We start from the raw sequence: 963,796 nt of genomic DNA, 5'->3' as shown, positions 1-963,796 counted from the left end.
AAATGTAAGGATTTAAAAATTATCTTTCATGTAAGTTTTTCAAAGTTATTTTCTTCTAAACTATTCAAAACTGTTAAAATTAAAAAGCAAAATACAAATTATAATTAGTATCAACCATTTAAATCAAAACTATTTAAATTTGAAAGCTTTAATTTTCTGACAATTTAAATCTTATTGAATATTGTTATTAAGATAGAATTATTCTCAACTCTAGCGATGTTCAGATTTTAGTTATCTTTTGCTGCATGACAAAGTACCTCAAAACTTAGTGGTTAAAAATAATGATCTATTAATTTCTTATTCTATGTGTTGGCTGCCAGTTCCACTGGTCTCCCTTGGGCTCATTCATGAGACTGTAGTCATGGGGTGGCTCAGTGGGAGCTAGGAGGTCTAAGATGACCTCATTCACATGTCTGGGGCCTCTGAGGGAATAGCTAGGAGGTCAGGATCTCTCTCTCTCTCTCTCTCTCTCTACATGGTTTTCTCATCATTCAGTAGTCTGAATGAATGTGGCTTCCTTGCATTATGGCTGGATCCTAGCAGGAAAGCAGAAAGCTGCTAGGCCTAAGGCTCAGCCCCTGAAATGACTCAGCTACTTCTGTCCCAATCTACTGGTCAAGGCAAGTTATAAAGTCATCCCAGATTCAAATGGAGAGAAACGGACCCTACTTTTTTTTTTTTTTAACTAGGCTCCATGCCCAACATGGGGCTTGAACTCATAACCCTGAGACCAAGAGTCATATGCTCCACTGACTGAGCCAGCCTGGCACCCCAGTCTCTAGTTCTTGATGGGAGAAATGGCATGAGTGGACAGGGATGGGAAGAATTATTGACAGCTCTCTTTGCAAACAATTTACCACAAGCCATCTGGTTGGTTATTTCCATAGCTTCACTTATGTGTGCCTAGACCTTACCATACACACAAATTTAAAATAATCCTATTAACTAGTTTGTATGATTAACAATAATATTGTTTAATATAGTACAATGTTCCTCCATCATTCTGTGCAACTATTGTGAATACCAAGAGAATTACAATTTAGAATGTGAAAAGAAGCAAGAAAATGATGTTCAGCACTACTGGGAAACACTTTGTTATGCAATTATCTATTACACAGTCTAAGAAGGAGTTGACAAGTTAATTGTCTAAATACTTACTCTGCTCAAATCCTCTCTGAACTCAGAAGCAGTATCCATCTCCAATGTCAGAAACATAAATTTGGAGGCAGTTGCTTTTTTGGGGGGGAACACAGGGCAAGAGATGAGGAGAAGTATTTCCCCAGGGACCTGAACAACACTAGTTGGTATAGGGGATGTTTCAAGATATGGGTCACATTGTACCTGTACTGGATCCTGAATGACAGTGGTGCCTAGGTAGTCCTCAGTCAACTTACACTGTGTATGTTTGCATGTGCAGGGACCTCAAAAGTACACAATCTAGGGTGGCACCCTCTTATCTAATGGAGGTACTGGGGAGATCTCATTGGATAGGGGGTAACATGAGAGTGAAGGAGAGATAATCCAGGGAGAGGGGGTAGGAGTGAGAAGAGTAGTGGGCTAAAACGGTGAAACTCTGGGGAATAAACACACTGTTTACAGAATAGATGGGCTGAAATATCCACCAAGAGAGGAAGTAATTAAAGAAATTCTGGCATGTTCATTCTATGAATACTAAGAACTCCTTTCTCTCATTGTCTCGGTCTCTCTGTCTTTGTCTCTGTCTCTCTCTATATATATAGTGTCCATATATGCATGGATTGATAACTAAAGTAAAACATAAAATAAAAATAACCAGCAAGGTGTAGAACAATAAGTATAACATGATTTATATTACATTTATATCACACACACACACACACACACACGACTACATAAAAAAGGACTGAGAAGCAAATACTGCTTCTAGTTTGCTAGAGCTTGGAGGTGCGAAGGCAAATTTTCACATTTTATTCAGCAACTTAGAATAATTTGTTGCCTCTGAAACTGAGTTTTCTTTTATGTAAAACAGAGATAATAGTCACCTTACAGAGTTATTTTTTTAAACAATTGAGGAAATAAATAATTGAGATATAATTCACTCACCACAAAATTCACCCTTTTAAAGTGTATAATTCAGTTTTTTGGTGCATTCACAAAGTTGTGCAACCATCACCACTTCTAACCCAGAATGTTTCATCACCCCATACAGAAGCCCTATACGCATTAGCAGTCATTCCCCTCTACCCCTTCCTTCCAATCCCCAGGGACCACTAATCTGCTCTCTGCCTCTACGAATTTGGCTATTCCAGCTGCACATTTCATACAAGTGGAATCATATAATATTTTCAAGGCTCATCCATGTTATAACATGTAACAGTACTTTATTCCTTCTTATGGCTAAATAATAGTCCATGGGATGAGTGTATCACAATTTGTTTATCCATTCATCAGTTGGCAGACTTTTGGGTTGTTCCCATCTTTTTGCTACTATTAATATTGTTGCTCTGAACATTCCTGTACAAGTTTTTGTTGTGGACATGTGTTCTCATTTCTCTGGGTTATACATCTAAAAATCAAATTGCTGAGTCATGGGGAGCTTGGGTGGTTCAGGTGGTTAAGTGTCATGACTTTGGCTCGTGTCATGATCTTGTGGTTCATGCGCGCGAGCCCCACATCAGATTCTGTGATGACAGCTCAGAGCCTGGAGCGTGCTTCCGATTCTGTGTCTCCCTCTCTCTCCACCCCCACCCTTTGCTTCATCTGTCTTTCAAAAATGAATAAACATTAAAATTTTTTTTTAATTTGAAAAAGATTGCTGAGTCATATGTTAACTCTATGTTTAACTTTTTGAGGAATTGTCATTCTTTTCTACAGCAACAGCACTATTTTACATTCCCATCAACAATGTATGAAGGCTCCAATTGTTCCATATCTCTGTCAACATTTGGTGTAGCCATCCTAGTGGGTATGATGATGTGGTATCTCATTGTGGTTTTAATTTGCATGTCCTTGACAACTAATAATGTTGAGCATCTTTTCACATGCTTATTTTCCACTTGCATATCTTCTTTGAAGAAATGTGTGTTTCCTTTGCCCATTTTAAAATCAGAGTATTTGTGGGGTGGCTGGGTGGCTCAGTCAGTTAGGTGTCTTTGACTCAGGTCATGATCTCACAGTTGGTGGGTTTGAGCTCCACATAGGGCTCTGTGCTGACAGCTCAGAGCCTGGAGCCTGCTTCAGATTCTGTGTCTCCCTCTCTCTGCCCCTCCCCTGCTCGTGCTCTCTCTCTCTCTCTCTCTCTCTCAAAATAATAAATTAACATTAAAAAAAATTAAAATAGGAGTATTTGTCTTTTTATTGTTGCAGGGTAAGGGTTCTTTATATATACTGGATATTAATCCTTTATCAGATATGTGACTTGCAAATATCTTCCATTCAGTGGATTGTCTTTTTACTTTCTTGATAGTGCTATTTGAAGCGCAAAAGCTTTTAATTTTGATGAAATCCAAATTATCTATTTTTTTGAATTGCTTGTGCTTTTGGTGTGATAGTTTTAAAAACATTGCCTAATATAAGGTCACAAGAATTTACACCTATGTTTTTTTCGAAGAGTTTTAGCTATAAAACTATATGTTTTAGCTCTTACATTTGGGTTGTTGATCCATTTTGAGTTAATTTTTATATATGGTGATAGACCACAGAGTTCTTCTGTGGTCACATCTTCTTTTTGAGAAAAAACATAATCACCCAGGTTGATTACTCACCTTATCCACCATCTTTGGTAACTGCTAGTTGTTTCCAAAAGATGAAGACTTGGCATAAGTAGAGATTTCAAAGCAGAGGCGGTTCTCAAAGGCAGCCTCAGCACCAACCTAGATAGTGGGGCACTTCTGGCCCAAGCATAAACCTTCCCAGGATGACTGCATAGGAAGGAAACCATGCATTTTGACATAAATATTTGTCATGAAACTTCACAGTTTCATCTTTGTGTTCCTATGTTCATCTCCATATGTATTTCATCATATGAGCTTTAGGTAGAATTAATTACCTTTTGAGGATTTACTACTGCCCAAATTCTTCACTTAAGTCTAAGCCCCAGCTACCAAAACATGCCAGATATCTTCTCTGAATCTTCAACATTCCCAGGGGCTCCACACAGGACTCTCTTTGGGACAGTCTCACTGAAATCTCAGTGTTTTCGAGGGGGAGTTGGGACGGGGTAGGGGAAACTTTGCCGCCAGGGTACATTTGGCCATGTCTGGAGATATTTTTGGCTGTTACAACTGAGGGGGTACTACTGGCAGCTAGTGGGTAGAGACCAGGGATACTGCTAAACATCCTACAATGCACAGAACAGCCCTCCAAAACAAAAACGCATCCAGATGTCAGTTGTGCCAAGGCTGAGAAGTCCTAACTAGACATATGAGAGTTGATTGTGCTGACGTCTTGGACTAGGGCAGGAAGATGTGATGGTTCTGGAATTAGATGTACCTGGGTTCAAACTTCAGCTCTTGAGCTCCTCTTAGCACCTCTATGGACTTGAGCAAGTTTCTTAACCTCTTTGAGCCTTAGTTTTTTCATCTAATAACCCTCTAACCATATATATATATATATATATATATATACAGATATATATGTATATATACACACATATATACAAAATGTATAGCATAGTGGCTGGCACATATTAAATATTCAAATATTAGCTCACATGAACATAAGTGATAATAATATCTTAATAAAAATACCTTAGGGCTTTTTTAAAGTCAGGTTTAGTGAGTTAATTTAGATAGAGTGAAATCATCCTTTTTAAATGTACAGTTCAGTGAGTTTTGACAAATCTGCACAACTGTGTAACCACACACAATCAGGGTATCGGTTTCATCATGCCCCAGATTCCCCCATACCCTATGGTAGAAAAATCCCCACCACATTGATCTACTTTCTGTCCCTGTCATTGTTTTGGCCTTTTCAAAGTGTCATGTAAATGGAATCGCAGAGCATGTAGCCTTTGAGTCTGGCTTCTTTACTTTCATAATGCTTTTGCAATTTCACTATGATTTGCACGCATCAGTAGCTTTGCTCCTTTTTATTGCTGAGTAGTATTCCGTGGTTGATATGTACGACAGTCTGTTCATTTACCAGTTCACAGAATTTGGTTGTTTCCAGTTGTCGGACTATTATGAATAAAGCCGTTATAAAAATTAGCATAAAGGGCTTTGCGCGGACACATGTTTTGTTTCTCTTGGAATAAACAAGTTTAACACCAGGAGCGCGATTTCTGGGTACTATGGTGAATGCATGTTTAACTTTGTAAGAAACTGCCAAACTGCTTTCCAAAGTGACTGTACCATGTAGTATCGTTGACCTACACCCTCTACAACCTAGCTAGCGCCTGGTGTTGTCAGATTTTTGTTTTGTTTTGTAATTTAATCTCTGTCATCCTAGAAAGTAGGTGGTGGGTGGTATCGTGGTTTTAATTTGCATTTTTCCTAATAACTAGTGATGTTGAGTTCCTTTGTTTTGATTTCATTTTACCACATACAGACCATTTTGGATCCTTTAAACCTCACAACAACTATATTAGGTAGGTAGAAACAAAACAGCATGTTCATACTGACAAGAATACTGCCTTCTCTCCACCCCACCATCTCCAAAGTGACTGCTTCCTCATTTCCCATAAGAAAAGAAACGTCTGGTTTTGGATACTCTCTGGCAACCTCGAGCTGTGGCCAATCTGCGTCATTCTTACTGTGTAATTAGAGGCTAGGTGCCCACGTGTCTCATTTTTAGGATCCTGTGGGCTACATTTGGCCCAGATTAGGTTATACTTTAGGCATTTTGCTGCATATCTCTTCTTTCTCCCTCAATGTTCCTTTCCTCAGAAGGCGCTTCAAAGAACAAACAGATCTGGGTAGGAGTGAATGAGGAGTCTTGCTCTCTGAGGATGGTGGGGTGATAGAGACCTCCATCGGGCGCTCTCTCTAAGCAGGAAAGCAAAGAAAACCCAAACCCACCAGCCCACGATGGCGCAGAGTCCTGCCTTCAAACCCAGCAACAGCGAGAGCTGCTCCACATACTAAAATCATCGGTCCACAGGGATCCTGCCTATGTCACCAAGTGGACATCGGCCTGCCCACAGTGTCTGTATTTTCCTCTGCCTCCTTCGCACATAGACCCCGTCACCCCCTCCAGTTTTCCTTGCCCTCCTAGTTATGGTTTACCAGAGAAAATGTAAGATCCGTTGTTAAATTTGAATTTCAAGTAAACAATAAATAATTTTTGGCACAAGTATATCCCATGTGATATTTGAAGCCTTCCTTCACCGCCAGTGTTGGAGAAGTTAGCTTATTTTTATTAAGGAAATCAAGCTCTTACTTGGGGAGAAAGAAAAGAACCTATTTGATTTTTAAACCTATGTTTGTTTCTGTTTTGTATTTTCCCCAGGCACAGGGTATATAAACAACTACTTATTTTCCCCAGCCCTGCATCAGTCATGACACTTCAGAAGCATAAAGCACCAGAGCTAGGTGGCAGTGACCTACCTTTCAGTAACAATTCCTGTAAGAAACAGAAAAACAAAGCTGCTTCTGGGCTGGCTTTGGGTATAGTCAGATGAAAAACTGACTACCCCTCCTGTTAGCCTCAGCATGGCTAGGAAGGAGGCGAGCCAACCTCTCTTAAAAGGTCACTTAAATTCATTTCAGGAATCAGCTTGATGTAAATTTAACATTAAACTTTTTGAGTTATTGCACTGTTCCCACACTCACCAATAGCAAGCCTCCCCTGTAGAGAGGGCACAAGCCAATTCAAGTGCTCCATTATCTCACACAGGTGAACAGGAAAATAAATGCAAAATATAAATAAAAGTGAATGCAGTAAGGATTGCTTGTAAAATACGAGAGAAAAAAATGTATTGACTCCTTCCTATGCCCAAGTTCCCTATGAGCATCGCCCAAACGCATCTAGTTTTACTTAAGATATTTATGAGTTGTGTGTTCTACAACTCTGAATAGGTTAGGAATTTCTCCAACTCTAGTGGAGTAGCTTGGATTTGAATTAGGATCAGTGTGATTCTCGAAATGGGTCTCCCTACTAATCTACACAAGTCTGGTGCCATAATTACTCAGGGGGAAAGAAAGAGAAACTTCCTAGTAAAAATGCTCAGTAGTGTTATAGGAATTATAGTCAATCAGCCCCAGAGCACAAGGCCTGTGATTCCACCAAGTAAGCAGGGCCCATCTAGGCAGCTTTGACAGTGATGAGAAGGATGGGTTCCAGGTGCCCCAGCCGTGGACTGTTTCAGAGGCAGTACTGGGGGGCTCCAGTGGAGTGTCAGGACTGGGTGTGGGTGTCCAAAAATCATTGACACAGAGGGGAATAAAACTATCTTATAATTGCCAGAGACCAGAGCGGGAGGAAATGAGAGCCCAGCAGGCAGGAAAATCCAATCACGTTTCTAGCCACCATGGGGTACTGTGACTCTGAGGTAATGTCTGGGCCAGCCATGGCTTGCTTCGGGACTGAGACCTCTGTCCTCAGGTGTGAATGCCAACAATAACAAGAGTTAACACTCACAGAGCTCTTTCCAGGTGCTAGGCTCTCTGCACTGAACATCTATAAACCACTTAATCCTCACCACAACCCTTTGAGAGAAATCATCTTATTGTCTTCCTTTCATCTGTGAGGAAACTGAGGCAGAGAGAGGTTAAGTAACTTTTCCAAGATCCCACAGTATAAAGTGGCAGAGCTGGGATTCAAAGAGGACAGTCTGGCTCCAGAGTCTGTGCTCTTAACCATCCCACCATACTGCTATGTGCTCAGTATCTGCACCTGTCCAGGAGGCAGACCCAGGCAGTGCTAGTAAGGTCTGAAGAAAGGGTTGAAATTATGAGCTGGAATCAGCTTACTAAAGGAGGGAAAATCAATGGAGAAGGGCCACAGTTAAAGGACAGAGAGAGAGTGGGAAGCTGCTGAGATACACAAAGAAAGAACAATCAGAGGGGTGGGGAGGGAATCAGGCTTGTGCAATAGCAGGGGAGCAGAAGGAGGAGAAAGCTTCAGAAAGAAAGGGCATCTACAGTGCCCAGTGCTGCAGAGAAATCTAGAAGAGTAGGGGCTGAGAAATGGACATTGGAATTGGCAATTTGAAGCAGCTTGCATTGATAAGATGTGGTTATTCTGTAAGAAAACAGATTTGGCTTCAATAATAAGGCCAAAACAATAGTGTGAAGTGTATTTCCTCTCACACAACCGTCCAGCATAAACACTTCAGGACTAATATGGCCATGCCATCTTATTGGGGACCCATGCTCCTTCTGTCTTGTCTGGTTCTGCCATCTTGAGCCTAAGGTTTCTATCTCAGATCTAAAATTACTAGTTCCTGTCATCCCTCCACAGGATGAAGATAAAAAGGAAAAGTGGATGGCATGCCCCATCCTTTCAAGGGAATACCCAGAAGTCACATACATGGCAACACCTACCTGCACGGGAAACTGGAAAATGCCACTGTTGGCTGGGCAGTCTGGTACTCAGCTAAAACTGATGGGTTCCATTTCTAAAGGAATAAAAAGATCAACAGACATTGGGACACAACTCTCTGTCATAGAGGTCATTGGTCACTTTTGCAGTTAGTTTCATCCAGGGGGCTGTAAGGAGTTTGCAGGGAGAGGATGGAGTGCACAGAGAGGAGGAAGTACCATGTGAGAAGGTTGGTGCTCACTGGAAATAGAGGAAATGATGGTATTTGGAGGAAGAGCAGAAGAGGGAGATGGTCTGTACAAGAGGGGGAGAACTAGGTATGTTAAATGGAATACAGAAAAAATCAAGAGGGGAGAAAGAAAGACCAGATGCTGGAGAGGGTGAGGACAGCTGGAGAGGTCAGCCTTGGACGCTGCTTTCTCTGAAACCAGAGGGAAGGAGAAGACAATGTCTAAAGATACAGAGACATTTTAATGTGGAGAGCAGGGAAGTGGAACAAGCTTGGGTTCAGGTGGCCCCAATACCCAGTCATGTGGGTGAGATCATCTGCCTCCATAACTGTGTTTCCAAATGTGAAGGCTGCTGGGAGCCCACAAGCAGCTAAGAGTGATGCTCCATTTGCCAGACCAGCATCTGATCAGCTGGGGCCACCCTGCATCTCAGGAGGAGGTTAGTGAATATGCACTCTCTCTCCTACAAAGTTAGAATCTGATGGCAGAGCTCTTTCTAACCTGGGAAGCCAAATACACACTGTGGACACAGTTGGCTCTCAATAAATACTTGTTAAGTAAATGAATAAATGAATATATGAATGAGTGAACGAACAAGCACCTTTCGCATTCCGTCACTTCGGATACTTGCACAGGCTCAGGACATTTAAATTCCTCTTCAGGCAGTATAATTCCTTGCAGGCTGACATTCGTTTCAACAGATGCCATTTCCAAACCAGCTTCCATCTCCTCTAAAACATGAGAATGTTATATCCCTGGAATTTTGGAGATGCTGTGGGTTTTATTGGGCAGTATCTAGGTCCTTTGTTAGAGTAATTAGAGGAGATTAACCACTCAGGTTAAATATTAACTGCCTCTAGTTTAAAGAAATAGCATCAATAATAGGTGGGGTTTTTTTCCCCTAAAAGGAAAATATCCATTGAGGGAAGTTCTTTGTGTGTATTTGTTTCCAAATGCCATCTGTCACAAGGTTTCAGATGTCGGGCAAGCCATGACAGAGCTCAGGAATCCAGATATTTCAGACAGAGAAACAACCTCCCCTCAATCCCCCATCCTCAGTTTATGTATTAATTATTTCTTGTCTCTACTTTGCATTTCAGAAGATTATATCCAGGAAGATGATGAAGTAAGAGGGAGAAAATCATATCACATGTCACCTTATCAGCCAGCAAACCCCACAAAATCAGAAAGCCTTTTATTATAAAGTCACTGTATGTGGTGATGTATTCAGAACTAAACAAACAGAATGACTAAGAGCTAGTGGCTGCTCCCTGGGCCAGTGTCAACATAGGCCTGGTGGCCCCCTCCTGTAGGAAGGTCCCAGCCCCGTGACCGCTTGAGACCTTGGCCCTCCCCTGAGTCTCCTTCTGAAACAAGCCCATTCTGTGGTGAGACACAGAACATCTTCACTGCAGAGGGAGACTCTCCGGGTTCAAACTATTACAACTGCAGGAATTACAAGCCAGCAGAATGATTACCTCATTTCTAATTACAATTCCTCTTTCTGGCTCTAACACGAGGAAACAGTGTGCCTGCTTTTATCCTCACCTCCAGACTGCCAGCTTTCCAACCAGCCTTCACCTTCTGAAGGACAAAGCTGCCTCTGGTCTTCTACCCCTTGGAAATCTCTCTGAACTTGCCTCCTTCTAAGACAAGACATTCTTTAAAGTATCTGTGAAAGCCCCGACTCCCTGGCACGAGACAAAAACAGGTGTGTAAGGGAGCTAAGACAACTGTCTTCTTCCTTCCTCAAGAGGAGTGGCTTTTGATGAACATATTTGGGGCATTACCTCAGCCTCCACTATGCTCTCCTAGAACACCGAGCCTGCTGATGTTCTCTTCAGGGGAGCAAGGCACTCATACCAACATCAGCTATTGGTCTCAATCCCTTCCTGCCTTCTAGATTATTCTAGCAGCTTTTGGCTGGGGACCACCCAGTTATCCAATATCACTTTTGTTTGACACCAGCCAGCATTGCAGAGGGACCAACGGGGATTCTTTCCGCCCATCACAAAGGGAGCACTTTCTTACTTCCCTTTTCATTGTTTTCCATCTATGAAGCCCCTCTTTTCCATACGACAAAGACAACACACAGAGCAGACCACACGTTTTCAAGATGTTTACTAACAAAAATTAAAGGAGTAATTGTGGGGCGCCTGGGTGGCTCAGTCGGTTAAGCGTCTGACTTCGGCTCAGGTCATGATCTCATGGTCCGTGAGTTCGAGCCCCGCGTCAGGCTCTGTGCTGACAGCTCAGAGCCTGGAGCCTGCTTCAGATTCTGTGTCTCCCTCTCTCTCTGACCCTCCCCCGTTCATGCTCTGTCTCTCTCTGTCTCAAAAATAAATAAACATTAAAAAAAAATTAAAAAAAAAAAAAAATTAAAGGAGTAATTGTACTAAAACTACAAAGTGGTGTTTATGTCTAATCTTTTGTTACAAATTGGTGCTAAATCTTGTCTGTCCTCCTCTGACCACACAGTTATGATCACTTCAGATCTACAGCTCTCTCAGGCCTAGCTCAGACCATTCCAGAGTCCCCACTCTGGCATGCTCCAGCCTGGGCCTGGCCTCCCCTTCTCATTATGGAGAAACTAGACTGTAGTGGTTTTGTGTGTGAATCTTGCCACAACGCTCCTTGATGCATCTGAGATTTCATACCCAGCGTTTGGTTCTGGATGTCATAGTGACAGATCTGAGAGAACCACCACGTGGCAAGGGGTCTAGAAATCATCTTATGCCTAGAAAGGTCAGAGAAAGTGAGGACACAGGCTAGAGAAGAGAGGACATGGGGAGTGGACATGGCCGCCATAAGTAGTCCAGCCCTGGAAGAGGGGCAGAACGGGGACTGATGAGGCACACTTGTACTTTTCAGCCCAACCCAAAGATGTACATTTCTTACACAAACCCAGCTATACTAAAGCAGTACAGACTGTTCTAGGACACAATAAGTGCCTCTTTATCTAAATTGTACTAGCAGGATTAGCTGGCCCTCCAGCAGAGATGTTCCAGACAGGATTCTTTTGTTGGGTAAGGGCTGGCCTTCCAAACCCATCATTGTTTATTTCTACGAAGAAGATGGAGAGAGAGCCCGGAGGTTTGGGGGAACTGTAAGACTGTTAAACCTTGCTGCCTGCTTGGCTCTAGACATCAGTCAGCTTTTACCTATTATTATTATCCTTTGAAATTCTGACATGCTCTCCAGGAATTTAAAATATTCCTTTCTGCGGGATGACACAGCTTGCCAGCTTTAAATTTTAAACTTCAAATCTGCTTTGGAACTAAAAGTTTGCTAAACTTTTAAAGGTTTCTAGCCACAGGAAAAGTGACTTGAACTTTGGAAATTTGCTTTTGAAATTTAGACCTATTGACCGACTTACTGGTGAGCTTGAAAGTCCCTCCGGCATGTACAAGCAGCCTGTTTAACTTACCTTTGCTCTCTGATAGATTAGGCCTGCTTGCCATGTAGAACACTCTAGAGGAGTGGTTCCCAAATCTGGCTGCATATCAGCATCACTGGGAGCTTTAAAAAAAAGAGAAAAAAAGTGAAGTAAATGCCCAGGCCCCCTACTCAGAGCCACTGATTTAACTTGGCTGCATTGGAGTCTAGTATGGGTAAGTTTTAAAGTTCTCTGGCTCACTCTAATGCACAGCCAGAGGTGAGAAGCTGTTCTTGAAGGTTCGAGAGCTGCCATTTGACCCCACGTTCCTCCCAGACACCATTTCAGATCAAACCAGTTTACCTGGGTTCTAGAGGCTTAACAATGCTGTCATTTTCTAAAACACCATTCAGGAATGAATCAGTTCCTTAAATCTGTTGTTTTGATTCTCCATAGACCTCGTGTCTCAAGTCCAATAGACCCAACAATGATGGTGGAGTGAGGGTGGGGTGGAGGTTGAGAGATGTTTTTACATCTCAAATGACAAAATTGGTGGGGTTATAGTCAAGCTAAACTCAGCTGCAGGTGTTCTGAGCGTTTCTCTTGGGTGCCCTTGTCAACCCAGAGCTTCCTGATGTCTGGATGAAAATGTCTTTCTCTGAAGCCTCAAAGTCTCAGACAAGAGAAAGCATTCCTTTAAAGAAGCTTTTTGACACGCCGATGCACAGCTGTTTATATTCAAGAATAGCTATCCACTCGGAAAATCACATCTGTGCTGACATTGGAATAGAACTGCCCATGGGAGTTGATGAGCCAGCAGGACCCATCCTTCTGGATGGTGCTAAATCCATATCATCTCCACACAAAAGTAAACTCCACAGACATACAGACCTCATGGCTCTTCCCCACTCTTGTAGAATAGCATCTGCCACAAAGGGGGTGCTCAAGAAATTTATTCAGTGGGTGAATATGTGAATAAATGAATCAGGTGATAGCCAGGGCCCAGACAGAACTCCAGAAACTACCCAGATGACTTGAAAATAAATAAAGTTTTGATTTCCAAATTCTGGTTTCCCTAGAGCTTCATATACATGCTCGGACACCAGCAGAGGAAGACCTCAACAACTTCACATGTTAACCTGGAGAGCGACTGGGCAGCAGGACAAAGACAGGTTGATATATACGAAGCCTTGGATCTAGCACTAACCACTCAGCCTAAACTCTCCCATTGTCAGAGTTCCCTAGCCTCCATCCCCCTACACAGAGCTGCCTCCACCAACCCAGGGGCACCCTGCTATTAGTTATACTAATTAATCCACTCCTATCCAGGGGTAGCCCCTCTCAAATCCACTTCCTGTGCCCCAGGCCTCAAGCCCATCCCCCACACCCTTGCATAATCCTAGTTTTAGCAATTACAGAACACTCCGCCCTGCCCAGCTGGGTGATGCATCACCAAACCCTCCTCAGAGAAAGCAGATGAGAAAATCTTTTTTTTTTGTACCTCGAAAAATTAGAACTAGGCTTGTCCAGCCCCGGCAGTGTTAGCAATCATCTGCTAGAGAAGCATACAAATTTGAGTAGAAAAAAAGCCAAGCAGCTGCATTCTCCCAAACCCCAGGGCCCTAGAACACACCCCACAGAGAGTAGAGAGATTCTTTCTTGGAATATGGAATGTGAGACTCAGTCAAAAGATTCCAAACTAACCATCTTTTTCCTGAGCTTTCCCATTATCCACCTAGAAGAGACCTGGGTATAAAGGGAAATGTTCACATCCGACGCTTTTTAGTTTCCCTGTCAGCTTGGTCGCAGACCACATGACTTGGCAGAACTGAGCAGTTCTCCCTGAGCGTCTGACTGGTACAATAAGGAATTTTTACTTTGAGGCTCGGTCAGCTTTCTGATGAAAGGAATTCACTATGTCTCAATGTAGGTATTGCCTGTGTCGATGTGCATGTGGAAAAATCAGATGTTTGGACCTAAGAGTTAACGTATTGAATCTCTTGTATTTGTCACATTCTCTGGCTGAGATTCAAAATGAGGGATTAAATGCTGGTGACCTGGGCACTAGCATCATGGGCTCTAGAAATGTCCCCTCTGTGATGCATCATTTATACCGTGGAGATTGTTCCCTAGGGACCACACCTCTAGGGATGTACATCTTAACTGAAGAGGGAGATATTCAAGCAACTCGATCTGTAACAATAACCTGTGAGTGTTAACTACAGGTTATGGTCTAAGAAGAGCAGCATTCAGATTTCTAATCAAGGGGCCATTGTCATTGATAATAATCATTCCCTCTCTGCTTACGTCTATCTCTGAAATATGCATCTTACACTAGGTGGAAAGTGATCACTTGTTTAGGAAACCCCACTCCGTCCACATCATCACAACCTCTGACAGGTTCACTTAATGGGGATGACAGGATTAGAGAGGAATAGGCAAGACTGAGAGAGACACTACATTTAAAGTAGCATCTAGTTAGCAGCCGCCTGATGTAGCTTTCCCCAACTCTCCCCTAAAATACACACAGACACAGAAAAAGATTAAAACTCCAAGTCATCCAGTCATTTAAAAAATATTCATCTGGCAAGCGCTGAGTAAACAGTCACTGCTTTCAAGGAATTTCTGGTCTAGTCACCAACCCAAATTCTGTCTTGCTAACTATTGCTGTGTAACAAACTACCCCAAAACATAGGGGCTTAAAACAACATTTTTTCCCCATAGTTCCTGCGGGTCAGAGTCCAGGAATGGCTTAGCTGGGTCCCCTGGCTATAGGTTTCTCGCAAAGCCATCCATAGTCATCTTGAGGCTCAAAAAGGAAGGACCTACGTCCTTCCTCACTCATGGGGTTGTTGGAGGGATTTGTTGGAAGGATGAGGATCCCTTCATTCCTTGGGATATAAGCTTCTCCATAGAGCATATCACAACATGGCAGCTTTGGAGTTTTGCGGGTTTTTTTTAAGTTTGTTTATTTATTTTGAGAGGGGGGAGCAGAGAGGGAGAGGGAGAGAGAGAGAGAGAGAGAGAGAGAGAGAGAATCTCAAGCAGGCTCCATACTGTCAGCGCAGAGCCCCACGCAGGACTTGAAAGCACAAACCATGAAATTATGACCTCAGCCAAAATTAAGAGTTGGGAGGCTTAACCCACTGAGCCATTCAGGTGCCCCTGGAGGAGTTTGTATACTAAAATGAGATGGAGTAAACCTGGTGACAAGCAGAAGCACCTCCAAATTCCCCACCCACCCCCCACTTGTTACTGGGATTTGAAAGGTATCTTAAATGTCTCATGCCTACCCGTCTACATCTAGATTTTCTTCTTGTCCCTTCCTTCACTGATTTATCCATTCAAGTAATACTGTGGGTCTCTCTCCATGTACCAAGAACTATTGTAGGTAGTGGGAATACAACAGTGAACAAAATACATTTCCAGTTCTTAGATTGTTTACGTTCCCATAGAGAAGACGGGTAATAAATAAGAAATATGTAGTGTACCAGAGGATAAGTGTTATAGAAAAAATAAAGTTGAATAAGTGGGGGAAGTAGTGCTAAGAAGCACACGTGCGTGCGTGTGTGTGTGTGTGTGTGTTATGGGAGGTTATAATGTGAGAACTGAGCAAAGAACCAAGGAAGATAGAGCTCTTGGGGTGGCGGGGCACTGGGCATGTTCAAGGAACAGCAGTGAAGTCAATGGAGCTGGGGCAAAGTCAATGAAACTGATAATAGACACAAGATCAGAGGGCTGGTTGGGTAGAGGAAAATAGTGGAGTTCACTGCACAATATTTTGAAAGCTTTTGTTTTTAAAATTTTTTTTTTTTAACGTTTATTTATTTTTGAGACAGAGAGAGACAGAGCATGAACGGGGGAGGGGCAGAGAGAGAGAGGGAGACACAGAATCGGAAGCAGGCTCCAGGCTCTGAGCCATCAGCCCAGAGCCTGACGCGGGGCTCGAACTCACGGACCGCGAGATCGTGACCTGAGCCGAAGTCGGACGCTTAACCGACTGAGCCACCCAGGCGCCCCTTTTTTTTTTTTTTTTTTTTTTAAATTTTTTTTTTTTTAACGTTTATTTATTTTTGAGACAGAGAGAGACAGAGCATGAACGGGGGAGGGGCAGAGAGAGAGAGGGAGACACAGAATCGGAAGCAGGCTCCAGGCTCTGAGCCATCAGCCCAGAGCCTGACGCGGGGCTCGAACTCACGGACCGCGTGAAAGCTTTTGTAACCCACTTCAAGACTTCGGATTTTCCTCTGAGATGGAACACAAGGGTCAGATTTGGAGAAGAGCAGTAACATGATCTATGTAAGACCACTAGGTTGCTAGGTTTGAGAAGAAACAGCGGGGCAAGAGTGGAAGCCAGGAGACCAGTTGCAAAACCATGGGAATAAACCAGGCAAGAGTGGTGAGAAGTGATTGGATTCTGGATTTATTTTAAAGAAGAACAAATAGGATTTAATGAAAGATTGAATATAGGAATTGAAGAAAAGAGGGCATTAAGGACAACTCTATCTTTGGGCCTGAGCAACTGGTGCCATTTATAGGGAAGAGGAGCACTGGAGAGGGAGCAAGATGGGAAGGATTTAGAAATCAAGAATTCTATTTCAAATATGTTAATTTGAGATGCTTACTAGACATCCAGATGGACATGTCAAGCAGGCAATTGGATAAATTAATCTGGCATTCAGGGGAATGATTCTGGGCTAGAGATAGAAATATGGGAGTCATCAGTTTGTAGACATTATTTAAAGCAATAAGACTTGATGAATTCACTAGGAAGTTAGAGTAGATAGAAAAGAGATCCAAAAACTGGTCCCTAGGGCACCCCAACATTTAGAGGGGGATGACAGGAAAGCCACAAAAAAACTAGCTAGGTAGGAGGTAAAGCAAGAAAGAGCAGTATTCGGGAAAACAAGTGAAGAAAGTATGCCAGGTTTTTGGATCTTCCTTTTGTTCATCTGTTTTTCTTTCTCTTTTTTTAAAATTTCTAAATGTTTATTATTTATTTTTGAGAGAGTGAGAGTAAGAGTAAGAGAAAGAGAGAGAGAGAGAGAGAGAGAGAACCCAAAGAACGCTCCAGGCTCTGAGCTGTCAGCACAGAGCCCAACGTGGGGTTCCAACTCACTAGCTGTGAGATCATGACCTGAGCCAAAGTTGAATGCTTAACTGACTGAACCACCCCGGGCACCCCTGTTGATCTGTTTTTCAAATGCTGATGTACATAAGAATCACTCTACAAGGCTTACGAAGAACAATACCTTATTTAATTACTTCATCGGAAATTTAAAGGATTTTCAAGGTAATTTTGACTTGTCTTGATGTTAGCAGTAGATGCTGAGTGAAGAATGTAACTGGGGCAGGATGGGACCCATTGCAGGTCCTTCGGTGAAAGAGGTTATTTCACTGACTGTTTTGGGATTATTGCAATTTTTAAAACTTTTTATTATAGACAATGTCAGATGTGGAAAATCAACAGAATGGTACAATGAGTAACAGCCTCTAAGGTGTTCCTATCACACAGTTCAACAATTATCAACTCATGGCCAATCTTGTTTCTTTTATATTCCATTCACTCCCCACTTGAAACAGACTCTCAATATCATATCATTTCATCCGTAAATATTTTACATGTATTTTTAAAAATAAATAATTTTTTCACATTAATACAGTATCACTATTACCCCAGCAGTTCATATAATTTCTTAATATTGTAAGAAATCCTTGGGGCGCCTGGGTGGCTCAGTCGGTTGAGTGGCCGACTTCAGCTCAGGTCATGATCTCACGGCCTGTGAGTTCGAGCCCCGCGTCAGGCTCTGTGCTGACCGCTCAGAGCCTGGAGCCTGTTTCAGATTCTGTGTCTCCCTCTCTCTGACCCTCCCCCGTTCATGCTCTGTCTCTCTCTGTCTCAAAAATAAGTAAACGTTAAAAAAAAATTAAAAAAAAATATTGTAAGAAATCCAGTCAGTGCTCAAGTTTTCAATTGTTTGATAAATATCATGACTTTTTAAGACAGTTTGTTTGACTCAGGATCCAAATAAGGTCCGTACATTGGGGATACATCTTTTTAGATTCTATACATTCTCCCTCTACCATTATATATCCCCTAGGAAATTGTTTGTTGAGGGAAGCAGGTGGAGTTTCCTGCAATCTGGCTTTCGATGATTGCATCCTCATGTTGTTGGTGGCAAAATGTTTAGCATGTTCCTCTATCCTCTGAATTTCCTGTAAAAGGGAATTGAACCTAGAGGCTTGGTCAGGTTAGATATTTTTGGTAAGTCTACTTTATAGGTGTTGCTGTGTTCTTCCACCAGGAGTCCCTTAATGTCTGGTTGCAACTCTTTCTTTGTGATGTTAGTAGCTGTTGATGATTCAAGCCTAGAGCCATTATTACCTTACGGGTTGCCAATGATTGTAATTCTATCTTTCCTTCATTTATCAACTGTGATACTTCTATAAAAAGTAACTCCCCTACAATCTGTATTTGGTTTCTCAGTGATACAATTCATACAGGAAAGGCTACATTAATGCTTGATTTCCTACCTTTATTTAAAATAATGGGCTGGTCTCTAGCACCCTTCCACAGAGACCAATCAGGGCTTGAGGGGGCGGCGGTATTGTCAATGCATGGATTTAATTATGTGATGTGTTTTGATCCATTGCAATTATCCTCACTGATATTCAAATTATTCATCATTGGCATTGAAAGCCCCTTCAAATTGGTCTCTGAATCCTTTTGATGCATAATCTTCACTATCTGGTATGATGAGATGTTCAAGTTTATTTTGCGTATTTCCAACCTAGACCTGGAATCCTCCATTTCCCCTAGAAGCTGGATTCCTTTTAATGGAAAAGGAATTGAAATTGTCATGTACCATATGGGGTCATAGAATCAAAGAGCCAGGCAGTAGGTGTTGAAGAAGACGTCACCTCAGTGAGCAAAGCTGTACTAGAGTCCGCTAGAACTCAGAATTTCACTGGGAACCATTCACACCAACCTCCTCTCAAGCTGTTGATCTAAGAAAAGGATGCTATTATCTCCCAAGCAGGAGATAATTGTTTCATTCAATCTAAGTAAGTAAAAAGAGAAAAAAATGGAGCCCATGAAAAAATGCTACTGAATAAGAGGAAGGACAAATCCCTTCCTCCCTAGATAACAAGAGGAAGGGACTAAATCCCTGAAAATGCAGGCTACTGCAGGATACAGGAAGAAAATACCGGGAAATTGTTTAGTGTCCTTGATAGAATGGAAGAAGAGATGTCTTTCATAAAACATGAGCCGACAGTCACAGGAAGAAAACAAGCTGAGAAGAAAAATTACAAAATAAATAGAAAGGTAAATGCATGTAATAAAGAATTCTAAGGGAAAATTAAAAACACAAGAGCAAAAACACGACCAGGCTATACATATGTAACACTGTCATTTTCACCTAACAATGTATGAGAAACGTCTTTCCATATGTCACTGAATATTTTTTTACCATGACAGTCCTAATGACTGCACTGCATAGGAAGTTCATTGAACTTATCCCCTCAGATTAGAAAATGCTATATTTTCTAGGTTTTTCTGCCATTTTGTGCAATGTGGAGAGGACACATCCTTGTATGTCTTCCTATGCATTCAATAACTATTTACTGAGAATCTAATGATTACTGGGCACAGTGGTATATGCTAGGGTGCATGGTGGTGAAAAACTTAGACACAGTTTTTGTCTTCATGCAGGAACTTGCAGTCCTGCAGGGAAACAGGACAATTATGAAATTTCAACACTTTTGCGGTAAACGGTAAAGAAATTGTATGGTGATTTATTTAACAAAGCACATGGCCAGGAACCCTAAACTACTTTAGATTTTCCCGAAAAAGTGACATTGAATCTGAGATGTAAAGAATAGGAGGAGGTAAGCTAAGAAGAGAATTGCAAGTCATGTTTTAGAGAAAGAAAACAGCTGTGCAAAGGCCTGAGTGTGAGAAGAGCAAGGCACACTCCAGACAAAAGAAATTCAGTGGCCAGTCCCAAAGGGACTGTCTCTGAAGGATAAGCATGGAAGTGTCATGGTCAATGTTTTTGTGAGAGAAGCAGCATTCTGGAGCACAGTGGACACTAGGTTGTAGGGTGGCACGGCCAAAGGTAGGGAGGCCATTGGGGGAGCTATTCAGTTAGCCAGGCAAGAGAGCATGGTGGGTCAGAAGAGGGTGTTGGTGGTGAGCTTGCCAGGAAGCAAGTGGACTTTGAAAAGTATTTAGGAAAGTCTGGTCTATTTGAGGTGGGCGGTTAAGGGAGAGGGATTCAAAGCTGGATCCCAGGCTTCTGATTTTAGCAACCAGGTGGTGCCATTTACTAGTAACAGGAGAAAGAGATGGGAGAAATGACAAGTTCAGTTGGGCAGTGTGGAATTTTGAGGTTCCTAAAAAATTCCTAAATAGAAATATCCAATATGCAATTGGATATACAGATCTGGAGCTCAGGATCTCTCGTGAGACCTGGACTGGAATTCTAGATTTGGGATCCATCAGCATGTGAGCTGTAACTAAAGCTCTGGGAGTGCTTACAGAAAGAAGGAGAAAAAAAGCACCCAGGGCAGCCCCCTGAGGAACAGTACCAACATTTAAGGGATGGGCACAGGAAAAAGACACTTAGAAGTAGTAGTCAGAGAGACAGGAAAAATGCAGCTTTATAGAAGCCTATGTCAGGAGTACAGGTTTGGCTAATAGCGCCAAATATTTCCAAGAGGTTAAGAAAGACAAGGTCTGAAGAGACTCCATTGGATTGAGTGGCCATCTACATTTCATGACAAGAACAGAGACAGTGGTGAGTTGGATATGATGGCCAGATTTCACCATAAAGAGTAAGCTTCAGGTGAGAAGCAGTCAGTCTCTCATTTGATAGTTGACCCAATTTGAGAATCACTGTCGTTTACTCAAGGCAAGCTTCACTCATCTACATTCATTTTCGTAATGGTTTTATTTGGGCTTGCTTCTTTCATTTTGTTTTATGCTTTCTAGTTTTTATGTTCCCTTGCTATTTCTTTTTAATTCTGCTTTTTGGCTGAGTACACCATTGTGTTTACTATTATTTCTCAAAGTAAACTTTTAATTCTACTCAGTAGTGAAATGAGAATTTGAAGCCAGGCAGAAGCCAGTGGAACCAGAATTTAAACTCTGGAGTCCAGTCTCAACCACTGTGCTATACTTCCTCTCATGTGACCCAAAACATCCTAATAGACACAGCAAATTGACTTGCTCTTGAAAATCATTACACCATAAGGACAATAATTTCATTTCTAGAAATATACCTTAAAGAACTAATCAGAGAATTATACACATAAAAGTATTCATTGCAGCATTGTTTATAATAGCAAAACAATGTGAATGTACATAGATTTTCCTTTTTAAAAAATAATATCCAGGAGCTGTTCCTTTCTAGGGCTTGACTTGTCTTTTAGTCCGTATTAGCAGTTTTTTGGTCTTAGATCTGAATTTTAGTTGTAAATTGATCACATCCTTTAAAACCTGATTGAAGAAATGTTTTCAGTATAATTTGTGCCCTGCTCTCTACCTGAGTGGGTGTTTACCACACCAAATAAGACTTGACGTATAGGAAAGAAACAGCTCAGAGTCCATCTGAAGGTGGCAGAAGGAGCAGGCATTTTCTGGCATCAGAGTTGACGTATTATAAGATCTCAGAAATTTGGTTTTAAGGTATCTGGCAATGAAGCAAAAAGAAACACAATCACTTACATAATTTTCATTGTCCAATAAGGCAAAGAATTCTAACTAATTCTTCTGTGGAGGCAGCTTTTTCTGGGATCTAAAATCAAGCAGGAACAGGGACACCTGCATGGCTTAGTTGGTCAAGTGTCCGATTTTGGCTCAGGTCATGATCTCACGGTTCATGAGTTCTAGCCCCGCATCGGGCTCTGTGCTGACAGCTTAGAGCCTAGAGCCTGCTTCAGATTCTGTGTCTCTCTCTCTCTCTGCCCCTCCCCTGCTCACTCTCTCTCTCTCCCCCCCTCTCTCTCACAAAAATAAATAAACATTAAAAATTGTTTTAAATCAAGCAGGAATTGATTATGTGAGTCCTCATATAAAGGGCATCAAGGAACATTGAAGACTGTCTGTGATATTGTGATTCATAATAGGAAGTACATGTTTGGTCTTCATCCCCATTTCTGGCACAGAACTGTCCAAACCTTTGGAATTTCCTGAACTATAAGAGAAATAAGAGCATCTTTTGTTGTAATATTTGGTCTTGTCCTCAGTTTCTGAAATTACTCAGGGCTGTGAAGTGAAATGAGTGTTTTGTTATTTGTAACAAATCCATTTCAACCACAACTGACTTTATGTTAATGCGGTGACTTTTGGAAAGTCCCTAAAGATGGGGGGCTGGTTACCAAAAGAACCAACCATGTGATTAGAGCTTTTAGTATGTCCTGAACTGGAAGAGAGGAGAAGGGATGGAGGGCAAATCAGTTGTCAATGGGTAATGATTTAATCAACCATGTCTATGTAATGAACCCTCCATAAAAACCCAAAAGGACAGGGTTCAGAGAGCTTCTGGGTTAGTGAACACATGGAGAGGAGGGGAGAGTGGTGCACCCAGAGAGCATGGAGGCTCCTTGCCCCTTCCCATACCTTGTCTTATGCATCTCTTTCACCTGTTCCTGAGTTATAGCCTTCCATAATAAACCAGCAACCTAGCAAATAAAAGCTTTCCCTGAGTTCTATGGGCCATTCTGGCAAATTAATTGAATGCAAGGAAGGGTTGCTGGAACCTCCAATTTACAGCTTGTCAGTCAGAAGCACAGGTGATAGCCTGGGCTTAACCTGGGCTAGTGACTTGCCTCTGAAGTGGTGGGATTGGGAACAGTCTTGTGGGACTGAGCCCTTAACCTAGGGGGGTATGACACTATCTCCAAGTAGATAGTGCCAGAACTGAGTTGAATCATAGCACATTCAGCTGGTGTTGGAGAATGGCTTATTGGTATGGGAAACATATCCTCTACTCCCCACACGTTGGAACTGGATGCTCAGATCCCTTATTTTCTCTAAACAGTTTATAAAGAAATTTTGTCAAACCCATTCGCCTAAGCAGCTCTCTGTGAACCTGCCATAAACGCACGGGGCGAGTTAGCTGTTCCTAACCTAGGGAAGGTACTTATGCAAACAGCTGAAAGGCAGGGTCTGGGTACTTTGTCTTCTGGTCATGTTGCTGTCTTCCTCTCAAATGTGGAGCTCTACCACCAGCAAGGCACTTTCAGATCCCGTGCTTCCTCGGCTTTGCCATGAAAGCACCCTCACGTGAATACGAGCTGGGGGCGGGTGAGAAGAGGTTGTAGCCCAAAAAGGCCAGCTGTAAGCTAAAATTTCTTTGAAGATTTGCAATTTATATTTAAAATCCATGTGAATTTTACAGTCTGTTTCATAATGTGTTATACATAAAAATGTGTTTCCCCCTTAAAAGTTCTAACAAAATTGGTGCTCCAGGAAGATGGGCTATATTTATCCTAGTATGAGTAGCCCTTACCATGCTCCCCACCCCCCACAGACACACCTTTATTTTAATTTGATGTGGGGCCAGTTCTTCCAGAGTCTACATTAGTAAACTGCTTCTTTCCAATATTAGATGTCTTAGAACAGAACATCACATATTTTTCTAACTTACAGAGAAGAGGGTCTGTGTAAGTTCTGCTCAACAGGTTTTTTTTTTTCCCTTTCTTAAGTTTATCTATTTATTTTGGGAGGGAATGGTACAGAGAAACAGGGAAAGAGAGAATCCCAAGCTGGCTCCCTGCTGTCAGCACTAAGGCTGACACGGGGCCTGAACTCACGAACTTGTGAATTCATGATCTGAGCTAAGATCAAGAGTCAGACACTTGACCGAGTGAGCCACCCAGGCACCCCAACAGGTATTTTTTTTAAGTTAACATTGAAAAAACAAACAAACAAACAAGGAGCTCTAAAGACAGGTCTAAGCTGGGATTCCTGGGTGGCTCAGTCATTTGAGCAGCCAACTCTCGATTTCAGCTCAGATCATGATCCAGCATTGTGGAATTGAGCCCTGCATCAGGCTCCACACTGAGCATGGAGCCTGGTTGAGATTCTCCCCCTCTCCCTCCCTCCCTTCCTCCCTTTCTCTTTCTCTCTCTCTCTCTCTCTCTCTCTCTCCCCCTCCCTCCCTCTAAAAGAAAAAAAAAAAAAAGACAGGTCTAAGCCTATGCAGTACTTGTAAATTTTGTCTACTCGTAAGGGTTGAATGTGTCTACCAAAAAGATATGTTGAGGGGCTCCTGGGTGGCTCAGTCGGTTAGGCGGCCAACTTCGGCTCATGTCATGATCTCGTGGTCTGTGAGTTTGAGCCCCGTGTCGGGCTCTGGGCTGACAGCTCAGAGCCTGGAGCCTCTTTCAGATTCTGTGTCTCCCTCTCTCTGACCCTCCCCCGTTCATGCTCTGTCTCCCTCTGTGTCAAAAATAAATACACGTTAAAAAAATTAAAAAAAAAAAGATATGTTGAAATACCAACCCTCTCAGAATGTGATTTTATTTGGAAATAGGGTTGTTGCAGATGTTCTGCATGAGGTAGTTATGATGAGGTCATACTGGAGTAGGCTGGGCTCTAATCCAGTATGACTGGTGTCCTCATAAGAAGACAGACACACACACACACACACAAACACACACACACACGGAGGGAAAACAACCATGTGAAGATGGAGGCAGAGATTGCATTGATGCTGTTACAAGCCAAGGAACACCTGAGGCTCCCAGAAGCTAGAAAAGGGAAGGAAGGATCCTCTTCTAGAGACTTCAGAGGGAGAACAGCCCTGCCAAGATCTGGATTTTGGACTTCCAGCCATCAGAAGTGTGAGAAAATAAATTTCTGTTGTTTTAAGCCATCCAGTTTATAGTACTTTGTTACAGCAGCTCTAGGAAACTAATCCATCAGCTGTCCTCAAATTCTCAATACAGTTTCATTGAAAGTTCCCAAAAGAGAATTGATGTTACCTCACAACTATTATGACTTGGACTTCCTATACAACCATCAGAGAAAGCTACTGCTCCACATAGGTACAAACATCAAGAATGACCACATTAGGCAGGAGCCAATAATTATTTCTCAAGAAATAAGGATTTTATCTTCAGCATTCATGATTGATCATGACCTACCTGAAGTTCCAAGGAAGGGATGCCTCGATGGTGGACACTTGGTAGGGCTGACCTCACTAGAATAACAAGGCTCTAATGAGAGGTTTGAGAACTCCAACCTGGCATAGGTTCTCTGTGAGAGCAAGCAAATCCCAAGAACTTTGCAGTTGACTTATTTATCCTATAAACTCAGTCCCGTTCAGTTGGCCTTTTCTCTGGCAAAGACTCCTGACTCTTCAAAGCCTAGAATTAGCTAACACAGCTCTGGAGGGAGGGAGGTTGCTGTGCAAATCCTCTAACTGGATTTAGGACTGGGCCAGGCCATCATATGTATTTATGGAAGGATGAAAGGCCTTTTGGGAAAAGATGTACTGTTCTGAAATTGGAGGCCACTATCTCCATGAGCAAGACTTTTAAAGTGCAGGCGAAGAGGAGGCCAATAGGCATCTTGACATTCCATCTCACAAGGAAGAAAATAATTCTTTGTGAAAAAGTATCTAAAGCAGATACTGTCCACTCCTTCCATGGAAGAACTTCAGAATAGCCTCAGTGGTGCAACTATTCTAAGAAAAATTTCCTTTCAATGAACCATCAAAATGAATAAGCTACAAATTGCATCCCTAAAAAGCTAAAAGACTGAACCGTTGTTTGGTACCATTTTTAAAGAGTCATATAAATAGTGGCAACACCAAGACCTAAGACTACACAGGTTGGGCAGTGGGAGGCACCAGCAGGAGGTAAGGGAGGCGGTGCGTTCTGCCTCCAGGGCCCTCCCTACAGGGTTCTTAGCTGACAGCAGCTGCATTTCTTTACCAAGGTTACAGTCCTGTTAAGTAGCCCTCTCCTACAGCTACACCTCTCACCTGATTCTGGCCACTACTCTCTCTCCCGTCACTTCAGATTTGGGGTGTTAACACTGGCCTGAGATGTTTTACCATCCCCTGTTGCTTTCTGCTAAGTGTGAGCAGGATGTCAGGCTTGTGGATGGTTCTGTCTTTAAACATTCCTCAACGTCTCTTCTGCCATGTCATCTTTGCCTTGCTGGGCCCCTGACCCAGACACAGTCCTCACTCCAGGGTCAGGCTAATGACACAGCCACCAGCTGCAAACTGACTAGAACAAGAACACAGAGGATTATACCTTGTCCTTAAGGCTTCTCCCTGGAAATAATACTTCTGTCCATCGTCACAGGCCAAAGCAAGTCATAAGGTATCAGTTATGTGTTGCTGTATGACAGATAACCCCAAAACTTAATGGAAAACAATAAATATTTATGATCTCACACAGTTTCTGGATTCAGGAATCTGGGAGCAGCTTAGCTGGGTGTTTCTGGCCTAGGGTCTCTCACGAGGCTGCAGTCAAGATGCCAGGGCCGCAGGTGTTTGAAGGGTTAACAGGAGCTGGGGGACCTAAGGTGACTCACTAACATGTCTGGCAATTTAACACTAGTTGTTGGCAGCAGGCCACCATTCCTTGCCACGTGGGCCTCTCTAAAGTGCTGCTTGAGTGTTCTCATGACATGGCAGCTGGCTTCCCCTGGAATGAGCAAGTCAAGACAGAACCCAAGAAGGAAGCCTGAAAACCTTTTATGACCTCGTCTCAGGAGTCATATAACATCACTTCCAGAATCTTCTACTTATTCTAAGTGAGTCATTAACTCCAGCACATACCGTATAGGCAAACCTAAGCCCCACCTCCTGAAGGGAAGAGTATCAAAGAACATATGGATATTTTTAAACCATCACACATGCCTGCACCTAACTTCAAAGCATACGATATGGCCAGGAGATGAAGTACAAACATTTGGTGAATGGTACCAATGACTGGAGGCATCCTAGGAGATTTTATTGGCTACTCAAGAGTTAAACAAAATCTAGATCCATGCTTTACTGTTGTGTTTATAGAAATCTCTACTATATGGATCTTGGGGTTATGGTATTGAAACATAATGTGAACCCAACCCAGAAATCCTTGGAGTGGAAGAGGGGCAGCGCAATACACACTTCCTTGAGGTGAGGTCATTCCCAGGGCTAATCCCCTCTTCTGGAGTGAAAAGTTCTTCACTCAGGAAAATGAATTATTAAATGAGGCCCTAGGCAGGCAGGAGTGAGGAATCCACTTTTTTCCACAAGCCTCATTGTCCTGACCTCGGGGTGGCTAAGGTGGTATCTACCCTATGGAGCTGGAGGCCTCGGGGCAGAGACAAACCTCTGGAGAGAGTCACAAAGTAAGCCCTGCCTTGTGAGCCAGATTGCTGCCTCCATATTCCTCTTTGTGTTCATTTCTCATTTGTATGTCCTAAGCTTTTGGTAAAACTTATTTAAAAAGGTGAGTCATATCTCAGCTGTCCAGATCATGAGAGAAAGGTGATGTATCCACACTTGACACAGGGCGTCAAGGGGGAGCAGTGAGTGGGAGGCAGGGGTAGCTGAGGAGAGACTGGGGAGAGGTTGGGCTCCAGCTCCAAGCTGCTCTCTCGCCAACAAGAGAGTCTGCTCTCATGACTGGACATAGCAGTTCAGGGTCATATCTTACCAATGTATGTGGCATTTCCTTACTACCAGCTACTCCCAGTCTGTTTGACTCCACAACTAGAGCCTTCCACAGAGCAGCCCAGGCATCTAGGCACTATTAAGATCTTTAGGTGCAGATACCCAATGACCTATCTGTGAGAGATGAGTGCAGTGATTTCTAGACCCAAGACTCAAGGCAGAAAGAGACAGAGGACACCTCCAGGACAGGGGAAAAGGTCCACAGTGTTGGGGATAGTTTCTCTATCTGCTGGATCTGAGGCCTTGCAGAGAAATGAAAATCCTTTCCACCTTGGGGAAGGCTTCCAAGGATGTGAGTGAACTTTCTAGTGAGCCTCTCTCCCCCTAAGCAAAGCAAGGTCAATAAGACAAACAACCTGCACAACACTTAGCTCTCTGCCCTGCTCCACACCATGGCCTTCGGACTGTGGGACCATGGCCCCATTCCAGCTGTGGAGTGGCAGACCCAGTGCTGGGATCTGCTGGGGCACTGTTCATTGACTGCACCTTTATGATGAACAGGCATTGTTCGTGACTAGATAAACCTTTTTTTTTTTTTTTTTTTTTTTTTTTTTGGTTTCCCACTACCTTTTAAACTTTATTCAGTGGGGAAAGCTTTTCTTCTGCTACAGGATGAAAACTCAGCAGGCCTCATGATTTTTCTGTGCCCAGTTATCGTCACTTTAGTTGTGAGAGGCAACATCATTCAGTGGTTATATATTAGTCACTCTTCAGTCTTCATTTAAAATAGAGTCTTCTCAGGGCACCTGGGTGGCTCAGTTGGTTAAGCGCCTCACTCTGGATTTCGGCTCAGGTCATGATCTCATGGCTCCTGGGATCGAGCCCCATGTAGGGCTCTGCTGCCCTGACAGCAGAGCCTGCTTGGGATTCTCTCTCTCCCTCTCTCTCTCTGCCCCTCCCCCACTGGTGCACACACACTCTCTCTCTCAAAATAAATAAATAAACATTAAAAAAAATAACAACAGAGTCTCTCCCCTCTCACAGAAGTTGGTGCGTCTCTGGGAAAGGCTTCTTCCTTCAACCAGTACCCCTCATGTCCCCACCTCACAGTGGCTGTTCCCATCATCACCAGATGAGGGGAAAGGGCAGGAAAGGAGGTAAGGGGCCTAGTCACATGCTACATGGCAGCTTTGTACTCTCAGGGCAGACAGGGTTAGAGCAGAATTTCTGTTATGTATTTTTTTATGGATTGCTCAAGACTCCCACACTTAGGACCTTCCTCCCATAGTTCCCTCGATACACATGATGCATCTGTTTTCTGGGTGGCCACTCATGATATCTTACTTTGAGCTTCTTGCTCAGGCCCCATGGGCTCACTCCTCTGCTTAGTCCACTTCTGATCCTTGGGAAACACTCACACTTCCCTTGGCTCCAGTGAAGTCCAGAATGATCCTAAGATACCAGCAAGCTCCTGGCTCTGCCCCCAAAGCCCTGAATCAGTGCAAGTCCATCCTACTCCAGAAAAGGGCAATAGCTACCAGGTTCCACACACCCCCTCAACTCCAGAGGTCTTGTGGTTTGGTTGCCCTCTCCGAAAATGGCCACCATCCATTCCTGCCCTTCCTTTATATGCACGCCCACCCAGCTATCAAGAAGAGGAATCTATTACTCTACCCCTTGAATCTAAGCTAGCTTGTGACTGCTTACCCAACTGTGTGTGCTGGAAGGGACTCTGCTGGTCCCGGGCCCATCCTTTAAGAGGACTGGCACCTTCCTCTTCCTCTCTGTTGGCACCTAGCCTCCATGCTATGAGGAAGCCCAGGAAGCCACATAGAGAAGAACCATACCCCTTGGCCAACAATCCCAGTTGAACTCCCAGTCATCAGTCAGTGCCAGCTTGCCAGCCAGATGAGTGAGTCACTTTGGAGCTGACACCATTCAGAGCAGACAAACTGTCCACATTCAGCCTGGCCCACATACTAAAATTTTGAACCAATCAATGATTATAGTTGTTTGAAGGCACTGGTTTTTGTGGTGGTCTCTCTCACAGCAATAGGTAACTGAAACACTTGGTAAGCCCCACAGAAGACTTTCCGACTAGGTTGGAGGTGAAGTAGATGGCACCCCTTTCCTTCCCACGTGGTCAAGGTGGGGGATTCAGCGTGACAGCAGAGCTCTCTGAGGAAATCTCTTTGCAAACCATCCTCTCTCCCCACACACTAAACAATTTTCATATCTCTGATCTGTCTGAGGAGTCCAAGAGAGGTGGAACTAGTTCTTCAAATTTCTTTGTAAATTCAAGACATATGGGAATTCTGTCTCACATTCACTTAGATGTCTAGTATCTTTCACATTAACTCCCCCAGTTTAAGCCGAGGCCTGAAGAACGTCATGTTCAGATCATGTGGCACTGAGTCTGGGATTGCCTGGGGCATATACTGACACCTGAAAGTCTGCAGGAAGACGACGGATGGTGCAGGGCAGTGATCTTTTCAACATGTTTGTCAGCCAGGAAATCCTGGAAGAATCTTATTTCAGGGCCCAAACCAGTTAAAGGCTATGCGACAGCTGAAGAGAGAGTGGGGGTCCAAGCTGGGGCTGGGTCCCTTCCTTGCCCCTATAATGGCCCCCAAAGTGACATAAATGGCCTGGGTTCCACAGAGCACAGTTTGAACATCACCACATGAGGCAAAAAACTTGAGGTCTGGAACAGCTTTAACTTCTCTGCATCTCAGTTTCTTCATCTGTAAATGTGGAAGATAATACTACCTACCTCTCCGGTTCTTGGGACAATTTCATTAGACAGACTATAAGCGCAGCTGCACTTAGTTGGTCTTCCACAACTGTCTGTCCCCTTTCTCCTTTCATTTTGACTCCTGTTTACTTTAAGTAAACAGTCACACTGCCTTTCCTCCCTGGGCTCAGGGGAGAGCCTGCTGCCGCAGAATGTCACTGTATGGGACAACCCGAAGCTCCTCTTCCAGAGGGTGTCCAGACCATCCTGTGTCCTATCGCCAGAGTCTGTAACCAGACTCCTGGCAAGGATGGGGTTAACACAGGCACCACAACCCCCTCCCCCTCAGGGAGGAGGAGGTCCTCCAGTCAGGATGGATGAGCTCCAGTCAGAAGAGAGATAGGGCACACAATTGCTGGGGTGAACCCTCCCACCCTCCCACCGGCACCCCAAGGAACTCCTCCCTCACCACCATTGTTGGGTGCTTACTGAATGCTAGGCTGACACGAAGTGCTCTTTACATGCATTATCTTGTTTATTCCCCACAACAACCCTGTGGGAAGGATACTCTTACCCTGTTTGACCAGAAAATTGATGTTCAGAGAAGTGAAGCCAGTAATCTCCAAGTCCAGCTGATGATCAGACTAACTCAACTCCATAAATGACACACATGCATATTCCCAGGCTCCATCCCAGACCAAAAGAACCAGAACTGAGTTCTGTAAGGTTCAAATTTGCATACCTACCAGGCTGGGACTAGGGTGAGGCCATCAAGGGGACTGGTGCCAGGGTGCACCTCTTTCTCAGGTGCTGAACTGCTTGCAAGGTCCAGAGAAGCAGGGCCTTCTTACAATCTATGCCTTACAAGAGGTGTCCAGTGGCCTCACCCTAGTCCCATCCACCCAAAGCCAGAACTGGAGCGCAGGCCTGTCTATGGAACATCCACACGCTCAGCCACAAAGCTAGTACGGTCCCAGGAAGTCTTAGGGCCAGCTCCTTACCTCAAACACACCTCAGACTCACCTGGAGGGTACCAGTCCAGGGGCCACACTGGGACCCACTGCCTTAATGTGGAAGGAGGGGCAACAGCTGTCTTCCCCAGATTTCTTCTCACAGGTCTGTGATGAAGTGCTCCGAGCAGCTGGGATGCCTCACGCTTTGACCCCAAGAAGCTCCAAACTGGAGTCAATGTCCCTACGGGCTGCCCACCTGTACCCAAGCACCTTGATGCCAAGCTGCTCCCGGCTTCAATAAAGAAGAGTGTCGTGAAGAGGGGATCTAGGGTCTGCAGTGTAGGGAGGTCAGGCCTTACCAGATCGGGACAGGGTGGTCTCTGGTTTCTGATGGTGAAGTGTTGACCCCACCCGACAGCCTGCGGGCTTCTGGGGTGGTGTTGGTGCCTTTTCTGTCTCTGTGCTTTTTGCAACTCCACATTTATAAAGCTGCCTGGGAAAAGAAGGGCCTGATTTTTCAAAGGTTCTAGGTTCTCACTGCTCCCTCATTGAGTAATTGTCCTGAGAGCAGTTGTAGACATTTGCACTAATTAGTTAATTTAATTTTATGTGCGCCTTGTTAGGGCCCCAAATTCAATCTACAAGTTAATGGCAGCTCATATGCAAATGAGTGGAATTCACAGTCCCCAGACTTCATGGTTTTGGTTTTGGTTTTTAAACAGCCCTATAGCTCATAAACCAGTGCCGGGTATTTCCTTCTAATCCTCAAAAAAGTGTTTCTGATTCATTAGGCACCTAATTGCACAACTCTTGAGGAACTCTTGAGGGAAGTTCCTACTAAAAATGAAAACCAGCATCCAGCAGGCCCCTCGTCACTTCCACCCCACCAACTGCAAACTCAACTGCCCGCACAACACTCTGCAGTACTGACTTAACTAAACTCCTGACCCCTGACCCCTGACCCTTCTCTCTCCCTCCCAATTTCACCATTCTAACCTAGGCCCATTATGGTTTGGGGAAAGGGTTCTAAGCTGGGCGTCAGGACACGTGGGCTGAGCCCACTGACCAGCTGCGTGTCCTGGGCCACTCCCCTCTCTCAGGCTTCAATTTCCTCATCAAAACACAGGGGCAGCAGGATGCTAGTTTCTCCTGAAGGAAATGGGCAGGAATGATGGTGGCCCTAGGGACTGGGAGAGAAAGGACTTCCTCTGGAGTTTTAGGGATCCGACTTGGGTTTTGGGAGGACAGGGAGAAGCTCTGATGATGAGGGCAAGTTGATCCTGGCTAGGAGCGGGAGGAAGGTTCATAGCATCACTGGGCTGCCTTTTTTTTTTTTTTTTTTTTGCTAGCAAGTGCAGTGAGCCCCAGCCTCCAGCTTCAAGGTGAGCTGCTTTTCATGAGCTATGGGGGAAACTAGCACCGGCTGAAGAGAGCCTGTACACGGATAAGTTCAAAGAGCTCAGTCTCTAAAACACCATCTCCATGGGAGCCCAGGCTGGCCGGAGGCTGACCATAACCCTGCGGAGAGAGGAGTCTTCAACCCAGTCTTGAGCCCTGAGACACACCTGCAGCATGGGAGGCAGGCCTCAGAGGCCCAGGAGCTTCCTGAGTGGACATGGCCTTGCACTGCTAGGTACCTGCTTTCTCAGCAGCAGCCACATGAAGAAGGGCCCTTTTGACCTATTTGTATCTTCTCAGAGGTGAAGTGACCATGACTAGGAAGCACCCAGGGGTCTCTAGATTGATTATCGGTTGGATGCTTTTTAAAAATTTTTAACTTAAAAATTTATTTTTTAAAAGCTTTATTGAAGGGGGTACCTGGGGGTAGCTCAGTTGGTTAAGCATCCAACTCTTGGTTTCAGCCCAGGCCACTCACAGTTCGTGAGTTTGAGCCCCACGTCAGGCTCTGTGCTCAGTGTGGAGCCTGCTTGGGATTCTCTCTCTCCCTCTCTCTCTGCCCCTCCCCTTCTTGTGCTCTCTCTTTAAAAAATAATAAGTTTTAAAAGTCAAAAACTAAATTTAAACAATTTTTAAAAAGCTTTATTGAAGTATATTTGACTGGGTATATTTGACAGGGGCGCCTGGGTGGCTCAGTCAGTTAAGCATCGACTTCGGCTCAGGTCATGGATCTTGTGGTTCATGGGTTCAAGCCCCACGTTGGGCTCTGTGCTGACAGCTTGAAGCCTGCTTCATATTCTGAGTCTCCCTCTCTCTCTGACCCTCCCCTGCTCATGATCTGTCTCTCTCTCTCTCCCAAAAACGAATAAACATTAAAAAAAATTTGAAGTATATTTGACAAATAATAGGAAAACATCATTAGTTAGTAGTATGGTGGCTGCTTGGAATCACTTACTCAGACCTTAAAAAATAGCTCCTTATTTTCATTCAAGCTGATAAAGCAAGACACTTAGTTATTTAAGAAAATTAGACTCTCCTACTCCTTTCAAGCTGTTATAACAAATACCACAGACTAGGTGGCTTATAAACAACAGAAATTTATTTCTTACAGCTCTGGGGGCCAGAATGGTTGGATTCTGGTGAAGACCCTCTTCCTTCAGGGTAGCAGACTACCAGCTTCTCACTGTGTACTTGCCTGGCAGAGCAGGGGAGGAAGCTCTGTGGGGTCTTTTATAGGAGCACTAATCCCATTCATGAGGGCTCCACCCTCGGGACCAAAGGCCTCACCTCCTGATACCATCCCACTGGGCATTAGTACTTCAACATATAAATTCGGGGGGACACAAACATTCAGACCATAGCACAAACTATGATGGTGTCTGTGGGCCCATGAGCAGTAGTGGTCCATGATTTCATGAGCTGTCTCTGATTCTTTACTTAAACCAAACAATAGCCAACATTACTGAGCACTTAGGACAGCACGAGCTGGGCACTGTGCTAAGCACTTGATGTGCATTACTTTATCTAATACAACATTTCGGCACAGTAGGTGCTATATGTACTCACACTTTGCACTGAGAAACTGAGGTTCAGCAAACTTAGATAACTTACCAGAAATCACAGAACTTGTTAAAGGTGGAGCCAGGAGTCAAACCAGGCCTGAAACTCCACTTCAGAACCCTTGGATTGCAGCCTAGGGCCCCCAAACCGCCCTCCCTCCCCCCACCCCAGCTTCTCCTAGTTCACCCACCCCCCAGCTTTCCACCCCTTCCCGGAGGTCCCTAACTCCAGTACAGCCTGGGATGATGCAGAGAGACCCTCCCCAAGCCCTAGGAGGTCGTCAGCTCACAGCCAAGGACTCCACTGGGAGCGGCTTTGAGCTCAACCCGGGACCATCCAGGCAGAACCAGTGTGTAGTGGAATGTTAACAACATCCTATTTATGTTCTATTTCTGTTGAAATATAGTACAGTTCGACAAAATGAGCATGTGTTTGTGTTCAAATATGCTGTTGATCAAGAGGGGGAAATCAGAGAGCAAAAACCCTCATGCTTGTTCAAGAACTGTAAAAAGAAAAAATAATATTTATTTAATTACTTTTTTAAGGAGGCAGAACATCTCAGACTGTGACTGGAGGATGGAAGAAATGCGAGGGGTTTGTGGACTCTTAGATCAGAAAGAGGCACGCCCTTCTGAGTCGGGGATTTTCCCCCAAACCGGGACTATCTGAACCCCCTTGGAGGGCTCGGATGAGAACGCCCCCTCTCTAAACCAGATTCTGATAGGCTCTCCCAATGGAGGACTGCCCTGTAGCCGCGATTACTGCGGGGCTGCATTAGTGCGGGGTGGGGGGTGGGGGTGGGGGTGGGGTAAAGGCAGCATGGAGTGGGCAGCAAATCAGAATCATCCAAGTGCAGATGAGTTAGGAACAGACCTTTTCCCCCAAGGAATTATATTGATGAAATCTAGGCTAGAAAGGTCCAAGTTCAAAGGTCTGTTTATTTTATTATCTTTTTACCCCGAGGAATGTGCCTGCTGGGTTAATGTTTATTTTATTGAATAATCTAGTTTTAGGCATGTCAATAAGAGTCAGTGCTGCTTTTATGGGGAAAAAATGCAGTTTTGTGGCTAATTTCAGCTCTCAAGTGAAGTTCCTGAGCTCGTTGGCTATACTGCCACCTGGTGGTAGATTCCTCTAGAGGAGGGCTGTGGCGGTTTGGTCGCAGGCCAGAACCCGAGTTCAGGGTGGGTATCCTGGCTCCACTAGCTTAGAGCAGGGTGACCAGTTAGAGTTCTTCTCTCTGAATTTCAGTGTCCACATATTAAAATGGTGACCATAATACCTACTATGTGGTGGTGGGGGCGGGGGGTGGTGGTTGTGATGATCCAATGAGTTAACACATGTGTAGTGCCTAGTGCCTAGTAAATCTTTAATAAACTGTAACTATTAGTCTTATTGGAAAAGAACTCGATATCCTTATAGGGTTCTGTTTTCATCACTTCCATCCGGACTTGAGTGAAGCTACAGAAGACATGGACCCCACGTCGGTGGCAGTCAGTGCCAAATCAGAGGCTAAGAGATACTGGCAAGTTGGAGGGGATGGGCCAAATCTAACAGGCGATGTTTAGCAGAGATATTTTAAGTTCTCAATTACATATATTGTCTGCCAAGTGCACAAATATAGGGGATGCCTGATTGACAAAAAAGACGAAGCCAAAAACACTGAGGGATTTTAGGAAAAGATAGTTCAACGAGAGCCAACTGGGTGACTCTGCATTGAAAATTCTAATTTGGCCAACAGCTATGAAGAAACAACATACATGACAAGCCATTAAAATGTTCATATGCCATGACTTTGTAATTCCACTACTAGGAATAGAGGAATAGAGGAAATAATCTGAAATAATTGTATATGAAGATGCTAACTACAGTGTGATTTATAAAAGTGAAAAATTGGAAACAGTAAATACCTAATAATAGAGGACAAGTTCATTAAATTATAGTTTATCCATATGTAGCATCTATAGGTGTCCTTCAGTTTCCAAAGGAAAAATGCTCGTTACATAAGTGGGGGGGGGGGGGCGGGGACAAGTCAGGATATAATTAAAAACAGAGCATCATAACATATTGATAAAGGTTTCAATTAAGATATAAAAATTGGGTCCCCTGGGGGGCTCAGTCAGTTGAGCGTCTGACTCTTGATTTTGGCTCAGGTCATGATCCCAAGGTTGTGGGATCAAGCCCTGTGTTGGGCTCTGTGCTGAGTGTGGAGCCTGCTGCAGATTCTCTCTCTCTCCCTCTGCCCCCGTCCCCTACTCATGCTTTCTCTCTCTAAAATATTTTTAAATCTTTAAGAGATATAAAAATTAAAAGACTGCATACATCTAATAAAAGATTTCAACTTGTATCATACATAAACTGACAAAATTATAAGGATAAATTGCTAAGTCCTACATGGAAGTAGGAGATTTTAATACACCTTTCTCCATAATTGACAGATCAAGCAGACAAAAACAAAATTAAGGAAAAAAAGGCTTGAACCCCACAATTTAGAAGCTTAATATAATGGCCCTGCATGGCACACTGCACACTATAGCTAAACAAGATGTATTCTTTTCAAACACACGTGGGTCATTTATAGAACTTGGCCACACACATATTGAAACCAGTAATTTCAGTACCTGATGCTAAATTCTAAGACAGGGGAGGAATGGGGAATTTTAGGAGCCAGAGGCTTTTTGGTTAGAAGCTCAGAGAGAAGATCTCCCAGAGGAGATTATGGCTAAGAGGAGTGAGTCTGTGAGGATGGTTCTCCAGATAAAGGAGATGGGGCTGGGAGCTGAGCCCACCTCAGGCAGGAGAAGCAGCAGGTCCAAGGGCTCTGAGGCACACAAACACAATTGACTTTAGAGAACTGCAAGAAGCATCCCTTGCTCTCCATAATACCATGTTCTCTTAGCCTGCTTCCAAGCAGTGACCCTGTCATGAATATCCAGGGGCCCCACCAAAAGCTATGGTTCAGTTTCCATCTCTAATAGGAGAAAGGGGTCTTCAGTTACCTCCAAGCTGGGGCATGTCCCCCAGATAGGAACATGAGCTGGGCCCGAAAAGAAGCCACCGGGAGCTCAAGTGTCAGACAGGCTTGGTGACTCACAGCAGGTGGGAAGGTCACAGGACTCCTGAGGCTCTGCCAACAACTAAAGAAACCCTCTGCCCATCCTCTATGGGTACCCCTCAAAAGCCTTTAAGGACCTCTCTGGAGGTTGGGCCAAGCAAAGTGGGATCCAGGACTCCCAGGCCTGGTCTAGGCCATGCTGTGTGATCCAGCTCGCATATAGTTCCCTGGGGCTCAGGTCACCTGTTAAACACGGGTATCATTGGCTTCCTGCACCAAGGTGTCACATACACAGGCTCATGTTTAGGAGGGAACTCTAGAGTGTTTGCAACAGTAACTGTCCAAAGTCCCTGGATGGCTGAAATGCAGTCTATCCCAAACCTTCGTTTCAGCCAAATGCTTTCCTGTGCTCCCCACCAAAACCACTGGTGTAAAGGCTCATTTTCTCCCTTTTTCAGTCCCCCACCCACCCTCTGGCCATTGACCATGTGGTGAAATGTGATAGGCAGAGAGGCTTGGGCAAGCCACACAGCCCCGTTAGATTAGGAGACAAATATGGAAAGAAAATACTCAAAGGAAGGACCCTGTCCAGAAGTCAGCAATCTGCACTCACTTGCTGTGTTACTGTGAGCAAGTCACTTCCCCTCTCTGGTCCTGTTTCCTCATTTTTAAAATAGAAGAAATCATCTCTAAGCTCATTTCTAACTGAAGATTCTGGGATCCAATCACAGAAAGAGCTGAGTCTATGTTAAGGGTCAAGCAAGCAAGTTTTGTGGGGTTTTGTTGTTGTTGTTGTTGTTTTAAAGTTTATTTATTTTTGAGACAGGGAGAGACAGAGCATGAACAGGGGAGGGTCAGAGAGAGGGAGACACAGAATCTGAAGCGGGCTCCAGGCTCTGGGCTGTCAGCACAGAGCCCGATGCGGGGCTCAGACTCACGGACTGTGAGATCATGACCTGAGCTGAAGTCAGCTGCTTAACCGACTGAGCCACCCAGGCGCCCCAAGCAAGCAAGTTCTTAATCAGGGGATATAGTCCCTTCCATTGATTTTCCAGGGCTGCTCTGAGGTGGAAGGAAACAGAGGTGGGAGGCCCTGAGCCTGCTGGGTTATGCAACAGGAATGAGATGTCACAAGAGGCTGCCACAGGGACAGGAAGAAATAGGGGAGTTCTTCAGTCACCTCCTTAATCAACACAAGAGTGTTTGTTTCCCTCAGGTTGGGTCAACATTTTGATATGCTAATAAGCCCCAGTGAGAAGCCAATCCTCCGTGTGTGTGTGTGTGTGTGTGTGTGTGTGTGTCTATATCTATAAATCTACCTACAGATACAGATCTAGAGAACACTGATTTCTCTCTTCGTGTGTGTGTGTGTGTGTGTGTGTGCATGTGTGTGTGTGCGCGCGCGCGTGTGTGTGTAGCAAAGGCAAATTATTTGGCTCTGGAGAATTTTGAGGTATAAGGGAAGCAGTGAAGATCCCCGATTCACACAGTGGTCTTTAGCTTTCTGACAGGAATGAGTGATGCCTAATCACCAGCCCTGAGCAGTCTTCCTGTGCCCTGCTCACGTTGGGCTGACCTCTGGAGGGTCATACTTACTTCTGGGTGCTAACCATTTAGAAGGATCCTTCAAACCATACATTATGGTCTCTATGGATACCTTGTGGCCAAAAAAGAGGTGGAGGCATATGTATTGACATGGAACAGTCGTCAAGATGTTAAATACGTACAGTAGGCTCTCGTTTCCACAGCAGTGGTTACCCCTGTGGAGAAAAACAGGGAGACAGAGGGATGGGAAATGAGAGAGGAAGGACACAACTTTTCATGCCTACAGCACTATTTGGAATTTTTTTAAATTAAAAATTTTAAATGTTTATTCATTTTTGAGAGAGAGAGACAGAGCACCAGCAGGGTAGGGGCAGAGAGAGAGACAGAATCTGAAGCAGGCTCCAGGCTCTGAGCTGTCAGCACAGAACCCAATGCAGGGCTTGAACCCACGACCACAAAGTCATGACCTGAGCCAAAGTTGGAGGCTCAACCAACTGAGCCACCCAGGGGCCTCCCTGACCAGCCCTCTACTACAGTTGTTATCGTGTGTTTGGATGAGGTGATTGTTATGTTTCCATTATTATAGTTATGCAATATTTTTAACTGCAGAGCCATGTAGTAAATTCTGATTATAATTCTTTTTGTGTAAAACAGTTCCTTTTCTCTTGAATATTATAATAGCCTTGTGTTTTTTATTGCTTACTTTTTTTAAAAAATTTTTCTTTTTTTAAATTTATTTTTGAGACAGAGAGAGACACAGCATGGGCAGGGGAGGGGCAGAGAGAGTGGGAGACACAGAATCTGAAGCAGGCTCCAGGCTCCGAGCTGTCAGCACAGAGCCCGATGCAGGGCTCGAACTCACAGAATGTGAGATCGTGACCTGAGCCAAAGTCGGACGCTCAACCGACTAAGCCACCCAGGAGCCCCTATTGCTTACTTTTCTATCTATGGCTACATCGTCCCACTCAAACAGCCTCCAAATACAATATTCTACATTTGTCAACTCTTTACCTAAGCCTACAATTCTGACTTTTTTCCAGGTGATCTTCCCCCGGGATCCCCCGACTTTGACTCCACTCTGGACAGTGCCTTCCCAGGATTCCTTTTCATCATACACTGGGCATACCTTTCATCTCTCTTTTATGTTGGATCTCCTGTTTTCTGTATCTCATGGCTTCCTGATTTTTGGTCTATGCTCCTGTTTTGGAGAAGCACATCTTCTAATAGCTTCTTGAGAAAGGGTGCATAGGAAGGGAATTTTTTTTATTATTTTTAATGTTTATTCATTTTTGAGAGACAGAAAGAGACAGAGCACGAGTGGGGGGAGGGGCAGAGAGGGAGACACAGAATCCAAAGCAGGCTGCAGGCTTTGAACTGTTAGCACCAGCCCGACTCAGGGCTCAAACTTACAGACCGTGAGATCATGACCTTAGCCGAAGTCAGACACTCAGCCAACTGAGCCACCCAGGCGTCCCAGGAAAGTAATTTTTTGAGACTGCATATTCAAAAATGTCTTTGTTCTGCCTCACACATGATTGACAGTTTGGCCATCCAATTGGCTATTTTTTCTTCAGAATTCTGAATGCATCACTCTATTTTTTTCTGGCATCTAACAAATTTTGCTTTACAGAGAAGCCTGATGCTATTGTGAGGGCAATTCTTTGTATATTAACTGTTTTCCTGTTACTATTTATGACTTATTTTTTCCATAACTGGAAGCCTGTATCTCCCACTCGCCTTCACCCATCTTGCCCATCACCCCACTTGTCTCCCCTCTGACAACCATCAATCAGTTCACTGTATATATGGGTCTGTTTCTATTTTTTGTTTGCTTTGTTTTTTAGATTCCACATATAATCTAATTCTTCCTGGTACAGACTTTCAACCAATCCTTTCCCCACCCTTTTTAACCTCACACCTATTCCTTCTTACCAGTATGCCTGTTTCGTCTAATTCCTGAGTCTTTCTGGGATTCAACTGTGTCAGTTAGCTTGCTTCTTATTAGTAGTCCCAGCCACTGGCATGTAAGTTTCAGCAGCCACCATTTTTTTAAAGTCAATTAGCACCTCCTCCATCTTTTTATCTTCCAAAATTTTGTGAACACTTATTGTACACAGTTGTTATTTTCTTCCGTTCTCTTTGTCCTGAATGGTACTTTACAGACAAAAACAAAAACAAAAACACCTCCTTATTGTCATTTTAGAGGAATTTTTTAAAGGCACAAAGATAGACCCATGTCTAAATGACTGTATTTAACAAGAAGTCTCTCACCCTCATTAATACTATTGTTATTACCATATTATTGTTTCAGTCTTTATTTTTGATCATTACCCATCTACTCATCTTTATTAAGGCTTCACATGTTTTAAATTTAGCTTCTGATATCAACTTGTAAACTTGGAACTGAACTAAGAAACTGGTACTGCCTAATTTTTTGTACAACTTTTGTATAAATTTTTGTATTTGCTAAATAACTGTAAATAAATGGCTCTTGGTTTGGCCAGGCCATTAGCTTAAAAGCTAGTTATGATTCATATTTTATACTTATGTATATATTCTTTAACACTCACTACTCAGTTTGACCTGTAGCGCTGACATTATCTGGGAGCTTGTTAGAAATGCAGTGAGGCTCCACTCCAAACTACTGAAACAGAGCCTGTGCTTTAACTAGATTCCCAAGTGATTCACAAACACATTCAAGTTGGAGAACTGGTCTAGTATTTCCCCCACAGCCCACCTCATTCTGTTCTCTCTTCCTCTCCCATTCCCCTTAGTACCCAAGACATTTTCTTGTCAAGTATCTCGCAGTTTGAGCATCATGAAAGTTACCTTTTCCACCCCTCCCCCACCCTCATGGGTCTGTCCCAGAGGTTCTCTTCCAGGTATGTTGACATCTAAAGTCCCCTACTCCTCCAAAAGGGAAAAGCCTCAACAAGTACCAGGCTCTGGATGCATGCTACGTGAGGTCAAACTGCCTCTACCAGTTACTAGCTGTGGGATCTTGGGCAAGCCACATCACTGCACTGTGCCTGTTTCAGCTCTGATAGCTCTGATTTGATGCAATTGAAGCTATATCCTCTAAAATGAAGGCTTTAGCACTGAATATTTAGGAATTTCTCCTTGTCTTCTGCTGAATGGTGTTTCTATCACATAAGTACATGAAGGGAATATTTTATTCATTTGGGCTCTTTGCTGCTGAATCAACTAGTTTCACCTTCATCTGGGGATGGATTTTATAATTATCTGCTGAATCAATAGATTCCCCAAACCTTCTGACCTTGGGACTGCTTACCTGGCGAACATACTGAGCTTCACAGATGGGGCATTCATCTGCTTCACAGTTCAAATACTGAGAAAGACCTCGGCAATGAGCACAGGAACCAACAGGGGATGGCGATAGTTGCAGAAAGGTTGGGGTAAAAACTGGAGGAACCTCAGCAAAGGCAGAAGAGGGAGAAATGGGAACATATATTGTCTGACAGGCAGTTGTCCAGTGATGGGCTTAACTTTTCCAACGTTAGGTATGTTAGCTGTAGGTTTCCACAGATGCCCTTTATCAAATTAAGTTTCCTTCTTTTCCTAGTTTGCTGAGAGTTTTAGTATACGTGCTGCCGAAGAGAGCACTTAATTTGCTGAGAGTTTTAAATAATAAGTCAGTGTTGAATCTTGCCGAATGCTTTTTCTACATGTATGAAAATGGTCTTTATTTATTCTGTTAATATGATGGATTACAGTAATTAACTTTTAATGTTAAACCAACCTTGCATTCTGAGATAAACTCTACTTGATCATGACATATTATGCTCTTTACATACTGCTGTGTCAAATTAGCTAATAGTTTAGCAATTTCTGCATCTATGTTTATGACATATATTGATATATCACTTTTTCTCCAGGTATCTTTGGCCGGTTTTGGTACTGTGGTAATAATGCTTTTCTCATTAAAATTTTTTTTTAATGTTTATTTATTTTCGAGAAAGAGAGCGAGCACGAGCTGGGGAGGGGCAAAGAGAGAGAAAAGGAGACAGAGAATCTGAAGCAGGCTCCAGGCTCTGAGCTGTCAGCCCAGAGCTCAATGCAGGGCTTGAACTCACAAGCTGTGAGATCATGACCTGAGCTGAAGTTAACCGACTAAGCCACCTAGGTGCCCCTCATTTAAAAAAAATGGGAAGCAAGTATTCCCTTTTCCCTATTTTCTGAAAGTTTATGTAGAATGAAAGTTTTTTCTTCTTTAAGTGTTTGAGAAAACTCATCAATAAAGCCACAAGGACCTGGAGTTTTCTTCTGTAGGAATATTTTTTATAATAAATTTATTTGGTATAAGGCTACTCAAATTTTCTATTTCATCTTGTATCAGTTTTAGCAAGCTGTATTTTTTAAGGAATTTGTTGACTTCATCTAATTTATTGGTTTAAAGTTGCCCATAATTAAAAAAAAAAAAAAGTTGCCCATTATATTCCTTATTATCCTTTTAATTTCTGTAAGATCTATAATAACATCCCCCATCTCATTCCTGATAAGAATTTGTGCTTTTTCTTTTCTCATCTAGGTTTCCTAGAGCTTTAATTTTGTTAATCTTTTCAAAGAACCAACTTTTGGCTTTGTAACTTTATTTTTAATACCATTAATTTTGTGCTTCCTTTCTTCTACTTATTTTGGATTTAATGTGCTCATCTTTTTCAACAGCTTATTCCTTCCTTTAAATATAAGTATTAAAAGCTATATAATTTAGGAAGCAAATATAATTCTACTGATTTGACCTCTCTGGGTTACTCACCCTTGAAAGAAATTCTTTTTTTTTTTTTTTTTTTTAATTTTTTTTTTGACATTTATTTATTTTTGAGACAGAGACAGAGCATGAACGGGGGAGGGTCAGAGAGAGGGAGACACAGAATCTGAAACAGGCTCCAGGCTCTGAGCTGTCAGCACAGAGCCCGACGCGGGGCTCGAACTCACGGACCATGAGATCATGACCTGAGCTGAAGTCAGCCGCTTAGCTGACTGAGCCACCCAGGCGCCCCTGAAAGAAATTCTTAAATCTTTTTTTTAGGTAAAACTTTTTATGAGAATCAGTAAATTCTACCCAGGGGGAGACTATGAATATAAATCTAAAGAATGATTATAAAGATATAAAAAGCCTAGCATTCCTGTTATATAACTCTTGGTTTTTCATTCCATTCCAAGCTGGGTGTGTTTATTCTAAAGATGCTTGAATTTTAAGAACCCGCAGTTCCTGTTTTGGATGCTATGTTGTAATTACCAGTGACTCATTCAGACATACTTAAGTTTGGGATGTAAATGAAGGTTAAGTATGACTTCAGTTGATTTTAATGCTTTGACTATATCAACTGCATCACTAGTACACTGTCAAGATGAAATCTTCCTCTATTAGTATTTACATTAATGTAATGAGTCATTTTTCTTCAGTCATTGCTTATATTTTTATATTTAGCTTTGAAAATTTAAACTTCATCTCTCCTTAATAATTCATCTTAGAGTTCTGATTTTTAAATGGTGAAAAGGGTTATTGCACAGATTACTTTCTTTATACTTATTGTAGATCGTACAAAAAATAATTTCCATTCACAAAATTCCTTTAAAGAGTTTTATTTTGGGGGGGGTGGGGTGGGGTGCCTGGCTGGCTTAGTTGGTAGAGCATGTAACTCAGGATTGTGAGTTCAAGCCCCGTGTTGGGCATGCAGTCTACTTAAAAAAAAAAAAAAAAAAGTTTAAGAGGTTTTTTTTTTTTTTTAAAGGGATGATTTGTGCTATCAAATTAAACTTTTTAAAAAGTCAACCCAAATCAAGATATTCCTAAACATACAAACAACCAAGTGAATATCTGCATATTTTAGAAAAATATTTTTCCTAAACTCATCTCTTAAAACATAGATAACAGGGAACCTGGGTGGCTCAGTTGGTTAAGTGTCTGACTCTTGATTTCAGTTCAGGTCATGGTCTCACAGTTCATGAGACTGAGCTCCATGTGGGACTCTGTGCTCTCAGCACAGAGCCAGCTTGAGATTCTCTCTCTGCCTCTTCCTGGTTTGCACTCTCTCAAAATAAATAAACCTTAAAAAATAAATATTAAAAAAAAAAGGTAATAATGACCTTCTCAAACTAAGTCAGCTAGTAGGGAAAAATCGAATACATTTTACATTTAATTTAAGGTTAGTTTTGGAGAGAAGACTTTTGATTTTTAAGTGCCAAATGAAAAGCTGTTTTATTTCATGAGTCAAGAGATGATACAATTCAATGGAATGAGGTGAGTATACAAACGATTTTTGTTTCCGACAATTTTATCTTTAAAAAAAAAAGTAAAAATTTGAAAGTTATATCTCATTTCAGCATCTTATTTTTTTTAAATCCAAATTCTGGCCTAATATAAATTTACACAGTTAAATACTTCAAAACATAATATGGCATGTATTATTATTATTTTCTCACAGGGCATCAGATACTAATATGTATAAATCACCTTGTTAAAATAACAAAAATATGAAAATCAGCACAATACTTCATTTATTTATTGTAAGTCTGGCAAACAGCACAAAAATCCAGCAACATTTTAAACATGTAAAAAAGTCAAATGCTGAACAGTACTGGGGATTTTTTTTTTTACATTAATTAGTAATAATGAGAACACATTTAAAATACTGCAAAGCTAGCAAAATGAGGGTACTTGGCTTCTGAACATATACCACACACACAAACGCACACACACACACACACACACACACCATACAAACAATATAATTTATCTTTACAAAAATTACAGCCAAGCAATAGAGAAGGATGTTAATAATGAAGATACTAACACATATATTCACTACATGTATCTTATACAATGAAATGCTACATCTTGTACCCTGAAATGCCATGTGTAGAGAGCCAAGCATAGTAAATTTAGGCTCATCACTGAGGTTAAGAATTATTTGAGAAGAATTTAGTGCTTACAGGTAACATATTCAATTAAAACTTTCTATACAGCAATTCCTGGATCATAACAATGCGTTCCACTATATATCTGAGAAGTTGAGTCTTCTTTGTTGGCAGTATAAAATTTCTGACCAGTATCAAAATTCTGGTAAAACACAAATTGAAGGCATTTTCTAGTGTATGCAAATGTTATAGGGGGCATCAATGAATGTGAGAGAAAACCTTAGAGTTCACACTAAGTTTCTGCTGAGCTTTGTCAAACCAAACAGCTCAACTATAAGGCAAGAAAAAATAACCCCCTATAACAGATTAGTGGGTCTTACTAAGTAAAGACAGGAATGCAATCTTGGGGAAAAATTCCCTACAGAAACAGATCTGAAACAACTGGCATTGAAATAAACATATTATCTAACATCTTTCATTCAGTCACTGGTTCAGAAGCCTGACAAACAATATACTGGTATATATTATCAAATTAACATTTTGGAATCAGCACCAGTCCCCAAAACCTCAAATTATAATATTTAATATTCATTAAAATACATCCTTTTTGTGCTATTTTAACACAACTACAATCAAATTAAAGAAAGTTGAATTTACTCAACTTATATATATTTTTGTGTATACTGGATAGCAACTTTATTTTTTTTTTATTTACTTGTGCTTCTGTTCTGGGGCACTTTGATTGAAGAGAAATTCATTTCACAGGATTACATCTTGCTAAAGCATTCCTTAGCATTGGTCCAAACTTGAATTCCCTATTAAAAACAAAAACAAGAAAGAAAAAAACTTTAAAATGTAATCTTGGAAGGATTCTGAAAATCCAACTGTTTGGCTTACTGGTATGTTACTTTCACCTTTTGGAATAACTGTCAAGTCCAGCAAATATGACACTATTTCCAGCAATGACTAATGCTTCTGAAAAAAGAGAATTGCTTGTATAGCCTATCTTCAAGATGGGGAAAGAGCTACTACAACTTTTTGGAAAACTGAGTTTTCAAGGCTCATAACAAACATATTTATTCATATCACGTTTGCATTATTTCTATTTGTAAACCAAACAAGTTTTCAGGAAATTGTTCTACGTAATATTTAAAACAAAGGAAAAATACCTTACTAGTTTAACAATTAAATAAAAATTAATTATTTAAAAATTAATGGATTATTAAATTATTAGTCTAACAACACATGTTTTGATAAAAACCAATAATAGGCTGAATTATCAAATCCTTCTTAGTGTTCTGGCAGGCTATTTAGCACAAAGGTAATATAATATACCTAATATGCTTAAACAAAAATGCATGTATATAAAAATATAGCAGTAAAATCTAAGGAAGTGGTAGAAACAAAGGTATTTTTTCAACAAACAAGACACACATATTTTATGAAGAAGCAGTATTTTCTTTAATATTTAAGTATGCCAATATCTATCAATATTCGAAGCTTTGATAAATATCTTCAAATCTTAAATATCTTTGGCTGGATAAAGCAGTATCTAATAGAGTACTGGTTGTTAGAAAGGATAAGATATGGACTATCACAGTAAGAGATCTATAAGACATCAAATGAGCAAACAAAAACTACAAACTAGCACATACAATGCAATCCCATTTGTGCAGGGAAAAGGAAAGTGTATATTTTCTTAATGATTGTAAATGTGTAAGAATGTCTGGAAGGATACACATGAAGTCTGTAACAGTGGTAAGTTTCTAAAAAGGGATTTGGGGGAGGAGGGAGAGAATTTTTACTTAATATGCTTCTGGATTTTTAAAATTTTTGCAATGAGAGTATGTTACTTTTATGATAGTTTTTCTGCTCTGACCTTTATCATTTCCTTCCTTCTACTAACCTTGGCTTTGTTCTTTCCGTAAACCCTTTAGGTGTAGGTTACATTGTTTGAGACTTTTCTTCTTCTTTTTTCTGTATGTTTATTTATTTATTTGGTGTGGGGCGCAGGGGGTGGACAGAAAGAGGGAGAGATGGAGAATCCCAAGGCAGACTCCGCACTGTCAGCACAGAGCCCAATGCAGAGCTCAAACTCATGAACTGCGAGATCATGACTTGAGCCAAAATCAAGAGTCAGATACTCAACTGACTAAGCCACCCAGGTGCCCTGAGATTTTTCTTGTTTCTTGTATTGCTATAAATTCCTTCTTTGAACGGCTTTTGCTGCATCCCAAAGATTTTGAATCATTGTGTTTTCATTTTCATTTGTATTTTTTCATTGCCTCTTTGATTTCTCCATTAACTCATTGAAGGTTTGGTTAGCATACTGGTTAGCCTCCACAAGTTTGTGTTTTTCCAGTTTTTTTCTTGTGACTGATTCCTGGTTTCATGCAATTGTGGTCAGAAAAGATGATGATATTATTTCAGTTTTCTTCAATTTACTGAGACTTGTTTCGTGGCCTAACATGTGATCTATCCTGGAGAATATTCCATGTGCACTTGAAAAGAACGTGTATTCTGTTGTTTTTGGATGGAATGTTCTATATATATCTGTTAAGACCATGTGGGCTAAAGCATCACTCAAAGATACTATTTCCTTATTGATTTTCTGCCTTGATGATCTATTCATTGATATGAGTGGGGTGTTAAAACCCCCTACAATTAGGGGGCGCCTGGGTGGCGCAGTCGGTTAAGCGTCCGACTTCAGCCAGGTCACGATCTCGCGGTCCATGAGTTCGAGCCCCGCGTCAGGCTCTGGGCTGACGGCTCGGAGCCTGGAGCCTGTTTCCGATTCTGTGTCTCCCTCTCTCTCTGCCCCTCCCCCGTTCATGCTCTGTCTCTCTCTGTCCCAAAATAAATAAAAAATGTTGAAAAAAAAAAAAAAAAAAAAACCCTACAATTATTGTATTACCATCAATTTCTCCCTTTATGTCTGTTAATATTTACTTTATGTATTTAGGTGTTCCAGTGTTGGGTAAATATTTACAACTGTTATATCCTCTTACTGGATTGGCCCCTTTATCAGTATGTAATGCCCTTTGTCTACTGTTACAGTCTTTGTTTTAAAGTCTATTTTGTCTAAGTACTGCACCTTAGCTTTTTTTCCCACTTCTATTTGCATGGAGTATCTTTTTCCATATGATCATTTTTTTAATTTGAAAAGATAAAGTAGCTTAAAAATCAATCAAGTATTGGGGTGCCTGCATGGCTCAGTTGGTTGCGCACCTGATTTAGGCTCAGGTCATGATCTCACGGTTCATGGGTTTAAGCCCCATGTCAGGCTCTGTGCTAAAAGCTCAGAGCCTGGAGCCTACTCAGAATTCTGTGTCTCCCTCTCCCTCTCTGCCCCTTCCCCACTTGCACTCTATCTCAAAAATAAATGTTACAAAAAACAAATCAAGTATTTCGTAAAAGCTCAGTCCTTGATTCAACAAATTAGAAAATTCACTATAAAAAAGGTTAACCAAAATAATACTTAGAATAGTTGATTTTTAAATGCTAATATTGGGCGCCTGGGTGGCGCAGTCGGTTGAGCGTCCGACTTCAGCCAGGTCACGATCTCGCGGTCCGTGAGTTCGAGCCCCGCGTCAGGCTCTGGGCTGATGGCTCGGAGCCTGGAGCCTGTTTCCGATTCTGTGTCTCCCTCTCTCTCTGCCCCTCCCCCGTTCATGCTCTGTCTCTCTGTCCCAAAAAAAAAAAAAAAAAGTTGAAAAAAAAAAATTTAAAATAAATAAATAAATAAATAAATAAATGCTAATATTAATGCTTTTTATATAAAACTATTTTGGTTTGGTTTACCACTACTTCAATTCAGTCATTTGATTATATTCAATTACCACTTTGGATATCTGACACTATAACACGGTATGGTATATTTTAAAAGTTAATATACAACTAAAATAAAATATAGATAATCATATTTATCTAAAAAAAACTAGTATTAATCTTGACTTCTCGTACTTAATTTTAAGTTTCTAAAAAAAAAATACTGTAGATTTTCAAATACAAAAATCTATTATTCTACTTAAGGAAGAAAATAAAACATGATGAAACTTTATAGTACTGTTCCTGGGAAATAAGGTGAACACACATCTTTCAAACCTCATGTGAGTAAACTCTTGTTTACTGTAATGGTTTTCTTAGGAAACATGAGTAGACATACAAGCTATCCAACAGTATGTCCAAATACACCTACAGCGATATCCTTTTTATTCAGAGACTAATTTCTAGCACCCTCAACCACCCCGCCCTAGGTAAAATGGGGAGAAAAGTCCTTTGAGCCATTATATAGTCTGCATTTTCCTTTGGAAAAGCAGCAAACAGAAGATCACAAGGAGCTTACTGATGAGTCTTTTATGAAAACACAATAAAACCAACTCTAAAAAACGTGTGTTACCTGATCTTTCAGACCTCCTGAGATTAAAAAAGGTAGGCTAGAAAGATGACTAAATGTGAGGCACCCTGTAAAGCAGTAGGATGTGGCACAATGACAACAATAGATAAAACACCACCAAGCTGTAATCATACTCCACTGTCAGCATCTGCAGATGGTTTGGTCATGATTTTAACTTCTCTTAAGTGACCCCAAAGATCTATAACATGGAGTAACTTACACTTTAACTGGGGCATAAATATGAATTTGCCCAATACAAAAAAAAGCCCACTTGACTAATGCTAGAGTCTGGTGTTTACATCTTAAAATATCTTTGTTTACTATGCTTACTGCTAGTGATACAAGTGAAAAGGGCTAGGGAAGTGATGATGACTAGCCAGAAAATACACATTTCAGATGAATTAAAGCATAAGTTGTTTATATGAGCATGGTTTTTCCAAGAAGGTCTTCATAACTGAGAATTCACCTTGCTATTTACATGATTTACTGAGACAATGCATGTTAAGTTGCTTGGTAGACTGCAAAGTGCTGGTAAACTGTAAAGCACTGATAGTAGCTGATAGACACATAGGCAGGTCTTGGGTTATAAAAAAGAAGGAATGTTTCATAGTTTGTTCTTACAACAGCATTTTAGAAAGATTTTGGTATTGTCAAAACACTCCCCTGGGGCCCCTGGGTGGCTCATTCGGTTGAGCATCTGACTTTGGCTCAGGTCACATGATCTCATGGTTTGTGAGTTCGAGCCCCCCGCGCTGGGCTCTGTGCTGACAGCTCAGAGCCTGGAGCCTGCTTCAGATTCTGTGTCTCCCTCTCTCTCTGCCTCTCCCCCACTTGTGCTCTGTCTCTCTCTCTCTTAAAAATAATAAATAATAAAAAAATAATAATAAATAATAAAATAATAAATAATAAAAAAACCTCCCCAAAATGAAGCTTCCATGTTCATATCTTCTACTATGGACATCAGCTACATGGAAGACTCACTATGACAACAAACCATGTCATGACCACATTTTCCCCAATGTTTAAGCTATTTTCCAATCAAGGCACTATCTATCACTATTAGGAACAGTATTTTACCACCACATCCAAGAACACCATATAATCCAATTAAAGTTGTTGGTATATATTTGCAAATACTGGATATAAATAGAGAACAGAAATTTGGTACCTTAGGTGACTGAAGACTCAGTAATCGACATTTTGGTTATTAAAAAATACTTCTTTCAAAATTAAGTAAAGAAATTGGAAAACATTCTGGAAGGGGAGAAGGGGAGAAGAATGGGCTTTAAAATGAAAATGATAGGGGCGCCTGGGTGGCTCAGTCAGTTAAAGCACCCAGCATTGGCTCAGGTCATGATCTCATGGTTTGTGAGTTCAAGCCCTGCGTCGACCTCTGTGCTGGTAGCTCAGAGCCTGCTTCAGATTCTGTGTCTTTCTCTCTGCCCCTTCCCTGCTTGCACTCTGTCTCTCTCTCTCTCTCAAAATAAATAAATAAACATTAAAAAAATTAAATTAAATTAAAATGATAAGCTTTCTAGTCCAAGGAAGAGAAATTAGTTTTAAAGAAATTCATAAGCACTTTTGAATATACCGTATCTTCCCTGACACCAAAACCTACCTTTTTGCACATACTGATCTGCATAACTGCATAGCTTATGAGAGCTTCCTTTAAATCATGGTTCTTTTGTTCTTTGAAGCGTTCAATATCAGCCCAAGCATTTTTCACAAATTCTCTGAAATAAAATGTGTAGTCAACATTATTACTTACTCAAATTATGTAAACTATATTATAAATTCTAATAACCAGTTCTCATTCGCATTGGTTTTTGTCTATATAGATGAAAAAACTATTGTATATATGACAGGTTTTTTTTCTTCCTAAAAATTATACTAGAAAAAAAAAGCAGAGACAGTCATACATTCTTCTTCATTTTAATAATCAATATTTTTGCCCCAAGAATTCCAGCTTCAAATTATTCCTATAAATCAGCTATAAATGGCTCTTTCCACATGAAGTTGCCCTCCTGGAGTCACTGGAAAACATACACTCTTTTGACAAGATATACCATATCACAATCATCATGTACTTGCTTTAAATGACAACTAGAGTTTTCAAAATTCTGAGAGGCATTTACCTTTTTAACTCTACTCATAAAAGTTTACTTTTACTTATTTGGTGCCAGTTCTAAAAATTAACAAAAACACCTCAAAACCAATGATACACTCTTGGTCTGCCTTGATCTACGTACTATTGGACAAAAACAGCAATAAGGAAAATAAGTCAGTGACGGAAGACCTTTGAGTTGAATTTCTAGAAATACTTATGGAATAATCACATGCCAAGTCAATGTAAGGTGTTGGAACATAAAGACGAAACATACACAGTCACTGACTTAGAAGGGCTCCTGAACACCCAAAACAAAACTGCCATGCTATTGTGGCATGAGCTAAGTGCTATGACAGCCTGCAAGGCTAGGAGTAAGCTTCACAAAGAAAGTGCAAGAGCTGGGCACTGAAGAATCATCAGGCTTTTGTGAAGTGATGGAGAAGAAAGGGCAAAGGGAATATGCAAAGGCCAGAAATCAGGAAAAGTGCAGGAAAGTAATTTTATAAAGTTGAAATTCTTCTTTCTCTTTCCCCCATACTAAAACTGTTTCTGTAACATGATTTTTGATCATTCAAATTTCTTAGGAAGTCAATCACTACATGTTAGAAGAAAAGGTTATAGGGGTGTCTGGTTGGCCCAGTCATTGGAGCCTGTGACTTTGATCTCAGGGTTGGAAGTCTGAGCCTGATGTTGGGTGTAGGGATTACTGTTTTGTTTTTTTTTTGAGAGAGAGAGAGAGAGAGAATGCAATATGGGGAGAGGGAGAGTAAAAGAGAGAGAGAGAGAGAGAGAGAGAGAAAATTTAAGCAGGCTCCAGGCTCAGCATGGAGTCCGATGCAGGACTCAATCCCATGACCTTGGGATCACGACCTGAGCCAAAATAAGAGTCAGACACTCAATTGACTGAGCCACCCAGGTGCCCCAGAGATTACTTAAAAATAAAATCTTTAAAAAAATTTTTTTTTGAACGTTTATTTATTTTTAATCTTTATTTATTTTTGAAACAGAGAGACAGAGTGTCAGCAGGGAAGGAGCAGAGAGAGAGAGACACAGAATCCGAAGCAGGCTCCAGGCCCTGAGCTGTCAGCACAGAGCCCGACATGGGGTTCAAACTCATGAACTGTGAGATCATGACCTGAGCTGAAGTTGGACACGCAACCAACTGAGCCACCCAGGCTCCCCGAACGTTTATTTATTTTTAAGACAGAACACAAGGTGGGGGGGGGGGGTGGCGTGCGAGAGGAGGGGTAGAACACAGAGTGAGACACAGATTCCGAAGCAGGCTCCAGGCTGAGCTGTCAGCATGGAGTCCAATGCAGGGCTCGAACCCATGGAGTGATCATGACCTGAGCTGAAGCCAGATGCTCAACCACTGAGCCACCCAGGCACCCCTAAAAATAAAACCTTAAAAAAAAATTGCCCTTGAAGAACAGACTGTATTTCAGGGATGTTAATGAAGATGGGAAATGTTATATAAAAAAAAAACAAACCAACAATCCGCCATGTAGTACACATGTCTAGCTTTGTTAAACATCTCAGCATTTTTACCTGCCTTCCAGATTTTTAGACTTTAGCTGTTGCTCTCCTTCATTTATTTGTTCTTCTAGCACCTTTATTCTGGCTTCTCTTTGCTCTGGAGTTTCTTGGCCAAAGAGCTTGGTAGTCATTCCCTTCAAGGAAAATGTTCTCACAGTCTAAAATGAAATAGAAACAGGTGAATGGATGAACAAAATGTGGCATATACATATAAAGAAATATTATTATTCAGCCTGAGAAAGGAAAGAAATTCCAACACATGCTATAACATGGATGAACCTGAGAACATTATGCTAAGTGGAAATAAGCAAGTCATGAAAGGACAAATACTACATGATTCTACTTAATGTAAGGTATCTAGAGTAGTCAAAGTCATAGAGACAGAAAGTAGAATGGTGACTCTCAGGGGCTGAGGAGAGAGGGAAATTGATAGTTGATGTTCAATGGTATAGAGTTTCAATTTTGCAAGATGAAGAGAGTTCTAGAGGTTGGTTACACAACAATGTGAATGTACTTACTACTACTGAACTGTATACCACTTAAAAATGGTTAAGATTATCCCTAGTATAATCTTTCAATAACCTATGCTTCCATAAAATTGCTTTTAATTTATATCAATGTAAATTCAATAGCTGTACTAATTTCTTCCACTGTTTTCTGAGTTTGAAATAAGAGTAAAAATTAAAATATTTTTTAAAAAGAAAAATAAACAAGGGGCGCCTGGGTGGCTCAGTCGGTTAAGCGTCCAACTTTGGCTCAGGTCATGATCTTGCAGTTTGTGAGTTCGAGCCCCGCGTCGGGCTCTGTGCTGACAGCTTGGAGCCTGGAGCCTGCTTCGAATTCTGTGTCTCTGTCTCTCTCTGCCCCTCCCCCACTTGTGCTCTGTCTCTATCAAAAATAAATAAATGTAAAAAAAATTGTTTTTTAAAGAAAAATAAGCCACAGGTAAAAAAACAATGGTTAAGATGATAAATTTTGTTATGTATATTTAATCACAATTAAACATTTTTTTTAAAAAGGGAAACACAGGGGCACCTGCGTGGCTCAGTCGGTTAAGTGTCCAACTTTGGTTCAGATCATGATCTCACGGTTCGTGGGTTCGAGTCCCGCACTGGGCTCTGTGCTGACAGCCTAGAGCCTGGAGCTTGCTTCAGATTCTGTGTCTCCTTCTCTCTGCCCCTTCCCTGCTTGCTCGCTCTGTCTCTCTCTCTTAAAAATAAACATTTTTAAAAAATTTTTTTAAAAATTAAAAAAAAAGGGAAACAAAACTTTTGCCATTTCCTCCTAGCTCAGTACAGAAGCACCAATAAGTCTTACAACCAGGGGGCTCCTAATGTGATTCCTAACACTGGAATAATATGGAATAGTCAAAAAGAAAAAAATTCTAACTGAACTTCTTAATCAAATGGAAAACTTCTATGTGAAGCATTAGGCAAGTTATTTCTTTAGATTAGAGGTCATTTTGTAAACATTTCTCTATGACATAAAAAATAGATAAAAAAATCCAACAGGTGACAAAGGAAATAGGCCAAACTAAAACAAAAAACATTTAAAATCTGCGTAATACACACTGAAACTTGGTTATCAATTAAATAGGATGCCTTCCCTTGGAGGGTAGCCTCAAGCATCAGTGCTTTAACATTTCCTTACTCTCTGGAGATTACTAAGGGAAACACTTTTCCCTTCACATGTAAGAGTAGAGAATCATGCTCCCTGAAAATGGCCTGGGAGTTTCCCCTCAGTTCTAAAAATAAATCAAGCCTAGGGGTGCCTGGGTGGCTCAGTGGGTTGAGCTTACGACTTTGGCTCAGGTCAGGATCTCGCAGTTCAGGATCTCGCAGTCCAGGAGTTCGAGCCCTACATTGGGCTCTGTGCTGACAGCTCAGAGCCTGGAGCCTCTTCGGATTCTGTGTCTCCCTCTCTCTCTCTCTGCCCCTCCCCTGCTCATGCTCTGTCTCTCTCTCTCTCAAAAATAAACATTAAAAATAAATAAATAAATAAATAAATAAATAAATAGAAAGAAAGAAAGAAAGAAAGAAAGAAAGAAATCAAGCCTAGTATATACATGTTTCATAGTCAAATGGTCTTTTACTACAACATATATCTGTGACTTTTCAGAGATAACAAAGTACTTGTTAAGTATGAAGTGACTGGTAAATGGTAGCACTGTCACTTTTATTATTTCCAGATTGTGTACTCTCACTACGACAGCTAATTTATTCCAATAAAATGGCTAGACAGTAGAAAGCCGATTATAAAAATGATCTAAGGTTCATAAAATAAGATACAGAATTTTCTTCACAACTATTCCCTATACCAGAAGCTCCTTCTTATGAGAGATGAACTGATTCAAACTAGGCAAACCTTTTCAAAATAAGCTAAAATTTCTATGATTTACTTTGTAAAAGTCATTATTTCAATCACAAAGAATAATGCTTTTTCACTTGGACTGAATATAAATGAGAAGACACTATACAGAGCAATGTTGGCAGAATTTCTTACACTGCTATATAATATGATGTTTTAATGGCTTATATCTTTTTATATCAAGATCACAAACCAAGGAGTTACAAAGTTGCCCATAAATTATTCCCCTATAAAAGCTACAGGCATCTTGGGTATTACAACTGCAGCTTATTCCTTGTAAGGCCTGCTGCACTAATACCAGAGACTGAAATGGAAACACACTCACCCCAGTTGCCAGTTCCTCACATTGCTGCTTTTTGGATGCTAAGTCCTGAGCAGCCATCTCCAAGTCATACTGCATAAGTTCATGTTTCCTGCATACAGCCCTAGGGATGAAAAAAAGTGCTGCCACTTAATTTTTATGGCTTCTCTTTTAACATATTAAAATTTTTCAGGGGCACCTGGGTGCTTCAGTCGGTTAAGCATCCAACTATTCATTTCAGCTCAGGTCATGACTTCACAGTTGTGGGATCGAGCACCCATGTAGGGCTCTGTGCTGGGTGTGGAACATGCTTAGGATTCTCTTTCTCTTTCTCTGTCCCTGTCCCCCGGTTGCGCATACACATTGTTTTCTTTTTCAAGAAAAAAAATTTTTTTCTCCCCAGGGGTAGAGAGGAAATATTTACAATATGTACCTAGAATTTTCAAGTTTAAAATGCAATAGCCCAATATAAAATGAAATCTACCAGGGGTGCCTGAGTGGCTCAGTCAGTTAAGTCTAATCTTGATTTCAACTCAGGTCATGATCTCAAGGTTTGTGAGATTAGGATTCTCTCTCTCTCCCTCCCTCTGCCTCTCCCCTGTTGATGCTCTCTCTCTCAAAATAAATATTAAAAAAAATTAAATTTAGAACCTAAGCATAAAAAGTATACATAATAAAAGATGTTTTTTTTTAAGATGCTTGCAACATTTTTCTCAACAAACATACCATTATCACATACATTAATGAAATCTTTTGTGTAACATAGAAACTAATACTGGAATCTCACAAAGCAGCTGAGTATTCCTTAAATTCAAAATTTTCATCTTTATATAGAAATGTCTTAGTTTTTACTATCATATAAGTGACCCATGCTTAGTGTAAAAAAAAAAAAAAAACAAAACTAAGATTCTGGCACAGAAATGTACAAAATAAAAAAATTTTCAAGAACTCCTTCTCTTCCCAACTCCACTATCCAGACACAACCCATGTTAATATTAATAGATGGTGCATATTCTGCCAGACCTTAGGTAGGCACTTACAAATACACATATACACACGCCCCAAGTGATTCTACATATTATCTTACCTAACTATATACCATGGACATATCAATATACATTCATCTTTTCTATAGTTTTTAAGAACTGTACAGAATTCCACTCTGTTCAGCAACTTTCTTTTGCTTGGTAACATGAAAATACCTGGTGAAACTCCTGAGTACTCAAAGCTCTAGAAGGAGCAAGGTTAAAAATGTACAGATGTTTTGTATCAGCCACTAAACAGCTAAAGAAACACTGGTCCTCTATACTAACAGAATTCTTATATTGCTTTTAAAAATGACAGGAAAATAACCCAAAGTGGCTATAGCCAAAAGCCACCTATTTCAGGTAAATGGATTCATTTTTCTAAATTGGACAGAAAAAATATACTAATTTCTTCTTTTTTTAATATTTATTTTTGACAAGAGAGCATGTGAACTGGGGAGGGGCAGAGAGAGACGGAGACAGGTTCTGAAACGGGCTCTGTGCTGAGAGCAGAGGGCCCGATGTGGGGCTTGAACTCATGAACTGTGAGATCATGACCTGACTCAAAGTCAGATGTTTAACCACTTGAGCCACCCAGGCACCCCTATGCTAATTTCTGCTAAAATAGAACTATATACCAGAGAATTCTGTTTGCCTCTGCAAGAGATACCATAAAAACAGAAGACAAAGTCCTGATATTAAGAAGTTACACAACCTTACTAAGAAGATAAGCAGATGTGGGAAAAATTACAAAATTAAAAAGGCAACATATTGCCTAGTGACAGGGCTACCTACCTACACACACTCAATTTGTATTTTGCATCCAATCTTCAAACTGAACAAATAGAAAGAACAACATATAAACAGTTCTGTGGCTGGAGACTGACTAGTTTCATCAATACCACGTTTCAAGAACAGGGCTGGTCTTAAATACCTCTACCCAGCACTCTGCAATACAGAGGAATACAAGGAGACCTCATTCAATACCTGGGGGATGAATTCATTTAAAAATCACCTTACTATCTTTGGGGTCCCTGGGTGGCTCAGTCAGTTAAGCGTCCGACTTTGGCTCAGGTCATGATCTTGCAGCTTGTGAGTTCAAGCCGTGCACCAGGCTCTGTGCTGACAAATCGGAGCCTAGAGCCTGCTTTGGATTGTGTCTCCCTCTCTCTCTGCCCCTCCCCCACTCACACTCTGTGTGTGTCTCTCTCTCAAAAATAAAATAACATTTAAAAAAATGTTTTTAAATAAATAAATAAAAATCACCTTACTATCTTTACTTTCTGGCAACATATGAAGTGAAGAGAGTGGGGACTAGCCACAGGGCTGCATCTGGAACATTTATTATTATACTTACCGCAGTGCTTCTGCATAAAACAGATACTCCTTTAGCTGATCTGCATAATGTTCTTCATCTTCTAAAATATCATCAATAGAAGATGCATACCTGTTTAAAAAACATTGCATACAAACTTTTATCATGATACAAAGTATTAATGATAGAAAGAAGTGTTGTTCAAAGTATGTATGGTCCAACAGACCATTTGCTACCTTCAGTAACAAAATAAGTACACAGAGTGAGAATAAGTATTGAGAAACGTTTGTAGCAATTAAAAAAAAATTTTTTTAATGTTTATTTATTTTGGAGAGAAAGAGAGACAGAATGTGAGCAGGGGAGGGGCAGAGTGAGAGGGAGACACAGAATCTGAAACAGGCTCCAGGCTCTGAGCTGTTAGCACAGAGCCCGATGTGGGCTTGAACTCATGGACTATGAGATCATGACCTGAGCTGAAGTCAGAAGCTTAACTGAATTTTACCAAAATGTTTTGATCAGCAATGGCTTGGAAATAAAAAACAAAACAAACAAAAAGGTCCTTCTTACAGGTAGCTTAAGAAGCACCATAAGACAGCTCCTGGGTGGCTCAGTCGGTTGAGCGCCTGTCTTGGTTTCAGCTCAGGTCATGATTTAACAATTCATGAGTTCAAGCCCCATGTCAGGCTCTGTGCTCTCAGCAGAGAGCCTACTTTAGATCCTGTCTCCCTTTCTCTGCCCCTCCCCCACCCACGAGCACATGCATTTGCTCTCTCAAAAATAAATAAATGTTAAAAATAAAAAATACACAAGAAGCACCATAAGACTATAATATCTTTTGTTCAAAGATATTTTATGAAAGGGCTACAAAATCTGCAGAAAAAATAAGAGTTTAGTATAATTGGTGAACAAATATTCCTGGCACCAACTACATACAGTAATGCCAAAAAGCTGCAAAAGGAAAACTAGAGTAAATAAAGATTACAAAAAATTTTAGAAGGTTTATTTTATACTAATTGTCAATAGCAATCTCTTTTTTTTAACATGTTTTATTTTATTTTTTTTAATGTTTATTTATTTTTTGAGAGAGAGAGAGACAGAGAGAATGAGTGGGGGAGAGGCAGAGAGAGAGGGAGACACAGAATCTGAAGCAGGTTCCGGGCTCTGAGCTGTCAGCACACAGCCTGACGTGGGGCTCGAACTCAAAAGTGAGATCGTGACCTGAGCCAAAGTCAGATGCTTGACCGAATGAGCCACCCAGGTGCCCCAGCAACCTCTGCTTTGACCCATACAAGCCCCTTATTGCCATACCATTCTCATTCCTGGACAGGAGTCTTTCCTTGTACAGAAATGTGACCTGACTGACCGCTCTTGACACTGCTTCTCCAAATACTACAAGCACAGATCTCAGCACCTCTAGGAGATCTTCCCAGACTACTTTAGTCTCCAGTCACCACTTCTGGTCTTTTATCAACAATTCAGAAATTAAATTTTATCAAAGTAATGTCTTGTGTGTTATTTTATTTCTCCAATCACATTATGAATTCCATAAGGATGTGGGTTATGTCATGTACTACTTCTGTATGGTATATAACTTTTCAAATTAACTCTGATTACATAGCATGAGAATAGAAGAATAATATAATTTATGTCTCCAGGCCTGCTTCATGTAGGCAAGCAAACAAAATTTACTGAAGTTGTAAAAAATAAACCTTCTGAAAAACGATGTGCTTAGAGGGTTTCTAAAAGAGGCCAAGTACATATTCTGTAATTACAAATTTACATTTGTTAGACTATGGATGGAATTTCTTCTACATGACTGAAAAAAGTCTCAAGAATCATTATTAAGAACAAGAAAAACTGCCTTTAATTCATAAATCTATGATTCAGAAAGAATGTTAAGGAAACAAAAAACAGGGCTGGTGGCTTGAAGACAGGAAACATAGTATAAGGATAAATAGCACATCCTTGGGTACAAAAATTTAAATGGTAATGATTTTTAGATATCAGTACTGAAATTGTTTACTTGACACTTTAAATCACCTGAAGGGATAATCATAAATTCCTGAAAATACTGAAAATGCTAAATCAACACAATGCTGGAAGACTTTCTAAGGCTGAAAAGTAGCCAGTCAGCTTGAATATGGCCTGAAGAAATATTTAGAAAAAAATAAGTATTTTTTGTCTTTTTGTTACTGACTTGTAAGAGTTCTTTACATATTCTGGTTGGAAATGTTTACTCCCAGTCAGTAGCTAGCCTTTTCATTATTTTAATGGTGTGTGTGTAGTAAATAAACATAACATGAAATTTACCTTTTAATCATTTTAAGTGTCCAGTGGAGTGGCATTAAGTGCATTCACCTTTTTGTGCAGCTATCTCCACATCTCCAGACCATCTGTCTCCAAACCATCTGTCTCCAGAACTTTTTGATCTTCTCTAACACTAATTCCCCCATTTCTCCCTTCCCTAACATTATCTTTTTCTTAAGTTTATTTATCTTGAGAGAAAGGGAGAGAGAAGGAAAGAAAGAATCCCAAGCAGGCTCTGCACGGTCAGTGTGGAGACTGATGTGGGCCTTGAACCCATGAACCATGAGATCATGACTTGAGCCGAAACCTAGAGTTGGACGCTTAACTGACTGAGCCACCCAGGTGCCCCACAGTATCTTTTAATAAGCAAAATGTTTAATTTCGATAAAGAACAATTTACCATTTAAAAATGTCTTTGAAATTCCTTGTCCTTCTAAGTAAAAAAAAAAAAAAAGAAAGAAAAGAAAACAGAAAAAACTAAAAATTTGGTTTTTTTTCATGATTTTTTTTAAAGAAATTTTTGCTAACAGGGCGCCTGGGTGCCTCAGTCGGTTGAGCGTCCAACTTCGGCTCAGGTCATGATCTCGCAGTTCGTGAGTTTGAGCTCCGCATCGGGCCCTGTGCTGACAGCTCAGAGCCTGGAGCCTGCTTCAGATTCTGTGTCTCCCTTTCTCTCTGCCCCTTCCCTGCTCATGCTGTCTCTAAAAAATGAATAAACGTTAAATAAAAATAAAAAGAAATTTTTGCTAACTTGATTAATTTTTTTCCATGTACATATCCAGTTATTCCAGAACCATTTCTTGAAATGGACTATTTAAATCCCAGTCTATTTCTGGACTCTTCTCTGTTCCATTGATCTGTTTACCTTTATGCCAATACCTATCTTGTATTTACAGGATATAGCTTTACAGAAGTCTTGAAATCAGTTAATATATTCCAGGTTTGTTCTTTTTTCAAGACTGTTTTGGTTACTCTAGGTCCTTTAAATTTCTATATAAATTTTGGAATTAAGTAATACCAATTACTATTAAAAATTTATATCAGAATTTTGATTGGGACTGCAATCTGGGAAGAATGGAGATATTAACACTACTGACGCTTCCAATCCATGAACACAGTTTATCTCTCCATTTATTTAGGTCTTTAAATTTTTCTCTCAGCAGGGGCACCTGGGTGGCTCAGTCAGTTGAGCATCCAACTGAGCTCAGGTCATGATCTCAGGTCATGACCTCAACATGAGCTCAGGTCATGATCTCGCAATTCGTGAGTTTGAGCCCCACATCGGGCTCTGTGCTGACAGCTCAGAGCCTGGAGCCTGCTTCAGATTCTGTGTCTCCCTCTCTCTATGCTCCTCTCCTGCTCAGACCCTGTCTCTCTCTCAAGAATAAATAAAGAAAAAAAATTTTTTAATTTTTTTCTCAGCAGTGTTTATATATAAAGTTTTCAGTGTAGAGGTATTTCATTTAGTATTTTGTTTTGATGCAATTATAAAAAGCATTGTTTCTCCATTTTTATCTTCTAATTGTTGTTGCTAGTACATAAAAACATTTGTTTTTTATATATTGAGCTTGTATTCTGCATCCTTGTTAAATTTGGTTGTTAGTTCTATAATACTTTTAGTTGATTACGATTATCTATGTAAAAGATCCTGTTAACTACAAAAAGAGATCGTTTTACTTTTTCCTAAGATTTAAGCCTCGCATTTGATTTTCTTGTCTCTTCCTTGCTGGACTAGAGCCTCTAGTACAATGTTTACCAGGAGTGGTGAGAGCAGACAATCTTGCCTTATTCCTTGATGTTAGGAAAAAGCATCAATATTTCACTATTAAGTACAATACTAGCTGTAAGTTTTTAATACTTCACTATTAAGTACATTAGCTGTAAGTTTTAAAACTGAAGAAACTCCTCTTATTCCCAGTTTGATGAGAATTTTTATTGTGAGTGGATTTTAAAATGCCTTTTCTACATGTATTGAAATAAACATACAAGTTTTCTTTATTCTACTAACATATGAATTGGACTGATTGATTTTTGAATGTTTTAAATTAATCTTGCATTTCTGAAATAAGCTTGTGTAAGTCAGATCTGTATACACAGCATATAACATAAAAGCCAGCAAACTTGACAAAAGCAGAACAGAAGAATCACTATCATTTCATCACTGAACTTCACTTTGGATTTTACCTTAAATGCTCTAGGTACTTACACATCCATATGGTGACCAGCACTCTGCAGTCCATCCCCCATTTCTTTTTCTATGGCACTCCACTCACTAGGGAGAAAAAGATAAAATCAAACACATCATGAATTAGATATGGAATATTATTAAATGGAATATTGTGTAAGGTTTTTTTTCTAGCTAGCTTTTAAACAATATAGTACTGTATTTGGATTTATTTTCTAATTCAAATACGCTGCCTTCCTCTTAAGTTTAACAACTAAATGCAAGTGAATACTTTAAAATGTTAGTTCAGAAATTGCTATCTGCTGCTGCAAAGTATCATACCAGCTTCTGCTTATAGACAACTTTCTCAGCTAGGGTGCCTTTTCACATTAATTGTGGAGCTTTATTTTTTTTTTTTTTTAAATTTTTTTTTTCAACGTTTTTTATTTTTATTTTTGGGACAGAGAGAGACAGAGCATGAACGGGGAAGGGGCAGAGAGAGAGGGAGACACACAGAATTGGAAACAGGCTCCAGGCTCCGAGCCATCAGCCCAGAGCCTGACGCGGGGCTCGAACTCACAGACCGCGAGATCGTGACCTGGCTGAAGTCGGACGCTTAACCGACTGCGCCACCCAGGCGCCCCTAATTGTGGAGCTTTAAAAAACTACAGATGCTAGGGGCGCCTGGGTGGCTCAGTCGGTTAAGCATCCGACTTCGGCTCAGGTCATGATCTCACGGTCTGTGGGTTCGAGCCCCGCATCAGGCTCTGTGCTGACAGCTCACAGCCTGGAGCCTGTTTCTGATTCTGTGTCTCCCTCTCTCTCTGCCCTCCCCCATTCATGCTCTGTCTCTCTCTGTCTCAAAAATAAATAAACATTTAAAAAAAAAAATTAAAAAAAAAAAAAACAAACTACAGATGCTAGCCCTGCTCTTGATCTACTTAATCAGAATCTCTGGGGTAGAGGTGAGATATACATATACCTTTTAATTTTAATTTTTTTGAGAGACAGTGCATGTACAAGTGGAGGAGGGCGGAGATGGAGAGAGAATCTCAAGCTGGGCTTGGAGCCTGATATGGGGCTCAAGCTCACAACTGTGATCATGACCTGAACTGAAATCAGGACTCAGACCTGGGGCGCCTGGGTGGCTCAGTTGGTTAAACGTCCAACTTCAGCTCAGGTCATAACCTCATGTTTCGTGGGTTCAAGCCCCATGTCAGGCTCTGTGCTGATGCTGCAGAGCCTGGAGCCTGATTCACATTCTATGTCTCCCTCCCTCTCTCTGTCCCTCCCCGGCTCACACTCTGTTTATCTTTCAAAAAATAAATAAGCATTAAAAAAAAAAAAAAAAAAAAAGACTCAACCAACTGAGCCACCCGGGTGTCCCGAGACAGGTATACTCTTTAAAGTTCCACGGAAGAGTCTGATGAACACATCTAAGCTAACAAAAAAGGACGATTGTACCGAAATATTAAGTACACATTAAAACTTTAATAATATGCACTAAAGTTGCATGAGAAAGTCTACTAGAACCAAAGATCATTTTGTTGCCATTTTTTTAAGATTTTTATTTTTAAGTAATCTCTATACCCAACATGGGGCTCGACCCCGAAATCAAGAGTTGCGTGCTTTACTAACTGAGCCAGCCAGGTAGTTATATATATATATATTTATATTACAGTAAACTGAAAAAATAAGTCTGTAATCCCAAATACCAAGAGATGACCTAATTTGATATATTTCCTTCTAGTCTTTTTATTTACTCATTTTAATGTGGCTGAGATCATACGGTATATGCAATTTTGTATCATGCTTTTTTTCCTTCAGCATTTTCCCATATTATTAAAGCAATTTGTTTTAAGCACTGTCTCATTAGGCAACTCAATTTTTTACTTTTATTTTTTATTTTACTTATTTTTTTTTTGCAACTCAATTTTTTAAACCATTGTCCTGGCCATTCAGGTTGTTTGCAATTTTCCTCCTAGGTAAAGAATGTATAAGCCTCTCCACTTTCACCATATCATAAAAGAAAAAAAAAAATTTTAATTTTTTTTTTTTTCAACGTTTTTTTATTTATTTTTGGGACAGAGAGAGACAGAGCATGAACGGGGGAGGGGCAGAGAGAGAGGGAGACACAGAATCGGAAACAGGCTCCAGGCTCCGAGCCATCGGCCCAGAGCCCGACGCGGGGCTCGAACTCACGGGCCGCGAGATCGTGACCTGGCTGAAGTCGGACGCTCAACCGACTGCGCCACCCAGGCGCCCCAAGAAAAAAAAAATTTTTAACACTATTCTTTTGTTTTATACAGAATAAACCTGGCATTCTGTTGAAATACCAGACTATATGCTTATAGTATTAGAAGGAAGAAGACCTCACATGATTTTTAATATTGTCAAAGCAAAACAAACCTATAAATCACCTATGCAACACTATGGTTATGATTAAATACCAAAACAGCTATGGCTCCCTCTAATAATCTTCTCTCCTTAGATGTTTGTAACTACTCTCAAAGTAGTAATAGCAAGTTAACCCTTTTTAGTGTTTTGCTGTTTACCAAAAAAACAATTTTTAATATCTCTATATTATCTAAACTCTAAAGCCACATTTCTAATACCTCCAGGACAATTCTACTCTTATATACCTCTGTCACTTCAATTTCAATATATCCAAAGCCCTGTTCTTCACATGAAAAAGGAAATCTAGGGGTTTGGGCAGAACTAGCCAAATGTATAACATAGCAATCACAGTTAATGTAACTGTAGGTCATGCTAACAGAGTTAATGGATAGTCCAGATCAACTGTCTATTGGATAGCCCAAAACACTTCATCTGCCTAATTTTTGAGCACCTTACTATGTGCTACCAATTCAAGGCTAACATAACCAAATTTAATTCCTTTGTTTAGCAAACAACACTAAAAACTAGTTCAAGGAAGGTAGAGCTTATCCTTAATCAACTATATACGTATTCCTATTAAGTACTTTAGAATCTGATAAATACCTGGCTTTTTTTTTTTTTTTAATGTTTATTTATTTTGAGAGAGAGAGAGAGAGAGAGAGAGAGAGCAAGTGAGCACGTGAGGTGGGGAGGGGGCAGAAAGAGATGGAGAAAGAATCTTAACCTGCATCAGTGCAGAGCCTGATGTGGGGCTCAATCCCACAACACTGAGATCATGACTTGAGCTGAAATCAAGAGTCGGACACTTAACCAACTGAGCCACCCAGGTACCCCAAAATGTGGCATTTATTGTTTGTACGTAAAATGAAAAAATAAATAAGTGAATTAATAAATATGAAGAGACAAACATGTACTGGATTCTGTGTATCAACCACTGCTACACACAAGACCTACACACAAGAACTCATTTTAATAGTTCTCCAGGTGATTTGTATGCACATTAAAATTTAAGAAGCACTATCTAAACAAAAGGTTCTAACCTGGGGCCCAAGGATATGCCTAGGATTGGAAATAGAAAATGTTAACCAGTTTGCTGGGGAGAAGAGGAAACTATTAACATACAAGTAACTTTATAAAAGGGTAGTCGACTTAACATCAGCATTGTAAGAGAAAACTGAATCTTAAAGTACTTAATGGGTAGGTAATTGTCACATATGAACCAGATCAAAAAGGGTCTTGGATCTTTTGTAGCATCTGATAGAAGGAAAAGAAAGGAAAAGAAAATCACAAACATAAAGGTTTTGCATGTAATTTCAGAAGCTTCAGGCAACCTGAAGTCCATCTTCACCTCTTGGATTAAGAACGATGAAATACAGGAGGACCTAGCTGGCTCAGTCAGTACAGCATATGACTCTTGATGTCAGGGTTGTAAATTTGAGCCCCACAATTGGTGTAGAGATCACTTAAAAATAAAATCTTAAAAAAAAAAAAAAACAGAACTATGAACTTTAAAACCACTAAGGCCCTTCCTACTTCAGTATTTTACAATTTCAGTAAATGAAAGGAAGTAAAAGATTCCAAGAATGCCCAAGCATCAAAATTTAGGACAGGTATTAAATATATTATAACAAAATAAAGGTTTACAGATAAATCTCATCACCCAATCTGATGTTCATCAGGGACAGAGAGAAAGTCACTAGCGCAAGCAGGTCTGTGGTTATAGGTTTTATGTTTATAGTTCTATGTAAGATTTCATTTAAATATAAAATTCCATGTCAAGAAAGGGTTTGGAAATCACTCTCTCCATTTAACCCTAATATTGAATAGATACTTAAAATCAGGTTCAGAGATCTAACATTGCTTACTCCAAGTCAGGTAGCTGTTCAGAGACAGAGCTGCGACTAGAATCAACTGCCCTTAGTGTGCTCTATTAATCCCAAACTATGGTACTTCTAATGAGGGAGTGTGGGGCACACTTAAGGCAAAGTGCAGGGTAACAGCAACCCCTACCCCCAGGTGGGACATGTAGGATATTCCTTGGACACTCCCAGCTACCCAAAAACAGGAAAGGACAAAACCCAAATGGTTAAACTGTAAGAGTCCGTCAGTTTACCAGAAAAAGGCAATCCCATCAAGCCTAAAGTCCAGGAACTCCCTACAGTCTTAAGGTTAATGCTTTGCTAGAGGGAAAAACCACCTTAGCTTGACAATAGCTAGGCCTCCAGTAAGGCTTTAGCATGTGAAAGTCTCTTTGGAAACTCCCTCTTGACTTTATCTCCCTGGACTCCATAAAAAACGGTCCCCCCTACAACCCCAGTGCAGGTCTTGCTGCCCATGGGTCCCGTTCCCATGGTTTAATAAAATCATCTTTTTTGCACCAAAGACGTCTTCAAGAATTCTTCCTTGGCCATCAGCTCTGGACCCCACAAACTCCACCATCACCCCAAAACTTCATCACTTCCTTTTTTGTTCTCTTAATCAAAAGAACTCTTTACTCCCACTATGCACATAACCAAAAAATAAAAATTACAGAATCATTAAACAAACGTAGATCTGTGTCTGTGAGCTCTGAGTACATGACAAGTTTTGTGTATCCATGACATAAATTTGAAAGAAATGTTGCTCCTGTATTTTCCTGGAATTCCTCATAAGGAATCACATCAATTGAATCTGAAAGACATGTTTTTTTCTTGGTCGATTCTATATGGATTCACAATCTATAAATGAAGATGAATATTTAAAAATTAACAGAATAAACCATTTCAGGCTATGAGCTCCTGAAAGCTTTCATTAGCTTCAAATGCACAGTTACTAGTACTGACAACTCTTTCCTTTTTTTTTCTAGGTCTTTTGCAGAGTGAATCCCACCTATATATTCAGTCCAATTCTGGACAAGTGGATCTAAAGTTCCTAGCTCAGTCTGAAACTAGTGAAAATATAAGCTAGTTCTATAAGCACCCATGGGAATGGCCCTTTGGCCTACCCTACATTGGATCAAGTGCTGTAATGCAGGCGGAAACTGCAAAAAGCCCAGGAACTCAAGAAGAGCACAAAATAAACTCCTGACCTCCAAAAAAACTAAAAAAAAAAAAAAAAAAAAAAAAGAAATGAACAGCAACATGTGACATGAACATATTACTAAATTTATCCTATTTCCTCTCTGTGCACTTCATTCCTGCTTATTTCTTCCTTATATTTACATATATATGTATGTAAGTCATGTAAGTGTATGTCTCGCCAGTTGCCTTCTTAACATGTACAGTCTTGGGGTGCCTGGGTGACTCAGTCAGTTAAGTGTCCAACTTTGGCTCAGGTCATTATCTCATGGTTCACGAATTCCAGTCTCACGGTGAGCTCTGTGCGGACAGCTGAGAGCCTGTTTCGGATTCTGTGTCTGTCCCTCTTTCTCTGCCTCCCCACTTGCACTCTCTCTCTCTCTCTCTCTCTCTCAAAAATAACACCTGTGTATCAATTAAGAAACCAATCAGCCCAAAAGAAAAAAAAAGGACAAAAGATAAGAATAGATTATGAAATAGGAAAAAAAAAAAGGGCTGTTAATCATAAGAAAAAATAATTTGACATCAGTTATAATTTTTAAAATGTAAATTATAACTGCAGTAAAGAAACCATTCCTCATCATCAGTGTGATACAGACAAAAGTTTGCTAACATACTGCTGAGTAATGGTGTAAGAAAACAGATATTAATACTTTGTTGGTGAGAAGTTAACAGCTTCTATACAGGGCAATTTGGCAGTATCTACCGCAACTACAAATGCAATTATCCTTAGAGCCAGTAACAACACTTGTAGAATTTTATCCTACAAACATATTCATACACATGTGAAATGACATGAACAAGAACATTTATTGTAGCAATGAGTAAAATAAGACTAGAAATCATTAAGAAGAAATTAAATAAATTGTGATCCTCCTCTTTAATAAAACTCAAAGCAGTTATTTACTGATAACAATCTATCTCCAAGAGCAGTTCTTAAGTGAAAAAAGGTTAAACAAGTGAACATAGTGATGTATACAACATGCTCCCTTTTCATGTTTAAAAAGAGGGAACATGCATGTGTTTGTATGTTAATGTATTATACTTATAGTATTACATTTTACTAGGGGGATACATAAGAAACCAATAAACTGGTATTAGCTATCTCAGAGGAGACCTGAATGGTTAGCAGACAAGGGAGACTTTTCACTGTATAAGCTTTTATCCCTGTTGAATTTTGTGCCATATGGAATGTATTACCTATTCAAAAATGTAAAATGAATGTTTGTTTTTTTTTTTTTCCTTTAGAGAAAGAGAGAGAAAGACAGTGCCAGGGAGAGGGGCAGAGAGAGAGAGACAGAGAGACAGGGCTCGGATCCCATAACCCTGGGATCATGACTAAGCTGAAATCAAGAGTCAGATGCTCAACCGAATGAGCCACCCAGGCACCCCAAATGAATTATTTTTAAATTAATTCAATCAAAAGCACTTATAATGGAACACTAGCAAAGACATTTTCTTATAAAGAGCTTCGGATAATAATTTCTAAAATGTCAGAACCAAAATAATACACAGGAAAAAAAAAATCACAAAAGGTTCAAAAATAACCAAAATATGTAATATACGGTATATAAGTAGATATTCTAATTTACACTAAAATTACCCAAGACTGAAAAATTCATCTTGCAACATCCTTCAGAAACTATAAAGTGACACCAAGAAAGAAAAAAAAGAGAAAGTCACTAATTATTTAAAATAGAATCTTCTTGGGCATTCTGCCAACAAGGTAAAGGGCAGTGGACTTCCTATTTTTTATCGAAAGATACTTTAAAACAAAAACTTCGGGGCGCCTGGGTGGCGCAGTCGGTTAAACGTCCGACTTCAGCCAGGTCACGATCTCACGGTCCGTGAGTTTGAGCCCCGCGTCAGGCTCTGGGCTGATGGCTCAGAGCCTGGAGCCTGTTTCCGATTCTGTGTCTCCCTCTCTCTCTGCCCCTCCCCCATTCATGCTCTGTCTCTCTCTGTCCCAAAAATAAATAAACGTTGAAAAAAAAAAAATTTAAAAAATAAAAAAATAAAATAAAACAAAAACTTCAAAAACTACTATAGGACATCTATTAAAAACAAAACTTCGATATTTGAAGGAGCTGAGAGGATAAACAAAACTCACAAGGCTTTAACCATACTAATCAATAAAAAAAAAGATCAAATAACATCAGAAATGAAGGAAGAGAAATAAAAACCAATACCACAGACATAAAAAGAATTATATGAGATATTATGAAAAATTTTATGCCAACAAACTGAACGACCTAGAAGAAATGGGTAAAATTAAATGGAATCAGGAAGAAATAGAAAATTTGAACAGACTGATTGCTCACAATGAAAATGAATCAGTAAAAAAACACTCCCAAGGAACAAAAGTCCAGGATCAGATGGCTGCACAGGTGAATTTTACCAAATATTTAAGCCTGGGTGGCTCAGTAGGTTAAGTGTCCGACTCTTGATTTCAGCTAAGGTCATGATCTCAAGGTTGTGAGATCGAGTTCCATGTCAGGCTCTGTACTGACAGTGGGCACCTACTTTTTCTCCCTCTCTCTCTCTACCCCTGCCCTGGCTCGCACACATGCACATACTCTCTCTCCAAATAAACATTTTTTTAAAAAGAGAGTTAATACTTATTCTTCTCAAACTGTTCCAAAATAAAAAAGGAGGGATACAAAACCAGATACCAAAACCAGACAGGTACTACCAAAATAAAACAAAACAAAACAAAAATCCTGCAAAACTATAGGCCAATACATACCTCTGATGAATATAAGTGCAAAAACCTCCAACAAAATATTAGCAAACCAAATCCAACAATACATTAAAAGGATCTTTCATCACAGTCAAGTGGAGTTTATTCTAGGGATGCAAGGGTGGTTCAATATTCACAAATCCATCAACATGATAAATCACATTAACAACGGAAAGAATAAAAACCGTATGATCATCTCCATAAATGCAGAAGAAGCATTTGACAAAGTACAACATCCATTCATGATAAAAACTCTCAAGAAAGTGGGTGTAGAGGGAACATACCTCAACATAATAAAGGCCACATATGAAAAAATGCACAGCTAACATCATACTCTATGGTGAAAAACAGAGCTTTTCTTCTAAGATCAGTAACAGAAGAGAGAGGTCAACTCTCAGCACTGTTAGAGTACTGGAAGTCCTAGCCACCACAAGCAGACAAGAAAAAGAAATAAAAGCCATCCAAATTGGTAAGGAAGAAGTAAACTTTCACTATTTACAAATGATACTATATATATAGTAAACCCTAAAGACTCCACCATAAAACGACTAGAACTAATAAATGAATTCAGTAAAGTCACAGGACACAAAATTAATATACAGAAAACTATTGCATTTCTATAAGGTAATAACGTAGCAGAAAGAAAAATTAAGAAAACAATTCCATTTGCAACTGCACCAAAAATAATAAAATATCTAGGAATAAACTTAATCAATGAGGTGAAAGAGCTGTCATCTCTGAAAACTAAAACATGAATGAAAGAAATTGAAGATGACACAAATAAAAAGATGTTCCATGTTCATGAATTGAAAGAATCAATATTAAAATGTTCCACAATACCCAAAGCAATCTAGATTTAACACAATCCCTATAAAAATACCAAAGAGCAGTTTTCACAGAACTAGAACAAAAAATCCTAAAATCTGTATGGAACCATAGAAGACCCTGAATAGTCAAAGCAATCTTGAGAAACAAGAACAAAGCTGGAGGTATCACAATCCCAGATTTCAAGATACACTACAAACCTGTAGTAATCAAAACAGTATGGTACTGGCACAAAAACACAGAGATCAATGGAACAGAATACAGAGACCAAAAATAAACATACACTTATACGGTCAATTACTCTACAACAAAGGAAACAAGAATACACAATGGAAAAAAAGAGTCTCTTCAACAAATAGTGTTGGGACAGCTACATGCAAAAGAATGAAATTGGACTACTTTTATTCACCATCTACAAAAATAAACTCAAAATGGACTAAAGACGTAAATATGAGACCTAAAATCATAAAACTCCTAGAAGAAAACATAGGTAGTAACCTCTTTGACATCAGCCAAAGAAACATTTTTCTAGATCTGTCTCCTCAGGTAAGAGCAACAAAAGCTAAAATAAACTATTGGGACTACACCAAAATAAAAAGCTTTTGCACAGTGAAGGACTAGTGAAGGACTCAATCAACAAAATGAAAACACAACCTACTGAATAAGAGAAGATATCTGCAAATGATATATCCAATAAGGGGTTAATATTCATACTATATAAAGAACTTATACAATCCAACAGCAAAAAAACACAAATAATCCAATTAAAAGTAGGAAGAGGACCTGAATAGACATTTTTTCCAAGGAAGACATACCGATAGACAACAGACAAATGAAAAGATGCTCTAATATCACTCTAATCATCGGGGACATGCAAATCAAAACCACAATGAGGTATCCCCTCATGTCTGTCAGAATGGCAAGAAGTAACAAGGGTTGGTGAAGATGTGGAGAAAAAGGAATCCTCCTGCACTGTTGGCTTGCAAATTGGTACAACCACTATGGAGGTTCCTAAAAAAATTAAAAATAGTATTACCATGGGGCACCTGCGTGGCTCAGTAGGTTAAGCATCTGACTCTTGCTTTCAGCTCAGGTCATGATCACACAGTTCGTGAATTTGAGCCCCACGATGGGCTCTGCAATGAGACCACAGAGCCTGCTTGGGATTCTCTGTCTTGCTCTCACTCTGCCCCTGCCCCTGCCCTGCTCGCATGCTCTTCCTCAAAATAAATTAATTAACTTAAAAAAATAGTATTACCGTATGACCCAGTAATTCCACTACTAGGTATTTACTCAAAGACAACAAAAACACTAATTAAAAAAGATATATGCACCCCTATGTATATTGCAGCATTATTAATAGCCAAGATATGAAAGCAACCCAGTGCCTATCCATAGAGAAATGGATAAAGATGTGAAATAGATACATATATAAATATACATAAATGTTTATAAATAAGTATATAAATATCTATCTCATATCATCTCTATCCATTGTGTGTGTGTGTGTGTGTGTGTGTGTGTGTGAGTATATGTGTATATATAGAGAGAATATAATGCCAAGTGAAGTCAGACTGAGGAAAATAAATACCCTATGACTTCACTTGTATGTGGAATTTAAGAAATAAAACAAAGAGAAAAAAAGACAAACAAAAAACCCCCAAACTGTTAAATACAGAGAACAAACTGGTAGTTGCCAAAGGCAGGGGGGTGGGGAGAATATGGGTGAAATAGGTGAAGAGGGTTAAGAGGTACACTTATCTTGATGAGCACTGAGAAATGTATAGGATTGTTGAATCACTATATTGTACACCTGAAACTAATATAACACTGTATATTAATTATACTTGAATAAAAAATTAAGTAATTATGCCATAACATACAAAATAAATAAAAACTTAACATCTACATTTCAGACCCATAAATTTTCAAGAATTATAGTTGTCAGGAAAAAGCTAAACAGAGCTAATCATTTATTTTAAAAGGTCACATAATGCTTACCTGAAAACTCGCCCATAATTCCCATGCACTTTATATACACCATAGAGTCGATCTGCCACTCTCTGGAATAAATTTTTAAAAGAGATTACTATTAGGTCAAAGTTATATACAGATTATTCTTTAAAAAGATGTCATCTTCATTTAAAAAAAAAAAAAAGCTTAGTACAATAAACTTGAAAAATGTGAAAAATAAAAAAATTTCCCAAAGGCTCATCATGAGGTTGGGGAGGAACTAGTGCTATCATCATATTTATGTAACTGCTTTCATATATATATATATGTATCTGTGTATAATACATCTGTGTATAAATACACAGATATATATATATATACACACACAGATATATATATATATATATATATATATCTGTGTGTGTATATATATAAAGAACGTATAAAGATATATGTCTTAATTATTGCTTTAAAATTTCTTATGTTAAAAGTGGTAAGGGGCGTCTGGGTGGCTCAGTTGGTTAAGGGTCAGACTCTTATTTTTGGCTCAGGTCATGATCTCACAATTCGTGAATTCAAGCCACACCTTGGGCTCTGCACTGCTTGGGATTCTCTCACCCTCTCTCTCTGCCCTTCTCATGCACTCATGCTCTGTCTCAAAATAAATAAACTTTAAAAAAAAAAAAGGGACAATATTTTTATCCAGCAGGTCAATATTACATTTAATAAATATGACTTTAAATAGCTGCATAAAATTCCACCTAGCAGTGTATACAATATATAACCACTCCTTGTTGGATATTTAGTTATCCCTGATTTTTTCAGTATTATACATAATTTTGTAATAAGCACCTCTGAGAGTAAAGCTTTTCCCAAATTTCAGATTGTTTCCTTATGAAAAAGTCCTCAAAGTGGAATTTACCAGGGTAAAAATATAAACATTTTCAATTTTATTGATAGTTTTATACATAAGTGCCGAACACATACAATATACTTCTATGCTACTTTATCACTATAATGCTTTCTAACCAACACATTAGATGTTTTAATAATAGAATTATAATTTAGATCTAATTATAATTAGATAAATTTTACAAAAGACAAAACATCACATATGATACTTAATGCTTTACTCCCCTGCAAACTATTGTGGACATGAACTAAAGACCAAAAGTAATCCCACAAAAAACCCTAAACCCTAAAAAAAAAAAAATTCTTAGTATACAAAAAAATATTCTTGGTTACACAGTTTCTAAATGTAAACACTGAGGATAAATTACCTAATTTGTTACTCAAACATCTGAGGAATTAGGCATTAACCATACAACAAATCCTAACTCTTTCAATACCTCAGCTTAAAGTGAATGAACCAGTATTATAAATACACGGAGCAGATGTAAGAAGAACATAAACTGTTTTCCATCTCTTCTTGGCTTGCTCTAAAGGAACATGTACACACCAGACTAGAGAGCAATACACTACAGGACTGCAGCTTGTTTCTGTAGTCGTATTAGAACATTCAGGTTACCATTGTATATGGCTGCTTTCATAGCAGAACTGAATAGATTTGACATGGATCGTATGGCCCAAAAAGCTGAAAATATTTACTGTCTAGCCTTCTAGTCTGCCCACCTCTGCACCTGACTCAAGACAAAGCTTGTAGTCTTCATTCTGCTTGAAACATTCTAGAGTCATCCCCAGACCTCTCAACTACTTTCTCTAGGATGCTATTTCCCAATTATTTCTGAGCCCTATAGAGTGTCAAAGGTCATCTACTTAAAAAAATTTTTTTAAAATATTTATTCATTTTTGAGAAACAGACAGAGACAGAGCATGAGTGGGGAGGGGCAGAGAGAGAGGGAGATTCAGAATCCAAAGCAGGCTCCAGGCTCTGAGCTGCCAGCAGAGAGCCTGACTGGAGCTCAAACTAGTGACCTGAGCCAAAGTCAGACACTTAACCGACTGAGCCACCTGGGCGCCCCACTTGTTTACTTTTTTAAAGTGATTCCATCATCAAGTAAATTTGGGAAACACTGAGGTAATAAAATTTAACCAGTAACAGTTTTCCTTCCTATAGAACTTTTTAGCCCTTTAATGCCATATATTAATCATAACTATTCAAGAAAAAGATGGTTTGCACTAGAAAAAATACAGGACTGGCATTTCAGAGAATATAAAACGGAAAATGCCATTCTAGGACACTAACTTTTCTAGATCCTTGTACTTAAAAAAATTCTTTTTTCAATATATGAAATTTATTGTCAAATTGGTTTCCATACAACACCCAGTGCTCATCCCAAAAGGTGCCCTCCTCAATACCCATCACCCACCCTCCCCTCCCTCCTACCCCCCATCAACCCTCAGTTTGTTCTCAGTTTTTAAGAGTCTCTTATGCTTTGGCTCTCTCCCACTCTATCAAAAAAAATTTTAATGTTTGTTTATTTTTGAGACAGAGTACGAGTGGGGGAGGGGCAGAGAGCGAGGGAAACACAGAATCCGAAGCAGCCTCAAAGCTCTGAGCTGTCAGCACAGAGCCCGACGTGGGGCTCCAAACGCATGAACTGCGAGATTGTGACCTGAGCCAAAGTCGGACTTCAACCAACTGAGCCACCCAGGGCGGGGGGGGCGGGGGGGGGGGGTTCTTTAAAGATCAAACCTCTTCTTGAAAGCTGAGTGTTTTATCGTAAGATATTAAGTATGGAAGAGAGGGAGAGAGCTTATTAAGCAACCATGTAAAAACAAAAACTGCAAGAAACTTAAGTACAAATGCAGATCCAAAATAAATGTTCAAAGATAAAGTCTGTGAATCCCAATTACTTAAAAGTTTATTTCTTTAAAGTATATCACTCTTGGCAGCTGGTATAAAAGGAGCTTCTACCAGAGTAATTAGAACTCTGGAAAATATTTTGGTCCACAGAGTATGCCCAAAAGCGGCAAGAGTCTTCCTATATTAAAAAAGATGAGCAACCACATGAGGAATTACCTACCCATGAACTAGGCAATACACTTAGCAGTTGTTATGGGACCAACACTGTTTCTGATATCAACTATTCATGGAAACAAATGGATCTAGCTAACTAAAACATGAAATGACTTATCTAGATCATTAGGCAGTGGGAAAGAAAAACCAAAGAAAAACTATTAATCAAAAATTATCATTTCTAGAGAAAAGGAAAAAACAAAAATGACACAGAAATAAAACAGGAATAATTAAAACCTAAAACCATATTAATTCATTGGTCATTGGTAATCAAGAATTTTGGTGCCGGGAAAAGGGGCTGAACCCAATGACTTAGTCCAGACTGCTATTCGATTTCATTTCTATTGACAAGTCTTTCTTTCTGAAAACTGACCATCTGACAACTGACATGAAAAGAGTGACAACTAGCATATTCAGTGACAACAGAAGAAATGTAACAAACTCATCCAATCATTCTACCCAGCTCGGAATCATTTGGAACTGTAAGAATGCCCTACTCTATCCTCACTCAAGTAGTAGCTGATTAAATGTGAAAAAGGACACTTTTGGGACATTCTATTAGATGATCTTATTTTGAAAATCTAGACATGCCTAGCTGTTCTTTTCTTTCCTTCTTTTGAACTATCTCCTAAGGATTCAAGATTATGAGATTTAAGACTCTGGATACTTACTGCCACAACAGTTCCCAAAGAGCTGCATGTAATATTTTATACTGCCACCATCACTAAATAGTTCACAAATACTAGATATTACCATCTTTATGACTACAAATCAAATGTTGAGTAGTATCTTAATAACTATAATTTGCATTTTTACAATATTAGCAAACTTAAACATTCTTCCCTCCCTTTTAAATTTGAATTTTCCCTAAAGAGGCAGCAGATATTGTAATAGGAAATATGAGATTTGCAGTCAAACAAATGGGAGTTCAAATTCCAGCACCTTCTCACTTTAGGGTTTAACTTTGGAGATTTATTAAACCATGCAAGCCTTGGTATCATATCTTTCTTTTGCAAATGTGGAAATGACTTTCATCACATGACTTTGTGAGGATCAAATGACATTTGTTAGGGTCCTGGCTATAAGCAGGATGACTCAATGAAAATCTGTTCTCTTCTCAATCTTGAATTCATGTCCTCTGTCAATAAACTGTTTGTAGGCAGTTAAGAGCATGAGCTCTAGAGTCAGACAGACAAAATAGGAAATTCTGGCTCCACACATCTATTATAGTGTGGTACCACTTTAATTTCTTTTGCCTCTGTTTCCTAATCTACAAAATGGGAACAACAATAATATCTATCTTTAAGGACTATTGTGGGAACTGGGCAAGAATATTATATGTGTGAGCACTGGCTGATACACAGTGGTAAATATATGTTAGAAATCAGTATTATCTTTTTGTTGTTGTTTACAAAACACTTTATTTCATCTGAATCTCATAATTCTATGAATAAGGCACCTTCATATAACAAATATTTATTCAGTACCTACTATGTGCCAGGCATATATTCCCATTTTCTAGCAAAGAAACTAACCCTGAAAGGTTACTGAATTTGTCGGGAGGACCCAGTAAATGGCAGAGACAGGTCCAAAGCCAGCTCTTCTTGGTTCAAGGCCACCCACCCTTTCCTGTTGTTCTGTTTTGATGTCTTAAATATTTAAGTTTTTAACCGATCTATAACTTATTTTTTGTCTTTTCTATTTTGAAAAGAATTCTCCTTGACAGAAAAGACAATCAAATAATTCTATTTTTTTTTTTTAACGTTTATTTATTTTTGAGACAGAGAGAAACAGAGCATGAATGGGGGAGGGTCAGAGAGAGGGAGACACAGAATCTGAAACAGGCTCCGGGCTCTGAGCTGTCAGCACAGAACCGACACGGGGCTCGAACTCACGGACCGCGAGAGCATGACCTGAGCCGAAGTCAGCCGCTTAACCGACTGAGCCACCCAGGCACCCCTCAAATAATGCTATTTTCATCTGTTAAGAATTCATCATCTGTCTCAAAAAAATAAATAAAAAATAAATTTAAAAAACCCAATTCATCATCTGTCTCAAGAAGCATCTAAGCCTTCTTGACACTCTGTTACAAAAGGCCCTCCCTGTGGTGCTTTTTGTGTTGTTTGTAGGCTTCTCTCTGCGTTAGGACTTTAACCTTTCATTTTTACTTTTCTGTTACTGTCCATGACTAAATAGCCTTTCTCCCCATTTTAGAACAATGGAAATTTTAGCCAATCAGGGGCACCTGGATGGCTCAATTGGTTAAGCATCCAACTTTGGCTCAGGTCATGATCTCACAATTCATGGGTTTGAGCCCCATGTCGGGGTCTGTACAGAGCACCGAGCCTGCTTTGGATTCTGTGTCTCCCTCTCTCTCTCTCCGCCCCTCCCATGCTTGCTCTCTCTCTCTCTCTCAAAATTAAATAAACATTCAAAAAAGTTTTTTAAAAAAGGAAGAAATTTTAGCCAATCAGAAAGCATCCTGTATCGTTCACTGGCATTTCTCTCAATTACTCAGTCAGAATTTCAATTTGACTTATAGATCAAGTGCTGCTTTTCTTTCAATAGCTCAAGCTACCTTTAATGTCAATAAAGTTTCTAAAGTTTTCATCAAGTTTAGAATAGGGGCACCTGGCTGGTTCAATTGGTAGAGCATGTGACTCTTGATCTCAGGGTTTTGAGTTCAAGCCCCATGTTGGATGTAGAGATTACTTAAAAATAAAATCTCAAACAAACAAATAAAAAAAGTTTAGGATAAATACCTATACCCAGAATTCTCTTACTTATGTATTACAAACTCTTTGATGACAAAGCTGTTTTCTTTAAAGATTCTTTTCACATATAAATTATTAACCAGTTCTCCCAGGCTGGTTATAATTAAATTCAAGAATCAATTTATCTTAACTATAGAGAACAAACTGATGGTTACCAGAAGGGAGGTGAATGGGGGGGATGGGTAAAATAGGTGATGGGATTAAGGAGTGTACTTGTCGTGATGAGCACTGGGTGACATACAGAATTGCTGAATCACTATACTGTACACCTGAAACTAATATAACACTACAAGTTAACTACACTGGAATTTAAAATAAAATAAAAGTGGCTCCGGTCATGATCTCACAGTTTGGGAGTTCGAGCCCCGTGTCGGGCTCTGTGCTGACAGTTCAGAGCCTGGAGCCTGCTTCAGATTTTGTGTTTGCCTCTCCCCTGCTGGCATTCTGTCTGTCTCTCTCTCAAAAAAAAAAAAAATAAATAAATAAACAAACAAACAAACCTTAAATTTTTAAAAATAAAATAAGCAATTTATCTTTTTTCAGATATTTTTAAACATAAAAATGTCAGCATATACATTCGTTTGTTCATTCATTCAATGACTAGATAATGAATGTCTACTATGAGTTGGGCATTGTTCCAGGGATTTAGCAGTGAGAAAACAAAGCTGCTCTTGTGGAGCTCACATACACTAGTAGGGGAGATAATTAACAGATTAATCCAGAATACAATGTCAGATAGTGTTGTTATAAATAGCAATGACAGAATATGACAGAGAAATGACAGAATATGAAAAATGACAGAAAATGATAGAAAACTGCATCTTATTTCATGCAAGATTCCCAAGATAGATTTCTCTGAGGAGGCATCTAAGGCAAGAAATGAATGGCAAAAGAGAACAAGCCAAGAGAGGTTCTTGAAGGTGGGGCATGTGGGAAAAGTGATACAAGCATGGGGAAGAGCAAATAAAAGTCCTAGGGCAGAAACAAGTTTGGTATGGTTAAATTTTCCCATAATCTTTAAAGGTTATTAAATATTAACCACTTTTAAAAATATACTTTCAGCAGAAAGTCAGACATCATCACTATTGTATCATGCCTTATGACAATTTTCTCGTTTTATGAAAGCAATCACATAAACCTCTCTTCAGGACACAATCTGACAATGACAGTCCTGCCTCCCTCCTTAAGGTCTCACTTAAATGCACTCCCTATGCTTCATTGATTTTCTGAGTGTTTACCTGTTACACTCTGTTCAGTTCACCACTCATCTCTGAGATTTCTGATAAATCTGATTCTAGTTGGTTTTTCTGCTTTGTCCTTTAGTTTCTTCTGGGTCTGAACACTGTTTGAGAGCTTCTCAATACTTGGGGTTAGCCATGTGACTGTGTAATAGTGTACCTCTGCCTACTCCAACTCTCAGAACTGCTGACCCTGCTGTTAAACAAAGCTTTCTGCAGTGCCCTCTGCCCTTCCTTTTGGTTGAAGGCCTTTAAAAAGATACAGCGTTAACAATCCCTATCAAAGTTAACACCACCATTCTTCACAGAGCTGGAACAAACAATCCTAAAATTTGTATGAAACCAGAAAAGACCCCAAATAGCCAAAGCAATCCTGAAAAAGAAAACCAAAGCTGGAGGCATCACAATCCCAGACTTCAAGCTATATTACAAAGCTGTAATCATCAAGACAGTATGGTACTGGCACAAGAACAGACACTCAGATCAATGGAACAGAACAGAGAACCCAGAAATGGACCCACAAACATATGGCCAACTAATCTTTGACAAAGCAGGAAAAAATATCCAATGGAATGACAGTCTCTTCAGCAAACGGTAACTGGGAAAACTGGACAGTGACATGCAGAAAAATGAACCTTCATCACTTTCTTACCCCATACACAAAAACAAACTCAAAATGGATGAAAGACCTAAATGTAAGACAGGAAGCCATCAAAATCCTCAAGAAGAAAGCAGGCAGAAACCTCTATGACCTCGGCAGCAACAACTTCTTACTTGACATGTCTCCGGAGGCAAGGGAAACAAAAGCAAAAATGAACTACTGGGACCTCATCAAAATAAAAAGCTTCTGCACAGCAAAGGAAACAATCAAACTAAAAGGCAACCAATGGAATGAGAGGAGATTTTTGCAAATGATATAGCAGATAAAGGGTTAGTATCCAAAATCTATAAAGAACATATCAAACTCAACACCCAAAAAAGCAAATAATCCAGTGAAGAAATGGGCAAAAGACATGAATAGACACTTCTCCAAAGAAGACATCCAGGTGGCAAACTGACACATGAAAGATGCTCAACATCACTCATCATCAGGGAAAATACATATCAAAACCACAATGAGATATCACCTCACACCTGTCAGAATGGCTGGCATTAACAACTCAGGCAACAACAGATGTTGGCGAGGATGTGGAGAAAGAGGATCTCTTTTGCACTGCTGGTGGGAATGTAAACTGGTGCAGCCACTCTGGAACACAGTATGGAGGTTCCTCAAAAAATTAAAAATAAAACTACCTTATGACCCAGCAATTGCACTACTAGGTATTTATCCAAAGGATACAGGTGTGCTATTTCGAAGAGGCAAAGCACTCTAATGTTTATAGCTGCACTAATGACAATAGCCAAAGTATGGAAAGAGCCCAAATGTCCACCGACGGTTGAATAAAGATGATGTGGTGTATATATATATACACAATGCAATATCACTCAGCAATCAAAAGGAATGAAATCTTGCCTTTTGCAACAACGTGGATGGAACTAGGGTGTATTATGCTAAACGAAATTAGTCAGAGAAAGACAAATATCATTTTGACTTCATTCATATGTGGAATCTAATACACAAAACAGAGAACATAAGGGAAGGGAAGTAAAAATAATATAAAAACAGGGAAGGGGATAAACCATAAGAGACTCTTAAATACAGAGAACAAACTGAGGGTTGCTGGAGGCATTTTGGGTGGGGGGGATGCGCTAACTGGGCAAGGGGCATTAAAGAGGACACTTGGGATGAGCACTGGGTTTTATATGTAGGTGATGAATCACTGGATTCTACTCCTGAAATCATCACTGCACTGTATGTTAACTAACCTGATGTAAATTTTTAAAAATTTAATAAATTTTAAATAAACAAATAAATAAAATTTTAAAGATATAAAGAAATAAAAAGATACAGCTTCCATAATCAGCCAGACCTCTAATTTAAATAGATTCTCAGGGTGCCTGGGTGGTTTAGTTGGTTAAGCGTCCAACTTTGGCTCAGGTCATGATCTCATGGTTCGTGAGTTCGAGCCCCACATCAGACTCTGTGTTGACAGCTTGGAGCCTGCAGCCTGGTTTGGATGCTGTGTCTCCCTCTCTGTCAACCCTTCCCCTGCTCATGCTGTCTTGAAAATAAACAAACACTAAAAAAATTTTTTTTCTCATTTTTTCTAAAAAATAAATAGATTCTCGAAGGTTTCTAACATAAAAGTCAAAGCTGTATGAATTATTCTTCCAGTCTTCTGGGGTGTCTAGACACATGTCCTCTTCCCCAACCTTTCAACAAGAAGCAGTGTCTAGTTACCTTATAAACCCAGTTTCCCAGTACCCAGTTCTTGACGCTAGCCTACTAATTCTCACATGGACCTTTTATTAGAAAGTATGTTATAATTTATTTAAGAGGTCTAATGGTACTCTGAATGGTTAAACAGGAAATTGGGCCAATATAAAGACTTCAGGAAGAATTTTCTTCCCCTTATTTTAATACTTTTTACTATGGTAATCTTCAGAGAACAGTAGAATATATTTCCATTTCTCAACACCTACCTTCAACAATTATTATATGGCTGATCTAGTTTCATTTAAACTGCCCCCACTTTCCACTCTTCACCACTCATTAAAACAAATCCCAGATAATATATTCCACGAGGATTCCAATCAGCATAAATGTGATCCTAGACCTGGTAACCCAGGGTCTTTCAAAGTTTTTAGCAAGTTCTAAGGGTTCCATGTCTACCACAGCCAAACCATAGGGCTAAGTACAGTGATTATGCCTCAATTTTTAGTTTGTCATGGCAAACCATTACCCAAATAAGTTTATTTAGGACAATTTAAGAGTACAGACACAAGATGGCCTAACATATATAAACTTTTTCACAGACCTTTAAAACAACCTTGAAAGTATAAAGATATTATTACATGTGGATCTAAACTCCCACACTTATTTAATTATATTCCAACACTGAAATGGTAGGCCTTTTCACAAGCAGTCAAAACAACCATATATAAACTACAGAGAAACAACAGTTAAAATGCTTCAAGATGTCTGTACCAGAGAACATTTCATGTATCTTTTTAAATGCAGTTTGGATGATGAACACGCCAAATTTAAATGCAAGAATCAGCTATTTATCATAAATACCATCCATTACTTAAAAACGTGATTAGGTGAGAAGCACATCCTTATAAATGTGCATCAAAAAGCTCCTGGGGACCACTTACAGCTCTGACTCGAAGAAGATGTGAGATGACAGACTGTAGTTCATCACTGTAGTGTTTTAGTTCAGTAAATCTCCTGAAACAGGAAACAAGGGAAACATCATTTTTTTTCTCATGGAAACAAGTCAAAAACTGAAAGACAAAAACAGCAGTTCTTGAGAATAATGAAACTGATTCTATTTAACCATATGCTGGCCTTATGCACACACCAATACAAATTCAAAAAATTCTAAAATAAAGCAACCATATTTTCTTTTGGTATTACTAAAGACAAGAAAAATACTTCATAATTTATACTGTGGAACTGAGATAAAGATAAAAGTTATATGAAAAGTTACTTGAAAACAAAAAACAGGACAAAAACTTGTGCTAAAAAATGTTCTGATGCAACCATAAACTCATGGTCTCTAACCTCAATCTTCATGCTGATCAATAATCTTTGTTTCCCTAATCTAGTAACTACAGTTCTGCAAAAAGACCTGAAATTTCTGATACCACCACCTATCACTCTCCAACCAGGCTTCACAAATTAAACACAAGCCATTAGTAGGAACCACCTCCACCTCTATCTCCTGCCAGTAAACATATCTACATCTATTATTTCTTCCTTCCCTCTAAGATCCTTCTTCCCATCAATACTCTAGACTCTATCCCAGCTACACCCCATATTCCTATTTTCTAAATTCCTCTCTCTGCAAGCTCCTTCTCATTAGCATATCAATTAACTCTCCTATATTAAAACACATACATATATTCCCTTGACAACACATCCAACTGTTAACACTCTCATCCCCAGCCATTTCACAGGCACACTTTAACAAGGTACTCTCTCTAGCAACAGTCACTTTCCATGCACCGTGCGGCCCACTGCAACCTAGTTTTGCCTCCAACACCAGCAGAGAAATACTCCTGACAAACTCACTAACTATTCTCATGTTGCTTAAAACCCAACAACAGACTTTAGTCCTCATCTTTCTTGATCCTTTCAGCAAGTTAACAGCTAACCTCACCCTCCTCCCAACTTTAGCATGCAAAGAGGCCCTAAAGTGTCAGAAACACTAAGGAGGGCCTCTCAGTAGGACAAGTGTGTGAACAAGCAAAACTGTACACAAAGGCCCTAGAGGGACTCAAGAATCTGAAGGTATAACCCAAATAATCCAAATGGTGCTAATCTTCAGATGATACTTTGGAAAACACCCTCAAGGTGTTGGCACTCCTTAGGATCCAATCCTGGGTCCTCAGCCATCTTAATCAATCTTTCAATCTATACATTTCATGTGACTTACCATTCACAAAGCTTCACAGTTATGGCGTACGTGTTACTGAATTCCAAATGTCTACCTCCTGCCCGAATCTCTCTCCTAAACACCAGACCTTTGTACTTTTACATATCTAGAGCTTAACTTATCTTCCCCTGTCCCTCCCAAAACCCTCTTCCCTATGTTCCCTAGCATTCTAAAGAAGAAAACCTGGGTGCCATCTATATTTCCTGCCCCTCTTTTGCCCCATTCATTCTACTAATCACTTGGTCTACCTCCAAATATTGCCCAAATATTGTCTAAATATTGCCACATAAAAGTAGAAGACTCATCTCCAAAAGTAGAAAGTTCATCTCCAAACTGCTCTTAGCAGTCTAGTTTGAAGAAATTTATTTTATTTCAAAATTATTTATTTATTTATTTATTTATTTTATTATTATTTTTTTTTTTTTTAGTAATCTCTACACCCAACATATGAGTAAACTTACAACCTCAATCAAGAGCCACATGTTCTTCCGACTGAGCCAGCCAGGCACCCCAGTTTGAAAAAATATAAACATGCATGAAGCTAGTATCATTTTGGTAATCCCAACAATCTTTCCGGTTTTCTACATTTTAAGAAAGGGCAGAATAAAAGTATTTTAGTGCTGTAAACTATTTTAGTAACGGTATGAATAATAATTATATATTGGGCCAGCTAGACCCACTATATAAAATACATGTAATATATAATATAGCTAGAACAGAGATTCTGTATGTGAAGAATCTGGCTTAACAACAAATGGCATGAAGCACCTGGCTGGCTCAGTAGAAGGAGTATGTGATTCTTTGGGGTTTTTTTCTTTAATTTTATTTATTTATTCTGACAGAGTGAGAAAGGGAGGGCGAGAGAGAGAGAGAGAGAGAGAGAGAGAGAGAGAGAAGATCTTAAACAGGATCTGTGTTACCAGCCCAGAGTGCAACACAAGGCTCGAACTAATGAACCATGAGATAATGACCTGAGCCGAAACCAAGAGTCGGCTGCTCAACAGACTGAGCCATTCAAGCACCCCAGGAGTATGGGACTCTTGATCTCACGTCATTAGTTTGAGTCCCATATTGAGTATAGAGATTACTTAAAAATAAATAAAACTTTAAAAAAAAAAAAAAGAACGATATAGATAATTCTTTTATCTAGAACTTAAGGCAAACAAATTCTATTACTAATTATACATTAACTACACACTTTAATAAGAACAGGGGCAAAACTGCTTTGGTTATGTTACTGTTCATATCAAATTTAAAATTCCATATATAATATGGTTATTAAATAAAATTTTATAATCCAGAAACCTAGTTAGGTCAGAAAAGGGAAGATAAACATTCAATTGATAAAATATTTTTCATTAAATTGAAAAACATTCAAGACAAAATATTAATATTATAATATTAATTAATAATAGTCTCATCTACATGCTCCTCCAGTGCATGCACATTCACCAAAGTCATAAAGCTAGCTTACTAGGTTTTTCAAAGAGGTTGACTTAAAATTTTAGTTCTTTATCTAAAGAGCGTCTCTTGTATACCATACCCGTCATTATAACCCTTACAGTGGAACCTTAAATGCATATTACTAAGTGAAAAAAGCCTATCTGAAAAGGCTACATACTGTATATGACATTCTATAAAAGGCAAAACTATGGAGATTGCTGGTTGCCAGGGGCTGGGATGGAGGGATAAACAGGCAGAGCACAGAGGATTTTTAGGACACTGAAAATACTTTGGAGTTTTTTTTTTTTTTTTGGTGGGGGTGGGAGGGTCTTGGTGTTGTTTTTTGTTTAAATTTCAAGTGGGTTCCATGCCCAACACGGGGCTTGAATTCATGACCCTGAGATTAACAGTCACGTGCTCTACCAAGTGAGCCAACCAGGCACCCCAGCCCCAGGACAGTTAAAATACCTTATATGATACTATTAATGATAGACATATGCCATTATACATTTGTCATAATATACAACACCAAGAGTGAACCCTAATGTAACGTCTTCAGGTGATAACAGTGTCTTAATATAGGTTCATCGATTATAACAAATGTACCATTCTGGTGGGGGATATTAACAGTGGGGGTAATTGTGCATGTGTGGGGGCAGAGGATATATATGGGAGCTCGATGCTGTCCATTCAATTTTTCTGTAAAACTAAATAGAACTCCTCTAAAAAAGTCTATTAAAAAAAAAAAAACTTCAGTGGTTACCATCACAATTTCCTGTTTACCAAAACTTTAAATATTTATATTTTATATTCAAAATTTATATTAAAAACCAAATACATGATTTCTAAAGTCAGGCATAATATATTATCAGACTATGCAAACCCAGCCCTTGGTAAGAATTTACACCACATAGAAATTAATGTTGAAGGCTTAACTAGAGAAATTCTAACACAACTCATGAACTTGGCAGCCAAAAATGCAAAAGCCTAATCTGCTCAAACACCTTTCTAATTGAAAAGTTCAGCTGAATCAAAGGCCAGGTAAAGGTCCATAAAATGAAAAGTCTGAATTACCCACCTAATTCAGAGAATGAGTAAAATTAAAATCTTAAGAAATGCCTAGGAACCACCCTAAGGACATTTTATTGTGAATGCATGGGTTTCCTTAAATATAGAAATGGTCTCATCACAAACACCTAACATTAATGAAGTCAAGTAATCGTCATACAGATACATCTCCATGAAATTATTCCACTAGTATGCATTTATCTATCAAGTTTTCTTGGTGTACAAAGTAGTTTATTATTAAATATACATAATACATATAATCTGCTTGAACTTTGTACATATTTGATAAGCAAAGCCATATAGGGAAAACTATTTCATATGAAATTAAAAATTACTTCTCTCATTTTTCTGATATCTTCAACAACATTTTAAATAAATCCTTCTAGGAAAAAACAGCGGTTTAATTTTCTGATACTTCAGTTACTTGCAACCTTAAACCTAATTAAGTTACCAAATCTCAAAATCAGTTTTAGACTGTAAAAGGATTTCAGTAATGTGAATTATTATTTAAATTAGTAAATAAAGTGCATACATTCAGAAATGAAAAATTAAATAAATTGATAGACATCATTCAAAACAACATTGTAACTGTTATTAAAACAAAACCTTACTTGTCTGGGTTTTTCACTCTGAATGTTGCATTAAGCGCTTTTAACCTGGAGTCTGCCTGGAAAAAATAATTTGTTCACTTAATACAATTACATTTCAGGGTATAAATCCAAACAGTTTTACTTTCCCTTTAGAATTAAGATGCTCAAATACAGTTTTCTTCATATCATTTGTCAAACACATTAAACGTATCTAAAAAAAAACAGCAAAGTAGTTATTTCTGAAAACACTACAAAAATTGTTAAAAATTAAACTGAATAACATGGCATTCAATGATACCAAAGTAAAACAATTATAAACATCACTATATTAACAGGTATACACACACACTCACACACACACACACACACACAGCTCTGCATTATTGTAACTCAGAATAAATCACATGGAAGAAGTAGTTTACCTTTCTCTAAATCAAGAAAAGGAACGATAAACTAAATAAAACGACTGCTCTGAAGCATATACATTACTGCAGGTAGTTCCCAGGAATCCACACCAAATGTACATTGGTTTTTTTCATTTTCACGATCACTATTTTAAAAAAGGAAGAACTGAGGCACCTGGATGGTTCAGTAGGTTAAGTGCCTGACTTCGGCTCAGGTCATGATCTCGCAGTTTGTGAATTCAAGCCCTGCACTGGGTTCCTGCTGACAGCTTGGGGCCTGGAGCCTGCTTCGGATTCTGTGTCTCCCTCTCTCTCTGCCCCTCCCCTGCTCATGCTCTCTCAAAAATAAATAAACATCAAAAAAAATGTTTTTAAACAAAAGAACTATGGAAATGCCTATACTAAATACTACATACTAAATTAAGTAAAACATGTGAGATGAAATCAAATTACTTTCTAGCTGACAGAAAATGTTACAACACAACCTTTTTTAAAAATTTTTTTAAATGTTTATTTTTGAGAGGGACAGAACATGAGTGGGAGAGGGGCAGAAAGAGCCACAGATACAGAATCCATAGCAGGCTCCAGGCTCTGAGCTGTCAGTGCAGAGCCTGATGCAGGGCTCGAACCCACGAACTGTGAGACCATGACTTGAGCCCAAGTCGGACACTTAACTGACTGAGCCACCCAGGCACCCCAAGAAAACACAACTTTTTAACTACTTTTTAAAACTTTTTAACTATCTTTACTTACTCTAGATAACTGCTCTCAAAGGAGGAACAGAGGGATCAGCACTAAATAATAATTGCATTCTATAAAATTTATACTTAATATATCCAAGTCATAGCCAAACTTCACACACATACACGCACACACACACACAGAAAGAAAAGAAAAGAAAAGAAAAGAAAAGAAAAGAAAAGAAAAGAAAAGAAAAGAAAAGGAGAAAAAACACTAAATTATGTTTCTGACCAGGCACAGAAACTACATAAAAGGTGGTTCAATCAGGAATCAATTTTTTTAATGTTTTATTTATTTTTAAGAAAGAGAGAGAGACAGAGTGTGAGTGGGGGAGGGGCAGAGAGAGAGGGTGACACAGAATCTGAACCAGGTTCCAAGCTCTGAGCTGTCAGCACAGAGCCCGACGCGAGGCACGAACCCATGAGCCATGAGATCATGAACTGAGCCAAAGTCAGATGCTTAACTGACTGAGCCACCCAGGTGCCCCCATTTTTTTTTTTTTTTTAAGAGAGAACGTGAGCAAGGGAGAGGGGCAAAGGGAGAGGGAGCGAATCCCAAGTAGGCTCTGCATTCAGTGCAGAGTCCAACATGGGGCTCAATCCTACAACCCTGGGATCATGACCTAGGCTGAAATCAAGAGTCAGACACTCAACTGACTGAACCACCTAGGTGCCTCAGTTTCACTCCACCTTACTGTATCTCCTTTAAAACAGTACTACTTGAAATCATCTTAGTTGTTTACTTGTTTCTTAGCTGCCCACTAGAAGAGTCGTAAGAAAGCACAACGTGAATGGTGCTCCTGGAGTTATACAATGGCTGCCATGGCAATACGTTATTTAATCTGCTTTGTTCATTGCTATATCCCAGTGCCTCACAAAGCGTGGCACAAGACCAACATGCAGGAGGTATCGACTGAATAAAAAGTAACCCCAACTATTCTACAGCCCCGACTATCTTCCTTCCCATGTTCTCTGTTAGTCCCACTTCTTCTCCTTTTCCAGTTCCTATTAAATATTTTACTTTCCTTATGCTGGATTTTGTCTTCCCTTTGTTATTTCATTTTCTGATTCTTCTCTTCCCCCACACCTTGCCTAGTAAGCCACTACCCAGCTTGGGCCTCTCTAATGTTCCTCTTCCCTGGCCCCCAAGTTGACTCCACCGCAAGGTTCTTTATTCCTGTCTCAGCTCAAATGTTATCTCTTCAACCATGTGACCCGGTTTACCCAGGACAGTCCTGGTTTATGCTTGTTGTCCTAAACTCAGTATTATTTTTTTTTTTTTAACATTTATTTATTTTTGAGACAGAGACAGAGCATGAACAGGGGAGGGTCAGAGAGAGAGAGAGACACAGAATCTGAAACAGGCTCCAGGCTCTGAGCAGTCAGCACAGAGCCCGACGCGGGGCTCGAACTCACACACCGCAAGATAGTGACCTGAGCCGAAGTCGGACGCTTAACCGACTGAGCCACCCAGGCGCCCCTGTCCTAAACTCATTATTAATAGGACCCCTTTTTACTCTCAAGAGAGTCCCATTAGAATAATAAATCTTATGGTCACCTATCTCAAAAAAATCCTTGAAAACAAAAATTCTGTACCATCATACCCTTTAACAATACCCTTTAAAGTATCTTATTGACTTAAACATTAATTTAATGTCTCTACTACAATATAAGCTCGATAAGAATAAGGGAGTTTATGTTTTCAGCTCATTCACTACTGTTTCCACAGCACCTAGAAGAGCACCTGACACTCTGTAGGCACCCAGCCACAGTGGCTCTCTGAGAATTTCTGTGTAATATACAGATTAGCAGAAATTTTAAAGTTTATTTATTTTGAGAGAGAGAGAGTGAGCGAGCAAGCAGGGGAGAGGGGCAAAGGGGGAGGGAGGGTGAGAGAGAGAGAAACAGATAGAAAAGAGAATCTCAAGCCAGCTCCACACTCAGCAGGGAGCCCAATGCAGGGGCTCAGTCCCACAACTGTGAGATCAGAACCTGGGCCTCAACCAACTGAACCACCCAGGTGCCTCTAGCAGAAATTTTCGAAGTCTGGACTATGGGCATTGGCAGTCTCTACTCCAAGCAACAGACAGGGTCCTGGATTCTTCTGAGTTAACCTAAATTCATTTAAGATCTGGGCATATGGATGACACTTTCATGACAGTAACTTACTGAGTTATTGGAGTTAAAACAATATCACCTTACTCTAAATCAACTAGTTTATATGTTCGTTACTCTAAACTCTTTGCTCTTTTACTGAATTGGTTAACATGAATATTTATATAAATACACAAGACAAAGAACACCAACACAGAGCAGTGATGAAGAGTTAGTGCTCATGTTTGTATTAAATACAGCACTGATAAAAAGGCAGTAGATTTTTATAATTACCTTGCTGGGTAAAATAATTAAATATTTTTAAGAAAATATTAATCTAGGGGCGCCTGGGTGGCGCAGTCGGTTAAGCGTCCGACTTCAGCCAGGTCACGATCTCACGGTCTGTGAGTTCGAGCCCCGCGTCAGGCTCTGGGCTGATGGCTCAGAGCCTGGAGCCTGTTTCCGATTCTGTGTCTCCCTCTCTCTCTGTCCCTCCCCCGTTCATGCTCTGTCTCTCTCTGTCCCAAAAAATAAAATAAACGTTGAAAAAAAAAAAAAATTTAAAAAAAAAAAGAAAATATTAATCTAGTAGGCCAAAACTATATATTAAATTAAACGTGCGTGAGAAAAGGAAAACTAAAGTAAGGTTACATTTCAATCTGAGAATGACAATCCAAAGGCCAAGGTTAAAATATAAATATTTGGTCTGATTCAGAACAATCTTTTTTTCACAGAAATAGTTTCCAATACTTCCTTTACCAACCAATTTTACATAATTACAAAATTTATAACCAAACACAGAGGTAACATGGGATAATAACACACACACACACACACACACACACACACACACACACACGTATATATACAAACCTCACATACATGTTTGTGTATATGCATGTACACACGGACATGTATGTGTGAGGTGGTCTAAAAACATTCTATCTTACAACAAAACTTAAAATAAGAAACAGTCACAATAAAATAAGGAATACAGCAGGATGTAAGGATTTCTAAACTCTCCTCATAACATCTTATTTTCTGCTCCATTTCATTAAAAGCCTGATTTCAAATTATTAATACTGCACATTAAGTATTACTTTCAAAGACTTTCTAAAAGTGAAACTGAGGTTATACCATAAGGCAACCCAAACATGAAACATTTTAACTAAACTCTTAAATAGCACCTATACACAAGATTCAATGCACTCAGTAAACAGCATAGTCTATATAGATGGAAGAAACTCAAGAGCTTTTTCAAGGTCACCAAAGTCATGGCCAAAACCTAGGTGCAAGGACAAATGATTGCTGATTTCTAAACTAGTGACTAAATCTTGACTATTACATAAAGAGAAGTCACTAAAACAACTATGTTTTACTTTTCTCTTTTCCTTAATATCAGATGCTAACATCTTGGACTAGTTCTCAGAAAACCCTATCAAAATATAAACATTTTTCAAAGTTTTGAGTTATTTCAAATCCAACTCTAAATTAAAATTCAAGTATTCTGAGTGCCATAAAGTAATGAATTATAGCCAAGAAGATTCTAATGTTTTCATGCAACCTGCCAACAAAATGTTTATAAATTAGAATCAGCTTATGACAGAATTAGATACTTGATTATATTTTCCATGCAGAAACAAATTTTTCTCTTTCTAGTTTTTCATGCTAAATTTCAAATACCTATGTGCCAATACATAAATCTCCAGGGGTGTTTTCACAACTACTATAAAGACATTTTGTTCTTGTTGCCAAGACCTATTGAACTTTTGTTACTGTACTATCATATGAATTGTTTTATAAATGTATAGATTATATAAATTTACATTACATTTTTCTACTTACCTATTCAGTTTACAGAAGAGATGAAAACTTTAAAAATTTGCCAATATTACATTACTTTGGGGGACGATAGGGAGAGTAGACAGGAATTAGGGTGGCCATCTCACCATACCTTATTTTTCAATTTTTAGATAACAATTTCATTCCCAAACACTAATTATAATTACTAAATTTGAAAAGCTGTGTCACTAATGGATACCAATTCAAAATGACTCCTATGCCCAAAGATGACCACCACATCCCAGCAGACAGAAGCAGCACAACGCATGGCTCATCTTCTAGTCTGCTCTGACTGGGAAACCCAAGCTCAATTCTTCAGAACTGTCTTTCATATCTGATAAAGAACGAGCAAGTGTGTGCACAAGAATTTGAGTGGCAGTGGTAAAGACAGCGGAGTAAAAAAAAAAAAAAGATGCAAAGTGTATGAATATACTGCAGGAAAAATCTACAGTTTGTGTCTCAATTACTGCTTCAAAATACTCCTTCCCAATAGAATGAAATTCATAAATATGCCCTCTATAATCTCACTAGTAACTAAAATTACACAAATCCAAAGTGAATTCGCAGTATTTCTTTGAAAACCTTACCAATGATATTAGATGCAAAGCCAATTTCCAACATTCGTTCATTCAATAAATACCAAGTACGCACGAAGTGCAAGGCACCGTGCTAGGAATTATAAAGGAACTTGTCAAATTATTTCATACAAATTTTCTTACCTTCAGTTGAAACCCAGTTTCATTCACGGTCTCCTTCCAGTTACCTTCCTAAAAATTAATTTTAGAAATCATTGCAAAAAAACAAAAACAAAAACAAAAACGTAAGGAATACTCCAAATAAAATAGATTAAGCATCTACTGTTCTGTTATTCTTTCAGGGGAGACCAGAGAAGGGTTAAAAAAAAGAATTCATTTCTAAGTTAAATATACAATCCAGATTTCAAAAGATTACCAAAAGATGGACCCAAGATTTTATAGATCTGGGCCTCAAAAAACTAAACACTAACTTTGATATCATTTAAGTGATGCCAGAAAGTACCATCTTTAGTATCCTTAAGTATAAAAATGTTAGCCAAAAGAGTGATATAACCCAATAATTTTGAAATCAAAACAAATTTAAAAACACAATTAAATGAATGTATATTAATAAAGCTGCTCCAAAAAGATTCTTAAGCACAAGCATTCTATAGTTTAAAAGAAAAAAATAAAATGAATTTTTTTTTTGAAGACTTAAAGAAAAATACCTGTGTTAAAAACAAATAGAAGATTTTGTCTCTACAAAGGATGGGATGTGAGGCAACTCTCAAAAGAAAGTTTTCTAAACCAATCCGTCGTCTTTCCACAAAATCCGGGTCCATGTTGTCAGCAGAGAGTTTATGCCAAACAAATTCTGCCTAGGTAAACAAAACAATCATGAAGCAGAATCTCAATGCTAAATACTTTTGAACTGTACTGCTGTTTCATTTCTTACCCTTTTCTCTGGTAGAGGTGGCACAACAATATGTGGATAGTAAACTAAAAGGTAGTTTCTCAACAATTCAAATTCACTATACCGCCTCCATAGTGAATCTGTTAGGACACTTTGACCATCAGTATGTTCAACTGACCTGAAAAGGAACAGAATAAGATCTCTATTATTTATTAAAAATATAAATACAGCCCAAATTTCCATCAATGGATGAATGGATAAAGAAAATGTGGTGTATATATATACAATGGAGTGTTACTCGGCAACCAAAAAGAATGAAATCTTGTCATTTACAACTACGTGGATGGAACTGGAGGGTATTATGCTAAGCGAAATTAGTCAGAGAAAGACAAATATCATACGACTTCACTCAAATGAGGACATTAAGATACAAAACAGATGAACATAAGGGAAGGGAAGCAAAAATAATATAAAAACAGGGGAACAAAACATAAGAGACTCTTAAATATGGAGAACAAACAGAGAACTACTGGAGGGGTTGTGGGAAGGGGGATGAGCTAAATGGGTAAAGGGCACTAAGGAATCTAGCCCCGAAATCACTGTTGCACTATATGCTAACTAACTTGGATATAAATTTAAAAAATAAATTCAAAAATATATCTATCTGGGGCACCTGGGTGGCTCAGTCAGTTAAGCGTCCGACTTCAGCTCAGGTCATGATCTCGCGGTTCGTGAGTTCAGGCCCCGCATCGGGCTCTGTGCTGACAGCTCAGAGCCTGGAGCCTGTTTCCGATTCTGTGTCTCCCTCTCTCTCTCTGACCCTCCCCCATTCATGCTCTGTCTCTCTCTGTCTCTAAAATAAATAAACGTTTAATAAATAAATAAATAAATAAATAAATAAACAAACAAACAAACATAAAAAAAATCTTAAATAAAAAAAAGAATAGTATCTAAAATATACATATATATATACATATGTATATACATATGTATATGTATATATATATATATCTGGATTAGCAATCCCTATCATAATAACACCAGCATTCTTCACAAAGCTAGAACAAACAATCCTAAAATTTGTACAAAACCAGAAAATACCCCGAATAGCCAAAGCAATCCTGAAAAAGAAAACCAAAGCTGGAAGCATCACAATCCCGGACTTCAAGCTGTATTACAAAGCTGTAATCAAGACAGTATGGTACATGGAACAGAATAGAGAACCAGAAATGGACCCACAAACATATGGCCACCTAATCTTTGACAAACCAATGGAATAAAGACAGTCTCTTCAGCAAATGGTTATAGGGAAAACTGGACAGTGACATGCAGAAAAATGAACCTGGACCACTTTCTTACACCATACACAAACTCAAAATGGATGAAAGACCTAAACATAAGACAGGAAGCCATCAAAATCCTAGAGGAGAAAGCAGGCAAAAACCTCTTTGACCTTGGCCGCAGCAACTTCTTACTTGACATGTCTCCAGAGGCAAGGGAAGCAAAAGCAAAAGTAAACTACTGGGACCTCATCAAAATAAAAAGCTGCTGCACAGCAAAGGAAACAATCAGCAAAATTAAAAGGCAAACAATGGAATGGGAAAAGATACCTGCAAACAACACATCAGATAAATGGTTAGTATCTAAAATTTATAAAGAACTATCAAACTCAACACCCAAAAAACAAATAACCCAGTGAAGAAATGGGCAAAAGACATGAATAGACACTTCTCCAAAGAAGACATCCAGATGGCAAACCGACACATGAAAAGATGCTCAACATCACTCATCATCAGGAAATACAAATCAAGACCACAATGAGATACTACCTCACACCCTTCAGAATAGCTAAAATTAACAACTGAGTCAACAACTCAGTCAACAACAGAAGTTGACGAGGATGCAGAGAAAGAGGAACCCTTTTGCACTGCTGGTGGGAATGCAAACTGGTGTAGCCACTCTGGAAAACAGTATGGAGGTTCCTCAAAAAATTAAAAATAAAACTACCCTATGACCCAGCAATTGCACTACTAGGTATTTACCCAAAGGATACAGGTGTGCTGTTTCGAAGAAGCACAGCACTCCAATGTTTATAGCAGCACTATCGACAAAAGCCTAAGTATGAAAGAACCCAAATGTCCATCAATGGATGAATGCATAAAAAAGATTATATATATTATATAATACACACACACACACACACACACATATATACACAATATACACAATGGAATATTATTTGGCAATCAAAAGGAATGAAATCTTGCCACTTGCAACAACATGGATGGAACTAGAGGGTATTATGCTAAGCGATATTAGTCAGTCAGAGAAAGACAAATATCATACAACTTCACTCATATGAGGACTTGAAGATACGAAATGAACATAAGGGAAGGGAAGCAAAAATAATACAAAAACAGAGGGGGACAAAACATAACAGACTCAAATATAGAGAACAAACAGGGTTGCTAGAGGGATTGAGGGAGGGGGGATGGGCTAAATGGGTAAGGGGCATTAAGGAATCTACTCCTGAAATCATTGTTGCACTATATGCTAACTAACTTGGATATAAATTAAAAAATAATTAAAAAAACAAAAACAACAAAAAAAACCTGAAGCTTTGCTTAAAAAAATGTAAATTCCTGGACCTCACCCAAAACCCTGTAGCAAGTGATTCCTATGTACTTTAAAGTTTAAAAACCATGCGGTTTTCTTTTGTATGTGGTTATTTTTTTTTTATGATTTTATTTTTAAGTAATCTTTACACCCAATGTGGGATTGAATTTACAACCTCGAGATCAACAGTCACATGCTCCACCAATTGAACCAGCCAGGAACCCCTAAGAACCACTGTTTTGTTTTGTTTTTAATTGTAAAATCCATTTTATTTATTTTTTTAACTTTTTTATTTTTTAAAATTTACATCCAAATTAGTTAGCATATAGTGAAGCAATGATTTCAGGAGTAGATTCCTTAATGCCCCTTACCCATTTAGCCCATCCCCTCTCCCACAACCCCTCCAGCAACCCTCAGTTCATTCTCCATATGTACAAGTCTCTTCTGTTTTGTTCCCCTCCCTGTTTTTATATTATTTTTGTTTCCCTTCCCTTATGTTCATCTGTTTTGTGTCTTAAAGTCCTCATATGAGTGAAGTCATATGATTTTTGTCTTTCTCTGACTAATTTCACTTAGCATAATACCCTCCAGTTCCATCCACGTAGTTGCAAATGGCAAGATTTCATTCTTTTTGATTGCCGAGTAATACTCCATTGTATATATATGCACCATGTTTTCTTTATCCATTCATCCATTGATGGGACATTTGGGCTCTTTCCATGCTTTGGCTATTGTTGATAGTGCTGCTATAAACATGGGGGTGCATGTGTCCTTTTGAAACAGCACACCTGTATCCCTCGATAAATGCCTAATAGTGCAATTGCTGGGTCGTAGGGTGGTTCTATTTTTAGTTTTTTGAGGAACCTCCATACTGTTTTCCAGAGTGGCTGCACCAGCCTGCATTCCCACCTAACAAACACTGTTTTAAATTAAACTTACAGGTCCATGAAAAATACTAGGGTAGATAAATAAATACAAATTTATATTAAAATACAATTGTGAAAGTCAACTCAATAATCCTTTTGTGTACCACACATTTGATGATGATCCACTTAAATATTTATTCAGAGTATAGCTACCTTACTCAAGTATGGTCAATTTTAACTCCTAGTTTCATATTATGATACTGTATTCAGTTCAAAGTCAAAAGTAAACAACTATGGGGCACCTGTGTGGCTCAGTCGGTTAAGTGTCCAACTCTTGATGTCAGCTCAGGTCATGATCTCACAGTTTGTGGGATCAAGCCATGCATCAGGCTCTGCGCTGACAGCGCAGATCCTGCTTAGGATTCTCTCTCCCTCTCTCTCTGTCCCTTCCCCACTCGCACTCTCTCTTTCAAATTAAATAAACACTAAAATAAAATAATTTTTAAAAATTATTTTAAAAATTTAGAGAAAAAAGAAAAATAAAAAACTATAAATTATTCCAGATTATTCAAATCAAGATTCTCTCCTAGCAGTAAAAGTAATCAACAGTTAATTTCATTGCTCAACTGAGTGATAAAATACTCACATACTAAAAATAAAAATATACTTTTTAGTTTTCAATTTAAGAATTTACAACAGGGGCGCCTGGGTGGCTTGTTGGTTAAGCGTCCGACTTCAGCTCAGGTCATGATCTCATGGTCCGTGAGTTCGAGCCCCGCGTCAGGCTCTGTGCTGACAGCTCAGAGCCTGGAGCCTGTTTCAGATTCTGTGTCTCCCTCTCTCTCTGCTCCTCCCCTGTTCATGCTCTGTCTCTCTCTGTCTCAAAAATAAATAAACGTTAAAAAAAAAAAAAAAATTAAAAAAAAAAAAAAAGAATTTACAACAGTGACTACAGTTAATACTGTACTGCATATTTGAAAGTTGTTGAGAGTAAATCTTAAAAGTTCTCATTAAAAGAAAAAAAATTTTGTTAACTGTATAGTGACAGATGTTAATCAGACTTGTAATCACTTCACAATACATACAAATATTGCAACACAACATTACAGTATCTGAAGTTAATATGATGTTATAGGTCATTATACCTCAAAAACAAGAACAGAGGAAAAGATAATTTAAGTAAAGGTAAGCTACAGTTAACACTAATTTCTATTTTTTTTATACTAATTTCTAAAGTATGATTTTTTTAAGTCACTAATCTAACTTAAAAAAAAAAAAAAACAGAAATAAAACCCGTTGATGGGACCATATTTTTTTTAATGACTTTAAAAATCTCTGTGAGGGGTGCGTGGCTGGCTCAGTTGGTATTCAACTCTTGATCCCAGGGTTCTGAGTTCAAGCCCCACATTGAGCGTAGAACCTAATGAACCTAATTTTTAAAAATCTCTGTGATACACATATGTAGATATGTAGGTCACAAAATTACCTAATTTTGGTGGGGAGATGGGTTAAATAGGTGATTAAGGAGTGCACTTATCATGATGAGCACAGGGTGATATATAGGAGTGTTGAATTACTACATGGTACCTCTGAAACTAATACAACACTGTTACTAATTGGAATTAAAATAAAAACTTAAACACACATACACAGAAAACAAAAACAAAAACAAAATGACCTTATTTTAAAAAGACCAACCTTACCTCCTTCTGTTCCTAAAGTTCCTACTGTAATGTAAATTTTCTCTGGTTTGGGGAAGATTCTTTTTTTTTCTTTTTTTCTCTTTTTGGTGGAAGAAAGAAAACTATACTTACAAAGAAGGTTTCAGAATTGCCTATAGATTAAACAACATTTACCAAGATTTTAACTTTTATTTTGGGTAGAACCACAGACCTGGAGAAGTCTTGAAAAGTCACAGGGTTCAGCCTTAAGGCAAGCTCAGTGACTTTCGGTAAACCTATGAAAATGCAAGGGTTAAAATGTTTTTTCCTTAAAAATGTATTCACATTAAAATATGGTTATAACCCTTTATCAACTAGGTCTGGTAGTTCTATTATTTTATTTTACTTACTATCAAAAAATCTCACACATCTTTATTTAAAAAAATTTTTCTTTAACGTTTATTTATTTTTGAGAGACAGAGCACCAGTAGGGGAGGGGCAGAGAGAGAAAGGCAGACACAGAATCCAAAGCAGGCTCCAGGCTCTGAGCTGTCAGCACAGAGCCCGAGGCGGGGACCAAACCCATAAATCCGCAAGATCATGACCCGGGCTGAAGTTGGATGCTTAACTGACTGAGCCACCCAGGTGCCCCTCGCACCATCTTTATTTTAACTGAAAGCACTTCTGCTCAGTCTCTGCAGAGAGAAAAGAACTGGTCAGTATTTTGTCTTTATATAAATTGTTTGTAATTGGCAAAATAGAGTCTTGCCTTGTCTTTCTCTAGACAAAATAGTCTAATCCCTTTAACTTTTTCCTTATGAGGTAGAAGAACATTTTTCTGGTGAGTTTTGATTTCTTACTCCATGATTTACTCTTATCTGTTCAATTTACCCCAAAGTCTAAAGCTCTAGTCTCAATCAATTCTGTTAACTTTTTACTGACTCAAACCATATTCTCTCTTCCTATACCTCTCGTTTACCTAAGTCTACTTCATACACCCCTGGAAACCTGGTCTCCTTTCTCAAAAGTGCGTGGGAATTATTATGAGTAACACCAAAAACCCCACCAAAGCATATGTCAAGTAACATTCCAGATCCCACAAGTATTCCATAACCTGCTCTTTACCTCCAACATTAAGTACATTAAAATATAGCTACCGGGGCGCCTGCGTGGCTCAGTTGGTTAAGCATCTGACTTTGGCTCAGGTCATGCTCTCACTTTGAGCCCTGCAGGCTCTCTGCTGTCAGTACAGAGTTCACTTCAGATCCTCTGTCTCCCGCTCTCTCTCCCAAAATAATAAACTTTAAAAAATATATATATATATATGCATATATATATATGTATATAGCTGCCAAGTGGACTATAGTAAAAGACATACCTATTTACTTTATCTGTTAAAAAACAAAAAACCAAATACCTAAAAAGACAATGATCTGTAAACAATTCCATTATACAACATAATTTGCATCAACAGCTACCAAACAAAGCTTTTTCTAACTAAATCTAGGCCTAATTCTCATCACTCACCTTGTTTCAATGAGGTAAGCAGTATATGTTTCTTGCATGTTCATGGCATTTCTTCCAGTTCGCTTTTCTGCTTCTGAAACACTAATTTCTATCTTCTTCAACCCAAAATTATTTTCTGTCATCTGGACAAAAATGAATGGAAGAACAACAACAAAACCTTTAAGACAGTATTAAGAAAAAAAAAACTAACAGCTGTTACAAGCAAATCCATTACTGGTATATATTTCAAGCAAATTTCTTATTTTTTTTTTTTAAGTTTATTTATTTTGAGAGAGTGTGTGTGAATAGGGAAGGGGTAGAGAAAGAGGGAGAGAGAGAATCCCAAGCAGGCTCTGTGCTGTCACACAAATGTAAGATCATGACCTGAGCTGAAATCAAGAGTTGGGACTGAGCCACCCAGGCACCCCAAGTTTCTTACATTCCTTGAGTTGCTAGGGGTTGCTAAATGATAGCAGCAAATAATATACGTCTCATTAGCAGCATTTTGTAGCACATCAAACTTTTCCAAAGCTATTGTAACAAGTATCGCACATTTAATTATTAAAACATAGACATTTTGTGTAAGTGACCAAGAATAAATCAATATAGAAATGCCTACGAAGGTGCTCCTGGGTGTCTCAGTCAGTTAGGCATCCCATTCTCGATTCTGGCTCCAGTCATGATCTCACAGTCCTGAGATCAAGCCCTGTGTGGGGCTCCACAATAAATGTGGAGCCTGCTTGGGATTCTCTCTCTCCCCTATCCTGATTATACATGTGCGCTCTCTCTCTCTCTCTCTCTCTCTCTCAAAATAAACAAACATCTTTAAAAATGTCTAAGAAAAAAATCTAAAAACATTTTATATAAAGATAAATAATCCTCAATATTAATATCTAATTTTGGTTTTACCAAAGTCAAATCACTCTCTCAAAAAGAAAATACTATACATATGCCAAAAGGCATGATTTTCAATAGGCAGGTTAAATTTAAAAATTAAAAAACAAAACAAAACCAGAAGTTGTCTTATATTCAACTTTAAATTTGCCTAAACATTTTGGCAGTGGTTAAAAGGCTCCACTTGTGAGATAGCAGCAAGGTTTAAGAAGAGCAGACTCCTTTCACTTCCTGCTAAAACATGCCCAAGTCTATGCTAAAGAACCAAAAAGAATAAACACACCACTATTGCTTCAAAGGCTGTATGTGTGGAAAGTGTGCCACTGAAGAAAGTTCTTGAAAATACCAAAGTAACTCCAAGTCTAAACAAGGAAGATAAAGTGAGACCATGTGATAGTTGCTATGCTTTGGGGGTTTTCCACTTGCTCTCTCTCAAAGTTCAGAGGTGGGTTTTAATTAAAACTACTGCACTACATTATAACTGAGAGCAGTTTGTGAAGAAGAATGTGAAAAATTGACATGAATGGAGCCATTTTAAAAGGGAGCCAAGCAACCACTGCAGAGAAATTGCCTTATCCGTGTCTGTTTGAACTCAACCAAAACCTTTGGACTAGGCAAAACAGCAAATGTTTTAAGCAACTACTTGAGAAGCCAGCAGAACAGATACCCTGATCACAAGTTCAGAAGGTTATGGACTTTCCAAAGATAGAATCTGTAGTAAATCAATGTATAGCCAAGAGTTTAGCCTTTTTTTCCCCTTTTAACTCATGTAACTGCCCCCTGCCTTCTTTTTCCTTATAAGCCTCTTAATTTCACCCTAGAAGCAGGATACTATTTGGGTTTTCTACCTGAATCTGTATTCCTCAAATTACAATTCTCTGATTCCAAATAAACATTAGTTTGCCTTTTACTGTGGCTCTTTATTTTCAGGTTAACAAGAGACAGAAGTAGCCAGATGGATGCAACAAAACATAAAAGAAAAAACTACAGTAAAACCTGCAATGATAATTTATACAGAAAATTAAACCCATGTGCTATAAGGACAGAAAAAGCTATGTGATATTGCAAAAAATTAAATGATGAATAAATTTAGGAAATGCCCCCAAAATGCTGAATAAAAAATGCAGAAGGTAAAATGCTAAAAGAAGATAAAAAGGACAGAGAACTAAAAGCCAACCCAATGGAACCAATGGAATAGAATTATTAGTAAAAAAAAAACCAAAAAACAATAAAAAAAAAACAGAAGTCACTCAGTTGTCAAATAAGACTTTTTTAATATAATTTATTGTCAAGTTAACTAACATACAGTGTATATAGTGTGCTCTTGGTTTTGGGGGTAGATTGCCATGATACATCTCTGACATCCCAGTGCTCATCCCAACAAATGCCCTCTTCAATACCCATCACCCATCCCTGCCCCCATCAACCCTGTTTGTTCTCTGTATTTAAGAGTCTCTTATGGTTTGCCTCTCTCTGTTTGAAACTATTTTTCTCCTTCCCATGCCCCATGGTATTCTGTTAAGTTTCTCAAGTTCCACATGAGTGAAAAAACATAGGATATCTGCCTTTCTGTGACTGACTTATTTCACTTAGCGTAATACTCCCCAGTTCCATCCACATTGTTACAAATGGCAGGAAGACATTTTTAGTAAGTATAAGTTGTATGTTTAGCTACTAAAAGAAAAAATAAGAGATAGAAGGAAATACTTCAACCAAAAATTCAAAAAGTTACATAAGTACAAACCACTCAACATCAAGATTATGAAGCCATTGTTAGTTTAGATACATATTTATAAAAATCATAATTTGGGCCCATAGGTAAACACTATGATTTACCACCATCTACTCCAGTGAAAAATTCCCTCAATGCTGGAAGGACAGGACTAATAAAGCAAATTATCTCCCCAGCCAAAAAGATAATGCCTGTGAGTCATGAATTTACCCTCATGCCATCTGATTACATAGAAGGAAAAAAAATAAAAGAATAAAATCAGCTACCATAAAAACTAAAGAATGAAAACAGGAACACAACAATAACACCAGCAGGATTTGGTAGCTGATATAAAATTGCTAATCCTCTCAATAAAGCATAGAAGAGTGTCAAGATTAACAAAACCAGAAGCACAACTGTTAAAAGAATACATTCAAAAGATTCAGAGATGGACTTCTTGACTGGAAAATGAGCCCAGGGACATGTTTCAAACAAAGATTGAATAGTTTAGGTGTATTCAAAGCACACTGCTCATCAGGGTAAAGAATATAATTAAAGAGGGGTGCCTGGCTGGCTCAGTCGGAAGAGCATCCAACTCTTGATATCTGGGTTGTGACTTCAAGCCCCACATTGGATGTAGAGATTATTTAAATAAACTTAAAAAAAAAAAATTCAGGGGTGCCTGGTGGCTCAGTCACTTAAACATCCGACTCTTGATTTCAGCTGAGGTCATGATGTCACTGTTCAGGGGTTAAAGCCTCACATGAGGCTGAGACTGCTTGGAATTCTCTCTCTCTGCCCCGCCCCTGCTCAAGCTCATGCATGACTTTCTCTCTCTCCCTCAAAATAAATAAACTTAAAAAATTTTAAAAAGACTAAATAACTATCCAAATAATAATGTCACTATTAAATGTAGAAGACTAAATGTAGAAGATGGACATAGTTAAAAGGCTAATGAAATTCTTTATTTTCAACTTAAAGAATGAAAATGAATATAATCTATTTCAAGTTATTAAGATGTTGCAAACCACTGGGGTACCTGGGTGGTTCTGTCAGTTAAGCCTCTGACTTCAGCTCAGGTCATGATCTTACGATTTGTGAACTCAAGCCCCACATTGGGTTCTCTGCTGTCTGCACAGAGCCACTTTGGATCCTCTGTCCTCCCCTCTCTCTGCCCCTCCTTTGCTTGTGCGCTCGCTTGCACTCTCTCTCTCTCTCAAAAATAAACATTTTTTAAAAAACTTAAAATGTTGCAAACCATTAAGAAATAGTAAAAGCATAAAAGCAGATAAAAATGACAAAAAGAACAATAAGAAACTATTAATTCAAGAAATATTTCTTGAGTATTTACAATGCCAGTCATTAGGGATAGAAAGATAGCTGAAATAAGGTGCCTGACACTTGAGGAGTTCACTGACTCCATGGGAATTCTCAACCCAACCGGCACAGTGATGCTCTTTAAGATTAAAGACAAGATGAAAGCTAACCTTAATATAACTTTTAGGGTTATAGGTGAAAAGAGTTAGTGTTTAAAGCATTTGACTTGTTTAATCTTATTTAAATCACACACAAAAGAAAATATATTACGTTTACTATCATATTGAAAATTACAGGAGAAAGATAAAACAGGCAACAACAACAAAACAGGCAGATTGAGACAAACATGAAAGTAATCAGAAAAGAAACAATGCACAGAAAGAAAAATAAAATATATTTGGCCAAATAGAAGAAAAATAATAATCATCAATATAATTTACAAGAAAAAAGAGAGGCACCTGGGTGGCTCAGTTGGTTAAGCATCCAACTTTGGCTCAGGTCATGATCTCCTGGTTCATGGGTTTGAGCCCTGCATCAGGCTCTGTGCTGACAGCTCGGAGTCTGGAGCCTACTTTGGATTCTGTGTCTCCCTCTCTCTGCCCCTTGCCTGCTCTGTCTCTCTCTCTCTTTCAAAAGTAAATAAACATTAAAAAGAAAAACTAAAAAAAAGAAAAGAAAAGAAAAAGAAACAGCAAACAAAATCTTTCCCAGATCCACACTGAAAGGTATGTGGTCCATGTGTAACGAACATCCCAACAAGACTAAAGCAGAAAAACAAGAAACAAGACTCCTACAAAAGAATAAGTATCAAATTTGCCTTAGATTTCACAATAAATTCCAAATGACACAGGAACATCATGCATAGAACATGCTTGAAATATTTAAACATACTAGATACTGTTCCTTCAAAAATACTTAACCCCAGCAAGATTTTTTGTAGAAACTGATAAACCATTCCTAAAATTTATATGGAAATACAAAAGACTTAGAATAGCCAAAACAATTTTGAACAAGTTGCAGGACCCAGTTTCAAAACTTACTAAAAAGTGAAAGTAATCAAGACAGTGTGGTACTGGCAGAAAAAGAGATCAAAGGAATGGAACTGAGAATCCAGAAATAAACCCTTACATTTAAGGTCCACTGATTTTTTTTTTTTTTTTTTTAAGACACACCCAGGCAAATCAATAGGGAATGGAGAGGTCTTTTCAACATGTAGTGCTGGGACTACGAAATGTCCACATGCCAAAAAAAGATTTACACCCTTTACTCACACACACCATGCACAGAAATGAACTGAAATGGCCCAGATAAAAGAGCTAAAACTGAAATTTCTGGAAGAAAACACAGGAGAAAAATCTTTGTGATTTGGGGATACACAAAAAGTCCTTAGGTATAATACCAAAATCATAATCCATAAAAGAAAAAAGTGATATACTAGATCTCATCAAAACTAAAAACTTTTACTCTTCAAAAGACACCATAGTGCTTGCTTCGGCAGCACTTATACTGAAAGACACCATAAAAAAGGGTGCCTCGCTGGCTCAGTAGGTAGAACATGTGGCTCTTGATCTTGGGGGTTGTAAGTTCAAGCCCCACATTGCAGGTGGAGATTACTTAAAACGAAAATGGTTAGAGTGGCAAAGGTTATATGTACTTTACCCCAATTAAAAAAAAAAAAAAAAGACCATAAAGAAAAAAAAGATAGGGGCGCCTGGGTGGCGCAGTCGGTTAAGCGTCCGACTTCAGCCAGGTCACGATCTCGCGGTCCGTGAGTTCGAGCCCCGCGTCAGGCTCTGGGCTGATGGCTCGGAGCCTGGAGCCTGTTTCCGATTCTGTGTCTCCCTCTCTCTCTGACCCTCCCCCGTTCATGCTCTGTCTCTCTCTGTCCCAAAAATAAATAAAAAAAAAAAAAAAAAAAAAAAAGTTGAAAAAAAAAAAAAGTTGAAAAAAAAAAAAAAAAAAGAAAGAAAAAAAAGATAAAATACAAATGGGGGAAGAACCTGTAAATCATATAATCAGATAAAAGACTTGTATCGAGATCATCTAGAAGCATGTTGCTGGCTCAGTCAGTAGGGCAAGCAATTCTTGCTCTCAGGGTTGTGAGTTTGAGCTCCATGTTGTATGCAGAGATTACTGAAAAAAATGAACTTAAAAAAAAAAAAAAAACCATAAACTGATCACATAACCAAATAATCACACCCCCTACAAATCTAACTCAGAGAAATGTAAACATATGTCCACACAAAGACTTACATACAAGTGTTCACAGCAATATCTATAATAGCTAAAATAAACTACAATGTCCATAAAATGGTGAATAGATTTAAAAAAAATGTGATATATCCATACAATCAAATATTATTCAGTAATAAAAAAGGAACTACTAATATATGCTATATAACATGGTTGAACCTCAAAAACACTCTAAGCCAGGCTCAAAAGACAATAGATTGTACAATTCCATTTGTATGAAATATCCCAAAAAACAAATTTATATAGAAAGTAGACAGCTACTTTCCTACTAACACCTACAGCTAAGGTTGTGAAGGGAGATTAACTACAAAGGAAAGAGAGAATTTGGGGGAATGACTGAAATGTTCTAAAACTGGATTATAGTGATGGTTGCACAACTCTCTAAATTCCCTAAAAATAACTGAATTATATATTCATATATTCATAATCATAACTGAATTATATATTCATAATCATAATCATGTAAACAGTTTGAGGATCAGCCAGGCACCCCTCACACTGAAAGTTTTGGGAATGAGATGAGGGACTATAATGGCAGTTCAGTGGCTCAGTCAGTTAAGCATCTGACTCTTGGTCTCAGCTCAGGTCAAGATCTCACGGTTCATGAGACAGAACTCAGAGTCGGGCTCTGACAGCACAGAGTCTGTTTGGGATTCTCCCTCTCTCTGACCCTCTCCCGTATGCATGTGTTCACACATGCATGCTCTCTCTGCCTCTCAAAATAAATAAATAAATCTTAAAATACTTCATGGGAAAAAAGGATCTTCATACTGTACTTGCTTATAAATTTGATACCATTTTTATAAATGAGACTATTTCAAAAGATTTTTACATAGTCTTTACATTTACAAAAGTAATTTTAGTTTGTTATGTTTGAGAGAAGGAAAAAAACAAAGATACATGCCTTCCAAATCATTACTGAGGATAAAACCAAAGAATTATTGCCCACAAAGGAAAACCAAAAATAGAAACCAAAATAAGAAAGCATAAAACCTCACAGAAGAAAATCAACTAAAAATAAAGCCAGTTAGGACAATGCAAATGTTTTAAATTCCCTACGGTAAACAAGAGAAAGTTTAACACATAACACAAGGCATAAAAATTATAACATGGACAAACACAAATACAAATAAACTGAAATCAAAAGAAATCAGTGTAGCATCAGCCAAAGCAGATAATCAAGAAAACATAAAACAGGAAATCAGGGGGGGGGGGGGGGAAAGTTTGTAATTAGAAGAGCCAAGGATCAATTCACCCTCAGATTAGTAGCCAGTTTGCCAGAATCTGAGTTTTTAAATCTCTCTGCCTCAGTTTCCTCATCTGTAAAATGAGGATGAGAGTACTGACCTCATAACATTATTGGGAACATTTAATGAGTGAATGCAGGTAGAGTGTTCTAAAAGTTGCCTGGTGTAGCAAGAGCTCAAGTATTACCTACCACTTATTATTTGTAGGTTTAAGTTTTCTCTTACTATGAAACTAATACAGGTTTAATGTATAAACATTGAAAAGTATAGAAAAAGTTAAATAGAAATCACACACATCCCACAACCCAGCACTAACCATGCTGACGTACCATTCCTGGGCTACTTTCTTACAATCTTTTTTTCCAAGTGTGATGCTACTGTGTTACTGAAACAGGTCAAAGATCTGAAATTTAAGAACTACCCATTGAACTGACTTTCCTCAGGGGATATGTCTACAATAGTCAAAAGTAGCAGGTATTACGTTAAAAATAATGTATTTAACTTAGGCCTAAGAGCAAAGCTTACTTCAGTTGTAGATAAGAAAAACTTAGTTATAATACATTATGCTTTTTAAATAGCATAGAAAATATGCTTATCTATAAAAATATGCTTTTTATCTATAAAAATATATATTTTTTAAATTAACAGTGATTCAGAACACATTAATTCTTACTTAAAATATGTAAGTCTGAACAGTTTTCCAAACTGAGTCAGAACATATTCACAGTTCATGAAATCAATTTGGTGGTTTGTGACCAACATTTCTTTTTAAAAATAAATAACTGGGGCACCAGGATACCTCAGTCAGTTGAGCATCAGACTCTTGATTTCGGCTCAGGTCATGATCCCCACATCGGGCTCCACATTAGCAATGTAGAGCCTGCTTGGGATTCTCTCGCACACACTCTCTCAACTGCTCTCCCCCACTTGTGCTCACATTCTTTCTCTCACTCTTGCACTCTCCTTCTAGCGGTGCCCGCATGGCACAGTCGGTTAGGTATCCGACTTTGGCTCAGGTCATGATCTCACAGTCTGTGATTCAAGCACTGAATCAGGCTCTGTGCTGACAGCTCAGTCTGGAGCCTGCTTCAGACTGTCTCCCTCTCTCCCTCTCCCTCCCTCTCAAAAATAAATAAACATTAAAATAAATAAACAAACAAACCTAAAAAAAAAAAAAAAAAAGAATAGGGGCACCTGGGTGGCTGAAGTTGGTTAAAGGTATGACTTCAGCTCAGGTCATAATCTCACAGCTTGTGAATTCAAGCTCTGCATCAGGCTCTCTGCTGTCAGCACAGATCCTCCCTCTCTCTCTCTGCCCCTCCTCCATTCTCTCTAAAAAATAAATAGGGGCGCCGCTCAGTCGGTTGAGCATCGGACTTTGGCTCAGGTCACGACCTCAACAGCTCGCAAGTTCGATCCCCCTCCCGTTGGGCTCTGTGTTGACAGCTCAGAGCCTGGAGTCTGCTTCAGATTCTGGGTCCCTCTCTCTCTCTGTCCTTCCCCTGCTCCCACTCTCTCTCAAAAATAAACATTAAAATAATAAATAAGCATTAAAAAAAATAGAAGAATGTCAGAGAGTACTATATGAAGTAATGATTAAGTATTGTTTCCTGAACAATTATGTATTAAAGGATATGTATGCTGATTAGGATGTAGAAAATGTATTTTGTACTGTGAGTCACCCTTGAAAAACTAACTCTGAGAGCTGCTGAGGTAGAAAATGAGGAAAGATTCTGCAGTGTGATTTAATCATCTGCTGCTAAACTGATACATTCTGTAACTACCCCTGTACATTTTCTTTTCCTTTTTCATGTTATTCTCACCCACACATGCCTCAAACCTTGCTCACAGTACCAGCCTATTGCACTCAGTTCTTTGCTGCCAATCAGCGAAGGTGTCACGGGATACAGCGATTGCTAAGCAAGAAGCACAAGTTGCACAAGAACTCTTTGCACTCACCAGCACTCCCAGGCCTAAAGCATGCTCCTTAAAAAAAAAAAAAAAAAAAATCACTCATGACTCCCTCAGGCAATGATTTTTCTCTGGACAAACACTGTTAACTATCAACTCAATGGAATCTTCCAGACTAAAAAGAAGTTCTCCTACTTCCCATTCCCTTGCTATTTCATCTCTCTTCTGCCAGGACTAATTGCTACTTTCTTGGAGATTGGATTCCTCTCTCATTTTTCCATCTTCTAAATTATTTTAAATAGAACTGGCAGTACTTTAAAAAAAAAAAAAAAAAGCCCTCTTCCTTACAGGGAACAAAAGTATGAAAGGAAAAAAAAAGAAAACTTCTAAATAAACAATGGAAAGGAGGAGGATTGAAGACTCACAGAAAGAAAAAGAAGAGACTACAGAAGAGTTGATAGCAGAATTTAAAGAATCCTGGTTAGTGATGTTTGAAACCAAAGGAGATTTGAGACTCAAGCAGTGCTTGTTTCTATTACCCACAGGTGTAGGGCAACTGGTACAATTACTCTCAGCCCAAACCTGCAGTCAAAAATAAGGCTGATGGGGCACCTGGGTGGCTCAGTCAGTTAAGCATCTGACTTTGGCTCAGGTCATGATCTCATGGTTCATGAGTTTGAGCCCTGTGCTGGGGCTTGGGATTCTCTCCCTCTTTCTCCCTCTCTCTCTACCCTTCCCCCCCACCCCAATAAAAATTAAAAATCTTAAAAAAGGCTAAGATAAGGCAAGCTTTCTGCATCTCCACACACCATCTGCATACATATTTTTGTGGTGAAAAATTGCTTGATAAATCAACACATCTTTTGCACCTTTTTTCTTAATATTGTAACTAAAAGATTTAAAGTACAGTATTGGAGAAATTAACAAGTCTATTTTTAACTTTTTTTTTTTTTTCTTTTTTGGAATGAAGCAGCATGGCTTGCTGGAAAGAGCACTGATTTCCTAGCCAGGAGGACCTGGGCTCAGATTCCAGCCATACCAGTGACTAGCTTGTGACCTTGGTGAAATTACTTCTCTCTGAAGCTATGCTTCCCCATCTTTATCTGTCTTTCGGGGGTAACTTACAGAATTAAATAAAAAGTAGAGCTTACTGTGCATAGCACCCACAAACAACAAATCTTTCTGCTCAGACCACATTCCTATTAATAACAGTAACAACGTGGCTATGGTTATTGCAATACTTCTCAACTGGAAGTGGACGGGAGAAGAGAGGATAGAAAGAGGGAAAAGTGAGTAGATGACCCTCTAAGGAAGGACTTGGGAGTTCTGTCAGGGAGGGGACAACGTACAGAGTATATGTGAATGTTTATGTTTAAACTCCTGATTCTGAAATGTTTGATTCTGAAAATATCTGTCCAAATGACCTGTGTCTCTAGAATTACTAAATTAGGGAGCTGCTTGAAGAAACCCCATAAGTTCAGTCACTAATGAATGGTATATTTACAAACATTTTCCTAAAATGTCAGGTAATACAACTTTTACTATACGATATCATCTTTGGGTTTTCAAATATCTCAAACTTAATATACATAAGTTTTTTTTTTTTTATATATATTTTTTTAAACGTTTTTTATTTATTTTTGGGACAGAGAGAGACAGAGCATGAACGGGGGAGGGGCAGAGAGAGAGGGAGACACAGAATCGGAAACAGGCTCCAGGCCCCGAGCCATCAGCCCAGAGCCTGACGCGGGGCTCGAACTCACGGACCGCGAGATCGTGACCTGGCTGAAGTCGGACGCTCAACCGACTGCGCCACCCAGGCGCCCCTAAATTTTTTTTTTTTAACACTTACTTATTTTTGAGACAGAGAGAGACAGAGAGAGACAGAGCATGAACGGGGGAGGGGCAGAGAGAGAGGGAGACACAGAATCGGAAGCAGGCTCCAGGCTCTGAGCCATAGTCCCAGAGCCCGACGCGGGGCTTGAACTCACGGAGTGTGAGATCATGACCTGAGCTGAAGTCGGACGCTTAACCGACTGAGCCACCCAGGCGCCCCAATATACATAAGTTTTAATGAGGTGTTTATAATCACTTCTAAATTAAGATAAATGGATTTTATACTATAGTTGTGACTTCACATTAATCATCTAAAGGCTTTCACAAAAAAATTATCCAAAAAAATTTTTTTCAAGATTTTTTTAAACTAATTTCTACACCCAACCTGAGACTCAAACTTACAATCCTGAGATCAAGAGTCGCATGCTCTACCAACTGTGCCAACCAGGTGCCCCACCAAAATTTTATCATTATAATTAAAATTAAACTCATGATGTTTTGTTGTTGCCAACAAAAGGTAGGATTCTTGCCTTTTGAAATAATCTAAAATTGCTTTAACACATATCCATGAGATTGGCAACTACTTGAAGATCTAAAAATATTAAGTGTTGATAAAGACAGAAAGCAATTTGGCATCACCTACTAGGGTTGAATATGCTAATACCCTACAATCCAGCAACCCCACACCTAAATTTATATTAGACATTTGCACCAAGAGATATGTAAGAAAAAATTAACGATAGTAATTTTTTAGAAATAGCAAGAACCTTGTAGCCATCCCAAAATCTGTAAACACAAGAAGAAATAACTGTAGAGGGGCACCTGGGTGGCTCAGTCAGTTGAGCGTCCAGCTTCAGCTCAGGTCATGATCTCACCGGTCGTGAGTTCAAGCCCCGCATCAGGCTCTGTACTGACAGCTCTGAGCCTGGAGCCTGCTTCAGATTCTGTGTCCCCCTCTCTCTCCGCCCCACCCCTGTTTGTGCTCTGTCTCTCGCTGTCTTCAAAAATGAATAAACAAAAAAAATTAATAACTGTAGAATATCTATGAAATGGCATACTATATGGGGAACCTGGTTGGCTCAGTAATTGAGCATCTGACTCTTGATTTACGCTCAGATCATGACCCCAGGGTTGTGGGTCTGAGCCCCTCGTCAGACTCTGAGCTGAGCATGGAGCCTGCTTAAGAATATTTCTCCCTCATCTATATTTATATTTATATAAATGAAATGGCAGACTATAAAGACACCAATATAAATGAACTAAGCCACATTTTGGAATCCCAAAAACATATTGAGCAAAGAGAGGAAGTAACAGTAAAATTATGTCACTTATGTAAATTTCAAAGTCAGGTAAAACTAAACATTATACTGTTTAGGAATGTATGTGGTGAGATTATAAGCAAAAGAACTATTAATACAAAATGCAGAATACAGGCTACCTCTGTGGTGGAGGGAGTGAGCTGTAACAAGAGAACATATGAGGGCTTCAATTATTTTGTGATATAATTATTTTGTGAAATCGTCTCTGTACTAATGATATACTTCACAATAAAAGTTGTTTTGTTTTGATTTGTTTATAAGAGGAAACACAAAAACTAAGTCACAAGTGGGGACCTGCATAACGAGCAAATCAGGTGTTCCTGGATGGTTCAGATGGTTGAGCCTCCGACTCAATTTCAGCTCAGGTCAAGATTCTCTCTCTCTCCCCCTCTGGCCATCCCCTGCTCACGTGCACACTCCCTCTCCCTCTCTTTCAAAAACAAAACAAAACAAAAAAAAAACCCAAAAAACTCTTTTTAATGTTTATTTTTGAGAGACAGAGAGACACAGAGCATGAGTAGGAGAGGGGGAGAGAGAGAGAGAGGGAGGGAGACACAGAATCCGAAGCTGTCAGCACAGAGCTGGACATGGGGCTTGAACTCATGAACCGTGAGATCATGACCTGAGCCGAAGTTGGATGCTTAACTGACTGAGCCACCCAGGTGCCCTAAAAAAAAAAAAAAAAAAAAAAAAAATTAAAGCAAATAATGTAAGAGCCAAGGTTTCAAACTACAGAATACACACACTTCTCTCACATTTAATATGAGATCCTGACTTTTCCACAAATAATTCTACATTTTGGAAAAAAAATAAATGAAAAACTTAAAACTCGCCCAAAAAAGTCCTCATGCTACCTTATATTTCTCAACATTTCCCTAAGAAGGAGAAACCGTCCTGTGAAGTTCTGGGTATCAGGTCTCTAAAGAGGCTAGAGACTTTCTAGTTACATTCAGCAAACAGCTTTAACTTTTCGTTATCCATACGCCAGAAGGATGGGCAGTTCTATATTAGCACTGACACCTGTTCCAGAAAAAAAAGCAAACTGATGATTAATGCACACTCTTGGATAGAATGGTCTCACGTGGAGCGCTAGTTTCTGGAATGCTTCAGTTTAACCGGTCTACCTATCTTGCATTATGCGTGGAAACACTTCGGAATGAAAGCAATTACAACTACAAGATGTTGCATTTTCTCCTCTCCTCAGGTGATGAAAATCACTCATTACCAGGGGCTTCACAAAGCAAATACATGGGATATAAATGATAAAACGTCAACTGGAAAATATGGCACTGCCTCCAAACGAAGAAACTGCAGACGAATAAGGAGTTAAAATTTTTTTTTTATTTGTACCTTTTCTTGAATCCGACACCTTCTTCAATTTCCTGATGGTGGCACCAAGCCGACAACCCTTTATAACCTCCAACTATTTGGTCAAGCCCCCCATTCCTTTCTTTCAACGCCACTGCCCACTCACCACGACGCCTCCGTTCGCACAACCCCTCACCAGAATGTCAAGAACAACAGCGTTCGTCTTCAGGTCCCAACCTCCAGGTCCCCCGACCTCTGAACACCGCACCCGTTCCAGCCTGGCAGGTTCCGGGCTCCGACCTCCATGCCCCCGGGACCGCACCCACACATCTCCTCCGCTCCCCTCACCGCAGCCGCCTTCTCCGCCCTTCCCTCAGTCCCGCTGCCCCAGGCGGTCGCCCCTCCCCAGAACCCCCTTTTCCACTGAGCCTCTCCCTCAATGCACCTGTGGCTCGGCCCTTCCACCCTGCTGTCCCCTCACCGCGACGCCCCCCCCCCCCCCGGACAAGTCCCCCGGCCCTCGCCAGCCCAGCCCAGCCCGGCCCGCTAGGCCCGGACACCAGGCCCTGCGGCCTCGGCTGCCCCTTCTCCTCACCGTGCCGTCCCCGGGGACCTCGTCTCGGGAACCCTCTGCTTCCTCACCGACCGCGGCCTGCAGCCCCGCGTCGGTGTGGCCCAGTGGCTCTAGGGGAGCCGGCTGCCACTGCCGCTCGAGATCCGGAGGTGCCTGCTCCATGACTGCAGTTTGGCGCGGCAGACCCAGTGCGCTTGCGCCGCCGCGCAGCGCGCCCCGCCCCCTTTTCCCGCCCGGGCGGCAGCGCCCGGCCCTCCTTCCCTAGCCTGGGCCGCCGCTCCCAGAGCCCCTTTCCTTGCTTACGCTGCCGCGCGTGGAGCCCGTTCCCCTGGCTGGGTCAGCGGCGGCTGAGACCCACAGAGCTCCCTTGCCTGTGGCTGAGGCGGAAAGGCGCGCCTGCCTAGGTACTGGCCACCGCTGCTAAGCTGGGATACGCAGAAACCCGGGAGAACTGATGGAGGGAGAGAAGGGGAAAAAAGGGGAAGGTGAAGACCAAAGTAGACATGGGAACCATTCCGATTGGTGATCACCTAGAGAAAAATTGAAACACAAAAGAAATCGGAGGCCGCAGTCTGACCTCGCTCTCGGCCTCTGACTTGCCTGCCCTGTAGGTTCCATTTTTTTACCCGGAAAGATCAGAGAGGCGCAAATTAAAAACTTTTAGCGGGTCCAGTAACACATTTAGCAAAAGGTAGCACATGCAAGTTTTTGAGAGAAGTGAAGAAGTGAAGCATTTGGCTGAAGCGGTGTTTGAAATCCGTTGCGTTTCTGATCCGGAGAAACCCAGAGATTTCTGATCATTTTCTACAAACAGACTTTAATGAATTTTCGGAACCCGCTTCCTTGATAAGCATTCACTATGGTAACCTGATGGGAAATGCTCACTGGGTGTATCAGGATGTGGTAGTTGGCCGTTCCTTATATGCAGTCTGGTCATCAGTTTTTCCATGACACAAACCTCATTCTGCCCAAATACCTAGCTGTTCCAAGTTGTGACACACAATGTGCTCTTCCTGGATTGCATTCTCTGCCCACCCCACCCCCACCACAACTGGTGAATTTCCCATTCATCCCTAAAACCTCAATCAAGATATAATGTCCAAATGCTAACATCACTGTGTTAATAAGTCAGTTAGAGGGCCTAGGTGGCTCAGTGGTTAAGTGTCCGACTTTGGCTCAGGTCATGATCTCACCGTTGGGAGTTCAAACCCTGCATTGGGCTCTGTGCTGACAGCTCAGATCCTGGAGCCTGCTTCAGATTCTGTGTCTCCCATTCACTCTGCCGCTTCCCTGATTATGCTGTGTCTCTCTCTCAAAAATAAATAACCGTTAAAAAAAAATAAGATAAAAATGTTGCTTGTTTTATTTTACAATTATTTATTTATGTCTGTCTGCCCCAACTAGACTTTGGACTTTTTTTTAAAGCAGGGACCCTATCTTACTTTTTTTTCCCTTCTGAACAAACAGTAGTGTGGTAGGGTCCCCTCCCTAAGAAAAGAAAAAAAAGAAAAAGAAAAAACCTCAAGGTAACCTGGTTATACAGCTATGTGAAAACATCCTCACAACCTTGTAACATGAGACCACTTAATCAGACTACATGTTTGTATGTTACCATATATGGGAGACAAAGAAGGAGAAAATAAATAAAAAACCACGCCACTTGGCGTTGAGGTCTCAGTTCTTTGGGTAAGAACCCAACTGAGCCATGCTGGCACAAGTAAAGTTGCTTCCTGGAAAGAAAAGCCTCGATTCTCTGTGCAAGAATCCTGCTACAGTAGGATATTTACTCAAATTTTTGAAGACATTTCATCAGGGATTACTCATGCTAGGCAAATTCTCGGGAAACATATTTTTAAATCGCAAGACTATTAATTTATCACAAGAGAAATCTATATCTTCCCTGGGACAGATTTGTAACCATTATTCTATGACTTTCTCCCCATTTGAGATCCTTAACAAGTTTGGAGAGCCATTAGGATAATTCCTCTGGCCTGGTGATTTGAGTATTTCATCCTGTAGTAAGAACAAGGAAAGGGGCTCAGGGCTTTACAAAGCATTCATGGAGAGGGGGCCATAGTGCTATGTACTATTGAAAGAAAGAAAGAAAGAAAGAAAGAAAGAAAGAAAGAAAGAAAGAAAGAAAGAAAGAAAGAAAGAAAGAAAGGAAGGAAGGAAGGAAGGAAGGAAGGAAGGAAGGAAGGAAGGAAGGAAGGAAAGAAGAAAGAAAAGAAGAAAGAAAAGAAAGAGGAAAGAGAGAAAGGAAGAAAGAAAAAAGAGAAAGAAAGAAAAACAGAGTAGGAACATCTGTTTCCCCTTCATTATCACCCCAAAATATGCCACTTTGTCATGTGTATTATTTTGAGCTGAAGGCAATCAAGACCCAGATGAGTCAAGAAAATTACTTTTACCCCTCCCTTAAATACCTAAAAGAATTTATGTAGGCCTGGCCCAGAAAGACAATGATTACCAGAGATAACTTTTTATCTGAGTGACCCATCTGTACAACAAGGCAAACCTCTAATTACCAAACATCTGCTCTTATTATCGTCCTGTGAATTACCCTCCTCTCCTTTGAATCCCAGGCCCCTATCCCATTCCTTAGTCCGGGATGGCATCTAAGCCTCAATTATTTCCTGACATGTTCATGGGTCTCATGTTCTTCCGGGGCTCCCATACCTACATAATTAAACTTATTTTTGTACTGTTAATCTGTCTATGTCAATTTAATTAATAGACTAGCCAAAAGAATCTAGAAGGATAAAGGGAAAGTTCCCCACCCCTTACAATTCACACCTCTTTTTTTGTGAGAGAGAAAAAATCAAGACTGCCTTTGAGGCAGCTCTTTTCTGGCCATCGGTCCTGTCTCTGTGCTTTAATAAAATAACTTTTTTACACCAAAAAAAAAAAAGAAAGAAAAAAAAAAGATACCGCCTTTGATATCAATTTTAAGTTAGCTAGATATAACTTCCTCCGCATATTTTCTTGAGAGATAGCCTTGAAGAAACAAAATTTGGGAAAAGGGTCATTGAAAAGTCTAAAATCAGGGCAAAAAGGATTGGATAATAATTTCCTCATCTTTTCTTTGTTCATTGTGGGAAAATTAGAAAATAGTTATGAATAAAAGTAATATAAAAGCTCCATACTCTCACACCCAAAGATAAGTACTAACATTTAACATATATCCCTTCAAATATTATACATATAAGTAATAAAAATGGAATCATACTATAATGTTATTTTATAATTTATTCACTTAATACAGCAAGAACACCTTTCCACGTGATTAAATATATTTGTACAAAATCTTCTCAAAGACTAATTAGAGTTTTATCGTAAAAAATTACTATAATTTGGGGCACTTGGCTGGCTCAATCGGAAGAGCATTGTAACTCCTGTTTGGGGCTATAAATTCCAGCCCCGCATCGGGTGTAGAAATTACTAAAAAAAATAAACTTAGAAAAATTACTACAATTTATTTAATCTTATAATCCTCTATATTTTTTTAATGTTTTATTTTTAAGTAATCTCTACACCCACCATGGGGCTCAAACTTACAACACGAGATCAAGAGTTGCATGCTCTAGTGACTGAGCCAGCCAAGTGCCCCTCTGTAGTGACAGTTTAAGTTGATTTCAAGCTTTACTTTTATAAACAACACAGCAGTGACCATCCGTCTATATAACATCTTTGTGTAACCAACCTTAAGCTCAGTAGGAGCTGGGAGATTTTTAAGAGAAATTTTATTTAAGCTTTGATGGTGCCTGAGGAATTATTTCTGCTCTGTTATAAAATACTATATTTCTCAAAAATTATTATTTATATCCACTAGATAATATATCTGTCTTACCCTTGGGGCTGCCTACAAGCTGACACTCTTTTCAATAAAGAGGCAATAACTAGTGGTTAAAAAGCCTCAATTGGGAGAAGAGGTGGTATCTGGAATTTCTTGTCCATCTTTTGGGGTTGTTTTTGTTTTCTTTGTTTTTGTTTTTTTAATAAGTAGTCTGTTATTTGTTTGTTTTAATTAGAGAGAGAGTGTGTGTGTGAGCATGGGAGAGGGGCAAAGGGAGAGACAGAGAGAGAAAGGGAGAAAGAATCCCAAGCAGGCTCCCTGCTGAGTGTGCAGCCCAACGTGAGGCTCAATTTCACATCCCTGGGATCACAACCCGAGCCGAAATCAAGAGTCAGATGATCAGTTGACTGAGCCACCAGGTGCCCTTTGTCCATCTTTTGGACAACTTGCCTTGCAGTTGTTGTTTTGTTTTTAATTCAAGCATTTAACATTTTTATTTTATTTAAGTAAGGTCTATGTTATTTAATTTTATTTAAGTAAGGTCTATGCCCAATGTGGGGCTTGAACTCATGACCCTGAGATCAAGAGTTGCATATTCTACTGCTTGAGCCAGCCAGGTATCCCTGCCCTGCAGTTTTTTATGTATATGGCACTTTGGCATACATATTCATGATGCCCCTGGCAAGACAGGCACTATTTTCCCCATTTCACAGAGGAAGAAGCACGCTTGACAAGGTCACACAGCTATCAAATAAGGAGAAGACCCGAGAATCACACTCAAATTTATAGGACTTCAGAATCCATTTGGGCCATGCTGCTTTGCTTGGAGGAAAGGAAGAAGAGAGACTTTTCTGGAAAAGGAAGAAAATAACTGGCAGAAATCAAGGGTTGATACCTCACCTGAAAACCTAGAGGTAGAAGTATATTTCCTTGGGGGACACCTAGGTGGCTCAATCAGCTAAGCATCTGACTCTTGATTTCGGATCAGGTCACCCTCTCAGGGTTTGTGAGATCGGGCTCTGCACTATCACAGAGTCTGCTTGGAATTTTCTCTTTCCCTCTCTCTCTCTCTGCCCCACCCCAAATAAATAAGTAAACATAAAAAAATATATAACAAAAAATTAAAAAGTATATTTTCTTGAAAGATAAAGGCAAAGTCACTCTAGTCTGGCTAAAGTCTGGGAAAGCCCAGCGCCATGACTCCATAGACGTTTTGGATACAGATGCTCCCTGTTCTTCAGATTCAGACAAGGAAAGAATATACCACCACCATCACCACTACCCCACCCTGCCCCCACGTACACGCGCGCACGCGCACACACACACACAAACACACACACACACACACACACACACACACACACAATCTCTTACTGGGGAAGGGCTTGCAGTTACTTGCTCCAGAATGAATGGGAAAGGTCTTAAGAGGAGGGATGACCAGCCAGGCTGGCTCTAAGGATGAGTCGCCTTCTGTGGGGACACACTCCCCACTTCATCCAGCCAGGAGAACTATAGTCACTAATAATCTGAATTAGCATGATTTAGATTTTTTAATGAATTTAACAAATATTTATTCAGGTCCTCTGTTAGCCTAGGAACGCCACAAAACACCTATTCTCTGCTCCTCTCCATCCAGTTTCTTTTATCTGCTCCCTGGGATTCTGCTATCTTGATGGCCACCTAGGGTCTCTAAAGGTCATGCTCTTCTCCTTCCTCCAGAACTACACCCTTCTTCTCCTTTAGCCTTGACCAGCAACCAGCCCCAGCTCCACCTCATGTCAGTGTGGATGACATCTGTCCTTGTTCACAGCATAATATCTAATTTGGCCCCTCCCCAGTAATATTACCATCTTCCTTTCTGACCTCGTTTGGAAACCAAGTCTTGGTATGCAGTCCTTCATTGCAGTTGAAGAGTTCAGACCCTTCTTTTACTACCCATGGGCAAATTATTTCAACTCAGCCATTCAGACCCTGAAAGTCCGAGAACTTTGAATCATGGGTCAGAGAGGATGTTGGAGATTAGAGCCATCATCCAGCCTGTAGTGGTGCAAGGGCCAAATTATTCCCAAGGCATGAATTTCCTGTGGGTTTTGTGCTGAGTCACCAGAGCTACCTTGATTCTGCAACTTTCTACCCCCCAGATTACCTGCCTTCATTCTGTGAGTGCCTGATATCCTCCCAGGATTTTCTCTACTTGCTTGATGTGACTAGTGTTGGTTTCTGGTCTATACAGCACAGAGCTATGACTGACATAGTGAAGCTCCTATCTATTCAACTAAACATGCAATAAATATTTATTAGACACCTGCCCTGTCCCAGCCAATCTCGTCTGCCAAGGTGATCATATAAACTGCTTCATGGCTGTATGCCTGTAGAGAAGACTGGAATATGCATGCAATACCTGCAGAACCATCCCCTAAACCCCTATGGCTTGAGAAACTCCCGGAAAGTTCTACAGCAAGCCAGGTACTAGAATCTTCAGTAGTTAAAAATCATGAAAGCCGCCACAGGAGAAAAATATTTCTCCCTTGGGCACCTGGCTGGCTCAGTGAGTAGAGCATGTGATTCTTGATTTCAGAGTCCCACGTTGGGTCTAGAGATTACTTAAAAATAAAATCTTAAAAAAAAGTACTACTTCCTCTTAGATAACTTAAATACACTTTGATAAAGGTCTTCTAAAGAATATAGTTGTTTACAACTAGGACGCTGAAACCAGATAGGTTGGAAGGGCCAAGGCATTTTGGGATAAGTGGGTCTTATGGCACCCATCAGCTAATATTGTACAGATGAATAACAGCTTATCTACAGGGTAAAATGGATACTTTGCAAGCTCATAGGAGCCTGGCAACTGACTAGAATGGAGAGTTTTCTTTGATATTTATATTAGACCACCTGATCCTTGTTTGAAAACTAGGGCTGCCTAAAAGTTTCTCAGGATATATTACCTGATTCTGACTTTATGTGTGTGTTTATGTGTTTGGGGTTTTGTTGTATTTTCTCCTCCAAAATTATATTAAATCCATTTGGGTGTTTTTGTTTTTGGAGATTTTTTATGACTTCTTGAACAGAGGTCATAATTATTCCTCTTGCCACCACACCAAGTAAATATATAGAGACTCTGCTCCGAGAAGAATAAAATAGAACCCATTTGGGGGAAACCAGCTTATAGGTTGTAGGATTGCTACCAGAACAAAATCTTGTCCAATTCTGTCTATTCTGAACAAATTTAGTAGTAGGAGAGATCTAGATACATGCATATGGAGTCACTGTTGACCCCTTGGGAATTTCTTTTTAAATGAATCCTCTCTTTTATTTTATTTATTTATTTTTTTGTTATTGTTACTTTTTTTTTTTGAGAGAGAGAGAGAGAGAGAGACAGAGAGTGAGCGTGAGCTTAAGTAGGGGAAGAGTAAAGAGGGGGGAGAGAAAGAATCCCAAGCAGGCTCCAAGTTGTCAGCATGGAGCCCAATGTGTGGCTCGAACTCGCAAACCACAAGATCATGACCTGAGCAGAAGTTGGATGCTTAACCAACTGAGCCACCCAGGTGCCCAGCATTGGGAATTGTTTTAACTTGGTATAGTGAGACATGCAGACACAGAAATGAGTGCCATGAAAAAAGAGGTTTTTTTTTTTTTTTAATGTTTATTTATTTTGAGAGAGAGAGAGTGTGTGTGAGCAGGGGAGGGGCAGAGAGAGAGAGAGAGACTCTCTCAAGCAGGCCCCAAGAACACAGAGCCAACGTGGCTCTCAGTCCCATGACAGTGAGATCACAACCCGAACTGATATCAAGAGTTAAACACTCAACTGACTGAGCCACCCAGGCACCCCAAATGAGCCACCCAGGTGCTCCAAGAAGAAGTTTTATCATGCCCACAGATTCCTAGAAACAGAAGGCACAGCATGCCATTCATAGTGACGACACAGAGAAGCAGAGTGAGAGGGGAAAATACCACAGGAGCCTTTATTGTGGTATCTGTGGGAAGAAATGGGGCAAGGCAGGATAAATAGGTTTAGGATTGGCTAGTTTGAATAATTTCAGAGGGCTCTGGGGCTAAGAGTTGTCCCTAGTTGTCTGGTAGCTGGCCCTGGGATAGTTAGGGAAGGGGAATTATGTAAGAGCCCATAAAGGAGGTATTTGGAAGTATGGGCTCTGGATTGGTTGGTTTGCACAAAAAAGTATGCTAGAAATTGGCTATCCCTGGGAGGCGCAATCTCTCAAGGGTCAGCAAGGCCCCAAGAGGTCAAAGTACCAAAAACACAGAATAAAAAGACATAATCCATTCACAGACACACAGACTTGCACTAACACTTAGAGTCATATCTGTAATGACATATATGTCTACTAAAACATTAAATCACAATTAGATTATAAGGGATTTCCAAAGAAATCAAGTCCAACTTGCTACCTGATGCTTAAACTTGGTGCCAACATACCCACCAAAGAGTTATTCAGACTAGGGTTTGTAAACAATACCATGGATAAGAATCACATTATTTCTTTTAATGATCTTTAATTTTTTCTTGCTACAGAAATGACATAAAGCATCAATTTTTAAAGTTTATTTATTTTGAGAGAGAGACCATGTGTATGCATACATGGGTGGGGGAGGGGCAGAGACAGAGGGAGGGAGAAAATCTCAAGCAGGCTTTGCACTGTCAGCACAGAGCCCAATGTGGGGCTCAAACCTACGAACCGTGAGATCACAACCTGAGCCAAGATCAAGAGTCAGACATTTAACCAACTGAGCCACCCAGGAACCATAATCATCATTTTTAAAATTTAGGAAATAGGGGCACCCTGGTGGCTCAGTCACTTTTGTCTACCTCTTGGTTTCAGCTCAGGTCATGATCTCCTGGTTCGAGCCCTGCATTGAGTTCTGTGCTGACAGTGCAGAACCTGCTTGGGGTTTTCTCTCTCTGCCCCTCTTCTGCTCATGTTCTCATTCTCTTTCTTTCTCAAAATAAATAACTAACCTTTAATAAATACATAAATAAATAAATAAATAAATAAATAAATAAATAAAATTTAAGAAATAGCAACAAACAAAAAGAAGAAAGTAAAACTCATCCATAATACCAAGATCCAGGAACAACCACTATATTTTTGAACAGTCTCTCCCCCACCATGGACATGTACACAAATATAATCCATAAAGATAGGATCAAGTCTTACATGATGTTTTGTATGAAACCTGGTTATTTTATACTCAATACTGTGAACATCTTCACTCGGTCTTGCCTTTCTCCTATGACAGGAAGCTGGAACTAAGAACAGCAGGTGCATGGACTGAAACTCCCCTTTTATTTATTTTTTTATTGTGATATTTGGTTTTTTGCATCGGTGTGGAACAGAACCTGCAATATCTCTAAGGTATGCTTGTATTTATATCTGTCATATTTGCCTACCAAATGTTAATAAACATTAAAAAATACTAAAAAAAATGGGGCGCCTGGGTGGCACAGTCGGTTGAGCGTCCGACTTCAGCCAGGTCACGATCTCGCGGTCCGTGAGTTCGAGCCCCGCGTCAGGCTCTGGGCTGATGGCTCGGAGCCTGGAGCCTGTTTCCGATTCTGTGTCTCCCTCTCTCTCTGCCCCTCCCCCGTTCATGCTATGTCTCTCTCTGTCCCAAAAATAAATTAAAAAAACATTGAAAAAAAAAATTAAAAAAAAAAAAATACTAAAAAAAAAAAAAGAACTACCTTTTTCTTGATATTCAGGTACTACTGGCTACATAAAATAAGTTCAGAGTGTTATCTTCTCTATTCAAAGAAATTGTTGATTAGTATTACTTCCTCTTCAAATTTTTGTAGATCATCACTGAAACAATATGTGCCTGAAGCTTTCTTTGTGGGGAAAGTTTTGATAATCAATTAAAATTCTTTACTTATTATTAAATGTTTAAAGTATTATTTATTGTATTTTTAAGAATGTTTTTAGTTTATTTTTGAGAGACAGAGAGACAGAGCACGAATGGGGGAGGGAGGGGCAGAGAGAGAGGGAGACACAGAATCTGAAGCAGGCTGCAGGCTCTGAGCTGTCAGCACAGAGCCCAATGTGGGGCTTAAACTCACAAACTCATTAATATTTCGATAATTTAAATTTAGGATTTTGAAAAAGTTCTGCACATGTGGGCAGGTTCTGTCAACTGGCAAACTTTGCTAAGGCTGAGTACAATGGGCATTGGGTATTACATGGGAGCAGCCCCTAAGGCCACCGTAGTGAATGTTTATTTGCTGCATCCCCAACTTTCACTCCTACTTCCCCTTCCCTTCCTACAGGCTCCCAAATTTGTTCCTTGACTTTCCACAAACTTCCTCCATGCAGCCCATTTGCTTCAAGGGAGACTCACTCCGCCCCCAGATCCGGTATGGACCTATAGATACTTCCACAAGAAACACAAATATGACTCTCTAAAGCCTTAAAAACTAACAGCGACCCTTACTAAAAGCCTCTTGAAATAGTACGTGAGGAATTATATTAAATTGTTAAAACTTGCTAAAAATTCTCTTTACATATCTACATCTCCTCAGTGTCCTCCCCCTCAAAGCAACTGCTCCTCATTTCTCCCCTTGCCCTCTTACCTCAAAACTCCCTGCTCACACGGGTTTCCTCCTTCCTCACCACCCTCCAGATCTTTTCTTTCCTTCTCAGGATGGCTCCAAAATCTTTCTTATGCAGAGAAATCTTTTGCTTCACTCATCTTCAGTGGATATCTCTGCCCGTAACCTCGCTCTGAAAAACAAAGAATCCCCCCAAAGCAGGACACAGAGGAAGAGGAGGGGAGGATCTGGTAATGACAGCACCTCGAGCTTTGGTGTTATAGTATCTGCCACGCAAACGAGGGCTGGAGGGATACAGAGCACAATGTTAATGGTTTGGGGATGGAAAGTGAAGGCGAACTCCAAGGGCAGTGTTCACTTGTTGCTTTATAAACTCCTGTGATTTTAATATTTTACAAAGAGAAATAAACTCAAGTTCTGCTCAAGCAACTTTTTCTTAAGTATGGAAAGTCACCCTCTGGTATCCTTCCAAGTGGGAATGGAGGTCGAAGGGAGGAAAGTTGTTTTTATACATACACATCTCCATCATTTGAAATGTTACAATGAGCATCCGTTACTTTTATATTAAAAAACAAGCTATTTAAAAGAAAAAAGCAATACCATGTAATAATTATGTAGTACTATTATGTAATAAGCTCAGGAACACAGAGGAGGAGCCCTCATCCAAACAGGAATGGCAATGAGAGAAGGAAGAGGGAAGAATTAACCCAGGCCAAGAGGTGGAGTGGGTGGGGCACAGAAACCCTGCAAGAGAGGCACTAAGGCATGAAACAGATGTATTTTGGGCAGATATGACATTATCACGTCCTGGAGCACGAAGGTGAGTAATCCTGGGAAATGATGGAGAGGTGGGAGGGGGAGGAAAAGGGATGGCAGAAAATGATCCATTTAAGCTCAGCCATCTGGTCCATGCTTGCTGGTTATCAAATGTTTACCACATAATATTAACTGATTTATGTAGGACAAGAAGTCTCTCCTGTAGGCCTCAGAATTCATATTCAGCTGTACACTTCAATTCACCTCTGCTTCTTAATTTTATTTAAGATTTTTGAAAAATTAGGGGTGCCTGGGTGGCTCAGTCAGTTAGGCATCTGACTCTTGGTTTCGGTCAGGTCATGATCTCATGATTCCTGAATTTGAGCCCCCCCTCCCCCCACGACTGCGCTGACAGTGTGGAGCCTGCTTGCGATTATCTCTCTCCCTCTCTCTGCCCTTCCCCACTCACACTGTCTCTGTCTCTCTCAAAATGGATAAACTTAAAAAAAAGAGTAAATAAAAAAATTTTTAAAAGAATTTTGAAACATTAATACATGTACTTAGTTCAGATATTAAGTGACACAAACAGATATACATACAGTAAAACATAAGTCCGACTTCAACTTCTCATCTCCACTCCCTTGCTCTCCTGCCTTGAGTCAGCCACAATAGGATTTTTTCAGAATTGGAATTACTAGTTTTTAAAAATATTGCAGCCTGGTATCTGGGCTGCACAATGTCATCCCAATTTGGAAGAAGCCACATACAATGCAGGCTATCTAAATGTCTTGAGCCCAGCAGAACAGGTCTAAAGAGAGTAAGTATAGTTTTCCCTAAAGCTCACCTCAACAGAAAATTCAAAGTTTCAAATGTTTATGAGAAATATGCCTATTTTTAACAGTGACCTTGATTAAAATGATAAAAAATTAAAAATTCTTATGGGCCAGAACTTACAGCTAAGAGTTTGCCTGAGGTAATGGAGTAAAGACTGAAAGGCAAGCTTCCTGACTACCTGCTCAAGTATTCAGTCTTTTACTGCACTTCTGGGTGGTTCTGAAAACCAGGAAAATTGGAAAATAACTGTGTAACAACTGTGAATGGAAATATAAATCTCAAGTTACCTCTGCTTTTAAATAGGCAAGGGAACATGGATACCCTAGCTCTGAGCCCTGTTTAACTAGAATCTTAGTTAATATTAAAAAAAAATTAAAAGTTTTTCAAAGAGTACATTCTGTATGATTCAGTTGTATGAAGTCCAAAACGAGCAAAATATTCTGTAATAGAAATGAGAATGGTTGCCTCTGGGAGGCCGGGAGATTTGACTACAGAGGGGCCTGAAGGAACACTCTCAGTTAAGTTAACGGTTCCTATCTTGATTTGATGTGGGCATGGGTATATACAATTATCAGAACTCACTAAACTGAATGGCTACTTAAGGTACATACATTTTATTGTTGATAAATTAAACCTTGATTAAAGAGAATTCGAATGAAATGAAATTCATTTGAAAACCAAGTGAAAGTTGTTCACTCTGTGATGTAATTTTTGGTCTTATACAGAGCAAACCAATTGTCTGCTTTAGTCCTTTGAATATATTTGTGAGTGACCGTGTGATTCACCAGTGATTCATTATGCACCAAGGGAAGGAAAGGGCTCAATATACTTGGAGACTTGGAACATTTTTGTGTCCTTTCTTTAGTGTGACTGGGTTTTGCAGGAATTCATCAAGCTTTCAGCAGCGATATGCTCTCAGAGTTGGCATGCTAATACTTTATATAGTTGAGAGATGTTTGCAGTTAAAGTGTTTGCCCATCCATCATTATGTTGAGTTTCAAAACACCTGATAAAACAGGAATTATTATTTGTTTTGCAATTTGTGAAGGTAAAGTTCAGAAAAGTAAAAAATCTGCCCAATATCCCACAGCTATTAAAAGACAGAGCTGAAATGTCAATTCAGATTCAAGGAATTTGGAATTATACATGTAGGATTTTGCCCACTATGTCATATTTCAGGAAAATCCAGCTCTCTGAGAGTGAGAACTAGGTTCAGAGTGACACTCCTGGAGAATACTGTCACTTCCAAGAACATAGTGAATTGAATGTCATAAGGTAGGGCCAAAACTAGGATGAGGCAATTAGGTACTTAGGGTGCAAAATTTAAGAAGGTGCTTTCTCTGGTTCAGGCAACTGTCAATGGTTGTTGACCATTGTAACCATGTTGACCATTGTAACCATGACCACGTGACATGGTTGTCAACATTACCTTGTTATTACTGATTTAAAGATAAGGAAACTGAATCTCAGAGCTAGGTTAGATTTACTTGACTAACGTTTCACTAATAGTAAATAGCAGAACCAAAAATTAAGAAGGGGTCTTTAAGCTTCAAATTCTACTAAGCCCACTCTTCAATAATGCTTTGTGATTTAGCCATAAGGAGTATTAAGACCATGAGGTTTTTAATTTATTATATGTTTAATAAACAATTGACCAAATGGCTTCCAAATTCAAGTGCAAACTTAGGCAAGAATAACCATCCAACAATTCCTGATCAAAAACTCTCAGCAAAGTAGGAATTGAAATGAACTTCCTCAAACTGATAAAAGAGTTTCTATGAAAAGCCTATAGCTAACATCATATTTAACAAAGACTGCTTTGCCCTAAGATCAGGAACTAGGCAAGATGTCTGCTCTCTCCACTTCTATTTCATTTTGTACTGGAGGTTCTAACCAATGCAATAAACCAAGAAAAAGAAATAAGGCATTCAGATTGGAAAAGAAGAATAAAACTGTCTTTATTCAAAGATGACAAGAACATCTTTGTAGAAAATTATAAGGAATCTACAGAAGAGCTACCAGGTGAAATAAATGAGTTAAGAAAGGCTGTAGGATACAAGCTCAATATACAAAAATAAATTGTACTTCTTGTGTATATTAGCAACAAACAATTAAAAACTGAAAATGTTTTAAAATGTCATTTACAAAATAAAAAATATGAAACACTTAGAAATAATTGATATAAGATATATAAACCTGTATACTAAAAAAAAAAAAAAAAAAACAAACCCAAAATATTGCTGAGAGAAATTAAAGAAGACTGAAATAAGTGGAAAAACACTGCGTTCATGGTTCAAGAGACTCGAGACTGGTAAGAAGTCATTCTCCCCAAATTGCCTGATGGATTCAACTAAATTGCAACAAAATTCCAGAAGGCTTTGTAGAAACTGACAACCTTATCCTAAGATTTATATGGAAATGCCAACTAGAATAACCAAACAACTTTGAAAAAGAACAAAGTTGGAAGACTTATACTTTCTGACTTTAAGATTTATTATGAAGATATAGTAATCAAGACAGTGCAGTGTTGGTATAAAGATAGACAAACCAATTTGATGTAACAAAACAGGGTCCTTACTATACACATACATTTATGATCAGCTGATTTTAGAGAAAGGTGCAAAGGCTATTCAATAGACAAAGGATAGTCTTTTATTCTTATTTTTTGTTGAAGTATAATTGACATACAACATCGTTTTAGCTTCAGGTGTACATCATAGTAATTCAATATTTTTATACATTACAAAATTATCCCCATAAGTCTAGTAACCATCTGTCTCCACACAAAGTTATTACAATATTATTGACTATATTCCCTATGCTGTACATTTCATCCCATGACTTATTTATTTGATAATTGGAAGTTTTTTATCTCTTAATCCCTTTCACCTATTTTGATCACCCCCAATTCTTACTTGTTCTGGCAACCATCAGTTTGTTTCCTATACAAGTCTATTTATGTTTTGTTTTTTCATTTGTTTTGTTTTTTAGATTCCACACATAAGTGAAATCATATGGTATTTGTCTTTCTCTGTGATTTATTTCACTTAGTATAATACCCTCTAGATTCATCCATATTGTCACAAATGGCAAGATTTCATTCTTTTTTTTTATGGCTGATTAATATTCCATTGTGTATGTGTGTGTATATGTATGTACATATATCACATCTTCTTTATACATTCATCTAGAGATGGACATATGGACATTTAGGTTTCTTCTATGTCTTGGCTATTGTAATTAATGCTGCAGTGAACACAGGGGTACATAGAGCTTTTTAGTGTAAAGGATAGTCTTTGAAATAAATGGCACTGGAAAGAATTGAGTATCCACTGCAAAAAACAAAACAAAACAATTTCTGGTACATATTTTGCACCATATTCAATAAAAAATTAACTCAAAATGGATTATATGCCTAAATGTAGGAGCTTAAACTATAAAACTTCTGAGAAAATATAGGAGAAAATATTTGCAACCTCGGGTTAGGGAAGATCTTGGATATGATACCAAAAGCATGATCCATAAAAGAAAAAGTTGATAAACTGGACTTTATCAAAGTTAAGAACATCTGCTATTTGAAAGTTATTGTTAAAAGAATGAAAAGAGAAGCCACAGACTGGAAGAAATTATTTATAAACCAAATGTAAAAGGCTTATATCCAGAATATATAAAGAAATCTCAAACTTCAATAAGAAAACAAATAACCTAATGAAAATATGGGCAAAAGATTTGAACAAACATTTCACCAAAGAAGGTACACAGGGGGCATATAAGCACATGAGAAGATGTTCTGCATTACTACATTACATCATTATAGTTATGCAAATTAACATCAAAATAAGCTGCCATGACGCACCTATTAGAATAGCAAAAATTAGAAAGACTGTCCATATCAAGTGTTGCCAATGATGTGAAGTACCTGGAACTCTCCTGTACTGCTTCTGGGGGTGAAAAACAGTACAACCATTTTGGAAAACCCTCTTGCAATTTCCCAAAAAGTTAAAAACATATGCCTACCATTCCACTTCTAGGTATTTACCCAAGATAAATGAAAGCATATGTCCATACAAAGACTTGTACGAGAATATCATAGCAGCTTTGTATGTACTAGACCAAAACTGAAAACCCTAATGTTTATCAACTGGTGAATGAATAAACAAATTGTGGTATAATCCAAACAATGAATTACTATTCAGCAATAGAAAAGAATTAACTTCTAATGCATGAAACAACATGAATAAGAAGCAAAATAGTTATGGTAAGTGAAATAAACCAGACCTCCCTCCCAAAATAGACCATACTGTTTGATTCCATTTACAGAAAATTCTAGAGAATGCAAACTAATCTATGACATAAAGCAGGTTAGTGGTGGGGTGGATTGAATGGTGGCCTCCAAAAGATATGTCCACATCTCAATTCCCAGAATTATTAATTTACTTGGAAAAAGGGTCTTGGCAGATATAATTAAGAATCTTGAGATAAGGGGGCACCTGGGTGGCTCAGTCGGGTAAGTGTCCAACTTCGGTTCAGGTCATGATCTTTTTGGTTCATGAGTTCGAGCCCTGTGGCGATCTCAGTGCTGACTGCTGGGAGCCTGGAGTCTGCTTCGGATTCTGTTTCTCCCTCTCTCTCTGTCCCTCGCACTTAGTCTCTCTCTCTCTCTCTCTCAAAAATAAATAAACATTTAAAAAATAATCTTGAGATAAGGAGATCATTGTGGATTATCCAGGTGGGATTTTTTTAAAGTTTATTTATTTATCAAAAAAAATTTTTTAATGTTTATATTTGAGAGAGAGACAAAGCATTAGGGGTTGGGGCAGAGACTGAGGGAAACACAGAATCTGAAGCAGGCTCCAGGCTCTGAACTGTCAGCACAGAGCCTGCTGCAGGGCTTGAACTCCCAAACTGCGAGTTCATGACCTGAGCCAAAGTCGGACACTTAACCGACTGAACCACCCAGGCACCCCTATTTATTTTGAGAGAGAGAGAGAGAGAGAGAGAGAGAGAGAGCACAGTATGGGAGGGGCAGAGAAAGAGGGGGAGAGAGAAAATCCCAAACAGGCTCTGCTCTGTCAGTGCAGAGTCCGACACGGGGCTTGATATCAGGAACCACGAGATCATGATCTAAGCTAAAATCCAGAGTCAGGCGCTTAACTGACTGAGCCGCCCAGGCACTTCTCTAGGTGGGATTTTAATTTAATGTCAAGTGTCCTCATAAGAGGAAGACAGAGGAAAATTTGAGACAGAAGAAAGGAAGACCCCGAGAAGAGGTCAAAATGTGACCACAGAGGCAGAGATTATAATAACTGGGCACAAATCAAAGAAAAGTCAAAGATACCAGAAGCTGAAAGAAACAAAAAATGGCTTATCCCCTAGAGCCTCTAGAGAGCGTGGCCCTGCTGCCACCTTGATCTCAGACTTCTGGCCCCCAGAACTATGAGGGAATAAACTTCTATTTTAAGTCACTCATTGTGTGTAATTGTTATGGTAACCTCAGGACACCAATACAAGAGGTTCCCTGGATATGGGACAGCAGTGGAGAGAGGGAAAGTGGGAAAGAGAGATTAGCAACAGACCAGAGTAAACACCTGAGAATGATAAATATTCTCATTATTATGATAGAGGTGATGTTTCATGGGAATACACAAATCAAAACTTATAAAATTATATGCTTAAAAATGTATATTTTAAGTCCATTGCACATTAACAAGCTGTTAAAAAGAGGGGTGCCTGGGTGGCTCAGTCTGTTGAGCACCCAACTTCGGCTCAGGTCATGATCTCTCAGTTTGTGAGTTCGAGCCCCGCGTCGGCTCTGTGCTGACAGCTCAGAGCCTGGAGCCTGCTTCGGATTCTGTGTCTCCCCGTCTATCGGTCCCTCCTATGCTCATGTGTTGTCTCTCTCTGTCAATAATAAATAAATGTTAAAAACAACAACAAAGCTGTTAAAAAGAAAAAAGACATCATGGGTCTAAAACAAGACTCCACTTGCAATATTCTGACTTCTTCTGAGTAGTCCACATAACATTGAGACATGGTGCGTTCTCAGGAAACTGATCATAAGATGAAACCCCACCATGTGAAGCCCAGCTGAATAACCTCAGAATATTAGCATTGGGAGAACTGACATTCAAAGATACCAAGTATTGCTACGTGCAAGAAAAAATATTCTCATCTTATATGAACTCCATTAGAACTGAGACAGATCCTGGTACAAAGAACTTTGGTATAAAGTGTTGTCCACAGATAAAATAGCTGTTGGAGGAGCTAGATCCTGGGAGACCACCTAGGTATTGTAGAGTGGATGCCTCTCTTTGACTCTTTCCTCTGTTGGGTCCTGTTTTTCTTGATTTCTTATCTTTCCAATTCCTGCTTTTTCCCCCTCCTCTGATGTGTTGCTGGAGCATGTGCTTTTTCATAGCTTCCAGAAAAAGAACAGCTAGGACAAAACTGTTTTAAATTTTGCATGTCAGATTCGTCTTTTGGCTGGGGATAAAATTCTAGGCGAAACTAGAAGTACTTCTCTTTAGCCTTTTAGCTTTCAGTGATGTTGAAAACCCTGATGCTATTGTTTTTAGAATCTTCTCTTTGCCCTTAGTGTTATGAAATTTCACAATGATGTGGTTTGTTTGGGGCTTTTATTTTTCCCTTATTGTGCAGGATATTCATGGCATTTTCATTTGGATTCATGTCATCCAATTCTGGGAACTGTCTTGTACATATATATGTATATATATAATGTATGTATTTTTAATATTTTTCCTTCTGGTTTTTAATTCCTTGAATCTTCACTAGCTATATGTTAGACTTCCTGGATTGCTCTTCTAATTTTTGTATTTCTCTCCTATTGTCCATCTTTTGTCCTTTTGTTCTATTTGCCAAGAGTTTACCCTTACTTACCTTCTATAACTTCTTTTGAGTGATTAATTTGAACTATCATATTTTTAATTTCCAAGACATGTTCTTGTTCCCTCAACAGTCCATTTAAAATATAGCATTTGTGTTTCATACAAGCAAGATGATCTCATCTGAGGATTTAATTTTTTTCGAAGTTATTTCCCACCATTTCCTGAATTATGGATTTCCTCAAAATTTTTTCCTGTTTGGTCTTTTTTATTCGCTAGAATCTTTCTTCAAATATCTGCCGATCCTCAGCTGCTAAAATGAGATGTAATGTGTTGTCTCTATATACAATGTGTTGGTGGGAGGATGGATGTGTGTAGATTCCTGGTGAAAGGTTATGTTAGTGACTTGGCTTTACTGTAATTAACAGGATTGTCAACTGAGAATTATTTTGTTGGTGGACCCTCCAAATATATCTGTAGTAATTTTTTTCTGGAGTTGTTCCCCCAAAAAGGATTTTTTTCTTCAGATCTTTCATTCATTTATTTTTAAAAATATTGTCAAATTAATTTTTAAAATTTTTAAAATATTAATTGTCAAATTAGCTAACATACAGTGTATACAGTGTGCTCTTGGTTTCAGGGGTGGTTCATCACTTACATACAACACCCAGTGCTCACCCCAACAAGTTCCTTCCTCAATGCCCATCACCCATTTTCTCCTCTCACCTGCCTCCCCCTAACCCCGCATCAACCCTCAGTATATTCTCTGTATTTAAGAGTCTCTTATGGGTTTGCCTCCCTCTCTGTTTGAAACTATTTTTTCCCCTTCCCTTCCCCCATGATCTTCTGTTAAGTTTTTCAAGTTTCACATGAGTGAAAACATATGATGTCTGCTTTTCTCTGGCTTATTTCACTTAGCATAATACCCTCCAGTTCCATCCACATTGTTACAAATGGCAGTATTTCACTCTTTTTCATTGCCAACTAATATTCCTTTGTATATATAAACCACATCTTCTTTATCCATTCATCAGTCGATGGACATTTGGGCTATTCCCATGATTTGGCTACTGTTGAAAGTGCTGCTATAAACATTGGGGTACATGTGCCCCCTATGAATCAGCACTCCTGTATCCTCCGGATAAATTCCTAGTAGTACTATTGCTGGGTCATAGGGTAGTTCTATTTTTAACTTTTTGAGGAAACTCCATACTGTTTTCCAGAGTGACTATGCCAGTTTGCATTCCCACCAACAGTGCAAGAGGGTTCCCCTTTCTCCACATCCTCGTCAACATCTGTTGTTTCCTGAGTTGTTAATCTTAGCCACTCTGATCAGTGTGAGGTGGTATCTCAATGTGATTTCGATTTGTATTTCCCTGATGATGAGTGACGTTGAGCATCTTTTCATGTGTCTGTTGGCCATCTGGATGTCTTTGGAAAAGGGTCTATTCATGTCTTCTGCCCATTTATTTACTGGATTATTTGTTTTTTGGGTGTTGAGTTTGGTAAATTCTTTATAGATTTTGGCTACTAACCCTTTATCTGGTATGTCATCATTCACAAATATCTTCTCCCATTCTGTCAGTTGCTTTTTAATTTTGTTGTTTCCTTTGCAGTGCAGAAACCCCAAAAAGGATCTTTTAATCTCTTGCCTAAAGAGATAAGCCTGACTGCCAATATTTGGGGAATGGGATAGGGAAAGATGCTGTGAGATCTCGTACTTAAGTATGTAGACTTTAACTTGTTCCTCATTTTCAATTTATCAACTTGTGTTCCTGAATTGGAAACCTCTCTCATTCAATCTCTCCAGTCTTGTAGGGTGGAAAAAGGGTTAGTCACCTAGTTGCATTGTTTGGGGCTTCTTATGTAGACTTTGAGCCAAACTCCTTGCTTTAACATTTTTTTTAATTATCATTTTTAAGTAAGCTCTACGCCCAATGTGGGGCTTGAACTCATGACCCCAAGATCAAGAGTTGTATACTTTACTGACTGAGCCAGACAGGCACCCCCCAAATCCCTCATTTTCAACTCATTGATCAACTGCCTTCCAAAGAACCTAGGTACCATGAAGCCTTTCTAGGGGTTGGAAAGACCAGTTAGCCTTGCCCTTGTCAACGACTCATTTTCAGGAATTTAGGTTTTGGTTTCTTCCTTCATGTAAGCCTGTAAAGATAGGGATAGTATTTGTCACATCGAGTCTGGCCCCAAAGGAATACTTAACAGATGTTTGTGGAAGGTCTAGCTATATGAAGTTAAGCACTAAACTTTGAGCAGTAAGTTATTCATCTACAAAGTTGGAATGGCCATCCCTGACTTTGCAATTTCACAGTGTTACTGTGAACATCAAGTAGTGAAAACATGTGCAAAAGCTTTGTAATATGTAACAATTTCCTGTGTAGCTTGGTTTTCGGGCAAGGAGGGATTTTATGCCACTAGAATACATATTTTACTGGAATTTTCATTTTCATGTATATGAACTTGTCTTTTATATTCCCATCTGGTAGACTCATCTTCTCTTTCTTCTCCCACTATCTTTGCTAAATCACCATTCGGCTTCCAGTCACTGTACTAACTCTAAGGAACTGGAATCCCTCCCAAGTGTAGACTGTGGAGTGATCACACAAAATTGCCTTTCTTTGGAGGAGCACATTGAATAGAAGTTAGCCTTCATCTTAAGGCAATATTTTAAACAAAATTTCATACTTATATAATTAATTAATAAATCCTTTAAGAATTAATCTATAGAAAAAAATTTTTAAAAGAATTAATCTGTAGGGGCGCCTGGGTGGCGCAGTCGGTTAAGCGTCCGACTTCAGCCAGGTCACGATCTCGCGGTCCATGAGTTCGAGCCCCGCGTCAGGCTCTGGGCTGATGGCTCGGAGCCTGGAGCCTGTTTCCGATTCTGTGTCTCCCTCTCTCTCTCTGCCCCTCCCCCGTTCATGCTCTGTCTCTCTCTGTCCCAAAAATAAATAAAAAAACTTTGAAAAAAAAAAAATTAAAAAAAAAAAAAAAAAGAATTAATCTGTAGAAGTTGGTTCATCAAGTACCAGATATTTATAGTTATGAGTAAAGTACTAGAATTACGGAATGAGAAATTCAATACTTTTCTTATTATTTTTGGTGACAAGCAGGCATTAGAGGTGATGTTGGTTACAACTGAAGAGTTCAGGGAATCAATATGTAGATGCCATATCTCACCCAATACACAACCTAAAAATTACTTTCAGGGCTTCAAAACTATCTATTCAAAATGTAATTAATTAGAATATAAATTATGGAGCTTAAATACAAACATTTGACAGAAGGGATAGGGTGGTAAGTGTTATCATCATGGTAAAAAGAAAACAAATCCAAATAAATGGCCAGAACATTGTATTTTTGTCACTACTGCTCTTGGACTTCTTAACACACAATCCTGAAAAGCCAGAAAGAAAGTGCTCATTTAAAACTTTGATCCTTGGGGCGCCTGGGTGGCGCAGTCGGTTAAGCGTCCGACTTCAGCCAGGTCACGATCTCGCGGTCCGTGAGTTCGAGCCCCGCGTCGGGCTCTGGGCTGATGGCTCGGAGCCTGGAGCCTGTTTCCGATTCTGTGTCTCCCTCTCTCTCTGCCCCTCCCCCATTCATGCTCTGTCTCTCTCTGTCCCAAAAATAAATAAAAAACGTTGAAAAAAAAAAAAATAAAATAAAATAAAACTTTGATCCAGGGGCACTTGGGTGGCTCAGTTGGGTTAAGCATCTGACTCTTGGTTTCGGCTCAGGTCATACCTCGAACTTGAGTTCGAGCCCTGCATCAGGCTCTGTGCTGACACTGCAGAGCCTGCTTGGGATTCTCTCTCTCCCTCTCTCTCTCTGCCCCTCCTCTGCTCGCTTGTTCTTTTTCTCTCAAAATAAGTAAACTTAAAAAAAATTTTTTTTTTTAATTTTTTTTTTTTTTTTTTAAACGTTTATTTATTTTTGAGACAGAGAGAGACAGAGCATGAATGGGGGAGGGTCAGAGAGAGGGAGACACAGAATCTGAAACAGGCTCCAGGCTCTGAGCCATCAGCCCAGAGCCCGACGCGGGGCTCGAACTCACATACCGTGAGATCGTGACCTGAGCCGAAGTCGGACGCCCAACCGACTGAGCCACCCAGGCGCCCCTAAAAAAAATTTTTTTAAATAAGTAAGTAAGTAAGTAAATAAATAAATAAATAAATAAAACTTTGACCCCAAAGAAAAAGATACAAATCAGTGGCAACTGCTGCAAAGATTCATTTCTCTGGCTAATTATCAACAACATGTAGGTAAAAAATAAAACAGAAAAGACCTCTAACTCTTGTCTGGTAGATAAGCTGCAGTGAAGTCAAGATGGAGACAAGGTAAAATAATTACCCAAAATTGGTATTATTATTTCACTCTTGTCAAAGAATCAACCCAATATCATGAGATTTCAATTACTTATAAATATATTTTTTTCTTAAGAATTTTTTTTTTTTTTTTTTTTTTAAATTTTAAGTAATTTTTTTTTTTTTTTTAATTTATTTTTGGGACAGAGAGAGACAGAGCATGAACGGGGGAGGGGCAGAGAGAGAGGGAGACACAGAATCGGAAACAGGCTCCAGGCTCTGAGCTGTCAGCCCAGAGCCTGACGCGGGGCTCGAACTCACGGACCGCGAGATCGTGACCTGGCTGAAGTCGGACGCTTAACCGACTGCGCCACCCAGGCGCCCCAAGAATTTTTAAAATCATATTTCAATAATTCTTAAAATGGCTCAACTGAAGGAAATAAATAAGTATTCAAATGGTTCAAAGAATAAAACAAAATCTTGAGTTTAATTTTACATTCTTGCTCTATTTCCAGGCTATCTAAACATTTTAATTTTTAAAACCTTTTATCGAATATACTTCCTTATCTCCCTAAGAGATTCCTGAGGATAAGAATTTAAAGAAAAAAACCCATGTCCCTCTCAAATGAATAGGGGGCTAACTCCTCTAAACACAAACCTTCTATTTCTTTCCTTTCATAAAACAGACAAAGACATTATTGTTCTCTAGTTTTATTATTTTTCAATCTTCCCAACACATGAACTATAACTCATTTTGAGATTTTTCAGTGCATTTCACAGCAAAAATGAACAAGGGAATCATTAAAATGGTTGTACATAAACCAGTTATTCTCTTATAATTTACAATTTGTTGAAAAAATTATTGTTTTGCTGTTTTCATCCTATTAAACCCTTCAATAAAACACAATTTATCAGAGCACAAAGCTTAAACTTCTTATGATGATGCAAGAGACACAGCCACCTACAATGGCTGATGACTAACAGGTATATGTTACACACACTGATTGGAAGACCACATCAGAAGAAACAGAGTAAGGCACCACTCTTGGAAAATTAAGGTAGCTTGCAGTAACAAGTGTTGAGCACCATAAGTAGGTACTCAATAAATACTTGAATGAATGATGAAAGCCATAATTAGCACTATTCTTTTAGTTGCCAGCAATCCTTCAACCTTAATAAAATACTTATTAAAAAAGAAAAGAGATTTGTACCTGAATACAACTTCCTGATAGCTTTTTTCCTAATATCTTTTCACTTCATATTCTTTCTTCGGCATCTGAGTTTCCTTGAGAAGAAAAGAAAACCATACCATACATGCACTCAGCCACATATATAACTTCTGAATTACTGACAAATATGAATAGTTGTTTTAAATTTGAATGGACAGAGGTAAGATGAAGCATACTTATTCAGAGGGATAGCACATAATACTGGATATTAATCTACAAGTGAAAAAAAGGTAAGGAAAAAAAAAGTAACAGTTTTATTTTTTAAATGTTTGCTTTGTTCTTTAATGCCTCGGTTCTTGAGAAAGGCCAAGATCTCATCATATGGACATGAACACATTTAAAAAATTGTCTCTCAAGTGTAACATTTAATAAAACTAGGTATTGAAAAATGTTCTGAAATTTTTCAAGTCAATGTTGTTTTCAAGTATAATAAAATGCTCAGAAGAAAAAATTCTCCATGGTTATAATTCTAATCAATTTATAAATATACTTTTTAAAAGAGAGTTCCAACAGAGGTGGATAATGGATAAGTTCCTCAGACACAGGCACACAGTCTCTTTGAAGGAACAGAATGCCTTGTTACTACAACCTGGTTGATTTTTTTAACACTGATTTCAGGCACAATGGCTGAATCCACTTCTGGGTCATCGTCCTCCTCTTGGGTTTGTTTGTAAGAGCAGTGAATACTTCAGTTACTGACAGAAAGCAAAGCACAAACTCTGAAAGAGACTTCACTCTTTACTATAAAGAAATCAAAATCACTGAGTTCTCACGCTTGTGTGTATCTGCTGCCCCCATGCAAAAATAGGGGATTTAAACCTAACTTTAGGAGCAGGAGCTGGATAAAAGATGAATCATCTAATAATTCACGTGAAAGGTTTTCGGATGATATTGCTCGTATCACATGAACAGGTTGGTGAGAGGCCCGTCGCGCATCTTCAACACTTTGGTCTTGCTGCAGTTCTGTGGTGCCCTAACAGGGACATTCGGGTTTAGCCAGATTCAGTCTGTGCAATCAGGAAGCAGGTTACTCAGTGCAATGACTCCATTCTGGGAGGGTTTAGGGTAAACAGAGAAGAAGTTCATTTGGTCGACTCAGATAGTGTATGTTACTCCACAGGCTGTGTTGCTGGAATTGTTTTCCAAAGGGGCTTATGATAAACCCAGCCATCTCCCTGAAACAAGTAGAAAAATAAATTAAAAGATGATTCCTCTAATATTTTCACAATCAGTAACCAAAACTAGAAGCAACATCTTCACTAAGGTGGAATTCTACTGTCACATACATACATACATACATACATACATACATTTATTTATTTATTTACTTATTTATTTAATTTTTTTCACGTTTACTTATTTTTGAGAGACAGAGACAGAGTGCAAGTGGCGGAGGGGCAGAGAGAGAGGGAGACACAGAATCCGAAGCAGGCTCCAGGCTCTGAGCTGTCAGCACAGGGCCCGACACGGGGCTCAAACTCACGAACCGCGAGATCATAACCTGAGCCGAAGTCAGTGCTTAACCGACTGAGCCATCCAGGCGCCCCATCTACTGTCACATTTAAAAACAAGAGTTTTTGTGATGGAAAAAATCTCTGTGCTTAAGACATCAAATAATGTCTGTGGTTTAGCTAGGATCAGGGGAGAAATTCTGGTCCGGGGGCACCTAGTTGATGCTCCATCACCACTTTATTTGCAGAAGTCATTTGTAGCAATTCTGCCAATTTTGCCAAGACACTGCAGACTTAGCCTCACCCACAGAGTGACAGGCAGCAGGTGGAGCACAAATGGTCATCAAGCTACTAGCTGTTCTCTACTCAACTCTAGTAGTTGAGTATTATTTTCTAGTTCTTTCCCAACTCTACTCCCATTAGTTTTCCCTGGCTCCTGTGAGTAGGATACTGCGAGGAGCAAAGTTAGAGTCAGAGAATGAACTACAACCAGAGAAGACCAAGTGAGGAAAAGAAACGCATGAAGCCACATACTGGAGTACAGGACTTGACACAGTTGAGGTCAGGGTAGCTAAGAGTAGAGTTCAGTGTTTATGGGACTAGGCAAAATAAGTCAGATCTGAGGGGACCCTGGGTGGCCCAGTGGGTTAAGCGTCTGGCTTTGGCTCAGGTCATGATCTCACAGTTTGTGGGTTCAAGCCCCATGTCGGGCTCTGTGCTGACAGCTCAGAGCCTGGAGCCTCCTTCATGTTCTGTGTCTCCCTCTTTCTCTGTCCCTTCCCTGCTTGTGTGCTTTCTCAACAATAAATAAACATTAAAAAAATAAATAAAATATAAGTCAGATCTGAAACTGTCTTTAACCCATAGATCCTTCAATTTATTTACACTATATATCTCTATCTATCTATCTATCTCTTCTTACTCCAAAAATGACTTAAGACAAGCAATTACTTGGCTCCTAATGACAAGGACTCACTCTCTCTTTGATTGAATTTCATTAAATGATGAATTCTTTTTTTTTTCAATTTTTTGATTTTTTTGTTTTTAAAGTTTAGAGACAGAGAAAGAGTGAGTGGGGGAGGGGCAGAGAGAGAGGGAGAGAGAGAATGTCAAGCAGGATCCACACCGTCAGCATGGAGCCCGATGTAGGGCTTGAACTCATAAACCATGAGATTGATCATGACCTGAGTTGAAACCAAGAGTCGGACGCTTAACCGAGCCACCCAGTGCCCCTCTTTTTTTTTTTTTTTTAAGTTCACTTATTTATTTTAAGAGAGACAGCAGGCATGAGCAAATGGGGGAGAGGTAGAGAGAGAGAGAGAGAATCCCAAGTCGGTTTTGCACTGTCAGTGATGCAGAGCTCAATCCCATGAACCATGAGATCATGACCTGAGCCAAAACCAAGAGTTGGACACATAACCAACTGAGCCACCCAGGCACCCCAGCTCCTTGACTGAATTTTAGTCAGACTCCTTTGAGTTCTCTTCTTGACTAGGCCTCATCCATGGCCTATTGAACCCAGTTTTAGCAAAGAATTTTGATAAGCCAGTTCACTAAGAATCCCCCCTACTCCAAACCCTGATTTCTAAACTCCTCTTCTTCCACCCTTGATATCTAATCAAGTTCCTCCACTTCACCCCCATCCTTGATATTCGACCAAGATTCTCTTTTCCACCCACTCCTTCGCATTTCCACTTGTCCTTGCACTCAGAGTTAAGTATAATACCTCTTCTTTACTACAATAGTTCTGAATGAAGTTTTCCTTGACATTTTTAGTAAGTGTCAGAATAATTTTTCTTTAATAACGGCAACCATTAGGTTGTTTATATTAAGTCACCTGGTTGATAATTCTCAACTCCTATAGTACTGTTTTTGAAAAAGATGTAACCATCACAGAACACTAGATTGACAGTGGCTCTTAATAATATCTGTCCAAGGATACATGAGAAGTAGCAACTTTACATGTCATGTTAGTAGCAAGAATTAGGGTGCCTACCTTTTAAAATCTCATTAATTGTACCTTTTTTAAAAAAGATTTTAAGTAATATCTATACCAAACATGGGGTTCAAAACAACCCTGAGGTCAAGAGTTGCATGCTCTATCAACTGAGCCAGTCAGGCGCCCCTATATCTTGCAGCCATTATAGTTGCTCTCAGACACCAGAGTTCACTTTTAATGAATTAGAGAGGTCTTCCCTTAGGAATTCTCTTCCTAGAATCTGTTCCTGATACCTCAGCTTTCTTAATGTGTTTGAAATGAAAAAAACCACAGTTATCAGACTATAGCTTTGAATAATAATTACAAAGTTTTATTTTTTCATCTAAAAAAGCAGATATGTACTTTCTATTATTCCTATCTATGAAAATGACCAATATTTATAATAGATACCCAATGATTAGAAAAATGAAAGTAATGAAGCAACTATAATAAACTTAAACTTATAATAAATAAAAAATAAATGGAGTTTTAAAGTTAATAACTATGCAAAAATCAAAATTAAATTACTTTTTCCAAATTCCTTCCTGATGGACCAATATTAAAATTCAGTGGGCTTCTTTAGACTTGGCTATGGTAAGAAAACTTTTTTTTTTTCCTTTTAAGTAGACTCTCTACCCAACATGGGGCTTGAACTAACAACCCCGAGATCAAAAGCTGCATGCTCTTCCCACTGAGCCATCAGGCACCGCTGACAAGAAAAAAAATTTTTTTAATTGAAAAAAAAAATGTTTGTTTAATTTTTGAGAGAAAGAGAGAGAGAGAGAGAGAGAGCAAGTCGGGGAAGGGCAGAGAGAAAGGGAGAACAGAATCCAAAGCAGGCTCCAGGGTCTAAGCTGTCAGCACAGAGCCCAATGCGGGGCTCAAACTCAGGAAGAGTGAGATCATGACTTGAGCCAAAATCACACACCAACTGACTAAGCCACCCAGGCGCCCCGAGAAAATTTTTCTTGATAACAGCTCTGGTCTGCAATCATTCACCTTACTCTTGAGTTCTACCAGAAACTAATAAACCAAACCAAACAAAAATCTTTAAATTTAGATAAGAATCTGGCAATTATTTGGTCTAGCTGCAAAATCAGTGCATGAAGTCTTCTACCTAAGCCATGGTCTCATATAGAACTAGTGTTGCATTACTATAAAATGTACTCCCCATTATTACTGGATTTTTTTTATTGTTATACAATTCCTTTTTATGTTAAGCTCAAAATTCCTGGTAGTTTGAACCTACCATGGGACTGCTATACAAACTGATAAAAAATTTCTATGTGATAAAGCATATACATATCTGAAGGTTATAATGCATGGTCCCAAGTTTTGGTTTTCTAAGCTGACCACCCCACTTTATTCTTTTTTCTTAAATGTTCCAAAGATTCTAGCCACTGCACTAGCTTTTGTGTAGCCAATTAAGTTTCTCATGTCTCCCTTTAAAATGTAGTCTCTGGAAATGAACAGCAAGTTTCAGTGTAGTTTGAAAGGCAATAAATTGTCAATTGTCTATTCTATTATTGTGACTGGAGATTATGTTAGCATTTTTGTTTGTGGCCAACTTAATCCCAAAATCCATTTCATCTGAACTGCTGGTAAACTATTTCGTTTTGTCAAATTGTGAAAAGTTCCATGAAAAAGCTCACGGTTATGCTGGACTATTTTTAGAAATAAAGATGTCTAAGTGATAACAACTCAAGAAAGCCTAGTAAACTACAGTAGATAACAAGTTTTAGTCTGAAGACATGTAGGACAAACCTCTTTAATAAAATATTTGGTTTTCCAGGGTGTGCCTGTTTCAGTACGATGCCTTTCTTCAGTCCTCTGGCGTTCTTCCAGAGTACGTTTATGCTCTGTGGCTTTCTCGATTTCAGATTCCCTCAGAGAATCTGTCACATTTTTCCACAATCGCCTATAATTTGAAAAAACACACATTTTACATTCTTTAGAAAAATATAATTAAGTAGAACTTATACCTTGAAATTAATAGTAATTTTTAAAAATTGTTTCCTAAATCAGATCTATAATTTCATGCTTATGAGTTATAAGAATACTGACAACTATGTTTCTGATACTAATGTCAAAGATGCTGCTGCTTCTGTTTTCTTTTTAAATTAAGAATAATTTGTATCTTCACAAGTTATAAACATATTGTTTTTTTAAGAAGCTTAGGAAATAATAAGCAAAAAGGTAAATACAGTTTTTAAAAGCTGAAAGGTAAGAGAGACCACTTTCTGCTTCTGGACATGATGAAATAATAGGGACCAGAATTACCTTCATGCCTTTAATCAAGTAGGAAACCAGACAAAATATATTGAAACAACGGTTTGTAGATATTGAGCAAAAGCCAGTACAGAACACTGATTCCTGTTAATCGGGAAATAAATGAGGGGAGTCCTATGGGTGCTCCAACTCACTGACTAGAGTTTATAGGCACAGCAGAGACAGGAAAGCTCAACAAACTCCAAGCAAAAGAAAACTGCAAGATAATTCTTTGGGGGAAAAAACAGTCTGTTCAACAAATGGTGCTGGGACAACTAGATATCTACAAGCAAAAAGAGGACCTTAGACCCTTACCTCATAATACAACTTTTACAAAAGATAGGAGAAAAATCTTTTTTTTTTTTTTTTAAGTTTGTTTGTTTGTTTAGAGAGATAGCGTGCAAACAGGGGAAGGGGAAGACACAGAAGGAGAGAGAGAATCCCAAGCAGGCTACGCACTGTCATCACAGAGCCTGATGCGGGGCTCGAACTCACAAACCATGAGATCATGACCTGAGCTGCAATCAAGAGTCGGGATACTTAACTGAGCCACCCAGGTGCCCGGACAGAAGAAAATCTTTAAGTCTTTGGGTTGGGCAAAGATTTCTTAGATATAATACCAAAACCACAATCCACAAAACACTGATAATCTCATCTCAGAAAAATAAAACCCTTTATACTGAAAGGAAAAAAAAACCACTAAGAAAATTAAAAAATGAGCAACAAAGAGAAAATATTTGAAAAACACATATCCAATAAAAAATCTGAATCCAGAATTCACAAAGAACTCCTACAATCCAATAGGAAGACAATCATACATTTCACCAAAGAAGATACACAAATGGCTAATTAATTAGCATATGAAAATATGTTCAACATCATTAGTCATTTGGAACATGTGAATTAAAATCACATTTTAGGGGCGCCTGGGTGGCGCAGTCGGTTAAGCGTCCGACTTCAGCCAGGTCACGATCTCGCGGTCCGTGAGTTTGAGCCCCGCGTCAGGCTCTGGGCTGATGGCTCGGAGCCTGGAGCCTGTTTCCGATTCTGTGTCTCCCTCTCTCTGCACCTCCCCTGTTCATGCTCTGTCTCTCTCTGTCCCAAAAATAAATAAAAAACGTTGAAAAAAAAATTTAAAAAAAAAAAAAAAAAAAATAAAATCACATTTTAAGACACTATTTCACACCAACTAGAATGGGTATAAGGCAGGCAATAACAAATGTTGATGAGGATGTGAACTGGAACACTTATACATTGCCGGCAGGAATGTAAAAGGATGCAGCCATCTTGGAAATTAGTTTGGCAGTTTCCTGAAAAGTCAAATGTAAAACTTGTAGACAACCCAGCAATTCCACTTTCAGATATTTACCTAGAGAAATGAAAACATAGCCACCCAAAATTTATATGAGAATGTTCATAGTAGTATTAATCATCAAAGTCCAAAACTGGCAATGTCCATCAATTAGTGAATAGATAGGCAAAATGTGGTTCCATATAATGGAATACTATTCAGCAATATAAAAAAATGAACTACCGATACATGCTGTATCATGGATGAACCTTGAAAACATTATGCTAAATGAAAGAAGCCAAGCACAAGGTATCACATATTGTATGATTCCATTCATCTGAAGTGTCCAGAAAAGGCAAATTTATAGAGACAGAAAGTAGGTTCCCTGAGACTAGGGATATGAATGGACATTAACTGTAAGTGGGCATGAGTGATCTCATGGGAGGATGAAGATTGTGAAACTGATTTATGGCAATGACTGCACCATTCAGGAAAGATGCTAAAAATAACTGAATTTATACACTTGAAATAGGTGGATTTTATAATATGTAAAATACATCTTGATAAAGTTGTTTTAAAATTTATTTATTTTGAGAGAGAGAGAGAGAGAGAGAGAGTGAGCATGTGCAGGGGAGGGGCAGGGAGAGAGGCAGAGAGAGTATCCCAAGCAGGCTCTGCACTGTCAGTGCAGAGCCAGATGCAGGGCTCGAACTCACAAACCGTGAGATCATGACCTAAGCTGAAATCAAGAGTCGGAAGCTTCAGAGATTGAGCCACCCAGGTGCCCCTTGATAAAGTTTATTTAAAGTGGCACTTTTAGTATTAAAGTAGAATTCAAAGCAAGAACTATGACCACAGATAAAGATGATTATTTCATAATGATCAAGGGTTAGTACATCAAGAGACATACAATCCCAAATGTGTATGCCCCTAATACAAAGCTTCAAATAACATGAAGTAAAGACTTACAGAACTACAAAAAGAAATATTCAATTATAATTGGTAGTTTCAATAACTGATCTCAGTTACTAATCTCAACTGAACAAGTACACAGAAAATTAGTAATCACACAGAATGCTAGAAAAATACTATCAACCTACTTGAGCTAATTGATATTTACAGATTACTGTCACCTAACATCAAAAGAATATACATTCTTGCTAAGTGCACATGAAATATTTACCAAGACAGAATGTATTCAGGGTCATAAATCTCAAAAAACTTGAAGGACTGAAACCATACAAAGTACACCCTTTGGCCAAAATTAAGCTAAATTAAAAATGAATAATGGGAAGATAGCTGGAAATTTTATAAATATTTGGAAATTAAATAATGTTTTACTAAATAACTTCATGAGGGGCACCTGGGTAGCTCGGTTAAGTGTCCTACCTCAGCTCAGATCATGATCTCATGGTTTGTGGGTTCAAGCCCCTCATCGGGCTCTGTGCTGACAGCTCAGAGCCTGGAGCCTGCTTTGGATTCTTTCTGTGTCTCCCTCTCTGCTCCTCCCCTGCTCACACTTTGTGTTCCTCTCTCTCTCTCAAAAACCAACATTAAAAAAAAAAAATTAAATAACTTCATGAGTCACAAGGGAAATTAGAAAATATATATCAAGAATTCAAAAGTTGTGAGATATAGACAAAGCAGACTTAGAAATATATTAAATATATATATTAGGGGAAAAGGAAAAACAATGGCCTAATCAGGGGTCAGACAACTATGGCTGGTTGCCCATTTTTGTGAATAGATTTTTATTGTAACATAGGGATATCTATCTATCCTTTCACTGTTTGTGGCTGCTTTCATGCTACAGTGGTAGAGTTGAGTAGTTGTGGTAGAGACTATCTGGCCCATTAGGCCTAAAATATTTATTCTCTGGCCTTTTATAGAAGTGTGCTGATCCCTGACCCAAGCTTCCCTTTTAAGAAACGAGAAAAAGGAAGAGCAAATGATGCACCAAGTAAGCAGAAAAGAGGAAATAAAAAAGAGCAGAAATCAATGAAGAAAATAGAAATACAGACAAAAACCAATGAAACCAAACACTAGTTCTCTGAGTAAAATTAATAAATCATTAATCACATTGATTAGGAAAAGAAAATATTACCAACATGAAGAATTAAAGTAGGGACATCACTACAGATCCTACACACATTAAAAGAAAACTAAGGGAATATAACTTATATGCCAATAAATTCGACAAATTAGATTAAATGAATCAATTTCTTGAAAGATACACAAACTGCCAAAGTTCACTCAAGACAACCTCAATATCAATATAAAGGTATTGAATTTGTAGTTAAAAACCTTTCCCTAAAGAAAACAACAGACCAACCAATATCCCCCATGAATGTAGATATAAAAAAATCCTTAATAAAATTTTAGCAAAGAGAATCCAGGAGTATCTCTTAAACATCTGCTTTAGGGGTGCTGGGTGGCTCAGTAGGTTAGGCGTCCAACTCTTGCTTTTAGCTCAGGTCATGATCTCACATTTCATGAGACTGGGCCCCCCGTGTCAGGCTCAGTGTTGAGAAGAGTGGAGCCTACTTGGGATTCTCTGTCCCTCTCTTTGCCCCTCCCCCCTCAAAATAAATAAATAAACATTTAAAAAAATCTGCTTTAATATAGCTGGATTCTTATAGCTGTTTCTACATTCAGTCTGTTGTGATATGTTGTTTTAGTTAAAGTATATAAAGAAAACCTGGCCTCACACTGATACATAGTTGAAAAGAAAGTATTTTATTTTTTGAAGTTTATTTATTTATTTTGAGAGACAGAGAGAGTGAGCAGGGAGGGGCAAAAAGAGAGGAAGAGAGAGAGAATTCCAAACAGGCTCCCCACTGACAGTGCAGAGCCTGATGTGGGGCTTGAACCCATGAACTGTGAGATCATGACCTGACCTGAAACCAAGAGCCAGATGCTTAATCAACTGAGCCACCCAGGCGCCCCTAGATTGCACATATAAGTGAGATCATACAGTATCTGTCTTTTTGACTTATTTCACTTAGGATGATACCTTCAAGGTCCATCCATGTTGTCACAAATGGCAGGATTTCCTTCTTTTTTATGGTTGAATAAAATTCCACTGTATATATATACTGTAACTTCTTTTTTAAGTTTTTTAAAAATATTTTTTTAGTAATCTCTACACTCAACATGGGGCTCAAACTTACAACCCTGACATCAAGAGTTGCATTTTCTTACAACTCAGCCAGCCAGGTGCCCGTATATACTACAACTTCTTTATCCATTCATCTGTTGATGGACACTTAGGTTGCTTCTTCCTATCTACCTACCTTCTTGTCTATCTATCTACCTATCTTCCACTGTCTCCCACCTATACCTTTTTATTATTTTATTTTTTCATTTTATTTATTTTTTCATAATGATAAGTGTACTTTTTAATCCCCATCTTCTATTTTTCCAACCCTGTCCCCTTCCTCCCTTCTGGTAACCATCAGTTTGTGCTCTATAGCTAAGAGTCCGTTTCTTGGTTTGTCTTGTTTTCCCTTTGCTCATTTGTTTCTTAAATTCCACACACGAGTGAAATCATATGGTATTTGTCTTTCTCTGACTAACTTACTTTGCTTAGCATTCTACTCTGCAGCTCCATCCATGTCATTGCAAATGGTAAGATTTCATTCTTTTTTATGGCTGAATAATATTCCATTGCATACACATAACCAAATCTTCTTTATCCATTCATCTATTGATGGACACTTGGGCTGCTTCCATAGTTTGGCTATTGTAAATAATACTGCTATAAACATAGGGAAGCATGTACCCCTTTGAATTAGTGTTTCTGTATTTTGGGGGTAAATACCCCATAGTGCGATTACTGGATCATAGGGTAGTTCTATTTTTAATTTTCTGAGAAAACTCCATACTGTTTTCCATAGTGGCTGCACCAGTTTGCATTCCCACCAACCGTGTACAACGGTTCCTTTTTTTCCACATCCTCGCCAACACTTGTTGTATCGGTCCTTTATATATTTTAGATACTAACTCTTTATTGGATATGTCATTTGCAAATTTCTTCTACCATTCAGTAGGCTGCCTTTCATTTTTGTTGATTGTTTCCTTTGCTGTGCAGAAACTTTTCACTTGGATGTAGTCCCAATAGTTTATTTTTGCTTTTATTTCCCTTGCCTCAGGAGACATATCTATGAAAATGTTGCTATGGATGATGTCAGAGAGATTACTGCCTGTGCTCTCTTCTAGGACTTTTATGGTTTCAGGTCTCATATTTAGGTCTTTAATCCATACGTCGTTTCCATTTAAATTTTATTATTAGCCAAAAATACTGCCAATTGTTTTCCTTGAAGTGTCATGTTCAGATCATCTATTTATAAGAAAAATGTCTGCCCAATACTGAAATTAGAATAGTCATGGTTTGCCATTCATTTAAGTAGAAATGGTGTTTTATGAAAACAGAAATTAATTCAGCTTATAACTCAAACAACTGCACACGTGCTTTTCCTCCGGATAACTACCGTACTTCAATATCTACCAGCAGTGCTTTATGCATACTCCCAATCTGTCATGTAGAATAGTAAAAAGATGGGTCCTCAATGATACAGATTTAATGAAACCAACAATCTATACTGCTTTTTCAAGGACTTTTTTTTTTTAAAAACCCTGGCATCTTAAAAAAAATGCAAGTACATGGGCAGTGAAGAACACAATGACTGTGTACAGTTTTGTGTCACTGCCTTGATTACTCTAAGGCCCAGCAGTGCTACCCACAACTTCTGATGCACCATCAGTGCAAGTGCCAACAGAATGAAAGGGCAAATAGCATCGTGGCATTATTATGAAAATAAAATTGAACTTATAAACCTTGTTAAAAAATCTCAAGGACCGTAGGGGGTCCATAGACCAAACCTTAAGAACCTCTCCTTTTGAATCACTATATTGTACACCTAAAACTAATTTCACAATGTATGTTAACTATACTGGAATTAAAATAAAATAGAAACAACTTCTCCTTTAGGGTAAACTCCAAAAGAAAAATTTTCCCCAATCATTACTTTTTTACTTCTAAATGCAATCTGAGTCTTTGGTTAATGGGTATTTAATTCCTTTATGTATATAGTAATAAATAGTTTAGTTCTACTTACATGATCTGAACTTAAGATGTTTAATGCTTCCTTGTATTTCACTTTTTCTTTTTTAAATTGATACAACAATACTTCCACAGGATATAAAATTTAAATAGTTCAAAAGGGGATTCTATGAAAGATTAAGTCTCTTTCCTATCCTACATCCCAGTACTCCTCTCCAGAAGCAACCACTATTTTTCATTTTCTTAGTGAGCATTTTTTTTTCTCCTTTTGTGAACTGCCTCTTTATGTCCTTTGTCCATTTTTCTAATGGGGTACTTATTTTCTTGTTAATAATTTGTAAACGTTTTTATGATAAGGATAGTAATCTTTTGACTATTAAATATTGTAATATTTTTTCCCAGCTTACAAATGCAAACTGGTGAAGTGACCTGCCTAAGGTTGCAAATTAGTGAAAAGGCTTCGATTAAGATCCAGAGCTTCTGACTCTTTCTTGTATGGATGTAAGGATAACATACCTGGATTCAAATGGATCTTGCTTCTCCAGAGGTCTTACTCTTTTCCTTGTTACTGCCAACTTAGTTAAATCCACATACTTTGTCTCTCCATTGCTATAAGTGAACTCAAGAACACTATTCCATTCGCCTTGCACTCTGCATACCACAGTATTGGTGATGTTGTGCTTTACTTCACCTGTAACCCTAGAAGCAGGTAAAAAATAAAGATATGCTCTAATAAGTGAAACTGGGCTTATTCTTAGAACTCTGAAACCTATAAACGTACCTTCTGAATTGTTTAAATTGGGTATACAGTTCACTTCAGTTTGTCAGTGCCAAAGTCAGACTCTGTAAATCCCATGAGAGCTTACTAGGTAATTTTTTCAAATAATATCAACTTTAATCTTTTTTTCTAAGTTTATTTACTTTGAGAGAGACAGTGTGAGTGGGGGAAGGGCAGAGAGAGAGGGAGGGAGAGAATCGCAAGCAGGCTCCCAGGCTGTCAGCAAGAAATGTAAGATCATGACCTGAGCCCATACCAAGAGTCTGATGCTTAACCAACTGAGCCACCCAGGTGCCTCTCAACTTTAATGTTCAGAAAGAATACTGGGAATCAAACCAGAGACTAAGTTACCATGAATGATCACAAGGTGTGATCTTTAAATGTTTGCTACAAACAAAACTATTATAATATTAAAACTAAACAGAAATATAAAAAATATTAACATTTTTATTATGGTTTTAAGATGTCACAACATTACAATTGAAATGTTTTTTAAAAACTAGTCTTGTTTACTTAAATTTTAGTCCTATTTACTAGTCTTATTTACTTAAAAGTTTAGGGGCGCCTGGGTGGCTCAGTTGGTTAAGCGTCCAACTTTGGCTCAGGTCATGATCTCATGGCTCGTGAGTTCGAGCCCCATGTCGGCCTCTGTGCTGACAGCTCAGAGCCTGGAGCCTGCTTCAGATTCTGTGTGTGTGTGTCTCTCTCTCTCACTGCCCACTCACACTCTGTCTCTCTCAAAAACATGAGAGAGGGATTCTGTGTCTCCCTCGCTCTCTCAAAAAAATAAATACACATTAAAAAAAAAAGTTTGAGGTCCCTATATTTGAATTTCTGGGTATGTTGATTTTGTATAAAATCACATAAGCCTAACTTTAAATTAAATATAGAAACCAGCTAAACCAATAAGAGGTTGAAAAATAGAAAAAATAAATTAAAAATTTTAATATTCTCTTGCCAAAATAGAAAAATTAAAAGAGTACCAGTATATAAAAATTATCATCATTGACACAGAACTCAGAGAGAACTCAAACACTACTGTTGAAAGTTTAATGAAGAGTTATCTGGCCAGTGTATCAACAGACAGGATGCAGTTCAAATGAAGATCGGAATAAACAGGTCTAATTATTTTTAATGAAGTGTTTTGTGTTCACTGTAGGACACAAGAAACAACAGGGTCAGATAAGATAGAGGTTCAGAACTTAGAGAACAGTGGGCAAGTGTTAGGGTCTAATCAGTGCATCAGTGATTGCGGTTTATCTGGATTCAAAAGCAATCCACAGGACCAAAGCCCAGAGGTTCAGGCTACAGGAACCCTAAGTAGCAGTTGTCAGGTATAAGCCAAGAACCTAAGAACCAGAAAGACACAGCAGAATTTAGGGCGCCCATAGCTTTCAAACAGGCTAAGTTAATTAAAGGTCTGCAAACTCAGAACTCAAGGCAGAGATATAGGGGCCAAAAAGCAAATGATCAATGAACCAGATTTTGGAGATTAAGGTAAGAGAGGTTTGGAAACCAACAGCAAACCAAATATCCAAAATCAAAAGTTAGGCATAACTCTAGCTCACTAGATACAAAGAACACCATGACTACAAGTGTGCCTGATTACAATAGAGGTGGGAACTCAGTTATATTTCAAAGTATAGTAAAACCTTGGCTTGCGAGCATAATTCGTTCTGGAAACATGCTTATAATCCAAAGCACTTGTATATCAAAGCGAATTTCCCCGTAAGAAATAATGGAAACTCAGATGATTTGTTCCACAACCCAAAAATATTCATACAAAAGTGATTACAATACTGTAATAGAACACAAAATAATTAAGAAAATACAAAATATAAAGAAAAATAAACACATTAACCTGTACTTATCTTTAAAAACCTTCATGGCTTGTGTGAGGGAGATAAGAGAGAGGAGGGTTATTGTGCAGGACTTTCACTATCACTAATGGAATCACTGTTATGTATTGGCTCAATGGAATCTTTTTCTGCATCAGGGCCATTGTATATGCTTGCATGGATGTTGACTACAGTATAGTATTAATAAACTCTTGCCACATATTGTATTTAATCCAACTGGCAATAAGGCAGCAGAGGAAAGGGTCTATATCTGCAGGCAGCCTGACCTAGAATGAAGCAAAGCATTCCTAAGCTTACTCTTGTATGGAAAAGCAAAGGACTGTCCATAGGTGGTTTGAAGTGACAAAAAATACACTAATGCCAGTTGTGGGCACCTTCCAACATTCTGAAAATCACTGATTTCTGCCAAACACTACAGCCTGAGACCAAGCACCTGAACATGGGAGACGATCACCACAATTCCACAGCAAGCAAGAAAGAACCATTGGCTCAGTTGTGATCATGTGACATTCGGCATCACGTACCACTCGTATTGCAAGACATCACTCATTTATCAAGTTAAAATTTATTAGAAATGTTTGCTCGCTTGCAGAACACTCACAGAACAAGTTACTCGCAATCCAAGGTTTAACCGTATATAAATTTAAATAATTCTACTGCTAAGGGCTTCTTGCCTGACTGAATATTTCTTGTGATGTCCATGTTTCCTCTCTGATCCCACTTGCCAACATTGTTCCCTTCTTTGGAAATTTGTTTCCAACCAAACAGGATTTGAGGAGATGACACAGAACACTTATCTCTTCTCTTTTCCATCCATACATACCCAGAATGAGATAGATAGATAGATAGATTTTTTTTTAATTTGTTTATTTTGAAGGGGGCGGGAGAGCAAGTGAGGGAGGGGCAGAGAGGAAGGAGAGAGGCTGTCACTCCCAACACTGTCACTGTCAGTGCAGAACCCAACACGGGGCCTGAACTCACAAACCACAAGATCATTAACAGACTAAACCACCCAAACACCCTCAGAACTATGTTCTGAGAATTAAGGGACCATAATCTGGTCCTCACTTGATCTTTAACTACCATAGCACAATCTCTCAAGTTATCATGATCTCCCTCACATGCCTTTCCATTCAACAAATAGCAAACCCTAGGTCCCTGTTCATGCTGGGGTGTTGTCAGTTAGTGCAGCTACATGGTAAGAGCGGCACGAAGAGAACTGGGGCAGGGAACAAGAATTACACATACGAGAGGTGAGCCATTTCCATTCCTTTGCATGAGAAATATGCAAAAGCAACACAAGGAGGAAGAAGGGCCTTGCCTCATTCTGCTTATAATTCTTCATAACGGCCTAATGCAGGGTTGGCAAACTTCTTCTGTAAAGGACTGGGAAATAAATTATCAGGATTTGCAGGTCAGACTGTCTCTGTCACAACTGCTTAACTCTGTCACTGTTGCATGAAAGCAATTACAGACAATAAGTAAATGACTATCTAAATATATAAAGCATGTAGATCTAGATCTTGTATCAACCAGTAACATTGAATATGGTCCTTAAGATACTAAGCAAAAAGCTACATCTTAAGTTATTATCCTATTCATCTCTAAAGTGAGGATGATTGATAACTGATAAGGCATTTGTTCTCTCACTTTCTAAAAACGTGATATCAAGTTAGCCTTTTATGTGGTCTAGACTCTAGCTCTACAGCTACTTGGAATACCAGAAAATCATTGAATATATTAACTTGGCTTCATATACAAAGTTTTTATTGACTGGGGGTGCCAGGCTAGCTCAGTTGGTGGAGCATGCAACTCTTGATCTCAGGATTGTGAATTTGAGCCCCATATTGGGTATAAAGATTACTTAAAAACAAACAAACAAAAAATCTTAAAAAAAAAAAAAGTTTTTTTTTTTGTTTTTTTTTTTTTAATTTATTTTTGGGACAGAGAGAGAGACAGAGCATGAACGGGGGAGGGGCAGAGAGAGAGGGAGACACAGAATCGGAAACAGGCTCCAGGCTCCGAGCCATCAGCCCAGAGCCTGACGCGGGGCTCGAACTCACGGACCGCGAGATCGTGACCTGGCTGAAGTCGGACGCTTAACCGACTGCGCCACCCAGGCGCCCCAAAAAAAAAAAAAGTTTTTATTGATTGAAAGTTAAGACTTTAGCTTTGGGTTTTATTGATATATATCTGAAATGCTTACCTGAAGGATAATTACATTTTATGCAGAACTACTGAAGAAGACACTATTATGTTTCTAAATGCCACTATATAAGGATACCTGCAACACATCCCTTTAAAATTTAATACCAGGAAAATAGTTTGTCTTTTCTCGAAAAAGTGATAGGCTTCCTTTATCAGACAATGAGATATATGTTGAACATCATGTTTCTTTTTTTTACTTCAACATATGAGTCAGAATCAAATTTTATTTTCAGGGGTGCCTGGGTGGCTCAGTCAGTTAAGCATCTGACTCTTGATTTCGCCTCTGGTCGTGATCTCATGGTTCATGGGATTGAGCCCCACATCCCTGCTGTCAGCACAGGGCCTACCTGGGATTCTCTCTCTCCCTCAAAATAAATAAGTAAACTATAAAAAATTTTTTATTTTCAGGTATAGTAATTATCTAATCTCCTTTCCAATGCTATGATTATTATAATAATAGACTGTTTTTAACTGTCTATTATATATGACATTTTCCCTAAAAGCTTTACAAATGGTTTCCAAAGATAGGGTGCTGGATTCTAATACTACACTGAAAGCTTCTTGAAGGCAGAGATGGTCTTTCTTTCTATTCTGTATCTCCTGCATGCAGAAAAGTATGTCACTTAGCAGACAGTTCATGTCATCTTAATATCATACCACTAGATAGATAGATAGATAGATAGATAGATAGAATGCTATGTCTATTTATCTATATTGATAATTCTGACTTAGCTTTAGGATGATTTATATGATCATCATCATCTTAAAGTGAGTGTGGAAAATCTGATTAGGAGAGGACATGGGCATGCAGAATAGTTAAGTAGGCTCACTTGGCTGCATTGGAGAGAGTTGTGGAAAATGAGGGAGTAAGGGAAGACAAGTGGAAGATAATATATTTATATCAAATGCAGACAGCAGATAATGTGTCTGCTCTGATAGCAGATAGCAGTAAAAAACTAGGCTGTCTAAGGAGGAAGGCATGAAAGAAAGCCTTCATTATAATATTGTATCAACAGTAGAGAGATATGTTTCTAATAGGAATCTTTTAAATGAGAAATTAGGTGAAACCACCAGTCTTGAGAGAGATCAGAATGGAAAAAATTAGGAAACTTCAGAGTCAGCTAAAAGTATCCCTCAAGAATTATGGACAGAATGTATATATGCATGCAAAGGAGAGAAAGAGACTGTTAGAGAAAAGGGTAGTACTTCCAAGTGACAGAAAAATCAAATGAATGTGGCATTGTAGATAGGTACAGAATATGAAGGGGGAAAAGAAGCCAATTTAAGTAAGAGATTGAAACAAGCAAAAGAGTAAATATGATGACTGACCATTAACAAAAGTGAGGATATCTATTTGAAATTTTTAGGGGTCTTCAAGAAGTCAAAATATGAAAACCAGGTATCAAAAGCCAGTAAGTCTTTTAAAATGCAATTAGATGCTTCCTCTAGGAATCCAGCTGCCAAGGTGGAAGAAGCCCCAGTCACACAGAAAGGCCACATGAGGGTCCTCTGAATGACAGCCTCAGCTGTGATCCTGGTCAACAGCCAGATCTGCTGCCTCCCACTTGAGTGAGCTACCTTGGATATCTAGCTAGGTCAAGCCCTTAGATGGCTGAAGCCTCAACCAATATCCAACTGTAACAACATGAAAAACACAATGAGAGAATCACCCAGCTGAACCTAGTCAGTCCACAGAACTGTGAAAGATAATAAATTGCTGTTTTAAGCACTTACGTTTTAGAGAAGTTCATTAACTGGTAGTAAATAACTAGGATGTCATCCAAAGCTATCTTAGATGCCCCTGATCCTCTACATCCTGTTAGTTACTCCTTGAAGGGTCACCTCTGCATGTCTGTCTGGCTTCCTTTCTTCTACTCTCTCTTCATTCCCTTTACCCTCCAGTTCATTCTTCATCTGCCACCAGACAGGTGTTTTAAAAAATAAATACTTAAAATATATCACTTCCAGAAACAAAATTACTTATAATGTATTCTCGTCAAAAATATGTAACCTGAACCTAAAACAAACAAAACAAAAACGAATCATCAGGCATTCTATAAAATTGCCCTGTAGTCTACAAAAAAATGTCGTAAGAGACAAAGAAAAGCTAAGGAAATATTCCAGAAGACTAAAGGGATGTAACATTGACATGAATGCAAGATTTTTCAGGAGAAAAAATATTGCTGATTATTTGGAAAATTAACAAAATTTAATACGGACTATATATCAGATAACAGTATTGTATTTCTTGAATTTGACAACTGTTCTGTGAGTGTAGGAGAGAATTTCCTTGTTCTTAGGAAATTCAGACTAACATACCTTTAACACAGATGTTTAACTCTCAAATGTTTCAGGAATAATAAGAAGAAGATGTTTAACTCTCAAATGTTTCAGGAATAATAAGAAGAAGAGAAAAAGACTTTGATAAAGCTAATGAGGCAAAATGCTAGCAACTAGGTCAAGGATACATGAGAGTTTGTACAACTCTTCTGTAGGTTTGAAATGATTTCAAAATAAAAGATAAAAATAATTAAATAACATGCTTATTTACTACTTCCATGCTTAAAATTTTAATTGACTCCCCCACTGCCTTCAAAATAAGGATCAGATTTGCCAGCAAAATAATATACTGTATTCTTATATCAAAGTTAAAAGATATATTCAAAAGGCAAGGATTGAACAGGAATATAAATAAACATACTTAATTGAAAGTAAAAAAAATTATGACCCGGGTTCAATTTTATAGTTTAGATCCAAATTCCAATACAACTTTCTGTGTATGTTGGTGTTTATAAGCCTCAGTATCTCCTGACAGACTGATCCCCACTGCCCTAGCATCTGGTACTAATGTTAAAATATCTACTGATTTACTCCTACCTGGGTCTCTAGTATTTTCATTTCAGTTACTATCAACTATCTGGCATTGAGTAGACTATACTAACACCAAAACTACTTTCTTAGTTTTTCATGTCTTTGAAAATGATTGTTAAATAAAGATGTTAAACTCAAAGAAGAGAAAAATGAAGACAGCCTGCAAGAGCTATTTTCAAACCTCTGCTGGGCTGTCCTAGAGGAGGAAAGGGGATATCAACTGAGTGAAGCTCTAAAAAACTCAGACCTAAGAGTTCCTATCTAAAAAGTTAACCAGTAATGTATTAAAGGATCATTGGGAATAGGTATGATTTGACAGAGTGAACTAGATTCTATCTCCAAGAAGAGAGAAACTCCTGCTCAATCATATTTCCAAATAAAATTGCACGAATATTTACAGATCACTTACTATGTACACAGCACTGTACAGATGCAATGGAAGACCCAAAACAGTATAGTTCTGTCAAAAAGCTTACAGCCATGTTGGGGAAATTAGACCAACCAATCAAGAAAATAAATTTGTGTATAAATAACTTTTTTTTTTTTTTTTTTTTTAATGTTTTTAGGGGCACCTGGGTGGCTCAGTTGGTTAAGCATCTGACTTCGGCTCAGGTCATGATCTTTCAGTCCGTGAGTTCGAGCCCCACATTGGGCTCTGTGCTGACAGCTCAGAGCCTGGAGCCTGCTTCAGATTCTGTGTGTGTCTCTCTCTCTTTGCCCCTCCTCTGCTTGTGCTCTGTCTCTCTCTCTCTCTCTCTCAAAAATAAACATTAAAAAAATTTTTTTTAATGTTTTTACAGGTAATATGAGTCCTGTAGGATTTCAAATAACACACATACAGGTATACATGCACATATATGCACATGCACACACATATGCACATACACATAAACTCTCAGAATGAAGTTTCAGAGACCAAAAATAGTTTGCAAAAAAGACAATTAAAATTGCTCCATGTCTCCTTATCCAGAAAATAATACTTATGAAAAAAATGACATGCCACTAAGAAATGTATCAGTGTCACTGACAATAAACAGTGCTGGCTTTGGAAGATTTATCACTGCAGTTGTTTTCCCCTAAGCATTCTACTCAAGCATATACACTGAGGAATACTTTCACCAAGGCAAGAATGTTATAGGGATATCCATTTCGGCTCTAACTTCATAGAAATAAGAGGAGTCCGAAGGGACTGCTTGCCTCATGCACTGTGAGTTCTGTACTAACGATGTTTCAACACAGACTGAACAAATCAGTTATCAGGCGTGTTGCAAAGGGATATATGCACGTAATAAATGTTGGTCTAGTGACTTCTAAAGCCCTTGCTGGTTGTAAGGTTCGAATCCTGTGATTACTATGATGAGAGAAGTTAAGTAGAAGTGCATAGACCAAAGTATTAACCATATTATTACCTTCTCTAAGGATAAGAGGTGACCATTCTGACAATGTCTAGTGGTTATGTTTGGGTAATGTGTGTGTGTATGTGTGTGTTTTAATTCTCTGCTTTAGTGTTTTGAAATATTTAGTGTTTGAAACATTTATAAAGGGCCATTCAATGTCTGGGGACCGATCAATCTTTCTTTCCACTTCTAAAATTGTTAAGTACCAGTTGTCTAAGAATGAAAAAGTAAAATTGCTATATGCAATTGAAAGTCTCAAACATGGCTGCAGGGAGTGTGCTTTGGTAATAAATCACTTAAGAAAACTGTTTGGCAGCACCTACTCAAGTTCAACTTCCATCCCCTATGACTCAGCAATTCTTCTTTGGGTATCTATCCAACAGAAATTCATACATATATTCACTACACAATGTTCTAGTAGCACCATTTATAATGGCCCCAAATTGCAAACTACTCAAATGCCCATCAACATTAGAATGAATAAGTGAATTATGACAGTCATGCAATGTAATACAATCCTCAGTGAGGAGAATGAACTATGCTACATATGGATGAATCTCAAAAGCATAATGTTCAGCAAAAAGAGAAATATGAAAGAACACATAGTGTATGATTTCATTATTATATAGATTTCAAAAACAGGCCAGACTAATCAATGGTATTAGAAGTCAGGAAAGTGGCTACCCTAGGAAGAAGGGGTATAAGTGGTGTGTGTGTGTGTGTGTGTGTGTGTGTGTGTGTGTGTGTGTGTGTATAACTGTAAGAGGGCATGAGGAGGATCTCTAGGATGCTGGTAATGTTCCATGTCTAGATCAAAATGCTCAAATTTTCACTTTGTGAAAATCATCAACAAGGTATGTATTTTTCGATAAAGAGTTTATAGACAGAGAAAACTAACCCTACTTTAGGGACAGTTAGAATAGATACCAAGGGGGGTGCCTGGGTGGCTCAGTCGGTTAAGCATCCAATCTCAAGGCTTGTGAGTTTGAGTTTCTTGTCAGGCTCTGTGCTGACAGCTCAGAGCCTGGAACTCGCTTCGGATTCTGTATCTCCCTCTCTCTCTCTGCTCTTACCTCACTCATGCTCTGTCTTTCCTTCAAAAATAAATAAACATTAAAAAAAATAAATGAATATCAAGGGCTTAAGGAAAAGAGACAGTATCCTTTTGTTTTTTTTTCTTTTTTTTTTTTCAATATATGAAATTTATTGCAAATTGGTTTCCATACAACACCCAGTGTTCATCCCAAAAGGTGCCCTCCTCAATACTCATCACCCACATGGGAGACAGTATCCCTTTTGAAGATTCTATTAGATAACTTGTCTTCGTGTGATTTGGATGATCTGGACCAGTGCTGAAGAGACTGAGAGAAGGCCAGAAGGGAATATAAGAACTGGCCATTTCCTGGATGGAAGCAGAACAAAGCCACCATTCACAGTATTAGTACCTAAAAACACTGGCTTCCATCATTGTGCTTCTTGAACTATTTTGTATGATTAGATACATTTTCATGCTAATTTGTACCAATAACTGCCTTCACTGAGGCCTGGGTCCAGTCTGAACCTCCTTAAAGGCAGAAATTGGGCCACAGACTGCAAGTTCATTTGTTAGTAATTCTATTCTACTTCTCCTTAGCTACTTAACCAGGAAATTTTTATAAGAGTGGATAGATCTGCTCACAGTTCATGAGTTCGAGCCCCGTGTCAGGCTCTGTCTCCCTCTCCCTCTCTCTCTCTGCCCCTTCCCTGCTCACGCTCTGTCCCTCTCTCTCTCCAAAAGAAACAAACTTTTAAAAAAAAATTTTAAAAAGTAGATAGATCTGTCACTGTTTTTTTTGTTTTTTTTTTTTTTTCTTCAACGTTTTTTATTTATTTTTGGGACAGAGAGAGACAGAGCATGAACGGGGGAGGGGCAGAGAGAGAGGGAGACACAGAATCGGAAACAGGCTCCAGGCTCCGAGCCATCAGCCCAGAGCCTGACGCGGGGCTCGAACTCACGGACCGCGAGATCGTGACCTGGCTGAAGTCGGACGCTTAACCGACTGCGCCAGCCAGGCGCCCCGATCTGTCACTATTTTTAAAACTAGATCAGGATGTCCAGAATGCCTTGAAAAAATAAACACAAATAAAACTCTAACTCCATTAACATAAAACAAAACAGAAAAAGAATAAGGAGTTATAATACAAGTTCAAACTCATACAGTAAGAGCCAGGTAACATTAAAATGTTCTTACCGGTGCAGTTTGCCACCATAAAACGGCTTAGTATGAAAAGTGATGCTGGCTGAATACCCAGTTTTTGCACAGTTGACACTGACTTTGCCACCAAGTTCTACCCAAGGAACAGTTAAAATTGATCGGGCATATGCACAAGGTAGAGAAAATGTATACTCTTCTCCATGCTCCAATAGACTGAGAATACCTGAAGGTGAAAACATGAAGGTGGTTAACATCTTTAAAAAAAAAAAAAAAAAACACCAGTTATAAAATACCCATATTATTTTTTTCTCAAACCTAGTAAATGAACATTATTTTGGTTAATTTTCATTCAACTTTGGATTAAACTAACTTCACTTAAAATTGTATTTGGTAACATTCCTGGTCATAGTGAATCAAGGTTACTTTTATTATAACTTTGCTATCTCTTTGGTGTTCACAGAACCAGAAAATGTTACAGTGGAAATAGATCAAGATTTCCCTCTAATAGACTCTTAGGTCAGATTTTCAGAACATGTTAATACGGCATCATGTTATGGTCTGATCATTAGCATTAATAACTTTTTCAGTAATACATAAATGTCTAATGCTGTAGTTATAGAACTTAAGTCTCAGACAGTTTAATGGGAAAAAAAAGCATTCTTCATCCTATGTATATTAGGAAGAAAAAAACTAATTCTATCATAAAAATATGGTCATAATAATAACTCTGTCTGCCAAATTCTGAAGTATTAGGCTATAAGATATAGAAGTGACAGTTTTCAAGCAAATACTATTCTAATGGGGTTAGTTTTATATTAAGTAATGCCATACTAAGGATGATTTTTTAACAAAAAATATAAGAGAGGGGAGCCTGGGTGGCTCAGTCGGTTAAGTGTCCAACTTTGACTCAGGTCATGATCTCGCAGTTTGTGGGTTTGACCCCCATATTGGGCTTTCTGCTGACAGCTCAGAGCCTGGAGCCTGCTTCAGATTCTTTGTCTCCCTCTCTCTCTCTGCCCCTCTCCTGCTTGCACTTTGTCTCTCTCTCTCAAAAATAAACATTAAAAAAAAATTAAAAACATATATATAATAAGAAGAGAAATTACATTAATTAATAATCAATTTATACTAGATAATTAAGGGACACTAAGGATATCTGAGCTACATTACTAACCCAAGCTCCTTACCTGGGTCACCACTAGAATAAATACTTAACTGAACATGTACTACTAGTCTGAACTCTAATGGTATCTCTCTTTCTAAGTTTATTTATTTACTTTGAGAGAAGAAGAGAAGGAGAGAGTTCAGAATCCCAAGGGCTTCTGATGTAGGGCTCGAACTCACGAACCATGAGCTGAAATCAAGAGTCAGGTGCTTAGCCAACTGAGACACCCAGGCACCCCTAATGGCATCTCTCTCTTAATGAAAGCTCATTAAGTACTCTGTTTTTAATGTTCACAAATAAGGGCAAGAGTTATAAATATTCTAATATAGTTAATTTTTAGGATAAGCAAAGAGACAAATTGAGATTCTAAAGCAGTTTACTTTACATAAAGTAATATGCACTATTTTCTTGTATTACCTTTATAGTCTTCATAAAGGGCAACAATAAATTAAGAATTATCAAGCCATTTATGGCTTGGTTCTGGCTGTGGCATGGTTCTGGATGTAATACATTATATATATAATGGGAACTGTCAGAAGACATATAGACAATATCTTTGAATATACTATACGTAAGTGTTTAATAATAACTGCTGATTCATTTTAAGATGGAAAAGATGTTATTACTTTTCTAAAAATATGTCATCATATAACCTGGGTTTATGATCTGATTCCCAAGGATATATTTAGCATTAGTATCACACACTGTAGAATTTAAAATCTGAAGCAATATACAGTTTTGAATGTATATGATAATAAACTAGTTAATAGAATACTAAAACCTCACTTACTTAATCATTAAATGGAATTTCCCCCAACAAATAAATATAAACCATGGTCCATAATAGGAGCAAAATAAATTGTTGTGTCCCATTCCCTGATTTCACTTACTTTCTATTGAGGTTACTGATAGAAATTTAATTTCTAAAAGGTAATCCATAAATATATAATCAGCACTTAAATAACAAAAATTACCTGTTTTGTACTACCTTCATGATTAGTGCAAGGTCAAGATATTAATGCTTTTCCTAATTTCCTGAAGTATTTCCTTTCTTGGAGAGGCCACCATTACCAGATTCTTTCTGCCAAATGAACTGGTAAGAACTAACTGTCCTTTCAGAGAGAATGTTAAAGGATGACGTTCTAAACCTGGCTAGGCCTTAACTTTTATGACCTTGAATATGTATCATCACCTCTAGACTTTTTTCATCTATAAAATAAATAAATTGATTCATGAAGATCTGAGAACAAATGTGACGAAGTTTATAACTGAAGGTGGCAAACATTTTAATTAATAAAACATGAGTATTTTCTAATGTTATAAAAGTTTTGATTAACTTAAAACATTTGGAAATTGGTAAGACTCATATCACAAAAGATTTTAAAAATGGGGAAAACTGAAAAGGGGGATAAAGTATTTTCTTCACAGCTGCAGTGACAAAGTCTCAAAATGTTAGCATCACAGGCTTAATTATACCATGCTTACATTGCAAGTTTACATTCTGAACAAATTATTCAGGAAACAAGAGTTTTCCTTTAACGTTAAAATGGTAGGGTTTTTTCTGCCATTATAGTTTCATGAACTCTGCAATGATTTCTGTGGAGACTTTGTGATGTTGTTGGTTTTGGGGTATTACCTTAAATTATTTTTTCATAACCTTTGCTGAAGTGGAATTAAAGTCTGGCAATGTATTTTAAAATATCTTATGCATACCTCCTTAGGAAATATAAAAGATGTAGATAAAGATTTATCTATAATATATTTCTTTAGTGCTTTTTATAATAATGGAAATACAGAAATACCTTCAATGCCCAAATAAAGGAAATGGTTAAATATAAGATGGTAAATATCTCATTTCATAGGATATTATAGTCATTAAACATGTTTTAAAGATTATCAATGACATGGGAAAATGATTATTTAGTACAAAAAAGCAGGACAGAAAACTACAGACAGAACAAATCCCAATTTTACAAGAGAGAAATAAAAGTATGAACATATACACAATTAAAAAAATACAAAATGCTAGCTAAATTTATCCCTCTCTGGATGGAGGGTTTAGAGAAACTTTATTTTCTCCTTGATATTTTTCTCAGTTTCCCATATATTCTACAATAAGAATATTTTATATTTAAAACCAGGGAAAATTTTTAAAAAGATAATTTATATTTGTCCATAAATATGAGCCTCCCCTCCCCCACCATTCTGGAACAACTAAAAATTAGAAGTAGTACACATGACATTTCAGAATTGTAGTATTTATCTAAGCTCCCCCAAATTTAAGATTATAGTTAGATATTAAAAATTGGAGGATAGTTTTCCTACTTACCTTCTCCAACCATTGTTACGCCTATCGACATGCCTAAGAATTTGCTCTTAGTCCAGACATGTGCATTTACACACATCTTCCTCTCTGCACATTCTGCATAAAATCCTGAGACTGGAGGATGATGGGAAACCTGCTCAGCAACAAATCTGACTGTATAACAGTCTGGTCCCGCCTGGCTCAAAGCCTCCTCTGATAGAGGAGCATGATTTGTGACTGCCTGGGTAGAAGAGCTGCTGATAACAGTGGATGCAACCTCGCTTTTTGGCATCCTCCAGGAACAGTGAAATGTTTCTCCAATGATAGGATTGTACGGTTTCTTAGCAATGGCTCCTTTCCGGCCTTCATGAAATGAGGTAAGGTAGTACTCAACAAAACGAATCATTCTATCCTCAGCTGTGGCTCCATTAGTAATGGCTATGAATAGGTCTGGATGAGACATAAAGTCTGCATACATTTCCAGCAAGGAACGCTTCTCTAGGATAAATGTAGGAAGCACCACCTAAAATAACAACAACAAAATTATCAACAAAAGTGGGAAATTTTAATCCATGTGCATATCTGTAGATAACTATTCTTACCTTTCTGAAAACACTTTATTCTAGATGAGCATTAAAAACAAAGTCACAAAAATATTTGCTCTCATTAAAAAATAAGGATGCTTGGGGCACCTGGCTGGCTCAGTCTGAAGAGCGTGAGACTCTTGATCTTGGGGCTGTGAGTTCGAACCCCATGTTGGGTGAAGAGATTAGTTAAAAAAATAAAATCTTAAAAAAATTTATAAAAAATAAGCACACTTAAAAGGAAATGAAAGTCAAGTTAAGATTAAACACCAAGAAGGTCAGGTAGAAGAAATTTTTTTAAAAATCCTCAAACTCCTGGGGCGCCTGGGTGGCGCAGTCGGTTAAGCGTCCGACTTCAGCCAGGTCACGATCTCGCGGTCCGTGAGTTCGAGCCCCGCGTCAGGCTCTGGGCTGATGGCTCGGAGCCTGGAGCCTGTTTCCAATTCTGTGTCTCCCTCTCTCTCTGCCCCTCCCCCGTTCATGCTCTGTCTCTCTCTGTCCCAAAAATAAATAAAAAACGTTGAAAAAAAAAAAAAAAATTAAAAAAAAAAAAAAAAAATCCTCAAACTCCTAGACTGGATAAAAGTATCATCAGGGAAATGGTGGTAAAACTCAAAGTAAATGCTACCCATGCTTTTTTTTTTCCTTTTCTGCTTTCAAAATAAACTGCGGCTGACTGAACAAGATATGAGATATGAGAAGAGGCAATAAATGCCATTCCCTGAAAATAAACAGACTCAAGATCACTGACCCAAGCAAAAATTCTAACTTACACTTAATTTTAAGAAGGGAACTTGTTTTGTTGTTGTTGTTTGTTTTGTTTCATTTTGTTTTTAAGTAGGCTTCACACCCAATATGGGGCTTGAACTCACAACCTGGAGATCAAGAGTCCCATAGCTCTACCAACTGAGCCAGCCAGGCATCCCCCAAGAAGGGAACTTTTGCCTTTTACAAAGATGGTGTCAAAGGTAAAGAAGGAAGGCTTTGTACCTCCCAAAGGTAAAGAAGGAAGGCTCTGTACCTCCCAAAGCAGGGGCCAAAGCAAAGGCTCTGAAGGCCAAGAAAGCAGTGCTGAAAGGTATTCACAGTCACAAACAAAAAAGATCCGCATGTCACTTACCTTCCAATGGACCAAGACACTATATCTCTGAAGGCAGCACAAATATCTTCAAAAGAGTGCCCCCAGGAGAAACAAGCTTGACCACTATGCCATCATCAAGTTCCCCCTAACTACCCAGTCAGCCACGAATAAAACAGAAGACAACGACACACTTGTTCACTGTGGATGTCAAGGCCAACAAGCACCCGATCAAAAGGCTATGAGGAAGCTCTATGACACTGAGGAGGTCAAGGTCAATGTTTTGATCAGGTCCTAGGGAGATAAGAAGGCATATGTTCAACTGGCTCCTGACTATGGATGTTGCCAACAAAATTGGGATCACCTAAACTGAATCCAGGTGGCTAAATCTAAATCTAAATTTTTTCACCAAAAACCCCACAAAACCCCACAAAAACAAAAACAAAAAAAAAAGGAGGGAACTAGTGACACCTAAAGCCAGGTAACTGTAAGAAAGATAAGTTTTCTTTAGAGCAGAATTGGAGAGGCACGACAAACTGGTTCAACAAACTGAAAAAGCAATGCTGCAATATTTTTCAAGAGCCCAAAGATGTTTGTATCCATTTAGCCTAGTAAGTATTCTTCTAGAAATTTAGCCTTAGGAAACAATATGAATCAAGAAAAAGAAATGCAAAAACAAAATTAAAAGCTATGCTTTTAACAGTGGTTTAGAGAACTTAAATACAGAACTTTCACCTGATGAACTACTGTATCATTTAAAAAGATGGTTATGAAGACGATACAGGAATACAAAAGATACCAATGTTTCAGGTTCATTTCATGGTGGATTGAATATATACATCTTAACTACACTTTCTACTGAAATCCATTAAAATTATATTAAATATTTTCATATAAAGACAAACCCACACACCAGGAAAGCAGAAAAGAGCAACAACATTTTGGGAGTTGTTAACTAGAAAGCTAGGGGTTTATAGATTCCGGAGAGGGTTCAAGAACTGGAACTGACAGCATCAGGTACCTCTGGATCCGAGGGTTAACAGGAATGCTAAAATAATGATGACTGAGTGAAATCTATGTGCAAAACAACTGGATCCTTAAAAACCCTCCCCAATTCTACAGTGTTGTTAACTGTTCTTCCCGCACCTCAGCCAAGGTCTGGAAGTTTAGTCTCTCCAGAATGAAACAAGGTGGCTTATTCTCTAGTTTGGGGAACACCAGGGGCTTCCAAGAGAACGGATACCATACTGATAAAAGGGGTAGGAAGGAACCCTATATGAATTAAATGTTAGATGCTGAGATCCTCTCCCACCTAGTCCTCTTCTCCTCCATACTCCTAGTTGCTCTGCCCACCAACCAGGAGATCAGAAGAATGCTTTCACTAACCCTAGAGGGAAAAATCTAATGATGCTAACACTAGGTTCCCAGCAAATCCAGATTACTTGACGCTGAAAAGCATAGGCTCCACCTATACATTCGAAACTTAAAATCAGGTTTTTAACTTCCCTACACTTAATCATGAACAGAAATCCAAGAAATTCTAGATCTCTGAGAAAGTCTCTAACTAAGAATACAAAGACCAAGATAAAGAAACAGACTTGGAAGAAACAGAAACCTCTCTGAAGGGAGAGGGGGAAACCTTAAAAATAATGATTAATATCGTCAGAGACTTGAAAAGATATCAGATACATGAAACAAGGATGCTTTTTGAAAAACAAAATTCAAAAATTTTAAAACATGGTAACAAAAATTAAAAATCAAGAGAAGTTTCAAGGGCGCCTGAGTGGCTCAGTCTTAAGGTTAAGCATCTGACTTCGGCTCAGGTCATGATCTCACGGCTCACGAATTCAAGCCCTGCATCGGGCTCTGTGGTAACAGTTCAGAGCCTGGAGCCTGCTTTGGATTCTGTGTCTTCCTCTCTCTCTGATCCTCCCCCACTCACGCTCTGTCTGTCTCTAAGATGAATAAACATTAAAAAAAAAAAAAAAAAGATTTCAGAGAGAACAGGAATGGAGAAGACAAAGTCATCACTGAAAAAATTCAAGAAAATTTTAGAGAACTGAAATATATGAGTTGTCATACTGCAAAGGCTCACCAAATGCCCAGAGATGATGCATAAAAAGACTCCTATATCAAGACATGTCACTGTGAAATTTCAGACTTCTGGGGACAAGGGAAAGATTCTAAATTTCAGATAGAAAAACAAACAAAACAAGTTACATAAGATGACAAACTGGAATGACTTTAGTTTTTTTACCAGAATCCTGTAGCAAGGAGGCAATATTCTAAAGGAAAATTAGTTGCAAGTTAGAAATTCTATACAAACTCGCAATCAAATATGAGGGCAAAATAAAGACATTTCAAACATACATTTTCACACTTTGCCTCCCACAGACCTTTTTCTGAGGTTAAAGGAAGATGTGCTTCACTAAAATGAGAGGCAACCAAACAAGAAGGAATACGGGAAATAGACCTAGCACAGGAGGACAATGAAAGGACATCCCAGGAAGAAAGCTGTACAGCAGACACAGGCAAACTGGTCCACATCAGAGTGGTGTGATTCAAGAGACAGACATATGGAAGACTGTTATCCACGTGCTCCATGCTGCCACTGTCACCAACTTTTGAAACCTGAGGACAGAATGAATGCTCTAGGGAAACTGGTCCCATCTGCATCTGTATTTGGCTTGCGGTGGGCATCTGCTGAAGTACCAACTCTCCTTTCCATGCCCTCCTGTCTGGATTGGCTGAAGATATTCATTTCACCCAAAGACATGTTCTGGCTACAATCTACCTCTGAGAGTTGGAGGTGGGTCACAGTGGATGACCCTTGCTTAGCAGTGGAAAACACTGAGCAGATTCTTCCCTCTGCCCACATTTCTGCTGAATGTCCAGTATCTGGCTCACACCAAATGCTTTAACTCTGTGAGCCATATATTTCACAGGACTTATTCAGAACTTTGCCTTCTCATTTCTTCATAAAGGGCTCTTCTAAAATTTCTCAATAATTTATAAGAAGCTGAAGCCGGGGACTCTGTTTACCTTATCCTCTCCTGGGAGCCCTCTCCTATGAATGGGAAAGAGCCCTCATATAGCTAAGCTTGTGCTGGCTATTCATTTTTTCCTAAATTATATAACATTGTTATGGGATACTTTTACAGGTGGTAAAACTATAAAAAAAAAATAGGGAGATGATTAATATGAAAGTCAAGTAAGCAGCTACATCTAGGAAACAGTAGGGGACTACAATTAGGAAGGGCCCTCCGAGAGCTTCCAAGTTTTGGCCATTCCACAACCTGTTATCTGAGACGTAAGTCCATACGTATTCATTTCACTATTGTCCTTTGAACTGTCCTTTATACCCACAAAAGACTATTTGTATATTTCACAAAGAGAGTATTAACTGAAAAAAGGAAATGTAACAAAATTGGAAATAAACTACATATATGAAGAAAGATTGGAAGGGATTCTAAAAACTTAGTGTTGTGTTGTTAGAGTGATAAAATCATAGGAGATTTTTTTTCCCTTTATTTTCCAAAATTTTCTGTAAACTGTATAATTATACCGAATTCATAATATTATTTAAAAAGGAACAAAATGAACAGTTATTACTTATTCACAACATGCAGACTTGGACCCACATGTTGCTATAGTCCCAGCACCTACTACAGTGTCTGAATATAAAGGGGGCTCAAAAAATATTTGTTCTATCAATGTTATTGTTAGAAAGAAGGTGGTAGATGTGACTATAGTTTAGACACCACATTTTTAAACATTGCTCAAAAATACCATTCTTTTCAATGTTATGTGAATGTTTGTAATTCATAGTTGGTTAATGTTAACGATTTTATATATAAATGCTATGTATGTGTATTTATATCTTTAATTAACAAGGAACAAGTGTGGGGAAACAATATTATATATAGTTATCATGTATAGTTATCATGCTTAGAGAGAGCTTTAGCATCTGGATTATTACCACAGCACATTCTTTTCAAATGTTCTTATCCTCATAAACCCCTATACTGTTCTTACACCTTATAAACCTAAATCTACTAAGGGACAGCAAACACCAAGAATAACCAAACAAACCTTTCATATCATTATGCATTAAAAAATATTTTTTTAAGTTTATTTATTTTGAGAGAGAGAGCACAAGCAGAGGAGGGACAGAGACAGAGAGGGGAGAGAGAGAATCCCAAGCAGGCTCTGCACTGTCAGCACAGAGCCCAATGTGGGGCTCAAACTCATGAACCGTGAGATCGTGATCTGAGCTGAAGGTAGACACTTAACTGTCTGAGCCACCCAGGTGCCCCTCATTATGCATTCTAACTGATTTTACAACTAATAGTCTTTTTTAAAGCACTAAAATGAAAATATTTCCAGAATAGAAAAGATACCCAGATGAAATATTAAGGTTAGATGAAAGAAGAAAGGTTAATGAGTTTCTTTAATAATTCCTAAAATGTTTGCTTCTTGGGTTTTTAATTCAATCCACTTCTTTTAAAAAAAATTTTTTTTAATGTTTTTTATTTATTTTTGAGACAGAGAGAGACAGAGCATGAACGGGGAAGGGGCAGAGAGAGAGGGAGACACAGAATCGGAAGCAGGCTCCAGGCTCTGAGCCATCAGCCCAGAGCCCGACGCGGGGCTCAAACTCACGGACCGCGAGATCGTGACCTGAGCCGAAGTCGGACGCTTAACCGACTGAGCCACCCAGGCGCCCCCCAATCCACTTCTTTTTAAACTTTCCTGTAATCACTACAAGTCTAAGTAAAGAAAAAAATGTTTTGATTTTGAGATGCTTCAAAGTAAATGCTAAAGGCAAAATGCTTTCTATTTAAGTTAGATTTTAAGTTACTTTTTTTGTTGTTTTTTGTTTTTAAATTTTTTTAAGTTTTTTTTTTTTTTTTTTTTTGAGAGAGCACACGGGAGGGACAGAGAGAGAAGACAGAGGGGAAGAGAGAGAGAGAGAGAGAGAGAGAGAGAGAGAGAATCCTAAGCAGCACTGTGATAGCGCAGAGCTCAATGCAGGGCTTGAACCCACAAACCGTGAGATCTGGACCTAAGCCAAAATCAAGAGTCAGTGGCTGAACCGAATGAGCCACCCGGGCACCCATTTGTTTTTAGAGAGAGAAAGTGGTGCAAGCAGGGGAGAGGGGCAGAGGAAGAGAGAAAGAGAGAAAACCTTAAGCAGGCTCCATGCCCAGTGTGGAGCCTGATGCAGGTCTCAATCCCAGGACCCTGAGATCATGACCTGAGCCAAAATCAAGAGTTGGACACTCCAACTGACTGAGCCACCCAGGTGCCCCTTATTTAGGTTATTTTTTATTTTTTATTTTTTTTTAAGATTTGTTTTTAGGGGCCCCTGGGTGGCTCAGTTAGTTAGGTGTCTGACTTTGGCTCAGGTCGTTGTGATCTCACGGTTCAGGAGTTCAAGCCCCGCGTCAGGCTCTGTGCTGGCAGCTCAGAGCCTGGAGCCTACTTCAGATTCTGTGACTCCCTCTCTCTCTGCCTCTCCCTTGCTCACATTCTGTCTCTGTCTCTCAAAAAATAATTAAAAATAAAATATTTGTTTTTAATGTTTATTATTTTTGAGAGAGAGGGAGGGAGAGGGAGAGAGAGGGAGGGAGAGCAGAGAGAGAAGGGGACGGAGGATCTGAAGCACGCTCTGTGGTGGCAGCAGTGAGCCAGATGTGGGGCTTGAGCCCTTGAACCACAAGATCATAACCTGAGCTGAAGTTGGATGCTCAACCTACTGAGCCACCCAGGTGCCCCTGGGTTACTTTTAATCTATACTTTCATTACCTTCAATGGCATCAAAATCCTTAATTTGAAATATAGCTCCTAAAGTCAATTCTGAAATCCCATACTAATGCAAAGTAGTGTCAGTAATAATTCAAAGTACATAATCCCGTAGTAGTAATATTTGACATATATAGGTTTTGAGTCTAATTTGCTTTTTATTTTATTTTTTATTATTTTTAGACAGAGAGGGTGCGCATGCATGTGAGAGCATAAGGGAGGGGCGGAGGGAGAGGGAGAGAGAGAATCTTAAGCAATCTCCATGCTCAGCATGGAGCCCAAGGTGGGGTTCAATCCCACAACCCTTGGATCATGACTTGAGCTGAAATCAAGAGTCAGATGCTCAGCCGACTGAGCCACCTAGGTGCCACTCTAATTTGCTTTTTATAATTTTTAAAAATGTTTTATTTATTTTTTGAGAGAGAGAGAGAGAGAGAGAGAGGAGAGAGAAAGTGGGGGAGGGGCAGAGCGATGGGGACAGAGAATCCGAAGTAGGCTCTGCGCTGACAGGCTGATAGAATGAGCCCGATGTAGGGTTCAAACCCATGAACTGTGAGACCATGACCCGAGCCAAAATTGGATGCTCAACCAACTGAGCCACCCAGATGCCCTAATTTGCTTTTTAAATTAACTTCATAGATTGCTAAAACAAATGAAGACACACTAATTAGATAAACTAGAAATGGAAAAGACTGGACCAAAACTAAAAACCATAGTGTTTCTCAAACTTTAATGTATATATGAACCACATGGGGGATCTTATTAAAATGTAGATCTGGTCCTCTAAGTTTGGGGTTGGGGGCTGAGATTCTGTACTTCTAACAAGTTCTCAGGCAATGGAGATGTTACTGGTCTTCAGACAACAATGTTTTTTTCTAGTTTTACTAAGGTATAATTGACAAATAAAATTGTTAAGATATTTAAAGTGTACATTGTGATGATTTGATATATGAGTACATTGTCAAAGAATTTCCACATCAGTTAATTCAGACCACACTTTTAAAGTAAGCAAGGCTATGGGGTGTCTGAATGGCTCAGTTGGCTAAGTGTCTGAATTCGGATCAGGTCATGATTTCATGGTTCATGGATTCAAGCCCCGCATCGGTCTCTGTGCTGACAGCTCAGAGCCAGGAGCCTGCTTCGGATTCTGTGTCACCCTCTGTCTCTGCCCCTCCCCTGATCACACTCTGTGTCTCTCTCTCTCTCCCAAAAATAAATAAACATAAAAAAAATTTTTTTAAGTAAGCAAGGCTACAGACCAGAGGACTGCAAAGTATGGCCTTTGGGGAAAATCTGGCCTGTGTCTTTATAAATAAAGTTTTGTTGGAACACAGCCATGCCCAGTCCAACATATTATCTATGGCTGCTTTCATACTATAAAGGCAGAGCTCAGTAGTTCCAACAGAGACCAGTGTCCACATAGCTGAAAATTTTTATTATCGACCCCTTTACAAAGATGTTTGTTGACCCTTGTTATAGATAACACCCAAAATGTACGATCCAAAAAGGAAAGTAAGAGTAAAGAAGAAGTGGTCAAAGCCTTTCATGGTTTTCTGGGATTACATCCTTTTCTTTCAATTTTCCAGTTCTGTATACCAATGGACCTCTGTCATTTGTACAGAAATAAGATTAGAGGTGTTTACTTGCTATATGACTTCCTGCTGTACAAGATAAGGCACATTTTTTATGAAATAAGAAATTTTGATCAAAAGACTAAGAAACCCAGTCCATAGATCTTGGGGCTATAAGTTTGAGCCCCCCATCAAGTAGAAAAACTACTTAAAAAATAAAATCTTAAAAAAAAAAAAAGAGAGAGAGAGACTAAAAAACCAATTCATAAAAAATAAAAAGCCCTGACAACATTAACACTTACAGGTATAGTCCTGACCTACTGATCTCCACAGCCAGTTTACCCCATTACTTACTCTTGTTAAGTCCATGCCCAGCTTAAGCTGTGACAACAGATGTAGGATAACACTACGTTGCTCTTCCACAGCTCCCAGGTCATCCTCCTTGTTGTCACATGTATCCTCTACCTCATCATCTGCATTTATTTCTTCAGGTTCCTTGATGTAAAACAAAGCAAAAGTCTAACGTTATAAGTGCTTATTAATATCCATGAAGAATAAAAGTCTCTTTCTGTCACTGTTTTTTTGTGCAAGAAGACTCTTGTGTTTTCTTTCTTTTCAAAAGAGAAATTGGATTAAGCAGCAAGCTTTGCACACAACAGATAGAAATGCTAATTAAAGGACAGAATTCACAGCCACACTAAAAAAAAATAAATAAAAGTGTATGTCAAACTTGAAAACATTTATATTCGGCCTAAATGAATCTGAGAACAAGCAAAAATCTTTCTAAAAATATAACTTCATCACTTAGCCATGGAATAGATTTCATTCAATAAGCCCATTATCATTTACATTAAACATAATGTGGTTTTGCCACAAAAATAATATATGAGATACATATATTTTATAAACACTCTTTTTCAAAAAGAGTGAAGAATGTCTCATCTGAATCTCAGGCTTTGCAAGCTTGGACCACCTGTTTGGGGGCACTACCACTACCTATAATTTAAGTTGAAGATGCTTTGAGAATAAAATATTTGCCCTTTTTTAAAGCTAAAATTATACAAGTAAAATTGAAAAGTCACTGTACATGTCAAGTCTGACTACTATAATGTATCTTTCCATATTCATTCATTCTTGGAATTGTCAGGAAGACATTTGGGGGCTGAAGAGAATCCTAGGTGCAGGTATAGAAACCTTACAGTTATTCATGCAGTCTTAATGCCACAAAAAGGTTCTCTGCACAGCTCTTCAATCACTCAATCAACCTCTTGAAAAACTGAAAATGTTTACTTTCATTTCAATAGGGTCTTAGTTTCAGATAATCATTTAAGAGAAACTAAATTTCTTATTCCTATTTAAACAATAAGTAATAGTTTCAAATTCCAAGATTCTACAGAATCTTATCATGTTCATTTCTCATGTTTATGTGGGGAGGGGAAGTTCCCATCTCTCTCAGTGGTACTCTTTTTAGTACCTTTGTGCAAGACAGCTTTGATATTATAGATTTTAAGTTACGAAGATTTTTAAAAGAATATGATTTTTAAAGAATTTTTTTTTTTAATTTTTTTTTTCAACGTTTTTTATTTATTTTTGGGACAGAGAGAGACAGAGCATGAACGGGGGAGGGGCAGAGAGAGAGAGAGACACAGAATCGGAAACAGGCTCCAGGCTCCGAGCCGTCAGCCCAGAGCCTGACGCGGGGCTCGAACTCACGGACCGCGAGATCGTGACCTGGCTGAAGTCGGACGCTTAACCGACTGCGCCACCCAGGCGCCCCAAGAATTTTTTTAAATGTTTTATTTATTTTTGGCAGAGAAACAGAGCATGAGCGGGGGAGGGGCAGAGAAAGAGGGAGACACAGAATCCGAAGCAGGCTTAAACTCACAGACCGTGAGATCATGACCTGAGCCGAAGTCAGATACTCAACCGACTGAGCCACCCAGGCGCCCCGAAAAAGAATATGATTTTGATAATGTCTCAAGCCTTTAATTTTCTCTTCATATAATCAAATCCTATTAAATAAGAAGCCCATCTGTCCTCTGTAGCTAGGCAAAAACCAATCTTAATCAGGCATAAAATCAAGAACTTAATGTTCTCAGATGTTAAAAATTATTAAAAACAAAATACAAAACATAGCAACAGAATTAAAGAATAATGGGTTTCTGGCCATTCTTTTGCCTTTGTTTTTCTCCTTTTTCCTCATCCTTTTTACCAAGGAAATCTATCAGCTCAAATTCTGATAATTTAATTAAAAGTCTAGTTCATTCATGTTAAGACCACACAGACAACTACTGTTTGTATATTTCAGAATTACTTCTACTTTTACAACCTTAAGGAGAGATCCCAAAGGCTTTCTAAATTCCCCTTTACAATGGCAAGTCTGTCAGGAAGTACTTCCTATTGTCTATCCTAAAATCAGTTGCAAAATATAGTCTAATGAAGTTTAAGTACACTTAGGAAAGTTTATTCAGTATACAACGGGGAAAAGTTGATCATCCACGTCTCTACATATGGACACCAAATATAATTACTAATTTGAGAAATGTTGAGAAAAACTCTATTAGGTCTTGATTAAATAATGTTCTCCAACCCTCTGAAGAGGTACCATTATGTTTAGGGTCAGAACCTAGGACACAGAATAATAATGCAAACATAATCTTAACATTACTATATATTACAAAGTTGACATTGTGTTTTGGAACCTCCTCCAGTGAAAATAATATTAAAGAAATAAAACATAATCTGGTAGAAAATCTACTTAAAATAGTACAGTTTTTATTGTTTTTATAAAAATAGTCATATTCATTGGAATAGAAAAAAAGAGGAATTCTATTAATTAATTGTTGATTCTAAATCTTGGTGTGAATGGCAGAATTTGGAAGCTCTCCTTTCTTCTTGAAATGTCTCTTCTTAGAGATCATCATGCCTTTCTTAAAGAAAAGCTTAGGGGCACCTGGGTGGCTCAGTCAGTTGAGTGCCTGACTCTTGATTTCCGCTCAGGCCATATCTCACAGTTCATGAGATGGAACCCCATGCTGGGCTCTGCTGACAGTGCAGAGTCTGCTTAAGATTCTCTCTCTCCCTCCCTCTCTGCCCCTCCCCCATTCTCTCTCTCCCTTTCTCTCTCTCCCCCCTTTCTCTCAAAATAAATAAATAAACATAAAAAAAGAAAAGAAACGCTTAAGAGAAAAGCTTTACCAAATTCAAATGAATGTGCTCAAATGTGTAAAATCCCTACAAACGCAGAACGGTTTGCAGACAGTGGCAAGAGCTACTAAGTTTCTAGGAATTCATAATATTTGGAGACTGCATAGCAAAGGGAAACCCCAATATTCCACAAAAGTCATATTAACCCCATCTTTGTCCTTCTTTTTCTGACTTGGGCACAAAGGAACTGTGGGCTTCATTCTGGCCTCACCAGGGTTTATTTTTTCCATCACACGACAGCAAAATTTCCACTACCATATGTCTGCCTCCAGCTTGCATTAACACTCATATTTCAAAGAAGGCATGTATGAAATTTTTAGAAAATGCAGGTCTATTCTGGTATGCTTGAGTCTAGTGTCTTGTGTAATTAAAAATAATATCTATGCACTTATTTTTTTTTCTACTTACACTAGGTGATATATCTGGTCTACTCACTATTTCAAAAGATTTGGAAATATAGCAATGCTCTCCTGCCCACCTTTGAGTCCCATCTTTAACTTATGCCTCTATCCTGATCCCCAACATGCTTTGTATTCTCATTGAGAAGAATGAATATGTTGGACTAAAGGACTTATAGTTTCTAATTTTCACTTACAAATTATATCTCTAGTCCTGATTTCTCTCCAAAGCTTTGGTTTCATTATTTTTAACTGCTTTTTATATATGTTTAAATCATATATCCTTCTCTTACATAAAATTCAACATGTTCAGGGGCACGTGGCTCACTCAGTCAATAGAGCCTGCAACTCTTGATCTTGGGGTTTTGAGTTCATGCCCCACACTGGGGGGCATAGGGATTACTTAAAAATAACATCTTTACAAATTCAACATGTTCATAAACCATACCAAAACTTTTCTCTCAAAAGACTCTTCCTAGTTTTCCTAACTTTGTGAATGGCACCACAATTCTATCTAGTCATATAGGCTCACAAACTTGGGAGTCATTCTTCATCCAACCCTACATCCAGTCAATCCCAACTCCAGCTGATTTTCATTTGAAATGCACATTACCTATTCATTTGTCTTCATTTCTACTTCCATAGCCTTCTATCCACACTTCAATTCTAGATCATTACCATATACCAATCTTCTTAAACATATCCCATGCTCATGATTTTTATCATCTATTACATTAAGACTAGATTCTCCTGCATGATTTTTATGTTCCTTGGAGGTACAGTTTACACTGTATTCTATGGAATAGTGGCTCTAGGGATTATCACTCCCCAGAGAATGCAACATGAATGGCCACCTGGATTTGTAAAATCCAACCACCCTGTGATCATTTTCCATAAACCAGGTGCTCTGCTAAATTCATTTTATGTTCATAACAATCTTATATTAACATTCCTGACTTACAGATGAGAAAATTGAAGCTAAGTGGTTAATTATTAGCCCACGTGTCAACGATAAGACGTGATTTTAAAACCATCAGGCAAGTTTTTACCACAATAAGCATATATGCTTTAGTATCCCTGCTCCTGTTATTCCTCCATCTCAAGATCCCCTACTACTCCTCTTCTCTTCAAATCCTTTCTTCTTTGAAAGCCTGATTCCAATTCTACTTTCTCTCCAAAGCATTCCCCTCCACTCTATTCAATATACTTCTCTTCTTTCTCTGAATGCCCACATCCCAACAGCTTAAACCATATCAAGTCAGATGGGGAAAAAAATGCTGCTTCATGTTCTCCTCTCCTTGTTTCATGTCTATACGTTATTGTGACTCCAAGTAGATTATAAATCTCTTCAGTGAAAGAACTATGTTTTCAATTTTTTGTGTCTCCTCTTAATTCCTAACTAGACTTGTCATACACTAGATAGCTTAATAAAGGCTAAAACTGCTTTGACTCTAGAAATGGTCAAAAAGCACTCCATACTTTTTTTCTTCTCTCTTGCCCACACTGTTGCCATTGCCCACTTCGTTAAGCCAAGGCTGTGGCCAGTTTTGGAAGTTTCTGTGTCATGTTCTTCTTTTAAGAAGAATTTGCTTGTATATAAATAAACAAAAGCTGTGCATTACTCTTAACTCAGTAATTCTACTTGGGAATATAACCTAAAGAAATAACCTAAATAAAGAGGGGAAAAAAAAGTAGACAAGATGATTTAGTGCTATTTACAGTAACAAAAAATAACAAGAGACTAGATATTTAATAGCCTACTTCAACCTTTAAAAATTTAATTATATAGGCCAGAAAAAAACGCTTATGGGAAGTATCAAGTAAAAAGAGCTTAAAATAAAACTATCTATGTAATTATCATGACCATAAAAATACCAGATGTGAACACAAAAGGCAAAAAGACCAATATGATTTGTTACAGTGGTGGAATTATGACTAGAATAAGATATTCTTTAGCTTCTGAGAAATGTGGAATGAGAAATACTTTATAAAAATATTATAAAACCCTGGGACTGTGCTATTTTGAGTAACACTTGAAAAAAACTGGTCTGGCAACATGCTTACAACAAAAAGACTTAATAGTAAACTTTTATACTTGTAAACTTAATAGTAAGCATCCAGTAAATAATGTTAAATTAAGATAACGAGGTAAGAAATGTAACAGAAATATTGTACAAATAATAAAAGCTATTACCTAGAAAAATAAAAACATGCAAATTGCAATTTTAAAATACATTTTTATCAAGCAAGTGAGCCCCAACTAAAAAAAGCACATAATTTAACCTGCAAAACACAACATGTACAAGTATTATACAACAGACCTCTTTAAAGCCAATGCAGTTTACAGTAGAAGAACAATATGTAGAGTCTGCAAGAATGCTGCTCTGGTGTTAGGGTGACTTGTACGCCCTGACAAAGAAAAGAGACCTAAATCTTTTCAGTGATTCCTAGTTTTTACATCAAAACCGTATTTTCACATTACCTTACCCTTGCTAATGGTCCAGATTCTTCAACACACTGTTCTTCTGGGACTGCCACTGGTTTACTTTGCTCAGTTGCAAAAGGCTGGTCAGCTCCATTTTTATAGTGGTTTGATAAAGGTATCTTTGGTTCTAACCACTCGATTGTCGTTCCTGATGAAGTAAGAGAAAACTTTCGCTGAAACTTGCTCATAATCTGGAAAGTTCAGCAGATGTGGATTTTATTAAATGATTTTGTTTTGAGCCCACAAGACTAAAAGCAATTCAAGCTGTTAAGACACTCTGCAAAACGGCCACTTGTATCTCATTAGCATGAGCACCATGATTGGGTATTTTACCACAGAGCAGCTTGCAACTTGAAATCAGATACCTTTTAAAAGAATCAACCCTGAATACGACTGAACAACTTCTTGGGCAAATCCGGAAACCATAATGTATTCCCACCTTTCATAGTTGATTTGTTACCCTTTCTGTAAAAATACGTAACTGCACTAGGATTTAAGGAGTCACAATTACAGGAGGAGCCTGGAAGCATGCAACAGTAAAATTTTCTTCATTTTGGGACTGAATCTTATTCTCAGTAGCAATTTTCTAACCATTCAAGATAACCACCTTGAGCTAATATAACTGCAAATATATGTCCATTCCTCTTTTTTTCAATCATAATAAAAAAGGTCCATATACTTTTAAACTGAAAGGCTCTTCTACTGAATAAATAATAGGTGACCTAGTGAAAGACAGTGGTCACATTTAGAGACCTGTCATCTTCTCAATTAATGACTCAAATGTCTCTTATTACCCTCAACTAGTATAACAAAGTGGATTCTATGCCTAATCAATAATGGAAAATGTTCCATTTGATTTCAGAGGCTGATCTAGGTTTCACAGAAGCTTGATTATTAGAGTCCTACGGTAAGGGATGCTCAGACTACCACAGCAGAAATTACAAAAGTGAGGGAATTTACTTGAAATGCCAGACTTCAGTACAGGGATAAATTATGAAGTACCCACTAGGCTACTAGAGCATCCTGCCTTGCCACTCAGTTGTCTCATTTGGCACTGGGGGTGGGTATTCATGATTGGGGGAATGCCCTGGGTAAGTTCAAGGGGCCAGTTTAAAAATCCCAAAGAAATGAAAACGTTTTGCCCCTATGTTAAAATGTTTATTCTTTTTAAAAAATGTTTATTTATTTATTTTAAGAGAGAGAGACAGACAGAGAGGGAGTGCGAGCAGGGGAGGAGCAGAGAGAGGGAGAGAATCCTAAGCAGGCTCCACTCAGTGCAGAACCTGATGCGGGGCTTGAACCCACGAACCGAGAGATCATGACCTGAGCTGAAATCAAGAGTTTGACACTTAACGGACTGAGCCACCCAGGCACCCCTGAAAGGTTTATTCTAAATATCAATATCTAGATGTCATTACTTATAAAGATAAAATGCACACAAACACTAAATATAAGAGATCTGTTTTAAGAGACTGCTCAACCAGAGGTGCCTGGGTGGCTGAGTCAGTTAAGTGTCTGACATTGGCTCAGGTCATGATCCCATGGTTCATGAGTTTGAGCCCTGATACATTGGGCTCCGTGCTGAGAGTGCACAGCCTGCTTGGGATTCTCTGTCTCCCCCTCTCTCTGCCCCTCCCCCATGCTCTCTCTCTCTCTGTCCCTCTCTCTCAAAATAAAAAAAAATTAAAACAATATATATTAAAGGGGCGCCTGGGTGGCTGAGTCAGTTAAGTGTCTGACTTCAGCTCAGGTCATGATCTCATGGTTCATGGGTTTGAGCCCGGCATCAGGATCTGTGCTGAGCTTAGAGCCTGAAGCCTGCTAAAGATTCTGTGTCTCCCTCTCTCTCTTCCCCTACCCCACTCATGCTCTGTCTCTGTCTCAAAAACAAATAAACATAAAAAAAATTTTTTAATAAAAAATATATATATTAAAGATTAAAAAAAAATAACAGATTGCTCAACTGATTGGAAACCACAATACTCTTTATCAAACCAATCATCCGGTCTCAGGACCCCCCCCCAAATCAATGATCCTTATGGGACTAAACACTAATTTAAACTTAGATTTGATTTCTTGTGTTATCTCAAAATTTGAGTGAAAAGGTAATTCAGTTTTTCTTTCCACGGTTATATTTTTATTCTCAAGTGACTAAAGAATACATTTCTGGGGCGCCTGGGTGGCGCAGTCGGTTAAGCGTCCGACTTCAGCCAGGTCACGATCTCGCGGTCCGTGAGTTCGAGCCCCGCGTCAGGCTCTGGGCTGATGGCTGGGAACCTGGAGCCTGTTTCCGATTCTGTGTCTCCCTCTCTCTCTGCCCCTCCCCCATTCATGCTCTGTCTCTCTCTGTCCCAAAAATAAATAAAAAACGTTGAAAAAAAAATTAAAAAAAAAAAAAGAATAAATTTCTACAGACCTAATTTGAAAAACATGACCATTTACGGTAAGAAATACCAATACTCGTTAATCAATTCCACCACATATCCACAAATCCATGCTCCAAAACATAGTAATGAGAACAACTTTTAAATATTTCTGTAAAGTTTAGTCTGTTTCATTTGTTAATTAAAAATGCAAATTTAGGGGCGCCTGGGAGGCTCAGTCAGTTGAGCATCCCAACTCTCGATTTCAGCTCAGGTCATGTTCTTACGGTTCATGGGTTCAAGCCCTGCAGCTGGCTCTGTGCTGTGTCAGCATACAGCCTGCTTGGAATTCTCTCACCCTCTCTCTCTGCCCGTTCCCCACTCACTCTCTCTGTCTCTCAAAATAAATAAACTTAAAAAAAATGCAAATTTATATTGTACATGTTTCACTAATCATGAAGCAATCATTTAAAAATATAATTATGTATTAAACTACACAAATGAAATTTCTAAGAATTAAAAAAATTATATAGTACTTAATTAATCAAGGATTAAGCATCTAGTATCTAGCAGTGTGTTACTTGATGTGCTTTGCAAAAATTACATACCATCAATTGGAAATAAACTTTCATTTCCCTAACAAATTATTATTACCAACACTAGAATTAAACCAAATTTCATAGCTCAAGGTAACTCATCCCATGTTCAACACAGAACAGTTAAGTAAACCAAAGATCTATCCCTTCAAAAGAACATAATGCAGCCAATAAAAATTATATTTACCAAAAGCATAACATAAATTGGAAAATATACTTGATAGTAAGTGAAAAGTATAAGATAAAAATATATTTTTTCTAATAAAAATGGGGTAAAACAAAAACTAAGAAGGAAAGAAAACTTGGTGGGGTATGCACTAATATTAACAGTGGCAGTTTCTGGTTGGTGGGATAATGCAGGATTTGTTTCTTTTTTCAATTGTATAATAGTTCCTAAAATTTTTTACAGTGAGTGTGTGTTGCTCTACTATAGGAGAAAATTTTCACTGGACTTCTTACAATTCTTCCAAGGCCCCAGTGCATGTTCACAACTCACAACTTAGGTATCTTATCTCTTTGGAACACCCTCCAGTCTCTCCCCACCTCCCCTAAGCTAATTGTTTTTTTAGCTTTTCTAGGCATTTCCCAGACCTTTTTCTGTCAGAAGTATTGGTCCATTTATATATTCTCCCCAAGCATCTTGTTTCTATTATAAGCAACACTTTCCATATTACAGTTAAGTATTTACATGTTCATCCCCAAGTGAACTATGAGTTCCTTAAGGGAAACAAACATAGCTTACTGGCCTATATAATACTGCCCTGACCTATACCTACAATTGACATTAAACATAGTTTGTTAGCTTGAAATATTGATTTAGGTGGGCATACATTTGAGAACGGAAGCTGTATTATACCCACATCAAGATCTGACTATGGTAAACTTTTTCCTGGGCAGAGACTCATTATCTTTCTAAAATATCTTTCTTTCACAAAGGGGTTAATTGGGTAAGAGAACAATAAATTGTGAACCACTAAGTTACTACTATTTATTAAAACAGTGTGATGCAGATGGAGGAGTTGGGGAGATGTTATTAAAAGGGTACAAACTTGCAACTAGAAGATGAATAAATTCTGGAGATATAATACACACCATAGTGATTATAGTCAAAATACAGTATTACATACTTCAAAGTTGCTAAGTGACAAGATCCTAAATGTTCTCACCACAAAAAAGTATTAATTATGTGATATGATTGAGGTGTAGGCTTCAGTGGTAATCATGCTGCAATATGTATATGTATAAAATCAACATGCTGTGTACTTTAAACCTACACAATGTTATATGCCAATTATATCTCAATAAAGAAAAATGTGATTTTATTCATCTCATTTAATAGAAAACCTCATTTTTTGTCCTCCCACACAGTAACATTATTTTCCCCTGTAGATTAATTTCAACAAATAAGTGCTCTCAAATGCTAGATGTACACCTTCTTTTCAAACTAAAAAGTAACTGATAGACTTTAATATCTACATCTCAATATGGATATAATGAACTGTGGACTAAACAAAAAGTTAAGAAATGGTCCCAATATTTCTACTAAGGTCAACTGGATGAATAATGATGCCACCAATATTAACAGAAATATAGGAGATGTGGGTTTTGAGTTCAATTTTCAACATGTGGAGCTGAGGTCTCCAAAGGGATATTCAACTATACTAAACATTAGGCCTAAAATCAATTTAGATATGAAAAAGGATACAATAAGAAGACTTTCTTTAACATTAAGGTGATAAGTAAAAACCAAGAGGCTCCTTGGGCACCTGGGTGGCTCAGTTACACGCCTGGTTACACGTCTGACTCAGTCTCAGCTCAGGTCATGATCTCACATTTCATGAGGTCACAGCGCGGAGCCTGCTTGGGATTCTCTCTCTCCCTCTCTTGCTGCTCTTCCCCACTTGCTCTCAAAATAAATAAATAAACTTAAAAAAATAAATAAATAAAAATAAAAATAAAAACCAAGAGGCTCCCTGGTTTCCTTTCTTTCTTTTTTTAGTTAAGACTTTTTAGGAATTAGAACAAATGCAATCTTTCCATGTGTAAGCCCTTAATGTGAAGCCCTACTTTTGATCTACAGCTTACCTGAAGACAGTGAGCCCTTCTGATGTGATGCGTGCTGTAACTGCAGAATATGAAAGCAGTCGTTTAAGCAGTTCATAGTCGCCATGGAAGTAGCTTTGAGCATTAAGAGATCCTGGTCCAAGGAACTAAGATGGCCAGAAGCAGGAAGGCATTCAATTCGCCTAATTAAGTCCCTTTGTTGTCCTTCAGCATGAGACATCATCTAAGGGAAACAATAGTTCTGTGTGTCCCACTCATGATTTCTGTGTATCACATATACATACAGTTTCCATTTTAATTACCATATTCAGTTTCTGAGCCACTTTTGGCATATATTAGGCTTAGAAATCTATTTCAAATTTGGCTATTCTCAATTAGTGAGCACTTAATAGTGCAACTGTGCAAAAGATGAGGACCTTTGGCAGCCACACTTTTTCTTTGGAAGCAACAAAGCTCAAAAGCCTTGACAAACCTTTTATTAACAGTATACATTTGTACAAGCCATCAAAAAAATATTCTGGATCATCTTCAATAGCATCATTAAATACATCATTACAAAGTAAAATTAGTTCCCAGTCTGGGCTCTTAAGCTCTTTCTTCTCAGCACCTCTAGTTAGGCTCAATCTGAACATACTTTGAAAACATGATGGTTTCCCTGCTTCCTTTTCTCTTAATCTAACTTTCTGGTCCCGTTAGCCTGACTGTGGAGCAAGTGCTGTATATACATATACTTTTCAGGTTAAAAGAGTTTAATACACTCTGCTTTGATCAAGAGCTCTGTACACTTTTCCTAACAGACCTAATAGAATAACAATTCTTGATAAACAACCCAATATTTTTAAATGAAAACTGAATTTATTATGCTTAATTACTTTATTGAATGTACTATGCTTAATTACTTGTGAGCAGAAGTCTCTCAGATTGCCTATCTTTTGGACACTATCTTAATTCACATTGAAATGTGGAGAGACTCAGCTTTCAGAGGCTCTGTTTCAGATGATTTTTTTTTATTTATTCATTTTGGTGGGGTGGGGGGAGAGGAAGGGAGGGAATGAGTAGGGGAGGGGCAGAGAGAAGAGGAGAGACAGAATCCCAAGCAAGCTCTGCGCCATCAGTGTAAAGCCCGATATGGGGCTTGAACTCACAAACCATGAGATCATGACTTGAGTTGAGATCAAGAGTCAGATGCTTAACCAACTGAGCCACCCAAGCGCCCCCCAGATGACTTTTAATACAGTTCATCAGAGGGCTAGTTAAAGAGAGATGCAAATATCCTACCAAAGAAATCCAGTGTGCCATACATGAAATAGCCCCTGAAAACATATGTCACAGTAATGGCTCAAACATTCATTCTTATCGGAAAAAAAGGGTTTTAAGTGAAAACTGTGGATATGAAGATATCCAAATGTACACATTTATACATGCATATATATGTGTGCTTTGTGTATGTTTTGTATATAAATTTTAGGACTAACTTCCAGTAATCCAAACTTATGAATAAGTGCAACCACTATGGCCAATGTTTGGCAATATTTACAAGAGTTAAATATACAGAGTTAGGGGTACCTGGGTGGCTCAGCTGGTTAAGTGTCTGACTCTTGATTTCGGCTCAGGTCATAATCTCATGGTTTGTGAGATCGAGCCCCACATGGGCTCTGTACTGACAGCGTGGAGAATGCTTGGGATTCTCTCTTGCCTTCTCTCTCTCAGAACAAATAAACTTAAAAAAATAGAGAGTTAAATAATTATAACTTATGATCAAACAATTATACTCATATATGTAACCAACCAATATACAGATATGTATATATATGTTCAGCCCCACCACCCAACCTTGAGGGAGGGGAGGGGCTGGAGGATGAATTAATCACCAACAGCCAATGATTCAGTTGATCATGCCTACCTAATGAAGCCTCCATAAAAAACCCAAATGGAGGAAGCTCAGAGAGCTTCTGGTTGGTGAACACTTGGAGGTACTAGGAGGGTGGAGCTTCCATGCCATTTCCCCCATATCTGGCCCTACACATCTCTTATATCTGTCTGTTCCGGAGTTATTTATAGTGTTGAAATTGAATTAAATTCCAGAACACACAGCTGGTGTCCACAAAGATTAGAGAATTGCTTGGTGGGGCAGTGGGGGGCAGGGAACTCCATACATTCGGTGACCAGAGTACGTAAGTGTAGAGTGTTATTGTATAGCATGGGAGAAACACGGGAATGTTTTTTCTTTACAGAATGACTATTAGAAACTATAGATATTCACACATGGAGATATGTGGTAGACATTTCCTAAAAATTAAATAAAATAAACCTGTTACTTCAAGAAAAGCCAACAGTATTTACTGCCAATTTTAAAATCTGAGATTTAAAATGAAAAGAATTTTGGAAAACCTTTATCTGTTACCAGAAGCTTGGCAACTTCCCAATATTGAAAGCCTTTTCTAATGAGATCAGTGAGGATGCTAATGAATAGGAATTTTTGATACTGTATGATAAGACAGATTAACATTTGCAAGACCTGCATAACTCTGTAAGACAGTATTTTCCAAATGACTAATGCATGATGTACAAAATCATACAGAGATTAAAGATACATTCAAAGTGCAAGACAATCCGATAGATTTTCATGTAACAGAATATGAAAAGTTCAAGGATATATATTTGATTCCACACTGCATCGAACATATAAGGAACTGCTACTGTCAAGTTTTCATGCAGAACCAAAGAATAGCCATAATTACCTTAAAAGGCTATTAAAATATTCCTCTACTTTCCAAATCGCTTGTGTGAGGCTATTCACTACACAGATATCTAAAAGCTCTACTAAATTTAAGTCAGGAATATTTAGAACCTAACAACTATATCTTTTACTAACTAGAATTATTTGGTACTCAATTTGAAAGGGGGAAATAGTGAGGCAAGGCAACATCAAGGATTTAACTATTCTATTATCGTGTATGTTTGGAATTGTCTACATATATCTTTTTTTTTTTTAAGTCACTTGTTTGGCCATATAGTCTTCACAATAGACTTAAAAACCATTTTGATCATGTTACATCAAAGGAGTCTATACTTCTACTTGAGAAATGAAAGATAGACTGCAAAATAAGAGTGTACCCAGGAAATGGTAAAGAAACACAGGACATCACCTATATAACCAGGGAATCTTTATGACTAAAAATTGTCTCACCATAGTAGACAGAAAACATTTGAGTGCCCCAGAAAACACAAACAGGATTCAATTTCTTTCGTGATAAAACCAAGCAAGTTAGATTATTGTGTGCATTTTTACTTGGACTTCAATTCATACTTACTTCTCTGACTTCCACAAGGTGGTCTGGAGGTAAGTGAGCTCTTTTGTTCACTGATTGTAGTTTGGAATGTCCAACATTAAAAAAAGAAATGGCATTTTGACTTGGTCTCCTCTGGGATATAGGAGAATTACCACTAGATGCAAGTGAGAAGCTCCGTGATTTCAGAGGAGGATTATTCTATTAAACAAAACAAAACCATTCATTTTCAAAAACTTTAGGCTAACCCTCACCTATTATATATCTATATCTATATCTATATCTATATCTATATCTATATCTATATCTATATCTATATCTACACTTTAGGCTTACACATGAATAGTTTTAAAAGTTAAATTAACCAGAATTGACTATAAGAACATTTCTGAAAACGATAAAATTTAAGACACCCAAAGTTTAAACATCTGACACATCCAAAAGTAAACTTATAATTTACTTAGAAAATTAATTCCAGGTTTGTACTGTCAAGAATATTTTTTCATATTTTACAAATATAGAGCAAGAAACTTCTAATTTCAGATTTGTAAACACACTGATTGAAGCAAAATGTACTCAGCAATATTCAATATAATACATTTTCTAATATAGCATGCAACTGTCTTTGGAATAAGCTAGTACTTTCTGATCACTGCCAATGATTGGAATCTTGTAGTAGGAGTAAAGCTCTTGTGATGAATTTCCTGAAGACTGGGCAGTAGGCCTAAATCAGAAACAACTTTTTAAAATTTGTTTATGGGAAAAAAAAAAAAACCTGGGGAAAAAAATCTTTTTTAAGTCAAGCTATTACCCAGGTATGGAATCCTTTAACTATGCTGCCTAGATGTTACTTTTTAGAGATCTCTAACCTCGGATTTCAAGTACTGAGACCATCCTATCCATCTTAAAAAATAAAAAATATTCCAAAGAAGATATACAAATGATCAATAAACACATGGAAAGATGTTCAACATTACTAGTCATTAGGGAAATGAAATCAAAACCATAGTGAGATTCTACTTCACATATACCAAGATGCCTATTACAAACAAAAAAAGAAGGGGGGTGGCAATAACAAGTATTGGTGAGGATGTGGAAAAACTGAAACCTTCATACATTGCTGGTGAGAATGTGAAATGGTTCAGTCACTCTGAAAAAGTTTGGTGGCTCCTCAAAAAGTTAAACAGAGTACCACCACATGACCCAGTAATTCCACTGCTAAATATACATCTCACTGAAATCACGAGTTCTCACAAAAACCTATACACAAATGTTATTCATAATGACCACAAAATGGAAACAACCCAAATGCCCACCAGCTGATGAATGGATAAACATCCTGTGGTGTATTCATAAATGGAATATTTGGCCATAAAAATGAATAAAATATGATACATGCAATAACATGAATGAACCTTGAAAACATTACATGTACATAAAAGACCAAAGAACAAATAGAACTGGGGATGCCTGGGTGTCTCAGTTGGTTGAGCATCCAACTCTTGATTTGGACTCAGGTCATGATCTTATGGTTGTGAGAGATCAAGCCCCACATCGAGCTCTGTGCTAAGCATGGAGCCTGCTTGGGAGTCTCTCTCCCTCTCTTTCTGCCTCTACCCCACTTGTGCTCTTTTTCTAAGTAAATAAACATTAAAAAAAAAAAAAAAAGTAAAACTGAACATACAATAAAATTTGCTTTCTTTTTTTAAAATTTTTTTTTTTAAATATTTTTTTTTCAACGTTTTTTATTTATTTTTGGGACAGAGAGAGACAGAGCATGAACGGGGGAGGGGCAGAGAGAGAGGGAGACACAGAATCGGAAACAGGCTCCAGGCTCCGAGCCATCAGCCCAGAGCCTGACGCGGGGCTCGAACTCATGGACCGCGAGATCGTGACCTGGCTGAAGTCGGACGCTTAACCGACTGCGCCACCCAGGCGCCCCTCTTTTTTTAAAATTTTTAAAAACTTTTAAAATGTATTTATTTTTGAGAGACAGAGAAAACAATTGGGGGAGGGGCAGAGGGAGAGAGAGAATCCCAAGCAGATACCCCACTGTCAGCCTGGAGCTCAACATGGGACTCAAACTCACGAACCATGAGATCATGAGCTGAGCTGAAACCAAGAGGTGGCTGCTTAACCACCTGAGCCACCTGAGTGCCCAATAAAATTTGCTTTCTAACTCTAAAAAAAACTAAGCAAAATATAAGAAGCCAGACACAAAAAACCACATATTGTATGATTCTGTTTGTATAAAAGGCCCAGAATGGACAAATCCATAGAAACAGAAAATAGTGTTTGCCAGGGGCTTGGAAAGGGGAGAATAGGGAGTGACTGCTCATGGATATGAGTTTTTGGAGGGTGATGGGAACTAGATAGTTGCGATGGTTGTATAATCTTGTGAATATATTAAGACCAATGGAACTGCACACATTAAAGGGCAAACTATAGGGGTGCCTGGGTGGCTCAGTCAGTTAAGCATCTGACTTTGGCTCAGGTCATGATCTCATGGTTCCTGAGTTCGAGCCCCACATTGGGCTCTATGCTGTCAGCACAGAGCCTGCCTCAGATTCTGTGTCTCCTTCTCTCTCCGCTTCTCCCCCACTCACACGTGCATGCTGTCTCTCTCTCTCAACATAAATAAACATTAAAAAAAATTCAAAGGGTAAATTTTATGGTATGTGAATAGTCCCACAATTTAAAGACATAAAAAAATACAATAGAATATTCTTTTCCCCATTTTTATGCATTAATATCGTATATGAAATCCACATACCTTTCCAATAGCTTCAGTGTGATGTTGTGTACATATCTGAAGTCTGCTAACCCAATGTTGTCGCTCTTTAGCATCTGTGGCTGATAAAAAGAAACTAAAAGTTATTCACTTTTGTATTTATTTTTGGAATAATTGTCTACAGCATGAAGAACAGATCATTTAAAATCAGGGATTGGTCTTACTCTCCCTAGAGCAAACATAGCAGTGAGGGAAGAAAAAGGCCCAAGCATCAACTTTGGTAGGTAACACAGTAGCTGGATGTGATGTGGATATTTCAGAAGGAGAATAAATTACATGCAACTAGACATGGATATGAGATTTGGCATGTCTTAAGTTTCTCATAAAAATATGCTCTGATTTAAAAAAAAATAACTTTTATTAAGCATCTGATATGTACTAGATATTTTTGTATCTTTTGCAGCATGCTCAGTTAGGATTACCATTGTATTTTATGTGTATTAATTAAATAAAAAACACAAATTAAATTTATGTAAACAAAAGTTATATTTTTAAAATAAATATGAACATTTTAATAAATCCCAACTTTTGTGTATTAGTTGCTAAAAACCTAAAGAGGGTATGCAAACTAAATCAAGAAAGGGGTTAAATATAAATCCATGGAAGACATAAAAAAATATCATTTAGAGGGGTGCCTGGGTGGCTCAGTCGGTTATGCATCTGACTTCAGCTCAGGTCATGATCTCATGGTTTGTGAGTGAGTTCGAGCCCCATATTGGGCTCTGCAGTGACAGTGCAGAGCCTGTTTGGAATCCTCTCTCTCCCTCTCTCTCTCTGCCCCTGTTGTGCTCATGCTCTCTCTCTGTCAAAATAAATAAATAAACTTAAAAAAATACACCATTTAGAGAAGCCTATGTTTTTAGATTTTTCAGTAATCAGGGTTTTACGTACACAAATATTTTACAGGAGCCAATCGTAAACACACTTGTTCATTGTGCCACTTGAAAAAAGTTATTTATTGAGGGAGGGGAGGGTGGGGGATGGGTATTGAGGAGGGCACCTTTTGGGATGAGCACTGGGTGTTGTATAGAAACCAATTTGACAATAAATTTCATATATTGGGGGAAAAAAAAAGAAAAAAGTTATTTATTAAAAAAGATTTCACAAATTCTTGTAGCAATTCTAAGATTTCGGATATTATACCTACATCATTGATGAGAGTGGTTTCTGTTTCCAAAACCCAAATGAAAGCAGGGAAGTACATCAACTTCTCAAGGGAAGAAGAAAATCACGCTATTAACTCTCATATCTCGATCATACCTCTGAGTTTATACTGTTCCCCGCTGGCAGCATTTACAGTGAAAGTGTGAGAGTCCTCATCACTAGGTGATATTACAGCTCCTGCAAGCTGCAAAGTACCTCTGGGTTTTTGATTTCTAGACTGTTCATTCACAAAGTACTCCAATAACCCAGCTTCATTGTTTAAAACAAAAAACCTGTAATGAAAAAAAAAAAGTCATAATTTTTAAAAATTCTCCTTGTCAAACTAAAGCAAAATAAGTTTCAATCACTACGCTTTGGAGTTTTTGCTATTAAAAAAATAAAATTCAAAAGCAGTTCAAGAAGCACTTGGAAGCACTTGGTTGAATTTCCTAGCAATAAGCTTACTGAAAAATTGAATGAGTTTAATAAATGATATAAAATTGGGGCACCTGGGTGGCTCAATAGGGTTAAACATCCGACTTTGGCTCTGGTCATGATCTCAGGATTCATGGGTTCAAGCCCCACATTGGGCTCTGTGCTGACAGTTAGGTGCCTGGAGCCTGTTTCAGATTCCATGTCTCCCTCTCTTTCTGCCCTCCCCCTTGCACTCTCCCTCTCTCTAAAATAAACATTAAAAAAATTTTAATAATAAAATGAATGAATGAATGAATGAATGAATGGTATAAAACCTTCAACGGAGGGAGAGGCATTTAATAGGGAAGAGGCATACCAGATTATGCAAAAGGAAACAAAAGATAGAGTACCCTTTCAGAGGAAGATTTCACTCCAGAATTCATTAATGGGGAAGGTACACTGCCCAAAGACAAATGGTAGTGAGAAGTTTTATTTAAAATTCACTGGAGAGGCACTTGGGTGGCTCAGCTGGTTAAGCATCTGACTTTGGCTCAGATCATGATCTCACAGTTTGTGAGTTCAAGTCCCGAATTCGGCTCTCTGCTGTCAACGCGGAGCCTGCTTCGAATCCTCTGTCTCCCTCTCCCTCTGCCTCTTTCTCTCAAAAATAAAGAAACATTTAAAAAAAAGAATTCACTGCAAACAAATCAAAATATGAACTCTGAGGATAACTAAAGGCTGGGTAAGAAAATGAATCTGATTTAAGATTTAATCAGTGAAATACACAATGAGAATAATGTCAGGGTAGAAAGATTTTGTGAGTGTATCATGAAATAGGTCACTACTTAAGACTACTTATCCTGTTTAAAAATGTAAAAGCTGCAACTGGAGATGCAGAAGCATAAGGAACTTGAAACTAAATGATGAAATACTGATACACTTTGGAAAAGAATTTGATGTTCTGATTTGGTTCCAGATTAACTACTTTAGGAAATATATTAATTCAGATTCCAATTTAAGTAATACAATAGTTTTTTTTTTAATCTAAAAAGTTTTAATTAAAAAAATTAATGTTTGTGTTCAGAGCAGTTTGACATTCTACCGGTTACTGTATTCCATTAACACTAGACAATTTGATCTAGTTCAAGGTCCTAGAAGATACTGTCTTAAGCAACAGGCAACCATATCAACCATATCAAACTGGGAGAAAATGAATCAGCCTTCTATTCAAGGAAAGAAAAACTGCTCAGAAGCAAGCAAAAGTTGAAAGTGGTTGCCTGAGATGGGAGATGGAAAAGCAAAGAGCTATTGTTTCTCTTGTTCATCTTTTAGCATGCTTCTAATTTTTAAAATTATGTTCATGGGGCACCTGGGTGACTCAGTTGGTTAAGTGTCCGACTTCGGTTCAGGTCATGATCTCATGGTTAGTGAGTTTGAACCCTGCGTTGGGCTCTGCACTGACAGTTTAGAGCCTGAAGCCTGCTTCAGATTCTGTGTCTCCCTCTCTTTCTCTGCCCCTCCCCTGCCTGTGTGCTCACTCACTGGCACTCTCTCTCTCTCTAAAATAAACAAACCTTAAAACTAAACTAAAATAATGTTCACGTATTTTGATTTTAAAAATTAGTTTTTTTGAGAGCTTTTACGTTTCCATTTCTTTAATTACTAGAAGAATTAAACACTTTTTCATGTGTTTATGGACCATCCAGTTCTATTTAGTGAACTGCTCATCACACTTTGCCCATTTTTAATAGGGTTATCTTTATTTTCCAAAATATTTGAAGAAATTATTTGAATTAACACAAGATAGTCACTGACATTATCTTCAATTTCTAAAACATAAGCATAAAACATAAAATGCACATATGAATCTGCTATTTTCTGAATGTGTCCCCTCAAACTTCTATGTTGAAATCTTAACCCCTAAGGTAACAGTATTAAGAAACAGAGCCTTAAGAAGCCTCATGAATGAGATTAGTGCCCTTATAAGAGACCCAAGAGCTCTTCCTTGACTCTTTTTCAGCCATCTGAGAATACAGGAAGTCTATGATAGGAAAAGGGTCCTCACCCAACAATGCTGGCACTCTGATCTTGAACTTCCAACCTCCAGAACTATGAGAAATGTTTATAACTCACCCTGTATATAAGTCATTCTGTAGTATTTTGTTATAGCAACACTAATGCACTAAGAAATGAATCTACCTCAAAAAATTTCATCAAATAAACAGGAGTGGGGTAGTATGTAAGCAATCTCTTCAAATTGTATGGAATTTGCATTATATTTCAATAAAGCTGTTAAAAAGAACAAACAAAAATGAAAGGAAGGAAGGAAGGAAAAAGAAATCTCTTCACTGTTCTAAACAGTTAAGTACAATTCATTTCAAATAACCAAGGAAAATACTGGTCTCTTCTCTCAAAAGCAGTCAAAGCAAATTCAGAGTAGAATGTTTGGAAATCTCAAGTTTGCTGTGAACAATTTATCTCAAAAGCACTACCACAAATTTACAATATGGGAGGCACCCACCTAGATACACAGAAAATAATGGTGAGGAGGGACTGGTGAAATGATAGAAATAGCCAATAACTGAACAGCATGGTAATTATAGTCAATAATACTATATTGCATACTTGAAAGTTGCTGAGAGTAGATCTTAAAAGTTCTCATCACACACAAAAAAGTTTTGTAACAATGCATGGTGACAAGGTTAGCTAGACTTATTGTGGTGATCATTTCACAATATATACAGATATATCAAATCATTGTTGTACACCTGAAACTAATATAATGTTACATGTCAATTATAACTCAATAAAAAAAATGAGGGACACCTGGGTGGCTCAGTCGGTTAAATGCACAACTCTTGACTTTGAGGTCACAATGTCACGGTTCATGAAATCAAGCCCCACATCAGACTCTACACTGACAGCATGGAGCCTACTCGGGATTCTCTCTCTCCTTCTCTACCCCTTCCCTGCTTGTTCTCTCTCAAAATAAGTAAATAAGCTTAAAAAAAGATAGTTAAATAAGCCAATAACTGACCATTTTTTATTTTACTTTATTTTTTTTTTTGAGAGATTAAGGGAGAAAATGCAAGTGGGGGAGGGGCAGAGAGAGAGGGAAAAAGAGAATCTTAAGCAGCCTCCACACCCAATGAGGGACTTGATCTCACAACCATGAGATCATGACCTGAGCCAAAATCAAAAGTTGGATGCTTAAATGACTGACCTACCCACTACCCCTGATCTTTTTCATACCAAGATGATGCTATTGGCCCACTGGCATAATAGAGCAATTTGGGCTATCTTTCATCATACATAGTTTAATCTAAATGCTCCTCCTTTATCCCTTCTATGGGGAGAAATTTTACAAGATGTTTAGTTTGGAGATAGAGAGGCAATCTACATAGTGAGAAAATTTAACAAACCTATATTTCCCAGAAGGTAATTGACTCTCGATGGAGGCATTCTGAGCAAGTTGGCCTAACCAATAAACTAAACCAATAAGAAAAATGTAGAAACAAAGTTTAAATGTAACAAGGAAACAAGATTTAGCATGAACCCTGACATGCAGAAAAATTCAACTAAGTTGTTAAAAGAAAATACTGTTAAAATTGGCAAATAATTGTTTACTTTTTTGCAGTAAAAATTGTCAATTTGGGGAAATGACTTATCTTTGAAATAACCAACAACGTAAAATGAAGTATCATCAAAATACAACTTTAATCTAAAAATATTCTGACTTGGAAGTCTATCTTATAACGACAAAAATAAACTTTAGAGAAATTTTTGTAAGGAAAGGCAGCCATGTGCAACAAGCGGCCAATGGATCTTTTTGGTGGGCCTTTATGCAATGATAAACACCTGTCACTTCTTCCCATGGTCTCAAGTTGCCACTGACCTGAAATGCCATCTTGAAAATATACTAACTTTGATATATTTGTGTATGTTTTGGAGCTTTCTTACTCTGTTCCACTTCTGAGAGTTTCTCAGTATTATTCAATATTACAAGAATGAGTTGTTGATGGGGTGCATGGGTGGCTCAGTTAGTTAAGTGTCCAATTTCAGCTCAGGTCATGATCCTGCAGTCCGTGAGTTTAAGCCCCACATCGGGCTCTGAGATAACAGCTCAGAGCCTGGAGCCTGCTTCAGATTCTATGTCTCCCTCTCTCTCTGCCCCGCCCCTGCTTGCGCTGTCTCCCTCTCTCTCTTTCTCTCTCTCAAAAATAAATAAACATTAAAAAAAAAAAATAAACAAGAATGACAGTTGTTGGATGTTTGGGGAGAAAGTTAACCTATCTTGCTTTTAAGAAAGAGAACAAAGAATAGTGCTAAAAGCAAAGTCACATAACAATTTTAAAAATTAATAATCCATGTCGTTTGAATGTATAAGCCTTCAAACAATTTTTAAAAACCTGAAATGAAAAATATAACATGAAAAAATTACCTTGACTTTGCTTTTTTTTTCTTAATAAAAGATGGAAACCTTGGAGAAGTGCCCTTCTCACTTCAGTAGGGATGATTCCCTTCTAAGTTTTCGTACTCAGCTTTGGCCTGTTTTATGATCTCCAACTTCCTACATGTCACTCTTATTTGGATTACCTAATGTCACTTCCAAATAAACATAGCCCAAACTGCCATCTCTGTTAAACAATCACATTTTCACTCAGTGCTTCCATTCTTTAAAATGTCTGAAAATCATTCTTTCATAAATTATATACCATTTTCAAGTTGTTTAAGATAGGAAAGTTAAGTTCAGCTCCTGTTAGGGGCACCTGGGTGGTTCAATTGGTTGAGCGTCAGACTTTGACTCAAGCCATGATCTTGCGGTTTGTGAGTTCAAGTCCCACATTGAGCTCTGTGCTGACAGTTCAGAGCCTAGAGCCTGTTTCAGGTCTGTGTCTCCCTCTCTCTCTGCCCCTTGCACTCGTGCTCCATCTCTCTCTCAAAAATAAATAAACATTAAAAAATTAAAAAAAAAAAAATCAAGTCCTGTTATTCTATCACAGCCAAAAGTAGAAGCCTCAAAATGGCATGTGAATTAGAAGCAACATGATAATAATGTAAAAACATAGACTTTGGAGTCAGAAGTATTTGGGTTCAAATTCCAGTATTACAATTTTTAAAAAGTTAAAAACCACAGTGAGATACCACTTCACACCTATTATGGTGGCCATTACTAAGAAAAAAGAAAAAGAAAATAACAAGTGTTGGTGAGGATGTGGAGAAATGAGAACATTTGTGCACAACCAGTAGGAATGTAAAACGGTGCAGCAGCTATGGAAAATGGCACGGAAATTCCCCAAAAATTTAAATATAAAATTACCATATGATCCAGTAATTCCACTTCTGGGTATATATACAATAGACATGAAAGATGAGACTTGAACAAATATTTGTACAGCAATACTCATAACAGCATTACTCACAATAGCTAAAAGGTACAAGCAACCCACATGTCCATTGACAGATGAATAGATAAAGTATGGTACATATATTCAGTAGAATATTATTCAGCCTTAGAAAGGAAGGAAATTCTAATACATGTTACAACATGGATAAACCTTGAAGACATTATACTCAGTGAAATAAGCCAGGCACAATATTTGTTCCTCTGTATGATTTCACTTTTATGAGGTAGGTATGTAGTCAAAGCACAGAGAAAGAAATTAGAATGGTGGTTGCCAAGGGCTTGGGGGAGAGAGAAATGGGGAATTATTGTTTAGTGGGTACAGTTTCACTTTCAGAAGATGCAAAAAGTTCTACAGATAGATAATGGTTATGAATGCACAACAATGCATGCATTTAGTGCCACTGAACTGAACATTTATACAAAGTTAAAATGATAAATTTTATTTTGTGTATATTTTCCCACAATAAAAAAAATAATAATAAAAGTTTAATGCCCTGCTTCGCAACTACCAATTCTACAAAGTATGTAAGATAGCTGGTTTTCCTTCTCACAGACTACCTGTATGACCTTGGGCTGGCTATTTAAACTCTCCAAGGTCCCAGAGAAGTTTGAGGATCCTGCACAAAACAGACAACTAAACACAAATTTGTTTGCTGCCTCCAAACCATCCTAAAAGCCTAATCACCACAGGTATTTTAAAAAGCCCAAGGCAGGGGAACAAGTAATTATAACCCTAATATAATAGTAACTTTTGTCTCTTCAATGAGGTGTTGGCGAAACTGGACAACTACACGCAAACGAATGAAACTAGACCACTTTCTTACACCATATAAAATATAAATTCAGGGCACCTGGGTGGCTCAGTTGGTTGAGCCGCTCACTCTTGATTTCAGCTCAGGTCGTGATCTCACTGTTTGTGGGTTCAAGCCCCACATCAGGCTCCTGCTGACAGCACGAAGCCTGCTTCGGTTTCTCTCTCTCCCTCTCTCTCTCACAAAATAAATAAATAAACTTAAAAAAAAAAAAACAACTCAAAATGGATTAAAGACTTAACTATAAGAACTGCAATCATAACACTTCCAGAAAAAAACAGGCAGTAGGCTCTTTGACACTGGTCTTAGCAATATTATTTTGGATCTGTCTCTTCAGACAAGGACAACAAAAGCAAAAATAAACAACTGGGACTACATCAAACTAAAAATCTTTTATTTTTATTTACTTGTTAAGTTTTTTAAATGTACATCCAAATTAGTTAGCATATAGTACAACAATGATTTCAGAAGTAGATTCCTTAATGCCCCTTACCCATTTAGCCCATCCCTCCTCCCACACCCCCTCCAGTAATCCTCTGTTTGTTCTCCATATTTATGAGTCTCTTATGCTTTGTCCCCTTCGTTGTTTTTATATTATTTTTGTTTCCCTTCCCTTATGTTCATCTGTTTTGTCTCTTCCTCTTCTTTTTTTTTTCTAAATTTTTTTTTAATTTTTAATTTTTAATTTTTTTTTTAAAGATTTTTTTAATGTTTATTTATTTCTGAGACAGAGAGAGACAGAGCATGGGTGGGGGAGGGGCAGAGAGAGAGGGAGACACAGAATCCCAAGTGGGCTCCAGGCTCCGAGCTGCCAGCACATAGCCCAATATGGGGCTCGAACTCACAAACCGTGAGATCATGACCTGAGCCAAAGTCAGTCGCTCAACCGACTGAGCCACCCAGGTGCCCCTTAAATTTTTTTTTTTTAACGTTTATTTATTTTTGAGACAGAGCATGAACAGGGGAGGGGCAGAGAGAGAGGGAGACACAGAATCCGAAACAGGCTCCAGGCTCTGAGCTGTCAGCACAGAGCCCGACACGGGGCTCGAACCCACGGACTGCGAGATCATGACCTGAGCCGAAGTCGGACGCTTAACCGACCAAGCCACCCAGGCGCCCCTGTTTTGTCTCTTAAAGTCCTCATATGAGTGAAGTCATATGATATTTGTCTTTCTCTGACTGACTGATTTCACTTAGCATAATACCTTCCAGTTCCATCCACGTCATTGCAAATGGCAAGATTTCATTCTTTTTCATTGCCAAGTAATACTCCATTGTATATACATACCACATCTTCTTTATCCATTCATCCATCGATGAACATTTGGGCTCTTTCCATACTTTGGCTATTGTTGATAATGCTGCTATAAACATTGGGGTGCATGTGTCCCTTCAAAACAGCATGCCTATATCCCTTGGATAAATACCTAGTAGTGCAATTGCTGGGTCATAGGGTAGTTCTATTCTTAGTTTTTTGAGGAACCTCCATACTGTTTTCCAGAGTGGCTGCACCAGCTTGCATTCCCATTTTTTTTTTTTAATTTTTAACATTTATTTATTTTTGAGAGAGAGATAGAGAGACAGAAAGCAACTGGGAGAGGGGCACAGAGAGGTGGAGACAGATCTAAGGCAGGCTCCAGGCTCTGAGCTGTTAGCACAGAGCCTGACGTGGGGCTCGAACTCACAAGCAGTGAGATCATGACCGAGCCAAAGTTGGACACCCAACCAACTGAGCCACCCAGGCACCCCTAAACTAAAATCTTTTGCATAATGAAGAAACCCATCAACAAAGTGAAAAGGCAACCTACTGAATGGGAGAAGATATTTGCAAATGATATATCCAATAAGGGTAACATCCAAATATATAAAGAACTCATAAAATTCAATATCAAAAAAACAAACAATCCAGTTAAAATATGGGCAGAGGACTTGAATAGAAATTTCTCCAAAAAAGACATACAGATGGTCAACAGGCATATGAAAAGATGCTCAATATCACTCAGGGAAATGCAAATCAAAACTACAATGAGATATCATCTCTACCTGTTAGAATGCCTACAATCAAAAACACAAGAAATAACAAGTGCTGGCAAATATACAGAGAAAAAGGAACCCTCACTCATGCACTGTTGGTGGGAATGCAAACTGGTGCAACCACTGTGGAAAATAGTACGGAGGTTCCTCAAAAAATTAAAAATAGAACTGCCCTATGATCCAGCAACTGCACTACTGGGTATTTACCCAAAGAATAAAAAAACACTAATTCCAAGGGATACGTGCCCCACTATGTTTACAGCAGCATTATTTACTGTAGCCAAGATATAGAAGCAGCCCAAGTATCCATCGACTAATGAATGGATAAAGAAGATGCGACATACATACATACATACATACATACATACATACGTGTGTGTGTGTGTACTATCTGTGTATTATTTGGCCACACAAAAAGAATGAAATCTTTCCATTAGCAACAATATGGGTGAAGCTAGAGAGTATTATGGTAAGTGAAAAAAGTGAGTCAGATAAGGACAAATACCATATTATGATTTCACTCATGTGGAATTTAAGAAACAAAACAAAGGAACAAAGAGGAAAAAAGAGACAAACCAAGAAAAAGACTCTTAACTATAGAGAACAAACTAATGATTGGGGGGGGTGGGGAGGGCATGGGTGGAGGGATGGGTAAAATAGGAAAAAAATAAAAATAAATAAAAATAAAAACAGAACTACCATATGATACAACAATTCCACTTCTAGGAATTTATCTGAAAAAAATGAAAACACTAATTTGAAAAAACACATGTACCCTATGTGCATTACAGCATTATTTACAATAGCCAAGATATGGAAGGAACCTAAATGTGTATTGATAAGATGAATGGGTGAAAAAAATATGGTACAGGTATAGATACACACAAACACACATACACAATGATATATTACTCAGCCATAAAAGAGAATGAAACGTTGCCACTGTTGACAACATGGATGAGCTTAGAGGACATTACACTAAGTGATATAAGTCAGACAGAAAGACAAAAATACCGTATGATTTCACTTATATCTGGAATCTAAAAAACAAAACCAACACACAAAACAGAAACAGATTCACTGATATAGAAACGAACTGATGGTTGTTAGATGAGGTGGGGTAAATAATATAGGTAAACAGGATTAAGAGGTACAATCTTCCAGTTATACAGTAAGACAAAAGGATGTAATGTACATCATAAGAAATGCAGTCTAATACTTTAACAACTTGGTATGGTGACAGATGGCAACCAGGCTTACTAATGTGACCATTTTGTAATACATATAAATATCAACTCACTATGTTTTAGTACACCTGAAACTAATAAAATACCCTATATTGTATTTCTATGTCTATAATTCTTCAATAAAAAAAATAATATTAACTTTTGAGATATTTGGAGCCTGCCATCTGGACAGATGTCAATTCCTCTCACCCTCTAAAAAGCAGAATTCATTGGACTTTTACATAACTATAAATCCTTCTCTAGAAGGTTTCCCATCCATGTTTGTACTGAAGTAATTTCAGAATATAAAATTATGAGCCCCACCTCTGGTCTCTTGGGAGAGGGATATAACACAGAAAAATCACTTACCTGTACTGCCACCCAGTGACAAGGTTGGTGTACTTCATTAAGTAGCCATATACATTTTCCATGTGATCACTGTTGCAAAAAAATCAGAATGGACCAGAGTCAGTGAAAATTAGAAGAAATATCAGGAAGTTAACTGAACAATTTAAAAAATGGCTGTAGACACATATGTGTTCTACAAATGCTTCAAACTTTCTTCAGAAGTCAAATTTATAGGGCTGCCTGGTTGGCTCAGTCAGTACAGCATGCAACTATTGATCACAGGGTTGTGAGTTCAAGCCTCACATTGGGCATGGAGTCTACTTAAAAAAAATAAGAAGTAAAATTTATAGGTTAACAAATAGAGGTATTTAATCTCCCAAATTTGATATCCATAGGCCTTTATTTTACCAGATTTCTTCAGAACAAGTATAATCCCTCATAAGTTATTATAGATCATAATATTTCAAATATAAAATCATTATATAAATATAAAATTATATAAATATAAAACAAATATACCATAAATATAAATATTTTATATATAACAATTAAATACTAAAGAAATAAAATAGTTTTATGATTCTAGAATAAACCAAAAAGGGTCTCTAAATTAAACAATGCCTCTTCACTCTGGTGGGACACACAAGAGACCAATCTGTTCTGTCTCTGATTCCTTGGGCTTCCAAAACATAGGTCCTGTTTTTGGTGAGAGTGACCCCTCACTCCTGCTCCACCTCAGGTATGAGGCAAAACACTATCAGTTTTGCCACTGGAAAGATTTTATTTGGGACTTGTGTCATTAGCCTTATTACAACTGAGTTTCTTCACTTCCTGCCCCCTTTTTTTCCACTTTATTACATGTATGTTCTGGTATAGTGATACATAGAAAATCCAAGACCTCATTGATACTTCTTTTCCAATATATTAAGGTTCCTCATACATATGAAAACATATTAAAGTTAGGCCTACACAGACTATTTGTTGGTAATGGGCTTGATTTGTTTTGTAGTTTATATCAGAATTCCTTTTAAACTCACCTACTGTAAAGTTTTAAATTTACGCTATAAAATGCAATGGATATTCATCATTTATTTTCTTTACTATCCCTAAATCACAGAGCATATTTGGTAAAATTTCAGCTAACCGGCATAAAGGAAACTGACAATGTGAGGCAAATGGCAACCTTTCAAACATGGATGTTAAAGGCAAAAGCAAGGGAGAAATCAAAACAGATTTAGATTGATCTCAATGACAAATAAAAAGGGCTAAGATAAAGACTCTCTCAGGAAAACAAAATAACCAAATTGATTATAAGATTTAGCAGCTATTACTGGGCAGTGAGTAGGAGATGCCTCACGAATAAACTCAATGTTGAGTGTCTTTCCAGTCTCATTTCCTCAAAGTGCTTGAAAATAAAGATCAAATCTGAAAATAAAGATGTGATCCCATGACTGAGTATATGTTTTTTGTTCTAAGGCTTTTTCATTCTAAGGCTAGCAAACAACATTGTTGATTAATATTAAGTCAAACTACTCGAGTCCTTTGGATTTTATAAGGTCACACTAATCTCAAGAAGACAAAGGTTGTCAACTTCTCAAATGCTAACCCAAAGTTCTGTTACATATTATGTCATGTTAAAATTGACAGTCCCAGTTGAATTCCCATTTAAACACTTTCTAAAGCCTACATCTAGAAGAAAGGATTCTTCTCTGGAAACCCAGCCCTTTGGGTTTTTGCTGGAGTTCCTCTAGTTGCAGCCCAGGTCACATCAAAGCTATCTCTTTCAGCTCCACTGGTACTTAGAAAAGCAGGAAGATATTTTTCTTGTATGGCTCCCACATCTTTCCCAAGCTTCAGGCTTAAATAGTTCTTTGGGGTCACTGGAATCCCAGTGCCCCTGGACTCTGCCCAAAAATAACTTCCCAAAGAGTTCCTCCTCTGTTTTATGTATTTAACACACAGCTCAGCTTCCCTCAACTGTTCTTGCCCTCAAAATTTATTCCTTCACTTATATATGGACTCTAAAAATCAGGGTGCCTGGATGGCTTAGCTGGCTAAGCGTCCAACTTCAGCTCAGGTCATGATCTCACATCTTGTGCGTTCAAGCCCCACCTCGGGCTCTGCCCCTCCCCGACTCATGCTCTGTCTCTCTCAAAAATAAATAAACATTAAAAAAAAAAATTAAAAAATAGGGATGCCTGGGTGGCTCAGGTTAAGCGTCCGACTTCAGCTCAGGTCATGATTATCTCGGTTTGGGGGCTCAAGCCCTGCATCGGGCTCTGTGCTAACAGCTGAGAGCCTGGAGCCTGCTTCAGATTCTGTGTCTCCCTCCCTCTGCCCCTTACCCGCTCACACTCTCTCAAAAGTAGATAAACGTTACAAAAAATTTTTAAATAAAAAATAAATAAAATTTACAAAATTAAAAAATTAAATTAAAAATAAACAAAAATAAAAAATTCAGAAGAATTTTTTATTTTTAAGTAATCTCCACACACAACATGAGGCTTAAACTCACAAACCTGAGATCAAGAGTTGCATGCTCTGCCGACTGAGCCAACCAGGAGTCCCAGAAAATAATCTTTAGAAAAGAGCTCACAGATACACAGAACAAACTGATGGGGTGGGGTTGAGTAAAATGGATAAAAGTGGTTAAAAGACACAAATTTCCAATCACAAAATAAATACGTCCTGGGGATGTTATGTCCAGCACAGAGCATATAGTTAAAAATAATGTACTGCATATTTGAAAGTTGTTAAGAAAGTAGATCTTAAAAGTTCTCATCACAAGAAAAAAAAAAAAAGTATATGTGTGATGATAGAGGCACTTGAGTGGCTTAGTAGGCTAAGTGCCTGACTTGATTTCAGCTCAGGTCATGATCCCAGGGTTGCGGGATTGAGCCCTGCATCGGGAACCACACTGAGTGTGGAGCCTGCTTAAGATTCTCTCTCTCCCTCTGCCTCTCTCCCCACTTGTGCTCTTTCTCTAAAAAATAAAAAATATGTGTAGTGATAGATTTTTACTAGACTTCTTACGGTCATCATTTCACAATATATACAAATACCAAATTATGTTGTCCACCTGGAAACTAATATGGCAATTATACCTTAATTAAAAAAAAACAAAAAACCTTATTCTTTGTTCATTCTACCCTGTAGCTTCATAACCTGAATTTATGTATTTATATATGTACGTATGTATGTGTATATTTATACTTTTTGCACCACAAAAAGCCTATGGTGCCACATAACCTAAATTAAATTATTTCTTCAAAGAACCAAAATATCCCATAATTCACCATTTTTGGTTTTCCCCCTTAATCTAGGTTCTCTACACCAAGCCTTCATCACTATACTAGGACTACTGGCATATAATAAATACATTACAATTCAATAAAATTCAATTCCTCTGGTGCTAGGACCATTAATTATATCCTCCAAATGCATATGTGAACTGTGGAAAGAATCCTTCTTAAAAACTCAGTATATACCCACAACTGAGAAAAACAAACAAAAATGTTTATTTCTAAGCAATTGAAAATAATGCCTCATCTCTTTTACTTTTGTCCAGTCTCTCATGTAACTAAAGGTATCCCTCATTTTGGTCACATCTAAGTTGTTTCTATCAGTCATTTAATAGTTATCAATGAATTCTTAAGGGTACAATTCCAGTAGCAACATTCACGAAATAAAATCAAAGTAATGTTGTATAGTATAGTAATGTTCTTTGTTCAATTTTTAAATGTTAACATTTTGTTGATGCTTTCATCTAAAGAGTTAAACTTTCTCACAAAAATTACAAGGGTGATATCACCATGGCTTATTTGACAATAGCATCAAGCCAGCCTCCAAAGAACTAGAAATTCAAATACGCAATTAATTACAAACTGCTGGCCTACTTTTATTACATGATACAGACATCTGAGGCTACAAAGAACCAACTTAAGAACATCCTATTCTCCGGAACAGCTGGTCGGCACTGTCATGTTCCCGTACTTTCCCTCCCTGGTCAGGTCAGTGCAACCGGCAGATGTAGAACAACTGTGCCATCTGGTGGCCACTATATAAAGAGCTCTATGAGCGACCACCTTTTTGTTCACTCTTCCCTTTCTCCTCTCTACCTCCTTTATAACTGATTCTTTATGTAGTACCTCTAACCTTTATGCTTTGCTCCCACTTAAAATGTGTGAATTTCTATAGATTCTTAATGTACCTGTTAACATTAATAAAATCTAGTTGTTCAAATGGGAACACACCACATATGTGATCATATCATACTACTATTTTGTGTTCTATGAAGTAGAGATGATGGTCCAAAGACAAATACACGGAAAAATAAGCTGTGAAAAAGTTAATTTCTTTTTCAGTCCTTCAGCAACTCCACCGATCAACAAATTGGGTATATTTTGATCTTCTAAACTTATTAACATTCAATTGGGATTAGTACTAGAGGCTGATAGTCTATAAAAATAACTGATTAACTGAACTATGCCAAGTGGCATTATTACATTTAATGTGAGGCTCATCTATCTTAATAATGATTATTTCAATTCCTAAGTCTCCATTACTATAACACACGTATTTCTTAACCTTTCTTGATCAGACTTAAGGAAGATATGTAGAAGCTTTTAAAATTAAGCTACTTTCTGAACAGCTTCAAATCCTTTCATTTCAGTACCGCACAATTACTCATGACCTCCTAAATGCAAAGCACTCTGAAAACCCACTGAAAAGGGTGGGAAAATAAAAAGGTGATTTCTCTCCATCCCCAAACCACCATCTAACATAAGAGAAATATATCTCCTTGAAGAAAAAGACAATGACAAGGGCTCCTACTAGAGGAGAGACACACTGGGCCTGTGTTTTTAGCTGTCATACTAATGAAAAGGGTATTTCATTAAAGACACGGGATTCAGTGGTGACTGAGGCTGAAATGACTGGACCTGACTGATTAGATGTGAAGTGAGAAAGAGATGGAGAGTGACAGTAGGGTGAGAGAGAAGGGACAACACCCGGAGTTCAGCTGGAACAACTGTGCAGATACTAATACTTTCACTAAAATGGGGACTACAGAGGAAGTTTTGGGTTTGTCTCAACTTAACATATTGAATTTCAGGGATCTGCAGACCATACACAGGGAGATAGCCAGTAAGGTAGCATGATTTGGATTGGACATATAGATTTGGTAGTAATCAGCATATAAGCATGTAACTGGTATTTGAAGCCAGAAGAGTAAATAAAATCACCCAGGAAGGATTATAAAATGACCAGCGATGGAACAGAGCCTAAGGGAGAACCCTCAGGAAAAGTTTTAAATGCAAGAGGAGTGCAGACAGAAGATAAGTAGTAGCTGAGTAGTAGAAAGAAAACCGGGAGTACTTTAAGTGAATTTGTGGTCAAGCATGTTCAGTGCTACTGGGGGGTGAACTAAGATGCAGACTGAGAAGTTTCTATTAGATTTACCAACCAAGAGATAACAGATCAATGAAATGATGAAGGCTGAGCCAGCTGGCAGTAACCAAGAGACACTGGGAGAAACAGAACTGGTTAAAAGGATGTGGGCTTAGGACAGGGTAATTCTAAGTACCCAAAGAGAAGGAGATAGAAAGAAAGGTTCAAGACTCAGAAGAAAGAGAGAAATGGGAGAGGCAGATTCCATAGCCCAGATACAGTAGAGGAATTAGTCTTGGACACCTTAACACATTTAACTGCAGGCAGAAATTTATGCAAGCTGTAGTCAGTGTAAAGCAGGTGCCAGTCAAGCCACAGATCAAAATTCCTACTTTCTACTAAGCAAAAACTGTCCTCCAAAATTAGCTTAGTTTTGGTTCATTCCCTTGATAATATAAATACCATGATGAAGGGAGAGAGCAGCCTGCTTAGCTAAGGAAAAAGCAGCTGACAACAGATGGGAACGACTGCAACACATGTAAGTCCTTCTGCTGTAAAAAGATATTCTGCAGAGCAGTGACTGCTTCTTACTCATCCTGGTATTCCTTGTAGCACCTAGCTTATAGCCTGGGATATAGCAGGTGCTCAAGAAATCTCTGCAGAATGATTTAAGCAATGGGAAGATAGAAGCAGAATGTTTCTATAAAACCACAAGGCAATTCTGAGTAACTGTCAAAAAAAAAAAATCAACACAGCCTGTACACTCCAATCAATTTCAGATAAAACAAAATCTAATTCCAACCATATCTTAGTCTATACCCAAAAGTATGAAGTAAAAGACATTCCCTTCCTGCAAAAAGCCTTAAAAATGTTAATGCTCTTTGCACTGAGTAATGTACAAAATTGTTGAATCACTGTATTGCACACCTGAAACTAATATAACACTGTATGTTTTACTGGAATTAATTTTTTTTAAATGTTAATGCTCTTTGGCCCAAGAATTTTACTTCCAGGTATCTAGTCTAAGATAAATAATTAGAAATGTAGACAAAGATAATATGCAACCTTGTCCACTATAGCACTACTTACAATAATTAAAATAAAGAAAAGAAAAGAAAAGAAAGAAGTGAATGGAGAGAAAAGGAAGAAAATAAGCTCAATGAACAACATCAGGAGAATTATTAAGAAGTATCATGGATTACACTGTATGTTAACTACCTGGAATTTTTTTTTTTTAACTACCTGGAATTTAAATAAAAACTTAAATATATATATATATATATATATATATATATATATATATATATATATCACCAAGGTGAATAGGATTCACCAGGTAAAATGTTTATGAGTTTCTTTTTTTTATTTTTTATTTTTTATTTTTTTTAATATATGAAATTTACTGTCAAATTGGTTTCCATACAACACCCAGTGCTCATCCCAAAAGGCTCCCTCCTCAATACCCATCACCCACCCTGCCCTCCCTCCCACCCCCCATCAACCCTCAGTTTGTTCTCAGTTTTTAACAGTCTCTTATGCTTTGGCTCTCTCCCACTCTAACCTCTTTTTTTTTTTTTTTTTTTTTTTCCTTCCCCTCCCCCATGGGTTTCTGTTACGTTTCTCAGGATCCACATAAGAGTGAAACCATATGGTATCTGTCTTTCTCCGTATGGCTTATTTCACTTAGCATCACACTCTCCAGTTCCATCCACGTTGCTACAAAAGGCCATATTTCATTTTTTCTCATTGCCACGTAGTATTCCATTGTGTATATAAACCACAATTTCTTTATCCATTCATCAGTTGATGGAGATTTAGGCTCTTTCCATAATTTGGCTATTGTTGAGAGTGCTGCTATAAACATTGGGGTACAAGTGCCCCTATGCATCAGTACTCCTGTATCCCTTGGATAAATTCCTAGCAGTGCTATTGCTGGGTCATAGGGTAGGTCTATTTTTAATTTTCTGAGGAACCTCCACACTGCTTTCCAGAGCGGCTGCACCAATTTGCATTCCCACCAACAGTGCAAGAGGGTTCCCGTTTCTCCACATCCTCTCCAGCATCTATAGTCTCCTGATTTCTTCATTTTGGCCACTCTGACTGGCGTGAGGTGGTATCTGAGTGTGGTTTTGATTTGTATTTCCCTGATGAGGAGCGACGTTGAACATCTTTTCATGTGCCTGTTGGCCATCCGGATGTCTTCTTTAGAGAAGTGTCTATTCATGTTTTCTCCCCATTTCTTCACTGGGTTATTTGTTTTTTGGGTGTGGAGTTTGATGAGCTCTTTATAGATTTTGGATACTAGCCCTTTGTCCGATGTGTCATTTGCAAATATCTTTTCCCATTCCGTTGGTTGCCTTTTAGTTTTGTTGGTTGTTTCCTTTGCTGTGCAGAAGCTTTTTATCTTCATAAGGTCCCAGTAATTCACTTTTGCTTTTAATTTCCTTGCCTTTGGGGATGTGCCGAGTAAGAGATTGCTACGGCTGAGGTCAGAGAGGTCTTTTCCTGCTTTCTCCTCTAAGGTTTTGATGGTTTCCTGTCTCACATTCAGGTCCTTTATCCATTTTGAGTTTATTTTTGTGAATGGTGTGAGAAAGTGGTCTAGTTTCAACCTTCTGCATGTTGCTGTCCAGTTCTCCCAGCACCATTTGTTAAAGAGACTGTCTTTTTTCCATTGGATGTTCTTTCCTGCTTTGTCAAAGATGAGTTGGCCATACGTTTGTGGGTCTAGTTCTGGGGTTTCTATTCTATTCCATTGGTCTATGTGTCTGTTTTTATGCCAATACCATGCTGTCTTGATGATTACAGCTTTGTAGTAGAGGCTAAAGTCTGGGATTGTGATGCCTCCTGCTTTGGTCTTCTTCAAAATGACTTTGGCTATTCGGGGCCTTTTGTGGTTCCATATGAATTTTAGGATTGCTTGTTCTAGTTTCGAGAAGAATGCTGGTGCAATTTTGATTGGGATTGCATTGAATGTGCAGATAGCTTTGGATAGTATTGACATTTTGACAATATTTATTCTTCCAATCCATGAGCAGGGAATGTCTTTCCATTTCTTTATATCTTCTTCAATTACCTGCATAAGCTTTCTGTAGTTTTCAGCATACAGATCTTTTACATCTTTGGTTAGATTTATTCTTAGGTATTTTATGCTTCTTGGTGCAACTGTGAATGGGATCAGTTTCTTTATTTGTCTTTCTGTTGCTTCATTGTTAGTGTATAAGAATGCAACTGATTTCTGTACATTGATTTTGTATCCTGCAACTTTGCTGAATTCATGTATCAGTTCTAGCAGACTTTTGGTGGAGTCTATCGGATTTTCCATGTATAATATCATGTCATCTGCAAAAAGCGAAAGCTTGACTTCATCTTTGCCAATTTTGATGCCTTTGATTTCCTTTTGTTGTCTGATTGCTGATGCTAGAACTTCCAGCACTATATTAAACAACAGCGGTGACAGTGGGCATCCCTGTCGTGTTCCTGATCTCAGGGAAAAAGCTCTCAGTTTTTCCCCGTTGAGGATGATGTTAGCTGTGGGCTTTTCATAAATGGCTTTTATGTTTATGAGTTTCTAACAACATGGGGAAGTGCTTTAAGATAATTAAGTTTTTTTATTTATAAAATACCAAATTTAATATAGCCTATAAAAAAATGTGCACAGGACAAAACTACACAAAATAGTAACTCCATCACTGGATGGAGGAGTTATGGATGGTTTTACTTTGCTGTCTTTACTATTTCACATTTTCCAATTTTAATATCCTATTATTTTTATAATTAAAACACTTTTTTAAATGTCCAATTATCTTGAACAGGCAGGATAGTTCAGGGCAGAGAGCTACTTCTATCTGTTATTATGTATGGATTAATTTTTTTAAAAGTCTCCGAAGGGACTATATGATCATTGCTCTTTTGAGATGTAGAACTGTGTTTCCTATAAGCTCTTACTTCCCAAATTAACCTACACATACTCAAAACTGGGCTGGGTGGGTGGGTGGCAGAACAGGGTAAAATTAGATTGTGTTTCTAGAGCAAATTTACTTGACTATAATAAGTTAAAGCATTTTTAATATCAAAACTCTCATAAATATTAAGAAAAAACTTGCTCCCTCCTCACACATCCATCTCCATGTGGAGAACTTCTCTAGAGAGCTCCCATCCTCTTTTCCCCATTCTTCCCCTCACACATCCCACAGCTGGGCATGAAGGGCTCGGCTCCTCTGGGCTCCTTCCCTTGGATCCGCCTCCTACCCAAAGAAGACATTCTTACCTGCTCTGACAGAGAGAAGACCTGAGTATTCCAAACTGCCTCTGTGCCTGTGACTAGGTAGATAAGTATGCCTAATTCCAGGGTGGAAATAGCAAATTTACTTTACTATGGTAACTGCTGCTGCTTTCTTCAATGAGTTTTTTGCAGTAATAAAACTATTTCTTCATATCCACTAGTATGTCTATTATCAAAACCAAAACCAAACCAAACCAAAAGACAGAAAATAACAAGGGTTGGCAAGGGTATGGAGAAATTGGAACCCTTCTGCGTTCTTGGTGGGAATGTAAAATGGTACAGCTGCTGTGGTAAACAATAATGGTGGCTCCTCAAAAAGTTAAATGCTGAATTACTATATGATTCAGCAATTCTACCTCTGGGTATACACACAAAAGAATGAAAGCAAGTACTCAAACAGGTATTTGTATACCAATGTTCACAGCGGTATTATTCACAATAGCCAGAAGATGGAAACAAATCAAATGTACATCAACAAATGAATGGATAAATAGAATGTGGTAAATACACGCAACTGAATATTATTCAGCCTTAAAAGGGCAGGAAATTCTGACACATGCTGCAACATGGATAAACCCTGAGGACATTATGCCAAGTGAAATAAGCCAGACACAAAACGACAAAAGTTGTATGATTTCACTGTGAGACACCTAGAGTTGTCAAAATCATAGAGACAGAAGGTAGAATAGTGGTTGCGAGGGGTTGAGGATTGGGTGGGGATAGGGAGTTATTATTTAATGGGTAAAGAGTTTTAGTTTGTGATGACAAAAAATTCTTTTAAGTTTACCTTTTCATTTTGAGAGAAAGAGAACAGGTGTGTATGCATGACTGGGGGAGGGGCAGAAAGAGAGAAAGAGAATCCCAAGCAGGCTCTGCACTGTCAGCAAAGGGCCAGACTAACCTGAGCCGAAGTTGGATGCTTAACCAACTGAACCACCCAGGCACCCCTGGGATGATGAAAAACTCTAAAGATGAATAGTAGTGATAGTTGCATAACATGTCAATGTACTTAATGTCACAGAACTAGACACCTGAAAAATACTTTAGATGGTATATTTTATATGCATATTTTACTACAATTAAAAAAATAAATAAACCTGGGGTGCCTGGGTGGCTCAGTTGGTTAAGTGTCAAGACTCTTGGTTTCAGCTCAGGTAATGATCTCATGGTTCATGGGTTCGAGCCCCCTGTCGGGCTCTATGCTGACAGAACGAGACCTGCTTGGGATTCTCTCTCCCTCTATCTCTGCCTCTGTGCCACTTGAGCGCATGTGCTCTTTCTCTCTCTCTAAATAAACAAATAAACACTAAAACAACAACAACAACAACAACAACAACCTGACAATTTGATTGTATTCTGATTCCTGTGTCCTCCCTCTCAGCTGGCCCTGACTCTATACTGACCTCTGTAAGCAACTGATACATAGAGAGTAGAATATAAAATTCTCATGAATTCTGAAATACAGAAAACTCCCAAGAAAGTTATACGAGCCAGGGGCTGTTTTAAATCACAAACTAGATCCACTTAAGGTACCTACTGTATCTTCTGCAGCTAAAAGATAGTTCAAGAAGAAAGTTTGAGAAGCACAGCTGTAAAATGTTTTCCTACACCGACCAAAAAAAAAAAATCCTATACATAATCTGATTGTTACAGACAACTGGGAAATCCCTCATGCAGCTAACTGGCCATTTGACAACAGACCTTCAATGAAGATGGGACAGAAGAAACTCCCACATGTTAAAGTAGAAAGTCACCTCTAACACCTCAAGAAAGAAAGCTGTTTCTTATAATGGAAAGGGCATGGCTTAGTGTCAGACAGTTATAGGTATGAACTCCACTGTGACCTTGGGCAAGTAACATATCTGGTACTGAGTTTCTTCATCTGTAAATGGGGATAAGAATATCTATCCTGCAGATTTATAATGAGAAAAGAAAATATATTCACCCCAAATATATTTGAAGTATAAGTCAATATGGTTAAACCTCAACAAATACTGATTCTCTCACACTCCAGGAAGTCAATTCCTCCATAGGCAAATTCCTTTGACGTAGGCTCATTTTTCTAGATCAGTTTTCTAGATTTGTCCTATCTTTTTTTTGAATGTTTTTAAATTTATTTTGAAAGAGAGAGAGAGAGTGGAGGAAGGACAGAGAGAGAGGGAGAGAGAGAATCCCAAGTTGTCAGTGCAGAGTCCGACACAGGGCTCCATCCCATGAACCCTAAGATCATGACCTGAGCGGAAATCAAGAGATGGACACTTAACCCACTGGTCCATCCAGGCGTCCCTGTCTTATCTTCTTAGCCTGACATTTTCAAGTCAGAATGATGGGACCTAAAAAGCCCCAAGACTTCCACTTCTTTCATTTTAAGAAATAGTTATTACATTTTTTTTCCAGTAGGTATTTTGTCAAGAATGATGGAAGGCCTGAGATGTTACCCTACTTGAAAGCTAGCAAGTTAGCCCAGTTTCATGGATGCTGGCAAAAGACATGAGACTCCTCAGTCAGAGACAAAAGACTTCAGTAGCCATAGCAATAGCCCCATCACACAGGGCAACACAGAGGACCGGAGATGCCTGCACATGCAGGACATTGTGGGACAGGTTGAGGAACCTGTGTGCAGAGAACCCACATCTTTCAACGAACACTAAGTTGGCCTAACCTCTGCAGCAAGGAGACCTTATCTTTATTATACTGCATGATAAATAAACCTGCCTTCTGCTTAGGAGGGAGATACTATATCTTCCAAGACTGTTTGCTATACAAATTTTTTGGAAAAAAACAGTAAGTAACAAAGGGAGAACTGTCTCCCAATAAGCGTTACTATGTATTACATTATCCAACCCTATCTTCCAGGCGCCAGTTCCCCTTCTCAGAGGCAAAGACCTCTCAATTTCTTGTGTACTTCTTCAGAAATATTCCATGCACCTACAAGTGTGCACATATACACACCATTTTATTTTTTAAACAAATGGTTGCAATTATACACATAATTCTGTACCTTGCTTTTTCTGTTTTCTTAGGGATAGTTTCACACTGACACATATGGATCTAACTCATTTCTTAACATCTGCACAGTAATCCATTTTATGGCAGTATCATATAGTTAACCAGTTCCAATCCTCCTACTAACAGAGTTTTTCGTTTAGGCTTTTATTATTACAAATAATGGTGCAACAGAGTTGTACATATCTTTGTACATATTTGCTAAAAGTGAAATTGCTAGGTATATGCGTTTTTAGTTTTTATAAATATCACCAACCTGCTCTCCAAACAGGCTACCCCAATTTAACTCTCATCCTTTAATGTAAAAAGAGGACCTATTTCCTCACACCAGCCTAAAGCAGTATTGTTTGCCAACAAAAATAGGAGCTATAGCTCTTACTATAAACAGGACTTTCAGACATTACGAGTAAGCTTTTCAATACCCCTTAGGTTCAAAATTAAGTTGCTAAACCCTAAGTGTAAGGTAGTGTTATGCTGTGGAACGAGCACATAAAAGGGATACAGGATCTAGTACCAATTTTCCCACGACTAATGCCATGACTGACCCTGGCCATATCAATCTCTCTGGGCCTTGGTTTTTCTCATGTGTCCGATGACCCTTTCAACCTAAAATGTGTGTACATCACTCATCATTTGAAATTCTAAAGGTTTTCCTCAACAGAAAATTATTATTTCAAAAGTAAAGTTTGCAAATAAGAGAAACATTATACCTGTAATTAAAACTTTTTAGAATAAAGTAGAAAACTTTTTCTGGTACAGTATCTTTTCAGATAGTAGTATTTATTATCTCTCATATACTTCCAAAAGGCTTCACAGAAGCAGGCCTCAGTAAAACCAAGACACCACAGACCAAGAGAGTATCAAGATACTATACGTCTCACTGCCACACAAGAAGCCATTTTTAGGTGGGAGGAGACCTGAACCAGTCGAGGATGGGAAAGATTTTTCATTGGACCCCTCCCTTCTAATATTTTTTAATAATATTACCTATTCTAAAAAATCACATTAAAAATATTCTTTTCAATTATGTTATAAAAATATGTGAAACAGCTACAAAATTGATAAAGAAGTTCTCTTTGCAGATTTGAGGTTACAGATTCAGGCAGTACTTTAAAAAGGCCTCTATCAAGGATAAGAAGGCTGTTCCAGAAGCAACTATTGGTGGCATTTCATCTCACCTTTTGTATCATTCTCATTCCCTCCTTTTCTTCCTCTCTTTCTCTCCCTGTCTCTATCTCTTTGCTATATCCTTTTTCTCTCTCTATTTTTCCTCTTCTTTTCTTTTTCTCTCCCAACCATCTTTTTAACTAGGGCTTCCAGCTGCAGCCAGTAGCAACAGCCTCTCCCCTCTAGGGACCTTCCAACCAACCTCAAGAACAGCAATGGAAGTAAACTGCAAAGGCAGCCAAAACTCAAGAACAAGGAAACACTGAGTGAGAAATCATGTTTTGTTACAATACCTTATAAATCCAAAAGAAAATCCTTTCTTTCACCACCAAATAAACTGTTCTAAAACCCAGATGGTAATACCAAAACAATAATGTAACCATTTAAACAGGCAATTTAGTTTTAAGTTAAACCTGAATAAGTCTGGATACAAATCATTTTATTTAGCAAAATCGGTATAGGGGAAGATTCTTAGCTAGGGAAGATGTTTTCTCAAAGGGAACAAAGATGTTCCCTCTAGGCAAGGTAGTACAATTTACATCAAGAATATTCTCCACTATGTTCAAAAGCAAAAACAGAAGAGTTTAAAAAGATATAATTTCCCACAAATCTATTTGTTGGGCAATTTCTTCTGGAATCTAAATCATGCAATTTATTTGCAAAAGACCAATTTGCATGTTCTAACATTAACCTGCTTGCATAGTTTTGATACGGTAGGATTTCTATGCAAAATATGAACTCAAATGGACTGTGTTTAGACCTATAGCAAAAATATAAAACACTAAGAAATCAGAGTATACCATAAGAAACCAAGTATTTTTCCTCAAGGCTTGGTGTAGTTCTCACTAGATTTCTGGAACAATATTTTATAGTTTTCAGCTACATGCCTATAAGTTGCCTTTCTCTTATTTTCACTAGCATCGATAGCAACTTTCAGATAAGGATAACAAAAACTACAGTACAGAAGTACACATTCAAGTTTCCTTCAACCCCTACAGAGAGAAAAAGTAAACATTCACAATTTTTTCTTCAAATCAAACTCAAAAAGTGGTCAAACCCTGAAGATAGTAAATGTTAGATTATGTTTACGCAGATCTCCTTTCCCCATTTGAAAATAGGTACAGGTACTTTTCCTATTAACAGAGTATTTACAGTGGTAGACACCAGGTCTGACCATAAAAATTATTTCTATACTATACATTTTTAGAATTCTACCCATTTACTGAAACCCATAACTATTTGCTAATAAGGAAAAGAGATCTGTTTGTTAATAGGGCTTGGCCAGCATGGAGCCCAAAATAAGACAAGCAGGCCTGTTATACACTCCAGTTTGCTTTTCAGTTCCTCCTCTGGGTAGTTCTCTTCTGTCCATTTCAATAAGTGGCATATTTGTAGATGTGTAATTTTTCTGAAAGCTGACACGAAGAATATGAAAATAATGGAAACATGCACATTTTATACACTTTGAACACTTACTTTGAAAAAGGAAGGAAGGATCCAGAATTAAGAAATCTGCTTTCCTTTTAAATGGTGAACAAAGACCACAACATATGCATATGAATATAAATTACTTTGGAAGAAGAAAATTTGGGGCTAATCTAATAAATTTACTGATCAGCTTTGATTTGAAAAAGGGTCATCGTGATATATTTTGCAAATGCAGCTGAGGCTCTTCTCTTTCTTTCTTTTTTTGTTTTTGAAAGATTTTATTTTTACATAATCTCTACATCCAATGTGGGGCTCAAACTCAATCCCAAGATCAAGAGTCTCATGCTCTACTGACTGAGCTTGCCAGGCGCCTCTCTTCTCTTTTCTGACTCTTTTCCAGAATCTTCCCAAAATAAGCCTTGGGAGTCCTTACTTTTCACTGTTATGAATGTATATATTAATTTGGAAATAACAGGGCTCTACATGATAGAGGCTCAAAAATATTTGCTGCATGAGTAAGAACACCAGTGAAGGATGAAACCACCATGTCCTAAACTATTTATCAATAACTATCCATTCCTTTAGAGAGTGTATCAACTTTAAATTCCTCTACACAAATAACTACTTAGAAATAAAAGTTCTTCCACTTACTAGCCGTGGCTCTGGTCAATTCATTTTGACTTCTGTTTTATTCAACTATAAAATGGTGATAACAGTGTCCTTCCTACCTTTCTCTAAGAGCTGTAGTGAGGATTAAATGTGACAACAGAAGTGAATACATTCTGGATACTACAAAGGCAATTATCTACTTTGCTGGATATGCTCCACATCTCTAAAATCTAGCTAGATATGCAACTTAAACATTCTAGCAACTTAAGTTCAACATACGGAAAACCAAATGCATCATTTGACTCCCCAAATCTGTTTCTCGTGTAGACTTCTCAAAGTTTCAAATCTGGATGACAGAGGTCAAATTTTACTTCCTTCCCTCAGTACATCACCAAGGTCTGTCAACCTTCCTCCAATGGTTTCCTTCTTTTCCAGCCTACTAACACTTTCCCTGTATTATCTCATGTCTAGGTCATTACAACTGATCTCCTAGTAGCTCCTCTTATTCCCCAACAGTTTCAGTCCCAAACTCTCAGCTTTAATTTTTTTTTTTTTCCAACGTTTTTTATTTATTTTTGGGACAGAGAGAGACAGAGCATGAATGGGGGAGGGGCAGAGAGAGAGGGAGACACAGAATCGGAAACAGGCTCCAGGCTCTGAGCCATCGGCCCAGAACCTGATGCGGGGCTCGAACTCACGGACCGCGAGATCGTGACCTGGCTGAAGTCGGACGCTTAACCGACTGCGCCACCCAGGCGCCCCCCAAACTCTCAGCTTTAGAAACAAATTTCCAACTGCCTACTTGTCAAATCTGTCTCAACAATAGATGATGATCTAGAGTCTATTTATACTATCATCTGTAATAGGCACCTTCTAATGTGGCTCTCATGATCCTCACCTGCTGGTATTCACACCCTTGTGTGGGCTGAACCTCATCATTTACTCATTCCATGCCCAAGTGGGAGAGAGGCAGAGACAGAGGGAGAGAGAGAGAATCCTAAGGAGGCTCCATGATGCCAGCACAAAGCCCAATACAGGGCTTGATCTCACTAACCATGAGCTCATGACCTGAGCTGAAATCAAGAGTCAGATGCTTAACTGACTGCGCCACCCAGGCACAACTCATCACTCACTTCTAATATAGTGAAAAGTGATGGGGACTTTACTTCCATGTTTAAGTTACAAAAGACTGTCACTTCCATCTTGCTAGCATTCTCGTTTTCTTACTTCCTCACTCTGAAATAACAAGCCGTCAAGTAGTAAGATGCTCTGTGGAGATGCCCATGAAGCCAGGAACCAAAGGAAACCACCAGCGGTCAGTTTATAAGGAACTGAGGTCTTTGTCCAACAGGCCAAAAGAAATGAATTGTGCCAAGAGCCACGAATGAGCCAGGAAGTGAATTCTTCCCAGCTGAGCCTCAAGATAACTGTAGCCTTGTGAAATACCCAAAACCAGTGGACCCACCTAAGCTTCAGAACACTCTGGGATAAAAAATGTTACTGTTTCAACACACTACATTTTGGGGTAATTTGTAACACAACAGTAGATAATACACTATGTCACATATTTCAAATAAATTCAAAATAAATAATAAGCATATAAAGAAATTTATAAACATTAAAAAAAAATTGGGGGCACTTGGGTGGCTCAGGCAATTAAATGTCAGACTCCTGATTTTGGCTCAGGTCATGGTCTCACAGTTCTGAGACTGAGCCCCCTGTCAGGCTCCACACTGACTGGGATTCCCACTCTCTCCCTCTCTCTTTGCCCACCCCCCCAGCTTGCGCGCACAGGTGCTCTCTCTTTCTCTCTCTCAAAATAAACATTTAAAATAAAAAAGACAGGGGCGCTTGGGTGGCTTAGATGGTTGAACGGTTGAGCGTACGACTTCGGCTCAGGTCATGATCTCACGGTTTGTGGGTTTGAGCCTGGCGTCGGGCTCTATGCTGACAGCTCAGAGCCTGGAGCCTGCTTCGGATTCTGTGTCTCATTCTCTCTCTGCCCCTCCCCGACTTGTGCTCTGTCTCTGTCTCTCAAAAAAAAAAAAAAAATACAAATGTAAAAAAAAAAAACAAATGTAAAAAACAAATTTTTTTTAATCAAAAAGACAATAAAGTGCTGGTAAGAATATGAAGAAGTTAAAACTCAATAAACTGCTGGCAAGAATGTAAAATGGTATAGCTACTTTATAAAATAGTCTGGGGGCACCTGGGTGGCTCAGTGGGTTGAGTGTCTGATTTTTGATTTTGGTTCAGGTCACAATCTCACAGTTGTGGAATCAAGCCCTGCAATGGGCTCTGCACTGAGTGTGGAGCCTGGTTGAGATTCTCTTTCCCTCTGCCCCTCTGCCCCACTTGTGCTCTTTCTCTAAAAATTAAATTAAATTAAAAAAAAATAGTCTGACAGTTCCTCAAAAAGTTAAGCGTAAAGTTACCATACGACCCAGCAATTCCACTCCTAGATATACACCCAAGAGAAATGAAAACACGTATCCACACAAAACTTGAACACAAACGTTCAAAGTAGCATTATTCATAATAGCCACAAAACAGAAACAACCCAAATGTCTGTCAAATGATGAGTAACAAAATATGGTATATTCGTATAATGGAATATTATTCAGTCATAAAAAAGAATGAAGGAATGATATGTGACAGCATCTATAAACCTCAAAAACATAATGCTTATTAATTTTCTAAGTTTGTAAAGCTAAAGTCCAGGTCTGAATCACAGGGTCTTTACTGAATTTCAACTACTCAGTAAGACATAACCAAAAATCTCCACTTTTAAAATGGAACAGTAGCAAATTACAGGTAGGCAGTTGAATGTATTGCCTCTGAAATTACAGAAATAGCTGAAGCCATGGAAGAGAATGAGATAACAAACAGAAAACATGCAGCTTAAGGAAAGAAAATGATGGAATATCGTACCAGCCTTTTAAGGAAAAGAGCCAACCAAAGAAACGGAGAAAAAAAACATTCAGAGGGTAAAGGAGAAACCAAGAGAAAGTAATATCAAAAACTCAATAAAAGAGAGGCACTTGGCTGGCCCAGTCAGTAGAGCATGCAACTCTTGATCTCAGGGTTGTAAGTTCAAGCCCCATGGTGGGTGTAGGGATTACTTAAAAGTAAAATCTTTAAAAAAAAAAGAAAAGAAAGAAAGAAAAGAAAAGGCAAGAAAAGAATTGTAACTAATACAGTTATAGAGAAATCAATGGGAATAAGAATCTAAAAAAAATTCATTATTTTTTCACTCCTATCCTTGGTGTGGATAGAGCCAAATATCATGGGTTGAGCAATAAACAAGGATTAAAGAAATGGAAGCAGTTGCGTGTAAATGAGTTTTAAGAGGAAAGAATTAGGCTGAGTTTTACTATACTTGTTTTTTTAAGTCTAGAAACTTTTGAGTCTCAGAGGAAGAAGCCAGGAAGAGAGAGCAACCCAGGGCAATGGAGAAAACTGCTTCATCAATGTCCTAGAGGACAAAGGGACAAATAAAATTGAGAGCTAGGTTGAAGGATTAGTCTTGGACAAACTTCATTAAAATAAAAATATGTCAGTATGTAAATGCAGTAACACATTATATATCTGCACCCTTGGGGAAGAGTTTCACATAACTTCACTCTCCAAAATTTTAAGCATCTTTTCTTTCAGCTATTTTCTTTGAAATTGTTCAACACTGTATCACGTGGTTCTGTCTTCTTACACACTGTGCTTTCCTAGATGACTTAAGGCCATTATGACTGATTATTGTACTAGGAAGCAATATAGCTGAGTCTGCATGTTAATTTTTCAAATCTTCTTGGGCTGTCCTACACTTATCAGTTGCCATTTTCTCTGGTACATTTACCGTGATAACCTTTTTCATATGTGCTTCCAATAGATTCTAGTTTGAAAATCATGTAACCATTAAATAATACACTAAACAAAGGATAATACAGTTCTGAATTGAAGTACAGGAGTAAAGTGCGTGGCTTTATGACAACTCTCTCCAGGGCTAAAAATTGTTTCACTTTTTAGTTCAACTGAGAGTGGGTTTCAAAAAGTTGAGGATATCTATCAGAAGGCAGACTTCTGACTTGGAATATTACTTTATTTTGCTTCCTTAAGTCATATCAAAATATCCTTGCCAAGTAATTGATAATCTTACACGGTTAGTCTTCAGCCACCAAAAAAAAAGGATCATGTTGATTCCAAAAGTGACCCTAAATATCTCACAGTAACTAAATATACTTTCCTGTCCTAAAATCACTTACCAATAAAGTTATAATTTTCTACACTTCATTTCTGTATGCTAATAGTCATGCATATTTCACACATATGGATATTATGTGTATACTGTGTATAGCTAAGTATATATCGTTCACAAAAATCTTAGCTTTATTTTTTAAAATTTATTTTGAAAGAGAGAGAGAGACAGTGAGAGTGGGAAGGGGCAGACAGAGAGAGAGAGAGAGAAAGAGAATCCCAAGCAGCACAGAGCCTGACTCAGGGCTTAAACTCAAAAAACGTGAGATTGTGACCCAAGCTAAAATCCAGAGTTGGATACTGAACCAAATGAGCCATTCAGGTGTCCCACAAAATCTTGGCTTTAATCCCTTTCAAGTTTCACACAAATTTCACAACTACAAATAGCACAGGGCTAAAAATGACTAGAGTTAAGTACACAGGGAGTCAGTTAACCAAAATTTAACAATGCATTTTTTTAGCTGCAATACAATGGTATAGCCTGAATTCATTTCTTAGATTCTGGTGATCTAGCAATTCTACTTCTGGGTATTTATCTGGAAAAAAAAAAAAAAGGGGGGGTGCACTTGGGGGGCTCAGTCAGTTAAGCATCCGACTTGGGCTCAGGTCATGACCTCACGGTTTGTGAGTTCGAGTCCTGCATCGGACCCTGTGCTGATAGGCTCAGCCTGGAGCCTGCTTCAGAGTCTGTGTGTCTCCCTCTCTCTCTGCCCTTCCCCCCGCTCACGCTCTGTGTGTGTGTGGTGTGTGTATCTCTCAAAAATAAATAAACATTAAAAGAAGAAAACATTAACTTGAAAAGATAATCTGCACCCCTATGTTCAATGCAGCATTATTTACAATAGCCAAGACGTGGAAGCACCCTAAGTGTCCATCAACGGATGAACAAATAAAGACAATGTAGTATATAAAATGGAATGTTATTTAGCCACCAAAAAAAAGGAAATCTTGCCATTTGCAAAAACACGGATGGACCCTGAAGGCATTAAGTGAAGTTAGACAAACAAATACTGTGTGATCTCACTTATACATGAAATCTAAAAAAACAAAACAAAATAAAATAAAAATGAACTCCTAGATAGGGACAGACCAGTGGTTTGCCAGAGGTGGGGGAATGGGGTGGAGGCATGGACTGTGAATTGGGTGAAGGTGGCCAAAAGGTACAAGCTTCCAGTTACAACATAAGTCCTGGGGATGTAATGTACAGCATGGTGACTATAATTAACGATAACATTTTGTGTATTTGAGAGTTGCTAAGAGAGAAATATTAAAAGTTCTCATCACAATAAAAAAAATATTGTAACTATGTATGGTGATGGATGTTCACTAGATTTACTGTGGTGATCAACACATACAAATAGAGAATTATGTTGTACACCTGAATCTAATATGTTACATGTAAAATATATCTCAATTAAAAAGATTCTGGTTATATCCTCCTATACTTTACTCATCAAAAGCAAAAACAAAACTACCATTGCTTCTCCAGCACTCTCTTCCTGCTCCTTAAATTTATCCTCCATATTAATGAAAATTAACAAATGTAGAATTTCTCATCATGACAGAGTTAAATGGCCTGACCAACTCAAACTGAAATGTCTCCAGTCTCCCTGGTTTAGAGTATTAGACGCACCAGTATCTGTATCTGTGCCCCTGTGTTCAAATTATTTACGTATATCTCCCCTTCTAAGTCACAAACACCATGAGGGCAAAAATCTTTTTTTTTTTTAATGCTTATTTTTGAGAGAAAGAGTGCAAATGGGGGGGGGGTGGAGAGGGAGAGTGAGAGAGAGAGAGAGAAAGCAGGCTCCAGGCTCTGAGCTATCAGCACAGAGCCCCATGCCAGGATCATGACCTGAGCGGAAGTCAGAGGCTTAACAGACTGAACCACCCAGGGGCCGCAAGAATCTTTTCTTATTCAATGATTCCGTTCAATCACTTGACAAATATGTTTGAGCACCTAGCATTTCCTAGCCTCAGGAGAGAGCTGAGTTAAGCAGTTCCTGCCTTCACAGTCAAGCAGGAACTGTAAACACAGGCCTGTAAACAAATTACAACACAGGCAAAAGCAGAAGTGAGCACAGAATTAAATCAGAAGAGGAATGAACTCTAGGGATGTAGAGGAAGTTCAGGAATACACTTATGTATTCTCCGAAAGGCCTTCCATAAATACCTGTTGAATGGACGAATGAATGAATGAAATCTTGCTTATGAAAGATGAGATCCCAGGTCCAAATGAGATGTATTAGTTGCTTCTGGAAGTCACTAGGTAACTTTACCTTTCAAAACAACCGCCGAAAGGCAGACTCCAGCATAGTCACCCCCACCTGAGGAAATCACCTTGAGGAAAGGACCTACCTGTACTGCCAGCCTTTTGCACTGCCACCGCGACTACTGCTGCTGCTGCTGCTGCTGATTCCACCCCCACAGCTGCTGTTGCTGCTGTTCTTGTTTGGGGTCACCGCTGTGGCCAGGCCCTCCAGCTTTCCTTCACTCTCTGAGACTTTCATTGTTGACACTGGTTCACTCCCCTGCATCTTAACTCCAAAGTCCATTTGCCCTTCTTGGGCGGGAGGGAACAACTCTGCAGAGTAGTTTTGTAGGTGCGAATTTTTAAGATTTGATCTGAAGGTGATTCCAGTTGCTCAATCAGGCCGCGGCTGGATGGGAACCATCAAATGGTCCAGGGAAGGAATACAAGCATTCCTACCAAAGGAAAACTTTTAAGAGGGCAAGGGTAGCAATGAGGACAGAAACCCTTTAAATATATATCTCTTTCCCGGCAAATGCAAGGAGGAAAAAAATCACCCTGCCAGAGGGTTTGGTGGTTTACTCAAAGGAGAAGCAGAAGCAGTGCGGGGAGGTCGGGGACTCTTAGCCAAGAGGGCTCGCCGAAGGACGGAGGACCACGGACCGCGACCCGAGGCCTGACCTCTGAGCTGACGGACTGGCCCGCCGCGCTCCCTCTGCTCCTCCAGCGGGTCCTCTGGCGGAGGGTTCCGTCCAGCCCGCTCGACGGTTCCCGCCGCAGCCCCCGTGACAGAACAGGGACCGCCCGCGCGCAACCCGGGAGGAGGGCTGGGGAAGGAGGCCGCCGGGGGCGGGACGCCGGCTCCCAGGGCCGCCTCTCCTCCGGCCAGTGGCGAGCCGCTCGGGGCGACTTCCTCCAACGCCCCCGGCCCTGGGCCCTCGACTGGGCTCCCAAGACCGGCGAGTCCGTCGCCCTCTCCCCAGCCCCAAGCGTGAATACCACAGCTGCGGTCGCCGCCCCACCCACAGCCCCACAGCGGGTCACCCACCCGCCTGCTCTTTCCCCGCCTTCCCTTCCGGAGTAGTGTGAGCTCACTTCCGAAGCAGAAGCGCCTGGCGCCATCTTGGCGCAGGGCACGCGGCCCTGAAGGGGGCGGAGCCTCGGGCGTATTGGTGTTGGGGGGGTTGACCCGGAAGAAGGGAAAGGGAGCGAGGTGGGACAGCCAAGGAGGGAGAAACAAAGAAGTTGGACTTAGTGCCGTTGTGAAGTGTGACTTCTGGCCTTCCTAACCAGGTCCTGTCCATCCATTGGAGGGCCCATTCTAGGCATCTTAGAATGAAGGCTTAGAAAAATAATGTCATTTCTGTAACAAATTGCTAAAAACCCTCCTATTTGGAGTGCCTGGGTGGCTCAGTTGGTTAATGGTCGGACTCTTGCTTGCAGTTCAGGTCATGACCTCCAGGTTGGTGAGTTCAAGCCCCACCTTAGACCATGCTGACAGCATGGAGCCTGCTTGGAACTCTCTCTCTCTCTCTCTCTCTCTCTCTCAAAATAAATAAACATTAAAACAACAACAAGAAGAAAACTCCTCTTCATTTTAGTGATTTTTGCAAAAATTGCATGACACTGGAATAGGGCAAATCAGTGTTGCAAATGAAAATGAAACTGTTGGGGCGCCTGGGTGGCACAGTCGGTTAAGCGTCCGACTTCAGCCAGGTCACGATCTCGCGGTCCGTGAGTTCGAGCCCCGCGTCGGGCTCTGGGCTGATGGCTTGGAACCTGGAGCCTGTTTCCGATTCTGTGTCTCCCTCTCTCTCTGCCCCTCCCCCGTTCATGCTATGTCTCTCTCTGTCCCAAAAAAAAAAAAAAAAAAAAAAAAAAAACGTTGAAAAAAAAAAAAAGAAAAAGAAAATGAAACTGGTGTGGAAATTATAGCTCTCAGAATCAAAGCTAGGTACTGTTTCTCTGACCCCAGACAACTCACACTCTTTAGACTTTGTTTTTTTCACCTGTAAAGAAGGAGTAGTTGAAGGTAATTTTTAACGTCCCATCTAATTGTAAATTCTAGTTTCTAACAACATGATTTGTGAATTGAATGTATGTCATATGCAAAACACGAAGGCAAATGCAAAGAAGTATTACTCAAAGTAAAAAGTAATGCAGGGGACACCCGGGTGGCTCAGTCGGTTAAGCCTCTGACTTCAGCTCAGGTCATGATCTCACAGTGGGTGAGTTTGAGACACACGTCTCTTCGTCGTCGTCAGCCTCTGTGCTGACAGCTCAGAGCCTGCAGCCTGCTTCAGATTCTGTGTCTCCCTCCCTCTCTGCCCCTCCCCTTCTCGTGCTCTGTCCCTCTCTGTCTCAAAAATAAATAAAAACATTAAAAAAAAAACGCAGTAAAACAAATGCAGATACATAGATAATTAAAGCTATGAAGAAAATTAAAGGAGATGATATAAAAAAAGTGGGATGGGACAGAGAATCTGTTTTAGAAGAAAGGTTGAGAAAAGTCATCTACGAGAAAATATTTAAGGTGAGAAATGAAGAAACATGAGGAAGCTAAGGGAAAAGAAAGCTTTATTTATTCTGGGGAATGAAAGACCTGGCAGCATGGTGAGCAAGAGAGAGAGTAGCATAAAATGAGAGTGAAGAGGTAGGCAGAGAAATTTGGATTTTATTGTTAAGTGCAATGGAAAGTTATTGAAAGTTTAAACAGAGAAGGTTTGTAATCTGATCTATATTTTTAAAAGATCTCTCTGGTCTCTTCAACAAATAGTGTTGGGTCAAGTGGATATCTATATAAGGAATGAAATTGGATCCCTACCTCACATCATACACAAAAACTAATTCAAAATGGATCAAAGACAAATATGAGAGCGGAAACCATAAAACTCCTAAAAATATATATATAGGGGTAAATCTCCATGACCTGGAGTTAGGCAAACCTTCTTAGAAATCACATCAAAGCCTAAGCAACAAAAGAAAAAAGTAGCTAGATTCAGAGTCATGAAAATTAAAAACTTTGGTGCTACAAACAATACCATCAAAAAAGTAGGAAACAGAGAGGTGCCTGGGTAGCTCAGTTGGTTAAATGTCCAACTCTCGATTTCAGCTCAGATCATAATATCACAGTTTGTGAGTTCAAGTCCCACATAGTGCTCTGCACTGACAGTGTAGAGCCTGCTTGAGAGTTTGCCTCCCTCTCTCTCTGCCCCTCCTCCACTTGCTCTCTCTCAAAAAAAAAATAAAAAAATAAAAATAAGTGTTAAAAGAAAAAGTGAAAAAATAACCCGGAAAATGGGAGAAAAATATTTACAAACCATGTATCTGATAAGGAACTAATATTTACTTTATGCAAAGCACTCTTACAGCTCATTAATTAAAAAAATAAATAACCCTATTTAAAATGGGCAAAGGAGCTAGATAAAAATTTCTTCAAAGAAGATATACCAAAAGTCAATAAGTACATTAAGAGAGTCTCAACATTATTTACCAAGGAAACACAGATCAAAACCACAATGAGATGGTGATTCCCAGCCACTAGGATGGCTTTAATAAAAAAGACAATAACCAATTGTTGATCTTGATGAGGGACATGGAGAAGAAACTGGACTCCTCACACACTTCTGGTAGAAGCATTACACTAAGTCTAAGAAGCAAGACACAAAAAACCACATATTTTATGATTCCATTTATATGAATGTCCAGAATCGGCAAATCTATAGAAGCAGGAAGTAGATTAGTGGGAGGAAAGAGGAATGGGAAATTACTGCTAATAGATATGGGGTTTTTTGAAGGGTAATTAAAATGTTTTAAAATTAGATGCTTGCAAATGGTTGTACAATCTTTTGAATATTATTAATATCTGTTTAGTTGTATACTTTAAATGGGTGAATTTAGGATGCATGAATGATAACAAAATAAAATTATTTTTTTAAAAAAATTCTCTAGTTACCATGTAGAGAATTGATTTTAGTGGGAGAAAAAGAGGAAGCAGGGAGACTCATTAGGAAGCTTTATAAGAAATGAAGTGAGAAGTGATAATGGATCAGACTAGGGTGATGGCAATGAGGATAGGGCAGTAATTGGATCCAAACCGTATGGGTGTGGAGGTGGCTACAGCACTGAAAGTGGGTTGAATTTCCAACAGTGCAGGAAATATTCTTACAGACCTCTCCAATGCCAGTCTGTTCTACACATCACAGATGACAACCTTCTGATGAAACTCAGAACCCTCCAAAGACCTTTCATTATTTCTGAAAAAAATTCCAAACTCCTCTGTCCAAGAAAAAATGGTGTTGTAATAGCTATAGGATTGAGAGTTATTCTTTTATAGTCCCATACTGATCAAGATAAAGATTTCTATATAATCAATGAGGTCGGCCAACTGTAAAAGTAAGCCATGCTAACCCACTCCAATCAAGGAAAAGAAGTATTGAGTGTATGCCTTCATTGGATCAATGAGAGGTGCAAAGGAGGAACATGCCAATCCAAGGACAGGAGACAACATGGAGTCTGGAAAAGCTTTAGCTTTAGAGACCCAGGGACTATTTTGGCATTCCTCCCAATGGTGATAAGACTTGGGGACTAGCTTATGCTGACCAGGTGCACAACAGATGATGTATAGCAAATGGAAAGACAAGTGTTAATAATAAAAAAAAATTCAGTCCAGAGTGTTCAAGTTTGAGTACACTTTTTGTGCAAGACACTCAGCAGGATGCACTTTTTACCAGAAGGTTAAAAGATGTTCATAGACTCATGAGCCAGAGCTAGGAGAGTTGATTGACAGATATTTTGTTTTCTTAAAGCAAAAACTTCTTTTATTGTAAACTGAGTCTGTTTCTTTTTTTTTTTTTTTTTTTTTTTAATTTTCTTTTTCAACGTTTTTTTTTTTTTTTTTTTTATTTTTGGGACAGAGAGAGACAGAGCATGAACGAGGGAGGGGCAGAGAGAGAGGGAGACACAGAATCGGAAACAGGCTCCAGGCCCCGAGCCATCAGCCCAGAGCCTGACGCGGGGCTCGAACTCACGGACCGCGAGATCGTGACCTGGCTGAAGTCGGACGCTTAACCGACTGCGCCACCCAGGCGCCCCAACTGAGTCTGTTTCATCCAATGTCTAAAGAGAAAGAAGAGCATATGACTTGAACAAAGAAGATAAAGAAATGCACTTTTTTGAAAGACTTCAAAGAAGGATATGTTCATCTCTGTGAAGACATTATTGTGTATTCGTCAGCATTCTACTTGGATGATGGATCAGAGCATCTTTCCACATGGAAAGAAGCTGAAAAGCATAGTGGTCAAGAACATTTTGGGACACCTGGGTGGCTCAATCAGTTGAGTGTCAGACTCTTCATTTCCACTCAGGTCCTGATGCCAGGGTCGTGGGATTAAGCCCCGTGTCAGGCTCTCAGAATCTTGGGATTCTCCCTCTCCCTTTCTCCCAACTTAAAAAAAAAAAAAAAAAAAAAAGTCAAGGGAGTAAGTACAAGGATAACCACTGCATAATTAAAAAAAAAGAAAAAAGGACATTTGATTAACATTCAGTTTTAGAAGCTTTATACCCATGATAGGCCAGCATATAGGACTTTTTAAAGAAGTTTCCCTTTAGGGTTTGTTCCTTGGATTAGAAATTGTAGGCCTTTGGTATTTTTTTGTCAAGCACTTTCAGAATTCATGATTTTGGTTCAGGGCTGGTAATATTGTGCCATTTTCTTCTTCCTCACAAAAATATTTTTGGATATGTGCCAGAATGACAATCATTGGATACTAATTCCACTGCATGTGACTTTGGGCAAATTACCTGAGTTCTTTGTACTTGTTTTCTTACTTGTAAAATGATAGTAATAATGACTCTGCTAGAGTGCACTTCGTGGCTCAGTCAGTTAAGCATCTGACTCTTGTTTCGGCTCAGGTCGTGATCTCACGGTTCATGGGTTCCAGCCCCGTGTCAGACTCCGTGCTTGCAGCACAGAGCCTGCTTGGAATTCTCTCCCTCCCTCCCTCTCTCTCTCTCTCTCTCTGCCCCTCCCCTTCTCACTTTCTTTCTCTCTCAAAATAAATAAAGTTAAAATTTTTTTCAAAAAAGAATGACATCTCTGCTATAGATTAAAATGTGTTCCCCAAAAGTTTGTGTATTTAATTCCTAATCCCCAATGTGATGGTATTCGGAGATGGGGCCTTTGGGAGATAATTAGATTTAGATAGGCTCTATAATAACATTAGTGCCCTTATAAAAAGAGAAATCATAAAGCTCACATTCTTCCTCTCCCTTACCCTATCTTTCTTTCTGCTGTGTAAGGACACAGGGAGAAGAAGGCCATCCACAAGCCAGGAAGACAATTCTCAAGAGAAATCAATCATGTTAGCACCTTGATCTTAGACTTCTACCCTCCAGAACTGTGAGAAAATTAATTTCTGTTGTTTAAGTCAGCCTGGTCTGTGGTATTTTGTTATGGTGGCCAAAGCTAAGACAATCTCCCTTTGGAGTGATTGTCAGCATTAAATGACGTGACACATGTAAAATATGTGCACATGTCTGACACATGACATGGTAAGTGCTTGGCAACTGTCACCCATTATTATTAGAAAAATAAAGTTTACCTGCCAAGTAAAATGAATGTTTGTGTTTGGTGAGAGCACCTTTCTCCTGGACAACTCTGAACAAACACTAACCAGCATATTTCTGAAGACATATTCCAACATATTTCTGTGGAAGAATGTCAGCTTTGTGTCCCAAATGAAATGGTGTTTTCCAAATCTCTCTGTTCACGAGAGATCTGTCAGGGTATGTAAATATAGAGTCCTAAGAACATTAGCTAGAATCACCGGCATGTGAGTGTCAGTGAGAAAATGCAGGAGCACAGGGCGATCCCTGTTTCAGTGGCTTCTCACAGAGCCTTCCCTGACCATTCACTCTGTACAGAGGAGTCGCCTCCCCCCACTACTCTTGATCCTGTTACCCTGCTTTAGTTTTCCTCATAGCACCCAACATCACAAGCTTTGCTGTACGTTTTCTGTCTCCTCACTGGAGAGGAAGTGGCATAAGGAAAGACCTAATTCTTTGTTCCCACTGTTGTATCCCCCACTACTTGAACACTCCCCAATACATGTGTTGAATGAGTGAGTGAATTTACCACAGTGGCTAAGAACATGAACTTAGGCATCAGCCTTCAAACCTTGGCTCTGCCCCTTAGTGTGCTTGACTATGGGCAAGTTACTCACCTTGGTGAGCCTTGGTTTTCTCATCTGTAAAATAGAAAAAGAATGAAATAAGAAAATAATTAGGAAGTGTTTAGCACAGTGCCGGCATCTAGTCAGCAGTGAACTAGCTATGATCGTTTTCTCATTCTCCCCCTGACCTGCAGGAGAGGCAGTAGTGCCTTATTTCCCTGAAGCAAGAACTGCTTTCTCTGTGAGACTGCTGCCATGAGAGCAGAATGAAGAGGAAGACAGGACACAAACAAACTGGGGCCCAGGGAGCAGGAGAGTGGGCAGCAGTGCCGACCCCAGGAGAGGCACTGTAAAAATAAGGCTGCGGACCCACAATTAAAAACAAAACATCGGGGCGCCTGGGCGGCTCAGTCGGTTAAGCCTCCGACTTCAGCTCAGGTCACAATCCCACGGACTGTGGGTTCCAGCCCCGCGTCGGGCTCTGGGCTGACGGCTCAGAGCCTGGAGCCTGCTTCCGGATTCTGTGTCTCCCTCTCTCTCTGCCCCTCCCCCGTTCATGCTCTGTCTCTCTCTGTCTCAAAAATAAATAAACGTTAAAAAAAAATTAAAAAAAAAAAAAAAAACCCAAAACAAAAAGGTGGGGGAAAGGAAGGAAGGAAAAGGAAGCAAAATTCTGGGAGGACAAAATATTCACATGCACAATAGATGTTACTGCTACTGGGGTGAAAATTTCTGTTAAGCAGGAACCCCACTCCCTGCCTATTACAGCTCAGGCAGAAATCCTTTAGCAATTTCCCACTCCAATGGGGGTGATTCTGCTAAGGGCTCCCAGAGAGCAAGCATTTCACCTGACACACTCCCCTGCCCAGTTCAAAGCTTGTAGTGGGAGTAAAAGAAATAGACATACTCAGTGCTTTTGTTTGAGAGGAAGAGGGAAGGAGGGAGAGAAGAGAATGGGGTAGCTGCCATGCTCACATTTTTTATAAAATGACATTTTTTTCTTCCATTCTCTGCATCTCTCCCCTAAATCTCTATTGAACCTCTAAGTATTTCACTTAAATACCCAGTAGACAATACAATGAGCTCTTAAAACTGTATTATAAAATGAGAACACATGTTCCTTCAATGTGACATGCTCACCTTGCCCATTTTTAGACTCCTTTAGCTGGTGCAGGTGGTCTTTTGCTGACAGGAGCCCATAACAATGCACTGACCACTGGAGTCACATGCCCGTCCCTTCACCAAGTGGTGAATATGCCACAGGAAAGGAAAGAAAAGCCAACGGATGCTCTAGCATGCAATCACCTGGGTATGAAATCTGGGGAGCACTCATGTGGGTCAGCCTGCAAATTTATTTTTCTCATCAAATGAATCAGTTGACAGGAAAACAGTACTTTTTTAAAAATTTATTTTGAGAGAGAGAGAGAGAGAGCAAGAAAGCACATACAAGCAGGGGAAGGGCAGACAGAAGGAGAGACAGAATCCCAGGCGGGCTCCACACCATCAGCACAGAGCCAGATGTGGGGCTCAAACCCACAAACTATGAGATCATGACCTGAGCTGAGATCAAGAGTCAGATGCTTAACTGACTGTGTCACACAGGCGTCCCGGAAAACAGTGATTTACTTGACAGGACATACACCAATGTCTCTTGAAAACACCATACCACCCGGGTGCCTGGGTGGCTCAATAAGTTAAGTGCCAACTCTTGGTTTCAACCCAGGTCATGATCTCACAGTTTCAGAAGTTCAAGCCCCACCCAACAGCGCAGAGCCTGCTTGGGATTCTCTCTCTCTCCCTTTCTCTCTGTCCCTCCCCCACTCACACAGTCTCTGTCTCTCTCAAAATAAATAAATAAACTTAAAAAAATAAGTAAAAAAGGAAAACACCATCCCACCACCACCATAAAAAAGCAAATATAAGGGTAGCACTTTTCAATTTGTGCACCACACAATATTGCAGGATATTAATCAGTGTTACTTGATTTAAAATGTTTCTTGCTATGATTAGATATGTTTGAAAAACACTGATTTTTTTTTAAGTTACACTAGTTCCTTTATTGAACAACTTCTTGGAAGATTTAATATGCTAATGTACATCATGAATCTTCATGATGGAGATTGAAGGTGCAATATTTCCCAACATTATTTGACCACAGAACACCTTTTACATAAAACATCTCCCAGGAATAGTGTCCACAAAGTTTATAGATCAGGATATCACTAGAAAGCAAGTAGAATCCTATGAAGAAATCCATCCATATTAAATTCACCTTATTGTGCATGTTTTAGTGTCCTATCTCTCCCCAGTGTCCCTGCTTCTGCATGGCATGGGACTCTTCCCATGAGAATAATTCCCCTGGGTGGTGATTTAGGACAGAGGCCTCAGATGTGCCCATAAACTCCCTCTGGGAAGGAGTTGCGCCTTTAAGGTCCTAAGCATTAAAAATATGTTGATGTTTCTCATATAATTCCAAATTTAAAAATACCACCCTGTGAAACAAATGAAAAGGATCCCCAGAAAGTTTGAATTTTCCCCATGAAAGACGGTTTTGAAATGTCCTATATCAAACTCAAAATATTTGGTAGTGGCAGTGTTTTACTGTTGTGCTAAACAGCCATCCAGTTTGCTCATTAGATAACCCAGCACTAGCCCCAGGGGGAAATGCCTTGCTGCCTGGGGGAAGGGGATCCTAGGACACCACACCGCCCTACCCAAGTCCAAAAGGACTTAGTTCAATCTCTTTTCCACCTGTGAGAGGAGACTTAGGATGGTGAAGTAGGAGAAAATTTGTAACCAGAAGTCAGGGGAGACAGGGGTACCAGCCATTGAGGACAGACCCACAGCAATAGGGAATTGGGAGCAGTCTATTTTCATGGTGGGTTGCCTATTGGTTTTGCCTCAGGCCCTCTTTATAGTTTTCTTTTTGTCCAGGATGCCGAATATCTGCTCCTATGGGTTCTATGCTTAGTGCCTCTAAGTGTGGGGCTATGTTTGCCTTTATGAAACATTTTTCTTTTTTAAATGTTTATTTATTCATTGAGAGAGAGAGAGAGAGAGAGGGAGAGAGAGAGAGAGGCAGAGAGAAAGAGAGAGAGAAAGAATCCCAAGGAGGCTCCTCGATGTGGGGCTCGATCTCACAAACCACAAGACCATGACTAGAGTCAAAATCAAGAGTCAGACGCCCAAACAACTGAGCCACCCAGGTGCCCCTACATAACATCTTTCATGTGAATTGTTGATAACACAGGAACAGGAATTATTTCTCTTACATAAGAACTCCTGGGGCATCTGGGTGGCTCAGTCAGTTAAGCGTCTGACTTCAGCTCAGGTCATGATCTCATGGCTTGGGGGTTCAAGCCCCGCATCATCCTCTGTGCTGACAGCTCAGAGCTAGGAGCCTGCTTTGGATTCTGTGTCTCCTTCTCTTTGCTCCTACCCTGCTTGAGCTTGGTTTCTCTCTCTCTCTCTGTCTCTCTCTTTCAAAAATAAATAAACATTAAAAAAAATTTAAGGGGTGCCTGGGTGGCTCAGTCAGTTAAGAGTCAGACTTTGTCAGGGGTCATGATCTCCTCCCACCCCACCCTGGACTATGAGCACCTTGAGGACTTGATAACTAGATGACAGGCAGTCACCTAACACCTAGCCTGGCACCGAGCAGACCTCCATAAATGCCTGTGGCATGAAGGAATGACAGCGCCCTTTCAGAGGGCAAAATACCTTTGCCTTCCTTGGCTTGGCATCTCCCCACAGCATTTAGGCCAGGACTCCGCATTCAATGGGTCCCCAGCTGGATGTTATTTTCTGGGCTGGTGGCTCTCTCTTGCCACTCTTTTGTCCTCAGCCTCCGCAGCTCAAGTGCTAACTGTGATAATGGCATTTGTGATACTGTCACTAACACAGGATCAGATGATCAAACCCTCTCCTCTTCCCTCACATTGGCTACCAGGGCTCCATGGAGGGTAATTGGCTACCAGTGCTCACATTGGCTACCCTCACATTGGCTACCAGTGCTCCATGGAGGGTAATTTATTTTTCTAAATACCAAACTAGTAGAGTGTCTATGTGAAAACAAGATGCTTGTAATCCAGGTGGAAGTTGGAAGATGGCTAGGGCAGAGAACAAAGAGGCCAGGTCAAGTGATTAACAATGTAAAAAGTAACTTTCTATGGTAAGTTTATTGGCAAAGAACTAGAGGTTTGGTAACATGCGTGGTAAATAAGAAAGAAGTATAATTATGCAATAGAATGGAATTAAGTCAGATTTATCCAAAGGTTATCTATATAAAACCCAAAGATTAACTATCAAGAAAGTTACAGTTTCTCCTTTCCTAGAGGGGTTTAAGATGAAGAAAGATCCCCATCTTCCTGAGCTGAAATGAGGTCTGCCCGGAGGAAAGGAGATTGAGATGGTCTCAGATGTTCAAAGCCTATGAGTGTTCTTACTTCTGTGAAAACCTTTACTGTAGTCATTGAACAAATACTTATTACACATGATTCTACGCCAGGTGCTGTTAATTGCAAAATATACAACCATAGCCAAGATACAGTCCCTCTCCTCTCAAAGCCACACATAGAACCAAGAAGCTGGATAGTAACAAGAAATTTAAAATAAGTGTGAGAAGTGTCAAGTTGCATGTAATATAGAACCCACGAAGAAATAAGTGGGTGGGCAGCCGTTTACCTAATGTAGCAGTAAGAGAAGGCCCGCTTGAGAAAAAGTGATATTTACGCTGAGCTGAAGGCGGTGAGGTAGTGTTCTTGGTAGAGGGAAGAACATGCCCAAAAAAGAGACACAAAAGATATAAGAGGAACTTAAAGAAAGCCAGGGTGGTCAGAGCTCGAAAGGTGTATAATAGAAGATGAGTCTAGGGAAGTAGTCAAGGATCGGGGGCCAGACGTAGAAATTTGGACTTTTTCCTAACCACATGGGGAGCCACTGAGTGATTTTAAGCAAAGGAATTAATTACATGATGAGATTTAGGTTGTTTAATGTTAAATGACATTACTTCTACCAGACCTAAGTACAGCTTTGCTCTGAATTAGGTTCTTAGGAAGCCTTTTTTCCCCCTCACATTGCTAGATTTCAAGTGGAAAGTTGACATCTGGCTCAACTGCCTGGTTTTGCAAGCCATAAGATAAAGACAGAAACTTCCGGCAAGAAAATCTTCCCTTTATCACTGTAAGAGAAGTAAGTGATGTATCTTTGTGGGACCTATTTGTATTTCTCCATTTCCTGACACTCCCCCCCCCCTTTCTTTTATCAGAAACAGGAATGGTGAACTCTCTCTGAGCTCTTCCTTTCTTCCTCCTATCATGGCTACCATCCTTACAGTGCTATGGCACAACCATGCAGCCTTGTGAAAAGTTGCTCAATACAGTGGACATGGCATAAAGGGACATTCTGCTCCTTCCTTCCATTTTTTGAGGAAATGTTGGCTTTGTCATAAGCTCTTCTTTTTATGGCTATTATAGTTGTTCATAGCTCTTTCACTTGTAACAAAACCTGTTTTAGCTCTTCAGAACCATTCAAAATGTTTTTACAATGTAATCAGATCTTAAACCAATTTCTCTTATGTCCTAGGAGGAGAACAGGTGAATAAGACATTTCATGCAGACTTTTGCTCAATGGCATCAATTCATCTCAAAGAAGCACAAGAGAGACCGTGTCCTCCACCATGCAGGTGTGATTCTACATGCTTTCCATCCCAGAGACCTTGAAGCAAGAACAATTGCCTTGCTGTTCTTGGCAATTTAAATTATCCTTTGTGAATGCAATACTGTTGGCAGTCCAGGGTGCTAATTACTTGGAGCATCTGGTCAGGCTGCCAGAGGCCAAGGACAGCTAGTCCTCTCATTTCCTGTTTTCAGTCTTTCCTATGCCTGAGCTTTCCCTGCTTCTACAACCCTTTCCTACAGCAGCATGCTCTCAATTTCATGCTCCACTTTTAATCAGGATCCAAAGAGACGAACGTGATACAAGCTTTGCTAGTTGAACAAAAGGCAAAGGAAGTATCACACTTAACATATCTATTGCTATCGAGGGGAAAATCTGTGGTGACTCTCTGCAAGGTGAAGAGTAACAGATTTTTGCCCTTTTTAGTTGACAAGACTCACAGACAGAAATGCTGAACGGGGACAGGTAAATGAATTCAGTAGTCTGGGTGGGGACTATGGGAAGTGGAGAATACACGCCCCATCTAAAGAGAGGACTACTTCACTCCCACAGACTGTTGCCAGGGAGGCCCAGTGAAGCTGACTCTTCTGATTTTCCAAGAGAACCCAGAAATATGGGCTTTAATGTGAAAATCCCTCAAATTTTAAGCATTTGACACTATTTCAAAAAAGATGTTTAATATGTGGGGACCAACACAGAGCATGTCTGTGACCAGATTCAACCCATTTGGATCACCAGTTTGGGATCTGTGGTATAGAGTCTGTTCTAGTTGCAAAACTCTGCAACCAGAGAAAAAGCTTCACGTTTCTGCAAAGGATGGATGAGATCTAAGTATAAATCCTAGCAGTGTCCTTACAGCTTGGCACTTTTGGAAAGAGGTTTTCATAAACAAAACCTTCCATTCCTATTCTCCCTGCAGTATGTGAGAACAAAGGAGATGTGAAAATAGCAGGCATACAGGGTAACAAGGGCTGCTGTAACAAAGTACCGTGGACTAGGTGGCTTGAACAACAGAAATTGATTTTCTCACAATTCTGGAGGCTGGAAGTTGGGGATCAAAGTGTTGGCAGGATTGATTTCTTCTGAGGCCTTTCCTCTTGGACTAAGGATGGCCATCCTCTCTGTGTGTCTTCACAGGACTGTGTCCTAATTTCCCCTTCTTATAAGGACACCGTTCATATTGGATTAGGTCCACTCATATGACCTATTCTAACTTACATCTTTTAAGACCCTATCTCCAAATACAGTCCCATTCTGAGGTACTGGGTGGGGGGTGGGTTAGGACTTCAACCTATGAATTTTGGAGGGATACAATTCGACCATAACAGCAGGTTCTCTCTCCTCACATAGCCTTTCCTGGAGCAGCACATGCTGTCATTTAATGGAACTAGGTAGCCATGAACAAGAATGTATTAACTCCCATCTGTACCCAGCCTTGTGGGAAATTTCAAAGAAAAAGAGATACAAAAACACAGTCTAATCAGAGCAAGAAAAGTTTGGACAGCAAAGCTCTGCTTGGAGATCATTTTATACATGAGGATATAAGACACATAGGAGTCCTGTGACATGCCAGAGGGACAAGGCTGAAGCCTCTCTGAACTGGAAGGGCCTTGGGCATCATCTATTCTATCATTCTCTAAGGGATGCCTTCCTTCCAAAATGTTCCTGTCAAATGGCCCAACTTCATTTCACATATGTATGTCAGAGCTTCAGATATTTCAAGACAGAAATCATGTCACCATCAGTATTTTTTCTTTAAGATAAAAATTTTTGATTCTAGGTAAAATTCTGAATTCCTTTGACCATTCCTCTTAAGATGTGATTTCAAGTGCTTTTACTGTCCTGTACATACCCTAATGTTTGTTTTCTTACAAATATTTCCTACAGGGTGTGCCAAAAACCTGAGAGGTAAATTTGTAGATGTGGCCATGACAGTATAAAGTAGATCAGGTCAATCACCTCCCTTACTGTTGACATTATGCTTCTATAATTATAGCCTTTAATCATCGTAGCACATCTCTCTGTTCTTGTACATTAACCTCGTCTTAAGTCCTTTACGTGGGCGCTACAAAAACCCCATCTTCTCCCCTAATGCCTGTGTACTTGACTTTTTTTCCTGTTCACTTTCATCTTGCCAGATTCTCTCTGTTGTTCCAGCCTGTTGAGCACTCTTTGGATTCTGATTCCGATATCTCCTCTTTTCACTGTCTTCTCTGGTTTCATGTTGGCTGCAGATTCATCAGTTGTCACTGTTGTACTCAGTCAAGTCATGGGCAAAATTTTGAACCAGGATGGAGCCTAAGTAGAGTTTTCCTTCTGGATTCACATGGATCCCATCAGTCAGAATTCGGGTGTGGTGGATTATCTCCATTTTCACCCTGTTTGTATTTCTCCACTTCTTTCAAAAGGATGTTATAAAAGATGTAGCTGAAATCCTGTGTCTACAGCTTTTCCCTATGAGTCTTAATTTTTTAAAAAGTTTTTTATGTTTATTTATTTTTGAGAGGGGGAGAGAGACAGAGACAGAGAGAGACAGAGAGAGACAGAATCCAAAGCAGGCTCCAGGCTCTGAGCTGTCAGCCCAGAGGCCAATGTGGGGCTTGAATCCACAAACCACAAGATCATGTTCTGAGGCAAAGTCAGATGCTTAACCGACTGAGCCACCCAGGTGCCCCTTACCAGCCTAAAATTTTAAAGACTCATCCAACAAATCAGCTGCTGAGCTGAAACAGTGTGGTCTCTGCTGTCCCAAATCTCCGTGCCAATTTGGAGGTAAGAGAAACAGAAACAGACAACTGGAACACAGTCAAGAGGACTGGGCTCTTCTCCGTCAGTTGAGAGAAGGGATATGAGAAGGGAGGGCATTAGAGTGACCTGTTGCAGGTAGATTAAAATCTCTTTGGCTGAATCTGCTTTGAGCATGCTATTCTTTCCCACGATCTTTTCTCTTCTGCAAATTGGAGGAAATGATATCTTCTTTAAGTAATGGCTGGCAGTTGTTTGAAACAAACATGGATCTCCCACTATGGTTTTATGATACTTCTTAGGAATCTTTTTTCTCAGGTAAGAGACGTTTTTAATTATGTGACTAGTCAGGAGAACTAGCCATTACTAAATCTGCACATACTAACCTGCTACATATGAAGCTCTACAGACAGTTCTAGTCTAGTCCAACATTCAAAAGTTTCTATGCTGGTCTTGAGTCCCATAGTCCATGATGTCATAACTCTAATATCATGGCTGACTCCTGTCCTTATCCTTGTCTTTAAGAGTTGAACCAAGAGGGGCACCTAGGTGGCTCAGTTGATTGGACATCTGACTCTTGATTTCAGCTCAGGACATGACCTCGTGGTTTGTGGGTTTGAGGCCCATGTCAGACTCTACGCTGACATTGCAGAGAATGCTTAGGATTCTCATTCTCTCTCTCTCTCTCTCTCTCTCTCTCTCTCTGCCCCTTCTCATTTGTGCATGTGCTCTCTCTTCTCTCTCTCAAATAAATAAACATTTTAAAAATTTTTTTAAAAAAAGAGTTGAACCAAGAAAATCAAGCTCAGCTTTAGATGGGAGATATTGGGGTATATCCCTGACTATGAAAGTATGGGGGACCCTAAGATGAATCTATAAGGGAGATACTGGGGATCCTTCATCCCTCTAGGGCTTTAGGCAGAGAATTAACACCAATCTATGAGAGATGGGGTTGGTACAAAACCTAAGGGAGACGTGACCCCAAACAAATCTGACCTCAGACCTTGTAAGGGTTTCAGGTTTTTTGATGATTAAATGACCACAGTAAGAGAGCTGCCACAGAGAGAGGAAAGTGGAGGGCCTTGTTTTAAGTCAATGACCTTCCAGGACCAACACTTATAGCCAACCAACCACCACAATGGTGGTCATTTGGTGGGACATGGCCTCCTGGATGCTGCCTGGAGCTTCCATGGAGCAGCTTCTATGAATGCTGCACATCAGCTTCATGTGCTGCATTGCTCTGAGAGGTGTTTCCACTTAGCCCGATTTCTCCCCTTGGTCACCAGATTCCTCTTTAGGTGAAAGCCTTCTTAGGAAAAATATATCACATTTCCATCACATGTGCCTCGTCTTCCCAAGTGTATCCATGAGAACTACCTTAACCCATTTGGGCTGCTCTAATAAAATAATAGACTGGGTGGCTTTTTATTTTCACTTCAAAATAGTCATAATTAAAGTATTTTTATTTTATGTACAATGATTGGCATTAAGGTAGGTTATCTTGAGTATCTGCAATTAAAGTATGTATCTTGGATGATCCATTCAAGCAAGGTCATTTAATCCAACTTAATGAAGCCTATATCCTTTTAGTACTGATGGAAACACTGGCAGCACCTGTTCAGGCTGTATTTCCAGATCAGACCGTGCTGGTTTGAGTGGACAAGGCAAGAACGAGAATCCTAGCCAAATTTCCTCGGATGGCTCCAGTAGAGCTGCTGGTGACCCATCTTGCTCTCCCAGATGCAATGAAGAAATGGCAGAATGGGTGGCTTAAACAACATATATTTCTCACAGTTCTGAAGCCTAGAAGTCCAAGATCAAGGCACTAGCAGATTCAGTGTCCAGTGAGAACCTGCTTCCTGGTTCATAAACGCAGCCATCTTCTCACCGTGTCCTCACTTGGCAGAAGGGCCAAGAGAGATCTCTGGAGTCTCTTTTATAAGAACATGAATCCCATTCATGAGAGCTGTACCCTCATGACCTAATCACCTCCCAAAGACCCTACCTCCTGATACCATCACATTGGGAGTCAGGCTTTCAACATATGAATTTTAGAGGGACAAAAACATTCAGTCCAGAACAAGAGTTGTGAAGAGTCCTACTTTACCTCAGATTGGATTCTGATGGACTAGTATTTTTCTCTGTAGTCCTGGGCTCAGTCATGTTTTGGCTGATATTAATTGGATGTAAAGTAATATTAGAGTTATCTTACTATCTTATCCATCCCTTAATGCTCCAAAAATCTATTTAGCTGTGCCAACAAGATGGGCATATCTAGTTTTGTTGTTGTTGTTGTTGTTGTTTTAGTTTTATTTATTTAAAAAAATCTCTATACTCAATGAGGGGCTTGAACTCATGACCCCAATATCCAGAGTCTCATGCTCTTCTGACTGAGCCAGCCAGGCACCCCTGGCATCTAGGTTTTTAAAAGACCATTTTTAGAAGTAATCTTTTTCATAAGCAATTTACTGAACCCCTGTACAAGCATATTCATAGTTAATAATAAAAAAAATAGAAACCACTGAAGTATCCATTAGTAGGATAATGTATTGGTTCCTGGAGTAGCTTCTGTATTATTTAAATTTTTGATAATGAAAATGCTTTCATATTGTGTCAAGTTATCGCTATGGGTTTCCAAGTAGTCCCTTTCCTTTGCTCTTGCCTTTTATAATTGTCCTCACTGCTTTCTCAGTGATCTATTAAAAATGCAAATATGATTGTGGCACTTTGGGAATTAAAGCTTTCTTGTGGTTTGTTTCTCATTATCTATTCATTAAGTGTCAAGCTCCTTGGCATGTGTAACAGTCCTTATGATCTGTCCCTGCTCTCCTCTGCAGCCTTAGCTCCCATGCCTGTATTCTGTTTTCCAACCACACGTGACTTATGTCAATACTCTGAGCCTGTCAGTTTCTTTCACAGCTGCATGGCTTTGCACTGACTCTGCTCTCTGCTTTCAGTACCTCCTCCTTCTTCTCACAATCAAATTTGAGCTTTGCCATCCCTCTCTCTGCTCAGAAAATGTAAGCCTGCTTGTTCCAACAGCCTCTATAGGCTCTCAGGACATTCTGCACAAAGCTATGTTCACACATTGTTTACCCAAATAGAATGCATGTTCTTGAGAGCTGAGAGGTGTATTCATCTCATATTCCCCACTGAAGCCCAGGCTCTATTGGATGCTAAATATTGAATGAATGAATGAATGAATGAACAAACAAGTGTACAATTCTTCTAATATTTATATCTATTAGTTCCTGGTGTTTAAGCTGTACTTGATCTTTTAAACCATATTCACTCATTTGTCCAAATTCATAGTAAAACTTTGAACTTTAAAACATAAGAATAAAAATAAACCATATTCACATATATAAAAATGTTGGGCTGGGGGAAGAGAGATCTCATGTCTAGGCTCAGCCTCAAACCCTCCTTAGGATGGCCCTGTTCACAATAATGAAGCCCATCTTTAGTCTTCAGTTCTGCTAGATCTTCTGTGACATTTGGAACACATTTGGGTACCTCAGCTGGAATATCCTCTGTCTTTGGGAGATCAGAATCATCTCAGGATATGAGCCCAAACTCAATCACCTGACTCTTATTTGGTTTTTGCCCCAGGCTGGCACATGTATGGGGATCTCTATTGTATAAGACTGTTGCCAAGACTATTTTGAAATATGAAAATATTCCAAGCATGATGAAGTTCCCCTAGGATGCCTTATCTGCATATGTGTGTGAATTTATCTTAGGAAGAATAGCTGATGTTATATTTAGGGGATGAATCACTGGAATCTACTTCTGAAATCAGTATTGCACTAGAAGCTAACTTGGATATAAATTTAAATTCATTAATTATGAAAAACAATCAATCAATTAATTAATTTAAAAAGAATAGCTGAGGGGTGCCTGGTTGGCTCAGTCGGTTGAGCATCCGACTTTGGCTTACGTCATGATCTCGCAGTTTGTGAGTTTGAGTCCCACATTGGGCTCTGTGCTGACAGCTGAGAGCGTGGAGCCTGCTTCGGATTCTGTGTCTCCCCCTCTCTCTGTCCCTCCCATGCTCATACTCTGTCCCTCTCTGTCTCTCAATAATAAATAAACGTTAATAATAAATTTTAAAAAATAAATAAAAAGAATAGCTGATGTTGACAAAAGCACTGATCTGTCAATGCCCTCCATGCTTCTAGTATGGCACCCATAGTGCACTTACAATTGGTCCCCTACAGCCCCACTGGAAACTAAGCTGCACAGGGCAGGTAGGTTTCTTTGATATATAGAAAATAATACATAGGGACACCTGGGTGGCTCAGTTGGCTAAGCTTCTGACTTCAGCTCAGGTCATGATCTCGTGGTTTGTGAGTTTGAGCCCTGCATCAGGCTCTGTGCTGACAGCTCAGAGCCTGAAGCCTGCTTCCGATTCTGTGTCTCCCTCTCTCTGTCCCTCTCTCACTTGTGCTCTCCCTGTCTCTCAAAAACAAATAAACATTAAAAATTAAAAATAAATAAATAATATAAAAGTTGTATTTGCAAAAGGTCCCCATCAGCTTGTAGGTTTCTGCTTCCCTCTCAAACTCATGGGCCATACGAAAACTTTCTCCTTTATTACCTTTTTTTTTTTTTTTTACATTTATGTCCATAATCCATTTTGAGTTAATTTTTAGATAATGTTTGAGTTATGTTGAAATTTTTAAAAAATGAATGTCCAATTGCTTCAGCACTCTTTTTGTTTTTGTTTTGTTTTTAGTTTAGAGAGAGAAAGCACGAATCAGGGAGAGAGAGAGAATCTTAAGCAGTCTCCACACTCAGCATGGAGCCCAAAACAAGGCTTGATCCCACAACTGGGATCATGACCTGAGCCAAAATCAGAAGTCATACACTGAACTGAGCCCCAAATCACCCTGCCTTTTATATTTTTGTTTTTTATTCCTAAGCAATCTCTTTACCCAATATGGGACTTGAACTTGCAACCCTAAGATCAACAGTTGCATGCTCTACTGACTAAGCCAGCCAGGTGCCCCACTCCTTATTACCTTACTACTAGCTAAAAGACACTTTCCTTGGTGCCTTTATATTGCATTTTACCCCTTGTGGCAACTAATTCCTACACACAGCATCCATGAAATCTTATCTTTCACATATTCTTGATGAGTCACTTTGGTTTTCTCCCAGGATTGAATCCTAGAGACAAATCAATAGGTAACTATGGCTCTCTCCCAAACAGTAAACGAAAATGATAAAAAAGAAAAAGAAAAGGGACTTCCCAATGGGGTGATATCTCACAGTTTATAAAAATGCCATGTCTTTATTTCTTTTTAAGTTTATTTATTTTGAGAGACAGTGTGTGCACGTGTGTGCACCTGGGGGAGGGGCAGAGAAAGAGAGAGAGAGAGAGAATCCCATGCAGGCTCTGTGCCGTCAGCACAGAGTCTGACATGGGGCTCGAACCCACAAACCATAAGATCATCACCTGAGCTGAAACCAAGAGTTGGACACTTAACCAACTGAGCCACCCAGGGTGCCCCAGTTATGATGTGTCTTTACACTCTTTTCGGAAGTACACACCACAGTTCAAGCAGTTCAATTTGGTTCTGAACAAGTAGTCCTCCCTTTTAGAATAGGCTATATATTCCAAAGTGTTTTTATAAAGTCAGTTGTGTAAAACTCACAATTCCGGTGCCCAAAGAAATGAGGTTATCTTGGGTCATCAGGTTCTCAGGGCAGTCCCTAAAAGTCTATCTAATCCTGAATGTGGCCGACCTGGCACACCAAATGCACTTCTCCCGTAGTCCCAAGAACTCTGCACAGCTTTGATTGTGCAAGAGAGGAAGAGAGGGCACCCTGTGTTCCAATTCCGGGACGCAGCCCTCCTCTACTCCCTACTTGGCTGAACCCACAGCTAGGGGTAGGGCTGGGCCAGGGAGGGTGCTGGGGAGGAGAGCAGACAATCCTGGGCACCAGCACCAGAAATCTTATTCTCTGCCAGAGGATATCTCTCTAGTTCTTTCACTCACAGGAATTCTGAATAAGGACTAAATAGGAATAGAAATGATGTTTGTATAGTGTTTTATAGTTTATAAATGACATATTTTCACCCCTAATATCTCACTGTCTGATTCTTAAAACAACCCTCTCGAGTTACTTTATTGTTGTAATTTTTATTCAACAGGCAAGAAAAATGAGGTTCAGAAATGAAGTGATTTGGGGAGCCTGGGTGGCTCAGTCGGTTGAGCATCCAACTCTTGATTTCTGCTCAGGTCATGATCTCATGGTTTGTGACTTCAAGTCCCATGTTGGGCCGGGCTCTGTGCTGACAGTGTGGAACCTACTTGGGATTATCTCTTCCCTTTCTCTCTCTCTCTCTCTCTATGCTCCTCCCCACTTCTCTCTCAAAAATAAATAAACTTAAAGACAGGGGGTGGGGGGCACCTGGGTGGCTCAGTCGGTTAAGCATCAGACTCTTGATTTTGGCTCAGGTCATGATCTCACAGTTTGTGAGATCTGGGCTCTGTGCTGAGAGCATGGAGCCCGCTTGAGATTCTCTTTCTCCCCTTGTCTTCCCCTCTCCAATCTCTTTCTCTCTCTCTCTCTCAAAATAAAAAAATTAACTTAACAGAAAAACAGAAAAAAAGAAATGAAGTGATTTCTCTAAGGCCAGTGTGGGGAAGGATGTGAAAAGAAGCTCAACTTGCTCCTCGGCATGGCTGCTTCTCTCTGGGTCTCCCCATAAACCCACCTGGCTATATTTTATTTATTTTCAAACCACTTAAACTGTGTTCCCTAGGTGCCAGGCATTATCCTAAGAGTTCTACAAACATTAGCCCACTTAAAACATCTCAGGCTTAAGATTTACCTTCTTCTGAACTTTTAACCTGTGCCTCAATCACTGCGTAACCATCTTGGCAATGGAGGTTGACTTGAGCAATATTCCTATGGTGCATATTTTAGTCAGAAGGGTTTGGACTGCTTAGTCAAGTCATCTCTGACTCTCATATTTCATGATCAGATGAGTCGCTTTCAAGAGTCAGACTCTTGACCAAACAGTTTGGATACGACATGAGCTTTGATATGTGTGACTCCTGCAGGTCTTTTCACCACAGCTTTTCTTATTTTAAGACCAAATAAACTGTCTCTAGCCAGAGCTAAAGTTTCAGCCAGTAGAATATGTCTCTTAATGAGTGAACCCTCTGTTAAATATGTCATCTGAGTCTGGCAGTTTCGTGCTTGTTAACTCCTACAGAGCATTTGACCAGCCTAAGACCAGCCAAACCTTAGCAGTTACCAGAATGGGCTCTAAAAATAGACTTTTGGCTTTGAATTCTGGCTCTCCCTCTTTCTATTTTGTGATCTTGGGAAAGCTGCTTACCCTCTCTGTGCCTCAGTTTTTCTCATCTTTAAAACGGGACAGTAATAGTACCAACTTTGTAGTGTTGTGAAGACCGTCCCATGCTACAGATGAGGAAACTGAAGCTCAAAAGGTGGGAAGGGATTTTTCCAAGACAACAAAGTACAAACTGACGCTGGAGTTAGAATTTAGAGCTGCCTCTTTCTGAAGCCCGTACACTACCAACTGTGGGGATAAGTTCTTGGCCAGGTGATCAGCTAGATATGCTGTGTTGAAAACAATTCTGAGGCAGCATTGGGCTGAATGGGAGAGAGTGTGGGCCCTTAGGCAGCATCTCCTATGGGCACAGAAGGGGATATGTCATCCCCACTTGGCACATCCAGTGATAGACCTGGACATTAGTTAGGAAGGGAGTCCCAGCCTAGGAGCTCCTTTAGGACAGGTAGCATGTCTTAGTGATACCTGTCTCCCCAGCTCTTAGCACACCACCTGGCCCAAAGCATTTGGGAAATACGTGTTGAACTACACTGAATCGAACTGTCCAGAGACTTGCCCCCAAGGATGGGTCCTCTATGCTCTCAGGGTGGGCAGCTTCCTTTGGTTTCCCTTAAAAGGCAAATTTCTAGTCCTAAATAAGACTTGGGGAGGCTCATATGCCCAGTTGTTAAGACCTTCTATGGCTTCCATTCTTAATTCAACAGCAAATTTAGTGTAAGAAAGATACTAATACATGTTGATTATATTTTACTTGAGTCATTCCAGTGAAACAACAGCCAGTTTACCCAACCTACCCCCTTTCTCTCTGCTATGCTTACTCACTCTTTCTTTATTGCCAGTTACAAAGGCAAATGGCTATCATCTTAAGGGTGAGGAGTAAAAAGGAACAATGGGTAGAGTTTAGAAATAACATCCTATCTTTGAAACATAATCAGTCTGGGACCATTGATTCTGTTTCATTTTTCACTCCTGACTTAGAGAGTGTTGCAAGCCTGGGTGTTTGTCATATGAGAGTCTAGGTAAAAAGAGCATGTGACTTGCATATGCAAACTCTTCTCACCTACTTAGGTGTGGCCCAGGCAGAGTATACTCTAGAGACCTTGCCCTTAAGAGGGTTGTTTCTTTGGAATGAAACCCCATCTAGTGTACATCCCCAGAAAGAGGCACAGTTACCATCTTCTTCCTTAAATCTAAAATAGGACAAGAACCACATGATCCTCTCAATAGATGCAGAGAAAGCATTTAACAAAAGACTGCATCATTTCTTGATAAAAACCCTCAAGAAAGTGGGGATAGAAGGATCATACCTCAAGATCATAAAAGCCATATATGAAAGACCCACCGCTAATATCATCCTCAATGGGGAAAAACTGAGAACTTTCCCCCAAAGTCAGGAACACAACAGGGATGTCCACTCTCGTCACTGTTATTCAACATAGTATTGGAGGTCAGCCTCAGCAATCAGACAATACAAAGGAGTAAAAGACATCAAAATTGGCCAGCAGAAAGTCAAACTTTCCTGCTTTGCAGATGACATGATACTCTCTATGGAAAACCCAAAAGATTCCACAAAAAAACTGATAGAACTGATCCAGGAATCAGCAAATTCACAGGATATAAAATCAATGAAATCAGTTTCATTCCTATACACCAATAATGAAGCAACAGAAAGAGAAATCAAGGAATTGATCCCATTTACAATTGGACCAGAAACTATAAAATACCTAGGAATAAACCTAACCAAAGAGGTGAAAAATCTATTGAAAACTATAGAAAGCTTATGAAAGAAATTGAAGAAGACACACACAAAAAGGAAAAATATTCCATGCTCCTGGATTGGAAGAATAATATTGTTATAATGTTGATACTACCAAAAGCAATCTACATATTCAGTGCAATCCCTATGAAAATAACATCAGCATTCTTCACAGAGCTAGAACAAACAATCCTAAAATTTGTATGGAACCAGAAAAGATGCCAAATAGTCAAAGCAATCCTGAAAAAGAAAACCAAAGCAGGAGGCATCACAATCCTGGACTTCAAGTTATATTACAAAGCTGTAATCAGTAAGACAGTATGGTACTGGTACAAAAACAGACACTCAGATGAGTAGAACAGAATAGAGAACCCAGAAATGGACCCACAAACGTATGGCCAACTAATCTTTGACAAAGCAGGAAAGAATATCCAATGGAATAAAGACAGTCTCTTCAGCAAACGCTTATTGGGAAAACTGGACAGCAACATGCAGAAAAATGAACCTGGACCACTTTCTTACACCATACACAAAAAGAAACTCAAAATGGATAAAAGACCTACATGTAAGATAGGAAGCCATCAAAATCCTCGAGGAGAAAGCAGGCAGAAACCTCTTTGATCTTGGCTGCAGCAACTTCTTACTCGAAATGTCTCTGGAGGCAAGGGAAACAAAACCAAAAATGAACTACTGGGACCTCATCAAAATAAAAAGCTTCTGCACAGCGAAGGAAACAATCAGCAAAACTAAAAGGCAAGCAACGGAATGGGAGAAGATATTGCAAATGACAGATCAAATAAAGGGTTAGTATCCAAAATCTATAAGGAACTTATCAAACTCAGCACCCAAAAAACAAACAATCCAGTGAAGAAGTGAGCAAAAGACATGAGTAGACACTTCTCCAAAGAAGACATCCAGATGGCTAACTGACATATGAAAAAACGCTCAACATCACTCATCATCAGGGAAATATATATCAAAACCACAATGAGATACCACCTCACACCTGTCAGAATGGCTAACATTAACAACTCAGGCAACAACAGATATCGGCAAGGATGTGGAGAAAGAGGATCTCTTTTGCACTGCTGGTGGGAGTGCAAACTGGTGCAGCCGCTCTGGAAAACAGTGTGGAGGTTCCTCAAAAAATTAAAAATAAAACTACCCTATGACCCAACAATTGTACTAATAGGTATTTATCCACGGGGTACAGGTATGCTGTTTTGAAGGGGCACATGCACCCCAATGTTTATAGCAGTGCTATTGACAATAGCCAAAGTATGGAAAGAGCCCAAATGTCCATTGATGGATGAATGGATAAGAAAATGTGGTATATATATACAGTGGAATATTACTCGGCAATCAAAAAGAATGAAATCTTGCCATTTGCACCAACGTGGATGGAACTAGAGGGTATTATGCTAATCAAAATTAGTCAGAGAAAGACAAATATCATATGACTTCACTCATATGTGGAATTTAAGATACAAAACAGATGGACATAAGGGAAGGGAAGCAAAAATAATATATAAACAGGGAGGGGGACAAAATATAAGAGACTCTTAAAAATTTTTTTTTCAACGTTTTTTATTTATTTTTGGGACAGAGAGAGACAGAGCATGAACGGGGGAGGGGCAGAGACAGAGGGAGACACAGAATCGGAAACAGGCTCCAGGCTCCGAGCCATCAGCCCATAGCCTGACGCGGGGCTCGAACTCACGGACCGCGAGATCGTGACCTGGCTGAAGTCGGACGCTTAACCGACTGCGCCACCCAGGCGCCCCCCAAGAGACTCTTAAATATAGTGAACAAACAGAGGGCTGCTAGAGGAGTTAAGGGAGGGAGGATGGACTAAATGGGTAAGGGGCATTAAGGAATCTAGTCTTGAAATCATTGTTGCACTATATGCTAACTAACTTGGATGTAAATTAAAAACTAAATAAATAAATAAATAAGAAAAAATAAAAATAAATAAATAAAATGGTATTTAGATCCTGTAGCATGAGAAGGCTGGCTTAATGGGTTTTGATGATGAAAGCAGGAGGCTTGGACAGATAACTTCTTAAACTCTTTTTTTAGCTCTTAAAAAATTATTGATCATCTTCTATCAGTCAGGTGCTGTATATTTACATACATTGTCTCATTTAATTCTCATAACAGTCTTAGGGAAAAGTATCATTGCCTTATTGTGCAGATAAAAGAAATCTTAAGAAGGTTAAGTGATTTGCTCACATTGCATAGCACCCACATGGTTAAACCTCATTTATTCAATAAATGTTTATCGAGCCCCTCCTATATGCTGGACACTGGAATAAACTCTACAAATACTGAAACAAATAAGAAGCAACCCTGCACACAAAAGCTCATGGTCCAAAGACAAAGCTGGATCGCTAAACAGATTATGTAATTGGGTGTGGTAAAGTGTTGATAACTGGAAAGGGCATCATGGGAGCACAGATAGCAGAACTTGACCAGGTTGGCATTCAGGAGGTATCCTGGATCTTAGATGATGAGCAAACAGTAAACTGGTGAAGGAGAGTTGAAAAGGGATAGATTTCATCCCAGGCACTGGGAAGGGGCAGTGCAAGCAAAGGCACGGAGAAGAGAAGGAGTATTGTGAGCATGAAAACCACAGGATGGTATTGTTGGAATAGTGTAGGTATGGAGGTGGGGCTGGTGTGGTAGGGAGGGGCTAAATCAAAGCAATCCTTATAGTTGTGTTTTCCCAGTGACCTGCACTCTTCCCCCTTGGAGCCTATGCCATATGAAGAAGACTGTGCCCAGCTGAGAATCCAAAAATGGCCCCAAACAATTACTCTCAGGTGAAAGTTGAAATCAGGTAGTCTACTCAGAAGAAGGAAGACCTGTTGCTGCAAACCAGAGAATCATTTTACCTCTAACAGTCTCCTGGCCATCTCTTAATGAACTAAGTATCTAACTAGATAAGCAATTGAGAACTAGGACCAGGGATTATAGTCAGTGTGTAATAGTGGGTGATTCTTCTGAAGCCCAAACCCCATTGAATGGCTGTGATGCAGCAGTTAACTTCAATTGCCTGAGTCCCCCTCTCTTCTTCCATTTTGGCTTCCTTTATGTCTCCAGCCTTCTACAAACTATCTATCCATCTCTGCCCTTTTCCTATGTTTGTCTTTGCTGTTCCTTCTTTGAGTTTGTGTGGGGTGCTTTCAGTACTGAGATGAACCAAATGTATGGGATTGACCTCCAGAATTGTACTATAGTGCCATTGAATCAGCTGTATAAATCCACTGCCCGAGATCTGAGGTTAAGAAAGGATGAGATGAAAGCTTCTAAGTGGGAGACACTGTAGCTAGATCAGAGTTTCTCAAAGTGTGGTCTGTGCACTGGAAGTGTTTATGACAAGTAGAAATTAAAGGACCTTGACCCAGCCCTATTGATTCCAAGTGTGTTGGGATGTAGCCAAGTGTGTTTGTATTTTTAACAAGCCCCCCGGGAGATCTTTGAGCAATATAATAAGAACTGTTGCCTACTATAGGAATCACAGAATGGCAGCAGTAAGTCAGATACAGTCACAGATACATTTTGTTTGGGCCTTACAGTACTTTAAAAATCAGAATGTTTTGGGACATCTGTGTGGCTCAGTGGGTTAAGCATTTGACTCTTGATTTTGACTCAGGTCATGATCTCATGGTCGTGGGATCAAGCCCTGTGTTGGGCTCTGCACTGAGTGTGAAGCCTGCTTGGGAATTGTCTCCCTCCCTCCCTCTCTCTGCCCTTCTCCTCTCGTGCTCTCTCTCTCTCAAAATAAATAAATAAACATTTTTTTAAAGTCAGAATATTTACTTTAAAATCTAGAGTTCTGGTCTCTTGAAAAAATTCTTAGGAAGGCAACTCTGAGCCAATATATTCAGACAACAATCATCTAAAGCTATGGTAAGGACCATCCTGTTTCACTCAACATGCTCTCAGTCCTCGGAGCCACCAGAGCCTTCTGTGGTGTCATGTCCCTACCTTTTGACTTGGGCTCCTCTAGAACAGATATCAGGTTTTTGTCATCCATGAATCTTCAGTTCCTAAAAACAAATTTACAGAAGAGAGTGAATAAATGTGTGATGAATGAATGAATGGGCACAAGCTTGATGATAAGCTTCTCTTGGCTTGGATAACTTAATTCCAAGTTTTAAAAAAGCCTGGTCCTGGGTATAGGAAACATGGGGTCTTATCCTGGTTCTGTGACTGATATGTTTGGCTATATCACCTCACTTCTCAGAGTCAAAGTTATCTTAACTACAAAATGTGTTATGAGGATGGATTTGTGTCTAAATTCTTCCATCTTGGACAGTGTGGTGGCTTTAGGCTACAGGTGGGCATTTGGGTTTCGTTCTTTTTTTTTTTAATGTTTATTTATTTTGAGAGATAGAGAAAGAGACAGAGCACAAGCAGGGGAGGGGTAGAGAGAGCCAGAGACACAGAATCTGAAGCAGGCTCTAGGCTCGGAGCTGTCAGCACAGAGCCCAACGTCCAAGGTGGTGCTCCAACTCTTGAACTGCAAGATCATGACCTAAGCTGAAGTTGGATGCTTAACCGACTGAGCCCCCAGGTACCCCTCGGTTCCATTCTTAAATTATATGTGGAGAAGAGGCTAATGTGAAATTCAGTCCCAACGAGCCTCTCTCTAAGCCCCACACCTCAGAATGCCATCTGTTATCATGGCAATTTGGAATCTTAGCCTGAGCTGAGGAGGTGGCTGACTCTCACAGTCTCAGAGTGGCAAGTGTTTATGGAGGCAGACTTGGCCAACTCCTTTAGTTAGACCTCACAGAGGATGTTCAAACACCTTAGACTAGTGCAGAAGGCTATTTAGCCTAAGATCCCTGCCAGTTAACCCTGTGACTCTCCCCTTCCCACCAATAATACTCAATTTCCCACGCTGCCCACGAGCACCATGTTGTTTTTCCCCTCTCTGCCTTAGTATGTGCTGTTCTCTCTCCTTTATCTCACTCTGCCATTGTCAATTCCTACTGTGCCTTTAACACCCAATGGAAGGGATCCCTCTGGAAAGTTATCCTAGCCACTGTCCCTGTCCCCTTCTCCAGGCCTGATGCTTCACTCTCTCCTTGCTCTTCCCTTTAACTTTGTCTTGTACAAGTGCTCACTCCTTTATGTGTTTGTTCCCCTATTGAACTGAGGTCTCCTTGAGGGCAAGAATCTAGAACATGTCACAGAAGCACAATGTATGTTGAATGAAGGCTGACCAGCCCTAAACCCCAGATATGCTGAGATGATTCTGCTTGTCAGAGAAGAGCTGACCATTCAACCCTTACCCTACCCACGTTCCCCCGCCCCCATCACACACAGTTCTGCATTTTGAAATGCAGAGCTCATTGCGGATATTTAGAATGACAAATGATGTTTGCCAGTGGCTGAGTATCCTGTGTCTCAACATCAGTGCTTCATAACACTGTGGATTGTAGGGATTATGTGTAAGTGATTTTTTGTGTATAGCACTTAACAATAACAGCATGGTGTAGGACAGTATTTCCTAAACTGTTCTGAAAAATCCTTTAATCCTCTTATGGAGAATGTAAATAGACACTGTATTAAAAATGTAATCTGGGGGCACCTGGGTGGCTCACTTGATTAAGCATCTGACTTGTTAGGGTCGTGATTCACATGGTTCCTGAGCTGGAGCCCCGCTTCAGATGAGCCCCACTTCTCTCTCTCTGACCCTCGCTCACTACGCCCTCTCTCTTTCTCTCTGTCTTTCAAAAAAGAAAAAAAAAAAAAGTAATCTGGTCTGGGGCAGCTGGGTGGCTCAGTTGGTTGAGTGTCCAATTCTTGATTTTGGCTCAGGTCATGACTTCACGGTTTATGAGTTCGAGCCCTAAGTTAGGCTCTGTGACTGCAGTACAGATCCTGCTTGGGGGTTCTCTCTCTTCTTCTTTCTCTGCTCCTCCTCCGTGCTCTCTCTCTCTCTCTTTAAAAGTAAATAAATAAACTTTAAAAAAAAGTACTCTGGTCAAAAAAGTTTGGAAATGTCTGGAAACTATATTCCTCTCTTAGAAGGAAACATTTATTAGCATATTAAAGACTCAGAATTCTAGTGATAAACATCATGGTTTAATTTTGTTTCACCCAGTGCTTCCAAAGTAGTGTTGAGGAAGAACACTGAATTAGAAGTGAGAAGACCTGAGTTTTCACTTCCCCTCTTTCACTAATGCAAATGTGTGATCTTGAACGAGACACTTCCCCTTTTGCAGCCTCAAATTCCTCATTTGTACATTGAAAGAATTGAAAAGGAAAATCTAAATGACAAGGCTGGATTAGATTATTTTCTAACAATCCTCCTAATCCACTTTCTATCCTGCTCCAAGGGATGAACAACTCCAGCTCTGAAGCCTTTGCCGGGGCTAAAAAGCTCACACAATGGGTATTTAGCAACGTGGTCTCAGCTCTGCCTTGCCCCACCCCAGGATCAACTGAGCAGGAGTTTGGATGTTCTCTTAACACAGCTGTTCTCTCAGTTGACTAGATCTGAAGGGGAATTATCTGGCAGTTCTGAGCTGATTGTGCCAACTCCAGGATGGCCTTCAACACTGTAACAAGCCAAAATCAGCCATCCACTCATCCTCTCCTCCTTTGCAAGGCATTCACCATTGCAAAATCATTGCTCAGAATGTCCAAAAAACAATAGATTTGACATAAAGTGAAACCCTGGGTTCAGGAAGAGCTTTAAGGTAGGAGAGATTTGATAACAACCATCAATCAGGACTGTGAAAACACCAAGCACCTGCAGGGAAACCAGATACCCAAGAATGTAGTAAGGGGAGTAAGATCCCAAGTTCCCTTGGTCTTGAGAGAAAACGTAGCCAGTTGGTTCCCTTTAAAGTGTGTCTGTGGAAAGGAAAGCAAGTCTGGCTCAATTCAGATTTTGGTGTCATGGAGTTCATGTGGACAGGGGTCAGCCCATTCCCACTGATGGGGGCCCTATTAGCATGATGCCACACTCAGAGCAGAAAGCCTATACTTCCCGCTCCAGAGGATAGCCCCCAAATGGCCACTGTTTAAGGCCCATATTACACATAAGCAGAGTGGTGTTTCTCTCTGAATACCATCTCAGCAAAGTCAGAAACACCATTACTCAGCATAATCTGTAGCCAAGATTTTCCTCGTGTGTATGGTTCACCCAGTCCAGGATCCTTCCTTCTTTCCTTTTTTCTGTCCTGCAACATTACAGAACATTTGTTAAATGACAAAACTAAAACAAGTTAGTAATAACTTTGATGTCCTTTATTCAAGGGAAGACAATCCATGGATTGCGGGTGCACAGGACCTAACAAGCAGTGAAGCTCTCTTCCCCAGGGATTTTGGGCAAGGGTGAGTCGTACAGAGCATTAGAAGAGGCACTGAGGAAACAGGCTAGGAGGTGGGGGATTTCCTTATCCTTATAGGCTAGCAGGTCTTATTTTCTAGGGTAAGGTAAGCTAGTGAAAGCTGAGTTGGAGGATTGTGATTGGCGTTAGTTTTTTTAGACAGTGAGGGGTCTCCCTCATTGCAGGTTGACTCTGATTTAGATTTTTATGCTGAGCCATGGGGGCAGCTTCCATATTGTGGATCCTGGTATGTAAATTAACTTTATCACTGTATTTCAGGACTTGCACTGGGCATGATGATTAGTCATGGAGCCAGAGCGGATGTATACAGCATGACTCCTAATAGGGATTGAGTTTAAAAGTTAATGTTTAGAGCAAAAAATCAAGTATTATCAGAATTACCTTTGAAAATATTTTAAATCATCCACATGGGTATTGAAATGGTCACACTCTGTGAAGCCCAGGACACTTGAGGGACTTGGGTTTTAACTGAGGGATAATGAATGTCATTCACCCTACATTTCTCCAGGCCATTGATCAGCTCAATGTGTGGAATGGTACTACTTAAATCGCTATTTCTTGCTCAGAGCCTTGTTTTGTTTTGTTGTTTTGGCTGAAATTGACTTTGTATAAGCTAAATATGTATATGACACCATTCAGTGAAATACATAGAAAAAATATTTACAATCATTTTACTAATAGAGGTTACCCCTTGGGTGTGGACTGAGATCTGAGGTACTAGAACAAAAAGAGGGTCAAAAAGGACTTCAGTCTTCTCTGTAGTGTTTTTATCATCATTTTAAAAAAACATTTATGTCTTTATTTTGAGAGACAGAGAAGAGAGCAAGGGCTCACACAAGCAGGGGAGGAGCAGAGAAAGAGAGGGAGAGAGAGAGACTCTCAAGCAGCTCCACACCCAGTGCAGAGCCTTGTGTGGGGCTCAATCTCATGAACCATGAGATCATGACCTGAGCCAAAATCAAGAGTCAGACACTTAACCAATTGAGCCACCCAGGTTCCCCAGCGTGAAAATAAACAGCGATAAGATAGTAATAGCAGTGTGCCGGAAGCAGGCCTCAGGGTGGGGGAACAATGAAATTTTCCCTTCTACTTAATCTCATTCCTGTGTTTTTGTTCTGTGCTCAAGGGAAACAAGGTTGATGTTTTGCTTATTCCGCTTCAGGATGACCTAGATAAAGCTTGGGCTGTTTGGCTTGTCTTGTCAGTTCCCTCCCTGCCCCAGGGAAGGGCAGTTCTTTTAGTATATAGATAAGTGAGGAGCATTGACACTGGGCAGGGGACATCTGCATGAGTTTTTTAACCTGCTATTTCTTTCTAATCTGGTGTTACTTCTGCCATCACAGGGATGTTGCTAAGGGTGAGAGGTGCCCTTGGATCATCGCAGTTGTGTTGGCTCACCCACGTACTCACCTTGGCAGCGTATTCACTTCCTCTTTATCCTTTGTGAGGTGGAATGGACAGGAATTATTATTCCCATGTTATGAACTTGGGAACAAAGGCAAAGCATAAAAGTCAGAAGCAGAGGTGTATACCCAACACTGGGTTGGTTGCCTGCCAGTCTAAGGCCTTATCCATCTGACTACTCCTCATGTTCTTACTGACCACCTCAGAAGGTGGTTATGGATCAAATGAGTGCAGAACTCTGAATCCATAGTAACAGAACCACAGAAAGCCCACTGTGTGAATATTCAGATCATTTTCCTGACACAGGCTGTAGTGTGAATTCTGTCTCAGGCCTAGTGGGAAAACTCTACAACTTTTTTCCTGAGAATGAGGAACTTCTCAGTTGAAGGTTGTGCTTGGTATAGTAAAGATTGCAGGCTCAAGCTTCGCTGGAACCCATCACATTTTACCTGTAAGATACTGGACAGTTCCCTTCACCTCTCTGAATTCCAGCTCTTTATCTGTCAAAGGGGAAAAATACTACCTACTTCATTGGATGACTATGAGGAATGAATAGAAGCTAGTTGCCTGACCCAAAACAGGCACTCATCATACATATTAGTCCCATTCATTCTCTGGGTCTTTCCTAATGGAGCACTGGCCATGAAAATATCTGGTAGGACCAACCTGGTTTGATGAGTTAGCCTAGTGGGGACAATAAAACCCACAAGTCATTTGGAACATTACTATCTGCATCCATTGAGGGAATATTCACTCAAAAGTGCCTCTTTTCAGGCTCAGCTTGGCCTGTGAGAACACAAGGAGGAAGAGGTGGAGGTGGAGAAAGAAACCCCCCTAAGGGCATTGTTTTTACAGACTTTTTTTTTTTTTTTTTTTTTTGGTACATGAAGAGAAATTAAGATCAGTTGGCCAGGGCTGTGGACATCCTGTACTCATCTTTTCTTTGGATACATGTCAAGAAAGGTTATGATGCTTCTTTCAGTGTTTGATGTTGGCTATGACCATGGGGTGTAGTTTTTCACTGACTTTCTCCTGGATGAAGGTATTTGAAGACAGAGGACTTTAGTCATCAAGATTTTCAGGCCTCTGGCTCAGCAATAAAATGAAATGAGGGCTATGGTAGCATTCACATTAAATGGTTTTCCTCTAGTGTTAATACTGGAGCTTGCTATTCCTGAATATCTTTATTTTTAAATTGGCTGAAGCCCTTTGGTTGCCATAACAAAATTCAATTAAATTTGGCTGAAGGGAAAATTGAGAATTTTATGTATATGTAGGTTAAAAATGATTAAAGAAGATGATTTAAGTGATACAAACAAAGTTTATTTTAACCACTTCATGAAGCAAGTAGTCTCCACTCCCAAGGGTCTAGAGAACTGAAAAATGGGGAGGAAGGCAGGAAGTTTTCACACTTTATCACAGGATAAAGAATAAAGAAAATGCAGGAGAGGCACCTGGGTGGCTCAGTTGGTTAAGCATCCAACTTCAGCTCAGGTTATGAGCTCATGGTTTGTGAGTTCAAGCCCCACGTCAGGCTCTGTGCTGACAGCTCAGAGCCTGGAGCCTGCTTTGGATTCTGTGTCTCCCTCTGTCTCTGTGCCACCCCTGCTCACACTCTGTCTTTGTGTCTTTCAAAGATAAACAAGCATTAAAAAAATGCAGGAAAAAATAGAAAATATATGATTGGCTGGGGCCACAGTCAACCTTGTTTGGGGTGAGAAGGAACAAGGAAATATGCATAGACCCAAGAGTTGGCTTGGTGTTTGAAAATTGTTTGACTGGATATACTGTGTTTCTGTTCAAGTGGAGCATTTACAGAGACATGAAAGTTATTTAGATTCTGTTTGCTGACAGCTCTATCTTGGGCCTAGAAATTTATTTTAACATATACATGTATATTGTATATACATATTCATGTATATGCATATCGATATATGCATATGTGTATTCTATGTATGCAAATTATGTATAAAGATATGTACAGGGATATGTCATAAAACTGGAATATAAGAATATAGTAAAGCTGAAGGAAAGGCCTAGAATAAGGAATTGCAAAGCCATTGGGATATCTCCCTGGAAGTTCCTTGGGTTCTACTCTTCTCCCTGCCTCCCCTCTTCCTCCCCTCCCCTCCCTGCTGCCAGTGGAATATGGTTGTTAATCAGCCTTCTAAGAAAGTGATTGATGCTTATGGTTCTAACCATTTCTGAATCAGAGCTGTCTAGATCACAAATCCCAGTTCCTGAGGTGGGTAATTGTCCATCCTGGGCCAATGAGCTATTACAGCCAGGAGAAATGAGATAGACAGTGGGGACACAGCTGCTGGAACCCATCCATTGTGAGCAAGGAAGCCACAGTCATTACAATTTATGACCAAGAACTGGACACCCATTCTAGTCTGGCTATCAATGCTGCAAATGGAAAGCAAAAAATTACTAAATATGAGCAAATATAACCAAAATGACCAGAGTCATGACTGAGAAGAATAAATAAATCGTAGGATGCTTAAAGGACTAAGCCACCCAGGTACCCCCAAGCAAAGGTCTTTAAGGCAAACAATACAACAAGTACAGAAAATTTTAATATGTAATCATAGAAGAGAGTTCAAAGCCACATAGCCAGAGACATATTTGCTAATGTTAGTGTTTAAATAAAGTTGCTAGGGGCACCTAGGTGGCTCAGTTGGTTAAGCATCTGACTTCATCTTAGATCAAGATCTCACAGTTTGGGGGTTCAAGACCCACACTGGGCTCTGTGCTGACAGCTCAGAGCCTGGAGCCTGCTTCAGATTCTGTGTCTCCCTCTCTCTCTGCCCCTTTCCTGCTGCACTCTGTCTCTCTTTCTTGCTCTTAAAAATAAACATTAAAAAAAACTTTTAAAATAATAAATAAACACTTAAAAAATTAAATAAAGTTGCTAATATTTAAAAATCTAAATATTTCATACCAAATTTTGTTTTATAGCTCCTCTTAAAAAATCAGAAGGCCTGGCAAAACTGGGTTCACAGTCTTGTCTGGAAATCATCACTGGAGCTGAGAGGTGGATGTCCCCTTGGAAGGGCTAGGTGGTCTCTAGTTTGTTCCCTGCCCTGCCCAGCAAAGCAGGCTTCAATCACTCCATGGGTGTTGGAATATCACGATACTACCAGGGCCAGTCCCTCCTGAAACATCTGGCTCTTTAAAATGGAAACTGTTGAAAGAAAGAAAGACAGAAAGAAAGAAAGAAAGAAAGAAAGAAAGAAAGAAAGAAAGAAAGAAAGAAAGAAAGAAAGAAAGAAAGAAAGAAAGAGATGGAGAGAGAGAGAGATAAAGAAAGAAGTTAAGAGGGGCGCCTGGGTGGCTCAGTCGGTTAAGCGTCCGACTTCGAAGTGGCTCAGGTCACGATCTCGCGGTCCGTGAGTTCGAGCCCCGCGTCGGGCTCTGGGCTGATGGCTCAGAGCCTGGAGCCTGCTTCCGATTCTGTGTCTCCCTCTCTCTCTGCCCCTCCCCCGTTCATGCTCTGTCTCTCTCTGTCTCAAAAATAAATAAAATGTTAAAAAAAATTTTTTTGAAAGAAAGAAGGAAAGAAAGAAAGAGAAAAAGAAAGAAAGAAAGAAAGAAAGAAAGAAAGAAAGAAAGAAAGAAAGAAAGAAAGAAAGAAAGAAAAGTATTTGATTGTCGAATACATTTTCTCTGACCTTGTTTAAGGAAAAACGTGTTTAATTAGTTGAAATTTTGGTACTGAAAGAGGGTTTCAACTGCCTCCATTTTCACCTCAAACTTTCTAATTAAGTTCTTTACAGTTTATCTCTCAATTTAGGCAAAAGAATGAAGGCAAAGCATCCCCTGATGAGAACAGAAACTACCCCCTCTAGTAATAAGGACTGCCCTGAGCCAGCAAGACCCTGCCCATGATGATGATCCATTTGACCTTCATTGCCCACGTGCACTACCAACAAACTTTGTCTCACATTTTCCTTATATAAACCTGGAAGTATTTCCTGCACTTTGCAGATAGTCTTTGAGCCGCCAGTCTACTGTCTTTACAGTGTTGACTTCTCTGAAATAAATTCTTTTCTTGGGGTGCCTGGGTGGCTCAGTTGGTTAACCAACTGACTCTTGATTTCAACTCAGGTCATGATCTCACAGTTTGTGAGTTTGAGCCCCACATTGAGCCCCACAATGGGCAGTGCAGACCCTGTTTGGGATCCTCTCTCTCTCTCTCTCTCAAAAAACAAACATATAAATAAATAAACAAACTTAAAAAAGATAAATTTCTTTCTTGTTTCAACTCCACTCATCTCTCTGTCTTTGGATGCTGTCAGCGGCAAGTGGCCCAACTTGGTCTATGTGGGACCCTGGGAGCCAGGTGCTCTTGCATCCTGGGCACCCTGGCTACAGTACACTATTTTTGTAGAAAATTAAGGCAAAATGAAGGCAGGACTGTAAGCTTTGAGAGGGTTGGGACTGTGTCTGCTTATTTACAGCTGAGTCTCCCGTGCCTAGAACATCACTGATGCCCATAAATATAGGAGGAGGGAATGAAGACATAATGTGGCATGCACTAACCAAACATTTTATGGAAAAACAGGGCAATCCTGCCTGTACATGAAGAAAAACAGCACAAAACTTTCTGACATGTGTCACTGATTGCAGGCATGAGGCCACAAAGATAAGAGAGAATCATGATAGAAAACTGATCTGGACTTAGAACTCTGCTTACTAAAGCACTGTGGCAAATAATAGCATTTCCAGGAAGAGTTTTTAGTTATGTGGGAAAAAAGAAATATAAATAAGTAAAATGATTCCATAAACTTGTACACTATATAAAATGTCCTTAGAAGTAAAATAAAAATTACTCTGGGGATCTCTAGTAATGGAGGTGTCTAAATGCTTCTCTTGGATTTGTAGGGGCCAAGGGCAGGCCACACCAAGATGGGCTGCTTTAGTATAAAGATTATTTTGAGTTAAAAGCAGTCAAATGGAGCACCCATCTGGCTTAATTGGTAGAGCATGCAACTCTTGATCTCAGAGTTTGAACCTTATGTTGCGCGTTGTAAGAAGTGAGATGATTCATTTTCAGAAATACCAAATAAAAGCTGTGTTGTCTAGTAACAATAGGCTTACAACCTATTGGAAATATGTACAAACTGGCCCTCCATCCAACAATGGAGTCCCAAACCCTTAAACATTTCACTTCCTGGTTCTTCCCCTCTCCATTTTGTGGGCTTTTCACGGGCTTTGCAAGGAGCATGAGCCAAAGAACTGAAGTCTCTGAGTCACCTTAAGAAATGTACATTTGTTCCAATCAGACTACTTTTTGGCCTTACATGGGCATAGGCGACTTCTGGGTAAGGCTGTAACCTTTGTAGTACTCAGCCAATGAGGACTCAGGGGAGGGTCTTGCGTGCTAGGAGATAAATTGCCTGCTGCAGCCTCCCCAAATGTGCCTGTCCATCAGACACCTGCTCTCCCAAGAATGATGATTAAAGCCTCACTTCACTGTGCTTCGAGTCCCTTCTTTGATTGGGTCACTGGGTTTATTTCTCACAGGTGTGGAGCCTACTTAAAAAAAAATCAAGACCCAGTAGATCCAGGTAAAGTTCTTTATCTCCCCCACAACTAAATGAAGAGAACTTAGAAGACCTGCTCCAGGAAGAGTACTACCTCCATAGATAACTACATTATGATATGAACTAGATGTAGAAGACAGGGAGGAACCTAGCAAGGCCTGTTTGAGCAAAGTTCCCTCTGATGTGGAGAACAAAGGGAAAAGAAAAAAAAAATTAAACTTCCTTACAACTTACAGCCCTTTGACAAGTAAATACTTGAGACAAGCAAAGTGACCTTCTTCAAGGAGCTTAGCTGCCTCAATGTTAATACTTTGCTAAAGGCAAAAGGCAACCTTAGCCTGACATTAGGCCGACCTCCAGGATCCTGAAAAAACCCCTTTAGAAACTTGCTTTACTTCTACCATCCGTGCCCCGCCCCCTGCCCAAGATATGTTTTAGCAATCATTCTCTAAACATAAGGCCCACTGATATACATGTGAAGGGTCTCATGATTAAGAGTTTACTAGACAGTAGTAAATGACCTTTTCTTAACAGCAGCTAGCCCCTCAAGGTCATTTCCAGCAAGCTGGAAAGCTTGCTTTCAGGGTTCAAATTCCTTAGAGAGTTATGCCATCCCTAACCCCTCCCAGTTTGAAACTATACACTCAGTCACTCCTCACAACCTCAGTTCAGCTCTTTCTGCCCATGGGTCCCAACCTTGCACTTTAATAAAAACCACCCCCCCACATTATTATTTTTTTTTGCAAGAAATTCTTTCTTGACCCTTCACTCCCCAACATTTCACATCACTCTCTGTCCCATTGTTTCAGAATGGCCCAGAAAACATTTGTTTACCAAATATTTACACTTTTTCATCTTCCTAAGGATTGTATTCTTCCCCCTTTGAAGAACCCAATCCCTACCCATTTCTCCTTAGTTCAGAATGACATATATACCTCATTTTGGAGGTCTTTGGAATTTAAATGTCTGTATGGATTCCCTGTAAGTACACTATTAAATTTTATTTTCTCCTGTTAATCTGTTTCGTGTCAATTTGACTCTTAGTCCCGTTAGAAGGACCTTTGAGGGGACAGGAATTCTTGCTCCTCAACAGATCATTTAGCAATGAGCTGCCAGGAGGTTAAGAGGCTGGATGGAATGAGCTTTGAATGAACTTTGTGACGTTCTCATATAGAGAAACTAAGGCACCAAGGCAGGGACTAAGTCAATTGGACACAGTATATCTGTGACCCTGGCAAGTCAGGAGCTAGAGGTCCCAATCCCTAGTCTACTTTCAAGATACCAAAGAACTATTTCCAGTCAGATTTCATTTTGGGGGGTGAGGTGGCAAAAAGGAGAATGGTGATGGCCTTTTCTGATTCTAGGAAGCAGGTCCAGAGACCTGTAAGGCCATAGCCAAAGGTGATAATCCTATTTGTCATCACTCTGAATTATATCTGGGCTGTATGCATGGAGCTGACTGATGACTCATATAAAGCTTGGAGACTTTGGCATCTCCTTTACCTAGGTACAGTCAAGATTTTCTCTTGTTTTTTTTTCTTTAATTTTTTTAATGTATTTTGAGAGAGAGAGAGAGAGAGAGAGAGCAGGGTAGGGGCAGAGAGAGAGTGAGAGAGAGAATCCCAAGCAGGGATTCTAGACAACGGGGCTCAATCTCGTGACTAAAATCACGTGAGCTGAAATCAAGAGTTGGACACTTAACTGACTGAGCCACCAAAGTGCCCCAAGATTTTCTCGTTTTGCTATACTGAGTGATAATTGTGATTCCATCTTACTTGAATGGAGTGTGTTCTGGGGACAAGGGAGAGAGTGCTGCTTTGCACATTGTAAGTCAAGGCTGACCCTTCTATGACTATTGTTGCGTATTGGGTAAGTGCCTGTCTTCTGAGTTTCTTAGAGGGTGCATAGGAGGGAAATTCCAATGATAAAACAAAAGCAATGACTCTCAATGAGATAAAGATGTTCTCAGGCAGCCTGAGTGAAACTCTTCATGTCCTGCTGCTGGTACCTTGCCCCCAATCCCAGCCAGTTTGTCAAGTTCTGAGCTACTGCTGCAGGCCTCAAAATCCAGCCTCCAAGGCTAGAAGACTAAGGAGATGCCCTGAGGATTAAGGCCTTTGGCATGTGTCTTCGTCAAAAATATGATCTTGGGTTTACATGGAGTGTTTTTGATGCCACAAGACCAGACTAAAGGAACAGATCAATTCTAGAAGGTCTTGGCCTTTGAGAACAGGTGTCATAAAGCAAGGATGTCCTGCTCATTTTTCTTCAAACATTTAAGAAATATTTATTAGGCACCTACTAATTGTGGCAGGAAATGTTCTCTGTCCTGGGACACACCAGTGAACTAAATTTACAGACAGAAATCTCTGCTCCATAGGCTTACATTCTTGTGGGGATGGATGAGCCCCATGAAAATTTTCACAACTTCTTTGTCACTTCCTGTCCTACTCCTGTCATCTCCTCCAGAGATAATCTGGGAAAACCAGATGAGACTCATCACACACTTATTTTGAGCTACCTTGGGAGAAGTCATATGATGGAGGAGGGCTGCTGTGGGTCTGAGATTATGCACAGGTTTGAATTGTCTAGTGAGACAGAGAAACTAAAGGAACCCCATGAAAAACTGCTTTCTTCACTCCTTTCCCTGCTTCTGTTCTTGCTAGAATCTGTACCCTACCCCCTTACATATGCCTCACAGAACAGGTAATGTATGTCCTCCTTGTAAAGGTCAAGGAGTTAATGACCTCTTTGGAGTCTTCCAGCACAATAGATAACATCTAAGGAGTGACCAGGTGGGGTCATCATGAACCTGTTTTCCAAGACCACTGACTCATCAAGACCTGACTCCAGGGCATAAGTGACCTATGAAGAACATTTAAACACTCCTCTTTGTTCCTGGATGACTGAGAAGATATGTGCACCAGACCACAATCCTAAATAAAAACCCCAGACCCCAAGCAAGGATGAAACTCACCTTTCCAGAGAGTCTCCAGGACACTCTATCTTCACTCTCACCATGTCTTCAATAAACTCTATTCTCATTTCCTCTTGCCTCACCTTTGATTTCTATCCTGTGCAAAGCCAAGGACCCTCTTGGCTGGTCCTGTGGTACCTTCTCTGGGTCCTTGAACCCGGCCAGCCTATATCATCTAGCTTTTTTTTTTTTTTTTTTTTTTTTTTTTTTTACTGCTTATTGCTCACACTTTTGAATAGCATTGTCTTGCCAAGAATGACACAAGCTCCATTTTAACTGATGAGCTTGGGGTTTGAGGCCTAATTATAGGCAACATTTTATAAGTCTATGGAGCAACCAACACCCCCAGATTTTTCTGGTCACCCTCCTTGCATTTGCAAAGCTGAACCAAGAAATTAGCTTTGACTGGGGTCTTGCACACCCACAGGCCTCACCCTTGTAATGTAAATAGTTGCCAGAGACCCTGCCCAAGAGTCTGGCTGCACAGTCCAGAGTGAAGACACAGACTCTGGGGGGCAGAGTTTGGTTAATTACTAAGTTATTTTTTTTTTAGAAAGAGAGAATGTGTGAGTGGGGGAAAGGAGCAGAAGGAGAAAGGGAGAGAGACACAGAGAGAGAGACAGAGACAGAGAAAGAGAGAGAATCTTAAGCAGGCTCCATGCTCAGGTCAAAGCCTGACTTGGGCATGATCTCATGACTATGGGATCATGACCAGAGCTGAAATCAAGAGTCAACAAACTGAGTCACTCAAGTGCCCCCTAAATTATTTCTTGCGTAATTATTTATTAAGCACCCTTGGTTTAGGTACTAGGGATGTAAGAGTGAACTTTAATGGATAAAGAGTCCTGGTCTTCATGGAAGTGACAGGTCATTGAGGGTGTGGGAAGGGTGTGGGGAGAAAAGATAAACAATGATGCTCATCAATGTCTTCTACAAATAGCACTTTTCAAATTCCAGTGTGCAATCCAATTACTTGGAGAGCTTATTAAAGCAGATTGCTGGGCTCCATGCCCAGAAACTGATTCAGTAGGTTTATGGTGGAGTCAAAGAATTTGCGTTTCTAGCAAATTCTCAGGTGATACTACTTAAAATGTACTTTGCACAAATCATAGAAATCCAAGGTCACTACCTATAAGATGAAGGATTTAGTACCTTATGTGTTCCTCTAAGTATGGTTCCCCAGACTCCCTGGTGATCTTTATGAAAAGTACAGAAAGAAGTGGATTCTTGGTCCCTCCCCTAAAGGGAAGTTGTTTAGCTAATGAAAAAGAAGGGATTACTTACATATAGAGAAATGACCATGTGTTGCTATGTTAAAACCTTTAAGGAATTAAATATTGATGAGAAATAATATATTGATTGAAGTAAAGGTGTTTACAATAATAATATTCAATGAGGTGGAGTTCATACACTATTGGTATGAGCATAAACAGCAATGTGTAACAAAAGCTATATTATCTTTTTAATGTTTATTTATTTGGGGGGGGGGGAGGGGCAGAGAGAGAAGGAGAGAAGGAGAATCCCAAGCAGGCTCTGAGCTGCCAGCACAGAGCCCGATGTAGGGCTCGAACACATGAGCTGTGAGATCATGACCTGAACCAAAACCAAGATTCAGTGACACAACCGACTGAGCCGCCCGGGCACTCCATACCAAAATTCTTTACAATAATGCTTTTAATTCAGTAATTCCTCATTTGAAAATTTGTATTAACTAACTAACAGGCAGTAAGAAACAATAGATCTCTGGGGCACCTGGGTGGTTCAGTTGGTTAAGCATCCAACTTCTGCTCAGGTCATGATCTCATGAGACCATGATCTCATGGTCTGTGAGTTCCAGCCCTGGTGAGCTGACAGCTCAGAGCCTGAAGTCTGCTTAGCATTATCTGTCTCCCTCTCTCTGCCCCTCCCCAACTCATCCTCTCCCTCTCTCTCTCAAAAATAAAAAAAAGGAAAAAAGAAATAATAGAGCTCATATACCATCTACCCAATTTCCTCCAATGTTAACATCTCACAAACTATAGTACAATATCACCCAGGATACTGACATCAACATAATCCATAGATCTTGTTCAGATATCCCATTTTACTTGTACTTATTTATGCATGTGTATATGCATATGTGTGTATTTAGAGATAAACAGTTTTATTACATTGTATAGGTTTGTGTGTCCATCACCAGTCAAGATACAGAACAATTCCATCATCACAAAGTTAAGTTATTTTGCTGTTTTATAACCACACTCACCTTGCAATGTCATAAATATTTAGCTATAATTATGTTTCTTGTAGTAATCTTTTTAATAGGTAAAAAAAAGAAAAACAAAATAGCTTCAATATTCATTAATAGGATATTGATTACATTAATTAATGCATATCCATAAAATAAAATTACAGGGACACCTGTGTGGCTCAGTCAGTTAGGCATCCAATTCTTGATCTCAGCTCAGGTCATGATCTCACAGTTCGTTGGTTTGAGCCCCACGTTGGGCTCTGTGCTGACAGCACAGTGTCTGCTTGGGATTCTGTCTCTCTCCTTCTCTCACCCCCTCCCCTACTCTTTCGCTCAAAACAAATAAACTTTAAAAAAACAAACAAACCATGCAAACCTTAAGTTTGATAGCACATTATCCAGCAACTTACAAAGAGGTTTATAATATATTCAGTAAAAATAATCTTGCAAGTGTATTTTTATTTTCTCCTTTTTCACTTGTTCATATTTTCTGATAGTTTTATAATTACCACATATTACTCAAAAATTGTTTTATTGTGGTAAAATATACATAACATTTTGAATGTACAGTTCAATGGTATTAAATACATTCACATTGTTGTGAAACCATCACCACTATCCATCTCCAGGACTTTTTCATCATCCCATACAAGAACTCTGTACCCATTAAACAGTAACTCTCCATTCCCCTCTCCCTCCAGACCCCGGCAAGCACTGTTCTGGTTTCTGTCTCTGGGTATTTTACTACTCCAGGCACCTCATGTAAGTGAAATCATATGATATTGTCCTTTTGTGACTGGCTTATTTCACTTAACATAACATCTTCAAGTTTCATCCATGTTGGAGCATGTACGTGATGCCACACTGATTAGTAATCCATAGGCTACCATTAGATACAAAGTCACTTATAGTAAGCCTCATATTTGTGAGATTTTTGCATATTTTTAACCGTGAATTGCAATGCCAAAGGTAAGTCAAGTCTGAAGTACCAAGGCTAAACCATCTTTTGTACTGAATTCGGTGGGGGTGACCTGGTAGAAGGAAGGTTAGTTTAGGCCGGGGAAATGACATTCATGAGGACTGAAAAGTGGAGACCCACACAACACAAGTGGTGACAAGAAGCCAGTCCACCTGCCTATGCTCAGGAGCCTGAGCAGGGCAATACTGAGAAAAACACAGAAGATGCTACAGTTTGAATGTTTGTGTTACCCCCAAATTAATATGTTGAAAATCCTAATGCCAGGGGCGCCTAAGTGGCTCAGTTGGTTAAGCAACCGACTTCAGCTCAGGTCATGATCTCGCAGTCCATGAGTTCAAGCCCTGCGTCGGGCTCTGTGCTGATAGCTCAGAGCCTGGAGCCTGCTTCAGATTCTGTGTCTCCCTCTTTGCCCCTCCCCCACTCACACTCTGTCTCTCTCTCTCTCAAAGAATAAATAAACATTAAAAAAAAATTTAGAAAATCCTAATGCCCGATGTAATGGTATTAGGAGGTGTCCTTTAGCAGGTGCTTAGGTCATGGGGGTGGAGCACTCATGATTGGGATTTGTGCTCTTATAAGATAATGTTCCCCTTATAAGAGATATCTCAGAGAGATCCCTCATCCTTTCTGCCATCTGGGGATACAAATAGAAGTCTGTGACCTGGAAGAGGGCCCTCACCCTACCAGGCCAGCACCCTGAGCTCAGATATCCAGTCTCCAGAACCATGAGAAATAAATCTATGTTGTCTGTAAGCCACCCAACCTATGGCACTTTTGTCAAAGCAGCCTGAATGGACACATGATAAAGGCAAAGGTTGAGGGGCAAAATGTACACATAAACAGTTTCAGCGTAAATAAGAGATGCCATTTCAAGCCAGAGGGAATTGAAGCTGATGAGATAAAACATATTCAAATTGTTGTTTAGAGAAAGAAGTACTGCTGACTTGTACAGTTTGGATGGCAGGAGGCCGAGACAGGCATGCAGGGGAGGCACAACCTTTCCAGTTGGGTACAGATGGGTTCAAACTTGCCCTGTGAGGCTCACTGAGGCACCCACTCTACTGTACCAGTCAGGATTTGTTATGTAGACTGCATGCCTAGTTGAGAGAAGGAAACTGAATGTAACAAAAGGAAACTGTCAGAAAATGGAGCAGTCAGGGAAGGTCAGGATGAAGTGGAGCCTGGAGAACTTAGGAGAACCTTGCTTTTATGACCGTTGCTTGGGATTGAAGTAAAGGCAAAACCCAGGACAGATGCTGCAGCCTAGCTGGTGAGTCATGCCCTGAACACCGACTAGAGTCAAGAAGCTAGGGTGGGAGTTTACCTGCCTAGTCTTGTTCTGGTTCCTTGATATCTTCTTCACCATATAGTAAGAGAGTCAAAGGAGCTGAGAGATGTGAAGAAGGGCTGGTGTTTTAGAAGAGATCCATGGGGACAATGGGAAGCTCCCCTTTTGTTTCACCCCAACCAGCCCAAGGTTATAATCCTGGCCTGGGGAATAGCTATCAGAATGGACAGGAAAAGGCAGACTCAGATGAGGAAAAACCACAAGATTAACAAAACATCTCACAGGGTGAAGGACTTTGGAAGCTACCTAAGGTCAACTTCTCACCTAAAGAAAACGATTACTAACATTCTTGAGGACCTCCTTCACATTAGGCTGTTCTAACTGCTTTAAATGTGTAAGTCTTTTGATTCCCTCCAGAGTCTTGGGGACATTATGACCCCTGTTTAGAGATTAGGCAGCAGAGGTTAGGCAGCCTGCCTGAGGCAGCAGATGGTGAGTGGTAGACTCTGGATCAGAACCTAGGTAGGTGCTCCATCAACACCTGTAGGTTGGCCATCAAGCAATTCTACTTTCTTTTAGGTATGAATATTTCTAGAGTCCAACTGCCCACTGAACTTCTATTCCCACATTCCTCCACTTATGCACAAAGGACAGAGCAAAATATTTCTTTCTGTTCCTATGCAGTATCCTTTTGGGTGACTAGGAACCTCTTTCTTGTACTCTGTCATTTTTCTACACTTCTGCCCATGCCCAACCTCAGGAGCCCACCCAGCTTCATCCCATCATATCATCTGTATTCAGGCCAGCAAGGGCCCGTTTGCCCCTCATGTCTGAGACTGCCAAGTCCCCTTGTCCTGGTCCTCATATTATTTCTTTTTTTAATGTTTTTTTTTTTAACTATTTTATTATTTATTTTTGAGAGACAGAGCACAAGTCGGGGAGGAGCAGAGAGAGAGGGAGACACAGAATCCAAAGCAGACTCCAGGCTCTGAGTTGTTAGCACAGAGCCTGATGCGGGGCTCAAACTCACAAACTACAAGATCATGACCTGAGCCAAAGTCAGATGCTTAACCAACTGAGCCACCCTGGTGCCCCATCTTTTTCTTTTTAATGTTTATTTATTTATTTTGAGAGAGCGAATGGGGAAGAGGCAGAGAAAGAGGGAGAGAGAAAATCCCAAGCAGGCTCCATGCTGCCAGTGCAGAGACCAACACGGGGCTCGAACCCAGAAAACACAAAGTATGAGATCATGACCTGAGCCGAAACCAAGGGTTGGATGCTTAACTGACTGAGCCACCCAGCCACCCCATGGTCCTGATTCTTAACAGCAGAAGGGCCATTTAAAAGATAAACCTCTGTCTTGCTAATATTGCTTACCCTGGTTAGAAGAAAAGGAATGACCCAAACAGTCTGAAACTGGGGCCCTCTAGGCTGAAAATGAAAGTGCTAGGTACACTAAAGAAGTATATTATTATTTAAGGCAATATTATGAGTTCAGGTCTCTGGTTGGCCCATAGGGAAATTAATAAACTCTTCTTTGCCATCAGCAGCCCTCAGATTTCATGTTACAGGTGCTGGGAAACCAGGTTTCAAATACATTCAAAGTGGATAGCACATGATTCCAGTGGGTCTAGGGTCATTCAACAGAGGTGCTGGTATGTACACATTTGAGGCTTAGCAAGCTGTTTCCCTAAGATTCTTAGAGCAATTGAGAATGTCTTTTTGTTGAAATCCTCCTCCTCCTGGCAGGAATGAGAATGGGAAGAGCAAGTAGATGAGACAGGGACAGGGAACTCCAAATGACTGCACCTACCCAATGGTACAAACTCTAATCCTCAAAATTTCCTTATGTTCAGCAGAAATGCATTTTGCATTGAGTCTGCACTTTGAAGCCCACAGAGAAAGGACCTTCTCTTCCCAATGACAACACTTTCTGAAGGAGAAAAAAATCCCCATTTCCTTTACATATATGTGTGTGTTCATTCTACAATGCCACTTTCCAGGCCTCCATCATCCTGATCATCCTGCTCTGATTTATTCAAGTTTGCCAAAATACTTTTTAAAATATGGCACCAAGAGTTGAAAGATTATTTCCTCAGAGTAGTTAATGCTGCATACATAATGTCTGAACAAGGCAGGAGGAGACAAGAAATAGAAGTGATTTTAAGGAAGTGAGCTTGAGGACTAGAAAGATGTTATTGAAAAACTGCACATAGTGGTTCAGATGTAAGATAATTTGGGGGTGGCGATGTTTCCTGGTGGAAACAGGAAATATAGTCCTGAAGGGAGAAGAGATTAGGACTGGAGGTATAAAGAGTCTTCAGCCTAGATGTAAGCAGTGGGAGCTAATCCAATGAAGAAGGGGAAAACTCCCATTTGTGGAGGACAAGGATAATGAGGCTGTGCCAGACATTTTCCCAGGGTTAATGCCATCTAGACTGCACAATTTGTAAGGAATCAGCCATCATGAGGGAGAGTGAGGCTGATAAAACCTAAGTAACTTTCCCAGGGCCATTCAACCACTAAGTGAAATGGCTGGGACTCCGACTTGGATGAGTTGTCAGGGAGTGTGATGAGAGCCTCAAGAACTTGTTCCCAAACCAAAGGAGTCAAGTATGAATTGCTGACGAGCACAAGTGCATGAAGGTTTCCTAGGTGGTCTGTGGACCAAGTACAGATTTAGTGCTTATGAAATAATAAAGTCTACAGTTTGCTGGGAGGCTGGGTAGCACAGAGCTTAATGGTTAGGAATACAGGCTGTAAAGAGACCTGGCTTCGAATCATAGCTTTGCCCTTTGTGTATGGTGCATTCATGGGAAAATTTCTCTACTTTTCTACCTTTAGTTTCTTTGTCTACAAAAGGCTATGAATAATACCAACTTTGTAGCATTGTTACAAGGACTAAATGAGATCTAGTTTGTAATGGATATTTTCATATATCTCTGTAAGTAAAATATATATAAAGAGTATATATGAGAAATGCTTACGTCATAGGCATTCAACAAAAGATAGTTATTTCTATGTAAATTATTCATTTGTCCTTGGCACTCAACATTGAGCCCCTTTTTATTTTAATTTTTCTTAATGTTTACTTTTTTAAACAATTTTTTAACATTTATTCAGTTTTGAGAGGGGGCAGGGGCAGAGAGAGGGAGACACAGAATTCAAAACAGGCTCCAGGCTCAGACCTGCCAGCACAGAGCCTGACGCAGGGCTTAAACTCACAAACCGTGAGATCATGACCTAAGCCGAAGTTGGTAGCTTAACTGACTGAGGCACCCAGGCATCCTGAGCCCCTTTATAAAATGGAGAATGAGGGGTGCCGGGGTGGCTCAGTCAGTTAAGCATCCAACTCTTGATTTCTGCTCGGGTCATGATCTTATGGTTTGTAGGGTGAGCCCTGCGTTGGGCTCTGCACTAACAGTCTGGAGCCTGCTTGGGATTCTCTCTGCGCCTCCTCTCTGCCCCTCCCACATGCTCTCTCTCTCTAAATAAATAAATAAACTTAAGAAAAATTAAAATGGATGGTAGCCTGGGTGGCTCAGTCCATTATGCGTCTGACTTCAGCTCAAGTCATGATCTCGTGGTTTGTGAGTTCAAGCCCCAAGTCAGGCTCCGTGCTGACAGCTTGGAGCCCGGAGCCAGCTTCTGATTCTGTGTCTCCTTCTCTCTCTCTCTGCCCCTCCACAGGTCATGCTCTGTCTCTGTCTCAAAAATAAATAAACATTAAAAAAAAAAGAAAGAAAGAAAAATTAAAATGGAGAATGAGGGGTGCCTGGGTGGCTTAGTCAGTTGAGTATCTGACTCGATTTTGGCTCAGGTCATGATTCCATGTAGCAGTAACCTCTGTGTTGGGCTCCATGCTGAATGTAGAGCTTGCTTGAGATCTCTCTCTTTCTACCCCTCTCCCCTGCTCATACTCTCTCTCTAAAATATAAATTAATTAATTAATTAATTAAAATTAATTTAAAAATAATAAATAAATAAATAAATAAAATAAAATGGAGAATGAGTGTGGTAGATTATAATGTGTCACCTTGGCTTAGCTTGAGCTACTTTTCCCAAAATTCCCTTCTGTGGTGTTAGAAGATCCATGAGAGATTCTTGTGGCAGAGATCCTAGAGACTGAGGGCAGAAGTGAAGTAACAACCATTTCTGTAGCTTACACACATTGTCATCTATTGGCTGGCTCACCTTGCTGCTGTGAAGATGCAGTCAGGCCTACGACTGCTCCAGCTTCCCCTGAGTCCTCCTCCAGCATCTCCGGCTCCTGGGCCAGGTGTGTGTGTTTAGCTCTCTGATAAGGGTCCCAGCTTCTGCAGGATAATAACACCGTCAAGGTTGGAGGCAACAAAGACTGTCACGGTTTTATTTCATTTTTAGGGTCCAGCTTGTGCTTGCTCTCTTCTACCTTAGATTGGGCTTCTCTTCCCCACTGCCTGCCTGCTGACTATATTTATCTCCTAGTTAGGGTTGCCAGATTTAGCAAATAAAAATATAGGATGCTCATTCAAATTAATTTCAGATAAGCAACAAACAATTTTTTAGTGTATATTTATCTGTAATTCACATCTGACTGGGCATTCTGTTTTTGTTTGTTTGTTTGCTAATTCTGGCAACCCTAAGAGCAGAAGAGTAAGTGATTAGAGAAAGAGGATTGCTGGGCAGAATCCCACTGAGGATAGTGACTGAGTTTACAATTACACCAATTAATACCCAGCTGAGTGCTTTTCTCCAGCAGGGCTCAGCTGCCCAGGTGCAGGTAAGGCGTAGATAATTAAGCTCATTCAGAGTTAGGACTTTTATCAGGTGGATGTTGGTAAAAAGCACAAGACAGTTTAGGGCAGAAGTTTGCAAACTTGAGTTTGCCACAGCATCACTCAGAAGACTTTGTCAGAACACAGATTGCAGGGTTCCACCCCTGAAGTTTCTGATTCAGTTGGTCTGAGGTAGGACCCAAGAATGTGCACTTCTAATGAGTGCTGCTGGTCTAGGGACCATACCTTAAGACCCACTGGAGTAGAATGAAATGGGGGACATGAGACCTAAAGGTAGATAAAGGGAGGGAAGGACAATGGAGGGGCTGATGGGCGGAGTGTATTCCTGGTCTTCACTGTGGGCAGAAGACTGGCGACTTTGGAGGGGTTGTTTGTTCCACCTCCTTCAGTCTATTCTTTGCTGTCGTCTAAACTTGACTATATATGTACTATGTCTGTCCTTCCTCTGACACTGGCATCTGCCTCCTTTTTAACCAGGGAATTTTTGAGAACTCTGGTGTCATGACCCTGGTGTCCACTGTGATCTATGAGAAGCTGGGCATTAAAACAAATGCACTGATGGAGGCAACATCATCACAGGGATGCAGAAGTGAAGAGCACAAGGTAACAAGATCCCACACAGAGACCTGCAGGAAGAGAGGATGAGAGAGGAAAGAAAATGGAGGGGGGAGGGGTGAAGGAGGACATGGAAAAGAGAGAGCACGATGCATAAGAAACAGAATGCACGAAGAGAAAAGCAAAACCCAAACAAAGAAAACTGCACAGAGGAAAGAGAAGTACAAATATACAAAGGTTTGGAAAGCAAAGGGGCTAACTGCCTCAGAGAGTTATCTCAGAGGGACTGAGTGATGAAGGAGAACAATGAGGCATAAAGAGCCACAGGAAAGATGAATATAATCTTGTCATCTAAACTGTATGAATATAATCTTGTCATCTAAACTGTGTGTTCTGGGACTGTTTGATCATGTTTCATGTACTCATCCTATATCCTACTTAAAAGTACACTATAGAGAACAAAATCCCCAAGTTGAGGGGATATGAGTGTATGGGTGCAGGTGTGTCATTTTTTTATTCTGTGCTTTATTACTCATGCTGTTTTCCTTTTGCATGTCTCATTTACAATGGTCTGGCAAGATAGTGAGGACCATCACCAACATCAACATCATCATCGGAATAATACAATACTGACAATAATAGCTATTATATGCCAGACACTATACTGTTTTACATATATTATCTCAATCAGTCCTTTCCTTTCACAAACCCATGAGATTGGAAAATCAGCCTCCTCTTTCAGATGAGGGTATTTGCCAATAATGGGATGTGAAGCCAAGTCTCCTCCCTACATCCTCCCACCTACCCAACACTAACAGTCCTGGCCTCTTTTATGATTACATTTCTAAAATCAGGAAGGAACACTTCCACTTGGAGGTATAAGGGAAGGCTGGTCTGGAATGCCAGGAAATGTGAGGTTGAGGAAAGGGGAGGAGAAGGAGAAGTGCAAATTGTTAATCTTACCTCAAATTTACTCTGATTTTCCACATTCTTCTCTAGGGTGTAGAAATGAGAAGCAAGGGAAGACCTTTAAAGAACTGTTCAAACCCCCTACTTTGAAATCACTGTGATAGAAAATGTGGCACAGTGGATAGAGCTCTGTGGGGTACAGAAGGTATAGCAAGGGGATACTGGAGTGATTGGGGCCAGGGCTGAGTCGCTCCCAAAAAAGGGAATCTCTAAAAGCAAATGTCAATGATAGGCTAAGGGTTTCCATTTCTAACACACATAATGCGCTTACTTTCATCAGTAAGAAAAAAGGCAAATACCTCTTGTGGAAAAATGGCCAAAATTGTGCATGTCAAAAGAAGAAATACAGGTGACTAATCAACATGTGGGGAAAAAAAAGGTCAACTTTATAAGCAACCAAAAAATGCCAATCAATACAGCAAATCCCCTATTGTTCCAAAAAAATTTTTAGATAACATTCACTTTTGGTGATTGTGTGGAGAAATGAGTAATTTACTCCACTAGAGGGCAATTCACCTGTATGTATTCACGTTTACTTTTACTTTTTATTTTTTATTGATGTAAAATATACATAACATAAAATTTACCATTCAACTATTTTAAGTATATAGTTTAGTGGCATTAAGCACATTCACATTGTTGTGCAACCATCACCATCATCCATCTCGAGAACCTCTTTTACCATCTCAAACTGAAACTTTGTACCCATTAAATAATAACTCTCCATTCCCCCTGTATTCACATTTTAATATGATTTATGATTACCATACCATACCAGGGAGCAGAGAAGGAGAAGCCTGAATCCTACACTAAGGTGTGGAAGTCTAAAGGCCAGGGAAAGGCTTTCTGCAACAGGTGATGCCTGGGCTGAGACTTGAGATAGAATTTAATTTGCCAAGTGTGGGTGGATGGGGGGCAGTAAGGGCATGCTCCCTGCCCCGGTTCTAATAATGCTTCTAAGGGGCATCTGGGTGGCTCAGTTGGTTAAGCGTCCAACTTCAGCTCAGGTCATCATCTTGTGGTTCATGAGTTCCAGCCCCACATCAGGCTCTGAGCTGACAGCTCAGAGCCTTGAGCCTATTTCAGATTCTGTGTCTCCCTCTCTCTCTGCCCTGCCCCACTCATGCTCTCTTTCTGAAAAATAAACGTTAAAAAAATAAAATTCTTCTAAGTATTTAACAATTAATCACTATGCCCTTATTTACATATGTGCATATAGACAATTTTTGCATACAAATTTCTGAATGCACAAAACTCCCACAATTTGAATTAGGCTACAGGATGGAAAGTTCTTTTCTGTTTTTTAAATTTTTTTTAGTTTCTTTAATGTATTTATTTGAGAGAAATAGAGACAGACAGACAGACAAAGCTTGAGCGGGGGAAGGGCAGAGAGAAAGGGAGAGAGAATCCCTAGCAGGCTCTGCACTGTCAGCACAGAGCCCAACGTAGGGCTCTAACTCACAAACTGTGAGATCATGACCTGATCCACAGTCAAGAGTCAGACACTTAACTGACTGAGTCACCCAGGCTCCTCTCTTCTTTGTAGTTTTGACCTGAGTTCCTTTGTGATGGACATCCTTACAGTGAAGTTTTGCATATGAATTAGGCTCCATCATCTAGATTCACTCTTGTAGGGTTGGGAAGGCAGAGGTCATCTTTCAATGCCTGGCTATTTTCTGCAAGAAGTTTATAATGGAGATGCGGGGTGTTCTTCAGCAGCATTCTAGGACCTGGTCACTAGCACTGTGCATGACAGTCAGGAGAAAGTCACTGCAGCTGCAGTCAGAAAATCAGTTTCCTGATTTACCTTCCCTTCTTTGTGGAAGAGACAGCAGTTCTGATAGAGCCAAGTTCTACAGGGTTGTTCTGGAAGACATTCTTTTTTTTTTTTTTTTTAATTTTTTTTTAATGCTTTTATTTATTTTTGAGAGAGAGAGAGCAAGTGGGAGAGGGGCAGAGAGAGAGAGAGGGAGATGCAGAATCTGAAGCAGGCTCCAGGCTCTGAGCTGTCAGCACAGAGCCCGATGCAGGGCTCGAACTCATGAACCGTGAGATCATGACCTGAGCCGAAGTCGGACACTCAACTGACTGAGCCACCAAGGCACCCCATTCTGGAGACATTCTTTCAGGGCCAGCACAAAGCCCTCTTCTCCAGCTTTTCCAAGTGTATTGTAAACACTCATCCTGTATGAAATCACTCTCAGCTTAAAAATGGATTCTGCTTCCTGTAACTGAACCCTAATAAATCTTTAACGAACATTTTCCCTACTTTAGAATGGTGGCTATTAACTCCATTGAAAGAAAGATAAAATTTTTTTCAAGCTACAGTTTATAGAGAAGGACTCCTAGCCATAAATAACTTACCAAAGTCTTAAAGTCAGTAGTATTGGGACCCAGATCTCTCTGTTGCCAAAGCCTTTGCTCTTACTTACCACCTGTTAAAAAACAAAATTCAAATGAGTAAAATTGAGGATCTAATTGGCTTTATTAAGCAATTCATGAATCTGGCAGCATCCCATCTAACAAGTAGAGGAGAGTTCATAGGAAGGAAAATTATTAGCAGAAGAAAAGAAAGGACTGTATTAGGCAAACTGGCCTTCTGAAGGAAAAGGGCAGGTCTTATTATGCAGATTACCTCATCTTCCTTTCGGGGATAGAGAAGGCCTAGACAGCAGATTACCTAGTAGTGCTTTTTGGAAAATTCTTGACTGACCAGTTAAAACTTAACATTTCTGGGGGAGGTTGGAACTGCAATTAGGTTAGATATTAAGCTCTGGTTTAGTGACTTGGCCTAGCTCAAGAGGCACCATTTTCGGCCTGTGGTTTTCTTTTTAACACACCTTATGTTGACTCCCCAAAATTCACAAACATACTGATTCACACACAAAATCTTCTCTCATTGGTGGATAGTGTATTCAAATTGTCTTTCTTGTTCGTGTTTTCTTTGTCTCTGTCTTCCAGATATGCTGTCAGGGGAAGCCAGCTAGGCATTCAGAGGATGAGTAAAGAATCACCCAGTACAGGGGCAGCTGGGTGGCTCAGTGGGTTGAGTGTCCAACTTCGGCTCAGTGGGTTGAGTGTCCAACTTCGGCTCAGGTCATGATCTCACAGTTTGTGCGTTCGAGCCCCATGTCAGGCTCTGAGCTGTCAGCATAGAGCCCAGAGCCTGCTTCAGATTCTGCATCTCCCCCCCTCTCTCCCTTCCCCGTTCATGCTCTGTCTCTCTCTCAAAAATAAATAAACATTAAAAAAATTAAAAAAAAAAAAAAAAAAAGAATCACCCAGTACATAGCAGTGGATAATTCACAGAGTCGGTCCTTTAATCCAGTTTAACCACTAACACAGGGAGCCAAGGCAGAGCTGAAGCATACAGCCCCATAGGATTAGGCCAAGTTTTTTTTTTTTTTTTTTAATGTTTATTTATTTATTTTTGAGAGAGAGAGAGAGAGAAGTAGTGAGTGGGGGAGGGTCAGAGAGAGACAGGGAGACAGAACCCCAACCAGACTCCACACTATTAGCACAGAGCCTGATGTGGGGCTTGAACCCACAAACCAAGAGATCATGACCTGAGCTGAAATCAGGAGTCAGACACTTAATTGACTGAGTCACCCAGGTGCTCTAGGATTAGGACAACCTTAAAACCATACTGCTTTTCTGATGATGAGAAAGCATATGTGAACCTGGGAAAGAAGGGGGATAATTTCTGGGAAGAATTGAATTTGGGGTTTTTATATTTGAACTCTTTTTTGGCATTGGGCCATCTTGCTTGCTTTTCTAGGAAAATGTCTTCTATGACCCTTCAAAAATCTGTTTCTGGGGCACCTGTGTGACTCAGCTGGTTAAGCATCTGACTCTTGATTTTGGCTCGGTCATGATCTCACAGTTTGTAGGTTTCAACACCATTTTGGGCTCTGCGCGGACAATGTGGAGCCTGGTTGGGATTCTCTCCCTCTCTCTCTACCCCTCCTTTGCTCATTCATTCTCTCTCTCTCTCTCTCTCTCTGTCTCTTTCTCTCTCTCCCCCCTCCCTCCCTCCCTTAAGCTCTCTCTCCAAATAAACTTAAAAAAAAAAATCTGTTCCTATTGGTTTAATAAACGACACTAGAATTGAACTACTTGGAAAAAACTAAGTTAGAATACTTCCTCAAGCTAAGTGTCAAAATTAATTCCTGCTATATTAAAGGATAAAATGTAAAAATTAAAAGAACCAGAAAAAGATATAGTTGAACTGTTGAACTGGAAATAACATAAATGCCCATCAGTAGGGGAATAAATGATGCCATATTCATAATGAAGTACCATAGAATCATTACAAACTATGAGGTAAATCTAAGTTTACAGACCTGGAAAGATGATTATGTTGAACCTGCAAGCAGTAAATATAAGATACTAAACAATATGAGTAGAGGAATACCATTTTTATTTTTAATAATTGTGTACTTAATCCTGTATTTATGTATATATATAATAGTAAAGTTTGAAAAGTGTTAGAAAAGAAACAAGCACCCCCAAATGGAGTATTTTGTACTAAACCCCATGTCAGCAAATCAGGCTTAAATCAACCTAATCTAATTGCAGTTTCAACCTCTCCCAGGACTGTAACCTTCAGCTAGTCAATCTGGAATTACCTGGTCAGCACTAGTGAGGTAATCTACCTGACAGACTCCCATCTTTCCCCAAAGCATAGTGACCTTGCCTGAAACTCTGTGCTAGACACTTCCTTTTCCACCCTGTTCTGCCTATAGAAGCCTTCCCTTTTATACAGCTTCTTGGAGCTCCTTTTTATTTGCTAGAGGGGATGTTGCCTGATTCATGAATCTTTGAATAAAGCCAATTAGATCTTCAAATTTACTCGGTTGGATTTTGTTTTTTAACAACAGATATGTACCAAACTGAGGCCCTCTAAATTACCCCTGGGGACGGGGCGGGGGGGGGGGGTATAGAAACGGAAGGGCCAGAGGAAGCAGGACCATTTTTACTTCTCTCTATAATATTTTTAAGAATGGTAGAACTATGAATTATTTCTACTAATTGTGTTCAGTAATTTAAAAAAAAACTGAGTCTTTAAAAAAAAATTTTTTTTAATGTTTATTTTTGAGGAGAGAGAGACAGAGCATGAGCAGGGGAGGAGAAAGAGGGAGACACAGAATCTGAAACAGACTCCAGGCTCCGAGCTGTCAGCACAGAGCCTGAAACGGGGCTCAAACTTACGAACCATGAGACCATGACCTGAGCTGAAGTCGGATGCTTAACTGACTGAGCCACCAAGGTGCCCCTTCTCATATATAGTTTTAGCTACGTATATAAAATATTTATAACTTTAAAAATCTAAATATTGCTATTAAAATTCGCCACAAACAGCTCAGCAATTAAGTCACAAAAGCTACGTTTGATCAATTTCACAAAATGCTTGGTTCCACACCCCAGAACAGAATGGCTCCAAGTGCACAAGGTGAAGGCATGTCTGGGATATCCTCTCTTGAACTACATTCAAGTTATGAAGAATCCCACTCCATAACTACAGCTATAATCTACTTGGTGATACTGCACAGAGTGTGGTACTTGAATGTGCCAGGGTGGTCATGCAATGAGACTTCTGGCCCACAGCATAAAACAAAAGGGACTAGAATAATCTGCAGCCAGAAGAGCCTGCCCTGAATTGTTTTAGACTGCTCTTTCCTTCATAACTATCTGAGGAGAGCTCCTCCCTATAGCTTTACATAAGACCTTTCCCCATTCTTTAAGTAGGAAAATTCTACTCCAGTTAAAGTAGAAACTGAATTACTTCATAACAAACATCTCATCTTCCCCAAATAGAGTGCATGCCTTGTTTGTGTTCTTCATCCAGGTTTTAAAAACTTGATAAGACAAGATGCAGATTAGTTTCCATTTTTATTAAAGTGTGTTTTTTTTTTTACTAAGGAATACATTACACTTAAAGTTCAATAACACAAATAAAGATTAGTTCTTAAATCTTCTATTTCATTTAGCAAAAATGTAAACATAAAATAATTTACCACTTCTTCCCCAATCTTGACTGAACATAAAAAAAAAAAAAGGAGTCATTTTCAGGTAAATTCTTTCTTCAGAATGAATAGCAGAGACTTTATTAAACTATATTCATCTTCCTGGGCTGCAAGGACATGGCATGGATGACTAGGTGCTCACTATGCACTGGGTTTGCGGGTCTGTGACTGAAGTCCACCTCCTCCACCAGGACTGCTCAAGTGCCCTCAGAGATGGCCCTTCTCTCTCCGTTTGGTGTCCAAGGACATGGACAGCGCTAAGGCCTTGAGCACAAGACACTGTGATGAACATGATGTGCAAACTGGCATACTCCAGGAGGCAGATCAGAGCCAGCAGTGACCTACCGAGTCTGGATGAGTGTTAGTCATAGAATATTAGAGCTAGAAAGATTCTGAGAAAGCAGCTAGTCATTTTACAGTTGGTCTCAATCAGTAAGTCTTCTAATATTGAGGAGAATATTGATAAATTTTTATGGAATACTCAGACATACTTATGTATCTTCCTAAGCCATTTAAACTTCATTAATTTGTTTCTCATCTTCAAATATTGATAAATTCTTAAGCCAACATACTAGGCTGAAACTAATTTCAAGCATAACATTTCATAACATTTGAAGAATGCCTATTTGGTTTTAACAAACAAATATTCTTAAGAAATAAGTAAGGAAAAAGGATGCTCTTCAGGAGAATATTAGAGGGGTCTATATTAAGACAACCCTAACTGCTTGCCAGTTTCTTTAAAGCTGTCAGCTCAAGTCTGCTGACATGGCTTTTGCTGCCTTCCCGTAAATTCTGTTCTTAAAAACCTGAGAGACAAATTCACTTGATATTTTTGACATTTAGGATCTTAATACTATCAAAATGAACCTAAATCTGAACTGAAAACTGAGGTAGTCTAGTCAGTTTTTATATGCACTCCACACGTTTTGAGTCAGAAAGGACTCCAGTCTACTATCCCCAAATCAGCTACTCTTCATTCTCCTTCCGTGCCCCAGCTGGCTTCCACAATAGTTGCAGTCTGCTAGTCTCCTCCTCAGTGAACTGCTTCTGTTAACATAAAGGGCATCCTGCCAAAGGATACTAACATTTAAACCATTTCAAATTCTTCAGTTCAAAGTAGAAGTCTAGCCCACTAATTCTGCACTGAAATCTCAGATTCTAAGTTTGTTTTTAGAATACTGACATATTCTAAATGACTCAAATGAGCCTCTTAATGCTTCTTACAGGTTCAGTGGCCTTCTAAATCTTCATGGAGTACACTATGAAGAATCAGTGATTAGCAACTATTCTCGAGACTTACTGAAGAGGAAGGAAGACACCAGAGCAGTTAGTTACCCTCAGAAACTCAAGATTTTTTAGCCTCACACTTAGCAATTTCCTTATTTGTGCAGAGAAAACACTAGGGGATCAGATTCCAAGCTTAATAAATATATATAGAAAAAATGTCATCTATAATATTTTCTCCAGAAAGTTATTAGTGCAAATATAATTATATCAATAAAAAATAAAGCAAAAATATATTTCAAGTATAAAAAGCACCATGCTTGGAAAGAATACTACCTAAATGGCATTACTGCACAACAGTCAAAATATAATCGAACCTACCACTGTGAATTCTCAAATCTATTCGTCATCGTATTTTTGGTGAAATTCTTTATACACCTTTGCAGATGATTCATAATCACAACAGACATATAAGTTTAGAGTTTTATAATTTTCTTTAAAAATATACTCTATGCTTTTTTCTGACCTTTAAAATATGTGTGACAAAGGCAGAAAACTGAGCACTGGCCTGACACCATTACTATTAGTTTCTTTTTAGCTGAAGTCAGCTGTGCTAGAGACCCCCAGCACTTTACAATGACAAATACCTTCAATTTAAAACTCTATGCAAATACATATTCAAAATTAATGCGTTGAAAAACAAAAGTTGACTTTCTTTATGCTGGGGCTGCACTTTGGCTCCAATACCAAATGGTCAGTTGGAATTATTTTTTAGTAATTATACTGCTTGCTCACTTAGCACAATTTCTTAAATGCAGTGCTCAATAACTATATGCTAAATTAAGGGTGAATGAATGAATGAATGGATGGATGGATAGATGGATGGATGGATGAATGAATGAATGAATGAATGAATTTGTCCAGGAGTTATGTTTATAATGCCGCAGGACTTCAGTAGCTTTGGAGACAAACTGTGCATTACTCATCATTAAAAAATTTCAAACTGGAATTACTAAGAAGGGTTGATAAGCTCTAGTACCAGAGCAGAATTACTTCTGAGGATGAGAATATAAAGCAGGAGGTAAAGAACATCACCTCATTTCAAAGCACAGGCAATTTTCTGACTTCTGCGGACTGAGCTTTATGTTGTGGGTAAAGTGAGCCCTACTGAATAGGCCCTATAGCAAACCTACACTTTGCTATTAGTAAACAATTCAAACCATCTGTTTTGACTTACATTTTTCTTCTTACATATAAAATACTTTTCAGATAGTAAGAATTCTTCTGTTAACAATTTCTAAGCCCACCTGAAAGGAATAGTTCTATTTTTGTTGGATTACAGCTGTCATAACTATTTTCTGAAAAACATACAATTATGTTTTCTTCTGTTTGTTTGCATGTCTTCAATGTTTTTACAGGGCAGAGTATTTTTCTCTCTCTGCTCCCACAGTTTTTCAAGTCATTATTAAATTACTGGAGAATACACTGGAAGGGCTACCAACATGTAATAGTTCAGTAGTAAACTGCCACACAGCTGGTTTGAAAAGGCAAGCATGGTTAAATCATAAGATTTAGCAAATTATAATTTAAAAAAACTTTTGAGAACTATGAGAACAATGATTTAAGTGTACCAAGCACAGCTATTAAACTCAATATAGGTATAATAGTGATGTAGAAACCCAATTCAATTACTGTCTATAACTCAAAGGACAATTTATACTTGTGAGGACAGGATCCACAATTTATAATTTTGTAATAATCAGCTTTTTAAAAAAAGTTACTGCAGTATTGATGAACTTTCCCATCATTTTAGGTTAATGAAAATGCTGAGGTATGTAATCACTCTGAAAATTTCACCAATTATCCCATTTTCAAAGGAAAACTTCAGGCAGGTTATATATGCTGAAAAATAGAGACATGGTGACTTGGAATTCCTTCTCCTCCTCCAAACTCTGAGGCTGTTGGGTTGCTGATGAAGAGTGACTGCTGTGAAGCTCTGCTTCAAGGTCTTATTGTAGTCAACGCTTCCAAGCCAAAGTCAGGAATGCCACTTCTGCCATCTGCATAGGTTGGCACTCACCCAGATTTTGTGCTTTGTTCAGAAGAACATGACACAAAGGAATGTCTTGAGAATTCACTTTTCCTAGTGCCATACACATAGAAGAAATCCAGCCAGCAGAGGAAATAGATTGCCCAGCAGAAGCCAGAGGGTGACCACCAGGCTAGAGGAACGGGAACAGAGATCTAGGGTTGAAAACAAGAAATTGACTTTCTGGAGACATTTTTGGAATTAATCATACCACATAAAAATTAACAGATGAATATAGGTGATTATTGAAAGGTGAATAAGGACCACCTTTGGGAGGAGAATCAAGAATGACTTCCTGAAACCTAGATATGCAAAGTCATTTTCTTACATTTATGGAAAAAGGATGAAATATTTTATGCAGGAAGAAAAAATGATATAACCACCATATCAAGGTTACTTTTTTGTTAATTTTTTAAAATGTTTATTTGAGAGAGAGAGAGAGAGAGAGAGAGTAGGGGATGGGCAGAGAGACAGGGAGACACAGAATCTGAAGCAGGCTCCAGCCTCTGAGCTGTCAGCACAGAGCTCAACGTGGGGTTCAAACTCATCAACCATGAGATCATGACCTGAGCCAAGATTGGATACTTAACTGACTGAGCCATCCAGGCACCTGCACCATATTAAGGTTAAAAGCAGCACCCGAAAAAAGAAAGAAGTGTCTTCAGAAAGTATCCCAACAAAGCTAAAGATGCTGCACAGAAAGTAAATTAACATCTTGGCTATTCTGACATGGGGTGCAGGACTTTCTTCCCCTTTTCTTCCTTGTCCTTTCTAAGTATGGTGACTCTATAATTTATCTCCTCAAATCAGGACATTTTGAGACAAGTGTTGAAATAAATATCTAGTCCCAAGATGGAACCACTCCTGTGCAGGGTGCCATGTCAGCAAACTGAAACTTAAGTTAATTTTTGAGTTCCTCTGCTTGACCAGAAACACAGTATAACTAGTAAGCTAATCTCCAACTGCCAAGCCAACTGAGACCTACACTTGTTTCCTTTTTCTTTGCTCTTTCCAAATATGGTCAGATATGCAATCAACTCAAGCCAAGTACTTCTTCCTTGTTTCCTGCTTGCTGTCCTTTTCCTTATTTTGCAGTTTTCTACTCTTGAGTGTGGAGACTGCCTACTTTATGAAGTGTGAAATAAAATTTGCTTAGACCAACTAAATAGTTCTTTCTGATTAATACAAGGGAATGCTATTAATAATTATACCAGGACCACTGGCACATTGACTGTCCCAGGAAAACCAGGACATATGGTCCCTGATCTCTAAATACCTACCCATCTATCCATATTACCCCAGGCTGATATGGAAAGGCAGAAGATTGTATGGGCTTTGGGCACTAGGAATACATTAAAAAAAAATTTTTTTTAATGTTTATCTTTATTTTTAAGACAGAGAGAGAGAGCATGAGTGGGGGAGAGGCAGAGAGAGAGGGGGAGACAGAATCTGAAGCAGGCTCCAGGCTCTGAGCTGTCAGAACAGAGCCTGACGCAGGGCTCGAACTCGTCAACTGCGAGATCATGACCTGAGCTGAAGGCGGACGCTCAACCAACTGAGCCACGTAGGCACCCCAGGAATACATTTTAATTTAGCTATGAGTCATTCTCAGGGCTAAAATTACTTCCCCAAACAATTCTCAGAATGGAAAACATTTTTGGGGCCTCCTGGGTGGCTCAGTCAGTTGAGCATCTGACTCTTGGTTTCAGCCCAGGTCATGATCTCATGGCTTTGTGGGTTTGAGCCCCACAGTGGGCTCTGCACTGGTAGTGTGGAGCCTGCTTGGGATCCTCTCTCTCGCCCTCTCTCTGTCCCTCCCTCATTTGCACTCTATCTCTCTCAAAATAAAAAAACTTTTAAAAAATTTTAAAAAAAAGTTATACACACACACACACACACACACACACACACACAGTATGGAAAAAATTTTTATTGTATCCAGGAGACCAGGTCAACCTGACTTTATTTTAGAAATAAGTTGTCCTTTCTAATATTTCTTTTTTTTTTTTTAATTTTTTTTTCAACCTTTTTTATTTATTTTTGGGACAGAGAGAGACAGAGCATGAACGGGGGAGGGGCAGAGAGAGAGGGAGACACAGAATCGGAAACAGGCTCCAGGCTCGAGCCATCAGCCCAGAGCCTGACGCGGGGCTCGAACTCACGGACCGCGAGATCGTGACCTGGCTGAAGTCGGACGCTTAACCGACTGCGCCACCCAGGCGCCCCTCTAATATTTCAATTAATAAATAGCCAACCAAGCTTCAAGTCTGACTTGCTTAAAAGATAAGAAAAATAAGATTTGTCTTCAGCTACACAATGAAAAGAATGATAATAGTTAAGGCACTGAAGCTTGCTCTTCTGAGCACTATGCAGTGTGGAACAAGTATTTTAAAAAAAATATTTCACTGCCTGTAAGCCAGGTAAACAATGGAGAATTTCTATTCTTCCTCAATGGAATCATGCTGGTATTTGTAAAATCTTAAAAAAAAATCCCACTTAGCTAACAACAGTCCTCCAAGTTTAGTCCTTATGTCAACAATATCAGCATCACCTGGGAACTTGTTAAAAATGCAAATTCTGGGGGCACCTGGGTGGCTCAGTTGGTTAAGCGTCTGACTTTGGCTCAGGTCATGATCTTGTGGTTTGTAAGTTCAAGCCCCAAGTCGGGCTCTGTGCTGACAGCTCAGAGCCTGGAGTCTGCTTCGGGTTCTGTGTCTCCCTCTCTCTCTGCCCCTTCCCCTGCTCATGCTCTCTCTCTATATATCTCAAAAATAAATAAAAACATTAAAAAAATTTTAATGCAAATTCTCAAGCTTTAACACAGACCTTCTGAATCCGAAATTCTGGGAGTTAAGGCCTAGCAATTTAACATGATTCTGATTAAATTTTGAGAACTTCTGACGTAGGACTGCACTATTCAATATGGCAACCATAGCTATATGTGATATTTAAATCTCAGTTAATTACAATAAAATAGTTTCACACTAACATTAACCACATCTTACATGTTCAAAAGTCATATGTGGCTAATGAGTACTGTACTGGACAATGCAGACTATGGAACATTTCCACCAACCCAGAATAAATTGGATAAATTGTAGCCTAGAGCATCAGGTAAAGTGGTCTTGGCTGGGTTAACAAATGGACCCTGGAGTCATTAATAACACAGGCATATCCCTTTACTTCCTGACTTTCAATTTAGCCCAAAGGAAATAGGAGAAGTAGGTACTGTTTATCTACTGTTGGTACTAAAATTTAACAAGCTATTAAAACATTAACAGGAGTTCTGGAACATTTGTTCTTCAAAAACACTACACTTTCTATGCTAATACTAATTAAGATGAAAAGATTCAAAAAGAGGGTTTCAAAATCAATTAGAGACAATAAGATCTGGTTTTTTTTTTTTCTGAACTTCATTATTTATTAGCTATGACCATGGATAATACATTACTTAATCTCTTTATACCTTAGTTTTCTCATGTGTAAAACGATAATTCCTACCTCATTAGGTTTTGTGATGGTTAAATGCAATGATGTAGACATAAAGAATTTGGCAAAGTGTCTAACATTCAATAAATGGAAACAAAAACAACCCTTACAATCTGAAGAGACTAGAAAGAATTCAGAAATAAATCTTTCATATTCACTAATGGAAACTATCTTAGGCAATACAGAACAATCATTTAATCATATTCTAGCATTTAGAAAGTGATGACTAAAGGAGAGAGAAAAGAAGGTCAGCGTTTCACATTCTAAAAGAAATTACAAATGTAAGAAAAGTCTATGCGAACTAACACCTGAGAACAACAATAATCAGAAAAATTTAGGGAGAAGAATATCTTTTACACTTCCTCCAGAATATTGGGAGTTTTAATGTTTTAAAGGCATGCTTAAAGACCTAAAAAAATACTTTCATAAAACCGAAGGATTAGAGATGGTCATTTTTATACTTGTTTACTAAGCTTCATCATAGGTTAATTCTAATAGTATTTCTCATACAAGTACATTTTATTTTATTTATTTATTTATTTATTTTTTTTTAAAATTTTTTGTTCAACGTTTATTCATTTTTGGGACAGAGAGAGACAGAGCATGAATGGGGGAGGGGCAGAGAGAGAGGGAGACACAGAATCGGAAACAGGATCGAGGCTCCGAGCCATCGGCCCAGAGCCTGACGCGGGGCTCGAACTCACGGACCGCGAGATCGTGACCTGGCTGAAGTCGGACGCTTAACCGACTGCGCCACCCAGGCGCCCCCAAGTACATTTTAAAAAAAGTATTAAACTGAAGCAAGCTATTTACCTGAAAAAAACATTTCTTGTAAAGTTTGCCATAGTTTCTGGCACATAGTTTAATATTCTGTAAAGGCTCAGTATGCTCAGTGATCAGCAAATATGGTAACTCAAGATATTTTACAATTTCAACAGTGATGTATATGTTTTAAAAGCAATGCCTAAAATGTATCCTTGTAATATTTATACATTTTTCAAAATTTGGTGGTTGTGATGCTCTTTTGAGCATGCTTCCTCATGGAAATGGGCAAGTTAACAGGGAAATCAACCACATCATACCGACACTATATCAGAAGGATAACTGATAAAGAAGGAGCAGGATAAGCAGTCTCAGGTGCAGACTGTGCAGGCATAAGGGGCTGGTGGTTTGCAATCTCGACTCTCTACCTCCTTTCAATAGATTCACTTGTCTTTGCCATGTTCCAAGAACAAGAAATAATTATCATAGCCCCTTGACCTGGTTTGGATTTCCTCTTAATCCTAGACATTCTTCTACTGTACTCCCAAAATTCTTACCCCTGAACCAGCACAAATAACTCTCTATTTCAATTCTAACTGCTAATAGCTCAATCCTTGCTCATCTCTTGGATGATGAGATAGAGACAGATTGTTACAGTTAACTGACATTAGCCCTAAGGATGGGAACTCCATCAGAACCACCTACTTGTGGACTATCAACCCTTCTATTCTAGCCATAGTAATTTAACAGTAACGACAAAATTAGGTCATCCTACCAGTTTCATATTAAAAGTAAGTTACCTAAGAGTATTTAGCACTACATGTACTATTTACCACATTAAAAGGACCCATGATCTTCTGTCATTTCAAACAATTCATTATGTCAGTACTATTATAACTGCACTGCAGAACACAGCAGACTCCCTGAAGTTCTGTTCAGAAAAGAGATAACATAGCAGGCTTGAGGTTGCCATCCTTCGAAAGTCCAGCTCGTAAGCTGGTGTCTGTCTGGGAACTGGTTTCCTCCAGACATCACCCCATTGCCCCTTTCCCCTTTGCTGATTCTGCTTTAACAAGTCTTTGCCATAAGTACAAATACAGGCTGAGTCCTGTGAGTCCTAGCGAACCACCAAACCTGGAGGTGGTCTCAGGCACTCCCAACACAAGTACAATCTCCTAAAACTCACTCTCTACCTAACAGCTCATATCTGCAGAAAGCCCCCAGGATTTGGGAAAGAAACTAAATCTTAGAGGTGGAGAAACTTTGAAGTGTAAATGAATGTAGCCCTCCATTTTCAATCAGACCAAGGAACAGGCAAAGGGCTACACGGTTCCATTTAAAAAATACCTCCAAGGGCACCTGGGTGGCTCAGTCAGTTAAGCATCCGACTTCAGCTCAGGTCATGATCTCATGGTTCATGAGTTCCAGCCCCACATCAGGCTCTGTGCTGACAGCTCAGAGCCTAGAGCCTGCTTCGGATTCTGTGTATCCCTCTCTCTCTGCCCCTCCCCTCTCTCAAAAATAAACATTTAAATAAATAAATAAAATAAAATAAAATAAAATAAAATAAAATAAAATAAAATAAAGCACCTGGTAGCTCAGTTGGTTAAGTGTCCAACTCTTGATTTCGGCTCAGGTCTCACAGTCATGGGATCAAGCCCCGCATGCGGCTCCCCAGTGAGTGTGAAGCCTGCTTGGGATTCTCTCTCTTCCCCTCTGTCCCTTTCCCACTCACATTCTCTTGCCCCCTCAAAATAAATAAAGTTAAAAAAACAAAAAATACCTCCAATTGAGAAAATGAAACAGTGCATGAGATCTTTATTATTCATATTCTAAAATGTCAAACTGATATAAAAACATAGGCCATTTAATTAAAATCTCATAAATCATAGGTCAAAGCCTAACTCAAGAACTTTGCTTTTATAACTCTTAGTAATAGGTCATCAGCCTCAGTTTACACACTTCAATAGTAGGAAATGCCTTTTTCTCAAGGTAGTTCTTTCCATTCCTCTCTTGAATCTAAAGGATTTAACTGGAATCTGTCTCCCTGCAACTTTATTCTGTTGGTCTCAATTCTACTCTCTGGAGTCTCACAGAATGAGCAAAATATACCTCAATGAAAACCACTTTGTCTCTACTAGCCAGTCTTTCTATCTTTGTGCATATTTATGTCTCCTTGCACTTTTCTCTTCTTTGTGGGTATGTCAGTCCCTTCTTTAAGCATCTTTTTGAGTGTCTTTCCCTTTCTTTTACCTAACCTAGTTACACCACAGGCATATTGCATGTTCATAGATATTGCATGTTCAGTCCCAGACCACTACAATTAGTCAAACCATGCAATAAAGCAAGTCAAATGAATGTTTTTGTTTCCTGGTGCATATAAAAGTTATATTTATACTGCACTATAGTCTGTCAAGTGTGCAATAATATTATGTCTAAAAAAATGTACATACCTTAATTTAAAGGTACTTTGTTGTTCAAAAATGCTAACCATCATCCGAACTTTCTGCAAGTTGTAATCTTTTTTGCTGATGGAGGGTCTTGCCTAGATATTGATGGTTGCTGACTGGTTAGTGGTGGGTGGTGGCTGCTGAAGGTTGGGGTGGCTGTAGCAATTTCTTAAAATATGACAACAATGACATTTGCCACATCAATTGACTCTTCCTTTCACAAATGATTTCTCTGTAGCATGTGATGTTGTTTGATAGCATTTTGCCCACAGAACTTCTTTCAAAGTTGGAGTCAACTCTCTCAAACCCCACTGCTCTTCCTCAACTAAGTTTAGGTAATATTCTAAATCCTTTGCTGTCATTTCAACAATCTTCACAGCATCTTCACCAGGAGTACTTTCCATCTCAGGGAACCACTCTCTTTGCTCATGCATAAGAAGCAACTTCTTTCTCATCCATTCAAGTTTTATCAAGAGGTTGCAGCAATCAGTCCCATATTCAGGCTCCACTCCTGATTCTGGTTCTCTTGCTATTTCTACCACATCTGCAGTTCCTTCCTGCACTGGAATCTTGAGCCCTCAAAGTCATCCATGAGGATTGGAATCAACTTCTTCCAAACTCCTGTTGATGTTGCTATTTTGACCTCTTCCCATGACTCACAAATTTTCTTAATGGCGTCTAGAATGGTGAACCCTTCCCAGAAGGTTTTCACTTACTTTGCTCAGATCCATCAGAGGAATCACTATCTATGGCAGCCATAGCCTTATTAGGTATATTCCTTATATAATAAGACTCGAAAGTCAAAATTACTCCTTGCTCTGTGGGCTGTGGACTGGATGCTGTGTTAGCAGGTATGAAAACAACATGAATCTCATCCATTTCCCTCAGAGCTCTTGCGTGACCAGGTGCATTGACAATGAGCAGTAATATTTTATCTTTTTTTTTTTTTTTTATACTTTTTTTTTTAATTTTTTTTTTATTTTTTAATATATGAAATTTACTGTCAAATTGGTTTCCATACAACACCCAGTGCTCATCCCAAAAGGTGCCCTCCTCAATACCCATCGCCCACCCTGCCCTCCCTCCCACCCCCCATCAACCCTCAGTTTGTTCTCAGTTTTTAACAGTCTCTTATGCTTTGGCTCTCTCCCACTCTAACCTCTTTTTTTTTTTTTCCATTCCCCTCCCCCATGGGTTTCTGTTACGTTTCTCAGGATCCACATAAGAGTGAAACCATATGGTATCTGTCTTTCTCTGTATGGCTTATTTCACTTAGCATCACACTCTCCAGTTCCATCCACGTTGCTACAAAAGGCCATATTTCATTTTTTCTCATTGCCACGTAGTATTCCATTGTGTATATAAACCACAATTTCTTTATCCATTCATCAGTTGATGGACATTTAGGCTCTTTCCATAATTTGGCTATTGTTGAGAGTGCTGCTATAAACATTGGGGTACAAGTGCCCCTATGCATCAGTACTCCTGTATCCCTTGGATAAATTCCTAGCAGTGCTATTGCTGGGTCATAGGGTAGGTCTATTTTTAATTTTCTGAGGAACCTCCACACGAGCAGTAATATTTTAAAAGGAATCTTTTTTTTCTGGACAGTAATCTCAACAGTGGGCTTAAAATATTCAGTACACCATGTTGCAAACAGATGTGCTGTCATCTAGGCTTTGTTGTTCCGCTTACAGAGCATGGACAGAGGAGGTTTGGTGTGATTCTTAAGAGCCCAAGGATTTTCAGAATGGCAAATGAGCACTTCGTTCACCATTCAACTTCAGGTCACCAGCTTCATCAGCCGCTAATAAGAGAGTCAGCCTGTCCTCGGAACCTTTGAAGCCAGGCATTGACTTCTCTTCTCCAGCTATGAAAGTCCTAGGTGGCATCTTCTTCCAGTAGAAGGCTGTCTAGTCTACATTGAAAATCTGTTGTTTAGTGTAGCCGCTTCCATTAATTACCTGAACTAGATCTTCTGGATAACTTGATACAGCTTCTGTATCAGCACCTGCTGCTTCACCTAATGCTTTTATGTTATGGAGATGGCTTCTTTCCTTAAGCCTCATGAACCCACTTCTGCTAAGTTCCAGCTTTTCTTCTGCAGCTTCCTCACCTCTCTCAGCCTTCACAGAATTGAAGAGTTAGGGCCTTGCTCTGGATTAGGTTTTGGCTTAAGGCAATGTTGTGGCTGGTTTGATCTTCTGTGAAGACTACTCAGACCTTCTCCATTTTCAGCAATAAGGCTATTTCACTTTCTTTATCATTTGTGTATTCATTGGAATATCACTTTTCATTTCCTCCAAGAACTTTTCCTTTGCATTCACATCTTGGATAACTGACACAACTAGCTTTTGGTCTATCTCAGCTTTGACATGCCTTCTTCATTAAGTTGAATCATTTCTAGTTTTTGATTTAAAGTGACAGACATGTGACTCTTCCTTTTACTTGAACACTTAGAAGACACTGTACAGTTATTAACTGGCCTAATTTCAATACTGTTGTGTCTCAGAGAATAGGGAGGCCCAAGGAAATGGAGAGAAATGGGAATCATTGGCCAGTGAAGCAGTGAGAACACACACATTTATCAATTCAGCTCACTGTCTTATGAGTGTGGTTCCTGGTGCCCCAAAATAACAAATTATAATAGTAATATCAAAGGTCACTGATCATATATCACCATAACAAATATAATAGTTAAAAATTTCAAATTTTGTGAGAATTACCAAAGTGTAACAGAGAGACCTGAATTGAGCCAATGCTGTTGGAAAAGTGGTGCTGGCAGAGTTGCTGATACAGCTGCCACAAACCTTCCATGTGTAAAAAATGCAATATATCTGTGAAGTGCAATAAAGTAAAGCAGAATAAAATGAGGTGTGCCTGTATAACTGAAAATATATTTAATTGCTTTATGTGTTTAATGAACAGAATTTTGTTTACTCTTAATTTCAAAATGAATGGTTGAAACATTCAGTTTTTGTAATTTTTTTTAAAGGACATTTTCCTTTTTTTAATGTTTATTTATTTTTGAGAGAGAGAGAGAGCGGGGAGGAGCACAGAGAGGGATACAGAAGATCCAAAGCTGGCTCTGTGCTGACAGCAGAGAGCCTGATGCGGGGTTTCAACTCGTGAACCACGAGGTCATGACCTGAACCAGTCAGACGCTTAACAGACTGAGTCACCCAGGCACCCCTACATTTTCTTTTCTTTTTTAAAGTTTATTTATTTTGAGAGAGAGAGAGAGAGAGAGGGAGAGAGAATGAACAAGCGGGGTAGGGGCAGACAAAGAGAGAGAAAATCCCAAGTAGGCTCCATGCTGTCAGTACAGAGCCTGATGCTGGGCTCAAACCCATGAATCGTGAGATTATGATCTGAGCTGAAATCAAGATTCGGTAGCTTAACCGACCGAGCCACCTAGGTACCCTCAGGTTTTGTAATCTTGAATGAATTTTTTTTTTTTTTTTTTTTTGCAAGTCATAAGGTCTTTAGACCAAAAGGTTCCTTACTCTTGCTACTGAACAGAAGTGTCACATTTACCCACTTTCAATTTCTAGCAATGGTGGGAAGGGGCTTTCCCATAAAACTGCAATTAGAAGAGAAGATGCTCAACTTGTTTTAGAGTTTCCTTGAAGGTAATTTTCAACATTATATAAGAGAAGTCCCTCTCTTTACTCCACCCATACAGACTACTCACCCAGTGGTAGAGCTCGGGTCAGGTTAGCAGCTGGAGGATCTGTTTCTGGAGGACAGAGCTCACAGAAGTCCCAGCATGATGGGCAGAGCAGGTTACCATCGTGAATCCAGCCATTCATCTGAATACTGACGGGGAGGACCTGCCCAGCCCGACTACACAAATATGAAGTGTTCTGAACCCAAACTGTCAGACCTTGGGGAGAACAAGAAACCTTCAAATAGGAAAAAAAAAAAAAAATCAGATCAGTTAGATTCCATATATATGAGCCTTCCTTCACCTACAGGAAAATACATTACTAAAAATACTGACTATAAAACAATTTGGGGTATAGGGATGTCTTTAATCTCATATAAAGAACGCTAAGTTATTCAGGTTCTAAAATACACTCTGTGGTAGTTGTTCTTAAATTTTTAGTTTAGCTTTTTTTTTTTATTTTTTTAATGTTTTTTATTTATTTTTGGGACAGAGAGAGACAGAGCATGAACGGGGGAGGGGCAGAGAGAGAGGGAGACACAGAATCGGAAACAGGCTCCAGGCTCCGAGCCATCAGCCCAGAGCCTGACGCGGGGCTCGAACTCACGGACCGCGAGATCGTGACCTGGCTGAAGTCGGACGCTTAACCGACTGCGCCACCCAGGCGCCCCTAGTTTAGCATTTTCAAAAAAATCTGAGGAAATCTATGGACACTTTTCAGTACATATACAAGATAACACACAACTTTACATACAATTTGGATTCACAGACCCCTGAAACCAAGTTATCAAGAATGACATTTCTGTAGGGGTGCTGGCTGGCTCAGTTGGTGGAGTGTGTGACTCTTGATCTTGGGGTTGTGAGTTTGAGTCCCACCATTGGGATTGGGTGTAGAGATTACTTAAAATAAATAAAATCTTAGGGGTGCCTGGGTGCCTCAATCGGTTAAGCATCCAACTCTTGATTTCAGCTCCTGTCATGATCTCTCAGTCAGTGGGATTGAGCCCTGTGCTGGATTCTTTGCTGTCGGAGTAGAGTTTATTTGGCATTTTCTTTCTCCCTTTCTGCCCCTCCCCTGCACTTGCTCTCTCTCTCTCTCTCAAAATAAAAAATTTTTAAAAATAAAATCCTAAAAAAAAGAATAACATTTCTATAGATCCTAGTATTCTCATTATACTTCACCTTAAATCTCTGTCAAAGAGCCATTACTCAAGTCATTTTCTCCACAAGTCACAAATTTTGTAAATCAAATTTTTATAATATATTTTAAATTATAAATATATATGCTCATTGTAAAAAGAAAAAAGCATACAGCACAGAAATGTACGTAGTAAAAAAGTTCTTTATTCTTTTCCTTATCCTAGATCCTTCGCTCAGGTATAAAAATGGTCATAGTGATTTTATATGGACTGGTAACATCTTCAAAGGCAGGACTTGGGGCACCTCAGTGGCTCAGTCGGTTGCATAAGTGTCTGAATCTTGGTTTGGGCTCAGGTCATGATCTCACAGTTTGTGAGTTTGAGCCCCACATTGAGCTCTGTGCTGACAGTATGTGCCTACTTGGGATTCTCTCTCTCTCTACCTCTCTCTCTGCCCCTCCCATGTGCATGTTCTCTCTCTCTCTCAAAATGAACGAATAAACTTTAAAAAAAAAAAGTGCTTAAAGGTAGGACTGCGGGGGTAACTAATAAAATCAGATTTTTTTCTCTTTTTATTTTAGAGAGAGAGAGAGCATGAGTGGGGGAAAGGGAGAGAGAAAGAGAATCTTAAGCAGGCTCCATGCTCACCTGGGATCATGACCTAAGCAGAAATCAAGAGTCGACTGCTCAACTGACTTAGCTACCCAGACACCCAAGTCAATTTTAAAAAGCAAACACATTAAAACTAACTTAAAAAAATGTTAAATGGGTCTTCTTCACACTTGTTTTATAAAAAGACACATTAATGCCAATTATGCTACTTCACTTTAAATATTTCTGGAACTTCTCTCCTGGGCCTATCCTCAAACCAAGTGTATGATTTTGAGTATGTTTGATGGTGGTAAATTTTTACTTTGCAAGTTGATATAGTTTTTAGAAATACCAAAAGTTACCCAGAACCAAGTCTGGTAAAGTTGACTAAATCAGTTAACATTAAATTAATATAGGTGTGATGCAAAATACTAAAACTGATTTTCCTAGGAGGCTACTAAACTCTTTCTAAAGGCAATTTCAAAAGAGGAGTTCCATAAGTACATTTCAACAATGGAGTCATCTTTGAAATTACTCAATCATCAACTAAGTGTAATACTCATTTGGAAATTTAAGTTATAATAAGTTCAAGAAAACAAATGACAGCAAAGTATAACCTCTTCCATAAGTCTGTCATTCAATGACCCACATCTAGGAAGCACCACCATAACTACAGTGCAATGTAATCATTCTTTTAAGTGAGAACTGACTGAATATTGTGCTTTGTGGCTGAAAAGGATACCAAAGAAGTCCGTGACCCAGTACCTGGTCCTCTAGCACCTTTAACTGAAGAGAAAAGGGTGGCATATAAATTCCACCCACCCACCCCCCCAGCAAATTTAACAGTGTTAAGCTGTTTATGATTAAGAGTCAATGTTGGAAAATGGAGGGACTGTAAAGTATCTTTCAAAGACAGAAGACACTTTGAGACTGAAAAATGAAGGAGGCAACTCCATACACTTTATATAGTTTAATTCAGGGTAACTTACTGACAGCATGATCAGGTGGATGGTGATTTGGACAGTTGTGCAGCTATTCTCTGCAAAGTCCAGTCCTTAGTCTACATATTTTATAGAGGAAGGGGACGAGCAGAAGGGTATGTAGTAAGATCAAAAGGCTTACATGCACTTCAAAGAGTTCACATGCATCTAATAGACAGCTAATCTTTAACAGACCTTGTGGTACCATCTGTGCGTCAGGAGGAGGAAAGACTATGTTATCTCTAACAGATTCACAGGAGGCCAAAGCAAGCCTCCTGCATTCCAGCTTTGGCAGGCATTTCTAAGGTATACATATTAATCTCCAAGAGGCCTGGAACACATAGCCCCAAGAGAGGTCATCAATCATACATGAAGAAGATGGAGGGCTAAAGATGGAGTCAGTACTGTCAGCATTCCTACAGTCAATAAGTGGTAGAAACAAGCAATAAAGCTTAGAAAGTTTCATGGAAGAAAGAGCATTAATATCCTAAAGATGTGCACAGAATTTGGATCACGGTGAGGAAGAGATGTGACCTGGTGGACTGTGTCAGAATCTGGGTGGGTAAGGAGGGTAATTATGTAGGGGTGGGAGAAGGTGAAAGGGATGTGGTCAGATCAAATAAGCATACTGAGGACAATGAGAGTCAGATTTCTCTCTGTGAAAGGAATTACAAACATGGAAACAGAGAAAACTAAACTGAACCCTTTAGGGTTGGACTGGAACCAAAGATACTGGTACAAACTCAGATATATATAGATATATATATATATATATATATATATATATACACACACACACACACACACACACACACACACACACACACACATATGAATATACAAGCAAATTACATACACACATCTATTTCCCAGATCTGTTCACCAAGAGGGCTTGGGGAGTAGCTATATCCTAGTGACAATGCACAGTACATCTAACAACAGATCTTAGTCTCTTAAATACCACACTTCACTAAAGAAACTAGAGCTTTTTGGGGTGCGTAGGTGGCTCAGTTGGTTATGTATCTGACTCTTGATTTCAGTTCAGGTCATGATCTCATGATTCAGGAGTTCTAGCCCCACGTCGAGCTCTGTGTTGACAGTGCAGAGATTCTGGGTGTTTGGGATTCTTTCTCTCTCTCCGCCCTTCCCTGCTTGCTCTCTCTCTCAAAATAAATAAACTTAAAAAAACAAAAACAAAAACAAAAAACTAGAGCTTCTTGAAGAATTTGTTGACTCAAGAGCTGCATGTGCTAGAATATCTTGCACCAGAAAGCAAGGAAACATTCAAAGAAAGATGGGGAAAGACCAGAAGGACATAGAAACCTGAAGGGGCTTCCTCTGGCCAAATCTGGGGGAAATTGAGTATCAAAATAAATAACGATAGTAATGGTAATATCTTTAATAAAATGGATTCCATGACTCAATGCTGATATAAATGTATAAATCAGTAAAATGAAAGTATGGTAAGAAAAATTTATTGACACAGTACTTCCCTGCAAAATATTTATTGATTACAAAGGGAATTAATAAGAAAAGAGTAATTGATAGCGAAGAAGCCTGGGAGATACCAGCAAGTTTACATCACCAGTAAAAGGACAAATCATGAGTGTACCACCATAAGAACATGAGCATCACTTCTGTGATATTACTGCCCAAAATACATGACCTGAATTTCATCATGAGGAAACATATGACAAACCCAAAGTGAGATACATCTTAGAAAAAAATGACTTATAGTTTTTTTAAATGTCAGGGTTATAAAAATCAAAAAAAGACTCAGGAAGTGTTCCAGACTGAAGGAGACCAGAGACAGGACAACTATGCAACATGTGATATTAATCCAGATCCTATACTACAAGGACATTATTGGGACAATTAGCAGAACTTGAATAGGGCCCCAAAATTAGATGTATCAGTGTTAATTTCCTAATTTTAAAAATAGTATTATGGTTATATAGGGGGATGTCTTGTTTAAAAGTAAATGCACAAAGTACAAAGTAAAGCACATCAGCAATTTGCACTTAAATGACTCAGAAAAAACATTTTGTACCATTCTTGCAACTTCTCTGTCAAAATAAGTAAAACAAACAACAAAAGGCAAAACAGTAATCCATGTTAACTGTTTGGAACTCATACATATCTTCCTATATAAATGGTGGTTAGCATTAAATTAGTAAAATTAAATTAGCAAAATTAACTGACAACTCTAAGTACAGGGAAGCCAAGTACATTCGATTTTTGTAGATGGTATTGCAAATTTGCATAATCCCTTTGTGGTACTGGTGGTGTTGACTAACCATTAAAATTGCCTGAAGAGGGGGTGCCTGGCTGGCTCAGTTGGTAGAGCACGTGACTCTTGATCTCAAGGTCATGAGTTCAAGCCCCACGTTGGGTATAGAGCTTACTTAATAAAGAAATAAAATATAAGATAAAATAGCCTGAATGGGTCATCCTCCTATTATAGTTGCCAATGTTCTAGCTTTATCCCATTAAAAAAATTTTTTTAATGTTTTTATTTATTTTTGAGACAGAGAGAGACAGAGCACGAGCGGGGGGGGGGGGGGGAGCAGAGAGAAAGGGAGACACAGAATCTGAAGCAGGCTCCAGGCTCTGAGCTGTCAGTACAGAGCCCGACGCAGGGCTCAAACTCATGGACTGTGAGATCATGACCAGAGCTGAAGTCAGACGCTTAACCGACTGAGCTACCCAGGAGCCCCTAGCTTTATCCCATTTAATTTAATATTTTAACTTATGGGAATTTAGAAAAATAATTTTTTTAAAAGGTAAGATAAAAGCATAGTATCATGAAAAGTGAAAATTAACTCAATATACAACAAGGAAATGACTTCCCTAATTATGATATTTTAAAAAGATGCAATGAAATTAGTCAAAGACAAATATCATATGACTTCACTCATATGTGTAATTTAAGACACAAAACAGATGAACAGAAGGGAAGAGAAGCAAAAATAATATATAAACAGGGAGGGGGACAAAACATAAGAAACTCTTAAATATAGGAACAAACTGAGGGTTGCTGGAGGGGTTGTGGGGAGGGATGGGCTAAATGGACAAGGAGCATTGAGGAGGACACCTGCTGGGATGAGCACTGGGTGTTATATGTAGGGAATGAATCACAGATTCTACTCCTGACATCATTATTGCACTATATGCTAACTTGGATGTAAATTTTAAAAAAAATTAAAAGTAAACAAACAATTGAAAAAAAAAAGATGCAATGTCTTGGGGGGGCGGGCCTGGGTAGCTCAGTCAGTTCAAAGTCTGATTTCAGCTCAGGTCATGATCTCCCAGTTTGTGAATTTGAGCCCTGCCTTGGGCTTGCTGCTATCAGCTCAGAGCATGCTTTAGATCCTCTGTTCCCCTCTCTCTCTCTGCCCCTCCCCCTACTTATGCTTGCTCTCTTTCTCTCAAAAATGAATAAACATTTATTAAAAAAAAAAAAAAGATGCAGTGTCTTATGGCCATTGGGGCATCTGGCTGACTCAGTTGGTAGAGCATGTGACTCTTGTCATGAGTTCAAGCCCCATGTTGGGGGTAGAGTTTACGAAGGAAGGAAGGAAGGAAGGAAGGAAGGAAGGAAGGAAGGAAGGAAGGAAGGAAGGAAGGAGGGAAGGAAGAAAGGAAAGAAGAAAGGAAGGAAGAAAGGAAGGAATGAATGAAGGAAGGAAGGAAGGAAGGAAGGAAGGGAGAAAGGAAGGAAGGCAGGAAGGAAGGAAGGCAGGAAGGAAGGAAGGCAGGAAGGAAGGAAGGCAGGAAGGAAGGAAGGCAGGAAGAATAGTAATTTTTATTATTGGGAAAACTTGGAAAAGGTGTTTTGTTCTACATAAGTACTAAGTAAAGGCAGTAAAACAAAATTTTGTATTATGATTATAACCAGGTCAAAACTATGAATTAAATAAACAAATAGATCTTTAAGGAATTTATCAGAAAATGGTTGCTGGATTACAGTTATCAGACTATAACTGAAAAGTATTTATTTTGAATTTTCATCTATGAGGTTTCAAAGATAATTTTATATGAATTGTATGATGTCTAGATTATATCTCAATAAAGCTGTTACAAAAAACTAATTTTATAAGTAACTTTAAAAGCAATAATTAAATTCCCAGCTACATAAGTCCATTTATATCTTGCAGCTGAAATGGTACAAAAAATTCTTACTTTTCAGTTCTCAGGATCACACTTTCCTCCCTGACATCCATTAGTAAAGTATGGAATATTCTTTAAGTTGGATGTTCATAAGTTATAGAATGTCTATATCTTAGTAAGTTTTTAATAAGGTGATGCAGTCATTTAAGGTAGTTTGCTACTTTTGGATTTCTAATTGCAAAGGAGAAAAACAATTATTAATCTGTAGCTGATTTATTAATTCTTAAATCCATGCTTTCCTCAGATCTTATGAAATAAAATCAAAAATTTTTTCCATTACAAAGTAATATCTGTTTAAGAACAAAATTATATATATTCCATTATTTCCTTGGGGTATATGCCCCAAGTAAGATTAATATAAAACTTGCTGATATATAACAATTATATATGTATTTTTAAACAAGTGGAAAAAGGTAATTTCTCAAATAAATGACAATATTTTCACACATAAGCAAAGTAATATTTATATAAACAAGATAAGTTAAAGAATTAATCAGTAAATTACATAAAAATATAAAATGTATTTTAAAATATAAAAACCATATAATGAGATAAATTATATAATATTTGATAATAATTATTAACAATCATATAGTTTACCTGGTAACATCCACTCCCCCAGTCTGGATAACTCAGCTTCCTCTCACACTTTTCCATGACAAATGCGGATTTCTGAATTAGACAAACTGAATGAGGTCCATACTTTTCAGCACCATAATTTTTAAAAAGGTCTGAAGCAAACCAGAGAACTTTTCTTAAAAATTGAGTTTTGGTTCAAAGAACAAACTGAAGCATTCCATTTTTATGGTTAAAAGTTGCTTTAAAAATCAAGCATGTTTGGGCTGCCTGGGTGGCTCAGTCAGTTAAGCTTCTGACTATTGATTTCAGCTCTGGTCATGATCTCATTGTTGTGAGACAGAGCCCCCATTGGGCTCTGCACTGACAGTGCAGAATCTGCTTGGGATTCTCTCCCACCCTCTCTATCTCTCTCTCTCCCCTTCCCCTGCTCATGTGCACGTGCATGCATATGCGTTCTCTCTCTCAAAATAAATAAATAAATAAACTTAAAAGAAAAAAAGATTCTTTCTCCAGCTCCTCTGCCCCTCCCTTACTTGTGTGTGGCTTGCTCTCTCTCTAAAAAAATAAAATAAAAAATTAAAATAAAAATCAAACATGTTTAATGGAAATTTTCAATTAAAAAAATTAAGAGAAACAGGGCTCCAAAATCAAACTAGGTTCTCAATAAAGGACTTGGTGGGAAGAAATTATTCTATCAAAAATGGGAGATAAAACTGGGCTTAAAGTATTTAAGTTAGGTATGCCTGGGTGGCTCAGTCAGTTGAGCATCTGACTACAGCTTAGGTCATGATCTCACAGTTCATGGGTTTGAGCCCCACATTGGGTTCTGTGCTAGCAGTGTGGAGCCTGCTTGGGATATTCTCTCTCTCTCTCTCTCTCTCTTTCTCTCTCTCTCTCTGCCCCTCCCCTACTTGTGCTCTCTCTCAAAATAATAAACTTTAAAAAAATAGAGTATGGGGCGCCTGGGTGGCGCAGTCGGTTAAGCGTCCGACTTCAGCCGGGTCACGATCTCGCGGTCCGTGAGTTCGAGCCCCGCGTCAGGCTCTGGGCTGATGGCTCGGAGCCTGAAGCCTGTTTCTGATTCTGTGTCTCCCTCTCTCTCTGCCCCTCCCCCGTTCATGCTCTGTCTCTCTCTGTCCCAAAAATAAATAAAAAAACGTTGAAAAAAAAAAATAATAAAGTATCTAAGTTAGATATACAGAAGAAATGGCACAAAGAATCGTCTTTACTGGTAGTCTAATAGGAGTCACCTCCCAGATGACCCATGATAGATGAAGCCAACTGACTTATATAATGGAAGGCTTTTTTGGGGATGTTGCAAAAACTTTTTGCAAAGTTTTCTTGCATTTTTATCTCCTGCTATCTGCTGGAAGTCCATACATAAGATGCTGACCTAGTCTCAGACTAAACACAAACATGCAGGGGCGCTTGGATGGCTCAGTCGGTTGGGCGTCTGACTTTGGCTTGGGTCATGATCTCACATTTCATGAGTTCAAGCCCTGTGTCGGGCTCTGTGCTGCAGCTCAGGGCCTGGAGCCTACTTTGGATTCTGTGTCTCCCTCTCTCTCTCTTCCCCTCCCCAGCCCATGCTCTGTCTTTCTCTCTGAAAAATATATATTTTTTTTTAATTAAAAACACAAACACATAGAGGGATAGGGTGGATTAAATGACCTCTAACTAGCTAATGGACAAATGAATGAGGCTCCTTAAGCCCTAGCAAAAATTTGCTCTTTACACTTAGTACAAGTAAGTTTCATGTTTTGAAAACAGAGAGTTCTTACAGATAAGTATTTTATGTCAGTTTTGAAAAATCTTAATTAAGCTAAGAAGGAAAATGTAAAACAGAATTAAAGAGAACTATTGTTTTGTGTATTTGTGAGTATTTCAAAGTCCTTGAAAAACAAAGTGGTCAGTGTCAAAAAAAAAAAAAAAGAAAAGAAAAGAAAAGGGAGTGCTCAGCAAACTACAACCCTCAGGCCAAATCCTGAGGGCTACCTGCTTTTATAAATAATAAAATTGTATTGGAGCACAGCCAGTAATTTACACATTAATTTATATGTTGTCTAAACTACTTTCACACTGTAACAGCAGAGTTCATAATTCCAACAGAGACCATATGACCCACAAAGTTTAAAATATTTACTATCTTTCTCTTTACAATAAACATTTGCCAATTCCAGCTCTAAAATAGTAAGATGTGACACCATCTTTGGCAAACCCAAAATTGACAGATCTCTGCATTGCTCAGTTTTAACACTGAACTGCTGAATAGTTACAAGTTTTTAAGACATTTATTAAATGGGTGAGTGATGAAAAAAATGACTGTACAAATCCAGTTAAATCTACCAGGTTTAGAAATAAAAGGAAAACCCATTATAGAAATTTAAAATGTAGAAAAGAGAGTCTGTAATAAAGTATGGAATGGCAGGGCGGGGTGGGGGCGGGGGGTGGATAAAAAGGACCAGGTTACAGATTTTGATGACCACAGAGTGAGAAACTACCTATTGCTCTTTATTAACATAAGATGTGGTAACATTTTGTTTACAAAGGTGAATACCCAATTGTTATACTCTTTATGTGTATTAAAAGGGAATAAATAATATGGTAATACATCTTACAAGCCATGGGACAACAGTATTATCCTAATATCTGGAGAACAACCTGTTACTTCTAAATTACATAAAATGCACACTCCTGAAAAGAGAAAAAAATGGGATACCTACTAAGATTTAACAAAAAGAGTGCTGCTTTGGAGGATCTTACACAGGCACCAATTAATTATATTATTTAGTGTCTCTTCATTTACCTGTGAAATTGAATAATATCTTCTCTATCAGGTTTTTAAAAAAATTTTTAATCTTTATTTATTTTTGAAAGAGAGAGAGACAGAATGTGAGCTGAAGAGGAATAGAGACAGAGACATAGAATCGGAAGCAAGCTCCAGGCTCTGAACTGTCAGCACAGAGCCTGATGTGGGGCTTGAATTTACGAACCACAAGATCATGACCTGAGCCAAAGTCGGATGCTTAACCGACTGAGCCACCCAGGCACCCCTCATCAGGTTTTTAGAAGAATAAAATGATAAAAATGAAAGTGCTCTGCAAATGAAATATCATGCAGATATAAGGTGTAACAAAAAAGTAGCGCATGCACACATGTGCAAGTCTATCTAACAACCCTTGTTATATGTCATAGTTCGAAGCACTTACTATGTGAATTCATTTATTAGTTCTCACAGCAACTCTGTAAGACAGGTACTACTATCCCCTTTGTACAGGGAAGAAACTGAGGCACAGAAAAGTTAAGTTACTTCACAAATGGATACCAGTGGAACCACAATACAAATTCAGACAGTCTGGCTCCTGGGTCTATGTCCTTAATCCCTATTTTATATTGCTGATATGTTATTTTAATATGTATATAACATTTCATTTCACTATACTACTAACCTGGTTGATTTTCCAATATCCTACAATCTGAGCTGCGCTGATATTCACCACTTAAATGCCAACTGAATTCCTGACTGAAAGGGCAGTAGTCAGCAATTTCTACTGAACCACCATAATAAGGCAAGTCTTCTGCAGGTATTCCACTTAGTTTGTCGAAGTACTACAAAAAAAAATTATTAGGAAGACAGGAAAGTAAGAAACATTCTATATAATCAAACAGGCAATTTGTAGCAACCCTCTAATGCTGTATAATACAAAAAAAGATATTACTGTACTTTTCTTCATATGTCATAGAACATAAAGAACATATTCTACCTGAGGGATATTTCAAGGTTGTTGTAGTTTTAGAAAAAGCAAGGTAAGTAAATTAGTCTATGTTTTTTATTAGATGACAAATTTGACTAATGTTTTTAAAAGGATGAATAGGAAGAGTTTTATGAGGTGACAAAACACATACTAATCCAGAGAATTAAGATATTTTAAATATAATGCACTTAAAGTATTATCAGAAGACTTAATTTACGTGTTGTTTTGAGAAACTTGAAAAAATAAAACTGTGAGAATATGAATGAGATCATACCTATAAAACACTTGGAACACCAAAGGAACAAGGCTCCAGATAAATTTTAAAGATTTCACATGTACACTAACTCACTGAATTATATTCCTATGCCTAGAAATAGAGTTGCCATCTTATGATGATGTCTGAAGCATTCAGTGGCATCATGAACATATGCAGGAAAGCTCAACATTTAGCAGCAATCATTTTAAATCATCTTCTGAGATACTCCTTCTGACTGCAGGGTCCTTTGTAAATGGCAGGCAGAACTAAAGAGTTTTAGAGATGGCTATTGCAACAAAAAATTTACAGGTCAAATCAGAGATTCAGACTGAATATGTAGGACCATTTCCTTCACCTTTTAGATCCCATGAGTCAAACCTTTACTAAAGTAGAACTTCTAAGACTTGTAATGAATTGGAATAGAGTACCTCAGTTATTCTCTTTAAAGAACTTTGTTTTCTGTGTACGTTAGAGGAAATTAAAGATGAAGACTTAGGAAACAATTAGAAAAAAATACAAAACATTTAAAAATAGATCCAATAAATATTCTAAATGCCTCTATTACTACAAGGCATTGTTAGATATTAATTATTGTTAATTAGCACATTGGTTTTAAAGAATTGTAAGAATTCTCAATTTTTTTTCTAACTTATAGAAAACCAATGGGGGTAAGTTGAAAAACTTAATTCATTCTTCTAATTCAAGATAGAGACTTCTCTTTAAAAAGTTGAGCTGAGGGGCGCCTGGGTGGCGCAGTCGGTTAAGCGTCCGACTTCAGCCAGGTCACGATCTCGCGGTCCGTGGGTTCGAGCCCCGCGTCAGGCTCTGTCTGGGCTGATGGCTCAGAGCCTGGAGCCTGTTTCCGATTCTGTGTCTCCCTCTCTCTCTGCCCCTCCCCTGTTCATGCTCTGTCTCTCTCTGTCCCAAAAATAAATAAAAAACGTTGAAAAAAAAAAAATTTAAAAAGTTGAGCTGATTCCTAAAACTGTGCCCCAACAAGTGTTACCTGGTACTCTTCGGGCAAAGGTTTTGAAAACTTCTGCAAATTACACACAGCAACTGCTCTCTGGTCCTGTCGGCAAGTTAACTGCAATGGGTTACTTCTAAGCGTGTCACAGAAAGGGCTCAGCATCTGCCTCCTGCACACAAAGAAACACCAAGGTACCAAACTCTAAAGAAAACATAACAAATCCATTTTCTATTATAATTTCAATATGTTTTGATAGCTTAATACTAAATGCTGAATCAGGTTATAAAGTTATTTTTCAAAGAGTAAAAAGAAATGCTTAATGTAGTTATAAAAGATTAATGCCAAATGCCTTATAACGTTACTTCACCATTATTAAACAAAATATTTATCTCTTTCTCCACTTTTTCCAGTAAAATGGAGTTCTGCAGACCTAATCTGTGTGTTTAATGACAAATAATGAAATTCCTGATCCTGCTTAGAAATACAAATCTTCATAATTAATATAATGGAGTCTTAGAAAGAGACAGAGATGATGGATGCCTTTTCTGCCCTGCAGCTACAAAGAGTGAATTGTTTTCTATGGCATGATCTAGTTCAAAGACTCTTGTTTCAGTTATACTGAAAACATTCACAAGACATCTTGTTTTCATGTGCAAAATGAAGACTGTGTGAATATTCCTAATTATGACAAGTTGCTCTGTTCTGTTGAATCTAATCTTGGAAGTACAATTTGGAAAATGAGGTCTTATAATTTTCCAGATATCAGAATCTATTACACTGTTCTGTAAAAATAATCTTCAAACCCCAACCTATAATTCTAATTGGTCAATTTATTGATAATTATAATACAAACCATATTAATGTCATAATAGTAATGTTATAAATGAAATTCCAGTATTCTTAAACAATATAAATCCTATTATGACTGATTGCCAAATTGTGATAGTATTACTGCCATTTTTCCTCTTCTTCCACATGCTTGTTAAGGGGAAAAAGCCTAGGTTAGATATACTTTAAGGAAAATTGATATTTGCTTCATTTAAGTTAACAAAGTATAGCAATAAAACATCTCAGGGAATTATAGCTTCTTGAGATAGAATGTGTAAAAGACCTACCAGTGTCTCTGGTAGAGTTGAAGAAGCACACTGTAATAGGAAAGCAAAGGTCTAGAAGTCTTCACACAGGCTTGGTTTCAAATACCAGCTTATTTGATGTTGACCTCATTTTCCTGAGCTTCAACTATAAAGCACTAAGTGCCTAGCACACACAAGTTACTCAATAAGTGTAATTTCTGTGTCCCCACCACTTTTATAAAATCTTTACAGGGGTGCCTGGGTGGCTCAGGTGGTTAAGCGTCCGACTTTGGCTCAGGTAATGATTTTGTGGTCCATAGTATGAGCCCCGCGTCGGGCTCTGTGGTGACAGCTCAGAACCTGGAGCCTGCTTCGGATTCTGTGTCTCCCTCTCTCTCTTCCCCTCCCCAGCTTGTACTCTGTCTCTCTCTCAAAAATAAATAAACATTAAAAAAAAAAGTTAAAAAGAATAAAATTGACAAACCCTAGCAAAACTGAAAAAGAAACCTAGAAAATGCAAATTACCAATATCAGGAATGAAATGGGATCTCACTAAAGACCTTACAGACATTAAAACGATAGTAAGGAACTACTACAAACTACTCTGTACACATAAATCTAATAACTTAGGTAAAATGGACCAATACTTCAATAAATACAAATTACCACAATTCATCCAATATGAAATAGGTAAATATGAATATCCCTGTAAATATTAAGGAAGTTGAATTAATACTTAGTACAAAAAAGAAACAAAGATAATATCATATTCTTCATGAATATATACAGAAAAATCCATTATAAATATTAATACATGGAATTCAGCAATATACAGAAATAACTATATACCATGACTAAGTGGGGCTTTTTCCAGCAATAGAAAGCTGTTTTAATATTTGAAAATCAATCAATATAATCCATCATATTAATAACAGACTAAAAAAAAAAAATCACATAATTATATCAACCAAAGCAGGAAAAAACACCTGACAGAAGTCAACATCCATTTGTGATAAAAATTCTCAGAAACACAGAAATAGAGAGGAACTTCAACTTGAAAAGGAGCATCTACAGAACACCTACAACTAACATTATACTTAATGGCGAAAGGTTGAATGTTTCCCCTTCTCATTGCGTTCATGGATTTAAAAAGTCAATAAAGATGTCAATTCTCCTGAAACTGATCATGTAAGTTTAACACAATTCACAGAAAAATCCTACCAAGATTTTTTTGTAGACAAGGTTATTCTGAAATTTATATGAAAGGCAGGAACTAGAACAGCTAAAATGATTTTGAAAAAGAATAAAGTGGGAAGAATACATTTACCCAATTTAAGATATAGAATGGCCACACTAATAAAGGACTGTGAAGTATTAATGGAGTGACAGACACATAGATCAATGGAACAGAATAGAGAACACAGAAATAGACCCATATAAATACACTCAACTGATTCCTTCACAAATGGAAGAAAGCAATTCAATGAAAGAAAGTTAACCTTTTCAACAAATGGTGCTGGAACAACTGGACATCCACACACACAAAAAATGAACTTTGACCTAAGTCTCCCATTTTATACAAAAATTAACTAAAAATGGATCCCAGACTAAAAATATAGAACATAAAGCTTTAACATTTAAAAAACAAAAATACAAGAACGTCTTTGGAATCTAGGGCTTCACTGAGTTCTTAGACTTGACATTCAAACTATGACTCATAAAAGGACCTATTAATAATTTTGACTTCACCAAAGTTAAAAACTTATGCTCTACAAAAGACCCTATTAAAAGAATAAAAAGAAAAGCAACAGATTAGGAGAAAATGTGTGCAAGCCACATCTCCAACAAAGGACTAGTATCTAGAATATATAAAGAACTCTCAAAAACTCTCAACAGTAAGACAAAAGCAAACAATCCAATTAGAAAATCACCATAAGACATGATGAGACACCTCATCCAAGAGGATATACAGATATCAAATAAGCACATGAAAAGATATTCAGCATCACTAGCCATTAGGGAAATGCATATTAAAACCACAATAAGATAATCACTACTATCTTTTGGAATAACTAAAATAAAAAAACAGTCACAACACCAAATGCTGATGAGGATGTAGAGAAACTATTATCACTTATACATTGCTGGTAGAATATAAATTGACGTAGCCATTCTGGAAAAGAGTTCAGCAGTTTCTACTACAAAACTAAACTTGCCACTACCATATGACCCAGCAATTGCACTCTTGGGCATTTATCCTGGAGAAATGAAGATTTATGTTCACATAAAAACCTGTACACAAATGTTTGCAGCAGCTTTATTCAGAATAGCCCAAAACTGGAAACAACCTTGTTATCCTTCAACATGCAAATGTTTAAACACACTGTGGTACATCTGTATCATGGAATTTTATTCAGCCATTAACTTGAGCAAACTACTGATATACACCATAACCTGGATGAATCCAGAAAATTATGTGGGGTGAAAAAAGGCAACACCAAAAGGTTACATACAGCATGAATTGATTTATACATCATTCATGAAATGACAAAATTATAGAAATGAAGAACAGCTTAGTGGTTTCCAGGGGGCTTAGGAGGAGCTAGAGTGGGAGGGAAGTGTGTACATCTATAAAATGGCAATAGGAATATCCTTGTGGTAATTGAAATGTTCTATATCTGACTGCATCAATGTCAATATCCTGGTTGTGTTGTTATAGTATAGTTTTTTCAAGATATTACCCATCAAGAAAACTGGATAAAGTGTACATGGAATCTCTGTACATATTTTTTACAACTACATGTGATTCTATAATGATCTCAAAATAAAAAGTTAAAAAAATATATTTATAGGGGCACCTGGCTGGCTCAGTCTGTGAAGTCTGAGGCTCTTGGGGTTCTAAGTTTGAGCCCTACATTGGGCACAGAACTTACATTAAAAACAAAAACAAAAAAGACACACACAAAGACACACACACACACACACACACACGTGTGTGTGTGTGTGTGTGTGTGTGTATCCCCCAAACTTGAAGAATGTATTTTTTAAAAGTTTGCTAGGTAATTGTGATATTCATTCAGATTTGAGAACCATTACTCAAAAGTACCTTCCATGTTTTTGTATATTGAATCAACAGTTACATTTATGTTTATGATTGCATTCTCCAAAGAGTAAGAATGATAGAATATGCAAAAATTTTGCAATATACATATTTGTTAATTATAAACTAAACAGAAATGCTTATGATTCTGGATCCCACACCATAGATTCTTTAATACATGATTTAAAACAACAATGTAGTTATTTATTTTGATATTAACATGAAGCACCAGAAATGGCTTTCTATACATTTTTTAAAATTAATTAATTAATTTTTCAATAGAGAGAAAGCACGAACTGGGGGAGGGCAAGAGAGAGAAGGAGAGAGAGAATCCGAAGCAGGCTCTAAGCTGTCAACACAGAGCCTGATGTGGGACTCAAACCCACAAACAGTGAGATAATGACCTGTGCTAAAATCAAGAGTTGGATGACCACCTGACTAAGCCACCCAGGCACCCCAGTTTTCTATACATTTTTTTTAAGTTTACTTATTTTGAGAGAGAGAGAGAGAGAGTGACTACACAATCAGAGGAGAGGTCAGACAGAGAGGGAGAAAGAGAATCCTAAGCAGGCTCTGTGATGTCAGAGCAGCGTTGGGTGTAGGGCTCAATCTCATGAACCTGTGAAATAATGACCTCAGCCAAAATCAAAAGTTGGATGCTCAATCAACTGGGCCACCTAGGTGTCCCTTCCATACATTTTGAAATTGAACTGTTTAGGCCACATTTTCAAAATAGTGACATTTTAGGCTCAGGATAAAGAACAAATCCAAAATAAACTGTGTTATCAAAGATATCATGAGGAAATGCATTCTTACTTTTGTTTCTGCTGGTCAATCCAGAACTTACAGCTCTTTCTTACAAAGTCACAGCCCATTCCTCGGCCCCAGTCTAACTTTTCGGCCATGCTGTAATTAGCCTTATACCAACTGTGGAAATAATTCAAATAAAGCATTTTTTATTATTGTCATTTTAAAAACAATTCCAACAAAACAATTACAAATCTCAGCAATGAACAAACCAAGACCTCAAGACAAAGAACATTTACAAACAAAGCCCTTGGTGCACAGGAACTGCTGCACAGACTCACCATACCATAGGACTGGGAAACTTGTCTTCTGGTGAGGGTACTTTCACATTTGAAAAAAAAACAAAAAACAAAATCAAAACCAAAATGTGCTGTCACTGTAATTTTCAAAGATGACAGAAGTCACCAAGTAGAAAGTGGTTAAGGTGTGAGACAGAGAGATCAAGGGCCAAAGAAACAAAAAGAGAATGAGAGAAAATACAAGAGAATAAACTTAGGAAGAAATAGGAGAATTATTAGTTGGACAGCCTTTACCTAATCTGATTCAGTTGGTCCTAGTTTCTTGCTTCTCTGGCCTTGATTTGTGATATTCTATCAATACAGGGTCTGCCTGTGACTAAAAATTACACTATTATGAGACATATGAATACTATGTCTAATACCTTAAAAATGTCCTAATTTCAGAAAAAACAACCCACATCAATTTGATTTCCTGGCAAATTTAATCAAAGGCAAGGAGCCTACTTAACAGTTTTTCTTCTTCCTTCTTTTTTTTTTTTTTAAAGTTTATTTATTTTGAGAGAGAGAGAGAGAGCAAGAGAGAGTGCTCAGGAGCACGAGCAGGAGAGGTGCAGAGAGAAAGGGGGAGAGAGAGAATCCCAAGCAGGCACCATGTCATCAGCACAGAGCTTGGTGTGGGGCCCAAACTCATGAACCGTGAGATCATGACCTGAGCCCAGACCAAGAGTCAGATGCTTAAACGACTGAGCCACCCAGGTACCCTTCTTCTTTATTCTTAATAACAAGATTAGTTTACAAAAATTATAAAATTATACAGAATAGTTTCTTACATTTGGTATTACATCTCGTCCCTTTAGCATTACTGAAACATTAAATAAAAACATAGGCGCAAAGGCTGAGGGAATGACAAGAATTATTCCCTCCATCCCAGCCACTTTTCCACAAAATCAAACAGAAATAGGAATACATGATACGGATCTTCAAATCCTTCTCGTTTTTTCAAAGAACAGAACTGTCTGAGAGAGAAACTAAAGACATGAATACCAAAATGCTGCAACCTCTGCAGCTATAATGTGACTTACATTAACTAGCTAACTTGGTATCATAGCAGGTCAAGTTGTCCAGATAGTAACAGATGACCCCAGTACTGCACACTAGGAATTATTTTAGCAGTGCCTAGGTTAGGCAGTCCTTCTCCCTCTGGATAAAATATAAAATAATAAGATTCCCTTGGGAATTACCATATCTAGTATACGTTGAGTACAGAGCATAACATTGGCCCTCTGTTACTCTAACATCAGCTGGGCACTGCAGCTACATTTCTTGAAACCTTCATGATACCTTCTTTGCAGCTCTTTTTAAGCTATGACTGAACAGTTATTAAGCACTTCTTATATGGTAAGCACTTTGTTTAATGATAAGGCTACACCACTGAATAAAAAGACAGTTTTTGTTTTCATGAAGATTATAATCTAGGGGGAAGACAGATATTTTATTTTATTTTTATTTTATTTTATTGAGGGGGAGTGGCAGGGGGAGACAGAGAATCTCAAGCAGGCTCCATGCCCAGTGCAGAGCCTGACATAGGGCTCAATCGCACAACTGCGAGATCATGACCTGAGCTGAAATTAAGAGTTAGATGCTTAATTTTTTTTTAACTTTTATTTATTTTTGAGACAGGGAGAGACAGCATGAATGGGGGAGGGTCAGAGAGAGAGGGAGACACAGAATTTGAAACAGGCTCCAGGCTCTGAGCTGTCAGCACAGAGCCTGACGTGGGGCTCGAACTCACAGACTGCGAGATCATGACCTGAGCCGAAGTCGGATGCTTAACCGACTGAGCCACCCAGGTGCCCCAAGAGTTAGATGCTTAACCAACTGAGCCACCCAGGTGCCCTGGAAGACAGATATTTTTAACAACTTACAACTGGGATGAGTGCCACAGAAGTTAAATATAGGGTGCTAATAAATAGCAGTACATTAACAGGGAAATCTAAATTAGTCTGGGAAATCAGGAAAGATTTGCTTCAGGAAGCAACTTTAAGCTAAACCCAAAGGAGGAGCACATGTCAGCTGAGGGAGCAGGGGAAGCACTAGAAACAGTTTCTTAGTGGCAACAGAGGGTTGTGAAATCAATTTACTGTACCTTAACATTTATTTCTCTTTCTTTTAAAATTAACAGAATAGAGGGGCGCTGGATGGCTCAGTCGGTTAAGTGCCCGACTTCAGCTCAGGTCCTGATCTTGTGGTCCATGAGTTCAAGCCCCGCTTTGGGCTCTGTGCTGACAGGCCTGGTGCCTGCTTCAGATTCTGTGTCTCCCTCTCTCTGCTCCTCCCCTGCTCACACTCTCTCTCTCAAAACTAAATAAACATTAAAAAAAAAATTAAAATTACCAGGATAGAAAAAAAAAGGATGGTGGTAGTTGGTAGTAGGGTAAATATTGTTCTATCAACTTTGGTTCAGTTTTGTATATAATAGCTAATACCTCAGTTGGCACTTACAGTATGCCAAACATTAAGTATACTAAGGACTTGACATATATCAACTCATGAAAGCCTCACAAAACTCTGTGAGGTAGGTATTGCTTTTCATCCTCATTTTACAGACAAAAGAACTGAGGGAAAGATACAGCAAGTGAGTGGCAAAAAATGGGATTTGAATCTAGGGTTCTGGCTTCAATGTCAGTATGCTTTATAAAAGAAACTGAGACACAGTTTATATCCTATAAAATTCACCGTTATAATTTTTGTCATTCAATCTTTTTAGTATATTTGCAGGGTTGTACATCAATTACCACTACAGGCATACATCATTTTATTACATTCCACTTTATTACACTATGCGGATACTGTCATTTTTTTCTTACAAATTAAAGGTTTGTGGCAACTTTGTATTAAGCAAGTCTATGGACACCATGTTTCCAACAGGATTTGCTAACTTCATGTCTTTGTGTCACACTGTTAATTCTCACAATACTTCAAACTTTTCCATTATTATATTTGTAATAGTGATCTGTGATCAGTGTTTGATGTTACTATTGTAATTGTGCCAGGCACCACACCCCTATGACAACAATAAATATTGTGTATATTGTGACTGCTCCACCGACTGTTCCCTCTTCCCCTTTTCTCAGGCCTCCCTATTCCCTGAGACACAACATGTGTTAGACAGTTAGTTAGCCAAGTTGTGAATGCAAAGGAAAAGTTCTTGAAGGAAATGAAAAGTGATATTCCAATGAATACACAAATGATAAAGAAAGTGAAATAGCCTTATTGCTGAAAATGGACAAGGTCTGAGTAGTCTTCACAGAAGATCTTAGCAGAAGTTGGTTCATGAGGCTTAAGGAAAGAAGCCATCTCCATAACATAAAAGCATTAGGTGAAGCAGCAGGTGCTGATACAGAAGCTGTATCAAGTTATCCAGAAGATCTAGTTCAGGTAATTAATGGAAGCGGCTACACTAAACAACAGATTTTCAATGTAGACTAGACAGCCTTCTACTGGAAGAAGATGCCACCTAGGACTTTCATAGCTGGAGAAGAGAAGTCAATGCCTGGCTTCAAAGGTTCCGAGGACAGGCTGACTCTCTTATTAGCGGCTGATGAAGCTGGTGACCTGAAGTTGAATGGTGAACGAAGTGCTCATTTGCCATTCTGAAAATCCTTGGGCTCTTAAGAATCACACCAAACCTCCTCTGTCCATGCTCTGTAAGCGGAACAACAAAGCCTAGATGACAGCACATCTGTTTGCAACATGGTGTACTGAATATTTTAAGCCCACTGTTGAGATTACTGTCCAGAAAAAAAAGATTCCTTTTAAAATATTACTGCTCATTGTCAATGCACCTGGTCACGCAAGAGCTCTGAGGGAAATGGATGAGATTCATGTTGTTTTCATACCTGCTAACACAGCATCCAGTCCACAGCCCACAGAGCAAGGAGTAATTTTGACTTTCGAGTCTTATTATATAAGGAATATACCTAATAAGGCTATGGCTGCCATAGATAGTGATTCCTCTGATGGATCTGAGCAAAGTAAGTGAAAACCTTCTGGGAAGGGTTCACCATTCTAGACGCCATTAAGAAAATTTGTGAGTCATGGGAAGAGGTCAAAATAGCAACATCAACAGGAGTTTGGAAGAAGTTGATTCCAATCCTCATGGATGACTTTGAGGGCTCAAGATTCCAATGCAGGAAGGAACTGCAGATGTGGTAGAAATAGCAAGAGAACCAGAATCAGGAGTGGAGCCTGAATATGGGACTGATTGCTGCAACCTCTTGATAAAACTTGAATGGATGAGAAAGAAGTTGTTTCTTATGCATGAGCAAAGAGAGTGGTTCCCTGAGATGGAAAGTACTCCCGGTGAAGATGCTGTGAAGATTGTTGAAATGACAGCAAAGGATTTAGAATATCACCTAAACTTAGTTGAGGAAGAGCAGATTGACTTCAATTCTGAAAGAAGTTCTACTTTGAGTAAAATGTTATCAAACAGTACTGCATTGCATGATGCTGAGAAATCATTCATTAAAGGAAGAGTTGAACAGTGTAACAAACTTCAATGTTTTCTTTTAAGAAATTGCTACAGCCACCCCAACCTTTAGCACCCACCACCCTTGTCAGCCAGCAGTCATCAACATCAATGCAAGACCTTCCATGAGCAAAAATGACTAGGACTTGCAGAAAGTTCAGTTCATGATTAGCATATTGGGCAATAAAGCTTTTTGTGTGTATTTGTTTTTTAGCAATAATATATTTTTTTAACTTTATTCATTTATTTTTGAGTCAAAAAGAGAGAGGGGGAGAGCATGAGTGGGGGAGAGAGAGAGAGAGAGAGAGAGAGAGAGAGAGAGAGAGGGAGAGAGAGAGAGAGAGAGAGAATCCTAAACCAGCTCTGCCAGTGCAGAGCTGGACATGGGGCTTGAACCCACGAACTGTTAAGATCATGACCTGAGCCAAAACTCAGAGTCAGACACTTAACCAACTAAGCCATCCAGGTGCCCCAGCAATAAAGTATTCTTATTTTTATTTATTTATTTTTTTAAGTTTACTTATTAATCTTGAGAAAGAGAGAGAGCGAGAGAGAAAGAGAGAAAGTGTGAGCGGGGCAGGGGCAGAGAGAAAGGGAGAATCCCAAGCAGACTCCGCACCCCTGTGCAGAGCCCAGTGGGGGGGGCTTGAACCCATGAACTGTAAGATCATGACCTGAAGCTGAAGTCAGACGCTTAACCAACTGAGCCACCCAGGCATCCCAATAAACTGTTTTCAAATTACGGTATGTACATCGTGGGGTACCTGGTTGGCTCAGTGAGTAGAATAGAGTAGAGCATGCACTCTTGATCCTGGGGTGGCAAATTCAAGCTCCATGTTGGGTGTAGAGATAACTTTTCAAAAAACAAAAATGGTATGTACATTGTTTTTATTAGACATAATGCTACTGCACACTTAACAGAGTGTGCTATAGTATAAACATAACTTTTATATGTACTAGGAAACAAAAAAATTCATTTGACTTGCTTTATTGCGGTGGTCTGGAGCCAAACCTGATATTTCTCTAAGGCATACCTATATCTAATTTTAGAACATTTACATCAGCCCTCAAAAACTATGTCCCTGAGGCATCTGGATGGCTCAGTTGGTTAAGTGTCCGACTCTTGACTTTGGCTCAGGTCAGGATGGATGTGAGAGGTGGGGAGAGGAAGTTTTTAAGGATGATTCCCAGGTTTCTGGATGGATAAATAAAAAAGTTTTCTACTGAAACAACTTAGCTAATCTACAATGAAGTCTTATGGATAAAAATTAATTTCCATGTCTTTAACTTTAAATCTTGCCAGATATTTAGAAACATCTAGCCCATTTTGTTATTGTGTTGCCCCAGAAAAAGGAAAAGTGCTATAAAATTTGCCAGTGCCACGATTTCATTAGTGACTCTCACACTCCACAGTGTTTGTGTAACCTATGAGTATCTTTTTTAATATATGAAATTTATTGTCAAATTGGTTTCCATACAACACCCAGTGCTCATCCCAAAAGATGCCCTCTTCAATACCCATTCACCTACCCTCCTCTCCCTCCCATTCCCCGTCACCCCTCAGTTTGTTCTCAGTTTTTAAGAGTCTCTTATGCTTTGGCTCTCTCCCACTCTAACCTCTTTCTTTTTCCTTCCCCTCCCCCATGGGTTTCTGTTAAGTTTCTCAGGATCCACATAAGAGTGAAAACATATGGTATCTGTCTTTTTCTGTATGGCTTATTTCACTTAGCATCACACTCTCCAGTTCCATCCATGTTGCTACAAAGGGCCATATTTCATTCTTTCTCATTGCCACGTAGTACTCCATTGTGTATATAAATCACAACTTCTTTTTCCATTCATCAGTTGATGGACATTTAGGCTCTTTCCATAATTTGGCTATTGTTGAGAGTGCTGCTATAAACATTGGGGTACAAGTGCCCCCATGCACCAGTACTCCTGTATCCCTTGGGTAAATTCCTAGCAGTGTTACTGCTGGGTCATAGGGTAGGTCTATTTTTAATTTTTAGAGGAACCTCCACACTGTTTCCCAGAGTGGCTGCACCAGTTTGCATTCCCACCAACAGTGCAAGAGGGTTCCCGTTTCTCCACATCCTCTCCAGCATCTATAGTCTCCTGATTTCTTCATTTTGGCAACTCTGACTGGCGTGAGGTGATATCTGAGTGTGGTTTTGATTTGTATTTCCCTGATAAGGACCGACGTTGAGCATCTTTTCATGTGCCTGTTGGCCATCCGGATGTCTTCTTTAGAGAAGTGTCTATTCATGTTTTCTGCCCATTTCTTCACTGGGTTATTTGTTTTTCGGGTGTGGAGTTTGGTGAGCTCTTTATAGATTTGATACTAGCCCTTTGTCCGATATGTCATTTGCAAATATCTTTTCCCATTCCGTTGCTTGCCTTTTAGTTTTGTTGACTGTTTCCTTTGCTGTGCAGAAGCTTTTTATCATCATGAGGTCCCAGTAGTTCATTTTTGCTTTTAATTCCTTGCCTTTGGGGATGTGTCAAGTAAGAAATTGCTACGGCTGAGGTCAGAGAGGTCTTTTCCTGCTTTCTCCTCTAGGGTTTTGATGGTTTCCTGTCTCACATTCAGGTCCTTTATCCATTTTGAGTTTATTTTTGTGAATGGTGTGAGAAAGTGGTCTAGTTTCAACCTTCTGCATGTTGCTGTCCAGTTCTCCCAGCACCATTTGTTAAAGAGACTGTCTTTTTTCCATTGGATATTCTTTCCCGCTTTGTCAAAGATGAGTTGGCCATACTTTTGTGGGTCTAGTTCTGGGGTTTCTATTCTATTCCACTGGTCTATGTGTCTGTTTTTGTGCCAATACCATGCTGTCTTGATGATTACAGCTTTGTAGTAGAGGCTAAAGTCTGGGATTGTGATGCCTCCTGCTTTGGTCTTCTTCTTCAAAATTACTTTGGCCATTCGGGGCCTTTTGTGGTTCCATATGAATTTTAGGATTGCTTGTTCTAGCTTCGAGAAGAATGCTGGTGCAATTTTGATTGGGATTGCATTGAATGTGTAGATAGCTTTGGGTAGTATTGACATTTTGACAATATTTATTCTTCCAACCCATGAGCACGGAATGTTTTTCCATTTCCTTATATCTTCTTCAATTTCCTTCATAAGCTTTCTATAGTTTTCAGCATACAGATCTTTTACATCTTTGGTTAGATTTATTCCTAGGTATTTTATGCTTCTTGGTGCAATTGTGAATGGGATCAGTTTATTTGTCTTTCTGTTGCTTCATTATTAGTGTATAAGAATGCAACTGATTTCTGTACATTGATTTTGCATCCTGCGACTTTGCTGAATTCATGTATCAGTTCTAGCAGACTTTTGCTGGAGTCTATCGGATTTTCCATGTATAATATCATGTCATCTGCAAAAAGTGAAAGCTTGACTTCATCTTTGCCAATTTTGATGCCTTTGATTTCCTTTTGTTGTCTGATTGCTGATGCTAGCACTTCCAACACTGTGTTAAACAACAGCGGTGAGAGTGGACATCCCTGCCATGTTCCTGATCTCAGGGGGAAAGCTCTCAGTTCTTCCCCACTGAGGATGATATTAGCTGAGAGCTTTTCATAAATGGCTTCTATGATGTTTAAGTATGTTCCTTCTATCCCGACTTTCTCCAGGGTTTTTATTAAGAAAGGATGCTGAATTTTGTCAAATGCTTTTTCTGCATCGATTGACAGCATCATATGGTTCTTATCTTTTCTTTCATTAATGTGATGTATCATGTTGATTGATTTGCGAATGTTGAACCACCCCTGCATCCCAGGAATGAATCCCACTTGATCACGGTGAATAATTTTTATAAGCTGTTGAATTTGATTTGCTAGTATCTTATTGAGAATTTTTGCATCCATATTCATCAGGGATATTGGCCTGTAGTTCTCTTTTTTTACTGGGTCTCTGTCTGGTTTAGGAATCAAAGTTAATACTGGCTTCATAGAATGAGTCTGGAAGTTTTCCTTCCCTTTCTATTTTTTGGAATAGCTTAAGAAGGATAGGTACTATCTCTGCTTTAAACGTCTGGTAGAACTCCCCTGGGAAGCCATCTGGTCCTGGACTTTTATTTGTTGGGAGATTTTTGATAACTGATTCAATTTCTTCGCTGGTTATGGGTCTGTTCAAGCTTTCTATTTCCTCCTGATTGAGTTTTGGAAGTGTGTGGGTGTTTAGGAATTTGTCCATTTCTTCCAGGTTGTCCAGTTTGTTGGCATATAGTTTTTCATAGTATTCCCTGATAATTGCTTGTATTTCTGAGGGATTGGTTGTAACAATTCTATTTTCATTCATGATTTTATCTATTTGGGTCATCTCCCTTTTCTTTTTGAGAAGCCTGGCTAGAGGTTTATCAATTTTGTTTATTTTTTCAAAAAACCAACTCTTGGTTTCATTGATCTGCTCTGCAGTTTTTTTAGATTCTATATTGTTTATTTCTGCTCTGATCTTTATTATTTCTCTTCTTCTGCTGGGTTTGGGGTGTCTTTGCTGCTCTGCTTCTATTTCCTTTAGGTGTGCTGTTAGATTTTGTAGTTGGGATTTTTCTTGTTTCTTGAGATAGGCCTGGATTGCAGTGTATTTTCCTCTCAGGACTGCCTTCGCTGCATCCCAAAGCGTTTGGATTGTTGTATTTCCATTTTCGTTTGTTTCCATATATTTTTTAATTTCTTCTCTAATTGCCTGGTTGACCCATTCATTCTTTAGTAGGGTGTTCTTTAACCTCCATGCTTTTGGAGGTTTTCCAGACTTTTTCCTGTGGTTGATTTCAAGCTTCATAGCATTGTGGTCTGAAAGTATGCATGGTATGATCTCAATTCTTGTATACTTATGAAGGGCTGTTTTGTGACCCAGTATGTGATCTATCTTGGAGAATGTTCCATGTGCACTCGAGAAGAAAGTATATTCTGTTGCTTTGGGAGGCAGAGTTCTAAATATATCTGTCAAGTCCATCTGATCCAATGTATCATTCAGGGCCCTTGTTTCTTTACTGACCATGTGTCTAGATGATCTATCCATTGTTGTAAGTGGGGTGTTAAAGTCCCCTGCAATTACCACATTCTTATCAATAAGGTTGCTTACGTTTGTGAGTCATTGTTTTATATATTTGGGGGCTCCTGTATTTGGAGCATAGACATTTATAATTGTTAGCTCTTCCTGATGGATAGACCCTGTAATTATTATATAATGCCCTTCTTCATCTCTTGTTACAGCCTTTAATTTAAAGTTTAGTTTGTCTGATATAAGTATGGCTACTCCAGCTCTCTTTTGACTTCCAGTAGCATGAAAGATAGTTCTCCATCCCCTCCCTTTCAATCTGAAGGTGTCCTCAGGTCTGAAGTGAGTCTCTTGTAGACAGCAAATAGATGGGTCTTGTTTTTTTATCCATTCTGATACCCTAGGTCTTTTGGTTGGCGCATTTAGTCCATTTACATTCAGTGTGATGTCTGTAGGTTTCATGCTTGTAGCAATGTCTCTGGTACTTTGTCTCACAGGATCCCCCTTAGGATCTCTTGTAGGGCTGGTTTAGTGGTGATGAATTCCTTCAGTTTATGTTTGCTTGGGAAGACCTTTATCTCTCCTTCTATTCTAAATGACAGATTTGCTGGATAGAGGATTCTTGGCTGTATATTTTTTCTGTTCATCACATTGAAGATTTCCTGCCATTCCTTTCTGGCCTGCCAAGTTTCAGTAGAGAGATCAGTCACGAGTCTTATCGGTCTCCCTTTATATGTTAGAGCACATTTATCCCTAGCTGCTTTCAGAATTTTCCTTGTATTTTGCCAGTTTCATTATGATATGTCGGGCAGAAGATGGATTCAAGTTATGTCTGAAGGGAGTTCTCTGTGCCTCTTGGATTTCAATGCCTTTTTCCTTCCCCAGATCAGGGAAGTTCTCAGCTATTATTTCTTCAAGTACACCTTCAGCACCTTTCCCTCTCTCTTCCTCCTCTGGAATACCAATTATGCGTAGATTATTTCTCTTTAGTGCATCGCTTAGTTCTCTAATTTACCCCTCATACTCCTGGATTTTTTAAATCTTTTTCTCAGCTTCTTCTTTTTCCATAATTTTATCTTCTAGTTCACCTATTCTCTCCTCTGCCTCTTCAATCCAAGCTTGGTCATCTCCATTTTATTTTGCAGCTCATTAATAGGATTTTTTAGCTCCTCCTGGCTGTTCCTTAGTCCCTTGATCTCTGTAGCAATAGATTCTCTGCTGTCCTTTATACTGTTTTCAAGCCCAGTGATTAATTTTATGACTATTATTCTAAATTCACTTTCTGTTATATTGTTTAAATCATTTTTGATCAGTTCGTTAGCTGTCGTTATTTCCTGGAGGTTTTTTTGAGGGGAATTCTTCAGTTTCGTCCTTTTGGATAGTCCCTGGAGTGGTGCGGAACTGTGGGGAACTTCCCCTGTGCTGTCTTGAATAACTTGCGTTGGTGGGCTTGGCCGCAGTCAGACCTGATGTCTGCCACCAGCCCACCGCTGGGGCCACAGTCAGACTGGTGTGTACCTCTCTTCCCTTCTCCTAGGGGTGGGATTCACTGTGGGGTGGCGTGGCCCCTCTGGGCTACTTGCACACTACCAGGCTTGTGGTGCTGGGGACCTGGCATATTAGCTGGGGTGGATCGGCAAGGTACACAGGGGTGGGAGGGGCAGGCTCAGCTCGTTTTTCCTTGGGTGATCCGCTTCGGGAGGGGCCCTGCAGCACCAGGAGGGAGTCAGACCTGCCACCGGAGGGATGGATCCTCAGAAGCACAACATTGGGTGTTTGCATGGTGCAAGCAAGTTCCCTGACAGGAACTGGTTCCCTTTGGGATTTTGGATGGGGGATGGGCGAGGGAGATGGCGCTGGCGAGCGCCTTTGTTCCCCGCCATGCTGCGCTCTGTCATCCAGGGCTCAACAACTCTCCCTCCCGTTGTCCTCCAGCCTTCCGGCTCTCCAAGCAGAGCTGTTAACTTATAATCTTCCAGATGTTAAGCCCCACTTGCTGTCAGAACACACTCCCTCTGGCCCCTCTGCTTTTGCCAGCCAGACTTGGGGGCTCTGCTTTGCTGGCAGGCTGCCCCTCCACCCCGGCTCCCTCCCGCCAGTCCGTGTAGCGTGCACAACCTCTCTGCCCTTCCTACCCTCTTCCGTGGGCCTCTCGTCTAATCTTGGCTCTGGAGAATCCGTTCTGCTAATCTTCTGGTGGTTTTCTGGGTTATTTAGGCAGGTGTGGGTGGAATCTAAGTGATCCACAGGACGTGGTGAGCCCAACGTCCTCCTACTCCGCCATCTTCCCCTCACTGCAACCTATGAGTATCTTAATGAAATTAGCATGTTTTATAAAAGGGCTATAAATAAATTGTTAAACAGAGCAACAGGACCACTTTTGCTGGCTGTTGCTTGCTCAAAGATAAATGGGAAAGAGTTATAATGGTACTAAAAGAAATCCAGTCTTTTCTTTTTTTTTTTTCAAAAATATGAATTTCCCAACTTGGCCCACTAAAAGCTAAGAGAAGCACCAATAACCTAGCAGCAATGAACACAGTGCCTAGGTTGTGGTTTCTAAAAGTTATTCCTCATTAAATGGAACTAGTGCTCCTTGGAAGATTAGCTGATGCCCAAATCTAGGATAGGGTGTATGCTTATTAGCCTGGCACATCCTGCTATACAGAAAAAAGGAAGTAAGGAAGGAAGCTATCAAAAAGCAATGAGACTTGGGGCACCTGGGTGGCTCGGTTAAGTGTTCAACTCTTGATTTCAGCTCAGGTCATAATGTCATGGGTCATGCAGGAATTGAGCCCTATGTCAGGCTCTGTGCTATTAGCATGTAGCCTGCTTGGGATTCTCTCTCTCTGCCCCTCCCTCATTTTGCTCTTTCTCACAATAAATAAAAATAAAACATAAAAAACAAAAAACAAAAAACCAACTAATGAATCTTGCCAAAAGGACTCAGGAACCCACAGAGACAAAGACTCCAACTGGAGTCATTTAAAAACAGTATTCCAAGGCACTTGGGTGGCTGAGTGGGTTGAGTGTCTGACTGCTGATTTCAGCTCTAATCATGATCTCATACAGTTCAAGAGTTTGAGCTACAGTGGGGCTCTGCACTGACAGCATGAAGCCTGCTTGTGATTCTTTCTCTCCCCCTCTCTCTCTCTCTCTCTCTCTGCCCCTCCTGTAACCTTGTGCATGTGCTCTCTATCTCAAAATAAATAAACTTAAAAAAAAATGATTTTCTCTCTCCCCCTCTGCCCCTCCCCTGCTTGTGTGCACACATGCACACATGTGCTCTCTAATTAAAATTTTAAAATAGGAGCACCTGGGTGGCTCAGTTGGTTAAGGATCCGACTTTGGCTCAGGTTATGATCTCTCGGTTTGTGAGTTAGAGCCCCACATCAGGCTCTGTGCTGACAGCTCAGAGTCTGGAGCCTGCTTCAGACTCTGTCTCCCTCTCTCTCTGCCCCTCTCCTACTCATGCTGTCTCTCTCTCTCTCTCTCTCTCTCTCTCAAGAATAAACAAAAAATAATAAAAATAAAATAAAAAATAAAATAAAATACAGTATTATACAGCTTTACCAGAAAGTTCTACTGCTTTTTTTTTTTTTTTTTAAGTTTATTTATCTATTTTGAGAGAGAGAGAGAGAGAGAGAGAGAGAGAGAGAGGGAGGGAGGGAGAGTGTGTTTTTGGGCATGTCCCTGTGTGAGTTGTGTCCATGAACAGGGGAGGGGCAGAGAGAAAGGATCCCAAGCAAGCTCCACACTCAGCAGGGAGCCCAACGAGGAACTCCCTGAGAAGGACTGGATCCCACCACCCTGGGATCATGACCTGAGCTGAAATCAAGGGTTGGATGCTCAACTGACTGAGCTACCCAGGTGCCCTAGAAAGTACTACTGCTTTAAATAAAAAACCAGGATTCTCGGGGTGCCTGGATGGCTCAGTCGATTAGGTGTCTGACTCTTGATTTCAGCTCAGGTCATGATCTCATGGTTTGTCGGATTGAGCCCCACGTCGGGCTCTGCTCTGACAACACCGAAGCTGCCTGAGATTCTTTCTCACCCTCTCTCTTTGCCCCTTCCCAACTCTCGCACATGCACTTGTGTGCTCTCTCTCAAAATAAAGTTTAAAAACTAGGAATCTATACTTTATCAATTTCATTTATAATTTTAAAAACTTGTTCAGATTAGTCTTTCCTTTATATTAGCATGGACTCTAAGTATTAGAAATAAATCTCATAATGCCTGGAATTCTGTTCTATTCGTTACTATACCTCAGGGCCCCATTTATTGAATGAATGAATGGAATTGCTATAGGTAATGAGAGCTAAATAAAATTCAAAGACTATTTTATTTTACTTCAATGTAAAATGTATTTTCTTAAGCTAATATTAATGTCATATAACATTCTTACAGCTGTCTTACCCAGTGTCCTCCATTAATGCCAGAGTGATTCGAGAGAAGACTCGGTTCTGGGTGTGAGAACCAGTCATTGCTTCATTCTGAAAATCAAAAGATTTTAAATTAGAAGGCCAGATGTCTTGAAACTCCCAATAATTTCCATGATTACTTTGACGTATATGTAAAATGTCTCAAGTGTGAGAGGCTCACTTATTCACTTCAAGTAGTGAAATAAATAAGCCTTCCTTAATTAATTAATTAATTTATGTATCTATGTATCTATCTACCTATCTATCTATCATGACAAGACTGAAGCTTAAAGCAAAATCTGCTTTCTGCCTTAAATGACTATATTATGTCCAATTTCCCAGAAATGGCAGACAACCAGCATTTAGAACTCTGATGAATATGAAAATAACTACACATAAGCAGAAATGCTGTAAAAATATTATAATATCTAGACAAAGTAAAGTGAGTGGTTGAGACAGATGCCCACAGAATATTAGAGGGGGTGAATATTGACCTGAATTTAATTAAAAAAAAACAAAACAAAACGCTTTTATAACCTTCAACCTATGATCACAGAAATACACATCAATATATAAAACAAGTATCACAGAATCATAGGATCAAAGAAGTTGCATGAGGGACCTAAAATGCCATCAAAGTCTACTATCTACCCAGTGCTTTAATTCATATCATGTAATTCCTACAGCAGCTCTGATTATTCTTCAAATCCTTATGTTGAATACTGGATGGTCACCTCAAGTACTTTAATATCACTAAAAAAAATAGTTCAAGGATACAAAGTTGATTTCAGAGAAAGGCAACCATTAATGAAATTAATACTCTCACGTTTCTACTGCAAAAATAAATAAATTTTCATGTCTGGTCAATCTACAGTTTTCTTAAGAGAATCACTTAGGAAAATTGCTTAAGGAAAATAAAAGAACTAAAAGTCCCATGGGAGAAACAAGTGTAATGTGTCTTCCATAAGTTTCCATCACTATTATTTTGTGGTCACCTGGATAAGAATGGTCAGCAGAAGCATTAATTTCACTCCTTTGTAATTTTGCTAACTTGTATATAAGCTTAAAAAAATACACACACACACACACACTCTCTCTCTCTCTCTCTCTCTGAGCTAGAAATTCCATTTCCAGGGATTTATCTTTCTCTTTTTTAAAAATTATTTTACTGTTTATTTTTGGGACAGAGAGAGACAGAGCACGAGCAGGCAAGGGGCAGACAGGGAGGGAGACACAGAATCTGAAGCAGGCTCCAGCCTCTGAACTGTCAGCACAGAGCCTGACATGGGGCTCAAACTCACGAACCACAGGATCATGACCTGAGCCAAGGTTGGACGCTTAACAAATTGAGTCACCCAGGCAACCCTATCTTTTCTATTTCTATGTAAATACATTTGACCTTGAGTGAACTTCCTAGTTCTGCTCTCCTGGAAACCTAAAAAAGGTGGAATGTCAACTGTGTCACCAGGCAACAGTGGTGTGATGCCTCAGGACATCACAGTAAATGATGGACTTGGTAAATGAACATGAATACCTGTTGGTAAGCCATAGCTTGGAACATCCCCATGTGCACAGATTCTTATGGGGATGTCACTTACAGAGATCTAGAAGTTATGTCTATGGAACTGTTAAAAATAAATATATTAGTCTTTATTTGAGACATAGTACTTCTAAGCCAGGCTGGTTCTTGCATTCCCCCTTGTATGGCCTTCTGCTCCTATATTTGAGCTGGAGTGCAGAGAGAGAGAGAGAGGCATGAATGACAGCCCCTAGACTGTTGTGTGGAGCACGAAAAAAATGCCTGACTTCTACCATGCTGGCATGCTGTGTCTTGTATCTTTCCAAGTAAATGTTTTTTCAATGACGCTTGTTAGGTCTTGTGAGTCTGAAGGCATGTTTAGTTGAACCTAAGAATACCCACTGAAATGCCACTCCTGAAAGATATCACAGATATAAATAAAGTGCTCATCACAACATTTTTAAAATAATAAATTTTAAAGTGGCTGGCTGGCTCATGGTAGAATGTGTGACTCTTGATCTGGGCATTATAAGTTCAAGCCCCACATTGGATGCAGAGATTACTTAAAAATAAAATCTTAAGACATAAATAAAATAAAAAATTTAAAACACAGTTGTTCATTAACACAGGACTGTTGTTACATTCATATAATGAATCATGTTGGTTTATAATGACTTATCCCTGGGTTTTAATATTTTGTGCAATGGAGCAACAGCAGCTAAATATAAAGTACACTATGACAGCTGAAGATAGCAACAGAGGAATGCTGTGCATGATACCCATTTACTCCATGTTCTTCTACTTGGTTCAATATGGCCAGAGGCTCTTAGAAGTGCTTATTGCATGATTCTAATTTTGTACATTTTGCTCTTGTCCCCATTACTCAATTTAGTCTCTGTTCCAACTACCATTGCTTTTTGTTGTTGTTTAAGGTAAAGAAATATTAGAGTAAATAAAGGAGTTTATTTACTGGAAATATGTTTAAAATTGAGCTAGCACTTTATTGTGACTTACTGCTTTTGTTAGTGGCATGGTATTTGTTTTTCCCATGAGTCTTATTTTTAGTGTTCAATTTTAAAGAGCCTTTTTAGGAAAGCATACACTGCCATTACATCAGGAGCACCTGTACTCCTTGGAAAAATGTCTAAGATATATTATGAAGTGGAAAATTGTTCATTAACATATGAATTCATTTAATGAAAAACCTGTGTGTTAGTGTGTGCATCTCTACATATACATAACATTTCTTGAAGCATATTCAAAAAAACTTAAATAGTGATTACATCTAGGGGCACCTGGGTGGCTCAACTGGTTGAGCATCAGACTTCAGCTCAGGTCATGATCTTGTGGTTCATGAGTTCAAGCCCTACATCGGGCTCGCTGCTGTCAGTGCAGAGCCTGCTTTGGATCCTCTATCTCCCTCTCTCTGCCCCTCTCTCACCTGTACGATCTCAAAAATAAATAAACATTAAAAAAAAAAAGTAGTGATTACATCTAAAAAGCGGGTCTGGAGAGCTGAAGGGGAAAAGAAACTTTAAGTTACCAAATGTTTTTAGGTTTACATAGACCTAATGGAAAAGAAAGGGAAATTGAAAAGAGGGGGAGGATTTATTTTAGTGGCTGCCTATCAAACACTGGAGTTTTAAAAAGAGGCAAGGAGTTAACCAAACAAAACAAAAACAACCCAAGGAGGTCAGTTAACATTCATTCTAGCTCACTACTGATTGGAACTTATTAATGAGAAACTGCTTGTTAAGAGAAAAAAGGGGCAACTGGGGGGCTCAGTCAGTTAAGGGACCGACACCTGATTTTGGCTCAGTTCATGATCTCACAGTTTGTGATATCTGGCCCCAAGATGGGCTCTGCACTGACAGTGCAGAGCCTGCTTGGAATTCTCTCTCTCCCTCTCTCTTTGCACCACCCCAGGTTGCATGTGCACGCTCTCTTTCTCAAAAATAAAACATAAACTTAAAAAAATTACTTTTATTAAAAAAGAATTTCTTTCATTAAAGAAAAAATGCCTAGTAAAATTTTAAAATAAACTGACCTCTAATAACCGCTTTTCCCAATGGTTGAGCTCAGTGCCCATGCCACCTTGATTTTCGAGTTCCATTCCCTCCAGAATTGGACAGTTAAAATGTTTTCGCGCTTCATCCTAAGAATCAGAAAAAAAAATAATAAACCCTACAAAAGTACAATATAATAACGGCAGAGTCTATAACATAGATATGGTAAAGTAGCCATTAAAGAATTACTTTGGTGAGAAGTGAAAACATCTTTTAAAAATATGGTTTTTAATGTAATTAAATATATTTTGATACTATTACATTCCTCTGCTAGTAAATTCTCTTAACATTTTTTCCTCTATTTGAAGATTTTGTCACATATATTTCAAAAAAACTATAGACTAACACGATTGCCATTTATAACTATTATGTCAACAATGTTTTCAATGAAGGGATCAACTGCTCTTATTATAGATATAGTCTTGGAAGAAAAATAAGTTCTTCATTAAAATACAATTTTGCTCATTTGGTTTTTCCTGTCCTTTAGTTAGAAATTTCCAGTGACAGGAGGGGTGCCCTGAGTGGCTCAGTCGGTTGGGTGTCCGACTTTGGTTCAGGTCATCATCTCTCCATTCGTGAGTTTGAGCCCCACATCAGGCTCTGTGCTGACAGCTGAGAGCCTGGAACCTGCTTTGGAGTGTCTCCCTCTCTCTCTGCCCCTGCCCCACTCACACTCTGTCTCTGTCTCTCAAAAATGAATAAACGCTCAAAAAAAAAATTTTTTTTTTAAAGAAATTTTCAATGATAGGAAATATCCCAAGAACAGTGCAAAAATCCACAAGGCAGGGGCACCTGGCTGGCTCAGTCAGTACAGCATGCAACTTTTGATCCTAGGATTGTGAATTTACGTTGGGGGTAGTTTATTTAAAAAATAAGAGGGTGGAATGGTTAATTTTATTAATTAAATGGTTAATTTAATAATAATTAAATGGTAAATTAGTTAGTGGTTAATTTTATTAACCATTGGCTTGGCTAGGCCACAGTGCCCAGATATTTGATCAAACATTATTCTGAATGTTTCAGTAAGGGTGTTTTGGGGTAAGATTAATAATTAAATTAGTAGACTTGAAGTAAAGCAGATTACCCTCCATAATACAGACAGGCCTCATCCAATCAGTTGAAGGCCTTAATAGAACAAAGACTGACTTTTCCTGAGCAGGAAGGAATTCTGCCAGCTTATTGCCCTTGGACTCAAAATGCAACTCTTCCCTGAGTGTCCAGCCTGCTAGCCTACTCCATCAGAGTTTGGAATCTCCAAACCTCCACAATTGCACGAGCCATTTCTTTCAAATAAATTTTCTTCTCTCTCTCTCATTTCTAGCCCTATTTCTTGGGCAACACGTTTTGTTGGCTCTATTTCTTTGGACAACCTTGACTATTATGGACTAGTATTGAAATGATCAGCAATTATACAAATAGTACCAGTCATCCTAAGAGGTATCATAGTAGAGGGACATTGGCTTAAAGCAGTAAGTAGAATGGAGCCATGAGAGTTATTGACAAATTTCCATTTCTTCAGATTTCTCTTGGCTTGTAGCTTTACTGTACTGCCTTTATATTAGTTTCCTTATTATAGGCTCTGAAATTTACTTTTAAGTTCTTCAGCAATAATGATTAGTAGAGAAAAGACCATAAGAAATGAAAAGAGTAGATGGTTCGTGAAACATGAAGTTGGGTAATACATACGACAACACGAGGTGTTACTAGAAGATACACAGTGTGAGGAACTATCTTATTATCTCGAACATTCCATAATCTCTCCACCTTTCGAACTACTTTATCACTCCACTGATATAATCCAAGACTGCAATTAAAGAATAAAAGACAGTCATTTTGCAAATTCATCACAGCTTTAAATAGTGAAAGTATTTATGAACATCAATATGCAATTAAGATATTTGAGTTTACTATATACCAAATACTGCAACATACATGACAACATTTTCTAATCTTTTCAACAACCTGATGAGATTATCATCAATATTGTGCAGATAGAGATGGAAGGGTAGAGAGAGGAAATAACTTCTCAAGTTCACAAAGCTAATACTATGCTCAGATGATGATGAATTACTCCCTTTTAACACAAATTTTGGATAAAACAAAAGCAAGTCCAGAGACATATCCAAGCACATAAGGAAACTTAATAACAACAAAAAACGGCATTTAAAAAAAATGGCATTTTAATTTAGTGGGAAAGTACAATTTATTTATTAACTGTGATGTAACACTGGTTATCCATCTAGAAAAAAGTTAAATCCCTATTTCATCCCATATACAGAAATAAATTCCGAGAAGATGTCAGCAAAGATGGCAGACCTCTGAAAATTCTCTGTTCTTGAAAGCAGTGAGAAAAGTGGCAAAATGCCTAATCAACTTTTCAGAACTTTGGAAATTAACAAAGGCTTTCAGCAATCCAGGAAGCATTAAAAGAAAAAAAAGGATAGGAGTGCCTGGGAGGCTCAGTCAGTCAAGCGTCCGACTCTTGATTTCAGCTCAAGTCATGATCATGAGATCGAGCCCCTCACTGCTAGTGTGGAGCCTGCTTGGGATTCTCTCTCTCCCTCTCTCTCTCTGCCCCTCCCCTGCTCTTGCATACACACTTTCTCTCAAAATAAACAACAAAAAAATTGTTTAAAAAACAGATAAATCTCAGTAAGAACTGCAAGCTTTGTGGCATTTTCCCATGCCTTGGCAGCCCTGAAAACTAACAGCCCGCAATCACAGTAAAAACCAGCAAACCTGGCAGCCACTATAGAGGTGGTAGAATGGGGGTGACTGGAAGAACACATTAAAAACAGCCCCCATAATCCAACTCTATCTACAAGAAACACAGTTCAGACTCAAGGACACACATAGGTTGAATGTAAAAGAATTAAACAGATAATACCATGCAAACAGTACTCAAATGAGAGCTGGAACGACTACACCAGTATCAGACAAAATAGACCTTAAAACAAAAGTTGTTAGTAGAAATAAAGAGGGACGTTCTATAATGATGAAAAGGTCAATCCACCCAGAAGATATAATAGTTATAAACATATATATACCTCACAAAAGAACCCCAAAATACATGAAGCAAAAATAAATTCCAAATGAATAAAAGCTATGAATGTAAAAAATTGAAATAATTTACTAGAAGACAGGAGAATATTTTTATAATCATTGGAGGGAAGGAATTTCTCAAGCAACAGAAGAAAAAAATAGATGACTTTAATGATATAAAAATTTTAAATTTTTCTATGAAAAAAATATTATAACGAAATAAGATAACTAAGTGGGACAAATATTTGCAATGAACATGAAAAAGGATTACTATCCCCCAATTATAAAGTACTCTTACAAAATCACTAGAAAAGGAAAAATAACCCAGGACTGGACAAAAGATATAAATAGGCTGTATACAAGTACAGAGGAAATTCAAATGGCTGAAACCTCAGTAGTAGTCCTAGAAGTATAAGATACCATCTTTTACTCTCAGATTGGCCTTAAAAAAAAAAAAAATCTATAATATCCACTACTGGTAAGCATTTATATATCATTGGTGGGATATAATGACATCATTTATAATGGACATTAATTTTGATTTTTCCCCATAATCCATATCATTTTTTTCTGGCTTTTTTTCCCCCTAGATTACCTCAATCATCAACCCTATGAATCTCTCATTTTCACCAATAAAACAGAATAGAAAGAGGCTATATTTTCCCACTATTATTTTACGGAAATTTTAAACATACAAAATGTTGACAAAACTGCAAAGAGCACAGCTGCAGATCTAATAATCTTCACTTCGATTCTGCAATTAACATTTTGTTTTATTTGTGTGTGTGTATGTGTGTGTGTGTGTGTATGTTGCCATATATCTGTTCATCTATCTATGCCTTGAAGATGCTATTTTTAATTCTTTTGATCTTTCTCCATAGCAAAGTAATGTTTAAACATCCATAGTGATCAAAGCCAGCAAGAAAACAGCTTTTACCTTATTAATAACTCCAAATATTCTCTTCATCATCTACATTTCAAGACAAATAGTTTCTCCAAATAAATAGGTTAGGGACAAATCCAACTCTTCATGTGTCTATCAACTGAATTTCCTATCATTCTATTATCTCCATTCATACTGTAAGATTTGCTGCTTTTGAGGAATATCCTGAATACCAGAAAGTACTGCAAATTATGAGCTTAAGAATAGTTCTTTTTTAATATTTATTTATTTACTGAGGGGGAAGAGGGGAAGAGAGAGGGAGAGGGAGGGAGGGGGAGAGAGCAGGACCATGAGTGGGGAAGGAAGAGAGAGGGAGAGAGAGAATCCCAAGCAGGTCCCACACTCAGCACAGAGCCCAACATGGGGCTCAATCTCACAACTGTGAGATCATGACCTCAGCCGAAATCAAGAGTTGGACGCTTAACCCACTGAGCTACCCAGGCGTCCCTTAACAAAAGTTCTTATGTGTGGGTATCTCTTTCTTCCTTAACTAAATCACTATGTAGGTGATGCCTATCTCATCATTTATGTTTCTCATAAAGACCAAAATTCTTAGGAAAGACCAGACTCCTCCTACACCACCAAATGAACACAAACTATTTAAAGAAGGAAAATATCTATGTCCAATTAGAATTTGTTTCTTCACATGTACTCTAAAAAATATGATGAATAAAGTATTATCTGCTTCAATATTTAATTCTAGCTATTTTAATAGAAATCTCTGTAATTAAAGTAAAATATATACAAAGTAAACAAATTTGAAGTATAAGAATTAATGTTTTTTTTTTTTGAGGTGAGGGTGGAGCAGAGAGAGAGGGAGAATCCCAACCAGGCTCCACACTGTCAGCACAGATCAAGCGGAGCTTGATCTCACAAACCTCAAAATCATGTCCTAAGCCAAAACCAAGAGTCAGCTACTTAACCGACTGAGCCACCCAGGCACTCCAGGATTAATTAATTTTTAATTCCACATCCATATACCACTAATCTGATAAACATATGGAACAGTATAAGCACCCCCAGAAGGTTTTCCTGTGCTTCTTTCCAATCTATACTCAACTTCTCAACTTGTAGGTCATTTAACAGCTTGGCCCCTCTAGTAAAACCACTCATCTTTATCATTGCTCTTTTTTAAAAACTACACAAATGGACTGACTTCTTTTGCTCAACATTAGATCTGTGATATTCATATATGTTATTGCATGTAACAATAGTATATTCTTTTTTAGTGCCTTGTAGTTTTCAATTATATGAATATATCATAATTTATTTATCCATTCTACAACAACAAAACTGCCATGAACATTCTTGTGCTTATCTTTTTGTGGACATATGCTCTTAGAGATTTATATTTTATATAAATGAATGCAAATGGTTACAGATCTGTGACTGATACACTATAAAAAATTCTTGACACTTTTTTTTTAGTGTTTCTTAGTATTATTCATTTTAGGCCCTAACCCTCTAGATCACTGCTAATATGTTGTACTAAATACAGTATCAGTTTACATGTAAATATTGCCATGATAGGTGATAATTATTTAAAAAAACAAAATATAGAGGCACCTGGATGGCTCAGTCAGTTAAGCTTCCGACTTTCGCTCATCATTTCACGGTTCATGAGTGTGAGCCCCACTTCCGGCTCTATGCTGACAGCTTAGAACCTGGAGGCTGCTTCAGATTCTGTGTCTCCCTCCCTCTCTCTCTCTGCCCTTCTCCACTCATACTCTATCTCAAAAATAAACAATAAACAAACAAACCAAAATATAACCAACTCATATTCTCCCATGGCCTGACTATACTGTACAGCAACACAAGTTACAATGTGGTGGAAAAGAGCTCTGCTGGCAAGAAGATTCCTGGCTCTTTGGGCAAGTCACTTAAGTTTTCTGCATCTTAACTGCTTCATCTCTAAAATGAAAGGGTAAAGCTAAATGGCCTCTTTTATCCTGTTTTAATAGCTATAGTTTTTTTAGGCTAGCCATGAAGCCACTATTATTTATGGCAACTATCATGCCATGAGTCTCAGATTCTAGTCTTAGCACCCTCCTAAAAGAGAAGAACAAGAACAAAAAATAACAAATACCTATAATTAAAAGGTGGGAGACCATCTGCAAATCTTGAAGTTAGAGGATTTCCATCTTTATCATGGTAGAATGCAAATAGGCCAGCAGAGAAACCCTATAAAAAAAATTCAAAATGTCTCAGAGTGAAAAATATCAAGTCTGACTATATACATCATAACATGGTGCTATCAAAAGAGAACACTCATATAACCTTGTAAAAGCACCCAGCCAATACTTCTACTGAAATATGTCATATATTGGAATTGGAAAAAAATTAAGTATTCCATCTAATGAATTTTAAATTTCAATTACTTGAAGGAATTGTAAGTTAAGAAATCCAAAGTAATAGTGACAACATTCTTTGGTACTGGCATAAATAAGAAATTTGTTTAAGAATATATTTACCACAGTCGATCCTCTTCACATGAACTCATTACATAAACTCTATAATTGCACCCAGGGTATATTACCATTGAGAACAACTGACAATACAGTTTAGAAGTAGGAGGTGGACAATCAAGTGTGCTCCCTAAGAGCACTCAAAAAATTCAGTCTTTGATCCAAAAGTACACACACTTAATACATATTTGTACTTAAAAAGACTGGAAGTGTGTGTGCATGTGTGTATGTACACTTAGGAAAAAAATAATGGAAACATATATCATAATGTTAACTGTGGTTCTTCTGATGGTAGGGTAATGTATAAAATAACTCATAATACCCTAATTTTTTTACAATATGAATTTGTTACGTTTATAGTCACAATTTAAATACTATTTTTTTCAGAACCACTAATTAAACATTCCTTCAATGTTCAAGAAACTTAAAAAGGAGTTTATAATTTTGTTAATAAATGATGCTAAAGCACCGTTATGCCTTGGAATTATCTAAATTATATGTGGGTAACATTTCATTAATAAAAATGAATACATTTTATGTATACATGGAAAGACTGGAAATTTCCCTCAATTATTTTATTCTTTACAATATATACAAATAAGTAAAACAATTTAACTTATAAAGCATTACCACATTCAAGAAGAAGGTATTGCTATCAATCATTCTAAATTACTGAATTAAATACTATTTTTAAGTCTTTAATTTAACTTTAATGAGATAATGGATACTTCACATAAAGGTATTAAAATTCCTGTTCTCTATCCTTCACCTCCCAAAATAGATGAGAAAATAGGCAAAAAAAAAAAAAAAAATTATTGCCATTTGATATCTATTTCATTAGTGAGATTTCTTTTCTTGCTCTTTCCTAATCTAATACCTAAAACAAAACACTTATGTGACTACTTCTTTATGTATGTTTCATACATTGAGAATATGCTATAGCTCATATCCAAATAACTAACAATCAGAAACGATCACTTAATTAATCAATTTCTTTGGCAAATTTCTTTGCTTACACAACTGTGGCCTCTGTGTCATTCAAAGCTTGCCAAAATGATTAATGGAATCCAGGTTATTCTTTTATTCCTGAATTTCTTCTTCTTTTTTAATCTCTGAAGATGCAAAGGACACTTAATTGAGTCCGCTAAGAAAATCGAAATAGCTTTCAATATACAATTCACTGAAGTTATACAAAGCTTAAAATAGTGTAATTTGCCTCATCCTTTATAATATTCTAAATATACATTTTTTCCCACTGTATCAGCTTGAACATTTTTCTAAGCACTCACATTTCAGAAGGTTTATTCGGTATTCAAAGCACCACAGGTAAGTGTAACTGATAGTTATGAACATACAAAACTTTATGGGGAATCTGTGTTAAACATTTAATTCTTACCATCTTCCAGGATAGGCTTTGAGACTTAAGTTAATATTTAAAATTTCTTAGGTTTTTACAGTTTTTAAAATAATTCAAATATATAAAAAGTAAAAAAAATTATCCATAACAGAAATTTATGTATCCTCTTTAAGGCTATTTAAGATGTTAGTTTACCATATTTTCGGCCAACTTTTAAGAAATAAAACACTGCAGAGTAAATATTACTGAAGCTCCATTACCTAATCCTTTCTCCTCCTTCTTTTCCCAGAGGTAACCACTACACCTTGAAGTCACGTGTATAACTTTCTTTTTTTTAAATGTTTATTTGAGGTGGCGGGGAGGGAGAGAGACGGAGGGGCAGAGAGAAAGAGTGAGAGAGAGAGAATCCCACTGTCAGTGCAGAGCCCAATCCAGGGCTCGATCCTATGAACCGAAATGTGAGATCATGACTAGAGCTGAAATCAAGAGTCAGATACTTAACTGACTGAGCCACTCAGGTGTCCCAATGTACATAACTTTCATGCATTCTTTTATAGTCAATGGTATCTAGCTTTGAGACCCTCTGACTGCTAAAGTAAGTCTGAATACCTTCTTATACATGACTCAGCCAACTGTTTTTTTTTCTTTTCTGAATTGCCTGTTCATAACCTAATTTATCTCATGCCTGGGATCTCTGCATTCATGTTCATTTATATACCACATTTAAAATCTGCTGTTTCTCTCTGGTTCTCTCAACATCAAGTATCTATAGTTTTTAGCTCTTAGGAAGAATGAGTCTTGTTTCACCTCAATTAGCAGGTTCAGCTTACTTTTTTAAAAAATAAAAGAAAAACAGAGAATTCATTTTAGAATATTCTTACTTGAAGGATATAAATGTCTGGTTACATAGGTGTTTCAGTGAGTTATGTAATGTATTTGCTGATTTAAAGACTGAGGCTTGCATATTAAAGTCATACATGATAGCTCACTAAGACTAATAAATAAGGGTGCTTGGGTGGCTCAATTAAGCACCTGCCTCTTGATTTTGGCTCAGGTCATTATCTCATGGTTTGTGAGTTCAGGCCCCATGTCTGGCTCCACACAGACAGAGTGGAGCCTGCTTGGGATTCTCTCTCTCTGTCCCCTTCTTCCCTGCACACACACACTCTCTCTCTCTTTCTCTCTCTCAAAAATAAATAAATTTAAAAAAAGACTAATAGATAACTGCCACTAATTTTATTATACCTTACTATATACAGCATGGTGCTATAGGATTTCTGTTTTGTCTTAATCTCCAAGAAAAAACTCCACTGTACTATGTACTACTGTTCTCTTCATTTTAACAGATGAAACTGAGGCTTATGAAGCTAAATAATTTGCATAAGATCCCAAATATTTTTAGTGGTAGAGCTAAGAAGACTCACACCCCTAAATCTGTGTGATCTATTGTCTCTCAATCACTGCATTTTACTGCCATCTATTTTCTAAATACATAAATGGCATCAAGAAACCATTTCCTAGGGTTTTAGATAACTTTTTAATTTCCCAGATATATTATAAAAGTTCACTATTTTGGACAAATTGGGGAAAAGGAAGGAGGGGTTCTGAATCAGTGTATGTAAATTTTAGAATGCCTAAGCAGACCGAGAGGACTTTTGAAATCAGACCTCTGCAGTAAGATCTAGAATTAGCATATCAGTTATCACTTTACAGGAAAGTGAATTTTTCTAAATTACTAAGTTGTTTTTTTTTTTAATTTTTTTTAACGTTTATTCATTTTTTGATACAGAGACAGAGCGTGAGTGGGGGAGGGGCAGAGAGCGAGGGAGACACAGAATCCGAAGCAAGCTCCAGGCTCGGAACTGACAGCACAGAGCCCGATGCGGGTCTCGAATTCACGGACCGTGAGATCATGACCTGAGCTGAAGTCGGACGCTTAACCTACTGAGCCACCCAGGCGCCCCACTAAGTTTTTTTTCTTAAGAACAGTAATCATTTTCTCAAAAATCCTATTACTAGAGACCTAGTCATCTAGGTTTTACTGACATAAATCTTAAGAGTCCAAAATTTAACGTATATATCAAAATAACAGCATAATAAACAGAAAATTAACGCATGAAGGAAAGAACAGTAATTAACAGCAAAATTTACCAGGGCATGAATAATCTCATGTTTTACTGTGGACAGCATCCCAATAAACTCCTGAGGCTGGGTAGAGATCATATTTGGACACAGGTTAGCATATCCTGCTATTGGCCTGTTAAAATAGACATTGAATTTTTTATTATATTCCAGAAAAATCGGTATTATGATATTTACTAACTTATACTTTTCTAAAAAAAAAAAAAACAAAAACAAAAAAAAAAAACAAAACAAAAAACTGACCAGGTCAGAAAAATCTTTGCTAAATATCAAATGTCATTTTATACCATAATATCTAACTCACTATCTTATACTTTCAAGACATATACCTTTGTTTTCCTATGGTGTGGCCAATTAGCACCTGTCCTCACAAAAGTAAAGTTAATGTACACTTAAGTGTGAACTTGTAAAATATGTCAACATATACCAAAAGATAAGAATGGACTGAAAAACTTAAATTCTAACATGTTTTACTTGCAAAATCCATATCTGATTTCAGCATTTCACTACATTTATAGGCACATGGGATGAGCAGGTAGGTGGAGAGGGACGCTAGGTATACAATAGGATAATAAGCACATCATTCAGGTTGTTCAACCTTCTTATGCCCATCTTGCTATTCCCTTTCTCTGCCTGAACACTACCTTCATTCACATACAGATTTTTTATCTTCCCATCATCTTCTTTCATATTCTATACTTTCTAGAATCTATACAGTTCTATCACTTTCTGAGCCTAGAACCTGAGAGTCCAAGACCTGACTAGTACCCAATATAATTCAGTTAGTTACACCATGTACCTACCTGTCTTTCAAAAGCTGTGGCAAACAGACAACAGTAAGGACTCCAATGTCCTTTCTCCCACCACTACCTCAACATTTTATCACAGAAATACCAAAAACTCACCAAAATGTAATCACCTTATACAAAGTAACATTTGCCTTAAGTAAAAAACATATGGTATATTTTGTTCATACTTGAAAACAACAGACTTACACTCAGAAAATAATTCACTTACCAAAACATTGCCACAGTGACCTCTAAAATATAAAATGGATATCACTGCCAGGCTTAAAATCCATCAGGGACTTCCTACAGCATTTAGAATAAAACATCCCTGTCTGCCTCTCCAATGCATTTCCTTTAGTTCTCATCTTCAAAAACAGCGTCCACTGAAGTGGCTTCTACCAAACAACAGGCACACATGGATTTTTCCTAACCTAAGTCTTCCTCAAACTCTTTATCTGGCTGAAGCCCATCAATGTTCAGGTTACACCTAAAGTTTCACTCTTTCCAAGAGGCCGTCTGTGCTTAATTAATCTAAATTATGTTTCCCCCTTTGTTCTCTTTTATGCTATAGCACCCTTTTTTTCCCTATAAAGTATTGATCCTATTTTGAAATCACATTTATTTCTAAGTATATTTAATATCTGCCTGCCTCTGTAATTCCTATGTTCCATGAATGAGGCAGGTACATGGGTCTATTTTGTTCACTTAGTCTGCAAACACCATATTAGGCATTCAAGTATTCTTTGAATGAATTAATATGGCAGTTTTGAAGGAACGTTTCTCTTTCATCAAAAAGATTAAGAAAGAACAACTGCAGGGGCGCCTGGGTGGCGCAGTCGGTTAAGCGTCCGACTTCAGCCAGGTCACGATCTTGCGGTCCGTGAGTTCGAACCCCGCGTCAGGCTCTGGGCCGATGGCTCGGAGCCTGGAGCCTGTTTCCGATTCTGTGTCTCCCTCTCTCTCTGCCCCTCCCCCGTTCATGCTCTGTCTCTCTCTGTCCCAAAAATAAATAAAAAACGTTGAAAAAAAAATTTAAAAAAAAAAAAAAAAAAAAAAAAAGAAAGAACAACTGCAGATACTGCTCTTTCTTCCAACATCAACATGCTCCTCAGAAAAAAACAATTCTTTTCCCAGATATATGAGTAGCTTCAATTTCACTGATACAAAGAACATTTACTCTTTTAGTTACTCATTTATATCAAATGTGAACCAAAAGCTAAAGTGCTTTAAGAAAACATAACAGCAGTGCAAAAAAACCTGAAATATGAAATTAGGTTATGGGATTCTCATCTGTGTGAAGATTCCTGTGCTGGATTCTCTCACCAAAAGACAACTAGATACTTTAGGTGTTTTCAGCATTGTCAGATGCTGAAAGGAGATGAACTACTCCAGACACATCTCAACCTGGGATTTTATATTCCTGTCCCCATTTTCCAAAGGAAGCCATTCCCTTCCTAATACATAAGGTTCACTTTAATGTGTCTTTTAAGAAAAGTAGTAAAAGCTCATTGTAAAAAGTTATATATCCAAATAACATAGATATGTATAAAGAAAAACATGAAAATTCCAGTTTACAACCTACCCCCCTACAGAGGTAACTGCTACTAACAATTTGCCCAGAACTGAAGGGTTTCCCAGGATTTTCAGACAGGGAAGTCTTGGCCAAACTGGGATGGTTGGCAATTGTAATTATTTCTTTTTCCTTAGCACATTCAAGTATGTGTAATATACACACACACACACACACACACTCACTTAAACATGTAATCATATTATGTACATTGTTTTACAATATTGTTTGAAACTCAACAGTATTTTGAAAATGAGATTGTGTGTGTGTGTGTGTGTTCACAATCCATACAGTTTAGTTCAAATTAAGATAACCACTATTTTGCAGCACCACCATTATGAAGGATTATTTCACAAAGACATCTACGTTAAGAAAGTATCTCATTTTATGAAGTAACTTAATTTATCATTCATTTAGCACTTCAAAATACCACATTTCCTGAGACATACTGAGACACTGTTAATTATAAAATATCATAAGTTTAATTATACCTTCTCAGAAAAAAGGAACTCTATTAAACACATGTATTTTTATAAACACTGGTATGTGTGTGTGTGTGTATGTATATATATATATATATATGTATATATATATATATATGTATACATATATATATATGCAAAAACATAGCACTTTATTCAATCATTTGACTCTAAGCTTTCCCAACACTTAGAAGCTAATGAGTTTTTAGATTTCAGATCATCAGTTACACAGCATCATGGTAATAGACTGTTCCTCATAATCCATGATGCTCATTTTGACCTCTTTACCACCTTTGGGACTGACAGTATAATTCTGTAGCATATACCAGTGTTTCCTTTGTATTGCCTACTTGGTTCAACTAATAATTTCATTTTTTTCCTTAAATGAATACACATCAATAGAAGTCAAACAGTTCTTTAAAGTCAGCTAGTCTTGATAGACAGAGGAACCTTCAAGACCTCAGCAATGGTCCTATGTACATATGAAATGGTCACGTTAATTCTCCTAAATTTGAGAATGTTACAATCTATTCTGACATACGACAATTTCTACTGCCTTTGATTTGTCTGGAGTGTGACAGGCAACCTTCTACATATATAATAACATTTCATTTCAAGCCTGCTTCACTTGGAAAATTTTTAAAAATCTTTTGTAAATAAATAAGAGGCCTCTAAATTTTTTAAGTGATAATTTATCTAAGTGAAGGACATGGCAAATTATATGACAATTAGAGAAATACTTATTTTAGCACAGAAGTGCTAAAATTAAAATTCAAATTGTTTCCTTAGAGAGCTATTTACTTCCAAAGAAAATTCTCTGGACAATACTTTTTCTTTAGAGTTGGTACTGACATTACTATATGAATAATAGTTCTATCACCTGACATTTTCTCCCCACTCCCCCATCCAAGCGCTGTACAGTTTCTTATTATTGGAGGCAATCTGGAAAATGCAAACTTCTTGTACTCTTAACACTTAGAACCTGTGTTAAGAGTTTCCATAATTAGGTCTTAGAGAATAAGTCTCTGGGGAAAGTTTACCTGTCCATTTTTGCTTCCTGCTGACAATAGGCTGCATAAGAGATGATGTTTTCACGGCTGCACCTCTCGGTGGCCAGAGCACCAACATATAGAACAAAGTCTGCATCCCGGACGCCTTCTTGGTCTTGCACACCTACTGCTAAACAGGACCACTTACCCCCACGGCAGACCCTGCATCTCTGTGCCATGGCAAGCAAAAGAAAATCAGACCAGAGACAAGATTAGCTGTAGGGACTTTTAATGTATAGTGAATCCAGACTCTAAATTCATATGATTTAACTTTTATTTATTATCCCTCAACTTTTGCCAAATCCATTCCTCCCTCTACTCAGTTCCTATCTCTAATTTTGAATTTGCTTCACTAAAATTTCTACTTTATGTAAAATGATTATAATCTACATATAATAAACATAATCTAATCCATAATGTTAATTAAAACAACTGTTATTTATAAAGGACAGCCAACCTGGACACAAAAAAAGACAGAAAAAGTTTTAAACTTTGAAACTAACTGACAATTACAATGGACTTCCTTGTACTTCTCTTTTTCAACTTCCTGTAAATGTATAGTTATTTCAAAATTAACTAATAAAAACATTTTATCTATGGAAATATATTTTCTATTATAAAGTAATTCATGTAGTTAGTTAAAAATTCATATAATACAAACAAAAAGTTAGTCATCTTTACCTTTTAAAGATGAGTTTAAAGGTAAAGTCACCTCAACATTACCCTTAATTTCTAGTTTTCTAATCAATTCTGTGCCCTTGTAACATCTGCTTTTTAGAAAACTTCTCTCAAAGTTCTAAACAATTATAATTTCCAAATTTATAAATAAAAAAAATCAGTGAATTGTGGGGGTTTTCTTAGGTGTAAGTGATGCTTATAAAGAGAAGAAAAAAAAATCCCCATTTTATTACATTGTTTACTCTTATGTCTCTAACACATCTATTTATAATTACTTTAACCTATTAAAGTTGATGTTACATAAAGTTATGATCTTTAGCGGTGCCTGTATGACTCAGTCAGTTAAGCATCTGACTTTAGCTCAGGTCGTGATCTTAGGGTTCATGAGTTTGAGCCCAGCACTGGGCTCTCTGCTGTTAGCACAGAGCCTGCTTCAGATCCTGTCTCCCTCTCTCTCTGTCCCTGCCCTGCTTACTGTCCCTCTCAAAATAAATAAATAAACTTGAAAAAATTCTCTAAAAACAAAAAATTGTGATTTTTAAGCATTCTTTTCCATGATCACTCATGCATTAAAAAAAAAAAAAAAAAATCACAGGCTCTGTGCTGATGGCTCAGAGCCTGGAGCCTGCTTCTGATTCTGTTTTCCTCTCTGCCCCTCCTCCGCTCATGTTCTGTCTCTCTCTCTCAAAAATAAACTAAATTTAAAAAAAAAAATTTTTTTTTTAATCAGGCTCTCCCCCCGCCACCCCCAAGAAGATAAGTAGCAAAATTTGGAAAAGCCAAGAGAATTAAAAACAAACAAAAATACCTTAGAAAAAAAGCAAAGAAATGTGTCTTAAAATGTCTCTAAATTTCTTGGGAAAAAAGCTGGATATGTAATTAAGAAGTTGTTTTAATTTTCAAACATGTCCCTAAAACATTTTATACTGAAGAAATTTGAGAAAAGAAATGAAAGCTGAATAAGTTAGTTGTATTAGTGCCAAAATATAGGGGTCCAAAAAGCCTTACTGAGCTTCAAAAAACTTAATAAAAAATTACGAAGTAAACTTGAGTTAAACATATGCTTAATTTTGGTTACTAGGTAAATGTTCAGTAACACATTCATTTCTGGAAGTAGCTAGAGAACACAGTTCAACAGAGAAAAACAGCTATAGCAATAATCATATTTTCATACTAACTTCAAAAAAAATTTTCTTTCAATATTTACTTTTTGAGAGAAAGAGAGACAGAGCATGAGTGGGGGAGGGGCACAGACAGAGGGAGACACAGAATCCGAAGCAGGCTCCAAGCTCTGAGCTGTCAGCACAGAGCCCCATGCGGGGCTCGAACTCATAGACTGTGAGATCATGACCTGAGTCAAAGTTGGACACCCAACCGACTGAGCCATTCAGGCACCCCAAATGTTTATTTATTGAGAGAGAAAGAGAGAGCGTTGAGTGGAGAGGGGCAGGGAGAGAGGGAGACACAGAATCTGAAGCAGGCTCCAGGCTCTGAGCTGTCAGCACAGAGCCTGACAAGGGGCTCGAACTCACAAACCATGAGATCGTGACCTGAGCCAAAGTCAGATACTTAACTGACTGAGCACCCAGGCACCCAATAATCATATTTTCAAATGCACATGTATAATAAATTGGCTTTCTTGTATACACATTTAAATTTTTTATCTTCATCCTGATAAGTAATATGTTTAATGTGAAAAATCAGATTATAAAAATATATAATTCTTCAAAGAAAAGCCCCAAACAATCCAATTCATAAAGAAAACCATTAATATTTTAGTATGTTTCCAGATTCTTTAGTTCTTTAATTTTTTATTATATATGTACATACACTTTGTTTTTAATGTTTTTCTTTCAGTTTTACTGTGTTAAATTGACTATAATTCTTAAATAAAATAGGTTAACTACACATACTGACTTACAACATTTTTTTCCATTTAAGAGCGTAAATATCTTTCCAAGTCTACAGAGATCTACTTCATTCTTTAACAGTTGCATAGTACTCCATTACAGAATTATACCATAATTTAATACCAATATAGGCATATTTATAATTTTGTAAGGAATATCTTTGAATATACATTGCACAGTTATAAGTATTTTTATGGAATATGTTTCCGAATTGGGTTGAAGCATATCATACATATTTTTTATTTTAAGAGCTAATGTCAAATTGCCCTGCAAAAATACTAAGGTATATACCTCCTAGATGATATTTTGGAAGACATGGGCACCTGGGTGGCTCAGTCAGTTAAGCATCTGACTCTTGGTTTCAGCTCAGGTCATGATCTCATGGTTCATGGGCTGGAGCCCCTCATGGGGCTCTGTGCTGACAGTGTGGAGCCTGCTTGGCATTCTTTCTCTCTCCCTCTCTTTCTGCCCCTCCCCTGCTTGCACTCTGTCTCTCAAAATAAATAAACTTAAAAAAAAAAAAAGATATTTTGGAAGACAAAGTTCTAAGCTGAAATGATTCAGCAGTCCCAGAGATAAGATAAATGGAAAAAAGAAAAAAAAATTAAAGAAGATATTATCAAATTAATACGAAAACCAATGAAAGAATAAAATCAGCTAACTAAAATACTTTTGGTAATGAAGAATAAAGCTTTCAAACTTAAGTCTATAAAAATTTCTTGGTGACACAGATTGAAAATCTCCATTTCTCAGTTCATCCTAAAGAGTAAAAACATTGCTAGGAGTAGGTTTGATTACCTGGAGGTGTTCCTCAGGCACTATAACTGGGCCGCATTTTGTATGCTCTGCAAATTCCCCAGTACAGTATCTATGGGGATCATTTTCCTTCTGGTGTTGGTTTGTTGCACGTTGTCTTTAGTTCATTTGTACATCAAAATTTAATTACAAAAAAAAAAAAGAAGAAGAAGAAGAAGTTCACAGCAGTTAAAAACATTGTAAAAAGCCTAGCTGCAAGATTAGTTTATTAATAAGGATTACTATTTTAGTTAGAAAAATGGACTAAGAAAGAATTTGGGTTCCATGGGAAATCCTCCTAGCCTGGGTTTTCAGACCCCCAAATACTTCATAAGCTAATACTATAGACACATGAGGGAAGAAAGAGATATGGCAAACAGGGGACAACTACACCTTAGGATAAGATCCAGCAGATCATAAAAGAAAATCAAGAAAAGAGGGGTGCCTGGCTGGCTTAGTCGGTGGAGCATGCAACTCGATCTCAAGGTTTTGAGTTCAAGCCCTATGTTGCAAGATTTCTTAAAAATAAAAAAATCTTGGGGCCCCTAGGTGGCTCAGTTGGTTATGTGTCTGACCCTGGATTTCAGCTTAGGTCATGATCTCATGGTTTGTGGGTCTGAGCCCTTCATCTGGCTCCACACTGACAGCACGGAGTCTGCTTGGGATTCTCCCTCTCCCTATCTCTCTGGCCTTCCCTTGCTCATTCTCTCTCTCTCTCTCAAAATAAAAAAAAATCAGGGAAAGAATGATTACCTAACAGGTGCTTTATTATTCCTTTTAAATACCTTGCAGTTTGGTCTCTAAGGACAAACATAATAAAATATTCTAGTATGAGTTTCATAATTTGCCATACTGGTAGAATGGGGAGGTCAGAGTACTAAGCAACTGAAGAAAATGACATGTACTTAATGTGACATACCTGCTAAGTAAGATAGTGCCCGCAGGTCTACGAACCTGAAAAGTCTTCTCCAAATAAGAAATAGCTTGCGGAAAAAGTTTGTTCTAAATAAAAGTTGGGAAAAAAAGTCAGAGTTATAGTTAAAGGACAAATTATATTTAAAACAAGTATAGGATAGGATATTAACGACTGAGGGGAAAAAAGAGAAAAACCTTACAATTCTGGAATACTGATTTAGTCAAAGGTTGCGTAGTAAGGGGCAGGGGAGAGAATGAGTCTAGGAGCAAAGGAATTTCCTTATTTTCTAGTTGAGTTTGGGGAGAGAACACTAAGTGAAAAATTCCTTCCCTATCTCTACTTAAGTAGAATTAGAAAATATAAATCTCAATTATTAATCTAAATTACTTCAAATCTGAGACTGATTAGGTGATTCTAACAGTAAGGAATTTATGTTAGGAAAATCTTATGTTTAGAAGATCAATTTCAATCTCACCAATTTCTGTGGCCCATAAGGAATCGGCTTAATGTGTATGTGTGACTCTGTAACAGTTAAGAAACTGTGGAGGTTAGCACCTCTAAAGACAACTTTAGCATATCATATAATCAGATAAACCCATCTTCAGGAGAATGAGTATTTCTACCAAGAAAATGGTGTTCTCAATGTATTTCAAAAAAATTTTTTTTCAACCTAGGTTCAGCATGTTCTCCTCCCAAAACATAAGAGAACAAGTAAGAAAACAAGAAGACTGATTTATTATCAAATTATAAAATAAGAAGACTAGTTCAGCATCAAATAAGGACAAAACTTTGATGAGGGGTGCCTGGGTGGCTTAGTTGGTTAAGCATCTGACTTCCGCTCAGGTCATGAGCTCACAGTTTGTGAGTTCAAGCCCCACGCTGGGCTCTGTGCTGACAGCTCAGAGCCTGGAGTCTGCTTCAGTTTCTATGCCTCCCTCTCTCTCTCCCCATCCCCTGCTCATGATTTGTCTTTTTCTCTCAAAAATAAATAAAACATTAAAAAAATGAAAAAAGTTTTGATGAGTGCATCATAAAGATGCCTTTGAAGAAATGATAAATACATTCATTACCAACACTTTTTATTCATTCACAAAACAGAAATGTATAAATTTATTTTTTTAAGTACAATTTATATACAATAAAATGCACCCATTTTAAGTATCAAATTCAAGTCATGAGTATTTATTACATACCTTTACAAGGTATCTTTTCTCAGGGAGCAACCTGAAAATGAAGACATGAAACATTAAGAATTGCCATGCTGGAGCACAGCACTGTCTCATTTGTTTAGAATATACCTGGCAGGGGCCCCAAGGAATGCTTTGTGGAAGGATCTAGTATCAGTCCCCCAAAATCTCAATTTACCTCAATAAGCATTTGAATTAACTCTGTACCAAAGCAAAACACTAGGCATGATCATGTTATCTCATTCATTTGGAAAATTAAGGATAAGGAAAGACATCAAATACTCCTCATAGATCTTCATACACCATTACAGATTCATAACTTATGTGTTTTCTGGACCTCTCTTATGCTAAATGAAAAATTACACCATCATTCCTGTGGCTAATAATTTTGTAAATGTTCTTATGGCATGTATCAGTTCTTCCTTTTATTTTTCCTCCAAGTACTCCTGAGGAGTTGCCTTCTTTTATTTATTTATTTTTTTTTTTTTTACTTTATTAATTTTTTAATTTACATCCAAGTTAGTTAGCATATAGTGCAACAATGATTTCAGGACTAGACTCCTTAATGTCCCTTACCCATTTAGCCCATCCCCCCTCCCACAACCCCTCCAGCAACCCTCTGTTTGCTCTCTATATTTAAGAGTCCCCTGTTTTTGGGGCGCCTGGGTGGCGCAGTCGGTTAAGCGTCCGACTTCAGCCAGGTCACGATCTCGCGGTCCGTGAGTTCGAGCCCCGCGTCAGGCTCTGGGCTGATGGCTCAGAGCCTGGAGCCTGTTTCCGATTCTGTGTCTCCCTCTCTCTCTGCCCCTCCCCCGTTCATGCTCTGTCTCTCTCTGTCCCAAAAATAAATAAAAAACGTTGGAAAAAAAACAAAAAAAAAGAGTCCCCTGTTTTTATATTATTTTTGCTTCCCTTCCCTTATGTTCATCTGTTTTGCATCTTACAGTCCTCATATGAATGAAGTCACATGATACTTGTCTTTCTCTGACTAATTTCGCTTAGCATAATACCCTCTAGTTCCAACCATGTAGTTGTAAATGGCAAGATTTCATTCTGCTTGATTGCTGAGTTATACTCCATTGTATATATATACCACATCTTCTTTATCTGTTCATCTGTTGATGGACACTTGGGCTCTTCTCATACTTTGGCTATTGTTGATAGTGCTGCTATAAACATTGGGGTGCATGTGCCCCTTTGAAACAGCACACCTGTATCCCTTGGATAAATACCTAGTGCAATTGCTGGGTCATAGCATAGTTCAGTTTTTAATTTTTTGAGGAAGAGGAGTCTTCTAGGTGTGTACTGACCACATCCGAGTAGATCCACATCTGTTCTGTTTAAATTATTCATAACATACAGATTTTAATCATATCCCATGGCCTTTATCTTTTCAGACTAAAAAGTATTTTTAGCTTAATTCCATCTTGAAGGTGCATTAGCACATAGCTCCATCTATGGATCTTCTGGATGAAAATATCTTTAATAGTTTGATTCTTAGTTTTAAAAAGACAAAATAATGGCGTACTTACTCATCAATACTTTTATCATAGACAGTCTTGATTCTTAAATGTTCATCAACATCTCTTTTTACAACATGATTTGCCTTAAGATGAACCTTATTTATGACCTGAAAAAAGAACATATGTGAAAAATTTTTAAAAAGGTATTGTATAGATTAGCCAATTCTCACTTAAAATTAATGAACTAAATTTCAAGTGTAATACCCAGAAAAATAAAAGAATAAACAAAGAGATATTTCATGTTCATGGATAGGAAGAATCAATAATGTCAGGATGTCAGTTCTTCCCAATTTGATCTATATAGATTCAATGCAATCCAAATCAGAATCTAAGCAAGTTATATTGTGGAAATCAACAATCTGATTCTAAAGTTTATAAGGAGAAGCATAAGACTCAAAATAACACAATGTTGAAGGAAAAGAACAAAGTTGGAAGACTAATATAATCTGACTTGAAGATTTACTATAAAGCTACAGTAATCAGACTTGTGGTACTGACAATAGAGAAGACAAATATTTACTGTAGCATTATTTAATACAGCCAAGATATGGTGCAGTGGCACAGGAGCAGGCCAAGATCGGTTGGCGGGCCACAGAGGGAGCATAGTGTTCTTGGCACTGTGCTTGGTGTTATTGTTCCTGGCCAGGGACTTAGCAGTCTCTCTGGACTCTTCTGAATTCTGAGTCTGGCCAACCTTCAGAATTCAGAACACCAAACTGCAACCAGTATAAATTACCAGGATGTCCCAGAGACTTTAGCCCTATGTATGGAAGCAATATGCCCACTCATCCCAAAGAATGTAGTCTGTGCATGAAAATCAGGGAAGATGGTCATGATACTAAAATAATCCAGAGTGAGCTATGTTGATGGAGCAGTTTATAGAAGAGAACTTGGAGAAACCATCTTCAACAGTATGCTAGATGAATTCCATCTCCCCTTTTTCTCTTTCCTATGTTCCTTTGTATGGGATTTATTAGCCTGCATTTTCTGAGAGGAGGTGTGGAAGATAGCTATGTGCAGTGACAGATAATTAAAGCAAACACAAAAAATCCTTGTTTCTTGCCTTTGCCCCCTGAATTAAACTTACTGCCCAGGTGAGTTGTGCATTGCTTTATTTAGTTGGGATAAAATCAGCATTGTATTCAAGTAAAAAAAAAAAAAAAATACCCAAGATATGGAAGCGGCCCAAGTGTCCACCAACAGATGAACAGATAAATAAGATGTGGTATTACACAATGGAATATTACTCAGTCATAAAAAAAGAATTACATCTTGCCATTCATGACAACATGGAGAGACCTAGAGGGTATGATGCTAAGTGAAATAAGTCAGACAGAGAAAGACAACATGATTTTACTTATATGTGGAATCTAAAAAAAAATAAAAAAAAACATACTCATAAATACAGAGAACTGGTAGTTGCCAGAGGAGAGGGAGATGGGCAAAATAGGTGAAGGGGATAAAGAGATACTTCCAGTCATAAAATATACAAGTCACAGGGATGAAAAGCACAGCACAGGGAATATAGTCAATAATACTGTAATAACATTGTATAGTGACAGAGGGTAACTACATTTATTTTGGTGAGCATTTTGTAATGTATGTAATTGTCAAGTCACTATGTTGTACACCGAAAACTAGTATTATACATCAACTGTCTTTTAATTAAAATTTTTTTAAAAGGAAAAAAAAATAGGGTGCCTGGGTGACTCAGTTGGTTAAGCATCTGACTTCGGCTCAGGTCATGATCTCACAGTTTGTGAGTTCAGTGCTGACAGCTCAGAGCCTGGAGCCTGTTTCATATTCTGTGTTTCCCTCTCTCTCTGCCCCTCCCCTACTCACACTCTGTCTGTCTGTCTCTCTCTCTCAAAAATAAACATTAAAAAAAAATTTGTTTTTAAAAGGAAGAAAATAGACCAATAGATCGATGGAACAGAAAAGAGAGCCCACAAATAGGCCCACATAAATAGAGTCAATTGATATTTGACAAAGGAGCAAAGGTAATATAATGGAGCAAGTCAGTCTTTTCAACAAATGGTGCTAAACAACTAGACATCCACATTAAAAAAAAAAAAAAAAAAAAGAATAAGAATCTGTGGGACCTGGATGGCTCAGTTGTTAAGTGTCCAACTCTTGATTTTGGTTAGGGTCATGATCTCCTGTTTGGTGAGATCTAGCCCCGCATCAGGCTACATGCTGACAGCACAGGGTATGCTTGGGATTCTCACTCTCCCTCTGTCTCTGCTCCTCCCCTGCACATGCAATGCGCTTGCTCTTTCTCAAAAATAAAAATTTTTTTGAAACTAAAAAAAGACTTTATATTCTTCACAAAAAATTAATTCAAGATGAATTAGACACCTAAATGTAAAATGCAAAACTATAGGGGTGCCTGGCTTGCTCACTTGGTGGAGCATATGACTCTTGATCTCAGGGTTTTAAGTTCAAGTCCCATGTTGGGTACAGAAATTACTTAAAAATAAAATCTTTAAGGGGCACCTGGGTGGCTCAGTTGGTTGAGCGTCCAACTTCGGCTCAGGTCATGATCTCATGGTTCATGGGTTCTAGCCCCACATCAGGCTCTCTGTGCTGTCAGCTGGAGCCTGGAGCCTGCTTCAGATTCTGTGTCTCCCTCTCTCTTTGTCCCTCTCCTGCTCGTGTTCTCTCTCCCTCTCAAAAATAAACATTAACAACAATTAAAATAATAAAAAAATAAAATCTTTATTAAAAAATAAAATGCAAAACTATAAAACTCTTAGAAGATACCATAAGAGAAAACATAGACAAAACATAGTTTGGCAATGGCTTTTTAGATACATCACTAAAGGAATGATCCAAGAAAGAAATAATTGATGTATTCAACTTTATTAAAACTAAAAACTTACGCTCTATGAAAGATAACATAAAGAGAAGAAGACAAGCCACAGAAAATATTTGCAAAAGACACATTTGATAAACGACTATTACACAAAATATACAAAGAACTCAACATTAAGAACACGAACAGCTCGATTAAAAAATGGGCAAATGAGGGGTGTCTGGCCGGCTCAGTCAGTAGAGCAGAGCACGTGACTCTTGCCCTCAGGGTCATGAGTGTGAGCCCCACATTGGGCATAGAGATTACTTAAGAAAAATACACAAAAGATCTGGACACTTCAGAAAAGATATACAGATGGCAAACATTCATATGAAAAGATGCTCCATATTATGTCATCAGGGGAATGCAAATTAAAACAATAATGAAATACTACTACACATCTACTAGAATGACCACAGAACAACCTCAAATGCTGACAAGGATGTGGAGCAACAGGAACTCTCTCATTCATTGTTGGTGGGAATGCAAAATGGTACAGCCAATTTGGAAGACAGTTTGGCAGTTTCTTATAAAATGAAACACACTCTCACCATTACAACTGAACAACTGAGCTCTTTGGTATTTACTCAAATGAGTTAAAAACTGTGTACAAAATGTCTGTACACAGAAAACCTGTACACAGATTTTTTAAAATATTTATTTTTGGGAGAGCACAAGTGGGAAAGGGGCAGAGAGAGGGGAACAGAGGATCTGAAGCAGGCTCTGTGCTGACAGGCTGACAGCAGCAAGCCTGATGTGGGGCTTGAGCTCACAAACCACGAGATCATGATATGAGCCGAAGTCAGACGCTCAGCTGAGCCACTCAGGTGCCCCTGTACACAGATTTTTATAGCAGCTTTATTCATAACTGCTACAACTTAAAAGTAGCCAAAATGTCCCCCAGTATGCTAACAGATAAACTGTGGTACATCCAAATGATGGAATATTATTTAGAGCTAAAAAGATGAAATATTAAGCTATGAAAAGACATAGAAAAACCTTGAGTACATAATACTAAGTGAAAGAAGCCAATCTGAAAAAGTGACATACTGTATGATTCCAACTATATGACATTCTGGAAAAGGGAAAACTATGGACACAGTAAAAAGATCAGCATTTGCCAGGAGGTAAGGGTGGGAAAAGATATGAATAAAGCACAGAGGATTTTTAGTGCAGTATAAATACCCTGTATGATACTATAACAATGAGTACATTTCATTATACATTTATCCAAACCCATGGAATGTAACCCATCAAGAGTGAATCATAATGTGAACTATGAATTCTGAGTGATTATAATGTGCCAATACAGGTTCATCAATTATAACAAAAGTACCACTCTGGTTAGGGATGTCGATAATGGGGGAGACTATGCATGTGAGGGGGAACAGGGTATTTGGGAAATCTCTGTACCTTCTTATCAGTTCTGCAAAACTAAATCTGCTCTAAAAAGTAGTATTTAATTAAAAAAAAAAAAGGAGACCAGAGACAATGGAATAAAGAGTTAAGTGCTAAAGAAAGTCAATATCTAATGAGACTACCCTTCTAAAATGAAGAGGATATAAATATATTTCAGATTAATAAAAATTAAGAGAATTTACCATCAGCACTACATTCATTTCCTGCATCTAAAGGAAGTTCTTCATGGTCATGGAAATGACACTAGATGGTACCCTGGATCTTGTATTAGTTCAGGCTGCTATAATAGAATACCATAAACTGGATGGTATTATAAACATCAGAAATACATTTCTCAGTTTTGGAGACTAGTAAGTCCAAGATCAAAGTGTATAAAGATTGGGTATCTGGTGAGGGCCCCCTTGTTTCATAAGGCCATATTCTTTCTGTGTCCTTTGGCACAAGTGGCAAAGGAGCTCTCTGGGGTCTCTTTCATAAGAGTATTAATTCCATTCATTATGGCTCTGCTCCCATGACCTAATCACCTACCAAAGATCCCACCTCTGAATCATCACTTTGGGAGTTAGGATTTCAACATATAAATTTTGGAGGGGGCACAAACATTCTCTTTTGCTTGTCTGGGAACCTGAATGGTAATCAGTTACCTACAATGATATAAAATTTCCCTAAGTGATAAGGTAGGCTCATTATGCCTGAAGTATTAATAGAAATAATATAGTTTATGCTGAACAGCTGTTTATTCCTCAGAATCTGGAATTTTAGTGACTAAAATTGTGCCTACATAACCAATCTCATATAAAAACCCTGGACACCCAGGGTCAGATGAGCTTCACATTTTGTGCTTGTTACAAGTTACAGCTAAAGGAATTAAGTATGTCCTATATGACTCCTCTAGGAGAGAACTCTTATAAGCTTGTGCCTGGTTTCCTCCAGTCTTTGCTTCATGAGCCTTTTTGCTGATTATGCTTTGTATCCTTCCACTGTAATAAATCTTAGCTGTGAGTACAACTATATACTGAGTCCTGTGAGTCCTCTGGCAAATCACTAAACCTTGAGGTGGTCTTAGAGACTCTCAACACAATTGTACACACATTTCTTTTCATTTCTTTCAAGACATTAACTCCTTAAAGCTAAAATTATAAAACTGTAATTGTGATATTTATAATATATGCAGAGGTAATATATATTACAACAATAGCAAAACAGTGGAATCTAACACAGAAAACAAATGAATAAACCATGAGCGGAATCAGACATAGAAATATAGAAAACAAACTGACGGTTGCCACAGGGAAAGTGGGTGAAGGGATTGGTAAAATGGGTGAAAGAAGATACAGGTTTCCAGTTATAGAATCTATAAGTCACAGGAATAAAAGGTACAACATAGGAAATATAGTCAGTGGTATTCTAGTAACGCTGTATGGGGACAGATGGTAGCTATGCTTGTGGTGAGCTCAGTATAAGGTATAAGCTTGTTGAATCACACCTGAAACTAATATAACATTGTGTCAACTATCTATATTTAAATTAAAAGGGGCCACTTGGCTGACTCAGTAGAGCATGCGATTCTTTTTTTGTTTTGTTTTTAATTTATTTTTTAATTTAAATCCAAGTTAGTTAACATACAGTGTAATAATGATTTCAGGGAGCATGTGATTCTTTAAAAAAATTTTTTTTTACTGTTTATTTTTGACAGAGAAAGAGAGAGCGCAAGCGAACGCGCACATGAGTTGGGGAGGGGCAGGGAGAGAGGGAGACCCAGAATCCAAAGCAGGCTCCAGGCTCTGAGCTGTCAGCACAGAGCCCGAAGAGGGGCCCGAACTCACTAACTGTGAGATCATGACCTGAGCTGAAGTTGGATGCTCAACCGACTGAGCCACCCAGGCACCCCAAGGAGGATGTGATTCTTGATCACAGGGTTGTGAGTTCAAGCCCCATGGTGGGTATAGGGATTACTTAAAAATAAAAATCTTAAAAAAAAAAAAAATAGCAAAATGACCAGGGTGTAAAGGAAACTATAGTGTTAAAAAGTTCCTATATTTAACATGAATATTATCATAAATACAAGATACCTATTGTAATCATTTAGCACAAATACTCAAAAATATATCACATTTTATTGTAGGTTAATTACACCTCAATTTAAAAAGTAAAGCAAAGTGGAGCACCGGGGTGGCTCAGTTGGTTGAGCATCTGACTCCTGAATTTGTCTCAGGTTATGATCTCATGGGTTCATGGGATTGAGCCCTGTCTCAGCTCTGCACTGATAGCATGGATCCTGCTTAGGATTCTCTCACTCTTGCATGCACTCTCTTTCTCTCTCCTCTCCCACTCACATGCACTCTGTCTCTCTCTCTCAAAATAAATAAACATTAAAAAAGAAAAAGAAAAACAAAGAGATATAGCTAAAAAGTCAACAGATCAAAATAGAAAACTAATGGAAAAACAGAGGAAACAAAAAAGTGAAACAAAAAGAAAACAAACAGCTAAACTGCAGACCCAAATCCAACCATGTCAATAATCACATTAAATGTAAATAGACTGAACATTCCTATTAAAAAGCAGAGATTGTCAGACTAAGTAAAAGAGCAAGATCCAACTATTTGCTATTTGTAAGAAACCCATATTAACTATAAAAACATAAAAGAGTTGAAAGTATAAGAATGGGAAAAAGGCATATTATGTAAACATTAACAAAAACAAAGCCAGAGTGACTATATTAGTATTAGACAAAGTATATTTCAAAACAAGGAATATTAGCAGGGATGAAGAAAAGGATAATACTTAGTGCTAAATGGGTCAATTCAACAAGAAAATATAACAATCTAAAATGTGTAAACACCTGGAGCATCAGATGGCTCAGTTGGTTAAGCGTCTGACTCTTGGTTTTGGCTCTGGTCATGATCTCATGTCTTCATGGGTTTGAGGCCCACACTGGGCTCTGTGTTGGCAGTGCAGAGCCTTCTTGGGATTCTCTCTCTCTCTCTGCCCCTGCCCCTGCCCCACTTGTACTCTCCCTGTCTCTCTCAGGATAAATAAACTTTAAAAAATAAAATAAAATGAAAAGTGTAAACACCTAACATCACAGCTTCATACTACATGAAGCAAAAACTGAAAGATGAAAGACCGACAAATCCACAATTATAGCTGGAGACTTAAACACTCTTATCTCAGTAATCAATACAGACCAGAAGATAAAATCAGTAAGGATACAGAAGATCTGCATAGCACAAAAACTAACTTGACTGAACTGACATTTATGGAACCCTTGTCCCCACAATAGTGGAATGTGCATTCTTCTCAAGTGTATATGCAACATTCTCCTAAACAGATCACATTTTTGGCTATAAAAAAAACCTTAAGAAATATAAAAAACCTGAGGCATCTGGGTGGCTCAGTTGGTTAAGCATCCAACTTGGCTCAGGTCATGATCTCACAGTTTATGAGTTCGAGACCCACATGGGGCTCTCTGCTGGAGCCTGCTTCGGATCCTCTGTCTCCCTCTCTCTGCCCCTCCCCTGCTCTCACTTGAGCTCTCAAAAATAAACAAACACCTCTTAAAAATATATTTAAAAACCCGAATCATACAAAGTATGTTCTCTACCCATAACAAAATTAAACTAGAATGCAATGACAGAAAGAAAACTGGGAAACCCCCTAATGTTTGAAGATAAAACAACAAACTAAACCCTTGAGTTGAAGAGGAAGTCACAAAAGAGTTAGGAAATATTTTTATAAAGACTTTACTTTTAAGTAATCTCTACACTGATCAGGGGGGCTTGAACTCAACAACCACAAGATCAAGAGTCGCATGTTCTATGGGCTAGGCCAGCCAAGTGCCCCTAGAAAATATTTTTAGATGAACGAAAAGAAAATTATAGCAAATTAATATTTGTGGGATACAGCTAAAGCAGTGTTTAGAGGAAAATTTGTACCTTTAAACACTTACATTAGGGAAAAAACCCCTCAAATTAATGGTCTAAGCTTCCTAAAAAACTAGAAAAAGAACAAATTACTCTCAAAGAGAGCAGAATAAAGAGCAGAAATCAATTAAATGGAAAACAGAAAAAGAAATCAATAAAACCAAGAGCTGTCTTTGAGAAGTCTTCTGAGAAGACTATTACAAGTGATAAACCTCTAAACCGATCAAAAGAAAGAGAACACCAATTACCTATATCAAGAATGAAACAGGAGACATTGCTACAGACTTTACAGACTGTGTTACTGTGACTTACAATAAGAAGTATGTATTTGGTTTGTGTCCCACTTCTGGCACAGAACTCCTAAACTTGGAATTTCCTAAGTGATGAGAGTGATAAAGCTGTCTTGTTATGTTAATGAGATTGCTTTGGGAAAGCACCTAAGGATAGGGACCAGTTGCCAGTAGGGCCAACCATGGGATTAGAGGTCTCCATCTCCTCCTCGAGCTACAGATTGAGTTGAATCACTAATGGTTAATGATTTATTAATTTTTAAAAATATTTATTTGTTGAGAGAGAGCAAGCGAGCACAAGAGTGGGAGTGGGAGAGGGGTAGGGAGAGGGGGAGAGAAAGAATCACAAGCAGCCTCCCCATTGTCAGTACAAAGCCCAACGTGAGGCTCTATCTTACCTGAGCTGAAATCAAGAGTAGAGTGCTTACCAATTGAGACACCCAGCCCCACCCCCCCCCCAATGGCTGACCATTTAATCTACCAATGTCTCTGTAATCAAGCCTCTATAATACCCAAAAGGATGGGGTTTGTAGAGTTTCCTGTTGGTGAACATTGTTAACCTTAAAAATAAAATTGCTGGTTATTTTACCAGCAAAAACTGGTTTATTTGGGAATAGCAGAGAATTGCAATCAGGGACAAGCAAGCTACAACAAAACCATAGGCAAGTCTGAAGAACAAAGGAGAGGAATACTCTTTTATAGAGAAAAAAGGGAAACTGGGGGGCTGTTATAAGCAAAATGTCCACTGGAATAAACTGGGATTTTGAAGTATACATTGGTTGAGTTGTGACAGTCTCTCATTGGCTGGGCTATTGCCAGGGAAAGAAGAAAACATTTTTCCTCTCGCTGAGATAGTGAAGCAATATCCATATGCAAGGTCCACCACTTCCTGTTGGGTCTGCAATTGACAATGAGTGGTAGGACATGATGGCTCCCTCTAAATGAGGTTTACTTTTATTAATTTTTACACCATGTAGAGATTCCTGGAGACTGGAATGCTCTGATAGTGTAGAAACTTTCTCCATACCTTACCCTAAGCATCTCTTCCATCTAGTTGTTCTTGAGTTACACTTTTTATAATAAACTAGTAATCTAGTAGTAAATTTTTTCTCTGAGTTTTGTGAGCTGCTCTAGCAAATTAATCAACCCCAAGGAGAGGGTTGTTGGAAGCTCCAAACTATAGTCATTTGGTCAGAAGCTCAGGTGACAACCTGGACTTACGACTGGTGTCTGAAATGGTGGTTTGGGGGGCCAGTCTTGCTTCGTAGTGCGTGGAAAAACCCCCACACACTGGAATTCATACCCAAATCTTTTACAGACATTTAAAATATCAAAAGAAAATATTTTTAAAAACCTTACATCCATAAATTTGACAATTTCAATGGAATGAAATTCTTTGAAAGATGTAACTTAATCAAAACACAATCAAGGAGAAATAACCTGAATAAACCATCATCTATTACAGAAAATAAGTTCATAATTTCCAACTCTCCAATAAAGAAAATTCCAGGGGTGCCTGGGCGGCTCAGTTAGGTGTCTGACTTGATTTTGGCTCAGGTCATGATCTCATGGTTCATGAGACCGAACCCCATGTCGGGCTCTGCGCTGACAGTGCAGAAGAACCTGCTTGGGATTCTCTCTCTTCCTCTCTGCCCTCCCCCACTCTCTCTCTCTCAAAATAAATAAATAAACAAGAAAGAAAGAAAGAAAGAAAGAAAGAAAGAAAGAAAGAAAGAAAGAAAGAAAGAAAGAAAGAAAGAAAGAAAGAAAGAAAGAAGGAAAGAAATTAATTAAGAAAGAGAAAGAAAGAAAGAAAGAAAGAAAGAAAGAAAGAAAGAAAGAAAGAAAGAAAGAAAAGAAAAGAAAAGAAAAGAAAAGAAAGAAAGAAAGAAAGAATTCCAGGCTGAGATGGCTTCATTAATGAATTCTATACATTTAAGGAAGAAAAAATACTGATTATATGCAAACTCTTCCTTAAAATAGAAGGGGAAGGAATATTTCCACTCATTCTATGAGACCAGCATTACCCTAATAGCAAACCCAACAAAGTTATTGCAGAAAAAACGACAAAAACTACAGAACAATATCCTTCATGAATATATATGCAAAATCATCAACAAATATTAACAAGGCAAATCCAGCAAAATGTAAAAAGGGAAATACATCATAACCAACTGGTGTTTTAATCTCAGGAGTGCAATTTTTTTTATCATCAAAAAAAATCAATGTAATTCACAATATCAATACAGTAAAGAAGAAAAGCTACATGATTATATTAATTGATACAAAAAAGACGTTTAATAAAATTTAACATCCATCCATGATAAAAACTAAGCATAGAAGATAATGTTCTCAACCTGCTAAAGCACATCTACAAAAAATCTATAATTTTTTTTTTTTTTTAAGTAAGGGCTCTTTTTTTTTTTTAAGGTTTAATTTTTTTAGTTACCTCTGCATCCAACATGGGACTCAAATTGACGATCAGGAGTTGCATGCTCTACCAACTGAGGCAGCCAGACACCCCAAGGATTAACTACAAATGGGGATAATGGCTTTTAAGGTGATTGAAAAGTTCTAAAACTGGATTTTGCTGATAGCTGCACAATTCTGTAAATGTATTAAAAATCATTGAATTGGTCATTTAAGTGGGTGAATTTTATGGTATATGAATTATATCTCAATAAAAACATCGTAAAAACTCTCTACAAAGAAAATGGCAGGCCCACCCAGGTGATCTCCATAATGAATTATACTGAACATTTAAGCAAGAAATTATTTCAATTTTATATAAACTCTTTTATTTATTATTATTATTGTTATTATTATTATTACTATTTTAAATAGGCTCCATGTCCAACGTGGGGCTCAAACTCACAGTCCTGAGACCAAGAGTTGCATGCTCCACTGACTCAGCCAGCGAGTGCCTCTATACAAACTCTTTTAGAAAATACAAGAAGATGGAACATTTCCCAACTCATTATGCAAGGCCAGTATAGTTCTGATATCAAAAACAAAAAAAAACTTCACTAAAAAAAAGAAATCATAAACCAACATTACTCATAAACATAGATGCAAAAATCTTTAACAATCTATTAGCAAACTGAATTCAGAGGTATATAAAAAGGATAATATATCATGACCAAGCAGGATCAATCACAAAAATGCAAATGCTATTATATACAATTTGCTATCGGAAATACATTGTATATAACTCCATTTGAGTATATTAAGTTCCAGAAGGGGCAAAACTAGTCTAATGTGAAAAAATAATGAAAAAATAAATAGTTGCCTGGGATGGATGGGAGAGACTGACTGGCACCAGATGGGAGGGAACTTTCTGGAGACATGGAAATGTTCTATATTGTGGGGCTGTAAGTTTTATGTGGATGTACATGATTGCATTTATTGCATTTCCAATATATGTAAATTTTATCAGAACTCTTTTTGGGGCACCTGGCTGGCACAGTAGGTAGAGCATGGGACTCTTGATTTGGGGTTGTGAGTTTGAGCCCCACATTGGGCATAGAGATTACTTAAAAATGAACAAACAAAAAAACAGGGGCAGCTGGGTGGCTCAGTTAGTTGAGTGTCCAACATGTCATGATCCTGGGGTCGTGGGAACGAGCCCTATGTGGGTCTCTGCGCTGAGTGTGGAAGTTGCTTAGGATTCTCTGTCTCCCTCTCCCTCTGCCCCTCTTCCCCACTCACACTCCTGCTCTAAAATAAAAAATAAAACAATAACAAACTTAAAAAAATTTTGGTTTTTATTTAGTTTTGAGAGAGAGAGAGAGAAGAGAGTAGAGGAAGCGCAGAAGGAAAGGGAGACACAGAATCTGAAGCAGGCTGCAGGCTCTGACCTGTCAGCAAAGAGCCCAACATGGGGTTCGAACCCATGAACCCCAAGATCATGACTTGAGCCAAAATCAGCAGCTCAACTGACTGAGCCACCCAGGCACTCCAACAACTTTTAAAAGTAACAATAACAAGCGAGAGGATGAGGAATGGGTGGAAGTATAGGAAATAAGAATGAGAGAATGATGGTAAGTGTTAAAGCTGGGTGATGGGTCAATGGGAGTTCATTACACTATTCCATTTTTTTGTTTTAATTTACATAATAATAATAATTTAAAAACTTAGAGGTTTTAGTTGAAAACAAGTTAAATGTGGGGTGCCTGGGTGGCTCAGTAGGTTAAGCATCTGACTTTAGCTCAGGTCATGATCTCATCGTCTATGGGTTTGAACCCAGCGTCAGGCTATATGCTGACAGCTCAGAGCCTGGAGCCTGCTTTGGATTCTGTGTCTCCTTCTCTCTCTGCCCCTCCTCTGCTCATGCTCTGTCTCTCTCTCTCTCAAAAGTAAACATTAAAACAAAAATTTAAAAAAAAAAGAAAAAGAAAAAGAAAAGTTAAATGTGTCAAAAAAAAAAATTTTTTTAATAGGCTCTACACCCAACATGGGGCTTGAACTCACAACCCAGAGAGCAATACTCACACGCTCTACTGACTGAGCCAGCCAGGTGCCCACCCCCCGCCTTTCTTTCCCCAAAATGTTTTGTACTTCCCACCACCATCAAAAAATGTTACATATGGGGCGCCTGGGTGGCGCAGTCGGTTAAGCGTCCGACTTCAGCCAGGTCACGGTCTCGCGGTCCGTGGGTTCGAGCCCCGCGTCAGGCTCTGGGCTGATGGCTCGGAGCCTGGAGCCTGTTTCCGATTCTGTGTCTCCCTCTCTCTCTGCCCCTCCCCCGTTCATGCTCTGTCTCTCTCTGTCCCAAAAAAAAAAAAAGTTACATAATTTCCCACAGCATTTAACAGAGGCATAGTCACTAGAATGAGTACAATGAATATACTTTATGTCTAAGTTAAAGCTAAGACAATGGGCAGGAGGACTTGCTATTACATACTCTAAGAACTAGGAAAATGTATTAAGGATGAGAAGTCTCAAAAAGAACTTAACAGCTTATTTTTAATATCTGAAGCACTATCACTATTGAGTTAGTTTAGTGAAGAGGCATAAATAGGAATAGTGGGTGGAAGTTTCAGGAAGAGTTTTCAGCTCTATAAAAAGAACTTTAATACTGGTGATCTCCAAAAGGCAAGGGACTCTCTCTGGAGATAACCTCCCTATCCACGGAAATGTTCAAATATAAACTGTAGTTTTGTACATTAGCAACAACCACTAGAAGAAACTATCTAGGTTCCCTCTAGTGGAGAGATTCTGCAGTTCTTTGAACGGCTTTCTCTTATTGTAATCTAAATTCAAAGAAAGAAGCACAGGACACTGTAGGATTTTTTTTTTTTTCAAGAATTCATCAGAAGTGGGGGAATTGGGGATATTTTTTTAAGGGTACAAACTGGCAACCAGTTAAATATATAAGTCCTGGAGATCTAATATAGTGATTATAGTCAACAATACTGTATTTATAAAGTTGCTAAGAATACTAAAAAGTAAGCAAAATTCAGCCAAAATGCAGTGTCATGATAAAAGCTGGACTACAGCTACAAGCCCCAAACTTAATATTTTGGCACATATGGTTATGAACAGTATGCACAAAACTTTTTGGTAATTACCACAAAAATGAGTAGTCTTAGATTTCTGGGCTGAACTGAAAATTTCTAGGTCAATCTTTCTTGAAGACAAATTATAAAATCAATCACAACATGCCGCTCAGACCCAAGTACTGTGTCTCCTTTCCTCAAAGAATGCTGATTACTGTGGTCTCAGTACTACGGAGAAATCAAGGACACAAACCTTATCCAAAGGAACCTTACAATTTAACTACAAAGACAAGATTACAAAGAAATGCCTGAGAAATAAACCTTCCCCACAATGCAGTACTTGGTTAAGAGCCAGAAGAGAGTACAGATACGATATACTATGAAATGGAAAGTGAATTCCGCTGAGTGGTTTCAGCTGACTGCCTTCAAGTTAGGGAAGTTAAACTAGGACTAAAAGAATGTAGAGAGGGAGAAAAATGGAGTGTGAAGGAGGCAGGCCCTTCCAGGGTAGGAGAACAGGATAAAGAAAGCAATGTGGTGAAGGAATTTGAAAATAAACCTGAATTTTGTCTTCAGAGAACTCCCCAAATGTCCCCAAATGCCTTTAACTCTATCAACTTCTTCCCAAACCTTTAGACCAGTAGTTCCCAAAGTGTGGTCTTTGGACAAGTATCATCATCAACCATCTGGGAACTTGAACTGCAAATTCTGGGTACCATCCCAGACCTAATGAGTCAGAAAGTGGGGGTGGGGCAGCAATCTGTGTTTTAACAAATCCTTCAGGTGATTCTGATGCATGCTCAAGCTGAAAACCATTGCTCTAGAACTACCTATATACAACTCTCCACACAGGAAAGCGATCACGTCCCTGGCGCCCAACTCAGCCACTTGGTGCAGGAAGGGAGTTAATAGTGTTAGAATAGGCAATTAGGCTCTAACAGGATGCCTGGAGGCCAGCAAAGACGAAGTTATGCCCAACTATGAGGAAGTAAGAGGCCTGTCCTGGCAGTACTCTAAAACAAAACCACAAGTGACCGCCATTTTGACAGTTTGAGTGACCTAAGCTCATTATACAGTTGTTATATCATTAGCATTGCGGTTTTGAAGGAATTGGGTCTCGGAAATCCCCGCCAGAGTTCCTTAGGCAAATAAGGCAAGAAAAAGGGCAGAACCCACATTCCTGAAGGAGACCTCCCTGATTACAAGAAACCTTCACTTCAAATAATGAATATTTCATCCCTTTGTTAAAAACTGTCAATAAAAGATAGAAATACAAAACCAGCGGGCTCAGCTATTCCTTGAGCGCACCCACTCTCCCATCTCGAGAGTGTAGTTTCACTTTAATAAACTTTCCTGTTTGTACTGCTCATCTACTATGTTGTGTCAGTCCTAGACTTTTTTCTCCTGGCCGACCAAGAGCCTCCAGCGACATCTTTTGGAGGGGCTAAGTCAAGGCCTCAGGGCCCAAGGTCCACCTGGCAACAATAGTAGGTCCAGCCCTCTAACAGTTCAGTCTCTGGCACAATTTATTTCGCTTTCTCCTCCAATACATCTTGTTTCAACAACTACCCGCTACATCTTCGCCTCCCGTGTTACTTTTCCCTCACAGCGCCCGCTCCCGCCCCTCCGTCGCCCTACCTCAGTCTCAGAGGGGACGTGGTGCCGGCAGGGAGGGGAACTGTCCAAGGAGACAGGAATAGATGTGGCGCTTGCCCAGAGGCCGCCCAACAAGAGCAGAACGCTTCGGACCCATAAAGAACTGCTCCAGCGCCACTGGCTAGGGCATGGGCCTGAACCAGAACCTGCTCCTCCACCCCACTCGGCCGCCATCTTCGGGCCGAGCGTCGTTACCATGGAGTACGTGACGTCTCGGCCCCAGCGCCAGTCCCGCACCCTGGGGCAAATGGTATAGTCGGCGGAAAAACGCTTTTTGATTGGCTAGCATCACCCAGCCAGTTCACCGCGGATGAGGAATTGCATCACGCCCGTCGAGTCTCAACGCGCGAAGCCGGCCAATTAAGTGCCGTTTAGAGGCCCACGTGAGATGGGCTGTGGAAGACCAGTGGGTGCTGATAGTAAGGGAGTGTTGGTATGAGGCCCTTTCTTTGTTATTCACCGAGAAGGCAGGCATCCACTAGGTGCCAGGTAACATAATCTGCTGCAGAATCTTTAATGGTTACCCTCTATATAAAAAAAATGGATGGAATGTAATTTTCATTTTTATCTTATCCTCCGGCACCGATCTTACGCCCATTTAAGTCATTTCTTGTAAAATCAATGAGATCCTTACTATTCAACCTCATCCCTTAACTTCTATGAAAACCAAGAATTAGGGGCACCTGGCTGGCTCAGTGGGTAGAGCATGAATCTACCTGATCTCAGGGTCATAGGTTCAAGCCCCACATTGGGTGTGGAGCCTACTTAAAAACAAAACAAAAATTGCAACTGCATTTAACCAAGAGACCATGTGAATCCATGCCATTAAGGAAACTACCTTTAAACTAGGCTATAAGTAACTATAAAAAAATTGAAAATTGGGAGATTTTCCTGTGGCCCATTAAACAATTAAAACTAGTAACTGGCAGCACTGAACTGGGACAGTCATTTAACAGGAACTGAATATTGTAAATTACTATGCTAGGAACTGTAGGGGTAGGAAAGAAAAGCCATAAGAATGTACAATTCATTGGTAAAGATCATTTACTCATTCATGGGTGGGGCATTCTACCAGTAATGGCTCTTTACCGAACATCTATCATGCCAAAACTAGTGGAACTGGGATTCCAAACCAAATTTATTACGTTCAGGACATGTGCTTTCCACTACAAGATCACAAAAAATTTCCAAGTTCCTAGTTTTAACAGTAGTGTTACGTTGGGGGGAGGCTGTTTCAATGATCCAGTCAACAAAATGCTAGCCATTCAAGCTCGTTTCTCTGAAACATGTAATTTCTCCAATGGGAACTTTTGACTTGAGAACTCTGCACCTACCAAACCTCAATATGGGAACAGAAAAACAAAGCACCCTCATTTACAAGTGCTGTATTATTAAAGAGGATGAATTTGCATGCAAGACTGTTTTGTCATTACATTTACTCAGGTGATCCTAAGGATTCTCAGACTTCTTTCTTCTTTGCTCAATTGCCCACCACTTGTTTATCCACTTCCATTACTCTATCACCTATCCCACCAGAATACCATATTCACTTAACTTAGGTGATAGCCATCAGGAGGTTTCCTCTCTTCTGGATGCCTAATCCAGACCCAAGTATCCATCTGCCTTCCTGGACATGTTTCATAGCAGAGTATCCTACAGCTTCCTCAAACTCATCATTTCCCTTCACAAAACCAATCTGGTTCCCCAACTTTACAAATGCACTATTACCCACCCAGCAACCAAAGCTAGTACACCTTACCCATTGAGACTCAACTCATCTTTAAATTCTCCTAAATCCTTAGTACAGTACACAAGACCTTGCATAATCTGGCATTTCTTAGGTTTCTACACACTTTCCCAATTATTGCCCATAGTTTTCCGTTCCACTACATAACCCAGTTGAAGGTTTCCTCAAATGCCTCCTGCCTTCACAAAAAATCATGCCAATTTTTCCCAAAATACCTCCCCAAGCATTTCTTCCTCTACCCAACCACCCCAAGAGTAACAAGTACATGACACAACAAAATCAGTAGTTTTAGATTATGTTGCTGTTTAGACCTCACTGGAGGTCTGAGATAGGTACTTCCTGCCATTGACCTGAGTTTCTAATGTCAATTTCCTTAGGATTCTAATAACCAAATTGTGACCATGAAATGCACTGCTTAGATTGTGAGGAAAACATGATTAACATTGGACCCAGACTGCATCTGACCCATCCACCTCTTGCCTTGAAGCCATACTTCCCATATAAGGCCAAATGATACTGGCAGTACAAACACAAGGCCATTTCTGTGAAACCTGGGATCTTCTTTCTCAACAGCAACTTTGGCATCTCCTTCAATGTTTTTTTCTGATCCCACCACCACCCATTTTTTGGCACACTAATTGTTTTTTGGCAGGTTTCTTAGGGAACCCAAATACAATTAAAAACTGTAAAAGGGACTGAGTTTGACCAACTCCAAATTTCTTGTTGATATTTTCAGTGGAATGTCAAGACAATGGTTAAAAGGACTAGCTAGCTGCTACTCCAACAAATTTCTACAGCCACCATACTGCAAACTGATGCTTTGGTTCAAACTTTTATTTCAACAATTCAGAGATTTAAAATATCCTGCAGCCCTAGGTTAGTTTCCTTTTGTCTTATGCTCAAATATCTCAATCCTCCACTTTACTACATTGAAACATGGAACCAAGGAAAGCTACACCACCGAGGCAATAACCACCACCCCCCAAAAACCTTCCTAAGGCATGTGTTGCTATTTTGATATTGTTAACTTACACCTTACCAGTCAAGCGTTATATACTGGAATGTTTTATCTAGTCACAGATCCAAAGGATATCTCATCCCTGCCGTGCTGCCAAATACCATCAATATAATCTTCAGGTTCTCCCAACTACCATTAAGTCACAAGTTTCCCAACCAATCTATCTTGAACAACTACATACATCATAAGGTAATTTAGAAGGCCATCAAAAATAATTTTAAGTTTCTTTCATGGACTCTCAATCTAACGAGGAAGGCAGTTAGTTGTATGTAATAAATGTAGTACCAAAGTTGAAATAAACTGTTATGGGCAAGAGTTATAGGCCCATTTTAATGTGGAAGCCTGGAAAAGTGTCACGGTATTTATCTGTACTGGCTAATATTTGTGTCTTCTGTCCTTCCTGGAATACCCTATGCTCCAGCACTTTACACCTTCAAGATACTCCTTCCCAATGCCTCTGATCAAAGCTTACTCTGCCCCCCTCCCTGACCATGTAAGGCCTTGTACGAAGATACTCATATCCTATCCTCATTAAAACCCTATTGTCTAAATCTCTGTAATTGCCATCACATAGAACTCCCTAGCTTCCTTGTACTCTGAAAATGCTGGATAACTGCCACCATTTAAATAGCAACCGAATTTAGGAAAAAGAAAATTTTAAGCTATTTAACAAAAATACAAGAGAACAATCTACACCTTTATTTATTTACTTTTCAGTTAGTTTAAATCCTTGAGGGGTACAGCATCTAGGAAAAAAAAAAGAAAACACGGTGTCATTAGATGCATGTAATATATAAATTCATAAAAGTTATGAGTACAACAATATGGATAATCTCCCATTGTCCCATTACTCATCTCTAAAACAGATCCAATGACATATTCTAGTGAGAACAGAACTAAGTTTTTTTTTTTTAAGAAGTTTTTTTTTTTTTAAATTTATTTTTGGGACAGAGAGAGACAGAGCATGAACGGGGGAGGGGCAGAGAGAGAGGGAGACACAGAATCGGAAACAGGCTCCAGGCTCGGAGCCATCAGCCCAGAGCCTGACGCGGGGCTCGAACTCACGGACCGCGAGATCGTGACCTGGCTGAAGTCGGACGCTTAACCGACTGCGCCACCCAGGCGCCCCAAGAACTAAGTTTTTATAGTGATCTAGATGAACACTTTGTACTGGGAGCACTGAAAAGCCTTCAATTTTGCTTCTTTTTTTATTTATTTTGAGAAAGTGCAAATGGGGGAGGGACAGAGAGAAAAAGAGAGGGAACAAAAATCCGAAGGAGGCTCTGTACTGTTAAATCTGATCCAATGCAGGGATCAATGTGGGGCTTGAACTCATGAACCACGAGATCATGACCAAAGCCAAAGTCGGACACTTAACAGACCAGCTGAGTCACCCGGGTGCCCCCAATTTTGCTGCTTCTAGTTAAGATTAAAAAACTTCCTGAAGAGAAATCTCAAGGTTCAGCAGGGTTCAAAAGTAACTTTCTGACCCCAAGAATATTCCCATGTCTACTCAAAATGAACACTAAGGAAAAGAGGAACTACTTTAGAAAATCACAGCATCCAAGGGTGGCTGGATGGCTCAGTTGGTTAAGCGTCAAACTCTTAACCCCCATGTTGGGCTCTGCATGGATAGCATGGAGCCTGCTTGGGATTCTCTCTCCCCCACCCACATTCTCAAATAAAAAAAGGTCTCTCAAAATAAAAAAAGGGAGGGAGGGATGTCCAGGCCAGGTGACTCAGTCATTAAGCATCTGACTCTTGATCTTGGCTCAGGTCATGATATCCCAGTTCATGAGTTTGAGCCTGTGGGGCTTCAGCGGGGAGTCTGCTTGGGATTCTGTCTTTCCCTCTCTCTGCCTCTCCCCTGCTTGTGCTCTCTCAAAATAACTTATAAGAATTTCCTTAATGGGAAAGAAAGGAAAGAAAGGAAAGAAAGGAAAGAAAGGAAAGAAAGGAAAGAAAGAAAGGAAAGAAAGGAAAGAAAGGAAAGAAAGGAAAGAAAGGAAAGAAAGGAAAGAAAGGAAAGGAAAGGAAAGGAAAGGAAAGGAAAGGAAAGGAAAGGAAAGGAAAGGAAAGGAAAGGAAAGGAAAGGAAAGGAAGAAAGAAAGAAAAACAAACCACAGCATCTGGACTCCAAGACTTGAACTGAAGGCCTGGGACCTAGAAACGTAAGCATTGGTTTTCTTCTCTAAGTATTAACACCTATTTTATACAATTTTTTATGTTTATTTTTGAGAGAGAGAGAGAGACAGAGCAAAAGCAGGAGAGGGGGAGAGAGAGGGAGACAGGGAATCCAAAGTACGCCCCAGGCTCTGCTCTGAGCTGTCAGTACAGAGCCCGACAGAGGGCTCAAACAGCAAGGTCATGACCTGAGCTAAAGTCAGACACTTAATTGAGCCACCCAGGCACCCCAGTAACACCTATTCTACCAAGACTGTCATATGAGCGTCTACTTTCTACTATAAAATAAGAATAGTAACACCTATTCTAACAAGACTGTCCTGATAAAGAGATGGGAATATTATGAATTATGCCAGGAAAAGGTAGTCTTCTAACAACTACTTGTATCCAATAAATCTTTGCTAGAAAATTGTTTATTTAAATACTATCCCCACCCCCTACAGCTTTGGCAAAAATCTGAAACCTAGATGTAATCCATTTGAACACTCTGCTTTCACTTTCCTTCTGATGCCAAGAAATCTGATGTTTCTTAATACATCTACACAGTAGCTACTGATTTTGCAGCACAATCCACTGGTAACACTTTAAAATCACATTAGTCTTTAGAGGTCAGAGCCCAACCCTAAGCTTAGCTGGACTCGTGTGTCATATTGCTAATAATTGTACTTACCACACGGATTCTGTGGCCAATGGCTTTAGCAGGAAGGTTGCTTCGGAATTTGGCACGAACCATGCCACTGTTTCCATGAGCACGAGTTACTTTTCCCCAGATTACTCTAGTTTTATTCGGTTTGCCACCAGGAGTCACTGTGTTGCTAATTTTAAAAGGGGAGAAGAGACATGAGAAATGAGGCAACCAGTCAAATGTAATACAAATTCAAGATGACCTCTACACCAGTGGCTCACAAAAGTAGTTAACCACTAAGTCACCTGAGAAATTAAAAAAGTCTGGGGCATCATTCATGCAACAAGTAATTGAGTACTTACTATATGCCAGACGCTTTTATAAAATCCCTTTCAAATAATGAATAACATGTAAAATGTCAGCCTGTTAATAATTGCAATATTTACAAAAAAAAAAAAGCAAAAGGGGACTAGTGTGAATATATTTGTGTGTCTGAAGAGGGGGAAATTTCTTTGCTAATTTTAAACAGCCAGGAAAGGCCTTACTGAGAAAATAACACTGAACAAAAACTGTAAGAACAGCCTGTGTTAAAACCTGAGAAAGCTGTGTTCCCTGGTTTGTGGAAAAGTGAAGGAATGGAATGAATCCTAGCTAGGTTAAGAGTAGAACTAGGGAGTCCTGAATGCCTCCTTCATGACCTTTGCTTTTACTAAATGACACGGAAAGTTGGAATGTGAGCAATGTACAGATGATCTGAATTATAATTTTAAAGGATCAATCTCGTTGCAGGAAGAAAGGGAGGGCAAAAATGAAAGCCATGTCCCCAGACTTCAACTGGTGTGAAACAAGTTTAAGAACCAATGCTCTAGACACATTGTAAGCATGTACATAACATAAATTCAAGAATCAACAAAAGTAATTAAGGTACACGGAAAACTGTTCTCTAACACCTTAAAAAGAGCTTAATATAAGAGGCTGGTTTAAAAATTAATTTTTCTAAATGTAGAAGATACCTAAATCCAATACTACCTGGACAATAACATCCTTCTGTAACCTCCAGTGAAGATACTTAAAGATCCAAAGTAGAAAAAACAGTACCAACTACTTTACCAACATTTTTTTATTACTCTTCTTTGAACAGGAAAACAAGACAAACTTTAACTAAAAACTTAAAAGGTATTAATACTATAAACTTACTTCTTTGCTTTGTACACATAAGCACATCTCTTGCCTAGATAGAATTCAGTTTCATCTCGAGCATAAACACCTTCAATTTTAAGAAGAGCTGTGTGCTCCCTCTGGTTCCGGAGACCCCGCTTATAGCCAGCAAAAATGGCTTTGGACCACAGCCTAAGACAAAATAGAGAGTAATAAGTGATTAAAAGGTCTCACATTTCACTTCACCTGTAAGATCTGACTTGTAAGGAGCCCTACTTAAAATCTATTAGCAATCATCTAGTTTTTTTCCCATTAGTTTTAAGCTCATGTTTATGTTTATGCCTAATAGACAAAACACTACAAATACAAAGCAATTAAATTTAAAACTTGTACCTTCCAGACATATTTGTCGTTTCAGGAGTCCTGTTCCCAGCAGGCCTTAAACAAAAAAACAGTTTAAAATCTTGCAACGCACGTTTTCCAAAACCCAGTCCCCTCTCCTTTCTTAAACCGGTCAAATTCCTTTTTGCACAGCTTATCACGTGAAGAGTATGGGGTAACGTAATGATACCATGAACTCTACTAGAAGCACAGTCGGGCAAAACTTACCAGCCTGAGAATGCCTGATAACGGAGCAAACTCCAAAATGAGGACTAAAACGAAAATGCCAAGACTGTACAGTGAAAGAAATAGATCCCGGAAACTCCAAAAGGAAGCCCTAAAAAAATTCATGCCACGATCAGTAGGAAAAAAAATAATGAAGCTCGAGAAAGCAGAGAAGCACACAGAAAATAAGATTAAAGCCTCGCATGGGACAGAAAAGCTGAGGAAGAAAGGGAGACTGTAGACAACACCAGGTTTGGAGTGGGAACACAGAAAAAGAACGCATACTAAAGGAGCCACTGCCTCAAACGGAGGACCGCATATGGACAAAATGCATCTATTACTCCGTAAAGCCCAGGAAGCAACACAGATTACGGCAAGGCGCGTTCTCCGGGCGCCCGGGGACCAACACCATCAGCCCCGCATCTCCTCAATCCTGTCCTCTCTGTTGCTGGAATCCACAGAAATCACTGGCTGGCAGAGTCTCCGAGCGGCACCAGTGCCTTGCCGAGGCATACGGTTGAGCTCACTCCCGCTTATTTGCCCCCAAAGTTCGGCAGCAGAACTCCCTCACCTCCACGGGTCCCAAGATGGCGGAAAGAGAGAGGCGAGGTCCCACCGCGTGGCCTTATGGGATAAATACCTCTCCGCCCCGCCCTCAGTTAGGCATCTTCCGCGACCGCCGAAAAAAAAAAAAAAAAAAAGGCTTCAGTTGCCTTCGGACTGAAACAAACCACATTCAGGAGCACTCTTACAGTTCCCTCCGTCTTTTCATCTTTGTAAGCTGCAACATTTATTATTTTGAAACAGAGTAAGGCAAGATGGTAGCCAGCTGGAGGAGGAGAAGAAAAGGTCCTCCAAAGCTGAGCGTTGCCAGAGAAACACTATAGCTTGGTTCCTTAGGTGGAAAAAGTGAAGCCGGTCTGGAGAATATCTCCTCTCCTCGGGTACCCCAGATTGTTATGCCAACATGGGGGTATCTTTCCCGCTTACCGCAGAGGAGTAGGGAAACAGCCTCTCGGATCCTAGCGTGGAAGAGAAAGGCCAGGAACACGAAGGCAGGAACTCTTCTGTGTTTTCCCCCCTTACTCCTTTCCTCCTACTCCTTTATCTCTTTGAAGAAATGACCTAAGTTTTTAACCTGCATCCTTCGTTTTGACTACAGAGTGAGTAGGACTGCCCTGAAAAGGCCTTATTGCATTTTAGGGAGAACTCATTCAGCTGCCAAACTCGTGGGGCGCGCAGCACCGTGCCCACACGAATTGGGTCTTCAGTAAATACCTGCAGACGAGAATGAGATAGATTAGTGGATATCACAGATTTACACTGCCTAATTATTGCACATTTACTTGGATTTCCCTATGGATGCATTCGTTTATTCAGTAGTTTATTGAATGGCTACTTTTCACCAAGCTTTGTTCTTGCCTCGGAGGACACTGCAGTAAACAAAACTACAGAAGTCTCTGCCCTCATAGACCTTACATCCTAGTAGAGAGAGCAAGACAATAAGCAAGTAAAATATATGGACATTAGAAGGCAATGTGAGAAAAATTTTCTCTATGGAGAAAAAAATTAAGCAGGGAGGCCACTGTAAAGAAGGCTTTTACTCTGAGAAGAGAAACCATTGAGGGCTCTATAATGAGTGACTCAATTTGACTTACATTTCTTTTTTAATTTTTTTTTAACGTTTATTTATGTTTGAGACAGAGAGAGACGGAGCATGAACAGGGGAGGGGCAGAGAGAGAGGGAGACACAGAATCTGAAACTGGCTCCAGGCTCTGAGCTGTCAGCACAGAGCCCGACGCGGGGCTCGAACTCGCGGACCTTGAGATCATGAGCTGAGCCGAAGTCGGCCGATTAACCGACTGAGCCACCCAGGCGCCCCTGACTTACATTTTAACAGGGTCACTCTGTTGAGACTGAAGGGAGCAAGGGCACCAGCAGGGAGAACAACTAGGATTGTAATGATTCTGATATAGTATGGCATGTAGACAGGGGTCATAAGTACTGGAATTCTGAATATGTTTTAAATGTAATACTGACAGGATTTGCTGTTGGGTAAGAAATGAGAGAGAACAGTAAAGGATGACTCCAAAGTTTTATAAAATAGATATCTGTAAATCATGTTTAAAATCAGATTCTCTCTTAAATACATCAAGATAGGGTGTAGGTACCTTATAATTCACTTCCTCCATCCAGTTTTCTCTGTCCCAGAAATCTACTAAAATCCCGCTATTAAGTACTAGAAATCTAAAGGAAAATAGTCCTGGGAGGAATAACACATTAAATGTGAGTTTCATTTCTTTGTTCATTCATTCACTCTGCAAATGCTTATTAGGCTAATAGTGAGTGTCCTTGCTCTGGTTCCTGCTTTCAGGACACTTAACAGTCCAGTGGGGGGAAATGACAACATTACAAAATGTGAAGAGAGCTCTGCAGGAAAATAAGAGTGCAGTGAGCACTTAAACAAGGGAATCCTGATCCAGGCTGATGAGTCAGGGAAAGTGTCACGTGCAGAAGGTATTTTTCAAACTGCATATGATGGCCGAGTAGTAGATTGTGATTATGATACTTTTTAGGCAGGGGTGCCTGGTTGGCTCAGTCAGTAAAACACGTGACTTTTAAAATGTTTATTTTGTTTTTGAGAGAGAGAGGGAGCGCGCGCAGGCACACTTGCATGAGCGGGGAAGGAGCAGAGAGAGAGACCCAAAATCCAAAACAGGCTCCAGGCTCTGAGCTGTCAGCACAGAGCTTGATGCAGGGCTTGAACTCATGAACTTGTGAGATCATGACCTCAGCCAAAGTCAGACGCTTAACTGACTGAACCACCCAGGCATCCCTAGACATTGTAACTCTTTTTTGTTTTATTTTTTATTTTTTTTTTTGAATTTACATCCAAATTAGTTAGCATATAGTGCAACAGTGATTTCAGGAGTAGATTCCTTAGTGCCCCGTACCTATTTAGCTCATCCCCCCTCCCACACCTCCTCCTGTAACCCTCTGTTTGTTCTCTGTATTTATGAGTCTCTTCTGTTTTGTCCCCCTTCCTGTTTTAATATTATTTTTGTTTCCCTTCCCTTATGTTCATCTGTTTTGTATCTTAAAGTCCTCATATGAGTGAAGTCATATGACTTTTGTCTTTCTCTGACTAATTTCACTTAGCATAATACCCTCCAGTTCCACCCACGTAGTTGCAAATGGCAAGATTTCATTCTTTTTGATGGCTGAGTAATACTCCATTGTATATATATACCACATCTTCTTTATCCATTCATCCATCAATGGACATTTGGGCTCTTTCCATACTTTGGCTATTGTTGATAATGCTGCTATAAACATGGGGGTACATGTGTCCCTTCTAAACAGCACACCTGTATCCCGTAGATAAATGCCTAGTAGTGCAATTACTGGGTGGTAGGGTAGTTCTATTTTTAGTTTTTTGAGGAACCTCCATACTGTTTTCCAGAGTGGCTGCACCAACTTGCATTCCCACCAACAATGAAAAAGAGATCCTCTTTTTACACGTCCTTGCCAACATCTGTTGTTGCCTGAGTTGTTAATGTTAGCCATTCTGACAGGTGTGAGGTGGTATCTCATTGTGGTTTTGATTTGTGTTTCCCTGATGATGAGTGATGTTGAGCATTTTTTCATGTGTCAGTTGGCCATCTGGATGTCTTCTTTGGAGAAGTGTCTCTTCATGTCTTATGCCCATCTCAAGGTTGTGAGTTCAAGCCTCATCTTAGGTATATAGATTACTTAAAAATAAGTAAATAAATAAAATACTTTTTAGGCAAAATATGACAGAATCAAAAGTATCAGAATGTATAACACATGTTAAGGGTTTGTTTTTATGAAATTGTTTTATGAAACTTGTTTCATATTTGCACACACATATATATTTTATATATTTATGTGTGTATATATGTAATATATTAAAAAATCTGTGGGGGCGCCTGGGTGGCGCCGTCGGTTAAGCGTCCGACTTCAGCCAGGTCACGATCTCGCGGTCCGTGAGTTCGAGCCCTGCGTCGGGCTCTGGGCTGATGGCTCGGAGCCTGGAGCCTGTTTCTGATTCTGTGTTTCCCTCTCTCTCTGCCCCTCCCCCGTTCATGCTCTGTCTCTCTCTGTCCCAAAAATAAATAAAAAACGTTGAAAAAAAAATTAAAAAAAAAATCTGTGTACATAGGTCATAGCATCAGTCAGTATTGCCCTGGATGGAAACAGTGATAGAGTTCAGAATTTAATAAAAGATCTGCTTGCAAAAATGTTGGCAGAAGTGAAACTATAAGGGATGATGCAGTCCCCAGGGACATGGGGCAGAAATAGTTACCTAAGCCCCCAAGAGAGGGCAGGGAGATGATTGCTTGACAGGTGCCATGGTCTCTGATAGAGAAACAGCCAGCCAATGGCGATCCATCAGGGAGGACGCTAGGAAGATAAAAACACTTGATCTCACCTAAAAATTGTGTACTGCAGATTCAGGCATGGATTCCATGAAGGAACAACACCTAAACCCAAGAGGGCAGCTGTTGCAGCATCCAGTTCATCTCAAGAATTTCAGCGATTAGTCACAACATAAATGTTCTGGTTAGAAAAAAAAAAAAGGGGTGGGTGGGCAGTGCCAAGTAAATATCTGAACAGGAACAGAGCAGGGCCAGATCATGCAGGCCTTATGGGCCAAGTTTAGCATTCTAGCTTTTATCCTAAGGCAATGGGAAACCGTGGAAGGGTTCTAAGGAGAAACGTGATCAGATTTTCAATTTTAAAAAATTGACTTTAATTTTTTAGATTTTCAGTTTTTCATTTAAAAAATATTGCTTCCAGTTTGGGGGCTGTTGGAGTTGTTCAGGCAAGAAACAACAGCCATGTCCAGCATAGTGTTGGGGGATACAGAAAAAAAAGAAAGAATCCACAGGACTTTGTGATGGCTTGGATTGGGAAATGCTGGTGTCAAGATGAACGAGGAAGCAGGAATGACTCCCAGATTTCTAGCATTGAGGAATGAAAAGCCAGAACAGCATGAACACACTGACTACTGCATTAGCATAGTCCTATCTTACTTGCATGAAGCACATTTACCTATGGCCCAAACCTAAAAAAGGAAAAATAAAGAAACAACAACAACACAAAAGAAGAGCCAAATCTCCTTAACACCATGATACTTTCTCCTAAGAATGCCCTTGTACCAGAAAATTTGGCTAGTTTGGAGTATCCTGTTTTCAGTTTACATAAAGATTCTATTTTATGTTTTCATTTTTGCATATGAGACTTCTGTTGTGTGAGACATACTTGTATCATCCTTGTAAAAAATCATATTGGAAACTTACCATTCACTATTCATTCAGCATAGAGCAAAATTCTCCATGGGATGTTCTTATTGTAAAGCTCATTTAAGCGGAAAGGATTTTGGCTTATGGAATGGTAACATCTTGATAGTAATAGTAAACTACTTTCAGGATTTTCAGGATTAATGCAGCTTTTCTAAATACAATCTCAAGTATTCTAAGTCCAGGTGCAATAAATTTTGTTGTCTGACAGATCGGAAATTAAATGATCTAATTAAACATTTCAGTAAGCAGAATAACATAAATCTATTATACAAACATTGCCAATTAAAATCAGAATATAATAAAATATGAAAACCATGTTGTATATTAATTTACCATAAGAACAAACTCAAAGATTTCATTTATCAGTAATTTCATTTGTCAATAATTAAACTGACTACTTAGTAGTCCTGCATCCCATGATGTCAGCGGTTTTTCCATTGCTAGGACTGCTCTGATAAGCAAAAAGAGGGGATATGTCACAGCTCTCATAATTCTTTAATTTTCTCTTAATGAAAGGATGGAAATAATTTAAATGTCATTCAACACTCCCTTAAACTAATCTCAATGTTTTCTTCCCATTTTAGGTGACTGCATTTCTTGTGAGATTGTAAATGTACCATGGAAGTTAAAAGTAGCTTAAGAAGAATGGAAAAGTACGTTCAAAATTCCAGTTTGTGTGTGTGTGTGTGTGTGTGTGTATGAATTATGCCTTATGCTAAATTTATCTATTGCTGTGTAACAAATTACCCCAGAGCTTAGTAACTTAAAATATAAACTTTTATTATTTCACATAGTTTCTGTGGGTCAGGAATTTGAGAGCAGCTTAGCTGAATGGTGCTGGCTTGGGTCTGTTTTAAGGTTGAAATTGCCCAGGGCTGTAGTCATCTGAAAATTTCACTGGGGCTGCAAGATCCACTCCCACACAGCTGGGGAGTTGATGCTGGCTGTTGGTAAGAGGCCTTAGTTCCTCACCCTCACAAACTTCTCCAAAGGGCTGCTCAAATGTCCTCATGACAAGGCAGCTGGGTTCTCACAGAGTGAAAGATATGAGACAGTAAGGGAGAAGCTGCAGTGTCTTTTATCACCTAACCTTGGAACCCACAACATCCTCCTGGTTACATAGCTTAGTTAGTCCTATTAATATGAGAGACAAAGGGCATGAATACGAGAAGGTAAGACTCATATGGACCCACTTTGGAGACTGGTTACTACATGTTGGTTTTGTTTTTGTTTTTAATGTTATTTTTTTAATGTGTTTTTTTTTTAAGTAAGCTGTGTACCAATCTGGGGCGCAAACTCACACCCCAAGATCAAGAGTCACATGCTCCACAGACTGAGCCGGACAGGTGCTCCTGCCACATTCCGTTTTTCATTAATCATGAGACACTTTTGGTTAGCATCTAAAGATATTGCTAGAAAAAAAAGTTAATTTGGATTCAAATTAGTTGGTTAAGCACAGTCAAATAGTATGGGTTACACAGTTATTAAACAGTAAGTGGTGTGCCTTTGGTTGGTCAGAATGTCACAGAGAGATATTTATTTAGCAGAACCACGTGTAAACTACTTTTGTTCTTTATTTTGGTTATATTATATGACAATATGGACTTCACAGGAGCCAATCTACATGCTGCCTGTGCTTTTGAGTTTGTGCAATTTTTAAACATTTGGTTTCTGACTTATTTTTTTTCTTTAGAGGCCAATTAGAAGCCTCAAATCTTCCATCAGAAGTCTGGCATTCTGAGGTGACAGTGTCAGTGACAGGCGAGCCACCTGGTGCTGTAGAAGAAGAAGAAGAAACAGCTGAAGAAACAAACATAGAAATCATCCCGGAAATCATAGAACCACTCTCCATTCTAGATGTGCTGAGGATCTCTGCAGTTCTGGAGGATACCACAGATCAGCTCTCTATTCTAAACTATATCATGCCAGTTCAGTATGAAAGAAGACAAAGTGTCAACATGGTATATACACTCACCACTATTTAATTTTTGTTTTCTTTCCTTTTTATTTTTCTATCATGTACCGTACTTATGCCATTAAATTTAACACGGGAGATAGCACCTTTATCTGAGATAAAAAGGGTTATAATAATTACCTGGGATACATACCCTGAATTGATGGGGTGAAATAACAATAGTTCAACAGACATTGCCAGTCAGAATATCCTTTTCTTCCAATATGTTGGCATTATTCAAAAAAGCCTACAGTTAAATCAGTAGACAGTGTATGTACTGAGAGTAGCCAAATTACTGAATTGCCTCACCTGTCTTGTATTTCTTGGCTGCTGAAAGCTAACTGAACGGTAGTGGGAAGAAATTCAGCTGGACCTTCTTAATGTTTCTTTTTTCTAAAATGACTTTGTTGTTTTGTTGAATCTGTTGCAACCTGCCTTTGTGGATATCCAGCTACATCATTATGTCACCCATTATATTTTCAGTGGTGATATGGACTCCTCCTCAAAGGGCTATTGAATTATCAAAAAACTCAACTTGGTAGTGAGAAAATTTTCATAAATTCTTAAGCTCTTATAAATTTTAATAACTTAGGTTGTAGTATAAAATGGAAAGAATTTATAAATACACATTTATTAAGTTCAGCAAAATTACTTTATATAATTTGTACAGAATATACAATTCTGATTCTATTATAGATGAAAATTGCTACATAAACAACAGAGTAAATTGCTTTCCATGTCTAATGGAAGAGAAGTCCATATTTATTGTGACTAGATACTAATTTCACCTTAAATTTTTTAAATAATAATAATTATTATCATTATATGTATAGTCTGGGTTTATTCAACTTTTATTGAAGTTTGAAAGTTATACAAAATTTTAATAGAATACTGGATTTGGAGGGGCATCTAGGTGGCTCAGTTGGTTAAGTGTCTGACTCTTGGTTTTGGCTCAGATCATGGTCTCACGGTTCGTGAGTTCAAGCCCCACATCAGGCTTTGCACTGACGGTGTGGAGACTGCTTGGGATTCTCTCTCTCCCTCCCTCCCTCCCTCTCTGCCCCTCCCCTGCTCATTCTCTCTCTCATTCTCTCTCTCAAAAAACTTGGTAAAAATTACTGTAAAGAATACTGGATTTGGAGTCAGGAGCTCTTTGCAGTTTAGTTGTGTACTATCAGTTCATTTCACTTTCTTGGTCTTCATATTCCCATTTGTAAAATGTGATGGAGTTTTTGTGTGTGTATTTTTTTTCATTTTTATTTTTAAGTAATCTCCACACCCAATGTGGGACTTGAACTCATAGCCACGAGATCAAGAGTTGCATGCTCTGCTGACTGAGCTAGCCAGGTGTCCCTAAAGTGTAATAGAGTTTTAACTAAATGATCCACATAGTCCCTTCTAATGCTAACATTCTATGAATTTCAGGGTGGTTTTTTTTTTTAATTTTTTTTTTTAATGTTTATTTATTTTTGAGACAGAGAGAGACAGAGCATGAATGGGGGAGGGGCAGAGAGAGAGGGAGACACAGAATCGGAAGCAGGCTCCAGGCTCTGAGCCGTCAGCCCAGAGCCTGACGCGGGGCTCGAACTCACGAACCGTGAGATCGTGACCTGAGCCGAAGTCGAACGCTCAACCGACTGAGCCACCCAGGCGCCCCTCAGGGTGGTTTTTAAACAACACTAACAGGTTTAGCTATGGAGAACACTGAGGGTTGATGGAGGGAGGTGGGCGGGGATGGGCTAAATGGGTAATGGGTATTAAGGAGGGCACTTTTTGTGATGAGCACTGTGTGTTATATGTAAGTGATGAATCACTGAATTATACACCTGAAACCAATTTTACCATATGTTAACTGACTAGAATTTAAGTAAAAACTTGGGGAAAAAATTACATTAATGGGTATATCAGGGAATTTTGTAACAAATTAATTTTTCTTATCAATTTATGAAGGCAAAGAGACTGAAAACCCAAAAACTAAGCCTTTCAATGCATTTAAAATAAGAGTCTAATTCATACATTAAGCTAGGTAATAAATAGTAGAGAGTCTGGGGTTTCCTCCCTATTTATTGTCTCCTTCAGTAAGAATCAAAAATAAAAAGATATTTAGTTAGTTAGCAAGATAAAGTTTTATGAGACTTATCAATGATACTGTCAGGCTAAAAAAAGGTAATTTGCCTTCATAGAAACTCAAGAGAGAATGAAAAACCCAAATTTATAAACAATTCAGCAGCGGTCACTACTTCACTAAATTAAAGAACAAAATTTTTGCACTATTTTATTCTGGTTTATGATAGGGATCTTCACCCACAAAATTTTCTGACTTAACAGAGACCCTGCTTGTAATTTTATAGTAGTGTATATAATAAAGCCTTATACTCTTATCTTGATTAATAGAAGCTTAACAGCTCTTTTCTCAATATTAAGTTAGTTCCACAACTTTACAAAACTATGAATCTTTTAAAATAATATTTTGCTTCATAATACTACTTCTAGCTCATTAATTTTACAATGTCATTGCCCTGTAAGGGCATAGGATTATATTTTAAATCCTTTGTCTTATTGTTTAGCCTTTAGAACAACTTGGGATGAAAGGTTAATTAGCATTATCCCTCTTTTATAGCCATTTTTATAGCTAAGGACATCTCCAAATAGATTTTCATTTGTAAAATCATGGAGTGGCATGATGAAAAATATACTAATGTATCAGATTCTACCAGAAGTGGGAGTAAGTGGACCAAAATTTGGGAAGAGCTTCCTTGCAGGGATACTGTTTCTCTTACCTTTTGTCTCAAGAGTCTAATACCCTCTCTTGTACATAGTGTGTGTGTGATATAAATATTTTTTAGTAAATGAACTAAAACATTTAGCTAGTCTACTTAAATTCTCTCTTTTAAAAATTCATATTTATTTGTAGTAATCAGTAAATCAGGCTGCTTGACACAGTTGCTTCCATTTCCAGATGCCCAAGCATAAAGGTAGAGGAAAAACAGGGAAATGGAAAAACAGAGCCTCCTAGGCCTTACACTTTCCCCTTCCCTACATAGATAAAATCTAAAATAAAAACCACCCTTAAGGTTTTCCTTACATCTAGGTAAGTTTCAGTTCAGTTGTTGAAATGCTACACTTCTATTCTCGTTGTAGCCAAATTAATTTTAATTTAAAAGAAAAAATTTAAATTTAGTTCTTATTTAAGGCAGCATTTTGTTTTGTACTTCCCTATAGATGTGTTCTTTAGATCTGGATCTTTGCTTATTGTTGATGTAAAGAAAAATACAGTTGACTCTGTGTTTATTAACCATTCATGGATAGTTTTTAACATTTCTGGGCTAGTTGAAGTTTAGCTAAGGAAGACTTAGTCTTTGTGTATCAGTGTGCAGATAAACTTTTCTTCTGTGCATAAGACAGCACAAGAATTTAAGTAATCATAACAAGTGTAGAACTCACAAAGTTCTGTGTACTGTTCTAAATGCTTTATGTATATTAATTTATTTAATCCTTTTAATAACCCTATGAGGGGAGGTACTATTATCCCTATTTTACCAATGGGAAAATGGAGGCATAGAGATATTAAATAGTTTTCTTAAGTCAATATGGTTTAGTGAGAAATAAAGCCAGGATTCAAATAAGGAAGTTTGGTTTCAGAGTCTTTAGGTATAATGACTATGTTGTATGGCCTCTCAAAAGCTAAAGCTTTTAGCCACAGATTAAATGGGAATCATCAGTTAAAAGACATATGCTGTTCCTATGTTTGATGCCTACCCCTTAGTGTTCAATTTGGGTCTGAAAAATAAATTATTTTGGCTTTTCCCCACATGACCTTCAAAATCTATACCACACTACTAATTATACCAATTTGCTCTTTGATATGACTTTCCTTTCATTCTTTATATTTAAAATTCATGTGTCAATGAGCATTTTGAGTCTCCTATACCCTAGGCATTGTTCTAGACAATGAAACTATAAAGATGGCCACATTTATTATCCAGTCTAATTCCCAAAAGAATTTATTTTATTTTATTTTTTAATTATTTACTTTTGAGACAGAGAGCGCCTGCATGAGTGGTGGAGGAGCAGCAAGAGAGGGAGAGAGATAATCTCAGATTGGCTCCTTGCTGTTAGTACAGAGCCTGACGTGGGGCTCAATCTCACAAACAGTGAGATCATGACCTGAATCAAAATCAACAGTCGGATGCTTAACGGACTGAGCCACTCAGGTTCCCCTGTTTCAAAAAGAATTTGAAGGGAACCAAGATCTCTAAGAACTGTCCCTTCCTTCATAGAATTTACAATCTGATGGAGACAATTATACAATTGTATGCAATTTATACAAGAATTACAATATGGTAAATGTCTGCTAATAAAGATGTTTCATAAATAACTTTTCCTTTGATCAAAATCTTAAAGTTTACCTGGTGGTACACTGAGGAAAGACAGAAAAGGAATGTTGTCTAGGGGCAGGAAGGAACAAAATAGCAGGACATGGTTTATGTGGCTGAAGAAAAGGGTAATTTTCTTGTGTGTCGAGTACAAGTGGCAGAAGATGAGGTTGAAAAATGTAGGCAGAGGCCCTTGTATAGCATTGTTTCTTTACTCTTAAAATCTGTATTACATAAAACATTATTTCTTGTTTTTAGAAGAAAAATAAAGAAATCAATTTTGAAGGAAAGACCTTAGAAAAATTTTCAGATGACCCAAAAACCTCAAAAATAACCAGTCCATTCTTACCTAAAGAAGAAACCAAGTTGCCAGAAATCAGACAAGGAAGCCAATTGGCCAACGGATTTAACAAAACGCAAGATCTTGTCTTCAAAAAACCTATAAGACAGACCATAATGTCTACGGAAACACTGAAGAAAATTCAGGTAGATAGGTAAGGAAGGAGAGCATATTTGGAATGTAGTAGTATATTTATTATGGATGAAAAATGGGTGCAACGGTGGTCAACTGCTGTCTTCTCTTATGGATTGGTCATTATATGGAAAGCTACTGCTTTCCATAGGATTAGCTAAAGACTGCCTAGAGGAAGTGTGGTACAATTGGAAGTATGTGGCTATATAATCATGGGCAAGTTGTTGAGCCTTTGTTTCCAGTTATTTATTCATTTATTCATTTATTATTTTTTATTTGTAGAGAAAGAGAGCGGGAGTGGGGGAGAGGGACAGAGGGAGAGAGAGAATCTTAAGCAGTCTCCCCACTCTGAGCGGAGCCCAACTCAGGGCTCAGTCTCATAACTGTGATATCATAACCTGAGCTGAAATCAAGAGTGGGACACTTAGCCAAGCAGGGCACCCAGGTGCCCCGAGAATTTCTGAAAGGCAGTCTCAGTTTCCATTGTCTCAGTATTCAGTTTTTTGTTGTCAGCTGGCTTGCTGACAAAGAAACCTGTTAAGTTTAATAGAGGATGTAATATGGGGTGCTTGGGTGGCTTAGTCTGTTGAGCGTCCGACTTTGGCTCAGGTCATGATCTCATGGTTCATGAGTTCAAGCCTCGTGTTGGGCTCTGTGCTGACAGCTCAGAGCCTGGAGCCTGCTTTGGATTCTGGGTTTCCCTGTCTCTGCCCCTCCCCTGCTTGTGCTCTGTCTCTCTCTCTCTCAAAAATAAACATTTTAAAAATTTTAAAAATAAAATAAAAGAGGATGTAATATGATGGTAAGGACTGTTGGTAAATGAATGCTTAGAACAATTACCCAGGGCCACCAGCCAAATGCAGCCTGTGGTCTGTTTTTGAAAATAAATTTTATTGGAATACAGCATTGCTCATTCGGTTACATATTGTCTCTTGCTGCTTTCATGCTACAACAACAGAGCTGAGGAGTTGCAACAGAGAATTTATGGCCTGCAAAGCCAAAACATTTACCATTTGTCCCTTTATAGGAAAAATTTTCCAATCCCTGCATCAGAGGGGTAATGTTTCTTGTTAAAATCAATCTGGCTCAGATTTGCATGCATGACAGAAAGGTATCCAGCTTATAAACACCCAATCTAGCTAATGTCCTTTTCTGTCTCCATGTGATGGCTAATATCTTTTCAATTGGTTTTTTTTACTTTGGTATACTTAACTTTTCTCTTAATATAGGTTTTGAATCTTTTTCTTTGAACTGTTGTTAATAGATTATTATGTAAAATAGTGTAATTCTTGCCGACTCTATGTCAAAACATTAAAAAGCAGTTTTTAAAATTCTCTACCCACCAGAATATTATAGAAACCAATGGACTAGGAGCCAGGAAGTATGAATTATATGGTTATACCTCTTTCTCAAATTAGTTATGTGATTAGGCAGGTCATTTAACCTTCCTGGTTAACCCTTCCTGGTTTACTCATCTCTAAAATGTGAGGGTTTTATTAGCTCTTTAAAAAAAATTTTTTTTAATGTTTTATTTATTTTTGAGAAAGAGCAAGAGAGACAGAGCATGAGTGGGGGAAGGGCAGAGAGAGAGGGAGCCACAGAATCTGAAGCAGGCTCTAGGCTCTGAGATGTCAGCACAAAGCCCGAGGCAGGGCTTGAACCCACAAACTGTGAGATCATGACCTGAGCTTTTAACTGAGCCACCCAGGCGCCCCTCTTTTTAAAAATTTTTAAAAGGTTTAACTTTTGCAAAATTATGAAATATTTTTTATTAAAAAAATTTTTTTAATGTTTATTTATTTTTGAGAGAGAGACAGAGCACAAGCAGGGGAGAGGCAGAAAGAAAGGGGACACAGAATCCGAAGCAGGCACCAAGCTCTGAGCTGTCAGCACAGAGCTCAATGCAGGGCTGGAACTCATAAACCATGAGATCATGACCTGAGCCAAAGTCAGACACTCAACCCACTGAGCCGCCCAGGTGCCCCTCAAATATTTTTTAAATGCAGAAAAATATAATTTTTCGGGGGAGAGAGAGAGGGAAAGAGCAAGCAGGGAAGGGGCAGAGAGACGGGGACAAAGGATCCAAAGTGAGCTCTGTGCTGACAGACTGACAGCAGTGAGCTGGACTTGGAGCTGGAATTCACAAACTGAGATCATGACCTTAGCCAAAGTTGGATGTTCAACCCACTGAGCCACCCAAGCACCCCAAAATGCAGAAAAATATAAATAATGAAATAATGAATACTTAAATGTGTGTAAGCACCGAATCTTAACATTTTACCATAATTACTTTAGAGGTTTTTTTTTTTTTTTTATGAATTCATTTTATTTTATTTTAAAGGTTTATTTTTGAGAGGGAGTGAGAGAGAGAGAGAGAGAGAGAGAGAGAGAGCAAGGATGCACAAGAGGGGTAGAGAGAGAGGGGGACAGAAGATTGAAAGCAGGCTCTGGGCAGACAGCAAGTCCAATGTGAGGGTTGAATTCACGTACTGCAGGATCTTGACCTTAGCTGAAGATGAGTGTTCAATGGACCAAGCCACCCAGGCACCCCTGTTTTGTTTTGTTTTTAAATGAAATACTACAGATATAATTGAAGCCTCAGATGCTAGTCCCCCTCACTCTTCCCCCAAAGATGAACTCTATTCTGAATATGGTATTTATTATTCTCTTACATGTTGTGATACTTTTATTAGGTATGTATGTGTTTTATTTAAACAGTACATACAGTTTTACATGTTTTTTTAAATTTTTTTTTGGGGGGGGTGGGTAGGAGCAGAGAGAGGAGGACAGAGGATCCTAAGTGGGCTCCATGTTGTCAGCTCAGGCCTCACATGAACTTGTGAACAGAGATCATGACCCGAGCTGAAGTTGAATGCTTAACAGACTGAACCACCCAGGCGCCCCTAGTTTTACATGTTTTTAAATATTGTGTACATAATATTATACTGTACATTCAGTGTTTGTTAGTACTTGGTATGTAAACTTTGTCAGGTTAAGGAAGTTCTCTTTTATTTCTAGTTTGAGAAGAGTTTTTGTTGTTTATTTTTAAAACAATGGGTATTGAGTTTTGCCAAATGCCTTTTCTGCCATCTGTTGTGATGGTCTTATGGTGTTTCCTCCTTTTGCCTTTGTTAATGTGATGAATTCTATTAATAGACTTTTTTTTTTTTATTTTTGAGAGAAAGCGTGGGTGGGTGAGGGGCAGAGGGAGAGGGAGAGAGAGAGAGTCTTAAGCAGGCTCCACATTGTTAGCCTGGAGCCCGACACAGAGCTCAACGTGGGCTTTAAACCCACGAACTATGAGATCATACCTTAGCCGAAGTTGGATGCTTGACTGACTAAGCCACCCAGTCGCCCCTCTATTAATAGACTTCCTAATGTTAAATTATTCTTGCATTCCAGGAGTAATTCCAACTTAGTTCTGATTTTCATTCCAGGTCTTAACTTGTGTGACTTCTGTAGCCCTTTGTAAATGTAAGGAAATTTATTAACTCATCTTTCTTGTTTCTCCTTACAGGCGGTTTTTCAGTGACATAATTACAAAGACCATGCAGGAGCTGCAGGAGTCAGGCACTTTCACCAGTCTCTTGGAAGCTTTGGGCAAAGAGAGGGAAAACAAAAAGCATTTCTATGATATCATTGCCAGGTCCAAGTAATATTAAGTTTATTTGCTGTACTGTATTTTATTTTATTTAAAAAAAATTTTTTTTTAACGTTTATTTATTTTTGAGACAGAGAGAGACACAGCATGAACGGGGGAGGATCAGAGAGAGAGGGAGACACAGAATCTGAAACAGGCTCCAGGCTCTGAGCCATCAGCACAGAGCCTGACGCGGGGCTTGAACTCACCAACCGCGAGATCATGACCTGAGCCGAAGTGAGACGCTTAACTGACTGAGCCACCCAGGCGCCCCTGCTGTACTGTATTTTAAAGTGCTATAAAATTTTTACTAGAAGTCCTTGATTTTTAAAGCAAATCAAGTCTGTGCCTTCCAGGGAAGATAAATAGAACTCAGAAATTAAGGTTCTAATCTTGGGACAATAATTGAGATTTCTGGGCTTTGGTTATGTGTATCTACAATATGTCAAGAATATTCTTCCTATTATACAGTAATCTTTTTTTAATTTTAATTCAAGTTAGTTTCACCCATCCCCCCCACCTCCCCTCTGGTAACCATAAGTTTGTTCTCTATAGTTAAGAATCTGCTTCTTGGTTTGTCTCTTTCTCCCTCTTTTTTTTCCTTTGCTTGTTTGTTTTGTTTCTTAAATGCCATGAGTGAAATCATATAATATTTGTCTTTCTCTGACTTATTTTGTTTAGCATTATACTCTCTAGCTCCAATGGCAAGGTTTTATTATTTTTATGGCAGAATAATATTCCCTTGTATATATATACCACATATTTATCCATTTATATATCGATGGACACATGGGCTACTTTCATATCTTGGCTATTGTAAATAATGCTGCTATAAACATAGGGGCGCATGTATCCCTTCTGAAGGAGAGTTTTTGTGTTCTTTGGGTAAATACCCAGTAGTGCCATTACTGGATCATAATATAGTTCTATTTTTAACTTTTTGAGAAACCTCCATAGGGTTTTCCACAGTGGCTGCATCAGTTCACATTCCCACCAACAGGGCAAGAGGTTAATTTTCTCCACATCCTTGGCCAACACCTGTAGTTTCTTGTGTTGTTGATTTCAGCCATTCTTACAGGTATGAAGTGATACCTCATTGTAGTTTTGATTTGCATTTCCCTGATGTTAAATGTTAATGAACATCTTTTCATGTGTCTATTGGCCATCTGGAAGTCTTCTTTGGAAAATGTTTGTTCATGTCTTCTGCCCGTTTTTTCACTGGATTATTTGTTTTTTGGGTGATGAGTTTTATAAACTTTTTGTATATTTTGGGTACCAACCCTTTATTGGATATGTCATTTGGAAATATCTTTTCCCATTCTGTAGGTTGCCTTTTGGTTTTGTTGATTAATTGATTTGCTTTTGTTTCCTTTGCCTTGGACTTATCTATAAAAAGTTGCTATAGCCAATGTCAGAGAAGTTATTGCCTGTGCTTTCTGTGCTCTCTTCTAGGATTTTTCTTGTTTCCAGTCTCACGTTTTGGTTTTTAATCCATTTTGAATTTGTTTTTGTAGATAGTGTAAGAAAGTGAGCCAGTTTCTTTCTCTTGCATGTTTTTGTCCAGTTTTCCCAAGGCCATTTGTTGAAGAGACTGTCTTTTTTCCATTGGGTATTCTTTTCCACTTTGTCAAAGATTGACTGACCATATAATTGTGGGTTTATTTCTGTGTTTTTTATTCTGTATCTAGTTTTGGTCCATTACCATACTGTTTTGATTACTACAGCTTTGTAATATAACTTCAAGTCCAGAATTGTGATGCCTGCAGCTTTGCTTTTCTTTTTCAAGATTGCTTTGGCTATTTGGAGTCTTTTGATTCCATAAAAATGTTAGGATTGTTTGTTCTAGTTCTGTGAAAAATGCTGTTGGAATTCTGACAAGGATTGCATTAAATATGTAGATTGCTTTGGGTAATATAGACATTTTCACAATATTTGTTCTTCCAATCCATGAGTATGGAATGTCTTCATTTCTTGGTGTTGTCTTCAATTTCTTTCATCAGTGTTTTATAGTTTTCAGAGTACAGATCTTTCACCTCTTTGGTTAGGTTTATTCCTAGGCATCTCATATTTTAGGTTCAATTGTAAATGGGATTGTTTTATTAATTTCTGTTTCTGTTGTTTCATTACTGGCATATAGAAATGCAGCAGATTTCTGTACATTGAGTTTGTATCCTGCCACTTTACTAAATTCCTTTATCAGTTTTAGCAGTTTTTTGGTGTAGTCTTTTGGTTTTTCTGTATAGTATTATGTCATCTGCAAAGAGTGAAAGTTTTACTTCTTCCTTACTGATTTGGATGTCTTTACAGTAATTTTTCTTAAGACTGAATTCACTGCAAATTCCTGAACAATAGCAGGTGATCATGAAAAGCATGCCAAGGGAAGTTTTCCTTTCCAGGGCCTTTGAACTAATTCCAAAGAGTTTCATACCTTAAGAAATTGAACACAATCAGATGATTTTGGGACCAAGATAAAATTCTTATATGAAGACTGAGTACTCAGAATGAGAGTGTTTATCTTGTTTGCATAGGTGGAATTGTTTTCCTTGAGTTATTTTCTCTACCTTTGTACCTTAGTATTGGTAATAAATTCTGTACTAGGGATTTTTTTTTTTGAGAGAGAGAGAGAGAGAGTGCATATACATGCAAACAGGGGAGAGGGAGAGAGAGGGAGAGAGAGGGAGAGAGAATCCCAACCAGGCTCCACAGGGCTTCATCTCATGATCTGAGCTGAAATCAAGAGTGGGACACTTAACCTACTGAGCCATCCAGACGTCCCTGTACTAGGGATATTTTGACAGTTAGATTAATTAACACATGTACAGACTTAGGATAGTTCCTGGCACATAGTAAGTGCCTAATAATAATAATAACAGCTACTATTATGGACTTAACATTGTAAGTACATTGCTGGTGGGAGAATTAATTGGTATAATTTGTAAAAATGATTTATTTATGAAAAATACATATACCTAATTTCAATTTTATAATATTCACTATTATTTATATACTATTCCATAATTTATTTAACCATTCCTTGAATTTAACATTTAGGTTGTTTCCAAATTTTTGTTTTACCAAATGGTGTGTTAGTGTGTTTCTTTGTCTGATCTATTATTATTCCATGAAGTTCAGTCACTACATGTGGAATTACAGAATCAAAGATATAGTCTATAGTTTAATGGATGATATTATAAATTTATTTAAAGTACTGTTTACAGAGTTATAACATGGGGGAAATGTTTATATCACATTTTTTTTTTTTTTTTGAGAAAGAGAGAGAGAATGCAAGTGGGGGAGGAGCAGAGGGAGAGGGAGAGAGAATCCCAAACAGGCTCCACACCAGCGTGGAGCCCAGCACGGGGCTCAATCTCACAACCATGAGATTATGACCTGAGCTGAAATCAAGAGTTGGACACTTAACCGACTGAGCCACCCAGGTACCTCTGTGTCACAATTTTAAATAGAAAACGAAAGACTGGAAATAATATAGTATTATCACATCTCTATAATAAAACTGAAAAAAAAATGCATAGAAAATGATAACTGGAGGGGTACCTGGGTGGCTCAGTCTGTTAAGTGTTTGACTTTGGTTTGTGAGTTCCAGCCTGGCAATTGGGCTCTCTTCTGTCAGCACAAAGCCTGCTTTGGATCTTCTGCCCCTGTCTCACTCCCTCTCCCTGCCTATTCTCTCTCTCTCTCAAAATAAAATAAACTTAAAAAAAAAAAAAAGAAAGAAAATGAGAACTTGAGGCTCCTGGTTCAGTCAGTATATGTACATACATTCAAATTATTTGTTGTAGCATAATGGTAAAAATCTAGAAATAGCATGAGTGTCCTTTGTAAAGGAGTTCTTGAATGATTGTTAATGTTAGGAAATAAGAAACATGCAGCTATTAAAAAGAATAAATTAGAGCTCTATGATTGATCTAGAGGAAAGTTCTTCATATATAGATAAGTGAAAAAATTATAGTATTATGTGTGTAACATGACTCATTAAAAAAAAACTCCTCCATATATGTAAGAGCACAAGGAAAGATGCGGAAGGATATATATCAAAAGACTTAACATTGATTACTTCATAAGAGTGAATCGGAAGGGAGAAGGGAGATGGCAGATTATCCATCTTTTCCTGTAAGTGCCTATTCAGTTTTGAAATATTACAGTGTTGCACTTATTACTTAATAATTTTTTAAAAAGCTAATCAAGTAAGAAAAATAAAGGGGTGCCTGGGTGGCTCACTTGGTCAAGCGTCCGACTTCTGCTTGGGTCATGATCTCATGGTTCTGAGTTGGAGCCCCGCATCAGGCTCTGTGCTGACAGCTCAGAGCCTGAAGCCTGCTTTGGATTCTGTGTCTCCCTCTCTGTTTCTCCCCTGCTCCCACTCTGTCTCTGTCTCTCTCTCAAAGATTAAAAAAATTTTTTTTAATTAAAAAAAAAACAGTAAGAAAAAAAAACACAAAAAACAAAACAAAACAAAAAACCAGTAAGAAAAATAAAAAAGAAATATGGACCACTATTTGGGAAGGAGTAAATTATCTCAATGTAGACAGTTTACCAGTGATTGATTTTACATATGTGATTATATATAATAATTTCTTCTTTTAATTTTTCTTCCAATTAGGCATCATTTTGGATTTACTTAAATTGGAAAATTATATATAGATTTGGGCAAATCAGTTACATATTGTTTAGTATTTTAACTACTGTGTGATTGGCACTTTTATCATCACATTTAGTGATGGATATAAGACAGACAAGATTTTCTATTTAGTTCCTTGAATAAGAGCTTTATTGAGATAAAATTTATATGCTGTTAAAGAAATTATTCAGACACATGTCAAAATGGTAATGAAGACTTTATTCAGGATTATTGTAATAGGGAGAGAGATTAGGCTCAACTCTGAAGAGGGGGTCAGTGGATAAAAAATTACTAAGAGACATAAAGGGTAGAGGATTCTTGCTAAACTAATTTAACAGGATTCTTACTGAAAGCAGGCTAAAGGTTTAGATATCAAGGGTGGGGGATGAGGAATTTGATCAAAATCCAGGGAGATCAGATCAGGGTGGGGATTCTCTCTAAACTGATTTAGAAGTCTTGCTCAATTAGGCTATGCAGGCTGAAGTTAAGGACAGTGGCCAAGGACAAGCTCTGGTAGAGAAGGCTCAGAGGAACCTGCTTAGTTTGGTCAAGGAGAGAGTCTTTGTCAATACCAAACATTTATCTTTTCAACATGTACAATTTGGTGGTGGTTTTTGGTATATTCACAGTTGTGCAACCATCACCATTATCTAATTCCAGAACATTCTCATCATTCCAAAAAAGAAAGACTGTACTCATTAGTACTCACTCTCCATCCCTTTCTGCTCAGCTCCTCTGTTTAGTTTTAAATGAAGCTTCTCTTGTTGGTAATTATCTTCACTATACAATAAAATATTATAAAATAATAAGAAAGATACCAGAATATAAGTGGAAAATGGGTAAAAGATAAGTGTAATGAATGAGCCTTGGCGAAAGCCCCACATAGGGCCTGGCATGAAATAATTTTTCCTTCTTCTAGGAGCAGGTGTGAAAGACATGCTTAAAGTATGCATTCTACCTGTGAGATGTGTGCATATCTGCCCCTGAGTAAGAATGAATAATATGTAAAAATCCTCTGCTTAAGCTCCCTTTGGTTAGAAATCATTCTCATTTAAAAAATTTTTTTTTGTTATCTCTATACCCAACATGGGGCTTGAACTCACAACCTCAAGATCAGAGTTACATGCTTTTCTGACTGAGCCAGCCCAACATACCATTATGTATTTTTTAATATGTATCCTACTTCATTATTCAGGGGAGACAGACCACTTTGTTTTTCAAAGCAAAAGAAAGGAGAGAATTTGCCAGGTTTTAGGGTCTTTTAAGATTTTGGTCAGAAGGTCCAAGATTTATGAGTTATCAATTTCATCATGGTCACTCAGCCTCTACTCTAGAAAGGCAAACAAAAGGAGCCAAAATAGCCCCTCTGCTTGCTGAAGTGGTAACCTGGGTGCTCTTTATTGGAACTCAGCTGTAGAATGTAGATCACTAATAATGTGCAAGCCACACCAGCACTATTCCCATTTGTGACAGAAAGGTATACATAACTTGGATCCTATGTGAGTATTGTTTGGGCATTGCTTTTTTTTTTTTTTTTCAGTAGACTTCAGTTTTAAGTTCATAGAAAAACTAAGTAGAAAGTAGAGTTCCTAGGGTACCTGGCTGGCTCAGTAGGTGGGGCATGCAACTCTTGATCATGGGGTTGTGGGTTTGAGCCCCATGTTGGGTATAGAGATTGCTTAAAAATAAAATCTTAAAAAAAAAAAAGAGTTCCTATATACCTCTTATTATTAACAGCTTATATTAATGCAGTACATTTGTTATCATCAATGAGCCAGTATTGATACATTATTATTAACTGAAGTCCATAGTTTACATTAAGGTTCACTCTTCAAAAAATACCATTTTATTTTATTATTGTTTTTTCAGTTTTTTATTTATTTTGAGAGACATAGAACAAGCAAGCAGGGGAGGGACTCTGCCCCTAGAGAGGGCCTGCCTCTAGAGAGGGAGAGAGAGAATCCCAAGCAGGCTCTGTGGGGCTCAAACTCACAAACCGTGAGATCATGACCTGAGCCAAAACCAAGCCTAACCGACTGAGCCATCCAGGCACCCCTAGGGTTCACTTTTTTGTTATATATTCTGTGGGTTTTGACAAATGTGTGCTGACATACATCCAGTGTTACAGTTTTATATAGAATAGTTTCACTGCCCCAAAAATCCTTTGTGTTCTACCTATTAATCCTTCCCACCCTCTCCCTGAGCCCCTGGCAACCACTGATTTTTCTACTGTCTTCATAGTTTTGCCTTCTTCAGAATGTCATGTAGTTGAAATCATACAGCACATAGCCTTTTCAGATTGGCTTCTTCCACTTAGTTTATGCATTTAGGATTCTTCCATGTCTTGTCATGCTTGACAGGTCATTTTCCTTTGTTAGCATGAAATAATATATATACTTTTAAATTTTATTATATTTTTATTTTTTTAACTTGAACAACTTTCTTTTTTAATTTTATTTATTTAATTTATTTATTTTTAATATATGAAATTTATTGTCAAATTGGTTTCCATACAACACCCAGTGCTCATCCCAAAAGATGCCCTCTTCAGTACCCATCACCCACCCTCCCCTCCCTCCCACCCCCCCCATCAGTCCTCAGTTTATTCTCAGTTTTTAAAAGTCTCTTATGCTTTGGCTCTCTCCCACTCTAACCTCTCCTTTTTTTTTTTTCCTTCCCCTCCCCCATGGGTTCCTGTTAAGTTTCTCAGGATCCACATAAGAGTGAAAACATATGGTATCGGTCTTTCTCTATATGGCTTATTTCACTTAGCATCACACTCTCCAGTTCCATCCACGTTGCTACAAAGGGCCATATTTCATTCTTTCTCATTGCCACGTAGTACTCCATTGTGTATATAAACCACAATTTTTTTATCCATTCATCAGTTGATGGACATTTAGGCTCTTTCCATAATTTGGCTATTGTTGAGAGTGCTGCTATAAACATTGGGGTACAGGTGCCCCTATGCATCAGTACTCCTGTATCCCTTGGGTAAATTCCTAGCAGTGCTACTGCTGGGTCATAGGGTAGGCCTATTTTTAATTTTTTGAGGAACCTCCACACTGTTTTCCAGAGCGGCTGCACCAGTTTGCATTCCCACCAACAGTGCAAGAGGGTTCCCGTTTCTCCACATCCTCTCCAGCATCTATAGTCTCCTGATTTGTTCATTTTGGCCACTCTGACTGGTGTGAGGTGATACCTGAGTGTGGTTTTGATTTGTATTTCCCTGATGAGGAGCAATGTTGAGCATCTTTTCATGTGCCTGTTGGCCATCCGGATGTCTTCTTTAGAGAAGTGTCTATTCATGTTTTCTCCCCATTTCTTCACTGGATTATTTGTTTTTTGGGTGTGGAGTTTGATGAGCTCTTAATAGATTTTGGATACTAGCCCTTTGTCTGATATGTCATTTGCAAATATCTTTTCCCATTCCATCAGTTGCCTTTTAGTTTTGTTGATTGTTTCCTTTGCTGTGCAGAAGCTTTTTATCATCATGAGGTCCCAGTAGTTCATTTTTGCTTTTAATTTCCTTGCCTTTGGGGATGTGTCAAGTAAGAAATTGCTGAGGCTGAGGTCAGAGAGGTCTTTTCCTGCTTTCTCCTCTAGGGTTTTGATGGTTTCCTGTCTCACATTCAGGTCCTTTATCCATTTTGAGTTTATTTTTGTGAATGGTGTGAGAAAGTGGTCTAGTTTCAACCTTCTGCATGTTGCTGTCCAGTTCTCCCAGCACCATTTGTTAAAGAGACTGTCTTTTTTCCATTGGATATTCTTTCTTGCTTTGTCAAAGATTAGTTGGCCATACGTTTGTGGGTCTAGTTCTGGGGTTTCTATTCTATTCCATTGGTCTATGTGTCTGTTTTTGTGCCAATACCATGCTGTCTTGATGATTACAGCTTTGTAGTAGAGGCTAAAGTCTGGGATTGTGATGCCTCCTGCTTTGGTCTTCTTCTTCAAAATTACTTTGGCCATTCGGGGCCTTTTGTGGTTCCATATGAATTTTAGGATTGCTTGTTCTAGCTTCGAGAAGAATGCTGGTGCAATTTTGATTGGGATTGCATTGAATGTGTAGATAGCTTTGGGTAGTATTGACATTTTGACAGTATTTATTCTTCCAACCCATGAGCACGGAATGTTTTTCCATTTCTTTATATCTTCTTCAATTTCCTTCATAAGCTTTCTATAGTTTTCAGCATACAGATCTTTTACATCTTTGGTTAGATTTATTCCTAGGTATTTTATGCTTCTTGGTGCAATTGTGAATGGGATCAGTTTATTTGTCTTTCTGTTGCTTCATTATTAGTGTATAAGAATGCAACTGATTTCTGTACATTGATTTTATACCCTGCAACTTTGCTGAATTCATGTATCAGTTCTAGCAGACTTTTGCTGGAGTCTATCGGATTTTCCATGTATAATATCATGTCATCTGCAAAAAGTGAAAGCTTGACTTCATCTTTGCCACTTTTGATGCCTTTAATTTCCTTTTGTTGTCTGATTGCTGATGCTAGCACTTCCAACACTGTGTTAAACAACAGCGGTGAGAGTGGACATCCCTGTCGTGTTCCTGATCTCAGGGGGAAAGCTCTCAGTTCTTCCCCACTGAGGATGATATTAGCTGTGGGCTTTTCATAAATGGCTTCTATGATGTTTAAGTATGTCCTTCTATCCCGACTTTCTCCAGGGCTTTTATTAAGAAAGGATGCTGAATTTTGTCAAATGCTTTTTCTGCATCGATTGACAGCATCATATGGTTCTTATCTTTTATTAATGTGATGTATCACGTTGATTGATTTGCAAATGTTGAACCAGCCCTGCATCCCAGGAATGAATCCCACTTGATCACGGTGAATAATTTTTATAAGCTGTTGAATTTGATTTGCTAGTATCTTATTGAGAATTTTTGCATCCATATTCATCAGGGATATTGGCCTGTAGTTCTCTTTTTTTACTGGGTCTCTGTCTGGTTTAGGAATCAAAGTAATACTGGCTTCATAGAATGAGTCTGGAAGTTTTCCTTCCCTTTATATTTTTTGGAATAGCTTGAGAAGGATAGGTACTATCTCTGCTTTAAACGTCTGGTAAAACTCCCCTGGGAAGCCATCTGGTCCTGGACTTTTATTTGTTGGGAGATTTTTGATAACTGATTCAATTTCTTCGCTGGTTATGGGTCTGTTCAAGCTTTCTATTTCCTCCTGATTGAGTTTTGGAAGTGTGTGGGTGTTTAGGAATTTGTCCATTTCTTCCAGGTTGTCCAGTTTGTTGGCATATAGGTTTTCATAGTATTCCCTGATAATTGCTTGTATTTCTGAGGGATTGGTTGTAACAATTCTATTTTCATTCATGATTTTATCTATTTGGGTCATCTCCCTTTTCTTTTTGAGAAGCCTGGCTAGAGGTTTATCAATTTTGTTTATTTTTTCAAAAAACCAACTCTTGGTTTCATTGATCTGCTCTGCAGTTTTTTTAGATTCTATATTGTTTATTTCTGCTCTAATATTTATTATTTCTCTTCTTCTGCTGGGTTTAGGGTGTCTTTGCTGTTCTGCTTCTATTTCCTTTAGGTGTTCTGTTAGATTTTGTAGTTGGGATTTTTCTTGTTTCTTGAGATAGGCCTGGATTGCAGTGTATTTTCCTCTCAGGACTGCCTTCGCTGCATCCCAAAGCGTTTGGATTGTTGTATTTTCATTTTCATTTGTTTCCATATATTTTTTAATTTCTTCTCTAATTGCCTGGTTGACCCATTCATTCTTTAGTAGGATGTTCTTTAACCTCCATGCTTTTGGAGGTTTTCCAGACTTTTCCCTGTGGTTGATTTCAAGCTTCATAGCATTGTGGTCTGAAAGTATGCATGGTATGATCTCAATTCTTGTATACTTATGAAGGGCTGTTTTGTGACCCAGTATGTGATCTATCTTGGAGAATGTTCCATGTGCACTCGAGAAGAAAGTATATTCTGTTGCTTTGGGAGGCAGAGTTCTAAATATATCTGTCAAGTCCATCTGATCCAATGTATCATTCAGGGCCCTTGTTTCTTTATTGACCATGTGTCTAGATGATCTATCCATTGTTGTAAGTGGGGTGTTAAAGTCCCCTGCAATTACCACATTCTTATCAATAAGGTTGCTTACGTTTGTGAGTCATTGTTTTATATATTTGGGGGCTCCTGTATTTGGTGCATAGACATTTATAATTGTTAGCTCTTCCTGATGGATAGACCCTGTAATTATTATATAATGCCCTTCTTCATCTCTTGTTACAGCCTTTAATTTAAAGTCTAGTTTGTCTGATATAAGTATGGCTACTCCAGCTCTCTTTTGACTTCCAGTAGCATGAAAGATAGTTCTCCATCCCCTCCCTTTCAATCTGAAGGTGTCCTCAGGTCTGAAGTGAGTCTCTTGTAGACAGCAAATAGATGGGTCTTGTTTTTTTATCCATTCTGATACCCTAGGTCTTTTGGTTGGCGCATTTAGTCCATTTACATTCAGTGTGATGTCTGTAGGTTTCATGCTTGTAGCAATGTCTCTGGTACTTTGTCTCACAGGATCCCCCTTAGGATCTCTTGTAGGGCTGGTTTAGTGGTGATGAATTCCTTCAGTTTATGTTTGTTTGGGAAGACCTTTATCTCTCTTCTATTCTAAATGACAGATTTGCTGGATAGAGGATTCTTGGCTGCATATTTTTTTCTGTTCATCACATTGAAGATTTCCTGCCATTCCTTTCTGGCCTGCCAAGTTTCAGTAGAGAGATCCGTCACGAGTCTTATCGGTTTCCCTTTATATGTTAGAGCACGTTTATCCCTAGCTGCTTTCAGAATTTTCTCTTTATCCTTGTATTTTGCCAGTTTCACTATGATATGTCGTGCAGATCGATTTGGGTTACGTCTGAAGGGAGTTCTCTGTGCCTCTTGGATTTCCATGCCTTTTTCCTTCCCCAGATCAGGGAAGTTCTCAGCTATTATTTCTTCAAGTACACCTTCAGCACCTTTCCCTCTCTCTTCCTCCTCTGGAATACCAATTATACGTAGATTATTTCTCTTTAGTGCATCACTTAGTTCTCTAATTTTCCCCTCATACTCCTGGATTTTTTATCTCTTTCTCAGCTTCTTCTTTTTCCATAATTTTATCTTCTAGTTAACCTATTCTCTCCTCTGCCTCTTCCATCCAAGCTGTGGTCGTCTCCGTTTTATTTTGCAGCTCATTCATAGCATTTTTTAGCTCCTCCTGGCTGTTCCTTAGTCCCTTGATCTCTGTAGCAATAGATTCTCTGCTGTCCTTTATACTGTTTTCAAGCCCAGCGATTAATTTTATGACTATTATTCTAAATTTACTTTCTGTCATATTGTTTAAATTGTTTTTGATCAGTTCATTAGCTGTCATTATTTCCTGGAGGTTTTTTTGAGGGGCATTCTTCCGTTTTATCATTTTGGATAGTCCCTGGAGTGGTGCGGAACTGCGGGGCACTTCCCCTGTGCTGTCTTGAATAACTTGCGTTGGTGGGTGGGGCCACAGTCAGACCTGATGTCTGCCAACAGCCCACCGCTGGGGCCACAGTCAGACAGGTGTGTACCTCTTCCCTTCTCCTAGGGGTGGGATTCACTGTGGGGTGGTGTGGCCCCTCTGGGCTACTTGCACACTGCCAGGCTTGTGGTGCTGGGGATCTGGCGTATTAGCTGGGGTGGATCAGCAAGGTGCACAGGGGCGGGAGGGGCAGGCTCAGCTTGCTTTTCCTTCGTTGATCCGCTTCGGGAGGGGCCCTGTGGCACCGGGAGGGAGTCAGACCTGCAGCCGGAGGGATGGATCCTCAGAAGCACAGCGTTTGGTGTTTGAGAGGTGCAAGCAAGTTCCCTGACAGGAACTGGTTCCCTTTGGGATTTTGGCTGGGGGATGGGTGAGGGAGATGGCGCTGGCGAGCGCCTTTGTTCCCTGCCAGGCTGCGCTCTTTCGTCCGGGGCTCAGCAACTCTCCCTCCCGTTGTCCTCCAGCCAAAATTATAAGCTGTTAGCTTATAATCTTCCAGATGTTAAGTCCCACTTGCTGTATGAACACACTCCATCTGGCCCCTCCACTTTTGCAAGCCAGACTCAAGGTCTCGGCTTTGCCCGCGGGCTGCCCCTCCACTCCAGCTCCCTCCGCCAGTCTGCGTAGTGTGTACCACCTCTCTGCCCTTCCTACCCTCTTCCGTGGGCCTCTCATCTACGCTTGGCTCTGGAGAATCCGTTCTGCTAGTCTTCTGGTGGTTTCCTGGGCTATTTAGGCAGGTGTGGGTGGAATCTAAATGATCAGCAGGACGCGGTGAGCCCAACGTCCTCCTATGCCGCCATCTTCCCAGCCTGTCTATATATTTTTTAATTTTAGAGAGAGAGTGGGAGACAGACAAAGGGAGAGAGAGAGAATCCCAAGAAGCCTCCACACTCAGCACAGAGCCAGATGTGGGGCTTAATCCCACGACCCTGGGATCATGACCTGAGCTGAAATCAATAGTCAGAAGCTCAGCAGATTGAGCCACGCAGGTGTCCCCAGAATAATATTTTATTGTCTGAATATACCACAGTTTATCTGTTCACATACTGAAGGACAACTTGTCTGCTTCCAAGTTTGGGCAATTATTGAATAAAACTGCTGTTAACATCTATGTACAGGTTTTTGTGTGGACATAAATGTTTAACTCATTTGAGGAAATATCAAGGAGCATAACTGCTGGGTTGTTATGATACGAGTATGGTTAGTTTTGTTAAGAAGCTGCCAAACTGACTCTTGCATGCTCACCAACAATGAATGAAGAGTTCGTATTGCTCCACGTCCTTGGCATTATTTGTTGTTGTAAATCTTGGATTTCTGACATTCTATTCAGTGAGTGGTATCATTGCTGTTTTAATTGGGCATTGCTTTTGATAGAGTAAAGAAAGTGGGCTAACTGGTCTCTTAGTGTGCTGAAATTTCTTTTCATCATGATGATGAATCAAAGTGTAGTCTGATCCAGAGAGGTGAGACATCCTTTGCCATGGCATATCTAAAATGATAGGAAAAGACAGTTCACTGAAGGGGACACATGGGAGGCCAATAAATGTAAATATAAGAAATATTTACATTCAAATTAGTAGTATACCATTTTTTATTTCTCACACTGGCCCATTTTCTTCTTTATGGTAAACAACACTAGTGGAAATAGAATTTTTATTTTACTTTTTAAAGTGTATTTATTTTTAGAGAGAGAGCACACGTGCGTGTGCACGTGAGCAGGGGAGGGTCAGAGAGAGAGAGGAAGGGAGAATCTCAAGCAGACTCTGCTCAGCACAGAGCCCAGCATGGGGCTTGATGTCACATCTGCAAGACCTGAGCCGATATCAAGATATCAAGAGTTGGATGCCGGGAATATAATTTTAGATGTAATCTATTGAGTTTTTTCTATGCCCATAGAATAGTTAGAGCCCAATTTTTGGTTGAATTAATACTTAATGTTTTGATGATGATGATGATGATGATGATGTGTAAATAGTTCATAGGTGGGACACACAGTATATATAATGATTAAATTTTCTTTCTTAAATAGCTTTTTTTCTCCTGGAGTTAAATTTTGCCATTTTTTTGTTTGCCTGTTTTGACATTTCTGTTCCGAATCCAGCACCCAACTCTTCAATAGAAAGCTCTCTAAGTGTAGTCATACACATTAAGTCTTCCCTTTTTTCCCCCACTTTGAGACTTTCTTCTGTTCTTTCTCTCTTATTTGTTGCCATTGCTCCCAGGGCCTGCAGCATTGCTATGGTACTGGGCCTTGCCTTCATATCCTGAGATTTCCTTTTGATCCTGTTTTCTAGACTTCCATTCTTCCTCTTTTTTTGTGTTAATCCCTCATTTTGTTGGAGCATGTCTTTTTTTTTTTTTAATCTCTTATTTATTTTTGAGAGAGAGACAGAATGCAAGCAGGGGGGAACAGAGAGAGGGAGACACCGAATTTGAAGAGGCTCCAGGCTCTGAGCTGTCAGCACAGAGCCTGACGTGGGGCTTGAACCCACAAACTGTGAGATTATGACCTGAGCCAAAGTCAAACACTTAACTAACTGAACCACCAGGCGCCCTTGAAGCATATGTTTCTGTAACTTCTTGAACAAAGGGTGCATGGAAGTTAAATATATTAAGATCTTAAATGTGTGAAATATGTTTTTTTCCTCATACTTTGTTAGTAATTTGACTGGGTACATATTTTTAGACTGAAAATCATTTCTTTCATAATTTTGAAGGCTCTACTCCACTAATTTCTAGTTTCCATCATAAATGACATTTGTTTTTTTGTTTAACTGAATCTGCCCTTGGGGTTCTGAATTTATTAGTAGGGATAAACATTTTGTATCTTTCTTACCTGTTTCTCGTAATCTATAAATGGGAAGTACATAATCTATAGTTTGTTTTGGCAAATGACAATCCCAGTCTCAAAATTCTAGTTAAGTACATGCTTTATAAACATTCCTGAGTAGGAATGCTTATGTAGATGCTATTTAGTGGTAAGGTTGTTTTTAGTTGTGTCCACAGATTGAATGTTTGCGTACTGCACCCTTGCTTCTCAATGTAATGATATTAGGTCAGACTTTTGGGAGGTGATTAGGTACCATGAGATTAATGTCTATATAAAAGAGACCCCAAAGAATTTCCTCTCCCCTTCGATCATATAAAGATGCAAGTGAAAATGACCATCTGTGAATCAGGAAACAGGTTCTCACCAGATACCGAATATGATGGTGCCTTGATCTTGGACTTCACAGCCTCCAGAACTGTGAGAAATGAAGTCTGTTATTTATAAGCTATCCGGCCTGATATTTTTGTATTGGCAGCCTGAGCTAAGACAGTTTTTGTTTTGTTTTGTTTATTCTTATATTGTTTTATTCTTTTTAAAAATTAAAAAAAATTTTTTGTTAGAGAGCATGAGAGTGGGGGAGAGGGGCCGAGGGAGAGAGAAAGAATCTTAAGCAGGCTCCACATTCAGCACAGAGCCCCATGAAGGGGCTCGATCCCACAACCCTGGGATCGACCTGAGTGGAAATCAAGAGTTAGATGCTCAACTGACTGAGCCACTCAGGTGCCCCTGTTTTGTTTATTCTTATATTGTTTTGTTATTTTGTTTTTCTCTAAACCTAAATAGTGGGAATACTGGAGATAAGCAGAATTCTGTTTCAGAGCACAAATAGTAACAAAAAGTAGTTAAGTTCTCATTTGGATAGGTACTGAATTTGAATCCTCCTTTGCCATCTACCATTAGTGTGACCTTGGCAAGTGTGTCAGTCATGTCTTCTTAGAGATGCCAAGATGATATTATTCATGTGAAAATTTTACCAGGGGAAACACCTGTGGGAGAGAAAATGTGGAGGGAATCTTTAGACTCAATGCTGAACTGACCCCAAGTGAAGGAGAGGGAAGGTTAGGTGGAAGAAAATGCCTTGCATTCTAAGGATGGTTTGGCAAGGTCATTGTGGATCCTTGAAATAAAGTCAACAACCATCAGAGAAGTCTCAGGTCTCCCAGGAAGGGCCTGACTTAGTATCCCTGCCAACTCAAACACTGGCAGGGAGCAGTCAGTGGGCAGTGTGGCCTTAGAGCACACGTAATGAAGGATTTCAGGACCTAGAACTGGGACCCTTTTCACTTATACTCCCTGTAGTTGGAGATCTGTAAGGCACATTCTAATGTTCACCACAGCCAGTTACCTCAGCCCTGTAAGCCACACTTTCCTCCTCTGTAAAATAGGGAAAATGATAGAGACTACCTTCTAAGGTTATTGTGAGGCAAGGATATGTGAAGTGTTCAGAATAGAAAGGATTCTTCTTTTTCCTCTTCCTGTTCCTCCTCCACTTAGCTTTTTCTCAGCAGTAGCTATTTTAGATCCAACACATAAACCAGAAACATCCTCCTCTGGTTTACTAAAACAAATCACAGTCTTTTGTAAAGTGTTACTAAACGTGTGTTCCATGGACCGGTACCATTAGCAACATCTGAGAGCTTGTTAGAAATGCAAATCCCAGGACCCCATCCTGGGGTAGAGCCCAGAAATCTGTTTTTTAAGATTAGTGTTGATCCTTGTGCACACTAGAGTTTGAGTAACACCTCTCTAAACAAATCATTCTTAATTCTTCTAGGGAGGAAAAAGGAAGAAAACAGATAAGATCTCTTCAAAAACAGCTACTTAACCTCAAAAGAGAACGGCAAGCTGAGGTACAGGTAAGAATTACCTGGCCAACACCAAAAGTCACTGAGCTGAAACAGCTATGTAAAAGCCATCTTCCTTCCTTCCTTCCTTCCTTCCTTCCTTCCTTCCTTCCTTCCTTCCTTTCTTTCCTTTTTCTTTCTCCCTTTCTTTTCTTTTTTTCTCTTTTCCTTCCTTCCTTCCTTCCTTCCTTCCTTCCTTCCTTCCTTCCTTCCTTCCTTCCTTCCTTCCTAATAAGCCAAGACCTTTATTGATACAGCAGGTACTTTTCAATGAACCCAAGAGAAGCCATCTTCTCTGGAAAGATGGGATGTCTGCACAAACCCTTGAGGCTTTACTACTTCAAAAAAAATAAGCTCTCCCTTTTACCACAGCCCTTAGATCTGTACCTGCCCACATCGTCCTTCCCCCATTTTAAATAGGCAGAGCCCACAGGTACACGTGACCAATGCTAGCCAGCCACTCCAGTAGACAGTTACATCAGTTCTGTGTTACTCGTGGACAAAGGCATAGACTATCAGATCTTGCAAAGGATTTAGGAAACAGATGATTTCTCCCTCCACCTTGAAAATAAAATACACTTCAGACGATGCATGTCCTGAAATAGTTTAGCTGGGAGTCCCTAGGAAGGTGGCCCACTGTCAGTCCCTTCTTCATCAGCCTGTGCATCCAAAATTCTCCTCAAGGTCACATGAGTCATTTTTTGGTTGTTTTTTTGTTTTTTGTTTTTTTAAACAGTCTTTCTTGCTGTAAGAACTCTTATAATGGAGCCTCATCCTCCTACTGCTAATACCTTTTCATGCCACTGGAATAACAGTGTACTGCTATTTTCTGTGGGCCTTTATAAATGTACTTCATTAGCAAGTCAGTGTCATTTCTGTCCAGTGACTGCACAGCCTGCTCGATTTCACTGCTGTTAAAATTTGTAAGCACTTTCAGCACCACGCCCTGGGCTCATTCCTTCACGGCTTGGCTTATTTTGGATTACTTGGTTTTTTTTTTTTAGATTTTGATTTTAATTTACCTAATGGCCTTTTACCTATACCTCTTTGTATTTTTTAGATATATAGTTGCTCTAGGGATTCCTTTTCATAATCTGTTTAGCATCAATACTGCGCCACTTCACATAAAATGTAAAAACCTTGCACTCATATAGTTCCACTGTTCCCCTCTTCCCCACCACTCACCTTTATTCTGTCATACATGTAACACATATATACATTATATATATTACACAAGACACAAGACCACAAGACAAAAAAATGTTTTTTCCCTTAATTATTGTGCTTTTAAAAATTAAGAAGAAAATAATTGTCTTACTTACCCTGATATTTATCAGTAAGTTTCCACCTGGTGTCATTTCCTTTCAGCTTAAAGAAATGTCTTTACTATTTCTTGCAATCCATGTTTGCTGTAGACGAGTCCTCTTTTTTTTTTTTTTTTAATTTTTTTAAAAATTTATTTATTATTTGAGAGTGAGAGAGAGAGCATGTGGGAGGGATCATGTGGGATCTCATGACTATGAGATCATGACCTGAGCCAAAACCAAGAGTTAGAAGCTTAAACCGACTGGGCCACCTATGTGCCCCAATAAGTCCTCTTACTTTTGTTTTTCCCAGGTCTAAGGCCATACCACTCTGAAAGCACCTGATCTTGTCTTTTACCTAGAAATGTGTCTATTTTGCTTTTGTTCTTGAAAGACATTTTCAGTGGGTATAGAATTTTGGGTTGACAGATTTTTCTTTCAGTACTTTAAGGATATTCACTATATTTTGACCTCCATTATTTGTTTTGAGAAGATAGCAGTCATTCAAGTCATTGTTTTCCTGTATATAATGGGTTCCCTTTTGGATTTCCATTTTTATCTTTGATTTTCAGCAATTTGATTATACTGTGTTTAGATGTGATTTTCTTCCTATTTATTCTGTTTGGATTTCGCTGTAGATGTGATTTCTTCATATTTATCCTGTTTGGGTTTTGCTGAGATGTCTGAAAATGTAAATTTGTGTCTTTCACAAAATTTATGAGATTTTCAGCCCTTATCTTCCCCCCCAAAGTTCTATACCCATTGAATATATCTTTCAAGAACAAAGACAAAATAGAGCCCTAACAATCATGACCATGCAATATTGTAAAAATCATTTGAAGTGCTTCCTCTTTGTTTTGATTACTGCAATTTGTGGTACCAAAGAGTATTTATAAAACAGGGGAAAAATACTCGCTGTCCTCTGTTGTAGTTATACATTTATAATATCATGTATAGTTAGGCATTACATTTGAAGGGTTTTACTCAAAAGAGATCTGTCAAGACAATGAGGTGTATGGAAACCTCATTACAAAAGGAAAGAAAAGAGGAAATTGATACAATTGAAATGGGAATAGTTGAAATGGAAATGAAAGTAATGGGTGGAATTGGAGCCTGAAACTTTTGAAGTTTGGACCTGATTATATTTCGTCTGTATCTTAGAATGGGTGACTCTGTATAGCTCAGAGCTTAGAGTTATTCAGAGACTGTTACAGAATCAGCCACTGTTCTTGGTCACAGACAGACAAACAAATATATATGTTAACTTAATACAGAATTGTATTTTTTCCAGTGGCTTCTGTCACTTTAATAGACCACATTGCAATTTTCCATCCAACCAAAGCAGCAGCCCAAGGGGTAACACAAGTTCCAACTTCTCCAGACAGTAGCTTCCAAAAATTCCAGGAACCATACTCTCATCTCTGCTTTGTGTTCAATTATGAAAACGGACACTACCATTAAAATTCTTTGGCTTACAATATTGTGGCAGCCATCAGAGCCTTATTAACTATAATTGGTTGACTGCTTCTTTCCATTTCTAAATCATGTTCCTCTGAATTCAGATTAAAAGTACAGATCTGAAGGCAGTTTTGGGATTTCTGACTAAAGTTTGGTCTGCTACAAAAACCCACAAATATGGTGCATCAGTCCACAGACCTTGATCATGGGGAAGGCTGCAGACGCCATGGACAACCAGGGTTATGCTGGTGGGTTGTGGTGAGGGCAGATCTTTTCTTAGTGAGAATCTTAAAAGGCATTCATATAACTCATGACAATTGGCCTGTAACCCACTGCTTCTAGGCTGCCTCCTTTTTGCATACTAAGAAGATGCAGAAATGGAATTGTATTTCAGTTCATTTGTTAGTGTGCCTTGATCATGATTTTACCATGACTAGACTGTCAAGATTTTATATCTTCCTCTGTTTCCATACTTTCACCATAGGAGGCCACAAGTTGTGCAGAACAGTAATACAGGAGGGAATAATCAGAGGCCCACAGCAACAGCATTAAAACCAGATGCCTTTTACTTGGCACGGTATAATTGTAGACCAATGTTGTATGACCTTATTAAGTTACATAATGTAATACCTTTTGCTTGCCATAGGCAGAAACTCCTAGAATTTTAACTCTGCATTTCTGATCTTCATATTATTACCCTAAAAGACTTAATATTCAATTTGATAAAGAAAACTGATGAGAACATTTTCTTGAGTTTTTGAAAGTATATTTTTGTACGGATGCTATTTAATGAATACTTAAGTGTTCAACACTGTTAGATTCTGTGAGAAACAAACGCACAATTATTTATGTGGCTGAGGTTTTCTGGAAAAGGTTTTATGGATTTAAGTGGTGTATAAGCAGGGTCTCAAAGAAAGTCTAAGTGGTTAAATAGGTATAAAGATAACAGCCGATGAAGAAGTGACACCATCACATTTCACTTTAACTCAAGTCTTCCTAGAAATCCAAACTTTATTGTTGACTTCCATACAGTTTGAACTAGAAGGGAAGAAAAAAGTGAAATGGGAAAGAGGAGAAGGGAGGAGAGTGTAGAAAGAAGGGAAGGGAAAAAGTGAGCCAAAAAGAACTCTCTTAAAATTAATTTAATGAACATTTATTGAGTAGCTAAGTGGCATGAGGCACTGGCAGGGTTTTACAGTTGAGGAAAGTCTTAGGTTAATTGCCCACAACTTTTAAGAGACTAAAAAGCACTGAGATGTGTTATCAGCTAAGCCTTGTAACATATTCTCTGCCAGAGATACTCATCTCTTTGGAGTGGCTTTGATACAGGTGGAATAACTGCTCTATAATTGGAATGATTCCATAGAGTTACACCAAGAAGTCAGACAAAATGACCTGAAGAATTCCTTTTTGACTAATTTTAGGGGCCTATGAGCCTTTATTTTACTTTTAAAAAAAGGGTTTTTTTTAAATTACAGCTTATTTTCTTTTTTTCTAAGTGTTGATTTTTGAGAGAGAGAGAAGTGTGAGCAGGGGAGGGGCAGAGAGAGAGAGAGACACAGAATCTGAAGCAGACTCCAGGCTCTGAGCTGTCAGCACAGAGCCCGATGTGGGGCTCAACCCCACAGACCTGCCGAGGCACCCGGAGGGGCCTATGATCCTTTAAACTATATTTGTTTTTTATTGTGGATGATCTTGACCGATTTCTGCTTTGTTTCTTTTAATACTTAGAATTTACTCAGCCCAGCTTACGTGGTAAGACTAAAATTGGTTGGTATTTAGAGAAACTGAGATCTCTGATAAAGCAGTGCATTTTTATTACTAGTTGTGTTTGTTTGCTGTGCTGTCAGCTAACTGATCATCTCTCTGTGAAATGACTCATGATGTGTCTGATTCTTTTCAAACAATGAAATGTTATGCCCTGACTAAAACCTTCCCAAAACTTCCCATGGCACTTGGAATACAATTCAAACTTAATAGAGCCTGAGGTCCCGCATGGTTCCTTCTTACCTACCTCTCCAATCTCATCCTGTCCCACTCTCAACTGTTGCTGGGATAGTCTCTAGAGTTTTCTTTCAGTCCCTGGAATGTATCTAGGTTTTTTGTGCCTCAAGACTTGGGCATTTATTTTTCCTTTTTCTAAGAATCTTCCTTGACCCCACTTTTCATGTGACATACATACTTACCCTTCATGTGTCAGATTTAACATTCTTTTCTCAAAGAATTCTTCTTATTTATTTTTTATATACATGTATTAAAATGTACATATTTTACATTTTAATGGGACAGAGAGAGACAGGGAGAGAGAGAATACCAAGCAGGCTCCACCCTGTCAGTGCAGAGCCCAGTGTGAGGCTAGAACTCATGAACCATGAGATTATGACCTGAGCTGAAATCAAGAGTCAAGTGGTTAACTGACTGAGCCACCCAGGTGCCCCAGAGAATCCTTTTTAGACCATCCAATCTAATGTAGGTCTCCTTTATTATTTTCTCTCATGAGAAAATGTTGCTCTATTCTTTAACAGTGTTTTGCACCTTAAGAAAAGTTTACATACCTTGCACCTTTAAAAATGTTTTTGCTTTTGTTTTTAAAATATTTTATCTTTAAGTAATTCTGTACCCAATGTGGGGCTCGAGCTCACAACCCCAAGATCAAGAGTCACATGCTCCACCAACTGAGCCTGCCACACGCTCAAAAAGTTTTTTTTTAAATATTTATTTTTGAGAGAGAAAGGGAGAAAACACAAGCTGAGAGGGGCAGAGAGTGAGGGGGACAGAGGATCCAAAGCAGGCTCAGCACTGTCAGTGCAGAGCCTGATGCAGGGCTCAAACTCATGAACCATGAGATCATGACCTGAGCCAAAGTCAGATGCTTAACTGACTGAGCCACCCAGGCACACCCAAAAAGTTTGTTTTTAATCACATCTCTATCACTAGATGGTAAAGTCTATGAGGGCAAGGACCATGTCTATTAGATCTCCACTGTTTAACTTAGTATGATACTGAATGAATTTTTTTAAAAAATTTATTTTAAAGAGAGAGAGAGCACATGAGTCAGGGAAAGGGGCAGAGAGAGAGAGAATTTTAAGCAGGCTCCATGCCCAGTGCAGAGCCTGACATGGGGCTTGATCCTACAATTCTGAGATCATGATTTGAGCTGTAATCAAGAGTTGGACCCTTGGGGCACCCAGGTGGCTCAGTTGGTTAAGTGTCCAACTTTGGTTCAGGTCATGATCTCACGGTTTGTAGGTTTGAGCCCTGTGTTAGGCTCTGTGCTAACAGCTCAGAGCCTGGAGCCTGCTCCAGAATCTGTGTCTCCCTCTTTCTCTGCTCCTCCCCTGCTTGTGTGTGTCACTCGCTCTCTCTCAAAAATAAACACGAAAAGAATTTTAAAAAAGAGTTGGACTCTCAACTGACTGAGCCACCCAAGTGCCCCTGAATATTTTTTTAATGAATATTGAAACCTTAAAATTGCCAAGCACTTTGTGACCTGCAAAGAATTTTCATATATCCTCCATTCAGTTTCTTATAATCACTTGCTAAGATATACCAGGCAAGGCAGATGTTAATGCTTTTATGTTATAGAAGGTAAGACTTAGAGAGTTTAACTGACTTGGCCAGGTTACCATAGCTGTTGAGGGCTTGCATGGGAAGACAGTTCTCTTGATCATGTAGACCAGTTGCTCTTTCTCCCACAATGAGATAGTAATGGGAAATCTTTGTAGATACAAAGATATATACCAAATAGTGTACTTAGGAAAGAATCTCACAGTCCTGGTGCTAACTTATCTTTCATTTTCATTTATACTATCCCTGATTATTGGCTAACTTTCCTGTAGTGAGATGGCAGAAAAATGGATCCAGTTCCTTGTTGATTTATAAATACAGAAGGTAGGCTTTAGCCACTGGCTAAACTGAATGGAAGTAGAATATATTTTAATTTAGAAGCCTGGTCTTACCTCTACAGAGTCGGAATGAATATATTGCTCACCTCAAGGACCAGTTGCAAGAGATGAAGGCAAAAACCAACCTGGAGAATCGCTATATGAAGAGAAACACTGAGCTGCAGATCTCCCAGACCCAGAAGAAATGTAACAGAACAGAGGAGCTCTTGCTGGAAGAGATAGAGGTAATCACTGCTACATTAAGAATGAACACAGTAGGTGGCATTTGGGCTGTCACTCCTCATACTGCTTCACCTAACAGAGGAGGAAGGGCTCCTCTGTTGATCTTTGCTCTATCTTTCCTGCAGCTCTCACATTTGAGATTAAAAATAAAAACAGAATGAAGCGCCCCAAAACAAGATACTTATTGTGAGTTTTTGCTGCTGCCTTCTTTACCCAACAAGTACCTTTTATCCCCCATTAAGAAATATAAAATCGGGGCTCCTGAATGGCTCAATTGGTTAAGCATCTGACTTCCTCTCAGGTCACGATCTCAGTTTGTGAGTTCAAGCCCAACATGGGGCTGTACACTGTCAACTTCAGATCCTCTGTCTCCCTCTCTCTCTCTCTGACCCTCCCCTGCTCCCACACACTCTCTCTCACTCTCTCTCAAAAATAAATAAACAGGGGCGCCTGGGTGGCGCAGTCGGTTAAGCGTCCGACTTCAGCCAGGTCACGATCTCGCGGTCCGTGAGTTCGAGCCCCGCGTCAGGCTCTGGGCTGATGGCTCAGAGCCTGGAGCCTGTTTCCGCTTCTGTGCCTCCCTCTCTCTCTGCCCCTCCCCCGTTCATGCTCTGTCTCTCTCTGTCCCAAAAATAAATAAAAAACGTTGAAAAAAAAATTTTTTTTAAAAAAATTAATAAATAAATAAACATTAAAACATATATATAAAATCAAGGGGTGGCTCAGTTGGTTAAGCTTTCATGACCTTTGATTTCGGCTCTTGTGAGATTAAGCCTGACACAGAGGATGGAGCCTGCTTGGGATTCTCTCTCTGCCCCTCCCCAACTTCTGCACACACACACACACACACGCATGCTCTCTCTCTCAAAATAAATAAATAAACTTAAAAAAAAGGAGAAAGAAATATAAAATCAAGCGTGCTGAGATTCATTCAAACCTAAATTTTAGAGATGGGAAATCCCACTGGAAAAATACCAGGAGAAACAAACAAGGGGTAGACCCTCATTAGAAAAGGAAGACTAAATGACTAAAAGAACAATAGGTAGGTGAGAAGGAGCAAACATTAGTAGTGTCATCCATGTTCAGGAGGACTGCTTTCTCTGGTCCCTCACTTATTTGAAAACTTCCTCGATGGGTGTGGTATATGACTCTGACTGCAAACTTCTTGCACTCTGGAATTTCCTTTTTTAGGCCGAAGAACAGTGTGCCCTTGAAACATTTTTCTCTCCTTAAATGACATCACTTTCCAGGCAACTGGATTATGGTTCTTATGTCCTGGACACTGGCATGTGTTCAGCATAATGCCTAACACATGGCTCAGCACCATCCATGAACACAAATTGGGTTAAAGGGAACTGATTTGCTGCCCCAGAGTGATGTGGTAGGATTCTTGGGACTCCAGTTGGTAAAGAAAACCTGAAATACTGTCACAGCTACAAGTCTAATCTTGAGAACTTCTCATTCCAAATGCTACTGGCAAGAATTCCTGATATTGGTTTATTTTCACAGAAACTAAGGTTGAAAACTGAAGAAGAGAATCGGATTCATATGGAAATTGAAATGTTCCTTAGAAAGGAGCAGCAGGTAGGTCACCAAAAGTTTTCTGTCCTCTGATTTATTTGTGTTCCACTTACAAAAAAATCAAGGGTGGCAAAAAAAATCTTTTTAAGGAAAGAAAAAAAATTTAAATGTTTATTTATTTTTGAGAAAGAGAGAGAGACAGAGAGAGACAGAGTGTGAGAAGGGGAGGGGCAGAGAGACAGGGAGACACAGAATCCGAAGCAGGCTCCAGGCTTTGAACTGTCAGCACAGAGCCTGATGCGGGGCTCGAATTCATGAAACGCGAGACCATGACCTGAGCCTGAGGCTTACTTAACCGACTGAGCCACCCAGGCACCCCGGAAAGAAATTTTTTAAGGAGTAAAAAATCAACCATAATTCTACCAGCCTAGTGAATGAATTGTAGCCCATGTCTTGTCTCACAGTTATCCATATAAATGAATATTTTATAAAGCTGTAATTTGAGTACAGGTTAAATATTTTATCTTCTGCCTTTATCATTTAGCATTATAAAATTTGCTCCTAGATTCCTCATAGTCATAATTTTAAAATAAAATTTACTGACTTTTAAAATTATAAAAATAACATACTCTTAGTTGAGGGAAGATTTTTTTCTTTAATATGAAATTTATTGTCAAATTGGTTTCCATACAATACCCAGTGCTCATCCCAGCACTTTCAACAATTGCCAAATCATGGAAAGAGCCTAAATGTCCATCAACTGATGAATGGATAAAGAAACTGTGGTTTATATACACAATGGAATACTACATGGCAATGGGAAGATTTTTTTAATCGTCAATCGCTTTTTCACTCATTTTTTCATGTTATTACATTATCTTCATAAAATAATTTAAAATAGTTTTATAATGTTCTACTGAATGGTCATGCCATAGTTTACTTATTACCCTTCATTTGGGATATTTATATTATTTCCAAGGTTTCATTATTATCTATAATGCAGTAATGAAAGCTTTGCCCAAATAACTGTTTTCTTTCATTGCAATTATTTACTAAAGGTGAATCTCAAGTATGAGAGTATTATGTCAGAGAGACTAGTATTTTGTTTTGTTTTTTTGTTTTTTGCCTCTTGTTTTATTTTATTCTTTTAAAGTTTTTATTTAAATTCTAGTTAGTTAACATGTGGTGTAATATTGGTTTCAGGAATAGAATTTAGTAGTAATCCTTCACTTGTATACAACACCTAGTGCTCACCACAAAAAGTGCCCTCCTTAATGCCCATCACCCATTTAGCCTATCCCCTGCCCACCTCTCCTCCAGCAACCCTAAGTCTGGGTCTTTTATGTTTTCTTCCCTCTCTCTTTTTTCCCCTTCCCCTATGTTCATATGTTTTGTTTCTTAAATTCCATAGAAGTGAAATCATATGGTATTTGCCTTTCTCTGAATGACTTATTTCACTTAGCATAACACACTCTAGCTCCATCCACATCATTCCAAATGGCAAGATTTCATTCTTTTTGATATCTGAATATTATTCCAATGTATACATACCACATCTTCTTTATCCATTTATCACTTTCCATAATTTGGCTGTTGTTGATAATGCTACTAAAAACATTGGGGGTGCATGTGCCCCTTCAAATAAGTATTTTTGTATCCTTTGGGTAAATACCTAGTAGTGCAATTGCTGGGTCATAGGGTAGTTCTATTTTTAACATTTTGAGAAACATCCATACTGTTTTCCAGAGTAGAAAACACCAGTTTGCCTTTCCACCAATTGTATAAGAGGGTTCCCCTTTCTCCACATCCTCTCCAACAAATGTTGTTTCCTGTGTTGTTAATTTTAACCATTCTGACAGGTGTGAGGTAGTATCTCATTGTGGTTTTGATTTGTATTTCCTTGATGTTGGGTGATTTGGAGCATCTTTTAATGTGTTAGCCATCTGGATATCTTCTTTGGGAAAATGTCTATTCATATCTTCTGCCCATTTCTTAACTAGATTATTTGTTTTTTGGGTGTTAAGTTTGATAAGTTCTTTATAGATTTTGGATACTACTCCTTTATCAGATATGTCATTTGCAAGTATCTTCTCCCATTGTTGCCTTTTAGTTTTGCTGATTGTTTCCTTCTCTGTGCAGAACCTTTTTATCTTGATGAGGTCCCAGTAGTTCATTTTTGCTTTCGTGCTTTTGTTTCCCTAGCTTCCAGAGATGTGTCTAATAAGAATATGCTACAGGTGAGGTCAAAGAGATTGCTGCCTGTGTTCTCCTCTAGGATTTTGATGGCTTCCTGTCTCACATTTAGGTCTTTCATCCATTTTGAACTTATTTTTGTATATGGTGTAAGAAAGTCCAGTTTTCCCAACACCAATTGTTGAAGAGACTGTCTTTTTGCCATTTGGTATTCTTTCCTGCTTTGTTGAAGATTAGTTGACCATATAGCTATGGGTCCAATTCTGGGTTTTCTATTATGTTCCACTGATCTATGTGCAGGGACTGGTATTTTGTGACTCTTGATAAATATTGCTAATACATTCTAATTTACACTACCATCACTAATGTGAATTGCTGACACTAATTTCAAGGTATCCTCAACCACACTAGACATTTTACATATTTTTAAAGTGCTAATTTAATGAGTTGTCTTATTTTACTTTCTTTTGCTAATAGAATTGACCATTTTTTCATATATTTACTTATTCATCTTATTTCTTCTTGTGTGAACTATATGTGACCGAAATGGTTTTAATTAATAATTATAATACTAATAATCAACTAAGATGAGTGGAGTTTTTCAAAATATCTCTGTTGGATGAATAAGGAAAAAAGATTCAGTCTGCCTTTGAGAAAGCTAATGGATTTTCAGTAAACAGTGCCAAATTTGTGGTGAAAGAATAGAATTTATAGATTCTATCTCACAGGACTTTACTGAAAAAAAAAAATTGGTAGGCTCTTAGGAACAGGGTTTTATACCCCAGCAATTTAAGATTATGTACCATGGTGGCACTTGGGTGGCTCAGTCAGTCGAGTGTCTGATTCTTGATTTCGGCTCAGGTCATGGTCTCCCAGTTTGTGGGTTCGAGCCCCACTTTGGGCTGTGTGCTGACAGTGTGGAGCCTGCTTTGGATCTTCTCTCTTTTCCCCTTTCTCTGTCTCTCTCTCTCTCTCAAAAAAAAAAAAAAAAAAAAAAAAAAAGAATATGGATCTCTCTCTCCCCCCTTTTTCTCTTTCTCTCTCAAAAAACAAAACAAAACAAAAAAGATTATGTGTCATGTTACCTGTTCAACTCTTAGATGCATAGCTAGCACGTGTTTAATAATCAGATGAGTTGGTGGATAGATGGATAATGGATGGATGAAGTCAGTGTTTCCTAGATATTCAGCCCAATAACACAAGTAATATATAAATACTTTTCAATTAAAATTTGAAACAGCACAGGGTCACCTGGGTGGCTCAGTTGGTTGTGTCCAACTCTTGATTTCGGTTCAGGTCATGATGCTACAGGTTGTGGGTTCAAGCCCTGTGTCAGGCTCTGAGCTGATAGCACAGAGACTGCTTGGGATCCTCACTGCCCCTCCCCTGCTCACGCTCTCTAAATAAATAAATATTTAAAAAAGTAAATAAAATTTGAAACATAGATTTTAAAAAGTGAAAGCTCTCTTAATCACTCCTCATTCCAAGATTTCTTCCACATCTTTTTCCTTCATATACATACTTGTGTATGTACCTAAATACTTACATGTTTTTAGTATTTATCCTTCTATTTATTTATATTTGTGACATAAATGATATCATAGTATATATATTACTCAAGATTCTGTTTGTTTTTTGTTTTTTTTTTTAAATTTACTTTGTCTTGGGGCGCCTGGGTGGCTCGGTCGGTTGGGCATCCGACTTCAGCTCAGGTCATGATCTCGCGGTCCGTGGGTTCGAGCCCCGCGTTGGGCTCTGTGCTGACAGCTCAGAGCCTGGAGCCTGTTTCAGATTCTGTGTCTCCCTCTCTCTCTGCCCCTCCCCTGTTCATGCTCTGTCTCTCTCTGTCTCAAAAATAAATAAACGTTAAAAAAAAAAATTAAAAAAAATTTACTTTGTCTTAATGTTTCCTATAGAAGTACAACTGTTATATAATATCCCATAGAGGGACATATCAAAATTTAGTTAACCATTCTTCTGACTGCGGACATCCAGGTTGTTTCCAAGTTTTGCTTTATAACAATGGTAAACATTCTTATATATCTCTAAATGCATGGTGTATGGAAGGGCTATTCATTTTTGCATATTGCTGTAGATTCATTATGTCCTCTCATATTAGTTTTAATGGTTTTTCAGTTGATTTGTTTAGATTTTCTAGGTAGAAATCTTTTTGACTGCAGTCAAATATATGTCTGTTTCCATTTTGTGGCTTATTGTATAGCTAGAGTGTCAAGTGTAATGTTGATTAGTAGTAGTGATAATGGGCACTGTTTTTCTATTCTTGGTTTTAATGGTATTTCAGTCAGTATTGCACATGAGTTCATGGGCATGCCACATTTCTCATGTGCAAGTTAGGGCATTCGTTGGGAAATAATGGGGCCCCAAAACTTGGAATGGGAATATCTGGATGAATTCAGATGTAATTGATAATCTTGAACCCCCAAATAACTCAGCCTGCCTTACCAGTGGAAGTAGTATGCCCTCCAGGGTCTGAGGAGATTAGTTTTACTTTCCCTGAAAATGCTGTGGTAATAACTTCATCTGAGGCAGATGCTCACTCTCAAGACCCAGCACAAATCACTCCTATTGTCCCAGGATCCATAACTAGAGTCAAATCTCAGCAAGTTCCAGGGATACAGGTAACTCGGATAACTATAATTCAGAAGGAAATGGCTTATACACCTAACAAATTACGAGACTTTGCTAATATATATTGGCAGAAACCTGGGAGACATGTTTGGGAATAGATTCTAAGGGTGTTAGACCAAGGAGGGTAGAATATAATGCTAGATTGAGTCATGTTCCTTGATATGGATATACCTACTAGAGATTGTGGATTCAGTGTGATAGCTTGTGAAGCTGGAGGTGACTTTTAACAGTTGCTTTAAACTTGGATTCAACAATGGCCCACATTTAATGAGGTGGAGATGCTGGAGCTTCCCTGCTATGATTTGGAGGAGAAATAGGAATAGCAGAGTGAATTTGTGTGATCTACAAATCTGTCACTGAACACCTATCTATACCTGTAACGAGTTTCTGTGAGACATTTCTTCCTAGAAGACACTCCTATACGAAGGCATTGAGAAATACATTAGTGAGGGGAGCACCTATGTCCTCAGAAAGGTCTTTGGTTGCTTTCCTGTGTAGGCCAGGTAAGATCACGGGTGATGTCATCATTGAAGTGGCTTCTCTGGTTTCAGTGGGGATGATGGGGCCCTGGAGTGCCAGAGGACATCTGACAGCACTTCCCTGCTAAAGACATGTGAACACATTTACCATGAAGGGTAGCAAGGATATACTGGAAATCAGAATGCCTTTGCCCATAGGGATATTTAGCAATGGCTAATTAATCATGGTATCCCTAAGAGCAAAATTGGTGAGTAGCCTGATAAAGAATTACTTGATGTATATAACAGAAGAAAGTCCAAGTCTAGTAGCCAAAACCCTGATTTGAACCACCACAATGAAGAGTCATGGTTTTTCCTCTGATTTCCAGATATAAGTCAATTCAAAGACCAAAGCCCCTTAATTGAAGGGGACAGGTCCCCCTGAGGATGAACTCTGCAGCATTACTGCAGGCATAGACTGCGAATCTTCCTCTAAGCCTACTTACTCAAAGGGAACTGTGGCTATTTGTTAGAGTTACTATGCACTGGAAAAAAGAAAATATCCATATTTTTTCAGAGTACTGAGCATTGGCTTTGAACTGATATTAACTCCTGAGAACCCAAAACAGCACTCAAATGGTCCCTACTCAAAATGAGGGATTATAGTGCTCAGGTGATAGATGGAGTCTTAAGTCTGATGGACTCTGGGCCCACTTGTTCTGTGGATCCACTCTGTGGTTATTTCCCCAGTTACTGAACGTATAATTGGAGTAGACATACTTGGCAACAGACAGAATTTCCACATTGGCTCTCTGACCTATGGAGTAAGGGCCATTATGGTAGTAAGGGCCAAGTAGAAGTCTCTGGAACTTCCCCTCTCTGCCAGCATAGTAAATCATAAGCAAATGCTGTGCCCCTGCCGCAACTGCAGAAATCAGTGCCAACAAAAAAAGACTTGAAAGAAGCAGAGGTAGTGATGCTTATCACATTCCTATTTAACTCAGCTGTGTAGCCGGTAGAGCTGCATGATCTTGGATAATGACTGTGAACTGCTTTAAGTGTAATCAGGTGATGACTCCAATTGCAGCTACACTTGCAGATGTAGTATCTTGACTGAAGAACTTCTTCGAAGGCCACTGGCATTTGGTAGGCACCTATTAACCTTAACTTGAACAAAGCCTTTGCCTCTAAACCAGTGTGAAAAAACCTCCGGAAGTAATTTGCTTTTACCTGGCAGGGCCAACAGTACACCCTCACAGGCTCACATCAGGGCCATGTCAGTTCTCCTGTTCTCTGCTATAATGTGGTCTGCAGAGATACTGCTTGCTTTGACTTTCTATAAAGCATTGTAGTTGTCCACTGTGTTATGTTGATTGTATCTGATGAACAGGAATTGGCAAGGACTTTGGATGCCTTAGTAAGACGTATGAATGAGAAGGTGGGAGAGAAACTATTTTTGGTACCAATTTTGTAACATGGTTCAGTTAGGTGACAGAAACCACAGCAGTAATTTCAGCAGGGAACACTTAACAAAAGAATCATTAACTGGTAATAAGGGACTGGCTACAAAGAAAGGATAAAAGAGAACTCTAAAGAACATCTTAGGGCTGAAGGACAGTATCCAAGGAAGAAATAAACAGAGATGTTTGCTTTGTTGCCTGGGGTCAGAGCAGGATCATAGCTAGTGGGATAAAGCTGGCAAGCAGGAACTGTGGACTGATTGGTAAGCAAGAATCCTCCTGTTGTACCAACAAAACTTGTTGGTGAACAAGTGGCATAAGTGTCCCACACACATGCTACTGCCAGCCCTGCCCCAGGAACAAACGATGAAGCACAGTGGAATCAAGGAGCAGCTCCCTCCCTCATGTCCCTCCAGCGACCTCTACTGACAAAATTTAGCATTATGCCAGCTGGCAAAAAAGAACTGTTTACAGCAAGCATCCAGGTTGACAAAACTGGCTGGTGAAGGATGCATTTTAGAGTTGAGAGGCAATAAATTGATAACTGGCATGAATGGGGATTGTATGAAGTGTATCCTGTAGGCTTATGGTAGATAAATGTTTATCAAGTTAAGGAAGTTTCCTTTTGGTCTTGCTGAGTTTGTTTTTTTTTTAAATCTAGAATGAGTATTCAAGTTTTATGAGATGGATTTTTTTCATCCATTGAGATGATACGGGCTTTTAATTTTTTAATAAAGTAAAATATATTAATAGATTTATTGATGTTGAGTCATTTTTAAATTCTTGGGATAGGGGCACCTGGGTGGCTCAGTCAGTTAAACATCCAACTTTTTGCTCAGGTCACGATCTTGCAGTTCATGAGTTTGAGCCCCGTTGGGCTCTGTGCTGACAGCTTGGAGCCTGGAGCCTGCTTCAGATTGTGTCTCCCTCTCTCTCTGCCTCTTCCTCTGTTCACACACAGACACACAGACACACAGACACACAGACACACACACACACACACACACTCTCTCTCTCTCTCTCTCTCTCTCAAAAATAACAAAAAATTTCTTTTAAAAAATAAATAAGTTCTTGGGTTAAACCCTACTTGTTCTTAATATATTATTCTTTTACCAGACTGCTAGATTGATTTGTAGATTTTTATTTTGTATTTATATATTCCATAAACAAGGTTGACCTTTGGATTTATTTTTTGGTGTTCTTTATGTTGCTATCAGTTATGCTAGTTTAGCAGCTTGAGTTGGGAAGCTTTCTATCTTTTTATGCTCTGAAACCTAAAAATATAAATAAAGCAAATAGATTATTATCTGTTCCTTCAAACTTTGGTAAACTTTAGTCGTAGACAGTCTTGTCTGGGTATCATCTTCAAGGGGAGAAGTTTGGCTACTTTTTAAATTTTTTAAATGATTATTGATGTTTTCACGTAAAGAGTCTCTTTTTGAGTCATTTTTGGTAACTTATGCCTTCCTAGAAATGATTTGTTTTATCTAAACATTCATTTCAAATTTATTAGTATAAAAATATGCTCCAAAGTCTCTTACAATTTAAAATTTTCCTTTATTTCTATAGTTATTTTCATCTTTATTTTTAAAAATTGTATCTTTTCTCCCTTTTTCTTGCTGAGATTTGTCAAACTTTTGACCATTTTATTGGTCTTCACAAAAACTATCTTTTGGCTTTATTGAACAAATCTTTTCCCTTTCACATTGGTTTTTGCTTTAATTTTCAGTAATTATTTTCTTATACTTCTTTCAAGCTTATGTTGCTAATCTTTGTCTAGTTTCTTAAAAGCTCAATTCACCTATTTTCAAATTTTATTATTTTCTACTATACGCATGTAACCCAACATATTTTCTGACTACTGTTTGGCTGAAGTATACAGGTTTTGATACATAATGCTTACGTTGTCATTTTTTTCCAAATAATTTTTTTAAGTGTTTATTTATTTTGAGAGAGAGAGAAATAGAACGTGCATGAGCACGAGTGGGGCAGGAGCAGGGATAAAGGTATAGAGAGAGTCCCAAGTAGGCTCCATGCTGTCAGCACAAAGGCCAATGCAGGGCTCGATCTCACAGATCCCAAGAGATCATGACCTGAGCCGAAATCAAGAGTTGGATACTCACCTAATTGAGCCACCCAGGTGCCCCTTCCCTTCTAAATAATTTCTAATTTATTTATTTCTCCCCAACATTTTATTATTAGTATTTCCAAACATACAGAGTTAAAAGAATTCTACAGTGACCACCCAGTAGTGGTAGATTCTACCATTAACATTTTTTCTTGCTTCATCACAGATCTATACATCCTTCCTCCATTAATCCACCTTACCTTTTTCACGCCTTTAAATAAATTATAGGCATTATAATTTGTTATTTCCTTAACCCATGAGTTATTTAAAAGTGTATTTCTTTTTTTTTTTTCTAAAGTTCACTTTGAGAGAGAGCGTGCATGAGTGGCAGAGGGGCTGGGCAGGGGGAGAATCCCAAGCAGGCAGAACATAGCAGTTTGATGCAGTCATGTCTTTAACATCTTTCTAACCCTTGTTAACACATTTTTTAAAGTTTATTTTGAGAGAGAGAGAGTGGGGGAGGGGCAGAGAAAGGGCGAGAGAGAGAATCCTAAGCAGGCTCTGCACTGTCAGCGGAGAGCCCTATGGGGGGCTTGATCTCATGACCCTGAGATCATGACCTGAGCCAAAAGCAAGAGTAGAAATCAAGTTGGTTGCTTAACTGACTGAGCCACCCAGGTGCCCCTAGGCTGTCTTTCTATTGCTTATGGCAACACTTTGAGGTCTACACTCCTACTGTCTTCCGTTGTGGTCTCAGAATGTAAAACGTAAGATTCGTGCCTGCTGGAATCTGTTGAGCCCTTATTTAGGCTTAATATATGCTCAAGTTACACGAATATTCCATGGGTATTTGAAAAGAATGTGTATTCTCTGTTAGGTACAAGTTTTGTATAAATGTCTAACAGTCTGTCAAATTCTTCATATTATTACTTATTTTGATTTACTTGGGCTATTAATTTCAGAGAAGTGTGACAGTCTCCCAAGATCATTGTGGACCTGTCAATTTCTTATATTTCTAATAATGTTTGCTTTATATATTCCAGGCATGAGTATAAAACTTCATAACAGTAATATAATAATAGAGCATGTTTTTCTCAGTATAAAATGTTTTTCTCTTATTTAATATTTTTGGCTTGAGTTCTGTTTTGCCAGATATTAACTGCCAAACCTGCATTCTTTTTGCTTTGATTATATAGTTTTAGCTGTGGTTTTTATAAATAATTCATAGATTGATTTTTAAAAATCTATTTTGATAGGGAAATTTACCTCAATTTGTTTTTATTGTAGTTTTTCATTTGTTTCTACTTACTGTTTCCATCCTCTGTTCCCTGTTTTTCAAGCTTTCGTTGTTTCTTTCCTTTTGTTGGAATCATGGCATTTTTATTGTTCAATTTCTTGCTCTCTAGTGCAAACTTGTTATTTGCACACCATTTTCACAGTTTTATAATATCTGCATACCACCTGAATTGTACTGTTTTGTACATAATTACTCACCTAAACAACTATATCAATTTATTTTCAATTAAGATTTTTATATTATTACTATGAAAGAAAAACCAGTACCATTTGTTGTAAGTAGAAATCAAAATAAATAGAAGTACAATAAATACCAAATGATGTGACTACATTTTAGCCAGTTTTTCTTGCCTGCCTGGAGACTCTTCTCTTTTTGTTAAAAAAAGAAAAAGGGGCATCTGGGTGGCTCAGTCAGTTAAGCGTCAAACTCTTGGTATCAGCACAGGTCATGATCTCACGGTTCATAAGATCAAGCCCTGGGTCAGGCTGTGGCTGGCAGCGTTGAGCCTGCTTGGGATTTCCTTTCTGCCCTCCACACTCACTCTCTCTCAAAAAACAAAACAAAACAAAACAAAAAACTTAGAAAAAAAATGGGGCACCTGGGTGGCTCAGTCAGTTAGGCTCCAACTCTTAATTTTGGCTCAGGTCACAATCTCATGGTTCGAGTTAGAGCCCCAGTCAGGCTCTGTGCTGACAGTGCGGAGCCTGCTTGGGATTCTCTCTCTCCCTCTCTCTGCCCCTCCCTGTCTCTCTCCCTCTCTCTCTCTCTCTCTCAAAATAAACTTAAAAAAATGTGTTAACAAGAGTTAGAAAGATGTTAAAGACATGACTGCATCAAACTGGTATGTTCTCTTTAACTTAATCAGAATGATTAGTTGAATCATATTTTTTAAAAGTCCCATGTAAGTGTACCACCTAAAGTCTCCTTCTTGAGGTACTTCAAGTATGTGACCTAGGGGTTTGGAAGTTACACATTCTGTGCTTGGAGTGGTAACCCTTAGCATTTGAACATACATATTTATACTTTACTCTTCTTCTTAAGTCTAGTTAATAGCTGTATCTTCTTGTCTTTATTAAAGCAAAGCTTTCACTTACCTCTTCTTTTCCTCTTCTATGTCCCATGGTGAAATCATTCCTTATATGTTTCCTTTCTACAAATGAGAGAAGTGAAGCTTTAGAGAATTTAACTTATTTGAGTGCCAGAGTTGGGAGCTGAACCTAGGCAGTCTGCCTTCAGAACCTGTCTGTGCTCCTTCCATGAGACTACACTGCCTAATTTGGGATTTTAGTTACAGATTATGATTTAATTTTAAAAAGCATATTATGTAGCTTAAATATACATTTTATTGTTCCTCCCACATACTATCTCTTTCATTTTACTTGGCTAAAATATACTCTTGAGCAACTCTTTTAGAAAGACCAGTTATGTTCTTTCTGTCACATTTGAATGCAAGGTTGGCTAGGTTATAGAATCTTAGATTCACATTGATTAGTTTTTAGGAATCTGAAGACATTGTACCCTTCCCAACTGGTATTTACTGTTATTAATCAAAGAGATGTCTGATGCCATCCCTTATCCTTCAGAATTTTCTACCTTTTATTCCTTTCCAATTTTCCTCATCCAGACACCTGGAAGGGCCTCTTCCCCCTGTTTTTAAATTGAGTAATCATATTAAATATACAAATATTAAGCATATAGTTTGATGAACATTTACATATATAAACTCCTGGAACCACCACCACCCAGATAGCACATTTACAACATTCCAGAAATTTCCCTCGTGCCCCCTTCCCAATCAAATAAAGCAAGCCACCCCTAGAAGGAGCCACGATTCTGACTTTTATCACGAGAGAAAAGTTTTGCCTGTTCTTGAACCTTATATAAATGATTTCATACAGTATATAAGATTTTGTGCCTGGTGGGAGCCATGTTTTAATGTTCTTTCCAAACAGAAACTTGAGGAGAAGCTAGAGTTCTGGATGGAGAAATTTGATAAGGACACAGAAATGAAAGAGAATGAACTAAATGCTCTCAAATCTGCTAAGGCCAGTGACTTAGCACACCTTCAAGACCTTGCAAAAATGGTAAGGAAACAGTCTCGATAGTGTAAGACTGAGCACCAAGGAGTGGGTGGTGGCTGAGCTATAGTAGGTGGGTACTGCTGTTTCTGGTGACAAAGTGGAGGTGTGCCTGTAATTCACTGAGAGGCTATCCTGTGATGATGATGGTAACAACATCGATGATGGGGACAGTGATGGCAGCAGCTAACACTTACATGGTGCTTGCTCTGTCCCAGGCACTTTACTAGTATTTCACATTTATAACCTATTTAATGCTCACAACAACCTCTTGAGATAGATACTAATTTATCATTTCTATTTTATGGTCTCTGAAGATAATCTGTAAATTATGATTTTTAAAAAAGCTCTGATTATGGTTTCATCATTGAATAAATGTAAAATTTCCCAAATTTCTCTTTTAAAAGGTGGCTGCTGCTATTTGTATGCGTACATTCTAGGAGCTAAAAAAACTACATTATTTTGAGGTCACTAATCACACATCAAGTTAGTATTTCATTTTTATGCAAGACTATGCAAATTTGAATTATTCAAACTGAAAAAATGGGGGGGGGACAATTATAAAGTTAATATACGAGTATTTACCATTTAGGAATCCAGTAAACTTTTTTTTCTTTGGTTTATCTTTAGATTTGGCAAGCTTTATGTTCAAATTTTATATTAAAAGTGCAGGGCTGGCTGGGCCACACCTTGCCAAGACAGTCTTATAACCTACGATTAATGTCTACTTTTATAGATAAGGGAGTTTGAACAGGTCATCATTGAAGATCGGATAGAAAAGGAGAAGACCAGGAAGAAGATAGAACAGGATCACTTGGAACTCAAGAGCGTCTTACAGGTAGAAAGCCAGAACTGACAGATTCCTTTTCTTTATTTTTAGTCCTTGAGAACTTTAGATTCTGTGGCTTAAGCTCTGGGTCCTGCACCGCAGGGAAGCATTGCTGTAGGTACAGCAGGCATGGCCACTTCCATGTTTCAGACAGACACCGTTCTTCAGACAGAAGTAACTTTAGGAAAAAACAACTCCCTTCTGCAGAAAGGATGCAGCTTATCAGGCAAGCTATAATTTGTACTCACTCCCCCTTTCTCTTCTAGCTCCAGGCCTGGTGGCGAGGCACTATGGTACGGAGGGAACTTGGTGGTTTCAAAATGCCTAAGAAGGACAAAGATGATATCAAGGATTCCAAAGGCAAAGGCAAAGACAAGAACAAGCGGAGAGGCAAGAAAAAGTGACATTCTCTTGCCTTTTCCTCTGGTATTCTGGAGCTGGGAAGGTGGACTTGAAAACATTTTACCAGCGCAGAGAACTCATCTACAGGTTGTTTCTTATTTGGACATTTCCAGGTGCTGCCTGGTGTTTTCACTTTGCCTTTGTATTAGTTTGCAAACCCTGAATTAGGACTATATTGTTGACTTAGGGCTTCTTTTGAGAAACTTTTGGTGGGAAGTATTTCTAGGAGGCTTATGAAGATTCTTTTTGCTCTTTCTTACTAGAAAAAAGTCAAGGGCTTAGTTATTGTGATGCATTAAAACTTCAGTAATTTCTGTAATGTTCCTGATTCTATCATTTGTCTACAGTGAAAAAACTCTTTATGAGCAGAAGTGTTCAGTCAGAATTCCAAGACGATGCTTATAAAGTGTCTAGCATAATATAGACACAGTGAAGTTCCACAGGTTGGTTCCTTTCTGCCTTTTAGATTTGTTATCACTTTAGTGTTTTTGTTGGGGTGGCGGCGGCATAGAATATGTATCTTACTATAAGCTGCTTCAGCTCCTTTTCTGGGAAATAGGTAGGGATATAAATTATAAATTAAAAAGATAAATAATGAATTAGAATAAACAGATACGAGATGTTAGGGTGTACAACCCACACAGAGTAAAGGTGGGGGACACAGGCCTGCTGGAAGACTAGCTTGGAGAGATTTTCGATCATGAGACACCAGGGTCTATGCCTGCTTTGCTTCCTCAACAATTTTCACCTTGCAGGATATTAAGACTAAAACAGTAAGGATAATCCAAACAGAATGTCTTGGGGTGCTAAAGCTTTCCCTACAGCATAGTTGGTAATTTATGAGAGAAAAGTGTCCAAATATCACATGTATTTCATGAATTAAGCCTTATATGTGATTCCAAATATAGGGAAATACTGATATCTGTACTTCCTTAGAGTAAAACAAACAAACAAACAAACAAATCTCAAGGGCCTGTTATGAGGACCCAGTTTCTACTGATGTTCCTTCGGGGAATTAAATACCCTTTCATTTTAGCCAAGGAAATCATGCTTTAGGTATGAACATTTTCAAATCAGCCTTTATTTCACGCTATTGAAGTGTTGGCTTTTATTTTAATGTCAACGTGTAAGGTGGCATACAGGCAATTTAAAATAACATACATGATATTGACATATTTATACTTAGAACTTATGCATTATATTTACAGACACACAAATATAGGACAATGTTTTACAAAATCTTTCACTAATTACATGTTTACAACATTTTCAGAAATAAAATGAAATCTGCTGTAAACCATTTCACTGCAATACTTATATAAAAAGGGTTCTAAATATCCATGTTTTCCTTCATTTATATAACCATTTTAAGCGCTTAGTTGTTAAAAATTCATCATACTCGTCAGCACAGTCACACATCATTAGTCACTGCTGAGCTGTAGCAAGTAAGAGAAATCAGACTCCTTGATTAGCTGTTAAGGCTGTATTTTAAAAAGCTATTAAAGAAAGTGACCTGCTAAGAAGCCCCCTACTCTGTTCTAGCTAAATACAAAGGCCCCTCCGCCCATAAGTTATTTATTTCCAGAGACCTGGCTGACTTACGATGTCCGTAGCTGGCAGGGGCCCTGCTGGGTGGGCACTTTAGCCTTTTCTCTGTTCACACTTCAAGCACTGGGCTGGTCACCGCTTCAGCAGGAAGCTCACAAATGGTCAGGTGGAACTGTTACAACATCGTCTTCATCTTACACTGCAGTCTAGCAAGGCTAAATGTGAAATTTTCTTTCCAGTTTTTTTTAAGTACATGCAAAACACTGAATACAAAAATTTTTCAACAAAACCATCATGAAATGTTTCTGCATCTTGACAAAGGAGAGAAATTCAATATGCTTGATATTTTTCTTTCATTATCAACCAAAACTGTACACAATTTTTTTCTAGCAATTCAAATATAAATTTGAATTAGTTTGATAAGAATACATTAATAAGGTTTCACGTTATGTGTGAAATGTGAAATAAGTGGAAATTTCCATTTATTCATATGGGATAATTAGTTGCAAATGTCCCAAATGTTGTATTATGTATGTCTTCTGGGGTTATTCTTGCATAGTAGGTGACAAAACAGTCCTGTTCTTTGCTGAGTTTCAAATGACTTCTATTATTCAGAGATTGTACTGAGGTTTAATGTTGACTAGAAGGAGAAATACCTATAGTTTAAAAATGCACACAAATTCTAAACAAGTCCCAATTGGTGGGTATGTTTGGAACTGTAAATATAATGGGGTCTGGCTCTAAACACTTAAAAGACATTTTACTTTTGTTCTGTAAGAACAGTGAAGGACTGGGTTTTGAGCTCAGATGCTTTATGTTCTTTAATATTAAACTTGGACAAAGTGGTAATGTTCTGCTGAATTTGTTTCCCTGTGAGAACAGGGAGAAAACATTATTTTGACCAGATACTCCATGATTTTACTTTTAGATGCTGCATCACGTGATAGAGAACATTTTGCTCAAATGCATGCATTGGTAAAGTAAATCCAGAACAATTCACAACCCTGGATAACTAGTATCTTCACTAAGTCTATTTACCTGGTTTATAAAGGCAGTGAATACCAAAAGATATGCTGACAACTAAAAGGGGTTCAAAATACAGGGTAAGAAAGACCCTAGTGGCTTAAACCTGAACAAAGGCTCCCAGCTTTGTTACATGAGATCTTGGGCCCTTTCACTTGGCCCATGATTGAGTAAAGAAGGCACGAGCGGTAGAGTTAGATGAACTAGATACACAGCACGCTGCTTTAAGATGCCACAAGTGGCTTGATTCAGCCACGGAAACTGGCTTGATTCAGCCACGAAACCAGCTGTTACCTGAAAGAAATTAAGAAACTTGGTTTTTCCTTTATTTCCTTTGCTTTGTTTTCATAATCTTCCATCAGTCAGGGAGCCGGAAGTGTATTCTGCTGTGGGTGGAAGGTGTGTGCAGGTCCAGGTATCCCGGGAGCAGCATGGGGGGAAGAGGATGGGAGGGCTCAATGCAAATGGTGAGTAGTGCCTGTTACCAGCCTAAGGATTTGGAATCTGTGTGGAGAGTGCTGTTTATAAAGTGTGGAGAATAGCAGGATGTCACACAGAACCAAGCTTTAAGTGGTGGTGGCCAGCCTGCGTAGGGGGGTGGCCTATGACTCTGGCCTTATATACAACTTAACTCTCTGAAATGGTTTTACTACATAAAAATCTAGGCCTTCTACATTATATTTGTTCTGCCTGGACATAAGTATTTTGTCCAAAAAACCCAGTTCTGTTATTTTTGTCTTGCCTTGCACAGACAGTCCAAATAATCTTAATATATAGCTTTTGATTTTAAATGTGGCTGACAGAGTGGAGTCATTACTCCCCACATCATACAAATATCTACCTTGAGACAGTGGTCTCTACCACATCTGTTGAAAATGCAGATACCCAGGCCTCGCTTTAGACCTACCAAATGAGACTCTGCATTTTAACAAATGCTCCAGGAGATTCTAATGAACAACCAGTTTTGGAAACCAGAGGACTCCAGAAACAGGAAACAGGTAAAGATAATAGCATGTCTGTGCTTTCAGGGGAGCTAAATAGCCTTTTGAGATTTCTTTCTGGTATGTGAGACAAGCCTACTCTCTAGGAAAAGCACAGCCAGTTTAGGCTTCAGTGTTGCGTTCTCAGTAATGACAGAATTAAGTTTCATTTGTGAAAACCAACCGTGTCTTCCTAAACAGTTCAATGGAAACGGATATAACCTCCCCTAAAATGGAGGCATGAAGCAAAATATTCCTGTTAGGAATCATGGAAACAGTCCTTTTTAAGAACACTTAAGAGCTTTGTTTAAGCAGACGGCTGGCAGCAGCAATCGCGTCCTGCTCCGGTTTGGCCAGGCCAACGCCCAGGTGCTGGGGGTCCTTACACAGCAGATGACGGGTGCTGCTGCTTGGGGGGGGCAAGTGCCAGGAGAGCCTGGACCGTCACCGCAACCTGGCTCAAACCTTTCTCTTCTAAAATGTGGAGAGGCAAACATAATTGCTCCTGAAATGGAACGACGTAACATAAAAACAAACAAAAGAGAAAACAGGATGAACATCAACAAACTAAAAAGAAAAAATAAGCATCTCTTCTCTCCCTCATAATAGTCAACTGAGATATGAAGAGTCAGTCTGGGAAACTGGCCTCTGTTAACAGGAGTTACACAGAGATGGTACCTGACACCATCACTTTATTAAAACAACTAAAAGTACAAACGGACCATTTTGAAAACTGGAATAAGGACAAGTTACATACACTTCTACATACAACAGAGGATAACAAAATACTATGGAGTAAAAGCAACATCCTTCATTCCTGATACATAAAAGATCAATGCAGATCAGTAAAATGAGGTGGAGAAAATGGAAAAGCAGTTCCAAGTTACCAGATGGCTCAGGCCTGACAGATAGGACACTGTAGGAGAAAGTGCTCTGGAAATCATACACCAAAGGAACGCAAGATAGTTTCCTGCCAGAAGCCAGACTGCTTGCAGGAAGGATGCCCACCAGCTTGTTATAGAAGAAATGGAAGTATTTCATATCCTGGTATTTAATGGATTAAATTATGCTGGAGATCTATGATGTGAGTTTAGTCAGTAATACCTCAATCACCATATATTTGAAAAGTGTTTACATGTTTGCTTAAGGAAGTTAAAAACTTCTACTGTGTTTGCCTCAGTAACATTTGGTTAAGCCTTTCTTGAGAGAGAAAAAGGCAGGGTTTAAGGATAACACTTATCATTGGTGTTTCTTTTAAGATTAAATATTCAGAAAAACAGACACTGCTCTCACAAAGGACAGAAGGTAGAATTCTGGTCCCACTAAAAAGGAGACTACACATATTTATTAAAAAAGATAACTGGACTTTTCAATGGCACTTACTGTATTATTAGGAAGTTTCACAAAATTAGTTGCGATAAAAAATATAACATTTATTTTGAACAGTTATTGGTACTTGCGCTTAAAACTTTAATACTTATCCTGAAAAAACAAGGTAACTGCAATCTTTTGACCTTATAAAACTACCAACTCTGTATAAATACTTTGAGTACCACTGCCAATACAGATGAACTATTCTAAAATGAACCTGCAGGGTGTTTTGCTCTTGGGGAAGCATAGTTTCTCTGAGGCCAATTCCCTGATCCCTTCTCCATAGTGCCCCACACTGCTGCCTGCGGTGTAGACATTCCCTCAGAGGCTTATGCTTTCCAGATGCGCATTTACCTGCCAGCCAGCTTGGAGGGAACGCTGTGTGCTCTGAAGAGAATGTACAACTACCCCCCTGCAAGACCACGTGTTTTATCTTCTAAAGGGACAAAACTCCACAAAACCGAATGGTCTTTGACTCCGAGACATCTTAAAAATAGAACAAAGCAAGCCTTCCAAACTCTGGAAGTCACCACTACTATATAAAACTGGTTTTCAACACAGTGGTCAGGTCAATATTTCAGCATTAATAGTAAACAGTTTTTTAATGTGTTAAAGAACTGTCCCATTTAATATGTAAGAAAACCAAAGCAATCACACCCTCAGGCTGACTTCTACAACAAGGTGTTTGTTATGTTTCCTGCAATTCCCCTTCATATTTGAGTTCAGTAGATTCCTGAATGTTCAGAAACCCTATTTATGAGAACTAGAATCTGAATGCAATCATGAAGTAGTTTCAAGCATTAAGGCCAGCAGCTTACATATTTAGGACATCCTGAAGACGATAAAACTCACTGCCTTGGGTACAGAGCAGAGACCGCTGCCTGATACTTTACCTGTTCTTACTGTTCAGATACAACCTCCTGAACAGCCTAATTCAGTACAAGTTCACCTATTAAGATGATTCAAGTATACTGTAAATTACATACATTTCTATTTTAAATTATAAATAGGGTTCTAGAGGTGAAGCTAGTTCATTGATAACAAACACAGTAAATCTGGACAGGTGCCTACTCCTGAAAGGTCAGCTCCAGACCATCTGCTTGCTTGTTGTGGACTATTTTAAATGTACACACTGGGCTCAGAATAGCGATCTAAGGAACCTACCTGATTTTTGGACTGCACATTCTGATCAAATTAAAATTACTAAGACTAAATGGTCAGTGCTTCCAGATGTGCAGACAGCAAATGGTTACATGGACCTGTGCCTCACAATACAGGATACCGCAGGATTTTCGGGCACAGCTCAATGCAGAGATCTTAGTGACCAGCTGCCTCCTCAACTGGAGAGGGTGCAACTATTTTCTTTATGAGCCGTTGTTGAAGACGTTGGAAAAATGGCCACTTCGGAATTTTATTACGTCATATTATATCCTAAGTCTTATTCTAAGAGCAGGTGCAGGATTGTATCAGAGGCACCTCAGCACTTGTGATAAGAGGAAAAAGGACACAGGCCAGGAAAATGACAAATCACCAGAAGAAAAAACGCTGGTGTTTTGCTCTGTTAGCAATCATCAATGCTTACTAATGTGATGGACTGTTCATCTGGACATAGGGGGACAGGATTTATCTGCTTTACTGGTTGGCTGAAAAACCAAAAAAAAAAAACCAGAAAAAAAAAACCACGTATGTAAATACTTGGTAACAAGAAACAAACCTCCTTTACCAAACACAGGAATGAGGTGGAAAATCACTGGAGTGCAATCTTTCAGCTAGAGGGGGAAGATCCCGTAATAAAGCAGACAGAGAGTTAACATTAAAGTACAATAAAATGCCACAAAACCCAAAAGCTGGATAGACAGAGAGACAAAACTGGATTCTTCTGAATGTGCCCCAAGAGAAAGTAGTGTTTCAACAGTTCTTTTAACGCTGAGGTTTAGCTGAAGGATGTCAGAAGGGGAACAAAGATTGTCCTGTCCAAAGTGTGAGCAGGAAAGGAAAACAGAAAAACAAAGTCAGTGGTTCAGAAATACAGATTTCAGTATAGAATTCAATATGATCATCTCAGTCATACTCACAGAAACACATCCTAGTAACATTTTTTATTTTGAAGAATGAAAATAAAATGCTAAAAAACAAAACCACAAACACCCCTCTTTGTGCTGAGTTTGCTTTCACTACTAAACAGCAGAATAAAACTGGCTTGTTGGTGACCAGTACGAACACTCAGGAAACTGAACAGAACTGGGTGATGTGAGGCCTACAAATGGTGAGTGAGGTCTATGCCAGGCAACATCTATCCAGACTCATTTTTCCCTATTAACAAAAAAAGAATGGGCCAGAAAGCAGGACCAAACCTGCACGTGGGCTGAGGAGAGGTAAGTGTTCAGAGAAAGCCAGGTAAATCGAGGAGGGTCAAAGAATAAGGAGAGCCTAATAATCAGGGAAACTTACTACCTGGAAGCCAGGTGTACTGACTGATTTGGTATTCCTCTCAAAATCACATCAATATTCCTTTCATCTTCACCAAGTCCAAGTTACTAGTATGTAAAAAATGAATCTAGAGTGGTAAGGGGCCAGACCCTCCAGCTCATAGGTGAAGAAATTAAGTAAATAAAAACACAATTGGACTGGAGAACAGGAAAATATTCTTTAACACATAACATATAGTAATTCTAGGACATAAGATACTGGACTCAAATAGACATTTTTATCACCCGTTATAGTTTTCTGAATGTAACATACTTAATAAAAGTATAATAATAAAGAGAATACCCATATGCCCAGCCTTATCAGAGGTTTTCAAGAGTCACCTTATTCTTTAGAGTTTCATTCACAACTCATAAACACTTCAAAAGTTATATTGAGAAGGGAAATTGTTCACCTTTATACATATTCTCTGGACATAAAATCTGGCAAATATTTGCAATATTGAGTTTTATGTTATACATTTTCAAAAGTGACATTACAAGTCAAACAGACGTGGGGGTATTTAGGTAAAGATCAGAATGCCCAGACATAGGGGAGGACAAAGGAAGAGGAAGAGGTACAGGTTTCTTCTTTCCTCCTGGGGCAGAGGGACCTGAGGTTAGTTTGAACCTATGAGTTTCTGTATTTATTCATTTTCCTTCACTCTGTTTTAAGCAAATGACTAATTTTTTAACAGAAGCAGCATCGTAACAGGAACCCATCTCAAAGTGGTAGTGATGGTGGTCGACACTGGGGTGGAAGGCAGAAGCAGAGAGGAAGAGTTGGCCTCCGGGATTGTCCACTTCCTCTTTCGGGTGGGGAGACTGAGAGGGAGGAAGGATGTGTCAAGAACCTCAGTCTAACCACCCTGGAAAAATACCTAGTCTTTTAAATTTGTATTTTTTCTGTCTCCTGCCTTCAAACAGCATAGCAGGAACAGGGACAGGCTGGCCCACAATAAATACTGTTACCCATTGGTTGGCAAATGCTGAATTAAATGTACACTTTAAGGCAGACTATATTTTGCTGACTGTTGGCAGGTACATTCTGAAAGAATCTGAGCGTATGACTTGAAATCTGAGACACAGGGTGGTTCTCTAAAGCCCAGAGGACAGGTACAATGACTGTAAAAGTGCTAAACAGCACCTTTAACAGGTCTGATGTAGGCCAAGTCTCGAACCTGTCTTGCTGTTTGGGGATGTTTCCAGTGCTCTTCTCTCTGGGTATGCAGTGCCTCTTTTCAGTTACTCTTATCCTCTCTCGGGTTCCCATTCCCTGCACTAACCCACACCACATTCTTTTATTCTAAGACATGTGCTATGGCATTGGGGCAGGTCCTGGGCATGCTTGTGTAATGTGATGATTAGGTAGGAACATCTTCAACAGACAGAAGAAAGCACTGACCGTTACTGTGTGTATACGAATATTAGGACCTGCTTATTAATATGGAGAAAATGCACACTATTTGCTTAGAAACCTTATTGATGCTCTCTTACTATGTTTAAAAATGGTTTGTTCTAAAAGAGATGATGAGTCTAGAAAACAATATGATACAAAAATGAAAAATCTGCTTTCATTTGTCCACAGGAACAAAAACAGGTTCTTGCTAACTACCAAAAATGTAAACTTCGGTTCTTTTTGTAACTCGGGTTTGAAAAAAAAAAAAAGCCACAAAAGAAAACAGTGAAAAATAACTAGTAGAATTACAATCTATTTAATCAAAGGGGAAAAACAATCATGGGAACTGACTCCAGCTAATGCTCTACGGCGCTGGACTCTTTCTCTTCCACTCTGCAACACGTACAAGAGCTGAGGGAGAAGGCCGCCCACTGGACAAGTGGTGCTGTGACTGCCTCAACTCAAGGTAACTAAGAGAGAGGAATGGCGGCCATGTAAAGAGAGAGCCACTGTGATGAAAGCTGTTAGGACAAAGGGCTTAAGTTCAAGAGAAACACTGGAGTTGAGTCAGGGGCTAATCCTGGGGTTCTGACAGCTTATTAAGAAAGTGATAGAAAAAAGTCATGTTTTTCTTCTTGAAGGTTGGATACCAGATATGATGATAGGAACTATAAGGATTATGGTTAATAAAAAAAAAAATCAAATAGTACCAAGTTGTTATTTCTTTAAATGTATCTATGTCTCATGTCATTAAATATAGTAGTTTTTAAGAGTACCATGCTTAGTTGGTTTAACACAATTGTTTTAAAAGCATAACTGAATAACAAATGTATGAAGTTCATGTCTCTTAATTAATTACATCTATAGAGCTTAACTATTTGTACTATTTATTAAAGGGCAAGGAAACTGTAACTGAGGAACCTGGGGACAATAAATCTCAAGAGCAGGACAGATCCCTAGAAATAGCCTCTTGTGTGCTACATTCCAAAGTATTAGAGCTTAGTGGAAAAACCAGTGAAATCTGAATCAAGTCTGTCATTTAGCTAACAGCACTGTCCCTGTGTTTGTTAATTTGGATGACACACTATGTTTATATAGATGTTAACAGTACACGTAAAGTACACACAGTAACTCTCTGTGCTTTTTTGTAACATTTTTCTAAGTCTAAAATTATTTCAAAATAAACATTTTTAAAAAGTATTAAAGTAAGTGTTCAAAAACCTGAAACCAACTGGAGCATTCTCAGTCTGAGATGCACTCACTTTGAAGCAGAGAGACTCTTGTGGATGAAGATGTATACAAGTCCAACAGCAAGTAGGAACGTTTAGGAAAACAGAGTAACGATTTTGATTATTTAGCATGAATTACTTATTACAATAAATTTAGATTTATATGTGTATTATTTTTTTGCTCAGTCCTTGGAAATAATTAAGGAAAATTGCTAAGAAGTATACTGACTGACTCTAGTAACACAAAGTCATGTTAGTAGTCATCAATGTGGTTCAGAGCTAGTCCTCTAAGATTTTAGATACTTACACTTCTGAAAAATTTTAGAAAAATAATACTGAAGTCTGAGATGGGGAGATGGTAGCGTCATTTAGGCAATATAAAAAATATTAAACTTATTACCTGAGGTACACCAATTTTTCTGCAAGCTTCTAGGAAATTCTCCACATTCCGCCTGCATTTTGCCATTGTTAATTTAGGCTACAAAGAAAGGAAAATGTGGTGTTATTACCAAAGTTTTAAAAAATGTTTTATTTTAAAAATACTCTTCTCACAATTCCTTCATCAATTCAGCACTCTAGACCATAGGGTCAGCAAACTTTTCCTTAAAGGATTAGATAATAAATCTGTTAGTCTTTATGGCCATATGATCTGCTAAGAGCTTGAAAGCAACTGCAAACAATATATACGCAAAAAGGTGTTCCAGTAAAACTTCATTTACAAAAATAGGTGCTGGCCTTGGACCACAGTTTGTCACTCTGTACTTTAGACATTTTACTTTGATTTTTGTAAGGCAAGTGCTAAATACAGAGAAATTTTAGGGGGGATAGTTGTTTAATTTTTTTGCCATTTTAAAACAATATACGGTAAAGAAAATATGTAGGAATAGGAAGGAAATTACCCACAACCTCATCATTCAAATACAATCACAGTCAACACTTTGGTTCATTTTCTTGCAGCCTTTATTAAAAGAAGATAATTTTCTTAAAAAAAAATTTTTTTTAATGTTTGTTTATTTTTGGGAGAGAGAGCGAGCGAGAGAACGAGTACGAACGGGGGAGAGGGGGCAGAGAGGGAGACACAGAATCTGAAGCAGACTCCAGGCTCTGTGCTGAAGCTCAGAGCCTGACACAGGTCTTGAACCCACGAGCTGTGAGATCATGACTTGAGCCCAGGACACTTAACCGACTGAGCCACCCAGGTGCCCCTAGAAGAAGATAATTTTAGAAAACCAATAGCTTTTGCTCAGACATATGTTACAGATGCATCATGTCTCTATTCAATGGTAATACGAAAAGTTTTTAAACATTTATATTTTATTATTTTTTTAAAATTTTATTTATTTAGAAAGCACAAGCAGGGGAGGGGCAGACAGACAGAATCCTGAGAGAGAGAGAGAGAGAGAGAGAGAGAGAGAGAGAGAGAGAGAATCCCAAGCAGGCTCAGCACCACCAGTGCAAAGCCTGATAAGGGGCTTGAACTCCAGAACTGTGAGATTGTGATCTGAGCCGAAATTGAGTCAGATGCTTAACCGACTGAGCCACCCAGGGTCCCCAAACATTTCTATTTTAAAAGATTGGACTAAAGAACCTGTTTTCTGAAGGATGAACATTTCCCATAGGAGATTTCCCTAATTTCTAATTAGTAAGTTTGTTTTTCTGAACAGATCTCTTACTAAAAACAGAGTTGTATCACATGACCTAAAGTTGTCAAAAAGTTTTTCACCTATGGGTTATAACATAAGAAAGAAATATGAATTCCATTTCCCAGAATGTTTAACAAACTCAAGTGTTCAAATTCACGGACTGGTTTTCAATACGTTTAAGCATCAGGCATGGAAGCCAAATGTCTGCACAAACTCTGCCTTACAGTTTTCACACAGGTTAGCAGATGGAAGCCTTAACCATCTCTAGAAAACAAAGGTTTCATTTGTGAATACCTGGACTTTCTTCAAAGATGGAATATGATACTCCATCATGAAAAGAGGGGAAATGTGATAAATACATGATAGTGTTTGAAGCAACTATTATAATCTAAACCTCCAAGAGGCAGCAGGGGCTAGGATTGACTTTATTATAAAAAATAAAAAGGTGGGAGGGGACCCCGGGTGGCTCCGTTGGTTAGGCGTCTGACTTCAGGTCAGGTCATGGTCTCGCAGTTGGTGAGTTCAAGCCCCACGTCAGGATCTGTGCTGACAGCTCAGAGCCCGGAGCCTGCTTCGGATTCTGTGTCTTCCTCTCTCTGCCCCTCCCCTGCTGATGCTCTGTCTCACAATACTAAATAACGTTGGGGCTCCCGGGTGGCTCAGTCAGTTAAGCAGCCGACTTCGGCTCAGGTCTCACAGTCCGTGAGTTTGAGCCCCGCGTCGGGCTCCGTGCTGACAGCTCAGAGCCTGGATCCTGCTTCGGATTCTGTGTCTCCCTCTCTCTCTGACCCTCCCTCGTTCATGCTCTGTCTCTCTCTGTCTCAAAAATAAATAAACATTAAAAAAAAATAATAATAATGTTAAAATTAAAAAAAAATAAAAATAATAAAATAATAAAAAGGTGGGATGAAAGGAAAATAATAACTAAAAAAATATTTTAAATATTTTATTTTTTTAAGTAATCTCTATGTAGACCCAACATGGGGTCTGAATTCACAACCCCGAGATCAAGAGTCATAAGCTCAGACTTCAAGCTGTATTACAAAGCTGTAATCACCAAGACAGTATGGTACTGGCATAAAAACAGACACACAGATCAATGGAACAGAATAGAGAACCCAGAAATGGACCCACAAACGTATGGCCAACTAATCTTTGACAAAGCAGGAAAGAACATCCAATGGAATAAAGACAGTCTCTTCAGCAAACGCTTATTGGGAAAACTGGACAGCAACATGTAGAAAAATGAACCTGGACCACTTTCTTACACCATACACAAAAAGAAACTCAAAATGGATGAAAGACCTAAATGTAAGAAAGGAGAAAGCAGGCAAAAACCTCTTTGACCTTGGCCGCAGCAACTTCTTACTCAACACGTCTCCGGAGGCAAAGGAAACAAAAGGAAAAATGAACTATTGGACAAAATAAAAAGCTTCCAAACAGCAAAGGAAACAATCAGCAAAACTAAAAGGCGACCGAAGGAATGGGAGAAGATAGTTGCAAACGACATATCAGGTAAAGGATTAGTATCCAAAATCTATAAAGAACTTATCAAACTCAACGCCCAAAAAACAAATAATCCAGTGAAGACATGGGCAAAAGACATGAAGAGACACTTCTCCAAAGAAGACATCCAGATGGCCAACCGACACATGAAAAAATGCTCAACATCACTCATCATCAGGGAAATACAAATCAAAACCACAATGAGATACCACCTCACACCTGTCAGAATGGCTAAAATGAACAACTCAGGCAACAACAGATGTTGGCGAGGATGTGGAGAAAGAGGATCTCTTTTGCACTGCTGGTGGGAATGCGAGCTGATGCAGCCACTTTGGAAAACAGTATGGAGGTTCCTCAAAAAAATAAAAATAGAACTACCCTATAACCTAGCAAATGCACTGTATCCAAGGGATACAGGCATGCTGTTTCGAAGGGACACATGCACCCAATGTTTATAGCAGCTCTATCAACAATAGCCAAAGTATGGAAAGAGCCCAAATGTCCATCAATGGATGAATGGATAAAGAAGATGTGGTATGTATATATATATATATATACACACACCCACACCCCCCCCCCCACACACACACAACGGAGTATTACTTGGCAATCAAAAAGAATGAAATCTTGCCATTTGCAACTACGTGGATGGAACTGGAGGGTATTATGCTAAGTGAAATTAGAGAAAGACAAATATCACATGACTTAACTCATATGAGGACTTCAAGATACAAAACAGATGAACATTAGGGAAGCAAAAATAATATAAAATCAGGAAGGGGGACAAAACATAAGAGACTCTTATGGAGAACAGAGGGTTATGGGAGGGGTTGTGGGAGGGGGGGATGGGCTAATTGGGTAAGGAGCATTAAGGAATCTAGTCCTGAAATCATTGTTGCACTATATGCTAACTAGCTTGGATGTAAATTAAAAAAAAAAAAAAAAAAAGTCATAAGCTCCACCAACCTGAGCTAGCCAGGCACCCCAATAATAATTTTTAAATTTCAAATTGAAAAACTTTCAAAAAGGTCCAGAAAGAGGATAGGCATTAGGTTTCCAGAAGAGTACCCATTCTTTCCTATGCCAAGTTCTTCTATCATCGAAGTAAAAAAGTCTGTTGTTTTGGCAGTGTCTGGGTGGCTCAGTCAGTTAAGTGTCAGACTTCAGCTCAGGTCATGATCTCACGGCTCATGAGTTTGAGCCCCACGTCAGGCTCTGTGCTGACAGCTCAGAGCCTGGAGCCTGTTTCAGATTCTGTGTCTCTCTCTCTTTTTCTCTCTGTGCCTCCCCCACTTTTACTCTGTCTCTCTCAAAAATAAATGAATATTAAAAGAAATTTTTTTTAAAAAGTGGTTTGTTTGTTTTTTTTAAAGAGTGAAACAGTAGAATCAGGACCTACTTAACATAAGGAGGAAAACAGCATGGGGGTTCAAATTGGCTAATTCAAACTGGGGCTGGGCTCCTTCATCCTCTTCTACTTTTTACATGTGAAAGAGCAAGGTGCTCCCTGCACAAGTGATGCTGTGGTCTTCTCAACTCCTGGCTAAAGAGGGAGGTAAGGTGAACTGATGCATAAAGAAAAAGTTACTGTGGTGAAAGCTATCATGACAAGGGCTTAACTTTAAGGGAAGTTGGGCAAATTAAGAAAACACAAGACAACTGCTTTTCACTTAGGAGAATTTTTCATTGGCTAGAAATTCTCTCTCCCTATACCAGCTTCCCTGTCTGCCTGTAAAAATGGAAGTAGAAACAATGTAATTAGCTTCTCCTGTTACCAACGGACCTTAGCTAAGCAAATCAGGATCTTGATCTGAGTCTGGGAGAGAAGGCTGGGGATGTGCACACAGGGCACCATGGACTCTACAAAAGAAGGGCCCCTACACTTCTGAAACTCTACCATTCAGATGCCAACATCTATGCAGGGGAGAGTGAAATAGGTCTGACTGCGTAGGTAGAAAAACAACTTGGTTTCCATGCAAAAGAAAGGCTAAAAAATGGAGGTCATGTCACTAAGTTAAAACTGGTTCAGGAATCACCGCCATCTCAGAAAAAAGGAAAAGAAAAGGTCAGTCAGAATAGTGATCATGGAGACTAACTCAACATTACCTCCATGAAGACTACTAGCACCTTAAGACATAAAAGATGTCTGTGTTTGTGTGGAGAGGGGGAGCAGATGGGGGTGGGAAGCAGAATAGAAACTTCCTTTGAGATTTTCCCTGTAGACAGTAGAGCTCTGACTGATAAAGGTGAAGAGGAATGAGGAACAATCAATCAGCTCTCTTCCTAGCCATTTCTTCCTTTAGCATATATCTCATTTCCAGGGATGTAGACCAGTATTTCATAACTACAATCAAACTCCTTATGGTCTGATGAAAGTTGTGAATCTTTTCTTGAGAAGAATACACATGCATGCAAATTGGGGAGTTCATGGAGCCCTAAAAGTGCTTGTTCCCAGGCTACAAATCCCTGCCTGTATGTGTCCAACAGAATAGCTAGTCAAAAGGACCCATTAGCTAGACTCCCTATCACTCTGGAGTGCAGAAGGACTCATGATTTTGCCTTAAGTCAAATCTCGGAGAACCTGCTATTCCCAAAAGCTTCTCCAGAAGTTTGGATGACATAACATATGGTTTTAAATAGCCGTGCATAGCCTGTTCTAATTCTTTAATGAACAACCTGATCTGAATAGAAATCTTATGTAGGTTTTGCAGAAGAAGATTTCAACAAGAGCATAACCTATACCTAAAGGAGTAAGAAATAAACAATTTCACTATTCTGAAATTTGAAATGATTCAGAATTTTTATAGGTTATCTACCTTGGTGATATGGTTCCTTCAGTGAGCTGTCATATTACAATATTTGTCATGATTTTTGATATGATTTACTAGTGCACTTCTAAGAATGTTAACTGTACTCGTAACACCTATGCCTATTAAACAACCAAACAGCAGTTTACCACCCTGAATGTGCCCCATCTAGTCTGAAATGCTTGGACATGAGACCTCTCCTTACAATAAGGGTCATTTTTTTGAATTGGGTGAAAGAAATTATGGTTCTTAGAATATATCACGAAAGTGTTGTTTTTTTCTTAAAAAATCTTTATTTTTGAGAGAGAAAGAGAGAGAGAGAGAGAGAGAGACAGATAGAGGATGAGCGGAGGAAAGGCAGAGAGAGAGGAAGACACAGAATCCGAAGCAGGCTCCAGGTTCCAACCTGTCAGCACAGAGCCCGACACGGGGCTTGAACTCGTGAACTGCGAGATCATGACCTGAGATGAAGTCGGATGCTTAACCAACTGAGCCACCCAGGCGCCCCTCAAGAAAGTGTTTTTTAAGTTATATACTCACAGTGGTAATTAGGCAGTTCTCAAAGAATTACAATAAATCACCATGTTTTAATGCAACCATAAAGAAACTGCTATGGTTTTTCATTTGTATATGGCTTTAATTTTATATTCTCCTTACAAAAAACTTCCAAGAAAGTAAGTTACAAAGCTCTCTGTGTGGTCAAAAGAACAAAATAAGGGAAGTGACAATCTAATATGAAGGAAGGTAATCCATAGAAAAGAAAAATAGATGTAAATATTTATACTGAAATCTAGTACCGTAACAGAAATCCCATTAACACAATACCGATTTACTCATAAAATCATTATCACAATTTCAAAGTAGGGATTTTTGGTTTTGTTGGGGTTTTTTGCTTTTAATTAAAATACTGGACAATCTTTAACTGGTTGGCTCAAAGTCCATTTTTTTACCCCCAAATATTATAATTTGGGAAGTTTTAACATTTACATGTTTCTCCTTTTTTTAACATTTATTTTGAGAGAGCAAGTGAGAGAGTGAGTGGGGGAAGGGCAGAGAGAGAGGGACAGAGAGAATCTCACACTCTGGGCTGTCAGTACAGAGCCTGATGTGGGGCTTGATCTCACAAAGTGTGAGATCATGTCCTGAATCAAAATCGAGAGTCAGGTGTATAACCAACTGAGCCACCCAGGTGCCCCGAAAAGACCTCTTTTGATTTTTTAAAAAACGTTTATTTATTTTGAGAGACAGCACATGCAGAGAGAGAGAGAGAGAGAGAAAATTTCAAGCAGGCTCCGCGCTGTCAGCCTAGAGCCCAACTTGGGGATCGATCCTACCCAACCGTGAGATCATGACCTGAGCCGAAAGCAAGAGGCGGACACTTAACTGACTGAGCCACACAGGCGTCCCTGATTTTGGTTTTTTAAAGAGGAATTAATGTTAAGAGATTGGACTGCTTGTAACTCCTCTGTACCTTCTGTTCTCACACTTGATATGTACTCAATGCATAGGAGTTAAGTTTTGTTGTTGATTTCACTAGCAAGTTTTAAATGCTCTCATCTCATGTAATACCTATATTTCTTTGACTAAAAGCAGGTCCATGTGTTTCATTTCTTTAGGCAGTTAAGTATTTGTAAAATAGTTTTATTTTTTCTGTATGTATTTTACATTCTTACGTGGAGGCACTGTGCTCTGGTAATCAAGGTAAAGAACCTCAGTCACCGTTATTCTCAAACTCCCCTTTTTGCATTGGCTGCTTGCTACTTTGTATGTATCTCCTCTGGAAATGAAAAGTGACAGATTTGTCCTTTTTAAAATTATTCTTAAAACATTTTTTTTCTTTAATCCAGTTGACAGAATCTGGGAAGAATGCAAAGTATGAATAAACCCTTTCCTTACTGGTGTTGCCAAACAGCACAATTCCTATTCTATTAATCACCACCTTTAGGACCAACAGCAAGTCTTTCAAGTCTCTGAGAGCACAGCGGACTTTGGTAGTGCTGTTCTTCTCTGCCTTTCCTAAACAAAACTGAAGGACTATTTTCAGGGGTCACTAAATAAAAAGTGGCTGCCGATTTTCCTTAGAAGCAAATGCAACATGCTACCTGTGGATGTGCTAGAGGGGATACGGCCACATCATCACCCTTGGGACTTTGGTAACAAAGCAGCTTTTGTAATTAGAAGAATACAAGGTCCTTGAGAGAGATAAATGATTTGCATCTGGAGAGGTAGCACGTTGGATATCCAAAAGTGGCCATCTATAGGCCTAGATACAACTGCAATTTGAGTAAAGAATTTGTAACAGGAAGTGCCTGCTAAATAACAAATGACCAGAAAATGAGATGAGGTCAAGCTTTTTGAAAGGTTAGACAATGTTAAGCATGTTACAAATGAACAGTATCCAGGGGCATCTGGGTGGCTTAGTCAGTTAAGTTGATTTCAGCTCAGGTCATGATCTCATGGTTTTGTGAGATGGAGCCACAGGTCAGGCTTTGTGTCCTTCCCCTGCTTGCATGTGCGTGCTCTCTCTCTCTCTCTCTCAAAATTAATAAACTTAAAAAAAATGAACAGTATCCATTCACAATCATCAAAAGAGGGTGTTACAACAATAACTATTAAATGCAATGGGAACCTTCATTATATCCTGGTTGTGTGTGTGTGTGTGTGTGTGTGTGTGTGTGTGTGTGTGTGCGCGTGCGCGCTGGGTACAGGGAGAGGAGAGAGCACAGCTATGAAAGATAGTTTTGGAACAACTGGGGAAATCTGCATCTAGATTATGGATGCTGTTGGTGTTTCACCCAGGGACACATCAGCTAGCCTGTGCATCCATCCTAGTCTGGGTTGGCTGTTAGTGGCTTACTACATCCCCTTCTCAGTTTCAGCCTGATCCTACAGGAAGCACTGGAGTGTGAATCACATCTCACTCCCATCTTGAGGCAGGAGGGCTCAGCTCCTATGTCAGTCATTGGCTATGGGCTACAGAGAAGAGCAAGGTGGACTGGGACAATTCTCTGAAATATTTAGAGAGTAAAGCTCCATAATATCTGCAACTAAACAGTACAATTAAAACACACATACACACACACATACACACATACACCCAAATATAGGCAAAGCAACACTGCAAAATGAAATAAATGTCAGGTCTAGGTAGATGCTTTAAGACTGTTTCTTGTAGGGCACCTGAGTGGCTCAGTCGGTTTAGTGTCTGACTTTGGCTCAGGTCATGATCTCATAGTTCGTGAGTTCAAGCCCCATGTCGGGGTCTGTGCTCACGGCTCAGAGCCTGGAGCCTGCTTTGGATTCTGTGTCTCTCTCTCTCTCTATCCCTCTCTCTCAAAAATGAATAAACATTAAAAAAAAAAAAAAAGAAGAATGTTCCTTGTATTATTATTTCAATTTTCCTCAAAGTTTGAAATTTTTATAATGAAAATTTGAAGGGGAAAAAACTTGTTCTTTCTTCTGTGGGTTGTCATCCTGATACTGACTTCTGACTTCTATATCTGACCAGCAGTCAAAAGAAAACCTGCCAGTCATCCTGAATGCATCCTTGTTTTCTACCCACGGTTGGTCACTAGATATGTCAGTTCCACTCCCAAAATAGATTCATCATTCTAAACTGCAATTATAATCATATTTCTCCCCCCAAATTCTTTGTTTCTTCACTGTCTACACTAAGATAAACATCTAACTCTTTGACACGGCACATAACATCATTGTCACATGGCTCTTGGCTTACCTCTTCAGCTACATCTCCCACCATTTACACCTACAATTTTGTGCATCATCATCCTAAACAACTTATGAGTTCCTTGACCATACCATGATCCTCCCTATCTTTTGAATCTAGGCATATTATGCTGGCAAATTCCTTTTTTTTTTTTTTTTTTTAATAATCTTCTCTGTCATTGTTTTTTTAAAAAGTAATCTCTATGCCCAGTGGGGCTTTAACACATGATCCCCAGATCAAGAGTCACATGCTCTATAGACAGAGCCCGCCAGGCGCCCCTATGCTGGCAAATTCCTACTCATACTTTAAGAATAGTTCAAATTTGACCTCCTCTAAGCAGGCTTTCCTGAACTCTCCAGGCAGAGTTAAGTGGTCCTTTTTTTGTATTCCTATAGCAACTTCTTGCATACCTCTCTTATAACATTTATCACAGTTATTAATAATTGATTACATGCCTATTTTTTCTCTAGTAGAAAGTAGACCCAGGAAGGCAGGGACTGGATTATTCATATTTGTATCCCTAGCATTCTGCATAATACCTGCCATTGTACATAATATATGTCTCATGAATAGCCAATGGGTTTTTTTTAGTAGTATATACTTACTACAGCTGGTGAGGGGACATGGATGCTTGGGACAGATCGAGGCCGCACATGATTGGCCAAATGGCAAAGAACAACACCATCGGTTAGAGCTGCTCCCAGATCACAAGGCAGTGATACTTTCAACCGGTACTCAATATGCTAGAAGAGCAGGAAAATGCGTAATACGTTAACTGATGTGGCTGACACAGGACGTAATGGAGTTACAATGAAATACTATAATTAAGAATCAAGATAAAAAGCAAATAACTTAAGTACCACAATCCCTATTTTATTTGTTTATTTATTCATTTTGTTTTTGAGAGCAGGGGAGGGGCAGACGGAGAGGAAGAGAGAGAATCTTAAGCAGGGCTTGATCTCAAGACTGTGAGGTCACGACCTGAGCCAAAAATCAAGTCAGATGCTTAACTGATTTAAGCCACCCAGGCACCCCAAGTACCACAATCCCTATTTTATCCTTCCATCCTAAGTCAGTAACTCAAGGAGAACTAATACATACATATGGTGGCCAGGCCACAGTGGTGCAAAATATTACATGAGAAATTCATTTACAATTTTTATGCTTAAAAATATAACAGAACTAGATTCTGACAATTCCAAAATAAAACACTATATGTAAGTGTGATATATATATGTGTACATACATATAAATTATTAACTACTTTTACAAGATTTCTGTACATGAGGCAGAAAAAACTTTTAAGTGAGCAGGGCTAGGGATTGAGCTTTATAGAATAACCCATCTCATTTTCCTAGCAAACAGATGAAAAGAATGCCCTTAATAGCAGAATCTCTTTTACATCTACCACACGGTGGGCACTTGTTGATTCTATTAAAAATTTTAAGTCAAATGAACAAGTGATTGCAGGGTTATGCGCTCTAGCAGTAACAATGTGAAAGTATAATTCAGAGGTAGTGTACACACTTTCCGTAGTTGATCCATTAATTCCAGCTCTTCTTCTCTCTGTCTTGAATTGGGTCTTGTTATGGGATCTGCAGAGTCAGTGGGAGGTGCAGAAGATGAAAGAAGGGGTGAAGCATGACCTAAAAAAATATGAATATGTAAGACAGAAAGGCGACTGCTAGTGCTGGAAAAATTCTCAGCTCCACCTGATCACAGGTTCCTTACAAGTGTAGCACTTTTCACTTCTGCACGGACTCTTTAAAAAAAGTTTCAAAATTTCACATATTAAAAAAAAAAAAAAAAGTTTCAAATTATGAAAAGTTTCAAATATACACAACAATAGGGAGAACAGTGTTAAAAACTACCAAATGTCCATTATCCACTTAGCTCAACTCGTTTTGATTAAAAATGTTTCCATTGAAAAATAACACACATACAGAAAATTATGCAAATCATAAACAACTCAATAAATTATCACAAAGTAGACACAATCAGGTCAATAAATGCAATTATTACCAACACCCAGAAGGCCCTCTCATGACACCTACCCATCAGTACCTAACGGTTACTTCCAACAACACAGGTCCTAGCTATGGACTTCTTGATTTGTAATACCATAGATTAGTTTTGTCTAGTTTTGAACTTTCTATAAATGAAGCCAAATATATGTATGTATGCATGCTTTTGTCTTCTTTTGATCGACACTATAAGATTTATCCATATTGTATGTATTAATTGGTTCATTTTTATTGCTTATACGGTATCCCATTGTACAAACACACCACAATTTTTTACCCATTGTATCAGTCATGGACATTCTGTTTGGGGCTATCATGAATAAATAATGTTGCTATAAATATTTTTGTAAGTATCTTGGGGTATATATGCTTACACATTTCGGAAAGCAAACTGCTGGTGATAGGACATACAAGTGTTCAGTATTATTAGATAATGGAAACAGTTTTCCATACTAGTTTACAATCCTATATGCAGTGTGTCTCTGGTTTGATTTTAAATCTGTGAGGGCATCTATCAGTTACACTCAAAGTTGTTATTTTTTATTTGAAATGTTTGTTTCTACTTCCAGGTAACTTCTTTGGAGGCCAGGCAGATGTATATTAACTAAAAAACTAAAAAGTAGATTTAAAAAAAAAAGAATTACTGATTCATTTCTTTAGGAACACATAAAATAGCTTTTATCAATAGAAAAATCTGAAAAAGAGCTCATTACAGAGAGAAGGAATATTCCCTAAAGCCTGAAAGAGTGTTTTATTTGTTCCAACCTATAACCTCCTTTGGGTAGTGCTAAGAAACCCTAGTTAAATTGAAACAAGATTCTCCTGCCTTTTTTTTTTTTTTTAATGTTTATTTTTGAGAGAGAGAGAGAGAGAGAGAGAGAGAGAGACAGAGAGAAACAGAGAGCAAGCAGGGGGAGGGCAGAGAAAGAGGGAGACACAGAATCTGAAGCAGGCTCCAGGCTCTGAGCTGTCAGCACAGAGCCTGATGCGGGGCTCAAACTCATGAACCATGAGATACATCATGATGTGAGCCAAAGTTGGACACTTAACTGACTGAGCCACCCAGGAGGCCCAAAGATTCTCCTGCTTTAATGTTAGTGAGATCAAAGTTTAAAGCTTTTGCCAAAGTGACGTCTCAGGGTAGAAGTTTAAAAGCATACAGCAAGCATAGGGGTGCCTGGTTGGCTCAGTTGGTTAAGCGTCCAACTTCAGTTCAGGTCATGATCTCACGGTTCATGGGTTCAAGCTCTGCATCAGGCTCAGTGCCGACAGCTCAGAGCCTGGAGCCTGCTTTAGATTGTGTCTCCCTCTCTCTGCCCCTCCTCCCCTGCTCATGCTTTGTCTCTCTCTCTCTCTCTCTCTCTCTCTCAAAAGTAAATAAACATTGAAAAAATAATAAAATAAAAGCATACAAGTTACTGTCATTATATAACACACCCACCCCCCCCTTCTTAGTCACTATGACCTACCTTTATTTGCTTCTGCCCTGACAGCTGCTCGGTAAAGGAAGCTTTCAGGGCGCTGGGCCTGGTTTCTCTGAATAGCAGCAGGAAAAGAATATGCAGGGGAATGATGAACTACATCAGCATGGAAAAGCAAAATAAGATTAAAGGAGATGGAAAAAAATTAAATATAACAGACACATGTCACAAGTTCAATAAATGACATAAAGATCAAATTAAACATGATAATGATATAAAGTGGTAATTTTGTTTATTAATATAAAATCTAGTACAGAAAAGTAACCTTGAAATCAGGAAGGCTGTTTGCAGTTTTAATTGTCATGCTATTTTTGGTATGTTAATAAAGGCAGAATGAGTGTTAATATATTGAATAGATTCTCTTGCAAACCTATAGCCCTGCTAGCTCATGTTCATTTGTTCATATCAAATGCTTGAAGAGGTGACCAACCAGTTGAATTAAAAAATGGAAAATGTGCAGGAAGTTCCCAATTGTGGGTCTGATTTCTCATCTCAGAAATGGAAGTCACAGTTCTCTGAGAGAGGTAATTTATCAGGAAAATCCTGGTAAAGAATTACTCTTGATGTGGTTAATTGTACCTTTGTGTCTATTATTACCTGTTTCTGTTGTAGGTGAACTTGATATGGTATTAGATCTGTCATCGTTCTGTAGAGAAATGGAGATATATCAATAATTATTACTCAAGAAGAGCTACTTTCCACATTTATGATTACTTTGGGATAAAAGAAAAAATCATGCAAGTCTCTTTTAAAATTAAGTCTAGAAATGAGAATTTGGAGTAAGGGTTGATTTTGTACATTTTTTTTAAGGCCAAACTTTTTACTTACTTCTGTAACATGAAAAGTTTATATAATGCATTCTCTAAAGATAGTTCTATTATATAATAGGTCTTTCCTATGACTATGAAAAGTGATCATCCTAAGGCAGAAAATTTCATTGGGAAATGTATAGGGGAGAATAATTTCATTTTATAATTTCATTTTCTGGTATAGTTTCTAAAGTATATTTCTCCACCTCTGGAGAGTAAAATTTAATGTATTAAAAAAAATGATGAAGATTTCTTCATTTCTGTTAGGAAATAAAGTGTTTAAAGATAGATAGCTGTATTTCCAGACTAACATTTAAGTCCAAGATATTTTTACTTCATTGACCAAAGAGAACTATAAAAAGGGGGAAGAGCTAGCTTAACATGTATAAAGTTTATCTAAAAAAAGAGAAATGTAATTAAGCTCATTTAAAAAGAAGTGTTGGTTGGATGGGTTAAAGACACTGAAGACTTGGCAGAGGAGTAGAATCAAGAAAGGTTAGAGTAACAATATTCAAGGCCTCAACATCTAGGCCCAATAAATTAAACATATTATAACTTTATTTAATTTTTTAATGTTTATTTACTTTTGAGAGAGAGAACAGGGGAGGGGCAGAGAGAGAGGGAGACACAGAATCCAAAGCAGGCTCCAAGCTCTGAGCTGTCAGCACTGAGCCTGATGTGGGGCTCAAACTCGTGAACTGCGAGATCATGACCTCAGCCGCAATCAGACACTTAACTGACTGAGCCACCCAAGTGCCCCTAACCGAATGATTTTTTTTTTTTTAATTCTTTTTTAATGTTTATTTATTTTTGAGACAGAGAGAGAGCATGAATGGGGGAGGGGCAGAGAGAGAGGGAGACACAGAATCGGAAGCAGGCTCCAGGCTCTGAGCCATCAGCCCAGAGCCTGATGCGGGGCTCGAACTCACGAACCGTGAGATCGTGACCTGAGCTGAAGTCGGATGCTCAACCGACTGAGCCACCCAGGCGCCCCATGATTTTAAAACACAGAGGTACATACATCTGCTCCCATGCTTTTTTCTCCCTTTTGGTTTTAATATTTTCAGAAATCTGTTCTCTCTAGTTGGGAGCTGGGCAGAAAAAATTAATTATGATAGGGAATTTGTTAACATTCATGCATATATACACACATACACAGAAGTCATGCTGTTGAGAAGATTCTTGGACTGATCTGGAAGACAATTTCATGGTAACAGTTCCTTGATTTGATACTCTTTGGCTGAAAATTTATAAAGTAAGCCAAGCTGTTGAGTGAAGCAATGTATTACATCTTCATTAGTGAAAAAAGATTATGTTCATCAAGCTTATAGATGCAAATATGCTAAGTTTAGGATGTTGAAAAGAAATGAAAATTTAAATAACAAATTTAAAATAAGAACAACAGGGGCGCCTGGGTGGCGCAGTCGGTTAAGCGTCCGACTTCAGCCAGGTCACGATCTCGCGGTCCGTGAGTTCGAGCCCCGCGTCAGGCTCTGGGCTGATGGCTCGGAGCCTGGAGCCTGTTTCCGATTCTGTGTCTCCCTCTCTCTCTGCCCCTCCCCCGTTCATGCTCTGTCTCTCTCTGTCCCAAAAGTAAATAAAAAAAAAAAAAAAAAAGTTAAAATAAGAACAACAAAAAAAAGATATAATAAGAGCGGCAAGAACTAATAAAAAGAACGAACAAGAAAATGAGGCGAAAACGATATCTTTGCAAGGAAACAAAAAAGAATATCCTTATTTTCAAGAAATATGAGACAGAAAGGAGAAAACTAGTTAGCCCAACAGAGACCTAGTCAAGGGTCAATGGTACAAACAGGAAAACATAAACAGTAGAGATTATTCCAGATATAGAGGGAAAATATACATTTTTTAATTTAAAAAGACTAATAGGAGTTAGGCTAGAAATTTAATATTGCAAAAAAGAATTAAGCTAACAGGCAACTCTATTAGACGAGAAGGAAAAAGTGAAGCAAACTGCACTGAATGGCAACAAATTTCTCCACCTCTAGAAACATCAAAAAGGTAATACACAGCTGTGTGTAAAGAAAAACAAAGCCAGAATAGAGGCAACTTGTAAAATGGTGATTTTTAAAATGTACTTTTATTGAAACTAGAAATCTAAGTGACTTGCATTCTAGGGTATGAAGATTATTAGTTCAAATTACTCGGAGGCCACTGACTCTATTTGAGAACTCTTGCAGAACTGGAGCAAAAAAACAGAAATTGACAGGAACTCAACTTTTTTTTGCCTGGTTAAGCAACAAAAGAAGTAAACCCATGGCTAAATACATATAAATATATATCAGCTGTATAGTAACAAGGATGCCAAAAAATAAAGGGTAAGTCTTTTTAAACTAATCATTTATACTACAGCATGTCTGACAGAAAGTTAAACTTACCATACAAGGGTTGGCACGTTCAGATTTGGCCTTTTCAACTATGATTCTGGGAGAGAATAAGCCCCAATGCCCTAAGGTATCCACTGAGTGTAATGAATTAACTTCTCTCCTATATATCTCCTATACTAGTAATATACCTTCCTTGAGAGAACTTTGAGAACAATCCCTCAATTTTCTGGGTTGTCATTCAAATGAGGAACCTAGCTGAGAAAGGCTAGCAAAGAGTTAACAGAGATGAGAATTATAAAGGTTTTTCAAAAGTCATCCAGGTATGTGTAGCATCTTCAATACCGACTAAAGAGGTTTATCAGGCTTACAGATGATACAAAGTTGGGGCCAGCACTTAGAAGAACATGATGCAAGAATTTGAAAGTATTGTGGTAAATCAGATAATTAAAAATGTTCAAAGATACAAGATATGGAAATTAATTATCATTTAGGAGTATAACTGAAACATTTGAGAATTACAGTGGCTACTGACCAAAATGGATACTGAAATGAGAAAAGCCAACCCAACGCTTAGAATAAGATGTGAAAAACCTTGTTTCATGCTCAGTGCCAGGTAGGCTCTAATAAGGGCTATATTTCTACTTGGGGGCTGTGGAGCCAAAATGGAAGGCAGAGAACTTGAGAAAGCTCAAAAGGATTAACAGACTGGGAAAGGCACATAAAACAACCAGAGTTTATTTAGGGAGAAGACAAGGGCAGCATCATAATAGTTTTCAAATATAAAGATTCTTTTTTAAAGACTGCTAAATAACTAGAAAATCTCTACTCTGGAAAGAAGAGAAGTAAGTGTAAGCCACAGGGTGTGGATCTAAGTCAGACAAGGGGAGAACCTTCTAACAGGGAAGATTATTAATAATTTCTTATATATCATATGATTAACAAATATGGAATCACCATTCCTAGAGGCCTTCAAAAAATAAAATACCACAGGGTTGCAGGCCATATTCCAACTCTGTTATTAAGCTCAAAAGCAGCCATAGACAGTATATGAACAAATGGTAGTGGCTGTGTGCCAATAAATCTATTTCCAAAAAATGTGGCCTACAGGCCATAGCTTGTTGACCTCTACTAGAAGAAGGTTTTAGCAGTGACACTTTTGGGGACTGGGACTGAAATTATTTTAAATGCACATTAGAAAACAGAGTTAACTTTATATTATTTATCAGCCAAAGTAAAATAACTCATGACAAAAAAAATAACCTTTGGTAGGAAAATCAGAACAGCATATCAAACAGAATTTCAATATAAAGAATTAACGCAGGCTCTGTATTTCTAGTATGGTAAATCTTCCAAAAATTTCAAGTAAAATTAATGTTAAATTCAAATAGTTTTATAAGCTTATGTATATTTCATGCAATCCTAGATTTCACACTGCTGTTGGACCATTCTATTGGAAAATTTCAAGTTCCTGGGTATTACGGTAACAAGAGATACCTTAAGAAGCATGAAGGCAGAAGAATGAGGCAGGGTAACTGCACAGCCCACTTGATTCAACCCTGACAGCGACTAAATTTTAAAAGAGAAAGGGAAGAAACAAACAAAAGGCAGCATTTATGTTAGCAAAATGTCAGGCAGGCAGGCAGATCAGGTCAATGAAATTAGAAAAGGAAAGGTCATGGACAAACTTTCAAACGGTTTACTAAAATATTGATAGGGCAGAAGGAATACTAGGGGGAAAAAAACTCCTAACTTATAAAACAGTTTTCCCATCTGTATAATTCAAACTATTTCAATACTTCATACCACATTAACCAAGAAATGAAAGGGCTTTTGGCTTTCGGCTTGGAGGAGGCCAAGGTGCAACTGTCTTTGGTCATCTCAAATCCAGGTTCATCCAACACCAGCTGCCTCCATTATGCTGCCTAAATTTGACCCCAGTGACATCAAAGCCATACACCTGAGGTGCACTGGTGGGGACGTCAGTGCCACATTTGCCCTAGCCCCCAAGATCAGCCCCCTGGGTTTGTCTCCAAAAAGGTTGGTGATGACATTGCCAAGGCAACTGGTGATTGGAAGGGTCTCAGGATTACAGTGAAACTGACCATTCATTCAGAACAGACGGGCTCATATTGAAGTGGTGCCTTCTGCTTCTGCCCTGATTATCAAAGCTCTCAAGGAACCACCAAGAGACACAAAGCAGAACAACGTTAAGCACAGTGGAACCATCATTTTCTATGAGATTGTCAATGCTGCCTGACGGATGTGGCACTGATCTTTAGCTAGAGAACTCTCTGGAACCATAAAGAGATCCCGGGGACTGCTCAATCTGTGGGCTGCAATGTTGATGGCCACCACCCTCATGACATCATAGATGACATCAACAGTGGAACAGTGGAATGTTCAGCTAGTTAAGAACTACAAAGGAAAATATTTTGATAAATGATAGTTTGACAACCAAAAAAAGGGCAGGCATGATTTATTAAAAGTGATTTTAAATAGAACTAAAACTAAGAACATCAAAATTGTTGAGCAAAATTGCCTTAGAAACTACCAAGACTTGTGCTATTCCTCTTATGGGGAAACAAATCCAGTCAAAGAGCTCATTTTAACTGAGCAGAACTGGCATGAGTAAAGACACTATTTTTTCAACACTGATCCAAATTAGAGTTATTATAATTCCATATACCAGCTCTGATGTGAAAAAACAGAGGAATGAGGATTCTGTGTCATGCCTTGCAGATGAACCAGCATTTCATTTCTGCCTCTATGTCCAAATGACCTACATGAGTGTAAGAGGAATTTTCCTTTTCTTTGAATCCTTTATCCGTTCACCAACCTACATACAACTAGAAATATTAGATGTATCTGTCAAGTATATTAAAGGTATAATTAGAGACAGTAAGTGTTAGAATCTATTGTACAGAATTATGATTACAGATAAAACCCAAAGCATGACAATTCTTTAATTTGGTAAAGAGTGGAAATCAGAGAAGACAGGACTTTCATCACAAAGGGCACTGGATAAGATTGGACCTATTACAACAACAAAATGCCAGTCAGTCTTAAATATATTGAAATCTTTATACGTTAAATAACTTTTAAAAATTTAAACTAGGATCACAAATATGTGAATCAGGGAACAATTGACCTTATTAAGCACATGTGGGTGTTTAGAAAAACATGTGTAGATGATCAATAAAATGAATACAACAATTTTTAATGACAGTTGATAGATAGCAATGTTTCTTTTTGGGGAGGGTGGGCAAAAAAAATTTTTTTAAAGTAACATTGTAACCTAATCTATCAAAGGAAATATACCAAAGAACAAGATTGTGACAACAGTCATATCGTCACCTCTTCAGTTTTCCTGGGCCTCCTTATAACCAAATGTACAGAAATTACTGTCAATCTCAAACATAAAAAGGCTAAAAGCCACTATTTTGGCAAAGGAGGACAAAAAAAGTGGAAAAGAAGAGGATGCGAAATGAACCTAGATACTCTCTAGTTTCTAGAGATGAGATACAGATGCAGATTGGATATAGATGAAAACAACAGAAGCCTGGAGGGCAGCCCTAAGAGCATGTTAGTGTCATGGATATTAAACATCACTAATACTTATTTCAGATCTTGTATTTCAAGGTCTTTAAATGAAATCCAACATTTACACCTTGCTGTACATCATCAGACCTTTTCATCATGAAACAGTTTAATGAGAAATTTCAGATGCATAGCATTTATGCGTTCATTCAGGAAATATTTATTGAGCACTTAATATATCCCAGGAACGATGACAGGAACTGAGTATACATAGGTAAATGCAACAGAGATTATCCCTGTGCCCATGAAGTTTAGAGTCTGGTAGTCTAATAGGGAAGAGACCTAAAACAATAAACATCCACCTAAATGAACTATGAAGAGAAAAAATAACTGTGGAGACAAATTTGATTTGGGGGTTGTAGGCTGCAGAAGAGTCATTTTTAAAGATCTAACATTTAAGCAGATACCTGATAGATGAGTAGAAATTAACCAAGGAGTATATACAGGGAAGGAGAGGCATTCCATGCTGAGGGAAACAGCATGTGCAAAAGGTTGTGAGGTAGAAACAGGCTTGCTGTATTTGAAAAGCTGAAAAAATGCTGGTGCAGAATGAGCCCTGAGCCCAGAGATGACAGAGAGTATGCAGGGGCTTGCAGGCTGTGTTAAGAAGGACTTTATTCTACCATATGAAGTTACTGAAGAGAAGTCTTGAGAAAAGCAGAGGTATGATTTAAAAATACGACTCTTTCTGCAAAATACGACTCTTTCTTTTCTGCAAAGTGTTGGATACTACTTGGCATACAAAAATATGTGAGACACTGTCCTTTTAAAGGCCATCTCATTTAGGTCAAACATGAATACTGATAAGTAAAATACAAGGGTATGTGTTTTGAAAATGGCTGAAAGCCATTTCAAATTTCACACCAAGGGGATCTGTTTTTCCAAATTCCACTTTTTCCTTGACAAAGAAGTGTGGCCACTCAGACTTATGTCACTTCCTATACATTATTAAATCTCATCTTCAGTCTCCTAAATTGCTTTCCATTATAGTGTGAGAGGCAATACACCATGGTGCTTAATAAATAGTAGGTTCTCAAGTCAGCCAGATCTGGATTTGAACCCAATCTTGCACTTACTAGCTATGTGACCTTGGACAAATCTCATTCTGGACAAAATATCTGTGCCTCAGTAATCATTTGTAAGATGGTGATCAGTTTAACCTTAACTTTTAAGATCGCTGTGAGGAATAAATGAGATAATTCTGGTAAAGTGTCTGGATCATCACAGGCTCTCAGTATTTTTGTCCATTAATTTAAATCATTTGCTTCTCATATCAACTAATTTCCACAAAAACTCCAGAAGGTGGTGGTTTTATTTACCTGTAAGACTGCCCAATTAAAATGTGCTTTATCCATCTCAAAGGAAACGATAACTGCAGAACATACAGAAATTTTGACAATGGACGTTTATGTAAGAAGGACCTCCTGCTGAAGTATGCACTTCACGCAGGAGTATGTACAAGGGCGGCAGTTACCAGCACATGAGACAGGAATTGCTACACACAGACTTTTGAACTGCTAGTTTTCAATACTACTATAAAAAATATCATAAAACATGATGGGGAAAGCAATTATGTGAATGTTAGAATTCTCTTGCAAGGCTGACAAAAATAAGATTTTTTAATACTGCTCTTATGTTATACTCATTTTCTGCTGAAGAAACAGGCAATAAAAGTAAACTGGTGTTAAAAAACGATCAGTAGATAACATTCCGAGTTAGTTTCCCAAAGTTTAAAAAATGGGCATAGAGGGATAATCTTGAGATGTAAGTATTTTTGAAAAGTTTGGGATTTTCAGTAGCTTAAAATAGACAATAAAATAGGATGGCAAATACACAGTTGTGTAATTAGTGTCATTCAGGAAAGAAATCCATTTAACACACAGGTGACTCATGGGCCAAATTAATGATTAATAAAATAAGTGCACCTAGAATTAGAAATGATGTCTAAAAAAGTAATGTGCCCTCTCCTCCCAACCCACATCCAAAGCCAATATGGTTTGCAGTGTGAAATGTTTTACTTCTGGAAACACTAACAAAGGTATTTGAATCATAGCTGCAGAACACTGGAATGCTGGTAAGTCATGAACAGTAAAGCAGGGAAACAGTTCTAGCTATTTATAAAGTATTTAGTAATGACGCTCATCATGTTTTATGGTACGTAGATAATTTCTGAATGAAAAGTATAATTACTATTCTCCAAACTCTAGATATAACAATATATAACTCCGTTTTGTGCAAGGCTCTTACCACTAACAAGGCACTATCATCAGTGTGCTGAGACCTTCTGGATGGGAAGGGACACTGGAGAGGCAGAGAGAAAGGAAGCAATGTCAAAAACAAACGATGCACACACGTGACATATTTCACAAATAACACAAGCAAAGAGGTATATTAAGACATAATGAAGATGCTAACATATAGGATTGCATTCACAATCATTTTGAATTCATGTATCATAAAAGCTAATAAATTGATTCTGAGTAATGATTTTCTTCCAAACAGCTTAATTCCAAATATGATCTGATTGCTTAAAAACTGACTAAAGCAAGGAGGGAACAGGGATTATTCTCTATTCACAGAAGAGAAAGCTGAAGTATAGGCATAGCAGTAACAAAGAATTTGTGGTCATTTAGTGAGTCAGTCACAAATTAAAACAATAAACCCAAGAGTCATGATTTCTAGTCTATGCATCTCTTCATTACCTTTCTCAGACAAGAGGACAACTAGAAATTTAAAAATTGCACACCATATTTTCCTGAGAAGCTTTAATTTTTAAATAATGAATTTCTCCAGAATGACCATTAAGAAGGAAATTTGGGGTAAGAAAAGGTTATTAACTTATAAAACTTTGTTAAAGGTTTGTTCCTTTATTATTACCATGTGAGCAAAAGATGACTGAAAAGGCTGAGTGAATCTTTCAGGTATAAGAACAATGCCTAAATTCTGAGATAAACAAGAAGTAGCAATCGTGTGTCTAGTCAATAAGGAAAAAAAACCTTATAATGGATCATTTAAAACATTTCAAACAATGCATTTTACATCCCAGAATCACTTGTGCTTTAAAAACTCTATGGTGAAACTTAATGCTTGTCAAACCCTGTGTGTTAGGTTTTCACGTAATTTATTTTACAGAAAACAGATTCAAAATTCACATGAAACAATGCCTTTAAGCATTTTTAAGGAAGCGGTGATCATAAACTGAAAACATGAGAAGGCAAAATATAAAGAAAAATGGCTTTAAAAACCGACTACAATACAAATACTTATTTAATAAGTTTCATTTTAACAGATCAAAATAGGTATATTTTAAAAAAGGTTAAGCAATTAATTTTACATGTTAACTTGTAATGAAAATGTACTATTTAATATTATAAAACTACTGTGTACACCGTGTAATCAATAACACACACACTCAGGAAATGAGCCCTGGAGCTGAGATGTATGTGGTATCTTTTTGTTCAATACCAATACCACGTACCGGTGCCAGATAGAGCTCCCAGGACTACTTCTCACTACACAGTATGGTTTGAAAATGGATGAAGAAGATACTTCTAGTGGGGATGGAAGAAAGAAAGAAATAACCTCCACATGGATTCATACAGACTAAAAAATCCTTGGTCTATAAACTTGGATAAACTCCCTGGCCCGTGTCTTCTTCTCCTGAGTAAGTAGAATTTTGTGAGGAGAAAAGGAAAATGGCAATATTTTGATCACTGAAAACACATGATAATCACATGCAAACATTTCATTTCCATTGTAATAAAAAATTCCAAAGGAAAGGTGGTTATATAGACTTACCTCACCATCTAAGGGGGATTGCTGTTTTTGTGGACTTTGTGATGCTTTGTGCTATATATCCCCAAGACCCCCCAAAAGAGGGAAGTTGGTTAGAATCTGGAACACTGGAAATGATAAATTCTATTTACCAAAATAATCACCCACATTAATTTCTGTCTCTCTTGTGTGCAGCACTTTGCCAGATTTACTGGTCGGAAGATGTCACCCTTTCCCTTAAACAGTTTACAATTTAAACAAGGAAGATCAATAAACTAACAGACAGTATTTCATATGTCTATAAGCATCTACAAAAATACAAAAAGCATGTTTTTTATATGTACATGCAAACAAACATAGTCCCAATCAGAATAGTGATCTCTCACTATATTCTCTCAATGAACTCATTCTCTCTTTCTCTAGTGCTAACACCTTTAGCTTTCTCTCATCGGCCAATTTTCAGGTTTGCGTTTTCAACTGCCTGTGGAAACTCTCTATTTGGAAACCCATGGTCACCTCATGTTCAACATGTTCAAAAACAAACCCATAAATTCCCAGATTAACTGGCTCTTTTCCCCAATTTGCTAATTTCTATTACTATGTCAAATAATAATTATACCACCTGTATAGTCAGTGTTTTACAATGTATTCTTATATACATTATCTCAAGTGATTCTTTTTACTAAGATACACAAACATCATAATCATATTCTTTTTAAAAATTTTTAAATGTTTATTTATTTTTGAGACAGAGAGAGAGAGAGCAGGAGAGGGACAGAGAGAGAGAGGTGGAGACACAGAATCGGAAGCAGGCTCCAGGCTCTGAGCTGTGAGCACAGAGCCCATTGCGAGGTTTGCACTCATAAACTGTGAGATCATGACCTGAGCTGAAGTCAGACGCTTAACTGACTGAGCTACCCAGGCACCCCCATAATCATATTCATTTAAAGACAAAAGAACTGGGGACAAAAGAAGTTATATGACATGTGCAAAGTCCATAAATTTGTAAGTAGCATAAATGAGATCTGCCCCTACATCTTCTGACTCCAAATCCTACATTCTTTCCACAAACCTAGACTCCTTTTCAAACTCTTCTTTTAGCCTCAAAATCTTGCTTTGGGATCTCCTTTATCTTCCTACTCCTCTTCAATGATTTATTCAACATTCACTACATCTATGTATAAAACATAATAATGCCTCTCTTAAAATCTCTAATTTATAAAATCCATTGCGGTGGTAGGGGGCGCAGCACTCAGCACACTAGAAGTACTAGGTGCACCTATAAGAATTCTGAAATAGTTAATATTTAATAGTTAAATACTACACCTATGAGGAAACTAAAGGCACAGTATGATTCAGTAACTTTCCCAAAGCCAAGCACATAATGAGTAGCAAAGCTGGATTCAGATTCACATTTCTGATTTTTTTTTTAAGTTTATTTACTTATTTTTTTAGGTTTATTTATTTTGAGAGAGAGAGAGAGAAAGACAGCGAGCACAGCAGGCAAGGGGCAGAGAGGAGGAGAGACAGAATCCCAAGCAAGCTCCACACCATCAGTGTAGAACCCAATGTGGGGCTCAAACTCATGAACTGTGAGATCATGACCTGAGCCAAAATCCAAGAGTTGGATGCTTAACTGACTGAACCATCCAGGCCGTCCCTATTTACTTATTTTTGAGAGAGAGAGAGAGAGAGAGAGAGCGAGCAGGGGAGAAGAAGGGGGAGGGAGAGAGGGAGAGAATCTCAAGCAGGCTCTGCACTGTCAGTGCACAGAACCTGACGTGGGGCTCAAACGCATGAACCGCTGAGAGCATGACCTGAGCTGAAATCAAGAGTCAGACGCTTAACCGACTGAGCCACCCAAGTGCCCTCAGAAATATCTGGGCTCTTACCATTGTGTAACACTGCCTCTCCTTAGGAACCTCAGAAATCTTCTGGTGTTATGCCTTCATTCTGCACCCTAGTCTGACTTGCAATTACTATTTCATTTTCCTCATCTCTTTCTAACAGATTCAAACACAAGCAGATTAGTTTTTAGGAAGTATCTTTCCTCTCATGTTTTTCTCCTGCTTAAGAACTTACAACTGTTCTCTTCTACCTAACAGATCAAGATCAAACTCTTATTTGACATTTAATTTTTTTTTTAATTTTTTTTTAAATTTTTTTAATGTTTTTTATTTATTTTTGGGACAGACAGAGACAGAGCATGAACGGGGGAGGGGCAGAGAGAGAGGGAGACAGAATCGGAAACAGGCTCCAGGCTCCGAGCCATCAGCCCAGAGCCTGACGCGGGGCTCGAACTCACAGACCGCGAGATCGTGACCTGGCTGAAGTCGGCCGCTTAACCGACTGCGCCACCCAGGCGCCCCTCTTATTTGACATTTAATCAAAACTGTCTACAATGTGATTATCTCTTACTAGCTATGTGATGTCTACAGAAGGCAAGTTAAAAGATGAATGAGTTAATGTAGAATGCACAGAATAGTGCTTAGGATATAGTATGTGTCAGCCATCATTATTTACTGACAGTCAGTATAGCATTCTGATCACAGATGAGGGTTTGGAGCCAGCCTTCTTTTTTCTTTAAAGAAACTTTTCATTTTTGGTCAACCTTACTTCCATTTTCTGTTCAGCCTGTCTTGAGACCCCTTGCTCTGCCACTAACTAGGTGAGTATTTAACCTAGGCAAACTGTCATCCTCTCTGAGCTTTAGAGATCATCATCATGGGCTTGATACATTTGAAAAAAAGAGAATTTTTATCATGTGTACGATACTTAAAGAAAATGGTCTTTGGCTAGTTGAAACACAAGAGAGAAAGTTTTTGGAGGCCAAGAATGATTCATTCATTCAATCATTCCTTTAACAAATGTTTACTGAGCTTTACTATGGGCTGACACCTGCTAACATCTAGGGATGGAGCGGCAAATAAACAAGACAGATACACTCCTGGTCTTCATGGTATTTACAGATAAATGGAAGAGACAGATATTGAACAAACAAAAATAGAAATCACTATTATGAAGAGAAAAATCCAAGGTGACTTCCAAACAAAAAGACTTTAAATGATACAGGCAAAAAAAAAAAAAAAAGAACTAGGTTTAGATGAACTGTAGAGGCTGCAAACTTTTAAAAAACAAAAAAAGAAAGAAAAAGTATTAATAGGGGTTGCCACCCGAGTAGGTGTGGAGAGAACAGAAAGGAAAGAATCAAAGATGATTCTAAAGTATTAAGCCTGTGACCCTCACACAGTTTTGGTGCTCGCCAGAGTGAGGAAGTCAGATGGGCTCAGATAACAATAGTTCACATCTGCATGGCACTTTAGGTTTACATGGCACTGGCACTTTCATGATCTTATCGATCTTTGTTAACAGACTGAAGACATGGCAGGTGGAGAGTAAAGTGAGATGTCTAAAGATAGATGGCTAATTAAGCAGAAGAGACTACTGTCTCAAGTACAAGATGATCACTTCTCAGCCTACCCTACAGGAGGACAATTCATCTAATCACAAGCAGGAGACAGTTATGCTATATACTCAAGATTCCTTACAGTGAGAAAAAAGAAAGTTGACACTTTAATTAAGACAAACACTGACAGCCTCAGCAAAACAAATAAGCACTTACTTCTAAAACTCTTTAGGAATTTCAATGAAATTTGACAAAATTTCACCTTGACAAAGTCCAGGACAGCATCTCTTTGAATTTGCTTGGTCCTTATTTTCTCTTCCTCATACTGTAGGGCCGCAAGCTGTGCCTCTCTCCGAGTACGCTCTACTAATTGTTCTCTTCTCCGAAGAATTTCCAAGTCTGCATGTGATAACTGGAACAAAAGTATTTTGCATGTGCAAGTGGGGCTAAAGGTTAACTTATCAATATTCTTAATCAATTCAGGGAACTACTACTTACTCAAGCAATTTCTACTTTGCAGTCACCTAGCATTTCTTTAAATGTGTGTACTGCTAATCATCTCCCATCTTTTCACACTGTGTTCTTATTTGCACTATAAAGCCATCATGTCAGTAAAGATTTATTTTCTGTCTAGGGTCTAAAAGCACCGTTAGCAAGTATCAGGTTCACATGTTACATTAACTGTATTTTACAGACGACAGGTAGTAAAGTTTACAGATGTCTGGCAATTAATGGTAATTTAAGCATTATAAAAATAGAAAATCATTTTAGTTTTAAAAAAATCAAAACTAAAACAGAAAAACAACAACAACAACAAATTTACCTGACTGTGACTTGGTGACAGTGACATAAGAGAAGATGGCTCAGATGAAACCCTGACCCAAAAAAGAAAAAAAGGAAAGAGAAAATTCTTTGGTAAGGCAGGCAGTATATAAAAGACAAGTAAAATTTTATTGTTAATGTAGCTTTCTATTAATCAATAGGCAAACTGGTCAGCAATGAAAGACTGACTGCATTTTGTAAACCGGAGCCCAAGTCATTAAATTAAGCTACAGGAATACCTGATGTCGCCAACTCACATTTCATGTGATGATATCACTGATCAAGCTACAGAGAGTCAACAACAATCTATGTCAGCCAGTGCTGACCAGACATTTGAGATCACTTTTCAAATAGCATCATTTCTTAAGAGCATACATAGCTATTATCTTTTTCATTACCATGGCTGAAACAAGATACATGTAAATAGAGATCGTTTTATATACAAAGTTAGTTTATCAACCAAAATCTGGAATATGGCAGAACCTGGCCACTGTACCTGCGCTCCTCCACCCATCTTCAACTTAGGTAGCAATTTTAATAACAAAAGTAAAGATTCTGTTGATTTTTATTTTTAAGAAAAAGACGAAACCTGATTTGTTGCTTAAAAAAAAACCAAACCAGTAAAAGTTGCTTCTCAGTGTTATCAGTGCTAAATCTTTTTTTCAAGGATTTTATTTATTTATTTATTTATTTATTTATTTATTTATTTATTTATTTATTTATTTTTAAGTAATTTCTATACCCAAAGTGGGGCTCAAAACTCACAACCCTGAGATCAGGAATTGCATGTTCTACCAACTGAGCCAGCCAGGTGCCTCTACCAATGCTAAATCTTACAATTTGGTGTTTATCTTTTTTCCTGAATTGGATTTAGTGTTTCAAGTGTCTGCTACTCATTTGTGTCTCTGAACTAACAATGTTGGGAGTAAGTCGCTTTTTGACATTTAGCACCTAAAATTTTAAACTATGATTACTCACCTGTCAGGTTGATTTTAATGCATTCAATCGGTGTGTTACACAAGAAAAGGAAAAAAAAAAAAGTCCCCCAAATCCCTCAAAGCTCTAGTAGTTTCTTATTACTAACTAATAATAATACAGATTCATCAACGTGGCTTTTAGGATTCTCATCCCATTTCAGAAACATGCCCACCATGGAATCTTTTTCCAGCAAGATCTCCTCAGTTATTATACGTTAATTCCTTACTTCAAGCCTTTTGTATAGATTCCAACCTATGGAGATCTTCTTAGAAAAGGTCTTTTTTAGAATCTTTTTCTTTACAATGGGACTTTTCCTCTTGATGTATATGTGTAGTCAGTACTTCTTTTGCATTTATCAACTATGATTCGTGTCATTTTTTTGTACAATATTTTTCAGATGCAAACGTAGAAACGAACAATCCTTGAGCTCCTACCATGCCCTACATATGCCCTGTGAAGTACTTTATGCATAGTGTTTCTCAATTACTCCTCATGCAATCTTACGGAGTAAGAACTATTAGAATCTTCACTCTGTATTTGGGAAGCTGAGAAATGGAAGTTAAGTAACTTTTCCAAGGTGATGCAGCCAGTAGTCCTTATCTATCTGATTTGAATTCTTATCTCTGACTTGATGGTAGTTTGCTCTCTCATCTTCTAGGTACGCAGCCTATGAGAACTGGAGAGGCCTGAGAAATCATGGAGTCCAAACCACTAACTTTACAAAGGAGAAATCTGAGGCCCTCAGAGGTTTAGTGATGGTTACTGTAGGCAGAGCCCGGATGAGAATTCAAGCCACCTGACTTGGAGATTAGTGGCTGATACTATACCACACCTCCCCACTCTACAGCGGCAGAATGTAGGAAGGAGAAAGTGAAGAGCACAGAGATCTAAAAGCAATATGGACACACACACAGAAAAAAAAGACCTGCAATGGCCAAAACTAAGCTGTGAAAGTTAAAGATGGTGGCAGAGCATGAAGCATGGCATATGAGAGAATAAAAGTGGTAGCGAAGAAGACGTCTGAGAACTGACAGCTCCCTCAAGCTGATCACCAGCTGCTAATATGGGCCCCTCATGGCTTGGGTGCTCCTTGGTGCCACCACGCTGCTTCATTTGTACGTTTGACCTTTTCATCTATGAGTATGTTTCTCAATAGCAGTGTCACAACATTTTGGATAAATTTTCTGTTATACAAGATTGTCCTGTACATTACAGGTAGTTTAGTCTTAATGCCAGTAACACCTTTGGCAACCAAGTCCCAACAAAAAAACACATTTTTCAAATATCCACTACAACCTATTGAGAAACACTGGCTTACCCTAAACTTTCCTAAACTAAAAAATATAATATGTAAAAAAGCAAAATTTAAGTCACACTACTGTTCTCTTTCTTTCCACATTTCTTTTTTTTTTTTATTTATTTATTTTTGGGACAGAGAGAGACAGAGCATGAACGGGGGAGGGGCAGAGAGAGAGGGAGACACAGAATCGGAAACAGGCTCCAGGCTCCGAGCCATCAGCCCAGAGCCTGACGCGGGGCTCGAACTCACGGACCGCGAGATCGTGACCTGGCTGAAGTCAGACGCTTAACCGACTGCGCCACCCAGGCGCCCCTCCACATTTCTTTTCTTATATTGGTTCCAAATCTTTGAATAATTCACAAAATTCTTTTTTTTTTTTAATTTTAATGCATAAAAAAATGTTTTGAAAAAAATTGTTTTATATAACCTCAAGAGTCTGGCCATATTTCTTACTTTACCCCAAAAAAGTTTTGACAGAATAAATTATAATTTAAAAAATTTTTTTTAAATGTTTATTTATTTATGAGAGAGAGAGAGAGAGACAGAGTGCGAGCAGGGGAGGAGCAGAGAGAGAAGGAGACACAGGATCTGAAGCAGGCTCCAGGCTCTGAGCTGTCAGCACAGAGCCCAACGTGGGTCTCCAACCTGCGAACCGCGAGATCATGACCTGAGTTGAAGTCTGACGCTTAACCAACTGGACCACCTAGGTGCCCGATAATTTTTTAAAGGTACAGAATAAATTACTCAATAACTCCCTTAGGCAAGGTTTAAAATAAAACTGAAGCTGGGCAAAAAACTTCCTTCAATTTTTACTAATCTTTCCCAACCTTTATCACTCCTAGTCAGTACATTCTTAGTCAAAAGTTTAGAGAAAAGTGGGCTGGTGGGGTAAGATTTAGCTGGAATATAACCAATAAAGAATGAGACACAAGTGAGTCTGGGAGTAGCAACATGGTATCGTAGTTAAAGGCATGGACTTTAGAATTAGTTGTGACCGAGTTCGAATCCAGGGTTTGTCACTTGCTAGTGGATGGCTGTGAATATAAATGGAAAACTACTAGGTCTGAAAGCACAGGCTCAGATAAGCGAAGAATTCCTCAGTACTGGCAGAGCAAAAATTTCTAAAAAGTAGTAAAAACAGGAACTCTGGGTTAAGGTTAGTAGACAGATTTTTGGCTCCTATGATCTCCACCCCTGGTGTTACTCCAGTAAATATGTTACAAGTCAAAAAGGACTCTGCAAATGAAATTAAGGGTACTAACTGGTTGACCTTAAAATGGAAAGATTATCCAAGTGGGAGTAATGTAATCACAGGAACCCTTAAAAGCACAAGAGAGCAGGGCTGAGGGAGGGGCATTGGAGGGAGGTGGTCGAAGCCACAAACTGTCAGCTATAAGACAAATAAGTAATTAGGGATGTAACATACAACATAATGACTACAGTTAGCCCTGCTGTTGATACATAGGACAGTTGTTAAGAGAGTAAACCCTAAGAGTTCTCATCACAAGGTGAAAACAAATTATTTTTTATTGTATCTATGAGATGATAGCTATTAACTAAACCTACTGTAATCATTTCACAATATATGTAAATCAAACCATCACTCTGTACACCTTATATACAGTGACATATGTCAATTATTTCTTAATAAAACTGGAAAAAAAAAGAAGGCAGGAAAGTTTGTGGGATGTGACAAAAAGGGAAATCAAAGAGATTCAAAATGTGATAAGAAATAGATTCAAAACAGCTTGCCAAAGCTGACTTGAAGATGGAGGGAGCTGTGGATCAAGGACCTTGGATGGACTCCAGGAGCTAAAACTGAGTCCCAGTGACAGCCAGCAAAGCAACAGGGACCTCAGTCTTATAACTAGAACTGAATTCTGCCAACAACCTGGATGAGCCTGCAAGTGGGTTCTCCCCCAGTGTCTCCAGGTAAGAATCTAGGCCACCCAGTACATTGGCTTTGGCTTGCCAGACCCTAAGTGGAGAATGAAGGCAAGCCTACCCAGACTGCTATTCCACAGAACTGAGTTACTACATTTTAAGCTGCTAAATTTGTGGTAATTTGTTGCATAAACATTAAAAAACTAATACATAATGAAACTGAGAAAAAAAAAAAAGCTGGCTTTCACCTTGAGGGTTTCTACTAAATTCCAGAGATCTTGAGCCTTCCTTATGATAGATGCAGGAGGTAAGAAGGACAGGAGATGAAGTGTGGGCCCGATCAAAGTGGAAAAACACAATAGGATACCCCTGTGTGAAACTGAAATCTCAAAATACCACACCCTCAATATAAGGACACAAGGCAAATAAAAAGCCTTTCTGAGATAAATTTCAATTTCAAAGATTTGAAATTTAGGGGCACCTGCATGGCTCAGTCAGTTAAGTGTCTGACTCTTGATTTTGGCTCAGGCCAAGATCTCACAGTTGGTGAGATCAAGACCTATGTCAGACTCTGCACTCACAGCTCGCTCTCTCTCTCTCTCTCTCTCTCTCTCTCTCTCAAAATAAATAAACATTAAAAAAAAAAGATATGAAATTTAACTAAGTCCCCATGAACTAACCTATGAGACTATAAAAGGCCAATTAGGAGATTTCTTTCTTTCACTATTCTCCCATATTTTCTACCCATCTATATCTCAGTTCCCAAAACAACTTTAACATCCTATCAAGTATAAGTAAAGAACTAGGTATGACACTTTCCATAAAGGAGATTTACTGTTGTTTAAGAACAAGTATGTCAAGTTTACTACTTTAAGACTTCATACAGGGGTGCCTGGATAGTTCAGTTGGTTAAGCGTCTGAATCTTGATTTTGGCTCAGGTCATAATCTCACAGTTTGTGGGATTGAGCCCCACATTGGGCTTTGAGCTGAGTGTGGAATCTGCTTGGGATTCTCTTTCTCTTTGTGTGTGTGTGTGTGTGTCTGTCTGTCTCTCTCTTTCTCTCCCTCTACCCCTCTCCCTGGCTTGCAGTCTCTCTCTCTCTCTCAAAAATAAAAAAATTACAAAAAAAACCAAGCAAACACAAAGTGGTTAAAAAAAAAAACAAAAAACTTCATACAAAATAGAGGAAGCAAAGACCCAAAGGCTGTGAATTTTTCAACTACTGTGATACAGTGTCTGGCAAGAAACTTTGGAATTCAAGAATAAGCAGCAGTGCTCTAAGCAGTCAAGTTAATTTTAGAAATATTCTGTGAGGCACTAAGCATAGTGAAACGATCATCTCAATTGAGATATAATGAGGATACATATTGCTGTCTCCGTCTAGCTCCCTGTTTCTAGCCAAAAGTTTAAGGCAAAAAATTTTTTCAGGACTCCTGAAATTTATTTAGCCCTCTTAGTGCATAAATCCAGACATCACCACAAAATCTCCCTGCTATTAAGTACCTTCAAATCAAATAATTGTACAAGTAATGGTTTAGGCAGTCTGAATTTAGAATCAATAAATCAATTTTACTTCTTTTTCTATTGCATGAGCAAAAAGCACACTGTCACTCGGCTCTGAATACATGGTTTCTAAAACACACAGTATCTAAGTATCTTCATCATACACAAATCTGCGCAAAACCAAAATCATTTCATGCTCTCACTGATGAGTTTTAAAGACAGAAACAATTGAAGAGAACTGTTTTTTTCAAACCTGTTTTGATGTGAATATCTTCTCATGTCTTCTGTTTTTTGAAACTCCCTCAGAGGTACTGGCTTTATGGGTGAACCCTAGGCAAAAGAGCAGAAATAAATCAATTTAACATATGTATCCACAACACTGTGACTACATAGTTCACAGATGACTTGGCATTTAAAGATCTGTATATTACACTAAAAAATAGTTCAACAAAATCTTCAAATGTAAATTTTTACGTTTAAAAGCATTCATTATAAGCTATATTACTACTTTGGTTAATAAAACACTATGTATAGCCCAAAAACACTTATTCTTAAAAAAGTGGGTTTCCTTCTCCCTGTATTATGTAAATTACACTGACCATACAGTAATACTCACTGACCATAGAGTAATATTTAGTAATATTTAGTAAGGTGTTCAAACTTGAGAAGATCTTAGGTGTCACCTCATACAAATTTCCATTCAGAACAGGAATTTCTACCTGCACTACACTAACCTGTGCTCAGCCTCTCTCAATATTTCTAGTAAGGGGGAGTTCACTGGGCAGATTCCATTTCTTTACTTCACCATCACAAATTGTTACTTATGTTTAGTCATACAAATAGTCCTGTGGATATTGGTGGAATATTAAGATAAAGCAAAAAGTAACTTCTCTTTATGGTAAAATATGGTGTTAACTAAAAGAAAAACATTGGCAATTTTATTTATAAACTAAAGGGTAAAGGTCATTTCAAAAAAAAACATCACTGAGAAAAATTAAACTGGACTCAGTGATATGGACCACATACTGAACAATAAAATTATAAATCAAAGGTAAAGGCTTATAGGTTATCACAACATGTATTCTGTCAAATAAGAATGTATAGAAGCAATACAATCTTATTTCAACACCAAAAATAATCATTAAAGTGGGTATTCTTAAAGGGAAAGAAAACCACCTTATCCAAAAAGGGTATCTGAAAATCAAGTGTAAAATTATTTATAGTCTATCGCCAAGAAATGGGTACATCACATAGAATTAGAAAATCTTTGATGAATTACTGCAAAAGGCTAAAGCAGACTCCCTTAAAGTTTAGGCCTGAGGATCATACAAAATGAGATATAATTCTAGAACCCTGATCAAAGAATAATTATTCTAATTTCAGTGAACATTGGGTTTTAAAATAAACAAAAATCTCTCCTATTATGTTAACATCAGTGACTTAACACTCTGGTTTTACAATACTGCAATTATCTGCAATTATTGTAGGAGGTACATGAAATTTTCATGATAAAATGAATGTGACATTGGTTTCATTTTGAAAATGTCATATCCTATAAATATAAGCTATACCTTATTTTATCACAATACCTCTATATTTGTGAGAGGTATTATAACAAAATTAAACAACAGCAGAGTATTTAAAATCTCATATAGATTCGGTTTTTTTTAACAACTCTTTTTTCAGATAGTATTTAAGAATATAAAAAATACTTCTTCACTGGCTGTTAAACCATCTAAAATAATGCTGCTTCATCATATTTTTATAGGTGCTAAATTGTAGAAAACCTTATGACACAGAAGTCATAAAGAGGGTTATGACATAGAATCATAAAGACTACCACACAAGTATAGCTGGAATTAAAAAAAATTTTACAAAATAGTAATGGCTTTAACAAATGATACTGCAATTTTTCAGTAGTATAACAGGCATTTTTACTTTTAATAGAGATACCTCATCTCTGCAGTCTAACTACCATAAAATGATCAAAGAGAAAGACCACAATGAAAGAAAAACAATTCCCTTTAAGATTACAATGTGCATTAAATTTTAATTTTTTTGCAAAGCAGTTGCCCTTCGCGCTAACAAGAATGTTCATGGCCTGAATCACACGTAGTTTCATTAGTCACCTGGTACACTGCTATTTCTGGGCTGCAGGACTTTGATTTATACAATTTTATCCAACTTCACATACAAGAGTGTCTTCTGAACACCAACAAAAACTACTATGTTCAGAAGTCTTCAGACAGGAAGACTGAAGGATTTTTTTTAAGGAATGATAATATCACTCCACAGCACACCCCACTTGAGTGATTATTCTCGATTTCTAAAAGGCTAAATACATCATTCTCTAAAAAGGCCCCAAGTGTTTCTCAAATAACCCCTGCTCAGAGCCTGGGATCAACTCCAGACATTAACATCACACACACTGAAGTGGAGCCATTCCATTATGCTGACTAGATACACTGAAGAATGCAATTTCCACTGAGACCCTTGGGGGATTGGCAGAGATTCTACAGTGGGCTGAATGCTTATTTGTTTTCTAGGGCAACTCAATGCTCCACTAGAAGAGACACCCAAGAATGATAATGGCAAAGAATTTATATTCTGTGCGACTTGGCATAAAAGCTCCAATACAATTAAGCACATAACAAAAATTCTATGGTTAAGTTTGTATGTGCTCCAAAGTCAGCAGTTTGGTTTGATTCTTAATTACTGATCAAACTATGATTTACTAGTTAGTAACAATAAAAAAGCACTAAGAACAAAGAAAAAGCATTACATTCTTTGTACTTTCTTTAAAGGGGTAGGATACTCTTAGGACTCCTCATTCTTCAAAATTCTGAAATCTGTCTTTTTATTTGAAAAATAAAGCTAACCCCTACTTCAGACTATTGTCTGATTTTTTACAATAAATCTGAAAAATTCAATCATGAAATTGGAACTGAACATCATAAAACAAATAATTAGGCTTAAAGCAACAAATCACTGATACAACTGAAATTTATGCCACCATGAACTGTTTTACTAGGGGACAGCAACAGATTTTGGCTTAAATGTGTGTAGTACCTCATGAGAGATTCGCCGTTGTTCAATATATGCCATAAACTGGGAACTGAGGCTGTCTGAGTCCAGGCCCTTGGGCTGTCTCATCTCATCTTCTTCCTCCTCTGCAGTACAGCTGTCGATGTAGTCGATCTGATCCAGATCATGTTCCACTGTCCACACCACACACACACAACAGTCAAATTCAATAGCCAATAAAGACATTCAGTTGTATTCTTTCCTTTTCCCTAACACCTTCTACTCTGAAAGCAGGAGGAATGAGAAGTGTAAATTGGGTAAGCCTTTCTTTTACAGTCCATGGCCACTCACAAAAATAAGTTCCAGAAAAATCTTAGTCCTAATTCACTAAAGAATACAGTAATTGAGAGGGGCGCCTGGGTGGCTCGGTCGGTTTACCGTCTGACTTCGGCTCAGGTCATGATCTCACGGTCCGTGAGTTCGAGCCCCGCGTTGGGCTCTGTGCTGACAGCTCAGAGCCTGGAGCCTGTTTCAGATTCTGTGTCTCCCTCTCTCTCTGCTCCTCCCCTGTTCATACTCTGTCTCTCTCTGTCTCAAAAATAAATAAACGTTAAAAAAAAAATTAAAAAAAAAAAAAAGAATACAGTAATTGAGAGTAATTACAGGACTACAAACCTCTAATATATATATATATACGTACATATATATGTGTGTATATATATATATATTTTTTTTAATTTTTATTTATTTTTTTTGGTTAGCTCTTTACTGTTTTTTTTTTTTTTTTTTTAATTTATTTTTGGGACAGAGAGAGACAGAGCATGAACGGGGGAGGGCAGAGAGAGAGGGAGACACAGAATCGGAAACAGGCTCCAGGCTCCGAGCCATCAGCCCAGAGCCTGACGCGGGGCTCGAACTCACGGACCGCGAGATCGTGACCTGGCTGAAGTCGGACGCTTAACCGACTGCGCCACCCAGGCGCCCCAGCTCTTTACTGTTTTAAACAAAACAGTTTGAGTTTGTGAGACAAAGAGAAGAAGAATTTTTAAACATGAGAAGTTACATCTTCTTTTAGATTTTTTTCCCTCACGTTTTAGCTTTGGGGCTTAATTGTATCTCTTCAAGGAACTGGGAGGCAGAAAACCTAACACAGTCAAGTCAAAAGGAAGGATAGGAGGAAAGTGAACTTAGAGATAAAGAAACAGATACTGACTACTGTTTCTCTTTCTGTAACTGTTGTCCACAATTAGAACAATGATATTCTTATTTAGAAATTTATTTTCTAGAGCTCAGCAATGTAATTTTGTAGCAATTTGTAGCAGCAATCATTTGAGAATTTTTGCTTCTCAAAATGCTTTGGGGTGAGGAAAGGCATTTAAGTAAGATATAGCCCCATCATTATATATTCTAATACATTTGGGAGTGCTCCATTATTTTTAAGTTTAAAAAGTAACCTTATTTTAAAGATTTTATTTTTAAGTAATCTCTACACTCAATGTGGGGCTTAAACCTATAACCCTGAGATCAAGAGTTGCATGCTCCACCAACTGAGCCAGCCAGGCACCCCAAAAAGTAACTACTTTTAAAAACTATTTAAAATGGCACACTAGAAAAAAAAAAAACTTACTACTAAACTTTCTAAAGTTACTCCAGAAACTAAATCCCAGCCATTACTGTATGATGTTCTATTTCTATAGATTGCCCAAAAGTTGTAGTTGCTGGGAATAATGAACTCGGAGAAAGCTATTTCTGTTTTCAGATTCAATTATTTCTAAATAATTCCATAACTGCAATTGATATAAAAATGAATTTTGAGTTATTAGAGTTATAATAATAGGTAAAAGGATGAAAAGGTTATAAGTCTATATCCAAATTATAAACCAGGTACATAAATGTATTTTTTTCAATGTGTTACAATTTGTGTAACTAAATCAATGATTAAGTCATTATGACTACTTCCCAAGAAAGCAACATCACTTTTTCATACTACCTAGGCCAGTGCAGTCCAAAAGAAACAGAATGCAAGTCATAAAAGTGAACCCACATAAGTAATTAAAAATTATCTAGTAGCCACATTAAAAAAAGGTGATATTAGTTTTAATAGTATATTTTACTTTGTCCAATATATCTGAAGTATTATTACAGCATATAATCAATAGAAAGTATTACTGATATTTTACATTCTTTTTTTTTCATGCAAAGGCTTCATAATCCAATCTGTATTGGTTTATGTACACTTACAGTACATCTTAATTTAGAAAGGCCTTATTTCAAATAACCACATGTAGCTAGTGGCTACCATACTGGACAGCATAGATTAAAAAAAAAAATTTTAAGTCTGAAATGAACTAAAGGGAAAGAGAGCTCATGTGGAAGCAAGATTAAAAAGAAAACTACTAAAATGGGAATGGAATGGTAAGTAACAGTAGTAAAAAAGAATATAAAATGGTAAGAAAAAAAAAGAGAGCAAGCCACTTAATTGAAATCATCATTCAAGGATGAAAGCTCTTAGGAAAACATACAGATGGCTAACAGACACATGAAAAGATACTCATCATCACTTATCATCAGGAAAATGCAAATCAAAACTACAATGAGATATCACCTCACACCTGGCAGAATGGCTAAACAACAACACAAGAAACAACAGATGTTGGTAAGAATGCGGAGAAAAAGGAACACTTGTGCACTCTTGGTGGGAATGCAAACTGGTGCAGCCACTGTGGAAAACAGGATGAAGGTTCCTCAAAAAGTTAAAAGTAGAACTACTCTATGATCCAGCAATTGCACTACTGGGTATTTACCAGTACCCAGTTTATGTTTATAGCAGCCTTATTTTTTGCTCCCTCTCTATGTTATTATTTACAATAGTTTACAGCATTATTTACAATAGCCAAGATACGGAAGCAGCCCAAGTGTCCACTGACAGATGAATGGATAAAGGAGATGTGGTATATATACACAATCAAATATTATTCAGCTATAAAAAAGAATGAAACCTTGCCATCTGCAATGACATGGATAGAGCTGCAGAGTATAATGCTAAGCAAAATAAAGCCAAAGACAAATATCATACGATTTCACTCATATGTGAAATTTAAGAAACAAAACAAAGGGAAAAGGGGGGAGGGGGAGAGAGAGAGACAGAAATTAAGAAACAGACTCTTAATTATAGAGAACAAACTGATGGTTACCAGAGGGGAGGTGGGTGGGGGAGATGGGATAAACAGGTGTTGGGGATTAAGAAGTGCACTTGTCGTGATAAGCAGAGGGTGATATATGGAAGTGTTGAATTACTACACTATACACCTAAAACTACACCAAAACACCTAAAACATACAGTAATACTGTATGTTAACTAAGTGGAATTCAAATGAAAGCTTAAAAAGAAAGATGAAAGCTCTTATCAAATGGATTTCTAGAAAACCAAAATAATATCTCCATTATAGCTGGCCCTCAATATTTAAACCTTAGGATTTGGGAATTCAAACTAAAGCAAGATTGAATAGAATGCTAAAATCAAGAGTCTGCCTCAGAAGCCCAAAGTAGAAATAGCTCTGCCTGTTAATGAGCTATTAAAAAAATGACAAATTAAAAAAAATTAATTCCAATTATAAATTTTTAAATACCAAAATAAAGACAATTTGGATTTAGATGCCCCTGAAGAACACAATGCCAGATGAACGCAAAGGTAGATGTCAAGAAGCACATCGGATTCCTGGAAGTGGTCAAATAATGACCAGAGAGAGAATACACAAACAAAAGGAGTAGATGTGAAAAAAGACCACTTAAACAATCGGAATAATTACAAAGGCTTTGGCTGTCACAAGGAATCATGCCTACCTCCACCATTTGTTACTACTAAACTGCTGCGATTCTCCTGGTACTGGCTTTCTCTTCGTAGTCTTTGTTCTTTAGTAATTTCTGCTACTCGAAGAGGAAGATCTGAAAATTCATCTGTAGGCTTAAAAAAAATAGCAGTAACATTTAAACACATTTCAAACTTTAAACAACACAGTATTTAAAGCGTGGACACACCATAAGCTCACTAAAATTTATATTTAAGAAGAAACAGCAAAAAAGTTCTGGAGTGGTGGTGGTGATTGTTTTTCAACAGTATGAATATACTTAAGAATGGTTAAAATGGTCCGTTTTATGTTACGTATATTTGACTACAATTAAAAAGAGATGAGAAGTTATATATGACTATAAATAAACATGAATTTGAAGTATCTACACAGATATCTGTGTGGATACAGATATAATTATGTACACACCCACCCACACACAAGTAATTCCAAATTACAAATGGGCTGTGGTCTGAAGTTGATTTGTTTGGGAATGAGTGAGACAATGTTACAAATGGGAGGTTATCAGTCTTGTTAACAAAAGCTTATTTCATCAGTTAGCCCAATTTAGAGCTAAAATATTCTACCTTTTAATTTAAAGAGGGAAAGCATAATAAAATTTAACACAGGAGAAAAAAGATATAATTAGCTAAGAAAATTATTTATCTTGAGCATGTTAATAGTCTTCACTAAGGTTCTTGCCTCATTACCCATCAGCCTGTAGTCCTATTTTCTCATCTCCCAGCATCCCTTCTACCACCTCTGCTCAAGGTTACCCAGTCTGGCAAATTTTAGGCTTCAGTTGTAATTGGCTCATTTGGATTTGCAGGATATTAAGCCTATTTGGTTTTCCAGGATATTAAGCTATTTATACAAAACAATGAAGTAACAAACATGTAAAACACTTGGTAAAAAGACAGCAAAGAAACAAAATATCATTTCTGAATGGTAGCTCTCTGTGGGATTTTTTTCCTCTCTTTTGGCTTTTCTATATTTTACATAATGAGAAACTGAATTCAATTAAGAATCTTTCCATTTTCATCATTTTATTGCCTCTTAGGGGTCAGAACATGCAGAATAGAAGAAACACTTACTTCATTTCCTGACCATCTCTTATCACCACTGTCCACACTATTGAAACCTGAATCAAGGGCTCCATAAGGGCGTCCTGAGTACATTTCTTCATGGCTGCCAAAAAAAGAGAGTCTGGCTGTTACTGGGAAGTTTGAGGTTTTAAAATTAACATCTGAAATAAACCGAATGCAATTTTACTAATAAACATTATCTCATGCCAGTTAGTGATTTAACTTCCTTAGAACTAAATCGGCATTCTTTTAAAAGTTTTTTTTTTTTTTTTTTAATGTTTGTTTATTTTTGTGAGAGCAAGAGAGACAGAGTGAGCGGGGAATGAACAGAGAGACAGAGGGAGACACAGAATCTGAAGCAGGCTCCAGGCTCTGAGCTGTCAGCACAGAGGCTGACGTGGGGCTCAAACCCACAAACCATGAGATCATGACTTGAGCTGAAGTCGGACGCTCAACCGACAGAGACACCCAAGTGCCCCAAATGGAAATTCTTTTAACTTTTTAATATGAAAAATTCCAAATTAAAACAAATAGAATAGTATAATGTATATCAGTATAAGAATATAAGAGCACTCATCCAGCTTCAAAAATATCAACCTACTGCCATGCTTGTTTCATCCATGCTACTAACCCATTCACCATGCCTCCCTCAATTCTTATTTTTAACAGCACTTTTTAAGGTAAAATTCATATACACTGAAATGCACACACCTTAAGCTATGTACTTGACAAATGAATACATCTTTGTAATATACACCTCCCTCATGATATAAGACATTTCTACTTTGCCAGAAAATTCCCACTCATTCCTCCTTACCAGTCAATTCCCCTCACCACGCTACAGGGTGCTCCTAAGGGATAACCACTATTCTAATTTTTTTTCACCTTAAATTCATATGGAAGGCAGAGTAACAGTCCCCAAAGATGTCCAAGACATAATCTCTGGAACTATGAATATGTTACTTTACATGGCAAAGAGGAATTAAGATTGAAGATAAAAATAAAACTGCTAATCAGCTGATCTTAAAATAGGGAGATTACTGTGAATTATTTGAATGGGCTCAATGTAATCAAAAGGGTCCTTAAAAGTACAAGAGGGAGGCAGAAGAGGAGGCCAGTGTAATGCAATGCTGGCTTGAAGATTACTCTTGGTCAAGAGTCAAGGAATGCAGAGAGCCTCTCTGTAGAAGCTGAAAAAGGCAAGGAAATGTATCTTACTCAGAGCCTGCAGAGAAGAACAAAGTTCTGCCAGCATTTTGATTTTAGCCTCATGAGACCAAGGTTTAGACCTTGAACCTACAAAACTGTAAGATAATAAATTTGTGTTTAAAATCAAAATTTGTGGTAATTCATTATGGCAGCAATAAGAAATTAATACAATTAGTTTTACTTATTCCAAAACTCATAAAAATGGAATCATATGTAATTTTTTTAATCTGGCTTTTTTTGGCTCAGCATCATGTCAGTGAAATTCTTGATGGTTTTACCTTCAAATATAATGGATAAATTATTTGTTATGTGTAGGCTTAACTTTTTAAAAACATTGCCAATCTGTTTTTGAAAGGAGCTATATCATTTTGCATTCACCCAGCAACGTATTTGAGTTCCACCTGGCCACACTTGTGTTGTCAATCTTTAATCTTAGCTATTATGGTAGGTGAAAAGTGGTATCTCACTGCAGTTTTAATTTGTATCTCTCCAATGACTAATGATATCGAGTATCATTTTGTGTGCATGTCGGCCATTCATTTACCTTCTTTTTGTGAAATGTCCATTCTTTTGCCCATTTCAAAATACATCAGTAATCTCAAAAATAGTTTGCTAAGAAGCCATACACCAAACACTACATAATACTTGATTCCATTTCTATGAAACTCTAGAAAAGGCAAAACTGTATCAACAGAACACAGGGCAGTAGTTGCCTGGGGTTGAGTTACCTACTGTAAAGTGGAAAATGGTTGATGGAAATGCTATAGACCTTGACTGTGTTGATAATTTCGTGACTGCATCCATTTGCCAAAATTCACTGAACCGCACACTTAAAATGGATAGATTTTATTATTTGTATATTATACCTCAACAAAGCAGTTAAATCTGCCAAATTCTTATGTTAAAGTACATGTCCCATTTTTACAATTCTATAAGCAACGTATGAGAACACTGGTTGCTCCACATCCTCAATAAACATTCGGTGGTGTCAGTTCTTTTATGTTTATTTAATTTGAAAGAGAGAGAGAAGAGGGCAGAGAGGGAGAGAGAGAATCCCAAGCAGGCCCCGTGCTATCAGCACAGAGCCTGACGTGGGGCTTGACCTCACAAATCATGAAATCATGATCTGAGCCGAGATGGAGGGATGGATGCCTAACTGACTGAGCCACTCAGGTGCTCCACTGTTGTCAGTTTAAATTTAGTCATTCTAGTGAGTGTGTAATGATGTCTTGTGCTGTAATTTACATTTCCATGATGATTAATGATGTTGAACACTTTTTGGGGTGCTTAGTGATCACTGGTGTATCTCTCTTTGTTAAATACCTACTCAAGTCTTTGTCCAATTTTTTTTAAGTTTCTTTATTTATTTTGAGAGAGAGTAAGAGAGAGAGAATAGGGAAAGAGGCAGAGAAAGAGGTAGAGACAGAATCCCAAGCAGGCTCTGTCCTGTCAGTGCACAGCCCAATACAGGGCTTGATCTCAGGAACCATGAGGTTATGACCTGAGCCGAAATCAAGAGTCAGATGCTTAACCAACTGAGCCACCCAAGCGCCCCTACTGAACAGTATTTTAAAACATTATGTATTTTTTTCAAAAAAAAAAAATACAGATTTCTAGAAGATATTGTTCTACATAATATATATTCTATCAAGTGGCCAACTGAGATATGCTTACTATTACTGAGAAATTTTTCATAAAGAGAATTAATAGAATCTTTGCAATAAGCTATCATTTTCTTTCTCTTCTTTATTTCCACATACTTCTCCACATACTTGCTCTTGCTCAGAGCTTAAACTGGTAAGATTAAAGTGAGACATATAGGTTTACCAATTCTCAGGTTGGCTCAGGATTTTCTTGGTTTTAGCACTTTGAGTCCTGTGTCCCAGGAAAACCCTTAGTCCCAAATAAACCAAGATACATGGTCACCCTATGTATAAATATGGCCTTCAGGAGGCCTAGCAGAGTTCTGCCAGCCAGGCTCCAGTGATGCCCTGTCAGAAAGCCCAATCTCCCTAATAAACCACCTAGAACAACATGGACTCAAGTGTGGAAATGTCTCTTCTGTAGCAGGAATGTGAACTGTGAGTCACTACAGTGCAGTGAGGGGCACAAAACATAGCAAGTTTTATAGTTTAACAGATCTGGACTGGCAACTTGGCACCATCATTTACTAGCTATGTGACTTTAATTAACTTGCTTAACTTCTCTCCACTTCTGTTTCCTCATCACTTAAAGGGGGATGGGGGAAAGATTAACAACACCTACCTCACAGATTTGCCATAAAGACTGAAAAAATATAAGCTAAGGATTTGTACAAATCCTATTATAAAGCACTAAATAAAAGTTTATTATTATTATTTCTATAAAGAACATAACCTTCAGAGAGTATTTGCTGTTATAACAAGTCACTACATCTGCTTCATTTGAGTTTAGTTCACCAAATATTTACTGAATGTGACTCAGTGTTCTAGATGCTAAGAATATTGAGTATGAAAAAAGGACAATCATTGCTTTCACAACAAGCTCAGGCTTGTTGGAGAGAATTAATCCTGTTACTGGGGCTTGCAGAAGCAGGACTTTTCTTAGTCCTGCTTACTGCTTAACTTAGTCTTTCCTCACTGCCATATTACCATAAATAAATAAATAAATAAATAAATAAATAAATAAATAAATAAATGTATGTATGTATGTATGTATGTTTAGTCTGTAATATAAAGTTGGTGAAAATCATCTCAGCAAAAAAGTACAGGCCACTATAGATCATAAATTAATTAAATAAATAAATAAATAAATAAATAAATAAATAAATGTATGTATGTATGTATGTATGTTTAGTCTGTAATATAAAGTTGGTGAAAATCATCTCAGCAAAAAAGTACAGGCCACTATAGATCACTAAGGAAAAATACATGTGCCACTCTGTAAAACATAAAAGTTATCATAACAGTGCAACTTGCTAAAAGAGTTGGAAATACTTACATCTAGAAATAAAATGACTTAAGGAAGATTGTGTGCTGTTTTTATATTACACACAAGTAGTCAGAAAGTTACATCTAAGGATTTGAAAAGTACCACAGCATCTAATTTGTACTGAATACCTGAAGAGCTACGGGATTAATAAAAATTCTCTTTAGCAAGACCGGACTCTTAGGACGAAACTAGTCCTAGATCATAGTAGACAGCTAGTAATTATAATGCCTAATATTTACAGAAGACTTTATGGTCAGCCAAGCACTTTCAGAAATAGGTCATTCAATCCTCAGAACTACTGTTAGGGTATCAACAGGGTAAATAAAGATCACGTTGAAGAAACTGAAGTCCAGAGGGGTTAAGTGAACTCTAGAACTTTCCAGTAGTACAGGTACCCAAGAGTATAGACATTCTGACTCCATGACAGCATTTGAATAAAGGTACTGCTAACTACAATGCAGTTTCACTAATTTTTACCTCAATAAAAGAGACATGAAGGTATAATGTCCCATTCACTGCTGCATGAGAAGTTGAAGGAGGTATTTTATTCATATGTATATATGTATATGTATTCATATATATATATAAAATAATTTCTAGGACATTCTGAAACAATTACAAACAAAGTAACATACCTCCAGAAAAAATGGAAAATATAGAATACAGATTAATCCAGTGAGCATAATGAGGGGTTATTATAGGGATTAGGAGATATCAGATCTATAATTACCAATCCTTTGGAAAAACATGACATGATTATGCTATTTAGACTTTCCATTTATGATACATTTCTCCATGGATTTAATCCTTTTATCTCTTTGCAAATATACATGTCTCTTGCCAGTTTTTTTAAATATATATAAGCTTAATGTTTTTAAAGTATTATAATGAGGATTCTTCTATTAAAAAAAAATTAGGGGCACCTGGGTGGCTCAGTCGGTTGGGTGTCCGACTCTTGATTTCAGCTTGGGTCATGATCCCAGGGTTGTGGGATTGAGCCCTATGTTGGGCTTTGTGCAGAACGTAGAGCCTGCTTAGAATTCTCTCTCTTTCTTTCTCTCTCCCTCTCTCTCTCTCCCCGCCCCCTTGTACCCCTCTCCCATGCTCATGCTCTTTCTCCCTCTAAAAACTCCAAACAAAAAAATTAGCCCAAGATCAATTAGTCCTCAAGACTAAGAACTGAATGGCTGAGAGAAACAGGTTCTGCAATTAGCACTACAGGCCTCAATCAAAGCTCATTATTCTGACAGATGTGGATGCTGCCTCCTTAGTCTTTGGGCATACCCTCATGTACAGGTCTCCAGTAGACAGCATTCATTGCCTTATACTCCAATCTCAGAGGCAGCAGTAGCAATTTATGTTTCTACTCACTAGTTCAGGAGAGGAAAATTTTTCTGTACCAAAGATTATTAACACCACAGAGAAAAATAAAAGCTACATTAATTTATTGTACATTTTTCTTTCCCTCCCTCCCTTCCATTCTTTTTTAAACAGCAATTACAAACTTTATTATTTTTTTTAATGTTTTATTTATTTTTGAGAGAGAGAGAGAGAGAGAGAGCAAGAGAGCGAGCATGGGTGGGAGAGGGGCAGAGAGTGAGGGAGACACAGAATCCCAAGCAGACTCCAGGTTCCCAGCTGTCAGCACAAAGCCTGACACGGGGCTTGAATCCATGAGCCATATGATCATGACCTGAGCCGAAGTTGGATGCTTAACTGACTCAGCCACCCAGGTGCCCCTATTTGTTGTATATCTTTCATGAGTACAGGACTAGAACACATTTCATGAAAATTTTGAATAGGAAAAACAAAACTTTTTTCAATAAATATGACAAGAGTTCTATGTTATAAGCAATTAACCAAGGTAGGAGGAAAAAGAAATGAAGAAAGAAAAGGATATAAAGAATAGAGAAAATTTTAAAATTCTTGGCAATAATGGTCTGGGACCCTTCATATTCTTCCCACTGTCAAAGTCCTTCCTCCAAGAGAGGCCTAGACTAGCACAGAGTATGCCAGACCTAATCCCTACCATCTGTCAAAACCTTTTCTGTCTTCCTTGACATCACATACCTGCTTTTAGTCTTCTTAGAGTTAAAAGTGTTAGAACTAAGATATTCTTGTGGAAATCTTTCCTGGGTATATATGATATTGGTTAATTTCACCTATGTGTTTGAATAAGTATACTAAAACTTGTATTGCTGTATGCTTAAACAACCAGATTAGAGCTAGTATTTTAAATATCCTTCACAGTGTCTCTAATAGGCAAAGCAAAAAAAAACAAAAAACAAAAAAACCCAGAATGTCACCATAAAGTTGTTTTTGATGACTTTAAGCAGAGGTAGGTTAGGAGGGAAATAACATCTGTGTGACCAAACGGACTATTAATTCCTTCAACGAATATTTGCTGAGTGTGTACTGTCTGTGCCAAACACTCAGGTGAACTAGGGATACAGTGGTAAAGAAGAAAGACACCATCTGTGGCAAAAGGCAGGGATCAAGTCCCTTTGGAGTAATACTTAATTTACTTGAGAAATCAGGTTCTGTATTTTCAGATAGCTTGAGATTACTCCTTTACACAACACTTAAATATTTAATTCCAATAATTTCTGATGAAAAAAAATTTAAACTGTAATGCCTATATCCCTTTACTGGAAATGACATGTCTAATATATTTTAGCATTTTCTTTATGAGCATCAATTACTGTATTGTGCTATAACATAGTAATTACAAAATATCACTGAAATATGGAGGGTTCTTTGCATAGATGCCTACTGGTGTCAAGTTGCTATGTTTTTAGTGTGTCTTGCTTTTAAGTATCTTATTAAAATTATGCAGTGTATCATACTGATTAAAAAAAGAATATAACAGACATAACTTTTAAAACAGGATGGAACATTAATACCTTTAAAGCCCCTTGATGCCTCTTTCATACCAAATCTTCCTTCCTCTTAGAGTTAACCATTAACTTGAATCTTTTGTTTAACATGTGTCGCTTTTTAAGTTTAATTTTTTCCTTCAAATTACTTTTTGTACTTTTAATATGCCTGCTTTTACAAACTCTACCCAAACAGAAATTTGTTAATCTGTTTTAGACAAGGATATGAGAAGCAAGCTCATCAGGACTGTGCTTTTATGTAAAACACGACAGGTTCTAAGAGAAAGCTGGAGGGGATCTCTTTTGAATAAGGCCTTGATGGAGACATCCATTTTGCCTGTTTAAAGGCTTTTTGAATTTAATTTCTGCTACTTAAGATTGTTCCAGATGGCTGAGAATGCCAAGGAGATAACCTTCTAAATCAGGTGTTATGTAGCCAAAGGATTCAGACTAAAAGATCCTGAAAGTATTATTAATGGTCATCAAATCCAAACTCTTCATTCCCTATTGAAAAAAATGAAGCCCCAAAAGTCTGAATGACTTGCTTTAAGTCATAGAGCTAGTTAACAGCAGAGACAAGGTCAGCATTCCAGTCACTCAGATCACTGGTTTTCAACTGGGAACCCGTGCAGGGGATATTTGGCAATGTCTGGAGATATTTTTGTTTGTCACTTTGGGAGGGTGCTACAGAAGCCAGGAATACTGATGAACATCTTCTGAATTATAGGACAGCTTCTCACAACAAAGAATTATCTTGCCCAAAATATCAACAATACTGAGATGGAGAAACCCTGACTTAGAACTACACTTTGTCAGATCTGTGTAATCAACTGTTTACTTAATACAAGTATTCTGAGAAAAAGTGTCAAAATAGATTATTTCCTTTTAGTTAAGCATTCAGGCAGACTTACGGTCCAGTTTGATTCCCTGTGAGATGGAACATGTTAAATAAAGAAATAGAACATACTCACCAGGAGCCAAAACCCAAGGGTCTCCTATCATAATCTGGCAGATCTGGAGCAATCTTACAAGCCTGTATGTTCAGGTACTTAAATATGTGGACTTTGCCTTTTATACATATCTAAAAAAAATAACATAAATGCAACCAAATTATTACTCATCTGAAATACATGTATCCCTTTCTAAAAATCATAATCATCTTTTTATTTAAAGTATATTAGAAATAGAAGGTATTTCTAGCAACCATATATAGTGATATTAAAAATCTAACACTACATTATAACATATTATTTGTTATTTTATGTGTTTACATGATATATATATACACACACATTTTTAGTTTCTAGTCATGAATAAGTTTCAGTAACATATAAAATAAATAACTTGGGGCGCCTGGGTGGCTCAGTCAGTTGAGCGCCGACTTCGGCTCAGGTCACGATCTCGCGGTCCGTGAGTTCGAGCCCCGCATCGGGCCCCTGTGCTGACAGCTCAGAGCCCGGAGCCTGTTTCAGATTCTGTGTCTCCCTCTCTCTGACCCTCCCCCATTCATGTTCTGTCTCTCTCTGTCTCAAAAATAAATAAACGTTAAAAAAAAAAAATTTTTTTTTTAAATAAATAACTTATGATTATAAATACTGATAGAATACCAAGTACACTTATCACACTGATTAGTTAGGCACAGTCAGGAATTTAAAGCATTGCTCTCCATGGATTATACTGGCAACTTTTGCTTTTAGAAATCCAGCAATCATATACAATTATGCTTTGAATCCTACTTTCTGTAAGAGAGAAAAGCAGGAAATGATTAAATATTAAAGTTGTATTTCTGTTGACAAGTAAAAATATAAATTCTTTAGGATTATGAGATCCTTCTACAGTTATGAAGTTTACTCATAAAGCTTTGGAGTTGCCATTCAGAGGTTTGAACAAGACCACGAATCAACTGTAGAGTACAAACTCTATAGTGAAAAATACACATTGGTAAAGTTGTTCAGATTATAGGATGTCTGGAATCTATGTATGAAACTACCTTATAATTACTTTATTATTAGTTTCATTATCAGTCACTGATAAACAAATGACCAAATTGATTAAATGAGGAACTTAAAGATTTTAGAAAATAAAAAGGTACAAAAATGATGGTTAAAAGAAATGTACTGATAATCCTTAGTTCTGAAAGCCAAATATTTTTATTTGTGTCTAGCATTTACATTGGCTACATTCAAGTTTTACTAGAAAGAAATTAACTCAAATTTTATTAGAAAAACTTCAAGGAAAAACACTTCAACTTAAAAAAAAAAAAAAAGTCAATTCAATGAAAGGAAAAAACATTCTGGAAACATTACCTGTCCTCCATCCCATTTATTCAAGACTTCTAAAGAATGCCTATGTGTGTGAATTTACTTTAAAAGAACTTCATTTCCAACAAAAAAGATAAATGCATAAAACTTCAAGTTTTAAGTTCACCCTTTGTCAAAAAAGTTCACAACATCCTTTAAATCCACTATAGTTTACCTGTGCGGGAGGAGACTGTAGTGGATTGTTATCTAGGGTGATCATCTGTAGGTGCCTGAGGTTCCGATAACAAACGGGGATTGTTGTAATTTTATTGCAGGAGAAGTCGAACCGTATCAAAGGCAACTCTGCCAGCTCTGCCGGGTGATAAGATGGGAATGAACAATTAATAATATTTCAAAACTAGGCAAGTTTTTAAAAAAATTTTTAACATTTATTCATTTTTGAGAGACAGAGAGAGATAGAGTGAGAGTGGGGGAGGGGCAGAGAGAGAGGAAGACACAGAATCCGAAGCAGATTCCAGGCTACGAGCTGTCAGCACAGAGCCTGATGTGGGGCTTGAACCCACGAACTGTGAGATCATGACCCGAGTTGAAGTCAGATGCCTAACCGACTGAGCCACCCAGGCACCCCAAAACTAGACAAGTTTTATGGGAGCTTCTAATTAAATACAGTGAATTTAATGTATTTATCTCCATTCTTTCTTAACAATGAACTGATACTATAAAATGAAATCTAGTTACTTACAGATGGGAATACTAATAAAAAGCAAGCTATGTGACCACTCACAGAACTAAAGAACCAGAGGCTGATACCACAGAAACACAGGCATAACCAAGGAATTAGATGATAATCTGTACAAAAAACAAGTACCTAAGTCCCCAACCTCAACTCATGTAGCTAGGGCACTACTTCTTTCCAATCACCACAGAAGTCAACAACTTATTCTCTAGTGAAACTGAATCAAAAGGCTTTGAACTCAGGAAGTTTAGGCACAATGGAAAGTCAGGATGATGAGGTGCTCGTTGAAAATGAAGGCTTTAAGAGACAGTCTTACACAATGATGAGACCTCAGCGCTTTCCTACCCAACCCCAACCCATCCCCAGCCCTAGTATCTGAGTAATCTCCCTTCCTTATCCATAGGGGATATGTTCCAAGATCCCCAGTGGATGCTGAAACCACAGTTAGTACCAAACCCTATATATACCATGATTTTCCCTATATATACCATGATACATACCTGTATATGTATACATGATAAAGATTAATTTATAAATTAGGCAGAAGAAAGGAACAAGAATAATTAATAATAGAATACTTATAACAATGTAGTGTAATAAAAATTATGTAATTATGGTCTCTCTCTCTCTCTCTCTCTCTGCTAGAAAAAGAGGAAGGAATCAGCCATAGGTACATAAAAAAACTAAGCAAATAAAAAAAATTATTAACTCCAGAAAAACAACAACAATAAAAAAAAATAAATGAAATCAGGGTGCCTGGGTGGCTCAGTCAGTTAAGCGTCCAACTTCGGCTCAGGTCATGATCTCGCCGTTCGTGAGTTCTAGCCCCGTGTTGGGCTCTGTGCTGACAGCTCAGACCCTGGAGGCTGCTTCAGATTCTGTATCTCCCTCTCTCTCTGCCCCTCCCCCACTTGTGCTCTGTCTCTCTGTCTCTCTCAAAAATAAACAAACATTAAACAATTTTTTAAAAAAATGAAATTAGTACATCAACTGAATTGGCAGGGACCAATATTCATATAGTTATAATAATGTAAATAATAATGCTTTGATCAGAAGTTGTGATAAAACTATACTGGGAAGACAGTAGGAGGGAGGTGAGAGTTTTTGGATGATGGGTGATAGTGTGTAAGGAAGTTAAATCCTCATCTACCACAATGGGAAGCTCACATTAAATGTCAAAATGGATAAATCGAGCAAAGCTCTTAAAGGCACATCATTTAGAAATATGTCAAAAAATGCCAGTGGAAAGAGTCAAAGGCAGAGAAGGCAGATGCTTCTAAACATTAAAGCTGAGGAGGGGGATAGCTGAGCCAGAGGAATGCTATTATTGATTTTAAACTTTTTTTTTTTTTGGTATTTGTTTAAATTTTTTTTTTAATGTTTTTATTTATTTTTGAAGGAGAGAGAGAGAGACAGAGACAGAGCATGAGCAGGGGAGGAACAGAGAGAGAGGGAAACAGAGAATCCAAAGCAGGCTTCAGGCTCTGAGCTGCCAGCACAGAGCCCAACTGTTTTTTAGTATTTGGGTTAGTATTTAGTATTGGTGTTATATGGAAGTGTTGAATCACTATATTTGTACACCTGAAACTAATCTTACACTGTATGTTAATTAAATGGAATTTATTATTATTTTTTTAATGTTTGTTTATTTTTAAGAGAGAGAGACAGAGACAGGGCATGAGCAAAAGAGGAGCAGAGAGAGGGGGAAACACAGAATCCAAAGCAGGAGCCAGGCTCCAAGCTGTCAGCACAAAGCCCAATGTGGGGCTTGAACTCATGAACCGTGAGATCATTACCTGAGCCAAGTTGGATGCTTAACTGACTGAGCCATCCAGGTGCCCCTAAACTTTTTGAATATTATTTGACTTTCTGAATGATATATTATTTTATAACAATTAAAATTTAAAATCAAAATGGCAATACAACTAAAGACACTAATATCTACCAAACTGTAAAATGTCAGAGACCACCACTTACAATGAACTTCCACACTAACTTGTATAGCTACTGAAATAAAGCTTTCCTGCCATCTCAGTTTAGCTGAATATGCTGAAATTATAAGACAAGCTAATATAAAACCATTTAAAATTATTTGTGTGACTCACCATTTTCTTGGGAATACACCTTCAAAATCAGATAGAGAAATAAATTAGATGATAAAACTACTAGACCGCAATTGTCATCTAAAACCCCAAATTTTCATTTTCACTAAAATCCCAATGTTTTCATTAAATGATCTTATATGAAGTCAGTATTATTGCGTTAGTAAGCTTTTAAAGATCAACATAGTAGATGAGTCCCACTACATACTACCTACTACTACTCTACTGAGTAGAAGGGTAATCTTGGATTGAAATTTGGGGTTGTAAGGTCTGTGCCATGATTTTGTTCAGCTCTGCTGAGGGCCTTCATTCACATTCCTGAGAAGGTAGAAAGCAGGCCCAAGAGGAAATGAGGAAGGCTCTGAAAATAAAAGGTGAAAAGTTTACCAGGCTAAAGCGACTGAGAGGAAAGTTAAGCAGGATTTTGGCTAGTGTGATTACAGTAGGGTGTATAAAAGTAGACTGAAAAATCACTTTCTGAGACATTTTGACATCCATAATGTCAAAACTACACTAGTATGTTAGAGCTAAAAATCATATTGGGTCATATTGGTGTTAACATTTGGATTCTAGAATGAAGCAAAAGCATCATTAGTCAATTCAATATTTACTATACACTGTAAGTCATGTTTTAAAGCAGAACCTAGAGCACCAATGTCACGAAAATACCTTCTAAAGGATAGAGTTAAGGGAAAGTGGATGGGAGTACAGATGACACAAGAGTTGCCATGAGCTGATAACTACTGTAGTTGGATGAATCACTGCTCTCATTTATATATGAAATTGTCCATAATAAAATTAAAGAAATATATACTCTGATCTAATAAAATAATAGTTCTCCCCATTTTCATTTCCTTTTATAAAGCTTTTTCTTTCATGAATTCATATTTTGAAGGCTTATAAATTATACCTAATTTGTATAATCATTTTTATCACTCAAATACATATACCAGAGCTTACAGTGAGCCTAAGATAACCAGCCTCCCAGTGCAGTCTTTCACTCCATTCATTATTCACTCTACACATCACCTCCAAATGTTCATTAGTCCCTACCTGAATGTTTCCAGGGAAGGATAAAGTAATTAAGTTCAAGTCAAGTCCATTTGAAGTCAGTGCAAAATGTAGGAATGTTTTTCATTATGCTAAAATATCTCATTATCAGAAACATGATATATTTCTCAAGTAGTTATGCTTACTGAAACTTCCAGGGAACTTACCCTGAGTTGCTACTTAATTCTGACTAGATCTAAAAATACAATCACTGGTTTATAGTTATTAGAATTTTTCACTGCAGAATCTTTTATTTTTTTAATTTTTATTTTATTTTTTAATGTATGTTTATTTTTGAGAGAGCATGCCCAAGCAGGGGAGGGACAGAGAGAGAGAGAATCCCAAGCAGGTTCTGCACTATCAGTGCAGAGCCTAACTCGAGGCTCAAACCCACAAACCACAAGATGGTGACCTGAACCAAAACCAAGAATCAGCTGCTTAACCAACTGAGCCACCTGCGCACCCCTGAAGAATCTAACTTTTAAAAGTTAGACTGGGTGGCTTAGTCAGTTAAGCAACTGACTCTTGATTTCGGCTCAGGTCATGATCTCATGTTTGTGAGTTCAAGCACCATATCAGGGTCTGTGCTGCTAGTGTGGAGTCTGCGGTGGATTCTCTCCCTCCCTCGCTCTCTGCCCCTCCCCTGCACATGCTTGTTCTCTCTCTCTCTAAAAATAAATAAACTTAAAATCCACAATGAAACATGTAATAATTAAATCATTATATCTTGAATACTGGCTAGATGTTATCTATCTATCTATCTATCTATCTATCTATCTATCCCAAATGTTTATTTATTTAGGTTTGAGAGATAAAAATGTGCATGAGTGGGGGAGGGGCAGAGAGTGAGGGAGGCAAAGAATTCCCAAGCAGGTTCCATGCTGTCAGCACAGAGCCCGACAGGGGGCTCAAACTCATGAACTGTGAGATGATAAGCTGAGCTGAAATCAAGAGTCAGATGCTTAACTGAGCCACCCAGGTGCCCCTGCTGTAACTCTTACATATTTTTGTCTTGTACTTATCAGTTCTGAGAGATCTTTAATATAAAAAGACAAATAACAATAAAACAATTATTTCGGGACACCTGGCTGGCTCAGTCAGTAGAGCATGCAACTCTTGATCTCGGAGTTGTGAGTTCGAGCCCCATGTTGGATGTAGAGATTACTTAAAAACAAAATCTTTAAAAATAAATAAGTAAAAATAAAACAACTATTTCACCAGTTCTTACCTTCAGGCAAACGTAATAAGTGATTTCTTCTGACGTTAAGGTCTCTTAGGGCCTCCAAATTACCAACTTGGGAAGGTATTGTTTGAATTTCATTGCAGCTCACATCCTATTTCAAAAAGATATAAAGAATTTTTCTAATATTACTAATTTGTCTGCTTTAAACAATCTGTAAAATGAGGTTAGATAAAGATAATACCTATGGTCTGTCTTAACTGTGAAAAAAATTATGATTCTATGTCCAAGAATAAATCCATGGTTTGTACTAGCATTTAGTTTTAAAAACTTATAAGCTCCTGATTTTATAGATATTAGATGAATCTACATTAATTTTATGAGAACAAAAATTAAATGACTTAAGATGTGGACAGGAAGCTTAGTATCAGATCAAATGAAAATTCTAGTGAAAAAGTAAATTAGAAAAAAGTATAAAAACATCTATTTAGGACAATATTTTATTAAAAACAATTTTTTTTTACATTTATTTATTTTTGAGAGACAGACAGAGACAGAGCGCAAGCTGGGGAGGGGCAGAGAGAGAGGGAGACACAAAATCTGAAGCAGCCTCCAGGATCTGAGCCATCAGCACAGAGCCTGATGTGGGGCTCAAACTCACGAACCATGAGATCATGACCTGAGCTGAAGTCAGACGCTCAACCGACTGAGCCACCCAGGCACCCCAATATTTTATTTTATATGTATTTTAATGAGACTGGAAGAAAAAAGCAAAACAATGATAAAAATTATAATGATAAAATTAATTGAAAGGAAATCCTACTTTCAAAATACCAGTTCACCTGCTCAAGAATATAAAAATGCACTGAAGATGACTCAAATCATTCTTTATGAAACTGAAAGTGAGGGGAAAACAGTAAAGGACACATAACTCATAGGCTACGGAAAAAATAGATACTGCCCTATTGGCATTTGATCAAGTTGGTACCAAGACATGTATTATGTAAGCCTTCCGGTATCTTGGTCAACAGTTTGATAACAGATTCTGAAAAGAGGCTGACTACAGATTCCAAGACTGACAAATTCAGAATTCCATAACTCTGAGACAAGCCACGAAAATGTACAAATCCATGGGGAACAGTAGGAAGTTGTCTAGGTTAATAAAAGCTCCAAGATGCCATATTAACACTTAAAACTCCTCTAGTATATGAGTAAAAAGAAAATATTAATAGACTTAACTATTAGAAAAGACCACTTGCCAAAAACTTCAAACGTTATTTTAAAATTTTCCCATAATATTCTTAGAGAAAATAATATTATTTTTACTTTTCCTACCAATTAATGACTGAAGTAGAATCAGTAGCTGTATTTTTTGTTCCAATGCTCTGAGCAGCAAAGTTAAAAGGAAAGAGGTTGAAAGGATAGGGAAAATTGAGCCGAGCCAGAAGACAACAGTAATTTATAATATTTCTCTTGGAAAATGTGTATCTTGAAAGATAGAGGTTTACTCTCACTTAAAAATGAAGGGAAACAGGGGCGCCTGGCTGGTTCAGTCAGAGGAGCATGAGACTCTTGATCTCAGGGTCATAAGTTCAAGCCCCACATTGGGTGTAGAGATTACTAAAAAAATAAAATAAAATAAACTTAAATAAAAGGGGGAAATAAAAGAAAGAAGCAATAGATGTTGTAAGAACAGGTTCCACTGAGTGGGAATCAAGAGCTAAAAATAACCAGGTTCTGAATAAACAAACATACATTTTTGACTTTATTTCCTAGATCTAACTGCCTCTAAATAAATAGTAGTCTAGTATCTAGACTCCAGATTTAACATATTTGTGAATTTTTACATGTGACTGTTTACATTCATAATCCACCTGGAAAAAAGAGAGAGTTACTGTGTGGTCCAGTTAAACTGTACATGTATTTTTTTGTTCATGATGTCTATCTTTGTTAATAAACCTACATGGGATGATCCTCCCAAATCTCAATGGACATAACTGTATTGGACCATTTCAGAAATATGAAACGTGGACTCGAGTTAAGGTAGATTGGTTTAAAGTTCTACCTCAGTTATGGAACCTTGGGCAAATTACTTAACCTATCTAAGTGCTAGTTTCTTCAGCTGTAATATGATGATAAGTATTATACCTAATTCATAATGTTACTATGGTGATTAAATGGGAAAAGTCTCATTGCCATGCCCAGGACATAAGTACTAAAGAGTAACAAGGAGTGGTTCATCAAAGTTAAGCTTCTTAGAAAACAGAAGGCAGTAAAGAATAGCTTACTTTAGAGAGGGAGCTAGGTGCTAGAGATAGCATGTAAGGCCAAAAAAAATAAGCTTGATCTTTGCGGTGCCCAGTCCCCAAGAGGGGCTCACCCCAAATCAGAACACTGACACTATTGAGATTTAATGTGAAAAATCTAAACGCATTATTAACTCATATCTCAAAAGCTTATTAGCATAGAAATCACTTAATATTGGTTAGAGTTTAATCTGATGACTTTGTCCCATTCCCCGTGGGCCTATTAGACTTGTACTTTCAGTTCTTGCTTAACTCTGTGCTGAAGCATTTCAGTACTGATCAGCCAGCAAAACTTCACTATTGATACCTGGAAAAACTCAAAAAGACACCTTAATTTTGAATCTTTCCTTACTACAAAACAGAAAATGGTATGACTATGGATACACATACATGTGGAGCAATAAAAAAGTAAAATATTAACTTACAAGTTCTGTTAAATGTCTGAGATGTCCAATTTCTTCTGGAAGTGACACCAATTTGTTATTACTAGCAATTAAGACTTTCAATGGTAAATTACACAAATGTACTGGCAATGTTGACAGCTGGTTCCGACTAAATGGGTAAGTAGAAAAAGAAAATAATTAGAACCCACCATTCAAGAAAAAAATTTTCATCTTTCCCATCCTATACTCAGTAAAGTGACAAACATTAAGTCATGGAAGGAGCAAACAGGGTATTAGATTTGGGTTCTAGCCTCCATTTCCTCACTTACCAGCTTTGTGGTTTTAGGCATGATATTTAACTTACCTGCTTTTTATAGATTCCTCATCTGTAAATTGAGGATTTTAATCCTTATCTACCTATCCTACAGGGCCCTGTACCATAAAACTCCTTTCTATAATGATGTGCTACATATACACATATTATTACTTTATTCAAGTTAATTTTATGTAAGATAAAGTAATTTAAAAATACGGTAGGGGCACCTGGGTGGCTCAGTCGGTTAAGTGTCTGACCCTTGATTTTGGATCAGATCATGATCTTATGGTTGGTGAGATCAAGCTCCACATCAGGCTCTGCACTGAGTATGGAGCCTGCTTGGGATTCACTCCCCCCACTCCCCCACCTCTCAAAATAAATAAACAAACATTAAAAAAAAAATAAGGTAGTGGCACCTGGGTGGCTCAGTCGGTTAAGCGTCCGACTTCGGCTCAGGTCATGATCTCGCAGTTCTTGAGTTCGAGCCCCGTCAGCTGTGCTGACAGCTCAGAGCCTGGAGCCTGCTTCAGATTCTGTGTCTCCCTCTCTCTCTGCCCCTCCCCTGCTCATGCTCTGTCTCTCTCAAATATTAAATAAATATTAAATAAACATTAAAAAAAAGGATAGATGACTATCATCCTCTCCCCTTCCTTCTAAAAAAGGGTTATAAACATAAAAGTAGTTGTAATCAATCTACTTCTCTCATCATTACATACATTATAATCAAATGTACATAAACGATTCAAATATAGTTCTATAGTGACAGGTTATGATTTCAAATATATGTCAGCTGACATATAGAAATCTTTTATTTATATAAAAATATGCAAATCAGAGCTAAAAGTACACATCTATCATTAGGATAAAAGTAAGTTAAAATATTACTTTTATAGATTTAACTTTTTACTCTCTAGGGTCAATTGGCCCCATTTTCAAAATCTTTTGCTGATTTTACTAGCATAGATCATCAGCCTTTAAAACTTTAAATAATTCTATTTCTAGACATTTATCTTAAGGAAAGAGAAAAATAAACATTTACATATCAGAGCCTCTGTTAATACTACTTTTAGCATGGCAAAAAACTGAAATAAACTAAATATCCAAGAGGGAAAACGAGTTTTAGAAGTATATAAACAATACAATAAAATGTTTACATATAAAAATATTTCCTGAGTATTTCATGACAAGGGGAAAAACTCACTTAAAAATTTGACTATAATTTAAAAACTCAGATACAACATTTTGATGAATATCTTTTATACCTCTCTACATTTGCTCATTTTCTCCAATGAACATTTATAACTTTTATAATGAAAAAAAAAGTCTTCTAAGATATAAAAAAATGGAAATGAGTCAAATAAATGCATTTACACATTCAGAACTCAGTATACAAAAATAAATAATCACAAGAATGAAAGTACTTTCAGATCTACTATCCTCATTTGATAAAGCTTATTTGAAAATCTAACTGGAGAACCACAGTCATAAGACTGTTGCAATCCTATCAGACTAATGACATTTATAGTTACAAAGCTAAAGACAAAGGGAGAAACAAGGAGGACATAGGAAATATTGTTAATTCAGCCTAGGAACATGTATTGATACTGCAGATATGAACAGATAATGTAAATTTTAGTGAAAGCCAAGAGAGAACTAAAAAGACCACATGAAACCAAAAATCAAAAAAGAAGAAGAAAAAAGGAGGAGGAGGAGGAGGAAGAAGAGGAAGAGGAGAAGAAAAAGAAGAAGAAACAACAACAACAAAAACAACATCCTTACCTAATATTTAAGAATGTTAGAGCTTGTAGGTTTAGAATTGCTTCTGGTATATACCGAATACAATTTTGGTATAAGTTGAGATTCTCAAGAGAAACGAAATGACATGCTTCTATGGGAATTTCTGAGAGGCGATTTCGTGACAGATCTGAAAGAAAAATAATGTATATTATTTTACATGGAACTTATTTTATTGAAATGTTAATAAATGGAACTTATTTTATTGAAATGTTAGGTAAATAAGCAGGTTTCATGATTGTTTGAATTCCCAAGAGTTCCCACTGTAGAGACTCGTCCAGAGTAAACATTCATATACTTATTAATCTATTGAAAAAAACATTTTAACATATGCCTCTACATCTTTTTGCCGGGAAATACTGATTCTTTTTGAATCTCCACATATACTGAAAAAAATAAAACCATTATTTTTTGCAAGTAACACAAATTCTGAGGCACATCTGCCTACAGTTACACCAAAGATCATACTAAGTATCCAATATCCTAGGAAACAATGGATCCCTAAAATCCACCTTCTCAAAAGCACAGAAACATTCTGAGGTTTTTGGAAAAGCAAAGCAAAACTGAACAAAAAATACTGCCCTTTTCTTTACAAAGATTATCAGGGTCATGTCAAAAGGATTCAGGAACCATTTTTTGCTCCAACTGGCCAAAGATGAGACAATTTGAGCTTCAATAAGGATAATACTTGCAAAGGACTCAAATCTATCACATATATTGAATAATACTAGTTTATAATGATATCTCTCTCCCACCTCCCACACCAAAAGATAATAGAGAACCAATTCATTATCTTGTAAACTGATTAAGGGGAAAAAAATCAAACATTTATCTCGCCTTCCCTATACCACTGAGTAAACCAAACAGATGAAGAGAGGCACCTTTGTGTTGTGTAAGTGTTCTAGCTATAAATGAAAAGTAATGATAGAATCTAGAATTGGGTATTGGGGCACCTGGGTGGATCAGTCGGTTAAGTGTCCAACTCTTAATTTCGGCTAGGGTCATGACCTCACAGTTTGTGGGATCAAGTCCCCATGTCCGGCTCTTTGTTGACAGTGTGGAGTCTGCTTGGGATTCTCTCTGGCCCTCCCTCTCCTTCTCTTTCAAAAACAAAAACAAAAACAAAAGTTTAGAATTGTGTATTAATGGCTACCTTTACAAGGGGCGCCTGGGTTGCTCAGTCAGTTGAAGTATCTGACTTCAGCTCAGGTCAAGATCTTGCATTCAGAGCGTTCAAGCCCCCCCTCGAGCTCTGTGCTGACAGCTCAGAGCCTGAAGCCTGTTTCAGATTCTGTGTCTCTCTCTCTCTCTCTGCCCCTCCCTCCACTCACACTCTGTCTCTAAAATAAACATTAAAAAAAAAATTAAAAACAATGACAATCAGAAGTTGTATGCCTCCCTGTAGAAGAAGAGAACATCATTTGTGGTCTTGCCAGAAGGACAGAACCTGCGTCTAATCAAGCGTTTGCAAACTTTCAGGAAGTGCTGAAGACAAAGGAATGTGCTGAAATACAGTCACTCTATCATTATCATTTAGATTTCGTTAAATATACTGTGAGATTCATTTGCTTACCACTGTTTTTCTCTTCTTCTGCCCAATCTTAAAGTCTCTGTTTGCAATTATTTGGTGAGAATCCTTTACTGAAAGCTTTTCCTAAATGGAGGACCTGAGTTCCTGCATATCCACAAGTATCTTGCTTTCACCATAAACATGTGAATAATACTTGGCTAGGTATAGGCACAGTTCCTTTCTCAGAAATCTGTAGATGTTATTTTACTATCTTCTAAGTTTCCAGTGTCCCCTTGCATAGTCTGGCACATATCTTGATGATTTTTCATTGTAAACAGCTTGGTTTTTTTTGTGCCCCCATCATCTTCAACACTCTGGTCTGGAACTCAACCTTTCTTCAAATCAGAGAAATGCTCTCCTATTATACATTTAGTTGTTGCATCTCCTCCATTTGCTCTTTCTCTCTCTCTTTTTTATTTACTTACCTACCTACTTACTTACTTATTTATTTTTCTGTTTTGGTATACTCTTCTACTTAATGTTCCAGACCAGGAATTTAAGTCTCAACAATAATCATCCTTTCCACAAATTAATACATAAAAAAGCTCCCCCCTTTTCTTCATTTTCTTTTATGCTATGATTAGAAGCAAGTCACTTTGTTTCTCCTGAAAATCTAGGATAATTTATCTTGTTTTGTCTATTAAATCTGTCATCTATCACTTCCAATTTCTATTTCTGTTCTATTTCACTGAAGTCACTTGTTCTTGATGAAATCCTTGTTCATCCTACCTCTGGCTGCTTAAGTTCCTTCAAGTGAATTACTTTCCTTTGCTAATTCATGGCTTGCCTCATCCTTGGAGCTCAGGTCAAGCTGCCTGAGTACCCTGAATGGCAGTTAACACAAAGACTGAGGAAGCAATCTCTACAGTGCACTGGAAGCTTCCACTCAGAGGCACAACTCTTACTGAAAACTCAAAAATTGTGATAGTTGCTCCATAGGCTTTTGCCTCCTTTTGGTCACAGTATGTTCCCCAAACTTACATATTCCCTCCAGGCCACACCAGCCTGCAAGCCTCAGAGCTGCTTACTCTGAAGTTGGGAAACAGATCACCATCTTGCCAACATGCCTCGCCATATTGTATTCATTAGGAGAAAGTCAAAGACTCGGTTAACTTAAGACTAAAAATTTCCTACAGAATCACACCGTAAACAACCTCTTTCTTACTAAATGCAACAAGAATTATTTTTTATCAATTCCTGTTTAAATTTTACTAGTATAATTTTAAAAGTTGAAGAAAAGAGAGGTACCTGGCTGGCTCAGTGGGAAGAGCATGTGGCTCTTGATCTTGGGGTCATGAGTTCAAGCCCCATGTTGGGTGTAGAAATTAGTTAAATAAATAAACTTTTAAAAGAAGTCGAAGAAATGAAAGAAATTAATTTCATTTAAATTTTATTTAAATTTAATCTTATTTAAATTTAACCCTCTAAAATGACAATTCCAGGCAACAAAGCAGGGACTACTGAAAGTCAGTTTGCCTAATATGTGTATTACAGAGTTAAATTACTTAAAATCCAGGAAAATGAAACAAACCACTTCTTTTTTTTTTTTTTGGTCCCGAAACTAGGGAGGGGAAAAAAATAACAGCAAGATATATACTAGGCTTAGATGCATCTCAATAATTTTTTTAATATTTAGCAAATTTAAAGCTACACAGCCGCCTGCTCAGCCCACCGACTGAGCCACCTAGGAGCCCTTGAATTAAGGATTCTTATAAGGTCTTCCACTTAAACTGTATTTTTATTTCAATTTGGGAAGATAAGTAGCTTCTTCCTTATGTTAACTGAGTAAATTCACGAAAGAGTCGTTTAGGTCATTGATCATATTATGGAAAATATTGCAAAGTACTAATGGTTTATAAAAAATATTTTTTGTCATACTCTCTCAAGAAAGAAATAATTTTATAGTCAAAGAAATGTGTTTTAAAATGACTTCAAAAAACAACCTTCAGGGGGCGCCTGGGTGGCTCAGTAGGTCAAGTGTCTGACTTCGGCTCAGGTCATGATCTCATAGTTCGTGAGTTCGAACCTCATGTCAGGCTCTGTGCTGACAGCTCGGAGCCTAAAGCCTGCTTTGGATTCTGTGTCTCCCTCTCTGCCTCTCTCCTGTTCACGCTCTGTCTCTCTATCTCACACACAAAAACAAATAAACATCAATAATAAAAAATAAAAAATGTTCAGTTTAAAAAAACTATGGATATGTATTATTCTTAAAACTCTTTCTGGTTATAAAAGCAATGATGTTAAGCTTCATACATGCAGAAGACAGCATAAAACATACATATTTTCCAATAAATAAGATATTGCCGGTACTCTAGAAGCCCCAGTGGAGCTCTTCCCAATCATAACCCTTTCCCTCTCCCAAAGAGAAACCGATTTACTGATTTTAGTGATAATCATTTCCTTGACAATTTTAACACTTCATCATTTTTAGTATTAGTTTCCTATTGTTGCTGTAACAAATTCAGGGGCTTAAAACAACACAAGTTCATTATTGTATGTTTCTGGAAGTCAGAAGTCTGAAATAAGTCTCAATGGTGGACTAAAACCAAGATGTATTGGCAGGGCTGCATTCCTTCTGGAGCTTTTAGGGGAGAATCTATTTCCTTCTCTCTTCCAGCTTCTAGAGACGATCCACATGCCTTGGCTGATAGTTCCATTCTTCCATCTTCAAGCCAGTGATGTCAGGTAGAGGCCTGACGCTGCCCTCTCTGCATCTCCTTCCACTTTTAAGGATCCGATAACATGCTAAGGATCCTGCGCATCTCTCCTTGCTTCCCCAATAATCCAGGATAATCTTATTTTAATGACTGCTGATTAGCGCCTTAATTCCCCTTTGCCATGTAACCTAACACACTCATAGGTTAGGATGTAAACATTTTTAGGGGGCCGTAATTCTGCCTACCATATCTATGAACTTTTTAAAAGGAGAAGCATACTGTATGTGTATTTTTTTTGTGACCTTCATTCAACATTTGAGATTTGATGAGGGTAAAAGCAGGAAAATGATCACCTTTAGCCAAGAAGGCTGACCTACAGCCTGCACAGTTTTGATAAGAATCAAATACTGCTCGTTGCTATATTCTTAAAGGATCTCATGACTGTCTGTACATCTCACAGATAGTTAATATTGAGCTGAACGATAAGCACCAGAGAAATCTTGCAAAAGTAGTTTTATAAGTAGAAATTCAAAGAAGATATTTATTATCTAATACTCCCTGCATATTCCCTGACCCTTGAACACTAAGCCTATAACCACCAGGTTCATATAGCAAAAGTGTAGCTCTTTCTGCCCATGGGCCCTGTCCCCACACTATAATAAAAGCACCTTTTTGCACTGAGAATGTCTCAAGAATTCTTTCTTGACCATTTGCTCATGGCCCCACATCAAGATTCACTCATGTAAATTGTATCCTTCATTTCACTGTCCTTCATAGCTTTCTACTATATGAACATGCCACAATTTATTTATTTATTCTACTACTGATGAACATTTCAATTACATACTTATCTAGATAAATATCTAGGAGTGAAGTGCTGTGTAATAAGATACATGGATCTTCAACTTCACAAGAGAATGACAAACTGTTTTCCAAAGTGGTTGTACCAATTTACACATTTACCAGCAGTGTGAAAGAGTTCTTGTGGCCTCACATCCTTGCCAATCCTTGTTGTTATGAGATGTTTTAATGTTTATTATGTTTTAAGGATTTTCACACTGTGGCATTTCATTGTGATTTAAATTTTCATTTCCTTGATTATTAATGAGGTACAACAGCTTTTCATGTTTTTGGTCATCTAGATATCTTTTCTTGTAAAGTCTTTTGGTTTGTTGGAGATCTTTATAAATTCTGAGTATGAATCTGGTATCAATTTATGTGTTGCAAATAACTTACCCCACTCTGTGGTTTGAAGTTTCATAGTCTTTGTGGTATCTTTGATGACGGTCTTTAACAGAGTACAATTTTTTATTAATCTTTCCCTTTATGGTTGGTAGTTTTTACTGTTTTAAAAGAAAACTTGCCCTACTCCAAGTTTAAAAAGATATTTTCTTCTAAAAGTTTTAGACTTTGACCATCACATTTAATCTGCTAGGAATTTATTTTCTAGTATGATGTGAGGTTGGAGGCCAATTTTAATTCTTGCTACAGGGATGCCCATTTATCCCAGTGACGGTTACTGCAAAGACCATCTTCCATCTCATTATTTGCCAATAACACCTTTGTCATAGATCATGTGTCTGAGGGTTTGTCTGCAGGCTCTCTAATCCACTGCACAACTTGTCCATCTTTATGTCACTATTATTCAATCTTAATTATTATAGCTTTACAATAATTCTTGACATCTAGCAGAGTGACCTATTCCTAAACTGCTAAGGTATTCCTACCACTTTGCAGTTCTTCAAGTATGTCTTGGCTTTCTAGGTCTTTTGCATCTCCTTATAAATTTTAGAATGGGCTTGTTTAATTTCATGAAAGCACTTGTTGAAATTTTTACTGAGATTGCACCAAATCCAACATCAATTTGGGAAGAAATAACATCCATGAACATCTTCAATCCACGAACATCTCCACTAATTAATTAAAGCCTTCTTTAATTTGTCATTGAAGTTTTGTGATTTTTCTCACAAAGGTTTTATACATTGTTTACTTGCTTGATTCCCAGGTTCTTATTATTTTATAAATGATATATATTTTTAAAACTTTGTTTTCTAACCATTAGTTACTAATAAAATTGATTTTTATATATTGATTATGTATCTGGCATTCTTGGTACACATTTCTTTTAGTTGATGTAATTTTCTTGTAGATTCTTTTGGATAGTTCTAGATCTGTAATTACATGGTTTTATGAATACCGAAAGCTTGCTTTTGCCTTTCTGATATTTATTTATTTACTAACTTCCTTATTGAATTCCCTTACAATGCTGACTAGGACCTCCAGTATAATGTTGAATAAAAGTGGTAATAGAAGGTATTTTGTCTTGTTCCTAATTTCAAAGATTTTCAGTAGATATTCCTTATCAGATTAAGGAAATTGCTTTCTATTCCTAGCTTACTAAGAGTTTTTATAAGTAACAAATGTTGAATTTTCATCAATCTCTTTTTCTTCATCTATTGAGATGATCATAGGATTTTTACCTTTTCTTCTATTAATATGGAATTAATTTTACTCCTTTATTTCACTGTTCTTTTATTCCATTAGGGTAGACCTGATTTCTGTCCTTCTCATTAAAATTTTATTCCATTAATGTGAAATTAGATTGGCTTTTGAACATTAATTCTTGCATTGCAGAGATAAACTCAATTTAGTCTTTTTTATTTTATCCTTTTTATTAATTTAATAATATTTATTAATTTATAATAAAGGTGTTTTATCCTCTTTATTAATTGGACTCAGTTCATTAATATTTGGTTTAAGATTTTTGCATATATAATCATAAATACTCATAATAATACTCTGGAGCATTTATTTTCTCATACTAAGTTTTTAATTTAATGTTCATTTTCGAGAGAGAGGGAAAGTATGCATACATGGGGGAGGGGCAGAGAGAGGGGAGATGGAGGAGGCAAAGCAAACTGCAGCCAGCGTGATGTGGGGCTCAAACCCATGCACTACAAGATCATGACCTGAGCCAAAGTCAGATGCTTAACCAGCTGAGCCACCAAGGCGCCCTCTCATACTAACTTTGTCAAGGTTTGATATCCAGGTTGTCTGGTCTCATAAAATTTAGTTTGGGAATATTCCCTCCTTTTTATTGACTAAAAGCGTTTACATAGGTTTCAAATTCTTTTTCTTTTTCCTTTTTTTTTTTTTAAGTAATCTCTTAAAAAAGTCTCAAACTCATGACCTCAAGATACAAGAGTTGGCACGCTCTACCAACTAAGCAGGCCAGGCACCCCTCAAATTATTTCCTTTTAAGAAGCTTGTTAGAATTTATTCATAGAACTATATGGCCCTACAGTTTTCCTTAAAAGTCTTAAAAGAGGGGCGGCCTGGGTGGCTCAGTCGGTTAAGCGTCCAACTTCGGCTCAGGTCACAATCTCGCGGTCCGTGAGTTCGAGCCCCCCATCAGGCTCTGGGCTGATGGCTCGGAACCTGGAGCCTGCTTCCGATTCCGTGTCTCCCTCTCTCTCTGCCCCTCCCCCGTTCATGCTCTGTCTCTCTCTGTCTCAAAAATAAATAAACGTTAAAAAAAAAAAAGTCTTAAGACTTTTCACAACTGACTGAATGTCTTTAATACTTCCAGGACTATTTAGGTTTTATAAATCTTCTTGAATCAATTTTAAGTTATTGGAATCTAGGAGTTTCCTATTTTCATCAGAATTTTCTATTTCATTAGCAAAAAGTTATTTATAATATCCTCTTTTCTTTTTCTTAATGTTTATAGCATCTGCAGGAATGTCTTCTATTTTCTTTTCTGACTTCGGATTTTGTACCTTCTTTCTTGATCAATCTCACCAATGATTTGAAAACCTCATTAGTCTTTTTAAAGTATCAACTTTGGCTTTGTTAACCCTATTCATTGTATAATTTCTGTATTGGTAAAATATTTCTATCTTTATCACTTTGTTATTTAGAGGAGGGGTTATGCTATTCTTTTCTTAATTTATTGAGATGGATGCTTAGCCTATTAATTTTTAGATAGTTCTTTTCAAATATATACATTTAAACCTATATATAAAATTCCCTTCAAGTGCTGCTTTAGCTGAATGAGAATATATATTTTATTAGGATATTAGATTAGAAAATATTTTCTATAATTTCCATTATGATTTCTTCTTTGTCTCATTCTGTTAGAAATGCATTCCTTAATTTCTAAACCTGAAAGGATACTCTAATGATCTTTTTGTTGATTTCTAACAACTTCATTATGGTAAGTTATTATGTTATTTCAATCCTTTGCTATTTCTTTGCATTTTCTCTATGGATCAGCATATGGTCCATTTTTATAAATATTCTATGTGAGTCTGAAAATAATGTGTATTCTACATTGGACATAATGTTCTACTTATATCTATTAGGTCCTATTTGTTTGGTTGCATTGTTCAAGGCTCATCTTTACTTTTTTTGGTCAGTGTTTGTATCAACCGCTGAGAGGGGCATATTACAGTCTTCAGTTACTACTGGTATCTTGTCTATTTCTTTGTAATTCTTTAAACTTTTCTTGATATATTTTGGGGTTTTGTTATTAGGTTCCTACAAAGTTTTAAATTATCAAATCTTTCTGGTAAATCAAATTTTTATAACTGTTAAGTTACCTCTTTTATTCCTAGTACCGTTCTGTTTGAAATCTTTCATTTGGTTGGTTTGGTGGACTGCCTTTAACGTGACTCCCATTGTTTATGCCCTTGTATAATACTCCATCCACTTGAGTGTGGGTGGGGCTTCATAATTAACCAATACACAGTTGACCCTTGCACGGTATGGGGGTTAGGAACACCAAGCCCCCCCCCCCCACCACCAGAGTTGAAAACCAGGTATAACTTTTGACTCCCTCAAAATTTAACTAACAGCCTACTGTTGACCAGAAGCCTTACCTGTAGTATAGTCAATTAACACAAAAGTTTATGTTGTATTATATATTGTATTCTTGCAATAAAGTTAGAGAAAAGAAAATGTTAGGAAAATCATAAGGGAAATAAACTTATAGTATCATACTATAAAAAAAATCTGTAGGGGGCACGTAGATGGCTCAGTCAGTTAAGCATCTGTTGATTTCAGCTCGGGTCATGATCTCATGGTTTGTGAATTAAAGCCTCACATGACAGGTACTAACAGCGCAGAGCCTGACTGAAATTCTCTCTCTCTCTCTCTCTCTCTCTCTCTCTCTCTCTCTGTTTTTCTCTCTGCCCCTCCTCCACTAGTGCTCACTCTCACTCTTTCAAAGATAAGTAAATACATTAAAAAAAAATCTGTATAAGTGGACCTATGCAATTCAAACCCATATTGTTAAAAATCAACTGTACTGGGGCACCTGGATGGCTCAGTTGGTTAAGCATCTGACTTCACCTCAGGTCATGATTTCATGGTTTGTGAGTTCAAGCCACCTGTCAAGCTTTGCGCTGACAGCTCAGCCTGGAGCCTACTTCAGGTTCTGTGTCTCCCTCTCTCTCTGCCCCTCCCCTACTCACGCTCTGTCTCTCTCTCAAAAAATATATAAACATAAAAAAAAAATCTTTCTGGGGTGCCTGGGTGGCTCAGTTGGTTAAGCATCTGACTTCAGCTCAGGTCATGATATCATAGTTCACGAGTTGAGCCCCACGTAGGGTTCTGTGCTGATAGCTCAGAGCCTGGAGCCTGCTTCAGATTCTGTCTCCCTCTCTGCCATCTCCTGCTCACACTGTCTCTCTCTCTCTCTCTCTCTCTCAAAAATAAACATTAAAAAATTTTAAACATGCTTTAAAAAATAATCTTAAAAAAAAATCAACTATACTTCATTGGTTAGACTTGCCTTTAATTCACAGAATAGTGCAAAGGTGATGATGTCTTTCCTGTGGGTGTATCTGTCTCTCTCTGTTGCCAGCTTTGAAGAGGCAAGCTAGCATGAATTCTACCAATGAAAGGAAACAAATTCTGCCAATAGCCTGAAGGAGCCTGGAAGCAGGTCCTTCCCCAGTCAAGCCTCCAGATGAGAACTCAGCCCTACAACACCTTGATTGAAGCCCTGCTGCAGATCTAGCTATGCTGTGTCTGGACTCCTGATCCAAAGTAACCATTAAGTTCCTGAAGCTGCTAAGTTTGTGATGATTTGTTATATAGCATGGAAAACTAATAGTTAATATATCTATAGAGTATCTTTTTCTTTAAAAAAAATTACTTATTTTGAGAGAGAGAGTGAGCAGGGTAGGGGCAGAGAGAGAGGGAGAGAGAGAATACCAAGCAGGCTCCAGACCCAGAGCAGACCTGACATGGGGCTTGATCCCACAACCCTGACATCATGACCTGAGCTGAAATCAAGAGCCGGGCATTTAACTGACTGAGCTACCCAGGCACCCCAACAGAGTATCTTTTTCCTATTCTTTAATTTCAACCCTTATGGATCATTATGTTTTGAATATGTTTCTTGGGGCATTTGGGGTGGCTCAGTTGGTTAAGCTGGTCTGGCTCTTGGTTTTGGCTCAGGTTATGTATGATCTCACAGTTCATGAGATCAAATCCCACATCAGTACAGAGCCTGCTTGGGATTCTTTCTCTGTCCCTCTCTCTCTGCCCCTCCCCCACTCATTCTCTTCTCTCAAAATAAATAAACTTAAAAATTTTTGAATGTTTCTTATAAACAGCACACAGACAGATTTTGCTTTCTTTTTATTGCCTGACAATCTTTACCTTTTAACTGAAAGACACTATATTTAACATAATTACCCAATGTATCTGGATTTTTAAAAGGGTCATGTTATTTCTGAGATGTAGTCCTTGATTAATCATTAAAGTTCAAACTAGCAAAATACGCATACAAAATTTAACCACATTTGACTTAATGACTAATGTAGGAAAATCTCATTTATAGGCAGTGTCCTGAGTCTGTATATAAACCAAATGCTTCAAAATTACCTCATGTTTTTCTGTAGAGGGAAAAAAGATTTCTTAGCTTTGAGAACTATCTTTATACAATAATGCCAAAGAAATGTTAATATATGCAAATATATTGCTTTTCCAATTATTTTCTATTTCATGATGGAAATGCTTTTGTCTATCCAGCTGCCTAAGTCAGAATTCTGGAATCATACTTTTTCTTTTTCCCAATCTAATCCTATCAACAAACACTATCAGTTTCTTGATCCAAATGTATCTTAAATCCATCCGTTTCTGTTTATCACCTTTGTCACTGCCTCTTGAGATTAATCTAAGAATCAAATAAAACAGTGCATGGAAAATTACTTCATATACTATAAAACACAAAAAGGCATACATAAATCCAGCTTCCTTGGGTTGAGAGCAACACAGTAAAACAAATAACCAAACTCCCCAAATTATATGGAATTGTAGTAGGCAAGAAAATGTAACAGAGTACAATACAATGATTTATTACCTTTGGTCACCAAAAAGAAGTAATGTTGCATTTAATATACCCTACTTTTAAAAGAAAAGTTTTGTTTAAAAGAAAACATTTGTTTAATGATTTACATTAAAATGTTTAAAACAATTTCCTTATCTTTCAGTGAGGTTAAATAAGCACAAAGGTTAGTGTATCTTTGCGTCACTAGACTAAGCTTTTGATTTCACACATACAAGTTATTGTCACACAAGTCTCCTAAGCTTCCATCTCTGTGTCTCCATAGTCAATCCTAGGTTATTTTCAAGACTGCAAACTCAACTGATATTTGCCAAGTATTGTGAAAAGTCACAAACTGGGTAATAAACAATGTTGCAATTAAGCTACTAAATTACTTCTATGTATCATATCCTGAATGCGGCCTTGGTCTTTCACCAGACATTATCTTTTCTTCTAACACTTGTGACATGAGCCAACAACTATACCACTCTTTGGCACAGCCCTTGGATGTATTATTCAGTTGAGCAAAGCATAAAAGGCCTATTTTGGCCTGATAAAAATATAAGAAAATGTTTGGCGTAAGGGATAAATCATGGAAGTTTCAATTAACTAAAATAAATGTTTCAAGTGAAAAATGTTCTAAGGCAGAGTGCCTGGGTGGCTCAATTGGTTAAGTGTCTGACTTTGGCTCAGATCAAGATCTCACAGTCTGTGAGTCTGAGTCCCATGTCGGGCTCTGTGCTGACAGCTCAGGCCTGGAGCCTGCTTTGGATTCTGTGTCTCCCTCTCTCTCTCTCAAAAACAAATAAACATTTAAAAATTAAAAAAAAAAAAAAAAGAAAGAAAGAAAGAAAGAAAGAAAGAAAGAAAGAAAGAAAGAAAAATGTTCTAAGGCATATCATTTACAATAAAATGCCTAATTATTTCCCATATTTATAAAAATCTTACCCTCAATGTCAAATTCACCTCAGGGATACTGTAAGTTTTAAAATAATACGTTAGGGGCGCCTGGGTGGCGCAGTCGGTTGAGCGTCCGACTTCAGCCAGGTCACGATCTCGCGGTCCGTGAGTTCGAGCCCCGCGTCGGGCTCTGGGCTGATGGCTCGGAGCCTGGAGCCTGTTTCCGATTCTGTGTCTCCCTCTCTCTCTGCCCCTCCCCCGTTCATGCTCTGTCTCTCTCTGTCCCAAAAATAAATAAAAAACGTTGAAAAAAAAAATTTAAAAAAAAAAAAAAAAAAAAAAAAAAAAAAATAAAATAAAATAAAATAATACGTTAAAGAAAAAGCCTAAAAAAATAGTAAAAAGCATCCTCAATATTAATGGAGGGGGTATATAAGAATAATCACTCTAGATTCACACAGCAAATATTTAATGAGCTTCTATGTTATAAGGAGAGGGACTATGTCTGTTTGGTTCAACTCTGTACACTTGGCGCTTAGTGGTGCCATCGCACATAGTAGGGTGCTCAATAAAATATTCATTCAAAAAACAAGCAAATAATGGATAAAACAAAAATTGTTGACTTAGAAATGGGTAGGAATCCTGTCCTCCCCATCTATAGAACTTTAGTTATAGTAAGATTACAACATAATTAATAGCAAAAAAAAGCCCAAATCACAATTTTATCTTTACAATTTTTGTTTTAAGAAGTATTATATAACCTGGATTGAAAATAATTTACTTATAAACAAGTAAGTATTTACATAATGAATCAAATCCAACTACTGAGGGAAAAAACTATTATGTGTATCAAACTACAGATAATTTTTAAAAAGTTGAGGTAGGTTACAACTCTAAAAGAGTGCTTTAATTATATAAAATAGTAACATTGGACCTTTGTTCCATTCTCAAATACAAAATATTCTTACATGTGATATTCCCCTTCCTATTAATAAAAATTATATGTTCATTGATTTACAGTCCTATTTGCTACAAGGGCTCACAGATTATAATGAAAATCTATTATGACCCAGCTTTGATTATGAGAACTCGTGTATTCTTTTGATATGCCATCTTCAATTACTTGAGCATTTCCTCATATTCTAGCAAAACAAGATGTTCCGGGTTTACCTTGCAACGTTCCATGTTCCAGTTCTGGGGCAGCTATTATCATTCTGGTGTAACAGAAATTTCTGTGGCAAGTTAGATTTGGAGACAGAAGGGAAAGCCACCAACCCCTAGGAAAGTTTCAGAATAAATGATTGCTGTTTTTGTTTTGTTTTGTTTTGTTTTGTTTTGTTTTGTTTTGTTTTGTAAGCCACTAAGATTTGTAGTGGTCTGTTACACAGCAATAAACAAGCAAAACAGAAACTAGTACCTGGAACTTAAGTGCTGCTTAACAAAAACTTGAAACATCTAGAATTGGCTTAAAATGAGGCATCAGGCAGTGGCTCCAAGGGGCAGGCCTCCCAGAACTTGTTAGTGATGCTTGGAGGGCAGTGAAAAAAATGCCATTGAAGGCTAAAGAAAAGGGCATCCTAGTTCTGCTCTAGCAGAACAATTAGAGTCTGCTGTGACAGGAAGAAAGGGTACCTAATGGGTTCAAATCATCATAAATACATGTGACTATTTGTAGTAAAACCTATTAAAGTTAAGTAATACATGACAACAAAGATCAACAAATATTATTTAATCTTAATGAGAAAGGATGTGCATATATTTGCAACACACATACACATGTATATTCCTGCAATTTTCTTTTTTTTAATTTTTAACTTATTTTTTAAATTTACATCCAAGTTAGTTAGCATATAGTGCAACAACGATTTCAGGAGTAGATTCCTTAATGCCCCTTACCCATTTAGCCCATCCCCCCTCCCACAACCCCTTATTCCTGCAATTTTCTAATTTTTCTCTCTTTCCTTATTTGTAGATATGATTCAAATATATTGCACATTTTTCCTTTTCAAATAATGCAGAGAAAACAAGACATTAGCCAACTCAGAAGATCCTTTTTGTTCACACAGGAAAACCCCCCACAAATTTCTGCCTAGAATGGATTCCAGTTACACATAATAGTTGAAAAACAAACTCAATTATTTAGTCTTGAAAGACCATTCTCAACTGTGATTTAAGTCTTATAATATAGTTGACCCTTGGACAACATGGGTTTGAGCTGTGTGGGTCCACTTATGTGCAGACTTTTTTTACAGTATGGTGCTGTAAATGTATTTTCTCTTAAGATTTTCTTAACATTTTCTTTAATCTAGATTACTTTATTATAAGAATACAGTATGTAACACATAACATTTTATATTACTGATAAGGCTTCCAGTCAACAGTAGAGGCTTAATAGTTAAATTTGATGGAGAGGGGAGTCAAAAGTTATACATGGGAAAAAAAAAAGTTAGACATGGATTTTCAACGGTGCTGGGGGTCAGTTCCCCTAACTTAGCCTCATGTTGTTTAAGGATCAACTGCATTTCCTTTCATCTTGAATTGAAATACTGTTTATCGCATACCCTGTCAATGAAAGAGTCTTCAAACGCGTACCCAGAAACAATACAATCTAGAGAAACAGTATTATCTTAAATGAGACAGATAACAGCCAGATTTTAGTCCTAGTTCTACCATTTATTACCATCTTAATCTCTAGAACATTTCAGAATCTCTCACTCTAGCATTTTCAGTGAGATGCTTTCAATTATTTTGCCTTTTTTTTTTTTCTAGGTAAGAAGCATGCTAAGAGGCATTTTTTCCTAAGTCTATCTTTCTCATTATCTGTTCAGTAACTTTATGATTTTATGAATGAGTAGTGGTTCATTCCTACTTTCAGGGGACAAACTTGGAGCCCAAAGACCTAAGAAGAGTGATAGTTCCCATTTCTCATGAGGAAGTTTGAGATTGTGAAAGTCACAAGGTTCAGAAAAAAGAATGTAATTATTTTTATTGACATAGTATTTATTGCTCATTTCTGATAAGGTAGCGAAAAGAAAAAAGAAAAATCCCTAACTCTTTATAACATAAATACTTGTTAAAAACTTAAAAACTTAAATCTCTTAAAAGAAAACAAATTATAAACATCTAAATAGTATTTCAAATGTTTAGTTCAATAAATTCTTTCTCTCCTCTTAGAAGACAGATCAGTTTTACTCCTTTCAGAAGATGTAGTCAAACTGTTACAATTGCCATTTTGACAGACACTTCCTGGAGCAACTGGACTCAATCTTATTTTTAGACCAGTGTCTGACTTCTATACTAAGCTGCCTGGAATCACTTCCTTTGACCCACCAGGTATAAGTCGCTCTCTCTTCTGCCCCTCTGTTCTTCTCCCTATTTTCCCATAAGTTATCAGAAGAAATAATATGGTGGCATATCTGTTAAAAGGAACCACCTATCTGAATCACAACCAAAAACAAGCTAAATTCAGTTGAACCAATTAATACAAATATCTTGAATGTAAACTTAAGTTTTCCATACCACGAGAGATGACCTTGAATGTATTCAGTTCTATATAGAATTCTTCCAAGTGTTTCTAGCTCTTATGCATGAACAGGTTACCTAGAGCACACAGGGAAAAGGGACCAAGGAATATCTTCCCCAAATTTCTCATTTAAAAAATAGATGCTATGGCCACTTGTACTACTTATTAGTACACACACATACACACACACACACACACACACACACACACACACACACACACAGGAAGACATTTTTTAGAGTGCTTGCTTAGTTCACAATGTTCTTAATTTCTCTCTCTCATTCATAGGAGCTGGCTCTCCCTACTCCTTGCTTTTCAGAGTCATATGTACCAGTGATTCTTAACCCTAGGGACCCTCTCTAAGGAAATATGACAGAATTTGAGGCTCTTCTCAGTCTCTATAATCTGGTAATTCCTATCCCTCCTTCAAGAGCCATCTCAAACATAATCTCTTATTATTATTATTTGGTAGGTAATTAATTTTCCAAATGTGGGCTCCATGAAGGGATTCATACAAAGGATCCTTAGTAAATATAGGAGACATACCTAAAGACCAGGTCAGATTACACCCACATCAACACCAACCCTCTGCAACATGATTTAAAAATAAAATGAGTAATTTGATAACAGATTATTATCCAGGATACATTACAAAAAAATTCCCAAACTCAACAAAAAAAGCAACCCAATCAAAAACTTGAGCAAAGGACTTGAATAAAAGATATACAAATGGCCAATAAGCACATGAAAAGACAGTCAACATCACTTCACATCAACCACTTCACATCAATTAGGAAGGCTATTTGTTTTTTTAATAGCCAGAACATAACAAATACTGATAACAATTAACTGGAACCTTCGTTCTTGCTGGTAAGAATGTAAAATGGTACGACTGCTGTAGAAAATAGTATGGTGGTTCTTCAAAAAATTAAACATAAAATTATCTGGCAATTACAGGGATGCCTGGTTGGGCTCAGTCAGAAGAGCATGCAACTCTTGATCTTGGGGTTGTGATTTCAAGCCCCACAATGGGTATAGAGATTAGTTAAAAAAATAAAATCTTAAAAAAAATATCTAGCAATTACATTTGAGTATATAAATCCCAAAGAATTGAAAGCAGGGACTCGAATAGGTATTGGCACACCAATATTTGTGTCAGCATTATTCACAACAGACAAAAGGCAGAAACAACCCAAACATCCATTAACAGATGAATGGATAAACAAAACGCAGTAAATGCATACGACAGAATAATATTTACTCTTTAAAAAGAATGAAATTCGAATAGATGCTACAATGTAAATGAACCTGGAAAATATGTGTTAAGTGAAACAGGCTAGACACAAAAGGACAAATACTGTACCATTCCACTTATATGAGGTAGCTGAGGTATTGAGAATAGTCAAATTCACAGAAAAGTAGGGTGGTTACCAGGGAGGTAACAGTTACTATTTAATAGACACAGTTTCAGTTTGGGAATATTAAACCATTCTGGAGGTAGCTATTGTGGTTGCAAAACAATGTGAATATACGTAACTGTATCTTTTAAAAATAGTTTAAATGGTAATAAATTTTATGTTATGCATATCTTACCACAATGAAAACAAATCAAATGTGTAGCACTCAAAGTAGAAAATCAAGGGGCGCCAAGGTGGTCAGTCAGTTAAGCATCCAACTTTGGCTCAGGTCATGATCTCATGGTTCGTGGGTTGGAGCCCTGCATCAGGCTCTCTGGTCTGACAGTGCTGAGTCTGCTTGGGATTCTCTCTCTCTCTTTCTCTCTCTCTGCCCCTTCCCCACTTGCTCTTTCTCTCTCAAAATAAATAAATAAACTTAAAAAGGAAGGTAGAAAATCAATGTAATCTGCTTCAATATGTACCTTAAAAATCTCTCCATAAAATTATGAACTTTTCTAATAACCATATCTTATACCTCAGCAATAAACTAAATAATACAGAAATGACAGAAACAAAAATTCCAAGTATTCTTGAACATCAAGTCTCAAAGGTTAGTCTCACAACTGTGTAACAAAGAATGTCAGTTGTTTATTAACTTCTTTCTTTCCTAATTCCATTTCTCTTTCCCAGAGAGAAAAATGTGCAATATTTCATTCTATACAGCTATGTAATTATGGCAGTAGAATTTATTTCTTTAAATCTCTAGAGCCAAGCCAGGAAAACCTAGGCTCATTCTGGTCCAAATGCAAAATAATGTTTTCAACAGTACGGCATTTATTAAGAAATGTTAGCAGTCAAAAGTCCTATGTTCTTCTAATAATTCCTTCGGGCCATCCCACGCAATGACATCATCCTTACCAAATAAAGCCCATTATGCAATACCCACATATACAGTACTATCACTTTCTATGAGAACAGTCACTGTTATGAATGTTAAAAGGGACTGAGATTATGACAAATATTCTCTGAAAAGATCTTTTTAATGCTGAGCAATGTCAACTTTAACAGGATATTATAAGAATAATAATATCCTTTAACATATAAGGAAATGGTAAATATAAACTATAAAAAATTTCTATAATACACATTCAAGATGAAATAAAAAGATCAAATCCTTAAAGAATCATGTAAAACTATTAATTTTAAATATGATTTGATAACTGTTGAATAAACCACAATGACACTGTTCATGGTGCTTCCCACAGGCTAATAAATACAGAGGAGAGAGACCATTAACAGTTGCCCATTAATCGAACATACTGTGATGCCTGATAAAAGTTTGCTACACTTTTGAAACTTTCTCTTTAAATTTGCCACATTTAAAAAACACCCTATACTTAAGTATTTCCTTTAACTTTTCAACTACTATGTCATTCCCCTGAAAATTCTGTTGAGAAAGAATGCAATAAAAATAATTTTATTTTAGCCATTTAGTAAAATTATGTAACCCAGGGAGGCCAGAAATGAGAATATTTTCTAAAGTTTTTCATTCTAAAGCCACATTATTTGTATGTAACTTGTGTGTTTTCTTTTTAATTTTAAAAAATGTTTATTTATTTTTGAAAGAGAGAAAGACAGAGTGTGAGCAGGGGAGGGGCAGAGAGAGAGGGAGACACAGAAGCCGAAGCAGGCTCCAGGCTATCAGCATGGACCAAGAACTGAGATCATGACCTGAGCCAAAGTCGGACGCTTAACTGACTGAGCCACCAGGGTGCTCCATGTGTGTTTTCTTTTTTAAATTGTTTTAATTTTTTGTCAAAGGTAATAAATATACATCATTTTTTAAAAATTTTTTTTAAACGTTTATTTATTTTTGAGACAGAGAGAGACAGAGCATGAACGGGGGAGGGGCAGAGAGAGAGGGAGACACAGAATCGGAAGCAGGCTCCAGGCTCTGAGCCATCAACCCAGAGCCCGACGCGGGGCTCGAACTCACGGACCGCGAGATCGTGACCTGAGCTGAAGTCGGACGCTTAACCGACTGAGCCACCCAGGCGCCCCAATATACACCATTTTAAATGCCAAGCACATCTCTGCTTCCAGGAAGATGGAACATGCATTTTTCCCTATTCCTCCTACCAAGTACAAGTAAAAACCCTGGCCATTGTATCTAAATCAACGGCACGGCTCCAGTGGCGCAGGCACTGGGTTCACTGGAGGCTCCAGTGCCACGGGCACTGGGTTTACTGGAGGCTCCAGGTAGCTCAGTCGGTTAAGCATCCAACTCTTGGTCTTGGCTCAGGTCATGATGTCCCGGTTCGTGGGATCAAGCTCCAAGTCAGGCCCTGCAATGATAGCTTGGAACCTGCTTGGGATTCTCTCTCTCCCTCTCTCTGTCCCTCCCCTGCTCATGCTCTATCTCTTTCTCAAAATAAATAAACTTAGAAAAAATAAATAAAATAAAAAAAATAAAACAAACACAAGACTCTAAAGGGTTAAAAGAAGACAACTAGGGACTTTAGGATCCAGGGAGCAACAAAGTGATCAGTTTCCTGGGTTTTCTTTTTGCCTCAAAAAAAACAAAAAAGAAGAAGAAGAAGAAAGGCCCAACAAAAAGCCTGCTCTCTCTAGCCAAAGGACCACAAAAGGGGCAACTCAGACAATAACTGCTCTAGTCCAGCCAAACACCCCAGAAAAATTGTGGCCTCATGCCCACCCATGCCAAAAAAGGCTGAGTGGGGAGCCTAAACTTTGAATTTCCACCCTTGCAGGACTATGTAACCCAGCATTTCTGTGGCTCCTCCCTAGTCCCCACTGGTGTAGTGTCAAAGGCCAGGTAGGGAGCCAGGACTTTTCATGTCTGCCAGAAGGTCATGTGCCCTCTCCCCACCATGTGGAATCAATGGAGACAACGTGGGGAACCTGGACCGCCACCCCTACCCAGCAGTGAAGAGGCACCCTCCACTTTCCTACTGGCGTGATGTCAGAGGAGGATGAGTAGTGTCAGGATTTTGACCACTGTCCAGTAGTTGGAGAGGCACAAAGGAAAGGCAAATGCCCTTTCCTAAGATTACCATTTCTTTTCAGAAAGCAAGGGCCATGAAGAAATCTGTCAATTCCCTAGAGAAAAAAAAGAATGGGAAGTGTACAGAGAAGGTAGCAAAAACTTCAAGGACTAAAAATTTTTTTAAATCTCAACCTGATGCTAGTTTTAAGTGTTCTGCATTAGAGTTTAAAATTCAGACCACCATGACTATGGTGCCATTACTGAGATAAGAGGGGGAAAAAGAGAGGGAGGCACATTCCAAGAGGAGGTGCCACTGGGCCTATTTGACTTTTGAGTGAAGCAAATAATTTAACAAGATCCAATCCCTGTAATTCATAACTCCAAAAAGTCAAAAACAACTTAACCTGGAAGGACCCAGGGATTCAATGATGGAGATGCTTATAATCAAGTTCTGAAGCAGTGTTGGAAACAGAATTAGAAAAAAATCCATAATATTTTTCTTTTACCTTTTTAATAATTTTTTTAATGTTTATTTTTTATTTCTGAGAGAGAGTACAAGTTGGGGAGGGGCAGAGAGAACAGGAGACACAGACTCTGAAGCAGGCTTTAGGCTCTGAGCTGTCAGCACAGGGCCTGATGCAGGGCTGGAACTGATGAACTATGAGATCATGACCTGAGCACAAGTCAGACGCTTAACTGACTGAGCCACCCAGGCGCCCTCTACTTTACTTTTAATATTGAAATTCACACTGAATGACAACCACTTGATATGACTAGTTCAGGGAATATATATTTTTCTATAAAGCTATGAATATAACTATCACAGTTTATATTCTTTATTTTATTTTCACAAAGCAGCATTTACAGAGATACCAAAATATGCCCCATCCCCCCACTTTTTAAAAGTAGGCTTCATGCCCAGAACAAGGCTTGAACTCACGACCCTGAGATCAAGACCTGAGCTGAGATCAAGAGTCATATGCTTAACCACCTGAGCCACCCAGCACCCGCCTCGTTCCCCCCCCCCCCACCCCATCACAACAAATTTTAATGGCAACAAGTCTGGGCTACACCACTGTGGCCTTCACTAGGATTAGAAAATCTGGTCATGATATTACAAAGAATTTCTTTGCAATGAAGCTTAATTTGTTGTTAATAGGTATTTGTTGAAATTAAGATCATCAGATTAAATGAAGCCACTGTCACATCTTTTTAACATAGTAAGACACAATTGGAAAAATAGAGGCAACTTGTCTTCCCATTTAAAGATATCTGTAAATATTAATACATGACTTGCATGTGTAAATCTGAAAAAGTAAAATACAGAAACCTCAGGACTTAAATACTAATACATAGTTTCTGGTTATATAGATTGACCAAGTGTCTCGATTACTTGAGACATTTGTTTGTGGTTGCATGTCTGCATAAGAAAAAGACTTGTTACTGTTGCTGTCGTTATTGTTTTTTTACGGTAAGCCAAAATATTTTTTTCTTTCTTTCTTTCTTTCTTTCTTTCTTTCTTTCTTTCTTTCTTTCTTTCTTTCTTTCTCTTTCTCTTTCTTTCTTTCTTTCTTTCTTTCTTTCTTTCTTTCTTTCTTTCTTTCTTTCTTTCTTTCTTTCTTTCTTTCTTTCCAGCTTATTTTGAGAGGGGGGTGAGGGGCAGATAAAGAGAGAGAGAGAGAGAATTTCAGAGAGAGAGGGAGGGAGAGAGAATCTGCACTGACAGTGCAGAGCCCAATGAAGGGCTCAAACTCACAACCATAAAATTACAACTTGAGCTGAAGTCCAATGCTTAATCAACTGAGCTACCCAGGCACCCCATTAGCCAAAATATTTCTAACCTACAGAGTCTGTGTCCTTTGCTCTGTTTATGGTATATTTTCATTTAAAATACTGATACCAGTATCTTGTTAGTAGTATAGGTAAGAAAGGGAACAATTTCCAATAAACTGGTAACATTTATAGGTGCATGGGTTTTTGTTTTTTTTTTTTTTTTATCTCTAATGAAATGTTTAAACCTACTTCCAAGTCCAATATTTACACTTAACTTCACAGAAGTTTCTCATTGGGTATGTAATATCCTCAACAAATACCATAAAATCAAAATATTTAACTCTCACTTCAGACCTTTATGCAAAAATTTTTGACAATTTCAGTGTAATAATTTCAATTTTGAATTTATAATTTACTGTTGTAGGATTAATTTCTGTCCAGTACTAGAGATTGTAACATCAGACTTCTTTCATAATGGTATTAGTATTCTGGCTTAGTATTTAATTTGAACATATATTCCTCTTCTCCCCCTGCTCCATCCCCCACCAGCCCTGGTTTTTAAACGATTGGCCTAAATTTATTTTAACTGCATGAAATAAGCATTTGCTTAAAACATTCTTATAAAACTCTCTCTCTGAAATGTATGCAGAATTTAAGTCTTGGCTAAATGTATTATTATTACCCTATTAATAATTTTTAAACATTTTTAAGTGTTTATTTATTGGGGGGGGGGGGCGGACAGAGAGAGAGGTAAACAGAGAAACCCTAGCAGGTTCCGCGGTGTCAGCACAGAGCCCGATGTGGGGCTTGAGTTCACAAACTGTGAGATTTTGACTTGAGCTGAAATCAAGAGTCAGATGGTTAACCAACTGAGCTATCCAGGTGCCCCAGACTATTTATAATTTTAATTGATTTTCCTTAAGTGATTTCTTCATAGTATAATTGTGAAATCAAAGTGAGGATCTTGGCCAATAGATAGATGAAAAGATGCTTAACATCAATAATCATCAGGGAAATGCAAATCAAAAGGATGGTAAAATATCACATCACACCTGGCAGAATGGCTAAAATAAAAAACACAAGAAACAAGTGTTGGCAAGGATGTGGAGAAAAAGGAACCCTTGTGCACCACTGATGGTAATGCAACTTGGTGCAGCCACTCTGAAAAACAGTACAGAGGTTCCTCAAATAATTAAAAATAGAAATATTATATGACCCAGTAATTCTACTACTGGGTATTTACCCAAAGAAAGCAAAAACATTAATTTGAAAAGATATACACACCCCTATGTTTATTACAGCATTATTTACAATAGTCAAGATACGGAAGCAACCAAAGTATCCACTGATAGGTGAATGTATACAGAAGATGTGGTATGAATATATACATATATACGTGTGTGCACATATATATGTACATATACACACATACATACACACAATGGAATATTATTCGGCAATCAAAAAGAATGAAATCTTGCAATTTGTGACAACATGAATGGATCTAGAGGGTATTATGCTAGGTGAAATAAATCAGAAAGACAAATACCCTATGATTTGTGGAAACTAAAAAACAAAACAGGCAAACAAACAAAAAGCAGAAACAGACCCATAAATACAGAGAACAAACTGATGGTTGTCAGAAGGGAGAGGTGGGGGTTGTGAAAAATGGGTAAAGGGGAGTAGGAGATACAGACTTCCAGTTATGGAATGAACAAATCAAAGGGATGAAATGTACAGCACAAAGAATATAGTCAGTGGTATTATAATAGCACTGTATGGTGACAGATGATAAGTGGTAAACACAACGTCATACAGACTTGCTGAATCACTCTGTTGTATACCGAAAAGTAATGTAGCATTGTATGTTAACTATACTTAAAGTAAAAAAAAAAAAAAAAAAAAAAAAAAAAAAATTGAGGATCTTATTGGTAAAAATGACAAATTATTTTATTAACAAAAGTACTAAGATAAAGTGATACCCAAATAACCTTTTTATTTTGCAATTTAGTAATTCTGTAACACTAATTAACACAGAAGCCCTAATGCAGCTTTTTTATTTTTTTTAACATTTATTTATTTTTAAGAGACAGAGCCAGAGAGACATAGCACAAGCAGGGGAGGGGCAGACAGAGAATCTGAAGCAGGCTCTAGGCTCTGAGCTGTCAGCACAGAGCCCCACACGGGGGCTCAAACCCACGAATCGTGAGAGCATGACCTGAACCGAAGTCGGACGCTTAGCCAACCAAGCCACCCAGGCACCCCTAATGTAGTTTTTAAATATCACGTAGGTAATCTTGTGTATGTATGTATGTGTGTATATGTGTGTGTGTGTGTGTGTGTGTGTGTGTGTGTGTGTGTGTATGTGTGTATTCCAATTCATTAATGATACCCAAAGTTTTCTGAGCTCTTACTGGATACTAACTTGATCTTATTGTTCATACTTAAATGTTCAAATTTTGCTTCAAAACCCAAACTTATTTTGCAGATATGTAGAACTGCTACTCATTTGACGTAAATATTTCTGTTGATCATGATTTCTCCACGGCTTAAAACAAGATCTATCTAGCAACTTCCTGTGATTTTTTTTTATGATGTCAAGAAGCTTCCCTGATCCCAAATTAGTACTTAACTTTGTGCCTATTCATTGACAAGGTTCCAAAATGTAAGCAATGACATGTACTTTCAGCAAAATTAAATTTAGGTGAATGGATTTTTATTTTCATTGCGGAATTGGATATTTTCATTTCATTTAAATTATGGTACAGCTGTCCCTTTTTTTTTTCCTGCTTGGAATAGTGCTCTGGGGACATTGTCTTTGGGCACATTTTAAAGAAGAGAACCAATTCAAAAACAATCTATTACATAATTTACTTATTAATGAAAGGCAATTTAAATGGAAACACATATTGGGGCACCTGGGTGGCTCAGTCGTTAAGCATCTGACCTTGGCTCAGGTCATGATCTCATGAATTGTGAGTTCAAGTCCCACAGTGGGTGAGCATGAGCCCCGCTTCAGGTAAAACATCAGCCCTGCTTCAGGTGAGCCTGGCTTCTCTCTCTCTGACCCTCACTCACTTGCATCCTCTTGCATCCCCTCTCTTTCTCTCTCCAAAAAAAAACCAAAAAACAAAAAAAACACATATTTTCTTAGAAATGGCCAAGTTTTGTTTTGTTTTAATTCCAGTTTAGTTAACATACAGTGTTCTAGTAGTTTCAGGTGTACAATATAGTGATTCAACAACTCCATACATCACCCAGTACTCATCAAGACAAGTGCCCACCCAGTTTACACATCCCCCACCCACCATGTCCCCTCTGGTAATCCTCACTTTGTTCTCTACAGTTAAGAGTCTATTTCCTGGTTTCTCTTTTGCCCCTTTGTTTGTTTTGTTTCTTAAATTCCACATATGAATGAAATCATATAGTATTTGTCTTTCTCTGACTTATTTCACTTAGTGTTATACTCTCCAGCTCCATCCAGGGCACTGCAAATGGCAAAATTTCATTCTTTTTTTATGGCTGAATAATATTCTATTATATATAATCTGTATATATACACACACAGAAATATATATATATATATATATATATATATATATATATATACCACCTCTTCTTTATCCATTCATCTATCAATGGAAACTGCTGTTTCCATAATTTGGCTACTGTAAATAATGTTGCAATAAACACAGGGATGCATGTATCCTTTTGAATTAGTGTTTTTGTATTTTGGGGGTAAATACCCAGTAGTATGACTACTGGATAATAGGGCAGTTCTATTTTTAACTTTTTGAGGAACCTCCAAACTATCTTCCACAATGGCTGCACAAGTGTGCATTCCCACCAACAGTGTACGAGTGTTCTTTTTTCCCTCCACATCCTTGCCAACACTTGCTGTTTCTTGTGTTTTTTATCTTAGCTATTCTGCCAGGTGTGAGGTGATATCTCACTGTAGTTTTGATTTGCATTTCCCTGATAATGAGTGACACGGAGCATCTTTTCACGTGTCTGTTGGTCACCTGGATGTCTTCTTGGACAAATGTGGAAATGGCCAAGTTTGGGGTACCTGGGTGGCTCAGTTGGTTGAGCCTCCAACTTCAGCTCAGGTCATGATCTCACAGTTTGTGGGTTCGAACCCCACATTGGGCTCTGTGCTGACAGCTCAGATCCTGGAGCCTGTGTCTCCCTCTCTTTCTCTGCCCCTTCCCTGCTCGTGCTCTGTCTCTGTCTCTTAAAAATAAATAAATGTTAAAAAAATGTTTTAAATGACCAAGATTTTTTTTTGTTTTGTTGTTGTTTTTTTTTTTTTAATTTCTTTTTAAATGACCAAGTTTTTAAAAAGAAGCAACTATTCTGCATTCTCATAAAATCTTTTAGGTCATTTAGGTCAGATTGACAATCATCAGCTTTTGAAATGTGAATTCCTATTGCCAGAGTAAAGGTCTCATTTTATCTAACACCATGAAGCATTGTATTTCTCCCAACCCTTCCATCCAACTTCTGTCCACCATCTGAAGGATACACCCAGGGCCAGCACCTGTCTCAGAGCAGTCAGGGTTTGGAGCTGGGTACTTAATAAACAAACAAACAAGTCTTACTGGAAAAGCTATCAAGGATGCTAGAGCCGAAGAAAGCCCACAGTATCATGCTTTACCAGTTTACATACATTTGCTCAGGAAAAGCAATAATGTATACTGAATGAATTGGAAAAATAGCTTTTTTCCCCCACAGTTATGTTTTTCACATATCCTAGAAGAGTGGGATGCTGAAAAATGCATGTAGGCTGACAAAATTTTGGTACATAGCTCCAAAGCTGGGCCGTGAGAAAAATATTAAAGAAATTTAACAAGAATGAAACATAAAATCAAACTCTAAACTCTTAATTTAGCTAAGAGAACTATCCTTATAGTCTGGAGACCTGGGTTGTAGTCTTGTTTTGTTTGTGGCACATGCCGGACTGGAATGATACAAATGTCACTTTATTATAAAATGTAGAAACTGTGTAATGAAAAAGGGTGAGAACTGTGTTTTTTGGAAAAAGGTATTTTACAAACATGAGGCATTATTAATGATGGAAACTTTGCTGCCAGCATAAAATTATTATTTGATAACTTCTCATTTAAAATTCTAAGGATAACTAAAATAATGAATTTCTCCAAAAGTTTTAAAAGAACCCTAAAATGATCATCAAAAAGTTCAAGGGTGCCTGGGTGGCTCAGTCAGTTAAACACCTGACCTCGGCTCAGGTCATGATCTCACAGCTTGATCTCAAGGCCCACATCAGGCTCTGTGCTGACAGCTCAGAGCTTGGAGTCTGCTTCAGATTCTGTGTCTCTCTATTTCCCCTTTCCCTGCTCAGGCTCTGTCTCTTTCTCTCTCTCAAAAATGCATAAACATTAAAAAAAATTTTTTTTTTAATTCAGAAAGTTCAAAGTAAAACAAGACTCAATACAATTCTGGAGGAAACTAAATCATACATTACAAAAAATGACCACAAAATACTCTGTGAAAACACGATACCAATTACCAGTGCTAACAGTCAACCATCTTACCTTCTATACTGGGGTGGGAGTAGCAAGGGTAGCATAGCAGCACACTGTACCAATTTAATCTTGGTATATATACAGGCCTGGGATTAGACTCAATAATATGTATTTCTAACAATTTCCCAGGTGATGCTGTTGCTACTGGTCTAGGAACCATACTTTGAGTACCAGTACTCTTTGGTAAGCTATGAGTGTGCCAAACAGAATTGTGTATTGGCAGAGCAGGCCTAGGATTTTTAGTCCAAGACAATAATTTGAATGTTTGCAACCAAGAGCAATAAATAGGGTTTTTCTTTTTCTTTTCTGAGAAGCTAAACGATTGGTATTCTGTAATTATCTTTGTTTCTGTGTTCACCCACATTTGGAAAATACACTAAGAAACTTAACAACGTATCTCTATGAAGTTACAACCGTGGGGGCGCCTGGGTGGCTCAGTCGTTGGGCGTCTGACTTTGGCTCAGGTCATGATCTCGCGGTTTGTGGGTTCAAGCCCCGCGTCCAGGTCTGTGCTGACAGCTTGGAGCCTGCTTGCTTCGGATTGTGTTTCCTTCTCTCTCTGCCCCTCCCCCACTTGTGCTCTGTCTCTCAAAAATAAATAAATGTAAAAACAAAAATAAATAATTTTAAAAAGTTACAACTGTGACAACAGTTGTATATGGCAATAAGATTTCTTACTCTGGAAACATATGAGAATAAAACCAATTCAAACTTTGGATACAGACTCTAATGAGAATAGCAACACAACAAGTTAGAGAAAGATGGAGAGTTATGAGTCATACCAAGAACCTGGCAAAGTAAAAATCTGCCTTTTGGATAAGACAATGTAATCTAAGACAGCAAAGAATATGCTGTATTCTGCTAAAACCACAAGTGCTCAATGAGGCACAGATTATATGAAATATTTCAATACTATTTATTCTGGGTAATAATATTTTATGTTGGATTTAAGAGTTGTTAAATTACTTAGTATGTTAGTTTAAATACATTTTGCTAGAAAGTCATTATGCATACGGACTATAAATATTTCTTTGCTTAGAGAAAGAAAATAAATCTTTGATGAAATTGGTCTTGATTAAACTGCTGGATACACATACATGTTGAAGAAACAAAGGAAATTAAATTCAGGAACCTTCAAAAATATAGTTTCAACAGCATCACATAAATGAGATTTACTGAAAACGAGCAGCCACAAGTTGGCATTTAAATGTCGATATTTCTAAAATGTTTGATAGTATTTTAACTCAAAATATAGTTTGGTATACTAATAAATAATTACACAGTACATGAAATTTGACTATAATGGGTATGAAAGAGAGGAAATGCTATTAACTCAGATTAAAACATAAGTGAGAATCAAATGAAAAGCTTTAATATTAGAGTAAAAAGAGAATTTCGTCAGATGAGGGTTAAAATTGTCCACATTCATGACTTTGAAAGGCTCCTGCTCCTTCACATAAATTAACCAAGCTGTCCCTGATGGCCATCCTGTCTGGAATCAGTTGTCATGTGAAATGATATAAAACAAGGCTCCAGGAGACGGACTATAATCCTGTATCCTACTGCTCACTAGAAGGAACCATGGCTCCTTAAGTATAACAAATGCTTTAACTAGGGGACAGGGGAACAGTATAGATCTAGAATATCTTTCTATTCCTGAAATGGAATGTTTAAGTTCTCAACAGCAGTGCTGGCATGGGGAAAGAGGCTTGTCCAAGAGGAGGGCTCCCACACACGAAGGGTGCAGGCAGTGACACGAATATGGGATACAACAAGTATAGTTAGCCACTTATAAACATCTTAAATCTCTAAGAGATCCTTAAGTCCAGAAGGATCCTGAAAAAGAAAGAGAACATGGAGGGTACTGTGAAGAAATCAGTACCTATTATAACAAATTTTCCTTCTTTTGTGATAAAAGGAAAGAAGTATTTACAAACTGCATGTACTATGATAAGACAGCAAAATTAATAAACCTGTGCTGTTCATTGTTGATTTGTTGATTTTGAGAATGTCTAGTTCCTATTGTTATTTATTTATTTGAGAGAGAGAAAGCGAGCGAGCCAGCATGCATGAGTGGTGAAGAGAGGCAGAGGGGAATAAAGAGAGAGAATCTTAAGTAGGCTCTACGCTAAACAGAGCCCAACATGGGGCTCAATCCCACGACCCTGGGATCATGACTTGAGCCGAAATCCAGCGTCATTGCTCAAATGACTGACGACCAGGACGCCCCAGTTCCTACTGTTATTAAACAATGACTTCAAAAGGAAGGTAAGCAATTGAGCCAGTAATGATTAGGCTTCTAAAAAGCAAATATTAGAAACAAAGATACCAAGGGGTATTAAAGGTCTGTTTATGGTATAACAATTTTGGCAAAAAGCCTCAATTCTCATAAAAGAATAACACAAGAAAGACAAAATAACACAAGACGATTGAGCTTTGGACACAGGCTGGGGTTTCTCCACCTATTAAGATGACATACAAAGGCTTTTTTACCTTTTCAGCATAACTTTGGCAGGGGCCCAGCTAAGCCAAGGCACAGTTCAAAAGGATTTGTTGATATCACAATTAACTCTAACTATACACATATCCATAATATGACCAGATGATGAGCATATCGTATCCTAGAAAAGGTAACTGGTGTCATAACTTTCTTCTTTGCCTACTGTACTCACCAAGAGTCCTCTCTCTCTCTCTTTTTTTTAAAAGACTGGTGTTAAAGGGCTCATTTGGTCAGCCCATGTGGCATGGGGTTAAAATAACTGGGGTCAATTATTTACTTAGAAATCCTTTGGGAAAAGACAGCAACCTCAATTACCCAATTAACTTTAGAGCAGTGCTTCTCAAACTGTACTGCTCTCAGAATCACTTGAGGATCTTCTTAAAATGCAGATTCTAATACTGCAACAGGGTTTGAAATTCTGCATTTCTCATCAGATCCTAGGTGATGCTATGTTGTTGGTCCCTAGACCATACTATGAATAGCAAAATTTTATTTTATTTTATTATTATTATTTTTTACTGTTTATTTATTCTTGAAAGCATGTGAGCAGGGGAAGGGCAGAGAGTGAGGGAGGCACAGAATTCAAAGCGGGCTCCAGACTCTGAGCTGCCAGCACAGAGTCCGACATGGGGCTCGAACTCACAAACTCTGAAATCATGACCTGAGCAGAAGTTGGACGCTCAACCGACTGAGCCACCCAAGCACCCCTGAATAGCAAAACTTTAAAGGACCATGGAGCTTCCTGAAATTTTCAAAAGAAGATGCTATGGAATAGTATCCTAGGAAAAGCAGGGCATAACAATTTAAAAGAATAATCTTGACACTGAATAGTAGTTATCAACCAAGAACACAGAAAAGGTTGTGTTACTGAAACCAAACAATGACCAAGAATTTTTCAATCCACAGATGCAAGAGGCTCAGCAAACCTCAAGTAGGATGAATACAAAGAAAGTCACATCATAATCAAACTGCAGAAAATCAAAGACAAAGAAAAAAAATCTTAAAAGCAGCCAGAGAAAAAATAAATGTTATCTTAAATATATCATTAACAAAATAAACTGAAAGTTGATTTTTCAACAGAAATTATGGAAGTCAGAAGACAACATACAGACATTTTTAAGGTGCGAAAATGGACAAGGGTGGGAAACCTGCCAAGCAACAATTCTGTACCTTGTGAAAAAAAATGAAGCCAAAATAATGATTTTTCAGACAAAAAAAATCCTGAACAAATTCAATGACAGCAGACCTAGACAGGTTTATGATATATCAACTAAGGGGTCATTCATTCATTTATTCAAAAGTCTGCTGAAGGTATACTGTGTGGCACACACTACTGTAAATGCGGGGGCTACAGACAAAATTGTTATTCTAATGAAGCTTATATTATAATAGAGTAAGCAATCAACAAATAGGGACATGCTATGAAGAAAATAAAGAATAGCACTAGAGGGCAAGTGGTTCAGGACACTTGAACAGGATTTGTCATTAACCTTTCCAAAGAGGTAAATTTTGGGGGGTAAAGAGCTAATAGTATTTATTGATCATTTGCTATAAGCTAAGAATTACTCTAAGTACTTTATATGTACTCATCCATATTTGAGCTAAAATCTAAAGGATGAGAGGCATCCAATCACACAAAGATTTAGAGGAAGGGCATTCCATGAAGACAAGATAACAAGTACAAAAGCCACAGAAGGAAAACAAGTTTGATATGTTTGATGAGAAAGAAGTGCAAGTGGATTAAGATTTAAAGAACTAGGCACAGAAATGAATCAAGTTAAGGCTTTTTTAGTCCTTGGTAAGGCATCTGAATTTTATACAAATGGCAGCTGATAACTACTATAGAATTTTGTTTGATTTTACAGGGAAGTGACATGATCTGATTGACATTTCATGTTATTTTTTTTTTTCCTTTTGAGAAAGAGAGAGCATGTGCTTGCACGACCAGGGGAGAGGCAGAGGGACAGAGAATCCTAAGCAGGCTCCATGCCCAGTGTGGAGCCTGGCATGGGGCTCTATCTCATGATGGTGAGATCATAACCTGAGCCAAAGTCAAGAGTTACATGCTTAACGACTGAGCCATCCAGGCACCCCTTGATTGACGTTTTTAAAAGATCATTTTTGGCTGTTACATGGAGAATGCTTTCAAGGGGTGAGAGTAGAAACTGGAAGACTAGTTAGCAGATGTCTGCAGTAGTTCATGGCAACAGTGATGCTAACAGATTGAGGAGGGTGGGAGAAACAGAATAAAGGATGACTCGGGCTTGGGGCCTGAGCATAGATGGTGGTAACATTGAGAGGAGTTCCCAGTTCAAGAAATGGATAGTAGTGTCATTTACAAGAACAACAGGGCATTGATGTTAGTTTTCTCTCTCTCTCTCTCTCTCTCTCTCTCTCTCTCTCTCTCTCTCTCTTTTTGGTGACAGAGAAAGAAGGGTCCACACATCACAAGTCCTTTCTATTCAAGGTAAACTTGAGATGCCTCTTAAAACATCTAATGGAAATATCAAGTAGGCAACTAAATATGTAAGTCTGGAGCTCAGGCACCAGGTCAAAGTTAAAATTATTTGTTGAATGAATATACCATAGATGCAAAGTTGACTCTAGCTGAAGCCAATCCGGGGAAGGGGGCACAGCTTAATTCACACCCATGCCAAAGCTCAACCTCTGAGGAGATTCCTCAAAACCCCAAGGCCTCCTAAACCTTAACTCCAATCCAGTCTGCTCTCTTTTTTTTCTAAATGAGGAAAGATAAGAAAGACTGACTTAAGCCAAACAACTAACAGTAAAGAAGCAAGGCTAAAACATGCAAATCGTCTTATTCCCAAAATAACATTGCACCTACCGCACCCCAGCCCCTCAAATCCATGGGAGCAGGTCAGCTATTACTATCCCATCCCCCACTTCCTATACACACTAGTTTGTCACATGCTATGCAAGGAGTCCCTCTTCATCTACGACATTGCTTCAAGAAATTTCTTCAACCTTCGTCTTAACATACTTTCCTTTTGAGCAGGTTATAGCTCTATATCCTTGAACTTCTTATCTCAGACTGTCTCTCCTTCCCCATACTGCTGCAAAGTAGAGCCTACAATGTTTTCAGATACTTAATATTTAAATCTCCTTTCTCCTACCAAAAGATCAGTAAGAAGCTAACTACTGTTTATATCAGTAGTCTCCAAAGGAGGAGAGTGAAGCTACTATCCAGAGGATACACAAAATGATCCATTGTAGTGTGAAAGAAAAACATTAGAACTTTCCTATTTATATTTAATTTCTCCTTTAAAATTTTGTATTTTATGTATATTTTATAGCATATAGTTTTAGTACATACATATAATATATAAATAAGTAAACATATTTGTTGTCAAAAACTTTTTACTATAGGGACTGCTGGCTAAAATGACAATAGAATACTGTCCCTAGATATTAGGATTATGGACACTGCAGACATCTGAAAGGGCAGGAGCTAGGCAACACTGTTCATCTTTAGTCTCTCCAAATTAATGCAGACTAAAAAGATACTGAGGATATTCTCAGAATAAAAGAAGAAAAAAAAAAACAAACTGAAGGTACTCCCAGAAAAAAACCTAATCAATAAATCTTTTCCTCCTCTCCTAACTTGACTAAGAAATAAAAAGTTTGGCTGTAGAAAAGTTATACTAATTACAGTCAGTAAACTAATGCTTATTATTTAATGTTTGCTTAATGTTTATTATTGTAATTATATACTCTACTAAAGGCTTACTTGGTTACTTGATTTTAGTATTAAATACAACTTATAGGAGACACATGCAATTTTTTAAGGCTGTCCAGATTCTAAACACTATTATTATGTTTGGGCAATCCAATACTTTATGAAACAGACTTCTTTCCTCAACAGAAGCTAAAAACTGCTACATAGTACATCTGCTTTCTCAGCCTCTCTTAGGGCTAGAAGTATGGGCACATAATCTAGGTTCCTCCAAACAGACACATCCTTCCCTAACCGTGAATTTAAAGCAGAGCAGTTACATCCCAGTTTCCAGAGGCACTGGCAGCAAAAGTTCCAGTGCTGGTGTGTATATCCACTGTCATGGCATGTTGACGGTACAAGCTGAGGGGTCCATCCCAGTGGCAGTGCTGATGGTTTCTTCAAAGGACCTGCCCTGTCATATGATTTAGGGTATATTCCTAGTTACTTATCCTTCCAGCCTGCTTCTCCAACCCTTCCAGGGATTTGGTAGGCTACTCATAACCACAGTTGATTTCTGTTGCTTATAACCAAGAACACTGGGCATGCTCAGTAAATACATGCTCACTTTCAATACTTTATTTTTCATGTATATTAGTCATCTATTCATAACTTTGACAACAAGGTTTTTCAATGACACAATATTTTTTTTAATTAAAAAAAATTTTTTAAACGTTTATTCATTTTTTAAGAGACAGTGACAGAGCGCGAGAGAAAGGGGCAGACACAGATCCGAAGCAGGCTCCAGGCTCCAAGCGGTCAGCACAGAGCCCGACATGGGACTTGAACCCATGAACCATGAGATCATGACCTGAGCTGAAGTCGGACGTCTAACCATCTGAGCCACCCAGGCAACCCTTATTTTTTTATTTTTTATGTTTTGGGGCAGCTGGGTGGCTTGGTTGGTTGAGTGTCTCTTTTTTTTTTTTTTTCTTAATGCTTATTTATTTTTGAGCGAGAGAGAGAGAGAACACATGCACTAGTGAGGGAAGGCCAGAGAGAGACACACACACACACACAGAATCTGAAGCAGGGTCCAGGTTCCGAGCTGTCAGCACAGAGCCCAACGCGGGGCTCGAACCCATGAACTGTGAGATCATGACCTGAGCCGAAGTCAGACGCTTAACCAACTGAGCCACCCAGGCGCCCTTCAGTGACACTAGCTTTAAAACAAATAAATCTTTCAAGTGATTATTTTATACTAAAGTGCCCAATTTTGCAAAATGAAGTATTTTTATACTTTTGGAAAAATTAATTTTCAAAAAAAAAAAATCAAAGAGAAAACAAAACAAAAAAACCATGGAGACAAATGAAAATGGAAACACAATTTTTCCAAAACCTTCACGACACAGCAAAAGCAGTTCTAGGAGGGAAGTTATAGGAATAGAGAACTACCTCAAAAAACAAGAGACATCTCAATCTAACCTTTCATCTAAAGGAGCTAAAAAAAAAAAAAAAAAAAAGCAAACAAAGCCCAAAGTTAGTGGGAGGGAAATAATAAAGATTGGAATGAAAATAAATGAAACAGAAACTAAAAAAGGAATAAAAAAAGGTCAATGAAACCAAGAGGGTGTTCTGTGAAACAATAAACAAAATTGATAAACCTTTAGCCAGACTCATCAGAAAAAAAAAAAAAAAAAAAAAAAGAGCAAGAGAGAGAGAGAGGACTCAAATAAGAAATTCAGAAATGAAAGAGGGGAAATAACCAATACTATGAAAAATTACATACCAGGGGCTCCTGCCTGGCTCTGTCAGTAGAGCATGCAACTCTTGATCTTGGGGTCATGAGTTCAAGCCCCACATTGGGCGTAGAGCTTACTTTAAAAAAAAAATTATGGGGCACTTGGGTCGCTCAGTCAGTTAAGTGTCCCACTCTTGATTTCGGCTCAGGTCATGATCCCGGGGTTGTGCTTTGTTTTTGTTTTTGTTTTTTTCTCTTTCTCTTTCTCTCTCTCCCTCCCTCCCTTCCTTCCCCCTCCCCTGCTGCTCACACACTCTTTATCTCTCTAAAAAACTTTTTTTTACACACCACTAATTGGACAACATAGAAGAAATGGATAAATTCCTAGAAACATACAATCTTCCAAAACCGAACCAGGAAGAAATAGAAAATTTGAACACACAGATGACTAATACCAAAAATGAATTGGTAATCAAAACACTCCCAACAAACAAAAGTCCAGGACTAGATGATTTCACAGATGAATTGTACTGTGAATTGTACAGTACAATTGTACTGTAACATTTAAAAAAGAGTTAATACCTATTCTTCTCAAACTATTCCAAAAAAAAAAGAGGAGGAAGGAAAACTCCCAAATTCATTCTACAAGGCCAGCATTATCCTGATACCAAAACTCAAAATGGATGAAAGATCTAAATGTTTAAGACCTGAAACTATAAAACTCCTAAAAGAAAACACACAGTATTCTCTTGGACATTTAATCTTAGCAACATATTTATGGATGTCTCTTCAGACAAGGGAAATAAAAGCAAAAATAAATTACTGGGACTATACCAAAATAAAAAGCTTTTGTACAGCAAAAGAAACCATCAACAAAACAAAAAGGCAACGTACTGAATGGAAGGTATTCACAAATGATACATCTGATAAGGAGTTAATATAAAAAATATTTAAAGAGCTTATATAATTCAACACCAAAAAAACCTAAACAAAACCAAATAATCTGATTAAAAATGGGCAAAGGACCTGAATAAATATTTTTTTCCAAAGAAGACATACAGATGGCCAACAGACACATGAGAAGATACTTAACATCACTAATCATTAGAGAAATGCAAATCAAAACCACAATACGATCATCACCTTATACCAGCTAGAACAGCTAGTATCAAAAACAAAACAAACAAAAACAAGAAATAAGTGTTGGCAAGGATATGGATAAAAGGGTACCCTTCATGCACTCTTGGTAGGAATGTATATTGGTACACCACTATGGGGAACAGTATGGAGATCCCTCAAAAAACAAAAATAGAAATACCAGACAACCCAGTAATTCTGCTACTGGGTATTTACTCAAAGAATATGAAAACACTAATTCAAAAAGATATATGCAACCCTACGTTCACTGCAGCATTATTTACAATAGCCAATATATGGGAGCAACCTAAGTGTCCTTCAATAAATTAATGGACAGAGAAGGTAAGATATGTATGTATACACACACATATACACATACACACACACACACATACACACACACACACACACCACATTATATATATAAATTACTCAGCTATAAAAAAGAATGAGATCTTACAATTTGCTACAATATGAATGGACCTAGAGAATATTGTGCTAAGTATAATAGGTCACTCAAAGAAAGACAAATACCATATGATTTTACTTATATGTGAAATCTAAAAAACAAAATGAACAAACAAAACCAGAGGGGAGGGGAATGGGTTGGGCAAGACAAGTGAAGGAAATTAAGAGGTACAAACTTCCAGTTATAAAATAAATAAGTCATTGTGGGGAGCACCTGGGTGGCTCAGTTGGTTAAGCATCTGACTTCAGCTCAGGTCATGATCTCGCAGTTCACAAGTTCAGGCCCTGTGTCGGGCTCTGTGCTGACAGCTCAGAGCCCGGAGCCTGCTTCAGATTCTGTGTCTCCCTCTCTCTCTGCCCCTCTCCACTCAATGCTCTCTCTCTTTCTCTCTCAAAAATAAATAAACATTTGGGGCACCTGGATGGCTCAGTTGGTTGAGCGTCCGACTTCGACTCAGGTCATGATCTCGCTGTCTATGAGTTCAAGCCCCGTGTGGGGCTCTGTGCTAACAGCCAGAGCTTGGAGCCTGCTTTGGATTCTGTGTCTCCCTCTCTCTCTCTGCCCCTCCCCCACTCATGCTCTGTCTCTCTCTCTCTCTGTCAAAAATAAACAAACATTTAAAAAATTTTTAAAAATAATAAATAAGCATTTAATAAATAAATAGATAGATAAATAAGTCACAGGGATGAAAATGATAGCAGGAGGAATATGGTCAATAGTACTGTAATGATTTTACATGGTGATAGATGGTGACTACACTTATCATTGTGAGCAGTGAATAATATATAGAATTGTTGATCACTGTGGTGTACACCTGAAACTAACACAACATATGTCAGCTAACATTTCAATTAAAAACTGGTTTTCTTTAATTGAATAAAAACTTTGGCTTACCTAACAAAAACATCTTTAGGATGTGAAAAATTCCTATTTTCCTAAATGACTTTTTTTAAACAAAATAATTTATTAATTTTTTTCCTAAGAGACTAAATTCAGTACAATATTTGTTTTCATAACACCCAACATGTCTTATGTCAAACTTAACCACGTTCTATGCAGTGACTATGGTGGGGTGATCTATTTTGACTACCCTCGATGTAATTCACTTGGGTAGTTCTAAAGCATATCAGTGATCAAAATGTTTCTCCCTACAGTTACTACTGCATTCTCAATCAGTTTCTTCCACACATCATCTAAAGAAAATTTATGGATGGAACTAAAGGGTATTATGCTAAGCAAAATTAGTCAGAGAAAGACAAATATCATATGACTTCACTCATATGTGGAATTTAAGATACAAAACAGATGAACATAAGGGAAGGGAAGTAAAAATAATATAAAAACAAGGAGGGGGACAAAACATAAGAGACTCTTAAATACAGAGAAGAAACTGAGGGTTGCTGGAGGGATTGTGGGTGGGAGATGGGCTAAATGGGTAAGAGGCATTAAGGAAGACACCTGTGGGGATGAGCACTGGGTGTTATACATAGGGGATAAATCATTGGAATCTACTCCTGAAATCATTATTGCAGTATATGCTAACTAACTTGGATGTAAATTTATAAATAAATAAATAAATAAATAAATAAATAAATAAATAAATAAAAATTTACAAAAGAAATTTTTTTTAAAAAGACTCAATGGAAATTTCAGGACTTTAGGGGGACCTCTTCTGATCATTCTCAATTAGGATTAGGGAACCCTTTTCTGTGTCCTGTGTGATTTGGGGTTTTCATTGAACATGAGCATCATGAAGTTGACTGTCTTGCTTATTGTAACATTCCTGGTGCCTAAAACTTCTAAATTCTCAAAAATATCTATTTACTTAATGGGGGAAAGAAAGAAGGAAAGAAAGAAGGAAAGAAGGAAAGAAGGAAAGAAAGAAAGAAAGAAAGAAAGAAAGAAAGAAAGAAAGAAAGAAAGAAAGAAAGAAAGAAAGAAAGAAAGAAAAAGAAATTTGTATGGTATGATTGCATTGTTTAATATCAGGGTTTCTAAAACTAGGAAAACACCAACATTTAAAACATCAGTGTTTCTAGTCAAGGATAGCTCAATTAAATTTCATCAGTGCATTATATTAAAGTTTAACTCTCATACTAGAAATGTTAAAACCTAAGATCTATTAAGTCACTTAATACCAACATTTCATACTAATGAATAAATTATTCAAGTTTCATACAAAGATATTAAGTGATGAGAAACAGAAAATGCCAAGCTTTCAAGAGCTCTTTTAAAAAAATAAACAGAAGCAAACTAATGAACACAACTACACAAAATATACACTAACCAACTGCAAACTGAAGATTAGGGGCACCTGGGTGGCTCAGTTGGTTAAGCGTCTGACTCTTGATTGTGGCTCAGGTCATGGTCTCACAGTCGTGAGATCTTCTTGAGATTCTCTCTCTTTCTGTCCCTCCCCATCTTGTGTTCGCTCTCTCTCTCTCAAAATAAATTTAAAAAATAAACATTTAAATTAAAGATTAACTTAAAAATACATTTTAGAACTTCACGATACCCTCATAAAATGCAGTAAAGTAAGGGTCCTAAATGAATTTTAAAGTAGCAAAGTCTAAGGAAGAATTTCTCAAGTGGTAGCTCTTAGGTCACCTGCATCTAGAACAATCAGGGTGCTTGTTAAAAATGCAGCTTAAAGAACTCCCACCCCAGATCTCCTGAATCAAACTCTTTCTAGAGTCTGGACACAGAAATGTACATTCCTTAAAGTGCCACAGATGATTTTACCCACACTCAAGGTTGAGAATAGGCTACAGTTTGTCACCTGATAATAAATGGCCAGAAATCACAATGTTACTAAGTCATAAAAAGCATCACATACTTACGAGGCTAAGATTCCCCTCAGACAACTGAGACTTGCATAATTATCAAAGTTATAATTATTGAATATATATGGAAAGCCTACTTCACTGTAAGGAGTTTAAAATTTCTTTTATTAGCAAATCAAGATCCTACTTTGATATTCTGCACAGACCTAGAAATTCTCACTGCTACAACTGGGTTATATTTCAAGGGACTGAATTTTAGCACGTGTAACAACTCTTACCCTCTATGACACCAATTAAAGACAGTCTGAACACCCAACTTTTTGACATCGAAAGGAAGCATATTCACTGGTATTATCCTTGAGAATTTTGTTTGTTTTTGTTTTGAGAGAGAGAGAGAGAGAGAGAACACATGTGCGTAAGCCAGGGAGGGGCAGTGGGGGGGTGGAGAGAGAATCGCAAGGAGGCTCCACATACAGTGTGGAGCCCGACTTGGGACTCAATCTCAAAACCGTGATATCATGACCTGAGCCAAAATCAAGAGTGGGACACAACCAACTGTGTCGCCCAGGCACCCTGTGAATGTTCTGATGATTGAATTCTACCATACCCTTGAAGACCCAAGGGTGTCCATTAAACCCAGTAACACAGAAGTCACCTGTCATTTTCAAAGCTAAGAAAGTGAATAAACTCTAAATTATTCCTGTTTTCACCTTCTTTTTCACTCACTTATTAATCCAACCATCCACTCAATACTTTCTCAAAGGGCATTTGGTATTGTACTAGGTGTTGTACAATAAAGAGTAAGACACAACTGTCTATGGTAAACCAGATCCTAAAATGGTCTCTCCCTCCCCAAGATTTCCCACCCAAATCCCTGGGACTATAAATATGAAATATACTCTATGTTCCATATGTAGCAGAACAGATTTTGCAGATATAATTCAGCTTACTAGTCAAATGACTTTGAATTAAACTAAAAAGAGATAATTTGGCTGGACACAGTCTCATCACATGAGCCCTCTGGCTGGTAGCAGAAGTCAGTGATTCTAAGCATGACAACTGGACACACCATTGCTGGCTTGAAGAGGTGGAGAGGGCCACTATAAGGAATGCAGGTAGTCTTCAAGACCCCAGAGTGACCTGAAGGCAACAACCAGCAAGAAAACAGAGACCTCAGTTTTATAACTATGAGGACCTGAATTCTGAATGATCCTGGACCAAGTCTCCAGATAAGAGTCCAGCCTGACCAACACATTGATTTTGGCATTGTGAGACCCTAAATAGATAAATCAGCTGAGTCCAGTCTTCTGACCTACAGAACTGGAGGATAATAAATGGGTGTTGTTTTAAGCCAATATATCCTGGTGTACATATACACAAGTTTCTTTGGGATATACATCTCAGGGTCTGGAATGTCTGGGTCAAAGAGTATGTGTATTTTTAATTTTCCTAAGTATTTTTCAAAGTCAATGCACGGATTAACATTCCCATCAGCAATGTATGCACGTCCCCAGTGCTCTTTTTTTCAGCACTTGGTATCATCAGTTTGAGTAGTACCTCAGTTTGGTTTTATTTTCCATTCCTTCGATTACTAATAAGGTTGAGCACTTTTTCACATTATTGGTCATTTGAAATTCCTCTATAGAAAAGTACCAGTTTAGTTTTCTGTTTTCTATTGGGTTGTCTTCTTGTTTGTAGAAATCCTATAGATATTCTAGGTAATATTTGCTTGGTGTATTTGTTAGAAATCTTTTCTTACTCTGTGCTTTATCTTTTCACTCTATGATGTGCAGATCATCTTTTAAAACCGGTTTTTAATGGAAAAAAGTCTATTACCTAGTGTTTGCAAGAAACCAGTTTAATAAACCAGTTAAAATCCTTGGTTTAAGACTTCAAATAATAAAACTCAAAATATTTAGAAGAACAAGGAAGAAAGTTCAAAGTGAATAAGGAAATACCTTAAATTTTTAGGTTTTAGGACTAGTTTATGATTCTAAAATTAGTAACACTGCATTGGATATTGCTGGCTACTTCAGGAACTCAAAATAATGTTCCTTTGTGTGAATTACCATATTTGTTTCTAAGTTTAAGGAGTAACTATTTCATAAGTAAACTGAAAAAAAATAATGAATATGTATATTACTACTCAAAAGTCCTATTTCATGTTATCATATTTCATAACATTAACCAGTCAGTCCCCAAATACAACTACAGTAAAAAGAAATGAGCCCTACAAAATCCTTGGCCCCAACACTGCTGCCATTCTTCTAAGTCCCAACATTGATTTTTGTGGTGATCTATGACTCATCTTCTCACCCTGCCTAAAGGGACCATCATACAACTGACCCTTACTATTAAAAAAAAATGTCAGTACAGTTGAGACTAGATTCCCCGCCTGAAACAAATTATTTCAGATGCCTTTATACCCAACAGCCATGATTTCCCCCATGGTCTCTCCCTCTGCATAAAAAGTATGTGTGCAGGTGTTTATGCATGCGTGTATGTGTTGATAACAGAAATCTTTTACATCAGTCTTCCCTATTGAATTGGTACAATATAAGAATTGTGCTGTTCCTCAGGCAGAAGAGAAAGGAAGAAGCATGTGGTGAAAATATATTAGAGCTATTGGCTTTCTCATTTCAAACGGAGATGAAGTTATAAGAGGGATATAACGTTATTTCCTGAGAAGTGTTCTTAATATCCCATTCATTCAATATGCATATTTCCACAGAAACTTTGTTACATACAGTAGCAGCATATACAATATTAATATCCATACTTCTGACTAGGATATGTATTGGCCATAGGTTGGGGGGATTACAGAAAAACAACAGAATAAACATTACAGAAACCTATTTGGTTTGGTTTTCCCTAATGGTTGGTAATTTGAAGCCACAGATTTGTTATTAAAACAAGCATGAAAATACAGAGTGGAATTCTTAAGAAAATTCCAAGACTTCTTTATATGTGGGAGACTGCAGCTGTTAGATATAAAGAGGTTGAAATGTGAGTTAAGCCAACTTTCATGTTTAAGGAAAAAATATGAGGCTTTTGTGTTTTGTCTATAAACCTGGCCAGGCTGTGTTCAATACGTAACACTATTTCTATGACGAACTGCTTTTGAAATGTTGTTTGTAAATTGTTTTAAGTTTTTAAAATTGCATACAATTTGTTAGAACAATTCCACTTCTAGGAATTAACCCAAAAGAAATAATAAGAGATGTAAGCAAAGAATTATATTAAAAAACATTCATAGTTACTTATAATAAAAAATTTGAAATGGCCTAAATGCCCAATACAAGGGATCTGCCTAAGTACATACTCTGCAGTTATTAAATTCTATTACAAGAAAATGTTAACAGACATAACACAATATTTCTAATATGCTATAATATGGAAAAAGCAAACTACAAAAAGCTGATACTGTGTTTTTCAATGTGTATGTACATACATTAAAAAAAACAACTGGAAGAACATGTAAAAATGTTCACAGTGATTTATCCATACAGTAGAACCATTTCCTTCTTTCCTTTGTGTACTGTTTTTCCAGACTTTCTATAGTAAACATGTATTACTATTACAATTATAAAAGAGTTCAAATTAAATATACAGGGGTTATATACAAGTACAAAGAGCTTCCAATTCTTTGTTATCAACTGGTTCTATGACACAAAGTAGAAACAGAAAAAGTAAATCTTTTTTCCCTGAATTTATATACTTTTTCTTCTTGTAGAAAAAACTACATTCCTCAAGCTGCACTGAATACAGAATGAAGAGATATAATCTGTCACCTATCAGAATGACACAGAGCAAAATGAATGAGAAGATCAGTGGGTGCAAAGTCAACTCATATGCACTGATGATACAAATCTAAACTGAACAATCCTTCTGGAAGGGCAATTTTACAATGTGTATAAAAACCCCTAAATTGTGCATACTTTTTAGCCAATCAATGAGGAAATAATTGGATAAGTTTGCAAATACACACATACAAAGTTATCCTCAGCAATACCATATGTAATAGTGAAAGTTGAAAACAATCCAAATGCGCATCAAGAGGGTAGATTAGGGGCGCCTGGGTGGCTCGGTTGAGCATCCGACTTCGGCTCAGGTCATGATCTCATGGTCTGTGAGTTCGAGCCCCGTGTCGGGCTCTGTGCTGACAGCTCAGAGCCTGGAGCCTGCTTCCTATTCTGTGTTTCCCCCTCTCTTCTGCCCCTCCCCTGCTCATGCTCTGTCTCTCTCTCTCTCTGTCAAAAATAAATAAACATTAAGAAAAAATAAAAAAAACTAAAAAATTATGCTACAGATCTCTAGTTTCTGGTATTGCATTTCATGTAGTGAAAAAAAAATTAGATGATAAAACAGTCTTTTATGATCTCATTTTTATATATTAAAGAGTAAGAGGGGTGCTTGGGTGGGTCAGGCAGTTAAGTGTCCAATTCTTGGTTTCCACTCAGGTCATGGTTTGTGAGTTCAAGCTCTGCACCAGACTTCAATGCTAACAGTGTGGAGCCTGCTTCAGATTCTCTCTTTCCCTCTCTCTCTGCCCCTCCTTTGCTCACTCTGTCTCTCTCTCTCTCAAAATAAATAAATAAACTTAAGGGAAAAAAAAAAGTAAGAATGTGTACATTTGTGAAGAAAATGTTTGAAAGAGTTTCAACCAGTGTTTACTACTAAATTTACCTCTGGTAAGTGGAACCATGAATGATCTTTAATGTCTTCTTTAAAACTTTTCCTAACACAATGAACATAGTAACTGTTAATATCAGAAGAAATGATTTTTAAAGTATACTAAACTGAACCTGTCTCATTAATCAAATAAAATCAGTTTTATTCTTTTCTACTCTTTCCTCATTTCTGAGGCTCGTAGAATATTCTTCCTGATTTGAACACATTGAATGCTTCAGGGGATGGCAAATGTGTCAAATATATATTAATGCCTCTATTAACAAAGATGACATGCTTAAAAATGTCATCCTTTGTTAACAAGATTTTATTTCTAAAAGAAAAAATTAATATATTCCCCCACCCACCCCTGAGATGGTCCCAAGGTTCATGTCATTATGATCGGACCCCATTTGCTGCCACCTCCTACCTTTGCCTCTGCCTTCTCACCATTATTGCACAGTGTTTTCAGCTCTAGACACCATGGTGGCTTACTGTCTTGGATACAGAAAGACCTTGCCAAGAGAGATATGTTTTAGAAAATAAATAACAGAAAACAAATTTCAGTTCTAGTCAAAACAGTATGCCCCAGCATCACTGTCGAATATAACCTTCTGCAATGACAGAAAGGCTCTACTGTCTGTGCTGCCCAATATGACAGGGAGTAGATCTAATGTGTGATGTGTCCAATATGACACATGTGGCTACTGAGTACCTGAAATGTGGTGTGACTGAGGAAACAAATTTTTAAATTTTAACTTATTTTATTTTTTTTTTCTTTTTTCAACATTTTTTATTTATTTTGGGACAGAGAGAGACAGAGCATGAACGGGGGAGGGGCAGAGAGAGAGGGAGACACAGAATCGGAAACAGGCTCCAGGCTCCGAGCCATCAGCCCAGAGCCTGACGCGGGGCTCGAACTCACGGACCGCGAGATCGTGACCTGGCTGAAGTCGGACGCTTAACCGACTGCGCCACCCAGGCGCCCCTTAACTTATTTTAAATAACCACCTACAGCTAATAGCTACCATATTGGAGAGCACTACTCTACAAAAATTCACAGTACATATACTGTGTATACTGTGGTTGATACAAAATACATGTATGAATCCAAGAGCTATATGATTTCTACTTAAGACCTGGAACTGCAGTGCATATTTCCAAACCTAATGAAACTAATTTTACAGATTGCTACCTTGAAAAATTATAGACTGCTTCCTTGAAAAATTAAATTGCCTTTTAGCAATCCTCATTCTTCTTTACCTAGGAAATAAGGATCCACTCATTGAAAGTCTCAATTCTTGTGGCTTTAGTAACACTGCATTATCTTAGCTCACCTACTACATCTCAAATTTGTTTTCTGTTTGGGTGTAATTTTAGTCTCTCCCTCCTGCCTTCTACTATAGTCTTTTCCCCCAAAGCTTTAGTTTGTTTTCTGCCTTTTATTCAGAAGAGATTTCTCACAGCTTCAACTATGACCCCTATTTGCCTTCTGTGAAACAGCACAATCTCACTACTTAACCTTAAACACATCATTTAATCTCTGAGACTGCTTCTTGTTTGTAACATAACTTAGATGGTTATTATGGTTCCTTCAGCTTTAGGAGTTTGTGAATTCTAGTAAAGGCCTAGTTGTGGAACTGGACTTTCTCTCAGGCTGATTCTGCCTCTTGCCTTTTTAAATGCTAGTGTATCCCGTGGTTGTCAGCAACCAGCTTTTTCGCTCTCCATATTCTTTCACCAAGAATCTCATAAACTCTTCATTATGACTCTCTCAAATGTATGGGGTCCCAGGAACTTTACAGAGGTGCCTGGCTGGCTCAGTCAGGAGAACATGCAACTTTTGACCTTGGGGTTATGAGCTGGAGTCCCACGTTGGGTGCAGAGTTTACTTAGGATTAAAAAAAAAAAGCTCCAGATTTACTTTTTAAAAAATGTTTACTTATTATTTTGGGAGACAGAGAGAGAGAGAGCGAGCACATGTGTGTGTATGGGGAAAGGGCAGAGAGAGAGAGAGAGAGAGAGAGAATCCCAAGCAGGCTCCACACTGTCAGCACAGATGCAGGGCTCGATCTCATGAATCATGAGATCATGACCTAAGGAGAAATCAAAAGTTGGACGCTTAACCAACTGAGCCACCTAGGCGCCCTCATACTTACATTTCTATTCATTGCACAGGGTTAACTACATGTGCTACAACCCCTTTAAAAGTATCAAGCAAATCAACGAAATTATATATAGCAAACTTCTTTGTCAGTATGGCTTACTGATCAAAACCACAAGTTTTAGGATCAGATGTGTCTGAATTTGAATCCCAATGTAACTTACTCTGTGTAACCTTGATCAAATCAATGTCAAGTTTCGATTTTTCATGTGTAAAATGGGGTTAAAATATACTTACAACTCATATTGTTGTTGTATGTGCATGTTTTATATATGCAGCTCAGAACAATACCTGAAATATGCTAACAGTTCAATAAATGTTACCTATTATTATTATCAATAGCATCACTATCTTCCTAATCCTCCAGATTTAACCACTCAGTCATCTTTGATGCCTTCTGTCCTTTTTTAAAAAATACATTCAATAAAAAAAAATATATATATATATATATATATATATTCAGTCAGCATTTGTACATTTTCATTTTCCAATATGATATCTATTTTTCATTCCTTCAGAGATTTAGATTATTATTGTAGTCATCCAACTGGATTACTAGCTTTTTTTAATTCTTACAGGGTAAAGCCTCTTATTTTTGTTTCCTCTATATTATAGTTAGTATAATGCCTTATACATAAAAGTTTTGCTATTACTAGACAAGTCAAATAATCTTCACATTTATTTATTTCTCCATTAGATCCCTTGAATTCTTTGAGGACAGAAAGTATGCTGGTCCTCTCTGTATATCTGCACTTATCAAATTCCTTAGCAAATGTTTGTTGAACAAATGAGAACGAATGTTAATTAGTCTCCCTGTCTCAAACTCAATTAACCTATCCTCAATCTAGCTTCCACATATGCAAAAGATAGCTTAGATATTCTCTAATCCAACCATTTATTCTGACCAAACTGGCCTGACCACATTATCACAAGCAGTCCCACTGTATTAGTCAGGACTCTTGATTTTGTAACAAAAAATTCTGTTCAAATCAAGCAGAAAGGGGAATTTATTAACTTGCTGTCCAAGGACAGCACTATCTTAAGGCCTGGCTATTGAACCAAAGGTTCAAACACTGTCATCAGAACTTGGTCTCACTCCTTCCATCTTTTGGCTCTGCCTTCCAATTATTAGTAAGCTCTAGGCTCACATTCTATTCTCTCAGCAATCCCCAGGGTCCAAATCATGCCTCTTTCTCAATAGTTCCAATAAAAAATTCAGAATTAACAGTCATGTGTGCTCACTGGAAAATGTGCCCATCTCTGAGCAATCACTGTGACCAGAAGGATATTGACTGGCTAGGTCTGGCGTCAGTCACATGCACACCCTTGTGTTGGGCTGGGATAGCCATGAAACTGAGAGGAGTGATTTCCTAGGAAAATTGGATTACTGTAAATCAGATGAAAGGGTAATGCATAATAGACTGGCAAAATTAACTGATGTGCCATATACTCTAGGAATTTTTGCATGTTGTCCACCACTGCCTGGAATTGGTTTTCCTTCTCATTTTTGCCTACCCAAATCCTTTCCAACGTTTCTGCCCCAAGAAGTCTTCTGTGATTCCCTTCTAAAATTTTCATTGTCCACTGGATCAAATTACCTATTCCCTAATAAATATTTCCCTTTTCCTAAAAATCTACCTTTTAAAACAAATAAGAGTGAAAAGCCTCAAGAAAATGTTCCTAATTAATTCTAATCATGTCAAATTATACGTAGTATGGGAAATATATGCTGTTTCTTAGAATATAAACTCTTGAAGGACAGCAGCTCTACCAGATACAGTCCATATACATTATGAGAGAACAGGCTATATGGCAACTTGGACACACACACACACACACACACACACACACACATGGTATTCAAATAATTTTCCTGGCTTTAAATTTTAAAGAGTCTTAACAAAACATTTTAGTTAACATAAGTTGTGTCTGAATCCATTAAGCTATAGGTACGCTATGGGTTTGGAGTTATCTCAAACTAGGCTCAAATCCTGGCTAACACTACCTTCCCTGGCCTTTAGCTACAGGTCTTTGAGCAAATTATCTAGTATCTCCAAATCTTGATTTCACTATCTGCAAACACAGGAATAGTAATATCTATCTGTACATAGGAAGGCTGTGACGTATAGCACAGAGAAAAGAGTTCCATGGACCTGGGCTGAAATTCTACCACCAATATTAATTACGGGACTTTCTCTGAGTGATTCCTCATCTGTAAATTCTGAGTGCTTCTTCACATGTAAAGTGGGGATAATAATGCTTAGTCCATTGGTTGGTTGTTTTGAGCATTTAACAAGGCAATGTATTTTAAAACACCTAACAATGAATAGCAAACAGTGTATACTCAATAAACGATTATATCAGCATTAAATTATCTGTTTAAAATAACTCAGGTGCCTTGGTGGCTCAGTCAGAAGAGCAGAAGAGTGTGTGACTCTTGATCTCGAGGTTGTGAGTTTGAGCCCCACGCTGGGTGTAGAGATTATCCAAAACCAAAACCTTTAGGGGTGCCTGAGTGGCTCAGTTGGTTGAGTGTCTGACTCTTGATTTCAACTCAGGTCAGGATCTCACAGTTTGTGGGATCGAGCCCAGCTTTGGGCTCTGTACTGACAGTACAGAGCCTGCTTGGGATTCTCTCTGTCCCTCCCCTCTTTCTCTCTCAAAATTAATAAACATTAAAAAAAAAAAAGAAATAAAATCTTTAAAAAATAAAATAATTCAGAGCACAGTAAGGGAAAAATTTATTGGGATTGGTTCTTTTTCTTCATAAATGCCTTTGGGTTTTCTTTGTCAGTTAATAAAATATTTCTTAAAAGCAAAACATGTTGGTCCTAGAACTATTTAAAAGCAGGTAAGATAACAAATGAAATAAACTGCTGTAATCAACTTGTTCTTTAGCTTCGCGTTTAATGGAGTAATACTGAAACGACTCACACCAATATAAAATTGCCACATTACCCATCTCTGAAACAATCATATGCCATACAGCCATCTCCTGAACAGAATCAGGTAATCTGGGTTATGAACGACAATTGTGGATGTTGTCTATCAGAACATAAGCAAAAGGGAAGTGGCTGTTCATATTTACCTTAGCAAGAAAGTTTAATAACATTAAATTTTAATAACATTCACTAAAAATACAAAATATCTTCAGTACAACTGTTTCCAAAAGAGATTAAATAATTAGACATTTAATTTCTTCCATTTTACACTAGAGTGAAAGTTTCTCTGGAAAGAAGTTTCTTAAAGTAGTTTAACAGTTCTGTTTATTTTTCTAACATGGGTGAATCATATGTAATACCCATCAACCTTTAATGAGTGCACATAGATTTTCAAATCAAAGATTTTAAAATAAAATAAAATGGAATAAATATAAGACAAAGTACTACATATTCTTTCATTGCCAAAAAAAACACTATATCAAAATAAAATACCTAACTACATCATACTACACGAACCTGTGTAGGGGATATTTTTCCTCCTTTGTGTAAAACATGAATAGGCTCAGTTTTTAATCTACTCCCTAAGGAAGCTATATTTTAAACACAAGAAAAGCATATTATGTTAAGCGCCTCGGTCACCAAACATTGTTCTCTACAACTGAGAAAACCAAATAATATCCAATTGCTTATTACCTTTCCTGTGTTCAAAAATATGTATAAAGCGAAGTAATGTTCATTTTTGAAAAGCGTTAATACAGATGGGGTAGGCAATCTATGTATCTTTTCTTCCCTCAACTTTTCAGGGAGGGCGTGAGAAAAGTAATGGGAGTCTGAAGGTTGGCTCTAGTAAGCCAAATAGATAAAGGTACAGAAAGAAAAGTTACAGCCTTAGGGCTCACATTAAAAACAACTCTTGAAGAAACGTCAGTGCTCCCATCAATGCTTTCCCAACAACGCAGTGGCCCATGCTCTGAACATATTAAGAGAGCCCAATCTTAGCAAATCCCAAATCTTAGCAAAGTCACTTTGGCATCCCAAATCCGAAAGGGCCTGCAGAAACCGGGGCGGGGCAAGGGTCTACTTCAGCGGCATTAAGTTAATTTTCTAGCAGAGTAAAACACTCTGTGTCTATCTCTACAGTCTCCTTCCCCGAGAGATGCTGCAGTCTGCCGCCTCGCCCCTGGCTCGGGGTCTGGCCCGCAGGCCGGGGCGGGGGGGGTGGGGGTGGGGGTGCTGGGTGGGTCGGGCAGTCGGCTTCTCCCCGTTAGTCCGGTCCCAACCAGGCGCTATGGGACCGGTGGCTGTAACTAGCCCCGAGTCCTCCCACCGGATGCAGCGGCCTCCCGCCGCGTCCCGCGCCCATGGTCAGCAGGGATGCCCCGTGCCCCACTCACCCGCCCGGGTGGTGTCCGTCAGGTCATGGTTGGCCGCTCCCCGGGGAAACTCCCTCAGTTTCCGGCCGCTCAGGCTCAGCACCCCGGTCACAGCCGCCTCCTCTAGCGCTCGATCGAGGGAGCGGCTCCACGAACCCGGGCCAGGACCAGTACCTGCTCCGGAGCTTGGGCCGCAGTTAACACCGGAGAGGTTACCTCCCGACGCTACAGGGCCAGAGTACTCTGCAGCCGTGGCCACAGCGACCAACCCTGCGGCCGCCATTTCCCAGCCGACAACTCTCCGGCCCACGGCTCAGCGCATGCGCTGCCAGAACTGATGGGTGGGCGGGGAAAGGGGCAAACAGACCCCGGACGGTTGTCTTCACTCGCAGGGCTGCAGTGGCCCTCCGCACATCCAGGCTCTTGCCTCCGCCTGCATCGAGGTTTTGAAGGGAAATCAAAAAGGAACTCACAATCTTGGAGCACCCCCTCCTCTGGCTCCCAGTACCATTTTCAAAAATGCCCCTACAAAAACTTCAGTGCCTTCCTCCTTCAATACTGAAGGATTCGATTAAGCATTGAATTAAGGTTTACCATTCTTGCTACCAGAAACCTAGGCAGTGAGAAGAGGGGGGACCCTGGGACACGACGTAAAACGTTTCCCCAACTCTGTCATTCTATACAGCAAGTGATCTAGATGGAGACGTGCTGTTAACTGTTATTTTCGGAAAGGAAAATAAATGCCAACCTGGCCCCCAAATTCCATAATCTTCATTGAAAGGGTATATAAATGTTTAGGGCCACCCTTTTACAAAATAGCTCTGAACAAAAATAAAACACATTTTAAATAGTATTTGTCCTTTAGGCAAGATTTTATTGTTGAACAAATCAGGATGAACGGCATTAAAGTCTAAATTTTTTGTCTAGAACCAAAAGTGAGGGGGAAAAATGATCTGACCATAATCTAAATGTGAGAATTAGAGGTAGAATGGAAGAAATGATAAAACTCAAAATCATTATTGAAAAACTGGAAACTATCACATCACTTTAAATCAATTAGGGCTCATCTACATTGTAACCAGTCTCCAGCATATTCTTCTTTTATACATTTAAGCCATTGCTGCTACACTGATGTAAATTTCCCCTACAATGAACCAACTAGTATTTGTGGGAAATAGAAGAGACTGTTAGAGCTCTTTTCCTAGATTACAATCTAATTATAGAATTCAGACAAACATACCAATCAGAGAGTAGGACAACAGAAAAAGGGCTGAGTAGTGGTAGCTGGGTTAATCTATCAGAATTCAAAGAAAAGGATCTGCATCATGGATGAATGAAATTTTGGAAAAATCATAAAGACTATGAAATAGGCAATAGTAGGAAGGTGAGAGGAGTATCAGCACGAACACACCCAGGTATGATTTATAATGGTACATGTGTATTTAAGGCCACAAGCCAAAAAGTTCATGAGACAGCAAAAGAAAATAAGGTTGAAAAGCCTATTCATCAAAGCCCAACTCTTCTACGAAACTTTGATTAGCACTTCCCCCAACTCCTACATGGAAGAGACTGTGAAAATGTTTAATTTCAGTAACAAAGCTGATTAGTAACAGCTGCTCAGAGTTGTTCTATGAATTCTTACCTTCTAGGTTCCTCAGCAGCAAGTTCCATGACCAATTATCAGTATCAAGGTCTGTTATGAGCATGGGTCATTGCAATGGCAAGTGATTTACCAGCTCAAAAAACATTTATCCAATATATGAACTGCTTTTTTGTTATTCTGATCTAAAATTGTTTTGCTCTTCTTAAGAAAGATTTTAAACTATTTTAAGAGAGCAGGATCTCATTCTGTATTTTTTTAGGAAATATTTCAACTAGTGACTAAAAGCATAATCATATATTCCATATTAACACTGTTACCAGATATCTTTATAAAATGCACCATTATGTCACCTGAATTTACCTATTACCTTCCACATTTACACTAAATTCTTCTAACAAGTTCTTCATAATACAGCCTCATTCTTCCTATCTACCTACACACATATCTCATTATAACTGCAACATAACATGCTAATCCTGGTCTCTGAACTTCTGATCAAGTTTATAGATTGATCTTACCTTGTCTATTCAACTAGATTTTAGGGTCCTTAATATGTTAAACTCTGTAATTTTCTTCTATACCCCAGAGCTGAGTGTCTTAATAGGAACTAAGTAAGGATGAGTGGAAGCAGAGACAGAAGATGGATTATATACTAATACAGCAGAGGTTATGTACTAATACAAGAGAGACAGCTAGGAGGAAAGGAAAAAAAAAATTATTGAGAACAGGGTAGATTATAAGTATTTGAAGTCCAAAAGAAAAGCCTATGGATATGAGGAGAAATATATATAAATGAGAACAAGTCCTAGGTAAAGAGAGACTGTAAGAAAAGGTAGATCAAGGAGTTAATTTTAAGACTTCTAAGGGGATTTGAGCTCTCATCTGCAAAGGTAGAATATGAAGGAATTCTCATCCTACTCTCTCAATCTCCATTAAAAAAGTGACAAGATCATCTTGTGAGAATGAGATAAAGGAAATGGAATCACTGTGAGGATTTCACCAAAGTGTCTAGCGATGAATAAAGATGATGAGAAACAGGTGCAAAAAAGCTATGAGCAAAAGGGCTATAAGGACATAGAATTTCTGTAACTGCTCTGTGGTCTAGAAGCAGGAGCTGAAAAAAATTGGTAGTGAGGGTTATTGAATGTTAGGAATTGATGTAGAGAAGTTCCTTGCTTCTTCCTATTTTACAACCGAAAGTTAACTCACTGAAGGAATACCAGGGGCAAAATTTTCACTCAAATCTCATTTTCAGCTCTGTATCTCACCACCTCATGCAGACATAAAGTCCTTTCCCCCTTCATCTACTTGCTAGAAATATGTTATGGTCACTCCTTTAAGACTCCATTTTTTATGAACTCAAAGCAATGGGATTAAAATCTTGACTAATCCTATGCTCTTCAAATGTAAAGCATAGAAACTAGCTTGCTAAATATATTCAATAAATGTTTGTTCCTTCCCGGATTCCTTTAATAAGCAGACAATATGATTTTCTTCTCATTAAAAGAAAGTGGAAATAGAAGTAGAAATTAGGTATCTACACACTATGGAAAGTTTCCTATTCATCTTTAAACATCAGTAAACCTCTTCTGAAATACAACACAATGAATTTCAGCTCCAGGATGGTATCACACATTTCCTTGTTTCAACAAGCTTTTTGGGGGCACCTGAGTGGCTCAGTCGGTTAAGTGTCCGACTTCAGCTCAGGTCACGATCTCGCGGTCCTTGGGTTCGAGCCCCGTGTCGGGCTCTGTGCTGACAGCTCAGAGCCTGGAGCCTGTTTCAGATTCTGTGTCTCCCTCATTCTCTGACCCTCCCCTGTTCATGCTGTCTCAAAAATAAATGTTAAAAAAAATTTTTTAATACAAAAATAAAAGCTTTTTGTATTTGATAGAAGTAACGTAATGAGGGGGAAAAAAAGACATCAGAAGTCAATAATTTATAAGAAAATCTTTAACTCCCTAACAATGGCCGACAACAGTCCAAAATTCTTAGTGTGAATGCCTGGGGTCTGTTGGTATCATTTTTTAAAAGGGAATAAACTCCAAATTGATCTACATAAAAATAATTCGCTTTAAAAGGAAGCTTAAATCACGTGGGTTTTTTTTTTACAGTAGCAATAAAACAATCATATAATTCTGATGAAAGTTCAAAAATATACTAATCAGAAATAAAAGAATCATTTCCTGCCCTGATACTACCTGTATTCAGAATGTATGGTATTCATTCTCTGTAGTGCAAAGTCAGCTATTTTTTGTCACTCATACTTTCTTATTGAAAATTGAAATCAGGACAATAATTACCCTGACACACTAAGAAACAAAACAAATGAGCTAAGGGGAAAAAAGAGAGACAAATCAAGAAACAGACTCCTAACTACAGAGAACTGATGGTTACCAGAGGGGATGTGGGTGGAGGGATGAGTGAAACAAGTGATGGGGATTTAGGAATGCACTTGTCATGAGAAGCACCGGGTGATTAAAATTAAAATTATCCTGACACTGTGTATACTGTGTAAATTATAAAGCCACTGATAGCAAACTGGGATATACATATCTATTCTAACAGAAAATAATCAGTGGGCAATGAAGCTTGTAAGTTTGTTCATACTTTGGAAGTATTTTATGATGTGCTTATAATTAAAATTATGAAATCTATGCCTGTTAGAAAAAAATACATAATGTGCAATCAGGAACACTGACCTTTTCTAAGAGGTCTATATAACTTGAATACAAAAGTAATGAAGTCTCAATAATTATCACTGGTAGAGTAGATTTACTTGCCATACTAAAAATTACAAATGCTAAAAGCATTGCAATTACCACTTCTCAGATATCGGACAAGCCAAACATCATTCCACTACTCTCTGTGGGTGTTCAATTCACAGAAGCAGTTTATTATGAGAATTAAATTAAACTGAGAATTAAAAGACCTGAGCTCAAAAAGTGACATTGACACATACAAGTCTTGAAAAGCTGAGCCTCACTTAAATAAAACATAGAAAGGAATTGAAATGGATGATCTTGAAGGGCACATCTAGCTTGAAATTCTGCACTCTAAGTAATGAGTCTTTAAATCCTGCTGGCTACTTACTTCTTGGTTGGAGCTCATGAATGAAATGGTCAAAAGGCAGTTAGAATATGAGTGTAGACTGATTTACCAATTTAATTGGTTAGGTAGTTTTTCAAACCCTAAAAATTATAAATCACTACAAAGTTCTCTGTAACATAGAACAATCTAAAAACCACAACTCAATCTTTATAGCTAAGAATAAATGTGAGACCTGTAACATTTTATTTGTTAAAAATGAACAGCTTCAGAATAGATCTAAATTTGTAACTTTTCCAAAAAACACCAAAAAGTACAGTGTAAAGCATCTCCTCGTTAAATACAAACTTATTTTTGTGATGCACTGCATCAATGTTTTGCATACACCTTGATGCAAAGGAAATTTTAAGTTGTATCCTGTTTAAAAAAAAAAATTTAAGAACTGAAAAAGGATGACCACAACCACATTCCAAGAAAGGAAATTTTCTTCCAACAAAGCATATTCTTCTGTTTATACACAGCATGTTAGCACTCAAGAATTTTAATTTAGTTCTAACAAAGGCAAAATTTTATATTTAAAAAGAAAATGAAATTAGAGATGTATGAAGAGCAAATGTTTAATATACCAAAGACACTTTGTTGTTTGATGCAGTTAACGTCAATATTTGGGGCAATTTTTAAGGTTTTCGAGAAAAATGGCATTAATAATAGCTTTGTACAATATTTAAAATAAAAAAAATGAAAACTTCTTTATACCATATTTTCAAACTGTTCTAAAGACAGCAAATTTGTGCTCAGTTGTTTCTCTTTTGCTTTAAAATAATCTACCAGTAATTCTAAACCAGTCTAAAATAAAATGTACTGTTCACAGATGAAATCTAAGCATTTGTACTTGCAAAAATGTTTTGCAATGAGTCCTTGGCCTAAGGAGACTAGAGCTTATTTTCAAATTGTGTGACTGGCTTCCAATAATCCCTTATCAGTAGACTTACTGGCAAAATACCAGATATTAAGGATCAGATTTAATTCTTTGGTATAAGCATGAAACTATTGATACTTTTCCGTGGCTAACATAAACCAAGTAACTCAAGGAGCATGAGAGAAAACAATGAAGTCTAATATACAATACAAGGCAGGCAAGAGTGATAACTTAATGTTATGTTTTGTTTTGTTTTACAGGAAAAATTAACACCAATACACTCTAGGGAAACTAACACCTACTTAGAGGTTTCAACATTATAGCAAACCAAAAGGTTAAACTTCAAAATGATTGAACTTGTAGTTGGAATATTTTGCTGCATTTTGGCATTATACTGTAACTTATAGTATATAACCATCTGAAGACTTTCAGCACTAGCTTGGCACAACAGATTAATTCCTCCAGAGTGTGGGAGGAAAAAAAAAAATACCCTGACTATAAATGCCTGAACTTTATACAAGAAAGGTATAAACCAAGATTACAATGTAACTCAATTACCATTTTGTCTTTATGGCATATACAAGTATATTTTTGATTCTGAAGCTTTATACTGTTTAATTAACAAGCTTAAAAAGCTTATAAAATTTAACTTTTGAATAAGAAGTCTAGGACTTTATGGCTATTGATTTTATCATCAAAATATCTAAGGAACTCAATCCACCTTGATAATTATAATTCTTCTAAATATCATTTGAAGAATTCTTCGTGGACACTAGATTCAAGCCTACACTAAATCCACACAGTACACCTATGTCCTGGGTTTTAAAGTGTTTCACCTCAACCTGCTACTTCCTCTCCGGCTTTCTTCATTTACCAAACACAACTGTTAGGTTTTTACATTGGACCTTCTCTTCCAAGGCTCTATCAGATAATTTTGTAAACACACATTTATAGTTTTAAACATCAACATTTTAAACAGAGACTAATGCCTAAAGTCACATTTCTGGTTAAAAGTTCGATATTAAAGATTTATAACTCTGGAGAATTAACCTAAGGTCATCTCAAAAATGAATCAAATTCCAGATATTCCCACAAATCTTAAAACTCAAAACTGGAATTCTAATGTTTTTTTTTTAATATCTCTAATGAAGAAAAGTCAACTGCACTTATTACATCAATACTATTAAAAGGACAGGTGACAGCAACAAAGGGACCTACTCATATTTCTGAAGACCAAGATTTACCATGGCAAATAAAAAATGGGAAAAGCAATGAGATCCTAAATACCACTATAATAAAAATAAATCAGTTTCTATTTTTCTGTCTTCTTTCTGCTGCATGACGGACCAAAGAAGTCAAACAGAGAATTGTTCTGTCTGGGCCAACCATGAAATCTCAAGAACAGATAGGTATATTCCCTGTTATTCTTTCAGGGCATTATTTATACATGTTTAAAAAAAAAAACTTCAAAAATAAAAATAAGAGTTATTTAGCCTTGTGAATATTTTGAAATAAAGTTTCTTCAATTTCTGTGATGAACTCTTCAAGCAATTCAACTTTTAAAACAGAGTCATCACTCAAAAGTCCCTTTGACTTGGGATCTATCCCACGGTTACAAAGCGGCTTCCTCCTTTGTTGAACGTGAGAGTGGCTCTTTGTTCCTTCAGGATCCCAAATCGCTCATTCAAAGTCATCCCTGTCTAGAGAAAACAAAACAAAACAAAACAATTAACAACTTGACTGTTGGCCATGTTTGCTTAGAACAATAATGTGATCATAATGGTAATTCAAGGTAACAACAGCTAACATTTCCTGAATATTTATGCATTCAAACTCATTTAACTCTAATAAAAACCATATGAATTAGGTGAATTGAGTGAAGTTTAAAGAAGTTAGTTAACTTGCCTACTTGCAGCTCCAGAATTTAAACCAGGTAGTCTGACTCACATTCTCTATCTTCTAAACCATTCTAAATACCTACATTATGTACTACATAAAACACATTGCTATAATGCCCACAAGTCATACATCCAAGATTTTCTCTCAATTATTTTTAGGCTCTACAAACACTGCCACAAAATCTAGTGATGTCACTGATAAACATAAGAGTTACTGACACTTGTGAATATTTGAAACAAACTTTCTTGAATTTCTAGAAGTTTTTGGATTTCTGGGAGTTCATCACAGAAGTTCAAACCAATTCAAATCAAAATCTGGTTTTTGATTAACAAAGAAAGCACACCCAAATTATATTTTACCATTTATGAAAGAAGAGTAACCATGACAAAATGAAATAAAAAGAAGCAAAACAAATTTGGTCAGATTTCTATCCATACTTCATATTTTCAATTCCATATATTTTTACATCAATGGATACACAAAAAGGATTTAACAAAATCCAACATCCATTCATGATAAAAACTCTCAGCATATGAATAAAAGGAACTCCCTCAACCTGTAAATCTACTAAAAACCCATTGCTAAAATCATACTCAATGGTGAAACATTTAATGCTTTCTCCTCATGCTTGGGAACAAGGCAAGCATACCATGTTCTCATTATTTCTATTCAACATTGTACTGAAGGTTCTAGCCATCATAATAAAGAAGAAAAAGAAAAGGTTTAAGGATTGGTAAGGGATATGGAAAATGACATGACTGTTTACACAGAAAATCTTAAGGAATCTACAAAATTACTAACAATAGTGAAGTTAATTTTAGCAAGATCACAAGACACAAAGTCAATATAAAAAATGTCAAATCTATTCCACAGTGAGATATATACCACTTCACAAGCACTTGGATGGCTACGATCAAATGACCGATAATAACAAGTGTAGATGAGGATGTTGAGAAATTTGTAACTCTTTATACATGCTGGAAGGAATGTAAACAGTGCAGCCACTTTGGAAAACAAGTTTGGCCCTTCCTCAAGAGGTTAAACATATAGTTATGAATATGACCTACCAATTACACTTGTACATATTTACCCAGGGAAATGGAAACATATACTCACACAAAAAACATGTACATCAATGTGCAGAAGAACCTTATTCACAATAACCAAAGAATGGAAACAGCCCAAATGTCTATCAACTGATAACTGAATAAATAAAATATGGTATATCCATTGATGGAACATTATTCAGCAATAAAAAGACGATACACTATAGATGAACCTTAAAAACACTATGCTAAGTGAAAGAAGCCAGTCACAAAAGATCACATATTGTATGTTTCCATTCATATGAATCCCCAAATAGGCTTCTCTATAGAAACAAAGTAGATTGTTCAGTGGTTTCCTAAGGTTGAGGAGACTTAAGATACCCTGTTTAATTCATTACATATTTTATTAATTAAAATATTCTCAATGAATGGCACAAAGAAACACAGAAAAAAAATTACCTGTTTTCCAACACTATTTATGTCAAATTGTAGGGGGACACCTTTAGGAACTTTCTTTACATCAGATTGCTCCCGTTTTGTCAAGAATGAGGGTACAGCAGTACGAGTTAATCGTGGTTTCTGAGTTCTATTGGAAAAAAATTAAAATGAAATCAGACAAGCTTAATAATCAAAAGAAGAAAAACAAATCATTTGGTACATAAGACATCTTGACTTGTACACATGTTCCATGTATTAAGGCTATTTTGTGTTCTCAAAAAAGTACAATAGTCTCCTCTTACCCATGGGGTTTATGTTGTTCCAAGACTGCCCCTCACCTGCCAGTGGATGCCTGAAGCTGCATAGAGTACTGAACCCTACACATACTATATCTTTTTTCCTATACATACATACCTATGATAAAGTTTAATTTTTAAGAATTAGGCACAGTATGAGTTATTAGTTAACAATAACTAATAGTAAAATAGAACAATTATGACAATATACTGTAATAAAAGTTATGTGAATGTGCTCTCTCCCGCCCTCTCTCAAAATATGTTTTTGTACTCATCCTTCTTGTGATGATGTGAGATGATAAAATACCTATATGATGAAACAAAGTGAGGTGAATGATGTAGGCACTGTGAAGTACTGTCAGGCTACTACTGACCTTCTGACAATATGTCAGAAGGAGGACCATCTGTTTTCAGACCATGGCTGACTAGGTAACTGAAACCGTGGAAAGTGAAATCACAGACAAGGGGGTACTGATGTACCTGGTTCTTGACTGACTCATCTGGAGACTAAAATTTATAATCACTCACAGAATACTTCTTTAAGTAGAATTAAATGTTTTCAATAATTTGGAATGACTGGTGACTTCCAAGTCTTGATCTTCTAAAATGAAGCAACCTCTGAAGTCTTAAGAGACTCATCCTATGTTTTTTTCATTTCATTTATTAAAATAGCTGGAGAGATCAAAAACTCCAAAAACCTATAAAGTTTATAATGCAATAAACATAAGGGAATGGTTAACTAAATTAAGGTCATCCAGATAAAAGAGCACACTATGAAGCCTTTAAAAAGAAGGTAGATCTGTATGTACCTACAAGTAAAGATGTCCAAACTGTATTAGGAGGTGGAGGAGAAAGGAGCAAGTATGTATAGCATTCCCTCATTTGTTATTATACATAAAAAATCAATGTATAAAATACTTATTGTATACGCACCAATTTAATAAAAATATGAAATTGTTAAAAGTATCTACTTTGGGGGTATAGAACCAGGAATCAAGACAGCTTTTACCTTTAACTTTATACTATAGTATTTCCACTTTGTACCACAAGTATTACTCTTATCTTTGTCTCAGTTTATCTTAACTTGGACATCATGAGCAGAAGTCCAGTGCTCTTCTATTACCTTATATACTGAGAGATTATAATTTCTGACAATAAAAAAAGGACTTACGCTGGGCACTGCACTGCTCCAGGATTGTCAATGGAGACAGTCAAAATTCCTCCATTTGTGGTGGAAGTCCGCCATCTAGTTTCAAAAAACCAAAAATTTCATTAAAATGGAAGTTTATAAATCCTATAGCGTACTCCACATAAAAACATACATTTTAAAGTAACCATCATATTTTCTTAGCTTTTAAAAATTACTAAGCTCCACCATGATATAATTAATCAGCATGTTGAGTGTAGGAACCAGTTCCTACACTTGAATTTATTAAGTATTTTTTCAGTGTAACAAATACACATACCTTAAAATAAATTAAATTAGTACAGAAAGGCTGCTAATGAAAAGTAACAGTCTCCAGTATTTTGTGCCCCCTCTGCTCCCCAGAGGCAGAACTTTCCTGCTCCCCAATGGCAGCACTTTTAACCTTATTCTTACTGCTTGCTAGTTACCTCCAGTTGACTATACAAGACGCATATGTAACAATATTTTGCTATAAGGTTTTAGCTCATCACACTATACTCTAGATTCCCTACCTCCTTCTAAACATTTTGATAGCTATATCACTATTTTACTTCCATTATAACTTTAAATATAAATCTTTCAGTCTCTTAAATCTCCTTCTTTCTTTCAAAGACACCATTTCCTCTCGACTTTGTATGAAAGGAGAGTAGTACCTCTAATTCTTCTTTCCATCTCTTCTCCCACTTTGTACCTCCCATTTTTGTCAGCTCTACTTGTACATTCATGTTACTCAAAATCTGACATTTTCACTATATTCTGTTACCAAATTAAGGATTTTGTGGGGTTTTTTCCCTATAGATTCTCAAAGTTCAAGACAAACAGCACTTATATTATTATAATTATGTAAACATTGTTCACTGGAGAAGCAAATGGCTTATCATTTCTTTCCTCATGGTTTCCAATGTCATGACTCCTGTGCAAAAGAATACTGTCAACATCAAGTTCAAATACTTTTTTTTCTTACACTCTGCTCAAAATCATGCCCAACTTTAGCTGGCATATCTGGACCAATACCATGTTTTACACATTTTGTTTTCCAAAAAGTAGTCATAGTTTTAAATAGTTTAATCTTGAAAACTGATCATACTGATGGAATTAGAATGTTACAACTCACACATCAGAAGTGCAATTCTAACAGACAAAAAAATATTTTCAAAAAATCTTTATGGGGTAAGGAGAAGAAAAGAATATGTGAAAAGGAAAAATATCCTATTGTTTTTAAAGGGTTCACAAGTTTTCTAAAAGCTCTATTGGATTTTCTATTTATTCCCTGAATAGGTTCATTTATAGAAAAGCAGTTACAGAAAATAAAGAGCTGTTTCATTAAAATGGAATACTCCATTATCTTTTTTTTTTTTAAATAAAGGGATGTATTTGGTGCTAAAACTCATTAACATGACATGTGAAAATGCAAAAGGCTTTTTGGGGGGAAAAATGGATTTATTTTTTTCAGGCACAATGGTTAATATACTCTGGGGGGTCTCATTTAATTTCTTCTGGACTGGGGCATACAGTAATCGGGGTTGCTAGTATTCTGGGAGTTTTGAAAGGACATCTTGAAAAACAAATTGAAACTTACTGACGAGTTCTCTTTGCTACTACATCGTCTAGCAGTTGTTCTGTGTTCAACTGGGCCTGAACCTGAAGGGAAAAAAAAAGTAGTAGGTCCCAAAGAAAGCAGAGGGTTTGAATCTAAAAAGCAGCCCTGCTCTGTAACTTTATAACCCAGTATGATGTGTGTGTGAATGCAAGAGAGGCATGTGCCTATTCTGGCAATACCTCTGTTGAGGTTCCTATATCAGAACAAGTGGTAAAACATATTTATTCCTAAATAACATGTTAAGCTTGTAAGATGCTGCTACTGATGACAACAAAAGGGAGAATAGAAAAAATAAGTAACAAAAAGAACTAATCTGATGTCACGTTCTCCATATCCCAAACCCAACCCTTACCTCAACCATGGGCTATGCCTATGATTGAGGATTACCACTAAAGGTAGATGTTCAAGATCCTTTGAGTAAAAAGAAACCACCACCAAGGGGTTTTTATACCTTTAGGCCTCTTCTGAAAAGAAAAGTTGCCTGACGAGTATCTTTCTGATGACTTAATTTATTTCCACTCCTGCTAAAATTGGCCGGAATGCTATTTCTGCAACAAAAACAGATATATCATGAATAGTCTCAGCCACTTAACAACTTTCAAACATCCTGAGAAGAAATAAGCAAAAATAGTTAAATTCATAGGCTAGACATTTGAAGTACACTAAACATAAAGATTCTGAATTATTTCCTTATTTACACAAAGTTACTGTGATTCAATTTATAAATATCTTTCTGTAGCATACTACATAACAACCTAGTTAATTCTAATTATCTTCTAAATATTGCACTCGCTAATATTCTAACAGAAGATTTCTTCTGAAGACATTAAAAATAACAATTTTAGTGCTACTTCCTAAACAGCATTGATGAAAAACATGTACGTACAAATTTACAGGATAAGTACAAAGAAAATCACACCTAAGCAAATCATAATCAAACTACTGAAAATCAAGAGAAAATCTTGAAAATAACATCTTCTATGGTTTTCTCTTCCATCTTCACTCAGAAACCTTTATGTTAACATGAATCACATAGAAACTTACCATCTTATTCTTTCACATAGAGCAATGTACTCTCAATTATGTTTGACTTGACTTTCACCAATCCCTTTCTAATTTCTATATGAAGTCAGTAAAAGATGAGAAAACAAATTTTCGTATTTATCTAGTTATTTATTTCTTATAAATACTTAACAGATCGCCTAATCTTACCTCCAATCTTAGACTCAAATGCAAAATTTCCCTAGCTAGCCTAATTAACATGGGTCATTAATGTCTCATATAATGGACAAGTTCTTATTTGCTAATTTCCCATTTCCCAAAAGGTACTACACCAGATTTCCAAAAGAAAAGAGGGATGATAGTTAAGTAAACCTGCAATTCCAGCCGTTCCATTTATACAAAAACTTCATTTTCAGTTTTTTTTTGAATTATCTTCTATAAAAGATGAATAAATGGTACTCGAAACTAAAATATAGAAACTTACCAGTTTATCAACTTCCTTTTGCCCATTTTATTCTTACAGAAAACAGAATGTCATAACAATAGGTCATAATTTTTGAGTTTCTGTTATGCCTTCCATTTAATATAAACATAATCTCAGCTATGGGGTGCCTGGCTGCCTCATAGGTAGAGCATGCGACTCTTATCTTGGGGTCCTGAGTGCGAACCCCCATGTTGGGTGAAGAGATAACTTAAAAATAATAATAATAATATTTTCAACTTAAAAAGCATTCACACAGAATTTTTTACAATTTGCTTTTTCCACAAATACATTGTTCTATTAAGAATCACTGAGACTGAATAACAATTTTAGCTTTCAGAATTCCCAATTTTGAATAATTCTGGTGGAGGTATTTTTACCTAAACAATCACCTTTTGTAATTTTATTCTGTATGTAAACAGAGATAAAGAAGCAGAGTAATGCTTTTTTAAAAGTTTACAATTTGTTAAAACCATCAGTAATACTGGGTCTCAGAAATAAGAAAGCCATTACTGAATGCCTCCACATTGGATGTTCAGAGAGACATCCCAAATATCCGTCTTGAAAATGACCACTACAAATCCATTCATTTGGTTGCTTAGTGCAAGAAGTCTACCCTTATTTACTTAGGATAACATATTATCATCATATTTGAGTACTTACTTTCTATTTAGCTGGTTAGGTCTCTTAAGAACTGCAACTGCTTTTCTCTGTACTTCATTTTGTCTCAGAAGGTTGGCCTTCCTTTTTAATGCTGGAAAATACCGTTCTATATTCTTTCAGAAGGCAAAAAAAACTACATTAATCAGATTGCTTTTTGCTATATACCCTATTACAATAAACATTTCTGAAGCAGAATGGACAGAGACTGCTTAGGTGTGCACATTATAGACACAGGCTGAAATGACTTGAATATTTCCAGTCTAAGTGACTGAGAAGACAGCAACCTCCTTATACTTAAAATACTTGCAACAAAAGGACAATTCAAATGGAAAAATGGATTTTTTTCTATTTTGGTTATGTTCAGTTTGAGGTGCTCTGGGGGATGCACAGGTTATGGGGAAACGTGGTCCTGGAACTCAAGAGAAGAATCAGAGGACCAGAAATGTAAATGAGGAAATCACTTAAATAAACATGATTTTTGATTACCAAATGAAGGGAGAAGAGGGCCAAGTTCTGGGGTACCTAGGTGGCACCTGACTCTTGATTTTGGCTCAGGTCATGGTCTCACAGTCTGAGAGATGGAGCCCCAAGTCAGGATCTGTGCTGATAGCAAGGAGCCTGCTTGGGATTCATTCTTTCCCTCTCTCCCCCCTGCTCCACTCACAGGCTCGTGCTCTCTCTCTCTCTCAAAATAAATAAAAACTTAAAAAAAAAAAAAAAAAAAAAAAAAGAGAGAGAGAGCCAAGTTCCAAAACAAATGTGAGGGAAAAAGAGGAGGTTATGACAGCAAAGAAGCCTGAGTAGAAAGAGTTACAAAGAAAAAAGGAATCAAGAAAATAAGCATATGAAATGTCCACTTTTTCTCCCTCCTCATATATAAATTCAATCCAGCATTAAAGTCTAATTCAGATTTCTGTATTTTTCATGAAGTCTTTCCAAAAGTTCTTGGCAATATGAGCCATACGTATCTTACACTTAATTCAGACTACCTTATATGTTTTAAGCATATGAGAAGTATTCGTAAGTATCAATTGACTAAAAAACACAAAAATTGTAAGTCTTCATTTTCATGAACATTTGGAAAAGAAGTAAATGTAAAAACAGAAATAAGGAATATTAAGAATATAGGAGAAATGCTATGAAATCACTCACAGTTCATTCCAAGCTTCATATTCTGTCTTTAATAAAAATACCAAGTATCATTTTAATGGTAAATGTAAATTCCTTTGATGCTGTCGTCACGTGTTTTTTTTACCCTCAAACTACGTGCCATACTGTAACTATATAGTTATTTGTGGGAAAATTTATTTAATGTTTATCTCTATTCTCCATGAGGGATTTTCTATTGAGTTACCACAGAATCCCTTGCATCTAGCATAGAGTGGGTACTCAATCATGTTAGTTAAATGATGAATACACAGAGTAGAATAACAACCAATTAATACATGGTGAATGTATCATTCCATGGATCTAAAGTTTGTATACATGTATAAATGTGCTTTAAAAAGTATACGTTGGGGGTTGCCTGGGTGGCTCAGTTGGTTAAGTGTCCGACTCTAGGTTTTGGCTCAGGTCATGATCTCATGATTCGTGAGTCTGAGCCCTGCGTTGGGCTCTGCACTGAAGGTGCGAAGCCTGCTTGGAATTCTCGCTCTTTCTTTGCCCCTCCCCAGCTCATGTGTGTGTGTGTACATGCGCGCTCTCTCTCTCAAAAATAAACATTAAAAAAATACATGTATGGAAAAGTTTTTCTTTCACAATAATTTTGATATAAAAAATTATTTTAATGTTTTTGAGAGACAGAGAAAGAGACAGAGCATGAGCAGGGAAGGGGCAGAGAAACACAGAATCTGAAGTAGGCTCCAGGCTCTGAGCGGTCACAAGTGGTCAGCACAGAGCCCAATGCAGGGGTCAGACTCACAAACCATGAGATCATGACTGAGCCAGTCAGATGCTTAACTGACTGAACCACCCAGGCGCCCCTAAAAAATGATTTCTTGAGGGTCTTGAAATATTTTAATTTTTACGTTAATTTTACTAAGGCATTATTTATATAAAATAAAATTTTAAGTTTACAATTTGATGAATTTGTGTAACAAATCATGCAACCACATCATAATCAAGATAGAACAGCATCCTCATCCTAAAGCATTTCCTTGTGCCCCTCTGCAGTCAATTCCTTTCCCTTGCCTGACTCCCACCCGAGGCAATGACCATCTCATCTGTCACTATAGTTCAGCCTTTTCTATAATTTCAGATAAATGGAATCACACAGAACGTAGTATTGTGTTTTCCTTTTGCTTAGCATGATGTTTTGAGGTATATCCATGCTGACTTATATATTAACTTATTCCTTTTTTATTGTTGAATAGAATTCCATAGCATGAAAACATTTATTTTCATTGTTAAAATCAGACAAATGATTAAAACTGCCCACTAGTGGAGGGACACATTGGGTGGCTCAGTTGGTTAAGGGTCCAACTCTTGGTTTTGGCTCAGGTCATGATCTCATGGTTTGTCAGTTACAGTGGCAGGGCCGCAATGACTACATGGAGCCTGTTTAGGATTGTTTCTCTCTCCCTCTCACTCTGCCCTTCCCTCTTTCTCTCTCAAATAAACACACACAAAAACACCTACCCATTAGTGGAAAATAACTGCTATGCAGCAATAACAAAAAAATTTTTTTTAACGTTTATTTATTTTTGAGACAGAGAGAGACACAGCATGAACGGGGGAGGGGGAGAGAGAGAGGGAGACACAGAATCGGAAGCAGGCTCCAGGCTCTGAGCCATCAGCCCAGAGCCTGACGCGGGGCTCAAACCCACAGACCGCGAGATCGTGACCTGAGCTGAAGTCGGACACTTAACCAACTGAGCCACCCAGGTGCCCCAATAACAAAATTTTTTAAGTTCACAGAAGTATTAAATGGTTTAATATTACCAAAATCAAGTCAATAGTTCTATGGAACATAACATACTCTCAAGTTTGGGAAATTCCGAATCTAAAAGACAAAAAAATTTATTTAATTGACACTGACGAAGTTATATATACCACTAGAAGAATCCCTTAAAAACCTAACACAACACTGGGGCACCTGGGGGGCTCAGTCGGTTGGGCACCCAACTCTGGATTTTGGCTCAGGTCATGATGTCACGGTTCATTAGATCGAACCCCACGTCATTAGGCTCTGAGCTGACAACATTGAGCCTGCTTGTGATTCTCTCCCTCCCTCACTCTCTTCCCCTCCCCGGTCTGCACACACTCTCTAAAAAAAAAAAAAAAAAAAAAAAAAAGAAAGAAAGAAAGAAAGAAAGAAAGAAAGAAAAGAACCTAAACACAACTTTTACCTGACAGCTATTTTTTTTTTTTTAATTTTTTTTCAACGTTTTTTATTTATTTTTGGGACAGAGAGAGACAGAGCATGAACGGGGGAGGGGCAGAGAGAGAGGGAGACACAGAATCGGAAACAGGCTCCAGGCTCTGAGCCATCAGCCCAGAGCCTGACGCGGGGCTCGAACTCACGGACCGTGAGATCGTGACCTGGCTGAAGTCGGACGCTTAACCGACTGCGCCACCCAGGCGCCCCCTGACAGCTATTTTAATCCGTCTCTAAACAAAAAGAAAATTCATTCCTAGAGACAACCATTCCCCTGTTAGCACAGCCCCCACTTGCTCTCAGAAAAAACTAGTGATATAAATGAGTATGCTATCTTTCCCACTTAGTCATTCACTTCATAGGTAAGAAAATGTACATTTTTACTGAAATAAAATCTCACTAATTCACATCAACTGTGGAAAGTGAGAGATAAAGTAACAACATCTAATTATGGTCAAAATATTTTTTTAAGGTATAAAATTTCTAAGTACATGTAACAATTCAAGACCAATTAAGTTATTTAGGTAAATTGTTTAATGAATAGAAAAGGATAATATGAGTTATTTATATTTAAACAGGTTTCTAAATTATAAAGTACTATTTTTGTCCTAATCAGACTATTAATCCATATTCTGAATGAGGAAAAGGTTTTAAGAAACAGCACTTTTTCAAACCTTACCTCTGACAAATTTATTCAACTTTGAATATGTGGATCTTACTAGTTAGCACATTCTTAGCATTCTATAATTAACATTTTCAATTTTCACTATTTTCAAACAACTCAAAAGACTATCACATGTGGTAATTTAATATTTTTACTGGATCAATAAGATAGCACTTAAATCCAATCACCCTCCCAGTATCCATATTTCTTAATGTTTTCCAATTTCCAATAAACAGTTAAGTTCTGTGATAAAGTTTTAGAGGTGAAATCAACTGTTGGTGGTGGCAATATTGAAAAGTTAAGGGATCTAAGACAGTTGTGGTTCTTAACCAGAAGACGCACATTAAAGATAATTTAAAGAGGGGTACCTAGGTGGCTCAGTCGGTTAAGCATCCAACTTTGGCTTAGGTCACGATATGGTTCATGAGTTCAGGCCTGGTGTGCTGACAGCTCAGAGCCCGGAGCCTGCTTCGGATTCTATGTCTCCCTTTCTCTCTCTCTGCCCCTCCCCTGCTCGCTCTCTCTCTCAAAAATAAACTTAAAAAAAGATAATTTAAAGAATGAAGTCCTGAATTTTTTTACAAGTATGTATTTTTTGCATAATCAGAGAACCAAAAAGATTAAAAAATATAGAATATATAGAATATAAATATATAGAATAAAATATATAAGAATCACAAGAAAAACTACTTGTAAAACTATTCAAAGGAACACTTTAGCCAATTCAAAAATTACTCATTGAGAAGTAAATAAAACTTCATTAAAATCTGAAAAGTAGTTAACTCATAGTGAGTAAATGATTGCACTCTAATTAAAAATTGGTACCTATCCAAGACAAATGAAAACCTATGTTCATACAATCTTACTTACTTACATTCACAGCAACATTATTCATAATACCCAAAAAATGGGAATAACCAAAATGTCCCACAACTGGTGAATGAATAAACAAAGTATGGTATATCCATATAACGGAATATTTATTCAGTAATAAAAAAGAATCAAGTACTGATACATACTACAACATGACCAACCTCAAAAACATTATACTAAATGCCAGATCACATATTATCATATGATTCCATTTACATGAAATGTGCAGAAAAAGCAAATTTACAGAAAATTTACAGAAAGTAATTTAGTGGTTGCCTGAGGTAGATGACAAGGTAGGGCTATGAATGGACAAGAGATTTCTTTTTAGAGTTGACAGAACTGTTTTAAGATTAGACTGTTGTGATGATTGTACAACTCTGTAAATTTTCTAAAATTCACTGAATTGTACACTTAAAAAGATGAATTTTATTGTATAAAATTATACCTCAATAATTTGTCAATATTGTACATAAACAAATACGCAGAGGCAAAGAAAATCAGGAACCTATTAAAAAATTTTACATAAATTTTATTTAAGAATGTGGAAATTTAGGTATTCTTCATGAATGACAGTACTTTTCCTTCACTTTTTATAGAAGACCGAAAGCACTACATTAAAAAAAAAATCAAAATATTCACATAAAATGCTCCCTCAATGAGAATATTGTACTCATTCACAGAAATATTAGTACAACTAAAGGAAAAGAGTATCTGATGCATGATTAAACCATCACCCTACCTTGTCACTTAGAGGTGGTCGATTCATAGGACTAATTCCTTTTCGAATTCCAGTTGCTTTCCTAGCTGCAAGGCCTGTGATAACTCCATAAGGACGTCTCTTTCCAGGCATTACTCTTCCTCTCCGGCTCAGACTATTCTTGCCAAAACCTATAGGAGGTTTAAAAAAAAGACAAAAAAATATCAATCTAAGAATGCAACTGAAGGGTACACAGGTCATAGGGTATTCTATTTCTTAGCAGAGCGGATTTTATTTTTTAGTATTACTTATGTAATATTTCCTATATTACTATTATATAATATTGTGTTATTTTCACGTATTTACATGTATTACATAAAATATTTCATTTTTAAAGGGCAATAAACTGCACCGCAAAGAGTTCTATTGCTATAATGGACTGCAAAGGGACTACAGGATTCTCATGTTTTCCCTATAGCTATCCTCTCTCTTGCATTACTTTATCAATAAACAACTTTCCCTGTGCAATGTGGTGTCCACTAACAACATGTGGTTATGGAGTACCCGAAATATGACTAGTTTGAATTAAGATATAACAAAGAGTACAATACTTCATAAATAACCTTATATTAATTATATACTGCAATGGTATTTTGGATATATCGGATTTAATAAAATATATTATTCACATGTGGCTCACATTTTATTTCTATTGAGGGACACTGATCTTGAATGGATCACTATCTGATATCTGATTTACTTACTATCTTGCAATCTGGCTTATTTTTTTCATTCCTACTGTATTTAAACTACTTTTGCTGAAGTCCCAATTGAGCTCCAATAAACATGTTTTAATCTCTGTGGCATGATACAACTTGCCTTTGCCTTTCCATTGTGTATCTTATCTATTTAAATATTTTCCAATTATGAATAAACATGCTTGCCACAGAAATCTTAGAAACATATAAAGTACAAATGAAAATAAAAGTTACCCATTATCTTATCACCCTGGGATAACCACTAACATTGTATGTCTTTCTTGTCTTTTACTCCTACACATTTACAAAGTTAACATTTTTAATTTCAACTATTTTTAAACAATTCAAAAGACTTTCACAGAGGTAATTCACAATTTTGTAGTACCAAGTGCCTAGAAGAAACACTGAGTCAATCTTCCTGGCAACCACATTTCCTAGTCTATGTACTATTTTGTAGTAGGTATTAACACTGTATTGTGAATATTATCCCATGTCTTTTAGATTCTTTCATTGTATTATTACTGTTTCTTTTTCTTTTTTTTTTTTTTTAAAGAAGGCTCCATGCCCAATGTGGGGCTTGAACTCATCAAAAGTCACATGTTCTACCCACTGAGCCAGCCAGATGCCCTCACTGTATCATTTTTTAATGTGCCATACTTGATCCAACCAACCTCAGAACTTCACTTTAAAAAAGGAATTTTTTTTTAATGTTTATTTATTTTTGAGAGAGACAGACAAAGTGTGAGTGGGGGAGAGGCAGAGAGAGAGGGAGACACAGAATCCAAAGCAGGCTCCAGGCTCTGAGCTGTGACCACAGAGCCCGACATGGAACTCAAGCTCACAGACCTCGAGATCATGACCTGAGCCAAAGTCAGACACTTAATCAACTAAGCCACCCAGGCGTCCCTCACTTCACTTATTTCTAATGTTAAACTACTATAAATGTTACAATAACATTATAGATAACATTTTCTGGGGGATAAAGATGCAACAAACTTTTATTTAACTCATTAATAAGAGCACAGCAGGGAAACAAATCCATTCAAAAGGAAATTTGGAAAAACTAGATTTTATATTCAGTGGAGGAAAAAAAAAGAATGCTTAAATAAGACAGCTTTATTAAACAAAACTGGTAACTGTCTTTCTACAGGGGCAAAAAAGCATGATTTTTCAGGGTTATTTTTTCTACTGGACAATTAAAAAAACCTGTACTTTATTTGTTATATATAAATTTACCTCTAATTTTACAGAGCTGCCAAGTTATCAGTAATATGAACTAACAACATTATAAGAGCATATGTTAATTTTTCCATTTTTTATTTATTTTTATTTTTTAATGTTTATTTTGAGAGAGAGCATGTGCACATGTGCGAGAGCAGGGGAGGGGCAGAGAGACAAAAGGGAATCCCAGGCAGGCTCCGTGCCATCAGCACAGAGCCTAATACAGGGCTCAAACTCACAAACCACAAGATAATAACCTGAGCCAAAATCAAGAGCCATGCAGGCACCCCAATTTTTAAAGTAGGCTCCACGCCCAGTGTGAGGCCCAACACAGGGCTTAAACTCATGACCCTGAGATCAAGACCTGAGCTGAGATCAAGAGTCAGATGTTTAACCAACTGAGCCACCCAGGCACTCCTGATATGCTGTATCAAATGGTAAAGGAAGTTAAGGATTCTGATTCATATTTTTAAAAATCCCCTCTAGAATGACTATTTATTCATAGTCCCAGGAACATAAGGGTGCCACTTTTTCCCTATCGTTGATAACACTGAATATTCTTTTTAATCTTTATCACTTAGTATTTGAAAAAAAAAATCTTGGGGCGCCTGGGTGGCGCAGTCGGTTAAGCGTCCGACTTCAGCCAGGTCACGATCTCACGGTCCGTGAGTTCGAGCCCCGCGTCGGGCTCTGGGCTGATGGCTCAGAGCCTGGAGCCTGTTTCCGATTCTGTGTCTCCCTCTCTCTCTGCCCCTCCCCCGTTCATGCTCTGTCTCTCTCCGTCCCCAAAATAAATAAAAAAAAAAAAAAAAAAAAAAAAAAACGTTGAAAAAAAAAAAAAAAAGAAAAAAAAAATCTTGTCTTATTTGGTAGTTTACTAGTGAGAATGGACCTTTCTATGTGTTTTTGGCTATCACTATTCTTCCATTCATGAACTGTCATGCTCCTAAGTCAGTTTTCTGGGGTCAAGTTCTAATATCCTTTGATGCTTTGCAAGAAGAATTACGTTAAATTTATAATTAATTTTTCAATAATTAACATGTTTACAATATTCATGAATATAGTATGTCTTTCCACTTCTTTTGAGACTAAACTGGCTCAGTAAAGCTTTAATCTTTTCCTCACATAAGTCTTGTATATTTCTTATTAAGGTTATTAACTAGGTATTTTTACTTTTTTTTTTTTTTGGTCAATCACAAAAAAAGATCCCTTTTCTAATAATAATTTTCATACTCTCATTCTTGGGGTGACAGAATGCTATTGAGTTTTAATTAACAACTTTTAATCAGTCATCCCACTGAACTTACTTTTTAGTTCTATAGGCTTTCAAATTATTTCTGGGGATTACTAAGCAACAACCATTATTATCTACAAATGATACTGTCTTCTTTTTTCCAATAATTATACCTCAAATTCTTCTATTTCTTAATGCAATAGCCAGAAATTTCAGAGACCCATGCTAAGTGACAACTGTGATACTGGGCATTTTTATTTTAACTCTAATTTTGGGGAAAGTGTCTTCAGAATTGTATCCTGTATAATACTACACATCTACAATACAGTAACAGGTCTTCTAACACAAAAGTTTCATGTCCAAACTAAAAGCTAAAATAGTTTTCTTTACTAAAGGATTTCTTAGGACTAACATGTGTGATGAATCTCTAAGTTGGGTATAACAGTGTATGTATTCCCAAACGTATCTAATTCCAGAATGCTTTTGTGTGGTGTACCTATTTTGAGAACAGAGTTCAACAAGACAATTGGGAAAGCTTGTTATAATGGTTGAAGCATTTACCAATTTATTGCTCCCATTTCACTCTTTACTGCCTTACTTCTGTTATAGGAACATTTCTCTTACCAACTGGCATAATGTTAAGCTTTGTAAGTAGAGGGCACTGGACCGTCTTTAAAGAAAGAATTTTTATTTTTACTTCCAGATTCCAGTGTATACCTCAAGACTCATTCTGTTGCACGGAACATCCAGTGGTACTCATTTATCCCTCCCCTGTAAGCTGAGACTACAGTGAAGCAAGAGAAGAACGAAAGGCGCAAAATCTAAGTGTGAGCGACGCCTTAAATTTTGGGTTCTAGGCATCTATCTAGATCTACTCCTAGGCCCAACTCATCCTCCACTGAATTTAAGTCGCATCACACTCACAGATGGCTTCCTAGTGATTTCCACCAGCATGGCAACTCAGTGTGACAGGGAGTCCTTCCAGATTTGTTCCTTTTTTTGGGTTCTCTGCCTCAACCCCAAAGTGCAGATGCTATTACTTTTATAATGAGGAAAAAACACAACTTTTAAAATTTTGAAATAAAATTGTTTTGTTTTGTTTTTAGTTTTATTTAAGTAATCTCTACACCCAACGTGGAGCTCGAATTCACAACCCCAAGACCAGGAGCTGCATGCTCTTCTGACTGAGCCAGCCAGACACCCCCTGAAAATCAAATTACTGTTATTATATGTGTTATTTCCTTCTAGAATTGCAACCAAATAAAGATTAAGCATATTGACGAAACTTGTCTAATTAAATCTACAACTACTATTTTTATTTGTATTAAATAATGAAACAGATACCATTAACTCTGCTAATGCATTGGGCCGAGTACTTTAAACGAGAACTTGATGAGATTGACGCTAACATCTTAATTTTGCAGGTGAGTGAAGTGAGGTGAAGAACAGTGACTACCCAGATGTCACAGAAAATGGCACAGTTACTGCTCTAAGCACCAGTTTGCATGGCTCCAAAACTGAACATTTTCCAAACTGCAAAAACTAAAGAATAAAAAGCAAAATATAATCTAGGACACATTTCCAAAGAGAAGAAAAGCAACTATTACCAAAAAAGTGGGCTCTTAGCTAGGCATTATAAAATGGACAAAATTTGAATAGGAAGATAGACAGAAAGTTAAAAGTACAAAGACATGGATAACCATAGCATACAGAGATACAGTTTAGAATAAGGATAAGAGGGGCACCTGGGTGGCTCAGTTGGTTAAACATCGGACTCTTGTTTTCAGCTCAGGTCATGATCTCATGATTCCTGGGTTTGAGCCCCACTCTCTAAATAAATAAATAAACCCTAAAAAATTTTAGAATAAGAATAAGAAGTAAATGGATGTGGTGGGCTCAAATCAGAATGCTTCACATGGAGATAAAGAATATACTTGACAAGGAATGAGAAGTCACAGAATTCATGACCGGGTTACATTAGTCTAGAAGCAGTATCTTTTTTTTTTTTTTAAACCATATGGTCTTTTTTCTTTTTTATTTATTTTTTAACTTACATCCAAGTTAGTTAGTATATAGGGCAACAATGATTTTAGGAGTAGATTCCTTAATGCCCCTTACCCATTTAGCCCACCCCCTCTCCCACAACCCCCCCTTTTTTTTAATGTTTGTTTATTTTTGAGAGAGAGAGAGCACGAGCAACAGAGGGGCAGAGAGAGGGGAGACACAGAATCTGAATCAGGCTCCAGGCTCTGAGCTGTCAGCACAGAGCCCGATGTGGGGCTCAAACCCACAAACCGTGAGATCATGACCAGAGCTGAAGTCAAGACGCTTAATTGACTGAACCACCCCAAAATTATCTTAAACTGAATGGAAGAGGGAAGAAGGAAGGCAGTGAGACCATTCCATCTGACCATTCAGATGCTACTGTAGTACTCAAACAAGACATGATAAAGGATTGGGAGTGGAACAAAGAAATTTGAAAGTATTCCAAAAGAATGAATGAATTAGCAGAGCAAAAAGAAAGATTAAAGAGAGGAAGAATCCATTTTTATACCAAAGTTTTAAGCTTCGATGAGAAAGATGCATGAGAAAAGTCTCTTTAACAAGAATAAAACTGATTAAAAGGAGAAAAGTACAAGACAGAATTCTATTCCTGGGTGCTTTCTATTTCTGAGTGCTATAGTCACTGTTCCCATACTCATTATCCTTTCCACTTTTATTTCTATGAGTGGCTTCTCCTCTACCATCTAGCAAACTTTATCATCCATTAACCCCTCCCTCCCTTTATACCTTTGAACAAACTTCACCAGCTGTACCTCAACTTTAGCAACGGTTCTATTTTTCACCTTTTCATTGTTGTGTTTCATAAAGTTAAGAAAGACCTATACATACAGCCCCAATTCTCTCCTTACCTTCTGTAAGTGACTTGTATTCTAAAAGGCATTATAAAGAGGTACTAAAGGCCTCATCTAATACAATAAGTCTTTTCTTAGTTTTTTTTTTTCTTTTTTTAAACAAGCTCTACACCCAACATGGGGCTTGACCTTATGACCCCAAGATCAAGAGTTGCATGCTCTATGAACTGAGCCAGCCAGGTGCCCCACCTTTTCTTAGTTCTCATCCATTCCAGCCCTTCTAAAAGTTCTCCTGTCTTTCCAGAGTACCTTCATTCTCAGTATTGCAACTACTACCTCTATGAAGGTCCCTTCACATTTTCAGCTGTACTAGAGCAGTTGTTTAACCCTAGTCATGTATCAGAATCACGTATGGAGCTTAAAAAAAAAAAATCCCAGGCCCTCCTTCTGCAGATTCTGCTTCAGTAGAAATAGAGTGCAACCAGAGCATTGTTCTAGTTTATAATGCTCCACAGGTGTCACCAAGGTTGAGAACAATTAAAACTAGAGACAGGAATTTTCATCTTTGAATCCTCTGCTCAATCCCTTCACGAATTTCTTTCACACATTTACTGACTTGCCTCAGTAATTTCTGGAGTCTGATTTGAGAGGTTATAAAAATCTTACACAAAGATTTGAGGGTTTTTTTGGGAAATGTCGAATCAGAATGAATGCATTACTGGCTCCTTTCCAAAGCAGTATACAAATATTTTCCTGTCTCTTCTACCTCTAAAAGAAACAGCATTCTCAAATTTTTTGGTCTCAGGACCTCTTTATACCCTTAATTATTGAGAGCTCTAGAATTTTTGTTTCTGTGGGCTTATGTTTATGGATATTATCACACTTTAGAAATGAAAACTAAATATTTAAAAACTATTTGTTATTTCATTAAAACAACAATAAACCTAATGCAGGGCAAATAACATTTTTAATGAAAAATAACAATCATTTTCTAAAAAAAAACACAAAAATATTTAAAAGGAAGGGTAGCATTGTTTTATATTTTTGCAAATCTCTTTGGTGTCTGCCTTAATAGAAGATAGCTAGATTCTCATATCTGCTACCACATTCAATTTAATTATCACACATCATGTAGACTCTGTAAAACTCCACTATATATTCATGTGAATAAGAGTGAAAATACAATTAATGTCTTAGTATCATTATAAAAATAGTTTTGACCTTATGGATGCCTTGAGTCTTGGAGATTCCCCAGGATCCCTGGACAATACTTTGAGAACTGTCACTATATGGTATTGCCCCACTGAAGAATATTTAGGTTGTTTATACAAATATTTAATGAGTGACTATATTTTGGGCAAAGATTTAGGAAGATTTTATTCACTTATTTGTTCAACCATCAAAAATGATTTATTGAGAGGGGCACCTCACTGGCTCAGTGGTATAGCATGTGACTCTTGATCTAGGGTTCTAAATTTGAGCCCCACAGTTGGCTGCAGAGATTACTTCAAAAAATAAAATATTAAAAAATAATAAGTAAAAATTATTTGAGGGGTGCCTGAATGGCTCAGTTGGTTGAGCGTCTCAATTTCAGCTCAGGTCATGATCTTGTGGTTCATGGGTTCAACCCCCGCGTCGGGCTCTGTGCTGAAAGCTCAGAGCCTGGAACCTGCTTCAGATTCTGTGTCTCCCTGTCTCTCTCTCTGCCCCTCCCCCACTCACATTGTCCCTCTCTCTCTCTCTCAAAAACAAATAAAACATTAAAAAATTTTAAAAAAATACAAAGTTACCTGGTATTTTAAAAAATAAAAATAATTTGAGAGCCTGCCAAGGGCTCTCTAAGTGTTCTCTTACCTCAAGCTAACATCCTCACTGACATTACAATGTGGAAATCTGAACTTCTAACCAATCAGAATTTGAGACAATCTCCTATCTCTCTGCACATTCAGTGACAGCAACAGCTGTTCTATTTTAGGCTCTGATACATGTAATTGGAGAACAAGCACAAGTTCAATCTTATAAGATCATAAGCTACCCCTAGATATCATTTATCTTAAGGCTCAGATCATAACCCCCATAAAAGGAAAGCTTTTCTGATCCTTCATGGACTAGATCCTATTTCACCTTATCCATTAAACCACCACTGATTTTCTTAGCACAAAATCTGTCTGAAGTCCTATAGTACTGTTGGAATTTCTCTTATGACATTTCTCAACTCCATGTTTCCTGTCTTATCTTTGTTATTAGAAATTCCTTGAAGTAAAAGATCACATCTTTAAATATCCTGAGAACCTGGTCAGTTCAAGAAATTTATCACATATTTAACATATGGCTAGTGTAAACAAATGTATTTCTGGCTTATATGATTTTCTTTGAAGTTATTTTAAAGCAAATCATATATAATATGGTATGCTGAATAACATAAGTCTTTAAATATAAATCACTGGAATTAAACATTCATTTGCTACAACTAGATTATGTCACAAAATTTACTTGTTTATATTTAAAAAATTAGAGAAGAATAAAATTTTTTGTAGGGTCTAACCTCAGTTACAAACATATTTTGAGAGTATGATGGCATATTAACTGTTAGATATAGAACTAAATACAATCATGTTAAACCCACTGATAATGATTTTTTATGTTTTTTAACACAGGATAAAACCCAACTTGGAGCTAGTTTATGAAACATTTTTTACATGTGTAAAAAAAAGATCTAGAGTTTTTTTTTTTTTAATTTGAACAAAAGGTTATTCTAAAACACTAATATAACTGCAAAAAATAAATTAGTCATATACAGTTAGTAGGGTTCAGTTATTGCTTTAAATTCATTTTGGAACAAGATAGTTATAAATAAATAAGCTTCCAAAGTGCCAAAATTAGCTATATACGTAGAGTTCCAAGATCATTAGGTCATATCTAAGGCACTCTATTCCGAGTGTTACCTCTGGAGGATTTAACAAATCCTATAAAGTCCTAGATGATAATGCAAACACTCTGGAAATATTTTCCATGTAGAAGTCTCCACACACTTAAAAAGTTCTCATACAGAAAAGGGAGTTTGTTTCCTGTAACTCCATAGAGTTAATAGGTAGGCATGATTCAATTCAAATTAAAAGAACTTTGTAGTAAATAGAGCTATCTCCAATAATGGAGTTGTCTTTTGAGGTGGTATGCTTTCACTGAAGATGTGGATGCTGGAGTTATGTAACTATTCACCAGATAAACTATTAAAGAAACACCTGAGGAGGAGCTAAAACCTCATGATATGTAAGATCCTTTACAATACTGTAGCCCTAAATATAATTTATACTATTTATACATTGGGGTTACTTTAAAAATCCCATAATACTGTTAAGAAACAGGGTTATCACCTACTTAAGGCAACTTAACATGTTTACCAGATTTCAATATTAGACAAAAATCTGAAAGTAATCACAAAGGGTACTAACATATTTCCTCCATGTTTTAAGTATGTATTAAAAATAATACACTATGAACCCACAAATAACAGATCTTTATTGAAGCTTACTTGTAAAACTTACCAGAATTCTGTTGGATTCCCCATCGTACTCTCATCCTGAATTGTCGGGCACTACTTTGTTGGAGTCTTCTATTTAGTCTTGGAAAATTCTGCTTTTTTCCCTCCTTTCGATTCAATTTGATGATATCATCTGTGATATAGGAAATGTAATTATTTTCATTTTAACTTAATGACTCAATCACTCAGTCTCATTTTCTTTTTTTTTTTTTTAGGTTTATTTATTTTTGAGAGAGAGAGACACAGAGTGTGAGCCGGGGAGGGGCAGAGAGAGACGGAGACACAGAATCCGAAACAGGTCCAGGCTCCAAGCTGTCAGCACAGAGCCTGAGGTGGGGTTCGAACCCATGAACTGCGAGATCACAACCCAAGCCGAAGTCAGATGCCCAACTGACTGAGCCACCCAGGCATCCCACTCAGTCTCAATTTCTAGTTGATAGATTTCCCAACTTCTTTGCTACTTTGAAAGCACTTTCCTAAGAGGATAATAATAAGATAAAAAAAAAATCAGCCAATATACTTGGAATACTAAAGAAAGGTTTGGTAGGAAAAGTTCAAATCAATCGCCCAAAGCAGATATACCAATTAATAAAGATGTCCATTATCCCTAGTATTTATCAGACACATAAATAAGCAAAAATCTGTTTACAAAAATTTTATTTACTTTCCACAATCACAGAAGTCTCCAGTTTTTAAGCTTTTTAAAAAAATGTTTATTTATTTTGATAAAGAGAGAGCACAAGCAGGGGAGGGGCAAAGAGGGAGGTAGAGAGAGAATCCCAAGTAGGCTCCATGCTGTCAGCACAGAGCCCAACACAGGGCTCAAACCCACAAATGATGAGATCGTGACTCAGCCAAAATCAAGAGTCAGATGCTTAACCAACTGAGCCACCCAGATTCCCCCAAGTCTCCGGTTTTTAAAGATGACCATCTTGGGGCACCTAGTGGTTCACTCAGTTAAATATCCGACTTCTGCTCAGGTCATGATCTCACAGCTTGTGGGTTCAAGCCCCTCGTGGAGTCTGTGCTAACAGCTCAAACAGAGCCTGGAACCTGTTTTGGATTCTGTGTCTCCCTCTTTCTCTCTCTGCCCCTCCCCGACTCACATTCTGCCTCTCTCTCAAAAATAAACATTAAAACAAAGTTTTAAAATTATGGAAACAGACAAGTAAACAGCAAATATGAAATCAAAAAACTACATGATTAAGGTATAGCACAAAAAGAAAATACTATGGGTTCTCCACTCTTCTAGCAAAATAATTCAGGGTTATCTTGTTTTTCTTTCTACCTGATCCTTCAAAGCCTCACTTTCAAACTCTCCTACCAAAGTAATTCACAAACATAACATTGCTCTAAAACCACAGCACAACAATGTGAATGAAGGTCAGGAAACTATACTCTAGATTTCTATTTACAAATGTTAAAGTTACTAGAAGCCAAAAATACTCAAATACCCAAATAACTAAATTAAATAAATATTAATAAATATTTATTAACAAATATTAATAAAATTTTATTTCTCTCAATTTTTCAGGGTGCCTGGCTGGCTCAGTTAGAAGAGCATGTGACTCTTGATCTCAGGGTCATAAGTTCAAGCCCTGTGTCAAATACTTTCTCCACAGTCCCAACTCCAATATTACGTTTGATAATTGATAAAGCAAATAGACCTGGTCAACAGCTTCATAAAATTTCACAAAACTAACTAACTTCTATCATTTTTTCCAAGCTGCTCTAAACACAAAGAACCTAACAACTATATGAATATAGTCTTTTCTAAAGTAAAAGAAGCAATTATATATTATAGGGATCCTTTCTTATATATTACTACATTACCTAACCCAGCAGTAATCTTTAAAACTTCATCACAAATATTCATTAAAATAATTCGAATCTCCCCAAAGTAGTTTATCTTCTTGAGATCAGTCCTTCAATATACATAAATTCATCCAGGTTAAAGACACTCAAAAACACTTATTTTAAAATAAAAAGGCTTCATGAAATCAGATACATGAACATGTTAAATTCTCAAGAGACAGGGAATATTTTTGAACACTTTCAAAACACTACTTTCCTTTAACAAGTGCTACTTATTCTTCACCAGAAGTCTGAAATCTCAGAGCCATGAAAGTACACACAAAAAAATGAATTTGCTGGGAACCATTAAAAAAAAGAGGCAGAGTATAATTTTGACTAACAAGGTTATTTTTGAAATACGGCATTTTAGAGTATAAACATAACTAAAAATTAAAAGTAGCAGGGGCACCTGACTAGCTTAGTCAGTAGAGCATGCAACTCTTGATCTCACGGTCATGAGCCATAAATTGGGCATGGAGCGTACTTAAAATAAAAAAAGATAAAAAATAAAAAAAAATTTAAAAGCAGCAAAGCATACAAATATAAAATTGTTTTATATTTAAATGCTTTATTATCTAAATCCTCAAGTTAAATGATCTATTATGGATTCTTCCAATTTAAAAGAAGAAAATCGCTTTTTCCTACTCAGGTAGACAGAGTATGTATCAAAACAAAAATTCATTACAATGAGCTACTTTTATGAAAAAGTTTCTTCCATGAATATATATATGTGTATATATGTATACATATGTTGTCCATGTATATATATAATATACGTGTATGTATATAACATATAATGTATGTATATATATGTATATATATTATTTTTATATATGTATATATATTATTTATATATATATGGTAATAATAGGGGCATATACATGGGCCATACACAGTAATAACATATATATACATGATAATAGGAGGATATATATGGCAATAAGAGTACCTAACATTGCACATGTATTCATTTAATTCTCACAAGAATTCTATGAAGTATTATAATACCTATTTTAAAATTAAGAAACTGAGCCAGAGTGAGGCCACCTATTGGTAACCTCGGTAGATATATATAAATATTCATATAATTCATACAGCCACCATTTAAAACAAACAAAAATCGTATTCTAAACCTCTGCAGACCTGATAAAATGGAATATTCACAAAGCATGACTGTCTAAAATAGGTATTTTATTTCTCTCAATTTCTCAGGGTGCCTGGCTGGCTCAGAAGAGCATGCAACTCTTGATCTCAGGGTCATAAGTTCAACCCCATGTCAGGTGTAGAGACTACTAAAAAAATACACTTAAAAAAGCAGGTATCATCTCTTCCTCCCATTTCTGTAAAATTCTCAACTTAAAAAAAAAAAAAAAGGAAAGAATGCTATATATTCTTGGGAGAGAAAAGAAACCAAGGTCTATTTTAGCTATCCACAGCACTTCATTTCTACCTCAAAGAAAATTATCCCTGTTTTCTTCACTTGAACATCCTAACCACCAAACAAAATGCGTTAAAAAAAGAACCTAGAAACTTGAGAAATGAATTGGTTATGAAAATACATGTTTAACGTTTCCTGCAACATCTACAGGGTTTTTGTTTTTGTTTTTTTTACTTGTATGATTTGGGACAAGTTATTTTCCTATGGCTCAGGTTTTGTAAAATGGGAATAACAACGATGGCTTATATCATGTTTATATGTAAATATAGTGCTTACTGTGTACCAGGTACTGTTCTAAGCAGTTTACATATGCCTATTAAATCATTTAACATAGCAACCCTCTGAGGGAGATAAGCACGGTCATTATCATCATCTTTTTACAGATGAAACACCGAGAAACAAGTTCCCTGTGACCACATGGGCTAGTAAGTGGCAGAGGATCTGAATTGAGACAGTGTGGTTCTGGATTCAATGCTCTTTACTATTAGGAGCACATACCTCAAGAGTTACTAGGAGGCTAAACTGAGTTAACACACATAAAATGTTTCGTTCAGTGCCTGCAAGGTAGTAAGTGCTCAATACTACTTGTTATTATATTCTTCTTGGCCTTAGCTGAAAAGGTTTCTCATTTCTTTAGAGCTCATTACTATAAACAAGACAAGACTTGAGGCCAAACCTATTATTTCTGATGATTTACTTAATTCACATATTGGATTCTGACGTGCACTAATCACAGAAATCCAAGAGTTCTTGAGTTTTGACAAAAAAACAAACAAACAAAAACTGTGCAGATGAACCACAGCAAAAGAAAAATACCTTCCTTGGGAAAGTTACACCTCTGCATCCGCCTCTCGAGTACTTATCCGAAAACCTGCAAGCCACCGAAAGCACTGGCAGAACTAACTCTATCTAATACCCATAACTTGAATTTTGACAAAAAGAGAATAATTTTCAGGCCAGCTAATCCAGAGACTAATGCCTCACCTGTGTTAGGTCTGAATTTTCAACTGAATCCCCAACCCTCCTCCTTTTTCCATAATCCTCACCAAACCACCCCACTCATGGGCTAGACCCCATTGCTTCTCCCGGCTTCCCGTTAATCCGTGTCAGTCTCCGTCAGTTTTTGCTTTTTTCCTAATTAGCAAACTTTAAGACTGATTAAGGAGCGCTCCTTTCTAGGCACCTCCTAGTAACACACCATCTGAGGAAGCCCTTGTCTGACGGTATTTTCTGAAAAACGCTCTCGGGTCCGCGCCCCCGATGTGGCCCCGAGGTCTGGCGCCCGTCAGAAATGGCCAACTCCCGGGGGCGTCTCTGCGTTTCTCGCACCGCGCCAGGCGTAGGCCTGGCCACACAAAATGCCCAACAAGCCCTCCTCCGGAACCAGCGACTCTAACCGAACGCAGACCCAGCCGGACTCTCAAAGGGCTTTCTTCAGGAGGGATGGCTTGGTCGGACCTTTCCCCTCGCTCGCCTGATAACGCCCACAGCGAACACGCTCGAGGGGAAACCCGAGGAGTTTTCCTCACAAAGAGCCGGGGTCGCCCAAGAGTGGTAGCGCCCCTCGACCCTCCACCTCCCGGCCCGCAGCGCCATCCGCCCCCACTGTCCCTGCACAGACACGGCCCCGCCGAGGGGACGCCCGGGTCCCTCCGGCCCGACCGCGGCAGCGGCTGGCGCTCCCCTTGTCCCCACGGGCCCTCACTTGGTTCCGCCCACCCGCAAAAAAACTCGACCGACAACTGCGGCCAACCGCCCCTTCCCCCACAAACCGCGCTACTTGGTTCCACCCACACCCTCCCCCCACTCCAACTCGGTCCAACTCGCTCCTTACCCAAAGACATATCAATTTTGTCAAGGTTTTCATTGCTGCGGGCTTTCGCCGCCGCCGGTGGCGGGGTCGTCGTGGCTCCCACTAACCGGGTACCAAACCGGTTCATGGTTGGGGACGTCGCGCTGGAACAGTCAGCGGAGAAGGCCAGAAACTGAGACCTGCCACCTCCCACTCACGCACGCAGACTAGCTGCACCGAGGGAACGCGCACGCGTGCTGGCCGCGCCTTCGCTCTCCCACCCGCGGCTGCGGGAGGGGGGCGGGTTGCGGGGGGGTGAGGCTACAGAGACGAGAGGCCGGCGAGAGCGGCTACACGCGGGGACATGATCCTAGCGGCCCTTGATGGACCGGAGGAAACATTGCACCCCTGCTCTGGGCGCTTGCAAGGGCCGCTGTTTTCGCTATTTCCCTTTCCGCTCAAATTGGGGAATACTGGACCCTGAGCGCGTCGGAGTCGCATGCCTTAAATGAGATTGTGTTCCTCCACTCCTTCCTGCTACAGAAAGGCTCCTTAAGCTTTGGTACACACGAACCTTTCACACCCTACTGCAATGCAGCCTCAGAGGCAGGGTAGACCCCATCCAGCTTAGATTGCAGAACTGCGACCCAGCTCCCCTCTCCCAGGCCAGCTCCTCCACCTGCAACATGCGGAGTCGCCTCGTCTGCACGCAGAAGAAAAGATGCAGTGACAATTCTTGCGTCACCTTACCAATAAAAGCAAATGCTAACGTTTCCCGTATCTGTACCACTTCTCAACCGGTACTGTTAAAACATTTTGCACGGTACTAGCTACCTTAATAACACTTCATCTTCCCTTGGGAGAGGGGTAAGTACCTCTGCTTGTTTGGCTGCATTTTTCTCTAATTCATTTGTGTTGGGAATTGATGGGATTCGTTTTTCTTTCTAATCATCCTTGTAGGAAAACTTCATAATATTTTATGAATTTCTACATAATAACTTTTTTTCGTATTTACAAAACATGATTATTTTCTCTCTTCTTACCTCTTTCTCCTCCAAAGCAACTGTGCTTGTATGGAAGCATTTAGGTTATATTACCCTCATAACAGCTTAAAACTATCTAAGACATTTGCATCTAAGGAAAAAAAAAAAAAAGGACAGGTATTCCTCCATTTAGAAATCTCCGCCACTTTTCTCCTGTCTACTTCCTAAAATTTTATTTGCATAGAAATAAACCCGTGACGTAAAGCATCTCAAAACCACAGTACCCTGCACTTAATTTTTCCCCCCATGACAAAAATATAACCATATAAGAAGAGTGAATCAACCCAGGACACATCTATGAAGCAGTACAAGAAACTTTAATGGTAAAGGAAGGTTTGCACTAAAAACTCAAGAACAATATTTGTCATGTCAAGGAGAGTAGCATATATGCTCTTAGCACAATGTGCTTGATTTTGTTACTATTCCACCCAGCAGCCACCACCCCTCTCCTGACTGCTAAGAACTAGGGAAAATGGGTTATGGAGATAAAAGTATGAGGGAGACCTAGATTTTATTGAGTGGTACCTTTTTCACTCACTTCATTTACTGTGTGAGGTTGGGAGACTGTCTGGGTCTCATACTCATCTGCAAAACAAGAATTAGTTATACTAAATGCATACATTATACTTAATTATTTTTGGATTTCTTAGGGTTCAAAAATCTTCTAAGCATGAAAACATTTTTCTCCACACTATCATTCTTCTCCTAGAAATAACTTCTATAATCTCTGGTTATTTGTGAGAGTAAACTACAGGGAAGAACATTAGGTTTTTAATTTTATGAAGGAAACTGAATGTATTTAGAGTTTCGATGCATTCTGTACTTCAGGTATTAATAGGACATAATAAAAATCCCAAATGTATAAAATCCTACCCACCACCTATATATATATATATATATATATATATATGTAAAATATATATTGTTATATACATAATATATATAAAGATTCCCTTTTATCCTTATCTTCTCCCCAAAACTGAAGCTCTTCTCCAAATTTCCTTAACTTTAAAAGGAACATGCCCAAATATTTCATTAAGCAATCCTAGCTGTTGTGTGTCAGACTTTGAGATTTCCCCAAAGGCTGAGGGTCTCAGAATCTCAGAGCAATCACCCAGATTCCAAAGGGAAAAACAAGAGGCATTGTAAAAGGATAGGTCAGTCACACACAAAATAGTAGAAAACAAAACAGCAACCTGAGACACATCCAGCAAAAGTGAAGTGAGAGACAAGATAAGAAATCAGAACTGGGGCTTGTCTGAGAAGACAATCAGCCAGCTACAAGGGCTGGAGTTAAAAGGTTGACCCTGTATTTTCTGGGGCATGAGAGGTAGCTATTCATTTAATCATATATTCATTGAACACCAGGTATTGTAAAATGATAAGTAAGATGGGTTCAGTCCGTATCTTCATACAGTTTGCAGAACAAAAAATATTTTCTGAGCACCAGCTGTAAATAAATACAGTACTGTGCTGGACACTGAACATACAGCCATTGTCTGCTGTATAGCAGTTCAGCAGCTTCATGTAAGTCAGAATAAACACCGAAATCAAGCAGCTGCCCTTTTTAGAGGCTTGATGTCATACATCATAGATAAGGCCATGTCTAGGATTGCCAGAAAAAATACAAGATCAATTAAATTCGAATTTCAGGTAAACAATGAATAAATAGCAATGTTTTTTTTTTGTTTTTTGTTTTTTGTTTTTTTACTACATGATGTTGCATGCAATATTTAGGATGTGTTTATATTAAACATTTATTATTTATCTGAAATTCAAATTTAACTGGGAGTCTTATATTTTTATTGACTAAATCAGGCAACCTTAACATCATACTTTTCTATCAACAGGTTTCAGCTCTCTTTTTATAATGTGCATAGAGATCCACATTCTCTTCAAAGGTGATCATAATTCATGTATTTCACTTCTTACTATTTTTATTAGTTCGATATTTCTTCTAAGCCCCCCTTTTCTCAGCTTTGTTGAAGTATAACTGACAGACAATAAAAGACATATTTAAAGTGTGTAGTTTATACAGGTGTACGGTGTATAGACCTGTGAAAACACCACCATACTCAGGAGAATAAACATATCTATCATTCCGACAAATTTTCCTGTGCCCCTTTGTAATCCTTTCTCCAACCATTACTTAAACAACCATTGATACTGTAGATTAATTTGCACTTTCTAAAATTTTACATAAGTAGGATCCTACAGTATATACTTTTTAAAATCTGGATTACTTCCCTCAGCATAATTGTTTCCAACCTGTATGCCTTTTATTCTTTTGCTTGTCTTATTACACTGGCTGGGGATGCCAGTACCATATTTAAAAGGAGTGGTGGGAGTGAGCATCTTTGCCTCATTACAAATCTTTGCCTCATTACAAAGTTTATTTATTTTGAGGTGGGAGGAAGAGAGAGAGAATCCCAAGCAGGTTCTGTAATATCATCACAGACCCTATGCAGGCCTCTATCTCATCAACTGTGAGATCATGACCTGAGCCGAAATCAAATATTGGACACTTAACTAATTGCTTTTTGCCATAAAATATCATGTTAGATTTTTTTGTAGATGCCCTTAATCAGGTTGAAGAAGTTTCCTTGTACTCCTGGTTTGCAGAGAGTTTTAATGAGTGAATGTTGAATTTTATTTAATACTTTTTCTGCATCTTTTGAGATGACCAAATGGGGTTTTTAATTTTTTATTATTTTTTTTTTCAAATGTTGAACTACTCTTGCATTTCTAGGATAAAACTACTTGGTCATGGTGTATTATCCTTTTAATATATTGTTGGATTTGTATTGCTAATGTTATGTCAAGGATATTGTTTTTCTTTTCATGAGTAATATTGAGTGTAGTTTCCTTTTCTTGTAATGTCTGTCTGATTTTGGTATCAACCCTTGCTTTTCAAATTTTTGTAATTTTGTAAAATTTACATTACACCGGGATAATAAGGGATTTAGGGTATAATTTGTATCATCTGTAGGTATAATTACCATTATACCTAATTCTTTTAAGCTACTTGCATGCACAGTACAGTTTTTCTTCGTTTTTGCTCGGTTCTTCTCGTTCTACCCCATTTGCCACTATATCTTCTGCAGTAGCTTTTTCTTTGCCTCTCTGCTATAGCTTCCTGTTCCTCTTTTGTGTCCCTTTTCCTTTGTTCTAAGCTTTTATAGCTGTTCTAGTCTTCTGGCTCTTAATCTCTAGTTTCATTCATTCATTTGTCCAAACAGAGTTTGAGTTCCTACTATGTGCAAGACACTGCTACATCACAGTGATGCAGTAGGGCAATACAGCAGATATATGACAGGCAGGCTTCCAGGTGTAGCTGGAGGCATTACTGGTCTCCAAGCCCCTGTAAGTCCCATCAGTTTTCTCTGACTAGACAACTTGCTCTGGATGGACAGGGGAACTTGAGGGGGAGTTCTTCTTGGACTCAGGGGTTGGGTTTCTAGCTCACTCCTTATTAGGCTTTGTCTTCTCTGGGCAGGGTAGGCATCCTCTCAACCAAGGATCATAGTCAATTCACTGAATGACTAATTGTGGAATTTTCTAAAGCTAGACAAATCTACATTAGTCACACAGTTTCCCTTTATTTACATGATTGTGTTCTTTATAAAGATAAATTCTCAGGGTGCCTGGGTGGCTCAGTTGGTTAAGGATCATGGGGCCTTTAGCATTCTTTATTCTCTCCATGCTTCTTTTCCCTTTGCCCCTTGGCCTCCTTGCTCTGGGATGAAGAGCCTTGGCTGGACTCTCATCTCTCTCTTTCCCTCCTTAGAGGATCCCTTCTCTTGGCTCAGGTTTATCCAGCTGGACTTTCAGAGAGCTGGGACAGGGACATACTGAACATTCTTCTAATATATTAAGAATTGGCTCAGCCCAGAAATAAGATTTTTACAAATTTCATTGTAACTTCGCAATTTCTGAATTTGTATGCAATGGGTTTTCCCATATAATTGAATAAATGAACCAATACTAAATACTTAAAGTGGGTGAAAATGTTGCTATCAAGACAGAATAGAACCATTCAATTAAGACCTGGCAACATTCTTAAAAAGCTTTAAAAATCATCCCATTTGAGGGGTGCCTGGCTGGTTCAGTCAGCAGAACATGTGATTGACCCCAGGGTTGTGAGTTTAAGCCTCATGTTGGGTGTAGAGAACACTTTTAAAAATCCCATTTGATATGAACTACTATAAGCTTTGTTTTTTAAAAAAATATTTTTTAAGTTTATTTATTTTGAGGTGGGAGGAAGAGAGAGAGAATCCCAAGCAGGTTCTGTAATATCAGCACAGACCCTATGCAGGCCTCTATCTCATCAACTGTGAGATCATGACCTGAGCCGAAATCAAATATTGGACACTTAACTAATTGAGCCACCGTGCCCCCAAAAGATTTTCTTTAAAGGTAATCTCTGCACTCAACGTGGGGCTTGAACTCATGATCCTGAGATCAAGAGTCACATGCTCTACCAAGCTAGCCAGGCACCCCTATAAGCTTTATTAAAAGAGAAAAGGAAAAGAAAAAAAGAATTTTGGTAAATCAGTAAATGTGGTAAAATCAATGAGTTGGTTTTGGAAAAAATTGTGTAAAGACTTCTAAAAATTCTGAGCTGTGGAAAAAACAGAAATTAACTCAAAACAAATTAAAAATTAATCATTGGAGTGCCTGGGTGGCTCAGTCAGTTAAGCATCCAACTTCAGCTCAGGTCATGATCTCACAGTTCATGGGTTCAAGCCCTGCATTGGGCTCTATGCTGACAGCTCAGAGCCTGGAGCCTGTTTCAGATTCTGTGTCTCCCTCTCTCTCTGCCCCTACCTTGCTTGTACTGTCTCTCTCTCTCTCAAAAAATAAACATAAAAATTTTTTTTTAGAAATTTCCATGTGAAACTAAAATTTTGGTTACATTGATAAGGATGCAATCATGAGAAAACAAAACCATACTAAAATCCTTGCCTATTTTTTAAAAGGATCTTAAAAATCCTTGCTTATTTTCACATCTAGAAAAATGTTGTAAAAATAGTGTAATACCCATATACCCTTCACCAAGATTTACCAATAATTAAAGTTTTGCCACATAAGCTTTCTGTATACAGATGATCTGTATGACAGAGTTTTTTGGCTTTATGGTGGTATGAAAGTGATAGGCATTCAGTTGAAACTGAACTTAGAATTCTGAATTTTGATCTTTTCCCAGGCTAGTGATATTCAGTAGACACTCTCTCATGGCTCTGGGCAGCAGCCACCAGCAGGCTCCCCATCAGCCAGGTGATCAGAAAGGTAAACAATTGATACATTTACAAAGATTCCACACTCCCACAGCCATTCCATTTTTCACTTTCAGTATTCAATACATTACATGAGATAGTCAACACTTTATTATTAGATAGGTTTTGTGGTAGATGATTTTGAACAACTGTAGACTAATAATGGAAGTGTTCTGAGTATGTTTAAGGTAGGCCAGGCCAAGCTATGATGTTCAGTAGGTTAAGTGTATTAAATGCAATTTCAACTAATGATATTTTCAATTTATGATGGGCTTGTCAGGATGTAACCCCATTGTAAGTGGAGGAAGATTGGTATGCAGGCACACAGATAGCTATAATTATTATTATTTGTTGTTGGACAATCTGAGAGTAGATTCCAGACATCACAATATAGAATATGTCTCTAAGGATTTTTTTATATAATCATACTAAAATGATCAAGTCAGAAAATTTAACATTGATGCAATTCTATTCTGATGTATAGTCTATATTTAAATTTTGCCAATTATCCTTTTAACAATATATATTTTTTTCCAACCTAGGATCCAGTCCAGGTTCACATGTTGCATTTCTTTGTCCTGCCTCTTGTCTCCTTTATTTTTTTAAATTAATTTTATTTATTTATTTATTTATTTATTGATTTAGAGAGAGAGAGAGAGAGAGAGAGAGAGAGAGAGAGAGAGACAGCACAGGTTGGGGAGGGGCAGAGAGGGGGCGGAGACAAAAATCCCAAACAGGTTCCACGGGGTCAGGGGTCAGCGCTGAGACTGATTCGGGGCTCAAACCCACAAATCACAAGATCATGACTTCAGCTGAAGTCGGACACTTAACTGACTGAGCCACGCAGATGCCTCTCTTTTGTCTCCTTTAATCTGATAAAATTTGTCAGCTTTTCTTGTTTTGTTTATGATATTTACTACATTTTTGAAGATTGAAGGCAGTTATTGTATAGACTGTCTTCCAATTTGGCTTGTCTTATTTTTAACCTGTGATTAGATTCAGGTTATTCACTTTGTCATGAGTGCTGTGTAAGTGATGTGTTCTTCTAAGTATTTAACACCAGGATGCACATATCATTTTGTCTTATTGGTGATTTTAACTTTGATCACTCGATTAAAGCATGTCTGCCAGATTTCTCCCCCATTTCTAATAAGTAAATGATCTGTGGGGAGATAGTTTGAGACTGTATAAATATCCTGTTTCAGAACAAATTTCACTGATGGCTTTAGCATCCATTCATGATTCTTGCATGAATCAATTATTACAGTGGTGGCTCCAAAATAGTGATTTTCTAAGTTTGTCATTCCTCTACATTCACTAGTTGACATTCTACTGTGGAAAACATCTTTCCTTCCTCTTTTCTTTCTCCCTTTTTCTATTTATTATTTGCACACTTATGTATATATGCATGTAAATTTCTATAGAAATTCAGACCCATCCTTCATTCAAAATTTGTCTCTTGAAAAGCAAAGGGGTGAAGAGTGTAAGGGCTGTGCTTACCTTTGAAAATAATGTAGATTATGTATACATATAATAACTCATTTTGATGCTCCAGTTGTTTTTAACTTGGCCAGTGGAAGCCATTCCTTAGCTTTTAAAATTAGAATATTTAAAAAATGCTGCCAAGAATAATTTTAGTGAATATAATTTTAAAAAGCACATATTCATGACTATAATTGATATGTGTTGAATATATTTGAGAAGACTATTTCTTCAAACTATTTCTTCAAAGTTTTGGCAAATAGGTAAATGTAATGAGCTTTAAAAACCCATTATTTGAATAACTGATTCTTGAGTGAATTTGGCTTTCTACCAGTGGTATTCTTGGACCTCTTACTATTTGTATAAAATAGCATCCTAGATTTTGAAAACAAACAGACTGACCAAGATCAAATTTATTCAAGTTTTTTGACTTTTAAAATATTACTAGGGGCACCTGGTGGCTCAGTTGGTTAAGTGTCTGACTCTTGATTTCAGCTCAGGTCGTGATCTCATGGTTCATGAGTTCCGGCCCTGTGTTGGGCTCTGCGCTGACAGTGTGGACCCTGCTTGGGATTCTTTATCTCCCTCCCTGTCTCTCTGCCATTCCCCTGATCTTTCTTTCTCTCTCAAAATAAAATAAATAGGGACGCCTTGGGTGGCTCAGTTGGTAAAGCGTCTGACTTTGGCTCAGGTCATGATCTTGTTGTCAGTGAGTTTGAGCCCCACGTTGGGCTCAGTGCTGACAGCTCAGAGCCTGGAGCTTGCTTCAGAGTTTGTGTCTCCCTCTTTCTCTGCCCCTCCCCTGCTTGTACTCTGTCTCTCTCTCTCAAAAATAAATAAAACAAGGGGCGCCTGGGTGGCGCAGTCGGTTAAGCGTCCGACTTCAGCCAGGTCACGATCTCGCGGTCCGTGAGTTCGAGCCCCGCGTCAGGCTCTGGGCTGATGGCTCGGAGCCTGGAGCCTGTTTCCGATTCTGTGTCTCCCTCTCTCTCTGCCCCTCCCCCGTTCATGCTCTGTCTCTCTCTGTCCCAAAAATAAATAAAAAACGTTGAAAAAAAAAAAATTAAAAAAAAAATAAATAAATAAAACATTAAAAAATAATAAATAAATAACATTTAAAGAGATAACTATAATTAGTTACAATTTCATAACTAGTTATTTTAAAAACTATGCACCTGCAAACCCACCACTCAAAACAAAAGCTAGAGCAGACAATAACCTGAGGACCTAGCAATTCCATTTCTAGGTATGTATGAAAGAGAAGCCTTTACTTATATAAAAGAGGAGATGTGTAAGAGAATGCAGCACTGGTTACAATAGCAAAAACCTGGAAACAACCCAAATGCCTATCAATGAAAGACAGCATGAATAAACTGGTGTATTCACACAATAGACTATTATATGGCAGTCAAAATCCATGAACTATAGCGACATATGATAATACGATTAAATATTCTCAATGTAATATTAAGTAAAAAAAAGTAAGGCCCCCAAAATAAATACAGTTCAATACCCTTTTTATAAAGTTAAAACACAAAAAATTTTAAAATAATATATCCTAGGAATATAGATTGATACAAACTATATAAAAAGGGAAGCTTGGGGCGCCTGGGTGGCTTGGTTGGTTAAGCGTTCAATTCTTGATTTTGACTCAGTTCATGATCTCACAGTTTGTGGGTTTCAGCCAGGCATTGGGCTCCACGCTGACATTGCAGAGCTTGCTTGGGATTCTCTCTCTCTCCCTCTCTCTCTGCCCCTCCCCTCAACACTCTCTCTCACTCTCTCTCTCTCAATAACAAATAAAATTTTAAAAAAGGGAAGCTGTGTAATCATAAACAAGAGATTCAGGATGTGGCCACATGGGGTGAAGGAAAGCAGAGGGATGAGATGGGCGGTACATGGCTAGTGTAGATTATTATCACGTTTATTAACTGATTGCTTTAAAGAAAATAGGTGTCAACCCAGACTTGGACATAACATTTCCCAGAATTTTTACTATAGAACTCTCCCAGACTTTTATAATTTTAGATCTAGAATTTTCTGATAAAGCTTTCATGTAAATAAATATGCTAGGATCATGTGGCATTAATCTGGGATTTTATTATATGCCAAAAAAGAAGTTCATACATTTATAGAAATAGAAGGTAGTGAAATCCCAATGACTAACACTGCTTCTTCCTTAAAAAGTATAACCCTTTAGTAGGAAAGTAGGAGAAAGTTTGAACAAAGTATTTTTTATATAAATGGAAGTTGGAAATTATAATTTGCATTAAAAACCTCCTTCATTTCACTTTTAATTCACAAAAAAAGGTTTCTTAAATTTGAAAATTCCTGTAAGTCATGTATAACTTTTAATAGAATAACTAGTTTTCCATGACGTTAACCTAGATCCTTCCCTCACAGAGTAGTGCTGATTCTATCGCTTTACCATTGCTCTAATCCCAACCTCCTTCCTTTAGTCACTGCCCTAGTTCAGGCCTGGACTTGCAGACTAGTAACCCAAAGGCCACATTACATTTAGCCTACAAACGTGTTCCCCCCCCCCCCCCCCCCGCGTAATGTTTACAATAAAAAAATTGTTGCCAATATTTAAAAATCTGGAAGCTGTACTTAAAAATTCAGACTCCAGCTTCTATTGCAAAATCAGAGTATCTGGCAACTCCAGACCCATATGCCCATTTTACAACATTCAATTATAGAAAAGGTGAAACTTCCCTTCTTGGATGAGGCTTCCAGTTCTGAGTTTCTGCCACTCTCCTACAACCAGCTCACTTCACTCAGCATTACCTGTTCGGCCTCTATAGGGATTTCCAATCTCCTCTCATAGGCATTCTTCCACCCTTACCTACAACCTAGTTTTCTAAGCAGTTTTGGTGAAATCACTTGATTTTCATATCCTTAACTTGCTCCTAATTGTTTTAAGGATAAAATCCAAACTCCTTGGAATGACTCTTCATGTTCTGGGGTGCCTGCTCACCAACACCATTCTATCACCACCTCTTCTCAGCTCTTATTACTACTCAGAACCAGCACTCTCCAAACCAGCATGCTTCCTCATGCCTGGGCCATTGTTTCCACTTTCTCATTTCCTGGCTAATTCATACTTATCCTTTAAAACCCTGCTCTGACATCAATTCTCCAAAAACAAAACAAAACAAAACAAAAACAACAACAACAACAAAAAACACCTTTCCCTAAAGCCTTTTCCTCCTGTTTTTTCTTTCCGATCTCAAAACAACCCGTGCTCTTCAGTTTGTGAGCTCTTCATTAAAATGCTTGAGGTCCCCAAACACCACCGACAGGTGTTAAACCAGGGTAGGCTGAAGTGGGGTTAACGTTACTTGGATTAAGACCAGCGTTATTTCCTAGTCTAGACTTCTTATCGAGTCCGGTCCCCAAGGTGAAACGTGACAGGAGTGTGTAAAGGTTCACACCTGCACGGACTCTGGCGGTTAACATCTTTGCTCCCCATCTGGGGGCACGGCCGCGAGCACGCAGCCAGGATCTGCATCCGCCGAGAACGCGTCCTCGGATTGGATAGGGTGGTGCATGCCGGGAGCGACCGAGTCTTCGAAGTACTTGCTGGGAGTTGTAGTTCTTGGAACCGGAAGTGGGGGGTGGCGGGGATAGGAACAGCAGCTGAGGCAGTAATCACCGCGCCTGCTGTCAACTCGGGTGTAGTGCATCACCCTGAGCCCACCCACCGAGGGTGCCTCCTCCGTTCCCAGGGAGCTTCGGAAGCCCTGGGGGGCGAAGCGGCAGGGACACCTCTCTTCAGAGAGGAGACGACGTCGCAGCCCCGGATGCGGCCAGAGGGCGCGGGAATGGAGCTCGGCGGCTGCGAGGAGCGCCTGCCGGAGGAGAGCAGGTGGGCTGGGAAGGGCCGGGGGAGTCTGAGGCAGATGGATGCGCCAAATCACCGGGAGAGTTGGGAGGGCTCGGAGGGCACCAGGAGAAGTCGTGATAGACATAGGGCGATTGCTGCGGGCGACTTGTTTGGGAAGAAATTGTGAAAAGAGGGACTGGCAGGGCGTGGATAGGACGGACGAGGGAACGGGTTTGATGAGGGTAAGGGAGGGTGAGTAGAATATGTTGAGGGCAGGGGGAGCCGGAGGGGGAGGTGGGTATTGAGAGGTGCTGTGGTAAGATTTTACCGGCCAGAGTCTATAGATAGGGGTAGGGCACAGGTTGATGCCCCCAGTGAAACTTGCAGTGATAGCAAGTCGGACCAATATTGAGAAGGTTGGTGTTGTAAGAATTTCTGGGCGCAAAGGTTAGGCATTATGAGTGGCCTAGAAGGAAGCTTAGGCGGGGACGAGTGTGAAGGAGAAGTCGAGAAGGAGGGCCTGTGTATGAAAGTGGACGGTTGTAATGGCCTTGGTGTGGGGGAGGGGGCTTGCTAATGCGACTAGAAATTGTGTGTGCCGCTGTCAATGTGGCAGGACCCCTCAGCCATTTCCTTTTCATCTTCAAACCCTTCACTCCTTGCCCACAATGCAACTAAGCAATTTCACATTTATTTATACCAAACTGTTATCATCCATTTCATATTTTTTAGAAATGGAGGTTTTAAGATTTTGCAAACTACTTTGACTAAATAGTGACTTATGCTCTGTATAAGGTGCTTCCCATATTTAGGGTTTGCTTCATTGAGAAAACATCAGCAGGGAAAAATTAATGAGGTGTTGTGCCCAGGTGAAGACCTGGCTGTTTGTAAGTTTGACTCCTCTTTTATGTACACTGGTAGCTTGTGGCCTGTTGTACAAAACGTGGACTGACAAGATGGGGTTCCTGCCTGAGATGTATGAATGATCAGTTCAGTGAAACTGAACATTTTACTTCCCTTTTCCATGTTTCAGTTTCTGCTTATGTATATTTGGCTATTTATTCTTCCTCCAGATGTCTGTGAAATGTTTCATGTAAGAGGTCCCATATAAATTCTAACCAAGTTTTGGGATCATTTTTATTTTCCTTTACCAGTTCATGTAGGAGAGGCTGCGTTGGAAATTCAAGTTAAAATTTCCACCCCGTCTAGCTGGACTTCTAGCTAGGTTAGTTATTAATGGATTTAAACAAACACTTACCACACGCCGTGCACTGTTTTAAGAGACATGCAAGTATTATTTAATCCTTATGACAACTGTATGAGGCAGGAATTATTATTATCACCATTTAATAGATGAGGAAGCTGAGACATGGAGAGGATGAAGAACTTGCCAATTTCATATAGTGAATCCTGGTGGAACTGGGATCAAAACCAGGCAATCTGGCTCTAGAATCTGCACTTTTAGTACTTATGCTATGCTGCCTTTCATTATGCTCATGTACTGAGACAATGAAATGTGTAAGATAATGAATTTTAGGGCATTCTTTGCCTATCACTTAGGCCAGTAGAAGAGCTCCTTTGCGGGCATCTTTTTCTTTCTATTATTTTTTCCCCATGCTTGCCTCTTAACCAACCAACTCTAGTCAGAATTTAATTTCTGCAGTGGGATTATCTCCACAGGGTCACTGGTATTGTTGCTATAGCCTACTCTTTGCTCGTGGCTGGTTAACTCAGAATGTGTTGTTTAATGAGATTTCGTGGCACCAGTGGCCTCCTTAGTTCCAAATAGACAACTGGCATATACATGCCTTGTGCCTGAGAATTGAGGCATTGTGGCTGGGTATTGCAAACCTCACTTTCTGTGGTCAATAATATACCCAATTCAGAAAATTCCTCATAATGAGATGGCCTCATTTTTATACATAAAGGATAAACTTATAAATGTATTTTCTGAAAGCAGTTGATGTAGTGAAATGTGCATAAGCTTCATAACCAGATAGACTTGCATTTGAAACCTAGCTCTACTGCTTAATTTTTTTTGAGTTTAATTATTCATTTTGAGAGAGACAGAGACCGCACCAGTGGGGGAGGGGCAGAGAGAAAGAGAGAGAGAGAATCCCAAGCAGTCTCCTCACTGTCAGTGCAGAGCCTCATGTGTGCTCGAACTCACTAATGGTAGGATCATGACCCCAGCTGAGATCAAGAGCTGGGTGCTTCATTGACTGAGCCACCCAGGCACCCCTCTACTGTTTAATTTGGCTCCTCCATCTGGGAAAAATAATGCCTTCCTGACTGGTAAGTTGTGAGGGTTTGATAAGATAATGTACATGAAGCTCCTCATAGAGTGCCTGGTATGTACTAAGTGCAAAACATATCTACTTCTGTCCCCTCCCCAGCTTTCTTGAAATAAGGTTGGTGGGTGCTTTTCTGGTTGCTGTTTTCAATTGTATAGCCTGTTCTTCCTCCTTCCATGGCTCCTCTGAGTCCAGTGAACTGAGGACTGGGGGGTTAGCCTAGCTTTTCACTTTATCCTTGGAGTGTAGTAATTTCATAGGTTCCCTTATTTTTCATCTAACTAGTTATCACTCTAGCAGAGTGCTACAGTGCTTAGAGATGATACTTTACTTTCTTTAGTTATGTAGTAAATACCAGTTGTTTGGAGGTTGTCTGATGAAACTACTAAACAGTGAAAGGAATGGTCCTGCTAGCATTGCTCTGCTACCCTAGACTGCCTTGAGCTGCACAGTCTGAGCTTGGAAATCAGCTATATGTAGAGTTTTCCTGATGAAGTGATCCAGATAATGTCAAAATTCAAATACTAAAAGACTTTTCAGTGTCTCCAAACTGAGTTCATTCCATTGACTGAAACCTTTTCGTCCTCTGTTCTCTACCTCAGTTAGTAGCATTTTTCATTCAGTCAGCCAACCCGGAAGCCTCAAAGTGAAATTTGATACTTCCCTCTTTATTTCCCATATCCAGGCAGTTACCAGGTCCTATGAATTTTGTTCCTGATTTTTCTCTTGAAGCTTTATTTTTTTCTCCATTTTCAAATATATTTGCTTATATTACTAAAAAATCCAGGGAGTAGTATTGCTTTAGGCATGGCTTCTTAGGTTCTTAAACAAGAATTTGTCCCTCTCTGTGGACTCTTCTTCCTTATGTTTTGGCTTCATTCTTAGGCAGACTTTTCTATAGGATGGATAACACTTGGCAATTTCAAGTTTAGCAATCTCAACCAAAAAAAAAAAAAAAGGCAATCCCAATAGGTACAACAAAAGCAAAAATTCAGAGGCTGACTATTTTTGGGCTGACTTGACTATTTTGGGGCTGACTTGAGTTATGTTCCTCTTCTTCTAATTGAGGTATGGAATATGCCTGTCAATCAGGCCTAAATTATGTGCTCAACCCTGGATCCTGTGGCAAGGGGATACTTTCTTGGAACTTCACAGACCAGAGTAAGTTGCAGAGGGGTGATTCCTCTGTGGAAACTCAGGATTCTGTTATCAAAAGAAAGGGACATGAATTCTGAGCACATATAAATAATATATTCACTGAAGACCCTTATTATCTCCATTGTGGATTATCTCAGTAGCCTCCTAAATGATCTCCCAGTCTGAACTCTAGCCCCAATTCCAGACAGCCTCCACATTGCTACCACCTTAATTTTTCATAAGCAAAGTTACTATAGTATTTTGCTCTGAAATGTTCAGTCCTTTCTTATTGAAAATAGAAAATAGTTAAAACTCCTTCCCTGATATTTAATCTGTACCTTGATCCCTATGAAATTGCCAGTTACAAAACAATGGCATTCACTCACTCTTATATCTTCCTCATCATTCTCATTCTTGCTTCTCCACATTCCCTGCAGTATCTCCTCCTTTGCCTGGAAGGCTATTAGTCATCTTTCAAATAATGCTCCTTTATTTTTTTTAATTAAAAAATATTTTTAAATGTTTATTTTTGAGAGAAAGGGGGTGGAGGGCAGAGAGAGAGAGAGGGAGACACAGAATCTGAAGTAGCCTCCAGGCTCTGAGCTGTCAGCACAGAACCCGAGGCAGACTGTGAGATCATGACCTGAGCTGAAGTCAGTGGCTTAACCCACTGAGCCACCCAGGTGCCCCATAAATAATGCTCCTTTAGAAGGCATCCTTCACCTGCTCTTTTCCATATCTATAGCATTTCTCTTTTCGTGGCATAGTTATGTAAGTGCCCATCTTCCCTATTTCATTATGAATACCTTGAGAGATGGTGACTCCTCCTCTTTAACACCATAAGCCCAGTGCTTCACATATAATCAGCATTCAATGAATATTTACATGAGGAATGGAAATGTTAACAATGTGGTCATGCCTCTTACAATTGGGCAAGTGCTGGTGGTACCATTGCCATTGGAAGAGCCTCTTTTCTCCCTTTCTCCCTATTTATTTTCACTTTTTTACGTTTATCCTCATTTTTTTTTTAAAATTTTTTTTTCAACGTTTTTTATTTATTTTTGGGACAGAGAGAGACAGAGCATGAACGGGGGAGGGGCAGAGAGAGAGGGAGACACAGAATCGGAAACAGGCTCCAGGCTCTGAGCCATCAGCCCAGAGCCTGACGCGGGGCTCGAACTCACGGACCGCGAGATCGTGACCTGGCTGAAGTCGGACGCCCAACCGACTGCGCCACCCAGGCGCCCCTATCCTCATTTTTTATTTTCTGCCCTTTCTTTTCCTTTTTTTACATGGTAAGGCAGGAGGATCACATAATTTTTGAGCAATCTATACTTCTGGTCCAGTTATTAGTACACCTACCCCACTACTCACTACCCTCACCCACCCTGAACATACTCTTAAAGCCCTGGGGGGAAAATGCTATTGCCAGAACCTGGGTGAGGGTGATCTATCAGCTGACAGCAGGGACCCTAAGCTGAAGCTTTTCCCAGGTATCCTTCCCACAGCTGTTCTGCTTTTTATAGCTGCTTTATCACTTCTTTTATTAAATGGAATCGTTCTGTGTGTGTTTTGTTGTGTTATCTTGCCTCCATAAATCTTACCAACTAACCTGGGTGATTATAGACCAGCTCTGTCCAACATGATAGCCACTACCCACATGTGGCAATTTAAGTTGAAATTAATTAAAATTAAATAAAATTTAAAATTTCGGTTCTTTAGTCATATTCTTCAGATTTCAAGTGCTTAATGGCCATGGTGTCTAGTGGCTGCCATACTGGATGGCATAGATATACCACATTTCCAGCATCGTAGAAAGTTCAATTGAACAGTGCTGTTATAAACTTAAATCTGAGTTTTTCAGGAAACAACTAGAGTATGCTTACATGTTTTTTTATGTAAAAATTGGGCTTGCTTGAAGTTAAACTCACACCTGATTGAGAGGAGAGAAGATTATTAAAGGAAGTCATAAATCATTAGTGAATAAATAGGGACTTGGCAAACTATCTTCAAAATTTGTGGGCCATGGCCTCTGCCAATGAAATTCACAGAAATTGTGCTAGATCGTAGGACTGAAGAGATGATTGATTTTTTACTAGAAAATAGCAGAACCCCATAATTTCTAAAAGATTCTAAGACAGTCTCCCTATGAGCTTTCTCATTTGGATGCTTTTTGTGAAGAAAGCATTAAGAGCCATAATTTCAATTCCCTGTCTACCCCATTCAATACCATGACTTTATTTTTGCCTCCTCAAGAGTCCTGTGAGATTTAAAATTTTCTGAGGTGTTTGTTTTGTACTATTTGTTCTACTTTTGTTTTTTGTTCACTGCCTTATAGCTCTATGGCCACAGAATATACCTGTACTTCTGCTTTGGAGGATTGATTGACTTTTTGTGTGTGTGTACCTTACTTAGTACAAGGCTAGTTTTTGTGAATGTGTCTATGCTTAAAAAAAAGTGTTCTTCAGGACATAGCTTTCTAGATGTAAAGAACAACCTTACATATTATTCAGCTCTTCTAATCACTTTTTACTTTATGGTTTTCATGATTTGAACATTAATGTCCTATTACCATTGTTTTTTCTATTTTCATTTTTTTTAAGATTTTATTTTTAAATAATTTCTATACTCTGTGTGGGGCTCGAACCCACAAATCTGAGGTCAAGAATCGCATGCTCCCACCAATTGAGCCAGCCTCTCAATTTTCTTTCTTCTGTTTTCTACTGTTTTTGCTTTGTGTGTGTGTTTTGTTTTATATATTTTGAGGTCATGTTATTACATACATAAAAGTTAATGACAGCTGTATCTTTATTATGGTCTCTTTGTCTTTTTTAATGATTCTTGTCTTGAATGCAACCTTCATAAAATATCATAATTTCCACTTATCTTTTTGCTTGATTGGCTGCTTTGTTTTAAATAGTTGAGTTTATTTCATTGATTTTTATCTTTGTATCATATGTGTTTCAGCTTAATTCTGTCATCTTTTAAAAATGATTTTTAAATTTTTTTTGTTTATTTTTGAGGGAGAGAGAGAGAGAGAGAGAGAGACAGACAGAGTGTGGGCAGGGGAGGGGCAGAAAGAGAAGGAGACATAGAATCTGAATCAGGCTCCAGGCTCTGAGCTGTCAGCATAGAGCCTGATGCGGGCTTGAACCCACTAACTGGAAGATCATGACATAAGCCGAAGTCGGACGTTTAACTGACTGAGCCACCCAGGTGCCCCTAAAAATGATTTTTATAATATTCTCTTGCTCTTTCTCTGCCTCAGCAATTTTTAAGATTGTCTAATTTTAGGGGTGCTTGGGTGGCTCAGTCTGTTAAGCACCTGACTCTTTATTTCAGCTCAGGTCATGATCTCATGGTTAGTGAGTTTGAGTCCTGCCTCTGGCTCTGTGCTGAAAGCAAAGAGCCTGCTTGGGATTCTCTCTCTCTCTCTGCCCCTCCCCCATATGGGTACGTGTTCTCTCTCTCTCTCTCTCTCTCTCTCAAAAATAAACTTAAAAAGAAAGATAATCTTGGGGCGCCTGGGTGGCTCAGTCGGTTAAGCGTCTGACTTCAGCTCAGGTCATGATCTCGCAGTTCATGGGTTCGAGCCTCGCGTCGGGCTCTGTGCTAACAGCTCAGAGCCTGCTGAGCTGGGAGCAGCTGGGAGCCTGCTTCTGATTCTGTGTCTCCCTCTCTGTGCCCCTCCCCCGATCGCACTCTGTCTCTGTCTCTCTCTCAAAAATAAACAAACAGTAAAAAAAAATTTTTTAAAGATAATCTAGTTTTAGTTGTAATGATAGTTAGCTCTTACTTTAAAATAGTATCCCTAAAACTGAAGCAATTGAAGCAGTCTTTCTTTCCTCCTGTGCCTTTGCTATCAAAGTGGTGGTGTGTGCCTCCTTTACCTTGTTTGTAAAGCATTCTGCTACCCAGACAACATAAGATGTGACTGTATGGTAATGAGGTTGACTTTCTTATATGACTCATGAAATTAGCCTTACTGCTTTGCAATAAACCCTTATATGCTTCTACCATTCTACCAACTAAGCAGATTGGAGTCTCTGTTAGATACAAGATACCTCCAAATCTGAGGAAGTCTTTTCTAGCTTTCCTGCTTCAGTGAGAGCACCATGAGCATAATCAGGCCTTCAAATCTGTGCTTACCAAGGGGAGATTTAACCCTAGTTTAAAATCAGTTGAGACATTGTTTAGATGGGGAGCACAGTGACAAGTCTTCATTTGTGTTACAGACTGTCCAATCCTAGATAGTTTTTGGCAGAATTTTCTCTGAGGCAGAATGGGTAAGAAGGCTTTATTCAGGCACCCCTTCTAATGTAGTTGGATTTATTATATTTATGCAGTGGAAGTTCAAAGAAGGAAAAGGACAGAGAAAAGAGAAGGAATATTATTGTCTACTCTATGATGGTGCTTTCTATAGATGATCAATTACTCTGAAGGAACTGAACCTTAAAGAATTTAAATGGCTTACCCAAGGATGCAACAGCTAGTTTGTGGAGAGCTGGGATTCAAATTCAGGTTGGCCTGACTATGAAACTTGTTCTCTTTCTGCTGCATGACATTTTCTCAATCCTTATTAAAGCACAGAAGAAATAGAAAAAACACAGTCTCTATCTGTGAGGAAACAAACCACATACAATAACAATTTTTTTTTTAACATTTATTTATTTTTGAGACAGAGAGAGACAGAGCATGAACGGGGGAGGGTCAGAGAGAGGGAGACACAGAATCTGAAACAGGCTCCAGGCTCTGAGCTGTCGGCACAGAGCCCGATGCGGGGCTCGAACTCACGGAGTGCGAGATCATGACCTGAGCCGAAGTCGGCCGCTTAACCGACTGAGCCACCCAGGCGCCCCAATAACAATTTTTTTTAAGGATGATTAGGAGGAATGTTGTATTGACAGTGTATATTATAGGGTTTCAAACGAAGGAGTTATAGCAAGTCAAACTATTTACAACTTTTTATTTTAACGTTTATTTATTTTTGAGAGAGAGAGAGAGAGTGTGTGTGCGAATTGGGAAGGGATAGAGAGAGAGGGGACAGAAGATCTGAACGAGCTCTATGCTAATAGCAGATAACCCAGTGTGGGGCGCGAACTCACAAACTGAACTCACAAACCATGACATCATGACCTGAGCCAAAGTCGGACACTTAACTGACTGAGCCACCCAGGTCCCCTTATTTAGAACTTCTTAGGAGAAGGTTGAACTAGAGCTGAATCTGAATCCCTGAATAAGACAAGAAGAGAAGCATTCTACGTGGAAAGGTCTGTATAAATAAAGTCATGGAAGTAGGCATGAGGTTGGCATGTTTATAATAGAGTGCATTAGTGAGACTGTATTCAAATTGAGGAGTACCGAGAAGGAAAGTTGGTATTTAGATGGGGGCTACATGATGAAGACGTTTTGAACTCCATACTGAGGAGTTTGTACATCATCAGTGGTTAGGTTTCTGACATAAGGGATTTTCCTTTTTTTAAATCTACTCATTGTTGAAATTCAATAAATTTGATGTCATTTAAATGTAGTGTGATTGGTGAGGCATTTGTTGAATAGATATGAAGTTACAAGCATGCCTTCGAGTACTACTTATTCCCTCCTAGACATTAAAATTCTGCTGTCAGCCATTAAAGAGATGGGACTGGCCAATGGTTAGGTTCTCCTAAGTACCCTGGAGTTGAGAGACTATAATGAAGTCAAGCATGTTTTTTCTATAAGCATATTATTTACTTAAAAACATCGTAAATATTTAACTGCATACTCTACATGTCAGATACTATATACTTAAAACCAGAAAACATGGAGCCTAAAAAGAAGACAATTAAACATATATGTGATAGTCTCTTGCTACTTAAAGTGTTACTAATTAATTGTTTCACTTAACTATGTCTCCTTCTGCTTAAAGAAGGAACCTATTCTTTTCAGAGAGTGCTTTTTGGTATTAAAAGTCCCAAGTGTTTGCCAGACCACAATCTTTCAGCATAAGATGCCCTTGACACTTTGGTATTTAGAAAATCCTTGATGGTAGTTTCCAGCCTCTTGTTTGGTAACTTTATTCAGATTATTGATCTTTCATTAATTGCTAGGCTCAAGGAAGGCCTAAACAGTTCTTCCCTTCTCTACATTCCCCTCATATAACCAGAGGTAACCACTATTACATATCTCAATTTCTCTCAGCATTTTTATTTATTTTTTATTTTTTTTATTTTTTCAACGTTTTTAATTTATTTTTGGGACAGAGAGAGACAGAGCATGAACGGGGGAGGGGCAGAGAGAGAGGGAGGCACAGAAGTGGAAACAGGCTCCAGGCTCTGAGCCATCAGCCCAGAGCCTGACGCGGGGCTCGAACTCACGGGCCGCGAGATCGTGACCTGGCTGAAGTCGGACGCTTAACCGACTGCGCCACCCAGGCGCCCCTCTCTCAGCATTTTTATGTTGATGTCATAAATAATTTTATATTCTGCTTTTTATACTTTAACATATTATCTATCATTAACTTTGGAAACTCTTCCTAATGAAAAACTTTAATGGTTTCATGATATTCCATCATTTGGATATCACATACTTTTCTTACATTTCAGGGATCAAATCCTTATCTGACTTGGGACAACCTGACCTTCAGTCTTGATTTCAGGTAGATACCACAATTCATTGCACACTGTGGAGGGAATATGCCAATAAGTTGAAGCTGTTTCCTTGTACCACTAAAAAGGACACTGGAGATCCAAGACATGCTAATATATATTTCTTGGGTTAAAATCTCACTTTACAATTGCATAGTACTTATTATGTATATACTATTTGTCATATATTTCAGTTGTTTTTAGTGATTATGTGTTAGTTATATGGCATTACTCTATTTATTTATTTATTTATTTATAAGTTTTTATTTGAATTCCAGTTAGTTTACATACAGTGTCACATTAGTTTCAGGTGTACAATATAGTGATTCAACATTTGTATACATCACCTGGGACATAGCACTTTTTTTTTAAATTTTTTTAATGTTTATTTATTTTTGAGAGAGAGAGAGAGAGAGAGAGAGAGAGACAAAGACAGAGCACGAGTGGGGGAGGGGTATAGAGAGAGGGAAACACAGAATCTGAAGCAGGCTCCAGGCTCTGGGCTGTCAGCACAGAGCCCAACGCGGGGCTCAAGCTCACAGACCGTGAGATCATGACCTGAGCCCAAGTCAGACGCTTAGCCGACTGAGCCACCCAGGTGCCCCTGGGACATAGCACTTTTTAAAAAAATAACATTTGCCTGTAACTTTTCTGTTTTAACCTTGAATATCACTTTTTAAAAAAAATTCCGGTATAATTAACACACTGTTAGTTTCGGACATACAGTATAGTTTTTAAGCAATTCTGTGTGTTACTGAGTGCTCATCATGATAACTGCACTCTTAATCCCCTTCACCTATTTCACCCATTCCCTCTACTCACCTCCCCTTTGGTAACTATCAGTTTGTTCTCAGTTAAGAGTCTATTCTTTGATTTGTCTCTTTTGTTGTTGTTTTGTTTCTTAAATTCCTCATGAGTGAAATCATATGGCATTTGTCTTTCTCTGGCTGACTTATTTCACTTAGCATTATATTCTCTAGGTCCATCCGTTTGGTCGATGGATTTTATTTTTTAGGGCCAAGTAATATTCCATAATATATATATATATACATATATATGTATACATATATATATGTATATATATACATATATACGTATACATATATATGTATATATATATACATATATATATGTATGTATATATGTATACACACACATCCCCCACATCTTCTTTATCCATTCATCTCTCAATGGACACTTGGGCTGCTTTCATAATTTGGCTATTGTAAATAATTCTGCAATAAACATAGGGTTGCATATATCTTTTAAAATTAATATTTTTGTATTCTTTGGGTAAATACCCAGTAGTAGAATTATAGGATCATATGGTAATTCTGTTTTTAATTTTTTGAGGAACCTCCATACTGCTTTCCACAGTGGCTGCACTGGTTTGCATTCCCAACAGTGCAAGAGGGTTCCTTTAACTTCACATAGTTACCAACACTTGTTGTTTCTTGTATTTTTTATTTTAACTATTCTGGCAGGTGTAAAGTGATATCTTATTGTGGTTTTGATTTGCATTTCCCTGATGATGAGTGATGTTGAGCATCTTTTCATGTGTCTGTTGGGCATCTGTATGGCTTTTTTGGAGGAATGTCTGTTCCTATCTACTGCCCATCTTTTAATAATTATATCTTTTTTTTTTTTTTTTGGTGTTCAATCTTGTAAGTTCTTTTTTTTAATTTATTCTTCGAGAGAGAGTGTAAGTGGGGGAGGGGCAGAAAGAGGGGGACAGAGGATCCTAAGTGGGCTCTGCACTGACAGGCTGACAGCACCAAGCCCAACATGGGGCTCAAACTCATGAACTGTGAAATCATGACCTGAGCTGAAGTTAGATGCTCAACCAACTGAGCCACCCAGGTGCCCCTCAACCTTGTGAATTCTTTATAAATTTTGGATATGTCATTTAATAAATTATAAGATGTGTCATTTGGGAATCTCTTCTCTCATTCTGTAGATTGTCTTTTAGTTTTGTTGATTGTTTCCTTTGCTGTGCAGAAGCTATTTATTTATTTATTTATTTATTTATTTTTAATGTTTATTTTTGAGAGAGAGAGAGACAGATTGTGAGTGGAGGAGGGGCAGAGAGAGAGGGAGACACAGAATCTGAAGCAGGCTCTAGGCTCCGAGCTGTCAGCACAGAGCCTGACGCAGGGCTCGAACTCACAAGCCGTGAGATTACGACCTGAGCCGACGTCGGCCACCCAATCCACTGAGCCACCCAGGCACCCCTATTTATTTATTTTTAAGTAGGCTTCATGCCCACCATGGAGCCCAACATAGGGATTGAACTCATGAGCCTGAGATCAAGAGTTGGATGCTTAACCAGCTGAGCCACCCAGGCACCTCCTGGTTTGTTTGTTGTTGTTGTTGTTGTTGTTGTTGTTGTTGCTTTGGTAAAGTAGAAGCTTTTTATTTTGATGTAGTACCAATAGTTTATTTTTGCTTTTGTTTCCCTTGCCTCAGGAGACATATCTAGAACAATATTGCTATGGCTGATGTCAGAGAAATTACTGCCTGTCCTCTCTTCTAGGCTTTTCATGGTTTCAGGTCTCACATTTAGGTCCTTAGTCCATTTTTTAAAAAGTTTTATTTATTTATTTTGAGAGAGAGAGAGAGAAAGAGAGAGTGAGAGAGCATGAGCACAAGCGAGGGAGGGGCAGAGAGAGGAGGAGAGAATCCCAAGCAGGCTGCACAACAGCAGCGTAGAGCTCAGTGCAGGGCTCAAACTTACAAACCGTAAGATTATGACCCGAGATGAAACCAAGAGTCAGACGCCTAACCGACTGAGCTACCCAGGTGCCCCAAGTCCTTAATCCATTTTGAGTTTATTTTGTGTATATGGGAAGTGATTTGGTTTCATTCTTTTGCATGTAGCTGTCCAGTTTTCCCAGCACCATTTTTTGAAGAGACTATCTTTTTCCCATTGCATATTCTTGCTTTGTCATAGATTAATTGACTGTATGATGGTGGGTTTATTTCTGGGTTCTCCATTCTATTTTGTTGATCTATGTGTCTTTTTCTGTGCCAGTACCATACTGTTTTGATTACTACAGCTTTGTAGTAATATCTTGAAATCTGAGATTGGATACTTCCAGTTTTGTTCTTTTTCAAGATTGCTTTGTCTGTTTGGGGTCTTTTGGGGTTCCCTACAAATTTTAGGATTATTTGTTCTAGTTCTGTGAAGAATGCTGTTGGTATTTTGCTAGTGATTGCATTAAATTTGTAGATTTCTTTGGGTAGTATGGACATTTTAACAATATTAATTCTTCTAATCCATGAGCGTAGTATATCTTTCCATTTGTTTTCTCTTCAATTTCTTTCATCAGTGTTTTATAGTTTTCAAAGTACAGGTTTTTCACCTACTTGGTTAAGTTTATTTCTAGGTATTTTATTATTTTTGGTGCGTTTGTAAATAGGATTTTCTGAATTTTCTGCTACTTCATTATCAGTGTGTAGAAATGCAACAAATTTCTCCACATTAATTTTGTATCCTGCAATCTTCCTGAATTCACTGATCACTTCTAGTAGTTTTTTTGGTGGAATCTTTAGGGTTTTCTATATATAGTATCATGTCATCTGCAAATAGGGAAATTTTTACTCCTTTTTTCACCAATTTGGATGCCTTTTATTTCCTTTTCTTGTCTGATTGCTGTGGCTAGGAGTTCCAGACCTATGTTGAATAAAAAAGTGGTGAGAGTACACATCCTTGTCTTGTTCCTGATCTTAGGGGAAAAGCTCTGTTTTTTACCACTGAGTATGATGTTCATTGTGGGTTTTTCATATGTGGCATTTATTATGTTGAGGTATGTCCCCTCTAAACCTGCTTTGTTGAGGGTTTTTATCATGAATAGATGTTGTATTTTGTCAAATGCTTTTCCTGCATCTGTTGAAATGATTATGTCATTGTTTATCCTTTCTCTTGTTAATGTGATATATCACATTGGTTGATTTGTGAATATTGAACCACCCTTGTATCCCAACAGTAAATCCCACTTGATTGTGCTGAATGATTTTTTAAATACATTGTTGGATTTGGTTTGTTAATATTTTGTTGAGGATTTTTGCATCTATGTTCATCAGAGATATTGGTCTTCTCCTTTTTTTTTTTTTTTTGGTAGTGTCTTTGTCTTATTTTGGTATCAAGGTAATCCTGGCCCCTTGAGTGTCGCTTCTAATTGTGACTTGGCAAGCTTAAGACTGAGCTGGCCTTTAGGAAAACTTTTTCCTTGAATATCCTTATTTGAGTTGCTTAAGCAATTTCTGTTCCTCTTTCAAGGAGGAATCAAGTCAAAATCACCCCAAAGGAAAATAGGTAGGACTTTATTCTGAGGTTGGCTTAACTGTTGATGAAAAGGATTCAGGTAGCAATGGATTATACTGTCCCTTGCCACTTAGGCCTGGTGCTTCCCTGGCACAGGGTGAGATGCTTAGAAAGACTTGCTTTTAATTTATGGTGATTAAGGGAGAGCACTCTGTGTACTTGGAGAAGTGGCTCTGCAAAGGGCTACTTTCAATCTAATATACATCAAAGGCCTTGCTTTTGCCCAGATAAAGGTTACATCTGAATTCAAGGTGATATCATTCAAATAATTATTACTGAACAGGTTTAACCCAAGAAAGATTGACCTTACTTACTGAAAATGTGGTTAAAGAATACAGAGGCATATTTGATTTTTCATGGTGATCTGTTCACTTGCATATAAGATTCAGGTATGAATAGATTAATGCAACTACTGTGTGTGGGCTCTATTTGAATATAGCATTTCAATTCTCTGGAAGTGATAACTGCATTATTAGGGTAAAGGATTCTAAAAAGGTAAATACAATAAATAGGCTAGCTGTGTAAATAAAATTTTTTTAAGGTTTACTTTTCTTGTGCATGACCTTATACCAAATATAAATGGTTTGGTATAATTTAGAATAAGAGCCACACTCTTCTGTAGCTTTGGTATCTTAGGGATGCTACATTGTGAGGAAGGAAAGGTCTTTAGCTTTGTTCAGTAGAAGTTGGTAGTAGATCTAAATGCTCAGGTTTCTAGGATTTCAGTGCTCATGATTTTGGAATCAAAGCCTCAGGGTGATAGGGTACTTGGTGTCTGCTTTCAGAATTTATCATGATTTTCCTTGACAGTTATACTTGTAAGATGGAGAATAAATCAGAACATAGATATGTAAAATTACTTGAGGAAGCAAACTGCTCTCAGGCCTGCAAGATTTAATTGTAACCTGTTGCAGTGTGAAAACTGTGTCAGTCTGAACAGGCCAGATTAACCCTAAGGAAGCATAGAAGATGAAGAGTCACTGAAGCAAAAGTTGGCAGTCAGTTGGCCTCTGTGATGGCAGTTTCTCACAGTATGGCATTTTAATGACCATTTAAGTCCTCTGTACATCTTAGTTATCTTGAGATCTCTCTCAGGACTGGCATGGAAATAAAACAGGACAATGGCCAACAGGCCCATGAAGAGGTGCTCAGTGTCACTAATTATCAGTGAAATGCAAATTAAAACTGCAGTGAGATAGGACCTCACAGCTGTTAGAAGGACTGTCATCAAAAAGATGAGAGAAAACAAATGTTATTAGTGAGAAGGTAGAGAAATAGGAATCCTTGTGGACTGTTGGTGGGAATATAGTGGTGTGGCCACGGTAGAAAACAGTATGGAGATTCCTCAAAAATTAAAAATAGAAATACTATGTGATCTGGCAGTTTTTCTTCTGGGTATATATCCAAAGGAAACAAAAACAGGATGCTGAAGAGATATCTGTACCCCCGTGTTCATTGCAGCATTATTTATAATAGCCAAGGCACGGAAACAACCTTAGTATCCACTGATAGATGAACGGATAGAGAAAATGTGATACACACATGCGCGCACACACACACACGCACACACACACACACACGCAGGAATATTAGCCCTAAAAAGGGAAATCCTGCCATTTATGACAACATGGATGGACCTTGAGAGCATTATGTTAAGTGAAATAAGTCAGACAGACAAATATTGTATAATCTCACTTATATGTGGATTCTAAAAAAAGCCAAACTCCTAGAAATAGAGAGCAGATTGATTGGTGGTTGCTAGAGATGGGGGATGAGGGAAATGGGTATACTTCCAGTAATCAGATAAATAAATTCTGGGGATATAATGACAGCATGGATGACTACAGTTAACAAGACTTATAGTATATTTGAAAGTTGCTAAGAGAGTAGATCTAAATGTTCTCATCTCAAGAAAAAAATTGTAACTATGTGATGTGATGAATATTAACTAAGCTTAATGTGGTAATCATTTTGTAGTTTATACATATATCAAATCATTATGTTATACACTCCAAGCTAATATAATGTTATATGTCAATTATACCTCAATAAAATTGGGGAAGAAAGAAATGGAACAAATGAGTTTGGTGACTCAAATGTTTAAATGGTGTAAGGTTAAGAAAGCCTGATGTCTCCCAGTTTGAATAAATTCTTGGTCTTAAGGCCTTGAGAGCAGAAGACCAAGTTGAGATTCATCTAGCTTTCTCTTTTTAGATGACACTCTTATACTGGATCTAGCTTCATTCATTATATTTTATTTGTCTTTACTCATCCACTTTTAAAAATGACTCAGAAAATGCACATAAGAAGTTAGTTTTCAGTACTGATAGAATTAGTAAGGATTCCAATTCAGGACCCTTCTGCCCCTATAGGCATTTAAACGATGTGAAATAGTTATGGTGAAAATTCCCTGAAAAAAAAATATTATTCTCATGACTGTTCTTGACAAGTATAAAGAGTAGTATTCTAATAAGAAATGGAAGGGCAAGGTAAAGTGTGCAGTATGATACTTGGGGGCCTAAGAGGAGGAGTTTGGCATTTCATCTCTTCATGTTTTCTTTATCCACTTTGATTCAGTGCATCCAACTTTTTTCATTCAATTGAAGTTGGTTTTGAGTTTTTATTGGGGTGGAAACTGTTGAGAAAATGCTGGGGATTTCAGAGGAACCTTGAAGACCATTTAGGGCAGCAATTTTCAAACTTTTCCTCCTCAGTACTTCAGATGGTCCAGAAGAATAAGCCAAAAGTTGACTGATTTGGGGGCATGTCCCAAAGTGGCTCAGTGCAAACAGAACCTTTTTGTCTTGATTTTAGCTTAAAAAACTATGGGGGGGGGGGTGGGAGGCAGAAATCATGGACAATTTACATTCTTAATCATAATATTTGTGTATACATATATGTACTTAGTGCATGGAAATATAGTGAATAAAAAGTCTTTTTTGACTTTTTTGTTCTAAAAAAGATTTCTGGTTTTGATCACATCCCCTCATCTCTTTATACACTGCTTATGTCCTGTCATTTCCAGAAATGGATCTTGATGGGTCTCAGTCTTAGAAACAGAGGGTTATAGGCTACTTATGTGAGAATTGAATGAGATAAAAAATGAAGACACCTTACAAAACATAACATGCCTCATTAAGAGTGAGGGTTTTTGTTTTTGTTTTTTTTAATCTTAGTGTTCTTTACAACTTAAGTCCTCTCTGATTTGGGTCTTCGGCCCAAGTAAAAATTAATAGAGGAAAAAATATTAGGATTTGGGCTGGAGGCCTCTTGGCTTAGACTTTCTTTGACATGTTTAGGATCAGATACAACAGAGTTAACTAACCTTTGGTATAATTGATGCCCTTGCAGGAGGGAGCACTGGCAGTTGCTGGGTAATTTGAAGACTACTGTGGAGGGTTTGGTGTCAGCCAACAGCCCCAACGTCTGGTCCAAGTATGGTGGCCTGGAGCGGCTTTGTAGGGACATGCAGAGCATCCTCTATCATGGGCTTATCCACGACCAGGTGTGTAGACCTCTTCTTTTTTGCCAGGTTGGCTGCATCATTTGCTGAAAAGAAACAGCTGCATTAAGTTGTTGACAGGGAGAAGATGAAGGCTACTAGTCTGTGAGCCCTTGAAGGTGGGACTGTGGTATGATGATGAGAAGGAAGAGGATAAGGACAATGATGATGAATCCCTAGGATTTTTCTCTTAGGAGCACCCTAGGACACATCAATTACAGAATATTGTCTTTTTTAGAATATCCTCTGAGCATCATTTATAGATAACTGGTTGATTCTTATGAATGGTATTTTTAGTTATAGCTTAATTTTTTTATATAAACTTTATTGATGTTGAGTTTCTTTTCTGTAATATCCTCAAACACTAATAAACTTTGAGTATTAATAAAGAGTAGAATATAATAATATGTAATGTTTTTTGCTTTATCTTTTGCATTTACTTCATTTGCAGTGTTTTAACGTTTATTTATTTTTGGGACAGAGAGAGACAGAGCATGAACGGGGGAGGGACAGAGAGAGAGGGAGACACAGAATCGGAAACAGGCTCCAGGCTCTGAGCCATCAGCCCAGAGCCTGACGCGGGGCTCGAACTCACGGACCGTGAGATCGTGACCTGGCTGAAGTCGGACGCTTAACCGACTGCGCCACCCAGGCGCCCCATTTGCAGTGTTTTAAATAAGGTTTGGATCTGAATAAAATTGTCAAGTGAGTCATTGGCTCTAGTATCCTCCCACTTAAAAAATCAGACATCACAGGGGTGCCTTGGTGGCTCAGTTGGTTAAGTGTCTGACTTCGGCTCAGGTCATGATCTCACGGTTTGTGGGTATGAGCCCCCGCATCGGACTCTGTGCTGACAGCTCGGAGCCTGGAGCCTGTTTCAGATTCTGTGGCTCCCCTCTTTCTGCTCCTCTCCAGCTCATGCTGTCTTTCTGTCTCTCTCAAAAATATAAATAAAATTAAAAAAAATTTTTTTGAATCAGACCTCACAAATATGTGCATAGGGTTGTATCCCTAAACAACTCCTGCATATCCCATATCAGAGTCTAGTATTCTTCCCTGGAACTCTTTCCCTAGAGCTAATAAGCTTGTCTTTCTCTTTTCTAATCAGAATTTATTCTCAAGCAGTCACATCGAAAAAAAGCTAACCAACTAATTGGTGTTAAGGTATTTATAGTTGATAGGATTTAATATGCTACCCTTCCTTCTAAAAATATATGTGTATTATCTCTGAACCGTATCTTCAAACTAATGTACCTGTTTGACATTTTCAGAATTCAGTGGAGAAGTTGGCTTAGGTTAGATTTTCTTTATTCAGAGTAAGTTCTGAAAGTGAGGCTCTCTCAAAGTGTTTCTTAATGGTTATTGTTATTTAAACACCATTGTAGACATTTGGAGGCAACATTGTATGGTAACCTGACAAAAGTCTTTGGAATCAGATAGAACCTGGATTGAAATCTAGATTCATTTCTCAGGTCCTTGGGGAAAAAATAACATAGTAGTTACAATTATAAACTCTTGAGTCAGGCTGTTCATATTTTAATCTCAGCTTCCGAACTATGTGGTATTGGGTAAGTTATTTCTTTGTGCCTCTGTTTCCTCACTTGTAAAATGAGGTAACACTGATACCTACCTCATTGAATTATTGTGAGAATTAAATGAGATAATATACACGAAAAGCTTTGCTGACAGTTGATCTTAACTGTTAGGTAATAATTTTTTTGAGGCTTGCTTTTCTCATCTATAAAAATGAGAATAATGTTATTTATATCATAATGTTTGATGGAAAGATTAAATGAAATAGCATACAAATTTACCTAGTGCAGTTTGTGGCACATACAAAATTAAAGAAACATTTATTAATTATTTCCTAAGTTTCAAGTTACATGTAGTCCTATAAAAAATGGTTATGAAGACTGGAATTTATAAAACAAATAACCCACTGCAATCTGGCTTTTGCCCGTACAACTGGTGATCTTGCTACTGAAGTTTAAGTAAAATGATGTCCATGTTACCAGATCCATGAACATTTCTTCCCTTTTGAACACTGTCTTATGTTCTTTTTTGTTGACCATCATCACACCATGACTTGTATAGCATTATTATCTTCTAATGTCGTGGAGTCCTTCTGCTACCCCTGTGACCATTCCTTCTTAGTTTCTTTCCCTGGAATCTCTTCTTTTTGGGTTTTAGTTTTTAATGGGATTCTGTCCTATGTCCTTATCTCTTTTTACTCTGTACATTTACCTGAAACAGCTTCATCCACTTGCATTGTGTTAACTATCACCTTTGTACTAAAGACCCCTAGCTCAGACACCTCTCCTGAACTCCAGATCCATAAGACAAGGTGTCTGCTATACATTATCATCTGGCTCTTTGTCCTGTAGGCTAAGCACAGCATGACCCAAAACAAACTTATTTTCCTCATGAGATTGCCCTTTCTCCTATTTTTAACACTGATTTGTGGCATTGCTAGCCACTCAGGTCTCAAGCCAGAAACTTGGGAATCATGCCACATGTTTTACAAAAACTCAATACAAGTTTCCCAGGTTGATGACCAAAATAACTACTAGATCAGTGGCACTTGGTGAGTGGTTAAGTACTTGCATCTTGATAGCAAAAAGGTTCTCTCCTTGGTTCTATTACTAATTTTACATTGTCACCTAGAGTAATCACTTTACCATATTACAAGACTGTTTTACCATCTGTGCCAGAAAAAGAAAATGTCTTTTTTCTTAGAAAACGATTTCATGAAATAGTAAAGTCAATGGAATTCCAAATGAAGGATGCTTGGTAAATGCAAACCAATAATAACATATCTTGTTACAGTTATTAATAAGTGATATCTGTGAGAGCATATGGTCATCGAAATGAAAAATATTAAAGTATATGGTCATCTGCAAAATAGCAGTAGTGTTAATTAGTGAAAGCAAACCAGGCAAATCTGTCATACACACACTTTTCAACCATAGGCTCTAATGGAAAGACTCAAAACCAAAAGATCAATACCAATTTCACTGCTGCTTTGTTCTGCCTTGTGAAGACCTAACAATTAATGTCTGTGTCAAGGACTTATTTTTCCCTTTCATTTCCTCCCTAAAGATTAAGGCTTTCAAAGGCTTCTGGCTGCTGCGTCATCAGGAAGCTATTCTGGGTGTTGTGCCCTTGGAGAGGGGGGAAGGGATACAGTGATTCATGCTGGTCATATCTATTCTGTGCTTTTAAAGGATGTGTTATGGAATGTGAACTTTATTTTTTTAAATCACTCAAGGCCTTTGGAAAGCTATGATATCATGACCATATTCTTAGAGGTATCTCATTTTCCCTGACAGCCTGCATCTGGGCTACCTTTTAATTTTTCCATAAGGCAAGACATTTGATCATTTCTTTTCTACTGCTTAGAAATGTGGAGACACTCAGTCTCTAAGATTCCTCAGCTGAATAGGAGAAGTAAAAAGATCCCCCTCTTTTCCACCACCAAGAAGAAACCTTTTCTTGGCAATATAGGCAGCCCAACTTAAAAAATAACAATAATAACAGAAAAGACTTCTGTGTATTTTTCTTTTCTGAATATATAAGTAATACATGTTTTTAATTTGTTGAAAATTTGGAAAATACCAAAAAAGAATTTGGAGAAAGTAAACATCACCCTCAATACCAACTAATAACAATCACTCTTTAACATTTTGATAGATCTTCTTATTTTTTCTATGCATTTGTGTGCTTTTTAAAATATTAAGATCGTACTATATATGTCATTCTGTAACTTGCTTTAAAATATTTAATTTTTAAAATAAACAATACATTTATATGCTTAAAAACACAAGCATAAAACTGTATTCAGTGAAACATCTTCTTTCCTTTCAATCCTTTAGGTAACTTCTGTTTACCAGTTTATTTCTAAAGAATTTTTATGTTTATAAGAGAAAATATGAGTAATTTTCTTTGCTACACCTCCTGATTTTTCACACAAATAAAATCATGCTATAATTACTATTCTGCATCTTGGTTTTTCCTTGATAGGTCTTGTAATTCATTCCAAGTCATTATATAAAGTGCTTTTTCTTTTTTACAGCTGTCATTTTATAATATTCTATTGTGTGTATGTACCATAATTTATTTAACCAGTCCCCTGGTAATGGACTTTTAGATTACTTCCAATCATTTGCAGTTAGTAACAGTGCTACAGCAAATAACCTTGTGTATAGGTCATTTTGCCCTTTACCGTAGGATATTCCTAGAAGTAGAATTTTTAGGCCAAAGGGTATGTACATTTCAATTTTGATAGGTATTGCTAAATTGTTTTCCAGGAAGTTATGTCACCAACAATGTAGAAGAGTATTTATTTCTCCATACCCATGCCAATATAGGGTGTTATTAAACTGTAAACTATCACCAGTATGATAGGTAAAAAGTTATATTCCTCTTATTAAGAAAAATGTTTATGAGAACCATTATTGTTCCGTGAACTCTTTCCTATTCCCTCCCTCCCCCGCCCCGTTTTCCTTAGATTCTTTTCCTATGGATTTGTAGGAGTTCCTTATTCATTAATGGAATTAATCCTTTGTCTGTAATGTGAGTTACAAATATTTTTTTCCTAGTTTGTCTTTTGCCATTTCATATGGTGGCTTTTTACTATACAGAAATATCTGATTTTTAGTAAGTCAGATTAATCATTTCTCTCAGGGCTTCTGGGCTCTGTATGATGCTCTGAGAGGGCTTCCCACTGTACCATTATTAAAAATGTTTCTCGATGGTTTCTTCTGTTAATGGCTTAATTTTTTACATTTAAACCATTTCATCTGTAATTTATTTTGAATATACTTAATCCTCTTGGCACACAGATCTATTTCTGATTATTTATTATTGTCTGTTCTATTTGTCTACCATCACCGCTCAATTTTAATTATTGTAGCTTTTCATTATGATAGGAATTGTCCTTCACTTGTACAGTATGTTTTGTTGGTTGTTGATCTTCCCCCAATATTCAAATATTTGTCATTTTATTTATTATTATTATTTTTTAAATATAATTTATTGTCAAATTGGCTAACATACAGTGTGTAAAGTGTGCTCTTGGTTTTTGGGGTAGATTCCCGTGGTTCATCACTTACATACAACACCCAGTGCTCATCTTTTGTCATTTTATTTACCCCTTAACCACTACATCAATTTTTGGATAAGGACAGGAAAAGCCTTCTTATACAATGTGATCTGGATCATTAGATGATTGATTAAGTGAGGGCAATTGAAGAGTCACTCAAACATTTTATGTTATGTTATGTTATGTTATGTTATGTTATGTTATGTTATGTTATGTTATAACATCTAAATTTATATTTATTCAACAGTCCTTGGATATAGGACCGAAACCTTTTCTGGGAGCATGGATCCACTGATGGAATTTCATATCATCTTTCCTGAATAAATTGCACTCATAATACATGAAACAGGGCTTCCAGTTTTAATTTCTTTCTGCTAGACTAGCAATTTAAAGATCCTATAATATGAGTATAAAACTTTCTACATTTTTAGGGGTTTTTTTCTCTTTAACTTTGAAAGTTGTCTTGCCTCTATGTAATTTGACATCAAGTTTTTATTGAAGTTTTTGTTTGGGCATAAATTTTCAGCTCCTCTGGGTAAATACCAAGTAGTATGATTGCTGGATCATATGGTAAGAGTATGTTTAGGTTTGTAAGAAACTATCAAACTATCTTCCAAAGTAGCTGTACCATTTTGCGTTGTCACCAGCAATAAATGAGAGTTCCTTTTGTTCCATATCCTCACTAGCATTTAATGTTGGCATTGTTCTGGATTTGGGCTGTTCTAATATAGGTGTATAGTGGTATAGTGTTGTTTTAATTTACATCTCCCTAATGACATATAATGTGGTATGTCTTTTCATGTGCTTATTTGTCCTCTGTATATCTTCTTTGGTGAGGTGTCTGTTAAAGCCTTTGGCCCATTTTTAAAATCAGATTGTTTAATTTTTTTCTTTTTTCTTTCTTATATGTTTATTTTTGAGAGAGACAGAGTGCAAGTGGGGGAGGGGGGGAGAAAGAGAGAGAATCTGAAACAGGCTCCAGGCTCTGAGCTGTCAGCACAGAGCCCAATGCAGAACTCAAACTTGGGAACGCTGAGATCATGACCTAGGCCGAAGTCAAACACTTAACTGACTGAGCCACCCAGTTGCCCCAGATTGTTTTCTTATTGTTGTGTCTTAAGAATTCTTCATATATTTTTTTTTTTTTAATTTTTTTTTCAACGTTTTTTATTTATTTTTGGGACAGAGAGAGACAGAGCGTGAACGGGGGAGGGGCAGAAAGAGAGGGAGACACAGAATCGGAAACAGGCTCCAGGCTCCGAGCCGTCAGCCCAGAGCCCGACGCGGGGCTCGAACTCACGGACCGTGAGATCGTGACCTGGCTGAAGTCGGACGCTTAACCGACTGCGCCACCCAGGCGCCCCGAGAATTCTTCATATATTTTGGATAACATTTCTTTATCAGATGGGCCATTGCAAATATTTTCTCCCAGTTTGTCATCTCTCTTCTCATTCTCTTGACATTGTTGGTCATAGAGCAGAAGTTTTTAATTTTAGTGAAATCCAGCTTATCAGTTCTTTGTTTCATGGATCATACTTTTGGTTTTGTATCAAAACGTCATCACCATACCCAGCGACATCTAGGTTTTCTCCTGTGTTACCTTCTAGGAAACTTAGTTTTGCATTTTACATTTATATCTATGATTCATTTTAACTTAAGTTTTGTGACAGGTGTGAGGTCTGTATCTAGATTCATTTTTTTTTCATGTGAATGTCCAGTGTTTTAGCACCATGTTGAAAAGACTGTCATTGCTCTATTGTATTGCCTTTGCTCCCTCGTCAAAGATTACTTTATTCTATCTATGTGCATCTGTCTCTGAGCTCTCTATTCTGTTTCACTGATCTATTTGTCTTTTTTTTTTTTTTTTTTTTGCCAATACTCCACTACCTTAATTACTGTGCCTTTATTGTAAGTCTTGAAGTCAGATAGTGTCAGTCATTTTTGAAGAAAAACTTTGCTCTTGTCTTTCAAAACTGTTTTAGCTATTCTGGGTCTTCTGCTTCTCCATATAAACTTTACTATTATTTTTTAATGCTTATGTGTTTATTTTGAGAGTGAAAAAGAGAGAGCACAAGTGGGGGAGAGGCAGAGAGAGAGGGAGACAGAGAGAATCCCAAGCAGGCTCCTCATTGTCGTTGCAAAGCCCAAATGGGGCTTGATCTCATGGTTCGTGAGATCACAGCCAGAGCTGAAATCCGGAGTTGGAGGCTTAACCAGCTGAGCCACCCAGGTGCCCCCTCCATATAAACTTTAGAATCAGTCTGTTGGTATCCACAAAATGACTTGCTGGAATTTTGATTGGATTGCATTGAATCTATAGCTCTAGTTGGAAAGAACTGACATTTGACAGTATTGAGTCTTAATATCCATTAACATGGATTATCTCTGTATTTACTTAGTTCTTTGCTGTTTTTCATCGGTGTTTTGAGGTTTTCCTTGTATAGATCTTGTACATATTTCATTTTGGGGAGTGCTAGAGTAAATGGTAATATGTTTTTAATTTCAAATTCCACTTTTCATTGCTGATGTATAGGAAAGTGGTTGACTTTTGATATTAGCCTTGCATCCTGTGACCTTGCTATAATTACCTACTAGTTCTAGGAACTTTTTTGGTTAATTCTTTAGAATTTTCTACTTAGATGATCATGTTATCTTGAACAAAAACAGTTTTATTTCTTCCTTCCAAATATGTATACTTTTTATTTCCCTTTTTTTTTTTTTTTTCTTAGTGCACTAGCTAGGACTTTAATAAGATGTCAAAAGTAGTGGGGAGAGGGGACATCCTTGCTTTGTTTCTGATCTTAGTGGGAAAGCTATGAGCTTCTCACCATTAAGTATGATGATACCTGTAGGTTTTTGTAGATATTCTTTTATCAATTTGAGGAAGTTACCTTCTATTCCTAGTTTACTGAGAGTTTTTATTATGAATGAGTGTTGGACTTTGTCAAATGCTTTTTCTGCATCTATTGATGTGATCATGTGATTTTTCTTATTTGGCTGTTGATGTGATGGATTCCAGTCTTGATTTTGGAATGTTAAACCAGCCTTGCATACCTGGGATAAATCTTACTTTGTTATAGTATATAATTCTTTCTATACAGTGTTGGATTTGATTTGCTAATGTTTTGTTGAGGACTTTTGCAACTGTGTTCATGGGAGGTATTGGTCCACAGTTTTCTTGTGATTTTTTTTTTTTCTGGTTTTGGAAAATTAGGGTAATTCTGGCCTTATAGAATGATTTGGGGAAGTATTTTCTTCTGCTCCCATCTTCTTATAGGCATTATAAGGAATTGGTATAATTAAATGTTTAGTAGAATTCACCAGTGAACCCATCTAGGCCTGGTGCTTCTGGTTTTGGAAGATTATTAATTGGTGATTCCATTTTTTTTAGTAGATATAGGCCTACTCAAATTATCTAGTTCTTCTTGGTGAGATTTGGCAGATCATGTCTTTCAAGGAATTGATCCATTTCATCTAGGTTATCATGCCACTGAGCATAGAGTTGTTTATAGTATTCCTTTGTAATGTCCACGAGATCTGTAGTGTTGTCCCCAATTTTATTTCTGAGTTAGCCTAGAGTTTTGCCTAAAAAAAGGAAACCAAGTTTAGATGTTATTCACATAGATATGACATAACCAGGAAATATGCTGGATTTGATATTCCACTATTGACCACCCTGGCCACTCAGTGTCCACTAAGCCACAGAGCAGAGATCAGAAACACTGCCACACTGCTACCAAAATATTAAAGGTCTTCATGATTCTAGTTGGCAAAAAAGTCTGTACATCTGACACCTGACACTTCTAATTCTCGCTTTTACCTTCCCAGTCTAGGTGAGAAAGCCACTGACATTTGAGATGATTCTTTTTTTTTTTTTTAATGTTTATTTATTTTTGAGACAGAGAGAGACAGAGCATGAATGGGGGAGGGTCAGAGAGAGAGGGAGACACAGAATCCGAAGCAGGCTGCAGGCTCTGAGGTGTTAGCACAGAGCCTGATGCGGGGCTCGAACTCACGGACCATGAGATCATGACCTGAGCCGAAGTCAGAAGGAAGCTCAACCGCCTGAGGCACCCAGGCGCCCTGAGATGATTCTTGAGTCACATATTAAGATCTGATTTAAAGACTCTTGCTAGGCTGTTTATTTTGTTCCATTGGTTGGTCTGTCTCTTAATGCTTGTACTAGTTCTGTATCTCTAAATTATTTAGATTTCAGTTTTAACCTGTGCCCAGTCATCTCAGAAAGGATTCCCCAAAAATAAGAATTAGATTTTCTTAGTGTAAACATTTTGCTATCATGTTCAGACCTCCTCCAGTGTGAGACTATTTTATCTAGAATTGCTCATTTCTTTGACTCCCTGACCTTGGAAGCATGGGAAAGGCAGGTCTTTCCTTACCTGATTTTGCAGTAGGAACTAAAGACATCTGTCTCTGACTTTTAACGAATAACTCTTCACCAATTTTAAGATTTACCTTCGAAGTGTTAGTAGTATCCACAGATGTATATGATCATAGATTTTGATTTATGGATTCTCCTGAATAAAAAGTGATTAACAGCTCTTTCCAAAAAAAAAAAAAAAAAAAAAAGATTTACCTTTGAGGGCTTCAGTGGTGGAGAGACGAGGGAGAGATCAGATTATTTTCATTGTATAACCTTCTCTATCATATGCATGCATTCCCAGTTCAAAAGAACAGTTAAAACAGTTTTTAACAATTATCCTTAAAAAGGGTGAACATGAGTATATATCCTTTTGATTGTTGCTAAGAACCTTTGTTGAGGTAAGGGAAGCTTATGCTCTCCCCCTCGCCCTCTCTGAATTGGTCTAAAATGGTAGATTTCTTCACCTTGTATGTTCCCATAGGAGGTGTGTTGCCGCCAGACTGACTACTGGCAATTTGTGAAGGACATCCGATGGCTCAGTCCGCACTCAGCCCTTCACGTGGAGAAGGTAAGAAGTGAAAAGTAACCGCAGGGCCCTGTTGTTTGATGCTCTGTCTGGAGAGTCTCCTAGGCTAGAAAGATGGCGTGTGTTAAGTTTCCTATTAACCGAGGAAAGGAAACTATGCCTGTAAAACTAATCTGGAGGGCTCGGGGGAGGATTGTTTACTTAAAAAAAATAATAAACCTTACAAATACATTGCTCCAGGCCTTTTTCTGTACTCTGGGGAAGAGATAAAAAGTTTTGTTATCTTCAAAAGATCTGCATATTAGGACGAGAATGAAGCTGTTCAAAATCCTAGGAAAATGGCAAGAGATTCCCTGAAGTAGTTGGGGAAGCAGGACTGAGATGCTGATAACTATGTGAGGAGAAGAGGAGCCATCAGTTGGAAAGAAATGGAGATTTCTGGAGGCCAGCGTCAAATAGAGCTGAACGTGTTCCTGAACAACAGCTTTAGCTACTATTGTAGAACTTTACTCTCCTGACCTCTTAGCTCAACAGAGTACCCTTCATTTCCAAGTAGGGAAACTGCTCATGGAGGTTAGTGACTTGGCCAGAGTTATACAGCTAGCTCTAGATCAGTCACTGCCAAATGTACATATCTATTTATTTAACTCTTCAGTATGGAAAATCTCAAATACATACAAAATTAATGAGAAAAGCATAATGAACCCTGCAATATCCATTACTCATCTTCAGTATCTGTTAATAGCTGGCAGTCTTATTTCGTGTATATCCCACCTACTGCAGGTTCATCACTGAGATGATGTCAGGAGAAGTAATTTGTTTTTAAATGATCAGGGAACCAAATCACAAGATGTCAGACTGGCCCTTTTTGTGAAGAAAAGGCCAGAGCCCAGTGGTTTTTCTTATGTGGATTTTCTTTGTCCTTCTCACTTTTTCTTACCACCACTCCCTCTCACCCCAGCTAACTTCCTTTTCTAAAATATATTGCCATAGTCATTTCTTCTTGGAAGCTGCCTGAAATTGCCATCCATACATGTTTTGCACTGAACCTGGGCTATGAGTCCTTGCTTTTGTTTATTTATTATTATTATTTTTTTAATGTTTGTATTTATTTTTGAGAGAGAAAAGAGAGAGCATGAGCGGGGGAGGGGCAGAGAGCGAGGGAGACACAGAATCTGAAGCAGGCTCCAGGCTTTGAGCTGTCAGCACAGAGTGTGATGCGGGGCTCAAACTCACAAACTGTGAGATCACGACCTGAGCCAAAGTCAGACATTTAACTGGCTGAGCCATCCAGGCACCCCAGACCTTGCTTTTAGAAATAGTCAAGTAGAAGGAGGTTCCAAATAGAGAATGCTGTGACTACAGCCAGAAAGAGACACTCAGATGGCTTCTCTTTGGTGGAGAATCTTAGGTGGTGTCTTTCCAGATCCTTTCCCCCAGGTTTTTGTGCATTATTTTCTAGAGGCCACCTAAAATGGAGGACTCTGTGAAAGAAGCCAAGAGGTCAAGTTTATCCCTCCTCAGAGTACCACAGGATCATGTCTCTTTGGAGTTAGAACATAAAGAGACAGATGTAGCAGCTTTGTCCTCTCCTGGAGCTGCATATCAGGTCTTAACTGCTTAGTCCCTCTGCAGTGGCCCAATCAGCAGTGGAACCACTAATCCCTTCATTCCCGCTCCTCCTTCAGTAACCTCTAAATACTAGCTGGAGGAAAAATATCTCTGATTGCCTCCTCTTCCCTTTCTCAATTTGGTTCTCAGGTCATTAGGCCTCAGTCTTGCTGTCTTTACCAGGATGCATGTTTTGACTCACGCCTCTTTGCCTTCCAGTTCATCAGCTTGCATGAGAATGGCCAGAGCAGCACCGAAGGTGTGAGTGAGCATGCTGTTGCAAAGTTGTGGCTGCAGCATAGCTTGCAGTGCCACTGTCTCTCAGCCCAGCTCCGACCTCTGCTTGGGGATAGACAATATATCAGAAAATTCTACACAGGTAGGTGGAGGTCACTTAGCCAGGATTGTTGCATATACTTCTTCATCTCTTCCACTTTACTCTTCCTTTACAGACTGACTCTCACCCCAGAGCCTCATACTTTCACTTGGTGCCAATAGAGATTCTCAACAGAGACACACATCCAGTCTTCTCTCTCACCTCCTACGTAAAACACAATCAGACTTTATGCTAAGGTATTCCCCTACCTCCATATACACAAACCAATAAGAATAACCCCCATTTACGGAGAGTTTCCTATGTGCCAATCACCGTTACATACTTTTTATACATCTGATCTTCCCAATAGCCCCAAGACCTGGGTATTAATACCTCTGTTTTCCAATCAGAGAAGCAGAGCCCGAGGAGATTAGGTGACTTGGCCAAAGTCACCTAGAGCCAGGATTCAAATCTGGGACTTTATGACTTTGAAGCCTCTTGTTGTATCCTCTCTATTATACAGCATGTTACTTAGCCCATTTGTAGTAGTGTAGTAGTTACTATACTTTGTCGCTGATTCTCCTTCTCTTTGTAGTGGTATGATTCTCCTCAGGTCATTTTTACCCTTTGTCTCCTTCCTTCCCTGAGCCCCTCCCAGGCTGTACAGGGAAGCTAAAGTTCTCCCTGTTGGGCTCCATCACAGCAGTAGCTCTTCTCTCCTCAGATACTGCTTTCCTGCTAAGCAACGCCCACGTCACGGCCATGCTCCAATGCCTGGAAGCAGTGGAACAGAACAACCCCCGCCTCCTGGCTCAAATTGATGCATCTATGGTAAGGGGGCAAGGAGTTATCACTGTCTGTGCTGGGCCCCTGGACCTCATCATGGTACAACTCTCTGTAGCAAACTGCTTCTTTGCTTAGGCAGTTGTGAACTAAAAGTCTTTCATTAGGAAAAAAAAAATACTTCAAGAAGAAGGGGAGGTACTGTTAAGTATTTATCGAAGTAAAAAGTCTAAGCTTAGGTCTGTTTAAGGAGGGATGTGTCTTTTTTTTTTTTTTTTTTTGATGTTTATTTATTTTTGAGACAGAGAGAGAGACAGAGCACAAACAAGGGAGGGGCAGAGAGAGAGGGAGACACAGAATCTGAAGCAGGCTCCAGGCTCTGAGCTGTCAGTGCAGAACCCAACACAGGGCTTGAACTCATGAACCATGAGATCATGACCTACTCTGGCTGAAGTCAGACACTTAACCAACTGAGCCACCCAGGCTCCCTGGGAGATGTCTATTTTTTAAACCCTTTAAAAAAAATCCTTAGTCTGAGTAAGCATGTCCTGAAGGGTAGGCTTGACAAGCTGAGGGGAAGAGGATGATTTTGAATCAGGAGTAGGATTTATAGTGTCAGAACTAGTATGACCTGGTGTTACACAGGATCATTTTTGTCCTTAAAGTATAAAGATAGTTTTGTTGTTTATTGTTAACCCTTTGATTCACTTGCCCTATCACTAATATCAGTGCCTCAGTTAGAATGGAATCATAGGCCCTACTTCTTTTTGGGAGGGATCCCCTATCTCTCTTAGTTTTAAATTTCTTTATTTTTTTTTTAAGTTTATTTATATATTTTGAGGGGCGCTTGGGTGGCTTAGTCAGTTAAGCATCTGACTTCAGCTCAGGTCATGATCTCATGGTTGGAAGGGTTTGAGCCTTTTGTTGGGCTGTGTGCTGATAGCTCGGAGCCTGGACCCTGCTTCAGATTCTGTGTCTCCGGCTCTTTCTGCCCCTCCCCCAATCATGCTCTGTCTCTCTCTTTTTCTCAAAGATAAATAAACATTAAAAAAAGTTTTTAAGTTTGGAGAGCCTGGGTGGCTCAGTCAGTTAAGCGCCTGACTTTGGCTCAGATCATGATCTCGCGGTTTGTGGGTTCGAGCCCCATGTCGGGCTCTGTGCTGACAACTCAGAGCCTGGAGCCTGCTTCAGATTCTGTGTCTCCCTCTCTCTCTGCCCCTCCCCTGCTCACATGCACTCTCTCTCTCTCAAAAATAAATAAACATTTAAAAAAGCTTTATTAAAAAAGCTGGTTTACTTCCTTCTAGATAAGTTTTGTTAACAGAAAAGCTTTTTTAAAAAAGCTTTTTTAAATGTTTATTTTTGAGAGAGAGAGAGAGAGAGAGAGAAAGAATCAGAGTGTGAGCAGGGGAGAGGCAGAGAGAGAGGGAGAGAGAGAGAATCCCAAGCAGTCTCCACACTGTCAGCACAGAGCCTGATGAGGGGCTTGAACCCACGAACTGCAAGATCATGAGTGGAGACGAAATCAAGAGTTGGATGCTTAACCGACTAGGCTATCCAGGTGGCCCTCTTGGTTTTAAATTTTGATTCTTAGTTACCAGTACCAGTCTTGGTGCCAGGCACCATACATGCACCATCTCATTTAATTCTCACAGCTCTGTAAGGTAGGCATTAATCTCATTTTATAAAGGAGACCATCTGAGGGACAGAGTAGATAAGTCACTTGCTCAAAGTTTATATGATATGAACCCTGATATGTCTGATTTCTGACTCTATGTGCATAGTCTTAAGAATTTTGTTATGCTGCTACTAAGATAAAGCCCTCCGGGTGTCCCATCTAGGACTCCAGTTTCAGAAGCTGTGGTGTATGGCAGGACTTCTAGGTTTTCAAAATTGTATGCTGTAATAGAGCAATAGAGTGGTATGCCATGCCTGTAGATATGGCCGCAGTTCAGGCCTGTGGCCAAAGGTCAGCTTCCACCAGCATTACTATAGTGCTGAGTGCTCCTTCTCTGAGGGCCTCTGTCCTGGACTCCAACATGTGGTTTTTTTTTGTAGTTTGCCAGAAAGCATGAGAGCCCGCTGCTGGTAACAAAGAGCCAGAGCCTGACAGCTCTGCCTGGTTCCACGTACACTCCTCCAACCAGCTATGCTCAGCATTCCTACTTCGGGTCCTTCTCCAGCCTCCACCAGTCCGTACCCAGCCACAGCTCAGGTATGGGGGCAGGAAGGGTAATCATGACATGTATGCCAAGCCCCGAAGCAAGTAGAGGATTTTGTGGGTGCAAACAGGAAAGGTGTAGCTAGAGCTTTGGCTTGGTGCAGTTGGTCATATTTCATGTCTTGATAAAGGACATCTTAAAAAGTTATATAGCGACCAGTCTAAGATAATTCAATGGAATCATTAAAGTAACAGAGGAAAGAGATGTTTTTAGATTCCCCTGGATTTCTAATCCACGTTGCCAAGAAGACATTTCAATAATAATAGCTAACACTTACTGAGCACCAACTGTGTGCCAGGCTCTGTTATATTTATATATATTATTTCATTTGATCCTCAAAATAGTCCTATGCAGTAGGTGTTGTTATTATTGCCCATTTTACAGATGAGGAATGAACACCAATAAACAATGAAGCTACTGTATCAAGAGCGCATGCTCTTATCTTACCTTACCTGGTTTACTTCCTTCTAGATAAGTTTTGTTAACAGAAGAGACTCATAAATATGGAGAAGAAACTGAGGGTTACTGGAGGGGTTGTGGGAGGGGGGATGGGCTAAATGGGTAAGGGGCACTAAGGAATCTACTCCTGAAATCATTGTTGCACTATATGCTAACTAATTTGGATGTAAATTTTAAAAAATAAAAAATAAAATTAAAAAAAAAAAGTTTTGCTTACCTCACATGACGAACCTTTTCTCAGGTGGTACTGGGCACCCAGTAATGATAGGGAGGTAGGTCCTTAGTTGTAGAGAAGCCTTTCATGTGTACCAAAGATTTCCAGCTCACCTTTTTCTTCCCTTTTTATATCCTAGAAAGAAGATCGACTTCCTTTTCACTCTCTGGCCCTCCCCGGAAACCTCAGGAAAGCAGAGAGCACGTCTCACCAGCACAGGATCAACCTAGCCAGGCCTCACTGCTTCCAGCCTCTACGTTAGCCAGGGATTCCCCCTCAACTCCAAATGAGATGAGCTCTAGCACACTGACCAGCCCCCTAGAAGCATCCTGGGTCAGCAGCCAGAATAATTCCCCAAGTGATGCCAGTGAGGGGCCCGAGTACTTAGCCATCGGCAACCTGGACCCCCGAGGCCGGACCGCCAGCTGTCAGAGTCACAGCAGCAATGCTGAGAGCAGCAGCTCCAACTTGTTCTCCTCCAGCAGCTCGCAGAAGCCAGACTCTGCTGCTTCTTCCCTAGGCGAGCAGGAGGGAGGTGGGCAGAGCCAGCTGTCCGGCGTCCTTCGCAGGTCCAGCTTCTCAGAGGGGCAGACGTTCACTGTTACCAGTGGAACAAAGAAGAGCCATACTCGCTCCCATTCGGATACCAACATTGCCTCCAGAGGAGCCCCAGGTAATGATAGTCACCAGTCCCTAGTTAGTGACTTATGTTTCTGATGACATGATGGGTATCCTGCTTATAACGAAAGAGAGAAGTTTATGTTATATGAATACCCAAGAAATCAGAGAATATTTATATTTGTTCCTTTATACGTTGCTAACTAGTAAATGTTTTCCTGAATTCTTTCACCAGTCCCTTAGCATCAGAGGATAGTGTGGCTTGTTACAGTTTGAGTTTTTAATGTTTCTCTCTGGCAGAGGGGAATTACTAATGAGCTTTAAAAATAATCCCATTAAATTCCTCCATTTTCTGTGATTCTTGAGAAGTTTGGTTAGGGGTCATACTAGTATGAGAGAGGCTAAGTGATATTTGGGTTTCCTCATTAAAACTAGGGATATAGTGAGTGTGGGATGATGTGATCTAGGAAACAAGTAGGTGGGGCTGGCCGTTGCATCACTAATTCAGGTTGGAAGGCCATCAGTTGAGGGGCCCTGGCCATTGGGCCCTCCCTCACACAAATAGCAGCTGCTAAGCAGAGCGCAGCCTTGGCTCGAGAGAGGTGGGGCTCACTGCTTTTGCCATCTCCCTGCCATCTTCTGTCATGGGTTGTTAGTGTCTGGCAGGCTTTGGTTGGGTTTCATTTGTAGGAGAGTCTCCATAACAGCAAGTATAAGATGGATCTCTGTGCTCAAAGCCAGTTCTGGGTAGGAAAACCCCAGAAATAAAATATAAAAATAAAATATAGAAAATTTTGAAAAAGCAAAAGAGGAAGATTTCCTTTAGCAACTGGAGCTGCCATTGATTTCTCTTTGTAATTTCTAGAAAGGTGAGAGCTGAGGCCCTCATCCAAAACTTCTGAGTGACAAACTTTTTTTTCCATTTTCTACTCAAGATGCGGTTCTACTTATTGGAACGCTTCAGGAAAAAAAAATTCCAAATCAAAGCCTGTCTTCCCACAAGCTTTCTTAGATGTGAAGAGTATTAGGGTTAGCGCCTCGCTTCACATCTCCTGCTGCTGGCCTGCTGTCTACTGTACTCCAGGCCACTGGTCTTTGAGCATGGGATGCTTCCCTGCCCCCATTCTTGAATCCGTGTGGATTCCAGAAACCATGGTAACCTGCATTGGAAAGGGGAGCAGAGAAAACCTAAGCAAAAGGGTCTGAGGGAGAGGGGGTCGTGTGTAGATTCTTGTATGAGTCAGCTACTATGGTTCAGTAGCTGAGTACTTCAGCACCAGGGTTCCCTCTTGGGAGTTAGGTCCCTACCTCCGCTAGATAAAAGGACACTCTTTTTCTCACTCTCTCTGTTCTCATTTCCTCTCTTTGGACTCTTCCTCTGCACCTGTCTGTCTACGTACAGGAGGCCCCAGGAATATCACCATTATAGTTGAAGATCCCATTGCAGGTTTGGGAGCCAGTCCTCCTTTCTGTCTGCCACCTCCTCCTCCTCTGTGACCATCTTGCTTAGTTCAGAACCTCCTTTTTCATTCTGGTGTCAAATCAAGTCTGGCTAGTCTGGCCAGTCCTGCTGTGATTCTTGGACCCGTCTCTAAAATGGCACCGATATTTTGCATAATATGTTTATTGCCCATGACTTCCAGATGCCTCATTTAGTCTCCCAATAGCTTCTGGGAGGTGGAGTCAAAATTTATCAATCCTGAAGGTGAAACTGAAGCCCAAAGGTGAAACTGAAGCCCGCTCTTTGTCCAAGGCATCATGATGAATCAGTGACAGAATTTTTCTTATAACTGAGTACTTACTGTGGATTACTTTATTTTCCTTGAATTAACACCAGAATGTCTTTTTCCCCCCTTCTGTGGTCTTGGATGTGGATGCATGCTTTTTGCCTCTCCCAGAGTCCCATTTCCTTTTTCTTTCACCTATTTTCCTTCCTCTGTAAGTCCCACCCACCACCATTCCAGCCATTTTACAGGTTTTTTTTTCTAGTGACTTTGGTTTTCATGGTGATGTTGAAGATGAATATTGTGTTAAATTCTGGGTTTATGGAGATATTAACAGTAGAGTGTGTTTGCCAGACAGAGTGGTGAGGGAGGACTGAAAATGGTGGCCTCCTGCTAATGGAGGGAGCCACTGAGTATGTAAGCTTGGAAAAGAGAAGGTTAAAGAGGAGGAAGTTGACAGTACCACCATTTAGAAGAGCACTGTTATTTTTAAGGAGACGAGAAATTGTAAGAAGACAGATTTCAAGTGAGTGTGAGGAAATCTAAGAATTAAGAGTTGTTCATTTGTTTTTTTTTTTTTTTTTTTAAATTTTTTTTTTTTTCAACGGTTTTTATTTATTTTTGGGACAGAGAGAGACAGAGCATGAACGGGGGAGGGGCAGAGAGAGAGGGAGACACAGAATCGGAAACAGGCTCCAGGCTCCGAGCCGTCAGCCCGGAGCCTGACGCGGGGCTCGAACTCACGGACCGCGAGATCGTGACCTGGCTGAAGTCGGACGCTTAACCGACTGCGCCACCCAGGCGCCCCAAGAGTTGTTCATTTGAATGGGCAGCATCAGGAAGCGGTGAGCTCAGTAAGCAAAGGCTGGACGGCCTGCACATGTTGTAAAGGAATAGCGCGCTGGTGTTGGAGTTTGTGTTGTGCACTTAATTTGACTGGGGACCTTAAAGGAGGTCCCATCCGAGTCATAGTTTCTTAACCAAGGCATCATGGTGACTGCTGGTTTGTCTTTAGATCAGTAGTGAGGAGGAGAGCTCACTGCAGGGACCAGTAGAAATCTTTGAGACCCAAGGAAAACGCAGTTATCTCTTACCACAGAGTAGCATTTTTTTTTTTTTAATTTATTTTTGGGACAGAGAGAGACAGAGCATGAATGGGGGAGGGGCAGAGAGAGAGGGAGACACAGAATCGGAAACAGGCTCCAGGCTCCGAGCCATCAGCCCAGAGCCTGACGCGGGGCTCGAACTCACGGACCGCGAGATCGTGACCTGGCTGAAGTCGGATGCTTAACCGACTGCGCCACCCAGGCGCCCCAGAGTAGCATTTTTTTTAATGAGAGGAGCAGCTGACAAGTTGGCACCCTCTGTGGGGGGAAATGGTTGGCTGCGGCTCAGTCATTCACTCTCCCAGAGCATCCTGCTCATTTCTCAGGCATCCACCTGCTTTTCTGCCTGCCCTTCCTTCTGTAGCAGTGGGAATTTTGTGTTTTCCTTGGGAGAATATCAGTTTCTCATTTCCTACGAGCCCTGCCTACTACTATTTCTCTACTCCCCACTCTCATCGTTCCTTAAAAACTTCTACCCAGCCAGCCGCTTCCTACTTTGCCAGGCTTCTCTTTAAACCTTTCCTTTTCTTCTCCAATAAGGCTGGGCCTATAGCCCTGTGGCTGATCCCTTTGGATACAGGGCCATTGTCCTTGGCTTCTCTAGCATTGTCTCGATGCCTCCTTGAAGGACGTTGCTGGATTTTATTTTGTTTTTCAGCTAATTGAGAAGTGAATTAAATTTGTAGGTGTGACAACTTTCAAGTTCATTTCAGGTTCAAGAGAGGCCATATCCTAGTATTTCCCTAGTGTGACCATCCTGAGATTGTTTAAGAGCCCAGTGTCAAGGTTTCAGAGAAGTTTCAGTGTGCTTATCTTTGTTTTACCATGTGAGGACTGTTATCTACATTGGTTTTTGTCAAGAGGATGGAAATTGGCCAATATTCCTAGAACATTTGGTAAGAAGATGGAAGAACAAAGAACTGAATTCATGAGTCTACTTTGATTTGATTCTTTCCACCTTTGTGTTGCTGCATCTTGGGTTATGTTTTCTCTTTCCCTCTTAGAAGATATTGACTCCCCATCTCCCTTCCTCCATGTGTTCCTGCATTCTTGGACCGTTCCCTGTTGCTGCGCCATCTCTCTCCTGTTTGGGAGGGCATTGGGAATGGGAGCAGTTAAATACTGAAACTCCGAAGTTGGGAATGTATCTGTTGCTCACCTCGTATGTGTGTTTTTACTCCCTGGTGGTCACTGACACTAGAATCCTGCAATGATAAGTCGAAGTTGAGAGGTCCCTTGCCCTACTCTGGCCAAAGCAGTGAAGTCAGCACACCCAGCTCTCTGTACATGGAGTATGGTAAGTGAGCACTAGGAAGGCCAGGGCTGCAGCTGTGTCTTTTCTCTGCTCTCCCCTTGTGCCTGCTAAGGTCTGAGCTGTCTAGCTCATGTCGGCTCTGGGGAGGGTACACACCATACAGTCTCACCCTTCCTATCATCATTTCCAGCCCCCGTGCTAGAAATCACACTGCCCCACCATTTTTCTTGCTCCTTTCTGACTTAGGGGTCCCACCCTCTCGTATGCCGTGGGTGTTATCACCATGAAGGTCTGTTGATCCAAATGGAATGGCTCTCTGAGTGGGTGAGAGAGGGACCTTGAAAGGAGGCCTGTGAGTGTCGGGGCTGAATTATGAGAAGATAAGCTCCACAGGAGGAGCTTATCTATTTGTTTCCTTGTCTGATTCTCAGCACAGGTTTTTAGGGTTTTTTGTAGGGTAGGAGGGCAAGTATCTCTTCTTTAAATTTTGATGGTAAAAGGATTGTCTCTGGGCTCTCTTCTCTTATTCTACTATTCTTTAACCAAGAGGCTTAGTGGTCTGGGATTCTGAGATTCAGAGAAATTCCTTTAGAAGGTAGACCTCTTCTTTCCAACCTGTTAACCTGGGAAAACTTGGGCGCATCTTTAGTGGTAAAATCATCAGACTTCTCAAAGAAGCTTGTCTGTTACAGATTCGCTTTCTAAATTGGAGCTTTTCACATCCACATTCCATTTTCCCACAGAGGGTGGTCAATACCTGTGCTCAGGGGAGGGCATGTTCCGAAGACCATCAGAAGGACAGTCCCTCATCAGCTATCTGTCTGAACAAGACTTTGGAAGCTGTGCAGACCTGGAAAAGGTAAGGGATCTAAGAGGCTACTGAAGAGCTCATGAGTTGGGAGATCTGGACTGAGGGCCCACAGAGCCATTTCTTCTAATGAGGTTTGGGTACATAGTAGTAACATGAGCAAAGACCACAGTAAAGACAAGTTCAAGCTAAAGATAAGCTCAACACTTTCCATCTCTGGAGAACTTTTCAGGGAGTATATGCTCCTCACTGAGTCCAAAACTGTTACTGATTTTCTCTTAGAAGCTACCTTGGGCAGAGAAGTACTTTTTAGACACATGATTATTGTTTCCCTGACCCTGGAAGCTTAGGTTAAAAATTGTTTCCAGAATCAACTTCCATATTTTGTTCTAAGGCTCAGATATATAATAAATAATGTCCCTGTGACATTTTGTAGCTTAAAAGCACTTTATCTTGAGATTTATGTTTACCTTAATGTTTTGTATACAGGGATGTGGCTTAGGAAAGACCTTGATATTAAATTCTGGACTTTTTCTCTATCATTTTTATGTAAAGTAGGACAGGAGGGCCAGGCATGACAGGTTTGAGAGCAAAGAGAATGTAGAACAGTTTTTTTGGCCATCAGCTTTCCTTATAGTGGAAGTGTTCATTTCCCCTGAGTATTTTGAATAAAAGCAGCACATGTCTTAGAAGCTCTCCTTTCCAGGGGCTCCTGGGTGACTCAGTTAGTTAAGTGTCTGACTTTGGCTCAGGTCATGATCTCGTGGTTCATGAGTTCAAGCCCCACGTCGGGCTCTGCTGTCAGCACAGAGCCTGCTTCAGATCCTCTGTCTTCCTGTCTCTTTGCCTCTCCCCTGCTCGCCATCTCTCAAAAATAAATAAACGTTAAAAAGATAATAAAAAAGGAAGCTCTACTTGTCAGCGTTACAATCCGTGAGGTGTTCAACGTATCTAGCCCCTTGCTAATCAACATCTTTGGTGCTCTCCTTTCCCTAGGAGAATGCCCATTTCAGCATCTCAGAGTCCTTGATTGCTGCCATTGAGCTAATGAAGTGCAACATGATGAGCCAGTGCCTGGAAGAAGAGGAAGAGGAGGAAGAAGACAGCGATAGAGAGATCCAGGAACTGAAGCAGAAGATCCGCCTTCGTCGCCAGCAGATCCGCACCAAGAACCTGCTCCCTGGGTATCAGGAGACTGAGCACGGAAGTGAGTGAGGCTGTGAACTCCTCAGTTCCACTTCTGCAGGGAGTTAGGATAAGACTTGGTACCTTGTGGGCTTCCTTTTTTGTCTCACTTTCAAATGTTATAACCCAGCTAAGGGTTCCTCTGCTGTCAGAAAGAATTTTTATGTTGTAATTTTTTTCCTGCCAGACCCAGAGTCCTGGAGTTTATCTATTTCCTACCTCAGAAATATCTTCCAAAAAATAGGTTTCTGATATGAGAACAACGACTGCTGGTCCCAGAGTCACTTCCCAGATAGTAGTACCTTCTGTTTACCTGAAACTTTCAAAATGTCATGAATAAAATGGGGAATAATCAACAAGAAGAGCTAGTTTCCATTTCCCCAGCATCACTCCCAGCCAAGGTTCTATTCACTTCTCTGTTGAAGTCACACCAGGTCCCTTTCATTGTGACCCTAGGATGGGAGACCACTTTCTGTCCTGTTTATTACCTTTTTTTTCTTTTTAAAACATAGCAGGCTTTCAGGTCACTTCTAACAGCTCCCAGTTTAGTTCACGTGATTCAACGCAATTCTCTGACTCTGGCTCTGCTGATGAGGTTGACGAATTTGAAATCCAAGGTAAGAAGTGACACTTTATTTCAAGCAACTTTCATTGCCTGACTCTTTGAATTTGAAGTCGTAGACTGAGAAGCTTTCCTTAAGTATTGACAATCTTCATAATGGTACATTATGGAATGTTGTTAGTAACTGTGAGAGGAAGCCTCTCTTGCTAAAAACAAAACTCCTTTAGTAAAATTTAAGCAGAAAAAGAAGTGCTTCAGGTAGAGGGGCCTGGCTGTTGAAGTCACCTTGATGGGTCTCCTCAATTGCACCTTTCTCTTGGATTTTCACTCTGATTCCTCCTGGTAAGAGCCTAGGGCTGACCTATACTTGCATGAAATTAGAATCTTATTCTCTTACGTTCCATAACACAATCACAATTGTTTCAAAATGTTTAAAAGGAACTTTGTTATAATCCTAAGAGAAAGAGTCATTGGGGGGAAAAAAAGGGAAACAAAAATCAAGTTTACAAAGTAGAGCTTTTTCTGTCCTACCAGTGCTAACTTGCTTAGCAGAATCACTGACCCTTGTTGTTGTTATTGTTGTTGTAAGCACATGCATAGAGAACAGGAGGGGTTCTAATCTGGGAAGGCAGTTGTATTAAATCATGTTAACTCATGACTAATGGATTAATCCATTCCTGCAAATCATAGATTTCTTCAAGTTCCCATCAGTGCCACAAACAAACAAACAAACAAACCAAAAAGCAGTTCATTGTCACAAGTTTTCACCCATGGGTGAAACTAAGAGTTATTTCCTTATGGAGCTGAATTGACTCTATAATTCTCCATGGTAAGATGGTGATGAGTACATGTTTTATAGATCTGTTTATATCAATCTAGAGAATTGATGTAATTCACTTTTCACCTGCGCAGACCTCCAGTAGTAATTGAAACTTGGTGGTAGCTGGATTTCTTCCCCATTCAGAAATACAATTTTTATACATATTTTTCCAGGTGTCTAGGAAGTCTTCCTTCTGTGTTCTCTTTAATATGTCTGATTTCTTTTCATGACAATAATAGCCACTTAAAACTCCATTTTTTTTTTTTTTTTTTTTTGGTTTGTTTGTATGTGGTTTTCCAACATTTCTCCAATTCTCTGATACCAACTGAGTATCCTGACAATTCAATTCTGACATTAACTCCTGGAGTTAGGATAGACTCCACAGGGTAAGGTCTCAGTCCCACAGGACACTCCCACTTCATATGCCAACCACAAATGGGGTCACCATGTTACCTACTCTTCTCCATAGCCAACTACAAATTCAGGGGTTCCTAAGACACCTCCCCAACTCAGGTTCCATAATTTGCTAAAATGACTTACAGAACTCATGAAAACACTAGACTTAAGATTACTTTTTATTATAAAGGGTACAAATAAATGGTCACATGAAGAGGTACTTAGTGCAACGCCCCAAAGTTTTCTGAGCACAAGAATCTCTTTGTCCATGTGGTCAGGGTGTGCTATACTCCCAGTACATCAACATATTCACCAACTAGGTAGCTTATCATCACAAGTGAAAACACTTTATCAAGGTTTCATTACATAGGTATGCACGAGTGCTTAAAGCAGCCATTGATGATTGAGCTCAATCTGCACCCCCTCTCCCTTTTTGGGAGTTTGGGGATGGAGCTAAAAATTCTAATCCTTTGATCTGGTGGTTGGTTTTTCCTCTGGCAGCCAGCTCCATCCTGAAATTACCTGGATATTCCTCAAGAGTCACCTCATTAGCATAAACTCAGATATAATGGAAAGGAGCTCATTATGAATAACAAAGACATTCCTATCACTCTGGAAATTATAAAGGTTTTAGGAGCTCTGTGCTGAAAACTAGGCAGAGACCAATTATATATTGTTTTTCATATACCACAGTCTGTGATTGGCTTGATCTCCAAATTAGAAGACAATAAAAGTGTTCTGCCCTTTCTCTTGGAATCAGCAGTTAGAATTTCATGAGGGTAATATTAAGGTAAATTCACAACACTGCTTCACTAGGTGTGGAGCAGTCCACATGACCACGAAGTCTGTTCCTTGCAGCAAAGCAAGGGGCCAGAGGAAGCTGTTCAGTCTGGAAGGAGCCAAATTTGAAATAGCCTGCTTGGGAGTGGCATGAAGTGCACTCCTGTTGGAAACTGTTGTTGCCTTTTTGGCCCCAGAGGAGTTGTTTAGTCAGCTAACTCTAATCAGTTCAGGATGGAAATCCCTAAAGGAAAAGACCTCGGGGTAGGGTTTCTCAGCCTCTAGGCCAGATAGTTCTTTGTTGTAAGAGACTGTCCAGTGCATTGTAGAATGTTTAGCATCATCATCAGCCTCTACCCAATTTACCTACAAGGGTAGAAAATCTCCTCTGGTTGAGAACACTACCTTAGGAGGTCTTTAAGACCAGGCCGGTTTGGGGAAATAGCAATAACTATCTCCCAAGCAATACTGAGCACCTTCCTGTGGATGTAACTTCCTAAAAGCAGTTTTACCTTTTGGAGCCAAGTCAAGTCCTGATTCCAGGAACATGTGGTATAGAACTGTCATTCTTATTGATTTACTTCCTGTCTGAATACTAAAGGGCCCCCTTTTATAATCATTATCACAGATGGTAGCGAAGGATCTAACCTGACTCACATGTCAAAGAACGGACTCTCAGTGTCAATGGCATCGATGTTTTCAGGTAGCTTGTGTTGGAAGTACGGGTGTGCTCATACATGCATGTGTGTGAATGTTTGCATCACCTTTTGTACATTCTTTATCTTGTGACACCTGTCTATAAGGTTTGGAGAACTAGCTGGGAAAAACCAGACTTGAGCCAGCTAGGAGTAATTCAAATATTCATTTTCTTCTTCTTCATAGGACCTCCAACAGTCCTCCTCACTGAGATTGTCCTTGCTGATCCCTCCCTACAGTGACATTTATAGACTAAGTGGTCATTGTGGCTGATGGAGGTAGTAGGCAGTTTAGAAAGCAACGGTCAGGTGAAGAAATTTTAGTTCAAACCAACAGCTAAGCTACTGCCACACATTCAGACAGCAAAAGTCCGACAATAATGTGAAAGCATAATATGTCTTTAGAGTTTTGAATTTGCAGAGCCATTTTCAGAAAGTGATCCCTTCTTGGTACTTTGTATATAATTAGGATTTACTGCTATAAATGTCTGGCCTTAGTAATTGCTTTGTGATTCAAGCAAGTAGGCTTTCTGTAGGTGCGGTTAACTGAAAGTAGCAGTTTTCTACTCAAAGTGGTTTTAAAACACACAACAGCAAAACTCAGGATTCATTAAACACTTTATTTTTTTTCTAAATTTTTATAATGTTTATTTATTTTGAGAGAGAGAGAGAGCTCATGCATGCATAATTGTGAGCACAAGCAGGGGAGGGACAGAGAAGAGAGAGAGACAGTCCCAAGGAGGCTCCGTGCTGTTCAGTGCAGACCCCAATGCTAGGCTCAATCCCAAGCACCTTGAGATCATCACCTGAGCTGAAATCAAGAGTCCGACACTCAACTGACTGAGTCACCCAGGCGCCCCTAAATAGTTCATTTTAACTGTCAATGTAATCAGCCACTAGAATGTGAAATAATTAGGTAAGATCAGATAAAGATTTGGAGAAAGGAAAGTATTTAGTTTTCTTTTTCTCTTTTCCTGAACTGTTGTAATTTATTCTAATATAGTCTTCCCTTGCTTGACACGTAATTATCCTATCACTTTTTAACTGGTCTCTTACGTGTTTACAACCACAGTCCTTTTGCAGGTACATTTATTGACTGTCAGCCATTTCTCTGTCAGAGCATATTCAGTCTGCTTTAACCATAAGGCGTACTTTTATTTGGTCTTCCTGGCATCTTTTCTTCCACTATTTTGGGAGCTTTAAAGCTTTTAAAATACATTTTTATACTTTTTAAAAATACATTTATATATTTTATATACATGAAATATTTTTCAACTAAAAGACTATACTTTTTCTTGTGCCCTATAATCCCAGCACATTATGGGAGTTGAAGGGAAAGCAATCAGAACAAGCCTCTTTCAAAAGAAGTGGCTTGTTTTACCTTATTTCTACACACAGATTCTTATTTATGAAAGTATAATTTATAATTCATCTTTCTTTACACTACATTTCCTTTTTGCTTTCTGTTGCTTTTCCTCTGCTTCTGGTTTATTAATGGTATGAAATTCTTTTTAAAAAGTGTCATTATACTTCTCATTAGCAATCTTCCTGATTACATCCAGAGGTTTACAGATGTGTTTCTTTTTGATCATCTTAAGTGATATATGCTGTTGAAGAGCCTCTGAGTATACTATCAGATTAAAATCCATAACACCCTTGGGAAAATTTAAGTGCTTAAGCATCCTATTATGGACATCATCTATCATGAATACTCTGCATATTGTAATACTCTACTTGATATAATCACATTTCTTAGATCCTGATTCATTGAGTAGACCATATGGAACAGAAATGTTTCTGAAGGAAATAGATGAATAATTTTTAGCAAATTTATCGACTTGTGGAACCATCACCATAATCTAGTTTTAGAACATTTTTATTATCCCAGTAAGATTCCTTGTGCCCATTTACAGTTAATTTCCCTTCCTATGGGGTGCCTGGGTGGCTCAGTTGGTTAAGCGTTCAAATTCAGCTCAGGTCATGATCTCACAGTTCCTGAGTTCGAGCTCCACGTTGGATTCTATGCTGACAGCTCAGAGCCTGGAGCCTGCTTCCGATTGTGTGTCTTCCTCTCTCTCTGCCCCTTCCCCACTCATGCTCTGTCTGTCTCTCTCTCTCTCTCTCTCAAAAATAAACACTAAAATTTTTTTTTTAATTTCCCTTTCTACCCCAAGCCACAGTTCACTGCTCATCTTTCTGTCTCTATAGATTTGCCTTTTCTGAACATTTCATATAAATGGAATAATACAATATGTGATCTTTGTGTCTGGCCTCTTTCACTTTATCAATTTCTTTCTATGGTACCTGCCAAATTGGTATGAGATCATTTATAAGCTCCCAATCCCAGTCTTTACAACTTCTTTAGTTTTAGAGTTTTGTTTTTCACTGCTCCTTCCCCTTTTATTATAGCTTTGTCAGTTGTTCTTCATCCTCCTTCATAGATTCTTCTAGAATTTCAGTCTTCCACATGCATGTCAGGTTCCAGTCAGGAGACAGAAATCACAGAGTAATTTGAATAGGGAAGGTTTAGAATAAAGAATTATTAACTATCGTGGTGGACTGAAGTAATGGGAGCCTGGCTCGTAAGGAGTGAAAACAACTCTAAAGTATGCAGGCATAGCAGATATAGGTAGCAGTCAGTATGCCTAGGACTGAGGTGGAGCCCTGGGGAAGGAACAAGTATAGAAGAGGACCATATCTGCAAGGCTGAGATCCAGACCTCCTGGCTCACTAGAAGTGGAGAAATTCACTGAGGCTGCAGAGCTGCCCTAAGAGAGTGCCTAGGGATGCTGTCTATGAGAGGTGCCATGCCAATGGCACCAGGAAACCATTCTGTGGGGTGCTGGCGGAGGCTGCCCCTAGGGAAGTGCTGTGCCTCAGAACTCAAGAGATGCTGGGGGAAGTGCGCCATGGGAGGTGCCAGGCCTGTGGCTCCTGCTTTGCCAAGAGGTACTGGGGAAGCAGTTTATGAGAAGTACCACTAGTGGCATTCTGCTTTAAGGCCACCTTCATGAAGGCCTGCCTCCCTAAGGGAAAAGTCACATGTACTACCAGAGTCTGCCTAGAGGAGTACCACCAGACTCAGCAAGAGAAACTCCTGCCTCCTCCAGTGTCCCTCCAGTGCCCTCTACTGACAAAACTTAACATGGTGCCAGCTGGCAGAGGGCTGCTGTTTGAGTCCAGCTCCATTATCATAGAGCCGACAAAAAGAAGGGCAGGTTTGGAGCTGAAAGGCAATAGATTTTTAACTGGCGCAATGTATAGGGAAAGAAGTTCATGAACTGTATTTTCCAACAAGTTTTTAAGTTCTGTCCAAATCAAGGTAACCAGTGCTTCTCCCCACACTGCCTTTTAAATACATTTTTTTTTTAAAGCAGAATAATTGTGAGTTTCCATTTTAAAAAGTTTCCTCTCCAGTCAGCTATTACAGATAATTCATTGGGGTTGGATATCCAAATGTGTTGGGTGTCACCTTATCTGTTGGAAGAAAAGCAGGAAGGAAACCAGTGTCAAACTGGCCAGTGAATTCTGAAGTCGACTCTCTTCCTGTGCCTTACTTCGTTTAAAAATTTGCAGATTTTGCTAGGGTACCAAGGTTTTAACCCTTTCTTTCCTGATCATCCCAATACCAGTGTCTGGACGTGGAAAAATTCTTCTTATAGCATGTCATTTTTTAATTGTTTTTATAATTCTGATTTTATTTTTTCAGTCAGTAGCAATAGCTTTATCTAAAGTATTAGAAACCTTTGAAATCAGTTCTCTTAGAAAAAAAATACTTGTCAAATAATTAATTGAAAGTTTCATAATTATGTTAACTTCCATCCAATTGAATGGCCTTCTCTGTTTACTCATTAATATTCTGTCTTATAGCCTGGTCTACTTTTATCCAGATCCTTGAGTAGTGTTTCCACCACACTAACTTAATTATATGTTTGAACTGACCAGAGAGTCCACAGAATGCAGCAGAGGCCCAGGACCCACGGGGCCTTCATGGTACTTGGCCAGTGTCAGGTGTCTCTTTTGAGATCAGGTACTGCCTCCCCCTCTCCATTCTCAGCGGAAGATCGTCACAGCCAAACCTGTGTGGTCTTCCCCACTCTTGGAAGTATTGATGATTATCTAGGAAGTCATCGTACCTCTGGTAAAAAAGAAGAAACATGGTAAAGTATGATGTGACTGTACTTTCCAAAGAGCAGAGAATGATTGTTTTTCTCTTGAAGAAAACATGACTTTACTCTGTGAGGTTGAAGAGCTGCTAAATAGCTTTTTGAAGACAGTGGTTTCCTTAGCAACCATGAATTATCACCACTTCTCTCTGATGCTCAGTGTTTTCTCTAATGGCCTAACCCTACAGTAACAACATTGGTTAGCTCTTTATTCAAGGATATCTGTCTACGATTTTCTCTCATTTTTCCTTTTCTGTCACAAAGCAAAAATTTGCTTTTTGCTTTTAGCCAATTATTCATTTATTTAGAAAATATTTTCTGAAAACTTATTATGTAGAAAACACTCCAGAGTTATAAGGACAAGAATATGTACAAATCCAAGGCAGTGTAAGTGTTATTCAAATGAATGCTACAACCTAAATGGTCTGTGAAGGTCTACTATCGCCTAGAATTTTTTTCTTTACTGGTATTCTTTAGAATGGAATAGACAACTAGCACTATATTGAGATCTGGATTTTGGTGGTACAAATTCACACAGAAAATATATACACGAACTTCTTTGTTAATAAAAATAGGATTTGTTATTTACTTGTCAAAAATTTTGTTGTTGTCTTAAATTTTTCTGTGCTTAACATGTGAAAATTCACTGACAGATTCCAATTCTGTTCTCTCACTTGCGTGTATAGCTTTGAAAACATTGATTTGTTAGGAATATTACCTGAGTATACAGGCTTATATACAGTACCCTGTATTATATATTTTTAGGGCCAAAACAGAAGAGTTAGACATGCTCTCATTTCCTTATAAGGAGATTTCATGATCTAGTGGCATGTACAAAAATATATACACAAAGGAAATGTGAAGAACAATTGAGCTACTCATGGCCAGTTTCAGAGTGATGTCATGTAAGCTTTAGTGCTCTGTTGAGGGGCTCACATGCAGTAGATTGATCATTGTGTAGCTTTCTTTCTTTTTTTTTTTTTTTAATTTTTTTAATGTTTATTTATTTTTGAGAGGGGGTGGGGAAAAAGAGACAAAACACGAGCAGGGGAGGGGCAGAAAGAGAGAGACACAGAATCCGAAGCAGGCTCCAGGCTCTGAGCTGTCAGCACAGAACCCGACGTGGAGCTCGAACTCAGGAACTGTGAGATCATGACCTGAGCTGAAGTTGGATGCTTAACCGACTGAGCCACCCAGGCACTCCAATCATTGTGTAGGTTTAATCAGGAAAAGAATGTCTTTTCACTGGGCATCAAAGGAAATGAAGGATGAGACTTACCAGAACAGTCTCGTTTTCATAACTTGAATACACTCTATCTTCCCTCCTTGAACATGACTGCTATACTTCACATTTTCCCCATCAAACATATTTGAGAAGATGAGGTCTCTGGAGGTTCAGGCATATCATTTTTAGAAATCCTCTTCAAAATCCTTTATGAGAAATAGGCTTTGGAAAGTCTGCCGTATTTTCCTGCAATTATGCCTGAAAGTTCAGTAGAAAACATCATGTTGAATATCTCCATGAAAATGTGTTGGTTACCAGGCATCTTCAGGGAGCTGCCAAGTCATAGAGAACTTCTCTTCTTTCCTGTGCCGCCAGACAAAAAGGAAATCTTTCCATGAAGCTTTTATAAGGATGCAGAAGAGTTTGCATTCAGGAGTGATAGCAGTAGTGGTCAGATGTTAGGAGCAAAGTTCCAGTTCCACATAACATTTAATGAGTTACTTCTGTGATCCAATTTCTGTGTTAGGTACTGATTTTGATATAAAAAAGAGCTATACAGAGCTCTTACCTCAGAGTTTATCATTTAAGAGGGCTTGAGATTGAGAGAATGAAGGAGAGATTGGAGTATTCTTTGTGTGTTTGTGTTGATAGAGGGTATGTCCCTGTGTGCCTTAGGATGCTACCTTTTCTCATTCACTGTTTTGCACCAAATCTGAGTCTGTGTTCCACCTGGATTTGTAGCCATTTCGACCATTTCCATACTATGCATAATGTCACTTATTCAGTCTGGTTGTAACTTAAACAGAGCCAAACTATAAATCATGTGTAGAGCTTCACCTGGACTCTGCTCCTTACCCTGCATAGAATGTAGCTTGTAGCTGCTACCCTGAGCACTTAGCTCAGCACTTAGCTGGCAAAAGCTTGGAATGGTTACTATCCCTTATTTCTTCCCTTTCCATTTCCCACTCCCCTTATCTGTTTTCCCCTTAGATGCTGACATCAGAAGGAACACTGCCTCAAACAGCAAATCCTTCACTTCCTCCCAGTCTTTGTAAGTACTTTTTTTTTTCTTTTAAATAAAACCTTGGGTATGTGGAGAAACAAACCCAGTTCTTGGGATATGGAGGGGAAAGGCCATAGAGGAAGCATGCAAATTCACAAAGAGGCAAAACAAAGTGATGGGCCTGCCTGATGGTCGTGGTGAGCCCCCGGCAGCAGAGCAGAAGATCATTGGTTCAAACAGGGTGGGCGCTAGTGGAGGCAAAGCTCACAGTCTGGATTATTCCTTCTCTGCTGACTTTGATTATACCAGAGGCCCCCAGAAGATCAGATCCGAAAAGAGAGAGCAGTGATCCTGATTGCTGATTATGAAATCAAATTGAACTGGTTTCACATTGTAGATCCAACTAGGGGAAATAGTCCCCCATTCGGGAGCAACAAACAGTCTTTTATCTTTCACAAGGCAGTTTTACTCAATTTATTTTGTAAACCCATGTTATAACCCCTGTTTTGCAGTTAAAGAAATGGGAGTTTAGAGAAAGGAAGTGATAGAGAATCCCTAACTAGCATTGCCATGTAATGCTATTTTTAAAAAATTTTTTTATTATTTATTTTTGAGAGAGAGAGAGACAGAGTGCAAGTGGAGGAGGGCCAGAGAGAGAGGGAGACACAGAATCCAAAGCAGCCTCCAGGCTCTGAGCTGTCAGCACAGAGCCCAACATGGGGCTCGAACTCACAAACCACGAGATCATGACCTGAGCTGAAGGTGGACACTTAACCGACTGAGCCACAGAGGCACCCCCCCTTTAAAAATTTTTTTTTTATTATTTAGCCATGTAATGCTATTAAGTGGGGTTTGAGCCTAAGTCGTAAGACCATAAGGTCAATATATTTTCCTCCACACATGTATCTGAAGATGATGAGAAAAGAAGCCAGGCAGACTGGGTGTACTGTGAGTGTTCTCAGCTCAGAAGTCACAGGGTATAGTATCAGTTCCTGGAGGGCGGGCTCCCATCTTCCTGTCTTTTCTCTGCTCAGCCTTCCCTGCATCTCCTTTCCAGCTCCCACTGCTTCCTACACTCCACATCTGCAGAGGCGGTGGCCATGGGACTCCTGAAGCAGTTTGAAGGCATGCAGCTGCCAGCTGCCTCAGAGCTAGAATGGCTGGTTCCAGAGCATGATGCTCCTCAGAAGGTAGATTTCTTCAGCTTTTTTCCTCTACCCACTGTCCAGCCCCACGAATCCATGAGCGTCTCTGATGCTTTTCTCCTCTGTCACATGTCCCCAGTCTAGAATGAGCCTTAGTGTTTCCTTCCTCACTCATAGAAGCCACTCGTTACAAATGTGCTGAGTGAATAAATGAATGAATGAATGAAGAAGATATGCTTGCCTGGGTTTTCCCTAGCAGTTGTCAGAACAGAATATAATGGCTCCTTCATTGTCCTTATTCCACATGACTGCTTACTAGACCCAGAGGTGGAACTACTGTATTGTGACCACCTTTGAGACACTGTGAAAAAGTACATTGTTCATAGTCTTCTTTGCTCTATAGTTGAGTAAGGCATGAAGCATCTTGGCATAGCAAGGGTCCTGAAATGGCTTCAGGGACAGCATCAGCAACGGGTGCTATGCCACTGGAATGCTTTTTCTGTTCTTTTTACTTCTTGGAACACAAGGTCCTCACTTGTAGTAGCCTGGTGCCTCAATGATTTATTCTGAGGGCCAAGGTTGCTTGAAGCCTTTACCTGAGATGATCCTGACACCTCTTTGATTAATGTGTTTCTGTCATGACCAAAGAGTCAAGCATGTTCTCCCAGACTGTCCCTGTTGGACCATCCTGTGCTTCTCTCTTGCAGCTCCTGCCCATCCCTGACTCACTGCCCATCTCACCAGATGATGGGCAGCATGCGGACATCTACAAGCTGCGCATCCGTGTTCGTGGCAACCTGGAGTGGGCTCCACCCCGGCCTCAGATCATTTTTAATGTTCATTCAGCCCCGACGTGAGTAGGCAGTGTCTGTGTCCTTTGGAAAATGGATATATCTTTGGGTTGTCAGGGCAGTCTCCTCACCTCTTGTCTCTGCCTCCAGCTGTAGCTCCCACACAATTCTGTTCACTTAAAGGCAGGGAGTGAAGATTATGCATCTTGTCGCAAGTCTTACTCCTGATCCTCCTGTTGCTTCCCAGAGATAACCGGGAATGAGGTCTTTTATCACTGGCCTTCCCGACCTGTTGCCTTCCTCCCAACAGTCTTGTGAGCTTACTGGTGTTTCTTTCTTTCTTTTTAAAAATTTTTAAGTGTATTTATTTTTGAGAGGCAGAGAGAGAGAGAGAGCAAGCAAGCAGGGGAGGGACAGGGAGAGAGGTAGAGAAAGGGAATCCCAACCAGGCTCCGCACTGTTAGCACAGAGCCTGATGCAGGGCTCCAACTCACAAACCATGAGATCATGACCTGAGCCGAAACCAAGAGTCGGATGCTTAACCAACTGAGCCGCCTAGGCGATCCCTGTTTTTTTTTTCTCGTAAGATGGATGATTGCCTTTCTTTCCTCTTGTTCTCTCCTCTGTCCTGTTTCTCATCTCTTATATTTGTACATGAAGTGTGGTTCATTCGTTAGGGACTGTCCCTGCCTTGACCTAAATTCTAACCTAGTAATCCTCGGTTTGAATTGGTTCTCCCAGTGGGTTCTTTTTATCCAACTCTAAAAAGCAGTAGGTGAATTCCCCACTCTTGCCATACGTAGCAAGAGCCCTGTGTTTGCCTCCTTATCCTTTATACCCCAGACGCCTCCTGTGGCCAGTATTTGCCAAAGTCCTCTCCTTCCCTTCTCCTCAGGAGGAAGATCGCTGTGGCCAAGCAGAATTACCGCTGTGCAGGGTGTGGCATTCGGACTGACCCCGGTGAGCATCTTCTCTGACCCCCAGTCCGCCTCCAGTGACTGTGCCCTCTCATACCCTTGGGGCTGGTCAGAGAGGCTGTGAGAGGAGGCAACAGAGCAGAACTGGGAAAGGGAAAGAAGGGGCCCAGACCCGGAAGGTAGGGCTGTGCAGGATCACTGGCAATCAGAGGGAAATGATTTCTGGGGGCACGTTACCGACATCGTGTATCAAAGAAAACTGGGTACTCTGGGCCAGGTTCTTGGAATCTGGATCTTACCAACTCTGCCAGAATTTGTTTCCTCAGTGGCCTTCAGAGAGGGACACAGAAACCCCTCTGTGGGTTTCTGCTAGCTTTGGGAGCACAGAAATGGATGGAGACCAGTGGCCATCCCTTTCTGCTCTTTGAAAAGGAGCAAGAGAGCTGCCTCACCAGCTTATAGATGGGAAAGCCACATCTAACCTTTGACTTTCTGGTTTTTCCAGATTATATCAAGCGGCTGCGGTACTGTGAGTACTTGGGCAAGTACTTCTGTCAGTGCTGCCATGAAAATGCTCAGATGGTCATCCCCAGCCGGGTTCTGCGCAAGTGGGACTTCAGCAAGTACTATGTCAGCAATTTCTCCAAGGACCTGCTCATTAAGATCTGGAACGATCCTCTCTTCAATGTGCAGGACATCAACAGTGCCCTCTATAGGAAGGTCAAGCTGCTCAATCAAGTCCGGGTAAGATCCTTGAAAGGCCATATCACAGATTACCCTCCTCATCCCTCATCCCCTCCCTCTGTTCATGCAGCCTTTGCTAGGATCACGACATTTCTGTCACTGTGTCAGAGCTGTAACCGTCTCATTACTCACACTTTCTCTACATGCTTTCTCAGACTCTTGTCATTTCTCACCTGTCTAGTTAGAGCCTCAAACCTACTAATGACAGGTCTGAAGCCATAGATGGCACTCAGTGACAAAAGCAGGAGTTCTCCCTGCACTGAAAATATACTGAAAGGAGAATAGGGTATCAGGTGGGAAATTCAAATTCTGGATTTCTCAGTGGCTTCCAGTTGTATACGTGATTTGGGAGCATAACCCAGCAGAGGTGCCCTCCCTGACTGTAGGTCATTTTGAAGCAAGTTATTGAGTTACAGATGTAGAGAATAGTTTGGCTCTGGCTGCTGCATGCAAAGCTTCCAGACCTCCAGGGTTTAAAGGTACTGGTCATTTTAATAATTGTTTCTTTCGTCTTCATACCTGCTCTTACCCCCCACTCACCACCACAATGTCTTTCTCTTCAGCTGCTGCGGATCCAGCTGTATCACATGAAGAACATGTTTAAGACTTGCCGACTGGCCAAAGAGTAAGTCTCCTGTGGAGGCCAGAGGCCTCTTGCTGGGTTAATGTCTCTGAAACAGACACACCCCAGCAGTTGTCCCTTGTTGTGTGAAGAAGGAAAGTAGAGAGATTTGTAGAGAATTCCAGAAATGGTCAGCAGAAAGCCTGCAGCAGTTAACTGTGTCTGTATCCTCTCTGGAAGGGAACTCTCTCGTTGTTCTGTCAGGCCAGACCTGCCAGTCTTTGCAAGCTGGCATGAATCACTGTGCAGGAAGGTATAAAAGTCACTTCTCACTCACATCTAGTAGTGTGGAGGGTCCGGAGTGGTCTGGAACTCCTAGGCTGGCCGAACACTGCCCACCCTCATCGACTCTGTCTGGGCCCTTTTCCCTATCCTGCTTCTGGATAGTACAGATCCTTCTACCTTGATGTGCCACACGCAATGTTCATTTTCTTCTTCTTCTTTTTTTTAAGTTTATTTATTTATTTTGAGAGCAAGAGAGACGTGAGGGTGGGGGGCAAAGAGAGAGAGGAAGAGAGAGAGAATCCTAAGCAGGCTCCACAGTCAGCATAGAGCCCAGCGTGGGGCTCAAACTCATGAACTGTGAGATCATGACCTAATCCAAAACCAAGAGTCGGATGCTTAATCGATTGAGCCACCCAGGTGCCCCCAAAATGTTCGTTTTCGGCTCCTACCTACTTCCCCTCATTTTCTGTAGGCTTCTGGATTCCTTTGACACAGTTCCAGGCCACCTGACCGAGGATCTCCACCTATACTCGCTGAATGACTTGACTGCAACCAGGAAGGGAGAGCTGGGGCCCCGGCTTGCTGAGCTCACCAGGGCAGGGGCTGCCCATGTAGAGCGATGCATGGTAAGATAGTCTCACTTTATCATGTGACTGGACTCTTGCTTAGGGATATAGGGAGTGGGATGGACCCAAGTTCTTACCATGCAGTTTCAGGAAGTTGAAATGGCCTGTCAACACTGGGAGAAAAACTGGGTAGGATTGCTGTTCCTGGGATTGGTGAACAGCTAATTCATCCAGATCTAAAGAACCTGAAATCAGAAGAAGATGTGGTGCTGGCACTGCCCCTGGGTAAGGGCAGGACTAAGCAGGCCTTCAGTGTAGAATTGTCCTGATGTGGGAGGAGAGAACCCTGAATTAGAATCTGGAGAGGGACTGGGTCTCCCTCCACTTTATCATTCTCAAATTACTGTGACCAAAGGAAGTACTTTGCCCTCTCTGCAGTAAGCCTCAATTTTCTTGTCTCTAACATGAAGATAATAATTAATAGCCCCTGCCCTTTCCTCTCAGTAGTTTTGAGAATTGACGAAATAATTTACATGAAAGCATTTTGTAAACTTCATTCTATAGATGCAAGTTATTATTGTCCTTGATATACTCAACATGCCAGAAATTCAGAAGTTCCATTTTTAGAATTTCCCATCTTAGAATATGCCCAGTGTGTGTTCCTGTGACAGTCCCAGAATTAGAGCTCAAAATAGGGCATATGTAGAGATCCTGTATAGTGGGGGGAATTGGAAAGGTTTTGCTATAACCTGATTCAAGGCTGGGTGTTATTTTGGAGAAATGCCCTTGCCATCACATTTTATGTTAATTGGCTGTGGTTCCTATTTCAAAATAGAGTCATCACCCAGCCTGGAATTCTGACTTTAGGAAGCCCCTTGTGGCATCATCCCTTCTTTCTTTACAACTCTGCATTGTGAACCACTCTCGTGGTTGCAGTTTCTCAAACTCATGCTCCCTTGTCTCCATCTTAAAGGTTTGTCTAACACTGCCCAGTCCTGGCCCCAGTTTGGCTGTCATGTCCAGCCGGTCTCTTCCCAGAAGGCGGGAGAACCCCTTAGGGTCCACTCAAGTCTTCTTTATATTTTGCCCCGTCCCTCACTTGGGTTCATCCTCTTGTGCCAGTTCCTGGTTTGCTGCCCCTGATTTTGCTGCTTGTCCCTCTCCCCCCACCCCAGCTCTGCCAAGCCAAGGGCTTCATCTGTGAGTTCTGTCAGAACGAGGATGACATCATCTTCCCTTTTGAGCTCCATAAGTGCCGGACCTGTGAAGGTAAGTACTGGTGCAGGTGTGGAGTGGGCAAACCAGACTGAACACGAAGCTCATTTATTTCCCTCAGCCGTCCCTATTAGGAAGAGTTCAGTTTGTCTCAGAAACTCCCTGTTTTCACCACAGGTGCACCTAGCAGTGGTGGCAAGAAGGGGCTGTGGCAGTGATTTACTTCTGGCTTGAGATAATACAAATAGTTTTCTCTTTTTTTTTTTTTCACCTTCCCTGAATAGAGTGTAAAGCGTGTTACCATAAGGCTTGTTTCAAGTCTGGAAGCTGTCCCCGCTGTGAGCGGCTGCAGGCCCGGCGGGAATTGCTGGCCAAACAGAGCCTGGAGTCTTACATGTCAGACTACGAGGAGGAACCCACCGAAGCCTTGGCCCTAGAGGCCACCGTCCTGGAGACCACCTGAAGAAAGCACATTAAGCTCTCTTCTAGCCGCTAGGGTCACACATAATGCAGAACTGAGCCACCCTTTTAAGGACTTTCCCCACTTGTTTTTTTTTTTTTTCTTTGATTATTATCATCATTTTTTTTATGACTTCTCTAACGTCCATGTGTAATCAACCTTTGTTAGGTTGGTGAGGTCCAGTCTGTTGTGACAATGTGTAGGTACCGGGTATTTCCATCAGAACTGACACACAGGTCCTTAATGTGAAGCTTCTAGTGCCTCTGTCAGAGGAGTGGACAATGAGACCCAGTGCTTCTGACATCCATGGCCTTCTCCACTTGGACCAGATCCGGTTTCAGCTGCGTTTCAAGTATCATTTCCAGTTGTATTTTGTTTTAGTTCTGGAGCTTCTGAGTCAGGCCTTTCTCAACCAACTCACTTCTCCTTTGCTGCTGAAATAGGAGGACGGAGTTTTCTCTCTCAGTCCTGAAATAGAGTCAGACTGCACCCTGAGGAGAAGCATTAGAGGATGGGAGTACATCGTGGGCATTCTGTCCAGCTTATTTAGGTATTTTTTAGGCCATAAAAGCAGCATTATTACCTGGAATCCTCAGAGACCTCAAGGAGTCCACCATGTGACCTCCTTGTTTGAAGTATTCTAGGCAAAGATGATGTCACAAGCTGACTTTCTTTACCCTGGTGGGCTTGAAGCAAAGAAACAGAACTGATACTTAGGCCAGACCCCTTCACAGCCTTACACCCAGCATAAGTGAGGCCACAGCTCTGTTGCTTAAGGAGCATTTATTCAGTCAGAGGAGCTGTTGGCCTCCTCTTAAGGTCTCTTTTTTTCAACCTAGCTCTGGTGTATGTATGATCTTTCAAGCTTAGGCAAGTCCCTGATGCCATCCTAAGTTGAGGACAAAAACTCTATCCGCCATCTTATTTGTGGGTCTCTTGCCACTGTGCCCATTGTTAGGTGGTCATTTTGGTTCTGAGTAAAAGTATGGCCCAACTCCATTCTCATCCCCTTCCTGCAACAGAGTTGGGACCCTCCCTGGTGGATGAACTCTTACCTTTGTTTCTTTTGTTAAAGTTGGGGTAAGGGTGGGGAAGCTTTCTGCTATTAGTGGGGTTAGGGAACTTGGCAATTTGTGGACATGAATGTGAGTGTAAATGTTCTGTGTTCTTGGGCTAACAAGAGCCTTTATGCCTATTATGCACTGAGCCATTTAGCCTGGTGATATCCATATGTTCAATCATTCTTTCCATATTACTAATTTCAACACACACATACCCTTTCTTAAGATGTGTGTTTCTAGGGGACCGTGATATGTTTGTGGTGTTCTTTAAGTTGCTATAGCTCCTGACCTCTGTGTATAACACTGGTCAGGGTTACTGTTCTGAAGGCTGGCGGCTCTGTGAACAAAAGCCCACAGCGTTTTGTTTTGTTTTTGTTTTTGTTTCATTCTGGGACTGACTTCTTGTATACCTGTCTTTTCCATAGTTGGTTGCTAATAGAAAAAACTTGGTGTAGATGCTACCCCAAGAAGCCGAACAGAAAGTAGCACATGGTTGGTGGAAGCCAATGAGTGCCTGAGCTGGAGGCACCCAGGAGTCTCACAGGAAGTAGAAGGGGCAGGAAGGAAGTGGCCAGAGCTGAGGCTCCACCAGGGCAACAGGGAGCAGGGAGGAAATGATGCATGGCATTGATCTCTCTGCCTCGGACTTGGGATCGGGCTGGAAGACCCTGAGCTTGTTCTCCCTTAGTTCATTGGGAAGACTCTGAGAGCCAAGACTTCCAGCCCAGCCCAGTTTTGAAGGGCTAACTAGGAGCCTTGTCCTACCTAGGAGCTTTGGGAATTGCCCCACAAAACTCAAGGCTTACTAAAGGTTAGGCCTCAGATTCAGACTCAGGGGTTTGTAAAAAATGGTGAACTCTGCTTCTAGTTGTGGTACAAATTACACATCCAGCTCCTTACTCCAAGTCACTACACTGGAAGAGAGATGCACTTTCATTATTGTTCCGCCTATTTCATATTAGCATAGGACCAAAAGATGGAAAACGACAGTTTCCAAAGTTGAGCTCAGCAGTCTTATGTGCTCCTGGTTTTTCACTTATTTTTCTCCACCTTTCACATTCCATCTCTTTAGATTGCGTATCTGTTTTAGTGACCCTGACACTCTGCTGTCATCACTGTCCAAATACCCATTTATTTATTTATTTGAGAGGAAAGAGTATGGGATATTTTGAAAGCACTTTGCAACTAATACCAGTATCTGAAATCCCCTGCTGTTGTGGGGAAAAGCTTTGAATGCACTGAAGAGAGTTCTTTCTGAATGAAATGGGAGGGAAAAAGTGTTCTTTTTTATAAATAAAGGGAAAAAAGTTAAAAGTTTGCTTGCAAGGTAGAGACAAGATTCAAGACATTGCAGAAGAGTGGAAGGCAAATATTTTCCACTTAAATGAGGCTGTTATTGACTTTCTCTGCCAAGGCTTTAGAGTTTTTGTTAAATTAACATAAAAGGAGCAAGAGTCTACATAGAGATGTTCTGTTCATGTGCAACTTGTGTTCTGAACTGGATTTCTATTCACTGTAATACATACACAGCCTAACAGTTCATTGTCGTCTTTAATAAACTAAGGAAATAAAATTCATGCCTTTTATTTGTCCACCTTGACTATCAGGAAATGGTTTTGAGTGTTTACTATAAAGCAGGCATGTCTGAAAATTCAGGAGGTTTCTGAGTCAGGAAAAGTGGGTCAGAATGCATCATCACTGACTTGTTGTGTGACCTTGAGCAGATCACTTTGTTTCTCTGGATTTTTTTATTCCTTCATGTATAAAAGACGTGGGCACAGTCATTACCAGTGCATGAGGTGTGCCCCTTACCCATTCCCTTGATGTAAGTATCTTTTATTTTAAAGTGATGTAAATCTTTCTCTCTACAGCATCTGAATTGTGTCAGGTGCTGCCAGTGCAGAGCCTGATGTGGGGCTCAAACTCACAAACCATGAGATCATGACCTGAGCTGAAACCAGGAGTCTAACCAACTGAACAACCTAGGCGCCCCTACCCTGCAACTTTCTGAACATTTCTGCTTTAATATCTCTTGGTCATCTCCAACTGATATGTCTAAAACTAACTTAAGTATCATATTTCCCCAAACTTAAACATTAGTCACTCCAGTTTGAAAATTTGGTTTTGACTCCTTCCTCTCTGAGTCAGGTGGCATGTTCAGCTAGTAAAGCATATTTCCTTCCCACCACCTGTCATCAAATTCTGTTGAATTTTCTTTTTAAAGTAAATCTATTTTGTTCCTTTGCTGTCACTTGCACACAAATTCGGTTTCTTATCTTAATCTCAGCCATCTCTAGCCATGCCAATCTCTTCCTATTTAATCACTCATTAAATATTTGGGTACCTACTGTATGCTAGTTTCTGTGCTAAGTTCTGTGGCTACTGGAGGGAGCAAAATGGAGACAGTCGTGACTCTAGGGCACTTAGAGTCTTAAGGGGGAGACAGACATTGCCTTAAGTCACCAAAATGAATATGTAATTACAAGCTGCAATAGGAGCTATGAAGGAAAAGAGTATATACTATTGAATTGAAAAAAAAGGGGGGTGTGTGTGGACCTAATTTAGGTTGGAGACAAGGCCCCTGTTAGGCACAGAGTAGAGAGAAGGGGCTTCAGATGAGAACCAGCATATGTGTTGGTGTAGAGACAGGAGGAGTTTGGGCAAGGACCTGCAAGAAGGACATACTAAGCAGGTTAGGCTTTATTCTTAGGGCCTTGGAAAGTCATTGAAGAGTCTTAGAGAAGTGACTCATCTGGTTAAAATGTCAGTGTGTACTTTTCAGAGAGTAAATAGAGTAAAGCAAGAGTAGAAGCAGTGGGATCTTCTAGAGAGATGGTTGCAGTCATTCAAGAGAGAAATGATGTTGGTTTTGACTGGGGTGTGGTATATTGTCATCGCTGTCTGCGCATTACCCAGAGCCTCTGAAAACAAAATGCATTCCAAATGTTCTATAATGACTCGGACATTTTAAACCAGCGAACAAAAGGCTGAGGGGAAAGATATTGGAAAGATACTGGGATAAATGACAGAATCCAAGGAAAACTGACCACTAAGTCTCAGGAAGTGTGGAGACCAGGACAGCTGTAGGAACCTCAGGTGCAAGATTTATAAACCTCTTGTTGCCAGTGAGGCAGGTCAAAGAGTAATGACTGTGTTGGGGACTCACCCCTGAATACTGGGACACACCCCAAAGAAAGGGGTGCTATGCGTTGGACAGTCATCCATTTGTGGCATTGACTGTGTTATCCATCACTCCCTGTGGTCCCAAGTGTGTGTAGATTTGCTATACCCTGTAATGGTATAACAAGTAGGCATGATCTTTATACCATCTTGGTTAAAGTGAGGCTCAAGCCTGCTTCCTTTTTCCTGTGAACTTCTGGCTTAGAGTATGGGTAACAGGAATCACTATGCCCACCATATCCTGCTGACTCTTCTGCCCTGACCAACTACAGTCTTCTCCCATATCCAGTCTCCAGGGTATCAAACTGCCAGCTGTTAAAATTTTAGTGATAGCAACTGCCAGATGGCCCTCACTTTCCCATTGCGAGCTTGATGTTCTTGGGATCAAAGATGAATGTGATTAAAAAGGAAAGAGAATTTGCTTAGCACTACTCCTCTAGGAGCGCGGAGAAATGAGGCTGTGCTTTACATATACCCTTGCCTCCCTCTATTCTGCGAACTGCTCCCAGAGGAACAGAAAGCAGAGAGCTATGCTCTGGCTTTGGAGGTCTATCAGAGGCTTTGTCGTTAATTTTCCTTGGATTCTGTCATTTATCCCAATATCATTACACCAACTTAAGACCAGAACAGCGGGGTGTGAGGGTTAGTGGGTTAAAATAAATCTTGAGTGGTGGGAGGGCTCCTAGGTAGGTGGGAGCTTTAGTGACCAGCCTTCTGAGAGTCTGCAGCAAAACAGTAAGATGCACGGATGACCTGAAACCTTTTGGCAACTCGTCACCCTAGGTAAGTCCTGTCCTTTTCTCTCACTGCCTGGGGAGTTTCTCACTTGTTTTCCTTTCAAAGTGATGCTTGGAGTTCCCAACTGGTTTTATCTCCCCACTGGCCCACAGAAGGAACAGGAGCTCGCCTCCCAGCTTTTCCCCCAAGCCCTTGTTGCCGCAGCAAACACAACTGCTTTAGCACCAGCAGCGGTGAGGGAAAAACACGTGAGGAATACACATCTTTCCTTTCCTCCCTTGCCTGCCAGCCTTTGCCACTTAGAATCTTGAGGGAAGAAATTCAACCTAGGTGTCAATAGGTCTCCCTACGCAAAGGACTAAAAGAAGATTTGTGTATTTCTCCTTTAACCACTAGAAGCCCCACAACCATAGATCTAACTGAAAGAAAGTCCTGACAAGGTGAAAAGTAGGAATGAGACCTACAGAGGAAAAGGGAATGAAAGAGAGCTTCTCTGTCTCTCTTTCTCTTTTGTTTAATCAATAATATTTAATTTTCTAATTAACATCCACATGCTTAAAGTCCACAAGAAAAGTATATGGTGAAAAGCCATGTGCCCAGTTTTTGCCTCACCCCCTTTGGTAGCCCCTCATTACTTTTCCATTTATCCTTAGAGAGTTTCTTTATACAAGCAAATAATGTATACTTGTTATTCTTCACCCTTTTTTAAAAATTGACATATATACATTTATGTACCTTGCTTATTTTTATTAAATTTTTTTTTAACATTTCTTTTTGAGAGACAGAGTGTGAGCAGGGGAGAGGCAGAGAGAGAGGGAGACACAGAATCCAAAGTAGGCTCCAGGCTCTGAGCTGTCAGCACAGAGCCTGGTGTGGGACTCGAACTCATGAACTTGTGGGATCATGACCTGAACTGAAGTCAGATGCTTAACCAACTGAGCCACCCAGGCACCCCTGTACCTTGCTTTTTTTTAAAAAACAATGTTTCTTAAAGAATTTTCTGTATCAGTACATGAAGAGCTTCCTTATTCTTCTTTTATAGTGGCACATTTTCCATTGTATGAATGGATAATAGTTTATTCAACCAGTTACTTACTGATGAGCATTTAAGTTGTTTCCCATCCTTTGTTAATACAAACAATGCTGCAGTGAAAAACCTGGTCATGTGTTACCTCATGTGGATGCAAGTATGTTTATAAGATAAATTCTCCAAAGTGGAATGGCTGGCACAAAAAATGTGCATTTGTAATTTTGGTAAATATTGCTACATTGCCCTCCACAGTCGGGATAAGGAGTTTGGGGGAGGGGTGGGTGGGGAGGATGGAAAACATTACTGTGGGGTCGTACTCCCTTTACCTAAAACTCACCACTATTTCTCCGTATAAGATAGAGTTTGGTTCCTTCCCCTGGCACATAAAGGATCTTCAATACCTGGTCACACTTTAGCTTCCTAACTTCATCTCCTGCCATTCCCTGAACTACTAGCACATTCCCAACTACACCTTGATCTTTCTTCCTTACAAGAGCTAACTCAGCTACATCGTGGCTTTCTCTGGCTCTATTCTGCCCTACCCATTCTCTGTGAACCCTTAACACTCTTTCTGTACCTCCTGTTAGAACACTTCTCACACAGCCGTGTTATTTAGCATTTTCTGTAACAGAATAACGAGTGAATGGAATGAATGCCTGAATGGCCAGGTGGGCATTGGAATGTAAGGAACTGCCTGTTCTACATGGGAACAAGAATGGTTAGAAGTACACTGCGTGTCAAGGACTGGATTGTTCTCACTTTGCCTCTGACTACTGCCCCTCTTAGCTCCTTATCTCCTTGGCACTAAATCTCTGCGGAGGCTTGGTTACATTCCCAAATCTTGAAGTGATGAAAATATAGTCACCCGCCTTCTCTTCCCTCAGCTACTTTGTAACTGTTTCTGTTTTGTTTTGTCCAGCAGCCATTATCAGAGAAGGTAACTTTCCAAATGTCCTTTACTCACTTTATTATTAAACTGACAGACTTTCCTTGCCAGAGACTAAATATGATGATATCTATATGCCCTAAAAACACCCTAGGAATTAAAAAATCTTCATGTCTACAAGGTAAGCTGACAGAAGAATGATAACTCCATGTGAAAAACTGCTGAAGCTGTGAAAATATTCAAATGTTTTCCAGCCAGAGATAGAAAAATAGCTTACAGTACAAAATCTGTATTTGTTCGGAGGGCCTTTTTTTTATTGTTACAAACTAGTTATGGTTCACAGGAAGTCAAAGCCTGATTTGCAGCAAGTTCTCAAGCTTCTCTTCTGAACATTTAACTTAGACTTGAGATCTTCATAGGCTAAGACCACTGTTCAACAGGAAAAAAAGGATGCCAGCCCAGCATGCATGCATGCATGCATCCATCCATATATTCATATATCCTAAGTAGACTTATGTTTCTGTGTTCCAAACATCATGCCACAGCTGGAATGCAAACAATCATAGAACATTGTTTCAAAAGGTGTTTGCTGCAGCATAATTTGTGAGTTCAAAGTTAACAGTGGAAAATATCTAAAAATAGATGCAACTATTAAAATGATGGTCATGAAGACCGTGCTAGTAACATAGAAAAAAAAATGTTATATTGTCATATGGAGACAAAGGGAGAAAAATATATGTCAAATACACATGAATCCCTACTGATATAAATAGATGATAGAATTAATAAATGAGTAAGAAGAGACAAATCTTCCTTACAAAAGAATTCAAACAATGTCTGTAAATTATTCCCTTTCCAGGAGGTGGAGCTTAATCCTCCCTCCCTTTAAGAATGGACTAGAATTAGTAATTCACTTTAAAAAAACAAAAGTATGGGGGCGCCTGGGTGGCTCAGTCGGTTAAGCATCCGACTTCAGCTCAGGTCACGATCTCGCAGTCTGTGGGTTCGAGCCCCGCGTCGGGCTCTGGGCTGATGGCTCAGAGCCTGGAGCCTGTTTCGGATTCTGTGTCTCCCTCTCTCTCTGCCCCTCCCCTGTTCATGCTCTGTCTCTCTCTGTCCCAAAAATAAACGTTAAAAAAAATATTTTTTAAATAAAAATAAAAAAAATAAAAAAACAAAAGTATGGAAAGAGAAAGTAGCACCTTCACAATGGAGAAACCTGGCCAACACTACCTTTACCAAATGATCAAAGTTAATACCGCCAATGATGTCATGTGGATATTATACACCCTGGATATAATGTGATGTGGTGGGCACATCACTTCTGTGGTTTTCTTTACAAAAATCCATAACCTCATTCTGCTCATGAGGAAAACATAAGACAAGCCCGATTTGAGGACTGTCTACCTGAAGTACCTGACCAGTGCTCCTCAAACTGTCAAGGTCATGAAAAACAAGGAAAGACTGAGGAACTGCCACATGCCAGAAGAGGCGATGGAGACACGATTGAATACAATGTTCCATCCTGAATTGGATCCTGGGACAGAAAGAGGACAGCAGCAAAGCTGGTTAAATCCAAATAAAATCTGAAGTTAAATTAAACGTAATATACAAATATTGGTTTCTTAGTGTTGAAAAATGTAAGATGGTAACTTAGTGAAAACTGAAAATTTTCAGAACGCTTATGCTATCTTTGCAACTTTTCTGCAAATCTGAAATTGCAAAAGGAGAAGTTTATATATTAAAAAGTATATAATAAGGAGTGTACTTGTGATGAGCACCAGGTGTTATATGGAAGTGTTGAATCATTAAATTGTACACCCGAAACTAATATTACACTGTATTTTAACTAACCTGAATTTGAATAAAAAGTTTTTTAAAAAAGTATATATACACCATTACAACTATGAAAAAATGTCCCTGGAAAGAAAAAAAATACATAAAGTAAGGGAAGGAAATACAAAAATAAATAAATAAATAAATAAATAAGTATGGCGCTATTAAAATGATGGAATTATGGAAATAAGATTCCCCCGCTTTTCATGTACTTATTGAAATATCTGCAAACTGGTCATATTATTTTTTAGAATATATAGAGTTAATTTTGGTTTTTGCTTTGTTTTAAGGGAAAAAATGCTTTCCCTTGAAATGCAGGGAATTGACAAAAAGGGAGGGAATGTACAACAAGTGTGTGGATATTAAAGGGTAGTCAAGACAGCTATTGCTTGAAAATACTCCCCAAACATTCTTCAGCACAAGATAAGGTGACCCAAATTGGCTGAGAAAATATCCAGGGCTTCCCTCTTCTTGATCTCCTAGCCTCATGCCCAGTTCCCCTGAGAACTGGTGCCTCTGTCTAGACTTTCTGTCCTGAGCACACACAGGGAGAGGACACCTTGGAGTTTACATAAACATTTTGCGCATCAGACTTAGAGACTTTGGTTTCTATCCTTGATAGTTTCTTTTTTTTTAATTTAATCTTTATTTTTGAGAGAGAGAGAGAGAGTGTGTGTGAGTGAGGGAGGGGTGGGGGGTGGACACAGAATCCGAAGCAGGTTCCAGGCTCTGAGCTCTCAGCACAGAGCCTGGTGTGAGACTCAAACTCACAAACTTGTGGGATCATGACCTGAGCCGAAGTCAGATGCTTAACCAACTGAGCCACTCAGGCACCCCTATCTTGATAGTTTGTAAGGTCCCCATCATTACCTTCATCCTGGAGGAACTTTGGCTTTTGGGTACATTGCAACTAATTAGCGTCCCTCGGAAGGCTGGGGGCAGATAAGGGACTCGTGGGACTTAAGAAAAGTTCTCTTGACTGGCAGGTTGTAGAGTAAAAGGTCCAGGCAGTTCCATCTAAACAGTTTTCCAGAGACTTCTCAGATTCCAGGTGTTTTGAAGACTACAAACAACACCATTTGACTCTGGTGTGGTGCTTCCATCATAAACAGAAACTACTATGAACAGAAACTACTCCTGCATTTGCACTTACTTCCCTTACCATGCCCACTTTGGACCCAGGCAGAAGTAAAGTCTTAAAACTAGAGTTGAAGAGTTTACCAGCCAAACAGAAATATTTATCCAGCCTGCATTCTTTCCACAAAGTACCAGTCATCTCAGGAGTCCCAGAGAAAAGTTAGGTCAAGTCTTCTCTTTAATCCTTAGTTAATATCTTTTCTCACAAAAACCTTACCAGATTTTTGTTTTTAACCCTCTGACCAAGGGGTGGGCACATGGCTCAAATCTGGACTGCCTGAACTCTTTCCCGAGACTTTGAACCTTGAGCAAGTTAGGCAAAGACCAAAAAAGGTGGGCTGGCACTTATTCTAAAGTGGTGATGAAACTGTCATTCCCGCCTTTCAGACTCTGGAGCTTCCAGTTTCCTATCCTGTTCTGAGTCTAGTTCTTTAAACTTCCCTTCAAATCTTTTTAGTATATCCCTGTGTTTCTTAAGTGGACAGAATTTTGGTAGAGTTTTATTAATAGCAGGATGAAGGGTTTATGATAGGGAAGTGAATTTGAGGGCCATTTTATGATTTTTTTCTGACAAAGAACCCTAGTACAGTCAGTAAAAGGGCAAAAGAGAAGGCAATGACTCGAATAATCCCCAAATTATGCAATCAAATATTGACTTTATTTGTTTGATGTAAACTGACCCAAGTGATGACTGTGTGATTCTTTTCATCTACTCTGTGTATAACTCAGTGCTTGGATATGGTTCCTGCCCTTCAGGCACCTACTATTTAGTTATAAAATAGGACTGCACAAATGATATCATCAGATGTGGAATGTTTACTGTGTGCTGAGCACTATGCTGAATTCTTTACACGGATGACCCATGTAATCCTCCCAGCTACCTTATAAAGTTGATGCCATTATCATTTCTATTCTATGGAAGGAGAAATTAAGGCACAGAGAGTTTGAGTAACTTGCCCAAAGTGACACTGCTAGTAAACAATGGAGCCTGGATCCGATATGGGCAGTCTGACTCCATAAACCCCAGTCTTAACCACTGTGTTATGCTGAAATGAATGATAAAGATGGAGTTCTGGAAGGTCAGAAGGGGGGAGATAAATGTGGCCAGAGTGATTAGGGGAGCCCTCGAGGGCTTCTTGGTTCTGGAGCTGACTCTCAAAGGCTGGTTGGAATTTAATATTGAAAGGAAGGAGAAGAGCCTCTTGGGAAAGAGAGGACGGTCCGTGCAACAGGAACGAAAACAAAGAGCTGGAACTGAAAAGCCTTTAGACAGCTGTGAAACATACAGGAAGATGGTCCTTTCTTACTTGTTTAAGGAACAATTGGATAATTATGGGAGAAGCCAGATCATAATCAGTCTTGAATGACATGTCTACCACTATGACTTTACCCTGCAATGAGGATCCCTGCATCTTTTACAGGGAATAACAGCTGAAACCCTTTTTATAATAGAAAGTTGCAAACATATACAAAGATATGGAGCATAGTATACTAAATCCCCATGTACCTATTATCCAGATTTAACAATTAGCAACTTACAATTGTGTTTCATCTATATCCCCACCTACTGCCCCTGCCAAGATTATTTTGAAGCAAATCTCAGACATCGTATTATTTCATCTATACATATTTCAGGATATGTCGAAAATCCCAAGGAATCTCTTTTAAATGCCCTGTTAGAATAAGTGAGGTTAGCAATATTGCAGGATATAAAATAATCATGCAAGAAACAGTTGCATTTTTATATACTAGCAATGAGCACCAAAATTACAAATTTACAATCACTTAAAAAATAGGTGCAAATCAAATAAAATATGTACAGGATTTGTATGCTGCAAGTACAAATTATTGATGAAAGAAATAAAAGATTTAAATGAATGGAGAGATATATTATGTTCATTGATTGGAAGATTCTACATAGTAAAGATATCAATTCTCTCCAAATTTATATACAGAGTTGATGCAATTCCTATCAAAACTGCAGCAAGGTTTTTTGTCTAAATGAACAAGATTATTCTAAATTTTATATGAAAAGACAAAGAAACAAGAATAACTAAAACAATTTTGAAAAAGAAGAATAAAGTAGCCATCAGTCCACCCAGTTTCAAGACTTCTTATGTAGCTACAGTAATCAAGGACTGTGTGGTATTGGTGGAGGGACAGAAACATAGATTAATGGAACAGAATAGAGAACTGAAAAATAGACTCACACAAATCTGCCTACCTGATTTTGGACAAAGATGCAAAAGCAATTCAATGGAAGAAAGATAGCCTTTTCAACAAATGGTGCTGAAGCAATTAAAAATCGATAGGCAAAAAGCAACCCTGACCTAAGTTTCATACCTGTACAAAAATTAATTCAAAATGGATCACAGACTTAAATGTAAAGTTATAAAACTTTTAGGAAAAAAAATATCAGGTTCTATGGCTAAGCAAAGAATTCTTAGATTTGACATCAATAGCATGATTTATAAAAGGAAAAACTCATAAACTGGACTTCATCAAAATAAAAACTTTTCATCTGCAAAAGACCTGTTAAAAGGGAAAAAAAGACAAGCTACAAATCTGGAGAAAATATTTGCAAGCCACACAGGCAACAAAAAGCTAGTGTCTAAAAAGAAGCCTTAAAACTCTATAGTAAATGTATGTCAATTACATCTCCATTTAAAAGAATTAATGGAAAAAACTCAACAGTAATAAAATAAACACTTCAATTGGAATATGAGCAAAAGATAATAAGAGACATTTCACTGAAAAAGGTATACAGATGACAAAAACAAGCACACGGAAAGATGTTCAATATAAATTAATCATTAAGGAAATGAAAATTTCAACCACAAGATATCGCTACATATCTATCAGAATCACTAAAGTAGAAAATAGTAAAAATACTAAATGTTGTCAAGGATGCAAAGAAATTATATCACCCATTCATTGCTGGTGGGAATATAAAATGGTACAGCCAATTTTTAAAATAGTTTGTCAGTTTCTTACAAGAGTAAACGTACAACTACCATATGACCCACCAATTTCAACTTTGCACATTTATCCCCCAAAAATGAAAACATATATTCACCGCCAAAAACCTGTACATGAATGCTAATGGTGACATTATTAGTCAAAAACTGGAAACAACCAAGACATCTTTCTACAGCTGAATGTAAAACAAACTATAGTATGTCCATACTTCAGAATACTACCCAGAATTAAAAGGAATAAATTACTGATACACACAACAACTGGATGAAGCTCCAGAGAATTATTATGCTGAATGAAAAAAAGCCAATCTTAAAAGTTATACTCTGCATGATTCCATTTATATAACATTCTTGAAAATGACAAAATTATGAAAGGGGGAACAGATTAGTGATTGCCAGAGGTTAAGGAGGGTGTGGGGCAGGAGTGAAGTGAATGTGGCTATAAAAGGGCAACATGAAGAATTCTCGCCATGGTAATGCTCTGTGTCTTGACACTTTCAAAGTTAATATTCTGTTTGTGTTATTGTACTGAAATTGTCATGAGATGTTACCCTTGGGAAAACTGGGTGAAAGGTACATGGACTGCTCTGTATCATTTCTTACAATTGCATTTACATTTACAATTATCTCAAACTAAAAAATTTAATGGAAAAACTTAACATTATAAACTGCTATGAGAAAGAATCAGTAGATGCAATGGGATAAGTCATACCTCAGGAGCTACAGAGAATACAGCAATGTGAAAGAGAGTTCAAAATTAATTAATAGTGTGAAGAGCTAAAAATAGCCAAGGAAATTTTAAAGAAGAACAATGTTGCTCTAATAGATCTCAAAACATATTCTAAAGCTATCATAATTAAGATAGTGTGGCACTTGTATACGGAAAGGCAAATTAAAACAATGAAACAAAATGGAAAGTTCATAAATGGATCCATACATGTAAGGAAACTTGATCTATGACAGAGGTAGTATCACAAAATAATGGGGAAGTGATGCATTTTTTGGAACATAATAATATAATACTGGTTATCCATGTGAAAAAAGAGTTATTTTAGACCCACACCACAAATCAACACAAAAATTAATTCCAGATAGGGGCACTTGGATGGCTCAGTCAGTTGAGAATCCAACTCTTGATTTTGGCTCAGGTCATGATCTCACGGTTTCTGAATTTCAGCCTCATGTCAGGCTCTGCACTGACAGCATGGAGCCTGCTTGGGATTCTCTTTCTCTCCCTCTCTCTCTCTCTCTCTGCTCCCTCCCCCCCTCCCTCTCTTAAAATAAACAAATACACTTAAAAAATTCATTCTAGGGGCGCCTGGGTGGCGCAGTCGGTTAAGCGTCCGACTTCAGCCAGGTCACGATCTCGCGGTCCGTGAGTTCGAGCCCCGCGTCAGGCTCTGGGCTGATGGCTCAGAGCCTGGAGCCTGTTTCCGATTCTGTGTCTCCCTCTCTCTCTGCCCCTTCCCCGTTCATGCTCTGTCTCTCTCTGTCCCAAAAATAAATAAAAAACGTTGGAAAAAAAAAAAATTTAAAAAAAATTCATTCTAGGTAGATTAAAGGCATACATGTGAAAAATAAAATGTTAATGCTCTTGTGGCTTAAATTGTGTCTCCCAGAAAATCATTTGAGTTCAAACTCTATCCTCTGGTACCTATGAATGTGGCCTTTTTGAAAAGAGGATCTTTGCAGATGCAGTCAAACTGAGGTCGCCCTGGAGTAGAGTGGGCCCTAAATCCAATGTGACTGATGTCCTTATAAGAAGAGAAGAGACAGAGACCCAAAAGGAGAGCCCCATGTGACGACAGACACAGAAGTTGGAGTGATGAACCAATAAACCATGGAAGGCCAGGGACTGTCGCCAACCGGGGAGAGGCAGAGAAGGATCTGCTTCTAGGACCTTCAGAGAGCACTCCCCTATCAGGACCTGATTTCAGACTTCTAGCTTCCTGAACTGTGAGAGAATACATTTTTATTGTCTTAAGCCATCCAAATTTGTAGTAATTTGTTATAGCAGCTTTAGGTAATGGATCTGAATACTTTTAGAAGAAAATACAGTTAAAAAATTAGATAAAGATTTCTTAAAATAATTCACAAAAAAAGCACAAACCATAACAGAAAATTTGCCTTAAAATATAGAGCTTCTACACATCAAAGAAACAAAATGAAAAGGCAAGCCAGACACAGGGAGAAATATATTTACAGCACATGTAACCTACAAAGGAGTAGTAACTGGAATTTATAAAGGATTTTCTTACTCTCAGTAAGAAAAAGATAACTTCATATAAACTCAGAAACAAAGTGTTAAAAATGAGCAAAGGTTACGAATAGTCAATTTAAAGAAGAGAACTCTAGATGATCAGTAATCCCCAAATTAGCAGTAATCATGGAAATGCAAATTAAAGCTAGAATTAATTGTGATGTCACACCCATCAGATTGGGGGGGAGAGGAAGTGAGAACATCAAGTGTTGTTAAGAATGTGGAACAAGAAATCCTGCCTGTTGGGCACATGAAAAGATGTTCAACGTCGCTCCTCATCAGGGAAATACAAATCAAAACCACACTCAGATACCACCTCACGCCAGTCAGAGTGGCCAAAATGAAGAAATCAGGAGACTATAGATGCTGGAGAGGATGTGGAGAGACGGGAACCCTCTTGCACTGTTGGTGGGAATGCAAATTGGTGCAGCCGCTCTGGAAAGCAGTGTGGAGGTTCCTCAAAAAATTAAAAATAGACCTACCCTATGACCCAGCAATAGCACTGCTAGGAATTTATCCAAGGGATACAGGAGTACTGATGCATAGGGGCACTTGTACCCCAATGTTTATAGCAGCACTCTCAACAATCGCCAAATTATGGAAAGAGCCTAAATGTCCATCAACTGATGAATGGATAAAGAAATTGTGGTTTATATACACAATGGAATACTACGTGGCAATGAGAAAGAATGAAATATGGCCTTTTGTAGCAACGTGGATGGAACTGGAGAGTGTGATGCTAAGTGAAATAAGCCATACAGAGAAAGACAGATACCATATGGTTTCACTCTTATGTGGATCCTGAGAAACGTAACAGAAACCCATGGGGGAGGGAAAGGGAAAAAAAAAAAAAAAAGAGGTTAGAGTGGGAGAGAGCCAAAGCATAAGAGACTGTTAAAAACTGAGAACAAACTGAGGGTTGATGGGGGGTGGGAGGGAGGGCAGGGTGGGTGATGGGTATTGAGGAGGGCACCTTTTGGGATGAGCACTGGGTGTTGTATGGAAACCAATTTGACAGTAAATTTCATATATTAAAAAATAAATAAATAAATAAATAAATAAATTAAAAAAAATAAAAAAATTAAAAAAAATAAAAAATAAAAAATAAAAAATAAATAAAAAAAAAGATTGCTTTGGCAACTTGGGGTCTTTGTGGTTTCATACAAATTTTAGGATTATTCTAGTTCTGTAAAAAAAATGTTGATATTTTGATGAAGATTGCATTGACTATAGACTGCTTTGGGTACTATGGACATTGTGGCAATGTTTGTTCTCCCAGTCTATGAGCATGGAATATCCATTTATTTGTGTCATCTTCAATTTCTCTCATCAGCATTTTGTGGTTTCAGAGTACAGGTCTTTCACCACCTTTTAAAATTTCTCTTTCTGCTGCTTCATTGTTGGTGTATGGAAATGCAACCCGTTTCTGTGTGTTGATTTTTTTTGTCCTGCAGCTTTGCTGAATTCACTTATCAGTTCTAGTAGTTTTTTGGTGGAATCTTTAGGGTTTTCTGTATACTATAGCATTTGCAAATAGTGAAAGTTTTTCTTCTTCTATGCCAATTTATATGCCTTTTATTTCTTTTTCTTGTCTGGTTGCTGTGGCTAGGACTTCGAGTACTGTGTTGAATAAAAGTGATGAGAGTGTGTAAAAAAAAAAAAAAAAAAAAAAAAAAAAAAAGAAATCCTGCCTGTTGGAAGATAAATCACTATGGACCTTTGATCGCACTCACATGTTGAAGATGTGTACAACCTATGACTGAACAATTTCATTCCTAGGTGGTGTAGGAGGAGAAATGTTTAAGAATGTTTATAGCAACATTGGTTATGATTATGGAAAACTGGAACCAATCCAAATGTCTACCAGCAAGAGAATGGCTAAATGTTGAAAACTCATAATGCAATGTTTTATTGTGATAAAATAGACATAAGATTTATTATTTTAACTATTTGAAATGTATATTTCAGTGTATTAAGTACATTCACATTGGTTAAGTACATTCAAAGACATATGATTCCATTTATTTTATTTTTTATCATCTTTTAATTGAAGTGTAGTTGGCATACAATATCATATTGGCTTCAGGTGTACAACATAGTGATTCCACATCTATATACAGTTACAAAATACTCACCACACTGAGTGTAGTTACTATCTGTTACCATACAAAGTCATTACAATATTATTGCATATATTCCCTGTGCTAAGTATACTCATGCTGTTCCACAGCCATGACCACCATCCTTCTCCAGAACTTTGTCATCACACTGTCCTGAAACCCTGTACCCATTAAATAGTAGCTCTCTGTTACCTCGTCCCCCAGTTCCTTGTAACCACTGGTCTACCTTCTTTCTCTATGAATTTGACCATTCCAGGTACCTCACGTAAGTGGAGTTGTACAGTATTTGGTTTTGTGTATGTGGTTATTTCATGTAGCATAATGTTTTCAAAGCTCATCCATGTTGTAGCCATGTGTCAGAATTTCCCTCCTGTTTGAAGACTGAATAATACTCTGTTGTACGCCTATGCACTCACTATTGATGGATATTTGGCTATCGTGAATGATGCTGTTATGAGCGTTATTGTACAAATGCCTGTTCAGGTCCCTGCTTTCAATTATTTTGCTAGATATTTAAAAGTGAAATTGCACCATAGGGCAGTTCTATTTTTATTTTTTCAAGAACCACAATGCTGTTTTGCACAGTGGCCACACTATTTTATATTCCTCTCATAATAATGCAATTCTACATAGTAAATGAAGTTGAATTATGAGAATTAACTATATAGCATGAAATCTCTAAACACATCATTCCCTCTCTTAGAACAATCTCCCTTCCCACTCAGTGGTCCATCTGGATAAATCCCAACTCCTCTTCTAATTTTGGTATAAGCTGTATCCTAGAAAGTCTTTGCAGCACACTTCCACCCCCTCTTCCCAGGCCCCTGCTGGGTCCCCCTCCTCTGCTTCTCCGTCTCATTGTAATTTTGTATTGTAACTGCCCATTGGTATGTCTCTTACCACTAGACTGAAGCTTCTTGAAGGCATACCTGTGTCTGTCTGGGTCATTGTTAAATCCGCGGTGTTGGCTTAGAATAGGTGTTTAAATAATACTGTCAAATCAGTTAATGAGTTTTAAGGATATGACAGAAAGCATTTATAGCCCTGAGAACACTTGAGTCTTTCCGTGTCCCCCCACAGCAACTATTCAGAGGCTGTTAGAAAGGGAAATGGTATTCCCTCTTTCATAGAGTCTAGAATCTCAGAGCCGGAAGGAACTTCTGCAGCTCATTGTATCCGACCTCCCACCAAGTACAGTCTCCACCAGGGCCTCCCTGAGGGCTAGTTGTTCAGCCTGGTCTGAGAGCTTCCAAATATTATCACTACGGGGTATGCTTTCAGTTGCATGTTACAGAGACCCTAAGAGTGACAAACAAATGGAGGTTTATTGTCCTCAAATACCAAGAAGTCCCAAGGTAGCCAACTGCTGACACCGGTTCCCTTGTTGGTGATATTTTTGGGGCCCAGGCTTTTTCCATCCCCAACGTGTTGACTTTTCATCCTTGTACAATTGTTGTCTCATGATTATGGAGTGGCTGTCAAGGCTCTTGGCATCACATGCTGTCGAGGACAGGAAGTAGGGAAAAGGGGAGTGCCAGCAAGCTCTCTTCTTCTGCCTGTCCCTTTTATTTATTTGTTTGTTTGTTTTTAAATGTTTATTTATTTATTTTTGTGTGGGTGAGAGAGAGAATGCACGAGAGCGAGGGAGGGGCAGAGAGCGAGGAAGACCGAGAATTCAAAGCAGGTTCCACACTGTCAGTGCAGAGCCTGACACGGGACTCGAACTCATAAACCATGAGATCATGACCTGAGCCAAAGTCAGACACTTAACCCATGAGCCACCCCAGGTGTCCCCTGCCTGTCCCTTTTAAAAGAAAGCTAAACTCCGGAAGTTCTCCAGCATATTTCCATCTGTGGTTTACTGGCCAGAACTCTATCACTGATCACCAAGTGCAGGGAGGTTTGGAAAGTAAGATTTAATCTTTCTTGTCTCCATAGTGGAAGGTGACAGGGTGCAGTCAGGCATAGTTCCTGAGTCTGTCTCAGGCACTTACGGGCTCTTAAAGCAGATCCTGTGCCACTTGCATGCAGGGATGCAACAGAAACCCGGTTGGGCCAAGGGTAGAATTGGCCCCAGACTGCAGTTGGGCATTTCTGGAGTGGCCAATAGAGTCACCTTACTTTTCACATTTTCTGGTAGTAGATAGTCCCCGCGAATCTCTCTCCCTCAGCCTTCTCCTGGTCTGTCAGCCTCCCAGCAGCTCTGTGGTGTAGATGACTTATACAAGCCCTGGGAAGCAGAGCTGCCCAGCTGATTTTCCTGGCTGAAGGGAACTCCCCGGGGGTGTCTCTGAATACCTCCACTATATTTTGGTTGAAAGAACACTGGACTAGTAGCCAGGAAATCAAGGTTCTCACTTCAGCTCTACGATAACTAAACTGTGTGAACTTGTGGTGCTTCTTGCCTTCTCTGGGCCTCAGTATTCTTATCTATAAAATGGGGGAGGGGATGCGGGAAGGAGTGATTCAGATTAGAAGATTGCCAAAGTCCCTGACAACAATATCATTCTGGTTTGTCTGATTCTGCTTCTTCCGCTGGTCTGGAATCCCCAGCAGATGGGAAAAATAATTTTTTTCTTTTTGCTTGCATTACCTCTGTTTGTACAAGCTATTCCAAGCAGCTGGGACACCTGTGCCACTGTCTTGGTGCCACCCCCCCCCTTCCCCGCCTTTTGCCCGTGGCTGCCCAGATGTGAGCTTGCACCTGCCTAGGGGCACAGATACCAAATGAGCTTACTGGGATGGGTGAGTATTAAAAGCCCCAGCCTTGGTCCTTGAAACACTCTTGTCTCTGCTCAATGCCTGCAACCATGTGTCTGGTTCTCCTCCTCCTGCTGTGGCTGAGCTGTGCGACCCCAAACCAGGAGACAGGTGAGGAGCCCAGCTGGCAGCTGAAAGGAACATGGCCTCTAGTCTCTTTCATTCATTCATTCATTCAATCATTTTTGTTCCTGGCATGATTTACCTCCCAAGGGCTAATGCTAATTTATTAATTAATTAAAGAGTTCATTTACTCAGCACCTACTTGTGCTTAATGTGGCTCCTCTGCGTACCGATCATCTTCGTATTTGTGAGATGTGGATTCGCTGGGAGGGTCTGCTTTGGTTGGGGATCCCCTAGGAGTGTCCAAAGGAGATTCCTGTGAGTAGAGGCAGCATGGGGCTCTGGAATGTGCACTGTGGGGGAGGCAGAAGGGCAGGTGGTGTGACAAAGCCTAGATCCAGATTAATAGGCAGGTTCAAGAGGCAACTGCCAGGCACCAACTGATGTGGTTTGCTATAATACCCCTGGAAACGCAGTGGGATGACAAAACTGTGTTTACTAGAATGCCTTTTGGGAGTAAACTAAATGTCATTGGTAGGAATACTTTTTGTGGGAATGGGAGCCTCCAGGGGCGTGCTTAAGTAACAACATTTATGCTATTAAATTGTTTTGTGTAGAGGACTTCTGGGGAAGGGCAGGACTTCAGTTTTGCTGAGGGAAATTTGCAGGTTTGGGGCTGGAGCAGGATCAGTGGGAACTGCAGAGGGAGGAGGAGGCTGCCCAGGGTCCCCTTTCCACACCTTTCCTCAGCACGCTTGCCCTCTTCTCTATAAAATTGTCAAATATGTTTCAGGAGTATTGCTCTGGAGGGGCGCAAACTATCAGCAGGTTCTATTATTAGGTTCTTCACCCACTCCTTTCTGGGCCCCAGAGCTTGTCACTTTTACTAATCTCTCGGTCTGAGGCCAACAGGATGGTCACTTGAGCTATTGCCTGCTCACTAGGAAGCCATTTCCTAGCAGTTCACTGCTTCTCAGTCACATCCCATGGCTGTCACCTCTTACCTGCACTGACCATACAGCATGGTGACGTTCTGGTTACTTGTAGTCTGATGACACTGTTCACTAGACTGAGCTCCTGGAAGGTGTTTTTTTTTGTAGGGTCTGGTGGCACAGGGCACTAGAATATATGTCCCTGATCCACCATGGTACCTGGCTCAGAGAGCCACTCAATAGAATAAAATGAGAGGCACTTGGGTGGCTTAGTCTATTAGGCATCCGGCTTTTGGTTTCGGCTCAGGTCATGAACTCATGGTTCATGAGTTCGAGCTCCACACTGGGCTTTACACTGACTGTGGGGAGCATGCTTGGGATTTTCTCTCTCCTCTCTCTCTGCCCTTCCCCAGCTCGTTCTGTCTCTCTCTCTCTCTCAAAATAAATAAACTTAAAAAATAGAATAAAATGACTGACTGAATGAATGAATGAATGAATGAGTGAATGGGCACTTGGTCTCTTATGCTGTCATTTTTGTGATAGAACCAGTCAGGACTGTTGGAAGCTATAACTGTCTCCTGACCTTGGACACTGTGGGAACTCCAGTGTGAGCCCAAATTCAATTCAGATATATATTTTTTAATTTTTAAAAAGTGTTTATTTATTTTTGAGAGAGAGAGAGAGAGAGCGAGTAGGGCAGGGGCAGAGAGAGAGAGGGAGACACAGAATCTGAAGCAGGCTCCAGGCTCTGAGCTGTCAGCACAGAGCCCAATGTGGGGCTTGAACTCACAGACTGCAAGATCATGACCTAAGCTGAAGTACGACGCTTAACTGACTAAGCCACCCAGGCAACCCTCAATTCAGATATTTTGAATTAAATTGAATAAAAATTATTTGACACCAGAACTACAGTGATGCATTTCTTACCTTGGGTGAGCTGGTAGGGAAGACAGATATACCTCCAGAAAGAAGGCTGTAATAACAGACAGGGATTAATGCTATGTTAGAAGCTAAAATCAATAGGTTTTAAGAGTAAAAGGAAAGAGTTAATCCCAATAAATGTAGTTAATCCCTTCTAACCCAGGTGGGCTCGGGGGCGGGGGCTGGGGGTAGGAGATGTGTTGGAAGGCCTTTCAGAATAGATCAAATTTATTTAAAAATTTTCTATCTTGTGGAAGTTTTCTAATTTTTTTAAATGTTTATTTTTGAGAGAGAGACAGAGTGCAAGCAGGGGAGGGGCAGAGAGAGAGGGAGACACAGAATCTAAAGCAGGCTCCAGGCTCTGAGCGGTCAGTGCAGAGCCCAACACAGGGCTCAAACTCATGAACCCGGAGATCGTGACCTGGGCTGAAGTCAGCCCCTTAACCGACTGAGCCACCCAGGTGCTCCCTTATGGAAATTTTCAAACACGCACAAAAAGAGAGAGAATAATATAATGAACCTACTGTTCTTATTGGCTAATTTAAAAATTATCATCCACCAAATTAAAAAATATAACCATAATACCTTATGAAAGATGAAATAATTAAAATAATTACTACCATTAAAAAAATTTTTAATGTTTATTTTTGAGAGAGAGAGAGAGAAACAGAGTGTGAGCGGGGGGGGGGGGGGGGGGGGGAGGGGCAGAGAGAGAGGGAGACACAGAATCTGAAGCAGGCTCCAGGCTCTGAACTGTCAGCTCGGAACACAATGCAGGGCTCAAACCCACAGACCGCAAGATCATGACCTGAGCTGAAGTCAGATGCTTAACCGACTGAGCCACCCAGGCACCCCTACTTACTACCATTTAATATCTATTCATATTTCTCCAACTTTCAAAAAGACTTTTTTGCAACTGGCTTATTTAACCAGGACCCAAACAAGGCCCACACATTACATTTACTGGTATATCTCTTTCTTTCTTTCTTTCTTTCTTTCTTTCTTTCTTTCTTTCTTTCTTTCTTTCTTTCTTTTTACTGGTATATTTCTTAAGCCTCTTCAAATCTATCAGTCCTCTTTTCCTTTTTTTCATGCTGTTGTTAATTGGCGGAACCAGGTCATTTTGTCCTGTAAAAAGTCCTACATTCTGGATTTATCTGATTGAATCTATGTGACTGTCTCTCTGTCCTCTGCATTTCCTGAAACCTGGTTATTAAGGTTAATTTACTTTGGCAAGAATATACCATAGGTGGGGCTGCGTACTTGCTATTGCGTCTCGAAGGAGACACACAAAGTCCAGTGGTCCCACTTTACTGTTTTAAATAAACTTGATCAAACAAATGCAATCTGTGGTAGGTCCATTATAAATTTTTTTTTAACGCTTATTTATTTTTGAGACAGAGAGAGATAGAACATGAACGAGGGAGGGTCAGAGAGAGAGGGAGACACAGAATCTGAAACGGGCTCCAGGCTCTGAGCTGTCAGCACAGAGTCTGATGCGGGGCTTGAACTCACGGACCGCGAGATCATGACCTGAGCTGAAGTTGGACACTTAACCAACTGAGCCACCCAGGCACCCTCTGGTAGGTCCATTATGTCCATTATAAACATCCCCCCTCAACCTTTCTCTAATGGTTTTAACCTGCACTGCCGATTGTTGCATAGATCCATTTTTTTCGTTAGGGGTTGCCAAACGCTGGCTTTCCGATTGTGTCGCTCCCTCTGCACTTATTGTCCCTTGTCATTTACTCGGTTTGTATGGAAAGGCTGGATAAATATTTAATTCTTCATTTAGCATTTTCAGAATAACGGTCTTGTTCCTTAGCAACCCAGGGAAGATTGAATTTAAACATGACCTTGAAGAATAAGAATGTTTTCTTTTAGTGGCTATGAGAGGGAAGGGCCTTTCACACAAAGGAAACAGCTTGAGCAAAGGCTCCAAAGCAGGAGTATTCAGGGTGTTTAGAGAATGGCAGAGATTAGTAGCAAGTGCAACAAGAGGATTTTTGAATGAGAAGCCTGGTGTGGTGGAAACGGCAGGGAAGAAGTCAGGATTGCTGGTTCTACTCCCAGCTCAAGTACGACTTTCAGAAAATGACTTTTCCATTTCTAGATCAGAGACTTTCACACTTTTCTGGCCACTATCTACATTAATAAATATATTTTACACTATTATTCAGTACATACATACAGGTATATAAAAACGAAAATTTCAGAAAGAACCCTAAACATCTTACACTTACATATACAATGTATGCTATGCTATGCTGTTCTGTTCTGTTCCATTCCATTCCATCTTATTAAAATAAATGATGTTCATGGGGTGCCTGCGTGGTTCAGTCGGTTAAGCATCTGACTTCGCCTCAGGTCATGATCTCACTGTTGGTGAGTTCGAGCCCCACGTCGGACTCTCTACTGTCAGCACAGAGCCTACTTTGGATCCTCTGTCTCCCTCTCTCTCTGCCCCTCCCCTGCTTGTGTGCTCTCTCTCTTTCTCTCTCTGTCTCTCTCAAAATAAATAAGTAAAGTTAAATAAAATAAATGCTGGTCATGATCACGGAATTGATCTCTGACTCACAAATGGGCTACAACACTTGTTTGGATGGTCTCTGGGGCTCTTTTCCACCTCCAGCCCTCTTTGATCCATCCTTGGCATTGGTGACAACCTGACACTGAACCAGGCACTTGGGAAGAGGGATGATGTGAGAAGAGGAACTACTCATTTGCAGGAGGCTCCCAGCTCAGCATGAGACAGAAGCCAGGCCAAACTCAAAGGCCACCACCCCAGCCTGGCCCGCCATCACCTTGAGAGGTCTGACTTCCCAGGCCACTGCTCCCCTTTCATCAGACACCTGCCAGCCCCTCTTTCCATAACAGGCTGGGCGAGCCACACCTAACCCCGAGTCCTCTCAGGGGCCTGCTCCCTGTTGATCGCATCAACTTTGGAAGGCCCTCAAGTTTATCCCTAAACAAAGCCCCAGGCAGGTGTTAACCTAACAGGAGTTGATTCCATAGGTCAGGAACAGCACTGAGAGTCCTGGGTATGAGAACACCTGGGGCTCATTCCCACCTGAGCCACTGACTCACCAGACGACCTCGGCCACGTCCCTACCTGCCAATGCTTTGTTTTCCCCTTCCCTTAAAGAAGATGAACCCGTCAGATATAATTGAATTGAGCAACTTGGGAAAATGATCAGAATTAAGGTTGATGTTGGGACCATGGAGACCTTCCTCTAACTTTGTGGGAGTTTTGTTGGTCCTTCTTGTCACACTTCTGTTGTTTTCTCTCTTGCTTCTCTGTCTTCCTTGCTGTCACACCCCTGCCACCCTCCTCTTCTCTCTCATTCATCTCTTTCTCTCAGCTCCGACTCATTCTTGTGCCTCTGTTTTTAATAACAGCTTTCCTGAGATATAATTCATGGAACATAAAAGTCATCCTTTTAAAAGTGTACAGTTCAGTGGGTTTTAGTATGTTCACAGAGTCGTGCAAACCACTGTCTAATTTCAGAACATTTCTTCATTCCCAAAGGAGACCCTGTACCCATTAGCAGTCACTACCTGCTCCCCATACTTCCCGGCCCCCCGACAACCATTAATCTACTTTCTGTCTCTATGGACTTCCATATTGTAGACATTTCACTTAAAAGGAATCATACAATGTGTGGCCTTTTGTGGCTGACTGCTTCCACTTAGCATCATGTTTCAGGGTTCATCCACATCGTAGCATGTGTCAGAACTTCAGCCCCCTTTTTTTGGGGCTGACTGGTATACCATATTTAGTTTTATCCATTCATCAGTTGATGGACATTTGAAATGGTTCCACTTTGGGGTTCTTATGAAAAATGCTCCCATGGACATACATGTACAGGTTTTTATGTGAGCATGTATTTTCACTTAAGTATATACCCAGCCGTGGGATTGCTGCATTGTATGGTTTTCACTCTAAATTAAACATTCTGAGGAACTGCCAAATGTTTTTCTCTGTTTTTCAGGGTGGCTGCACCATTTTTCAAGTCCTCCAGCAGTGGATGGTGTTCCAATTTCTCCACATTCTCACCAACACCTGTTTCCTAATGGGTGTGAAATGGTGTCTCCTTTGTGGTTCTGATTTGCCTCTCTTTGATAACAAATGTTGTTGAGCATCCTTTTGTGTGCTTGTTGCCTACTGGTATATCTTCTTTGGATATATCCTTCACCCATTTAAAAATTGGGTTATTTGTCTTTTTGTTGTTGTTGTTGTTGTTGAGCTGTAGGAGTTCTTTACATATTCTGGATAAAATTCTCTCATCACATGTATGATTTGCAGATATTTTCTCCCATTCCATGGGTTGTCTTTTCACTTTCTTGATACTATCCTCGGAAGCACAAAACTTTAAAATTTCGATCAAGTCCAGTGTACTTTTTTCTTTTGTTGCTTATGCTTTTGGTGTCATATCTGGGAAACTATTGCTTCATCCAAGGCCATGATCATTTACATCTATGTTTTCACCTAAGAGTTTTGTAGTTTTGACTCTTACATTTAGGTCTGTGATCCATTTTAAGTTAATTTTTATGTATGGTATGAGGTAGAGGTCCAAATCCATTCCTTTGCACACGGATATCCAGTTGTCCCAGTGCCATTTGTTACAACTGTCTCTTTTTATTTAAAAAAATTTTAAATATTTATTTATTTTTGAGAGAGACAGAGTGTGAGTGGAGGAGGGGCAGAGAGAGAGAGAGAGAGAGAGAGAGGGAGACACAGAACCCGAAACAGGCTACAGGCTCTGAGCTGTTAGCACAGAGCCTGACGTGGGGCTCGAACTGGGGAATGGCCAGATCATGACCTGAGCTGAAGTTGGAGGCTTAACTGACTGAGCCATCAGGTGCCCCATACCTGTCTCTTTTTAATGTCCCCTTTTTCTACAGGCAGCTGCTCCCAACCCCAGCCCCTCTGCTGCTTTGGAACAGATCACCACTGCAAGAGAGGAAGCTGCTACTGTGATGAATTCTGCCACGAGGTGTCAGACTGCTGCCCAGACCACCGCGCCCTGTGTACCCTGGATAACTCACACGCAGGCTCATTCCCACCCCTGGCGGAGCTGGATGCTGTGATGGACAGAGGCAAGCCCCTTGCTTGTACTTCAGGCCAAGGCCAGGATGTGGACTGGATGCCTCCTGAGGGCCCTGATAATCCTGAGATCCTCACATTTGGTCCATTTCGTACCAAAAGTGCCCACATATTCCTCCCAACTTTGTTTCCCCACTGCTCCTGACCACCTGCTGCTCCCCTCTGAGTTCCTTTCCCAGATCCCCACAGGGAGAGGCTAAGCTGTTGGTGGTTGGGGATCAGGGTGGCGAGTGAGGTGGTTGGGTCACCTAACTGCCCCCGCATCTCTTGCAACATAGATGCCTCTTGACCTGACCCATGTAGACTTTTGAGGGAAGACAGAAGTCTGCAGAGAGGCGCTAGGGATGCTACATTAGGAGGAGGGAGACTGGGAGTCAGGGAGGAGGCCAGGAGCTTTTGCCTTGTGTTTCTCAGCTTCTCAGAATACCAAGATGGTGCTGCAGATGGTGCTGAGGAGGGAGACCCCCCCGAGCCCTGCAAGAAGCAACCTAGACTGGATACAGAATGTGGTGAGTACCCTGGTGGTTCTCCCGGAAGGGGTGCTGACAACCTGCTCCTGCCTCCCTGGCCTGTAGACCCCAGAGTCAGGGAACCGCTACCAAGGGGGAAAAGAGACCTGAGCTGGGGCACAGCTCCACGGTTTTAGGGCTAGGAGCCATGGTATCTGACCATGGACACTGACACCTGAATTTCATATAATTTTCATGTGTCATGACATACTCTTTTGACTTTTTTCAACCACTTAAAATGTAAAAAACATTATTAACTTGTGATATGCACACACACACACACACACACAAACCTGCAACAAGTCAGACTTGGCCCACGGGATTGTGGTTGGCTGCTCTCTGCCCTAAATCATCCTTTGTTCTTTACTTTTCGTTTGGGTCGTGACTTCAGCACTGACCTGTCCAGAGCTCTCTGCCCAGCACTGGAGCAGAGGCTTCAGTCCCCACTCTAGCATATTATGACCATTGGGCAGAAAGAAAGGCAGCATGGTACAAGGAAAGAGCATGGACTCGGGAGCCAGCAAGACCTGGGTTCAAATCCTGTCTCTACCACTTATTACCTGGATGATTACTGGATGACCTGAAGTAACTTCTTCTGCCTTTCTGAGCTTCCCTTTCCTCATCTGTGTCCCAGAGCTTGCCCTGTAGAGCTGTTACAAAAGGGCCTTGGTAGATGTACAACGAGACATAGCTATTATTTGGGGACATGCAAATAAGCTGCAGAGGGTGTAGGCCTTCGCTTCCTGCTCACTTAGGTCCAGCAGCTTCTGCACACCAGCCTCCCAGGGAGGCCCCTCTCCATCTCCATGAAGAAAGTCAAGAAGAGAGGCTGACATCTCCCATGAAGCTCCTCCAGGGCCCTGTGATGCAGAGCCCACCCTGTTCCCCTCCCCCAGCAGCCCCAGGTCTGCTGGGGCTTTACCACTGGGCCCACTGTGCTTGTCCCTTGGTTTCTATCCTGCGTGCTTCTATATTGGCTCAACCAGAGGAAAACGGAAATCTGCAATAGTCATAAACACATTTAAATCAGCCATACATGGCTGGGTGGCTCAGTCAGTTGAGCATCCAAATTCAGCTCTGGTCATGATCTCACAGTTCGTGAGATCAAGCCCTGCATTGGGCTCTGTGCTCACAGCCCAAAGCCTGGAGCCTGCTTCAGATTCTGTGTCTCCCTCTCTCTCTGTCCCTCCCCTGCTCTCTCTCTCTCACTCTCTCTCTCTCTCTCAAAATAAATGAACATTAAAAAAAATTAAATCAGCCATACAGATTATAAAACATAAATTTGGCTCATTGTATTCATTGTTTGTGGTGGTTATAATGAATATAGTAAATGTTTCTTGAAAGCAGAAGGCAAGAACCTAGCACCCCTTTGGCTAAGTGATCTGTGCCTCCTTCCTCAGTATTCCTTCCCAGGTATCATGTGACCACCTCTAAGTCCCAAAATAGCCTGGTCTGATCCCTAGCCTCATGTTCACCTACTTTTCTTCCCAAGGTAAAAAGAGGCAGGGTGACCTTCTTCTAGTGGGTTGGGACTGGCTTTCTGGGAGTTTCCTTGTGTGAGGATTTCAAAACTCCAGGAGAGTGATGCCAGGGGGTTTTGGGGTCTGTTGAGCCCATTGCCTTCCCTCTCAGACCTGCTCCTCCCCCTGTTCTGTGAATGGTTCCCTACCCTTCAGCTTCCCGCACTCCAGGCCTTAGGGTCTTCTTTTACTTCTCTCTGCCCGTGGCCTTCCTCTGCAAGGTGACAAGTCTTTCTAGTTCTACTTCACAACACGGTTCATTTCTGCTCCTCCTATACGCCAATTGCCAAAGTCCCAGGTCACAGCGTCCTAACTGGTCCTCTTGCACCGGGATCTCCCCTAACTGGTCTCTGCCCCCAGTTTACTGCCCACAGCAGAGTTCTGGTGTTGCCAGTTCCTCATTCAGAAACCACCACTGACTTCCCATTGTCTCCAGAACAAAAGTTAACCTCCCACATATGGCTACAAAGCCCTCCACAGCATGAACCCAAGGCACATGTCTGGCTTTATATGCTATAAGTCCCTTTCCCCACTCCTATGTTCCACCTAAATAGAATGACCCATTATCCCTGTCCATGCCTTCCTCCAGGCTTTGGCTAATCTGAACACTGGTTTCTAAGTAAATGATTATAGCAAAGGAGGTCCTGTCAGAGTCCAGTTATTGGCTCTATTGGTTCTATTTCAGCTTAGTTTCTCTGAATAACTTATTTGGGAACAGAACTCCAAGGAGCAGGTGAGGGAAAAGGGAAGTGATGCAGAGAAAAAGGGAGACCCAACACAAAGATGCATTATTCAGTTGGCCCCCACTATGGCTGATTAGTTGCTTGATCCTGTGGGACCTTTTAAAAAATCTTATGAAATGTTTCAGAGAACCATATGTCCTGGGGATGGAATAGGAAGCATCTGTCCATTGCCTCCCATTCTCATGGTTTATAGGTTGCTCCACTAGGCGCTAACTCTTTCAGTTCTTTGTTGCTGGTACGTGAGAGCAGAGCAGCTCTTGGAAGCATCCCAAGCCTTGGCATCAGGGAAACCCTGGCAGAGAGCAAATGGAACATGGCAAGGCACTGCCTCATCACTCCTGGAAAAGTAGTCACCGTAGCAATGGCTGGAGTAGGAAGCAAGGCCAAAGGGACTTGAATGGTGTACAAAAGGTGTTCTACCTACTGGCTTTTGGGAACACATGCTTTATCCCTCTAGCTCTTCCAACCACAGATTTCTTTTCCTGCCTAGGGATGGAGGAGCCTGGGTGAGGAGACATCCCTGGGCCCTGTTTGGAAGAACTGGTCTCATACATCCAGACCTAGTGGTCTCTCTCCCTTCCTTGTTAGGAAGTACTTCTCAAGTGAGGCTCTGTGGGATGTGGCCTCTCCAGTTGGGATCATCCTATGGGCCTCATAGAAAGCCCAAAGATGTTGATCTATGGGCTCTTTTCCCTCTCTTCACTCAGTGATTATTTTCCTTCCAAATGTCCAGAAACTCCATCTCTTTTAATTGCTCCTATATCATCCTTTCATCCCAGATAGGATGAACAGAGTTAGGTTATTCCAAACTGAAGAGACTGTTTCTGAGATGTTCCAATACTGGTACAGCTTCTTCTCTAGTTGAGTGTACGTGTGTGTGCATATGTGCATGCATATTTCATTTCTATCTGGCTCTCCATCTTCCCTCCCCATCTTCCAAATATCTTCCCTATGAAAGTCATTTCCCTGGCAGCAGCATACTACCAGGGAAAAGCCTTGGAAAAACAGAGGGTCTGCATTACCAGCCCTGCCTGGTATTTAATTTAATGCAAATTAAAATTACAAAGAGAAATTAATATTCATAACGATGTCTAAAATTACAAGGCCTGATGATAGCAAGTGTTGATGAGAATGTGGAGCAACTGGAACTCTTATATGTTGCTGGTATAGCTGAAGCTGGCACAATCAATTTGGAAAACTGTTGGATACTATATACTAAAGCTAAACACATGTATGCCCAATGACCCAGCAATTCCACTCATATATCTATCTATCTATCTATCTATCTATCTATCTATAGATAGATAGATAGATATCTATCCAAAACAAATGCAAGACGGTTCATTGCAGCTTTATCCAGAATAGTGAAAAACTGGAAACAACTCAAATGTCCATCAATAGGAAAATGGATAAATAAATTGTGGTATATTTTATACAATGGAATACTATCTAACAACAAAAAAGTACTGTTACACACAACATGAGTGAGTTTCACAGGCATAATGTTAAGAAAAAGAAGCCACACACGAACGAGTGTGTATTCATAATTCCATTTACATGAAGATCAAAAACAGGCAAAACTAACCCATGGTGATAGAGGTAACAATGATTTTGGGGGGCAAATACTGACTGGAAGGGAACACAAGCGAGCCTAATGAGATGCTGAAAATGTCTCCTTTGTCTGAGTGCGGATACCTCTTGGGTGTATACAAATGTAAAAATTCATCAAGTTGTATGCTACTTAGGATTGATGTAGTTTACTGTATGTGGGCTATACCCTAACAAAGAGATGAATGAACAAGTGGACAGAGGGCTCTCTGGAGTTTCCTATACTATAGCCCAAGGAATAGGGGTTAGCGTGGGGAAGGCCCATTCTCAGGTCCTTGCAAATTTAGATGATTCTCACCACCTCTTCTGTGGTAACTCTGCCTGACAGGATCTCATCTAAACAATCTGTGCATACTTAACATTTTGAACTTGTAGGGACACACATGGACCCCCCAGAGTTGCTATAGAGATATTTTAAAGTAGAAACATTAAAGCAATAGAAGATGTAGAAAGAAATGTAATCTGAACTTCCCTTAACTAAAGCAGAGCCTTCCAAAAATACACCTGCCATTAGTGTCCTTCTGAGTGATTTTCTAGCCAATTCAGTCTGCCATGGAGACAGACTGCCTAATAGAACCTTCTGTACCCATGGAAGCCCTAAACCCCCCACCCTTCCACTCCCACTCCTTCATTATGTTTGGTATATAAACCTTGATCTCTGGCTATTCAGTGAGTTATTCAATACTGAGCAACTTCCTGGTGCCCTTGTGAATAAACTTGGTCTTTTCACCTGTTCATCTGTCTGTTCTTAATTAATTTGCAGACCCTCAATCACCAGACCCATGTTGAAGGAGAAAAAAGTTTTTCCTCCCAACAAACCCAGAACAACTTAGCTGTGGCCTGGAGCTGGGCTATATCTCAGTGGTCTAGCAGATTTATAACCTTGTATTTTGAGGACATTTGACCAAGTTGACTCTTTTATCAGACTCTTGGCAGGCCAGTGCTTTGGGCTTTACTTGATGACCCTTGTCCTGAGCCAGGTTCATCCCTATAATATGCACTGGTTTCATTGTGGACAGAGGGGTTCTAAACACTCTGATGAAAGAGCCAGACCCAAAAGGCACTGATGACAACTCCATCCTTCCAGTTGTTCAAGCTGAGAAGTCTGTACTTATTCTTGATTTCTGTTTGTTTGACATCCCACATCAATGTGGCAGGAAATCATGTGGACTCTATTTTCAAAATACATCCAGAATCTGATCAACTCCCACTACTTCCTCTGCTACCTCCCCTGTCAGAGCCACCCTCCTGTCTTGCCTGGACTAGGGAAAAAGCTCCCATCCTTAGTGCAGCTGCCAGACCGATCCTTCTAAAGTTAGATCCCATGGCTCCATCTGTTCATAACTTCCCAGGCCCCATCTGTTCCCACCTCACTCGGAGTACTAGTCCCAAGACTGGCAAAGCCCAGTATCATCTACCCCCTCACTCTGTCCTCCTATGTGTGCCCTAGTGTGCTCAAAATCTGCCCCTAGTGTGCTCTAGTCACATGGGCCTTTTGATGCTCCTTGAACTTGCTCCTGTCTTAGGCCTCTGGACCTTTCTCTAGAAGTTCCCACTGCCTGGAATGCTCTTCTCCAGGTATAACTGTCTCACCAATTTCAGGTCAGTGCTCAGCTCTCACCGTGCTATTTCACACAGCAAGCTGCACCTTCCCCCTCCCTCCCCCCAATACCAGGTTCCTGTTGTCTTTTTTCCTTCTTTTCCCCGTAGTATTCATCCCTACATAATTCACTTATTTGTTGTGTTTATTGTTTGCCATCTTTCTTCACCAGGAAGTTAGTTCCGTGAGGTTAGGGATCTGTTTTACTTAGTGACGATTTGCAAATGCTGGCATATAGTAAGTATTGCATATATGTTTAAGTTAATGAAACCAGCCTCCAATGCTCGCTCAGGGTGAGAGCTGAGTTGGGCTGAAAAAAAAAAAGTCCAGAAACTTTCTGGATAAGTTTATTATGACCCAAGGGTCAATAGTCATGTGCCGGGGCACCTGTGTGGCTCAGTCAGTTAAACGTCGAACTTCAGCTCAGGTCATGATCTCACGGTTCATGAGTTTGAGCCCCATGTCAGGCTCTGTGCTGACAGCTCAGAGCCTGGAGCCTTCTTTGGATTCTGTGTCTCTCTCTCTCCCTCTGCTCCTCCCCCGCTTATACTCTGCCTCTCTCTCTCTCTCTCTCTCTCTCTCTCAAAAACAAATAAAACATTAAAAGAAAAAAAATAGTCATGTGCCCAGGCTTGGAAATTCCCCCAGATGTAGAGGAAAATGGACCAGACAAAATTCAGCAAACCCAGGGAGGTATTTAGCCAGACTTCCCTCCCAGTGGGTTCCTGGTTAGATCCCATCACAGGCAACTGGGCTGGAGCTGAGATGTTGTTCACTTAAATGATGACAGGAAAAAGGAAATGGTGAGGGGAAGTCCACGGTGGGCATGAGAAAGGCACCTGAAATGCATCAGTCTGTAGATTAAGCCACTGGCTGCTGGAATGAGGAAGTCCCTCTCCCAGCCCTGGCAGGGCAGAGAGGTAGCTCACAAGGGGAGGGAAGTGGCAGAAAGGAGCTGCATTCTTTCTTTCTTTTTTCATTTCAGTGATGTGTTTATTTTATAACTGGAAGTTTGTACCTCTTACTGCCTTCACTTTACCCATGCCCGCATCTACCTCTCCTCTGGCAACCACCAGTTTGTTCTCTGTATTTAAGAGTTCTGTTTGTTTTTGCTGGAGTTTCTTCCGTCTTCTCTAGGGGGAAGCCCCACACTAGATCTCATGCTACAAGACATGAGACTTCAGGTCATTGCTGTGGCCTGGGGCCTCCTCTCCTCTTCTGAAATCCCCCAGGGGGATATCCATCCTTCCTTTTGATAAAGTGAAGGATTTAGGCTGAATTGGAGGGTAGAAAGGTTCAGCCTGTCGGGAATACTCTACAGATCAACCATGTTTTTGGAACTGGGGTCCAAGATCTCTGACTCCACGTGCTGGACTGTGTCCCAGGTGGACCCGCTCATGCTCTTCTCATGGAGTCTCCCCCCACGTTCTGGAATGACTCTCTCCTTCTTCCAGGCAGCAGAGTTTTGTTTTTTGTTTTTTTGTTTTTTTTTCATTTCAATGCAGGGTGAAGTTCCAGAAGACAGTATTGTACACCTAATGCAGAACCTCAGACTGCATGGCCAAGAGGACCTTGTTGATGGAAGCCCAGAGAGGGAAAATAACTTGTCCAAGATCACACAGTTCCTGGGCCACTCTTAAGGAAGGAGCTGGAAAGAGAACTTAGGTTTTCTGACTGCACTTTGAAGTTCCTTCCAGCAGTAAGATTTTGTGATTTCTTGATGCTGATCCACTCTACTATAGAGTAGCTTTCATCACAAAACTCTGGCCCTGAAATCCTCCAGGTACCTTGTCTGCTGCCACTGGCTGTGGCCACAGCAGCCCATTCCTTGGCCCCTGGAAGGGGTAACTTTCTTTTCTAGGGTATTTGGAAATATATTCTTTAGCCTCATTCCCCTTCTTATAGCCAAATCCCCTAAGCTTCTGTAAGTTGGCACCTTCCCACTTCCCTCCTCCCAGGCTCTGTGACTCCAATCTGCACACTTTCCCTTTCCCTTCTCCCGGCTAGTGCCTTTCCCGTTCCACACCTCCAGTCTGGACACGGTCTTGACTCTGGCAGGGATGCAGAATCACGGGAATCATTGGAAAGATGTTAGAGATCAGAGTCCTGCTCCACACTGTCTCCTGCAGACTTTGGGGGGCTGTCCCTTCTCTCTACTGCTTGAGGATCAGGATAGATGTCAGGGCTCTCATTCATTGAGCACCTAAGATGTACATGTATTCCACGAGCAACCAGTATGTAGCAGGCACTGTGTAAGAGACTTACTCTCTCATGTCGTCCTCACAGAATGGCCCACCAAGTTAAAGATTACGCCCATTTTATAGATCAGGAGGTTGAGCTTCAGAAAGATTCTTTAATTTGCCCTAGTCATAGAGCTAATAAAGGGTAGGATTAGAAATGAAACCCAGATGTGCTGAACTAAAAGCCTAAATCCCATGCACAAGGGGTGGGAGAAGAGGGAAGGGTTGTAGAAAGGGGGGAAATGTGAAACACTATCTTCCATGGCCTCCCTGGCTGCAGGACTGAGGGGTGAATATCACTGTGGGAATGATTTTATATCTTCCAATCAAACTTCAGAGAGGAGAGGTCACTGGGCCAGGGAGGCAGCAGGGGTATTTTGCTGACAGCCCTTGATATGCACCCTGCTACCTCTCAGCCTGTGCATTTATGATCACCTGGTTGCTTCTGGAAACTACCCAGCCACACCAAGGCAGGTGGCCCGCCCCTCTTCTCTGGGTTGAGGAAGCAGGAAAAGGTGGCAGTGAGAGGCTTTGGGCAGACGTGCTGGGCAATGGTGGCCGGAGCTCCTGTTAGGATGGGCTTTCTCTGGGGCCTGGCTCTGCCCCTTTTCTTCTGCGAGGCTGGGGCCCCCAGGAGCTCTGCAGGTAAGGAGGTGTGGGCTGCTCTCCTCACAGGGCTCTGGGTGTGAGTTTCTGTACCGGCAGCCCTTTGTGGTTGATTAATTAGAATTAACCATAAAGCTACATCTGAAGTATTACTATTGTTGATAAAGAGTGTGCAAATGGCAGTGTGTCAGCTTACGCACGTATGACACTGCAGCCCGTAGAATGAATGATGTCCTTGTGCCCTGGCTGCCGGTTGTCTCTGCGGGGGAGTGTGTGAGGTGGAGGGGTGGGAGGGGCGAGGGAGGTGCCGGCAGGGGATAAATCTGACTAAAGCCAAAGAAAGCAGCTTGACAAGATTCCAACTCCTCCAAGTTTATTTCCTAGCCCAGATTTCCTTTAAAAAACAGTTTTTTGTGTGAAAAGTCCAACTGTTACAGACTGCCTGGGGAGGGTGGATTCTGAGAAGGGCAGGGCTTTTATGAAAGAGACTGACATGGATGTGTCACAGGAACTGTGCCATGCTTGTCACATGCATTGTCTTTATTATTTTTTTAATAGACTTTTTTATTGTAGAGCGGTTTTGGGTTCACAGCAAAATTGAGCAGAAAATACAGAGATTCGGTTCACATATAACCTCTGCACCCCCCCATACCTAATCTCCCCTCATTATCAACATCCTGCATTATCTTTTTCTTTTTTTAATGACTATTTTTTAGAGCAGTTTTAGTTTCGCAGCCAAATTGAGAGGAAGGGACCGAGACTTCCTATATGCTCCCATGCACCATCTTTTTAATCCTCTCAGTAACCTCATGAGACAGACACGGGTCTTGTTATTACCCATCTCTCTCCACAAGATGGGATTGAGGCTTACCATCTTGCAACTCATCTGCAAAGCCAGAATGTTATTCTGCATGTGCCTACCGCTAGGACCACGTTGTCTCTTGCACGCACTCATGACCTGCCAGGCTTGTGCTGCACATTTTACATTTAATTGAACTTAGTCTTCACAACCCGATGAAATAGGTACCTGCAGCTCCATTTTATAGATGAGAAAAATGCACGCTTGAGCCAGGAGACTTGGCCGGGGTCACATGATTGGTAAGCAGCGGAGTAAACAACAGAGAAAGGACTCAAACTCAGGATCTATAGTACACATGCCTTCCTCTCTGCTTTTTTGATCTGAGGAATGGATCAAGAGAGCTGCAGCATTCTAGAGCTGTAGAGGATTGGGTAGGCTTTGCTGTGTTTGAGAAGACCTCTGGGGGGTAAGAAACTTGGGTGGGGTTGTGAGAGCCCCGAGGGGTGTGGAGAAGCTACGGGGTTGGAAGCGTCAGGAGGTTTCACAGCAGGATGGTATCACAGGGTTCCAGGAAAAGGAAGAAAATACTTCAGGGGAGGTGGATGGTCAGACCCCAAGAGCACCACTGTTTGGGCTCTAGGCTGGGTGGGTTGACACAGCTTTGCTTTCACTGTGTGGGGACTGAGGAAGCTCAGAGAAATATCTTGGTCTTTGAAGTGGGGAGAAGAAAGTATATTCCTGTAAAAGCATGATTGCAGAACAACTAATGAGAGTGAATGCCATGACTGACCTGATATGCATGTGGGGACAGCCTGACATTCTCACTGCATTAAAGTTGGTTGTGTCCTCTCAAGTGACTCTTTGAGAAGACAAGGCTTGGGAGGGATGCTTAGTAATCCCTTACAGTCTTTGGAAAATAAGACTTTCCCATCCCCCTTCTCCTCTGGTCCTCACCATTATGGCAAGGCAGATATGATCACCCTCTTTCACAAGGGAGGAAATGGAGGCCTGGAGAGGCCTGGTGGACTAACTTGGCTAGTAGGAGGCAGAGTCAGGATTTGAACCAGTTAGTCATTGGACTCCAGAGCTAGTAGGCAAAAGGCCTGGGGCTGGAACCCAATCTCTTGCTTCCTGGCCCAGTGCTCTTTTATTGTTCAGAGAGAGACACATTGGACAAACTGAGGACCTGGGGCCCTGTCCTGACAGCCAGCCAGGGACGAGGTGACCAACTAGTCCTGTACTTCCATTGGGTCCTTGGATACTTTTGGGCCAGTAGATCTCAGTAAAGACCATCTCAAACCATCAGAACCCTGAAAAGGAGGGCTTATATTTTGATTCTTTTCCTTCCAAGAGTAAGGTTACTGGATAAAACACAGGGAATCAGCTTAAATTTGAATGTCAGGTAAGAAAGCTTTTTCTAGCAGTATGTCTCAAATATTATGTAAGAAATACACATACTGAAAACATTATTTGTCACTGAAATTATTGCTTGTTTATCTGAAATTCAAATTTGAGTTTAACTGGGCACCCTGTATTTTTAATTGCTAAATCTGGTAACCCTCCCTGAAAGGGTCCTTGGCCCACTTACAGAGGGAACCCTTCCTCCTTAGTAGATGGGAGAGGCACGCTTGTCAGCCCATAAAAAGATCCTGCTGTAGCCTCCCCAGGACCATTGGTGCCATTCGGCCCACTGTGCATACAACCTCACAGGTCCATCAAATGAACAGGGATGCTCTGCCCTGTAGAGAAATGCTAGTGGCATCTCTAAGAAGTGAAGTTTGCCTCACTTGGCTCCCTGTTTCCAGTGGAACATGCCTGGTGCATCATTTCTGTAGTTCTGGGATCTTATCCCTGCCACATCAGATGATGGGACCCCAGGGTTCCTTGCTGGAGCCCCAACGACTCTGCCTGCTCTCTTCCCTTTTGCAGTAGCCACCTACTCTGTCTCTGGAGGTTCCTCTCTCCCAGTCCTCCCAGATACCTCTAAATACAAAACCACAGATGTTTCCTGTATTTGAAGAGTTTTCACTTCCATGGGGAAACATTTGCTGGATGAGTAAAGTATCAATGGGAAAGTGACAAGGATTCTTTGAGAAGGTTCTGAGAGTCGTGATTTTTGCTCTGTAGTTGTTGATTCACTTAGACTTATGCCTCCTTTTCTCCCCCTTGAAGCTGGATCCTGGCCCCACGCATTCCCCCTGATGGCTTCAGACCAATAATCAACTAGATTCTGAGGCTTGCTTGCCTCAAGTGGGTCATCAGAAGACATCAGTCAGGTTATCCCAGTTCCATGGTTGACACATGGGACTGGTCTTCCCAATACCACCTCCTTCTTTCTTGTATGTATAGATGAAAAATGGAGTAAAAACAACTTCCCCTCCCCACCTTCCTCCCAGTAGTGCCCAGGCCATAAACACAAGAGCTTGTGTGAAGTCAGTCCACAGGGACTCATGGCTTACAAAGGTGGTCTTACCCAACACAGGCCCTAGCACCAGCAGACCAGACCCTTTGGTGACAACAAACCACATAGAAGTGAGTACCATGACTCCGGGGATCAAGACAAGTTCACAGGGAGCCTTCCAGACGACTGACCTTGTTGAGACCTCCGTGCAAAGCCACATCCCTTTGGAAACTCAAACCCTGAGCACCCAGACCTTTGATAGGACCTTAATCCTGGCCAGCACCATTTCAGATGCAGAGATCAGGGAAACCAAGACCATTTTTCCTGCAACAGAGACCAGGGCCTTCACAAAAATGATACCTTCCAAATTCATGGTTGTGATCACCACTCCTATGGAGGCATCAGCCACAAGTGGCAGCCCCACAGGAACTGGAATGACCACAGTTGAGACGGTTATAGGCACCGATCTCGTGGAATCTGTCTTTGACACCCTTTATACTGATGACAGCTCAGAAGAGGCAAAGAGGATCGTAATTGACATCTTGACATTGGCTCACACCTCTGCAGAAGCCGAGGCCCTGACCTTGGAGAGCAGTGCCTTCTCTGACAGCTCAGTTATGGCCATTGCCACCTCACAGGCCCTGGCATCTGACACCACTGTTCCGGCTAAAGCCTTGCTTGCCTACACCATCACCGACACTGAGGTTACCAATTGCAGCATTGTAGAAATAGAAACAACTGCCACCACTCCTGGGACCTTGGACACAGATCATGATACCACAGGAGGAAAGGCCCTGTCAGCCTCTGAGGTGTCAGCTTTGCTTGATTCCACCGAATCAGAATCAGACTTCACCAAGACCATGATATCTGCTGAGACCGTGTCAGGAGCCAGAGGCACAGAACCAGTCATGCTTGATACCACAGTTGAGACCCCGCTACCTGTTAATAGCACCATAGAAGGAGAAAGAGCAGCAGCCAAGACCACCACCCCCAGCACAACTTTGGTGACACTCAGCACGAACCCCTTGGAAGAAACTTCAGCTTTCTCTATTGAGACAAGTCACACGGAGGTCTCAGTTACAATCTCCACAGGGACTGGGTCAACTGTGGGCAAAGTGGCTCCCCCTGCTGGACTCTCAGATAGGGCCTACAGCCACACCCAAGCAACCACTAGCAAGAACTCCACCCCCTCAGAGACTTCAACCACAGACAGCACAACCAATGGGTCCATCCCCATCAACAGAAACCCCTTTCCTTCTGTGCATCCGACTGTGGCCAACAGCAGCCCAGAGGCAAATATCACCTTAGTCAAGACCACAGCCTTAGCAAAGACCTTGAAGACAGCCAGCATGACTGAATGGAAGCCCCCAACAGCCATGCCCACCACTGCTCAGACAAGGTGGACCACAGAAGTTACTGCAGGTAAGTGGCTCTTGAAGGTGTGATCTTGGGGATTTGGAGTTGGGAATTTCCAGAATGTCTACATGCTTAAGGGATAGGGAGGAAGGAAGGATCTAGAGGCTTATTCTGAGCCCAGTCTCTGAGGTCACGTCTTCATGATCTTCTAGTGATTCTTGCCAAAATCAGAAACAGGAAGAGTTACAATGGCATATGGAAAAACTGTGGGGTTGGAAGTCTGGACAAATAGTTTGAGACCCTTGTTTTGCCCTTAACAATCTAGTGGCCTAGAACAGGTCCTTGTCCTTTCTGGGCCTCAGTTTCTCCACCAGTAACTGCAGGGGGCTGTGTTGCATGAACAATGACGTCCTTTCCAACTCTGCCCTTCTGTGATATTAACGGTTGAGTAACTACTGTGTGCCGGGTGAGGCCCCAAATTGTATTCAAAAGCCACAGTCCTCATGCTCTGGAAACCTCTGGTTCAGCTAGAGCCACACAGAGGGGCACTGTGTGAATGTCTGGCCCAAGTTGCTGCCCCCTGAGCAGCTGGGACCCCATAAGAGTGGGGCTTGCTGGGCTGGGAGCCATAGACAGTGACTTTAAATAAATGAATAAATTGGGCAAAGGTTTGGGCATTTAAAGCTACATGTCTGAGACAACAGATACTTCTCAGGGATGAGGCCCCTTCATCAGAGGCTGCTGGGTCAACCCAGCTTCTGGTCAGCCTGGAGCCTCCACCTCTACTTCCTGTCACTGTCCTCATGCCTCATCCCTGTGGTGTCCTCAGCTGGCCCTGCCTCTGTGGGGAGGTGAAATAAAAATATTAATCACGATCACCTTACTGAACATCTTTTGTATTCCAGGGAGAGATCATATAAAAATATTTCACAACCAGTGAAGCATTGGCACTGGCTGAATGTTCTCACTGATGTCAGCCAGTGAACTACGAGCTTTGCATGTGTTATCTCTTCTAATTAAACCTTCAAAATTACCTTATGAGGTGGGTGTTATGCCCCACCTGACAGGTGAGGAAACAGGTTTAAAGATGCTAGAAAAATAGCAGTGGGACTCCAAATGGAAGTCTGTTTGATTCCAACTCATAACCTCCTATTGTGCTTTTATTTTTTAAAGCTCAATCTATTAATATACCTTTATTTAAAAATGCTTTTCTTTATTATTTGTTGATTAGATACTGCATTGACATGATTTAAAAATCAATAGGTTCATAAGGGGTCAGCATAAAATGTCTTTCTCCCACTGCTGTTCCCCAACTACCCAGCTTCCATCATACACATAACTGGCAGAGTTATTTTCTTGTGAATCTTCTGGCCATGAAATACGCATGTGGCAGCAAAAACAAGAAGGATGAGATATCAATATTGATATCTCTATCGGTCTATATAAATATAGAAGTGCAGTGACTGGATCAGTTCTAACAGTATTCTGAGAGGGGGAAATGACTACAAGAGGGCAGTTAAGGCAAGCAGGTTAGGGCTCAACAAAAGGCAGAACTTGCCTACAGGGCTGCTAAATTGGGAAGGCTGGATCGAAACCTCCACCAACTTGGAACTGGAAAGCATTGGCTGAGGGCATCACCTCCAAGAGCCGGCCTCTCTCAGGCATTCTCCCTGTCTGGACCCTTTCCCAACAACCCATCTGTGACCGCTAGTCCTCGAGAACATTCTAGATTCACTTTGATTTCTCCTTCCTCACACTACTCTTTTGACTTCTCTGAATGTGGTTGGGGCCTTTTTCACTCTTGTTGGGAAGACACTACAAGGAGCCCAGTTATTGGAGAGAAGGAGTCCTCTTTCTCTTTGCAGTGAGTAAATGTAAGCTCCCATGTGAACACTGACACATTTACACATGAGAGTGAGCACATATGTGCAGAGGTGTGGACAGAGGCTGGGTAGCATGGGTCATGTCATGATTCCTGAACTGACCTACCCATATTTTCATCTGCTGCTTTTTTTAAACTTGTAGGTGGGGATGGAGGCTTTTTCCTTCTGCGGCTGAGTGTGGCCTCTCCAGAAGACCTCACTGACCCTAGAGTGGCAGAGAGGCTGATGCAGCAGGTGAGTGGGCACTTTCTGGGCCAAGAAAGTAGAGGAGAGAATTAGGAACTAAGTTTAAGGATCCCTGCTTGGCTTGGCTTCTGTCTGTTTTTCCTGAGTTGGGAATTCCCCTTCTGTGCTATGTAAAGAAATTCTTTCCTTCACCCCCAATTTCCTCAGGCCCTAGGAAGGTCAGGGCTTCTGGCCCTTGGGAGAAGATCAATGATATTAATGGGCAGATAGGCAGGACTTCGGGTTACAAGTAGCAGAAATCAACTCATTGTAGCTTACACAGAAAAGGCAAGGCATTATTGGCTAAGAAAACTAGAAATGACTGTTCCAGCTTCAGTTATGGCTGTATCCAGCAGCTTAGACATGATCATCAAGATTTTCTCTTTCTCTACCTCTCTTAGCTCTTCATTGTTCAGAATCTCTCTTCATATGTACAGAAAGGTGGCTGTGACAGCCCTAGAGTCACAGACACTTCCCTCTCCCAAGGTCTGCTTATTATACTAGGGAAACACTGATCTCATTGGCCTGCAAGGGCCACTATGAGTGACAGCTCAACCGCATGGAATGAGAAGGACAGGCCCCAAAGGAAATAGGAATGCCAGGCAGGAAAACACCCCATAGATGTATGCTCCAGATCGGGACCAAGATTGGGGTATATTTGTATAAGTTGGGAAAATTCTCCTAAGACCCAGATCACTGGACAAAGCTTCCAATGGTGGAATTCTGGGGTCAGAGATTATGGGGATAATATGAATCACTGGAAGGTTAAACTAGGTCAGCTCAGTCTAGCTCTTGTGCCCACGTCTTGCTGCTAGGGGATGAGAAGAGGAAGTATCTGGGCTCTTAAAGTTCTCTTAGTGGAAAGGGGCCCATAATGAGATCTCTGAGCACAGCATGGGGGTTTTGAATTGGGACAGCCAAAGAAATGACAAATGCCTACTGCACTTGATAATCAAAGTAGCAAGTGTGAATCCTAGCCAAAGAGGGAAGCCAGAATGGTGCCAGATCTGAGTCCCCCAGACTGGAAACTATTTCAGGGTTCAGAAAGAGGCCAGGGAGAGAGAACAGGTCAGGAGCTGAGGCATAGGAATCAGGCCATGTAGGTGTTGGGCACGAGCTCTTGTCAGGAGCGGGACACTGATGTAGGGCTCAGGGTTCAGGACTCAGACAAACAATAAGTTTGGAGCCATATAGATCTGAGGGTGAATTCCAGTTCCTAACTGTGTGACCTTGGGTAAGTTACTCCATATTATTTTCCTCCCTTATAAAATGAAGTGAATACAACCTGCTTTGTAAGGTTATTGTGAGGTTAAATAGCATTATGTGCATGAAGCACCTAGTTCATGCCTAGCCGGTGGGGGGCCCAGGGAGTGTTGCTGGCCTTCTCCTATGTTCTCTCTCACTGTCCCTTCCTGTCCGTGGCCTGTGGTGAACTCATAGGCCAGGTGGGCTGGAAGTACCACCTTCTCCTTTTGCCCTACAGCTCCTCCATGAACTGCATACTCACATGCCTCCCATCCAAGTGTCTCTGCTGCGTGTCAAGAAGGACTAAGGAACATCAGCTGTGGCCAGGCATGATTGTGTGCCAAAGGGGGAAGTGCTGCTGGTGGTCTGGGCCCCCCATAGACTAGAGCCAAGTTACTGTGCTGAGATATACCCGGGAGCTTCCCAGGAGGTCAGCTGGCCTAAGCCCTTTTCCCAGACCTGGCAGCAGGACCCTGACTCACATATGCCTGAGTGTGTGGGGGTCTGGGTGGGGGGTGTTCCAAAGATGTTCTTGGACTTCCTTTGGCACATGTGTTGTGTTTCAGTAAAGAGTGACTTGATCACCCATCTGTCACCTGCTTTGTGCTTCCATTGGACATTAATATTATATTAAGTGTGGCCCAGAGATTATCTATTTTATCAGTATGGGGTATGTGTGGGTTTGTTTGTTTGTTTGTTTGTTTTGATATTTATATGGTACAGGGATTTAGGGCATCTTCCCTTTACCTCCCTCCTTCATTCTCCCCTGGTTCTTGGTTTGGACCTTGATTATAACACTTGCTGAGGTTGGCCCTGGAGCCTTTTGAACTTTGAGCTCCTTTGGAGCAGGAACCATATTTATCTTAGTATCCCCTGAACCTAGCAGAGTGCCTGGCCTGTAGTAGGATGACAGAGAATGTTTGTTGAATTGACCTGAATTTCAAATTCTGGACACAAACAGATCACAAGAAAGTCTGTAATACTCAAGTATTCCTTCCTCTAGCTCATAAGTCAAGTTATTATTATTTAAAAAAATAAATGTGGCTAATCTTTATTCTATTGTAAAAAAACTTGCTTATGATTTTCAAATTTTGAAAATTTCAAAAGGGCGGGGCGCCTGGGTGGCTTGGTCGGTTGAGCGTCCAACTTCGGCTCAGGTCATGATCTCACGGCCCATGAGTTCAAGCCCCTCGTCGGGCTCTGTGCTGACCGCTCAGAGCCTGCAGCCTGTTTCAGATTCTGTGTCTCCCTCTCTCTCTTCCCCTCCTCTGTTCATGCTGTCTCTCTCTCTCTGTCTCAAAAATAAACGAAAAAAAAATTTTAAAAAAATTTAAAAGGGCTAAGAAAAAAAGACAGAAATGGAAAGAGGAGTAGAAGAGAAAGAAAAAAATTTCTAAAATCCCACCTCTTAAATACAACTATCGTTAATGTATATATTCAACCTCTCTGCTTGGTCTGAGATATCTCACATTCAATATTTCATACACACACACACACACACACACACACACACACATTTTATTTTATTATTCTATTCTATTCTATTCTATTCTAATTTTATTTTATTTTGGAGACAGTGTGTGTGAGTGGGATAGAGGGGCAGAAGGAAAGAGAGAGAGAATCCCAAGCAGTTTCCATGCTGAACATGGAGCCTGATACAGGGTTTGATCCCACCCATGACCCTGGGATCATGACCTGAGCCAAAATCAATAGTCATACGCTCAACTGACTGAGCCACCCAGGTGCCCCCCAAATCAAAGTCTTAATCTTTCCCCCAAACCTACTCTGCCTGTGTCTTCTACATCATGTCAATTACATCCTTCAGTTCCCCAAGCCAAAATTCTCAAAGCCAGTCTTTATTACTCTATTTCCTTCATACTTTACATCCATCTCATCAGAGAAGTCTGTTGGCGTTGCTGCTGTCAAAAATATGCCCACAGCCTGACCCTTCTTCACCACCTCCACTGCTCTCACCTGGTCCGAGCTGCCGTGGTCTCTCACCTGGATTACTAACATCTTCCTAACAGGTCTCCCTCTTTCTACCTTTGCCCCCCACCTCCAGTGTAGTCCCAGCACACCAGCCAGCGCTGTCACTCTATAATGTAAGGCAGATGAAGCCACTCCTTAGCTCCAAACCCTCCCATTTCATTCAGACAGAAAGCAAGGTCCTATAATGGTCTGCAAAGCTGTATGCAATCTGTGCCCCTCCACCAGCCTCTTGAACTTGCTAACTGCGCTCTAGCAACACTGACCTTGCTGTTCTATGAATGCATCAGGCCTTGAATGCACGCTCCTGCCTGGGGACATTTGCATGCATTGCTCAGTCTGCTTAGTATGCTTCTCCTGCAGATATCCACTTGGCTAACACTTCCACCCCTTCCACCCTCGCAGTGGGTCTGCCTGACCACCCCCTCTGCTTTGATTTTCTTCGTGACGTTGATTACAACCTAACATAGTACATATTTTATTTCTTTGTCTTGTTTACTATCTGTCTCCCTCAACTAGAATGTAAGAGTTTGTTCACTCCAGTATACCCAGCATCTAGGACAGTGCCTGGCACATAAAAGATTCTCGGTAAATATTTGTTAAATGAATGAAGGAAATAAGACAACTTTGGATATTCTTGTGAATAAGGGGAGTGTGCCTATTCAACTGATCCCCTTTCTCTTGCAGAGTGGGGCAGAATGAGTTTTATAAAGTAGGTTGGACAAAAATAATGGAAACATTCTTCCCAGCATATTTGATGAGCACCGACAACAGAAGAGAGACCATGTTGTGTGCTGTGGGGGATTCACAGATGTCTCTTCCCACAGGGGCTAAAGTTAGTAGGGGAGGGCAGACATGTACAGACATAATAAACTGAAAGAATTTATTTACCATATATGGCATATATGGCAAAACCAGAATCTCCTTAATACACAAAGAGCTCTTACAAGGCAATAAAAAAGCATATATACCAATAGGAAGGTAGGAGTATAAATCCCTTCCAAAAGCAGGAATATTAGGGCCTGTTTTCCATGAGAAAGAAACTTCACCGGCAAAAAAAAAAAAAAAAAAAAAAAAAGTAAATTGATACAATGAGGTATTGCTAACTGTGTATCAATAAGTAAAGAATTATAAAAATTATAATTTCTATGTTGATGAGGGTGTGAGAGGGGAAAGAACACTCTTAAACACTGCTTGTGTGAATGAAGATGGGACAGCCTTTCTGGAGGACAATTTGACTAGCTAAGGCCTTAAAAACGTGCATCCCTTTAACTAGTTTCATTCCGAAGGGGTTCTTGAGGAAATAACTAAGAATCTGTGCAAAGCCCAATAAATAAATGTGTTCATTACAGGCCAATGTAATGAACAGGCTGTGTTATAACAGCCAATAAAGGCAAAATACAAAACAAAACACAAATAAGCTATCCCGGTATAGTCATTTGGTTAATAATAGTGTTTACCTTTCATACTCTCTTTAGAGGTTCCCTCTCCAAAGTCAAAGCTAGTCCTGTTTCTACCAAAGGAATCAAGCTCCCAGCTTTGTGTGTAAGGGTCTTTGTGATATGGAGAACTTACCCAGCTGGGTGTCCTGTGTTCCTTCCACAAGAAACTTACTACTTCCCCGTCACACCTGCTTTCATCCAGAGACTTTGCACATCATGATTCTTGTTCCCTAGAATGTTCTCCTCTCTTCTGGTCCCTTCGGTCTGGAAAACTTCTATTCATGCCTAGAAGCCTGGTTCATTCAGTGCCTCCTTGTGGTAGCTTTCCCCAAATTCCCTAAAGAAGAGCTAGTTTCTTAGTCTTTTTATGTTTCTGTTATAACACTTACCATGCTACATCATGCTTCATTTACTTACAAGGTTGTTAAGTTATATGTGCTTCATGACAACTGTAATGTAGTATTCATCTCTGTAGCCACAAAACCCAGCACAGAGCCCTGTACATGGAGGGCACTGGACTGTTTGCTGAATAACTGAGATGATGGGCCCCGTGAGCAGGTGGCCATGAAATGTGGGCTCTGAAAGTTGAGAAAAATGGCATTTAGTGCTGAAGTTAAACAAAATATAAATACAATGATATAATTATTATTAAGCTGTACTATAACTAGGCATAAATATATAACACTGCAGTTTTATACACCCAATTCTTTTTTTTAAGTATCTATTACTCATTTTAATTTTTTTTATTAACTTTTTGATTTTTTAAAATTAGTTAGCATATAGTGAAACAATGATTTCAGGAGTAGACTCCTTGGTTCCCCTTACCCATTCAGCCCATCCCCCCTCCCACAACCCCTCCTGTATCCCTCAGTTTGTTCTCCATATCTTTGAGTCTCTTCTGTTTTGTCCCCTTCCCTGTTTTTTATATTATTTTTGTTTCCCTTCCCTTATGTTCATCTGTTTTGTCTCTTAAATTCCTCATATGAATGAAGTCATATGATATCTGTCTTTCTCTGACTAATTTCACTTAGCATAATACCCTCCAGTTCCGTTCACATATTTGCAAATGGCAAGATTTCATTCTTTTTGATTGCTGAGTAATACTCTGTTGTATATATATACCACGTCTGTTTTATCCATTCATCCATCGATGGACATTTGGGCTCTTTCCATACTTTGGCTATTGTCGATAATGCTGCTATAAACGTGGGGGTTCATGTGTCCCTTCGAAACAGCATGCCTGTATCCCTTGGATAAATGCCTAGTAGTGCAATTGTTGGGTCATAGGGTAATTCTATTTTTAGTTTTTTGAGGAACCTCCATACTGTTTTCCAGAGTGGCTGCACCAGCTTGCATTCCCACCAACAATGCAAAAGAGATCCTCTTTCTCTGCATCCTCGCCAACATCTGCTGTTGGCTGAGTTGTTAATGTTAGCCATTCTGACAGGTGTGAGGTAGTATCTCATTGTGGTTTTGATTTGTATTTCCCTGATGATGAGTGATGTTGAGCATTTTTTCATGTGTCAGTTGGCCATCTGAATGTCTTCCTTGGAGAAGTGTCTATTCATATCTTTTGCCCACTTCTTCACTGGATTATTTGTTTTTTGGGTGTTGAGTTTGATAAGTTCTTTATAGATTTTGGATACTAACCCTTTATCTGATATGTCATTTGCAAATATCTTCTCCCATTCTGTCAGTTGCCTTTTAGTTTTGCTGATTGTTTCCTTTGCTGTGCAGAAGCTTTTCATTGTGATGAGGTCCCAGTCGTTCATTTTTGCTTTTGTTTCCTTTGCCTCCAGAGACGTGTTGAGTAAGAAGTTGCTGTGGGCAAGATCAAAGAGGTTTTTGCCTGCTTTCTCCTCAAGGATTTTGATGGCTTCCTGTCTTACATCGAGGTCTTTCATCCATTTTGAGTTTCTTTTTGTGTATGGTGTAAGAAAGTGGTCCAGGTTCATTTTTCTGCACGTTTCTGTCCAGTTTTCCCAGCACCACTTGCTGAAGAGACTGTCTTTATTTCATTGGATATTCTTTCCTTTGGATATTCTGTGCTTTGTCAAAGATTAGTTTGCCATATGTTTGTGAGTCCATTTCTGGGTTCTCTATTCTGTTCCATTGATTTGAGTGTCTGTTCTTGTGCCAGTACCATACTGCCTTGATGATTACAGCTTTGTAGTATAGCTTGAAGTCTGGGATTGTAATGCCTCCTGCTTTGGTTTTCTTTTTCAAGATTGCTTTGGCTATTCGGGGTCTTTTATGGTTCCATACAAATTTTAGGATTATTTTTTTTAGCTCTGTGAAGAATGCTGGTGTTACTTTGATAGAGATTGCATTGAATATGTAGATTGCTTTGGGTAGTATTGAGATTTTAACAATATTTTTTCTTCCTATCCAGGAGCATGGAATCTTTTCCCATTTTTTTGTGTCTTCTTCAATTTCTTTCATAAGCTTTCTATAGTTTTGAGTGTACAGATTTTTCACCTCTTTGGTTAGATTTATTCCTAGGTATTTTATGGTTTTTTGTGCAACTGTAAATGGGATCGATTCCTTGATTTCTCTTTCTGTCGCTTCATTGTTGGTGTATAGGAATGCAACCGATTTCTGTGCATTGATTTTATATCCTGCAACTTTGCTGAACTCATGAATCAGCTCTAGCAGTTTTTTGGTGGAATCTTTTCGGTTTTCCATATAGAGTATCATGTCATCTGTGAAGAGTGAAAGTTTGACCTCCTCCTGGCCAATTTGGATGCCTTTTATTTCTTTGTGTTTTCTGATTGCAGAGGCTAAGACTTCTTTTTTTTTTTTTTTTTTTTTTTTTTTTTTTTTTTAAATTACAACTTTTTCAACGTTTTATTTATTTTTGGGACAGAGAGAGACAGAGCATGAACGGGGGAAGGGCAGAGAGAGAGGGAGACACAGAATCGGAAACAGGCTCCAGGCTCCGAGCCATCAGCCCAGAGCCCGACGCGGGGCTCGAACTCACGGACCGCGAGATCGTGACCTGGCTGAAGTCGGACGCTTAACCGACTGCGCCACCCAGGCGCCCCGAGGCTAAGACTTCTAATACTATGTTGAATAACAGTGGAGAGAGTGAACATCCCTGTCTTGTTCCTGACCTTAGCTGGAAAGCTCTCAGTTTTTCCCCATTGAGGATGATATTAGCATTGGGTCATTCATATATGGCTTTTATGATCTCAAGGTATGATCCTTCTATTCTTACTTTCTTGAGGGTTTTTATCAAGAAAGGATGCTGTATTTTGTCAAATGCTTTCTCTGCATCTATTGAGAGGATCATATAGTTCTTGTCCTTTCTTTTATTGATGTGACGAATCACGTTAATTGTTCTGTGGATATTGAACCAGCCCTGCATCCCAGGTATAAATCCCACTTGGTCGTGGTGAATAATTTTTTTAATGTATTGTTGGATCCAGTTGGCTAATATCTTTTTTTGAGGATTTTTGAATCCATGTTCATCAGGGAAATTGGTCTATAGTTCTCCTTTTTAGTGGGGTCTCTGTCTGGTTTTGGGATCAAGGTAATGCTGGCTTCATAGAAAGAGTTTGGAAGTTTTCTTTCCATTTCTATTTTTTGGAACAGTTTCAAGAGAATAGGTGTTAATTCTTCCTTAAATGTTTGGTAGAATTCCCCTGGAAAGCCATCTGGCCCTGGACTCTTGTTATTTGGCAGATTTTTGATTACTAATTCGATTTCCTTACTGGTTATGGGTCTGTTCAAATTTTCTATTTCTTCCTGTTTCAGATTTGGTAGTGTATATGTTTCTAGGAATTTGTCCATTTCTTCCAGATTACCCATTTTATTGGCATATAATTGATCATAATATTCTCTTATTATTGTTTTTATTTCTGTTGTGTTGGTTGTGATCTCTCCTCTTTCATTCTTGATTTTATTTATTTGGGTCATTTCCTTTTTCTTCTTGATCAAATTGGCTAGTGATTTATCAATTTTGTTAATTCTTTCAAAGAACCAGCTTCTGGTTTCATTGATCTGTTCTACTGTTTTTTTGTTTTTTGTTTTTTTGTTTTTTTTGTTTCGATAGCATTAATTTCTGCTCTAGTCTTTATTATTTCCTGTCTTCTGCTGGTTTTAGGTTTTATTTGCTGTTCTTTTTCCAGCTCCTTAAGGCGTAAGGTTAGGTTGTGTATCTGAGATCTTTCTTCCTTCTTTAGGAAAGCCTGGATTGCTATATACTTTCCTCTTATGATTGCCTTTGCTGTGTCCCAGAGGTTATGGGTTGTGGTGTTATCATTTTCATTGACTTCCATATACTTTTTAGTTTCCTCTTTAACTGCTTGGTTAGCCCATTCATTCTTTAGTAGGATGTTCTTCAGTCTCCAAGTATTTGTTACCTTTCCAAATTTTTTCTTGTGGTTGATTTCGAGTTTCATAGCGTTGTGCTCTGAAAATATGCACGGTATGATCTCGATCTCTTTGTACTTACTTAGGGCTCCCAGTATGTGGTCTATTCTGGAGAACATTCCATGTGCACTGGAGAAGAATGTATATTCTGCTGCTTTAGAATGAAATGTTCTGAATATATCTGTTAAGTCCATCTGGTCCAGTGTGTCATTCCAAGCCATTGTTTCCTTGTTGATTTTTTGATTAGATGATCTGTCCATTGCTGTGAGTGGGGTGTTGAAGTCTCCTACTATTATGGTATTACTATCAATGAGTTGCTTTATGTTTGTGATTAATTGATTTATATATTTGGGGGCTCTCACATTTGGCGCATAAATGTTTATAATTGTTAGGTCTTCTTGGTGGATAGACCCCTTGATTATGATATAATGCCCTTCTGCATCTCTTGATACAGTCTTTATTTTAAAGTCTATGCTTGTAGTGATGTCTCTGGTACTTTGTCTCACAGGATCCCCCTTAGGATCTCTTGTAGGGCTGGTTTTGTGGTGACAAATTCCTTCAGTTTTTGTTTATTTGGGAAGACCTTTATCTCTCCTTCTATTCTAAATGACAGACTTGCTGGATAAAGGATTCTCGGCTGCATATTTTTTCTGTTTAGCACACTGAAGATATCGTGCCAAGCCTTTCTGGCCTGCCAAGTTTCAAAGGAGAGATCAGTCACGAGTCTTATAGGTCTCCCTTTATATGTGAGGGCACGTTTATCCCTTGCTGCTTTCAGAATTTTCTCTTTATCCTTGTATTTTGCCAGTTTCACTATGATATGTCGTGCAGAAGATCGATTCAAGTTACGTCTGAAGGGAGTTCTCTGTGCCTCTTGGATTTCAATGCCTTTTTCCTTCCCCAGTTCAGGGAAGTTCTCAGCTATAATTTCTTCAAGTACCCCTTCAGCACCTTTCCCTCTCTCTTCCTCCTCTGGGATACCAATTATGCGTATATTATTTCTTTTTAGTGTATCACTTAGTTCTCTAATTTTCCCCTCATACTCCTGGATTTTTTTATCTCTCTTTCTTTCAGCTTCCTCTTTCTCCATAACTTTATCTTCTAGTTCACCTATTCTCTCCTCTGCCTCTTCAATCCGAGCCGTGGTGGTTTCCATTTTGTTTTGCATTTCGTTTAAAGCGTTTTTCAGCTCCTCGTGACTGTTCCTTAGTCCCTTGATCTCTGTAGCAAGAGATTCTCTGCTGTCCTGTATACTGTTTTCAAGCCCAGCGATTAATTTTATGACTATTATTCTAAATTCACTTTCTGTTATATTATTTAAATCCTTTTTGATCAGTTCATTAGCTGTTGTTATTTCCTGGAGATTCTTCTGAGGGGAATTCTTCCGTTTGGTCATTTTGGATAGTCCCTGGAGCGGTGAGGACCTGCAGGGCACTTCCCCCGTGCTGTGGTGTATAACTGGAGTTGGTGGGTGGGGCCGCAGTCAGACCTGATGTCTGCCCCCAGCCCACCGCTGGGGCCACAGTCAGACTGGTGAGTGCCTTCTCTTCCCCTCTCCTAGGGGCGGGATTCACTGTGGGGTGGCGTGGCCCGTCTGGGCTACTTGCACACTGCCAGGCTTGTGGTGCTGGGGATCTGGCGTATTAGCTGGGGTGGGTAGGCAAGGTGCACGGGGGCGGGAGGGGCAGGCTTAGCTCGCTTCTCCTTAGGTGATCCACTTCAGGATAGGGCCCTGTGGCAGCGGGAGGGAGTCAGATCCGCTGCCGGAGGTTTGGCTCCGCAGAAGCACAGAGTTGGGTGTTTGCGCGGAGCGAGCAAGTTCCCTGGCAGGAACTGGTTCTCTTTGGGATTTTGGCTGGGGGATGGGCGGGGGAGATGGCGCTGGCGAGCGCCTTTGTTCCCCGCCAAGCTGAGCTCTGCCGTCCGTCCGGGGGCTCAGCAGCTCTCCCTCCCTTTGTCCTCCAGCCTTCCCGCTTTCTGAGCAGAGCTGTTAACTTATGACCTCCCAGACGCTAAGTCGCGCTTGCTGTCAGAACACAGTCCGTCCGGCCCCTCCGCTTTTGCCAGCCCGACTCGGGGGCTCTGCTTGGCCGGCGAGCCGCCCCTCCGCCCCGGCTCCCTCCCTCCAGTCCGTGGAGCGCGCACCGCCTCGCCGCCCTTCCTACCCTCTTCCGTGGGCCTCTCGTCTGCGCTTGGCTCCGGAGACTCCGTTCTGCTAATCCTCTGGCGGTTTTCTGGGTTCTTTAGGCAGGTGTAGGTGGAATCTAAGTGATTAGCAGGACGCGCGGTGAGCCCAGCGTCCTCCTACGCCGCCATCTTCCGGAACTCCCTATTTTAAAGTCTAGATTGTCTGATATAAATATGGCTACACCAGCTTTCTTTTGTTGACAATTAGCATGATAGATAGTTCTCCATCCCCTTATTTTCAATCTGAAGGTGTCTTTAGGTCTAAAGTGGGTCTCTTGTAAACAGCATATAGATGAATCTTTTTTTCTTATCCATTCTGTTACCCTATGTCCTTTGATTGGAGCATTGAGTCCATTGACGTTTAAAGTGAGTACTGAAAGAATGAATTTATTGCCATTTTGATGCTTGTAGAGTTGTAATTTCTGGTGGTGTTCTCTGGTCCTTTCTAATCTTTGTTGCTTTTCATATATATATATATATATATATATATATATATATATATATATATATTTTTTTTTTTCCATTTTTTCTCCCCTCAGAGAGTCCCCCTTAAAATTTCTTGAAGGGCTGGTTTAGTGGTCAAAAACTCCTTTAGTTTTTGTCTGGGAAACTTTTAGTCTCTCCTTCTATTTTGAATGACAGCCTTGCTGGATAAAGAATTCTTAGCTGCATATTTTTCTGATTCAGCACATTGAATATATCCTGCCACTCCTTTCTGGGCTGCCAAGTTTCTGTGGATAGGTCTGCTGCAAACCTGATCTGTCTTCCCTTGTAAGTTAAGGACTTTTTTTTTTCCCTTGCTTCTTTCATGATTCTCTCCTTGCCTGAGTATTTTGTGAATTTGACTATGACATGCTTGTTGATGGTCGGTTTTTGTTGAATCTAATGGGGGTTCTCTGTCCTTCCTGGATTTTGATGTCTGTGTCTTTACCCAGGTTAGGAAAGTTTTTGGCTATGATTTGCTCACATAACCCTTCTACCCCTATTTCTCTCTCTTCTGGGACCCCTATGATTCTGATGTTGTTCCTTTTTAATGGATCACTGATTTATCTAATTCTTAAATTGTGCTCTTTTGCCTTAATCTCCCTCTTTTTTTTCCTGCTTCATTATTCTCTATAAGTTTGTCCTCTATATCGCTGATTCTCTGTTCTGCCTTGTCCATCCTTGCTGCCACTGCATCCATCCATGATTGCAGCTCAGTTAGAGCATTTTTAATTTCATTCTATTTTTTACTTCTTTTATCTCTGCAGAGAGGGATTCTAATCTATTTTCGACTCCAGCTAGTATTCTTATTATCATTGTGATTCTAAATTCTGGTTCAGACATCTTGCTTATATCTGTGTTGGTTAAATCCCTGCCTGTCGTTTCTTTGTGCTCTTTCTTTTGGGGTGAATTCCTTCGTTTTGTAATTTTGAAGGAAGAAAAGGAATTAATGAGGAAAAATTAAAATTAAAAAAATTAAAATTAAAAGAATATGAAAATTAAACACATACACACACACACACACACACAAATCTAATAAATGATGCTAGATCCTATGTGTGTTTTGGTCTGGGTGTTGAAAGTGGTTTGACAGATTAGGGAAAAAAAAGAGAGGGGGGAGAAAAAAAAGGGAAATCATTTGAGAATTTGAAAAAATGAATACACTGAAGTAGACTAAAATGAGATGATGGGAGTAAGATAGACTTTGAAAAAATTTACATAAAAGCAAAAAATATAGTAAAAAAAATTAGAGAAAAATATTTTTAATAGAAATTGAAAGTAAAAATGAAGTTTTTCACTTTCTGCATTCAAGAAAAAGAAAAGAAAAAAAGAGAAAAAAGAAAAAGAAAATAAAAATAAGGAAATCATTTGAAAATTTGAAAAGGTGAATACACTGAAGTAGACTAAAATAGAATGATGGAAGTAAGATAGAATTTGAAAAAATTTACACAAAAGTAAAAAATATAGTAGAAAATTTAAATAAAAAATTTTTAATAAAAATTGAAAATAAAAGTGAATTTTTTTCTCTTTCTGTATTCAAGAAAAAGAATAGTGCAAAAGAGAAAAAAGAAAGAAAATTGAATAGATGGACCTGCTAACAGATTGAAATAGGACTGAAATTAATTCATTTTCCCTTAGAAGTCAGACTATGTAGCGCTTTATAGTCCATAAACTAAGTAGGCGGTGAGACTACACGGTGTAGTGTTCTTGAAGAGCCAGGTTGGCCCAGTTGGGCGGGGCTCAGTGTAACAGCTCTGCTCTCCACTAGATGGCGCTGCTAGCCTACTGGGGTGGATTGTTGCAGTGCTCATAGGTGTGTACGCGCATGCGCGGGAGTGGCGAAAATGGCGTCACTCAGCTATCAGTCTCTAGTACGGAAACTCTGTTCTCTCTGATCAGCAATCTCGCACCCGTCCTCTGTCTTCAGCTTTTGTCCACTACCCGCTTCTTCACTGTCCGTGACCAAGCCCCAGGCAGTACCTCTCTCCCGAGTTTTGTCTCAAATGAGGCTGTTTTCCCCAGCCCCTTAATTCTGAAGGACTGCGGCTTCGACCCGTTCCGCCCCTCTGCGGGAGGGTCTCCCCAGGCAACGGCCTAACGCCTGCCGCACCCAGGAAAGTTCACCAAACCATGCTGCTGCCGAAGCCCAGAGACTGCGGCCAGGTGCTAGCCGCCCCAGAAAAAGTTTGCGAGCTAGCGTAGCAGCAGCCTTTCAGGGATTATGGAAAATCACAACACACATCTGGCACGAGGCTTCACATCTAACGACCTTGTTCCAGCACCAGCAAATGTGGCCGTTTTCTGGGGTCTGCTGGGACCATGTGGCTTCAACAGTCTCTACCAAATGTCCTTCCAGCAGTGGAACCGCTTTTCCCCATGTGGCTGAGAACCACCCGGACCCCACTCTGTTCCTGGGGATTCACCCTTCCCACCAGAGCACTGCCAGGTATCGAGCTGCGGAGTTGCAGCCTTTGCGCTACCCTTATTTACAGTCTTAATGGAATTTAAACCCTCTCCTTTCTCCTTTCTCCCTTTTTAGTTTAGTCCCTGTGGCTGTTTCCAATTTTCCACTTTCTCTCCAGCTGCTTTTGGGGAGGGGTGCTTTTCCCATATTCTCCCCCACCCCAGTCTCCGTCCTCTCTCCGCCTGCAAAGGCTGCTCCCTGCCCGCCGCCGGCTTCTCTCTCCCCAAGTTCACCTCTCCGCACCACATACCTGCTGAATTCTGTGGTTCAGGTTGTGCAGATTGTTATGTTAATCCTCCAATCAGTTTTCTAGGTGTGTAGGATGGTTTAGTGTTGGTCCAGCTGTGTTTCATGGACACGAGACACACAAAAAACTTCCATGCTGTTCCGTCATCTTGGCTCCTCTCTACACCAAATTCTTAGTTTTTCTTTTCTTGCTTTGCACTTATTTTTTTTAATGTTTATTTATACTTGCGAGAGAGAGAGCGACAGAGAGAGAGAGAGAGACTGAGCACAAGGGGCAGAGAGAGGCACACAGAGTCTGAAGTAGGTTCCAGGCTCTGAGCTGTCAGCACAGAGCCCGACATGGGGCTTGAACTCACAAACTGTGAGATCATGACCTGAGCTGAAGGTGGATACTTAACCAACTGAGCCACCTAAGCACCCGTGGAGTTATTTGAATTGGGGATACCTGATAAAGTGGATAATTTCATCTTAACTATCCACATATAAGGACATACATGTACATGCAGTGCTGATTACTGTTATTGGAAATCAAAAATTTTGTAAAATATAGGCTATACCAATTAGAAGCATTTGGGAATTAAAGTGTGTAATTGTGCTTGTGTGTGTGTGTGTGTGTGTGTGTGTGTGTGTGCGCGCGCGTGCGCACATGAGAGAGAGAGAGAGAATTACTGGTATTGACCAGAACTAGCAGAAATAATGTTACCAACCAGCAAGAACCAGAAAGCCTGGAGAAAATTCTCCAGTTATTTAAGACTCAAAGGTGTGTGTATATGAGGTGAAAAGGCCACATATTTCATGAAGACAAAGGTAGGTGTGTACCTAAACAAGATAGGCTGTTTGAAGTCATCTGTGGCTCAGCACAAATTCAGAAAGCAAAATCACAAGGCCATGGTAAGAACGTGAGGTGGGACTCTTCTGAGACTTCAGCTGAAGCTCCTGCCACAGCCAGTCCTTCCTTCAACCTCTGTTAAGGGGGACTGGCCACCAGTTAGTGGAAAGCAGTGAATGGTAACTGATCCCATGGGTGTGCCCCAAATTCAAATCAGTGGGCATCATTTTTTGGTAAATATTTACACTGGTATATTATGCCTGTTATCTATTATTTGCCATCCTGGTCTTTTTTTTTTTTTTTTTTTTTTTTTTTGCTGTAATGTTTTATTTGTTTTTGAGAGAGAGAGAGAGAGAGCAGGGAAGGGGCAAAGAGAGAGGGAGACACAGAATCTGAAGCAGGCTCCAGGCTCCAAGCTGTCAGCACAGAGCCTGACACAGGGCTCGAACCCACGAACTGTGAGATCATGACCTGAGTCAAAGTTGGTCACTTAACCAACTAAGCCACCTAGGTGCCCCTGTGCTGGTCTTTAGATGCTGCCTGCCTTAAGCCCATGAGGAGTTTCTGGAAGGCTCCTTTGAGAGCAGGGAAGGATGGGCAAGGGGATCTGTGTGTCTGGCTCTAAGCCCTTTAAGGTTGCCCAGTGCCCACTGAGGGTGTTCCAGTGCCTGCCGCCCACTGGGAATGGGGGTGGAGGCTTCCTCCCCTCTGCCAAACTAACGTATGCCTGGAACCCTGAAGAAGGGCCCTTCAGTTCTTTATTCCAGGTGCATGAGTGACAGAATCTAAATCACAGATCTGGAGAGTGGGCTGATGAAAATTTGCAGTTGTGTCCTTGATCTGAATGGCACCACTTACCAAGAATTCTTTTTTCTTTTTAATTTTGAATTGTTATTTTTAAGATTTTATTTTTAAATAGTATCTATACCCAGCATGGGGCTCAAACTCACAACCCCGAGATCAAGAGTCACAAGTTCTTCTGACAGAGCCAGTCAGATGCCCCAAGAGACCTTTCCTTCCCACACAGACACCTCCTTCTTTTTTCATGACAACCTTTCTCTACATCCCCAGTGCCTCAGCCATTTTGGCCAGGTTGCAGGTAAAATATAGGACACCCAGTTACATGAGAATTTCAGATAAGCAATGAATGCTTTTTAAAACATGTGTGTCCCAAACATTTCATGGGACATCTTATACTAAAAAACTTATTTGTGGTTTTTCTGAAACTCAAATTTAACTGGGCTTCCTGTATTTTCATTCTCTGAATCTGACAACCTTACTTTGAATGCCTCCTCTTCAACCAGTGTCCCCACCTCCTCTTTTTTCCCAGTCTGCGGGTTTCCTTCTCTGTAGCAAGCCCTGGAGCTTCTCTTAGGCCTTGGATATCTCCACAACCTTTGGCAGGATTGTCTGCAACACTTATTCTGTCCTCCAGCCCCCACCCGTCCGCTGTTGCCCAGTGAGAGCAGAAGAAGTATAATATCTGAAGATGGGATGAGGGGAGGAAGGACTTTGGGTTTGAGTGGGTTTGCCCCCCATTTGCCACCTTGCTTTTGTTCTTTCAGGTTTCCTCTTCCCCTGCTTGATGACACACAGTATCTGTAACAACCACGTCTTGCACAGTGTGGGTCAATCCCTTGCCAAGAGTCCTGACTGGGTTTAGGATGAGATGTAATTTTTGGACCTTATGCTCAAAGCAAGCATACCCTCTCTGATCTTGGGTCACATTATAAAGTCTTCATCGCATAACTTAGTTTTTGGGTTGGAATGGTCAGGGCAAGGGCCATCTCATCAGTCCACCATGTTTGTGTTACCCCTCTCCCTCCCTCCTTGTTTTACATCCCTTTCTTTCTAATTGCTGGGCACCACCCCCAGCCCACCCTGTCTCCCTGTAGTGACATATGTGCTTAATTCTTTTTGTTTAAATTTGTACAATTGCTTAAATTAATAAACTCAATTTTTTGACGTAGTTTTATGTTCATAGCAAACTGAACTAATATACAAAGTTTCCATATATCCCTTTTCCCCCAACACACTTACAACCTCCCCTACTATTAACATCCCCCACCAGAGAGCATTGTTACAATCAATGAACTTACACTGAAATGTCATTATCGTCCAGAGTCCACAGTTTACATTAGGGTTCATCCTTTTTTTAAAACTGATGTATAATTGGCATACAATATGATATTATTTTCAAGCATACAAGTTTGGGATTTGACATTTTTACATACTATGAAATGATCACCATAATAAGTCTAATAACAGACTTAATACAATATTATTGTCTATATTTCCTGTGCTGTACATTACATTCCCATGAGTTATTTATTTATTTATTTATTTATTTTTTATTTTTTATTTTTTTTAATATATGAAATTTATTGTCAAATTGGTTTCCATACAACACCCAGTGCTCATCCCAAAAGGTGCCCTCCTCAATACCCATCACCCACCCTCCCCTCCCTCCCACCCCCCATCAACCCTCAGTTTGTTCTCAGTTTTTAACAGTCTCTTATGCTTTGGCTCTCTCCCACTCTAACCTCTTTTTCTTTTTTTTTTTTCCTTCCCCTCCCCCATGGGTTTCTGTTAAGTTTCTCAGGATCCACATAAGAGTGAAACCATATGGTATCTGTCTTTCTCTGTATGGCTTATTTCACTTAGCATAATACTCTCCAGTTCCATCCACGTTGCTACAAAAGGCCATATTTCATTCTTTCTCATTGCCACGTAGTATTCCATTGTGTATATAAACCACAATTTCTTTATCCATTCATCAGTTGATGGACATTTAGGCTCTTTCCATAATTTGGCTATTGTTGAGAGTGCTGCTATAAACATTGGGGTACAAGTGGTGCCCCTATGCATCAGTACTCCTGTATCCCTTGGAAAAATTCCTAGCAGTGCTATTGCTGGGTCATAGGGTAGGTCTATTTTTAATTTTTTGAGGAACCTCCACACGAGTTATTTATTTTATAACTGGAATTTTCTACCTCTTGATCCTCTTCACCCATTTTGCCCACCCTTCAGCACCCCTCTCCTCTGGTGTGTGATTTTGGCTATAGGGTTTTTAAAATCAAGCTGAGGAAGTTCCCCTCTATTTCCAGCTTGCCAAGAATTTTGGTGTTTGAGTTTGTCAAATGTTTTTTTCTACAACTATTGGTATAATCACACGATTTTTTTTCTTCTGTTGATGTGATAGATTACACCGATTGATTTTTTAAAAATGTTTATTTATTTATTTTGAGAGACAGTAAGAGAGGGCTCAAGCAGAGGAGGGGCAGAGAGAGAGGGAGAGAGAGAATCTCAAGCAGTGTCTATGCCATCAGCACAGAGCCTGACATGGGGCTCAATCTCATGAACCATGATTTCATGATCTGAGCCAAAATCGAGTTGGATGCTTAACCACTGAACCACCCAAGTACCCCTTAATTGATTTTTGAATATTGAATCAGCCTTGCACACCTGGAATAAATCCCACTTGGTCATGGCATATAATTCTTTTTATTCATTGTTGGATTTTATTTGTTAATGTTTTGTTGAAGTTTTTTACATCTATGTTCATGAGAGATATTGCTGTATAGTTTTTTTTTTTTTTCTATGATTTTTTTCTGGGTTTGGTATTAAGGTAATGCTGGCTTCATAGAATGACTTAGGAAGTATTCCCTCCACTTCAATCTTTTGAAAGAGATTATAGAGAACTGGTAGAATTTCTTCCTGAAATGTTTGGTAGAATTCACCAGTGAATCTATTTGGCGATATGCTTAATTCTTGATAAATTAATGCTAGGATTAAATAAGTTTTTTGTTTTTTTTTTAAGTAGGCTCTATGCCCAATGTGGGACTTGAACTCACAGCCCCAAGACCAAGAGTCTTATGCTCTACTGACTGAGCCATACAGGCACCCCAAATAAGAGTGGTTTCATAAGGAGCTTTGATTACACTTTGGGGTGCTTGAGGATAAAGCCACAACTTTGTACATATGGGAGAGGCCTTGCCTACTGGGAGTAGTCATTCTCTGTGAAAAGCAGACAGTGCGGAGTCTCTGTTCAGATCAAAGATCATGTTTCTCCTGAACTTCCTGCAACACCACTTCCTTACCAACAAAGGTGAGCCTGAGCACCAGGTTTGTGTCATGTGACCTCCTTTCCTACCCTTTGGCCACACTAGTTTGGACCACTGATGGACAATTGACATAAACTGGACTAATCAGATTCTCCCTTCAGAGATTTGGGATTTAGGACCAAGAGGTCCAGTTTCTACAATAGAGTTGGAATTGAGGTATTTGAGACACGGGAATTGTGGACCCATTTATTGTTGGACGTGTTACACCAGATAGGTGTGAAATTCTGCCTGCTAGGAGAGAAGTGTGAGGTCAAAACTGGTCAGGTTGCTGGGAGCAAGCAGAGTGGGGCCAAGGGACTGTGGGGTAGAGAGGCTCACAAGACTCGTTGGGGCTCAGGAAAGGACAGAGATCGTATATGAGGGATTGGGTGCTTCAGGTCTAAGGAGGGGGTTGGTGGCCTGCTTCTCAAGAAGGGGAGCTGGAACAGTTTAATCCCTCCTGCAGGGAACACAGGCAGTGGGGGACAGGAACCAGACAGGTAAAGGCACAGAGTGTATTTATCCTCTCAGAACTGATGGACAGAGACTAGCAAGGCAGGGAGGGTTCGTAGGTGAGTCCGGGCTACTCCATATGGGGTATCTCAACCATCCTCCTCCGAAAACCAGGCTTTGGCTTGTGTTCTTTTCCTCAGGGGAAGAAAGTGATGTGGGGGCTGAAGCAAGGATTCACCTGGGTGGAGCAACAAGCTTCCCAACAGAGTAGCTGAGGGCTGAAGCAGGACTGGGTCCAACCCACCTCTTCTCCTCCACTCCCTGTGCCTCACCCTTCAGACCCCTGAGAAAAACCACAAGTGGAATCCATGGCTTGGGAAACAAAAAAGTCAGAAGGATTTTACTTAAATAGACTTTAATTAGAAGTAAATTGGAGTTTTGTATACAAATGCATTTTGGATTTTAACTGAGACATTATTAACTCTGATGTGTGTGTATGTAAGTCAGTGTCCTTCTTGCAGGTATGTATGTGTAAGAATCCATCCTTTAAGTAGGTGGTCTTTATGGCCCTTTCTGTCTGCCTCTGTGTCTACTGAAAAGGTGTGCTATTGTCTTTATTATTACTCATTCCCTTGAGGAATCCTGAATCACCTTCAGGCACCTTCCTTTTCCCAGTCTCCTCAAAGCCAAGGTACTGGTCAATACGTGGGTGAGGCTGGGGTGGGTCCTGAAGTATCTTAGGCCCCAGCTACCCCTTTGGGGTGAGGCCTCAGCTTTCTGTGTCCAGAGGGTAGGAGTACTGGTTCCTGGGGTAGCACCAGAAGCGCAGGACCACAAACACCACCGCCCCCAGCAGCAAGAGGGCTCCCAGCGCTCCAAAGAGGATCCCGAAGAAGGCGCCAAGCTTCATGCTCAGGTGCTCACAGCGTTCGCCCCAGGGCGTGTAGATGGAGAAGGGCACACAGCTGGGGACAGAGAGAGAAAACATGGTCAGCAGCGGGGAGGCCCCAGGAGGTTTTCCACAACAGGCTGGAATCCCCTCTGGGGAAGGAGGCCGAGCTGAAGCCATGCCCACTGGCTAGCAGAGGCTGGAGGGGGTGAATTCACCTGGAGTCAGCTCCACCTGGCTGCAGGTGAGCACGTGCAGGCACAGCCCTGGCTTCTCCCAGCCCTCCTTGGAGGGGAGAGGGCTGGGTGGATCTGGGATTGCAATGGGCACGAGGGTAGATGCACTGATGTGACATGAGGGCCCTGGGTGGCACTGCCCTTCTCTTCCCTAGCAGGCCTGTAGGCTTAGTGCACTCCCCTCATGGGAGACCCTTAGACTGCTGATGAACTGAGGGGACTTAGGACACCAGTTGCAGAGGGCCTCCCCTGACTGGTACTCTTAAGGAGGGGCAGGGATGGACCTAGACACAAGGCAGTGGGTGCCTCTCCACAAAGAGACAGCAGAACGTCCACCCCAGAAGCAAAATCAGGTGGAAGAGGTTGCCTTTGGAACCCACATCCTGCTGCTTAACTTACTGGGTACCCTGGGCAGGTTCTTTACCTATCTCTTCCTTAAAATGCTCATAATACCAGGGCACCTGGGTGGCTCAGTTGGTTAAGCATCTGACTTTGGCTCAGGTCATGATCTCATGGTTCGTGGGTTCGAGCCCTGTGTCAGGCTCTGTGCTGACAGCTTAGAGCCTTGAACCTGCTTTGGATTCTGTGTCTCCCTTGCTCTCTGCCCCTTACCCACTGACTCTCTCTGTCTCTCAAAAATAAACATTAAAAAAATTTTTTTTAATTATTAAAAAAAAGTGCTCATAATACCAGGGCACCTTGGTGGCCCAGTCAGTTGAACATCCAACTGACTTTTGATCTCGGCTCTGGTCATGCTTTCCATGCTGACAGCATGGGGCCTGCTTGGGATTCTGTTTCTCCTTCTCTCTACCCCTCCTCTGCTCATGCTCACTTTCTCTCTCTCTCTCTCTCTCTCAAAATAAAGAAATAAACTAAAAAAAAAAATGTTCGTAATACCTACCCAGTAGCTAGTTTGAGTTTTAGAGGTGATATAACATCTTTATTCTCCACACAGGGTAGGCACTCACACATCTTTTCCCTGGTCGCTTTTTCTCTGATCCCCGTTTGCTCAGTTACAGAAGATACATCCTAACTTTCAGACACCACAAAATACCATGGGGTTTCTGGGCCCCTTGCAGCATCTTTGCCCAGCTCGGATTCCCCAGCACTGCCCTTCCTGCCCTCTCTCCGACTCACCTGCAACGGGGCCCTTGGGGCAGGTGCTGGCACTGGCCTCCGTGCTCACAGTAGCCCTCACTGCACGGGGACACACAGGTCAGGCCACTGTGGGGGCTGTAGACCAGGTGGTAACCCTTGTAGCCATTGCATTTGAAGTAAGTCTTCAGCATGCTCACGTTCACTGTCAGGTAGGACGCAGATGAACATGAAAGCAATCAGTAACACCAAATCTATACCGTTTCGATCAAGAATGCCGTTTTCGAGCATTTTTCCTGAGAAATATTTGGAAAAGTGCACAAATACCTATGTTCACGGAAGTCTAGAGCAGCATGGTTTATAACAGCAACAGTGTTTAATAAGAGGGATTTTGTTAATGAATATTGTGCAACCGGTAACCACCATGACAGGGAAAGTGCATTGGTTAAGGGCAGATGCTTTGAAGGAAACCAGACCTACGTTAAAATTCAAACTCTACTACTAACTAGTTGTGTGATTTGGGGGAAATTTCTTAACTCTTTCAGCCTCGATTTCCTTATCTTTTATAGGGAAACGATAATAATAGTACCTACCACGTTGTGAAAGTTAAAGGAGATAATATATACAGAATATTCAGTATGTTGCCTAACATAGTAAGCACTCAGTAAATGGTCACTATTGGCATAACATTCTGTTTAAATAAAATATAGCACACTATGCTAAAATGTGTGATAAAATATCAAATGGGAATACATACATAATACACAAAGTAATATGTTCACAGTTGTTTAAGTAATGAGGTTATCAAAACATTAGGCACGACTTTATCCTTTATTATAAACAATATTTATATTTGTGAAGATCCCTGTGTGTAAAAGAAAATTCAGAAGGATGTGTGCGAAATGGACTTGTCTTTGGGGATTGGAGTTACAGGTGATTTTTTTTCTCTTTTTGTTAATTTGTGTTTCCTAAAGTTTCTACGATAAACATATTGTACTTGTATAATAAAATTTTGGGGGGGGGGTTTGGTTTCTTTAATAAAAGTTATAGTCAGGTCTAGGACAATTGTTCTCTTACCACCTACCCCTAACCCCCTACCGCACATACACAAAGTAGTTCAGAGGATTTCACACTGTCGCTCCCAGGAGGGAGGAGACCCAGACTGGACCCCAGAAGAAGCTCCTGCTTGGTCCCACCCTCCAGTAACACACTGGCTTCTGTTGGGTTCGGTGTGGTTACTGCCCTGTTCTCTGCTACACTCCCAAAGTAGAGTAGGCCAATCCTTTCCTTCCTTGGTAAGCTTACCAACTCATCTCATTCTTGTTCCAGGATAACAAGGGGCTATCACAGCTGAAAGGGACCTCAGAAATCCTGTCTCATTTTCCAGGTTGGGGTGTTAAGGCTTGGATTGGGGATGGCTTTTGCCTAGGGTCACACCTCTCAAGGAGGGGATATTTCTGCCCCTGAGCCAGGTCTCCAGGCTTCAGCTTAATATCCTTTAGCTGGAGGGCAAAGGTAAAAGGGATGTCCCTGCTTATGTTTATAAAGTGCAATGTTATTTTAACAAAATCATTAACAATTTTATTAAAAAAAAGAAAACCGTTAGTGGTCATGGTCGGAAATTGGCAATTAGAGTAAATGCTCCATGAAACTGTATCCCTGCGGATTCATCAAGCAGTATTTTGTGCTCTGCTCTTGTATCTAGAAAGCTGGTAGGTAAAATGTTTATAATTTCCCTCAAAAGGGCACCTGGGTGGCTCAGTTAGGCGTCCGACTTCAGCTCAGGTCATGATCTCACAGTTCTTGGGTCCAAGCCCCGCATTGGGCTCTGTGCTGACACCTCAGAGCCTGGAGCCTGCTTTGGATTCTGTGTCTCCCTCGCTCTCTGCCCCTCCCCTACTTGTGCTCTGTCTCTCTGTCCCTCAAAAATAAATAAACATTAAAAAACATTTTTTTTAAATCACAAACAAAAAACTAAGTTACTTGCTTCTTGCTTATCTGTGGTTCTCCGTAGAAAACTTTTCCACCATGGGTTTGTGTGGGCTGAAGATCTGTGATAGGTCCCCTCCATTTACCTCCTCCCTCAGCTATCCCTGTGACTATCCCCAGGAAAGTGACTCACAAGCCTTCACACTGTACACATCTTCCCTGGAGATGGAATGGAAGTTCACGTTGGTCCTGGGCCCCTCACTTCTGTTCCATCTCCTCCATGAGGCCTGGGGTAAGAATGCCTCTACCACTGCATCCAGCAGCTTGGTGTTTAGGAAGTCGATAACAGGACCCCGAGGGAGGTACTGGAACTCCGAGATGACACTCCAGCGTTGAAGGTTTCTTCCTGAGGCCTGTGTTGCCCCAGAATTGCTGTGTGGGAGGGGTACAGTGAGGAACTAAGGGTGGAAGGGGAAGGGAGGACCTGGGGAGCAGGCGGGGACAGTCCCACTTACATTGGTACCACTTGGCTGTTCTGGAGAAAAGCCCGCACATCCAGCTTCCCCAGTCTGTAGGCCACCTAAGGAGTGGGTGGGGGAGTGGGAATGAGGCCCTGTCCAAAGAGGAGACCCTTCCCACTTGAATGCATTTGTTTATCCATGTCTGGCTCTTTCTTTGCACATGAGTGCCAGGACCTACAGAATGTTTCTCATCCATTTCTACATCCCTAAACCCCAGCCTAGCCTGGTAACTGGCATGGGTCCCTGCTTAATAAAATTTTGTTTGTGAAGGGCACCTGTGTGGCTCAATCAGTTAAGCATCTGACTCTTGATCTCAGCTCAGGTCATGATCTTATGGTTCATGAGCTCAAGCCCCACCTTGGGCCCTGCACTAACAGTGCGGAGCCTGCTTGGGATTCTCTCTCTCCATCTCTGCCCCACCTCTGCTCTCTTGCACACCCACTCGTGCTTGCTCTCTCTCAAAAATAAACAAGTAAATATTAAAAGTTTGTTGGTGAGTGAAGGCATACCTCCCTGCCTCCAACAACAAGGGGAGAATCTGGAATGAATGACTCATGCCTTGCCTCTCTTCCATGACTCACCCAATCATTCTCTCCCCACATGTATATTGAACATTGATTATGTTTAGCCAGACCTAGGGGATGGTCAGGTGCTGGGGACTTCAAGCTGACTCAGGAACAGTCTATACTCAGAGACCCATAGTCTGGTGAAGTGAATAAGCGTGAACAGATTTTACCATTCAGAGTGTGGAATGCTGTAGTAGTAGCAATCATAATAATAATTATTATAATTTTTTGAACACTTGTGTTTTAGGCACTGCAGTAAGTGCTTTACATACATTATCATTTAAAACTTGACACAACCCATTGACATTTCTGTTACAGATGAGACATCAAATAATTTGTCTAATTGTTACACATGCTTGAGGGAATGGTAGAGCCAGGATTTTAACCTGGGTATGTAGGATCATAGAGCCTCAGTAATTCAACTACTGTGGTACTCTGTCTGTGGTTGAGGAATGGACAAGGGCATAGGAACGAAGAAGAGGGAGCTGCCAGTTCCCTCTGGGAAGTCAGGGAAGGCTTCCTGGAGGTGAAATGCCAGACCAAGTGCAGGTCTTTAGGGATACTCAGAAGGAGGGGCTGGGGTGACTTGACCACCCTAGACAATGTTCATTGTGGTCTGGTTATTCCAGTCCCCTTGGAGGTCTCTGTCTGGGGGATTCCTGCCTTCCTCATTCGCTGCTTTCCCTGGGGCAGGAGGCTCCAGCCTCTTCTGGCAACTGAATCTAGATGGATGATGAGATGTAGAACATATAAGTGATGGCCAAGACCCTACCCTAAACCTGCCAAGACCCACCTCCCCACCCAGAGCTGGCCTGCAGCACTGACCGAGGCATTGACATCTGTCATGGTGGCATTTTCTCCTTCCCTGAGTGAGAGCTGGATGATTCTTATGGGAAGATCTGGAGATGGGAGAAGCAGATTCACAATCACCTCTCAGTTTACACAGACTTACCCAAGAAGTTTTTTGGGCCAGCTCAGGGAGACTGCCCCATTCGACAGTGACAGAAGGTCACCAGAGGAGTCAGAAGGGACTGATTCTGCTGAGCCTCACCCTAGTGCCCATTCCACTATGGTCAGGGCTTCCTGACTCTCATCTCTCTGGGCCATGAAGTCACCTCCAGTCTTTCCTCAGCAGACTGCTCAGGCCTGGGGTTCATGCTGTGGCAGCTACCCCTTGTCCCGCTCCCCCCGCAGCTCCCATAGCCACCAACCTATCACTACCTGAGATAGATTGGAGTTCTGCCCTGTTGAGTTTGAGGAATGAAGCTCTGGTCCCCCGAGTTCCCCATCTTCCCCCAAGATGAGAGAAATGTGAAGGCAGAGGGCAGCTGTTGGTACCTTGATGGATGGTTGGAGTGAAATTGTTCCCAGCCACAAAGCAGCGGGTGTCAGTGAAGGCTGGGGGACAGGTGCAAGTGGGATGGCAGTCTGGCGTCTGGGAGATGTAGCAGTGGCCCTGGTTGTAGCAGTAATTCACAGGGCAGGACACGTTCTGACAGAGGAGAGAGTTCTCCAGAGCTGCAGAAGAAGGAGGGAGGACAGCAGCATCAGGCTGGGCAGCCATGGGGAGCCCCGGCCCACAGAAAGCTGCTCCTAGGACAGGCTTGATTTCTTTCCCCCAAAGCCCATTCAGTCTGCATTTTGCTTATGAGTCACTCTGAGCCTCAAACTATCCTTCTCCCTTTTCCAGATACTTCTCTGCTGGGCAACCCTTTTTCCTTTGCCAGGTAGGTGTTCTCCCACTTCTGCTGAGGGAATGGCATGTTTGTCAGACCCCCTGCATCAGGAAAGGACCCAGAAGGCTGGCAAGAGAAGAGCACGCCAGCCTGGTTTCCTTACTTCCATTCCATCCCTTTGTCTGCCTTATAAAGCTGTGGCTCTGCCTGCTCTGGCCATTCCTCAGAAGACACAGTGGCCTCTACATTTCATTTGGGTGCTGTAGGGACTTAGTGAAGGCCTCACTGTGATCTCCCTCATCATGACTTCACTGGAGCCTTGGCTTGCGGGCTGCTGCTGGACATCTCCTCCCTTCCCCAGGCCTTCTTCAGTCTTTTGCCCTGGGTTTCCCGCATCAGGGCCTCAGGTCTGCTCTGCCCTGGCCATCCTTCCCTCTGCCTGCACAGTCTCTTCTCCTGCAGCTTCACACCTCACCATATGTCTTCACTTCCTTACTGTACCCACTTATAGTGAGCATTCTAAAGACTTGCTGGAAAAGGGGGAGAAATGGTTTGCCCTAGGCCCTCAAGGTGTCAACTGTGCCCAGGCCCTTCTCCTGCCAGGGCCCTGCTCCCGGCTCACCTGCACAATGACGCCCATCCCCAGTCAGGTTTTGGGGGCAGGCCTCGCAGCCCTCCCCAGGAATGCACTTTACATTCGGGAAGCATGGCTCCTCACAGGGGTCCCTGGAGCGTTTGCAGTAGGGGCCAAAGCTGTTCCCATCACACTTGCAGCCGGCCACCTGTAATGGGTTGCTGATCACCAGGGAGCCAGGAGGCTGAACGATTAAAGGCTTTTGGGTGTTTCTGTACTGACCTCTCTGGTCTGAGAACCTGTGGACCTTGAGTCCTTGTCTTAACTCTACCAGGATCTACTGAGCATCTTTGTGACTAGGTCGTGGTCCTGTACATCCTTGCCAAGCCCGCTGGGCCTCCCTGGAGCATTCTTTCCCCTGGCTTGAGATTGGTGTTGGCTCTACTCACCTACCACAGCTCCCAACACACACACATTACCACACAGGGACTGAAGTATGACATCCCTTCAGTTCCCACCGCCTTTCCCCTCAATAAGGAAACCTCCCTCCCATCCTCCTCCCAATACTCACCTCCAGGGAGGAATTGCCCACCCAGCTGGTCTGGTTGTATAAACACTGGCTCTCTTCCCTGCAGGCACAGACCACTGTTTTTGGCTGGAGTACAGATGACAAGTTGACTTTGGCATTTCTTGCTAGAATCTCCAGAGTGAATGGTTCCAACAACTTTGGTGTCCATAGCAATGTCCCATTCTCTGCCCCAGGAAAAACAAGACCATGAGAGCTGGGGGCCTTGATTGCTGTGCTGACTGACACATCTTGGAATCTAATACCCTGAGTGCTGATGCTAGCCTTCCCCCACCTCTCTCAGATCACCCCTCAAATGTCATCAGGCATTTCTTTGAACAAGGCTGGTTTCTTACGGTGATCCTGGTCACACCCCAAGCTGGAGGTAGCATGAGCCCCGCTAACTGACTGTTGGGTGGAACTCCACAGAAGGGAAGGCAGCTGATCCCTGAAGAGACCCCAAAGGGCAACCCCTGCCTGGGCCTGCAGGAGGATGGGACATCTAGGAGGGAAGAGAATAAGACCAGGAATTCCCCAGGCTATACTGCAGACTAAACTGGCTGCCCCTTCACATCCCTTGCCCTGGTTTCTTGCCCACTCCCTCACTTCTTGGACCTTGACAAGAAGTGTCAAGGACACCAATGTCTTGGACACCAGACAACAGTGAAACATTGTCAACAAGGACTCTTCTGATCAAAACCTGTCTTATGTTTTCCAAGAAAATAAGAAAGTCTTCATAAAGTAGTAGGTTGAGAGTTATTGATAGTAGGGAGCAGATGAGAGTAACTTGCAGGTTTTCACTCCTCAGGAGAGGAGCCCAGTGGAGGAGAAAATCTCCTGATGCCATTGGCTAGCACCCGACAGAATGCCTCATGGAGCCAAAGGGTGTAGACAAAGGAGTCCCTTCTTATGCACAGAGAAAGAAAACAAGGCAGAGAGGTGCTCTGAGCTCAAAATAAGGCCCCTAATAGATTTGGTTTAGCAAAGAACAGTCACTAGCATCACTGGTACTGGCAACAGAAGGCAGTTGCATCCTGTGGGCTTTGACTTTTTGACCCAGATCATGGTTGCAGGACTGGGCATCTCCACACCATTACTGACAGAGATGTGGCTTTGCTTGCTCCCAGCAGAGAAAAGCCACAAGCAGAGACAAAGTTAGGTAAACGTGGTTGACAAACATAAAAATAAGTGAGAAACATACCAAAAGAAGATATTTGTATCTTTAAATCATGTTCCACATTATATCATTCTTTTAATAGATTTGAAATGTTTTAAATTAGTATTTTTTAATGGTTATACTTTTTTTCTAATAATTTGGTGATTTTATAAAGATGGTTAAAGATGATCGCATGTTCTTGGATTTGAGGTGACATGACTTTTGAGTCACTTGGTTGTACCCCGAGTTAGTGCAGCTACCTGGCCAGATTGCCAAAAGCCCATCACTGCTCTTCACTGGGGACACTATCTGAATCTTAGGGATCACTCCAAGAAATGCTAGTCCTGGATATTCTGATGGAAAAGTGGAATGAAGTTGCACAGGGTATAATAATGCAAAATTACCTAAAGCTTGACTCTGCTCTCATCCCTTACACCTGCAGCCAACCGTTCTTACCAAAGAGCTTGAAGTCAGTGTTGCTGTTTCTTAGGGTGAATATGACATTCTCAGAACTGCTGGTGTACTGAGTCAGCTTGGTCTGCCCCAGATAGGCTTCCACCACATGCTCACCCTCGATAGAAGGTGGGTACTTACCTGAAACACAAAGAGGGAATTCATGGTTTGGGGCAGGACACTTTCTTGCCTCATGGGCAAGTCCTCTGGCTTGTGTGAAGCATTCCCAGGGCTGTGACCCACCTCTGGAAGCAGGAATGATTCTGTGTACCTGCTTTCAGGTCTATCTAGAGCAGGTTGGGGTTGTACTGCCCACCTGGCCAAATCCTTATTTTCTCTTTATCTTCTCCCCACACAGGATTCAGGTCAAGTTCTTTCCTGATCAGAATGCTATGCTGGGCATGGTACACAATGAATCAGAGAACAGGGTTGTTCAGATCATCACAGAGTTTTACCTTTGGAAGAGGGCTGAAAACCAAGAGGGTAATCTCTAGATGGGCATTGCATTTGTCAGGAAATAGAGGAAAATGCTTTCTCACTGGATGGAGTGCTGGGGTGGCTCAGTCAGTTAAGCATCCAACTCGATTTCTGCTCAGGTTATGATCTCGAAGTTCATGAGTTTGAGCCCCACGTTGGGCTCTACACTGACAGTGTAGAGCCTGCTTGGATTTCTCTCTCTCCCTCTCTCTCTGCCTCTGTCCTACTCTCTCTCTCTCTCTCTTAAAGTAAATAAACTTAAAAAAAACCTTTTCACTGATACCTGTCTTTTGGAACCCTGCTGTTTCCATTTTATTGTTCATTCACTCATTCGTTCACTCATTCAGTCATTTAACACATATTTATTGAGTGCCTAACCTATGACTGACACTATTCCATGTAGTGAGGACACAGCAATAAACAAATAATCAAAAAGATATCTATGCAAATTATAAAATATGCTAGATAGTTATAAATGCTAGGGTGAAAAAAAAAGAAAAAGCAGGAAAGGTGAATGGGAAGTATGGGTAAATGTGAAATTTTAGACAGGCTAGCCAAGAAAGGCACTGCTGAGAAGGCGACTCTATTTGCACAGAGCCTTGAAGGAGGTGAGAGGCTGTCCGGAGGAAGGGCAGGGAGTCCAGGCAGAGAACAGTAGGTGTGGAGTCTGGAGCTGGCGGTGAGCCTGGTGTGTTTGAAGAAGACAGAGAAGCCAGTGTGTCTGGAGTGGAGAGTGCAGGGTGGGGAGGAACAGAGGAAGAGTTTGAGAGGCCTGAGGGTCGGGTAGGAAAGGGCTGTGAAGGCCATCACGGAGTGAGCTGGGGAGTCACGGGAGGCTGAGCAGAGGAATAACATGAACAAGAGAATCTGTTACATTTGAAAAACGCGTAGCCTAAAGGAATATCATGAAAGGGGGGTGCTCCACATCTGCCACCCAAGTCTGCAAATGCCACCTGGGCCTCATGCCACTTACTGAGGGTGGCGTTCATCAGCTGGTATCTGCTAAAGAGCATCTTAGTGTTCAGGCCGGTGCTTGTGTTTCCTGTGGCCAGGCTGTCATAAATGCACTTCTCATCTCCATTACACTCAGAGACCAGATTTTCACCCGAGCTGTTGTTCTTCAGTTGGAAAAGGAAGACAGGGGTGAAGTTGGAAGGCAGAGGATTGTCTCTCTTGCCAAGGAGTCTCGTATCATTGATTTTCCCTAGAACATATGAAGTACAATGGTAGTGGTACCAGGGATGGGATTCCAGCTATACTTCTGCTGTGTCCACCCCTTACCCTCACTTTATATGCCTTGGGGTGAGGGAGGGGGTGTGAAGGGACAAAGTGACTTCAGCTTTTGAGGCTGGAAATCCCTGCTCTAGTGAGTAAGGGCCACCACTTCCCTCGCCTTCTCTTCCAGGTAGAGAAATGCAGGGAGGGATGGGGGTGGAGGGGACAAATCTGGGGTAGCCCCAGAATCCTCAGCATTTCCTCCTGGCCTTTCCACCCCTCCCTCACAAAGGATGGAGGTTTGGCTCCCACAGGCCCGAGGGAGACAATGCTTCCTTCATCCCACCCCAGCCACATCTACCCCGAGGGTTCAGGCCCAGACTCACAGGTCATTCCAAATTGATAAAGCTGCCACTCATCGCTTTTGTTGAGAATGGTGGAGCCATTGGGCATCCTGAAGTCATCATCTGGATTGTCGTTCCAGACTCCTGAGGGACAGAGTAGGAGATTGGCCACCCTGGAACTGAGGCTCTCCCCTTCCCTGAGGAGCGTCCAACAGGTCACATTCAAGGTGTGAGGGGGAGTAGGGGCCTGGGAAGCCCCTTCCAGTTGTGTCTGTTCTCGGTTCAGTCCTTCCAGAGGAGGGAAGAGGACCAGACCTCATAGCCCTACCCTCAGTCTCAGGGATAGAGGAGGAGAAAATGGAGGAAGAAGGGAGAGGAAATAGGGGCTGGAGGGAGAGAAAGGGCATCCTCAAAGCCCCCTTGGCTGCCCTAGAACGAGAGCTTTGGGAGAACAAGAAATGAGCCTCAAAGGAAGCTGAAGAGGTCCCTTGCTCCTCCCCACCTCTCTGTGCCCTCAGGGTTCTGTTCCAAGGAGGCTGAGAAAGGGAAGCTCAGCCTGGGGTGTCCACAGGCCAGCTGGACGGGGAGCTGCCTGTGGGCTGGGGCCCGTGCTCTTGATGCTACTGCTGCTGCCGCTGCCTCAAAGGCAGAGTCCTGTCTGCTTCTCACCCAGGAGGCCCTCTGTGCTGTTTCGATACTCCTCTGGGAGACTGCAGGAGGCATGGAGGATGTTGGAAAGGGCGGTCACGGAGATGGTCACGGTCCCATCGAAGCTGGCTGACACGAGGGAGCCATTGCGGGTCATTACAATGCCGGTGGTGTTGAATATCTCCTGGCCTGGGATGTTGAGAGACAGATGAGAAAGAAACCAGCTTTCAAACCCTGCAGACCCGAGACTTGGCAGTAGTGAAGGGTCAAGATGTTGAGGGGGAGACTCTGAGAGCAGCTCTGGGGTGTCCTGGGAGTGCCTTTTCCAGGGGCTGAAAGCCACACTCACAGGACACCCCCTTCTTCCTGGAGCCTGGAGACAGGGACTACTACAGACAAGCCATCACTGCAGAGGAGGGAGAGAAGTGAGAAGAGAAAGCGGTGAAGAAGCTGTTCAGGCACAGCTGCTGAAAGAACAGGGGGTGAAGCAGGGGTGCCAACCCGTCTCCACTGCCCCAGTGCTGCTGTCTCTACATGGCGTCCAGGCCCTGGGTGCCCTGCTAAAGCCTGACCCGGGGAAGCAGGACCAGGTGGCTGACAGCTGTCCCCAGCCTACCTTCTGGGTCTTCATGGTTAGTCTCAAATGTCACAGTCTGGTCATTGACCTGCACATGGATTGTGTCATTCGGCTTGAGGAGCCATCGAACCTGGAAGGAAATTGGAGGAGGCCTAAGCCTGAGGTGGGCCAAGAGGCTGAGAAAAGAGGCTTCAGAGAATCCGGACCTGAGCCCCAGAGGAACATGTAGGTGGGTGTGATGATGAGGTTATGTAGCTAACATCTTGGGAGTGCTTAGCCCAGGCCAGCCTCTGAGGCCAGATTATCTCATTTAAATCGCAGGGTAGGTAGTATTATCCTCATTTTACTACAATAAAACCAAGGCACTGGAAGTTCAGTTGTTTCTTCAGAATCACATGGCTGGTGGAGCCAGGACCTGAATCCCACTGTCTCTGGGGTTGAGTCTCGAACCACTACCCTGGCAGGATGCATCCTCCCTCCCTGCTGCCCTGTTCCCTTCTTCCTTCTTTCTCTTCTCCTTGGCACCCCTGCCTCACTCACTGTGATGGGGTTCAGGCTGCTGGTGTTGTATTTAGCTGCAAACGCAATGAAGTTGGTGGCCTGGGCTGAGCTGGTCTGGGCAGTGCGGCCCTGCAGCAGGAAGGAGGAGTTTCTGTCCCAGGCCCGGACCAGCAGGAAGTCCCCCAGTCCGTTGAAGGTGTAATTGGCACCATCCAAGGTGGTGATGTGGGGATCCCCAAACATCCAGGCTGAATAAAAGGAGAGACTACACTGATATGGCAGACCAGGGAAGGGTCTGAGATCCCCACCGCCTCCAGGCAGACTCAAGCCTGGGAGGGGTTCACTGAGTGTAGAACCATTCCCGGAAGCCCTCTTGCACTTTTGTGCCCCTACCCAAATTCACATAGACCCATTACCTCCGCCCCCTACCTTCTCACCCCTTCCCCAATGCCAGGTACAAAGCTCCTCTGTTTGCCATTGGCCACACACTTGAACCATCTGTATCTTCCCTTGTGGCCACAACCCATCCCTGGGAGGCTAGCACTGCCCTGGTCCAGGCCCCAAGAAGCTATGCCTTCCCAGATCCTCTGCCTCAGCCCTGCCCCAAGGCAGGCCCCAGCAGCCTCACCAGGCCTTGGGGGACGGTACCCAGCACAGCCGATGCGGGGCCGCCTCTGCTGGTACAGGGCACAGAAGGAGGGCTTGTCGGTCCCACGGCAGCACCAGTCCCATGGCTCCAGTTCTTGGTCTGGGGAGAAGAGCAGCATATTGCTGACAGACAGGGGACCTGCAGAGCCCAGCCGGAAGGTTTGGTAGGGCAGGATGACATGGGCAGCAAGGGCATGGTTTGGGAATCAGGCACACCTCAGATCAGATCCTGCCCCACTCAGTAGCCTCAGGTCATTGACCAGTTACCGTCTCCCTTGCAGGCTTGCTGGAACTGTGCTAACGAGCTTTCTTTCTGAGTCCCCGGGCTCAGAAAGCGCAAGAGTGGGATCATGTGGCTGATGGTCTGGGGGTCATGGAGGCTGCTGTGTTGTCAGGGGCAGGGGGCTGGAAGGGGGAGGATGCACAATACCCTGGTCCTCCAACCCTGTGCTCTCTAGCTCCTTTGGAGGGTCTCTGCAGGAGATGACTCCATGTCTTCCCCAAGACTGCCAGCTAATCTGGGTCCAGAGGGACAGGGCCAGACTTGATCCCCTCCCCTTCCCTAGAAAGATGCCCCCATTCTTGTCTGGGGCAATGGGGCCAAGTGAAGATGGGACAAGAGGCACTCAATTATAAATCCCTAGGATGTCAGCTGGAAGGGATGTTGGAAGCTTCCCAACATTACAAGATCAGGAAATCAATGGCCAGACAGGGGAAGGAGCTGGGAGGGAAGGGGGACTTCTTTCTCTGGGTCCCACTGCTTGGCTTGGTGCCCAGGCCTGGTCTCTGACAAAGAAGAGGAGAGAGCTCCAGAGAAGGTGGGGGTAAGATCTCTGTGGGACACACGTACCAAACTGCCAAGGAGTGCTCACTGTCCAGCCCTGGAGAAGCTCTCCCCAGGGCCCGTAGCTGCAGCACACGCCTCCACGCCAGGAGGAAACACGGCACAGCTGCCTGCTGCCGAGGCCCCACCAGCCTGTGACAAGTGCAGACATACTCAGGCCCAGTGCCTGTGGTGGGGGCAGGGATGCAGGGGGGAGGCTCGGGGAGGGACCCTGGAAGGGACAGGTCAGGTATGACCAGAGGGTTGGTGGGTGGGCTTATGGGAGACAGTGGGTGTGCCCCAAAAGACAGGAAGGAGGTATTACCTATGCTGATGGGCTGGAATCGTAAGTCCCACAGTCCCTGCTGCCAGGAGCAAGGGCAGGACACCTGGTTCCAGCCCCATTGGGGCCACTGGGGCTGTCTATTCAACCACTGCAGGCACCTGAGACGGTAGTTGGGCCTTTCTCCCCTGTGTAGCCTATAGACCTGCAGGCCCTGGAGACCTAGAGAAGTACAGGAAAAAGGGGTTATCCCAGCACCTAGGGCCACGAGCTCTGCTTTAGCAATCCAACTCATAACTGCACCTTGTATGCCCCTCCCCCACTCTGGATGGCTCTTCCAGGGACAGGACCCAGTTCAGATTGGCCTCTTTCATGTGACCTCCAAAAACCATTAAAGCTTGAATGTTAGGGGAGAAACCCTAGGACAAGTGCTGGGCAGGGAGGCCCACACCCACTCAGAGCCAGACCCTAGCCCTGACCTTCAGTCCACTGATCCTCTACCCTCCCGTCTGCCACTCTAAGCTCCAACACCTTCCAATCTCCCCAGACCAGTTCCTCCTCATGCATCCTCTACCTCACTAAGTGATGCCACCAGCCACCAGCTCAGACACCTGGCTTTCCCAGACCCTCCCTCTCCCCCGTGCAGACATGTCAGTGGCCAAAATAGCCAGGACAGAAGGCAGCTGGGGAGCCACAGAGAAGCTGATATGCAAAGCAGGGTCTTACCCCAGCACCATGAGGCTGAGGAGGCTTCCACTGTGCCCAGATGCCATCCTCAGAAAGGAGAAGTAGCTGGGAGAAGAAACCTTGACAGGGGTTTGAATTTAAGTTGACCTTTAACTGTAAGTTACATACTGTCCACTGCAATAGCCATGAGTGAGAAGGGGGCTCCAGGATCCAGTAAGACACAACAGGACATAATGTATTAGATTTTGACCCTGTTCCCACATAAAAGAAGAAATTATCAAGATAACTACAATTTGTTAAGGTTTTGAAGAAAATAATTATTGTTTATGATTTTCTATTCATGGATCTTCTCCACGATGGCCTGATATCATGGGAAACAAATCAGATACTCCCAACACACACACACACACACACACACACACACACACACACACACACACACACACAAGGTCTCAAGTGGATGCATCTTTATAGGAGAGCCCAAATCTCCACAAGATGGCACCCATGATTCCACTTAGCTTCTGTTTACCACAAGTTTGCCACAGAACAAATGGAAGTAGATTTATACTTCATAATCTACATGGCTGATTTCTAATGCTAAAATGTCCTTCATTCTACTCACATTTTGGAAACTATAATTTCTTTCCCTTTGGGGTCGCTGGACAGTATATCGATTCATGTCCCATGGGGACTCCTGATGCTGAAGTACTGGCCCTCTTACTAGAGTGAGAGCTATTTAAGAGCAAACATGGGGGTGCCTGGGTGGCTCAGTCGGTTAAGCGTCCGACTTTGGCTCAGGTCAGGATCTCGTGGTCCGTTAGTTCGAGCCCCGCTTCGGGCTCTGGGCTGATGGCTCAGAGCCTGGAACCTGCTTCCGATTCTGTGTCTCCCTCTCTCTCTGCCCCTCCCCCGTTCATGCTCTGTCTCTCTCTATGTCAAAAATAAATAAACGTTAAAAAATTTTTTTAAAAAAGAGCAAACATAGTCTTTTTCCTTTTTTTTCCCCCTTCATATTCCTGACTCTTAGCACAGCATTCAGCACACAGTGGGTGCTCAACAAATGATGACTGAAAGAATGTCAGACCTCTAGAACTCCTCTTGGTAGATTCCCTCAAGGGATCTCATCGGGATTCTCATTCCAGCTCCGGGACAGGACACTTGGAGTATCGTCCTCAGTGCCCATTCACATCCCCACCTCCTGCCATGACCCTGTCCTCACTCCCAGGCTCTGGGCCCCACTGAGAGACCTGGGTTTGCCTCATCCCAGGGAAAAGACGTATAGCTCCAATTGAGACTGTACTACATGAGGGTGCAGAAGGTACCAGCTGTGCCTTGGATAGTGCCAAGTCCTGATTACACTTGGGGGTCAGATGATGCCGGGGACACCCTTTGGGATGGTAGAGACACTACAGAGCTGCCTCTCTAGGACTGTCATGACACCTGGAGTTGAGGACAGAAGGACTTGAGTCCAGCTTATGTGTGGAGAGGTGGTGCTTTTACCTGAGTTGGAATTCAGGAATTGGTCTGGATGATACTTCTCCCACACTGGCTGGAATGTCAGTGGGCTGTTTTCAAAATACCCATCTCCACTGCAGGCAAAGGAAAGAATTTCAGGTCTCTGTCACTCCCAGGGTCTTTCCTCTCAGTTGGCAAGTTATACATTCATCCAGTCAGTTGGAAAGACAGTCACTCAGTCCAGCTAATTATTAGATATCAGTTTGTCAGTCAGTTATGAAGTCAGTTCATCAGCCAGCCAGCATCACTGACTCCCAGCAGCAGGCAGGAGAGGGCAGAGATGGGGGGTGAAGGGTGGGATGACCCTAATCTATTCTACATCTGGTTGCTAACTCTAAGAAGTTGGTTATGAGACAGGGGTGTGAAAACAACAGAGTTCAGGCCTCCTTCTGATTAGTTTCCCTTCAACTGGGGATGGGACAGAGGGCTGTGTAGGGGACAGTACATGGTGAGGGCTAAAAGCCAGTCTCTGCATTTAGACAAGCATGGATTCAATGCCCGATTCCAGCCCTTAGTAACATGGTAGCCATGAGCAAGTTACTTAACCTCTTGGATCTGTAGGTTTTACATTGGTAGGAAAGAGACAACAGTAGCATCCACCTCACAGTATTGTGAGGATTAAGTGCTGTAACATCTGTAGATCCCTCAGAACTGAGTGAGGACCTGATGCAATGGGTGTTCCACCCTTGGTGTTGAGGCTCACAGCACTGCTCCAGGAAAAGGGAAATCCTAGAGTGGAGTTTGTAGCCTCACTCTGGGTGCATGCCTCAGAGCAGTGACTCCTCACCTTGCTTCCTCTCTGACACAGGTGAGGTGAGGCACGCAGGTGTGACACATACCACGGGCTACTCAGGAGGGTGTGAAATCCCTAGCTACTTGGATAATTCCACTCTTTTCTCTTTTACAGCACATCAGAAAGCAAGTGAAAGCAATGTAATTATAGGGGCAACCCTGAACACGATCTCAGAGAATTTGCAGCAGTTACCAGTAACAAATTACATGTGACCTTCACAATTGATTGCACACACCAGCATCTGGAAATGCTGTGATTGAGAACTGTTGCCAGAGATGGAGTCACCTTCATACAGAGGAATCCACAGCCCCATGCCCCCACTCTCTGTCTTTCCCACTGACCCCACACAAACTGTTGGTGCCTTGGGTGAGGGGCTAATTCTCAGCCCACCAGAAGTCAGGAAGGCAGATTTCAGCTTCAAATGTCTGGGTTCCAGTTCCTGCTTTGCTGCTTCCCAGCTCTGTGACTTTGGGCAATTACTGATCTATTTTTACCTCAGTTTTCTTACTTGCGGAATGGGTAACAAAGAGTATCTCCTTCATGCGGTTTTTGGGATAATCAAATGAATAGTGTAATGAATGTTGGCTGTTACTATTGGGATATTTGAGAAGTCAAGAGAGGTTGGCTAATGTCCATAGATGTCAGAGAAGTCAAAGCTCTGGGAATTATTACAATGTGTGGGGACTGGGATGGGAAAGAGAATGGCCAAGTGAATGGGTATCTTTTAATTTGAAATAGCAAGAAGCAGGAGGCAGAGTAGGTGAGTCAGAAGCAACAGTAAGGAGGCTTCATGCCTGTCCTGGGGGATGGGGGTGGGTGCACAGCAAAATCTCTGCCCTGCACCACTTCCTATTTTCTACTCAGTGCTGACTGTCTGTCTGTGTCCTACCTGGAGAAGCCCATGAGGACTGGGTTGCCTGGGCGCTGGGTCACATCCCACTGCATACCACCACTTTGGTAGAGAAACAGGGCGTAGGACCTGCTCCCGTCTGTGGAGAGGATGGCCTGGTAGGTGTTGGTCTGGAGGTTGATTGGAGATAAACATAGGGATGCCTGTGAGAGATCTGGGGTCTCCTTCCTGATGTCCCATCTCACTCCCCACACCCCTGCCCAGGAACCCACATCATCTTTACCTGGCCTACCCAGAGCAAGTTAGGGATGGTGTAGGGCAGCTTTCACCCTGGGTGTCAAAGCCCCTTCCATGGTGGATTTGCCTGCTTTGTGACTTCTGTCCAGGGAGGGGCAATAAAGGGCTCTGGTTTAGGATCCAGTTAGAAGACTGTGTGAGAAAGCCTCAGGCCTCAGAAAGAGTAGCCATGACCCCAGAGAGCTGAGAGAGGCCTATTTAGTTTCCCTGGGATATTTTTAAGGACATTGTCCAAATGTCCCCTTAACCTAAATATTGTAGACGGATGACAGCAGGTGAGACTGGAGGTTCTCTGAAGGCAGATGCCAAGCACTGTGCTTGTACAAAGTAGGTAACCAATGAACTTGTTGAACCAATGAAGAAATGAGTGACTTTAGATCACACACAAGGACTATAAGAGCTGAGTCCCCAGAAGGAAGAGCAAGGACACTGTGTGGTGCAACCATTTCCATAGGATGGCCTTGCAGCTGAAAGCCAGAGTTGGAAGTCCAGAAAAACCTCAGTTCCAAGCCTGGCTTTGTCATTTGCCAGCTGGGTGACCTTGAGCAGGTTGCTTAACCTCTCTAACCATCATCTTCCTCATCTCTAAAATGTGGATAATAATATCAGGTTGAGCCATATAAATTGCCAACAGCTGGCAAAAATTCCATTTCCAATGTTTCAACCCAAGGAGTATTAGGTGAGTGCTCAGCAAACAGGGTGGGTGTGAAATGGTGCTATAATCAGCAATGTGTCCTTGAATCAGAGAGGAAGTTAGAAGAATGTCCCCTGCCTAGCTCTCTAGGATATCTGGCTTCCAAATGGTTCTCAGGGAGCTATTCATTGGTCCACTCACCCCAAAGGTCCACTGGGCAGGATAGGCAGGGGCACTGACCCATGTGACTTTTAGGGTCCACCTGGCTTTGTAGTTCCGGATGTGTGCGAACTTTTTAATCCAAGACTCCACCTGCCAGACTAGCAGGTTGTGTTCATTATAGAGTGTCTCATATTCCTAGGAAAGGAAGGCAGAAAAGACAAGGAAATGAGGATACCAACTGCAGGTCTTCTCATGGTTGTGACAGGGTATTCCTGAGTCTGTGTAATAGTCCGCTGTTTCCTCTCCACCCTCATATTTAAGCATCACTCTCTGCCCACACTGAGCCCAGGCTCTGACAGCAGTAACACTTGCACACCCTCAACATAGCCCTTTGTCTATCCTTGCTGGCTGCTGAGGGATCCCGAATGCTGGAGTCTGAAAGGCTTACCTGGTAAAATATGGTTCCATGGCTGCCGGAAAAATCAGCATCATCCCAGAATGGAGCCACCAGGGCCACAGGGTCCCAGCCTGTGAAGCCTCTAAGGGGAGGATTGGGGTAGGAGAAAATCTGGTACTCTGACTCCGGGAAAATGATCTGGCCATTATCTGTGAACTGGACACAAAGGCTCTTCTGATTAGTATTCAAGGAGGGAGTCAGGAAGGAAATGTCCCAGCCTTGGGCAAGCTCCTCAGAAGTGTGACCTCCAAGTTCTGGGTAGAACTTTAGAGATGTCAACAACCTCTACAAGGTCATACATTCATCTCCCCACCTGCTGGGAGAGCCCACTTTACATAGTTCACACTCAAATGCTCATAACCTGCAGGATACTCCTCTGTTCTAAGTCCTTCCTGACATGGTATGTTTTGCCCTGCTTCAGTGGCCGACCCCACCTATACATGGGCCCATCAGAGAATAGAGACCTCTGGGTGAATCTCCTCAGCCCCATCCTGAAGCTCCATCCACATCAGATGGGGCCAAGAGGATTGCTACTTTCACTCCCATCGCTGTGTTGCCCTATCTTAGCATGTCCTGCCTCAGCTCCCCACACCCGCCCCTGAGAGCTGCAGGGGCCATGACTAGCATTCCAACTCTCTTCCAGAAGCTATGGGGAACTTGGACTGAGGAACCAGGAAATAATTATAGAAAGTGTAAACAGCATCAAAGGTTGTTTCCCAAGTAGAGCTTCCTACTCATAAAAGGTCCCCTGAAAATAGTGGAGAGCTTATTGGACCCCAAGATCTCTATACTGATGTGAAGACATTTTTGTCCATGAGGGTAGCAGGAGCCTCGCCTAGTTCCCAGTCTTCCTCGGCTGGCACTGTGAGATTAAAGAATGTGAATGCAAACTGAGCCAGTGGCAGGGACACAGTAGGTGCCTAGTAGGTGTTGCTTGTTGCATTCTCCCTTCCTTTCTGCCATGGTCGTTGTCACAGGCCATCTCCTAGCCCTAGAGAGAAAAGCAGATCACATGTCCTGCCCTTTGGGCTGCAGCTGCAGACTCACATAGAGGTAATCCCGGAGAGAGGAGCCAAGAGGGAAGCCAATCTGGGGCTTGAAGAGTGGTGAGGTGAAGTCCACAGTCCTCCTGACAAACTCCTGATCTCCAACGCTTGGTCCATAGGGAAAGAGGGAAACACCTGGGCCAGTACAAAGAAGAGCAGGAAATTCTCATGGGCCTTGACTTCTTTAGGGCTGACAGAGAGCTTCCCCAAGCTTCTCCTCCACGCAACTGGGAGCCATCAAAGACTCCTTTCTCCCCGTCTCCACTTGCATTTAACCCATCTCTTCATTTTACCCCTTCAGTGGGTACTCTCATCCATTTCCAAACAGGTCCTGCTATCAGAATACCAACAAATTATTCCTTCAAGGATTCAAAGATAAAACTCCTCCAATGTTGTGAAGATGAATAATTGAAATACCATTTTGTAGAATGAGACTTATTTCCCAAGATGGTATTTCTCTAGATAAACTGGAAGACACCCCAGAATTTGTCTTTGGACCCCTTAGAAGTACTTGGGCTCTAGTTTCAGAAACCTTGCCCTAACTATTTCTCAAATGGCTCTCCTCCTTTCTTTCCTGGCAGTCCTTGCCTGGTTTGCTTGGAATACCACAACAGTCTGTATACATCTTTCCTGGCCTCCTCCAAATTCATTCAATGCTCCAACCAACATAGTATCATTCAGAAATACAAATCTAGCCATGCCTTCCTTGGTCCCTCACATGGAAGCCCCATTTCTCAACACTCTTCACTTTGCTTCCAGCATCCCCAAGTGCTTTGGGATCTCCTCCCTGTGCGACACTGTGACTACTTTTCATGTTTACACCTTTATTCAAGCTGTTCAAGCCTCCTGTCTGCTTGGGACACTTCCCCTTCCCCAACTCCTATTCATTCTTTCTAGGAACCCTCCTCTTCACCTTAAGCACACCCGAATGCCCCCTAGAGGTCTTCCATTGTGTGTCTAATACCCTGCATTTATTCCTCTAATTGCACCTGTCCAGGCATCAGATCTATCTCTTACTGAACAGCACCTTAATCATTTCTCTATTTCCACCTCCTCGCCCAGTGCTATGTACAAAGCCAGCCCTCAACACCCAGCTCTGATGCTGTCTCATTGTCCCCTGTGAGAGCTCACAACCTGAGAGGGTAGTCCATGAGCAAGCAGGCTGAGACTGAGTATTCAGTTACATCACCCTTCTAAAGTGGAGACGGGGAACAGCTGGACTTCCCATGGCCCAGATGAGACAGTAGAGGTATCCACAGAACTGGCTCCCCCAGCTACCCACAAGGGTCCTCACTGGTAGATCCAATCAGGCTGCCACAACTACAGCATCTACATCTAACTCAATCCTCTCCAACCCAAGGTAGAGGGGCCCCAGGTCTACAGAATCACTTACCTTTTTTGGGCTTGATAGGGACTGGGACAGCAGTTGATTGTTTGCTTGTAGATGTGCTGGGAGTGGACGTTGTAAGGGTCTGGGAGGTTGTTGGTGGTAGTGATGTTGTGCTTCTCTGGCTGCCTGTCCTCAGTGAAGTTGTGATTGTTCCTGGGCATGCAGGGAGAGAAAACTGGAGTGGGTCTTATAGTCTGAAAGTAGCAGAGTCAAAGAGAGTCACAGACTTCAGGAGCTGGAAGAGACAGCTAGAAAGTCTCTGTCTTTTGGTCATAACCAAATCAATCCATGAACATAAACAATTGTCTACTGGGACAGAGGGAATGGTGAGCCTGTCACTCACCACACCCCCCACTCATCTCATCTTCTTGTGGACCTGTCCTCAATGCCAGCCTGGTAGTGTCAACTCACCATCTCTCTCAAGCACTCTAGGCTGAATTGAGCCAATGGGGCCACTGTAAGAGACCGAGATATTGGAATCCCCACCTACCTGGTGTCTGAGTCTTCACAATGGAGCTTGAGGATGCAGTGGATGGTGGGAAAGTGCTGGTAACAGACAGAGGAGCAGAGTGCCCTGTGAATAGAGTGGTGGAGCTCCAGGTGACTGCAGGGCCAGGGGCTGATTGAGAGAATGAAGAGTCACTGGTTGAAGTATAGAAACTTGATATGGTCTGAGCTGTGCCCATATTACCAGAGGAAGTAAAGTCAGAGAAGGCATAGTCTGTGGATGGCTGAAGAGTAGGCAATGGACTCTTAGAATACTTAGACACTGAAGAAGTATCAGGAGTGGTCTTGATTGAAGAATATGTTGTAGGTTGAAATGACAAAGTTGGTATGGATCCAGCAACACTGTTATGATTACTCTTGGAACTCATATACATTGGCCTTGTAGTAGGGTTAGTAGTAGAAGCTACTGTTTGAACAGTTGCAGGATGTTCAGAAATGGGTGAGCTTGACTCACCCACTGAGGAAGTTGGGACTTGCATGGTATTTGTCATGGAGTTACTGACAGAACCCATAGGGGAAATGGTCACTGCAGTCATGTTTTTATGGAGGGCTGAGCTTGGAGCTGTTCTCTGGACTTCACTTGTGACCAAAACTGTAGAAGGAGAATGAGAGGCTACATCACTCAGGGTGGTAGAGACAACAGTAGTCGGCTCTTCAGTTGCCCCAGATAACAAAGTTGGCATTGCTGTTTGGGTTCTGTGGCTATCTCTAACTGGGTTGGAGATTAGTGTTGTGCTGGTGTCTGAAGATGACAGAGTGTGGGCAGTGGTTTTTGGTAACATGCGCACATTTGGTGTAGATGAAGGAGGTGGAGGTGTAACTGTTGAGAAGGTGTCAGTCACCTGGGAGACTGAGCTTATGGCTTCAGATCCTCTGGTGCTTCCTATAATTTGAGTCTGAGCCTTCTGGGAAACAGCTGATATTTCTTGAGAGGTGTTGGGGACAATAATGGACACCAATTCCATGGTTCCTGGAGTAGTGTCATGACTTGCTGCAGAGGACAACAATTCAGTTTTAGATTGAGTTATGTGGTTTTCCCTGGAGAAAGTTGGTGAGAAACTCTTGATCTTATCTGAGGTGGACATTCCCGGGAAAGCACTTCCTAAAGTTGTTTGGCTGCTTGCTGTAGATGAAGAAGCTGTAGCTGTGCCCACCAAGATGGTGTCTGCCAAAAAGGTGGTATCTGTTACCAAGGAGGCTGGTGTGTTGGTATGTGGTTCTCCAGTGGTCACTGTGCTTTGTGTCTGGTGGGTTTGGGAAATGGCTGATGTGTCAGGTGAGGCACTAGAAGCAAGGGATGTTGATTGTCCTCTTGGGCCTAGTGTTGTTGAAACGACAGAGCTCTGAAAAGTGGTGCTTTTAATGGAAAGTGACGTGCCTCTTAATGTTCCCGGGCTGGTGTCAGCACTGGTTGCTGATGTCCATAGTTCTGTGGTAGTGGTAGCGACCTGAGTTGTGTGGCTGTCCATTGAGGGTGCTGGTGTGAAGGTTGTAACTTCACCTGTGGTGGGTGTATCCTGAGGAACATTTTCTGAGGGCAAATGTCCACTTGATTTGAAAGGAGAAGTTGCAGATGTGACTGTCTTGATTGTGTCTGTCATGGGGAAGATTAAACTTGTGGTTTGGGATTCTTGTGTGGTCCGTGGACCTTGAGTATGACCTATCTGGGAAACAACTGATGATTCTTGAGAAGAGGTGCTGCTAGAGAGTGGTGTTGACTGCCTCGCTGGGCTTGATGTTATAGTTTGTTGAGATGTGTGTTCACTTCGTAAGGATGAAGGAGATGCAGATGTAACTGTTTTGACGGTTTGGGTTACATTGGAGCTTCTGCTGACATGAATATCTCCAGTGGTCCCTATGCCTTGTGTCCAGTGAGTCTTGGAAATTGCCACTGTTGTTTCCTGAGGAGATGTACTTAGATAGGAGTGTGGAGTTGGCACTTCTTCATCTACTGTTGAGACTGTAGAGGTAACCCCAGAAATACTGCTAGCTATTGAAGAAGATGAACTTTCTGTAACCAGTATAGTGGAAACCATTGGTGTTGGAAACAGTTCTTTTTGTGACTGAGTTGTGTGACTGCTATCACTGAAGGATGAGGAAGTGAATGTTGTTTTATCTGGAATGAATGACATTGAACTGTTGGAATGAGGCCATCCTGCTGTCTCTGTGTCTGGGTGGGTATGGAAAACTGTAGATGTTTTTGGAGCTGGAGTACTGATAGACAGTGGTGTTGGTTGTATTGCTGACTGCCATGTTGTAGAAACATTAGGAATGAATGGAGGAAAACTACTAGTTACAGGTAGGGATGTATCTCCTGTATTTTCTACAGTAGTGTCTATTGAAGTTGAGGCTGTCAATGTCTCTGATGTCGTCAAAGGTGTTTTACTGTCACTGGAAGTAGGTGAAGTGATTGCTTCACCTGAAGGAGATATTGCCGGAGGAATTCTCCCTGAAAGAGTATGTCCACTGGGTAAAGATAAAAGAGCTGATGTGGTTGCTGATGTAATTTCACTGAATTCAGATTCTCTGGTGGTCTCTATGCTTGGAGTCTGGTAATTCTGGGTAGATGCTGATGTTCCTGGAGTAGATGTGCTGGAAAAGATTGCAATTGATTGTACTTCTAGTCCACTTTTCATGGGTACTGTTGAAGGGACTGGAATAACAGTTCTAGTAATAGGAGTTGATGTGTCCTTTCCATTACCTACAGTGGTATCTGTTGAGGTTGGTACTGTCAATAAAACTGATGTTGTTAGAGGTGCAATGCTGACACTAGAAGAGGATAGGGTGCTTGCTTTCCTAGAGGTGGATATCTCCTGTGGGACGATCTCTGTAAGAGTGTGTCCATTTAGGGAAGATGAAGGAGTTGAGGTGATGAAGACTGACGTAGTGTCGGTTTGAGATTCTCTGCTGGTCTCCATGCTCTGACTCCTGTAGTCATGAGAAAATGCTGTCATCTCTGCAGTAGAAGTAATGGAAGAGGAGGCTGTTGTGTGTCCATCTACTCCATTTGTCCTTGAGAGTGTTGAGGTGACTGGAGTAAAACTTCCTATTTCAGGGTGTGTTGTATATTTTGTGTATCCTACAGTGGTGTCTGTTGATGCTGGTGTTATGGAAACCTCTGATGTCACTGCATGTGAGTTGCTTGCATGGGAAGAGGCTGAAGTGTCATCTGTGGAGGATGTTGACAGGGGCATTTCTGAGGTTGCCGAAGGTTTCTGGCTGACGCTGGAAGGAGATGAAGTGCTTGCATTCTCAGGGGTGGATGTCTCCTGTGAGATGCTTTCTGTAAGGGTGTGTCCACTTAGGGACAGTGAAAGAGTGGATGTGATCACTGCTGAGATAGTGCTGGTTTGAGATTCCCTGAAGGTCTCCATGGTTTGAGTCCTGTAACTTTGAGAAGATGCTGATGTCTCTGGGGTAGAAGTAATGGAACAGGGTGCCGTGGACTGTTCCTCTAGTCCAGATGACACTGAGAGTGTTGAGGTGACTGCAGTAAAACTTGCTGTTTCAGGGTATGATGCGTATTTTGTGTTTCCTACGGTGGTGTCTGTGGAGGTTGGTGTTTGGTGGAACTCTGATATCATTTGATGTCTGTTGCTTGTACTGGAGGAGGCTGAAGTGTCATCTGTAGACGTTGTTGACATGGGCATTTCTGACACTGTGGAAGGTTTGTGACTGACGCTAGAAGGAGATGAAGTCCTTGCTTCCCCAGAGGTGGATATCTCCTGTGAGGTGCTCTCTGTAAGGGTGTGTCCATTTAGGGAGGATGAAGGGGTTGTTGTGATCACTGCCAATCTCGTGCTGCTTTGAGATTCTCTGGTGCTGTCCTTAGTCTGTGTCCTGTGGCTTTGAGAAGACACTGTTGTCTCTGAAGCAGAAGTGATGGAAGAGCGTGCCGTGGAGTGTTCTCTTCGTCCAGTTGACACTGAGTGTATTGAGGTGACTGGGGTCAAGCTTCCAGTTTCAGGGTATGATATGTGTTTTGTGTTTCCTTCAGTGGTGTCTGTGGAAACAAGCATTTGGGGGAACTCTGATGTCATTTGATGTCTGTTGCTTGCACGGGAAGAGGCTGAAGTGTCATCTGTGGAGGATGTTGACGGGGGCATTTCTGAGGTTGCAGAAGGTTTGTTGCTGATGCTGGAATGAGATGAAGTCCTTGCTTCCCCAGAGGTGGAAGTCTCCTGTGAGATGCTCTCTGTAAGGGTGTGTCCACTTAGGGACGATGAAGGAGTTGATGTGATCACTGCTGAGATAGTGCTGGTTTGAGATTCCCTGATGGTGTCCATGGTCTGAGTCCTGTGGCTTTGAGAAGATGCTGTTGTCTCTGGGGTAGAAGTGATGGAAGAGGATGTTGTGGAGAGGTCTTGTAATCCAGTTGTCCTTGAGAGTGTTGAGGTGACTGGAGTAAAACTTCCTGTTTCAGGGTGCATTGTGTGTTTTGTGAATCCTACAGTGGTGTCTATTGATAATTGTGTTCTGGAAAACTCTGATGTCACGGCATGTGAGTTGCTTGTACGGGAAGAGACTAAAGTGTCATCTGTGGAGATTGTTGATGTGGGCATTTCTGACACTGTGGAAGGTTTGTGGCTGACACTAGAAGAAGATGAAGTCCGCGCTTCCCCAGAGGTGGAAGTCTCCTGTGAGATGCTCTCTATAAGGGTGTGTCCACTTAGGGATGATGAAGGAGTTGATGTGATCACTGCTGAGATAGTGCTGGTTTGAGATTCCCTGATGGTGTCCATGGTCTGAGTTCCATGGCTTTGAGAAGACGCTGTTGTCTCTGAAGCAGAAGTCATGGAAGAGGGTGCCGTGGACTGTTCGTCTACTCCAGTTGTCCTTGAGGGTATTGAGGTGACTGCAGTAAAATTTGCTGTTTCAGGGTGTGATGTGTGTTTTGTGTTTCCTACAGTGGTGTCTGTGGAGATTGGTGTTTGAGGGAACTCTGATGTCATTTGATGTCTGTTGCTTGTACTGGAGGAGGCTGAAGTGTCATCTGTAGACGTTGTTGACATGGGCATTTCTGACACTGTGGAAGGTTTGTGGCTGATGCTGGAAGGAGATGAAGTCCTTGCTTCCCCAGAAGTGGGAGTCTCCTGTGAGATGCCCTCTGTAAGGGTGTGTCCACTTAGGGACGATGAAGGAGTTGATGTGATCACTGCTGAGATGGTGCTGGTTTCAGATTCCCTGATGGTGTCCATGGTCTGAGTCCTGTGACTTTGAGAAGACGCAGTTGTCTCTGAAGCAGAAGTGACTGAAGAGCGTGCCATGGAGTGTTCTCTTAGTCCAGTTGACATTGACAGTGTTGAGGTGACTGGGGTAAAACTTGCTGTTTCAGAGTGTGATGTGTGTTTTGTGTTTCCTCCAGTGGTGACTGTTGATACTGGTGTTATGGAACCCTCTGATGTCACTGCATGTGAGTTGCTTGCAGGGGAAGAGGCTGAAGTGTCATCTCTGGAGTTTGTTGACGTGGGCATTTCTGACACTGTGGAAGGTTTGTGGCTGACACCAGAAGGAGATGAAGAGCGCGCTTCCCCAGAGGTGGAAGTCTCCTGTGAGATGCCCTCTGTAAGGATGTGTCCACTTAGGGACGATGAAGGAGTTGATGTGATCACTGCTGAGATAGTGCTGGTTTGAGATTCCCTGATGGTGTCCATGGTCTGAGTCCTGTGGCTTTGAGAAGATGCTGTTGTCTCTGGGCTAGAAGTGATGGAAGAGGATGTTGTGGAGAGGTCTTGTAATCCAGTTGTCCTTGAGAGTGTTGAGGTGACTGGAGTAAAACTTCCTGTTTCAGGGTGCATTGTGTGTTTTGTGAATCCTACAGTGGTGTCTATTGATAATTGTGTTCTGGAAAACTCTGATGTCACGGCATGTGAGTTGCTTGTACGGGAAGAGACTAAAGTGTCATCTGTGGAGATTGTTGATGTGGGCATTTCTGACACTGTGGAAGGTTTGTGGCTGACACTAGAAGAAGATGAAGTCCGCGCTTCCCCAGAGGTGGAAGTCTCCTGTGAGATGCTCTCTATAAGGGTGTGTCCACTTAGGGATGATGAAAGAGTTGATGTGATCACTGCTGAGATAGTGCTGGTTTGAGATTCCCTGATGGTGTCCATGGTCTGAGTTCCATGGCTTTGAGAAGACGCTGTTGTCTCTGAAGCAGAAGTCATGGAAGAGGGTGCCGTGGACTGTTCGTCTACTCCAGTTGTCCTTGAGGGTATTGAGGTGACTGCAGTAAAATTTGCTGTTTCAGGGTGTGATGTGTGTTTTGTGTTTCCTACAGTGGTGTCTGTGGAGATTGGTGTTTGGTGGAACTCTGATGTCATTTGATGTCTGTTGCTTGTACTGGAGGAGGCTGAAGTGTCATCTGTAGACGTTGTTGACATGGGCATTTCTGACACTGTGGAAGGTTTGTGGCTGATGCTGGAAGGAGATGAAGTCCTTGCTTCCCCAGAGGTGGATGGCTCCTGTGAGGTGCTCTCTGTAAGGGTGTGTCCATTTAGGGAGGATGAAGGGGTTGTTGTGATCACTGTCAATCTCGTGCTGCTTTGAGATTCTCTGGTGCTGTCCTTGGTCTGTGTCCTGTGGCTTTGAGAAGATGCGGTTGTCTCTGAAGCAGAAGTGATGGAAGAGCGTGCCGTGGAGTGTTCTCTTCGTCCAGTTGACACTGAGTGTATTGAGGTGACTGGGGCCAAGCTTCCAGTTTCAGGGTATGATATGTGTTTTGTGTTTCCTTCAGTGGTGTCTGTGGAAACAGGCGTTTGGGGGAACTCTGATGTCATTTGATGTCTGTTGCTTGCACGGGAAGAGGCTGAAGTGTCACCTGTGGAGGATGTTGACGGGGGCATTTCTGAGGTTGCAGAAGGTTTGTTGCTGATGCTGGAATGAGATGAAGTCCTTGCTTCCTCAGAGGTGGGAGTCTCCTGTGAGATGCCCTCTGTAAGGGTGTGTCCACTTAGGGATGATGAAAGAGTTGATGTGATCACTGCTGAGATAGTGCTGGTTTGAGATTCCCTGATGGTGTCCATGGTCTGAGTTCCATGGCTTTGAGAAGACGCTGTTGTCTCTGAAGCAGAAGTCATGGAAGAGGGTGCCGTGGACTGTTCGTCTACTCCAGTTGTCCTTGAGGGTATTGAGGTGACTGCAGTAAAATTTGCTGTTTCAGGGTGTGATGTGTGTTTTGTGTTTCCTACAGTGGTGTCTGTGGAGATTGGTGTTTGGTGGAACTCTGATGTCATTTGATGTCTGTTGCTTGTACTGGAGGAGGCTGAAGTGTCATCTGTAGACGTTGTTGACATGGGCATTTCTGACACTGTGGAAGGTTTGTGGCTGATGCTGGAAGGAGATGAAGTCCTTGCTTCCCCAGAAGTGGGAGTCTCCTGTGAGATGCCCTCTGTAAGGGTGTGTCCACTTAGGGACGATGAAGGAGTTGATATGATCACTGCTGAGATGGTGCTGGTTTCAGATTCCCTGATGGTGTCCATGGTCTGAGTCCTGTGACTTTGAGAAGACGCAGTTGTCTCTGAAGCAGAAGTGACTGAAGAGCGTGCCATGGAGTGTTCTCTTAGTCCAGTTGACATTGACAGTGTTGAGGTGACTGGGGTAAAACTTGCTGTTTCAGAGTGTGATGTGTGTTTTGTGTTTCCTCCAGTGGTGACTGTTGATACTGGTGTTATGGAACCCTCTGATGTCACTGCATGTGAGTTGCTTGCAGGGGAAGAGGCTGAAGTGTCATCTCTGGAGTTTGTTGACGTGGGCATTTCTGACACTGTGGAAGGTTTGTGGCTGACACCAGAAGGAGATGAAGAGCGCGCTTCCCCAGAGGTGGAAGTCTCCTGTGAGATGCCCTCTGTAAGGATGTGTCCACTTAGGGACGATGAAGGAGTTGATGTGATCACTGCTGAGATAGTGCTGGTTTGAGATTCCCTGATGGTGTCCATGGTCTGAGTCCTGTGGCTTTGAGAAGATGCTGTTGTCTCTGGGCTAGAAGTGATGGAAGAGGATGTTGTGGAGAGGTCTTGTAATCCAGTTGTCCTTGAGAGTGTTGAGGTGACTGGAGTAAAACTTCCTGTTTCAGGGTGCATTGTGTGTTTTGTGAATCCTACAGTGGTGTCTATTGATAATTGTGTTCTGGAAAACTCTGATGTCACGGCATGTGAGTTGCTTGTACGGGAAGAGACTAAAGTGTCATCTGTGGAGATTGTTGATGTGGGCATTTCTGACACTGTGGAAGGTTTGTGGCTGACACTAGAAGAAGATGAAGTCCGCGCTTCCCCAGAGGTGGAAGTCTCCTGTGAGATGCTCTCTATAAGGGTGTGTCCACTTAGGGATGATGAAAGAGTTGATGTGATCACTGCTGAGATAGTGCTGGTTTGAGATTCCCTGATGGTGTCCATGGTCTGAGTTCCATGGCTTTGAGAAGACGCTGTTGTCTCTGAAGCAGAAGTCATGGAAGAGGGTGCCGTGGACTGTTCGTCTACTCCAGTTGTCCTTGAGGGTATTGAGGTGACTGCAGTAAAATTTGCTGTTTCAGGGTGTGATGTGTGTTTTGTGTTTCCTACAGTGGTGTCTGTGGAGATTGGTGTTTGGTGGAACTCTGATGTCATTTGATGTCTGTTGCTTGTACTGGAGGAGGCTGAAGTGTCATCTGTAGACGTTGTTGACATGGGCATTTCTGACACTGTGGAAGGTTTGTGGCTGATGCTGGAAGGAGATGAAGTCCTTGCTTCCCCAGAGGTGGATGGCTCCTGTGAGGTGCTCTCTGTAAGGGTGTGTCCATTTAGGGAGGATGAAGGGGTTGTTGTGATCACTGTCAATCTCGTGCTGCTTTGAGATTCTCTGGTGCTGTCCTTGGTCTGTGTCCTGTGGCTTTGAGAAGATGCGGTTGTCTCTGAAGCAGAAGTGATGGAAGAGCGTGCCGTGGAGTGTTCTCTTCGTCCAGTTGACACTGAGTGTATTGAGGTGACTGGGGCCAAGCTTCCAGTTTCAGGGTATGATATGTGTTTTGTGTTTCCTTCAGTGGTGTCTGTGGAAACAGGCGTTTGGGGGAACTCTGATGTCATTTGATGTCTGTTGCTTGCACGGGAAGAGGCTGAAGTGTCACCTGTGGAGGATGTTGACGGGGGCATTTCTGAGGTTGCAGAAGGTTTGTTGCTGATGCTGGAATGAGATGAAGTCCTTGCTTCCTCAGAGGTGGGAGTCTCCTGTGAGATGCCCTCTGTAAGGGTGTGTCCACTTAGGGATGATGAAAGAGTTGATGTGATCACTGCTGAGATAGTGCTGGTTTGAGATTCCCTGATGGTGTCCATGGTCTGAGTTCCATGGCTTTGAGAAGACGCTGTTGTCTCTGAAGCAGAAGTCATGGAAGAGGGTGCCGTGGACTGTTCGTCTACTCCAGTTGTCCTTGAGGGTATTGAGGTGACTGCAGTAAAATTTGCTGTTTCAGGGTGTGATGTGTGTTTTGTGTTTCCTACAGTGGTGTCTGTGGAGATTGGTGTTTGAGGGAACTCTGATGTCATTTGATGTCTGTTGCTTGTACTGGAGGAGGCTGAAGTGTCATCTGTAGACGTTGTTGACATGGGCATTTCTGACACTGTGGAAGGTTTGTGGCTGATGCTGGAAGGAGATGAAGTCCTTGCTTCCCCAGAAGTGGGAGTCTCCTGTGAGATGCCCTCTGTAAGGGTGTGTCCACTTAGGGACGATGAAGGAGTTGATGTGATCACTGCTGAGATGGTGCTGGTTTCAGATTCCCTGATGGTGTCCATGGTCTGAGTCCTGTGACTTTGAGAAGACGCAGTTGTCTCTGAAGCAGAAGTGACTGAAGAGCGTGCCATGGAGTGTTCTCTTAGTCCAGTTGACATTGACAGTGTTGAGGTGACTGGGGTAAAACTTGCTGTTTCAGAGTGTGATGTGTGTTTTGTGTTTCCTCCAGTGGTGACTGTTGATACTGGTGTTATGGAACCCTCTGATGTCACTGCATGTGAGTTGCTTGCAGGGGAAGAGGCTGAAGTGTCATCTCTGGAGTTTGTTGACGTGGGCATTTCTGACACTGTGGAAGGTTTGTGGCTGACACCAGAAGGAGATGAAGAGCGCGCTTCCCCAGAGGTGGAAGTCTCCTGTGAGATGCCCTCTGTAAGGATGTGTCCACTTAGGGACGATGAAGGAGTTGATGTGATCACTGCTGAGATAGTGCTGGTTTGAGATTCCCTGATGGTGTCCATGGTCTGAGTCCTGTGGCTTTGAGAAGATGCTGTTGTCTCTGGGCTAGAAGTGATGGAAGAGGATGTTGTGGAGAGGTCTTGTAATCCAGTTGTCCTTGAGAGTGTTGAGGTGACTGGAGTAAAACTTCCTGTTTCAGGGTGCATTGTGTGTTTTGTGAATCCTACAGTGGTGTCTATTGATAATTGTGTTCTGGAAAACTCTGATGTCACGGCATGTGAGTTGCTTGTACGGGAAGAGACTAAAGTGTCATCTGTGGAGATTGTTGATGTGGGCATTTCTGACACTGTGGAAGGTTTGTGGCTGACACTAGAAGAAGATGAAGTCCGCGCTTCCCCAGAGGTGGAAGTCTCCTGTGAGATGCTCTCTATAAGGGTGTGTCCACTTAGGGATGATGAAGGAGTTGATGTGATCACTGCTGAGATAGTGCTGGTTTGAGATTCCCTGATGGTGTCCATGGTCTGAGTTCCATGGCTTTGAGAAGACGCTGTTGTCTCTGAAGCAGAAGTCATGGAAGAGGGTGCCGTGGACTGTTCGTCTACTCCAGTTGTCCTTGAGGGTATTGAGGTGACTGCAGTAAAATTTGCTGTTTCAGGGTATGATGTGTGTTTTGTGTTTCCTACAGTGGTGTCTGTGGAGATTGGTGTTTGGTGGAACTCTGATGTCATTTGATGTCTGTTGCTTGTACTGGAGGAGGCTGAAGTGTCATCTGTAGACGTTGTTGACATGGGCATTTCTGACACTGTGGAAGGTTTGTGGCTGATGCTGGAAGGAGATGAAGTCCTTGCTTCCCCAGAGGTGGATATCTCCTGTGAGGTGCTCTCTGTAAGGGTGTGTCCATTTAGGGAGGATGAAGGGGTTGTTGTGATCACTGTCAATCTCGTGCTGCTTTGAGATTCTCTGGTGCTGTCCTTGGTCTGTGTCCTGTGGCTTTGAGAAGATGCGGTTGTCTCTGAAGCAGAAGTGATGGAAGAGCGTGCCGTGGAGTGTTCTCTTCGTCCAGTTGACACTGAGTGTATTGAGGTGACTGGGGCCAAGCTTCCAGTTTCAGGGTATGATATGTGTTTTGTGTTTCCTTCAGTGGTGTCTGTGGAAACAGGCGTTTGGGGGAACTCTGATGTCATTTGATGTCTGTTGCTTGCACGGGAAGAGGCTGAAGTGTCACCTGTGGAGGATGTTGACGGGGGCATTTCTGAGGTTGCAGAAGGTTTGTTGCTGATGCTGGAATGAGATGAAGTCCTTGCTTCCTCAGAGGTGGGAGTCTCCTGTGAGATGCCCTCTGTAAGGGTGTGTCCACTTAGGGATGATGAAAGAGTTGATGTGATCACTGCTGAGATAGTGCTGGTTTGAGATTCCCTGATGGTGTCCATGGTCTGAGTTCCATGGCTTTGAGAAGACGCTGTTGTCTCTGAAGCAGAAGTCATGGAAGAGGGTGCCGTGGACTGTTCGTCTACTCCAGTTGTCCTTGAGGGTATTGAGGTGACTGCAGTAAAATTTGCTGTTTCAGGGTGTGATGTGTGTTTTGTGTTTCCTACAGTGGTGTCTGTGGAGATTGGTGTTTGAGGGAACTCTGATGTCATTTGATGTCTGTTGCTTGTACTGGAGGAGGCTGAAGTGTCATCTGTAGACGTTGTTGACATGGGCATTTCTGACACTGTGGAAGGTTTGTGGCTGATGCTGGAAGGAGATGAAGTCCTTGCTTCCCCAGAGGTGGGAGTCTCCTGTGAGATGCCCTCTGTAAGGGTGTGTCCACTTAGGGACGATGAAGGAGTTGATGTGATCACTGCTGAGATGGTGCTGGTTTCAGATTCCCTGATGGTGTCCATGGTCTGAGTCCTGTGACTTTGAGAAGACGCAGTTGTCTCTGAAGCAGAAGTGACTGAAGAGCGTGCCATGGAGTGTTCTCTTAGTCCAGTTGACATTGACAGTGTTGAGGTGACTGGGGTAAAACTTGCTGTTTCAGAGTGTGATGTGTGTTTTGTGTTTCCTCCAGTGGTGACTGTTGATACTGGTGTTATGGAACCCTCTGATGTCACTGCATGTGAGTTGCTTGCAGGGGAAGAGGCTGAAGTGTCATCTCTGGAGTTTGTTGACGTGGGCATTTCTGACACTGTGGAAGGTTTGTGGCTGACACCAGAAGGAGATGAAGAGCGCGCTTCCCCAGAGGTGGAAGTCTCCTGTGAGATGCCCTCTGTAAGGATGTGTCCACTTAGGGACGATGAAGGAGTTGATGTGATCACTGCTGAGATAGTGCTGGTTTGAGATTCCCTGATGGTGTCCATGGTCTGAGTCCTGTGGCTTTGAGAAGATGCTGTTGTCTCTGGGCTAGAAGTGATGGAAGAGGATGTTGTGGAGAGGTCTTGTAATCCAGTTGTCCTTGAGAGTGTTGAGGTGACTGGAGTAAAACTTCCTGTTTCAGGGTGCATTGTGTGTTTTGTGAATCCTACAGTGGTGTCTATTGATAATTGTGTTCTGGAAAACTCTGATGTCACGGCATGTGAGTTGCTTGTACGGGAAGAGACTAAAGTGTCATCTGTGGAGATTGTTGATGTGGGCATTTCTGACACTGTGGAAGGTTTGTGGCTGACACTAGAAGAAGATGAAGTCCGCGCTTCCCCAGAGGTGGAAGTCTCCTGTGAGATGCTCTCTATAAGGGTGTGTCCACTTAGGGATGATGAAGGAGTTGATGTGATCACTGCTGAGATAGTGCTGGTTTGAGATTCCCTGATGGTGTCCATGGTCTGAGTTCCATGGCTTTGAGAAGACGCTGTTGTCTCTGAAGCAGAAGTCATGGAAGAGGGTGCCGTGGACTGTTCGTCTACTCCAGTTGTCCTTGAGGGTATTGAGGTGACTGCAGTAAAATTTGCTGTTTCAGGGTGTGATGTGTGTTTTGTGTTTCCTACAGTGGTGTCTGTGGAGATTGGTGTTTGGTGGAACTCTGATGTCATTTGATGTCTGTTGCTTGTACTGGAGGAGGCTGAAGTGTCATCTGTAGACGTTGTTGACATGGGCATTTCTGACACTGTGGAAGGTTTGTGGCTGATGCTGGAAGGAGATGAAGTCCTTGCTTCCCCAGAAGTGGGAGTCTCCTGTGAGATGCCCTCTGTAAGGGTGTGTCCACTTAGGGACGATGAAGGAGTTGATATGATCACTGCTGAGATGGTGCTGGTTTCAGATTCCCTGATGGTGTCCATGGTCTGAGTCCTGTGACTTTGAGAAGACGCAGTTGTCTCTGAAGCAGAAGTGACTGAAGAGCGTGCCATGGAGTGTTCTCTTAGTCCAGTTGACATTGACAGTGTTGAGGTGACTGGGGTAAAACTTGCTGTTTCAGAGTGTGATGTGTGTTTTGTGTTTCCTCCAGTGGTGACTGTTGATACTGGTGTTATGGAACCCTCTGATGTCACTGCATGTGAGTTGCTTGCAGGGGAAGAGGCTGAAGTGTCATCTCTGGAGTTTGTTGACGTGGGCATTTCTGACACTGTGGAAGGTTTGTGGCTGACACCAGAAGGAGATGAAGAGCGCGCTTCCCCAGAGGTGGAAGTCTCCTGTGAGATGCCCTCTGTAAGGATGTGTCCACTTAGGGACGATGAAGGAGTTGATGTGATCACTGCTGAGATAGTGCTGGTTTGAGATTCCCTGATGGTGTCCATGGTCTGAGTCCTGTGGCTTTGAGAAGATGCTGTTGTCTCTGGGCTAGAAGTGATGGAAGAGGATGTTGTGGAGAGGTCTTGTAATCCAGTTGTCCTTGAGAGTGTTGAGGTGACTGGAGTAAAACTTCCTGTTTCAGGGTGCATTGTGTGTTTTGTGAATCCTACAGTGGTGTCTATTGATAATTGTGTTCTGGAAAACTCTGATGTCACGGCATGTGAGTTGCTTGTACGGGAAGAGACTAAAGTGTCATCTGTGGAGATTGTTGATGTGGGCATTTCTGACACTGTGGAAGGTTTGTGGCTGACACTAGAAGAAGATGAAGTCCGCGCTTCCCCAGAGGTGGAAGTCTCCTGTGAGATGCTCTCTATAAGGGTGTGTCCACTTAGGGATGATGAAGGAGTTGATGTGATCACTGCTGAGATAGTGCTGGTTTGAGATTCCCTGATGGTGTCCATGGTCTGAGTTCCATGGCTTTGAGAAGACGCTGTTGTCTCTGAAGCAGAAGTCATGGAAGAGGGTGCCGTGGACTGTTCGTCTACTCCAGTTGTCCTTGAGGGTATTGAGGTGACTGCAGTAAAATTTGCTGTTTCAGGGTGTGATGTGTGTTTTGTGTTTCCTACAGTGGTGTCTGTGGAGATTGGTGTTTGGTGGAACTCTGATGTCATTTGATGTCTGTTGCTTGTACTGGAGGAGGCTGAAGTGTCATCTGTAGACGTTGTTGACATGGGCATTTCTGACACTGTGGAAGGTTTGTGGCTGATGCTGGAAGGAGATGAAGTCCTTGCTTCCCCAGAAGTGGGAGTCTCCTGTGAGATGCCCTCTGTAAGGGTGTGTCCACTTAGGGACGATGAAGGAGTTGATGTGATCACTGCTGAGATGGTGCTGGTTTCAGATTCCCTGATGGTGTCCATGGTCTGAGTCCTGTGACTTTGAGAAGACGCAGTTGTCTCTGAAGCAGAAGTGACTGAAGAGCGTGCCATGGAGTGTTCTCTTAGTCCAGTTGACATTGACAGTGTTGAGGTGACTGGGGTAAAACTTGCTGTTTCAGAGTGTGATGTGTGTTTTGTGTTTCCTCCAGTGGTGACTGTTGATACTGGTGTTATGGAACCCTCTGATGTCACTGCATGTGAGTTGCTTGCAGGGGAAGAGGCTGAAGTGTCATCTCTGGAGTTTGTTGACGTGGGCATTTCTGACACTGTGGAAGGTTTGTGGCTGACACCAGAAGGAGATGAAGAGCGCGCTTCCCCAGAGGTGGAAGTCTCCTGTGAGATGCCCTCTGTAAGGATGTGTCCACTTAGGGACGATGAAGGAGTTGATGTGATCACTGCTGAGATAGTGCTGGTTTGAGATTCCCTGATGGTGTCCATGGTCTGAGTCCTGTGGCTTTGAGAAGATGCTGTTGTCTCTGGGCTAGAAGTGATGGAAGAGGATGTTGTGGAGAGGTCTTGTAATCCAGTTGTCCTTGAGAGTGTTGAGGTGACTGGAGTAAAACTTCCTGTTTCAGGGTGCCTTGTGTGTTTTGTGAATCCTACAGTGGTGTCTATTGATAATTGTGTTCTGGAAAACTCTGATGTCACGGCATGTGAGTTGCTTGTACGGGAAGAGACTAAAGTGTCATCTGTGGAGATTGTTGATGTGGGCATTTCTGACACTGTGGAAGGTTTGTGGCTGACACTAGAAGAAGATGAAGTCCGCGCTTCCCCAGAGGTGGAAGTCTCCTGTGAGATGCTCTCTATAAGGGTGTGTCCACTTAGGGATGATGAAGGAGTTGATGTGATCACTGCTGAGATAGTGCTGGTTTGAGATTCCCTGATGGTGTCCATGGTCTGAGTTCCATGGCTTTGAGAAGACGCTGTTGTCTCTGAAGCAGAAGTCATGGAAGAGGGTGCCGTGGACTGTTCGTCTACTCCAGTTGTCCTTGAGGGTATTGAGGTGACTGCAGTAAAATTTGCTGTTTCAGGGTGTGATGTGTGTTTTGTGTTTCCTACAGTGGTGTCTGTGGAGATTGGTGTTTGAGGGAACTCTGATGTCATTTGATGTCTGTTGCTTGTACTGGAGGAGGCTGAAGTGTCATCTGTAGACGTTGTTGACATGGGCATTTCTGACACTGTGGAAGGTTTGTGGCTGATGCTGGAAGGAGATGAAGTCCTTGCTTCCCCAGAAGTGGGAGTCTCCTGTGAGATGCCCTCTGTAAGGGTGTGTCCACTTAGGGACGATGAAGGAGTTGATGTGATCACTGCTGAGATGGTGCTGGTTTCAGATTCCCTGATGGTGTCCATGGTCTGAGTCCTGTGACTTTGAGAAGACGCAGTTGTCTCTGAAGCAGAAGTGACTGAAGAGCGTGCCATGGAGTGTTCTCTTAGTCCAGTTGACATTGACAGTGTTGAGGTGACTGGGGTAAAACTTGCTGTTTCAGAGTGTGATGTGTGTTTTGTGTTTCCTCCAGTGGTGACTGTTGATACTGGTGTTATGGAACCCTCTGATGTCACTGCATGTGAGTTGCTTGCAGGGGAAGAGGCTGAAGTGTCATCTCTGGAGTTTGTTGACGTGGGCATTTCTGACACTGTGGAAGGTTTGTGGCTGACACCAGAAGGAGATGAAGAGCGCGCTTCCCCAGAGGTGGAAGTCTCCTGTGAGATGCCCTCTGTAAGGATGTGTCCACTTAGGGACGATGAAGGAGTTGATGTGATCACTGCTGAGATAGTGCTGGTTTGAGATTCCCTGATGGTGTCCATGGTCTGAGTTCCATGGCTTTGAGAAGACGCTGTTGTCTCTGAAGCAGAAGTCATGGAAGAGGGTGCCGTGGACTGTTCGTCTACTCCAGTTGTCCTTGAGAGTGTTGAGGTGACTGGAGTAAAACTTCCTGTTTCAGGGTATGATGTGTGTTTTGTGTTTCCTACAGTGGTGTCTGTGGAGATTGGTGTTTGGTGGAACTCTGATGTCATTTGATGTCTGTTGCTTGTACTGGAGGAGGCTGAAGTGTCATCTGTAGACGTTGTTGACATGGGCATTTCTGACACTGTGGAAGGTTTGTGGCTGATGCTGGAAGGAGATGAAGTCCTTGCTTCCCCAGAGGTGGATGGCTCCTGTGAGGTGCTCTCTGTAAGGGTGTGTCCATTTAGGGAGGATGAAGGGGTTGTTGTGATCACTGTCAATCTCGTGCTGCTTTGAGATTCTCTGGTGGTGTCCTTGGTCTGTGTCCTGTGGCTTTGAGAAGATGCGGTTGTCTCTGAAGCAGAAGTGATGGAAGAGCGTGCCGTGGAGTGTTCTCTTCGTCCAGTTGACACTGAGCGTATCGAGGTGACTGGGGTCAAACTTCCAGTTTCAGGGTGTGATATGTGTTTTGTGTTTCCTTCAGTGGTGTCTGTGGAAACAGGCATTTGGGGGAACTCTGATGTCATTTGATGTCTGTTGCTTGCATGGGAAGAGGCTGAAGTGTCACCTGTGGAGGATGTTGACGGGGGCATTTCTGAGGTTGCAGAAGGTTTGTGGCTGATGCTGGAATGAGATGAAGTCCTTGCTTCCCCAGAGGTGGGAGTCTCCTGTGAGATGCCCTCTGTAAGGGTGTGTCCACTTAGGGACGATGAAGGAGTTGATGTGATCACTGCTGAGATAGTGCTGGTTTGAGATTCCCTGATGGTGTCCATGGTCTGGTTCTTGTGACTTTGAGAAGACGCTGTTGTCTCTGAAGCAGAAGTGATGGAAGAGGGTGCCATGGACTGTTCCTCTAGTCCAGTTGACTCTGAGAGTGTTGAGGTGACTGAAGTGAAACTTGCTGTTTCAGGGTATGATGTGTGTTGTGTGTTTCCCACAGTGGTGTCTGTGGAGATTGGTGTTTGGCGGAACTCTGTTGTCATGACATGTGTTTTGCTTGCACTAGAAAAGACTGAAATGTTCTCTGTGGAGTTCAGTGACTTGGACATATCTGACATCATGGAAGATTTGTTGCTGACAGTGGAAGCAGATGAAGTTACTGTTTTGCCATAGGTGGCTGTGTCCTGGGAATTGTGTTGTCTAAGAGTTTGTGTACTTAGGTGTGATGAAGTGTTTGGTTTGCTCATAGCCAAGTTATTGCTGGTTTGAGAGTCTCTCATGGTCTCGTTCATGATGCTGGTTTGAGGTATTCCAGTGGTCTGTGTTGTCTGAGCCTGTCCATTCGTGGAAGATGCTGATATATCAGAGTAGAAATAACAAATTAGCATGTTGTTGATTGTACCTCTAGTGTACATCTAGGGCAGGCTATTGAGCTGACTGAGTTTTGTTTTTTTTTCAAAGCCAATTAAATGTCTATTTTTCCTCCACATAACATTTCTTCCTATCTAGCAGATACCAAAGAGTGAGAGTACATACTCTATCCCTGGTCATGTTATAACATAATGGTAATAATTGATCATGCCTATATTTTTTTTCAATTTACTTGCTATGCCGAATATTTACATACTAATCTGGTTTGTTTAAAATATTTGACTGCACTCCCAGTAGTTGTAGACAAATCCTCAATCAGTACAGCAGACCATCCTCCTGAATTTTATTTTAAAGGCCTTGATTCTTTTAAACAAAATAACTTAAGAAACATTCAGTCTTTTTTTTTTCTTTTAGATACTTATTCTTTTGGGTTTTCATTAGTTCCCTAGCTGTTCTCAAACTTTTTTTTAAACCTCAGTGCTCATAACTAGTTGAAGGGTTGATGTTGATGAATATAGTGAAAAAAACGTGACCTGTCCTGCACCCCCATTGCTCACTGAGCTGGGCCTAGGCACTTGCAGCCTTCTCACCCCTTTCCTTATTCTTGGAATGTGGGTTCTGCTTGCCTTTTCCACTTCTGGAGGCTATCCACTCAAGGACATAGCCTTGAGATAGTTATGTGGTGTCAAAAGCACCTGCATAGACTGAGCCCAGATAGGGCCTCTTCATAAACTTTTGGGATTTGGTGGGCAGGTGCAGGGATTTATTCATCTTGCTGCCACCCAAGCCTGAATGTCAGTTCCCTTTGCTATTATTAAAACTGCCACCTACCAAGCTGGAGTGGCCTGTCTCTTTCATGAGTCTCTCCCTGTGCTCTGAGTACAGTTTCAAATTATATCTAGGAAGCTCCAAGGAGGGTTGTGAACCAACAGATGAAGTTCACAGAGGGACAACCTTCCAGCAAAGAAGTTTTGAGTGTAGTTCCTAGAGTTGACTATAATTCCACCACTTTTCTCATCTTACGAAAGCAATTTAGACTTTCAGGTTAGTGAGAATGATTATGAGTCAGCTCTAATTTATTGAAATATAAGTAACTCACTTGCCTCCTTCTATGCTTTGTTAATAGTAATTAATGACACATGACATGTTTCTAAGCTGGTGTGGACAAATGCATGGATTGAGCTAGAAGGTCCTTGGTTCCCTATTTAACCCCAAAATGAGTCTGCTTCAACCTTACTTTTTTTAAGTTTATTTATTTTGAGATAGAGAGAAGGAGAGAGAGAATCCTAAGCAGGATCCACACTGTCACATAGAGACCAAAGCAGCTCTTAATCTCAGAAGCTGTGAAATCATGATCTGTGCCAAAATCAAGAGTTAGATGCTTAAGTGATTGAGCCACCCAGGCACTCCAAGTCTGCTTCAACTTTGAAAGGAGACCGCCTTTATTCAGAATTATTAGTAGATTTGCTTACAGGACTTTCAATTCTATATATAAACTCTCTTCAATAAAGTTCCAAAGTTTGGTTTATCCAGATAAGGTTTAGATTAGAAAACATTATTATTAACCTTATTTCATTTTCCTAAGCATTGCTCTACTATCTGGCTTTGAGTTACCACACAGAAGCCATACACATGCCAAACTTACTAAATTTATTATAGATTCTTGGCAATTAATATATTTTCAGAGCCTGCATCATCTCTATTAAAATCAATATCAGCAGCAAAAGTTTCACAATAGCATAGTCCAATTTTTAAGCAAATATTTTTGTTTGTCACAGTGATACAACTCCATTTCCAGCAATATGGCAAAAGAGATAAGTCTTTAACTACAAAACCTACGAATGTTAGATAATGTGTAGAAAATATTTTCTGAATGCAGAGCTGAGATCAGAAGATAGAAAGGTAAACACTCAAGAGTGAAAGGGTCAAAATCTAAGACGTTAAGTCAGTGCTCTTAAGGAACCTACAGATTTCTGAGCTCTAAAGTGTTGAGAGTTAAGGGCTCCATAAGAAAAGGAGACACAGTCTTAGATCAGGACACTATAAATTGAATATTTTCTGCATAAATCTAGAACTCTCAGAGGAAAGGTGAACTAGAAGAATCAGAAAGAAAAAGGAAAAAGAAAGCTGAATAGAGGATATAATTAAGAATAGAAATGAAGATAAACTAGGCAAACTTCCAGCAAGGTGAATTAAGAAAAAGAAAGAAAAGTAGATAACAAAATGGAAGAGCATTAGGAATGAACTTAACTTTGCAACTTAAGGAACTAGAAAAAAGAAGAACAAACTAAACCCAAAGCTAGCAGAAGGAAGGAAATAATAAAAATTAGGGCAGAGATACGTGAAATAGAGAATAAAACAGTAGAGAAAATCAATAAAACCAAAAGTTGATTCTTTGAGAAAAACCAGCAGAATTGATATACTTGTAGCTAGGTGGACTAAGATAAAAAAGAGGGAATACTCAAATTACTGACACCAGACATGAAAATGGGGACTTTGCTGCCAATCATACAGAAATAGGATTATAAGTGAGCACTGTGAATAGCTATACACCAACAAATTAGATAACCTCGATGAAATGGTCAATGTGTTTTCTGGAAACACAGAAACTGTCAAGACTAAATCATAAAGAAATAAAAAATGAATAGACCTATAACTTGTAAGGAGATTGAATCAACAATCAAAAATCTCCCAGCTAAGAAAAGCCCTGGACCTGATGGCTTCTGGTGAATTCTACCAAACATTTAAAGAACTAACACCAATCCTTTTCAAGCTGTTCCAACAAATTGAAGAGGAAGGAACACTTCCTAACTCATTCAGAGTTCACTAGACAAATCACTACAAATCACTAGACAAATTGGTCCCTTATGACCGATATTTCGTATGAACATTGATACAAAAGTCCTCAACAAAATAGTAGCAAGCTTCATTCAGGATTATACACCATGGACAACTGTGATTTATTCCTGGAATTCAAGGATGATTCAACATACAAAACTTGATTAATGCAATACACCACATCAACAGAAGGAAGTGAAAAAAGCAACATGATCATCTCAACTGATGTGGAAAAAGCATTTGACAAAATTCAACACTGTTTCGTGATAAAAACCACTTAACAAATGAGGAGTAGAAGGAAACGACCTCAATATAATACAAGTCATATATGAAAATCCCACAGTGGACTTCATATTCAATGGTGAAAGACTGAAAGCTATTTCTATAAGATCAGGAACAAGGCAAGGATTCTTGCTTTCACCACTTCTATTCAACATAGGTGCCAGAAATTCTAACCAGATCAATTATGGGAAAAAGAAGAAGAGGAAGAGGAAGAGGAAGAAGAGGATGAAGAATAAGAAGAAGAAGAAGAAGAAGAAGAAGAAGAAGAAGAAGAAGAAGAAGAAGAAGAAGAAGAAGGAAGGGGAAGGAAAAGAGGAGAAGGAGAGGAAGAGGAAGAGGAGGAGGAAGTGGAGAAGGAGTAAAAGGAAGAAGAGGAAGAAGAAAAAGGAAAAGAAAAAGAGAAATAAAAGGCATCCAAATTACAAAGGAAAAAGTAAAATTATCTCTGTTTGCAGATGATATATACAAAACTCTAGGTTACATGTATATATGTACAAAAGCCTATATGTACAAAACTGTAAGTGTTCCACACAAAAAAATTGTAAAACTAATAAGTGAATTCATCAAAGTAGTAGGATACAGAGTCCACACACAAAAATTAGTTTTGTTTCTATATACTAATAATGAACAATCCAAAAAGGAAGTTAAAAAATCAATTCTGTTTATAATGCCATCAAAAAGAAAAAAATACGTAGGAGTTAACTAAAAAAAAAAAAAACTTGTACAATAAAAATTACAAAATATTGCTGAAAAAATTAAAGAAGACATAAATAAATGAAAACACATCCCATATTCACAAATCAGAAGGCTTTTTAATTTTTTTTAATGTTTTTATTTATTTTTGAGAGAGAGTAAGCAGGGAAGGGGCAGAGAGAGAGGGAATCTAAAGCAGGCTACAGGCTCTGAGCTGTCAACACAGAGTCTGACGCAGGGCTCAAACCCACGAACCGTGAGATCATGACCTGAGCCAAAGTCAAACACTAACCCACTGAGCCACCCAGGCTCCCCTGGATAATTCCAATTTTATTCAAACTCTTCCAGAGCTTAGTAGAAGAGGGAATGCCTTACAACTAATTGTGTATGGCTGTTGTAACTTTTTTTTTTTTTAATATTTTTTTTTCAACGTTTTTTATTTATTTTTGGGACAGAGAGAGACAGAGCATGAACGGGGGAGGGTCAGAGAGAGAGGGAGACACAGAATCGGAAACAGGCTCCAGGCTCCGAGCCATCAGCCCAGAGCCTGACGCGGGGCTCGAACTCACGGACCGCGAGATCGTGACCTGGCTGAAGTCGGACGCTTAACCGACTGCGCCACCCAGGCGCCCCTGTTGTAACTTTTAATACCCAAACCAAAGATAGTATAAGAAAGGAAAACTATAGGTCAATAAATCTCAATAATAATATAGATAGAAATTTCCTAACAAAAATATTAGTAAGCCAAATACAATATTGGATTTGTATCAAAAATTCATCATGATTAAGCTGAGTTTAAGCCAGAAATACAAGAATATAAAACTTTATTAATGTAAATCACCGTATAAACAGAATGGAAAGGAAAACACAATCATCACAACAGATGCAGGAAAAGCATATGAAAAAATTCAACACTCATTCCTGTTAAAACTCCTAGCAAACTAAAAATAAAAGGTAACTCTCATAACCTGTCAAACAATGTCAATAAAAAACATTAATAAATGTCATACTTAAAATATCAGAAACATTTTCTTTAAAATTTGGAATGAGACCAGGATGACAGTGCCAACTATTTCCACTTGACATTATGCTGGAGGTCTAGCCAGTGCAATAAGACAAAAAATAAAAATAAACAAGAATATGAAGGTATAGAGAAGTTGTTTTTGGTATGAAAAGGAAGAAACACACTGTGATCATTTGCAGATTATATAATTGTTTATGTATAAAGTCCCCCAAATTTTAAATTCTTAGCAAGGCTCTACATATACAATAAAAAATGTGAAAATAACTGTATTCCCATACATCAACGAAAGAAAATATTTTTTAAATAATAGTGTTTATGATAGTGACAAATATAAAATACCTAAGACTAAATCTAACAAAAAATGTGCTTTATCTTTGTGGACAAAGTTGTACCACTTCATCGAAATATGTTGAGGAAGATCTACTCATTATTTTAAAATTGCAAAAATACAGATAATTGAAAGATCAAACTCCATAATCTCATTATCCAGACAACCATATTATTATGTGTCCTTCCAGCATTCTTTTCTATGCTTTAAAAATATATATAGTTTAACTTACCCAGTATATATAACTTTGCATCCATTTTTTAAAACTTTACCTAATATTATGAGCATCTCTTTTTGTATTTATTCTTTGTAAACACAGCCTGAGGAGAGACAAATCTGGGGTGGTAGTTCTTTCTCTTCTCCCATTTGGAGGCACAGCAAGCTGTGTTGGCCCAGGAGGACTGGGCCAGCTAAGCCCAACAGCAAGGTCTTGGGTGTTGTATATTAACTGTCCTTGCTGAGCTCTAGAGGCCCCTTTTCCCAACAAAGCCATTCCCTCAACTGAAAACTTCTTTTTTTTTTAGAGAGAGAGAAAGAGAGAGTCTCAAGCAGGTTGCATGCCCAGCACAGAGACCAACGTGGGGCTCGGTCTCATGACCTGGGTATCATGGCCTGAGCTGAAATCAAGAGTCTAATGCTTAACAGACTGAGCCACCCTCAACGAAAACATCATTATCACCATTCTCATTTCCCTGTAAATGGCTGTGGCACAGGGGCAGTCCTCCTGGAGCACTCACTTCAGTGGGCTTAGCTCTAGCCACCCGTCTTGAGATAATGAGAACTCAAGGATCCTGTACACTCTACTGGTTCTATGCTTGTAAATTTTTCCCTAACAAACCTTACTTAATGCCTGTTCCATGTGTTGCTATTATGTATGTGTGATTGTGTGTGTGTGTGTGTGTGTGTGTGTGTGTCCATGCCCTTATAGGACATTGGATGTTGCCTTTATACATTAAATAATATTCCATCATAGAGACAGCCCCTAATTAACTAACTTCCTATTGAACAGGTAGGCTTTCCAATGTGTCGATATTATGAATAAAGCTTTGATGACTATCTTTGTGTATAATATTTTGTTTTGTTTTCATTATTTCAGCTCATTTCCTTAACATAGATTTCTGTAAGTGGACTTACTGGTTAATGCTGTTATTTTTTTAATGTTTATTTGAGGGAGAGAACACATGTGTGCCTGCAAGGAGGAGGGGGGGTGGAAAGAGAGAGAGAGAAAGAGAGAGAGAGAGAGAGAGAGAGAGAGAGAGAGAGAGAGAGAAACCTAAACAGGCTCCGTGCTGTCAGGGCAGAGCCTGACCTGAGCTGAAGTCAAGAGTCAGAGGTTTAACCAAATGAACCACCCAGGTGCCCGGGTTAATGCTATTATAGAAACTTTTGTGTCATTAATACATCCTGCCCAATTTCTTGGCAGGGAAGTCATGCTAATTTACAGTTCCATTAGCAGTATATGAAACAGTACCTGATTCCCAATATTCTCTCCCTTTGGAAAAAATCTGTACTTGGTAGTATCAATTTTAAATCTTGTCAAACAGGACTATGTCCTCCTTTTAATCTTTGTTTAAAAGACTTTCCAGTCCTGGGCTGCGTTGATTAGAATCTCCTGCTCCAGTAAATAGGAAAGCAAGTGAGTCTCTTCATGCTAGGAACTCAGTTTTATCCTGTAGGGGAGTAGGCACGGTCTTAACAAATCTCTAAATCTGTTGGACTTGTCTTAGAAGGAAGAGATTAGCGTTAGTTGCATAAAAACTACAGTACTGTATTTTTCTTTCTCCACCATTTAAACAAAAAATCTTAAACCACTCCTTTAATAGATTAGTCAGCAACTTAGGAAAACAGTTTGCAAATAACCCAATCTACTAAACTTGAGTGGGTTATTCTTGTGCAAGAAATCCTGGTAGCGGGGAGAGCCGTATAAGAACTCTTTTTGGTAAGAAAGTGGTTCTCAAGGGGCTCCTGGGTGGCTCGGTTGATTGAGCCACTGACTTCAGCTTGGGTCATGATCTCACAGTTTTTGAGTTCAAGCCCCACACTGAGGTCTCTGCTGTCAACACAGAGCCCACTTCAGGTCCTCTGTCCCTCTCTCTCTCCCCCTCCCCCACTTGCACTCTCTCAAAAATAAATAAAACATTAAAAAAATAAAGTGGTTCTCAAAAGATAGGATGCATCCAAATCCCTGGGGGAACCTCTGGGGCCCACCACCAGAATCTGATCCCTATGCATTGGGTGGGGTCCAGGAATCTGCGTTTAACCTATGCCCAGGGTGATTTTGATACCGGTGATCAATGGACCACATTTTGAGGACCTTGAAAGAAAATGATAGCATCTGCTCTTAAGATTTTTTTTGTAAGCTAAAACCACCTTACTGAAGTTGTAAGGCACTGGGAATTTGGATTCTTAATCAAGCTTGGTTCTCAAGAATATTTTCAGCCTTATTCTTGGTGCTCAAGTTTTGCTGGAATTAACAGACCTTGTTTTTTACCAGCATGCAAGCCCGGCTCTTCAGCTCCCATCAGATTATTAGACAGCCGAAGCCTGTCTTTCTCGCCCTGCCCAAATACATAGCATATTTGCAGAGCTGAGAGCTAGGGATTTGAGTCCAAAGAGCTGATATTTGAGAGAAACAGATTTTCCCTCTCCTCTCCCTCCTTTCTCTATGACAGTCCATCTTCTACTTCACCGAAAAGACCATCTAACTTGATCTAGGTCCTATGTCCCAGAACCCTCTCCACCAGGAAACATCTTTGCCCTCACCCGGTCCCTCATCTCACCCCAGAAGACTGGCTCAATCTCTACCAAAAGGATACACACACAGAGACACACAGAGACACACCCAGTGCCCTTTCTGCTCCCCACCTCTCTCCTCAGGTGGCTTAGTCCATCGATTCTCTGAGAGTCTCCTTCTCTTCTGTTGACAAACACGTTGACAAACAATACACAAGATGGATGAAAGACTTATCTTACATCAAGAGAGACATAGGTCTCTTGAGAGAGAGACCTATGTCTCTCTTGATGTAAGATAAGTCTTTCATCCATCTTGTGTCCTCCTTATCCCTATCTTTTGTTTCACCCACAGGCATCCTGAAAGATGGTTCTACACTCTCTACCTCTTTTTTATCACCTATCTTCTCCTTACACTCGGCCCTCCACCTCAGTTACCTCAGCAAAAACACTTTCCTGAAAAGTTACCCAAAAAAACCCCAAAAAACAAAAAACAAAAAAACAACTCCTGTTTTGGTAATCACCAAAAACAATTTTCTTTTCAGTCCTCGTTAGTCTCTGTGAAGTCTGGCACCGTCCATGCATCTGGTCGACAAGTGTTTATTGAGCATCCACCTCAATCTTCTCCTCAGCCAGTGTCCCCTTACTATTCGCACCCATTGCCCTCCTGGAAGCTGAACAATTCTGCTCGTCCCGCACTCTCCCCATTCTTTCTGCTCCCTGGGCCATTTCTCTTCTCTTCCCAGCCCCCAGATGAAGTCAGCTTTCTGAGTGTCATCTCCAGCCCTTCCCTTTCTTTATACACTTTCTTTCTGGCTAGACTACATCTATTTTTACACCTTACAAATCTGTGATTCTACCCTGACTTCACACCCATTTTTCCAGATTCGCCTTTCCAATGATTTCCTGTCGGCCTGTCAAATGCAACACGACCAAACCAAACTTTTCCTCAAACTGTTTCTTCCATCTTCCTTCCTTATGTTAATTGTAACATCATGTCCCCCAGATGCTCAGGACAGAAATACCTGAGTCATCTTTGATTCTTTCCTCTTCCTTGTCTCCAGCGTCATAGTTTGGTACCAACTATTATTCCTCCAAATTATTTCTCCCACCATGGTCTCTTGTTCACTTTGCTGTGTTATCCTTATTACCCTGACAAATGCCGCAGCCTCTAACTGCTCCTCCTGATTGCTCCACACCCCACCTTGACCCACTGCCAGCTTGACATTCAGCAATAAGAACCATAAAGGAGAGTCTCTCAGCATCTCCTTAGCAGGGACCTCTTTAGAAAATGCCTGTACTGCCCTTCCTTGGAAGGTAGCTGCTTGGATCCTAAGGGCATGGGTCTGGTTGTCTTATCAGGGCCACAGAGACTGGTGACTGGAATTGTTCCTGTTGCCCTGTCACAACTGTGATAAGGAAATCAGAGTCCTGAAGCATGTATCCTTAAAGAGAGGCCATTTGATTCTGACTGACCTTCCTCTGGTTGTGGCTGAGAAGAGTGTTTAATTGTTTTGTCTGTAGGCCTGTCTATACTGCAGCGTGGTTTCTGTAAGGAATACCCATTACCAAGGCGTTTCTGTGGGAGACATTGTCTCCTCTTTGAGTTCTTGAGTGTCAACTGACTTGTGGTTAATTGATCCATACAGTTGGGAATAGGGATTTCTTTTGTACTGCTCTCACTAGGTACATTTTGACTCTATAAATAATGCAAATGTTGATACCACATATTTGCATAGTGTTTTATAGCTTCTCTTAGTTAATAGTGCTCCCATTTCACAGATGGGGAAACTGAGATTTGGAGAGCCTGAGTAGCTTGCTCAACATTGCATGCCTTGTAAATGACGGGGCAGGGGCTCAAAGGTAAGCATCAAGACTTGGAAATTGTGAGCTATTGTTTAGCTGTGAGAGGTCACTGAGGGTATAGTCTCTCCACAGTTTGGGCTCTTCTAACCCTTCCTCAGGAGAGATGAAGTAGAGGGATGGATAAAAGGTGACTAACCTGCCCTGAGTTCTTGGTCTGCCCCAAGCTGAGTGGTCTGAGCCCTGGGGACAGTTTGGCACATTTTCAGGGGCAAATGATATGACTCTGGGCTATTTCCACCAATTTTCCTGGTGTCTCCTTTTCCATGAGGATGTCAGAGTGAGTTATGATGGTTGTTGACCCCTTGGGGTGATGAAACTACTGTCAGAAGACACATGTGTGATATTGCCTAAAACAGATAGTTTAAAAGAAGTTATCTCAGAGGAGGAGCCTGCATCAAGGACTAGTGAGGGCACCAGGGCTGGCACTGAGGTGGGGCATTTCTCTGAGTCCTGGAACCCTCCATGGGTTTCTTGGCTACTACTATAATGAGAGAGCTCTCAGCAAGACAGTTATTAAACTGTGTCTAGGAGAGGTGTCTAGCAGTTCTCTGAGTCCTCTCAGGGCTTCAGGGATGGCAGAGGTTGATGGTATTGATAGACATTGTTTCTCCTGTGTGGCCCTCTAGTGACTCCACAGGTATGAGGAGGCGATGGGTGTGTTGTTGACTTAGGGGAAGGAGTGGTGGCCGTAGTGGTGATCCTGGTGGAAGATAACATTCCCACAGTGCGATGAATCACTCCTTTAAGGGAAACAAAGCTTATGTCTTACGTGCCTGTGTTGTGAGCAGAGGTTTATTCTTAGTGCCTAGTCTGTTTGTCTTGAGTCATTCCTGAAATTGGAGGTGAGGAACCCATGAGCCATATTACCCCCAAAGTTTCACTTTTCTGCTGTTATTTCCTGATTGGTGGGGCTCTTTGCCAGGCTTTGCCTGGGGCAGTCTAGAGCTAAGGAAGCATCCAACTGTGAGGATAGCCTTGAAGAGAAAATGAACTCATGGATGGGCGGCAGGTGCCCTGAAAAGTATAAAGAGGTCGGCAGAGGGAGGCAGGACCCCCTGCCTTGCCACCCCATGTAGGGAGCCAAGGGCCATTTGTGTGTGTGTCAGCCTCAGAACCAGCACAGCTCTCACCCTCATCATGGTAACTTGTGCAGCCTCAGAGGAAGAACCAGGTCATGGAAACTGTTGCTCACACACATCTGGGTCTGTGCTTCTCAGGGTTGAAGACTGTCATTCCCTTGGAAATTCTTGGTGACCAAATAATGAAATTTCTGAGCTGTTCCTGGACTGTGGGTGATTTCAGCCTTCTGTCTCTCTGTGGTCAGGGTTTGGGAGCTGGAGAGCTCCAAGAGCTGCCCCTCAGGGACCTTGTGTTAGTGTGAGATGATATATACAATGGCTGTTAGAGCCATGGCTGTAGCAACTGAAATAGGTGACAATGGAGGTTGTGGCTATGGTTTCTGTTTCTATTTTTATCTTAGAGGAAACAGAAACTGTGACCAGCATTCTGTCTGTTGGGTATGTTTCCTCCATTGTTCCTAGAATTCAAGATGAGGAAAGACGCTAACTCAGAATGTCCTTAGGGTTACTGATCTCATGATATTTTCAGCACCTAGAATGTGGCTGGCATACAGGGATTACTTCATGGACATCTGTTGAATAAATGAATTCAGGTGTCTCTGTCCCCTGGTCTTTGGTTGCTCCAACTGAGATTTCTGAGAGAGGGTGAGGCTGCACTTTTTCTCCTGTCACTGTCACAGTGGTCCTGGGGCCAGGAGGAGGCCAACACCATGGTTGCAGCCTGGGAGGTGTGACTACCACTGTATCAGACTTCAGGCCACTGTAGCTAAACTTCTGAGGGCAACCCTAGGCTAGGAGGTTGTGCCTGCCTCAGATGGGAGCCAGGGAGAGATGAAATCCAAAACCAAGATGGTGGAGCCTAGAGATAGAACTTCTGAGGAGAGGAAGGGGTGGGGAAGAAGAAAGTTGGAACTGTGCTTGTGAACATCTGTTCAAAGCTGGGTCTTGACATCTCTTTGCTTGGTTCTGGAGCTTCTGGGGTTTTCACTAGGGCAACCTTGGTGCCACTACACAGATGCTGGCAGAAGTTTGGTCAAATGACCTGTGACGGTATCCAAGGTGAAGAAACACCTTGGCATTGTTTGGGGCGTGACTTAAGTAGGTGTAGTTGGAAAGGAGGGATAAATTTCTTGCCTTGGAGGCAACTGTGAAGGTCAGATTCTAATTTTTTTCCCCATGGTGTTATTGACCTAGATATTTCAGACCAACTCAAAGGAGGTGGCTCCGTTTACTGAGAAGGAATAGGAAAGAGATGCTTGAAGAAGCTATAATGATGTCAGTGACTTTTTCAACACCCCAGTTCCCTCAGAACACAGGTTAGCTGCTCTTTGACTCAGGGAAGAAGGAAATGAACCGAGAAAACAAGATTGTAGTAACTACTGTGATTTGGTGTTTGCTTGGTTATCTGTGATTCTTGACAGACATGGTGCTTCTGGAACCACCTAACTAGGACCTTTCTGAGCCTGACATGGACAATTAATGGCAGAATCTGACAAGGCCATAGGGTGGCTAAAAGCATGTTCTAGAGTCAAACTGATCAACATTCCCTGTGTGATATGGGCAAGTTACTTGACTTCTCTGAGGTTTGAGGTCCTTATCTATAAAAGTGGGGTGATGGTAGATAATTGTAATACCAATGTGTGTGATACATGTGAAATGCTTAGCTCAGTACCTAAGCTCAATAAATGGCACTTTGCTCTGTCTGTTACCTTGATGATTGCAAAGTTCTCAGATCCTGATGAAGGCAGCAGTCCTTGTGACTTGATGCTATTTTCACAACCGCCTGTTCCCTTCCCAGATATCCACTGCTATCACCAGGCAAACCAGAACAACTTCTGCCTGGACTCCTGCAGTCAGCAGTGAACTGGTCTCCCATTTCACCCTTGTCCACTTCCAATCCATTTTCCCCTACTGTATCCAGAGTAGTCATTCCAAAGTTCGAATATGACTATGTCACTTCTCTACCTAAACCCCTCACTGTCTACCCATTTTAGTTCCTTAAAACCCATAATCCATTCCAAGGCTTACAAAGCCCTGCATGATATAGCACCTGCCTCTTTCAGGTCCTTCCAAGTCAAGCTTTTTCCTGCCTCTGCATGTCTTCTGCTGCCTGGCTTGTGCTTCTTCCCTCTCCTACTCCACCTGACTTACTACTTACTACTCAGTCTTCTCATCTCAGCTCAAAGGGCAGCACTTGGTCAGACAGACCTTCCTGAACTTACTAATCTAAATGAAGTCTGTCTATTTTACTCTCATCAAAACATTTGTTCAACATAACACCACATTTGTTATTGGGAATTTTTCTATACTTATTTTATGTCTTTCTGCATACTAGATCTTAGCTCCAGGAGGCTGGGCCCTGTCTGTTCCATCCCTCACTATGTACACACAATGCTGCCCTAGAACAATGTTGGGCACTCCTAAAATAGTTGTTTAATTAACAAATGTATGAACAAATGAATGAATGGATGGATGAATGGATGAATGGATGAATGAATGAATGAATGAATGACTATCTTCATAGGGGTTGTGTTTCTGTTCATCCTCATTGGTGGGCTGGGCTGGTTTGGAGATTTGTTTGTAAAAGTTTGTGTTATACAATGCAAACACAGTGAACGAAGAGTTCAGAAATTTGGATTCTAGTCCCAGCTGCCCAACTTACTGGTTGTGTGACCTTTAAAAAGCTTTGGAGGCAGGAACTATGCATGAGTTAATTCATCTTTGTGTCCAGAGCACGTGGCATGAGTAAAAGTTTGACAAGTGAATGAATAACTCCAAACTTTTTCCTTCTTTGAAGTTCCCAAAGCTCATCACCAACAGGACTTTGGAACTCAAACTGCTATTTTCACTGGGGGCATTCATGTAGAGAATAGATATCTTAAAAATGCACACTGAGCTGCCTACAGCACAAGCCAGTGCCCTCTGTATGGCCATGGCCATGACTGTAGAGGCTTCATGCACAAGCACAGACATCCAGCTCCTCCTGGAGCCTCTTCAGAGTCTCAAGCAAGATGTTGAGTATTTGGACCTCTGCAAAGTGCCAACAAATTGAATTCATTTCAACTCAACTCATCCATTCTGTGCTGGGGAATGGGCATAACAATGATGACTAAGTGTCTGCTTGCCATGAATTCAGCCTAGTAGAAGGAAAGATGAACATTTGAGGAGGAAGTTTGGAACTAGGAGACCTCCTATAAAGTTTTCAGTCCTGGCCTTTGATGAAGTGGCTCAGAGAGCTGAGTTACATGCCTCCCTGAAGCATTTAGCAGTACCGTGAAACCAGGGAATAGACAGCAAAGCACTTGTTTGAACACATAAAAATCCAACTGTTTCTTGGCCTCTCTCAGGAATGAAGACCTAAATCACTTGCATGTCAAACACTTCCTGGACAACCTCAGCCTCCAGAGCTGAGCCCAGAAATCAAGGACCAGGAGAACATTGCTGGGCAAGGAACCGAGAAGCAGTGGTGTCAGCTCTAGTGGAGGCTGTGCCCAATGGCAGAGCTGGCATTCAGGGTCAGTTCACATGATAAACCACATTCTAAATAAGCCGAGCCAGCCCTTGCAAGCCCATAGGAAGGACAGGGATGGCCTTTTAGAGGCTCCTTGGGTGAATGGAAATGCCTGAGCCAACAGAAGTGTCCTTTCCATTCCTGGATTCACCCTCCTTACCCCCAATCTCCCCAGCTCTAAAAGGTAGCAGCAGCCCTTCTCTCAAACAAGATTTTATGGCTCTTCTACTTTATACCATATACCACCTCATTTTATCCTCACCACAACCTTATGAAATAGTTCTTTCCCATTTAACTCATTTTGCCATTAAAGACACTAACCTAAAGGGACTTTTCTCATGTGTCCTTAGGCTGGTTAAGTGGCAACATTCACTCAGTGTCTTCTGATTTGAAGTTCCTGGTCTTTGCTGTACATTTTGCTAAGCCACTTGCCTAAATTTGATCTGTTTTCTTATTATGACCTGTTATTCAGGGGTTCTCTCCTTTTCAGTGTCTCCAAGCACAGTGAGAGTTTCCTGGGGTGGGGCAGATGTCCTGTGCCCTTGGTGGCAAGTTGGGTAGGACTCTCCCAGACTGACAGATAGACTGAAGATTCTCTGAGAGAGGGAGAGCAGGAGACCCTTCTCTCTGGGGTCCTCTGTGACAGCAATCTCCTCTGTCCTACACTTGTGGCAGCCCAGTAACCTTCCCATGGGGGCACAGGGTAGGGCAGCAGCCCCTCAGTTACTGGGCCACTGATAGTATTGGCAACTGGGTTTTTTTTTAAGTTTATTTGTTTTTGAGAGAGAGAGAGAGAGAGAGAGAGAGACCTGTGTGCACATGGGGGAGGGGCAGAGAGGGTGGGGTGGGGAGAGAGAATCCCAAGCAGGGTATGTACTGTCAGCACAGAGCCCAATGTGTGGCTCAAGCTCATGAACTGTGACATCATGACCTGAGCTGAAATTTGAGGCTTAACTGACTGAGCTACCCAGGTGCCCCAGCAACTGAGTTTTATTTTGACCCAGTTTCCTTGCTATAGACTGTGGAATCAGGGTCACCAGGCTTCCTCAGAGTCACTCTTGCTGGGAGCCACTAGTAGCCATTGAGTTTCCATTGACTCCCTGTCCAGCCCACCTCTGTCCACCCTCCTTTTCCCCTTTCACATTTGACAGCTGGGCTTTTCCTTAAAGAAGCCATTTCCACTGTAGCATCTTTGTGGAAACTGCAGTGTTTTTCTTTCTGGTGGAGAGGCTCTGACACCTATTCCAGGGATGAGCCAGGCCTGGGTGAGGGTACTGGCAGCAAGTGTGGAAACAGGTCCTAGTTTCTGTTAGGCAGTTCACCCATATGTCACCCTCAGCAATCCAAGGGAATGGGAGACCACTTTCTACTTTCCCAGAAGCCTCTTGGAGCACATAAGGGGGGGGGGGGGCGGGTGGCAACTACCTGTCCAATGGAGACTTTTTTCCCTCACATCCTCTAAATGCTCAGCCAGATGCTTGAGGCATCTCTTCCCACCCCATGCCCACCTTCTTTGTGGGCTCTGCTCCATCTTGTCCCCTTAACAACGTACAGGCCTCAGCACTCCAAGGCATCCTTTCTTTCAGGTCCTCACCTTCATGGTCCTTTACTCCTTCTCTTGTTCATACCCCACAGATCCCCAAGGCTTTTTCCTCCCACCTCAGTTCTTGTCCTCTGAGCTCTTCTTCATGGATTTCCTGGTTCCTCCTGAGCTGGAGGACCCTAAGACTCAGAAGAGGATGAGGGGTCAAAAGCCCAAGTACAGAGCTGGGACTGAACACTTTTTCTGTTGACTTTACATCACAGAATATCAAAACTTAAGAACTTGGGAATTCAGAGGTCATGCTATTCACCACCTGATTTTTTACATAGGGGAACCAAGGCCTGGAGAGAGAGAGGACAATAGGACCTACACATAGGAACCAGATCAGTTAGTGGCAAAGCCAACACTGGGCCCCAGGGCCCCTAAATCCAAGCCACCTTCTCCCCATTGCCTATGGTCATTAACCCCCATGGACACCCCTTCCATATCCCTCTCTTCTACTCCTAAGTGGCTGGCCACTGCAGGCTCCTTCCAGCCTCCATTTCCTTATGATGTGATGAGTACTTTGGGCAGAGGTAAAGGGGGGTATGGTGGGAGGGTTGGTTGGGGAAGTGGTAGTTGTTTCATTTGCTCTTAGCCAAGCCCTTAAACATATCAAGGAAGGCAGAGTATTCCACTTCACCAGTACTATCTCTCTTAATATCTGTAATAGAATATACTCTTTCTGGCCCACTCCCAAGAAACGATCCCTTGGGTGAAAGCTTACCCAGGCCTATTGAGGAGGGGAGAGAGCTGTGACTATTTCTTTGGTCTGGGCTTTTGACCCCTCATCCTCTTCTGAGCCCCAGAGCCTCTCAGAAGCCTCAGACATCTAGAAATTCAGAATAAAACCTGGTCCTGGAGCCAGGAGCAACTTGGAGGAAGACTACAGGATACAGGGTGAACTTCTCCAACAGGCCTTGCTTCCACCCCATTCATAGAAAGGAAGTGGAGTGTGGAGGAGGCCAATGCTAACACCAGGCCTATGAGTCCTGCCCTGAAGGCATTATCCCAAGAGGAGGTTTTTCAACCTCAGGTCAGAGGCAAGAAGCCAACTGCCCCACACCTCAGCTGCTCTCTGGTCCCGCCTATTTCTAAGTCAGTCTGCCTCTTTTTTTCCTCGTCCCTTTCCTTTCAGGTCTGCCTCTGGTTTTCCCCACTTTCTCTCTCTCTCTCTCTCTCTCTCTCTCTCTCTCTCTCTCTCTGTCTCATTCATCTGCTTCTCACTGTCTTTTCCTCAGACTCTGCATATTTATGTCAGTTTTCCTTCACGTTCTGTCACCCGGCTTTCCTGTTTTCTCTGTGTCAGCCTCTCTCCTCAACTCTCCCTCTCTCTCTCTCTTTCTACAGTTCCGCCTACCTGTCTCTCTCCCCACAAAATAAAGCCATATTTCCCCCAGTGGGTTTCCCAAAACCAGGCCACTCCTGCCCGCTAAGCACCTCTCTGCTTCTCACTGTCTCTATCTCCTCTTTTCTCTGTTTCTCTAGTGTTCTCCCCACTTCTCTCCTCCTCTTGTCTCATCACTTCTCTCCCTTCTCTCTCCCTCCTTCCCTCTCTCTCCTTCCCCCAGCCCCGGCTCCCTGAAGTCAGCCATTCTCTGCCCCAGAATGCTGCCCCAGGTGCATCACTTACCCAGGACCATTGGCCAAAGGAGATGGGAACATAAACAGCTCAGGAACACCCAGGGGACCCTCCTCCACTGGGCTCCCCTCATGGCTCCAGAAAGAGTCCCTCAGGTTCCCCCAGGGAAGCTCTTCAGCACAGAAGCAGTGGGTATGAGGAACAGGTAAGGAACAGAGGTGAACTTGTCTGTACTAGCTGCTGGTCTGAAACAGGTGTATTTCCCTGAGGGGCCAGAGTACCAAGGGAGGAGGACAAAAGAAGGCGGGGCCCCATGCCAATCATCCTTGCCCCGTCTTTTCTTTCCTCAATCTCCACCTCTTTCCCCCACCAGGAAAAAAAGAAAACGCTGATATACCTATTGCTCTGTCCCTGGTCAGCCTGAGCCAATTAGGGGGAGGGATGGGAGGAGGATGTGGGGGATTGAAACCAGGGCACACTGGGAATGAGTGGGCCACCCTCCTGCCTGGGATCCTGGACCGTCCTCTCCCTCTCAAGGGCTGCCTTGTCCAGCCAAAGCTTTGGACTTCGTCGGTGGGAGGGAGCCTTTCAGAAGAAATGGCAGAGGAGAATGGGGAACAAAGGGGCCAAGAATTGGCTGTATGAATTAGGAGAATTAGGGCTGTATGAATTGTAGGATGAGATTTGAGGAGACCCTAAGAAACACAGGAAGTGGGAGGGGGGGACATTGTAGGGTGAGAGGTAGGAATCAGAAATACCCTGTATGTAAATTTTGGAAAGAGGTGTTGGGCTCAGAATATCTGCTCAGCACCAGGCACATGGTAGACTCTCACCAAATGGTGGGTTTCTTCTTTCTAGAAGAGTGAGCACAGAGCCAGCGTCCAGAGAGCTCAAGGCAACCTGGGAAAGTGGCTTGAGGGATCTGGGATGGGTGGTTGAGGGTAGAACCAGGGGAGAAGTAATAGTGATCCCACAAGAAACTGAGATTTTTCTGGAGATCTTAGGGCTCAGGGCACCCCCTTTTTACTTATTGTGACTTGCTTACAACCAAGAAGGGACAGGAACCCCAGACAGGGTGTGCTGGGCAAAGTTCTGAAGGGAAGGTAGTTGGTGTAGCTCCACAAAGGAAAACAGTGGAGATATTCCCCCATCCTTTGCCACAGCACAAACCCCTGCTTCTGGTTCCTCAAGACTTGGTTTCCTGAGTGTGGGAATCTGTGGAGCGATTGGTCACAAAGCAAGGAGCTCAGGCTCTCAGACACCGCACAGCCCAGGATGAGGAATTTAGCATTTCCACATTCCCAGGCAGAGCGAGCCATATCCAAAGAGGAGTAAATGGCTGACACTGTGATGCTGAAGAGAATTTACATGGACACCAAGACCCAACTTGGCCTTCTTAATAATATTTCTGCCATGAGTTTTTTCTATTAACCTGCTGTGTGTTTTGTTTGGTGACACTGTCTGGACTATAGTGTCCATCTACAGAGTAGAAAAAAACTTTCCGGGTTAGACCAAAGTAAGAGTTGGACATACTGTTGATCTGACGTCACAGATAACCTCCCACTTTCCAATGCAAGGAAGACCAGAGGCACAGTGTTTTTCAGAGGCCACTGTGATGGCCAAGATTCCACTGGGCATTAGGACACCTGGGCTTGAATCTGCCACCCAAGGTAAGTCATAGCCTCCCTGAACCTTGTTTTCTTTATCTATAAAACAGGCATAATACGTCAAGGGAAAACCAAAGCTGGACAGTAATTAAAGCGGTAAAACCAGATTTTATTCAAGACCCTTGCAGTAGGGGGAAGGACTTCAGGATAGAACCAAGCTCAACTCCGGATACAATGTGGACAAATGGGAATTTATAGTTAAGGAGGGGGGGGGAAGGCTGTTGGGGGGGGTGGTCAGTGGATGGGAAACTACTAAGAGAAAACACCAGTGGTAAGTGGGATTCTGGCTAAACCAACCTAACTGGACTCTTGCCAAAGACAGGCCAGGGTGATCAAACATCACCTGGGGGATGGTGGGAGATGAGGGACCAGATAGGACATTGAGGCGACCAGATATTGAGTATGGAGCACTGTTGTTGAACTGAACTCGCAGGGTTCTTGCTAAAACTGGATTTTACAAGGAAGTACATAGATGGGCCTAGAAGAAGGTTCCAGAGCCTAAGATGTGGTCAAGCAAAGTATCTCTGTCAAATAACACTCACCTCAAAGATTGTGAGCTCATACATATTAAAATGCTTTAGAAATGTTAAGACACCTGGAAAGGGCATGTGGCCCCTCATTTCATCCTAACATCATCCCTAAGGCTAGAAACTGATAAGGGCAGCCAGGTGACAAGGAGGAGTGTGGAAAAGAATTTCCAGGCCCATCTGCATTTCAGGGTCTTTGCTGTGTCCCAGTGGGGTTTAGACATTGGCATATGCAAATCTCATTCATCTTTTCCCTGCCTGCCTCAGGTCCCCTCTTGGTTACCCTTTTAGCCCGGCTCCTTCTTAATTCGCCCATATTCCAGAGCTGGGATGTTTCTGAGTCTCTGTAACAAATGCTTCTCTGTCTTTTGTCCTTCCTTTTCCCCTCCCAAGGCATCTGATGGGGACTCAAAGGGGTGAGTAAGAGGGGAGGCAATGAGTGGGTTCTCTCTGTTTTGTCAGGTAGAGATCTCCTAGGCCAGAAGACTGCAGGGTTTATTCATGGGCAGGAACCTGAAACCGACTTTAAGCTGATATTTTGTGGGGAGCACCAAGACAGCTCAGTCTGGACTTGGGGTATAAGTAAATTGGAGCAAGGACAAGGTTATGACCTTTTCACATGAAAGAAAGTTACAGACTTGGCTTGAACAGACTCAGCCTGGGTTCTGGGCAGTGAAGTCAAGATCCTAAAGAGAGATTTCTCTTCTAAGCTAACTGGAGCAGAAGCAGGAGGTCCTAGTTTTTTGGGTTTTGGGGGGTGATGGTGGCTAAAATTGCTTACATCCTTATAATTTGTGCCCCAATAGACCCTCATGCTGCTAATAAACTTATTTCTCATCAGATTTAAGGTACCTAGACTGAGATGGTGCAGGAAGGCAGACATTTATTAATCTGATTTATTAAGTCCTGAACGTAAAGACTTATAACTAGAGTGCTGGGCCCCATGTATGTCCCCATAACCCTGTGAGGTGCATATCAACCCCCTATCTCATGTGGGAGAGAACCCAGCCTCAGGGAGATGAACACATGCTCCATCATTGCTGAGTCCTGGTTCAGGTTGGGTGATCAAGGGAAATTGGAGAATGCTCTCCTGACCGCTTGGCCCAGACCACAGAACACAAAGCTGCAGTCTGTGGTCAGCCTGCCTCCAGAGGAAAAGAAGGGATTGAACATGTGCTGAGTGCTTACTTTGTGCTGAACCGGCTGTTAATTCCCCCAAGCAGACATGGAGATGTGCCTTTAAGGAAGGACTGTGGTCCAGCTGCAAGGGGCGTGGTTAGTTGGCAGCCTCCAGCTGCTAGCTCCTTCTCGGCTTTCAAGCCAAGGCAGTGGTGCAAGGTCCTGGCTATTCCCCCTCACCCCAGCCCCCACCAACTCAGGACAGCTCTAACAGGTGTTGGGTTCGCCAAGGTGACAAAGGGCAGCTCTGCTCCCAGGGCCTTGGCTCCCAGACCCTGGTGAAAGCAAGGGCTGTGGCCTTTTGGGCCACATAAAGGCCCCTGTCATTCTCCCAAGATTGGGTTTCTCAGTCCATTTCTTTAAAAGTGCAGAGTATTTTCACGCCAATTAGCTCATTTCCCTTCTCATTTTACTTTTGGGGGTGGGGGCTAGGGGGTGGGGGATGGGGAATGGGTATAATGCCCACACAAGCAGCATCTTCTCGCCTGGTGTCTCTGTGAAGGAGGAGCCATCCTGAGTGTGCAGGCAGAGGCCCAGGGGAAGTACCGACTTGAGGCCCAGAAATCTAAGTTTATCCATTTACTCTGATTTATTTATATATTTGCCACACAGTCCTTAATTTGTGTTTGTCAAAACACTTGATGTAAAAAGGCAACTCCTAAAAAAAATAGAAGCCAGTAGAGAAATAGGATTCACAATGTAAGCAGAAATTTCTCAGCCAATTTTTTGTTGTATTTTAGGGAAAATACATTGTAAATATGAGGCTAACTTCTGATGGAATATAGTAAAGATGGTCATTTTTAGAGTGTTTATGTTTTAGAGTGTTTAGATGTCAGCTTTAGGCTAATGACTTGATAAGAACCATTCAGTTGTTTAAAACATCTTACTAATGTATTCTGCTTTTAGAACATGTCCAAACCTAAAATGTCACCAGAAATAAGATGACCTATACTAATTAAAAGGAATGGTGCTCTTAGTCTAAAAGAAAATTTAGAATCTCTAAAGGAAAAAGTGCATGTATTAAATGAGTCCTTCCTGTTTCTTCATTTTGACGAGTTTATTTTAGATCTAAACATCCCCCTGATATACTATGAGCTTAAAATTTTCTGTATGTTTTAACTAGAAAGAGAAACTAACCAGAAACAAAGAAGATAAACACATTGACTCAATAAATTCTCCTTTTCCAAGCAAAGCTACAGGCAAACTGTAACAAAGCAGAAAAAGCAAAAGGCATGAAAGGTTTGCAGTTCCAACCCATCTAAATGAGTAATGGTGAGAGAAGGAAAGTCTTGCCATCTACTGAGATGAGCAGGGGCAGGTGGCTCAGAGTTCTGCCCCTGTTTCCAGGGTGGCTACCATCCCAGTGACACAAACAATCTTCGAAAGGCTCACGCTTTAAAAATTTTTTTTAAATTTTTTTCATGTTTATTTTTGAGAGAGAGAGAAAAACAGAATGTGAGCAGCAGAGGGGCAGAGAGAGAGAGAGAGAGAGAGAGAGAATCTGAAGCAGGCTCCAGGCTCTGAGCTGTCAGCATAGAGCCTGATGCAGGGCTTGAACCCACAAACAGTGAGATCATGACCTGAGCCAAAGTCAGACGCCTAACCAAATGAGCCACCGAGGCACCCTGGCTCATGCTTTGATAACAGTGATGTTCTGGGACACCTAGGTAGCTCAGTCAGTTAAGCGTCTGAGTCTTCATTTCAGCTCGGGTCATGATTTCATGGTTCATGAGACTGAGCCCCTCATTGGACTCTGTATTGAAAGTGGAGCCTGCTTGGGATTCTCGTTCTCTCTCCCCCCCAACTTGTACTGTCTTTCTCCCTCAAAATAAATAAGCACTTAAAATAATAATAATCATAATAGCGATGTTGTGTTCTAAGAGGTCGGCTCGTACTAACGCATTTCATCTCCACAGCAATTTCATGAAGTAGGCACGGTCATTGCCCTATTCTATCTGCAAGTGAGGGGACTGGGGCACAGAGATCGCACCCGGCCACAGCCCTGTGTCCATTCACTCAAATTTAAAGAGCAGAACACTAAGTCCAGGAAGTTAGGCACAGTGCTAAGTGTGCTAACTAAACCCCCAGGGGCCCAAATTTGCTCTCTGCAGCCTACAGTTAGGTTTCCCTTTCGAAATTCTGAAATAAAAAAATAACTCAACGTAACTTTAGAACTGGAAGAGACTTGGGAAATCCCATGTAGTCACACTCCTCATTCTACCAGGGAAGAGGTGCAGACCTAGAGAGAAGGGAGTGTCCGAGTTCACGAAGTCGGTGAGTGGCTGATGTGGGCCTTGGCCCCAGGTCTCCAGTGCTCTTTCTGCTTTGCTGTCTTGCCTCCTGCATTTATTCGTTGTCCTGGTTGTCCTCACACTTTCCTGGCACCCCATCCAGAATCCCTGCCCTTAGGGTAGACCTGTATTCCCAGGAAACACTCAGGACGTGTTGTCATTATGGGAACTGAACAATGACAGATTGTCCTCTCAGACAGGACAGCCGACAGACATCTCCAACTCAGCCTTCTGACCGAGAGTCCAGGCCAGGCCCAAAATTGTCTTTTAAAATAAAGCTTACTAGTCAGTATTTTTTTCCCCATTATAAAAGCAATACATGACCATTATAGCAAATATGGAAAATATTTAAAAGTAGAGAGAAGAAAAACATCATCAATGTTTCACCGCCAAGAAAAACCTCTCTTAATACATTGACAGTTTTCTCACTTCTTCCTCATACACGTAGTTTTAATCTATCATATCACAGATAAAATTTGGATTCCTACTTTACCACTAACCTTAAACCCAGGCATTTTCTCCTATTATTATAAACACTTCATTCACATATTTTTCATAAAACTCATTTGAGTGGACCACTACCATATCTTATTTAATTATGTTGGACACGGCTTATTTATAGTTGTACTTATTACAGGTAATGCAGGGTGGAGAGTCTTCGTGCCTGAAGCTCCTTGCATGTTTAGGCTCATTTCCTTAGGTGAGAATCAGGCCTTGTATGTCTTTGTAGACTGCTCTGACCTTCCTTCTAGAGCAAGAAGTCAATGAACATGAATTAGCTATGTCTACAAGACGTGGGGTCCCTTAAGTCTCTAAGGCTGACAGTCTAATGGTGGAGGTGAACCCAACGGAATGAGATAATTACTCAGGCGACCTAAAAATAACAGGTGGATTAAGGACTCTGCAGGTGGGTTAAGAAACAGGTGGAGTCCCTTAAGGATGCCTTCACTCTTCTTATAAGCACATGAGTCATTGGAGTAGTGCCCACACTAAGCCAGTATGACCTCTGTTTAATGTAACTAATTATATCTGCAAAGACTATCTCCAGATAAGGTCACAGTGAAGTTCTTGGTGGTATGAATTTTGGGGGGCACTTATCCAAGCTAGTATAATCTCTGAAGAAAGCTTGGGAAGGGTAAGTGTATGGGATGACTTCTACAGGGAAGTCCAGCAGGGAAGGCCACTTCATCCTGGGCTGGCCCTGGCAACCCCAAACACCGCACCCCCCTCCCCCCCCCACCTCTGTCACTGTCACCGCTGAGCTCCCAAGCCAGTCTGGATGGTCAAAGGAAATGGCTGTTCTTGATCCCTTGATCAAACTTTCCAGGGGTGGGAGGCTGGACAGGCAGCGTTTCTAGCCTTGCCTCCTTATGTCCATGCAGAGGCCATCCCTCACTCCCTGGGAGGGCTGAAGAGATGTGGTGGAAAATGGAGTATGAGGCCCAGCCTGAGCTGACCTCACCTGTCCCCTCCCATGATTTCATCCCTGCTCTTTCAAAGGTGGACCTTCTACAGCTGAGTGAAGGCTTTGTACTTCCTGGTCTCCTTCTGAACCCAGAGAAGAGAATAAGGGTGGGTAAAGCAAGAGGGACAGGGTGTATAAATATAAATTAACCCTACCCTGCGCCCAGGCATTCCACAGCTGGGCATGGCAGCCAACTCCCCACCCCCCACACCAGACCCCTCCCTGCTCTCCAAGGGTGGGGAAGAACCTAGACATTTTCCCTTTCGCCCACACAAAGCGACTTCTCACTTTGCTCTGCCCCCCTGAAATTATTTCTTCAGGTGCTCCTGGAATGTTGTCTCCCCCCACTCCAGCCCTCAGTTGTTACCAATTCTTCCTGGAGCCCTGGAGACCAGGGTGGGGGAGGGTCAGGTGGGAGAAGGAGGCAGAAGGATTGTAATCACTAAGACTGTGTCCCATGTGGGTGTAATGCTGCAAGATGAGTTTCGCACTGAGACAAGCATGAAGCTTCTGGGGTTTTAGAGACTGCTTTAGGTGTGAGGTGGTGAGCCTGAAAAGGAGGGGTCACCAGCAGGTTCTCCTTTTGAGGAAGGGAGATGTGAGAGGGACTGTGGTCAAGCCCCAGAAGGCGGAGTGAGTGCACCAGGGGAAAGAGCGAGGCTTTGGAGTCACCATTGGCAAGCTACCTCCTAGCTGAAACTTGATCTCCCCATTTGCTCAATGGGAATAGTAATAATTTCTGTTAACTTAGCAAATAGAAGGTTGGTATTAATGTTCCCTCCCCTCACAACCTACCCCCGTCACCCTGGCCGAGGGAAAGTGACATGGAAAGAGAGCCAAAATGTTGTTTGGAGCAAGAGTCTGGGGTTGTTCTGGGTGGCAGGTCGGCTCTTGGAAATGAGGGGGCTACAGTATAATTTGTGCTGAGTGACTAGCTTGGGAAGGGAAACAAGTTGGGGAGGCCTGGCTATGGGGCTCAGGAGGCTACTGTCTCCCCCAGGCTCCTGGTAAACTGGGAGGTCTTCAGTTTGGCTAGTTCAGGTGTCAGTGTTAATCATATGCAGATTAGCTTATTTTGTGTAATGATCATGCAAGTTCTTAAGTTCTTCAAGAGCTATGGTTTAGAGGCTGAGGGAGAGGACCCTGTTTGAAAGAATGAGGTTTGGAGAATTAGAGCAATGGTACAAATCAATCTACTAAAAAGCATAATATGCAAAGGCAAGGAAGAGCCAGGTCCCGGAAGGATTTTTGAAAATTAATTAATTAATTTTGTATTAATATAATTTATTGTCAAATTGGCTAACATACAGTGTGTTAAGTGTGCTCTTGTTTTTTGGGGTAGAGTCCCGTGGTTCATTGCTTTCATACAATAACCAGTGTTCATCCCACCAAGTGCCCTCCTCAATGCCCATCACCCATTTTCCCCTCTCCCCTATCCCCCATCCACCCTCAGTTTGTTCTCTGTATTTAAGAGTCTCTTATGGTTTGCCTCCCTCCCTCTCTGTTGTAACTATTTTTCCCCACTTCCCTTCCCCCATGGTCTTCTGTTAAGTTTCTCAAATTCCACATATGAGTGAAAACATGATATCTGTCTTTCTCTGACTGACTTATTTCACTTAGCATAATACCTTCAGAAGGATATTTTTGATTTGAAGGGTTTTTCTTTTCTTTTTTTATTCTGACACTAGACTATCTCAAAAAAAGCCTGCAAGCCCTAGATGCAACCTAACTTTCTGTTGGGAGTTCAAATGTAGGCTCCAATAACTTATTATAATAATTAATATGTAGTATAATCACTAGTATATTATGATATGTGATATAGTACGTTATACAGAATTATTAGCCTAATTTATTACTTTTATTTTTTTAAGTTTATTTTATTTAATTTGAGAAAGAGTGTGTGTGGACTAGGGACAAAGGGAGAGAGAGACAGAGAGAATCCCAAGTGGACTTTAAGTTATCAGTGCAGAACCTGATGTGAGGCTTGGTCTCAAGAGCCTGTGAGATTATAACCTGAGCCGAAGTCAAGAGTCAAAGGCTTAACCGACTGAGCCACCCAGGTGCCTCTACATTAGCCTAATTTAAATGTGAGATTGGTTTTTTTTAAATGCTTTAGAAGTTTTCATAGCTGTTTTTGCCTGGAGAGCTCCTGAATGTATGATTCCCTTTAACATGCCTGAGCCGCCAAACCCCAAACCTCTGGTCACTCTGAGGCAATTAGGCCACCGCCTTGCTTTGTTTGCCTCGTGGCAAGAGCCAGGTACACACTGCAAGGACCCAGCTTTCTGAGAACCTGGCTGTGGGAAAGCCTGCCCCACCCCCACCCCATGCCATCGGAGTAATGATCACTGTAGTATGCTTAAAGGATTAAGAACATGAACCCAACTCTTTTTTTTTAATTTTTTTTAATTTTTGAGAGAGAGAGACAGCACAAGTGGGGAGGGGCAGAGAGAGGGAGACACAGAATCCAAAGCAGGCTCCAGGTTCCAAGCTGTCAACACAGAGCCCGATGTGGGGCTCGAACCCATAAACCATGAGATCATGACCTGAGCTGAAGTCAGTTGCTTAACCAACTGAGCCACCCAGGCACCCCAAACCCAACTCTTGTTCTTTGGTTAGAGCCTCTTCTTCCTTCCCCACCAGCCTGATGTGGGAAAAAGAGGCAAAATTCAAATTCACTATGTTTTTATTCATATCTGTGTGTCTGTGTTTCTGTATAAATGATCAATGCATTAAAAAAACCACAACCCATGACTTCTTAAACACTTCTCAGGGCTGAACATATAGCCTTTTATCAGATGAATACAGAAGGTGAGGAAGGCAAGGAGAAAATGGGAAGACGAGGAGGGGAGTGCTGAGCAAATTTACCGGCTCCAGTCGGACATCCACTCAAAGGCAGACCTTGGACTACTAAACTGCAGGAAAGGGCTACAGTGGCCAGGGTTTCTGGGACACAGGAGGACGGTCATTCTGATGGAAGCAGATAGGGAGTCTAGCCCCTGTGGGTGTGACCCAGGTGTAGGGGTTGAGGGAGTGTGAAGAATAGATGAGGTGGTGAAACCAGAGTCATTCATGGGTGCATTGGTGGTTTAATGCTGCCAGCCTGTGTGGCACCATGAGAAATGTGACAAACACTAGTAGCTGACTCACCCCAATTCCCTCCAATGTGGCTAAAATCTATTGGGTACCTGGATGGAATCCAGAATAGCTGCCTGGGGTTGAGAAGCCTCAGAAAGGAGGAAATTGCAGAGAAGAGTTTGAGGGGTGAGAGGAGCATCCTGGGGACCTGCTTTGTAAGAAGTGATGGCTCCCATCTTGCTGTGCTAGGAGGTGGGTGGGGTTGCTTCGTGCAGGGGGCACTTGTTTTTGAGGGATTTGTAGGGGTGAGTGTCTCTACCCTACCAGGGTTTTCTACCAGGGATGAAGGACTTTGAGTTCATGGAGAGGAGTGAGAGAGAGAAGATGGGTGGGAACCAGAATGTGAAAGTTCTCATCTTGAGAGGGGGCTTTCTGCAGGAACAGCTTTGGCCAGAGACTTCTAGCTACCCTCTAGTCCCCAAAAATGCTTCAAGATTTCAGGCCCTTCTCTGGCTTTCTGACCACTTCCCACCCACCTCAAGAAGCTCTGACTAGGCCCCTAGGAAGCCCACACCATCTTGCTGAGGAGGAGGCCAGCCCTCACGTTGTCCCAGGGATTCTTGCCCCAGCTTCTTCTGCTCTGCAGTCATTTCTTCTGCTCCCACTCTCCCTGGCTGGTCTTCACAGTGCTTTAGGTTTGGCTGAAGCTTATTCATCAGGCCAAAACCTTTTCTACCCAGACAAACCTCGGCTTCCTTACCTGCCCTCCTGCTCAGGTACTACCTGAGGCCCCCCAGGTGCCCAGGGCCCCAGCTATGTCTTTCCTCTGGCTCTCTTCTGGACTGTCCTGAGGACCATTGTTTCACAGTCCATTTACCAAGCTGAAAAGGCATACCTACCTGATGTCAAGAACTGTGAAGGGCCTGCCACAGTATCATGGATGCTGACAGAAGACATGAGACTCTGAGGTCAGAGACAAAGGACTTTTCCTGACACAGCAGGTAGCATAAACTTCGTGTTCACAGTGGCTTCCCTGGCCCCCTAAGTCCTACAGGGGCAACCAAGAGGTAGGCCCAAGTGAGTTATGTGACACAATGGGCTTGCATCACAGCTGAGAAACCCTGATTTTAGGAAACCCCAATCTTTTTAAGGCTGCAAGAAAACTTACTCACCATTTCCCAGATGTAAATATTATCTTTATTATGTTGGACAGCAACTAAATCTGCCTTCTGTCCCAGAAGGAGACAATATTTCATCTCTCAAAGCTGTTCGCCATATACATACCCTTGAAGAGATAATCTAGAACAAAAGACTGTCTATATTTCTGCTCCTGAGACTTACAAAAAAATCAAGAGGCCGATGGAGAATTGTCTCCCAAGAGCCAAGACCTGGGGAAACCAAGGTCCCCTGGCATGGGTCATTGGTTCTTTCCCAGCCTTAGGTTTACTAGGATGACTGATTCAAGCACCATATACTCCCTTCTCCCAGGTCTCCGTGCTCAGTAGAGTGCCCCATCCCCAGTAGATTCTCAATAAATGTTTGTCAACTGGATGGGTGAAGAAATGGGTCTTCATAGAATTTCTGCCTTAAGCCTGAAAATAGCTAAAACATTTTTTAAAACCACAAAAGTAATGACAACGAACATTTTGAGGATTTACCACATGCTGGTATGGTCAAATTCTACTGACACCAGAGCTGGCTTGACTTGTGTGGTCAGATGGGGCCCTCGTGCCTAGGAGAGCACCAAGTTTGGTCAAATGTTCTGCCATCACCATCTTGATATTCTTTATTTTTTTTTACAAGGGGCCCCACGTTTTCATTTTGCATTGGGTCCCACAGATTTTGTAGCTGGTCCTGGCTATAATCCTCTGCAAAATCATGGGATAAAAACCACAGGGCTCATGGGGAAAATGGGGCTAGCGTTACAACACTCAAAAACTTGTAAATGGCATTAAAAATATACCTAGTGAAAACAGTACCACAGTTTGGCACGTTAAATGGCTAAGAAAGACACTCATACTACAGTAAATATGGCACTCTACCTTGAGGAAGATCTGAAGTTGCCTGTGGATGATGGTGTTGGAAGAGCAGCGCTGTGTGTTAAAGCGGAGTGAGGAAGGAGAGCTAGCTGACATCAGATGTCAGATGTGCAAGGATGTCGCTCACAACACACACCGTGAACTGAGGTAGCTGGGAGACGTCTGTGGACAAATGTGAGTTTTTTGTATTCTTAGGTGGCTCCATTCACTGGGTGCAGGTTTTTTGTTTTTGCCTAGTGTTTCTTGAAGATGAAATCATTCAGGAGCAAAAGCAAAATTGGCGGCAGGTTCGAACTGTCCTGAAATATATCAGTCTCAGTGGAACAGATTAGCATTTCTGAAACAAGCCTTATAGCAGACCCGACCATCCTGCTCTAACGCTTGCAGGTGTTGACATGTAAAGGTTTTACAGTAATAACAAGGAGGCGGTTACTATGAGATTCCCATGAGGGAATGTGGAGAACCAGCCTAAAAGAGGAGCCTGGCTAGCCAAAGAGAAGCTGATGAACGCTACAGAGTCTGCCATCCCATAAACCACATGGCTAGATTCTCACGCTTCCCAGAGAATCTGGAAATAACTACAATTGCTGGCTCCCATTGTTCCAGCCAGCCTGCTCCGGGCAGACTACCCAAAGGACCCCTCACCCAGGCACCCACCTATCAATTGACCAAATAATAAAAAATAAAGCAAAATCAGTTCCCAGATGACCTTTTCTCTCTCTCCCCTCTTTAAAAAATCCTATTTAAATTTTTTTTTAATGTTTATTCATTTTTGAGAGACAAAGAGAGACACAGCGTGAATGGCGGAGGGGCAGAGAGAGAGAGGGAGACACAGAATCCGAAGCAGGCTCCAGGCTCTGAGCTGTCAGCACAAAGCCGATATGAGGCTCCAACCCACCAAGAGGGAGATCATGACCTGAGCCGAAGTTGGACGCTCAACAGACTGAGCCACCCAGGTACCCCTAAAAATCCTATTTTTGAGGGGTGCCTGGGTGGCTCAGTTGGTTAAGCCTCCAACTCTTGATTTCAGCTCAGGTCATGATCTCACAGTTTGTGAGATTGAGCTGACAGCATGGAGCCTGTTTGGGATTCTCTCTCCCTATCCCCTCGGCCCCTTCCCCACTCTCTCTCTCTCTCTTTCAAAATAAATAAATAAACATTTTTTAAAAATCCTATTTTTGCTTTTATTCATGGACAACAGCTTGCTGGCTATTCTGCGTCATATATGTGAGTAAATTATTTGCCTGCACCTTAGTGTCTCTGAGTGCCCAGAGATTAAGTAATTTATCCAGGAATACGCAGCTAACAGGAGCCAGAGCCAGAATGAGAATGTAGGTCTGTCTTTCTCCACAACTTTTTCACTCTTGCTACTCGATATCCCCCAAAGGCAAAAAAGCCTGTGGTTTCTTCACACAGTGAGAGAGGGAAAGGTAGGTGGGCCCTGGGGCTTGTGAGAAAGAGGCAGGGCTTCTGAGGGTGTTTCCACCATGGAGTCTTCCTAAAAGTCCCTCAGGAGTGAGGTGGGCACAGGAGGAGTGCAGGCCAGCCCCCTCTGTCCCACTAGCAGCAGGGTTGGGAGGCCAGTCTTTGTGCCCTGAAAGGAGAGTGGGGCCAAAGTCGTCAGTATCACTGCCATTGGGATTACACGGGTGCGTAATCCAGGTCACAGAATATCCATAGTTAGCTTTTCTTCTGTGACCCAGCTATTTAACTATATGCTCCTAGCCTGACTATGACCTAGAGAGGGGCAGAGAAAGTAAGAGGTTGGAAAATGAGGTAAGTCTTGCCAACCACACGAAGCTCTCGATTATCTGCTTCTGGATGGTACATTGTGGGGAGGGAGGCGGCAGTGAGGAGAAGAGTAGAATAACGTACAAAACCCAAACATGATCATTATTGGCTTTTGAATACAGTTGGCAATATTTTAAAAGAAGGCTAAACCTGTATTTAAAAACAAAAAGCATAGGTTAACTTGAAAGGCAATTTTTTTTTTAATTTTTTTTCAATGTTTTTTATTTATTTTTGGGACAGAGAGACACAGAGCATGAACGGGGGAGGGGCAGAGAGAGAGGGAGACACAGAATTGGAAACAGGCTCCAGGCTCCGAGCTGTCAGCACAGAGCCCGACGCGGGGCTCGAACTCACAGACGCGAGATCGTGACCTGGCTGAAGTCGGCCACTTAACCGACTGCGCCACCCAGGCGCCCCGAAAGGCAATTTTAAATAGCTCAAGAAAAATATTTGCAACATATTTAAAAGATATGCTATCCTTAATATATATATTTATAACATTTATATATATTTACATATTGTATATTATGTTATTTATATATTTATAAGTATATAATATATATTATTTATATATTAAATGTTATATAATATTTTATTACAAAGTAATAATAGTATTTTAAAATAAAATAAAATAGCGGGACACCTGGGTAGCTCGGTTGGTTAAGTGTCTGACTTCGGCTCAGGTCATGATCTCACGGTTCCTGAGTTCAAGCCCCTCATTGGGCTCTCTGCTGACAGCTCAGCGCCTGGAGCCTGCTCTGGTTTCCATGTCTCCCTCTCTCTCTGTCCCTCCCCTACTCGTACTCTGCCTCTTTCTCTCAAAATAAATAAAGCATTTAAAAAACTTTTTTTAGTAAAAAATAAAAATAAAATTAAAACGGGGAACCAAGACATGAAAAAACAAAAATATATGGAAGTTTTCAATCCTACTAGTATTTAAAGAAATGCAAATCAAAACAAGATACTCTTCTTTAAAGTTTATTTATTTATTTTGAGGGAGAGTGCACGGGCTTGAGCTGGGGAGGGTCAGAAAGAATCCCAAGCAGGATGTGGGACTCGATCTAATGAACCATGAGATCACGATCTGAGCCGAAATCAGGAGTCCAGACACTTAACTGATTGAGCCACCCAGGTGCCCAAAACAAGATACTTTAAAAAAATTTTTCCATTTGTAAAGATTTGGAATAAATGACAATACCCAGGATTGATAAACATACGGAGAAAGGGACTCTCATAGTTCTTCTAGGATTATAAATTGGTACATTTCTGGAAAGTAATTTGTTAAAATATAGTGAAAGTCTTAAGGTTTTACTTCTCTTCGAAATTCACTTCTAGGAATTCATCCAAAGGAAATCACAGGCCAAGTATACAAAGACGTATGTACAAGGCAAAAACTGGAAACTGCCTAACGGAGCAGTGCTGCAATTTGCTTAAGCTCTCGTGCACTCGTACAGAAGAACATAATGCATTCATTAAAAATGATCCTGTGGAAAAATATACAGCAATCAGGGAAAAGTCAAAACATTGTGAAGTAAAATGTTTAAACATGGTTTGTATGTTTGTAATGTTTTTTTTTAATGTTTTTTTACTTTTGAGAGAGACAGAGCCCGAGATGGGTAGGGGCAGAGAGAGAGGGAGACACAGAATCTGAAGCAGGCCCCAGGCTCCGAGCTGTCAGCACAGGGCTCGAACTCATGAGCTGTGAGATCGTGATGTGAGCTGAAGTCGGACGCTTAACTGACTGAGCCACCCAGGTGCCCTGTGAGTTTTTCAAATGAAGGTTCGTCTTCTTACATGACTTTTTCTCAGGCCACAGAATTCCAGGCCTGACAGGGCCTACCGGCCAGCTGGCGCAGTGCTTTCCCCAGGCTTACCCTGAGATCGGGGGATAGGGCCTCACGCCAACAGAGTGGGCCAGCACCAGCCCTTAAAACAATCACGTGTGCCTGTGTGGAGGACAACAACGTGAACTGTATTTTATGTAGGTTGTAGTTTGAAAACGATTTGAGACAGTAGCCTCCCCACAATAGCCCCACCAAATGCTACCCAGCCCTGGCTAAGCCAAGAGATGGAAGCTACCATGTCACACCAGAGTCCAGGCCGGCCTCCCCCTACTCAACTCCTCAGCCACCATCTACTCCCAGGTTTTGAGGCCATCGCTTTCCACTGCCACTTCTGAAGTCATCCTCTCTCCAGCCCCTTCGTTCATGAAAGTGTGACACATACACCCCTCTCCTCTCCCGTGACCGAGGCCACCATGCTGGGCCATCTTACTCATCGATTAATCCATAAGTTCATTTAGGGATCGTTAAGCAAGCACCATTGTGTGCTGGGTGCAGGAGAGGCACCTGGAGAATAAGTCCCAGTCGCCTGCCATGGGGAGCCCTTGGTCTGGTGGGATGAGATGAGTTGGCACAGCCGTTGTGATGAAGCTGTAATGCCCGTGAGCACAGGCTTGAGGGCCAGCTGGACTCACATTCACCAAAGGCCCTCAGCCTGCCACCGTCCATTCCGCTAGAGCAGAGGGAAGCCAGCCTCTGTGTGCTGCACAGGCATTGCCCGCCTCTTGCCATCTTCCTCAACAGCAACTCTGGGCCTCGGCCGGCTCCCGGATGGGGCCTGGCTCTGTAGCAGGCAGGTCCAGGCCCAAACCTCTGCCTTCCACCCTCTCCCACCGGAAGGCAGCCAAAGGCTCCTGAGGCCACCTGATGCACAGGCGGGAGAAGGAAACGGAACCATCCACCCTGGAGAAAATGTCCTTGCTGCTCTCTCCGTAAAGCTCTGTGTGGGCTCTTTTGTGCTGCTGGTCCCATTTGTCTTGTCATTTTCTTAAGCTACCGTTTTATGCATCTATTGTGTTTGGCATTTTGATATATTATCCTTAATCTTTGGATCTTTTTTATCCTTTTTTACAGCTGAGAAAATTAAACATGGAGGTTAGTTCTTTAATACAAATAATGTCTATCGAGTGCCTATCTGTGCCAGTTATGGGGCTAGAAGCAGAGATCAAGGTAGCGGGGAGCAAGACTGCCAGTCTCTGCCCACATCAGTCCAGTCCAGAAGGAGATATTAAACAGAAGGCAAGCAAATGATTATCACTGTGATAGTGCAATGAAGGAGAAGTAGAGAGCATGCCAGGGACACACAGTGGGCGCATTTACTTAAGTGGGGGTTGGGAGGCAGGGAGAGGGATGCCTAAGTTGGGGCTAAGGGGGAGCATGAGTCAGCTGGGCAGAGCTGGGGCAAGACAGCTGTGGGCAGAGGAATGGCATGTACTAAGACCCTGAGGTGGATAGAAACTATGCCTAATCAAGGATCTGAAGGAAGGCCAGAGGGATTGATGTGGGGAAGGGAAGAGTGAGAGGAGGCTGGAGAGGTGGGTACGTGTCAGGTCTTTGAGGTTTTCAAACTCTATGGGCATGAGGATCTTTGGGCGGGGGGTGCTGATTTCAACGCTGGCTTTGGAGCCTCCCCCCCGCCCCCCGCACTGAGCCACAGATGGAGGCAGGTAGCCAGAGGAGGATGCTTCCAGGAACATAGATGTAGGGCTTATCAGCCATTTGAAGGATCTGAGACTTTTCCTAACAGGAGGGGCAGCTGTTGAGACCAAGACTGATACTGCAGGCTGGCTGGTGCAGATTTGAATCCAGTTCCATCTGATTCCCAACCAGAAGGGCACTGTCTCTTCCTAAAAGGAAGGTGGTGCGATGGGTGCACCAAGGGCCGGAAGGAGAAACCGCCAGATAAGGAAAGGTGTCAGCAAAGCCAGAATCTGCTTGGCTCAGAGGTCGGCGGGGCAAGACAGAGCCCGAGCCACTGGCCGCCAGAGCCACTGGCCCGAGCAGAGCCAAATGTCTCTAGTGCAGATCGCCCTTCCCCATTACCTTGCAAGGACCTCACACAGTCCCACCCCAAGTGCTTTGGCATCTGAATCCCATTTTGGCTTTATAAGACCACTGTGAAGAAGAATCTACTGGGCTCATTCTCCCCCCTTTCCCTGGTGAATACACTGAGGCTCAAGTAGGGGAAACAGTTTACATGAGGGCTTATGTTAAATCAGTGAGTAAAACCTGGTGCTGGGGCCGGGGAGGGCGCTGGGCTGGATCTGTCAATGGGCAGCCAGGGTGATAACTGCACACACCAGAGGTTATGGGGTAGCAGTGACCACTGTTGTCACCAGCCCTTTGGAGTCAGGAGACTGGACAAAATGACCTCTGGATTTTGATCCCAGGGGCTCTCTGTGTGGGTATCTTTTCGGCTCAGAGATTCGGTTCAGGTCACCAAGATTCTAAAACCTGGACGGTCTCACTGCTGTGTGACCTTGGGCAGCTGCTCCCCATTTTGCCTCAGTTTCCTTGTCCGTGAAATGAAGTTGGACTAGTTGGCCACTCCAGTCCCTTCCAGCTCCGACACTGTCAGACTCTGAGTCTGCCTGGGTGGGTCCCTAACTCCAGAGGGTGCTGGCCCAATGGGCATTTGGGGCCAGGATGGCAGTGACCCAGGTGCCAAGAGGAACAAGGAAATAAGAGAATGCGTCAAATTCAGTTTCAATTTGGGCTGCCATGGGAACTGTAAGGCGGGGGGGGGGGGGGGGCCTGTCACAGGACTGCCCTGGCTGCTGCCCTCTGGGCAGAGAGGAGGTGGCTGTGAGCTCAGGCCCCTAGGCCAGGCAGAGGAAATAGAATTGGCTGCCATGGTGTCCTGGCCCAGGTAGGTAGGGGGATCCCGTAGAGCATGAGTCTCTCCAGTCTCCACAGGCCTACAGGGAGCTCCCTCTCCTCTCGTGACAAGAAGGGTCAGGGCAGTGGCTGAGGAAAGGGACATCCAATGGGAAGATGGGATATGAGAGGCTTTGAGTCTCAGTTTGCGGAGCCCAGCCAGGCCCTCACCTTCTACGGGCCCTTCTCCCCAGGCGTGAGTGCTTGGAGCAGGTGGCTCCTGCAGGGATGACCTCCAGCCTCTGTCCACCCTTGCAGAACTCCCCCACGGCCGTGCAGACCCACGGCCAACTCTTGGCCTCCCAGGCTAGGGACATACATCTCTTCCTGGCTGATTCTCCTGAGTTCAGCCTGAAACCACAGTGAAGCCGGCCTGCAGCAGCCCAGGTGCTCTGACCTCCTGTTTCCCCCACCTCTCTTCCCCTGACTGCCCTCCAGTATTGGGCACCTACCAAATCCTCTGTCAGCACTGGCTGTCATACCTCCCTGACTCATCTCTCCTCTCCCTTCTCACACTTCCCCTTTCCTCACTACCTCCCTCACACACCTCTGGACACTCACTGGCCTTTTGCCCATTGCTAAGAAGACTGGCTTATGATGACCCCATTGGTCCTCAGCAAGGTTAATGTTTATGAAAGATCCATGTTTCCTAAAGCCCATAATTCTAGCGTTGGAAGGTGCTCAGTGGGAGGTAGCAAGGAGCCCACTGCTTCATCATCTCAGCCCAGTGCCGGGAGGAAGGGCCTGGCCTCTGGGGAAATGATTCCTGCCAACCAGAGCCATGGAGGACAGCTGATATATGAACCAGAATGCCTGTTTAGTCCCTGAAAACATACGCTAGAACTCCGCAACTAGCTGGGTGGGTGCATGATGCCTACTGAGTTATTCTCCCCTGGTCCCGTCTACTCATCCTCAGTGCAAGCTGTGCCTTTGCAAGGATTAAGATACTGTGTCTGATGACAGGGTGCCTATCCTGTGCACAACTTCTGGGTATCTGAATACCCAAACTAGGCAGCTTGGGGAGTCTGGAACCAGAATTAGGGGCGAGGGGAGTGGGAAGGCTGCATTCCCCAAAGCAGAACACGCCCACATGAGCTGAGCCCTTTTCCAAAAACAAAGGACTCTTAAAGCCAATTAGGTTTGGAGAAGGCCGCTTACTTCCCCCCATCCCTGGAAATTCACTACATGTGTTGGCCAAACCAAGGCTCTGAAATGAATGTCATTTTACAGGAAATGTTCCTAATTGATTTGACTGCCGAAAGCTTTCCCCCGTACTCACTGATGCTCTCCAATGGCTAATGCTGGGCTATTGGGGCAGCCGGTTTCTGGGAAGTGGAGAGCTGTGTTCCTGCACCGTGGGCCTTTCCTCTCCCATCAGGCTGCCCGCCCAGTTCAGCCTCCTGGGCCCCCTTTCTTGTTCTCCTTGTTGACCAGCCTCGGCCTGCAAATTCTTTCTTTATCCTTATAATTTGCATTGTTTGGCACTACCAGGCCTTCTAAACCCTGATGTCAGCATGGGAAGCTGTTTTGTGTTTAAGATGACTTCTATACCACCAACGGAGGAGGAAGGTGCTATTTAGAATCACAAGTTAAAGGAATTCAGGACGAAACCATAGGCTATGGGGGCACTGAGCTAATAAAGGAGCAGATGTTCTTGAGGGATTTAGAAATGCAGTTGTAGTCCAGGGCTGAGTTTGGGGATGAGATCTGGGGAGACCAGGATTGCTCTGACCTACACAGTGAACACAATCTGGAGAGTCAGGGGAGAGCTCAGAGGGAGGCAGAGCAGAAGCCTTGGAAAAGGAGAGGAAGCCAGATTGAACAAATAAAAATATAGGCTGTCCAGTTAAATTTGACTTTCACATAAACAACCAATAACTTTTTAGTGTATGTCATGCAATATTTGGGACATACTTATACCAAAGATCATTTGCTGTGTGTGTGGAATTCAAACTCAACTGAATGTCCTGTACTTTATCTGGCAACTCCATGCAGAGGCAAGGGGGGTGCCTAGACAGCTGGGGTGGGGAGGGAGGCAGCCTGGGGCAGGTGACAGAAAGACTGCCTGCCGTTCAGTGACAGGCAACTATGTGTGCAGCGTGGCCAGTGAACTGGAGCCCACAGTCAGGGTTCTGTGGCAGGTGGACACCGAATGGGGGAAAGGAAACGGGGCCAGGGATCAAGGAGAGAAAGGCCATGTCTCACATTTGGGCTGATAGAGAGGTGGAGAAAAAAGCACAATTGCTTTATGTAGGGTGAAGCCTAAGAAGCCATGAGACAGGAAACTAGGGTAGGGTTGGGGAGGGCTTGGGGGATGGGCACTGGCACAAGGGCATCACCTTCCCCCCACCACCAAAGGGTTCTGGGGGGAACACTGGACTCAACAAGGGAGGTGGGATGAGGCTTGATCCAACTTTTATCTCTAGACTGCAAGGAAAGGATGACTGCGGTTGACATCTGGGTCCCATGTATTTGTGTATGTACACAACACGTGTACGTGTGTGTGTGTCTGATCTTATCTATTACATGTTAACTTTACCATTCTAACTTTCAGAATCCTGGTGATACCTTATTGTTACCCTTAAAAGGGACCTCAGAGACCAGTTATTTCAGGGCCTCGTGGCAGACACGAAAAACTAAGGCCCAGAGGCATGAAATGACTTGTCCAAAGTCACACGGCTGAGTCAGAACTAGAACCTCCTGCACGTACTACAGCTCTTTCTGGTATTCTGGGTTCTCTCTCCACCAAAGAGAAAACTCTGTGCCTCTGTTTCCTTATCAATAAAATATGGACAGTATTATCTCATGGGATTGCTGTGAGGATTAACTGAAGTGATCTGTGATTAGAAGTGTCTACCACTTCCACACGTTCAGGAAGGGTTGAGTGTTTTTCTTGTCCCCTGTTTACACCCATGTTGCTTCAGTGTCCTGAAAAGCTGAGGCTGTGACGGGCTTAGACACACAAAAGATTTGCTGGCGGAAATACTTCTGATGGAAAAAGGGGAGTTGTGTATTGCTGCATAACAAAGTAGTCCATAACTTAGTGGCTTAAAACAACATTTATTATTTCACAGTTTCTGAGGGTCAGGAATCTGGAGAGACCGAGCTAGGTGGGTCTTGAACTCAGAGCCTTTTAGAAGGTTACGGTTGGGCTGTCAGCAGAGGGGCTAAGGTCAGCCACAGGTTTCCCAGCTCTCTCGTGTGGCTGTTGGCTGGAGGCTTCAGCTCCTCACCTTGTAGGCTGGAGCTGCTCAACAATGGCAGCCAGCTTCTGAGAGACAGAGACAGAGAGAAGGAGGCAGAGGAGGCAGCCAGGACAGAAGCTGCGGTATCTTTTATAACCTTACCTCAGAAGGGACATGCTAATCACTTGGGCTATGTTCTACTGGTCACACAGACCAACCCTTGTACAATGTGGAAGGGGATATATACAAGCATGAATACCAGGAGGTGGGGTCATTAGGAGCCATCTTGAAGACTGGCCACCACAGGGAGGGCACCAGAGAAGGTGAGAAGAACCTTCACATCATGATGTGGGTCTGACCCCTGTGAGAGAAACAGGGAAGGAAGGATGAAGGCTGAGTAGGAAGAGTTTTAGACTGCCGGCAAGTCTAAGAAGGTTTTCATCAGGCCCTTGAGATGTTCTTAAGCAAGAGTCACCCCTTGAAGAAGTCCCATGTTTTTCTGGAATGTGCCTGCATGATACCCTCTCTGTGCCCAGGCATTGTCGGAGCAGCAGGGGGGAAGCATATCCTTTGGGTAAAGGTGGTGGAGGATGCTGAGGGGCAGCTGCTGGGGTGTCAGTCAATTATGTTCCCTGCAGCAGGAGAGCTGAGTGGTGCATTTTCATGGCTGTCGCATCACTGAAGTATTTCCTCCCTCCTTATGACATGCAAATTTAATCAAAGAAGCTGTTCTTCAAAAAATAGTATGTGTGGTGGAGGGAATTGGGGACCCAGGGAGAGGTGAAGCTAAGAGCCAGGTCAGTCACAAGCAAGTGATTTTTCTTTTCAGTTGGCGAATATTTTCTACATTTCATCTCTGTTTAGGCCTAAGAAGACAGAGCCTCTATTCTCCTGGCTTTCCCAACCTGCGCCAGCCAGGAGGGCTTCCTGCAGGAGGTATGTCTTAGCTGAGTCTCTCAAAACTATAGAAATTAACCAGGCAAAGAGAGGAAAAGGCTCTCTGGCAGAAGGAGGAACATATGCAAACATCCAGAAGTCTCCTTTCTCCCCACCCCAGGAGCCATCTGGGCCTCCAGGTGGCCCTGGGCCACCACTGGGTGAATTCATCACTAGCAGTTAGTTGGCTAAAGTTCTAGGCAAGTTTCTGGGCCTAACCCTGGCTCCCCGCCTTGTTGGATTCCCACTGGGAGAACAACAGGGAGACAGACCCTGGCTACTCAACCAGTCCTCAGATGTGAGCAGGTAGTGAAGGATAGTTGGACTGGAATAGGTGGGAGGAGGAACCCAGTGGTGGAAGGAAAGGTGACTGGTACGGGGAGGGCCAGACAGCAGCTCTTCCCTCCCCTCCAGGAGCTGCTGTATGCCCACCTTCCTGGTGGAGTTGGGGTGCAGAGCCTGTACCCCGAAGGCAGGCACAACTGTGCTCACCACAAAAATAGTGTCCAAGATGTCTGCTGTCCTCTCACTCTCCCTTCCCCCCACCTCTTCCCTCCCTCTATCCCTTCCTTCCTTTAATCTTTTTAATAAATAAATAAATAAATAAATAAATTCACTACACAAATGTTAGAGAAAACCTGATGTTAGAGAGCAGAAAATCAAATATAAATAAATAACCCTAATCATTATTTTTGCTGCCAATGTTCTCACCCACACATACATTTTAACATGGCTGGAACAACACTAGATATAATTTTATATTCAGTTGTTTCATTTAATTAAACATCTGCAATATCACATGTTTTTATAATTTTACTGAGTTTCAGCAAGTAGTCCTACTACAGTTTAATTAACTATTCCCTTAATATTGAACATTTAGATGATTTGTTGGTTGGTTTGCTTGTTTAGCTGTTGTAAATAGTGCTATGGTGAATATGCCAGTAGCTTCCCCTTCTATTCATCATTTCCTTCAGATAGATTCCCAGAGGTGGTATTACCAAGTCAGAGTTTATAGATCTTTCCACAACTCTTAATACATAATGCCAAATTACTTTTCAAAAATTTTGCAGTTAGCAATGTATGGGAGTGCCTGTATGAGTCAGGATTCTCTAGAGAAACATAACACCTCTCCCCCTAATTACGTATGTAATTGTATATTGTAATTACACATATATATGTAATGTATATATACATACACAGAGAGAGATTTAACGTTTTTAATGTTGATTAATTTATTTTTGACGTTTTTAATGTTGATTTATTTTTGAGAGAGAGAGCACGAGCAAGGAAGGGGCAGAGGAAGAGAAAGAATCCTAAGCAGGCTCCATGCTGTCATCAGAGGAGAGCCCAATATGGGGCTCGAACTCATGAACCGTGAGATCATGACCTGAGCCAAAATCAAGGGTCAAATGCTTAGCCGACTGATCCACCCAAGCACCCCTAGAGGGAGATTTATTGCAAGGAATTGGCTTGCACAATTGCTGAGCCTTGGTGATTCCACAATCTGATGGAGGAGGCTGGCAGGCTGAAGACTCAGGAAGAGTTCAAAGTCCAAAGGCAGTCTGCTTGAAAACTAGAAAGAGCCAGTGTCCAGATGAAGTCCAAAGGCAGTCTACTGGAGAACTCCCTCTTGCTCAAGACAGTCAGCCTTTTATTCTATTCAAACCTTCAACTGATTAGATGAGGCCCACCACATCATGGAAAGCAATCTGCATTACTCAAAATCCATTAATTAATTAATTATTTTTTTTCAAAATCCATTAATTTAAATGTAAATCTCATCTAGGGGCACCTGAGAGGCTCAGTCAGTTAAGCATCCAATTTTGACTCAGAACAGAGCCCCCTTTGGATCCTCTGTCCCCCTCTCTCCCTGACCCTCCCCCATTCACATTCTCTCTCTCTCTTTCAAAAAATAAACTTTAAAAATAAACATTAAAAAAATAATAAATGTAAATCTCATCTAAAAACACTCTCATAGAAACATCCGGGATAATGTTTGACTAACAGTCTTTCACTGGAGGGACCAAACATGGGGGGGCGGTATGTATAGGAAAAATTGTGTTGACTCTTTCTGAGTGCCCAGAGTGACAATCAATAGTTAAAGGAGCCCTGAGAGTTAGAGGGAGGAAGGGAAGGGGAAGATGGCTCCAAAGACTACCAGAGGAGGAAGGCAAAGGAAATGGCAGAGCTTGCATCATGAGGCCAAAAAAGAAGAGGATGAATGGGGGAGAGAGGACACAAAGACACTGGACAACAGAAGGATTTGGATAGGTATTAGAGATAGGGTGGCCTCAAGCAGCTTCTGTGCCCAAGTTCTTGTACCTTGGTGTCACATCACATCTACCACCCAGCCCAGACTTGTGGGTGGATGTGGGTCAACAGGAGTGGGGGCTTGGGCCAGTGCTGTCTCTGCATTCCTCTGCACGGCCGCCGCAGCAGTAAGAGGACAAAGGAAGATACCAACTGCAGGCAGGTGGGCTTTCAACCCCCTGCGGCCCATGGCCCACAGTGCCCACAGTGAAAGGCTGGTGTGGAGGGAGGGAGGGCTCCATGCAAGGGAGAGCTGTTTGAAAAGAGGAGTGGGCACTCCCATTAAAGGGAGGTTGTGGGCTTCAACCTGAAAACAGAGTCAGGCCAGTACTAGGAAGAGGGTATTTGAGGGGGTTAGGGAGAAGGAGGCACCGTGAGCATAGAGGATGGCAGACAGAGCAGGGATGCCTCTTTGCAGGGCCTGAGGAACCCATGAGAAAGCTTCTGTTAGGAGCCCGCCTTGTACCCAGCACTGTGGTCAGTGCCCTCCCTGGAGCATGCACTCAACTCTGACTAGTAACTATCCTCTGAAAAGGGCTTACTATCTTTACTGGCTCAAAAGGAAACTGAGTCTCAGAGAAGTCTAAATCAGCACTTTCTAAAATGTAGTTCACAGACCTAAGCTGGTCACAGGGAGGTAAGGACAGGAGTTGAGAGAAGATGTTTGAAAATTTCTATAGCACTTTAACAGAAAAGTTGTATATCTCTTTTATCTAATAATAAACATTTGGCATAAAACTGCTAGGAATAAACTTTAAAAGAACTGTGAATAAGTCACATGACAAAAAATTGTAAACGGTTAACAAGGGACTTTTAAAGTCTTGACTAAATAGTGGAAGACATGTTGCATTCTTAGGTGAAGATCTTTAATAGTGTACAGATGTTAATTCTCCCTATATTTATCTCTGCATTTAGAATTAAAATGCCAGGGCGCCTGTGTGGCTCAGTTGGTTAAGTGTCTGACTCTTGATTTTGGCTCAGGTCATGGTCTCACAGTTTGTGAGTTCAAGCCCCACATCGGGCTCCACACTGAGTATGGAGCCTGCTTGGGATTCTCTCTCTCCCTCTCTGCCCCTCCCTCGTTCATGCTCACTCACTCTCTCTCTAAATAAATAAATAAGTAAATAAATAAAAAATTTAAAAAGAAATATTTTTAAAAAAGAATTAAGATCCCAAAAGTTTTCTGAATTTGAAAATTTGATTCTCAACTTTATATGAAAAAATAAATTTTGAAGAAATGACCAAACATCAAAATATAAAACCATAGCAATTTGAAGTATAGCCTTAGCCCAAGAACTGGTAAATAGATCAATGCAAGGGAATTGTATCCAGAAAAAAAAAAAATCATGGAAACTAAAGGAAGATTTTGACAATGTTGAAACTCTGGCACTATGGGGCGCCTGGGTGGCTCAGTCAGTGAGGCGTCCAACTTCGGCTCAGGTCATGATCTCACGGTCCGTGAGTTCGAGCCCCGCGTCGGGCTCCGTGCTGACAGCTCAGAGCCTGGAGCCCATTTCGGATTCTGTGTCTCCCTCTCTCTCTGACCCTCCCCCGTTCATGCTCTGTCTCTCTCTGTCTCAAAAATAAATAAACATTAAAAAAAAAAAAAAGAAACTCTGGCACTAACTGGAATCCCAAGAAATAATATATATATTTAGTGGACATGTCTCTAGGGATGATTATTTCTCTTAGGGTTGTTGGAAACATTTCCATATTCATGAGACCCGTCAGTATATATTCACTGGAAACAAAAAAAATGTTTAACTTCACAGGGACAAAAAATTTATGAGAAGGTTGCTTCACAAGATAGTGATTTGAAAACCTGTCACATATTCTTGGGGGAAATTGATAAATCTCACAAATGTTTGGTTAAAATGCAAAGGGTTGGCAAACTATGGCCCGTGACTTAAATTCACCTACTGCTTGTCTTTGTAATTAAAGGTTTCTTTTTCAAGTGTTTATTTATTTTGAGAGAGAGAGAGAGAGTGTGTGTGTGTGTGTGTGTGTGCACGCACAAGGGGGCGAAACACAGTAAGAGACAGAGAATCCCAAGCAGGCTCCACGCTGTCACTGCAGAGTCCAATGCAGGGCTGGATCCCATGAACCGTGAGACCATGACCTGAGTCAAAATCAAGAGTTGGACACTCAACCGACTGAGCCACCCAGGTACCCCATAATTACAGTTTTAATAGAACATGGCCAGGCCCATGCATTTTCAGACTATGTCTGCTTTCATGTTACAAATGGCAGAGTTGAGTAGTTGTGACAGAGACCGTTATGGCCCTTTGCAGATGAAGTTTGCCAAGCTCTGCTCTATATGACTGAACTAGAATAAATTAAAAGTGCAATGAAGGGTATCTAATTATGCCACAATTTATTTTTTATCAGAAAAAAATACCTTAGGTAATCATCATGCATTTATAATCACAAAATAGTTGTAAACCTAGCCTACAATTTGAAAACTAAAAGATAAAATAAAATTTGGGAATTCATATTTTATATATCTTTGATTTTTGTAAATTTCATTTTTTAATAGCATTTAAGAGAATTTAATAGAATTTTTTTTTCAATTTTTTTTTAATGTTCATTTATTTTTGAGACAGAGAGAGACAGAGCATGAACGGGGGAGGGTCAGAGAGAGGGAGACACAGAATCTGAAACAGGCTCCAGGCTCTGAGCTGTCAGCACAGAGCCCAACGCAGGGCTCGAACCCACGGACTGCGAGATCATGACCTGAGCTGAAGTCGGCCACCCAACTGACTGAGCCACCCAGGCGCCCCAGAATTTATTTTTTAATAGCATTTTTAAATGAATAATTTTAGATTTACAGAAAAATTGCAATGGTAGAGATGGCTACCAGACACATGAAAAAACGCTCAACATCGCTCATCATCAGGGAAATACAAATCAACACCATAATGAGATACCACCTCACACCTGTCAGAATGGCTAAAATGAGCAACTCAGAAAACAACAGATGTTGGGGAGGATGCGGAGAAAGAGGATCTCTTTTGTGCTCCTGGTGGGAATGCAAACTGGTGCAGCCACTCTGGAAAACAGTATGGAGGTTCCTCAAAAAGTTAAAAATAGGGGCACCTGGGTGGCTCAGTTGGTTAAGCATTGACTTTGACTCAGGTCATGATCTTGTGGTTTGTGAGTTTGAGCCCCACGTTGGGCTCTGTGCTGACAGCTCAGAGCCTGGAGCCTGCTTTGGATTCTGTGTCTTGCTCTCTCTCTTCACCTCCCCTGCCATGTCTCTCTCTGTCTCAAAAATTAATAAAACATTAAAAAACATTTTTTAAGTTAAAAATAGAACTACCATAAGACCCAGCAATTACACTACTAGGTATTTACCCAAAGGATATAGATGTGCTGGGTTTTTTTTTAAATTTTTTTAAAACGTTTATTTATTTTTGAGACAGAGAGAGACAGAACATGAACAGGGGAGGGGCAGAGAGAGAGGGAGACACAGAATCCGAAACAGGCTCCAGGCTCTGAGCGGTCAGCACAGAGCCCGACGCGGGGCTCGAACTCACGGACCGTGAGATCATGACCTGAGCCGAAGTCGGACGCTTAACCGACTGAGCCACCCAGGCGCCCCTAGATGTGCTGTTTTGAAGGGGCACATGCAACCCCAATGTTTATAGCAGTGCTATCGACAATAACCAAAGTATGGAAAGAGCCCAAATGTCCATCGACGGATGAATGGATAAAGAAGAAGTGGTATATATATACAATGGAGTATTACTTGGCAATCAAAAAGAATGAAATCTTGCCATTTGCAACAACATGGATGAAACTAGAGTGTATTATGCTAAGCGAAATTAGTGAGAGAAAGACAAATATCATATGACTTTACTCATAGGTGGAATTTAAGATATAAAACAGATGAACACAAGGTAAGGGAAGCAAAAATAATATAAAAACAGGGAGGGGGACAAAACATAAGAGATTCTTAAATACAGAGAACAAACTGAGGGTTGCTGGAAGGGTTGTGGGTGGGGGGATGGGCTAAATGGGTAAGGGGCATTAAGGAGGGCACTTGTTGGGATGAGCACTGGCTGTTATACACAGGGATTCTACTCCTGAAATCATTGAAATCATTATTGCACTATATGCTAACTAACTTGGATGTAAATTAAAAATAAATAAATAAATAAAATAGAAAAAAAATTGCAAGGGTAGTACAAGTACCCTTATATTCCACACCCATTTCCCCTATTATTAATATCTTATGTAAGTACATTTGTCACAATGAATGAGCCAATACTGATAACTAAAGTTACTACTTTATTTACATTATTTATCCACACTTTATTCAGATTTCTTTGTCTAAGGTCTTTTTTCTGTCGTGTTCTGGATCCCATCCAGGAAGCCACATTACATTTAGTCGTATCTCCTTAGGCTCCTCTTGGCTGTGATAATTTCTCACACTTGGTTTTGAAGATCTTGACAGTTTTGAGAAGTACTGGTCAGGAACTTTGTATTATGCCCCTCAACTGGAATTTGTCTGATGTTTTTCTCATGATTAAACTGAGGTTGTGCGTTTTGGCAAGGAACATCGCAGAAGTAAAGTGCCATTTTCATCACATCATATCAAGGGTACATGCTCTCAACATGACCTGTCACTGTTGATGTTGACCTTGATAACCTGGCTGAGGTAAAGTTTGTCAAGTTTCTCCATTTTTCCCCCTTTCCATACTGTACTTTTTAGAAAGAAGTCACTATATGCAACCCACCCTTTAGTGTTGGGGGACTATGTCTCACCTCCTTAAGAGGACAATATCACATAAATTATTTGGAATTCTTCTGCATAGATTTGTCTTTTGCCCCCCATTTATTTTTTTATATAAGTATGGATTTGGGAATATTTATTTTATACTTTAGATTAGAATCCAATATTTTATGGGGCGCCTGGGTGGCTCACTTGGTGAAGCGTCTGACTTCTGCTCAGGTCACGATCTCGCAGTTCTTGGGTCCGAGCCCCTGCATTGAGCTCTGTGCTGATAGCTCAGAGCCTGGAGCCTGCTCTGGATTCTGTGTCTCCCTCTCTCTCTGCCCCTCCCCCACTTGCACTCTGTCTCTCCCTCTCTCCCTCTCTCTCTCTCTCTCTCTCTCTCAAAAATACACATTAAAATTTTTTTTTAAAAAAGAATCCAATATTTTATTTATGTTCTTGCTCAAATTGTCCCAGCTTTAGCCATTGGGAACTTTTTCAATTAGCCCTTGTGTCCCTTTGACATGTCTCATCATTGTGTTTTATTTTTTAAGCACTTCTTTACTTTCTGCACTTCTACAAGATGCTGCAGCGTATCTTGCCTTGGTCCTAGAATTCGTCATTTCTCCAAGGAACCCAGGTTCTTTTTTATGGGAGAATGGCATTAGAAGCCAAAATCTTTTTTTTTTTAATTTTTTTTTTTAACGTTTATTTATTTTTGAGACAGAGAGAGACAGAGCATGAACAGGGGAGGGCCAGAGAGAGAGGGAGACACAGAATCGGAAGCAGGCTCCAGGCTCTGAGCCATCAGCCCAGAGCCCGACGCGGGGCTCGAACTCACGGACCGCGAGATTGTGACCTGAGCTGAAGTCAGACGCTTAACTGACTGAGCCACCCAGGCGCCCCTAGAAGCCAAAATCTTGACGCTAGGCATGCCCACTGTTCCTTTGGTGTCTCTCAGGTGACAGAGAAAGGAAATATATGTGTGTACTAACCCACAACATACACATATTTATAAATTCTTTATATAACCTTCGGTATCTACATTAAGCTCAACATGAGTTCTGTTATCTGTAGTTTCTCCATTTGAATTCTGTTAGTAATTGTTGAAACTATTCTCAAACCCAGGCCTGTATAAGGCAGATGGGTGACCTGGCCTCATCAAGCATATAGTCAGCTGGTGAAAATAGACATTGTACAAATATTTTAAAATGTGGTACTAAGCATTATGAAGGTCAAGTGCACGGTACTTCTAGCACATTTAATCTCAGAGTCCTGACCTACATTAACCTTGGGAATCAGTTCATTCTGATGTCCCCACCTGCAATCCACACGGATAATTTTAGCCTCTTCCTCTTACTTACCAGTAACTTCCTGCTCCTGAGAGAGAGCCACCTGGCTGCCACCATCACCATCCACTTAATTGCTCAATTTTAGTTTGTATAGTGTTGGCAGGATTCTTAGCCTGCGCCTCCATGAGAAGCAACTTACTAGTTTCTTTTGCCTTTAGCCTTATAGACTTCACTCATTTGCAAAGTTACTCACATCAGCACCATTTCCCACTGCCTTTAGCAAGACTGTTTTGTATATTCCCAATACAGTTAGATTGTTTTGTCACATTCTGCATTCCATCCTGGGATCCCTGACCTCCTAAATGATCCTTGTTTCATTTGCATGCGTGAAGTTTCACTTTATGTGCTATAAAGTTCTCCAGTTTTGACGCATGCTTGGTGTCATGTATCCACCATTACAGAATCATATAGAATAATTTCATTGTCCTGGGGCACCTGGGTGGCTCAGTCAGTTGAGCGTCCCACTTCGGCTCAGATCATGATCTCTTGGTTTGTGAGTTCGAGCCCCACATCAGGCTCTGTGCTGATAACTCAGAGCCTGGAGCCTGCTTCGGATTCTGTGTCTCTGTCTCTCTCTGCCCCACCCCCTGCTTGTGCTCTCTCTCTCTCACTCTCTCTCTCTCTCTCTCAAAAGTAAATAAACATTAAAAAAAATTTTTTTTAGGATAGTTTCACTGTCTTAAAAAAACCCATGTTCCTCACCTCAATTCTACTCAACTCCCCCTCACCCTCTTCTCCTTAGCAACCACTGGTCTTTTTACCATTGCTATAATTTTGCCTTTTGCAGAAAGAATTGTATTGTGTAAAAATATTGATCTAAAATGAATTAATTTTTTTTCAAAAACCTGATCCTTTACAACAGATTGTGTGAGAGGCAGAGTTCTAAATAACCTGTTCATGGTCACTCTGCTGCCACGGGGCAGAGTGAGCAGATGAAGCCACATCTGTCTGGTTCTGACTCCTGAGCTGGTTCCCATGTCTGTCTGTTGTTTCTTCCCTGTTCAAGCACTATGAGGGGATCTCTCACTCTGAGCTGTGAATAGCTACTCTGAAACAATTTAGGAGCCAGTTGGACAAGATTATGGAAGAAAACAAAAGCAGACAAGCCATGGTTATTTTAAAAAAGCCTTTATGCAGACTCAGGAAGTTGAAGGAAGAAGGAAGAAGAAAACAATGCATGTGACCCTGGGCATTAGGTAAAGCCCTTGTGTTTGACGAGATTCCATAGCCCTAGATAAAAAGCCTACCTAATGCCAGGCCCTTAGTGGCTGTCTGGGATAAGGACATAGAGGCATACTGTCCCTCAAAAAGTTCACAGCCTAGTAGAATATTTATCAATACATCTACAACCCCATACATTATACGAAAACACGAAACAATTCTTTCAAAACCATAAAAACATAAGACTCAGGAAAAGAAATGAGTGGCAGGATTTTGACCCACTCAACCAAAAATGAAGGAAGAGTCTCATGAAAAGGTCAGATGTTTGTATTTTTTATGCTTTAAGATATGAGGCAAATAACTGAATGACTGTGTAAAGCTTTTGTTCCATTTGGTGAGGGGCGAGAATGGACATGTGAAATGTGGAAAAGAAGTTCAGTCCATAAATACCAAAGAAGTCAAAGTAAAATCACTCTTGGTGATGGCGATGAAGGTGGGAGCCTTTCAGGTGGACTTGGGATTTAATTTGACCCCAGAGAAACCGACCAGTGAGTAACTCCTAGTGTTGACATGGGCAAAGCCAGATTCTGCAGTCCTATAGAGTTGACTCAGAGGTCATGCTCTGTAACAAAATGTTCAGTAGCTCTTTTCATAATACCTTATGGATATGAACCTGACCTCATTCCTCACGTGAAAATGTAAAATTCTGCATTGCAAAGAGGGTGAATAATTAACACGAAGGGTGACCTGATCTTTGTCTCTGTGGGCACAGACCTAATGCAGATCGAGGTGTCTCTGTGGTTCTATGTGTTGATAACTGAGGCCTCTTTCCCGAGTCAAATACCACAACTACCTACTGGCCAGTTCCATTGGCTGTCTGTCACACACTCCAAATTCGCATCTCCCAAACAACCTCATTGAACCTGCTCTTTTTTTTTTATTAAAGTTTTTATTGAGATAAAATTCACATAATATAAAATTCATCGTTTAGCCCCATTTTAGTGTACAGTTCAGTGGCTTTTGGTTATTTTACAACGTTGTGTGACCTTCACCATGAATTCCAGAATATTTTTATCACCCCTAAAACAACTCTGCCCTCATTAAACAGTCACTCCCAATCCTCCTTCCCCCTCAGCCCCTGACAACCATAAGCCACTTTCTGTCTCTATGGATTTGCCTATTCTGAACCATTCTTGGAAATGGGACCATCCAGCATGTGGTCTTTCATATCGGACCTTGCTCACTTAGCATACACTTTCAAGGTTCATCCATGTTGCAGTGTGTGTCAGTCCTTCATTCCTTTTTATGGCTGAGGAATATTCCATTATACAGATATGCTACAGGTTTGCTTATCCCAAACCTGTTCTCGTGCCTGTCTTCTGGATCTACTGAGTACAGTAGATCCCATACTACATGCAAGGTTCCAAACCAAAAATTGGGATGCCTTCTTGATGCCTTTTTCTCTCATCCACCCTCAGAACCCATTCAGATAAGATAGAAGTCTTGTTAATTTTATCCCTCTCTGTATCTCTTTCCCTCCCTTCCCTCTATCCATCGTCATGGACCTTACCCCAGTTCAGGACACCCTCCCCTCTCATCCAGATGACTGCCCCGAGCCCCCAAGCTGTCACCCTGTCTCCAGGCCTGTGCCCTCTGCCCATTCTCTATGCCATGGTGGCCGTGATCCTCCTTATTTTCAGAGCTGACCATGTTTCTACCCTTCCTTCCTTCAATACCTGTCCACTGTCTCCAGGATAAAGTCCAAGTTTCTCAGCATGGCTTACAAATCCCTGCCGGCCATGTGCTCTGCCTGGTTCTCAGCTTTGTCTGACATCCCACACTCCAGCCCACTAAACGCCCTGTCTTGAGCCAGCCAGGCTGTTCCCCGACAAATAGCAGCTCATTGATCAAGACTCACCTCAGTGGCCACTTTCTCTCTGACATTCTTCATCCCTTACTCACACTCTGGGTTGGACTAGACCCCACACAAGCCTTCCCACGGCAGTCAGACCCCTTCTTGCTCACATCTCCTCTCAACTGTCACCATGTCACCTCCACAGACAGACCTTCCTTGATGATGCCACCATCCATTCTGGTGGCTCCATCACATTTCACTTTTAACATTTATAACTACCTGAAGTCTTATTAATTTATTTTCTTGTGTATTATCTATTTCTCCACACTAAAATATAAGTTCCCTGAGAGTAAGAATCTTGTGTTTCTTATTTATCTCTGAACCCCAACCTCAGAACAGAGCCTGGTGCCCAGAAAGGACTCGATAATCATATATTAAGTGATGAATATGGGTTTAAGGTGAAAATAGATTTTGTTTGTTAAAAATCACATTGGGGTGCCTGGGTGGCTCAGTCAGCTGAGCATCTGACTCTTGATTTCGGCTCAGATCATGATCTTGCAGTTCATGAATTCAAACCTCACACACTGACAGTGCAGAGGCTGCTTGGGATTCTTTCTGTATTCTCTCTCTGCCCCTCCCCTGCTTGCTCTCTCTCTCTCTCTCTCTTTCAAAATAAATAAACTTAAAAAAAATTAAAAATCACATACTGATTTTTTAACTGCAGGAAAATTGGTATACACATTATATTAGTTTCAGGTGTCCAGAATTTGATCTTTGTTTACACCACAAGTCTAGTCACCATCTGTCACACAATGACCATTTGTAAAATCACAAATCTGAAGACCCTTTGCAGAAGTTAAAGGCCCCCATATCACTGCTGTGCCAACCTAACCTTGACATCCTCCTCCTTTAGAAGATTCTTTTATTTTCTTTTAGTGTTTTATTTATTTTTGAGAGAGAGAGAGCGTATGCGCATGCACGAGCAGGGGAGGGGCAGAGAGAGAGAGAGAGGAGGACAGAAAATCTGAAGCGGGCTCTGTGCTGACCACAGGGAGCCTGATGCAGGGCTTGAACTCACAAACTGTGCGATCATGACCTGAGCTGAAGTTGGACGTTCAACCAACTGAGCCACCCAGACACCCGTACGAGATTCTACTCTCTGACCTCTGAGGCTCTTGGGTCACCCTGGTTCTTCTCTCATTCTCTGACTGGTTCTTTGTCTACTTATTTCCTGTTTCCCCTTCCTCTTCCTCTTCTTTGCCCTCCCAGCTGTCGGCTTTCCTCAACACCTGGGTCTTAGTTCTCTCCTTTACACACTAAAGGAAACTTAAAATTATATATGTGGCTTACATTATATTTCTGCTGGGCAACCCCACTCTGCACATCATTCTACATCTTGTTTTTTTCCACGTATTTGGAAATTATTCCAAATCAATACATATGGAACTGTTTCATTCTTTTCAATGGCCACATGGTATATACAATTGCATAAAAATGCTATAGTTAGGTTTCGACGTGGTGAGTTTGTAGTCATTACAAATCTAGTCTGTAATCAGCTTGTTAATTGCTAGGAGCCATTGGTGTGCTATCACACAGTTTAGAGGCACAAAGGGAATTCCAAGTGGGACTTTGCAGGTTGCAGAGAGTGAGAGGATGTACCAGGTGAGCTGTCCACACAGAGGGACCCAGATGCCATCATGGGGATTCATTTTGACAATATAGTTTATTTAACTCAATATATCCAAAATAGTATTTCAACGTACCAATACAAAAAATTATTAATAAGATATTTAACTTTTTTCTCATATGAAATCTTAGAAATTCTAAGCCTTTGAGGTGTACTTTGTACTTACTGTTCATGCCAATTTGGTCTACCCATGTTTCAAGTGCTCAATGGCCACCTGTGGTTAGTGGCAGCCATAACGGATGGTGAGACTATGTGAATAACAAGCACACAGCAGGAAACAACTACGCAGCCTCCACGTCCTCAGTCATCTTTCCCATTTGAATGCTCTGTGGGACATTGGTGACTGACCATGGATCACAGGAGCAGTTGGAGGCCACCCTGAAATGCACACCCTAGATCGCTCCCATGGCCCTGCTTAGACTTCTCAAAATGGCTGCCATTCAGGGGTACAAAAAGACTCCTCCCATTTTTGCCCAGTGGCTGTCTCCCCAAGGAAACAAACTAGCTCCCCTGATCCCAACTCCATCTTCACCATCCTCTCGGTGAAATTGTCCAAAATCAATCAACCAAAATCAATAAGTCCTTGAGTGTTTACTGTGTGTTACTTGCTTGCCAGGCCCTGGGGGCATGAGACACCTGGTTCCTGTTCTCCTGGACCTCCCAGTCTAGGGAGAAATCTCTCCCTGCCCACCCTTGCCCACTCCCTCTGCCTTCCCCTCTTCTTACCTTTGACCCCCTTCCTTCCTCTCTCAGGGCTCCAGATCTCTCTCCTGGCACCCATGGGCAATGACAGGTGGCTCCCCCAGGTGCTAACCACATCCTTTTGGGCTTAGTTTTCATTTCAGAGTTCAGCCTGGTCTCTGCTTTTCCTGGGGAGATTCCTGTGCATTAGTCACTCTGCCGGGGGAGCACAGGACAGCAGAGATGATGGGGTCACTAGGAGGACAGGGAGGAAGTCTGGCCTGCAGAGCAAGGACTTGGCTCAGGGTCTCACAGCCTCTGGGCTGCTCTGGAATGACCAAGGCCAAACTCACCCTGGAGAGAAAGGAAAGCACAGATGGAAGTGGTCTAGTTGACACTGGTTCTGGGTGTTGGGGCTCCAGCAGTGACTTGCCTAATCTGCCCATATACGCAGAGGAGAGAAGTACTAGCTACCCTGGGATGTCCAGTCCTGCACTGACTCTTTCCTCCCCTTCAAGTCTGTAACAAATCAACATACTTCCTGTTCGACATGGCGTTTCAGGCCCTCAGACCTGCTCCCTGTGGCCATTCAGGGGCCTCCCTAATACCCTTCTATACCCTCTACTCTGGTTCATCCTGTACCAACCACCACATTCACCTTCACACGATCCTCCTCCTTGACTGCTGCTGAACAACCCTGCTCAAACCTTGCCCTGACCTCTGTGGTTGGTACAACCATACCTTCCCAGGTGTTTCTCCTGCTAATCCATGAACAATGTGACAGATCACCATGCTCGCCCCACCCCAAACTCTTCCTGGGAGGGGTTCCTTAGGGAAATGGAGGGAGAAAAAATAGAGATGCTCTTAGCATAATAGTGCTCCACAGTTATGAGTTGTCAATGTCAGCAAGAGAAAGGTTGTTTTGTGGCTGAGCCTTTCTGAGGCTGGGTGTGGAGGGCCATTTGCCTTTATCCTCTTCCTCCTACACAACTTCTGAAGTCTTTTCATCAGCTCCAAGTAGAGGAACTCCTGACACAGCCAAAACCCTGGGCTGATGGGAGGTTGATGGATGTGTGTGTGTGTGTGTGTGTGCATGCGTGTAGAGGTGTTGTTAGGGTCAGAGTAGAAAATCTCGTGTCCCCAGACACTGTCTGACCGTGGCAGGGATAGAAATCCATCCCTGAGAGACAGACACAGGCTCCAGGACTCCCTGACAACTTTTTCCAACCTTTTGTAGAGTCCTGGAGGTCTGGGACACGCCAATCTGCCCTCCCTCTCTCCTTCACTTGGGTTCAGGCTTGCACAGTGGCCTGAAGGCTCACCCAGCATCTCCGGCTCCCTCCCTCCTTATTTCCTCTCACACTCTCCCAAATCAAATCCTTGGGCATTCAATCCCAACCCTTGTTAAGTGGGTTTTTTGTTTGTTTGTTTTTGGAGAATCTGGACTAACGCAACTGGGCTGTGCGTGTCTTCGCCCCACACTCAACCAAACCCAATCCACAGATTCTACCAGCAGGGGGCGTAGCAGGCAGAGAGAGAGTGCCCCTCTGCCCTCCTCCTCCTCCAGTCCCAGTCAGGGAAGAGCACACTCTTCCATGCCTTTGTCAGTGACCTCTTAGATCTGCCAAACTTAGCTGTCCTTCAGAGTCACCCTCAAGGCCATGTTAACTCAAGAGGAAGCCACAGGGCATCTGAAGTGGATACTGCAGCTCTCTCCGCTCCCTCTAGGACCCGGGTGTGGAGCAGGGCAAAGGGCCCCCAGAGATGCTGTCACTGGCACTTCCCTGATCTGGGCCTGCTGGTCTTTCTGGGGATCTGCTTGTGGTGTGTAGGGATGGCAGGTCACTTAGGGTGCCACCTGAGGAAGGAGACTTAGGGCTGTGGTTCCATCTGCCCACCCAGCCTCTGAGGGCACAGCACAGGGAGGCCCAGCTGCTCTCAGCCTCAAGTTCCTGCTGTTGCCCTGTGTCCACGTGGAGGGTGGCCCTTACCTAAGGTTTTTTTTTCTGTTAGAAACAAACCTGGCAATAACCTTGTGGCCATGCAACTCGATATACTACGAACACCCGCAAAGCAGCCTCTGGGAGAAACTGGCTGACTTGGGTTCAGATCTTGCTTGCTCCCACCTGCTAGGTGTGTGAACTTGGATACATTAACTTGTCTGAACTTGATTTTCTTAGCAAAAGAGAGGTAATACTAACACATACCCCCTACGCTTATTGGGAGGATTAGATGAATAACATGTGAAGTTCCAAGCACAGGGTTTTCTCTACGGGACCAGTGGTTCTAAATGAGGACAGTAATGACCTCTAGAGGACAGTTTGGGAAGTGCTGGGGGTGTTTTCCGTTGTCCTCATGCCTCAGGCCACTGGTGTAAAAGGCCTGCAGTACCCTGGGCAGTAAAGCACACGAGGAAATATCCTTTATTCTACATGGCAAAACAGGTTTTTGCGTAAGTTTTAGACACACTGAATTTTCCAGGAAAGCAACCACTGTGTAAGTTGAGGGAATTTCATAATGTGTTTTGTTTGGCACATTATCGAAAGTTGTTCACCGATTTAGAAAATCTTACCACTGACAATATAACCACTTGTGGTATTTGGCCACGAAGTGTACTTTTCATACTCTACTGTGCACACATGTTCCCTGGGGACCCTGCTGAGGTTGAGGTTGCATCCAGCAGGTCTGAGGTGGGAGCTGAGTCTGCATTTCTCACCAGCCCCCAGGAAAGGCCAATGTTGCAGGGTCCCAAGGCAGTCACACCTGAGCAGGACGTACAGAGAACATGTTTTATTAAAAATTACTCTTCTTTTATTCTCCATTTGTATGACAGGGCTGCTTCATCTTAGGTCAAGATGTTTCCCTAGGAAACAGACTCAGAGAGACTTGTGTGCAGTGATTGGGGCCTGTTCTTGGAAACACCCGTGGTGTGTGGGAAATGCAGGATTGGGCAGAGGAAGAAGTCACTCCATGATGCAGTCACAGGAGAGGCCTCAGCTGATCCCTCGGGAGCTCAGGATCTGGTGGCCCTCCAGAGATGTCTCACATTGAAGCAGGAGGGGCTGGCATTTATTCCACATCAAGCACTCACTGGAAGTGATAGGTGCATAACCTTGGCTCTCTGGTCCCAGGCAAGTCCTGGGGAGGCCTCAGCTGTGAGCTGTTTGCGCATCCAATGCTCCCACAGCTGGAGGAAGGAGGGCGACTCTCTGGACAAGGGATCTGGGCAGGACACCTGGCATCCTGTATGGGCAGTATTCAGTTTTAAAATGGTATATGTGGACAGATTATATTATCTATGAAATTTCATTTTCAGATAGCAAAGAGGATGTATCAAAATATTTGTTACTGAGGGGCGCCTGGGTGGCTTGGTCAGTTAAGCGTCCGACTTCGGCTCAGGTCATGATCTCACGGTCTGTGAGCTCGAGCCCCGCGTTGGGCTCTGTGCTGACAGCTCAGAGCCTGGAGCCTGTTTCAGATTCTGTGTCTCCCTCTCTCTCTGCCCCTCCCCTGTTCATGCTCTGTCTCTCTCTGTCTCAAAAATAAACGTTAAAAAAAATTTTTTTTTAATATTTGTTACTGAAAGGGACCTCTGGGTTTCATTTAGAACCTCTGTACATAGTAATTGGTGTAAGTGTCTATTAATAAAAACAATAGTTCACCAAACTTGACAAACATTTATTGGGTGTTACTATGTGCCAGGCACTGAATGTAAAGATCCGTCAGTGAACATAGTAACAAAGGCCCCTGCCCCCGTGGAGGTTACATTCTAGCAAGTGCCAGGGGGTTAGAGACTGTGGTCCCAGTTTTCAGTTTTCGGCCTGTATCTGCCCCCCAGGTGGCCCACCACCCAACCCACAACCCATGCCATTCAGTGGGTGCCTAGTTCATGGTGAAAGCCTCTCTTCTTGCTCCATCCAGGCTGCCTGGATGTAACAGATTCTTGTCCTTGGGGCTTCATCTCTCAGGTTCTCATTATTAACCATAGAAACTGCCTCTGGCTACTTTAAACAGAAAAGGCATGTGTTAGGGGCACCTGGGCAGCTCAGTTAAGCGTCTGACTTCTGCTCAGGTCATGATCTCATGGGTTCGAGCCCTGCGTTGGGCCCTGTGCTGACAGCTCGGACCCTGGAGCCTGCTTCGGATTCTGTGTCTCCCTCTCTTTCTGCCCCTCCCCTGCCCACGCTCTGTCTCTCTTTCTCTCAAAAACAAATAAGCATTTTTAAAAAATTAATAAAATTTTAAAAAGAAAAGGTATGTGTTACAGGATACTGAGTAGCTCACAGATCCTCTAGGAGAGCAAGAGGGCCACCTAGTAACGTGCAACAGTGCTGACCCAGCCCCTGATTGATCGCACCCTAGATACCGAACAAAGTAGGAACGTTTCTTCATGAAAGATGCCATCTGAAGCCTCTTAGTCTTCCCTACACACTGTTCAGCATAAAGTAATCATCAGGCATAGAGAGAGTGCCTCCCCCACAAAGTGACTGACATGGGGGAAAAGTAGACAAATAGAAGTAGACCCACAGATGATCCCAACATCATTCAAGGACTTTAGAACAACTGTGATCACTATGTGGAGGAGAATATGGAAAAAGTAGATGCGAAGGCCCTTTTCAACAGCAGAAAGAATGTATCACCAACCAGCTTGCACCACAAGAAATATTAAAAGAAGTTCTCATACTACAGGACAATGACCGCGGATGGAAGCACAGAGCTGCAGGAAGTAAATGAGATCATTAGATAGAATAAACATGGAAACCACCAAAATGAAAATGAGTAACTAAAAAAAAAGGTGTTAAAGGAGAAATAAGTGGAATAATAAATCTGTCCAAGTTTTAAAAGACTCAGAGAAGAGAAATCAGTTAAAACTGCTGAGGAGATTCTCCAGAAAGCCAGGACTGTGGCCCGCAACGTGACTGGTCAGAACGTGTAGGTTGTTTCGTTGGGGGAGGGGAGGATGGACCTGGTGGCCTGTGAGAGATTTTCTTATCCGCCAAGTGTTCCCTGCCCTCCCTACGGCGTCAACCCCTTGGAGCCCCAGGTTGCCAAGCTCGGCCAGGCCAGGCCAGGCCATGGACGTGTTTCTTATCACTGGGGTGGAAATGGAGTGTATGCATTCTGGAGTGTATGCATTCAAAAATCCTGGAGATTTTTACCTTTGTCCTGTTTCCCGCCCCCCTCCTCTGCAATGAATCTGGTACATCCAAGACAGGGGAGGCTTCTTCAGCCTGGGGCCCAGAATGAAGGACAGAAAATAAACTTTGTTTCTGTAACGCTAAGGTCGGTAGCTCAAGGAGAAGGTGTGTCAACCTCAGCTCCCATGGAAAACTTCTCCCAGAGTTCTGCTCTGACGCTGGAGAGTTTTCATTATTTCTTGCCCAACCTTTCATTCACTCATTCACTTATTTGTTAAATTCTTACTAAGTGCCGGAACCGAAAGGTGTGAAAAACAAAAATGACTAATTCAGTCCCTGCCCCCTTGCACTAGCTGTCCCCACAAGAGGTAAACAGCTCTGAGAGAGGTCCCTACTCACAGCTGGGGGAGGGGTTGTTGAGTCAACGCAAGCAATTTGACAAGAAAACAATAGTAATAAGATAAAAACCATTAAGTCGCCCCAAATCTCTTCCTCTTCTGTCAGTGTCCTGACAGACATGTTATTTAGCTGTCCCCAGCATTCTAGGACCATCTGGGGACATCTCTCACTGCTTTGGCAAAGTGTAGACTCAGGTCAGGATGCATTCAGGCTGCAGTTTGAGCCCTGTGTTTACTGAAATGCTTGAGGGGCTGGGCCAGGAAAAGGGGGGTGCCCAGACCCTCACAGTGGTTGTCAAGTGCTAGTGGGGGGTCACATCGGGCAATGGGGCATGACTGCGGGGCAGGATGACTGTCATGTCAATGATTTTGGGAGGATAGGGGACCACTTCCCTTTAGTGAAACTGGGGTACCTGTTGCTCAGTGAGTCATAGGCCACCTTGTGGGGGTCTCCAAACCCACTCTAGGCCTCTTTCCCTCTGCAGCTTTCCCTCCACTAGGTCCACCCAGACCCTCACTGACTGATTTCTGGGAGAGACATGGCAGACTGGAGCCCAGGCAAGGAGCTAAAGGGAGGGTCTCGAGCCAGAGGCCTTTCCACAGCAACCCTTGCTACTGCTGGCCTCTCCTTGGGGCAATCCCTATTTTCTCCCTGAGTCTGGGTCCTCAAGTCTTAGTCTCAGTCCCCAAGCACCCCAAGGACAACCAGATAAGGGCCCAGATGGGAGAACAGAGCAGCCATCTGTGCAAATGAACAGGCACACACTTTCCTGCATTTTTCTGAGAGTCTAGGAATTTGGGTTTCCACCTGGGCTCCTCCATAGACCATTTGGATTGTCAGGAACCATCAACCTCAGGTAACTTTTAACTCACTAATAAACACAATTATTACGATGGGTCTGTTTCTATAATGTTTGATTTCCTTTGAATACAAAATTGTGCACACACACGTACGCACACACACACACATGATTTAGAGTGCTGGTAAGCTGGAGCGCCTGGGTGGCTCAGTCGGTTGAGCATCTGATTCTTGATTTCGGCTCAGGTCATGATCTCAGGGTCATGGGAGCAAGCCCCACATTGGGCTCTGCACTGAGCATAGAACCTACTTGGAATTCTCTCTCTCTCTCTCTCTCTCTCTCTCTCTTTCTCTCCCCACCCCACTCATGCTCTCTCTCTCAAAATAAATAAACTTAAAAAAAAAGAAAGTTGAAAAACTAAAAATGTACATATTTTAAGAAGAACTAAAGGTTACCCACAATGTCGCCACCCACAGTCAGGCATTGCTAACTCAGGATGAATCACTTGCCGGGTTCTTTGCGGTTACAATGGAGCTACCATCAACAGCTGTTACAGTCACGATTGCAGTCTTATTAAGACCCTAGTGTTTGTTCAGGGAACCTGGGTTTAAGCAACATTACTGCTCACTAATTAGGGCTCCACTGCAGCAGTGACCCCCCTCCCAAGATCCTCTTCTGCCTCCTTATTCTCCAACTTCTCTAACCTGAAGTTTGTGCCAAGTGCTTTACATTCTTTATTTCATCGAATCCTTACAACCACCACAAAATATGTCTTCTTATGTCCATTTTATGGATGAAGATACTAAGACTCAAGGAAACCAAACAGTTTAGCCAGAGGCAGCAAGTGGAGAGCCTAGGTCTGGGCTCACGCCCTTTCCATAACAGTTTGTAGTCTGCCAGAAGCCCTCTGGGGATTGCCCAGGCTGGAGAAGAAGAGGCTGAGGGAAGAATCGGGAAACACCTTCTGGTCCATGCACAGGTTTAACTGGAGGGGCTAGTGCCTATTCTTTCCTGAGAACAAGGCTGAACATATGGCCAGAGGCACGGCTAAGCGTCCCCCAATGGTAGGGCGACTCTGTTGTAACCTACGGTCCATACTGGGATGCTTTTGAGAGTGAAAACGTTGCTATTAGCAATACTTAGGAGCAATGGACATAAATGGGAATGTGCCAGAGAAACTGGTATGGATGGTCACCCTGATCAGTAGGGGCAGAGGGCAACAAAAGGACTCTCTTAGGGGATTGCCCAGAAGGCCAGAATGCACCATCTCATCCCCTCAGGTATGCTCTGGGCACTAGGAGAGGTTCCAAGAAGTCACGTGGTTTCTTCAGCTGTCCTCTGACTCTTCGTGACTGGCTTCCCAGGATCCACTTTGGTGGCCATGCTGGGTGCTTATGCAGCAGGCAGCTATGTGGGTGCTAGTGTAACCCAGATCTGAATTTAGATTCTAATACCATCTCTTTCCGTGGCTTTGGAAAAAATCACCTAACCTTTCTGAGTCTCAGTTTTCTTGTCTGTATAATGGGACCAATAAAATCCAATTTTTGAGAAAATCTAATTTTTGAGACTATTGTATTATATGAGATAAGGCAAGTGCCTCCCGTTTAGTAAATGCTCCGTGAAGATAGTGTTAGCCTCTGAGATGCAGTTTGTGGCTGGGTAGGACTGGGGTCATCAGGTTGATGTTAATTAAGTGACAGGGCCAATGTAAGTTTTCTAGACCAGGATCAATCCTTGATTGGCCTGTGGCTTTCTCCTACTTGTACACCCTCAGGAGTGCTAACCTGGGGGCAGATCCCTGGTCTGGTCTGAGGCCTGCTACTTGAGACTCGGAAAAGTAAACGATGGCAGGTGGGCTGGGGAAGGAAAGTGCTAGCAGCGGCAGCAACAGCTGAATAGGCAACTAAAGCTCCAAGGGAGGGGACTCTCTCTGACCAGACGCTCGGTCCCAGAAGGATGGGAGAAACCCCCATCGCTTTCCCCTCTCTCTCCATTCTCTCTTTGCTTGGTCAGAGGCAGCCGCAGTCATGGGAAGTGCATAGTAGAGCAGGCAAACTCAAGCGTTGGCTGTCACGCCAGAGAACCGGAAAGGGGGGTCCGTGAGAACCAAAAAGTGCCAAGTTGATTGTGAAGAGGAGGAGGCTCAAGACATCAACCCCATAAAGGTGTAGTTGAATTCCTGGGCCCATCCCCAAGCTGCCCAGGCATGGATCCAACCCTAACCAACACTCCAAAGGCATTGGGCACTGAACTATGGGATAGACGGCCACCCAGGTCCCAAACTGGCCACCAGGTGATGTGTACGTGGGATGATCAGGATAGCGCTACGAAGCACTAGCAAAGACTTGAAAATCAGATGACACTGGAACCACACAGCTTACAGAAGGCGAGGAAACTCGTGGCCTGAGCCTACCTAAATCAAGGACATGCTGAAACAAAACAACATTCTCCACAGACTTTAAACAAGACTGGAGTCTTAGAACATAATTTTCACAATGTCTACACATGATCAAAAACTACTCCATATACAAAGAACCAAAAAAATTTAACATCTCCCAGAGAAAAAGGTAATGAGATGCCAATCCCAAGATGAGGCAGATGTTGGAATTATCTAGGAGGCTTTAAAGCAGCTATTATAACCATGCTCCAAGAAATGACAACAAACAGAGGCACCTGGGTGGCTCAGTTGGTTAAGCATCTGACTTTAGCTCAGGTCGTGATCTCACAGATCATGAATTCAAGCCCTGCATCGGGCTCTGTGCTGACAGCTCACAGCCTGGAGCCTGCCTCGGATTCTGTGTCTCCTTCTCTCTCTGCACCTCTCCAACTCTCTCTCTCTCAAACATGAATAAACATTTTTTAAAAATTTGTTTTAAGAAATAACAAACACTCTTGACCTGAATAAAAAGATAATTTCAGGAGAGAAATAAAAAATTAAAAGAACCAAATGGAAATTATAGAAGTGAAAAATACAATAACCTAAATAAAAAATTCACTGGAGGGGCGTAACATCAGAATGGGCCACAAGCTGTGGAGTTCCACAGGCAGTGCCTCATGCTCCTCAGATTTGGCAGACTAGGGTAGAGGCACTAAGGCCAGCACCCTACCAAGCGGCTTTGATCCCGGAACCGTTAGTGCGGCTGCATATGTGTGCATATGTGCATATCGTGTGGCCTACATATGTGTGAGTCTTCCCAGAACTTCCTGGCCCATCCACACCAGCTCCTGTCTCAGAACTCGGCTGTGCCTTCCAGCCTCGCCTTACGTGTTTGCTTACCCACCTCCTCTGTGAGTCGGCCTCCCCACCCACGTGTAAGCTCCCTACCAGGAGAGGACTGTGGTTCTTCTTTCTCTTCATAATGGCCTGCCCACAGCGGGAGGCACAAAAGGGGATCTGGGAAGCTAAGGACTCACCTCCAGCTTGGGCTTTTGGGGAGAAGCAAAAGGTAACGGGTAATAAAACCTCACCGCCACACCAGAAGCCCTGACACATGTACGGCTTCAGAACTGCTCACTCCCATTTCAAGATGAAGAAACCGATGCTCCCGAGAGATTAAAAGATCGGAATGAGGTTGCACAGGAATGGCAGCCTGGGGCCTCACCAGGGCTTCCATCTGTGACCCCGGCCCCTTAGGGAAGATGAGAGACAAGGGTGAGGAGTGCAGTGGGCAGAGCGAAAGCATCAGCTTCTCCTCCCCGGGACAGAACACTGGATCTTGGGCCTGGCAGGCTGGTGAGGGCCCTCCTCCAACCCACTCCCTTATGGCCCATGAATTTCGGACCCAGGGAAGGACAGGGACTTGGCTAAGATCATACAACCAGGGGCAGAAATACCCACTTTCCTGAGGTGTCTATATCTAAGGGGAATTAAGTACAATAAGGCTTCCTGAAGTTTCATTAAGGGTTTCATTTTTGCCAAAATGTGTACCATTCAAGGAAAAAAAGTTCTTAGGTGTAGATGTGCTTAATAAATACTTAGCTAGAATAGCATGATGAGGGGTGCCTGGTGGCTCAGTCTGTTAAGCGTCTGACTCTTGATTTCGGCTCAGGTCATGACGGGTAATTATTTTGTAAGTGTATTTTGGAATACACCAGATGAAACGCTAAGCATCGAGTGAAGTGGATTAAATAGTAATAGATTTAACAGTTAGCTTTGGCAATAAGAACTATAGAAGGAAAATGGGAAGTACTTGTATGCCCGCCCAAAGGGGAATGACTAAGAAGGACATTTTGGCACATGTACTCAATGGATTGTGCTTATGAATGTACCACGACGTGGTACGTCGTGGGGGGAGTGGGGGGAGAACGCAGTGGGGGGAGAAAAAGACAAAACCAATATGTTACATGGTGGTTGTATATTCAAGTGTCAGACTACACTTGAGCTAAAGACTTTATTTATTATTATTTTTTATTATTTTTTTTTATTTTGGTGTTCCAGAAATTCTAAAATGAGAAGGTCCTTTTGGCAAAGAAGGAAATGTTTTATTTGGGAAGAAAAAAAAAAAAAAACCACTCCTTTTCTTTGGTAGGGGACGTAGCTGGAACAATAGCTTGTCTGGCGTTAAGCAAATGCCAAGCCCGGGAGCCTATCCCCGTTTTGCTTCTGACTGTACCTCCGGCAGGAATGCAGGCAAATGTTGTTTGAATAAGCTGGTTGGATGACATATGTGGAAATAGTTGATCCTTGAAATTTCCAAATACCTAGTAGAGACATAAAGGAGTTGAAAATGAGAATTATTCCAAACGGGAGCTGTGCAACTGAGACAAAAATAAGTGAGCATTGGAGAAAACTGTTAGCCTTCTCACCTGTGGGTTGGGCTGTAGGGAAAACAGGGTGACCATCAGACATGACATAGCGCTCAGAACCCCAGGGCTTTCGGCAGCCAAACCGTTCCTCCAAAACATGGGCCAGATGTGGATTTTCTGCAGCTCGGCCATCCTTCCTGACCAGCTCTCCCTTACCTCCATGGCCAGAACCTTCCTGAGGTTCTAAGGGGAAGCAGGTAAGTGAGAGAGGTGGGCAGCCAACAGGCCAACAAGGCCTGCCCTTGACAGGACACAGGGGTGCTCGCTGCCCCACGTGGCCATCTAGTGCTGGCAGGGGAGAAAGGGACCGGGAGCCAGCAATTTGCCACCATCAGACCTCATGTCAAACAATTAATGTATCCTAGGTACACAAAGGAAGCCACTCAGTTCCAATGGGGAGTGAGGAAGGAGGGAGGGAGGAAAGGAAGAGAGAAAGGGAAGAAGAAGTGAGGCAGGGAAATGAAATAGAAATGCTAACCTGGAAAACAATGAAAGCAAGTAATTGACACACTTTCCTAGAGCACATAGGGAGGAATAAGATACAAGTCTGCTCTCTAGAGCTTAAAACCTAATCATAGAGACAAAACCATCCCCTGAGGTCACCTTTCCAACTCTTCTCTGGGCTCTCCCCTGCCTCCCTGAACCCAGGTCCAGGCACCATTTTCTACCACACGAGTGCTTCTGTGATTTTTGATCTTTGCTCCTTCTAACTTGGCCCTACCCCTTGCTCACTGTGAGCCCACAGAACCTAGTTACTGCTCCAGAGGGCAGCTCGCAGCTGGCAGGACCGCCGTGAACAACCACTGGGCAGCTGCTAGCCATGCACGCGTGCACAAGAGCAGCCGAACTTGGAGGGGCTGGGACAGACAGCCGTGAGGACGGTGGGGCAGCCGTGGGGGCGGTGGCATTTCACAAGGGCTGGAGACCATCAGCAGGACTGCGAGCGGTCTCTGGACAGGTGTAGATCCAGGCTAGATATGGGGACTCCGAGAGACACATGCATGGTGCTGCTCCTCCAAGAACAGGCTGATAATTCCCTCAAAAAAAGGAACAGCCATGACAGAAGGTGCTTGTGCGTATGGAGGGAGAACCAAGCCCACGTCACGTGCTTGCAGAGAGGAGAAAGGCAGAAAGCAGTATTCCCAAGGCCAGTGAAACCAGATGGTGAGAGATGGGGCATAGGTCATGGTGTCTGGCAAAAGGGCAATTAGGACAACAAAATACAAACAACCCAATTAAAAAATGGAAGAGAGACAAATAAGCAACAAGCACAGGAAAAGATGTTCCACATCACTAATCATTAGGGAAATGCAAATCAAAACCATGAGATACCACTTCATGCTCATTAGGATGAGCTAGTTAAAAAAAAAAAAAAGCATAAGTTTTATATGTGTATTTTACCACCAAAATAATTGAAAAAAAAAAAACTAATAGGAAGCCATTTTGCAGAACATAATGTAGAAGTTCAAAAAAAGCCACAATCTCATATCTCAAAATAATTGATTTTAATATTAATCAAATGGTCTTTTTAAGGATTCTTTGATTTGTGGTGCTATTTCCCATTCTGTGGATGAAACAGTTATATTTAACCAATCCCCTATGATGGTACATTTTGATGGTTTCCAATTATTTACGATAATACTTGGCAACTAAATTCCTTGCATATAGTTTTAAGTGAATTATTTATTCAAAAAAGGGCAGTTAGGCTGGGTGATGGGTCATGGGAGGGGGCACAGGTAGCACAGCCCTGCCTACGGGGACCAGGGGCTCCTGGCAGCCAGGCGGGGCCTCCCAAGGCCCACCAGCTCTTTGGGATTAGAGCAGGGCTGCCTTAGTTGAAGGCTTCACACACTTGACCGTTTCTGTGCCCCTCCTGGGAATCTTGGTAGAACAAAGATTCTAGTTCAGTAGGTCCAGGATAGGGCTCAGGTTCTGCATTTCCAACAGGTTCCCAGGTGATGCTGATGTGGATGGACCTCGTGCAGCCCTTTTAGTAGCAAGGCCTCAGGATAAAGGGTGAACACACAGGATGGGGTCTGTGACAAGGCTGGTGACAGGACTGGAGATATTTCCCTCAGGATTTGGCTCTGTGGTTTGTAAAACTCCACCTTGACTCTACCTTGCAAAAGCTAGCAAGAGAAGGAGGTTCTGAACACTCTGTGCCAGAGCCACAAAGGTGGAAGTTACGCATCCCTGGGGTCTGCCTTGTGTCAACGGAAACAAAGAAACCTCCAAGGGGCGACTTCAGAGAAGACGGCTGGACCAGTGGGAATGTCCCTAGCTGGAGAACGCGTGCATTTTTGCTGAGCTTTTTATTGTGGAAAGGAACATCCCTCATCTTGAGGACTACAATAAGCCCTCATACTCCATCATCAGCTTCAACAATTATCAACCCGTGTCCCATTTCCTCCAACCATCCATTTCCTCAACAGATGACTTCATTCAGAAATATTTTAAAACGTTATCTCCAAAATACAAGTCCTCTCTTTAATAACACATATACTTTGTTTTAATAAAAGAGACAAATCTTTCTGAAAAGTCATTTAGCAGTATTTGTTAAAATAATTTGCTGCAAAATAAAAATGTTAACAAGGTGTTAAATAACGATGTCTGCATTTCATTTCTATAGAATGAAAACTATGCTGCGTTTTAATGTCCCTTGAGAAAATGAGTTTCAAGATATAGAAAACTGCCTGTGGTATAAAATATTAAGTAAAAAGGGGTTACAAAACAGTATAAGCAGGATGGCCTTTATGAAACTGTAATACACACAACATACACGCACAGGAAAGAAACTCAAAGAAAATATAACAAAATTCCAAGTGCCTTTCTGGGTAATTTTAATTTTCTCACAGTGCTTTTCTGAATGTTCCATGAACAATGAGCATGTGTGGCAATCATAAAAACATTTAAATATATATATATATTTACTATATATATATAGTTATATATATAGTGTATATATAACTATATATATATATAACTATATAGTATATATATAGTATATAGTATATAGTATGTATATATTATATATATAGTGTATATATATATATATATATATATATATATATATAGTAGTGGCTGGGGCTTCCCAAAGGGCACTTGTGTCATCCCAGGACTTTTCACTGGTGAATGACTGCATGCACTTCGTCAACCCACAGCATCCCCCCAGGGAGCCCCTAGGTTTCTTTCCTAGGCTTCTTCCTAGGAAGAACCTAGGTTTCTTTCCTAGGTTTAGGGGTCGTCTTCAGAGCCAGTCCCTTTTCCCGCCATTAAATCCTAGCTGGCTTCCATTTGGCTCCAGATGGTGGGAGAACCAGTTACCTCCCCTCCCAGCTTCCCTGGGACGAGTCCCTTTTAGCACCCATGGACCTGGGCCAGCAGGTTTTGGATTTAATGTATTTATTGGGCAATGACTTTCACACAATCTTCTCGCTCTGTCATCTGAAATTTAGCCTGACTGCAATGTCTTCTTTGGCCAATAGGTGGTGCTGCGTAACACAAAAGCACTTTTGTCCCGCGGTTCTGAGGCTAGATTTCAGGGATCCTTACAATAATTGCTGGAGAGTGTGTGCTGATATAGCATCACCACATAAGGGCAGGGCGACAAATCTGTCACCTGCCAGTATCACTATCATCACCAGACAAAAATAGCCATTTCAATACCAAAAATGCAGGAAGACAAAAATCTCAGAACAAAGGCAGACTTTGAACTTGAATACCTTTTAAGAAAAACTGTCATATGGTTCATATTCTTACCATTTCAACTCAGACCAAAACTTGACCCGAGACCACCACTGGCACTGGCTTGGCCTTTGGGAACCCCTGCTCTAGTCAAGGATTCCAGAGTTGGAGGTCGTTCCACTCCCCAAGGTCAAATTTCTGTAAAATTTATTTGCTTCAAATTAAGAACACATTTGTGTTCCCAGTGTGCAGTGAGACACATCTACTAGATCTTTCTTCCACTCGTGGTTAAAGTGGAGCAGTGAGCCACTTTTAAGCAGAGCTCTCTTCTTAAAAACATAGACTTACGTTGCTCTGCTTATTATCTGCTGTCTCCCCTCATCTACAAGGTCAAAAGGCCTCCGGGTATCACACCAGCGGCTTCATGATCCAGGACTGCCTCACTCCACCAGAATCAGGATCACATAAAAGCTACCTCCAACTCATCCCAAATACACAACCAAAGGATGGCCTCCAGCCTTATGAAACTTGAGCATTTACACAAGTCCCTCCACCTGCAATATTTGCACGCCCCCTCACCTTCCTGACATATGCCTATTCTTCCCCATCAAGTCAGCACAAGGTCACCTACTCCAGGGAGCCACCTCCTTTGCTCCCAAGGCATCGGGCACATTGTGATCTTAGAGCACTTATCACCTTGCTATAATGTCACAGTCCTGTGGACAGACTGTTCAGCTTGTATTCCCTCTTCAGGGCTTGACTCAGTAAGATACCCAGTGAATTTTTGCTGATTTATTTATTCTCCTTGTTGGCAAACGAACCTGGGCCAGCTTTCTCAACATCCTCCTTTAAGATCTTTTCAACAAACCCAGGAGATGCTCATAAGAACTGGCAGGCTGGTTAGAAGTGAGAAAAACAGCAGGAAGCCCCTAGGATTTAGGGGCTATGTATCTGGCAAGAAAAGTATATGGGGTTTCCCAATCCTCTGAGGAGCCCCCAGATCCTTTGGTGTCACCCTTGCAAAATATCTAAAATGTACTAGCTCTGCCATCATTTACCGAAAAACAGCATTTAAAAAAAATGGGAGTTGAAAATGTCCATGATCAGGGCGCCTGGGTGGCTTGGTCGGTTAAGCGTCCGACTTCAGCTCAGGTCATGATCTCACGGTCCGTGAGTTCGAGCCCCGCGTTGGGCTCTGTGCTGACAGCTCAGAGCCTGGAGCCTGTTTCAGATTCTGTGTCTCCCTCTCTCTCTGCCCCTCCCCTGTTCATTCTCTCTCTCTGTCTCGAAAATAAATAAACGTTAAAAAAAAAATTTTTTAAAAAAACGGAAAATGTCCATGATCTATAAAAAAGGAATGACTTTGTAGCAAAAGAAAATTATTTCAAAAAAATAAAGTGAAATTAAGGGGAAATGGGAAGAGAAGACAATTGCACGCAAAGAGATGTGGTCAGTGTGTAATGTAAGCTATTGATTGATAGCAGCAACATGAAAAAATAAAATGTATAATGATTATAGTTTATTGGGTACGTATCATGGCCCATGCACTAGGCAAAATACTTTACCTGTGCAATCTCATTTAATCCACACCACCATTCTAAAAAGCAAGGATTACTGTCCCCCAGATTATAGGCTGAGAAAGGTTAAGTAACTTCTCCAAGATCAAACAGAACTGAGAATGGAATCCAGGTCTAACAGCAAAGTCCAAAGTTAACCATACTAATGTTTTCTTTTGGGTGATATATTTTGATTAAATATTTTTATTTATCTTTTAAAAATGCTTATTTTGAGACAGATTGCATGCTGAGGAGGGGCAGAGAGAGAGGGAGAGAGAGAGAATCCCAAGCAGGTTCCATGCTGTCAGCTGTCCGTGCAGAGCCCAATATGGGGCTCAATCTCACGAACTGCGTGATCATGACCTGAGCTGAAATCAAGAGTCAGATGCTTAACTGACTGAGCCGCCCAGGCACCTCTTGACTAAATATTTTTAAATTGCAGTAAAATATAACTGAATTCTTAACTTAGTACACAGGGTATTCAGAACATGTCTGGATCTGAAGGCCCAGACCTCCCAGGCCTGAGGGCCCACCAAGCAGTCCAGCCTGGAACAGCAAACACATAGACAGCACCCAGGCCCATCCTAAATGGCCTTTGTGTGGTTTTTAATAAACTAAACCATCAGCTTCCCCTCTCATGATTTAGCTGTCTTCCTAAAGTTCAGATCACATGGTAAAGCTCAAAGAGCTAATTCCCTTCATCCAGTCATTTCCTAAGAACCAGTAACAGACTAATCACTTACTTTGTAAAATGGGCCAGGGGTGCCTGGGTGGCTCAGTCAGTTAAGCATCTGACTTCTGCTCAGGTCATGATCTCGCGGTTTGTGAGTTTGAGCCCCGCGTCAGGCTCTGTGCTGACAGCTCAGAGCCTGGAGCCTCCTTCGGATTCTGTGTCTCCCTCTCCTTCTGTCCCTTCCCCGCTCATGCTCTCTCTCTCAAAAATAAGCAAACGTTAAAAAAAAAAAAAATTTAAATGGGCCAAGGGTATTAATAGGCAGCTGACAGAAAAGGAAATATAAATGGCCCAAATCATTTTTTATAATGTTTATTCACCCATTGGGGAAATGCAAAAACTACAGAAACTCATCTCACTGGCCAAAATCAGAAAGCTCTGGAACACATGGAGAGAGCTCTCACACGCTGGTGGCTGTGGCTGCTGGAATGAGCTCCTCTGTGGAGAGCAATTCAGCAACACCCATCACTACTGCACAAACTCTTGGACTCAGGAGTTCCACTCCTGGGAACTCATCCTTCAGACTGACCTGCAGGTGCAAAATAATCCATATACGCCATTTATTGCATCAACGGTTATAATTGCAAAGGACTGGAAACAGCCCAATGGGCCTGGTTAAGCAGACTATGGTACATCCACACACCCAGGCACCCCTGAACAAGAATGGGGACACTCTTTCAGTATGGCCATGGAACCCTTCAGAATGTACTGTGAAAAAAACCAGACAAGAAGGCAGCCTCTGGGGAGGGGAGGTGGCGGCTGGGGCAGTAGACTTCACTGAGGACTCTTCAACACCTTTTGAATTTTGAACCATATGAAATATTCAGAAAAACAAAATACATATTGAAGCTTTCCTCCATTACTAAAGGTTCTGGCTTAGCTCTAACTAGGTGAGCTCTCTCCTGCAGTATATATGGCCTTATAGAACTCTCGAGCAAAACCATGGAGACAGAGTCAGTGACTACATCAGCAGGGGCTCTGCCCCTCTGCCAGGGTCACCCGGGGCCCGCACTTCCTCCCTCTGTCCACAGGTGGCACCAGGAGGACTGCCACCCTGGACAGATGGTGGTGGCCTGGGAAGCCCCGGGGCCTCAGGCTGCTGACCAAGAGTCAAAGAAACAGACAGTCACAAGTAAGTAACATAAAATAGAAACTAACTTTATTTCTCTGGAAGAAGCAGGTATCCATAGCTGGGGCAGCAACTTTGGCGACACAGGCTGGTAGGAAAACACAGAACAGCACAGGGGAGGAGGGGAGGAGGGGAGGAGCTGGGTCAAAGAGGAAGCACTGGTATCCCTCCAGGGCAGCTGCCCCCTTGGTCTCCTTCCAACCCTGGGGCCTTGGGCCCTGGTCCCTGCCAGAGAACAATCTGGCACCCTCGCTCTGCTTCCTGAGCCACTCAGGGCTATTTCCAGGCACAAGATCCTAAGACCAGCCTAGTCCCATAACATATCCATGGTGAGGCCACAAGTCACATTCTCTCCGACACCCTAACTGCCCTCCAGGGGATCCCTGGAGAAGGGCCCTACCCTGGGGAGGGCTTGCTGGGTGCTGGTCCACCTTTCTGTGTGGCCAACACATCCTCCCTGCACGAGTCAAGCCCGGCTTCCCCACCGGCAGAGCATGGAAACACACTCCGGCCACAGGCCCAACCAGGGGCTGGAGCCAGAAGCAGGTCAGCTGCAGGGCCTGCTGAGGCGGCCACCAGGCCTGCCTTCATGGGGTTCCTTCCCACCCCTTGGCTAAGGGCACCAAGAGCTGATCCAAAGTTGCAGGGACAGCACTGGGTGAGGGAGGGACAGCAAGGCGGGGCTCCCAGTCTCCTGCTGCCTTGGATTTGCTCTGCCACGGCAAGTGGCAGCAGGTCCTCCAGGCCTGGGCAGGTCTTCTCCCCACCCTTGTCAGATGGACAGGCTCAAGTGATTCCTTCAGGGCAGACCCTCTGGCTCTTCAGACATCTCAGCGCCTAAAGGACGGGAAACAACGAGAAAGCCCCTCTATCAATACAGGGGCTGATTCAACAGAGTGTCTAGAGTGCGTGGGCACAAGAGGGCCTCTTGATGGTGGGCTAATCGGTTGAAAAGTCAGCAATGATTTTGGAACTTATCATCCTGGGATGCCTTTTTCTCTTTAATTAAAAAAAGAGAGAGAACAGCACTACTGAGTATTAGACTATCAGAGGGCAATAGGCACGGTAAAGCCCAAGTTTCTTTGGATGCAAATTAGTAAGAATCACCACAAGTTAACAGCTGACACTCGGTGATGGTGTCCCATGTGCCAGACGCTTGCTGTGTGATTTGACAGATGCATCCCTCGTTTCTTCTAGTCATTTCTATGAGGCAGATACTGTCATTTGTACAGATTTTTTTTTCCCCCTAAGTTATCTCTACTCCCAATGTGGAGCTAAAACTCACGACCCTGAGATCTACTCTCTACTGACTGAGCCAGCCAGACCCTCATTAGTACACGTTTTACAGATAAGGCTGAAGAGGTCGGGAAACATGCCCAAGCTGACTCCGTCCCTGAGCGGAAGGCTGGGCTCTAATTCCAGCTATCTGCTGCCAGGGCCCACCAGCTCCAAAACCCCCCACCCACCAGCGTCCCTCCGAGGACAATGCTGGGATCTACCCATATCTCTACCTCTGACCTGATACAATTCTCATTTATGATGTATATATTTACATTTATACTACAGATCATTTGTATCATTTGTTACATGTCCACACATACATTTTTAACAGGAAAGTAATGGGATTATTTTTGGTTAAGCGTTCCATTAAAATGGCATTAAAACTTTAAACTGAAATATGAAATGGAGAGGTGAGAAATATGTTGAAATCACTGAGCCCTAAACTGCTGCTCCCTGACGCAGGCTCAAGGGTGCTGTGTGGGGTTAGGAAGCAAGCCCCCACAAGGGGAGAGGCTCCAGTGCCCTCTCTTTACTTATTAGTTCTTTTGCACCAAGTGGCTACAAAGTCTAAATGCACTGAGGAGAAACTGTTTTCACCCAGAAACTGCCTGCATCCCAGGGTGGGGGCTGCCTTCCCTCCTCCCAGCTGGGCAGCCCTGTGTCTCCTGGCCCTGCGAGGCCCTGCGAGGCCCTCGAGGCGTGGGGCTCTCTTCTAGGGGGGTATGCTCCCCGAGGGGCTCACTCACTTGTGGTGGGCAGGGCCGCAGGAGCCCAGGAGGTGGCAGCCTGCCTGCTCCAGGTTCCAGTCACACATCTCCAGCACCTTGTGGCACTCGCTTCGCGGCCGCAGACCCAACCCAAAGAGCTGCTCCACCTGAGGAGCAGAGGGTGGTGCCATGGGACACACTGGGGCTGAAGGGGACCGGCCAGGGTAGGGGCAGAGGAGAGCCAGAGGCAGGATGGTAGGGAGGGGCAAAAGGAGGTGAGAGCGGCAGAACCAGTCTTCAGGGTCCCTGAAAGCCAGAGTGGGCAGGAGGTGGTGGTACCTTCAGATACTGGGCAGCCCTCTGCACGCTCCAGCTGTGACTCTGCAGGGCCGCCTGGCACTCCTCTGTGGTCACCCCATGCACCATGGCCTGCAGCTGGGCACACCCACCCACCTACCCATCAGCACCACTTGGGCCCATTCCTCCCGGGCCCTTGGGCCCCCGTCCCTCCAACCAACGGCCAGGCCCGGTACTCACCATCTGGATCTTGTCTGTTGGTCGTCCAGCCTCTGGCCCGTCCCCAGGGCAGCCCCTCTGTGGCAGCCGTGCAGTGGCCCTCAGGGCTGGTGGCCGGACCCCTGGGTTACTGTTGTTGGTGGAGAAGTTGGCCTTGGGGTCTGGGGCAGCCTGGGGCATTGGTCGAACAGTGGCAGTGGGGGCGGCAGGGGCTGGGGTGCTGGGTGGGGGCAGCAGCAGGGGCACAGGCAAGGGGGCCGGCTCTTCGGGGCTTTGGGCCTCACGCAGGAAGCGCTGGTAGCGTTCCAGGTAGGGTGGGCGCTCAGGCAGCAGGTAATAGTGGGTGTTGCTGACCTTCTTGCCATCACGGACGATGGGTAGGATGCAGGGACCAGCCCGTGGGCCGGGTGCCTGGATCACTTGTGGTGTAGCATACTTGGGGTCTGAGGCAAAGCTCTGGGTGGTGGGCATGGTCTTCCCAGGTGAGCTTGAGAGCCGGGGCGGCAGCGGGGAGCTTCCAGGTGGTACCAGGGGGCTAGGGGTCCTCGAGCCTTGAGGGGACAGGGGCTCCCGGGGAGGCACCCGGGGAGGGGAGGCAGGTCCAGGCCACCTCCCTATCTCCTCCTCACCTGAGGGGGCTGGTGACAGCTCACCGCGTGGGCGAGTGGGCCTCGGGGGGATGGGCACCCGGGGGGGCACCTGGGGCTTGTCCTCACCCGCTGGGGCTGGGCCAGGTGAAGGGACCAGGGAGCCAGCCGGGACCCGCAGCTGCCGCATGCACTCCTGCTGCAGCGCCTGGAAGATCTGTGCGGTCTGGGCCGAGCTGGGCGGCTTGCTCCCACCCTGGGGTGGGAGGAACAGATTGTCCTCCAGGGGAGGGAGGAGCTGCGCCTGCTCAGGCACAAAGGCATAATTGGTTTCACCCTGGCTGGGCCCAGCACAGACCCCTGCAGCCACCAGGGTGCTGTTGATGGAGCAGACTTCAAAGTCGTCCTCATCCTGGGCCACATCGTCGTAGGCAGGAGGCGGGGGCAGCGGGCGGGCATCCCAGTCCACCACAGGTGTGGGATGCAGGGGCCGGGGCAGTGCCCGAGTGGGGCTCTGCGGTGGAGTCTTGTCCAGCAAGGAGCAGGCATCCATGGCCAGCTGTGCCAGTGAGGGTGCACAGGGCCGGGGGGCGGGGATGACGGGCTCCTCGCCAAAGTCAATGAGTGTGACCTCGCTCCCGCCGCCACGCCCTGCCTTGGTGCCCGGCACCCGAGCTGAGGGCTTCGCCAGCCACAGCCCACGGGTCAGGCCTGGTTTCCGGAGGCCCAGCCTCTTGAAGTCGCTGGACAGAGGGTCCTGGTCCTCACTCACTGGGTCGTAGGTTGGCTCTAGGATAGAGAGGGAGATCCTAACGAGAAGGCAGTGTCAGGGGGACGGGAAGAAAGACAAGTGTCTTCCACCAACTCCCCACTCCTAATGCCCCCAGAGGTTAGCCCTCAGCTGCCAAAATTCTCAAGGCACACCAACCCTATTCACACGGGAGGACAGGACCTGCTCTGGACGCCATGAGCTCTCCACACAGGCTAATGAGCCCCTGCCTCCATCTCAGCTAGAGCAAGCAACACCCCACACCTGCCTGCCTAATACGCCAACACACGAGACCCCAGGTATCCCGGGCTCCTGGGCCTGGTTGGTAATCCCTTGTCCCCACTCCGTTATGGCACACAGCACACCACTAGTGCAGGCAGCGGGCTATGGGCAATCCTCCACCATTAAAGGCAACAGGAACTGTCCTTGGAAGAGCACAGAGCTCCTGACTAGCCACCACGAAAGCCCAGACACAGCCTCTGCAGGCCCCAAAGGGAGTGAAGCAGGGCCAGGTGACGGTGGAGAGGGGGGACCAGGACCACACAATTGCTCCAGGAGCCCAGGTGTTTGCAAGGCGGGGGAGAGGCAGGCATGCTGGGCCAGGTCAGCGGCACGAGCTCACAGCACACATCCCACCTCCCCTCCCGCCCGGCCAGCCCACCAGGGCTCTGTACCTTTCAGAAGGAGAGGAGGAATGAGAGGAGAGAGGGGGCAGGGGCAGGGGCCAAGGCATCGAGAGCAGCCCCACTTACTCTGAGCGAAGATGGCAGGCTGAGGTGGGCGAGGTGGAGGCTCCCCTGCAAGAAAGGCCATGCGGAGAGTAGAGGGGACAGAGCGGGAGAGACAGAGGACGGGGGGAAGGGAAGACAGCCAGACAAGAGGGCAGAGTGTGGAGAGAGACAGAGAGAGGGCAGTGAATAGGAGTGAGTGGACATACACACCCAAGAGCAATGGGAAGCAATGGGGTGGCAGGATGGGGAAAAACGGGTTCCGGAACAACAGGCACAGGATCCAGGAGATGGATGAGGCTCCTGGCCAACATGAAGCCCGTGGGGTGGTTTTGGCTTGGGAGAGGACAGCAGGATTAGGGGGGGGGTGAGGAAAGCCAGGATCTGAGCACAGCGGGAAGGAGGGAGGAGGGAAGCTGAGGTGGGCAGGCCAACACAGGACGGCCGAGGATGCCCACCTCGGCGGATACAGCTGCTTCTCATCTTCCACCCCACACCCAGCCGGAGCCGGGTCACAGCTGTCCCCTGGCAGCCCTGGCCCAACTGTTCCAGAGCCAGAACAGCCAGCTCAGAGTGCCTGCACAAGACAGTGCCTTTTCCTGGGCAGCTGATGAACTAGGGGGCACTGGGGAGCCAGGCTCTTACTTTTCACCCTTCCTAGATGTTGGGTGGGTTGGGAGGTGCTCAGTTCCACGCTCAGCAGGTCAGGAGGGTCCATGGGGTTTCCCAGGTACAGTCTGTGGGGAGAGAACCAGGTCAGAGGGTGGGGGCTGGGGGAAGGGTGTGGAGTGGTGACGGTTGTGGGGAACCTCAGGAGGAGATGCCCAGGGTCAGGCAGAGAACAAAACCCTGAGTGCATGTAGGGGACCATCTTGTCCAAGCCCCACACAGACTTGGGTCTGGAGCACAGGACGTGCAATTCCCCGAAGACTGTACTCAGGGAGGGTGTCATGGAGAGAGGGCAGAGACAGAACTGACTGCAGGGTGAAAGGCTTGGACTGAAGGGGCTCCAACAATACCCTACAAAGGCAGAGCTGGCCCTCCATGACCGCCATGGCACCCCAATGTCTAGCAGCCACCCGCTGGCACACTCTCCTGTCCTGCTGGGCCCGCTCCCCTGTCGGGGTGCGTAGGAGGCACCCTTCTGCCCCGCTGCCAGGTGGGAGAGGGGCTGGGCCACTTGCCCTGCTCCCGATTCACCCTCTCAAACCCTGTGCTGACTGTCAGGCCTTGGGACTTAGTCACTGAGCTGATGAAAGCCTGGAAGAATGGGGCTGGGCTGGCCGCAGCACGCCAGGAGCAGGGCAGAGGGTGCCGGGCCACCTTCTGGAGGGCGTCTACACACCTCGCCCCAATTCCCACAGGCCCGTGCTGGCTCACACCAGCTGCTCTCCCAGGGCTTCGGGCTCTGGTGTGTGGGGGCAAGAGGGCAGGCCTGCTTCACTGTGCCTCTCAGGGCAGAACCGAATGTCAGGAGAAGTCAGGAGAAAGGGCTGCCTCGAAGCCTCCTGGGGCCAGCAGAGAGGCATGAAGCCTGGGCTGAGGAGCTGCCAGGTGGCTCGCTGGGGTAGGGCACCCAGGAAGTGACTAATTCTTCTCCTCTGTGTCCTCCGCAGAGGACAGGTCCCCAGTGACCTCATCCTTTCACTTAAAGGAGACTGAACCCCCTGCCAGGTAGAGAGTGAGCACGCAGGGGCGGGGGGTGTTGCCTAACCTTCCTCCTGGGCTTTCCCCACAGGGAGCTCTTTCTCTGGGCCCCCAGCTCACCCCCTGGCACCTGTGCACACCCCAGGGCTTGACCCAGCAGGCTCCATCTCCCAGACTCTACACAAACACTAGGGGGCATGACAGAAACCCTCCTGCTGAACTCATTCCAGAGGCTGTTCTCAAGTCCATGTTCCTAAGGTCGGTGTTCTGGGGGGGTTCCACCAAACAGAAGTGTGCCTCCATCCTCTGAAGCTCCTAACCTCAGTTCTGTCTACAGGGAACAGCTTTCGGGCAATAAGAGACCCTCTGCCCTATTGTTGTGACAAGGACCTTGGCAGTGAGAGCCTGCATACCCAGGGAGGAGCTGCTGACTCTGGAGCCACAGGTGACCCCCACCCCCACAAATGCACTCACTCATCAATCTTGTCGGGGAAGCCCCAGCAGTGGCGGGGGTCACTGTCGCCATGTCCCGTGTGGATGAAGCTATTCTGCAGGGGTTGGCTGATGTCCTGGGCTGAAAGGCCAGCCACGGAGGTCACCACGTTGCGAGGAAAGGGTCCCACACACAGTGTCCGGGTGTTCTGTCCACGCCACCAGTAATTCTCAGCCCTGCTCAACAGAGATGACATGGTGAACACCAGGGTGTGTGAGGTGGCCCCAGGGAGTGGGACCCTTTTCATTCCAAGCTCTCTCCAGCCAGAATATATCTGACTATCTTGGCAGGAGGGGACCCAAGGGCTATGGCTCTGAGACCAGGCTGGTCTGTCATCAGCCTGCCTGCCCCACGACCTGTCACTCTCCCAGTACAGGGCCTGTCTGTTTATACACTCCTTACCCTAAGACACTTAGGTGGGTCAGACAACCTTTTCTGACAGTTTACAAATAAGCAGATAGGTTACAAATAAGTGACAGGACTTGCCTACACTTCCCAGACAGATCATAGCAGACTCAGGATTCAAATTTGGCTGTTCGTCTGCAGCTACCACCCTTCCTATAAATCTGCCTTGCCTCCCTCCTCCCCGGCAAGGCCTGTACCCCTACCCTCTGGCCACCTGACCTTGCTATTCAGCCCAGTTCCCGGGCATCCTGAGCTGCAGTGGCCAAGGGAACACCATGGCCTTAGCACTGGGCTTGGAGCCAAGCCCCCCAGCCACACTCTGTCTCCTGCATGCAGCCCCTTGTGAATTTGGAAGCACTGCAAGCAACCCACGCCTTCCCATCACCAGTTTTTGTATCTCCAGTGTCTTCCACCACCTCGAGGCAGGGCTGTGGGACCTGTGCCCTTAACCCCGGTCATCTCCTGGGGAGTTCTACTCTTGTCTTAAATAAGGAGTCTATAAGGGGACCCAGCCTCCCAGTGCGGCTGGACTGTGGGACCACCCCCTCCCCACTCTGATCTCAGACACAGAACCTCTACTGACGTAGCCTAAGCCTGAGCCTGGGGTGGGGGTTGGGGTAGGATGGTGCCCTCCTGGACACTTCAAGTGGCCGGATGCAGCTCCTTTGTCTGCCACTAGGATCGCTCACACCAGACGACATGGGCAGAATCTGAGCTAAGGGAGAGGTAGTGCAGCCTCATGCTGCTGTGGTGGACACATGCACACACCCAGTCAACCCCCACCTGGGCAGCCAGGAGCATCAAGGTCTCCTCCAAACTGGAGCCAGACCACAGGGACCAAGGGCGGATGGAGGCTGAGCTCCTGGACCCTCCTCCATGAGGTGACATGGCCCGTTGGGGCAGCACGACCTCAATCAGCCTGCTCTGGAGATCACAAGTCAAACCCCATGAGCACAGCAGTGCTTGGGAAGCCAAGAGGTGGGGCGGCAGAGGGCTGGGAGCCCAGCCTCCCCATAAACAGGGCCGCTGACCAGCCTACCACCAGACACAGCAGCCCTGTGATTACACCCTGCCCTAGGGTGGGAAGGGCAGGAAAGGAAGCAAGAAGGGAGGACAACACCCAGGAAGGGACAAAGCCCATTGGAAAACAGCAGGGCTGTTCCGAGAAGAGAATGTCCCCTAGCACCCCAGTCCCGGGGACTGGCTGAGGTCGAGAGCCTCCCATGAAGCAGGGTGAAGAGGGATGCCTGACACCAGGGGACCCCCTGCTGCTCTCTGCCCCCCCCCACCCCTGCACCCAACGGCTCCCTGGGTTCTGCGTACCCCTTAACAGACCTTCTAAACACCAACCCCAGGCTGGACATTGGACTCTGCTCTCCACACCTCTTCAGAGGTGCTCATTAACCTGGGTGAGAGAGGTAACCGAGGCAGAGAGATATTTCAAAGTAGAACAGAAGCATGTCCAAGACCAGTTCCACCCTGTGACCCTATCTTCCCTGTGTCGACCCTGAGCAAGGCCAGACTGGCAGGTCACTCCCTCCACCCCCTTCCTTTTGCCAGCACAGCCGAACACACAGGGGCTCCTTTGGACCCACTTCTGAGAGTGAGAGATGCCAACCCACCTCCCTTTATTATAGGTATGGCCGAGGCAAGAGCCTCCAGGACTGCTGGGAGTCCCGAAATCACTTCCCAAAAGATCTGTGCTACTAGGGGAGGGGAGCTGGAGGGCAGGGCAAGTGTTAAGACAGACACCCTCAGAAGCAGCATCCTCTCGACAAGGCTCAAATGTAAGTCTTGAGATGGCCAATGCTATATCGTGCTGCCTACCTGTGCCCCTCTGAGAATCAGTAGGGCCGAAGTACCAGCAGCTCAGAGAGGACTGAGGCCACCCTCCCCACCCTCCTGCATTGGCCACACCCGCTCCCCCTCCTTGAACAGGCCAGAGTCTCCATAGCAATGGGAGGGCTAGGCCTACCATGGGCAGACACTGCAGTGAGGACAGAAGTCCTTGGGGGAACAGGAGAAGGGGCCAGCACCTCCAGCACGAACTCTCTATTTCCTGCTACCTGTCAGTATCCTGGGACAAGTACAAAGTGGAGTGGCACCTGGGAAGCCAAGGCCTGAGCTGAGAACATGCCGCAGGCTGCCCCTGCTCTATTTGGGACCAGCTTCTGGAAATCTCAGACCTCTGTCCCACTCCTGGTCTAAAGTAGTCCAGAAATGGCTGATAAATGTTGCTTGAATATTCTGCTCAAAACCCCACCCTACTCACTTCTCTCTGAGAGACCCAGGCAGCCCCTGGTTTTGAGAGACAACCTAGGCCCTTGCGATCCCTCCCCTACCTACCACTGGGAGCAGAGGCTCCAGGGACCAGGCCAGACCAGGCCAAGGCCCAGAAGACGGACTTCAAAACCTCTGTCTCCCTTCTCTAGATCTATAAAAATGGAACATGAAACAGCTGCCAGCCATCCTAATTTCCAAGTAAGAACCCATGGAAAAGACCCAAGTCATCATTTGTCCTTCCATCTAGACAGCATCTCACAGGCTCAGCAAAACATCTAGGTGTCCTGTCTCTGCCCACTGCCCGCTACCCCAAGAAACACTGAGCCTACGGAACCAATCAGAGCCAGGGACAAGGGGGCTCTCAGACTCCACTTGGAAACAAACACTGGCACAGCTTCCGCAAGAGGAGTCCAAGGCTGACAGATAAGCAGAAACAGAGCAGAGAGCCAGGCTAAGAGGAGACACAGAAACAGAGACCCACACGTACAAGCCCAGACCCAAAAAGACACACACGAACAGAGAGCCCCTCCACTAGGAGACATGGAGACAGAGTCAGCCAAACAAACATAGAGACATCTGGGCACTGAAAAGACAAGGGGGCAGAGTTAAAGCTCTGGTACCATCCGCATACAGGCCTACTCCCAAAGCCTCACCAGCTGTTGTGGCCTCCTGCCCCTCACCTCCCACCTCCTGAGCAGCTCCAGGAACCAAGAGCAGGCGCTGTGGTCCAAGTCGGCCATGGCCCTGGAGGAGGAGCCCAGCAAGCCCACACTGGCAGGCAGCTGCGGAGCCAGCAGCCCAGGCCAACCGGAGGCTGTGACGCAAGGGCAGGGCAGGGCACGACCACAGTGCCTCCCAAGAGGAGCGGCTCCCCTGGGGCCCCACCTGTTGCCCGCCTAGCTCTGGTGGTAACCCAGGGTGCCAGCTCCAGAGACACACACCCCAGGAACACAAGAAGCAACTGAGTCACCCGCTGGGGACCACTGGGTCCCCACTGAGAGCAAGGGATGGGGGAGGTAAAAACCTGAGGGCTACGGTGCACAAGATGGGTCAGGTTCAAGGTCCTCCTGCTCTTGGAGGTAGGAATGGATATAGGTCCAGACTTCTGAATTAACACCCTGCCATGCCCCTCTAGACAGGCCCTCACCCTAATCTTCCTATTTCCGGAATGCTCCCCAGTCCCTTGTCTGGCTCCTCAGCCCCAAACCCACAGACTGTCTTCCTTCCTGTCCCCTGAGCCTCTCTCCGTCTAAAAGCTTTCTGCTTTCGTTTACCACCACTAACTCCCCAAACTTCACCCCCACAACTTGTTGGTTTGTCATTCATATTCTCAGACTGGGCCCAAAGGCTAGGCAAGCCCTGGCCTGGGGAAGAGGTGCTGGGGCCACAGTGAGGGTAGGTCATGTTCCTCCACAACCAGCTTGGGCTCCAGGGCCTATTCTATCACTCTGACCAAACGCAGAAGCTCTCCCCTCTCACCAACACCCCATGAGGCACAGACTGAATGAACTAAAGGCCCCAGACCCCCAGACCTGAAGCCCAGGTAGAAAGGGCTCTGTAGGAAGCGAACCCTGTCCTCATCCCTGCCTGGCTCTGTCTGAGTCAGAGGAGCTGGGAGCACAGGGGATTTCCTCTGCCTTGCTCCTCTTCCTGGTCCTCCATGCTCACCCCCTACCCCAAAGGCACCTCGACCCCGCCCTGCCCCAACCAGTTCCTCGGCAGCCCTGGGGATCAGATAACAGAGGGTGGGGTGAGTGGTGGGTAGGGCCTCCTTAGCAGAAGGGCTTGAATGGGGGCTACAGGTAGGAGACATGACTCAGGAGATGCTGCCTGGAGGCAGAGACGTGTGTCCCAGGTGTCTGGTCAGGGGCAGGTAAGGAATGGGGACTGGGGACAAAGGAGCCCAGGTGGGCAGCCCAGCAGAAAATGGAGGGGAGCCCCAGGAGGCGACAGTGAGGCTCAGTGGGAGGGCAGAGGCTGCCAGGAAGAGGGTGGGGCTGCTTTGGGGTTCTGACAGGTACCCAGCCGGGTAGTCTAGAGTCCCTGTCCTGGGAGGAGGTGGGAAGGGAAGAAAGAGAGGATGAGAGGAATGTTCAGGAGTTCCAGAGTCCCTAGTTGTGGCCCCAGGGCCAAGGCTGAGCCACTTCCTTCGCCTCACCATATCGGCAGTTTGGCTCTGACCCACACAGCCAGGGCTGGAGCCGAGTAGGAAAAGGGTGAAAGGGTGGTGCTAGGCAGGGAAAATCCCTCTTAGAAGCAGCATCTGGTACTTAACCCCAGGCACTCAAGACTGGACCCGGGCCTGTCCTCCCCTTACTGCACAGCTCAGGCTCCCCACAGCCTGTATTGCCATGGGAACCTTGGAGGCAGAAGAGCTCTCAGCCAGCAGGCCCCTCCACCCTGCACCCTTAGAGGCAGCATAGGCGCAGCCTCACGCTCCCTACCTTCCCTCGATGACAGTGATGACGTCGTTCATCTGGATGTGCAGCTTGTCTGGCTCCTCAAAGTCCTGAAGCGCCCTCATGTCAGTGGGCTGGGCCTGGGGGCGGAGACCTGTCACTGCCCACCCTGGGACTGACCCCTGCTGGGATACCTCAGCCCCCATGGGCAGACCAGCCCTCACCTCCAGCAGGAAGTCCCGCAGGGCCACAAAGGTGGGTCTGTCCTCTGGCTTGTGAGCCCAGCACTGAACCATGACATTGTAGATATCCTGTGGGCAGTCCTCAGGCCGCGGCAGACGTTCCCCCTCCTTGTCAATCTTATGCAGAATCTGGCGGTGGGGTGGTGCAGTTTGAGCACAAGCAGAGCACCCAGCTCTTCACTTCCCACCTTCCCTCCAGCCCATGGAACAAGTGGAGCTGTGGGCTGCCATGCCTGCACCCCAAAGAAAAGGTCTGTCTCCAGGAGCCTATCCCTGGGCCTCTGACCCTTATCCCCTGGCTGGGGCCTCTGGATAGGTGGCTATTACAAGGGAAAAGAATGTGAGCAAGCCCCAGTCTGCCCCTCTCCTGACCATTGGAGGCTCTTCTCTTTGCTCAACTATTTGAGAGGTCATGCAGACACCGGGCAAGGGGGACAGGAACTCCAGCAAATAAGAGCTAGTTCCAACAGGGCCAGGTTGGGAACCAGGAATCAAATCAGCCCCCACCCATCCTGTAGGGAGCACATCTCCAGCCACTCACCTGACTGCCATTGAGGCCAATCCAGGGCTCCTGGCCATAGGTGAACATCTCCCACAATGTTACCCCAAACATCCAGGTGTCACTGGCATGGGAGAAGGTACGTGTCTTCAGGCTCTCGGGAGCACACCTGGCAGAGGCAGGGGTCAAAAAGAAGGCCCCTCAGAGCACACCCACCCACATCAGCCCAATGGACAGAACATATTCATTCAACAAACGTGTTGTTACCCTGTGTGCCAGGCTCAACAGCAAGTATTGGGACACGTGCAAAGTGAACAGGGACAGGACATGTTGACTATGGGGTGCACAGATGGAGAAAATCATCTATGTTCATGTCTTTATTCACATGAAGCCTGGGGTAGGAAGAGGGTGAAATTCCCAGGTCAGGGAAGCCAGGAGGTCAGAGGCTACAGGAGTTGGTGAGGAGATAAGATCTCAGGCTGTTTTCTAATTGTGGTGGGAGGATGACAATTTCCGGATTTGGGGCAGGATCCTGGGATTTGGGTCATTTCAGCAGGAAGGTGTGGGTGGGAAATTTGGATAGGGTCTGGGGAAGAACCAAAACGGGTGGAAATAGTTACACTCACTTCACCCAAACATCCCACACTCCCTCTGGGACTCCCTTTTAGGTGAGGAAGAGAAATGTCACTGCAGTGAGGCCAGCAAAGGGGTATTCCGGGGTGGGGTGAGGTACAGAGCAACGGGGAAGCTGACTGAATGGAGAATCAAAGACTCTCTCCTGGGACTGGAGAGCTGGCCCTGCCACTCAAAGGGGGTGGGACCCAGGGACAGTCACTCAAGATCTCTAAAGCCTCACGGTCCTCATCTGTGAAATGCGAGTAACAATAATCTGCTTATTTCACAGTGCTATGATAAGGGGACCTTATAATTTACCATCCAAACCAGGATGCTTGGGTGTGAAGGGGGTGCTATTAATTACTCCAGAACAACAGGCATAACGTAATCTGAAATGTATGGTCACTCTACATATAAAATCAGTTATTAATTAGGGTGACCGTGCATCCTGGGTGAGAAGGGTGCTCTGGCAAGAACTAGATCTACTCCTCCCACCCCAAAACAAGGAGACTACACTCCTCTGGGTGCCTCCAAAGCCAGTGGACCACGATGGTGTCAGCACAGGATGAGTTCACACAGGAGCTAGGGTAGGGCCAGGTAGCACTTCAGTGTGCAGGTAAACATCCCTGGTCAATCTACAAGGCCCAGTATGGTCTGGCCCTGCCTGCAGCTAGCTCTACCTGAAACATACTTGCCAACCAGTCTGCCTGGCGAACTTCTGGTATTTCAGAAGCTTAATACGGAGTCCTATAGGATGCCTTTTTGAACTCCCGCAGCACTTACCCCCGTGCACCATAGTACCTGGTACATGGGCCCAGAGAATTCCTGGATGAATGAGTGAATGGACTGCGCACAAGAAGGGCATCCCAGACCCAGAGAAGACAAAGGCTGTTGTGGTTACAGAAGGCCTGGAAACTCTGAGGCCCAGGTACACAGGGACCAGGAGGGGTAGGACGGGGAACAGGCCCTGTGAGCCGGCAGCCCCTGTCCCTCACCAGGCAAAGGGCACCTTGCGATGCTCTTGCATGACATAGTGGTCGTCATTCTGGGGTAGTGCACGCATCAACCCGAAGTCCCCAATCTTGACCAGGTCACGGGTGGCCAACAGCAGATTTCGGGCAGCCAGGTCACGGTGAATAAAGCGCTTGGACTCTAGGTAGCCCATGCCCTCAGCCACCTGCACAGCGTAGCGGCTCAGAGTTCCCAGGAGGAAGTGGCCCTGGTGCTTGCGCAGCCGGTCCAACAACGATCCCAGCGGCGCCAGCTCTGTCACCTGAGGCCATGGAGGAGGCAGGAGGAATAAGCGTGGCTGAGCCCTGCCCCTCCCTCAGTGCCCCAAGCTGGATGCTCCTTCCTGGCCTGCCCTCGGGGGACCTCTGAGAGTTCTACAGCTTCCCAAGCCTCTCCCTCCAGGTAACGTGGGAACCTGAGGCCCGAGAGAAGCAACCCACAGAGGCTCAGATTAGAATTTCTAAAAACTAAACTCTAAAAAAAATAATAATAAAAATAAAAAATAAAAAATAAACCCTAGGGCCAGTCCCTCCTGTGAGTGCAACTCTCTGCCAATGAGCACAAACAAAATCCAAAGACAGACATGGCCTCCAGCAGACACAGTACCAGGCTGGGCCCCCTAGGAGCCAGTCTGCCACATCAGGTGGGGGACCAAAGCATCTTCGTCAGGATGGAGGGAGTAACCACCACACAGGCAGGAGGAGGGGCAGATCTGGGGGGCCCAGAGACCCTCCTTGAGCACCTTGCCCTCTGCCCACAGCACTCACCATCTTCATGGGCGGCGTGAGCACCACACCATAGAGACGAATGAGGTTTCGATGGTCCAGGGAATGCATGGCATTAACCTCCCGGATAAAGTCATCCATGGCCTCTGGCTGGCTTAGCACATCAGGCTTCAGGCACTTCACAGCCACACTCACCTGCCCAGAGTGGGGAGCAGAAGTCAGGACAGGTCCCAGGCCCCAACACTCTGAGCCAACCTGTCCCTCCCTCCAACTCAGCCCAAATATCCCTGCCTCAGATCTGCTCATCTGGATGGATGAGCATGTATGTCACAGGTGTCTGTGGGTTGGCTGGGAGAGGGCAGCCCTCCCTTGGGCCTCTCCTTCCTGGGGGAACGTCCAGATTAAACAGCAACCATAAGATAAGAGATGATCAGTATGATGACAGAATATTAAAATCTTGTAATAAGATGGAATATTAAAATGTTTTTGGTGTGGAAGGAAAATGCTGTAAATATAATGACAAGAAACTAATCTATAGTGACAGAAATCAGAATAGTGCTTCCCTTGGATAAAGAGGATACTCAGTAGAAGAGGCAGGAGGGAGCCTTCTGGGTGCTGGAACTGCTCTTAATCATGATTTGGGCAGTGGTCACATAGGTCCATGCATATGCAAAAATTCACTAAGCTGTCCACTCAAGAACTATGTGCTTTATTGTATACATGCTACCTATCTTTCTGGGGAAAATGTTTAGAATACCAAGATGAAAAGGCAAGGTTTTAAAAGCTGCATTCAAAATTTGTATCTTCACCAAATTCAACAAAATACCTGGGGTGGAAAAAAAGCAGAAATGCTAACTCTCCTTCCCCTGAGTGAGGGGATTACAAACAATTGTTTTTTCTTATTTTTTAAAAAGTTTTCAAACTTTTACAGTAAGTAAATTATTTTCATAATTGGAAAAAGAAACAGAGGTGTCTAATTAAACCTGAGCATGTAGTCCAGAGGAAGCCCCTTTCTGATCTGTGCCCAGCCATACCACCATCCCAGCAGAGGGGAAAGATCTGCCTCAGAGGGTAGAGTCGGGGAAGGCCAGGGTGGAGGGAGAGTGGGGATGGACTCTGCCAGAGTCTCTTAGGGGCCTGTCCCTCCGGCTCACCCCACATGACCCAGAAAGCTTACCGTCTTCCCCGAGGGGGCGTCCCACTCGCCCCTGCGCACCACGCCAAAGGAGCCATCTCCTAGCTTCTCGAAGAGATGCAGGTCCTTCTCCCCAATGAGGCACGTGAGGCTCTGCAAGGGCCCCTCCCCTGCTGGGCCCCCTGGAGTGGGCGAGGTCTTCCGGAAGGTGCTCTGAGAGTGATGAGGAGGGAACTCAGCCTCCAGTCGCTTTCCACTGAACACCTGTTTGAAGGCAGCCAGGGGCCAGATGGAACTCTGAGGTCCCAGAGCCAGTCACTCAGTCCAGCCCACAGGATCCTCGGCTAGGCCTCCAGAGAGGTCCTGGCTTTGCCAAACTGCCAGGGGGCAGCCTGGCTGGAGGCCCACCCACCCCCCACCTCCAGATCACACCCTCAAACAGGAACCCACAGTCTCAGTGTGGCCTCAGAGTATGTGCCAGAAATGGACTGACAGGCATGTAGCTCATGACTGCCATAGCCCCACACCCAGCTGTAGGGTCAGGGACAGCCTAAAGCCACTCCAGACCCATCTTGTGCACCACCTGTCCCTCCCTATCCCCCTACCCAGCACAGACTTGGGCCCCTAACCAGAGCAGATGGGCAGGAGCCTGAGGGGCCCTCCACAAACACCTCCCTGTCCCATTTTTAGCCCTGGCCCCTTCTCTGGGTTGCCCATTTGGCGCTGTCTGTCTCCACCCTCCCTGGGGAGCTGACTGCCCTTCATCCTGCCAGGGGAGAGGATAATTTGAGCCTGAGGTTGGACCGTGAATGTGTGCAGGGTGGGGGTGGGGGGGTATGTGCAGATGAAGCAAGGTCTTGCTGGGGAAAGGCCTGGGAAGACAGCTGGGCTTCTGGAGGAGCTAGAGCTGAGAGCTGGGAAACGAAGACTGGAGGTGACTCTGTGACCTGGGATGTGGAGAGAAGGGGCCAAAGGTCAAGGGACAGGAGGAAGGAGACCCTGAGTAGCACAGTTGGCCCCATTAGTCTGACTGGGGCTTCCAAAGCCTTGGCCTGAGGCTGCAGACTCTGTCCAGTTGGGCCCCTGCCCCTCAAAGGCTGGCAGAACCTTGTCCGTATGGGGTAGGCGCATTTCCAATCTGAGAGCCTCTTCTAGCCACTGCTCCGTCCTTCATCCTAGTAACTGAAATCCCTTATGTTTGTAAGCAGTGTTCAGCTAACAAGGCCCTTCACAGCCTTTATCTCCAGGGACCTTTTCCGCCGCCCCGTGAGGGGAGCTGGGCACAAGTGCCACCACCGCGGTTTTACTGAAGACATGCCTCAAGTCTGGAGAGGTTCGCTGACTGACCTGAAGACCTCCTGCATGGTGGTCCAAGATCCCCGAACCCTGGCACACTGCACAGCTCCTCCCTCCCACCTTCACCCACCCGACAAACTCATCCTTCCCTAAAACCTGGGCAAGGGACCAGGACAGTGTCCCCAGAAAAGGCCACAGGCTCCCAAGAGACAGCCCCTTTGCCAGATGGTAGCCAGGAAATCTCTGCTGCCCAATCCTAGTCCAGCTGTTCTGCCCTGCCCACCCCCCATCCCAGCCCTGAGGCCAGAAGTGGGGAGGGAAGGCCCCTGGCTGGTTCACTTCCTCTCACATTGTCTTCCAGACAATGGGCAAAGTTCCACTGAGTCAGACCAGGGACTCACCACTCCACAGACCCAAATTAGGGCAAAGGGAAAGGGGGGCAGATTGTGGGGAAGGAAGTGGTCAGCAGGGCCAGATGACCAGAGAAACCCTCTGCAGACTAGGGAGGGCGGGGGGCGGGGGAGGGAAGCAAGGCAAAGATGTGCTAGGTCCAGACAGTCCCCACCACTCTGTCCTGGACACTGGCCCCAACACTCAGACTGAGCAAGGGCTCAAGTTACGGCGCACTTGTCAACGGGTGCCTGCTCCACACCCAGCGCCACTGCACAGTGGGAGGGGAGGTAAAGCCATCGCCGCACACAGGCTACTCACGTGCCATCTCTGGTGGAGACAGACACTTAGCTGGGTGGTCCTACAAGTACCCTGCCCGGTAAGACCTTGGAGGAGGGAGGTCTGTACAAAAATACAAGATCATACCTGCCTGGGAATGGGGGAGTTTCCTAGGACTAACATCAGAGCTGGGCCTGCAAGGCTGCCCACCCCATCTTGTTCCTCATTCACGCACCTTGCTCATCCAAGACTTGCGTTTGCACATGGCCTTTCTCCTCTTCACAGCCTCCCACAATCGCCGCTGTCCTGCAGAGAAAAAAGGGGAATCAAATGCTGTTAAGGTAGTTCACAGCCCCCAGGGCCCCCACCTGCATGCTTCCTTGGTCCCCCTGGGGTGGGCCCACCACTAGATACTGCCCAGCACAATGACACCAAGGAAACAGACCATTCTAACCAACCAGGGGCCATAGTTAGCCAGATGGTCACAGCATTCCACTTCTAGGCAGTGGTTCTCGAACTAGATGGAGGTGTTTAACCACCAAAATTGAGCAGCAGTGGTCTTTTTCCAACCCTCAAGGGGGGAAAAAAAGGCAATGTGTAGGATTTACCCAATTTTGTGTTTTTCTCCCATAAAATTTTATTGTTACTTGCATCAGATACCAACTATCCAATCCCAAAGTAGTCTATGTCAGTGTCTAATTTAGCACGTTATTACTTATTCAGCTATTTTAAGTTGAATATACTAATAAGTTTCTAATGCTCTACAAGGAATACCATGGCTTCTAGATGCTATGATCACTACTTTTAGGATAAAAACTTATAGAGCATATTTTTGTGCATGGGAAAGAGACAGAATGAGTTCAATTTAAAGCAGATCTTTGCGAGGGAGAGAGAAAAAGAGACAGATTAAGAGAAAATTTGCAAATCATCTGAGGGTTTTTAATCTTCTCTTCTCCATACAGATCTCTGGACATTGACCCCTCTGATGTTCAGAATGGTGAACAGAGCAGACTCAATGCCATGTTTATAAAGGAGGAGGAGATGGAGGAAATACATCCTACAAACGTCTGAACAAACCAAAAGCAGTATTTTTTCAATCCTGAGAATCCAGAGCTTTAAGTATGACTTCATTCTCCTCAAACTCCAGTTCACCTTTACAACTGCTAACTGTTCTCATGCACTCACTACGTGCAGCATCTACTGATGCAGCGAGAGTTCTCAGCTATGCCACCCCATGGAATAAGGAGGAGGGCTCTTCCAACTGGCAATCCTGAGGATAGAGGAGGTAAACGGTCAGTGGGGAAGCAACAAGCAAGGCCAATATCCCCACCTACCAGGCCGGCCCATGCCAATCTTCTCCAGGTCCTCATTCTTGACATACTCAAAGTGGGACAGGCGGGTAACATTGAGGTCATCGCGGAGCCGCAGGAAGTACTGTTGTAGCTGCACCTCGGACAGCAGCTCCAGCAGCCAGCCCGTGCCCTCCTCGGGCTGCATGCTGCTGCTCCCCAGCCTCTGTGGGGAGGGAAGAATGGCTCAGGGACCAAGGGGTACAGGGAGGTGGCAGGGGACCCTGTCCTGAGTGTCCTAGGCTCACCCACATTCTACTAAACTGCTTCAAGGGAAGGACTCAAACCATGTTCTTGCTCCCCAAAACAGCTGTACAGAATGACCTATACTCCTGTGCCCCTCTTCCTGCCAGCAACAAGGGTAGAATTAGGGCAACTAGAATACAGCCCAGGCCCTGGAGTCAGGGTCTTAAGCCCAAACTTTGTGATCTGTGGCTGAGTGATATGAGATCAACCTCTCTGCTTTCAGAGAGTCACAAACCCTTTGAGAACAATGAAAACTATCGATTATGTTTCCAAGAAAACATACACATTCTTACTCATGAAGTTTCCATTAAAAAATTGGGGGGTGGGGCGCCTGACTAGCTCAATCAGTCGAACATGCAACTCTTGATCTCAGGGTTTTGTATTGTAGAGATTACTTAAAAAATATTTTTAAAATATTTTAAAAAACAATTGGTGGGGGAGGGGTGCCTCCCCTCAGTCAATTAAGCATCCGACTTCAGCTAGGTCATGATCTCGCGGTTCATGAGTTCAAGCCCTATGTCTGGCTCTGTGCAGACAGCTCAGAGCCTGGAGCCTGCTTCGGATTTTGTGTCTCCCTCTCTCTGCCCCTCCCCCACTCACACATTGTCTCTCTCTCAAAAATAAATAAACATTAAAAAAATAGAAAAAAAAACAATTGGGGGGGTGGTGCAGGGTCCCTTGAGACCTATCCACAGGCTCCTTGGACCTGATGGACCCCAGGGAAAGAAAGCACTGTGGACTAGATGAGCTCTAGCTAAGTTTCACCCAATGCCTGACACCACCAGAGGCTGTCCCCTCACCATCCCACAGACCACTCAAGTGCCCTTAGAACCACAGTGAGTGGAAGACAAGAGGCAGGCAAAGGCTGGGGTCAGCTTTCAGATGCCAGCTCAAAGAGGCAGCCCTGCTTAGCTCCATCAACAGTTATCACCATAGACTACTGCCCAATGTCATCAAAGCTTTTAATTTTTTCAAGAAATACTGGAAATCTGAATCTATATGTGAAATCTGACCACTAAAATTCTTTTTGAAAAGGTAATATATGCACATGGTAAGATATTCAAAAAGCACACAGGAGCCATAAAGTCTCATTCCCTGCCATACTGCACAGCCACCTAGCCCCCTGTCCCCAAAACCAGCTGCCATAAATGACTTTTACACATCCTTCCAGACTTTGTTTCGCCCACACACACACACATTTACCCATTACCCACACCATTCTGTTCCTTTTCACTTAACATCACATCTTTCTCTTGACTTTTTAATTATATCGACTAATTCAAGTTTGAAATACACACACACACACAAACACACACACACACGTGCTGTACAAGCCAAGCAAAACACATGTGCAGGCTATAATCAGCCAATAGGCCACCAGTGAGTGACCTCTGACCTACACTCTGTGCGGTCCAGAGAAAGAGGACAGGGCACCCATAACACAAAGCAGCCTGGCCCACTGGACACCAAGCCCATCCTTGTCCAAGTAAGACCCGACAGAGCTGAGAGCTTGTCCAGGCCGGCCCCTGACCTGTGTTCAATCCCCACGGAGGAAAACCCACAAGAAGGAAAAGGCCAGCTGCCCCTCGACACCCCACAAGTCAGAGGTGGCCCTGGCCTCCAGCTCTCAACACAGGCTCACCAAGAGAAGCCGGCACTTGCAGCCCAGGCGGAGCATGAGCCTCCTGCCCCCACAGTTCCCAGCGGTGTTGCCAGCCTAGCAGCAGGACATCAGAGCTTCCCAGGCAGCTCAGGGCAACGCAAAGAGTGACAAACGGGAATGAGAAGCCCTCAGTTCAAACCCTGGCTCTTCCACCAAGGCAGCTGGGCCAGAGGGGGGTTTTCAAACTTCAAGCTGTGACCCTTTACCTAGATGGTTCCCATGAGGTCTGTGCAGCCTCCTAGGGGACATTCTTGGATGTTGGGGGGCCACTAGTGGCATTTAGTGGGTGACTGGGGGACAAGAATGTAAGTTATCCTGTAATGTGCAGGGGAGTCTCACACATTGTCCCAAATCCCACACAACTTAATTTGTGCGGGAGAAAAACTGGTTTATAAACATCTGAACCTAGAATCGAATTCCATCTTAACATGAACAAAAATGTACTTTTTGTTTTTTTGTTTTTTTTTTAATGTTTATTTTATTATTTTTGAGACAGAGAGAGACAGAGCATGAACGGGGGAGGGGCAGAGAGAGAGGGAGACACAGAATCGGAAGCAGGCTCCAGGCTCTGAGCCATCAGCCCAGAGCCCGACGCGGGGCTCGAACTCACGGACCGCGAGATCGTGACCTGAGCCGAAGTCGGACGCTTAACCAACTGAGCCACCCAGGCGCCCCTGTACTTTTTGGTTTTTAATACACACTGAATCTTCCTAGAACAGAACTATGGTGTAAAATGAGGGAACACTGACCTTTGCTTTGTTCAGAACTTAGCAAAAGTTGTTCACTAATCAGAAAAATGTCACTGAAGGCAACCTGCCCTTATTATTTCCAAACCCCACTCTCGGTCAGCACTTGTAGATGCTGCCTCCACAGTGGTCCTCCTAGAGGTGTTAGCACTGACTACCTCATCACGTCAGAGTGTACAGACATACCAGAATACATGAAATGCTATCATCACTTTCCTTTTATTTCTCCTTTATACTATAGGTGACATCGTGTTGACTATACACACACACACAGTAAAAAAGTTATATTTTTATTATTTTTATTTAAGAAGAACTATAAAAATAACTCTAACATTTCAACTACACTTATTATATGCCAGGCACGGTTCTAAGCGTTTAGCTGTATTAACTCACTTATCCTCAACAAAACCATTTGTTACGCACAAGGGAGTGCATGGACGTTAAGAGGGCAGGGCACTGCTGCTTTCCAGAAGAAGGCCCCAAAGGTGCACTGTGAAAATCACTGACCTAGGCCGTGTCTCTCTGCAGCCTGGCCAGGCAGGGCCAGCCAGCACTTCCACCATCACTACCCTGTCCCTGGAGCAAAGCAATTGCACCCACTACATGCCCCACAATGTGGCCTGCCAGCAGGGCAAGCAGTTTGAAGTCTCCCTCCTCTTCTTGCCCAGTCTCCAAGTCTCAGGGTTCTAGACTCCCCACTCCCACCCTCCTCTGGGGGCAACTGCTCAAAGCCATGCCCTGGGTGGTCAGGACTTGGGGAGACACACAGCCCTTCCTCTGAAGCTGTGCAGAAAGCACACTCTGGCATGTTCCTTTTCCCTGAGACACCAGCTAACAGATCTCCCTGCTCAGCTGGACACTCCCCTCCCTGCTCACCAGCCCCAGGGACAGGGTTGCTCTGCGTAGGGGTGTGTGGGGGACAGGGAAGAACACTGGGATCCCAGTGAGAAGAAAGCAATCAGGGTCCTAGTTCTGTCTCTACCACCAGGCCCAGGGTGACCCTGGATAAGCCCCTTCCCCTTGGCTAAGTGCCCCTTCCCCGCCAAGTTTCTTTGTCTCTGAAGCTTTCCCCCCCACCCTACTCACAGTCTCCAGCTGTGCATGTGCCTGGCCCCCAGCACACCCACAGTCCCACACCTGTGTCTGACGTGTGGCGTGGCACTCTCCAGACACGCACAATTCCCGCATACACTTTGCTAACATGCTCACCAACCAGAATGCAGCAGCTGAGGGGAGAGGCCCTGGTCTCAGAACCCCTATCAAGCCCTCAGCCATTCCCGGTCCTGTCCTCTGCTCCTCAGTGAAGTGCTGGCTCTGAGGGGCTGACCCAGTCCCCAGTCAGTCCTACCCACATCCCCAGCCCCCACTCACTGTGTACAGGCGTCGCCGTAGTCTGGCCAGGAGAGGGAAAGAAAGCTCCAGGCCAGGGAACCGACGGGCTGCTGGCATCTCCACGGAGCTGGACCCCCTGACTGGGACCCTGGGACTTTGGGCCAAGATATGAGGGAGCAGAGCCTTTAGCTCCTGAATTTAAGGTTCTGCCCAGAAGGGAAGTTGGCCAAAGACCTGCTCCAGGAGTCCCCCAAATCCCACAACAGGAGTGGGAAATGGGGCAGAAAAAGAGGGTGGGCTCCTTTTCTTTGCTGCACAGCTGTTTCCACAGCTGGCTAGTCTGGCAGGAGGTGAGCTCTTCTCTGGGCTGGCTCAGCCTGGGTCCTCTGTCCTGTTTCTCTGACTTCTCTTCAGTGCAGTGGTCACAGCTCAGCCCTACTCCCTGGCTCCCCCGCCTGACTGCCCTCCCTCCCTTGTCCCTCCCTCCCCGGCTGAGCAGCTCTGACACTGGCTGAAAAAGGACCTTTCTGAATCACTGCCAAAAGGGTGGCGGGAATGAGGGGACTCTTCCTCCCAGCCACCCGCGCTGGCCCCCCTGCCTCCCCATACACAAGGCCCCCTGTCTTTGGCTTCCACCCCAGCCCCCATAGCTGCAGACAACTCTTGGGATTTTAGGGTGGGGGCTATGTGAATCAAGCAGCCACGTACAAAGAGGGGCTACAGGCTCCTACATGGGCTTGTCTGGGGCTGTGGGGGCTAGAACACAGCCTGAGTTGAGGGCCTGGACCCCAGACAGACATTCCTCGGCCCTGCAGGCAGACCCTTCAGAGACCCTCCCCCATCTCCCAGTCCCAGTCTTGGCTGGGTGTCTCCTGGCTCAGGCCCTAATGTGGCCCTGTTACCCTGGTGCCCGACGGAAATAGGAGGCCGGCAGCCTGCCAGAGTGGGGCAGTCCAGCCAAGAGCGAGGGGGGTTGTGGGGGTGAGGAATCTCCACCCCCTCCCCTGGGGTTGCCTTGCACTGCCCACAACATCCAGGGTGCCTCCTCCCCCAGACCAGCTAGCTAAGATCCAAAGCCCCTCTAAACAAACAAATATGCCCCTAGACCCTGCTGGGATGTCCTCATTCCAAAGCAATAGGATTCTAGGCTATAGGATGTTTCTTGTATAGCACCCCCAAACACAGGCAACAGCCTGAGCTAAAAAGAACTGGAGAAACTCCACCAAGCCCCCATTGGCCCCCCACGTTCCTACAGCTGACAAATGATCCCTCTGCCCCTCCTCAAGAGTACAGCTGCTCCTACACCCCCCTCACTACAGCCCCCAGACACACCTGACAGCTGCAGGAAGTCCTCACAGGCTCCCTCAGCAACCCCTCCCCCCATCAGCAGCCATGTCCAGAGAGCCCGTTTCTTGTACACTGTTCTCTTGTCCCTATCCAGCTGGCTACCAGCTCTGGGAACCCCAGCTGGATGGTGGGGCAGACAGCTGGGTGAGAGTTTTGGGGAGTTAGCATCTTAGGCTCTCTTTCCAGGGCCTCTCTTAGTGCCCAGACTTCTTAGCAGGGAGGTTACCTAAAAGGTCAGCCATTTCCTGGTCCAGCCCTGTGGAGGGGTAGGGGGTGTGGGTGTTGGGGGACATGCCAGCTCTCAAGTTCTCAGTCCCTCCTCCTCATCCCTGTGTCATCTACCACACAAAGCTCGTGGATCCAGCCAGGTATAGCCTCCCCTTGGTCCAGTGAATCACCAGTCTGAGGCTGGGGTCAGAGCTAATAGACAAGGTAAGGCCGGGCTGAGATCACACTGGAAATGACTTTTCCCAAAACCCTGGCAGACAATGCCCTTGGCTCAGAGAAGCCTACTGCCTACTTCCCACCAGGCACCACCCTGAAGGAGCCCCAGGGACCTGACTTTAGGGGACAATTTAAGCAAAATTACTCCCTCTACCGCAAAAGGGAGGCTGCTGGATCAGAATGGCCAGATTAAAGAGTCTAGCCACCCCCAAAAGATGTGTCCCAAATCATTCAGAACCCCATGCCTGACTCTTCCCTTAGACCTTGGGTAAGAACAAGCCTCAGCAACTTGGTCAGCAATCCAGCTGCAAAAGGCTGTGAGGAAAAGCAAAGCCTGGTCAGAGCTCAGGCCACTTCTTGGACCCCTTCTCTCAGACCAGGAAAACAACCTCCACCTTTTCTGTCCCCATTAGTCCTGTCAGCTATCGCCCTCTGCCGACCAAGAGAGAAAGTGCTTGATCTCCAAGCAGAAGGGAAGCAGCCCCACGAATAACGATCATATTTCCTAAAGCAAATAAGGGCATTTAGCTTGATATGCATATTCAAAAGTAAGCAGGAATGTCCAGGGAACAAGGACTCAGTGCCCATAAAAGACTACACCCAAAGCCTGGTACTGCTTCTGGTGCTCCCACCGGGTGTTGAAGAAAGCCCAAAAGGCAATTTAACTGGGTCCCAGAGAAACCAGAGACACTGAGGCAGGTGGCAGCATCAGTAATTTCCCACCACTGACTTGCCCCTCACCCACCACATACACACACAAACACCTCATTACCCAGCCTCTCAATCCCCAGGATCTGTCCTGGGGCCCAGAAGCACAGACGCCCCTCACTCCTGAGAGGCTGCTGCGGAGCAGGGCTGGGCCCTCAGCTCATTGGCAGATGATGGGGTCTAGGACCCAGCTACCTGGCTATCCCCCAGGCCTCTCCCATTACCTGCTGTCCCTCCTCACCCCCAGCCAGGCGCTGATATGCAGATCTCTCCCCCATGGCACCCAAACTCCCGGGCGTTAGAGCCAGGGAGGAGAGCAGAGCCCTCCCGCAGCCCCCGCCCCTCCAGCGGCACCGGCAGCGGCAGCGTCACTGCCCTGCGTCCCGAGGGGCCGGGCCTCCAGCATCCTCCAGAAGGAGGGCAGGGGCTGCTTGAGCGCCTCAACCGAGAAGGCCGGTCCGTACCCCACAGCATACCCACCCATAGCCTCATATCCACCGCTGGTTGGCCAGTGCCCGAGCCGAGCCCGGATGGTTGGATGGTCGCCGTCACCTATGCCGGGCCTGCGACCGGCCCCTCCCCCAATCGCGTCCCCAGCCTCCATTCCAAGGAGCCGCCGCCTCTCGCCTCTCCGCAGCACCACCTGCTGACCCCCGGAGACATCCAGGTGCCTCGACCCCACCTCCACTGACCGCAGGGCCACAGCTCCCCTCAGCCCCTTGGCTACCTCCATGATCCCCGAGCTCCACTGTCACCAATTAGGTCCTGGGGAATCAAGACCTCCCACATGAGGAGGTCCATCCAAGAGGCTCACAGAAAAGGAGCCCCATCCTGACTCGGCCTGAGACCCCCCCCCCCCACTCCGTTCACTGGGGCCTGAAGCCTATCTCCCCAATCCGCCTGGCTTCCACCAAGCTCCAAGCATGCGCCCACCTGCCGGACTCCCTGCCGCTCCACTCCGCACTCCACTGCACTCCACTTGCTCAGCGCCCCGAGAACCTGCCCAGTCGTAGAAGCCACGCCTCCGGCACCAGGAGGGAGACCACAGCCCGCCCCTGCCCCACGCCTCTTCCCAGCCCGGCCTTGACATCTCCCTAGCCTCCCCGTCCTCCTCCCCCAAGACTGCACAGGCTGTGCGCACGGGAGCTCAGGGCAGGGCACAGTGCTGGGGCTGACCTCTGGCCTCAGAAGAGTGCCTCGAGTGCCCACACTCCCCGCCGTAGGAGCTGCTCCAACACGTGCCCACGCCGGGCTCTGCCACCCAGCACTGGGGCGAGGCCATTGCCTAGTGATCAGGAAGTCCTACTGCAGAGGCTCCTCCTCTCCCTCCCGCCCTGAGGGCTTCAAGGCGCCCCACGCACACCCTTTCATTGTGCTGGCATCTGAAGCATCCACTGACTCCTTAGTACCAGGTATTTAGGGCTGAGCTCAGGGCACCCTCCACTTCTGGGAGGGTTGGGGCAGAGGAGGAGGGAGATGCTGAGACACCTGCCCTCCCATCAACCAACTCAACCTTGAGGCTAAGGAAAGGGACCCCAGGAGGATACTGGGTGAGTTCCTATAAGGCTCAATCTCCTCACAAGTTCCTTCACCTTGAAGTATGCTGAGGTAGGGGATGACCCGCCAGGCAGGAGATCTAATCCAGGCAGAAGTCCCTGGGTATCTTACAGCAGCTATAGCAGTTTTGTGGGAAGCTGCAAGAACCCAGCCAAAGTCAGGAAGCTGTCCTGACCCAAAGTCAGAGAAAAAGAGCATGAAAATGCCAGGCCCATCCATTCTTCCCTTCACTGGATGAATGGTATGATCCAAATTATTCCTCCTTCCTGCTTTCTCCCTATCTCCTCCCCACCCCCCACCCATTACCCTCCCTTCCTAATGCCATCCTGCCAAGATTCCCACAGGATCCAAACTACCTTTAGGACTTGGGGGATCTACCCTACATGTATACCCCTGTAGTCTACAACTTGCCCCCATATCTCTAAAGAGAGATGGGAGTGGCCAGGAACCAGCTTGCCTCTGCTGTCCACTCCCCTCCCCCAGCCTCTCCAGCAGCATCAGTGAAGTGACAAATCCACACTGAGGAGCAGACATGACATGTAATTTCCGGCCAAGAGATTTTTCCAAAACAATCTACCGTATTCTTGGGAATATATGCCAACCTCACCTCCAAGCCAGCCCTCTCCACCCCTGCCCTCCCTCTTCTCTAAGCTCTAGAGGGAAAACAACATATTGGGAGGAAGGGGGGGGGGGTGCTTATAGTTCCTCTCCCAGCCAGAGGATTATCTTGCCTCCACATGCCAGCCCCACAAAGCCCAGTCAACTTCAACTCACCCCTCCATACACAGGCCCCAAACTTCTGGACCAAGGCCAGGCTGGCTCCCCTTGGGACCTCATCCCAGAGGGAACTGCACCAAGCAACCCCACACCTTCAGGTCAGCCCAGTTCTGACATCACACAGATCTGGGGAGGAGGCTGGCCTGGGGCCAATGGAGAGAGGGGGTGATTCAGACACACACCATGGCTGTCCACACCCTCTCCATCTCCAGGACACAGGGGCCCACTCCCTCCCAGGAGAGCTTGGCAGCTGTGGTTCTGAGGAGAGGCAAAGCTGAGGCATATTTGCTAGTGGTGCTGGGCCCATAGGCCCCAAGTCTAGCCCTGGAGCCTCTTTCCCGTCCTCCTTAACTATCGATATTTCCCCAAGACTTCTGAACTCACCCTTCCTTCTCTTCTCAGTGGATGCTCTGCTCCCTGGGGGGTCACTTCCTCTCCCTCCCCTGCCCCAGGGCTCCAATTACCGTGTGCTGTCTGTCTTTATTTCTGACCACCTGAAGCTCTAGGCCCACATTTACAGACATTTACAGGACAGCTCCACCAGGAGGATGCACAAGTACCACAAATTCTGTATAACCATACTGAGCTCATCATCACCCCCTTCAACTTAGCTAAGGCATGCTCCTATATCCCAACTGAAAATATCACAAGCCAATGCCAGCCACCCAGGCTAGAAACCTCACCCCTGGCCCCCCTGCAACTATAACTTCCTACCTTCCTCACTGGGCAGGACACAAAATCTTGTGTCTGCCTCCTCATTAGTCCTCCCAATGAATACCATTAGGATCAAGAGTCAGACCAGATCTGAAATCTTGGCTCTGTCACTTTGTACTTGAGCAACTTTTGGGCAAATACCTTAACCTCTAAGACTCAATTTCCTCTCCTGTAAAATGGGAAGAAATAGCAGCACCTCCTTCACAGAGTGCAGATTCAATGAGATAATGAACAGCACACTTAGCACAGCACCTGGCACACAGCTGCCTATTGCTATTATTGTCATCTGAAGTCCCTCCTCTGCTTCTATCCTTCTGTAACTCCTCATTGAGCCAAATACAAGGCCCTTCAAGATCCTCCCCTTGCCTATTTGTCCACCACCTCCATACCTCATCATTTTCTTCAAATGTCCATATTCCAGCCAAATTAAATACTTGCCCTTCCCTACACACACTCCCTTCTTTAATTTTTTTTAATGTTTTTGAGAGAGACAGAGACACAGAGACAGCAGGGGAGGGGGCAGAGAGAAAGGGAGACACAGAATCCCAAACAGGCTCCAGGCTCTGAGCTGTCAGCACAGAGCCCAACACGGGGCTTGAACCCACAGACCCTGAGATCATGACCCTGAACCGAAGCTGGACGCTTAACCGATGAGCCATCTAGGCGCCCCACTCCCTTCTTGAATCTTAATGTTTCAGGGTGCCTGGGTGGCTCAGTCAATTAAGTATCTGACTCTTGATTTCAGCTCAAGTCATGATCTCAGTTCGTGAGTTAGAGCCTCATATTGGGCTCTGTGCTGACAGTGTGGAGCCTGCTTGGGATTCTCTCTTTCTCCCTCTCTCTGCCCCTTTCCCACTTGCTCTTTCTTTCTCTCTCTCTCTCTCTCTCTCTCTCTCAAAAATAAAGAAAACTTTAGAAAAAAAAGAACATTTCTCATTTAAAAATTTTTAATGTCTCTGAGCTATTCTCTTTGTGACGGTCCTTCTCTTTGTCTACATGATGAATTCCAACACATCCCCCAAGACCCATGTCATCTCCTCTGTAAATTGCCATTTCCTACCTCTAAATGGTTATTTTTGCTATGCTTCCCATGTTATTCCGTTAAAATAATATTTGAAAACAGGAATGGTATAAACACACAATACAGTTAACTCTTGAACAACATGGGTTTGAATTGTGCAGGTCCACTAATGTGTGAATTTTTTCAATACGGTACAGTACAATGTATTTTCTCTTATGATTTTCTTAACAACAACCTTTTCTTTTCTCCAGTTTACTTTGTTCTAAGACTATAGTACATAATACATATAAAATGTAAAATATGTGCTGTTTATGTTATTGGTTAAGTTTTCCACTCAACCGTGGGCTATCAGTAGTTCAGTTTTTGGGGAGTCAAAAGTTATATGCAGATTTTAGACTGTGTGAGAGGTCAGCACTCCTAGCCCCCACGTGTTCAACAGTCAACTATAGTGTAGTACATGTGGAAAATAGCCAAATCAATGTATAATTTTCAAATTATTCATCACATTCTGATCCTTAAAGGCTCACTGTTCTTATAGCATTCTGTATCAATATATAATTCTACTGAGAGATTCTATGTACACACCTCTACTGTAGTTTGTACCCTGTAAAGTAACCAGCTGTTTTTATCTATCAACTTGAAGGCAGAAGCTGGCAAGGTATCTGGTCAAAAAGAGTTTGCTGAAAGAGACTTAAAACCCATAAGATGGACACTGGAGAAAGGGGGCCTGCTTTACTTCCAGAGGGTATCAGAAATAAGCCTCATTCCCCCACCCCACCCCCGCCCAGGCTTTGCTCCCTCCCAGTATTTCTAATCCAGAAAAGCAAGCACCTTCATAGAAAGAGGGGCTGCCAATCTCATTACAGCCACTCCAGTCCCAGTAAGCTACTTTGCTCCCACAAAGCCGTTTCAGCACCAGGGATGACAAGGCCAGTCAGTTGCTTATGCAGAGGGAGGGCCAGGAATCGGCCTTCTGCAGAAGGCTGCATTCTCACTAGACTGCAGGGACAGCTGGGGTAGGCGATACAACAATGTTGATGGGAAGGAAGCTCAGTTTGTCAGGCATCCCAGCCTCACCACGGGGGTCAAGGGAGTAACAGGGTGGGAAGGCAGGGCACAGAAGCAGGGACCCAGATCAGATACAGGGACCCACTATGCCTCATCTTCGACTCCAACAGAAAAGGAGGTGTGACTTTCAGAGAAGAAAGGAAAAAAATCTACCTTTACACAGAACCTATCCACTATATAGACCCACATTGAACTCAACACCTCCCCACATGTACCAACTTGATCTTGAAAGTATTTAGTTGCTGTTTCATGCTCCAGCGGCTCAAGATTGGCATGCCAACCCTGACACTCAGAGACAGGACACTGAGAGCCCTAACACATTCCTGGAGCACTCCTCCCACCAACAAAACCCTACTCAGGTGTGACAGAGGATAAATTCCGGCAGCTGTCCGGGTCTGTTGCACATGCACACCACGCACGCCCTGGTGCCAGGGCTCGGATGCAGGGCACTGCAGAGAGCTGCCTCTTGCCAATCCTCTGGCCCAGGCATCATCACAACACCAAGCAATGCAGTGACTCCCGGGAACGGAGGAAGGATGCAGCACAGCTCCCAGCAGCCAGCCACTCCCAGAGCTCTTCTAGGGCTGGGGCTGCGCAGAGGCTGCCTGGCTGGTCCTCTGCCTGCTGGCTCAGGCCTCACCCCACCCCCACCCCTTCAGCAAGAGCCTAGAGCTGAAGGGGCCTATTGTTGAGCCCTGGAGGTGGGGTGGGGAAAGAAGCCAGAGCTGTGAATGGTACAGCATTTATTCTGCAAGAGGGACTGCTCATCCCCTCTGGACCATGTCCATACCAGAACCCCAGGAGCTAGCAACACCCAGTGAAGGACAGGCTGCAGGGCCCAGGAGACAAAGGGACTGAACCCAGGAGTAAAAGAAATGTTGGACTACCTTCCCACTATATCCTGCCTATCCATTTTAGCAATAAAGAAACTGAGATCCTAAAAGGGGAAGGGACTTGTGAAACAAGGCACTTACGGAGCTATCTTTGGAAACAGATCCCTAGGAACTAGGGGAGATCAATAGTTCAGAGCGGTGGTGATTGTAGACACAGAGGAGCAGCCATACCAAGGTCAGGGATTAGTAAACGTAAGGACCCAGGAAGAGGAGGCCCTGACTTATTAGAAGACACAGCATACAGGAGACAGGCAGAGACAGGAAGAGCCCACTGTTCTTACACCCAGCTAAGGCCCTTGGCTCGGGGCTCCTAGGAGATACAGCTGCTGAAGGAAGAGACTAAGCCAAAACTCTCACTCCAAACCCCGCCTCAGTCACTCACCATGCACCTTCTATGTGCTCACTCTGTGTTAGGGTTTTGGGGAAATAGGAAAGGGAAGTTATGTTCTGGGTCCTCAAGAAGACACTATGTGCAGGTTCTTTTATTTTTTTTAATAGAAAGCAATGTTTTTTTTATCTATTTACTTACTTTTATTTTTTTTAGTGAGTTCTAAGCCCAATGTGGGACTTGAACTCACAACACCAAGATCAAAGAGTTGCACACTCTACCAACTGAGCCAGCCAGGGATCCCTACATGCAGTTCTTTAAAAGCTTTATCTTCACTAACTGATTAAAAACTTCCCCTTATTACTCTACATTATCCCCATTTTACAGATGAAGAAATTGACGTTCTGAGGAAGTGACCAAGGTCATGCAGAGAGTAAGAGCTGAAGCCAGGATTCAGTCCATATACAAATGCATACTAAATTTCTTGGCTCAATGACACGAGCCCACGGAGGGCAGAGTTACAGTCCTATTCATTAAATATATACTGGATATTGAATGAATTCATGGATTCTATGAGGAAGTTTAAAGAGGGGACAGAGGTTCCAGGAAAAAAACCAGTAAATTGCACACATGCACATAATTCCATTCCTTCTCAAAACCCCTCCAAAACTACATTTTTAAAGAGAATTTATTTTTCTAAAGAGAATTTTAAAAAAAATATATTTATTTATTTTTGAGAGAGACAGCACACAAATGAGCAGAGGAGGGGCAGAGAGGATCTGAGCAGAGGAGAGAGGATCTGAAGCAGTCTCTGAATTATCAGCACAGAGCCTGACATGGGGCTCAAACCCACAAACCACAAGATCATGACCCGAGCCGAAGTTGGATGTTTAACCAACTGAGCCACCCAGGCGCCCCTCAAGAGAAATTTTTTGAATGGCAGAGGAAACAACCACAACAAGCTGGAAAGCAGATGATGGGCCAGCAACAACTGGGAGCAGAACCTAAAAAAAAAAAGCCACAACTCCCAAGGTGAGAAGCACCTGAATGATCCCACAGAATCCTCAAATGGCCTGGGAATTTGAAGCCCCAGAAACCCCTACAAGAAGAAGAGGTGAGAGAGGGAAGTGCTAAAAATATAGAGGATTATTTATTTTTTAAAAATTTTTTTTTTCAACGTTTTTTTATTTATTTTTGGGACAGAGAGAGACAGAGCATGAACGGGGGAGGGGCAGAGAGAGAGGGAGACACAGAATCGGAAACAGGCTCCAGGCTCCGAGCCATCAGCCCAGAGCCTGACGCGGGGCTCGAACTCACGGGCCGCGAGATCGTGACCTGGCTGAAGTCGGACGCTTAACCGACTGCGCCACCCAGGCGCCCCAAGGATTATTTAAAAGCTATTTAAGAAGCAGTAAGACCCCACCACCAGCACCACCATACTCCTTCCCCAATACAGAGCCACTGGGTGACTGTCCCTTTACCACCCTGCAAAAAACAGGGATTTCCCTACAGTGGATAAATGGAACATCTTGAGACTGGCACAGTGGGCTTCATGGAAGATGGCAAGGGGGTGGGAGGGAGCAGCAGGCAGGTGCTACATCCCAAACAAGGAAAGCATGCATGGATGTTGAGATCCCAAACCCCTTCTCAACTTGCTCCTGGAACATGGAGCCAGGCTTCCACATCTTGGCAGGAGACACAAGTGTCTTTTCTGGCGACTCTGACCTGGCCAAGAAAGATATAAAGATACCAACACTAGGAGTTCCCAACAAATGGCCCATCTAGGTCACCACACAAAGACGCTCCATCAACAAGACCATTCAGTGCTGTAGTTCCCCATCCTCCGTTGAGAGCAGACAACACAAAATTACCAGACACCCAAGACAAGCCTCTAACATGGAAGAGAGAGAGCAAAACACACAGAAAAAAGCAACCAAGAGGGAACAGACTATGCAGAAGAAAATTTCAGACCAAAAAATGCTCATTAATATACCCTCAGAGACAAGATAGTGTATCTTCAAAATAAGAACAGGATATTATTGGGAAACAAAAAATTACAAACACAATAGGTGACATACAAAATTCAACAGATCCATCCCCAACCCACCCAGCAGAGTCTGGCCCATGGCAGGTGCTCGCTCATAAATACCTGTTGAATGGATAAATGAGGTAGTGATTCTCAAACTTTAATGCACATACAGATCACCTGGGGATATTGTTAAACTGCAGATACAGATTCCATGGATATGGGGTAGGGCCTAAGATTCTCCATTTCTAACAAGCTGCCAAGTGACACATGTTTTGGTCCAGTAGACCGCACTCTGAGAAGCAAGGGTCTTCAATAAACTCTGGAGGAGGGGCGCCTGGGTGGCGCAGTCGGTTAAGCGTCCGACTTCAGCCAGGTCACGATCTCGCGGCCCGTGAGTTCGAGCCCCGCGTCAGGCTCTGGGCTGATGGCTCGGAGCCTGGAGCCTGTTTCCGATTCTGTGTCTCCCTCTCTCTCTGCCCCTCCCCCGTTCATGCTCTGTCTCTCTCTGTCCCAAAAATAAATAAAAAACGTTGAAAAAAAAAAAAAATTAAAAAAAATAAAATAAAATAAAATAAAAAAAAAAAAAAAAAAAAAAAAAAACCTCTGGAGGTGCTCTTTGCCCTGGCTATGCATTAAAATCACCTTGGAGTTAGGAAAGTGTCAATGTGTAGACCCCACCCACTGAGATTCTAATCAACTTGACCTAGGTGAGACTGAGGTGTCATTTTTTTTTTTTTTTTAATTTTTTTTTTCAACATTTTTTATTTATTTTTGGGACAGAGAGAGACAGAGCATGAACGGGGGAGGGGCAGAGAGAGAGGGAGACACAGAATCGGAAACAGGCTCCAGGCTCCGAGCCATCAGCCCAGAGCCTGACGCGGGGCTCGAACTCACGGACCGCGAGATCGTGACCTGGCTGAAGTCGGACGCTTAACCGACTGCGCCACCCAGGCGCCCCGAGGTGTCATTTTTTTTGAGAGAGAGAGAGAGAGGCAGCGCACAAGTGCACACGCAAGCCGGGGAGGGGCAGAAGGAGAGGGAGGGAGAGAATCTTAAGCAGGCTCCACACTCAGCATGTGGAGCCTAATCCGGAGCTCAATTTCACAACAGTCAGATCATGACCTGAGCTGAAATCAAGAGTTAGATACTTAAATGACTGATTGTGCCACCCAGGCATCCCTGAGGCATATCTTTTTTTTTTTTTTTAATTTATTTTAAGTTTATTTATTTTGAGAGACAGAGAACAGAGGAGGGGCAGAGAGAGAGGGAGAGAGAGAATCCCAGGCAGGCTCTGTGCTGTCAACGTGGAGCCTGATGTGGGGCTCGAACTCATGAACAGTGAGATCATGACCTGAGCTGAAACCAAGAAGTGGATGCTTAACCAAATGAGCCACCCAGGTGCCCCCTGAGACATCGCAGTTTGAAGCCTCTTCAGATGAATCCAGACTGGGGTTGAATACCATTGCTCTGTAGAAAGCTTGTAATTGTGCCAATTCGTTTGACCTGGCCAGAACAGTCCTGTTCTCAGATGTTCTCTCCCATTATTGACACTGACCACTCTCTCAAAGGCCCTTCTCATCATAGCCATGAGCATCAGTTTATGGGACTACTTATTATACTGATAGTGATTCTCAATTCTGAGTCCCATTAATATGGATGAAAAAAATCATTCTACTGAATTCTCAATAAATTCATTCTGAGAGTGCTTTCCTTATTAAATTCTCACACTTAATCTAATTTTTTGTTACCCTTGACCTTGAAACTTTATCAGGTTAATAAGCCCTTTGGGGAAGGAGGTTTTGTTTTTGTTTTTGTTTTTTAGTGAAATGTGGATAATTCCCTAATCAAAAATCCTAACCCATTCTCCCAAGGTTTCTATTACTAAAGTTGAATTTAGTAGTTTTGTGTCTACCTCATCCATGTCACACATGGGAGAAAATAGTATCAACAGACATTTACTGCTATCATAGTTGCTAAAACTACAATAGAAGGGATGGAAGATAAAGTTCAGATCTTCTGCAACAGAGAACAAAAGACACAAAGATGGCAAACAGGAGAGCAAAAAAAAAAAAAAAGAAAAAAGAAAACCAGATGATCAGTATAAGAAGGTCCAATATCTAAACAAAAGGAGCTCAGAGAGACAGAGAGAGAGAGAGAGAGAGATGACCAAAATAATACAAGAAAACTTCCCAGACTTGAAGTACAAGTTTCCAAACTAAAAGGGTTCACTGAGCATACAGCACAAGTTGAAAACAGACCCACACTAAGCTACTTAATTAGGAAATCATTACAAAACACAATACTGGAGATAAAGAGAAGATCCTACACACTTTGGGGCAAGGGAGAGGGTCCCACACAGGATTTGGAGTGACCTTAGACTTCAGTGTTAATTCTAGAATCTAAAAGCAACATCCTCCAGATGTGAAGGAAAGCAATTTCCAACCTAGATCTTTATATTCAGCTGAGTGAATAGCAGGCTGGCAAGGTCTCCAAATAATCTCCCACCCATACACCCTCCTCCTTCAGGAAGCTACTAAAGGACAGACTCTACCAAAACTAGAGAGTAAACCAACAAAGGAGAAGACATGGGATGCAGGAGATCCAACACAGAAGAGCAGTGAAGGAGATGCCCAGATGCTGAAAGGAGGTTCCAACAGGATGGCTAAGCACCTGTGATAGACACCAACCAGACCACGTTGCTTCAGGGCACAAGGCTCTGAAAGAGACTTCTTCAGAAAGATAAATTTGATAGAATACCTGATGGAACTGACATCTTGAGAAACTTAGACAGCTACTGGAATTTGGCTAATTGAAAGGTGCACAGAAAACTAAGCAAACAAACAAAAGCAACTCCAGGAAGAACAAAAAGTTGTGCAGGAAAGGAAAAGTCATCACAATTTACTATACCATAACAATAAACACAGACAGTAGAGTGAAGAGACTGAAGGATGGGAAGTGTAGAAGGGTAGCAATGGGGGAATTAAATTCAAATTCTCATCTTTGGCCAAGATGGAATAATAAGGATCAGATTTGCTCTCCTGACTGCAACAACAAAAAATTGGACAAAATATACAAAATGGTTTTGAAAATACCAGATATAAGGGAACTAAAGACAGTGATACCTGTGAGTCAGGAAATAAAAGATGTCAGCCCTATGGTTGAGTTTCCAGGCTACAGCACAGAGAAGGGAAACTGTCAGACCCCAAAAGACTCCAGGAGTTGAGGAGATGGAGCTTAGAGTTTGGGGAGTCTTGGGGGGCCGGAGTTCACAGAACAGAGCAGCAAAGAAGAGAGAGTACCACAGAAGTCTATAAAGGGTTCCCCTCAAGTATTTAGCTGAGCACTAATCATCTATGTGAATGTGTAGAAACTACCCAAGGGTAGGGAAAATAACCACCCAAAAGGATTAGAAGTAACAATGCCTGGTGCTCCCAAGGCTGGGAAAAGTGCCTGTTCCCACCAGCCAAACTGGAAAAGGTAGGCACTGGGTACAATTCACAGATGGGTCTTGCCTCAGCAGGAAAATTAGTAGCCTTAGATTGAACATGGCTCTGGTCCTAACAACTCTTAAAAACAAGACAAAAGATAATCAAACTGTTTCCAAGTCACTGCATCCTAGAATAAAGCTCAAGAATAGTTATAAGAATACAAAAGTATCCAGCAACCAACCAGGTAAAATTAACATTGTCTGGCATCCAATAAAAAATTATCAGGCATGCCAAAAGCCAGGAACTAGGACCTATAATAAGGAGATAAAGCAATTAATCAAAACCAACTCAGAACTAACACAAATGGCAGAATTAGCAAGGACATTAAAATAATTAAACATTAAAACAGTTATTAAAACTATTATTACTATAAAACTATATAGCTATTAAAAATATTTTTTTAAGGGGCACCTGGATGGCTCAGTCAGTTGGGCATCCAACTTCAGCTCAAGTCATGATCTCAAAGCTTGTGAGTTTGAGCCCTGCATCAGGCTCTGTGCTGACAGCTCAGAGCCTGGAGGCTGCTTCAGATTCTGTGCCTCTCTCTCTCTCTCTGCCCCTCCCCACTTGCACTCTCTCTCTCTCTCTCTCTCTCTCTCTCTCAAAAATAAATAAAGATTTTTAAAAATTTAAACATATATTTTTAAAAAGAATATAACTGAACTTTTAGAATAAAAACTACATTGCATGAGATGAAAAAAATAAACTGAATGCAATTAAAGGTGATTAGATACTGCAGAAGAAAAACCTGGTGAACCTGAAGACACAGTAATAGAAATGATCTGAAATTAACTCCAGAGAAGAAAAAAAAATCTTTTTTAAATAAACAAAGCATCTGCTCCTGAAACAATATTGCACTGTATGTTAACTAAATAGAATTTAAATAAAAATTTAAAAAGAGAAAAAAAAAATTTTTTTTAAATAGGGGGGACACCTGGGTGGCTCAATCAGTTAAACATCTGACTTCAGCTCAGGTCATGAATTTACGGATCATAGGTTCGAGCCCCATGTCAGGCTCTGTGCTGACAGCTCAGAGCCTAGAGCCAACTTCAGATTCTGTGTCTACCTCTCTCTCTCTGCCCCTCCCCTGCTCATTCTCTCTCTCTCAAAATAAATATTAAATTTTAAAAAATTTAAGAGAAAAAATAAATGAACAAAGCGGCTGTGAGCAGTGGGACAATTTCAAGTGGCCTAACATTTGTATTGTTGGAGTTCCCTGAGGAAAGGAGAGAGAGCTGGAAACAGAAAAAAATATTTGAAGAAATAATGGCCTAAATATTTCCACATTTAAGATTATAAGCCCACAGATTCAAAAAGTTCAATGAACTCCAAGCACAAGACACATGAAGAAAACTATACCAACATACCTCATAATCAAATTGCTCAAAATCAGTGATAAAGAGAAAATCTTAAAATGTAGCTGGGGAGGGTGAGGAAGACATGTTATAGACAGGGAGCAAAGATACAGATGACAGCAGAGGGGGCGCCTGGCTGGCTCAGCTGGGAAAGCATGCAACTTTTGATCTCAGGTGGTGAGAGCCCCATGAAGGGCACACAGAGCTTACTTAAAAAAAAAAAAAAATGACAACCGATTTCCTGCAGAAATGAAAATGAGAAGACAGTGGCACAACATCATTAAAGTACTGAAAGAATAAACTAATGAAATGGAATTCTAGTCCAATGAAAATATCTTTTTAAAATAAAAGCTAAATAAACTTAAGCATACAAAAGCTGAAAGAATTCATCACCAACCTGCATTACCATAAATGTCAAAAGAAGTCCTTCAGACAGAAGGAAAATAATACCATATAGAAATATGGATCTATGCAAAGAATGAAGCACTGGAAATAGCAACTACAGGGGTAGACACTTAAGACATTTTTATTATGTACATTACTTTAAAAAATAAATTGTTTAAACACAAATAATACCAAATAGTGTGGTTTACAACGTGTGTAAGAATAATTTCTGAATAATAGCGTAAGAGGAGAGAAATAAAAATATAAGTTTTTATACTATTATCACTTGAAGGCAGACTGTGATTAAAGATGTGTATTATGAATCCTGGGGCACCTGGGTGGCTCAGTCAGTTAGGCTTCTGACTTCAGGTTATGTCATGATCTCACGGTTTGTGACTTCAAGCCCCACATCAGGCTGTCTGCTGTCAGCACAGAGCCTGCTTTGGATCCTCTGTACCCCCCTTTCTCTGCCCTTCCCCTGCTCACTCTGTCAAAAATAAACATTTAAAAAATTATTTAAAATAAAGATGTATATATTATGAGTCCCATAGCCAGTACAAGGAAAGAAAACTATCCTCATAAACACAGATGCAAAATTCCTAACAAATTCTCTAGCAAACAGAATTCAACAATACATATAAAGAATAACACACCATGACGAAGTGGAGTTCGTCTAAGGAACGCAAGGTTGGTTTAACATTTGAAAATCAGGGGTGCCTGGTGGCTCAGTTGGTTAAGTGACTGACTTCAGCTCAGGTCATGATCTCAGGGTGCGTGAATTCGAACCCTACATCAAGCTCAAGCTCACTGCTGCCAGTGCAGAGCCTGCTTCAAATCCTCTGCCCTGCCCCCCCTCTGCCCCTCCCCTGCTCTTTCTCTCTTTCTCTCTCTCAAATATAAGCATTTAAAAAACAAACAAAAATTTGAAAATCAATGTAATTCAACATATTAACAAACTAAAACAAAAAAATCCCATAGTCACAGAAAAAATTTTTTGTTTGTTTGTTTGTTTATTTATTTATTTATTTATTTATTTTAACGTTTATTTATTTTTGAGACAGAGAGAGACAGAGCATGAACGGGGGAGGGTCAGAGAGAGGGAGACACAGAATCTGAAACAGGCTCCAGGCTCTGAGCTGTCAGCACAGAGCCTGACGCGGGGCTCAAACTCACGGACCGCGAGATCATGACCTGAGCCGAAGTCGGCCGCTTAACCGACTGAGCCACCCAGGCGCCCCCAGAAAAAACATTTGACAAAGTCCGACATCCATTCCTATTAAAAATCTCAGGACCTTCTGGGTGGCTCAGTGGGTTATGCATCCGACTTCGGCTCAGGTCATGATCTCGCGGTCCGTGAGTTCGAGCCCCTTGTCAGGCCTATGCTGACAGCTCAAAGCCTGTAGCCTTCTTCTGATTTTGTGTCTCCCTCTCTCTGCCCCTCCCCTGCTCGTGCTCTCAACTCTCTCTCTCAAATAAACGTTAAAAAAAATTTTTTTAATAAAAAATTTAAAAATCTCAGTAAAATAGGAACAGAGGGAGTTTCTTCAACTTAATAAAGATCATATATGAAAAACCTACAGCTAATATCATGCATAATGGTGAAAAGACTGAAGGAGCAAGTAACCCCTCTTCTACTGAACTTTATACCAGAAGATATAGCCAGTGCAATTAGACAAGAAAAACAAGTAATTATCAGGCATAAAGATCAGAAAAAAAGAAGTAAAACTGTCTTTATTAACAAATGACATGACAGTCTATGTATAAAATCCAATGGAAGCTACAAAAAGCTACTAGAATACATTTATCGAGGTGGTACGATTCAAGATTAATATACAAAAATCAATTGGGTTTACATATATATATATATATATATATACACACACACACACTAACAACAATAGGAAATAGAAATTTAAAAACAATACCATTTTATAGCAGCATTATTGACGACAGCCAAAAGGTGGGAAACAACCACCAGATGAATAAACAAAATGTAGCACATTCATACAATGGGTTATTACTTAGCCTTAAAAAAGAAGTAAATTCTAACACATGCCGCAACATGGACGAACTCCAAATACATTATGTATGGTAAGTGAAAAAAGCCATTCACCAAGGGACAAATACTGCATGATTCTACTCCTATGAGGTATTTAGAATAGCCAAATTCATATAAAGTAGAATGTGGTTCCAAGGACTAGGGTGGAGAGGGTATGGAGAGCTATTGTTTAATAGGTACAGAGTTTTAATTTTGCAAGATTAAAAAGTTCTGGAGATGGATGGTGGTGATAGTTGCAATGTAAATGTACCTAACACTACTGAACCATACCCTGAAAGATGGTTAAGATGGTAAATTTTATGTTATATATATTTTACCAAAATTAAGATAAAAAAGTAAGAAAGCCAAATACCATTTACATAGCATCAAAAAAAATACATCATACTTAAGTATATATCTGACAAAACACATGAAAAATCTGTATACTTAAACTAGAGAACACTGGTGAAATTCTTAAAAGTCCATATACAGACATATATATTGTTTATGGGTCAGAAGGTTTATTATTGCTAAGATAATGGACATTTCCCCCAAAATGATCTACAGATTCAATGCAATCCCAATCAAAATCCCATGAGCCTTCCTTATAGAAATTATCCCCAAATTGATTCTAAAATGCATGTGGAAGTGCAAAGAAGCTGGAATAACTAAAGCAATTTTGAAAAGAACAAGGTTTAGGGGCGCCTGGGTGGCGCAGTCGGTTGGGCGTCCGACTTCAGCCAGGTCACGATCTCACGGTCCGTGAGTTCGAGCCCCGCGTCAGGCTCTGGGCTGATGGCTCAGAGCCTGGAGCCTGTTTCCGATTCTGTGTCTCCCTCTCTCTGCCCCTCCCCCGTTCATGCTCTGTCTCTCTCTGTCCCAAAAATAAATAAACGTTGAAAAAAAAATTTAAAAAAAAAAAAAAAAAAAGAAAAGAACAAGGTTCAAGGTTTTACCCTGATTTCAAGACTTACTATAAATCTACAATAATCAAGATAGTGTGGTATTAGGATAAAGATAGACAAAATGACCAATGAAGCAAGAGAGCCCAGATTGTATCTACACATATACAGACAATTGATATTTTTACAAAGGTGCAAAGGCAATTCCATGGAAGGACACGTTTTTTCAACAAATGGTGCTGGAATAGTTGGATCTCCACAAGCAAAAAAGATGAACTTCAATTCATTCCTTGCACCATACACAAGAATTAACCCAAAATGGATCATTAAACCTAAATGTAAAACCTAAAAATCATTTCTAGAAGGGGGAAGGTGGTAGAGCATGAGACTCTTGATCTCAGGGTTGTGAGTGCGCACCCCACATTGCACACAGAGATTACTTAAAAATAAAATTGTTTTAAGAATAAATAAATAAAATGTCTAGAAGAAAAATAGGAGAAAACCATTGTGCTTTGGGTTAGGCAAAGATTTCTTAGACGTGACACCAAAAGCATAAACCACAAAAAAAAGAGGTTGTTAAACTGGAGTTCATTAAAATTTTAAATTTCTGCTCATCAAAAAAGGCACCGTAAGGAAAATTAAAATGTAAGCCAAAGATGGAAGGAAATATTTGCAAATCAAACATATATCCAATCTCAACATATTCAATAAAGGATCTGTATGCAGAATATATAAAGAACTCATAAAACTCAATACAAAAAAAAAACACTCACAATTAAAAAATGGGTAAACAATTTGAACAGACATATCACCAGATATACAAATGGCAAATAAGTACATGAAAAGATGCTCAGTAACATTAGTCATTAGGGAAATACAAATTAAAATCAAGGAGATAACCACTGTAGACCTATTCGAAGGTCTAAAATTAAAGAAACTGGGGCACATGGGTGGCTCAGTCGGTTGAGCATCTGACTTCAGCTCAGGTCACAGTCTCAAGGTTCATGAGTTTGAGCCCAGCATCAGGCTTGCTACATTCAGGGCAGAGCCCACTTTGAATCCTCTGTCCGCCTCTCTTTCTCTGCTCCTCCCCGGCTCGCTCTCTGTGTCTGTCTCTCTCTCTCTCAAAAATGAATAAACATTAAAAAAAAATAAAAGCTAAATTAAATTAAAGAGACTGACCATACCAAGTGCTGACAAAGAGGTGGAAGAATTTGAACTTTCATATACAACTAGTAGGTATGTAAAAAAGTTTTTTTAATGTTTATTTTTGAAAGAGAGAGAGAGAGAGAGACAGACAGAGTGTGAGCGGGGTTGGGGCAGAGAGAGAGGGAGACACGTAATCTGAAGCAGGCTCCAAGGTCTGAGCTGTCAGCACAGAGCCCAATGTGGGGCTCCAACTCACTAACTGCGAGATCATGACCTGAGCCAAAGTCAGAAGCTTAACTGACTGAGCCACCCAGGCGCCCTACAACTAGTAGGTATGTAATGTAAGACAACCACTTTGGAAAAAAGTCTGGCAATTTCCTTAAAAGTTAAATGTATACCTACCATATGATTCACAATTCCAGTCCTAAGGATTTACCCAAGAGAAATAAAATAGTGTGTCCATAGAAAAACTTACACAAATGTTCACAGTAGTTTTATTTGTAATAACCAAAAACTAAAAACAACCCATCATCAGGTGAATGGATAAACTGTGGCATATATGTGTAATGGAATGCTACTCAGCAATAAAAAATGAGCTACTGAAGTTTACACAACATGCATGAATCTCAAAATAATTATGCTGAAGAAAAAAAAAAAAAGCCAGGCAAAAAAGGACACATGCTGTCTGATTTCATTTCCATAAAATTCTAGGTAACGTGAACTAATGTATGGTGACAGAAAGCAGACCAGTCTGTTGCCTGGGGAAAAGGCATGGCAAAGGAGGGGCGGGAAGAAGGAATTAGGAAGGGGCATAAAGAACTATGGTGGGGGGGTGGTGGTTGGGAATAATAGGTATGTTCATTATCTTGACTGTGGTGGTGGTTTTACAAATATATTCATACGTTAAAACCTACTGTTTTTTTTTTTTTTTAATTTAAAAAAAAATTTTTTTTTCAACGTTTTTTATTTATTTTTGGGACAGAGAGAGACAAAGCATGAACGGGGCAGGGGCAGAGAGAGAGGGAGACACAGAATCGGAAACAGGCTCCAGGCTCCGAGCCATCAGCCCAGAGCCTGACGCGGGGCTCGAACTCACGGACCGCGAGATCGTGACCTGGCTGAAGTCGGACACCCAACCGACTGCGCCACCCAGGCGCCCCAAAACCTACTGTTTTAAATATGTTCCATTCATTGTATATCATTACACCTCAATAAAGCCACTATTAAAAACAAAAAGAATAACCACTTCCTTCTCCAGAATAAAGCACAGGACAGGGGATAATTGTGAATTTAGGGACCAGAGGAAAAGGTCTGGGAGCACAGACACCTCCTCCCCAACATCTGCCAGCAGGGGTCCCGGGAAAGTGGGCACCAAACTGCCAAAGAGGGAACTGAGCCCTCTGGTCTCAGGACAGTGTAAGGAAAACCATGGCCCACTGCACAGAAACTGAAGCCCAGAGACATTATCTTTCCCCAGGAGGTTACACAGGTAGTAGATGGTCTAAACCCAGAACTGTCAAAGTGCTTCTCTTCATCTACCACAAATTCAAAAAAGTTGACCTGAAACAGGATAAAGGTATATGCTTATGTCTATGTGTTTAGAACAGACAAATCTCTCCATTGGCTCCAGAGAGCCAGAACCAGTTTGGACATCCCAGAAGAGCCAGGCACCGTGGACACAGCAGCTGAACTTCCGGTGCATGAGTGTTTGGGGTAGCAGTGTGACAGGCAGGCGTGGGACGAAGCTGACAGTCAGTTTGGGGTTTGCATGAGGAGCAGACTAACCGGCTCCTCCAGCATAGTCCCAGGAGCTGCCTGCCTATGGCTCTGCTGCCCCAGCCACCACCACCACCACTCCCCCTGTCCAGACTAGAGAGGACTATCTCCACCCACTCTGGTTTAGACAAGTGGCTGGGGCCACCTGACTCAGACATAGGACCCAGCTAAGGCAAGCAGCAACTCTGTACCCACCCCAACGTGAGGGCCATAGGAGCAGGAACTTACAAGTGCCAAGTAAGAGGTGAACAACCCTAGGAGGATGAGGCCCATAAACTGGCCAACCAATCCCCTATGGGCCAGGAATGAGTAGGCCTGGCACTTGGGCCACCGGGGAGTCAACAGGAAGCCAAATCTAGTCCCCACCCTGTAAGCCCCACCTCTAGGCTGCGACAGGAGCTGGCCTTGGCTGGTACAGAACCTATGATGCCACAGCTGTCCACCTCCATGGGGTGGGGCTGAGCTCTGGGCCACAGAGAATGCCCAGAGTCCAGTAGTACAAACACCCTCTCCTCAAAGTGTCCCTTTCAAATTAGAGGCCTAGAGCCCACACCCAGACAGAAGGCCTCACCAGTAGTCCTCTGCCCTGCTACCCCTATTCATCCTTGGCTCTGAGCCCTCGATTATTAATCAGCTGTGACAAGAAGGTGTGGCGGGAGCAGGTCAGGCTCGTGCTCAAGTCACTGGCAGCCACACTCACATCACATGGCTAACAGGGTTACTAGATAAAGTCCGGTTAATGCAATGCTGTCCCTTCCCTTTTTTGGAATCTGTTTTGAGGACCTGAGAAAACCTGTGCTGATTGCACCATCCCAGCCCTGGCACGGAGGCACTCCTATCTCCAGGGGCAGACTGATGGAGGGGTGACTACCTCCTCCGCAACCTCGGCCTAGGGCTACCCCTCTCTGCCTTCTGTCCAGGCCTGGTAGCCTCGCAGTCTCACCTCCAGTCTAGACTCTAAGGAAATGCCCCATCACTCTAGTTGGCATTTTTAGTACTGGGGGGAGGGGTCCTGCCTCGCTGTTGAAATTGCACTGCTTCCTTCCTCCCCAGGTTTAAACACAGCAAAGTGAACAAGAGCAGTTTGGAGACCACCCTCTCCTGAAATAACTGCAGCCCCCTGCTTCAAAACACACCAACTCCCGCTGGGAAGGGAACTGGGTTTCCTTACCTGCTGCCTTCGGCTGCCTCCCTGCAGACACAGTTTCGATGATGTCCAGACTGAGGTGGCAGAAGAGGATCCAGCAGGACACACCGCCCGCTCTGGGGCAGTGGCTTCCAATGCTCCAATCCCCAAACCCCTACATCTTGCGCTCACCACGGCCCTTGAGCGATCCGGGCGCTGGGCAGCCGGCCTGTAGGTTACCACCTCCTCCTCCGCCGGCGCCTCCGGATCCTGTGCCCCTCGGGGGGCCCCTCTCCCTCCTGGGACCCCTTCCCGTCCAGGTATGTCTCCTGGACAGCCCGCACCACCTGTCCTTCTTGCACCCCGGGCAACCAATTTGCTTCTTGCACCCCCAGGCGCCCCTCCCCCTCAGGCCCCTGGGGCCCCACAGGCCTGGCCCTCCCCACCAGCTCGAGTCTCTCGCGGCGTGTCGGTGCCGCTCCCAGGACCACTGCCTCCCGCCTGAGGTGCCCGCAGCTCTCCCAGTGCTGAGCCCCCGGCTCCCCGGAACTTTCGAGCCCCTCCCCGCTCTCCCAGGTACGGTCCCCGAACTCGGAGAGCGGCTCGGGCTGCTGCAGCAGCCTACGTGGGCTCCCCTCCCCCTGTTCCTGCACCCCGGCGCGGGCCTCCCCACGCTCCTGCACTGCGGGGCTGCCTCCCCCCTTCTCCTGGTACTGCTTGCGGGGCCCCAACCCCTCCTCCTGCACCACAGGCCAGCCCGCCGAGCCCGTCCACGGCGGCGGGCGCCTCCAGTCCGCGCCGTCCGGCGGACCCCACACCACCCCCAGGCTGGGCTCGTGGCCACGGCCGCCCCGCTCCTGCACCCCCGGGCCCACCCCGCCCTCCTCCTGCACGGCCGGACCCACGCCCCCCTGCTCCTCCACGCCGAGCTTCAGCCCGCGGAGCAGCTGCGGGCCCCAGCTGAGAACTCCGACCCGCTGCGGCTGCTGCTCCGGCAGCGCCGGACTGAGTCCGCCGCGCTCCTCCTGCGCTCCCCGCTCGGGGCCCCTCGCCGGCACTGCCCAGCGCACTCGCCTGCCCCCAAGAGGCCGCGCGGTCCCACCCCTCCAGATGGTGCTGCCCTCGGCGCCCGCTTACACCGCCCCCTGCCCGGCTCCTTCCGCCCCGTCCCCCTGGGGAGGGGGCTGCAGGCTGGCCTTCCCGCGGGTTCCGCGGCCACCCCACGTCCCAGTCCCGCCTCCCCGCCCTAGCCTCCCGGCGTCGACGTCCGCCCGCCGGGCGCCGCGCCCAGCGCCGGCCCCCGCAGGTGCTGCGGCCCCGCGCGCCGGCTCTGGAGCCAGGAACGCCCGCCCTCCCGCCTGAGTTCCTGGAGCCCGCCTGCGCCTGCGCCGCCCCAGGGGGGCGGAGTCCAGCAGGGTTGGCCCGCCCTCTTAAGGAGCCAGGTCCCGCTAGCTCCTCCCCTCTCTCCTCTCTTCAGTCCCACTACCCATCCTCCTGCTTTACTCTCCAGAATCTCCCCACCCCAGGCACACCTTGCGCCTTCCTGTGTGTCTACCAGAGGAGAGACGAAGTCGAAGGCAGGGAGTTACACTGAGACTGTGCAGTTAACTGGGCCCAGTGGAGGAGCACTGAAACAGGAGTCTCGAATTCTCAGTAGCAGCAGTTCAGCAGCTGCTCACTTACCACGTGACAGTGTAAAAAGTCACTTCCATCTGGTCTCAGTTGCTTTGTTTCTAAAATGAGGAGGTTGGATTGGAAAGTTTCCAAGGCCACAATCCAGTGAGTGTTTGCAGAAGTGGACTTGAGTCATAATCTCTCAGCAGCAGCAGCCCAGAGGCCTGGGAACCCGGGCCACCCCCATCCTTTCTGTGGGGCCAAAGGAGGACATTTCAACAAGGGAGAGGTGGTTTCAGACCTGTGACACTTTCTGCTGGGAACACAGGCATAAACAGTCCCAGGTAAAGGGGGCCTTCCTCCCTCCTGCACCGCTCTCGTTCTTGGGTGCTTTCCTCCCTGTACCCACAAAGAAGGAGAAAATTCAGAGCTCCTCCTCCCATTGATAGAGCAACTATCACACCCAGATCCTAGCTAGTTGGAGGCAGCCTTGAGGCATGGTGCTTAGAACCCAAAGGTTTAAGGCCAGTTGGCACTGTTACTGACTACCTCATCTATGAAATGGGTACGATAATAAAACAAGTCCAGAGAGAATTGTCCCAAGGATCAGACATCAAAGAACTGTGTAAGGATGACTCTTTCTGCACCCCTGTTGTCCAGCATTGAGCCCAAGGGCCCTGGCGGGAGGTGGGGGAAGCAGTAGGGCAGATCGGGATGGGTTAGAGACACCTAAGGGGGGGCTGGACTGGGTGGATTTGGGTCTTGGTGTCTTGCCTTATGAGATAGGCTGGGCATCTTTCCACTAAATCATTTGGTAACAGTGTGTGTAGCAGCTTACCTTCATCAGGAAGCCAGAGCATGGGATGAATGCACCCTACCTGGTCCAAGGGAGGGTCTAGGGCAGGCAGGACTCCTGACGCCACCTCTGGGTTCAGCCAAGTTCCCCCTTGCTGCCTGATCTCAGAGGAAAAAGTCAGGGAGAAGGAATCTGAGGGGAGTCCTCTCCCAAGCTCCTTTACACTACATCGGTAATGACAATTGCTAAGGTTTATGGAGACTTCCTATGGGTAAGGCCTTGCATTTGGCATGTATTCTCATCTACCGGCCACCACAATCAAATGATGTTACATATTACCATCCTCATTTTAAAGATGGACTTTACATTGTTAAATAACTTGCCCCAGGTCATACAGCTGGTGGCATTAAAACCAGGATTCAGATCCAGTTTTTGACTCCAAAGTCTGCCCTATACCACTGATGCACAACAAAGCAATGCCAAACCCAGGAGCCTTACTTTGGGATGTATACAGTCTGACTAAATTTGGGAGTCAGTAGATACAAACAACTGATTTGGAGCAAGCTTTCTGCCTGTAAATCAAGCTCCACATCAAAGCAAAGAATCAAAGCACTTGTATCCTGGTCAGTCCTGCTAGGTGATTTTCTTAAGGGAGCCCAAGTCCCCATTCTTCCACCTCCCCTCCACCTGCCCACAAGAGCCAGATCCATCCTGCTTACATGCTTAGTGCAAGGTTATCTGGAGCTTTAGTTTCACAGAAAAGCTTCCTCCATCCTTTTTAGTCCCAACTCTTGGACTCTCTCCACCACCACGCTGAGCACCAGGGACTATGCTGAGAGAGGTCCCTCAGGCTGTCTGTCTCCCCTGCATTGTTCTGTGAGTCCAGTACTATCGCCTAGAGACACCTAGGAAGACGGCTCTGCCCTCAGGGAGCTGACAGCATATTAGAGGAAATGAGACACAGTCTAGAAGCATAAGGCTCAGGAGCTTAAAGGTGGCTGTGGGGATAAACCCCAACCCTTTAACGTGCCTGTACCAGTCTCTTCCCAGATCTGGAACTTGAGGAAGGTTGCCCACAGCAGAGTGACTGCAGGGAGAAGGGCTTGTCAGGTCTAGTTCTAAATGGAGGCGAACCAAGCTGCTTGAGGGAGGTTTGTGGGGTGCCCTTAAGAATCCCCACCTCGAGATGACTGCACTGCAGGGTATACAGGAGGACAAGGAAGGTGGTGACGGGGCAGCCTGGCTCATACCAGCAAGCAAGTGCTCAGCGAAGAGTGGTGAATGTTGCTGAGTGATTGGGCTGAAGGGTTTTTGTTCTGTTTTGTTTTGTTTTTTTATAGAGCAATGTTTTTTTAAACTACTGTTGCAACCTATGCATAGGAGGTGAACTGAATTCAGTAGGTTTTAACTGGCTTTTTTTTAAGTGGAAGAGGACAATAATGCAATAGAAAATATGAGAATGTAATTTTTTTGAACTTTTAATTAAAGTATGACATACATCAAGAGAAGTGCAAACACGTGCACATTTTACAAAGTGAAGGTACCTAGCACCCAGATCAGAAAACAGGACGTAACCAGCATCTAGAAGCACTTCCAAATTTAATTTTTATTTTATTTATTTTTTAAAAAAACAAAACAGACGATATTCTTTTATTAAAATACAGTAAAATTAGAAAATAGGAAAAAAGTCAGAAACCAAAGTTTCTTCTACCTAGAAATGTAAAGTTTATTAAACAATTTTTGTGTCAAAGAGAAAATACAGAATTTTTTCAATATTTTATTAAAATTATTTTATTTTATTTTATTTTATTTTTCATCATGAGTGTACTCTTTAATCCCCATCCCCTATTTCTCCCATCTCCCTACATCCCCTCTGGTAACCATCTGTTTATTCTCTATAGTTAAGAGTCTGTTTCTTGGTTTGTCTCTCTTTTTTTTTTTTCCTTTGCTTGTTTGTTTTGTTTCTTAAATTCCACATATGAGTGAGGTCATTTAGTATTCATCTTTCTCTGAATGACTTATTTTGCTTAGCATTATACTCTCTAGCCCTATCCATATTGGTTTTGATTTTATTTTATATTTTTTTTTAATTTACATTCAAATTAGTTAGCATATAGTGAAACAATGATTTCAGGAGTAGATTCCTTAATGCCCCTTACCCATTTAGCCCATCCCCCCTCCCACAACCCCTCCAGTAACCCTCAGTTTGTTCTCCATATTTAGAGTCTCTTATGGTCTGTCCCCGTCCCTGTTTTTATATTGTTTTTGTTTCCCTTCCCTTATGTTCATCTGTTTTGTCTCTTAAAGTCCTCATATGGTGAAGTCATATGATTTTTGCCTCTGACTAATTTGACTTAGCATAATACCCTCCAGTTCCATCCATGTAGTTGCAAATGGCAAGATTTCATTCTTTTTGATTGCCGAATAATACTCCATTGTATATATATACCACATCTTCTTTATCCATTCATCCATCGATGGACATTTGGGCTCTTTCCATACTTTGGCTATTGTTAATGGTGCTGCTATAAACATGGGGGTGCATGTGTCCCTTCGAAACAGCACACCTGTATCCCGTGGATAAATGCCTAGTAGTGCAATTGCTGGGTCGTAGGGTATTTCCATTTTTAGTTTTTTGAGGAACCTCCATACTGTTTTCCAGAGTGGCTGCACCAGCTTGCATTTCCACAAATTTAATTTTTAAATAACTGTTATATTAATCTAGCATACCCTTCATATTCATGACTTCTTAACTTTCTGACAACCCTCCTCCCCGCTCCCAACACATAGAATGTGAACTCCACAAGGACAGAGGTTTTTGTCTGCGAGCAGATTGGCACAGACACCTACGACACTGCCTAGTAGGTGCCAGAAATGTATATTGAATGAATGAGAGTGCATCACAGCTAATAAAGGTATTGTGTTTGTGACATTTTTGTTTCATTATACGTGCATATGTGCTCTGCTTCTTGATATACAACCTGTTTCTTTCTGTAGGTCACACTCAAAACTTTCTGCTCCCAAAGCCCACTGCTCCAGCTTGAGAAAGTTGTGGAGGCTCCGATTCAGGCCAGGTAATGAGCATGGGTGAAGCAGAACAATATACTGATTATATCAGTGCTTCTCAAACTCCAGTGTGCAATTGAATGAGCTGGGGATCTTCTTGAAATGCAGATTCTGATTCAGCAGGTTTGGAAGGGGATGCTAAGACCTACATTCCTATCAAGCGTCTACACTTTGAGCAGCAAGGCCTTGGACCCAGAGAGTCTCAATTACGCTGCACATAAGAATCACATGAGAAGCTTTTAAAAACAATGATGCCCAGGCCCCACCCCAGAATAATTAAATTGGAAATAAACCAATTTGCAAACAAACCAATTTGAAAAAGGGCAGAAGATTTCTTAGTCGGGAAGAGACTAAGAGACCATTTGTCTCTTACTGGAGGAGGTTGAGGGGAGGGATTTCTGAAGGAATTCTTAGGCATGGGGCTATCTGCTAGCCCAGGCCATGTCCTCCCAGGACTGAGAACACACTGTGCCTTTACCCTATCAAGCAAGCCAGAGCTCCCTGGAACTGCTCAGATGGGCCGGCTCATATGCCCCTAAGCAATTCAGACAGTTGCAAAACCTTACTAGGGCATTGGGAGGAGGTGCTGCCAGCTGCTCCCACGCACCTGCCCCTCTGCCCAGCTAGAGAAAGGGCTAAATGAGCCAAGAGATTACAAACCCTGGATCAACACGGGCTATTCAGAAAGGAACACCACAGACCTGGGTTCCGACGCCCCCTGGTGGACACCTAGAATTGAAGTTTAGTAACGCACAAGGACCGAGTGGCACAGGTTCTCAAGATTTTATTATGTGTCCAGCCAGTGTCTGGCATGGTCATGTAAGACATGGCCCAATGTACATAATCCAGAAACTGCTAGTGACTAAGCATATTGAAGCCAGGCTCCTTTTATGCTCTACCTACTCCTTTACGTCCCTGAAATCTAGCTTCCCCTGGAATTCACTGTACTAAGTTTGGAAATGAGCTGTCAGGGCTTATCCTTAAATGGAGAGGAGGTATTTTTTCACCTTTCCTCTCTCCTTTTGTTAAATCTCCCCATTGGTAGTGTAGACACAACACAGTCCTTTGTGGTCTGTTCCTTTCTCCTGCTGCTCCAACAATGACCATCCCAGAGAAGCCCCTACCAGCTGCTTTTTGAGACACCCTCTCAGCTTGGTGAGCTCATGTCTACTAACCTCTCCCCCCATCACACACACACACACACACACACACACACATCCGAATTAGTGAGGCCTGCGTGGATAGAGCCTCCCACATCGGTGGCTGCCTCCAGAGTGATGATGTTGACTCCCAGACACTTGCATTTGGTCACAGCAATCTGAGGAAGGGGCAACCGAATCCAAACTCTCAAATCCAGCTCTGTCTCCCCTACTCCCCTAGCTCTCTCATTTGCCCAGAAACCAGCCTCAGGTCCTTTACAGCATCTTTATCCAGCTCCTCTTATAGCACTTTGTGCAGACCCCAAACACCGCAGGGCTCCACCCTCCTGCCTCGTCTCCAGACTGGCTTCCTCTCAGCCACCACCTCAGCGCAGTTAGGGAGAATCCAGGCCCAGGGCCCACCTTCACCACGCCATTTATTCATTTAAATGGTTAGGGGCGCCTGGGTGGCGCAGTCGGTTAAGGGTCTGACTTCAGCCAGGTCACGATCTCGCGGTCCGTGAGTTCGAGCCCCGTGTCAGGCTCTGGGCTGATGGCTCGGAGCCTGGAGCCTGTTTCCGATTCTGTGTCTCCCTCTCTCTCTGCCCCTCCCCCGTTCATGCTCTGTCTCTCTCTGTCCCAAAAAAAAAAAAAAAAAAAAAAAAAAAGTTGAAAAAAAAAATGGTAATCAAGGCAGTGCCTGGGTGGCTCAGTCGGTTAAGCATCTGACTCTTGATTTTGGCTCACTCAGGTCATGATCTCACGGTTCGTGAAACTGGGCCCTGCATCGGGCTCCAGGCTGACAGCGCAGAGCCTACTCGGGATTCTCTCTCTCCCTCTCTCTCCGCCTCTCCCCCGCTTGCTCTCTGTCTCTCTCTCTCTCAAAATAAGTAAGCATTTAAATAAATAAATAGTAATCAAGCACCTTTGAAATGCTACGTATCTAATTATGCATTTACTTCCCTGTGAAGTGGAACAAAGCCTTTCATCAGAAGGCCTCTGTTTCTCCCTTCACTGGAAACTTTAAGGATGTGACACGATGATACTGTGATATTTATACTCTTGAATGGTGTTTTACTGGAAATGTTCTTTCCTGACCTTACTGACTTCAGCCTCTCTGTCTCCATGTTAATTCTCCATTAATCTTTCTAAAACACTGCTTAACCTACTCCCTTACTCAAGAACTTATAATTGCTCTCCACTTCCCCCTAGGTAGTCTGCAAATCACGGCAAGTGATTGGTTATGGTAATAGAGTGGGAAATTGGGTCCAGATGGAGCACCAAGCTGAAACGAGGTCAAGACAGATAGGTCTGTGGGTTAGAACTTAAGAAAATTCTGTTTCCAGAAGATAAGGCAGTCAGTATGTCAGAAACCAGGAAAGCATCCAGAACAACAAATACAAGTCACCATCAGCAAGGATACTAACCTACAACTCCTGCAATAGTGGGCTTGTCCATAGTAAAAAGGCAAGTTCTGGAATATCAGTTTTAGTCATCTAAGACACCTTAATATCAACAGCCTCAAAAGAGGTGATCAGATCATTAGACCAAGGGGAACACCCAGGATACCTGAACAAGTGCCTGAAGAATGTCTACAAGATAAATTCAGATTAACACAGTCTTATCAATAGTACATCTGTGCTCTTAGGAAAGAGAAGAAAGGATTATAATGGCACCCTTAAAGGAGAGAACTGAATCTGGGTTTGAAAGAGGAAACACACATTCTTAGTGAGAGAGGGATTTTGTGTTAGAGCTACAAGGAATATCAGAGAACATCAGGCCTAACCCCCTCATGTAGAAGTGAGGACACTGAGGTTCTGAGAGGTATAGCAGGTTACCCAAGGATACCCAACAATTTAAGAGTGGTGACTGAATTTGGATTAGCATTTCCATGACCCAGATACAAACTGATTCTCTTTTAACCCAACTCCCTAACCGCTCTAGCACATACATGTATATGCCATTCCAAAGCTGTGCTGCAAAAACAAGTGGAAGAGAGTGAACATTATTTTAGTGGAGCTGAGGACTTACATATAAGGATTATATGTGGCCCAGTCTCTATGCACTTGGTTGGGGGTGATGAGATAGCACCTTAAGGGATTCATTGAGAGGACCAGCTGGATATCAACAAAGGCCGGGACTGGGTTCTAGCACAGGGATAATGCCTACACTGGTACATTTGATGATGTTCCATGGGTCCCTTAGGCTCTGTTCATTTTTCTTTATCCTTTTCCTTTCTGCTCCCTATACTGGATAATTTCAATGGCCTTATCTTTAAGTTCACAGATCTTTTCTTCTGACTGCTCAAATTTGCTATCAAATATCTCTAGTGAGTTTTCCATTTATTTTACTTTCCAGCTCCAGAATGTGTTTGGTTTCTTTTTATAATTTCTATCTCTTTACTGATACTCTCATTTGTTCTACATAGTTTTCCTAATTTCCTTTAGTTCTTTGTCCATGCTTTCCTTTAGCTCATTTAACATATTTAAAGCAGTTGATTTAGTGCATTTAGATCTTTAGTGAGTAATTCCAGTATCTGGGCTTCCTCCGGAGTGATTTCTGTCAACTTTTTCCCCCACCGTGGGCTGTACTTTCTGTTTCCTGTTTTGTTTTGTTTTGTTCTTTTTACTGAGAATTGGACATACTGATCAGTATGTTGTGGTAATTCTGGAAATCTAATTCTCACTCCTCAGAGATTGTTAAATCTTGCTTGTTAAGGATTAAAGCCATGTGTTTGTGACATTTCCAAACTATTTTTGCAAAGTGTGTATTGCTTGTGTGTGGTCATTCAAGTTTCTGTTCTGTTATCTCTGCAGTCAGCCAGTGACCTGACAAAGATTTCCTTAAATGTCTGTTTCCCAAAGAGAAATCACGTCTCTTTAAAACCCTTGTAAGTCACTTCAGCCAACAGGGGCTCAAAAGCAGTGATCAAAAGCACTAAGTGTCAATCAAAACACACAACTCTTGATATTTAGAGGACAAGATCCTTATTGCCTACCCTGGCTCCAGGAAGCTGCACCAGGATCATGGGCCACCATCCCTCCTCTCAGCTTTCTGCTCTGAGGCTGGGAAGTGGGGGATAGTAGCCACTACATGAAAGGCTAAAACTGACTAGAATTTACTGAAATTTACTATCCTCTTCATCAAGCTCTACCCTGGACTTTGCAAGCATCCAACTAGACTCCCGAGCTCCAAAATAATTACTTCAGACACTTCTTGCCAGCTCAATAGCTATTTACGTGAAGGAATGGCTTCCTACTCTGCCATCTTCCATGACATTACTTCACTTCATTCCTTTTTATTGTCAAGTAATATTCCATTGTATGTGTATACCACATTTGGGTTTTTAGTTTTTGACTATTAGAAATAATGCTACTACGATCTCTCACATGTAAGCTTTTATGTGGACATGTTTTCATCTCACTGAGGTATATACATAGGTGGGATATTGCTGGGTGCATTGATTTTTGAGCATTAAGCCTACATTCTTGGAAGAAATCTTACTTGATCATGATATATAATCCTCTTACACGTTGTTGGTTTTCAATTTGCTAGTATTGTTTAGGATTTTTGAATCTATATTCATTATAATATTGGTCTGTAGTTTTTGTAACATCTTTGTTAGGCTTTGGTATGTTGTATTAGCCTCAACAGTTTCCTCTTCCTCTGTTTTCTGAACGAGTTTCTGTAAGATGGGTGGTATTCCTTCCCTGAATGTTTGGTAGAACTCACCAATGAAATTGAGTCTAGAGTTTCCTTTTTGGAAAGTTTTGATAAATTTTATTTCTTTGATACAGAGCCATTCAGATTTCCTGATTTTTCTTATGTTAATTTTGGTTAAGTTGAATTATAAATAAATAAATGTATCTACTTCATGTAAGTGGTCTAATTTTGCTGGCATAAAGTTGCTCATGGTATACCGTTATTATTCTTTAATGTCCAAAGGACTTGTGGTGATAATCTTTTTCATTCCTGACATTGGTGATTGTTTTATATATTTTTTTATTTATTTATTTGAGAGAGAGAGAGAGGGAGGGAAAACACACAAAGAGGGGAGAGGGGCAGAGGGAGAACCTTAAACAGCCTCCATGCTCAGCACAGAGCCCAACGTGGATCTGTCTCACGACCCTGGAATCATGACCTGAGCTGAAATCAAGAGTCAGATGCTCATCCGAGCCACTCAGGCACCCCTAGGTTTTTCTTCATCAGTCCAGCTAGGGGTTTTTCAATTGTGCTTTTCATTCCAAAGAATTAGATTTCGGCTTTGTTATCTATTGTCTGATTTCCACTTTATTGATTTTTGCTCTGTATAGTATTTCCCTTTGTCCTATTTCATTTGGGCTTACCTTGCTTTTCTGTCTCTAATTTGTTAAGGTGGAAACAGGTCATTGATTTTAAAGGTTTCTTCTTTTCTGATATATTTAGTTTAAAACCATAAGTTTCCCTCTAAGCCATGACTAATAGAATTTTCTGCAGTGATGGAAATATTCGATTTTCTGCTGTCCGATACAGTAGCCACTAGCCATGTGTAGCTACTGGGCACTTGAAATGTGGTCAGTGTATCTGAGGAATTTGAACCTTTTTTTAGATTTTTAAAAAATGTTTTTATTTTTTGAGAGTGCACGTAGGGGAGGGGCAGAGGGGTACAGAGGATCTGAAGTAGGCTCTGCACTGACAGGCTGACAGCAGCAAGCCTGATGTGGGGCTCAAACTCACAAACTGCGAGACCATGACCTGAGCCAAAGTCAGACATTCAATGAACTGAGCCACCCAGGTGCCCCAGGATTTGGAATCTTTAATTCTAATTAATTTAAATTTAATCATGTGTGGCTGGCGGCTACTGTAGTGAGCAGCGCATCTCTACTGCTTTACCACATCCGCATACTTTATATCGTAATTATCATTAAGTTCAAATTTGTCTAACTTCTCTTGTGGTTTCATCTTTGGCCCATCAATTACTTTAAAAAACGTGGCTTAATTTCCTGATGTTTTGGGCTTTTTCTGGATATCTTGTCATTGATTTCTTGCTCCGCTGTGGTCAGAGAATACACTATGTGTGATTTCAATACTTCCATTGACACTTGTTTTACAGCCCAGAATACGTTGGATCTTGACGCATATGCCATGCGTTACCTAAAAAAATGTGTTTTGCAGTTGTTGGACGTAGCATTCTATAAATGTCAAGTAGATTGAGGTGGCTGATAAAGTGGTTCAAATCTTTTGTCCTGATTTGTCTATTGACTACTAAGTGGGTGTTTAAAATTTACTACAGTGGGGCGCCTGGCTGGCTCAGTCAGCAGAGCATGTGACTCTTGATCTCAGAGTCATGAGTTCAAGCCCCACATACGGCATGGAGCCTATTTAAAAAAAAATTCTTTTTTAATTTTTAAAAAATCTACTATGGCAAAATCGTCAGTTACTTCCTTCAATTCTTTAAATGTTTTATTCACGTATTTTAAGGCTATTAGGCACATACACATTTATACTTGTACTATCTTTTTAATGAATTGTTACTTTTATCATTATGAAATGTTCCTAATTTTTATCCATGGTAATAATCTCTGTATTGAAGTCTGTTTTACCTGGTATTTATATAGCCACTCTAGTCTTATGCTAATCTGCCTATTCTATTTTTTTCCATCTTTTAACCTTAAACTCATTCCGGCTTTGGCTCGGGTCATGATCTCACAGTTCGTGAGTTTGAGCCCCACATCAGGTTCACTGCCATCAAGCCTGTCAGCATGAAGCCGGTTTCAGATACTCTGTCCCCCTCTCTCTATCCCTCCCCCACTTGTGCTCTCCCAAAAACAAATATCTTAAAAAATAAAAATAAAGTGTTTCTTATAGGCAGCATATGAATGAACTTTTTTCCCCCCTAACCCACTAACAGACTTTTAATTAGAATGTTAATAGATCAATAATGTAATTTTATTGATTTGGTTGGACTCTGGCATACCATTATTCTATTAGTTTTTTGTCTCTTCTTTTTGTTCTTGCCAAACACTTCAGGTTTTACTACCCTCCAGTCTGTTTGCTTTTATTTACTTTTTCAAGCCCCTGGGTGGTTTTCTTGTTTTTTTTCTATTTTTAAAAAAGGTTTATTAAAAAAATGTTTAATGTTTATTTTTGAGAGAGAGACAGTGTGAGGGGGGTAGGGGTAGAGAGAGAGGGAGACACAGAATCCTAAGCAGGTTCCAGGCTCTGAGCTGTCAGCACAGAGCCTGACGCGGGGCTCAAACTCACGAACTCTGAGACCATAACCTGAGTTGAAGTTGGATGCCCAACCGACTGAGCCACCCAGGTGCCCCAGTTTTATTTTTGAGAGAGAGAGCCCAAGTGCAGGAGCAAGGGAGGGGCAGAGAAAGAGGGGGAGAGAGAATCCCCATCAGGCTCTGCACTATCAGCGTGGAGTCCATGGAGCTCAATCTCACAGTGAGATCATGACCTGAGCTAAAATCAAGAGTCTGATACTTAGGCACCCAGGCACCTCCCCTTCTCTTTTTTTAAGTTTTATTTATTTTTGAGAGTGGGGGAGGGGCAGGGAGAGAGAATTTTTTCTATTTTAACCAGTTTATCACTGTAAGCAGTCAGAGGGTTGGGTTGCAGGGATTTCCATTGTGATAGTGGAACCAACAACCACCCTCCCGTGTGTGCTTTTATCAAGGTTTCATGGACATTCTCACTTATGCAGAGACTACTTTGAAAGTATACGCAGGAAACTGGGGATTGTGGAAAGAGGGAGAAATTGTGAAAAACAAGAACAAAAAGTTCTCAATCAGACCGTTCTGTACATTGACCATTAATTAGTATGTACAGATTTTCAAAAAAGGTATTAACTAGTCAAAGAAATCCATGTGAGATGCATTAGATGTAGCAAATGGTAAAGGCTCTGACTGAATCACCTAAAACAGTAAACCCATTGGTAGCCGTAAGGAAGCCATTCTGATGTATTATATTCCAAGGGAGGTGTATCTTATAAATAAACAGATGTCTTCAAATATATTTGTTTAGGCCTGTCTCCTCACTCACCATCTTTCATGTAGGCACTTCCCCTCTATAGAACAAAGCAGTTTCATTACTGTCTTGCTTCTTCCTCAAGGATATGCATGTGGCTACTAATTCTCACAAGGGCAAGCTTGGACACAGGTGAAGCAATTAAAAAGCCTCCCTATTCTAGGGGCTGCAATTCCTGCAATCATACTGAAGGATCCCAGCTGGCACTTGTAGTGATGAGATGAAACCGTATGATGGTTTTGGTAATTGCACAGAAAGCCTATTAAAAAAAAAAAGCAAGCAAGCAAGCCCTACCAATTATGCCTTTTGCTATACAGCAGCAGTGTCCACTCACCGTAAGTAGCTATTGAGCACCTGAAATGTGGGTATTCCAAATTGAGATGTGCTAGAAGTACAATGGATTTTGAAGACTTAACTCTGAAGGAGTATAAAATATCTTGGCAGTAATTTTAATGCATACCTGTTGAAATGACAGTATTTTGGATATATGGAGTTAAATATAGAACATTTTCACATATTTCTTTTTAGTTTTCTAATATAGCTATAAGGACATTTATTTTTTTATTTAAAAAAAATTTCTTTTTAATGTCTTTATTTATTTTTGAGACAGAGAGAGACAGAGCATGAACGGGGGAGGGGCAGAGAGAGAGGGAGACACAGAATCAGAAGCAGGCTCCAGGCTCTGAGCCATCAGCCCAGAGCCCGACGCAGGGCTCGAACTCACGGACCGCGAGATCGTGACCTGAGCTGAAGTCGGACGCTTAACCGACTGAGCCACCCAGGCGCCCCCCCCCTTTTTTTTTTTTTAATTTTTTTTTTTTAAGGACATTTAAAATTACTTAGCTCATGTTTTCAGAGGGGAGAGTCTTACTAGAGTATTCTTAACAAAAACTCATGACCAATTGGACATCCACATGCAAAAAAATGAATCTAGACACAGACCACATACCCTTTACAAAACTGAATTCAAAATGGATCACAGACCTGAATGTAATATGCCAAACTGTAAAACTACTAAAAGACAGCACAGGAGAGTATCTAGATGACATTGGGTTTGGCAGTGACTTAGATAAAATGCCAAAAGCATGATTCACAAAGGAAATAATTAAGTTGGACCTCATTAAAATTTATAAACTCATGCTCTGTAAAAGACATTGTCAAGAGAATGAGAAGACAAACCATAGACTGGGGAAAAAAATATTTGCAAAACATGTATCTGACAAATGATGGTATGGTTATCCAAAATGTACAAGGAATTCTTAAAACTCAACAATAAAATGAACCCAATAGAAAAAGGGGCAAAAGATTTGAACAGACACCTCACCAAAGATATACGCTGATAAATAAGCATATACGAAGATGCTTAACATCATGTCATTGGACAAACGGAAATCAAAACACGATTATCACCGCACACCTATTAGGATGGCCAAAATCCAAAACAGTGGACACCACCAGATGCTGGCAAGTATGTGAAGCAACAGGAACTCACTGCTACAGGAATTCACATCGTACAGCCACTTTGGAAGACAGTTTGGAAATTTCTTACAAAACTAAGCATACTATTTCCATATGATCTGGCAATTGTACTCCTTGGTCTTTACCCAAATGAACTGAAAACCTGCCCACGTAAAAACTGTTTAGAGCAGCTTTATTCATAGTTGCCAAAATTTGGGAGCAATGAAGAGGTCCTTCAGTAGATAAATGGATAAATAAACTAAGTTACATCCAGACAATGGAATAAAATTGAGCACTAGAAAGAAGTGAGCTATCGGACACCTGGGTAGCTCAGTCAGTTAAGCATCTGACTCTTGATCTTGCTAGGCTCAGGTTATGATCTGTTGGTGAGTTTGAGCTTGGTTAGGATTCTGCTTAGGATTCTGTCCCTCCGTCTCTCTTCCCCTCCCCCACTCATTCTCTATCTTGCGTGCACACTCTTTCAAAATAAATAAACTTTTAAAAAAGTGAGCTATCAAGCCTTAAGTGCATATTACTACTAAGTGAAAGAAGCCAATCTGAAGAGGCTGCCTACTGTATGATTCTAACCACGTGACGTTCTGGAAAAGGCAAAAACTACGGACTGTAAAAAGATCCGTGGTTGCCAGAGATCAGGCAGAGGAAGATGAAGAGGCACAGAACAGACGACTTTCAAGACAATAAAACCATTCAGTATTGTATTATAAATGGTGGATATGTTTCATTATAGATTTGTTCCAACTCACAAAATATACAACAGAGAGCGGACTTTAATGTAAACTATAGGCTTTCGGCGATAATGATATGTCGATGTATGTTCAATTTTAACATGTGTACTACTCTGCTGGGAGATGCTGATAGTGGGGGAAGCTGGGCCACGGGTGAGCAGGCAGAGAGTATATGGGAACTCTATACTTTCCTCTCAATTTTGCTGTGAACCCAAAAATGCCCTAAAACAATATAATCTATTTTTTAAAAAATGACAACTCCGTGTTCAAGCATTTTATTAAATCAGATAAGGAATTTCCACACTGTTGCACATAGCAGTTTGGACACAATTATAAGGGCATATCATTTGTTTACAAAGATATCGATGAGCAGTAGGTTGGCAAGTCTAATAAGCCATGTTTAGCCAACTAAAATTTCAAGAACATTCAAAGAGGAAACACAGTAAAGGTCATGCAAGTTCTAGAATAGTGAATCATGATAGAGCTCATTTATCCTTTACCTTCAAAATGCACCTGATATCTATAACCAGACAAAATCTGAAGTCCAGCAGGTTGTCACTAGTCAGATACACATTTCATTCAGGAATATTATACCTCTTACCACTTACTGGCTTTTTTGATTAGAAATAACTCAATCCTCACTACAGAAAAGAGGTATTTGAAGAGATCTACTGCTGTAAAATGTATGCCCATATTCATAGTATGTCTTGAAGTTACTGAGCTTTCATTAAAGTGTGGTAAAGCATGATACCCAAACCAGGAATCCCAGCTATGACCTTTCCACTTAGCTACACTAAACACCAGTTCAAGATAAAACACCGTGAAGACTAAACAGACCGTGAGCAGTGAAACAATTCAGTGAGGCTGTAATAATCTAGACCTATGTTAACTTCGGTAAGGGACATTAAGTCTATGGACTTTTTCTTAGGTGGCAGTTTCTTAGGGTGAACTGCCCTGTAACAAACAACTGATTATCAGGTTTATAATGATGGTGGACTAGAAAATAAAGTCTTTACTCATGTAGCTTCAAACTTATTTGTTCACATCTCTGTTTAACTTAAAACCACCATATACTAACGGGTAGGGAGACATGATCAAGGATCCTTTTGCAAGCTTTGCTTCCCTACACATTTCACTCCCCCAGCCCCCTGAGTCTCCTATACAAGTTTCCCCTGATTTAAGCTAAAAGATCAATTCTGGATACAAACTTGTGTGAACTAAGTTTCCAGGAGATGACATGCAAATAAGGGGATAAAGTTAAATTCATTTGTCAACAGCAAACACTGTAAATGTGGACTACCATCCCACTAAACAGAAGACCTGGAGAAACCACAAATATAATAAAACACTACATTAGGTTTAAAAACAAAGACTCTCGAATGAAGTAATTTTATTTTATGGTGGTTGAATTCACCCACCAAATGTTTAATGACCATAAAATGTTTCTGCAACTAAAACTAAAAGATAGAGAATTATAGGGAGCTGGGAATACATGTTAGATACTAACGATCTTCAAGCTTTGAAGATGTCATTGCATGAAGAAAATTATGGGAAACACTGTTCCCGATAATTACGTACACCCTTAGTGTAACATATGGAGATCACTGTCTCCGATATAGACACTGTGGTAGGCAAAAACTACCTTGTTCTTTATACATTATGGAAGACACTGCTCCCGATAATGTGAGTTAGGTTTGTGACAAAGGTACTGGAAATTTTGCAAAATTCGAATTAAAGTTACACCTTGGATAAATTGAGCTGTAAAATTTCACATGTATGAGTATCACAGCCTTTAAGTGACATTAATGTATAACTTGGTCACAATTCCTTCCCTTTAAGAACTGCCATTTTTATCTGGTTGACTAAAATTCTAACTTGATTAGCAACTCCTAATTCAATTGAATTCTTCACCAATATTTAGCTTTATAATTTTATTTGGCGTGTGGCCGTTTTTTAAAACCCTCAAGTGTTGACCATAAATGCAAAACTTCCAGTATCTGTTGGGTTTTATTAGCAGATGCTGCTTTTATTAAAAAAAAACGACAGTATAACTGTCATAATTATGGAAGGCACTGCTTCCGATAATTATCTTCTATAAAAAAAACACCATTTATAGTGAACTCTGTCACTGATAAATAAACAATAAATATCTCAGTGCCAAAATGATAGAAAGCTTTTCCAAAAAATTAACACTTTGGCCAAAATTTGGCAGTGTGTTCTTTAAAGTCTGACAAACTGAGTTTGAAATTAAACACCTAAAGCTGGTTTTCTTTCAAAATACTTTGGGAAACACAAAGACGACAAAAAACTAATACAAAGGCTTATGGGGCAGGGGCAGAGGAAAAGAAAATCTAGGTCTTTGGCTTCTGGTCTCCTCTTTTCATAAATAATCTTGAGGTTAACACATTAAGGCCTTACTCCTGTGATAAACAGTTGAACCTCACTTTATCCAGCGGGAGGACCTCTGTTTCAGACCTCACTGGCAAGAAAACAAGTCCCATCTCTTCTGAAAGTTAACTGTTTCATTCAGGGATGTGGAAACCAGCTAAATCCTTACGGAAGGCATAGATCTCATTTGGAGAATAAAGTCTTACAACCTGGTATCTCCTACGCAGCATCAAGTGCAGGTGGAGGATCCCACTAAGCTACCACTTCCAGCCCCCAGGAGACACCACCTCCCTCCTCCCACTTAGAAGATACCAGTTCATGTCCTTAGGATTTAGAGCAATAGTTTACGTAACTGGTTCTGACTCTGTCATAACTCTAACAAGAAAGAGGCAGTTACCATACAACACATTTAAAATTTTAGAGATAATCAGAGAAAAGATTCTATCATGAACATTTTTAAGTGGTTATTCACTTTAACTTGAAGTGCAGGTACCTACCCTGTATTAAAAGCTGCTGCCTAAAGAAATCTAGTGGTACCAAGATGGTTGGGTAGAATTTTAACAATATTAGGTTTTGTAGCCCTACTAAAAATTTAGCACAACCAGCACAAGTCTAAAAATCACACTACCCTGCTGTTCTCATATAAGTTATGGGTACCACATTTAAAGCTCATTGTCAATGTCCCAAATGTCACCAGAGAGGGCATTTGCAGCCCCTTGAATAGTCCAAGTTGTTAGAGCCAACTGGTTTCTAAACAGTGTTTCATTGAAAGCACTGATATTTTCCTGGCGCAGCTTCAGATGCTCTAGTAATGCTGACAGAGTGTGAGAGCCAGTGCCCCAAAAGATATGTCGGAAAGGAGACTCTCTCGGAGATACATAGGGTGAGAGGAAGTGATATTCCACCTACGGAAACAAAACATACATGAGACCTTACACCGTGCTGGGACTTTTGGTGTAAGGGCCTGACACAGTAAAACAACGGCCATTTTCTCACTTGAAATGTGAAAATTCCCCCAATTTAGCAATGTGGAGAACCAGGCTACTTATCTTCTAACATTAAAACTATAATCAATCAATCCTTTTGTAAAAGTGAACTCTAATTATATTGGTTTTTTTAGTTGAAGCATATACATGGAAAATTTACAAGCTTCTACTGTAATCGAGTCTTCTGCCTCTTCCAGGCAGATTAAGATAGAAGCAGTTAAGGGCTGAATTAGAGAACAGGAATACAGAGAAAATGATAGCTAAAAATCATTAATGATTCCTTCTTAAAAATGTTTCTTAAAACTTAAAAAAGGTTAATACTGGGACAAATGTCTCTTGGACTTCCAGTGTAGATATATTGGTTCTAGATCTTGCTAATCAGTAAGAGTTAAAAATCTGTGCTCAGTTCTAAAGCAGCAAATGATGCTAGGCTCCTGGAGTTACTACTCTGCTTTTTAGAAATGCAAGGCCCACCAGTTAAAAATTAACAATCTTTAGTTCTTCCATTTTTAGGAGTTTACTTACTCTCATGATACGGTCATTGATGTCCCTCATGATAAATCTGTTTGTTCTCTCAGCATTCCTATAATCTGTTGTCAGTCTGGAGGTGGCACGGAAAAAGTCTCCACGAGCAGAATACAGCCACTGTAGATTCAGACCCATCTCCTGAAGCAGAGAGACATTACATTCTTTAGTAGATGTTGTATTTCTAAGGATGTTATACTATATACCTTTCTAATTTAGTGATGGCAAGGGAGTTGGTTCTGGTAAAAGGGGGTGGCTCGTGGACAAGCTCAAGATGCAGAGAATGGTAGACTTAGGCACCTTGCCCAGGAGGCCCCAAGCTCTATAGAGTAGTATGCTCATATTTGAGCCCAAGAGATGGCACAATTTTCCACTCTTAGTCTCATAAGGAAGCCGTCCTCCTGGAGAAATCTAACATAATTAACTTAATATATAATCCTGTGTAGTATATTGTTTCCAGTTCAATTTCCCTATGGGGGAAAATCTGAAAACATTTTGGTTCAGTGAACTTCAGAGTCTAGTGATTTGTCTCACAATTCCCACTTTCTGATCAGTTACAATTAGTTTCAAGTTTCAAGAAAGCCATAATCATTAAGATTTGTTTATCAGTGATTTGCTTCATTTAAGGGATCTCTGTTAAATTGACTTCTAGTACCATAAAAGCGGTTAGAAGCCACATATTAATACTAATTTGATTTTTTAAAAGATTCTATTTTTAAGTAATCTCTACACCCAACGTGAGGCTCGAACTTACAACCCTGAGATCAAGGCACACACTCTACCAACTGAGTCAACCAGGTGCCCCATTATTAATTTGGTTTTATCAAGTATTTGAATACTAGGCACGTAGGATGAACACTAAGTAGGACTGTAATTACTGACTGTGTTATCTCTCTAGCTGTGACATCCCTGAAAGGCATATATGATATATGGCCCAAACTCATAGTTTCAAAGTCATGGTTGAGATCTTTGTATTCTCTGGATTCTCTTCACAGGTTGCTTGGAATTACAAAAACTTAACATACCTTAACAAAAGTTAACATAGTTCTAGACTCTGAAATACCTAGTGTGGTATATCCTAGATTTATAACCCACAACCTCTCAACTTTCAAATGAGTTAAAAATCTAAGAAAAATGATATATCAGTTCCCTTAATATGTACTTTGGCTACCCATCATGTCCTTTCTCAGGAATAGCTAAACATCATAATTGCTTGATATTTCAGCAACAAGAACCTGATTTTAATTAGGACTTACTTTTATGTCTGCTCTGAATCGGCTCACATCCCTCACAAATGAAAGTATTTTGTCATTATACATCTCATAGTTCAGGTTCAATTCAAGATCATAGGTAAGTTTCATTATGAGCTGACCAGCTACTTCTGCTGCTGCACGTGCCATTTTGTTCAACTGAGGAACTTTCTGAATGAGTTTCTCATAGACATCCATGGTAGTACCCAAATAAGGATAATCTGTGTCCTGAAAAACAAAGCTAGGTTAATGTACTCACAGGAGGGTCATAAGAGTAGGAGCCTCACATTCATTTTCCCTTCAAGGTGATAACAGTTGCAATTCATCCCTTGCTTCTAATACATACCTACTCCAATTTTATCTCACATCCACTACTTTAATATCACTCTTGTTATTTCCTCTGAATCTGACCTACTCCTTGAATGACTACTTTCTTCTAGATTCTATAGAATCTTTGTCCCATCACATCATAGACCCTGAAAAGATTTCTAGCCGAATTTCTTGAGGTTGTATCCTTGTTTTCTTCTCTGGGAAGTTTGGTTCATTAAATAAGGAAAGAAGAGAGCATGTATGAAGTGTGCTTTTGATATAAAGCATCACGCTTAGATACGAATTTACCTTCTTCCTAATGATTCAGCACTCGATCCATTCATACATGTTACCTTTCTAACAAACATGTCTGATGCTCACAACTTCTCCCCACCTTGATTAGACAATTTAAGTAACTACTTTTTCAACTCTATTCCCTATCTTTGTCCTTGGTGACAATTTCACTGCCAATCCTTTGATCTGACCTCAATTATTTACTTTCAGACTATACACTTCTGTATTACCTGCTAGGTTTTTGACATCTAAGAAGGTTTTTTTTTATTATTTTTTAAAAAAAAATTTTTTTTTCAACGTTTTTTATTTATTTTGGGGACAGAGAGAGACAGAGCATGAACGGGGGAGGGGCAGAGAGAGAGGGAGACACAGAATCGGAAACAGGCTCCAGGCTCTGAGCCATCAGCCCAGAGCCTGACGCGGGGCTCGAACTCACGGACCGCGAGATCGTGACCTGGCTGAAGTCGGACGCTTAACCGACTGCGCCACCCAGGCGCCCCGACATCTAAGAAGTTTTTAAGAAACCTTCTGGAGGTCAAAAGAAATCATCCATAAACCACCACAACAGTAGCACCTGACATCCAGTTCTTCCTAATGTACTAAATAGATACTGTGACCAGCTATTTCAATGCCATCCATACTGCTGCTGTTCTAGCAGAAGGTCAAGGGAGTTCCACCTATGTTAATCTCTGAATCCAGATCTTACATCACTCCCTAGCTCCAAACCTTTCCCCTCCTAGTTCCAGGCCAAAACACTCAGTGATAAGAAGTCTTGTGAGGACCTGGCCTCCAGAGCATCAATAATTTGATGCCAAAGTCAACAGCTTCCACCCTGACCTCCTACTTTAACTCTAGGATCTCTTCAGCCCTGGGAAAGCCCACTACAGGGCTGGCTTTCCAGCTTCAGCGCAGAAGCCTTCATCATTTTGTCTACTCATTGTGGCTTTCAGGGCCTTCTGACGACTCCTGAAACAGGCCAATCTTGCTTTCCTACAGCTTGGTCAGTTCAAAGTTCTGTGTCATAACAACCTTGTACCTGGTTTAGGAGATTAACATCTTTGGACAAACGTCTAGAACCGTATTTCAACAGGTATCAAGAACAGCAATGTCCAGCTGAACTTTCTATTTGGTGGAAATAGTCTATACCCACACTGTCCAATAGGTAGCCTTGTTATTAAAACTCATCATACCTAAGTGAAGATGGCTTAGCAAATAAATTCCAATGCTAATTAAGCTGAGAATAATTCCACGTTAAGACTGATAATAAGGGAGCATGTAATAACTGCAGGTGTATAACTTCTGACAACATTTCAAGTACTTTAGGAAATTTGGTCTCAAAACTGATGAAAGGGCTAAGATATAACTTGAGAGTCTTCATACTTACCTCACAAAAACAGAAAGAAACTGCTGGGATTCCAGAATACGCAAGGAAAGGGAAAGCAGCATTATCCAAAGAAAATTTCTCACTGCAAGGAAAGCAAGAATGTGTCTAGGTTTTCTGAAGAACAGCCTGTGCTATCATGCAACCCTACCCCTATCCCCAAATAAATTCTTAAATTGACTGTATAGGTGGTAAGCTCACTGCAAGGATAGGTTTAGATCTCTACCTAACATAGCAGGGGCTCCTGGATGATTCTGCTTTTCTACTAGTTGTTCATTCACTTTTCTCAACTTACACTTTGTTGATCCAATTGCTGTCCCGATAAAGAGACTGCCCAGTAACTGGGTGTTTCACCTATAAAAGGAAAAATTAATTTGTCACTAAAATGAATCTTTCTGCACACAGTCATTCAGGCTAGTCACAAACATACTTCGATCTGTAAACAGTTATAAAAAAAATTTTATTGTTTCTTCTTGAAAAAAATTTAAGACAGCTAAAACAATCTCCAATTTCTAAAGTTATTCCTCCTACGCTCATGCTGCCAGTTCCTTTAGTTACAGCAAGAGAAAAAATGTTTTCCTCCTTTAACCATTTTAAAGGTGGCACAGTTTTAAAAGCCCTTTCTAGCCTTCACGATGCCTACCTTATTTCTGGCTTTTTCCTTCTAGCACATTTTATACTACTGCAGCCTAATCTGCACATTACTGCCTTGCTGGAAACTTGATAGCAATTCCTAGTTTCCCATAGGATCAAGGCCAAGTTCTCTGACCCTTGTTTCCTCCATCTTTAATGATTCCGATATATGGCCTCTAAGCCCATTAGCCAAATCTTATTCCTTCCTATTGCAAAACCACGGTCATTTGCATGTTTGTTTTTATCCAGTGAATATTTCATCTGGCCTTCTTATTTAAGTATTAGGTATAGTTCATTAATTTTTTTAAATATTTATTTTTGAGAGAGAGACAGAGCTCGAGTGGGGGGAGGGGCAGAGAGAGGGAGACACAGAATCTGAAGCAGGCTCTAAGCTCTGAGCTGTCAGCACAGAGTCTGACGTGGATAGATCATGATCTGAGCTGAAATCAGTCGCTTAACCAACTGAGCCACCCAGGTGCCCCATATTTTTAATTTTTTAAAATTAAAGCCATACCCAACATGGGGCTTGAACTCACAATCCCAAGATCAAGGGTCACATGCTCTACCAACTGAACCAGCTAGGCATTTTCAAGTTCATTTAAAGCTTCCTTGCGCCTGGGTGGCTCAGTCGGTTAAGCGTCCGACTTCGGCTCAGGTCATGATCTCACAGTCCGTGAGTTCGAGCCCCGCGTCAGGCTCTGTGCTGGCAGCTCAGAGCCTGGAGCCTGCTTCAGATTCTGTGTCTCCCTCTCTCTCTGGCCCTCCCCCGTTCATGCTCTGTCTCTCTCTGTCTCAAAAATAAATAAACATTAAAAAAAAAAAAAAATTTTAAAGCTTCCTTAGCATTAGGACTCTGTAGACAACCCCCAGTGGGCAGTTTACCCTCACCTCACACAGTTCAATAGACTGAGAGCAAATAAGCTAAGAGCATGACCTAAATAATGCTACTATAGAATTTATTCTAAATTCCTGTACTTGGTTATTTATGATGATTGTTTAAACATCAATGCTTTTCACTTTATGTAAATTAGATGAGAAAATTAAGTTATAGATTTTGTAATTAGGTATACACTCACATCTTTCATCATCTTCTCAATAAGCGAATACAACAGTGGACTGGCAGAAACCTTGAAGTTGCTGGTACCTGCAAAGAGATTATTTAAACATTGCTTCTTCTCTAGTCAAGTGATTTTTACATGGCTACTTCAACAACTAAAAGTACTTGACAAAAAAGGAAGACATTAACCTAGATCAGTGGCAAATAGGACTATACTCTTCAAGAAGTAGACAAAGTGATTTAAGAGTCAAGTTCTTTAGTAAATGCTAACTCTAATTGAAGATCTTTCTCCTGAGTTTGCATATGTTAACGATCTGTTTCTTGGTACTTTTTCAGTTTACCTATCTAAGGGCAATTACCTGCTAGCTACTCTTGCTATATTCCATACATTCTGTTGTATAGGTAAGATGGCAATGACAACTCATCTAATAAAGGTTTAGTTCAATTTTTAAAAAATATTTTGAGAGATTGAATGCATATGTGTGCACAAGTAGGGGAGGGACAGAGAGAGAGGGAGACAGAATTCCAAGCAGGCTCCAAGCTGACAGCACTGACAGCCTGACACAGGGCTCAATCCCATGAACCAGGAGACCATGACCTGAACCGAAGTCAAGAGTCAGACACCCAACTGACTGAGCTACCCAGGTGCCCCAAGGTTTAGATCAAATTCCTTCCTTTTTCTTTCAAATGAGATATTCTACTATTCTCAGTTCATCCACTGGCTACATCTGTACCTTTAATAACATTCAAACTCTTTCAGAACTAGTTTATCTAGTATTTCTATTTGTGATACCACAATCTAGCAAGATGTGAATTAGTCTATAGAAGTATCACTCTATATTGTACAGTTGAGTTCCTTCTGGTCTAAAATATAGTCCAGACTAGTGGTTCTCAGACTTTAGCTTATCGGAATCACCTGGAGTGCTTGTTAAAACATAGCCTGCTGGATTTATGTTCCAGTTTCTAAGTGGAAAAGTCTGGGTAGGGCCTGAAATTTTACACTGCTAACAGTTCCCAGGTGATCTTAATGCCGCTGATTGAGGACCACAATGAGAATGACTGCATTAGACAAAGCAATCTGCACCTATTTTATAATTTAATGGACTACTAAGAGAAAGCAAAGTTAGTCTTTTGATCAGGGAATGGACAATGTGAATTGTAAAAAAAAAAAAAAAAGACAAGTGTTGCTTTAGAAAGCCTTCTCCTGGAGGCACCTGGGTGGCTCAGTCGGTTGAGCATCTGACCTCGGCTCAGGTCATGATCTCGAGGTCCGGGAGTTCGAGCCCCGCATTGGGCTCTGTGCTGACAGCTTGGAGCCTGGAGCCTGCTTCACATTCTGTGTCTCCCCCTCTCTAACCCTCCCCATCCATGCTCTGTCTCGGTCTCAAAAATAAATGAACATTAAAAAAAAAAAAAAAAAAAAGAAAGCTTTCTTCTGGTTTGTTTCTTGGAGTTTTATTTTTTTCTTTGAGACAGAGAGAACGCAAGCTCACAAGCAGCAGAAGGGCAGAGGGTGAGAGAATCTCAAGCAGGCTCTGCACAGCCAGTGTGGAGCCTGACTTGGGGCTTAAATTCAGAAACCATGAGATCATGACCTGAGCCGAAATCAAAGTTGGACGCTTAACCAACTGAGCCACCCGCTTGCCCCAGCTTTCTTCTGTTTTGTAAGTAGTTTATCTGAATTCATTAACAGCTGATGAAAAGGATACTTACCAAGAACAGCTTTGTCCAGATTAATGTAAGTGAAAGCCTTTAAATGCAAGGAGGAAAGGTATCCCTAAAAGAGATGGAAAAATACTAAATGTACTAATATGTATTAACCTGTCACATAGAGTAGCTATTATTAGGGACTTCTTTTTAAATTTAGAGTCTATTAACGCTAAATATACAAAGGCAAAAATGATATACAGTTGACTTCCCTAACGTGGGAGGTTAGGGATGATGACCACCCCCACTATGCACTTGAAAATCCACATGTAACTTCTGACCTCCTGAAAACTATCCTACTAATAGCTTATTGTTGACCATAAGCCTTACCAATAACATAAATAGATAACACATATTTTGTATATGTATTACATATTGTACTTATAAAGTAACCTAGAGAAAAGAAAATGTTAAAAAAATCATAAGAGAAAATGCATTTAGAGGGCCATTACTATACTTTTTTAAAGGACTAGTCTGCATTTATTAAAAAAAAAAAAAAAAAATCCACTATAAGTGGACCTGCACAGTTCAAACCTGTCTTGTTCAGGATCAACTGTAATCAAATCTAAAAGAGTCTGGTTTCTGGAGGACAAATGAAGCCAAGGGCAAGTTCAGGTGCCCATTCTGGGTATGAGTGTTATACAAATAATACCTCTAGCCATTCAGTGGCACCAACAGCTCCGAAGTCTCCAGCACTCCAGCTGGCAAAGACAATGCTTCTGCTGGGTTTAAAGCCACCTAAAAGATAGCAAAAAAGTTAATTTTATCTTGGGAAAGGTTATAGGTAGGCAACTGACTTCAGATGAAATCAGAAATTTCTAACTCAAGACAGCAGATTCAAAAATATTTCTTTCCCTTTTGAGGCCCCAGGTGAAAGAACAAAAAAAAAAATAAGAATAAATTTTAAAGGTAATCTACAAAAAAAGAAGAGAACATTTGCAAATAAGATTTCAAACACATAGTAGAGACCAGTTTTTACAGGAAGTCACTTTTGTTTCAACTCCATTCTTTGAGCCCCCCTAAAATTCTGCACTAAGAGATACTTGAAATCGCAGTGTAACTACAATGTGTCTCTTCTCTGAAAAGAATCTGCATAGAAGTCAGTCACTGAAAACATAGGGTTACTTTACAATTGTTACCAAACAGAGTAAATACTTACAAATTTAAGTTATGAAAAAGTTTACAGAGAAATTACATTAATGACAGCTCCCCTCCAAACCTCCCCTTTTCCTGGGTATGCATTTTTCTGTATTATGTACTTTTCCACAAAAGTTAATAAGCACTGCAACTTACCCATGGCCCAAGGATTCAAGAATGTGATAGGGGTTTGTATGTGTGTGTGGGTGTGTGTAGAGGAGCAGCAAATACCAAGGGAGAAAGGCTTGAAAGTGTTTATATATTATAAATATATAAAAACATATCCAGTATTATGCCTATAAACATAACACATCAAGTTACATATTATAATTTTATACCAAAATTATAGAAACTTAGTACAGAGGTCTGCCACTGCTTGCTTTAAAATAGATTTCTTAGGGACCACGCTAGATTAGCCATGTCATTCTGAATATGTCAGACTAAGAGCTAGGGTCCAGTACAACACTTTTTGAGTGTCTCATCAAAGTTGATTCCCAGTGCAAAGACACTGCATGCAAAGCTGTTTCAAAGTCAAAGGCAGATCCAACAAAAGATGATCTGCTTTTGTGCTCAAACTCAGAGTCCAGCACAAGTGAACCACAATAATATGGGCCAAAGTGAGAAAGCATATAGTATTTAGAACTATATATAGCAAATAGATATTCAAGGGTCCTCACAATTTGTACTCTACCTTTTAAGACCATATCAGAGAGTATCCGTGCAAGTTCCAAGAGGAGAGCTGTTCCTACGCTAGACTTTGCAGCTCCAGGACCCCAGGCATCCCTCTGAGCCCCCACTACAACATAGCGATCTTTAAAAAAAAAAAAAAAAAAAAAAAAGATAAATTACACAATCAGCTTTTAAACTGTTTTTAATACTGAGCTTTAAACTCTAGAATAAGCATGTTTGTAAGAAGGATAAAAATGCAATATATGCATTAAGGATAAGAGAACCTTTCTTCATAGCTGACTTAGGACTCTAGGAATTAAAAATTTACATGACAATAGTAATCTCTTTTTCCTTGTTAGTATTATTACTCTTTTCCACATTACCAGTTAAGTTTACTTATCGACTACTAATTTGTACTACTTAATTGTTTAATCAGCGACCAAGTCCAAGGGCTTTCCTTACTAAATGACATGACTCTTAGATTCTACTTAAATAGATAGATTGTATTGACTACTTCTACTTAATTGGTTAATAAGCAACCAAAGTCCAAGGGCTTTCCTTACTAAATTACATGACTATTAGATTCTACTTAAATAGATAGACTGCGTATTTCAAGGACCAATCAATAAACCACAGCCCACATGCCCATTCATTATGTATTGGTTACAGCTGTTTTCATGCTACAACGTCAGCGTCAGCATAGTCAGCTAGTCAGAGTTAAGTAGTTGCAACAGAGACCGTATATCCTGCAAAGTGTTTATCTGCCCCCTTAAGAAGTAGTTTGCTTACTGATGACATATTCAATAACTTGAAAGAGATTCTCTAGTCACAGTGGTCAATTTTTGACAAATTAATTTCCTAGGGCCTTATTACCTCCCAATAAAACTGACACCTAAACAGTTCACTGTAGGACAGACCAGAACACTCCACAAAACCAAGCCAGAGCCAGCCTTCCTGCACTCTCTTCTGGCCACATTCTTATGAACTAGGAAAACAGAAACAAACTAACAAACAAAAGAAAAAAAACAAAACAAAAAACCAAGGGTCTTTACCAGGTTCTTCAAAACCTTTAATAACTCCAAACACGTTAAAAATTCTTATCTCTTTCAGCACGTTGTTCACAGTGAGCTTCACATTCCAGTTCTGTGAGGTTTCCAGCCTACAGGAGGAGTCTGTTTCCCAAGCAGAAGGACAGTCTCCTTCCATATTTCTAGAAGTAGAAAACAGACATTAGAGTTCTGATTATTATGGCTTCCCTTAGGTTTACAAAATCAATCTTCCTTACTCTCCAGTGAAGTTTTAGGCTAAGAGGACATATAAAGAAAACATATACAAAATTTACTCCCTGGTGGCTAACCATTTGTGTCTTACTCTGATCTGTAGGCAATCATCTGAAAATCATCAGTTATCTCCTGGTTTAAACAATGTTTTAAAAAAATTTCTGTACCTATCCTCATCTGAAATGTGCCTTTCTGCCAGAGACACAGCTATCATTTACATGTGAAGTAGATACCAAGATGGACTCAGAATGAAGTTCTGACATAAAAACCCATGAGTATATTCCCATGTTTCCTGACTCTCTACACTAACTAGTATACATTCTTTTTTTTTTTTTTTTTTTTAATTTATTCTTGAGAGATAGAGACAGAGCATGAGCAGGGGAGGGGCAGAGAGAGAGGAGGAGATGCAGAATCCAAAGCAGGCTCCAGGCTCTGAGCTGTCAGCACAGAGCCCGACGTGGGGCTCGAGCTCACGAACCGCGAGATGATAACCTGAGCTGAAGCCGGAACTTAACTGACTGAGCCACCCAGGCGCCCCTATACATTCTTATCGTAATTATAAAAGAATATTTTCATGCTGCTGATAGTTATGTATCTTCCCCTGTCTAATTCCTCATGTTACCCAATGACTGCTCTATTTATATAAATGTCAAAACATGATTACCCCACACTACACAAGGATAAGACAGGGAAGGGAGCTGGCTTCACAGGTTAGGGAAGACCTGTAGGTGGAGGTAAGAATGATCTGATTTGAAGTTTGGTATAAGTCAATAAAAAATCACCATTTCTAAAATGCTTCATGGGATGCCTGGGTGGCTCAGTCGATTAAGCGTCCGACTCTTGATCTCTGCTCAGGTCATCTCATTGTTTATGGGATGGAGCCCTATGTCGGCCTCTACGCTAATAGCATAGAGCCCACTTGGGATTCTCTCTCTCCCTCTCTCTCTCTCTCTGCCCCTCCCCGCACATGAGCACTACTCTCTCTAAATAAATAAATTTAAAAATAAATGCTCGTAGATAGCATGGTTAATAGTCACATGGTGTTACACATGTGTCCTTACATGTAAATGCTCTTCATTTGAAATCAGTCACCCTGCTAAGTAGATTATATTTTAGCTATCCAATTAAGTGAAAGAAACATGATCAGTGGGGTTAGAGTAACTTGTTCTACATCACACAGAAAATCTAAGTGTCTGAGACCAGATCTACATTCTATACCAATACCAGGTGGGAAGTATGTCTAGATCAAGATAAAAACTAATGACATGTACTCTAATCAGACGGGGTTCTATTTTTAAAGACAGATACTAATACATTAGGGAGGATATCCAGGACTAATCATGACTGTAAAGCATTTGGAAACTGTCATGAGAACTGAAGATATTCCATTATAGACAAGAAAACTTGAACTCTTGTTGCTAAGAAGAAAATCTAGAACTAATCGGTGTTACAGGGAATAAGATTTCAGTTCAACATGAATTCTAACAGCTCTTTTCCAATAACTGAATAGGTTGCCAAGGGCAACAAAGTGCTTTACCTCAGCAAGTCCTCAAGGAGAAGCTATGCCAGGAATAGTACACAAGGAATTCACTGGGTAAATTGAACAAGGACTTGCAGAGTTTGTAAATCCAATGTCTAATTATTAATATCACTTTATGGAGGAAAAACTTCATGTTTATCTACACCAGTGTAAGAGCTATCCACCCCACGAGATGCCAAATATGGAAAACTACAGCCAATTATCTAAAATGCTATCAAATTGAGGCGACTTTTAAGCGTCTGACTCTTGATTTTGGCTCAGGTTATGATCTCATGGTTTGTGAGTTCAAACCTTAACATCATGTTTTGTGCTGACAGGGTGGAGCCTGCTTGGGATTCTCTATCTCTCCCTCTCTCTCTCTACCCCTCCTCTGCTCATGCGCACTCTCTCTCTCTCTCAAAAACAAAGTAACCTTTTTTCTTTTTTTTTTTAATGTTTATTTAGTTTTTGAGAGACAGACAGAGTATGAGTGGTGGAGAGGCAGAGAGAGGGGGAGACACAGAATCGGAAGCAGGCTCCAGGCTCTGAGCTGTCAGCACAGAGCCCAATGCAGGGCTCCAACTCACAGACCCGGAGATCATAACCTGAGCCGAAGTCAGATGCTCAACTAACTGAGCCACCCAGGCGCCCAACAAAATAACTTTAAAAATAAATAAATAATAAAATGTTATCAAATTAACTTAAGGAGATTATTATTCCTTTCTACTCATAAAACCAGTTTTCAAAAAAGACAATTTTCAAATAAGAACTTACCCAAACAACTTTTCTGCAGTGGCTCTGGAGATTGTTTGGACAGGTATATTCGGCAATCCTGATGACTGCGATGGTGGAAACTGAGTATGATTGAAAGAAGGGAATCCAGGTGTATATGGGTCACCTGTTCCCAGATGGGCCTAGTTAAACAAAAAATTAATGTGCTCTGTCAGACATTTATTCAAGAAATCCTTAGAAGATTCAGACTCAGTATGAGGGTATAGCCTAAATTTAGTTTAGCAACTCAAACCATGAAGGTCTGAGTGGCTCTAAAATATGTGACTATTGTTTTTAAATGGCAATGGCATATGCCAAATCTCAATTCAAGACACTATTGAAAAGGTAATGTTAGCAATAATAACTAGGTCTCAAAGTCCCATAATCCATTTTCTTGTTACTGCTAAGACCCTCCCAGAAAAAAAAAAAAAAAAGAGTATTTAATAAGGAAGGCATGTTACACTTCTACTAATGCAGATGGAATCCAGCAACAATTTGTAGAACCCAAAAACTCATTTACGTAAGAAATAAGAACTCACATGTCCAAAGAATGGAATCTCTGCATTAGTAATGGGAAATTTAGCCTGGTCCATGTATATCAAGACACCAATTGCATTGAAGCTTTCAGCATTTGCAACCTAAAGAAAAACATGTAAAGGTCAGAAGGTGAAGATGTAATCACAAAGTTAGAAGAATAGTGTTGGGCTTTATGCTAAGACAAACGGTTACAGAGGACTGCACTGAAACTCCCAAATGTTGCAAATAGCTTACATGTTGAGAAAAAATACTTCCCTTAACTAACTCATTAAGAGAGTTTCAAAGATAAGAGAAATAATAAAAACCCATCTAACACAACCACTGTCTTTTAGTATGTTCCATTCTAGGCCCTTATTACGTAGGTTTGACTTTCAATTTTCTTCTTCAAAAAACATAGTTATATGTATATATTCCATATATACATAAAATTTGGTTATATAGAACTTAACAAAGCACCTTAATTTAACAATAATTTAGCAATTCTATGTAACAACAGAATATTGTTATTTTAAATTTAAACTGCTTTCACTGAAGCATTTCTGATTACCCCATTGTCACCGAAAGACAATGACTACAGAATACTCCAAGTGGCTATGCCATAGTCCTGGAAGTATCCTACAGTTTAGATAATTAGAACTTATTTGATTTGTTGAATACTTTAATAAATTCAAGTTTAGGGGTGCCTAGGTGGCTCAGTAAGTTAAGCGTCCGACTTCGGCTCAGGTCATAATCTCCTAGTCCGTGAGTTCGAGCCCCGCACTGGGCTCTGTGCTGACAGCTTAGAGCCTGGAGCCTGCTTCTGATTCTGTGTCTCCCTCTCTCTCTCTGCTCCTCCCTGCTTGAGCTCTGTCTCTCTTTCTCTCAAAATTAAACAAACATTAAAAAATAAGTAAATATAAAATAAATTCAAGTATATTATTAGGTATGAGAGTTTAAGACTGATGGTTTCCAGAATGTGAAAAAAAATAATCAATGATACCACTTAAAGGAAGAATAGTATGATACCAGTGTATTTAATAACTTATACTCACCTTTTCAGCAAAAGTGATTTTCCCTGCTCTAACAATCACTAAAGATCCATTCACAGGAGAGTTTAAATTCTCAAAGTCTTTTTTAGTGCCAAAATTAGCATGGACCAGTCTACCCTAGAATAAAAACATGAGATTTAATGAGCATTACGGTATTAGAACAGCCGTAGAGTCTGAGAGAGGATAGTTTTACAGATCAAACCCAATAGAGAAAACAGAGATAAAAGGAGGCCAAAGCCTAAAAGGATGTAAGAATTCTAGTCAACCTAGTCAGTTATTAGGAGTGAATCAAGACTCTGGCCTCCTATAGTCACATCTTGCATCATCACATGCTGCCTTGAATCTAATTTGCATTGCTCTTGACATTTAATCTCTTTTATATTGCTTCCAATATTGTGTGGGGAGAGAAAGGCTAACAGAATATGATAAACAAAGAGACATATACCAACATAAATACTGTAGGCTAGCTCTGGCTGCACCAATTACATAAAGTTCCTAACACATGAATGCTAGATAATTGAGGACATACATAAAAATAGGTCTTAACGGAAAGTTCTGATAAGAAATCTGTATGAAAATTGTTAAACACTATCTATCACAATAAAGTGCCTTGCATAGATCAATTTTTAGATGTTTATAAAAGCTGTCTCATAATATTCCTAAACTATTAATAGAGCTATATAAACTGATCCTGACAACCAAATAACTTAAATATAGAAAGCTTGCAGGTGAACGAAAACCTTCAATGTTTCTGACGGAACAGTGTACCCACCTCCAAACCCCCAGGTTATAGGTAGTCAGGGAAAGTGATATAGCACAGGTAAAACTTCATCTGGCTTGAAAGGCATCCAGTAAATAGACCCCTGACATACAAACATTTGTTTTTTAAAACCTGAAAAATCTAGGTAGATCTATCAACTGTTTTTTAAATTTCTGCAGTAGTTTGGCCATATTTGCCTAAATTAAAGATTCAAGCTAAGACTGGACTCCAACCAAGATGGTTACTTATATTATATCTGTCCCCACATAAAGGGGCATCTTTTTTTTTTTTATTTAAAAAAAAAAAATTTTTTTTTAACATTTTAATTATTTATTTTTGAGACAGGGAGAGACACAGCATGAACAGGGGAGGGTCAGAGAGAGGGAGACACAGAATCTGAAACAGGCTCCAGGCTCTGAGCTGTCAGCACAGAGCCCGACGCGGGGCTCGAACTCACGGACCGTGAGATCATGACCTGAGCCGAAGTCGGCCGCTTAACTGACTGAGCCACCCAGGCGCCCCCATAAAGTGGAATCTTGATACACACATTCACTCAACAAACACCATCTGTCAGGCACTGTCCAAGGCTCTATGACACAGCAGTAAATGAAGCCAACCTCTAGCCCTGCATGTAGCTTTCATTCTAGTGTGGAAACAAATGAGTAATGTCAGGGGTTTAAGTACCAGTAAGAAAAATAAAGCGGATAAAGGGAAGTGATTGGAGGAGGGCCATTTTTAACAAGATAATCAAGGAAGACTTCCCTAAGGAGGTAACACTGGAAAAGACACTTGCACAAAAGGAGGGAACAGGCCATATTGGTATCCAGGGGAAGAGTGGGCCCGCAGAAGGAAAGGGAGTTTTATAAAAGCCTTGAGGTGGAAGCATGCCTGCATTTGAGTGGTTTAGGAACACTGGGGAGGCTAGAGTGGCCGGCAGAGTGCAAGAGGAAGAGAGCAGTAGGATTACTTAGAGCCTTGCCATCCTGAAAGAAGACCTAGGATTTTACTTTCACTGTGGCATAGGATGGCTGAGAATAGGAATATCTCACGATCAGTTACATTTTAAAAAATAAATTTATACCAAAATTCCTAAGAAAGGTAACGACAATGAGTTTCTGAGCTCTTCAACAGGGAAGACCATCTCATGCACCGTTTCGCCTTACTTACAGTAACTGTCGCTGCTTTACTGTATGCCACATAGCCCTCTGGACTCTCCACCAGGTATACCATGCCACTGTTCGTGCCCACTATGGTCACTGAGTTTGAAGCACTGGCAAAAAAAGATTAAGTTAAAATGAAGCTGAAGCTAAGGACAGCCTTGGGAAAAAAATGGCTTTAGTACATTTAGCATCTGATTTGCATTATTTATTCTGAAAGTCTTCGCTGTATTAGTACACCTGAAAATAGCTACTTCCAGAAAATAAGTTTACCATCTTTCAACATACCTGCCTTTGACCTGAACCTTAACAAAATGTTCATCATGCCAGGCTTTGCTAAGTTGAAGCTCACGGAATCGGTTCTCAATGAAAAAGGCAAGGCTTTCATCTTTTTGAGATCCAGCCTCACGAGGGAAATATGAATTTTCATTCAGCTGCCTAGAGGAAAAAAGTCACTGTTACATGAACTAAAATTTAATTTAAAATAAACAATGAACTGAAATATCAAGAAAATTGTTTTAAAATAACTCAATACTATTCATCATAGCTAAGATAACTATGACCCCAAATTTCAAGGTTGACTAGAGACAAACTTAGAAGAAAAAAAATTATGCCCAATGTCTAAAGGAATTTATGACTTTAGCTTTATCCAACCTCTGAATCCAATGTATAGTACTCCATCAAGAGCCCCATCTTAACACATATATGTGCTTAGGGTAATTTTAGGGGAAATGAGTAAGCAAAATCAAAGTATTACTGTTGGTGAACTCAAGATGTACAGCTTTAATTTTCACCTTTGAAACAAAACTACTCCTTGTTCTGATCTCCTATGTCTCACTGTAAATATATATACATCGTATTAGTTATTTGATTTTTGTTTGGTAGACTACACTCTTACGTTATCCGTAATGCCTGGTATACAGTATATACAAAAGTATTCATTAGATGAAGTAAAAATGCCAAAATTCCTCATCTAAGACTAAGAGAATCATTGTACCACTGTAACTACTGGAAGCCAGCTAATAAGTAAACGATGAATACGTTCTTTACACAGGGTTATGTATGTGTCTAAGGAAGGTCTTCAAAATCGAAGGACAGAAACCTTAAGGACACTTCTAAGGCTATATGGATTAATGAGAACCAGAAGAAATCACGAATACTAGAGACATGATACGTCTCTATATCAAGTCGGGCAGTCAAGTTAGTCCTGATCTAAAGAATAAAAAAGGCTACTGATGCCCTTGTTGATGGTAGCAAAGCTCAGTGTGCCTTACAAGGGGTTGAGATGAAAATCAAAGCAAAGAAAGTCTTACAGCAGGCAACAAGCTTAAAAGACCAGATGACAAAAAGATCAAAGACCTCTGAATTTTTTAAAGAAAAAGGAGTGTCCTCACAAAAATTTTTTCCCCATCCAACAAGTTTGAATTCTTTACTAATTCTTTACCCTCCAGCTAAACATGGGAAGTCTCCCCTACTGTAAGAAGTCTTTCCTCCAGACTGTCATGTTTGTTTTGTTTCACTGCTCTGAATAATCAGTATTTGTTAGGGACTAAGATTAAATTTGTGAAGTAGCTCAAGTTTACCTGATGGTGCTGGTGAACTCTGTGTTACTCAGTTTCTCTGACAGCATTGTTTTGAGGTCCGACCAAAATAAGTGAGAAGGTGCTTCAGGAAAGTACTCTTCTGTTTCTGAAGGTTCGGTTCCCTCTACCTCCAGAGACTCTGTTCCTGCTGGTCTCTCACATTCAGACTTTGCTTCTACACGTTTACAATAGCCCAAGTAGCCAATCATAAATCCTATGGATAAAAAGTTTCAGAACTGACAATATATTCCTATAGGAACTGTTAATATTTTCAGCTAAGCCTTGAAAATACTGGCTTTAATCAAATTGTAAGCAGTTGGAAAGTAAGTAATGAATGTCAATTTTTTTATATTTTAAACCATTCAATGTAATAAATCATACAGTTGACTCTTGAACGATGCAGGGGTTAGGGGTGTATACCCCCACACAGTAGAAAATCTGCATGTAACTTTTGACTCTCCAAAAACGTTAACTACTAATAACCTACAGTTGACTGGAAGCCTTATGGTACCATAAAGAGTTGATTAACACATATTTGTATGTTATATATGTGCCACATTCTTACAATATCTGTCTTTTTCTTATCTTTTTCAGTATTTCTACACTACACAGTTGGTGTGCAAGTTTTTCAAATTGTCACAAATCTCCAAAAACTTTTCCAATATATTTATTGAGGGGCACCTGGGTGGCTCAGTCAGTCAAGCGTCCGACTCTTGGTTTCATCTCAGGTCATGATCTCACGGTTTGTGGGTTCAAGCCCTCCATCTGGCTCTGCGCTGGCAGTGCAGAGCCTGCTTGGGATTCTCTCTCTCCTCTCTCTGCCCTGCCCCCCACTCACTCTCGCTCTCTCTCAAAATAAATAAATATATACATACGTATTTTAAAAAATCTGCATGTAAGTGGACCCACACAGTTCAAGTCCATGTTGTTCAAGAGTCAACTTTATAGTAACTCTAAATACTTGCCTTTTAATTGTGTTTAAGTTTATTTATTTATTTAAGTAATCTCTATACCCAACCTGGGGCTTGAACTCTTGGCCCTGAGATCAAGAGTCACATGCTCTACTGACTGAGCCAGCGAGGTGCCCCTAAATAGTTACCTTTTTAAAATATAGGTAACTTTTCTTCCCAGAAGCCTTCTTTAAATCCTTAGGCCAAGCTTCTATGCTACAGATATCCTGTGTGTATTCCTAGTATAACATTTGCACATTACAATGAAATGATTCATGTGTCTCTCTTCTTCCACCAGGCCAAACTCAAAGGCAGGCATAGAATCTTAGTCATTGTTGTTGTATTCCTAGTGCCTAGCATAATGGCACATAAAAAGGCACAAAATAAATGTTTGCTTGGCTGAATTAACAGATTTCCTGGAGTCACTCCCAAAGAACATTTAAGTTTTGAATAGCCACTCTTACCAATCAAGAAAAAAAGGATTATAGCGATAGTCCCATAGCAGATAAATCCATTAAACCTTTTTGGTTTTGTGACACTGGCACCATTATCCCTCATGTTATTGTCAACATTTTCTTCTTCGTCTGCAGCTAGTTTCATCTCCACATGACTGTTGTCACCATCTACTTGCCGAGCCAGACTAAACCGGGTATAGGACAATGGTTCTCCACCAAACTGAGATTTGAAGAAAAGAGAGAAAGAAAGCATCATGAAAGAGAAGAAAGGGAAGAGGAACATTTACCAAAAGTTTGGTTAGGTACTATACTTAGTAGTGGACCATTACTATGACTTGCTATATATTCTTAAGGAAAAAGAAGTTCCTCTTTCAAAGCAACATTCTTCCTGATACCTAGTTCTGTCAATGGTAGATGGGGGCTAGATCACACACTGGCCTTTTTCATCTCATTCAGCCTTTTCATTCAGGGTTTCTGTTACATATGTCTACTAACATAGGTATACATTTTGATCAGCTTTCTTTGTTCATCTTATCAATGTGGCTGCCCCCTCCTACCATACTTGAAATACCCTGTATGTTCTTACAAGATTTCCCATAGTTAACTCCACACAAGACTGAAGATACCCTTTGTGGGAGGAGTTACATCGCCAAGCCACCACTTCAACATAAAAAAATACTTTATGATAGCTTTGAATATTACTTCATGCTTATTGGGTGAGAGCCATTCTTCTATATTTCATATTCTCACAAACTGGTGACAAGGAATAATAAAACTTAAAATATCTTACCAAGGTAGAGAATGCTGATCTGGCTTGATCCATCATTCTGAGCTGCCACACAAAAGAACCTAGTATTAAAACAGAAATTTAATACAAAATAGATACCATTGTACCAGTTATAAGAGGTTTTCATTACCACGCTAAATTATTATATATCAAGTTTACTTTTAAATATATTATCACATTCCCAGAAAGTGTCTTTAATAAAGACATTTAGTTCATAGGAAAACTAAATTTAATATAATCCTTGATTAGATCCTGAGTTGAGGTGGGGTGGAGAACAACTACAAAGGATATCATTGGGAAAAATAAGAAATCTGAATACAGACTACATAGTGGATAACAGTACTGTATCAGATTAGATCTGGAGAGTGTGACATATTCGATTTGATTATATTAGATTTGGAGAGTGTGATGATTTATTCTGTTTTTGGAAAAGAATGCCCTTGTTCTTAGGAGATTAATGCTGAAGAATTTAAGAATTTAGTATTGGGGCACCTGGCTGGCTCCATTGGAAGAGCATGTAACTCTTGATCTCAGGGTCATGAGTTCAAGCCATATGTTGGGTGTAGAGATTACAAAAAAAAAAAAAAATTGGAAAACTTAAAAAAAAAAAAAAAAGAAAGGATGAAGTATCCTAACACTTATAACTTACTTTCAAATAGTTTAGTTTAAAAAAAAAGGGTCTAAAAAAAAAAGGGGGGGTCTAAGAGGGGCACCTAGAGGCACGTAGGTGACTCAGTCGGTTAAACCGGTTAAACATCCCACTCTGGATTTCATGAGTTTGAGCCCCACATTGGGTTCTGTGCAAGCCTGCTTGGGATTCTCTCTCTCTGTCCCTCCCCTACTCACTTCCTCTCTCAACATAGACTAAAAATAAATTAATAAATTACTTTAAAAGCGTGTAAGAAATTGGGGCGCCTGGGTGGCTCAGTCGGTTAAACGTCCGACATCGGCTCAGGTCATGATCTCACAGTTTGCGAGTTCGAGCCCCACATTGGACTCTGTGCTGACAGCTCAGAGCCTGAAGCCTGCTTCGGATTCTGTGTCTCCTTCTCTCTCCGCCCCTCCCCTGCTCATGCTCTGTCTCTGTATCTCAAAAAATGAATAAACGTTAAAAAAATTTTTTAAAAAAGTGTGTAAGAAGTAAAGCAAATGTGGTAACTGTTAATAATTGATGAATCAGAATAAAGGGTACATGAATATGGATATATACTGTACTATTATTTCAAGTTCTCCTACCATGGTTCTACCTACCATGATAGGTAAATTTAAATAACTGAATTTAGTAGTCAAAGGGACAAATACAATAGACTAGCACCTGGGGGGAAAAAAAACCCAAAGTAGAATTAAGTCAAGACTGGTCATGCTAAAAAGACCTGTAACAAACCATCTTCAATATAAAGGAGAGAAAACATGATCCTTCTGATTAAAGGAACAGTTCTTACAAATGATTTGATAGATCTTTGATGCAAAACGAATAGACAAAAGAAAAACACACCATGCTGTTTTACACACAAAGAAGCCAACCATCTGAGATGTTCAGTGTCTTATTCAAGGCTGAAAACTGATAATCCAAAAACTGAAGTTCAATGGGTTACTGAGTTATAAAAATTCTGTTCTCATCTCCAGAAATTTAAGAAATTAATCTTAACCTTCAAATCACTATGTTGTGTACCTAAAACTATATATTGTATGTCAACTATCCATAAATAAAATAAATTTTAAAATAAATAAATGACAGCCATTTTATTATTTTTTAAAGATTTAAAATTTTTTTTATTTGAGAGAAAGAGAAAAGAAAGAGAGTGGGGGAGGGATAGAGGGAAGAGAGGGAGAGAGAGAATCCCAAACAGGGGAAGGGGCAGAGGGAAGACAGAGAGAATCCCAAGCAGGCTCCACACTTAGCACAGAGACACAGGGCTCAATCCCACAACCCTGGGATCAAGGCCTGAGCCGAAATCAAGAGTTGGATGCTCAACCGACTGAGCCACCCAGGCACTGCTAAAATATTTTTTTATTTTCAAATAATCTCTACACCCAACATGGGGCTTGAACTTACAACCCAGAGATCAAGAGTCACATGCTCTACCAACTGAGCCAGCCAGGCAACTTAACACCCATTTTAAAGGTGAAAAACACCTCTATAACCAACAGAGTTCTATGTTAAGTTAAAGCACTGGTATTTAGTGAAATCCAGATTTTCTAATTAATTTGATTTGAGTGCATCTAAATGTTTTAAAGCGATATTATGTTGAGATATATAAAATGGTCATTTATTTCATACTATTTTAAGGCTTTTCCTACACTACAAGTACACTTAACAGAGCATTTAACATGCACATGTCACAAAGCAAACTGAGATATACACAGACTATAAAATAAAGACGTTATATAAACTGGCATTAGAAAAGTCTCCTATCAAAACCTATTAACAACAACAAAAATTTAATCCCCAAGCTTTAATGACCAGAGCCAAGAAGCAAGATCATATTCTTAGAAGCAAAGTCTCTTGCCCTATCTGGTACAAAAAGTTTACCATTATCACTGCACCAGAACCCTACAAACCCAATCACTAGAACCAGAACTAGAAGACCCCACCCTGAACCAATTTTAATCACCCTTTTCTAGGAAAAACCAGCTTACAAGTTTAATGCTGATCTGAACCAGCCATTCCTCAAGGTTTCCAGTTTTAAATTAATTTTGAGATTAAAGTGACAACACTTTTAAATAAATGATCTAAATAAAGGATTTAAATAAATGATGAGATTGAGTTGATTGCAATTCTGCATAAACAGATATTAATAAAACATGTAATTATGATTTTGTATAATTAAAATCTAAGTACAGTTTTAACTGAGAACACCAGTATGTTATTTCTATTTCAATATCCAGACACAAAATGAAGACTATAACATAAAAGAAATCAAGTCAGAGGAAAAAATTGTGACTTAGACAATTCCCATTTTAACTTCATAATTTAACCCCGCATCTATGAATAACACGATAATTCTAGGATATCTACAAAAGTTACTCCTTAAGTTTTATATACAAAAAAATTGAGTCATTCTTTCAAAATGACTTCATACATGATAAAGCTTTGTATTGAAAAGAACCCCTTACTGAATTTTCTTTGAACTGAAATCACTCTAATTTATGTACTCTAGAAGCATCAGAGAAACTTTTCCTACCAGTTATAATCACTGTCTATAAACAGTTCTGTTTATAGTTACATAGTTCTGTTAAAAGATGGCATCTAAAAGCCAAACATCTTTTATTACAGCTTATTTCACGATGTCACCACCATTGCTGATAATCCATAACAAGAGACAAACCAAACACCAACTGGATTTTTGTACACATTAGCACTTTGTGTATCTTTGGTGCTCTCAATGGTAACTTGAAAACCTATTCAGTTTCTCACATTAATAATGAAAATTAAAGTAAGCAAAACAGAGCCGTGTATGTTTTGAACATGAAATGGAAGGAGTAACTGAGTCTTTTTTTTTTTTCTTTCTGAAATGTCTTTTAATTGAGCCATGGGATGGAAGACAGGAGGCAGGCAAAGGTACAAGCTAGACTACAGTCCTAAACTTCTTTATAATTCATATCATCTCATTCCTACTTTCTTCAAACGTGGCATTAATTTCTATTTAATTTTTTTAAATACAGTAAATGCCTTGAGGTCTTAAGCTACTTTGGGGTGTCTCAAGACCAGGAGTCTGTACACAATACATACAGCTGAGGGTGGGGGGATCTTTGCACCAAAATACATGGTCGTCTATGTATAACATACCCAAAACTGCTACTCCATTTTACCTGAAATAAGAATGAGTCACTTGTTTATTATTGACAAGCCTACTTCCATTTGGAAAATGCGCCACAGCCTCAAGTCCTTGCAGCACACATGAAACAAAGTTCCTCTACTTGCTTTTAAGGCTCTTTGTTCTAAAGAACTTCACTACCTACTAAGTGCTGCCCTCTACTATCTCCAAAATGAGACAGAATTCAGTCCCTGCCTCTACTAACATCCTTCCTTTCTTCTTGACTCAGCTCAGGGAACATCTTTATGTTCTCTGATTTTGCCACCCTATACTTGATAGGGAATTTACAAAGAATAATTAACAAAGAAAGATATTTTATTTCTTAACAGTATGGGGACATACTTAAATGTATGTAAAGTTCATTTCTCATATCATTTGGAAATTACATAAAAAAGAATACAATGAAAACCTTGCACTTGGAACTGGAAGCATCTCCCATCTCTGCCACTACTTTGGTTTATTCTGGAATCACAGGACAAAGCATGGATAGTAGGGAGATTTTAAAAAGGAGAAAAACTTCAGGGGCGCCTGCGTGGCTCAGTCGGTTGAGCGTCCGACTTCAGCTCAGGTCATGATCTCACAGATCGTGAGTTTGAGCCCCGCGTGGGGCCCTGTGCTGACAGCGTGGAGCCTGGAGCCTGCTTCGGATTCTGTGTCTCCCTCTCTCTCTGCCCCTAACCCACTCACATTCTGTCTCTGTCTCTCTCAAAAATAAACATTAAAAAAAAATTTTTTTTTAAGTAGAAAAACTTCACGGGCACCTGGGTGGCTCAGTCGGTTAAGCATCCACCAACTCAGTTTCGGTTCAGGTCCTGATCTTATGGTTCATGAGTTCGAGTCCTGCATTGGGCTCTGTGATGACAGCATGGAATTCTCTCTCTCTCCCTCTCTCTCTGCCCCTCCCCTGCTCTCTCTCTCAAAATAAGTAAACAAACAACTTTTAAAAAAAGGTAGAAAAACTTAAAAGGTTACCTGGTGGGGCTCCAAGATCTTAAGCAATTAGTTATGGATACCTGTTTTGCAAATTGTTTCCCTATGCATTTGCAGGAGAAATGAAAAGATGACATGAACCTACAAAACTTCTTCAGGGCCCCCAGGACACATATAATAATTGTGTCTACCCAGGATGGTCAAGCTCTTTCCTAGCTTTAAGGGTCTAAAATGAAACCCCATGGAGGAAAACAAGGAGAATCTTCATTTCTATTCAGCTTTCTGTAAAAAGATTGTCCAATTCAGTCTACTGTACAGTGCTCATCTGAGACAGCAGACAAATGGCACATCCAGAGAAGGGTTCCAAAAGGCCTCAGAGGATCATTTTTAACTAGCTTTCGTTGCTGTCTGATTCAAGTTTCGCCGGGCACCTTGCTCCACTATAGTTAAGTACGTTATCAGAGGCAAATAACTGCCACAACCTAGGGCAGAGTTAGCGGAGTTGTTGTCTCTACCCAACAATCTTCAGTACAGGCTAAGTTCACAACCATTACTTCACAAAAACATCCCATATTCTATCAAAGAAAAGTTAAAAGGTGCTATGCTGTAAGTCGATTTTTGGAAAATATTTCATATCAATGACAAAACGTTTTAAGTTCTAGATCTTGTGAAGTATACTAAATTTATGATAATCCAAAACAGAAAAAAGAAGAGCCAAGAAGTACTTTAAATAGACTAAACTTGAATTTTGCAGTAGACAACAACTTCTGGAAATCACCTTAAACGTCTTTGTCAGTAAGGTCAAACTCCCTAGCTCAGAGGCAACTGAATCAGCATCTAGTATTCCAACTCCTATCTAAGCCTGGAATAAAGATATCAGGTATCCATGTACTTTTGTAAGAGGACAACTACTTCCTACTTCAATCCTCTCACCGCACCCCCCAAAAAAGGGAGAAAGCAGAAACAATTAAGTTCCCTGCTTTACCCAAGGTCGCTACAAACAGAGGAAAAAACGTTGACCGAAAAAAGTCAAGTCACAAAATATTTTCTTACCCTACCCACTACATTAGAAAGCTATCCACTAGAAAGTGACACAATGGGCGTCTAAGACATTTGTCAATATAGCAAGCCCTTTAACCATACTGCTAATTTCCTGAAAGGGAAAGCCAATTCTAATCTAAACAGCTTTCACTTGGCCTCTAGACCATAGCTTTCACAAAGTAGAAGTCTTATTTCTGAATCTCCCATCTTATAACAAGGAAAGCAATCAGAATATTCTTCGAGTCAGCACCTGCGGCATTCAAACAGCTTCTGCCTAGGGAAAACTGAGAACCCACACACAAAGCCAACGGCATCGCTGAAAGATCAGGTTGTGCCGGAGTTCAAACGCACGGCTTACAGAAGCTCACATCAAATTCTCAGGGCACACTCGTAACCGAGTGGAGGACAGCTCTGTCAGTTTGAGCAGTGAGACCACGATCAGGGTAGGCGCCGAGAGAGCGTAGAGCTACAAGCTCAAGGTCACCCGCGCACCCCGACAGCAGTTCTTTGGGGAAACTTCCCGGAGTAGCCACGTGCTCCCAGCAGAGCCAGTCTACGCTGCGGCAGCGTGGCTCGCACTCCCGCGCCCGCGGCCTATGGCTGTCCCACGAGGTCCTGTATCTTTTAAGGACGAGCTAGTGAGGACAAGGGATCGGGGTGGCCTGAGGAACGGCCGGAAGCAGAATGGCGAGGCGCAGAGCGACAGCCGGGTACCCCTCATCCCGCCTTCAGTGCCTTAACGTAGAAACCATTCGCCGCCCGGCGAGAAGAGAAGGGCGCAGAAAGGCAGAGAAGGGCAGCCCTTCTCCGCGCCGCGGCTCCACCTCGCTGCACCTGCAGCCCGCTCCCCGCGCCGCGGCGGCCCCTTCCAGTCCCGCACGCGGGCCCCGCTCCATCCCGCCCTCTCCTCCCGAAGGCTCCGCAAGCCTCCCCGCGCCCCCTGCGGTCCCCCAATGCAGCTGGACAGCACCAAGGGGGCCCGCACCGGAGACCGCTCGCACCCGCCCAGCAGGCTGAGGGGAGGCCAGGAGGGTCGGCGAGATTCTAGCTTCGGCGCGTCACTCACACAGTCTCCCACTCCGGCCGCTACCGCCCGAACCGCTACAGGCCGAAGCTGAGGCTCTGTGGGGGATGTACGCCCCCAACCGGCTGTTTATAACCTGGCCCCGCCCTCTTCCGACCCCCCCCCCAGGCTTTGCGTCACTTCCTGCCTCACGTACACCCCAGAGGTGCCCTGGAAATGGACTGCCTTGGGTGAGCCGTGAGCACGCACTGGGACAAGGGCGCTCGACTAGTGTGCGCGGAGGGGCGGGGAGGAGCGGGTTGGGGCGTGGTCGGAGGGAAAAGGCGCCAAGCCTGCAGGTGCCGGGAGGAGCCGTGGAACCCGCACTGGCTTCCTCCTCGCCGCCTTCCGCCGCGTCCCGGGCCGCAGCCTTGATACCCGGAGCTCTCCGTCTAACCTTGACCGACCTCCAGGCCTTGCAGTACAAAGGGTGATGGTGTTGGCGTTTACTTTTACATCTTGGATACTTAACACTGAAATAATTCCTTAAAGTGTATGCCCTAGTTGGAATATTAGGTAGCCAATAAAGACATATTGTGAGTATATATTTTGCAGCCTCAGAAGTGCTTAGGATAAGCAAAAAGGAAAAAGAATTAAAAGCAGAATGCAAGTTTGTATTTAGGATGTGTAAAAAATGCACGTGGACCAAGACGGGCACAGTGCTTTGCATAATGTTTAATGCATGAGGGAATGAAAAGGAAAGCAGAAACAAGTGATTTATTAGGGGGGAATAATTGTAGGTGAACTTTAATGTTCATTGCCATTATTGTTATTATAAGGTTATGTAATGCATAACAAAATAGGATTCTTGTCACTTTTTAAACTCTTTCCAACAATCACACCGCCTCTAGTCGGTCCAGGTAAGAAGATTGGACAAGTTTACAAACAGGTACAAAGCGAGAAAACGGGCAGGGCCATAAAAGGGTCATAGATAAAGCGCTTTCCAGGTCCGAGCCCTGAGGGACAATGAACAATCCTTTAAAATGCAAATCCGTTTCCTGGCTTGGGCTCCGGCTCTTCCCCCAATTCTGCGCTAAATTTCAGGAAGTACCACGAGGTTTGCGCACCGCCCCCTTCCCTTTGCCCCCCGTTCTTTAAAATCTCGCCCCAGGGAGGAATATTTTTAAATCTTATAAGCAGAAACATAGCTGCATTTTAGACGGTCTACGCAGGAAAAAGTGAAATCGAGGAATGGGACGGATAGGGATTAGCTGTGGAGGGGCCGCCTTGAAATTCCGACAATGGGCCGGCTGAGTCCCTTCTCCCTTTCCTTGCCCTGTGGGATCTTAACAAACATGGCTAGAATCGAGGTGAAAATCTTACAGCCACATGGACAAACGGGCTAAGGATACCAAGGTTAGGAGGAACCTACGAAAATCCAAATTAAAAATTTTACATTCACTGGTACAGCAACTGTGGAAAACAGTATGGAGTTTCCTCAAAATTTAAAAATAGAACTACCCTGGGGCCAGTAATAGCACTGCTGGTGGTTACCAAAAGACACACACACACACACACACACACACACACACACACACAAAATCAAAGGGATACATGCACCTCTATTTTATATAGCCAAACTATGCAAGGAATCCAAGCGTCCATCCATAGATGAATGGATAAAGAAGACGTGGTGTACAGATAAAATGGAATATTATTTGGCCATAAAAAATAATAAAATCTTGCTATTTGCAATGACATGGATAGAGCTAGAGATGATAATGCTAAGCAAAATAAGTCAAAGAAAGACAAATACCATCTGACCTCACTCATATGTGGAATTTAAGAAATAAAATGAATGAGAAAAGAAAAAAAAAGACAAACCAAGAAACAGACTCTTAACTATAGAGAACAAACTAATGGTGACCAAAGGGGAGTCAGAGGGGGGATGGGAGAAGTAGGGAATGGGAATTAAAAAGTACACTTACCATAATGAAAAAAAAAATTTTTTAAAGGTAACCTGAAAAAATTTACAGTCACTAAAATGAAACAACCAAGAGGACACCACTTTAAACAGTATGTTAATTATATTTTTAATTTCATATCTTTTATTAGCAATAATGGACACTATGGAATTAAATTCCCTTTACTACCCCTTTCTCCCTATAAGCTTTGCAGGCTCTCCCTCCTCTGCAATTTCAAGTAGATGAATATAAATTTGCCTTGCTTTGTTGCAGAATCTATACCCACTGAGAGGCAAGTTTGCTTTGTTTGGTATTCCATACAAATGGTCCAACATCTTATTTTTTTAATCTGATTTTCACTGTTGTCATTGAGGTTGCCATTATTACACAACATTAGCTCCCACTTCTGGAGACCCAATAATTTGGATGCTTGCAATGACATCAGCTTTTCATCATCTTTATTTAAACTATCTGGCCTAACTGAAATGCCTATTATTCAAGGTCCAATCTTCTTCAGACGTAAGAGAACTTAGAACTGAAATTCTTACAGTTTGGGGAAAGGAAAATTTTTTCCTCCATCCTGAACAATTGCGGCTTATATGCCATGCTGAGCTAAGGAATGGGAGACAGGCCTGGGGCTTTAAATGGGAAGAGGATATTTCACAGGACTATAAGAAGAGCAGGTGTTAGGTAATTAAATGTTTGCCCTGCCATACAGATGGGTCATTCAGACAAAATTCATCTCTCTTAGTAATGCTTACTGAAAATGGGATTGAAATACCTGCCTTGCAGATTTTCTGTGTGTTTAAATGAGATACGACAGGCACAAGCTCCTAAAAACACACAGTAAACTGGCACATAATAGACTTTGGTCAGCGTTGGTGGAGTCAGCCTGGGTGGGATGGAGCAGAGTCAGGCAGAAAAGTAACATGGACGATGTCTGCAGACTAGTGTAGGATTTTAGGTCAATGAAGAGGAAGAAATGAGGCTTTCAGCCTAGGAGAATGATTTGCGCAAAGATTCTGAAGTGACAACGAGCCTGTGGCATGCCAATGTTAAAAGACCCTCGTCTACAGAAATACCTGACAGCTACATCAGGGGAATTACTGATGGAGAAAAGGGTACAGGAGTCATCAGCTATAAAATTCTCTCCCTCTCCATTTTTTCTTCACCTGGAGATGAAAGCAGAAGTCTTGCTATTTGGTGAAGGAGAAATTGCAGGAAAAAACCAAGCCAGAAGAGCCACTGACATAGTGAAAAGGCATCCCAGCCTAGAGGTCAGCAACTGGTCTCAGAGCTGTTACCGATTGTGGTGTAAAAACATGGATTTAATGGCTCCATGTATCAGTTTCCCCATTGGCCACATGGAGATAACACCCTTTTATTTCCTTCGCCAGTGAATTAAAAAGTAGGAAAGTTCCTTAAACCACACGGTTATACAGATATAATGTGCAGCTAGTTCAGAGCCCAAGCCACTTGAGTAAATGTGGCCAGAGTGGGGAAAAGCCTGGAAATGGGAAAGTTCTAAGCAACTATTACTTAAGAAAAGGAAAGTTGTCTTTAACAGCTTTCAATGTCCTGATTACAGAAAAAAAAAGACTCATTGGTAATGGCTGAGAAGAAAAGGTAATTAATTGCCATTATTATTAACATTTACTGTAGTAGTGTAGTGCGTCAGACAAAGACTCACAAGCAGATATGAAACAAATCTATACCTCTGAAAAGACAGGGGACACAGAAGACAAATGGGGAAACAGAATTTATACTTAAAAGACAGATAAGGATGCAAATGTTAAATACAAGCAAAAATAAAAGCAAGCTGGGGTCTATGACAGCAAAATGTCCAGATCCGAAAAGATACATAAGGCTCTGATGTGCCCACTAGGACATACCTGTAGTTCTCTAAACCCTGCTCCAAATTATATGCCTATGTAGATTCTAGTTAATCTTTCTGTTTAACTGTTTTTAATAACCTATTTTTAATAGAAATGTACAATTGCATGTAGACACATTCTCCTCTCTAACTCAGGCACAGATGCAGCAAGAGGGAACTTTGGCTGCTTGTCCCATAAGATCAAAGTCAAAATGTACACCTCTTACCTTAGTTATAGACCAGGAACCTAGGAAGAAAAAAAAAAAGGTGAGTAGAGGAGGGGGAAAGGCATCATAAACCCAAAGGTACAAGAGGATGCAAATTGGAGGTGGGAGGTTCTTCATTTTAGTACTTTGTTCCTTACATTTAAAAACATTAATCTTTTTGGGGGAACCTGGGTGGCTCAGTCAGTTGAGTGTTGGACTTTGGCTCAGATCACGATCTCACAGCTTGTGAGCTCAAGCCCGCATCAGTCTTGCTGCTATCAGCACAGAGCCTGCTTTGGATCCTGTGCCTGGCTCTGTCTCTGCCCTCCCCCACTCACTCTTTCTCAAAAATTAATTAATTAACTAATTAATTAATCTGATTATGTTATGTATATTTTATCAAAATTTAAAAAATACATTAATATGCCAACTCACTAACAGAGTTCCTTCTGGTGTCGTATCTATGGTCCAAATGACCATATGGACCAAATGGACCAAATGACCATCTTAGGGTCAAAAAAATTTTTAGTTTTTTTAGATTCAATTTATTTATTTATTTATTTTATTTGAGAGAGAGAGAGAGAGAGAAAGTGGGGGAGAGGGGCAGAGGGAAGGAGACAGAGAATCTTAAGCAGGCCCCATGCTCCGTGCAGAGCCCAGTGTGGGGTCCATCCCACGACCCTGGGATCATGACTTGAGCCAAAATTAAGAGGCAGACACCCAACTGACTGAGCCACCCAGGCACCCCAGGATCAAATATTTTTGATGGCACTCGATGCTAAAACTTTGGGTAAAATTTTATTTCACAACTCCGTACACATGTGTGTGTATATGTTTGTGTGTGTATGTGTGTTTATGTGTGTGTGTTCACAAGAAACAAGAGTTTTATGAAATAATACCTTTGCTTTGTACAAAACACTATGGAGCTTTCCGTTTAATTTTTGAAATGTTGATTTCAACCCATGAAATTGATATCTCAATGGGCTGTGACCTGTGTTTGAAAACCACAGTCGGAGGCCATCTCCTGTCTCAGAGCACAAGTCTTGTTAGTGAACAGGACAAATGACTTGCTCAAAGTTAAATTTCAACTCCCAAGGTTTTTCCCTGTTACTTTGCCCACTGTTTCAACTTTCTACCACCCCATACTTCTGCAAATATTGATTGAGGTTTTATGAGTTAGAAAACACCCATAAACTATTTTCAAATGCTTTCAAATCCTGGCATGCACTTTGGCCAATCACAGCAGAGCTCTGCCTATCCCACAGTAGGTGTTCATAGCAACCACCACAGAAGCCACCCTAACCCACATTCAGCCCCGACCACATCTCCTATTTGACAAACTGTATCCATTTTCTTTACCTTGGAATCCTAAGCCTAGGGCAATCACTTTAGGACCAAAGTCATAAAATAAAAATGCGGAGCTCTGCACATTGGAACAGGATGCATTCCACAGAATGGAGGTAGATTGTCAGCTCACATATTTGAGGCTGGTACTATTTTCCATTTTATTTTTCATTTTTTTTTTCTTTAAAAATGTACTTGGGAACCTTCAGTTTCCTGTCCTAATTCTGCTGACTAAATCATTTTTTGTTTCCCCTGTACTAAAAGGAAGCTTACACAGGAGAACATAGAGTAAGAGCAATAGCCAGGTTACTATGGAAAAGTTTGCTCCTGTTTTATAGCAAGTGGCAAAAGTTACTCAGGGCAAGGAAAGAAGAATTCATAAGAATTAATTAAGAATTCAGAATGATTGATTTTTAAATTGATTATAAGGATATTTATGCCCATTTGCCAGTGTTCTTGGCTGGAGTTTTGAGCAAGGTATAAGGTTCTATTTAGTTTCATCTGGGCAAACTAGAACTTCGAGCCTGGAGGGAACTTTAACTCCTGTACCATCCCTGGCCTATAACAGATGTTTGATAAATGTATATTGAATTAATTGAACAAAATCCCTCTGCTTCATACCATCAAGTGATTACCCAGCTTCTCCTTAACCTTTCCAATGAGAGCAAATCCGTCACTTCCCAAAGCAGAGAGCTTTGGATAGTTCAGATGGTTAGAAAGCTTTTACTTGCATTAAACTGAATTGTCGCTCCCTCTACTTTCTCCATTTGCTATTGCTTGAAGAGTGCTCTCATGTCCACAGCTGTCTTCTCTTCCTTCGGATTAAATATCCTAATCCCTTCCCAGGACTAACACAGGACACAATTCCACATCTCCCCCACCCACTGGTCACTTCTGGAAGCGTGGTTTGACCAGTCTAGGCGGAACGGCGTCACGTTCCTCTGTCCTAGAGGCTACAGCCTTTACAAATGCCATCTGTCTGCCACCCCATTCACTACCTTACCAATCACTGCACACTGTCAACTCATGTTGACCTTTCAACAGGGTTTAATGGGAACAGATTGGCCACTGGAGCAGAGAGACCTGAGTTGAAAATCTAGTTTTGCCATGTACTTGCTGATTGTACGAGTAGCCCACATTTCTCTCATTTCCATGGATAATGTGATATCCATACATTGTTGCAGTCTGATACACTGCACACAGACTGTCTGTCCCAGTATATCACCAGTCTAGTCAGCTCATGATGGAAAGGAGTGTAGCCTGCTTGCATCGGGGAGTGTCCTCGCCATCAGCACCGAATGATAACAGAACAATCGCTGCTAGGATTTACTGAGCATCTACTGGGCACTGGGAACAACTCTAATCCTTTTACAGTATTAGGATTAGTTCATGTGATCCTCATAATGATCCTTAGAAATAACAATTAACATTATCCCTGTTTTCTAGGTGTAAAAACTAGGATTCTACAGAAGTTAAAGAATGTGCCCCAGGTCGTAATGGCTAATAAGTGGTGATAAGCAGAATTCAAACCTAGGCAAACTAGCTTCTGAACCCAGCTCTAAACAACTCCACTTTACTATCTCTTTACGAATCTAATCATGGCACAGCTGACTGTATACATACAGTCTTCTCCCCAAGGCAGAATCTTTACTAAAGAGGTTCACAGACTGTCCAAGTAGGACAATTTGAGAAGATCCAATATTTGGGGGTCTGGGGAATCCATTTAGTTTTCATCTCAGCTTTAATTGCATTTCAAAATTTGGATTCGTATTCATGTTGAGGAGGAAATCTCAGATCACTCTAAACACAAGATCTTGTAGTATAACTGATGCTCCAGAAATGTTTAACAGAATTGTGGTGCGCTCATATTTGTCCTTGCAAGATCCTGATTTCCTTAAATTCTCCCAATGTATGCTACCTTTGATAAGGAGAGTTACTGAATGAAAAGAATCATATTAACTTTGTTTCCAAAATATCAGCACATCTGTTTAGTGTTTCTTATTTTCATCTTCCTCCTTTGGACATCTGTACTTTGCAATTCTTTCACTCCTCTTGGGAGTTTCTCTTCCTCCATGGCGGACATCTGGCATCTTAAACAAGAACACTTATGGTAAACTGTATGCCATGTGGCCAAACATTGCCTAAAGAGGACTTTGAAAGAACACTGTGACGTGCTTGGTGGCTGCTGATGTGAACAGGGAAAATGAACATATGTGTCCAGAAGACACTTGCAAACAGATGATTAAATCTAACTCCCAAGTCAGCACATCCAGTGTTCGGGAAAAATACCGTATCATCAGAAACTTTTTGGTTTCTTCAGCTTAATATAGACAAGCAGACAAGTGTTCCCTTGGTTTGGAAAATGATTGTGATGAAATCTTTATTTCTCATACATGGAAATGTGGTCAAGGAGGCAACTTTTTGGTGGCTACATCTGTGAGGGCTGGCCCGGTTTGCCCCGGTTCATGTCACACAGTCTCTTAAATGGTAGGGAAGCTGTGTCCCAGAGCCAGGGTTCTAGAGCGACTAACATTCACTGAGCCCAGACCCCGTCCAGGTGCTGGGTGGGGTGCTTCTACTGTGTCACACACAGTATCTTAGCCTCCCAACGATCCCGTGAAATAGGCACCATACCCATTTTATAGGTGAACGAATGGAAGCGCAAAGAATACAAAACAATTGACTTCAAGTGCCACGCTTTTTCAGTGGTATAGCCTAGCTTCAGATCTTTGAGATCTTCTATCTGAAAACCACCTTTCACTACATCTTAAGTTGGAATTTTGAAACCCTGTCCAACAGGCAGACGGTTGAAGCTCTGTGCCCAGAGTAGAGTAACTTACTCCAGCCTGGACCTTATAACCATACTCATCTTAGGAAGGTTTGAGTCCAATTTGTAACGGAATTTGATGTCACCGGCACAAAATAAAAGACCCTAAGATATAAAGACAAGCTCACTAGGTGCAGTGTGCCTGGAATAACAATCTCTCCGAACATTTCCCAGAAGTAGCCTATGCTCCAGTGAGATTTTGAATTTGCTTAACTGATGACATGAAGCTCCACAGCCCACAACCAGGTAAGCAGAAAGCAGCCAAGCTAAAATGTAGTCATGATAAACCACTTTTTTTTTTTTTTTTTTTACCTTTATTTTGAGAGACAGAGAAGGACAGAGCCTGAGCAGGGAGGGGCAGAGAGAGAAGGACACTCAGAATCGGAAGCAGGCTCCAGGCTCTGAGCTGTCCGCACAGAGCCCTATGAGGGGCTCAAACTCACGAACGGCGAGATTATGACCTGAGCCGAAGTCAGACACCCAACCAACTGAGCCACCCAGACGCCCCTTGCTAAACCACTTCTAAACCTCATAAGATTACCCTTCTGAGACTGGATTCAAACAAAGAAGCATCTGAAGGGACCCACTGGCTTGTGTAATGAAGTCCAACACAGGACTCAAATGTAAGCAGTGGCAGCTCCAAAGGGAAAGAGAATCCAGGGAACAGGAGGCATTCCTGCTGAGCCCAGTGCCGTCCGCATTAACGGAGGGAGATCCCAGGTCCACCCTTAACTTTACTAAGGAAAAGGCAGGTTCCCTGCAGGTGTTGAGGTTGAATCAAACTGAAGTGGATTTTGAGATCCACATGGAGCCTGGACGCTGCTAGCCTGGGGCTTCTTAAGCTATACTGTGCATGCGAGTCTCCTGGGGGTCTGTTAAAATGCAGATTCTGACTCAGAAGTTCCCCGTGGGGGCCTGTGACTTGACTCCGCATTTCTAACAAGCTCCCTGGTGGTGCCCAGGTTGCTTCAGAGCACATTTGAGCAGATTGTAGAGGAAAGAGGTTTTCATTAGCCTGCTTCTCCAGCACGCCCCACAGGGAGGGCACACTGTGTGGCCAGCTGACTTGAAAGTGGTTTCTGCTTGGCAGCTGTTTTCTGTAACTGTAGCAGCTTCTATTCTACCAAGCTTTTCCGTGGACAAGGGCAATTCCTGGGGCGATCACAGCTTAAATAAAACAGCCCTTAAGACCATTCAGCTCCTTTGCTGGAACTCCACAATTGCCAAACAACCCACTCATCCTAATTCTTGAGGCTTTTCCCTCCTGAGAGGATGTTAGACTCCAGTATGAAGATTCAGCCTTGCCAGCAGCCCTCTTGCTCCACACAGAGTAATGAAGACAGCTGATGAATCAGTGTTTTGTGCCGTTGGGTAGCAGATTTCTTAATGACCATAGGGGAACTGATAAAAATTGAGTTTCTGAAACTGAATTAGAGGAATGACCTATTGTGAACTTCACAGAGTTACTCCAGGAAAGAGCAGCTGGATAGCCAGTCCCTGCAGACTCTGCCCAGGAACACCACCCTCTCCTACAGACCCAGCCAGGGCTGGAACAAGGGTAGGATTTTTCGAAAATGATCAAACACCACCACAAATACCCCACCCCCATCTTTCAAACAAACAAACAAAAACTCTTAGCTTTACTATATCACTCCTCCCTGCCCGCCCTGCCAGCCCAATCACACACTCACAAGAGATGAAACAAACCACAGCGTGCGCATTTGGGAATCTAATTTTGGAGTCTAGTTAAAGGTTGGCTGTAGTGGGGGCACCAGGCTTGACCTGCTTCCTTTTATTCACCCGATTTAGCAAGAGGGAGGTGGCCTCTGTGTCAGGACTCTCACACTTGGAGCTGTGGAGGACTGGTACGGGCATAGTGCAGGTGGCATTGTTGGGCCTTGCCTGGGAATGGGCTCTCAAGACTATCCTTTCTGCCCCAGGGTAGCCTAGACCTGAGGTGTCCCTGGCCCACCAAGGCCCTTCCCTAGAGACCGAGCCTTGGGTGAGTCTCTGATTCTGCCCCTGAGGACCTCAGACAATGAGCCGCAGCCGCTGCTTCAGCCTGTCTGGATATCTCTGTGCAATTAGCTCCTGGAAGGCCCGCCCTTGCCCTGACCCATTTCTCTCTGGCTGCTTAGCACTGGGCTGGGTCATGAATAGCACTAAACCAGCATCCTGTCTGAGTGGCAGCGGGCACCAATCTGGGCTTGTGTGCAAGACCCCTCTGCAAGAGAGACTATATAACATCGTCCTGTTTGTAAGCCTGAGCTGCTTTGGGGCCATCTGTCAAGTCCCTACTGCTTGTCTGAGGCATACCTCTGATTTTCCCTGTGTACACAGAATGGAGAGAGTCAGTCTGTGAATGAGTGAGCCTTTATGGGTTCACATTCCCATTCATCTTATTTATGGTGTATTTAATGTTTATGGAGGATCTACTGTGTGTCAGGCACTGTGCCAATAAACAGCTGCTTCAGAATGCTTCCCTTGAGGGGCACCAGGGTAGCTCTGACTTCAACTCAGGTCATGATCTCACGGTTCATGGGTTCGAGCCCCACATTAGGCTCTCTACTGTCAGCACAGAGTCTGTTTCAGATTCTCTGTCCCCCCCCCCCACCCCCCGCAAAAATAAATAAACATTTAAAAGAAAGAAAGAAAAAAAGAAGGCTTCCCTTGAGTTCTCTTTGATCACTCATCTATCTTCCACCAGCCTATTATTCTACTTCTGCAGCATCAAAAGCCTTTGAAACATTAAGAGGAGCATCCTTGTTTCATATTTGCGTATCACTTAAAACAGAAAAATGGTCAGCACAGTGGATCTATAGAAGTGCTTCATCATTATCTAATTTCTAAGAAGATTTATAAAACAAGGGGGGGCAACAGATATGCAAATGTCATGAATTATCTGAGAGAAGGTACGTGATGAGTTGAAGGTTAGCTACCCACATGCTCACATCTGGACCTCTACAATGAGATTCCTTCTGCTCACTGTACAAATACCAATTTGTGTCCTTATTCTCTCTAAGTGCCAGATCTTTATTCCCAGGTGCCTGTGGACACCTCCACCTGGATAACCCACTCAAATCCAACCTGTCCCAGAGAGAACCCAACATCCTCCTCCCCAAAGCTGGGGCCTCTGCCTCCTGTCTTCCCTGCTCCAGAACACTGTGTTTTACAGATTTAGGGCAGTTCTGGGGACTCTCCCCAGAGCCACCTGGTGGGTGCTCAATAAGTGTTTATTGAAGGGCACTCCTTTGGCATCGGTTTGTTCCTGAGCTCAGACAAAACCAGCCTGTTCATTGGATGACTTCTCCAAACAAGTTGCCCTGAATTAGAGATAATCACAAAATGGGTGCTGCTGGTGAAAATCATAGAAGAGATTCCAGCACCTCCATCTTTGTTTTTGTTTGTTGTCAGAGCTCACTCTTGGGAGAGTTTCAAGTTTCCACAAGGAAGGAAAAGAGATATTGACACGTCCTGCTTTGAAACCTCAGCATGTCACCCCAAATCACTGTCCTGGAAGAAGAGCAAGGACTTCACCTTGGCCCGGCTCCATGATATTTGGCCTGTGTCGAGTGATGGTTTCTAAGCTGTGAGGAGGAGGCTGAGACACTCCAAACAAAACTGTATTTCTGGAAGTTGTTTGATATGTACATAAGTGTGTAGAAAATGGTCAAGAGGGAGATGCACCACACTAACAGGTAATAATGGGGGAAACTGAGTGTGGGGGCTAGGCAGGAACTCTGTACTGTCTTCATAGTGTTGTTATAAATCCAAAACTTTTCTAAAAAACAAAGTCTGTTTGAAAAGAAAAAAAGTTTAGGGGGGAAAAAACAAATGAAAAAGCAGATTGTGAAAAATTCAGGAATTGCATAATAAATGCAAAAGCTGAAACTCAAGGCAACATGTGCTTGCCAGGGACCTGTTAGACAAGGACTTCTGAGGGTTCAGAGGAGGGAAGACTGGCCAGGAGGATGTAGGGGGCCTCCTGGAGGTAACAAGGCCTGGGGTATCCGGAAGTTTCCATCTGGGCAGGCCGTGAGCATTTTGATACCCCACAGCTAAAGCACAGAAGGTATTCAAGAGCCCGCAGACAAAAAGAAGGCACCTTTGGAACCAAAAAACTCAGACTGAAATCTCATCTTAAGATAAGTGTCTTAGAGATACGTACTTATCTCCAGGTATCTTAAGTTCTCCAAACCCCAATCATATCTCTTCTCTCTAAAATGCTATAAAATAGTGCTCATCTCACAGGTTTGAGTGAGATAATGCAGTAAAGTGTTTAGAATGGTGTGGACACCTTAGAGGGGCATCAACTGTATTAGCTGTTGCTGATGCTATTGTCAAAACTTTAGGTCAGAATGACTCCTAAACTCACTGAAGCCCAGATTCTTCTCCCCAAACTTCTCACTCTCAGCTTCCATTCAGATCAGACCCCAATTGTTCTCCCCTCCTGACTTTCTAGACTGACTTCCTTCATCTTTCTCTATTTCAGGCCCAGGGGGCCCTTCATCCACTTCTGCCATGGGCTCCTTCCCTCTTCCCCAGATAATTTCTTATTCATATTCTTTTTCTTTTTAATTTGAGAGAGAGAGAGAGAGAGAGAGAGAGAGAGAGAGAGAGAGAGAGAATGCAAGCAGGGGAGAGAGGCAGAGGGAGAAAGAGAGAGAATCTTAAGCAGGCTCCACGCTCAGTGTAGAGCCTGACACGGGGCTCGATCCCACAACCTGGGATCATGACCCCAGCCAAAATCAAGAGTTGGACACTTAACCAACTGAGCCACCCAGGCACCCCAATAAATTATTATTCTTTTTGTCTTTCCTGTTCACTGATCATCCTGACCCCCTTTCCCCAAATGTGTCCTAGTACCTGTCAGTCCTACTGAGTCTCATTAAAGCCAGGACTCCTGATGCTATAGTTATTTGCTCCTATCACAGTTGTATCTTAAGATTCATCTCCAGTTAGAATTCAAAGATAATAAGAAAGGGACCATCTTATCCTAAGATATTCAACCCAAATTATACTTTTCCTACTATCAACAACAAAATAAAAAAGGCTAACGAAAGTATTGGTTTGAGAAATATAATATCTGTAGTTCCCTATAGCATGGTACCATCTGGATTATTGGAAAGGGGTGCAAAATATACATGGCCTGGAGGAAATCTCACATGAGAGGTTGGGATTATCAGTTTAGCAAAGAAAGAACCTTTCCTCTCTGCGACTATAGTCCTTTACGGTTAGCAGAATGAGATGTCCTTGGATGTCTGGTGCTTATAAGTTTACCCATTGGCAAAGAGATTGATAACATTAATCAAAGGGTCTGTATCTCCCTCCCAGGCACACCCTTACTTTCCTGTGGTTTCCCACGGCTTTAGATCCATCAGAGCAGTAAAGAGCAAGATTAATAGAGGGCCGTAAATTTAGATTTGGAGTCATTTTAGTTGAAAAGTCCTCTGTCATAGTGTGTAAGAATTCTCATTCATTGCTGGTGGAAATACAAAATGGTACAGCCACTCTGGAAGACAGACTGGCCATTTCTTATAAAGTTACATATAGTTTTCCCATTCAATATGGCAATCACAGGCATTTACTTAACAGATTTGAAAACTTATGTACACAAAAATCCACACATGAACGTTTACAGCAGTTTTATTCATAATCTGCAAAAATTGGAAGCAACCAAGATAGTCCTCAAAAGGTGAAGGTATGAAAAAAAAAACAAACTCCAGTACACCCATACAATGGAATACTATTCCAAAATAAAAAGGAATGAGCTATTAATTCATGCAACAACATACAAAACATTGCTAAATGAAACACATATTGCTAAGTGAAAAGAGCCAATCTTAAAAGGTTATTCCATTTATATAACATTCTGAAAAAGGTAAAATTATAGAAATATAAAACATATCAGTGGTTGCCAGGAGTGTGGAGAGTGGAGAGGGCTGAATAGATGAACTGCATTTTAAGGCAGTAAAACTGTTCTGTATGTTACATGAGACTGCATTTTTCAAACACACAGAACTTTATAGCACAAGGAATCAACCTTAATGTAAAAAAATTAGGTCAGGGAAATCCCAGAGTAAAATGTAGACTATGATAAAAGAATCTGTTATTAAAATATATGATAATAATTTAACTGAAGAGAGTGGATGTTGACCTAAATAACTTTGGAAATGAGTGGAGATTGTAAGACCAAAGGCAAAAGGAACTGTACCTGAGCACTATACTTTAATTGATAAAGTTATTTCCTATGTGGATATGGGTTAACAATCCTGAAACCACTATACGCATATACTGGGATTAAACAAATAAGTAAATGGGTGGCAGGTAATGGGAGCCAAATTTACTACTCTTGCAGTATGAAGTTACAGATGAGCAAGGGGAAAGGCTAGAATGAATTATGTGATACTAGATTGGAGTTGGAGATATCAGTATGAACCTGTGTTTAGCTTAATATAGTCACAGATGGATATAATATAATAACAATTATGGATGTATGTGTATGCACAGATTAGTATACACATATAAAAACAATAAAGTTAATCAAACCAAAATTTGTCCTTTGAAAAGATAATCAAGATTGACAAAATTTTAGCTAAACTGACCAAATTAAAAGAGAGAAAAAACTCACTCAAAATATGAAAATCAAGAGTGAGAGAACATCACTACCAACATTACAGAAATAAGAGAGATTATAAAATAATACTAGGAATAGCTGTATGCCAACAAATTAGACAATTTAGATGAAATGGGCAAATTCCTAGAAAGACACAAACTATGGATACTGACTGAAGACGAAATAGAAATTTATATAAACTTATAACAAGAAATTGAAATAGAAATTTTATAACTCCATACAAATAAAAGCTCAGGCCCATATAGCTTCACAGGTGAATTCTAACATATATTTAAGGAAGAAAGAGTAACAATTCTTCACAAACTCTCCCAAAAAATAAAGGCAGGGGGAACACTTTCGAACTCACTCTATGGGGTTAGTATTACCCTCAAACCAAAACCAAACACTTTATAGGAAAAAAACAGAGCAATATCTCCCATGAATATAGATGTAAAAATTTTCAACAAAATACTTGAAACCTGAAATGAGCAACATATAAAAAGGATTATACACCATGACCAAGCAGGGTTTATCCCAGGAGTACAAGGTTGGTTTAACATCTGAAAATCAATTAATATAATATACTATAACAATAGAATAGAAGACCAAAACCACATGATCATCTCAATAGATCCAGAAAAAGACTTGACAAGATTCAACACCCTTTCATTGTAAAAACACTCAACAGGAGCGCCTGGATGGCTCAGTGGGTTAAGCGTCTGACATCAGCTCAGGTTATGATCTCACGGTTTGTGAGTTCAAGCCCTGTGTCGGGCTCTGTGCTAGCAGCTCAGAACCTGGAACCTGCTTCAGATTCTCTGTCTCCCTCTGTTTCTGCCCCTCCCCTGCTCGCACTCTGTCTCTGTCTCAAAATAAATAAACATTGACCAAAAAAAACCACTCAAGAAATGAAAGGAAACTGCCCCAACCTGATAAAGAACACTTATTAAAAAACCACAGCTAACATCATACTTAGTGCTGAAACACTGAATGTCTTCCCCTAAGATCAGGAACAAGACAAAGATGCCTACTGTCACTACTTGTATTCAACATGTGCTGGAGGTTCTAGCTAATGCAACTTGGCAAGAAAAAATAAATAAATAAAAAGTATCCAGATTGAAAAGGAAGAAGTGAAACTATCTCCCACTTGTAATTAATAAGATTCTGTAGATAGAAAATCCTAATGAATCCACTAAAAAGCTATTAGCATATACATATATATTTCTTAGTTCTATCCACTGAGAGAGCCTGGAAGTAACAACACCCAGGTACAGTGAGGACACCCAGTGCCCAGATCTTGGTTTCCAATACCATTCCTCAATGAAAAGAAACTAAGCTCCTTGGAGAAATGGCTGGGGCATGGAATATACAACATAAATACGGAACATCTGTTAGTGCCAGAAAGTAAGGAAGTACTCAAAGAAAAACATACAAGGGTATGTCCATGGCAACCGAAGGAGCTCCCAATAGCCAAAACTGGAACAATGTCCAGCAACAAAATAAATAGCATAATAATACTGGCTTATAACTCAAAGTATAAAATAAATACCCACAAGATCCTACTGATACCAATAAATGATTGACTAAATAAATAAGTAGAAAAAAGACAGAAGAATTCCAAGCAATATATGTAGATATTATTTCATTAAGGACATAGAGAATAACTTCCTACCCCTAAAGGATAGGGTGTGCATAGTGACTTTCTTCCAAAGGATACCATATGAAAGGGGGAGAAAAAAGAAAACTTTACATATAATACCTCAACTAGGTGATCAAGGTCAACATCCACAGTGAAAAGTCATGTTGATAGTACCATTGATATGATGTGATCAAATGGCACTTTATTCCTATGGTTTTCCTCCCCAAAACCCATAACCCCAGTCTAATCATGAGGAAAACATCAGATAAATTCCAACTGAAGGGCATTCTACAAAATACTTAACCAGAACTCCTCAAAACTGTCAAGTTCACTAAAAACAAGAAAAGTCTGAGAAACTCTTGCATTCTAGAGGAGCCTAACGAGACATGGTAACTATATGTATGTGGAATCCTGGATGAAATCCCGGAACAGAAATGGAACATACAAAAAACCAAGAAATCCAAATTTAAGTATGGACTTCGGTTAAGAATAATGTATAAGGGTGTCTGGCTGGCTCCATTGGTAGAGCATGAGATTCTTGATCTCAGGGTTATGAGTTCAAGCCCCACACAGGGTGTAGAGCTTACTTAAAAAAAAAATGTATCAACTTTGGTTCATATGATAAATATGATAGTGTATAGTAGCAATGTAAGATAACAGTAGGAGTAACTGGGTGTGAAGTATAACTTTCTGTATTATCCTTGTAACTTTTCTGTAAATCAAAAAAAAAAAAATTAAAGTACAAAGTTTATTTAAAAAAAATATATGGTTGAAGGTGAGCAAAACGTATAAACTTCTAGTTATATATAAATAAGTCCTGGGGATGTAATGTACAGCATGGTGACTATGGTTAATAATACTGTATTGCATGAAGTTGCTAAAACATGCACACACACACATATACATACACATACACATAGTTGTTGGCAAGGAATAGAAAGAAAAAATCCCAGCAAGTTAATAGCAGATAGGTTTTAAAACTTTTTTCTTTTTCATTAAATGTTTCTTAATGAATGTGTATTACTTTGAACATTAAAAAAAAAAAAACCTGTCATTTTTTCCAGCTTTACTGAGGTATAGCTGACAATTCGAAATGGTATATATTATAAGAGATTATTTAATATACATATACATTGTGAAATAGTTACCACAGTTAAACCGCTTAGCATCTCTCTCACCTCCCATAGTTACCGTTTCCTTTTCTTTTTGTGGCGAGAATACTTAAGATCTACCCTCTCAGCGAATTTCAAGTACATAAAACAATCTCATTAACCATAGTCATATCGTTGTATATTAGATCTCCAGAGCGTATTCATCTCGCAGAATTGAAATTCTGTACCCCTTGACCAACATCTTCCTGTTTCCCTCTCCCACATTTTTGTAACCATGGAAGAAGAAAGTAATTATTTAAAAACAAACCCCAGCTTTCTCACTTCTATATTATATCCACTTCTATTACATAATAAGAGGCGTATCTTTCTCTTATGCTGATCACGATGCAGACAAGAGATTCGTGCCAAAAGCTGACTCATGCTGAGCACATACAATGTGCCATGCATTGTGCGTACATCAATTCTCCTTATCAACCCAATGAGGTGGGCACTCATGTAAGCATTGTGCCCATTTTACAGCTGAGAAAACTTAGAGTGGTTAGGAATTTGCCCCACTAGGAAGGTGTACAGCTAGAATTTGAACCCAGGTCAACTGACTCCAGAACCCATGATGGCCTGGGCTAGGATGAAGCACAAGGCCTGAGGGCTGGCTGGTTGTCTGGTTGGCTAATACTCAAGGTTCAGAGTAGTGGCAGGAGGATAGGCTAGCAGGTCCTGAGCATCTCTGCCTGGCAGCCACACAGGCCACAGTGCTCTTGGGGCTTCCCAATGCCCCCCCCCCCACAAGCCCCCCACCACAGCACAACCACGGTGGAGTGATGGGGCTGGGGTGGAGCCTTTCCTTGCCTCCTCAGCAGAAAGCCCCTTCTTCCAAAGACAGAGAGTGCGGGGAGGCCAGGCCATTGCTGACAGGGTCTCTGCATTGCACTATGTTCATATGTGTGGGTTGGTGCTCCCTGGAGCTGTGTGACTCGGAGGTCTGGTGGCTGGTAGCACCGTCTATGAGATAAGAGAAGGGACTGTGGTCTCGGCAACCTAGATTTGGACAGGGTAAGTAGACGCCAGCTCCCCAGCCATGGAATCACCCCATGCCCCCAGTATGTGTGCAGCAATAGCTTCCCTATGGCAATGGTCTAAGCCCATGACCCAAAGCAGCCCGAGACTTACAATGGTCTTGGAGAGAGCTAAGAAAGCAATCCCATTCAGGCACCCTCATAAGCCCTGGGAAGGCCAAGTTGACAATAATGACAAAGACTACCCAGAGCTCTGCCTTGGGACCGCACTGTGGACATCTCAAGTCTTCACTAAATTCTTCTTTAGCATCACACCACTGCCTTCATTGAGGGACAATAATGAAAAGTCCCAAGAACCTCAATATTGATTGAACTTGTCATAGGAGTGATTAAGAAAGATGGCCTTCACCACGTCACAAACAGTGTCTGTCTTTGGGGGCTCTGGGAATTTTTCTAGGGCTTCAGTACCAGAAGAGGCTGAACTTCTTCTGATCAACTGGGTTGTTTTACTTTTGACACAGTTTTTAATTACCTTTTTTTTTTTTTAACGTTATTCATTTTTGAGAGACAGAGACAGAGTGTGAGTTGGGGAGGAGTAGACAGAGAGAAAGGGAGACACAGAATCTGAAGCAGGCTCCAGGCTCTGAGCTGCCAGCATAGAGCCCGATGCAGGGCTCGAGCCCACAGACCATGAGATCATGACCTGAGCTGAAGTCGGACGCTCAACTGACTGAGCCACCCAGGCGTCCCTTAATTACTTTTTTTTTTTACACAATACACACCATACACACATACAATGTACAAAATACACATTACTTACAATATACACATGCAAAAGTGAATAAACCTTGAGTGTATGACTTTTAAAATGTCCTTATGTACTTGAGCCCAAGTAATCAGCTCCTGATTCACAGCGTGGAACAATGCCAGCTCTCAGGAACCTCCCACTTGCCACCTCTCAGTCAATACCCTGCCCACAACGGTAACTGCTGTTCTGACTTCTTTCATCATGGCTTTGCTTTTCCTGCAGAGGTTCTGCTGGGAATCTTGTTCCTGATTGTGTTTCTTTCTCTGCTGTAGCCCCAGGGAGTTAGAATCAATTCTGGGGCACCATTCCAGCATCGTGCACAACTTCAGGGTGTGCATTTTTTAGATAGGGGCCCTACCCTTCTGGTTTCCTCTTATCTTCCTGTCATCCTCAATAGGACCAAATGGTTTAAACAACAGACTTGGAGCCTGTCCAACCTTCTGCATTGCTGTCGACCAACTGGGTGGCCTTGGGCCAGCTACCTGACCTCTTTGAATCGCCTATGAGCCAGCCTCTCCCAATCCTGCTGCCCTCCCTCTTCTGCAGATAGTAATCCCATAGGCATTTTTAATAAACGTCCTGTGTACAAATCTCCCTCTTGATCTGTTTCTCAGACACCCTGCCTTCAATGATCATCCTTATCTATAAGATAATAGTACCTGCCTCACAGGGTTGTTCTGAGCATTAATAAAATATGTAAAATAATTAGCCCAGTACACTGGCCTTGAGTGGGACTCAATAAAATATAGCTAATACAGTAATTTAAAAGTTGTATTTACCTCCATAGCCACCTCCAACCCTCTTTTGGAATGATACAGAGGTAAAACAAGTATAAGATAAAACTCTTACGAAGTTCAGACTTTTCCCATGCAGCTGCGTGGAACATTGTTTTCCTATCGATAAAACACAGAGGAAATGGAAATGGAATCATAAGGGTGCTTGGTAGAATGGGTTTAGGACAAGAGAAGTCTCTCTCTGGAAATTACCCAAGGCTGGAGAGACCTGCCTCATGTCTTCCCCATGGAAAGGGTCACCCAGCTCCAAAGCTTCTTGCTGTAGGATCAGCTGAGGCCTTCACTCCACCTGCAGCCCAGGCCAACCTCTGCCAATCCTGCTGCCCTCCCTCCTCTCCAAGAGTTAGATGGGAAGTCATCTTTAATAACCTCCTGTGTACAAATCTTGCTCTTGGCCTTCTTCCCAGACACCCCACCAGGGACAGTTACACGGTTTGATTATTAAGGGGCCCCATCTCTGACAGTCTGGTATGTCTGTCTCCACAATGGGCATGTACCGTCCTAGTTCCCCTGACAGGGGACTGTCCCCTCCAGACTTGGTAATCTGTAGAAAATGATCAGAGTTGGAGACTGGCAAAAAAAAACACAAAAGTCCTAATGTTTCCTCCACTCCTACCCAAATGAAAAAGAAAAATTTTAACAAAGTCCCACAAACCACTGAAGAGGAACAATCCAAATCATACTTCTCAGAAGTATGTGGTATTAAAGTTGCTTCAGTCTGTAAGGCTCCATAGTAAAAACTGAGTTTTTGTTTTTCCCTTAAAGCCTCAAGTTTAGCAAAAAGGAAGAACCCACTGTTGGCAGTAAGTAAGAAAAAGTACAAAAATCTTCAAGACTAATCAAAACTTAAAAACTTTTTAAAGCCTTTTTTTTCAAAATTTTTAAGTAATCTCTACACCCAATGTGGGGCTTGAACTCACAACCCCAAGACCAAGGGTCACATGCTCCACCGACTGAACCACCCAGGCACCCCTATGGTAACTTTCTTTCTTTCTTTCTTTCTTTCTTTCTTTCTTTCTTTCTTTCTTTCTTTCTTTCTTTCTTTCTTTCTTTCTTAATATGAAATTTATTGTCAAATTGGTTTCCATACAACACCCAGTGCTCATCCCAAAAGGTGCCCTCCTCAATACCCATCACCCACCCTCCCCTCCCTCCCACCCCCCATCAACCCTCAGTTTGTTCTCAGTTTTTAAGAGTCTCTTATACTTTAGCTCTCTCCCTCTCTAACCTCTTTTTTTCTTCCCCTCCCCCATAGACTTCTGTTAAGTTTCTCAAGATCCATATAAAAGTGAAAACATATGGTATCTGTCTTTCCCTGTATGACTTATTTCACTTAGCATAACACTCTCCAGTTCCATCCACGTTGCTACAAAAGGCCATATTTCATTCTTTCTCACTGCCATGTAGTATTCCATTGTGTATATAAACCACAATTTCTTTATCCATTCGTCAGTTGATGGACATTTAGGCTCTTTCCATAATTTGGCTATTGCTGAGAGTGCTGCTATAAACATTGGGGTACAAGTGCCTCTATGCATCATCACTCCTGTATCCCCTGGGTAAATTCCTAGCAGTGCTACTGCTGGGTCATAGGGTAGGTCTATTTTTAATTTTTTGAGGAACCTCCACACTGTTTTCCAGAGTGGCTGCACCAGTTTGCATCCCCACCAAAAGTGCAAGAGGGTTCCCATTTCTTTTTTTTTTTTTTTTTAACGTTTATTTATTTTTGAGACAGAGAAAGAGCATGAACGGGGGAGGGGCAGAGGGAGAGGGAGACACAGAGTCAGAAGCAGGCTCCAGGCTCTGAGCCATCAGCCCAGAGCCTGACGCGGGGCTCGAACTCACGGACCACGAGATTGTGACCTGAGCTGAAGTCGGACGCCCAACCGACTGAGCCACCCAGGCGCCCCAAGAGGGTTCCCGTTTCTCCACATCCTCTCCAGCATCTATAGTCTCCTGATCTGTTCATTTTAGCCACTCTGACTGGCGTGAGGTGATATCTGAGTGTGGTTTTGATTTTTATTTCCCTAATGAGGAGTGACGTTGAGCATCTTTTCATGTATGATAACATTCTTAATGTCTATCTATAAGGAATTCTGATGCACCCATCTCATGCATACTATACAGCTATTTATTATACAACTATTTAAAAGAACAAGGTAGAGCTGTAAGCACTGAGACCAAATCACATCCAAGATACAGTCAGTCAAACAAGCAAGCTGCAATGTGGCTGCCTTTGGAAGGGCAGGAAGTAGGGACAGTGGGAACTGACTGGAAAGGGGCATGAGGAAACCTGGGGGATGGAACACATAGGATATTATCAATAATGATTAACTTTTAGGGAGTGGGCCAAGGTAGGAAAGAGAGAAAGAGAAGTTTTTCATTTTATAGCTTTCTGTAGTATTTGAGATATTTTCTTCCCCTATGCAAGTGCCTTTTTTATTTTTTTCATGATGAAACCTTTATAATAGGTGACTTTATAATAAAAGGAATTTTTCATATTGGATGAGAAAGAACTCCCATAACCACCTCTGTTCTACAAATTCATATATAATGGACTATCAGCTTTGAGTTTATCTAGAGTGGCAATGGTAGGCTTATGGTAAGCCAGTTGTTTGGACCTAATGACCCAATCGTGGCCCATTTGATCTTAACCATGCTTATACCTAATCTTTGAAGCATACAGCCACATAAAGGATTTAGTTGTTCACAAACACTTACTCGTGAAAAAGTAGAGGATCATTGCAGGATCTTAAGAAAAATCTCTGGACCATAGCATATCCCTGTGGAGAAAGATAAGTAACAAAATAGAATGTGAACAAGAACCCAAGGCTTACCACACCACACCAGATTCATTTCAAAGGAAGTGAGTTTGGGAATCCCCAGTGGCCCACAGAACCCATATAAACATATATATACTCATGTGAAAACAATCAATCAGGAAGCTAACAAATATGCAGTATTCTCCTTAACAGTAAATTCCTAATTAATGATTCAAGACTTTAGCAATCTGTAATTTCTTTCTTTCTTTCTTTTTTTTTTTTTTTTACTATACAAGACCTACTTCTAGATAGGCCCACAGTAAATATTCAATAAAATCTTGCAAAAATTCAACTGAAAGAAGTAAGCCCGGTTTGTGTAGTTCCTATGTGAGCTTAGAGAGCACACACACAATGTCTGTAACTTCGTATATGCTACATTACGCTCAAAAAACAAAACAAAACAAAACACACACACACACACACACACACACACACACACACACACACACAAAAGACCTCTAGGTTTGTTTAAAGACATAAGCATGAGGGGCGCCTGGGTGGCTGAGTCAGTTGATTCTCTGACTTTGACTCAGGTCATGATCTCAGTTCATGAGTTCAAGCTCCACATCGGGCTTTGTGCTGACAGCTCAGAGCCTGGAGCCTGCTTCTGATTCTGTGTCTCCCTCTCTCTCTGCCCCTCCCCTGCTCATGCTCTCTCACTCTGTCTCAAAAATAAATAAACATTGAAAAAAAAACCTTTAGGGTACAAACATGAAAGGCCAAACTATAAAACAATATAGAAAACCATCTTTATGACTTTGGAATAGGAAATGATTTTTTTAAATACTCTATGGAAAGGGAAAATCATACAGGAAAATAATGATAAATTCTATTCCATTAAAATTAAGAATTTGTTTTTATGAAAAGATTCCGTAAATAAAGCAAAAAACAAGCTGTAAACATATCGCTAAAATACATAACCAAGAACTTATTTGTATATAAGATCTGTCATAATTTGTAACGCATTAGGTCATTTATATGTGTCATAGATACTATTTTGAGAACATATTTTACAGTAAAAAAAAAAAAAATCACAAAAGACATAATGCAGACTTGGAGCTGGAGTGAACCTGACTCTGGGACTAAGTTCCTGAATCTCCTCAACCTCAGTTTTGTCATGTTCTACATGACCTTAATAGTCCCTTCCTTGTAGGGCTCCCAGTTTCATTTATTTATTTTCCTAGAGCTTTAAATGGCACTATGTATACAGCAGCTGACACACAGCAAGAGTGCAACAAATGGTTAATGATTACAACTATAAATAAATAATAGAGTCAGAGCAGGATCAGAATCAAATTCAGCTCCTGATCTAAAACAGGATTGGCCCCAGAACACATGGCTGGGGTTAAGTGGCCTTGACTGTGGAGGGCAGGGGGAAGCAGGTACTGACAGACGGAACGTGTCCACTAGGCTGCCTCTTAGGTAGCCAATGACGTCCGCTCCCGAGTTGTATCTCCTGTTCTTCCCGCTGACTGACTCTGAGGCCAGAGCCATGTGCTCCAGATGACATTCCCCACAATGAGTCTCTGGAGAGAACTGTCAGCTGGGCCAGGCCTGGATGGGGGGGGGGGGGGTGAGGGGGCTGGATTCTGAGGGTGGGCACCAGCAAGAATACTTGGGGTAGATGGTCACCTTACATTTTTAAATAGAAGAATCCGACATAAAGCTCACAAGGCCCTGACTCAGCTGCGCTGGAACCAGGAACTCTTACTCTAAACAGGTTTAGCTTCTGAGGGAAATTCCCCCAAACTCTTGGCCCATTCTTAAATTGTCTGTTTTGTTTATACACTTCAAACTGTCAAGTAAGATAATGCAAACATAAAAAAACAAAGGACTAAAACGAGGGAAAAAAGAAAGAAAGAAGGAATGGCATGAGTGATGCCTGTTTCAATCCTGATGCCACAGACAATCAGGGCCAGGTCAGCCAAGAAAGCCCGGGGCTCCAGAATCAGAAATGCCCCTCCCTGCTGGGACTGCGGAGCCAGGAGTCCCCTCCTCTGGGCCCTTGTAATAGAAAGCTGGGTGTTCGGTGGCTGGATTGGATGGAGAGGGTACCCTGGGGAGGCTGGAGCAAGTGACGACCACGAAATGAGCGGCCAGCTCCGTTCACACCATAAATAAGCCCGTTCTTATCTGATCCTGTGTATTTTTTATTCCAAAGGATACTATGACCCTTTCATTCTAGGGCTTTTTGAGGGATCATTTGTTTGTACAATGAGAGCTTAGGTCAAGGGAATTTGGTTCCTCTCCAAATCACTGAGAGAAAAATGTGCTTATTGTAAATAGCCCAAGCAACTGGCCCAGAGGGTACAGGCCATGCAGTCCTAGTGCCCCAGAAGACACGGTCCTTAGGGGGGAAAGTGGCCCCATCCACACTGTCCCATGCTCCACAGTCAAGGGCACAGAGAATTGGGTACAGTAAGCAGAACCCGGGAGTGGGAGCCACTCTGGATCTGCTGGGCTGTAGCTAGGCAGGAGGCTTTGTCTGGAACGAAGGGAGGCTCAGAGCTGACACTTAAGTGAATGCTCTTCCTCTCTTGTGCCCTTGCAAACCTCACTCTGACTGCCACATTGACCCCAACTAGGCACCCCTGGACAGAGCATGGTCAGGCATGTGCAAGGAAGAAGAGGCCTCCAGACCAGGCCTCCCAGAATGGCAGCTAGTCAGCAAGCTCAGGAGGCCAGAAGGTGAAGAAAGGAGAGGGCCAGTTTCTCAAAATCCACATGGCAAATGACTTACAGGGCCGCTTTGAGGGGATTTCATGAGAGGAAGTTGATCCACAGAGGCATGGTTTGGTAACTTATTTCCTGTAAGCCGCGGCTAACGTTTTGCTACTCTTCCAGTCTTTATCCAAACCACAAAGCGTTGCCTTCTATGCCCAGGAAGAATTCACTGTACCAGGAGACTACATTGCAATACCATTCCCAGCGTGAACATGTCTTTTTATTTTAGATCTTTACTTATCTCCCTGCCAGGTCATGAAAGTATGACCTGAAGAATTATCTTCACACTCCAGAGACCTGTTCCTGGTTTATAACCAACTGAGCACCAAGTCATGCCCCAAAGACAGAACAATAGGTTATACATTCAAATGGACATTTTGGGGAGGTATAAGCAAAACCTGAACTTTCATTAGAGGCAGAGAGAGAGGGAGAGAGAATCCCAAGGAGGTCCGCACCACCAGGGCAGAGCCAGACACAGAGCTGGATCCCATGAACTGTGAGATCACGACCTGAGCAGAAGAGTCCGACACTTAACTGACTGAGCGAGCCACCCAAGCGCCCTTCAATGTGTAATTTTAAATCATCTAGTAGCCACATATAAAATAAAAAACAAGAAACAGGCTAAATTGATTGTAATAAAGTCTACCATTTCACCCAACATATCCAAAATATTATAATTTCAACACGTATCCACATAATATTAATGAGATATCTTACATTCTTCTTGTCATACAAAGTTTCAAAATCTTGTATATATTTTACACCTGGAGCATATCTCATTCAGAGCAGCCATGTCTCAAGTGTCCACAGCCTCAGGTGGCTAGTGGTAACTGTATTGGGCAGTACAAGTTTAAAACATCAAATCTGAATTTTACAGCTTAGCCTCCTAGGCCCTTTCTAACTGGATCCCCACTTACTGAATCAGGTGTATTTATGTTACTTCTGAACAGAGAAAAGGCATCTTAGAGAACTTCCCTCCTTTTACAACTAATCCCTTCTCAGCCCAGACATGGAAACTAACCTGCTTGAGGTCACACAAATATTTGGTGGCAACACCAAAAATTTCCTGACTCCTGGAGTAAGTGGAACTACCTGAACCAATTAAATACAGTCATTTATTTAAAAATGCTACTGGATAGAATTAATGAATGGGCCCCTCTCTGCTTTGCTGAGGGTTTTAGTTGACCCCAACTTCTCAGAATTAGTCACCCCCACAGCCAGTCCCATGACTGTCTCAGTGCCAGGGTGGGCTAGCCTTTAGATGGCCGTTAGGAGAAAGTGCCTTGAGCTCTGCGTGACCTAGGGATTTCTGGAAGGTCATTCCTGGTCACAGCCAGAGGTTCTACAGAAGATGCACCACACTTCCCTGTTCCAGGCAAATTCAAGGCATGGCCAGGGTCTCCCATGTGCCCCCACCTGTTGGACTCAAACCAGAGAAAGGGAAACAAAAGTCACATCCAGACAGACTTGCAGAAAGCAGTAGTCGGGCTGGACAGGCTCTGGGGACAGGCCTCCCTAGCAGGCAGGCGGGAGACATAAAACAGCAGCTCCAGGAGCATCTGGTCTCAAGATCAGGAGGGCCAGAAGATTCTGGTTGCAATGGGGCCAAACCCCTCCACTTAGAGATGCCTTCAGTGCTCGTTCCAGGGGCCTGTCTTGGGGCTCCTCAAACTTCAATGCTCACCTGAATCCCCTGAGGATCTTTTGCTAAAATGAAGATTCTGCCTCAGTAGACTAAGGGTCGGGCCTTGAATCCAGCCTTCCTAACCATCTCCCAGGTGACAGTTACTGTTGGTTCAGGGACCACACTTAACAGCAAAGGCCTACCGTACCTACCTGCAGGCGGCCCAGTCAGGCTAGATACAGCTGGCCCCCTTCTCCCTTCCGAGATTTATGGAAAAAGGTGCAACCGCTGCCCTCGGCCCTTACGCCGACTCATTTAACCCTCACAACAGCGTTATGAGCTGGTGACTCTTATTATATTCCTCATGTATGGGTGAGGAAACCAAAGCACAGAGAGAGCAGAGGACAGGCCTGCAGCTGGTAGGTGATGAAACGGATCTGAGGGCAGCCGGCCTGGTCAGCCCCGGCACATCAGGGCCATGTAACTCAGCAGGCTTAAGAGACTCTGAGACCGCTGTAAGTGGGCAGCAAAGGGGTGCCAAATATGTCTGTGGTCTCATAGCAGAAGCCTCTCAAACAGTGAGGAACTCTCCCAAGTTTGTTTCAAAATACATGGAGGCCATCCCCTCACCAGCCTTGGCCCACAAAATACTTTTTATCTTCAAACAACTTCAAAGCTTGTTTGTTGTTTTGTTTTGTTTTTTAAAGACAAGTTTAGTTTCTTAGGAATTCTGAAGGAGTCCTAAAAGTAATCAGTATGGGCTTAAGGAATTTTATCTTTAACTTCCTCACTCTGGGAGACAGGCCCTATTAATATGCTTCAAACGTGGATCTGTCTTCTCTTTGTTCGAGGGGAGGCTGGGCCGTGTCATCCTGTTGGGCCCAGTTTTCTCGTTTGTTCTTTGTTTGATCCATGGCCATTTATAGTTGTGACTGGAGGTGAGGATGGTGGGGGGCTGAGCGCTAGTCCAAGGACCAGGCTAACTGGGTTCCAGTCCTGCTGTGCCTCCAGGTGGCTGTGTGGCCTATTGGCTCCCACCCCTTCTTCAGGCTCAGTTTCCTCATGTGTGCCGTGAAGGGGACTGGCCAGGCTCCGAAGTGCTATAGCACACAGCATGTTCTTTTTGAGGGTTCCCGATCTTTGTAAGGACTTTCCCAGCAGCTGCTGTGAATCACACAGATTTTCTGTGTGACGAACTGTTCTTACCATCAGGGTGACTAGTTCCTACAAAACAAGCAGTCCCTAGATAAGGCCCAAAACAAAGGTGAGAAATTCTTTGGTAAAAAAGTCTCAATACTGAGGGGCACCTGGCTGGCTCCGTCGATTAAGCATCTGACCTTGGCTCAGGTCATGATCTCACAGTTTCTGAATTTGAGCCCCACATCGGGCTCCATGCTGGTGATGGTCTGCTGGGGATTCTCTCTCTCTCCTTCTCTCTGCCCCTTCCCTGCATACTCACTCTCTCTCAAAAATAAATAAATAAATGTTAAAAAAAAATTTTTTTTAAAGTCTCAGTACTGATCCTGGCTCCCTCTCTGTATTCTGGGTCCCTTTGACTCATTCCCAACACTCATCCTTCCTCGTGGATATTTGGTAACCTGTTGACTTCCTCCAGTTCCCACTTCTAGCCCTGGCCTAAGCCCCACACTGGCTCCCTATTGCCTGCTCAACCAAATCCACATTTATCCTGGGTCTAGGGCCCCTTGTGTTCTGCTTACGTTCTTCCAGATGTGTTCTCACCTCTCAGCCCTCTGTGAGTGACCGCTTTACCCTGCATCTTTCTTCTTACCTCCAAGCCTTTTTCATGCGCATGGCATGCCCTGCCTTCCCCTGCCTGCCTAGCAAACTCCTACTCATCCTTTTCTTTTTTCTTTTCTTCTCTTTTCTTTTCTTTTCTTTTCGTTTTTTGAGGGAGAGAGAGAGAGAGAACTGTGAGATCATGACCTGAGCTGAAATCAAGAATTAGACACTTAACCAGTTGAACCACCCAGGAGCCCCTCCTACCTATCCTTGAAGACCCTCCTCAATGATGTTTTCTAAGAAGCTTTTTATGATCCTTTGGGAAAAACAAGTCCATTTCCACTGCACCTCATGCTGACCACAATGAGCTTTCAATTCATCTATTTGTATGCATTTGGCTGCAAGTAACAGAACATCTGACTAATAGTGGCTTCAACAATAGAAACATTTCATCATTTCACACAACTGATGGTGGACTCTTCAGGATTGGTTCAGTAGCTCAACTCTGTCCTCCAGGATCTAGGCTCCTTCCATTCTGTCGTCTTCAGCATGTTGGATATGTCTTGCCTCATGGCCACAAAACAGTGGCTGTAGCTCCAGGCATCACATCATCGCACCTCAGCATCCAAGAAGGAAGAATGGGGGGGGGAGGGTAGGATAAAATGGGCCTTTTACTCCTCCACTTGCCCTTGGCCTCCCGATGGTCGTTCTTTCCTACCCCTGCTTCTTGCACTCCATCAGACGCTCCAGTTTTAATTATTCAACCTGACCAGGCGCACTTAAATATCTATACCAAGACCTGACCCCTTCAAGTACCTCAGCTCAAAGACCTCTTTTGTCATTAAAAAAAAAAAAAATCACTCCCACAGTCTGAAAATCATAAAAGGTTTTGACTGGACATTTATTCCCTTTTGAATAGCTCTGTTGTACTGTGGCTTTTACTGTGAGTCACCTCAAATAGGTTTTGGAAGTAGGTGTGGTATAAATAATAAATACATGAATGAATATCTGGAAGTGTGGCTGTTTTTATTTAGTCTTGGGAGAATGTGGTTATCTCTGCGATAAGTCCCTCTAGCTAAGAGTAAACAGGATGGCTTGGCCCCTGTCTAGAAGCTAAAAGCTGCCAGCTGATGTAGGGGATAGGGCCAGTGGTGAGTGGAGGTGGGGGCTGTTTGGGACTTGAGCTTGCTTTTTGGTGCAGCCTGTTGGATGCATGATGTGAATTTTGGGGAGAGATGAAGTCTGAGGCCTCATCACTGGCTTCATAGTAACTGCGTGTGTGATATAAGGATCCTTCTCTCTGAGCCTCAGTTTCCCAAGTGTGTGACAGCAGTTTGGGCCAGATGGTCTCAAAAAGCCCTTCTAACTTGGCTGCTCTATATGTATGTGAAGTACTTCCTGGAGGGGTGGAACTATGCATTAGGGGGTAGTAGGAACAGGCAATGGGGTCCCTGACCACTTCTCCTGTCAACCACCGTGGCCTTGGCTTCCCCCAAGAGCTGGGAAGAGGGTTCACTGCCCCCCTGCCTGTCTTAGAAGGATGGGGTTCCTAGTCTTGAGGCTGTTCTCTTCTTGACAGAAGGCTCAACAACAGATCCCTGCTACTCCTGCTCTGTGCTTTCAACTTAGGGATCGCCCCTTCCAGCCTCAACCAAGACAGGGCAGGCAGGGAGGGTGGGAAAGAGCACCACGTGCAAATTCTGGGGACAGTGGACATCTCTCAGGTGCCTGAGCAAGTCAGTAAGATGGATACTATCATCACTGTCTCCATTTTATAGCTGAGGAAACAAGGCTCAAAGAGAATATTCATTTTCTGTTGTTGCACAAATTTAGCAGCTCAAAACCACATAAATGCATTATCTCAACTTTCTGTAGGTCAGATGTCAGGGCACAGCATGGCTCAGCTGGTTCTCTGCTTCAGATTTCACAATGCTGAAATCAGCTGCCTGCAGGGCCGTGTTCCTTTCTGGAGGCTTTGAAGATGAATCTGCATCCAAGCCCATGCCAGTAGTTGGCAGAACTGAGTTCAATGCAGTGTAGGATGAGGTACCAGTGTCCCTGCCGGCTGTCAGCTGGGGGTCATTCTCAGCTTCTGGAGGCTGCCTACATCCCTTGGTCTGTGGCTCCCTTCCTCCATCTTCAAAGCCAGCAATGGTGGTTGGGTTCTTTTCACATTTCAAATCTCTCAGACCTCCCTTGGACCTCATTTTTCTTCTTTCTTCAGCCAGAGAAAGTGTCCTGCTTTTGAGGGCTCATTGATTAGACTGGGCCCACCAGGATGATCCAGGACAATGTCTCCATCTCAAGGCCTACAACCTTAATCACATCAGCAAAATCACCTTGCCAAGTAACGTTATGCATTCACAATTCTGGGGATTAGGGCATGGGTGTCCTTGGGGATCATTACTCTTCCTACTACAGGAGTTTCCAAAGCTATCACTCAGCTAGTCATTGGCAGAGGTGGAACCCGAACTCACATCTTGTATCTACAAAACATGTACTTTTCCCACCACATCTGAGCTGTCTCAAGAACTTTTAAATATTTATTTTGAGAGAGAGCACAAGCGGGGGAGGTGCAGGGGTGGGGGTGGCGGGGAAGACAGAAGATTGAAAGCAGGCGCAGAGTCCCGATGCAGGGCTGGAACTCACGAACCAAAAGATCACTATCTGCACCGAAGTGGGACCCTGAACCGCTCAACCCTCAATCAACTGAGTCATTCAAGCGCCCCTCAGGGTCTTTTAGAGCATCATTTAATTCATCCCATTTCTTTCAGGTAATTCACACCCAACTGGGCCCACAAAGGAAAGTATCACCAGACAGAATGATTCTGTGGGCCCTCCACCTGCTGGACTCTGCCAGCTCCCTCCTTCCTGGGATGGTCCAGGAAGTTCTTGAGATCAAACCTAATTGGTCCAAGATGGAGGCTGAAGAAGCCGAGGGCATCTCTGCCCATTTACTTTGAAGTCTCCTGGACGGGCTCGCATATAGACGTGCAGTGTGCACGCGTAAGACACTTCCTCCCCACTACAGACTGGGCAGAGTGAGAGAGTGAGCTGGAGATTCCAAAACAAACTGGAACTCAGACTGTGGTGAACATTTTCCACCCTACTTCTGCCTCTGGCTCCAGGTAAAAAAGTACATTTATTTTTCCCCATCAGTAATTTCCTCCTAGAAACAGAATTCTAAATACCTTTTGTTCATTCATTCAATGCCTATACTTGTGTACCTGCTTTGTGCGAGGCACCATTATACACACACAAGATATACCGGTGAACAAAACGGACAGAGATCCCTGCTCTCCTGGAACCTACACTCTGGGTGGTGGAGGCTGGACACTAAAAAAATAAATAAGCTTATTATTTAGACTGCTAGAAGGTGATAGAGCTATTGGAAAAAGAGCATAGAGCAGAATGACGGGTATGGGTGGGAATGCAGACCGCAGTATTAAACACAGGCACAATGTGGGCCTCACCGATGAGGGGAGGTTTGAACAAAGACTTTAGGTGAGAGAGGTGGCCAAATGGATACCTGAGGTGAGGGCATTCCAAGTAGAGGGGACCGATGTGCAAAGGCCCTGAGGGAGAAGCATGCCTAAAGTATCGGAGGAACAGTAAAGAGCCCAGTGGAGCTCCGGAAGATGGCTTTGTAAGGAATGGATTTAACTTTGAGTAAAGAAGGAAACTACTGTGAGGTTTCTGATCAATGGAATGTCTTGTAAAAAGAGTTTGCATTTCCATGGAGTGCTGATGCAGGGAGTCAGTTAGAAAGTAAAGGTTTGTGGGGGCGCTTGGGTGGCTCAGTCGGTTAAGTATTTGATTTCGGTTCAGGTCATGATCTCAGTTCATGAGCTCGAGTCCCGCATTGGACTCTCTGCTGTCAGCACAGAACCCGCTTCGGATCCTCTGTCTCCCTCTCTCTCTGCCCCTCCCCTGCTTGTGCTAGCTCTCTCTCTTCAAAAATAAATAAACATTAAATTAAAAAATTGAGAGAGTAAAGGTGTGGGGACTGTGATGATAAACCCGAGACAGATGGCTGGACCAGAGTAGAGGTTTTATGCTTTGCATAGTGTAGCCTCAGGAAAAGGGAAGAGGAGGAAGGTGAGCCCTGGCCTCAGGCTAGCTCAGTGGTCTAAGGGGATAGGTTGCCGGGCCTGTGTAGACTTGGCTGGCGGGACCCACCTAGGGCCCTGTGTCAGCTTGCATGTTCTGGCAGTACCTGATTACCTCAAGCAGCCTGGACGGAGAGGGCAGGGATGGAGACTTTCCAGGGTCTCACAATCTGAGCGAGCCACGTAAATGGCCCAGTATCCAGGCCGGGAAGTCAGAGAATCAGCAACCGGCCAAGCCGTGTGAGGGGGGGGCCCTCTAGCTTTTCCCATGTGGGTTACCAGCCAGAAAGCCAAGCTAAAATCACAATTGTCTTGTTGAAACTGTGAGGGGGATCCCACAGAACCAGACCCGGACGGTGGGAATGGTGAGGTGCCTGTTATATGAAATGAAGGATATGGCGGTGTTAGTGGTGCTCCTTTGTGCAGGGTGCCGTCTTGGTTGTGTTAAGACACAAGAAAACATGGTCATGGGGGATTTTATGGTCTTAAGCCCAACTCTGTGCCCCTCCACATGTTGTTCCCCAAGAGAATCCAGTCCACTGTTGAGAGAGTCTTGCTCCTTGAGGGTTCTCAGGACAGAGTGCACCGTGGGGAAGAGATGTCTCTATCTCTCCTGGGCAGATAATCCAGTCAGCCATCATCAGTGTGGGCCAAGCCCTGCCCGGGGAGCTGGGCCTAAGGAATGAGGCTGGGAAGACTTCCTCTAGGGTCTCTGGGGACACTACACTCTTGACGGTAACTGAAGAGATCAGGATCCCGGGGGCGGGACATGGGATGACGCCACCTATGCCTATGTATGCAAACTGAAGTATAGAAGAAAAATGAACTACAAAAATATTTCGGGGGTGCGGGTTTATCGGTCATATTTTTCTTCCTCATATGTACATTTTTATTTTTACTTATTTATTTTTTAAGGGAAGAAAAACTTTTATTATCTTTTTTACATTTATTTATTTATTTATTTATTTATTTATTTATAATCTCTACACCCGACATGAGGCTTGAACTCATGACTCTTAAATTTTTTTTTTTTCAACATTTTTTATTTATTTTTGGGACAGAGAGAGACAGAGCATGAACGGTGGAGGGGCAGAGAGAGAGGGAGACACAGAATCGGAAACAGGCTCCAGGCTCCGAGCCATCAGCCCAGAGCCTGACGCGGGGCTCGAACTCACGGACCGCGAGATCGTGACCTGGCTGAAGTCGGACGCTTAACCGACTGCGCCACCCAGGCGCCCCGAATGACTCTTAAGATCAACAGTCGCATGCGCCAGCCAGGCGCCCCAATCATTTTTGTATCTTTCAAGTATTTTATAATCAGAGAAAAACAATGAAAATATTGGATTTGTAATTATAGTGGCAGAAAACCTAACCTATATAAGGAAGAATTCCCTGGAAGGGGACTGACAGGAATGGGGTCGTCAGGGAAGAGGCTCTGCCACCCCTTTGTCCCAGGGAGGGTCAGACCCCCCCCCCCCCCCCCCCCCCAGTGCCTAGAATGGCTGGCACTTGCTGGGAGGCCTGGGGCAGAGCTGTTGACCTCCACTCCACGCTGCCACCCTCGGACATCCCCGTGGTCCTGAAATCAATTTTGCATTTCTAATCCCATTATCCATTCACCTGGCAGGCTATGTCTTGAGTGTACTGAACGAACGCTAAACTGATTAGAGTTAGTTGACTGGGTTTCAATACCTGCTCTGTTTGGGGAAGATTCTATTTCCTCTGTGGACACACAGGGACTGAGGTTCCTTCCCTGGGGATATTGTTCCCTGGGAATCCCATGTGCTTTTCCCTTTAGTCAACTCACACCCGTCTGGTCACACTGCCAACCCCCATCTCTGGAGGACAGTCCAGATCTTATTTATTCTCATTTTCTTCTCATTTTTATTATCCAAGAAAGTTATACTTAATGTAGAATGTTTTTCAAAAATAAGCAATAAAAGGACACAAATCATCTGCAGGCCCACTGATCAGAGATAACCAGTATAGTCAAAATGAGGGGTGCCTGGATGGCTCAGTCGCTTGGTTGAGCGTCTGACTCTTGATTTCAGCTCAGGTCATGATCTTGTGGTTCGTGGGTCTGAGCCCCACATGGGGCTCTGTGCTGAGCAGAGCCTGGTTGGGATTCTCTCTCTCCATTTCTCTCTGCCCCTCCACTGCTCGAGTTCTCGTTCTCATTCTCTCTCTCTCTCTCTCTCTTTCTCTCCCACTATCAAAATGAATAAATAAACTTTATTTTTAAAATCTTAAAAAAATAATCAAAATGAAATAATACCAGACGTACTGCTTGGAAATGTGTTTTTTTCATGAAATATATATCTTGAGTATCTTTTCAAATCTATAAATATGTACATCTACATGTGCATTTTAATGAGTACACAGTCGTTATGAACCATTCCCCTGTGCATGGACAGGCTTTCTTAGCTTTTGTCCTTAACAACAATGCTTGTACTCACTTTTGCTCTCACTTGTCATGATTAGCTTAGGCCAAATTAGAGAAGATAAACTGCTAGTCAGAAGGAAATGCAGTCGCTTTAAGTATGCCTCTTTAAAACTGGTAGAACCTAAGCATTGGCTCAGAGGCTCCCTCCAGCCGGGACCCTGAGTCTGGTTTCTTTGCACAGTCAGGGCCGCGCCCAGGATCTCTGCCTCTAAACCCTGTGACTGTTGTCCCATTGCCCTAGACACATCTCTTCTGGGTTTGAAGGGTCTTAAAAGTGTTTGTGATCTTTTACCAAACAAGTGCATTCCACTCCCTTTCTCAAACTGTCCCAGATGCGATTTCTCTGCCCCCTTCTCCTCCTTTTGAAATAATTCCCTTGGCTCCCTGCTCTGCTTGGCTGTGTAAGTGTCTGCTCCCACAGTGCCTACAACACTTTCATTCATCCAGGTGATTCAGCAAACAGTAAACCTTCATGAAGCACTTACTCTGTGCTAAGTCCTGGGAAATACAGAGGTGAATGAGGAAAGTCTGTCCTCATGGAACTTACAAATACTTAAAGGCTATCAGACAGTGATTAAATTATCTGAAGAAGCAACAGGGTAATAAGAGAGTGACTGGCTGTGGAGAGATGCTTTGGATAACATGGCCCAGTGCATCCTCACTTAGGAGGTGACATTTGAATGAAGAGCATAGTTCACTACACTTCTCTCTTGATATGTCTTCCTCCCTCTGTTAAATGGAGAACATGTATTGTTTTTGAACCCCCACACCCCAGCCACTCCCCGGAGACCATGTGTTGTTATCACAGGACAGAACAGTGTCACCCAGCAGCCCAGCACACAGGTTAAGAACAGAGGCTTGCAGTTGGCATTTACCCACTCTGCAACCTTGAGCAAGTTATCCAAATCTCTATGAGTCAGGTTTGTTTGTTTGTTTGTTTTAAGTTTATTTATTTATTTTGAGGGGTGGGGAGGAGCAAATTGAGGGAGAGAGAGAATCCCAAGCAGGCTCCCCACTGTCAATATGGAGCCGGATGCGGGTCTCAGACTCATGAACCATGAGATCGTGACCTGAGCCAAAATCAAGAGTCAGACACTTAACTGAATGAGCCATCCAGGTGCCCCTATGAGTCAGTTTTTAAGTCTAGAAAATGGAGATAATAGCACCGGCCTCACTGACTTGTGAGGATTATGTTGAGATAAAGCGTATAAGAGCTTGACAGGAAGGCAGGCTCAGCAAAGGGGAGCAGCCAGCCTGGCTGTTCCTGTGGAGCCCCAGGCACCAATGACTGGGTGAAACAGAATTTACACCCGCCATCAGGATTTTCCCAGAGTGTGGGGCCAGAGGGCCAGGCAGGAGGTGGAGGTTTGGGCAAGACTGCGGGAGAGGGAGAAGACGGCATGTGGTTATATTTTCCACATTCTTACCCACATCCTGACTTCTCTTTAAAAAGAACTGTTGTACAAACAATATAGAGACAT

The 963,796-nt window shown here is 40.6% G+C and overlaps 13 protein-coding genes, 2 long non-coding RNA genes and 1 pseudogene across 76 annotated transcripts; 5 read left to right on the top strand and 11 right to left on the bottom strand.

The window, feature by feature from the left end:
- Positions 1 to 21,389: 21,389 nt before the first annotated feature.
- On the bottom strand, positions 21,390 to 26,469 carry LOC131512421 (uncharacterized). Its single transcript, XR_009262126.1, has 2 exons — positions 25,222 to 26,469; positions 21,390 to 21,761 (listed from the first exon to the last, which is right to left on the bottom strand). It is a non-coding gene; the product is annotated as an uncharacterized LOC131512421 (long non-coding RNA).
- An 18,973-nt stretch (positions 26,470 to 45,442) lies between these two features.
- Positions 45,443 to 116,674, bottom strand: SNX4 (sorting nexin 4). Of its 2 annotated transcripts, XM_058731077.1 has the most exons (15): positions 116,491 to 116,674; positions 111,481 to 111,507; positions 102,121 to 102,242; positions 95,493 to 95,628; positions 95,266 to 95,415; positions 94,742 to 94,789; positions 88,964 to 89,019; positions 84,559 to 84,631; positions 74,357 to 74,418; positions 63,380 to 63,445; positions 58,909 to 58,998; positions 56,551 to 56,650; positions 53,871 to 54,016; positions 51,834 to 51,948; positions 45,443 to 46,634 (listed from the first exon to the last, which is right to left on the bottom strand). In XM_058731077.1, exons 1-15 carry the CDS (start codon positions 116,629 to 116,631, stop codon positions 46,587 to 46,589), a joined length of 1,380 nt encoding a protein of 459 aa, XP_058587060.1. In that variant the 5' UTR covers positions 116,632 to 116,674; the 3' UTR covers positions 45,443 to 46,586. The 2 variants fall into 2 exon arrangements, with proteins under 2 accessions (XP_058587060.1, XP_058587061.1); XM_058731078.1 differs by lacking the exon at positions 111,481 to 111,507 and having other exon boundaries at positions 116,491 to 116,673.
- Positions 116,675 to 140,276: 23,602 nt separating this feature from the next.
- Positions 140,277 to 228,650, bottom strand: OSBPL11 (oxysterol binding protein like 11). 2 transcript variants are annotated; one of them, XM_058731075.1, is made up of 13 exons: positions 227,744 to 228,645; positions 205,276 to 205,344; positions 195,131 to 195,306; positions 193,853 to 193,932; positions 191,104 to 191,280; positions 187,811 to 188,012; positions 182,769 to 182,914; positions 177,031 to 177,171; positions 167,663 to 168,161; positions 164,205 to 164,391; positions 153,377 to 153,559; positions 146,004 to 146,157; positions 140,277 to 141,985 (listed from the first exon to the last, which is right to left on the bottom strand). In XM_058731075.1, the coding sequence occupies exons 1-13, from the start codon at positions 227,938 to 227,940 to the stop codon at positions 141,920 to 141,922; spliced, it is 2,277 nt and encodes a 758-aa protein (XP_058587058.1). In that variant the 5' UTR covers positions 227,941 to 228,645; the 3' UTR covers positions 140,277 to 141,919. The 2 variants fall into 2 exon arrangements, with proteins under 2 accessions (XP_058587058.1, XP_058587059.1); XM_058731076.1 differs by lacking the exon at positions 153,377 to 153,559 and having other exon boundaries at positions 227,744 to 228,650.
- Positions 228,651 to 232,736: 4,086 nt separating this feature from the next.
- Positions 232,737 to 372,151, bottom strand: LMLN (leishmanolysin like peptidase). Of its 9 annotated transcripts, XM_058731053.1 has the most exons (24): positions 371,789 to 372,144; positions 356,176 to 356,273; positions 354,650 to 354,680; positions 353,460 to 353,542; positions 352,544 to 352,658; positions 349,149 to 349,327; positions 345,278 to 345,383; positions 341,391 to 341,485; positions 337,006 to 337,123; positions 335,301 to 335,408; positions 331,730 to 331,806; positions 317,554 to 317,664; positions 312,601 to 312,733; positions 311,033 to 311,192; positions 307,605 to 307,735; positions 300,152 to 300,362; positions 289,748 to 289,889; positions 282,782 to 282,852; positions 278,310 to 278,431; positions 256,306 to 256,367; positions 252,875 to 252,970; positions 238,529 to 238,669; positions 234,860 to 234,883; positions 232,737 to 233,082 (listed from the first exon to the last, which is right to left on the bottom strand). In XM_058731053.1, exons 1-18 carry the CDS (start codon positions 372,002 to 372,004, stop codon positions 282,846 to 282,848), a joined length of 2,121 nt encoding a protein of 706 aa, XP_058587036.1. In that variant the 5' UTR covers positions 372,005 to 372,144; the 3' UTR covers positions 232,737 to 233,082; positions 234,860 to 234,883; positions 238,529 to 238,669; positions 252,875 to 252,970; positions 256,306 to 256,367; positions 278,310 to 278,431; positions 282,782 to 282,845. The 9 variants fall into 9 exon arrangements, with proteins under 9 accessions (XP_058587036.1, XP_058587041.1, XP_058587035.1 ...); XM_058731052.1 differs by lacking the exon at positions 252,875 to 252,970 and having other exon boundaries at positions 232,738 to 233,082; positions 238,529 to 238,673; XM_058731057.1 differs by lacking the exon at positions 252,875 to 252,970 and having other exon boundaries at positions 232,739 to 233,082; positions 238,529 to 238,673; positions 289,748 to 289,911; positions 371,789 to 372,136.
- LOC131512416 (small ribosomal subunit protein uS14-like) lies at positions 244,482 to 245,714 on the bottom strand (annotated as a pseudogene).
- Positions 372,152 to 375,234: 3,083 nt separating the features above from the next.
- Positions 375,235 to 379,732, bottom strand: RPL35A (ribosomal protein L35a). Of its 6 annotated transcripts, none has more exons than XM_058731069.1 (6): positions 379,554 to 379,730; positions 379,148 to 379,256; positions 378,932 to 378,976; positions 378,578 to 378,730; positions 377,426 to 377,570; positions 375,235 to 375,317 (listed from the first exon to the last, which is right to left on the bottom strand). In XM_058731069.1, exons 3-6 carry the CDS (start codon positions 378,940 to 378,942, stop codon positions 375,294 to 375,296), a joined length of 333 nt encoding a protein of 110 aa, XP_058587052.1. In that variant the 5' UTR covers positions 378,943 to 378,976; positions 379,148 to 379,256; positions 379,554 to 379,730; the 3' UTR covers positions 375,235 to 375,293. The 6 variants fall into 6 exon arrangements, with proteins under 6 accessions (XP_058587052.1, XP_058587053.1, XP_058587051.1 ...); XM_058731070.1 differs by lacking the exon at positions 379,554 to 379,730 and adding an exon at positions 379,430 to 379,533; XM_058731068.1 differs by lacking the exon at positions 379,148 to 379,256 and having other exon boundaries at positions 379,486 to 379,732.
- Positions 379,733 to 379,896: 164 nt separating this feature from the next.
- Positions 379,897 to 433,905, top strand: IQCG (IQ motif containing G). 4 transcript variants are annotated; one of them, XM_058731063.1, is made up of 11 exons: positions 379,897 to 379,920; positions 385,057 to 385,125; positions 386,166 to 386,433; positions 391,061 to 391,296; positions 394,792 to 394,920; positions 411,678 to 411,759; positions 418,477 to 418,638; positions 420,146 to 420,220; positions 432,235 to 432,366; positions 433,097 to 433,198; positions 433,456 to 433,905. In XM_058731063.1, exons 2-11 carry the CDS (start codon positions 385,091 to 385,093, stop codon positions 433,591 to 433,593), a joined length of 1,359 nt encoding a protein of 452 aa, XP_058587046.1. In that variant the 5' UTR covers positions 379,897 to 379,920; positions 385,057 to 385,090; the 3' UTR covers positions 433,594 to 433,905. The 4 variants fall into 4 exon arrangements, with proteins under 4 accessions (XP_058587046.1, XP_058587047.1, XP_058587044.1 ...); XM_058731061.1 differs by lacking the exon at positions 379,897 to 379,920 and adding an exon at positions 380,002 to 380,199; XM_058731062.1 differs by lacking the exon at positions 379,897 to 379,920 and adding an exon at positions 380,223 to 380,307.
- Positions 408,066 to 555,837, bottom strand: LRCH3 (leucine rich repeats and calponin homology domain containing 3). Of its 10 annotated transcripts, XR_009262123.1 has the most exons (24): positions 555,538 to 555,837; positions 504,343 to 504,487; positions 502,290 to 502,416; positions 499,607 to 499,712; positions 494,705 to 494,841; positions 493,201 to 493,310; positions 485,184 to 485,277; positions 484,085 to 484,205; positions 480,287 to 480,435; positions 477,471 to 477,547; positions 471,552 to 471,603; positions 470,991 to 471,140; positions 467,347 to 467,397; positions 465,796 to 465,849; positions 461,446 to 461,517; positions 457,392 to 457,440; positions 456,783 to 456,890; positions 454,817 to 454,935; positions 453,895 to 454,032; positions 444,007 to 444,084; positions 433,438 to 433,513; positions 431,377 to 431,432; positions 425,175 to 425,294; positions 408,066 to 408,562 (listed from the first exon to the last, which is right to left on the bottom strand). XR_009262123.1 is itself a non-coding variant. In XM_058731046.1 (21 exons), exons 1-21 carry the CDS (start codon positions 555,797 to 555,799, stop codon positions 437,525 to 437,527), a joined length of 2,322 nt encoding a protein of 773 aa, XP_058587029.1. In that variant the 5' UTR covers positions 555,800 to 555,837; the 3' UTR covers positions 434,653 to 437,524. The 10 variants fall into 10 exon arrangements, 9 of the variants coding, with proteins under 9 accessions (XP_058587029.1, XP_058587032.1, XP_058587025.1 ...); XM_058731046.1 differs by lacking the exons at positions 408,066 to 408,562; positions 425,175 to 425,294; positions 431,377 to 431,432; positions 433,438 to 433,513 and adding an exon at positions 434,653 to 437,647; XM_058731042.1 differs by lacking the exons at positions 408,066 to 408,562; positions 425,175 to 425,294; positions 431,377 to 431,432; positions 433,438 to 433,513 and adding an exon at positions 437,818 to 440,483.
- Positions 468,219 to 473,897, top strand: LOC131512417 (uncharacterized). Its single transcript, XR_009262125.1, has 2 exons — positions 468,219 to 468,327; positions 473,187 to 473,897. It is a non-coding gene; the product is annotated as an uncharacterized LOC131512417 (long non-coding RNA).
- Positions 555,838 to 560,390: 4,553 nt separating the features above from the next.
- Positions 560,391 to 590,298, bottom strand: FYTTD1 (forty-two-three domain containing 1). 2 transcript variants are annotated; one of them, XM_058731066.1, is made up of 9 exons: positions 590,043 to 590,298; positions 584,921 to 585,049; positions 575,350 to 575,498; positions 569,698 to 569,810; positions 568,003 to 568,099; positions 567,531 to 567,592; positions 565,937 to 566,011; positions 564,491 to 564,617; positions 560,391 to 562,786 (listed from the first exon to the last, which is right to left on the bottom strand). In XM_058731066.1, the coding sequence occupies exons 1-9, from the start codon at positions 590,146 to 590,148 to the stop codon at positions 562,688 to 562,690; spliced, it is 957 nt and encodes a 318-aa protein (XP_058587049.1). In that variant the 5' UTR covers positions 590,149 to 590,298; the 3' UTR covers positions 560,391 to 562,687. The 2 variants fall into 2 exon arrangements, with proteins under 2 accessions (XP_058587049.1, XP_058587050.1); XM_058731067.1 differs by lacking the exon at positions 590,043 to 590,298 and adding an exon at positions 589,025 to 589,373.
- A 142-nt stretch (positions 590,299 to 590,440) lies between these two features.
- On the top strand, positions 590,441 to 660,785 carry RUBCN (rubicon autophagy regulator). 13 transcript variants are annotated; one of them, XM_058731038.1, is made up of 23 exons: positions 601,404 to 601,669; positions 611,643 to 611,695; positions 619,360 to 619,513; positions 629,474 to 629,560; positions 631,349 to 631,508; positions 632,170 to 632,276; positions 634,287 to 634,443; positions 635,263 to 635,796; positions 637,144 to 637,188; positions 639,773 to 639,868; positions 640,570 to 640,685; positions 641,631 to 641,841; positions 642,332 to 642,436; positions 645,006 to 645,080; positions 651,454 to 651,514; positions 652,524 to 652,656; positions 653,319 to 653,464; positions 654,298 to 654,362; positions 654,825 to 655,063; positions 655,627 to 655,688; positions 656,383 to 656,536; positions 657,652 to 657,745; positions 657,976 to 660,785. In XM_058731038.1, the coding sequence occupies exons 3-23, from the start codon at positions 619,475 to 619,477 to the stop codon at positions 658,152 to 658,154; spliced, it is 2,865 nt and encodes a 954-aa protein (XP_058587021.1). In that variant the 5' UTR covers positions 601,404 to 601,669; positions 611,643 to 611,695; positions 619,360 to 619,474; the 3' UTR covers positions 658,155 to 660,785. The 13 variants fall into 13 exon arrangements, with proteins under 13 accessions (XP_058587022.1, XP_058587021.1, XP_058587014.1 ...); XM_058731039.1 differs by lacking the exons at positions 601,404 to 601,669; positions 611,643 to 611,695 and adding an exon at positions 590,441 to 590,867; XM_058731031.1 differs by lacking the exon at positions 611,643 to 611,695 and having other exon boundaries at positions 629,477 to 629,560; positions 642,335 to 642,436.
- A 17,379-nt stretch (positions 660,786 to 678,164) lies between these two features.
- LOC131513153 (uncharacterized) lies at positions 678,165 to 686,890 on the top strand. The gene is made up of 4 exons (XM_058732524.1): positions 678,165 to 678,248; positions 684,959 to 685,252; positions 685,478 to 685,669; positions 686,425 to 686,890. The coding sequence occupies exons 1-4, from the start codon at positions 678,176 to 678,178 to the stop codon at positions 686,676 to 686,678; spliced, it is 813 nt and encodes a 270-aa protein (XP_058588507.1). The 5' UTR covers positions 678,165 to 678,175; the 3' UTR covers positions 686,679 to 686,890.
- A 6,962-nt stretch (positions 686,891 to 693,852) lies between these two features.
- On the top strand, positions 693,853 to 702,483 carry MUC20 (mucin 20, cell surface associated). The gene is made up of 4 exons (XM_058731027.1): positions 693,853 to 694,025; positions 697,268 to 698,608; positions 700,568 to 700,659; positions 702,134 to 702,483. Exons 1-4 carry the CDS (start codon positions 693,932 to 693,934, stop codon positions 702,200 to 702,202), a joined length of 1,596 nt encoding a protein of 531 aa, XP_058587010.1. The 5' UTR covers positions 693,853 to 693,931; the 3' UTR covers positions 702,203 to 702,483.
- An 18,377-nt stretch (positions 702,484 to 720,860) lies between these two features.
- MUC4 (mucin 4, cell surface associated) lies at positions 720,861 to 779,784 on the bottom strand. Its single transcript, XM_058732523.1, has 26 exons — positions 779,591 to 779,784; positions 760,046 to 762,007; positions 743,960 to 747,601; positions 743,473 to 743,622; positions 742,081 to 742,214; positions 741,025 to 741,189; positions 740,616 to 740,771; positions 739,523 to 739,653; positions 737,826 to 737,914; positions 735,681 to 735,860; positions 735,383 to 735,508; positions 734,513 to 734,632; positions 733,924 to 734,132; positions 733,423 to 733,513; positions 732,828 to 732,995; positions 732,201 to 732,302; positions 731,573 to 731,803; positions 730,126 to 730,263; positions 728,520 to 728,701; positions 727,997 to 728,156; positions 727,037 to 727,216; positions 726,524 to 726,597; positions 725,127 to 725,191; positions 724,805 to 725,043; positions 722,725 to 722,887; positions 720,861 to 721,427 (listed from the first exon to the last, which is right to left on the bottom strand). Exons 1-26 carry the CDS (start codon positions 779,670 to 779,672, stop codon positions 721,232 to 721,234), a joined length of 9,135 nt encoding a protein of 3,044 aa, XP_058588506.1. The 5' UTR covers positions 779,673 to 779,784; the 3' UTR covers positions 720,861 to 721,231.
- A 54,646-nt stretch (positions 779,785 to 834,430) lies between these two features.
- On the bottom strand, positions 834,431 to 881,272 carry TNK2 (tyrosine kinase non receptor 2). Of its 18 annotated transcripts, none has more exons than XM_058731012.1 (16): positions 880,915 to 881,272; positions 853,764 to 853,944; positions 852,665 to 852,735; positions 850,507 to 850,728; positions 849,372 to 849,524; positions 848,589 to 848,866; positions 847,021 to 847,147; positions 846,462 to 846,608; positions 846,283 to 846,377; positions 841,132 to 841,326; positions 839,656 to 839,747; positions 838,957 to 839,079; positions 836,948 to 838,302; positions 836,750 to 836,845; positions 836,450 to 836,577; positions 834,431 to 835,259 (listed from the first exon to the last, which is right to left on the bottom strand). In XM_058731012.1, exons 2-16 carry the CDS (start codon positions 853,924 to 853,926, stop codon positions 835,253 to 835,255), a joined length of 3,252 nt encoding a protein of 1,083 aa, XP_058586995.1. In that variant the 5' UTR covers positions 853,927 to 853,944; positions 880,915 to 881,272; the 3' UTR covers positions 834,431 to 835,252. The 18 variants fall into 18 exon arrangements, with proteins under 18 accessions (XP_058586995.1, XP_058586996.1, XP_058586991.1 ...); XM_058731013.1 differs by lacking the exon at positions 880,915 to 881,272 and adding an exon at positions 861,198 to 861,222; XM_058731008.1 differs by lacking the exon at positions 880,915 to 881,272 and adding an exon at positions 860,489 to 860,609.
- Positions 881,273 to 896,961: 15,689 nt separating this feature from the next.
- Positions 896,962 to 949,612, bottom strand: TFRC (transferrin receptor). Of its 5 annotated transcripts, XM_058730994.1 has the most exons (20): positions 949,575 to 949,612; positions 930,722 to 930,741; positions 919,869 to 919,927; positions 919,088 to 919,298; positions 917,674 to 917,887; positions 916,379 to 916,528; positions 916,101 to 916,203; positions 914,177 to 914,290; positions 913,148 to 913,246; positions 912,612 to 912,751; positions 910,091 to 910,248; positions 909,061 to 909,180; positions 907,885 to 907,970; positions 907,239 to 907,302; positions 905,545 to 905,612; positions 904,131 to 904,189; positions 903,839 to 903,920; positions 901,858 to 902,079; positions 900,602 to 900,742; positions 896,962 to 899,995 (listed from the first exon to the last, which is right to left on the bottom strand). In XM_058730994.1, the coding sequence occupies exons 3-20, from the start codon at positions 919,902 to 919,904 to the stop codon at positions 899,753 to 899,755; spliced, it is 2,310 nt and encodes a 769-aa protein (XP_058586977.1). In that variant the 5' UTR covers positions 919,905 to 919,927; positions 930,722 to 930,741; positions 949,575 to 949,612; the 3' UTR covers positions 896,962 to 899,752. The 5 variants fall into 5 exon arrangements, with proteins under 5 accessions (XP_058586977.1, XP_058586975.1, XP_058586979.1 ...); XM_058730992.1 differs by lacking the exon at positions 949,575 to 949,612 and having other exon boundaries at positions 919,869 to 919,910; positions 930,722 to 930,740; XM_058730996.1 differs by lacking the exons at positions 930,722 to 930,741; positions 949,575 to 949,612 and adding an exon at positions 926,721 to 926,797 and having other exon boundaries at positions 919,869 to 919,910.
- Between the last annotated feature and the right edge of the window lie 14,184 nt (positions 949,613 to 963,796).

This window comes from Neofelis nebulosa, chromosome 5 (assembly GCF_028018385.1).
Source record: "Neofelis nebulosa isolate mNeoNeb1 chromosome 5, mNeoNeb1.pri, whole genome shotgun sequence".
In the NCBI taxonomy this organism is placed as follows: Eukaryota; Metazoa; Chordata; class Mammalia; order Carnivora; family Felidae; genus Neofelis; species Neofelis nebulosa.
Note: the sequence above shows the minus strand (reverse complement) of the source record. Positions and strands in the feature narration are given on the sequence as shown.

Coding starts and splice junctions, on each gene's coding strand:
- LRCH3 (XM_058731042.1), bottom strand. CDS start 555,799: ATGGCGGCCGCAGGGTTGGTCGCTGTGGCCACGGCTGCAGAGTACTCT. Junction 477,548..480,286: donor AACGGCGAATCTCTCATGAG/GTACTACACACA, acceptor TCTTTTGCCTAG/GGTTCACCCATAAAGCCAGT. Junction 471,604..477,470: donor AGATATTCACATCAAAACAG/GTTTGAAAAAAA, acceptor TTTTTGGGTCAG/GGTTTCATCTGAGCCATCTT.
- TFRC (XM_058730994.1), bottom strand. CDS start 919,904: ATGATGGATCAAGCCAGATCAGCATTCTCTACCTTG. Junction 917,888..919,087: donor AATCCTTTTTTTCTTGATTG/GTAAGAGTGGCT, acceptor TTTTATCCATAG/GATTTATGATTGGCTACTTG. Junction 914,291..916,100: donor GTAAAGCAGCGACAGTTACT/GTAAGTAAGGCG, acceptor TTTTTATTCTAG/GGTAGACTGGTCCATGCTAA.
- SNX4 (XM_058731077.1), bottom strand. CDS start 116,631: ATGGAGCAGGCACCTCCGGATCTCGAGCGGCAGTGGCAGCCGGCTCCC. Junction 56,651..58,908: donor TTTTATGCAGAAGCACTGCG/GTAAGTATAATA, acceptor TTTCATCCCTAG/GGCTGTATGCAGGAAACATG. Junction 46,635..51,833: donor AGATCAGTATGTGCAAAAAG/GTAGGTTTTGGT, acceptor TGTTTTTAATAG/GGAATTCAAGTTTGGACCAA.
- OSBPL11 (XM_058731075.1), bottom strand. CDS start 227,940: ATGGACTTTGGAGTTAAGATGCAGGGGAGTGAACCAGTGTCAACAATG. Junction 205,345..227,743: donor GCAAAAGGCTGGCAGTACAG/GTAGGTCCTTTC, acceptor TTTTTGCAACAG/TGATCACATGGAAAATGTAT. Junction 195,307..205,275: donor GTCACTGGGTGGCAGTACAG/GTAAGTGATTTT, acceptor TTTTCATTACAG/GTTTTTTGTTTTAAACAATG.
- TNK2 (XM_058731007.1), bottom strand. CDS start 857,882: ATGCCAGCAGCCCGTCGGTTCCCTGGCCTGGAGCTTTCTTTCCCTCTC. Junction 852,736..853,763: donor GATTGGCATGGGCCGGCCTG/GTAGGTGGGGAT, acceptor TTTTCTCTGCAG/GACAGCGGCGATTGTGGGAG. Junction 838,303..838,956: donor TCCTCCTCTCCTTCTGAAAG/GTACAGAGCCCT, acceptor TCTCTATCCTAG/AGCCAACCTACGACCCAGTG.
- LOC131513153 (XM_058732524.1), top strand. CDS start 678,176: ATGCCTGCAACCATGTGTCTGGTTCTCCTCCTCCTGCTGTGGCTGAGC. Junction 685,253..685,477: donor CCTCACATTTGGTCCATTTC/GTACCAAAAGTG, acceptor TTTTGAGGGAAG/ACAGAAGTCTGCAGAGAGGC. Junction 685,670..686,424: donor TAGACTGGATACAGAATGTG/GTGAGTACCCTG, acceptor CTGCTCACTTAG/GTCCAGCAGCTTCTGCACAC.
- MUC20 (XM_058731027.1), top strand. CDS start 693,932: ATGGTGGCCGGAGCTCCTGTTAGGATGGGCTTTCTCTGGGGCCTGGCT. Junction 698,609..700,567: donor GACCACAGAAGTTACTGCAG/GTAAGTGGCTCT, acceptor TTAAACTTGTAG/GTGGGGATGGAGGCTTTTTC. Junction 700,660..702,133: donor CAGAGAGGCTGATGCAGCAG/GTGAGTGGGCAC, acceptor TTTGCCCTACAG/CTCCTCCATGAACTGCATAC.
- RPL35A (XM_058731068.1), bottom strand. CDS start 379,556: ATGGTGTTGGTCCCCGGGCGCCCGGAGAACGCGCCTTGCCGTAATCTG. Junction 378,731..378,931: donor ACGACAAATATGTCTGGAAG/GTACAAGTTTTA, acceptor ATTTTGTCTTAG/GCTGTGGTCCAAAGCCATTT. Junction 375,318..377,425: donor TTGGCCACAGAATCCGTGTG/GTAAGTACAATT, acceptor TTTTTTTCCTAG/ATGCTGTACCCCTCAAGGAT.
- MUC4 (XM_058732523.1), bottom strand. CDS start 779,672: ATGAGGGGAGCCCAGTGGAGGAGGGTCCCCTGGGTGTTCCTGAGCTGT. Junction 741,190..742,080: donor CTCTCCGGGATTACCTCTAT/GTGAGTCTGCAG, acceptor CTTTGTGTCCAG/TTCACAGATAATGGCCAGAT. Junction 731,804..732,200: donor TTATCAATTTGGAATGACCT/GTGAGTCTGGGC, acceptor CATATGTTCTAG/GGAAAATCAATGATACGAGA.
- LMLN (XM_058731053.1), bottom strand. CDS start 372,004: ATGGTAACGACGCTCGGCCCGAAGATGGCGGCCGAGTGGGGTGGAGGA. Junction 354,681..356,175: donor TATGATAAAAGTATTGATGA/GTAAGTACGCCA, acceptor CTTCATTTTCAG/GTTGCTCCCTGAGAAAAGAT. Junction 349,328..352,543: donor TGCCTGAGGAACACCTCCAG/GTAATCAAACCT, acceptor GCCATGGCACAG/AGATGCAGGGTCTGCCGTGG.
- FYTTD1 (XM_058731066.1), bottom strand. CDS start 590,148: ATGAACCGGTTTGGTACCCGGTTAGTGGGAGCCACGACGACCCCGCCA. Junction 569,811..575,349: donor GACCACCTCTAAGTGACAAG/GTAGGGTGATGG, acceptor GCCTTCTGAAAG/AATATAGAACGGTATTTTCC. Junction 562,787..564,490: donor TAAATAGTGTTGGAAAACAG/GTAATTTTTTTT, acceptor TGTTTTCTCTAG/ACAGGGATGACTTTGAATGA.
- RUBCN (XM_058731028.1), top strand. CDS start 601,605: ATGCGGCCAGAGGGCGCGGGAATGGAGCTCGGCGGCTGCGAGGAGCGC. Junction 619,514..629,473: donor ATGGGCTTATCCACGACCAG/GTGTGTAGACCT, acceptor ATGTTCCCATAG/GAGGTGTGTTGCCGCCAGAC. Junction 637,189..639,772: donor AGTTGAAGATCCCATTGCAG/GTTTGGGAGCCA, acceptor CACTGACACTAG/AATCCTGCAATGATAAGTCG.
- IQCG (XM_058731063.1), top strand. CDS start 385,091: ATGGAAGTTAAAAGTAGCTTAAGAAGAATGGAAAA. Junction 386,434..391,060: donor GAAGACAAAGTGTCAACATG/GTATATACACTC, acceptor TCTTGTTTTTAG/AAGAAAAATAAAGAAATCAA. Junction 433,199..433,455: donor AACTCAAGAGCGTCTTACAG/GTAGAAAGCCAG, acceptor TTTCTCTTCTAG/CTCCAGGCCTGGTGGCGAGG.